General features: G+C 44.2%; 2 protein-coding genes and 1 non-coding gene across 8 annotated transcripts; 2 read left to right on the top strand and 1 right to left on the bottom strand.

Annotated features, from left to right (window-relative positions):
* The first annotated feature begins 10,497 nt into the window (after nt 1-10,497).
* On the top strand, nt 10,498-189,359 carry GMPR (guanosine monophosphate reductase). Of its 2 annotated transcripts, XM_029590695.1 has the most exons (10): nt 10,498-11,009; nt 29,425-29,544; nt 33,620-33,703; nt 40,704-40,877; nt 48,450-48,531; nt 72,816-72,922; nt 87,793-87,835; nt 163,894-164,053; nt 177,533-177,708; nt 188,286-189,359. In XM_029590695.1, exons 1-10 carry the CDS (start codon nt 10,923-10,925, stop codon nt 188,324-188,326), a joined length of 1,074 nt encoding a protein of 357 aa, XP_029446555.1. In that variant the 5' UTR covers nt 10,498-10,922; the 3' UTR covers nt 188,327-189,359. The 2 variants fall into 2 exon arrangements, with proteins under 2 accessions (XP_029446555.1, XP_029446556.1); XM_029590696.1 differs by having other exon boundaries at nt 10,531-11,009; nt 177,533-189,359.
* Nucleotides 189,360-197,553: 8,194 nt separating this feature from the next.
* Nucleotides 197,554-956,069, bottom strand: ATXN1 (ataxin 1). 5 transcript variants are annotated; one of them, XM_029590697.1, is made up of 7 exons: nt 955,855-956,069; nt 811,190-811,285; nt 676,908-676,985; nt 511,061-511,124; nt 470,279-470,425; nt 293,296-295,334; nt 197,554-206,575 (listed from the first exon to the last, which is right to left on the bottom strand). In XM_029590697.1, the coding sequence occupies exons 6-7, from the start codon at nt 295,165-295,167 to the stop codon at nt 206,045-206,047; spliced, it is 2,403 nt and encodes an 800-aa protein (XP_029446557.1). In that variant the 5' UTR covers nt 295,168-295,334; nt 470,279-470,425; nt 511,061-511,124; nt 676,908-676,985; nt 811,190-811,285; nt 955,855-956,069; the 3' UTR covers nt 197,554-206,044. The 5 variants fall into 5 exon arrangements, with proteins under 5 accessions (XP_029446557.1, XP_029446558.1, XP_029446561.1 ...); XM_029590698.1 differs by lacking the exon at nt 470,279-470,425; XM_029590701.1 differs by lacking the exons at nt 470,279-470,425; nt 511,061-511,124; nt 676,908-676,985; nt 811,190-811,285; nt 955,855-956,069 and adding an exon at nt 451,521-451,721.
* Nucleotides 956,070-966,810: 10,741 nt separating this feature from the next.
* On the top strand, nt 966,811-966,883 carry TRNAK-CUU. Its single transcript has one exon. It is a non-coding gene; the product is annotated as a tRNA-Lys (tRNA).
* Nucleotides 966,884-1,153,433: the final 186,550 nt, after the last annotated feature.

The following is a 1,153,433-nucleotide window of genomic DNA, read 5'->3' on the forward strand; positions in this document are numbered from 1 at the left end:
CAACATGGTTTTACCCAAGGGAAGTCTTGCCTAACAAATCTACTTCATTTTTTTGAAGGGATTAATAAACATGTGGAAAAAGGTGAACCGGTAGATGTAGTGTATTTGGATTTTCTGAAGGCGTTTGACAAAGTCCCTCATGAGAGGCTTCTACGAAAACTAAAAAGTCATGGGATAGGAGGCGATGTCCTTTCGTGGATTACAAACTGGTTGAAAGACATGAATCAGAGAGTAGGATTAAATGGTCAATTTTCTCAGTGGAAAAAGGTAAACAGTGGAATGCCTCAGGGATCTGTACTTGGACCGGTGCTTTTCAATATATATATATATAAATGATCTGGAAAGGAATACGACGAGTGAGGTTATCAAATTTGCGGATGATACAAAATTATTCAGAGTAGTTAAATCACAAGCAGACTGTGATGCATTACAGGAGAACCCTGCAAGATTGGAAGATTGGGCATCCAAATAGCAGATGAAATTTAATGTGGACAAGTGCAAGGTGTTGCATATAGGGAAAAGTAACCCTTGCTCTAGTTACACGATGTTAGGTTCCATATTAGGAGCTACCACCCAGGAAAAAGATCTAGGCATCATAGTGGATAATACTTTAAAATCATCAGCTCAGTGTGCTGCAGCAATCAAAAAGCAAATAGAATGTTAAGAATTATTAGGAAGGGAATGGTTAATAGAACGGAAAATGTCTTATTGCCTCTGTATCACTCCATGGTGAGACTGCACCTTGAATACTGTGTACAATTCTAGTCCCCGCATCTCAAAAAAGATATAGTTGTGATGGAGAAGGTACAGAGAAGGGCAACCAAAATGATAAAGGGGATGGAACAGCTCCCCTATGAGGAAAGGCTGAAGAGGTTAGGGCTGTTCAGCTTGGAGAAGAGACGGCTGAGGGGGGATATGATAGAGGTCTTTAAGATCATGAGAGGTCTTGAACGAGTAGATGTGACTTGGTTATTTACACTTTCGAATAATAGAAGGACTAGGGGGCATTCCATGAAGTTAGCAAGTAGCACATTTAAGACTTATCGGAGAAAATTCTTTTTCACTCAACGCACAATAAAGCTCTGGAATTTGTTGCCAGAGGATGTGGTTAGTGCAGTTAGTGTAGTTGGGTTCAAAAAAGGTTTGGATAAGTTCTTGGAGGAGAAGTCCATTAATGGTTATTAATCAATTTTACTTAGGGAATAGTCACTGTTATTAATTGCATCAATAGCATGGGATCTTCTTAGTGTTTGGGTAATTGCCAAGTTCTTGTGGCCTGGTTTTGGCTTCTGTTGGAAACAGGATGCTGGGCTTGATGGACCCTTGGTTTGACCCAGCATGGCAATTTCTTATGTTCTTATATTCTTATGCAGCACTGACCACTTGTAATCTTTTATATCTAGGTTTAACAAATAACATCTTGAAAACTCTTCAACTGATTCAAAACTCAGCAGCCTATTTTTTGACAGATGTAGAGCGAACACACTTCCCCCATCTTAGCCAAATTGCATTGGTTACCAGTTAACGTACTAAACTTTAAATGATATGAATCCCCAATTTCAAAATTAGTAAATTGTAAATCATGTTGCTCTTTGCAAATTAGTAAATAATAAACCATGTGACATTTTGGCTTTAACTATGTTAAGAAAGATGAGATCTGCTAAAAGTTATTAAAACAAATATTCTCCTGCACTGCTCCACATTGGTGGAATTTGTTATTGTGAGATATTTGCTGGCCAGAGGATTGCTGTTATTTAGATGCACATTAAAAATGTGGCTATTCTAGCTGAAATGCCCCTGTTTTACAGTTAGGTACACTACACCGAGGGCACTGTTAAACTACCAGTTCTCTTAACCAAGTAGTTACACCACAAATAAGAGAACTCAGAAACTTTCTCAAGTTATGTCAATATTCAATTTCCCATATTTATTCACGAAACATACATTTCTTAAAAGATCCTATCTAGACAATAATTCCTCTCTAGCACACTCATCCTTCCATACATCTATCATACACACCCATAAAAACAACATATTATAATGTGAATTCCATCCCCACAAATTTGATTACAATTCAAATAACAATGTAACATAGATTTTACAATATTATATAAATATAATTAAATTATTATATAACAATGCATTGGTTTGAAAATATCTATGTTTTCATTTGCTTATGTCACCACATCTAGGCTTTTCTTTGAATTCTCTCAATCACAGCGACATCGTCCATGGTGAAATTAAGTCAGAGGAACAAAAAGGACAGAAAGGAATAAAAAAAAGAAAAGTGTGCCGGTAGTCGGGTTAGGAAAAGGGATGCTCAATTAATGACCCGCTGACAGCCATCTCTCCTGGGCACCCGTTGCCAAGGAGGTGCTAGGGGCGCACAATCGTCCCTAGCGCCTCCTTGGCAGCGTGACCCCCCTCATTTAAATATTGAATCGTGCACCCAGGAGAGGTGCCTGGGCGTGCATTGGGAAAGCGGGTGCTCAACACTGAGCACCCATTTTCCAAGCTGCTTTATTACATCGGCCTGACAGTGGCAGAAGCAGTATTACAGTATACTGCTCAATAGTATCTAGATAGACGTATTTGGGGGAGAGAGGGGACACAGAAGGGGCAAACTAGGTATGGAGGGGCAAACAAGCCAAAGCAACATTTCCACACGTCACAAATACTCCTGGCCCTCCAAGACATTTTCTGCATGCTACACAGTTTTCAATGATATTGTAACCGTCTCTTTTTGGTCAGTAAGGAGGTCCAGACAACTGATCCGTAAAGATAGACTTTTATTGCCAGCAAGATGCAGCTAAGACAAAGGCTCAGTACAACTGCATGCCCCTCCCCTCCAGGAGCAGACTCTTATGCACTTTACAGTTCTTATCTTTTACACATGCGTTCTAAGCATTGCTGAGCAAGCATATTCCGGCTGAAGGGGCTACTGACCCCCTCCCTAGACACCCTGGAACTTTCGTGAAACTTCTCCCATGTTCTGCAGGAGAGGCTGCTGGGACTTGCAGTTCTGGAAAGGAATTCGCGAGTCTGCAGTAATACAGCCCATCACATAATACATCCATTGTTCTAATCTAGGTTACAGCAGTGAAAGCTTATCAGAGAATAAGAACAGCGAAGCCAAAAAATGAAAATGTGCAATGTGCTGACAGAGAGTTTCTTAATGTCCTAATTACAGCTGTATTGCAGACTGTAAGTAAACCCGTCATGAAGCAGGGAATTCTGGTACATGAAGTCCTTTGTCAGGTTGAAGCGTTCAGACCCCTTCATTCCCCCCTTTGATACTTATCATTATTTATGAAAAGTATCACACCATCACAACGCAACTGTGGAGCTGAAAGAAACAGAAACAAGAAAAATTAGCAATTTGAGTTCTCAGGGGGCCCTAATTTCCCAAACAGTCCGATGGTTTCTTCACGGGTTTGAGACGGATGGGCCCTATTGGCTCCACCCCCCTTTGTAGCCCGAACTTGTCATGTATGGGAAGATGGCCCAGGATAAAACATGAGGATGGTTAAACAGGTTCTATAGGCTCAGAGGAATACATGTACAGTAACAGGAGCTGCGTGGCTGTATTGCGTTCAGCAATGTCCTCCATCATCCGACGAAGGCGGTTTGAGCAAGAAAGGAATAATTCAGGGTCCTAAAAGACAAAACAGAATTAAACTGGCTAGGATAACAAACAAGCTCTTAAATCCACCGATCATGGAAAACCAACCATGGAATCCATTGGTCCAGTCCCAAGCACTATTCCATTGCTGGACAGGGACGTGTGCCATCTTGACCATGCGATCAGTGATGTCTTGGATAACCTTGTTTTGGTCATCTACCTGTAAACAACAATTGGAGAGGTTAAATGTTCCACAAACCCTCCTTTCTGGGCCAGAAGGTAATCTAAAACCAATCTATTCTGGTACACTGCAGTCATAATTTTGGTATTTTGTTTTGCCCAGAGTTTAAGAGCGAAAGCAGTCGTTGGTGATGAGCTCCAGGACTGCCTGAAGCCTGATGATTCGATGCAATTAATACTGCTTGGAAGGGTTCCCGAGTTGCCCCTTTTTGCTGCTTCATCTGCTCTCTGATTTCCTTGACAATAGGGTTTGATTTCCTGGTGTGTGCTTTGCAATGCATTACAGCCACCTTGCGAGGTAGCCAAACTGCGTCTAGTAATTCACGTACTTCTGATGCATTGTTCAATTGTTTTCCCTCTATAATGCTCCATGCACTTGGATTGTAAGGAAGGCATATTTAGAGTCTGTATAGATATTTACAGTTTTTCCTTCTGCCAACTGCAGAGCTCGAGTAAGGGCAATTAGTTCAGCTTTTTGTGCAGACGTTCCTGGGGGAAGAGGTTGAGCCTCAATGATTTCATCTTCGGATACAACAGCATATCCAGCAGAACGTATCTCATGAATGATTTGGCTGCTCCCATCAGTGAATAAAGTCCAAGCTCCTTGCCAGGGTTGATCCCTCAGGTCTGGTCTACTGGAATGTATTGTAGTCATGACTTCTTCACAGTCATGGGCAACTGGTTCAGGTGCCGGCATAAGAGTGGCCGGGTTCAAGTTTTTGCTGTCTTGTATTTGAATTTCAGGTGTTTCACACAGTAAGGCTTAATACTTGACGAGACGTGAATTAGTCATCCATTTTGGCCCATGAGTTTCTAGTAGTCCTTGGATAGTATGAGGAGTTGTTACGTTCAGAGTTTGACCAAAAGTTAATTTGACTGCTTCTGGAATTAGTAAGCATGCAGCCGCAATGCTTTGAAGGCAACCAGGCCATCCTTTTGCAACATTGTCCATTCCTTTTGACAGATATGCAACAGGTCGTTCCCATGATCCTAAACTTTGAGTCAATACCCCAATGGCCATTCCCTTTTTCTCATCGACGAATAGATGGAATGGTTTCATTACATCTGGCAATCCTAAAGCAGGTGGTTCAATTAAGGCTTCTTTTAGTTGACGTAAGCTTGCCAGTTCGTTTCCTTCCCACTGGAAGGGTTGAGATCCTGCTTCTTTACCCCGCAGCTTGTCGTATAGGGGTTGGGCAATAACTGCATAGTTAGCAATCCACAGCCTACAGTATCCTGCAGCTCCAAGGAACACCCGGAGCTCTTTCTTGCAAGTGGGTACAGGTTGATCTCTTATAGAACTGGTGCGAGAAATCCCCAGACATCGGGTTCCTCCACGTATTTGGAAGCCTAAATACTCTACTTCCAATTCACAGATTTGCGCTTTCTTTTTACTTGCACGATACCCTTTTGAGTACAACGTCTTTAGCAGCTGAAGAGTGGATACCGCACATTCGAGGTACGTCTCTCGAAACAACAGAAGGTCATCCACGTATTGTATGACTGGCCCATACTTTACTTGATACATCTTTAAGTCTTTTGCCAGTTGCTCACCGAACAGCGTAGGTGAGTGCCTAAACCCTTTAGGCAACCTAGTCCATGTGTACTGCTGCTTTACTCCAGTATCTGCATTTTCCCATGTGAAAGCAAAAATCTTCTGACATTCCTCCGCCACCGGGACGGAGAAGAAGGCATCTTTGAGATCAATGACACTGTACCACTTTGATGCAGGAGAGACTTGAGCCAGGATTGAGTACGGATTTGGGACGAGGGCTACTAGATCTGCTACTTGACTATTCACTTTTCTTAAGTCTTGTACTGGTCGATAGTCATTTGATCCAGGCTTCTTTACTGGCAACAGAGGGGTGTTCCAAGCAGATCGGATTCGTCGGAGAATGCCCAAGTCGTACAGTCTCTGCAGATGTATCTGGATTCCTTGCCTGGCCATATATGGAATGGGGTATTGAGGTTGATTAATCACCTGTGCATTCTGTTTCATCTCTATCCATATGGGGGTAGCGTCGATAGCTATTCCTCCCGGGTTCTGTTCGGACCATACTTGGGGTACACTATCCATCAGTTGTCTTCGTTTTTCGTTGAGGGGGGTGTTGTTTTCATATCGATGTTCGATGGTTCGTTCGACTATCTCCATTCTTCTTGGAGGGGACAGATGAGTATCAATGGATGGTCCCCGAAGGAGGCTTTAACTTCCCCTGTTGGTTGAAATCTCAATGTGGTCTGAGGCTTACACAGCAGGTTCCATCCGATAAGGGATACCATGGTCCCGCCTACTTGTATAGTTCATTCTTTCTGCAGAGGGGCAGTGAGTACCTAACCTGAGGCACCCACTACAGAAACAGTCTCTTTCGTAGATCGTTGGCCTCTGAGTCCAACAGGCCCCTGATTTTTGTTGTTACCTCGTGGATCTCCACCAGAGGGTCAGTGGGGATTCTTCCCTCCCGGTCTCTTCAGGCTGTATGCTCCTTGTCGCCTCCCCCGCCATCTGCCAGTGGGGGTTGTCCGATCTCCTTCCTCCTCGGCCCCTTTGTCTCGGTGCAGGTCCATTTTTGTCGTTAGTATTCACTGCAGGGCTCCCGTATTTCTTTTGCCATTCTTCATAGTCTCTCTTCCAATGGCCTTCATTTTTGCAGTACGCACACTGATTCTTTCCCAAAGGGGGTCTTGTTCCCCCTCCTCTTCGTGGTCTGCCATTGTCTTGGCTCCTTCCCGTCCGAGTGTCCTCGAGAGCGGCGGCTAACAGTCACTTTCTCCTTCATATGTCTACTTGCTTCTCTCTTTTCTCTTCCACTTCTCTATTTCCACATACCTAGTCTGCTATAGCTTTTAACTGGCTGAGGCTCATGCCCTCAAAGCCTTCGGCCTTCTGCAGCTTCTTTCGGATGTCGGGTTTCTATTATTAAGTTCCTGGTTGCAGGGACGGGCCCTTTTCTTCTCTTCCTGATCCCTGTTCCCATACATCTCAAAATACGATGAAAAGATCACTGTCCATCTGGAAATTGAATAGGTGACCTGCGCCTGGAGGCAAATCAGTTCTGACGAGGCTGAGAAGCTGCAAAACATTGCTTCCTTCTTACTTGTAAGTTTGGCATTGGGTTAATTCAATAAAGTCAACCTGGATCTGCAGGCTTTAGGTGTGCAGGAGTGATGATCAAACCCTTGGAAGCCTTGTACCAATTACATTGCAACCACTAAGAACATATGGTAATAGCCAGAGCCCAGCCCCCACCAGTGGTAAAAGAACATAATTGCAATATATATATATATATATATATATGTGTGTGTGTGTGGGGGCTACTACTTTATCATTTGGGCCGACTCATATTTGCTCTTGTTCCTAATCTTGCATAGTGGCCCCTTCTCTTGCCCACAACTTCCAATAATCCTTATCTTGCGCCTGCCACTGAATCAAAATTTTTAATATTAAGTCTTTGTTTTCTCCGGTTTTTTTTTTTTTTTTTTTTTTTTTTTTACAAACGGCATCCTGTAATTCCCACAGTCAGAACTGCAGCTGTCTTATCTTGCCGCTTGCTATGCTCTGTATATTTAACAAAGCTTTAACAAAGGTCCCATTCTTAACCATTTCTCTAAATTTCCCAGAGACAGCTTCAAAATAAACTGCGTCAGCAAAAGAGAGTTCATATTTTATCATGCGTTCCAATGTAACTTTTAAATAACAGATAATATATAGGAGACAAGTAAGAACAATAATTAACATGGTATTAGAGAATAGAAAGATAAGCATAGGGAGGACACTGGGATAGAAGATATGAGAAAACTAAAACTTCTGATTAGCAATGCCAGCATGAAACGCACAGCCATATTGAATGCCTACGCACTACGTACTGACGCGCAGTGGGACGCACCACCATTCCACTTTGTACTGTAACAATTAATTTGCTGCTATAAAATGTCTTAAAAATAGCCTGCATCATAAGGCACTAAATGATTTGTAAGGGACCCTTGGTTCTGGTATTTCTTTGCAAGTAGCAATCCTTTGTCAGATTACAGACAGTTTTAGCAAGGACCTTGGAGAATAAATTTAATCAGCAGAAACTCTGAGCTACAAAAACTTCAACTTCTGTGAAACAGCCACAATTCTATCTTTATTCACATACGCACACCATCAACTAACTTTCAATAATGTTCTGTTAAAACAAACGAAACAATTTTTCTCTCTCTTTGTCTTCATTCACCCAGGCTAGCCCAATGTCCTTTTTTTTTTTTTTTTTTTTTTTCTTTCTCTTCTCTCTCTGGCTCGATTCCCTCCTCTCCTGTAATTATCTCTGCCGTTAACCCTTAACTGCCATCAAGTTCTAAACTTCAACATCAGTAAATGCATTCTTCAGCAATCAAATCAGTATTTTAACTTAACACTGTAAATTAATTTGTTGTATAGTAGTCTTGTGCAGCATCTGTAAACCAAAACTCTTCTTATTAGGGTTTAAAACAATTAAAAAAATCCCTGGTACATGTGCTTGCAATTCACAGATAGCAGTTACATACATTACAATCCTTAATTAATAATTTGAAAACCCAAACGTACCAGAGAAATGTTATAGGGGTTAAACTGTCCCGCTGAGAAGCAGTCTCTGCCCAGCCAAATTAGTTAACTGTCAAGCTCCCAGCAGCAGCAGCTAACTGCCGTTGTTCAGCACACATATACAGATAAGTAATTCACAATCACTTTTAATAAATTTTCCTTAAGTAAAAATAGTCTGCATCACCAGAGTAGATCAAACACAGTAGAATTTTTTTTTTTACAAGTACCTTACAGACAGACAGACACTGGGGACTTCCGGTTCCCCATTTTGCGTACTTGAGTTACCATTACGAGGGCGGCTCCCTCTACTAGCTTTTTTGCCCACGTCGGAGGATTTTCAATAACTGCTATCCATGCGGTTATATACGGAATATCCTCAGGGCAACCCGGATTCCCTTCTTGTATAACTATTTTCTGGACCCTCGTGGCCGTTTGGAAATTGAAAGTTCCTACCGGAGGCAAATTTACACACAAACTGGGCCACCTATGGGTACATTGTTGAATCATTCCGGGTTTAGTACATTTATGCCTATCGAACACTTCACTATAGTGCTCCGTCATGATTTTTAATGGAGTAGAACCGCCCCCTCCCATTAGGATAGAGTCACAGACAAAGGAGGGAAGGGAAGACGGATAGGTAAGGGGTCCGTATCCGTCAGACACAAAAGGGTCACTTTCACACAACAAGAAACCTATTCCCACTATCGTATGCGTTACTTCTTTTTCCTCTTTTTATGCGCGTGGCTTTCGGAATGCAATTCCTACCAAACCACCGCTTGGGGTGTGATCAAAGCCCCCTCGGTCCCCTCACGGATGGACCGGTTATTTGCTACTCTTTTAGCTATTCTTCACTTTTCCCATCATTCCCATAATACTCGCCTGCAGGGTTCTTCCGATCGTCACGAAAGCCTTCTTCCCAGATCACCAGCCCAAAGGTCTCAGAGGATCTCCGTGGAATGACCCCCTCAGATACCTGATCACTGAACTCAGCGGTGGCCACTCACCAGGCAAGTCTGGGGGATCACTCCGCCACAAAATCCCCTGGACCAACTGGGGGGCTAAAATAGCGTCCCCGGTACCTCCTGGCTGAGGCTCGCCAAATGTAACCGTCTCTTTTTGGTCAGTAAGGAGGTCCAGACAACTGATCCGTAAAGATAGACTTTTATTGCCAGCAAGATGCAGCTAAGACAAAGGCTCAGTACAACTGCATGCCCCTCCCCTCCAGGAGCAGACTCTTATGCACTTTACAGTTCTTATCTTTTACACATGCGTTCTAAGCATTGCTGAGCAAGCATATTCCGGCTGAAGGGGCTACTGACCCCCTCCCTAGACACCCTGGAACTTTCGTGAAACTTCTCCCATGTTCTGCAGGAGAGGCTGCTGGGACTTGCAGTTCTGGAAAGGAATTCGCGAGTCTGCAGTAATACAGCCCATCACATAATACATCCATTGTTCTAATCTAGGTTACAGCAGTGAAAGCTTATCAGAGAATAAGAACAGGGAAGCCAAAAAATGAAAATGTGCAATGTGCTGACAGAGAGTTTCTTAATGTCCTAATTACAGCTGTATTGCAGACTGTAAGTAAACCCGTCATGAAGCAGGGAATTCTGGTACATGAAGTCCTTTGTCAGGTTGAAGCGTTCAGACCCCTTCAATATTGCTACAATGACATTTCCTATGCTGTTTCAAACGACTGCATATCCCTATGATATATGTTTTAAAGATAAGGGCTAAATGTAATATTGAATGAAAATGTATTATTGGAAGGTTACTGCTAGTTGTCATGCAAATGAGCGCAAACCTATGTGTGTGGGAGACAGACACATACAGAGACGTTTAAATTCCAGGGTAAATATAGCTCACGTGATCACATGGAATCAGTGGTACTTTAAAAAAAAAAAAAAAAAAAGGAAGTTCAAGGTCAAGACCAGCAGCCTCCACCTTTCATTCCAGCTGCAATGGGAGAGAAAAGGAAACAAGTTCAAAAAGGTTTCCAAACTGTTTTTGTTTTTGGTTTTTTTTTTTTCTCCCATCCCTGGTCAGCAGAGACTAGTACCAGTAGCGCTAGTTGAACCTGCTTTTCCGGCTTTGCCGTTTTCTGATTGTTTTCCTGGAAACGTTAAACGGATTGAGAAACTGAAGTATTGATGATCCTTCCGCATTGCTCTGGCTCGGTTACGCCGAACTGCAGTGGAGAGCGGCTGCTTCTGCTGTATTAGCGCGCGCGCCTGCGCGCAGAGAGCTCTATGCGAGCTGGCAGAGGAAGGGCAGGAGGACTCGCTGCTGCGGCTGCGGCTGCTCTGCAGAGGCACATTCTAAAAACAACCGTTGCCTAATAAAGTTACAGGGTTTTGGCATTCACTCCCTATAAATACTGTGTCTGCAGAGAAAGCAGGCTTTGTCTGGATCTGCTCAGCGTCCGGTTTACAGCAGCAGCAGCAGTAGCAGCAGCACGGAAACAGAAAAGAAATCCGTCTAAAGAAGGGAAAGCTCAGCGAGATGCCCAGAGTAGATGCAGACCTCAAACTGGACTTTAAGGATGTCCTTCTCAGACCTAAGCGAAGCAGCCTCAAAAGCAGAGCAGAGGTGGGGGCCGTTCCAGATAAGCATGCTTTTACGTTACTCGGCACTGGGCTTTTCTGAGCTGTCTTACTGTCTGTTTTTAGGTTTTAAAAACTCATAACTAAAGAAAGGGAGCCAAATGCAGTTTACTTGAGAGGGGTTTAAGTGACCTCCATGTAAATATGAGAGGTTTAAAGGGAATGGGGGAAGAAATCATTTGTAAAGGATTTTGCCTCCATGGCTTTCTGTTGCAATTTGAGTAGCAAAATCTTGACCTTTTATAAGGACGAGGAGTTGTAGGGAAATCAGTCTTCTCCAAGTAGGTGCACCTGCAAATTGCAAAGATATATGGATGAAAGATTTAAAAATGGAAGCATTTTGGCAGTTTCCCACTGGAGCAGTGTTTGCTGATATTGTTTACCCCTCCTGTGTGTGTTGGCAGGGAGGGGGGTGTTCCTGTGTCAGGCTGTTAGCGAGTGGTCCAGCCTGTGGAGCTGTCAGGTGAGAAGATGAGCAGAGGGGCCCTTGCCATCAGCCTTCCAAACTGGAAAAAGATACTATAATGACTAACCACAGCATCTTTCACAGTTTAATATGGTACATGTAGAGGATCTGTGGTCCACATTCACCCAACAGTAAATTAGAGTTTTATACTGTTCAGTATCCGGGGGGGGGGGGGGGGGGGGGGGGGGGTGGAGAAGAAGGAAAGAATGTATATAGTTGTTGTTGGAAGTACTTTCTCTCAAAAGAACATGTTTGAAGGGTTCCTTGAAAGCAGATCAAGGTTAAGAAAAATGGCATGATCGCAGAAAAACAGCAGTACAGACGAGCCAAATGAGAAACTGACTGCATCAGTCTGGTTTCAAAGCAGAAGGATAGACAAACACCCTGTATGGGGAAATGTAGGCTGTATAAAACTGCAGTTAGCTGCATGAGCAGCTGAAGCACTCTGTGCTTTTCAGCAGTTCTGGTCCTGTAAGTTTCATTGCTCATTCCATGCAGAGCACAGCGCAGTCTCTTAAAAGCTGAAAGTCAGTTACCTTCACAGAGCTGCGGCAGCCCAACCTCACTAGTACATTAGTGTCTGTGGGTGGGCCTTTGCAGCTGGTTACCTTAATGTGGTCCCCTTTTGAGTGCATGGCCTTTATTACCGGGTTTTGTTTTTCAGTATGTACAAGATAAGCCTGTAATCCAAATCTCCTGAGTATTATTCTCTATAAACGGTTTCAAAATAACATTTTGTGAGTCCTTCCTGCAGCCTAATGAGAGAGAAATGATCTTCCACTCTGTGTGATACTGAGCTAAGGTAGTTTCTCATAAGCAAACATCACCATACTGCAGAATGCTGCTGAGCAAAGGCAGCTAACATACAGGCCGATACAGTATAGTCCAATCGTGCGTCCAATCTGCCGAACCTAATAGTGCCCGCAACATGCAAATGCATGTTGATGGCCCTATTAGGTATTCCCGCGCGATTCACAAACTAAAATGTGCAGCCAAGCCGCACATTTTGCTTTCAGAAATTAGCGCCTACCCAAAGGTAGGCGCTAATTTCTTCGGGCACCGGGAAAGTGCACAGAAAAGCAGTAAAAACTGCTTTTCTGTGCAGCCTCCGACTTAATATCATGGCGATATTAAGTGGAGGTCAGAAACTTTCCAAAAGTAAAAAAAAAATAAATTTGAAGTCGGCTGTCGGGTCAAGAACCGGACGCTCAATTTTGCCGGTGTCCGGTTTCCGAGCCCGTGGCTGTCAGCGGGCTCGAGAACCGACGCCGGCAAAATTGAGCGTCTGCTGTCAAACCCGCTTACAGCCGCCGCTCCGGTCCAAAAGGAGGCGCTAGGGACGCACTAGTGTCCCTAGCACCTCCTTTTGCCCGTTTTTACTGCCGGGCCTCATTTAAATACAGAAGCGCGCGCACAGGAGAGTGGCCTGTGCGCGCGCCGCGGACTTTACTGAATCGGCCCGATAGGTAGGCAAGACTATTTGCTCGCTGACACTCTCCCCCACCCCCTGAACAAAAGACAAACTCAGGTTTTGGCTTAAACATTGGGCCACAGTTTATTAAATAACTTAACCCGAGCCCTTAACCATTTAATACAATAAGTCAAACCCCCCGGCCCCATTCCCCTTCCCCCTTTCTTCTTTGTACTTTGCTTACCAGCTCGTCCCAATGGTAAGACACGTCATCACCCCTCTCTCACTTACCCCGCCATGACTCCAGCGAGGGTAAGTTTGTGGCCAGAGCATCGGCCCCCCCCCCCTTGCTCATCGGTCATCCTGTGTAGCAGCCCCAAACTACACAAGATTCTCCCCTCCCACCCAATGTCCTTTATAATTACATACAAAACTTATAACTTAGGGCTCGGGTTTCTGCCACTAACAAAGGCAACCTAATTGTCTTTGTTCCCCCACTGCGGCCACTTACATCCTCCTAATTTGTTGTTCAAAACCTTCCTGTAGGGCATTGTTAAATAAATCTATGCCCATATCGGATAAGTGAACTCTATCTCTCCTAAACAAACCCACTAAAATCTCCCAAGACCAATCATGACGGACCCAGAAACCCCCTTGCCCCGTCATCCATTTGCCAATTTGCCTATTTAATTTCTTCACTCCTCTCTTCCACAAAGGTGTATTATGATCTCTGATCCGCACAATAATGTCAGACCATCCCACCTTTGTACAAGGCATCGCATTCATAATGCATGCTACATTTTTCCTCATGATTGCCACCAACTCCCGGCACAAACAATCCCCTATGTCATTACCTCCCAAATGAATGATCAACACCCTTGGATAACCATGCATCTTAACAAGCTTATACAGAAAGGCTTTGAACTCCCCCCATTTCATACCCCCTTTGAAAAACCATTGAACTCTCCATTTCTTGATGTCCAACTCCAAGTTTGTTCCATAAGGACGCTTCTCCGCCCTACGATACGCCCAGCGAACGAAGGAATGGCCCACGACCCAAGCACATTCCAAGACTCCAACCACCCCGTCCGACTCTGCAAAAGAAAAGATGACTAACTCCCCTGTCCTTCATCACCACAAGCCCCACCTGTCAATTCCGAATGTAATATCTGAATGCTTTCGACCTCCAACACTCTATAGATTGAATCTGCCCGCTGGTAAGCCCTAACTCAGCGGCTGTAGTTGCCGCACCAATCCGAAAGGAATGCGATGTAAAGCATTCACTCTCCCACCCTCAGCTCCTTACCACTAATTTCAAAACAGAAGAAAATTGAGATATGGTCAATGGCGACCCATTCGCATGGACCAAAAACAATCCCCCTCTGTTTGGTCTCACTCTCATAAACTCTTGCATGGTTCGTACTGGGCATACCGCTGCATCCCGCGCCGAGACTAATGATATCCAGTGACCCTTACCCCTCTAATCCGTTTTAGACTTGTGAAGACACAAGGAGACCCTTCGTTCATACACCCATACTCTATGTGCCTGCAATCCTGCACCAGTATTCGCCGAAGAGCGGGCTGCCAGCTCGCTCACTCTAAAAGCCCCGAAATAGGTAAGAATAAATGCCATCCGAAGGAGCAGGGCTTTGTACTGGGACCAACCCACCTTCCCCAATTGTTCCACTATCACTAATAAATCCACATACCTGTTGGGTCATCTTTTGTCGACCGCTCTTCCCCCATCCTTTCCCCAGCCCCCTAACACCCGTTTAACTAGAAAACTCCTTATCGTATTACCCCACTCTCCCATTTTCTGAAAGAAGGAGAACCCCGCTGAGAGTGCATTGATGCCAACGAATAACCATTCCCCTTTGCCCACAGTATGAATTGCACCACGACATATTCGTTGACTGGTCCTCCTCTCCAACCTAACTGCATCAAATAGCGCGACACTACTCCCCTGCCCGCTGCATATGCTTTCCAAGTGGCCGGTGCCATGGATTTCTGAATTAAGTGCCACGTCTCTGCAATCCCAGTTGCCATAGATGCTCCGGGAGTGCCTCTCCCGTCAAGCTCGCCTGAGGAGCCAACTCCTGAAAGACATCCCACTTGAAACGAGAAAGAGCATCAGCAATCAAATTCTTACTACCTAGCACATGTTTAGCAGTTAGTCACATTCAGTTGTAAACATAACAATACTAATTCCCGCATCAAACTGGAGATGTACAAACAACTGGCCGACTGTCTATTAATAACTTGACCTACCCCTAAATTGTCGCACCAAAAGACAACTCTCCTATTCTGCAAGCTAGTCCCCTAAATCACCTCTGCAACCATTATCGGAAACAATTAAAAAAATGTGATATTCCTTGTAATCCCATTCCTCTCCCATTCCTCTGGCCACCGCTCCGCACACCACTTCCCTTGCAAAATAGACCCCGAAACCGACAGCTCCTGCTGCATCTGAGTACAACTCCAAATCCACAGATGCCTCCCCTTCAGGAATAATGTGCACACCATTAAATGTAGTCAGAAAAACCTCCCACACCCCCATTTCCTCCTTCACACTACGCTTTACTCTGATGAAATGATGCCCCGCTCTAACACTTTTCGTTGAAGCCGACAGCCTACGAATAAATGTTCTACCCATAGGGATCACACGACAGGCAAAATTGAGTGACCCAATCAATGACTGCATCTGCTTTAAGGTAACCTTTTTTGCACCTCGAACCAACCTCACCAACTCATGAAGTTTGTCTACTTTATCCATTGGCAAACGCAACATCATTGCTTCCGAATCTAACTCAATACCTAAAAAAGTGATCTTACAAACTGGCCCTTCTGTTTTATCTGCAGCTATCGGTACTCCCAACTGCCTACATATTTCCAAAAAACCATTCAGCTGGTCATGACACATCTTTGAGTGCTTAGGACCCACAAACAAGAAATCATCCAAATAATGCAACATCTCCCTGTGCCCGGTAACCCTCATCGTCACCCACTGTAAAAAAGTGCTGAACGCTTCAAAAAAGGCGCATGAAATTGCACAACACATGGGCAAACAACGATCTACATAATAATCTTCAAAAACAAAACTCAGTAATGCAAAGCTCTCAGGATGAATTGGCAACAATCGAAATGCAGCTTCTATGACAAAGGCTGTCATAGAACAACAGACCTGCCAACAGGGCCCCCTTTCCAGCCTCCCTTACCAAAGCTACTGCCTCGTCAAAAGAAGCATATCTAACCGAATATGCCTCTCTCGGAATGAAATCATTGACCGAATCACCCGGAGGATGTGATAAATTCAAAATCAATTTGAACTTTCCCGGGACTTTCTTTGGTATAACCGCCAGGGGAGACAAATGCATGTGTTCGAAAGGTTTTGTCTCAAAAGGACCCACCACTCTTCCGAGCCTAAGTTCAGAGTGAATCTTCTCTCGAGCCACCGCCGCTCTCTTAAACACTGACCTGGCATTTCCCAACCTCCCACCGCTACCCGGACCCTCATATGGAATACGAAAACCTGCACTAAAACCAACGCTTAAAAATTTAGCTTTTTCAACATCTGGATAACACTGCAACCATTTAAGTAACACAGAAAGAACAACTGGTGAATCCGCTTTAGGTCGCAACATCTCAAGGCTTTCCTCCTTTGGCTGCACCTGTACCCTGCCCTTGAGGGCATTTTGTTGCAGGGTGAATGCCTCCGCATGTTGCGCACGCATGCCTAAATTTGCACTCGGGGAAAAAGGCATGTGAGTTTGTTATAACGCCAATAGACGTCTGATCCCCTGCCTGAACTCCCTTTCCCACTACTAAAACCACCTCCCGAAGCGGGACCACTGCCCACGCCTCCTGCTCCTACATGTTTCCCCTCTTTCTCTGTCTTCTGCATCATCTGTGTTAACCATAAATGTGTATCCTGAGACCCCCAGGACATAAACCTATTGCCTGCCATCTTGTCCCAGAATTTCTCATCATAGTTGAGCGAAGCCCAACCAGAATAATCTTTGAAAGCTCCTAGTATGCTGTCCGCATATGACAGCAATGAGCCATACTGAGAGGGATCAAAATGCCCCACCACGCTGGCCAATCGCAAAATTCCCCTCATCCAATTAACCACATTTTTGGAAATTTTAGGGCCCTTCCCCTTTCTTTTTCCCTTCTTCTTTGCCTTCTTGCTGTCCTTTCGTCCTCCCTGTCTCCCTTCTAATAATTTGAAAATATCTACGTATTTTCTTTTACGAATTCTCCTCACTAATCGCTTAGGAACCTCTTCCCACAACTCCATTAATGAAGCTAAAGCAGGATGCTCCATGTCCTGCCTGGCTCCTTCTTCCAACACTGATCTCCTGACCGGACCTTCTCACTGGAGCTGGAGGAAGATGACAAACTAGATGAAGAACTAGAACTGGGGCTCCTGTGTTTCCTTTTCATGGGCCTCTCCTTCAAAGGCCCTTCTCCACCTTGATTACCTGGCCCTGCTCCTACTGCGCTGCTCTCTAGCACCCCCGCAGTCTGTCCCTCATTCTCCCGTCTGCTGACTCCTGGCACGTCAGGTCCTACTGGAAAAGCTGCCTCCCTCCTGCCGCGAAGTACCTGGGAATACCTCCTCCGAATTACCTGGAAAAGAGAAAACAGTCCTGTCCCCTCCCCCCCTCGACCCTTTGTCCCTCACCCCTACCCCTATATCTCTGCCCATAGTGTCTATAAAGCCTTCGTTTTGCCATCCCCTCTGCCACGACTCACCTCTGAAGTGCTCTGGGCTTGTCTGAAAATCCCGTCCACCCCGCTCAAATCTTGCCTCCCAAGCTCGCCCCCCCAAACCCTTCTCTGCTCCCAGAAAACTCCCTTTCACCTTCTGCACCTCCCCTTCCCAATTTGGCCTCTACGAAATGCCCCAAAATATCAGCAATGAACTCCGCCTGAGACAAACCGCCCCGAGCATCAAGCTCCTCTGCTCTCCCCTTACTGCTGCCTGCCCCATAACCACTGCGTCCCCTACCAAACGTTCCCCGCCCCCCTGGCGCTGCCCTGTACCGTTCTGTGCATCAGATCCCTGCTCCTTCTATCCCCCCCCCCCCCTTATACTGCTGCATCTCCCATGAAAACCTGCCCCTTTAACAGAGCCAAGGGGTGAGGCTCCGCGCCCCCTCCCCTTCTTGCTGCCCACATTCGCCTGCAGCACCCCCTTCTCCTTTACCTCCCGTAACCTTTTCCTTACCTTTCCTTCCCCTCGGCTTGCCTCTACCCCTCCCCTCACCGGCACCGCGCCGAATCACCGGAGGTAGGCCACCCTCAGCCATACCATCCGGGGGGGGGGGGGGGGAAGCAGGAAAAACATCAGGAAAAGCAACCCCCGCAACATCGCCCCTCCCACGCTCCACCCCTAACCTGGGGGAACCGACCTCCAAAAATTCACCGAGGGAGGCATTGAAGGAGGAGATTTCATCCGCTGGCTCAGCAGAAGGAAAGCCTGATGGGAGGGCTGCCCCTCCGCCCTGAGGCGTGACTGCAACCACCTCCTCCGACTCCGGGCCGCTCTCACCCGAGTCGGAGGCTCCCTCCGGACCCGAGGTCACTGGGCAGGAAAAACGCGAGGTGGGGGGGGGCGGACCGAGGGCCGGGGGCGGAGTCGGCTGATAGGCACGGGGCGCAGGTCGTCTCGGACCATCGGTCGCCCCCATGGCAGACCTGCCGGGAGAATCAGGATCCCCTCCTTCCAGACGGCGCCTCAAACGCCGGGCAGGCGCTGCCCATCACCTCCCCCGTCGGGCCCTCGAGCCACTCTCTCCTTGCCCTTCTTCATAATAACAGCCCTGCCCAAAACCAGGTAAACACCGCAAATCCCTGCTTTTAGGCCCGCGTTAACCACGGCAACGGCGCAAAGAGCAAGCTCTGCCCGTTGCCTGGCTGCTCAAAGTTAACTGAGGCTCCCAAAGAAAAGGCGCCAGAGAACGTTACCCCTGGGTAACCGATAGAGAGGCAGCAATTCAAACAGCTGCCGTCGCCATGGGTTACCTCCCCCCTCCCCCCACAACTTTTTTTTTTTTTGTGTAAACATTTTTCTTGGTGTCCAATATATACAACAAACAACAGCATGGAAAAGGCCAGAATATGGCACCATTTCGTTAGATACCCACCTCCCCACCCCCCTCCCCCCTAGCCCTCTGCTTGCTCCTTGTTATCTTCAGCACCGCAAGACAGGCCCACAGCTGCTTCTCCCTATCCTCCCAGTGCCAAAGACATTGAGCAGCCCAGCCGTGCAGGGCTCAGCAGAGCACGATTAGCACACACTGTACCATGTCTCCAACGCCTTTATTTACGATGACATCTCACAGCTGAAAAATAATTGTATGTGCACTCTCCTGTGTGTGCAGTTTACATAGCTCTGTGCACATTGAGTTTGAGTCACCTACAATCTTTATGGCCTTTGGAGAGTGCATATCATTATTAAAAAAAAAATAAAATATATATATATATATTAATGACTTAAAAAATAGTTGTTCAAGCAATATTCTTCAAAATCAAAGGATATTTGTTAAAACTAAAAAGTAGATATTCAAAGTATGGAGAGGTGGAGCCACTATAGTCACTATATTAATTCCCTCAAACATGCCATAAACACCCATTCACCCAAACACATATGCAACTTTTTAAATTCACCTCCAATACCTTTCAGATTCAAATGCCTTTTTCAAGCAAGATTAAAGGTATAAATCTGGACCTGAGCACTGCAATTACTGCACAGCTCCCATACATTCCTATGAGATTAATTTTGCCACATTTAAATCCCTTATAAATTACAAAATATATTTCTGTAAAATATATAAATTACATATATTTTAAATATATTTCTGTAAAATATATAAATTACAAAATATATTTCTGTAAAAAGCCTTGCCTTTTAACTTTCAGAAAAAGACTTAAAACCTGGCTATTTCACCAAGCCTTTCCTGATCCTCCAGACAATTACTAGTTGCCCTTCACTCCTACCCGGTCTGGCAATCATTTGCACGAAATGGACTCTGAGACTTTCAGGTCAAAGCACCGTTTAAGCTGTTAACTCGTATGTTCTATGGTAACACTACTTATTTATTACCGGCCTTTCTTCTTTCCAGCTTGTTGTAAGCTTCCAAGTTCTCTTTCCCTGTTGATTGTAACTTTGACTTATTCCTACCATTGTTATCTTTCATTTTACTTGAATTGCTACTCCAGTTATTCCCTTGTTATATTGTAAACCGATCTGATATGGTTATTTACTATGAAGGTCGGTATAAAAAACTGTTAAATAAATAAATAAATAAATAAATGCCTTTTTCAAGCAAGATTAAAGGTATAAATCTGGACCTGAGCACTGCAATTACTGCACAGCTCCCATACATTCCTATGAGATTAATTTTGCCACATTTAAATCCCTTATAAATTACAAAATATATTTCTGTAGATCAGGAAATATATGGAAACTTAGCAGAGCTAGCTGCAACAAAGCCTATTCTTTTATTCTATCAATTACCCCCAAACTATTTTAACAACCTTCCCCCTACCTTTAATAGCTTGCTAAAAATTTCCATGCAAAAGTCATTTTTAAAGGGCTAGTGCCACTTCAGCCACTGAGGCTCATTGAACTTGCCTTTAAAACAATTTTGACTTGTGTAATGCGTATGCTATCCTACATAACACGAAATCTATTTTTCATATCCTATTTTAGTTTTATTTGTATTCACAACTTTACTTCCCCTCACATTTATTTGGTCACACGGTATACCTTCACATTTGTATTACACAGAAATCCTTTTACACATGTATACTTCTCATCTACTTATGTGCATTGGATTATAGATTCTTAGAACTGCAGGGATATTAAATGACATTGGCATAGTGCACTGCTACATTATCAAGGGAGACTCATTCATACTGACCACTTATAGCACTAGCTATTACTAAAAATAGAAAGACTGGTTGATGCCTGCATTGCTCTCCTGGAAATGAAGGGAAGCTTAAATAGTAATGGACTTTTTAAAAAAGCATGGAATTAATACAGAGGATTCTTATTTTTAAAAAGTAAAGTAATAGTGGAAGCATGAAGAGGTAGCATCACAGGCATGTTGGACTACTAATTTTAGATATGAGCTGCATGGTCTAGCAGTTATGACCCTAACAGAGGTGGTATCTGGATTCCAAGAACGACTTGGGGTTACCCCGCATGGAGTGGCAGTCACAGCTCTAACATTGGTAGTGTCACTGTGTTGGACTTCTAGGAAGGCTGCATGGAGTGACCTTGGTTAAAAGGAGGCCAGATGTTTTGGATAATAGCCTTGCTGGATTTTGTGGTTGTATGGATTGTTTAAAAGCTTGATGTTAACACAGGGAGGGGGGATCTGGCTGTTTTATTAATTGTTAGTCCTGTAAGAATCAAAAAGGAAGGTGACAAGGCTTGAAATGGCCTAGCATTGGAAGTGACGGAAGCCCAGTACATTAACACATTCTGGAAAGGTTTAGGACTGATATACCTTCCCAAGTGACACTGCTCTTCCTCCTTCTCATAACCATACTATTCTGCTGCTTTTCCTCATCCTCTTCTATCGTTATCCTTTAAACCTCATTCTGTACTGTGTTTGAGAGCTTGATTGATTGTGCTTTGAAGTACATTTGTTTCTGTCTGGGAGTATGATTAGAGCTACGTCCTTGTTTGTTTTTTTCCACCCACTCTGCCTCAAATCTACATTTATAGACTACTGCCCAATTAGAGGGCAGAGGAGATAATAAGTGCAAAATAAATCCTCACGCAAACTTGGTAGAGGAGTTAGGGGACTTACACAAATACGGGCAAAATGTACCCTGGCTTAAAGAAACAGCAGGTTTATTACAGATCACTGAAAAACAGGTTAGGCAGAATTACTTGTTGTTGGTTTGGGAAAATACTGTTTTGTACTAAGAAGGGAAGAGTAAGTAATTTATTTGAGTCAAATTTTTCTGAGAACAAGAATTAAGTACATTTCAGGGGAAGCTTGATTGGAAGATTCTTTATTAGATCTTTGTGGTAATTATTTCTAGTTGGTATAGTTTACTTTTATACCCTAAGACAGTTTTTCCCAACCAGTGTGCCTTCAGACCTGATCAGGTGTGCAACAGAAGAGTCACCACTGCCTGATCTAAAAATCTATAAATCTTTAAACATTTATAGAGAAATGGGGGGGGGGAGGGCAACATCTGGAAAGCCATGTACACTGCTGCTCATTGTATGGGAAATCAACATCCAAGATCTAGAAGCAGTCGTGGAAGAGGCTGACTTGGATATAGTGGCAGTCATGGAGACATCGTACACAGAGAAACGTAACTGGGATACAATTATAGCAGGCTATAATCTATTCAGGAAGGAAGGGTAGGAAGAATGGAAAGAGGAGTGGTGCTGTATATATATAAAAAAAAAATAATATTAAAGCAACAGAACTTCAGGCTTACAAGGTAATGAGGGGGCACTGTCTGTTAATCTAGAAAGAGGAAATGGGACATCCATTTATTCTGGTGTGATATCCAGATCTTAACAGGCAGAATAAATGGATAGCCATTTAAATGAAATTGCTATGAAAGGGGAGGTGCTATTGCTGAGTGATTTCAGTCTGCTGGTGGTTGATTGTATCATCCCGGCAGCGGTGTCATTTAGAAGGAGGGTGTCCTGAATTGTCAGCAGGAAGAACTGGCTCTGGCAACTGGGAACAGAACAGGCACATGAGGAGGCGATACTGGACTTGCTGCTTACAAATGGGGAGGAGTGTGCCCGATGTTATAATGGGGATCACCCGGTTCAGTATTAGTGCACAAGCAGTGGTAGTTCATTCACAGCCCAAGAGTTCGGTAAAACTGACTTGTTAGGATGGGGGGGAGAGCACCTCAAGGAGACTCTAACTGAATGGGATAAGCCACTGCATGTTTCTAAAGAAGTGGCTGAAAAGGATTTATAAACATAAGCAGTGGTTGCCAGCACAATGATCTGTCAGGTGGAAGAGAATGCCTGTTTAAATATGAAACCCCTGTGCCAAAGGGTCACCTTCCCAGCCCTGGGGAGCATTTGTCTGGCAGCGCCAGGGTGGGATAGACTCAGTCTCTGGGCATGGGCTGGGGAGAGAGGATAACTTGTGAGGCCAAACTGGTTGAGGATAAAGAAAAATCCAGTGTCCACACCTGTCTTGTGCTCCAATAAAATACATTTTTTAAAATTGTAATCCAAATAGATAGAAATAGAAGAATTTTCATGTTCAAAACATAATTCAAACTGTGAATAGGTTTAATAGTTGTCTCGAATAGATCACCAAGCTCCCAGTTCACCGCTTTCCTCTTCTTCACGATATCCTTTGTATTTCATAATCTTTGTGGCTCCATCTCCTTCTCCTGTATTGCTGCACTTCAGGGCAGTCTCTATTTCTCTTAGCTCACTTTATTCCTTAATGCACTTCAGGGTAACTTCTCTCATCACATATTCTCCCTTTTACTTTCCTTGTGGGACCAGTGAGGATCCCAGATGATGTTATCCTCTGTTACAGAAGGCTCCACTCTGCACTCACTTCAGAAGCAACTCACATCCAGACACACACTACAGGAGTTGCATCAGAGTCTGTACACCCCACCAGTCCTTCGGGCATAGTGTCAGTCCCCTGCCCTACGCTGAAATAACCAGCTGCAAACCCACCAAGGTCCATCCAGTCCACTCCCCTTCAACACAGTTCCTGAGACTAGGTCCACACATAAACCTCTTCCTTTTTGAGTACCGAGTACTCACTGTTCAGCTTCAGCTCACAATCCAGTCTCTGTACACAGAAGCTGCTCTTGAGACAGTGCACTCCCCAGTCCATTGGAGCTTAATGCTAGTCTCGAGCCCTGTGCTGAAATAACCAGCTGCAAACCTCCTCCAAGGTCCAGCCAGTACCCCCTCCTCCCAGCACAGTCTCTGTATCCAAACTCCAAACTTTGTCTTAGTAAGTAAAAACTTGTAATCCACTCTTAGGCACTTCTAGTCCCCTCAGGGTAGTTAGAAACCCCAGGCACTCCTCTGTTCTCTCCCTTGTACTCCACACTGGTCTCTCTGATTGGATATTAACATAAACTGTAGGTAAATCACACCCACACTGTGGGTCCTTGGTAGTTCTTCCAGTTGAAGCACGGCTGTTCTCCCCTCTCCTCTGGTATATACTGTGTAGCACATCTGGATAAAGCTCTGCTGTTTCTCTTTTCACTCTTGTCATGGTCCCTCCAGAGCCCCCCTGATGTCCTGACTCCTTCCTCAGATGACCAGCCTTGAGCCCATGCACATCTCCTCCTTTTGTACACATACTCCTTTTACACAACTGCAACTCACTCCACCATTGGCTAGCAGTCACACTTGCCACTCACCACACACTTCCAAGGCAGGCCTTATACCACACTCTTTTAACCTTTTTTTTTAAAAAAAAAACAACAAAAAACCCCCCACAATATATACACCCTTTATAGGAAGGGCTGCCCCCTATCTTCTCCTACTAGCCATGGTCCCTAAGATAAAATTCAGATAACCTCTGTTAACCAGAGCATTCTCATTTTAAGTTATAAGCTGAACTTCTGAACTCCATAATTACTGACAGTAAGTACATAGCCCAACAAATCTGAGCTACAATGCCATCTAATGACCCCATAGGGTTACAAATTGATGTGACTTCAGTTGTTTTTTGAAGGCCTTACTGCAGGCTTGTTTGCATAGGGTTAAAGATAGTTGATTCCAAAGTAGCGCTCCTGTTACCAAAAATAACCTCTCTCTAGATTCTGAAAACCTAAATCTGTGGCTAGGAATGTCAACAATCCATTGTCCTCTGACTTCAAACTCTTCACTGGACGATCAATTTTGAGCAAATAATTAATGCAAAAATCATCACATAATCTGTTATGAATCATGGTAAAAATTTCATAACGTATCCAAAACTCAATGGGTAACCAGTGTAAGGAGTTTAAAATTGAGGTAATGTGATTTGGTGATCCCTATCAAGATACATAGTAATATAGTAACATAGTAATGATGGCAGAAAAGGGCCAAATGATCCACCCAATTTGCCCAGGAAGCTTCCTATGATAGTATCTTACAGGTCATCCCCAGGCTTCTCTTAAAAGTAGCAACTGCCGCTCCATACAGTTATCTCCAAGCCTTATGATAACCCATAAAAAAAAAATTACTTCTAGCAAAAACATTTTTACTGGGTGAAGAGCCTTCTTCAAAATTTAGACAGTGCTGCTTGACGTGCTTTGCTTATGGACTTGGCCGTAGAAGCAATCCTGTGCTTTTTCCTTTAAGTCTGCATATTAGTATCCCAGACCATAAAAGTTAGGGCCCGTGTTGAATGTCATCTGAATCCAATTCCTCTTCCACCCCCAGCCCCATCCCTGCCATCAAAGCAGAGAGTGAAGTTGCAGTTGTGTCAAAAGCATCAAGGCTTATTGATTAAGGGTAGTAATCCCGTGTCTTCTGTTAAGGGTAGTAACTGCTGCTCCATGCAAGTTACCCCCATGCTTATCAGTTCCCCAGTCCATAAAATTTGGGGCCCTCATTGGTCGTTGTCTGAATCCAATTCCCCTTTTCACCCTGCCATTGAAACAGAGAGCAATGTTGCAGTTGCATCAAAAGCCTCAGGATTTATTGGTTAAGGATAGTAATCAGGGCCAGTGGGCAGAGCAGCAGAGTCAGAGGTCAGGGTAGCATTTTTGAATGGAGTGGCGGCAGGAGGAGACACAAATGAGGTACGATGGGAGACAGTGGTGGGGTACGCAATATGTGGCAGTTGGGTTGGTGCGGGGGATCACGTGATGTTACCTCATCATCACCGCCTAGGGCGGCTGCAGATCCTTGCACTGTCACTGGTAGTAATCCCCATGCCTTCTCTTAAGGGAAGTAACTGTCATACCAGCAAAGATCCTAGCAGCAGAATTTTGAATAATCTGCAAGGCCTTTACAGTACATTGAAGCAGACCCAAATATAAAGAGCTACAGTAATCAATGCTGTAACACAATTCAAAAATATGTCGAATTGAGATATGTCTTTAATCTCTGTAGCAAATGGAGCTTCCAAAATGATTTTTATATCAGCAATTCAACATGTCCTTTGAAAGAATCTCATTCAATAATATCTAAGTTTCTTGACTGTCATACAACTGGAATGGAATGTCCTTGAAAAGAAAAAACTGATGGGAAACATTTTTCTACATTTTTACGTCAGTAGATAATCTCAATTTTAGTTAAATTCAACAAAAGTTTAACGCTTTTGTAAGCAATATTGCAGACAGGCTATTGGGAAAGGTTTGCCTTTTTGCAGATGATACCAAAATTTGCAACAGATAGACACACTGGAAGATGTGGAGAACATGAGGAGTAATCTAGTATTTTTTAGCATTTCTAATCACCTCAGGGGTCTTGCATTTAGGTTGTGTGGAGACCCCCTGGTCGCCCATAACAACTAGTTGGGAGAAACCATTCCCTGCAGCACCTCCCCCTGAGGTTGTTTAATCCCTGCACAAAAGAGGGGGTTAGGCTAAGATCAAGCATGGTCATTTTGAGTTGGCATCTGAGGAAGAAGGAGCTGGGTTCAGGAACTGGAGGACTCTTTGGAGGAGCCCCTATACAAGGCACCCCTTGCCTGCTTAGGATCTGCCTCTGGTTCTGCATTTACTGTTGTCAGTTTATTGAATTTAGCTGGGGTGAGACCCTGGTTCCATGCGGTGAGGGACTAGCCCCATATCCAATGGCCAGGGGTGAGAAGACCTGCAGTGGAGGTACAGCAGTAACTCATCTCCTTCAGAGAATGTTTTGGACTGTGAGAGGTTTGCCCAGGTTTTGGTTGTGAAGAGACTTTGTGCCACCCCCTCCTCTTAGAAGAGTGTGGGCTATATTAGCCTGGGTTTTGCAAGTACTGGCCTTTCCTTCCAAGAGGTCCCAAACAGAGGTTGCAGGAGAAGAGAAGCAGGCAGTTCTGGAGACCCTCTACAGGATCTTCATCCAGGGGATCAGGAAACAGGCTGGGTACCAGAGATGGAAAAGTGAGACTCTGGTAGTATTTCTCTGTGTTTTAACGGGAACCTCGCACAAAGTAGGAGTTTCCCCTAGTGGTTTGGATTCTTATGCACTCAGTACAGGAGTGGTAAGCTAAGTCCCAGGGAACCTGAGATCAGCAACACCTACCACAGAAGTAGACCCAACAGCAGCTGTAACTTCACACATTTTGGGATGACTGGACATCTGTTTGACTTTCAACGAATCAGTACATTTATTTTGAACACCCACAACTGTGTCCAGTCTGTCTGTCCCTGCAGCCCTGCATCACAAAACGTCACCAGAGATAAACACCCACTAGGTGGAATTCACAACCCCACCTAGCCATGAGGTCTGCCTTCACCCCCACACTTTGGGGACAAGTGAGAGGGGAGAGATTTGCTTGTAAAGGCAGCCCCAGAAACAAATGCTGTGGAGTGAGGGGGGTCATAGGATGAGGGTGAAAGGAGGCAGATTCAGAAGTAATCAAAGGAAATATTTCTTTACAGAAAGGGTGGTGGATGCATAGAACCATCTCCTTGCGGAGGTGATGGAGACAAAGACAATACTGGAATTCAAGACAGAATGCAAGAAGCCCAGAGGATCTTTGAGGGAGAGGAAGAGACTATAAAGCTGAGTAGGCGATGAAGATGGATGTTTCTACGATGCTCTTCTTCCTCTTCCTTCATCCCACCTGCTTCCTTGTGTGGCTTCGTCTCCACATTATACATGTCCTGGCGATGCTGCTGCTCTTCTTCATCCTTACTCTATCGCCTTCATATTGCTTCTCCTCCTTTCTTCTCCTGCCTCCGATTGACACTTCTCCTTTATATTTCATCCCTGTCCTCCCACCTCCTCCCCACCAAGGCATTCCTTCACACCCTGACACCCTCGTGATGCTACTCATACTCCTGGGGGAATTCTGCGCACAAAAACTTAAAATTCTGCAAACTTTATATTGGTCAAAATAACACAATTTACATGACAGTCTTTAAGTAATTACATTTTAAATTAATACAGAAAAAAGTTATTACTTAGAGACGCAGAATTTTAAATATTTTGAGCAGAATTTCCCTAGAAATTCACTGTAAGAGTGTCTCTTCCACTCGCTCTCCCTACTCCCCTGGCCACTTTGCCCTCTCAGGCCCCAACTCTTCCACCTGCCAGTACCTCGCCCCTCCACTTCTAGGCTCAACCCCTTCCACTCTATCGCCAATCCCAGAGTTTGATCCCATTCTCAGTACTGCTCCTCACACAGGCTCCCTCTGTCCTTCTCTCTCTCACACACATGCTCCTTCTCTCTAGTACACATAACACCCCCTCATACAGGCTCCTTCACTCTCTTACACACACACACACATCCCCTCATACAGGGCCCTCTCTCTTGCATGCACACCCACACAAGCTCCCTTTCTCTCACACATACATCCTCACACAGGCTACTTCTCACGCACTCCTTCATGCAGGCTCTCTCTCACACATTCAAAATCCCTTCACACAGGCTCACTCTCTCACAAACAAGCACCCTCACATACACACGATCCCTTTTTCATACACATGCCCTTCCAATCTCTCACACACATACATACTCCTTCACATTCTCCTCATATAGGCTCCCTCTCTCTGGCACCCACACTCAAGCACCCCACCCCCCTGCCTTTTCACCTCCCATGCTCTCTTTCACACCCTCCTGCTTACTCCCCTGCTCTCTCTCTCACCCTTCCCTCCCCTTTCTCACACTCCTCTCCCTCTCCTCTCTCTCACACACACAGACACACACACACACATTCACTCTCACCGGGGCCTTCATCTTCGCCACGAGCAGTGTGTGTCCTGTGGCATGAGGGGGCCTTCATCTTTGCAGCAAATGATGCACACTCCACGGCACACAGGGGCCTTCATCTTTGCCACAAACGGCACGCTAGGGCCTTCATCTTCGCTGCGAGCGGAGCGCGTCCCACGGCACACAGGGGCCTTCATCTTCGCTGCGAATGGCACGCCAGGACCTTCATCTTTGCGCGTGCCGTTCGCAGCATGCCGGGGTCTCCTCTTAAATTTTCTGTGCAGAATTTGGCAATTCTGCGCAGGGGGGGAATTCTGTGCAAATTCTGCTCCCTCTCTACCTACACAGTGCACACGAGCTAAAACAGGGCACTTCCTCATGTTGAAATAAACGTATATTTAATTTCTTCAAGAGACCAAAAATGTATTAAGCACAATTATATTATTTAGGTTTCATCTTCTAGTTAAATGTGTCAACCACTAGTTAGGGTCATAATACATTCCATATGCAATGTGGAGTCTTGCTTCTAATCGAAACATTTTGTACGTGAATGAGAATGGGCAAGTAATTTCATTACCTTAAGTGAAGCGTTGAGGGGATTCAGTTTGATGAAGAAGTGTATGACGTAGTAGAAGACTAAACTTGGACTGATTGCTAATAATAATCAAATCCTGCTGTGTATTTACAGGTAGATCTTGTACGCACTTTCATATTCCGCAACTCCAAGCAGACATACACTGGGATACCCATCATTGCTGCAAACATGGATACAATTGGCACATTTGAGATGGCAAAGGTTTTGAGTAAAGTAAGTGTTAACATTAACCTTTTCTTCCCAAAGTGAAAAAAAAAAGTTTTCCATACTCCAAAACCAGAGTGATGCATACTTTTACACCTATTTCATTCTTTATTTATCTTGTATTCTTCTTCCAAGAAGGATGATTATCAGGGGCTGGTGACTTCATCTGACAATGACGCTTCAATATCCCTCTGCCAGTCAGGGGCCACCCTATGCTGTATGTGGTTAAACTCTGAGATATCACCTTCACCAGATGGACAAACAGTGGTAGCCTTGTAAGAGTCCGTCTTTTTGTCTGTACTGCCATAAAGCTATTATGCTAGCCCACTGCAATCCATTGTAAATAAAATTTGGGTGATGGGCTTAAGCTCTGAATAGAAAAATAATATTGTTTATAGCCCTTTATTTTCAAGCATAGCTTTTTCACAATGTTTTTAAAATAATAGTATCTCTGCAACTATCCCAGAAGTGAAAACCACTCGGAAACTAAGCTCAGTATTCACTGGTGCGGGAAGTTAGCCAGAAAGTTAACTGGCTGACTTTGGTTGGGATATTCAATGGAACTTACCTGGGTAAGTCTCCCACTGAATATATTTGGCTAACGTTATCCAAATAAAGTTGTCCATGTAACTTTATCACTCATCATCTGTTTTTTTAATATTAGAAAAAAAAGCCTAGCATGCTGAGTGGGTGCCGATCTCCCATCTCCTACCTTAATAAAAAGCTATCTGTCCTATCCCCATCTCTTTAACCCCCCCATACCTGGCCTGCTGGGCTGAATACTAAGTTCAATAGAGTTGACAGCTCTCAGCATATTAGTATTGCTTTATTTACTTCACTCTGGGAAAACAGACCAACGATCGATCGGTCCCTTCATTGACAGCTGTAAACATCACATGCGATAGGAAAAGGGGCGTGTTTTATGGTAACAGCCTAATTATCGCAGTGTGCGCTATATTAGCTCTTTGCATAGGTATTACTGTACCCCCGACTCCTCCCCAATCCCTCCCCTTTTAAAAATTTGCATCGCACCATGCGTTACGGTGCTTATCGCTTGCATTAAAGGCGTTTTTCGCATGCGAAAACACATTGAGGCATACGAAAACGCCATAACGCGATTTGATAAATGACCCCGTAAAGTTAGTCAGTTAGTTATCTGCCTAACATTAGCCATATAACTTTAACTACCTAACTTTGAGAATTGGTCCCTTCACTGTCAGTAAAGGGATCAATCATTGGTCTTTTCACTTGGAGTGAAGTGAATAAATTAATACTAATTTGCCACAAGCTGTCAGCACAATCTCACTTGACATTCAGCCCAGCAGGCCACTTGCTGGGGTTTCAGGAGGTGGGGATTTGGTCAACACCTTTCTTTAAGGTAGGAGAAGGGGGCGGGGAGGGATCAGCAACAGATCATTATGCTAGTTTTTTTTAAGTGATCCTGCTAACTTTAGGCCCGCTACAGATTTATCTGGATAACTTTTCCCAGCTAGTAATGATATTCAGTGTTAGCTGGGTAAATTTCAGCCACGCCCTTGGGGAAAACCCCCATCCTGCCTCCTTTTTTTTTTTTTATCTGGCTAAGTTTTAGCTGGGTAATGACTTAACCTGCTTAAAATGCATCTATTGTGTGGGGCAGGATATTTAAAACTCAGGGTTTGTCTGGCTAAGTCCCAAACTTGGAAATATCAATAGAATACACCACTGATTCAGCGATCTAAACTATAAATCTGAACAATCATGAGCTAAATCTCAATCGCTGATATGAAGTACTTTTATAAATCGATTGAGATTTAAGTCCCAAACTTGGCCAGACAAAGCCTTTTGAATGAGTCTCAGTTTCTCATCCCTGCATGGTCTTCATCGCTATTTAAAAATATAAGAAATTCTTTTCACAGAAATGTGCTAATGAAAAGGGTTTATACAGTATTGTCTCCTTTTCCCATCTTAATAGTGTGGCTCCTGAAGAATATACCTCATTTCAACATACAGAGGGTAATTTCAACAGCGTAAGTCTAAAGTCTGAGGGCACCTTTTACCTGCAGACTTTAGCCAGAATTTTCAGAGCGGATTTATGTGCATAAAACTGCTTTGAACATTTGCAAGTATAGGTGGAACTGGCACAGACATACTCGAACAAAGTTACCTCTGCTTGGGAGCAAGTGTAACTTTTTGTGTGTTTATTTATACTCCATGCTTTCGAAAATCAAAAGTATATGGCTAAGTTCTATCCCCGCCCCCAACTCCGCCCCGTAATGCCTGTTTGTAGTGCGCCTAAAAAAGCACGCACAAAATGGCTTTTGCATGTACTTTCAGATGCATAAACCCCCCCCCCCCCAGGCAATTTTCAAAAGGATGTTTATACACATAAAACTGGGATATATGTAAATAAATGCTTTTATAAAGTATCCCCATGATATAAAACAGTACTTGATCATTTTACCAAACCCTGAGAAAGTGTTTTTAATACACTAAGGGGTAGACTTTCAAATGGATACACACGTAAGTCACGGGGCTTGCATGGAGAGGCGTGCCGGGGGGCGTGGCGCGGGTGACGCAATGTTTCGGGGGCGACGCCGCGGGGCGTGGTTTCGGCCCGGGGGCGTGGCCGCGCCCTCCGGAACAGCCCCCGGGTCGGGTGATGGCGCGCCAGCAGCCCGCTGGCGCGCGCAGATTTACGTCTGCCTCTGGCAGGCGTAAATACAGCAATAAAGGTAGGGGGGGTTTAGATAGGGCCGGGGGAGGGGGGGGTGGGGTGGGGAAGGGAGGGGAAGGTGAGGGGAGGGCAAAAGAAAGTTCCCTCTGAGGCCGCTCTGATTTCGGAGCGGCCTCGGAGGGAACAGAGGCAGGCTGTGCGGCTCGGTGTGCGCAGGCTGCCCAAAATTGGCAGCCTTGCGCGCGCCGATCCCCGATTTTAATGGATACACACGGCTACACGCGTATCCCGCGTACTCTTGTTCACACCTGGTGCGTGAACAAGAGTACGCGTTCGCACTAAATTATAAAATCTACCCCTAAATTATTACTATCTTTGCAATTCACCCCTCCTGTAGTTTTCTCCAGTTCCCACTGCATCCCCAGCCTACGCATTTGCCACACTTCCTCCACAGAGGAGCCTTACCACGTCTCCAGAGCATAGAAAGGTCTCTCCACCACCCTTCCTGAGCATCCTCAAGGAGCAAGGGCACTGGTGACAGAGGTTCCAAGGTGGAGCAGCAGGCTTCATTCAGGCCCACAAAAGTAATATTTTGCCCCATTCTTCCCTCCTTTCTAGATTAACCACTGTGCCATGTGACAGTCAATGGCACATGGCACAGTGCCATTGACTGTCACATGGCAAAATACCCTCTGATGCCAAAATACCCCTTCTTTGGTCTACTAGGGGGACTATTTAGGAATATATCTTGCATCCATTTATCCGATCCACTTTTTGGGGGGCTACGAGACTCACTTGCTCCTTAACATATTGGGACTAACTACCTCATACGTCCTGCTTCAGCCAGTTGCAGGTAAAAAGATCAGCAGCAGTGAAAAGGGGACATTTAAAATACAAAATAAAGCTAAAAAAAAAAAAAAAAGACTAATTAATTAGGATTCCTGCCAAACCTCTGTCTGGGTTCTGGTTTACCTTATCTTTCTGAAGTGTAGGAGTAGGCTCAGGTTCATATCTCTTCAGGAACTGATAGTCACACTAGAACCTCAGCAAAGTGCTTATCCTTTACTCTGCTGCTGTGTGGACACAGAGAGTGTTAAGTGTCAGTGCTGAATTTAGCTGTGGTCATGTGCCACACTATTTGCATCCTGTAAATTTGAGATCAGATGACTCCATTCTCAGTAAGCACCGATTGGCAATTCAGGCCATCCACAGCCACACAAGAGCAATACTGTCTCCCAACCTTATTTCTCCTCCTGTCTTCAAACGATAATGGATTTCAGATTACATTTAGAGAGCAGCTTAAAAAACAACTATAAAATTAGAAAACCACAGGATCTTTTTTTTCTGCAGCATGAGCACAGAAATTCTAATACCTTCTAAAATTACCCATGAATTCAGCTTTGTTTTTTGTTTTTATTTTTTTACTAGAACACAATGTTTACTGCTATTCACAAGCACTATTCTTTGGAGGACTGGAAGATATTTGCGGCCAAATACCCAGAATGCTTAGAGGTAAGATCCTAGAAATTTGTAGTCTGGCTTATTTTTATTTTTTTTTTTAACAATATTGGTATAAAATTTAAAAAATTTAGTTGGGACACACCTAATAAAATAAGGAGTTATGTACATAGGCTGGCTAAATGCATCACTTAAGTTAGGGGTCGATTTTAAGACCCCGCGCACATGGATCCCAGCACGCACACATGGACGCACCAGTTTTATAAATGCACAAGTCGGCACGTGCATGTTATAAAATCCAATGACCATGCGCGCATGTGTGGGTCGCCTGCGATTCGCACGTACGGGGGGGGGGGGGGGATTGGGGGGATTTTATAACCTATGTGCGGCGATGCGATCAGCCAGTGCCCAGTTCCCTAACCCTATCCTTCCTCTCTCTTCCACTCTCCTCCCGCCCCCTAAACCTACCCTGTCTATTCCCCAATTTTTTATTTTCGTACTTACTGCTGCTCTGGAGCAGAAGTAATCTCCACGCACCGGCTGGTTGCAGGCCCGTGCTTCTCCGGGACAGCGTCGAAGGGCGCTGCCCCGGCCTGTCTCCCTGGCCTGCCCCTTTCTTTGAGCCCGGCAGTTTGGCGCATAACTGTCCTTTGTAACATGCACGCGGTGCTTGCAAGGCCCGGTCACGCACGTAACCACCCCCAATCTTACGTGCGCGGGCCTTTTAAAATTTACTTGTAAATTTTTAGGCCTGATATTAGGCCTAAAAACCATGGGCCTGATATTCAGTAATATGGGGAATGGATAAGTTATCTGGTTATTCAGAAGAGTGCTGCCAATTAGAGCCACCGCTGAATATCCCTGGATAAAGTCCTAGGTAGCCATATAAACTAATCCAGCTAGGTTTAGGACTGCTCTCCGGCACAACTAGATTTACCAGGATTAGTTATTCGTCTAACTCTGAATACTTATCTGGCTAAATTAAGTTTACCCTGGACTCCCCCCAGTCCACCTCAGTTATCCAGATTTATGTATTTTATTTTATTTATTCACTTTTTATATACCGATATTCGTAGAAGCTTCATATATCGGTTTACATCATAAGACATGATAAATAGGTAAAACGAACTAAAATAACATGTAATACATTTTTAAAATAAATTGCAGATAAGTTTTATCAAGCTAACTATTTAGCCAGATTTATTTATTTATTAATTTGAATTTCTATACCGATATTAGTAGGGACATCATATCGGTTTACATCAAAAACATAAAGATTGGAAATTACATAAAACAGGGTGGTGGGGATGGAGAGATAGGAACTGTGAGAGCGCAGATTTAGAAGTACATAGGAATCAGGCTACTCAGGAAGTGAGCGCTAGATAACTTGGAGGCAGTCAGAACATGGGAATTTTAAAAGCTGAAAGTTTGTCTAGCTAAGTCCCAAGCTTAGATGGACAAATCAATTGAATATTGACCCCTATGTGGATAAATTCTTAACATGCATACATTTGAAACACAAAAGAAAAATCATTCTGGATGGATGAGGGCATGTCAAAAGCAAGTTATGAATCACCTGTGCTACTTACATTTCCAAAAAGTAGATAGTATACTGAAATTGCGTACCTTACATCCTGGCACTAAAATAGCACCACTTTCATGGACTTATTACAACCTTATCAAATTCCTCTTAAGCGGTAATCAAAATCAGACTTGCCCCAGGGCAATCTGGAGCAAGACAGAGAAAAGTCAGACCACCAAGAACTTTCTAGAAGTATTAGAATATCCACCCATACGGGGGTGTTACTGAAATCAGTGACAGAATAGGTAAGACACATGGGACACAAACTTAGCAAAAACCCTGGAGAAAATCACCCCACTTAAAAAGACTCATGCCCCAAAACATAAGTATTCACCTCACTGGAACTTTGGACCCTAAAGGGCCTAGGTCAGCAACTGGAGCGAAGATGACATAAATTTCGTCTGCACTGAAATGCAGGTTGCACATGGTAACATACCATCCAGCCATGAATGAAACCAAAACACTTTTTTTTTTCCTCCCAAGGTATTGAACAGACCTCAAAACTCAACCACGAGGTTATCTGATGTAGTAAATGACCTTCTACCACCTCCTCCTCAATGAGAACAATCCAATTCCTCAGACCTAATCTACAATGATTTTGCCTCTTTTTACCAAAAAAAATTCCAGGATATCCATCAGGGTCTTAAAAAAAAAAAAAAAGTCCATCTAGCCCTTTAAGGATAGACCTTATGAGCTTACATGCAACCCCCCTCCCTAGTAGTTCCCAGGCCTGGATTTATGCACAGGCCTATTAGTATGGAAAGAATTGGAGGGAATGTACATGCATATTTGCCAGCTTATGCGCTATGTTACAAAATTACTGCCTTTAGTGATAACACATTATGAAGGGAGTTGCAATAGTCTAACTGAAACATACCTGAACAGATCGGTAGTTGCAACCCTAAAAATCCTTGTTGGGCAGTCTATATGGGCCATTTTGTTCTAAATTTGCTGTCATCTACTATGTTATTTATTTTGTTTTAACATTTATACATCAAGCATAGCTCCTGAATAGGCAAATCAGCACAAACAGATAAGGAAATAGCAAATCATGAAGTCTCAAGTCCCCAGTCGTAGGTCCAAGAAAGACAACCATAGAGGCTGGTAACAATGAAATCCAAAAGGAAAAATAACATTAACAGATCTGTACCTTCCTTAAAATAATTAACAACCATTAACAAGCAATTTCAACTCTCATCTTCCCCTATGCCCTTCTCGTAAAATCTAAGAAGCAGCACAGTTAGAAGGGTTACTAAAACCCATTTAGCATCAGCATGTTTAAGCAGATATTTACATGGAATTTTAATAAGAAAAGAGACTCCAATGGCTAGAGCCTCTTCCTGCATAGCAATAAACTTCTTCCTCCGATCCTGTGTAACCTTACTCAGATCCAGAAAAATCCAAATTTTTTGTCCCAGGAAATAGACCATTATGCGTCTAAAAAAGGATGCAATATTATACATGGCCCTGACATCTAGACTTATGTTCATAATATGCTGTCTGATCTGTTTCATCTCTATAGAGGGACTAGACAAGGTTGTCCTCCGTCCCCATTATTAGTTCATACAGCTTTAGAACCACTGGCCATTGTTATTTGACAAGATAATGAAATCGAAGGGGTTTCCTGCCAGGAAGCTGAATATATACTATCAATTAGTTATGTATGCAGATGATACTCTGATGTTTATTACATTATATTCATTTCAATATTATTACATATCATTGATTCCTTCTTGAAGATTTCTGGATATAAAATAAATTGGTCTAAATCTATTTTTAGTGGATGGGCCATATGGTTTTCTAAGTCATGCTTCTATGTTTGTGTTACCTCTTAATTGTCCCTGGCTTAAGAAAGATCTGGTTTTCTACTCCTTTCAGTGGGCTGAAAATCATATTAACTACCTAGCTAAATTTGATAAAGATATGGATACAGTGCTCTTGTTAAACAAACTACTAAATGGTCGCCATTATATATATATCCTGGTGGGGGCAATTAGAAGCTATTAAGATGGTGATAGCTCTAAAGATCAATTATATTCTTGGGATGCTGCCGGCTACATTTCCAGTTAGTTTCTTTAGAAAAAGTACTGGATAGGTTGTCATCATAGCTCCTGTGGAAAAATAGGACACCTATTGAAATTAAATAGCGACGAAGGAGGGATTAATTTCCCCAGTATTCATATTTACTACGATGTATTTTTTTTCACCAAGGTGGTTTTTGGCTTCTGAGATAGGAAGTAGAATATGTATCAAGATGGCTTGAGCTTGAGAGGGAATTAGTTATCACCTTTTCCTATTTATCTTCTGATGAGAATGACAGTCTAGCACCCACTCAAAATTCATTCTGTTTTTTGCAGCAACGTACAAAGTCCTTCATAAGTTTGAGATAATTGTAAGGATAACTTGGCAACAGTCAATTATAGAATAATCCTTTTATTCAAGATTCACAAGCAAGTGATAAATTGATCAGATTGGCAAATAAAAGGAATATGGTCCTTAAATCAACTTGTGAAGGATAGGAAGTTAATAGCTTTTCAAGATTTAATTACTACATACAATATGTCTCCTCTCCAAAGCTATCAATGGCTTCAACTGCTTCATTGCTATGGGCTAGTAAGGTCTGTACTGCCTCTTTAAGTGATGAACCAGAGAATATTCGTCTGTTCTCAAATACCGGTCCCTAAAGTGACATACAACTTTTATATATAGACTGGCGGTATTACTATGAAAAAGTTTGACAGAAGAATTGTAATTCATCTTTAGAACCTAAACTTTAGGCTAAGTTTTGGGTGAAATCTTTGTGGGTATCCTTATCATCCCTTATACAGACAATGTTTTTTGTAGCACATAGAGCAATTTGCATGCCTTCAAAACAAGCAAGTATGTGTTGGTTTTGTATGACAGAAACTTCTACATTATCACTTTGTGGTCGCTCGGGAGTGGCCACGAGTTGAGAAACAGCCAAGGGTACAAAGCAAGGCCAAATTCTGGCTGGTTCCAAACAAACAAAAGGCTTTATTTACAGGGAAAACAAAACACAGTATAGGCCACTTACCTCAACAGTTCCTTGTGTTAACAAATCAGTCAAATATAAGTAATTCAGGTGTAGGCTGGCTTTCTGCCTTCTTCCTGGAGCCTCCTCCACCCATCTCGGACCTGCCTTCTTATGCTAGCCTAAAGGGATACTCCCTAGAAAGCTTGTTATCATTTCTTATATGTTACAGTGTTTTTCATTTAAGTGGTTTGTGTCCTTGATTGGAAAGATTTTTTATCTCGATATAATGCACTTATCAATGATGTAATATCAGTTCTTATGTTTTTGAATGTATATTATATAGGCAGTTTTGGTCCTTGACCATAATAAACTACTTGTATGTTTTATCTACTGTATGTATTACACCATTTGCAAAAGTTTCTGAACAGTTCTTATTTCTTAGAATGTTTATTACATCAATTTAAGAGAATATTGCTTGGGTTTTTAACTGTAATTAATATGGAATCTTTATTATCCTGCAATCATGAGACTGAGTGGGAACGTCAGCAGGCTCAAGCTCCAATTCTAAAATAGTCGGCGGTGGCTAGTTGGGCCACCCCATAACACTTTCCTAAGGGAACAGCCATTTGGGGGTAGGAATAAAAGTATGTATCCAGTACCCAGGATTTCTCTACCAGCTCTCAGTGTAAAAGCCCATATTTGTTAATAAAATACCTCCTTTTTGTTGCCTCGTGGATAAGAAATCAGAGGGCACAATGAATCGTCATTGCTCAGACTACAATGAAAGAATGTATCGTATCTTACTTGCACAGGATGAATTTGTGTGTGAAGAGGCAAATTCTTGCACTAGCTTCGTATGCCCATGCCTGGCCAAGGGGAGAGCACAGGCGCGCGCATGTTATAAAATCGGGGGTTGGTGCGTGCAAGGGGGTGCACCATTGTGCACCTTGCACGCGCCAAGCTGCACTGCCTTCCCCCTTCCCTGTAGCCTGACCTTCCCACCCCTTCCCTTAACCTTCCCCCCCCCCAGCCTTACTCTAACCCCCCCGACCATTGTTTTACCTTTTGCGCCTGCTGGCAGCCTGCCAGCAAGCAATCCTCCGACACAGCGGCAATGGGCGTTGTGTTGGAGGCCTCTTTCCCCGCCCCTTTAGTAAAGCCCCGGGACTTACATGAGTCCCGGGGCTTTATGCGCATCGCTGGGCCTTTAAAATCCGGCCCTATGGGGTAGATTTTAAAAGGTGCACGCGCTACCCGGTGCGCGCACATTTACGCCCGATTTTATAATATGCGTGCGCATGTTTTATAAAATCGGGGGTCGGCGCGCGCAAGGGGGTGCACAATTGTGCACCTTGTGCGCGCCAAGCCGCGCTGCCTTCCCCCGTTCCCTTCCCCCTAGCCTGACCTTCCCACCCCTTCCCCTAACCTTTCCCCCTTAGCCCTACTCTAAACCCCCCCCCCCCGACCTTTGTATTACCTTTTGCGCCTGCCAGCACGCAATCCTCTGATACAGCGGCAATGGCCGCTGTGTGGGAGGCCTCTGGACCCGCCCCTTTAGTAAAGCTCCGGGGCTTTACACGCATCACCGGGCCTTTTTAAAATCTGGCCAACCGTGCATATTTCCACACAGCATACACTTTTATCTGCATCATAAAAAGAGACATTCTGGGGGCAGGGATTCAGCTGAGCAACTCCTTCGTTTTGCGGTAAATCCCTTTGAACATCATCCTCGGGGTTTAAAAAAAATATGATTGCTTTTAACGCATGTTCTTTTCGCCTTTATTTTAAATGACTTACAAAAGACGTACTTTTTATCCAACCTTCAAAATACGAACTGTGCAGGTACTTTGTTTCTAAATAACTGGTTGCTTTGTGTGAGCTGAAAAACGCCACATGTACATTGCTGGTTAGGCGCCCTATTGAAAATCTACCCAATGCTGTCTGTCATGACTGGTTCTGACGTGCAGCTAGACCTGGGTTTCAGGATATCCACAAGAAATATGCAGGAGATATATTTGCATGAAAAGCAGGCAGGGCATGCAAATAGACCTCATGCATATTCATTGTGGATAGCCTGAAAACCAGACCTGTTTGTGGCACTCCAGGAAAGGAGTTGCCTACCCCTGAACCAGTCCTTTCTGAGGGAAACCTGGGAGGGGGCGGGGAGAGTCCACACCTCTCCAATTCTTGGGTTAACACTGCAGTCGTTTTTAGTTTGTTCCATACACTAACATCTTTCTTTTTTGTCCTTGAAAGTATGGAAAATAATGAACCAGAAAATTAAAGTCCAATAGCACAGTTGTGAGATAAAAAACATGGTTTCAGACAAGTCTAAAAACTCTCTTAAATGTTTCTCACGCATTGTACTGATCACTGCTGTCGCTCTGCCGGTTGGATTGGCCATTTCTCCAACATCATCTCTCTAGCTTCCTGTGCTCTGAACTCTGCTGACCTTCTCTCTCTGTTTAACCTTCCAGCATGTGGCAGCGAGTTCAGGCAGTGGGAAGGACGACCTAGATAAACTGAGCAGTATCATAGAAGCCATTCCACTAGTCAGATACATTTGCTTGGATGTAGCCAATGGATATTCTGAACATTTTGTGGAATTTGTGAAAACTGTGCGTGCCAAGTTTCCGAGCCACACTATCATGGTGAGTGACAAATTGTTTACATAGAGGGTCCTGTAATCGTTTTATAGTGTCCAGCACTGTAGGATAATGGGAAGAGGATGATTGGTCAGGCATAGAGAACAGAGTTAAAATGTGTGGCACTCACTGATTTACTGTTTTCTCTACAAGGTTATCTACAGGTCGAAGATAATCAGAATATCAACTTATCTGTTTATTGTCTCTAGAAGTCTTATTCTTAGGCCTTCTCTAATTTTTTTTATCTTAATGTCTCTTTATTATTCCTTATAGTTTGCCCAAAAGTTCTACATTTCAGATTTGTGCAAAGGCTCTACAGCACTCTTGGCACAAATATTTGTTTGTTTGAATAATTTCTTCTGGAAATTTTCTTTCCTGTCCAGAAATTACAAGAAGTTAAAAGTTTGGGCAAAAGTTAGGCCATTTTAGAATGGTGCAAGCAAACTGATTTGCAGGCTTTTTCACTTTGCTTTTAACCTTGCTTTTAGCTATAACATAACCCTAAGCTCTGTGGTGGTAGAGAGAGACAGGTTGGAAAGATGATTTGCAGCACAGACCTCAGCTTTGCTGAGGGCTTGTGTGTGCTGGACATCTGCTCTGGAAACCAGCCACCATAGCTTCAAATAGCCCTTGCTTAAATGTTGGCGTACCATCAAATACAAAATGGTATTTATTTTTGCAGTTACGTACATTCTTTGCATAAATCAAAGATTAGAATTATCCAGTCCCAGACCTACCAGTAAAATACTTGATGCCAGAAAGCAGCTAGAGTCTTCTTTCTGCCCCTGAGACAAGGCTGGATGGGATGGCCCACATCGTTCTGACACCTATGCGGTGTTGCCAACTCATAATTGAAGAAAGTTATTAGGTCCACCGTGAAAAGTCTCCAGATTGAGTAAAACAATAGTTAAAACCATGTTGTTGCGCAGAGGCGTCAGCATAGCAGGTGAGCCTAAGACTGGTGGGGCAAGATGGGTAACTCACACTCCTACACATTCTCTTGCTGTCTCAGAAGCTGACACACATGCTCATGTTCTTTTAGTCACACACACTTTCTGAGGCATGCTTTGATACTGACACACGCTCTCGTGCTCCTTCAGACACACTCGCACACTTTCTCAGACAGTCTGACACACACACACACACATGCTTCTACTGCTGCTCATGTGCTCACTTACAGGCTGATTTTAAAACAAATGAGCGTGCGCCCCTACATGTGCATATTGGTGTGCCAGCAAAGATATGCTGGAATTTAAAATTGTGCATGCACTTGTGCGCATATGTTTTAAAAAATGCCAACTGCACATACGAATGCTCCTAATTTTAAGAGGTTACTCAAACAGCTAGCGCACGTATCTTCCATAGGGCTTTGTCTGCTTTCACGCGCGTATGTAGGCAGATTTTAAAACATGCTCGCACAAGGGACAACCCAGTTTTTCCAATTACTCTACCAGTTTGCCCAAATAATATTGACCGATTTTTAAAAGAGTTACTCGCGCAAAAATGCCCACATATGCACGTATGTGTGCCGCGTGCGAGCAACGTGGATTTTAAAAAGATGCAAAGATCACGCGTATATACCGGTGCACACGTCAAAAATACGAGGGCAGAAAAAAGGGGGTGGAGCATGGGCAGAGCATGAGTGTTTCAGGGCGGGGCCACGGTTACGTGCATAACTGCATATTTTTTAAACTGCACACCGCGGCGCATGTCGACTTATCTGCACAGCTTTACTGCTGCTACACCTACATACATGTGTAAAAGCCAACAAAGTCCTAGGGAAAACACATGCGCTAGCTGTGCTCGAGCACCCTCTTAGAATTAAGAGAATACTTATGCGCGGTTGGTATATTCTAAAACGCATGCATGCAAGTGTGCACATAATTTAAAATTTCAGCGTATCTTTGCTCGCACGCTGATGCCCACATGTATGAGCACACACAACGTTTGTTTTAAAATTAGCCTTTTAGCGAGTATCCCCTCTTCTGGGCTGGCTAACTAAGGGCACTATAGCATCAGTATGTAAAGTTCCTGTCCTTCTTGCCAGCCATTACCAAACCTGAAGCAGCCACCTTTAACTTCCTCCTCCCTCTTCAGGCACTCACAGCCGAGCGCACTGTTTAACCCGCTGTCGGACGCGGGTTAAATAGGTGCTAATCACCCCCTAATGCAATAGGGGGATTAGCGCCTATTTAACGCGCGTCCTATGCGGAGTGAATGAGTTAGCGCTCATCACGTGCAAATGCATGTGAATGAGGCTATTACTCGTTCGCTCCAAATGCAAAAAAATGAATGCGCAGCAGGCGTTAATAGCTGAGCGCACTGAAAAAAGTACAGAAAAGCAGAAAAAACTGCTTTTCTGTACTTTAAAAAAAAAGTTAAATAAAAGAAAAAAAAACCCTCTGCCGGGCGCTTTGAAGACCGATGCCGATATGCTCAACGTTGGTTTTCATAACCGGCTGACTGCAGTTATGAAAACCGATGCCGAGTTTATCGACATTGGTTAATGGCCCGCAACACAGAAACTGTTGATGATGAGACTAGGACAAAAAATGAATGTCATCCGCATGTGATTTGTAGCCTATACCCAAATTAGCGAGCAGCTTACAGATTCAATAAAGATAAACATTAAACAGGGCCAGCAGAACAGAGCCCTGAGAAACCCCAGTTTCCATTGGGTACCAATCAGATATATTCCACTGAATTCTTACTTGTTGTACCTGACCAGATAGATAAAAGATGTAAACCAATTCAGTACCATTCCCAAGATTACAATTTCCTTTAGATGGCCCAACAAGATTAGATGATTTACAGTGCTGAAGGCCACAGAGACATCCAGTAAAGCCAAAATAAATTTGTTTGACATTTCGAGCCTGCACCTAAAATAGTTTAGACTTTTAAGTAATAGAATTTCTGTACTGTGACCTGGTCTAAAGCAAAGATGATACTGATCTAAAATGCTGTTTCTATCAAGAAAACCTTGAAGTTGTTTTAAAACAGCACAGTTAGTTACCTTGGCTAAGAAAGATAATGAAGATACTGGTCGATAACTAGCAGGATCAGTGGGATCCATTATATGATTTTTCAGTATCGGATGTATTATTGCTTCAGTAAAAAGCCAATTTCCAAAGGATACCCCATTTAACTGGGATAGTCACACATTTGGAAACTGCCATTAATATCCTGAATTTCATACATTTCTCCATTTCTCTGGTCTGCAGTGGCAGAAGCTCTGTCCGTAAAACTTTGTCCAGCCCCTCTGTCATTTAAGGAGAGATTGCTCCTTGTCTGATGATTTCTTTTCTTCTGGGGATGGCAGGCCAAGCCACACCAGTGGGTTATGCCCGCCTATCAGATGGAGATGGAGTAAAGCTGACTCGCTGACATCATGAACATATAGCCCTGCCCCAACATCAGCTCACCAGTATTTTCTGGAAAAGCCAAACTGTGGACAAACTGATTATAGTTGAACATGACTATTACAAGTCACCCACTCATGTCCCAAACATGACTTTGGACAGACAACCACTCGTGCTTTAACATGACTATTAACAGTCAACCACTCAGGCTTCCAACTAGCTGAGAACACTGAGCTCAGTCAAAAAAGTTAACATTTATTAATCTCAGGGACTGGATATGTTACTTACCAGACCTTCACCAAAATGACAGAAATAACACTTCTGCACCATCCACATATAAGAGACATACTAAAACCACGTAGGTAACCCAGGGCGGGTTGTGGATTGGCCTGTCTTCCTTGGAGGAAAGGAGATTGTCGGGTAAGTGGTAGTTTCTGCTTCCTTTGCACTCATGCAGGTCAATGCATACCAGAGGGATGTACTAAAGCATCTGTCAAAAAGGGCGGGAAGCTGTAAATCTGATATTTACTCTCTCAGATAATAGAAGGACAAGGGGGGCAGTCCATGAAGTTAGCAAGTAGCTCATTTAAAACAAATCAAAGAAAATTATTTTTTACTCAGCACATAGTTAAGCTCTGGAATTCATTGCCAGAGGATGTGGTTACAGCAATTAGTGTAACTGGGTTTAAAAATGGTTTGGATAAGTTCCTAGAGGAAAAATCCATTAACTGCTTTGACGGTAATTAATAAGCAATAGTAGCTTGTGATGTATCTAATGTTTGGATACTTGCCAGGTACTTGTAACCTGGATTGGCCACTGTTAGAAACAGGATGCTCGGCTTGATGGACCCTTGGTCTGACCCAATATGACATATCTTATTTTCTTAAAACCCAGTTCAAAGATAAAATGTTCAGACAATAAAGGTAGAAAATATTTTATTTTTATTTTTTTTAGAGTGTGGAATATGTCATCTTCATATATCTTTCATATATGCTCAGGAGGAAATGCATCTGTTTCTCTTTCTCAGATGTACTGCAGGCAGACCCTGACTTCTAGGGGGTTTCCATTTCAGTTTTTCCTGCATTCTTCTGTTTCCGATTTGTGCTCCCTTATGTTATATTATGGTGACTTATAAGAGGAAACATCCTAGCTCTGTTGTGGTGAAATTTCTGTGGATGCAGAGTGTGTTACAGAATTGGAAGTGCAGGATTTATATTACCTGCCTGTCACTTCCTCTATATTTTTTTTTATTATTTTGAGTTTTTCTATACCGGCATTCGCGATGGGAATCGCATCATGCCGGTTTACAATTAACAAGGTGTGAAACTGATATAATAAATGAAAACATTAACAGGTGTTAAAAGAAAAAGTAGCAGTTACAATAAAACAGGGACATAATACAACTTGGAATGGTGAAGAGGCAGTAGTAATTTAACAGAGGATAAAAAACAATCAATTTAAGGAGATCGTAAAATTAAGGCATTGGCAAAGTTGTTGATTACCCTGAAGGATGATCAGAGTTGATTAAAGGAGAAATGAGGTTCAGTTGGTGTCTGGAAAGGCTTTCATAAATAACCAAGTTTTAAGTCTTTTCCTAAATGTTGGAAGGCAGGGTTCCTGTCTCAGATCTGGTGGGATGGAGTTCCATAGAGTAGGTCCTGCCGTGGAGAATGCCCTGTCTCTGAGAGTAATATGCTGATAGGTTTTGGAAGGAGGAACCTGTAGAGAATCTCTATAGGACTCTCTGGTCGGTCTGGCTGAGGTATGTTTTTTAAATGGAATTTGAAGGTTAAGCGGAGAGAGTTGATGGATAGCTTTGTAGATGGTGGTAATGGACTTATATAAGATTCTAAAGTGAACTGGCAGCCAGTGCAAGTCTTTGAGAATAGGAAAGATGTGGTCTCTTCTTCTTGTGTTTGTCAATATTCTGGCCGCCGTGTTCTGAACCATCTGGAGGGGTTTAGTGTGAGAAGATGGGAGACCTAAAAGAATGGAGTTGCAATAATCTAACTTAGAGAAGATTGATTGCAAGACTGTTCTGTAGTCATGGGTGTGGAAAAGTGGTTTAATTCTTTTTAAGACGTGAAGTTTATGAAAGCATGGCTCCTAGGTCTCTTACTTGTGATGTTTGAAAGCCGGTTGGTGGATTTGCGGAGAGATTATGGTTTTCTGGCGAAATTAGAAGGAGTTCGGTTTTAGAAGAATTTAGGATTAGATTTAGACTGGAGAGGAGGTTGTCAATTTTTAGAAGGCAATTTTCCCAGTGTTTAATAGTTTTTGTGAGGGATTCTTTGATGGGGATGACGATCTGGACGTCATCCGCGTATAGAAAGTATTTGAGGTTCAGTTTGGTTAATAGTTGACATAGTGGGAGGAGGTAAATGTTAAAGAGTGTGGGAGAAAGGGAAGAGCCCTGCGGAACTCCTAGCATGGAAGGATAGACTTCAGGCTTTGCTTCCATATCCATAGAAAAGAAGTGGTTGAATGATGTTATCCAATAACTTTAATGGTGATTTTAGTGGGTACTTGAAACTGATTGGGAAGACGGTTGGGTCTTTTTCTTAATGTGTTTATTTATTTATAATTACACTGATTTATTTCCTGCCTTCTATGCTTTTTATAACTAATTTAAAGGCAGGGGCCTGTGATGTATGGAAATGTCACTTTTGCTTGCACTCCTGTCAGCCCCACTCCCAAATAATTATGTCTAGAGACCCCACTGCACTCGCCCTTTCATCTTTCCCTCTTAGCCCTCTATATCCCACTCTTCCATTTCCTAGACCAGGGATGGCGAACTCCAGTCCCCTAGTGCCACCAACAGGCCAGGTATTCAGAATATCCACAATGAATACGCATGAGATAGATTTGCACACAATGAAGCAGTGTATGCATATCTTTTGCATGCATATTTATTGAAAATATCCGGAAAACCTGGCCTGTTGGTGACACTAGAAGACTGGAGTTTGCTGTCCCTGTCTTAGACTATTATATCCATCTCCCAAACTATCCTCTCTCTCTCTCACCCAATACCCTTCAAACTGCTCCACCTTCATCTAGCCCTCTCTCAAGCTTCCCTTTTCACCTCACTCGGTCTCTGCTCCCAAATTGTTCCTCCACTGGCTTGTCTTACCCTCCTCAGCATTTCTGTCTCCCATCTCCCATCCTTTTCCTCCATTTCTATTTTTTTCTCAGCTCCCTGTTCCACCACCTTCTCTCTCCCTCAGCTGCCACTCGACTTCTATTTTTATTCCCAAGCACCATCTGCTCTTCCATTTCCTACATTCATCTCTCCTCTCACTGGTTTCCCCCTCTGCTACCTCTTCTCCTCCCCTACTTCCCCACCAGGCTCCTTCCAACTCTTCCAATACAAATTGAACTGTGCCCCCCAGCAGGCGGTAGAAGTAGGGCTTGCATGTTGACAAGTGAACAAAAAGAAGCCCCTGTGCCAGTGAAGAAAGACAAGTCTAGCTCACTAGCAAGGGAAAGGAACAGACACCATATAATACCAGGCGTGAGGAAAGAGCTCCATGCAGCTGTCAAGGAAGGAAAGTGATATTGCATGTCAGTGTTTGTAGGAGATTGGAACATGCCATCCAGGGATAGAAAGTAAGCCTGCCCTCCAGATCACCAGGACTGCCTAACCTGCTCCTTCCCCAATATACTTCCTGTGTAATCATGGAGGGGAGAGGCATCTGGGACCTGCAGCATGAACTCACCTGCAGGGACAGCTATGGGGCCAGGCGCTTCCAAAGTTTTCATCTCTGGGCCTGGTGAAGAAAGAGAGAAGAGAGCTTATTTTCAGCCACAGGGCACTCCTTTTATCTCTAGAGCTGAAAGACGCAGGGCTCAAGTTTCTCATGAACATGGACACATGATTGCACCATTTGCTCCCCTTTCACCCACTATAGATAGGTCATTGCTTTACCCAAATGAAAAATGAGAACCAGGTTTGACTGTGGTCAAATCCATGTAGAAGTGGATTTTTTTTTCTTAACCTCCTACAAGGCAAATAGTGAGGTAGGATTTCTAGTTCACATGTAGGCTACCAGTTCCATCCCTACTCTCTCCCAATGTATCAAAACTGGGAAGAAAACTGGTTATTTCAGAGTCAAGCTATGGCCACAATAGGATCATCCAAATGCCATCATCATCTACTATGACTCGATTCTAAGATCTTCAGTTTGGCTGATTTTGTGATTTTTGTTACTTTTGTCCAAGGCAGGTAATGTGGTGACTGGAGAAATGGTGGAGGAACTTATTCTTTCTGGAGCAGACATCATTAAAGTGGGGATTGGACCAGGTAAACCAAATGGGAGGGAGGAGGGATAGGAGACAGTAAGTATGGTTACTAACTGTTCCATTATTTAATGTTCAGTGTATGCTATACATATATTGTGCAGGACTCATTCTAATAAGAATTTTTGTTGACACTAAAAAAGAAAAACACTTTGCAAGACTGGCATTATTTAAAGATTTTTTCCTGCACTGACAGTAAACAGTTTGCTAAGTATAAAATCAATAGCAATGTGATGGTTTACTAAAGGCTACACCAGTCTCTGCACAAAAGAGACAGGATATAAAAGCTATAAAGCAGGACAAGATGAGAGCAAATAAGGCAGCAAACTAAGATGGCCACTCTTTGGGACTACATTTCCCATCTTTCCTAGCAGTTAGTTTCTGCCAAAATCCCTGTAAGGAGGGGCTAAGGTTAAGAGGTGCCATAAATGAGGGGAAGCTCAGAGCACAGGAAGAAGACAAGAGGAGAATTGAAAGAGGCACAGAGCAGTTCATCGGCATACGGTTTGGCCATTGAGGAGATTTCTGAGTGGAAGACCCAGAGCCTGACCTAAAAACAGCCTCAGCCTAAGCAAAGTCAAAATGTAAAGTTATTAAAAGACTTTTTCTTCCTCATTATGGAGACTTGGAGAAATGGGCATAGGGAAAGAAAGTAAGTTTGACACAGATTTTCTGGTAAATCTGGCCAGAAGAAAGAGGGAACAGAATGAGCTGTGTTAAGTTCTACCTAAGAATTTAAAGGGATGGTTTTATGCCTTGGAGGTAAAGCTTATGTTCCTGGTTTAGGGAGATAAACTGTAAGCAGAAAAGTAGAATAGCCAAGCGGGGCCTTGAAACCTGGCAGAAGCAAACCCCCTTTCATTGGAGAACAAATGTGTGGTAAACTAAGTTACTAACATGAGTTTAGAGATTGTGCTCCTACATTATAACAGCTTGCTTGGTTTCTTAACTGTGAGATTTAAAACTACAAAAGCAAGCAATGCTATTGCTAATTGTATGCAGGTGTGGATGTCAAGCCCTGTGCTATTGTTAATTGTATTGCAAAAGTGGAGGTAAAGCATTATAATCTGGAAATTGAGAGTTTAAATGTAGAGCAATCCCTGGAAACTACAGAAGAGTAAAGTTGTCACTACTAATTAGGTAGCAACTGTTTGTTGGTACTAGCATAGTTCAGAAGGTTGCATATAGACTCTACAAAAAGTAGAACTGAGTAGGTCAATTAAGAACCCTGAAACTAGTGGCAACTGAAGATCCACTGTTTGCTCTGTAACATGTCAGCATTGTTAGGGAATCGGGGCATGAAGGTATTTTGTTACTAGAAGCCCTTTAAATTGTAGAAACGAGTTATCATAAAACCAGTGAAAGACTAGTGAATGCTTAATTTGTACTGTGTTATATTAACATTTCTTTAAACCAGAAAGTATATTCAATCCTGCTATTAAATTAATGGAAATTAGGATTAATATTTGTTATTGAGATGCCAGAATCTGTCATAAGCAAATGAGAGCTGTGTGATTCTTCATTTTGAATGTTCCAGACTGTTGTTGGCTTATTGAAGAACTGCATTATTAAAGTCATAATATTAATAATATGGTTGTTAAGTTCTGTCTTTTGGATCTTTGAGAAAAGGGAACGTAGTCTGGCTTTACTGATCCAAAGCCTTAGCAGCAGGGAGAGACTCCCTTTCCTGGCCTCCTCACTGCCATGATAGCTGGTAGCCACAGGCCTACACTTAAAGCCAATACTCTGGACGAGAAGTGGCAAGTCACTACAATCAACAAAACTATTTTTTGTACCTTGCTTTATCAGTTGCGAAACAAGACTGCTATGAAGCTTGATCTATTTTCCTGTGCTTAACAACATCATTTACAAAGCAAAAGATGGCAATCCAATAGAGTCTCTCATGTACACAGAAAGATTTATACAAAAGAACTTTTACAAAAGAAGTATCTGAGCAGTGAAAAACAGGGCAGCTCATGTAAGGCAAGTAACAAATACCCAAAGAAATGAGAGCCCAATGTTCAATAATCTGTGTAAATCATCAATTGTGTGCATAAGTAGGCCTGCGGAGATTTATGCTAATATTTTACAAACTGTGTGGCAGGAGCTGTACAGTTTACAAAACAGTGCATATATATGTGCCCCCCAAAATACTCTCATATATGTCAGTACATGCGTATTTTTGTAATGCAGGTAAGCAAATGCTTTTAACATACTATGGGGTACTATTCAGCCATTGACTGGCTGGCAAAGTTAGCCAGATAAATGTATCTAACAGAGGATATAAGAGCCAGCACCCCCTCAGTGACAAGGATCATCTTATTCAAGCAAACAGTGACTGTCATATCCGACGCCAGCACCTCCTCCACAGAGAAGGGAGCAGCAGAAACCGCTCTACTGACATCTCAGCATAGTCAACCAGCCGTGCAGTCTCTCCTACAGTGGCAGTGGCAACAGGACCCAATCAATGGAACATCACCAAGTAGGCAGCGAAGGAGCTCCAGAATTGGAAGCTGGACACAGATGTGGGTTCATTGAGGTAGCTGCATTCTCCCCTTCCTCTTCACCATCATGGAAAATAAATGACAAGGTAAAAAATTCAGCATCATAGGAGCAGTTCCTTGCATGTCTTCTCTCTAAGCCACCATCTGTTTCCATGAATTAATTAGCAGGTGGAAAAGTATATAGATAAGTTCTGTAAAGTATGTGGATATACCACTTACAAAACAGTAACTTGTGTGTGTACCTCTGAACCCCACCCTGGAATACCTCTAACCTATCCTTTTTTATTTATTTATTTATTTATTTTATTTAAGAGTTTATATACCGCTTTTACAACAAATGTCAATCAAAATGGTTTACAACTGTTATTATACATAATAAATTATTCCCTTTCCTTTCCTTCCTGATTCCCTCACCATCTTCACCCTCTATGCCTCTATCCTCCTCCATCCCTTATTTATCTATCTATCTGTCCCTCTGCATAAAATTCCTTTTTCATTTCCCTTTGAGATCCCTTTTCCCTCTTCTAAGATCTTCTCTCTCCCTAGTCCTAGAACCCTTTCCCTTTTTCTCCCCAGTCCCAATCACTAAGATCCCTTTTCCTCTAATAAAGAACCAAATAAATTAACGGGACACAGAAATATTATACAATAATGCAATTTATATAAAATAAATAAAAAACAATATTTAAAATGCAAATATGTGCAAATGTATACAAATTTGCCCCAGAATTTGCTAACTCTTGCCAAAGAATTTTGAACAATCTTCCACGGAAAACCAAGGCTATAGGAATAACCAGCATGTGGTAACCCCCCCTGGTTAGCCACTAGATGTCCCTAGTATTCCACCAAAAGGAAGAGATACCACAGTTCAGCACCTCCTCCAGAGGCTGTCTGAGTAGGTAGACCTTTTATTATAAGTAAGGGCTAGGACAGAAGAAAGTGTGGCATTTGAGTCTGGATTTTGAAGGCTGAGGAACTCTTGTAGTTTTTCTTCATAGTGAGGCCTACCCCCTCACTAAGGGATCGTTTGAGGAGGCTATGCCTTTATGTGTAGTCCATGCCAGACTGGAAACTCCTCTATTTAGACTTAGAGTAAAATATTTTGATAATATTTTTTTCTGCTTTTTGAGAGTTGTTTACTGGACTGCACCCTGGGTGATGACTATTCCTCAGATCCAGAGACCAGGAAACTGAAGACTTGTCAATATCCTTCTAGGTCAGAGAAGGACTGCAGTGAGTATCACCTCAGAAAAGATTTAGAGATTTTGAAGTGAAGGATTTCTCTTTTGTGTGAGAGGAGGTTTTTTTGTCACCTCTACTCTCCAGTGGAGATTTAGCTAATAGTTTTGATCTCTGTCAGCTATAGACCATTCCTTCTGAAGGGTCACCAAGAACTGAGATTTGAGGAAGAAGGAAGCGGACCAGATTTGGAGACTCACCACTGGATCTAACTCCGGGACACAGGCACAGGCTGGGTAGAAGAAAACTACTTGGAACTCAGAACCGTTTCATCCTTTAAGAGGAGCCCACCCAAACTGGAATTTCCCGAGACTGGGACTCGCGCACACACTCAAGTGCAGGACTGTTACGAATCACCCAGGAACCTGAGTCATCACCTCGTACCACAGAGAAAAACATCCAGCAATAATTTCTGTTTATTAACGAGTTGGACATTGATTAACTTTTGGAACAAACAGTAAATTATTATTTGAACACCCAGTTCTGTGACCTGCTGATCTGTACCAGTCAAGCAGCACTACAGTGCCACTACAGATAAACAGACACTGATTACAGAAGCACCTCACCGCCCGAGCCATAAGCAGCAGCTTCCCCCCACTGAAAGGAACTACATGTTGGGGCTAAAGGAAGGGAGACAAGATAATAGTGAAGTTAGCCCATATCTACAAATTATTTTTGTGTGCCAAGTAGAAAAGTAAGGTAATGGTGAGACTTCATTTGAAGTTTTCTGTCCAGTTCTGGAGGCCATGTTTCCAAAAGGATATAGACAGAGTAGAGGTGGTCCAAAATATGGCTCACAAAATGGTACAGAGTCTGCACCATAAGCCTTATGATATTAGATAAAATGACCCAAAATGAATATACAAGACTCTTCATTTTTGAAAGGGGGTGTATTTCTCAGGAATTATCAGAGTTTATTACAACAATAAAAATAGTAGAAAAGTGGAACAAAAAATATTCATTATTCACGCAAAATATTGGGCTTTACTTTGGTGAACAGAAGTATGACACGCCACTTAGCTTTATGTGGCACCCCCTTGGCACAGCCAGTAGATGGTCCTAGGCCCTGTTTAGAATCTACACCCCCTGTGAGCCTTCCATCCTCTTCACCCCCTCCCAACCTGGAGGGCTGGGATTGGTTGCTTGGTCCTATTTAGTGAAGCCATTTTAATATTTAGTGTGGTCATTTTGAGTTAGCTTCAGAGCAGTGAGGATGCAGTTTTCCTACTACTTGGTGAGACCTCCCAGCCTTATTATGAACTTTATTTTTGATGCGATTCCTCTCTGTGCATATCCTGACAGAGGGTGGTCCTTCGATTAGTTGCAGGGAGACAGATTTTTGACAGATTCCCCTCGGGACTCCCACGAAGGGGCTGAAGACCTGTGAGCCTCAATCTATTCCCTGGGTGTGGCAAGCCCCAATGACAGTACCCAGCAGTGTGAGATTTTTGATGGCCAAAATGTATCCTGATTTTCCCAGAAGGGACTCCTGCTTAAACCTTGCACTCTTTGGAGAAGGCTTCCCCCCCTGGACATAAATGACAAGGGCTCTGGCCCAGCGTGATCGGGTGTTCATTCCATGCATTTGCATGGAGTGGCACATCCGGGAGGCGGCGGGCTGGTGGCAGCAGGAGAGACCGCACGCGCTCTCTCCTTCGGCCGCTCTGCTGGTTAGGCTCTGCTGGTGGCCCGTGGCCTCTCCTGCTGCATAAGCCCACTGATCTTCCTGCTCAGGGGTGGGGAGGGAGCAGAAGCTGGTCATGCTTTGTCAATGTGGATTCCAAGAGTCTGTGTACCCGGGTTTGCTTCTGTTTCTTTTTCTTAATAATAAAATTTCATACAGCATAATTTCTAAAACTCTCTACTGTGCACTTCCAGCATTTATTAATATTTCAAATTGACTTAGATCTGAGAGCCTAAAAGATGAGCAGGGATGTGACATAATGAGAGTGTATTGCACTTGCTTTCAATATATAAAAATTACCACCCCAACAATGTAATGAAAAGACAGCAGCTGCAAGCTTGCTACGTTATACAGGAGAAGAGCAGCAATGATTCTGATTTTTATTTAGGTAGTCATCCGGTGATTGTGTATTTGGAAAAAGTATTAATTTGCTTCATTGGAGTGTCTTCAGGAACATTTTTAAAAAAATACCTTTTATTACAAAATAGGAATGGGTAAATCACACAGCCAGCTGTGCGTTTCTGAAAACTGCAGCTGACATTAAAAATCATTTGAGTATAAAGCAATTCTTGAACTTGGAAAACAAAAGAAAATGTTGTTATAATGTTCCTTACTTCATAATCCTTCTCCCACCCTGGTTATGCATGAAGCTGTTGCCTTTGATATTAAAGCCCTCCGTCTCATTGCAGGATTTATTTTTAATTTAATTATAAAATTTATACACCCCCCCCCCCCCCACCCATTCCACTGTTTTGTGGTGGGGTACATCAGAAACATATGTGGCCCCACCCAGGGGTTATGACCTGTGTGGTAATGGATTCCCCCTCTGTGAATATACTGCTGAGGGGAACTGTCCCTATAAACCAGCAAACTCACCGAAATGAAACAACACGGCTTTTATTTTTGCTGGAGGTGAATTGCATTAAGAGCTATGCATTTTTTTTTAAAAAAGGTTAAATACATATATCCAGTATAGTATCTGTAAACAATGCAGGTTTAAAATAACATGCTTCACTTAGATAAATCACAGTGGATGTGGTATATCTCTACAGTTTTCTGGTACCAAGACCTGGTATTTCTTTGTTTTATTTTCAAATCTGTTTTATTAATTTGTGAACATAGGAGAACAACAAATACATTCTACCGCACGCATTGATGGGTACTCTTCACACCTCCAATGCCTTAACAAATACCATATAACAAACTAATCACTCAGTTACATCCATCATTTAACATTTAAACCCCTCCTGAATTACCAGTGAGCTCACTCTGTCCTCTGGGAGTATATAATACTACACTAGTCACTGGGCCCCTGTATTGTTCATGCATAAGCAAAGACTATTTTCTACCAATTCCATCCCAATGTGTTCTGCAGCGCTCAGCCTCCTTTAGCACAAAGAAGTTAGCAGTCAAGTGTACATCAATATTGAAGCCAATATTGAAGATGCTAGTGTAGCTGTAATGAACAAATGGATGCCCCTTTCATCCCTTATTGTATGTTAATAGGGGCTGGGCCTCAAAGGTTAATGTTTAACAGCTCAAAACTAGATTAATTTGTAATCCATGAGGTTTTAATGGCAAAACAGATAAACACTGCCTTCTGTGTAATGGAGAATGTCACAATAGACAGCAACTCAGAATTTACCAGTGTCCTGAATCAGTGATTACTCTGTCGTGTGGGTGTGCATATCCGACTACTCACCAATGTCCCCTCTAAGGATTGGGTGGCTGTGAGCAAAAATGTTTGTGAACAAAGATTTTTGGTTTCATTACTCTGTGAGCCCCTCGGGCCGCAGTGGACTCCATTCACCATGCCTCCTCTCTCTATGGGCTGTGGTGCCCCCCCCCCCCCCCCCAACTGATCCCTGCTCCTCGGAAGCAAAGGGAGGAGTTGAGTTTGACTGGATTACAAACTGGTTGCGTGACAGACAATGGATAGTAGTGGTAAATGAAGTTCACTTCAAGGAAAGAAGGATGATTATAGTGCCTTAGGGTTGGTTCTATTCAAAAGCTTTGTGAGTGATAATTAAGAGGGGTTGGTGAGTAAAGTTTACTTTTTTTTTGCAGATTGGCAGACATAATAAGCGATCTAAGAAAGCTTGAGGAATGGTCCAGTGCTTAGCAGCTAACGTTCAGTGCTACAAAGTGCAAAATCATGCCTTTTTGAGGTGCAGAAATCCAAAGGCGCAATAAATAATTGGGATGACATACTGGTACACCAACAGCAGAGAGATCTTGGGATGATCATGTTTGATGATTTCAAGGCAGTGAAATAGTGCGACATAGCGATGGCCAGAGCCAGAGAAATACTAGCGTATGTAGGAAGCAGTAGAGCCAGTAGAAAAAGGAGGCAATAATGCTTCTTTACAGGCCATTAGCGAGACCTCGCCTGAAGGATTGTGGGGGAAATTTTGAGTAACCTACACAGGTGCAAAGTACATGGGAAATTTTCTGCCAGCATAATTTTCAGTAAATTTTCAAAGGTAAACTTCCCAAGAAAATAGAAACATAGAAACATAGAAAAGACAGCAGAAACGCTTTAACTGGTCCATCCAGTCTGCTCAGCAAGCTTAAGGTGGTAACTGCCACTCTGTGCAAGTTATGCTCATATTTCTCTTAAAGGTAGTTACTGTCGCTCTTTGCAGTTATCCCCAAACCCTATGATACCCATAAAAATTTCATCAAGTAACATTTTTTTACTGGGTGATGAGATTTCTTGAAAATTCAGAAAGTGTTGCTTGATGTGCTTTTCTTATGGACTTGGCCATAGAAGCAGTCCTGTGCTTTTTCCCTTTTGTTTGCGAATCAGTATCCCAGACGATAGAAGTCAGGGCCCTCTTGGTTGTTGTCTGAATCCAATTCCTCTTTTCCCCCCACCATCCAATCGGGGAACATCTATTAAGGGTAGTAACTGCTGTACCAGCAAGTTACCCCCCTGCATGCTATTCTGCATTTCTATCCTCTGGCCGTCTAAGCGGGGAACAATGCTGCAGTTCTAATAAAAGCATCAAGGCTTATTGGTTAAGGGTAGTAATTGGCTAAGGGTAATAATTTCCATGCCTTCTGCTAAGGGTAGATGTAATATTTTTTCATTGAATGACTCCTCTTTGTTGAGTGGTTCTCTTTACCCTGTTAAGTATCCTTGGACTTATCACTGTTTAATCTTATTTTGTCATACTGAAATTGTCCCAGTGCCATTGTATAACTCTAATTAATATCTATATAGAGATCTCAACATTTTAGATATGGATTCATTGGTAGACAATTTGGATTCCTTTGCTGATAACTTTTCTTCGTTATCTATCAAAGAACAAGTAGATATTTGGAATAGTGTTTTAACAATTGCAATTGATAGATCTGCTCCTCTTAAACAGCAAACATTTAGTTTTGTTTCTTCTCACCCATGTAACCATCAAGGTCTGAGGATGTTAAAAAGACAAGCACACTATTACAAATGGAATTGGCAAAACAATAAGTCTTCGGATAATAAGAGGAGATGTTCAGAAGCAAACAGGCATTATTTTTCTGAGGTTCTCATGGCAAAGAAGAAATATTTTCCAATAGTATTCGTTCTGCTGAAAACCACACAAAGCAGTTGTTAGTAAACAAATTGGCTAATCAATCATTGTTAGCTCTGTCTGTGAATTCTAATCTTTCAGCAAACTCATTTGCTTTATTCTTCTCAGAAAAAGTGGAGAATTTGTGCAATTACTTTTCTACTAATTCTCTACCAGTTGTTAGTTGTTCTGCTTCGAAATTCTCCTTATTAAATGAAATCAGTAGTGTGGGTGTTAGTCTCCTTTTGAAGAGCCTCCATCTCACTACTTCAGTCTCAGACCTTTTTCCTTCCAAGTTATTGTTGGAACCATCTCTTTCTCTTTCTGAGCAGATTTCTCAAATTGTCAATAAATCATTATCTAGTAGTTGTTTTCCTAATCAACTGAAAATTGCAAGAGTTAAACCGATTCTAAAAAAAATATTCTCTAGGCCTGAACATTTGGGCAAATTGTAGACCAATTGCCAATTTACCAATATTGTCTAAAATTATTGAGAAAGTAGTTTTTAATCAACTTAATGACTTTGTTATTAAGACAAATGTGTTACATCCTAATCAGTCTGGTTTCCGTTCTAACCATAGTATGGAGCTGACATTGCTTTCAGTAACCCTTGATATCAGACTTCACTTTGAATTAGGTGATGCTGCAATTACTGCATTTTTTGTATGAGTGCAGATTTTAATACCATCAATCAGTCCTTGCTGATAAATCGCTTGGGAGAAATTGGTCTTGTGGATGGAGTTTTAAATTGGTTTACATCTTATTTCATGGATCATTCATTTTGTGTGTATTGGGATACTGAAATATCTGATATCAGACGTCTGTCAATAGAAGGCCTTCAAGGCTCTATACGTTCTCCTCCTTTGTTTAATATTTTCATTTCACCGTTGGCTACTCTTATTCAAGAACATGGGTGTCGGCCTTCATTTTATGCTGACGACATTCAGATTAACTTATTTGTTAAAACTCACTCTAATTTTGATCTTAGTGTTCTAAATTCTTGTTTAGATTCATTTGCTTCTTGGTTATTTGATTACCATCTGTGAGTGAATCCTGAAAAATCTGAGGCACTTTAGTTTTAATCTCAGATCCTCTATTCCTTCTCTGATTCCTATTATGGCTGGTACTTATATTCTCTTAAAAATTACTGTATCCACTTTGAGTGTGGTTTTGAACTCTCAACTTTCCATGGCTCATCAAATTTCCTCTGTTCAGAAAGCCTTCTTTTATCTTAGATATATTCGTCGGTTATGGTATCTTCCGGAGCTTCATGATATGAATACTTTAATACATGCATTTATAACATCCAGAATTATTGTAATTCCTTGTTGTTAGGTCTACCTAACTATCAAACAAAAAGATTATAACTACTTCAGAATACATTAGCTAGACTGATTTTTGGTCTCAAGAAATATGATTACATATCTCCTATTTTAATACAATTACACTGGCTTCCGATTAATTATCATATTGATTTTAAAGTTCTATGTCTAACTTTTTGAGCTTTACATACTGGGTTTCCGTTATATCTGGCTGAACTTTTATCTCCTTATACCACAACGTGTTCTCCTCGTTCTCCTCAGATGAGCTACTTTTTTACCTTCATCTTCTGTGATTCGTTTAGAATCTACTAGAGATTCTTCTTTCAGTTATCAGGCTCCTATGCTGTGGAACGCCTTGCCACTGGAAATTAATGCTGAGGCTAACTATACTAAGTTCAAGAAGGCAGTTAAAGCTTTACTTTTTAAACAGGCATTTAATACCTCCCTGCAAACAATTTTAGCTTGTAAATAGGTAATAACATCTTCCTGTTAATGAATTTTTTTTTTATCATCGATGTGTATATTATGTCTCTTTTGGTTTATTTTAGGTAATTGTATTAAAAACTGTTTTTGATTGATTGTAATATTAATTTAGTTTTATTATATTCCCCTTGACTGTGTTTATCTTTTTTATTCTCTTTTGTTTTTTTAAATGTATCCCTGCATGGTTAACATGCTTTACAAGTGGCATATAAAATTGTAATAATAATAATTTTAATAATAATAATAACCGCCAGACCAGCAAGTTAAGTTACTCCCCTGCATGCTTTTCTCATTTCTGTCCTCTAAAATTTAGAGATCCAAAGTGTTTATTCCATGCCCCTTTGAATTCTTTGACTGCTTTCATCTTCACCATATTTTCTGAAAGGGCATTCCAAGCATCCACCACCCTTTCCATGAAGAAATATTTCCTGACATTGGTTCTCAGTTGTCCCCCCTGGAGTTTCTTTTCGTGGCCCCTAATTCTATTGTTTTCTTTCCAATGGAAAAGGTTTGAAATTCGTACATTAATAAAACCTGTCGGGTATCATCTGAAAGTCTGTATCACATCTTCCTTGAACCGCCTCTCTTCCAGGTATACATGTTCAGATCCTTCAGCCTTTCCTCAAAGGTCTTCCAATACAGACACCCACACCATTTTGGTTGCCTTTCTCTGGACTGCCTCCATTCTATCCATCTTGAGAAACGGACTCCAGAACTAAATTTAATACTCCAGGTGAAGCCTCACCAAGGGACCTGTACAAGGGCATTATCACCTCATTTTTCTTACTGGCTATTCCTCTCTCTATGCAGCCCAGCATTCTTCTGGCTTTAGCTATCACCTTGTCACATTGTTGCGCCATCTTCGGATTACCAAAACACTATTACCCCAAGATCCCTCTCTCAGTCCATGCACATCAGTCTATCACCCTCCATCACATTTTGGATTACCACACACCAGATGCATGACTCTGCACTTCTTGGCATTGAATCCCAGCTGCCAAATCTTCAACCACTCTTAAAGATTTCTTAAATAACTTTTCATTCTCTCTGTTCCTTCAGGCATGTCTACTCTTTTGCCGATCTTACTATCATCTGCAAACAGACAAACTTTACCTTTGATCCCTTCTACAATGTCACTTACAAAGATATTGAACAGAACAAGTCCCAAAACAGATCACTGTGGCACTCCACTTACCAGCGATCTCTCTTGAGAGGTAGGTTCCATTTACCATTAGATGCTGTCTCCTATCAATCAACCAGTTTGTAACGCATGCCACCACCCTGGTGCTCATTCCCAAGTTTCTCATCTTCTTCACAAGCCTCCTATGTGGGACCGAATCAAAGCTTTGCTGAAATCCAAATAGATCACATTGAGCGCTCTTCTTCGATCCAGTTCTCTAGTCCCACCAATAAAAAGAAATCAATCAGATTTGTTTGAAAGGAACTTCCCCAGGTGAATCCATGCTGCCTCAGGTCCAGCAACCCATCATATAGTAGATAGTTTATTTATTTATTTTAAAAGATTTCTATACTGTCTTTCACAAATAATAATTTGACCAAAACGGTTTACAAATATTAGAATAACATCAGATAAAATAAAAACATCTAATTAAATAGTTCATTATCCTTTCCTTTAGCAACGTCTCCATTAATTTTCCCACCACCGTTGTAGCTTCCAGCCTCCTCTCTGATACCACTCTTGTGAAGCGGGACCACCACCACTTCTTTCCAATCCTGCAACACCACTCCCATTTCCAGGGAACTATTGCTACTTGAAAATGTGTTTAACATTTATGTGTGTACTTTGCACCTGCTTTTTGTGTGGGCACAGACATTTGTGATGGAACGGTAAAACCTTGTTACAGTTTCCAACACACAGAATACTGTAAAGAATTATATAAAAGGGATCGATGTCTGTCTATCCATTCATAGGCACTAACTCTCGATAAAAGGGATCGTAATTCACGAAATTTGGCATGCATAAAGAAAATATGAATATCTGACGAGTTTGAAAACCAAAAATATCTGATATTTTCTGAGAGTTGAGCCTTTGAAAGAAACTCCATTGCTTTCAACGTGAAACTGTTAGAAGCTGTTAAAATGCTGATCAGTGCTCCATTACAAATGTCCTCCCCCCCACCCACACACACACACAAAACCATCCAGCACTGACACAGAGCAACAGAGGCAGAGAGACAGGGAAAATAACTAAAGCAGCTGATGATTAGAAGGCACCAGAAGGTACTTTCAAAGCTTTCCCCACATTTCCAAAGTCACACGCACACACAACCTCATACAAATTCTGAAACCCACTACCTCACACCTCCATACATACACTCCTGCCCCAACTCCCCATATACGCTGCTCATCTGTCACCCACACACATACACCCCTTACTCCCTCACAAAGAACATATTCCCACCTACACACCTCCATGTAAACCTACAACCCATACATTCCTACATCAACATACATACCCACAGTCACACCTACCATACCAACTCCTCTTACACCCCATTCACCTACCACCCACATACACATCCTCCATATACACCACAAACACACATCTCTTACCCTACACTACACACACACTCACCCTTCATGAAAAACCACAACCCACACTCTACTACACTCGCACTCCCCTACTCACATATCCCCCACAAAGCCACACATTCCTATTCCTGCATACCTCCACTCACCTGTCCAACTACCCTCATTCACCACACACATTCTTACGTGCCCACCACAAATACACCACACACAAACCCATAACTCATACACTTTCACAGCCTCACCCCCACGTAAACCCATTACCCACACACGGCTTCACCCACCATGCTTGCAACCACACACATCCCCCTGCACAACCCCAGCCACTCCCACATATAATACACTCCTACCCAACTCACCTACGTCCCCAATATCCACACTTCCTAAGCCCCCCCCCCCCCCCAACAACGCCACCACATGTCCTCCATGACCACACACCATACTCCTTCTACCAATCTACCGATGGAAAATATTCCCAGAGCCATACCTCTACAAGCTTTCCTTATTTGTTTTGGTTATGGGTAACTTTCACCTCTTGAGTAAACATGGAGATTTAACTTTGTGGGGATAACTTTCAAAGGTGTGCATGAGGCGTTTGCGCAATATACATGCGTAAGTAACTTGTATGTGTGGTAAGCAAATTTTCAAAAGAGTGGGGGTGTGCATGTTCTGCCGCAGCAACACGGAAATATGTGTGTGTGTGTGTACAAGGAGGGCATTCCGGGGCAGGGTCTGGATGCGCATATTTACATATCTTATAAACGGAGCGCATGCAAATGTCATCAGACATGCGCGCACACTTTTACAGCCGCTATTTAAGCCGCAGAATTTAAACCTCACTTGTCTTTTGGGAGCCGGTGCTTGCAGCAGCGATGGAGTTCGTGCTGGAGACTGGAGATTGATGGGAGTTGGAGTGTTGGCAGTTGATTTGTTGGAATGGTTTTGTCTGTTAATAATTATCTATGTGCAGTTTTGTTTTGGTTTTTTTCTTGCTTTTTCTATGATTTCTTGTGTGTTTGACAGTTTGTCACTCAGTCTACCTCAGGTTGTGTCTGCTTTCTTTGTTTCAATGTCTGTGTGTCTGCATTTGAAGAGAGTTATGTGACTGATATTTGTGAGGGTGGGGCCTTTCTTTAGTGGTGGTGGGAGAGAGTGTGCTGAGGTGGGTGAGGGTGCACTGCTGGTGCTGTCGGGTACTGCAGTGAGAGCTATAAATGTGTGGATTTTGTGGAATTTGCGTCAGTAGAAGGAGAGACAACAGAAAAGGAGTTAACCATGGTCCTTTCTGAGGAGCGAGTGGTTTGCTGGTTTAGGTTTAATAAGGAAACCATTTTATACCCCTGCCAGCAGGTGGAGGTGGATCTTCAACACAAAGAGGTCACACCTTGTAAATCTACCTCAAAGTCCCTATAGCCCTGGCTTTTTTTTTTGCCCTGGCAACTTCCAGACCCCTCATCTGTCTCACTCTGTATTTAAGAGCAAATCAGGAGTGCAAATTAATATACGTTTTTTTTTTCCTATTGATAGCACCAGCAGCAAAAGGTGTCTGAATTTTACAACATTGATCATTTTCCATCAATTTTGGGGGTAATCAGGACACCTACTGGGAGTGAAGCCAGCTACAGAAACCGCAGGGTCTTCCACTCTCTCAACATGCAGGTGGTCTGCAATGCCAGAAGTCATACTTAGGTTTTGTGGCTCCTGCCATAATGCCTATTTTCTGTCATAGCCAGGCCTTCATGAGCACTTTAAGCATGGTGACATCACCAGGGAATGACTTCTCGGTATATATGCAGCTCATACAACAACCAGTCTCTAACAACCATTGCTCTTTTTTTTTTTTCATTCAGTTTCAAACAGGCCTTGCAGCTCTGCACGAGGAGGCTCACTCCTGCCTCACTGAGGCCCAGCAACAGTGCACTCCACACTTGCCTCTCTAATACTATTCTTCTCTGCCTTCTTCCCCACAGGTGATAGAGTATCTCCACAAAACCTGGCTCTGATCCCCCTAGCAAGCCCCGAGAGTGCAGCAGAGGAGTGCTGCACTCTCGGGGCTTGCTAGGGGGATCATAGAGAGGACTTTTGGCATACTCAGAAGCCACGTTACATCCCTGGAGAAACAGTGGGGCTGCAGAGCAGGCATCTCCCTTAGGTCCTGTGACATTTTCTTAGCCTACTGCATGCTCCGTAATCTAGCAAAGTCCCATAACCTGTCTCCTCCTAAGGGCCACAGCCCACTGATACCGAAGAGGAGGAAAAGCAGGCAGAAACAGAAAGAGTGCTTGAAGATGTGCGCTGCCATGCCTATGACCAGGCTGTCTATATAAGGAATACATGGATGATGCAGAGACACTTTTAAAGTAAGTAAATATTTATTTACATGATATGTTCTAAGAGCTCTTTCTCTCTCTCTCTTTCTTTATCTATATATATATTTTTTTTCCCCAGATATGCTTATTTGCATGGCCACCCCCTGCTTTTCGCTGCCAGTGGTTCCCTCAGGTGAGTTTCAGCAGGGTGCAGTCTGAGCTGGCACTGCCCTCTGAGAGGGAAGAGCTTGAAGTAAGAGCCATAGCTGGCAAGGCTTCTTGCACAGCTGTGGCATGGTGATGGGAGAGGAGAGAGCCATAAGACAGCCCAGAAACCTGTTATGGTTAATGGTGTTTGGGTGGGTCCTTGGACACTGTGGCAGCTGACCACGGCCACGGGGGGGCAGTCCCGTGAGGGACCACAGTGATAGGCTAGACTCTGGACACACAAACACAGATTTGAATCTTTTATTAAACAGTTTGAATGTCCACCAGAGGTGGCAGTAGTGAGTAGTGGTTGTAGGGCCTGGCGCGTCTCACACAGAATGCTGGAACAGCGGATCCTCTGCAAGGCAGTGCTGTAGTGGAAAGAGACTGAGAGTTATGAGCACACAATAACATTCAGAGTCCCAATGTAGAAATAGGAGAAGCTCCGAGACAGGGAGAGCAGGCCCTCGAGGAGCGAGTACCGGTTTCCTGATAGCACCTGAAAGAAGCAAAGAGGCCCCCGAGGAGCAGGTACCTCGTTAGAGACCCTGAAGGGTAGTAGTTCCAGATAGCGCTGGAGTGGCAGAGTAGCTTAGGAACAGAGAGCGAATCCCATCTGTAAGACTTCCTGTTGCTAACTCAACGAGTTAGCAAATACTGTAGCCAGATATACCCGGAAGTCGTGACGTCAGAACAGGGGAACGCCCCTGAGGTTCGCGCCAACGTAGAGTTAAAGATGAGGGCGGTGTGCGCGTGCACGCCCTAGAGTTACCTTGAAAGAGAATGGCGGGAGGCAGCACCAAAGCCGGTCCGGGGATGCCGGAGAGAATGGCAAGCAGACGCCGTGGCGGCCATCAGTCCAAGGTGAGCGGGAGGAGCCGAGAGTAGAGAGAGGTAGGCGGGGCGAAGCTGTTGAAGACCGACGGACGCAACAGAAACCATCCTCTGTAGGATGCGCTCCAGCACATCCCAATACAGTGGAGCTCTCCCTGCATGCAGTTTAGTAGGTTGGCTATCCTCCCAGTTTGTGCCATCATCCTCTCCTCAAAGGCATTTAATGGCACCTCTGGGGCAGCTATAGGAGGCTGTATTGGCTCTTCAGCACTCTATGAAAAGGTGGCATCTTGCTCATCCTCTGCGGAAAGCTGAGGTGACTGTGGATCTTCAAAGGACATCAGGGATTCATCCTCTAGTTGCAACTCCACCTACTCATTCTTCTCCATTCTAGCATCTGCTGGCTGTCCTTCACCTCCAGCCTCTGTGTTGGCATCTCCCTCTGTGTGTGTTGCCTGCTCTGCTGATGACAGGCCAGGCGTTTCCATATGCTTCTTGTACACCTGCGTGACTACAGAACGGCCTCTCTGAAGGACTGACCTTTTCTCCATCTGCAGGAGCAGGTTACTTTGTCCAGTCTGCTATATAGCAGACAAACTTTGGATAGCTATAGATAAGGACAGTCTTACTCATATGAGGGAAAGCACACATGCATGGTACATATGTATAGCAAGAAAGCCTTAATGGCACCAAGTTGAATTGACCTTGTGTGCCTTCTGAGCAGGCAGTATCACATTGGCTGATACCTGACACTGTTGCTTCATCCATGGTGGTCAAAACCTTCTGTTCGATGGCAGAAAAGAGCTGAAATGAAGGACCTTTGTCGTGCATTGCAGCCTGTTTTTCTTTGGCCTTCGTGAGGAGATCCTTCCATTTTTTATAGATCCTCTATATTGTAGATATGGAAAATGGTTCAGCTTGTTCACCATAACTTGTCAGATTTTTTCTTTCTGATAGGCATTCACTTTAGTGGATGTTTGGCCTCATAAATGGATCTGGCCTTCAGGACTTCATTGACCAGCATGGCTACTTCTTCCGACAGAAAATCAGGCTCTTGAAGCTAATCACCCCCTCCTGGTTGCCACTGTGCCCATACTGGGCAATGGGTCAACACATAGATCTAAAATATTTACATGCATCTGTGCATAAATTGCAGTAAATTATACACAAATGTGGGGAAGTGTTTGGAACATTAATTATACATGTGTGCTTTTATAAAATGCAGGGTAAAGTGAATGCATACACTTTTCATACATTTATGTACATATATTCCTCACTTCTGCGTCTACAGTGTGCCATAATGTAAGATGAGAACATAAGAACATGCCATACTGGGTCAGACCAAGGGTCCATCAAGCCCAGCATCCTGTTTCCAACAGTGGCCAATTCAGGCCATAAGAACCTGACAAGTACCCAAAAACTAAGTCTAGTCCATGTTACCGTTGCTAGTAATAGCAGTGGCTATTTTCTAAGTCAACTCAATTAATAGCAAGTAATAGACTTCTCGTCCAAGAACTTATCCAATCCTTTTTAAAACACAGCTATACTAATTGCACTAACCACATCATCTGGCAACAAAACTACTGCACATATCTCTCTTACTGTTTTAAATGTGTGTATTATCTGAAGTCATAGCCATTATTAGCTCAGGCGTAGTACCATATAAATACATAAGGTATATTTCTGTGTTGTGTAGACCCTTTTTGTCCTAATAATAATTGCATAAAGTATGTTATATGTACAAAGAATATAAGACCACTACCTCAGAACGATTGTTTGAATTGCTAATTATCAGGGCCATTATTGAAAATGCATCTTGCTTTGGAATTTAAGTACATTACATATTAGAACACTTGGATAGTGCAAATTGAAATAGTTCCTAAGATGTGGCTGCTTGTAGTAGTAAGATATGTGCTGCCAATTGTATGCCATGCTTATATATTACACAATCTGGCATGTTGTCAGGTATCTCAAAGCAATGTGGTGGATTGCTTCCAAATGGAGCTTTGCATTTTAGAACTAGAACTGTTGATTGTTAATGTTGTCCAAAGCACCAGACCCTTGTGATCTTCCAATATGATGGCAATAATTGGGCCACCTGATGGTAGAAGTTAGTTAGCTGAAAGAAATGAGACAGTTTGTGAATGGCAATCAACCTCAACATCTATTTTGTCAGTAATATAATTCAGCAATCAGGTGTCACATTTCAGGACTGAACCAATCAAATAATATATAAAGGAGCAGATGCGCCACATCAATAATATAACCAGCAAAAAGTGGGAAAACCACCTTTGTCACAAATTAGTAAATACCAAACTAATTAACTATAAACCTTTTCAGCTTGAAAATCAATATATATATATATATATATATATATATATATATATATATATAGGCATCCTAAGTGGAATTTGGGTAAACCATGAGGATTATTCAATTGTTTTTAAAACTATGTATAATCAACTGCCAAATATAGAGTATGTGAGATTTGGAAGTGTTTGTGTATCTGTGGTTAATGCACTAAAACATTAAAACTCTCACACCGTGTGGTGTAGACTGTATATTGCACACCAGGATCCTGGCTAAAGATCAAGATTTTCATGATAATGGGAGGGTGGGAGGAGGAGGGCTGGGTTGGAAGGATAAAGCAATTTGGGAAAAATTAGGGGGAAAGGGGGATGGGGGGAAGGCCAGTCCCAGACCTCTTCCACTTGTGGACTTTAACTCCTGTCAGAGAGGGTTTGGGGGGGGGGGTGGCTTGGCCTAGCAAGACCCATGATTTTTAGCTCAAGGGGGGGGGGGTAGTGATTGGGCCTCTAGGACTTTTTCTTTTTCGTTTTTACACACTAAGCAGCACCACTTAACCATCTATATTCTTTGCTACTTATCAGGATTGCAAATTGACTAAGGCATTAAGAAACGATAAGAATAGGATATGGGCTCCCTCAATAGGAATTACCTAAAGGGTCAGACTCCCTGTGGACTGCGGTGATTCCTGGCCCTAATCTGTTGTTCTGGAAAAGCAGGTTGTTTGCTTTGTAGTAAGAACCAAGATCCTGTGCACTTAGCATTGCTGGGAGGAAAGACCTCCTTTAACTGAGGAGCTGAGTTTTCCTAATTTGAATAGAAGAGAAAACAAACTCATGGGTACTTAATATTTACTCCAAATTCCTGCATCATGCTGCCCAAGTAAGTGCAGATTTAATTTCCAAGAATAAAGGTATAGCTGGGCTTGGTCTGAGGAGCAGATAGTTTAATGCCCAAACAATTATCCAGCAGCAGCAGCAGCAGTGTACAGTTTCATAAGGGTTAAGGGACATTACAGCTGCTTCTGAACACTGTGTTGCATTTCTTTGTGCTTAATAAAGTTGCCTACATGTAATTTTCTGTCATGCTGGTGGGATGTGAGAAGCACACTCTTGTCTACTGGCTGGAGTGTTCTGCACACTGGTACCTGGAAGAGATCAATCCTATCACAGTATAAAGAAGTACCGGTAGTTAAGGATTCTCAGCATGAACCTCATAATTATCCTGTCTAACCTGTAACCAGCCTACTGCCTTAACACCCCTAGAAACCTCAACATGTGCAGAAAGGACACCTCCTCAAGCATGTGGCTTTTTCCCCTTTCCTCCAATTCTCAGACTTGTAGCAGAACCACAAGGCTGGGCAACTATTCTTCCTTTTGGCTACATTAAATATATTGACTTGCTATGTTCAGAGCCAGGCTTGGGACTCTGCCTGGATTTGGGAAGTAAGAACTCTGAGCTGAGTTTGCTTTTCCTCTCATGTCCTTCCTCTTTCTTCAATTTAAAATACCAGACTTAACACTTAGTCTCAGATTACATGAAACAAATGACCTGAAGAATGCACATCCCTAATGAATACTACCCTCAGGAGAAGCTTTCAGAAATTTCAGTCAAGCGTTACTTGTCTGAGCCAATTGAGAACATGGCCACAGATCCCTTGGCATATGGGACACACAAGGCTTTAGTCTGGCCCAACCTTGCCAAAGTAGCTCAACACTTCTTTTCCTGCCCACCTACTAGTGTGCCAAGTGAAAGAGTATTTTCTATAACAGGGAATGTTGTCAGTCCATATCGGCATTGGTGCTGGAGAAAGGTGCAAGAACGCAATTTCCGTCTCCACAAACAGCAGTGATGAGCGAAGCCAGGCCAGGCAAAGGCAGAGTCAGGGAGGGAGAGGCGTCTGCGAAGAAATGAGACTTGCAGGCATGAAATCCGTCAGTTCCAGAAGGAAGTGCAGAGGCTCTTTGACCATCTCCACATACAGCAGTGATGAGCAACGACGCTGACATTCTTTATGGAACTGCTATTGATTTAGGACCATGCACTCGCTTTTCTACTGCTTCCTATCCTGGTCACCCTCTCTGCCTCTGCAGGTGCTGCTTTTGCCGCTCTTACAAAGAGCTGCTATTGTTGCTGCCATTTGGTGTGAATTATCACCCATCGATTAGAAAAATATGTCTTCCTATTCCAGGATCAATAATTCCTCTTATATTAAAAAGGGGAGACAACCATCAACCCAAAAAACACACTCATAATTATGCGTGCATTGTACATGGATTTTCGGTGCGGATGCAGCAGCTTATTACATGGGGCTGTGTGCTGATTTCTATGTGCAGATATGTGCACACAAATCATTTGCATTACTGGTTTTTTTTTTGTTTTACATCCTGTGGAGGCACCAGCTTATTCCACACGTGGTGAAGAAACCCACACTGACAACTAGTGCCTGTTTCACCGTGGGTCTTATTACACCGGCCCTTTGTAACAGAGTGGGAAGGTATCAGCCAGGGTGGGGAAGGGGGGTGGCTGGAGTGAGGCAGAGGAGGGACATTTTAAGAATCATAGTGGAGAGGGAGAATAGATGGCCAGACCGGCAGCGTGAGATCATTGTTTCTGTTGCAGTAATGAGTGTTACTACGCGCATACTGTGATTTCTGCGCAGTAACTCTCTTTACTGCATAGAAACAATGAAATACTGGTAAAATGGAAAAAAAAAAACCCCCCAACCCACTGTAGCCACGAAATGGGCACCAAAACAACCCTACCCGAAACAAAAACGAAAAATAAAATAGTACCACCCCTTGTGATGACCTAATAGAGCAAAGGTTAAATGCCTGCAGAGAAAATAAGTTCAACAATACAACCACAGAGTGGCAGTGTATTAAGAGAAAACATATAAATTGATTGTGTGTACAGTACTAAACTTAGCTGGATAAATGGGCTGAATATAGTCTATAGAGAAGCCCTGCCTCTCTGAAACCCTATCAATTAACATCACGTTGAGTATTTCCCTCCATTCCCCTTAATGCTGGCATATCTGTATGCTGTCAGTTCAATGACTGTTCCTAGAGTGAGAACTAAAGATACAGCCTCGTGCAGAGGTGAGACACCTAGATGGCTATTAGTGGCTATGTCATCAAAGCTACACGTACCCAGACAACTGCGAAACCTCCTGGATGTGACTTAGGTGTAATCACCTCTGGCCTGCTCCTGCCTTTCCTGCAGCCAATCCCCTCTCAAGGTGCTGGAGTTCCCAGGCCTCCTCCTTCAGGCCCTCATTCTGTTAAGACAGAAAGATATGAAGATATGGAGTAATATTCGATGTGGAGCATAAGACCCATCCAGTGTGTTCCACATTTTCTTTTAGCTCTAGACCCCCAGTAGCTGTGGAACTTATCTTGTATTCTTGGCACCTGTGGAATCTCTGTGCTTCTCCCCTGCTTTGTGGAGCTCAAGTAGCATTTGTGAGTGAAGCCATTCACTTGGGAGCCCGTTCCATATACCCACCACACTTTTAGCTGCCATATAGTCACATGGAAGGCGATATTCAGCATTACTTATCCAGATAAGTGTGGACTTATCCGGCTAAGTGGCAGTGGCTGAATATCTGCCGGGGATCAGCAGCCACCACTTACTGGATAAGTACTTATCTGAATACGTTTTTAGTTGGATAAGTGGTGGGCAGGATAAGGGCATTCCATGGAGGAGCTGAGTTAGCCAGATAAGTCATCCAGCTAACTCCAATGTCCAGAGTTAATTGGATAATTTATCCAGCTAATTCTGGTCAGCCCATAGATTTGTCGTAAAGTTGGCCAGATAAACTTATCCGGCTAACTTTAGGATAGCCTCACAGTTGAATATACAGGCTGGGTTATCTGAATAATGTTATCCAGCTAACTAGCTGAGCCACACAGCATCTCAATAATCTCCCTCTTAGTAGATGGATGCAGAAAAGAACCATCTTGCACCTGTATTCTGGCCAGGTTTACTGTCTCTACTGCTAAGGATATCTCTCAACTGCCTGCCAGAGTGTGACCACCTGCCAGATCGTGCCTTATCCCAGACTGGCTTTTTGTCCACTTTCTCTGTACTCTACCATTCCCAGGTAGAAAAGCATCCAACTTGCCAACTTAGTTGCTACTAAAAGGTTCCCATGTGAATACAAAGTATTTTCAGTGTCTATTTCTTTGAAGGCTCTTACCTTCTGTGGGTAGGAGGCCCTGCCATTAAAAGGCCTCCTCTGGAGGGCCATGCAGGGCTGGACATCCTCTTCTAGTTTCACCTGACTCTACAAATGAGAACAGCTCACCCCCGTTGTTGGCAATGATGTGTGCAAGCCGGTGCACATTTCTAACCATGAAATTTGGCTTCCTGGTCCACAGAGCCATTTTACCAATGTCCTTTCATTTCCGGAAGCAAAAATGTTACATGTGGAAAGTACTCACATCATTTTTCCGTGCATAAAAAGTGCTTGCATGCTTTTGAATATATGTCTCTAAGTTTGAGGACACAGATACACATATTTTAAAATTGTACAATAGGCACCATGCAGTTTATAAAAAAATTCTTATAACTTTCTGTACACCTACTTACGCACATATGTGCTGACTCAGACACACTATTTAAATTATCCCTCCTATCTTATGAACTAAAGTCATTTTGTCTAAAAGGGAGTTAAATGAGCTCCTAATAGGACTGTTTTAGGCTTCTATAGTGTATGGGGAGTTTTTGTGATGTCATGAACCACTGAGAAAACAACCGACTGACATTGATCATACCTGATTGGCCAGAGATGATTTGTTGCCTCATTCCAGAGCAAGCTTTAAAGTTCTAAAGACACAGACATGCGTGCAATCAATCTTGGAGGTTTTCTAAATGATTGCTCAAATGAAGACTTTTATATGTTTTTTGAGCCCATATGAATGGTATGGTATTTATATCCTAGAAAGAGGACATGGTCACTATCTAGCATCACAATTTTATATCCTGCTTAGAAAGCAGGGATTTTCTCACCAGCAGAGCGTATTGAATTGTTATTGTAAATCAACATAAGAATACCCTGGAAATCAGGGAGAAACTGGCAAAATTCACAATTGTGGGGAAATCATAGGACTGTAGGTGAGGTCTAGGAATGGATCATGATTTTTCAGCCCATCTCAGACAGACATATAATTACAAATGTCCTCAACAAATTATTTGAATTTTTTCCGAATTTGAGCTGTTATCTAAGGTTGGCTGTGGAATATTGGTGATAGGTGTTTAAGGTGGCCTTGTTTGTTTTTTGTTTGGCAGGCTCGGTGTGCACTACTCGGCTCAAGACAGGAGTTGGCTACCCTCAGTTGAGTGCGGTGATTGAGTGTGCTGACTCAGCGCATGGCCTGAAAGGACACATAATATCTGTAAGTGCACACACTGCGAGGTATTGTATCCCGGCTAGAACTGGAACCATTTACCTAAAGGCAGGGACAATAATGATCAGCTGAAATAAGGGTCTCACCCCCCCCCCCCCCCCCCCCCCCATTTCTCTCCCATCCTTATTGGCCAAGGAATATATTTTCTATTATCTTTATTCTATAGTTACCACATCTGGCCAAGTGAAAGAGTGCATTACTGCTTACATGTTCCTCCTCCAGTATTTGTAACAAGTGCCAAACATCAAACACACAGACAAGAGGTTTTCAGATGCGTAATTCATCATTAACTTTCACCTTTTGAGTCAAGCTTAGTTCTGGAGCTTTCTAGAACAAGAGGCTGAATATCTTAGCTCAGGAGAATTAAATCCACAGTTAGCACCACTGTGATTAAATGTTCCACCTACGGCAAGAACCAGAAATGCTCTCTCCTGCAGACTGTAGCAGGACTAAGCCAAAAGGAAGGGTTAGAATAATGATCAAGTATTTTATAATAACTCTTTTCTTACTGACACTGAGCAACCATTTTCACCACTAGAGGGACTCATTACAATGTAATCAATTTAAACAGTTTTCTCTTTGGCACAAGGAGCTCCAGTCTTTAAGTTGTGTGTACAAATTTTCTAAGATTCAAAGGGGCCGATGCAATACAGTGCGCTCAGCCAAGCGCACTGTTTAACTCACAGTTCAACGCAGGTTGTGGAGGCGCAACCAAATCCCCTTATTCAATAAGGGGATTAGCGCCTCCACAATACGCGTCCAACGCACTGGGAAATTAATAGCACTCATCACATGCAAATTCATGTGAATGAGGCTATTAGTTATTCACTCTCGATGTAAAAAAAAAAAAATGTGTGTACAATACACATATTTTTGCACTCAGAAATTAACGCCTGCCTGGAGCAGGCGTTAATTTCTGAGCACCCCAAAAAATTGTACAGAAAAGTAGAAAATACTGCTTTTCTGTACTTCCTCCAACTTAATATTGTCACGAGGAACAAAAAAGAGTTAGGAACAAAAGAGAGTTAGGAAACAAAATCTTCTCCTTCCTTAACAGCATGAGCCATGTCTGACCTACCCTAAACTCCCTCCCCCTGAGGGAGCTTAGGGCAGGTCAGAAGGAGTGAATAAATCAAAATTAAAATGTTGGGTCCTTAATATTAATTTATTCACTCCTTCACTTATTGCCCATTGGTCCTTTTCACTGACATTTGTCAGTGGAAAGGACCAATCCCTTTTCAGGACAGCCTTCTGAAAGGTGATTGGTCCTTTCACTGACATGTGACAGTGAAGGGATCAATTGACGATTGGTCTGTTTACTGTCACATGTCAGTGAAAGGACCAAACAGCGAACAGACCAAACAGCAATAAGTGAAGGATTGAATAAATTAATATTAAGTGCCCCACAATTTAATATTGATTTACTCACTCCTTCTGACCTGCCTTAAGCTCCTTCAGGGGGAGGGAGCTTAGGGCAGGTCAGGCATGGTGCCGGCAGTTAGGTTCAGAAAATGGACACTGAATTTATCAGTGTCTATTTTCCTAACTTGTGGATGTGTGCCGGTTAGGAAAATGGGAGGCTGATAAATTCAGTTTACGTTTTCCTAACCGGCAGACAGCCGACAACAGCGGACCTCTCTCGGGTGCACGCTGTCAAGAAGGCGCTAGGGGTGATCTTTTCAGGCAGCTGGGGAACATAGATTTCCATAGCTAAATGTAAGGGGATGGAAAATTTAATTGAGGAATCTATCTGTTAGAAATATTATGTTCTCGTTGTTTATTGTATATTTGGTTCAAGTTTCTCTGTAAAGCGCAGTTTGCTACACGTTGTTTCTTGTAAACCGATGAGATGTTCCCAACGTTCATCGGTATATAAAATCCTCTAAATAAATAAATAAAGCACTGCACAAAGAATTCTCATTAAGTGAGATTTAAGTTTGTCTTTTACTGTCTGATTCACTAAGGCCCTTAGTCTGTGCTATAATAAAACAAATAGAAAACAAAAAAAATGCAGGAACCGATGGTGTCTCCATGTTACAACAATCATTCATGTGAGGAGATCCATTAGCATTAGGTCCTGAGTAAAATCACTTGGGCTGAAATCAAAATTATCGCATGAGCAGGGTGGGAGGCAGGAAGGTTTTCAGATCAGTCAGGGAGCAGTTCTTTCCAGGTGAAAGAGACTGTAGGATTAGGATGAGACAAAAAGCACGAAGGAAGGCGATCTATGAAAGCCGTCAGGATGAAAAAAGAAGATAGATGCCTGATGTCTTATGAAATCCTTTATTGAAGCGGAGACACAAAGATTTGCCCGACTCAGGCCGAGTTTCGCCGTTTGAAAACGGCTGCCTCAGGGGCTACAACATAAATAAATATATATATAAATATTTCAAACACACTGATAGTATAAATCCAAAAGAATCCTTATTTTTTAAAAAAACTTATTAAATATGTTAGAATGGTGACATATAAAAAGCGCATAAAAATACATAACGTTTAAAACATAATGAAACTAGAAAATACTTATATTTTAAAAAAATTTTTTTTGTATGTTTATATTCTAAAAACTCACGGTTTGTATAACAAATACAGTAAAATTTAAGAGAAGAATTATTAATAGTTACCTTATATTCTCTCTAATTCACAATTGGGATAACTGTATACGAAAGGTCACATTGAGAACTATGCGACCAACTGCATTATCTGGTCTGTAATGATTGAAAAAGGATGGCATAAATATCTAGGACATTGATATCGATATCTTGTTACTAATGAAATGTTCAAGAAATTGTTTTTGCTAAATCCAATAACCTAATAATAATAAAAGCATATAGAACAAAAATTGATTTTGTAAACGATTGATCTAACAATTATAAAAAATATATGTAATTGAATGTTGAAAGCTTGATTGAATTGTGAAAATAATAGCTATAAATGTATATGTAGTATATTAATGCTATAGTAACAACCATGCGATAAATGGCTAGAATTAATATATCTTTCGGAACCACTATTGTGATTTGACTCTATTAAAACCAGGATGTATTGATCAACATCAAAACCAATCGATATGATATTGTAAGCTGAAAAGATGTGTTATCACTTAAAGTTAAAAATGCTGAAAAAATGTATATATAAATGTGTAAAAATATTGAGCTAAAGTTGAAAAAATGTACATTCATGTATTTATAAATTAGGTCACGTCCATATTAAATATAGTGAAAGAAGATTGCAATAACTATGCATCAATTGCCTTCTAATAAAATAAAAGGGGCTCGTGACAACGCCTACTATTTAAAATACTTGAAGAGGCTGGTATGTATTAAGTTCAACATATAGCTTTCTAATGCAAAAGTAGAGCGTGGAAATGTAGCATTAGATGCCGAGTCAGAATCAATATCGGCATTTGAAGATCTTTTGCACATAATAAACTTATTGGATATAGGTCAATTTATCAAATAGCTTGCTTCATAGAATATAAACGATTGATTCTTTGATATGTCAAGTATCAACTGGATTATATTCAATAGTGGTTCGTATAATAATTTAAATAATTGAGCAATTAGTGGTGGAAAAATAATGAATACAAAAAATCAAATAGAGTGTAAATACAAAGTATCTGATCGAGTATTAAATTATTAAATAAAAAATTTAATTCAATTATATCAATTGTGACTATAAGTGTGTTGTTTAATATTATCTTATTATTAATCCATGATTGCTTGTGTAGCGATTGTATAGCGGTGTATTGGACATATGAAAAAAATTTTTGTATGGCTTCTGTTTTTAAAAAATAAGTGAATGTGTGAGTGCAAAACAATTCGGAATTATGTTACTTTAATTGAGTGATAGATTAAGGGTGTGCATGTGATTGAAAGTGAAATAATGCTGCAAAAACGTCAAAACTATTAAAAATATAAAGAATAAAAATAAAGAAATTGCATCTATTCCAAACCACTATTATAAATCGTGTATTGAATCTTAAACAAACAATTTATGTGTGTGAATGTATTAAATTAGAAAGGAAGGCAGTCTAGATTGTAGCTGTGTGTAATTATGCTTGTGAGTATGGACGCATCAATGAACGCATTTATTAAACAACAATCTCAAAGAGGATCATATAGTGAAGAGATGAATATTGGTGTGTTACTAAATTCTTTATTGGGGAATATAAGGAGGCTCTTAGCGACACATGCTACTAAAGTTATCTAAAAAGGCTGGTACATTTTTAAATTTGGATCTCCTTGCATGAATGCCGATTCTACTTGTCGCTTACTTAACAAATTCAAACCGCTAATGTCAAGTCATAGTTAGCATCGGCGAGTCCAGTTTTTTTTATATATACTACGGTCTCATTAAATTTAATTAAAGTAACATAATTCCGAATTGTTTTGCACTCACACATTCACTTATTTTTTAAAAACAGAAGCCATACAAAAATTTTTTTCATATGTCCAATACACCGCTATACAATCGCTACACAAGCAATCATGGATTAATAATAAGATAATATTAAACAACACACTTATAGTCACAATTGATATAATTGAATTAAATTTTTTATTTAATAATTTAATACTCGATCAGATACTTTGTATTTACACTCTATTTGATTTTTTGTATTCATTATTTTTCCACCACTAATTGCTCAATTATTTAAATTATTATACGAACCACTATTGAATATAATCCAGTTGATACTTGACATATCAAAGAATCAATCGTTTATATTCTATGAAGCAAGCTATTTGATAAATTGACCTATATCCAATAAGTTTATTATGTGCAAAAGATCTTCAAATGCCGATATTGATTCTGACTCGGCATCTAATGCTACATTTCCACGCTCTACTTTTGCATTAGAAAGCTATATGTTGAACTTAATACATACCAGCCTCTTCAAGTATTTTAAATAGTAGGCGTTGTCACGAGCCCCTTTTATTTTATTAGAAGGCAATTGATGCATAGTTATTGCAATCTTCTTTCACTATATTTAATATGGACGTGACCTAATTTATAAATACATGAATGTACATTTTTTCAACTTTAGCTCAATATTTTTACACATTTATATATACATTTTTTCAGCATTTTTAACTTTAAGTGATAACACATCTTTTCAGCTTACAATATCATATCGATTGGTTTTGATGTTGATCAATACATCCTGGTTTTAATAGAGTCAAATCACAATAGTGGTTCCGAAAGATATATTAATTCTAGCCATTTATCGCATGGTTGTTACTATAGCATTAATATACTACATATACATTTATAGCTATTATTTTCACAATTCAATCAAGCTTTCAACATTCAATTACATATATTTTTTATAATTGTTAGATCAATCGTTTACAAAATCAATTTTTGTTCTATATGCTTTTATTATTATTAGGTTATTGGATTTAGCAAAAACAATTTCTTGAACATTTCATTAGTAACAAGATATCGATATCAATGTCCTAGATATTTATGCCATCCTTTTTCAATCATTACAGACCAGATAATGCAGTTGGTCGCATAGTTCTCAATGTGACCTTTCGTATACAGTTATCCCAATTGTGAATTAGAGAGAATATAAGGTAACTATTAATAATTCTTCTCTTAAATTTTACTGTATTTGTTATACAAACCGTGAGTTTTTAGAATATAAACATACAAAAAAAATTTTTTTAAAATATAAGTATTTTCTAGTTTCATTATGTTTTAAACGTTATGTATTTTTATGCGCTTTTTATATGTCACCATTCTAACATATTTAATAAGTTTTTTTAAAAAATAAGGATTCTTTTGGATTTATACTATCAGTGTGTTTGAAATATTTATATATATATTTATTTATGTTGTAGCCCCTGAGGCAGCCGTTTTCAAACGGCGAAACTCGGCCTGAGTCGGGCAAATCTTTGTGTCTCCGCTTCAATAAAGGATTTCATAAGACATCAGGCATCTATCTTCTTTTTTCATCCGGATTAGGATGAGAGGCAGGTTATTTCCATCGGGCAGGACAATGAGAAATGACTCAGCAGAGGGCTGTTTTTTTTTTTTTTTTAGAGGACCATGGTCTGCAGTCAGGCTCTGTCTATATCTCTCCGTATACACACCTACTGCTGATGTCACCTCCAGGCCCAACTGCCTATAAACTCTAGTCTGACAGCTTCAGCCACTACCTGCTCACTTTGCTGCGGGAAAGGGCTTGCTAGCCTTCCCCTGTGCCTTCTTTCTGCGGCCCTTGGGGCTCTCCAGGATAGTTTACTGCTGGGCCTAGCCCCACTCACCGACTGTTGATGTCACTTCCGTGCCCAACTGCCTAAAAATACCAACCCAACAGGTTCCGCCACTACCTGCTTGTGTTGCTGCATGGAAGGACTTAACCAGCTTTCCCCAGTTTGACGCCTGCTGCTGGACCTTCTCTCCACGGCCCTCCAGCACACTTTGCTGCCAGGTTTAATCCCACCCACCCACCACTGAATTACTTTCGGGCCAGTTACCTACAAATACCCACCCAGCCCGGTTTGGCGGGTTTGCCATCAAAGGAGATGCAAACAAAAGGGGTTTTCCCCTTGGTGTGCTCTATAGTGTGACTCAAAATGTGATTTTTCTAAGCTACTGTTTTCCCATTTTTGTATTTTTTGACCTGATATTTGTTTCCCCTGGTCTTTCCATGTGTCATAATAGGCCAGCATGTATCGTGGGGGAAAGTATTTCTGTTATCCTTGATCAAGGCCATTGTGGTGATCTCCCCAAGAAATCACCTCGAAGCTCATTCCCTTATGCACCCTATTTAATCTATGTCTCATCTAAGCAATGTTGGCATTTGTCCAAAAGTCTTCTATAGATTCTGAGGTTAAGCTAGGTTATCTTCATATCCATTCGGTAAGAAATAAAGGACCTCTGTTCTTGTTTTAATCATTGATCAAAATATGTATATTCTTTATATTACAGAATCGTGGTAATCTGAGGCTGATGTGGTATCCCTTAACTAAATATGTATACAAGGTTACATAGTAACATAGTAATGATGGCAGAAAAAAAACAAGTGGTCCATCCAGTCTGCCCAGCAAGTTTCTTATGGTAGCAACTGCTGCTCCATGCAGGTGACCTCCATGTTTCTGTTAAGGATAGAAAGAATAATAACTGCCACTCCAAGCAGATTACTCCCAAGCCTTCTGTTAAGGGTAGTAATATTAACAATCAAAACCAAGCAACTGTCAAGCCCATAACAAATTTACTGCTAGCAACATTTCACACGGTGAGCAGCCTTCTTGATAATTCAGACAATGCTGCTTGAAATTGTTTTGTAGGGTTACTCCTACAAAGGCCAACTGTAGATAGAGAGAGATGGGATGGCAGAGGGAGCTGCTTATATTTTTTAATCTGCTTTGACGCTAATTCTGGACCACAGTTCTGAAGGCCTGGTTAGGGTCTCTAGTTGGTCATTATGTTGGTTTATCGGTTTCACTGGTTCATCTTCTACTGATCCTCTGCTGTTAGTCAAGACTTTTCCTTCCCTCCAAATTGATGTTTAGGACCTGATTATTATTGGGGATTTCAATCTTCATGTCAATGACTGTCTGTGGCATTTGTAAGCGAATTTCTTTCTGCAATGGGTGCATTAGGTTTGATCCAAGCAATAGAGTCACCCACTCGTGTGTCAGGCCACACACTTGATCTGCTGGTTTAACAAAATCTGCCTACATACTAAGATTCTGTTTACTGGTTGGAGCTCGTCGATCCCTAGGTTTGATCATTTCTTTATCATCTTTAAACATAGATCTAGCTTTGCCAACTCACTTAGCCCCACAGTTATCCAGCCTAAGCTAATCAAGGGCAAGGTTAATACTGAGAGCTTTAAGGCTCAGTGGGAGAACCTATTAGCATGTCTATCTTTGGACTTTGCTATTGAATTGATGAACATACTTTGTCTCAGGTTTGCAACCTACTTGACCCTGAAAGAACAGTCCTCTCATAAATCAGGAGTCAGAATCCTTTGGTAGTCCCAGCATCTAATTCTAGAAAAAAGGAGTTTGCAGGCTGAATGTCAGTAGCATAAATCTCGTCAGCTCCATGATAAGGAAGACTGTATGGCGAAGCTGCAGGTGTGTGGGCTTTGTTGAAATGTCTAGGAAAGAAATGTTATAATTAAGATTTAAAGTTTATTTAATCAGCTCTGTGAATTTTTTCAAGTAACTAGGAGGCTGTTAAAGAAACCTGCTTGTTTATCTGGTACTGTGGCCATTGACTACTCAGGAAATTCGGAGATCATGGGATCCGAGAAAGTGTCCTGTTGTGGATTGATAACTGGATAAAAGACAGGAAACAAGATGCAGGACTAAATGATTAGTTTTCTAAATGGAGAAGGGTCGTTAGTGGAATGCACAGGGGTCTGTGTTATTTAGCATATTTATAAATGATCTGGAAAAAGGAATGAGTAAAGTGACCACATTTGCAGATGATAAAAAATTGTTTCGTTATTAAAATGGCAGCAGATTGTGAAGAGCTGAAGAAGAACCTTGTGAGACTATCATAATGCCTTTGTATAGATTCATGGTATGACCACACCTCCAGTATTGTGTGCAGGTCTGGTCACCCCATCTGAAAAAAGCCATAGTAGACATAGAAAAGGTACAGCGAAGGACAACAAAAATGGTAAAGGGAAAAGTTCCCTTTTAGAGAGAGGCTAAACAGATTAGGACTCTTTACCTTCAAAAAGAGACGACTGAGAGGGGATAAGATTGAAATATATAAAATTATGAGTGGGGTGGAATGGATACATAGGAAACCCTTTCAAACAACACTAGGACTAGGGGGGGGCACTCCATGTAACTAACAACTGACAGATTTAAAACAAATCACAGGAAGAATTTTTCACTCATAGCTTGCACACTCAAGCTATGAAATCTGATGCTGGAGAATGTGGTCAAGGCAACTAACATAATGACGTTCAAAAGAGGACTGGACAAGTTCCTGAAGGAAAAGTCCATTGCCAGTTATTAGCCAGGTAGACTGGGAAAGCCAGCGCTTATCCCTGGGAGGGAGATACAAAGAATAGATCAACTATCAGGGATCTGACGGGTACTTCTGACCCAGACTGGCTGCTCTCAGAGACAAGATGCTGGGCTTGATGGACCTTGGGCTGACCCAGCAGGGCATTTCATGTGTTCTTATATTGTTAAAGGTTGGAAACCTTTCTTTTTCCATTTCAATGGCAGTTAGAGCCCCTGGGGTGTTTCTGGATTCCAGTCTGTTACTTAGGAGTCAGGTATTAAGCTGCAGTGGCCTCTCCCTTACACAGACTCCGCCTAGTGAGGCAGTCAAAATACATCTTTTTGTGACCCTGACTTGTGTACAGTTTGTTCAGCCTCTGGTCTTAAGTTCTATCCACTATTATTGCAACACTGTTTTATTTAGGACTTAACCAAGTCATTTTCCAGGTGCAGCAGTCTGTGCAAAAATGTCCCAGCTAGGCAAGTCAGGGGTATTAGACTTTGTGCCTTGGTTACACCTAGTCTTCAGATCTCTATTGTTTGCCGGTACATTAGCAAGTTCAATTTCATGTACTCATCATGATTCATAAAGCTATTCATAGTGAGGGATATTTTATCTGAGAGAGGTTTTGGCACCTTGTGTGACCCCTCACCCCTTACGCTTGACCGGGAAAGTCCTATTAGCAGATCTTTCTTTTCGCAAGATTTGCCTCCAGGAAACCCGTAACAGGGACTTTTCAGTCACAGGTCCCGTGATTTGGAATTCCCTGTCACATTAGCTTCAGAAGGATGTTGATTACTTTTTAAAGAAAGGAATTATTGTTTTCTCAGGCATATGGTCCTGGTATATGAAAGTTGCCCTTCCTTTCCCTATCAGTGTGGGCCATTTTTATAAAATAATGTTGCTTTTAGGTTCCTGTTTCTGCTGGTTTCTTAATGTATTGTTTTCTTTATTATGTATTGTACTGATTGTGATCAGTTATGAAAGGTTTTTGCGGATTATGTGGAATACACGTTTTTAAATAAATAAAAATAAATGTTTGCTGGGGAATGAAGGAGCTGAAAATCTATAGAAAATGAAGACTCGCCCAACGGCCGCTGAGCTGCTGTATCATTGGTTTGATTCATTGTTTTAAATTTATTCTTTCCCCCTTTTCTCCCTCATGCAACAACTTTTCCACAGCATATGCAAACATGAAGATTATTCAAAAAAGCCTGCAAACTTCCTGAGCCAAGTAAATAGTCAAATATCGGGAATTATGCAAAACTGAGTCCGGAGTGATCTGAGCATGTGCCTGGATAGGGAACACATTGGGCTCAAGGGGTGGGACTGCAGATATCTCACAGTTTAAGACTCTCAGCTGGCTGCTGAAGGAGACAGCCCATTCTAATTTGAAATATGCCAAGACGGACGAGAAAAGCATCCTAAATAGAATGCTACTGTTTTAGAAAGAAAATGTCACAAAGAAAGTAAATCCATCTCCTGCTATACACACAAAAGATCAGTTTACGTTTGCAATTGTCACTATATAAGATAACTCCCGTCCCCTCGGAAGTACCTTGTGAGACTGGGGGATGAGAATGGAGATAAATGCTATGTAAGAGTTGGCATGTCTCCTTTGGCTTGTACTAGTGGGAGAGCAGAGCTGACCTAGGACCACATTCTTCTTGTGTGAAGGAATGTGGGAAATACAACTTATAAAAACATGGAAGACGTTGGCAGGTAAAGACCACCTAGTTCACAAAGTCTGTCCATGTATGCCTGTTTACTGCAGCGTCACAGATATTGCTTGATCTGTGGTCTTCTACCTCTCTCCCGCCCCTACTACCACCTCTGTTCCAGAGGTCCACAGACCTCTTATAGAAAAAAGTGTTTTCTCCCATTCCTTTTGAGTCAACCTTCTCCCAACTTCCTTGAGACGGCTGAGGGGGAATATGATAGAGGTGTTTAAAATCATGAGAGGTCTAGAACGGGTAGATGTGAATCGTTTTTTTACTCTTTCGGATAATAGAAAGACTAGGGGGCACTCCATGAAGTTAGCATGTGGCACATTTAAAACTAATCGGAGAAAGTTCTTTTTCACTCAACGCACAATTAAACTCTGGAATTTGTTGCCAGAGGATGTGGTTAGTGTAGTTAGTATAGCTGTGTTTAAAAAAGGATTGGACAAGTTCTTGGACGAGAAGTCCATTACCTGCTATTAATTAAGTTGACTTAAATAATAACCACCGCTATTACTAGCAACGGTAACATGGAATAGACTTAGTTTTTGGGTACTTGCCAGGTTCTTATGGCCTGGATTGGCCACTGTTGGAAACAAGATGCTGGACTTGATGGACCCTTGGTCTGACCCAGTATGGCATGTTCTTATGCCTTGTCCTTGAGTTCTTCACTAGCCTTGCTTATAGTTCTCCTTCAGCTGACACTCTCTAATCTGCATATGGGAGTCAACTGTTCTAAATGATTGGAGGTGCTCAACTCAATACAAATTACCCTGCTCCTGCCCGAAAAAACAAAACACAACATGGCAGATCAATAAGAGAAGAGATGACAGAAAAGAAAAGAGGTTAATGGACTAAAAAGAAATAGCTAAATATTGCTGAAGAGACAAAGTAGACAGGGAAACACCTGACACAAATGAGAGCAGTATGGTGAAAGAGTAAATGACAAATAGAGATAGCAGGTAAGGGTGTTACCAAACTGTCCCTTACTATATGCATCAGAGTCTTCACTGACGCTGAATATATGAGGCCAGAGAGAGTAGGAGGGTGTAGTGTTCTTTGACACTCCCTGGTGGAAGGGTCTTGTAATGGAGAATGATTAGCACAACTCATAAGCCCACTTTCTCTCCTATTCTCTTTCATCCAGTCTTCCATCCTGGGAAGGTAGCTGAGGCTCAAGGCTGGAGCCCTCAGGCCTTCCAGGAGGCACAATATTTCGTGGGGGTACAAGGAGGATCCTGAGATTGAGAGAACCAAGAGAGGTGAAGAGTAGAGAAAGGAGAGTTAGTCCCATGCTCCTTCCTTGTTACTGAAGATTTGCCCTCACGGTTTGCCAGGTGGAGTTCTGGTTGGAGACAGAGTAAAGAGATCTACTCTCAGAGCTGCTGCTTGGAAGGTCTCAGAGAAGCTTAAGAGTAAAGGAGAATAACTGAACTACTGAGATCTGTACATCTGTACATCCCAAAAAGGAGAAAGCCCCGGGAGGTTCTTATTCTCCTAAGAGTACCTCAGAGCCAGTGGGTAGAGAAGAAAGAAAACCTCTACTGTGTGAAAATTGTACAGCAACTGTAAATTTTTCACCAGTATACTGCCTTTTGCTGTATGGATTACACTATTCTTCAGTTCCCCTCTACTGATTTTATTCATCTGCATCAATATTCCAGTAAAGGTTTATTTTTTAGAGAATAGCGGGCTGTGCGGCAGTGTGTACCTTTTACTGGAAGGTGTCACATGACCTACCCAAAAACCTAAAGATTTTGAAAGTCTGTAACTCCTCCCTCCTCTGCCAGTCAGGAAAGAACCCAAGGGAGCATGGGATATCTACTTACCCCACCAGTCCTGAATGTACCCCCGAGGTTTGGTAGCTGGTAGGACACGCGTATTTTCAGAAAGAAACTGTAGAATTAAAAGACAACAGATTTTTATGGAATTCTGACATAACTTGCAATTTGTTTCCAGGCTGCAAAATAACAACGTATTTTAAGGCTGTTTTGTAAAATATTGGCATAGGTTGGGAACAGGAAAGATTCCCTAAATTCCTCTACTTCTGCAACCCCTGCCGTCCTCGTATGCCCACTGCTCTCATTTTTGCCTTCGAGGTTGGCAAGGGCTGAGAGGTCAGGTCAAAAACCCTGTGAGACTTTAGCAACTTTTCTAAACTCTGATCTCACCAGAGCAATGGCTTAAAAGAAGGTTGCCCAAACTAATGGAAGTAAACTGGACAAAGGTCACCTTAGAGGGCTGGCAAGTACACACTAAACATAGCAATAGGTTTCACCTCGTGTTATAGCCATTCCTCTCTCTCTTATGAACAGAAATTCTTCTTTAAATATTTTCTCCACATATATTTGTCGAGCTACACAAATATTTGGTTGTTCATTATAGGGTTCAATGATTTTGAAAGAAATGTCGTGACCGTGTATATAATGAACCAACCCATTCAGACTTTAGGAGCACTCGTTTACCACAGCAAAATACCATTCACTCAACATAAGAATAAAAAGACACAAGAACTGCCAAACTGGGTCAGACCAAAGCTTCATGTAGCCCAATATCCTTTATCTGACAGAGGCAAGCAACAGATATCAAAAGCAAATAATAGATGTGGAGTAAACGTAGTCATGTAGGGGAATATATGCAACAAAGCAAGGTGTGCGACCAAAAATAATGCTATTCCAAGTAAGCAAGATTACTTGGGCAAGCAGCAGATACCTACAGGAAGTATGTAAGGAACAGGGCATGTGTAGAGGGGTCCATCACTTGACTTACCCTGCTGGCTTCCATCAGTCATGATTTAGGGATGCACTGCATTCAGGATGACGGCCATGACTAATCAGCGGCCTAAGTTCAAATTAATGGACCTCAAGTGACAGTTTTGGAACGGACCCCTAGAACGGGCATGGGGATGAGGATCCACCTCAGAATGTCCTGGGAACAACTGCAAAAGGATCCTCTTTTTCTTTGGGCTATGCTGCACTGCACAGGCTGCTTGGGTGAAATTTATGCCAGCGCTGACAATTATATTAAATAACTGATGATCAATCTAACTCCCATAGATAGATGGAGCCACAAAGATACAGCAATAGCCTCTTCTAGTGTTGTATATATGTTTTCTGCTGCAGAGATTATTGTCATATATGTGGAGTTTGTGTAATAATGTGGGAAGTGAGTGCTCCTCAGAATCACATTGACTGATTCATTATGATATGTTCCTTAGATAAGTTGATAGTACTCTAGCTGCAGGTTGTCGGTAGGTTGTCAAATAAGGCAAATTAATTATATTTTTATTTGATATGATGAGTATGTAAGCCTTGATTTCGGCATTAAACATGTGCCCTGCTGCGGAGTCTACTTTAGTGTGAGTCTCTAGACACAAAGCTTGCAGCTGATTGCACATCTATAAGATGATCATAATAATCTTTCATTAAAGGAGGGTTATTTAAAGCAGCATTTCAAGTCAAACTCGCTAAAAATCAGGTAGGGTGAAATATACCCCCATAGAAGCATAACATTAACATTTAGCACTGTGCACCCTTTTCACAAAAGGCAATATTTTATGTTCCAGGATCTTTCCGACTCCATGCAACCTCGTGATGCCATGTAGGGACATCCTCTATCATAGAACGCTTCGGAATGTGGAAACCATAGGAGACCCAGCAAGACGGTCATAGCATTGCTTATGAGGAAAAATTGAATTTCTGGCATGTATTAAGCCCTGGAACATTTTCTCCAAAAATCATTTGCTCCTCAGAGTAGTGTAGAATATTATTTTATAATGTTCTTCACCCACAGGGAGTCTTCCAACAAAAGTGACTTTTTGATCAACTGTGCTGAAATGCTGCCTTAAATGATGAGTGTGTAATGACTAACCCTTCATGAAAACCTTGGAAGGTTCCTCTCTACACCTGTGCAGTATCCTCTATAGACTCGCATGGCTCACTGGAATAAATTGACATTTTAAGTTGTATACTGCCATGATCCTTGGAGTGGCATTAAACAAATGATTTTTTAAATAAATAAATAACAGCAGTCTCTGTTAGGCTGCATGGACTTGTGGTGTCTACACATTTTAATATCATTTTGTGATGGCCTCTCCTTAGAAAGGATTGCATTTTCAGCTCTGTGATTTCTGCTTTGTTTCCTTTTCCAAAGGACGGCGGCTGTAGCTGTCCAGGAGATGTTGCCAAAGCTTTTGGTAAGTAATCTAAGCATGGCACAGATACTGAACAATTCACCTGGAGGGTGAGGTGTGTGCTCAGCCTTCCCCTTCTGTACAAAATACACATATGTACAAACATCTAATCAAATGTGAAGCACTAGAATTTAGGGCCTGATTCGCTTAGTTGTTTTCCTATAGACAGAGAATGGGAGAAAAGCATTATTTCATTTTCATTTATTAAAATTTATTAATCGCCTAACACTTAACAAGGCCTAGGCGATATACAAGGGTACATACATAATAAAAACAAAATAAAATACAAACAACAGATTTCAGCTTCACAGAAACCAAGCCGCAAAATACCAAATATTAATGGTACATTTACTATTTTAGACATAAGAGCATATTCCAAAAATTGAATATTCAATTAATAAATCGTCATATATCTTTTAATGAGCAGATTAAGAACATTCATGCAGCCTTAGTACTGATACAGTAGATATATATATAAATATATATATATTTATTGGCTTCACTATTAGAAAATTCACTTTTTCAGGAGAACAGCTTTCACACCTTCTGTACTTGATGTGTTGGGGGGAAGCAGGTGCTACAATTAATGGAGCATATTCAGGCTCACCGCACGCTCAAAGACATTTTTAAAAAATGTACCCATTTGTGCAGATTCACAGTATATGAAAAGGGATGTTAGGTCAGGTTAAAGCACAGAAACACTTGACTTTGCATTTCGTAATTTCCTCCTCCACAAATTTGCAAACTGTTTCTCAAAAGGATTCAGAGATGTGGTGGTGCCGCTGAAAAGGTCCCATTGGGTGTCCCTATCCAACTCAACCAAGAGTTGCACAAACGTCACTAGCGCATGCCCACACGCATGCAGCAAGGGAAAAAGAAAATCAAGTGTATGTTCTAGGGAGGAAAATTCTATCAGGGTTATGGATCAAAGTTAGCATGTCTTTTAATCACCTAATGCTTGTTTTACATTAGCATTTGTTTGAGAGAGCCATTAGTCTGCACAGTTCTGCTTCGAGGGTAAATCCTTCAGTACTTATAGGAATGAATCAACTTTTACATCTCTGGTGGTCCACATACTCACACGGGGTCTTTTGCACTCATTTGCTAGGCTGCAGGTTACTGCTCAATCTAGTGTCACTTAGTTTTGATCGCCTAGGAAACGGAATCACTGGAGCAAGAATCCTCTTGCCCATGGATTCCAATGTTATTCATAAAATTAGTGCATGGTTCGTTAGTCTGTGTGTAGGGTGGTGGGGGGAATGCGGAACGTTTCATAACTTCTCTTTGAAAAATGTAGGTTTAGATGAAAATTTTGCAGGACACAGCAGAAAATTAAATATAGGATTTAATTTATCTTAAAGTGACATTCTTTTCATCTTAAGAAGAATTCCCTCTGCCAGCCTGAAGAAGGAATTTGGCAACAGAATGCGTTTCTAGATCTCTCACTTACTCTCTCAATAGTTTGTTCACATTTTGGCAAGTTTGTGGCTTCATTAAAGAATTCCCTCTCTGGGTCTAAGCATCTTTCCTTTCCACTTAATCCCATTTTTCTTGGCGGCTTGAACAGAAGGCATACAACCTCTCTCCCATCACCTCAGCTGAAGGTTTCCTCTGAACTTTGAGAAAACCCTCATCATGGTGCATTGATCTCCATTTTTAGTTCTGTAGACTTCCCATACCAAAACAGAGCATCTTTGTTTTCTTGAGTTCCAATTTATACAATAGCAGTTGGCGTACCCTGACAATGGCAAGATAAACATTGGAAACACCTGAATCAGCCAATTCAACTTTTTCCCGTGCAGCACTCCTGTCTGTGCGGGAGATACTTACTGACCATAAAGCAGGCCCTTGACATATTCACCTTTAAGAACTTGGGGCTTGATTCTCCCCTGAATGTTTTGGCCTTCACTGACAAATCATGGCCAGACATCAGGTTTTCCCAAATATCTGCTGTCATAAAAAGGGATATTCAACTGCTATTCAGTGTACTGTGAAGCATTCTAAAAGTTATTTGAAAGAGCCTAAGAAATGATATTCTGAGCGTGCAGAAGGTGAAGCCCATCTATATTTTACAATATCAGGCTTCTCTCCACCTCCAGTCCCTCTCCAAAAGGTTATTGACCCAGTTATATAAACAGAGGTTCATATTCAAAAGCATTTGCCCAGCTAATTCAGAAGTTAGCCAGCTAAATGAATATTCAGGCACTTATCCGGCTAACAATGTAGCTAGCTTAGGGGGGTCATTCTTCAAATCGCGATAACTACCGCTTCACGAATCGAAAATGTAAATTAGGGAAACGGGAGGAGTTTGGGCAGAGTTTGGGAAAATTGGAGTCCTGTAACGCTGCAGGCGATAATGTATCACCCATTATCGCCCAAAATAACTACAGCCATTTGGATGAAAAGTATAACTAGAGGAGTTGATTTGTGAATCATCCATTATAATGGCTACAAATCTTTAGTGATATCAATTTTACTATGAATAACCCCGAAATGTTTCTGTAACACCACCCCCTAAACCTCTCCCCCCCCCCGTGATGAGCCGTGAAGAAAAATGGAAGGGGTGGGGATGAGTAGGCGGCCGCATCACAGCAGTACATTTCAGTGGTGTAGCTGCCCACCCAATTTGGACCCAGGCCCACCCAACTGGCACCGAAACTGCAAGGCTGTCGCAGGATCCCATCCCCGCGACAGCAAAGAGGAGGACCCAGGCCTGGCGTGCCATTCCGTGCATTTGCACGCCACACATGGGGAAGTGGTCCTGTGGCCGTATGGCCGACCGATCTTCCTGCTGGGGGGGTGGAGGAGAGCGGAAGCGCCTCGCACAGCTTCCACTTCCTCCCCCTCCCCCCCCCAAGCAGGAAGATTGGTGGGCCGTACGGCCCGAAGATAGCAGAGGCCAGTGGCAGCAGGAGAGGCCAGCTGATCTTCCTGCTTGGGAGGGGGAGGAAGCGGAAGCTGTGCGTGGGCTTGAATGTTTATGTGTGGATGAGAATGGGAGCCTTGCTTTGTGTGGGTGAAAATCGGAGCCTGGATGTGTATGGGAGTGAGAATGGAATCTTGAATGTGTGTGGGTGAGAATGGAGCTTAAATGTGTGTATATATGGGTGAGAATGGGAGCCTGGGTATGTGTGTGGGTGAGAATGGGAGCTTGAATGTGTGGGTAAGAATGGGTGCTTGAATGTGTGTATGTGTGGGTGAGAATAGGACCTTAAATGTGTGTATGTATGGGTGAGAATGGGAGCTTGAATATGTGTATGTGTGGGTGAGAATGGGAGCATGGGTTTGTGGGTGAGAATGGGAGTCTGGGTTTGTGTGTGTGGGTGAGAATGGGTGCTTGAATGTGTGTCTGTGTGGGTGAGAATGGGACCTTAAATGTGTGTATGTATGGATGAGAATGGGACCTTAAATGTGTGTATGTATGAGTGAGAATGGGAGCTTGAATATGTGTATGTGTGGGTAAGAATGGGAACATGGGTTTGTGGTTGAGAATGGGAGTCTGGGTTTGTACGTGTGGGTGAGAATGGGTGTCTGGATATGCGTCTGTGTGTGCAAGAAAATAATCCTGGAGAGGGGTGAGAAAGTGAGAGCTTGTATGTGTGTCTGCAGAGAATGTGAGCTTGGGGGGGGGGGGGAGCATATGAGAGTGAGAGCTTGAGTCTGTGAGAGAATTCATGTATGTGTGTGTGTGTGTGTGTGTGTGTGTGTGGAAGGGAAGAAAACAGTAGTAGAAGAAAGACACTGAAAAGAAATTAGGAAATGAGCGACAAGGGAAAAAATGGGAAAAAGAGACCAGGACCAACTGATTAGAAAAATACAAAGATCAGACAACAAAGGTAAAAAAATATCTACCTTATAAATGGGCTCTGACCGACGGCCCGCAAATGCGCAGTAGAGAGCAGCTCTACCGCGCATGTGCGGGCGAGCACGTCGGTCAGAGCCGTGCGTGCCCAAAAAAAAAAATGGCGGTGGGGCCGCAGGAGCGGCGGCGAGGGTGAAAAGCTGGAGCGGCGGCGGCCCCGAAGCAGGAGCGGGAGGAGAAGCAGCGGCGCCGCGCGCGCGGGAGTGACAGCCCCCCCCCCCCCCCCCCCCGATATCTGCCGGCAGGAGCGGGAGGAGAAGTAGCGGCGCCGCGCGCGCGGGGAGTGACAGCCCCCCCCCTCCGATATCTGCCGGCAGGAGCGGGAGGAGAAGTAGCGGCGCCGCGCCCCCCCCCCCCCCCGAGATCTGCCGGTTGTGGATGATCAGAGAGGGGAGGGGATTGAGAGAGGGGGAGTGACTGAGGAGAGGGAGGGGAAGGTGAGAGAGAGAGAGAGGGAGGGAGGTGAGAGGGAGGGAAGGTGAGAGAGAGAGAGGGAGGTGTGAGAGAGGGAGGTGAGAGAGGGAGGTGTGAGAGGGAGGTATGAGAGAGGGAAGTGAGAGAGAGGGGGAGGGAACGTGAGAGAAAGGGAGGGAGGTGTGAGAGAGGGGGAGGGAGGTGTGTGAGAGAGAGAGAGGGGGGGAGAGAGAGGGGGAAGGGGGAGGGAGAGGGGGAGAGAGAGTGAAGGAGGAGGGAGAATGAGGGGGAGGGAGTGGGAAGGAAACGGACCGAGCCCGTTGTTACGGGCTTAACGGCTAGTATTATATATATTTTGAGATGTTAGCAATTTAAATGTGTCAGCTTTAGGAATGTGCATTTCTTTTATTTTTGTATTTTGCTCTTTCTTAAGTATTCCACTGTTCAGACATTTTAGTTTCTCAGGCTTTCTATTTTGGCTTTATCTGCATGTTTCTGTTTCTAATTTATAGTCTCTTATTTCTATATTAGTTAAGGGTTGGTCTCAGTTTTGCCTGTGTTTAACAGAAATGCCGTACTTCTAGCATATAGTTTCTCTGTAGTAGTAGTCCAGCTAGTTCTGTTATTCCAGTAGGTGATGTATTAATGTTCTAGGGCCTGGTGTAGTATTTGCATTGCTGCTTTTTCATAAGGTTGCTGTTATTTGAATCCTGAGAGTCAGTGTTGACTGTATGGTATGGCAAGGTTCTAGATGCCTCTTTCTTTGCAAGAGTTTGTGTTACTTCACAAAATAGCAGTGGAGGATTATTTTTTGCTGGGGTGACACCAGAATTTGAATTTTTTTTTTCATGTTAGTTGTACTGTGAATTGCCCTAGCTTTGCACTGCATCTGTTCTGATGATTAATTATATTTTATTGTATTTATGAAGATTTCTGGATTTCTGCAAAGATGGTTCATGAAAGAATATATTCATTTTTGTTTTATTAGATGCTTGGATCTGTTTGTTTTCTATACTTGTGCATTTATAAACTGCAATAAATATTAAATAAATTCTGATTAATAAGGAATTTTTAATGCTGGTAAGTGCTTGAAGTAATTGACGTAAATTATTTTAAAGTTTCATACATGATGTATAATGGCTGTTGCAAATTACTTAGAAAGCCATTCTAGGGTACAGTATATGGCATTATTTATCAATAAGAAAACAACTAGTAGGTCTCAGACCTGCATGCCTACAGCCCACCCATGTTAACCTTGTGCCCACCCAAAAAAATCAATTCTGGTACATTTACGCCTGCCGCAGTTTCAGCCATGCCCCCATAGTGCCATTTTTCCCCTTCCCAGTTGGGGGGAGGGGATAAAAAGGGAAACAGGTGGGGATGAGGATTGCAGAGTTCTGGCATCTCTGGTGGGATTAGGACTGAGGTTCTCCCTTTCCCTCCAAGGAAGTGCCTCCTCCTCCGCCTATTACTCATAGAGATGGAGCCAGCAGCATGTCCAAGCAAGGCTGAAAGGTAAAATGGACAGTCTCTCCGGATGCTCAAAAATAACACAAAAAGCAATAGGAAAAAAGTAAGAAGGAGGCAGAGCCTCTATAGCAAATGCCAGGGACTGCATGATTCCACTGGTGGCTTGTCTGGACTGCAGGATCCTGGCTCTTTGGAGAGACTGTTGCATGCTCTGGGTAAATCATGGGAAGAATCTCAGATACAAGTGAGTTACAGTTATACTAAGAAGCATGAACAAAGGCAGAATTCACAGAAGAGAGTCTTATAATGTGATCAGAACTTTATCCAAAGCACAAAAAGAAAACAATGCCACAGCATACACACATACAGGCATAACAGAAAGGAACAGAAGGAGGGAGCATACATGCTAGAAAAGTTGGATGAAGTGACACACCAAGGTAAGACAGGAGAACACAGCAGGTGCCACACCAGCATGCCAGAGAGTGAGATGACATGTAAAAATACACTTGCAAACACTTAAAGTACCGTAAAAGACAATGACAAACATGTACAAGGAAATACTCACTGGGTCAGTCTGTTCAATTAGGCGCAGATGGTCTCTAGGTCCTCATATCCCTGAGGGATCTCTTTACCCATCAGATCTCCCTTGCCTCTTCCACTTTTGCCTCCTGGTATCCAAGTAACAGGATGCCCTGCTCTAACCCCCAGATCAAAAGCAGGTGCCTCGTGGGACTTGAGGTTGTTAAGGGTTTTGGGATGCATGTGATCCAAATCGACCCTGAAAAGCTGAGTCCATCCTGATTTTTTCCAATTGCACATATAGACTACAAGGACTACAAGTCCACAGATGCAATGAGGAAAACCCAGGACTAGATCAGCCTCTCAGGGTTGATTTTGGACAGGTGACAATCCTACTTGCTTAGGTGAATGCAGGCAGTGGTTAAAGTGAAACTGAAGCAGAGCCTTCAAGTTTCCCAGCTCCATCTGACTACAGCTCACAGCTCTGTGATTTGTGCCAGGGCACTGTAATCTTGCCCAGTCTCTTGAAGCGAGAGTGATGACATTAGTGTCATCCTGAGACTAAGATATTAAGATGTGCTCTGCTTGTCAAGGTAAACTGAGTCCAGAATCCTGTGCTCAAGAGTGGTCAGTCTGGATCATTAAGAAGTACCTTGTACATATCAAAGATTAGATTCAGTTCCTTGTTTCTCCATCCCAGAGATAAGCATTGGGTTTCCCCGAGGCCATCTGACTAATAATTGGTTTTGGACTTTTCCTCCAGGAATTTGTCCAAACTCCTATTAAACCCAGCTATGTTAAATGCCTTGAGCACATTCTCTGGCAACAAATTCCACAGATTGATTGTGTGCTAAGTGAAAAAATACTTTATCAAAGTTTCTTTACATCTGCTACCTGCTAATTTCATGGAGTGTCCCCTAGTCTTTGTACTATTTGATAGGGTAAATAACCATCCCCTATTTATATGTTGCACCCCATTCATGATTTTATAAACCTTTCTTATATCCCTTCTCTAACCATAAGGGAGCTATTCCATCCCCTTTATCATTTTTGTTGCCCCTCTCTGTACTTTTTCTAGTTCTCCTATATCTTTCCTGATACGAAGCAACCAGAACTGCACACAATCCTCAAGGTGCAGTCTCACCAAAGATCTGTACAGAGGCATTATGATATTCAGTTTTATTCTCCATTCCTTTCCAAATCATTCCTAACTTTTTTATGTACTCTTTTGATCACCTGCCGCACACTGAACTATTGAGAATTTCAACATATTATCCACCATAACTCCAAGAACCTTTTTCTGGGTAGTTACTGCTAATATGGAACCTAGCAATGTATACCTATAGTTAGGATTATACTCCTGGGGGAATTCTGCGCAAAACATTTAAAATTCTGCACACAAAAATTTAAAATTCTGCATACTTTATATTAGTTAAAATAACACAATTCACATCACAGCCTGTAAGTAATTAATTTAAAATGCAATACAGAAAAGTTATTACTCAAAGATGCAGAGTGTTAAATATTTAGAGCAGAATTCCCCTGGAAGTACACTGTAAGAGTGTCCCTTCAACCTCTTTCCCTGCTCCCCTGGCCAGACCTCTTTCACTCTGCCCTTTTAGGCCCCAACTCCTCCGCCCTCCACTATCCCCTCCCCCTCCATGCTCAAGTCCTTCCATTCTATTTCCACCACCCAGCCCTCCAATCTCACAGTTTGACCCCTTTCTCATTCAGGCCCTCACACAGACTTCCTCTGTCTCTCTCACAAACACACACACACGCAACCTCTGGCACAGGCTCCCTCTCTCTCTCTCTCTCTCTCTCTCTCGCACACACACACACCCTCCCCTCACAAAGGATTTCTGTCCCACTTTCACCCACAGGTTCTCTCTGTCCTTTCACACACACTCATACCCTCACACAAGCTCCTTCTCTCTCTCGCACATACACCCCCCCTCACAGGCACCATCTCTCTGTTGCACACACACACACACACCCTCACACAATTCCTCACTCACACATACAGGATCCCAGTTTCTCACACTTGCACACACAGGTACTCTCACAAGCACACTGCCTCTCACACAGGCTCACGACAGTGGCATAGCCAGAACTGATTTTTTTGGGTGGGCACAAGGTTAACATGGGTGGGCTGTAGGATTGCAGGTCTGAGACCTACTATTTGTATTCTTATTGATAAATAATGCCATATACTGCACCCTATAATGGCTTTCTAAGAAGTTTGCATCAGCCATTATCCATCATGCGTGAAACTTTAAAACATTTTACCTCAATTATTTCAAGCACTTACAGCATTAAAAATTCCTTATTGATCTGTATTAATTTATTGTATATTTATTGCAATTTATAAATGCACAAGTATATCATGTAAAAAGCAAAGAAAACAAATAGAGCCAATCAATCATGTAATAAAAATCAAAGTATTCTTTCATGAATCCTCTTTGCAGAAAACCAAAAATCATCATAACTACAATAAAATAGCATTAATGATCAGAACAGGTGCAGAGCAGCGCTAGATCATCACATTACAACCAATGTAAAAATATATATATATATATATTCAAATTCTGGTGTCACTGCAGCAAAAAATATCCCTTCACTGCTAAACCTTTTATAAAGTAACACAAACTCCTGCAAAAAAAGAGACATCTAGAACTTTGCCATACCATACAGTCAGAGCACTGACTCTCAGGACTCAAACAGTAACCATATGAAAAAGCAGCAATGGAAATACTATACTAGGCCCTAGAACAGTAATACATCACCTAGTGGAGTAACAGAACAGGCTGGACTATGCAGTGAAAAAATGTTTAGCAAAGGACAACAGGAAAATAGAGACAGTGTATTTCTTCAGCAGAAATACTGCACCTCAGTCACACACAGGCAAAACCGAGACCAACACTTACCTAATATAGAAATAAGAGACTACAAAATAGAAACAGAAACATACAGACAAAACCAAAATAGAAAGCATGAGAAACTAGACTCTGAACAGTGGAATACTGAAGAAAGAGCAAAATCATAAATATAAGAAATGCATATTCCCAAAGATGGCATATTCCAATTGCTAAAATCTCAAAATCTTTTTTTTTTTTTACCTTTGTTGTCTGATCTTTGTATTTTTCTAATCAGTCGGTCCCAGTCTCTTTTTTCCCTGTTTTCCCTTCTTGATCATTTCCTAATTCCTTTTTAGGGTCTCTCTTCTCATTTTGTTTCTTCTCCTAGTGTCTTCTTCCCTTCCTCCCTCACACACACACATACACAGGTTCATGCTTTCTCTCACAGACTCCCTCTCACTTTCATATGCTCCCCTGCAAGCTCCCATTCTCACATTCTCTACATACACACAAGCTTTCACTCTAAAATGCTCTATCATACACACACACAAGTTCTCATTCTCACGTGCTCTACCACAATCACAAGTTCTCGCTTTCATATACTCTCCCCCACACACACACAAGCTCTCACTTTCACATTCTTTACACACTCACGCACAAGCTCCACTCTAATATGCTCTACCATACACACACACACAAAAGTTCTTACTCTCACATACTGTACCACAACAAGAAGCTCTCACTCTCTCAACCCCCCCCCCCCCGGCTCTCATTCTCACACACAGATGCACACCCAGACTCCCATTCTCACCCACAGACAGATGCACACTCAGGATCCCATTCTCACTCACATACACACACGCTCAGGCTCCCATTCTCCCCCCCCCCCCGCCCCCCAGGCTCCCATTCTCCCAGACAAATATATTCAGACTCCCTTTTTCACCCACATACACAAGGGGCCTTTTCATTAGGCACAGCCAAACTCCTACCACCGGGGATGGGATCCCGCAACGGCATTGCAGCTCCAGCCCTCTTCTTTGCCATCGCAGGGATGGGATCCCATGATGGCATTGCTGCTCCGGGCTTCGCCCTTCTTCCAGGTCAGACAGCCCTGGTTGAGTCTGAGCCCAAAGTGGGTGGGCCAGGGCCCACCCAAGCCTACCCGTGAATATGCCACTGGCTCACAAGCTTTCTTGCCTCTTATGGTGGACCTTCTCTGCTGCTGGGCCTGCTGATCTTTGCCCTCTGCTTGCGACCAGCTGATCCTGGGGTTTGATCTCCACCGTGAGTGGGACAGACTCCGCTTGTGGCCAGCTGCGGCCTTGGGCCTGATCTTCACCACAGAGAGATGGGCTCCGTTTGCAGCCAGCTGATCCTCAGGCCTGTTCTTTGCTGTTTGCAGCCAGCTATGCCCTGGGCCTGATCTTCGCCACAAGCAGAACAGACTCCGCTTGCTTGCAGCCCACAGTTTCTTTCTGTTCAATTTTGTGCCAAAACTAAATTCTGCGTGGGAGGGGAATTTGCACAAATTCTGTGCTCCGCAGTCGTGCAGAATTCCCCCAGGACTAGGATTATTTTTTTTCTCTGTACATCATTTCGCACTTGTCCACATTGAATTTTATCTGCCATTTAGATGTCCAGTTTCCCAGTCTTTCAAGGTCCTTCTGCAGTTCCTCATAGTCTGCTTGCGTTTTAACTGCTTTGAATATTTTTGTGTCATCTGCAAATTTGATCACATCACTTATTGCTCCCTTTTCCAGATGGTTAATGAATAAGGTTAAACAAAACTGGTCCCAGTACAGATCCATGGGGCACGCCACTATTTACCTTTCTCCACTGAGAAAACCCACCATTTAGTCCTACTCTTTGTTTCCTATCTTTTAATCAGTTACCAATCCACAGTAAAACATCTCCTCTTAGCCCATTAATTTTTTTAAACTCTTTATTTATAGAATTTAATTTAACACAAAACAAGCAGAAAATAGGGTATTAAGTATAAGACGACTCTCTCATGAAGGACTTTATCAATTGCTTTCTGAAAATCCAAATACACTGTATCAATCAGTTCACCATTATCCACTTGCTTAGTCGCACCTTCAAAGAATTCTAATAGGTTGGGAAGGCATGACCTTGTTTTGCTAAATTAATACTGGCTCTTCCTCATTAGGCCATGTTTATTCATATGACCAGTAATTGTGGTGTTAACAATAGTTTCCATTATTTTACCCAGCACTAACATCAGGCTGACCTGGTCTGCAGTTACTTGAGTTATCCCTAGAGCCCATTTTGAAACTTGTCATTACATTTGCTTCCCTCCCATCCTCAGTTAAAGAGTAGATTTGAATAGGTTAAAGATTACCTGTAATTGATCTGAAATTTCATATTTCAGTTCCTTAGAACTCTAGGGGGGAATACCATCAGGTCCCAGTGATTTACCATTCTCCATCTGGAAGGAATCTAACTTAGGCTTTAAAAAAAAATTATTTCAAGATGAATATCTTAAAAAGTAATATTTTTCAGTGTAGTTGAGACAAAATTTTTAAGCAATTGATTTTCAGTAAGTCATTCAATAGTCAAATAACAAGCTAGTTTATAGCCTGCTAACATTTAGTGAAAGTTTAGATGTAGGTGTTATGTGGGATTAGATTTTCAAAGGGGCCAATCTTACCCACTTAACTTTGTAGCTAGGCACCTAGATCACTTGAAAAATTACCCCAAAATACTTTTTGATTCTGAAGATGGTTTAGTCACTGTGCTCCTATGAACTACATTAACCATATGTTATACCAGGGTTTGTGTAACCAGATGAGCTAGTCAGCAAGAATTTCACCAAGTTGTGGAATCAGGGATGGAGCCTTCAGTTAAATGGAACTCCCCATCTCTCCACTTCTTTCACAAAGGCCAGAAATCAGCTATTCTTGACAGGACTGGCTTTTTGGGTATGAAATGGCACAGGTTGCCAATGCAAGCAGGGGCACTAGAATCATGTGCTGGCAACAGGAGGAAAAGGCAGCACAGGGTCTATGAGCCAGCAGGCACTCACAGATCCTGTGGTGCCCCTGCCCCTCACATGGGTTTCCCAGGAAGCCCAGGTGTGGGAGTAAGGAGTGGGTCTACTGCAGGGCTTGTGAGTGCCTGCTCGCTTACAAGTACTGCAGGGCTTGTGAGTGCCTGCTAGCTTACAAGTACTGCAGGGCTTGTGAGTGCCTGCTAGCTTACAAGTCCTGCAGGGCTTGTGAGTGCCTGCTAGCTTACAAGTACTGCAGGGCTTGTGAGTGCCTGCTAGCTTACAAGTACTGCAGGGCTTGTGAGTGCCTGCTAGCTTACAAGTCCTGCAGGGCTTGTGAGTGCCTGCTAGCTTACAAGTACTGCAGGGCTTGTGAGTGCCTGCTCGCTTACAAGTACTGCAGGGCTTGTGAGTGCCTGCTAGCTTACAAGTCCTGCAGGGCTTGTGAGTGCCTGCTAGCTTACAAGTCCTGCAGGGCTTGTGAGTGCCTGCTAGCTTACAAGTCCTGCAGGGCTTGTGAGTGCCTGCTAGCTTACAAGTACTGCAGGGCTTGTGAGTGCCTGCTAGCTTACAAGTCCTGCAGGGCTTGTGAGTGCCTGCTAGCTTACAAGTCCTGCAGGGCTTGTGAGTGCCTGCTAGCTTACAAGTCCTGTGAAGATTTTTCCTCCTATTGTCATTGCCTGAATATTTCTGTCAGGATTGGGTCCAGGATCAACCAAATGTGGTGAAGGAAAGGAGTGAGAGCATGCATATAATCTGTAATCTTCAGAGGGGGGATGCCACTTGGCTTATGGCCAGCCCTGATTCTTGACAGCTAAATGTATATATTTTATTCAGAAATCTCCTATCACACTCCAGAATTATTAGCTGGTAGCAACAAATTTGCTTGCAAACACTGATTTCCTGTTTAGTTTATCTGGTAATGGTTACTGGGTAGAGAAAGGGAGTTCCCCCTCAAAAAATTACAAGTATTATCATCTTAATTAAAGTTATGTCATGTCTGGTTACACAGTAGCATAGAAACACATAGAACAGCAATTGTTGCCAGATCAAGAAGAGGAATGTGTGAGAAGTTCATTACACAATTGTATGAACATATAAACATTTTTGAAGGTTCAGTCAAACACTTTGAAGAAATGTGAAGCAGATTCAACAATTTAGCTTCAGATTTTTTTTAAAAAATTGGCATCTGATTTTACAAAAATTGGAAGCAAGTTTTTCAAACCTCCTTTGAATACTTTTATTGAATGTTCTCAAAAACTGCTGGCAGATATCCAGTGGATTTCCTCAGCAGGATTGAGGAAAACTGTGAAAATGTATTTGAATCTGAAATTTGCCTGGTTCACATGCAACTTTGAATTCTTGAGACTTCTCTAATAAGAACTTATAGGGTCACTTGGTCTGTCTCGTTGCTTCTGCCTGCTGCGCCATTGCATATCCTACTCAATTTCTAATCCCCTCCTCTCTTTGGCCCTTTTCTCCCCTCTGTGTCTATCCCAGGCAATGCTTGAATTCTGTCACTCTTTTAGATGATTTATTTGTTTATGTATTTTACTCCATTGATCCTAATCTCTACCTTCAATGGATCACAATCAAAAATATAAAAATAATTATATCACTGTCTTCCACCACCACTATCTACTATCTTCTAGCTTAAGTAACATACAGGCCGATTCAGTAAAGTCTGCTCTCCTGTGCGCGCGATTCAGTATGCTAATTAGGCCCGGCGGTAAAACCAGGTAAAAGGAGACGCTAGGAACACTAGTGCGTCCCTAGCGCCTCCTTTTGGACCGGAGCGGCGGCTGTCAGTGGGTTTGACAGCCGACACTCAATTTTGCCGGCGTCGGTTCTCGAGTCCGCTGACAGCCATGGACTCGGAAACCAGATGCCGGCAAAATTGAGCGTCCGGTTTTTGACCCGACAGCCGCAGGCCGACTTCAAATTTTTTTTTTTTACTTTTGGAAAGTTTCGGGACCTCCGACTTAATATCGCCATGATATTAAGTCTGAGGGTGCACAGAAAAACAGTTTTTACTACTTTTCTGTGCAGTTTCCCGGTGCCCGAAGAAATTAGCGCCTACCTTTGGGTAGGCGCTAATTTCTGAAAGCAAAATGTGTGGCTTATTTATGTGTTACACCCCACTCATGATTGTAGAGACATCTATTACATCTCCTCTCAATCACCTCTTCCCCCAGCAGACGAGCCCTGACCTGCTTAGCCTTTCTTCATAAGGGAGCCATTTTATCCTGTTTATCATTTTTGTTGCTCTTCGATTTACCTTTTCTAGTTTTGCTATATCTTTTTTTGAGATGGGGGCAACCAGACCTACACACAATACTCAAGATATGGTCACACCATGGATCAATACAGAGACAAAAAGATATTTTCCATGTTCTCCATTCCTTTTCAGATGATTCCTAACATTCTATGTGCTATTTTGACTGCCACCGCAAACTGAGATAAGAATTCCAACATATTGGCCACTATAACTCCAAGATCCTTTTCCTATGTGGTGACTCCTAATATGAAACCCAGTTTTGTGTACCTATAGTTAGAATTATTTTTCCCTAGGTGCATGACTTACACTTGTCCACATTAAATTTCATCTGCCATTTAGATGCCCAGTTCTCTAGTCTGGCAAGATCCTTCTTCAGTTCCTCAAAGTCTGCTTTGTGTTATAACTACTATGAATATTTTTGTGTTGTCTGCAAATCTGATCACTTCTCTCGTTGTTCCCCTTTCCAAATCGTTTACGAATAAGTGATTCCAATATAGTTGAGCCTCTTTTTATATGGAGAATGCTACTTTCTTGCATCCCTGAGCCCAAAAGTTTAAGATTTTATATATACTGTCAAAAGAAAAAGCAAAACTGTGAATAGCTATCAGAGTGATGATTTTTACATCTGCATAAGCAATCTGCCACTTTTGTACACAGAATGAAACATATTTACATGGAGTGCTACAAGATGTTTGGCAAAGAAAAGTATATTTCTTGATTGTGGTTTAAAAGCCTTTTGTTGGACTTTATAAGGGATCGGATTTGGGCTCGAAAAACAATCTTTTTATCCAAAAGTTTAAGTTTTGTAAATTATGGATTACAGATGACCCATATTTATTTATTTATTACTTTTGATTTTCTGCTCTATTTGTATTTATTTGGATTTGTTATTCGTCATTCCCCCAAGGGGCTCTATATCATGAACCCTAAAGCAGATCATAATAAAAAACAAATAGAATTAACATCAATAGTCATATAAACCTCCCAACCACCCTCTCCACCTGTACAATATCCCTAAAATATCACCATTACTTTCCTCCCACCCTAACAATACCTCCCGTGCCACCCAATTCCATGACTTCATCATTCTCCTAAAACAATAATCACTCTTCTACCAGGCCTCAACCCAAATAGACCCTATCCAAAAAAAACTGCTATCATAGCCTATGCTAAATGATTGCTTGATTGTCAGATAAGTTATACTCTGGTTACCAACAGGATTGCATTCCATAACTTCAGAGCAAAACATGCAAATGCAGTTTGCCTAGTCATCAAAATCTTGACTGATGATAGGAACTGCCAGCAGCGCTTCAAGCCCTCCAGGGTAATTTTGCTGCCGCATTATAGCTAGATAGCCTGGTTGCCTCTATGAAGGCATGCCATTTAATCTACATAACTGAGATCATATGATGCAGGGAACTGCTTGGACATGCAGTAGAGTAGCTCCAGGTGCCATCCTTGATTAGCATCATTATTTACTTTACCTCCCTCCAGTTTGGTAAATAGTGTGCCCTAGTTGGGATCAGCTTGGGTCAGCTATTTCTGTGTCCTGCAGCTTGGTAAGTTCACTCGATTTGTGAAAGGGGACAAGGACAAACCGAAAGGGGCAGTCCTCAAAATGGCAGTTCCTGCTTCTGCTTCTGGAACTCTCGATTCTTTGGTTACTCCATTCACCAGCCAAATCAGGGATGCTCTTGGAGGCATGCTGAAAGAAGTTTCATCGGTGTCTCTTAAGACCCAAGGATCATAATCTTCCTTCTCAACCTCTCATTACTATTGTATCCTCTGTGGAATCTCTTCTTTCGGCCCCTGTTATTTGTGCTTCAGAGGCAGTGGAGAGATTGGGCTCAGGAGAGACTTTGAATATTAGGTTCCCTCTGGAAGTGGTAGAGAGAGGGACACCATCCTCTCCTATTCTGAACAAAGAAGACAAATCCTCATAAAGTGACATTTTGTCACCTGTTTCCCCATTGTCTCGACCAATGTCAGTGATTTGTCTCCTGTTGTTTTTTCTGCTCCTCAGAGGAGTGCAAATATTTCCTCTCAAAATATTTCTTTAAATGATCTTGCTTCTTCATTACAGCAGGTAGAGGATATTCTCAAGGGTTGTGTGGCTAAACTCTGTACTTTTTCAGCTGGTGCATCTGCCCAAATTGAACATCATCAATCCATATTGGATAGCCATACCTCCCTATTGAGTACCCTCTCTAATCAGGTTTCCGAAAGTCAGTCTCTTCAAAATGTGATAATTAAGGATAATGTGTTTGTTCGTGCTCGGGTGGAGATGTTTGAAAATTTTACTAGATATAGAAATTTACGCTTTGTAAATTTTCCTGAAAATTCATTTGTCTCTCCATATGAAATGGTTAAAAAATATTTTTTTGAGATTCTAAATATTTTGCCTCAGAATATGCCTCCTATTCATAAAGTGTTTTCTATTTCTTCTTAGAATCATACTGCTGTATCTCAAGAAGGAGAGTTAGATGTTTTGACTCCTTCTCATTGGTTAGATGTTTCAGCATTATTAGAAATTAGGGGTGTGCATTCGTTTAAAACAAAATTGCAAAGCGCGACAAATAAGGCTAATTCATTTCATTTGAGGGGGCCATGAACCGAATTGGGGGCCCACCCAAATGAAACAAACCTCATTTGTTTGTTTTGTTTTTAAAAAATGCATTGGGCTTAGTTCTAGACCTGAAGCCGGGGCCTCGCCTAGGTTATAGGGCAGCGCTTTATGCCCTAGGCAAGGCCCCAGCTTCAGGCCTAGGCCAAAGCGCTGGCATCACATTCAAGCAAAGATTGCAGCCCAAAGCAGGGACCATGGCATAGGCCCGACTGCGATGCTGGGGTCCTGGCCGAGGGGCCGCCCCCCCAAAAAAAAAGAACTTACCTGATCTGTTGGGTTCTGTCGAAGGCTGGGTCACAAGGCCTGGGCCCGACGCCGCAACCCGACCTAGAGGCCCATTTTATTTATTTATTTTATTTATTTAGAGTTTCTTCTATACCGATAGCCGTTTGCACATCGTATCGGTTTACAAATAACAAAGAACTTTTGGGCATGGCCCTTACATAGAACAGATAATTGCATAAGAGAATGAAACAGTAAACATCAGAAATGTTAAGGATGGGGAACTATGTAATACGGGTATCATAAGCAGATAAAGGTAAAAGTAAAATAACTGTTACAAAAATACAAGAGACTATAATACATTGTACAAAGAGCCATGGATATTCCAAGTCAGCGCTAGTGGTCAGTTGCAATACGATAATCTAGAAAGTCTGAACAGACATGCTGGTTACGAAAGGTTCAAGTGAAGTAAGAAGTAAAATGCTGGTTACATCAAAGATAATGAAGAAAGGCTCCAGGAGAACACAATGGGTAATAACAAGCACAATGGTGTGGGAAATCTAGTCAAGCATAAGGGCTCCAAGGGTGAAGGAGGGAAGAGTGGAGCGGGCAGGGGCGGAGAGTTGTTGTATGCGGGAAGAAGTAAGAAGGGTAGGAACAAAAGGCAGTGGAGGGAGAGTGAGACAATTGCAAGAATTCAAATAATTGATAGCCAGCAGTTAGGTATTCTTCGTGGAGTGGGTCATAGCTAGTACCTCGAATCATGCTACCTCACCTTCTGGAAGAGTGCTAAGACATGGTTGTTCAACTAGACCTATCTTCAGTCTGACCCACAATAACACCAATCTACCAGCTCTAACATTGAATTGACATTCAGTCCTTCCCCAGTCCTATCATAGATTAACCAATCTTACTAGCTATCACCCTCATCATATGAAATGAGTCTCTTCACTGTTCACTACCAGCAGTTCCATTTACCGGGAAGGCACCTTGCCCCGTGACTGATATGTCATTGCCACCTCAACTACCCTGTTCCCTGTGGCAGCCTATCCCAGGTGGATATAATATCAAATATCATCGGAAAATATATATAAAAGGCTTCAGAATTTAGGTGTCTTCCCACTCCATCACAGTCACCATTGTCCAGCCGTTACTTCTTGATCACGTTAACTGTATTATGTGTAGGTTATGGTTCAAACTCTTGTTTTGATATAATAGTTCTGGTTTATGTTCGATGTCCAGTTCTTTTTTTATTTATGTAATTTCAATTTATAGTACAGAGAACAAAAACTTTCCACGGAAACATCATGAGAGCTAACAACAATACTAGTTAGATTAGAAAAGAAGAAAAAATTATTTTATTTATTTATTTATTTTATTTAGGTTTTTTATATACCGGCATTCATGAACAAGTCACATCATGCTGGTTTACATACAAACAAGGGGTGCAAAGAACAGTAGAACTAAACTGGTGCAAAGGGGAAGCAGTTACAAAAAACCAGGGGTAGAATAACTGGGATAGAGAAAAAAGAGGAACAGTGGGGAGTAGAAGAATTGTATGGGGATAAAATAAATAACTTAATGAATATTTATATTTACATAGAAGAATTGTATGGGGATAAAATAAATAACTTAATGAATATTTATAATAAATATAAAATATAACTATCTTGCTGTTAGGATTCATGGGTTTCGTGGACCCTTGGCCTGAGGTGGAGGTTGATACTACATGAGGGGTGGAGCCCCACAGGTCCTCACCATTGGGAGGTGAGGTCAGCTGCAGCAGGGGACACGACTGTAGTTCAGTAGAGAGAGAATGTCCTGCGTCACTGCCACGTGATCGCAGGTACCTGCGATGAGATATACTGTGAGGCACCCCGAGGAGGGACGAAGAGGCACAGCTCAGAGGAGTCACAGTACTCAGGCAGGACTGAAGATACAATGTACCAGAGCAAGAACCTCCAAGACAAAGGAGTGATAGGCAGGCCTCGAAGAGCGGGGAGCGAGGAGACAGGATCTTCTGGAGGAGTGATGCAGAGACTGTCCCGAGGGGCGGGACAACGCAATGACAGAGTCTCTGGAGTGATGACATAGGGGCTGCCCCGAGGAGCGGGGAAGCGCAGAGTCAAGTCTCTGAAGTAGAGACGTAGGCACTGCCCCAAGGAGTGGGGAAGTGTAGAGTAAAGTCACTGGTGTAGAGACGTAGGCACTGCCCCGAGGAGTGGGGAAGTGTAGAGTAAAGTCATTGGTGTAGAGACGTAGGCACTGCCCTGAGGAGCGGGAAAGCATAGAGAAAGGGATCTCTGATAGGCTGTTCTTGAGGCAACCCCGAGGAGCAGGGAAGCAAGCAGGCAGGACCTCTGGAGAGGAGCGCAGGGGCTACCCCGAGGAGTGGGGAAGCCTGGAGACCAGTCTCCCAAAGGAAGCGCAAGCAGGCCCCCGAGGAGCGGGTACCCGAGCCAGAGTCCAGAACAGCAGGTGGAGATCCAAGGCAGGAGCCACAGGTCCAGGGAGACAGGAACAAGCACCAGTGAAGCGAAGGAACTCATTGCCAAGTCGGTTAGCGTAGGCCAAGGGAGGTGCTAATGAGTCCCCATTTTATGATGCCATCAGTCGGGGATGCCCCTGAGGTTCCCACCATCGGGCCTTTAAAGGGAAGCCCAGTGGCACGTGCACGCACCTAGGAAGGCCCAGAGTTGGCGTGCAGGTTGGAAGCGTCCCAGCCACCACGAGGAGTCTCGAGAGCCAGGAGATACGCGGCGGTAGCAGCTGGCCACAGCCGCGAGTTGACCCGGAGAGGAGAGCAGGGCAATACATGACGTGAGTTGGGTTGGTCGCGGCCGCTCGTGGCCGATGGTCATAACATTTGCTCTTATTATAATGCCCAACAAATTGTGAGAGAGGGAGTTTAGGAAATATTAAGAGGAGGTAAGAATAATAAACTAGAAGAAAGACAATAACACTGTGCATTAACCCAGTTTTATCATCATATATAACAGACATATCCACTCAAAGTTCTAAGAGGATACTGGCTCATTTCTAGACCTTCCATCTATGAATAACCTAAGCTGTTCTGGAAGAAAGAACACAAAATAATCTGCATTTAATTTAACAACACATCTGCAGGGATATCTGAGGAGGAAGAAAACGCCTAATGCTAAAACTTCTTGGCGCATTGCTAAAAAACTCTTCCTTCTTTCCTGCACAGATCCTAACAAATTCTCCCAAAATATTTTCATTCATACATAGGAAATATTTATCCATGATAAGGCTTAAATCTTGATCATAAATAAAAGAAACAAGTAATATAGATCTCTCAATAATTTCACAAGCAGATTGTTCCAAAAAAGCTGTAAGATGTCAAGAGGCCATAGGAATCGAAGTAACAGGTGCCTGCCCAGATCTTAATTTAGAAGGGAGAAAATAGACCTTATTAAAGGAGGGAATTTGCTGAGATTGAATCCTCAAAATGTCCATCAAGTACTTCCATAATGTGAATCTAGGAAATTCACCCATAACTCTCGGAAAATTAGTCAGTCTCAAATTTAAATGACAGTTAGTTTTCCACATTTTCCACTCTCCTGGTAAGAAAAACCCATTCACATATAATTACATCATTAACTTCCTTAACATCATGCCCTCTTTCCAGGGCTTGAGTTTTCTCAAGATGATCCTGAGAACTCCTCTGCTGGTCTAAAGCTAGTAAATCCATTCTCTGGGAGACAGCCTGAACATTTTGAGAGTACGTCAAGAAAAACTGGGTCAGACTGGCCATTAAATCCCATAGGGCTTCGAGAGTCACCACTGGAGCTTTGGTAATAGGAAAAGAAAAAGAAGAAATAGCTGACTCACACACAACAGAAATGGAGGTGAAATGCTGACCAGGGGTAGGATCCAATTGCTCGATGTTAATTCCAGTTCGGGCCTTCATGCCAGAAACCGCAAGCAGCTCTTCAGGTGGGTCAGATCGCTGACTACTGTTGCCATCAGCAGCTCCCTCTATGCAGGTGCTTTGAATGATGTCATCACCCTGCGCCCAAGGCTGAATGGCGGTTTCCAGAGCTAATCCTGGTGACAGTGATTTGAGTGTCTGGCGGGCTAAGGGATATCTCCCCGGGTGATAGCGGGACTCCTCTCCCCACTTCACCAATGAGGCTCTGTGCTCAATCCTGTTGGAACATGGGAGAAGCAAACTCAACTATTGAGTGCTGGTCTTTAGGTGTGGAGGTCACGGTAGGAAACACTCTCACCTTCGCTTTTCTCTTAGACGGCATTTCTGCTCAACAAAGCCAGATAGAGGATACAGCAGAGTCCAGAGTTCAGTCTTTGCGATTAAGAAATGTATCTTACTGCAATGGCTTGAAAATAACCTTCCTACATGATCCATGTGGAGAATACAAAAGCATAATTTGTTGGTGATGGAGAGGAGGAACTGTATCACACGGTTTCTGCTGGTCTGGGACTCTTACATTCAAGCATTACCACATCGGGCTCGTAGTTTGATCCTGAATGATTATCCAGCCCAGGATGTCTAGGGTGGACTCTGTGTTTGCACTATTTGTCCGTACTTTCTTATACAGCCTATTACATTATGTTTTATGTTTTCTGCTTTCCGAACTCCGGGTGGGGGGTGGAGGGGAAAGGGGGGGTGGGGAATGGGGTTGGAGTTTACATTGACATTGCCGCTATTACTTGTATTTGTTGTCTAGTGAGGGTTCAGTAACCCACCCTCCTAGTTTATACTGTTGTTTATTGTTGCAAACTTAATAAAAACGTTTTACACTAAAAGAGAGAAATTTTTAAGTATTTGGGATCCCGATTTTATCATCTATGATGACTAGAATGCGAAGTTTAATTGCAAATTCGTCACGTCTTACAGATAATATAAAAGTGTTGAACGGAGCGACTGTTTGGTTTTGGGTGCTTGGGGAGCTGGGGGCAGACGGGGAGAAAATGATTGTTCAGAAAGAGAGGTCAGTACTGCTTTCTGCTGTCCGTGCAGTGCAGTGCTGTGTTCAGTTAATAAGAGCTTTGATAAGCTACATAACCATGCGTAGGTGACTCTTGCTGCTCATTTATTTCTGATACTGCTTAGTGTGCCAGGCAGGGGTGCTTTCATGCCAGTCCCGCCTGGCACACCAACAGAGGCATAGGCCACAGCCGTTCTTACAGGTAACATGAGCTCTCTTATTGATGAGTCATGTAAGAAAATATTTTTAAAAAATACAGTAATGGCTATTGTAAAATATTTAGGCATTAGGATAACCTCGGTAAAATGTTTTGGTTTAAAAAAAACTACAGTAAGAAGTTGATAATGTACAAAATGGGTGTCAGTGCAAATTTCCTTCTGAGATATTCTCATGATGTAAACATATGTGGCAAATTAACAATCCCTTGTCTCTTAATTAAAAAATATGAGGGGGAAAAAGTACGCAGACTTGGTTATCTGCCAGCAGCAGGGATAAATCTCAGAAAAACATTTGCTTCAGCAAAACTGTGACAGAAACACCCTTAGGGAAACTGACCTTATATGATCATTGTGTCTGTTTGCCAAGTGCCATCAAACCCCCCCCCATAACTTCTGAGCCATTCCCCTAATGTTGTTCAAATTTGTGGCATGGAGCGCAGGAGGCCTAGTAACTCCCAGCACACACTTTTCATGTTCTCTTGTTACCTCCAAAACTTAGAATCCCTTTTTCTTTCTATTTCCTATAGCGAAACAGGCCAGTTCAGTTGAAATTTCAGGGAGGTCAGCGAGCATTTTTAAAGCTGTCCAGTCACTGGTTGGTGTTAAGTATTTTTAAAGCTCTCTTGCCATTGGTTAGTGCCTGTGGTCACCAACTAACTCCATTTCTTGCCTGGTTTCCTATAGGGTAAAACCGTCTCAAATGTTTCATAATGTATTTTTTTACACATAAAATCACATAACAAACATTGCCATGTAACCGGGGTGGTTCTGTCATTAGGCAGGGTGAGGTGATTGCCTTTGGTGGCAAAATTTATGGGGCAGCGGCTACTGCCGTCCCAGAACACCCCTGCAGTAACAGCCTCACTATCCCTCCAGATGCTGGTGGGGTTCCCACATCCTGCTTGGCAGGAAGAAGATCCATGATAGCCCATTGCAGTGATGCCACGAAACAGCATGCCAGCGGGGTTCCTAGACCATGCAGCAGGAAAACAAAGACCTGAACGGGCTGCAGCAGCACCAGATAATGACCTGCCAGCAAGGTTCTAACTCCCTACCAACAGGGAAAAGAAGACCTGGACAAGCTAATAAAAGTCTGGAACATTACCAGGGAGGGAGATGGAGTTCCTGGCACATACCATGCCCTAAGTTACACAGAAATGTATTTTTTACTTAAAAATTATTTTCTCCCTCTATGGAGGGGAAGTGAAAAGGGAAGAAGCAGGGTATGAGTGAGATGTCAGAGAAGATGGGGAAGGAAGGGAAGAGAAGGGGTGTGAGGGGTAGGGAAGAGGAAAGGAAGGGGAAAGGAAGGGGCCATGGGTGAGAAGGGAGAGGATGGAAGTGAAATGTGAGGGAGGTTGAAGAGGGGAGTGAGAGGAAAAGAAGGGGGAAAGGGAGGGAAATAGAGAGGGAGCAAGACTGTAAGGAAGAGTGCGGGTGAATGAGAGAGTGCAAAATCGGGGGAAGCACTAGGCGGTCGCCTAGAGCACCACAGTTTTGGGGGGGGTGGGTGCCGCAATGGCCAAGACCCCAGTGATTGCTCCTCCTTGTTCTTCCTACCCGCGCAGGCCTGGAAGAAGAAGTCATGTCATATGGGTTTACGTGGGCAAGAAGAAGGAGGTGTAATCGCCGAGGCTGGAAGGAGCAGGAGCGGTGTCAGCCCATGCTTCGGGAGGAAGAGGAGGAGTTCCAGGGGCCCCATGAGCTGATGGAAGAGCTTGCTGTTGCTTATGTGTTCCGGAGAGGGAGAAAAGTGAGTGTGAGAGTGAAAGAGTAGAAATGCCCAAGGGGGGGAGGAAGAACACAAAGTCACCTAAAAAAGCTTGAGGACTGGTTGAAGGCTTGGCCATTAAGATTCAATGAAAAAAGTGCAGTCATGCATTTGGGGTGCAGAAATCTGAAGGAGTTGTACACAGTTGGGGGAGGAAGAGAGATATTGATGTGCACTGATCAAGAGAGAAACCTCGGGGCTGTAGTAACCTGATGATCTCAAGTTGGCGAAACTTGTAACAAGGCAGTGGTTAGAGCCCGAGGGATGATAGGCTGCAGAGAGAGAGAGAGGTACAAACTGTAGAAAAAAAAGTAGGTGGTAATGCCTCTGAATAAATCATTGATGAAGCCGCACCGCTGAATATATTCAGCTGTCTTAAAGTTAGCCGAATAGGTTAATAGGATCCCTCCCTCTTCTGCCGTCTTGGTAATTTGGTAATTTGACCCGCACTGCTGTTATGCTCAGGTTTGTGGACCCTTGGGCCGATGAGAGGATGGTATACCTTGCGGAGGTTCCGTAGATTCTCTCGTCGGGTGGCGAGGTAGAACAGAAGAGGAGTGCAGTTGACCCTTGGCTCTGGAGGCGGAGACAACTGCAGACAGATGAAGAGGCTAGAAGAGGATCTGAATCTTCACCCCTGGAAGTCTGTGGTCCCCCCAGGAGGAGCCTGTAGGGACCCAGACCGCTGGGACTTAGGTGGACCCCGAGGAGTCGCGGTGTCTGTTCAAGGGCTGACTGGAGCTTCACCCTGGAAGTCCGCGGTCCCCCCAGGAGGAGCCCGTAGGGACCCAGACCGCTGGGACTTAGGCGGGCCCTTGGAGACGGAGTCCAGGTGGGGGTCCAAGATCAGGTGCCAGAGAGTTGTCGCTTGCCAGTTCGAGGTCATACACCGAGGGATCAACACTTTCCAGTCCGAGGTCACACCAGAGAATTACTGCTTGCCAATTCGAGTCGCACACCAGAGAAGTACCGAAGCCAATCCAAAGTCAGGAACCGGGAAGACCAAGCCGAAACAGGAAACAGAGATCCAAGCTCAAGAACTCACTGAGGCAAGCAGACTAGACAGCGCTGAAGGATGTTGCCAAGTCAGAGAATGAGCAGAGGAAGCTCCCTTATATACTTCCTCTGCTCAGGCTGATCCAGGACAGGTGAGGTTGTTAAAGGGATCAGGTCCCTTTAAATTAGAGAAAGGGGCGCGGCCATCTTTGATTTCCTCCACGGGGGAACGATTGCAGAGACGGCGCGGGGGCAGAGCAGGGACGGCTCTCCCCCGGACGGTCAGGCCAGAGACCCGCGCCGGGGCACCGAGCACTCGGTCAGGGATTTCCCCTGAGGCTGCCGTGGTGGGTCGCTGCTGCGGACGAGGTAGGGGACCAACATCGTGGCCTGCCATGGCCGCGGGACACAACGACTGCTCCTTGGAAGGGAGTCATCTCATCCCTGGCCTCAGGCAGCAGATTGCCTTGAGCTGTGCCTTCATATAGCCATGTACACATTTCTGAACCAAGGAAGGAATGTAGGTATGAAATGCTCACACCTCCTTGTTTAAATTTATGTACTGTGTAACATAGCATCTCCTTCTGAAAAAAACAAAAATGTCATAAAAATGCAGCATCTCTGTTAGTGTGTAATATTTCACAGTAGTACATGTTTAAACCAGTTTTTCACATTGGTCAAACAACTTTAAAATAAATTGTGCATACTAAATAAACCTGTAAATAGTGTTACAGGAGCTTGGCCCTGGGTTCAGACCTTCCTTTCAATGATGCAGAATTTAGAGTTGGCCATGGTCAATGAAACATTTTATTGTAATTCCCATGTACAGTGACCTTAGGAGCTGACACACAGGGAAATATTCACCAAACTTTGGAATCACATATGCTAGAGTGGGTTATGCAAGTGTTCTCATCTATTCAAATTAGGGCATGCTGTGAACATGTAATATGATCAGCGGCGGATTCCTGATGAAGACCGGCCCGGGGATTCACCGCCCAGGCCGGCCCAGGAGATACCACATGGTCTGCCGAGCGCGGCTCTGTCACGGCCGCACTCGGCAGACCACATGACTAGCGCGACCGGCCCACCGGAGGATGCCCGATCACCCGATAGGCCAATCCGCCCCTGAATATGATATATCACCCCTGAAGGTGCGCAAAATATTGTAAGTGATTCAACAGTGGAAACTGAAGGCTTTGGTTTTGCTTAGCTTTGAGAGGGGTAGATTTTAGTGCTCTTGGATGTTATTCAGCTAGCAGACAACTTATCACACCTGCATTGAGGTATCAGTCTACATGGATGAATTGCTGCCCTCTTAGATCATCAAATTGTCTATCTTCTTCATGATTTTGTAATTCATGGCTGGTAAGAACATAAGAATATAAGAAATTGCCATGCTGGGTCAGACCAAGGGTCCATCAAGCCCAGCATCCTGTTTCCAACAGAGGCCAAACCAGGCCACAAGAACCGGGCATGTACCCTAACAGTAAGAATATCCCATGTTACTGATACCAGTAATAGCAGAGGCCAGTCCCTAAGTCAATTTGATTAATAGCAGTTAATGGATGTCTCCTCCACGAATTTATCCAAACCTTTTTTAAACTCAGCTACACTAACTGCACTCACTAACCACATCCTCTGGCAACAAATTCCAGAGCTTAATTGTGCATTGAGTGAAAAATAATTTTCTCCGTAGTCTTAAATGTGCTACTTGCTAGCTTCATGGAGTGCCCCCTAGTCCTTCTTTTATCCGAAAGTGTAAATAAGCGATTCACATCTACTTATTCAAGACCTCTCGTTATTTTAAAGACCTCTGTCATATCCCCCCTCAACCATCTCTTCTCCAAGCTGAACAGCCCTAACCTCTTCAGCCTTTCCTCATAAGGGAGCTGTTTCCTCTTTGTATTTGATTTTACCACCGAGTACATTTGGATTGTGATGAGACTAAAGGTTAGAGGGAAAAAAGTCAGATTTTCAATTTGTAGAGGTTGTTTGCTGTTTTCCCTGCTACAGTAACACTACAAAGTACATTCTGAGTTCTTTAATCCCTTAGAGGCAATGTCTCCAAAATGGATTTGTTTTGCACATACCACGACAGGGATGAACCTCATTATTTTGGTAAGCTACCTCTGAACTGTCTGCATCCTATCAATAGCCTTGTAAAGATACGGCCTCCAGAACTGAAAAGAGTAACCCAGGTGTGATTTTACCAGTGACCTATAGACATACCTGGGAACTTTTTGAGTTGTGGTGACCCTGAGATTGCTGTTGATTAACGGGGAGAAGGGGAGGGAAAGAAGGAATAATGCATATCAACTTTCTCTAATCCACTCCTTCCCTGCTAATCCACACTCTCTCTGCCACCATCTCCACTCCCCTCCCTTTCAGGGATAACCCTAGTATTCTTTCCCCTTCCTCCTTCCATGACTTCAGCACTCTCTTTGCTCCCATCGCCCTGTGACTTGTATACTCTCATGCCATCGTCCGCTGAGTGCCAAGTTCTGGAATCCCAGCTGCAGACTGAGTGTGTGTGTTGCAGCCTCTCTTCAGTTTCCAATAACATGCTTCCTGCAGTGGCTGTCCTCTCTGCAAGCTTACTGAAGGGGCATGGCTACAGCAGTAAACAGACAATCCCAGAGCTTCTCAGTGTTTCCCCAGAGACCCGCAATTGATGCAAATTCCCTGAGTCTCCAGGTGAAATCCAGAGAGTTCCCAGGTATGCCTAAGGAATGACAAAATCATAACTAGAACAATCATAAAAGAATTACACAAAAAGATTACAAAAAAAAAAAGCCCAACAAGAGCTACTGCAACATTCCTATTGCAGCGATCCACTCCTTATATCCGAGCTGAATTAAAACCATCAAGTAAAGTTTCAACGGATACTGCTGTTAAAAATTTCTTATCATATTTCCTACAATCAAAAGACCCAAGTGAACAAAAATGTTTTAAGCTGCTTTTTAAAAGTGGATAGACTTTCCTCAGCTCTCAAATCTTCAAGAAGCAATAAAGAAAAGTTCTTTCTCAGGTCTCTGCTGGATGGGCTGATCTGACTGAGGAAACATCTAGCAAGTTCTTGTCAATGGATCCTAAAGGATATGAGGGTGTATAGATTTTTAATAAAGTGCTGAAATAAGCTGATGCATTACTGCTCAATGCTTTATGGACGAGTGTTAAGATCTTAAATTTAATGCATGCTTGATTTGGTAGCCAGTGAAGGGAAACAAGGTTGTGCCAATTTGTGTAGAATACCTAGGTTGTTAACTTTTTATTTTATTTTTAAAGTTTATTTTATTTGTAAAAAGTTTATTTTATTTTTAAAGTTAACATTATTACCTTTTGCAGACTTCCGTATTGTATTGCAAACTCTAATCTTCTCAAACCTTGACTACTGTAACTCCTTACTACTAGGTCTTCCAGCAAGTCAATTTAAACCACTACAACTATTGCAAAATGCCGCTGCAAGACTATTATTAGGATCTAGGAAATATGATCACGTTACACCCTCGATGATATCACTGTACTGGTTACCAGTACAAGCCAGAATTTACTATAAAGTATTAACGATAATATTCAACATTATTTACTCCAATAATACTGGCTTATTAAGAGTAACACTACAACCTTACAATCCACAATGAACACTAAGATCTCAAAATAAAGGACTATAATCTATTCCCACAATTTGATGCACACATCTGAGGCAAATAAGAGATTGTTTTCCATAGCGGGTCTAAAGCTTTGGAATTCTCTGCCTGAGGCGTTACATATTTTACCTGACAGAAGGAGATTTAAATGTGAATTAAACACATGGCTATTCAAAAGCACATATAATTTAACTTAAAAACATCAGAATATACAGAACCACAAAAACATGAAGGACAAAAGATAATAATCGAACCATGAAGCATAAATCAAACAATAGAATGCAAGATTCTCAAACAACTCACTGAATAAGACGTGAAAACTATCATTCTGTTTTAATTATCGTACTCTTTGTCTTATGTACTAGATCAATTTTAACATGTACTAGAAAATTTCACTTGATAGATATCAATGTCTATGAATACCATCTCTGCGATCAATCTTTGTTTGTTTGTTGAGTTATAATTATGAACGTCACCTTGTAAACCATTGTGATTTAGGCATGGAATGACAGTATATAAAATGTCTAAATAAATAAACAAGGATGAGAGAAATATGATCACTTTGCTTACTATCTGTCAAAACCCTCATCACTGCTGTTACTGATATGAGATGTGTGAGCCCTTAGTACTGGAGCGCAACCTCGAGGATGAGCCCCCAAGGCCCATGCCGGCAGCTGGCGAACATGCCCTGTTGCAGAACAGTTTATAGCTTCACCTTTACCAGCCACGTCTTCCACAGGTTGGGCTTTTGGATTCTGGTGGCCGGTAGGACTTAGCTGGGTCCCTAGGACAGTGTCCAGAGATACACCAGAGCCAAGGTAGACAGCAGGCTTGCGAAAGTCAGAGAAGAGCCAAGGTCGGGGCAGGCAGCGAGCAAGAGTAGTTGGGTCTAGGCTAGAGATCAAGTCAAGGTAGCAAGCAAACATAGTCAGGTCCAAGCAAGATGTCAGGTTCAAAGCAGCAAGCCAAGGGAAATGTGGACACACAAGAAACACTCAGGACAGAAACAAGGAAGATAGGCTCGATGAGGCTGCATTGGGTGACAGGATGAGGCTAAGCTGGAAGACGAGGCAAGGCTGGAAGACGAGGCAAGACAAGGCTGGATGAAGGAACAAGGAATAGGAATGCTGGCAACATGCACTGCAGGGAATGCAGAAGGCCTGTTGATAAAATAAGGTCTGGATGTCTGAAAGGCCCTTTTAAGGCTGAAGCATATGATGTCGTCCAAGGGGATCGTGGCCTGTTTTCCACCATGGGCCCTTTCAGTCTGAGCAGCTAGCACGCATGTGTAACTAAAGAGAGCAGGGCCAGTGCGAGAATGGTGACTCCATGCCACGCGAGTGAGGCCTGCTGTTGCGATGTTTGGGGTGACTTTGCCAGTTTGCAGGGACGTCCCTCAAGCCGGCAAATGTAACAGCCACATTCTGCAGTTTGCAGGGCTTTGGGGCGGATTTTAAAAGGCCTGTGCGTGTAAATCTGGAAGGATTTACGCGCGCAGGTCCCTTGCGCGCCGGCGTGCCTAAAGCCCCGGGACACACGTAAGTTCCGGGGCTTTGGAAAAGGGGCGGGGAGGGGGCGTGTTGGGGGCGTTCCCGAAACGACACGGCGTTTTGGGGGCGGGCCCGGGGGCGTGGTTGAGGCCTCTGGACCAGCCCCCGGGACCGGAACACAGAGTGGGGCTGCCGGCCGGCACGCGCATAGGTAGGGGGGGGTTTAGATAGGGCCGGGGGGGTGGGTTAGGGAGGGGAAGGTGGGGGGAGGGCGAAGGAAAGTTCCCTCCGAGGCCGCTCCGAAATCGGAGCGGCCTCGGAGGGAACTGGCAGTGCGCGCTGGGCTCGGCGCGCGCAGGTTGCACAAATGTGCACCCCCTTGCGCGCGCCGACCCCGGATTTTATAAGATACGTGCGGCTATGCGCGTATCTTATAAAATCCAGCGTACTTTTGTTCGCGCCTGGTGCGCGAACAAAAGTACGCGATCGCGTATTTTTTTAAGATCTACCCCTTTGATTGTAGCAAATGTTAGGCCCAAGTATACCAAGTTATATAATCCAAATAAGAAATAACCCATTATTGTAGAACCGATCTGAAGAAATCAGTAGTCAAAAAAAGCTTAAGTTTATAAAGAAGGTGCAACTTGAAGAAGGCATTCTTCTTTACTACAATTTTAACCTGGGGACATACAGCAAGAGCAGAGTCATAGGTAATCCCCAAGTTGCACACTTGTGAATCGGTACATGAAAGTTTTCAAAAGGAAATATTTTAGGGATATCGGTGGATAGAAAGCGGTCTGAAATTAGGATTTCTCTTTTTGCAATGTTTAAGGCCAGTTTATTATTAGTAAGTCATCCCCTAATCGATTGCAAGCAGTTAGATACTCTTATAAATGGTTTATCAAAAGATAGCTGAAAGTGGCACAAGAACAAAAAACTGGATATTGACTGCATAAAGACGATACCCAACTATTATGTGTGACATGTGTGTTGCCCTCGGGGGTGGACCCTTGTCCTGTGGCAGTGGAGATCTGCCTCCTGGGGGCGGAGCATGGACAGAGACAGAGGCTAGGAAGAGTTTCATCACTGGAAGCCCGAGGTCTCACCGGGAGGAGCCCGTAGGGACCTGGGCCGCTTGGACTTAGGTGGGCCTCGCAGGGTCTCCTGGGAAAGTGGAAGTCCGGCGTGCCCACAGACAGGAGGGGAGTGCGGTCAGGTTCGAGACTGGAGGTCAGGTGGAACAAAGAGGACCAGAATAGCGTAGGTGATAACAAGGCTAGGAACAGAGCCAGAATCTAGAGACGAGGTCAAACAGGCAGAGGTCAATGTCCAGGAGTCAGTCCGAAGAATGGTCATGAAAGCAGAGGTCAGGTACCGGAGGTCAGACAAAGTCACAAGCAGGCTGAGGTCAAGAGGCAGGCAGCAGGCAGGCGAGTCAAGTAGCAGGCGGATGTCAGAAGGCAGGCAGCAGGCAGGCAGTCAAGGAACAGATTGGAGGCAGGCGGCAGGCAGGCAGGTTGAGGAACAGACTGGAGTCAGGAGGCAGGCGGTAGGCAGGCAGATCGAGGAACAGACTGGAGTCAGGAGACAGGCAGGCAGGTTAAGGAACAAGCCAAGGTCAGTACCAGAGAGTCAGTCCGGAGGTACTACCTGGGAGATGAACAGACAAACAGGAACAGAAGGACACTGGAACTAGAAAGCAGGAACAAGGCAGGAACAGAACTGGAACAGAAGGATCCTGGAACGAGACTTGGAACAAGACAGGAGCAAGTACAAGCTTGGAGGCAATCTAGCATAAGCCAACCCGATTGCCAAGGTAAGGAAGTGCAGGCAGGGACTTCCTTATAACAGAGAATCAATCAGGGCGCGCCGCCGAGCTAAGACCCGCTTTGTTGACCGCCTATAAACATTTCTAGGTGATTTGCAGTTAAAACATCCACAATTAAAACACATGAAAACACTACATTAAAACAGAAAAGACACGGATACACCATCATTGTGCTACCTGTAATTTAAAGATCACTTGCACTTGACCATTCCCAACTTTCCACACAGAGACTTCCACTCTTCAGTATCAAACTGACTCTTCACCTTACTACTCTGTTATATTAAAAGTCTGTTGAAAGAAAAAGGCCTTTACCAATTTTCTGAACTTTAAAAGCCCAGTTTCACTTTTTGGCCATTAAGAGTAACTCTGTATTTCTCCCATAATATAACTGTCAACACTATGAAAGGGTTAGATATCTGCCTTATTGATGCTTCCAAATCAAGGAATATAAGGAATCAAGCTCCAGAATACCCTTCTCTAGAAGACTGCAATGCTTAAGATTAATATCCGGGCACCAGCCACATATTATTTTAAGTTGAGTAGACACGTAGTACTGTTTAAAATTAGGAACCCCCAATCCCCCTTGATCCTTCTTCTTATACAACACTCTCCTAACCATTTTTGGGGTCTGTGCTTCTAGTTAAAACCAAAAATTCTCCATTGCAGCAACTTTATGGAGCTCTATAAAGGCAAAGTTTGAAAAAGATAATACCACCTAGGCAAGAGGGACATTTTGACTGTTGCTCTATGCCCCAGCCTCAAGATGGAGTGGTGAGATCTAGCTGTTTGATAGATTTAGGGGCAGATTTTAATACCTTTGCGCGGGTGTAGATTTGTGCGTGCAACCCGGCACGCACAAATCTACGCCCAATTTTATAACATACGCATGCATCCAATTGATGGGCTTATAGCAAACATAAGTTATCGTGGCAGCAAATGGCGACAACATACATGCCGTTTGAATTGGTCAGCAGACAATATTTTTAAGTTTGCCGTGACATTAGCCAACAGACAGTGTTATTAAGTTTGCTGCGATATTGACAAAGTTTGTTGCAGTAAAACAAGTGATATCAGTTGTTCCTATACAACAAGAATTGAATAGCTGCTCATTCATAACAAGAATCAAAAATGTTTTTATAAAAAAGAAAAAAGAGATGAAATCAAGACCTATGATTGAACTTACTGGTCACAAAATTTGCGGTCAATTAGACCTCCTTTTTGCCAGTTCTGAGGTCTTTGTCTCCTAATCAAAAAATATTTTTGGAAAAATAATTCATAATAAAGTATAATAAAGCATAAGTTTTAACAGTGATAGCAAGTTTGCCTCCTACGTTCCAGTGTCTTGTTCCAGCATCCTCCAGTTCCAGCGTCTTCCTGTTCCTTCATTTCCCCAGGTAGTACCATTCGGACTGTCTTCTCGATACTGACCTCTGCCTGTTACTTGACTATGTTTGACCGCCGCCTGGATTTGACCTTTGCTTGTTTCTTTGACCATGTCTGTACACTGCCTGGAACTGACCTCTGCCTGTCCATTGACCATGTCTGACCGCCGCCTGGAATTGACCTCTGCCTGTCCATTGACCATGTCTGACCGCCGCCTGGAACTTGACCTTTGCCTGACTATCCTCGGACTGACCACTGGTATTGACCCCTGCTTTGGCTGACTATGCTATCCTTGACTCTGGCCTTGATCCTTGCTCTACTTTCAGAGACTCTGTTCTGGCCTTCTCAGGCTCCTGAACTTCCTAACCTGAACATTGACCGCACACCCTTGTTCGTGGTGGGCACACCCCTGAACTTCATCTCTCGGAGATCCTGCGAGGCCCATCTAAGACCAGGCGGCCCGGGTAACCAAGGGCTTAACCTGAGGGAACCCTGGGTTGCTATTGGTGAAGCTCCAGCTAGCCTCCTTTGCTCCGCCTCCTGGTGTCAGGTGCTCTCTGGGTCCGACCAGGGAGCCAACCAATCCTGCACCAGGCCAAGGGTCCACTTCCCGGCACAACAATAGAATCGCAAGGGACAAGGCAGTTCTGCAGCAAGGGTCAAATTTTGGGACCTTTGCCATGAATGTGGTAATAGAATTACAGAAGACCCGGGACCCTACCTATGCCTGCTTCTTGTTTTGTCTTTTTCTATACTTTGCAGGCTGAATTTTTTTTCTCCCTTTTTCCATGAGGCTGTGCCAACTCTGCATGTCTGTGTATTGTGCAAATATTCATGAAAATATTTAGACAAAACATGAATCATAAGATAAATGCTAGGTTGTCTCTGTTTCAGATATGTTTTGTAAAGATGGCAAAGTATCGTGAATACTCACCGGTATTAAGTGAGACTGCTTATTACACATACTGAACTGCTACTGCTGTTTTCATTTTATGATATAAAAAAACAAACAAAAAATACCTCAAAACGTATTTATAAATAACTTGTCCAAAGTCCTCCTCCCAAAGATTCTCTCTCTTTGCCTTTCCAGATTAATATTTGTAGAACCTCCAACCAAGTGCTCTACAAATGTGCAGGACAAAATCCAAACTGGAGAAAGAGAGAAAGAGAAATTTAAAAATACAGCTGGTGCTGTGGCTGGGGTTGTGGATGCTGTAGAGGTAGCATTCACATGCTCACTGCTTAAGGTAGCAGGATTTAGGACCCATGATTACAGGGACTCTGGAAGGAGCCCCATCAATTCGGTGACCAAAAACACTACATGGAGGGGTGGGTGGGCAGACCAGGTAGGCCGTACGGTCTTTTTTCTGCCATCACTTTTCTAGGGGCAGATATAAAATACAGGAAAAATCCCTGGGTAGTTGTGAATCAAAGCTCTTGGCACCAGCATCCTAACCTTGGTTCCAACGGGGCTGGAAGTATAAAGGAGCTGAAGGCAACTGCCAAGTCAAAAAAAACCAAGAAAGCAATATTGTGTTTCTTTTAAAGTTTTCTGATTGTAAAATTTTGAACAGCAGCTTTCCACTTAGTAGTTAGCATCAGATGTTCTGCAGTTCCAAAGTAATCATTTGCTAGCAAAACGTAATGCTACATGAATGAAATATATAGGATCATATTGACCTTACACTTGGTACCTCCTTGTTGTATTTTGTATTAGAAGGAGCAATGTCCTTTTTCATTTGTTTGAGAAAGGCAGGACGGCCTTTAATGCGTGTATATGAATACAGTATCACCAGCCATGTCATGCTATTTCATATTCACACACTGTAAATTCAATATATTCATCAGTGATATTGCAGACAGGTTCTATCTCTTTGCAGATAACACCAAGATAGGCAAAAGGGCAGACACTGTAGATTTGGTAGGAAAAATGAAGAGTGAGCTAAGAAAACTTAAGGGGTGTCTGAGAGTTTGGCAGCTAAAATCTAATGCACAAGTGCACAGAGTCAGGCATGAAGTGTAGAAAAGCAATGGAGCAGTTACCCAATGGGGGGTGAGGTACCGATCACAGCCTTCACCATAGGTGGGTAAGATGGGCACCCACCCAGGGCACTAAGCAAAAGGAAATGCCAGAAGATGAAGGAAAATGGTGAAGCAGCCATCAACTACGAACCCCCTTTTATATACTTTCCCCCACCCCCCAGACATGTGCACAGTAGACGCCCAGTCTACCCCAATATGAGGGCGGGAGCCATGCAGTCAGCTTGGAGGGAAGGGAGAAGGGGTGAGCCAACAACAACCCTTGCCTGGAGCACCATGCCCCCTGGTGTCAGTCCTAGTATTGATTAGGACCAAACAGAAGAAACATCTCACCAAATCTGATGATCTCAAAGTTGCCAAACAATGTGGCAAGGGAGTGGTGAGAGCCAAAGGGATGCTAGAGTATAAATTACAGAAAAAGGAAATATGCCTCTGTACTAATCTTTGGCGTGTACTCATCTGGAGTATTGTGTCCAATTTTGGAGGCTGCATTTTCAAAAGGATATGAACATAGTAGAAGCAGTCCAGAGGAGGGCAATCAAAATAGTGCAAAATCTGTACCATTAGCCCTTTGAGGTAAGATGTAAAGAAAGGGCCATCTTTAGGCAAATCCAAACAATGCCACTATACCAGGCTCCCACAGAAGTCACACTGTGCAGGACTAAAGCCGGCTCTGTAGTGTGGCTGGTTGCAGGATGGAACCAGGTCAGGTGTGCAAGCCCCATTTCCTCCCTACAATAGTGGTGGGTAGGTAATGGGACCAGTCCTGGGCTTGGCTGCTTAGAGAGCAGTGCCAGTACCTGCTAGGGCCAGGTTTAAGACTTTGACGCCCTGGTAGGACTGGAAAGAAAGTGTGTGTATGGGGGGGGGCTCTCCCCGGATAGTGGGCGAGGTGAGCCAGAATGCCATGGTGGTGACCCTTTGAAGTGGTGCCCTTGCATGGCTCTAAAGCAAGGGGTGCACACCTCTTCAGCCCAGCTATTTGGCACCTTCGAAATTTGGTGCCCTGGCCTAGCCAGTTACCTATGGGTTGTCAGTGAGCATGTGGTCTATGAGTTAAAGGACACTTAGAGACTCTGCAGCTGCCCCACCTACCCCTCACATGTGGATTTCCTATTTGCAAAGGAATACTGTGCATAGGACAGGCAGGGCCAGTGCCACTGTGTTGACTGTAAGCACATACTGGTTTGTAGGTCCCACCCTCACTTACCCTCTTCCAGCAGGCCAGGTCTGGCTTAGATCCCAGCATCTTCCTCATGTAATAGTTGCAGAGCCACAACTAGCCTATGGCCAGTAGGGCCTGAGTCATGGGCACCAGTGCAGGAAGGGCACTGCAAGGAGATGCCACACTGTTGGCCACCACATACAGCTATGCACATCATAGGGTCTGGCAATATAGAAGTGTGCATTTATATCTTTGCCAGACGGGGAGCAGGGGTAAGTCTAGAAGGACTCTCTGCTGCTATCTTCCCCTCCAACTGCATGGAATTCTAGAACCCTCTGAAGTTCAAAGAAAAGGTCATTGAATCATGTGGGAGTGGGAGGGGCGGCGCCAGCAGCTGGAGGAGCTGCAGAGTCCCACCGACACTGGAATGATGAGATGGGAAAAAGTGACAAAACCTCCAAGACATGGAGAGAATAGGTTCTCAGTGAAGGGATTGGGAGTGTACGACGAGAAGAAAGGGGAGAAGAGGAGTGTCTGATGGGGTAGGAGAGTGGAAAAGGAGGGAGAAGAGGATGCCAGAACTAGAAAGGGGAGAGGAAGTGAAAAAGGGAACGCCTGATGAAGGAGCGGTGGGAGAAGAGGGGTCTCTAGTGAGTGAACTTGGGAAAGGGATTACTTGATTGGCAGATGGGGAGGAGGGACAGGAGGATTCCCTGAGGAGGGAGCTGGGGAAATGGTATACTGGATGGGGAAAGAGGGATGGATAAGGGACAAGGAGAGGAGGGGTGTCTCATGGAGAAGGTGAGAAGAAAAAATGGTTGTTTGATGAGAGAGAGGCAGTAAAAGGAAGAAGGAAGCGCAGGGATGTCTAATAGGAGAGGAAGGAAGAGGAGGAGGCTTCAGGTAGACCTGCTGGGAAAGGAGGAAGTGGAGAGGGAAAAAGGAGAGGAGGGTATCTGATGGAACTGGAGGGAGGGAGGGGTATCACGTGAAGGAGGGGTAGGAGAAGAGGTGTCCTTAATGGGGGATTTGGGGAAAGGCTGTACCAGATTTGGACGAGGATATGGAGGGGGTAAAAGGAAAGAGGGGGCACCTGATGGAGATGGGGGAGGGGCAGAAGTGGGTACCTGATGGTAGAGGGGTGAGAGAGGAGAGCACCCTGATGAGGGAACTGGGGAAAGGCTGTATCTGATGGGGAAGGGGGTGAAGAGAGAAAAAGAAGAGGAGGGGTGCCTGACGGAGAAGAGGGGAGGGGAAAAAGGCAGTGCCTGATGAGGAGGGGCAGGAGAATATCTTAGCAGTTTCCGAGCTCATGGTGTCGTGTGTTTTGTACAAGGGTGAGGGCGCACTTTTTCACTTGGCAGTAGGTACCAAAATGCCTGGCTACAGCTCTGATGCTGGAAGAAGAAGGGGAGGGAAAGAGAAGGGAACTTTGCTAGATGTGAGAGAGAGAAAGGATATTCTGGTCAGGGATGGTTGAGGGAGGGAGAGAGGGAAGATTGATGGATTAAGATACCCAGTGAGGAAGAGGTGGAGGGATAATAGGGGGCAATGGAAGGGAGAACTGGAGGCTGAAAGAGAGGGAGGAGGGGTGAAATCTATGAGTGGATAGAGAGGAAGAGATAAAGAGGAAGAGCAGAGAGAAATGAATGAGGTGATAAGTGAAAAATCAATGTCAGAAGAAGAAGTGACGCAAACATGATTAGAGAGAAGAAACAGAAAATGGACAAGAGATCCTGGAAAAGGAGTTAGACAAAGATAGGGACCAACACAATTAGAAAAAATAAAATGACTAGACAACAAAAATAGAAAAAAGCATTTTATTTTCACTTTAGTCCCTGGAAAAAGTCATCTTTGTGAATGTGCATCTCTTAATCTTTGTGCCTTGCTCAGTACAGGCGAAAATGCATTTCTATTTGTATTTCTTCAGCATTGAACTACATGCAGTGTCGGGCTTCTTGGAGTTTCCATTACAGTTTCTGTCTTAACATTTTAAATTTGTGGGGTCCCATATTCTGTATTTGGTGGAGGTCCGTCAGTGTTCTGCATGTGGGACAGTGGGGAGGGATTCTGCTAGCATGTAGTTTCTGTAAAAGAATATGTTGCAGAACAGCTTGTTGTGTTTTCCCCATAGGAGGTGTATTGGTGTTCTAGAGCAGGGGTGGGCAAGTCCGGTCCTCGAGGGCTGCAAACCAGTCGGGTTTTCAGGATACCCCTAATGAATATGCATGAAATAGATTTGCATACAACTGAGGCAGTGTGTATGCAGGTCTCTCTCATGCATATTCATTAAGGATATCCTGAAAACCCGACTGGTTTGCAGCCCTCGAGGACCGGAATTGCCCACCCCTGTTCTAGAGCCTTGTATAATATTTGGAGGTCTGCCTTTTCCATAGGTAGCGTTGTTGCTGTTTGAGTCCTGGGAGTTAGTGATATTTTTAGTATGACAGGTTTGCTAGACATATACTGAGCACAGTATTCTAGGAGAAGTCTCACCAATGACCTGTACAGTGATGGAGGAGGGGGATAGAGATGAGGATTTTGATGGTGGTGGCTGGGCAACTGGAGGGGAGACAGGAGACTGATGTTGGTGGTGGCTGGGGGAATGGGAAGGTGGGACAGGAGAGGTATGTTTAGGTGATGGCTGAGGAGATGGGATGGGGAATGGTGATGTTGGTGATAGCCAGGGGAGGGGAAGGGGAAAACAGAGAAGGGGGGATGTTGGAGGTAGTGGTAGCGGCTGGAGGGAGGCAATGAGACAGCGGGGGCACACTCTTTCATTTGGCCATAGTGTCATAGTGGGGGGGGGGGGGGGGGGGGGTCAGAGTCTCTGAGCTCCTGATGGCTCACAGGTTCTGTGCTGAATTTCTTGCTGAAGTTGCTGCAGGGCCAGTATGGAGGACAGTGACACCAACTCCATTGTGAGGAGATGAGGGGGATGCCAGGAGAGGGCAAAATGCAGACAAGGATCACCAGGGGGAGGGTCCCTTCTCCTGACTGCCTATCAGTGCTCAAAAAGTAAAGCCTCCACTGTACAAGAGTGCCTGGAACCCTGCACATTTGGCTACTTTGAGCTGTGCATTAGAATTACCAATGAATTCATTTTTTTTTCTGCACAGATTGATCTATTCCTGGTTTCAAACTTTTGCATATATGATTTCCTCAAGAAAAAGCAAGACTACAATTTCACATATAGAATTAGATTTCCCACTAGTAACCGTATCCCATTTACATGGACAGATTCTTTAGAAATAAGGAATACATGGCATGAACCGTTTCTAAGCGCATCACTTTCTAAGTGTGCCATAATGGAATGTTTCTACAAGGGAATATTACAGAAACTTCGTGATTCTAGAAATTCAACTTAATGAAGGGAGAAAGCAGCTGCAGACTTAGAGTCTGTGAGATACCCTCCGAGGGGATCCGAGAGAGAGAGAAAGCAAAGCAGACGCTCTCCATCCCAGCTGTACTTCATAAGAACATAAGAATTGCCATACTGGGTCAGACCAAGGGACCATCATGCCCAGCATCCTGTTTCTCACAGTAGCCAATCCAGGTTACAAGTACCTGGCATGTACCCAAACATTAAGGAGATCCCATGCTACTGATGCCAGTAATAGCAGAGGCCATTCCCTATGTCAACTTGATTAAGAGCAGTTAATGGACTTCTCCTTCAAAAACTTATCCAAACCTTTCTTAAACCCATCTACACTAACTATCCTAGCCACATCCCCTGGCAGCAAATTCCAGAGCTTAATTGTGCATTGCTTGAAAAAGATTTTTCTCTGATTAGTTTTAAATGTGCTACCTCCTAACTTCATGGAGGGCCCCTTAGTTCTTCTATTATTTGAAAGAGTAAATAACGGATTCACATTTACCCATTTTAGACCTCTCATGATTTTATAGACCTCTATCATATCCCTCCTCAGCAGTTTCTTCTCCAAGCTAAACAGCCCTAACCTCTTTAGTCTTTCCTCATAGGGGAACTGTTCCATTTCCTTTATCATTTTGGTCGCCCTTCTCTGGTGCAACTATATCTTTTTTGAGATGCGGCGACCAGAATTGTACACAGTACTCAACATGTGGTCTCACCATGGAGCGATTTAGAGACATTATGACATTCTCCATTTTATTCACCATTCCCTTCCTAATAATTCCTAACATTCTGTTTGCTTTTTTGACTACTATTGCACACTGAGCCGACAATTTCAATGTGTTATCCACTATGCCGCCTTGATGTTTTACCTGAGTGGTAGCTCCTAATATGGAACATAACATCCTGAAACTAAAGCATGGGTTATTTTTTCCCTATATACAAAACCTTACACCTGTCCACATTAAATTTCATCTGCCATTTGGATGCTCAATTTCCCATTCTCGCAAGGTCCTTCTGCAATTTATCACAATCCACTTGTGATTTAACTACTCTGAATAATTTTATATCATCTACAAATTTGATTACCTCACTTGTGTTCCTTTCCAGATCATTTATAAATATATATTGAAAAGCACCGGTCCAAGTACACATTCCTGAGGCACTCCACTGTTTACCCTTTTCCCTCCTATCCCATGTCTTTTTAGTTTTCTTTGAAGCCTCTCATGAGGGACTTTGCCAAACGCCCTCTGAAAATCCAAATACACTATATCTATCAGTTCACCTTTATTCACATGTTTATTAACCTTTTCAAAAAAATGAAGCAGATTTGTTAGGCAAGACTTCCCTAGGGTAAAGCCATGCTGACTGTGTTCCATTAAACTATGTCTTTCTATATGCTCTGTGATTTTGATCTTTAAAATAGTTTCCACTATTTTTCCTTGCACTAAAGTCAGGCTCACCAGTCTATAGTTTTACGGATCACCACTGGAGCCCTTTTTAAATGTTGTCCTAAGGCTGATGGCATAGAGGAGGAAGAATTCTCCTAGTATTGGAAGAAAGCTCTTGTCCAGCAGGTCAAAGAAGGGAAAAACCCTCTCTTTGAATACAGAGAGATAAATTAAAGGTGTCCAAGAGAGAACTGGAAACTTACATTAATCTAATGTAATACTAAAAGAGAAAAGAGGATTATACTGTCTTGTCAGTTTAACAAGATACCAGTATGGTCCTTCACACAAGAGAGAATAGGAACTGCTCCAATAAGTTGCTTGAAGGGAGCAGAGGAGCCGTATAAGAGTATTTCCATATATAAGAACTTCAATTTATTTTAAACAACCAACAAGAGAATTACACAAGAACTATCCAAGTTCAGCTCTGGAACTTCTTTGAAACCCCAAAGAATACCCCAAAAATACCACAAGGAATACCAAAAGAATTTTTCTAACCAACTCCAACTCCTTGGCAGTCCAAATCCCAACACCCACCCTCTCGACAGTCCCACGCCATTGTCTAGTGCCTCTACCCACCTTTAGGCTTTGTATATAGTTCTTTTTATGTTTATGTTATCAACCCACATATTTATTTCCAAGTTATTTTCTTCCTGTTCTTTGTAAGTCATTTACTTGTCACTGTTGTTATTGTTCAAAATGTAAACCGAATTGATCAGTAATTCTGTTACTGGAAAGTCGGTATAGAAAAGTTCTAAATAAAAATAAAATAAATATAAGCAGGAATGGATTAAGGTATAGAGAACATCATGTGCCTAGGGCCCAAAACATTGGGGAGGGTCTGGATCTGTCACTGAGGATCAACACCAATTACTGATGATGCCACTGCTTAGGGCCTGCTCAGGGGTCTGCAGCTGCCCAGTAAAGGGTACCATTCCCGAGAGGGCACTCACTCCCCCATCAACACTTTATCCCCTGCCGGCAGCATCCTTCCATATTGTTGCCCTTCTGCTGCTGATTGCATTGCATCTGATCCATTGGGGCAGGAGCATGGGATACTGATGCTGGGCAGAGGTGTGAGAAAGGAGGGATGTGAGATCACGAAGTGAGAGAGAGAGGACAGGGAGCAAGAGAAGGGTAGGTGCAGAGGAAGAAAAAGTGAGGGAGGGAGAGAGGGAACAAAAAGAAGGGATGGAGGCAGGCAGAAAAATGGCATATTTATTCCCAGAACTTATAGCCCTTATATAAAGCAATTACACTACCAATATTAGTGATTTCCTTTGTTCCACTAATTTCTATCGTGGTACAAAGTTCCTCACATTAACTAAATAACTCCCTAAATAATTTTTCTATAGCAGGGGAGATACTGATGCTGGGCAGAAAGTAGGGGAGGAGAGAGGGGGTAGAACAGGGGTCAGGGGAGAGAGGTGGGGAAAGTAGTACAAGGGCAGGGGTTTTATGCTGGGGCTGCCACCTCCATCATCATTCTTGTGTGTAGGGAGGGGGCTTACATTGGGGCTGCTGTGCCCCTGATGTCATTCTTGAGGGGAGATGGTTTGTTGGGGTTGCCGAGCCCCCATGATTTGTGCCTTTGATTTTCTCAATTAATCTTAAGAAATGTGCATCTCTGATATCTTTGTATTTTGTACTTTATAGGAAGGCCTTTATTTCTGTTTCTATTTCTCTAGTGTTGCACTGAGTCATCATCATCATCTATTTATTTATTTATTTCATACTTTTCCAGCTAAGGAGTTCAAATTAGTTACAGCATAAAGAGTCTGGCTTCTTGGGATTTCCTGTTCACTTTTTGTCTGCATATTTCTATTTCTAGTTTGTGGTCACTTAGACTGTATTTTATGACCAAAGAGATGCATTCTTCTAGCATGTAGTCACTGCACAGGGATCTATAACAATCCAGCTTGTTCTGCTTTGTAATCTGCACCTCCCAAAAGTAGGTGTATTGCTGTTCTAGTTGTAGAGGCTAACGTACAAGCATTTATATGTTTGTGGGGTTTTAGAAATGTGTTATACGGTGAGAAGCCCAGTGCTCTGTTTGCTCAGGGCCCACCAAAGAGTTAATCTTGCCCTGGGGAGCAAGGGTTTCCTAAGAGGGTACAGGAGTTCCATTAATAGAGTCAGTAGGAAACCCTGCCACACAGGAATTAAGGAGATCTTGAGTATGCTGGATGAGTAAATGGAGAGTACCGATTCTTCACCAAGAAAATGCACTGTACGTCAAACTATTTCTGTGAGAAAAAGTTTGGTTAAGTAACGACTTTAGTTGGGATACCACTCTGTTGTGTGGGGAGTATTTTTGGGGGGTCCGAGTCACTGCACCCTGAGGGCCTTGAAGTGAAGCTTTCTCTCTGCTCAGGAATGGATCACAGTCAGTGCCCCTCTTCAGAGGGAGGGCACAGGAGGGGTTTTATAGGTAAATCAGCACTCAGTCCACTTGTCTTGAAACAAACATACGGGCCGATACAGTAAAGTCCACGGTGCTCTCCCGGCGCGCGCACCGGCAAAGGGCCGGTGCGCGCACTTCTGTATTTAAATTAGGTGATGCGGTGAAAACGGGGAAAAGGAGGCGCTAGGGACACTAGCGCACCCCTAGCGCCTCCTTTTTCACAGGAGTGGCGGCTGTCAGCGGGTTTGACAGCTGACGCTCAATTTTGCCGGTGTTGGTTCTCGAGCCCACTGACAGCCACGGGCTCGGAAACCGGATGCCGGCAAAATTGAGCGTCCGGTTTTCGGACTTTTTTTACTTTTTTTACTTTTTTTACTTTTCGGAACCTCTGACTTAATATCGCTATGATATTAAGTCGGAGGGTGCACAGAAAAGCAGTTTTTACTGCTTTTTTGTGCACCCACAAAAAAGAAATTAGCACCGACCCAAAGGTCGGCGCTAATTTCTGAAAATAAAATGTGCGGCTTGGCTGCACATTTTACTTTCTGTATCCCGCGCGCATACCTAAAAGGGCCATCAACATGCATTTGCATGTTGAGGGCGCTATTAGGTGACACGGGTTGGACGCGCGTTTTCCTCCCCTTACTGACTAAGGGGTAAGGGAAAACGCGCGTCCAAGAGCAGGCTAACAGTGCGCTCCGTTGGAGCACACTGTACTGTATCGGCCTGAAATACAGCTAACTAATCATGCTACCTTCCCTTCTCTTTCAGCCTAGCTACATAAGCTTCTTAGTAGTGGCAGGGTATTTATTGTGTGTTTTGTTTGGTTGGATATTTTATCTCAAGGCATGCTCTAGAGATTTAGCCAAAACATTTTGAAGTGTTAGAGAAATGTTAAACATGGTTTTATGCAGTAAACAATGCCTTCTTTTGTTTGTGATTCTGCAAAACTGTTCCTTTTTTTGCCTTCACTAGTTGACGCCTTTTCCATGAAACCAGTGAAAGATGTTATGTAGCAGCATAAAAGCACAGGAACATAGAAAATGTCAACAGAAAAGGAGCATGTAGCCCACACCAGCCTGCTCATTTCTGCCTGCCTTCTGTGCTATCACAGGTTTTAATCTGTGGTCTTCTTCCTCCCTCTGCTTCTAAGATCTATCCTTCGATTGCTTGAATTCTGCAACTGTTTGTGGCTTCCATAACCTCTGCTGGAAATCTGTTCCAAGTGTCCACCTGCCTCTGCATTTTTTTTTTCCCATTCATGTGAGCTTTCCTCCTATTCGTTTCATATGATGACCCCCTTGTCTCTGAGCTTTTATATTTTATGGTACTTTACTGGATCCTTACTCAGCAATGTGTTCCTGTTAGAAAGGACACATTGTGCGGTGTATTCACATGGACTGAACCTCTGTGTAAGGCACACCTCTAAGGGAGGTTCCTCAGTGGAACATGCCAGTAAATTGTACTGTGACCTTGAAGAGAGAAGGCTCAAAAGGATGCTCTGCTGTGTGCTACATTTTGTTACTGCTGTGAGTCTAATGCAGCTAGAGGTGCCGTTCCTAGCTTTTTTTTTTTTTTTGGCAGTAAAATCTTGTATGAATTCTGTCTGATATCCATGTGGTTAGTTACTCCTTTTATCAAGAGGATGCCTCTGTGCTGATATTTGACTTTCCGATTATCCATGTCTGTTTTTATTTTACTCTTCTAAATCCTGCCAACATAAAACATTGTTTTTTTATGACTCATGTTTACAATGTGCTCTTAATATCACATGTAGCCAGTCAGCAAGGATCCAGGAGGCCAAGCTCATCACCCACACATTTTGCAAGTTTCAAACTGATCATTAAGAACATACCGGATTATATTTTCAGAAGTGAGTAGCAAAAATGCTCAAGCAGTAGCCACATTGCACACTTATTTTGGCCTTATGTACACTTCTATTTTTAACACCGAATCCCCATCTGAATTTAGCTGTTGCACCTTTATTTCAAAAATCAGAAAATAATTGAGAGAAGTGTGTAACTTGGTGGAATGCTTGGGCATTTGTGTGGCTCAGGTTTCCAAATGGACAGGCTGATGCAGAGAGGCACGTTCAGCCAAACACACCTTTCTACCTGCACTTCAATGCACATTTTCTGTGCGCAAAACTTACTGCCAGGGCAGCAAAGAGATTTGCATGCCGAAAACTTTGCGTTCCTAAACAGGAGCACTGCTTAGCACCTTCACATGGAAATCCCATGCAAACAAGGGCATTAAGCTGTACTCCCCAATGCAGAGAGACTGCTTTTTGCCAGCGCACCTTTTTTAGTGGTGGAAATTTAACTCCTGGGTCAGAGCCAGAATTAAGTTTTCAGTGCTACTAAAATTAAAAAAAAAAAAAAAAAGGTTTAAAAAGGAAAAAAATTCAGGAACACTCCAGGTAAGTGTTGGCAGCCACCACCACTTAACTAAATAAATTCGGATTTATCCGGCTATCTGGCGGTGGGCAGCAGGATAAGTCAGTTACTTATCCAGGAATCTGGTGTGGTTCACTGCTACTTAGCCAGATACTTTATCCCATTTCTGGATACGTTATCCAGCTAAGTAGCAGCGAACTGTACCAGATACCCGGATAAATCAATATTTATCTGGCCTTGTCCAAAATAACGGCCTGTCAAGGATGCCTCCCCCCCCCCCCCTCCTTTCTGAGTTAAAAAGTTTAAGAGCGTTTTTAAATTCCCGATACCTTTGCATAGCATTAGCTTACTGCATTGGGACTTAAAACCATGCGCTGAAATCAGGCACACAGTGTTGCAACACTCAGCTACCTGCATCAGCCTGGGAGTGTGATGTGTGCTTGCTGAGTCCTCTGTGGTTGATAATTCAGCAATTTATATTCTCAGGGATGGTACCAGAGAACTAGGAAAGAACGGGTAGTTTCTTTGCATACAAAGTGGGCAAAGACTGGGTCTGCTAGGCAGAGTTGTGGGTGTTGCTGGTTTCAGTTCAACAAGCTGTCTGACAAATATTCACACACATAATTTAGTTTAAAGTCATAAATATTGAGAGCTTGATTATAGCTGTTCTTGTGTAAAATCTGGTCGATTTTTTTTTTTTTTTTTTAAATGAAAACATTTACATTTCTGCCTTTGATTATCCTCCTTCTCCACCCCACAGACTTGAACAAATGGTCATCAGGATGTAGGCCAGTATTGATTTTACATTCAGGCTATTTTCAAAAGCCCATTTACATGCTTAAAAGTACACTTACATGTGTAAAACCTATGGACAATTCAATGGCATATATTATAGCAATTTTCAAAAGCCCACTTACACGAGTAAAGAGCGTGTACACATGTAAAATCCCGTCTTATGCGTGCAAGCCCTTTGAAAATTACCCCCGTCATGCGATAAACGTGAAAGCTCCTGGTAATTATGTTTTTATTTTTTTTGCTCCACTCAGTGAATAGACCAATCTCCTTTCAGAAAAGAGTTCTGACCTACTGTACTTGAATGTAACTCATTTTGAGCTACCAATGAAAAAGTGAGCTAAATCTAAAATAAAATAATAATTAAAAAAACCTAAAAAATATTCACTGAGGGGTAGATTTTAAAAGAAGCGCGCGCGGCCTACATGTGTGCACGCTACCCGGCGCACACACATGTACGCCCAATTTTATAACATGCGAGCACGTGTTAAAAAATCTGGGGTCGGCACGCGCAAAGGGGGGCACAATTGTGCACCTTGCGCGTGCCGAGCCGCGCTGCCTTCCCTCGTTCCCTTCCCCCCTAACCTGACCTTCCCACCCCTTCCCCTAACCTTTCCTCCCCCTAGCCCTACTCTAACTCCCTCCAAAATTTTTAATTTACCTTTCGTGCCTGCCTCTGGGCCAAGTTGCGCCGGCGCGTGATCCCAAGCACAATGGCAAATGGCCGCTGTGCCTGGACCCTCTGGCCCCGCCTCCCGTACAACCCCACCCCGCCCCCGCCCCGGGGCTTTATGCGCGTCGCCGGGCCTTTTGAAAATAGGCCCGGCGCGTGTAACCTTTTTAAAATCCGGCCTTCAGTGAAGCAAAAAAATGAAAATGTAAATGCTGGAAGCTGTCAAAGCTTAAATGATAACTTTCAAACAAATGCCCATGGTGGCATATACACGCATATAAGGCTGCGAGCAGATCTAAGGTAGGTCTAACTTATTTGGATAAAGCTGAATATCAGCATTCGTCCGACTAAGTTAATCGACTAAGTAGCCCTGCTCCGGAACGACCCCCATACCTCTCATAACTTAGCTGGATAAACAGTTATCCAGCTAAGTGGTGGCAGCTGCTGAACACAGCCAAATATTGAAACAGGACTTAGATACATAAGTCTGCACTTATCCGGCGAAGTGGCGCTGAATATCGAGTCCTTTATTTCTCAGTCTCCTGATTCCTATCCAAATCTATTGTGAGCCAAGCAGTCATGCTCTTCCAGAGAGAATAAGAATTGCAAGGCTTAGGGCACACATACTATGTCCTCTTGATTTGGTTAGCAGACTCCAGACTAAGAAGGGTAGTCTCCCACCTCTTGCTTCCTTTCCTCATTCTCCAGATTGTCTCCTCCTTTAAGGAACCAGTGCTGACAGGACTGAATGTGGGATTTCACAGAAACATAGTCTGCCCATCTGTCCAATTTATCGAGCTTACAATTCCCATCACTTGCACAGAGATCCCCTGTATTTATCCCATGCTTTCCTGAATTCAGATACCATTTTTGTCTCCACCACCTTTTATGCATGCACTACCCTCTCTGTAAAGAACTGTTTCCTAAGATTACTCCTGAGTCTACCCCCTTTCATCTTCATCCCATGACCTCTCGTTCTAGAGCCTCCTTTCTGTTGAAAGATGCTTGATTCCTGTTCATGGAAACCTTTAAGAGATTGACATGCCTATCATATCTCCTCTATCTTACCTTTCCTCTAGAGTTTAGATCTTTAAGTCTAATCCCATATGCTTTAGATCTAAGACACTGACAATTTTAGGAGCCACCCTCTGGATTAGCTCCAGCCAGTTTATATCCTTTTGAAGGTGCAGTCTCCAGAAGTGTACACAGTATTCCAAATGTGATCTTACCAGGGACCTATACAGGGGCAATATCACCTCCCTTTTTCTGCTGACCATTTGTCTCCCTATGCAGGCAAGTATCTTTCTGGCTTTTGCCAACAATTTATCCACCTGTTTGACCATCTGAAGATCATCCGGTACAATCACCCCAGGTCCAGCTCTTCTTTTGTGCTTAGAAGAATTTCACCTTCAGTACTGTTCCTCTCCCTTAGGTTTTTGCATTCTAAATGCATTAGTCTGAATGTTTTTAGCATTAAATCATACCTGCCAGACTCTAGACCATTCTTTGAGCTTTGCTAGATCCCTCCTCATATTTTTCATACTTTCCTGTCTGTCTACCTTGTTGTATTCTAATACGGAACCACACCATCCAATGATCCCTGGATCCCAGATGATCATCAACTACAACATCAGAGATAGTGTCCTCATTGATAAGCACTAGGTCCAGTTTTGCCCCCCTCCCATGTGGGTCGTGTTACCAGTTGACACATCAATTCTTTTTGCAGAGAATCCAGGATCTCCCTGCTTCTAGAAGATACTAAAACTGGGATGTCTCAATCAACATCTGGCAGATTTAAATCCCCTAACAATAGCACTTCCCCTTTCATAGAAATTTTGTGAATATCCTTCATTAAATCTCTATGAATCTCTTCTGTCTGTGTTGGAGGTCTGTATATTACACCAATATAAATACATGTTCCATTCCCTCTTTCCGGATTAACCCACATTGCTGCCTCCTTACCTTGAAGGCCCTGTAATTTTGTTGCTTTAGAATTATATTTTATATATAAATCCACGCCTTCTCCTTCCTTTCTGAATAGATTGTAGCCCGGTATAACTATATCCCAGTCATGGTTTTCTGTGTACCAAGGCTCCGTAACAGCCACTATATCTAAATCAGCTTCTTCTATGACTGCTTCTAGATCCGGGACTTTATTTCCTATATTATGTCATTTTTTAAGATGGCGCCGGCCATCCATTGCTCCTACCATGTGACAGGGGCTGGCCAATGGCACCGATGGCCCCATTCACATGGTAAGGGCAAAGGGCCACTGGCGCCAATTTTTTTACTGTCAGCCGACAGCCCAAGAGCGGGAGATCGCTCCCGAGGTCCCCGGTGGACCACCAGGGACTTTAGGCAAGTTTTGGGGGGGTCGGGAGGGTGGGGGATTGTAAATAATTAAATATGAAGGATCGGGGTGGGGGGGTTTTGGATTGGGACATCCGAAAAAAAAAAATGGTCAGAACTGCAGGAAACAAAATTTCCTGTGGTTCTACGAAAACGAAACCAGAAATGATTACCGGTACGATACACATCTCTAATATTTAATGTTTTATTTAGCTTAATGTTTTGTTCACACATCCCCGATGATTCTAGTTTAAAACCCTCCTCAGTAGGTTTGCCAGTTTGTGTTGGAAGATGCTGCGTCCCTTCTTTATCAGGTTTACCCCATTTCTACTCAGCAGTTCTTAAAACATCATCCCGTGGTTCAGGAAGCCAAAATGCTCTTGTCGACACCATCTATGCATAAGAACATAAGAAATTGCCATGCTGGGTCAGACCAAGGGTCCATCAAGCCCAGCATCCTTTTTCCAACAGAGGCCAAACCAGGCCACAAGAACCTGGCAAGTACCCAAAAACTAAGAAGATCCCATGCTTCTGATGCAATTAATAGCAGTGGCTATTCCCTAAGTGAACTTGATTAGTAGTCGTTAATGGACTTCTCCTCCAAGAACTTATCCAAACCTTTTTGGAACCCATCTACACTAACTGCACTAACTTCATCCTCTGGCAACAAATTCCAGAGCTTTATTGTGCATTGAGTGAAAAAGAATTTTCTCCCATTAGTCTTAAATGTGCTACTTGCTAACATTCATTTATCTTCAGAATGCAAGTTTCCCTGCCTGGGCCTTTATCCTTGACTTGGAGGATGGAGGAGAATACCACCTGTGCACCTATCTGCTTTACCCTCTCTCCCAGAGTCATGAAGTCACTTTTGATATGATTTATGAAGTATTTGGCAGTATCATTTTTGTCAATATGGATGAGCAGCATCAAATAGTAGTCAATAGCTTGAGGATTTTCATCAATCTCTCCATAATTATTTGGATTTTGGCATCCAGCAGACAGCACACTTCCTGGGACATCATGTCTAGCTGGCAGATAAGATTCCTCTGTACCCCTCAGAAGCGAGTTAACCACCACTACCCTCCGCCTCTTAGGTGCAGTGGTTGTTGGGCCCGAAGTTTTGGGGTCTGCATGTTTTGGTTCCTTCTCTTTCTGGAATGTTTTCTCTTCCTCCAGTTTCAGGACTGCATACCGGTTCTTCAGCTTAAAAGAAATCAGGTCGGAATGTAGGGTCTAATAGCCATAGTAATCTTGGTCCAGCTGTCATCTCATGGTCCAGTTACACATTCCCCTCTGCCTGAATTCTCATCTTTGATGCCTTGAAGTGGAGATCCTGGGCTGTGGCCAGAGCTTAGTGGAGCTTAGTGAAGTACTGGGCCACTTGTGTAAGGCTTATGCTTTTGGGGGGAAAACAATCTGGCAGTCACACTTCATTAGGTGAGAGGTTTAGGATTAGGGTTGAGCACATCAAGAGCTCTAGACCTTGAGGAAAAAGGCAGTCCAAGAGGTAGCAGCACCCCCTATCCTTTTATCACCACTTCCTTCCAACTCTAAATGGACCCTGTCTAGGCCTATGGTTTAAGCTTCTCTATTTTCTCTCGTGTGTCTTGTCCCAAGTGTACTAGGAGTGCCGTTCTCCTCCAAAATCTTTCTCCTTAAGAAAAGAAGTACACTTAAGCCCGAATTTTAAAAGCGTAAAATTTGGGGGTTATGCATGTGACCGGGCCCTGCACTTTCCGCACGCATTTTTGAAAGGGTCCAGCCAGAAGTGCCGGGGCAACTAAAAGGGGCGAGCTGAGGGGCATGGTCTGGTGGGGGAATGGGCAGGGACAGCACCATTAGATGCTGTCCAGGGGAAGCATGCGCCAGTAGCCGGCCGTTTACGTCTGCTCCCAAGGAGCAGTAAGTATTAAAACAAAAAAATTTGGGGGTAGCTGGGTAGGGGTTAGGAGTCGGGGTGGAGAGGGGAAAAGGGAGGAAGGGTAGGTAGAGGGATAGGGAAGTTCCCTCCCAGTCCACTCCTTAACCACGTGCACATGAAAATCGACCCCCATAGTGTTGGCATTCAGTTAGAGTCCAGAGCCAATAGATGTTTCCAAACAATAATGAATTTATTTTTCTTCAAGCACACAAAACAGTCTACGTATAAGTTCTTCAATTTTCTCCAGGGTGGGAATAACAGTACACTTTGTTAGTCTTTAAAATAAAAAAGCAAACCCAACATGCCACATTTCCAGCTCTTCAGGATTAATGTCAGTTACTCATTCATTTGCTGAAGGTGACATTAGCCCAGCTCACCAGGAACTTCAGCATTCATTCCAGTCCTTTACCGGGCTTCCTAGAGACACACGGCTCAAGCATTCTGTGAGGACAAGCGGTTACTGGCATCACTCCCCAAATTTCAGTAACCAGGAGGAAGCAAATCAAACACTTAGAAGAATTTAATCAGGTGACACTTCCCCTATTCCAATACTGAACAGGCAGAGGATCAGAGGCCTGGCAGCTCTGTAGTAAAAACATGGGCTTTCCTGCGACCTCTCTCTTAATTAGCTCATGGGTGAGCAGGCAGTCTAGAGCATGCAGAGGTCATGACATTGTCCCTTAAGGCTAGTTTGTAAGCCAAAACAAACAACCTTTATTTGGGTGCTCTGTCTTCTCCTGCTATCTCTCTCTCCCTCTCCCACCCCTCTCTTTCTCTTCCTTAGTCTGCAGGAAGTGATACGACTCAGTTTATGATTAACTCGGGTCAGCCCTGTGAAGCCATCTATGAATCAACCAAAATACAGAACATCTTTTAGTGAGTGGTATTCTGCTTTCCCTGTAACCTCTCTCTTACAAAGGGGCCGATGCAAAAAATTAGCGCAGAAAACGGGCGCTCAGTGCTGAGCGCCCGCTTTCCTAACGCACGCCCAGCACCTCTCCTGGGCCCGAGATTGAATATTTAAATGAGGGGGTCGCACTGCCAAGGAGGCGCTAGGGACAAATGTGCGTCCCTAGCGCCTCCTTGGCAGTGGGTGCCCAGGAGAGGTGGCTGTCAGTGGGTTAGGAGAACGGACGATCAATTTTACGAACGTTCATTTTCCTAACCTGTGCACAGCCGTGGGTTAGGAAAATGGACACTTGTTAATTGAGCATCCCTTTTCCTAACCTGACCGCCGGCATACTTTTTTTTTAAACCTTTTGGTTCCTCCAACTTAATATTGCCACGATATTAAGTCGGAGGAAGAACAGAAAAGCAGTATTTTCTGCTTTTCTGTACACGTTTTTGGGCTGCTCAGAAATTAATGCCTGCTCTGGGTGGGTATTAATTTCTGAGGGTAAAAATGTGCAGGTTGGGCGCACATTTTTTGGGGGGTTCTGGGGAGAATAGATAACAGGGATGTGCAGAGGGACGCCATACGTTGCATTCGGGATTTGTATTTGTCGGGGGGGCAGATATGTTGTATTCGGCAAGGGGGGCCTCCGATATGTTCAAGCGTTAATTCTTATTCGTTTCCCAGCTAAAATTGAATTAACTACAACCCCCCCACCCTCCTGACCCCCCCCCCCCAAGACTTACCAAAACTCCTTGGTGGTCCAGCGGGGGGGGGGGGGGGGGTCCGGGAGCCATCTCCTGCACTCACATCCTCGGCTGCCGGTATTCAAAATGGCGCCGATAGCCTTTGACCTTACTATGTCACAGGGGCTACTGGTGCCATTGGTCAGCCCCTGTCACATAGTAGGAGCAATGGATGGCTGGCGCCATCTTGTGCTCCTACCATGTGAACAGTTTTCACTGGCTTTTCCTGCAGCATGCTTCTCTCTCTCACTTACTTAATTGGCTCACAGGTGAGTATGTAGCGTGGCAAGAGCATCATTCAGGACACAGTCCCTTAAGCCAGGGTTTAAAAAAAACAAATAAACAATCTTTGGAAATACTCTGGCTTTCCTGCAGGTTCTCTCTCTCTCTCTCGGCCTGCAGGTGAATATGTAGTGCAGCATAAGCATTGTTCAGGGCACAATCTATTTTTTAAGCCAAGGTTTCAGCAAAAAAAAAAAAATCCAGTAAATTGTAGCCTTCAGTCTTCCCTTCTTGATACTTCTGATTAAAACAGACATTCCTTTTTCTGAATTACACCCTAGCAACATATCACGGCTTCCATGTCATACAGTTTAGAGAAAAAGAAACTCTTAAGCTTGTATTTTAGGCTAGAGTTGTCTCTGGTCCTATTCCAGCTCTTCCTCATCGTCAGCAGCCTCCTCCATGCTGAAGAGTCCTCAGCTGCTTTCTGATCTCCAGCCTGGTTGTCTCCCCATAAACTCTTGTAAGTACCCTGTCTTTATACAGAGGCTAGCCTATGGCTTATAAGCAGGAAACGCTCCACCCCCTTCCTTCCCTGCTGCTAGTGCTTTCAGGAGCTGACTGCTAAGGCTTCTGGATGATGTAATTTTACTTGGCAGCCTTCTTCACTGCCTGTTTTTTCCTTTGCCTCACTCCAAAGAGCTTTCATTAACAAAAAGTCCCAAAGCTTCACTTTTATTACTGAAAGCGCAGGGACCCGCAACCAAGTAAATCATTACACTTGATAAGCATTTTATCACTATAGTCTCATGCTCGCAGATGTTCCTCAGTCTCGTCACCACCTCTCTGAGTTCCGCCACCTGTTTCCTGGAGGAGTTGATCTGCAGACATCTTTCACACTGAATCGGTCCCTCATTGTGGATCAGGACTGTAATAGTAATATAGTGACATAGTAATGATGGCAGAAAAAGACCAAAATGGTCCATCCAGTCTGCCCAGCAAGCCTCCCAAGGTAGTAACTGCTGCTCTGTGCAGGCCATCCCCTCGTTTCTGTCAAGGGCATTAACTGCCGCTCCGTGCAGGTTACCTGCATTTTTTAATTTAAGGATAGTAACAGCCGCGCCTTGCAGTTTACCCCTAAGCTTTTTTATTCATTCCCATCCTCTAGCCTTTAGGGATCCACAGTGTTTATCCCATGCCCCTTTGAAATTCTTCACAGTTTTAATAGTAACATAAACAACTTAGAATATTTCTTTTTAAAGTTAATCATTTGAGCTAAGTGTGGATTCAAACTCATATCCTCTTGGAACATATTGCACAGCACTAGACATCTCTGTCACTGAACTGTGTACTATCCCAGACAACCTAGTGTACTGGCTCCGCAACCGGCTGCACTCACCCCTGGGAGCCGCCAACTGGCCTGACACCGAGGTTTCCTCCTTCGTGGCTGGAAGACAGTTGCTTCTGTGCACAACTGCTTTCTCTACATTAATAAGCCCCATGGTGGGAATGCTCCGGTGGCGCTGCCTGATGATGTCATGGGAGGCTGCCCATTCAAGCCTAGCTATCCCATTTCTTAGCACCTAAGCAACAGGTCCTATGCCTTGTTTGCAGTGCATGTTGCTTTCTTTGTGCCTCTCGGTCTTGCTTGTTGTTATCCTTGCCTTGCTCCTGTGCCTTGCCCTGCCCATTTTGCTGGTCCCATCTTTGTCATGGTCTCCGGTGTCTTGTCTTGTCCTGTCTGTCCTGGCCTGATTCCTGGTACTGACCTCTGCTACAGACCTGGACTTCACTCTTGCTCGCTTCCTGTCCTAACCCTCTGCCTGGTCCCAATTTCTGTCTGATCGCTGCCTTCCTTGACCTCTGCCCATGTCTGGACTCTCTACTGCTCCTCAGGGACACTCGCCTAAGTCTTAATGGCCCTGAAACCCAAGGGCTCAACCTGTAGGGAACAGGTCTGGTACAGGTGAAGCTCCTATTTGGTCCCATTAAGACCATGTCCATCAACAGTTAGAGTGGGCCTAATAGGTTCGCCTACTAGGCTGCATCAACCACCCCACGGCACAAGGGCTTACTACCATGACAAGGACGTCTGTCTGGAAAGATGCAGTAGAAGTGGTAATAGTGGCGACACCATTGGCAGTATGATGTTTCCTGTCCATCCTTCAGTTGTTGGTAGCTTCTGGTACCTGTTGAAAGAAATGAGAAAGACCTGCCAATGTCCTTGCCTTTTCTTCCACCATCCTGAAAGTCAAATTAGGTAGCCTATGGAGTCTAACTGCCACCCCTACACACAGATTCCCTGCGTGTGGTCTTCTTTGCTTGCTTACTTGATGCTTGCAAGTATGAAGTGGCTTATCCTTTCATACTACAAAGTATATGTATAAATCTATGAAGATTGTTTCCTTTATAGAATCTTGTTACTGAGGGTATAAAAGTAAACCAGAGCAACTAGAAATTATTGTTACCACCAAGAGCAAATATGATTCAACTGATCAAGCTCAGAAGAAATTTACTTAATTTATTCTATGTGCAGATGACTCAAAATGAACTAAATCACTTACTACCTCTCCACTTTCTGGTACCAAGCAGTACTTTTCTCCAACTGATAACTAGTAATTTATTCTAATCTTTGATCTTAATCTGTTTACCTATAATCTCTAAGAAACCTACCATTTCTTATAATTTTTATAGGGCTAATTTTGTGCTTATTGGTTTAAGGTCACTAATAGGTACAGTTATACAGAATTTTCCAAAACCCTTTAAAATGTTTTTGTGTCAACTAAATGTCTATTCTGTAAACATTCCTGTTGCCTTAGCTACTACAGATCAGACCAATTAAAAATAAATTACCTGAAGTGCATACTATGGTAGTACTAATTAAGCTCTAACTGAACTTAAGTGTTTTGATTCCATAAATGCCTAAATGTATCTAAATTACTTTATTGTGCTACTCTGCCAAGCAGTGTCAAGATATTTTGTGTCTGAGTCATTTTTTGCTACTTTGGCTGAGTATGTGGTTGGAGGTTGGGCTGTGTGGATTCAGTTTCTCACCCAGATACTACAGAATAGTTTGAAGCCCAACCTCTTAGTGAATTCATATTTACTGTTTTGCACTGTGTAATGCTTACCAACCGGCAAGAGTCTGTTTATTTTAGTTTTTCCAGTAGTTTTTAAGATGAGAAAGCAAGCAATTAGCTTAAATGAAAGCCTGAGAGACTGAAGGCTACACAGCTGTGCCTGAAACTGATAAGAACTCAGAGGGAGGGAACATCGCTGCTTTCCCCAAGCATTTAGGGGCTGATGCAATATTTTGGCAGAGAAAGCAGGCGCTGAACAGTCAGCACCCGCTTTCGTAACACGCCCCCCAGGTGCACCCCCGTGGGGGCGTCATGCAATATTTAAATTAGGGGGTCGCATTAGCAAGGAGGCTCTAGGGTCACTTGCGCGCCCCTAGTGCCTCCTTGCTAAGGAGAACCCGAATGCATCGGCCCCCTGCCGGTTAGGAAAATTCGGCGTCAGTTTTCCTAAACACCGCACAGCTGCACAGCCAAGGGGTTCAGGAAACGGACGCTTCTCAGTTGAGCTTCCGTTTCCTGCGCCCGACTACTGGCGTTTTTTAAAACTTTTTTTTGTTAAATTAGTTTATTTTTTTCCTTCTACTTAATATTGCAACGATAATAAGTAGGAGGAGTGCTCAGCAATTAATGCCTGCTCCAGGCAGGCGTTAATTTCTGATCGCTAAATGTGCGTCCTAGACGCACATTTTTTTTTTTGCATTGGGAGTGAATGCCTAATAGCCTCAATCACATGCATTTGCATAGCGCAATTAGATTCATTCCATGTTGGACCTGAGTTGTAGAGGCGTTAATCCCCTTATTGCATAATGGGATTAATTAGCGCCTATACAACCCACATCCTACTGTTATTATCTACCATTACTTCTTCTTCATAATCTGATTTTTTTTTTTTTTGTAATAATCTTTATTGGAATTTTGCAACATAACAGCAACTTCTTCCCATAACATGAGCAGTGCCATTTCAGGACTCACACATATATGCAGCAAGAAAAGGTGTCCAGTCTTTTAGCAAAAAAGGTCCAATAACGAGATTGATCATACATTTAAAAATAAACATCTTTAATTTAAATGCATTACTACACATGACATCTGGAAATAGCACACTATAACATGCGAACAAGTAATTGTTGCGGGAGTGCTAGGGAGTGGTCCCGATTCCAGGGAGAAGTGTGCCCTTGGACCTCAGCACGATTGCAGAGAGGAGCCCCATGGAAACGCCAAGGTAGGCAAGACGTGTCCAAGCATGGGTGGAACAGGCTGACCACCGGAGCCCTAACCTCTGCTGAACCTGCACGCCCCGGTAGAGCCCCAGCAACGCAATGCTGGTCTCTGGGGTAGCCCTCCGGCTACTCGATAGCCCTTTCAGACCTGCCACTAGTGAGCAGCATATGCGACAGGACGGACAGAGGTCGAGGATAGGTGATGGTACTGGAACTTGGAACAAGATGGGACTTCGGGCTTGAACTAGGCGTGAAGACTTAAACAAGACAAGGACACTTGGAACTTGGACTTGGAACTCAGATGAGATGAGGAAGGTTGGGACTCAGACAAGACGAGGATGCTTGGAGACAAGGACGCTTGGAACTCAGATGGGACGAGGACATGTGGAGCTTGAAACTCAGATGCAAAATGCTCAGATGTGGATGAAGATCAGACATGGATTCAAAGGAGTCAGGCGAGGATTCCAGATACTTCAACAAGGACCAGCACTTGGGACACTCAGACAAAAGCAAAGACTCAGGATCTAGGTCAAGGGCAGAAGCAGGCATCCGGGGAGTGCTTCAAGGAAGGATCCAACTGGAAGAGGGCTCCAGCCATCAGAAATGGACACCGGATAGATACAGATTTACTCCCAGGGAAGGTCAGCTGGAGATGAGGTCTAGGGCGAGGCAAAGCTGAACCCGGAGCTAGGAACTGGTGGTACTTCAGGATCAGAACTGAACAAAGGACATCAGGATCAAGACTCAGAACTTGGAACTCGGAACATCAGGATCAGGACTTGAAACTTGGAAACATCAGGACTGGAACATAGGACATTGGATACAAAAGGACACTGGTACCTTGGGCACCAGGACATCAAGGCGTCTGGACATCTATGGCATCTGGACATCGGGGACCTCTAGAGAGGAGGACTTCAGGGATGTCTGGAACATGATGGACGAAGACATCAGAAGACAGGGATGTCTGGACATCTGGAGACAAGGAAGTCTGGACATCTGGAGACAAGGAGATATCTGGACATTTGGAGACAAGGAGACAAGATCCGATGAGAAGCCAGAACATGGAATGAAGATGAAGACAAAGGTTCAGGAACCAAGGATGAAGACAAGGAACACCAACGAAGAACAGAGTGCCTTAAAGAAGCAAGGAAGGATCACAGAGGTCTACTTGAATGAAGAGCTGGAAATGAAGATCCGGGAGCAGTCCAGCTCCATGAGTGGCTCCTTGTGAAGGCAACGACAGAATGAAGGAAGGCCTTCTTTATAGGGCTGAAGAGGAAACGCCATGGAACGTCAGCAGGAGGAGCCCAGGAGGACTGCCCACTGCTGACCCTTTAAAAGAAGAGAGGAGGCACGGCCGCACAACTAAGGAAGAGGCAGGACCATGGAAAGCGGAGTCCTGCCGTGAAGGAAGAAGCAGGCCCCTGCCGCGAAGAACAGCAGATTGATGGTGGCCTTCAGGCCGCATGAAGAGGAGCTCCAGGGTGGCCTCCTGGCCACAGAAGAGGAAGAAGGTGGCGGCCTCCTGGCCATGGAATGAACAATGGAGTTGGCGGCGGCCTGGCCATGAAGAGGCCCTGAAGACAGCGGCACCAGCGGTGGCCTTCGGGTCGCGCAGGAAGAGACGTTGGCGGTGGCCTAGCCGCAAGGAGAAGAAGAAGGCGGCGCCCAGGCTGAATCTGGGAGTAGATAGAAGAACCATAGGAATTTTAACTGGGATTCCTTAAGGGCCATATTCATCGTTAGCTTTGGAATATCTCTGAAAACATCCTTAAGGGTGAAGAAAAAGAAGGGTGGGAGACCTCTAATACACCTTTTATTATAGAGTGGTTTAAGATAATCTTCATAGCAAACAGCTGTTGCGCGTCCCAGGCACACTGGTGCCGTGACTGGGCCTGCTCACCTCGGGCCCTCTTCCACAGGCTCCGTTCCATCCTCCCTAGCAGCAGCAGCCAGTTCTCGGCGTCCCCAGTGCCTGCCCCAAATGCCTGAATCGTCGCAGGCCTGTCAGCGGAGCTCTCGCAAGGGTTCCGCGTCCTTGGCTTCCTCGGCCCCACCTCTAGGCGCGCACTCGGCCGGCACTCCTTCATTTAAAGGGCCCAGGGTGGGAACTTCGGGCTGGATGCCTTCTGATGACGCCACCTAGCATCCTTTATTGGGCAAGGGCCTTCCCCCAGTTCCTCGCCTTGGCAAACAGGTCGTCACACTTGTGTGAAACTAGTTGCCGTCCTGTGTTCCCTCGTTCCTTGTTCCTGTACTTGTTCCAGTGTTCCTGCGTTCCTTGTTCCTATGCTTGTTCCAGTGTTCCTACGTTCCTTGTTCCAGTGTTCCTGCGTTCCTGTGTCTTCCAGTGCTCCTGTGTTCCTGTCTTCCCATGGTCCTTCCTGTGTTCCAGCATCTGTTCCTGATCCCTGTTCCATGTTCCGCTACCCAGGTTGTACCTTCTCGGACTGATACATGGTACTGATCTCTGCTTGCCTGACCACGTTTGGACCACTGCCTGGATCTGACCTCGGCTTGCCTCTGATCACGTTTGGACCGCTGCCTGAATCTGACCTCTGCTTGCTATTGACTACGCTCGGACTGATACCTGGAACTGATCTCTGCTTGCTACTGACCACGCTCGGACAGATACCTGGAACTGACCCTTGGTTTGGCTGACCACCCTCGGATGGATACCCAGGCTTTGACCCTTGCGCTACACTCGGACACTCTCTGTGCTTCTTCTGTGACCACTAGGCCTGCCTGTTCTGATGTTACCCGTGGCCTTCTCCAAGCTAGACCACTAGGCGCTGCCTATCCTGACCGGAGGACCTTCAGTTCCTGTTCCATTCCAGTGGTTTCCGGTACACTCGGTTCTGGTCTAGCTTATTTGTTCTCCAATAGCCATGCACCTTTGCTCTTGGTAGGCACACCTAAGTCCAGGCAATTGGGGTAACCAAGGGCTCAACCCATGGAACCCCTGGCCTGTTATTGGTGAAGCTCCAGCTTGCCTCTGTCTCCTCGTGTGCTCCGCCTCATAGCAGCAGGTGCCCTCTGGGAACCCTCAGAGAGCCATACCAATCCTGTGCCAGGCCAAGGGTCCACCTCCAGTGCAACAGGTTGCCAAGGCCATGGACTTGGCCGAGTCCTCCGTCTTACAGGCTATTCCAGGTCTGGCTACATGTGTCCGGGAGCAGCAGCAGTTTCTTGAGGCATTGGCCACCTCGGTAGAGAGATTACGCTCACAACTCGAAGAGTCCGCCATGGCTAACCCAGGGACTCTAGCTAACTGCTATTCCTCTGCCTCCTCGCCCTCATGGGCACTGCTGGCCCTCCCAGCTCCTCCCTGTTTCAGTGGGGATCCTCGTCTCTGCTGGGGTTTTATCAACCAGTGCAACATGCAGTTTGCATTACAGCCTTCTTTATTCCCAGATGAAGTGACGAAGATCACTTTTATCTTACCTTGTTTGGAAGGGAAAGCCCTGGCATGGGCCTCCCCGCTTTGGGAGCATGCTGACGCTGTTCTCCAGCAGCTCCCCCAATTTCCACGTTCCAACGCACCTTTGATGACCCAGGCCGACAGGCAGTCGCTGGCCATCGTCTCTTCCACCTCCGCCAGGGATCCCATTCCTTCTCAGAATACACCGTGGAGTTCCGAACCCTGGCTACAGAATTGGGATGGCAGGAAGACTGCCTGCGGGCACTCTATCTCGAGAGCTTAACACCCGCTCTGAAAGACGAGTTGGCAGCCCGAGAGATTCCAACGTCGTTGAAGGAGCTCATCTCTTTAGATGGGCAGATTGACCACCACCTTCAGGAACAGCACCGGGAAGTAAAACCCAGTCGACGACCGGCCCTGGAACCACCTCAGTCCGTTAGCCCCAGATCACAGGCATCATAGGTTACCCTGCCCAAAGAAGAACCGATGCAAATAAACCGCGGTCATCTTACTCCTGAGGAACGCCTCCGAAGACGGAAGTCCGGTCTCTGCCTCTCTGTGGGGGTCCTGGCCACCTCATCCAGACCTGCTTCCGGGAAACTCCAAAGCCTAAACTCGGTGGGGGTCCCAAGCTTGGGCACTACAGTTACCGGCCCTCAACTTCTGCTACCTGTCTCTCTCCTCAGGGAGGCACTTTCCTTCTCCACCACCGCCCTTGTGGATAGTGGGGCCGGTGGGAATTTCATTCTTGAAGAACTAATTACACTTCTCCAAATTCCTACTCAATCCCTTGAGGCGCCTTTGCAAATTGCCTCCATCCATGGAGAACCTTTACCTGATCGCATTATCCATCGCACCCTAGCCATCCGACTGACCGTAGGGACTCTCCATGAAGAGGAAATAACCCTTCTGATCCTAAAATGGCCAGTAAACCCTAATGTCCTCGGTCTACCATGGCTACAATTGCACTCCCCACATTTGGATTGGGAGTCGCTCCAGCTTACCCAGTGGAGCCCTCGGTGCCAAACCCAGTCTCTACGGTAGGTATCCCCGTCCATACCAGTGTTAACATCCGTGCCCCTTCCTGGGCTACCTACACCCTACGCTGACTACCAAGATGTCTTCTCCAAGCAACAAGCCGGCATCTTACCCCCTCTCCGAGAGTTTAACTGCCCAATCGAACTACTACCCGGCAGCACACCTCCCAAGGGCAGAACTTACCTGCTCTTGCTTCCAGAGACCCAGGCTATGTCTGCCTATATCAAAGAAAACCTAGTCAGAGGTTTCATTAGACCCTCTACATCCCCTGTGGGTGCCAGGTTCTTTTTTGTGAAAAAGAAGGATGGTACCTTAAGGCCATGTATTGACTACCTTTCAAAACAAGGTCTTAGCAATTTAATTCAAGCCAGAAAAATTACCTGTTGTAGTTCAGCTCTTTCAAGAATTGCACATTTTTTCCTTAGCTGGACTGACTTATACGCAGACTTCAGTGCCCATAGGTATTCTTGGCGAAGAGTGGGAGGTAGGAAAGCCCAGCACCTCAGAGTGAAGGTGGGAACAGTCCCCCAAGGTGCACCTCCCCAGGTCCTCCTGTTCTGCACATACACCCCCAGTCTTCTTCACATCTTCTCCCCTCTCCCTGTATCATGGCAGCAAAAATAACAGCATGGGGTCTGTGAGCAGGTGTGTGCTTACAATCCCTGCAGTGGCCCTTCTCCTTCCTTCATAAGGACTTCCTGTTATTAAGGAAATCTATGCGAGAGTTGAGGGGAAGGGCTGAAGGTCCTGTGACTGCACACCTGCTCACAGAGCCCATGCTAACTTTTTCTTTAATGCTGCTGTGGATCACGGAGGAGAAAAAGGGAGGGGAGGGGCACAGTGCCATCTGGATCCAGCGTGCTTCAAGCTCTGAGCCAGGCTTGGAGGTGGGATTGGCATACCTGGGAATTTTTGAGCTGTGGTCACCTGAAATTGCTGTTGATTAGTAAAGTGACAAGGACGAATGCATATCAACATTCTCTCTTCCATTTCTCCACTTCCCCCTCCCCCGCTAATTCACACTCTCTTTCTCCATTCCTCCCTTTCTTCCGCTAGACCTGACCTCAGCAGTCTCTCCTGTTTCCCAGCCCTGACTCCAGAATTCTTACTATTTGCCTCTCACTGACCCCAGCACTTACCTGCTTCCTCCTATGGGCAAGTCACTTTACCCTCCATTGCCTCAGGTACAAACTTAGATTGTAAGCCCTCTGGGGATAGGGAAATACCTACAGTACCTGAATGTAAACCAATGTGATATCTCAGATCGAATGTCGGTATATAAAATAAATAAATAAATAAATAAATACTCCTGGGGGAATTCTGCGCTACTGCAGAGCACAGAATTTGTGCAGAATTTCCATTTTCTGTGCAGAATTTGGCAGGCCCTCGCGTGCCGTGAGTGGATCCCATCCCACTGCGGTGAAGATGGAGTAGGCCCCAGTGTGCTGCATCAAGGCGAAGAGGATGCAAGACCCGGCGACCAGGAGCGGAACCCATCCCACTCATGGCAAAAATGGTGAAGGCCCCGTTCGTGGCAAAGATGGAGCAGGTTCCAGTGAGAGGAAGTCTGTGGTTAAAGGCAGTGCGTGTGAGAGACAGTGAGGTTGTTTTTAGGGATGTGTGTGTGTGTAAGACTGTGAGAGCGAGCATGAGGGTGTGTGTGCCAGAGAGAGGGAGCCTACATGAGCAGATTGTGAAAGAAGTGTGAGAGATTTGGAGCTGGTGTGCGTGAAAAAGGAATTGTGTGTATGTGAAGGAGTGAGGGTGTTTGTTTATTTGTGAGAGAGGGAGCCTGTGTGAAGGGATGTGTGTGTATTTGAGTGAGAGAGAGGGAGCCTGTGTGTGGGGTGTGTGTTGTGTTCATGCCTATTCTCGCCCTCGATCCACCCTCTCTACCTTTGTGGCGACTCCCTTCGGCTCAGATGGACAGATGCAGCCGCAGCTTCTCTTCACCATTTTTTTCCTGGAATCCCCGGGCTGGCATGATGTTACGGATCCGCCATGTTCCTGATGATGTAAGGGTGCACGCTCCAGACTTTGTACCAGCAAGGGCGCGAACCTCGGGGGCGTCCCCCCGTAGTGACGTCATCCGCTTCCAACATAAAAGGTCTTTGATTGCTAATTCAAATCGAGTTAGCAAGGACAAGGGTAGGAACCCCCTTCCTCGCAACTCTCGGGGAATCCTTTCTCCACTGCTCTGCCTCTACAGACTCACCTAGGGGTACCCACTCCTCGGGGGCCCCATTCTCTCTCTTCTTGATTTCAGATTGTTGGACGGGCTCTGGTACTGCTCCTCGAGGGCCTACGTTCCCGAATACTCAGAAGACTCCTATTGCCTGGAGGTGATCGCAGACGTGAACACAGTGAGTCCTATTACAGACAGGAACCGGTACTCGCTCCACGAGGGCCCATGTTCCTAATCTCTAAGACTCCCTTCAGTCTAAGATGTTATCGCAGGTACAAAGATCGTGAGTTACCATTGCAGATTGCAGAAAGGAACCGGTACTCGCTCCACAAGGGCCTATGTTCCTAATACCTTTCTTAGACTCTCTTCTTCCTCAGAAGATATCGCATACTTATCCCTTATGGATTACTATTACAGATTTACAGACTGGAACTGGCACTCGCTCCACGATTGCCTATGTTCCTAAATCTCTCCTAGCCTCTCTTCTATTCCAGAAGCCATCCCATACAGAGTTATTGTGAGTTCTATTTCAGACTGCCTATAGAAACCAGCACTCACCTACAGCTCCTGTTCCTGAATACTGAAGACTCTGTTGCATAGAAGCCATTACAGATATCTACAAGTGTGAGTGTATCATCTACCACTGGTTGTATGTCCAGCATACCCTGTCTACTCACTACCTATAGTCTCTCCTTACAGCTCAGCAACTCAGAGATCATGATTCCAGTATCTGAGGAACTTCAGCCCTGCTGGGCACATCAGCTCACTGCTGCCACTTCTGGTGATTCTACTTCCAGTTTAATAAAGAACTATCTGTGTTTGTCTCAATACTCCAGCCTAGCTGGTGGTCCCTCTCAGGATCTCCATTTGAGGGCGCTGTCATCTGCCATCGGCCCAGGGATTCACTATTTCTACTAAGTGTTACTCCTTACACTAATAGAGTAGTATCACCATCTGCCACTCTGTGGGAGCCAACCCACATCAGACCATATCAGATAGCCTACTCCCAGTGAGGATCATACAGATTGCTGGCTCCTCTTTCTTCAGGAACAAAGCATAACACTTTGCCAACTCCTCCCTTCTGGGGGAGCAGAGCACTAACAGATTGCTATCCTTTCCTCCTTCAGGAGCCAAGCCTATTAGATCGCTCACTCCACCCTCCTGGGGGGGTGAGTGCTATCAGATTGCTAACTCCACCCTCCTGGCGGGGTGAGCGCTATCAGATTGCTAACTCCGCCCTCCTGGCAGGGTGAGCGCTAACAGAGTGTGAGAAAGAGGGAGCCAATGTGCAGGGGTGTGTGTATGAGAGAGAGAGAGAGATAGGTAGCCTGTGTGAGAGTAAATGCGTGAGAGAGAAAGGTGAGCTATGTGGGTGTGTGTGCGAGTGAGAGAGAGGGAACCTGTATGAGGGGATGTGTGGTTGTGAGAGAAAGGGAGCCTGTATGAGGGGGTGTCTGTATGTGTGTGTGAGAGAGAGAGAGGGACAGAGGGAGCATGTGTCAGGGGCAGTACTGAGAGAGGGGTCAAACTATGGGAATAAAGATAGAGTAGAAGGGGTTGAGCCTAGAGGGGAAGGGGAGAGATAGTGGAGGGTGACGGAGTTGGGAGGCCTGAGAAGGCAAAGTGATAGGAGACTAACTAGGGGTGTAGGAAAGAAGTGTTATATTAGGCTTAAGAGACACTCTTACAATGTATTTCTAGGGAAATTCTGCTCAAAACATTTAACGCTCTGCATCTTTAAGTAATACATATTTTCTCTATTACATTTTAAATGAATGACTTAAAGACTGTCATATACTTTGTGTTATTTTGACCAATATACAGTATGCAGAATTTTACAGAATTTTCAATTTTTGTGTGCAGAATTCCCCCAGGAGTAAAATCACTTACAGCTCCCTACCTGTGCTCCAATGTGTCTCCTTCCTCCTTTGTGACTCTGCTCTCATCTGAGCTCTAAGTCCTGGGATCATAGACAGTGGCAGACTGAACTCTCTCTGCTCTAGCCCCTCCCATCCAGTTTCTGCCCACATACTCCCTGCTGACGGAGGAGGGAGAGGAATAAAGCTGGATTGACATATCAATACAGAAAACAATTGTTCTGTTTCTTGCTCAGCCTCTCTCCTCCTGTGTCTCCTCACATGCTACATGCAGTGTCTGTTCCAGCCTCACCTTCACCATGGGGACAAGAGGACAGGGATGAAGCTGGAGCAGACATTGCAGAGTAGAAAATAATTGCCCTGCTTCCTTCTCCAGCCACTCCCCTTCTTTTTCTTGCATGCTCTTGAAGCTCATGGCTGACCTTAGGAGTGTGTAAGGTCCAGGGTGAATCAACTGCAGCTGAGCCCTGGAACACTGATGTGCACAGTTTCACCCCCAACTTGACAAGAAATTGTAGTGTTGAGGAAGGAGCTACCATGCGATGTAATACAGTGCACTCAGCCGAGTGCTGTCAGATGCGGGTTAAATAGGCGCTAATCCACCCCCTAATTCAATAGGGGGATTAGTGCCTATTTAACGCGTGTCCGACGTGGAGTGAATGAGATAGCGCTCATCACATGCAAATACTCATTCCCGCCAAATGCAAAAAAATACATGTGCGTCTCAGACGCACATCTATCGCTCAGCTATTAACGCCTACCTGGAGCAGGCGTTAATAGCTGAGCGCACTGAAAAAAGTACAGAAAAGCAGAAAAAAATGCTTTTCTGTACGTTTTAAAAAGAAAAAAAAAAAAGAAAAAAATCTCTGCCGGCTGCTTTGAAGACCGACGCCACAATGGTCATTCTGTCAGAGACCTCTGGCCCCTCCCCTGGACCGTCCAGCCCTGCCCCACCCTGCCCCCGGACCGCCCCTTTTCTAAAGCCCCGGGACTTACAAGCATCACAGGGCTTTACGTGCATCGCCGGATCTTTTTAAAATAGGCCTGGCGCGCGTAAGGCCAGTTACACACGTAACCCTTTTAAAATCCGGTCCTTAGTTTTTGGGTACTTGCCAGGTTCTTATGGCCTGGATTGGCCACTGTTGGAAACAGGATGCTGGGCTTGATGGACCTTTGGTCTGACCCAGTATGGCATGTTCTTATGTTCTTATGATATTTCTCTCCAATGATCTTCTATTGAAGACAAGACTGCACTGCTCATCTCACCTTCTAGTCAGTACAAACTTCAGACAAACAACTAATACATCGACTTACAGAGTATCTGAGACATGGCTCAGGGTTTATGGAGAGCAAACATCATCAGCTTTCTGTGGACCAAGTACTCAAGCTGATCCTGGATAAAGGAAGCTTTTCATGGCTCCTGCAACACTAAAGCTGGTGCCTAATCTTACCCCAGCAGGCCTGAATTTCCAAATAAGCACATTAGATGTGTGCCTAGGGCAGTGCAATTTGGGGTAGTCAGGGGGCAGCAAAGTTTCTGACCCCCTTCCACCCTGCGGACCTTTAATCTCACTGCCGATCTTCCTCTTCCCTTCCCTTCCCTTCCCTTCCCTGATTCCCTCCCACCGCCCCTCCGCATAGCCCTAGGCTCTGGCACTAAATTCAGCTGTTCTCAGAAATCAGTGAGTGCGGGGTTGGGGACCAAGTCAGGTTGAGCCATATGCTCACAGGCCCGACATAGAACCCCAGAGGAGATGAGGTCTCCAAAAGCATGTGTTATAATCTGGTGTGGTTGTGGACCCTGGATCGTAGTGGAAGCTGACTCCACCCACAGGGAGGAGCCCTGTGGGGACTCACTACGATAGGCGTGGCCTCAGCTGAGACGGACACAGATGTAAGAGACTTTATTATACTGGAATCGTGGGTAGTACCCACAATATGGAGAGAAGACACTGTCCAGAGTAGTAAGGCTGCTCAATGATGATATCCATGGTAGTGGCCCGCAGCATGGGCAGTATGCTAGGGAACTCCTCTCTTGATGGTATCCCTCAGGGTAGATCCAGTAGTGGCCTGCAGCACGGGGTATGCCGAGGATTAGCGAGTAGTGTTTCTGAGAGGTTCAGCAGATCAGTAGAGCAAAGTAGATGATGGTACTTACTCCGGAGTGTAGAACGATAGCTGGGTTGAGCACGGCCGTGGCCTGAGGCACAGGGTACACCAGCTGTTCCGTTAGCAAGATGGTGAAAGCAATGCTAACACTCACAAGGCTGAACTGGCAGGATCCTGAATAAGAATAGCAGGAATGTCCAGGCAGGAAGGCCCTCCGAGGAGCGGATAGCCAGAACGTGACAAGGCCCCCGAGGAGCGGGTACCTAAGGCGTTCTAAGTCCAGGAGTACAGGAAGCAGTTCAAGTAGTGAAGCGAAGCGTCTCCGAATGGAGTGGAATAAGCAGGAAGGAAGACCTTGCTAACTTGTAGGAAGCATAGGCTGGATGGGTTAAATACTTCTGGCGGGTGATGTCATGCGGAGGGACGCCCCCGAGGCTCCCGCCATGATGTGAATAAGAGAGGGCATGGCGTGCTTGTGCATGCCCTAAGTAATCCCCGATTCAATATGGCCGACGGGATTGCCCACGCCATCCTGGGGACGCTGGGGAAGGCGGCGTTTGCAGGCCGAGGCCGCCATGGCTCCGAGAATCCCTGATGCAGGGAAAAGAGAGGTGAGCAGCAAAGGCCGCAGCTGTCAGTGTCCGACGGGCGCAACAGCGTGGCTCGGCTTGACAATCCCCAGAGTCACTGGTTACTGATAAGGGTGGAGACAGAGTGGGAGCCCTGTGAGTGGTGGAGGGAGGCAGAGGATCGCAGATCCAGGGGTGGAGTGAGAATCAAATCATAGAATTTCAGGGAGGAGCAGAGCTAGGGAAATAGGAGGCCCGTCAGGGGGGAGGGGGGGACTCAGAGGTCAAAGGTTTCGGGGGGAGGGGAGCAGGCAGTAATAGTACCTAGGGGTGAAGAAACCCAAATCCATCCCTGACCCCAGGAAAGATGAGATCCTGTGGTGCCATTACTGCCCTACAGCAAGTTCCCCGCCCCACTCCAGAGAAAGATAAAACTTTACATTATTGCCCTCATGCCCTTCAAGTGAAGGAATGGGGGCGAGATTATAAAGTCAGCCATCCAGGGTGATCTACTAGAGTGCTTTGGGTTGGGAATTTCTTTGTGGTATGTGAGGTGTGTGGTAGTACAGAGGCACAAGCGTTTCTGCATGCTCTTCACTGAGTACTGCCACAGCCTGAAGCAATGTGAAACTGTCAACTGAGAAAAACAGATTGTGAGAGAAAAAAAGGAACCTAAAGGAGAAGGTACTGATCAATTTGCCACCATTTACTTATAATACACAGCTTTTAAATGCCTTCAGATTTTTTTTATTTAAATGCTTGCAATGTACATTAAAGTTATAAGATTAAATTTAAAGTGGTGTCAGATTTCCAAATCGCAGAGTTCTCTGAGGTCTTCCATGCTTAAATGGGGTATATTCTGGAAAAGGCAGGCTTTAGTTTGCAACCTTCATCTGGCAGCAGGTCCAGCAGATGACTAAAAAGCCATTTTTGTATGAAGAAGATGTATCTTGAAATTTCTGGTAATCATTTTTGGGGTGTGCTTTTATTTTCAAGTGTTTGTCCGGGTAAACGATAGTATGTCATTGCATGATACTGCATGGAGAGGATCCTTCTATAATTCTGTCATTGCCATGGCAATGACAGAATTACTCATCCAGGTATTTGTTTGCCGGTTTCAGCAGCCTCATAAAGGACTAGATGCAGAGAATAGAGAAGGCCGAGGGGGACTTGTGTACTCCCCACCAGCAGCCATAGGTTCTCCTATCCTTCCGCCTATTTCATCCCAGTCTTTCCAGTGGAGTCACCTTATTCTTCCACGGGCAGACAAGCTTAGGAAGAGCAGCTATACGGAAGAAGTCGAAGTACTGTGACTACTCCGCCGTGGTTAACTGGAGGGTACAAAGAAGAACCCGGAGAAGAGGATAGAAGAGATAAGGAAGATTAGAGGAAAACTGTGGGGAGGGTTTCAGAAAGGGGAAGATACGGCGAGTGAAAAGAGGTAAGAGTGGAAAGAAGAAGAAGGATGGAGGATGGGTGGGAAAAATGAGACAGGCAGAGAAGAATATGGAGAAGATGAATAGGATTTATTTATTTATTTATTGTTTTTGTTATACCGAGTTTCATGATAGGCATCACATCAACCCGGTTTACAAATAACAAGGAGTGTAAAGCATAACGTAACGTAAAAAACAATATTTTCAATAAGAACCTTGAACTTTAAATACAGTGAATCAGAAAAAGGGAGCGGGAAAGTTACAAAAAACAAGGAAAATAAACTTGGGATGGAAGGGGAGAAATTGAACAGCACAATATTTACATTTCAGCCTATTGATACATTAGAATAGCAAGTGAAAAAATAAGACTATGAAACGGTACATAGGTAATCAAATGAATAAATATGACACAGTTGTGAATGGTAATAGTATGATAAATATTCAGCAGGAATTAGTGAGAGAGGGTTTGAGGTTGGTTGATTCGTGTTTACATTCCATTATTGCATACGAGTTAGTGCTAGTGAGAGGAGGTTTTATTCAAGGCTTGGAAATGCTTTTTTGAAAAGCCAAGTTTTTAGTCTTTTCCTAAATGTTAAAGAGCATGCTCTTGTCTCAAATCAGGTGGGATCGAGTTCCAGAGAGCTGGACCTGCTGATGAGAAGGCTCTGAGACTCAAGGATTTATGTTGGTAGGTTTTGGCCTTTGGAATTTGGAGTGACTCTTTGTAGTGTTCCCTGATAGGCCTGGCGGAGGTGAATTTTTTAAGTGGTATTTGTAGGTCGAGTTGCGTGTGTTGGTTGATAGTTTTGTAAATGATGTTAATGGTTTTGTACATGATTCTATAGTGGATCGGAAGCCAATGGAGGTTTTTGAGAATAGGTGAAATGTGGTCAATTTTCCTGGAATTTGTAAGGACTCTGGCTGCAGAGTTCTGAACCATTTGTAAAGGTTTGGTGTAAGAAGCTGGGAGGCCTAATAGTAATGAGTTGCAATAATCTAGTTTGGAAAAGATTATTGCTTGTAAGATTGTTCTGAAGTCCTGAGTGTGAAACAGCGGTTTTATTCTTTTCAGGATATGTAATTTGTAGAAGCAATCTTTGGTGGTTTGGTTAATGAATGTTTTGAGGTTGAGACGATTGTCTAGGATGGCTCCTAAGTCTCTTACGTGGGTTGTTTGAAGGAGTGTGGGTGGTTTAGGAAGTGTGTTATTGTTTTCCGTGAAGATTTAGCGTGAAGAGGTGGCAGGTGGGAAACTAGAGATGAAGACAGAGAATGAGGTGGGTGGGAAGGCAGAAATTGGAAGAGAGAGTTCAAGGAGGAAGGAAGAGATCAGCAAAAAGGTGGGAGGAGAAACGGAGATGAGGGAAGCATTTTTATTTAAGCATTTTTATATTCCGCAACTTCGAAACAAAATATCTGTCCCGTGCGGATTACAAGCAAAACATCCAGAATATCATATTACATAAATACAAATTAAAAAATGATGGTGATGAACACAAAAGACTAAAAATAAAAAATCATAAAACGTGCAATTAATATATGTACAACAGGTCTACTATATCTGTTCCTACAATAAGGTGTGCACACCTGATCCAAATAAGAGATCGGCTCTTTTCCATAGCAGGTTCTAAACTCTGGAATTCTCTGCCTGAGACGCTACGTCTGACACCAGATAGAAAAAAGATTCAAATGTGAACTAAAAACATGACTGTTCAAAAATGCTTATAATCTTTCTTAAAACCATGAGCATAATGAACCAGAGTCTTAAGAATGATGACAAAATTTAACTTGAATCATGAGAAATGAACTGTAATGAAAGAGTGAGGGAATACAAGACTAAGAATGACGAGCGTTCTTTGGAGTGGAAACATGAAGAAAAAAATATAATGAAACACTATGATTTAGAATGCACTAATTATTATTTATTAGTCTAAAATGTACTGATTTTGTACTAGATGTTAGATATCATTTCTGTAACACATACATAAAATATGTTAATAAGTGGTCTTGATTTGTAATAGAATAATGCATCTGGCATGTGACAAATTTTATTTTCTAATATTACGAACGTTATTCTTTAAACCAGGGGTCGGGAATCCATGGCTCGCCAGCCAGATATGGCTCTTTTGAGGGCTGCATCTGGCTCGCAGACAGTCGCCACACTTTCCCGCTGACCCAGCTGCTCCCCGGTCCTCCTCCGCCCGGGCTTAAAATGCTGTCAGCCCGGGCGGAACGCGGCAGGACAGCTGGAGTCAGCGGCACCGGCGTTCTCTCTTCGCCCCCCCCTCGCGGCCCGGAAGAGGAAGTGAAGAGTATCGGGTGCCTGCGCGGCAAGAAGAGGCCACGCTAGTGCGCTCGGCATCGGCCCGAAGAAAAGAAGACTGCAGCGCGGCTCGGAGGAAAATGAAGAGCTTCAACCGCGGCCGATGGGACTCCGCCTCCGCGAGGGCTGAAAATGAAGAGGTTAGCGTTGGGAGGAGGCTGCTGCTGCCGCGAGTTCCCGGGGTGAGGGAGAGAGAGAGTGAATGAGCGAGCAAACACACATGCTCTTCATTTTCCTCCGAGCCGCGCTGCAGTCTTCTTTTCTTCGGGCCGATGCCGAGCGCACTAGCGTGGCCTCTTCTTGCCGCGCAGGCACCCGATACTCTTCACTTCCTCTTCCGGGCCGCGAGGGGGGGCCTGTGTGTGTGTGTGTGTGTGTGTGTGTGTGAGAGTGAGAGATTGCATGTATGTGAATGATTGAGAGCCTGTACATGTGAAAGAGAGTATGTCTGTGATTGAGAGTCTGCCTGTGAGAGAGAGCGAGAGCATGAATGTAAGTTTACCAATGGGAACCTGTATGTGTAAGTTTGTGATTGAAAACCTGTTTGTGTGAAAGAGTATGTGTGTATGATTGAGATCCTTTGTGTGTGAGAGAAATCATGTGTATGTATGATTAAGAGCCTGTGTGTATAAGTAAGAGAGAGATCATGTGTGTCTGTGTGTGATTGAGAGCTGGTTTAGGTGATGGAGCATGTGAGTATATGATTGAGAGCCTGTGTTTAAATGAGAGAGAGAGACCATGTGTGTCTGTGTGTGATTGAGAGCTGATTTAGGTGAGGGAGCATGTGAGTATGTGATTGAGAGCCTGTGTGTAAATGAGAGAAAGAGAGGACATGTTTGTAAGCATGTGAATGAGTCTGTGTGTGAGAGAAAAAGACAGCATGTATTTATGTGATTGAAAGCCTGTGTGTGTGTGTAAGCGTGAAAAGATAGACAGCATGTGTGTAAATGTGTAATTAAGAGCCTATATAAGTGAGTGAGAAAAAACATGTATATGTGAGTAGAGAGCATGTGTGTATAGGTGTCATTGAGAGCCAGTGTGAGAGAGAGCGCTGGTATGTGACTGAGAGAGGAGAAAGTTCCAAGCAAACCACCCCACCTCCTGCTAATTCAGAACAATCTCAGGACACCTGGATATCAAACGTTCCCAGGTATGCAGAGCAAAAAAATGTTTGTATCCTTATTATTTTTCATTACTGGGTCTTTGTGTCTGCTATTTTGAAATATTTTGTTTGTATCTGGAAATGTTTTATATGTGTTTTTAATTATTGGATATTCCACTCATTAGCTGTTTCGAAATATGTTCTTTTTGTTAGTACAGTTTTACTGCTGATGATTTTATATTTTTTGATTTGTTTTATAAGGATGGGTGATGTTTCTTTTTTCCTTTGTTACACTGCATACAGAGACTGGCTTGTTGCAGTTTCCAATTCATTTTTTTCTGTATGCTTCTTGTTATGCGTTTTGGTCTCTTTATTCTATGTTAGGTGAGGGACAGCACGTGATTCAGGTGAGGTTTTCTGCTGGCGTGTAGTTTCTGTGTAGGACTCTATAGCAGCCTGACTTGGTCCGTTTTCCTAATAGGAGATGTATTGGTGTCTTAAGGCCTGGTGTAATATTTTCAGAGACTTATTGTACTTTAAAAGTGTGATCTTACATAAAATGCACACATTTACTTATATTTAGTTTTAAACATATTGTATGGCTCTCATGGAATTACATTTTAAAATATGTGGCGTTTATGGCTCTCTCAGCCAAAAAGGTTCCTGACCCCTGCTTTAAACCATTGTGATCCTTGATTTGGAATGACAGTATCTAACATTTCTAAATAAATAAATAAAGTTGCAGGGCAGTAGAGGTGACTTGAACCAACAAAATCAATAGTGTACATATCGCTATCCGCAAACCTCTGGTACTGAAATATTTGTCGGAGCAATCACAATATGAACTGTGATAATGAACTGAGGCATTGTGCTGGCCCCATACAGAATGTTCTCCCACCTGAAATTCTTAGCGGCTCCCATTCTCTCTCGCTCTCTATTCTGACTTCCAGTGCTAAGTAATTATTTGGTAGTTATTTTCTCTTTGCCTACTCTTGATCCATGTTCCTCTGTACTTTGAATATAACTGGGAGGAGAAAGAAAGCAGAGAAAAAGAGAGCACTTTGGGAGGTGGGCTCATAGTAGTTCATTTCCTTCCTTAGGCTGTACTTAAAGCAGGAAAAGCAGTAAGGGGCAGATTTTCAAAGGGTTACGCGCGTAACCCCCCGAAAAGCTGCCCCTGCGCGCGCCGAGCCTATCTTGCATAGGCTCGGCGGTCCCGAGTCCTCTGGCACAGTGGCCTGTACCGGGGGATGGCGAGCCGGCAGCGTGCAAGTTACGCCTGCCTCAGACAGGCGTAACTTCGGAAATAAAGGTAGGGGGCATTTAGTTAGGGCTGGGGGGTGGGGGGTGGGCTAGATAGGGGAAGGGAGGGGAAGGTGGGGGGATCGCAAAAAAAGTTCCCTCCAAGGCCGCTCCGATTTCGGAGCGGCCTTGGAGGGAATGGGGAAAGCCATCGGGGCTCCCCTTGGGCTCGGCGCGTGCAAGGTGTGCACCCCCTTGCGCGCACTGACCCCGGATTTTATAACATGTGCGCGGCTGCGGGCGCATGTTTATAAAATCGGGCGTAGATTTGTTTGTGCCGGGTTCTGTGAACAAATCTACGCCCGCGCATAAGTTTAAAAATCTGGCCCTAAATGTCCATAGCAGAGAATGCATGTGGTTACTCCAAGGTTTTGTTGTGGTTTTTATATTTTTCCTTTCCTCTCCACTACTGATCACAGGAGCTGGTGCTGATTTCGTAATGCTTGGGGGGATGTTTGCAGGCCATGACCAGTGTGCCGGAGAGATCACTGAAAAAAATGAAAAAAAGGTGATGCTTTTCTATGGGATGAGCTCCGATACAGCCATGCGGAAACACGCCGGGCAAGTGGCTGAATACAGGTAAGCATTACTGTTGCATAGTCTATAACACAGACCAAACGAGAAACACATGCAACTCAATTCAATGCGAGGAAGTCTCATTATTAGAATCTCAGTCTTAGCAGAAAGCAAACCTCGATTTTACCTTTTGTTTTTGTTGGGTGTATTTTCCATTTCTTATAGTATCTTTCAGCAATTATACTTTCAGCATGCAACGGAGAAAACCAGTTTCTGCATGTATTAAAAAAAAACAAACAATAATTACTGTCCTTATTCATAGAGAAACAGAATTCAGCTCAGAGTTGTCCTGGAAGATGCTGCCCCTTTGTACTGACCTACTGAGCTGCTAAAGATCTGCCTAGATCTCTGGTCTTCTCTCTCCTGTGTCCTGTCACTGAGGACCCTTTGTGTATGCCCCAGGCATGGATGAATTCTGCCACAGCTATGGCTCCTTACAACTCTGCTGGGTCTCTGTTGTGTCAGTACATGAAAGCATGCTCTCACATTCCAAATGAGCTTTTCATTCTGTGGATGATGCTTCCTTCTGGCACCTTGTTGAAGCCTGCTAGATATTAGCATGCTTGTAGCCTGTCTCCAGTCAAGTTGGACATGTGAGAGAGTTGTCATTTGCAACTGCCGATCGGTACTTCAGCTTGAATTTTCAAAGCAGAATGATGTGTAAAAGTCAGCTTGTATGCATATGCGGAGAAAGTTGTACCGGCTCTCTGCATGTGCATTTACATGCATGCTTTGAACAATCTAAAGTTTGCGTATCAATGCTTTCAGCACCTTGACTCTGCCCCCCCCCCCCCCACCCCCTACTGAAATGCCTCATCCTAGCACAGATAAAAGTACATGCGAGACGGTGTTTCACGCACACTTTTACTCGCTCAGCCCCCCCTCATTGATTTTCAAAGCTCCACTTACGAGCATAAAACCTTGTTTTATGTACGTGAGTCTTTGAAAATCAAGCCGTCGATGTACAAGTATGAGCCTGTTTCAGCTAACTTCAAGATGAAGCTTTTCTTTCAAAAGAATTCATAAAAATAAGACAGTGGAAGTAACTGCTCTCAACCCCAGGCTATTTTAATACCCCCGTGATATATTAGCTCTTCTGTTCTGAGAATGGCTCAACCATTGTTTGGCAACCTGCCTTCCCGGCTTGCTCCCTAAGGGGCAGATTTTAATACCTACACCTGATTTTATAACATGCGCGTGCAGCCGCGTGCATGTTATAAAATCTGGGGTCGGCGCGCGCAAGGGGGTGCACACTTGTGCACCATTCTCGCGCCGAGCTCTAGGGGAGCCCCGATGGCGTTCCCTGTTCCCTCCGAGGCCGCTCTGCAATCGGAGCGGCCTCGGAGGGAACTTTCCTTCCGCCCCCTCCACCTTCCCCTCCCCTACCTAACCCGCCCCCCAGCCCTACCTAAACCCCCCCATACCTTTGTTTTGCAAGTTGTGCCTGCCTCTGGGCAGGCGTAGGTTGCGTGATCCCCCGGCCTAGAGGCCCTAAGGAGGCCTCTGGCCACGCCCCTGCCCTGCCCCGGACCACTCACTTCCCGCCCCTTTTTTCAAGCCCCAGGACATACGCGCATCCTGGGACTTGTGCGCGTTGCCGGGCCTATGCAAAATAGGCTCGGCGCGCATAGGGCTTTTAAAATCTGCCCCTAATAGTACAAAAGTAGTTGTGAAGGAGTATTCCTGAAAACCCTCATTAACCAACGCTAGGCAAGGCATCTGGCCTTGACCACCTTAAAAATATAAGGCAACCAGGTAGCTCTTAGGGCGGGGCCTTGAGATCTAGCTTAAGAGTACAGTGCTAAGGGAAGCAAGACAAGCCCCAGGGACTCCACGAGATGGTAGCTCCTGTAACATAAGCTGTCCTAACCGTGAGTAAGCAGAGAAAGGAAGCCCCTTTAACCCAGCTGGCCTGCTTCTAGTGAGAACACTGTGAACGTTTTAACCTGTGTTGCTGAGAGTAAGCAGACTATTGGTATTTTCTGCAATGTAAGTAAAGCACTTGAAAAGCCTTAGACCACTTGTGCTGTCTCACAGTAGTACTTAGGAGGAGAAGACTTTAGTTTGAACGTGCACTTTCTACATGCTGCATTATTACATGTAACCCCCAGGCTAGTAGTCCTGGATATAAGATCCTAGAGGCCATAGCTCACAAATAGGTTTTATTCTATATATTCCCTGAGCAGGTCGGAAGACAAGTCTTCTAGGCTCTGTGCAATGCAAGTACTTAATTCCTAGAATAAAGTTCGATACACAGCAGTGATGAGTGCTGACTTATCTATGTGGTAGGAAACACATTGAAAGATGATATGTTGTCCAACATTACTTTTACTGAGATGATATGCAATGATGAATTATTCTTCATGGCTGTACTTTAATGTTTAGATGTTACAATCAAGTTTCTTAATAAATGTGTGACTTCTTCAATACTTGACTTTATTATTAGATGTAAAAGCCAGTTATCCAAATCCTTGAAATTTATCTCTTCTCTCCTTTCCCATGGTAAGGGGCAGTTGTAAGCTTTTCTCCCACAAAGTTGATGAGTTAAGTGACCAATCAGTCACAGGTATCTCCTACCTGTCCAGTAGTTTTCTTTCACCTTTCTCTTTTTCCTCATAGTATCAGAAAGATAATTGTACTCAGTGGCGTAGCCAGAACTGAATTTTTATTTATTTATTTTTTTGTGGAGGCATGTGTGTGTGTGTGCAAGGTTAAGAAGAGTGGGCAGGAGACATTGTATATTGGTCTAGGCCCTTCTCATTGTACTCTTGTCGATAAATAATGCCTTAGAGTGCACCTGACAATGGATTTCTAAGTAGTCTGCAACATGAGTGACACTTTAAAATATTTTAAGCCTATTATTTCAGGCACTTACCAACATAAAAAATGCCTTATTAATCTGTGTTAATTTATTTTATATTTATTACAGTTTATAAATACACATCATGTAAAAAAGTAAACAAAGAACACTTAACAGAAACTTCAGATCCAATCACGTAATAAAAATATCAATGTATTCTTTTATGAATCCTCTTTCCAAAAATACAGAGAATATCATAACTACAATAAAACAGCAGTAATTATAATAGTCATAAGAATTTAAGATTACAACAGATGCAGAACAGAACTAAGACATACAAAAAAAATATTCAAATTCTGGTGTCACTTCAGTGACAGCAAAACAAGCTCCCTCCACTGCCAAACACTTTGTGAAGTAACACAGACCCCTACTAAAACAACAACCCACCAAGAACCTTACCATACCATACCAATTGCTGAAAGTCAAAATAATTTCTTTTTACCTTTGTTATCTGATCTTTTTTTTCTAATTGGTTGGTTCCGTTTCTTTTTCCCCTTTGTCTGTCTTTTCCTAATTTCTTTTTCAGGGTCTCTTTTTTATTCTTTCTGTTTCTTCTCTCGTCTTCTCTCGTCTTCTTTCTTCTTTCCTTCCTCCTTCATACACACCCACAGGCTAGCTCTCACATGTGCTCTCTCTCACACATGCTTTCTCTTACACAGGCTCCTATTCTTGCAAGTTCTTTCTTACATTCATACAGGCTCCTACTCCCACACATTCTCTCTCACCCAGGCTCCCACTCTCAAATGCTCTGTTTCACATGTAGGCTGTAACTCTCACATGTTCTCTCTCATACACAGGTTCCCACTCTCACACACATACATATACAGGCTCTCACACTCACATACTCTCTGTCACACATAGGTGTCCACTCCCACATAAATACACAGGCTCTCATTCCCATACATATAGGCTCACGCTCTCATGTGCTCTCTCTCACACATAGGCTCCCATTCACCCTCCCAACCCAAAAACTCAGTCTCACTCTTACGTGCTGGCTCCCATTCCCATTAACATAAACACATAGGCTCTTGCTCTCATTTTCAACTGCTCTCATACGCATGCTCCCAGTCCTACACATGCAAACTCCTGCTCGCAGATGTTCTCTCTCACATGCAGGCTCCCATTCCCTATTCCCACATAGACACACATAGGTTCTCACTCTTACATGATTGCTCACATGCAGTTTCACATTCCCACAGACACACACACACGCACACACACATATACACAGGCTGCCACTCCCGCAGTCACACACATTCCCATACTCACTTGCAGGCTCCCACCCTCTCCATACTTACGCGCCGTCACACATACAGACTCTCACTCCCACATACTCTCTCTCTCACACACATACACATACACACACACACACACACACACAGGCTCTTACTCCCACATGCTTTCTCTCACACACACACAGGCTCTCACACCCACATGCTCTCTCTCTCTCTCATACACAGACAGGCTCTCCACTCTTACATGTTCTCTCTCTCACACACACACACCCAGTCAGGCTCCCATTAACACACCACACCCTATGCAGGTTCCCGTTAACACCCCCCCCCCCCCAGGCAGGCTTCCATTCACACACATACACACATCCAGTCAGACTCCTATTCACACACACTTACACACCCTATTCAGGCTCTCATTCACACACATACCCCACACAGGTTCCCATTCACATACACACACACACCCCAGGTAGACTCCCATTCACACACACACACACACATACACACACACAGCCCAGGCAGGCTCCCATTCACTCACACACACAAACAAATACAAAACCCAGGTAGGCTGCCCATCTAGAGCAGAGGGGCGAGCCTATTCTGCTGCTCCTCCTTGTATGCTGACCCTGTGCTATTCAAAACTCATGGGGCTAGCGCTTCTTCTATGCTGATCTCATGCGTCGTGAGATCAGCATAGAACACCTGCTAATTGCAAGAGTGTTGAATGCCATAGTGCCAGCACATATGAAGAAGCAGGAGAACATGCTTCCTGCGTCTCTGTAGGTGAGAGGGCGTAGGTGCGTCCTCGAGGAGGCTCAGTGCCAGGGAGGAGATTGATGGCGCAATCGAAGGATCAATGAGGTGGGAGAATCTCGGCCTTTTGTTTCGAGAACACATCCACGTATAAAGCATAGGGGGCCGGCAGGCCTGGAAGACTGGTGGAGGCCACAGAGCAGGAGACTGGGACTACTGATTGAAGGCATTTATCATGACAGCTCGGACCCCAACGGGTCAGCTGTAAAGTCTTCCAGTCAAACTGGGGACCGTTGGAGCCACGGAAGGCCCAGGACTACCAGGTGTATCGAGTGCTCCAGGACGTGGAACGTCATCTCTTCGCGATGGAGGAGCCCGACCCTTAACAGGGTGGATTCTGTAATGTGGGTCACACGACCCTGGAGGGGTCTCCCTTGAATGGAAGAGATGACCAGAGGAGCTGGGATACGGGCCAGTGGAATTTTCAGGTGCTCCACCAATTTCTGCATTATGAAATTGCCGCTGGCGCCTGAGTCGACCAGGGCTAACGTATGAAACTCACCCACTGGTGATGTTAGTGCCATTGGTACAGTTAGTGGAGGTGCAGATGAAGTTGAACCTAGGAAGAGACCTCTCCCAGGTCCTAGGCACGGGAGTTTTCCGATCGCGCAGGGCATACGGCTATCCGGTGGCCCGCTGCGCTGCAATAATAACAGAGGTCCTTCTTTATTCATCGATGATGTTCGCGGGAGGACAATTTCCCATGTCCCACTTCCATGGGTTCGTCGGGTAGAGATCGGGGGTTCCCGACCTACCCTTGGGAGAGGGCGAATGTCGAGGGCGTCTAGACGGAGTTGCGGCTTTAGATGTTGTCTGGGCCTCTTGGCGGCGCTCCTGATGGTGCCGATCTATGCGGCCTGCCAAGTCGATCAAGGCGTCCTGCGAACTCGTCTTTAATTCGGGGACTCAGCCCCTGATAGAAAATGGTGTGGAGGCATTGGGAGCCCCAGCTGAGCTCCGGAGAGAGGGCCCAAAAGTCTATGGCGTATTCCGCCAATGTCCTCGAGCCTTGACGTAACTGTAGCAGTCTCGGTCCTGCCGAAACTTCTTGAGTCGGATCCCCGAAGTTTATCCGGAACAACTCCCAAAACTCCCTGAGGTTCCTTAGAACAGGATCGTCCCGTTCCCAGAGAGGGGAAGCCCACTCTAGGGCCTTCCTTTCAAGAAGAGCCAGGATAAAGGTAGTCCTGGTGGCGTCATCTGGATAGAGGGTGGCCTGCAGGCGGAAGTGCATGTTGCACTGGTTCATGAAACCCCTGCAGGCCCGAGGTTCCCCGAGAACCGTGGCAGTGTGGGCAGGCGGATTACCAGCCGAATCCCAGAAGCCATAAGCGGAGAGGGCAGTGTAGGATTCATGGAACCCAACGCATCGAAATGCTGGTTTAAGCTCTGCACTGAGGAAACCAGGGCGTCCAGGGTTTTTTGCTGGTCTACCAGGCGCTGGGCCATTCCTGGAATGGCCTGGCGGGTGGGTGCCTCTGCCGGGTCCATGGACTTGACAATCTTTTATGCTCAGGCTTGTGAACCCTTGGCCGACGGGAGGATGGTATACCTTTCGGAAGATCCGTAGGTTCTCTCGTCGGGTGGCGAGGCAGAGCGCAAGATGGGACCAGCTGACCCTCAGCACTGGAGACTGAGGCGACTGCGGAGGCGGATGAAGAGACGAGAAGAGGAGCTGTGTCTTCACCACTGGAAGTCTGTGGTCCCCCCAGGAGGAGCCCGTAGGGACCCAGACCGCTGGGGCTTAGGTGGACCTTAGAGAGGTCAAGGTATCGGTGCAAGGGCAGACTGGAGCTTCGCCCTGGAAGCCTGCGGTCCCCCCGGGAGGAGCCCGTAGGGACCCGAACCGCTGGGACTTAGGTGGGCCCCTGGAGATGGTAGTCTAGAAGTAGTCCTAGGTCGAGAGCCGGAGGGTCATCGCTCACCAGTCCGAGGTCACACATTGAGGGATCACCACTTTCCAGTCCGAAGTCACACACCAGAGAATCACCGCTCGCCAATCCAAAGTCATACACCAGAAAATCACCGTAAGCCAATCCGAAGTCAGGAACCGGGAACACCAAGACGAAACAGGAACAAGATCCAAAGCTCAAGGAACTCACCGAAGCAAGCAGACTAGACAGCGCTGGAGGACATTGCCAAGTCACTGAATGAGCAGTGGAAGCTTCCCTATATACTTCCCTTGCTCAGGCTGATCAAGAGCAGGTGAAGCTAGTTAAAGGGATTAGGTCCCTTTAAATCTGCACAGGAGGCACAGCCTCGTGCCTAAGGATGGCGGCGGCCATCTTTGATTTTCCCCTGCGGAGGAGAGACGCCGCGAGGGGGGAGCAGGACGGCTCCCCCTGCAGCGAGCAGCACCGGGGGACGCGCGGGAGCGACGGCCTGAGTCAGAGCCCTTCCCCGGGGCTCCCGCGGCAAAGGAACGCTGTGAACAAGGTAGGGGGCCACGGCCATGGTCTGCCATGGCCGCGGAACACAACAGATTATTGAGTGACATTTTTTTTTTGAGAAAGAAAAACTAGAGGAAAAGGTATATGATGTGAGCTCAGGTGCTTATATTTATGATACTGGTTGAAGCCCATTGCGGGCAAGAGCCTGTAGATTAAAAATTTGTAAACACATTTATAATCTGAAACTATTTCTGTATAATAATATTTTTATAATTTAGATTTCTCAGATTCCTTTTGTTTTTCTTGTTAGCATTACCCTAAAACATTCCATTTCCTATTAATGTATTAGGGAGTCCTACAATATCCCTTGCCCCTTACCAATTACCTACATTTCCATACTTGGGAACTTTCTGGATCTGACCAGGAGAGTCCGGGATTAGAGACTGAATTTCAGGTTCCAGGAGAGCATCCTTGTAATTGCCTCCCCCTTTCAGCAAGCTGCCTCTTTCCTCTGTCTATGCTGAGGAGTTGGCAGGCACTAAGATGGAATGTGAGGGAGGGAGCCTGTGTGAAGGGATGTGTGTGTATGTGAGTGAGAGAGAGGGAGCCTGTGTGTGGGGTGTGTGAGAAAGAGGGAGCCAATGTGCAGGGATGTGTGTGTGAGAGAGAGAGATATAGGCAGCCTGTGTGAGGGGCTCTCCAAAGAGTCATAGACAGGATGGAGGCGGTCCAGAGAAGGGCAACCAAAAAGGTGGATGGTCTTAAGCGAATGACTTATGAGGAGAGATTGAAGAATCTAAATATGTACACCCTGGAGGAAAGGAGGAGCAGAGGTGATATGATACAGACTTTCAGATACTTGAAAGGTTTTAATGATCCAAAGATAACGACAAACCTTTTCCGTTGGAAAAAAATCAGCAGAACCAGGGGTCACGATTTAAAACTCCAGGGAGGAAGACTCAGAACCAATGTCAGGAAGTATTTCTTCACAGAGAGGATGGTGGATGCCTGGAATGACCTTCCGGAGGAAGTGGTGAAGACCAAAATTGTAAAGGACTTCAAAGGGGCGTGGGATAAACTCTGTGGATCCATAAAGTCTAGAGGATGTGAATGAAGAGTGGATGGGAACGATGCCAGGCATGTGAACCCACCCCCAAATTTCTGCACCAGAGTGAAGCTGCAGGAGGATTCTCAGAGGAGGAAGCCTCAAGAGTTGAGAAGAGTTTGAACCTTTCAGTCAGGAGAAGAGTCAAGCTCCTGGATGGAAGAGGGACTCAGCAACTTTGTTCACCTACCAATACAGGGAGAGTCCCAGAAAGTTGAGAGAATCTCTAAAGAATATCTGCTAGGGGTTTAGAAGAAGAAACCCCCCCCCCCCCTAATATTGCTGTAGACTATAGACTGGGTCTTTAATTTTGTTTTTCTTCTGTACGGATATCACTGGAAGGAAATGCACACATTGTCAGATCATGTACCCTTCACAAATGGTACAAAATGTGCCTAAAATAATCATGAGATGGTGCATGACATCGAGGAGATTGCCCAAAGTTAAATAAGCAACCTGTGCAGCTGTTTGGTTTGTCTACTAGAATTCTGGAGAGATTTACAGCCTGAGGGCCTTGGAAACCCCACCCTTCCTGTCAAAAAGGATCCAGGAGCCCCAGGGATGTTTGCTGGCTCATTAGCTCCGAGATGTTCTTCTACGTCAGGAGAATAAGAGGACAAGAGGTTACAAAAAAAGTGCCATTTACCCAATGGCTGTAGAAAATGCACATTATCAAGGTTGAAGTAGCGATTTTTTATGAACAATTTATAGATGTTCCTTTTTTTTTTTTTTATGGCGTGGAAGATCCTTCCTGCTGCTCTAGGCATCCTGCTCAATTGGAACTGGCCTTTACTGGGGCTACATCCCCCATGAGTTATCAGTCGCTGCTGCTCAAGGTTTATCCTGAATTTAGTTTTATAAATTACATTTTAGAGAATTTTCACAATATATAACAAATTAGGACATCCAAAATGCTTTTGTTACATTGACTTGAAGACAGAACATTCTGCAATGCTATGCATAAAGAAATGGGGATGTATGCTCATCTAATTACAATGTTTCAAGCATTCATACACCCTTTCTTTTCACAGTATGCACTGGTAACGTATCCTACCATAGAACAGAAGTTTATTTCTGGATTCAGAAAAAATTGAGAGGCCATGTCTAGCCAACCTCATAGAGGCTACATGGTCATTTTCAATAAAATTCAGAAAAGGACTCCAAATTAACAATTAGTCCTTGAGATCATGTTTGTCCAATGAGAGAATGTCCCATAATCTCTTAAACCAGCAGTTCAGTTTTGAATCTCTCTGTGGTTGCAAAGTGGAGAAATCCCATGCCTGCTACTGGTAGTATATAATAAATTCATTTTTCAAGTAACCATCTCAACTAAGGCTGCAACAGGATAAAAATAAGTTTAAAGCTGATCTTAAGACATGGCTGTTCGATGCTGCTTACACTGAAAACGAGAAATAGGCACGCACATTAACTCGACATCTACAGCATTTTCTTTTTATCTATTATTTCTCAATGCTAAATATGTGCTTTTAGTATTTTATTTAATATCTATTTTAGTTTATTTTAATTTCTCTTTATTTTAACAGCTAATGTGTTTTGTAATTTCTGATCTTTTAATTATTTTAGCTGTTATTTCTTTTATGATATGATTGTATTTTCATTGCTTTTATGTACTTTATTGAAATGTTAACCGCTGTGAAGGCTATGCTGAGACAACGGTATATAAATGACAATAAACCTTAAACCTTCTTTCACAGGCATCTCTAGCAAAAAAAATACGTCTTCAATGAAAGGGAATTCCTTAAATGTGATTTGCCTAATCTTCTCTTGAACTGCCTGCCAGAATTGTTTGTAACGCCAGACTGATCCACTGCACACGAGCATAAGGCCCCCTTTGTCCACAGTTTCTCCAGCATTGGCTTGAAATGCTTAATTTAACTTTGGGCAATCTCCTCGGCGTCATGCACCATCTCATGATTATTTTAGGCACATTTTGTACCATGAATAGAGCAGAAGCAGGCAGACTGTCTTTTGCCCTTTTCCATATGTGAAAACACAGCTCACTATTGACAATAATATTCAAATCCCTTTCATAGTTTTGGCAGCACTTTTGTGTCTCTCACTCCAAGAAGCCGATATAAGGAGAGCAGTCTCCTCGATCATCTGCCAAGTAGGATAAAATCAAGAGTCTTTTATGTGTGGATCATTAAAAAAAATAAATACTTCATATTTTTTAAATGAGCTTCTTGTAGATAAGTATAATGATCTTCATGTAGGCATTAATCTTTTTTTGCAACCAAAAATTGTAGAATATTTCCCTCATGAGCTTGTGAGAACTCTCTGCTGGAGCTTCTTCTCATTTGAGGAAAACCCTTTTTCTTTACTAGGGATGCAAATCGGGCTTTGGACGATTGAAAATATCAGACGATATTTTCAAAATCATCAGAAATCGGGGGCTCCCGATAAGAGAACCCCACGATTTTGTTTCTGGGGTTCTCTTATCGTTTTGGGGGAGGGTGGGAAAAACGGCACACCAAAACAATCCCTAAACCCACCCCGACCCTTTAAAACTGTTCCCTTAGCTTCCCCCACCCTCCCGAACCCCCCCCCCAAAACCTTTTACAAGTACCTGGTGGTCCAGTGGGAGTCCCGGGAGCCATCTCCTGCTCTCGGGCCGTCGGTTGCCACTAATCAAAATGGCGCCGATGGCCCTTTGCCCTTACCATGTGACAGGGTATCCGTGCCATTGGCCGGCCCCTGTCACATGGTAGGAGCATTGGATGGCCTGCGCCATTTTTAAAGATGGCGCCGGCCGTCCATTACTCCTACCATGTGACAGGGCTTGGCCAATAGCCCCTCCTAAAGCTGAGCCACCTCAGTCCCTCTTCACCTTCACCCAAGCCAGACCTCCTCTCATGCCCCAGACCTTTCTTGCACCCCCGCCAGCTGATCCCCTAGACCTTCCTCATATGCTCTCCCCCTAACTGATCCCCCTCAGCTCATCCCTTTCTCACCACTGCTGATTCTAGCTGGCAAAATGAATAGGAGAGTGTCCGGGCCGTATTCACTTCCTCTGGCATATAGGGCCTGTCTAGCATTTTGAACAGGAGAAGATTCCATACTGACTCACGGTTCAAAGTGCCATCATGCCCTGGGTGGTAGAGTAGGAGGACATAGCCAGAGGCACTGCTGCTCTCCTCCTCCTTTTGGTGGCCTGGATGGAGGTGGGGGAGCAGACAGGGGAAGATTTTACTTGTGGAAGTATCAGTCTTAGCAAGGCCGGTGCTAGCTTTTTTGCTGACCTGTGCAAACAACTACTGTGCTGCGCCACCCCCCCCCCCCCCTTCATTCATTCTCTGACTCTGGCCCACCAAGAACATCCCACTTCCCTTCAGTGATACAAACTTTAAATACTGACATACACACACACACACACACACCCCAAAACCCACGGCTGGTACAAGGATATTAGGTGCCCTAGGTGAACCTTATAGCCTTACACAATGCTCCCCCCCCCCATCCCATTCCACACACACACAGTTAAGAGTTACACATTTATATTTTACATGAAAAAGATCAAAGTACAGTATTCTGAGGTAAAAATATCACTTACATTATATTTACATGCACTGCTGTGATATCAACCAGAAGTCCCTGCAAAAAAGCCACTTGGACCCTGTATGGTATTAGGCCTATTGTGATGTGTGTTAGGTGTGAGCTTGACCCTCTGAAAACCCGAACACACTAATATACTTCCTATTAGGAGAATGCCTCACCTCAGTCACACATGCAGAACCTAAACAGACCCTCACCAGATACAGAATCATAAAGTAGAAATACAAACATGCAGACAGAAACTGAATTGGAAACACAATAAGCCAGACATTCAAACAGTGCAGCAATGAAAAAACAGAACCATCACCATTCCTTAAACACCAAACAATAAAATCAAGAAATAAAATAAATACATAATCATAATACTAAAAACATACTAATATTATTTTTAAAAAGCTGATGAATAAAAGATCAATTAATTAAAAACTCATATGCAAGTTTTTTTTAAAATGTCCCAAACACCAATAAAACATTTCCAAACAGCAGACACACCAAATAACACCTGAAAAATAAAACGAAAAAGGATTTTAAAAATTAATGTTCTCCATACCTTGGAACTATTGATTTCCAGTTACCCAGAGATTGTCGTGGATTAGTGGGAGTGGGCTGCACAAACTTTCACCTCTCTTTCTTATATACACACACAAGCTCATACACACATATGCTCCCTCACAAACAAATCTGCAGGCATCTCCAGCTCTTCTTTGGTTGGGCTCTATCAGCAGCCCCAGGCCCTCATCTTCATTTCAGCTGCTGGCAGGTTGTAATCTGCCTGCAACCCCCATTCTCTCTCATACACACTGCCCAGGCAGCTCCCATTCTCTCTCTCACACACACCCACACAACACAGGCAGGCTCCCATTCACATCCACCCAAATCCCAGGCAGGCTCCCATTCTCACAAACCACACCCTGCTCATCCCAGAAAGGCTCCCATGCATGCATGTGCACACACATACGCGCATGCACACACACACACACATCCCAGGCAAGCTCCCATTCATACACCCGCCTATCCAAGGCAGAGTCCCATTCACACACCCATTCATCCCAGGCAGCCTCCCTTTCACTCACACATACATGCAGACCAGGCAGTCAGGGTCCACAGGTCATTCCTCCTCCACTGTTGCTGTCAGCCTGTACCTTCTTCTTTGTGGAAAGCAGTCGTTCTACAGCTCCTCTTCATGTGTTGGCCCCGAGGTTATTCAACACTCGTGGTGCTAGCACTTCCTGTATTCTCATCTCATGATGCACTAGTGTTGAATACCGCGGGGCTAATCCATGAGGAGTTGCTGCCGGATGGGCTTCCTCTTCTGCTGTGACCTGCTGCTTCTTTCACCGCCGGTGGGATCGGGTCCAATAAAAACTGAAAATGAAGGTCCCTGTTTATACTTTAAACTTGGACTGAAGGCTCTTTAGGGTAGAAACAATGTCTGAGCACAGTACTGCTGCTTTACAAATTGTACATTGTATGATTTGCTTAAATTAAATAATCTACCTTTTGCAGGGCATCAGAAGGTATAACTGTGGAAGTGCCCTACAGGGGTGATGTGGAAAATACAATCCGTGACATCCTTGGAGGCCTTAGATCCACATGTACGTATGTTGGAGCTGCCAAGCTCAAGGAGCTGAGCAGGAGGACAACATTTATCCGGGTAACCCAGCAGTCTAACCAGATATTCAGTTGAGTAAGACACTCTTGGCAGTTTTCAGTGTACTCCAACTCCCTTTGATCTGTCTGTGATTTGATTGGGGCTTCCATGGTAGGTTGCCCTGGTTAGCCACTGCAGCTGTCATGGTGGTCGGGGGGGGGGGGGAGAGTAGGGAGATCAATGGGCTATTCCAACCATTCTGTTATGATAAAAGCATGAGACATATGACATCATACAGTTTAGTAAATATGCATGTTGGTATTTCAACTGAGATAAATGCAGACCTAATATACTGAGCAGTGCTACAAAACTTTAATATCCAAATACTGCATTTTTTTTTCCTGGAAAATTTACCAGAAATAAATCTTCCGTTATGGTTTTTGTTTTTTTTTATCGCCTCCCTTCTCCTACTGCACGATATTGTGGAAAGTCCAACGGGGATTCCCCGGAGGCCTCTAAAGTGGCTTTGTAATCCTCACCTGGTCTGTGTTAAAAAACTTGAAATTTGTATCTCCCTCAAACACAGAGCCAGTTTAAGCCACCTTCCAAAAACAGTAGATTGTTGTCATATAAAGCACTGCGTCAGCTGGAGACTTTGTGGAGGTATTCTTTGATGTCAAATGGACATTCTTTAGTGTATTGCCACCCTGTGTTATCTTGTGAGATTGCTTGGCTTAGATTTTCTACAGCCTACACAAGCTTTCTATATCTTGATTGGTTACAGAAAGAAACAGAGAAACATGCAGAGACTTAGACTGTGAGCCCTCTTGGGATAGGGAAATGCGCACAATACCTGAATGAAATCCACTTGGAAGTGCCTGAAAAGTGGAATATAAATCAAATAAATAAATAAATAAATAAATACAAAAAACAATTTTTTAAAAATGGATTCAAGCTAATGGCAGGAGCATCACAGCATACGGGCGTCCACATTTACACAGACAGTAAATGGCAGTAGACTCAGAAGAATTTTCAAAAATTTGACTGAGGCTAGACGACGTTCCTTTTCAGGACTACATAATTCTGGATTTAAGAGACAAAGGGGGAAAGGGAGGAGCCAACCAGTTAAACTCAACATGAGAGCTCTCTCTCTTGAACCTCGACTCAGCTGGTCTCGGCCGCAGAGTTTTGCCCGAGCACTGCTGTTCCACTGTGAGCGGCAGCGGGTTGGGAGCTCGGTGTCCTGGTGCCCCCATCACTTGTCTGAGCTTTTATTGTGCTATGCAAGGAAGCCTGGGGGTGATCTGTGCTTCAGCTTCTTACATGTGCCTGAAACTAATGGTCTGTGTATTTAAAGCTGCTCAGTAGCCTGCTCCATGGTGGAGACTGCAGCTTATTGTAATCATACCTCCCTGTTCTAAAATGTATCGGTGGACTGCTGCTTTTCCACGTGCACTGTAACCGAATTCCCAAATCTTTCTCTATTGAAAGGACACAAAGGGCCTTGTTTTTCAAAGATTGTGGACTGTTTAATACGTGCAGTTTATGGAAAACTAATCAACTGAAAAATAAGGCTTCAGATTCTAAGTCCCAAGGGAATTAAATACATTATGCTTAAAGTGAAATGGCTGTGGTACTTACTCAGGTAGAATGGATTGTTAAAGAAGAAGACACTGCATTGTTTAATGTGCAATATCTTTATCTATATATATGCTTTTTTTTTTTTTTACACAAAGCATATGTGTTTGAAAAATATGTATATCCTGTCCATGGGCTTGAGTCACCCAAATTCATTTTGGCTTCTGGAGAACAAAAATGGGAAATTAAGGGTTGTTTTGCCAAGGAGCAATGGTTGTAAGAGGAGATAGTCACAAGATATTCACCACACCGCCTCCAAAAAACATTATTTGGGTCAGCCTGATATAAGATATTAAGCCCAAGCACGAGGAGCCACTAAAAGAGATTTTCCATCAATGTCCTCCACTCCACCCACCCACTCCAGCCTACAAACTTATACACCCAAACAAGAATGTTCATTTTATTTGCCTCTCAGACATGAACACAAATACTCCGTTTCCAGGTTGACACAAGTCAGGGCCACATGACTCCAATTACTTCCTATTGGAGCGATTTTGGTAAATTTATAAAAATAAAATAAATAAATAAAATCTTTTTATGCTAATGGAAAAAAAAAGGAAAGCTATCACATATGTCGTCCCCCCCCCAAAAAAAAAACAAACAAAAAAAAATTTGCAACCATTCCCAAGTTGTAGACAATTATTTCCATGCAGATGCTGTTACTTTTCATACCTGGGATAATGAAAAACTGCTTTTCCCACCTCCTTCATGCCATGCACACAAGACCCGGTTACAGATGTAGTGGCCAAGTTTCTTGGGTCCTGCCTTGAAGCCGTGTATTGAAGCAGATATGATTATCCCAGAATGGAAGTTTGCTAAGTTTGTGTGCAAGAGAATGAGCCCAAGTGTAGCATTACGAGGGAAGGGCGACACGTTTATTCCTAAGCCCAGCTGCTGGCTCAGAAGAGGTCCTCCAGCGCCTCCTGAGCGTTCACTTTTACTGTGTGAACCACAGTGCAGGATTTCTGCTACCAACTTCTGCATGAAAGACCCTTTTTGGTATTGTGTTCTGACTTAACATACATGAGACACTTCCTGAACTCCAGCATAATATTTTTATTAATGCCTCATAAATATAAAAATGTCTTTCTGCACAATAAATGCAAGATTTCTATATTTATTTATTTCAGTTTATCCCTATTTTCCCCATTTGTTCCTCTGAAGTTGGGCTGTGCATTTCTGAGCTATTTACATGAGTCATGTCAACAATGTGAGCAAACCTTTTTTTTTTTTTTTTTGTTAAAAGCTTCTTACCCTTAGTACAGCTGATATAATGGGTGCAGAATATTCATAGCCTTTCTTCTGCCCAATAACAAATATTTGGACACATGAAGAGTTTGACGCTGCCTATTGAGAGAGGGATAATGAGGGTCATGCATACTGTAATGATACAGAAAATGCGCCATGTGATGCAGAGTACAGGGCGCTAGTCCAAAAACTGGTGTAAAGGGGGTTTATTTAATTTTCACGAGACATGCAGGGCCTTTGATATGGGTTTTTTGACATACCGGTAGGATTTGAATGTTTTTATTTGCCAAGGTTGACACATATCTTTCTGCCAGAAATTCTTCCAAGTTTCGAATTTGGGTGAATCAATTCCTGCTTATCATGGAACTACCTCCACCCTTTCTAAATCATCAGGTTCTCTGCACTTAACTGCTGGACATTCAAAGTATTCACACACCTATAAAGCACAGTTGCTTACCTGTAACAGATGTTCTCCTAGGACAGCAGGATGTTAGTCCTCACATGTGGGTGACATCATCAGATGGAGCCCGGCCCAGAAAACCTCTGTCAAAGTTTCTAGAACTTTGACTAGGCACACTGAGCATGCCCAGCATGCCACTGTCCACGTGGGATCCCTCTTCAGTCTGATAATATAGAATTAATGAAAAATAAAATAACAAACCATTAGAAACCCAAGGCTGTGGGATGGAGGATGGGTTTCCTGAGGACTAACATCCTGCTGTCCTGGGAGAACACTTGTTACAGGTAAGGAACTCTGCTTTCTCCTAGGACAAGCAGGATGGTAGCCCTCTCATGTGGGTGAATACCGAGCTACAAGCTACTCCCGTACATACCAGGGGCACACAGCACTTAACTATGTGCCAAAGGGAATAACCAACTAGTACTGGTGACAACAGAGCCTGAACCCGAACAAGGGGCATACATTTAGAAGAGTTGGGTTTAACTACTGAAAAAGTTCTGCAGGACCAACTGACCAAAATGGCTGTCTGGTCAGCCTTCTCTGTCCAAGCAGTAGTGTGAAGCAAATTTGAGGAGGGAACTCCAGGTTGCAGCTTTGCATATTTCATCTACGGGGACTGCACGCAAGTGGGCCACCGAAGCTGCCATGGCCCGAATGGAATGAGCTTTGACATGGCCACCCAGCTGTAGACCCACCTGCACGAAGCAGAAAGAGATGCAGTCTGGAAGCCAGTTAGACAAGGTCTGCTTGGATTCTAATTTTTGTCAAAAGAAATGAATGAAGAATTGCGTAGACTTTCTGTGACCTGCTGTTCATTCCAAATAGAATGCTAAGGCCCTTTTGCACTCTAGGCTGTGCAGAGTTCACTCACCCCAATTTGAATGAGGCTTAGGAAAGAAGGTTGGTAGGATGATGGACTGATTAACGTGGAATTCTGTCACTACCTTTGGCAGGAACTTAGGGTGAGGGCGGAGAACCACCTGATCGTGGAAGAACTTCATGCAGAGTGGATAAGACACCAGCTCCTGAAGTTCACTAAGCCTTCGTGCCGAGGTGACCACATCCAAGAAAATGACCTTCCAGGTCAGGTACTTCAAGTCACAAGAGCACAAAGGCTCAAAGGGAGCCTTCATCAAGTGGGCCAAGACCATGCTGAGGTCCCAGGAAGCCAGAGGGGAGGTTTCAGCTGGAGTAGACTGTGCATGAAATGACCCATAACAGGCTGCATCGAGATGGGCGATCCAACCACTCCTTGGTGGGAGGCTCCAATTGCACTGAGATGCACTTTATTTATTTATTTATTTATTTATTTATGCATTTGATTCATACTCCTTTCTGGAATTTATTACATGCTAATTTGGATAGTAAATTATGCTTCTTATAACTATATTTAAAAGAAATATCGTAACTATCTGTATGACATTACTGAGATGCACTTTAAGCCAGCGTCCGAAAGATACAGCAGGTAATCTAACAACTTGGAGATGGAACATGAGAATGGGTTCAACCCCTGGATGTCACACCACATTGAAAATCTCTTCCACTTGAGGCTGCAAGACTTCCTAGTGGAAGGCTTCCTGGTCTCCAGCAGGACCCGAGACATTCCCTCTGAGAGATTCAGGGGCTGTAAGGTCATCCTTTCAACATCCAAGCCGCAAGGGACAAGGCCCAGAGGTTGGGATGGCACAGCCTCCCCTGACCTTGCATTATGAGGTACAGAAACGTTCCCAGATGGATCGGGTCCCAGATGGAAAGATCCTGCAGGAGTGGGAACCAGAACTGCTGGGGCCAATAAGGCGTGATGAGAATCATGGTCCCCCGATCCTGCTTGAGTTTCAGGAGCATCTTGGAGACAAGAGGAAGCAGAAGATAGGCGTACAAAGACCCCTGACCCAATGGAGGGCAGAGGCATCTGACATTGTCCTGTTCTTACCCCCCCCCCCCCCCCCCCGGTCAGGGAACAAAACTGGACCACTTTCTTGTTGCAGGGGGAAGTGAAGAGGTCCACCCCCAAAGATGGAAGATCCAGTCCGCTACCTCCTGCTTTAGGGACCACTTGTGCGGTTGGAAGGAACGACTTAGCCCGTCCGCCACCACATTCACCCATCCCGGCAGGTAAGTGGCTCGAAGAAGGATCTTCTGGGATAAGGACCATGACCAGATTTGGACTGCTTCCTGACAAAGGAGGAACAATCCCATTCCTCCATGTTTGTTGAGGTGCCACATGACTTCCTGACTGTTGGTCTGTGCGAGCACAACCTTGCCTAACAGTTGCTTCCGAAATGCCCAGAGGGCATAATGGATCACCCGCAGCTTCAGCAAATTGATCTGGCATCTTAGCTCCTGAGCTGACCAGCAATCCTGGGTGTAAAGGTCTCCCACATGAGCTCCCCAACCCAAGTGGGAGGCATCTGTAGTGAGTACAACCTGAATGGGGAAGTCTGGAATGAAACCCCCACCTCCAGATTGGGAAGAGTCACCCACCATGACAGGAAGTGGTGCGGTCGGTGCGGTGACCAGAATGCATCTCTGAAGGTCCTGAGTGGCCTGGCGCCACTGAGACCGCAGGGTCCACCATGTCCTGCACATGTGAAGGCAAGGAAAGGGGGTGACATGGACAGTCACTGCCATGTGCCCCAGCAAGCACAACATGGTGTGCGCTGAGATCTGTCGACTTCGCGAGATCGTCCCTGCCAACAAAGCCAAGGTGATCGCTTGATCCCTGGGCAAAAACACCCAGGCTTGAGCTATGTTGAACCTGGCACCTAAGAAGTTCAGATGCAGGGACGGGAGCATCTGGGACTTGGGATAATTGATTAAAATCCCCAAGTTCTCCAAGATTCGAATGGTGGCCTGTAGGGACTGCAGCGCTCCCTTGTCTGGAGGCGCCCTTGATCAGCCAGTTATCCAGACAGGGAAAGACTTGCACGCGTTGCCTTTGCAGATGTGCAGCCACTGCCGCAAGGCACTTCGTGAAAATGCAGGGCACGGATGCCAGTCCGAAGGGCAGCACCCTTTACTGAAAATGGTGTTCGCTCACCACAAACCGGAGATATCGCCGGTGGGCACGGGCAATCCCTATGTGAGCACAGGCATCTTGTAGATCGAGGGAGCAAAGCCAGTCCCCCTGGTGCAGGAGGGGAATAAGGGCACCCAGCAAGACCATCTTGAATTTCTCCTGTATGAGGAACTTGTTCAAGGCCCTCAGATCCAAAATCGGGTGAAGGTCTCCTGTTCTCTTTGGGATAAGGAAATACCTGGAGTAGAATCCGCTGATCGGTAGATATGAGTTCGACCACTCTGGCCATTGTGAGGGTGGAGAGCTCCTTGAGAAGTATTTCTCGATCTCTGGAAGACTTTCAACATAGCACAGTGGAGAGTCTGATGGGGTCTCCTGGAAATATAACTGGTAACCCTAGCGAATGATGGAGAGGACCCACTGATCTGAGGTGATGGCTCTCCAACGATCCGCAAAGGATGTGAGCTGACCTCCGACCGGAGGGCCCACTGCTGGCTGCATTGGTGAATGGTTTAAACTCCCTCGCAGCCAGTCAAAAACCTGTGGCAGGTGTCTGCTGTGGTGCTAGCTGAGTTCTGGGGACACGCTGTTGCTTAGGCCGAGACCTCAGTCCAGCCTCTGAGGTTGTGCCCTGCTTGCCGGAGGGTAGTACCTTCCTCAGACGGTAGAATGGCCGTCGAGGACCCTGCCTCAAGGATTTTTTGCCTGAGACCTGGGGGTCCGAGGTGCTTGCTGTTAGATGATGCAAGGCCTCGTGATGATGTTTGAGTTGTGCTTCTGCTTCCTTGATTTTGTCACCGAAGATATTCTCTCCAGTACAAGGTAGGTCAGCGATACAGTCCCGTACCTCAGGCTGGAGATCAGAGCTCCTTAGCCAGGCCACACGACGAGCTCCAATGCCCAGCGCAGCCATCCTTGTCGCTATCTCAAAGACATCATATGTGGATCTAAATTTACGTTTGTCGCATTCTAACAATTTCAGGAGAATTTCCTAAAAGTTGTGCAGCAGGCACAACTTTTAGGAAATTCTCCTGAAATTGTTGAGGGAGGCAGTCTGCCAAATTCTGCACCTGCTTCCAGAGATTTCTGGAATATTGGCCCATATATAATTGGTAGCAAGCAATGCGGGCTGCCAACATGGAGCCCTGGAAGACCTTGCGGGCAAGGACATCTAGGGCCTTGTGTTCACACTCTGAGGGGGCAGAGGCATGGGTGCGGGACCTTTTTGGGTTTTTTTGAAGGGCAGATTCCACCACCACAGATTGGTATGGGAGGTGGCGATTCTTGAACCCGGTAGATGGCTGCCCTAGGTACACTGCATCGGTCTTCCTGTTTACTGAAGGGACCAAGATTTTGGTGTTCCCAGAGTCTGCTAACCAAGTCCTTAAAGATAGCGTGGACTGGGACCGCGACTACTTCCTTAGGGGCATCCACAAACTGAAGGATCTCCAGCATCTTTTGCCTGTTGTCTTCCTCAGTGAGGAGCTGGAAAGGGACAGACTCCGCCATTGCTCTTATAAACCCTGCGAATGTCAGGTCCTCTGGAGGGGAGTGGCATCTCTCCTTTGGAGGAGAGGGTTCTGAAGCTAGATCCTCGAAGTAGTCAGAGGAAGAGATGGAAGGTTCATCTTCCCACAGGTTGAACAGGTGGTCAACTTCACTCCCTGGCCACACCGGTGGGGAAGCCTGAAGCCCAGACCTGGGCCAGGGCGCTGGGGGCACCGATAGCCCTACAGGCACCGACTGCACACCTGGACCCGGGGGCACCATAGGTACCGGGAGCATCAATAGCGTTACGAGCCCCAGTAACCCGAGGCTTGGTGGCCATGAAATCGGTTGGGGGGACAGACACACCAGAGGAGCAGACATCAGAGGAATCTTCAGTGGGAATCGTTTCTGATCATGGCCTCATTGGTGCCCCTCGTGGTAGTGAGGGCTCCCGGCATATTGGCATGGGTTGCATCAGCAGTGCACCGAGGAGGAGGTCCAAGCGCTCCAGCAATGGTGTTAGCATGGACCATGCAGACTCCGTCGGCGGTGGAGTCATCAAGGAGGCTGGCAGTTCGATTCCCTGAAGAGCTCGCCCCACCGCCAGAGGCACCCTGCTTTCCAACTCCTCCTTGAATGCTGTAAATAACAGAACAGCCTAAGGAGGAGGAGGCGTAACCTGGTTCCCCGCACTGACATCGGTGAGGATTGCCTCGGGCCCTTGACTTCAATGGGCGTCAATGTCTCATCCATACCGGGCTGCTTCAGGGATATCACGGACAAAGTCGGTGCCTTCCCGAGCTTGGAGCCATGGAAGAAAGGTGACAGATGCCGGTGCTTCCTTGGTTTCTCCCGGTGCTTGGCCTGGTCTTTCCCCGGTACCGAGGATGATGGCGATGACCCGAACCTAGAGGGAAGAAATGAATATGTGCTGCTCCCCAGTACCTATCTCCAGCTGGGGAATTGACGAGGGAGAGGACAAGATGGCTCCAACACCTACAGGGTCTTCCTTGCTGTTTGGTGTTGACGCCCCCGACATCGAGGTCGAAGGATCTGACTTCCTGGTGCTAAACAATTTGTCCATTTTGTCCAGGCATGCTCGATGATCCTTTGGGATAATCTGAGCAAAAAAAGGAACAGCCACACACATCGTGTGAGGCCCCTAGGCACAGGTCACAGACCTCATTGGGGGGGGGGGGGGCATGTCTGAGATGGACATGGTCCTGAGGGCACTGGGAGCTGCGGTGGAACCCTGAGGAAGCCATCAAGAAAAATAACCACAGAGTGGTCAATGGCTGGTGGCCACCGGAGGACGGCACCATTGGTAATCCACTGCAGAGAACGTGATTAACGACGCCTCTAACTAGGTCTGGGAAAGATTGAAGGACCCAGCATGGATAGGAATGAGAATAGACTCGAAATAAGCTTTTTGAAAAAAAAAAAAGGAGCATGAGCTCCACGTCCACAAGGCAACAGCTCCATGGAAAAGAAGAGACTGAAGAGGGACCCCATGTGGATGCATGGATAGTAGCATGCTGGGCATGCTCAGTGTGCCTAGTCAAAGTTCTAAAAACTTTGACAGACGTTTTCTGTGCTGGGCTCCATCTGATGATGTCACCCACGAGAGAACTACCATCCTGCTTGTCCTAGGAGAAACTGAGTCTTTTAATTGGTGTTACACAAGAGGACCTTAGAATGGAATGATTGTGTAAAGAAACCGATCTTCTTCAAAATAAAAACCTTGTCAATGTAAGGATATGGTTGACAAAATGATTATGTGTTTGACTGGTTCAGAGAAAAGAACACAAAGTGCTCTGCTTTCAAATATGTGTAGATTGTATAGTTTTTCCCTCAATAAGCCCACAGCTGAAAACATGCAAAAGATCTTTCAAATTCAGAAGTGCATAAACATTTTAGCTATTCAACCCCCTACAAGTCAGTTGTGCATTCTTTGAAATGCTCTGTTGCTCGCTTTTCCAGAGAACGTATTTATCAGACTTAGAAGAACTTCACACAATGGCAAGCATAAACCAAAGTTATGACTTTGGCATTGTACGACCTAGAAAAAAATTTGCACGTATTAAATACCTCAACAGTAGTGTAACATGCTAACTTTGAAGTCCTCAAATTATAAAAAGCATTTTATCCAGTGACATTTTTATATTTACATTTTTATCAAAATTTTGTTTTACTTCTGTAAACACTTTATTCATACTGTATTGTTTAATTGTGCTCTGCTGAAGGTGAAAAATGTACATGTTGGATGTGTACTACTTTTGTGCATTTTTCTGAAATGTTTTCAAAATTTGCATTGTTTGGGCCAGTCCAGTGGCAGTACGCTTCATTGCCATGCAGAACATCCTGGGTTTGCTTCCTAGGTCAGGTCTTCCATTTCCCGATTCAAAATTGTGGTTGAGTACACAAAGTTGTGATTGTTCAAACAGATGCTAGAGCCACTATAAATATTAATTGCTACTCTATAAATAATTACCTCTCCCAATATAATAATCAACTATTATAGTTTAATACTATGCAAAACCCTCATGTGGTAAAGAGTGGTCTTGCCTCTGCCCATCATCCAATGTCAAAACAACTTAGCTTTGAAACAAATAAATGAATCTGGAGGGGGCAGAGTGATAGGGTTCTCCTCTTTATGAGCCCAATTTTACAACATAGCACTCAGGGCTGAAGTCCACATGTACTTAATTTTCAAAGCAGACTTAATATACACAAGTCTGCTTTGAAAATTAGCAGGTATGCGTTAATGCAATTTTGAGGACACAATGATCTTTGATTGTCTTCCGCCACTTTCCAGGAAAAGCTGAATCCCCCCCCCCCCCTGCTGGAGGGGGTTGAGGCCCGATGGTCAAATCTGGTCAAAACCTAAGTCCACGGTGAAGCTGGGCTTCTTGTGGTGTATTCAGCTGGTGTCCACGAGCCGGAAGCACAAGTGGTGCACAATACCACTGAAATTGGTGGAAGAGGCATCTCTGGAAGTTTAAAAGTGAAGTAAGGATGCTTAGAAAAAGACAGTTGTTCAAGGTCCAGTCAAGAGATGCTGGACGACCGCATGCTGCTCTTTAAACTTGACAACAGCAGATACTTGACTGATAATTACTGCTAAAATATTCCGTGCAAAGGTATATTCCAAATCAGTTTAGAGCGAGTCTAGTGCACAATGTTAGTGACACACGTGTGTCAATTTTTGGTTTGGTTTGTTGCCACTGAATAGAAACTTGACCAATTCAGAAAATATTTTGGATCTTTTGTTTCTGCGAATTGTGTATGGAATTTGACAAAATGGATGATCCAAAAAATCTGAAGAAATTAAAAATCCCCACAAAATAAATGTTGGCTACAAAATGCTCCAATAACCAAAGAATGGAACTAACAATAAAATGGCTGCCAATCGCTAGTGTATTGCTGTGTGTGCAGAGCTTGTGAATTGTGCTATGTGTAGAAATATTTATGGCCTAATTTATCAAGGGTTTTTGTTACAGAACTGGGCCCATCATATTAGGAATTTTTGCCTAGACGATGAACATGTGGTTGCCGGAGGTATACACACAGAGGTGTCACTGTACATGGACTGCTCAAAACTGATTTGAAATATAATTGTCAATTGTGCACAAAATATCTTAGCATTAATTGTCAGTCAAGTGTCTGCTGCTGTCAAGCATCTGTAAAAACTCATTTAATGTTTTGGATAGTACTGAATGTGTATTCTCTTATTCTGCAATGAATAGCATTCGTTCAGTTGTCTGAAGAGGTCTATTTGTACATGCAAACATTAGCATACTACTGTATTTATTATGGATGAAAACTATTCCTCTGCGAAACTGTTATCAATTTAAAATTTAACAGAAATAAAATGAACAAATTATCACTATTTCCTTACTAGACTATCTTTCTTTGTCTTTTATTCACTGATTATGTTTATTGGTTTAGCTTGGTTTGTTTAGTTAACAAATACAGACGCAGAATTGCAATTGGCACTGTTATTTTATTAGTACGAGTATACTGAAACAATAAACTTGTACTGGTATACAGACAATTTCTTTAAAACAATTTTGTTCAAATTTTGAATCAAACATTGTTTTATTATAATAATGAAATAATTTCTACCTAGAAAACCTGCAAGCACCATCAAAGAAAGGGACCATAAAATTCAATAAACAGACTTGAGTGTATCCTACAAATAGACACACCACGATTAGAAAATAGAATATGAATTCCTCCATTTTTTTTTTTAATATTTGTTTTAAAAAAGCTAGTGCAAGTACAATATTTTACACTGGAATTACAGAGTATGCACGCATATGGAAAAAAGATTTCCTGTCACAATAATAGCTCTTAACTATGTCTGTATGCACTTAAAATCTTCTACTCTTTTCAATAAGGTGCAAAACATTATTTCCTCCCTGTTTCTCTTTTGTACTGGCCTTGTCAGCCCAATTTCAAACTAATGCAAACATCCTTTCCACACGGGCCTTCACTGAAAGTGTATACGCGACTGTCCTACTGAAATGAGAGGGCATCATCATTCCTGATGCCTCACAGACCATCAAAAGTATTGACTAGGCTAGTAATAATTTGTCTTCAGGAGTCAATTCGCATACCTGAGGTTTGTGCTCTCTTTATTTTACAAAGAGGATAGCACCCATAGAGCTCAATGTACACAAGTAATAGGGAGCCTGGCAAAAACGCAGCTGAATGCAACCAGAGCTAAATGTGATCTCTTGAATGACTGGTACTACAATGTGACGGATTGGGCACCTTTACCTTTAAGAGTGACCACATTGTTTTTGTAATTTGGAAACCTTGCGTGCCTCATCAAGCACTTTGAGGAAAGGTCATTGTCAATGAACGATCATTCTTGCTTTGGTGAATGAGGAATCCTGTAAACAACATTTTCAAGGGAGGCCCACTACTATAGGTGAGAAAGCATTATCAGAGCTTTGACCAGCCAAAACAGAAACGAACAAAGAAATAACTTGGATGAAGCCTCCAATTAATTCTCAATGGAAGACTTTAGTCCTTTTAGATGACAAGAAAAATAATAGTAATCTTAAGAGACTGTAATTGTACAATTACCACCTTTTGTGACCAGGTAATGTAAAGAACAAATCCACTCAATTCTATTAGACAGAGGTCATCTGTTGGCCTACAGAGGGCTTTCCCCCCAGATGCAGATGGATTTTAATTAAGCTGTCTTAGTAATAGATTCAAGGGGATGTGGACAGAATGTAAAATATTAAGGGCTACTTTTATCAACTCTAGCAAGTTTCTTGCTCTGCCAGTAACCTGCAATCAAGGGGAAGGCTCTTCTCATTGACTTTTTCTGAGTTTTGGCCAATGAAACATATGCATTTCTAACCTCAAGAACAATAAGCTATGAAAGCATGAGGGGGGGGGGGGGGAAGGGTGAGACATACTTTCTATAGTATTTTTTTCAATAGCATCCCTTCATATGAACACTTCTTGTTTAAGATTTTATTCTTTGGGTTTCTCAGGACAGAAGTGTTACAAAAAAGCAAATTTAGATGCCAACTGGATTTATCTATAGATTGAGCCCTGTGTTTGGAGATATGCAGTGAACTCTAGAAAAAAAAAAGAATATGCATCCAATACGCAGTGATCGCCTCTTCTTGATAAATCCCTATCTTCCCAGCTTCCCTTAAAGAGAGCTCTTACTAATAAAATCCCGCAGAATTGTTCTTTATACTTTACAACCTTCTGAAGTAGCAATTTTTGGCCCTAACATTACAAATAGCTTTTCGGGCCATAGCCTAGATATGACAGCTTTCTATATACAAAAAAATACATGTAACTTTCAACCTGTTTTTGTATATATATAATTTTATTTTATTTTTTTACAAAGAAGGTATGAAACTCACTGTTTCAACAGAATCCACGTCTTTTCAAAACACTGAATTAATCACTCCAACATTCATTTTTTTCTTTTGTGCAATTTTGTTTTTTTTTTTCTAAAACATAATCTGTAGTCCTCAATGTGAGTGCTTCAAGACATCTTAAGCCTCTCAGATCAGGTTTACATTAAAAAAAAAAAAAAAAGAAAAAAATATTTTCCCACAATGTATAGTGCTACAAGAAAAGATCCTATCAGTAAGGTAACACATCTGAAGCGAGGTCATCTATGTCAAAGAACATAAGCTCCGGAGTAGAGGTGTGCAAAGTGTTTGGAATTTCTCTATCATCTACGCAAAACACATGTAAGACTGCCCTAGTAAACGGGAAACCAGTTGGACAACATAATATGTATGTGCATGTTTTCCTTGCTAAAAATGAGTATGCCGTATATATATACATATATATATATATATATATATGTAATGGCCACATTAATCTTCTACATCAGACCAACGAGAAGCAAAGCTACGGGCCACACTCTGCTAAGAATCAGGCCATCTTTTCCCTTCAATTGTATGCCTCAGCTCAAAGGCCGGGCAGAATCTGAAGCCAGACTGCTTTTATCTGCTGGTACCTCTTGCCTTAGACAGGCAGGTTAAGGAAAGAAAGTGTAACAGATTTTCAGAGAATGTGAGCTCTGTTTTGCGAAACAAATTAAGTCCCAGTTTTGTATTCCAATTTGATAACTGCCTGATCCCATGTTATTTGACAATGGGCTTTTGGTTTTCAAATCTCTCCAACCATGACAACACTTTTGTTAGTGTCCTCAAAGCATTTCCACTTTGCTTTTGTTAGTTCAACTGTTACAGGGACACACTGGGAGGGTGGTGTCTCTCTTCTCATTTTTGTTTCACGCTTGGCAATGCAGTTGGGGGGGGGGGGGGTTTGTACATAAAGTGAATTCTGTGCTGATTAATGTTCTTACCATGACACAAACTCTTCCGCTTTTTCATATTGCAGTCTACCTGGCATATCTTTAAAAAAAAAAAAAAGGTTCTGTATAAGACACAAGAAATCCAAACGTCCCTTCAAATTGAACATCGCTACTCCAGAGCGGTGAAAGTGCTGCTTCTGGTCACATCAGTGTACCACGCAATCGCCAGCCCCATCCCTGAGTAAGAGGTGTGAAAAGGTTTCTAAGTGTTCTCCGACAGGGAGACCAAAATAATGATGTCACTTCCCGTTCCAAAATGACACGAGCGCAGAACTGAACAATTACAAACAATGGGAGGCAGAAAATAAGTAGCACAAATATTTTGGAGGATTGGGAATGTAGAAATCATCAAGGACTCAAAGGTTTTCAACCAAGGGATGAGAGGTAATGACATCACACGTTGGTTCCCTATAATGTGGCCTAGGGAAATGGATACGATTCCTAAGTTAAACAATTTTAGGAACAGTCGCTATTACTTTCATCTTTATTTTTTTTTTATTTTTTTATTTTCTAGAAATCCCTAGGAAGAGGTTCTTGTTTTGTTTGTTTTTTTTGCCCTGACTATTTTCATGATGATTGTGTTCCACTGTAAACTAAAGATCTGGTACCAAAAAAAAAAAACCAAACAAACAAAAAAAAAAATCTATAAAAAAATATAAAAAGAAGGCTATTGTCAGTTAGTATTGCAAAGTGGACACTAAACTGAGGCACATCTGCTAATCTGCCGATACTAAATTTCACTTCAAGATGTCTATGCCTGTGGCTGTCAGAACACAGCCGTGAAGGGACAATCTGGGTGCCACAGAGAAATATCAGGCGCAGACTGTGAAACCTAGCCCCCACCCCAAGTCTTACACAATACATTGTCCTTTCAAACAACAACGTAAGTGTTTAAGTAATAGTCTCTTTCCTCTTGCTTTATTATGGGGTATTTATTTATGCTATAAATAGTGTGTGGTCACTGACACTATTCTCCTGCTTGATGCAATTTTCAAATCATGAGATAAATTTCAAACAATTATGCAAAACTGTTTTATACTGTAGGTGTGGATGTCACAATAAAAAATGCAACAGAATTTCAGTGCAATCCTGGCAGTGGAGTTTAGATCTTTTCTCTCCTGAAGACTTCATCCATGCATTACTGCCTGGATCTAATCAGGACACAATTCTAGCCTCTCTCCCCCACATACACACACACGCTTTTGCTTTGTGAGAGGGTAGAGGCTAAAACTCTGTAGCACTGCAAAAGGACCTTTCATGCTGTTGCCATTTCTCCCCTATTCTTTCACATCAGGTTTTACCAAATATTCCTGCTCAAGTGTGCACTAACTGGGAATCGCAGAGGATCCTTTGAATCAAGTATGCGTGAGTGCAAATTGCCAGAGAATCTTTTGGTGCAAGTGTCCTCTAGCAATGATGCCCCTGGCTCCTCCTGCTTAGTGTCACCCTCTGGGCTTGTTTTGTGCATTCCAGGACAGGAATGGATCTCACTTGTGAACCAGAGTATGTTGGATACAATCGCAGTTTCTCCTATTTACTGCCAGTACTCTTGATACTTGCATTGTTCCAACGACAGATTCCTTCTGGAGCATGCAAGATGTAAGATACCTAGCCATCCTAACCAGGTGAGGCTTGGGAGTTCTTTTTAATCCGGCTGGTCCCGGTACGCGTGCCTCTGCAAGGCACTCCTGCAACGTTGTTCGACCATTGCACCTGCCCAAATGCAGAATTTATAACGATCATCATGTTTTAAGAGTTCTAGTATTTTATTCACATGGAAGTAATGAATGCACTGCTCCCAAACTGCTTAGTAAGCCATGCAGGTTCAGTCCCTAGTGAAAGCAATGTTCTATTTCACTCTCATCCACATTCATATTCTGCATATGTCACTTTTTTCCCCGTTATATATTTCTGTATTGCAGGAAAAAAAAAAAAAGGGAATTTGCTGAAACCCGGCTACGTTGGGTTTTTATGAAGAATTGATTTTTTTTTCTCTTAGTGTTTGGTTTTATATTTTGTTTTTGGCTTTTTCAGGCTTCATGTTTATTGAATTGTGTTGCAGTGCCTGGCTGTTAGGATTCAATGCCAAAAAGCCCAGTGATGCATGGGTGGGTGGTGGGGGTGGGCATAAATCTGTGGCAGCAACGCACATAAGGAGCTCATTGTGCAACAAACAGGAGAGGGACTTGGGGCTGATAATATCTGATGAGCCCAAGGTAGTAAAACAGTCTGATAAGACAGTGATTAGAGCCAGAGGGATGCTAGGATGCAGAAGGAAAGGCTTAATCAGTAGAAAAAAAAATCTGTTCATTGGCGAGGCCTCATCTAGAACAGGGTGTTCGGTTCTGGGTGCCGATTTTCAGAAAGGTAGGTGATAGGATAGAGGCAGTCAATAGAAAAGCAACAGACATGGTGTGAAAAGTCAGCACCAAAAGCTGTATGAGATGAAAGGGAAGGACCCAAATATGTACAAAAATGCCTATCTCCCCTGCCTCTCCTACAAAACTGGAGAGGCAGGGGAGGTATAATAGAAACATTTAAATACCTGAAGGGTATTAATAATGTACAAGAAGCAAACCTTTTTCAATGGAAAAGAAGGTTTGCTTCTTGTGCATTATTAATCGTCAAGGGAGCAGACACAGGAATAATGTCAGCAAATATTTTTATACGGAAAGGGGATGGATGCCTGGAGTGCCCTCCTGGAAGAGGTGGGAGACAAAAATGATAATAGATTTTTCAAAAAAAAAAAAAAAAAGCTGGAAACGCAGAGCATCCCTGGAGAAAACAGGATGGTACTGAAGCACTTGGGTAACTTATACCAGGCGCATAGCCAGAAGTGAAAGTTTGGGGGCAGGGCCGAGGTTAACATGGTGGGGGCCATTGTGTTAGTCCCCCACCTCATTTTACATAGATCTTCATGGCAGTGGCTACAAAACCTGTTCATTTCTGGCAACCTGTGTCTTCAGTCTTTTCACCCTCCTTGCCCTGGCTGTCTCTCACTATCCCTCTGGTGCTTATGGCCCCTACTTTATGCAAGTGATACTCTCGCAGGCTTCTGTAGAGCAACTATGTAAACCGGCTTCCAACCAGGCCAGGCATTCCTGGACTTTTGAGGGGGGGGGGAGATAATTATTACCTGTCAAATGTAAACAGAAAGACTTGTATGGCCTCAAATCTGTATAGAACTAGCCCAAGGGCAATGTTGTTTTCCTGTTGGAATTAGAATTTTTGAAGGCGCAGGGGATCATGGACGGGTAGTGATCTCAATGCCTCCTGGCCCTCTTACCTGCTGAACCCTTTTTAAGGGCCAGCTCAGATGTGACATGATCATGCTGCTAGGGGAAGGGAGCCTGAGACAAATAGGAGAGGGCACAGGCCCTGTAGCCACAGCCCTGACCTACATAGAGTGGCAGTTCAGCCCATAATAGTTGCATGACTACACTGGGCCTCTGCAAAGGCATTGGAGTAACCTGCCGAGTGGTAATCACAACCATAAAGAGTAGTGGTGCTACAGTATCAGGCTTCCAAGAAAGCTGGGGTAACCTGCATGCAGAGACCATGGTTAAAACCCTAACTTCAATAAGCACAGGGAGGCCGGATTTTTTTAAATACTTTTTTTTACTACAGCCTCACTAACCTTGATAGCAGTGAGGAATATTGCAAACTTGGTAATAAGAGAGAGAAGGTGGCTTGGGTGTTGGCTTAAATATTGGCTATGTAAGAAGCAAAGCTGAAGATGGCAAGACCTGAAATGACCTACTAATGAAGGTGGTGAGGCCATCACTGTGGCAGATTTTGGGTATTCTAGGACAGCTATGAAAGACAGTGATGGGAAAAGAGATAAAAGGACAAATAAAAGATATGGATCCATTGGACAAATCTCAACTGGACAAACGGAATGGACTCTTCATTTGCTGTCATTTACTATACTATTTATTAAGTTAATCTATTTACTTATATTATCCTTACATAATTTTATTCAGTTATATATTAGTATTCCTATTTTGCCGCCACCTCTTCTGGTTTGCTGTTCTCTTGTAGAGGTCCTACTGCTCTCTTGTTCATCTCCAAAATGCAAAATGATACCATGTTTAAGAGTTGTAATGTTCTGCTCTTGTGGAAGTGATAAATGGCTTGCCCCTAGATTCATCAAAATGCGATATTTTTTCGCATGGATAACACCTGCGATAAGGAAAAGGGGCATGGATATGATAATTTCAGAGTCACCACACCATCTTACTGCTTTGCATAGGTAGCTTATCACAACATGGAGAGAGAGAGCAAGAGACTCTTTATAAGGCTTTCATAGTAGTCAACTATTTATACTGCTATAGGTTTAGTTAGGGAATAGCCACTGCTATTAATTGCATCAGTAACATGGGATCTTCTTGGTGTTTGGGAATTGCCAGGTTCTTGTGGCCTGGATTGGCCACTGTTGGAAACAGGATGCTGGGCTTGATAGACCCTTGGTCTGACCCAGCATGGCAATTTCTTATGTTCTTTTCTTATAGGAGGGCCAGCTAGTAACTTGAGGGTAGGATTTGGTGGTGGTCTAGGGTTTTGGGGCCAGTTTTACATGCAGAGTGAGACATACAAACAGCAAAGTAGACCTTAGTGCAGATTTGATGTGATTTTGAGTGAGGAAAGTCAGCCTAAGATGAGATTACTTCAATGTTCTATCGCCCTAGCTTGATAGTATCCTGGTAGAGAGTCCATCAGGCTTGGGCAAGAGAACATTCTAGAAATCTCTTTGTGTGACTTTCCTCACTCCAAATCATGTCAAATCTTCATTGAGGTGTACTGTGCTGTTCGTACGTCTCACTCTGCAAATCCCTAGACCACCACCAAAATCCTCATTTCGAGTTGCTAGCTGGCCCTTCTATAACAGTATAAATAGTTGATGACTAAGTGTGCCATCCCAGAGGCTCTCTCTTGCTCTGCCAAAAATGCCCGAAGCAGAATTTCAGATATTTATCGCAAATTGTGTTAAACATGTGCGATAATGCCCCTCATTTTAATTGATCCCACCCAAACCATTCCCCAGTCCCCTATCGCATGCATTATGGCGTTATCACTTGCGTTAACGCCATAACGCATTTTGATGAATGACCCTGTTAGTTAGCTATGCAGGGTCAGTCCTACTGAAAAGGAATACTGTATGTTACCTTCATCCACATTACATATTCTGTTTATGATACTTTTTTCTGCTATATATAGCTGTTCTAGAAAGTTATCTACTTATAGCAGAAAAAAATACAATATTATTTTTTTTTTTTTTTAACAGTTTAGCCTACTTAAATGCTGAGAATAATAGTATGATGCCTATTATGGCCTGCGGGCCACATTATAACTTCTGTTGTGTTGCCAGCCAACATCCACATAGGGAGGATAACTTTCAAACATATTTGCGTGGTGGCATGTACGCGTGTACACACAGCTGTCAAGCAAGTATTTTATAATTCACACGTATGATATACCTGTGTTTTATAAAACACACACATCCTTACCCCACAACATATGTAATTATGTAGGCTTATGCTGGAATACATGCAATGCATTGAACGCATGTACTTTTCCTACCTATTTTTAATATATACATGTGCGTATTTTACACAAAAAAGTAAATCCTGATTTTCACGTGTAAGTTGGCCAGTTTTTAAAATGTGCGCATAAATGAAATTAACCAGTTTAGCAGTCAGTCCACCAGTTTACCCAGTCCTTCTCCAGGTCATCGAGAACTTTCTGATTCTTCAGCCTGAACTCTCTCCAGTTCACCCAGATCGTACTACATAATAAATATGTTTAATATCACTTACGCCAGATTAATTAGCAAGTGTACAAATACACAAGGTTGGCAACTGTATGCACATCTTTTAAAATAGCAACTAATGAGGATAACTTTCAAAACTGCTCGCTTGAGCCCATACGGGTGTGTATTTGGGCATATACAAATTTACCACTGTATTTTATAACCTGCGCACAAATGATACGCACAAGTTATGAAATATGAGTAAATATTCATGCACACGTGCTCATGCATATAAGAACCACGACCCATGTATTGTTCAGACCTATCTGGAAAAGTAGCGGCACTTAGCCGGATAAGTCTAAAGAGCACTACTTGTTTATCTAATTAGCACTTTTCCCACTTATCCAAATATGTAAGATCGCCAGATAAGTAAAAAAAAAAAAAAATAAGCGCTATTTATCTGGATAAGTTCAAATTTGTTGGTCTAAGTAGTGGCGAAGGTGCTACTTAACCGGATAAGTCAGCATTTACCCAGATAAGTGCGCAAATGATATACCCACATATTTGTACTTTTAATTTTAAGGGGATACATTAATAGATTTTACTTGCATTACTTAGATGCATTTGTCCACTGTAACTCGGCTTTTACATTTGTAAATCAGAGGATTTTATAGCATGTGTGCGGCAATGAAATTACCAGTTTTATCAATTAGACTACCCATTCCATCTGCAGCTTGTGAAGACCTTCCTGCCTCTTCAGCCTGAAGTTCCCCCATTTCACCCAGACCTCCTACCCCCAGTTATGTTTTCACTTTTGAGATGTTTACGATCATTTGCACCAGATACCGAGCAGGAATAAATATATGCAAGTAAAAAACTTACGTGTGTCATTTTGGCAGATTGTAAAATATCAACTTTTTTTTTTTTACACACACATAGGCTTACTTGAGATCCCCGATATTAAGCGGGTATGGTGCAATTTCTAAAACAGCGTATACTAGTGTACATGCTATTTTACGCATCCATGTGCTTTTTTTTCCACACATGCATCTTTTGAAAATTCACCTCTGGGCGGATAAGTGTTAGCCTCGCCTGGAATTCCCCTAGACGTCCCCCTTTTCTTTCAGGCATATCTGTGTGCATGAAAGATATGGAATACGTGAACCGAGGTTACTTACATGCGTATGTGCTAATTTTTATGCACGTAAAGGTTTGAAAATTCAGCCTTACGAGTTTAAGGAACTTTCTTCATAAAGTAAATCTTAGAACTTAAAATATGCAAAATGGTATAGAAACTGATATTATTTTGGTCACCATATATGTGATGTGTGTGTGTGTGTGTGTGTGTGTGTTTATTTTAGATTTAGTTCATGCCTTTTTATTGATAGCTCAAGGTGAGTTACATTCAGGTACAGTAGGTTTTTCCCTACCCTCAAGAACTTACTATATATACATGTGTGTGTGTGTGTGTGTGTATCATGACATAAATTCAGGCATGTTCTCATCCCACTGTAATAAAACTTTTTATCTACTTGATGCAAGCCCATCACTTCTGTGCATTAGACTATTGCAATTCCTGCACTTGTGTTCCTCACCCTGTGTTTCCTCCTCACTAGCAGCTCTCAGCACAACTGGGAACCCAGGTCATGGCCAAATACTGGATCCTTGGTCACAGGCTTTTTCCAAGGGTTACCACATGCTTTCTGGCTAGATAATGAGTGCTTACAACAGGCGACAAATGGCACAGTAAAGAAGCAAACCTGTTTGGATAAGTGAGTACATAAATACATTTTAGTCAGGCCAAGTGATACTGGAGGAAATTTTCAAAGATATTTACATACATAAAACATGAGGGGTTTTTTTTGCAGGTAATTGACTTGTTATAAAGTCGCGCAAGGGCTGTACGCATAAAAGTATGCACATAACCCAACTTCAGGCATACTTTTGTACGCACAAAGGTAGGTTTTTCAGAGAACAGAGTTGGGATTTATGTGCACACTTGATTTTTAAAAAATGAGTGAATTTTCAAAGGGGTTTTGCACATAAAAACAGCATTTACACACGTATATACTCTTTTATAACCCTCGAGAACATGTGCTTGTTTTCGGTTTTGCACATGTATTTTACTGCGCACAAAAGGGGCGGTCTAGGGGCATTCCAGGGAGGGTTTCAGAGGTATCGCAGTGGATTTTATTTTGTAAGAGATACGTGTGTATATTAGCAAACTTGTCCGTACACTTCTGCACCTGCTGATTGACTCGTGGAAGTGAAATCAGACTTGTCTGTTTTTGGTCATTTTTGGGTGCGAGGCTGAGTAACCTGGCAGGGGCACAGGGTGAGATGCTAAAGAGTCGAGATGAACTTGAGAAGGACTGGATGAACTGATGTAGGTTTCAGCAAACTGGCGAGTCCAAGTAATCATGCAAGGAAATATTTTCAAAAGGGTATATGTGCATGCTTTATAAAATAACAACTACCTCCGCGTTTAAGTCTGGGTATTTATTCACGCAGTGTCACAACTATTTTGTGTGTAAAACATACCCACGTATGTTTATAAAGTGGGTAAGAGGGTATGTATTTTCTTACACTGAAAACATACGCGCGTACGTTCAGAGCAGAAATTCAGGGTGTTTTATAAACCGTGCAGGCCCTTCTGCTAGGCCTTAATCTCCACGCTTCCACTTGTGTGCTCAAATGCTGAACCGTGGACAGGATGGAAAGTTGGGCTCCCTGTGTGTAAATTAACCCGGGCAAGTTACGTCCGGCAGAGATTCTACGTAACTTTGTGTGGGTTAGTTTGTGCGCCTTCTTACAGATGATTTTCAAAGCAAACTTTCTTACATAAGCTTGGTTGGAAAACTGGCATATCTTATGTGCCTGGCAATGCCTACGTTATGTGGGTTGTTATGACATTACCCTCATTATGCTCATGGAACACTTGGCCAGACTTAACCCAGCAACACAGTAAAGGACAGCAAATAAGGACCATGCTGGTCCGTTTCTTCTGCCCAGTTGGGATTCTTCCACTAGCCAATAAATTGGGAGAAGCCCCTTGCTTATTATGTCTTACCCCAATTTTTTTTTCCTGACCGAGCAGCAGGAAGAGAGAGCAGCTCAGCTTTTTAAAGGGTTCCCCCCCCCCCCTGGTATTGGTGTTAGGCAGTTCTTTTTTTTTTTTCCTGACAATCATTATAAGAGCCGCCTTACTGGGAGGGCGATGTGTTCGTTGGTCTTACGTGAGAAGTCCTGCCTTCCCAAGCAGATACACAAAATCCTGAGTGATGTTCAGGTAGCAGGTTTTTTTTTTTTGTGTGTACACATATATATATTGACAAAATGTCAAGAGGCGGGTCAGATGCACCTGTCCTCAAAAGCCCCTGCCTCGATAAATTGGTTAGCCTAGAAGGTGCCTCCCGCCTCTAGTCATTTCTTTCTACACCAGACTAACATGGCTATCCCTCTGAAGTATATATTAATAGAACTCAACTGATTACACCAGGGGAATTTGGGATTTACATAATATATGTGTATATATGCACAAACACATAATATCCTATATGCATAGATATGTTTATTTTGTAAACGCCAGTGTAGACATCAAAATCATCTATTTTAGCTGTTGCTGTATGTACAACATACCTTGCATGCAAACTAAATCTGAACCATATCAATGACATCATCCGGTAAATAAAGGGGACAGTTTTAAATGCTCCTGCTGTTGCCAGATATGCAGCTCGTTTTCAAGCCACCTGGATCGTTTCCCTTTAAAATTGCCCTGAAGTGCCTACGTACATCTGTGCTTGTGACTTCTGCAGGCAGCCGATTGAGGGCAAAATCCTTATTTGAAAATCAAATCTATGGTAAGTCGTTTTCCTCTTTTTAATCTGGCAAAAAGCCCGCAGCTTGCAAAAGGTTGCACGTGCTCTCAGCCACCCTGGGGGGGGGGGGGGGGGAGTGTTTTGAGGCAATTTTCAGCTAGGACAATCTAGCCTTATAAATCCCTTTGAAAATTCTCCTCGTAATACATACAGTTCCATATGCTATTTCTCATGTATACGCTTTCCTCTTTTCCTGTGCAAATGTCCAAATGGCAAGGCACCTTTTTTTTTTTATACTGAGTGACAGAGAAAGGAGATAAAATCTGACATGCTACCTGCACCGGCTGACTGACGATGTCTCATTTAAGTGACGTGCCACTAGCATATCTGGTCTGTAGCTGATGTGAATGAAGATTGTGCTTCCATTGGGCCCCTGGCTTTCTCTGCATAAGCACTGTATATGTACGGTAACAGTGACAGGCACAGAATGAATGGAGCATGGCACTCCAGAAAGCTGTTTCACACAAGGGACCCCCAAAGCTTTACTCATGTTTACACCGGGTCTCTAACATTCGTGAGACCTCCCCCCCCTTCCTGGCCATTTAATGCATCTGGTACAGGGGAAATTTTCCTTCAGTCTTTTGTTTCTGGATTTCATTAATGTCATGGAAATGGGACTCCAATCTATCAAAAAGATTAAAAAGTGCAAAGTCCTTAGAAATGCAGCTGAAAGAAAATACGGAACGGTGCAAGGTGAACAAAAAAAAAAAAAAGCATGAAGCATGCGGCCACCATGTCAGGTGGCTCTAAGTTGGCACATCAAGTATTGCACATCCTAAGAAAGCTTAAATGATAGAAAGGGGCAAAGGTTTAAGAGAATAATATTGCAGAGTTCCTATACTGAGAGATGCAACCACAACTAATACATTCCCATTTCTCCAAACTTCTACAGTTTTTTTTTTTGTCTTTGTTTTTAGTGTTAGTTCAACAGGTCCCAGTCAGTTTAATTGTCCCTGCTTCCATATTTACCAAACTACTTTGTATCTCCCATTTTCTTTTCCTGAATGCATGCGTCTCGCACATAAGTGGTACAAAAGTGAACTTGGATCAGTACTTCAGCCCTCCATCTCTCCCTCTTTCCATCGGAGGTTTGAAAATAAAATGCAAGTGCCCTGAGCAGAATACAGTATATGGAAGATTAAGCAAGTTCTCTGAGCAGAATCGCTTACAACAATTACAGCTCCATAAAGTGGGGTCGTGACAAAGCAGCCTGCTCAGCCATTTGGTAACGTGCCGAGAGGTTAATAACATCCAAGGAAAGCTTCAAGCCATTCTCAAGAAGCCCAAATGCTACTACCAAAACAAAAAAAAAAAAGCTTTTGGTGTACCCAAGATGGTTTTAGAAAGACAATTAGTTCTGGTAAAGAATGGAAATAGAGGCAAAAAAAAAAAAAAAAAGCGATACCCTTTTATTGGACTAACGTAATACATTTCTTGACTAGCTTTCGGGGAGTTATACTCCATCAGGGTCAATAGAGAAAATGAGCAAGTTAAAATAAAAGATGATTTTTGCCTGAACGTACAAGTGAATCACAGATTATGATACAACAGAGGTATAAAATGAAGTTAACATGATCAAACAATTCAAAACTAGCATTCAAGCATTTAACAGAGACTTGGGGGTTCCCCGATTCTGCTGCCTCTCTGTCACCTCTGTATCAATCCCTCAACACATCCCCACCACCGCTCCCATGTGTGGGTTCAGGCCAGCCATCTGTTGTTTTGGTCTGACAGAGGGCGCGTGGCTCCTCAAAGCTAGTCAAGAAATGTCTTTAGTCTCCTAACTGACCATTTGTATAGTAAACCAGAAAGGTATCACTGTATTTTTTTGGTTTATTAATATCTGCGCATTCTAAAGGATTAACATGGCAGCCTCACTACTTTATCCGGGTGACAATGAAGAAAGCATAACGGGCAGTGAAGGTACTGTGCTTAGCGGCAGGGCATAGATTTTGACTTTCGGGAATCATTCCTTTCACAGTCCCAGTTCAAAGCTTTTTACCCTCTCTCTCTCTCTTTTTTTTTTTTTTAATTATTCCTATTGGTACAACTTCTCTAAAAAAAAAAAAAAAAATCAATGAGAAGATATGAACTAAAGGGTGGGATAAATGAATGTAACTTTCTCTGACTGGGGATGGATAGAGCACAAAATTTCCTCAGGCACAAACATTTCCTGTTTGGTGCCCAGCTTGGAAATCTGGTTCTCCTTTCAAATATCTGGGGAGGTGTGGAAAAAATTGTTCCTAATAAGGATAAGAAACTTTCCATTCTCTTTAGAGAACAGCTAATATAGAAAACTCACTCAAAGAAGTGGAAAGAAAAAAGCTTGGGAGTCCCCCTGCTAAGAGCTGGTTCTGTGGGACCGCCTGACTGAACAGAATTGTGAAGAAACAAAAATCTCCCGAATGGCCTACAGCTTAGGCAGGTTAAAGGAATTGCTACATTTATTATATGGTTTTTATAGTTGCCCCCCTACCCCTCCCTCCCCTCCACAACATTGCTAGGTAAAAACTGTAGGAATACCACACAAATGATAAACTCAAGATGTGCAAATTGCAAAATTTTTTTTTTTTTTTAAGTCCGTCTTTAAAAACACTGGACAAAAATGACTTTTTTTTTTCTCGCTCTCTCTTTCTCACGCTCGCGTACACTCTGTTTTCTCTTCCTCTCGCTCTTTTTTTTTTTTATTACATTATCTGTCAGCTCACATATGACTAACTCTTTCTCAAGCATCAAAGTTTAAAAGTGCGTCCTATTTAAGTAGTACTTTGCGGACACTGACTGTCACATACTAGTTCAAAATTCACATTCATCTCTTTGAAACTACATTAAAACTTTTCACCATCTTGCTTGTGAAAAACTACACGGCTGTGTGCAGTTAACAGTATAGAAGAAATTTTCATCTTGTGTAAAAACACAGATTAAAGTGAGATACAGTACTTATTGAATGTTACACCAAGATGCTCGGCAATAAAGTGTGTGAACAGCATTTTAAGTGCTTAAAGACATTCTTTTTCTTCTTGTTTGTTTTTTTTCTCCTTTTCCTCAGCCAATTCCTTCCGGTGTCACACGGAAATTTGAAAAAAAAAGTGGCTCCAGCTGTCCATAGTCATGAACTAAAACAGTACTAGCATTTAAAGACAAAGTTTTGCAACCTAAACGCAAAAGAATATGTTAGCGCTTTCAGAGGGGCAGTACTGGTCTACCTTGCGGGTTCAAAAACTCATGCCATGGCACCTGTGTGTTTCTCTAACCAGGCCTAGAAAGGGGCAATCAGGCGACCATATGATCCACAGAGACAGCCAGCTCCTCCTGCCCTTTTTAAAGCAAGCAAAGCTTAAAAGGAAACAAACACAAACTAAAATCCTGACACAATCAAAGTTAGGATTTCATATAAAAGCATGACACTCTGACAAGCCACTGCCCTGAGCATTAAGAAAACCCATGGAAGAAAATCCACAGTTGCTCAGAGAGAAAATTGGTGCAGTCAGGCTTTGTGGAAATAAAAAGAAAGAAAGAACACGTCTCTACCTTCCACATACATCTCAACCTTAAAGAACGCTTTACTGAGAAGTAAGTGGAGCAGAAACGTGACCCTAAATTACTGTACCTAATAGTTTCTAATGATCCCACATTTATGGTGCATGGGGTTCCTGCTCTCTATTTCTTGTGCCAAGAGAACTGCAAAATGACCTTGCTTAGGAGCTGTAACCCCCACAAAACTGTGCCCACCTGCACAGAATTCAGTCCTCCTTCCCACTCTTGATTTCCTGCATGCTTCATGTCTGTGCACCGTTAGAAAGGCACAGGTGCCATGAGAGCACATTCGTTTCCACCAGAGATGTTCAAAGCAGATACTGCCCCTTCTGTAGCGTTCAATAAACCTAGTCACTGACGAAACACTCGTGGAAAGAACAGATGCACCAGTCTCCTGCATAATACCAGCGGTAACTAGAACAACAAGGTTATAACATAAACCTAAAATAAGATAACGGGTAAATACTGGGTTATTTAGCCTACAGTACAGTAATCTGGATAAAAATGACAAGGGGTAAGCCTAATTGCCTTTCTTCAGATAGCCTTTACTTGCCTACATTAGAGCGACCTTCAATGCAAATCTTAACCTCCTGAGGAATAAAAGAAGGTTTGGGAAGAGTCAAAGGCTGCTCCTCTTCAGACTTCTCCACTTTCCGCGTTTCAGGGGCTGACCACCTTCTCTTCCTGGTTGCCACGGGCTTGTTAGGTTCTGTTTTGGTAAGCAAGGGCGTGGCAGAAAATCCTATTTTGTCTGGAAACTTCAGTTCGCCATTCTCCGACAGCATCTGGGCACTTCCCTGATTAATCCCGTTTTCCTGCTCCACATACCTGTGCCTGCTTCCCACCAGACCGTCACTCTTTGGATGCTTCAGCAAAATGCTGGCTGAATCCATGGGCTGGCCCTTCTTAATGGAGCCGTTCTTCAAATTCTTGAGTGTGAGTGATATGCAGACATCCCCAACCGAGAGTCTGGAACATGGCAAATCAAACAACTGGCTGGTTCTCTCAGGACAGCAGGATGACCAGCCTTGTCCAAAAACAAAAAAAGGGTATTCTACCAACACTTCCACGCTGACCTGTGTGAGAAGAGAAAAAAAAAAAGAGACAAAGAGAACAACATGAATATGAGAATAGTTATGTTACTCCATGACCTCTATTGTTTCTTTATTTTCACCAGAAGTACAATTACATGGCTGTGCTACTACTTATTTTACCAGTGGCTGTTTGTGCTAAGAGCTTATTCAGCATCCCTAATCATTTCAGTGCACTGGAGAAAGGATTTGATGTCTGCCTTTGCAATAAGGAAAACATGTCCTTTTGTATCATCCACCCACAGAGCAAAAAATGAATAAGTGTTTGACCCTTATCTTTAATTCTGCTCACTGGCTTCCAAAGGTAGCATTATGTTAAGAACATAAGACTTGCCATACTGGGTCAGATCAAGGGTCCATCAAGCCCAGTATCTTGTTTCTAACAGTGGCCAATCCAAGTCACAGGTAGGGATGTGCAGGGGAAAAATATTTGTTTTCATTTTTTTTCAGGAGTTTTTCCCCCCCCCCCCCCCCACAATTTCAGTTTGTGGATTGCTTGATTCGTTTAATTCGTGAGAAAAAATCAAATCAAACAATAAAAAACAAACAAACATGAAAAATGGCCAAAAATCAAAGGGGGCTCCGGCCCATCCGCCCGGAAAAATGCCAAGGCCAGGTTCCCTTCGGCCCCCACTTACCCGATCCAGAGAAGATCCGCCAGCAAGGCCTAGGTCCAGGCCGAAGCCTCGGCCTTGTGTGCCAAGGTCAACAGTGACCCACTACATCCTTGGCCTACGCAAGGCCGACGCCTTGACCGAACCCAGAGGCCGGGTCCCGATGTCAGGGTCTCAGCCTAGGCCATAGCCCGGATCCAGGCCATACATCAAAATAGCGCCGTCCAGTGGGGTGATTGCGCCGGAGTTAATTAATTCCAGCGCAACCCCAGCAGACGGCGGCAAAAGAAAGAAGAGGATGAAGAGGGAGAAGCGTGAGGCCTGGGTTCCGGGCCTGACCCAAGGCCCAGGCGTCGGGACGCGGCCTCCGGGCCAGGCCCTTGCGTTGGAACCCGGACTCCGAACTGGGTCATGGCGTCGAGCCTGGGTCTGAGCTAATGCCCCGGGGTTGGGAGCTGACCTCTGTGCCGGGTCACGGCATCGGGCCTATGTCTGTGCTCTGGGCTCCAGCTGAGGCTCAGGATTTCGGACCTGGCCTCCAGTTCCGGTCAGGGAGTCGGACCTGGGTACAGGTCCCAGTCTAGGCTGAGGTCCAGGTGTCGTGACCCTGTCTCCGGGTTGGGTCGCAGTGTTAGGCCTGGATTGGGGCTGAGGCCCTGGCGTTGGGAACCCAACCTCCAGGCTGGATCGCTGCATCGGGCCTCAGATCTGGGTTGTGGCTTAGGCTGAGGCCCAGGCATCAGGACCCGCCCTCCAGGCCAGGTTGCAGCATCAGGGCTCTGGCCTAGGCCCAGACTTTGGGACCCAAGACCCAGCATTACCATCGCATACCCCTGATGGATCAGGTAAGAGAATCTGGCATTGCGCTCGGGCCTAGGCTGCAACCCCTACTTTGGGCCTCGGCCTATGCTTTAGGCGAGGTCCTGGCTTCAGTTCTAGACTTAGGCCTGATGCATTAATTTCAAACGAATGCAACAAATAAAGTTTGTTTCATTCGGAGGGTCTCTGATTCGTTTCATGGCTCCCTGAATGAAATGAATTGCCCCTATTTGTCGTGTTTTTAAAATTTGTTTGAAACAAATGCACATCCCTAGTCACAAGTACCCGGCAAATAGCAGATAGGTCCCAGTTACATTAACTACCTTTACCATTTCCTTTGGCAATGAATTCCAGAGCTTACTATATACTGAGTGCAAAAAATATTTGTTTCCGATTTGTTTTAAATGTGTTAGTAACTTCATGAAGTATCCCCTTGTCTTTTTATTTTATGAAAAGTGTAAACAACTGATTTGCATTTACCCGTTCCACTCCACTCGTGATTTTTACAGACCTCGAACGTATCCCCCCACCCCCCCCAACAGCCGTCTCTTTTCCAAGCTGAACAGCCCTAACCTGATTAGCCTTTCCTCATAGGGGAACCATTCTGTTCCCTTTATCATTTTGGTTGCCCTTCTCTGAATTGTTTCCAGTTCTGCTATATTATATTTGAGATATAGTAATCAGAATTAGAGATGTGAATCGTGTGCCCGATCGTTTTAACGATCAGTTTCGGATGGAGGGAGAAAAAAATCGGATCGTTAGAGATGTGAATTGGAATCGGTTCCGATTCCAATTCACATTGTTAATTTTTTAGTGAGGCCTGAGCAGATAAAAAAAACCCCACCCCGACCCTTTACAAATGACCCCTTTTGAAACCAGTCCAGTACTGGCACCGGCACCGAGGGTATGATTGAAGGGATGGCTCCCGGACCCCCCACTAGACCACCAGGTACATGTAAAAGGTTTTTGGGGGGGTCGGGAGGGTGGGAGAAGCAAAGGGGTAATTTGTAAAGGGTCGTGGTGGGTTTTTTTTTATCGGGCCATCGGCGCCATTTTTATCAGTGGTAGCCAAAATGGCGCCGATGGCCCGAGAGCAGGAGATCGCACCGGGACCCCCCCCCCCCCCCACTGGACCACCAGGTAATTTAACATTTTGGGGGGGTTCGGGAGGGTTTGGATTGGTAAAGGATTGGTTTTAAAGGGTCGGGGTGGGTTTAGGGGTTGTTTTGGTGTGCCGGTTTACCCGCCCTCCCCCAAATAGTTCCCGTACTCGATTTAATGATTTTTCACGATAAATCGAGGGAATTCCTATTGTATCGAGTCCCTTACCGATTAATGACGATTTTAAAATTATCGGACGATAATTTAAATCGTTAAAAAACGATTCACATCCCTAATCAGAATTACACACAGTTCTCTGCAGAGGCAGCTCAAGGTAATTTGCTGCCTCAGGTGAAGGATAAATTGCTGCCCCTCCCCCCAAGGTGTAATGCAGGTGAACTCACCAAGAGAGCCGGGGGGGGGGGGGGGGGGGCGGGGTCTCCTCCTTGGCCCTTTTGGTGATTTGCAATGCTAAGGAAAAGGTGGGAAGGGTTCAGGGTTCCCAGAGAAGTGGCAGATAGCGTCTGTGATGATATTCCTAGGAATCTGGCAAGCCTGCCAAATTCCCAGTACCCATACCACCTGCCTCTCACCTTTCCCTAGCATCTGCCCCCTAGAGACTGATGAATGGTGGGAGTCTGTGTGCTGTAGACACTTAGGGCCGGTGCAAGGGTTTTAGATATCCTAGGTGAAATTTACAGCCTTTCGTCCCCCTTTCCCTCCCCTTCCCACTCAATTAAATATTATGCTTTTTTTTTTTTTCATTTTAAAATGTATTAACCACTTCTCCAACCTAAAAAGGAAGATTTTATATGGGAAAAGAACATTCAAAGTCAAATCTTCTGAGGTAAAAATATCACTTACAACAAAACTGCAAAAAAGATATTTGGATCCCATGGAATTAGGCCTATCGTACAGTGCACTGGGTGTAGATTTGACCCACAGAAAGCCATGAAGAACCTTAACTGAATTACAATATAGTAAACTTCCCATATCATAACTGCCAGCACTCAAACAGAAACAACCCTACCTATGAATAAGCCACACTGCAAATATTACAGCAGGCCCTAAACTCCAATACACCTTCTATTAGGAAATCAGAATAAGGTAGGCTGTTGTAAATCCCTCCACAGAAATTACATGCTAGCAGAATACCTGACCTCAGTCACACATGCAGAACACAGACAGACCCTTACCAAATACAGAATAAAGAGACAAAGTATAAATGAAAACGTGCAGACAAAAAATGAACTGGAAATTGCAGGAAGCCAGACTTTGTATGCAGTGCAAACATTAAATAAAAACAAGAAATATAAACCATCAACCATACCAGTAAAAAGAATGTCAAATCAGCTGATCATCATCATCTTCTTCTGCTGTGGTGGTTTTCCTATTGCTGGCAGGGAGTGGGAATCCCACCAGCATTTCATTGTTCCACACCGCACTCTCACACTCTCCCTCACACAGGTACCCTCTCAGGCAGCCACTTTCAAAGACACAGAGACACTCCCTCACAGAGTCTCTCACACACACAGGCACTCTCTCACACATATACAGACACTCGCGCACACAGGCAGGCACACACACACAGAGACAGACTCTCATATATGGAAAGGCACTCTCTCACACACCGCACACACAGACACTCACAGACAGTCATTTTCTCAGACATAGAGGCACATACATTCTCTCATCACACACAGGCACTCCCTCACACATACACAAACACTCGCGCACACAGGCAGGCACACAGACACACAGAGGCAGACTCTCATATATGCAAGGGCACTCTCTCACATACCGCACACACAGACACTCACACAGACAGCCATTTTCACAGACATAGAGGCGTTCTTTCACATACATTCTCTTATACACACACAGGCACACTCTGGGCCTCTCACTTTTCTCACTCCCCCGATTGCAGGGGAAACGTTGATGTCCCGACAGGGCTTTCTCTTAGGCCGCTGGCAACATGGGTAACACTGGCAGCCCCGCAAGGCCTCTTCTTCTGTTGCTGGGGCCTTCTTAGTGCTAAGCAGGGAGTGGGAATCTCGCCAGCACATTTTTGTTCTGCGCCACCGCGGAGTCCTTCTTAGTACTGGTGGGGAGTGAGAACCTCATCAGCAACTCTGTTCCACACCACTGCGGGGGACTTTTTAGCGCTGGCAGGATGTGAGAATGTCTCCAGCACGTTATCCCATGTTGCCCCAGGGGCTCAGCAGCAGGGTAAGAATTAAAAAGAGTGAGGCGGTCACCACAGGGAGTTTTCTTCGGAGGTGGGGAAGACACTTGCTGCCACTCCCAAAATGTTACTGCCTCACTCTGTCTCATTATAGAACCTCCTCTGGTACTCTGGATGCAGTCGCAACATGAAGCAATACAGAGGCATTATGAAATTCTCTGTTTCATTTCTCTATTCCTTTCCTAATAATTCCTAATATTCTGTTTGCTTTTTTGACTACTGCAGCAGATTGAGTCGAGGATTTCAATTCATTGTCTGCAATGATACCTAAATCCTTTTCCTGGGTAATGACTCCTAATAATTCCTAATATTCTGTTTGCTTTTTTGACTACTGCAGCAGATTGAGTCGAGGATTTCAATTCATTGTCTGCAATGATACCTAAATCCTTTTCCTGGGTAATGACTCCTAATATGGAACCTAACATCGTGAAACTACAGTTTGGCTTATATTTCCCCAGGTGCATCACTTTGCACTTGTCCACATTAAATTTCATCTGTCATTTGGATGCCCAGTCTCCCAGTCTCGTAAGGTCCTCTTGTAATTTCTCGCAATCTGCTTGTGATTTAATAACTTGGAATCATTTTTGTCGTCTGCTAATCTGATCATCTCACTCCTTATTCCCTTTTATAGATCATTTAAAAATATATTAAAAAGCACCGGTCCTAGAACAAATCCCCAAAGCACTCTAGTATTTACCTTCCTCCACTGAGAAAATGGATCATTTAATCCTACCCTATGTTTCCACTTTTAACCAGTTTGCAATCCTCAACAGGACACTGCTTCTCATCCCGACTTTTTAATTTTCTCAGGAGTCTCTCATGAGGGACTTTCTAAAATGCTTTCTGAAAATCCAAATGCACTATATTTACCGGCTCATTGCTAGGCACTGATGTGTTTCAGTGCACTTTGTTTTCTTGATTTAAGGGTTAGCATGTCTGTTCTTCATTCTGTCATTCAATAAAATAAGATAAAGACTTTTTCTTTGCTCACAGACACATAAGAGAGCTTTAAACTAGATTAATTGGCAGATGGTGACAAAAGCCCATAGGTAAGCTGGACACACACTAAGCAGAATGAATGTTGGGACCGGGGAGATGTACAAAGAATCCTGTACATCAGGTGAATACACTGGAGCAGTAATAAGCTGGAAGGCATTTAAAATACCGGATGGAAACTAGAAGATTGTGAACTGGAAAGACCAAGGGACCTGGTCAAGCAGCAGTGGGAGAGTTAGTGCAATTCCTAAGAAGGAGCAAACAAGAGAGCAGGAGACTGGAAAAGAACATGAAAAGTCATGTATGCAGATGTCCATAATCTAACAAACTCATTAAGCTACAAGCCACCATGATGAAAGAGGATACTGAATGGTTGCAGGAACTGAATCATGATGATAATCAGGACCAGGTCTTCAAAATATCATGATATACCCTTAACAGAAAGAACAGTTTAGAAAAATAAAATAAATAAAGGCGGGCGGGCTGGCGTGTAGCGTGTAACTTAATACAGTAAAGACTAAATAATTGTCTTGAGAAGCCTATCTGTGGAATTAGTTAGTGAGATCCTGGACTCCCTTTTAAGGGGCTCTCCTCAGACAAATGATTAAAGAATCCATAAGTGAAGGAGCAATATTGGCACTGGCACTTACAAACAGAAAGCCTTTCTAATCTCCAGGCACCAGAGATCATCTGACAGTATGGCTGGCGGGATATAACAGCAAGACAGAGAGAAGTCACACAAACCTTAAAGTGCTGGATTTCCAAAATGCTAACTCTAACAAACTGGAGAAGTACCTTAAGGAGGATCTGACAGGATGTAGGTTATGTGGAAGAAAATAGACTGCAGAGTGCCAGATGCTGGGTCCTGGAAGCACTGCCAGAAATCTCTCAAACAACCAGTTGAGGAACCCACTCATGGCGAGGTGACACTGAACTGTATTTGCTGCAGTTAGGATCCAGGACAACATGAGGGGGGGGGTCAAGTGATCATCATATTGTGTGGTTCAATGGATCAGAATCAAACCATACTAGAATAAGGGTCCTATATTTCACAAGGGCTGACTTCAAGAAAATGAATTGCTGTATTAACCATGTCTGGAGTAGGGTACCTAAGAGTTACAGAGGAACCATGGACAGCAATAAAAAGGAGCACTGAAATTGCAATAAATCGTTGTGTCAGGCACCTCAGCAAGAGACAGATGTCCACAATGCACCCCCACCCCCACCTCAAATAACCACCAGTTGAAAACTGGAACATAAAACTACACTCATCCATAGTAACATAGTAACGACGGCAGGAAAAGGTAATCTGATCCATCGAGTCTGCCTAGCAAGTTGCATACGGTGATAACTGCCATTCCGTGCAACCCCCATGTTTCTGTTAAGGGTAGTAACTGTCGTTCCTTGCAGGTACCCCCAAGCCTTATGTAACCCTACATAGGGTCACTAACATGTTCTAGAAGTTTGTGGAAGATTCCTTCTTTCCAGAGTTCAGGAAGAGGTCAGCGAGTTCTCTGTAACTGCAGAGCTCTTGCAAGCTGCAAGCACCTTCTCTATTAAGGAAGGGTGCAAGGAGGATGGTAGAGGATTGGTGCTGCAAAGTCTGAGGTAATGTAAGAGATAAGGTAGTAACTAGAGGAGGTACATTCCTGCCACCACAGGGAATGGGTTAGGGTTTAGTGGGAGTCTATATAAGATGCCCCCAGGCGTCTGTTGGATGTTTTCTTCAGAGTCCAGAGAAAAGACAGGGCTTGTGAGGCGTCCAAAGATTACTGCAACAAAGAAAAGGATAGGTGGCCTATCTCAGGGAGGACACCCTACTAAGAAAAAGGGTACAAACCTTATCTGGGAAAGCTTCGGTACGTGAACTGTAAGTATGATGTTGCCCCAAAGGCCTTGGGGCTGACGTGTTGGGTGAGTAGGATTCCTCCTGCTCAGAGAAGAGTGAGAATTTATTTAATCTGTTTCATTTGCTATTGGACTGCATCTCACTATTCAGTTCAAGACTCTACTATTTTGTCTGCTGTTTGACCCTTGTATTTTACAAATAAAATTCATTTTGGAACCCGCACTGGTGTGGACATTGGACCGTGTTGAGCTGTGGGTAAGGCTTCCCTTGGGCCTCCCAGAGTCAGTCTGGTCTCTATTGGCAATCCCTGGTGCAGTTTATCCGATTCCAGAGCTGCAGCAGTGCCGTTCACCACCCTCTGTAGTCTCTGAAGATGACCCTTTTGTTAAGGGTAGTAATATTAACAATCAAAACCAAGAAACTGGCAACCCCTTAACAAAATTACTGTTTGCAAACTTTTTACAGGGTGAGCAGCCTTCTTGATAATTCAGACAATGCTGTTTGAACGTGCTTTGCTTTTGGACATGGCCAAACAGTAAACAAATTCAAAAAGGCATGGGATAAACACTGTGGCTCCCTAAAGACTGGAAGTGGAATGAAGAAAAGGGGCATGGGGGTAACCCGTAAGGAGCAGCAGCTTCTACCCCTGACAGAAGGCATGGGGATGACTACCCTTAACCAATTAGCTTACATGATTTTGATGCAACTGCAACATTGCTCTCTGCTTCGCCGGCGGTGGGTGGGCAGGGGAGAGGTACTGATACACAGACATTAATGAAATTGTCCCAATGAAGATTGGCAATATCAGAAACTGAAAACCTACCCCTGGTTCAGATCAAAATTAAAGGCTTTAAAACAAACTGGAAGAAGACTCACATGAAAATGGCAGAAATGGCGTTGTTATCCGCCTTGAACACTTTGGATATGTGCGGCATCTAAGTTTTTTTAAATAAATAAATAAAATAAATTAGGCTTACTGGCTGACAAAACAAACTGCAGAAAACACCAAATAGTCTATAGCAAAGGTGTGACTGACACCAAAAAGGCTTACTCTACCAAAACAATCAACCAATCAAAGAACTCAGCCAAAGAACTATTCTGGTCAGTCACTGCACTCCTAGTACCAACTACCTCCATTCCCTCCACACTACATCGGAAACCCAGTGCAACCTAGCAAAGGTTTTCATAGACAACACTGCACACATCAGAGCAGAATTGGAATTGACCACTGAAATCGAGAGTCCACTGGAAAGACAACCTATCCTACCCTCCCTCTACTAGAGAGCATCACCATCCTCCTTCTCTGATTTCAGGTCCACATCATACAACGAAGATCACTGCCCATCCTGGATAATTAAGACAGTACTACTTGATTGCATCAAAGCCATCATAAACACTTCCTTCACTGAGGGTCACTTACCCAACATCCTAAAAAGAGCTACAGTCAGGCCATTGTAAAGAAACCCAACTTAGAACCAAATGACCTTAGCAACCGCTGCCCAGTCTGCAACCTACCATTCTTAACAAATCATTGAAAAGACGGTCTTTCTTTGCTTACTGAATTCCTGCAGACCACAAATGTCCTTGACCCACATCAATCCGGCTTTAGACCTCACCACAGTATAGCTAGTAAGTCTAGTTGAGGCATTAAGGGTCTGTGAAGACCATGGACAACCAGCCATACTGGATCTCCTGGACCTCTCCACTGCTTTTGACACTGTAGACCATTAACTCTTAATCACCTGCCTGGAGATCCCTAAGGGCCTGCAGGCTCAGCAGTCACCTGGTTCAAATCCTACCTTCATAACTGCTCCCAAACTGTTTATCTTGGAACGGCATTATCCTGCTCCATCCCCTCCCATGTGGAGTGCCACAGGTATCTGTACTCTCACCCACCTTTTTTAACAACTACACAGCCCACCTCAGCAAGGTCACAGAGCCTATCAGATCACTTTCCACTCATACACAGGCTACATTCAACTTGTGACCCTTCTTGGCCCAGACCCAGAAAAAGCAATCAACAACCTCAAGGAATGCTTAGCAAAAGTCTCCACCTGGCTAAAACTAAACAAGCTGAAACTGAACCCACAAAAGAATGAAGTACTGTTAACTGGAAAAACAGACCCCACCTGTCTAGGCACAAAGGTAATCCTTCAACCATTGAGTCTGGAGTCTAAGATTCTTACAAGATTCAAATGTCACTGCTGAAGCCGAAGTACAAGTAGTGACTAAAGCAGTCTTCTTCAAATTACACCAACTATGACATCTCTGGCCTCTTCTCAATGACTCGACCTTTGCAGCAGTCATCCAGGCCTCTGTGATCTTCTGCCTGGACCACAACTCACTATATATAAGAATGCACACCAAACTAAACCAAGCACTGCAACTTATATAAAACACTGCAGGACAAATGTTGGGCCATAAAAACCCATTTAACAAAATCACACCTACTTTAAATGTCATCTAATGGCTCCCTACTATTTACTGTACCAAATTTAAAATCCTAGCTCTAGCCTACAAGGCACTCACAGGCAATCTGTTACCGTACCTCAGCTTATACAAGAAGTGGAGGAGGAGGGCAGTAACACAAAGGTAATATCCAACAGGCAAAAGTGTAGCGCTGATAAAGATATGGATCCAAGAATCAAATGTAAAATCAACTCAATCATTCATAGTTTGCAGAACAATTCCATATTTTATTGTAAATCCAATTGTTTAAAAGTAAACAGTTTCCAGGTATTTCTAAACAATTGGATTTACAATAAAATAAAGAATTGCCCTGCAAACTATGAATGACCAAGTTGATTTTCCATTTGATTCTTGGATCCGCATCTTTATCAGCGCTACGCTTTTGCCTGCTGGATGTTGACTATACCTCAGCTGCCATCTCACCCCCTCCGCTCGCTGTCCCAAACCCAGAATGCCTTCTTAGGTGCCGCGACAAACCCAGGGAACTCTCTGCTACTGAATACTATAGACAAGCCCCAGACCTGCTAACTTTCAGAAAGCTACTAAAAATGTGGCTCTTCTAATCAGCATTTGGCCCCAGCAGTAACTCGGGGTACAAACTATACACTCAGCAATGACTCCTGCACCTTTCCAGGCACTCTCTGAAAGAGCCCTGCAAACTGCTGCACTTTACCAGGGCCACCCAAACTCTGCTCTTTCATGACATCTAGCACCTTGTCTATTGATCACCCTCCCCCAAAACCAGCTTTAGAGGCACCCTAAACTCCCTGATAAGGTATAGCTACAAAATGTATCCTGATGAACCAACTCTGCTGATACTATGCTGTCAAATGTATAATGTTACCTCCTCCCCTGCTGTAAAACGGCAGGCCCCACTACCTACAATGTAAATAAATACTAGGCTTTACAAATGTAAACTGTATGGTAACCTGCCCTGCTGTAATACCTTACCCTCCACTATTTGTAATCTAAATAGAATCCTAGCCTACAAATGTACAAATGTAAATGTTAACCCCCCTCCCCATCCTCTGCAAAGCGCTCCCCCTAGAAAACCCTTCTTTTTACCTGATATTGTAAATAGAACTACCCCGGGGGGAATTCTGTGCACAAAAATAGAAAATTCTGCAAAATTCTGCATACTTTATATTCGTCAAAATAACAAATAAGATGACAATCTTTAACTAATTAATTTTTTTTTCTGTATTAAATTTTAAATTATTACTTAAAGATGAAGAGTTTTAAATATTTTGAGCAGAATTTCTCTAGAAGTTCGCTTGTAAGAGTGTCCCTTCCACTTTCTCTCCCTACTCCCCTGGCCAGTCTCCTTTCACTTTGCCCTCTCAGGCCCCACTCCTCCACTTGCCACTATCTCTTCCCTCCCGATTTAGGCTCAACCCTTTCCACTTTATCTCCACTCCCAGAGTTTGATCCCTCTCTCAGTACTGTCCCTCACACAGGCTCCCTCTGCCCCTCTCGCGTTCTCTCACATACAAACACACAGGCTCCCTCTCTCTAGTGCACATACACACCCCCTCATACAGGTTCCCACTGTCTCTTGCACACACACCAATACAGGCTCCGTTTCTCTCTCATGCATACACCCTCACACAAGCTACCTATCTCTCTCTCACACACTCCTGCACACTGGCTCCCTCTCTTTCTCACACCCTCCACACACAGACTCCCTCTCTCCCTCACACACATCCCTTCACACAGGCTCTCTTTCTTACATATACACACTCCCTCACACAGGTTTAGTCTCTCACAAACAAACAAGCATCCTCACATATCTACAATCCTTTTTCACACACACCAGCTTCCAATCTTTCACACATATAAGCACTCCTTCACAATCTCCTTACATAGGCTCCCTCTCTCTGGCACCCACACCCACATATTATCACACATGCTCTCTCTCTCATCCCCCAGGCTCGCAATCTTACGCTCACCACACACACACACACACACACACATAGACTCACTCTCACTGGGGCCCACTCCATCTTCGCTGCGAGAGGGATGGCCTCCGCTCGCAGCACAGCCTCTGCTTGCGGCACACCGGAGTTTGTGCCTTCTTCACCACGAGTGGGATGGCCTCTGCTTGCTGCACACACCTGAGACTGCTTCATCTTCGCCGTGATTGGAATGGGCTCTGCTTGCGGCATGCCGGAGCCTGCTTGATCTTTACCAAAATCTGCACAGAAGGGGAATTCTGCGCTCCTCAGTAGCGCAGAATTCCCCCAAGACTAACAGAACCTTACTATTATCTTTGATCTTATGATTGCAAACTGCGGACTGTAAACAATCATCACAACCTAATTACTATATATGCAAGCATCATACCGCAACGTTGGTCTACCCTACCGTAACACGCTTTGAACTCTTTTGCTGGAAAAGAGGTGAAACAAATAAATGATGATGATAAAATAATTAACAGAAATAGTGAAAGCAAAAAGAATAACATTCAGAAAATATTAAGTCAGGAGGGGGGACAGGCAAAATGACCAGGAGAAACAGAGGGAGGCAAGAAGGGCCAATAGACAGGCAATGGCCGAAATGGAAGAGTGTACTGCCCAATCAATAAAGGCAGGGGATACAACTTTCTTTATATATATATCTATTTAAGTGAAAAGGGGAAGACCAAAAAGAGAACAATAATAATTAAAGGAAGGACAAGTTCAGTTAAGAGAAGGATTAGGAGAAAGCAGCATCCTTTTCCTCACACTAAGAGGAGACAAAAGGCAAAGGCATAATGACTTTTGAGTAAATACAGGAGGTAGCATTCAATGTACTGGAAGAACTGAAAGGAAACGGTTTAAGACCAGAGAAGGAACTAAAGGAGGTGCTGAACGTACCCCCTCACAGCTCCGTTGAACTTATTATTTGAAACAGGAGAGGTTCCCAGAAAATGGAGAAGAGCAGATGGAAAGGAGGAAGAAGTGGAAAAAAAGAAACTACAGACCTGTTAATTTAACATCAGTGATGAGCAAAGTAAGGAAGTAATACTGAAGGATACAATAGTTTAATACCTTGAAGCCAGTGGGTGACAGACAACATGGTTTCACAAGGGGGAAATCTTACCAAAGAAAAACTGGATTGATTTTTTAATTTGCAGCGTGAAGGGGGATGCAGTGGTTGTGGCTTGTCTGGATTTCAGTAAAGCCTTTGATATCATTCCATAAAAAAGACTAGTGAGCAGCTAGGAAAAAAAAATTATAAACTGAGTGCAAAGATGGTGGAGTTACAGGACTCAGGGGCGGTGGTCATTGGGATCCACGCTTGTAAAGGGAAAATGCCCAGTGGAGTGCCACAAGGATCCGTGCGAGACCCTCTCCTCTTCACTGGGAAAGGGTTAGAAGGGGAAATGAGCCTGTTTGCAAATGATATGAACATTTGTAAGAGTAGACATGCAGGAAGGGGTAGATAAGACGAAAGATAACGTTAAAAATTGGAAGCCATGGTAACTACGCTTTAATATTAAAAAAAGAAAAATCATGCATTTGAGATGCAGAAATCCAAGAGCCATATACATCTTTGGAAGTGAATAATTAGCAGCTACCAAATAATAAAGAGACTTGGGGATCACCCTGTTTTACGACAAGGTAGCCAGTCAGAGTGACAAAGCAGTCAGGTACAGAAAGAGATAATATCGCTAGTAGAAAGACTATTACCTTTCTACAGGTCTCTAGTGAGAACACACCTTAAGCATTCTGTTCCGTTCTGGAGACCACATCTACAAAAGGATATTTACAAGGTAGAGGCAATTCAAAGGAGGAACACCACAATGATGCATGGACTGCTCTGTAAGTCATGCCCAGAGACAGTGAATGAGCTAAAGACGTACTCTCTAGTGGTTCCCAATCTGGGGTCCATCAGACCATAACAGGGGTCCATGAACTATGGGAGAAGAAGGGAAAGCCTGCAACAAGAAGAGGCCCAACAGGCCGCCATGGACCCCATTCCACATCAGCTGCCAAAGAGAAGGCCAATAGATTGCCAGTGCAACCCATCTTGTTGGTGGCAGAAGACTGAAGGAGGTCACAGGGCCGCTGGTGCACCCCATCCTGCCATGGTCGAAGAACGAAGGAGGCTACCAGTACACCCCATCCTGCTACAACCGAAGATTGCAAAAGGCTGTGGGGGCCACCAGTTCACTCCATCCCACCAGCAGTCTGAGTAAAGAAGAGGATGTGGGACCCCTCTCTCCCCGCAGACTCCAGGAAAACAATTGGGAGTGGCCCAGGTGAGAGAGAGGCTGTGAGCACGTGTCTGTGTGAAAGAGAGAAACAGAGCATGTGTGTGCTCGTGTGTAAATCTATTTATTTATTTAAAAATTGTTTGTAACCTCCTTTACAAAAATAATATTTGATCAAAACAAACAACAAACAGCAAAACAAACACAACTGTAGAATAAATAATATAAGAAATTAAAATACAATAAAACAATGAACCACAAAATAACATTAAGGGGCAGATTTTCAAAGGGGCACTCGCGTAAGATACGCGCGTACCCCCCGAAAACCTGTCCCAAGTTACCCTGCACGCGCAAGCCCCGGGACGCGCGCAAGTCCTGGGGCTTTCCTCGGGGGCGTGTCGCGGCGGCGCATCACTCGGGGGCGGGGCCACGGGCATGGTTCCGGCCCGGGGGCATGGCCAAGGCCTCTGAAACAGCTCCCGGGCCGGGGAATCGCGCGCCGGCCAGCCGGCTGGCAGGTGGAACTTTTAAAACAAAGGTAGGGGGGGTTTAGATAGGGCTGGGGGGGCTGGGTTAGGTAGGGGAAGGGAGGGGAAGGTGCGGGGGGGGGGGGGGGGGGTTGGTGGAAGGAAAGTTCCTTCTGAGGCCGCTCTGATTTCAGAGCGGCCTCAGCAGCTTTGCTATAAGGCTGCTGCTGCCTAATCCCACTGAGAGGAGGCGAGGAAGGCTGCAGCCTCAAGAAGCCCAAAGCAGTGTAGAAAGTAAGTGGGGAAGAGTGTGGCTGCAATGCCATCATGAGGAGGAGGAGGGGAAATGCACTACCACCAGCACCTTCAACAAACCACTGCGGCAACAAACCACTGCGGCAGGGTGGGTAATCCCGAGTAGCATTTCTGGCCGCTGCTACATGTGCTCTTTCTGCCCTGACAGGGAGGGAGAAAAGCTGCACTAAATGTATTTATTTTAAGTATTAATACACTGCCCTTCCAAAGAAAAGAACAGAATGGTTTACAAGTTAAAAACATACATACTGTGTACCTATGTAACCCCACCCCAGTGTGCCTGTACTTCATGGGTGGGGCCATAAAATTATTTCTAAGTTCTTTGGGGCAGGGACCCTGGCTAGTTCGTCTTTGTGCCCCTTTCCCCAGGGTGTAGATCTTTATGGGGGGGAAAGATTAGTGCAGGAGTGACTTGCTCCTTACTGAGATTTCTCTGGGAGAGGGGTAATTTCTTCACTGTGTGCTGTGTGCCAAAAACCACACAGGAAGCACTGGGTTAGCATCCAAAATAAAACTTTACTGTTCAGAATTGGGTGAATAATGACACAATAAATAGGCATCCAGCACCACAGACTTTTCTTTCTTTTTTTTTTTTTTTTTTTTAACTCGGGCATCTTTCCAGGTTGCCAGCAAGACCTGGGTGAGCCCTTGTTTTAGGTAGCAAGAGAATAAGTTAGAGTAGAGGGAGGAACCATTCAAATGCAGCCTCTCGCTTTGAAGGGTCTGGAAAGGCCGTTTCCCTAAAGCATCTATTTAGGAGCTCTCCGCAGTGAGCTCGGGAGACAGTCCCTTTAGGTTTGCAGGCCCAGTCTGTGGGTCCTGACCAGGTTCGGGAGGGGCTTCTTTCTCCAGTCCACAGCCTGGCTGTTAAGATTCTCCCTCTGGATCCATTTTCCAGGGATTTTTTTTGAGATTTTATTAAGGAGCCTCGCTGAACACCTGGGCCTTTCCTTGCACACAGAGATTGGGGAACCCTGTGTGTGAGGTGCCCAGGGATAGGAAAGACCAGGCCCTGAAGTTGTGGTGACTTGCTGTGAGGACGCCGCCTGCATTAAATTCCAATTTGGGGGGGGAAAAGAGTATTTTGTTGGAAGATCCAGGAGGAAGTTTAGCTGCCCCTTCCTTCCTGCTAGAATTAGCAAGAGAACTTGCCTGCTCTCTCTCTCTGGATCAGGGATCCAGAGAGAGAGAGAGAGAGAGAGAGAGAGAGAGAGAGAGAACTAAACAGACTGTGTGAAATAAAGAAGATCCAGAAGATCTCCTAACCGTGATTAAAGGAAACAACCTCACTGGGGACACCCATCTGGTGATCACCACCCTGGGGAGAGAAAGAGAGGATTTACTTTCTGTGCTGTAGCCTCTAACATTTTTGTTGGTTTGAAAGGGGGTTTTGCCCAGCTTAAAAGACCCTGCCCATCTGGGAGCTCCACTCCATCTTAACCCATGAGAGTAGCTGTTTTCCCTTGTCCCAAAACAAGTGAGTCCTGTACAGACAGAGGAGAGAGAGACTGTAACAACGGGAGAAGAGAATTCTGTGGTGCCATTCATCATCAGTGTTAACAGTAAAGACTTCTATTTTGGACACTACCAAAGTGACTCTGGAATATTTAAATTTGCACTCCCTGCACCCATTATCAGGGACAACCATCCTCCCCAGGGGAAACCTCACACATCGGGGAATGTGTAATGAAGTCACCCCGTAACATCAGGTCCCGGAACTTAGCTCTCCCTCCCATCTACAAAAGATCCTGCCTTGGGAGAGGGGCTGAATGTAAGAGGACTAGTCGGTGATAGGTTCCAGCCCCGAAAAACAAATTCTTTTATGTCCCAACCCGTGCAGGACAGGCACACCGGGCTGGGGTTACAATTTGGTTACAGTCTTTATCGTCTATCTGTGCAGAAATCCTTTAAACAGGCAAGGGATCCAGTCACCCTCCTGGAATAGGCAAAGAGGTGGTCCCAGGAGGCAGGGTAACCCTAAGATGGTCGGGGAAACCCCTTCCAAAGATGGCCAAAATCCTGTACGTACACGTACACACACACACACACACACACACACACGTACACACACACACGTACACACACACACACACACGTACACACACACAGACACACACACACACACGTACACACACACACACAGACACACACACACCACGTACACACACACACACACACACACACACACACAGACACACACACACACACAGACACACACACACACGTACACACACACACACACGCACACACACACACACACACGTACACACACACACACGTACACACACACACGTACACACACACACACACACACACAGACACACACACACACACGTACACACACACACACAGACACACACACACACGTACACACACACACACACACACACACACACAGACACAGACACACACACACACACAGACACACACACACACACGTACACACACACACACACAGACACACACACACACACAGACACACACACACACACACACACACACACACACATAGTAAAGCCCCTCTCTGGATGTCCTCAATGCTTTTCAAACGTTTCTTACTCACAGATAGTAGATCTTTTCCTTGAAATACGATGGGGATCCTTTCTGGGAGGGATTCAAGCTGGAACTGCATCTTTACAGTCTTGACATGGGTAGGAAGAGGGGCAGAAAAACACTTCCTCCTAGATCTTCACAAAACAATCTTTTCTGGTCCCCCAAAAGGGAAATAACACTGGAGTTGCCCCTTGCAATGGGGTTCACCACCTTGGAGGGCAAGTCTTCCCTATCCCTGTGCATCCCAAACACAGGATTCCCCGTTCCCTGGATCCAGGAAAGACCCAGGTGTCCAGCAAGGCTCCTACCATGTAAAAGTCCAAAAATATTCCCTTACCCACCAGGGAGAGGATAGGCAGGGAAATCCATGACCTTACTCGCAGACTGCCAGCCAGGAGGGCCAGAGTCCCAAGAGTAAGCCCAAAATCGGCCTAGGTAAAAATCTCCAACCCTCCTCCTAACTGCTCCCAGAGCTCTTGGCAGAGCGCTGCTATAAAACCTCTGAAGTGGGACGTCCTCAAGGGGAGGAGCTGCACATGAATGGATGCTCCCCTAATTATTCTCTCACTAACTGCTCTACATGACAGGATGGTCGGGTGATCTAATCTTCACATACATTGTAAAGTGTACATTGCATGAGTAGTATAGCCATGGTGGTGGTGGTGGTGGTGGTGGAGGGAAGGGGGCCACAGGGAGAAGAGGGAGAGCACAGGAGTGAAAGCACTAGGAAAGGAGCCTTAAGAGGAAGGAAGACAGGAAGGAGAATAATTGGGATGGGGCCATGGGGAGAATGGGAGGGAAGACACTAGGGAAGGGGCCTTGGGAGTATAAAGGAGGGAAGATACTTGGAAAGAGGTCATAGAGGAAGGGCAGAAGAGAGGAAGGAAGGAGAGCCGGAGGGAAAACACTCAGGAAAGGGGCTTGAGGGAGAGGACCAGGGAAGAGGCTATATGAGGGAGAGGATGGATGGGAAGGCACCAGGGAAGGGGCCATGGATGGGGATAAGCAAGGCAGAAAGGTGAGCATTCAGGAAGGGGTCACAGGGGGAGGGCAAGGAGAGAGAGAACCAGAGAAAGATCTGCAGAGGAGAAAGGGCAGGAGAGAGAGCACACAGACAGGAGCTGTGGGTGATGGGAAGCAGGTCAGGAAGCAAGGTACTTTGGAAGGGGGCCATGGTGGTAGTTGAGAGTCGTAGCATTCTTGAAGAGGCCATAGGAGAGCAGGAGGGAGAGCACAGTTTATATCAGAAGCCATCTTTTATTTAATATTAAGATTTATTCATTACAAATGATTCTGGAGTGCATATTATTTATTATTACATCAATTAGTTTACTGTTTGGCATTAAACTGAATGAAAAAATTAAAGTGAAACGTGTGTGTGTTTGGGGGGGGAGGGGGGGGATGTCCATGAAATGTTTGGAGGTTGAAAAGGGGTGCACGAGCCCCAAAAGTTTGGGAACCCCTGCTCTAGAAGGAAGAAGCGATATGATACAAACATTTAAATATCTACAATGTTTATATCATAAACCTATTCAAATATCTAGCAGGTTTCAATTAAGTACAACAAGGTAGCACTTTTCCTAGGATGAAAAGCTCAATAGCAAGGGATCCTCATACGAAGGTGAATGGAGAGAAGCTGAAAAGGAAAATTGAAAAATACTTTTTTTTCCACAAAAGGTGGTGGATACCTGGAAGTGACTTCTACTGAAGGTGACAGAAGCCCAAACCTTGGCAGAATTCAAGCTTGGGATAAATACAAAGGGACCTTAGCGGAGGCAGTGAGGAGGGGAGAGGGAAAGGTGAGGGATGGAGGGATGGAGAAGACCATGGATCGAGTAAGACATTTGACCGCACAGCAGACGAACACAAATGGGCAGATTAGATGGACTAGTTGATATTTGGGGTTTTTTTGCAGCCATCTCCTCTTTCTAATAATATAACCCCTTTAAATAACATCACTACAAACGCATATCGATGAGATATAAAACACATTTCCTCAAACACTGGCCTCTCTTTCTCCTGCCATCTCCTGTCTAATAAAAACAAAAAAACAAAACAAAAAAAAGGCCACATGAGCTACTGGCATTAGTTTATAAGACCAAATACAATTTGCACTTGACACTCATCAGGTTCAGTTTGAATACTGCCAAGCTCTAACGTCATATCCTCAAACTGAGTTAACAGGTATATGTATGGAGCTAGTAAGAGATTTGAATTTCAGTTAGTATGTGTTCAGTATCCTGTTCATTATATGTCTACAGCCATCTATCCATTTCCCCTTTCACTCCCTGTGTCCCTCAGGCACATAGTACATAAATACATACACATGCACTTCTTTGAACGTAAACTAAGCAGCAGGCGTTATAAAATAATGGTATACAGTAAAAGAAGAGTATGGACCATGTTCTGTCAAGTAATACAACTGGTTGTGAGCCCATCTACATTACCCATCTCAGTGTGAAATGATGCAGTAACTTATGTACTCCACTCTACTTATCAGCGATGGATTCAATATAAACAAAATTCCTACACAATCCTTTACTTTAATTCAATTTGTAGCCCACTTATTCAAATAAACATTGCTCTAGGCGGAGAACATTAGCAAAAGGTAACACATAAATTACAATACTAATCTATAAACACAACAAAGACAAATTAAAAACACAAACTAGAATCAATATAACAATTAGTACAAGAAAGCATTCAATTACAAAAATAAAACATAGCAAACCAATAATGAAAAACACTTGATAATTTTAGAATAGTCTCTGATCAAGCGTGACATACAGCAAAAGGAAAATCACTTAGTAAAACTAATCTGAAAAGCTAAGTTAAAAACAATAAGCTTTAATTATTTCATTGAAAATCAAATGATCATCAATTTTACACAGGAGACCAGCAGATGAGTCCAAGTGTCTGGACCCATTTAATGAAAAAGCTCTTTTCCTGGTGGCAGACAGTCTAATCTCCCTTGGGGATGGTAATGCTAAAAGAGCATGAATTAAAGACCTTAGATCCCTAATTGGAACATAAAGACACAACTCACTCATAGGAATTGATGACACATTATAAGGGCTTAAAAGATCAGAGTAAGCACCTTAAAGTGGATATGCACAGAAATAAATAGCCAATAAAGAACTAGTGGAGGAGCTGCATTATCCCACTTCTGAAGACCATTAATTAAGCTAGCTGTATTATTCGGAATAACTTGAAAACCATGCAAAACACATTTAGGGAACCCCCATGTACACACTATTACAATAATCAAGCCTGGACAACAGCTAAGAGGCAGATCTAACAACTGAAGTGGCCTGATCTGATATTTTAAATTGAAAATCAGTCAAAACTCCAAGTATGTGCATGGTGTGGGATGGAAACAGTTGAGAACCTTCTAAGACTATGGTCGGTGCCACCAAGGAGAGATGACTTTCTCACCCAAAGCAATTCAGAAATTGAGAGATTTAATTGTAACTTAGTAGATCTTATTCAGCTAGAAAGTAAAGACAAATAAGAATTCTATTTTTACCACTAACAAAAATAAGCCCGTGAATGAAGTAAGGTCAGTGGAAATACAATAGTGTCGTCACAAACTCCACTAACACTTAAAATTAATAGTTTCCTAGATTTAGATTTTAGACCTTCATACGAGGCGTCATCAAAGTACTATATTTAAACATGCACACAGTTCTCCGTTGTATATTTAATCATTGGTCTAACCAAAGTGTCCACATCAAGCAATGTCCCAGTGACAAACCATTTCTTTTTTTGAAAAAAAATTTTTTATGCATTTAAAAATGATTCTCAGTATTAGAAACAGAAATAAAAATAACACTTATCTTGTATGAATCCAAAAGTGTCAAAAACGCCAACTTTGTATGCTGAACACCTATCCTCTTCATGAACCTGAGGTTCTTCATCAGGGAGCCATTACGTTAGAAGGTTCAATGCGCTCTGTTTTCAATGCGATATCATGGCGTCAAAACCGGAAACGTATCGCATTGAACCTTCTAACATAACGGCACCCTGATGAAGAACCTCAGGTTTGAAACACCGACCATGTCGGTGCATGGTCGGGATAGATGTTGAGCATACAAAGTTGGCGTTTTTGACACTTTTGGATTCATACAAGATAAGTGTTATTTTTGTTTCTGTTGCTAACATTGAGAATCATTTTTAAATGCATACAAAAAATTTAAAAAAAAAAAAGGAATGTGTTTGTCACTAGGTCATTGCTTGATGTGGATACTTTGGTTAGACCAATGATTAAATATACGACGGAGAACTGTGTGCATGTTTAAATACATCACTTTGATGACGCCTAGGATGAAGGTCTAAAATCTAAATCTAGGAAACTATCAATTTTAAGTGTTAGTGGAGTTTGTGATGTCACTATCTATTTTTAGCTAACTGTATGAAAAGCTGCATATCATCTGCAAAAATTAAGACAGATAAACCCTGATCTCCAAAGGAGTCAAGCCAAAGGTACTATATATAGGTTAAAGAGACTAGGTGACCAAATAGCTTCCTGAGAGACCCCACTCATAAGAGGTACAGATAATGAAGTACAATTCCTCAAAATTACTCGTTAGGTAAGGTCATTTAAATATAAACAAACCAGTTCAGACATTGGAAATCCCCAAGGAAGAAAGTTGATTAGTCAAAATCGGATGATTTTCTTAAACTTCTTATGACATGTACACATTTGTTTGGTGCATGGGAGCTGTTGTCTATTCCTTCAAATGAGAAAACTACTTGCCAGCAAGAGGCAGTGCTGCTGCTTACGGTTATGAGATCATTGGGAAAAGCAGATGGCAATACAGCACAGAACACACACAAATTCTACAACATAAAAATCCTCTGCTTCAAACATGCTTAATGCCATTTCTTTTTTTTTGGGGGGGGGCAGAGATTGTGGGGAGGAAGGAGTTCTTGTTCAACCAAATGGGGACTTTGAGATGCTTGTGTAACCCTTTTTGGAGAATAGTGCTGAGTCCAAAAGGCCATAAAATAATTTCTTTACGTGGGTAGCTCCTCAGTCCTTTCCCCCAATTCTTTTGTTTCCCGGGCGGAGGCGGAGGCAGGGGATGGATTACCTTCTGGGTCCAGGCATTGGAAACTGTGTGTGTGTTCCCCTTGCTCTTTGGGACAGGTACCTGGACAAAACAGGCAGGACTCAGTGGATGAGTGTTCAAAATAATATTTACTGATATTGATTGTAAGAAAATCAATAAGATGAATAAATAAAATGTCTAAATACATCCAGATTCCTTGTCTTTAATGTAGAACAAGTTTAACTGATGTAGCCCTCTGTGGAAGTGTCCCTTTATATTGAAACTTGGAATCCATCCATGATATGGAATGAATATCTGTCCCACGGGGTTGGTGTATCCTAACCAGGGTGGATGTCCCCTTTCCCAACAGAACCTGATTCCAGAAGGGCACTCCCGATCCTCACCTGCCTTTGTCCCATGTCCCAGGGTGGAAACTCCAATTGGGGGGTCTCCTGATGGCCTTCTTCAAAAGAATAGGCCACTGACCCTCCTGAGGGAAGGGTCAATCCTGGAACAGTTATTATAGTCTAGATCCAGGCAAGGAAAGGGGCAGCAAAAATACTTACGTCCCAAAAGATGAAAATTAAACCTGGCAAAAACACTTGATCAAATTCACAAATGTCTGCAACCTCCTCTTACAAGGGTGAAGGGGTGTACCGATTCCTTCTTGCATCTCTGGAGAGGCAGGGCTACAGCCTCCCAGAAAGTACAGGTCAAAAACTGCAAAATTCCTAATTCTCAGACATAAAAATAGAACATACACACTCTCTAAATCTCTCTTCCCTCCAGTCTGTCATGAAGACTGGCAGGCAGTGCTTCTCCCTTCTTTGCTAAGCTGGGGCCTAACTTTGGACAAAACACATCTTTCCTTCTCAAAACCAAAACTACACTGCCTCTAATCACATGGTCTAACCTCCCCTTATCCCGAACAAGACTGCCAGTTCCTGCAAGCCTCTGGGGGAGGTGCAGGAATGGCATTGCCTGTGATACAGATGACTAAAAACAAGGGCTAGGAACTAGGGCCATCTGGTAGAGACCTCATAGTATCCATACTTGCAAAAACTGCACAACTGCCAGAAAGCAGGAAGATGGAGGAATGACAAGTCACATGAAACCAGAGGCACTATAGAAAACATTTGGAAATTTAATCTAAACCAGTTTAGAGAACAGAGTGAGAAGCAGCTGGGCAATTTGTTGTGAACTTTGGTGGACTCTCACAGGTGCACCATTCAGAGTAACAGAGGCCAAATATCACATTTTAGAAAGCTTTCAAAATTATATCTTTCCAGGATAAGCTCTTGTCGAATGAGGCCAACATGGTGCTGAGCATTTTGTGGAGTGGAGCTTATGCGTTCCTGATCCAGAGGAAGAGGGGATGGAGAGGGCTATCACAGAAGTTCTGTTTGCCCAAAAATTGTGCTAGGGCTCCCGACAATTCCACGTCCATAAGGGACAGGCTAAGCCAGTTCTGGTTTAGCCCACTGCATACGTGAATTGCATTTTTAATTTCCTTAAGGAAAGCACCACTACATCTCCAAGCATGCAACTGGTAAAAAAAAAAAAAAAACAAAACCCAAAAAAACCCATGGCCGGCTCAGTCTGTCCTCAATGACATAGAATTGTTGGCAACTCTATCTCTGAGGGACAAACGGAGATGGCAAAAAGCATAGGGATGCGGTTGAAAGCTTGCGCTTCTGGTCCCCTGCCAGTGCACACTTCCTTTCTGAAACGGAGAAAGGTGCGAAAGGCAGGTGGAAGAGCCAAGGAGATGAGGCAGTGCTTTTACTCTGTGCCCATGCTGTCGGCCTGCAGTTGCTGACTGCCTTGGCACAGTGCAGGTGAGAAAAGCATGGAAGGGGGAGATGGAAATGGGTTAGGATTGGGGTAAAGGAGAGGGACTCATAGGAAAGATGGAAGGAGATGAAATGCGGGAGAGAGGTAAATGGGAGAATATGGGAGGAGAGAAATATGGGAGAAATGGAGAGGAAGATGGAGGAAGAGATAAGAACGAGAGGAAGGGGAAAAATGTGGATGGCGTGAGAAAATGAAGAGCAAGAGAACTGATCAAATGACGTTGGAAAGGTATAGAAAAGAGAAATGGCTGGAAAGATGACACGAGAAGGAGCAAGAGAGACTGGAGAGCTTGACCACGTCAGCCCTGGGTTCCCAAGTGTATTAAAATACACACTTCATACAACAAATGTGGGCTCCATATAAAGGAAAACACTGAACCCATTTGGTGAGGAAAAGCAGGCGACTTCCAGGAACAAAAATATCTTTAGCTCACATCTGTAAGCAGGATAAGAACCCACTAGTCAATGTGCCACACTGCAGGGCGACAGCTTCACACCACAAATCTCAACATCATAATCTCTCCTAATCTAAGTGGCTTGCATGTTATCAGTTTCAGGGTGCCATTACATACTTTCAGGAGCTAGGGCAACTGATCAGACCAAGGGTTTTCAAAAATCACTAACAGTTTCATGCGATGCCGAAGGGCGAGAGCATTACTTCAAAACTTCGGTTTCTTTTGAAAAGCTAAGGGCAGCAAGTACACCAGCAGTTACTACAGCAGCTGCTTAATTATAACCTTGGCATTTTATCAATAGAAATGAAATTAGTGCGGCCCCCTCATGCCACTACAGTTATTTTGAATTTTGTTACTTAGCAACTCACCCAAGATTCTTTTCCCCTGACTGAGCATACTATTGACTGCTTCCTCTGGAAATCTGTCAGTCCTGCTATTTTTAAAGAAAAATATGACATGTGACATTCCCGGAGGTATAACACAGTGGTTAAAACACTGCTCATTGTGAGACCTTGAGCGTATCACTTAGCCACCCTGCTCAATTCCAAACTGTCAGGTTTCGAGGGCAGAGACATCATAATGGTATGAATTAGCCTGTACGTCGATCATGCTATACGCATGTTCAGTGGCTAAAGAAAGTTTACACCCCCCTTCCAAAATGTTCACCTTTTGTTGACTTACAGCCTGGAAGTAAACTACCTTAAAAAAAAAAAGTGTTTATTCCATGTAGCCACACATCCTACCCCACAACTGCCAAGTGAAAAACATATTCCAGAATTCTTTAAGAAACGCAGTAGAAATAAAAACATGAAATAGCTTGGTTGGATAAGTGTCCACCCCCTTGTACTTCAAAAGCCTTCCTAAATACTTAAAGCTCGGGTGTACCAATTCCCTTCAAAAGCCTGCAGTAAGTGAATTAGTCCCACCCGTGTTAGATTGTACTGATTCATGTGATGACAGGATAAATTCAACAGTTCCCTTTTGGTTCTCACTGCCGGGTAGTGCATTTCAAAGCAAAAGCCCCACCGGGAACACCAAGGAGCTGTCAAAAAACCTCCAAGACAAAGCTTTGAGAGCCACAGATCTGGGGATGGGCGTAAAAGAGTTGCCAAGTCCTGGAATATCCTCTGGACCACAGTCAAGACGATTATTAAGTAGAAGGTGTATGGCACCACCAAGACCCCGCCTAGATCAGGCCATCCCTCTAAACTGGATGACCAAGCAAGAAGATGGCAACCACACACACAGTTAGTACTTCTGAAAATGTTATTGTCCTTAAACACTGCATAAACTCCTCCTAGCCAGGCCATTTGTGCCCAAGTGGACTGCGATATCAGCCTCCCTTTACCTTCTTCTCTTCACCAGCAATTCTAACCATGCAGTCTGTACCCTGGCAGACATTTACACTCCTTCTCTCCTCTCCTGCCCCCAAGGCAATTCCTCTGATGATGGAGTCCCCATAACAGAAATGCTCTGCTTCGCTTTTGGGAATTTCAATGACTGTAGTCAGGGTTATAGTAAGTCTCCTCTTTCAGCTCTCTGTATACATCAGATACTTATGTGGGCCTATCTTTTACTGCTAATGTCATGAAGGTATTCTGTTGTGGAAAGGGAACAAATCTCTGATCCAGATTTGCTGGAGCTGGAATATGGAGGGAAGCTCCTTTCATTCTTGCTAGTTTTACCCTGAGCTGAGCCAACTCCATCCTCAGTCCAGAGAACTGGACACAAGACACGGTCTGAAGCCTCCAGAAGGTCAATCAAAACCACTGCACAACATCCTGATATTTATTCTGTTATTTCTATTTAGATTTTTTTAAGCTTGTAAAGCTTTTCAAAAAAACTTTTCCTGTTAATCGGCCCTTGATACCTCTTAAAAATATATAGACAGGGCCGGTTCTTCCATTAGATAAAGTAAGCGGTCGCCTTGGGCACCAAAATCTTGCGGGGTGGAAAACCCCCCCAGAAGCTTCCAGAAGCTGTCTACCCAATTTAAAGGCACAGCACCACAAGAGGGAAGGGAATGGATAGATGTGTGTGTGTGTGTGTGTGTGGGGGGGGGGGGGGGGGCGGGTGAAGAAAGAGAAGCTTGGCAGGTGGCAGAGTTGTGAACAGAGGGTGTTGGGCAGGTGAGGGTGGGATGGAGAGAGAGGATTCTGGGCAGGTACAGTGTAGAGAGAGAGAGAGGATGCTGGACATTGCAAAAAAGGGGCAAAACGTTTGGGATGAGCAGGGAGAAGAAGAAAGAAAGAGGGGGATGCTGAGTGCAGCAGAAAAGGAGAAATGCTAGACAGGGGGCAAAAGGAGGGGATGCAGAACCTGGCAGGGCCAGAGAAGAGAATGAGAGGTGGATGCTGAATGAGGCGAGAAGATGGGGATGCTGTGCCAGAACTGCGGTCAACTGGCATGTGAGTAAGAGGAAGGGTGCAAGATTGAACGTTCACCTGGGGCACCTAATACCCTTGGCATTGGCCCTGAATAAAGAGACCAATATTAAAAAAACCCGGAAAACAGGGAGCTTATCTGGCTGAAGTTAGCCGGATAAGTGATCCAAGATATTCAGCAGGATAAACATCCTGCCGATGACTGACAAAGCTATCCAGTTAACTTTAGCTGGATAATTTTAAACCTAACCAGCTATGTTTGAATATAGCCAGGTAGGTTTAAAGTTATCTGGGTACAAGTAACACTTAAGTGTTTATATTCCAAAAATATAGGTGTATAAGCGCTGAGCAATGTGGGAAAAAAATAAAATAAAAAGAAAGAATTGTCAACCAGGGGCCCTTCCCCCCTACACCAACAAGTGCTGGTTACGTCGGGGCCAGCGGGCCCATGCCCCTACCCCCCAAAATGTTTAGAAAACATGGGCGGGCCTAAAGGCCCGAGGAGGCAGGCCAGCCCCTTCCCCCAGCGATTCGATTGGTGTAAAATTATAGAGTGCCCCATCCTCAACCCCACCCCCAAGCTCCGATGCCCATATCTCATGCTACCAGCATTGCTGTCAAGGCGAGACATGACACTGCCAGGAGAATTACGCTTTTACCGCGGCCCGGCGGGCGGCTGCCATTTACAAGGCACCAGCAGGGGCAGGAGAGTTGGGATTGTCTTGGGGATGGGGTGGGAAGGGGGAACTCTTTAATTTAACAGTAATTGAATTGCTGGCGGGGGGGGGAGGGTCTGTCCCACCCATGTTTTGTTTTTTTTTAACATTTTGGGGGGCTTGGAGGAGTGGGACGCAGGAACTAAATTTTAGCTCACATTTTCTTAACTCACATGGTAAAAACTGAGTTAATTCCCAATTCAGTAATCTAATGCTATTTAGATGCTTTAGGCGTTTATAAAATGTGATTACAAAAATATGCATGGTGCACATAAAACATGATTTATGCACAAAAAAAAACAATTGAAAAGGCACATTAGACAGGTGCTGGGGTACATTTTAAAACATAGCGCGCATGCGAACAAAAGTACGCCAGATTTTATAAGATACGCGCGTAGCCGCGCGTATCTTATAAAATCTGGGGTCGGTGCGCGCAAGGGAGTGTACATTTGTGCAACTTGCGCGCGCCGAGCCCTGTGCGCGCTGCCCGTTCCCTCCGAGGCCGCTCCGAAATCGGAACGGCCTCGGAGGGAACTTTCCTTCCGCCTCCCCCCACCTTCCCCTCCCTTCCCCTCCCTAACCCCCCCCCTCCCACCTTTGTCGCACAAGTTACGCCTGCCGGGCTGGCTGCCACGCGCCATGTTCTGGTCTGGGGGTTGGTCCGGAAGCCACGGCCACGCCCCCGGAACGCTGATCGCATCACGCCCCCCGACACGCCCACCCCAAGAAAGCCCCGGGACTTGCGCGCGCCTGAAGCCTATGCAATATAGGCTTCCGGCGCGCGCAGGGGCATTTTAAAAGGGTTACACGTGTACCTTATGCGCGTAACCCTTTTAAAATCCGGCCCATAAAGTTTAAAAAGTGATAATAAGTGCCAGGCACTTAGCACAATTGTTACCATTGTGCATAAAATTGTTGTATGCAGCACAATTGTCCCAATCGTGCCTTGTCACCATCATCTATTGCTGTCACCTCGGGCTTCTTCGGTTCACTGTGAAGGGCCTGTCACTCCCCATCATGTTGCTGTCATGCAGCTCCTCCCTGGACAATGGTTCTGCTGCCAGCTGTTCTCCCAGGTCTCGTGCAAACCCAGAGGAGCATGAGGTGACAGCGATAAACAGCTGTACAAACAGTGAGCAAGGCATGCTGGCGACTACCATGCTATCATAAATGCCTGCCCCAAAAGTCTATATAATGATAGTCAGTTGCACGTGTAAGAGTGCTGCGTCTCTGACTTTGGGGTGGGGGTGGGGTCCCCCAGGGTAGATGATTTCTGGCTTCGGATCCTAGGACCCCCAATGCTTAAACTGATTACACTTAGGCTTGGGAAGTTTAACTCCCGGGTCAGCAGTGGAATAAAGCTAACTAACATTGTCTGGGGCTAGTTTTAGTCTGTAACAGCAGTGGGCAAACTACGGCCCGCGGGCCAAATCTGGCCCATCATCACCTTCTGTCCAGCCAGACATCCGTTTTTAAATTAATATTACCTGCGGCCCGCGATGCTCCTTCAGTCTGCCGAGCACCCGTCATCATCAAAGGCCCAAAATGTCACCCTTGGTGATGTGAGGAGACTCAAAACACCGGGTCCAGCCTTTCATAATGACGTCAGGACACAGGAAGGGGGGTGGGGGCGGGGCGGCGATGCGATTGGCTTGTTGAAAAGGCACCAATCGCTTCAGTATATGGAGGAAGGCAGGCAGGACAGCAGGGCCTGGGCTGGCAATCCGATTGATGCCTTAATCTAAAGCAAGCCAATCGGAGCAATTGCCTCTTGTGCTGGCTGAAGGTTCCTCGCACCGCGGTGCCACGTAGTTGCGTGCTGGTGGGGAGAAGCCTCGAGCAGCAGGGGGCCCGATAGTGACCTGCTGGCATCCAGCTGGAAGGTAGGAGACGACAATGATGACCTGCTGGAGAGGAGGGGCAAGTCATATGGCCGTAGTAACTGAAAGAGAAGGGTTACGACTAAGCTAAGTGATTCAACATCTTCCTGTCTTGCCCATTTCTCTGCTGTGCAAGTGTTCAGCAAACTTTACTTGCCTAAAACTCAATCTGCTAGCCCCGAGATACGGGTCTGGCATTTTTCATAGTATGATATGGTTCATCATAGTTACAAGTGGTTCCAGTGGTTTTACTTATAGGGAATAAAAGGGAGGAGGTGAAAGTGAGGAGAGGATGAATGACTCGAGAGGGAAGTGAGTGCGTGGGAGGTGCAAAAAGTGGCTGAGGGATTGAGTGGGAGGATGAGTGACAGAAGGAAGGAAGTAATTGAGAAGGAGGGAGTGTGACAGAGAAATGGGAGGGACAGAATAACAGAGGGAGGGAGACACTGAGTGGTGAGAGAGGAGTGAATTGAGGGAAGGAGACTGAGTGGGAGGGTGAGTGATGGAGGGAGGGAGTGACTGAGAGGAGAGGGAAGGGAAGGGCAGGAATGGCTGAGATGGGAGGGAAGAGAGGGAATAACTGAAGGAAAGGAAGGGAGTGGCTGAGGAGTAAGAAGGGAGTGAATGGGAGGGAGTGACATGGGGAAAGGAAGGGGTGAGAATGAGGAAACGAAAGAGGGTGAGTTGGAGGGAGGAAAGGAAGGGAATGGGAGGGAGGGATGGAGTGACAGGGAAGGGGAATGAGTGGAAGGGTGAGTGATGGAGGGAGGAGTGACCGAGAGGGAAGGAATGACAGGGGGAGGGAAGGGAGTGAGTGGCTGAGGAGTAAGAAGGGAGGGAATGGGGAGTGACACAGGGAGAAGGGAAAAGGGTGAGTAGGAGTAGGGGATGAGAATGAGGGAATAGAAAAGGTTGAGTGGGAGTGAGGGGGAGAGTGACAGAAGAGAAGGGGATTGAGTGGGAGGTGGGTGATGGAGGGAGGGAGTGATAGGGAAGGAAAGAGAGAGAATGGGAGGGATGGGTAAGTAACACAGAGGGAAGGGAAGAGGGAGTAAGTGACAAGGAAGAGAAGAGGATGGAGTGGGATGGTGAATGATTGAGAGAGGAGGAAGGGGTGAGTGACAGATGGAAGAGAATCTGAGTGATTGAAAGGGAGGGGGGAGTGAGAGGAAAGGGAATTGCAGGGAGGAAGGAAGAGGGGAGTGAGAAGAAGATAAGGGGGCTGTGTGAGTTTCTGTGAGAATCAATGTGTGTATATATGAAAGGAGGAAGTTCCCACCTTCTTCCACTAATCCACTACAATCTCAGGGTGACTGGAAATCAAAGGTTTCCAGGTACAGAGAGAGGGATTTTTTTTTAGTTTTAATTATTGAGTGTTTGTTTTGTCTGCTGTTTTGAAATATTTGATTGATTTGGGGGAAATGTTTAAAGATTTTTTTTATCCTTAATCTTCTGAATTATTAGATATTGTTTTATTTGTCATCTGTTTTGAACATTTCTTTTTATTAGTATGGTTTACTCACTGTTATAATTGATTATTTATATTTCTTGATTTTGCTATACAAGAAATGGTGATATTTCTGTTTTTGCACTGCATACGAGTCTGGCTTTTAGTGGTTTCCAATTCAGTTTTTTGTCTGCACCTTTCTCTTTGTAGCTTATGGCCTTTTTAATTCTTATTTGGTGAGATTCTGTGTTGTGCTTTTGTGACAGAGGTGAGGTAGTCTGCTGGCCAGGAAAACGGCTTGTCCCTCTTGGGTTGAAGGTTTGGCTGATTTTCTAGAGGCTGGAATCCATGACTAAAGGGGCTCCTCGGGTACTATAAATGCTGGAGCTTAAGCTTGCTGGATACGGAAATGCCTGTAGCAAGTGCTGAGGGTTTGACTGATGTGCTGAGGAGCTCCAAGGGTGACCCTCCCCCACCCTGGCCCTCATTGCTCTCGATAACTTGTAATGTGGCCTCAGCGCCAAAGAAAAAAGTTTGCCTACCCCTGGTCTATATGGTGCTGTGCCAACATGTTCCTGGACCTAGGAGGCCAGAGTGCAGGATTCCCGCACCCAGGAACTCCACGTCTGGGACCACACTAGCACGGTACCACAGGCTAACACTAACCCCAGAAATATGAGCTGACTTTATTCCACTGCTGACCTGGGAGTTTAATTTCCAGCATTAAAAAAAAAATGCATGAGTTAAACTTTAACACACCTATCTGCACTGGGGAATAACAACTAATGCTTTATTTTATTTATTGAAAGGTTCACAACCTGCATATTCCAATAGGACAACTAAAACGTACATAATTCATTCACACTGGATTTACAAGGAGTAGCGCTAATTCCTACATACATTTTTATTCCTGTTTATATGCACATTTTTGTGAGCTAAAATCCTTATTAAATCGTACGTAAAATTACATGTGCAAAAATGCGTGTACAAACAGGAGTAAATGTGTATACAAACAGGAGTAAATGTGTGTTCGGCCTAGCACACCTTATTTAATTGGCCTCGCAGCTAAATAAGCTAAGCAAAGACCAAAGGCCTGCAGTTTTGTGCGCAGGTTTTCCTCATATGCCCACTTTGAACATATTACAATTTCAGGCTGTGGAAGAAGCTGCAAGAAATAAAGGAACACAGAGTATATCACTCTGCTCAAACACTGGTGTTCATTCATTCTACAGACAGATGTCGTGAGCAGGAAATTTGCATTTATCTGCATGCATGCAGCGTATGCGCCATTGAAATCACAGCTCACTAGAAATGGAGAGAGTCTTTTTCTTTCTAGTGTTCTGCTTTATAATTGCATCAGTGTTGTTTAGAATTGTGTATGTAATCACAGACTTGGATTTGGTTTCAGAGTGAAAAAAACCCAACATATTTCTTTCAGTCAACTTAACCATGGTGTGCCAACAAGAGCTAACCTCAGTCAGTTCAGCCAACAGCAAATAAGATAAGATGCTGAACTGTGTGTTTCAGCCTTATGGTCTGTACTAGCAAACATACTCGCACCGATACCACATGGCACATTTATGGCTTAAAGGCACTGCTACAGTAAGTTGCGATTTTCACTTGTTTGATGTTTTACAGAGAAAACTCTTTTACACATGCTAGCCATCTTTAAAAAAAAAAACCAAAAACTGGTTCAGCAGCTCTTTTCAGATTAATGAGGAGAAAAACTTCAAAAATGTTCGGACCATCATGTGTGTTCGGCTATTAAACAGCTTTGAATATGAAGCCCACATTTCCCACACTACGAAAGGTTACTCAAAGCTGGTTGGTGCCTTCTGGTATTTTCGGAGCATTTGAGTCATGTGGGTTTTTAATCATCCGTGAAATTAAAAAAAAAAGGTGGTAAAAGTACATAGCATTTGGAGACACCAGCACTTCGTGAATCCTGAGGGCTTTCAGGTCCTCCAGCCTCGGCAGCAGCAGTTACCCAATGGTCTGGGCTTGCCTGCTGGGCAGCCAGGTGACCACAAGAATATTAATGTTTATAGTGATACGGTAGTGAAAGGGGCACAACCACTCATTTTTTTTCCCATCGCTATCACAGGTCTATGCAGCCACAATGTCACCATGTGCATCTTATCTCCATCTTGTCTACTAACAAGAATAATAAGGCATTGCCATAAAGATCAATCTCTCTACTAATAGCCACTCGCTGCTCACATTTTATAGCCCAGAGCTGGAGGACTTGATGGTTAGAGCAAAGCGAGGGACCCGTCTTCAAGTCATCCAGGAAATAGCTATTGAATGCCCTGCCTTTCCTGGCTAGTAGGTAGGCATGTTGATACGAATGCTCGTAGTGATGCAATTTCACTATATAGTTTAGGGGTGTGCAGTCTTTTCACTGGTTTCAGAGTTATGCACATAACTCACAGACTTTATAGTTCACATGTAAAAAAAAAAATAGACAGTGTGCGGATAACTCAGGCTATTAAAAGTACATGCATACTATTTGTTATGCATGTACTATAAAGTCCTCGAGTTATGCATGTACCTCTGAAACGAATGAAACAAATGCACATCCCTAATATTCATGCCTCACAGTGCTACATTAACATCATGAAAGCTGGGAAATTTTAGCCCTTAGCCACTAGCCCTTTAAACAAAAATTCCTAACAGCAATTTAATCATTAAAGGGTGTGTGTGTGTGTGCATGCATATGTATTGGAGGAAGTGAAACAAAAAACAGTAAGTACTCTAATGTACACAGAGAGTGCCACTTCTCCATGAGACACATTTTATTTATTTCATTTAAAAGGCCAGAAAAGAAAGAGTCGAAATTGCCCAAGTTTGATCAACATGGATATTGCAATATTGCCATAGATGTTCATAGTGAACATGCAGGAAAAGGATCTAGGCGTCATCATTGATGATACGTTGAAATCTTCTGCTCAGTGTGCAGCAGCAGCCAAGAAAGCAAATAGAATACTAGGAATTATTAGGAAAAGAATGGAGAATAAAAGAGAATATCATGATGCCTCTGTATCGCTACATGGTGCAACCTCATCGTTAGTACTGTGTGCAGTTCTGGTCACCATATCTCAAAAAAGATACAGCAGAATTAGAAAAGGTACAGAGAAGGGCAACCAAAATGATAAAGAGGATGGAACAATTCCTCTATGAGAAAAAGCTAAAGAGATTAGGTCTCTTCAGCCTGGAGAACAGAAGACTGAGCTTGATGGACCTTTGGTCTGACCCAGTATCACAAACTTTATGTACTTATTGTATTGTTATGATCTACTCACCGATCAGGGGCATTCATATTGTCTATAAGTGCACAGTGATGCATAGGCACCACCAAATTAGAAAAGAGATGTGCCGTGCACCACCAACCATGAACCACCCTTTTTTTTTGGGAGGGGGGGGGGGGGGAAATCACCCTATTTCATATTTGTTTTTATTTTGAGGGTTTTCTTGTGCACCACCAGCTTCAGCAATTTCCCTAAGTCCTTATCACAAAATGCCCTGCTTATAATATGGTCGTAATAGACAAATGACTATATATATATATATATATATATATATATATATATAGGAATAGATTTTTAAAGTTATGCGTGGGCGTAGATTTGTTCGTGCAACCCGGCATGAACCCGGTGCGAACAAATCTACGTCCGATTTTATAACATGTGTGCACTGCCGCTCGCATGTTATAAAATCCAGGGTCAGCACACGCAGAGGGGTGTACAACTGTGCAACCTGCGCGTGCCGAGCAGCCTGCCTCCGTTGCCTCCGAGGCCGCTCCGAAATTGGAGCGGCCTTGGAGGGAACTTTTTTCCAGCCCCCCCTACCTTCCCCTCCCTACCTTCCCCTCCCTACCTAACCCACCCCCCAGCCCTAACTAAATCCCCCCCCACCTTTGTTCAGAAAGCTACGCCTGCCTGAGGCAGGCGTAACTTGCGCGCACCGGCTGACTGCCGGCGCGCCAACCCCCAGCCCAGGAGCTGGTTTGGAGGCCTTGGCCATGCCCCCGGAACACCCCGGGCTGGCAGCACGCCCACAGCCCCGCCCCCACATGCCGCGCCGCCCCGACGCACGTCCCGGGGCTTTGCGCGCACCGGCAGCCTATGCAACATAGCGTGCCGGCGGGCAGGGCTTTTAAAATCTGCCCCATTGTGTGTGATATACTATTTTATTTACTTATAATTTATTTAAATTTAATATACCACTTGTAAAGCAAGATAACCAAGCAGGTTACAAAGTAACACATACATATAACAATTCATATAAGCATAAAATATACATAAGACAAATTAACCATATGTAACAAAACAAACTTAAGAACATACTAAATTATTCATAAAAATGTAAATTTCTTAATAATAATCATAAATTAATAGAAAAAATGACAAGCAAATCATGAGGAATTCTGGTATTCCTGTAGGAAAAGCCAGGCCTTTACTACCTTTCTAAATTTCAAATAATTATCCTCGGAATGAGTTTCCAAAGGTAAAGCGTTCCAAAGGAGCGGGGCCTGGAAGATAAATGATGATTCTCTTGTAGTTTCCAATGGCGGAAGAGCTAATAAGCCCATTTGAGAGGAATGGAGGGATCGTGAAAGCACATAAGGGATCAACAACTTGGCAAGGTAGAGAGGAAAAACCACTGTGAAGAGCCCGAAAATATTAAATGCAATACATTTTTAACTATAAAAATGCATATCACATAATTTTGTTTTTATGAGCATTTTTAACTGGTTTTCTTGGAAAGGTGACAGCACCTTCCTAGCAATACAACTCTTGACAACCATTCACTCAGCATTCTTAGGTCCCCGAGTGTAAAAATAAATTTCAATAAATAGAACAAAAAAAAAAAGAGCCACCAGACAGGCCTTAGCCAATGTTCCTGCATTATGGGCTTCTGCTGACAGGCAGATTTAATAAAAGGAATAAGCATTGCCCACTGAACATGACAGATAGGAGCTGGATGCACATACATTTTGGGAGCACATACATGTTTATTATAATAGGATTCCACTCTAATTCAAATATTAAGTATCTGTGTGCTGGAAGGGATTATGTGCAAACATAATAATAACAGAAATAATAACTGGTCAAAAGGGACTTCCGGTTATGGCTCTTAGCTGACCAGATGCAGTGGGAAGGATCTCCGGTCAGGTTCCCCACAAGCTAGGTACCGTAATAGCGGCCAAAACAGACAATGGACATTAACTTTGAGGAGTTTAAATTCTCTTCTTGGGAACCAGAGCATGTTAATAGCCACAGCATGCACGACAAGCCTGACAGATGAGCGTGAAATCACCACAGGGAACCCGAGAGAAAGCGGAAGTCGGCAAAATGACTCGAGCCTCCAGGGATGGTGGCAAGCCCGTCCTAATTGCAATGTCTGAAGAATCATTACAGCAAATAACCAAGGCCGTATTGGCAGCTTTTGATGAGTGCCTTATTAAATTGCAAATGGTGATGGATGAGATAAGAGGCACTTTGGAGACGCACGCAAAATGAGTGGACGCTGTGGAAAACAGAATTTCAGGGCAGGAGGATCGCATGATTCAAGCGAAACAGAAAACTGCTGAATTTCAGGCAAAAAAAACAAAAGACTCAGAATTAGTCAAAAGGCAAAAAAACAAAAAAGTGCAAAAAGCTCACAAGTCAGTTTCTGCTTGCACAATTCTGAAATGGTCCATTCTTTTGCTCAAGGATTTAATTTCCTGCAACTTCTGGTAGGGGAAAAAAAATTCCCAGAATAAAAATGTGCATGCAAAAACCCCTGCAAAAAGGGCTGCCTGGCTTTCACTTTTAAGGGCTAAATTTAAACATCAGAAAGCTGATATTGATATTCAAAGTCATTTATCAGAAAAACTCAAAACTTGTCTGGATAAATGCTGACTACTGAGTATCCCTGCCACTTGACACGTCTCTGGATAAGTCATTATTTGGATACAATTTATCAGGATATGTGGGAGGCGTTTTGGGGAGCTGAGTTAGCCAAATAACTTACTCGGCTATCTCTAGACATGTGCACAAGAAGGGTTAAAGTTATCCAGAAATATGTTCCCAGATAGCTAGCTTAACCAGCTGTATTCCAGGAATAAACAAACAAACAGCCAAGCAGGCTTCCTGGCCAGATTCCTCCACCCTAGTAAATGCAAGGCTGGCCTGCCCGGCCGATGCCCCCAGAAATGTAGGTAACATCGCAGGCCTATAGGCCAGAAAAGCATACCTCCCTGACCTCCCACCCTCCGCCAAAAATCTACAAATAAGGTCTGCAAGGTTCCCATCAGGATGCCACCCCCCCCCCCCCCACACTCCCGTCACTCCAACTCTTCCAACTCAATGAGAAGGGAACCCCCAACCCCTTTCAGGGATTGGGAGATCGGAACACTGTTCCAGCTCCAGGATGCTGCTGATTACATCTGGCTATCTTCAAAGGTATAATTAATCAATCAATCAAGAGCTGTTGCTCAATCGCTGAAATGTAAAATTATTCAAGCTTTCAATGCAACCTTATACAAGCTTGTTTGATAAATATTGTAAACCATTTTATGACACCTTCTCTTTATGCAATGTATGCTTATATTAAAACGTTGTGTGTAAGTGGCTTAAAAATTTATAAAGGAGTGGAGGGAAAGTTTCATATAAACTAATTGGTGTCTCGGCACCACAGTTCTGTGGTTGTATAATCATTAACTGACCCCCTCCTCCTGTGAAAACTTTTTAGTGAAATAAAATATTTTTCCTTCACCTATGTGACCTCTTCCGTGTGAGCGTTAAACTTTTTTATATGCCATAATAGTGCTGGATTTTAGACAGCTGAAGACACTCTGTTATAAAACTATCAAAGAGAAAAGTTCAGACTTCCCTGGGTTGTGTTGGCGTGCGCTATCCAGTTTTCAACGAAAATCCCGACACTATCGATCAGTGTTTCAGACAGTTAGTCTTTCCTCAGGGGTGTAAGTCGTTGTGGAGCTGCCAATTCACTGGGAATCTGAATAAACTTCATGGTGAAACCTCTGGTGAACTTGAATGTGCGACTCTCGACGGAGTTACTCTCACTCTGTCGCCGGGCGACGGAGTGAGAGTAACTCCGTCGAGAGTCGCACATTCAAGTTCACCAGAGGTTTCACCATGAAGTTTCCCAGTGAATTGGCAGCTCCACAACGACTTACACCCCTGAGGAAAGACTAATTCCTTGAAATATTCCTTGAAATATTCCTTGAAATATTCCTTGAAATTCCTTGAAATATTCCTTGAAATTCCTCCTCCCCACTACAAATCAATGTTTATCCAGATGGCTTGGCCAGATAATCTGCTCCGCCCCATAAAGCCCCCGAGCTAACCAGATAACTCTTTAGCTGGGTAACACATTATCCAAGGCTCCAGCTAAAACGTTGGAAGCTACTTCTGTGGCCTCCATCAAGGGCAGATCTCAACAGCTGTCAAAAGGAACCTATCCCCATTCAGAACTCAGTTCTAAAAGCGGATTGGTTCCTTCACCGAGAGTACGGCGAATACATGAATGGTAACTTTCTCCGATGCGCAATGTGCGTGCATCACCGCCCCCCCACACACACACATACATACACTATATAAAATCGGGTGGACATGCTCATGTGTTAAATGCGCGCCCATCTACCGATTCTGGCATGCACGTCTCTTAAAATTCATCTCTACGTGCTGGTGACTATCAGCACTTAGTATTCAGCCAAGGTGGAAAGAGGCAAGACCCTCTCTTCAGAAACACTTTTGGGGGCTCGGGGCATGGTGGGGGGAGGGGGGGGGGATCTGATGGGACACTTTTTTTTTTTTAGGTAGGAGATAGGCGCTTTGCAGTAGCTAAGCATTTTCAGCACAGGCCGGCCAAATCAGTGCTAGACACCTAATTTCCTCCCCCCTGCACTAACTCTGCCCAGACAGAGAGACTGAATTTAGCTGGTTAGCCCACTCAGTTTACAAAGGCTTTAATCTAGTCAGCTAAGTCCTGGCTTAGCCAGCTAGATCCCTTTGAATATTGACATCCAAGAGAATTATCTAAAAAAAAAAAAAAATGCTGAGAAATACTAACATTTTAAAAGGTACAGAGAGCATGGAGATTAGCTAAATCTAATTTTTGGAGGCCACCGAATATTGTCTGCATGCAATTTTGGAATTACTCCAGTGCTTTGCAAATGAAAATAGTAATGTCCCAAATTCTTTTTCAATTGTTCCTCTGATGACGAGTCACTATTTAAAAGCAAGCTCTTCATACTTTGCCAGTCTGCTCTCCGATTTCCAGATCACACCTGCTCACCTTGCCGGGTTAAAATCACTATCTGTCTCGGCGCTCAGTGAAAAATGGAATGGGAAGCTCAGAAAGAGTTCTTTTTGAAGTTCACAGCATAAAACGATAAACCTTTTTTTTTTTTTTTTCCAGTCTGCAACCTGGTAATGTTGATTCCAGGAAAAATCAATTCTGAGCCTTGTTTTTTTCTCTCTGTGGTAGCTGAACACATACAAAAAAAAAAATCTTTCAGCTTGTTAAGTGAGCAGATGTAAACTGAAATTTACAAAGCAAATACTCAGTCACTCTGAAGGTCTCATTCTTCAGTCAATTGATTTAACAGAGACAAAGCACAGTTTTGCCAGACAAGTGGCTCAGTGGCAGCGCTGTGCATCGACAGGTGAAAGGCCCCCGGGTGTGATCCCCGGATCGAGTCTTCCGCTCTCCAGGCTGGCTGGGGATCCTGCGGGGGGAGGGGACGGAGACGTCATCGTTGCTTAAGCGCGACACCTGGTGGCCGCTTCAGGACGCATGACTGCAGGGCTGCAGAAGGAGGCCTTCGGTCACCAGACGATCAATACAATAAGGACACTAGGTATGCTGGGGGGGGGGAATATAAATTAAGGAAAGAAATCCCCACGCGGTTGCCAATAAATGCTTATGGTGCCGGATCCCGATCCTGGTTACGACCACATTGGAAATACAAAGGAGCAAGAAGAAACTTCCGGGGGGGGCAAGAAAAAAAATGTTTGGAAGTCAAACACTTTCTTTATGTTATAAGGTAAGAAGCCTATCCCATGGTTGGATCTGATGTGTGATCCTGTGTGAGAGGCCCAGGTTCGGCTTTTCAAGCTAGGAGGGGTTGGGGGGGACACTGCAGAGACAGCATTTACAGCCCCTGGAACGGGAGGGAGTCCTGGCCATCACCCAACGGCGGCGCCTACCAGCGGATCCGCAAGCTGGGCTCCGGAGGAGACTGTGGTTTACGCGCCTCAGTCCAGGACTGATGCTGCAATGGCTGGGTTAGAAGGATTAAAAGAGGGGGGAAATCCCCTTGTCACAAATTAATACCTATGGTACCTCAGCCCTGAATCCTCAACAGCTAATAGCGGTGAGGAAGGTGGGGGCATGCACCAAATCAGCCAGAAACCCTGTGAATAGGAGGAGGCTGCCTAATAGGAAACCAATAATCAAGCAAATAAATCTGCCACACTGAGACTTACTGAATCAATCGCTTGCAAGTGGGATTTAGAATGCAAGAGCTGGTCAAGACGTTTTGCCCGGGACAAATCCCATCAGCTTCGCATCCTGCTTCTTCCAGCCACATTATACACCCTCTTAGGACCATAGGTGCTTAATACTCCCCATATGCAAGCAGTGAGAGAAACCCTGTAGTTCTTCTGGCTCTTAGCCTGTAAGAAACATCATTCACAGCAGTGCTAACCCCCAGACACATTCAGTCACTAAGCAATGCAATTTGGATGGCTTTTTGAAAGTGCTCTATAATGCTTCCTGCATGTTGGGAGTTGGCATGAAAGCTCCAGCTGGCTGCTAGGAGGCTGCAAGCATGGGAGGAAGCATTAATCCACAGTTATATTTAGGCACTGACTCATCCACTACACACAGAAAGCCAATACTGAAGAGACAAACTACAGTGCAATCAAGTTTAAAAAAAAAAAAAGGCACTGTAGCCATGCATATTCAACATGCAAATAAATAAATAAATACAGGACCCTTGGCAAATGCTGAATGCAGCACATTTTATATTTTTCCAACATAATAGAACAAGTTGATGTAGCTGCCGAGTACAAGATGGACCAAAAGTGTGGCTCTTAAACCACTATTCACAACAAACTTATCTTTCTTACTTCTAAATCCACAACACATCGGAAAGAGGCATATGCTGTCCAGAAAGCTCATGCACTTTGTGGTCTATGGATAATTCTTCTGGTGCTCCAATAAAAGGTGCCACAACTTGCAAAGAATCAGGTTTTCTCCAGGACCACTACAGAGCTACCAGCATTCTGCAAACTAAACCTAAAACAACCCACTATGTAAAAGCCAAAGGTTCTGCTCCTGAACGTTACCTTCCTGCCTGCATAGCATGCAGAATGACCAGCACAACTGGCTCCTTGATACCTTCCAGAAAATGTGTGTTATAAAGTAAAGCAATGGAAAATAAACTAAGATTTGCCTGGAAGTTGCTGGTGGAATGAAATATCCTTGTGGATGGTGGATATGCTCGGGAGCTTGGAGATCTGTTTGTTGGTCTGGGCATGCAATGGAAACAGAAGGGACAGTCTTAATGTGAAAAGAGAAATGTCTGTAGGCTTAGGTAAGACATGATGAGTCAACAAGATCTGGTCATTTAGGCATGTTACAAAGAAGAATCTATCTTAAGGTTAAGCTGTAATGTTTTCTAGACCACTTGAACAGCATAATGATTCACTAAAGGCCTGATTTACTATGGCTTTTCTCCCATTCTGAGTCTATGGGAGGGGGAGCTTATTTCAAGACCTAAATGTAGGAAAAGCGATTACATATGCTGGCAAGAAACCCAGCAAGCCATTCTTCAATTCTGTTTCATGAAAATGTACTCAGAATATCCCCAGGATTAATTCAGATGCACGATTCTATTAATTAAATAATCAGATTCAGTCTGTTAAGAAGATTTACAATGGAGCATTTTTTTCTGATATTGTACTGTGTTGCAAACCTGTGATTGGTCTTTGTAATAAAGATATAATCATAGGTTTCTGCTTCGGATCTCACTCACTCCCAGACCTTCAAAGAAAAAAAAAAAGCCAAAACCAAAAATATATAGACACAATGGGCTAGCCTGCAGTCTCAGCATCACTGTGCACTGCCATGAGGAGCCACTTGGGTTTGCTTCCTGGCTTAGGCCTTCTGCTCCAGAGATGCTGCAGAAGCAGCGTTCACGGCTACTGGGAGGTGGGAGTCCATCACTGCGCAACCAGTAACCACTTAGAGACCATATCGAGGGCCCATGATTGCAGGGTTCTGGAATGAGCTCTGGTGCATGGTTCTAACTCGGCTGTAAGCTCAAAGGAGCAGGAGGGCAATTGCAGGGTAAAATAAATAAAGACGATCACCGAGATCCACAGCAGTGGTCCAATAAATCTGAGGTGGGTGGTTTAGAGGGCATGTTGTCTAATGAGATTGAAGGGGAAAGATCCTGTGGGCCCATTATCTTCTCCTTCATGAGGAAATAAGTAGCACTCTAAGGGCCTGATTTATCTATGCTTTGGGGGCCTGGGTGTTGATCCTGCAAAAATCAATCACAAAGACAAGGCTTGCAATGGCCATCTTGGACATGCTTGGAAAGATATAGCAAGAAGCAGTAGGAAAAGGGTTGAGAGGTCAGGTAAAAACATAGGTGAGAGGCCCACACTGGTTTGGTTTGTGTATGGGAATTTATTTATTCATCTACCTAAAGAGGTAGAAAGCCAGAGGAAGAATCTCAACAAGGCAGACTGGATTGGATAATTGGTCTTTCTCTCTCCTCACTGATGATATTTACTACGTAAATCAGGTCCTATGTCCGTAATGTCATTCCTGGCCTTCCTGTTCCTTTGCTCTTTATCTCTCCCTTTTCTTTTGTCATTTGCTGCCTCTCTTCATCTCCTCACCTCTCTTTTCCTCCTATATTGCCTGCCTTACGTTCTCTGGACACATGCCAGAAGGTACTCTGGATCAGGGAAAGGGGCAAGTAGAAGACAATTGCCGTGCCTTGGCAGAGCCGCTGCTAGGCTGCAAAGTTTCTTTATATAGAATCCTAGCAGGCAACATGCCATGGGTTTTTATACAACATGAGAAAAATAAATAGAGTCCAAAATCTTCAACAAAAAATGCCAACATTTATAGGGAATAGTTATTTTGATTTTGCTGTGGACCATCTGCTCACCAGTTGTTTTTAGTAGCAAATGAATTTGCATGTAGTAACATGGGCATGTGTTATAAAACAGTGGCTTTTATAATAAACCCCCAAGTAGTTGCTAGCACTAGGGGTGTACTGGTTTAGCATGACTGAATTTTTATGTACATTACAGTGAAAGAGGAGGAGGACTGGCTGAAGCAGGATGTATTTGCTTGTAAAACACCCCAATTTAGGGTACTATAGATAATGCTGTAAGAATAAAGTAGGAACACCAGTTACTGGCCTTATCAATATGATTTACTGCAGAGATCACCAGCAATTTCCAACAGAGGGTATATTCCTTTCCTAGACCAAAATATCCCTATTATGACCAGCAGTGCAAATATATTCTGCCTATAGGTGCTTTGGACACATTCTGAAGCAGGTATATAAAACCTCTAAATAAATAAATAAACAAATAAATCTTCTACCTGACCAGCACAGGTGGTTTATGATGTGGCCAGAAAAGAACCATGAAGAACTGGAACAATGCTGTGCCATCCAATGTATTTCCAATCATAGTTTAATCCAAGCTACAGCTCCACTCCTCACCAGGTGAAGTAACAGAGCTTGTGACCATGAGTGAATGCAGGACCAACCATTTCATTTCTACAAATTATCTCTGTATAAAGGCAAGGTACTTTACAAGAGACATGCGCACAGCCACCACGAGTACAAACTTCTCATTGCTGCAAAAATGGATATCTTTCTCATTAATATGTGCAATTCAGTTCTCATCTTTTAGTAGGACCAGTGGAAGCCCTAGCCTGCCACTTAGAGCACCATAGTTTTGGGGATGGCAGCTGCAGAACTGGGCTGGCACTGATCTGGCCATGCACTCTACAGTATAGGAAACATAGAAATGACGGCAGAAAAAGACCAATCAGCCCATCCAGTCTGTCCAGCAAGTTCCCACACTTATTTTCCCATACTTATCTGTTCCACCGACCACCAAGTTTAGGGCCCTTGTTGGTAACTGTTTGATTCAAATTTCCTGCCACCCCCTGCCATTGATGCAGAGAGTAATGTTGGAGTTGCATCAAAGGTGCGCATAAGGCTTAATGGTTAAGGGTAGTAACCACCGCATCAAGGAAGATACCCCGATGCTTGTTTACCCAGACTGCATAGATCAATGCCTTGTTGGATGTTGTTTGATGTAAATCCTCTTTTCCACATTTCCCCCTGCCGTTGAAGTAGAGAGCAATGCTGTATATGCATTCAAAGTGAAGTATCAGGCTTAATTGGTTTAAGGTAGTAACCACCGCAATAAGCAAGCTACCCCCACGTTTATTTGTTTATCCAGACTGTGTAGTTCAGTCCTTGTTGGTTGTTGTCTGAATGCAAATCCTCTTTTCCACATTTCCCCCTGCAATTGAAGCAGAGAGCAACGCTGTATATGCATTCAAAGTGAAGTATCAGGCTTAATTGGTTTAGGGTAGTAACCGCCGCAATAAGCAAGCTACCCCCACGCTTATTTATTTACCCAGACTATGTAGTTCAGTCCTTGTTGGTTGTTGTCTGAATGCAAATCCTCTTTTCCACATTTCCCCTTGCCGTTGAAGCAGAGAGCAATGTTGGAGTTGCATTAACCGTGTGAAGGCTTATTGAGTAAGGGTAGTAATCACCAGGTAGTAGCCTCCATTCCAGCAAGCCACCCCTATGGCTCTTCTCTTCATTCCCATCCTCTAGCCTTTATGGATCCACAGTGTTTATCCCATGCCCCTTTGAAATTCTTCACAGTTTTAGTCTTAACCACTTCCTCTGGAAGGGCATTCCAGACATCCACCACTCTCTCCGTGAAGAAATACTTCCTGACATTGGTTCTGAGTCTTCCTCCCTGGAGTTTCAAATCGTGACCCCTAGTTCTACTGATTTTTTTCCAAAGGAAAAGGTTTGTTGTTGACCATGGATCATTAAAACCTTTCAAGTATCTGAAAGTCTGTATCATATCACCCCTGCTCCTCCTCTCCTCCAGGGTATACATATTTAGGTTCTTCAATCTCTCCTCATAAGTCATTTTATGAAGAACCTTCTCTGGACCGCCTCCATCCTGTCTCTGTGTCTTTGGAGATACGGTCTCCAGAACTGAACACAGTGCTCCAGGTGAGGCCTCACCAAGGCCCTGTACAAGGGGATCATCACTTCCTTTCTCTTGCTAGATATTCCTCTCTCTATGCAGCCCAGCATTCTTCTGGTTTTAGCTATCGCCTTGTCACATTGTTTTGCCGACTTCAGATCGTTAGACACTATCACCCCAAGGTCTCTCTTCTGCTCTGTGCACATCAGCCCTTCACCCCCCATCGAATACAGTTCTTTCGGATTTCCACACCCCATATGCATGACTCTGCACTTCTTGGCACTGAATCTCAGCTGCCATATCTTCGACCAGTCTTCCAGCTTCCTTAAATCTCGTCTCTTTCTCTCCACTCCTTCTGCCATGTCCACTCTGTTGCTGATCTTAGTATCATCCGCAAAAAGACAAACCTTACCTTCTATCCCCTCCGCAATGTCACTCACAAAGGTATTGAACAGGACCGGTCCCAACACTGATCTTTGCGGCACTCCGCTTAACACCACTCTCTCTTCAGAGTAAGTTCCATTTACCATCACACATTGTCTTCTGTCAGTCAACCAGTTTGCAATCCAGGCCACCACCTCGGCACTCACTCCTAAGCTTCTCATTTTATTCACAAGCCTCCTGTGCGGGACCGTATCAAAAGTTTTGCTGAAATCCAAGTAGATGACATTGAGCGCTCTTCCTCGATCTAATTCCCTAGTCACCCAATCAAAAAAGTCAATAAGATTTGTCTGACAGGACCTTCCCCTGGTGAATCCATGCTGCCTCTGGCCCAGCAATTCTTCTGACTGTAGATAGTTCACTATTCTTTCTTTCAGCAGCGACCCATTACTTTTCCCACCACCAAGGTGAGGCTAATCAGCCTGTAGTTTCCAGCCTCCTCTCTGCTCCCACTCTTGTGAAGAGGGACCACCACCGCTCTTCTCCAATCACTCGGCAACACTCCCATTTCTAGGGATCTATTGAACAGGTCATGCAGCGGAGCCACCAGCACATCTCTGAGCTCTCTCAGTATCCTGGGATGAACCTCATCAGGCCCCATGGCTTTGTCCACTTTCAGTTTTCCTAGCTCCTCCCATACATTCTCTTCTGTAAACGGAGTTTCATCCATTCCACTCCCCTCCAGTTTCTTGTTAACTAGTGACAGTTCTTCTCCAGGGTCCTCTTTAGTGAACACCGAACTGAAGTATTCATTTAATATTTCTGAGATTTCTTCGTCTCTCTCCACATATTGATCCTTTTCACCTTTCAATTTCACTATACCACTTTGGACTTTTCTCCTTTCTCTGATGTATCTGAAAAATTTTTTTGTCATCTCGCTTTACCTCTTTGGCAATCCTTTCTTCTGCTTGACGTTTTGCTCTGCAGTCTGAGACAAGAGAAGCAGTGATGGACTCCTCGAACTGAATCAATGCTCATGGGGAACTTCTATCTGCTGCTCACTCCCCCCAACCCCCACACTGGCATCCTGCTGCAACTGTGCCCTCCTGCGGTCCTTGAGCAAGTATAGACACATAAGGAGACACCAAGCAGAGAAATTCATGCTATGTGCTTCACAAGTCAAACTAGGAGAAAGCAAGAGTGGCGCTGTGGGGAGAAGGATGGATGTATTCTTTTGAGGTCTGCTGTTGTCTCATTTTTCTACATCTACCATGGCACTTGCAGACACAAGCTGGTCTAGCCCAAGATGAGACAGAGAACTAATGTGCCTGGAGCGCACCTGATAGGAGGCAAGAAAGGGAGATACTAGGAGAAGAAAGCATAGGAAATTGCTGTGTGTGTGTGTGCATGCGTGTGTGTGTAGAGAGCAGAGCATGTTTCTGCTAGGGGGTGGGCATGGGTACATGGCTGAAATTTTGCCTAGGGTGCCTAGTACCCTTGCACCACCCTGCATTGTGGCATACTACATAGAGATTGCCAGATGCATCTAACTGAAGGATGTAATTGAAATATATCTCTTTATGCAAGGGGGAGTGGGGTGGAGGTAAAAATAAGAGAAATTGTTATGATAGTAGTTACTAATCTGGGAAGATGTCCAAGTTTTAAGCAGAACTTTTGCAGGAAGTCTAATATTAACCCACATTTCAATCATATTTTTTTCCTCGAGCTTTCCCTGTATTATAAAACTGTCCCTTGTGGGAAGCACAGCTGATGGCATGTTTGAGCTGTCATAATGTCAACATCCTGACAGTTGTCTATAGTGAGCAGGGCTGGTGAAAGCTATTTGGCATTCTAGGTGAACCTTAAACCTTGTGTCAAACCCCTCCCCACTCCCATTAATTTTCATGCCCATAGGCCACCCACATCCCCCACCCACCAAGATTTTGATAACTAAACTCAACAAGTATGATGACTCCCACCACCACCCCTCCCAGTAGAAATATGTAAAAACTAGGGAGGTGCATTTGTTTGAAACAAATGAGTAAAACATAACAAAAGGGTCCATATTCATTTCATTTATGACCCCCTGAAACAAATGGAAGGGTTCCACGAACAAAATGAATAATCTTCATCTCATTTGTTTATGTTTTACATTCATTTCTATGGCCCATTGAAGTCTATGCTGTGTACTGCTGAGAAAGAACTGGTAACTATAGCAACCATGTGTGACTTCACTTACTTGTCAGAACAGAGGCAGGAAAAATTAACAAGGAGACTAGACAGAGGACAAATCACGGAGTAGCATCTTTTTAACTAGCCTTATGGATCAAGTAACGCTGATGTCCTCTCATTATGAAGTCTGCGCATAATCAAGAAGCTCTCTATTTCCTCTCTAGCTCTCGGCAGAGAATAACTTGCTACTAAAAGCTGTTACAGAGTTTTAAAAAAGCTTACAAACTTTGGGATTTGGTACTGGTAAAGGGCTGCTTCTGTGCCATAGTAGTCACACACACTCACTGTGCTAGAAAAAGAGGTAGTATACTACTGCCGATTTCAATTTTTCTCTTCACTGGAGGAGGATCAGAGTGGAAAACAGTACAGAGATTGCAGTTGAGGCAGTGCTAGTGATTTTTTGTTTTATCTCTGGACACAGTGAAGTGAGCAATGCACTCCTAGAGACTGATGAGAAGAGTCTTGCCAAGCTGTCAGTCTTTATCTGTTAGTGTTTAACAGGATTTTTTTTGTGTGGAGTCAGTCAGAACTATGGCAAACAGCACAGCACATTTACACTGTAAACATGTCTGTGTCTGGCACAGTTTTCCATACAGTGAGTGGTACTGTGAGTGGGGATACAGTTACATTATCAATAAATTAATCTGTAATATTCAAACCCTCAGTAGGCAGTGCATTTCAACAAATTCTATCATGTCAGGATAAGAGAGAGGAGATGGCTGCAGGTTTGGCAGGGGCAGCAATAAAATAGGCAGTCCTGCACCTAAATTGAAGAAGGACGTTTTTAGGTCCAGAATGGCAAGAGACAGCGGCAGCTCAACAAAGAAGAAACTGAAATTTGCTATCATATATCACTGCCACCTATTCCTCTCCCTCTTCTTCTGGAGAAGAAAGAAAAAGTGGGAGAGTCATCCAAGACTGGCAGTAGCAGGAGAAGGGGGTCACAGAAGTACAATGCCCAAGATCAGCAGCATGGTCCTCTTTGGTTCCTACTTCTGAAGCTGAAAAGGCAGAATTTGCACCAGCTAATTCAGAGGAAGAAATCTGTCAGAGATTCTCTGAATCAGAAGGTACTGAAGAGCTAGTAGATGAAATCAATTTAGAAAGTTTAGTCAATAGTGTCTTAGTCTCCAGTGAGGTAATGGGGGAGGAAGATGATACAGACAATGTTAAGACCAATCCCCAGGAAGAGCAGGCAGCAGAGGTAGTGTGTGTAAATGATGTCCCTGGCATTTTACCTCAGGGTTCACCCTGTACCTCAGAGGCACTGCTAGGTATCTAAAAGATCTGGGGTCGGACAGGACCCCTCCCCCTATGATTTTGATAATAAACTCACCACGATTAACAGCTTCTCCCTTCTCCAAACCAAGCCTGTAAAAACACATAATTTGATATCACAATTTTAAATATTACATTTTAAATGCTATCTATCCTACATTCCTAAACAGCTGTAATCAGGGAATCATCTTATATGACTTGTAACAAGGAAACCATCCAGTTCGATCCCAGCAGGGATCCTACAACTCTCTCCACACCTGCCTCTTACCGCTGTCCATATAGAGACAGAACTTCATTGCTCATAAATCAGGAGGCACCACTACAAATATTTTGCATCATTGTCACAAAGTACCTGATCATGTATGTCAGTGGCATCTCTAGAAAGAAGGCCCTTCTATGCAATAACGACGACACTGGCCAGTTTCAACCGTCTAGTAAAATATCACTAAAATTATTCAAGAGCATCAGTCAATAAAGTTCTCTGGGAATGAAGTCTGGGGTCTATACAGGATAGAACAGAACCCCAATATAAATCCTGTAACTCAAATTCTACAGCATCTTACATTCACAGAAGCTCTCTCAAAGGATGCAGAGCAGAACTAGAACATTTCCCCTTACCACTCGCCTTAAAAAATAATATTCAAATTCTGGTGTCACCTCACTATAATAGCAAAAATTAGCACACCTCAGTAACATTGTATAATAATTCAAAACCCTGCAAAAATGTACTCAGAATCTATAACAAACCTGCCATACAATAATACACTAGCTTTCCAGATTCAAAGAATAACAACCTTACCCTTGAAAAGGGATCACTGCAAATATTCCACCAAACCCTAAAACACCAATAAATTTATCTATTTATTTATTTACTTAAAAACTTTTCTATACCATCGCAATGGTTTACAAGTAGGCACATAGACTAAGGTAAGTAAATGTAGGATATCGTACATTCTAACAGGTGCCAATAAAGTTCGGTTACAATTTCATAAATAAAATCATTATTTGAGTAATGTTGGTCATGTCCAGGTGTATTATTGAGTTACTATCGCTTTGAAATATTACTTCTTAAATGTAGGATTGAGTAAATTCATTCTCATCTGCATTACCCTGTACTTTCATTCTCTACCCTCCACACTCTTTAGTGAAGGCTTTTTTTAAAGAGCCATGTTTTTAGATTTTTCTTAAAAGTTTTGAGATTATTCTGTAATCTGAGTTCAGGGGGCATCGTGTTCCATAGTATGGGCCCAGCCCATAAATCTCCTATTAAGAAAACTGAATAAATCATGCTGCTATGCATCCCTACACAGAAACTATGTGCTAACAGAATACCTCACCTTGGTCACATATGCAGAACAGACACCATAACATATAAAGAGAAATGTGCAGTCAAAACCTAAACTGGAAACCGCAAAATACTAAACTCTGAATGGAGCACAACAATGGAAAAAAAAAAAAAGAAACATCACTATTCCTCGTTAAACATCAAATACAATCAAGAAATATAAAACATCAACCATACCAATAATTAAAATATGTCAAATCAGCTGATAAATATCAAATTAAAAATAAATACAAAAAAATGTAAAATATTTACCAAACACCAATAAAATATTTCAAAACAGCAGACACATCAAATAACACCCAATTATTAAAACCAATAAGGATTTAAAAAAGTACCCCATTCTGCATACCTGGGAACTTTAGATTTCAAGTCAACATAAGATTGTCATAGATTGGAGGGGACTGTGCAAACTTTACCCTCTCTCACACATACACATACATACACACACACACAGTTTCACTTTCTTTTTTACACACACACACACACAGAAGCAGACTCACTCTCTCTCTCTCTCTCTCTCTCTCTCAAATACACACACACACAGGGAGTTTTTCTCTCAGGCTGTCTCATACACACAGAGTCTCTTTCACACACACAACCAATCTCTTTCACACTTTCTCTGTCTCTCTCACACATTCAAGCAATCCCTTTTTCACTCACACATACAGTCATACTCTGAAATTTTCTCTCATCTTTGGCTGCTGGTTGTAGTGAAAGGCCAATGACCCCACAGGGCCTTTTCTTCAGCTGCTAGGAAACACTGGCAACCCTGCAGGGCCTCTTCTTCGGCCATCGGCTGCAGGGAAATGCTGGTGGCCCTGCAGGGCCTCTTCTGCTCTGCCTGCGGCTAGAAATTTGGGGCACCAAGGAAGAGACTCTGGCCATGGGACCCATGTGCCCAATGCTAATGATGCCTCTGCCTGCAGGGCCTCTTCTTCAGCTGCTGGCTGCAGGGAAATGCCGGCAGCCCCACATGGCCTGTTTTTCAGCCGCTGGCTACAAGAAAATGCCAGAGGCCCAGCAGTGCCTCTTCTGCTCTGCTTGTGGCTGGAATCTTGGAGCGTCGAGGAAAAGACTTGGAGCATGGCTCCGCCAGCATCAGCCTCCACGGATGTAGAGAAGGGATTGTGGAAGAAATTCCCGATCTGGAGGTAGAACCCCTATTTTGCTCAGTGTATTCACTGCAGGATGGATATCAGTTGAGGGAAGCAAGTGGAGTATCTCACAAATGCTAGTATGCAGTATCGTATGCAGAAGCAGCAGCCGCTAGCATTGGCAGCAGGAGAGGTTGGCAGTACTAGCCCGGGGACTCCTTTCTGCCACTCCAAGTAAAAACCCAGAGGAAAGGGGTTGAAAAAGGGAAGAACGTTCCCCAAGCTGATCCCACGGCCCCTTCTAGCAGTCAGGTGGCAGGCCAGAAGTCCCCCAACCATGTGTCTGAAACAGTAACCCATCATAGAGGAAATGAGGTGGTATTCTGTAGCACTTTCCTGGGGCAAGAGACAGGCAGCATCTAAAATAGTAAGAAAGAACATCCAAGAAATGCTTGCCCTTGATGACCAGCCTCTGCAGGTAGTGGAGAACATGGACTTTAAGGGTCTGCTGCATGTGTTAACCCCCAATTACAAAGTGCCCTTCCGTACTACATTTAATAAGAAGGTTATCCCCAGCCTGTACAACCAATGATGTGCCTGCATGCAGGTGCAGCTGACTAAGGCAGAGGGGAGAAGCAGGCATTTCACCAGCAATATCTGGACCAGCATACTCTTACCTCTCCCTAATGGCACATTGTTTGGACATGGCTGAAGCAGGTGCAAGCAGCAGCTCTGGCGGAGTCAGAACATCATGATGCAGGTGGGTTTTGCTGCACATCCAGTTGATGTAGAGCTCCCACACCTGGTGTAATAGTCTGTCAGCCTTTAGAAAGCTGCTGGAGGGTTGGCAGCTAGACCAGAAAGGCAGGAATCTTCAGGCAGATTCCTTTGTGGCAGTCTGTGGTACAAATATGGTAAAGGCAATAGAAGATAGGTGCTTTCAGGGTATTTGTTGCTTTGCATACTTATTGCTTCTAGCCATGAGTGGTGCCCTGGGATTGGGCACAACAATGAAGGGAATCCATTACTGAAGAACCTGCTAGAGAGGTGCAGGAAAATAGGGCATTTCCATAGAAGCATGAAGGTGGGGCAGATTCTCTATGAGAAGCAGGAAGAATATGGGATGCCTCAGAAGCACCTGATTCAAGATGTTGGCGCCCACTGGAATTTTACCTATACGCTGCAAAGGTTAGTGGAGCAGTAGGCAGTGACACCCCTTCATGATCTGTCTCTGGAAACAGACAGGTATGCATTGTCCCCTGGGGCATCATATCTGAGTAGTGACGAGGGAGCTGGTACAAATGCTGAAGCTCTTCAAGGATGCCATGGAGGATCTGAGTTCTAGAAGCGCCATCCTGGGCGGGGTCATCCCTATAGTAACTATTCTAGAAGAAATGTTAGATGCCTTCCGTGAGCAAGAGAGAATGGAAGCGGAGGTGTTACAGTTTCTGGATTCTTAGTAGCAATAGGTGCCAGAGAGACTGAAATCTGTCACACAAAACAATATATACATGCTTACTACACTCTGTGATCCACGGGTGAAAGGGAGTCTTGTTCTCCAGTCACAACATTTCATATTCATGAAGGAGATGCTGGTAACTAGGATGTGTGAACAGATGTGCTAGAGGCAGGGGCAGAGTTGGCATGTAGCACTGGAAAGAGTGGCCACCTCAGAAAATAGTGCAAGAAGGAGCAGAATCTTGTCAGCTACTACTTCCTCCTCCACCTCAATACCACATTGCCCACAAAGAACTTTCTCGCCACAGCTAAAGCGGCTAGTTGCAGAGACCCTCAGCCCACCCTAGTAAAGGAGGCCCCAGTATGCTAAGTTGCAAAGCCCCTTCAGAACATGGACACAGATGCACTTGGAAATTGGGCATATAAGTCTGCATTGTGGCCAGACCTAGACAAGGTGGCTCAGCAATATACCTTTCCTACCTACCAACCAGCATGCCCAGTGAATGCGTCTTCTCAATGACAGAGGGCATTGTTAGCTCTCATTGCTCAAGGCTGGTGCCAGAGTTGATGGAAACCTAATCTTTCTAAAAATCAATCTGCCTTTGCTTGGGTTTCCATAATTTTCATGCGAGTAGCAAGATGCCTGAAAGCATCTTGAAGGCTTTGCTGATGTTCTGCCTACCTACCATGCCCCGATATTCCACCTCAGGGGTCTTGCTGCTACTGCTCTGCCTGCCATTCCCCACATGTACGATCTTAGAGGTCTTGTTGCCATATGCCTTGTCCCAGATGTAGCAACCTACGGGTTTTGCCACTACCACTCTGCGTACCTACTTTGCCCATGATATACCATTTTGATGGTCATGCTGTTAATATGCTTACCTGCCATGCTTATTATGTATCAGCATGAGAGTTTTAATGCCTCCTTATTAGCTATTTGGATCTCAGCCTAGTTCTCCCACCCTGTTTGTTGGTTATACTGGGGTGTTTTGATCTCAGAAAAAAAATGTGAAAAAAATTAAAAAAATACAAGTTTCTCCTCCCACCTCACCTCTTTTCTGGTCTTCATTCTGTTTTAACCCTCAGGGTGCCTAATAAAAGTTACAGAAACTTTGAGATAAGTTTTCCATGCCAGGCTCCATCTGATGATGTCATCCATTTGTGAGGACTACTGTGCTGCTTGTCCTAGGAGAGTACATAGTTCTACCAAAAAGTCACTCAGAACCTATATAACAAACCTGCCATATCCCCGGGTGTGGTGTGCTCCCCGACAAGGTCATAAAATGATGTGTTGTTTCTCTTCAGGCTGGTATCTTCCCAGGCTAGCTGTTACAGTTTCTTCTTTTCGGGGCCTAGATTCTTGGTTGAACGGGGGGTGGGGGGGATTACTCCCAGGGCCCCGCGTGCTAAGGGTGACTCTACGAGTCCCTTGTAATGGTCCCTAGGGAGGGGAAGGTGTATGTCCCAGTGTGTGCTGAAGGTGCCAAATAAAGTCAATGGAAGCACTTTGTTAGTGTCCAAACAAATTTTTACTGTCGCAAATACGTGAAATTAGCACAATACTGGTCCACAGCACCACAGAATGTTCTTTTTACAGTCCTCTCCCTCAATCTGTGCAGGAATTTCGGTTGCCAGAGCCAGGGGAATTTCTACCCTCCAGGGCTTTGAAAAAGAAACCCCAGGTGGGCAGGGGGTCATTTACCTGGGCAGGAAGACCCCTCCAACTGGCAAAAATACAAAGTGTCAGTCTCTGCATAGAGAGATAAATTCTCTCTCTCCTCAGGGGTCTTGAGAATCACCAGATGGGTGTCCCTTTTTTTGATGGTATGCTTTGTCTTTACTCACTGTTAGATGACTCAAATCTTTTTGCTATAAGGCAATCCTTAGTTCTTTCTTCAGATTCCTGATGGCTCCAATAAGCCAATAAGGCCATTACCACAAAAAAATATACTCAAGAGAGAATCTCCTACCAGACAGGTTGTATACTGGTTGGGTAGAAACCCTCCTGACCCTGGCCAGGACCACCAAACAAGGCTTGCTTGGCTCCTCTGACTGGGCGTGGGAAGAAAAAAAACCCCTTAACTCTCTCTACCTCCAAACTCTGTTCTATACTCAAAGGACTGTCTCTCTAGCAGTAACCAGAGCCCTGCTTTTTAAAGTTCATCAGAGGAATGGTCATTTCAGGTTCTGCAGAAGGAGGGGATGCATATATGAATGAATCCTCCCCCCACTTTCATCCTGCACTAGGCTAGCTGACACTTGACACCCAGGAAATAATTATAACACAACTGAGTGTCTGTTACACTAAAATAGCACTAGTTCCCAGAATTCAAACAGCAAAAACCCTACCTAGGAATAGGTTACAATACAAACATTACATCAGGCCCTGCTGGCATTACTATTCTTCCCAGCAAGGAAAAGACATGACCCAGTGATTAAAACAATGGATTAAAAACCAGAGAAATCATGTTCCCCACTGACACTCTTTGTAACATTGAACAAGTTGCTTTATCGACCATTGCTTCAGGAACCCACTTAGACTGTAAATTCGTTTCGTTGGGGCATGAATTTATTATACCTGAATTCTAAAAATACTGTAAGCCACCTTGATCATTTGGAAAGGTGAGCTAACAATCCAAATGTATTATTAGCTATACACCTCATTTTGGGAAAACAGTGCAAGCAGGAATATTCAGAAACTACAGAATACCTTTGTTAGTCACACACACAGACCACAGAAAATCCCTCGTCAAATACAGAATAAATGACCACAAATTATAAAGAGAAATAAAGAGCAAAAGTGAACTCTTACCTACTCCAGCCTGACTCTCATCCTCACCTCACCTGTTTCCTGCAAGTGAGGAAGAGAAATAGGGGGAAGGGGCTGGATTTAGGGAGCAGATTGGCTCTTCTTTACCTCTGTCTGCTTCAAATTCACCCCTCCCCTCCTATTCCCTGCAGGGAAATAGGAGGGGAGGAGTTAAGAGCAGGAAGCAGAAGGTTGTTCTCTGCTGCCAGGTAATAAGGTAAGCTAGGCAGTACACTCATGTTAGCACCTAGTTACCTGCATTTATTTTTTTTTTTTTTGTGTGTGCAAACTTCACTTAGGATTGCCAACTCACTGGAGGTCGATCCAGTCCTGGTTTTGCCAATTGCATGCATGGAGTTGTAGTTCTGTTTGTCTAACAGAAATCAATGGAACAATCTGAACTACAATTCTATGCATGTAACAGAGGAAATCCTGGACTGGATCAGCCTGTTCAGTCTATCTGGGGTGAGCTGGCAACCCTAATTTCACACTTGATTTAACAAGGAGTGTTTGCACACAAAAATGTGCGCACAATCATATGCTATCGTGTATGTACCAATTAGCACTCCTTCATGCAAATCCTATGCCAACAAAGGCATTACCTATTACTTCCAAATGCAGAGAAGTGCACTGGCTCAACTCATAATTTTTAGCACTGGAAGTTTTATTCCTGGTCAGAGGCTAGTTTTTGTCTATAGGCAGATGCTGGAATTCTGGTACTGGGATTTATGCACAGAAAACATGCTTTGTGCAAAAACATTTTCTGTGCACAAAATATGATTTATGAGCAGAAAATATGCTTGCTATACACAAAACATGCTTTGAGTGCACAGCTGTGCACAAAACATATTTCCTGCACATAAATCATCTTTTGTGTGCATAAAAAAAGGTGAATACAAAATTGTCCAGGGGAAGAAAAAAAACCAAGAGAAAAAGAAAAGCAAAAACCAAAAATAAACTGCAGTGCGGCAACAGTAAGGCTTTTTGTGGGGAGAGTGGAGCAATTTACCTGCTTCCCCTCCCAGAGCAGCTGGCGTGGAAGGAGGTGGGAAGAGCTGCAGTCCAGCAGAGCAGGCGTTGCAAAGAGCATTGCTGATTTTGTTTCCTTGGCCACCGGTGTTTAGGGTGCAGAAGAGTCGTCACGGGAATTCGGAGCCTTTTTCCCTTCCATTCCCTGAAAGTTTAAATGTGCGCTTTGCCTGTGCAAAAGGCAGAGCTCACATATTTAACCGCTGTGTGTCCACATTTTTAAAACTCCCCATGCATTAGCATAATGTTATGTTTATTGCATTGGAAGTTAAATATTTTTTTTAGCATGTGGCTTGAGAAACTCTGTGCTGAATTGCAGCCCACGGTTTTATTGCATGGCTTACTACGTTGGGCCCTGAGATTGGGGGAGCTATCTAATGGTCAGCAGGGCAGAGTTCTGTGTGCTCCTGCACAGCTAGTGTCACCTCAAAACTGCTGTGCTTCAGGCAGTATCTAAGTCTGCCTTACAATAGCTGCATCATGTCTCTATCAACAAAATCAGAACCAGTGCTGGGAACCCGACACCATTAACCTTCATTTGCAACTACCTGGAGATTTTTTCCTTTATTTTACCAGACTCCTCCACTGTTCCTAGTTTGCTCATTGCAGCAATAGTTCAAAGGCTGGAAGCCATGTGCCAGAAGCCTGTATCAGGTGTTGCCCTTACTGATGACCATTACTCCCTCCACCCCTCCCTCGAGGCTGAGAGCACTGCCTCTACTTTATTCCCAGCCCCAGCCGACTGTAGGTGCAGAAAACTCGATCTGAAAATAGAACCAGAAACCGTACATAAGTCACTGGATTGGCCTATCGTTGGATATTTCTTATGTTGATCCAACAAAAAGTATCAGCAGATGCAAAAAAAAAAATTATTGAGGAAAATATCTGAGCACCTGAGTCATCCACACAGATCTAAACAGCTTTGGTCTTTTATTCAGCCATTGCCGTGGGGTGATCCAACCAAGTCCCAGGCGGACATCACGCACAAGGGTTGAAATTTCAGCCCCCCTCTCTGTTTTGCAGAATATATACCCAGCTGTCTCTATGAAAACAGTTCCCTCGCTCGGGGTGGATACATTTCTCAACTAACTCCAGGGGCTGAGCTTGCCAATCCTGCGGCATGCCAGCAACAGAAGTTGAGACGCCTGCAGACCAACAGGAAGCCACAGAGAGAGACAGCCGAACAGTCCATTCATTGACGAAGAAATGAAAATTTACATTCCAACTTTGCAATCCTCTCATGTGCACTTTTAAACATAACATGCTCTGACAAAATTAAAATGTGGCCGGACTTCACGGGCTGGCAGAATTTAGGGCAAACTCTAACCTTGGCTTTAGCAGTTTTTCAAGCAGAGATAGGCTGCAGATTTATGGTTCTAGAGACTGAGTACACACCACACCTATGATCATCATCATGACTTGTTTAGTGCACACCACATGGATGCATCTGGGTATTTACCCATGGGAGGGGATTCGGCAATCACAATCCGAAGATCTGAAAACAAACTGATCTGAAAAATCACAGTTAAAATAAGAATCTCCCTCAGAATAAACGAGTAAGAAACTTCGTCAGAAGAAAGGAATAGCTGTATTTCCCTATATCTGGTGTCAGGACACATATGAATAGACACACCACCCCTAATTTCCTGCGGCAGCTCAGGGGTAGATTTTTATGAAATTATGCAGCACATTTGTATATTAAATAAAGCAAATTTTATGTTCTTTAACAAAATTGAAGATGTTTCTGACCGCGTATGTTTGGATAATTTGTTTTGCTAGAGTTTTTTCTTGGATGGGGTTAATGGAATCTTAGTGATTGATGCAGAGAAGGGGATGAGATCACAGAGATGAGGCAGAATAGAAGTGAGAAAGGGGAAGGGTGTTTCAGGAAAGGGGTAGAGGAAGGAGGATGAATGGAGAATGGGCTGACCAGAGATCAGGGGAGAAAGGACCAATGGAAGGAGGGAAAGCGGTAGAGGAGTTAGGAGATATGGGATTGGAGGAGATTTTCTCTCTCTCACTCCCACTTCCCAACCAGTGAAGATACTTCCTCTCTCACACCCACAACTTTGATGCAAGTCTCTCTCCCATCGCACTGATGCCCTCTCCCCTCTCTCAAATGCAAGTTGATTCTCCCTTAATTTCCTAGTCAATCTTTCCCCATCCCTGCCAATTATATTCCCCACATTTGATGATCCCTCACTCAGGCAATTTTTCTCCCTCCCCATCCCTGAGCCAGCTGGCAGGAGGAAGAGGATTAGGAGGAGAGTGGTGATGTCTCAGGTTGTGGAATCAAGCTTGCAGTTTGAAAATGCAGGGGGACATTATAGTGCAGCATGGTTCATACCACAAGCCAGGCCTTGGTGGCAGAGAATGACACAGACTAATTCACTGATGCATTCCTCTTCTGCTGTTAGTTCAGTGCTGAGGATAATCAGCACTGGGGTGACAGGTGAGGGGAGGAAAGGATTGGAAGGCATTGATTATCACCATTCCAGGAGGACCTGGAAATTCTGCAGCAAGAGACAGATTTTGCGGTCTTTGCTATGGCATCTCAGGAGACCAGTGACTCTGCGGATACTCATTTTAACATATATATATATATATATATTTATACCAAAATTCAATTAAGAAAACATGTAAGAAAGAAAGTAATTAAGTCAACCACTAAACCAAAATAAGCATCCTTCATAATTAAAAAAAACCAAAACTTTCAAATTCAGTAAATGTACTTTTTTTTTTTTTTTTTTTTTTTACAAGAATTGCAGAAAACAAATGTTGTCTTCGTAAACCTGCACACACATAACATGCACATCAGCCTTAATGCAAGCCTTGGAAAAACCCCCACACTCATTAACACCTTTTCAATAAACACACTTTCAAAACCTTTTTCTCCTGACAGCTAAATTCATTTAAAAGAAACACCCCAGCAATCAGGCTAAAAACAGTAATCTCACTCTAAGGAAACTTAAAATCACACAGACACATTTAACAAAATAACTTTTAAAAACAGCTAATTCAAAATACTGCCATGCAGATTAAAAAGAAGCAAAGACCCCTTACTAAAATCAATGACATACAGTATCTGTTTACTATTGTTGTGTGCCATGGATGGCCATGGCCGCAGCGGCAGCTTCCGGGGAGGCTCCTGACTCTGTGCCCGTCGCTCCGGCGTGGGTCCCCGGGATGGCCGCCTGGTGGGGAGCCGTCCCTGCTCCTCCCTCACGGCGTCGGGCAGTCTTTCCTCCGCGGAGGAAATCCAAGATGGCTGCCGCCATCTTTAGGCGCGAGGCTGCGCCTCCTCATTAGATTTAAAGGGACCTGATCCCTTTAACTACCTACAGCTGTTCCCTATGAGCCAGAGCAGAGGAAGTATAAAAGGAGGCTTCCTCTGCTCATTCCTTGACTTGGCAACGTTCCACGTAGTCAGGTCTGCTTGCTTCAGTGAGTTCTTGTACAATGGATCCTTGTTCCTGTCTCGTCTTGGTTTTCCTGGTTCCTGACTTCGGATTGGCAAGCGGTGATTCCTGGTATGTGACTTCGGACTGGCAAGCAGCGATCCCTTGGTGTAAGACCTCGGACTGGTAAGCGACGACCCTCTGGCACTTGACTTCAGACTTCCTCTGGACCATTGTCTCCAAGGGCCCACCTAAGTGGGCTCCTCCCGGGGGACCGCGGGCTTCCAGTGGCGAAGACTTAGTTGCCTCCTCGACATCACGTCTCCTCGTCTGCCTCCACCGCCACCTCAGTCTCCAGTGCCGAGGGTCAGCCGGTCGCATCTTCTGTTCTGCCTCGCCACCCGACGGGAGAACCTACGGATCCACTTCCTCAAGTATACCATCCTCCCGTCGGTCCAAGAGTTCACAAGCCTGAGCATAACAACTATTGCCTCAATTCTGCTATGCACAAAATTAACGCTCTGCAGGCAGCATCAAATAATTCTACCCTCACAGCCCGCTCAAAAATCTTTTTTTGTAGCAAAAGAGACACATCTCCAGATATTAAAAACAGAATATAAATAAAATAAATAAATAGATAAATATTTGACTACTTGCACAGTTCTGCTCAGGAAGTGTGCAGAATAGAAACTTATTTACTTTTAGATCTTCTTTCTCCTTTTGGGGTTCCAGATCGTTCAGAATCAGAGCTGGGAGCCTTCATTTACAACTAAACAGGGATTTTTTTCCCCCCACTATTTTATACTCCTCGTCCAGTGACGATCCTCGGCAGGGGGGGGGGGGGACATACAAAAAGGATCTTTCTGGATCTCTGCAATCACGAATCCTAAAGCCAGCCACTTAGTGCCGCCATTGTGCAATGACTATGACTCTCCACCAGGACCTCAGCATCGCCAGCCCCAACCGTCTTGGTGAGTGGAAGACCTTGGCTAAGAATCGAACCCCACATCCCCTCACAGGGCAGCATGCAGCACTGACAATGATCCATCAGACGGCCCAAGAAGCGGCATCTATCAGGGTCACTTTTCAAATCACGTTAGGGCCTTGCCTGTGATTAATAACGCGTCGCGAGATGCGTATGCAAATAAAAAAATGTTCCCCAAATGGGAGGAGTTTGGGCAGAGTAAATTAAAATGTGGGGTGCTTAGTGTTGCGTGCGATAGCGTAACGCACATTATCGCGGGTTTTAGAGCTGGAAATAACTACACCTTTTTACCTGCAGTGCAATACGCCCAAAACGGGATTTGAGCTAAAAATTGCAAATCACGTTTCAGAGAGAGAGAATGCCTCTGGGGAGGCACACATATTAGTCAACTTTTTATACCACTGTAGGAGGGGCAACCAGTAGCTCGTGGTGAGGTTTTGGTGGTGGCCTAGGTTTTGGGGGGCAGTTTTACATACATAGTCAGGGGTACGAACAGCACAGTACACATCAGTGAAGATCTAATGTGATTTGAAGTGAGGAAAGGTGCACAAAGATGAGATTAGTACATTGTACTCAAACTAGTTTGTTGTGTTGCGGTATCTGGAAAATTACATTAACCTTGCCCGCCCTTTTTTTTTTTTCTTTTTTTTAATCGCAGGCGCTATTCTTGTAAAATTTATAGCAAAATGATAAATCTAGTTCTATATTCTTTAAGAAAAATAACTATTGGCAAGGAATTTCTTTATCAGGCTGAAAAGCTGATGGCTCTGAAAATTCGACAAAATTATTAAAATAGCATCCAGATGATCACTCAGATGCAACTCAACATGAACCATGGCTTGAAAGGCAATAAGCTATTTGTAGCTTTGGTCTGCACGGAAACAAGAGTTTGTATTTGCTAAACAGGGTCATTAAGATAAAAAAAAAAAGATCAGAACCACCCTCTTTATAGAGATGGAAAATCCAGCTGCATTTAGGTTTGTGGCTTGATAGCTCAGCTACATGAACATAAGTACTAAGCTGGCTCAGACCACGATCCATCGAGCCTAGCATCCTTTCTCAGACAACAGATCCCAAAATGTAAACCTATTTCCTGTTACTTGCTTATCAGGAATAACAATAGCTTTCATTATTCTACCTGGCTAACAATGTTTTATGGACTTTTCCTCCAGGAACATATCCAAACCTTTTTCAAATCCTGCTATGCTAGTCACCTTGCCCTCATTCTCTGACAACAGATTCTACAGTTTAATTGTGTACAGAGTGTAACTTGCCAGTGCTTATGCTTGTATTTATTTTCTTAGGCTGCTATCCATTTTTCCAATGATGCCTTTTTTGTTTCACTGCTTCTTTCACCTCACTATTAAAGCAGTCATTTGGTCTTCCTTTGACTTTTTTAAATGCATGGAATACATTTTATCTGGGCTTCCAAGATGGCCTTTTTAAACAATGTCCACACCTCATGCAAACTTTTAACCTTTGCAATGGTTCCTTTTAGTTTTTTTTTTTATAACTAAATTCCTCATTCTATTATAACAACTCTTTTTAAAGTTATATGCTACTACAGTAGTTTTACTTAATGTCTTCCCTCCAGTGATTATGTCAAATTTAATTGCATTATGATTGTTATTGGTTAGCAGCTCTGCTACAGTAAACCCTTGCAGTAGTTCGTATGTTCCACTGAGTACTAGATCTAAAGTCCCTGATTGGTTCTAGGAGCAGCTGTTCTTTATAATATGCTTTGTTTTGAAACTGGAATATTTACAGCTTACTTGGATTTACTAGGCTCCATTTAGTACAAATATTTTAAGCAGTTTTGTTGAAATGTTTATGTGAATGAAGACAATTTCTGCTATGACTTTTTTCAGATTCTCCCAACTCATTCGGTACAGGGTGGTAAGGAAGATTTCTTGTGCTCACAGATGCTCGACCACCTGATCTGTCACTTTCCATAGCAATCAAAAGCATCTAGATGTCAAATAAGCATCCAAATCAGAGCCATTCATGTGCCAGTTCTACCAGCCAGTTCCTAAATCACAGGCCAAGTCATAATCAGCTAAAACTACAGAAAGCCCAGTTATGCAGGGCCTAGATTCAGTACAAGCACCACTGGATCAGAGTTGACTGTGGTTGAATAATTTGTGGCAAATCAAATTTTCCACAATTTTATTAGTTATGAACTAATCCGAAAGGTCTAGTTAATCACTAATCCTTATATCTATCTGTACACCATTTATTTATTTACACCATCTAATTTTCTGCTATTTCCACATTGTTCAATGCGGAGTACAAAATTACATACATAATAAAATGCAGATTTTAAGAATAGCTTCTACCATTATGTCTGGCACCAACGTTAGGCTCAACAGTCTGTAAGTTTCCTGGATCACTCCTAGAGTCCTATTTATTGTGGTAGGACATGTATTCCACACATTCAATAAACAAGAAATGGTTAAATTTGGCCTTTGATTAAACTGGCTGCAGCAAAAGAGTGCTAGAGTTGCACAGACAAAAACATTAATTTGTGGGTCCAGGTGAAGTTACTTAAGGATCTATGCAAAGAACATATTCTGGGTTCTCCAGGTTGGGAGGGGAGGGCCTGGTAAAGAGGTTAAAACTGTTGGCGTCCTGTGGCAAATCATAGGTGATTGGCTTTAAAGAAGTCAACAGAATTATTGTCATCTGCTTCAAACTATAATTTTCAATATATATATATATATATATATATATGAGAAGATACACATAATGATAGCTATTTATATGCTTATTGCTGATAAGGGAGGGAACAGCGATGATTCAGTGCCTTTCATTATGCATCCTACATGTTAGTAATTTCACAAATAATAGCAGCTCAATGGATTCAAACAGATAGGTCACATGATCAAGCCATGCGCTGCAAAGGAGCTTTTCAAGATATTGGTTGAAACTTTTGAGCTGTTGCCTGGCAAAAGATAACTCCCAACTGCCAACAGCATTCTCCAAGCCAATGTTGCCAATTTAGGGGGTCATTCTCTAAAGGGATCGCACGCGATACCTAAATCGGGGCGGAGTTGGCCCCGGAAGAGGAGGAGTCGGGGCGGCACCAGGGCTGACGCTGTGGAGACATCGCTGGTGGTGAAAGGTAAGGACCCTTATCACCGCCAGTTTCGCGCCGAATAACTACAGCTTTTATGGTGTAGTTATTCGGTGCAAAAACTGGCAGCCAGCGCACCGAAGTGGTGCGATGGCTGCCGGCTTTCGCAGGCCTGCCCCCCACTTCACCCCCCTGCCCCCCCTTACTGCCGGATTCTCTAAGGTCTGCGACCTTAGAGAATCCAGGCCTTAGTGATTTTGTAACTAGATTTGGCAACTAATGGAAGGTGGCAGGGAGCAAGTTTAGCTATTTTTGAATTATTTAGTTATAAATCTGGAGAATTTTTAACAGCTCTAAAATCTCCATTGGGATCCCTACTAACAGAGCATGTTTGGAAGCAGGAAAGTGTCTGTATCTTTCCTCCTTTGAAATATCTATTCCCACCGTCCAATCATGTGTGGGAAAGGCCAGGAATCAGAAGCGCAATGTGGGACACCAGTAGCCCATGAGAAAGCACAGTAGATAGTGAACTTGAAAGCAACCTTAGTCAATGCAAAAAAAAAAAAAAAAAAGGTATAAAATCATACATCTGGAACACAAAACCTATTATCAATCTATGCTTCAATAAACTGGTTAGTCTATAAGATGCCACCAGACTCCTGTCATATTTTGCTACACCAAACTAATACTGCTATCCCTTTGAAGATTTTTCATTATCAATTCAGAGGACTGAAAACTACCAAAAAGAACAGAGACCTAGAAGTAATGACAGATGATTTGAACATTGCCAGTCAATGTAATAACGCAGCAGGGGAAGCTAACAGTATGTCTGGATGCATAATGAGAGGTACTGTATCACCAGCAGGAGAAAAAAGATAACAGTGGCCTCACAAAAGGCACTAGTGAGACCCCACATTGAATACTGTGGTCTGGTTTGAAGGCTGTATTTTTATAAGGGCATGGAAAGAACAGAAGCAGTTCAGCGGAGGTGTCACTAAAATGATGCAATCTGCAACATATACCCCCCTTCAGAGAAAAACTTAAGGAACTAAAAAATGTACTCTCAGGAGGAAAGAAGGGAATGGGGAAATATTACAAAAATTCAAATATTTAGCAGGCTTCAATCAAGTACAAGAATACAGCATTTTCCATAGAAAAAGAAACTCAATGACAAGGGGTCATGGAGGCCCATAGGCACAATAAGGAAATATTGCTTTACCGAGTGGGTAATAGATGCTGGATGTTTATTGAGTATCCTGGCTGTGGTATCATCTAGAACAGCGGTTCTCAACCTTTCTTCCACTGTGACATACTTGACGGATGATGCTCACATGTGTGACACACTGCACATTAAATTCTGCAGTTGAAGTTTAAAAATTCTAAATATTTTATTCTTAAAAATGATGCAAGAGAGAAAATATTCTTTATGTTCAATAACTGCTTGTAAAAAAATAATTATTAAATTTGATTACTTTCACAAAAGTTTGAATCTTCACTTAATTTATTAATAAGAAACCTAGGACTGTTTTGATTCAGGGTGGAACAGTAAACAAACTCTGGTGCATCTCACTGTCAACTTCAAGAAGTTCTTATCCCTTCTGGAGTTTATATAGAGTAGAGTAAGGATGTTAGCATAGAACATAGTAATATAGCATTATCGGCAGAAAAAGACCAAATAATCCATCCAGTCTGCCCAGCAAGCTTCTCATGCCAGTAACCACTCCCTTATCCCCATGTGTCTGTTAAGGATAGTAACTGCCGCTCCATGCAGGTTACCCCCATGCCTTATATTAAGGATAACAATACTTACAAGCAAAACCATGCAACTGTCAAACCCATAACAAAATTACAGCAACATTTTTAATTGATGAGCAGCCTTCCTGATAATTCAGGCAATGCTGTTACAGTTATAGAAACATAGAAATGACGGCAGAAGAAGACCAAACGGCCCATCCAGTCTGCCCAGCAAGCTTCACACATTTTTTTCTCATACTTTAAGCATAAGTTAAGCAACTCTGCTGCCTCCTAGGACAAGCAAAATGGTAGTCCTCACAAATGGGTGAAATCGTAGCTGGAGGGTGCTCCCGAACAAACCAAACCAACAGACATCAAACCAGATGCCAACGGGCACAATAACCTCGGTGCTGTTGGTCGCAGAGGGAGACAGCCTGAACCCGAAGAAAGGGCCCAAGGTAGGGAGAGTTGGTTTTCATGGCTAAAAGAGATTACGGAGGACCGACTGAAAGAAACTGCTGTCATGTCGACCATCTTTGTCCAGACAGTAATGAGAGATGAAGGTGTGGCGGGAACCCCAAGTCACCACCCTGCAGATCTCATTCATGGGTATCACACGCAAGTAAGCCACCAAAGCTGACATTGCTCGTACAGAATGAGCTTTGACATGGTCTCAGGCTGTAGTCCTGCTTGTGTGTGGCAGAATGAAATACAATTTGCCAGCCAGTTTGACAAGGCCTGCTTGGACACTGCGACTTCCAGTCTGTTCTTATCAAAGGAGACAAACAGTTGCGTGAACTGGCGGTGGGCCCTTTTACAATCTAGGGTGTGCAATAAGAGTACGGCCTTAGAAAAAAGGTGGGCAGGACAATAGACGATTGAGATGGAACTCTGTGACCACCTTCGGTAGGAACTTAGGATGCGTATGCAAATCTATCTTATCATGAAAACATTTTGTATAAGGTGGGTATGACACCAAAGTTTGAAGTTTGCTGACTCTGCATGTTGAGGTGTTCACAACTAGGAAGATGACATTCCAGGATACGTACTTTAGGTCGCAAGATCTCAGAGGCTCAAACAGGCAAGACCATGTTGAGGTCCCAGGATACCACTGGGGATCGGATCGGAGGCTTGAGCTGAAGCAAGCCTCGCATGAAATGCCCCATGAGAGGATGGGTTGAGATGGATGAGCCATCCACCCCCTCCCTGGTGATATGCTCCAATTGCACTGAAGTGCAATTGGAGCATATCACCAGGGAGGGGGTGGATGGCTCATGGAGGTGGTCTCATGGAGGTGGTCTTCAAGCCAGCTTTGGAGAGGTGTAACAGGTAGTCCAGAAGTCCCTGGGTGGAGCAGGAATGGATCCAAACCTTTTCCCTTGCACTGGATCTAGAAGCTCTTCCACTTGAGACTGTAAGACTTCCTAGTTGAAGGCTTCCTGGACTCCACCAGGACCCAAGATATGCTTTCCGAGAGGCCCAGGGCCTGAAGGGTCATCCAGTCAACATGCATGCCATAAGGGACGAGGCCTGGAGGTTGGAATGGCAAAGCCTGCCCTGATCCTGCGTGATCTGGTTGAAGTGATCCTCAGGCAGATCACAGGCCATGAGGATACATCTTGCAGAAGCGGGAACCAGATCTGCCGTGGCCAATAAGGCTCGATCAGGATCATTGTCCCATGGTCCTGTTGAAGTTTCAGGAGAGTCCTCAACACTAGTGGGACCGGAGGATAAGCATATAGGAGGCCAGTGCCCTAATGATGAGCGAAGGCATCCAAAACGGGCCTTCTGTCCGTCCATCCTGATTAGGGAGCAGAACCGATCCACTTTCCTGTTGCACAGGAAAGCAAACAGATCTATGTCTGGGGGTCCCCAAAGGCAGAAGATCCGATCCGCTATTCCTGTTTCAGGGACCATTCGTGGGGGCGGAATTCTTAACTCAAAGCATCACATTTTTGCTCCCTGGCAGGTATATGGCTCGCAGAAGAATGCCCTGTGAGAGAGCCCAGGACCAGATCTCTACCGCCTCTTGGCAAAGGAGGAGCGAACCCGTTCCCCCCCTTGTTCAGGTACCACATCGCCACTTGGTTGTCAGTTTGCACCAGAACTACCTTGTTGGGCAAGTGAGCCCAAAACACCCATAGAGCATACTGGATCGCCTGGAGCTCCAAAATGTTGATCTGAAGACGCTGCTCCTGTGATGACCACTGACCTTGGGTGCTGAGACCTGCAACGTGGGCTCCCCAAGCCATGTGGGATGCATCCATAGTAAGAAAAATCTGTGGCAGTGAAACCTGAAAAGGCATTCCCACCTCTAGGTTGGACAGGGACTCCCACCACAAGAGGGATTGCTGCAGTGGCGTGGTGATTATGATGCAAGCTCGAAGGTCCTGGGTGGTCTAACACCACTGAGGGCGCAATGTCCACTGTGCTCTGCACATGTGTAGTCGAAGAAAAGGCATGACATGCACCGTCGCCGCAATGTCCCAAGAGATGCAGGATCTGGTATGCAGAGGCCTGTTGGCTGAGAGAGATCGATTCTGCCAGGGACACCAGGGTCAGCGCTCAGTCCCAGGGCAAAAAAGTCTTCCCCTGAACTGTATCGAACCTGGCCCCAATGAAGTCCAGCTGTAGTGATGGAACCAGCTGGGACTTTGGGTAGTTGATTAGAAACCCCAAGGTCTCCAGGATCTAGATGATGGAGTAGAGAGAGCATAATGCTTCCTGCCTGGTGTTGCTTTGATGAGCCAATCATCAAGATATGGGAAGACAGGAACCCGGTGTCTCCTGAGATAAGCTCCTACTACTGCCAGGCATTTCGTGAAGACGTGGTGTGTGGATGTGAGGCCAAAAGGCAGCAACCGATACTGATAGTGCTGTTCCCCAACCATATTAGTGGCAGCCAAAATGGCGCCGATGGCCCGAGAGCGGGAAATCGCGCCGGGACCCCCCCCCCCCCACTGGACCACCAGGTAATTTAAAACATTCTAAATTTTTTTAGAATGTGTTACTTCAGCTTTTTTAGAATGTTTTTTAGAATGTTTTTTTAGAATGTTGGGGGGGTTCGGGAGGGTGGGGGATTTGTTTTAAAGGGTCGGGGTGGGTTTAGGGGTTGTTTTGTTGTGCCGGTTTTCCCGCCCTCCCCCCCCCCCCCGATTTACGATTTTTCACGATAAATAGGGGGAATTTCTATTGTATCGCGACTAACGATTTTTGACAATTTAAAAAATATCTGACGATTTTTTTAAATCGTCAAAAAACGATTCACATCCCTAGTAATAAGAATTGCTGTCTCCTCTTCTGTGTCTGTTGTGTGAGATCAGGAAAAGCATAAACTTTCAAATTAAGGAAAGGTTCTGAATGGTGATGGGAAAATAGCCTTAAAATCCAGTCTCTATCAGAATCAAGAAGAAATGAGACAATCAGAGTAGATGGTTTTACCAAGCCCTTCTGAGAAGTTTCCAATACTGCTGTTAAATCTAAAGATGATTTCTCAACAGGAGAGAGAGTCTGCAACCCATCTTTATCCATAATACCCTTCCTGAAAGGAGGTATATAATATACCTTAGATATTAACTGAAGTGTCTGGTCAGGAAGTTTCAAAATCAGTCAAGTATTTTTTTCCACATTTGGTGCCACAAGTGGATCTTTGGGGAAATTAATGAAATGCAGGTTCCTCCCTCTCACTTGATTTTCCATGTATTCTAATCTGGATATAAGCCATTTATTCTCTTTCAAAATATTGGAGCAAATCTTTAAACTTACGTGAGGGCGCAAATTTGTTTGCGCAACCCGGCGTAACGTGCGCGCGCCGCCGGCTCCCTGCCCCAGCACAGGCTGTTGTGCCGGAGCACTCGGCCCTGCCCCCGGACTGCCGTCACGCCTCCGGCCCCGCCCCCGGCCCACCGCCACGCCCCATTATGTTGCAAATCGGTAGTTGATTCAAAATCTTTCCTCAAAGACTCAAAGTTCTTTTTATTAGTTGAAATCTCAGTTTCCATTACTTTCATTCGACCATCTAGATCAACCATGTAGCTAAAGACTGGTTTAATCTGATTACAAATGTTAGTGTTCAAAGCTTGGATCGCCTCCCAAACGGTTTCCAGAGTAAATTCAACTGGTCTTACCAGCTCGAGGGTCTGAACCATAGGCAACCGGTTCAGCTCTACTCCCCCATATCCAGCAGCAATGCCGTCCTCGATGCCCCCTGCAATCAGCATAGGGGCCAGGCACGTTGGTTTCAGCGTCCCACCAGTGAGCATGGCGTCCCTGGCCTCCACAGTCGATGTCCAACCCGAGACAGCTCCGACGTTTGGGTCTCCGCCAGATTAGCAGGATGAAGTTGTTCCTCGGGGGATAAAGAGATCGAAAGCTCAGGGAGGGGGCTGAGTGCTACCTCTTCCCGGCCTTCCTCCAGTGAGCACAGCCCTGAGACTAAGCCTCCCTGATGGACATGAGCGTCCATCGGGCCAAACACGGTGTTACTAGGGGAGTCAGAGAGTTGCTCATGCTTTCTGGCCCTTCTCTTCCTGCTTGAATGAGGCATAACAGGAAAAAAATTTAGAAAGCCCGCAGAGCGATTTCAGGCACGTTGTGCTAGGTCGGCCATCTTGGAATCAGGGCAGGTATTTTTCTGGCTGGAGTTATCCAGCTAACTTTAGCCACGTAACGCTGAATATCAGCACCTGGGAGCATGGTTAAAATGTAACCATGCTCCCAGGAATGCTTCTATCACTACCTCTTTTTATCTGGCTAAATTTTGTGCAGGTGATGAATTACCTTGACAAACTTTAACCAATCAGCAGGGGGAAATAAGGTACCTCCAAAAGTTACCCAGACAAATCCTCTAAATATTGACCTCTATGTATGCCCATGTTAAGGCAAAACCCTGACAGGGGCTTGAACCATGTTCAGATAGTCCTTTAGGTCACACCCATGGGCATCAGTGACTAGCTAGGGCTCAGCTAAAAGGGGTTGCTGAGAACAGGAAGCTGGTCACATCAACCTGAAGACTGACCTGTCTCTTGCTACTGAACTTCTACTTCGAGTTTGTGACCTGTTCTTCAACTCTAGCCTGTTTCAGTGTGCATCTCATTCCTGACTCCAGTTCCTGGCATGCCACTCCAGCATGCTGCCAACTCCTGTTTCTGCCTATAACTTGCTGAATTCCCAGATGGGTCTCAGCCTGCCCTAGGTCTGTCCTAAGAAACCACGCCTAGGGCATAGCCCTGCCTGGAGCATGTATATACTTGAAGAGTGGGAACCTGACAGCCAAAGACATAAAGAACTAAAGGAAATAACTCTAACTATATTGTTCACTGCTTTGATCTGACTTGCTCTGCTTTAGCGGTATAAAAAAAACCGGAGAAATAAATAAATAAAAAATATACACTAGAAAACAAAACATTTTGGAATATGAATATTCACCTGTAAGCATATGCTGTGACTTGGGACACTAAGGATAGACTAACTCGAAGATATCCTGAGAGTACTTTGTATTTTTGAAGCATAGGTGGTTAGTCCCTAAAGACACCTATGAAAACATATCTTAGTTACAATACTGAGATACCATGAAAGCACTGTGATAAGGCCTGACATAAGACAAGACAAACGCGATAAAGATACAAGGGACATCTGAGGAAGAAAATCAGAACTAGGACTCATTAAAATGTTTGACCTTGAGCCTAGACGGGGCTGAGATGTACTTCAGGGAATTGGTAGGTAAGCTAAAATGGATGAATTCCAAAAGCAGGCTGCTGAAAGAGATTCTGCCATTGCCTCCCTTCCTGCAACTCAGGCAGTCTATTCTCTTAACCTTATCAGCAGGGCATGGGGGGAGAAAGCAATATGGCACAGAGCTTGAAGGGGTTCCCAGACCCTGCCTTGTCCACGTGGACAACTAGGACAGGCTTTGCGATGTTCACTCACAGATCCATCCAGTGTCCTATGTCTGCATGTGCCAACATCAAGCTTTTATGCACATCTACATGAAAAGAACTTTGGTATCCTGAGTAACCAAAGAGCGATGATTTACTATGCAATTTGGATGTGGAGCCATCAGAGAGCATCTGTGCACAGAGTCAGATGAGAAAAATCTACCCAGAGTTGGTCCAGTGGCAGTGTTGGGCACTGGGTATGATTCATAGCTAAGATGTTCACTCTCCAGGTTGGCTGGGGGATGCTGTGTTCATAGCCCCTGGGAGGGGGGGGGAGGGGGCATGAAGTCATAGTCACTGCACAATGGCAACTCCTAGTGGCCTGATTTAGGCACCGTAATTGCAGGGTTCCAGAAGGAGCTGCAATTAGTTGCCTCTGGCTGAGGACTGTCACTGCAATGATTGGACTGAAGTAAGTTGGGAAGGTATATAATCTAGACAACATGTCGGAGCCCAGGGAACACATTTATGTTGCTAGAATGCATGCTCAAAAAACACATCTGCTATAATGATACTTGGCCCATAGAACATAGCCCCAATAAGGTCCAGTGCCCACAATAATATAATTCACGGGCTTGTTTGCTACAATGTAGCTTGATGGGCATAATCACAAACAGTATGGCTTTGAAGTGCATGTCTGTTATGTGTGCCTCAAGATACTTAGTCACTATGATGCAGCACAAGTACCTAGTCATAAGTTACTTGAGAGCTACAACTAGCTTTGCTAAAGCCAGAAGGATGGGCTCAATATGATGTAGCTGAAAATGCATTGCCAGTATGATGCAACCGAGGAATATGGCAATTATTAACATGGCCTCAAGGGGGGCAGAGTTATCAAGACATTGCAGAAAAGTCAGATTCAACATACCGGTAGTTTCAAAGAGTCAGATTCTGTGATGCTACTCTTGGGGCACAGGAAAAGGAATCCAGATGGCTGTTCCTATACCAAGTTGAGAACTGCTTCCATTTGAAATCATAGGAGGATCTGGCTGAAGGTTTCCTGGCAGAAATTAGAGACATCCTCCACTTCTTTGGGAAGGAGTAAGGAAGAGATTACTGTGTGTTCAACATCCATGTCATGAGGGCCAATGATGACAGGCTTGGATGATAGAGTTTGCCTTCTTCCTGTGTGGTAAGGATCAGAGATGCTCCCAATGAAACTGGAGACTGAATTGGAAGATAGACTAGACATGAATACTCTACATGCCATGGCCAGGTAGCGCTACAAATATTATCCTTGCCTTGCCCCAAAGAATCTTCTAGATCAGTGGTTCTCAACCTTTTTTCGGCCGGGATACACCTGACAGATGGTTCTCAAATGCATGACACACTGAACATGTGACCATCACAGGGCTAAATGTAAATATACATTCTGCATCCTCAGGAACCCCCTCGACCCCCAACAATGGGTGCAGAGCAGAACTAGGGCATTACCTGTACAACTCACCATACAAAAAAAGATATTCTGGTTCTGATGACTTCTCAGTAAAAGCAAAACAAACTCCCTTTACTGGCAGGCACAATACCCCTCCTTATGAAAAGACAGTAGTTTACCACTAATGCATATCCTATTGAGAAAACATAACAAATAAGATTGATACAATTGCCTACATGCTAGTAAAATACCTCACCTCGGTCACACACACAGAACTGACCTTCACCAAGTACAGGAAGACCACAAATTATAAATATGGAGACAGAAACTGGAATGGAAAACAAAAAAAGCCACTCTGCATGCAGTGCAAACCTGGAGAAATGGAAAAAGAAATATAGCACCTACCATAGTCCCAAGAGCTGCAATAATGCACACAAACTACTCCGCACAAAGTTACACCCGTATTATGGAAAACACTCAAACAATAACAACCCAATTTATGAAATAGCAATACTACAAATATTAAACCAGGCCCTAAACACTAATACACTTCCTATTAGGAAAACAGAATAAGCCAAGCTACTAAAGATCTCCACACAGAAATAATTGTAAAACTAGACTAATAAATGTTACAAAACAGCTGATGAACAGAACAACATCCAACAATTAAAAATTCATAACAATTATTAAAATTTGCCCAAATATCAATAAACTATTTCAAAACAGAAGACACATCACATAACACCCAATAATTAAAATGGCAGTCAATCAAGAAAAATAAACTTAAAAAGCCACCTTTACTTACCCTCTTCAGCAACTCTCCTACTTCTTTCCCTTTCAGGCCAATAGCACACAACAGAAGCAGCAGTGGCTGCTGAAGCTCTGTCCTCACAGTCCTCTTCCTAAGGGCCCACAACCAGTCACTCACACAAAGTCTCTGTCTCACACAGACCAGTAACCTCCCTAACCAGTCTCTCTTCCTCACACACACACACCAGTCACCTCCCTGTCCAGGCTCTGTCTCTCACACACACTCCAGTCACCTCCCTGACCAGTCTCTGTCTCACACACACACACACACACACCAGTCACCTCCTTGTCCAGGCTCTGTCTCTCACCCACACACCAGTCACCACCCTGACCAGTCTCTATCTCTCACACCCAGACATCAGCCATCTAGTTGACCAGTCTCTGTCTCTCTCACACACACCAGTCATCTTCCTGACCAGTCTGTCTCTCTCTCAAAGAAACACATCACTTCCGACCAGTCTCTCTCTCAATCACACACATGCTCTCTCACTTACATACAAGCTCTCAATCACACACAAATGCTCTTGCTCCCATTCTACCTCAGGCACACAAAGCTGTCACTCACACACACACACAAGCTCACGAGCAGCCTCTTCTCATTGTTTGGCCCAATAAGCCTGGCCTCCTCTTTTCAGCCGCCGCCGGCCTGGCCTCCGGTGGCAGTGCACCTCTCCACTCTTCAGCTGCCACCAGCTGTGGCACGCAGCATCTTTCCACACTTCAGCCGCCGCCAGCCTGGCCTCCAGTGGTGACGTACAAGGTCTTTCTGCTCTTCAGCCACCACCAGACTGGCCTCCGCCAGCGGCACATCGGGTCTCTCTGCTCTTCGGCCCCGCCAGCCTGGCCTCAGGTGGCGGCGTGCAAGGTCTCTCCACACTTCAGCTGCTGCCAGCCTGGCCTCCGGCAGTGGCACTCCCCTACCAACTGCATCGGCCAGTCCGCCCCTGGGGAGAAGGGACGCACAAGCGGGGCAGTGGGCCACCGAGAGCCGCGACACACCTGCCCGTGCTTGGCGACATACCAGTTGAGAATCACTGTTCTAGATGGTTCTGGCAAGCAGAGGAATTGGAGGATTGGAAAGAGTAGATAGGCATTCCACTCTAGTACAAAAGCATTAGGATATTATCTGTAGCTGTACATGGAGCAGATTTTCATGACCTTTTTGCTGTTTACTGAGGCAAACAGATCAATCACCGATTTTCCCCAATGACTGAGCAAGTAGTCTGCAACCTCTTCATCCAGGGATCATTTGTGGGATCATAAAACTCTGTTGAGGCAGTCCACAATGTGTTCTGGATTCCTGAAAGACAGGTCACCTGGAAATAGCTTTGTGGTGGTTCTGCCCATGACCAGAGTCAGAGGACCTCCAGGTAGAGGGTATAAGAGTCCATATCTCCCTGCTTATATAGAATATGGCCACTTGGTTGTTTATCTGGATCGAGTCTCCTTCCCAAAAAAAGGTGAGAGAAAGCCTTTAGAGCATACTGGTTGGTCCACAGCTCCACATAGTTGATTTACAGATGATTCTCCATTGGGGCCACAATCCTTGAGTTCACGCTGCAGTGGTGTATGCCCCTCAGTTTTTGGCAAAGGCGCTGGTAGGCAGAATCACTTGATGTGTTGGAATTTGCAACAAAAGTCCCTCTTTAGAACTTCCAGATTCACTATTACTGAAGAGATGCTCTCATCCCAAGGGTCACTGAGACTTGGTTGGATAAAGGCTGATACAAGTGATGTAATTGGTTCCAAAGGCCTCAGTGAAGGCCCTACATGTGCAGATGAATCAGAGGATCCACATATACCATAGCAACCATGTGTCCGAGGAAGACTGACCTTGCTCACATTTAATCCATCTGAAGGAGACCCCTTACCAATCCTTTCAGCAATGTGGCTCTTTCAAAAAGGAAGCTATCCAGGCTTCTATGAAATAAATTATATGAAGTGGAGCCAGATTTGAATTGACAAAGTTGATTAGGAAACCCAGGGAATTTAGGAACTATATGATCTTTATGAGGGACTATAGAATTCCTGTTGAGGATGGACTCATCACCAGCCAATTATCCAAGTATGGGAACATGCAGATTCCCTGCCAAAGAAGCTGTGGCTCCACTACTGCAAGGCATTTGGTAAACATATTTGAGCTGCAAAAAGGCCAAAGAGGAGCACACAAAGTTTAATGAAAGGGAGAATCATCTGAAGGGAGTTCATCCTGAACCTCTCCCGCACCAATTTGTTCAGTCTCTGCAAGTCCAGTATAGGTCATGCACATCCTCTCAGAGGCCATTTACTCACAGCCATGCAAGCTGTTGGGTTCCAAAAAAAGCAGCTGAAGTTCTGGCTGTGGTATCAAAAGCCTCATAAGCAGAACGGATGAGGTGCTTCTCATATTCATCCATGTCTCCCACTGCTCGGCAGAGATCCATCTGCTCTAGGTCTGTCAAATCTGTCTGAGGCTTTAGCTTTTACATGCATTCGTGCAGACACTTCACCATGTAGAGTCTGTGAGCCATGATTTGAGCACTCAACATGGATCCCCTCAAATGCGTCCAGCATCTTTGAGTCCTTTTCAAGAGGTGTGTCCTTTTCAAGAGGTGTCCAATTTCCCACTCCTACCAAGAGGAGTGGACAAGCCCAAACGTGGAGAACCTTGGACCCTGTATTTAAATCCATTTTATGGGCCAGCAGCAGGCATGAAGTTGGTGTCAGCAGAAGCTTATGAACCCGCACAGCCACAGAATCTCTTGAAGGTTGAAGAAACCCAAAGACATCAGTTCTTAGATCCTTTTCTCTCCTGACATTAATGAACAGCATCTTTACTAGCATATCAAAAAACTTGGAACACCAGAAATCCTCCAGAGAAGTAAGCTGAGGCAAGTCATGTAGGGGGGGATCTAAGAAAACCCCGTAAAATCATCCTCCTATTCTAACCATGGAGGAATATTAAGCCATGATCCTGAAGAGGATAATGGCAATGGAGGAGTCGTCTTCCACTGTTCTGGGGGGAAATATCTGGTAAAAACTAAGAATGGAACTTCATTCCTTTCCAACTTGTAAGGGGACTCTCCTAGATGAGGAGACTCCACTATCTCATAGCAAGGACTTACTCCTAATTCTGAAAGCTCTTGTGGAGAGGCACGCACCAGTGCGAGACCTTGAGTAGGAGAGGTTCTAATTTCCCTCTCTTCAGAGCTTAAGAAAGCAAAGAAATTCTTCACTAGCTTCAAAAGCTGGACCACCACAGGCTGAAGAATCCTCTGTGCTGGAGCTGGAGATATCCTTTTCAAAAACTCATATCTGTTCATCATTACTAAGGGTAATATGTGCTGCCATAGAGGAACACTGTGCCATGGCAGCTGTCTCTGCCACAGCAGTGGCCAGCTCTGAAGTGCTCCGTGTTGGTTGCATTGACACTTCTCATCAAATAGCGCCCTAGTCCATGGATGGTGCCAGCTTCGCCTCTCATCATGCTCTAGCCTCAGTGGTGGGATTCCTGGTTTTATGTGCCACAGAACATCACTCCAGTACAACTGACACATCTTGGCATGGTACACTGAGTGGGACTGTGCCTTACAATGTCAACTCTGTGCCATTGTAAAACAAATGATCTGGTGCCATGGGAATCTTCTGCACCATGAAGGATTTCTTTATTTCATTTATATACTGCATTATCTAATACTTAAGTGGCTTACAAAGTAACATCCAGAATCAAAAACAAACATAAAACAAACAAAATTAAAACAAATAAAACAGAGCAAACAAATAATCAGAAAATAAGCAATAATCTTAAAAAGTATAAAACAAGAATGGATTTACCCAAGGGTAGTCTTGCCTCATAAATCTGCTTCATTTTATTGAAGGGGTTAATTAACATAGATAAAGGTGAACCAGTAGATATAGGGAATTTGGATTTTCAGAAGGCGTTTGACAAAGTCCCTCATGAGAGGCTTCTAAGAAAACTAAAAAGTCATGGGATAGGAGGCGATGTCCTTTCATGGATTACAAACTGGTTAAAAGACAGGAAACAGAGAGTAGGATTAAATGGTCAATTTTCTCAGTGGAAAAGGGTAAGCAGTGGAGTGCCTCAGGGATCTGTACTTGGACCAGTGCTTTTCAATATATTTATAAATGATCTAGAAAGGAATATGTCGAGTGAGGTAATCAAATTTGCAGATGATACAAAATTATTCGGAGTAGTTAAATCACAAGCGGATTGTGATAAATTGCAGGAGGACCTTATGAGAATGGAAGATCAGTCATCCAAATGGCAGATGAAATTTAATGTGGACAAGTGCAAGTTGATGCAGATAGAGAAAAATAACTCATGCTGTAGTTATACGATGTTAGGTCCCATATTAGGAGCTACCACCCAGGAAAAAGTTCTAGGCATCATAGATGATAATATATTGAAATTGTCGACTCAGAGTGCTGCATCAGTCAAAAAGCAAACAGAATGTTAGGAATTATTAGGAAGGGAATGGTGAATAAAACAGAAAATTTCATAATGCCTCTATATCACATGTGTACAATTTTGGTCACCGCATCTCAAAAAAGATATAGTTGCAATGGAGAAGGTATAGAGAAAGGCGACCAAAATGATAAAGGGGATGGAACATCTCCCTTATGAGGAAAGGCGAAAGAGGTTAGGGCTGTTGGAGAAGAGACGACTGAGAGGGGATATGATAGAGGTCTTTAAAATCATGAGAGATCTAGAATGGGTAAATGTGAATCTGTTATTTACTCTTTCAGATAATAGCAGGACTAGGGAGCACTCCATAAAGTTAGCAAGTAGCACATTTAAAACTAATCTGAGAAAATTCTTTTTCACTCAATGTACAATTAAGCTCTGGAATTTGCTGCCAGAGGATATGGTTAGTGCAGTTAGTGTAGCTGGGTTTAAAAAAGGTTTAGATAATGGACTTCTCCTCCAAGAACTTAACTGCTATTAATCAAGTTGACTTAGGGAATAGCCACTGCTATTACTGGCATCAGTAGCATGGGATCTACTTTTTGTTTAGGTACTTTGCAGGGATTTGTAACTTGGATTGGCCACTGTTAGAACAGGATGCTGGGCTTGATGGACCCTTGGTCTGACCCAGTAAGGCAATTTCTTATGTTCAAACAAAAACATAAATTACAAATAAAAACAAAGAGTGAACATCACATAAAACAAACTATGACAAAACCACAAGAGAAAATAAATCAAAATAATAATTAGCCTGAGGACTGAAAATGCACAAAAATCCCTGGTTAAAAAAGGTAGATTAAAAGCCTTCATAAAACAATATGTTTTCAGAGCCTTCTTAAAGGTTTAAAACATTGCTCAAGGTTCAGGTCTCGGGAAGCTGATTCCAAAGGACAGATCCAATTACAGCAAATAACATCTCACTGCATTCAACTAATCGTGTATGACTAACAGTAGGTACATCAAACAGGCCTCTCCCAGCGAAGCGGAGCAGATGTGATGGGACCTGCACTGATGGGAGTATCTTCCACTTCAACATTGAGGAGGGGCCCCCTCTGGTGGAGCCCTGAGCCTATGGGGCTTTTTCTTTGGCTCTGAGGGGGATGCCCAACAGCGGGGGAGGGGGGGGTTCCTTCACAGCGTTATAATGCTCTTCTCTGTGTCTCCTCTAGTGCCCCAGGGCTTCTGCACCATGCTCTGACCAGAGACAGATTTAGCAACTGTTGCTGCAGGGAGGGGAGGGCCTTTCCTGCCATGCAGAATCAAGATGGGGGAAGAGTCCCACCTTAACTTTCTATGTCGAGAGCCCATCAACACCTTGCTCATAGACAAGGAACAGCTCTGCTCTTCAGTCTCAGGCTGAGGGTTGGAGCTCTTACCTCCTGGGGTCTTCCCTTGAGCCTCTGTCTTTCAGACACGGTACTGCTGCATCCTATGGGACATCTGCCCACAGCTATAGCAGTTGGAAGAGTCATGGGTTTGGGCCTAGTCTGCAATAGCAGATGTGGACATCTGGGCACCCACAGATACAGGCCTAGAAGCTGCTGAGTAGGAGCTTCTTGGCTTTGGATTTCTCCATATTTATTTTCATTTCTTCATTCTTTTTTTTTTTTTTTTTAAGAATAGTTCTGTTTGAGGGACTGCTCAGGCAGTGGCACAAAGCCAAAAGTACCAACTTTTGGCACAAAGCCAAAAGTTGAAAAATATCTGAGAGAGAAACTGGGACATGTTCATGCAGTAGTTTAAACAAAGCAAGACTTAGGGGCTCTTGAAGCAGCACACAACTTGGGGACTCCCACACATGCTCAATAGAGTCTTTACTGAGATCAGAAAGCTTGCTCTGTGTCGGGTGACATCATTAACATGTAATAGATAATTTATGCCTTCTTTTGAATGGAGAAACCATGATATGCCTAAGAAGGCAAAAGATGATATCTCTCAAGGGGTATGGAAACCATGATGCTCCTTCAGGGTATAGAAGCCATGATATGTTTTGAGAAATATGGAAGCCATGAAATGCCGAGAGGGCACCATAGCCATTGTATGCCTCAGAGAATAATGGCATAAGATACTTAGGAGAAGTCAGTACGGTATGAGAACAAGGAGCACAATAGTCATAACATGGCTACAAAGGGTGTGGGAATCATAATGAGGCTTCGAGAAGCACAGCAGCCATAGTATATCTTAGAGGAGTGGCACCAACATTATGCAACCGTGCTGATATGGTGCAGTTCCTAAGGTGCAGCATCAAGGTGCATTGTGCAATCCAGAGGAGGCAGTGTCTAAGGGACACAATCTAATAAGGGGAAGCCACATGTCATGGCCCTAAAAATGCAGACATCAGAGGTCCTGAAAGGCAGGAGCAGAATCCTCAGCAGTGTCAAAGAATATGAGTGCGGGTCTCGGTTCCACAAAGGGTGGGAACATAGGTCTTATCAGAAAAGCAAGAAGCACGAGTTCTAACAACCCCAAGTGGCTTCATACTTTTATAGATCTACAGATTATATATAGATGAATTCTGATTTTTATCTGATGACTATGGGCCCAATGTCAGAGGCAGGATGATGGGCTACATGGACCACTGATCTGACCCAACTTGGCCATTCTTATGTTCTTAATTGCACCTGAAGGAAAAGAAAACTGTTATAAAAGTATTAAACAGATAATTTTACAGAATGAAGAACAGAAAACTTGCCAGCAGCTTGAAAGAAAATAAACAGCAGGCTGGAATGTGCTGCTGTCCCTTGGTGTTATCTGTATGTGTAGCTGTTTCATAAGTTATCTCTCCTGTCAGCCTGAGAAACTTAAAATGCAATATTTGATTAGATCATTTGCCCACCATAAGTGTGAATCCATTGAGGTTGCTTGTTATGACAGAACTGAGAGAGGAGGCTGCAAGCTAATTCTGAAGCCCTCCCTCCTGAATTCCGATACTGAAACCTACCTACAGATGTGCTGTACATGGTTTATGCCAGACTGTGTTTTAGCCATAGTTGCTGCTACTAAAGACGTTTGTTTCAAATCATGAACTGCAGTATTGGGTTTCTCACCGTAGATGGCACTGTTGAGCAAGTTTCAGAGTGAGTGCGTGCTGTGTTCTGAGTACTGAGCTTCATAGCATTTCTGGCTAATTTCTACGCTTTCGGGTCCTTCTAGATCCTGACTCTCCTTTGTCTCTTCTTACATTTTATTATGTTTCCCTCCCACCCCCTGCACCTTGTGCTCTGTGCAAGCTCTTTTCTCTTTCCCCCTAAATTTCCTCAGCTCACCATTGCCTCCAAGTGTTTTCCACTTTAGTGTCATTTAACTCCCTTCTCCATGTTTAAATCCCACCTTAAGACACATTTTTCAGTCTCTCTGAAAATCACCACCTCTTCTGTGATTTACCATACCCCGACTCATAAAATTGCCCCCACCTTCATATCTGATGTACATCCCCCTTTCTTTAGATTTTTTTTTAGATTTTATTTTTGGATTTTAGCTCATGCCTTTTCATTGGTAGTTCAAGACGAATTACATTCAGGTGCAGCAGGTATTTCCCTGGCCCAGAGGACTTTCTATCTAAGCTCATACTTGAGGGAACCAAGGGTGACATATTCCTTTTGGCAAGAAACTCCCTTTCTTATTGTATGATTACCTTGCACAGCTCTGCACATATGCTACTATCAGTGTTGTATAAAAATAATAATTAACTTCCATTAAATGCCTTAATTATTAACCTTGTTCACTTCAAATCTTGTGTGTTTCCAAAGAGGAGCAGCCAGCTTTGCAAATTAAAAGAGAGACATCATGGAGAAATCAATCCACCTTTCCATCCTAGTAGTCACTTCGGACACATGGTGACACTGATGGTCAACCACAGAGCTCACACCTTTCTTGGATACCCAAATCAAAGACAACAAATCTTTCAGAATTTAGAGGGGTAATATTCAGCCACTGGCTGTCTTGAAAGTTGGCTAGATAAACTTATCTGGCAAAGTTCAGTGGGATATTCAGAGGTGCAACTGCACCATTGAATATATCAGACTATCTTAGGGGGTAGGAAAGAGGTGGTCAGAGGTTTTCTGGGTAGGAAAGGGGAGAGGGAAGGGCAGAAAGAGTTGAACAGGGGAGAGAGGGAGCATGGGGAAGAGGATGTGGGGTGGGGGTGTTGGGCATGTTGGACAGGGCTATGAGCATGTGAAGGGATGATTGAGTAGTTGGGAGACGTGAGGGGTGATGGGGGCATGGAGGGTTGTGACTGGGTACAAGGGCCATACTATGTCAGTTTTGGGAATGTGCATTTCTTCTCTCTTTGAACTTTGCTTAGTGGAGGAGGAAATATATTTTTGTTTCTAGTCTCCAGTTTTGCACAGCATGCAGAAGGTGATCTTGGGGTTTCCATTCCAGGTTTTGTTTCCACATTTGTAATTTGTGGTCTTTTATTCTATATTTGGTGAAGGCAGATCTGTCTCTTTCTGTGTGTAAGTGACTGAGATAAGGTTCTTTACTAGAGGTTTGTATCAGCCTTATTTGTTGTGTTTTCTCAATGTTATATAGCACTGGTGGTGAACTGCTGCCTTTTCATGGGTAGAGCTATTACTGTTTCATTTCTTGGAGTTAGTGCTGCTGAGGTATGGCAGGTTTGATAGACATGTACAGAGTGGGGTTTGTTTGTATTATTTTACAATGCACCTGGTAGTAGAGGGAGTTTGTGATGCTGTTATTGAGATGACACCAGAATCAGAATATCTTTTTTGTATGGTTAGTTGTATAGGGAAATGTTTTAGTTCTGTTCTACATCCATTGTCAGGACTCATGTGGATGCAAAGCATATGTTTATATTTAGTCCCATGATGCTCATGTGTTCAATGTGTCACGCATGTGAGCATCATCTCTCAGGTGTGTCCTGAGAGAAAAAAGATTGAGAACCACTGTTCTAGCAGGCTAGGTTGTGACTGAAAATTAACTCAAACTTAGCAGGTTAGCATATATCTTGCTACATTTCCTTTGGATAATACCCCTCATCCTATTGCCACTCCAAAGATCCCACTCCCTAAACCTTACATAGAAAACCTTCGGCCCAAACTTTCTCCCTGCCCCTACTATCTCATTCCTGAGCCACCTGCCCTCCCTCAAATCCACCTCACCCTGAGTCAGGAGGAGGTAAGCGGGGAGGTGAGATTTGAGGTGAAAGGGGGAGAATGGGGTCTGGGTCCAATGAAGAATTTTCTATGCAAGTTCTGAGTTTGGCAGGGGCACCATTTCAAGGAACATGATGGCTCGGGTGCTGGGAATGAGCGTCCAAGGGGTGATCAGGATCTGTATCAGCGAGTACAAGTGTGGATTTGCACCACCCTGAAGGATGGTGCAAATTTGTGTTTGTGTAAACTATGTGCGTATATTTTTAAAAACAACTGCATGCACATGGTTGTCTCTCCCACCCCCCTTCTCCTGACCTAACCCTGCCTTCTGGAATGCCCATTTTTTGATTGCTTACATTTAGTTGCTCAGCTGAGGACCCCTGTAATTCCCACTGATCTAACCAGCTAACCTCTTAGCTAGCCAGCTAGATTCTTCTGAAAATGATCTTCCTAATGTCTGTACAGCACTGCATACTGACCACATTATAAAAACCTAATACTAACTAATTGCACCACACATCGTGTAGATGCACTTTATGCATGACCTGATGGCTTCATATCATGGATCAGCTGGTTCTGATTTTGTCTTAGGGCATCCTATGGACTTGAAGCTTTAATTCCTCTAAGACAAAAGAGACTACAGGCCCACAGAAGCAATGGGTCAACACCAGGGACTGATTCAGGCTGTCCATGATGGCATGGAGTCTTCCAGTAATAGAATCCACCACACCCTCCCATTGCACAATTTTGAAATCCGGGATACATGCAGCCCTGTAACAAAAGACAGAGTTGCTGGTTTGATGACGCCAAGCCTTTGACGGAGCATTCTGAAAGCAAATTCAAGTCAGGAAACATTTACAATTCAACACAATAAAATGTATCCACATCATGTTTGTGCAAAACAAGTCTTTCAAGAAGATCTTTAAAAAACAAACAAACAAACAAACCCTCACACACACACACAAAACCCCCACCCAGAACAAAATGAAAAAAGGAGAAAAAGCTCCCAACAAAATTATATTTGGAGTGGTTGTCAGGATTGCAGCATCCCTTTTCTCTTGGAGAATGCAATACTTGACATATATTGAATGGCATTAGGGATAGAACTTAAAAATCAGTTGAAGCCCTGCAAAATATACTCCTGGGGGAATTCTGTACAAAAATAAATTAAAATTCTGTGCTCATAAACTTAAAATTCTGAAAAATTCTGCATACTTTTAAATTAATACAGAAAAAACTTTATTACTTAAAGATGCAGAATTTTAAATATTTTGAGCAGAATTTCACTAGAAATTCACTATAAGAGTGTCCCTTCCATTCTCTCTCCCTACTCCCCTGGCTACTTTGCCCTCTCAGGCTCCAACTCCTCCAGCTGCCTGCATCTCTCCCCTCCACCTCTAGGCTCAACCCCTGCCACTCTATCTCCACTCTCAAGAGTTTGATTCCTCTCTCAGTACTGCTCCTCACACAGGCTCCCTCTGTCCCTCTCTCTCTAAAACACAGGCTCCCTCCCCTCTCTCTAGTGCACATACACACCCCCTCATACAGGCTCACTCACATACACCGTCATATAGGCTCCCTCGCTCACACACATCCCCTCATACAGGGTCCCTCTCCCTTGCACACACACCCACACAGGCGCCCTTTCTCTCTCACGCATACACCCTCACACAGGTTATCTATGTCTCTGACTCACACACCCCTTCACACAGGCTCTCTCTCACACATACACAATCCCTTCGCACAGGCTCACTCTCTCACAAACAAACAAGCACCCTCACATACACACAATCCCTTTTTCATACACACCAGCTCCCAGTCTCTCACCCATATACATACTCCTTCACAATTTCCTCACCTAGGCTCCCCCTCTCTGGCACCTACACTCAAGGACCCCCCATGTTCTCTCTCACCCTCCATGCTCTCTCTCACACACACCCTCTTTCTCACACCCCCCACTCTCTCTCATACACACACATACACCACTCCACACACACTCACTCTCACCTTCACCGGGCCTTAATCTTCACCAGAGAGCGGGACGCGCTCCACTCCGGGCAAGCCAGGGCCTTCATCTTCGCTGTGAGAAATTCTGCACGGGGGGGGGGGGGGAATGGGGGGCAATTCTACACAAATTCTGCACTCCAGAGTAGCGCAGAAGTCTCCCAGGACTAAAAATGGTTTTCTAGTAAGAACTATCTCAGGAGGAGTAAGGAAAGAGGCTATGAAGAGGATAAACAGAAGAAAACTACCCCAGGAAAGTGAAAAAAAAGTAAACATTTTTGTAGTCATTTGACCACACTAGTTCAGTATAAGTGATGAGCAATACAATGTGAATTCATTTTTTTTCGGTCAGATGGTAAGAATTATTCTTATTACCACCACCACCACCAAACAGGCACCTTTACCTAACCTATGATAGATTACCACCATAGATAAAATATATGTGTTTCTGTACTTCAATTGCCCTGTCTTGTGCTTACCTGTGCTCGGTGTTCTCCAACTGCAAACTGTATCACAGCAACATCTGGGCTATGGCTGTCATCAATCCTCTCCACAGTGCTGGAGTCTATTTTCAGATCATTGCTAATTTCTGCACTCTGTATAAAGTCTTCAGTTTTTAAGTCCTCGACCTTCTTCAGCTCCCCGTTGGCCAGCTGAATGATTGACCCTTTCATGAAGTAAGGGGGCAGTGTAGGAGGAGTAGCCGTAGGAGAAGCTATGGATTGTACCACTGGGAGGTGGATCTGAGCCTGTACCACTGCTGCCTGGTAAGCTGGCTGGTTTGCAAGCGACTCAGCACTGAAGTTCTCGTTCTTAGGAATGGCCGTAGTGACAAATGTTTGAGGCACTGCTGCAAACTGAGGAGATGAAGTGACTAGAGAAGGTGCTACTCCTGTTGTTTCAACATCTGCATTGCCAACTGGTATAAGTAGGGATTGAGTGCCAGGTATCACCAGGTGCTGTGGCAGGTTTCCAGGATAGCCAATTGCTTGCTGTTGACTGCTGAGATAGCCTATCAATGGTTGCTGTGTACCCGCATAGAAGGCCGTGGCAGGGAGTCCAACAGAAAGTTGATCTGGTGCACTGTGGGTGGTTTGGATGACAGTGTGGGGAGACAGAGTAGCAACTGCTTTCACACTCTCATGGCATAAAGTCTGTTGTGGAGATAAACCATATGACCGGTGGGCTGTTTTACCTAAATGCAAGCCTCCCTTATTATGGACCGCTGAAGGAGAAGCTTCTCTGCTAATGTTCTGCTGAACCTCCATATCTGACGTAGGTGTGTTGCTGTTGGGCACTACCATTACAGAGGTCCTGATGCCTGAGGAATCCCGTGCACTGTACTCGGCAGGGCTTGGATGGACCATGACATGCCTCGTCTCGTAATGCTGGGGAGCTGCTTTATTATTGCCTGCTTTCAGCATGTGCGTGTCAGCGGATGGTGCTATGCTGTACCTCCTGCCTTTCTCCATCTCCCCGTTCAGCATTTCCTTTGCCTGAACTGCCTGCTGCCTGCTGCTCTCCGCCTTCTTCACGTGATCCCTTGCAATGAAATGGCCTCCGGAATCTGTATACTGCACAAGCACCTGGGAGGAGGGAGTGAGGGTGAGGGCATGTGGAATCACTGCTGGGAGAGAATGCACATGGACGGGGATGGTTGGGGGTGAGGGGGGTCTGAGTGCACTCTGCGGAGAACTAGAAATGTGAACATACTGGTTAGAATGAGGGGGTGGAGACCCTGCACTGAGTAATCCAGACGTCCTGACCACATGCTGCTCACCTTTAGGCTGCCTCATGTTGGCCAGCATAGAGGAATAAGCCTCCATGTGGGAGGGCTGGGATGGAGTGGGTGCGCCGGCAGCTGTGGAGGCCACTACCCCAGTTGAGGAATTGGAGGTCGAGGGAATCAGCTGCGTGGGGATGAATCCTGCGTACGATCCACTGTACTGGGGTCCAACAAACTGGAAAGTCTGTGGTAGATGAGTGTACTGCATGGGAGAGACAGGAGTCCCTGACTGAGACAGCACAGACTGGTAAACTGCCGGAAGCATTGTTGTTGCGGGGGCCGACCTAGGGGCACTAGGTGGCGAATAGTCCATCCCTGCAGATAGTGATTTATGTAAACCTATCCGATGTTGTAAGCCAGCCTCCACCGAAACTCCTATGGCCCCATGCTGGCTGCCCATGCTGCTCTGGCAGCTGGGTGTGCCGGGCAGCCATGCCAGGCTCTCTGTCCGGTGGTTTTCAGTGGTCAGTCCGATCGGCTTTTCCTCGGAAGGCCGACTGGTGGCAGGAAGCTCACGCTTCTTGGGCGGCAGGCTTTCGTTGCTCCGTTCTTGGTTGGATTTCATTTTGCGCTGTCCGCCCCCCGCCCACCACCCCCGCTCACTCACTGTCTGGCTGCTTCTGATTTCTGTCCGATAAATGGAAAATCACATTGGATTTCTGAAAGGGATCCAGAGACTTCATGAGGAATCATCTCCTTGTGAGCACTGTATTCCAACAGCTGCTGTGGATTCTGGAGCAAGTGACAAAAAAAAAAAAAAAGAAATAAAAAGATCAGGAATATGAAAAGAAAAAAAGAAAACCAGTACAAAACAGCAAAATTAAAAACAGACTTTTAATGCAGTGCCAGCCTCCAATAAATGATTCTAGCATGCCGGCCATGTCAGTTAACACATTGTGAAAATTATGAAGTCGTTACACAAATTAACTCTTCCAAGATTACAACTTGCTGTGGTTAACAAGACTCCACACTGTGGGAACCTTGCCTGTTAACACTGTTGTGTTTGGAGACAGAGGGCCTTCGAGCTTACAGCTCGAAGGCCCTCTGTCTCCAAAATATAATAACAGCAATGCTAAACACTGCAGAGCACTTTATATTTAACTTACACAATCATTATTGCCCAATTTATAAATAATACTGTAGGTTTATTTAGCAGTTTTGCCCAGAGCACTGCGTAGAAGACTGAACCCTCAGTAATGCCCGGCTGCAACTGGTACTCCTTCTAACCTCTCCCGGAAGTGCGGAGCGGCTGAATCACCCGCACCGGGATTTGACTCCAGGAAACCCATTAACCTCTAAACTTATATTCTCAAGATCTTGAATTGTTGAACAGAGCTTTGGTTTTTTTTCTTCCAACTGGTAATAAGGAGGGAAGGGAGTGGGGAAATGGGAAGAGACCTAATACACAGCAAAACAGAGATCTTAGAAACCAACCCTTAGTGTCGGATGGCATATCAGGGAATAATCACTGGAAATACACCAAAATCTTCCACAAGCAACTCTGAAACCCCCAAAAAGGGATGCAGTGCTGGCTGTGAGCGCCTTCAATACTCAACTCGTCATGGTGGTGCTTTCATTTAACGCCACTCCACCCGGCAAATGCACAGCAGTCAACTCTGCTCCTGAAGCCCAAGGGATGAGAGGGGGTAGATATAATGCAGTGATGCTTCCCGTTCTAACTCAGTCTCACCAAGCATGGCAAGGAGCTAGCTGGGATGTTAAGGAGCTTTCTGTTTTCCTACTCTCTGCCCCCCTACTTGGCTATTCCCACAGGCAAGGAACGTGCCCACTGATACTCTAGGTGGAAACTAAGTGTCCAGCCCCCATCAGAAGAGCAGTGTGTTAGTGAGGAAGCTTTCCCTTTACTAAAATATTCAAATTCTGGTGTCACCTCAGTAACAGTGACACAAACTCCCTCCACTGTCAGGCATTTTGCAAAGTAACACAAAATCCTACAAAGAAAAACATTCAGCATTGTGTATGTAGCAAACTTGACATACTATGCCAACACTAACATCCAGCAGCAACCCGATCTATGAACAGACGGCAATGCAAACATTGCAATGTGCCCTACAACACCAAAGCACCACCTACTGGGAGGTGGAAATGGGAAAACAGAACAAGTCGGACTACTGCAGATCCCTAAACAAACCACATGCTAGCAGAATCTCTCAGCTCCATCACACATGCAAAATACAGGCAGAGTCTCACCAAATACAGAATAAGTGACAAATCAGAAACAGAAACATGCAGACAAAAATTGAACTGGAAAGCCCCCAAGAAGCCAGATTCTGCATGCACTGCACCACTGCAAAAATAGAAATGCATTTCCTCTTGTGCTGTCCACAAAACAAAAATATCAGAGGTGCATATTTTCCAAAACTAAGAGAAAATCAATGACCTCCCACAAAGGAATGAGCAGGAAAAACTCAGTAAACTCTGGGGGAAATAGGAGAAACAGTAGCTAGTAGCTATAGTAGCAATATATATATATTTTTTTTTAACTTATTATGATTTAGTAACTGTCTTTTTGAAAGTAAACTTTCATACAAATATATGGCCTCCTACCTTCAGGCCAGAAATGTAATCCAAGCAGGGACAGGGCAGTCCAGCACCAGATCCTGGGAATTGTCCTTTCTATACCTTGTAATTTTTTATTCCTATTTTATAAATTTGCTCCCTTTCATTTTCGTCACTGGGGAGGGGGAAGAGGGGTCATTTCCAAAGTCATTTTGGCGGGTAAAACAGTGCGCTGTACCCGAAGGAATAGCTCTTATAAAAATGCTCGCCCAGTAGACACTGAGTGGAGCTGTTCTCGGGGAAGGAGATGGGGAAATGGTTTGGCCTTCTGTGCAGACTTTTAGGTAGGTCTTTGGCAGCATGTATAGAAACCCGACATGCCAATAAAGTTATCTGAATCCAGGTTTGGCAGCAGCAGACCGTGCAGCGACCCTGGATTCGCTTCCCATGGGCTCCTATTTCGCTGAGCCACAGCATCACAGCTGCCTGTGCACAAAGGGGCGAGCAGAGCGTGCTAGGGAGAGCCCAGTGAGAGAAATGCCTTCTTTAAAAAAAAAAAGAAAAAAAAAATCCTCCCTTGCCACACTTGTAAGAAAATCTCTTTGCACAGAACAGGGTTTTTCTATGGGTTTTGTCCTCATTTCTAAAACGGGGTTATTAATTAGAGGAGGTTGTGGTTGGAGCATGAACCTGGGGAGCCAGTGGGATGCGGCTTCCGATCCCTTCTACTGCTGCCTCTTTTATTTATTTAATTCCACCAATCCCGGAGGCTGGAGGGAGCTCTCAGCAAATCACAATTCCCAACACGTAAAATTACAGCACTGTTAAACAGCAGCAGGCAGGGTCCTCCCCGGCAGACAGCGAGCCCATAACCTAAGGAGGGCCGGCCGGCTGCCTGCTTTCAATGAGGCTAGCGCCCACGTCGTTGTCAGCCACTACTGCTCGCCCCAGGCTGCTTGCTTGGAGACCTAGCAGAAGGGCATTCCAGAGAACTGGCCCTGCTGTTTATTGACAGCCCTCTAACAGGTGGGGGAGACAGCCGGGCAGCTTCGGCAGTAGAGAGCAAAAGCAAACCTGGCCACCCCCCCAAAGAGCGGAGGGATCTAGGAATTTCTCTCTGTCCACGCCTCAACTTTCCCAACACTAACCGGGTAATAAGAACAGCCTTGTCTGCTCCTGGCCCCCTCCCTCAGTTTTGAGAGCTTTCCAAGAAAGGTGGCAAGTTGTTTTTTTTTTTAACACAGCTTGGGAGGGGGAGCTGGAAGGTGCTCTACAAATCCAAACAGGTGTCTCTTACAAGATAAATGACTTCGGCTTCAGCCAGTGAACCACAGAAGAGTCTTCTCGTCTCCATCTGGTGCTGCTCAAGTGCCAGCGCACCAACCTCTGCCCTTAACTTTTCGGAGCTCCAGCACCAAGCCTGCTGGCGCATTGGCACGCGCCCCTCCCCGGCTGTCCGGGTTCAGGGCACGGCAGGGGGATGGGTAAAGCCCAACAGCTGCTGAGAAGAGGCACCAAACGCATCTGGTCCCGTTTGAGCAGCAGTTGCTGTTGCCACCAGTGGCTTTGGGTTTTTTTTGTTTTTTTTATTGTTAGGATGAGTTTGACAAACATTACCACCCTGACTCCATAGTGCTAACAGGAAGCCTTCTGTCAGTGGCACAGCCATGGGGGGAAGGTTGTTTTGGGGTTGTTGTTTTTTTTCAGTCACATAAGCAGGCAGAAGGCGAGAAAGAGGGCGTTATTTGAAATGTCTGCTGTTTCAGTGACCTTAAGCATTTCTACATGGTGATGGTGGAGGTGGAGGGGGGGGGGGGGGGGGGAGGCACCACTGCCTTCTGTTCCCTGAAGCTGGCATTTCAAGAATGCAAAGGCACTCGAATATTAGGAACTCAGATTTTGAGGCTCTGGTTGATAGGCCTCTGGCTATCCTTCTCGCCTTCCTAAACCTGCTGCTACAAACTAATATTTTCTTACAGTGTTATTTTCTGACTTAGTCACTGGTACTTGGGCTATACTGCTGACACTGCTCAGTCAGTATTTGTTGATCTATTTATAGTAAGTCCTATTGCCAAGCTGTAATGTGATTTTTACTGATATCCTAATCTGGTTATACACCTTTTCTCATTGAGAAGCTGCAAATGACCTCTGTTTATACGCTGCTGTTCGAATACACTGTAATAGCTTTGAGGGAATGTCATATTCAAAAAAGCGGGTAATAAATCCAAATAAATAATTAAGATGATTTATATGTGTAACCATTCTTAATGCTAAATAAACATTTGAAAAAAAAAAAAAGAGGTATTGGTAAAGTACAGGATAAAGAATGGCAGAACAGCTTATGAACCAAATGTGATTTGGTGGCGCCTCTGGCCGCATTCTAAAGGGCTTTTGTTGTAATGAGGAAGCGATGACTGATTTGCTGGGCACCACACACCGAACGTGGCAAAGAAGCAGTGAGGAATGCACTAGCACATATGTATCAGACAGTGAGTAACGCGGGGTCTGAACCTGAGAAACACAACTGTCTGGCCTATTCCGGGAGGTCAACTTATCCAGCCAACTGCATTCTACTTAAGGCAAGAATCCAGCACTAGTTCAAAGGGTTTCCTGGCTGTGTTAAACTCAAATAACAGGGGTGCACAGTGCCTCTAAGCATTTAATAGGGGTTTGGAGGATCACTAAACACCTTAACTCTAGTTTAGTACAGTGCTAGCCCTTTAAATGCGGCACACAGCCATTTGTGTGTGTGCACACCCAGTATGTACTGCTAGAGCCATGCACAGCCCAACAAATTCATTTCAGATTTAAGTGTCTGATGCTGTACACAGTAAAACCAAATCAAAAAAAAAAAATGTATAGTGAACACCACCAACAGGCAGCATATAAAGTAAGATTGCATTTTCAAAGTAAGGCGGCAGCAGTCCCAGTACACACTGTTCAGGCTTCGTGTCACTCTTGTGGTTTGCGATGCTACCAGATTCCCTGCGGAGCTCAGACGTCGGGCTCCTTACAGAACACACGCTCGACCCTGTGCACTCTAGCCGGGGTGACCATGCAGGCCCCACCAAAATGAACATGGACTGCCCTGCCATGCTGCTATGGCCCAGCACCACACTTGCCTGGCTTCATACCCCACAGACATCTGTTCTTACCAGCAGCAACAGTGTTAACAGCTTGTTCTCCACTCTTAATCTGGTCAACCACTAAAACCCAACTCAAATCCCTATTTAAACAATTCAGTGACACTGGATATAACAATTTAAAGCAATGCTGGCTCAAATCCCAAACGCCTGGAATTATTAAACCTAGGAAAAGAGGAAACCTGCTTCCATATGTGAAGATATGGGGCTTTCCTAGTTGAGGGTGGGGTGCAGTTGAATGGGGCAAGGCGGGCAGGAGTCTGAGCTGCGCCTTTGGGTTATCCTGGGCTCTGTGCTCAATTTATAAGGGGCCAAGATGGAGCAGCGCTTACTGCGTAGTGCTTGCACCCACTGTTGCAGTGAGACATGGGGGAGTTTGCAGAGAGTTAGCTACACTTTGATCCCTGCAGCAGCAGCAGCAGCCTGTACACATCAGACATGTGCTGAAGTTTTTATTCAGCCAGGGCCCCGGGCACCCTGCCAAACCCTAGAATTCCTGGAAGAATTCAAGACTGAGAACTAATAGTTTGTAAAAAAGCCACCACCAAGGAATGAATTAATCCCACATGGAGTGTTCCCGGGAGGTAGGAATGTAGCTATTTTCATTAGAAAATTAAAATGTATTTCCATGAAGACTAACCTAGCAGACTTAAATAAATTAGATATTATTATTTCTGCATTTATGTGACACCGTAAACCAGGGCGCTTTACAACCAAATACATGCAACTGTGAAATATCTGAAAAGCTCCAACGAAACAAGCAATCTGATTGGCCAGCAAGCTTGCTCCGATGTCCAGCAGGATGAGCTGCAGCCGCTTGCTTGCTGGCAAATCAGTGGAAAGATTGCATTGTATTGATTTTTCTCACAGTTCTCATTTTCGGACCATAAAATGTGTTCTTCTTTTTGATCTTTAGCAATCTGTGTTGTAACAGCAGTTGTGCCACGCAGGGTGTTTGGATACACTGAATAACAGGCCTTTACTGGTCTTGATTTATGCACAAAAAAAAAATAGTTCCTACATTTTCATTTTGGGAAGGTGGGGGGAGGGGGAGACCTGGATGTTTTCAGGACTTCCAACTCAATCCAAACTGGGGCTGGGATCTGACATCATGAGCTTTCATTCACAACTAGCCAGGGATGCTTCCCCTATTTTATATTCTTTTCCTAACTCACTTAACCCAGTCATTACAGTGATGGGCCTGGGGCAGGGACCCAGCGCGAGTACTCCTCCTAGATCCCTGCAATCTTGGACCCTAAATCCAGCCAGCAAGTATGACCACTGCATAATGACTGTGTCCCTCCCCCTGTTGCCTGGAGGCTGTGAACGCTGCCTCCAGACATCTCCGGCTGGCCTGAGGGTCCTGGCCCAGGAACTGAATCCAGGTCCTCCGAACAGCACATGGAACTACCACTGAACCGAAGCAGCGTCTGTGTTTGCTGAAATAACGTCTCCACACCTGAGTCAGAATATATCCTACAGCTAATGCACAACTATCAAGTGCTCTGATTATGGCACATATTTGATGGTATTTTGTTTTAACATAATGATAACTTAACTGTTGCAGGCTGCTTTGGGTTGACAGTAACTAGCTATCAGACTGCCTTTTGTGATGTTATCAGCCACAAATAACTCTGCGGCATCAATCACATCTGAGGGGCCAGACATGGTCTGTTGCATCACTGCATTCCAATTCCAGAAGGGTGCTACAAGCTCTAAAAACAAGGAGGCTGATGTAATCCTTCCTGCACGCCTCTTTGAAAGGTTGCGCCCCAATACGTTTTTGTACACGAGGGTTACCGAGTCCGCAAAGACTGGCAAACGTGAAAACCGTCTTGGCAGCAAGGCTTCGGATTTTTCATAAAATACGCTGCGCTGCATGACAAAGATCGGTCTGGTGCCCTGAGACGTACATCGCTGCGCCAGACAGAGATCGAGCCATGCCCTGGCACGCAGCGTCATTCACATCTCCACACAAACAAGCAAACGGTGCCCGTCTTTCATTCGTTAGTGCTGCTCAAACGACCAACTCCTACCTTCCTTAGAACCCTTTGAAGCTGAGTTGCGGAGCACTGCAGAATGGGAAAGCTTTAAGAATGCCAACATGCTTTGTTTATCTATTAGAAATGCAGTTCCTCTTTTTGTGGACTATCAGGGCTATAAGTGAGGTCTTGGCAAGGGGGCCACCAAGGGGTTAGGGTGGAGCCAAAATGAGGGGCAAATACATTTAGGCTTATTTCTACCATATATGTTATAAAATGTATTTATTTAATTTGGATTTTTTAACTCTCTTTTTGAACTAAAATGTATATATCTTTAAATCAAAGTATAGTTAATTTAATTTTTTAAAATGTGTCAAATAGAACCAAATTTTAAACTATTTTAAAGCACAGAATTATTGTGGGGAGGTAGGGAGCACCACACGGACATCATAGTCCAGACACCAAGGTTTCCTGTTAGGATCCTGAAGGCCTACCTCCCAGGCATAGAAAGATACCGGTAGTAGCAGTGCCAGAAGAGGCAGCTTGGCACTGGCTGGCTGAGAGGCCTGGCGCATGTATGGCTGTACACAATCCACACACTCATCTGCCGTAAGAAGGAGGTGGCAAGCATCAGTTCCTCAGAGGCTTTGAATGATGCAACAGACGGGCCCAGGCAGCGGCAGAAGAGGAAGTGGCCCAAGGCACTGCCACTCACTTCCTCCTCCTTTTGACACAAGTTGGCAAAGTGGGGATCGGCAGAGAAAAGAGGGATGGTGAGAGCAGTGAGAACAGGCTGGGGGCGGGGGCAAGGTGAGAGGACTAAGAACTGAAGGGGGGGGGGGGGTGATGGGGTGAGATAGGGACTGGGGGAATGTGAGTGTGAGAGAGGATCAGTGGGAGGGGGTCGGCTATGGGGAAGTGATTGAAAAGGGACAGGCGCAGGAGGGTGGCTGAAAGGGAACTGGCATGGGGGGCAGCATGGAGAGGCAATAGGGGACTGGCAGGCTGTGTGTGGCACAGGAGAATGAGGGGTACAACAAAGAAAGAGAGGGAAGATCAGTGCGTGCGTGCGTAAGAGGGGAATCCCCCTTTCTTCTCCCAGTTTTGGATCCCCATCCTTCTTCCATTTTCCAGCCTTGGTTCTGGATCACCCCTTTGTCCATCCCCTATCTTCCCAATTCTCCCTCCCTGATCCTTCCCCTCTTCCCTCGCCTCCAAGATTCCCTCTGCTCCCCATCCCAGAAGTGCCATCTCCATTGCAATTCCACTTGCTTCCTTCTTTCCCTACCCCCAATCACTATGATCGCTTTTTCCACCCCCCCTCCCAAAAAAAAAAACCCCTAAATCAAGAACAATATATGGAGACAAATAAGAAAGGCTGTTAAAAATTTTTTTTAAAAAAGTTACATTATATAATATGCAAATATATGCAAATGTGAATCGTCACTGAACTTAGGACTTTGCAGTACAATATCTTCTAACTCCGGCTGCAGAATCTTCCCTTGACACAAGGGGCTGTGGCTGCAGACTAAAGAAAAGGACCCTCTCACACACAGTAGTGGGTTTTAAACATATGAAATAAAGCACCCTGGCAACTTGTGACAGGTAACCTGCATAGGCCAGCAGTTCTACTTTGCTGTGTAAACAGAGTCTCTGACTTTTCCCTCACCTGGTCTCAAATCCTGGAGAAAAGTTTGCAAGAGGAAGTCACCCAGCCTAACTTGAGCAATCATTTCTCTAATCCGGCCCTTCTAGTAATAGCGAGCATGCAAGCTATTTCCTTCCACACACCGTACACCAGCGAAACTGGCAAAGCAGGTGGTGGCAGCAGCCGCTGCTGCTGCTGCTGCTTTTGGGTGGAGGGGCAGGGGACCATTGCTGCCCTCGTCCTGTGGCTCGCACGGAGGCCTGCAGGGGGCCGTGCAGCATCAGGAAAGGCCAGAGCGGCTTCTGCGGCCTCCTCCCACCAGCACTCGGCAGCCGCCACGGTTTCTCCCTCCCTCTGCTGGCTTGGCTTCATTAACGTAATCAGGTATTCATTCAAAAAGATTTTCGGCTTGGCAGGTCGCCAGCAGCGTACGCACAAGGAGTGCAGTGAGCTACTCTGCCTCAAAATGAAGGTTTGGAATAATGCTTTTGTGATACTGATGAGGCATAAAAAAAAAAGGGCGGCTGAAGCTAGGATTCCTTGTCAGGCGCTGCATTACAGGAGAGCAGACCTCACATGCGTGCACAAAAGAAACTCCTGCCGCGCTGACAAGGACAAGACATGATCCAAAACAAAGAACGGGGACTGTGCAGGGGGGAGGCTTTGCTCCCCCTTTTGCATCTGTAAACCTTACAGGATGCACTGCTTCTCGTTCTCAAGTTTGCAAGCCGTGCCTTGCTGCAAGCTCTAGGACAGCACGCTGCTCGTCTGTAATGGGCCTGCTTCTAGATGCCCTCACTGGGAAGCACCAGGAAAAGGACTGCTGGTGCTGGCATCTAGCAATAACCACCCAATTCCTCCCCAGACCCGTGGAAACGCTTTGAGCAGGAACTCAAGCCTGTTTGAAGTTCGTCTTAATTTTTTCACACTGCCCCCAGATTCACTGGGGAAATCTGTCAAGGCTGAGACATCAGATTTTTCCAGAAATTCGATTAAATCCAGTGGAATTTCAATAGCTTTGGTTAACAAATGTGTCTTTCCACTCTCGCCCCCACTGCAAATCATTCAATGGATCTAGCACCTAATGAGTTTTTGTCCATCCCTGAGAGAAAGTATTAAGTAAGTGTGATTTGAGAAGGAGAGGAAAGAGATTTTGTAGTCAGTGCTTGAGCACTGGTTTCAGGCTTAGACTAGGCCTAACTCTCCCATACAAACTGTCTCTGGTGATTTGGCCTGTTATCACACACTTCTCCATTCTGGTTCCATGTCTGACCCTGACACACACACACACACACACAAAATCTGTGAGGGCAAAATAGCCGAATGGATAAAATAAGTGTGTGTACAAATAAAAGTGCGAGCAACTGTGATTTTGGAAGTCTCTCACACATTTAGGCATTTGGCAGAGAAAGTGACTTGGCCTGCTGCCTGCCTAAGTGCCCACTGCCCACACACTCATTCTGCATAGAGAAGTTTGTGCTATTACTGTGCTAGGGTGTGCCTGCTGTCCAGTTGCATTTTATATTTGTAAAACAGACAATGTGCAGTACTAATAATACTGTTTTTGTTACGAAAGAGAGAGCGTGCCTGATGCTAGTGGGGCCCCCAACAGACTACAGCAGGGCTGTGCTGCAGCTGATTATGAGTATGAAGCTCGCCCAAGGCTGACAGAGCATCTCTCTGAACCACATGCAGAACTCCCCCACAAGAGTCCTCCAGAAGTGCTTCTCTCCACGAGGTTTCAGGCTGGGTGCTCCTGCGCATCTCCTACCACCACCACCCCTGGCATTGGCAGGAAGTGCAGCGGGAGGACGATACGGTACCAAGAGGCAAGACACCGCCACAAGCTCTGCTTCCATCAGCATCTACCACTGCGCTCTGCCATGCCCACTGGCAGGGCCAGCTTGTAGCCTACGGCGATGCTGCCTGAAATGGGACATTTTGGCAAAGCCCCTCCTTACCCCTGACAGACGATAGCATCACACCACCTGCAGCGAAACACAAGAGAAGTCTGACCGCCACCGTCCGCTGGCATCTCAAAACAGTCCTACCCTCAGGCTGTTTGGTCAGCATGTGGTGACGGGTGTGGGAACACTTCCTCCTCTTGCCACTGAACCACCGGGTGCCACAAGCTGGGCCTGCCTGGTCCAGCCAGCAGCAGACAAAGGCATTGGTGAAACTGCCACTGGCCCCTCCTCCTCCTCACCCTTGCGGGCTTCTCTGTACTCCTCACTCATTCTACTTAGAATAAAAAATAAAAAAAAAATCCCAAACCCCAATCCCCACACACCCTCCTCCCCCCACAACACACAAACTGTAAAACAAAAATCTCAGCTTCTCTCTCTCTGTACTCTGCCTCGCTCCTAACTCAACCCCCCAAGCACATTGCTTTCAGACCAGAGCTGTGCCTGCCAGGAGCCCCTGAATCTCCTCGGGGCGCTGGAACTTGCCTACCGGTTTGTCAGATGTGAAAGTCCAACAATTTGGCAGACCTGATTCCGCTCTAAGGAATTTCCATTAATGCATTTCTTTTTTTTTTTTTTATTGTTTGTTGAAAGATTTGCGCATCTTTAGCTGTGGCCTCCCCTTTAAACCGAGCCCAAATGCAGGAAAGCCTGGGGCACAGAAAAAAGTAGAAACCCGCAGCAGATACAAATTCACCAGCAGGACCCTTGCATCTCTCTTATCAAGTGAGTTATTCATATGCTGAGGTTTAAAAAAAAAAAAATATATATATATATATATAAATAACACACGTGGAGGAAGGACGGGGGATCCAAAACTGAGAAAGGGAAGGAGGGTCCCTCTTGCAAATATGCTCACTAACACTAACTTGGCACTGGATGTCCCCTCTCTTTCTTTCCTGCACCCCCCATTCTCTCTCTGCTGCCCTCCATGTCAGTTCCCTTTCAGCCACCCTGCTGCGCCTGTCCCCTTTCAATCTCTTCCCCCTCTCTCCCTCCCACTGATCCTCTCTCACACTCACATTCCCCCAGTCCCTATCTCACCCCCCCTCGCCCTCCCTCAGTTCTTAGTCCTCTCACCTTGCCCCCGCCTATTCTCACTGCTCTCACCATCCCTCCCTTCCTCTGCCTGTACCCACACTGCCAACCTGCGACGAAAGGAGAAGGAGGGACGTGAGTGGCAGTGCCTCGGGCCACCTCCTCTTCTGCCGCTGCCTGGGCCTGATTGTTGCACGGGTTCGCGGGCGTCTGAGGAGCTGATGCTTGCCACCTCCCCACGGAATTACAACTGAACATTTCTCCCTGCCTGAGAAATAATTCCAGTCGTTTCCAAAACACATTTCCCTCCCGAATCTTCAAACTGCTGTGTCAGCGAGTGAATTATAATACTGTCTAAACTATATTTCACAGAAACACTCATTCCTCCCAACCTTCTCACCTCCCCTGTTTGAGTTACAGTGTGAGGGAAGGAAAGGAACGAGAGAGGAGGGTGTAGGATGTGGAAAATTTGACTAGACGCATTTCAGGCACTGCAATGAAAAACACATTTCACTAATAAAACGAAGTTACATACCACTTACTACAAAACACAGCACTAGCCTGCTGTTACCACAGAGACTACACACAAAAAGAGGACTCCGGTCTATGGAGGGGGGCTCTCTCTCGGTGCCATAACTTGGTGGTGGTGATCCAGAGGAGGGGAGACAGAATCCCTGCACATCTTCAAGGCAATTAGGACTTTTACGTTAAGAAATAAATTCCTTTCTGGCTCTAAAGCAGGAGATCAGAGCGCCAAAAACCTGGCTCGGCCATTACCAAAACAGCATCTCACTAATTCTGAACTAGCAGCAGCAGCAGCAGCAGCAGCAGCAGCATCCTTAACCCCCGTGGGCTCAGACATCTGAAGTGGCCAGAGGTATCTCAGCACGTTATCCTAAAGACCCATTCCTTACGCAGATACGTGACTCCTGAAGGAGTTTAGGCCTCTACCCATCAGACGAATATTCATTTTGTTCTATCAATGTTCTCAATATGTAAAAAGGCCCACTGCCAGCTCCTGTCCTGATCAGGCCTTTTGGCGTGCCTGTACGATGCCATTAGATCCACCCTCAATTTCATTTACTCTGAGCAAAACAGACTGCGCTGAAACAGTCTTCTTCACAGCAGCCTGCCTAGCAGGCCCAACATACTCCTGGGAGAGGGTAGTATAGCACTGTCATTTGAAGGAAATCCCTATAAAACTAATGAAAATAGTATTCCTTTTAACAATACTAGCTGGGATGTCATGGGTCCCTACCTGCTTCCAGTAAGAGGTTTAAACGTGCCTACTGTGGAACCAGAGGGACTTCTAATCTATCTTCAGTCCCACGGGTCCCCCACTCATTCCCAAGGCACGTCACTCACGAGAACTGTCCTTTCTGTGCACACCAGCCTCACAGATCTCCTGCACACCAATAACCTTGTACTACCAGCAAACTCACCCCTTTTGTAAAAATGCAATCTTCTGCCGCGATACGGTGGCCTGCTGATGATGTGAAGGTCTTGAAAGAGTAAACAACATAGTTTAGCCAAAAATTGTTTATTCAAAAAGAAACCAAAAAAGAAGGGCAGACGTTTGAAGCAGCTGCCTGCTATAGCCTTCTCTCTAAAAAATGGCACCATGGTGAAAGCACTCAATAATGTCACGCGAGCGCTAGCTGCCGCCAAGAAGAAGAGACTGAGCCGGGGGTTGGGGAGATCCCACTGCTGAGTATGACAGAGCAAGCCCAGGGTGAGTGGATCCTCTCCACATGACTCCTGTTGAGAAATAGAGCCGGACAGAGATCACAGGTTACTCTCCCCATAGCCCCCACTGAAGAGCAAACAAGAAGCCTGGAACTGTGAGAAGAGCAAGTCCATGACAATCCTTCCCGGGGGTGAGTAGGAAATCGCAAGCAAGGGTCCCCCTTTTTTTTTTTTTTTTTTTTTTTTTAAACTTTCACAATTTTATTGCAAGTTTTGACTTGTTTAATAAAGCAAAGTCTGCTGCTGGATGGATGTGAGCTCTTGCAGAAGTCCTAGCTAGGGTACATGGTAGATCTCAGTGAGCTGAAGTAGGCCTGTCTATTGGCTGTGGATGGCGGAACACATCGTGGGCTGCAGAGAAGCTGTTAGAGATGTGGGCCAGCAGGCAGGCAGGGGGGCAGCACAGATACCGGAAAGCAGGTATCAAGTGCCAGAAGGAGTTCTGCCGAGTGGCCCACTGTCATGCTGGCACAAGGGTGCCTCCATTTCTATTATGCATTTGTGGCGCTACCATATGTAACCAGGGCTGGTGGAAGCCCTAGACAAATTAAGCGGCCACAGGTTTGGGGGTAGTTGCCTAGTTCTTCCATCAGCCCTGCTCAGATGTGGTCTTAAGGAGCACGGCAAGACAGACACAGGACCGTGGGCTTTGTGCCTCCTACTTCCGGGCTGCATGGACCATAAAAAGAAGTGGAGTCCCATGGTTCCTCGCAGACAGGAAGTAGGAGGAGGCCTAATCACCATGGCTGATAGGAGCAGAAGGCACTTGTATCGACTCCATAGGGCCAGAATAAAGGTCTGGCCTTCAGGCAGCAGAGCAATGTAGGCCGGGGGGCGCGGTTGAAGAAACAAGGAGCAGCATCTGCAGGCATACGGGACTGTACATGAAGGAGCGGGAGCAGCAATGGTAGGCTGCACCGGGGTGAAGGAGCAGGAGTAGTGTTGGTTGGGCATTAACAACAGAGAGGAAGAGCAGCATCTGCAGCACAGGGCATGAAGGTGCAGGAACAGTGTTGACTGGGCCCCTGCAGCTGAAGAGAAGAGGAACAGTCTTAGCAGGCACTTGGGGAGGAGAAGGCACAGTGTCTGCCCACAAAGAGGAGGCTGCTGCAGCCGAGAGAAAGTGTGTGTGTGTGTGAGAAATTATGTGGGAGAGAAAGAGAGAGCATTTGTGTGTAAAAAAGCATGTGAGAGAGAAGGAGAGTATGTGTGTGTGTATCATAGAGCATGAGAAGGAGAGTATGTGTATGTGTCATAGAGCATGTGTGTGTGTGAGAAAGAGAGCATGTGTATGTGTGTGTGTGTACGATCATGTGTGAGAAAGAGAACATGTGAGTGTGTGTGTTTGGGCACCCCAACCATTAATCAACGTCAATCTCAATGTAACTGGAGATCAAAGTTTCCTGGTATAGAGTGCAAGAGATTTTTTTAATCCTTATAATTGGGCGTTATTTTGATATGTCTGCTGTTTTGAAGTATTTTATTGCTGTTTGGGTAATTAAAAAAAATTTGTATACGAGTTTTTAATTATTGGATGTTATTCTGTTTGTCAGCTATTTTGAAATATTCTGTCTTGTTGCAGTTTCCAGTTCAATTTTTGTCTGCACATTTCTATTTACTTTATGGTCTGGTGAGATATTCTGCTAGCATATAGTTTTGACGCAGGGCTCTATTGCAGCTCAAATTATTCTTCTTTTCTAATAGGAGATGTATTGGTGTTTTTGGCCTGGTGTAATATGTACAGTGTTGCATTTTCATAGGGAAGATTGCTACTGTGAGTATCAGCAGTTAGTGCCATTTTGGGATGGGAGGTTTACTATATTTTAAGTTTAATTCAGTTAACTCTTGGCTTTCTGAGGGCGACGCCTACACCGAATTCATGCATTACAATAAGCCTAATACCAAATGGGCTCAAAGTCTCTTGTTTGCATGATTTTCTTGATGGCAAAAGAGTAGTGCATGTAAATATAATATAGATGTTGTTGAAAGTGATATTTTTACCTCAGAATGTCACTTTTCATGTATAATCGGTGGTGGGGGTGAGGGAGGGAGAGGAAACACAAAACTGTAAGCTTTGCCTAGGGTGCCTAAAACAAGGACTGAATTCCTCATCCGTCCATCCCCCAATTCTCTAATCTTACAGTAAGCATGTCTGGAGGATGTAAATCTTTTTTGGCTCAGGCAGTTGTCCCTGAAATGTCATGCTGTGCTATACTATTAGTCATAGGAGTTTCATTAACCAGGGATGAGTGAACTCTAGGCACCGGGGTTCCAAGTGTCAGGACTGAATCAAAATCTAAGTATAACATAGATGAGGATTCCGAGGGCTTTTTATCAGGGGGTACATGCCGGGACAGAGAAGGAAGCAATTCCTGTTGTTAAAAGAGTACCAGCACTTTTTCCTCCGCCTACAACATGCATGTAATGTGCTGTCTCGATTGTTCTGTTTTCTCCTTAGAAGGTGTATTGGTGTACTATTTGCAATGCTGTCATTTTATAGGCTCTGTGGCCAGTTGCAGAGGGTGGGGACCTAGGTGGTTGCTCCTTCCCATCCAACTCCCAAGGAAGGCTGTGCATATGAGTACTGGCACCTTTTTTTTTCCAGAGGAAAAAAGCACTGGGTGTCACTATGCGTAATGGCCCGTATCAGTATCTTTGGGTTTTGCTGACTGTGGTTAACAACAAACCACTGGAGATCTACTTCTGCAGCTTCCTGATGTCAGCAAAACCCAGAGACACTCGATACAAGCACAATGTATATCTCTGCCCATCCATTACATTTCAGTCGTGAGACACTACACAAAATACTCTCACCTTAAAGACAAAACTAAAAGCTAAGCATTAACACCATAGTTTTTTTTTTCCTCTTAGAAATACTCATTCAGCAAGCCAAAAAAGCAAGATTAGTCCTTTTAGATGGTGGCAGCAAGGACCGGCCCCATGGGATCTGGGTTCAAAGTTTGAGCCTGGCTTCTGCTCCTTGGCCCAGGCCGGGCCTGGGGATGCTGTAGAGGTAGCACTCAAAATCCCGAGAGAGGGGAATCTGGGTCACAACAACACAACGACAATGCCTTGAGGCGCATGGGTTCTGGGTTCTGAAAGGAGCTGCAGGCTTAGATGGGAAGGGAAAGAGAGAGAGAGGATTAGAAATGGATGAAAATCCTGGGTAGCTGTGAATGAAGACTCGTGGCACTGCAGGCCTATGAAAGTCTACTTCAGACTAAGCTGGAAGCCTAAGGGAGGAGGACCCCTGCCTGGTCTAAAAACCAAAAAGAACAGATAGGAAAAGACGGGGATCTGAAATGTACTTGTATCAAAAAATAAAGAAAGGGTTTTCTGACTGCATTTCTCCCAAGAGTCAGACATGTTTCTTTTTTTTTTTTTTTTCCCTGCATGTCCCCATTCTGTCTATGTGTCATCATTCCTGTTCACCGGCAAAATGCGCAGCTCGCCTAATGCTGGAAAAGTGGCAGCTCCAAGCCAATACAGAAACCTATTTGCATTCCATGCACACCATTTTGTGCCAATAAAAAATGTTTTCTGGCTACGAGAACTTGCAACAGGCATTCACTGCAACTTCCTATGAATGACGGCCTCTTATTTTCAAAAACTATAATTCTGTGCACACTATAAACATGTCAGTCTGGTCAGATAAACAACAGGCGGCCCACCTGAAAACGGGCGGCATGTCATCTCAACCCTCAGTCCTTGGAAATTGTTGTGTCTGAGAATAATGTCTTTTTGGATTATTGATTTCAAAATATTTTGTTACGTGCACAGCGAGTTACAATAATACGGAAAAAAAAATTATAAATATCTGTCCCACATTTACAATTAGCAAACATAATTCAATTAAATTAACATGAACAAACAAAGCCCAATAAACCACGGTAACCAGGACTAATCAAACAAAAAATAAATGTAAAAAGCTTGTAAAAATAACAATGCTTGTACGAGTTTACGAAAAACATCAGACCTTGAGTAAGCTGCAAATCTTTAGGCAATTGGTTTTAAATAATAGGAGCTAATACAGAAAAAGTCCTTTGACGAATCGACATCAGTCGAACTTCCCTTCATTGCAGGGACCACTAGAAACAAGCTCTCACCCTGAGAACACAGTGAGAAAGCTTATCCTGCAGGTAACCTGGGCCAGTGCTTCTCTCTGCCTTAAATAGGAAGCAGCAAATCTTGAACCTCAGCTCAGCTACTCACTGGCAGCCAGTGCAGGTCTTTCAGCACTGGGGACATTTCTGCCTCTCTCTCTTTCTGTTGCTATCTAGCTTTCTTTTCTTCCTCACGGGTCTCATTTTTTCCCTCGCACAGAATTCCTTGTAGGTTGTAATACCATTTATTTGATTAATAGAGAATTATCTAAAGGTGGTGTCAGGCATGAGTTTTTGACTATGTGTCCTTTTTACTAAAATGTATGATTTCTGAAAGGGCCAAATATGGTCTGGAAAGCTCATATACAGTACATCACATGCTTTATCCTTATGTTACAGCTGTCACAATCTGGTAAGATGCTCTCTCTTTCTCATCTGTAACATTTATCCTTGTTGATCAGCAGGGCCAACTTTAGAGATAGCAGCACCCTATGCAAAAGTCAAAAATGGCAGCCCTCTCCCTACGCAATCCCCTCCCACTGGCAGAAGAGCAGCAATTCTAACCTGCATCTGCCTCCTCCTCATCCATAGGAGGCTGGATCTGCATTTAACCAATATCTGAGGAGGGCTATTGGAGAGAACTGGATACTTAGGTATGAGAAGAATCAAATCATGAAGCACAAAGAGAGAATTTAAAGGGGAATTTTAAACCAGTGTGGATGGCATCCTCTCGGTATAATTTACAAACACACAAATATCTATCAATAATTTCCTGAAAGTCATATGCATCTCAAAGGAAGATGGAAGCCCATCTACCTACATTTCTACAGGAATACTCCAACCAGTCCATGATTGCTTCAGTACTGCCTTGTTGCATAAGCGATTAATATATTTTAATAACGATATTACTTGTAAAGTCTTAGAATCTAATTCAAACACTTGAATAAAATAGCACCCTGTTAAATTAAGCTTGAAAGAGGCTAAGTTTGAACCTTTGCCCTGGGTGCATACCACTCTGCAGGAAGGGAGAAAGTCAGCAAAGGCAGAATCAGCCAATCTGATTGCCAAACTGCCTTTCAAAACTTAGTACTTCCCCTTCTATGATGCAGGAGATAAAAGCCAGAGGCAAAGTTTTGAACCTGGGCATGTTCAAGATGGAATAAGCCCTGAGTGCATAATGTACTGTGTGCAGTTGATAGGGAGATCAATAATTCACCTTGATTCAGACCTTTACAGTACAGTACTATGAACAAAGTATGGTTGCCATATAGGTCCACTCTGATGTGTACAAAGAAAGGTCAGTAAACGAGGATGATACAATTGGGAAGGAAATGCAGCTCTCAAAGGTTGATCACAACTATATTAGGCTGATGCAATAAGGCTGCGGGAAAACGGGTGCTCGGTGTTGAGCGCCCACTTTCCCAATGCGTGCCCAGCCACCTCTCCTGGGCACGCAATACTGTATTTAAATGAGAGGTCATGCTAAAAAGCAGCGGAAGCCCAGGAGAGGTCGCTGTCAGTGGGTTTGGAAAACAAACTCTCGCAAAATTGAGCGTTTGTTTTCCTAACCTGACCCACTGGCACACCTTTTTTTTTTTTTTTTTAACCTTTTGGTTCCTCCAACTTAATATTGCCAAGATATTAAGTCAGATGATGTAAAGAAAAGCAGTATTTTCTGCTTTTCTGGCGAATAGCAAATGACCTTATTAACATGCATTTGCAAGTGATGAACGCTATTAGTTATTTTCTTTTTGGGGGGGGGGGGGTGGTTTGGATGTGCATTTTGGACATGCTAAACCCCTTATTGTTTAAGGCCCGTCCAACCCGGGTTAAACAGTGCGCTCAGCTGAGCGCACTTTACTGTATCGGCCTATAAGTTAGTAAAGAGCTGAATCTAAGTTGAATATTGGTCTACATTTCAGCTGCTGAGGGGCCATTAATGCACCCAGCTTTCTCTCTCTTTCTCTCCTTTTCTTCCGTGTTCATCTCTCACGCCTCTCTAGTTTGATTAAGCATGCATGTACTTGCTTGTTGGCTGCACACGTATTGTTTGTAGAATTTTCATCCTGTCCAGATTCACTTTTTCACTTGTATTTGATTACAACTTTTCTCAGCCGCTGTGTACCATCAAAATGTCAATAAACTATATGTGAAACGTTACTACCTACAACATGTCTGATTCATAATACAGACCAAACACTACGTAGGGTCCATGCCCCCAGCAAAATTTCCAAACCAGAAGGTTTGTGAATGACAAGTTATTTTAAAGCAACACATTACCCGATTCCCTGCGTCCAGAGGGACAGTTAATACCAGAAAACTCAGGATACAGCCACGCTTTTCCTAGACGAAGAGCACAGCCATGATGTTGAAACCGAAAAACATGAATCAGAGAGAAAACTAGCAGGGCAAACACAAGAATTCAGGTGTAGCTAATTTTTTCCATCTTCTTAAGCCCATGCAAGACTGAGACAATTTAAACCACACTAAACCTACTCGAAGGCAGAACACAGAAGGGAAGTGAAATAACCTTTGCTTCTGAAACAAATACCACATTTGAAAATCACTATGGTCTCCTCTTGAGTATGCCTGATTCATTTTGAGGGGGAAGGAGGCAGCATGGCAATCTGAAACTGAAGGGAAGCATTAGCAGTACCTCCCACACATGGTATGCAGCTCTCTTTCCCTATTCCCAAACACAGTGACCTCAGACTTGGGTTCACAAATGACTTGCAGCTCGGTGGCCTGGTGCATGGGAAGCACAGCATCTGAATGCACTTCCATACAGGTCACTGGGTGAGCAAGGGTCGCTCCCACTGTAGCAGCCAGACAGGTCGCCAGGCGGCGGCACCCTCCTGGGGAACTGTGTACGGTGGCAACCCATGCCGACCTGTGTACTGCCCGTTTCAGGTCACCGGGGGGGGGGGCAATTTTACAACGATGTGCGTACAGATCAGCGCCCTCTCGTGCAAATCCCATGCTAATTAGGGCATTACCTGTTACCTCCTCCCCCCAAATGCACAGAGGTGCCCTGGCTTGCCTTGCTCTTTTCTTAGCGCTGGAAAATTAACTCCTAGTCCGAGGTGACACAAGGTTTCTAGGGCTAATGTTTGTCCATGGGCGGAAACTGGAGTGTCGGTGCTGGGACCTGTAGTCAGGTCTTTATGCTTAGAAAACATGCTTTGTGTGCACATAGCTTTTTTCTGCACATTAAATATCATTTATGTGCCCAAAGAATGCTTTCTAAACTAAAAGCATTTTAGTAAGCATTAATCATATTTTCTGCACATGAAAAACTTATTTTACAAAAGTGTTTGTTTTTTGTGTGCATAAATCCTGTGTCCAACAGACTCCTTTATCCCACCGGAGTTAAAATGTGCATAGACTGAGCGCACATTTGAACTGGAGTTTGTGGGCTTTTAACATCTGATGCATTAACATACCATTTGCATACTACATTGGGCATTACATTTTTTTTTACCCTGCAAATTTTAAAAAACTGCAGTGAATTTCAATATACAACATACAGCTTTTAATGTGTTCTTTTTTACATCAGGCCCACAGTCTGAGCCTACAAGAGCGGAAAGCAGGAAAGTTCTCAGCTATATTTATAGCCATGTACATATTTTTTTGGTTAAGTTTGCTGTGCTACAAATGTATTATTTTGCATGCATACACCCACATCTTTGCTTTTCCATTTTTTAAATCCTGAAAGCAGCCTGGAGAGGGAAAAAAAATGAGAGCGACTGATCCAGGGGCAGATTGTTTTACAAATATGGTCTAGGGCAGATTGTAGTGCAAGATAATATGATAAAAAGTATGCATAATGTCCCAAAACGAAGCATAAACAAATCTGCTAAAAGTACACAGCAGCACTTTCAGTTATAAATGGTAGTTCTTTTCCCGAGCCAATTCTGCATTTTAGACGTACTAAAACACAAGACTGTGCCCAGCATCCTCAGCAGCCTCAGACCCCCATATGGTGAAAGATCAGAAACTGCAGGGTGAACCTGGAGGCCAGGGATGTCCCGCTCCCCTGTGGGACACCAGGGACCGCATCCGAGACAGAGATGGCCAAAATAATTGTAAACATGGCCAGTCATCATGATCTGGGTTTGAGACTTCATTACTCACTTTTCCAAACCTTAGCTCAAGGCAAATTACAACCAGGTTCGGTTTGTTGGTTTATTTATTTAATAAAACTCGATTTCGCGCCTCTCATCAAAGACACGACAAAGCAATGGTATGATACAACTCGCCCCCTTTCCTTTCACACATCTCCCATAACAATACAATTCCATGTATATCTCATTCAACAGTAACAATTATAATCAAGATAAAATGTTACTCATTAACAGACTTTCAATTAACAGTCATTCAATTAACCTCTTTAATTCTGTATGCCCCGATCAATTTCCATATAATCAATATGTAGCCAGAACTGATCTCAACCCTAAAACTGGGTAAGAAGCCCTAACTTTCCTAGGGGCTGATGTAATAAAGTACGCCTTGCCTTGCGCACAGGTTTACACATGGTTGGACGCATGTTTTGGTCGCGCTAGACTAGCACTCAATGCAATAAGGAAGTTAGTAAATCCAATACGCATGCCCAAACAAATGTGTAGCCAATAGCGTTCATCACATGTAAATTCCACGTAGATAAGACCAATAGCTATTACCCCCGATGCCCAACGCACACGTTTTAACATGGTAAAATGAACTCCAGCCCTGGAGGTGGCGTTAAGTCAATCCACGCGTCAAGGGCTCATGAGAAATTAAAGTTCTCTGTGGTTCCTCCTAGTTAGTATCGTTGTGAAATGTAACACGTTATAAATGCCTCACATCCTTCCCCTCTACATACTCCTCCTTCCCTCCACCACTCAGCCAGATTCTCATTGCTACCCTATGCCTTGGGCCCCCGTTACGCCTTGTCCATTATGCAGTCGCATAATGATACTCCATTAAACGTATCATTTGATGTTTACGCCCACAGCCGCCCCAATTGTTGTTGCTCTATATATTTTGTTATTCACGGATGAATCATTTCACTATTTGTTATTGTTGAATTGTTGACTTGTTCTATGTTCATTGCTCAATGTTCTATGTAACGCCATAGCCGCGTCTGTTCTGTTTAATTGTAAACCGATATGATTTGATATTTTTGTTCAAGAATGTCGGTATAGAAAAATTCTAAATAAATAAATAAATGTACTGCTTGCATTGTTTAAAAACAAAGTCATACCGGTTTGATTTAAAAAAAAAAAAAATTCTGGATGCACAATGTACACGCAAAATATAAAGGCACAACTGCAAGGGGCACTTAGCTCTGGGCATCCAACAACCTCAGCAGAATCGGCCAGAAGCGAGATAAAAATGGACGCTCGTACTGAACGCCCATTGCAGTCGTGGGCGCCCAATGTATTTGAGTGTAGGGATACAGGATGCTTACCTAGCGTGTCCTTTTTTCAAGCAGGCCTTCATGTACATACTGCATTGGGCATCCAGGGGATGTGGCTGTGTGCGTGTTAGGAACAAGGGCGCTCAATACCAGCACCCATTTTAACGCACGTCTTATTGCATCAGCCTGAGAATTTCCTGAATTTTAAATAATCTCCTCGTAATTGTGAGAGCCACCTTATGAGACTAGGAAGCTCCAAATATGCATTCTGGGAGGAATCCAAGGATCTTATCGGTTTACAGGATTTTAACTGCCTTGCTACGAAAGCATCTGAACAATAGTGATAGAACTATAAAGGGAATACAAGCCTCAACAGGCAACCAGATCAAGACTGAGGTAAAATCTTCAAATTTCTTAGTTCCTGCTATCAATCATGTACCACAGAGCTTAAAATCTAAGGGGTGAATTTTCAAAACCTTTACCTGTGTAAAATTAGCATGTGCATGCGTAAATAGCTTATACTCTTGTACATGCTATTTTAGAAACATCAAAAATACATTGCTTATTTTCGCTCTCTTGCACACATTTACGTGTGAAAAAAGGAATAGTCTAGGGGCATTCCAGGGGTGAGGCCAAGAGCTATGCGTGCAAGCTGCTATTTTATAAGAGACTTATGCACGTGCGTTTTTCAACTTATTTGCATCATTTTACACCTGCTAATTAACTTGCGCAACTGAGATCAGATTCGTCTATTGTTTACTATTGGTTGGATGTGAGGTCTGGGTAAATTGTGAGGGAGGGAGATTCAGAGTGAAGAATTAGGAAAGTGTCGATGACCTGGAGAAGCACTGGGTGAACTGGTAGATGTTTAAGCAAACTGGTGATTACAATTATGCACCCATGTTTTAAAATATACCAATCTCTGCATGCAAACAGGGTTTTGCATGAGCAAATTGTGATTTCCTTCATGCGTAAAACATTCATGTGCATGTTTTTAAAATAGCCGGGAAAAGTACAGGCTTTCGATGCATTGCAGGTATTCGCATGTAACCATACATACGCACAGATTTTATGATCTACAGGTAATTCGTATGCACACGTTATAAAATACTGTCAGGCATCTCCGCGTGGCCATATACGCTTCCATATGGGGCTGCGCAGAGTTGTTTGAAAGTTAACCCCTCTTAGTCTGTACCTAAGGCAATGGAGGAATACGTGACTTGCCCAACCAAGATCACAAAGAGTATCAGTGAGAGAAGCAGGATTAGAAACCTGGCTTCCTTGATTCCCAGCCCATTGCTTTAACCACTAGACCACGCCTCCACTCATTATCCTCACTGCTTCTAATCAGGTGATGCTCACCTGGATAGGGGAGGACCAGTTCATTGCACTGCAGCTGCCAATTGTCAGAAGACAAACTCAAGGAAACAAGACGAAGTACCTAGTGGGAGCTGTGACTGTGGTACAAAATCCCAGGGCCCTTAGGTGGGCGCTGTCTCAAGTTTCACTCTCCGCCAAGAAATAAAAGAAACCGACAACAAAACCCCAAAAACAATGGGAGTCCATGCCAGCCCTCTTTTTCTTTTCTTTGAAGAGGCTGCAGTCTGAGGCTATGCGTGCACTGTTATGCCTGTTGGTCGCAGATGGGTGTAACCTCTCATGCTTACCTCTTTTTTTCCCCACTCCATCAAGTCTGGGAAGAATGGCGGTCTCTGCCAGTCCTCGGCGGTCTCTGCCAGTCCTCGCCGACCTCTCCGGTGTTTCCGGGATAGCGTGGGCGCTGCCAACCGCCATCTTGGACCCGGAATTACCTAGGCACGTGCGCGCAAGTGCCTCCTTTTGAACACATCATGGCGGGAACCTCGGGGGCGTCCCCTCCCAATGATGTCAACCCGCTAGTGTATTTAATCTGACCAGCCCTTGCCTTCATTGAAATAGCAAGGAGTTCCGTCTTGCTGAATCCTCCACATTCAAGGACTTCCTGTTCCTGGCTTGGTCTTGGCATCTAGGGCTCTGAGTACCCGCTCCTCAGGGGCTCCCCTGTGTTCCCGGCTATCTGCTCCTCGGAGGGCCTTCCTTCCTGACTGCTACTATTTCTCTCTCTCTCTCTCCAGGAACCATCTACTGTGAGTACCTCTACTAACTTCTACTATACGAACTGTATTGTGGATTCCATGTGGTGAACCCCGACCCTCGGGGTTCACCACATGGAATCCACCTTTCTTCAGTAGAAGCCATTCAGCTTTCCTACACTACAGAATATCTACAGTACAGCTACAGGAACCATTTCCGGGTTCCGGCATCTCTACCAGTTCTTCAACATCTACTGTACAGACATCTTTGGCATACCCAGCTCCGCGGGCCACTACCGGATCTGTACTCCTAGGGTGCCTACACTCATCAGAGGGGATCCCCGGCATACCCCGCTCCACGGGCCACTACCGGATCTTCTCAGCTGTGGTCTCACTCTGGGTAATTCCCATTACTCAGGACTCCAATTCTGTGGACATTACTTTTCCTTCCTTATAATAAAGTCTCTTTCTAGCTGTGTCCCATGCCACTGAGACTGCGCCTGCTGACGGTGAGGCTCACAGGGCTCCTCCTTATGGGCGGAGACACCTCTCATCTCAGCCCAGGGTTCACATTCTTACATAAACATAACATGCATCAAGTACGACAACTTTTCCTTTCAGCCAATCTGAACCGAAATTGCTGAGCATATCAGAAACTGCAAAAGCAGAGCCCTGAGTGGGCTCACTTGCTCTGATTATGATGAAGTGTGGGATGGCGGAGACGTGCTAACATTTTTTTCCCTGCCTCGGGACTTTATAAAATATCAAGTTCACACAGTTCTGTTGTTGGCATCAATTAAACACCGACACTGAATGATGACTTAAGAAATCCGCTGTGCCCTTAATTAAACCCAACACTAGTACCGGCACGGCGGATGCAATAACAGCTCTCAGGCCAGCATTCGGCACCCTCGCCTTCAGCATGCCACGCTGAGCACACCGAAAAAAAAACTGTTCATGTTTCACATGTAATATTTCTATGCCCTTGATTACAACTGAATACAAAAGGTAGAAGTAGCAAAAACGCATCCTCTGTTCTCCCTAATTCAGAAACAGACTACTGCAGCAATTTTAATAAACCTGTAAGCTACTTCCATTCCACCAAGGATATGTTCAGCTGGCCTGGATTTGTTTTTAATATTAACATTTTGTTTTTATATACTAATATTAAATATGCTGTTTTAGCATGAGGGGGAAGAGGGGAGGATTTTGAGGTAATATAACATCAATTTTAGCCTACTCAGAGACTACATATGCTGGATGGCTCTGTGTCAGAAGGAACCTGTAGCTCCTGCGTTTTCCTGGTTAACTTGGAATGTCAAGCCCGCACATTTGATGGAGAAAACCAGGACTGACTCAGTCTTTCCTATGTGACATGGGAGTCAGCCTGGCAACTCTACTGGTGCTGGGAACAGGAGCTTAAAAAAAAGAAACAGGGCTGCCTCAGTATGACCCTGATGGTTTGGAGTTGGCTAGTATCCACGATCTAGTCTAAAATCTACAACATCAAAACAATACTTCCACCATCCATCTGTATGTGTCCCATCTGCCAACAATGAAATTAGTGTTTCCCTACACTTACTTCATAAGCAACAAAGTGCAAACCTCGTTTAATGTCATGCACGGGTATAATTACGTTACTCTATGTGGCAAACGCCAGATAAATTATTGTGATGTGCACATGAGAAAAAACAGTTAAGTCATTTCCGTGCAAAGTAATTTTGTAAGGGGCTTCCTCAGACCCTTCTCCAGCGTAGAGCAGCGCAAAGAGCAGTCCATGCTTTACCGTATCCCTTCTCTCTTCAGAAGTGGACAGTCTGCCTTCGATGCATGTCCTGGGGCAAGATAAGGTCACTCAGGGCAGGGTCTGCAAATGGGCGGGCTTTGCGGGTACCTTGACAGGAATGACCCTCATTCGTAAGCCAGGAGAAGCTGTGAATGGTCTCAGTCTCTCAACTTTTCTGCTAAGGCCCTTCTTAGTGTTTGCATTGTGTCAAAGAGCGCCTCTGGAGTTTGGTATCCGACCGGTGCCGAGCAAGGAGAACTGCTGTGGTCGTCTCTGCCTTTGCGCTCCTTGCAATCATGCCAGCATGGCACCTTGTGAAGCTTGCTGGCAGGTACAAGCGCCTCAAACTTTTTTTTTTTTTTTTTTAAATAAATAGAGTTTTTGAATGATACCGATGGAGCGGATTATCTTATCGAAGTTTCTAAACAGTAGACACTCCGCCATGGTGAGATTTAGTATGTGACAGAGTGGGAAAGGCAATGACAAGGTTGCAATATCACAGATGCTACATTTCCTATGAGACAAGGGCAGAAGAGCGACAGCAAGTGTGTTTAGAGTTACCTTATTTAATCTGGCCCAACCCCTCCACACCCACCTTTATGGCTCTCAATCCTCCTCCTCCCCCACCCTCAACCCAGCTGCACGGCCCCTCCACCTCTTCTCCCAGCTGCAGACCTCCGCTACAGCGCCGGGGAGACCTGCCACTATTAGAAACAATTGCAATCATGCAGCATGGGGATTGTCAGCCTGCCCATGCTCAGAGTCCTCATGCCATCCCATCTCCCTTTTCCTAGGGGAGGGGGCCTTCTTGCTTGTTCAGAAACTTACGGCAGAGGCACAGGAAAGCAGGGCACCACGGGGACTGTGAGCGCACGCCGGCTCACAGTCCCCATGCTCCACGATTGCTGTTTGTTTCCTATAGTGGCGGGGGTTCCAAGGCTGCCTCCCAACCCGGCTGAGGGGAGCCAGTAGGAAAAAAAAAAAGGGTGGAGGAGTAAAAGGAGAGGAGGAGTCCAGTGAGAGCTGGGGAGCTAGGTAGTTGGTTTAAAGGTCCTGCCAGGTGCAAGTCTCTCTCAAAAGAAACCAAGCTAAGCGAGCCAAATACCAGTTGGTTAGCAACCCTATGATACTCAATGCAAGAGCATGGGCTAAAATCTCCATCATTCTAGACCTGGAGGGGAAACCTTCCACCATACTGATAAACAGTAAGGTTTTACTATGCACAGCAAACCTGCAGACCCCAAAAGAACTCCCTTAAGCATACACTTCTGCTGAAAATGCACATTTGTCTAATGCTATTAATAAAATGAAGCAGGAAGAGTGCACTTGAAGGGTGAGGGAAGGTCAGCTTAATTATTAATGCCCACAGTTATAGCCTGCAGCTAAGATAACTTCTCTGACAATAAATAACTTGACAGGCTAAGTACAAGCACCAACCTTGGTCTTCCACGATCTTTTCTCCAGCCAGAAAGTCTGATAACATGGAAAAAAATGAAGAAAGGCAAAAAACAAAAAAAAAAGGAACAATTCTAGGTAGATTGCAGAGAGCAGCAAAACATTTGCAGCAGGTAAACACTTCAGAAAAACAGTTCGCTAAAAAAACCTAACCAAGTCATGCGCCGGAGATATGCTGTAAGGGGAGGAGTGTGCAAGTCCTTGATAGAGCAGCAGTAATGGGCACTAAGCCAATGGCACGGCAAGAGTATAACCTGCTGCCCTGTGGATGACCCAGACTCAGCTAGGCCCGAGTGCTAAAGAAACAGCATAATGTGCCCTGGGGAGAGAGCAAAGAGACATGACATTCATGCAACACTGGCTGGCCTAATTCAAAAGCAGGATTGCCTGGATGCAGACAGAGAGAGAGAGAGAGGGCAAGCTCTGACCACTCTCAGCCAGAGGAGATCACTACAGGAGGAGAAGAATGGGACCCCTTATCCAGGAATTGTATTTGCATCCATGTATCCTTTGGCACTGACAGCTGTGCTGACAGCGCAAAGCACATCAGACCAGACCTGGTAGCACAAGGACTGCATTGTGATAATTGTTTGCTACTGGCTGAAGACAGCAGGAGAGATTAATACGGATAGCAAATGCTGGAGACTCTTTTGATTAGAACCAGAGGTACAATGACGTGGCCAGAAAAATAAAAGTATCAGCAGCCCCATGGCCTACGAAAGTTTGGTGCTCTGTGCTGCTTCCTTCCCCAGGTTCCCTGCTCCTAAGGGCTAGCAGTTCTTCAGCAGCACCACCGGTCCCTGACAGAAGGAAGAGCCAACCCCCCGCTCTTACAGGGACTCCTGCTAGTCATGAGAAGAACAGCACCAGGCACATCTCTGTCAATAGAACTTGCATTTTGCTCTTCTCCACACGAGGATACACCGTATTGCAATCTATAGATACAGGAGTGAAGTGGGGAAGAAACAGCCGGATTTCTTGAGGCCCTGCATGCATCTTTTTGATGACAGGCAAATGGGCCAGGGAACGCTTTGGGAACACTTTCTCTTGCAGCACCCGAAACAGCCCAGTGGAGGAAGCCGCTCAGCACTCTGCTAAATGTCTGGACACAGCACAGTCACATGCTGGCTTCATGCTGGCAGTACCAGCACACGCTACCAGCTACAGTGAGAAGCCTGTTCCATGCTCCCTCCCACACCTTCTGCATCTGTTGTGTAGTCTACAATAGATGCAGACAAGGCACAGCAGACTTTCACTGGTGATTGCCAGCACGGTGACCTCATCATTTCTCACTGTTTTCGCAAGTGAGAATTAAACCCAAACCCTGCTCAGTGAGTTGGCGAGGAAGAGCTGCTTATTTATTTATTTACACATCTCTTAATACTCCGCCACTTCCCAAAATACATTGGTCCAGTGCGGATCACATGAAAACATCCATACAGTACATATCTTTAAAACAACACATTAAAATGCAAATTAAAATAACATTAAAACAAAAAAAAATCACATGGTATCAATCTGAACTAAAATACTGCTCAGCCCTAAGCCTCTTTGGAAGAATAATTTTTTTTTATCTGCTTTCTGAAGATGCTAATCTCGGTTTCATTTCTAACCTCCTCGGGGCTTGATTTCCGTAAAGCTGGAGCGGCCCATGAAAAAGCTCTAGCATGTGCTACAGCATTCTTATAGGGGTCCATATTCAAAAGCATTTAGCAGGCTAACTCAGAAGTTAAAAGTGAAAATGAAACACCCCAAAATACACTTAACAAAAGCTGACTGGATATATTTCTAGGTAACTCAAGTAAATTAGCATTCATAGAACGCAAAGATCTACTCAGCACGTATCAGGTAAGCTTTGCCTTAAAGGAACAAGATTCCTCTGCAAACAAAAGGTTATAGGCCACATAAGAACATTCCATACTGGGTCAGACCAAGGGTCCATCAAGCCCAGCATCCTGTTTCCAACAGTGGCCAATCCAGGCTATAAGAACCTGGCAAGTACCCAAAAACTAAGTCTATTCCATGTTACTGTTGCTAGTAATAGCAGTGGCTATTTTCTAAGTCAACTTAATTAATAGCAGGTAATGGCCTTCTCCTCCAAGAACTTATCCAATCCTTTTTTAAACACAACTGCACTAACTGCACTAACCACATCCTCTGGCAACAAATTCCAGAGTTTAATTGTGCGTTGAGTGAAAAAGAACTTTCTCAGATTAGTTTTAAATGTGCCACATGCTAACTTCATGGAGTGCCTCCTAGTCTTTCTATTATCTGAAAGAGTAAATAACCAATTCACATCCATCCATTCTAGACCTCTCATGATTTTAAACATCTCTATCATATCCCTCCATAGCTTCCTCTTCTCCAAGCTGAAAAGTCCTAACCTCTTTAGTCTTTCCTCATAGGGGAGCTGTTCCATTCCCCTTATCATTTTGGTCGCCCTTCTCTGTACCTTTTCCATCGCAATTATATCTTTTTTTAGATGCGGCGACCAGAATTGTACACAGAATTCAAGGTGTGGACTCACCATGGAGCGATATAGAGGCATTATGACATTTTCCGTTTTATTCACCATTGCCTTCCTAATAATTCCCAACATTCTGTTTGCTTTTTTGACTGCCGCAGCACACTGTACCGAAGATTTCAATGTGTTATCCACTATGACGCCAAGATCTCTTTCTTGGGTTATAGCACCTAATATGGAACCTAACATTGTGTAACTAAAGCATGGGTTATTTTTCCCTATATGCAACACCTTGCACTTGTCCACATTAAATTTCATCTGCCATTTCGATGCCCAGTTTTTCAGTCTCACAAGGTCTTCCTGCAATTTATCACAATCTGCTTGTGATTTAATTACTCTGAACAATTTTGTTATCATCTGCAAATTTGATTACCTCACTCGTCATATTTCTTTCCAGACCATTTATAAATATATTGAAAAGTAAGGGTCCCAATACAACATTCTAAATTTTGCACGCCATTTCACTGGCAGCCAATGCAACTGCTGTAAAACATGGTTAATGTGGTCCCAGCAAGGTGTTCTAGATAGCATACAAGCTTCAGCATTCTGAATTATTTGGGTAACTTTGAATATCTTATCAGGGAGACACAAAATTAATGTAGCACAATAGTCAATTTGTCCCAAAACCAAAGACTGGAGCACAGTCCTGAACATATCAGAGGTTAAATAAAAACGCAGAGGCCTTAGCATTTTTAAATTTAAAAAAACCATAATTTAGAAAGGTGTTTTACATGACGCTTACTCGCTAAACCAGACACCAACTGGATTTCTAAACTTCAGACTTTTGAGAGTACTCCAATTCTTTCCCAGCATGTCGAATGTCACTTGGACCCTCACTCACCGGCTTTCTACCAATCCACAATATCTTTGACCTATGGATAATAAGCAAAAGACCGTTTTCAGAAAGCCAGGATTTCACATGCCCCATACACCCACAAAACTGGGCAGAAGGCAATACTCCTGCTAACACACTTGGAACATAAAGCTGGATACTGTCAGCGTAAATATACTGCAAAATGCCCTGTGATTTTAACTTCATAGCCAAAGAGGCTAAGTACAGATTAAACAACACAGAGGAGTGCGCCGACCCTTACGGGACACGCACCCCCAATGGCTTCCAAGATATCTGTCCCCAGTTGAACTCTCTGCTCACGATTGCAAAGGAACGACATAAACCAGGACAGAACGTGTCCACCAACTCCAAAGGCCTGCAGTCTCGAAATCAGGACGTCATGCCTAACGCTATCGAAAGCTGCGGAGAACATCAAGCTACACTAGGATTCCTGTTTTCGCCACGATCCAAACTACCTAATAAAGAATCAAACAATGATTTTGCGCCTTTCTAAATCCATATTGGTGGGCATCAAGTCCATCTCTTTTCTTTAAATGCTCTTGCAGCTGCAGTAGCACACTCCTCTCAAGGATCTTGGCAAGAGTTGGCAAGTTAGAGACAGGACATCTACTTACAGGCACCTAATGTGCCATTAATGTAAGGGGGATTAAAAAGACAAAACAAGAAGGGGCAGCTGGGGTAAGTCATACTGGAAGCGGCCTGCAGCTATCGCAAGAAACTACCCTAGAATTTAAGCCCCTAATGATCCCTGACCGGCCTGAAGTCGTCACTAATGCTGCGATGTGGGATTTGTTGGTGGGGGTTGCAACCTCGGTGAATATTCTGAGCAAGAAAGTTGAACTTTTAGCCTCACAGAACAATCAAACTTCTATTGATTTACAAAGGAAAGTTGAAAGTATATCTACTAAAGTTTCAACACTGCAAGTGAAGGAACGCGACAATGAAAAATTTAAGGCGGCTGTGGTGAAAAATAAAGAATTTTTGGCCAGAAGAGTAGAAACTCTTGAAAATGCCTCTCACTCCCTAAATATAAGGATCCAAAATTTCCCTAGAATACTGGGAGAAACTCCTTATGCTTCCTTTAAAAGATTTCTCTGTGAGATCCTATGTTTTGAAGAAGAAAAGTTACCTTTGATAAATAAATGCTACTTCTTGCCTAGAACTGTCTCAACATCTAACAGAATTAACCTTCCAGAAAATTTAACAGAAATATTAGAAAGTTCAACATTCGAGGTTTTAGACAGAGCAACTCTACTGGTTTCTTTAATTTCATTAGCAGATGTCCAAACTATTATGAAAAACTACTTTAGGAAATTTCCAACTTCCTTTTTAAATGAAAATATAAACATTTTTCCAGATCTCTCCTCATTTACCCAAGAATGGCTTAGAGCTTTTTTAGCTCTATGTCAAGAAGTAATTTCGTTAGGTTACACCTTCATGTTAAAATATCCTTGCAAATGTAGGGTAAAGAGGGGGTCTGAGGTATACATATTTTTCACTGTGGATCAACTAAAATCCTTTATTCAATCAAAAATCCCTACCACCTCTTCTCCCATAAATTTACAATAAATGTACCTGGTCGTGCATATTTCTGTTTCTAAATATAACTGTTTAATTTTGAATCTCTCTCAGTATATTTCGGATCTGTCTTGAATTTAAACTTTATTGATTTATGGATTTTTAATGGAAAGTTTTGATTTATAATTTGTTTAAGCTAATTTCAAGAATGTCTCATTATCCTGACTTCCATTTTGATTTCTGTAATTGCAAAATATTATTCTTTTGTAATTTGAAAATTTGAGAAATAAAGAATCAAAAAAAAAAAAAAAAGACAAAACAAAAACAAAAAAAACAGATCACTGTCGCTTTTATCAAAACCAGTCCCTTGCAAACAAAAACAAGCATGCTGAAATAAATAGGTACAAAAAGGACAAAACATGAGTTAAAAAAGAAAAAACTCCTAAAAATCTCGCGTTCCTGAAATCTAAGGCCGGGATTTGGTCAGATGCTGCTGCTCCTGCAGTAATTTCTGCTGCTGAACGACTGCAGGCTGAACCCCTTGCCACCATTTTGATACTGTACAGTTTGCCGCCAAGGTGACAGCCCTTCTCACAACATACGCACACAATTCACGGTAGCAAGCTGCCACGCTACGCAGCGAAGAGGCTGGCAGCGGGGGGAGTCACACCGGGCCAAGTACAAACCATTCCTCGCCACTAGCAGGGCCATAATCTAAGGACGGTTATTTATGGCTGATGTAATTTTACAGTTTTAAGTCATATACTGTATATTATTTACGTTTCAGTGTTTACTAATTGCAGTGTGTTCCTGCAACTATTCAGTCACTGTAAGTACTGTTACATGGGTCATTTTATATATAAATATATATATATATACATATATATTGCCATGCATGCCCTCGAGGATGCCAGGGAGGGGGGCAGACAAGGTCATTTGCACAGGAGCTGTGAATCATGTTGAATTCGACCCTCGGAGGAGTTGCTTCTTATCACCAATTGCACAAGGACAGCCAGCTCCGGATTTCACACGGCTGTTTATTGAGATAGACAGTAAGTACACCACAGAAGATGTGACCACTTCATCCAGGATCCTCCTCATCTGGAAAGAGAAAACTATTTACATGGTTTAACTGCCAGCTAGCTTCTGGAGATACCTTGCACCATACTAGCAACAGCCTTAATTCACACTCCTTGAAGGCACTTTCCAGCCTCCCCACAGCAGATTACGCTGCAAGCTCCATGAAGCAGGGGTCCATATCCTTTATGTCCTGTTCAGCACCAGGTACACACCGAGCAGCACTATAGGAACGTGGGTAAAGTTGTCGTGCCAGACTTCCTCTGGGGAGCGTAAGAAGTCTTCATTCAGCCAGTATCCACCAGAATATATTGATTAAGGTTCTCTTCTTGGGCCGCCAGGCTCTAGCATCCCACCAAATCAATACGTTGGGGACATCTCTCCCACTGTCAACAATGTCCCGCTCCAGGGTGCGCAAGGCTTCTTTCCCCTTGCTGGATGCCAAAGTCCTGCCGACCATCAAGTGTCCTCTCTGGTATCTCCTTAACTTCTAGAGGGGGGCATTCTCACTTCCCTCCTCAGCTCTCTGGCTTCCCAGAGCTGTTCAGGCACATTGGCCCGCTCCTGCCGCCTCTGCCAGGTTACCCCCTTTTTCCAAACAAGGAACTGTCTGCCCCCTTAGTCTCACTAAGCCCAAGCTCTCTAAAAGAAAAACCCTCCTAGATTCCTCAACCTTTTTTTTTTCTGGACTGATCCATCTTTGGCTCCCTACTGGGAGTCCTCTGAGCACATAATATTCCTGCCAGCAGCCGTGGGGGGGCTGCCTATTCTTTCCATAAATTCCAAGCCAATCCCAGTAGTAACCGCTGGGTTATAAAAAACAAAAAAAAAAAAAAATGAGAAGGTATTAAAGTTCCTGAGAAATATTTTTTTTATGCAAAAACCTACAATGTGATACCAATTTTTATTCAGCTCTTTTTATAGCTCTGAGGTGTGAAGGCGGCTAGCGATATGGTAGAAAGCACATTGGGTCTGCATATACTACAGCAGCAAAACGTTTGCCTTCATATTCCCGACTGGTTTGCACAAATCTGTAGAGAAATGAAAACCTGCTCTGGCATATTAGAGCACTTTTACACTGCTCTCGGATCTCGGGGGTGCTATGCTGTGTGCGCCACAGGAGCACCTACACATGGTGTTTCATAGGATATGGCAAATTCCAGTTAGGTCTGTACGTCACCTGGCATATCAGCACGTTTGGCTATGAAAGCTATGAAAGAAGAAAATACATTTAAAATGAAATCAGTTTTTTAAAATGTTGCTAGCAATGAGGGTCGAGTGGAACTGACATCTTAACTTAAGGGATCTGGATTCTGTATTGACATGCATAGTACTTTAGTTAACAGTGCTTGCTAGTGCCACAAAGGCTAATGCTAATTTTTGGTAGAATTATTGCATTACTGTGCTGTTTTGTTTTGTTTTTTTTTGGCTGCCCATGTTTCTGGTCTGCTGCTGTGAAAAGGTACAGAGGAAGGCAGATAAGAGGAAAGCAGACAGCACATTTCTTGGGCTTATTAATGGGAAAGTACTGGGTGAGAACTGCATCGCAGCACGCCCTACCCAGCCGCCCATGGCTGGTCCCGGACCACGCTGAAGCGGAGCAGGTTCTGGCAGAGTCTTAGGCATGGACGGAAGCAGGCACAAGGGAACTCTGAAGACCGGGACAAGATTCAAGACTCAGGATACTCAGAAGCAAGGCATTAAAAGCAGAAGTCTTCCGGAGGCTTGCGCTGAAGACGTAGGCTGTCCTCAGGAAACCTGTTGACATCTATTGTCTCTCCTACAGTCACAGTGGGAGTACTTCTAGATCTTTTGTCTGACCAAGAAAAATGAAGTCTAAAGTTCAGTGTCTCTTACAATGGTGATGAAATAGAAGAATCACTCACACGATACACAAAACAATCATGCACAAAGCAATCAGGTATTAGGTGACACCACAACCCTTGGCCTTTTTATCATGACAGATCATTACAGAAATCTTTCATACTACCAATTGTATCAACAACGTGAATTGTGCATGGGCCTTTTGAAATCCTCTCTAGTATAGCCCTTGTGCTCACATATGGTGATCTCATACGACACACCAAACATGATTTTCAGCATTCCCGAAATGGAAGCTACAGAACCTGTATACCCGATTGTAAAGGCTTTCTCTCCTTCTGCAACCAGTGCGACGGAATTATTAGTGGGACCCTAAAGTGTCTTTCTTTCTGCCTACGACCATGGATATTTTTCTGTCAAAATTCATATTTGATCTCTAATTGTACTTAATCTTGGACGGGTCCTACTGTTATATGTTTCAATTAGTTACCTTACATGGTTTTTCCTTGGCTTTGGTTTTCCATCTGATACTGGTAAGGCCAAGATCCTTTTCTTGGTCCGGAGTGGCAGGAACACCATGCCACCAAGATATTGTGCCCAGGATAGCAGTCACTCTTGTGACTGCAGAAAGGTCCAGAAGGAACAAGGGCTAGGGGCCCAGCAGAGGCCATTATTTTAGGAAAGAATTTTTGCATTAATTTATGCACTATATTAATACGTTGTTAAATAATGTGTTGTAATAATGTGCTGTACTAATTGTTTGAATGGCTATATGTGTGTATGTCAGATGCAAGAAAATATGTGTGATCTGCTTGTAAGCAAATGCTCATGCAACAGCATTCTGCCTATTTGTCTTGACTAGACCATAAGCTCCCAAGGGACCGTACAGCGCGGTGTATGCCCAGTAGCACTTTGGCAATAGTACATAGCAGTAGTAGTAGTAGTCTGCTGCACGTGCTTCATGCATATGAGACCATCTGATCTGTGGTACCATAACACTGATGTGCCAATTACATTGCATACATGCAGTGGTAAGTTTTGATTGTTTCCTGTGCGGACCACACTGAGCGGTGCGCGATGTCACCCAGGTAACTTTAGCTAGGATATTTAGCGGGATTTACATGGGTGAGTATGCTGCTGTACATACCCAGGTAATTTTTAGGACAGTGAGTTCCCCAACCAGACAGCACTGAATATCAGTACTACCCAGATAAATTTAGGCCATGCCCTCGCAACACCCCAAGCCCTTCCTCTTTTTATCTGACTAAATCTTACCCAGGTAAAATTTTGCCAATTGACAGGGTGGGAAATTTAAATCTTGTAGGTTTTCAATAACAACCTCTGTATGTTTGCTGTGTATCACTGGAGGTTTCATTCTGTCATTTGATATCCTGCCTACACGTGTTTCTTCAAAGCAACACAAAGTTTCCCATTCCTTTTTGCTACACAGTTGTATTTGCTGGTTACAGGTTTGACACTTTGACAAATGTTTTGGTTTCTAGCATCCTTTTTCTTGCTTCAACTACTCCATTTTATATAAGTGCGCTGTTTCCATGTCCCTTCTCCTCAGCTAAGAAGGCTTTAAGGAAGGTTTAACTACCAGTTCTCTTATGTTGTTTCTCTTTTGCAACCACACACGTTAAAGTATGTCAAAGTATTTTTGAAGTGGTTATGATTTCTGGTGAAAAAAGAAGCGCTGGCCCGTTAAAAGCAGCTTTTGCATGGGAAACTTTAGTTGATCATTACATTTTGGGGGATGATGGTAACTTTATTTTGGGTTGATTTAAGTGTAAAACAACCAGGTTTGCTGCAGCTAGCTTTCCTTCTTTTCCCCAAGCAAAAAAAGTTTTTATAGTATCAAAATTGTTCCCATTGCATCACTGTTTGGTCCTAGATTTTTACCCATCTCGAGCAGGAGTACGTATATTCCTATCCACTCACCAAAAGTTTATTTTGAGGTGTCATCATGTATAGCCCTATGTTTCTTTATATTATAGTATATTTCTATTGTACCACATGTTTATTGTTTCCTTATGTTCACTGTACCACATGTTCATTGTATCCGCTTCACGGCGACAGTTCAGTTTTCTATGTAAACCGGTGAGATATGTATCCTATACAGGAACATCGGTATATAAAAGTTAAAAATAAATAAATAAATAAGAGAGGACCCGGAGGGGAAAAAAGGTATTTATGTATTTGGATGTTTATAGACATATCTGTAAGTGGAGTGAAGGGCTTTAAAGAAGCCAAATATTTTGTAAATATCTCCTTATATGACAGTTGCTATTTGGCAAAACCCAAGTATTTCCTGCTTTTTTGGCATCCAGAGAGTGAATCATGCCCTAAAGAAGAGCAAAGCTTAATATAGACACAAACATTATTCAGCACTGGAATGCACCCAATTCACCACCAAGCTATTAGTTTAAATAGCTCTGCCCTATCTACCTAGCCCAGCTTGTTATTGTATTTGTTTATCCTATGGTTCCTTTAAGATGCATATATGACCCAAGTGAATTTAACTGATAACCTCAGTCCAGGTCCCAGGGGACAGGAGTGCTCATCCCTAAGCCCTAAGCCCTCATCAGAGCTAGTACAAACTTGTTGATAGTCTCAGAAGAGTGGACAAGGCGTGGCACTGAATTACCCTTACAGCTGGACCATGAAGCCCATTGGCAGAACAGTGTGAGGAAACTTGGCTCTGTTGTTGCCCCTGCCCTGACTGTTCTGTGGATACAAGAGGCACTTCACATTCCAGAGCATCCTCCAGGAGAATTAACAAAGGAAAATTAACATCAGAAAAACACAGGGCAGCAGCACCACTGCAATGTGGTTAAATAACTCATTCAGAATTATCTTGATTCATGCAGCGAAGGCACCTGAAGAGTGAGGTCAAAGGTGTGGTCAGCAAATACTCTGCATGCTTGTCATTTAGAAAAATACACACAATTCAAGAAATAAAATAGTTTTTGCTCAAAACGAGAAAGGAGAAGCAACAGTGAGACTCATGGGGCTCGGAGCAAGAAACGGAAAGCTTGTTATTTTGAGAAGGGACCCCTAAAACTACTCCTGACTACTTGGATTTATCTGGCAAATAATCCAGGTTTTTCTTAGACTGTGGAAGATAACACTAGTGCTCTGTTGCCTGTAAGTTAACGACACCTCAGCTTACAGGAAGGCATACTATATATAAAAAGTGGCACACTTATTATTAGATTTGCTGCATAGTTACATAAGCCTGGAGAAAAGAAAAACTGTAAATGAATAAGAAAGATGGTCTTCATGAGCTTTTTGCGAACACCACAGAGAGACAGAGGCAAGACCATTCTGGCTTTAGGGCTATCTGTTGTCACGTACCATTTGCAAATTAAAGTGTTTCGGTATTTTTAAGAAAATGCACCAGATGAAACACTCTTCAGTTCAGCGGGCATGTGCCTGGAGAACACAAGGCTGAGAAAACACCAACATGTGGAACTCAAGAATCCAGTCGTGCTACAACTTTCATTCCATTCTATGGTTTTACAGGATGAGGTCACAAGGGTGCGATGGAACTTGCAAACTTTCTAGAGCAAAGGATGGCTTGTCCCTGTATCATCACTGGCAGAAGGAAACCATCAATAAGATACCTAACATACCCCTAGATTCATCAAAATGCTATATCGCATGCATAATGCCTGCGGTAAGAGAAAGGAGTATGTTTAGGGTAATTTTCAGAATTACTGCAGAGCATGTTTAGGGTAGTTTTTTTGAATTATTGCGCAAGGTAGCATCAAATGGTACGGTAAAGTTTTCACACCCTGCAATACTTATATTTCATAGCTCACAAAGGAGGGAGAGAGAGAGAGACTATTTTTGAGGCCCTCATGGTAGGCAACTATTTATATATTTATATCTCTATAGGAGGGCCAGCTAATAGCTCGAGGTGAGGTGTTGGTGGTGGTTTTGGGGCCAGTGTTACATGCAGAGTGAGACGTACGAACCACATAGTACACCTCGGTGAAGATTTGACTTCATTTGGTGTGAGGAAGGTCTCACAAAGATGAGATTTCTACAATCTTTTCTCACCCTGCCTTGATGGACTCTATACCGGGGTACCATCAAGCTAGGTCGAAATAACATAATAGAAATCTCATCTTTGTGAGAATTTCCTCACTCTAAATGACTTCAAATCTTCACCGAGGTGTACTATGCTGTTCATACGTCTCACTCTGCATGTAAAACTGGCCCCTAAACCACCACCAACACCTCACCTCGAGCTATTAACTGGCCCTCCTATAGTCATATAAATAGTTGAATACTGTGAAGGCCTCCCCAGAGGCTCTCTCTCTCTCCACTCCACTCCCCCCCCCCCCCCCAAGCCCAGAAATGGCCAAAATGCAATTCGTAAAATTTATTGCAAATTGCGTTAAGGCCATTTTGGGCATATCACACAGCTTAATGCCAGGAATAAAGGTGTAGTTATTTCCGGCAGCAAAACTGTGCGATAGCATGCGTTATGCTATCGCACATTGCGATATTGCCCCTCATTTTAATTAATCCCACCCAAACCCTCCCTAATCTTGCCCCTTCCAAAAATTTGCATTCATGCCGTGATAGTATGTTTATCGCATGCGTTAATGCCATAACGCATTTTGATGAATGACCCTGATATTGCTTTAGGACAAGGGTGGGCAAGTCTGATCCTCGAAGTTTTGGGATAACCTCAATGAATATGCCTGAAACAGATATACATACAACTGAGGCAGTGTGCGCCCAAATCTCTCTCATGCATATTAATTAAGGATATCCTGACAACCCGACTGGCCAGAGGCCTTCAAGGATCGGAGTTGCCCACCCATGCTGTAGGATATTCTTTGGTCAACAGGGGAGATTTAAATTCAATCAGAAGTATTTTGCCCATCTATAAGCCAAAATTCTGGCTCTGCTGATGAAAACAGTACTTCTGCTCCCTTTGTCAAAGGATGTGCACAATGATCTCCACTGAGGTGATGTTGATTTGAAGGTTAGTCACTAAGCATATTCCAGCAGGACTTACTGCAACCTGCTGGCAACTTTTGTACCTGCCTGTGGAATAACCCGGCTATTAATAACACCCAAAGATCAATTAAAAAAAACACTTAAAAATGGGTGCAGCAAGGGCTTTAAGATCATGAGAGGTCTTGAACGAGTAGATGTGACTCGGTTATTTACACTTTCGAATAATAGAAGGACTAGGGGGCATTCCATGAAGTTAGCAAGTAGCACATTTAAGACTAATTGGAGAAAATTATTTTTCTCTCAACGCACAATTAAACTCTGGAATTTGTTGCCAGAGGCTTTGGTTAGTGCAGTTAGTGTAGCTGGGTTCAAAAAAGGTTTGGATAAGTTCTTGGAGGAGAAGTCCATTAACTGCTATTAATCAAGTTCACTTAGAGAATAGTCACTGCCATTAGCAATGGTAATATGGAATAGACTTAGTTTTTGGGTACTTGCCAGGTTCTTATGGCCTGGATTGGCCACTGTTGGAAACAAGATGCTGGGCTTGATGGACCCTTGGTCTGACCCAGTATGGCAATTTCTTATGTTCTTATGTTTTTCGAACTGAGTGGCTAACAGGAGGAATGTTATAATGGTCTCCAATTTCTTTTGGAAATAAATAAAACTAATAAGAGGGACTCTTAAAGGTCTTGTTTGTTTTTAGCTGCCAACAGAATTATTTACAATATGCTTTCCCAGTCAGCACTTCTGCATTAATGGGAAATAAAGAGACAAGAAAATGTTGTGGCTCCCCCTGCTTTTTCACTTTGTTTTGATCAGCAAGGAAGACTCCAGAACAACTGAACTTTTCGGACGTGAAAGAAGAGCCATAGTAATGTGCTGCTGTGCTGCAGGGCCCCCAACCCCTAAGATGTACACAAGAATTATACAGCCAGACATCCGAAGAGGCCTGGCAGGTCTCCAAATCTCATGTACTCTATCATCTTTTGGTTGGTCCTTTAAAAGTTATAACAACCCAGAAAGACTCACGTTTTCTGCCAGACCAACACAACCAGTAGAACTCTTCACTAAGGAGAATATATCTGTCCATCGGGGACCAGGAGTGAATAGTGAGCCATGACTAGAGGATTTCATTCAGAGCCCTAAGGCTGACTGGAAAATCTCCGCTGTAGGGGTGGAGCCACTCTCCTCCTCCACCCAAACTCTCACCTCCACTGCCCTTCTACCAGCATTCTATCAACACTCTCCTTTCTGTCTCTCACCCCACCCAGCCTTCCCCAAAAATTCTCTCTTTATCCCTCCCTACCCATTTACCCCTACTCCTGGCCATAGGTTGGCAACTTCAGATCAGCAGCAGCTGCACCTTGCTTCCTGGATAGGGAACAACTCTGACCATCCTTGCAGCAGCCTCTCCTCCTCATTTCCACTTCCTTTTTCAACTGCAAGTTCTCCATCTCTGGTGGGAGTCACTGCGGGCTCCTCAAAACCATTGTGCATTATTATTCCCGTGGCCCTGCCACTTACCACTCCGGCTCTCCCACTGCCATGATCTCCTATTCCAGGAACTGCGGCGGACAACAGATGGGAGAAAAAACAGACTCTCCCTGTTTCAGGCAGAGGGGTCTCCCATCCCTCTTCTTGGAGGAAGGGACACTGGTCCATGCTTAGATGGTACAGATATTACTCTAGCTATGATGCCCTATCCTATGGAAAGCTGCAAAAACCCCCCCCCAAAACCCAAAAATTAACAGAGTACATAATTACGTACCAACTCTTTGAAGTACAAAGCAGGCACAGTTAAGGCACAAGAGCCTCTATTATGCAAAATTCCTGAGTCATGCAAAGCGATATGGCCTGCTCTATTTTTTCTTTTACAGCATAAAAAAGATATTGCGACTGCTCAGAGAAGTATCCATCTCAGTGCTATAGCGATATCCTCTTCTGCACAGCGCTTTCCATACCTTGGAATGTCAAGAAGAGAGGCCTAAATGTAGAGATTTGCATACATGAAAATGCAACCCCTCCCCAAATAGCCAAATATTCCTTTCAACTGGGGCTGTATTCTTCTGAAACGCTTATGATATCAAAAGGAACTCTAAGCTTGGACAATACTTGAATGTAACTATTGGGAGATCAATGAAACATTTTGCTGCAAAAGTGGGGAAAAAGGCAGCTTTTCACCTATGTGGAAATATTCCTGCAGAATGTCTACCTTGGAAAATTTGACTACTATAGACTTTAATGGGAAACCTTTACATGAAACTTCAAAAACCAGGGAAAAAAATTACATTTTCCAAGATTTTTGCTGGCATTTGTGGAACTTTCTTTTTTTTTTTTTTTTAACTGTTGGAAAGCTGCCAAAAAAAAGCACATTTTACCAGGTCCTGCACTTCCATGTGGAAAAGTTGTGTATTAAGGTCTATGCTGGGGGTGGGGATGTCAGCCCTGCAGACCAGATCACATCACATCACCCTGTGCAGGTAGTGCAGAGGATCCAGATTCCGATCCCCATCCAATAAAGTCAGCTGGGGGTGCACCATCCCAGGACTGGGGAGGGAAAGAAAGCAGCTGCCACCACAGTGTCAGTCCATATTGGCCAATTAGTAGTACTGAGGTTGCCCCTCAGGCCTTGAGTCCAACAAAGGTTAACTGCACCGCCATGACAGACCAATTGGGAAGGTATGGGGATGGTAAAGACCGCTGAGTATGGGAGAAAAATAAAGTCTATGGTAAATATTATTCCTGAATATGCAAATTTACCAAATACTTGTAAAAATTCCAAATTGAAAATTTTCCTTTTTATACCTTCCTGGTAACTTATACTCTTGACAAGCGTTAACACCTTGGAAAGCTAAGACTGGGAAGAAATAGAACCACAATCTTGCTTGCCCTTCTTAGAGACAGCCAACTCGACCCTTACACTGCTCACATTACCAATCATTACCATTATGATGAACTTTGTAGTGAACACTGGCTATCTGAAATATCCAATTATTTGTAAGTAGATATTGTAAAGTTTACTTTAAATATTAAATATCAACATATTTCTTCCTAACACATGGATCCTACTGTTACTAGCAGTACAGCCTATACATTAATGTGAAAAGCATGTAAGTTTATGGCCAAGAATTCCCGTTTATTTTTGCAATAAGTAATTATAAAATAAGTCGATACTTTTAGCTTGATTTTAAAATGTAACCAGCTTCCTAATACACGTCAAATTCAAATCAATTATATACTCCACCTCAGCGCTCCTCTCTCAGTGCTGAATAGCTTTATACCACTACTGCAGCAATCTCTTCCCCCCAATACCTGTGGAGCTCAACTGGCCAGCCTAGTATTCCCCCCGAGAAGATCACGCCTGTCTTCCTAGTTAACAGGCCGTGCTAGTGACATGCCACAACCACTGAGCTAGAAGCAAGAGAAGTGTTTGGCATGATGGCTTCAAGGAAACCCCTCGCAATAGCTGACACATGCAATACTGGCAACAATTGTCAGAATGCCAATAGAGGAAGATTTAAAAAAAAAAAAAAAAAAAAAGCATTTTGGATACAAAAATAGACGAGTAGAAATAATCATCTCAGTCTGAAAGAAAGAGGTGCTGGTTCTCTTTCTGTGGACTTGAGATCTTCCGAGACAGATACTCGGCTCACAAACACACAGGCCTTCCACCATCATTCTCCAGGCTAGGCGCTAGGATGCCTTCCTATGTCACCTGAGCAGCGGCAGGCATTGATTTATAGTGCTTCCTAAAACAAACACAATGTCATTCTGTGATGCGGTGGAACTTGTCTCATCCAGAACCCTGAATGTTAAGAAGCTAGCTTTAATTGGGTGTGGGTGTGTGTGTGTGTGTGTGTGTGGGTGGGTGTGGGGGTGTGGGTGGGGGTGTGTGTGTGGGGGGGGTGGGGGGGGTGTGTGGGGGGGGGTGGGGGTGTGTGTGTGTGGGGGGGGGGGGGGGTGTGTGTGGCGGGGCTGTGTGTGTGTGTGTGCCATCTCCTTGTTAAGAACAGCAAGTCTGCTTCTGTTAGTTTGCTCAATACACAGTTTTGCAGTACATTTGTCTGTAATACAGGGCTTTTTTTCCCCCTCATTTGCAACGTGGCTTTGCTCAGACTGCTACCAGCAGTGTGATGTAAGGAGTGGCTGGGTGCAGCGCTGTGCTACGTTTCACTGCCCCTATTGCAGGGGCGTATTCTTTTGGCTAGAGGGGCGTTTATTTTTGCACAGAGTGGGTGCCAGGTCGATTTCCTTGCTCCATAGGTCTTGGAGCAGAAGAGCTGCCATCCACAGCGGCACGTGTAAGCACGTCTGTTGGCACACGGGAGGGAGCCGCATTTAAGTGCCTTCTTAAGTCTATGAATAAATGACCCAGGACACTGCGTGCCTAAGCGTGTTTCTTTCAAAACTAGTTACATGGGAAACATAGTTAGCACGCTGGGCCCAGTATCTTGTATTTATTTATTTTTTAATTGTCCTTTGTTGCAGTAAACGTCATCAATATGAATAATTAAGATAAGAGCACAAGCATATTAGACAGAGGCCCTGTTCTCAATGCTGCGAAAGAGATAAAACTAGTACAACTGATAAAAACCTAAGCAGTTAATGTGGCCATGGACTGTCCCATTTAAACCTGTCACAGCTGCTTGTAATTCAAGAGATCTCAAAGAGAATCAGATTCTCTTGTAAGCAGAATGACTGCTTGTCCCCTTATGTTTAGTTTTTGATCCAGGAGTCTCCTCCTGCTTCTTTGGGCTTCCAGCTCAAATGGAACCAGTGCTGGGATCTGGCACCGTGAGCTTTCATTTGGAACGACCTGGGGATTTCCCCCCCTGCCCCCAACGGACTTTGCTCCAGTCATGGCAGTGAGTGTCCTGGACACCAGGCCTCCTTCCAGAACCCTGCAACCATGGGCCCTTAAATCCAGCCACTGGGTGTCGTCACTGTATGATGATTGGGACCCTCTCCTCCCCAGGGGCTGTGAAGCACTGCCTCTGCATCTCCAGCCCCAGCAGATCCAGGAATCAAACCTAGGTACTTCTGCATGGTAGTCATTAAATCATCGCGCTGGCCACAATCTAGTTGTCTGTAATGAGAAAGCGCATATGCTATTTTTTGTCAGCCTCTGAAAAGGTTCCCAAATCCTCTGCACATCTTAGTAATGATCCTTTATGTGGCAGGAAATAACCTCAACTGTATAGACGTGCCGCGTCTGACGTAGTCGACAGCGACCATATGTTTAACACCTCCCAAGGAGCCACGTGTATTAAGCACCGACTGTAAAGGGGTTGATTACCAGGGGTTTAACAGAAGCCGGAGCACAGCAAACATAAGAGTCATGCAAACCTGACTTTGAGATAAATACATCATCATTACTTGGTTGTGGTCTGTCAATTGCACGATTATGAACCATATCTACACACAGTTATGAACCACAAACCAACAACACAACTCTGCACATGGTCCTACATTCTATATATGTCTACCAGTTCTGAACACCTATCTCATCTCTCTCCTTCTTCCACCCCGCCCCCCATGAGTATGGCCTTCCAGTCACACCCAGGGCAGCCATCCCCCCAACCACTCACAGATGCAGTAAAGATTTCCTGACAGATCTCTGTGGTTCAGCATTTTCCTCCTCACATTAGATGTAAATAGTGGAGATGATGTATTTGCTGCTGGCAAAATAAAAAAAAACCAAAATAAGTTTCCACGGAGCTCTTTGGCAAAACAAAATTGTTGCCCTTTATCTACTATGCACAAATTTTTATACTCACAGTTCGTCTAAAGTGATTTTATGACCAAATCCTGGGAAAATCTGAAGAATGTTTGGCTACAAATGGGTTTTGCCAGGAAATGCACAGCACAATTCATTAACCACCGGGCTTGGCGGAGTACCACCTGCTGCTGGTGTGCATTTTCTGAGCTCCAGACTATGAAAGTGTGCTCCAGCAGAAGTTCTCACTGTTTTCTAACACGAGTTAAGCTCAGTGCATGACAGGGGAACTTGTTGCTGTGCAGCATGCAGCAGACAAAAAGGGGCAAATATTGAGTTATTGTACTATGCATGCAGGAGTGCTAATGGTAAAAAAAAAACAAAACCAAAGCTACAGTTCTGACTGTTTAAACAAAAAGCTCCACAAAAAGAGTCAAAGATTTATCAACCATTTTGTTATCGTCATTTTAGCTGGTTAATGCTAATAAGAAAATAAAACATTAGCGACGGCCAATCAGTGGGTGAATCTAGCAGGCATTAACTGTGCTCCTTCTAGCTGTTGGCCTTATCTGCTGAGGACACTGCAACCCAAAATACAACTCCTTTAAGCAAGCTCATAAATCCTTTCCAGAGCCATTTATACCCATGCTATTCTTCAAGGATGCGGCTCCCTCTACAGAAACAGCGGTCCACTTTGCTAGCTCCATTTTAGGGGCAGGGTGTCACTAATTCATGTCTTCTCCCAGGAAGCTGATCAATTTAGAAAGGCCTTTGGAGCAGCTCTCTTGTGGTTTAGATAAGCCCATTGCTTCTTGACAATTTCCTTTACCATAGGCTGAATACGGAGGGAAAAAAAAAAGATCTTAGGTCTGAAAGGCCTCTCCAGAATGGGATCTGCCAAATGTCCTTCTGTGGCTGCTGTGTCTCTAACACCAAGATCAATCTCATCTGATTCTGTGAATAAGTGAGGCCTTCCAGCCTGCTCTTCTGAACTACCTTCACTACTCCCACCCCAAGAATACCTGAAATCCCTTTCTGGAGAGAGTCAGAGGAACTAGGAGATGCCTTGCCTCCTGGTGAGCGAAGAAGACTTTCGAATTGGAGGTTTAAAAAAAAAAAAATGTTGATTTGCCTTGAAACATTCATTGAGCCAGCTTACAAGATTGCTCTCTTTATCATGTCTGACCCTCTCTTCTTGCTCTTCATAGACCAGTGATACTGATCGAGCTGAAACTAGTGGAATGTATCCATCCCCCGCTATCTGGGCAGGGACAGGCCTCAGGCCTCTTTTTGCCCCCTGATTTCTTTTCCATGAAGGAATAAGGAGATCTCGTTAAACAAAAATAATAATAATGATAATAATAAACCCCCTCAAATATTATTTGCTACATCTGTAACTGGCAGTGCATACATGCACACCCTTTCTTGCCCCTACATAGTTCTCCTCAACAGCTTGAGCGGAGATGACCCAGGTAAGCATCACTTCTTTCAGACCAGAGCTTCAGCACCACAGCTCTCTATTGTTCCTACATCATCCTGCAAAATGTGGGAGGCCCAGGGAGGAAAGTAGCTGCAGGCCAAAGACCAGAGTACTGTCAAGCCTTGGCATGCAAAAGGGTCAGCTGCAGCCAGGCCAGAGCAGTGCCAGCTGGTGGCTGCTGTCCTGGAATCCCTGGGAAGCAGCTGTTGCAGATCTGTCCTGGTTACTTTACCAAGCAGGAGCTACTCTTGTGTTTGGGACAGGTGGGCAGCCCATTCATTTATAGACTTGATCCAGAGCCATTTTTGTAAGCTTGACTGCCCCCTCCTTTATCCCAATGGACTAAACACTCTCTTTTTCACTGCCTACAGGAACCCTGCTAACTACTTTGCCATATGGTTCGTCATGCTATTCTATAGTATATATTATGATATCTGAAGAGCAAATATTTTCTTCTGATTTCAGAAACCTACTGGGTAGGGGAGTGTGCGGCACGTGCGATTATCACCTCCTTTTATTTCTGAACACTGAGGGACTTTTACTGACTGACTTGCTTGGTGTACACTTGTCTAACTCGTTAAAAAATTAGTGACAGTTGCTTCCCAGTTATTTGTATGCACATTAGGCAGGGTGAAGCAGTTGCCTCAGGGGGGCAAAATTTGGGGGCAGCAGAAAGTGCTTTCCCCAAAACAGCCTTGCGGCGACTACCTCATTTCCCAGCCAAAAAGCAACTGTAGGACCCGCTCAGTGATGCAGGTAGATGAGGTGCTGGTGGGGTCCCCACCCCCACTGGCAGAAAGAGGGCAGTGCAGTTTGCCAAAGTGCCGGTGGGATCCCCACTCCCACTGGCAGGAAGAGGGTGGCACAATTTGCTGATGTTCTGCATGGAGGCGGCAGTGCCATTTCACGATGTACCAATGGGAGTTCCCATGCCCCACCAGAAAAAGGGAGAATGGCGCACCAGCGGAGTTTACATCCCTCGTCAGTAGAGCATCCACGTTGCCAGCACAAGAAAGAAGAATGCGTGAGAGGAAAGGGCAGGGGAGGGAAGAAAAGGGGGTGTGGGTGAGAGTGAATGAGGAAAGAAAGGGGAAGGGAAGGTGGGATCAGGCCCAGTGCTACCAGGTGTGCAATGGGGTGGGGGTGGGGGTGAGTGAGAGGGAAGAAACAGGGAAGGGGGTGCAGATGTTGGTGAATGTGGGAAGAAAGGCGAAGGGAAAGTGGTGTCAGGCCCAGCGCTACTGGATGTGCAAAGGGGAGGATGGCAGACCTCATACAGCTTGTGGCGGAAGCATGAAAAGCTGGAGAGAAGCCCTGGCATGAGTGAGTGTGTATGTGAGAGCGCATACGTGAAGTAAGCAAGAGAGGGAGAGAGTATGTGTGTATTAGAGAGGGTGCAAATAGGAGATAGAGGAGAAAGTGTGTGCTTCCCTCCATCCTCCCCCACAAGTCCACAACAATTTCGGGCTGAATGAAAAGCAAAGATTCCCAGATATGGAGAACGGGCAATATTTATCTTAATTAGAACTAATAATCAGATGTTGTTTGATGTGTCTGTTTTCCAAATATTTAATTGGTGTTTGGGAAATTAGAAAAAAATGTTAAGAGTTTTATTGGATGTTTTGATACTTGTTTTAAGAACATAAGAACATAAGAAATTGCCATGCTGGGTCAGACCAAGGGTCCATCAAGTCCAGCATCCTGTTTCCAACAGAAGACAAACCAGGCCACAAGAACCTGGCAATTACCCAAACACCAAGAAGATCCCAATCTACTGATGCAATTAATAGCAGTGGCTTTTCCCTAAGTCAACTTGATTAATAACAGTTAATGGACTTCTCCTCCAAGAACTTATCCAAACCTTTTTTGAACCCAGCTACACTAACTGTACTAACCACATCCTCTGGCAACAAATTCCAGAGCTTATGCGTTGAGTGAAAAAGAATTTTCTCCAATTAGTCTTAAATGTGCTACTTGCTAACTTCATGGAATGCCCTCTAGTCCTTCTATTATTTGAAAGTGTTAATAACCAATTCACATCTACTCGTTCAAGACCTCTCATGATCTTAAAGACCTCTATCATATTTATTCTTTTTATTAGTATGGTTTTACTGTTATGACTGATGTTTTATACTTCTTGATTTTATTTTATGTTTTATGAGACTGGTAATGTTTCAATTTTTTCCACTGTTGCACTGCATACAGAGTTTGGCTTGTTGCAATTTTCAGTTCAGTTTTTGTCTGCAGGTTTCTATTTATAGTTTATGGTCTCTTTAGTCTATATTTGGTGAGGATCTATCTTTGTTCTGCAGGTGTGACTGAGGTGAGGTATTTTTCTGTGTACAGTTTTTGTGTAGGGATCTATAACAACATGGCTTGTTCTGTATTCCTAATAGGAGGTGTATTGGTGTTCTTAGTGATTGGTATAATTTTTGCAGTGTTGCTTTTTCATAGGTAGAGTCGTTACTATTTGAGAGCTGGCAGTTAGTACTGTTTTAGAATGGGAGGTTTACTTTATTGTAATTGTAGTTTAGTTTACTCACAATTTTCTGAGGGCAAAGCCAACACTTGTTAAAATAGGCCTAGTACCATGTGAATTCAAAGTGTCTTTTTTTGCAGTGTTTTGTGGTTGGCACCAATAGCAGTGTATGTAAATATATACATGTTGTAAATGGTATTTTTACCTATTAAGATTATGTCCTTTTTCATGTACACGCTGCCATTATTAATGCATACATTTTAAATTGTTTTTGGGAAGGTTTGGAGAACAACGCTATAAGGTTTGTCTAGGGTGCCTAATACACTTGCACTGACTCTGAGGGAGTGCACCACACACAGACCCTCACCATTCACCCATCTCCTACTTCTCCAGGGCGCAGATGCTGGGGAAGGGTTGGAGGCAGGTGGTAGAGCTCCTGGGAGTGTGACAAGGCTACCAGCGTCTTAGAAATATTATCACTGACACTCTCTCTGCCACACCTCTGGGAACCCTGACCCTGCCTCCCCCTTCTCCAGCAGTTCAAAGCACCCAAAAGGCCAAAGTCCAAGGGGGACCCTCTCGCTGATTTGACCTGTGCCGAGCCTTTGCGGGGGGGGGGGGGGGCATAAAAAAGAAGACAGAGAGAGAGACAGTGAATGAAACACACAATACAAATCGTCATTGCTTTCTGGGCAATGAAGTGTGATGACAGGGCAGAATTTATGAAGATCATTCCTTTACAGGTGCAAAATGTATTTATTATCCAGCTCCTCGTTCCTGCTCACTCTTAGACCAATGCAGGGATCTTGAGCATTAAAACATCGTGCGCTCGATTTCAGAGCATGATTTTAGTACTCAGCTTAAAATATATACAGTAAGCTAACACTATGCAAATGTATCGGGAGTTAAAAAGCACGCACAAACTTTAAAATGTGCATTCGGTACAGGCCAAACGCACATTTTAACTCAGGAAGGGGGGAAGCATCCCTGACAGGCCATTTTCTGGGTAAGTGGAGGCAGCAGCTACAAAAACAATGAAGGATAAAAAATGACCTTCTCGGCGACTGAGAGAGAGGTGAGGGCTACCTGGAAACCGGAGAAACATTCTGTCCCAGAATCGGTGCGGCTGTGCTGGATTTTGGAAGCCTTTGCCCGGGACCAGAGAAGGGCTCAGAACCCCGCCCCCCGACGTAAGCGGAAGGAACCCAGGCGCCCATAAAATCAGCGCAGGAGTGGTGCACCGCTGCCGCCGGCGCACCGCCAAGCCGCGCGCCCTAAGGGGCGCGCCGGTTTGTTCCGGCTTAGTCCGGAGAAGGACGGGAGGACGAAGGTTCCCTCACGGATCAAATCAGCTCGCCATCAAGGGAGATAGAGAGTCAAGAAGGTGTTTTGTAGGGTGCTCGCCGTTAGTTTCCGGATCCAGTTTCTCCAATACCCTAGATTTATTAAATGCCTCATAAAAGGAAAGGCAAAGTTCGGGTCTATCCACCAGACCCGAACTCAGCTGCCGGACAACGCCTGATTTCAGAATTCGCCCTACAATCACAGCAAACAAGGGCTTCAGTCCCCATTGGTGAGCAGGCGAAAGGAGAGTCTTACTCACCTGGGGAACTTTCACTGAGCCCTCCCGAATATAGAACGCCACCAAGAACTTTGCCCCGAATGGCTGACCGAGGAGATGAGCTGCAATCTGAGGATAGTATCAGACAGAGCTCGCTGGGTGGCCCAGACGTTAGCCAAGCGAGTGGAGCGGAGGGAGTTATCCAGGACCCTCAAGAAAGGGGAATGCTGGGAGAAGGAGGAAGAATGGGAAGGGTGTTCCCTGCAACATCGACTGAACCCGACAATAGCGTCGGACTTGGGGTAAGGAACCCTCCCCAGCAATTAAACAAACCGGCGGTGATAACCCTAGAGAACATCTGGGAATTAGTAGCAGGAATGTCTTTTAAATTAGATATTCAGACCCAAAAACTAGATGAGATAGTGGCTAAGGTCAGTGTCCTCGAATCAGACACAAAATCTAAATTTATTGAGCAAGATAACTCTATTTTAAAAATACAGGAGGATATCAAAAGCCTACAGAATGCAAATGTTGTAATGGTCTCAGAAAAAATATCATCGTTAAGAAGAATTGAATCTATAGAAAATTATATGAGACATTTAAATCTTAGAATGTTAAATTTCCCGGTTATTGCAGGGGAAATTCCTCTATTGTCATTTAAGAGATATGCAACTGAGGCATTAAAAATTCCAAATGAAATGATACCACCAGTTAAAAAGCTTTTCTTTTTACCAAAAAAAACCAGCACACCATTAACAGTTCCTTTGCAATCTGATTTTCAGAATCTGACAGAATATTTAGAAAATTCTAGTATTGAAATAATGGATCGTGCGGTTCTTTTTGTAACCTTTTTTGATGAAATGGCGGTATCTCTGATAATGAAGAGTTACTTTAAAAATATAAATGTTCCCTTTTTAGGGTGTCAAATTCGAGTGTACCCTGACCTAGCCAAATCTACGCAGCAGCGTAGGAAAGATTTCCTAGTTATGAGACCTGAGACTTTAGCATTAGGGGGTAGTTTTAAGCTACGTTACCCCTGTAAATGTATAATTCAACTTGCCAGGAATACGTATGTTTTTTTTGTACCAGAACAGTTGAGGGCCTTTATTTCTGAGAGGAGGCTTCCTGATGAAGGACAACGGGAATAGATATATATATCTGTGGTTAAAACATCTAACCTAGTAATATGCTTATAGTATACACTCCTTATAAATTTATGTCTCTACTCTCTCCCTGTTTCCTATGTAACTAGAGAATGAGAAATGTTTACCTTTCTTTTTTGTTGTATATTAAGGTTTTGCTTTAAATTATATTTTCTGTAATATCTCTGTATTGCCTATACAAATGTTCTATTTGTATATTATGCAAAATAACTATAAATAAATAATTTTAAAAAAAAATGACCTTCTCTCACATAATAATGAGAAGGCTATAATTTACAATGGGGTAGATTTTCAAATAGCGCAATTTGGCATACTTTTGTTGGCGCATCAGGCGCAAGGCTATCGATTCCGTATAGCCGGCGCGCGCCGAGCCGCGCAGCCTACCCCCGTTCCCTCCGAGGCCGCTCCGATTTCGGAGCGGCCTCGGAGGGAACTTTCTTTTGCCCTCCCCTCACCTTCCCCTCCCTTCCCCTACCTAACCCACCCGCCCGGCCCTGTCTAAACCCCCCCTTACCTTTGTCGGGGGATTTACGCCTCCCGGAGGGAGACGCAAATCCCCGCGCGCCAGCGGGCCGCTAGCGCGCCGGGACGCGACCTGGGGGCGGGTCCGGAGGGCACGGCCACGCCCCCAGACCGCCCCGGGCCGTAACCACGCCCCCGGGCCCGCCCCCGAAACGCTCCCGACACGCCCCGAAAATGCCGCGCGGATCGGGCCCACCCCCCGACACGCCCCCCTCTGAAAACCCCGGGACTTACGCGAGTCCCGGGGCTCTGCGCGCGCCGGTAGGCCTATGTAAAATAGGCGCACCGGCGCGCAGGGCCCTGCTCGCCTAAATCTGCCCGAATTTAGGCGGATTTAGGCGAGCAGGGCTCTTAAAATCCGCCCCAATGTTTCTAATCAATTACAAAAAATTATAAAACATATATTATACAATTTAATACTATTTCATCGCTAGATCATATACATAAAATCATATAAACCCATACAAATACAGTAAAAGCATCCACAAGCATTCAATCAAGCACATTCATATATTACGCTGAACCGTTGACGTTATTCAGAGACATTCGCGATTTTTGACATGTAGTTGACTGAGGGGCGAATTTTCAGAGCCCTGCTCGCCTAAATCCGCCCAAAACCGGGCGGATTTAGGCGAGCAGGGCCCTGCGCGCCGGTGAGCCTATTTTACATAGGCCTACCGGCGCGCGCAGAGCCCCGGGACTCGCGTAAGTCCCGGGGTTCTCCGAGGGGGGCGTGTCGGGGGCGGGCCCGGTCGTCGCGGCGTTTAGGGGGCGTGTCGGCAGCGTTTTGGGGGCGTGGCTACGGCCCGGGGTGGTCCGGGGCGTGGCCGCGCCCTCCGTACCCGCCCCCAGGTCGCGTCCCGGCGCGCAAGAGGCCCGCTGGCGCGCGGGGATTTACGCCTCCCTCTGGGAGGCGTAAATCCCCCGACAAAGGTAAGGAATGGGGGGGTTTAGACAGGGCCAGGGGGGTGGGTTAGGTAGGGGAAGGGAGGGGAAGGTGAGGGGAGGGCAAAAGGAAGTTCCCTCCGAGGCCGCTCCGATTTCGGAGCGGCCTCGGAGGGAACGGGGGTAGGCTGCGCGGCTCGGCGCGCGCCGGCTATACAAAATCGATAGCCTTGCGCGCGCCGATCCCGGATTTTAGCGGCTCCGCGCGTATCTACTAAAATCCAGCGTACTTTTGTTGGCGCCTGGAGCGCCAACAAAAGTACGCCTATGCGCGCTACTTGAAAATCTACCCCTAAGAAAATAGCCACTGCTAGATGAAGGTGACATGATCGATATTTGATGCTGAAGAAGAAGACTCATCACTTTATTATTTGATTGAATTTAATATTATATATCTTTTGTGAACTGAGTCAGTTTTATTGTACTATGTGGTTATGGAATGGTATGAATGTGCTTGACTGAATGTTTGTGGATGCTTTTACTGTATTTTTATGAGTTGGTCTATGTTCTAGCAATGAAATATTAATAAACTGTTTATTATGGGCCGGATTTTAAAACCTACGCGCGAGGGGTACATTTGTGCGCCCGATTTTATAACATGCATGCACAGCCACGCGCATGTAATAAAATCCAGGGTCGGCACGTGCAAGGGGGGTGCACACTAGAGCACCTTGCGTGCGCCGAGCCCTAGGGGAGCCCCGATGGCTTTCCCCGTTCCCCCCCCCCCCCCCAACCTTTGTTTAATAAGTTGCGCTTGCCTCTGGGCAGGCGTAGGTTGCGCACGCCGGGCAAGTACCGGCACGCGATCTCCCGGCACAGCCGCTGTGCCAGAGGCCTCGGTCGTCCCCCCCGCTCCCATCCCTTTCACAAAGCCCCGGGACATACACGCGTCCCCGGGCCTATGCAAAATAGGCTCGGCACGCGCGTAACCCTTTGAAAATCTGTCCCTATATATTTTGTAAATTTTTGTAATTGATTAAAAATATTGTTATAAATTATAGTTTTCTCTATATTGTTATTTAGGCAGCTACCAGATATCTGGATAAGTCTGTACTTATAATAAAGTACTTATCCAGCTAAGTAGCGGCAACCCATGCCAGATAGCCGGAGAAGTACTGACTTATCCAGCTACCACCTGGCAGCTGCTACTTGATGCCAGAAAGCCGGATAAATCAGTATTCATCTGGCTAAGTGGCAGCAGCGGTGACTGCCGCCACTCACCCAGATAAGTCAGTACCTACCCGGTTAAGTGATGGCAGCTGCCAGCATTTACCCAGAGTGCTCCTGACTTTTTTGTTTCTATTTTTCTCAGAGCACTGGAAATTTAACTGCAGCTCTGACTCAGGAGTTAAGTTTCCAACGCTAAAAAAATTTGCACTGACCAAACGCAGTCTTTTTGCATCGGGGAATACTGCTTAATGCCCTCATTTGCATGAGATTTCCATGTGAGGGCGTCAAGCAGTTCTCCCATTTAGGATTGCACGTTTTCTATATTCAAAACTCCTTGCTGCATCGGCAGTACGTTTTGTGCACAGAACATGCGTGTTCAAGTGCAGGCAGAAAGATATGTGTCATTGAGCGCATCTTTCTGCATCGGCCTGTCTACCGGGCGGTAGTAAGAGGTACGAGCTGAACAATACAGCTCCAACAATTTCAACAAAATGAATATTGGACAAGTGCGAGCTTTTTTGATCTTGTGCTTATAACCTGCAGAGTACATTTCTATTAGAAACCCCCTTACTAAGAATAATTGTGTCACATATGCAATTTTAGAGATTTCATCTTTGACTGATGGGGAAAAAAAACCCCCATGAAAAAAATGTGAAATTTCTGGCACTGCAGTGGAGCGCGTGAAAGACAATGAAAAACATATAAAAAACAAAACAGTTTAGGCTTTCACTGGAAATAAGAGGCATCAAATACAGACTTCTTGGTGTAAAGTTTCTGTTCTGAAAGGCGGGAATATTATCCTCTCTCTGGAAATCACAGAATTCATTAGCACCTTTTCTTGTTTCCCCAGCTGCACTGTACAGACACATTGAGAACCCAAGATACACAGTGCTCCAAACTTCCTTCAGGTTATTCAACATATCCCCTGTCCCACACACACTGTTTTCGTTTTCAGCTCCGTCTCTCAATCTTTTTCCCAACTCGACTGCAAAAAGACAAAAAAACCCCAAAAAAAACATACGCACACGTCCAGGTTTTTAGAAACGGCTCCACATCTGGCTTGCGTACGTTTGTTGCTGTGTTGAAATGGCTGTTTGAGTATTTTCCTAACTTCCTGCCTGGGCTGTTAGAACAGCGAGACCAGCCGGGCATTGCTGGGAGAAGGCATCAGCTTAATTCTTCTCTGTGCCTCCTGCCACCTCATCTATGGTTTTTGTTTTGTTTTTTTTACCTTTAAAGCTGGGAAAGTAACCTTCACTGCAACATGCTGTCATCCTTGTCAAGTCAGACTTCAGTTCTTCACTTCCTTTCACTTTATTTTTAAACTCTACCCTAGACGGTTGTTTTTGTTTTTTTTCGCTCAGTCTTCCCCATCCTCCAGCCCGTTATGCCATGTAGCACCGTGTGAACCTCTCGCCCTCCCTTTCCTCTACGCTAAGACCTATTGGCTCATTTCATGTTCTTCTGAAATACTCGCTCACACTCTCTCTCCTCTCTTGCCAGATTTTGCGATAGGAGGGAGGGTGAGGGCAGGAGCATACATGTATTTGATTCAAAAAGCAATCATTACTGTACCGTCTTCAACATATTTACATTTTTCTCCTCGCTATTGTGAAATGCACAATAAAAAAAAAAGAAAAAATTCTTTTCTGACCCAGGACGAGTCCCGGCATTTGCTTTGTTCCATTCGATACACACACTGCCAAGTAAAGGAGCTCTTCTTAACTAGCCCCGAACAACGTGACGGCCTTCGCGGACACCCTTTTTTTGGGGGGAAGACAGAGAGAACAAAGTCCGAGCTGATCAAGGCAGAAGATGGTTTCTGTTTTGTAAACTTAATTTCTGTTTGACAAACTAATTAATGAAGTACAGAGGTGCAAACGCCAACAAAGACATAGCTGGGCAGCTCTCTCTCCCTAATTTTTGCCGCCGCTGGTGGGCATTTCGTTCCGGGCCGCACAGAGGTTGCAAACATGCTGAACCCCAGGGCAGTGCTGGGCTCTGGGCAGCTGCAAAGGCCGATGAGTCCCTGACCTGGCTTCTCCTGCAGCAGAGCAGTAAGTCCTACACACAGCAAGGGGGAGGGGAGGCTGTGAGGCCATGCACATGAACTGTTCCCAGCGATGGCTCCTCTTCTTCTTATGCTGGTTTCCTGTTTAGAGCAGAGGCAGAGGAGCAGCTGCAGGCACCATGGGTGCGCTTTCTCAAGTCCTTCTGCCGGTTTTCAGACTGCTGCTGGGTCAGACTGGTGCCGACCATCGTATTGTCAGCTAAAAGGTCCAGCTGCCTTACCAGCATCTGGAAAATAAAAAAGTGTACCAGGGCAGTCAAATGGCATCTGGCTGCCAATTCTAATGTAGTATGAAATAGGATGGATCTGGGGGAACAAGGAATTCCCTCTATTATCTTCTACCAAACTGAGGCATGACAACCGGCAGGCCTGGCTATTATTATGCCCTTGTTTTGAACGGTGCAGCAGATCTTCAAAACATCTCTAGCTTTGTATCTGCTAGGTTCTCTCTCCGGTACCTCCTTATCTCACAGAGCACCACTTCTCAACCTACAAGAGATAACCTGCCAATCCACTGCTAATAGTGCAAGCTACAGGTCTGCATTCCCTTCACAAGAGAACATAAGAAATTGCCATGCTGGGTCAGACCAAGGGTCCATCAAACCCAGCATCCTGTTTCCAACAGAGGCCAAACCAGGGCACAAGAACATGGCAAGTACCCAACACTAAGAAGATCCCAAACTACTGATGCAATTAATAGCAGTGGCTATTCCCTAAGTAAACTTGATTAATAGCCATTAATGGACTTCTCCCTCCAAGAACTTATCCAAACCTTTTTTGAACCCAGCTACACTAACTGCACTAACCACATCCTCTGGCAACAAATTCCAGAGCTTAATTGTGCACTGAGTGAAAAAGAATTTTCTCCGATTAGTCTTAAATATGCTACTTGCTAACTTCATGGAATGCCCCCTAGTTCTTCTATTATTCGAAAGTGTAAATAACTAATTCACATCTACTTGTTCAAGACCTCTCATGATCTTAAAGAGCTCTATCATATCCCCCCTCAGCCGTCTCTTCTCCAAGCTGAACAGCCCTAACCTTTTCAGCCTTTCCTCATAGAGGAGCTGTTCCATCCCCTTTATCATTTTGGTTGCCCTTCTCTGTACCTTCTCCATTGCAACTAGGATGCTCACATCTCCAGCCACTCTAGCAACATTCCTACTGCGCATCATTCAAGTGACATCATCCTACTGCTCACCATCCCCAAGAAGCAAAACAGCTACATCTATACAGTACAGAATTATCCTTCTGACAGAAAAAGAGCAAAGTGGCTGGACCATGTCGGTCTTTTTCTGCCATAGTGTACTATGCTAGCATTCGTTTTCACCCTATGTGATGGCTTCCAAAAAGAGGAAAGGGGAGAAAGGACAGCTGCTATCAGCTGGTCAATCACAGTTTTCAGCGGAATGATAAGACAAAACACACTGTGCGGGAAATGCATATGCAAGCCGGCGTTGTACGCTGGACACGTGGCACTCTGTGCATTCTCCCCAGTGGGATTAGTAGTGTACAGGAGTGCTGCTGAAGCAATCTGTTGGGACCCTTAGTGTGGTGTGTGGCGGTGCATGGATGGAGAAGCCATGATGCCCACAATGTGACATGGGCAATCCCTCTGCCATCAGAAAAGTGCCACTCAAGGATTCAGTTCTTGGAAGAGACTTTTGCCTCAGCCCTGGGTTACTTAACATGACCATCAAAGAGATGGGAGTGACGGAAATTTTGTATTTTAAATATAATGTACCGAAAGAGTGCCAGAGCAATAGAATGTTTCTCAAAAACATTTAATATGATCTTCTACTGGTAAAACCATGCTGCTTGGAGTCATTAACAAGCTGGAGTCAAGATATTCCACCATGGGTTCCTTTACTATTGACTCAGTTAATTTACTCACCACAGAGATCGCACTGACTGGCCTGAGCTTACCAGCTTCCTCCCTATTTCCACTTTTATGAAAGAGGGACAAAGTCTGCCCGTCTTCAGTCCTCCAGGACCACTCCCATCTACAAGACAATTGGTGAACAGAACTATCAGCTCAATGGGATTTGGCCTGTACTGGAGCTGTAGTACCATGAGCCTTCATTCATAACAGCGCAGAGTTTCCCTCCCTCCCACACACCCCTCCCCCATCTAGGTCAGGCACTGCAGCAGCAATCAAGGAACGCTTCTCCCTCTCAAAGTCATGCACGTGCACCCTGTGTTTGGCCAGTAGGCATCACTGCTGAATGATGCCTGGGACCTCGTCACCCATGGAGCTGTAAACACTGCCTCAGCAACATCACCAGCCCTGGGCTACCCCGGAGAGCACAAGCCAGACTCTGAAACTGAACCAAGTCTTTTTTTTTTTAAACAGGAGATTTAATCCTCCTCCGTTGGGGGCAGCCGGAGAGACATTACCTGTTTGAATTTCTTTGGGCAACCGGAGAGATATTACCTGGTTATCCGTGGGTAAGATTTAATTTTTAACAGATGGGACTTTTCCTTCGCCGCAATCCTGACGTCAGAGGGAGGGGCCGGAAGGAGACCTTAAGACTGGCACTGCTGCAGCGCGCTGCTGCCTCCGGCGCGCCACCAAAGCCGCGCGCGCCTAAGGTTGCCTCAGCAGGAGGCTGATTTATATGATGGCAATTTGAAAGAGGGCTACTCTAAGAAAGAGACTTTGCATTTGATATTTGTTGCTTCGCTGTATATAATGCCTCATAAAGAAAAGCGAAGGTGAGGGTGTTTCCAGCTGAGCCCAGCCTTCCATTTCAGCAACGCCTCATACTGGATTTTGCAATACCTTCGGTGATACAGGGGACAGCAACTCCCGTTTGTGGAGCACTGAGAAGAGCACTGCTTTCAACTGGGGAAATATCCTTAAGCCCCCTGGAACCTCACCAGTTGAGTACAGCTTCCCCCCTGAATCTCTCCACAGTCGCTGGTGGAAATGGAGGTATTCCTACCATATTACCCCAATCAGTTGGAGGCAGTGGTGAAGAACAAGAGAAGGCAAGGACCTCAACTCTGGATCAAAGTTTGAATATACCCCTGGGAGGAGGAGTTTCCATTGGGGAAAGCTTGAATGTGACAAGCAGAGGAGACCGCAAACAAGAAGCCGGAGGGGTAAGTTTGAATCTGGCTGGGATTGAAAAACCTGCAATTGTGACTTTAGAATCCTTATGGGAATTAATGAAGGGACTTGCAAATAGTATCCAAGAACAATCTTTGACTTTGCAGAATGTTTCCATGAAGTTAGATTTTGTTACTCAGGATCATCAGCGTATTTTATCAGAGCAATGCACACAAATTCATTCCTTGGAAGAAGAGTTAAAGAGTTAAAAGATTTGACATCTGTAATTACCCGTGAGAGATTAGCAACTTCCTTGAAAATACCATTAGACATCTCAATATTCGGATATTAAATTTTCCAAAAATAAAAGAGGAGCAATTGTTAATTACTTTAAAAAAATATCTGGGGGAAATTTTAATCCTCCTCCGTTGAAAATGTTTATAATATAATCATTTCCCCAGAAGGTTGAGCAGCAGGGTATTATTTTAGCCCCCTATTGTACACAGGTTCTCAATCACTGTCAAAATATAAAGAAGGGATACGATGACAGAGATAGTGCTGGGCACTGTCATGCAGAGGACCTGGGCTCCATTACTGGGTCAGGACTCTGCTCCCCAGGTTGGATGGGGGCTGGGGATGCTAAGGAAGCAGTACTCGCAGCCATTGGGAGGGTGTCATCATCATTGCTCAAGAGTGACATCTAGTGGCCAGATTTAGGGGTTTCCAGAAGGAGACCTGGTATGGGACCCTGTGCTGAAGATTTGTCACTGCAATGACTGGACTAAATGGTTTGGGAGGGAATATCTATGGGTTGTTGCAAATGAAGACACAAGGCTCCGGATATCAGAACTGAGTCTCAATGAGCCGGAAGCCCAACGGAGCAGGAGGAAACTTCTGGGTCACAAAACAAGAAACCTCAACTCGCATTAGTCTGACATCTAACTAAACTCAGTGGAGGTAATTTTCAAAAAAGAGTTATGCTTGCAAATGTAACATACTATCATAGCAATTTTCAAAAGCTATTTACTCAAGTAAAGTGCACTTACACAAGTAAATCTTATGGACAATTCAATGGCATATGCTGTAGCAATTTTCAAAAGCCCACTTGCTAGAGTAACGTGCATTTACACATGTAAAACCCAGTTTTACTTGAGTAAATGCTTTTCAGAATCAGCCCCTATGTCTAGACATGGTAGCTCCTCAGCCCTGACCTGCTGCAGCTATACGAGATGGCGGTGGAGGAGTGCAACAGTCACATGTTCTGAGAAAGGTAATGCTCATAGTCTTGAGTATGAAGGGAGAAAGGTGAGCTAAAAAAGCTGGTTCCCCCATCTCTGCTATACATAGACTACAAGATTCTGGCAAAGGTAAGGGCTAACAGATTAAAGAGCAGTATTTCTCAGGCGATTCACAGGGTAATTCCTGAAGATGGGTTGATTCTGCACATACACTGACAAGAATGAACCTCACTCATGAGCCAGGGAATGCTGAGTCTCACCTCAGTCTCTCAAATTTACTGCTAATACCATTCTTAATACTTGCATTGTGCCAAAGTGATCTTCCTTCTGGAGTTTGTAGGGTGTTGTATACACAGGCAACATGTCTAGAGGTGCCTGGATGTTCCTTTTCAATTAGGCCAGAGGTGCCGAATACAATTGGAACAATTTCTGTAAATTTCTGCTACATTTTCTTAGTCTCTGATTGCATCATTTGGTACTTGAGGATATTTTCTCTTTCCCTATAATCCACTGAATGGTCACTTGATTCTGACACTTCTATCAGTTATGCTGTTATGTTTCTCTCCTTTACCACAATATCTGGTTTTCTGGCATTAAGCTTTTTTATTTTTGTGTGTACCAGACCTGTTGGTATCCTGGGATGTAGGATCACAGACAGCCTGGCCCTGAGCAGGGAAGGGACACGATCCAGTATGAGAAGAACTGCTGCATCCATGCAGTGCTCGCAAGCTTGGAAGAGATGGGGGCATTTGACCACTTTTCCCAGGACTTCCTGGATAGGGTGTACTGCAGGTTTGGGATGAGCGAGTTTTTCTGCAGATAAGTCAAGGTGATGTACATTGACATTTTTAGTATTGCAATGGTTAATGGCTGGAAAACAGACCTGTTTTATATGAGGTCAAGGGTCACAAGACTCCCCTCTCTTGCCCGTTTGTATTACAGAGCTCTTCTTGGAATACAGACAGCATGTGGAAATCACAACAACATGCATCCAGTGAAACCAATGAATAAAGTGTTTGCTCTGCCTGGACAACTTAACCATCTTTTCTGCAGATTGAGCCTTGGTGAGGACACTAGGGCGGATTTTAAATGCCCTGCGCACGTAAATCCGGCCGGATTTACGCGCGCAGGGCCCTCACGCGCCGGCGCGCCTATTTTGCATAGGCCGCCGGCGTGCGCAGAGCCCCGGGACGCACGTAAGTCCCGGGGCTTCGTAAAAGGAGCGGGGAGGGGGCGTTCTCGAAATGACGCGGCGTTTCGGGGGCGGGCCCGGGGGTGTGGCGCCAGCCCGGGGGCGTGGTCGAGGCCTCCGGACCAGCCCCCGGGTCAATAGGAAGGGGAACCCCGAAGATTGTGGAGCATCTGTTAGCTACTACAGACCAAAAGGCATGAATTTGTGCCAGAAGCCATGCATATAGTCATTATGAGCAACGACACATTTTTCACATACTGGGGACTGGTATAATTTGGCCTTGAACGCAGTAGACTCTGAAATATATACATGCCAAATGAATTTAAATTGTGTCTTTTGTACTACAACATTTTCTGAGATTTCCAGGACACGTGTAAAGTAGTATTGAAGATCCTTATTTGACAACTTTACCTCTGGCCAGGGGGACCAGCGAGTAATTATTCCAGTGAAATCCATATTATCTTCTTAAAAGAAGCAAAGCCTTACAGAATTTGGCACAGGAAGGTTTCTGCTCTTATCTTCCTGAAATATTGTACCTAATTTGCTTAGGAGACCTAAATTAGGATTTTTAAGAGTTAGAGAAGTAATGTAGTGCCGGAGTTGTAGAAAAGCAAAGAAGTCTCTGTGCGGTAAATGGTAGTTGCTTTGTAAATCGTGAAAACTACATAATGTGCCTGCATTACCCATGAACAATTGTCGGATGTGGTAAGACCTTTTTGTTCCCAAACAGTGAGCACCCCTTGTGCCCCAGAGGGAAGTCTGGATTTTCACAAATCTCTAGATGAACTGTGAGGTTACCACCCTGTCCAGACAGTTTACAGAGTAAATTCCAAGCCTACCAACGGGAAACAACTACCACGAAAGACTAAGTTCTTCGGGAGATCACCCTAGTCTATCTGTAAAATAGAGGAGAGAGAAAAGCCTCCCAACCACACCCGTAAATGTTCATTTGGGGAGAAGAAAAAGGAACCCAGCAGCCAATCCCAAATAATTCGTAGCATACAAGCAAGATTATAGTGCCGGAGGTCAGGGCATTTCAGCCCTTCCTGCAACAATGGTAATTGTAAAAGGTTTAGAGGGAGCCTGGCTCTCTTCCCCTCCCATAAGAAAGTCTTAAAAGATTTTTCGATCTCCAGTATATCTTTTTGAAGTAGTCAGATGGGTAACATTTGTGGCAAATAAAGCACTTGGGAAGCTCGATCATTTTTAATAGATGGATCCTGGCAGTAAGCGAAAGGAATAAATTCATCCACTTGCTGAAATTACTATGCACAGACCGAAGCAGTGGCTGAATATTTTGCCTTATAAAGGGACTGTACATCTATAGAGATTCGGACACCAAAATATTTCATTTCTGAATGGACCCATCATAGAGGGAACGTCCCCTCCCACGTCTGGCATAAATTTCCAGAAACATCTAACACCTCTGACTTATCCTGATTGATTTTTAGTCCAGCAAAGGCACCAAACTGGGCTAGCAAGGTTTCAGGGTAGGTAAGAAAAATTAGAACGTCAGCAAATGCTGCAATTTTAAAAGAGGTGTCTTCAACTTCAATAGAAAGTAGATACAAAAGCAGGGAAAGAGGGCACCCTTGTCTTACCCCTCTACAGATCGGGAAGAGAGCGGATTTGCCACAATTTGCTAAAATAAGTGAGGTTGGGTTGTCATACAGTAGGGAAATATTGTTCAAAACATTGCCACTGAACCCAAATCTACCTAACACCAAAAATTGATATGGCAATGATACTCTGTCGAAGGCTTTTTCGGAATCAAAGCCTACTGCTATGGCTGGGATTTCCGTCTTCCCACAAAAGTTCATTGCCATAACTAGTTTAATCATTTGGGTCCCCGCTGTCCTACCCTTAAGGTATCCAACTTGATGAGAAGAAATAATGGAAGGAAGGATGAGACTCAACCTCTCAGCAAGAATTTTTGCAACAATTTCAAATCACAATTAAGCAACAAAATTGGCCTGTAGGAAGCTGGTAGAGTGGGACCCTTGCCCAGTTTAGGTAGTACTGTAATGTGCACCGAGTTAAAGCCCTTTGGGAATTTCCCTCGGAGTAAGGCATCATGGAAAAAAGCCTGCAACAGGACAGTAATACAATCTTTTAGGATTTTATAGTAATCATAGGAAAGCCCGTCTGGATCTGGAGCTTTGCAAGTTTTACTAGCTGAAATGACATTGAGAATTTCAAACATCTGTAATGATCGATTGAGAAATTCTAGTTGACTATATGTGAAATGAGGCAAGTGAAGTTTCTGAAAGAAGGATCTCTCTTCTTTAGAGTTCCCTACTCTGTCTTCAGTATAGAAATGTTCATAAAACCCACAGAGAGTATCAAAGATATCAGAACGTCTAATAGCCCAGGCACCTTGGGGAGACTTTAGCTTTTCTATAAATGTCTTCCCTTTCGAGACCCGAACTGCATTTGCTAGGAGTTTACCCGCCTTGCTACCAAAGCAGAAGAAACGATGTTCGGAAAGCTGCAACATTCTTTGTACCCATTGGTGAAGGCAAATGTTCAAGCTTTCCAGGATAGAAAAATAGTCAGATTTAATGGCCTCAGACAGATTCTGTATCATTTTATCCTTAGTTAACTTCAATTTTTCTTCTAAATCCAAAATCATTTTATTCAATTTAGCATTCCTTCCTTTTAAGAAAGCAATGATCTCTCCCCACAGGACCACTTTACTGGTATCCCAAAAAAGCGTGGCCGAGTCTATGTGGGCTGCATTATAAAAAGCAAACTCTTTCCATTTTGTTTTAAGAAAATCTCAGAATTCTTTATTCTTTATATATGAGGGGAATTTCCACAAGGCAGCACTCTCTTCAACATCGGTAATATGAAAGTCCACTCAGAGAGGAGCATGGTCGGAAGCACCCATGTTTCCTATCTCTGCCTGGATGATATGAGGGAAGAAATCTTGAGAGCCCAAAATATAATCAATCCTAGATAAGGATGGAACTGTTTCCCTATGAGGAAAGACTAAAGAGGTTAGGAGAAGAGACAGCTGAGGGGGGATATGATAGAGGTCTTTAAAATCATGAGAGGTCTAGAACGGGTAAATGTGAATTGGTTATTTACTCTTTCGGACAATAGAAGGACTAGGGGTGGCACTCCATGAAGTTAGCATGTAGCACATTTAAAACTAATCAGAGAAAATTATTTTTTACTAATCGCACAATTACACTCTGGAATTTGTTGCCAGAGGATGTGGTTAGTGCAGTTAGTGTAGCTGGGTTTAAAAAAGGCTTGGATAAGTTCTTTGAGAAGTCCATTACCTGCTATTAATCAAGTTGACTTAGAAAATAGCCACAGCTGTTACTAGCAACAATAACATGGGATATACTTAGTTTTTGGGTACTTGCAGCCTGGATTGACCACAGTTGGAAACAGGATGCTGGGCTTGATGGACCCTTGGTCTGACTCAGTATAGCAATTTTTATTTTCTTATATGTGTGCCCTCTATACTCCCCTTCCCCCCCTTCCTATTTCCCCTCCCCTAAACTTAGCCATCACTTGCCAACAAAAACACTTGGTGGTATGAGGCATGCTTATGATATGTATTAGCATCCTCCCCCCCCCCCCCCCAAAAAGAACAATAGTAAAACTACAAAAACCTGAAGAGAAAGTAATAAATAATACAAAGGTTGCATACATGTCCCCAACAAGAGTCAATGCACCCAAAGAAATAGCAATAAGTACTAGATGTGGTAGAGGTGGCAAAACCCTCTCAGAAATGAAACAGCAACTACAAGAAAGTGCCTTCTGGAGCAAAAATGCTGACCCTGCTCCAGGAGTCATCTCTGGTGTGGCTCCCTCCCATTTTGGGGGCCCTGCTGAAAAGGTACAGTAGTGAGACCAGGGGCCCAGGTGTCCCTCGACCAAGAGACTTCCACTATCCTCAGGGCAGGCAGGAGCAGTCTCTGGTTCAACTCCCCAGCACTCCCCTACCACAGCGGGGGCAAATAAACAAGTAAAGGATACTTCTAGGGATCCCCTACCCAGAGAAAAAGGTCTCAAGGGTCCCTTGTGGCCAAATGAAATAGCGAACCTAGAAGAGGGCATTAGCAGACAGAAGCTGCTGAGCCGCGCCATCTACAAAAAGCAGGCGCTGTAACGTCAAGTCTAGCTGTTCCCAACAGATGCCATGCAATTGCGCACCAGATCGTCCATACTGTGTCATCCATGGCACAACAGGCTATGTCACCAAGACCTTGTTGCTCCCAGAGCTTGCGGGATTTTGACGGACGGGCCTTGTTCTTACCCAAAACAACAAAACTTTATTCGCAGCTCTATAAAAAACAAAGTAACAATTTGATAAAACTGTGAAAAACAGTGAACCAGAGCAATTTAGCCCATAGGTGACATAAAATTGCGTATAATAGATCTGTTCATGTGAAGGTAAATCGTCCAAGAAGGTTTTAGCCTGCTGGGTATCATCAAATATTTGCATAGTGTTAGAGTGCCATACCCTCAATCTCGCAGGGAACTGGAGCATAAATTTCACCTATTTGGTCGCTAAGGCTGCACAGATAGGAGAAAAAGTTTTGTGCCACTGAGAAACTTGCATCAAATAATCTTGGAATAAACAAATTGGCCCCCCTTGATACTTGATATCATGATGGGCATGGTAAAACTGCATTATTTCCTGTTTGTGGGACCAGTTAAATATCCTAGCAATAACGATCCTAGGTCTCAAGACGCCTTCCTTTTTAAGAATATAAGAACATAAGAAATTGCCATACTGGGTCAGACCAAGGATCCATCATCCTGTTTCCAACAGTGGCTAATCCAGGCTACAAGTACCTGGCAAGTACCCAAAAACTAAGTATATCCCAAGCTACTGCTGCTAGTAATAGCAGTGGCTATTTTCTAAGTCAACTTGATTAATAGCAGATAATGGATTTCTTCTCCAAGAACTTATCCAAACCTTTTTTAAACCCAGGTACACTAACTCCACTAACCATATCCCCTGGCAACAAATTCCAGAGTTTAATTGTACGTTGAGTGAAAAATAATTTTTTCCAATTAGTTTTAAGTGTGTTACATGCTAACTTCATGGAGAGCCCCCCTAGCCCTTCTATTATCTGAAATAGTAAATAACCAATTCACAGTTACCCGTTCTAGACCTCTCATGATTTTAAACACCTATCATATCACCCCTTGGCCGTCTCTTCTCCAAGCTGAACAGCTCTAACCTCTTTAGTCTTTCCTCATAAGGGAGATGTTCCATCCCCTTTATCATTCTGGTCGCCCTTCTCTGTACCTTCTCCATCGCAACTATATCTTTTTTGAGATGCGGCGACCAGAATTGTACACAGTATTCAAGGTGCGGTCTCACCATGGAGCGATACAGAGGCATTATGACATTTTCCATTTTTAACACTCAGTGTGTGAGCCCTCTTGATTTTAAAATTAGCCGAGAGGGAAGGGAGCTCCAGTATATCCGGCAGCCAGTTTTCTTGGAAGCTTGTCAGGTTCCCATCCAGAATAGATTCTGGAAGTCCTAAAATTCGAATATTATTCCTGCGAGACCTATTCTCCCCTGTCTTCCAGTTTTTCTGCTTGTGCTCCCAGCTGTTTTTCGAGCTTAGAGATTTGTACAGCTGTAGCAGTCACATCGTCCTCCAAACTAACTATCCCTTCCTTCCGCCAGCTCCAACCACGGTTGAAGCTTGGCCAGGGAAATTTTAAGGTCAGAGATCTGGGATGAGATGCCATTCAGTTTAATACATAAGGCAGCAACTACTGCACTAGTGACTTTCTCTGTAAGCGATTCAAGAGAAGCCAGCAGTATTGAATCTTCCTGAGAGTCTCCTCCCTCTGCAACCATTTTCTCAGGCACAGTCTCTGATTTCTCTCTCTCTTTCTTTCCCCCCTTAAGGGACATCGTCCCCAGCAATTTATGCATATACTTATCTATTGACATGCAATCTTCAAAAACTGTGAGAAAATAAGAAGTGTGGGATTCAGATGCTTCAGGTTTTTCTGGAAAAAGGAGGGATGGTGCTCAGAGCCACGTCTTCCTTGGCTCACCACACCACACGACCACGGGACTTTCTGTATTTTAAATAATTTTTCTTAAGCCATCTGTAAAGTTTCAGTGAGTTCCAAAAACTAGGGGCTAAGAACGAAAAATATCTCCCTGGTCTTCTCAAAACCTATCTCCCTGGGTGAGGGGGCACTAAAACTTCTTGCTGGGATGATCATGGAGAGTGTGTTGGTAAGTAAGGGGAAATGAGTGTGAAGAGATAAGGAAGGTTGCAGAGCGATGTAATCAAGGACTTTGTAAAAGCTTCAGGATGAACTGCAGAAAGGCTAGAGACCATACTGTTCAGAGAGTGGAGCCCTGCTTCTAAGCCACAGCCCTTCCTCACCAGGACAAATCCAGTCAAGATCCAAGGGGATGTGGTTCAGTGGAAATAGAGCAGCTCGGAAGTGTTGGGAAGATAGACTCGTGGTAGTAAACCTGAACCTGGGAATAAAACTAAAGCTGGGCCTTTGGAGATTGAGAAAGTGGCCAACTCCAGCAGCAGGGGTCAGAAACATCATCAGGGCAGTCTTCTCCTTCATCTGGAATTTCAAGAAGGATGATGTGGAAGGTACAGTTCTTTTCAAGAAGCACCTAAGAATGGCTGGGGTTGGAGTGTGGGGGGGAAGGAATTAGCAAGCACATCACCATACTTCAGAGCCTGACTGCATCAGAATCACCCTGAGCAACGACTTGGGGTACCTCCTGCCCCATTTCTTCCTCCTCTAGTTTGAAGGAGGATAGGCCAGGACAAGTAGGATAATTTGTTGCTTAGCAACTGAACTCTTCCCCTCTACAACAAGGAGGTGGAATGGTTTGTGGAAGTTTAGACTACACTATATTACATGAGCTTTATGGATACTAAGAACCATAAACACAAAGAACCCAATGGAACCTGTGAGCAGCCCACTGAAAGCCATCTGCACCATGGTGTGGCAGAACATCACATCTAGGAGACTGACCAACAAGCACAGACCATCACATCAGATAGTCACACAGAGTGGTCCTCGCATGTACTGTGTGCCAGGGCCTCAACAGATACAGACACTGCACAAGGTGGTTAAACAGCTGATATGACAACCCTTTACCTATTCTGGGTGTACCCTTTTGTACAAGATTTATTGAAGGCTACGGATAACAAATTCCAAATCTGCATCCCAAGGAAATTCTGGAACCCACTAGTCAATGTTCTATGGATTGTTTCCAAAGACATGCAGGTGAAGAGCTATCCAAGATGTCTTAAGGCTCCTTTGCTATAATCACACATATTCTCTGCTTGGCCAAGAACCACCTCATGCTCCAGATGGAGATGGTGTCCTTGCAGGCCTCCTGCAAGCTGATTCATAGGTTGGTCTGTGACTATACCATCATTAGCGTGCCCAAAGAAGAAAATAGGCAAGAAAGGAAGTCAAAAATATGTATTTTACTCCCTTAAGACCCCAAGCCATGGGGTAGCGGGATTGATACCAACAAGTTATAACACGGGGTGGGCAAATGTTTTGGTCTGAGGGTCATACTGGGTGGTGCTCTGTGCTATTGGACTAGAGTTATGCCTCCTGGAGATCCTAGGAGCTATGGAATGATTGGGGGGGGGGGGGGGTGGTGGTGAAGGAGAGGAGAGTGTGACCAGCACCATCTTCGGTATGCTACTGTGCATTATATAACTTGCTTTCTGTAACCTGTCATTCAAAACAGATATGTAATTTTATGTTTTCTAACAGCAGTTTAACTGATTCTGGGCCACTGAATGTTAACAGGTGCCTAACATTTCAGTTCAGATATTTCAGTATTGAAATACTTTATGTATTTCCATGGGAACATGTGATGCCTTTGTTGCAAAAACTGCATTGGCTCCCTGTGCAGCAACATATTGCATTTAATATTCTTAAGTTCTGAGGATGGATGAACCTACTTATATGTCTAAATTACTTATTCCCACTCAAGTGATGTGATCCTAAGAGAAAGGGCTGTCATCAGTTCTACCATTAAAAGCTGGCTATTTAGTCTATAAACTGGAAATGAGCTTTTCCTATATTAGGTCCTTCCTTATGGAACAACTTTCCTGGAAGAGTTTACTCAGTTTCATAAACAATTTTAAAATCATTGCTATTTCAGAAGGCATTCATGATGGATTAGTATAGTAATAAATGATGGTCGTAGGTTGTAATGCTCGAGCATACCATTTATAGTTTATGTAATATGTTAAATTATTGTATTTTAATTTCATTGTACTCTACTTAATTTGACTCGTCCACTATAAATGGAAAATAAATGATTTAAATAAATAAATGTAATCTGCCAGTTATAATAGTTATGCAACTGATCTAATTATTTTATATTAGAATTATTTGATGCTGCAATAATGACTACTTTTATAACATGTATATATTTTTATTAATAAAGCTTATACCGATGAAAAAAATTCATAAAAAACTTTATTGAATGGGTTCCATAGTACAGCATGGCTGGCTCTCATGGACCTGCTACTGCTCAGAGCAGATGGAATATTGTTGGCAAACAATGAATACTGTGAAACAGGCAAACATTTTCTGCAATTGGTTCATTAAAATGGGGATGTGCTGTCCAAAAAATTGTCACTAGAGCAAGAGTTTTATTTAACCTAATAAGACCTTTCCTCTGCTACACAGGAAGGAAACAAAACTTCAGGAAATGTTGACAACTAGAACTGGCTTCTTCTGCACAAAACTTAACTCCCTCTACACCAAAGGGCAAGTTGCCCAATATCCTGTCATTGCCATTTGTGAGGCAGACAAGGGTGAATCTCTTCACACCAAGGTGCCTGGTACACTGGTGCTTCCATGATAGGGTGACCTGCTGATGGGTTTTGAACAGGACAGCCTGGTTTTACATCTTGCTGTACAGTAACCGGACACTGTAAAACCCAGTCAAGCAAGGCCTGGTCTATCTCAGGGCAAGCCTGGTAATCAATCAGCAGTGGTGGTGCTGCCCATGTAGCACCAATCAACTGCCTTGTCATCTTTTTGGTGCCATAGGAGAGAAGCATGTGTTGCTTGTTCCGAGTGCGTGCATTTTCCATCCTCTGCTCTCAGCAGGGGCGGATTGGCTTATCGGGGGATTGGGCTTCCCCCGGTGGGCCGGTCGCTCCCATCACGTGATTTTTTTTTTTTAAACTTCCCGGCCAAAGACAAGAAGAGGGTCTGCTGGCGCTGCGGCCCGAAGAGAAACCTGCGGGCAGGGCCGGTGGAAGCACTAGGCCTGGGCCTGGGGCGCCGCGAGCAGTGGTATCCCGAGGGGAGCCAATGCCCCCGGATGCAGGGAGGCTCATGCGGCGCTGCGACAGGCAGATCGGCAGGGCCGTGGTGAGGCTCACGTCACCACGGCCCGAAGAAAAAGATTGCGGGAGGAAGGAGGAGGAGCATCAGTGCGTGCAGAAGAGGAGCAGCGCTTACGGGCCGTCGCGAATCCCAAGTCGCAAGGGCCCGAGAAGAGGAAGAAGCCCGGTAGCAGGACCACCGTGGCCCAAGAAGATCAGGGCCGCTGCAGAGCCCATCCTGCGGCGACCCACGAAGAGGAGGCCCAGAGGTGAGAGAGAGGATGAGGGTCTGTACAGTGTGTGTGCGTGCGTGTATGAGATGAGTTGAGAGATTGTGTGTGAGAGTGAGGACCTGAATGTTTGCAGAGACAGCATGTGAGAGCCTCTGTGTGTGTGAGAGAGACAGCATGTGACAGTGAGAGCCTGTGCTTGAGCAAGACAGCATGTGGGAGGGAGAGAGAACCTGGGTGTGTGAGAGTCAGACAGCATGTGCTAGTGAGAGCCTGTGTGTATGAATGATTGTATGAGAGAGAACATAAGAAAATGCCATACTGTGTCAGACCAAGGGTCCATCAAGCCCAGCTTCCTGTTTCCAACAGTGGCCAATCCAGGTCATAGGAACCTGGCAAGTACCCAAAAACTAAATCTATTCCATGTAACCATTGCTAATGGCAGTGGCTATTCTCTAAGTGAACTTAATAGCAGGTGATGGACTTCTCCTCCAAGAACTTATCCAATCCTTTTTTAAACACAGCTATACTAACTGCACTAACCACATCCTCTGGCAACAAATTCCAGAGCTTAATTGTGCGTTGAGTAAAAAAGAACTTTCTCCGATTAGTTTTAAATGTGCCCCATGCTAACTTCATGGAGTGTCCCCTAGTCTTTCTACTATCCGAAAGAGTAAATAACCGATTCACATCTACCCGTTCTAGACCTCTCATGATTTTAAACACCTCTATCATATCCCCCCTCAGTCGTCTCTTCTCCAAGCTGAAAAGTCCTAACCTCTTTAGTCTTTCCTCGTAGGGAAGCTGTTCCATTCCCCTTATCATTTTGGTAGCCCTTCTCTGTACCTTCTCCATCGCAATTATATATTTTTTGAGATGCGGCGACCAGAACTGTACACAGTATTCAAGGTGCGGTCTCACCATGGAGCGATACAGAGGCATTATGACATTTTCCGTTTTATTCCCCATTCCCTTTCTAATAATTCCCAACATTCTGTTTGCTTTTTTGACTGCCGCAGCACACTGAACCGATGATTTCAATGTGTTATCCACTATGACACCTAGATCTCTTTCTTGGGTTGTAGCACCTAATATGGAACCTAACATTGTGTAATTATAGCATGGGTTATTTTTCCCTATATGCATTACCTTGCACTTATCCACATTAAATTTCATCTGCCATTTGGATGCCCAATTTTCCAGCCTCACAAGGTCTTCCTGCAATTTATCACAATCTGCTTGTGCTTTAACTACTCTGAACAATTTTGTGTCATCTGCATATTTGATTATCTCACTCATCGTATTTCTTTCCAGATCATTTATAAATATATTGAAAAGTAAGGGTCCCAATACAGATCCCTGAGGCACTCCACTGTCCACTCCCTTCCACTGAGAGCATGTGCCAGTGAGCCTGTGTGTGTGTGAGAGAGAGAAATGCATGTGAGAATGAGAACCTGACTGTGTGTTTGAGGGAAGAAGATGGAGAGAAAAGAGACAGAAAAAAGGCAATATAAAAGGAATTGGCAAAAAAAATAAGAAAGGGAAGGTGGAAAAAAAAAGCCTGTGACCAACCAATTAGAAAACTAAGATCAGACAGCAAAGGTAAAAAAAAATTAATTACTTTTTAGTGATTGGCACATGTAATCTTTGGGAATGTGCACGAATAGCACTTTCTCTATGCGGATTTCACAATGTATGAGATCAGCATGGAGAAAGTGGAAGCCCACGGGGCCTGCACAGAGGAGGCAGCAGAATGGGCTTCAGTGTCAGCAGCAGCAATCGGCACCTCCCCAATAGCCATGTGGCAGCAGTGACAGTGGCAGCAGAGGAATGAGAGAGGTTCCGAGGTTGCTGGCAAAAGAGAGGGGGGTCTGCCTTTAGTGTGTGCATGTGTATGAATGGGTGCCTGCCTGGGGGTCTGTGTGTGTGAGAATGAATGTGTGCATGCCTAGGGGATGGGGAGGGAGTGGTGTGAAAATGAATGGGAGTCTGCCTGGGGGTCAGTGTGTGTGTGTGTGAGAATGACTGGGAGCTTGCCTGGGTGTGTGTGTGTGTGTATGAGAATGACAGGGAGCTTGCCTGGGTGTGTGTATTTGTGTGTATGTGAGGGAGCCAGTGAGTGTGAGAGCATGAGTGTGTATGAGAAAATCCAAGGGAGTAAGAGTTTGTGTGTGGAGGGGGAGAGAGTGTCTTAGAGCCTGAGAGTGTGTCAGTGTCAGTGAGAGCGAGAGGTTATGGTGGGTATAAGAGCATGAATGTGTATGTATGTGACAGTGTATGTGTGAGAGAGAATGGACATGTGAGTATGTGTGAGAGAGAGGATAACCTCCTAATCCTCGACAATATCAGGGTGACTGGTAATCAAGAGCTCCCACAGAAGGGGACAGCAGGGGCTTTTTAAAATTCTTATTAATTTTAATTATTGAATGTTATTTGATGTCTGCCCTTTTTGAAATATTTTATTGGTGTTATATACAAATTTTTGAAAATTTCCCTGAGTTAAATTACTGGAGGTTCTATTCATCAGCAGTTTTGAAATATATATTTTTAGCATGATTTTCCTATTGTGATGTTTTATAGCTCTTGATTTTATTGTTTAATGTTTTATGAGGAATGATGGTACTTTCTGCTTTTCCATTGCTGCATTACAAACAGTCTAACTTGTTGTGATTTCCAGTTCAGTTTGTCAGTGCATTTCTGTGTATATTTTATGGTCCCTGTTTCTCCATTGTTCCCCTGCATACAGAGTCTGGTTTGTTGTGGTTTCTAGTTCACTTTTTGTCTGCACGTTTATGGGGGGGTCTTTATTCTCTATTTAGCGAGGATCCTGCAAGTGTGACCGAGGTGAAGAATTCTGCTAGTGGGTAGTTTCTGTGTAGGGATCTGTAGCAACCTGGCTTGTTCTGTGTTGTTTTTTTTTTAATAGGAGATGTTTTGGTGTTTCAAGCCATGGTGTAATATAAGCAAATTTAGGAAAATGAGAAGAGATGACACCCTTCCTCCCCCACGAGTCCGGTCCTGGCATGTGGACAAGTTGGCAATCCCATGATAGCATGCTGTGATGGCGCACCAGGTCTCTGCACAAGTGCAGATCAATGGCAACATCCTACGTTTGGTAACTGAGACAGAGGCAGCAATGGCAGAATAGGTGAGAGTTAGATAAGGAAGACAATTGGCAATTTATAGACGCATCAAATTGCTCCATGTTAATCCAATGGAACCCCACCCCCAAATTCCTCTCTCTTCCCCCACGCATTAGCTTGGAAATGAGCAGCTCAAACACTCCAGATCACACGTCCCTCGCATGGAAAAGAGCAATTATTAAATCATTTCCCAAGCACCACTGCCTGGAAAATGATCTGCTTTATTTGCTTTCTGTCCTGCTTTGTAACGGGAGTGGGCTGACACAATAGGATCATCTCTAACCACCCAGCTGTGAACCAATACCGCAGAGTCAGCTGCCCTCGCTGGGAACCGCAATGACACCCGAGGAATTGTGTTTTCAGACACCCCCCTCTGACCCAGCAGAGAAAGCGCATTCACGCTGAGCTCGCTGACGCTTGTATTCGCGGCAGAGAGAGATCCGCAAGCGAATTCCACACTAAACCTGGAGCAGCCGCTCCTTCTCGGAGGGGCGGTTTCAGAAGTGTCTCGCATTGGATCAAATGTATGTGGACGAGGATTACGAGTCAAATTCAGGACTGAGTTTGAAATACATTTAGTCCTGGAGGAGTTTCCCCAATGTGAATGGAACAAGGAGTGTAGTCCAGAACTAAATACCGAAGTTACTAATCCAAGACTAGAAGGGTAGGTATGTGTGTGAAAAGCGCATTACAGTCAAACCAAAACAGCCTTAGAAAGCTACCTTATGATTGGGTTTTGGGTGTTTTGCCTATTTCCTCATCTTCCCCAGGTGAATTTATTAGATGGGCACATCAAGTTCCCCCACTAGCTGCCTCCTCCCAGTCTTAACCTTTCAGAACCGCTGCACCCCAGAAATAATCACTCCTGCTTCTCCCTTTCAGAAGGGAATTGCCGTCCTCCCCAGTGTCACCTTCAAGATGCAGCTCCGGGGTCAGACTTTAGGAGATAACATCTGTTTAAACAAAACAAATTTCAGATATGACCCCAACAAGTAACATTTAATAAAATGGCTGCCCATGGCATGCAGCATGGGTTCTCCCAGCGCGTTTAAAACCCTATCTAATGAGTAGTCACCACGTATCCTATGCCAGATTTGACATCCATGTTGGAAAGAAAGTGTTTCCTTACATTTCACAATTAGAAAAATAAAAACAGTTAACTCTCACACTTTCATTTGAAAGTAATTACTTTTTGCTTGCAAGCTGTCTGAAGAAAAAACATGATTTTCACTTTTTTTTTTTTTTTTTTTTAACTTTCAACTGCCAGACTCTTAAGGGAATACTTTCCAGAAGCAAAACTAACATTTTTTTTCTCTTCACCCTCCTCCTCCTCATTTTTGTGGTAAACAGCCACAGCTGCACACACAAGCAGCCCTGAGTGCTTGTGATGCTGCAGAGCGAAAGGTTTGCAATGACACAACTACTCAGGCTTGAGATGAATGCGCCAACCAATCCCACCCCCCACCCCCAAAATAAAGGCAGATAAGGCAAATGCAGCTGACTCAAAGCATATTGGAGAAAAAGGGACAAGAATACTCACACTGACCTCTGTGCAGCATGCTAGAGGCCTTCATCACCTTTCAAAATAAAGGGGAACGCAAACAACCAACAACAAAACAACCCGATCCATCATCACTTTATAAAGCAAGCTCTCCGACTCCAGGTATCTCAGATTCCTTGGGTAAAACACAGAGAGAGACTGAAACTCTGCTTCGAAACTCGCCCACATCCTTTGAGACTACCACTTTAGGTTTCACTGACATTTATAAATATTTGAATGCAGCTTTGCTGGTTGTTCCAGTCTTACCTTAATTAAAGAATCTTTTTCTTTTTCATATTTCATAAGAACAAAAACATAAAATCCCCCTCTCTTCCCCCCCCCCCCTTTGCCCCGCAATTTACCAAGCCTGCAGTTGCTGATCGTTTAAAGCCGGCACAGCAGGTCGACAAAACTTTGCATGCGTACACATGGCGTGCGTGGGGGTGTACTCAATGCGTACGTACTCAGCGAGAAGACATGACAGCTTCCTTGGCTGCTCTGTATTTAACTTTCAGAATCAACAAGTGTTCTTTCTTTTCTACGTCATTCTTCTTTTGTTACTGGTGCAGCTTCAGGGCTGGGTTTCGGAACCACTGATCTCGGACCAGTAAGCAAAAATCTCGCCATCCTCAAATCGAGTCTGATCATTCATTGCAAAAAAAAAAAAAAACACAGGAAAGCTACAAAATGTTCTCGCTTCATGTCATTCGGGTATCGATGACTGAAATGTAGACAAAAAGGTCAACAAACAAAAGCGGTCTGTGATCTTTTTGTTGGACTAACTTAATGCAACTTCTGACCAGCTTTCGAGAGCTGCACTCCTTGAAAGCAGGTCAGAAATATATTAAGTTAGTCCAATGGCAAAGTATCATGTCCAGCTAGTTTGCTAGCCTTTTATCTCTACGTATGCAAGTGCACTGGAACGGCAAACACAATATTTTATTTGAAAATGCAGACGCAATCAACTTCTGTGTGTTGTTCTAATTAACCAAAATATGCTTTTACTGTATTTGGGTCCTTCTTAACACAAGTAAAAAGTGACTCAAATGTACCCTCTTATGGATTAAAACCATGATCACGATTTATGGAAGACTGAAAAACATGGTGACCCGGAGAAGGAGTTCTGTTAAGAGAGAATGCAAATCTGCTACAGCATTAGATTCCAGGCATAAAAAGAGTCCTGCACAATCAGATGCAGCCACACACATGTATACATCCCAATATGTACTGCTACACAAACATGCACACACTCTATGTATGCATATATGCAATGAATGTGCATGTTTGTTTTACCACCAGTGAAATCATTTTTTGGACACAATAGATCAGATTTAAAGACTGGGCAAAAGTTACAAAGTACTTTTTTGCACAACCTTTAGCATTTCAGAATTTTCTTCTCAGAAATGTGTTTTCTTTTATCAAATTGATGCCTTGGATACAACATGAGCTTTTTCAAAACATGCAGTTGGAGATGGGTGGTTTTTGTTTTTTTCTTTAACAAATTCATAAGGAGGGCAGTTTTCAAAGTGTTCTATCTAGGCAGACATGTAAAACAGGCTTTCGTAAACTGCGACTCCCCCCTGCCCCTCAGTGTCAGTAAAAGAGTTCCAGGGGTAGGGCGTGGTGTTGGGGAGTGAAGGCACACGTGGGGATTTGATTTTCAAATCTCCTTGTGTACCGACCCGACCCTTGGGGGGAAGGGGAAGCTTGCACGCCCGAGAGCACAAAGTACTCATGAACTCATGAGTGGTGAAATGGAAAATTGCCCCCAAAGTGCAGTCATTTCTCAGCAATTTTTAGTCACCTGTGCAGGTGCCAAGTAAATGGTTGCTTTCATACCTGTGCAATTTTGTGAGAATTTTCAAGCAGAAACTACCGGCTCATGGGCCAAACAGGTAAGCGAAGGCTGAAGCGTATTTGATCATGGCCAATGCCCAAGAAAAAATCGTGAACCGTACGAGTCAATGTGAGCACGCGTGCGCCCAGAGAGAGACACGAGGCACACAAGTTTCCACCCAATGAGTCCTGCAGCTTCGGGTACAACCGTGAATGAATGAATGAATGAATGAGTAAATCTATAAATGTACTACAGCCAAAAGCAACTTATGCTCATTAATGCAGCATTAATATATTTTTGTAGGTCAAAGGGACACCAGAGAACATTTAGCAGAATAAAAAAAACAGTAATGAATACATTTGTTGTGCTAAGGGAGAGCGGGTCAGAAGATTTCTAGATCTACGCATAGGGGCGTTAAGGGGAACGCTGCCACCAAGAGAAGCAGGAGATATTGTTTTACCTGAACTGGGAATAAGGTAGCCTAAAGGAAAGTTTTGTGAAGAAATGCTATAGCTTGAGAGTTGAAGGGAGGGAGATTTTAACTGGAGTCCAAGAATTGTTTTTCCTATATACAAGTAGCAGTTTCGCTTAAATGACTCTGAAGAAAACGCTATAGTTTAAAGCCTGGAGAGGAAATGGTATGTACAGGTCTCAGGCACAGTATCTCCTTGTTTTTTTTTAGGGAGGGAGGGGTAGTTGAACTCTAAGGGCAAATAAATGTGAGCCATACATGTCTGTAGTTTAGGACTGCTTGAACAAAGAAATCCTTTCTGTGCATGCTTGTGCTCTGCACACTATAAATTCCCGTTCCCAATCCCAAATTCCTCGGTACAGAGGGAAGCAAGTGAGCTTCGAAATGAGTAACCCGACTGCTACTGCTTGATATCCAGGGAGCATATTCAGGAAGGTGTGCAGATACTGAATTGAATTGTAAGGATTAGTTCTTTATTAACCTTTTATATGACCTTAGGTCTCTCTCTCTCTCCCCTATTCTGTGCATAAGCATGTTGCTAGCAATGGTTTTGTTTTCTCTTTATTATTTGCTTTTATGTACATGTGCTATAATCTCTGATATATTGCCTGTGTCGCTTCTGATATTTTCACCTGAAGCCTTTAGTCTTATACTACTGTTTTACAAAGCAAACTTTTCTACTGATCTCCTGCGTTATCTGCTTCCCCAAACGACTTCCTATCAGCAGCATACCAAGGGAACCTGCCCATTACAATACATAAAATAAAACATTCTGACCTACAGTTTATAACTTCTCAGTACAAACTGCAGAAAGGAGAAAGAGATTCTTATATTAGGCTGGAAAAGATAAAAATATTGTTATAGGAATACCAACACAGTAGTGAGGCAGAGACAAGACCATAAGAAGATTAAAGAAGGTTGCAAAATGCAAATTGTCCAGAATTGCTCTTTTGCCATCAATGCCCTGCAAGTGAAAGTGAAGTTGCGAATATCCAAAGTATATATTTTTCCATGAGACTTGATGACTTTTCTCAACAACAAAAGGGGGAGATAAACAGTGTTGAGTGGACATTATTCTTTATACTTCCATTAAACTCATATAATTAAAAAAGAAAAGCAAAAACGAATACCCCCAAGTGAAAGACCTGGTTGTTCAACCAAGCATTCTCTTAATTTCAAACTTAATACCTAAGCTTTGATCTCCAGGAAGGTCCACTACTTTGTATATAATTACCCTTAAGTTATTATTTTTATTTTCTCCAAGTTCTATTTATCCTGTTCATTGTAAGACATTATTCTAAATACTGTCAATCTATTGTTGTAATGTAAACCGAAGTGATTAGTAACTTTGTTAACAGAACTTCGGTATATAAAACTGTTAAATAAATAAATAAATAAGTGTGTAGTGTGGTCAGCACTGGCCATGTAAGTAAATTGCCAGTAATGTTTGATTTATCCAATAGAATAGTCTGGGCAATTAAGAAAAACATATTGCTTGTCGAGTGCTGTTTTCCAGTAGTATTTCACAAGTGCTAGCAGGTCTGGTTAGTGGAGATTAATAGTTTAAAAGTCATGCTGAGTGTAAAATACAATTACAATATATTATCTGTTAGGATAAACGCGGCATGATGTTCAACCTGCAATATGTATTTGCAAGGCACAGTCTGAAAGGTGCTTTAATATATTAGATAAAATCAGGTTAAGCTGGGTTTGTGCATGACAGTGAGAATTTCTCTTGACCCAGTAGTTCCTCCTTTCTCCTTGTTCTTCCAGCTCCACTAAAACAAGTGCTGGGATTCTGGTACCAAGAGCCTACATCACAGAACTCCCCTCCCCACCATTCCTAATGGGGTGAATGCAGCACCAAAGCTCCTTCTGGAACCCTCTATCACGAGCTCAGAATTTGACCGGGTGTGGCCCTCACTGATGACCCTAACTTCCTTCTCCCCCCCCCCCCCTTGCCTCCTCCTCCTTCACCAGGGTCTGGGAATGTTGCCACCGCAGCAGTCCTAGCCCTGGCCAGCCCTAGGTGAGGAAGACCCGCAGAGTGAGCTCTTTAATTGGCCGAGAGCACACCCAAGCCCTACACCTATATATCTCTATCAGGCCGAGACAGAACGGTGCGCTGAGCCGAGCGCACCGTTTAGCCTCGTTTGACCGCACGTTTTACACACGCTATTATTCCCCTTTATACTGTAAGGGGTAACAGCGCATGGAAAACGTGTGGCCAACCCCCCCCCCCCCCCCCCCCCGGGAAACTAATAGCACTCATCACATGCAAATGCATGCTGATGAGCCTATCAGTTATACCCGCGGGATACTGAAAGTAAAAGGTGCAGCCAAGCCACACATTTTACTGCCCAAAGGTAGGCGTTAATCAGGGACAACACCGGGAAAGGTGTACTGAAAAAACTGCTTTTTTGTACACCCTCCGACTTAATATCATGGCTAAATTAAATCGGAGGTCCCAAAAATAAAAAAAAAAACTTAAAAAAAAAAAATCTGCTCGCGGCCTGCGGGTTGGAAAACAGACACTCAGTTTTCCCAGCATCAGTTTTCTGAACCTGTGGCTGTCAGCGGGTTCAACAACCGACGCCAGTAAAATTAAGCGTCAGTTGTCAGACCCTCTGACAGCCACCGCTTCCGCTAATAAGGAGGCAGTAGGGACGCACTAGTGCCCCTAGTGCCTCCTTATTAGCACGAGCCCTTATTTAAATAGAGAATCACGTGCCCAGGAGAGGTGCTGGGCGCTCGCCTCGGAGCACCGTCTCTCTCGCGGAGTTTAGTGACTCGACCTGTTTGTGATCACACAGATTGGACTCATCACTATCCCATGTATATCTGCACATCCAGGAAGGGGAAAAAAGAAACACTTTATTGCCATTCCCAGCTGTTGTATTTGCTGCTTGGACAAATGGTGATACACACTTTGGGGTAGATTTTAAAAAGCATTTACTCGAGCAAAACTGGTTTTTGCTCGAGTAAATACACTTTACTCAAGTAAGTGGGCTTTTCAAAATTGCTACAATATATGCCATTGAATTGTCCATAGGATTTACTCAAGTAAGTGCACTTTACTCGAGTAAATTGCTTTTGAAAATTGCTACGATAGTATGTCACATTTACACGCGTAACTCCTTTGAAAATGACCCCCTTTGGTTTTTTATTTGTTTGTTAGTCTTGTACGATTGCTTTTGTTTTTCAATGGCTTGTTGAAATTTGTTCCAGTTTTATGGATGTTATACTTTTGTGACCTGCCTCGATCAATGGAAGAATGAGGGAAATCATTCTTGTAAAAAAATAAATAATGATTCAGCTGTCAATCACAATAATTGTTAAAAGGCATTACTTTTTTAACTAAGCAGTTGTCTCATAGAGCAAACTGCCTGGGAAAACAATCATAAACAAAGAACTCCTTAAATATTTCACATTCTGTAGAGTATATATATATATATATATATATATATATATTTATTTATTTTTTTAGGTGTTTTGGCAGGTCTGGGGCATCTGAGTTATGCTGTAAACTAAGCTTCCATTTTGGAACATTATACAAACATTTTACTTCACTCAAAACCAGAGACAAATGATGTAAGACATATATCTGTGTGACAAAATAACCTGAGAAACTGTAAATAGAAAAATACTTTCTAGAATTTAGTGAAAATGATTGCAGTGCATTCAATAATTAAGGTTTACAAATTTCTACAAAACTGCAGCCAATGGCAATTGCAAACCTCATATTTGAGGCAGAAACTGAGGCGGACGAACTCCATAGGCAGGAAATAAGCAGCTCTCTCACAAGTCAATGCAGCAGTCTGGGTGTTAAAACCTGTGCACAGCATTTCAGCGTACAGTTTTAACATTCAGATTAAAAAAGATTTTAACTCCCCATGCAATGGGAGTTAAAAAAAAAAAGTGGATTGCCTTTAAAATGCGTGCTTGGCAAAGGCCAAATGCACATTTTAACTTGAGGAGGGAAGAGGGAGCTTTCTGGACAGGCATTTAAACCCCTAAAAAAGGGGAAACTGTTTTAAGAAAATATTAAAATGTCTGCGGATAGGTACTGACTCATCCAGCTAAGTAGTGGTGAACTGCACCAGATACCCGAATAAATACTGATTTATCTAGCAGCTCTTATCCTCTTACCAGATAACCGGATAAGTCAGTACTTATCCGCAGACATTTTAAAACCTTTCCCCCCCCCCTTTTTAGGGGTTTTAAGTGCCAGTGCAGCAGCACTGGAAACGTACCTCCAGCTCTCATCCAGGAGTTAAGTTCCAGCACTCGGAAATGTGCGCTGGCCGGATGCAGTCTCTCTCTTCATCAGGAGTACTGCTTAATGCCCTCATTTGAACGGGATTTCCATGCAATGGTGCTAAGCGGGACTCCCGTTCAGAATGCATTTTCTGCATGCAAAACTCCTTGCTTGCATCAGCAGTAAGTTCTGAGTCCAGAAAACGCACGTTCAAGTGCAGGCTGAAAAGTACGCGCGGCTGAACGCACCTTTCTGCATCACCTGCCAGAGAGAGCTGGAGCACCGCAGGAAAAATGCACCAGTGTGCTGTGCTGTTATTTCATTACAAACAGATGCCGAGCTTATCGCCATAAGTAACATTAATTTCCCCTCGTAAATTACCTAGATTATATTTCTTACCTAAACAAAATGCTTAACTTTTTAAACGATGCTTAGAATTGGGTATGCAATATGCATAGTAACACACTCCAGGTTGTGCCGAAAGCACTTGGTCTTGTGCCTCTTAATGCAATATATCATTACGCCCACACACCATCATGTCGTGTTATTCTGTGCATACCCAGACATATCTACTGGGTAATATTAGAACATGTCTTTGCAGAAAATATTCAGTGCAAGCATAATAGAATATAAGCATTCAGGTATTTAAAGTTATAGTAGAAATTTAGCATGAAAACTAACAAAATCTTTGCACAAAATTTACTTAATAAAAAAAATATATTGGCACAATTAATGTTTTGTGATCTTCAGCAGGTCTCTCTCTCCACATGCATTTATGTGCAGGTTTTACCATACAGAGTAAGGTGAAAGTTTAAATTAATTAATTACGCTGAAAAGGTGTGAACTAAATACAAATAAATAAATAAATATACATCAAACACCCTCTCATAATCTCACTCAAACTGCCCACATTTTTTCCTGTAAGACGAAAGCCAACTTTCCTCTGGCTCCCCACCTGCTACACATCAATTGGTTCACAGATTGACTGGCAGGCATAATGGAGCAAACAGCAGAGCTCCAGGAAGTAATCAATGACCCATAAATCCCAGTATATACCAAAAAGTGTTTACCAATGTATCTGAACCCAAATGCAGACAACTGTAATACTTTTTAAAAGTTTATGACTCAAGTAAAGATATATTTTATTGCTAAGAGCCAAGGGCTGAATCATCTCTGAATCAGCATTACAAAATCGGAAAAGCTTTCAAAATTGATCAAGTCTGCTTTCACATAGATTTCAGATAGATTTCTAAATTGTTCCTCAGTCAGAGAAGGAAGCATTATCATCTTCAGAAAAACAAGGAGTGGTGAAGCAGACAAGTAAGATGGAGGATTTCAGAAGAGAAATGGCCCTGGTGACTGGTCCATTTTTCATATCAATCATTCTGTTGTCAAACTGTGGCAGAGAACATGCGATTAGGCCGTGGTGTGAAATAAGCAGCTTTTTAAGTGCAAGCATTCTCAAGTGCCTTTTCTTACTAAACATCAAAGTGCCCTGTTCTTCATGATGAAAGCACTGACATAAAACTCCGTGATCAATATGACAGCATCACAAAGCACCGGCATTGCCTCTACTTGTGAACAAGGTTGCCAACTCATGAAAACACAGTATGGGTTTTTTTTTTAATCTAGTAATAAGTTAGCTAGATTTTTACTGAAACGTGCTTTACATAATGTGAAAGCATGCAAATAAAAAAAAAAAATTAAAAAATCAATTTAGCTCCACTCCCCAGTATGGTTGTTACAAATCAAAATTTGGCACATCCTACAAACAACTGTTGAAATGGTAGGAAACCTTTCTCCTTATCATATGTGCAGCACAGAAAGGTACAGAACTGAAAATCATGAAATTATTTTTATGCACATATTTTGCTTGAATTTTACCAACTGCCAGTACAATTACTTACAGTTGACAATTCTGCGTATGAACTCCACTAACTCCGACAGACAGGAGACACAAGCACCAGTCTCCAGATTTAGAGCCGGACTGCTTCATTCCCAGGCTGCAGTAAAGCAGAGTTGCTTACCTGTAACAGGTGTTCTCCTAGAACAGTAGGATGTTAGTCCTCACACATGGGTGATATCACCCGATGGAGCCCAGCACAGAAAGCTTATGTCAAGACTGGCACACTGAACATGCCCAGCATGCCACTATGCACGCGTCCACGCGGGTTCCCTCTTCAGTCTTGTAACATAGAATTATGAAAAAATAAAATAAACATAGGAGAAACCCAACTCCATGGGGGAACACCTGTTACAGGTAAGCAACTCTGCTTTCTCCTAGGACAAGCATGATGGTAGTCCTCACACATGGGTGAAACCCCAGCTATAGGCTGGCCCTAAAAACAAACAACCAAGAGACACCTAACCACATGCCAACGGGCACAACAACAGAGGTGCTGTTGGGAACAAAGGGAGACAACCTGAACCCAAAATAAAGGCGTAGGTAGAAGAGTTGGGTGCTGTTGGGAAAAGAGGGAGACAACTTGAACCCAAAAAAAGGGTGTAGGTAGGAAGAGTTGGGTTTTACAGCTGAAAAAGATTCTGGAGGACAGACTGGCCGAAGCTACTATCACGTCAGCCATTCCTGTCCAGAAAGTAGTAAGAGGCAAAAGTGTGAAGAGAACGCCACGATGCAGCCTTGCAAATTTCGTCTACGGGTCCGCTCTCAAGTGGGCCACTGAAGTTGCCATGGCTCTAATAGAATGAGCCTTGACATGCCACCCCCCCCCAAGCTGCAGTCCTGCCTGACCATATCAGAAGGAGATGCAATCTGCCAGCCAGTTGGACAGGGTCTGTTAAGCAACCGCGACTCCTAATCTATTCCTGTCAAAAGAGAAGAAGAGTTGCGCAGACTGCCTACTTGGAGTCTGCTCCAAGTAGAAGGCTAAGGCCATAGGCAGTCTGCTCCAAGTAGAAGGCTAAGCCTTTCTTGCAATCCAGACTGTGCACAGCTCGTTCATCCTGGTGTAAAAGAAGGTGGACAGGACCACTGACTGGTTAAGTTAGAAATCCGTTATCCACTTACGCAGAAACTTAGGGTGCCTGTGCAGAACCACACTATCATGGAAGAATTTCATATAGGGTAGATATGTCACTAAGGCCTGAAGCTCACTAACTTTGTACACAGACGTGACTGCGACCAGAAACATGACCAGAAACATGACCTACCAGGTCAGGAACATGAGATCACAAGAACGCAGTGGCTCGAAAGGAGCTTTCATGAGCTGAGCCAACACCACATTGAGGTGCCAGGATACAGCAGGAGGCCATAGGGGAGGCTTCAGCTGAAGCAGACCCCGCATAAAGCACCCCACAATGGGCTGCACAGAGATGGGCCAACCATCCACACACCAGTGGTAGGCACCAACAGCACTCAGGCATACCCTAACGGAGTTGGTCTTGAAGTCAGATTCCGAAAGATGCAGAAGGTAATCAAGTAGCTTCGGTGTGGAGCAGGAGAACGGGATCCAGGCCGCAGTGCTCACACCAGATGGAAAACCTCTTCCACTTCAGGCCACAAGACTTCCTAGTGGAAGGCTTCCTGGAAGAAATCAGGACTCCAGACACATCATCAGAGAGGTTGAGAGGCTGCAAAATCAACCTCTCAACATGGAGCCATCAGGGACAAGGCCCAGAGGTTAGGATGTCGCAGCCTCCCCAATCCTGTGGTGATGAGGTCTGGGGAGGTCCCCAGACTGATCAGTTCCTGAAAGGAGAGATTGCGCAAGAGCGGGAATCAGATCTGCCTCAGCCAATGAAGGGCTATGAGGATCATAATTTCCCCATCCTGTCGAAGCTTCAGGAGAGTCTTCATCACCAGGGGAAGCAGAGAATATATGTACAGAAGGCATTTGCCCCAGTGGCAGGCAAAGGTCTGCTGTCCACCCTGTATAGGGAGCAGAATTGATCCACTTTCCTGATGTAGGGGGATGTGAACATATCCATGTCCGGGGTCCCCCAGAGGCGGAAGATCCGATCCACCACTTCCTGTTTCCGGAACCACTCGTGGGGTCGGAAGGCTCAACTCAGCTGGTCCGTGACCATATTCTGTGTCGCGGCCAGGTACATGGTTCAGCACCATACCCTGCGACAGAGCCTAAGACCAGATCTGAACTGCTTCTTGGCACAGGAGAAACGACCTCGTACCTCCCTACTTCTTGATATACCACATTGCCACCTGGTTGTTGGTCTGGATCAGCACCACTTTGTTGATCAACCAATCTCTGAACACACAAATTGCGTGGAGTTCCAGGAAGTTGATCTGACACTGTGCTTCCTGGGGAAACCACAGTCCCTGGGTGCGGAGCCTCTCCACTTGGGCACCCCACCCCAAGTTGGACTCATCCGTAGTGAGCACAATCTGGGTAGAGGGATTTTGAAAGGACACCCCCTGCTCCAAATTGGCAAGACTCTCTCACCAAGACAAGAAGTCCCAGAGAGGCGGATGTGGAAGTCCTGGGAGGCCTGCCGCCACTGGCACCACAAGGTCCATTGAGCCCTACACATATGCAAGTGAGTTAAGGGTGTAACATGGACTATCGAAGCCATGTGTCCCAAAAGTCGCAACATACGGCGTGCTGAAATCTACTGACTCTGTTGGACAACTCCTGCAGTGGACACCAACATGATCTCCCAGTTGCAGGGAAGATACGCCTGGGCCTGAGCTGTGTCCAGTTGGGTGCCAATGAAATTAAACTGAGGCAACGGGTCAAGATGGGACGTCGGGTAGTTGATAATAAATCCCAGGGACTGTAATACCCGAATGGTCAAGCACAGAGACCACGCCGCTCGCTCCTGGGTGGGGCTCTTGACAAGCTAATCGTCCAGGTAGGGGAACACCTGCACCCCCAGTCTGCAGAGGCACACATCCACCTCAGCCAGGCACTTGGTGAAAACGTATGGGACCAAGGCCAGTCTGAATGGCAACACCTGGTACTGAAAGTGTCACTCGCCCACCACAAACCGTAGATATTTCCTGTGACTTTGGAAGATCTCGATGTGGGTGTAGGCATCTTTTAGATCAAGGGAACAAAACCAATCTCCTCTTTGTAGGAGGGGAATCGGGGTGCCCAGAGAAACCATCTTGAACTTTTCTCTTTTTAAAAACTTGCTCAAGGCTCTCAAGTCTAGAATGAGATGAAGTTCCCCTGTTGACTTTGGAATCAGGAACTATTGGGAGTAGAACACCCCCCCCCCCCCCCATTGTCTCAGCGGAATGGACTCGATGGACCTGGCTGTTACAAGGGCAGCGAACTCTGCCAAAAGTATTTCCTGATGCGAGGACTGGTCTGGGGCGCTGGCTGGGGTCTGGGGGCCCGCTACTGCCTGGCAGCCCCTAAAGCTCACCCACTGGGACCAGGTAAGAGAAACAGGAGGGTAATGATTCCTCTGGTGGTAGAAGTACCTCCTTGGGCCCTGATGCGAGACTTCCTGGCCGAGGATGGCGGGTCCAACGTACTGGCTGAGACATGCTGTAAGGTCTCATCATGATCCTTTAACTGAGCCACAGAATCCCTCAACTTGTCAAAGAGGTTTTCGTCAGTACATGGCAGGTCCGTGAGCCTCTCCTGCACCTCCAGGCAGAGATCCAAGGCCCAATGCCCGCGGCCGCCACCCTCGCTGCCATCTCAAAAGCATCATAGGTCGAACACACTTCATGCTTGTCACATTAAAGACCCTGCCTGACGACCACTGAAAAAGTGTCCTGCTGCTGCTGGGGCAGGTGCTCGGTCAGGTCCTAGATCTGCTTTCAGAGACTCTGAGAGTACTGTGTTATATAAAGCTGGTAGGTGACGATACGGGCAATCAGCATGGTGCCCTGAAACTCCTTCCTATCCAGCACATCTCGTGCCCTGTGCTCCTGACCTGGAGGAGCGAAGGCATGAGTGCAAGAGCACTTGGCCTTCTTAAGAGTGGACTCCTCCACAACTGACTAGTGTGGGAGTTGGCCCTTCTCAAAACCTATAGCATACTGGACCAAGTACACTGCATCGGCCTTCCCTTTCACCAGAGGCATGGAGATGGGGTGTCCCCAAATCCTAAGGAACAACTCCTTGAAAATCTCATGGATGGGAACAGCCACAAACTGAAGAACCTCTAGCATCAGAGAAAGTTCTTCTTCACTCAACGTACAATTAAATTCTGGAATTTGTTGCCAGAGGACATGGTTAGTTTAGTTAGTATAGCTGTGTTTAAAAAAGGATTGGATAAGTTCTTGGAGGAGAAGTCCATTACCTACTATTAATTAAGTTGACTTAGAAAATAGCCACTGCTATTACTAGCAACGGTAACATGAAATAGACTTAGTTTTTGGGTACTTGCTAGGTTCTTATGGCCTGGATTGGCCACTGTTGGAAATAGGATGCTGGGCTTGATGGACCCTTGGTCTGACCCAGTATGGCATGTTCTTATGTTCTTATCTTGTGTCTGGCATCCTCCTCCGTAAGAAGTTGAAAAGGAATGGCTTCGGCCATGGCCCACATGAACCCAGCAAAGATTAAATCCTCAGGCGGGGACCGGCGCCGCTCCTCCGGAGGAAACGGGTCTGAAGGGAGGTCACCGGAGTCATCAGAAGACTCCGAGGTATCATGACCCCACAGGTCATCATCATCGCTAAGATCGCCCAGAGACGCCCCAGGCCCAATGGCTTGGGCACCAAGGGCACAGAGGGCATCAAGGGTCCCGAAGGACCCAGAACTGGACTGGACAACACCAGCTAGAGTCTCAACGGCCCCTCTGGCCTCGAAGGCCCTTCCTCCTCGGAGGACCCCACAATAGGGATAGCATCGGGAGGAGGAGGCATCAGTGACCGTTGGGGCATTGATGGCACCCTGGACACTGGCATTGGCTATGTGGGGGAGAACACTGAGAAGAACGTTGAGGCGCTCCAGCAGCGGTGCCAACATTGAAGGTGTAGGCACCGGTGGGGCCAGTGGCTCGATGCCCTGCAGAGCTCGAACAACCGTCAATTGCACCCTGCATTCCAGCTCCTCCTCGAAGGCCATCAATGACAAGACAGCCTGAGGAGGAGGCGGTGTAGCCAGATTCCTCTTGGAGCCCAGAGGGGAATTGGTGCCCAACACCGGAATTGGTGGGGAATGCCTTGGACCCCTGGCCTCGATGGAGGGCGATACCTCCTCTCCACGGGGTCGCTTCGGGGGCATCACAGCAGGAGCTGGTGCCAACCCGAGCCCGGCATCATGCGAGGACGGAGACCAGTGGTGATGTTTCCAGGACTTCCTGCAGTGCTCGGACCAGTCTTTCCCTGTTGCAGAGGATAAAGGAGACAATCCGGAAGTCCTCAAGCATGAGGAGACTGATGAAGGCTGATCCCGGGCACCCCTCTCCACCAGAGGCTCCAGAGGAGGGGTGGACACCGAGGGATCAGTGCCCATCAGCTTTCCCCGGCCCTTCGGCGTCGATGCCCCAGATGCCGGAATTGAGGGTTCAGTCTTCCTGGACCCGAACAACTTCTCCATCTTGTCCCGGTGGTTGCGCTGGCCCTTTGGGGAGGTGGGGGGGGGGGGGGGTCATCTGGTCGCAAAAACGACATCCTTGAATGTCTCGCGATGGCCCCAGGCAAAGAATACAGACCTCATGTGGATCAATGAGGGGCACAGTCCGAGGGCACTGGGGGCACCAACGAAAACTAGACGACACCATGATGAAAAAGTAGCTGGCAAGTGGTCGATAACCAGCAGACACCGAAGGATGCCGCTACGGGAATCAATCGTACAGAAGGCAAAACTTACCACACTGCCAGTTAAGTAAAGCTGGGAAGAATAGAGAAAAAGAGCATGAGCTCCACGGAAAAGAAAAGACTGAAGAGGGACCCTGCTTGGACACGATGACAGTGGCATGCTGGGCATGCTCAGAGTGCCAGTCAAAGTTTCTAGAAACTCTGACGTAATTTTTCCATGCTGGGTTCCATCGGATGATGTCAGGACTACCATACTGCTTGTCATCAGAGAAATATTGGTGCTACTGTAGATGTGTGTATACATAGACAATAGACACAAATGTATAACTAAGATCTTTTTTCTTTTGGGATCACATTGAAGCCAAAGGGTCCTGATGTTTCCTCTATTTGCTCACAAAATCATGCTCATTCTAATACTTGCTGTAAATATAAATTTTGCAGCACACATAAGGTATCTGTGCATTAAGTGAATCGTCACATCTGGAAGTACCTCTGTAAAATAACAAAGCAACGCAATGTATTACTTATGCACCTGGGCCTGGAAGAGAAAATAAAGTCAGGCATGTGCACTACATCCAGCAAACACACCTCTCTGCTTAATATTGCATGAAGTGTTTGTTAAATGCAGTGCACAAGGGGACTGTCTGTCAGTCAACGACTTTACTGCTTTGTCAGAAGGTCTTTTTATGTCATTCCAAAAAATACCCAGCAAGTCTTTAAAGCACAGATATAATAAGGGGCTCTAGGAGAGTATGGGGATGATCTGCACAGAGTGGCAATTACAATCCAAAACAGCAGTGGCACATCTGCAAGTGGGCAACCCCAAAACAGTAATGATATGATTTCATCAAGGCTCAAACAAAACATCAGGAGAATAACAGTGTGATGACAGTGATGGACTTGGCCATGTCTGGGATAGATATGATTAGGAGATTTGAGAGATTGGGAGGAAGAACTAAAGCAGGATTTGGTATTGGGTTGCATTTGGAAATTTTATATACACATTTACCAAAAGGGGATGAATCTCAATTGGATAGACTGGATGTGCCATTTAGTCTTTATCTACCATCAATTACTGTGTTACAATGATGCTATAAATTGCTTTTGCCATTGTAGTCAGAATGTGACTGACATTTAAAAAAAACAAAACATTAACAGCTGTTTCTGTCAAGCTGAAAAAAACAATCCAAGCAAAGACCTGAACTGAGAGCTAGTGAATACCCCCCTATAATCACAACAACAATGTATGCCTGCCATACATTCCCTCGCTTACATAAGGACCAATAAAAGCAAGAGAGCACGGGGGTAGTTCTTGGCATTGGGCGTTATCTTATACAGACTGCTAAGGGGCCTTATTCTCTGCAGCTTCCTCAATTAATCCCACCTATAACCTATCTGCTTCAGTTCTTCCCAAGCGGGGTTTCACCATTTCAACTCAACCCTATTTGTTTGTGTGTCCTGTCTTGAAGAGACTGTAAGCTCCAAGGAACGGGCACTGTCTCTGAACAGTGCTGTGTACATCTACAAATGATTATAAGCCCAACCCACACACTTAAAAAAACAATTAAAAACCTGGCTTTTCCATCAAGCTTACCCCTAACACACCCCCTCTACCACTCTTTCAAAACACATTTACTCAATTCTCTTCCATATCAATTAATAATGTTCTCTTAAAAGTTATATTGTTTATATCAATTATAATTTTCTACTAATAATTCATTTTTTCCTTAAGTTTTCCCTTTATATCCTTTTTCCCCCTTTTATCTCAACTGTTTGTTGTAACCTTTGAGATGTTTTTGAAATATTTTTTTTTGGAGATGCAACTTCTATTTTCTGATTCCTTTTCATTTATATTCAGTTCGGTGTAAACCAATGTGATGTGCAAACGAACGTCGGTATAAAAAAAAAAGCGTTAAATAAATAAATAAAATAAAATAAATACATAAATAAATAAAATCCCTGAGATGGGCAGAAGCCTTTAGCGGGAAATGCAGATTCTAGATTGCACATGGATGCAAATTAAGCCCAGGCATTGAAGTGTAATTGCTTCCCACGTTTTCCCTCCATTGATCTGCTTTGGGTTGGGCTTTTTTTTTATATGCTTCACAGACATAAAACTGATGAAGGAATGACTGTAACTTGTCAAGATGCTCATGTCCATACTTCCTGCTTACTTCCACAGCTAAAATGTTGCATCATCTTACCTGCATGTGCTATCTGCCACACCTGTCAGATGGTTTCCAATAAAAAAAAAGAAACACAAGCACTATTTGCAGTGCCTTTTCCTTTTCTCAACCACCCACTATAACATCAGAAAAGGTAATGGTTCTGTTGAACGTTATTTCCAATATTTGCCAGTGGGTACTTTTTCTAACCTTTGACACAGTGTCATGGTAAATAAAGGCAAATAAAGAGCCATCTGTTCTGGGGGTGTTCTGGGGGTAATAAAGTATACTTCCAACTGTATCTTAAAACAACATTTCATAACTCGTAGAACCTCTTAACCTCTTTACATTATTATGTTATGTCTGTCAAATAGGTTTCAGCAAAAATCAATTTGTCAGATCAAAAGTTACAATAGCATAGTAAATGATGACGGATAAAGACCAAAATGGTCCATCCAGTCTGCCCAATCGAGATTCATCCTCTTTTGGATGATGTGTATAAAACAATTTCCAAAAGCAACCGCTCACCAATGTGCTCACTTGGGTCATCCATCTGATTTTTCAACCCTCCTATCGGATCTGTCCCATGCATGGCCAAGTCCAACCCAGTCATCACACTGGTGGCCTCCCCATGGTTTCTTTGAGCCCTGATGAAGTCATACCACTGCTGTTTTTGCGTTGTAATTGTTGTTCCATGCAGGTTACCCTCATGTATTTTTTTAGAGCACTGATGCAATTTACTGCTGCTGTTTTGGATTGTAATTGTCACTCCGTGCCGGTTATCCCAATGTGCTTCATCTTCCTCCTCCTGCCACTATGGATCCTCTGTACTTATCACACACATTTTTTTTTTTAATTCTGCTACTGTTCTCATCTCTGCCTCCTTCTCCAGATGGGCATTACAAGCATCCACCACTCTTTTTTGTGAAAAAATATCTCCAGAATGATAGGAAATCTCTTTTCAAAGAAAGGGTGGTGTGTGCTTAGAATGCCCTTTCAGAGGTGGTTGAAACAAAAATGGTAGCAGCATTACAAAAATATGTGGGAGATAAGCACAGAGGATCCATAGTGGCAAGAGGGTAGAAATTAAGTATATTGCGATAGCCTGCACAGAACAGCAAGGGTGCCCTGCACAGAGCTGCAGTTACAAACCAACATACCAGTGGTACAATTGTTCTTCAAATTTGTGATTTATCTGGAGAGAAAGCTTGGCTTTTTCTTCAGGTAAATCACAAATTCCAAGAAAAGGTAACTAAAATTATTTATTCAGACCAATCTGAAATCAAGGACGTTGAAAGCATTTTGTCTGATGATCTCAAAAAGTCTAATTCTTTATCACCGATAGGCCAGTATCAACTAGCACTTGCTTTGAAATACAATGGCAATGAGTGCAGAACTGGACACATTGCTCCAGAGATGATGCTTTACCACTCACCAACCTGAAAACTTCTCAGGTCAGGTGCAAGCTGAACTGCCATAGTTCAGAGGTACAAGGACTGTGCCAAGTCTGCACTATGAGGAGAGACTGAAGGACCTAAATATGTAGGACCCTATGGAGTAAACGTTCAAAGGGGTTTCTCGCGTACATGCTATTTAATACATTTTGAGAGTATGTGTATATTTTCCATTTTGCGTGAACATTTTATCTGTGAAAAAAAAGGGTCAGGCTAGGGATGTTCTGGAGAGGCTTTCGCAGAACAGATTGCAGTTGCTGTTTTGTAAGAGATATGTGTGTATACATACTTCGGATACTTTTACACTTGCCAAATGACTTGTGCAAATGAAATCGGACTTGTCTGTTGTCTGCAGTTTTTGGCTGGGAGGTCTAAGGGAACTAGTGGGAGTTCAGGGTGAAGTGCTAGAGGGTCTAGGTGAACTGGAGATAGACTGGGTGAACTGGTGGAAGTATCGGTGAACTGGTGATTTAAAGTGTGCGTGCAAATATTTTCAAAATGCTACACGCACACACTTTACAAAATATACATCCCTTCATGTAAAAATCAGGATTATTATATGTATGTTATATTTTTTATGTAATTAAAATGTACATGCGTTATATTTATAAAATAGGTAGAGAAAGTATGTGTTTTCTTGCACTGGAAATATTTGTGCATACTGAAACATATGCGTGTATTTTTGGAGAGGAACAGCGCGATATTTTATCAACTGTGCAGCTTTCGCCATGCAATTTATAAAATACTAGCTTAAATCTCCATAAATCTCCACGCATTCACTTACGTATGTAAATTCTGAACTCCCTTCTAAGAGGACAGGGGGTGGGAGAGGATAGGATGGATATATTCAAATATCTCAAAAGGTATAAATAGCGCACAAGAGGCACACGCTTTCCAGTGGAAACAAAGTCCTACAACAAGGGATCACATTATAAAACAAAATGCCAGGCAGCACCGGATAAGCGCAAGGGGTCCTTAGCTGCTGGGAAGTGAAGGTCCAGCCAGAGATTAAGGAGGAAGTGCATTACTGCAACAGGAAGGGGAGTGGGCAGATCAGAGGGGGCTCCGCATTCATACTCTCCGTTTCTACGTTGCACAAATGAAGGACATAAGAACATAAGACCATAAGAAATTGCCATGCTGGGTCAGACCAAGGGTCCATCAAGCCCAGCATCCTGTTTCCAACAGAGGCCAAACCAGGCCACAAGAACCTGGCAATTACCCAAACACCTAGAAGTTCCCATGCTACTGATGCAATTAATAGCAGTGACTATTCCCTAAGTAAACTTGATTAATAGCAGTTAATGGACTTCTCTTCCAAGAACTTATCCAAGCCTTTTTTGAACCCAGCTACACTAACTGCACTAACCACATCCTCTGGCAACAAATTCCAGAGATTTATTGTGCGTTGAGTGAAAAAGAATTTTCTCTGATTAGTCTTAAATGTGCTACTTGCTAACTTCATGGAATGCCCCCTAGTCCTTCTATTATTCGAAAGCGTAAATAACCAAGTCACATCTACTCGTTCAAGACCTCTCATGATCTTAAAGACCTCTATGATATCCCCCCTCAGCCGTCTCTTCTCCAAGCTGAACAGCCCTAACCTCTTCAGCCTTTCCTCATAGGGGAGCTGTTCCATCCCCTTTATCATTTTGGTTGCCCTTCTCTGTACCTTCTCCATTGCAACTATATCTTTTTTGAGATACGGCGACCAGAATTGTACACAGTATTCAAGGTGTGGTCTCACCATGGAGCGATATAGAGGCATTATGACATTTTCCGTTTTATTAACCATTCCCTTCCTAATAATTCCTAACATTTTATTTGCTTTTTTGACTGCTGCAGCACACTGAGCTGACGATTTCAATGTATTATCTACTATGACGCCTAGATCTCTTTCTTGGGTGGTAGCTCCTAATATGGAACCTAACATCGTGTAACTACAGCTAGGGTTATTTTTCCCTATATGCAACACCTTGCACTTGTCCACATTAAATTTCATCTGCCATTTGGATGCCCAATCTTCCAGTCTTGCAAGGTCCTCCTGTAATGTATCACAGTCTGCTTGTGATTTAACTACTCTGAATAATTTTGTATCATCCGCAAATTTGATAACGTCACCCATCGTATTCCTTTCCAGATCATTGATATATATATTGAAAAGCACCGGTCCAAGTACAGATCCCTGAGGCACTCCACTGTTTACCCTTTTCCACTGAGAAAATTGACCATTTAGTCCTACTCTCTGTTTCCTGTCTTTTAACCAGTTTGTAATCCACGAAAGGACATCGCCTCCTATCCCATGACTTTTTAGTTTTCGTAGAAGCCTCTCATGAGGGACTTTGTCAAACGCCTTCTGAAAATCCAAATACACTACATCTACTGGTTCACCTTTATCCACATGTTTATTAACCCCTTCAAAAAAATGAAGCAGGTTTGTTAGGCAAGACTTCCCTTGGGTAAATCCATGTTGACTGTGTCCCATTAAATCATGTCTTTCTATATGCTCTACAATTTTGATCTTGAGGATAGTTTCCACTATTTTTCCCGGCACTGAAGTTAGGCTCACTGGTCTATAGTTACCCGGATCACCCCTGGAGCCTTTTTTAAATATTGGGGTTACATTGGCCACCCTCCAGTCTTCAGGTACAATGGATGATTTTAATGATAGGTTACAAATTTTAACTAATAGGTCAGAAATTTCATTTTTGAGTTCCTTTAGTACCCTGGGATGCATACCATCCGGTCCAGGTGCCTTGCTACTCTTTAGTTTGTCAATCTGGCCTACTACATCTTCCAGGTTGACAGTGATTTCGTTCAGTTCGTCTGACTCATCACCCCTGAAAACCAACTCCGGAACTGGTATCTCCCCAACATCCTCACTAGTAAACACGGAAGCAAAGAATTCATTTAGTCTTTCTGCAATGGCCTTATCTTCCCTAAGAGCCCCTTTAACCCCTCGGTCATCTAATGGTCCAACCGACTCCCTCACAGGTTTCTTGCTTTGGATATATTTAAAAAAGTTTTTATTATGAGTTTTTGCCTCTATGGCCAACTTCATTTCAAATTCTCTCTTCGCTTGTTTTATCAATGTTTTACACTTAATTTGACAATGCTTATGTTTTATCCTATTTTCTTCAGATGGATCTTTCTTCCAAAATCAAGTGCCGACGTGTGGCTCTGGGTTCCCATTTTTAACTGCGGGAACATTCAGAGACGTTTTCTCTAAAGTTAATTGAATGCATAAAGTAACAGCTCTTCGTGATGAATCCTTTTAAGGCCTTTCCATTGCAGGGGTCACTGGTGCAGGGGCAGTAAAGCTTCCCGCCTTCCCCAGTGCATCTGCATCCCTAACAAGCCGGGCAGCTTTAAGAAAGTGCTCTCCACAACTGGGATAGTACACTCTCATTTTCAATTCTAAGCACCTACAATATAACAAGTACACATTTACAATACATCTGTAACATTTCAGAACATATGGGAAGGGGGGGGGGGGAGAGGAAGAACCAGAAAAGTGGTGAAAATGTATAATTCTGCTATTATGAATGATGGGTCAGGGAGAAATCACAGAACATATTTTTTTTTTCTTTACATAGTGGGTGGTAAAGAATTTACTATGGTTAAGCTTAAATGAGCCTTCCAGCCCTTATCTGCTGTCGTTCTAAGTTTCTGTGTTAGGGAACAATGGAAAAGTTCATCATAACACAGAATCTCCATCCAGGCTGCTGTCATAATTAAAAGAGATGCTACCCACGGAGAAGTATTTTCAGGAAAGTGGAAAAGCTTTTTTAGCAAATACAGCACAACTTGCTATTCAATTTTATTATAGGCAGATTTAACAAAAAATGCTTTAGTGCTCTCTCATTGTGTTTGATCTCAGGGCACTGGTGCTAGTTAAGGGGTAATCCCCAGGACAGGGGCAGCTGGAGCAGGGACAGGACAGGGATGAGTCTTCACCTGTACTGGCTACCTTTCCCTCGGATTGAGCTCTTGAATTCTGGTGGCTGGCAGGACTTGGATAGTCCAAGGGCAGGGGACTTACAGGCACCCACAGGAGCAGGGCTAACTGTGGGAACACACACACACAAAACAAGATACCCACAAGAGCCAAACAATACAACCAAACAAGCCAAGACTGGGAGACACAGGACAAACAAACACAAAAGAAGCAGAAAGCTACAAGGTAAGGGTCTGAATCGAAACAAATAAACAAGAACGACTACAAGATTAAAACAGAGTCAGAAGGCCTCTAGAGAGAGAGAGGCCAAAAAAACAAGACTGGAACATGGAGGACTAGACTTAGGAGCAGAGATTCCAAGCAGAGGCAATGGTGGGGAGCATAAAGCAGGCTTATGTGAGTGAGGCAGTGCTGCTTCCAAGAGTCTACAAGGCCTAAGTCTGGGTAGCTCAGACTGCGGCCCACTAAGGTCTCCTGCTGGCAGGTGGGGGCCGCGCTGCGGCCAGGATCCTCACATAAGTCTCCTTTCTCATTTGCGGCGATAACATCCTTTATACTATTTCTTTTTTTTTTGGAATAAGACATATACACCTTTTATTATGGCCACATTCCCCTTTAAAAGTATCCATTGACAGGTCTACTTTTCAGCTGTTCCTTTTACATTCATGCTTGAAGTGTCTCACAGAGATTCCAAAATATGGCTCTGAGGAGAAACGGTGGAAAGCTCTGATTTACTGTATTTAGATTCACAGTGGTGTGGCTGGCTAACAGATAGGTTTGGGGAATTTTTAGGACTTTTTTCTAATCAAAACAGAAAATGAGTGATGTTGATACAGTAATTTTAACTGGCAACTTTACTCTTGAAAAAAAAATGGCCATTAATGCTGCTTTCCCAGATGGTGTTGATGACTAAGGCTTCTGGTACATGAAGAGAACTGGAATGTCACCGTGTGCATGTTACAGATACAAACCTAGAGAGCAGGGTATCTTGCAAAAGAGAATTTCCCTCTGTCAGTATGTCTGCTTCTCACATTATCGGATGTTGGAAAACTTATATGGTGCTGGAAATGGGAAAAACGATGTTTAGCAAACAATTTCATGGGCTGACCTAGTGGCTGAGTGGCAGATAAACAAGCAGGAAGTTCAGGCAAGGGTCCTGAGGCCATTGCCGGCTCCACCAGCAAGGTGAGGCATATGGCCTTCCTGCGGATACAATCAAAACCAGACCACAAGACATTTTCCAGCACTGTCTTCCGGGCTGGGATTTCCAAGGGTGGGTACCAAGGGCACGGGGTGAAAAAGGCGCCTCTCTTCCTCCGTTTCTGTGGCTCTTCTCCGAGCACCACTCGGCCTGAGCAATGGCGGCCCAAAGGACCTGCCACCTTAAAGGGACAGGGAGTGGTCCAGGGGGCGTTCAGAGCACTATAAACTAGAATCTCTGTGGGTATGCTTCTGCACCTTTAAGATGGCAGGTCCAACGGGAGGCAGCTGATCAGGCTGAGCTGTGCTTGGGGGAAAGGACCACAGAGACAGACGATGAGGTGCCCCTTTCATCAGGAGCACATCTAAACAGCAGCTTCACAGCCTGATTAGAATGCACTGACTACTGTCAAGCTAACATGCTCCTGCATCAGTCCTCTATCACTCAAAAAACACCATATGAATGCTTCTCTACTTTTCTCTTTTCAAGCTATCAAAAAAATATATATTTATAAAGTCTCTGGAAACAGGACAAACAAATGAAATTAGCAGTCAATGACCATAATGTAATAAAGATTTGTTTCCCTAGAACAAAATGGGAAAAAAAGTTCTTTTTGAATAAGACTAAATGCCTTTCAGATAAGGACTATATATTTATTAATAAAATGTATACAAATTCTGGAAGAAACACACAGGCAGCAGAAGCAAGGAAGCTGCCACAGGGCCTTATTTACTAAGCATGTTTTCCATTGACACAGAATGTGAGAAACGCCTTAGTAAATCAGACCCTTAGTTTGATACAGGCCTATACACGTTGGAGCGCACTGTTAGCTGGCATTTGGACGCGTGTTTTCAACGAGCTAGCTTTACCCCTTATTCAGTAAGGGGTAATAGCACGTCCAAAACGCGCACAGAAAAGGGTTGGAGGGTGGAGGGTGCACAGAAAAGCAGTAAAAACTGCTTTTCTGTGCACCCTCCAACTTATCCAATATCATGGCAATATTAAGTCGGAGGTCCTGAAAGTTTAAATTTAAAAAAAAAAAAATTTAAAATGGGCCGACGGCTCGCGGGTTGAAAACCAGATGCTCAATTTTGCCGGCGTCCGGTTTCCGAACCCCTGGCTGTCAGCGGGCTTGAGAACAGACGCCGGCAAAATTGAGCGTCGGCTGTCAAATCCGCTGACAGCCGCCACTCCTGTCAAAAGGAGGCGCTAAGGACACGCTAGTATCCCTAGCGTCTCTTTTTACCGCCAGGCCTAATTTAAATAAATGTATTTACTGTATCACTCGCACAGGAGAGTGGCCTGTGCGCGCACCGGGAGAGCTGCCCGCTCGCCCGCATTTTTACTGTATCGGCTTGATAGTAAGGCACAAAGTTTGGGAGGGAAACTGACACAGGAAGCTCTAATACATAGTACCTGAATTATTGTTCAATAACACAGACACTGAACATGTCCATCAAAGCAATTACTTCCTTGCCCTAGATTTAAAATGCCAAACACCAGGGTTATTTTTTTTGTCCGCAGCCTGTCTTACCTACAGATGAAGATCCTCAAGCTACTGCTGATCACTAAAAAACAGATTTTCAAAAGGGTCTATCTGGCTAGACACAAGGTTTTGAGACATTTCCTCTGCAGAGTTCCTAAATAAAGCTGCCAATGGTCGCTAGTTGGCTAAATCTAGCTATTCAAAAATTGAGAGAAGAAAGTGGCTTAGCCAACTGGTGCAAATTTTCAGCACTAGCTGGCTACTGTAATTGGCCCTCTGCTAAGGAACAGCAGGCGAAAATCTAGATAGCTACATTACAGCTGGCAAGATTTACGCCAATTTTGAGCCGCAACCTACTCAGATTGCGACCAAAGCTTTGCCTAAAGATAAGTTATCTTTTACATATCCGGCTATCTTGTTGCTAAGCAGCTTAACGAACATTTACCCCCAAGGTTCTGTCATTCCCAAGTAGAAACTTTTCCTGTCTTTGTTTTGTATTTTGTGGCAGTGGGACTGTGAACTGTGTCAGGTTACAATGGAAATTGAACGCGTCTCCATGTGAAGGCATGACATCCAAGGGCAGTCTTTGCCTTGGGACATGCCATGTCACCCTTTGGAATAATTATTTATAAAGGTAACAATCCAATATGCCAGTTGGATCAATATTTGTAAAGTACAGGCATGCACATATCAAGGAAGGCAAAGGCAGGCTCAAGGATGGCATAAAATGTTTTGTTTTTGTTTTCTTTTTAATTTAAAAGCTGTTTTCTTAACGAAAGCTGCCCTTAAAGCACTGTGCTCAGAAGGACAGAAACCCCTCTCAAAGTTGGTGATATTTGGCCTCCAGGGGCAGATTGGCCTATAGGGGCTTCGGGCATGCCCTGATGGGCCGGGCCGGCCAATCACGGAGCCGCTGCGACCAACGCCAGCCTGTGGTACTTCTTGTTAGAGAGCGGAAACTTACGATTTTTATTACAAGGATGGCCACAGCAGTGGGAGGCCTGTTCTCCCTCTCTACTCAACAAGCTTCGTGACAGCATGACCCTGCGTCATGCTCCTTGCTTTCTCTGAGTGTCCCCTCTCCTCCCAACGCCGTGGCAAACACCCAACACTTCTCCAGCTGAAGGCCACCCGCCAGAGCCCAAGTAAAGAAGAGAGGGCTAAGGAAGAGGAAAGCTGTGGAGCGCCACAAAAATCCAGGCTGATGGGGCCGAAAAAAAAGGAAGAGGGATGCTGCAGGCTGAAGCTGTGGGCCGCCGTCGGAACTCAGGCCGACGAAACCAAAGTAAAGAAGAGAGAGGCTGTGGACTGCCGCCGGAGCCCAGGCCGAAAAAAAGAGAGAAGGCGCGTGCCATCTTCTGAGCCCAGGCCAGCAAGGCCGAAGAATGAAGAGGGAGGCTGCAGCCACCTGCAGGGGAAAGAAAAAGCAGAGGCACAATCGTGAGAGAGGGAGCATGGTTCTCTGCCTGTGTGTGAAAGAAGGAGGGCAGCATGGTTCTGTCTACATGTGAATGGGAGGGAATATGTTCTATCTGTGTATGGGTGAGAGGTAGGGAGCATGGTTCTGTGTGTGTGCGTCTGCCTGCCTATGTGCAAGAGGGAGCATGGTTCTCTGCGTCTGCCTGCCTATGTGCAAGAGGGAGCATGGTTCTCTGCGTCTCCGTGCCTGCGTGCGAGAGGGAGCATGGTTCTCTGCGTCTGCGTGCCTGCGTGCGAGAGGGAGCATGGTTCTCTGCGTCTGCGTGCCTGCGTGCGAGAGGGAGCATGGTTCTCTGCGTCTGCCTGCCTGCGTGCGAGAGGGAGCATGGTTCTCTGCGTCTGCGTGCCTGCGTGCGAGAGGGAGCATGGTTCTCTGCGTCTGCGTGCCTGCGTGCGAGAGGGAGCATGGTTCTCTGCGTCTGCGTGCCTGCGTGCGAGAGGGAGCATGGTTCTCTGCGTCTGCGTGCCTGCGTGCGAGAGGGAGCATGGTTCTCTGCGTCTGCGTGCCTGCGTGCGAGAGGGAGCATGGTTCTCTGCGTCTGCGTGCCTGCGTGTGAGAGGGAGCATGGTTCTCTGCGTCTGCGTGCCTGCGTGTGAGAGGGAGCATGGTTCTCTGCGTCTGCCTGCCTGCGTGTGAGAGGGAGCATGGTTCTCTGCGTCTGTGTGCCTGTGTGTGAGAAGGAGCATGGTTCTGTGTGTGTGTGTCTGCCTGCCTATGTGCAAGAGGGAGCATGGTTCTCTGCGTCTGCGTGCGAGAGGGAGCATGGTTCTCTGCGTCTGCCTGCCTGTCTGCTTGCGAGAGGGAGCATGGTTCTCTGCGTCTGCCTGCCTGTCTGCTTGCGAGAGGGAGCATGGTTCTCTGCGTCTGCCTGCCTGTCTGCTTGCGAGAGGGAGCATGGTTCTCTGCGTCTGCCTGCCTGTCTGCTTGCGAGAGGGAGCATGGTTCTCTGCGTCTGCCTGCCTGTCTGCTTGCGAGAGGGAGCATGGTTCTCTGCGTCTGCCTTCCTGTCTGCTTGCGAGAGGGAGCATGGTTCTCTGCGTCTGCCTGCCTGTCTGCTTGCGAGAGGGAGCATGGTTCTCTGCGTCTGCCTGCCTGTCTGCGTGCGAGAGGGAGCATGGTTCTCTGCGTCTGCCTGCCTGTCTGCTTGCGAGAGGGAGCATGGTTCTCTGCGTCTGCCTGCCTGTCTGCTTGCGAGAGGGAGCATGGTTCTATACGTCTGCATGCCTGTGCGCGAGTGGGAGCTTGGTTTTGTCTGTCTGCATGTATGTATAATAGAGAGGAGCATGGTTCTGAGTATGTGTGAGAGGGAGGGAGCATAGTTCTGTCTGTCTGCATTGTGTGTGAGAGAGAGATGAAGGATGGTTCTGTCTCCCTCTGTGTGAGAGAAAGAGGAGAAAGTTTGTGCACTCCTTCTCTCCTGCGAATCCACAACAGTCTTAGGATGACTGGAAATCAAAGGTATGGAGAGAATAGGATTTTTAAATTCTTACTATTTTTAATTGGGAAACACATCAAATAACACCCAAACACCAAAAACTTATTTCAAATTAGAAAATTTTAAAACATTTGAATTTTTAATTAATAGATATTCTATTCATTAGCTATTTTGAAATATTTGTTCATTTTTTTAGTATAATTTTACTATTATATTTCTTATTTTTATTGTTTGATGTTTTATGATGTATGGTAATGTTTCTATTTTTCATATACAGTGTCTGGCTTGTTGAGGTTTCCAGTTCAGTTTTGTCTATTCATACTTTATAGTGACTGGAATCAAAAGTTCCTAAGTATGGAGAGTAGTGGATTTTTTTTTATCCTTATTAGTTGCTTGATGTGTCTGCTGTTTTGAAGTATTTTATGGTGTTTGGGAAATATTTAAAAAATTTACCAATGAGTTTTTAATTAATGAATGTTCTATTCATCAGTGATTTTGAAATATTTGTTCATTTTGTATTATGGTTTTACTATTATATGACATTTCTTGATTTTATTATTTTTTTTATGAGAAATGGTGAATTTTGTTTATCCATTTTTGCATTGCATACAGAGTTGGCTTCTTGTGGTTTCCAGCTCATTTTATGTCTGCACGTTTCTATTTATACATTATGGTCTCTTTATTCTGTACTTGGTGAGGGTCTGTCTGTGTTCTGGCTGTGCCAGACTGAAGTGAAGTATTCTATGAGGGTGTAGATTCTGTAGCAGCTTGGCTTGTTCTGTTTTCCTAATAGGAAGCGTATTGATATTTTAAAGTCTGGTGTACTATTTGCAGCGTTGAGTTTTCATAGGTAGAGTTGTTACTATTTGAGTATTGGCAGTTAGTGCTTTTTTGGTACGGGAAGTTTACTATATTGCAATCTAGTTTACTTTTGGCTTTCTGAGGACCAGGCCCATATCCAATGCATGTTACAATTGGCCTAATACCATACGAGTTCCAAGTGTTGTCTTTTTTGCAGGGTTTTCTGTTTGGCACCACAGCAGAGCATGTAAAAATAGTAAACGTTGTAATACATTTACTACAGAATACTGAACTACAAATGAACTTTTTCATGCCCATGCAGCATTGGTGAGGCTTCTGACCGAGATGGCTGGACTGAGGTCCAGCTGTCTGTGAAACCAGTGTGACTTGCAGAGTGTGAGGGTGCCAAGAAGGAGTGAGAATGGGAAAGGTAGGGGGCTCTTGCAGGCTGAGGAAGGGCTGGGAACAAGCAACATCTTACATATAATGATGTGGCAGTGCTAGGGCAGGGGGTTACTCATTGAATGAGCAAATGAATAGCAGCACAACTGCAAATGTCTGTGTGTGCATTTTTTCTGTATCTAATTGTGCATACCACTGGCTGGCAGTATGGTTGTCTCTTTACTTGGCAACTGATTCATCAGACCAGGCTGGCATAAGAATAACATCAGACCAGGAATCCAGGATATATGAGCGATGTAACTAAATTTGTGGGAGGCCCAGCTCATTGCATGGACGGAAGAGGGACTGCAGCTCAATTTGCTTACCCTGGTCTAAGATGAGCTCTACTTAATTTAGAAAAAACATGAAATTTATGTTGGAGATTATTTTGTCTCAGTTTTGCCAGGTTTCAGGTTAAATAACGATTCCACTCAATGATTGGCTTGGTGTGCTTTTGGGAGCTGGTGAAGCATGTGCTGCTGCACAGAGAGCTCACGAGTGAGTCTGGTGTCCCATCGCCCAGTTTTGAAAAAAAATCCCCTGGGCTGATGTTTTCCTGCAATCTGTCCCTGTTGGCCTCCTTGGATGAAAAACTCTGGCCATACCAGTTTTTATGCTTGCCACTGACCAGTGGATTTCGGTCACAGTACGCTTGAAGCTTGGATGTCATTTGGCTACCTACTGATGGTCAAATCAGTTTTTATGGTTGTCACTCTCTACTGAGTTTCTGACTCACTTCCAGAGGTCAACTCTGACCCATGCATCTCCTGCCCACTGGCCAGTGGTCAATAGGTCAGTTGTGCAAGGAGAAATGAAGTGCAGCGGTGGTGGTGGGGGGGGGGGGGGGGCAGGCTATTCAAAATTTTTAAAAATGAGCATTTCCTGAGCCTTGACTTGTCTTTCTTAGAAAAATGGGCGCTCTCTAAGGGAAAGACATGTTTTAATGATAACATTGCATTTCAACAAAAGATGGCCCGTGCCAGTCAGCCTGCAGAACTGAACACACCCAGTGTGGATGTCTGATTTTTAGCAAGTATGCATTTCTTTTAAAATAATGTACATACACCGTTGGGGGGAATAACCAGTTCTGTGCATAAAACGCTATTCCGTACGCGTAAATGGCAGTTCTAAAACTGACCCAGATTCAGTGTGTACAGAGGCATGCACATGACTTGCCTTCACACAGAATTTTATGTACACTAAGGCGAGGCATTCTGGGGAGGGGTGGCGTCAGCTCTTCCATGCACACTTTCTCAATTTAAGATATCAATTTATGAGCGTGGATGCGTGCACAATGCTTGGCCAATTGCCCGACTTTTTTCCAAGTGAACTTATGCATATAAGTTCATTTTGAAAATACTCAGCAAAATGTCTTTGAGTACCACTATGCAGGCTGTTTTGAAAATCACCTGCACTATGTTCCTGTTATTAAATTACTTTACAAATGCCGGGGAGGGAGAGGAAAGAGGATGACAGGAGTTTTAGGAGAAAGAAAAGATCCCAAATGAAGAATATAAGAGAGAGAGGGAGCAGATCAGTATGAAAAGAACTGAAAAGGTGAGAAGAGAGAGGAGACAGAAAACTGAAGACTAGACTCCCAAGTAGCATCCATCTCTAAAAGTGTCCAGCTCCTATAGTGTAATATCTCCTTCTGACTTCACAGATACACTCCACTCTTGGCAACACATTCACAGCTGTGTTCTGCAAGATTAGCATCTTTCCTATGTTAATTTGAAAACACACAAGCACTTGATTTACACAATTTGTTTCTCTGGGAGAAAACTTTGTTTTGTTTCTTAATTAATAAATGAGGCCCATCATCTGCTGGCTTGTAAAACAGTCTTTCAAAAAGCATTATTTATTATTTTTAGTATATAGACTTAGCCAAGTAATGAGAATCGCGCATCTCAAAAACGGGAGGATTCCGTAAATATTGGGTGCAGGATGAGCACAGACTGAAAGCATCCCTCACAAGGCTGATGCTTAAACTACCCCTGCAGCAACCTCTGCTGGCTCTCTTCTTCACGTCATTCAGGTTTTTTTCAATCTAAAATCTCAACGAGCATTTGATTTACAGACTAGAACCTGTTCTCAATTCCCTGATTACACCTACAATTATAAATGAACAATGAAATACACTTCACTTTCTTTGCTAATATGTAACTATACAGATGCATATTTCCTGCTGAATGGATTTACTTACTACATCCTGGGTAGGTGAAAGGACGCAAGTATTTCAGCTAATGGAATCTTATGAAAGCAAATGAAAACCTTGTGCAAACAGCCCTGTGAATTCTTTTTTTTTTTTTTCTTTTTGCCAGACCCTTAAATTTAGTCCTTTTGGACACAAGTCCCTTCAGTGCAGTCCTGCCCAAATTTTGGCCTGCAATATTTTTTTTTCAGTGACGTTTTTTATATTTTGAAAGTTCCAGGAAGTTAAAACCTGGGGCAGAAAATATGCAATTTTTTTAAAAATTATACAAACAGAGAAACATGGAAATGACAGCTGGTCCATCCAATCTGCCCAGCAAAAGTATGGTACTATCTGCTGCACCATGCAGGTTACCCCCATACTTATCAGTTTGCAGACCGTAAAAGCCGGGGCCCCTCGTTGGTTGCTGTTCGAATCCAATCCCCCTTTTGACCCTGCCGTTAAAGCAGAGAGCAATAATGGAGTTTCAAACAGCATGAAGGCTTATTGGTTAAGGGTAGTAATAACCACCACACCAGCAAGTTACCCCCGTGCACTCTTTTCTTCATTGCCATCTTCTAGCCTTTAGGGATCCACAGTGTTCATTCCATGCCCCTTTGAAATCTTTCACTGTTTTTGTCCGTTTGAACCTTTCTTTTGGGCTAACTTTTTGCCAGGTCTTTAAATCTGGCCCTTAGTCTCAGATCGTGTGCTTTGTTAATAACATGGGGCAACATGAAGAAATCCAAACTCGGGTTCACTTCAGACCTGACAGTATACAGCGTCAGCCCTCGCAGCTCCATTTTCTCTTGCCAGGGATTGTTACTGCAAATCAACCCTGACCCTAGTTACAGCAAAGACAGCAGTACTTTTTTTTTTTTTTTTAAATTTAGAGACTTTGAACTATTTGACTCTGCCCACTGCAAGATTTCTAGTAATGACTCACAAACCCCCCCCCCCCCCCCCCACACACACACACAATGTGATGGTTTCTTGATAATATTGGCTAACCCAGACAAAACTCTGCATTTGTTTCCAGCACATTAGCTGCATGCTGGTGGAACATAAATCTCAAGAGTTATTACATATAATTAGAACAGAGCGCGTTTCTGTGCACATACCAGCCGTGACATGTTTGTGAAATAAAACATTTTGTCTTCTATCAGCAGTAATTTGTACTTTGTGTAGTTGCAAACAGTTATCTGAAAAAGGGTTGGGGGTTTTTTTTTTCATGCTTTTATTTACATGCGTGCATGCAACTAAAGCAGAGGACTTGCATTCATAATCATTTAATTGATTAGGTGACTTAGAAGCAAAGACACTGTTTAGCAAACCACCAATCACCATAGTAATACACTCCTTTGAGAAATAAAAACAACATTCTGCTGAAATAAATGTCATTTCTACTGTGACTTTTTTTTTTTTTATATATGTTCTCCAAGGTTTGGCTGTTCCTGGACAACTTCCCGAGATTCCCCAGCTCCTGATGGGCTGAGTGACTGCCACATTTCTCCTTAGCAGTTCCCCCTCGGGGATTGCGGAGTCAGGTAAGAGAAGGGACTCTCAGTAGGAGGACTGATATTCTTTGGTGACTCTCGGGTGGGGAGGTGCAGAAAGACTGATGACACCAGCCCTTCAGAAACGACACGGCAAGTGCCCCCGTTTGGACAGTAGAAGCCGCTTTCCAAGTGCAGCTGCTTTGGGAGTAGGGCGACAGCCTCCAGAATCTCTCTGCTCTTGAAAGCCACGCATCAAAGGAAACCGGCATTAATGATTCTTCACCTTTGAGGAGCCCCGCTGTGCCATTTCCTCTAGACTCAGTGCTTGAGTGCTCAGAGCCCAATGCTTGGCATGAGCTGGGAGAATGCGACCTCTCCGTGGGCTTTGTCACTGAAAGAGTCCTCACTTTCTTTGGAAATTTTTGCCTCCAGCAGATGGTGAGGCTCCAGGGCTTTTCTGCTTTCTTGCTACCTTTGGCTCCAAATCAGTGGAAACCGCGCCCCCCCCACCCCCACCCCCCCAGATCCTGACAGCCCTTGGAGATATTCTTGAACATATATTACAGTGGGAGGTATCTCGGTCCCCTCACTCATTTATAACAAGTCTTGAGATGATCTGAAATGGATATTTTCTGCTTGCACTCGGGGCAAAACTTGAAGCGGTTGGCCTTCATTTCTGACATTGTTTTAAAAAAAAGCTAATAAAGCAAAATCAAAGGGAAAAATGTTTACAGAAAAAAAAGTCGATGACCTGTGTAAGGAAACAATGCAACTGGAAAGCCTGGCAGGACCCACGGCCTAAAGCGGATTAACTGACCAAGCTTGACATGAACACCCTGGAGGGGAAAAAAAAGCAAAAAAAAACCGAGGAAAAAGCCAGCCAGAGATTCTGACGCCAAATGCCAAAGAAAACTGCCGAAAGAGCAGATAATGTTGCACAAAGAGCTCAAGTGGAGAAGCGTTGATATGGAGAAATGCGTCATTTTCCCTGGGAGAAGCGTAAACGGATTCGGGCACGCCATGTGCCGCAGGTGCATGCGAACTACTGCACATACCCAGAGAGCACTCTCTATTTTTACTTTATGTTATATTAATACGCACAGTGGCTATAGAAAGTCTACAGCCCCTTTGAGCATTTTTCACATTTTATTGTGTCAGAGAATCAGAGTTGCATGAATTTAACTGGCAAGTTGTTATTCCTGCTCTTCCATACACCATATGCCACACCTTTCAGGACCAAAAATGTTTTACTGGGGGACAAGTGAATATTATGTGCCCAAAAATAAAATTGAAATCCAGCAGTTGGGTAAGCCTCCACTCCCCTGAATCAATAATACTTGGTGGAGGCATTTTTGGCAGCAATTACAGCTGTCAGTCTGTTGGGACCTAAAGGTTATATGCCTAGATTTTTCAGTACTGGATTGTTTTTCTTTACAAAACTGTTCAAGCTCTGTCAGATTCTTTGGGAAGCACTGATGGACAGCAATCTTCAAGTCACAACACCTATTGATTGGATTGAGGTCAGGGCTCTGACTGGGCCACTCCAGGACATTTTAACTTTTTGCTCCTTAGCCATCCTGTGTACTTTTGGCTGTGTGCTTTGGGATGTTGACATGCTGAGAGGTGAACTTCTGTCCCCAATTTAGCTTTTTTGCAGAAAGCAGCAGGTTTTCCTCAAGTACTTTTCCGTACTTACCTTCATTCATTTTCCTTTCTATCCTGACAAGTGTCCCAGGCCCTGTCAATGAGAAACATCCCAATAACATGAAGCTACCACCAACTTGCTTCACAGTAGGGACAGTGTTCTCCGCATGACGTACTGTGAGGGTTTGCGCCAAACATAATGTTTTGCATTCAAGCCAAAAAGTTCAATTTTAGTTTCGTCAGACCACATGGCTAGAGTATCCTTTGAATGTTCCTTTGCGTACTTCACTAGCAGCAACACTCTGTGCATGCTTTTTGCAGTTTTCTCTATGTTGTCCGGCATAAATAAGATTAATAACAATCTCAGTCTGAAAGATTTTTGGGATTAGATTTTTTTCAGTCAGAGGATCGAGTCAATGTTTCGGATTACACAAGCAGCTGCACAACTGAGGGATTCAAACCGAATACAAATGATTTGATTATATAGATTGACAGAAAATGTGGGAATTGAACCTCCCAAATTTCAAACCAGCTGACATATATAGCCCCTGAGGCAGCTCTTAAAAAAAAAAAAAAAAGCAAAACTCGGCCAGAGTCGGACTCGACTATTGTCAGAATAAAAGGTTTCCATATACCGATCTTGTTTCTTCTGTTCGCTACACTACCATACAGGCCAGATTTGTGGAGTACTTGCAATATTGTCACATACACAGTTTGACTACTCTTGGCCATGAAAACCTGTAGCTTTTTTTGTGTGTGTCTGAGATAATAAACAAGCCAGAGGGAGTTAATTCTAGTATCTATCTTTCCCACCCAGCCACACCTAGCTCAGCCCTTGAATTTTAGGCAAGAGACGCTTTCTCATTAAAAATCACAGGCTCTTATCTAAGTCATACTATTGCTCCAGCCCTTATTGAGAGTTTAATCATCCCTTTGTAGGACACTAGCAGATTAATTAGTAAATACACCTGTCAATTTAAAGTACTCTAATTCCAACTCCCTCAGTAATCTAAACTTAACTAGGAACTCAACAAAATTAAGATGAAGGAAGCAGTCCAGCAGCAAGAGAAGGGAATTCCAGTCTTTTGCATTGCGTGTCACATGTATGATTTTTTACCTGCCAGTGAGAGATTGTATGTGTGCACCCGGTGCAAAGAGCTCCTGGATCTCAGAGAATGAGTTCGATCTCTGGAGGCTAGAGTGGCAGATCTGGAGGAGCTGAGGCAAACAGAGAGGTACATTGATGAGACCTTCAAGGACATAGTAGCCAAGTCCCAAATCCAGTCTGGCAACCCCGGTGCTGCCTTGGATCAGAAAGGTCTCCCGATTGGAGAACACCACCCTAGTGTAGCAGGAAGTTATCCTGTAAGCAAGGACCTGCTCTCCAGGTGATGTGCTGTCCTCTCGCACTGAGGACAAGTCTCCCAGGGCTACTGCCCAGGAGGGAAGGGTTAGGTCAGCCATAGTTGATGATTCGATTATTAGAAATGTAGATAGTTGGGTGGCTGGTGGATGTGAGGACTGCCTAGTAACTTGCCTGCCTGGTGCAAAGATGGCAGACCTCACACGTCACTCAGATAGGATTACAGACAGAGCTGGGGAGGAGTCAAATGTCTAGGTACATCTGAGCACTGGCATAGGCAAATGTGGGAGAGAGGTTATGGAAGCCAAATTTAGGGTTTTAGGTAGAAAGCTGAAATTCAGAACCTCCAGGGTAGCATTCTCTGAAATGCTCCCTATTCCATGTGCAGGTCCCCAGAGACAGGCAGAGCTCCGGAGTCTCAGTGCATAGATGAGATGATGGTGCAGGGAAGAGGGATTCAGTTTTGTGAGGAACTGGGGACACTTTTGAAGAAGGGGGAGTCTTTTCCGAAAGGATGGGTTCCACCTTAACCAGAGTGGAACCAGGCAGCTGGCGCTTTTAAAAAGCAGCTTTTAAACTAGAACAAAGGGGAAAGCCGACAGTCACTCAGCAGTTCATGGTTCGGAGGAATTTTATCTTTGAAGGATACTAATGAAACAGGAGAGTTAGGGCATCCCAGCAGAGAGGTTCCAATAAAAACAAATGCAGTCCATGTGCTTAAAACTGAAGAATCACCTGAGCTAAAGAATTCCAAAATATCCCTAACAACTGAAAAGCAAGTTGTTAATACAAACAAAAAATGCATTTTCAAATGTCTGTATGCCAATGCCAGAAGTCTAAGAAATAAGATGGGAGCATCAGAGTGTTTAGCAGGGAAAGATGAAATAAACATAATTGGCATCTCAGAGACCTGGGGGAAGGAGAATAACCAATGGGACAGTGCTATATCAGGGTACAAATTATATTGCAATAATCAACTTGGTGGGGATGTGGCACTTTATGTCCGGGAGAGTATATAGTCCAACAGGATAAAGATCATACAAGAGACTAAATGCTCGGTAGCATGAGTAGAAATCCCTTGTGTGTTGGGTAAGAGTATAGTGATAGGAGTATACTACCGTCCACCCGGACAAAATGGTCAGACAGATGATGAAATGCTCAGAGAACTCAGGGAAGCTAACCAATTCGGCAGTGCAGTAATAATGGGAGATTTCAAATATCAAGAAACAACGATGAGCAAGTACTGCACCTCAAGCAATATCGCAAAGTACACACAGTGCAGATGAATGTTCAATCCTGACAAAATACTTTGAAAGTCATATAAAACATAAAATGTTTTATTATTTCAATATGGCAACTCCACAAGTTTATACACACACCGACTTAATGGCGTCCCCCGACACGGTCCCGTGTTTCGCCGCGGGCTGCATCGGGGGGGATCGCCACGAGCGCCTGTCACTTTCTAAATGCTGCTGTCAGCTTGCTTGTGAATCCCTGCGGTGGCGATCCCCCCCGATGCAGCCCGCGGCGAAACACGGGACCGTGTCGGGGGACGCCATTAAGTCGGTGTGTGTATAAACTTGTGGAGTTGCCATATTGAAATAATAAAACATCAGATTTCAAATATCCCAATATTGACTGGGTAAATGTAACATCAGGACATATTAGAGACATAAAGTTCATGGAGCAATTGGTTCAGGAACCAATGAGAGGGGGAGCAATTTTAGATTTAATGCAGGATTTTAGTGGAATGCAGGATTTGGTGAGCAAGGTAACAGTGGTGGGGCCACTTGACAATAGTGATCATAACATGATCCAATTTGAACTAATGACTGAAAGGGGGACAATATATAAATCTACAGCTAGCTCTACACTAAATTTTCAAAAGGGAAACTTTGATAAAATGAGGAAAATATTTAGAAAAAAACTGAAAGGTGCAGCTGCAAAGGTTAAAAGTGTACAACAGGCATGGACATAGTTTAAAAATACAATCTTAGAAGTGCAGTCCAGATGTATTCCATGCATTAAGAAAGGTGGGAGGAAGGCAAAACAATTACTGGCATGGTTAAAAGGTGAGGTGAAAGAAGCTATTTTAGCTTAAAAAAAAAAATCCTTCAAAAATTGGAAGAAGGATCTATCTGAAGAAAATAGGAAAAAGCATAAGCATTGTCAAGTTAAGTGTAAAACACTGATAAGGCAAGTGAAGAGAGAATTTGAAATGAAGTTGGCCATAGAGGCAAAAACTCATAATAAAAACTTTTTAAAATATATCCAAAGCAAGAAACCTGTGAGTGAGTCGGTTGGACCGTTATATGATCAAGGAGTTAAAGGGGCTCTTAGGGAAGATAAGGCCATTGCAGAAAGACTAAATTAATTCTTTGCTTCTATGTTTACTAATGAGGATATCAGGGAGATACCAGTTCCAGAGATGGTTTTCAGATGAACTGAACCAAATCACTGTGAACCTGGAAGATGTAGTAGGTCAGATTGACAAACAAATGAGTAGCAAATCATCTGGACCGGATGGTATGCATCCCAGGATTCTGAAGGAACTAAAAAATGAAATTTCAGATCTATTAGTTACAATTTGTAACCTATCATTAAAATCATTCATTGTACCTGAAGGCTGGAGGGTGGCCAATGTAATCCCAATATTTAAAAAGGGCTCCAGGGGCAATCTGGGAAACTATAGACCAGTGAGCTTGACTTCAGTGCCAGGAAACAATTCTAAAGATCAAAATCACAGAGCATATAGAAAGACATGGTTTAATGGAACACAGTCAGCATGGATTTACCCAAGGCAAGTCTTGCTTCACAAATCTGCTTCATTTTTTTTGAAGGGTTAATAAAGGTGAACCGGTAGATGTAGTGTATTTGGACTTTCAGAAGGCATTTGACAAAGTCCCTCATGAGAGGCTTCTAAGAAAGCTAAAAAGTCATGGATTACAAACTGGATAAAAGACAGGAAACAGAGAGTATGATTAAATGGTCAATTTTTTCAGTAGAAAAGGGTAAACAGTGGAATGCCTCTTTTCAATATATTTATAAATGATCTGGAAAGGAATTCAACAAGTGAGGTTATCAAATTTGCAGATCATACAAAAATATTCAAAGTAGTTAAATCAGAAGTGGATTGTGATAAATTGCAGGAGGACTTTGTGAGACTGGAAAATTGGGCATCCAAATGGCAAATATAGGGAAAAATAATCCATGCTGTAGTTAAACGATATTAGGTTCCTTATTAGGAGTTACCACCCAGGAAAAAGATCTAGGCCTCATAGTGAATAATACATTGAAATTGTTGGCTCAGTGTGCTACGGCAGTCAAAAAAGCAAACAGAATGTTAGGAATTATTAGGAAGGAAATAAAATGGAAAATGTCATAATGCCTCTGTATCGCACCATGGTGAGACCGCACCTTGAGTACTGTGTACAACTCTGGTCACTCCATCTCATAAAAGATATAGTTGCCCTAGAGAAGATACAGAGAAGGGCGACCAAAATGATAAATGGGATGGAACAGCTCCTCTGTGAGGAAAGGTTAAAGAGGTTAAGGCTGTTCAGCTTGGAGAAGAGATGGCTGAGGGGGATATGATAGAGGTCTTTAAAATCATGAGAGGTCAAGAACGGGTAGATTTGAATCGGTTATTTACTCTTTCGGATAATAGAAGGACTAGGGGGTACTCCAAATAAAACTAATCGGAGAAAATTTGTTTTCATTCAACGCACAACTAAGCTCTGGAATTTGTTGCCAGAGGATGTGGTTAGTGCAGTTAGTGTAACTGAGTTAAAAAAAAGGTTTAAGTTCTTGGAAGAGAAGTCCATTAACTGCTATTAATCAAGTTGACATAGGGAATAACTACTGCTATTACTGGAATCAGTAGCATGGGATCTACTTAGTGTTTGGGTACTTGCCAGGTACTTGTAGCCTGTATTTGCCACTATTGGAAACAGGATACTGGGCTTGATGGACCTTTGGTCTGATCCATTATGGCAATTTCTTATGTTCTTATTGGCCTCTTGGTTGCCTCTCTGAACAATCTCCTTCTTACTCGGTCATTCAGTTTTGAGGGACGGTTTGATCTAGGGAGTACCATACACCTTCCATATCTTAATAATCATCTTGACTGTGCTCCGAGGGATATTCAAGGACTTGTGATTATTTAAACCCATCTCCATATCTACAATTTGCCTTTCCACAACTTTAGGAAATCTTTCGAAAGCTTTGGAAAACATTTCCTGGCACCAAGCGGAGATGACATGTGTGATGGGCAATTCACTTTAATTCAGAGAAACAAAAAGTACCCATGGTTGAGCATTTAAGCACACAACCAATATTTGGCCAGATACAAGAAAATGGTGCTCTGGAAAGAGCAAAATTAAGAACAAAAACTTGAAAAGTAAAGAACAGAAGGGTGTCTTTCTTTTGAAGTTCCAAATAGATTTAGAATCCTATACCCTTTAAGAGATTCTACAGTTATCCAGTGGAATGATCAGTAATAGATCATGGGAGAGGTCATGCTCAAAATTAAAAACACCCATCATCATGATGTGCATCCTCTTGCATATCATATTGTGTATTTAGCTCACACCTTTTCATGGATAGCTCAAGGTGGGATACATTCAGGTACAGTAGGTGTTTTTTGTGTCCCCAGAGGGCTCACAATATAAGGGGGATAATTATTATGCTTTGACAGTTTAACATGGGAGGGGCTAAATATTGTGGGGGCATGCCCAATGATATTTGGCCCTTTCCAGGGAAAATATTGCAGAAGTTTCCCCGCAATGTTTTTTTTTATCACAAGAAAATCCCACAGTAAAATATATCGCAGGGAAAGGCGCACTAACACTTAATGGCAGCCCTCTTTGCCCAGGGCCGCCATCATCTTAAAAGGGTCACACAGCCCAAAAATACCCCCCACACTGTTAGAAAAAAAGCTCCCGGGATTCTGAGTAGAATCTACGACCACCCTCCCCGCCACCTGTCCAGGTGGACCAGCAGGCCCAAATGTTAAAAAAATACAATTTAATATCGCATGATAATGACCCGCCCCCTTCCCACACCTCTCCCTTTTCTTCAAAATTACACCCAAGACCCAACCCATATCCAAACTTGTCACCCCCCCCCCACCCAACAAAATCATAATCCCTGGTAGTCTAGTAGCCCCCCACTTACATAGAAAATATACCCTGGTGGTCTAGGGGTGCAACTACCCCCCCCCCCACCCCAGACACCCCCTTACCTAAGAAATCAATCTACGGTGGTCCAGTGGCGGCCTGGTGCAGCCAATCAGCACCATTTTGAAAAATGGCGTCACATGGCCTGGAGATAGGGGTTACTTCGGGCTGCCACTGGACCACCATGAATTGATTTCTTAGGTAAGGGGGAAGTCTGGGGGGTGGTGGCGGTTTGGGGACCCCCCTAGACTACCAGGATCTATTTTCTGTGTAAGTGTGGGAAGGGGCCCACTAGACTATTATGGATTATGGTTTATGTTGGGGGGGGGGGCCTGCTACTTGGGGGAGGTTTAGGTACAGGAGGGAGCTTGGGTTGGGATGGGGGAGGTAATTTTGAACAAGGGAGAGGAGTTTGGGAAGGAGGGGCCTTACCAATAGGGGCAGATTTTTTTGGGGGGGGAAATGCACGATACTGCTGTGATAAACACTGTCTTTTGTGCACTGTAGCCTTAACATGCCTTAGTAAATCTTCCTAGGAATTTGTACTTGAGGCAATGGAGGGGGAAGTGACTTGCAGTGGGATTTGAACTTTTACTCCCCTGGTTCTCAGCCTGCTACTCTACTCCACCGTTTTGGATTGATGATCACCTGTTCAGAACTTTAAAAATACATAGCTGAAAGAGAGACCTGACAGCAAAAATCATCTGAAGCCACTTAACATGCGCTGCTGCTGCAGTCAGTGCCAGGAACAGCACCAAAACCCTGACTTCCACCTGTCATCTTTCCCACGGGAACAGAACATTTTTAACTGAAATTATTTTATATCATCAATGCTTTACTCAGATTCTCATGTGCAGGGCTGAGAAGCGCATCTCCTCCAGCTTGCACCGATTCACATAACTTTATTGACAGGATAATTGTTTACCTGCTGGCAAAGTAATGCAGCTGAATCAATAAAGTGCAGTAAGCTGCATCACCGTTAGCACAGGTTACCTCCTCTTATCTAGTGACGCAGCCCCACTGCAATTAATGGGGCCTGTGGCAATTAACGCACGTGTTAACGGTAGCGCGGGTCGCTGCGCTGTAGCGAATCAGTCTCAGAGTGGTTAAAACAAGAGAAAAGGCATTTGCAAAATAATGATAACGGTAAGCTAAAATTTCAGGGCATAGGAAAGGACCACAACAACTTGGTTGGCAAGCATAAACTCTGAGCTGCTTCAGGGAAAGAAGTGGGCTACCGTGGAGGGCTCAGCGCAGACGCCAGATGAGGTGATACCGAGGAAAGAAAATCCCGTGCTTGATTTTATAAAAATGCAAGCAGCAGGGGAGTCCAAATGAGGAAGGATCCAGTTACTGCTCCCCTCCAGGCCGTCATAATACTTACCATTCCATTCCACAAAGCAAAAGGTTCTCCCGCGCACAAGCCCAGAAGAGGCAGAGAGAGAATGTGTTTCCAAACCGGCTTAACATGACACTGTAGGCAACATGCACTACCCCTGCGTAACAAGCAATTAACCTCAACAGTACAGCGATGCCTATCACGGTACACGGATGGGATCTGGATGCCTCAGTGACAAGACAACAGCAAACAATAAGGCAGAGGCTGATTTATTTTAGAAAACAGAGCAGCACAATCACTTAAGATTGCTCAACTGATTTTGGCAGCACGCTACATTTGTACAGCACTTGTTACTACCAAATGTATTGACTTTAAAAATTGATTTTTTTTTCTCTCTCTGTCCCTATTTGTGCCTTCCAGGTTCTAAGCGGTTCTGGAAAATCACAGTGTTCCGCCTGTGTGAAGGTGAATCTTCAGCGTTATACTGCCCCCACCACCACCACCACACTGACCCTGTCTCACACTGAGAGGGGAACAGAGTGAGTCTGTCTGGCTCATGCTGTGTCTTTCATCCTGAAACCCCAGAGAAGGTGCAAACCTCCGCCTACTAATTCTTATTTGCATAGACTTTCATTGGCTTTGTAGCCTTAATATTAAATGTCAGTTTCATTTAATTTCCTGCCGCTTAGTGCAAAGTCCTTTAAAAAGACTGTTTCAGTTGTCAAAACAAAAAAAAGCATGAACCCCCCCCCCCACACACACACACATATTTTGGAAACTGACAGTTAACCTTCAGACATTCCATGTCTAATGCGGGAGGCCTTAGAAGAATATTCACGCCCACGTCCCAGGATGCAGCCTCAGCTCTCTCTCTCAGACACACACAGTCACATCATTCCACAAACTTTGTTTAACCTATTTTTGCTGTAATCTGGGAAAGCAGAAATATGTGCTTGCAGACAAATTTTGAAGGGACTGATCCCAGTCATTGAGTACACATTTTACTGCAGTCGATATCTGAATGGAAGACTGCCAGTTGAGTGTCTTGGCTGACATTCAAACATGCTGAGTGTCTTTGGATTTCCAGTCTCCAATAAACATTCCCAACTGCTTCTGAGAGAGAGCGCACAGCTAATTCCTCCCCTGCAAGCTCAGCCTCAGAGCCTGAATGCAAAGTGCCCACTCTTTGCTGCTTGGAAACAGGTGGAGAGTTTGCATTTGTGTACAGATTCTATATTCTCCCCATTCCAGATTCCCATGTTTATCTGGCCTTATGGTTACTGAAATCAATAGCAGCAAGTACATTTGTTTAAACTTGGACAGACAGAATTACCTGCTCTTTGCACAGATGAAAGTTTTCTTCTTCAGAAATGACATTTGTAGTTTTTAGGAAACTTCATATAATAAAGCTTCCATATATATAATATTGGCAGTTTTTCCACTTGGTGAGAGTATGCATAGAAAACTGGACTTCCAACTCTGGAGCAGGCCACATACAAGCCACATATGTGTGCATTTGTATGTGTGTTTATGTTTGTGTGTATGTGTGTGTGTATGCTTGTGTGTTTGCGTTCTTTTTTATGTTTGTATCTGTGTGTGCTGGTCTATGTGTGTATATTGTGTTCTTGTATGTGCCTGTGTATGTTTCATGTTAGTCTTTTTCTGTGTGTGTGTATTTGAGTGTTTATGTGCTAGTCCTGTAAAGTCAGCAGTCCTACCCGCCCCATTGGTGTCTCGCCAACCAATCACCATGCAGAGCCACCCAGTGCGCACACTGATGAGACTTAATGACCTCACAAACCTTACAGCCAGGAACCCAGTCAACACCACCAAGATAAACAGATAGGAGAAAACAAAAGTGATCAGAATGTCTTTGCAGGGAAAATAGAGGAATAATTGAGTTCCTATGAGATAAGCCCTTTGTTTAGAAAATAGAGTCCTTTAAGCTTTGCTTTATTTCCTTTCATACTTCTTGTCAGATTGTATCCCACCTCTTCCTTCTCCCCTCAAAAACAAACAAACAAACAAAAAAACCAAGGGAAAAAAGTCACTATTTGCTAAAACTTCATCAAGATCAAATGAGGTCTTTGCTACATCACTACTGCAAAACACAGTATCTCTCACGACATTATTCAAAGTGGCTGGCATGCAATGGGCATAATTCTCAGTTACTAAAGGAAGAACAGATGGTGATTACCAAATCGTCTGGAAAGTTCAATCGAGTTCTGGAGTTGTTTTGTTAACTTGTTACAGCCTATGCACGGTTCTCTGTATCTGCACACTGTCTCTTTACCATTCGCAAACTCTAAAGAATGACAGGTTTGAATAGTTTACAACATCAAACTCTAAGACATGCACAAAAGTCAAGGCTCGATATAAATGTGAAGCATGGTAAGATCCGGTCTGGGTGCAGCTGTACTGCTCTGGACCTGGATGCCATTCGAGTTCAGAGAGTAAAAGTGAGCCCAGGTCAGGTGCTGAGCTGGAACACCTCCAAAGACCAGGCAGTGCATGCAACAGAGCCCAGCACAGTCTGAGGCGCACTTAAGAACAGAACATAAGAAATTGCCATGCTGGGTCAGACCAAGGGTCCATCAAGCCCAGCATCCTGTTTCCAACAGAGGCCAAAACCAGGCCACAGGAACCTGGCAAGTACCCAAACACCAAGAAGATCCCATGCTACTGAAACATTTCAAAATGATGGGTGCTGAATGCAATCCAATTCCTTCCTCTCCCTCCATTGCTGCTGTCGTCACTGCCAAAAAAGAAATGAAGTCTTATTTTAAATTCAAATTCTGGTGTCACTTCAGTAACAAAACCCCCCACAAATTCCCTCCACTGCCAGGCATATTTGTGAAGGAATACAAAACCCTGCCAAAAAGACATTCACAACCTATATAGCAAAACCTGCTATACCCTAACACACTAAATGCCACGTAAATCTGCAACAATCCTACCCATGAAAAAGAAGTGCTGCAAATATTACACAAATACACACCAACTGGGAAGACAGAATGAGACGGACTTCCATAGAACCCACACACTAGCATAATAATGCATCTCGATTCGGCGCACAGGACAAGAATAGAACTTCACCAAATACAGAATACATAACCACAAATTAAAAATGAGCAAATAAAAACTGAATTGGAAACTCCAAGAAGCCAGACTGCAGGCAGTGCAACACTGAAGAGATAGAAACTGAAATACATTTCCTCTTGTACTAAGCAAAATACAAAGATGAAAGAAATGCGTGTTTTATGTTTCTAATGAGATTGATCACACTTTTCCTGTCTGTTTTCTCCTAACTCCTATTCTAATCTAATCTTTCACTTATATCCCACTCTCTTAGTCCATAGGGCCACCCCCGAGCAGCTTACAACACATAAATACAATTACATACATAAGATTACAAAATACATAATGAATATAACATATTAAAAATACAATTCATAAATGTATATAAAATTCAAAAATATATACAAAAAAATTCCTAAACAATGCAATAAATATATATATATATTTTTAATGAGGTCCATATTCAATCACTGAGTGGCTGGCAAAGAAGCTGATGCAATAAGGGGCTTTGGGCAGAGCGCACGGTTTAACCTGCAAATGTGCGCACGTTTTTTTGTGTCCAAACTCTACCGCCAATGCAGCAAGGAGATCTGTGCACAAGTTAGCACCCTATCATGCAAATCCCATGCTAATGAGGGCATTAGCTAACACCCACAGGGCAGAGAGGTGCGCTGGCTTACCTCCTGTTTTCTTAGCGCTGGAAACAACTCCTAGACAGAGGTGGAATAAAAGTATCCAAAGCAAATGTTAGTCTATGGCAGAAGTGGAGTTCCAGTGCTGGGACCTAAACTCAGTATTTTATGTGCATAAAAAGCATGTTTCTGTACATAAAATACGATTTATTTTGTGTACACAAAGAATTTTGTATGCATAAATCATTTTCTGCTTAGAAAAAGTTCTCTGTATGGGGGTTTTTGGGGGTTTTTTTTAGCAAGCCAGTTTTTAAAAAATGTGCACAGAATTTCAACACAGTTTTACAGCTCTCCCTCTTACAAAGGAGCCCAAAGTTAATTGGATAAACTGGGTCAGGATATTCAGCAGTGCACCTAGATAAGTTTATCCAGTTAACTTTAGGACTGCTATTTAGCTGCCCTAAAATTATCCAGCTAAGGCCTAGATTCATCATTCCGCTATAAATGTAGCGGAATGATGAGCTGCCGCGAAAAAAGGAGCGGGGACGAAAAAGGGGCGGGTGGCGATAGTGTGCAGCCGGCAGCATTGCAGTAGTGCGATTTCGACGCACGCTATTGCCCCCCATAGCGCCACGCTAAAAGGTGGTGCCATTTCCTGTGCTACTGCCGGCGATAATGTCCAAAACATTATCACTGGCAGTGGTGCCGCCACCTCATTAGCCTCAACCTCACCCAAACTCCTCCCTAACCCCACTCCTTCCCCTAATTTAGATTTTACCGCGTGCAATAACGGCCCATCACATTTTAGAAAATGATCCTATAAGTTAGCTGGATAACACTGAAAATCTTAGCTGCAAAAAGTTGCTCCACCCTGAACACCCCAACAAAGCTGGATAATGTGTTTGGCTGGATAGCAAGTTATCCAGCTATGTCAGGGTTGGTCAGACCAGCGGGAGTTTTAAATCCTGACATTTGTCCATCTAAGTGCTAAATTTAGATGGACAAACGCGCTGAATATGAATCTCGATAGCCCTAGCACCAAACTCTCAATCCCTACTTTTACTAAGGGGAGAGCCAGGTAAGGCAAAGATATCAATAGAAACGTAACAATAAGTAACATAATAAAATTATTTAAAAAAAAAAAAAAACAAATTTAAACCTCGCCATCCAAAATAACTGAACACACTAAACTTAATTCTCCCCCCGCCATTGTGAATAACTTTTACCCAAAGAACACATAATCCCAACAATCCTGTCCATTTGCCAATTCTTTCCCCAAATTCTCCACTTCCTCCCCTACAGATATCTCTGATATTGACTTTTTCCCTTTCTTGTCTCTTTTCACCATTTCTATCTTCTTGGCCTCTCTATCTGCTTTAGCACCTGACCCCATCACCTACCTAATGGCATTCCACCTCCTTCTCGCACCTCATTCCCAAGGCTTCCATTCCTTCTCTGTCTTTCACTTTTTCCTCAGTCTTCTATTCCTCCATCTTTCATCCAATCCATTTCCACCATGTCCTCTACTCCTCTGCCTTTCATCCCCTATCTTCTGTCTCTTACTGCTTACACAGCTTCCCATTGCCCCTCTTTCATTGTCTCCCCAGATCCATTTCTGCCCTCTCTCATCCCCTTCCAATGTCTCTCACTCCTTCCGCACACCTTCCCTATCCCCAGCCCTCCAGGTCCTTCACCACTCTTCATTTCCCTCCCTCTCTTGCATCCAATTCGCATTCAGAGCCCCATCTCAAATCCCCTGTTTATATCCTCCTAGTCCACTTAACACACCACCTCCCATACTCTCCACCCAATTATTGAATCCCCGCTTTTCTCCCCACTCCTTCCCCAAGTTTCTGCCTCCGAGCACCTTTCTCTCTTCTCCTCATCTCCCATCTCCAGCAGCTCCTGCTGTTAACGTGGCTGCTTACCTTGCCACTGTCGCTTCTACTCTTCAGATAGGACAATTTTCAGATGGCAATGTAAATGGCTTTAAATATTGTTCTTCCCCAATCCAGAGAGGGCAAATACCCCCTTTCCACACCCCTATGGAAGCCTGTCATCACCCCATGCCTCCCCAATTTTCCCAGCTTCTGGAAGGAGATTTGCCACCCAAAATGAACCTTACCCCCACGGAAAAAGCTGCAAACATACAATTGGAGCAGCACATCTGCACATTATCAAAAGAGACACAATAATTACAAAAAATAGTCAAACAAAAAAAATCAAATAACTAAAAAAAAATATTTATAAAGCCATCAACTGAAAGGCTGCAAGCAGCCATAGTTATAAATAAGATGCCAATACGTTATCAATTAATTACTTGAGGAAAGGTGGCAGTAGACCAGTGAGTTTTCATCAGGCAGCAGTCTGTTTCCTGTCCTTCTGCACTGGCGTTCATGTCCTTGTCAGGAGCCCTGCCTCGCTCTCAGTTCATTGAATCTATGTGTGTTCCTGACAAGGCTTGACTGTCAACCCTATCCTCCAATCCGTTCTCCTGTCTATCCTTGGGAGGAGGGAACAAGAAGAAATGTTCTCTTCCTGCGATCTGATGGCCAGGCTCTCCACTGTGTATAGGCACCACAAAGCACTTTAAAAGTTTGTAGCTGGCACAGCCTTAAAGTGGCAGCCCCATGAAGTGCCTTTTATTGCTTCAATGCCAACATATAAAATGAGAAGCCCAGCCATCAGATCGAAAAGCCAGAGGAAATGAGTTACCGTGATACCAACTGCACGGCATTAGCGGAAAGCAAAAAAGCAGCTAAGAAGTTCTTCCTTCCTTGTTCCAGACCCAACTGGGTCAGGTTAGATAACTTGGGTCAGTGAGGGAGACCGCTGTTTGTTACTGTAGGGAGAGGGCACGACTGCAGGCAAGTTGCATTGATAACAGGTATCAGGTCAAACTCTAAAACTTCTTGGTGGCAGCCTAGCAGCCCTGTGAGCTATGGAGCTAAACCATAGTATCTCCAGGTTAGGTCAGGGGATGTGGACTGCTGACTGGTCACAGAGCTGGCACCTATGCACCGAACCCCTCTAGGAAGATAGAAAATAGTGGCAGCAAAGGACCATGAGGCCTAACTAGTCTGCCCATCCACTCAGCTCCACAACTCCCGCCACGCCCTCAGAGATTCCCTTGCGCTTATCTGACGCTTTCTTGAATTCAGATACTGTTTTTCTCTCCACCTCCTCCACCGGGGAGGCTGTTCCATGCATCCACCACCCTTTCTGTAAAGTACTGTTTTCAAAATAGATTTGGCGATACCTTTTGTGATTTTTGGCGTTTTGAGCGAACAGGTTCGCAATACTGCTCTTTGTGATAAGAAATATTTATTTCCATAGATTACTCCAGGGTCTAACCCCCCCTTTCATCCTCATCCCATGACTCCTCATTCCAGAGCCTCCTCTCTGTTGAAAAAGGCCCACCTTCAATGCACTGATACCTTGGAGCTATTTAAATGTCTCTATCCTATCCCACCTTTCCTTTACAAAATGTGACCACTAAAGATCTAATGGTACTTTTCCACAAGATAAGGGGAACATATTTTGTCCTTTTCTTTGTTTCCACTAATTTAGATCTCAGGACCAAGAAGGTCAGTAATATGTCCACTCAGTGTGCTCACTTCCTGCCATAGCCTCACTCCATTCAGGGAAAGCGAATCCCAGCAGTTTATGCTACAAAACAGAAGTAGGAAGAAACAAGACCAAGTTTATTTATTTTATTTTACTTCCAACTTTCAAAAGCACCCTCCTTTTTGGATTACATCAAAAGTGTTAGGAACTTATATCAGAATGCTGGCCACAGATAATTATACAAATGTATTAAGAGCACAGAGATAATGCGCTAGTATGGAAAGAGACAACATGAAGCTAATTTTTAAAGGAATTTGCCCAGGTAAAGTCTCCTCCTCTCGGTGACCAAAAATGCACTCAGTTTCATGGCACGTGTACTTTTCATCATGGGCAGTGGAGGAGGTAAAGTACATGCAGTGATTTCATTTTGAAATTTGCAGCTTACTTTGCACCTGACTCTAAAAGCTGGTCCCGAATTGTCAAAAGGGAAATTCGATGGGCAGATTCCTTGGGAAAATTAGCATGCAGGCTACCCGCGGGGTTTTACAATTGCTACCTGGGTCTACTTTTCCAAATTAGGACTGTGCAGTGAGTAAACTGTGAGCCTGCAGACCATGGAGCTTCAGCACAGCCTGCATAATGTTGCACTTAGATCTATTGGACTGCAACTGCAAGCCTCTGAATGGAGATTATGAACTCTGGCTGGTATCAATGGTTGTTTCACTCTGAATATCTGGTTTCATGCTAAAGATCTACTCATAGTCTTGTTTTCACAAAGCAGGACAGTCTGTTCCATCAGGAGCTGAAGTCTGATTTTTTTCCTCACTGGAAGTCAGTGACTTGCTTACAGACAAGTCCATATCACTGATTTCCAAACTGTGGTCTATTGACCTGTGGATTTGGGGGGGCAGGGGTCACCTTGTGTCTCTTACATGCCACCTCTATCTGGGCTCTCTCATCTGCCTGGAAAGTCACTCACAGCGTCAGCATCAAAACTAGGACTCAAAAACAAAGGGATTTTATTTTTATTGTTTTTGTTATTAATCATAGGATTTTAATTATTTCTGTGGCCTGTAAGCTATTTGTTTACTTATCTGTTCGTTGGAATTTTTCATATAATTTTGTTTGTGGATTTTTTTAAACTTTTTTTTTTTAATTTTTTTATTAAAACATTTTTCTGCTTATAAATTATAATCCACCAATTAAGGGTACGTCACATCCGACATCACAGCTGGTTGTGCTAGGTGTCTGGGAACCTCTGGTCCAGGTAAGCATAAGTTACAGATCCAGCCACTCCAAGTTCAGAAGACAGAATGCCGTTTTGCAAACACCAGAATGGGGAGTAACTGACCACATTCTGAGCCACGCTCAGAACCCCCTCCATTTCTTCTACCTGGTATTCCCCACTACTGCACTCCGCATCTGTTCAAGTTCTGTTTAAATATACATGTTTAAAGAAGATAGGGCCAGGATACCAACATTCCATAAAGAGTGCTGACACATTTAAAGGTCTGTAAACATACGTGTTAAATGTCAAAAGGAAGGCATCTAATTATACAAAAAATACATTACCAAAATGGTATTTTGAAGGAAAGAACTGGCAGTGTTACTTTTAAAGAAAGTAATTGCTCCAATAACAAATTCTGATCATTTTTACAGCCTGCGGCCTTCCTCTGCTGGAAAAGCACCACATTCTCTCATGTCATCACCGTTACAGCAACACAAGCCCTCTGCATAGCAGCCTGTTCTAGCATGAGAACTCACATTTCACAAACCCGGGGAGTCAAATGCCACAGAATCATTCAGTAAACTGGCAGCAGGTCCCAAAAAGAAAAAAAAAAGAAAAATGTAACAACAACTTTACACAAGACGAATACCCTGCAATGACTGGCTGCGATTATGAAGATTAAAGTGCTCAGCGGATGATACATACATAAATCCAGACATGCCAGGGGAAATTGCCACAGCAAAAAAAAAAAAAAAAAAAAAGCAACTGTGCTGCTGTTAGATTTTAGGAAACTAACTTTGTGCACACCAAAAAAGGTCAGATTTATAGTTGGTATTAGACATCTGAAGATCCATCTGGTTCTCACAGCCTAGATGCCAAAACAGGATGCCTATTTAACATCTACATGCCTTGTAGAATAAAGTACCGGCAGGTTGGAAGTCCAAGACACTGAAAATGAGCAAAGTGAGTCCATTCACCTAACTTGCTCTGCTTTTACAGACAGACACATTTTGCTGGCTAACTCTGCTTAGGCACTCACTTTGTGCCCATGAAAACTCCTTAGGCATCAACCTAGGCCAGTCAGTCACTTGTATGCCTATTTTGCATGTCCAACGCACCAATTTTGGCCAAAATGGCTCATAAAGTTTATAATATTTGAACCCCCAAAGGAATCAATGACTTCATTATATAGATGTTTCCTAAACTGCCTGGGGTAAGTATTTCCCCTCCAGAGCTCTCCTTCATTTTCTTCTGTGTGCACAAGCTTCAGGTTAGATATTGGAAATTATAACACTCAAGCTTCTCTATGCAGCTTAGTGATTTGTCAGATCTGCATCATCACTGAATTGGGCTGCGATTTCTCTCAGTTAAGAACATCTCATTATATCACAAACAGTAATCACAGTTAACATAGTAGATAATGGAAGAAAAAAGATCAACTAGTCCTTCCAGCCTGCCCAGTAATCATCATCCCCATTTCAATAGTGCTTTCAGTATCCAGAGACATACAAGATAATTCTTTGGGATACAAATTCCCTGTCTTAAAAGGCTCAGAAGCATAACTCAAGACAACAACTAGTCCTTCCAGCCTGCCCAGTAATCATCATCCCCATTTCAATAGTGCTTTCAGTATCCAGAGACATACAAGATAATTCTTTGGGATACAAATTCCCTGTCTTAAAAGGCTCAGAAGCATAACTCAAGACAAGGGAGATCAGGGTTCCGAGCTCAAGGTCATACAGTGAGGAACGGAATCTGGAGTCTCTGGATTTCATTGCTGTGTGGCTCTACTCATAAGACTGCACTGCCCTTCACTTCCCAGTGCCCTCTCTCCCTGCCAAGCAGTAGTATAATCCAGGCTTCAAATGCATTACCAATAAACATTACATGCCATTGTTACGCATCCACCTTCATCCAGCACGCATCCAGCAACTACCAGCACTCAACTCACCCCCTACCGCACATCTAGATCAAAATGCTACTGGGATGCCCAATCCCCATACATCACCACAGTCTCTATGGTTCCTTCACTATCCCTATCATCAGAAAACAACGCAGACCTCAAGCTAAACCTTCCTCACCTCCCACCATCCGTCAAAGGCTAATTCCAATAATGATCTCGCCGATTACACAATTTCTAGGCCTATCTCTACTCTCTCTAACCCTATTTAATGCACAATCGCTTACGAAAAAAAAACACATATTCTAAACGACTATCTCATTGAAGTCAATCCAGATATCTGTGCAATCAAAGAAACATGGTTGAAGCCCACGGATACAGTTCTAACAAACCAACTTCCCACCCAGCTTTATGACCTTTTCTCCATCCCTAGACTCAAAAAAAGGGGTGGAGGGCTTCTTTTAGCTGCAAAAAAAGGACTAGGCCTAACCTTACAACATTCAAACACAACTTTTAACATAGAACTCTCCTTCTTCAAATCCGATCACCTACAAATTGGCCTAATCTACGCTCCGCCAGGAACCCTAGATTCGGACCCCTCACCCATCATTGAACTCACTGCCAAATATATCAACCCTGACAAACCTGCCATTATAATGGGAGACTTCAACATGCATGTTGATGCCTCACCACAATCCCCGAACTGCGTTACACTACTCTCTTCACTCAGTTACATGGGATTCACACAAATTATTAAAAGCCCAACCCATAAAGCAGGCCACACACTGGACCTCATTTTCATCAATGAATGCATCTCGCTCTCCGCCACACCCACTTGCTCGCCGGTCCCTTGGACGGATCACCAGATCCTTAACACGACCTTCGAGATCAAAGAGCATCCTCCCCATTCTTTCCCAAAAACCACGATCCAATTCAGGAAACCCTGCTCCTCAGACCTCCTCATCAACCATCTCTCTAAAGAATTAGCACAACTCGAGCTTTCTGATGCAATCGCAGCCACCTCCTCCTGGTGCAACATCACTAAAAAAATTGCAGACATAATATGCCCGTCCTCCACAAAAGTAGTACAACCTTCACCAGACAACAGGAAACCTTGGTTCACCCCAGAACAGAAGTCGCTCAAACAAGAGCTTAGAAATAAAGAACATATTTGGAGAAAATACCCATCCACCACAACACTAGCTACATACAAATCCACCCTCAATGCCTACAGGAATACTATACTTAGAACAAAGAGAGATTTTTTCTCAAAAAAAAAATACATCATTTCATCTTCGATTCGAAAGCACTATTCTCATACGTCTCAGCACTCACCAAACCATCCCCTCCGAGCATCCCGGACAACAAGCTCTCAACAAAGCCACTGAATTAGCAGAATACTTCAAGAATAAAATCGCTAACTTGACAGTCCCCCTCTCGACACCCAATCCCCTGCCCCCTCTCCCGCTTGCTACCCTACCTCAACGAAACACGAGTTTTGAAACTTTCGAGACCACATCAGCTCTTGAGATAGAAAATATCCTCAAAAAACTGAAACCATCCTCTCATCCATTGGATTCAATTCCAACCAACCTCCTCATCCCCATAAGGAATACTATCTCAAAGCCAATTGCAGACATCATTATTTGCTCTCTAACTCAAGGTCTAGTCCCTGACCAACTTAAGCTAGCAATTCTAAAACCCTTACTAAAAAAAACGAATCTGTCGCCTACGGACCCAGCTAACTTCCGCCCAATAGCTAACCTGCCTCTGATCGCCAAACTCATGGAAAAGATAGTTAACAAGCAACTATCTGATTACCAGGAAGAAAACACCATTCTCACACCTTCCCAGTTCGATTTTCGCAAATCGTTAAGCACAGAATCCCTCCTCATATCTCTTACAGACACCATACTAACACATCTGGGAAAAAAACAACCATATCTCCTGATCCTACTAGATCTTTCCGCGGCCTTTGACATGGTAAACCATTCAACACTATTAAAGCGTCTGGCAGACATAAAGGGAAGAGTCCTCAGCTGGTTAAGTCCTTTCTGTCTAATAGACATTTCAAGGTAAAGATAAACAACCAGGGTGTCCCCCAAGGTTCCTCCCTCTCTCCGACCCTGTTCAACATTTACTTTCTCCCGCTCTGCCAGCTACTCACCAATCTAAAACTGACGCACTACCTCTACGCGGACGATATACAAATCCTCATCCCGATCACAGAATCACTCATGGAACAATTGCTTGCAACTGATCAATCATCTGGTCTCCAGCCTCAACCTCATCCTTAACAACAACAAAACGGAGATCCTAATCATCTCTCAAGAGGATAACAACAAGCTTTTCAACACAACTGACACCCTCCTTTCAACCACACCGAAATTAAATCAATCTCCTCATGTAAGACATTTAGGAGTCATTCTAGATAATCAGTTTAACCTAAAATAATGTATAAGCACCACCACTAAGGACTGTTTCTACAAGCTGCAAGTCCTTAGAAAGCTGAAACCACTACTTCACTTCAACGATTTCCATATGGTTCTACAAGCCATCATACTATCTAAAATCGACTATTGCAACTCGCTCCTGCTTGGTCTCCCGGCCAGCACCATCAAACCTCTCCAGATGGTTCAGAACTCCGCTGCCAGAATCCTTACCAAAACTAACAAAAGAGAACACATTACCCCCATCCTTAAGATCCTCCACTGGTTGCCCATTAAACACAGGATCCTCTTCAAAGTTCTCACAATTATCCACAAAGCCATTCACATCTCCCCGCTCCACCTAAGCTCCCAACTGCGTCTTCACACATCAACCAGACCCATCAGAGGAGCATATAAAGGCACACTCTATGCCCCCCCAGCAAATTCCTCTCTTCAGAAACGCGCTTTATCTACAGCAGGCCCCACACAATGGAACGCTCTCCCGCCAGACATCCGACTAGAACTTTGCCATTCGTTATTCAAAAAGAAACTCAAAACCTGGCTATTCGATCAAGCTTTTCCAGGCTCATGAGCCCCTGGTTCGCTTCCAGCTAGCAAGAGCCCCTGGTTCGTTTCCAGCTAGCAAGCTCCTCTGCTTATTTTCACTTTATGAACTAATTAAGGTCGTTCTAGACACGATGTATCATACTACTATTACACTGTAGCAAATCTCTGATTGTTTACTCACACAAGTGGCATTTTTGCATCTACGCTCCATTATTAGGATACTGTTTTCTTTATACTGATATCTGTTTTGTTATAATTCATAATTTTATACTAGAATAGTTTCCCCGGTCCAAGTTTTTTACCCTATGTTCCATGTACCGCCTCCGGGCGAATTCTTATTCTCTGTTTCAATGTAAACCGATGTGATTTGTATGTCATACAGGAACACTGGTATATAAAAATTAAAAATAAATAAATAAATACTACTGCTAGGAAGCACATAAATAAAAGAGACTGAGAAAAAAAAGCAAGTTTGCTTACTGTAAACGATGTTTCTGTAGATAGCAGGATGAATTAGCCATGCTGTCATGGGATCTGTCAATCAGGCCCAGGAGGCGGAGCTTGTCAAAGCAGAGAACAGAGCTTTGCTCTCTGCGGCTGCGCATGTGTTCCCACGCAGGAAAGTAATGGAATCTCCTCAGTCTGTGATTAAGCATCATTGTAGTCGAAGACTTGGTGACTGCCAGGGAGGAGGGTGGGTCAGCATGGCTAATTCATCCTATCTACGGAAACATCGTTTACGGTAAGCAAACTTGCTTTTTCCCGTCGATAGCAGGGCTGAATTAGCCATGCTGTCATGGGAGTCTCAAGCTCCCGATCATGTCCTTTATGATGTATGTGTTTGTATGTGATCTTTGACAGTGTGGCAGTCACTGTGGACTGGAGGATAGAGTTTGCAGTATTGCTTGCCCTATCTTCGCATCAGTGGCTGCTTGTTGGTCAAGGCAGTAGTGAGATGTGAAGGTATGAAGCGATGACCATGTAGCTGCCTTGCAAATGGCTATGGGTTGTACATTCTTCAGGTGTGCCCAGGAGGCTGCTACTGCTCTGACTTGGTGAGCTTTAGGAGTAGAATGTAATTGTAAATTCTGTTTATCATAGCAGAATTTGATGCACTGAACTATCCAGCTGGAGATGGTGCGTTTAGCCACTGGTAATCCAGGTGCCTTCGGGTTGAAGGAGATAGAGTTGAGAAACACGGGAGTCCGAGTTTGTCCTTTCTTTGTAGTGTGTTAAAGCTCTTTTACAATCTAGTGTGTGCAGTAGTTTTTCCCTATCATTTGCGTGCAGTTTAGGGAAAAAAGTTGGTATGGTCTGATTGAGATGGAATTGAGTAACTGCTTTCGGCAGGAAGGATGGGCGAGTTCAGAGAACTACCTTCTGGTGATGAAATTGCAAATATGGAGGATAATGGACCAAGGCCTGTAACTCACTAACTCTTCGTGCTGATGTTACTGCAACCAGGAATACCACTTTCCATGTGAGGTATTTAATGTGTGCCAAGTCCATGGGTTCAAATGGGAACAGCATGAGCTGTTCCAAGACTATGTTGAGGTTCCATGGAACTGGAGGTTTAGATACTGGAGGACAAATGTGAGTTAACCCCTTCATGAAACGAGTCAGTAATGGGTGATTGGATATAGGAATATCATTGATTGGTCTATGATAGGCGCCTATGGTGCTGAGGTGAACTCTGATTGATGATGTTGCTAGACCAGCTACATATAGTGTATGAAGATAATCAATGAGCAACTCTGGTGAGCATTCCAATGGTGGTGTACCTTTGGAAGTGCACCAGACAGAGTAACATTTCCATTTATAGCTATAATTTTTCCTAGTTGAGAGTTTCCTGGATTCTAACAAAATGAATTGTGCTGAAGTGGAAACTCCTTGTTCTGTCAGAAGGAGCCTTTCAATCTCCAAGCTGTCAAGTGTAGAGATGAGTGTAGCGGGTGTAGAAGTGTCCCTTGATCTTGGCAGAGAAGACCTTGTCGATTCGGTAATCGAATTGGATCCCTGATGGATAGTCGAAGCAGGAAACTGTACCATGGTTGCCTCGGCCAGGCCGGGGCTATGAGTATCAGTTGAGCTTTGTCCGCAATGCACTTCTGAATTGTTCTTGTTATGAGTGGTATGGGAGGAAAGGCGTACAGAAGGCCTGTCATCCATGGAATGAGGAAGGCATCTTGAGCGATCCTGAATTGGCTTGGTCTTATCGAGCAGAATTTGGGAACTTGAGCATTTATCTCTGTTGCAAAGAGATCTATCGAAGATGTCCCCCACTGCATAAATATGTCTTGGCCTATTTCTGTCTTGAGTATCCATTCGTGGGGATGAAAGATGTGGCTTAGTCTGTCCGCTCTTGTGTTTGCAACTCCTGGTAGGTAAGTTGCTTGGAGATGTATGGAATTTCGGTGAGCGTGTTCGAAAATTATCAGGGTCTCCTTGCAAAGGGACCATGAACCGGAACCTCCTTGTTTGTTGATGTAAATCATCGCTACTTGGTTGTCCGTGTAGATCATGACCCTGTGTCCTTTCAGGTCATCTTGGAATACTCGAAATGCATTGTGAATCACTCTGAGCTCCAGTAAATTTATTTGAAGGTTCTGTTCCGAGATTGGCCATAACCCTTGTGTTTCATAAATCTCGAGGTGTGCACCCCAGCCCTTGTTAGACGCATCTGTGGTTAGGACTGCGTTGTGAGGAGGGGAACTGAACAACACTCCTTTGGACAGGGTGGAGTCTAGGAACCACATGTTATATCTTTTTTCATTTCGGCGGTCAGCGATACCTTCTGCGTCAATGGTTGTAAATGTTGTTTCCATTGGCATTTTAGTCCCCATTGCAGGCGCCTCATGTGTAGCCTGGTGTTGGGAACCGTGAAAATCGCCGCCACCATGTGGCCCAGGACTACCAAGACCTGTCTTGCTGACGGTCTCTGAGTATGGTTCAAGGTATGTAGAAGATGATGGAAGTGTGAAATTCTGTCACCTGGGAGGTATGCCCTGTTGCTCGTAGTGTCCAGGCATGCACCTATGAACTGTAACTGTTGTGTTGGTTGTAGGTGTGATTTCTGAAAATTGATCACTAATCTTAGTTCCTGTACACAGTGTATCACCCGATGGAGGTGATCTAGTAAGATGTTGGAGTTGGGCCGATTATGAGCCAATCGTCCAGATATGGAAAGATGGTTATACCCTGTTTCCTGAGATGAGCCACCACCACTACCATGCATTTGGTGAACACTCTGTGTGCAGCCGACAGTCCACAGGGAAGAACTTTGTACTGGTAGTGTTGATGTCCGTAACGAAAGCATAGGTAACGCCACGAGGATGGATGGATTGGAATTTGTGTGTAAGGATCCTTCAGGTCGATGGAACACATCCAATCGTTGGTTTGAATGAGAGGAAGAATTGACTTCAACGATACCATTTTGAATTTCTCCTTGGTGAGAAATGTGTTCAATTCTCTTAGGTCTAGTATGGGGCGAAGGCCCCCTGACTTCTTGGGTATGAGGAAGTATGGGGAATAAAATGCTGCTGATTTGGAGCATGGGTGAATTTGTCAAACTGCTTGTTGTTTGCGAAGCAAAGCAATTTCCTCCCCCAGTTGTGGATGGGGGTTGTGAATCTTGAGTGTGGAAAGATGAGGCAATATGGGTTTTGTGGCAAATTGGAGTTGGTAACCATGACGTACTATCCCCAAAACCCATTGATCTGATGTTATTCTTTGCCAGGCTTCCAGGCAAGAACGAATTCTGCCTGGTGGAGCTTGATGTTGTGGTGGCGGCTGAGTAACTAAAAAGATGAAGTCGCTTTTGCTGCAGTAGTCGGCTGTTGTGCCTGCTGTCTCTGGTTACGTGGTTGACCTCTACGTTGGTTTGAGGTATTCTGTTGTGGAGCAGGACATTAGTAGGAAGGGTATGGTTGTGTACGAAAAGACTGATAAGATCTATATGGTCTCCTGGCATATGATTGCCTACGAGTAGATCCGATATAATGACGTGTGGTCGAATAAGTAGGATGTGATGTTAATGATTGTACTGCTAGAGCTTCGTCCTTCAATTTACCTACTGTGTCCTGGAATCTTTCTCCGAACAGGTTATCTCCTGTACATGGGAGGTTTGTTAGTTTCTCGTGCAAGTCTTCACATATCGAATTTGAACGTAATCATGCTAGTCTGCGGGCTGCAATGGCTGTTGCTGATGCCCTGGATGATGTTTCATGTGCTTCGTAGATTGACCTCAAAAGGTGTCGAGAACACTCTTCCATGTCATGAAGAGGCGGAGGTATCTGATCCGCCGTTGAGGAAAGCATACCCTTCATAGCTTGCATGCACTCATATAGGTATTGTACCATGTAGAATTGATGGTGCATAATTCGGGGAGTCAACATCGAGTTATGGTATATTTTCCTGCCAAACTCATCTAAATATTTGTTGTCTTTTTCTGGTGGGTATGAGGAATGTGACTTTGTTTTCTTAAATCTTTGCATCGCTGACTCTACTACAATTGAAGCGTGAGGTAATTGTGGTAGAGTGTACGGTGATGTTTTTCTCATACAAAATTTTATGTCTGTTTTCCTGGAAACGGCTGCAATTGCATAAGGCGCATCCCAGGACTTCTGTAAGACTGAATGCAGGAGCTCTTGTGGTGGAAGAGATGTTGGTTCCCCTGGAGTATCAAAAATCTTTAGGAGACCAAGGGTTTCTGCTCTAGGGTCTGCTTCTTTTTGGACCTCTAGATGCAGTATTGTACCCAATTTTTCTAGGAATTTTGGGTATGTAAGGTCTTCCGGAGGGGAGTACGGTTCCTGAGGTTGTTCCTGCGGATCCGACAGGAATCCCATAGATGATGATGATGGGGATGTTTGTACTGAAGGAGAATCAAAAGATGTATCCTGTGTATGAGTTGGCGAGGCTGGTCGATTTATTATGGGAGATGTCGGTTCTACCGACGGTTCTCTAGTAAGCTGTGCTTTGTGTTCCGGAGAACTGTCATCAGCAATATTAGTCATTTTGAACGATGACTGAAGCGTTTCATAAAAACCTGCTAAAGATTGAGACAACTGATAAAATGCCTCTTTTGTATGAGAGGGCATTGTCATACGACCATCTGGTTCTCGTGAGACACCTGCTTTAGGGTGCATTGAGTTATTCTGAGGTGAAGTATTAGGTACCTTTCTGTCATTTTGTATTTTATTGACTGATATGTTCCTCGAATCTTCTGAATCTGTAGAAGTGCTAGAGGAAACCACCTGTATTACCTCTCTTTGTGAGAAGGTATTGGAAGGCGGTGTATTAGATGATTTAGAAGTGGAAGGGCTTATTTCCCATGTAGCACTCCTCTTTGCCAAGTTTTGAGAGTATGGTGAGAGTGTCGTGAGTGCTTATGATAATAGTTAGACGACGAGTCTGTATGACTTCTACGTGAAGAAGGTGGTCGTTTCCTACGGTTTTTTTGTAACTTCTCTGGTATCAGCTTCGGAAGAAAAGGAAATACGTGAGCGAGATGAAGTTATTAGTGAAGAAGCTGAAGAAGAGCTTCCTGAAGGGTAACGTCGTCATTCCAACTCATTCTGTAATACCTGAGATGAGTAATTATGTCTCTTATGCGCAGATTTAGATTTATGCGCGTATTCTTCTATTTCCGTGTGCGCAAGGGTTATCAGCGCCGATGTCTTCGGCGCCATGCTTGCAGATCTCAATGGAGTCGGCGCCGTACGTGCAGATTTCAACGGCGCCGTGCGCGCATTTGGTCTGCGCGGTGGCTTCTTCTGCGCCGTGCGTGCCGGTTTCTTCGTGTTGTGCGCCGATCCCTCTCCAGGCACCGAAGTAATGTGTGCCGATACTTTTTCGTGCGCATACGGCGCCTTAGGCGCAGAAGGTGTCGGCGCCGAGATTTCTGGCACCAATATGGTACGTTGCGGCTCTTCAGGCACTGTGGATTTCTTAGAATCCATTGGCCTTTGTCGTTTTGTGTTCTCCTTACCTCCAAGAGTGGAGGATTGAGGATCCGACGAAAATGTTCTCTTTTTTGATGGAGCCGATGAAGTCAGTGGGCCAGGCGATGAATGAGCCTCCGATGGATCCCTTGAGGCAAAAAGTTCCTGAAGCCTGTAGGCCCTTTGTTTTAGTGCTCTAGGTGACATCCTAGAGCAAAATTCACAATCTTCCTGATTGTGATCTGGTCCTAGGCATCTGTAACATCGGTCATGTCCGTCTGTGACTGACATTACTTTGCCACAACGACAGGATTTAAACCCCGATTTTGACATTTTATTACTTTAACGCTGAGGAGAGAACAGCTCCGCCTGCGATCCCGCTCGCGGAAAAAACAGACTGAGGAGATTCCGTTACTTTCCTGCGCGGGAACACACGCGCAGCCGCAGAGAGCAAAGCTCTGTTCTCTGCTTTGACAAGCTCCGCCTCCCAGGCCTGATTGACAGATCCCATGACAGCATGGCTAATTCAGCCCTGCTATCGATGGGAAAGCACGGTGAGAATATGCCAGGAAAGGGCTGGAAATGTCTGGAAAGTGCCATGGCAGGTTATGTTTTTGGGTGGAAGGCTAAATTTTTAACACCCATTTTTCTCAGATTCTTTAATCTCCCACTCCAGACCACATGCTCAGGTGGCACAGGGAATCCTTGCTGCCTCAAAAGGCTAGAGAGAAGTCTCTCCCAAGATCATCCCTTAGCAATGCCCTATGGCTGGTAAGGGAGCTGCCAAAATAATGGAAAAATGTTCACTCCCTCCTAGAGCAAGTCGCTTTTGTGGAGAATGCTGAAGCTCTGCGGAACAGCAGACTCTCCACAGGGCTGGGTTCTGTTGCAGCACATAGGCTCTCATCTGAGCCACCGTGCTCAAAGGTTTCTAAGACAGTTGTACGGTTGGTGGAAACTGCATACAGAATTTACCGTGACAAACACACTGGTGCTTATGTGGAAATGTGATTTTGCCAGGTTTAAGAGCAGAGGGTCTATGCAACACAAGACTTTATTTTTCTAGTAACGGTCTGGTTTTTTTCCCCACTGCTTGTTCTTTTTCTGGATCGCTTCGATGAAGAAAATGGACCAGATCAGTGAGAATTTACAAATTATAGTGTGTGAACCTGCGTTGGGAAGGCCCATGCAATTCATGGTTTACTTTCTTTTTTTTTTTTTGCCCTGGGTTTACAGAAGACTCAAAGTCACACACCATGAAGTAAAAGTTGCACAGTGTCATTCAATTTCTGCAAGAAGAAACTCTGCTTATAACAAACAAATCTGCCACTATCCAATCTGGTTTTCATAATGGAGGATTGTGCTATTTCCGTGCACACCATAATCCCTTCCTGACTGGAAAATTGAGAACTATCAAAAACTGCTGAGAAAAAGTAATGCCAGGCTGCATCAGTGTCTCCCCTTTTGAAAATTGGTTTATACTCGGTAGTACATATTTTTAATCCTGTTTCCCATAAGAGAGAGATCTGAAATCCACTAAATTCCTTTAGTGTAAAGGACGGGGTCATTCTAGGTCCATGAAGGACGTAGACTGACTGCACCAGTTTCTTGGCATTATTTCACTCTTCCTATGGCACGTGGCTGTAACAAACATACCATGCAGACCAGCATGCTACAATACCCGGATAATTTAGCCTGGGGGACGAGGCGATCCAAATCAAACACAACAAAGGAGATGACACAGGCTAACAAAGAGACGTTTCTAGAGATTATGCAGCAACTGTTCTCAACCTCCATGTGATCTAAAAGCCAAATTCTAAGCCAGAAACGTTTAAGGCACTTTTACCCACCCACTTGACTCTGAAAAGGCATTGCTCTCTCTTGTCTGCCACATAAAAAGAAAAAGGCAACATAAGTGGGATGATTAGTCTGGAACCTGATCAACCTTAAGTTTAAATAAGAGTAGAAGACTCAGCACTTTGGAATGCGCATATGTTTAGCACTGCCAGAAACGTAAGCTTTGGCGCAATCCGCGCGCGCCTGTAAAATCATCAATCTGATTTGCTTCTGCAAAGTAAGCAAAATCACATGCCTGGCAGACGCAAACAGTCTCTTTCCATTCTCTGAAATGTTTTGTCTTGCACATTTAAAACAAAACCTTTTAAGACCACTTTAAAAAAAAAATGCAACCTTTTGGACTGGGGGTGAGAATTACTCTCCCATAAGAGCATGTGGTATATAGACCTATTTTATGGCAGGACTCAATTTCAAACTGCTGTTTCAATAGCAAATCACAGATAACCTTTAACCTGGAATTTTAACTAGAAGACATTTTGCTTCAGCCTTTACGTAAAGAATAGTGTCTGATGGTTGGTCCTTTCTAATCACTGCAATGTATGTCACAACCCCCTTAAAAAATAAACAATCTGGAATTTATTACCTAAGAGAAATTTCCTAGCTGGTGAACAAATAAATGGGAAGAGCACATATGTTATGTAATGGGTTGAATGTATTTGTGGATTCATATATGTAGGCGGTATGAACAAGAAACTGAATTTCAGGGGATGGGAACATCTGCAACACTAAGGAGGAAAAACCTTTGCCGTCCTGCCGCAGAAACATTTCCCTGCTTGCGGTAAGACTGATTTGGCTGAAGTTCTAGGGAACTGAAGGAGATTGAACTGGGCACAGGACGGAGGGAGGTAAACTGAAGAAGTCACGTCCAAGAGAATTTTGTTGGACTCTGAACTTAGAAAGTGTATCTTCAAAGTGTTATAACTCTGCCCGGTCTTCTGCCAGATCATAAGCTGCCAACAGACCCCGTAAGAAGAAATCAGACTCGAGCGAGGACACAGCTACTTGCACCACGGGGAAAGTCCGATCCGTTACCCTCTGACATTCCAGAGGCCTAGCGCCTGGTTCACATCAGCAACACAATATCAAAGAATTTCCTCACTGAGCAATTGTTACAGACCTTTAATGCATCTAAAGGGGAGAATGCCTTCGGGCAGTGGGCACCATACAACTGCACCTCTGCTTATTCCATCTCCCTCTCAGTAAGGGCATAAAAACTGAAGGGACACATTCCTGTACATCAGGTTGCTACAGGGTAGATCCTTAGTTGTTCCAAACAAGGGCAGAAATAATTTGCATCAGAGGGGCCCATTTAGAGGCTGGAAAGGAGGGTGGAGGGCAAATAGCTAATTAGTCAGTCATGCTGCTTTAATTTTAGTGTGTTGCTTTCTAAGGAATTCACAGGCCAAACATTAGAGTGCAGCTTTCCTCACCATCACTAGTACAGTAGATACGATCTTATCAGAGACATACTGACTGAGTGAAACCCTTCTGCCAGGCCCAAATATTTAGCCACCGCTTACCATTTCAGTCAGTAAAACATCTTAACTAAACAGCGCCCGTGGCAGCAGCACCAGCAGGCATTACTAGGAGGCCAACAGTTTGGTTCAAGCATCTAAAAATATGCAAGAGCTATTATCTCAGGATAATGCCCTTTGCACCATCGCTTTTAGAAGTATTTAGTTCCAGTTGCGATGGAGAAGGTATAGAGAAGGGCGACCAAAATGATAAGGGGAATGGAACATCTCCCCTATGAGGAAAGGCTGAAGAGGTTAGGGCTGTTCAGCTTGGAGAAGAGACGGCTGAGGGGGGATATGATAGAGATCTTTAAAATCATGAGAGGTCTAGAACGGGTAGATGTGAATCGGTTATTTACTCTTTCGGATAATAGAAGGACTAGGGGGCATTCCATGAAGTTAGCAAGTAGCTCATTTAAAACTAATCGGAGAACGTTCTTTTTCACTCATTGCACAATTAAGCTCTGGAATTTGTTGCCAGAGGATGTGGTTAGTGCAGTTAGTGTAGCTGGGTTTAAAAAAGGATTGGATAAGTTCTTGGAGAAGTCCATTACCTGCTATTAAGTTGACAGCCACTACTATTACTAGCAACAGGAACATGGGATATACTTAGTTTTTGGGAACTTGCCAGGTTCTTATGGCATGGATTGGACACTGTTGGAGACAGGATGCTGGGCTTGATGGACTCTTGGTCTGACCTAGTATGGCATGTTCTTATCTCTCTCTCACCGCTTCCCATTAACCCCCTATGCCATACTGCCAGTTTAAACCTCTAGCAGGCCTCTACTGTCCATGGGAAAATAAATACATTGGCTGAGCCCAAACACTTCACAAGCAGAAACAGGGGGGGACAGCCTGCAGCTCTCTTTTTCACATCACACAACCACTAGCGAGTACATTTTCAAAGGGGTTACCGGGGGAGGGGGGAATTGGCATATATGCACAAGTAACCTGTTTTTGCATATGCTACTTTATAAACATCAGAAGTAGGCATGTACTTTTGGTTATGTGCACACGTTTACCGGTGCATAAAAAGGGGTGGTCTGGGGCAGGGCAGGGTCAAAAGGTGTGCGCAGAAGTTGCTATTTTGTAAGAGATTTATGCGCATACATTAGCCCAACGTATTTGCACACTTTTACTCCTGCTAATTGACTAATGCAAGTGGCATCAGACTTGTCTATTGTTTGCAATTTTTTGGGTAAGAGGTCTGGGTGAATTTGGAGGCAGTCAGGGTGAAGTACTAGAGGGTCTGGGTGAACTGACAGCGGTATCGGCAGACTTCTGATTTCAAATACAACCGAATTACTTTAAAATATACCTGTCCTACGCATATGAATTAGGGGTTTTTCACGTGCACGTTATATATTTTTTTGAAGTGTAAAATATACACGCGAATGTTCCTAAGTAGGTAGAGAAAGTAAGCGCTTTCAATGTACTGCAAATATTCGAGCGTACTTTCAGAGCAGAACTACGCGATGTTTTACAAACTGCCGCCACACTGTTTGGAAAATACTTGGGCAAATTTCCATGCATCCACTTCAGTGTATAAATGCTGTATTGCAAATAGGTTTTAAAGTCATCCTCTAAGGGAGGAACAGTTTAAAGCTCAGGTTCTGATTTAAAAAGAAAGGGCAAAGTTCAATCAGAACATGCCACACAGACATTCTCAATATATTATAAAACGCAGTGTACTCTGTCGATGTAAGTAGTCTGTCCTTCTCTTGCATGGCATCTGTGGCTTCCGCTGGTCTGAGCATCCTCGGAGTGACAAGGGTCTCAACAAACCTTGCCCTTGTCATTTTAATGTCAGCGTGCAACACCGGAGAACTAGAAACAGAAATGCATTGCCTCCTGTGCTGTGCAAAAGAAAGAGCAAGAAAAATTCTGTATAATCCTGGGGGGAAAGAGGAGAAACAGCATCTATAGCAGCAAAATATGTGCTATCCTGGCCACCAAGCCAGAAATGAAACCTGACCAGGGACAGTACAGACCAGTACCAAAAACCTGAAACATGGCCCTGACACTGTACTTTTCAGAACTGGAACTTTACTTGACTTATTACCATTTTGTAATTTTTTTTCTCTTCTTCTCCCACCCTTTTATTTTAATGATTCTGTATGTTAGTTTGGCAACACATGTAAAAAAAAAATGTCGAGCCAATAAAGTTATCTGAATCTGGGTTAGGGTGAGTCACCACTCCAGTAGGTGTATAAAAACCATGGAGATAGGATTCCAAGATCTGCGGTTCTTGTACATCGATTTTGGTGCTCCCTTTCCACAGAGGGATATCAGTAGGCCTTGTCCCTCCATAGTGAAGATCTGGAGAGGAGACTGTAAATCCTGCTCAAAGAAGATAGCTGGGACCTGGGGAGAGATTAGACAGGCCTGCTGAGAGGAAGGATTGGAAGAGGTGGGGAGAAGTTCCCGGGAGTGAAGAGAGTTTGGAAGGAGGAAGTGTTCCTGACGAGAATCAGAATCTGAGGAAACCCAAGGGAGCTGGGGATCTGTCAGAGAACTGGATGAGTGTACCAGAGCGATGTTAGGGAAGAGGCATTCTAACTGGGAATAACCACAAAAAATCAGCCAGAGACTCCAAAGAAAGGAACAGAACAGAGAAAAGATACCAGAAGGGTACTTTTCCTCTAAGAGCTTACCTGTTGTTTGGGAAGAGAGCGTGAGAAGAGACAGATTTAAGTTTGTACATTGGACTTTTTGTGTTACAATGCTGGCGCACTGCTCTTTGGTGTACCAGAGTTTCTTTGGACTTTGCTTGTCCTGCAATCAGTTACAGTAAGGATCTTTATTTTTGAACAATAATTTAGGAGTCAGTGTGCTCATTTTATTTTTGTGGGACTGTACTGGTGAACAGGAAGAGCCTGTGTGAAAAAGAAAACCTTGTGGGCTTTAAAATGTACATCTTTTCCCCCTCCCCCTGCCCCCGGTGTGGGAACCCCAGGAGGTCACAAGACGCTGCGTGGTCCTTGAGCCTCCCCGTGTGCCCCCATGCCCGAAAGCTGACCAAGACGGGAGTTAAAACAGCAAATTGCTTATGTTTAAACAATGAAGGAAGACAAAATCATGTGTAAGTGTGGATTTTCTAGCACTTTTCAACATTACTCAATTAAAAATTATTTGATGATCATGAGGATCCAGTTATTTAACAGTGCACTGTCAGGCCCATTCAATAAAGTCCACGGGAGAGCCGGTGCTCCGAGGCGAGCGCCCGCTCTCCCGACGTGCGCCCAGGCACCTCTCCTGGGCGCGCTATTCTTTATTTAAATTTGGACCCGCGCTAATAAGGAGGCGCTAGGGACACTAGCGCGTCCCTAGCGCCTCCTTATTGGCGGAAGCGGCGGCTGTCAGCGGGTCTGACAGCCAATGCTTAATTTTACCGGCGTCGGTTGTCAAACCCGCTGATAGCCATGGGTTCGGAAAATGGACGCCGGCAAAGTTGAGCGTCCGTTTTCCAACCCGCGGGCCGATTTTTTTTTTTTTTTTTAAAGAAGATTTTTTTTATTTTTGGGGCCTCCGACTTAATATCGCTATGATATTAAGTCAGAGGGTGTACAGAAAAGCAGTTTTTTCTGCTTTTCTGTACACTTGCCCGGTGCTGTCTGAAATTAACTCCTGCCTTTCTGTATTGCGGGTGACTAACTAATAGGCTCATCAACATGCATTTGCATGTGATGAGCGCTATTAGTTTTGGGGGGGGGGGGGGGGTGGCCGTGCGTTTTCAACACGCTATTACCCCTTACAGCCGAGCGCACCGTTCTGTATCGGCCTGTGTGTAAGATCATGTTAGACTTATTGGTGAAGTTTAGTGAAAGCTATCATGCCTTCTGACAGATAAAGAGATTGATTCAGTTTATGGAAATGTGTTTTCTTATGGAACTAGAAAAACTGAAAATGAACAAAGCCATGGGTCAGATGGGATTCATCCTAGGATATTAAGAGAGTTTGCAAAGGTTCAGGCTGGTCCGCTGAAAGACCTATTCAAAAGATCTTAGGAGACAGGAGTGGTTCTGCATGACTAGAGAAGGGTGGATGTCGTCCCTCTTTATAAAAGTTGTAATAGGGAGAATGCTGGAAATTGCAGGCTGATTATTTTGACTTTAATGGTGGGAAAATTTATTAGGATTCTTCTGAAGGAAAGAACAGTGAAGCATCTTGACTTCAGTGGGTTTCGGGATCCAAGACAGTGTGCTTTTACCCAGGGCTGGTGCAAGGATATGAGGCACCCTAGGCCTTGTGCCCTCCTTCACTCGCCGCCACACCCTTCCCCGGGGTGCAATCCCTCTTTTTTTCAGTCTTTAACAGATGGGCTTGCTGGCAGCTCTGCCAGGCCTCTCCCCTCTTTTCTTCTGCCACCACCGACAGCCAGGGGCTCACACTGGCAAGTTTGCTGCCCCTTGAAGTTTGGTACTCTAGGCAACTGCCTAATTCACCTAATGGAAGCACCAGCCCTGGTTTTACCAGAGGGAGATCACATTAGATGAAGCTGATAGATTTCTTTGATTGGCTGACCAGAGCACTAGATCAGGGGTGTGTGCTGGATATGTGATATACTTAGATTACAGCAAAGTTTTTGTTCCTGTCCCTCAAAGAAGGTTCATAAACTGAGCAGTCTAGGAGTGCGACCTAAAATGATGGAATAGATTAGACACTGATTGAGAGAGACACAAGGTAGTGGTAAATAGTTCATTCTGAAGAACAAAAGGTGAGGAGTGGAGTGCTTGAGGGTTCCGTCTTGGGGCTGGTTCTATTCAAGGGTGTTTTGAGTGATAATGCGGAGCAGTTGGAAGGAAGTTTCCCTTTTTGCAGATGACAACTGTACTAGAGTGGATACGACTTAGGGAATAGAAAAGCAATCTAAGAAAGCTTGAGGAATAGTTGACTGCTTGGCTGCTTCACTTCAATACTAAACAAGTAGAAACCAACAAATTCTAAAGATTTTTGGTTCTATATCTCCCCATTGCTTCTCATTCAATTTCCCTGTGCACATATTTCTTTGGCATATACTCCCTCAAGTCATTACATCCCCAAATCACATCCCTGCCTAAGATCCTCGGTGCCCCCAAAGTTTGAGACCTCTAGCTGAATCTGTTTCGAAGCTAAAAGGGGAGGGTGGTGACATACACACCTAGCCCAACAAACCTCTAAATGAAAGACACTGTACAATTTGATAAGCCTCTTTTTGGACAGAACTGAGGCTAAAAATGCAGATTTATCTATTTGGAGTTCAGAAATCCAAAGGAGTGGTACATCGTGCGGTTTGAGATACTAATGTCCAGAGAGCAAAGAAGGGCAATGAAGATAGTAGCCAGAGCTGGAGGGATGCTACGATACACACAAAAGAAGCATAACGGAAAAAAGGAAGTGACTGTGCCATTGCACTGGCCATTGGTGAGACCTCACTTAAGAGGACCATGTCAAATTCTGGAGGCCATACCTTTGAAAGGGCGCAGACAGGCTGAAGGCAACTGAGAAAAAGTCACCAAAAATGGTGCGTGGTCTGCACCAAATGCTCCATGAGATCAGATTTAAGGATCTAATTAGGTATGCTCTAGAGCAGTGGTCCCCAAACCTGTCCTGGAGGGCCACCAGCCAGTCGGGTTTTTGGGATATCCTCAATGAATATGCATGAGAGAAAATTTGCATGCATGCAAATTTTCATTGAGGATATCCCAAAAACCCGACTGGCTGGTGGCCCTCCAGGACAGGTTTGGGGACCACTGCTCTAGAGGAATGGAGAGGAGATACAGGGGAGACATGACAGACACATTCAAATACCTGAAAGAAATTCATAATGTAAATAATTTACAAGTAACAAATCTTTTTTCAGTAGAGGTCATGATATGAAGCTCCAAGAGGGGTAGATTCAGGAGCCTCGTTCAGAAATATTTTTTTTCACAGAAAGAGAGGACACATGGCATGCCTTTCTGGAGTGCACAGTGGAGGCTAAAACAATAATAGACTTTAAAAAAGGCCTGGGATAAATACACAAAATCCTTAGCTGCAAAAAAAGTAGAGAGACAGCAGAAGCACAACCAAGCAAAATATGTTTAAAGTACTTAAAGTGCCCTACTCCAACGATTCCACCAAGTACTGGAGCTGCCAGAATGAACAGCAAGTGACAAGTTGTAAATACAGCAACAAGAAGCCCTACAACATTGCTATAATTTTACAAGAATACCCTTGGAACTAGTTCTTATAACGAGAATGACTTCAACAAAGAGGAACTCGTTGCCAAGTTATACATTCTTAAAAGCAGAATATTTTCGTAATAAGAGGATGAAAAGAGTGGAAGTTAATTAGCTGCAGTTTTTACTTTTTAAATAAAGTACTTGTACTATAATTTACAGTAGTAAATTTACATGCCATTGTTAACATGACGGGTATTATATTAAATTAGCATTCTACAGTCTACAAACTATACTTTCCACACATGTACTATAATAACATATTGGAGTAAAAAAAAATTGCTTTACTGTGTCATGTTTTCCTCACTATTCCTTTTCAATTGTCTTGGCAGGATGTAAACAACTGGCTCTCTTTCTGTCCTGCAAACCACAATGTTATATAGAAGGCAGCACAAGTAAATCAGATATCCTGCTTTTCCAGTGGCTAGTACTGCTTGGCCGCTGCAACAGTTGTAGACGGAAAATATTGAACCAAGTGCTCTTCTTTTGGTCGGCAGTGTCCAGCCCTCTTTAAATCTTGACCAAAGAGATCATCTTCTACCCCACTACTCTCATGAACTTTAAAGTGCACGGCACATCTTTACAGATTCTTCCCTTCTTTCTGTCCCTTCCTGTCATGCCGTTCCCTACTTTCCATCCCATTAATCTGTCTGGCTACTGTGGCTCTGAAGGGTACTACTGCCCTCAGTCACCGGAAGTCACTGTGGCCTACGGTTAGATGTCACAGGACTTCCTTGAAGAGACAAATAGGATGGATGTGGTTCATAGCACAGTAGATGACAGCAAATAATGACCAATTATTATTATCGGCTCACCCCCATGTCTGCCCAAGCTTCAATACTGCTTTTGCTGAGGATATCACCCAGCTGTCAAGCTGTACACGCTTGACTGCTTGCAGGATACTGCTCCTTAAGTAAGCCAATTTTATTAGAAGGAAATAAGACTTGCATTCAGTTTAGAGCCTGGTTCTCTCAGCCTCCACACGGATGTATGTCTGGATGGAAAAGCATGCCATAGCTAAATATGCTATGTAGTGGTGTACCTAAAGTATTTGGCCCCCGGGGGGATATTTCCTTTGGCATCCCCCCAAGGCTCACCTCTCTGCCCCCCTCTCCCAGCAACCTCTGGCTCTCCTCTCCCTCACACAGACTCCCTCTTTCTCTTGTACATACCTTCCCCACACTCCTGCAAACAGGCTCCCCCCATTTGTCTCTCCCTCACACATACACGCCCCCTTCCCACAGACTCCCTCTCTCACACACAAATACGCGCCCTCACTCCCATATACACACACACGCTCCCAATCTCTCACTCACAAACATACTGCACTCCCATAAACACACACACGCTCCCAATCTCTCACACACAAACACGCGCCCTCACTCCCATATACACACACACGCTCCCAATCTCTCACTCACAAACATACTGCACGCCCATAAACACACACATGCTCCCATTCTCTCACTCACATACATACTGCACTCCCATAAACACACACATGCTCCCAATCTCTCACACACAAACACGCGCCTTCACTCCCATATACACACACACGCTCCCAATCTCTCACTCACAAACATACTGCACTCCCATAAACACATGCACGCTCCCATCTCTCACTCACATACATGCACACACTCACACACCTCTTCCTCTCTCAATTACATAGGCTCACATGCAGTCATTCTGGTCCTCTCCCTCTTCAGCTGCCTATGGCTATCCGGCCGCTCTCTTCACTGTCTTCCACTCAGGGCCGGTGCAAGGGTATTAGGCACCCTAGGTGAAACTTACAGCTTGCCACCCACCTCGGTCACACCCTCCTCACACACAATTAAATATTATGCATTTATAATAATAGATTTTACATGAACATTTAAAGTACAGTATTCTGAGGTAAAAATATCACTTACAACATGTAGATTATATTTACATGCAGTGTTCTAAAGCCCTGCAAAAAAGTAAAAAAGACCCTTGGACTTGGTATTGTGATGTGTGATGGTTATGGGCTCAGTCCTCAGAAAGCCACAAGTAAACTGAATTATAATTTCAATATAGTAAATCTCCCATACCAAAACTGCAGTAACTGCCAGCACCCAAACACTGACATTACTACTTATGAAAAGACAACACTGCAATTATTACACCAAGCCCTAAAACACCAATACACTTACTATTGGGAAAACAGAAAAAGCCAAGCTGCTATAGATCCCATCACAGGACCTACACACTAGCAGAATACATCAGCTCAGTCACACATGCAAAATACAAAGAGACCCGCACCAAATGCAGAATAAAGTGACTATAAAGTAATAATACAAACTTGCAAACAAAAACTGAATTGTAAACCACGTCAAGTCAGACTATATATGCAGTGCAACAATGGAAAAATAGAAGCATTACAATTTCTTATAAACATCAAACAATAAAAACAGGAAATGTAAAATATCAATAGATGTAAAACAATACTAATAAAGAATATTTTAAAAAGCTGACAAAAAGAATAACATTTAATAATCTAAAACTCATATAAATTTTCCAAAGACCAATAAAATATTTCAAAACAGCAGACACGCAACACCACCCAGTACTTAAAACGGATTTAAAAATTAAACTCCCCTGCTGTCCTTACCTGGGAGCTTTTGATTTCCAGGTGCCCTGAAATTGTCTGGATTAGTAAGGGAGAGGAGAGGGGTTGTTGCTCACAATCTTTCTCCTCTCTCTCACACTCACAGACAAGCTCTCACACAGACCCTGACATATGCTCTCACACACACAGACATACTCTCTCTCACACACACAGACATGCTCTCACAGTCATACACTCAGAAATGCTCTCATAGACAGATACACAGACACACACAGATATGTTCTCACACACACATAGACACAAACACACTCTCTTTCACTTCCTACCCCGCTCCCCATCAGGTGCACAGCAACAGCTTCCTCCTTCAGCCCCCGTGACAGACAGGAACTCTTCATTTTTCTCGAGGACATGGGGACTGGTGCGGTTCTGCTTCCTGCACCTGTGGTGGGGAAGGGGGGCAGCACTGTTGCTGCTCCAAGTGCACTCAAATGACGATGCTGCCGCCTCCCACGATGACCCGGGACTTGTGCCGATCTTCTTCCTGCTTTGGGCCGCAACTGCATGGCCTTTCCTTCTTCCCTCCCACACAGACCCACCCCTTTCTCTTCTGGGCCGCATGGGTGGGAAGAAGAAAAGGCTATGCAGTTGCGGCACCGCAGACCTCCAAGGCTCTAGGCGGCCACTTAGTTCTCCTAGTGCTTCTACCGGCCCTGCTTCCACCACTCGCAGCCTGGCGGCCTCCCTCTTCTTCTGCCGCGAACGGGATGGGCTCCGCCAACCTTCTTCTCGATGGCACCCTCCTCCTGGCTGTCACCCAAGGTGGACCACATCCCCACTCGGTATGCCACTGATGATATGTGAGCATACGCCTGACATACACTCAAGTGAGTGCACAGGTGAAGGCAGTGGCCTTGGAGGATGCCTTCACTCTGTCTCAAAATAAGACCTTAAGATGCAGCTTCTGGAAATGAGGGAGAAGCAAGACAGGATTGGAAGTAAAGACAAGTAGAAGATGAGGTATTCTAAACAGCCTCAGTTCAAACCCTCCCCCCCATGCATTTCTTTTTGAAAGCTGCCAAGTTTGTTCACCTCCTTGGCTTCCTCCTTCCCCCACAGGAATCACTCACCAACTTTGAAAAGTGGAAAATTCAGATGTCCCCTCTTAGACCCATCCCCACAAAAGTTTGATGCAGCTGGCAGGGAGGGACACACATAAAAATACAAACTGTAACACACAGACCCCCATCTCATAAGGCACTGGGTTCTACTGAACTAAAGTTAAAAATAATCCTGATGTAAAAATTGACATCTGAGCCACATCAGAACACGCACCAGAAGAACACAAGATTGACGGGGAGCAGTTAAATCCCCCAGTTTCCAGATTTTACTTTTTCTCGATGCAGATAGAAGCCATACATTACAAAGAATAAACAAGCCAAGTAAACTCAGGGATCTGAAAGTTGAACTTCTTAAAATTTTAATTTCTCTGCACATCCTCCTGTAACAGTGAAAGGTAAGGGACAGCAGACTGCACGCTTCATTTGCTGAAGACCATTCTCTCTTGTCTACGTTCCGGAATTCACCTTTCGAAGGCCACTTTATCAGATTCCGTCAGCATCTACTGCCAACCAGACGCCATGTCATCACATTTTGGTCCAGTCCTGGTTGACCTTCCTGCACCGAGAGTGGCGTTACAAAATCAGGAGGAGGGCAAAGTCTCCTGCTGACAGGCAACTGGGACTGGCAATGGTGCTAGGACGTACAAACACAGTGAGGCGCTTCTATGGGGTTCCGTGGAGTGCTGGGAGAGAAGCAAAAGGGCAACTCCCTAAGCCAGGGCTTCCCAAACCTGTCCTGGGGACCCCCACAGCCAGTCGGGTTTTCAGGATATCCACAACGAATATGCATGAGACACATGCGCATACCATGGAGACTCAGTATATGCAAATTTATCTCATGCATATTCGTTGTGGATATCCTGAAAACCCGACTGGCTGTGGGGTCCCCAGGACAGGTTTGGGAAGCCACTGCCCTAAGCACAACTGCAGCCTCCTCCTCCAGCCCTCCTCCCTCCATAAAACGCCACAAGTTAATAGGCTAACAGAAAAACATTGTTCAATTTGACACAAGGCGAAAAAGAATGTGCAGCAGCAGCAGAATGGAGGCAGGCTGGGTGTGTGCCTGTGAAAGGTTATTGCCCCGGTGTGCACCCCCCACCTCTGCTAGCTTCCGGTGCCTCGCTGCTCAATGGCACACACCCCACTCTCCTCCAGTCTGCCGCTGCTACGTTCCCCTTTTATTTTCCCTCAGTTTAACCACCCTCCTTCTCCCCTATCCCAGACAGCATGTTTAGGCAGTACATAGAAACCCTCGACATGCCCAAGGGCTGGAGAACAGTCTCTCCCCTTGCAAGGGCGCTTCGGTGCTGCTCTATGGCCAGCAGGGGCAGCCACTTTCCCTTTTTTCACCTGCCCCGTGACTCACAGGCCTGGACTTGTCACCGCTCCTTTTTAATAAGGTTCACTAAAAATGTGTTTTAGGACTTAAGTTTCAGGCAATTTCTTTTCAAGCTGCCTCTTTGGGGGACTGTCCTTATGCGGTGGTGGATTTAACTCTGGAGAGGGCAATTATCAAAGCCATTTTCACAGAGAACACAACATTTTACCCAGGAAAAATGGGGCATTTAAAAATCGCAGCCCCCCACACACACACACACACCTCACTGCAGGTAAAAGTACCCACGCTGGTCACATGTTAGTTATCCACGGCAAAAAAATAAAAAAGGGGCAAGATTAGATCAGAGTAGGGAGAGTAACTGTGAAAGCCCCGTGCGTACTTTCCTGTGGGCATTTTTCTCCCACTTTAAAGCAAGTGCAAAAGTATGGAGGTACAAATGTTCTCACTTTCTTGCGGCTGCCTGGATTTTCAAAAGGAAACTCCACAGGGTGCTTCCTTTTCAAAATTGGCTTGCAGACCCCATGGAGTACAAGGTACCTGCCAGCACTTGACTATTGCCCCCAAAATGGATTAAGACCAGCCAGCCTTAACTAAGGGAGCCCAACACCTCCCGGCTTTTCAGACACTGTCTCTTCCTGATCCATGCACAGTGACCGGTCCTAACAGTGTCAAAGAGCAAAGGGAACAGCAGGCTGAGAAGCAGTTGCTTTCCACCAGCGGACAAGAGAAGAGAAGGTATCTGTAAAGCCAAGTCAGCCTCTCTTCGGTCTGTCTCTCTGTCTGTGTCTGTGTGTGTCTCGTTCTGTTATGTAAGGCAGGCTGCACAGTGCCAGCAACTGGTAGTAACATGTACTGGCTTTGGTACCTCTGCTGTTAAGCACATCTATCAAAGGCTTGGATTTCAGCCCTGGAGAAATGACAACTTCTAAATTCTCTGGAAGCTATATCTCTGGAAACAAGGATAGCTAAACAATGGCCTAATTAAAAACTGCCACAGTTATCATTGCACTGTTTATTGTACCCTGCCTATATGCTTAACATTTAATTTGAAGCCAGGATTCATAGCACAAGAAATGAGACTCGCTGGGCTGTGCAGGCCCTTTTCATCCCCTAAAATGAGGGATTTTGTCAAGAGGCTTGAAAACAAAATCCATTGAATTTAGTGACCTTTCTTCCTCTAAATTTCAACAAATGAAAGTTGGCCTGGCAGTTTGGCAGTCTCTTCCGAATGCAGCGCTCTGTGTTTAAACATGTCCCTGGGAACTGTTACTGCAGAGTGGCAAGCAGGGGCTGCAGATTCATCTTCAGTCAGGTCCCCCCCACCCTGGGCACTGGCCCTCAGTCTGGAGACAAGCTGGGGTATTAGGATATCAGGGCACATGAGATTAATCAAGCCCTTTATTTTTACTCATGATTAATTAAAAAAAAAACAAAACACAACAACAAATATGGTTTGACCTGACAGACATTTTGGGAGCTACATTTCAAAGTTAGCCACCTAAGGTTAACATGCATACTATTTTTAACACTGGGCTATTTTTTTCTGATTTTGTGACAGGAATTCTCAGGTCAATCTGTCACTCAGAAAGATTTTTCATTCAGTAACAGCTGCCCCTAAACCTTCAGAAACTGAACTCTCCCACAGTGGCCATTCAAGTTGAACATTTTTGCCCATTTCAGCTATAATTTCTCACTTTACCGAAGCCCACCTCAATTTTTCTTAAAGCAAATATGTGTAGTAGCTATACACATGAATCTAAAGTGAAAACGTGTTTATCAGCCCAAATGTCTCCCCCCCTATTATCCTCTCCTGCTCTACTGCCTGACACAATACACCCTTAGCAGCACTGCTGCTGACCGGAGACGCCGTAGGAGCAGCTGCCGACTCCCCCACCCCGCGCGCGCCAGGGCTCGAGCTCATTTCCTCCCACCCAGAACCACGTGACATTCTCGTTCCGTTTCATTCCTGCACTTGAAAATCTTAGGTCAGCCCTTGCCGTGCTTTAAAGGCAGCCTTCGTATCCACACCGCACAGCGTCTTGATTTCTCTACAACACATCTTCTACTACAGCTTGGCGTCACTGCCTCACGGAAACTGCAACATGGCAAAGGAAGCCATTAAAGTTGCACTAAAGCTCCTGTCCTAGCTTGAGTATTCTAGCACCTGCATTAGGCTTCAAACCAAGAAAAGGTTTGCAGCATACCGTGACTACAAAGGCCTTTGCCCTAGATCTGCACCTGTCTACCTTCTCCCACTATGAGGCAGCAGAGAGGCTAGAAGACTTTGGGGGGGGGGGGGGGGGGGGGGAGTAAATATAATTATTAAATGAAGTACTAATGAGCACTAGAAAGTATGGACATTGCAGAACGCAGCCATGCATGCTTGTCTGTCTTTTGGTTTTTTCGGCCAGTCAAGAGCATGCTATATTCTTCTCGTGAAAATATGGTCAAATACTGCCTCAGTCGGTCCCCAGATCTCTCTCATCTAAAGTTGGCTCTGCTGGGGAAGGGAGAATTATCCCCAACATAACAAGAGTCAGGAAATGCAATGTCACATCAGGAGCACCGTCAAAGTTCTGCAGCTTTACTCACTATTCTGAAGGTGGAACATGTTTGCATGCGATTCCACTGTAGCTTTGTGACAAACTATCTCAGCTGAGGGCTGTTCTTGCCTTGCCATGGTTTACACACATACGCGTGAGATGACTTGTAACAGGCAGCCGGACTAGAGAAATCTGAAATTTTAGCTTCTATTTCCCCAACTGGGATCAGGCAGCATGTGTTGCAAATGGTCTGAAAACTCCTGGAGACAAGTTCCAGCACATTAAAAAAAAAAACCCTCCAAATCTTAAACAGCACGTCAAAACTTTCCATCCGTCTTACAGGACTTAAAGCACCTCGTTTCCACGCACGCAGGAACGCAGTCTGTGGGATCTGTCTGCGATCAAAGTACGATTTTGAATCTTTAATTAGCACTGCACTTTTTAGCTGTTTGTCAGTCCTCTGTGTCGCGGCAGCAAGGAGTGCAGGACTGGGAGCATGGAGGAGGAGGGTGCGCTCTAGGGAAAGGGTGTGCCTGGACAGCTGGGAGTGCTGCCAGCCAATTCAGGAAGCTGCCGTGACATCAGCTCCAGAAGGAGTCACTTGCTGACTGAAGCTTGCCAAAGGTTAAAGTGCTAGAGCAGCAAAGGGTTAGAGAGCAACCAGAATGAAAGAAGACTGAGAGGATTTAGGGTGAATAGATGGAAAATATAGAATAACTAAAACCCCCGCGCGCGCGCCCCCCCCCCCCCCCACACCACCACTTCCCATCAAAAATCTCTGCTGCTCTAAAATCACACCACTAAAGAGTTATCTAGTGTTTCCCAACCCCCTCCTGGAAGCACACATAACCGGTCTGGTTTTTTTGGGAAAGCCCCAATGAATATGCATTAGATAGATATGCATGCATTGGATATCCTGTATACAAATCCTTCTCATGCATATTCATCATGATAATCCCGAAACCCAGACCAGACAGGTGTGCCTTCAGGAGAGGGGTGGGAAAAACTGATCTAGATTAGATAAAGACAGACAGAAACAGAGATTTACTGAGGGCAGGGCAAGAGGGGCATCTGCCCTGGGCGCCTCTTTGAGAGGAATGCCAAATATGTTTAATTTGTCAAAACAAAAGCTGTCTTTGTCTTGCAAACAAACTTGCAATGCATCATGTGGAGCCTCTGTAGCTATGACCTCTTTTATTGGGCTAACATTTGAATTATCCAAAGATGCCATCCTGAGCTGTCCCCTATGTTGGCTCAATAAAAGGTGTTACAGCCTGTAAAGGATCCAGAAGGCAGGGACAGTTCTGAAATACAGAATGAAAAATGTCAAATTGTAAACATTTATGTTTCAGAAGTGGGGGGAGGAGGGACACCAAGATATCTCACTACAGCCCTGAAAAGATGGATGCAACTGGATCATAATAGGAAGATCAACAGTAATGACATCATTTCTCCTCCCTGTCCTCTCTGGAAATTGTGATACAGACTGGACACCAGTACTGGTAATCAGACTTTCAACAACATAGGTGATTTCTAACTTTATAACTCAAATGTTTATTACTAGATGTGCTCCATTAAATGTGTCAGTCCTCACGCCTCTCTCTCCTCTGTCATCCACCCCTTCTCAGTCTCTGAACCCATAGCCCTCTCATATCTTTTTCATCCTTCCATTTTCCCCTTCTCATCCTTCCATTTCCCCCATTCCCTTTGCTTCTCCTCACCTCTGGTTCTCCTTCTTACCCTTTCTTCCATGCTATTCTACCACTCAGGCATGGATTTACTTCCTACAGCACTAAATATTTTAAGGCACAAATTCACTGGGTCGCACCTTTAAATTCTTGGCTGTGTAGCACAAAAAGGGCATCAACCATGTGGCCTGCATCACACTATCAACTGGCCAGATGCATTCCCCCCCAGGTGCAAGCACAGCAACCCATGAGCCAGTTGCGTGCATACAGTGTGCAGGAGATTTCTGCTGGAGCCTGCTGATGAGCTGCCAAGGTAGGGAAGGAGGAGTACGAGCGCAGCCTGTGCCGAAGCCCTGAGCTGCTGCCGATAAGAACACAAGAAATGTATTTTATTTACATATTTTTATATCCTGCAAACTCCAAACCAAACTGATCGCAGCAGCTTACAACTTTACATTCATAAAATGTACCAACTGTAACAGGACGCCTGCCTTGAAGTGCTCGGATAGGGTCTCTGTATTCTGGGAAAGGCTTGATGCTCTAGTATGTGCCTAGGGTCATTAGCTGAAGGATTCATGACGCTCTGCTTCTTCATCTTCAGACACTATTCCCATGGTAGGGTGGGCTGTCCTTCCCTGATAACACTGTGTCTCTTTCCCTCTACATCTTCTCTGTGGCTCCCCTGCTAGTGTAAAGGTTGCCCTATTTATTGCACCTGGCAGCCCACACTATTCCCTAATCAGCTGCTCCCTGCTGAGATCATTCTGGAAGCTGATGCTGGGGAAGTTGGGAAACGTAGTTTCCTAAGGGCAGCCATCTTAGATTTCCTTATTTGGCTCTAACCAGCCCCTGCTAGCCTTAGAGCTGTATACACATGCACAGGGACTAACTAAAGACCTAGTAATCATTACACAATCATATAATCACGTTGAACAAACATAAAATACACTTACTTAAAAACAAGCATTAACCTGTGTAATTATCTCAAATAACCCAGCAGAGCTCTAAAAATGTATCAATCAAATGCTTGCTTAAAAAATTCAGCTTTCAGTTTCTTCCTAAAGCTAAGATAGTCAGAAGTTTCTCTATGTTCCCTAGGTATACCATGCCGAGTCAGACCAAGGTCCATCGAGACCAGCAACCTGTTTCCAACAGTGCTCAATCCAGGTCACAAGTACCAACAAATCCCAAAAAGCATATCTGTTTCTTGTTGCTCACTCTCGGATATAATAATAGCTTTCTTTAGTCTACCCGGCTAATAATATTTTATGTACCATTCTTCTAGGAGTTTGTCCAAACTTCTTCAACCCCGTTATGCTCGTCTCTTTGACCGTGTCTTCAGCAAAAGACTCCACAGCTTGACTGCACACTGAGTGAACAATTACTTTCTATGATTTCTTTTAAATCTGTTGACTGTTAGTTTATTGGCATGTTTCTTTGTTTTTAGCATTATCTAAAAGGGTAAATAATCGCCCTTTATTTATTCCACTTTATTAACTTCTATCATGTTACCTCCCAGTCATCTCTTTTCCAAGTTGAAGAGCCCTGACCTGTGTAGCCTCTCTTCATAAGGAGCTGTGCTGGCTGACCTTTTCGATGCTTTAGAATCAGGAGTAGTTCCGGAGCACTGGAGACGGGTGGACGTGGTTCCTATTCATAAAAGTGAAAGTAAAGAGAAGACTGGGAACTACAGGCCAATTAGGCTGAACCTCTGGTGAGCAAATTAATGGAATTGCCGCTAAAATAAAAGAGAGTTTCTGGAATCCAATGGATTGCAAGATCTATGACAGCATGATTTTTTACCAGAGGTAGATCTTGTCGGACATATCTGATCAACTTCTTTGATTGGGTGACCAGAGAGTTGGATCAAGGGAGACTCTAGATGTAGTGTACTTGGATTTCAGTAAGGTCTTTGACGTGGTTCGGCATAGCTGACATAAATACATTGAGCACCCTTAGTACGGACTCTAATGTGACTGACTGGGTTACAAACTGATTTGGGGGGAGGCAAGAAAAGATAGCAGTAAATGGAGTTCACTCTCTGGGGCAAAGGGATTGTTACTATCAGTGTGCCTCAGGGATTAGTCCTTGGACTAGTTCTTTTAAAAATGTTTGGAGCAACATTTCAGAAGGATTGTCGGGAAAGGTTTGTCTTTTTACCTGATACCAACATCTGAAGCAAAGCAGGCAGCCAGAAAGATATGGGAAACATGAGGGATTTAGCAAAGCTTAAGGAATAGTCTAGGATCCGGTAGCTAAGATTTAATGGTAAAAAATGCAGAGATGCATTGAAGCTGCAAAAACCCAAGGAAGAGATACAGTATTGTGGTAAAATTCTTCAAAGCACAAAAGAAGAGCGATATCTGGGTCTGCTTGTATCTGATGATCTTAAGGTGGCCAAATAGGTGAATAAAGCAACAGCAAAAAAAACCAAAAAACCCCAGAACAATGCTTGGTTGCATAGGGAGAGGAATGGTCAGCAGAAAAAGGGAGGTGGTATTGCTCCTGTATAGGTCCCTGGTGAAATCTCATCTCGTATGGAATACTGTGTACAATTCTGGAGACCAGTACTTCAGAAGGATATAAACCAGTTGGAGTCAGTCCAAAGGGTGGCTACTAAAATGGCTAGTGGTCTTTGTTCTAAAGCATATAGGGACAGAATTAAAGATCTAAATATGTATACCCTAGAGCAGGGCTTCCCAAACCTGTCCTGGGGACCCCACAGGCAGTCGAGGTTTCAAGATATCCACAATGAATATGCATGCGACACATTTGCATACCAGGGAGACAGTATATGCAAATTTCTCATGCATATTCATTGTGGATATCCTGAAAACCCGACTGGCTGGGGAGTCCCCAGGACAGGTTTGGAAAGCCCTGCCCTAGAGGAAACGCAAGATATGCTAGACACACTTAAATATCTCCAAGGTCTCCATGCATAGGAGGTGAGCCTCCTATGCATGGAGACCTAGAACAGTGGAGACCTAGAACAGTGATAGCGAACTCCAGTCCTCGAGGGCCACAAACAGGCCAGGGTTTCAGGATATCCACAATGAACATGCATGAGAAAGATCTGCATGCACTGCCTCCATTGTATGCAAATCTATCTCATGCATATTCATTGTGGATATCCTGAAAACGTGGCCTGGAGTTTGCCACTGTTCTAGAACAAGGGGGTCATGGGATGAGGCTGAAAGGGGGTAGATTCAGGTGTAATCTTAAGAAATATTAATTTACAGAGAAGGTAATAGATGCATGGATCAGCCTCCCAATGGAGGTGGTAGGAACAAACAATATCTGAATTCAAGAAAGCATAGGATAAACACAGGGGGTCTCTAAGGGAGTGATGGGAATTGTAAAGCTAAATTAGTTGGGCTAATGGGCAGACTAGATAGGTCATATGATCTATTTCTGCCATCATGTTTCTATGTATACCATTTATGTCACCCTCCTCTGCACCTTTTCTAGTTCTGTTATGTCTTTTTTTGAGAAAGGATGACCAGAACTGCACATCATGTTTAAGGTGAGGTTGCACCATGGATCTCCATTCCTTTTCATATCATTCCTAACATTCTATTGCCTTTTTTGGCTACTGCCACTAATCAAGCAGAGGATTTCAATGTATTGTCCACAAGGACTGAAAGGACATTTTCCTGGGTAGTGACGCCCAATGCAGCATGCAGCATTGTGTATCTGTAATTGGGATTCTTTTTCTCTATGTGCATCACTTTGCACTTTTCAACATTACATTTTGTCTGCCACTCAGATGCCCAGTCTCCTAGTCTCACAAGGTCCTTTTGCAGTGGCTCACAATCCTCTGCTTTTTTTTTTAACAACTTTGAATAATTTTGTGACAGCAGCAAATCTGATCACCCCACTCATCATTCCCTTTTCCAGATTATTTACGAATATATTAAACAGCACAGGTTCCAGTACCGATCCCTATGGTATGCCTAATAATGACCTTTCTCCATTTGGAAAACTGACCATTTAGTCCTACGTTCTGTTTCCCTGTCCACAACAAAACACTGCCTCCTGCCCCATGACTTTTTATTTCCTGATGTGTCTCTCATGAGGGACTTTGTTAAATGCCTTCTGAAAATTATAATGCACTGTATCAACTGACTCATCTTTATCTACATGTTTATTTGCACCTTCAAAAAAATCTAAAAGAACGGTAAGGCAGAACTTCGCCATTAAACCATGCCTATCTGTATGATCAGTAACTTTGTTTTTAACAATAGTTCCTACCATTTTGCCCAGCACCAACGTCAGGCTCACTGGTCTATTGTTTCCCAATCATCACTGGAGCCTTTTTAAAAATCGGCATTACATTGGCCACCTTCCAGTCTTCACGTATTGTGGCTGTTTTAAATGATAATTTACAGATTCCTAGTATCAGGTTTGCAATTTCAAGTTTGAGTTCTTTTATGACTTTGGGGTAAATGCCATGTTCTCCTAGTGATTTGTTACTCTTTAGTTTGTCAGTTTGATCTATTACATCCTCTATTATCACTGAGATTTTAGTTGTTCCGAATCATCAACGTCAAAGAATGTTTAGAGTGTAGGTATGTTCCTAACATCCTCCTCAGTGAAGACAGAAGCAAATAATTCTTTTTTTTTTGCTATTTCCTTGTTCTCCCTGTGCACCCTTTTAACACCTTGATCATTTAGTAGCCCAACTGACTTCCTCAGAGACTTTTTACTTCAAATGTACTTGAAAAATGTTTTATTAATTTTTGCCTCTCTAGCAAGCTTTCTCTCATATTCTCTCTTGGTCTGTGTCACTACTGTTTTACATCTATCTTGCAAGGATTCTTGTCTATTTTCTTCATTTGGATCTGATTTCCATTTTTTGCATGATATCCTTTTGGCTTTAACTGCCTCTTTTCCTCACCATTAAATCATGCTGCCAGTTGTTTGGTCTTTCTTTGACCTTTTTTTTTAAATATCTGGAATATATTTTATCTGGGCTTCCAAGATGGTATTTTTAAACAATGTCCATGCCTCATGGAAACTTTTAACCTTTGCAACTGCTCCTTTTAGTTTTTTTCTACATAATTTCCTCATTCTATCATAGTCTTTCTTTTTAGTTTGTATGCTACTGCAGACATTTTACTTAATGCCCTCCTTCCAGTGAGTATGTCAAATTTGATTGCATTATGATCACTATTGTTTAGTGGCCTCACCACAGTAACCCCTTGCACAAGGTCACATATTCCACTGAGGTCTAGATCTAAAGTAGCTGCCCCTTGAATTGGTTCTAGGACCAGCTATTCCATTTATGGCATCTAAAAAATTAACCTCTCTAGAATATCCCAATGAGATACTATCCCAATATTGGGCTACCTGAAATCTCTCATCGTTAATATGTTGCCAAACGTATTTGCTTTTCTAATTTTAGCTAGCATTTTACAGTCTGTTTCTTCATCTTGACCAGGTGGACAATAGTATATACTCAGTGCTATACTCTTATCTGTCGCACATAGAATTTACATTCATACGCACTTCATGGTGGATTTGTTTCCTGCAGAACCGTTATCATGAGAGCAAGGGAAGACAGAGGGGAATAAATGCTGCAGGATGTAGAAAGGCAGGAGAGAGAGGGATGCTGGTACAGAAGGGAGGAGAGAAAGACTGTATGTTGCTGGGCAGGAGGGAAAGAGAGAAAGGGATGCTAGGCAGGGGAGATAAGAAGGACATGATGCTTAGATTTGACAAATTATGCAGTCACCTAAAGCGCCAAACGTCTGGGGGCTGCATAATCTCACCAGTGCAAAGTCCAGACCTACTGGTGGAGCCCATCCTGCTAGCGACCAAAGAACATGACGAGGCCAGAGGCCACTGATAGAACCCATCTCACTAGTAAAACGCGAGGTGTGGCCTTGAGCTACCACATTAGGAGGGGGAGGAGAGAGAGAGGAAAATGAATGCTGGGTAATTGTGGAGGATAGGAGTATCGGACAAGTAGTGGAAGTAGAGAAAAAGAGAGGTTGCTGGGTGGGTGGGAGGTGGTGAGAGAGAGTGCTGTGTGAGTGGGGACGGGGAAAAAATGCACGCTGAGCAGGCAGGGGGTGGAGAAAGTACGCTGAACAGGTGGCAGGATAGAGAAATCAAGAAGGTGCTGGGTCGGGGGGGGGGTAGAGAGAGAGAAAAGGGAGATGCAGAGCAGTTGGTAGTGTTGAAAAAGGGAAGGTGCTGTGTGGACTGGGGTGGAGTAGAGAGAGAGAGAGAGAGAGGATACTGGTTCTAGTTTATTTTTTATTTATTTAGATTTAATTCACATCTTTCATCGGCAGCTCAAGGTGAGTTACATTCAGGTGCAGTAGGTATTTCCCTGTCCCCAGAGGGTTTATAGTCTAAGTTTGTACATTATGGAAAGAGGGGGAAGAGAGTGGGTGATGTTGGTATGCAAGGCATGCAATGGAGAAGAGAGAGAGAGAGAGAGGTGAATGCTGTGAAGGGGGCGGGGCAGATGAAGAGATGCTGGGCAGGGAGAGAGAGAGGTGGGTAATGCTGGACACTATGGACAGAGGGCAAAGAGAGGGGGATGCTGGGCAGAGAGTAAGGAAAGAGATCAAGGGGGGGGGGGGGGAGGGTTCTATACCAGAACCAATACTGCCAAAGAAGGTAAGTCCTGGTGGCAGGGGGGAGGAAGGGGGATCACAAGAGCAAAGGTCCACCTAGGTCACCTAATATACTTGCACGAGTTCCTGGAGATTGTAAGCCTCTGCCCGGGACCCCAGAAAGATCCACTGCCATTGCCAATCCCACCCCAGCTCTGCATCCTTGGAAGGGAGCCATCCCCATCCCCAGTCCTGGTCCTGTGCCCATGAGAGCCTAAGGGACATAAGAACATAAGAATGTAAGAACATGCCATACTGGGTCAGACCAAGGGTCCATCAAGCCCAGCATCCTGTTTCCAACAGTGGCCAATCCAGGCCATAAGAACCTGGCAAGTACCCAAAAACTAAGTCTATTCCATGTAACCACTGCTAATGGCAGTGGCTATTCTCCAAGTGAACTCAATAGCAGGCAATGGACTTCTCCTCCAAGAACCCATCCAATCCCCTTCTAAACACAGCTATACCAACTGCACCAACCACATCCTCTGGCAACAAATTCCAGAGTTTAACTGTGCATTGAGTAAAAAAGAACTTTCTCCGATTAGTTCCAAATGTGCCCCATGCCAACCCCATCGAGCGCCCCCCAGTCTTTCCACTATCCGAAAGAGCAAACAACCGATTCACATCCACCCGCTCTAGACCTCTCATGATTTTAAACACCTCCATCATATCCCCCCCTCAGTCCTTCCTCATAGGGGACAACTCCATCCCTCCTAAAACTGTGGTACTGAGGTTAGCTTTGGGAAGATTTAGTGCCTCTTAACAACCACGTTTGATAAAGGACAATCACGGTAATGAAAGACCTTACCCTCACTGTGACATCAATACATCACAGCCTCCCATTTAAAGAGTGAGACAGCAGAATCAATGCTTCCTCAAAGGCATTGCTTTTTCTTAATTTTATTGTAATTTGATTATGTTTTGAGAAATTCTACTATTATTTGGCAGACTTCCAGGTCATGAGTGATAAAACAATGAGGTATTTGTATTTCTCCAATGCCACCTTCAGAATTACTTCTGTGTGATATAATATAAGATTAGTACTATTTTTACTGACAGATTCTCTGTTTGTAACAAAGAAAAGAAATCCTCAAAATTAATAAAAAGTTAAAAAAATTCCCAAGTTCTACAACAGTCTTATTACCCAGAATTATTCTATTTTTATAAGAACTAGTATTATTTACTTAAAAAGCAGCATGTATGAGCAGAGCACGGGATAGTAATTGCAGCACAGCGCACAGAGTCTGGAGAACACCCGAGAACAGACCAGTGAGCTCATGCTATGTTTCTGGAACCGAGGGATGACGTAAATCACTGTGGAGACACAAAGCGAGAGCGCTTTTACATGTCTGGGTCTTTTCAGAGACCTTGATGCATGTCTGGTTTAAGTCCTATTGCTTAAAAGGCTGGTGCAGTATATGGTGGCTACCATCTCAAAGAGGCACCCTTTGCACACACCTCCCTGAGCGGTTACCAAGAATAGTACACACTGTGATGAAAACCAGGGGATTTTAGGTAGAGGGCATAACGTGGCTCAGTTATACTCTGCTAAAATAATCAAGTCCATACAAACCTTGCTGGGAACAATAATTACTCAGAATATGGCTGGAAGACAAGGTTAACAGGTGCACCTTACAAAATGAAATGCTGCATTCATACCATCCTCTGTGACCTCCCCCTGCATACGCTGTAAAGGCACTGTGCAAGCTTATGTCATACCTGCAAAGTCCTTCACTGTTCCAGGAATCTGTCTCCTTCAAACGTACAGGGAGAGAAATGGGGAGCATGGGGTAGGGGAGATAGAGCGAGCGAAGCGGCAGACAGGAAGAGGAGTGAGAGATAGATAAATAGGTGAGGGATAGCTGGAGAAGGGAGGGAGAGAGAGAGAGAGAACAATAATGGTGTAAGGTAAACATTTATCTCCTGCTTTAGTCTCGGCTTCGCTCTCACCATGAAAGAGAAGGGAGGTGAGGAGATATGGTTATATGGAGAGACAGCTAACTGTTTACTGTGCCGGTTGGTACAGCTGCTTGTGACATTAACTCCCGCTGCACACGGTGGACGTGGTGAGAAGGCAGAAAGACAGTCTGCGAAGCAGGAAATGCCTTCCCGTTTTCAGTCACGTGTGCGCCTGGTCAGTGACCTCCATGCCCACAGAATGCGTGAAGCCTCTCAGGCCAAGGGACAAGCCTAGTACCTGCTGCCATGGAGAATATGGTAACATAACAGAGGAAGAGACCAGCCGTGCAATATTGCAAGGATCTATCCCAGCTGCCAGCCATAGAAACGTGGCCCCCTGTAGGATACCAGGCGTTGTTTCCTTCCTCGTTTGTTCTCTGCCATCCTGGGCAGACAGTAACATAGCAACACAATAAAACGATGACAAAAACAGAGAACCAAGTGGTTCATCCGGTCTGCCCAGCAAGGTTTTTTTTTTCCCCCTTTCAGGGTAGTAATCGCTGCTCTGGGCATGTTACCCCTTTTTTTCATTCCCTCCCTTTAGTCACTTGGAATCCCCAGGGTTTATCCCGCACCCTTTTGAATTGCATGGCTGTTCTTGTCTTCCGGGAGGGCATTCCATGCATCTGCCACCCTTTCCCGTATAAAAGTATCTCCTGATGTTGCTCCCGAGCCTACAGGTAGAGCAGCATCTGGAACTACTGGAGTAAGACTTAAAATCCTTCCCAGTATGGGAAGATCTGGCTGAAAAGCCATGCCTTAGCTTTTTTCCTGAAAGTGAGATAGCCCAGCTTGCATTGAAAGGATAGCGGCCTCCAGAACTGAACACAGTACTCTCAGATGAGGCTTCACCAAGGACCTGTACGGGGGCATCATCACTTCCATTCTCCTGCCGATTATGCCTCTTTCTCTATGCAGCCCAGCATCCTTAGCCTTGTCGCATTGCTTCATCGCCTTCAGATCGTATGACACTATCACCTCGAAGTCTTTCTTCCAGTCTTTGCACATTAGCTTTTCACCCCATCACAACAACCAGCCCCTCAGCTTCTTCCCCCAATGTCTTATCTCTTAACTAATAATCTAGTTACCAAAAACATCTGGTCTCCTAGGCCCCCAAGGCTTTGCCAACAGTACCCACCTCCAACCTGATGGCACCAACTTGGTTGCTTCTGGAGAGCCGTAGAGTCTTCCTAAACATCCTAGCATCTCTCTCCACTGGCACTGTCTTATCTCTCTACCTTGAGGTCATCAGACACAATTATCCCAAGCTGGTACCAACCAGTCTACCTCATGACCTGCTGTACCATGAGATTGTTCTTATCACTTCTCCTCGCCTCTGTCCTAGGCCAGAATTGAGGGAAGTAAGGGACAGTTGTTTGTAATACTTCAACTTCTCAATTCTGTTCTTATCATTGTAATTGAATATGACCTCAGACAAGAACCATCAGTCCACCCCATTTCACTCCTAGACGAATGCCGCAGACCGCAGCTAACACCTGGCCTCTCCATCTCCTATTAGGGATCCTCTGTGATTATGCTTTGCTTTCTTAAATTCTGTTACTGTTTTTGTCTCCGCCACCTCCATTGGGAGTCCATTCCATGCATCTACCACCCTTTGTGTGAAGAAAGGTTTTCTGATGTTGCTCCTGGTTATACCCCCGTGGAGCTTCACATGGTGACCTTTTATTTTAAAGCATTCTTTCCTTTAACAAAGGTTTGTTTCTTGTGCCTGATTTATACAATTGAGGTATATGAATGTCACTATCATACCCCACCTCTCTCTCCTCCAGTGTACACATATTTAGGTCCTTAAGACTCATCTCATATGTGTTATGGTACTGAACTACCTTCTGCCTGTCTATGACCCTTCAGAGGTATGGTCAAGAGAATTGGATACAATATTCTCGGTGAGGTCTTATCAATGACCTGTACGGAGGCATTATCGCCTCCATTTTTCAGCTGGTTATGCCTCTCCCTAAGTATCCTAGCATCCCTCTGGCTCTGGCCACTGCCTTACCACAATGTTTCACTACTTTGAGGTCATCAGACACAATCAACCCAAAGTCTCCCCCCAAGGTTGGTGCATTACCTCATTCCCCTAATTTTAAAGTACCGCTCCCTTGGATTCTGCACCTCAAATGCACGACACTCCACTTTTTTTTTCCTATCGAATCTTAACTGCCAAGTATTTAACCACTCCTTAGTTTTCTTAAAAAAGTGAGCAACTGCAGGAACTAGACCAGCTGACCTTTTAGAACACTGCTGCTGCTACAAGCCAGCAACTACTGCGGAAGTCCTCAACCCTGTCCAGGCAGTGCCGGCGGAACCACTAGGCAAACTAGGCCTGGGTCTAGGTCGCCGACCATTAGGGGGCGCGAGCCATGTGGGGCCACGAGTGGCAGCGCCAATGAGGAGTGGAGTTTCGGCAATCTCCACTCCTCTTTGCCACCATGGCCCCACAAGGCTCACGCCCCCTAATGGGTGTGGCAGCACGACTGGCAGGAGTGGGCGCAAGGCAGAAGGTGCCTTAGGTGCCTAATCCCCTCCACCAGCCCTGTGTCCAGGCCACCTCCAAAAGATATAGGTCTGTGTTTAAAAAAGGATTGGATAAGTTCTTGGAGGAGAAGTCCATTACCTGCTATTAGGTTCACTTAGAGAATAGCCACTGCCATTAGCAATGGTAACATGGAATAGACTTAGTTTTTGGGTACTTGCCAGGTTCTTAAGGCCTGGATTGGCCTCTGTTGGAAACAGGATGCTGGGCTTGATGGACCCTTGGTCTGACCCAGTATGGCATTTTCTTATGTTCTTATGCTTCACCATCATGTAACAAATTCAGGGTCACATATTCTTGTTAACTGCAGATAGGAAAGGCAGAAGCAGAAGCCTATGTCTCTCTGAATCCCTTTACTCTTAGACTGGGTAGAGGCAGATTAGCTTCTTTTTGTTGACGCATGGCTTGCATTTTGAGCCTATGGCATAAAACCTTCTGAAAGAGGCATTTGGTTCTATGTAAACCTTTACAGTCTGCAAATCTCTCTCCTACAGAGAAGAGAAGAGTCATGCACCAGACAGAGCCAAGCTAGTCGGATTGTCAAATTGCTTATTCTCTGGCATGCGAGTTCTCTCTGTGTGAGGGATGTGCGTCATCTTCAGAGTTGAATTCAGTCCTTGGTGTTTTGGAAACAGTTGATAAAAATGCATTATCTCTGTTCTCAGTCAAGTTCAGCATGTCAAACCTGATAAACATATTTTATAAAGGACGTGACCTAATGGCCTAGTGGCAGTGCTGCTTGCTGCAATGTGGGCAACCTTAAAATTAAATTCTCAAGACCAGTGTTTGCTCCTTGGGCTGGCAGAATACTGCCTAGGCAATGCTCATGGACCCAGGGAGAGAAGAGGGAAGGTGGAGCCTCAGCCACTACACAAAACTGACATCTAGGAGCTGGATTCAAGGTGCACAGGGACGGGGTACTGGAGGAAGCCACCATTCGAGGAAGGTCACGGCAATGGCTGGGATAGAGGGAAGGGAATTAAAACTAGGACGATGAGACAGATTATGTCAAACTTTTAAAAACTGAGATAATTGTATAAAAATTGTAAAAAACAAAAAAAATATATATATACATATATATATAAAATCATTGGTATGGCTGATCTTCCAAACGAACCCTGAAAATACAGCAGCAAAGTCCGGCTGCTAAGCCAGGCTGATCTGGGTGTCCTTGCTATTCTCTAACTCTGGTCTTTTCCACCAGTGATCTTTCTGGAAGGGTTTTGCAGTATCCACTTAAATTCATCCAATTAAAATCTCCCAATTCCATTTGAAGGTTAGAAAAGACATTGCAGGATATAGCATGTTTATCTGAAATCTCTCATGCTATACAGGAATGCAGATTCATGGCAGCCGGTCTCCTGAACAATGCATCCTTATGGGAAAACATTCTTTTATTCCCCAAACAAAACACAGGGTGAAAGAATTAAAGAAAAAAAAAAAAGAACTGCAACAAAGCCAGATCTGTTGGAATCTCAATAAATACTTACAAATTTATTTAAACATGTTTAAAGGTTACCAACATTTTGATTCCGTATTCAGAAATGAAACACTGGTAACTTGTATCTAATATTTCTTTAGTTTACAGCGTGCCTGGCTTTTTGCAATGCACAATCAATGCTGCTTGTAGCATCTGTCCCGTCCCCCGTCTCTTCCCCTCCTTTCCCTAGTGGTCTGCCAGCGTCCTTTCCTCCCCACTTCACCATTTGCCACCTTGCCTCTCTCTCCTCTCCAGCATCTGCCACCCTGCCTCTTTTTGCTCCCTTTCCCTAGGGTCTGCCGCCCTGCATTTGTTCCACTTCCCTATCCCCATGATCTGTCATTCTACCTCTTCCTTCCCACCTCTCTCTGCACGTAAATGTAGCATTCTCATTGAAGGCAAGTGAAATGTCCCACGTCCTTTCTGCCGTTGTCTGGTCCCTGTCCCCCCTCAGTGTTGCCGTGATCCCTTCACTCACTCTGCCTGATCCTTGCAGTACTTCTGGCTGCTTCCTTCTTCATGGCCAGCAGCACCTGAACAATGTCATCAGGCACCGACAGCTGAGGAGGAGGAGGAAGTGACCGCGCGGCAAAGCCTCCATCCTTCTCAAACAGGTACGGCTGTGCTGCTGTGAAGCCTGTCCCACGGTAGCCAAAGAAACAGCCCAGGCTGCCACAGAACCCATCCCACGGCAGCAGAAGCAGCAGTCCAGGCCGCTGTAGAGCCCATCCCGCAGCGGCTGAAAATGAGGCCCTGGCCTGTCTGCCCTCAGGTGTGTGTGTGAGTGTGTGTGTGAGTGTGTGTGTGTGCCTTCCTGCAAGTGAGAGTGCCTGCGTGTGTGTATATGGGTGAGTGTCTTCCCTCAGGTGTGTGTGTGTGTGTGTGCCTTCCTGTATGTGAGAGTGCCTGCGTGTGTGTGTATATGGGTGACTGCCCTCAGGGATGTGTGTATATGTGTATGTGTATGTGTGAGTGTGCCTTCCTGCATGTGAGAATGCCTGCATGTGTGTATATGGATGAGTGTCTGCTCTCAGGTGTGTGTGTGTGTATATGTATGTGTGTGTGTGCCTTCCTGCAAGTGAGAGTGCCTGCGTGTGGGTATATGGGTGAGTGTCTTCCCTCAGGTGTGTGTGTGTGTGTGTGTGTGTGTGTGCCTTCCTGCATGTGAGAGTGCCTGCGTGTGTGTGTTTATGGGTGAGTGTCTGCTCTCAGGTATGTGTGTGTGTATGTGTGTATGTGAGTGTGCCTTCCTGCATGTGAGTGTGCCTGCGTGTGTGTATATGCGTAAGTGTCTGCTCTCAGGTGTGTGTGTGTGTGTGTGTGTGTGTGAATGGCCTTCCTGCATGTGAGAGTGCCTGCATGTGTGTATATGCGTGAGTGTCTGCTCTCAGGTGTGTGTGTGTGTGTGAATGTGCCTTCCTGCATGTGAGAGTGCCTGCATGTGTGTATATGCATGAGTGTCTGCTCTCAGGTGTGTGTGTGTGTATGTATGTGAGTGTGCCTTCCTGCATGTCAGAGTGCCTGTGTGTGAGTATATGGGTGAGTGTCTGCCTGAGTGTGTGTGTGTGTGTGTGAGCATGTGGGAAATGTTTTAGAGAATGAATATGTGCGAGTGTGAGAGAGAGAAGGACAAATTTTATATGGCCAGCCACTCCCCAATCTCTAACATTCTCAGGGTGATTGGCCATCAAAAGATTCCAGATATGGAGAGTGGGAGATTTTTAAATCTTTACTAAGTTGTAATTTTTGGGTATTATTTGATGTGTTTATTGTTCTGAAATATTCTATTGTTTTGGGGGCAAAATATTTAAACAAACAGTTATGTGAGTTTTTAATCATTGGTTCTATTACTTTGATGACAACAGAATTATTTCTAAGGTGAAGTGTAGGGGAAAATATCCTGCTCTACACCCTTTGTTGGAGGGCCGTGTTTGGGGGAGGAGGGTCTGTGATCACAAACAGTCATTTAGTATTGACATTTCTATTAGTAATGCTGTTTTGGTAGTTTCCTCCTTAACCACTATGTCCGGTTTTCTAGCATCAAGCATTTAATTGGTCCGGGAATTAATAATTATACCAGGGGTGGCCAACTCTGGTCCTTGAGAGCCACAAACAGGCCTGGTTTTCAGAATATGCACAATAAATGTGCATATGATTTGCATACAATGGAGGCAGTGCATGCAAATCTATCTCGTGCACATTCATTGTGGATATCCTGAAAACCTGGTTCTCGAGGACCAGAGTTAGCCACCCCTGAATTATACTCTTTCATTTACGTGAAGAATATATGTAAGAAAGAATGACATTAACTGTAAAAGTAAGGTAAAAAAAATTGCAATGGGAACGTGAGTGGAGCTTGCAGCAAAGTTGGGGGCAGAGATGGGGTAGAACTTGGCTGCCCCCCCCCCCCCACCCCCGGTAGCAATTTTCAAAAGCCCGTTTACACGGGTAAATTGGATTTACGGAGGTAAAAGCTATTGACAACTCAATGGCATACACTGCAGCAATTTTCAATCACCCACTTACTTGGCAGGGGTGTATTTGCACGTGTAAAACCCAGTTTTAATCATGTAAATCGTTTTGAAAATTACCCCCTTAGTTCTTCCTTATCATCCATCCCATCTGCTTTTTCTCCCCTTTCCCTTGAATCTGCCACCCCCCTTCCACTTGGTTGCTCTCAGCTGACCTAACTGAGCAGCGGGAGCCTATCCCTCCACAATGCCAACTGCTCTGCTCCTTCTATGCACAAGATCAGCAGCCAGGAAGTGCCAGCCTGCAAGCTGTGAAAATGCTTGCGGTGCCAGCGAAGATGGTGTAGAGAGGTTGGCGGGAGAGGGGTGGTCCTAACTCAGGCCTGCTAGGTTCTGAGTTGCGGCACGGCAGTAGAGGCTGCGCGGCTGGGTCCGTACGGTGCACGGCGGCTGGAGTTATGCTGAGTAGCTGGGCACTGGGGTAACTTAGGAGGAACATTGCGTCCACTACCTTGCCCACTACCGATGCTTAAATGAAGAGGTCCTGAAGCTGTCCATGCCATCCTGGTTTCCACCCCTGTGAAGGTGGCTCTCTGCCATCCATCTCATGCTTACTACTGCCTGTCATTCGATGAGGATTTAGGCTCATTCTGAGCTCACACAGGCATGTTTTTTGGGGTTTTTTTTACAAAGCTGCTCACCATTCCTTATTCAGAGGCTAAGCCTCTTCGGACAGGATTACAATAGAAGATTGCTTTGTGTGGTGTTCCTCAAAAAAAACCAAAAAAAACCCTTCACTGTTTAGCTCCTCAGCATTCAACTACCCCTAATACATTTCTGGAGGAAGAATGAGGTAGGGATGGATGGTTTGCATTGTAATCTAAGTTTCTATCCAAAATTCATAACAATGCAGATACTGTACATAATCCAGGTTTTGTTCATTTTCTTGCTGTTACCCTGGATACTTTTCTTCGCTTTTACCCCCTCCGATATCATCACCCATCCCAGACAGCATACCGGGGCAGCTCTAAAAGCCCTCAGCAGCCAGAGGCCTGGAAAGGCACATTTTTAGCGCTCTTTGTTGGCTGGCAAGGGCTGCTGCTGTAGCACCAGCCAACTATTCTCCTTCCTGGGCCTGAACATACCATTTCAGCGGTGCGGACAGGCCCAATCAGCACTAGAAGATGTGAGTTGCAAGTCCAGCACTCGGAGACCGAGGTTGAGAAAAGCCCGCCCTTATGGCAATGGCCGAATTTGGGGGTTGAGCTTTACTTCACGATCTGCAATCACAACCATATTACCCATCTCTGCATATGAGTCTGTCTTTCGCTGCCTGTTTTAAAAAGGCCCCCTCATAGGATCTCTGTTGGAAGACCCATGGCAAAAGGTCATCCTCCAGACCAGACAGCAGGGATTAACATTTCCCCGGCTGTGTTACCTGTCCCTGCAAAGCAGGGGTGGGACTCTAAGGGTTACCTAATAGCAATTAACCTGTACTCGTCAGTCTTGAGTTTGCCCTAGTCTGCTGCTCTTCCTCCCTGCTGATCTGTATAGAATGCTTATTATTTTTCTATCCCAGTCTCCCAAATAAAGTGTCCGTGCATGCTGCCACAGAGGAGTGCCGAGTTGTTTCTACTTCACAGCAAGCGTTCAGCCTCGAGAGCGTGGGGACGACAAGACTTGGGGTGCCAGACCTGTGCAACTCTGACCACAGTCTCGAGCACGCCAGTGGCTTCTTGTGGCATTTCATTTTCTTCCAGCGTTTTCTGGACCCCTTTTGCACGCGCAGGCACACGCGCACAACCTTGCCGCGGAGAGCGATATTGTAAAGCAATGAACGATAAAACCTTTGGACTTCCTCACTGTGCAATTTCATCAAGCGCGCAGGTAAGAAAGCAAGCTACTAATGAGACCATCAAGTGCACAAAACAGGGGAAAGTGCTCTGGGTGAGGTTTGTGCTGCAAGATCCTAGGAAGGGTGCGCAGTGTGCCACGATGTCAATGACAGCCAAGGTTATTTAGCACTTACAACATGCAGTCTGGCCGTGCTTAGGGAGTCCCAGACTAGCTTCTCAGGGACCGCAGGGTCGGTGGAGGGTGCTGGGTGACATGAAGGGCTCCCCCGCGTCCTTGTGTCTCTTCGGTCACCCACGGAGAGAAAGAAAGAGAGAAGGACCTAAGCAAAGGAGACAGAGGGGTGGGGGAAATACAGCCGTAGAATTAACAACGGGCAACTCTTGCTCCTGGAATCAAAGGCATTTTAATGAGATTCCTAGTGTATTAGACTTCAGAGTCATGCAAAGGCTGAAGTTGAATGTGAAAATCAGTTCTATTCGTGGCCCAGGGCCGGCGTTACATACTCTGCGATCCCGGGGCAAAAAAAAGTAAGAAATGGGCTACTGGTGCCATGTGCCCTGAAGCTCTGCTTCAGTGACATTACTCAGCTTTGCCAAGGAGGCCCCCTGTGCTATGGAGACGATGGGCAATTGCCCTGCTTGGTCCCCTCCACTTCAAAAGCAGCCTTGCCCTGCTCACATCTCATGCTGCAATGGTACCCTGCGGCCCCCCCAGGTACCTGCTGATAAGAGGATGCTCAGGATCACATGCCCGCTCTCACACACACACACACACACACACACACACACACACAAAGGCCATGCTCTTCTGCCAGACCAATGCATAACTCTCCACTGCTGCTCAGTGCCTAGCAGGATATGAACTGTGTGTATCTACAGCACTGGGAAACCTTTTATCTGGCGGCCTGCCAAGGCGGGCCCAGTAAGAACAACATTTACACATGAAAAGTGGTTACAGGAGTAAAGCAAAAGAAAGAAAATAACCCTCTCTCCACACACACACACACACACACACACACTCACTCAAGCTCACACACACATCTCTACCTCCGATTACTAGCAGTTTCCTCCCTTGTACGTGCATGTGTGCCGCCTCTCTGTACCGTGTATACACCTGGAATGAGACCACCGTTTCTTTCCAACACGGCTTAGAGCCCTCACAGCCCCGAGGTGAATAAACGTATTAAACAACATGTACTTATTGGATTAAACATGCTGAAAACTAAGGACAAGGCATTTCAAATGTTAGCCTCAAATTAAACCCCCCTTTAAGCCCCTGGATTTGAGCAGCCTTTTGCAGAGGGCGCACAGGACACGTCTGAACACTTGGGAGGACGAGGCAGGTGTAAGATGCGGCTCACAAAGCAGCAGCACAGTACGACGCCCCCCCCCCCCCCCCCCGGTGCTCCTGTATGTGCCAACATTTATTTATTTATTTGTGTTTAAGATAAATGCAAGGAAAATGTTCCTTTTCTGTAAACACAGCTCAGTTACAAAGGAAACTGAATTAAACCTAATAAGGTTTGCATTTTACTTAATATGTGCCCTCCTGCCAAGGGAAAGGAGGTGATATCAGAGATCCCAGTCGGCCGCAGGGCCCCCCCCCCCTTTTTCCCCCTCCAAAGCCCTTCCCACCAGCGTGGCCAACTCACAAACACTCACGTTTTGGGACGGGTTATGGAAACCAGAGGCTGTCCCTCCCAATACAGTCTACTTCCAAACCACGAAATATTGGTACACGCGAATGGGGAGCAAGTCAGTCTCGCCGAGCTGCGCATAAAACGAAAGAACCCTGCAGCTCGGGAACTTTAGTTTTTAGCCGATTAACAGGTTTTAACTGAAAGCCCCCGTTTGATAGGTATGCAGCAGGCATGATAAGGACACCTGTCATTAAGGGCCAGTCTTCCAGGGGTCTCGCGCCATTCCTCTTTAAAACATTCCTCATTAGAAGCACTGATAGAAACCACCAAAAAAACAAAAACTCTGCAGAAATCCATGCTGCTTTACCAGGGCACCATTAGTGATCATTCTCACCATCTTCAGAGTTCACCAAGAAATCACAGAACCGGTTGGCTCGCAATTTTATATCATGCCCCAGATCTCACAGTAGTGCAGCTGAGTGCCAGCCGCAAAGATGCATCAAGTTTATATTTGATGCCAAAAACTTGCATATTGTCTTAACATTTCAGCTATTTCAGTACTAATGATGTTCTAGTTTTCCATGAGAAAACTGCATGTTTTGCAAAATTCCAGCTGTGGATTTGTTGGGCTTGTTCACGCCACCTTTCAGAAGCTGGCTTCCCTGTAATTACAGCCCCACCAGTTTCCTGCAACACAGTGGCCAAGATTAACCATGGCGGAGATCCCCTCCTGCCACAGGATTACTGGAAACTGACTGCTTTCCCTGCCCTTCTCCCCACAGCTCTTGTAAATCGCTGACTGCCTTTTCTGGCCTCCTTCTAACTGACCTACACAACTCAGGCATCCCACCACTCCAGCCGCTAGGCTCTTCTCAGTTGCCTTCCTCTTCCTGTCCTGCTATGTTGTGGATCACAGCTGCCCAGAAGCCAAACAGCTGTGCACGGGGAGCTGTGCGGAGCCGGTACTAGATCTCTGTTCTGGTGAATTAGAGCTCAGGTTGCCTGCATGCGACTGTTCTGTGACCATCAGGTCCAAGGGAGTTCAGTTTAGAGGCAAAAAAAAGCCCCTCAAAATTATTGTAAATGAGATTCGGCTACTGGACAATAAGATATTATAAGAGAGCCAGACCAGTGACTCATGGCAGTGTTGTGGTCTGTCATGCAGGTGCGCCTGGGCACAAATCCCGGGTCAGTCTCCCGCTCCCTGTATCGGCTGGGGATGCTGCAGAGGCAGCGTTCAGTCCCTGGAGAGGAGGAAGTCCCGGTCGTCACCCAACAGCGACACCTAGTGGCCGGATTCAGGGCCCACAATTGCAGGGATCTGGTAGGAGCCCGGGACATTCACCGTAAGACTGGGCTAAGCAAATTGAGAGGGGGGATTATAAAATCGGGGTGTGAGGAGGGAGGACTTTTTGAGACGGAGATTCAATTAAACACTTTCGCAGCAACAACTCACAAGGGATTGGGCAGTAGTAACTGAACAGTGTACAGTGGGGGAGGAGTGCAGCACCTGGCGTTAGTTACATCCTATGAAAACCCTCACCGTAAACCTTTATGAGGAGCAAAGGCTGGGAATACAATTTTATTTTCCACTTTACAAATCTGGAATTTATGCTGGGGCGTAGTGTATTTTCTCTTTTACATTTTTTTTTTATATATCTTTACAGGAAACACTGCTGTTGAGCCCTCCCTTTGCCATTGTGGCTGCACAGAGTAAACCCGCAACAGGAGAGATTTCAGCTCCGATGCTTCATTCATTGTGCGCTCCACAAACTGAAAGCTGAAACAGTCGCCACACCTGAGTCAAACGCTGGTTTCATTTAGCGCCACAGTAAGAACAGCCAGAAAATAAAAGATGTTTGTGTTTTGAACAGTCATAGTGTCAGATCGGATATTCAGAGAATACCCAATTGCCATCCATTCCTAGAATCACATTTTGCCTTTGCACTGACAAATATTTCAAAAGTACGGAGGGGAAGTCCTTGTAGTTAACCTTTCCCCGCTGAAAAATGTTACTAATACAGCTAAATATTCTCGAAATCCTTTAAGCAGCCCGCACTGAGTCCCTGGGAGGAGCCATTCCACACAGAGCGGAGTCTGGTCCAAGCAGTGCAGGCCTTGCCGTCTGTGACATCATAACCATCGCAGACCAATCAGATCTGCTGAGCGAGGGGCCATCTGTGGCTCCTTTCATGACACGGCTGTTCCCAGGACTTTAGAATTACAAAACTAGCGACCTGGCAGGGAATACTTTAATCCGTACAGAGCACTTATTACTCTATGATCCGGCTTTGAAACGCTGAGGCGTACACGGAATATGTACAGCTTCCTTCTCCCTCATCCTCCCACCCCAGCCAGGGAGTTTAGTGCTGGTGGAAGCTGCCCGACCGACAGTACTACAAACTGGAGTCCTCCATGTTTTCACAGGGCAGGTACAGCTGCGGGAGAGCAGCAGCATGTGCTTCCCCGACCCCTGATCCTGTTCCAGAGGGACCAACTCCAGGGCCAGAGAGTAATTCTGCCGCCATGCCTGTACAAGCTTTGGCCTCTCTGTGGAGGATGCCAGCGTTGGGTGCCAATTAAGGGCAAACTGAGATTGTGATCTTTCAAAGAATACAAAGACTAGGGGACACACAATGAAGTTACTAGATGATATATTTAAAAGTAGTAAGAGAAAATATTTTTTTACACAATGCATAATTAAGCTCTGGAATTCATTGACAGAGGATATGGTGGAAGCTATTAGTGTAGCTGCGTTTAAAAAAGGTTTGGACAAATTTCTGGAGAAAAAGTCCTCTACCCCTTAGGATCCTGCCAGGTACTTGTGAACTGGATTGGACACTGTTGGAAACAGTATACTGGGCTGACCCAGAATGGCAATTCTCATTCTTAAGATGTGGGATGCTTGTGATGAGGTACAGGCCGGGACAACCAACTAAAACAGCTTAGATAGGTTTCCTTTTAAACAGCTAGATTGACCACATCACATGTGCTGTGTTGCGAATGGGTGATAACAGTTTGGGTGAAATGTTTGACACAACAAAATTTAAAATATTAAAAGTTATTTGTGAACATAAAATAAGAGGTATTTTACAAAAAAAAAACAAAACAAACCCAAAAAAACCTTATATTGCTATAACAATAAATGAGCCCTAGGAACGACTCCATTATGAAAATGAAGAGACAGCAGTCTTTATTTTGCCAGGCAGACTGCCTTTCTAAAAAGGCATTCGGGTGCATTCAGTAGCTGTGTGTGGGAGGACGTGCATATGCTATTTTTATACAGATATTAGTATTCCTCCCATACAGGCCTGGCAGGAATAAAATTAGATTTGCTTACAGAACTGACCCTGGTAGTGAAGATAAAAGGATGGTGAACCTACTCTCTTTCCATTTTACTGATGCTTCTGCAAGATTATAAGTCAGTCTAAATTACTTTGGCGTAATTGCATTGTAATTACACTTTCAATTCAAATTTTTTTTTTTTTACTCAGCTATGCAAATGCTGCTGTTTCAAATGCAAACTTTTTGCACTCCACTCCACTCACTGTGTGCCCGCTTATTTGCACAAGTCTTGGCAAAGAATGCAGCAGGACCACACTGGGGCCGATGCAATACTTTGGCGCAGAAAGCAGCGCTGAACAATCAGCACCCGCTTCCATAACGCACACCCCAGGAGGTGCCATCCAATATTTAAATTAGGGGGTCGCGTTAGCAAGGAGGTGCTCGCCCCTACTGCCTCTTTGCTAAGGAGAACCCGAGTGCGTCGGTTCTCCATCGGTTAGGAAAACCGCACAGCCAGCGGGTTCAGGAAATGGATGCTTCTCAACTGAGCGTCCGTTTCCTGCACCTGACTGCAGGCGTGTTTTTTAACTTTTTTTTTTTTTTTAATTTGTCTACTTTTTCCTCCTACTTAATATCGCAACAGTATTAAGTAGGAGGCAGTACAGAAAAGCAGTTTTTTTCTGCTTTTCTGTACTGGTTTAAGGAGCTCTCAGCAAGTAACGCCTCTGATTGCTAAATGTGTCCTAGACGCACTTTTTTTTTTGCATGGGGAGTGAATGCTAATAGCCTCAAATCACATGCATTTGCATTTGATTAGCGCTACTAGATTCACTCCACGTTGGATAGGCGTTGTAGAGGCGCTAATCCCCCTTATTGCATAAGCGGATTAATTAGCGCCTATACAACCCGCGTCCAACTGCGGGTTATACAGTGCGCTCGGCTGAGCGCACTGTATTGCATCGGCCCCTTTGTGTGCTGCTCCCCAGTGATGACACCGAAAATGGAAATCCTCCTCATTATCGAGCGCTGTTTCAATACCTCTAAATACCTTGCAAGAGTAAGGACCTGTGGGGTTCATACTGCGTGGGAAACGTCATGGACCAGGAGCCAGCTGGAAGTTGTCACATGTCATGTGATCTCAGGGCCCACCTCTTCAGCATCAGTCCTTTCCTCCTCAGACTGAGCAGCTCTTCAGCATTCCGGTACTGTGACACGTATATTACCAGAATACGACTAGTTCAACATATTAGTGTGCACAATTTATAGACCAACAGGTCCTGTCCAGACCAGTGGCACTCCTGGACATGCTGGGCCCAACTGCTGAGGAAGAAAAGGAATGAATGGTAAGAAGGTTACGGGGCAGCTCCTTTGCTATTTACACTTCCCAGTGGGACACGGTGCCAGCAATATTTTAGGATAGGATTAACAGCAGCCTGGGAACTCGTCACTCTGTAATGTTTGGTGGTGCTATGAAGAAAACCCCACGGGGTTGTTTCACATACCTCCTCCACAAGGGCAGGATCTTTCTTTGCTTTAGTGGAGCGTGCGCTCTGAAGAAACTGGGAAGAGGAGTCTTTGTGGACTTTCTTGCAAGACTCAATGGTACAAGAATGAGTTCATCTGGAGATGGAGCTCTCCTAAGCGTAATCCTCTCTTTACCAGCACAAAGGAGGAAAAACTGTTTCAACCAATGGAAGCATTTAATCTTTTCAAATAATATTTCAGCATCCTCGTCAGATCCAAAGAATGCGACTTCATAATCTCTCTTTAGAATTCTTTGAATTTCGGCAGAAAAAAAGGGCAAACAATTTCTTGGTTAAAGTCAACGGTATAATTAACCTTAGGAACAAAACTTGAAACAGTCTTTAACACACAACCTTATCTGCAAAGAACTGCACAAAAGGAGGCACTGGGGAAATGGCTTTACATTTGCTCACTCTCCTGCTGAGCAAACTACAACCACAAATATTACTTTGATGGTGCTGACGTGTTACTCTAGGATCCAGAGTCAGAAGGCAGTACTTATGCAAGCCTGGAGGGTGAGGTGGTGCTGAAAAAGGGATTTAGGGAGTTTGCTATTATAAATAATACATTCCTGGAAGACCTCTTAGCATGCTGAAATTTATTTATTTTTATTTATTTATTTAAAAACTTTTATATACCGGTATTAGTATGCATACATCATACCGGTTTACAATGTAACTTTAAAGGTAGAAATTACAATGAACAGGGAGGGCGAACAAGGAGGAGTATACAAAGAGCAGGAGGTGGAGGAATTAAAGCAATAAATAAAAACTGCAACGGACTATTTACAGGAATATACAAGGCGTAGGCAAGATCTTGCAGAAGTCGGTGTACTTAATCAGGGTAGGCTTGTCGGAAGAGCCATGTTTTAAGTTTTTTTCTGAACTTGGCGTAACATGGCTCTAGCCTGAGAGTGGTAGGGAGGGTGTTCCATTGTTTATGGCCTGCAATGGATAGTGCACGGTCCCTAGTAGAGGAGAGGTGGGCTTTTTTCAAAGGGGGAATGGAGAGGGTGCCTTTGTTGACAGTGCGAGTGGGTCGTTCAGTGCGTATAGGACGAAAGGGTTCATCCAACCAATTGGAATTGTGCGAGTGGATGGACTTGTGCACAATGGTTAGAATTTTGAAGAGAATTCGGGATGCGATGGGGAGCCAGTGGAGTTCTTTGAGTATTGGGGTAATGTGATCAGCTTTCCTTGAGTTGGTGATGACCCTGGCGATGGCATTCTGGAGCATTTGTAAGGGCTTGGTGGTGGAGGAGGGTAGGCCAAGGAAGAGGGCATTACAGTAGTCCAGCTTTGAGGAAAGGGTGGCTTGGACGACGGTGCGGAAGTCATGATAGTGGAGGAGGGGTCTGAGTTTCTTCAGGATGTGAAGCTTGAAGAAACCTTCTTTGAGGATGGAGTTGATCTGTTTTTTGAGATTGAGTTGTTGATCTATGATAACCCCAAGGTCTCTTACTGTGGGTTGGGGTGTTATGACGTTGAAAGCTGGATCGTTGGAGATCGGTGGTTTGGGAGGGAGGTGAGGAGAGATAAGGAGCAGCTCTGTTTTGGAGGAGTTTAGAGCGAGGTGGATGTTGGTGAGGAAGTCATTGATGTTGGCAAGACATGTGTTCCAGAAGGCAAGGGCATCTGAGAGAGAGTTGTGAATGGGAATGACGATTTGAACGTCATCTGCATAGAGGTAGAATTTGAGGCCGAGGTCTGTGAGGAGCTGACATAGAGGTGTGAGATAAATGTTGAAAAGGGTGGAGGAGAGGGAGGAGCCTTGTGGGACACCTTGAGACAAGGGATAGAGTGTGGAGTTGGCGTTTCCTATCTTGACGGAGAACTTTCTGTTAGATAAGTAGGATTTAAACCATAGTAGGGCTAGGCCTGAGATGCCTATCTCGGATAGCCGGTTGATGAGGAGGTTATGGTTGATGGTATCAAAGGCAGCTGAGATGTCGAGTAGGGCGAGGAGGTAACAGTTGCCTCGGTCCATGCCTATGAGTAAGTGGTCCGTGAGGGAGAGCAGGAGGGTTTCTGTATTGAGGTATTTACGGAAGCCGTATTGGGCTGGATGCAGAATGTTGTTGCTTTCTAGATATTCTGTAAGTTGGATGTTTACAATCTTTTCCATAATTTTGGATAGGAAGGGCAGGTTAGAGATAGGGCAGAAGTTAGCGGGGTCTTTAGAGTCTAGTGTTGGTTTTTTTAGGAGGGGCTTGACAATAGCTTGTTTAAGAGCATCTGGGACAGAGCCTGAAGAGAGGGAGGAGTTTATGATGTCTGCGATGGGTTTGGATATAGTGTTCGGGATGGAGAGGAGGGATTTTGTGGGAATGGTGTCTGAAGGGTGGGAAGCTGGTTTAAGTTTTCTGAGAATAGATTCCACTTCTTTAGCGGAAGTCAGGTCAAGGGTTTGGAGGGTGGGTGAAGTGGGGGAAGGTTGGAGGGAGGGGGAAGGGGAGGTGGATGGAGAAGGGTGTTGAAATCTGCGGAGGATGTTGGTGATTTTTGTGAGGAAATACTGGGCGATTTCTTCGCTCTTAGTGGAGGCATCATTCTCAGGGATAGTGGGCTGAGAGGATTTGGTGAGGTTGGCAACATAATTGAAAAGGGCTTTCGGGTTGTACATGTATTGGTGGATCTTAGCTGAAAAGTAGTCTCTTTTTGTTTTGAGGGTGGTTATTCTATATTGGTGAAGGGTAGTTTTGAAACTTGAGGCGAGTTGGGGTGAGGGGGCTTTACGCCAGTTTCTCTCACGCTGCCTGAGGGTATTTTTTAGGGATCTTAGTTCAGTCGTGTACCAGGGTTGATGATTTTTTGTGGGTTGGGTAATGTTACGTCTGGAGATGGGGCATAGTTTGTCAGCAATTTCAAGAGTCATGCTGAGCCAGGATTTGATGGCAGTCTCTGGACTGGAGCAGTCAAGGCTAGTGGATGTGTTGGAAATGGCAAGAGCCAGTTCATCTCCAGAGCAGGGTTTCCTGAAGGTGAAGGTGGTGTTGTTTGAGGGAGTGGGGGTAGTAGGGAAGTTAAGGGGGAGGAGGGCTTTTATGAGGAAGTGGTCGGACCAAGGTACAGGGGAGCATGTGGGGGGGTGGGATGGTAGGAAGCAGTGGTTGATGAATATAAGGTCAAGGGAGTGACCAGCTTGGTGCGTGGGGGAGGCAACAATTTGTCTAAGGCCTAGAGCTTGGAGTGCAGTAAGGAATGCCTCACAAGAAGGGGTAAGGGGGGTGGCATCGACATGGAGGTTGAAGTCTCCTAGTATGGTGGAAGGGATTTCAATGTTTATGTTGGCAGATAAGAATTCAATTAAGGGGGAGGGGTCCCGTTCGATGGATCCAGGAGGGGCATAAATGAGACAGATTTGCAGTGAGGGGGCTTTGAAGAGGCCAATTTCTAGCTTGGAGGGTGATGTGGTGTGGGAGAGTTTGAGATTAAGGTGTTTCTTGAAGGCTAGGAGGATGCCACCTCCTCTTTTCTTGGGTCTTGGAATGGATAGGAATTCGTAGGATTGTGTAGGTAGCTGGTTCAGGAGGACAATGTCTGTTTCTTTGAGCCAGGTTTCCTGCAACCTCTAGCTTTACCAGTCCCAAAAGCATCTGATAGAGGGAAAATTTGCCTTCAGCTATATTCCTAGGTCAGGGAAGCATAAGGGAGACTGCCTAAGCCTAGACTGATCCTGAGGAAAAAAGGGTAGTTTTCCCTTCAGTATGCTCCTTAACCAGTTTTTCAAGTTGAAGATCAAATTAAAAACAGCAGCCTTCAAAAGCAATCCCAAGCATGTGGCTTCTTCAGGATTCATCTACAGGACAACTATTAAGGTACAATCTCTCCTGGATACCACTTCATAAGCCACATTTATGAGGAAAGGGAAACAGAATCACAGCCTAACCCAGCCACCGTACCCACAGCAGACAAAGATTAGATTAAGCTAGACAAAACCTCCTCTGGATACAGTGAACCCCAGACACGGAGTCTACTTCATTAGGATCCTGCATCTACTAAACAAATCCATCATGAAGTCATTTACCTCATACATATGTTATGCTATTAGGTCAATTGTAACATGTATTGGGCATGAGCTTCACCCGCAGAAAGAAATCAGTAAACTGAAATTGCATGACATTATATTAGACAATTGTGGTTGCGAGTATATTTTGCTAAAATACCAAACATGCAAGCAGATCCATCCATTGTATGTCTCAGATCTACTTGGAATCCACCAGGGGTTTTGGACCCAGTTATCAGCACCTTCAGGGATTTGGTTTTGAAAGATCTTGGAGAACTACAGATTTTTCCAATGGAAGATGATTCGAATTTGTCCAGTGCAGAGAGGAGAGCTTTGAGGGAGTTGGTTGATGACCCCTCAATAGTCATCAAAAGCACTGATAAAGGTGGCGCTACAGTTGTCATGAATGTATAGGACTACAAAGAAGAGGCATTATATCAACTAAGTGATGAAGTGTACTATAGGCAGCTAGATGGGGACCCCACAGGAGGTTTAAAATCTTTGATTGATTCCAAGTTGGAAGAAGCGTTTTTGAAATCATGGATCACATCAAGGGAACGAAGGTTCCTGACAGTTGATTGTCCTAAAATACCTGTACTGTATGTTCTGCCTAAGATACACAAAACTCTCCATAAACCGCTGGGAAGACCCATTGTTTCATCCAGGGGTTCTTTATTAGAGCCCCTATCAATTTTTGTGGATAAATTCTTGGCTCCCTTGGTAAGAGTTTTACCATCGTTTGTAAGGGATTCTTCCGATATGATTGTCCAATTAAATGCTTTGGCAGATGAAATATTTCCCTGTGAGAATATGGCATTAGCAACTATAGATGTAGTTGCCACCTTATATACAAATATACCGCAGAATGAAGCCAGTGATATCATTAGTAATATCCTAAGAAGGGAGATGTTAGCCAATCGTATGCCGGCTGAATTTGTAATTAATTTAGCAAGCATGACACTACATAATTATTTTCTCTTTGATGGGGAATATTATTTACAGACTAAAGGAATAGCGACAGAGGTCTCGATGGCCCCCAATATGGCTAATCTATGTATGGGTAATTTTGAGGCGATTTGGCCTCAAATCCGTTTAAACGCCATATAAAATCATGGAAGTGTTTTATTGATGATGTCCTGATTGTTTGGCAGGGTGATGAGTTCGTTTTTGGGGAATTCATACAGTGGTTAAATACCTGTGATTTAAACTTGAAGTTTACATCTACATTTTGTAGAATTGGTGTAACCTATTTGGATACTTTCATTAAAGTACAAGATTGGGGCTTTGAATGTACATTGTATCGCAAGCCAACAGATAGAAACACTTTACTCCGATATGAAAGCCGTCACCCACAGCATTTAAGATCAAATTTGCCCATTGGCCAGTTTTTGAGATTAAGAAGGCTGTGCTCTGATACGAATGATTATAAATTAAGAGCAAGAGAAATGATGCGGGGTTTTCGACAGAGGGAGTATCCCATGAGTATTTTGAAAAAAGCTTATAAAAGAGCCCAATGGGCCAATAGAGATTTGCTCTTGGTGCCTTCAGCTAGACAAGATGTTGTAGAAAACAGAACAATTTGTATATTCACCCTATGTTTATCAAATACAGAACAGTATTAAAAGGCACTGGCATGTTTAGGTTTGCATCAGATTTTCAAAGACAATCCAAGGTTTGCATTAAAAAGAGGTAGAAGTATTAGGGACAGTATAGTACATTCAAATTTTTCTGATGAAGTAACTATGAACATAATAGATAGGGACTGTGACCAGTCCTTTAGTGGTCAGGTTTTACCATTTTTTAAGGGGGGTACATTTAAATTAAGAGGACATACTCATTGCTCTGCGACGGGCATTATTTATGGGATTTGGTGCCCCTGTCCATTACTCTACATTGGTAAGACAAAACGCTGTTTGAGGACAAGGATGATTGAGCATAGGAGCTCTATAGCGAGGCAGTGGATTGAAGCGCCTTTGGTTCAACATTGTTTGTCAAAAGGGCATGAATTTACAGACCTGAGGTTTGCAGTTATTGAACAACCAAAGCCGTCTACACGGGGTGGGGATTTTGATAATTTCCTTTTACAGAAAGAACAAAAGTGGATATATTTTTTCAAGATGGTCACCCCGGGCGGGTTAAATAAGGAGATCGATTGGTCTGTATTTTGAATAAAGTTATTTGCTGTGGGTTGTTGAGTTTTTTTAATGTGATTGACAGGCTACACTTCCGGGGTGGGGAGTGGATATAAATAGCCTTGGAGGAAGTGAAGGTATTAGTTTGAACGCCGTGGCACCATTGTTGCTGTGAAAGGGAATGACGGATAAACTGAAAAAAGAAAAAAGAAAATAGAAGTATTCTCTTTAAATAATCAGGGTCAACATAGTGAGTATTTTAACTGGATTGTGTACTTCTATGTGGGATGTGTTGTGTAGTGGGTTTGAGTGAAGTGAGAATGTTTATTAATGTGTTTATTTTACGATTAATACATGAATAACAGAGGCGTCTTATGGATCTGTTACTACGAGGTGTCCCCTGATGAAGGCTGGTGACAGCCGAAACATGGCCCATGTTGGGACAGTGTTTGGAACGCTACAGTGGGAGCTAAGTATTTCTATTTAGAATAATTAGCAACAAAATTAATAAAAACAAATTTTGGATATAGGGTAATTGGGTTGCTTAAATCAATAAAATAATTTTGGGGGTGAGTTGTGAGTTACAACGTCAAATGATTACAGTAAAGTGCTGAATAAACGGCTGATACTGTTTGTGGTCCATTGCGTGGCGAGAGACAGTGGATTAAAATATCTGCACTAAGTTCTGATGACGTTGTTCTCTTGGTTTAAATAAAGTACAAGGACAGTTTGATAACAAATGAATTGTTTCCTCTCTTTCATTGTATATTGTTATTATCGAGGGGATTTAGGCTTCTGTGTGGTGATTACATTATATATGTCTTTTCCAAGGCTGTCTCCATCAAATATTTGGGGCATCTTCTCGGGAAGCAGCATCCTCTATAGGAATGATGACGGCATAGGAAAGAGCTTTATCCACATTTCCATTTTAACCTCAGAAAGTTTGTTCAGACTGGTCATACTTTTCGGCATGGTACCCCTTTTTTTCCCCCCAGAGTCATTGCATTTTTGGGTGACCCTCAAATACCAGGTGCAGCAGCACTGCTTTAATTCCTTTTGCATTTGGCCTTTTGCAAGGGTCCTCGGGGGTTGGCCGAGTCTGTACCTCCAGCCTGAGCACTGCGACTATTTTCCTCATCAAGGAGCTCATGGAAGTCTCACTAAACCAAAGATGTTACTAAACTAAGATGTTCCCAACGAATGTCGGTCTATAAAAATGTTAAATAAAAATAATAAATAAACAGACGAGTTATTTCACTGTTAAGACTGTGGGCCCTTGTCGTCTGAAGCCCCTGCTAAGTCCTCAGGAAACAAAGATATAATCGGAAGACATCCAGCACCTCTGTTATTTCTGCTGGTGAAACCCTTATTTTGATCCAAATAAAGCCTGGCAAGTTTTCCAGTGGTCACATGCTTTTAGAGAACCATAACCTGCAGTACTTTGTAACCCGCCGAGTACTATAAATTATGAAAATAAATTTTTAAAAAACGCTAGAAAAGCTTTGAAACTATCTTTTCGCCAGCTCCTTATCCACTGGCAAAAGCTCCTTCTGGCGACCCCACCCTTTTTTTTTTACTTCATTTATGGAAAGCTCTTCATTTAAGTTATTGAAATTTTCCCCAAGAGTTAAGTTCACTCTAAAGCCGCAGAGATTTCTGTCTGCCAGCAAAGTCCGGAATATTCTGTATTTTTTTTTTTTTTTTATTTAAACTTTATTATTTTCTACAGTAGTTAACCATGAAAATACAAGAAAAATGTGGTACAAATCATCACCACCTCATTAAGTAATTACAAACCATATCTCCATTATTTATATCACATTCCCATAAAATGAAGGACAACAAGAATACAATGTATGAATAAATCAATACATATATCAACTTTCCTAAGCTATGCCCATTACTGGGTATTCTTGGGATAAATCCATTTTAGGGAGAGGGAGTTTATTTCATTTTTCTTGAACATTTTCTTCTGATATCTGGGTTGGATTTTTATCAATCAAAAAAGTTTCCAAATGAGTAGGGTCAGTGAATCCAAATTTCTTCCCTTGATAGGTCACGTAACATATACATGGAAACTTTAAAAAGAAGGTAGCCCCAAGTGCGAGCACCCGACTTTTCAAAGTAAGGAAATACTTTCTCCTGGCCTGAGTGGCGCGAGCCACATCAGGGAATATTTGGATTTTTTGACCTCAAAATAAAATGTCTTTATTTCTAAAGAATTTTCTGAATAATGTGTCTTTGTCTTGTTCGGCCAATAATGAAACAAAAAGAGTTGCCCTATTAGTAATCACATCTAGTGATTCTTCTAGGAAAGTTGATATACCTATGCTGTGGGAAGTAGGTTCTTCATTCCTTTGTTCTTCCATATTTCTTACAACTTTCCTTGGAAAGTAATAAATTTTAGACACCTTTGGAATTTCCTCTTCCCCATATAGTAAAATTTCTTTCAAATACTTTTTAAGCATTTCAAAAGGCGATAACAAACGGGTCTGGGGAAAATTCAATATCCTAAGGTTTTTCAATCTATATAAATTTTCAAGATGCTCAATCTCTTTATGCATTACTAAACTATCTTTAATAAATACATTTCCAGAATCCTGTATTAACTGCATATTTGTTGTCAAGGTATCTACTTCTTTCTCACACTTAGATATTTTCCTCCCTTGTTCCTCAATTACTACAACATTTCTATTAATTACCGTTGACAATGACTTATTCATTTTCAATACATTACTATCCAACCTCGATACATCCGCCCTAGGTCTAACAGTGTAATATTGTCAGATATTTCATTAGGACTAATATTACTTTCAAATTCAACTGGGAGCTTAATTTCTGCATTCTGAGTAATAGCATAATCATTATTTCCAGTTCGTGCGATTACTGCTTGTGTTACCAAGCTTAAATCTGCATGAACCGCTCCTACCAGTTCTGGATTCGGTTGCGGTGGAGATCTCTGTCCTTCGCCAGGACTTAAGGAAGCCAAAGATGAAGCTTCCATATTGTCCTTACTCGGCGTTTCCATCCGTCTCGTCACGTGATGGTCCATCGGGCCTGTGCGATGATATGGCAGCGGAGACGAAGTTGCAACTTTCGCTTTCCTTTTCCTGCCCATTGGGGTAACAAATAAAAGAAATATGTCCCGGTCACCGGACTCACCCGGACTAAGCCGGACCAAGCCGCGCGTGCCGAAGGCGCGCGCGGCTTAGGCGACGCGCCGCCCTACCCCGGATCTTATAGGAGGTAGGCCCGCCCAGCTGACGTCACTCGCCGCGACTCAGCTGTTCTCTCGGGGAAAGATGTCGATTCCGGGTTCGCGATACCTGGGAGGCCTCAGCAAGCGAACGGCCAACTCCTCTCTCCTTCGCTTGTCCCCCCGGAATATTCTGTATTTGCCATCCCCCCCGCATTCATGTGCAGTTAAACAATGACTTTCCCTCCATTGCAGTCTGTCAGTTACAAGGCAGGCAAAGAACTTCTTTGGATTGCATATAAAGCAGACAGTAACCACTTGCAAAAAGCATCTTAGGAGAATTTGGCAATTTGTGGGAAAACTTCACTACCATCCACCAACGGAGAAGAAGCAATTAGTCTGAACAGAGAACAGACCTCATGAAAAACCAAAGCTGGTGGTGGTTTTGCTTTCAGCATAAAGCAGGCCCTATCCTGGCTCTGCCTTGCGGTGCGACCAGGCACGCGTGCGTTAATAAGCAAAGCAGCTTAAGATCCTGCTCTGTGCGCGTTGCATCGGGCAGCAAAAGAGGCAGTTGGGATGGGATTCAGCAGTGGGATTCAGGTCTCCCTAGCTCCTAACCTAAGCCATTCTGTCAACTTTGTACCATGTCTCAAAATACTGGAAGCTTCAGAGTCATTCTGTTTGCCTTAAATTGCTATACTTACAAACTAAGTACTTTTCAAAGTGCTAAAGTGACAACCTTAACAAGGCTGAAGGCTTCTAACCTAAATTTGCAAAGTTTTACCTGGTTGCTGCAGAAATGCTCCCCCTCCCCCACGCAGGCTTCGTTCTGCCTGGCAGCGAGTCTCTTACGATCTTTTTTTTTTTTTTTTTGGCAGAAAAACAGTTGAGTAGAAATTACATGTAGTCATTTACTGCTGCATTTATGACAAAATCAGTTTTTCTTTAATGCATGCTGAAAACAATAATAACTTTCTATCTCTGATCCCAAACAATTTACATTAAAAAGGGAAGAAAAGTAACTACCGTGAAGATCAGAGGCTTCATTAAATTCATATTGCTTAACGCCAGCATCTGACAGCCCAGAAGAAGAAAGTCAGGGAGCAGAAAGAGGGAGGTGGCTTTTCTTACAGCTGAAATGCATTCATGCTATTACTTTTACCTCCCTGCTTGAGGCTCGGCCACAGTGGGAGGAACAGCCTGCGGGAATTTGGGGGCTGTTCTATACATAAATTGCACACCTCGCTCTGGAAATTATTCCATGACCACCAGCTGCACCAAGTTACACCTGCTGCTCTGAGTTGGGGAAGTTCTTCGGGGGGGGGGGGGGGGGGAGATGTAGTCGCAGACTTTTTTAAAATCAAAAACTGTAAGCGCACACATACAAGCCCCGCCCACAGAACGCCTAATCCCCGTGCGCTTAAGATGTAGGGGGCCTAACTTTGTGCGTGCATCGGCCGGGCTAATATTCGAAAGGGCCTTTTCTGTGGCTAAAGCACCCTTTAAAGTCACTTTGACTGCGGGAGATTTCGAAATGGGCTGCAAAGTCTGCAGGTACTTTCCACCTGCGTTCTGTGCACGGGTTTTCAAAGGGAACGTACGAGTGGGCTTCCTCTTGGAAAATCACCCAAGGAAAAAGGGACCCGCGGGGGAGCCGCCCCCGCTTTCCCCTAGGGATGGCTCTTCCGACCAAGACCACACACCGAGTTTTGAACATCCTAAATCTTGCCTGCAGCTCTCTCCGGGAACGCTTCCCCTACAGCGCGGGCAAAATCACAGGAGGGTTGTGAGACTGTGTGTGCACGTCTACCCGCATTTTTTTTTTTGGGGGGGGGGGGGCACAACCTTTTCAAACAGCCCACCTAGAGCAAAGGCTCTGGATTCTGGTTACCCGCAGACTTTCGCCAAAGTTCTCAAAGTGGATTTATGTGCATAAATGCAGTTTGAAAATCCACGGGTGTGCACAGATCCCTCCCCACCTTTGTACGAAAGCAGGTGTAACATGGTGCATGTGGACTTAAATCCTTATCTCGCCCCTAGCCTTCTGCCCCCTCCCCCACCCCAATCTTGTTCCGCGCACACCCACAGGGCGATTCTCAAAGTGCAGGTTACACCCATAAAAACCAGAGTTTCTGCATGCAAGTTTCTTTTGAAAATTTACCCATGGGGTGCAATTTTCAGACGGCCTATTTACACCGGGGAAAATACTTTTCATCGGCAAAAATCCCTTTGAAAAATTGCCCTCTTTCTGCGGCACTGCCTGTGCACGACACAAGGCGTATTTTGACTCCTGCACAGCAATTTCAGCCATTCCAGCTGGGGTAATGGGACGAGGGTGGAAGAGGGGTAGACTCCGGCGTAATCTACGGAAATAAATATTTCTTTACAGAGAGGGTGGTGGGTGCATGGCACAGCCTCCCGGTGGAGACAAGGACAGGAATTCAGGAGAGCAAGAGACAAGCACAGGGAATCTGAGGGAGTAGTAGGAATTGTACAAATAGGCTGAATGGTGTTTTTCTGCCACCGTTTCTGTGATTTACCCTTTAATTTTATTTTGACACATCTGAGGGGTTTTTTTGGAGGGGGGGGGATTGGGTTACCTATTTACAGCTACCTGCAGGCATTTTTATTTATTTATTTATTTTTACGTAGGACTTTCACTATTTTCAAGCAAGATTACGGTAATTAAAACTCCTCTAAAAACCTGTAATGTTTCAACGTGGTAGGTGACAAGGTCATTCAGTGCTCCCTGCTAATACTGAGACCTTTTTTTTCCCATCTATACCAAATAACAAAAAAATGGAGGTGGTCGAAACAAGACACAGCAAAAGACATTAATTACTTTCACAGGCACAAACTATTCCTGGGAGAATTCTGTGCCAAAAAAATCACAAATTCTTTGTACAATATTTGTACATTTCTGTAAATGCCTGCACTTTTGGTCCCATTATCACCACAACATAATCACTGGACATGAGCACTGGGCAGCTCGACCTGGAAATAGGAAACAAGGCCTGAACTCTGAAAGAAAACTAAAGTTCGGCCCAGAACAGTATTTCTGTGCAAATTCAGCATTGTGCAATGGCCCCAGGAGCAGCATAAACTCAGGCCTTCCAAATGAAGCTAGTTTGCCAAACTAAAATCTTAGGAAATTCCCCAGATTAATGGCAGGTTCCACCAGCAAAAAAAACCCAAAAAACTATCCAGAAGCTTAATTAAACTAATGAGGTGGTGGACTTTGGGAAAGCTATGCTCCTTGCTTCTTCCTCTGAGAGTCTTCTCCAAGTTTCTGGCCTACTCAACAGCCATTTCTCGACATCAGAGTTTTCATGTGCCAAGTCAAACGCTAGTTGTCCTCTGCCCACAGCTAACGCTTCATGGGAACCGCCCGCAGCGCGGAGCCTTTCATTCTCCTTCCCGTGGACGGGCCACGTGACCCTGCAGAGGAGAGGAGCCTTCCTCACAAAAGGGCCCCCGTGCAGTCCTTTCGGAAGAGAGCGTTTCACCTTCTGCCCAGACTCCAGCAAACTTCCACAGAGTAACTTACCCTTCAGAAGAATGTGACAAGGAATGGAGTCACTTTGTACTATAATCCATATTTCATTTCTTTTGTTGTTGTTTAAACAAAGGATTTGACATGCTCCTAGGCACGCTACCAAAGCTAATGCAATATCCTGCTGGCTGTGCACTACGCAGCCTGAAGGACAAGCAGCAGCAGCAGCCGCCGCACAAGCCTGGTTAACTCTTGCACGCCTGCCTGCAAGAGAGTTCACTGTTCTTTGCACCTGGCATTTGCCCTGCCAGGTGAGAACTCCCGATTGCCTTCAGCAAAATTAGCCACACAGATCCGCAGCTCCGTCCTATAGCCATGCGCGGTTTTCAAATGGAATTAGGTGCCGGTTTATAACACGGAATTCATAGTTATGATTCCTATCAATATGCACGCCAAGCAATCCGATGAGCAAAAAAGAAACGGTATTGCACACTATTTACAAATGCCATGCCCTCTCTCACTATATACCAGCAGTTCTCCTTTATGTAAGGGAACCCTCACAACTTCCCCTTACGAGTACAGGGACCTTGGGAAGTCACGGCCATGAGCCTCCCGGTGAGCCCTTGTGCCCAGGATCGGGACAGGGGCAACATTTCAAAACTTGAACTTGCTTAAAATTTCTACTAGTGCAATCCACTCTGTCAAGAAGTGCATGGCTCTGTTTGCTGCAACAACAACGTGCTGTTTCAAGGTGCACTCCTGTGCTAATGGCTAGAAAGATCTTTGCGAGTATTGCCGCACCGATGTTCTCTGTGCTCCTTGGTCGCCTAACAACTTTCTGATTACTTCCTCAGTAAGCCAAAGTGAATTCTAAACTGAAAACAAGAACTCTAAACATTTCTCCCTCCCCTCTCCAAGAAACAGGATAATAAACTGATCAGCTCAAAAGAGTGTTAAAAGAAAAAAAGAAAAAAAAAAAAGACCACCCATATGTTATCCCTGGCCAAATGGTCCCAGCCTGAACTTAAGTGGCAGACATTTTATCACTGTGCTCATGGGCTGTGCTGCACATCGAAGTCTGCCTCCCCTGCAGCCTATCCTGCACTTTGGGTTAGACCTGCAAGTCCCGATCAGCCAATTCAGGCAAAAAAAACACTTGTTCGAGAAATGCCAGAGAATGAAGGCTCTTCAACTCTTCTAATCCTCACCCCTCTCCAAAGCAGCTGCTTTTTGCAAGGCATTAGGTGAGGTAAGGCCTCATCCCTAGTATTTACTATTCACTCTATAATGTGATCCCATTAAACAACATATCACTTCACAGACCGCAGGAATTATTCAGACTAAATAGGCATTGTCAGCAAGTTTCACAGATAGAGGTTTAATTTGATCTTCGCCGTTCCTGCACGGAATATCAGCTGCCAAGAAGCTTATCATCATTAAACACAGGATTTTCTGTAAATCCAGTCTAACCAGGACACACAGTATTGCATAATATGGAAAGGCGCTGATCAGAAAGGCCCAAAGTCCTTTGGGTTACATTAAAACCCCAGTTGCCCCCTGCTTGGCACGAACAGGAAGACAAACGTCCAATTATGGCCAGGCAGGATTTATTGGATCGAGATCCCTGACCAGATTAAAGCAACCTGGCAAAAAAAAAAAAAAAAAATCAGGGCTAAAATAAGTCTCAGATTTGCAGAGACTTATTTTACTCAACTCCTTCAAACAACCCAACAAATCTGTGGTCTGGTAGAAAAGGTACGGGGTTTTGGTTTGTGATCATGGTCTTTTGGCTCATCACTACCAAGGTGTAAGAGGATGAAGCATCACCCGGAGGAGTAGGTCCTAGCTACAGGCTCACGTCCTGCCACACACCAAGGGGAAGGTCTCTCCTGCCAGGAGGCCCTGCTCCTCCAAAGCAGCACAAGGGCTGCCAGACTGCAGTTGGGTCCCTGAAGGTCTCCTCTATATACCTCTCTGTCTGCCTCTGCTCCTCCAGGTCTGCCACTCTTGACTTCCAGAGATCGGACTCGTTCAATTGAAATTGGATTTGTCTTTTTGTCTACAGTTTTTGGGTGGGAGGTTTGGGTGAAGTGATGGGTTCAAGGTGAAGTGTTCAAAGGTCAAGGTGAACTGGAAAAGGACTGGGCGAACTGGTGGAGGTATTGGCAAACTGGTGATTCCAAATATGCACGCAAGTATTTTCACATCAGTATAACATGTATGCTTTATAAAATAGCTGACAGATTTCCCGTTTTGAGTTTATGATTCTCCTCCCCTAAAATCTGGTGGATTTTAGTGGTGAGTGAATGAGTTTAGGGATTTTGAAGGTTTTTTGGTCCTCTTTGCGTTTGTATTTTTTTCTGATCCTATCACTTTTCTTAACAGGATGTAATTCCTAGGTATTTTTTATAAATGCAAATAAATAAAAAAATTAAACATATACTTGCCTCCACGTTTAAAACAAGGTCAGACAAATTCATTTAAGATAGTTACCTTAATAGTCAGGAATGTCACTCCAGGTCCAGTGCATCCCATAGACAATTGCTAGAAACTAGAAGGGTATAGTAACACAGTAAATCACGGCACGGAAAGACCAAAATGGCCCATCCACTCTACCAAATAAGGCGTTTAGGGCTGTAACTGCTGTTCCAGTTATGTTATCCCCATGCCTTCTGTTTAGGATTGTATCATGGGGACATATGTATTTACTAACAAACTACAACATCGGTCCTAGTATCCAGCAATATTCAGTATAGTAATGTGTCAGCCTTCCCCCAAAAGCTCCCACGTGCCTCCCTGCTCCCTCTTCACCAAGGGCTTGCCGCCGAAATTAACTTGCAGCCATCACCAGAGCAGCTCTCCCTCATCAAAGACTATCCAAAAGTACAAATTCAGAAACACTTGTCAGCAAATTTCTCATCTCAGGCTTTCCATATGTGCAAACTCACGTGCCATGTACACATCTGGCTCTTTCCTGCCACTGGCTCCCTGACGGAGTGGATTCTAGCCACCAACAGCACAGCGCTTGCCTCCTGGTTCTCTCTCTCTCTCTTTACTGCAGATTCTTCATCAACACTGTGACTTCATCTGCTGTGCCCAATGCGAGCAGAGACAGGAAGGAACAGTGAACCAAAAACAATTTCCAGAGGGAAAGGCTCAAAATTTAGCAAAAATCATGGTTGGCTGGCTGGCACCGCTCAGAGATCCACTCACTGGGCATATACAAACTGTTTCAAAGAGAGGTACCCACCCATAATAAAATCCCAGTGTCTTACATAAAAATGCGATAAACCATCCCACAACACAAACAACAGTTAAAAGGACCGAGTAACTCTTCCACCACGTTTCTTATGCATTTCCTCCAAGCACCTAATAAAGAGGCAGGATGCTGGACAAGATGAAGCTTTGACCATTTATTACAGTCCTTAGGTTTAAGGCATAAAAAGGCCAATATTCAAAAGCCATTTAGATGGATAAACTGAAAACCGGCACATCGATAGACTTATCTAGCTAAATTCTAGTTATCCTGCTGGGATTTAGCTGCATAAGTCCGATGTGTTCCAGGTGCGGGCAGGGTTAGCCGCAGAAGTTAAACCGGCTAACTCCGCCCATACCTGGGCTTATTGGAGTTAGATGGTTAATATATGCAGCTAATTCTGGTCGTGCTGCTGATCTGTCCTAAAGTTTGCCATATAAACATATCCGGCTAACATTAAGTTAGCCAGGTATATCTGAATATACCCCGCTAGTTAGCAGGATATGATTATCTGGCTAACTAGCCGAGGCACTCAGCGGCTCAATATTGCCCCCAAAAGTATTACTGGCCTAATGAAACGTGCAGCAGTGTAGAGCTAATCGACAGTTTACAGTGTATGCTTTCAAGCAATGACCCAAGCACAAAGGGAGATGCTTCCCTGACGTCCATCTGTGGTCATGATGGAATCAAGCCTGTCAGGCCGATATTAATTATATTAATTAGTGTCACTGATACCACTCAAAGATGGCATAACAATCAGCAGCTGCTTTGGACACACTACTTACTACATTTAGCAAAGATACATTTCCGGTTTTGCTCACTGACAGGGGCTATAAAAAAAAAAAAAAAAAAAGGGATCTGTGATGGTGAAGTGATGTGTGTGCTTTGTTCAGAAGCCAAACAAGAAAGAGCTCAGCACCGGCAGTTTGATGTATGGGCCTTGGTATTCATTTTCAGTTATCTTTCTGACCTGAAAAACAAAGGTGATGGGTCTTCCAGGCGGGAAGCTGTTTCTGTCACTTAGGAAGCCTGGGAAGAATTCTGGATGGGGGGGGGGGGGGGACACTGCCTGGTTTCTATCAGGAGGCTGCTATAGATTGGATTATTCTACCAGTGTTTCACCAAAGATTAGGAGAGTGCAGTGCTAAAGAGGACCACTAGACGGCTTTATTCTGGTAAATTTACACAATGTATCTGCACCTCGTCAATGGGGAGAGCGGTTGATGCTTTAAATAGAAAGTATCCTATAAGAGAAATGGTGGAGGAGGGCAAGATCCTGTAGTGTAGAGGTAGTGTTTCCACTCAGAAAAAAACGGGGAGGTTAAGGATTTTGGTGTGGGATTATGATTTATTATTTGGGGGGGAGGGGGGGTGTTAGCGAGAACCCATCCTGGGATTTGGTTCGGCCCAGGGCGGCCTCTCACTTGAGAGGGCCCTGCAGGGGCTTCACCTTCCACGGGGGGGGGGGGGGGGGGGGAAGGACCAAGGCTTAAGGTGTTTCTCCTCAAGAGAGAGCAGCTAAGGAGCTAATAAGGAGGCTGGAGCGGGAGTCCCAGGAAGTGAGCGCTGGGAGATCCCAGAGTGTGGAGGCTTGATTTGGGGTTGGAGAGCCACAGAAGAGTCGGGCAGGGTGGGGAATGTGCCTGGCTATCTGCTTGTTGGGAGCTGCGGAGAGATGGATTCGGGAAACGTGCAGAGGTTTCTGGTTTACAGGGAGCCACAACGTGTTCAGAATGAGTACGTACGTGTTTATGAGGGGTAATTTTGGTGCTAAGATTGCAATACTCTTAGTATTTTCAGAAGCAAGAGGACCAGGAAGTGGAAAGGAGTGGGTTGATTTTTTTTTTGGGGGGGGGGGGAGGGGGGATTTTACCTTTTTTTGTGATAGGAGCCTCGTGAGACCCCAGGGTATTACTTGGACTCAGGGCACAGGGAACCCTGGGTAGGAAAGCCCTGCTCCTCTGCACCCTCGTCATGGAAGGAGGTAATGGTGGTGGGGGACCTGCTGCAGGGAACAGCTCCAGGGTTCGTTTCACTTTTGGGGGAAAGAAGTTTTGAGTTTTTTAGACCCAGAAGGAAGGGTTTGCTGCCCCTTCCTACCTGAGAAGAAGATCTGAAGCGGTGAGTTCCTAAGTGGATCCCTCGGAAGAGAAAATGAAAAGAAGGAAACCCACCACCCAACTGTAAGTAAGAACTATTTGATGCCTTCAAGGACCCCCAAATGGAGTCCTCGACCCTGGAGAGAGAGGGAGAACTTGGACTCTCAGAGCCAGGGTTAGAGGGGTGTTCCTGCCCCCGTCCACTCCCCGGAGAGCGGAGATGCCCCTGGTCCCTGGGAGACGAGACACGTGCACAGATCGGGCCTGGATTTGTCAGTAGGCACACTAGGCCTCTGCCTAGGGCTGCAAACATCGGGGGGGGGGGGGGGTTTGAAGATTTGCTACCTTTCAGCTCTGCTGAATCTCACTCAGCAGAGAGCATCACTCCGTTTCCTGATCCCGCCCCCTCGAGGCAGCATGCAGGGAACAGGAGAGGAAAAGGAGCAAGACTGCAGCAGGACAGACCAAAAGGGGGATCTAATTTGGGGAGATTAGGAGGAGCTAAGCAGAGAGAACTGGCGGTGGGAAGAGAGGCCGCAGGGTGAGGGGTGATCAGCTGGGGAGCGTATGTCTGTCTGTGAGAGAGAGGGGAAGAAGGGTAGGGTGTGAATGTGTGTGTGTGTGTGTATCATATTGGGTGGGATGTTAGAGAGCAGATGCAAAGAAGAGCAGGACCAGAGCATGGGAGGGACACCTCCCTCCTCTCCTCCCCACCCACTGTAATTCTCCAGATCCTGGAAGCCAGACAACCCAACCCTTCCTGCTCCCTCCTTTCCTTCCTCTATACAAGAGTATCCCTCTTTCCCTCCTCTTCCCCCTCTCCCCCATCCCTAGTCCTCTTTCCTTCTCGCGTTCCTCCCCCTGTCTCCTCCCCCTCCCCCCCCCCGTTCCTGATCCTCCTCCTTTCCTCCCCCCATCCCTGTGATCTCCACCTTGTACTGATACTTGAGATCACTTTTCTTCACCAATAAAAATATTATACTAATAATTATAGTGGAAAACACATTTATTTTTACAATGTGATACCAAAGATGGAAACGTTTGCCGATTTGCTTCAGAATATTTACATTTTTGCCACAGAAACTATCCCTGAGCTGCCACGGAAAAAGAGGGGGACTGTGTCTTGGACTTTTTTGCTCCCTGTTGTCTAACCTTGCGGGGAGAGAGGAGTGATGGAGGCGACAGCACCAACAGTGCATGCCTAGGGGTGCCGAATAATAAATCCATCTCTAGCACAGACAGAGAAAAAAAAGACTGCAACCAATAGATTTCCTTTGGTGCTGAGGACTAATTTATTTGTGCCATTTCTCATTTGAGAAAGTCCCCTCCCCAGCTGTACTTACTAAGTGTCTCCCCTTTAAAGAGACCGTTTTTTGTTTTTCTTTTCAATAAAAGGGGTGCCTGGCAGGAGTTTAGGAGGGACCACATTCTCCTCCCTTGTTTAATTTTGTTCACAGTTTCTCAGGGTCTCCCGATGACCAATTTGCTTATGTTCAGATGCCAGGATTATGATGTCTGAGGCAGAAACAGGCAGGGGAAAATACATGGACTGACATGCTTTCAAAATGTCTTTTCTTCTGTCTTTCTAAATCTCAGTGTAGCGTCTGCCCTCTGTGAGAATACTTTCAAAGCAGATCTGCCACAGACTTAGACTGCAACCTTGTAGGTCACCGAGGCCCATAAATAACTCATCTACACAATCAAGCAAATAATATTTTCCATTTCCAAATATCAGTGTACCACCTGAATATATAATCCAGCTAACAGGGAGTCATTTTGTTCACTGCCTTTATCACCGACTATATACACCATGACTCAATTCAGTGTGAACCTATTATTTAACCTTTTTAAATTTCATCATTTACTCAACCTTGAGAAAGAATAAATCCAAAGAACAGACACATTTCTATAACTGCATAAATACAAAATCAACACAAGAGTTACAGAATTCAATTACCTTCAAGTGTAAATTCATAATAGGGGAGAAAGCAGGACAAGAAAATAAAAAAGGCAGAGCAGACAACATAAAGAGTATGTAATAAAGCATATTTCATAAGAAAGATCAGAAAAAGGAAGCGACCAAAACTGAACTCGCATGTAAACCCTAAGACATAAACAACGCACAGGCGAATTGGTGCTGTGGACTTCAAGGATTACTCGACAGGAGTTTGAAACGGAAGATCAGCATATTATGCCTCAAGTGAAGTGCAAGTGCTGGGAACATAGAGGTCCACAGTGAGCAAGTCGTGGAGTGGGAATATTACTCGGGCAACTTGGATATTCAGCAGAATGTAACCGGATACAGGTTCTGCTGAATAGGAGCCAGCACGACTAGACTTACCCAAAAATAGCACTGAAGCCCGGTCCAAGGAACACCCATCACCACCTCATTTTTACCCAGACAACATGTGAACAGATAGCAGCGGGGATTTTGGAAACCAAAGAGTTATCCGAGTAATACCTGAAGTTAGCCAGACAGATCTTTTAAATATGCACCTCACGGTCATCAGTTTTCACATTTTTAAATTTATCTGCTCAGAAGGGAGAGAGAGTAAGGCAGGATAATAAATAAATAAATAAATAAATAAATAAATGTCTGTCTCTGCCTCAGACATCATAATCCTGCCATCTAAACATAAGCAAATTGGTCATCGGGAGACCCTGTGAAACTGTGAACAAAATAAAACAAGGGAGGAGAATATGGTCCCTCCTACACTCCTGCCAGGCACCTCTTTCATTGAAAAGAAAATGGTCTCTTTAAAGGGGAGACACTTAGTAAGTACAGCTCAGGAGAGGACTCTCTCTTGACATCCAGGGGAAAAGTGCTAGACACATCTGGCTGTTTTATCTTAAAGCAGCCACATAGTAGGAGGGTCTCTTTGTGTCTCTTTGCCAGGGTGGGGCACATAAAACGTGAGAGGATCTGGTACCTGAGTGAGTCGAGTACCAGTCTCTCAGGAAGAGTTCAGCGGGGATGTGGGTCAAGCAGCTCACTGAGTGAACCTGAGCCCAGAGACAAGGAGAGGGTGCAACAGGCCAAAGCTGGATAAGGTATCTCAAGCTTACTAGCATCCCCCCCATGATCCCCTTTTAACTATTTCCCATGCTCAAATCCCACCACACCAGAAGGATGGGGGCTCACTCCACAAATGATTTCAAACGATAAACTTTTATTTTCTGGTGGTACCAGCAGTCAGTGTGTATGGCAGTAGAGTTAAAGATATCGCTGATTAGATCAGGGTATGTAGGCTTTCTCAATCTGGCTGAGGCAGTTTCAGAAAAATTGTAGGAATAATGAAAAGCAGTGTACCCTCATCCCCAGGTGTGGACCGCATACCAATGGGGGCCATAAGAACCTCTTCGGGCCTAGAGCCTCAGGCTTGCACGAACATAGCCTCTCAAACCACAAGGCCTGCCTTTTTTGTTGGGTGGAGGAAATACTGTTCCTACTCACAGTTAGGTAGTTGTTTTTCTTCTTTTCTCTTTCTCTTGATCCCAGATGAAAACCTCTCCCAAGACAGAGGAGGAAATTCAAAGGCCACTGCTGCTTACTAACTCAACTTTTCAGGTCCCCTTGCTGAAACCCAATGTCCTGTTTCTCTCTGGAAGTTCTAGGTGTCTCTCTCCCTTAGGTCTCGGTCAGTTTCACTGGACAGGAATTCTTCTTTCTCTGAGCTCTCCACACATGTGAGAAGGCTCCACTCCAGAAGCTTTCATTACGAAAGAAAGACCCCGCTAGCACCAGTCTGTCGGGAGGTGGAGCCCTCAGACTGCAGTGGGCCCCCAGTTTCAAATCCTGTTGCATACTCCTCCTGTATCAAATTGGTGCAGGAGTTTTATAAAATGAACTCCGCTCCCATTGAGAGTCTCAAAACTGCAGGGTCTGTTGAGGCCACTGATTCTAAGATACCAGCACACCAGGTCTGCTGAGACCACTGGGGCCACAAAAGTCAAGTGCAAGCCATCTAGGCAGATACACAGATAGATCTAGAGATCTACCTGCCCAGCAGGCTGTTGAAAGGAAAAAGAGAGCTGCCTTCACAGAAGGTATTCAGGAGGACACAAAGGGAAGAGGGTTCCTGTCCCAAGAACTGACTTGTTTTGTGATGGTATCCCTGGCCAGCTCAGCATGCAAAGGCTGGGCCCTCACTTGGAGAAACAGAACTGAGACTGTTTTCACACCTGGCTTTAGTTTTGAAGATTAAAGAACATCATTCCACTTGAATATCCTGGGAGTGGCTGGCACTGGTGCAAAGACGGCATGAAGAATTCATCAAACTGTGAGAACACCCAAGAGAGAAGAGAGAGAGGGACATTCCCCCTATAAGCCTTGGGCCCTGGAGGTTCAGCTTCTCCCCCTCTGGGAGCATCCACACCCCAGCACTGCAATGGGACTGTATGAGGACTTAGCTCTAGGACTGAGTGTGACCCCTGCATTATTCAGGATACCACACTGAAGGAGGGAGCTACAAGAGCAAAATAAAAAAAAAAAAAGCCAAACAAAACAGCAACAACAAAAAAAGAGCAAAAAAGCGAGAAAAGAAAATAAAGACATTAAGACAACATTGTCCCTGGTTCCAAATATTTTCTAACTGGTGCCTAAGCTTTCTGTATATAATTCCACCCCATGTAACACCAGTGACAGCGCTAGTTAAAAAATAGCTCTCTACAGGTTAACTAAATTGTATATTGAAGTATTAGATAACAATTAAAACAATTTGATTGTATTGTTATTATTGTTATGCTACTGTTGCCTTGAATGAGATCACAAGTTGCGCTGACAACTGATGTCCTTAGTGGAACAACTCCTTGTGCAGCTCCACAGTACACAAGGCAGAATAAAAAATGTTTATTTAAAAAAAAAACAAAAAACTGGAGCAGACATGTAAAATCTGATAAAAAAAACAAAAAACTTTTAAATATTTAGTTCTGAATGAGCAAAATGCTACCAAAAAAATGTATGTGTAGTAGTGACAGATCAAGCATTATGTACACAGGTGCGACCAGAATTAACTGACATGAAAAACTTCAAGTACATGATGCAATTGAGACAATTACATATAAAGAGCAATTCAAATATAATTATTGGAAAAATGAGCCTGCTGAATCATTAACTCTCAATAAATAGAAAGAGAGAAACAGAAACCTGAATGCAGAAAGAGACCATACGTCCTATCTGGTCTGCTCATTTACATCAACTACTCTGTTCTACAATCCCTACTACTCCCTCAGAGATCTCCTTTACTTGTCTCATGCTTTCTTGAATTCTGCTCTTGTCTTCACCATCTCTACTGGGAGGCTGTTCCATGCGTTCACCACTCTTTCAATATATAAATATTTCCTTAGATTATTTCAGAGTCTATCCCCTTTCACTTATATTTTGCTATAGGCAAATATAAAATATATATTTTGCTATAGGCAAAATATAATTTTTATTAAATAAATAAATACATGACCACTTGTTCCAGAGCCTCCTTTCCACTGAAAGAGGCTCGCCTCTTGTGCATTGATACCTTGGAGGTATCTAAATGTCTCTATCATATCTCCCCTTTCTCGCCTTTCTGCTAAGGTTTAGATAGTTAAGTCTGTCCTCATATACTTTACAATGAAGACTACTTACTGATCATTGTAAAAGCCGCTCTCTGAACCAACTCCATCCGGTTTTGAAGGTGCAGTCTCCAGAATTGTACAAAATATTCCAAATGAGGTCTCAGCAGGGACTTATACGGGGCAATATCACTACCTTTTTCTGCTAATCAATCCTCTCCCTATGCACTCTAGCATCTTTCTGGCTTTTGCCATTGCCTTATCTATTGGTTTGACCATCTTGAGATAATCAGATATGATCATCCCCCGATTCTGCTCGTTTCATACATAGAATTTCAGCCCCTATATTGTACTAGGTAATGCGCATTTGTTAGAAATGAAATAGAAACGATCAGACAATCCCAGAGCTTTTACAGCTTGATCTGCACCCTCGCCCTATTCTAATTGAAAGGGTGCATCTTCTCAGGCCCGGGGGCCCGAATATGCAACGGCCCCAGCAGGTGATTATGAGATTTCTCAACTACACTGATAAAGCTAGGATCCTGCAGGCATATTGAGCCAAAAAGGAGCTGACAAAGTTGTTGATTTTTCCAGATTTCTCCAGTGAGGTGCAGGCAGCGAGGCGTGAATTTGTCGCCGTATTACATACGGCTACATCAGAAAGGAATCAGGTTTTCTCTTCAATTCCAAGCTCACTTAAAAGTATTCCATCAGGGCACATCTAAACTGCTTTCTTCAGCTCAGGAAGCCAAGGAGTACCTGGACCATCTCCCAGCTTAATATGATCCATTGATGCTTTTGCTCTGAACACTCGGCTCTTGAATTTTAACAAGGCCAAGGGCGTTGTCACACCTATGCGCCATCTCCAGCACAGCTGCTGGGCTACATGACACTGGGACCGTTTTCTTTTGTTCTGATGTTATATCTGGTTTACCGATGTCTCTGCTCTGGACACTCGCAACCTGAATTTTTGCAAGGCCAAAGGTGCTGCTACATCTATGAGACGCTTTCAACACAGTCGTCAGGCCGCATCACACTGGAATCATTTGCCTTTGTTCTGATGCCAACTTTGATCCACTGATGACTTTGCTCTGGATCCTCGGATCCGGTATTTCAGCAAGGCCAAGGGCATTGTTCTCAATACAGCCGACGGGCTGCATGACACTGAGTCTGTTTGTTTTTGTTTTGTTGTCCTTTTTTTTTTCTCTCTCTCTTTTTCCCTTTATCAGTTTTTCTCCAGGTACAAAGTGCATTGTTGTGTTGTGGTGGCGGGGGATCTTGTCGGGCCCGGGAGACCTCTGCCACGTGTGGGTGTCCCCTGCCGGTAAAGGAGGAAAGGACCACTCCTTCGTTGGCATAGTAGGGGAGTGCCCCACCTGGGTTGGGGTTCGAAAGTTTGAGAATTTTCCATGTTGGGGTCTCGTTGGAATGTTAAGTGTTTGTGAATGAATGGGTGTGTCTGGGTAAGTAGGAATGTGGGCCTAGTCTAGCACAGCATCACTGTTTTTTATACGTGCCTATGCTGTAAGGAGGGGGGAATGGATCTAGGCTGGGGGATCCCTCCCTCCAGGTTCTACCATCTATTGTCTTGGTTGTATGCCATTACTGATTTTTATGTCTAATCTTATATTTTCTTCCATTAATATCGCTGGACTTCACTCTCCGATCAAAAGGAAAAAGCTCCTCACTGATCTCTGCAAGCGCAGAACTCACATGGCATTTCTTTAGGAGACACATCAAGATGATGTAGAACACATGAAATTGTAGGGTGAGTGGGTCAGACAATGTTTTTTCTCCTCCTTCTCATCACAACAGAGAGGTGTAGCGATCCTAATACACAAATCTATTTCCTTCCAAAAATAAAAATGCTTTTCCGACCCCCAATGGTCGTTTTGTTATTGTGGTGGGGATACTTCAAGGGATCAAAACTGTTTTGGTAAATCTTTATGCTCCTAATGTATACTCTTATAGTTTTTTTTTTCTAACCTTCTTGCTAAACTCACAATTTGGGATGGTTATAACCTGATAGTGGGAGGGGATTTTAATGTCGTTGATAACCCTTTGGTAGATTGTAAACCAGCTAAAACCCTCAAGAAAAATCAAGCCGACTTGGAGGTGGGCTTCCTATTCCAGGAACTGCATCTCATTGATAAGTGGCGCACGTTACATCTAGAGGATCGATGTACCTAATGTGTATTCTTGCTTGGATTATATTCTCATCTCTGAAACTCTTTTTAACAAGTTAGTAGCTAGTGAGATTCATGATGTGCCCTTTTCAAATCTCGCTATGGTCTTTGTCACGCCTGAATTGGCTTCCACTTCTCCTGGCCCAATGCATTGGTCTATTTCCCCTTATCTCTACGAGGATAAGCGCTTTGCTGCTTATCTGCAGGACAAATGGCAGGAATATACAGAATTTAACTTAACCCCTGGAATCAAACCCATTCTTTTTTGGAATGCGGCTAAAGCAGTCATGAGGGGCCATATCTTAGCATATCATACTTGTCTCAAGCCTGACAGGAACTTAGGTATGTTAACTCCGAACAAAAATAATGGTACTGCGTCGAGCTCACATATAAGATCTCAGCCAGGTCTCCCGGGCTCAACTGGAAGAAGCCCAGAGAGAACTTAAATCTCATTTAGACTCTAAAGCCCTCAAAATATATAATTCCTCAAGTACAAGTTATACCAATGAGGCAGCAAATCTGGGAAATTGCTGGCTAGACTGGTGACATCTACTGGTCGCTCCAAAGGGCTCATCTCCTGCATACAGATTGAATCTTTGAATCTCACTACTACCTCAGTTATATCAGATGCTTTTGTTCGCTTCTATAAATCACTTTACACGGCTAAGTGTATCAATCTTTTTTTCGGGAGTTGCGTCTGCTGGAGCTGAGTGACAAGCGCAGGATTTACCCGAGATGCCTATAAAAAAGGCTGAGATCTGTGGTGCCATCCACAACCTGGAACTCTTAAAAACGCCTGGGCTGGACGGCCTTGGACTGGAGCTTTATAAATTAATGGGCGACCTCACCTCTTATACCTCTGAGAGTTATGTTTCATGCAGCGTGGATCTGGGGCGAATTTGAGAAAGGCCAAAATCTCGCCACAATCGTACTACTCCCTAAACCAGGAAAGGATACCACTCTTGTTTCATCTTATAGACCCATTTCTCTTCTCAACCAAGATATTCAACTCTTAGCAGCTATTTTAGCACAACCTGTTAATTCTATCGTTCAGGAAATTGTAGTATCGGACCAAACTTGGTTCATCAAGGGAAGGCTTAACAATTCTAATCTTTTAAAATCTCTGTTGGCAGCCCTTCTTCCTAAGGCTGCAGACAGTAATAATCTCCTTGTCAGTTTAGGTGCCGAAAAGGGTTTTGATCGCATGGAATGGCCCTATCTGTGTCAGATCTTAGAGGGTTTTAATTTTGGGGCTTCATTTTTATCCTGGGTTAAACTGCTGTATAACCAGTCACAAGCGCAGCTCTTGGTTAATGGGACCCTTTCAGAGATCTTTGTCCTGGGTCGGGGTACGCGACAGGGTTGCCCTCTGACTTCTGTGTTATTTGTCCTCGACCTAGAGCCCTTAAATTGTGGGCTCCCAATTCTTTTTCTGATATCAAATTCAACAAAAAATGGATCAAATTGAATCTGTTTGCAGATGATATGCTGCTGTATTTGGGAAACCCTGAAGGGAGTTTAGTGGACATTATCGCCACCATCAATCAGTTTGGGTCCTTTTCTGGTCTCTTGATCAATTACGAGAAGTCAATGGCATTCCCTGCACCCCCCTCCTTGCCAGAACAATTGGGTTGGCCCCTTTCCGCTAGTCTGGGCTAGTTCCTCTTTCCGTTACTTGGGGATTCTATTGTGAGATCAGCTGAGGAACTCTGTTTAAATATTGAATCCGCCTTGAATAATATAAAGGCTTTATTACAGAGGTGGAAAGCCCTCCCTCTCTCTGTTTTGGGTCGCTGTGCTTTAGTCAAAATGGTTATTCTTCCCAAACTTTTATACTTGCTACAAATGTTGCCGCTCTGGCTCAAACCCCCAACTATATGTGCTTTTAGATCTATCTATGGTGGGGTCCTTTACATGGCGCAATCACCCAGCTTGAGTGAGCTTCGATATTCTTTGATTGACACGAGAGCGGGCTGGGGTTGCCCTCCCTGACTTATGAATTTATAATGTAGAGTGCCTGCTCTGCTATATACAAGAGTGGGTATCGCATCGACCAAAGTTCAATCTGGAGGGCCTAATGGCTGATTGGACCGTACACTATTCTCCGAGCAATTTAGTTAATCTCAGCTCTGGCAGAATGCACTCCTTGAGGGTTTCTGGCTCACTGAAATGCGTAAAGCCTGGAGGTGGTGGAAGGATCTGGACAGTGAGATCTCACAGTAATTATTGCCCTGTGCTTTTAGATTGATATATCAGCACTATCTTGCAGCTTCCTTGCGGGAAATTCAGTTTAAACTTTTACACAGAACCTATATCACCATGGTTCGAGGCGTCCTAATGAAACAATGGGATTCAGATACCTGCTTAAAACATAAAATGGTTCCGGGGAATCTTTGCCATATGTTTACTGGTTGTTCTAAACTACAGCCCTTTTGGCGCCATGTTACCACTTACCTGGACAGATTGTTTGTTTGTCACATCTTTTGGTCGGGGAATTCCTTTCTCTTATGCTTGTGGGATAAGCAGGGCCTTATTCCGCAAGGGGGTAGAAAATTTCTTGCAGTAGTTATCCTTTTAGCAAAAAAGGTTATCTTAGTGAACTGGAAGTCGGAAGAGGCACCCTCTTTCACACAATGGAAAGTATTGATGTCCCATACTGTGCGCTTGGAATCTTTTCGGAAAAGGGAGCTGGCATCTTACAAGGCATTTAGAACCTTAAAAGGCTCTTTTCTCTCTTGGCACAAAGTGCTTCAGGATCCTATGTAATTTTCTAATTGCCTTTTTTCCTTTTTTATTCTGCTTGCCCAAGTTTGTTTGTAAATGTGTGCTGTCCTCAATGGGCGCGTGAATATGTGAGAATGTAGGAGTGAATGAGGTGTGACTGTGTGGTTTTTTTCTTTTTTTTTTTTCATAGATTGATGCCTATGCCTTGGAAGGGATTATTTCAAAAACCTTGGGTCATTGTACTTTGACTATAATCAATGTTGTGCTATTTTTCTTTCATTCATCTCATAGCTGTTACAAGTTCGCTCTCATGTCTGTTTTGCTTCTTTGTCCCAATAAGATGAATAAAAAAAAAAAAGAAACAAAATAGAAAATAACAATATTTCCTATTTCATTTTATTTTGTTTCCAAAACAAAACCATTGAAAATCTGACGAAATTTTGCTAGTTTGCCAGTTTTAGTGCAGTTAGTATAGCTGTGTTTAAAAAAGGATTGGATAAGTTCTTGGAGGAGAAGTCCATTACCTGCCATTAAGTTCACTTAGAGAATAGCCACTGCCATTAGCAATGGTAACATGGAATAGACTTAGTTTTTGGGTACTTGCCAGGTTCTTATGGCCTGGATTGGCCACTGTTGGAAGCAGGATGCTGGGCTTGATGGACCCTTGGTCTGACCCAGTATGGCATTTTCTTTTGTTCTTCTGTTGTTTTGAAAAAGAAAAAAAAAGTCACCCATTGGCTTAGGCCCAGGCCCAAGGCCAGGGCCTCACCTAGGGATAGGCTGCAGACCAACACAGGGGCTGCGGTCTATATCCGGGCACAATGCTGGGGCCTCAGCCCAGACAGGAGCACAGGCCCAGTCCTGAAAAAAGATGCCAGGGTTCCAGGCCCCCACTTATCCAATGACGCAGCCCGGCACCGACCCTATGACCAGGCCCTGGCCAAAGACCGGGTCTCAACCTGAAGGCACAGTCCTGAAGCCGGAGCCTCAGCCCAGGCCCAGGCCTGAAGCCGGAGCCTGGCTGGAGACTGAGTTCCAACGCTTGGGCCTCAGCCTAGGCCAAAGTTCAGGCCCAGGCTCAGGCCTAGGCCCAGACCCAATGCTGGAACCAGGCCCAAAGGCTGGAAGCAGGTCCAGCCTGTGTTTCGGCTTGGGCTGGAGGCTGTTTCCCGATGCTGGGGCCTCAGCCTAGCCCCAGGCCAGAGATGATGCTGCAGTGATCCTCTTCTTTCCTTCTTAAAATGACATCATCTGCTGAGGACACGCTGGAGAAATTTAAATCCGGCACCTTCCTCCTCAGCAGAGGGTGCCATTTTGAAGTAGAACAATTCAAGACATGGGGCTCAGCCTAGGCCAAGACTCCGACATCAGGGCCAGGCCTAGGCCAAGGCATTGAGACCCAGCTTCCGAGCAGTGCCCTGGCATTGAGCCTGGACTTGGTCAGAGGTCTGGGCATCAGGATCCAGCCTCTGGGCCAGGCCCCAGCACTGGATTCCATAAACAGCACTATACTCTGTTTAGCAGTGATTCCATTAATTTATTCACTACAGAGGTCAGACTAACTGGACTGCAGCTCCCAGACTCCTTCATACTTCCATTTTTATGAAATGGAACCATATCTGCCAGTCTTCAGTCCTCCAGAACTACTTCTAACTCTAAAAGTCATCCAGCAGAGCTGCCACAACTTATTTAAATTCTCTTAAAATCCTTGTTAGTACCCCATCCGGCCCTATCACTTTATCTACTTTTAGTTTAGCTACCTCCTCACAAACACAGTCTTCTGAAAATTGTTAGAGATTTACCTCACTTACAAACCTATTTGTATCTGTTTTCTGTATTTCTGTTTCTGGCCTTTCCTCAGTGAACTAACAGAAATATTTGTTAAGGAATTCTGCTTTTTCCTCATCAGCCTCTACATATACCTTTGAGTGTCACAATGCCACAATTTGCACTTTCTCCTATCACTAACCTACCTAAAGCCCTCAATTTACCATATTTGATATATTTCTTTCATTTGCATCTTCACTCTCCTAACTTCCCATCTTTTCTAGATATTTATTTATTTATTTGCGGATATTGTCAAACGTGTCTTCCTCTTTCTGCGGATCCTTTGTAGTTTATGAATACTAACATTTTTTCTCCCTTACCGTTTCAGCTACTTCTTTTGAAAACCACAGTGGCTTCATTTTCCTCTTCCCTTTATTTACTTTCCTAACAAAAAGATTTATGGCTTACAGTATCAATCTGTGTAGTTTTGCCAATTGCTCTTCTATACCCTCCAAGTTTTCCCATCCAGCTAACGACTCCTTATAGTACTCCCCTATTTTTTTTTTTTTACAAAGTTTATTTTTCTGAAGTCTAAGGCACTCACTTTTGAATGAACTTTCACTGCCTGCACTCTAATACTGAGCCACACCATCCAGTCTTCAGTCGATCCCACATGATCAGCCATGTCGACATCAAAATACACTATCCCATTAAGAAAGAAATTCAGTATCACCCCCTCCCATGTGGGTCCTGTTACCAGTTAATGGAATAGTTCTCTCTGCAGAGAATCCGGGATCTTCCTGCTTCTAGACCACGCTCACAGCCACAAAGTTACAATCAACATCCCACAGATTGAAATTCCCCTAGCGACAGCATCTCATCTTTCAAAGCAATTTTGTGAATATCCTCCATTAAATCTCCATCCATTCCTTCTGCCTGTGATGGAGGTCCGTCTATCACACCTAATCAAAGTACTGACTCAGTGCCTTTGTTATCTGCTGAGGCCGATGTTCGAAGTTCTAGGGAGAAGCTGCCAATGCCTTCAAATGAGGCGCTTTCCACACTGGGGTTTCTTGCCACTACCTTCGCTTTGGGAGGAACTCGCTGTGCTATTCCTGTTGCCGTACAGCCGCCTTCTCTTAAGAGACAAGGATGCAGTGGCTATCAGCTGAGATTTCTGACATATCCTTGAAAGATATAGGGCGGATTGTTTCACCTACTGAAAAATCCGTATCTGAGTCTGTCACAGGTATGTCAGGTTTCAATGGGACTATCATCAAAATTGATAGAAGTCTATAATAGGTTGGGATTAATCGAGATTAACTGAGAATCTAAATCTGGTGCAATCTCAAATATTCAATCCTGATTAGTATCAGGAATGAAAGACAGTTTAAGTCTCCATTATAAAGGTGAACTACTGGAAAATAAAATAAGATCTAAGAATCTTCGCTTGCTGAACTTTCCAAAAACTCGTTGGATGTCAGGAAAGTAAGCCCTCGAGCTTTAATATTTATTTATTTAAAATGTATTTACAAATAAAAAAAATCAATTTCTTTTTCTTGTCTTGCTTATTTTTATATATCCGTCTTCATAGCACAAGCCAAGCCATTTTTACTGGAGTCACAAATTATAGATTACTTTAGTACTAAAAAGCATATTTGCCAGATGTTACCATTGTGCTCAAAATGGATAGAATTTGTACTAGAATATATTATAATGGTGGGAATCCAGGAAACTGTAGCCTGTATGGTCATTTTGTTTCCAAACCAGTACTAAGAGCTGATTAGACAGAGCAACAACAAAAAAGCAAAAGCAAAAGCAAAATCAGATGTACACTCCCAGAAGAAGAGTAATTCACACGTTAGGGTTTTGTTTCCTCTGCACTATCTGGCAATCTGGATCTCCCCTTACTAATGCCCTCCCATCATCATTCCACCCCTTGACATAGCATCCTCACTGGCCTAAGAGCTGGATGGGCACCTCCTCTAAGGCTGATGAGTCCACTCAGTGTTGCTTGTTGACTGACAGGACCTGTTTTCATCTTGCCTTGCCCACAAGGCAAACAGTTTTTAATGTGAATTGATTCAAGTTTTCTAATGTAGACATATTTCTTTCTGGGGCATTCACATGCTTTTCTGCTTTCTGCTGTATGACCATGGTCAACAACAACAACAAAAAAGAATTCCATATACTACTACAGTCATTCAGAGGACAGGCAGCATCACACAAATCACACAGCTATAAGTGTCAAAGCTCCAAAGAGATCCACTGTGTGGAAGGTTTAGAAATTACGAATATGTTCTTCCACGGGGCTCTTCAATGTTGGTTGTCAAGGGCCATGAACAGGTCTAGTATGCAAACTGACCCTGATAATTTTGGAGGCCACATGTATCTCATGACTATTCAGTACAGATATTCTGAAAACCAGACCTGTTATAATACTTGTGGACCAGAACTGAAATGCCCTATCCTAAGGATGGGTTGTTATTGTCCTTTGACTGAATAAAGAGGTGGATGTGCTTGTCCTAAAAGCACAGATGATCACTAGCGAACTTTGGACTTTGAAAACAAATCTTATCTATAGAGCAAAATCTAAGAACTACAGTAGATAAATTCAGGGCAGTGGAATAAATAATCTGCTTAGGAGAGAACTGCAGGATCCCCAGATTGTTTCTGCTGGAATTTAAATATCAGGTTATTGCATTTGCTGTAAATTATTTTGTTCTTATCCTGTCTCTGGCAGCAGCAGCCATTGCTTCTTCGCCATTTTAATGACTGGTGTTCCTGAACACAAACTAATCTTAAGAAAGAATGTTTGGGTGTGGACTCAGCAAATAGAAATGGAGAAGAATATGACCTGCTGCAGAAAAAGAACCTAATTATTGGAGGGGGAAAGATTATTCAGGTATGCAATTGCCACTTTAGAGCTCTGGAATGAACCTTTTAAGATGGATCTCTATTTCCTCCAAATAAATACCTATGCTTACTTTCACCTGATTGCAAAGTAACAGGACCCAGTCTAAAATAACAGAACCAGAAACTGCATAGCTAATGACATCACCATTTTGTTCCTCTGTGTTGATTTTCTCGACATTCAGTTATGTGACACTTTGCTCCTTTTTGGGAGTCTGGGTCTATCTCAGGCTGTGCTTACTGTCTGCTGGAAGCACATGGGCCACGTCAAATAAAGATGCAATGATAAACTGCCATGAAACCCGTTAGTTCCTCCCACAAGGATTGGGCTGTGCCTACCCATATTATTCATTCAAAATAATTAGGCTTTTGTTAGAAGCTACAGTTTCCCATGGTGTGATACTGTTTATGTTTATTTGAGCATGAATTCTTGCTCCATGGCCAGGACATAGGGGAGTACATTGACTGGATAATTGCTTTTCAGCATTTCTTGCCAGCCAACCCATGGAGCTCCAATGTCTATACACCCATGTTGGTCAACCACCCCTTTGCTCTGAAACACTTGTGCAGACAAGGCACCATCTTGAGGGCCGAGGGATTTAAATCTTTGGGACCTGCTTCTTAGGGCTAGAACCAGTAACCTTCGAGTCTGAGACAAAGGTGTGACCAAGGAGCCAAAAGAACATCCTCCCCACCTTCCACCCAACCCCAAACCCTTTAGTTTTTACTCAGTTGACCCTCTATGCCTTCCTCCCTAAAACTGGACGTCTCTTAAATGAATACAACTTAAACATGCTTGTGTGTGATTTGGGGAAAAACTGCACATCCCTTTCTCCATGTGAGAATCTTTGTGTACTAACAATATAGCCACTGAATAGAAAACGAGGGCAGGGAAACATTAGGGAAAGATGACCCACAATAAAGGATCTGGCTGATTGCACTATTACCTGCTAGAACTCAGTAGTAATCAGAAAAACGCGGTGGAAGTTTCAAGAGAGAGACAGAGTATGTAAGCCTGGACTGAAGGCTGCTACCAAAACTAGGAATGAAAACGAAATTATGAACTGAAAAATTGGAACAAAATACATTACCAGAAACATGTACCTCAGTGTAGTGCTTGCTACACTGAATTTTGCTGCCAAAGTGTTTTACAAGGTTTGTATCAGATTTTAAATGTGCACTGACCTGGTACAGTTGTTACTTCAGAGTGTTGAATGTTCCAAAACAAGAGTTTCACTTCTTCAGAAAACTGAAATAAAAAGACCAAGAGATGGTTACATAACACTTAATTGCTCTGCTTGCCATTTTCTTCTTTTCTAACATGGCACCCCCAATGGCAAAAAAAAAGGTTTTGAGAGTGGCTGCATCCCACAGGAGATGAGGGTAGCTGGTCAGCAAAGAACAGTGACACTCACTGGTAAGAAAAAACACAGATTGCATCCTGACTTTGCACAGAGACCTAATAATTAAGAGAGATTTGCAGGGTTTATCACCAGTGGTATACTTGGCAAGGACCGAAAAAATATGACACTCAGTTTTTGTTTGTTTATTATTGTTTACAACTGAAAGACGTAAAAGGAAACATAAAAATAAACTATACCTATGAGCAAAACCTTGTCAGAAAGCCTAGGGACACTGCATTTTACTGCAGCTATGTATAGAATGAGAGAGATCTTTCTGGAATATAAAAGATTTAAGGATGCATTCATGCTTCTTAACCAAAATTAACATAAGTATGAACAAAGTACATTGATAAGTATGCTATTGCTTTGCCAGGAGGGCTGCACCTGAATTTTAAAAGAATTTAACAAACAACATGACCCGACAGATTGCAAACTGGCTTGAAAGAGCAGACGTGCCGCACGCTGCCTGCCAAACGGGCAGCGGCGTGCGACAAAGACTGCCATCATTACAGAAGCACAGCAGGTTCATTGCGAAGTTCAGAGGCTGCCGTCAAAAAAAAAAGCAGCCATTTTCAAATTAAAAAATTTTGGTTTATTCGAAACCAGTAAAAAAAAAAAAAAAAAAAGAAGTCTCCTTCTCAAAGTCAACATGTTCACGTCAGGCTGCACGAAGCAGCTACAAATCAGCAGTTTGGCCATTTCAAACCGACAAAAGTAAATTATGTCTTTCAGTGACAAGAGGGGTCGTGCATTCCCTCCCTCATTTGCGAAGGGAGCGAATAGCGGTGAATTTCTAAGCACCATCTCATTGTATGTTTTTTTTTTTTTCAGGAGGTGACTGCCTTGGCAGGGAGAGCCCTTTGAGAATTAGTAGCCTAAAACGTCCAGGACTTCCATGGAGAAAGCATGCAGGTACTTTCCCCAGTCTTTGCAGGAGGAGGAGGAGGCCTGTTGTGGTTTGTTGATGGATCCCAGAGGAATCCCAAGGTACTCAAAAAATATATATATAAAGAGCAAACATATATAGAGGCTGTCCATGCTCCAAAAGGTTTTATTTGCACGGACCGTGACGGTGATCAATGTCATTGCTTTTATTCTTGGAAACATTCTTCCTTGTGGGCCACTCCCCATCCTGACTCTCTCACCTTACATCCCATGAACGATGAAAATACAAGCTTAGTAGATTTAGGAATTTTCTTCCCATGTATTGGAAGCAAAACCACTCCATGTATATTCCGCCCACCCCACTGGACACCCTTGGAGAGGTGGGTATCACGTGGTTGCAGGTCACAAGGAAGATACAAGTCAACCTTGGTTGACTTTTTTTTTTTTTTTTTAGCTTGTGTTTCATAGGTCTGGACTGACTCATCTTGTACTTAAGACCCGGATCAACGTGGTCACAGCACAAAAAAACATCAAAGCCCCTTGTTAGCTGATTCAGTCACGGGCTCTCTTACTGGATAAATTAAGAGAGGGCTGCAGAGACAACAAACACAATGCCATTATCACAATACAGCGACGGCTACTGCCAGGCTGAGCAGGTGTAGTAACAGGAAGCCCTGAGTGAGGAAGGTTCAGGGAGGGCATCTGCAGGTCCTGTGAGCTTTCACTGGCTCACAGGTCCCGTGCTGACTTTCATTACTAATGCTGCTGCCGCCTGCAGATCAAGGTCCAGCTTGGGACCAACAGTGACTGCGGCGGGAGCTAAGGGGGGGGATGGGTCTGAGTGCGCACAGGCCAGTGGAAATTGCCAATATTCCTCTCTTCTTACCCATCACCGATTCTACTCAAGAAAATAATGTTGTTGTCCCTGTTATCAGCCTGCCCTCTTTCCCCCACCATTTGTCATTCACCTTTAGACTGGGGTCCCATGGACCCTGACCAGGAGGATGATTAGAGGAGTATGAGGTTTGGAGGCAGGGATCAGATGCAGGAAGGGTTTGAGGGTTGTATCAGCTGGAGAGAGATTTCTTATGTAGAAATGACAAAAAAATCAACCAGGCAATGTAAGAGAAGAGCTTGGGATGAGAGGGCATCAGCTGTGTGTGTGTGGGGGGGGGGGGGGGGAGAGAGAAAGGTCAGAGGGGGAGGAGATGAGGCAGGGAGGTGAGAAAAGGGATGGGGTGAAAGAAGAGGATGATAGAGAATCAGTAGGCAGTATTAAGAAGAGCTTGGGGCCGAGAGGGGATCAGCTGTGGAGAAGTAAAAGGGCTGGAGGAGGTGAGAGGAGCTGGTGGATGTAGGAGGGAATCAGTCAGAAGAGTGGAGGTTGGGGAGGGGGGTCATCTGGAAAGGAGGAGATTAAGAAAGGAGGTCATCTGGGTGGTGCTTGAGAGAGGATCGACTAGAGTGTGGTAAGGGAGAAAGAGAGAGAGGAACAGCTGGAGTGCGGGGAGGATGAGAGTAGAGAGATTGTTGGAGGGGCACCACACCCTCTATTTATTTAGGTTACTGTCCTAAATTTTCAAGTGATAAAATGGGGTCACATCAGCTAAAAGTTTAGCTCCGCGGCCGGAGCTGCTGGAGGCCTCTCACCTCTCTTATGCCTGCCTGCCTGTTCTTTGCGTCCTGTGGCCGCTGCCGCTCCTTCAATGTGGCATGGAGGCCGCTGACGTCCGCCTTGTTTCCTGTGGCCTGGAGTTTTCCCGATGCAGCCCCCATCTTGGCCACTGCTTGCGGCATGGAGCCGCCGACGTCATCTTCACTGCGGCCCGGAGGCCGCAGTTCTCGGGTTCCCTTGAGGCATGGAACTGCTCTTCAGCCTCTCTCTCACAGCTTGAGAGCTGCCGACAACGCTGGGCCTGTTCCTTGGCCCTTCCTGCTCCTCCTCTCCTCCTGCGTCTCAGCGGCAGCATGGCCGCTATCCATGGTCCTACCCACTTTCCCTAAGGGTCAGGGCCGCGTCCTCTTTCTTCTTTTAAAGGGCCCGCAGCCGGATATGCCCTGGGCCCCACCTGATCTTCAGCCCTATTTAAGGGCCCTGCTTTCACTCTGTCCTTGCCTTCGCAAGGGGTTAGTCCTCCCTAGGACTTCTTGTCTTCACTCCTGCTGGCATTCCTTGTTCTTCGTGGGATCCCTCGTTGTTCCGTTTACTGGTCTCTGCTGATGTCTTGATGTTCCGTGTTCCATGATCCAGTCCTGATGTTCCGTGATCCAGTCCTGATGTTTCAGATGTTCCGTCATCCAGCCTTGATGTCCTGAACCCCTTCTTCCTCGTCCACCTTTCTTGGCGTGTCACGGTTATGGTCCATGACCAGTCCATGGGGGGCTGTGTAGGGCGCTACGTGGTACAAGGCCTTCTTCTCATCTGCAGCACAAGCCTCCGGAGGGTCATCCTTCCCTGTAGCCAAGTCCCGTCTTGGTCCTGTTCCCTGAGGCTCGTTCCGGCCCTTGTATTCACTTGTGTCTGCTTCCGTCCATGACCAGCCATGAGCGGCTGTGTAGGGCGCGCACCGGTGCAGGCCTCTACTGAATCTTGGACATGTTCCAGTCTCAAATTCCACTTCTACTCCTGGAGTCTGCTTCGCGTTCAAGTGTGGTCCATGACCAGTCCCGTGTGTGGGCTGTGTAGGGCGCGCTGCGTCGCAGCCTCAACCTAGTACTTGATCCTGAATCCTTGTTCCGAGTCCTTCCAAGTTCCAAGTCCTCGTCTGAGTCTTCCTAGCGCTCAGAGTCCTTCCAAGTTCCTCGTCTGAGCCTCCACGTTCCAAGTTCCTCGTCTGAGTCTTCATGTTCCAGAGTCTTCGTCTGTCCTTGCCTCCTGTCCAGCCTGCCGCCTTTGCTGTTTCCACTGGCAGGTCCGAAAGGGCTTGGAGTGGTCGGAGGACCACTCAGAGACCAATCTTGCGTGGTTGGCCTCACTGAGGCTGCGCAGGTCAGCGGGGGCCTGGATTCCTGGTCTCAGCCCAGGTTCGGACATGTCTCACCTGCCTCGGTACCGCCTTGGAGTTCTCTGAGGTCGTGCCATGGTCCAAGGGCACACAATCCCCTTGGAAATGGGACAGCTCTCCTAGCGCTTCCTAATAGGAAGCCCTGATCTAGGATGTCTGGCCAAAGGACTGTCCCTGTACTGATTGGGCTACGGATGATAGAGGTACAAAAACAGGAGGAGGAAGAACTCAGGATAAGGAAAACAATTACAAAAATCAGATTAACAGACTGATTAGTAAAATAACAGCGACAGTAATAACATTTATAAAAACTATTGATAAAATGGATGTCCTATTGTAAAGCTGAAGTATATACAGAACTACATCCATCTGCAAATCATCAAGGGCATTTTTGCTAGTCATGATGTGTTATACTCTTATTCCAACACATTTTGCCACAAATTCTTCTTACTGTAGCAAGAAAAACAAGACTGCAACTATTAAAGATCCAAGCTAAAAAGAGAAAACCTGGCTTAGTCTATGTGTACTGCCATGTGGAAGGACCTGGACTGATTTGCATTCCTTGAGTCAGCTGAGACTGGGGGGGGCACTGCCGAGGTGGCATTTGCAGCCTCCGCAGGAGGGAATCGGGTCTCAGCCACTGCACAAGGGTGAAGCTGGGACAGACTTTGGGTGTGCGTTAGCCAGGAGCTAGCGTTTGAGGCCCCTGGCCCAAAGGGAGAGAAACCCTGGGTAGCAATGAACAAAGCTTCACTCTCAGGGCAGTTCCAAACGAGCTGGAAGAAACCATTGGATCAAGACTAATACAAATAAAACAAGGCATCAGCAAATTCACATGGCATGCCCTTAAATCCTGTAAACCAGTGATTCTCAACCTGTATGTTGCGACACTCCAGTGTGCTGCCAAGCATCGGCAGGTGTGTTGTGGCTCCCGGTGTCCCATTGCCCTGGTTGTGCTTCCCTCCTCCCTTTTTCCTGCTCCCGTGGACCAATTGGAAACCTCCTCCTTTCTTCCTGCAATGGGAGTAGGAAGAAAGGAGAAAGCCTCTGATTGGCTGGTGGGGCAGGAAGAAGGGGGCATCCCATAGCCCACAGCAGAAGTAGAAGACAAAGAGGGCATGGCCTGAAGAACATGAAGGAAGAGTTTAATATCTGCCGGGGTGCCCAAAGAAGGAGATTGCTGCTGCTAATAGGGAGAGGGAGTATACGTGTGGAAGAATGTGAGGAATGTGAGCAAGCAGGTCTGTGAAAATGAGCATGAAAGTGAACATGTGAGTATGTTAAGAGTGAGTGTGCATGAGAGGAGAAAGCTTGTGTGCATACGTCAGAGCCTGTCCTCACCCCAACTAATGGATGAAATCTCAGGGTGACTGTAAATCAAATGTTCCCAAGTATGTGCATAAAGTACAGTCAGCAGCATGGGCCCAGACCAAAATGAAGTGCATCTGGCGATCAGCGATGGGGAAAGAACAGTTAGCCCCTACAGCTGATGGGATTCTTCATTCTCATGCTGCAGGGGCTGGAAAAGGAGGCTACTGCAGCTGCCATTTGTGCTGGGGAAGAGGGGAGAGGGTCATGAGTGAAAGCAAGCGAGCCAGAGGGAGAGAGAACATTTGTGTGTGATTGAGAGCCTGTAAGTGAGATAGCATGTGTGTGATTGGTCAGGGAGGTGATGTGTTTCTGTGAAAGAGAGAGATAGACTTGTCAGGGGGATGACTAGTATGTGAGAGACAGAGACTGGTCAGGGAGGTGACTGGTGTGTGTGTGTGTCTGTGTGTGTGTGTGTGTGTGTGTGTGAGGAAGAGAGACTGGTCAGGGAGATGACTGGTGTGTGTGGGTGTGTGTGTGTGAGAGAGACAGACTGGTCAGAGAGGTGACTGGTGTGTGTGAGAGAGAGACAGGTCAGGGAGGTGACTGGTGTGTGTGTGAGAGAGAGACAGACTGGTCAAGAAGGTGACTGGTGTGTGTGTGTGTGTGTGTGTGTGTGTGTGAGAGAGAGAGAGAGAGACAGACTGGTCAGGGAGGTGACTGGTGTGTGTGAGGAATAGATACTGGTCAGGAAGGTATGTGGAGAGAGACAGACTGATTAGGGAGATGACTACTGTGTGAGAGACAGAGACTGGTCAGGGAGGTGACTGGTGTGTGTGTGTGTGTGTGTGTGTGTGTGTGAGAGAGAGAGAGAGAGAGACAGGCTTGGCAGGGAGGTGACTGGTGTGTGTGAAGAAGAAGAGAGACTATATGTGAAAGAGAGAGACTGGCTGGGGAGGTGGCTGGTGTGTGAGAGACACATATTGGACAGGGAGATGACTGGTGAGTGTGAGGAAGAGAGACTGGTCAGATAGGTTACTCGTCTGTGTGAGACAGAGACTGTGTGTGGGCCCTAAGGAAGAGCACCATGAGAATAGAGCTTCAGCAGCCACTGCTGCTTCTGGTATGTGCTTTTGACCTGCAAGGGAGAGGAGTAGGAGAGTTGCTGGAGAGAGTAAGTAAAGGTGGCTTTTTAAGTTTATTTTTCTTGATTGACTGCCATTTTAATTATTGGGTATTATGTGATGTCTGCTGTTTTGAAATATGTATTGGTATTTGGACAATTTTTATGAATTTTAATGAATTTTTAATTGTTGGATATGAATCTGTTCAGCTGTTTTGCAACATTTATTGGTATAGCTTTACAATTATTTCTGTGTGGGGATCTATAGCAGCTTGGCTTAATCTGTTTTCCTAATAGGAAGTGTATTAGTGTTTAGGGCCTGGTTTAATATTTGTAGTGTTGCCTTTTCATAAATAGGGTTGTTACTGTTTGAGTGTGTTCCACACTGCAGGTGTAACTTTGTGCGGGTTAGTTTGTGTGCATTATTGCAGATCCTGGGACTGTTAGGTGCTATATTTCTCTTTCCATTTCTCCAGGTTTGCACTGCATGCAAAATGGCTTTTTTGGGTTTCTATTCCAGTTTCTGTCTCCATATTTATAATTTGTGGTCTTTCTGTTCTTGGTGAAGGTCAGTTTTGTGTGTGTGTGACCAAGGTGAGGTATTTTACTAGCATGTAAGCATTTGTATCAGTCTGTTTTGTTGTGTTTTCTCAATAGGACATGCATTAGTGGTAAATTACTGTCTTTACATAAGAAGGGTTATTGCACCTGGTAATAGATGGAGTTTGGTTTGCTTTTACTGAGATGTCATCAGCACCTGAATATAGTCTTGTATGGTGAGTTGTACAGGTAATGCCCTAGTTCTGCTCTGCACCCATTGTTGGGGGTCGAGGGAGGGAACTTTCCTTCACCCTCCCCACACCTTCCCCTCCCTTCCCCTACCTAACCTACCCCCCTGGTCCTATCTAAACCCCCCCTTACCTTTGTTGGCAGATTTACGCCTGCTAAAAGCAGACGTAAATCTGCGCGCGCCAGCGGGCTGCTGGCGCGCCATCACCCGACCCGAGGGCTGGTCCAGAGGCCTTGACCATGCCCCCGGGCCGGCGCCATGCCCCGGGCCCGCCCCCGCCCCCGAAACGCCGCGTCATTTCGGGAACGCCCCTGACACGCCCCCTCCCCCGCCCCTTTTACGAAGCCCCGGGACTTACGCACGTCCTGGTGCTCTGCGCGCGCCGGCGGCCTATGCAAAATGCGTGCAAGGCATTTAAAATCCGACCCTTAGAGAATAGCCACTGCCATTAGCAATGGTAACATGGAATAGACTTAGTTTTTGGGTACTTGCCAGGTTCTTATGGCCTGGATTGGCCACTGTTGGAAACAGGATGCTGGGCTTGATGGATCCTTGGTCTGACCCAGTATGGCATTTTCTTATGTTCTTATGAGTTGACACATACATGTTAAGATGGCAATGTAGGGAAGGTATCCACACCTGTGCCTTGTTTGATTGTAATTGTCTGTATATAAATAGTCAATGAGTTTCTTAGCTCTTGAGAAACCCTTGTGCATTTTATCCAAGGCTGTACTGACTTCGGTGGTTCCTGAAGCATGGGGAAAGCAAAGGAATTGTCAAAGGATCTGTAAGCAAAAGTAGTTCAACTTTATAAATCAGGAAAAGGGTATAAAAAGACATCCAAAGATTTGAAAATGCCAATCAGTATTGTTCAAACTCTGCACAGGAAGTAGAAAATTAGAAGACCAAGAAAGATTTCAAACACAATTGCCAGGAAAATTTGTCGGGATGCAAAGAAAAACCCACAACTTCTACTGAAATACAGGCTTCTCTGAAACAAAGTGGTATGGGTGTTTCAGCATTTACAATAAGGAGATACATGAACAAAAATGGGCTGCATGGTAGAGCTGCCAGAAAAAGCCATTGCTGAACCAATGCTACAAAACAGCCAACTTACAATACGCCAAACAGCACCTACAGAAGCCTCAAAACTTCTGGAAAAAAATAATTTGGAGTGATAAGACCAAAACACAACCAGAAAGCTATATATGGAGAGGAGTCAATAAGGCCTACGAAGAGAAACACACCATTCATACTGTGAAGCATGGAGATGGATATCTGCTATCTTGGGGGTGTGTGAGCTACAGCAGCACAGGGAATTTTGTCAAAATTGATGGCAGAAAATACTGGAAGAGAATTTGCATTCATCAGCCAGGAAGCTGCACTTGGGGCACACTTGGACTTTCCAACATGACAATGATTCAAAACATAAGGCCAAGTTGACCCTTTAGTGACTGAGGCAGAAGAAAGTGAAGGTTCAGGTGTGGCCATCACAGTCTCCCGACCTCAGCATTACTGAGCCACTTTGGGGAGAACTCAAACATGCTGTTGCGGCTCCGGGTCGGCCCCGGCCGCTTCGCCTACCTCCGCGGGCTTCCGGGGCTTCCCGGCCCTCCTCGGGCCTCCGGGGGCTCTCGCCGCGGCGCTCTCAGCATCCCCATGCGGCGCTCGGGCCTGCCCCTGCTCCCACCACGCGGCTCCTGCACCGCCAGAGCAGCCGGCGTCTCGCCGCGGCTAGCTCCGCCCCCTAGGGGCACGCGCGCGTCTCGGCCCGACTCTTAAAGGGCCAGGCGCGGGAAACCTGCCTCCTTCCTCCCAGTGACGTCAGACGCTGCAGGGCTACTTAAGCCCTGCAGTCCCTCTCCTCAGGGCCTTGCAACGAGGTTCCCAGGGTTGTTCCTGTCTCCAGTTGCTGCGTTCTGCTTGTTGTTTTCCCTTGGCTCCTGACTCGGATTGGCTGACGTTCCTTCTTGGCTCCTGACTCCGGACTGGCATTTGGTTTCCTCTGGCTTCTGACCTCGGACTGGCTTACGTTGACTCTCTGGCTCCTGATCTTGGACTGGCTGACAGTGATCCATTGGTTCCTGACTCTGGACCGGCGAGCAACGACCCTTCGGCACTCGACCTTGGACTACAGCTGACCAGGCCCCCGCGGGCCCTCCTAAGTCCCAGCGGCCGGGTCCCTACGGGCTCCTCCTGGGGGGACTCCGGCTTCCAGGGTGAATCTCCTAAGTCCCAGCGGCCGAACTCCTACGAGCTCCTCTCGGGGGAGGATCGGTTTCCAGGGCGAAGGTTTTCTCAACACCGTGCCAGCGCCACCATCACCTCCTTCCTCGCCAGAGCCCTTGGTCGCATAGGGCTTCCAGAGTCCCGCCTTCGACCTGCCACCAGTCTGTCCTTGCCGCCTCCCGGTCGGGGTCACTGCTTCTATCACCTACAGCAGCTCTTCCTACGGCTCCGATCGGCCCAAGGGTCCACGAATCCTACACATGCAGTTCATGCTAGAGAACCAAAGAATTTACAGGATCTGCAGGCTTCTTGCCATGAGGAATGGGCAGCTTTACCACCTGAGAAAATAAAGGGCCTCATTCACAACTATCACAAAAGACTGCAAGCCGTCACTGATGCAAAAGAGGGCAATACACAATAGGCAAACTTTTGAACAGGATCATTTTATTATTTCCTTTATTGCTAAGGTTTAATGATTGTGCTATTCTGTGATGCATAATCATTTAATTTGAAACACATTAATGTTTTGTCTGATCACTCATGGTTTCTTAAAATGCTACACATCTTACAAATTCTGCCAGGGGCGTGTAAACTTATGAGCACAACTGTACATTAAGCAGGGAACTGAAGAGAAAAGGTGGTCCCCGTCTTACATACTTAAGAATGAAAAGGCAAAATTCTCTCCCTCTCTTCAGTTGAGTAAGGCACAAAACATCAGGAAAGAACCGTACTTTCACACTGGTGTTAGCAAAGCTCTGGAAAAAAAGCATCACCCAAGTCTGACTGATTCAAAGACAAACAAAATTATAAAAGCCCCCTTTTCCGAGATAACACGCCGAAGGAAGTTTCCAAATCCTGTGTTCTAGAAAGTAATTTTCAGTTTGTGGCGAAGTTTGTAATGAGAGGTAGCGGGCTTTTACAATGGGAGATAAACCTTCCTTGGGGATTTTTCAGCACACCATCAAAAAATTTCTAATTAATTCCATACTAGACTTGCTTGAAATTTTGGAACGTTAACTTCACAGCTATTTAGAATAAATCCTTAGAATTCCCCCATTGGCTGTTCCAATTTGGATACTTGTGCAAAATTGCTTCAACAGACATCTGCTGACTTCCATCTTAATTTTTAATGCTGCAATCAATCTTTTCTTTAAGTTCCTTGCCATCAGGAATGAATGCATTTTTTTAAATCCATAGTTGTGTGCTAGAGGGTTTGTAGCATAATCAAATAAGATGGAGTACAAACCTTCACTCCAGAAGCAAACATTTCTATTAAAGGTAACTCACTGGCACTGGACCCCAGCACACAGGCTCAAAGAAGAAGAACCTGTACCACAGTCCAGCATAACAATATTTCAAGTGAAGCCAAGGTTTCTTCCTGAATATATAGCATCTTTACGTTACTGATAAGAGGCTCTTGTAGGAATTGAGATCTTCCCAGCAGGGCTTGCTAGAGATTCCTTCTTTAAAGGATTGAAAGGTTGGTTCTGACACAGTGTACAGCTTTCAGCTATTTTGGGCCTATTCTGTGGAACAGATTGTCAGAAAAAAATGAGGAAACAGAGTAAAATCATGGTTATTTACTTGCAAGTGACCTAGAATGGATGAAAGAGGCATGCCAGGCAGGGTTTGGTGGGGATTTTAAGTTTTGTAATGTATTGCAATTTTATGAGCTATGCGTGTGATGTGTTGACTTTATTGTTTATTTTGTATGGTTTGTTTGTTCCTCCCCTTGATGGTTTGTTATTTAAGGCATGTAATCAAATTTAGATAAATACATACTTGCCAACAATGCAGAGAGTTTTAGTAAGGGTGAAATGTCTGATCTGGGAGAAACCCGCATATGTGCATTGTTCACAGCCTTTCCAAGATCCTCCAACTGGTCCTATCGCTCTGTACAGCCCCATGCAGCTCCAATGGTTGCATGAAGTGATCCATCAATGGTCCAACAACAACAGCATCTAAAGACAGGAAACCTGGGTTTTGCCTTTATGCTTGGGCATTACTGCTCTATCCAGAAAGAGAAACGCTCAGAGTAATTGCAGGAAAAGCTACAAAAGGCATAAGCCATTTTCAAACACTTGTGGCCATCTTGCTTCATCGTACTAATGTGCACTTTCTTTATAATATCAACTTATTTGTTTTTCAGCCCTATCACCATATGCCCTTGCTTCCTGATTGTTCTCTCTTTTGTACCCAAACATAAACGTGTTTATCTTTTCACAATTAGTCCACTAAGGTAATACATTTTACTTTTTTAAACTAAAGCCACGCCACATTTTAATCAATCTTCCTTGCAATCATCCATCAGCTGTTTGGACTTCATGCTATGAACAAATGTGGGCATGCTCGCTTGGTCCACGAAAGGATGCAGCAGAATGGCATGCATTTATTTTCACAGTAACACAGTAATGATGGCAGAAAAAGATCAAATGGTTCATCCAGTCTGCCCAGCAAGTTTCTTATGGAAATAACTGCCGCTATATGCAGGGTATCCCCATGTTTCTTTTTCTGGTATCAACTGCTGCTCTGTGCTGGTTTCCCCCAAGCCTTATGTTAAGAGTAGTAATATTTACAATCAAAACCAAGCAACTGTCAAACCCCTAACAAAATTACTGCTAGCAACATTTTTACGGGGTGAGCAGCCTTCTAGACAATGCTACTTGAACATACTTTGCTTTTGGACTTGGCCATAGAAGCAGTCCTGAGCATTTTCCCTACTGTCTGTGTATCAGTACCCTGGACTGTAAAAGTTGGGGCCCGGCATTGCCTGTTATCCGAATCCAATTCCCCCCTCCCCCACTGCCAAAAAGGAGAACAATGTTGCAGTTGTGTCAAAAGCATCAAGTCTAATTGGTTAAGGGTAGTAATCCCCATGCCTTCTTTTAACAGTAATAACTGCCGCTCCGTGCATGTTACCCCCATGCACCCTTTTCTTCCATTTCCAACCTCTAGCCTTTAGGGATCTCCTAATGTTTATCTCATGCCCTTATGAATTAGTTTACTTTTTTTGTTCTAACCCCCCAATCTGGAAGGGCATTCCAGGCATCCACCACTCTCTCTGTGAAGAAATATTTCCTGATGTTGGTTCTGAGTCATCCCCCCCTAGAATTTCATTTCATGACCCCTAGTTCTACTGTTTCCTTTCTAATGGAAAATATTCAAAATTCATGCATCATTAAAACCTTTCCAATATCCAACCATCAAGGGGAGGAACAAACAAATCATACAAAATAAACAATAAAGTCAACACATCACACATATATCTCATAAATTTGCAAAATCCAATTATCCGTATCATAACTCCCTGTACCTACACTCTTCCAGGGTATACTAATTCAGGTCCTTCAGCCTCTCCTTGTAAGTCTTACAATACAGAACACACACCATGTTGGTCACCTTTCTCTGAACCGCCTCCTTCCTGTTTCTATCATTTTTTAGATACGGTCTCTAGTACTGAATGCGGTACTCAAGGTGAGGCCTCACCAAGGACCTGTATAAGGGCATTATCACCTCCTTTTTCTTACTGGTTATTCCTCTCTCTAGGCAGCCCAGCATTTTTCTGGCTATAGTAATCACTTTAATCAATTGCTTCACTGCCTTCAGACTGCCAGACACTATCACCCCAAGGACCCTCTCCCAGTCTGTGGACATTAGTCTTTCACCCCCCATCACATACAGCTGTTCTGGATTATAGTACTCCAAATGCATGACACTGCATTTCCTGGCAGTGAATCCCAGATGCCAAAACTTCGACCACTCTTCAAACTTTCTTAAATCATTTTTCGTTCTCTCTCCTCCTTCAGGCATGCCCCCTCTGTTGCGGATCTTGGTATCTCATCTTTAACATGAGCAAATTGCTCAAAATAAGAACTTTCAAACGCCTAAAAGCAAAGGTCCATATTCAAAAGCCTGATCAGCAAAATTACCAAGATAACTTATCTGGCTAAAACTGCCACTGAATATATTCAGATAAGGTTATCTGGATAATTTTACCGCTCACCGGGCTTTTGAATATAGATGGGCAACAGTGCTGGATCCCCCCTCCCTCCTGCCGCAAGATTTAAAAAATGCAGCAAGGAGTAGTGCCAGACTCCCCCTTCTACCCAAAATAAAACCAGAGGGGGCATATAGGATCCCCATTCTTTCCTGCCCACCAAAGAAGTCTAAACAGGTAGGAGTCTATTGACCCCAGAGTGCAGTGAACATACGAGCACTAAGTTCCGGTAGCTGTCCTGGCACTTAGTATTCAGCAGAGCATGAGGAGGGAAGAGCCTGCACACCTCATGCGCTGCTTCATGGACACTTTTGAGGGTTCCTGGAGATGAGGAGGGAAATTTGGTACGCATTTTATTTTAGGTTGGGGATTGGGGAGGGTTCGAGGCTCGGCTGCTATTTGCCTTTGGTGGGCAGGAGGGAGAATCCTGCACCCTTCCTACAATTTTGTCTTGGGGGTTGGGCGCTAGAGAAATAGCACTGCTCCCCCATTACATTTTTTTTTTGTAATCGTGAAGGTTAGGAGGGAAGAGGATCAGGGTTATCCGGATAACTTTAGGCCAACTATTTGACCGATATGAGTTATCCAAATAACTTTATCTGGCTAGAGCTGAATATTAGTGTGGACGGGATAAAGTTTAGCCACATCGCAGGAATGCCTCCAGAACCACCTTTATTTATCCAGCTGAATTTTGTGTTCTAGGGAGTTGCCTGGACAAAATTTAGCATGGGAAGGGGGGACAAAGTATTCAAATCTCGGAGTCTGTTCATCTAACTTAAAAAGTTAGTTGGTCAAACCCTTTGAATACTGACTTCTCTTATTTGACCACAGGAAAGAACTAGGAATCAGAAGATAGCAAGAAGTTCTACACAGAACTAATGAGTCAGTTTTCCACATCTGGGAACATGCACGCATATACTTTACCGGGAGGGGGGAGAGAGAGGGCAAGAGAGGAGAACAGGAGGAAGAACCAGAGGAGACAAGTGAGTGTGCCATCGAGAGAGAGAAGAACAAGGAGAGGGAAGAGGGAGGGGCTGAGGGAGATAACAGGGATGATCATCCGGGATAACTTTTCTGCTGTGGGGGGAGGAGAAGGAAGAGAGAAAGACACAGACACTCTCCCCCCCCCCCCACCCCTTTCCCTTGCACACCAATCTACATTAAGCGCAGAGTGAGCAGAACGCAAAATTTCACAGCCAGGTGGATCAAAGTTAAACGACCCCTGTCTGAATCCTCACATCTCCCCGGACATGTCCCCCCAGTCACAACATTTATTTAGGGGAGACGAACACACACACACACACACAGCAATCACATAAAGCTTCTTTTCCTTCAGAAAGTAAGCTAAAAAGGAGGCATGTTAAAGGTTGGGTTGGTACTACCCGATAGACAGCAGGTGCTGCTGTGATAATTGATTGTGCTTCTGACCATCTCACAATTTTTCCCCTCCTCTCCATGCTTACTGTCGCCTGCAAGCTTTAACAGTAAACTGTGTGACTGACTGCGTTTGCTGTGGAAGGAGTGGGGAGAACGGGATTCAGTGTTTCTTCTACTTAAAATATATACTCGACAGCCTATTTCACCGTCCCTGCCAACATGACTTACCTACAGTGAGCGGCTACAACATATAGTCCAAAACTCTCTCTTCATCGGTCAGCTGGCGAGCCGACGAGGGACATCTATGAAACAACTCCATGGTCCATAAAGAACTATTCGGCACTGATCCTTCACCGACTTACAGAATGTTTCAAAGGAGAAAAGAAAGAGCTGCCGACCGAACAAAATGTTTGCGGCCACTTCCAGTCTTTTACAAAGTCCTACACACAGGAAGGTTTTTGTTAAAACTTTCCCAGGGCCCTGTAAAGCCTGCTCATCTTTTACTGTTCTTTAAATGCACATGTGGATTCACTAATGGCCTCTTCCCCCTCAAAAAGAGCATTTGCTCTGATCGCAGAGTAATCTTTTCTTTTTTTGAAGGAAAAGCAATTTAGGAGGTAACACAGGTCAAAATAAGAAAGAGGAAGAAAAAAAAAAAAAACCCCAGGATCTGAACTCTACGCATTAAGCCTGCTTCAGAAAATTGTTGCTAAGTGTGCATAGTCCTAATAACTACATGCTTTCCTTTCTGCAAAAAAGCAGCATTGCAATCGTGAGCAGAAGCCAGTAACTCCAAACCTTTTTTGGGTCCACTAGCTTCTTTCATGTAAAGGGAAAGCAGTGGCTGGTGGGTTTTTATGAACCCTACCTGCTCTTCCCAATGGTACATCACATGTTTCCCAAAGGGTACCCTGTGCTGATGTCAGAAGGCTTGGAGTGAAACAGATGACTATTTTGATTTCTTTATTCGATTTCTCATCTTTCAACCAAAAATATCAGAGATTTACAATAAAAACAACCATAATAAAAATAAAGTTTCAATAAAAAAGAAAAAAAATTCATCATATACTGGCGCTCTGGATGATGTGTCAGAGTTATCATATATATAGATTTTATCAGATGTTTTGGCACACTTAACGTCTGGCAAGTGTGACTGGAATTTTGCTTCTAGTTCAGATGACAGTGAGGAGGAATCCTTCCTGAACTCAAGCATGATGTGTATAACTACTGCGTAATCTGAAATTGGTGAGCCAAAATTCTGCTTTGAAGCAGGGCTGCTTCGTTAAATTTATTTCTCATGGTATCCAGGAGTCTGCATTCTTTTCCAAGAATAGCACTAGGATAGATTTATTTATTTATTTATTTATTTTAAGTTTTTCTATACCGGCATTCGCAATAGATATCGCATCATGTCGGTTTACAATTAACAAGTGGATAGGTAACAAAACTTGGTAAAAAACTAACATTTATCTTAATAATAATAATAATAATAATAGTTGTAGTAATAATAATGATAAAAAACATTAAGCAAGAGAAGGTTAAGGTATGCAGTTACAATAAAACAAGGGAGTAATACAACTTGGAGCATAGAAAAGAAGCTGGGGATTAAATAGAGAGAACGTAAATGCCAGTCAATGTGCTTAAAGCATTAATGAATTGTCCTTTAGAGGTAGGGATATTGTAGGGATGTGCTTAAAGCATTAATGAATTGTCCTTTAGAGGTAGGGATATAGATCTTTCACTACTTTGTTGTTGGGTAGTGCCAACTCCATTTCTGCTGAATCATGGGGCACTTGTACTTTATTGTGACCCGGGCAATACTTGAACTTATATTGAGGTCAATTCTTCTGGAAACATGAGGAACAGACAACGATATTTCAAATCTTTGTCTATAGGTGCTTTAGAGTCTTGTGTACTGGCACCGCTGAAGGCTGTTTTGGAACTTTAATAAAGTTTACAACTCCAGAGAGTTCCTCCGACTGCTTGATGTCAACTTGTATTGAAAAGGGGATGCACTCTACCATCTTTTGTATAAATGCCGGGTAAGAAAGATGATCTGGGGAATAATTGCTTCTCTTGGTTTCTGAGTATGGATTTTCTGGGATCCCAGATGATTCTGGTATGAAATGAGCCAATAATGATTCATAAGAATCTGAATACCAATCCTGTGAATTGGAGAAGTCAAGCAAGTCTGGGACGTTAGGGGGTTCACCTTCATCTCCCTCTAGGTCTTTGAAAAGATTTAATCTATGTTGGAATCAGAAGTTGTTTTCAAATGTTTTCTACCAAGCTAGTAGTGGAGAAAAAGTGGGACACACATAAATGTATATCATCAGAGCAATGGTGTGTCACATGACAAGTATTTGATTTGCCAAAAAGCTTCAAATGAAGAATAGTACTCAGTGAAGAAAATATAATGAAGCCTTATTAAATTAGTCTAATTTAAGGCAAGCAGCCTTATTAAATTAGTCTAATATAAGGCAGCAAGCATAAATGAAGCTCAGAAGTCCAATATTGCACTCCATATAAAATGCCCCAACACAGGCCATATTTCGCGGATAGATGTGTTGGCAGGGACAGGAACACCCCAAGGGTCTTAAACCCAATGTTTCTAAAAAGAATACTGGAAAAACATACTGAAACAGCAAATCAAAATAAAAGGCACAGCCAAAACACAACAAAACAGAGTTCAAAGGTTATATATCAATGAAATAGTTATAATACCTTTTAGTGAAGCACTCAAAAACATGGTTTACATGCTGCAAGAAGCAGTGCTAGAGATACTGGGAATTTAAATTGTAAAAGGCACCAAAGAGGAAACATCCAATCACTGGAGGAGGAAGTTAACCAATCAGGGACAAGAAAGAGCAACCAATCAGAACTCAGGAATAGGATCCATGCAGAGATGAGAGGGCATTCTAAAGAGAAGGGATTTATGAGCAAAATGGGCAATAGTACATTAAAGAAAGCTGACCACTCGATCCTTTATTTTGACCGGAAGGCATGAGTGTCCCTGGAGGGGTAAGAGAGTCAGGGGAGATAGTACACAGACTTTTAAATACCTGAAAGTTATAAATGATGTACAACAATCAATCTTTTTCCGATGGAAATTAAGTTGTAGAATCAGAGGTCATGATCTGAAACTTCAAGGGAGTATACTCAGGAACAATGTCAAGAAATATTTCTTCATGGAAAAGGTGGTAGATGCATGGAATGCACTCCTGGAAGAGGTGATGAAGACAAGAACAATAATGGAATTCAAAAGGAAGTAGAATAAACACAGAGATTCTCTAGGGCCTTGACTGAGGATAGAAATGAAGAAAAGGTGTAACCTTTGTTAACTTTAGGTGTAACATTTCTGAATGGGGGTAACCTGCATGGAATGGCAATTACTATCCTAAACAACCAGCTAGGCAGACTGGATGGACTATTGGATGGACCATGTTACCAACCAAGAAGAGCATCTTCATCTGATCTCAGTACCCCTCCACATCAGCCCTCTCCCCATAATACAACATTAAATCCTTGGTTTAAATGAGCTAATGGCTAGTACTACTGGGCAAATGCCTGATCAAATAACCAAGTCTTACATTTTTTTCTTTAGGACAGGTAATTTACTTCTAATCACAATTCCCAAGGTATATTGTTCCATAGATGAGGAGCAAAGCATGCAAACACGTGCTACCATGTTACCATCAATTTGGCCTCAGCTAAAGGAGTAGTAGCTAAAAGAGCTTGTTGGGGTGGTCTGAGTCTTCTCACTGGAACATAATAAGAGAAGAGATTTGATGGAATGCCTAATGTAAGCATCTAAAAATGGTCACAGCACTCTTAAAATGTTGACGGTATTCCACTGGTACCCAATGTAACTCCCTCGGAATAGGTGCAGTTTGTTCATTAGTCTTTATCTCAGTTAGAAGCCTGGTCGCTGTATTCTGAAGGAGTTGTAAATGTTTCAACAGGACATGTGGAAGACCTTAGTAAAGAGAAGTGCAAAAGTGTATACAATTTGCCTCTAAAGAGTGAATGATCAGAGACAAGTTTGCCTTCTCTACCAACTGGCACAAGTGGAGAAACTGGCATAACTAATCAAAAGGGCTATACACAACTGTCAATATTTGTTTCTGCACATCTAACTGAACTCCCAAACTCTCTAGTACCTCTCTTTAGGAATATCTATCCCTACTACTGAAGGTAAAAGCCTGTAGCTCTCTCCCTCATCTACTGATTCACAGGGCTTTGGATTTGGTTGGGTTTTAATCTAATTTGCTCTAACCTTAGCAGGCTGAGAACCAGAGAAGCTTTTCCCACTGACATTCCTTGTGCCCTTGGGCAAGTCACGTAACCCTCCATTGCCTCAGGTACAAAATGCAAGGGTCATTTACCTGGCTGCTTTAAGGCATTTACTGCTTGGTAAAATCTTAACATAGAGATAACGTTCAGTATTCCAAATACTGTGCATTATCTTCCCCAAAAACACCTGGTACAACACTGGTATTCAAATGAGATGATTTGACATGCAAATCAACTCATACATAGGGAAATGTAATGCAAATCAAATAATGCAGTTTGCCTCAAAATTTTCAAGCCATGTTACTTGATTGAAAGTTCCCTGTGAGCACTGGAGACAACCACACTGCCAGCCAGTGTCAGGCACATACACACACACAGACACACACACACACACACACTCTCTCACACTCTCTCTCTTGCTCTGAAAAAAGACACATAGAGTACACATTCTGTAGCTCTCAGTATGTGGATGTGTCTGTGTCTGAACAACAAATTGTGTGTGTGTGTGTGTGTGTGTGCGTCTGTGTCAGAAAGACTTACACCTACACACACTCTCTGACATGACTTGTGAGTGTGGATGGGGAGAGCCACTGACCCAAAGCAGCACAGCTCCAGATAGACTCCTGCTTTCCCACGTGGAGCCAATAGTATCAGGCCCCTAACCTCCCCATGCACAATTAATATTTAAACATTTATAAATAATTTTACATGAAGAAGGACATCCAACGTACAGTCTTCAGAGGTAAAAATATCACAACATGTACATTATATTTACATGTGCTGCTGTACTGCCAACCAGAAAACCCTGCTAACAACACAAAACAAAACACATGCAACCCATATTTCTCCTCAATAAATTAAAAACCCATGGGACAGGTGGGGTCGTCTTGATTGGTAACTGGTTAAAAGACAAGAAACAGAGTAGGACTAAATGGTCAGTTTTCCCAGTGGAGAAAAGGTGCCCCAAAGATCTGTCTTGGGACCAGTTCATTAATGATCTAGAAAGGGGAGCAACAAGTGAAGTGAACAAATTTGCAGATTACACACAAATATTCAAGATAATTAAAACACAGGCAGATTGTAAGGAACTACAGGAGGACTTTGCAAAACTGGAGAATCGGGCATCTAAATGGCAGATGAAATTTAATATCAACAAAAACATAGAGACAAATAATCCTAATTTTACATATGCAATGATGGATTCTGCATTACGAATAAGCACCACTGTTAGTTTCAGTGAGTATCTCCTAGTCCTAGTGTTATTTGAAAGGGTAAATAGCTGTTCCTTATTTACCTGTTCCATTTCACTCACAATTTTATAGTCTTCAATCATATCCTGCCTCAATTGTTTCTTTTTTCACTCAATGCACAATCAAGTTATGGAACTCACTGCCTGAGGAAGGGCTCAAGACACTAGCATAATTGAATTTAAAAAACGTCTGGATAAGTTCATGGAAGAAAAGTCCATAATTATTAACCAGGTGACTCGGAGACCCATTGCTTGTCACAGGGAGGTAGCAGCAAGAAACTGAATATAATTTAGGGTCTGGCTACTGTTGGAGACAAAATGCTGGGCTTGATGGACCTTTGGTTTGAGTCAGCATGGCACTTATGTTCTCATGGCAGTAGGCCTATTGTAACGCTTGTTGGGTGTGGGCCTGAACCTCTGAAATCCTTGGGTAAACTGAATTACAATTACAATACAGTAAACCTCCATACCAAAACAGCACTAACTGCTAGCACGCAAAGAGTGCAATGCTACCTATAAAAAGGCAACACGGTAAATATTACAGTAGACTCTAAAACACCAATACACCTCCTTCTGGGAAAAGAAAACAAGTCAGGCTGTTATAGATCCCTAAACAGAAACTACATGCTACCAGAATACTTCACCTCGGTTACACGTGCAGAACACAGACCCCCAAACACAGAATAAAAAGACCATAACATATAAACAGATAAAAACTGAATGGGAAACCACAACAAGCCAGTGCAACAATGGAAAAACAGAATCAGCATCTTTCCTAATAAAATATCAAAAAATAAAATAAAAAATATATAAAACTTCAAACATAATAGTAAAACCTAAAAAAAGAATAAATATTTCAGACAGCTGAGAAATAGAATATCCAATAATCGGAAACCAATAAAATATTTTAAAACAGCAGCTACATTTAATAACATCTAATAATTTAAACTAATAAGAATTAAAGATTCCACATTCTTTATAACTGGGAACTTTTGATTGTCATGGAGATTGTCATGGATCAGGCAGGCATAGGGAGGCACACAAACTCATTCTCAAACATACTCTGTCATATGCGCTGTCACAAACACACGCTCTCACATATGCTCACTGACTCACATGCGCTCACTGACTAACAAACGCACTCTCATGCACTCTCACATATGCTCAATGACACACAGACTCATATGTGCTCAAAATTCACACCGGCTCATACATTCTCAGTGACTTAATGTCACTCTGCCTCTGAATAAGTTAAAAAATATATATTTTACTTCTTTTACATTGGTGGTTAGAGGGTATTCAGACAGGGCTCCAAAAGAATAGGGTCTGGGTAGGCGCCCTGTTGCTACTCCAGCAGGTAGTGATCCTCATCAGTAAGGGCAGCCTGGGAGGCCCAGATTCTGGCAGGGGGACTCTGGTAAATTTTTTTTTGTAGCGGGCCGAGCATGACGGCAGTTGCGCCTGGGAGCAGCAGGAAGTGCTCAGCTCACGGTGAGGTAGCCCCAGGAGGTCTGTGTGTTCCTGTCTCCAGCAGAGGAGACTCAACACCAAACAAGGCAGGTGCGAGGGAGGCGGCGGGAGTACTTCCCATTGCCGCGGAGGTGGTAGAGGTGGTAAAGGAGAGACGCGAGAGCAGACCCATATATAGCTGGCCTTTCCGCTGCCGTTCCGCGTGAATCCAAAACATAAGGAGAGCATCAAGGAGATGAAAAAAAACCCCCATAAATCTGCTGTGGGGCCTGCTAGTGCCCCCTCCCCCCCCGTTGAGCAGCTTCCATGCTTCGGCCCCGCTGGCCTAGGCTCCTGCGGCAGCCCGCAGCAACTGTTTTCGGTCCCGCCGGCGGCTCACAGCAGAGCAGCTCTTTGGCCGCGAAGACGTGGAAGACAAGAGGCAGGCTGCGAGAAGAAGTGGCCAGAGTAGTTCCCGCCGCTGCGGTACGGCGTGGGGGAGGAGCACAGGGATTAGGACCCAGGCCCATGCTACCTCTGTGCTGAAAACGAAAAGGTAGCCTGAGCGGAAAGAAGAGCTTCGACGGGGTGGTGTTAGGCTCAGCGACTCCGCAGGTATGGGAGCCGCTGTGACCAACACCAAGCACGTGATGGGGCTGACCCGGCCCACCGGGGCATGCCCGAAGCCCCGATAGGCAAATCCGCCCCCTGCCTCCCCCCCTCCTGAGCTCCATAGGCTGAGCGAGACAGGGAGGACATGCACACAGGACTGGATGCAACTCGCTCGGAGCACTGGGAGCAGCAGCAGTGAAGTTGCTCTGAAAGCCACCACATGGCAACTAAGGTAATTCACCAAGCCGGCTGCCCGCCTCATCCCATCTGCTCCCTTCTCCTGTACTTGAATATAGAGAGAACCAGCCCAACGAGATTGTGTGTCCACCCCGTCTCTCCCTTTGCATTAACATTTGGAAGAGACTGGTGGGGCTTTCAGTGCTTCCCCGGTACTTTTTTTTTTTTTATCATACACGTCCTCTCCGTGTTGTGTGGCAGACCGGCCCCGTGGAGGCTGGTGGGCCGCACAACAGTTTGGTTAATGAAGTTGTGCCTCGGGCTTGAAAAGATTGGGAAACTCTGCTCCTGCACAGAATGACGCTCCCACAGAACCAGAGCTTCGACAGTATTAGGACAAACAAGAGCCTCAAACTTAGTCCTTAGGCAAAATTCCACATTCTGAGACATAAAATTCAAACGGAATGTATAATGAAATCCATATCTTCATTCCAAACTCTTACATTTAAAAATGACCCAAGCTGGACAGCCGGCAAAGGGGGAATCCAATAAATCTTGACAGGGGCTTTCTGCTGCGGCTGCTCAGCACGGGTCATTTTGAACCGTGATGAAGGTGGAACAAAGGGTATGGATTCTATTACATTTTCGCCATTTGAATGTTGTGCCTCTGAGTGCAAGACTCTGCCCACTATGGCCTGCACTCACCACCACACCTTTTCCTGGTTACCCTGGTTCACATTCTCAACACCGCAAGAACCACCCAAGTAAAAGGAAAAGAGGGACAGGTTGCTGAACACAACTTGTGCTTTTCATTAAAATGTAGACCTTTAAATTTACTAGCAAGCTAAAGAAATAAAAAAAAAAAGAAAGCAATCAATCCTACAACAAAAGAATGTATTCAGCAGGAATGGAAGAGACAGTCTGTGTTCAGTACAGACCCACTCCAGGCAGGTGAAGAGGGGACAAGGTCTGCCGCAGCTGGGATTATCCAAGGTAAAGTTGCCTGGCTACTGATGTGATCTGGATTAAATCCAAACCTCCGTGTCCTGGCTAAAGGAAAATCGGAACCACCCCCTTGCCTCAACTCCCGTTTCCATTTATGAGCTGAAGTGCACCGGAGTGGCAGAGACTCATGAGTCATATCCTCGTTTTATGGTCAACTTCTAAAAACAAAAAAAAAAATTGCTGAAAAAATGTACTAAAGAGAAGTAAAGTTATAGTCAATGTGAAAGCAGTTTCTGGGAAGCCTAAAGGAGAAGCTCACACAACCGATTCCATCGATCTGGAGCCCGAGAGTGGGACAGAGCCAGAAGGACAGACAGCTAAGACACAAAGACGGCGCAACTTAACACACGTTCGTTACTTACGTTGCCTTTGCCAGCTTTTTCCTCGGGTGCCAAGCGGTGGGATGCTGCTTCTTTAAGAGGCAGTGGTCTGCTTTTGATACAGGTCTGCGGTGCTTAGGCAATGCATGTAAAAAAGAGCCTTCCCTTTTGCAAGGTAAGAACAATTGGCTCGGTTGAAATTAGTCTTGAAGGCAACCTGCTTGGGGGTAGGGGGAGCTGCATGGTGGAATACAATAATGAGCAAACCACAAGCTGAGCCCCCATCTCCCCATACATACATGAGCGGCATGCAAATATAACTAGAAAGCCTCAGAACTCGAACCTCTCCCCTCCCCCATAAAAGTTATACATGAATTTTGCTGGGTCCTTTTCCATTGCCAACCTTCCACTGGGTACAGCAAATCAGAGCAAACCAAAAAGAACTGCTCTGGATCCCAATTCACCTTTACTGTGAGGCTGGGACAGTCAATTGCTATCCCCAACAGGATGCTCACCTGCACAGGGCCGAAAGGTATCACCCTCTCAAATCTCTTTAGGCGTAGACGCTGCAAAAAGGAAGGTTTGTGGCACCGGGGACTCTAGCTGGGCAGGTTCAAACTGGGCTGGGAACCCGAAGGAGCAGAGGAAAGCTGCCGGACGAAACAGCAAAATAAAATCGCTTCCCTGCATTGTTCACCTTCATAGGCTTCAAGGGAGATGCCTCCTCTTAAACATCAAAGAATCCCAAAAAAAAAAAAAAAAAGCTCCCACGCTATCGACCCAGTAGGTTTGAGAAAAGGGAGGGAAAGTCTAATCTGCTTTAAGTGGGAATGCTAGTTAGAGCGGGGCATGTTCACGCATCTCTAGGGTTCCTAATTTACAGCAACTTTTGTTTTCTTAATCTAATCTGTTTTCCATCTGCTAACATACAACACAGCACACCACCTCAAATCTGCTCAATTCATCCGTCCGCAGGTCACTATCAAATGCTGTTTCAATGTACATACGTGTCAAAGCAACTCCAGACGATAGCATATTATGCAAAATCTGTTAGCAACAGTAAAACCCAATTTACTTCTCCACAAGGGCATTTTGCAACCAGCAATCCACCTCTGTAGTTCAGTCATCTGAGCTGCCTCAAGGTCACCGACTCTGTAACCTGACAGCAATGACATCATCCCCTATGCAAGGACAATTATATCATCAATCAATAGAGGAGATTTCTGCATGGCGCTAACAGCTACACTTTGAAGGAGCATCCCTTTATATAGAGGAATCAAGTTACAAATTTATAAGCTCAGCGCACATCAGGAAAAATCCATTTCACGTCCTTGGTCACCCTAACAAAAAACCCTTTTAGCCAAAGATAAAAACTTGTGTCAGTTACAGAACAGGAAAACAAAAATGCATATTTTAAGTATAATTTTCTTTTTTCAGTCGCTCTCATTTTGGGCAGCATGTACTAAGTTTTTTCTACATATATGTCGACTGTTTTTGAAATATGCACAGGCCACACTTGGAACCAGGGCTAATCCCATTTCACAATCACTTGTCCTTTTACCCCTTTTGAATGGGGGGGGTGGGGGCAGGACCCAAGGCATACGGGCGGAAACCTCTTCACTGCATTTTAGTGAAGATACTTAAGTGAGGTGCACTGAATGGGACACGCAAGGTATACTGGTTGAGTGTTCCAAATTAAAACCTTACTGGGATTAGATCAATTTAATCAATTTGCACCAAGAAAACCATTCTCCCAGTTACATCCATGTCCAGACTGATCTGTTTGTTAAAACGACTCCTCTCTCTCTCTCTATGAAAGTGTCCCTCTGTGCTGGGTTCTGAGATTTTCTTACCCTTCAGGGTTTGGAAAGATACGTTTCCCAGGTAGGTGGGTGGGTGGGAATATCCTAAACCTAGTGGATTCCCTTTCCAAACAGTACCTGAGATCCAGGTGATCTACAGATGTTCAAAAAAAAAAAATAACAGTCCTTGTTCTGTGTCCCAGGTCCTAGAGTGAAGACTCCAGAGGAGGTCTCCAGATGTATCAAATTTCTTACTCCTGATCTCCTTTCCAAAAGGTATAATGGGATCTCTGTGGATGGGAGGTTCAGTGGCCAAGAACAGTTGGGTCGTCTTGTTTCCCCAGCCACTGAGAAGGAAGGGTTGCAGCAGCCTTCCTCCCAACTCAAGAAAAAGGACCACAAAAATCTTCTCAAAACTCCAAACAAACTCTTTCTTGTGGCGAGTCGCCACTGACCCTTCACAGATTGTGAGAGGGGCACAGCAGGTCTTCTCTGCCCCCTGTCCTCTCAAGGCAGGGCCCTTTCCTTCCTCAACCCAGGACCAGGGATTCGTGATAGGAAAAGAAAAACTTCATAAATGACTTCACCAAATACTTCCTCCAAACTCTGAGGCCATCCCGTCCAGGCAGGTGATGCACTGGAAAGGGGCAAAGTCTCTCTCTTTCTCCCACTGACTCAGACGATGAGGCCTAAAGCAGGAGACAGAAAAGAAACAGCTCCTTCTCCTCCAAATGCTAACAAAAAAAAAAGCCACACTATGCTGCACACTCACTCCCCACCCCTCGCCTTTAACCATCAAGCCTCAGAGGCAGGGTAAGCCCCTCTCCTATCTTCATAGCCCAAGACTTAGGCTAGGGCCATCTAGTGGAGACCTAGGGGGCCTCTACATATACATAAAATGGGTGAAACCTTGTACTGGAGTTCTGGGGAACCTTTCTGATATCGAATACCATAAAATGTCAGACGTCTAAGGCTCACAAGGGTGACAATGGGTGCTAAACATCAGTGGTGCTTTATTCATTTTAGCCTGGAGTTGTCTCTCCTGAGTGCCTGTAAAACTGGCCATGAGTACCCATGTGGATAAAAATGCATGGGTTCACTAAAACTACCAATACTACATCCGGCCCTTCATATGTATGGGGAAGTCCTTAGGCGCTGAGTTGAACTATTTTGTAAGGCTGAAATCAGTCATGCATCTTGGCACTTTCTGTAGATGATTTCCACCAAAGACGGCAAAGATACACTGCTATATATGTAAACAGTCCGAATCAGTCCCTTAGTACACATGGCTGTTGAGTAAGAAATGGTTTCACACTCCAGGTAAAAACATACTGGGAATTAGAAGGGTCAAAAAACCCCAATATAGCATTTAGTGTGATAAGAAACAGAAATATATTTTATCACATTTGTTTTAGGTTTTATACAAATACATTTAATAAATGGAACCCGATTGAAATGACTACAGTTCATGTCCCCAAGTGAAGCTACAGGAGGTTCCTATTCTTTGTCATACAGCTCACTACATTTTTGCCAGAGCATTCTGTTATATGAATGAAATGGATGGCAGTGGGCAAAACAACCGTAAACTTGCTGTGAAAAACACAATTATTTTGTAATTGCAAGAGAATTAAAAAGGCTGCCTTTCCCCTTAAGAGCAAAAGGTGCTTCTCAGACCTGTCAACAATCAATTACGCAGTAATTAATATTCAGACACAAGTAATGATAGTCAATTGTTAATGTTCCCTATTTGTTACTGCTTTATAATGCTGCTATCATGACAATTTTCCCATCACTTTTTAGGGAAGAGAAAAGATTGCCAGGCATGTAAAGTGCTGAAAAATGGAGAGCAAGAAAAGCAGAGCGTAAACAGCCAAGTACTAGAAATTGTTTGTACCACCAGTGTAAGTTACACTGTAGTGATAAGATAAACCCCAGTTTTTGATTTTGGAGAGTCCTTGTTTTCTTGGCACCACCTTTTGAAACATTTTTGGTACTTGTAGCACTGCTTTCAGATAGAAACAGCACAACTACAAATCCCAGAAGTCATTGGTGTGTAAAGTGCCCTAGTCTGGAGAGATATCTGAATGCTACAGAATGGTATTTACTGGGGCACTGTTAGTTTTATCAAGTATTTATAGTGCATTTGCTATTATGCATTGGCTATATTTATTATGTAAATGGATTATCTATTTCCTGTTACATTTATCATTGTTTATAACTTTATATGTTTTATGAATTGGTTGCATTAGTTTTGATCGGGAAAGCAGAATATAAATGGTATGAATAGATCAATATAGAATGATAATCCATTCCTATCTTTCATGTTGGTATTTTATATGTAGGGTCCAGAAAGAGGGTTAGATATCCAAAATCTTCGGCCCCCAACAGTTCCAATGTGACCAAATCTTGAAACAATCGTGCCCTGTATTAGATCAGTAATCTTATTCCACTTCGGTGCTGGAGACGAAAAGAGTTCTCCCAGCATGGCCTGACTTGAGAGATACGTCTCAAATGATTTAACATGGATCCTGTATGTCCTTATTATAACTTAGTTCTCTGGCAGAAATCTCAAACACGATATTTTTCTTAATTCTGAAAAACATGCAACGGGCGGTCAATGCGAGCGTCCGTTTTTATCCCGCTTCTTCTGGCCAATTTTGCTGAGGTTGCTGAAGGCGCCCATAGCTAAACGCCCCTTGCTGTGGGCGTCTAAATTGTGCATCCAGAGGAATTTTTTTTTTTCTTTAAATCAGGTCTATATATATGATACTAAGTAGGAGGAAGCACAGAGGATCGTATTTTTAAATTTCTCATGAGCCCTTGACCTGTAGATTGACTTGATGCCACCTCCGGGGCTGGAGTTAAATTTGCTGCGTTAAGAAGTGTAATTTGGTGCCCAGCGATTTCCTGCATCAGGGGGTAAAAGCTACTCGCCTCATCTACATGGAATTCACATGCGATCGGCGCTGTCGGCTACACATTTGCTTGGGCGCGTGTTTTGGTCGCTCTAGTCTCCTTACTGCGTCGGGCGCTAGTCCAGCGCATCCAAAACGCATGTCCAGCCGCGCGTAAACCCTGTGCGCTAGGCCGGGCTCACTTTATTGCATCCGCCCCACCGGGTCCTGTGACTCAACCAAGCTCACTTTATCATTTGTCTTCAAACTCTAAGCGGCTGGCTTGCACGCCAGCCTTCTGTATGAAACAGTGTCAGACGTGTTACTGAAATCCAAACAGGCCTTCAACAAAATCTATTGAGTTTTTCAAGGATTTTCCTCTTGTGAAACCATGTTGTCTAGCATCCTGGACCCGACGTTGGTTTTTAAAGTATTGCACGCCTCTTATCTTTCAGTAATTTTCCATTACTTTGCCTACCACTGAGGTCAAACTAACAGGTCTGTACTTTTATGCTCTCTCTTTGTTTCCAGCTTCCTGGAGCACCACTACCTCTGTTCTTCTCCAGTCCCTTATAACCTCTTTCTTTTCCTTTTCAAGTGAAGGTAAGCACAAGAAGAGCCAGGTTCACGTTACTGCTGATGAAATGCTTTTCCCTTGCAGCTGTGCAATGAATGGGGGCTCACATTAAAACCAAGGAATGGGCTCATTCTTTTTACAATGAACGTGAAAGCAGGTCGCTGTTCGTTTCCTTATAGGACCAATGCTTTATTAAAAAAAAAAAAATGCAATGGCAGCAAGATTTGTTCCCAATGTTCCATCCCCCGCACGGAAATGAGCATTTCACATCTTCTTTTACCCATTCGAGTAGATCTGACAACTTCCCACTCGTTCGTAACAGTATGTGGCTGATGAGTAACATCACTGTAGGCTGAAATTTTGCTCTTAACAATCCTGGACTTTTATAATTTGTGCTAATGCTCCTTTTTAGCAAAAAAAAAATCCTCAGGAACTTTTGTAGTACACACTACAGAGACTTGCCTACTCTAGCTCCTCCTCAAACCTGACTAGTGGGGGACAATCACTCTGCTGTTTAAATTCGGAAAAGAGACTGTTTGTTTGTGCCTAGAGAAAGCAAAGTCACTGCTGGACACATCTCTCTAGTAAAGTCGCCGCACTAGGCATGTGGGAGGCCCTGGGTGCTGGGGGGAATTCTGCACTAAAAAAATAAAAAATTCTCAAAATTCTGCTTTTTTTATTTTTTTTTCAAAATATCATAATGTGATCACGTGGCCCTCTCCTACTTTGGCCAATGTGGACCAGAGCAATGCCAATATCACTTTCTCCTATTTCTTCAAGCACATAAGGGCCTCCCTCCTCTCTGCAGCCCCGGTGGGTCAGGGTCAACACTGACACCACCACCACCACGACCACCACTGCAGCCATCTTCTCCTTGAAGCTCACGTAGACCAGGGCTGATGCAGATACCACCAATGACGATTCTTTCCCCCCTGCTCTTCCTCCTTCCAAACCACGCAGACCAGGGCAGATGCTGAACCCACCACCAACCCCCACCACTACCCTCCTCCTCCTCCTTTCAGCCCACGTAGGGCTGGGGCCAACACGGACACCCATCTCTCCTCATGGCCCACCAGTGCTAGGGCTGACACCAGCACCACCACCTTTGCCTCTTCCTTTACCCAACCCACAAGGGCTGATGCCGCCTCCTTCTTCTAATATATGTGAGCTCCTGCCGCACCAAATTCTGCGAGGTGGACTTGGAAGGGAATTCTGCACCAATTTTGCAACGAGCAGCGGTGCAAGAATTTCCTCCAGGAATGCAATCTGCAAGCATTTACATTCACTTCTGACATTTGGCAGTAGCTGCCAGCCTTCTGATTTTATCTGCTAATGTCTGCAAGAAACATTAAAGACAGCAAAAGCAATACTCTTCTAAGAACATGTATTGCTTGGATGTTACAATCAGCAAAGTAATAAAAAAGAAACATTTGACTCTACAACGTGAGCTATATTCTACAGCAAGAAGAGAGGGCCTGTGCTGCTCTGTAAAGATTAATCTGTGCTGCTGGGTTATTAAAAAAAAAAAAAAAGAAAAAAAAGAAAAGAAAAGAAATCAGTGTTCTACAAAGCAGTACTCTTCATCCTCCCACGGGTTTCCATACATGACCTCTTTATATTCTATGCACTCACGCTGGCACAATTTCTAGCAAGCTTTCAAAGGACAAATGCGCTTGTCTACCTTTCTAACTAGATAAACTGAATGATTAAAATCATTCAACTACTTTGCCATAATGGGCACAACTGTGTATTTTTAAAAGTGGATCATCATCATCACGCCATTAAAATTCAGCATTTAAATTTGCTAATTAAAAATGACAAATAATATCAAGCAGTTAAGAGGAATACTTATTCCAAACTCATAATTATGGAAACATGGTTAGCAAACCAGTGTTTCAGTTGTGTGCACGAAGAAAATTTCACCAAGATCACACAAAGCAGAACTGAAATACCTTACGCTCGGAGAGTGCTCCCCTGCACCATAACCCCCAGATCTGATGCACGCCTCCAGAAGCAGGGTGACCGTACAAGCGCCACGTCAAAAAAGGACAAACTTGACTCAGCCGTGGCTTTACGCCCACTGCCTCAAAAACTACAACTCCAGATGCACGGGAGAGCAACACCACCACTGGTTTAGCCTATCCCTTTCCTCCCAGAATTGTACGGCCACCCTTGTCAGCATGACAACACAATTCTGGAATACTTTACTGAATTGCTTGATACTATGTGATTTCTCGAGGCTGTCGAGGGTGGGGGGAAGTGGGCTCCACTTCTGGCCCCCCCCCCCCCCCCCCCGCCCCCATCTCTGCAGCATCCACGACCCTGGCTTAGGGAACAGAAAACTCAGCCCTGAACGAGCATGTTGTTTTCATAGCTTTATCGTAGGATTTGATATTACGATTGCATGCTTACTAGTGACTGAGATAGTATGATGTTTGTTACTTTTTAGATATATCTCAGATTATTTTATGGTCCATGCATGTATAATTTATGTCTCTGTTATACCGATGCAATGTTATACTCATATTATTGTTGTTTATATGCATTTTAAAACTGTACTCCTCTGAGAATGTTTTAATATATCAGTGGAATATAAATAACTTTTTAAAACTTTTTTCTTCCAAGATTTCAAACCACCAAGAAAAAGCTTGTACAGATCAATGTACAGAAATAGATATTATCCATAGCAAAACATAAGATACTGAACTTTGTACACTGCTGGTAGTCCAGAATAAAGGGGGATCCACTCTATATGTGAGAAAATCAGATTATGAAACTGTACATGGATAGAAAAGCCCAGAGCGATAACTACATGACAAGCCTTCGCTCTCCCACCAAGGAAGAGACCTTAGAAGTAAGCAAAATTAGAAAGTTGCATAGGATCAAAGAAAACCTTTTTCACCTCTCAAATTTAAGGACACACTTAGAAAGTGCAACCAAAATAACCCTCCTAATTTTAGTATACTAGATCTTAACAAAATACATTTCTTCCTCTTTATCTGTGCTACCCTGGCCATGTCAGGAATTTTAAGACCTAAAAAGGATATTCATGTATTGCGAAAAAAAAGCTTCAAAACAAAATCCCTATCAGACTCAACCAAAAACGTAACCAAAAGGGATGATGGGAAACCTCTCCATCAGATGTAGATCCTTCCAGAAAGTCCATCACATTCAAACCATGCACGGAGTCCTGTGACCATACGGGGGACTTTTTTTTGGCAAATGGCAAGTGATAAGTCTTGGCTATAGGTGGTATGAAATTCTCAGTAATCTTCAACATTTCCAAAAATATACGGTATTTCCTTAACATCTGCAAAGGTGGTACAGATTGTTTGGAAAATTAGTCATTCCGACAGTCTTACTTCTAGCCACATTTTCCAAGGCCTCTAATGCGTTCTGTAATATCAAGTGACTCTTACTGAAAGTACCCACAGTATCCCGAAGAACAGAAATCTTAGGTTCCATATCATCAACCCTTGCAGCAAGCTAAGAGTCGGCACGTTAGCAATTTTGGATGCATTCTGACTGGCCACGTTGCTGCAAAGTATACCGAGCAAGTCAAGGGTTTTATTGGAAGGTTTCACCCAAAACAACTTTAATTCAGAACAGTAAGTAGATTTGTTTAAACTAAAGAACACCTCAAAGTGATGCTACTAACTGGTATCATATTTTTTTTTGCAAGTAGGCTCTTATCACACACACAGTTATCTTGTCTACAGATCTATATTTAGAGCCTGCCTAGCACATGTGCCACATAGCCAACAAGATGAGTTGCGCAGTGCATGCTGGAGGTCAGTGTTTCCCAACCTTTTGTATGCTAGGGGCCGCTGATGAACAGGGGAGGGAGGGAGGAGGGGGGTCCTCCATAAAATGTAAGTGGGAGGAGGGGGGAGGATATACTCCCTCCTCCACCTGGCCTTTAATCTCACGGGTCAGCCCTGTAGCTGGTCTGTGCCATTTTAGGAAGGTAACTAGCCAGTTTAAGAAAATAGTTATGTAAAAAAAAAAAAATAAAGATGTTCTGATTAAAAAATAAATAAATAAAGCCCTCTCCCTTCCCTCTCCTGTCCTCAGAAATTTAAAAAAAAAAAAAAAAAAAAAGACCTTTTCCCTCTCCCATCCAGTCAGCTACCAGTTGGTCTTTTAAAAAAAAAGAAAACGCATCCCTCTCTCTTTCCTTACCTACCCAAGTCAGTCAGCACTCTTCATTAAAGAATAGATAAGTAGTAATCCTTCCCTCTCCCTGCCCAATGCCAACCAGCAACGCCGCTACAGTTAATACCCTTGTCCTGCAGGCTTTTTCCCCGGTCAGAACCGAGGCCCGATCTCTGGAAGGGAAGCAAATGCAGCCTGAATGTCAGTGAGACGGTATGAAACGGAGCTGGCATCTGCTCCGCTCTTAGGCCCTGCAGTGGCCCCCATTCCTTCCTGTGCTTCTGTACGGGAGCACAGAGCACACACCCGGACTTAGGCTCGGGCTAGGCTCGATAACATTCAGCTGCTCCCTTCCCAGATGGGGGCCTGAGGTCTGAGCCCAAGTGGGGGGAAAAAGGTCCGGCAGGGGTAAGGGGAGAGGGGTAGGACAGGTCTCTGCTAGCTGTGGTGTAGGGTGCAGGTTTTGCTTCCTTCTCAATCACCATCACGCAGCGGACAGACGGAAATGCTGCCAAGGACCAGTGCCAATGCACGGACTGACTGGTAGTTGAGAAACGCTGTTCTAGGTTTCTAACATGGCAATGTACGGATGCAAGGTCTAAACAGAAACAGATGTAGCAGGCTGCTGTTTGTCTGCCAACTCTGAACTGTTTGATTTGAAATATTTCACATGAAATACAATCTGTATTATGTTTGTATTAACCACTCATGGTAGTAGTATATTGCCTTGGTGCTCTCAGGGCTCAGGATAATTTCACATTGTCCTAAAAGCAGTGAGATAATCTGGTAATGATGCATTGGGAAGTGATAATATTGCTCCTGTTCCATGCATGCAGTAATTCATTTTTGGGTGCGTACCGAAAAGCCATAAAGCAGTCGGCTGCACTAGCATGCGCCCGTCAGAAAAGGAAAGGCCAGCCCCACACGAGATACCTGTGGACCACCCCTGCTCCCTGTTTGAGCCAGTTCTATCTTCATTTTTACATGATTTTCGGGATTGGGGGCAGGCACGTTACAAACAGAGTCATATGTGAAAGCACCCAAGGTCAAGTTGCATGGTTCACATATTTGCCGGACACAACCTGAAGAGTGAAAGCAAAGGGGCTTGCCGAGCAGCCGCTCCAAAACCACAGGCAGTCAATGCTACCCAGTGTAGCCAAGACAGCAGGCACTCACTACGTTCAGAGGGAGGGAGGTGATGGCTGCGTCTTACCATCTAGGGTTCTTTACGCTGTGTAAGGTCAATAATAAATGCTTTACGTATCAAGAGTGCAAATAACAGGATCTGCAGGAATCCCTCCCATCTGCAAAAAAACCTGGAAATTCTAGTAGGACATTCATACAAAAGTACACAGCGCCTGCTTCCATGCCCAACTAGTAAACCAAGTTGAACTCTCCTTATCATACCAGTCATGCAATAAACAGCTCATAAGTAACAAAATCCAACCAGCTTAAATTGAAAATTCACCTTTAAAAAAATGTGGCTACCTCAGACTTTACAAGCACTGATCAGAAAAATATACTGCAACTAATCGGAGAAAATTCTTTTTCACTCAAACCAAAATTAAGCTCTGGAATTTGTTGCCAGAAGATGTGGTTAATGCAGTTAATGTAGCTGTGTTTAAAAAAGGATTGGATAAGTTCTTGGAGGAGAAGTCCATTACCTGCTATTAATTAAGTTGACTTACGCCCGAATTTTCAAAGCGTTGTGAGCATAAAATCCTGGGGTTACACGTATGGCCGGGACGTGCACGTGCTGAGCGCATTTTAGAAAAAGCCCAGCCACATGAGCAACTCCTGGTAGGCGCAGAACTGCCGGGCCAACAAAAAGAGGCGGGCAGGGGAGGGGTCTGGGTGGGGAGGCGCACCAAAGTTACTTCTGCTCCAAAGGAGCAGTAAGGTAAAAAACAAAAAATTTGAGTAGCTAGGTAGGGGTTAGAGGGAGGAGAGGAGAGGAGAGGGGAAAAGGGAGGAAGGGTAGGTAGGGGTATAGGAGCAGACTGGGAGGGAACTGGGCAAAGACCTGATCACGTCACCGCACATACTTTACAAAATCCCCCCCCCCCCCAACCGCGTGCGCGAGAGGCCACCTGCCCGCACATGCCCTCACGGATATTAAAATCCGGCGCACATGTGCAAGCGAGAATCCTATTTTATAATATGCGTGCGTCGACACTCATGTTATAAAACAGCCGAGTCCATGTGTGCACATCGGGAACTGCGTGCACATGGATGCTCGCAAGGGCCTTCAAACATTGACCCCTTAGGGCATAGCCACTGCTGTTACTGGCATCAGTAGCATGGGATCTACTTGGTGATTGGGTATTTGCCAGGTTCTTGTGGCCTGGATTGGCCTCTGTTGGAAACAGGATGCTGGGCTTGATGGGCTCTTGGTCTGACCCAGTATGGCAATTTCTTATGTTCTTAACATTCTGATATAAAAACAATTCTAAAACAAAAAATGCACAAAACTGTTTCAGGAGGGAAGAAAAGACACATTAATAGCATTTCTAGATAAGTTTACAGGAGCTGCTGCTGCAACTTAAATCATCAGCTCTCATGTACATCTCCAACATCCTTGTCTTCCTATTGGCAAATGTCTCATTAATACCATCTTATACCCAATGGTACAGGGCAGATCTGGTTGCCATTGTGCATGTAGCATAGTTAATTTGACATATTTGTGACAGTTTTGTGAACCGGAAACAGCCAGAAAGTACTGCAAAAGTGTGTGAAGATGTATGATATGAACAAAGGTTCCCTCTAGAATAAGCCAAGCCAACCTACCCTAGATCATTTCTAACCACAGAGTTTTATCCACCTGTAGAAATTTCAGAAAGAAAGGCTATAAAGAGTTAACACAACCTGCCCTATCACATGCATTAAAAGTTGTTTCAGAGAAAAACTACAAAACATTAGAGGCTTTGACAAGCAAACTAATTCTCTCTTCCATCAAGGAAATGTTGAACTATATTTAGCAAGACATATGTTACTCTTTTATACAGTAAATTCACCAGGATTAGGGATGCCATATGGTCTAAGATGTAAAGATATTTTTCAGATCCATTATTCTATCATGCAAACACTAGAAGCCCTCCTACATTCAATGCTGTTCTATATAAAGTGGTTACTGACATGAGGCTCATAACTATTTGTTTAACTATACATATCCCAGCAAAGCTGATTAATAAATGTTTGGTTAATTCAGACCTCTACAAGAAGGTAGCATCTACATGGCAACCAGCGTTATATAAACTGTATGCAAGCCTGTCTGGATAATCGGAATGTTTTGTTATTCAGATTTTAAAACGTGAATTGACAAATGCACAGAGATTAATCCTACAACCAACAACGAGCAATTTGAAACAGATGACACAAAAAGAACTTAACAAACCGAAAGAGTTACCATCTCTAGTCTGGCACCAAGTATCATAACTTCAACCCTAGCTACTTGATGACTGGTGCCAGTGCTCACAACTTTTATGCTCGTGATGATTCATTTTTTTGTGTGTGTTGTTGTGTGTCCAACAAGCATGCGTATATTTTGCTGTTAGATGATTTTGAAACAAGTGACAGCTTGTTTACAAAGTGCTTGAAGAGGAAATGACACAGGGTTCAAAGCACCATGGCATGATGGGGCAATTTCCTCCTATGTCTCTCAAATCCTCATCGCCATTGCTCCTGTGCAAGTCAACCACCATCCCTCTGATGACTAATGTAATGTGTTACTATTAGCCACTATGTTGTCTGTGAAGATGATTTTGACAACTACGACTTTACGGATGTGTAGTAATCATAACGCAATCAAATTTGCCATAATCACTGGAGGGAGGACATTAAGTAAAACTACTGCAGTAGTAATGAGCTTTAGAAAGAGAGACTGTGCTAAAATGAGGAAATTAGTTGGGGAAAAAACCTAAAAGGAGTTTTTGCATGAAGCATGGGCACGGTTTAAAACAATTATCTTGAATTTGGTGAAAACCAAATATTCTTCCTCATTTGTTACTAACATTAAAGACCCTAGAGCCGCTACTGTTACCTTCTCTCAAGAGATTACCAAAGCATTTGGGGATTATTACCAGCATTTGTTCTCAGCTGAGGCTTGTAATATTAAGGCTATGGAATCCTTTTGGGGACATATAAATTTGCCTCAGCTGTCCCCAGTACACGTGGAAACTCTAGATAAACTCATACATATTCAGGAAATTCAGCAAGTGATAGCAGAGCTTCCCACATTAAAAGCCTGGGGTCCTGATGGATTGATGGCCCGATTTTATAAAATTCTTAAAGGGAAAGCATCTATGGCTCTTAAAATGTTATTCGACACAATGGTTCAGTTACAGCAGATGCTGGACTCCCTTACGTGCACTAACATTTTAGTTCTGCCGAAGCCAGTTAAGGATCCCTCCTTGGTGACATTACTATCCCACATCTCTTTTGAATTTTGATATTAAGCTTTATGCTTAATATCAAAATTCCCAGATCCACCGGATAATCACTAGTTTGAGCCTCACTTCTTACAAGGACTTTGACACACTTCCTCCTGAACAATGGACACTGGCATTTCCTGGTTAAAGCATATGCTCTAACCCGTTAAATTATTCGTATCATGTTATATTTATTCTACCTGCCTCTATCTTCCTTCCAGCTTGTCTTTAAGCCTCCAAGTTTTCCATACCTTGTTGATTGTAACTTTGACTTATTGCTTTTCCTTTGTTATCTATTATTTACCAGAATTGTTACCTCAGTTTTACCCTTTGTTAAAATGTAAACCGATCCGATATGGTTATCTACTATGAAGGTCGGTATAAAAAACTGCTAAATAAATAAATAAATAAATGCTAAATTGCTTGCTAATAGACAAATTGATTTTACCTACTTTAACAAGGGGCAAGTGGATTTTGCATATGGCAGAAGGGTGGTTTTGAATTTCAATGGGTCCTTACTTTATTGGAAAAATTATGAAGATTGGGGGTTATAAACCCTGTTCTAATCAGTTTTGAAGTGAAAAAAGTGTTTGACGGGGTCTCGTGGGATTTCCTGGAATGTGTTCTACCTATGTATGGGTTCCAAGGTTTCATGCTGGAAGTGATTCAGGTCTTATACTCTAATCCCACAGCTAGAGTGTAGTTGAATAATTCCTTCACTCAATCTTTTCCTTTATCAAGAAGTACTAGACAGGGGTGCTGTCTCCCTTATTATTTATTTTAACTCTTGAACCCTTAGAAGTAGATCTTAAAAAAGTATGCGCACGCGTACTTTTATTCGTGCAACCAGCGCAAACAGCTGGTTGCACGTATCTTATAAAATCTGGGGTCGGCGCACGCAAAGCTGCGCAAAATCGGTAGCCTGCGTGCGCCAAACCGCACAGCCTGCCTCCGATATCGGAGCGGCCTTGGAAGGAACTTTCCTTCCGCGTCCCCCCACCTTCCCCTCCCTTCCCCTATCTAACCCACCCCCCAGCCCTACCTAAATCCCCCCCCCACCTTTGTTGTACAAGTTACGCCTGCTTGAGGCAGGCGTAACTTGCGCTCGCTGCCTCGGCATCCCCAGGCACAGGCCACAGTGCCGGGGGACTCGGGAACGCCCTCCCGTCCCGCCCCCGAACCGTCACCACGCCCCAGGACCCGACCCAGACCGCCCCCTGACCCCAGACATGCCCCAGGCCTGCCGACATGCCCCCAGACATGCCCCCTCCCGCCCCTTTTACGAAGCCCCGGGACTTTCGCGCGCGCCGGTGGCCTATGCAAAATTGGCGCGCCAGCGTGCGAGTGCCCTGCGCATGTAAATCCGTCAGGATTTACACGCGCAGGGCTTTTAAAATCTACTCCTTAGTATTGACGCTTATTGATATGTTAGCTGCAGAAGAAACCTTATCTAAATTTCCCTTTCTAAAAGTGTTATTAGTTGCAGATGATATTTTGCTTTTTTTTTTACCTAGGGCTCGGGTGTATGCCCCGCATGTTGGAGATATTTGCCAGTTTGGCAGTTTCTCTGGCCTACACCTCAACTTGGACAAATCAGAGATGCTTAATCTTTTGGGTACTCTACAACCACTTTGGCAAGATTTCCCTTTAAAGTGGGCCCCGGGTACTCTTAAATATTTGGGACTCTATATTTACACTAACCCGGCTACACCTCTCATTTTAGGGTTTCGGAAGACATGTGACCAATGGATACATTTCCCTATTTCCTTTATGGGTATTACTGCACTCATACAAATGATGCTTCTCCGTAAATTGTTGTTTATGTTACAGATGCTTCCCGTCATACTTTCCTGTAGGGATGTATTTCTGATTTCCCGAATCTGGTTGAATTTTGTCTGGAGGGAAAGAAACCTCGGGTGACTCGTGTAAACCTTATGATCCCGAAAGAAGACGGGGGAAGGGGTGTTTCCCAACATTTGTTTCTATAATCTCGCTTGTAACTTGCGCCATGTAGGGGATTGAATAGGTAATGTGGGATTGCATACTGATTTGGAGTTAGAAAAGGCATTGGTTGCTCCTTTTTTATTAATGTACATCCTTCATGCTCCAAGGAAATCCTTACCTACATATTTACTGGTACTTACCTCCTTATGGATTAAAGCGACACAGGCTGCTTGGAGTCTCTTTGAAATTACCCTGGGAGTGGTCATTTTTAATGCCACAGGGGCAACCCTGGGTTCCCTCCTGGGGATGGGGAGGCCTTTTATAGAGACCTTGAAGGAGCTCATAGAGCCTCGGTGTTGCTGTTTATTAATCTGGGCACTAGGAAGGTGCATGAGTTTTCTTATTGTATCTCTCATCTGGTGCATACATCCTATCATTTTCTCCAATATTCGCAAATCCGAAGTTATATTATGTCCCATTTTCACTTACAAACTGACCAGTATGCTTCAGGGGCTTTCCAGTGCTTTTCCTTGTTATGCATCAATAAAAAACATACCTTATCGGGATTGTATAAATCTTTACATTCTGTTCAATCATATGAGTTATTGGTCTCTTTAGCTACGCTTGGAACACAGAGCTACGTATTAATATAGATGAAGATGACTGGTTTATCTGTATTCATTCTCTCTATCGATTCTCAAAAGCAGTAGTATTCAGGGAACCAGTTTAACTTGCTTAACTGATTCTTCTGATTGTTATTTTAAGGATGGAATTGCTGATCATAACAGGTGTCTTAAATGTGATCATATGGCAGCAATGCTGAGTCATGGATTTTGGGAATGTCCTCTTGTTCAGAAACTTTGGGCCACTATATTTCATTCGATGAGAAACATCTACCTGCCATTCAGTGGAGATGTCTTTTGGGGATGCCTTCCAAGGATGGGGGCTTGGGGACAGCAGGTAATGTTTTTTCTTATAAATGCTGTTTGGTGAAGAAGCAATGTATTCTCCTTAGGTGGTTGGAATCAACTCCTTCCACTAGAGACCTTTGGTAAAAAAAACTTGATTTGTTATGTTTGGAATCCAAGTCCATTAAACTGAAATCTCTTTCCCTTCTGCGGCGATTCAAGGCTATTTGGTCGCCATTTATTTCAACTTTACCCTCGGATGTTAAAGCTGTTGTCAATCGTGATATGACTCCACTTGATAAGTAGGACTCCTGATGGCTTCCAGTAGTATGTTACAGTTCTATCACATGTACTGCGTGTTTTGTGGATAGCATTATTTGTCCAGGTCTTCAGTTTCTATGCTTTTCTTTTTCTCATTGTCTTTTTTCTTTAACGACCTGTTGTTTCAGGCTCCATATCCGTAATTTTGTTGTTGTTTCCCTGCTTGTGTTGGGCAGAGAGGGGTGGGAGGGATGGGTGTTCATATTTCTATCACCTCGAAGTCTCTCTCCAGTTTGTCCACATCAGCCTCTCGCCTCCCCCCCCCCCCCCGCCCCCCCCCCGCCCAACACATACAACTCCTTCAGATTGCTGTACTCCAAATGCACTTCTTGGCCCTGAATCTCAATTGCTAATCCATTGATTACTTCTTGAGTTTTTCTAGGTCACATCTCATTCTTTTTACTCTTTCAGACGTGTTCACTCTATTGTAGATCTTGGTGCCATCTGCAAAAGACAATTTTTATCTTCTAATTCCTCTGCAATATCACTCATAAAGATATTGAATAGAATTGGTCCCAGAACTGATCCTTGAGGAACTCCATTTATCTATTCTTTTTTCTTCAGAATAGTTTCCATATATCAATACTCGCTGATGTTTGTCAGTCAGCCAAATTTTAATCCATTCCACCACCTTGGGACCTACTTCTAGGCTTCTGATTTCAGTTATGAGCCTCCTATGTGGGACTGCATCAAAAGCCTTGCTAAAATCCAAATAAACATCGAGTACCCTTCCTTGATCCAATTTTCTAGCCACCCAATCAAAAAAATCTGATTTGTTTGACAGGACCTCGCTCTGGTAAAATCATGTTGTCTTGGATCCTGTGATCCTGTAGATAGTTAATTATCCTTTTCTTTCACAAACTCTCCAGTAATTTTCCCACCAGTTTCCAGCCTCTTCCCTACTACCATTTTGTGAAGCAGGACCACAACCTCCAATCTCCAGTACTGTGGCACTACTCCCATCTCCTAGGATCTATTGAACAAGTCCTTCAGCGGGCCCGCCAGTAATTCTTGGAGTTCTCTAAGTATTAAGGGATATATCTCATCTGGACCCATAGCCTTGTTAGGCAGGGAGAAGGGATAGAAGGCAATGTCCTACTGTGGATTGGTAACTGGTTAAAATAATGGAAACTGAGTAGGACTATATGGTCAGTTTTTACAACTGAGAAAGGAAAATATTGAAGTGCTCCAGCAATCTCTACTGGGACCAGTGTTGTTTAACATATTCATAAATGATCTGGAAAAGAAAGCATTGAGTGAACTGAACATACTTGCAGATGACACAAAATTATTCAAAGTTGTTAAAACATGAGCAGATTGTGAAGAGTTGCAAGAGGACTGGGTATCTAAATGGCAGATGAAATTTAATGCAGACAAGTGCAAAGTGATGCACCTAGGGAAAAATAATCCTAACGATAGGCAAACAATGCTATATTTCATATTAGGAGTCACCATCCAAAAAAAGGATCATGGAGTCATTATGGACAATATGTTGAAATCTTCAGTTCATTGTGCAAGAGCGATCAAAACAGCAAATAGAATGTGTGTACTGATCCATGGTAGGTACTGTGTGCAGTTCTGATCATATCCCAAAAAATCTATGGTGCAAATAGAAAGGAACAGAGGAGGGCAACAAAAATGACAAAGGGTATGGAACAGCTCTCCTGTGATGAATGGCAAAACAGGCTAGGGCTCTTCAACTTGGAGAAGAGATGACTAAGAGGGGATATGATAGAGATTTATAAAATCATTGGTGGGGGGAATAAGTAAATATGAAAAGGTTATTTTCCTCTTTCAAATAGTACTAAGGTTAAGGGAAACTTCATGACACTAACAGGTATCAGATTTCAAACAAATCAGAGAAAATATTTTTTCAATCAGCACACAATTAAGCAGTAGGATTTGTTGCCAGAGGATGTGGTCAAGGCATTAAGCATAAGTGAGTTCAAAATGAGTTTGGACAAGTTTCTGGAGGAAAAGTCCATAAACCATTAGTAGCCAGATGTATTAAAATTATTTTAGGCAGTTAGTTAATTAGATTTCTGCAAGACATTGTACACGAAGGTGAGTTGAGACTGGACCAAAACAATCACTAATAATTGATAAATGTGGATCAGTATAATGTACATTGCACATAGCTTAGCATAAGGATCATTGAGGCCGGAAACTGTAGCATGTTGTCTTTTGCTTTACTTTTGAGACTGCAAGGTACTAGAGAGCTAAAAGAAAAGGAGGAGACATATCTGTTCTATGTCAGATAGGGCCGGTGAAGGCTGGTGTCTGGAGTTAGATGGTGACAGGATGCCTCCCTAACAGCCATATGGGCCGATACAGTAAACCACGTGGGACAGCGGGCAAGCACCGGCTCTCCCAGCGCACAAACAGGCCACTCTCCTGTGCGCGCGATTCAGTAACTTAATTTATTTAAATTAGGGCCCCCGGTAAAAAGAGGCGCTAGGGACAACTAGTCTTTTTTGACGGAAGCGGCGGCTGTCAGCGAGTTTGACAGCCGACGCTCAATTTTGCTGGCATCGGTTCTCAAACCTGCTGACAGCCATGGGTTCGGAAACCGGACGCCGGCAAAATTGAGTGTCCGGTTTTCAAGCCGCAAGCCCATTTTAATTTTTTTTTTTTTAATTATTTTTAACTTTTTTTAACTTTTGGGGCCTCCGACTTAATATCGCCATGATATTAAGTTGGAGGGTGCACAGAAAAGCAGTTTTTACTGCTTTTCTGTGCACTTCCCCAGCGCCGGCAGAAATTAACGCCTACCTTTGGGTAGGCGCTAATTTCTTAAAGTAAAATGTGCAGCTTGGCTGCACATTTTACTTACTGTATCGCGCGGGAATGACTAATAGGGCCATCAACATGCATTTGCATGTTGCGGGTGCTATTAGTCTCGGGGGGGGGGTGTTGGACGAGCGCTTTCGACGCGCTATTACCCCTTACTGAATAAGGGGTAATAGTGCTCCACCTTTGGGTGGGCGCTAATGTCTTAAAGTAAAATGTGCAGAGCACACTCTACTGTACTGTACTGTATCGGCCTGCAAGCTAGGCCATAAATCTTATTGTAACTGTGAGTTTTAATTAGCCAATGCCTAATGAGTTGTAGCTGGCCTGGCCATAGACACTGAGTTCAAGTCAGAACACCTAACACTTGCAGATGCTGGATTAAAGCCAGAGAGAATGAGAATATAAGGAATTGCATTTGGCAGAATTCATTGAATGGCTCATGGACAAAAGAACAAGCAGCTAGTTCACGGAGTTCCCAAGCTCGTAATAGCCCATCGTTTTCGAGAAGATACTATTCATAGAAAGGAAGGCCTATGAGCAAAGTACTTCCTGTATAGACTCTTTTCATTATTTCTATCTTTGTTATTGCAATAACTATTTGCCTTGATTAATCTATGTAGTGTTTATTGTCATTCTATGTGTTTATTACTGATATTCATTTTTGATATTTGTCTTTGCTGATGTTTAGACAATTTTTACCATATTTAGTAAACTAAGTTTTGCTTTTACAAGATTGTGTGTGTGTGTATTCTATGATGTAATATAACATCACTTGGCCCACCTTTTACACAGATAGATCTGGGAAAGCCAAGGAATGGCTCTTCCAAACAGGTTTGGATTTCAGCGTATGCACAATGAGTGTTCAGCGGATATATTTGCATACAACATGGCTTTTAAGCCAGTGCTTTGCAACTAGTATACCATATCAAAGTCTAGGTCCTGGAGCACACAATTTGTGCAGAATTCCAATCCTGCGCAGAATTTCCAGTTTCTGCACAGAATTTGGAGCAGGCCCTGGTGTGTCATGAGCGGAGCCCATCCTGCAAATGGTGAAGATGATGCAAGTTCCAGCGGTCTCGGGCAAAGCCCATCTCACTTGCAGCGAAAATGGTGAAGGCCCTGGCAGCTGCGAGCAGAGCCCATCCCACTCATGGAGAAGATGGTGCAGGTCCCGACAGCTGTGAGCAGAGCCCATCCTGCTCGTGGCAAGGATGGGCAGGCTCCTGCATGCTGCAAGTGGAGCCTATCCCACTCGCGGCGAAAATTGTGAAAGCCCTGGTGGCAGCAAGCGGAGCCCATCCTAATTATGGTGAAGATGGTGCAGGTCCCAGGGCACCAACGGAGCACAAACCTCTCTTGGCAAAGATGGAGCAAGCCCTGCATGTTGAGAGTGGAGCCCATCCCACTCGCGGTGAAAATGGTGAAGGCCCCGGTGGCTGCAAGTGAAGCAAAGATGATGCAAGTTCCAGTGAGAGTGAGTCTGTGTGTAGAGGTGTATGTGTGTGTGAAAGAGAGAGAGAGCGAGCATGTGAGAGGATGCATGGGTGAGTGTGCTTGTTAGAAAGAGCCCATGTGAGGAGATTGTTAGGGAATGTGTATATGTGTGAGAGATTGGGAGCTGGTGTATGTAAAAAAGGGATTCTGTGTATGTAAGGGAGTGAGTGTGCTTGTTGGTGAGAGTTGAACCTGTGTGAAGGTGTGTGTTTGTGTGGGTGTGTGAGAAACAGAGCTGTGTGAGGGTGTGTGTGCAAGAGAAAGAGGGAACCTGTGTAAGAGTGTGTGCGCAAGAGAAAGAGAGAGAGGGAGCCTTGTATGAGGGTAAGTGTATGTGCAAGTGAGAAAGAGGGAGCCTTTATGAAGGGGGTATGTATGTGCATGGGCGAGAGGGAGTCTGGGTAAAGGTAAGTGTGTGTGTGTGTGTGTGTGTGTGTGTGTGTGTGTATGTGTGTGTGTGTGTGAGAGAAGGACAGAGAGAGCCTGTGTGAGAGGCAGTACAAAGAGAGGGGGTCAAACTCTGGGAATAGAGATATTTTGAAAGGAGTTAAGCATAGAGGGGGAATGTTACAGCCCCGGGCCGTGCCCCGGGTCCTCCACTTACCTCGAGGCCGGCCCGGGCCGCTGAGACACCAAGGCATGTCCTGGCCTCGGCACTCCCTCCTCGAGGGAAACGCCGGCGATCCGTCGCGTCTGGCCCCGACCCCTAGGCGTGCGCACGCGCAGGAGCTCAGAACTTAAAGGGGCCAGCGCGGGAAACTACAGGACTGCCTCCCGATGACGTCAGACGCTGCAGGCCTACATAAACCCTGCAGCTAGGCTCTTTCCCTGCCTTGCAACAAGGTTCACTCTTGTTAGAGTCTCGAGTTGCTGTTCCTGGTTCCTGACTGTCATCTGACTTCTGGCTCTTGACCCTGCTTCGTCCACCGACTCCGGCTTCAGCTTCCACTCCTAGCTTTGTCTTCGGCATCTGACTTCTGGCTTCTGACCTTGGTTCGTCCTGGACTCCGGCTTCAGCCCTTTTCTCTGCTTCAGGTATCCTGCGTTTCACTCGCCTGGAGGTTTCGCCTAAGTCCCAGTGGCTCGGGTCCTCACGGGCTCCTCCCGGGGGACCGCGGGCTTCCGAGGGTGAAGTCTCTTCTGGTCCTCGGCCACAGAGGATCACACCTAAGTCCAAGAGGCCCGGATCCCTATGGGCTCCCACTGGGGGAGATCTCGGGCTTCTAGTGGTGAAGCCTTCTCAGGAATACCTCTCCTCCGCCGTCTCCCGGCTGCAACATCCACTGTGAGCAACCCGCAGCGCAAAACCATCTGTCTCAGCCGGCCCAAGGGTCCACCATCCTAACAGGGGATGGGAGAGATAGTGGAGGAGTTGGGGCCTGAGAGGCCAAAGTGAAAGGAGATGGCCAGGAGAGTAGGGAGAGAGGGTGGAAGGGAGACTCTTACAGTGAACTTCTAGCGAAATTCTGCTCAAAATATTTAAAACGCTAGGGCCAGATTTTCAAAAGGCCCGGCGGCACACATAAAGCCCTGGGATGCGTATAAGGTCCCAGGGCTTGCAAAAAGGGGCGGGGGAGGGGGCAGGGCATGGGCGGTCTGGAGCGGTCCAGGGGCGGGGTCAGAGGCTCCTGGTACAGCGGCCATTTGCCGCTGTGTCGGAGATCACATGCCGGCAATCAGCTGGCACATGCTCCTTGCACCTGCCCAGAGGCAGGCGCAAAAGGTACAACAAAATTTTTTTGGGGGGGGGGGGATTAGAGTAGGGCTAGGGGGGGGAAAGGTTAGGGGAAGGGGTGGGATGGTCAGGATAAGGGGGAAGGGATGTTCCCTCACACGCCGCTCCGATTTCGAAGCAGCCTGGGGGGGGAAGGCTGCGCGGCTCAGCACGCACAATTGTGCACCCCCTTGCGCGTGCCGACCCCGGATTTTATAGCTTGCGCACGCCTGCGCGCGCAAGTTATAAAATCGGGTGTACGTGTGCGCGCACGTGTGCACCCACACGCAACCTTCTAAAATCTACCCCTTAATCTTTAAGTAATAACTTTTTTCTGTATGAAATTTTAAATTAATTACTTAAAGACTGTCATGTATATTGTGTTATTCTGACTAATATAAAGTATGCAGAATTTTAAATTTTTGTGTGTGGAATTCCCTCAGGAGTAAAAATCACCAAGGTGCTGATGCATTTTCTTTTCATCAGTAGCAGGAGACCCCTGCATGTTCCTCTCCCCACTCTTTTCTACTCCTGAGGAGGAGAGAGCCTCTTTTCTCCTGCATCTGCCTCCTCCGCTGGCCGGCTTCACTTTATAGGTCTCGTAGGACCTCCTGGCACTGCACGTTCAAACCTCCAAGGGAAGCTGGCCAGTGGAGGAGGCAGACAGAGAGGATCGTGTGGCCGGGGGGAGTGAGAGTGTGAAAAGGAAAGAGAGGAACATAAAATGGAAGGGGGAGAAGGGTCTGAAAGAAGATCACACTGGTGATTGGCTGAAAGAGGATCAGATGGGGGAGAAGAGGATGAGAGAGAATCACATGGACAAGGGAGGGGGTGATGATTAAAGAGGATTGCATGGACAAGGGTAAGAGAAGATAGAATGCTCTGCTTTAAAAATCAAGCAAACTCGGAAGTGTGCCATGAAATAAAAGAGGCAGAGAAGCAATGGTCTAAGAACAAGTTTAATTTGATTACTCCATAAACCATACCTGTGTGTGGCTCATGGGAGCAGAGTTGAAAAGCCCCTGATACAGTATGAACACAAACTTATACCATTCTATTATAGAGCAAACCAATACACTTTTGACAAGTTAAACCTGCTTAGCTGTGTAACCCCACATAGGGTCAATAACAAGTCTTTTGCTAGAGGGTTCCTGCTCTCTAGAGTCACCCAGAGGTCATTTGAGCTCTGTGTTCTGCAGAGCTCTTGCAGTGTGCAAGCATCCTTCCTGTAGGGAGGGGTAGAAGGGGGATGTGATAAGCCTCAGCTAAGATTGAGTGATATAGTGAGGTAGTTAGGGATGGACAGAGTGAGATATTCATTTCCTAAAAGGAGATGGGTTATGGTTAGTGTCTATTTAAGAGGCTTTCACAGGCATTTTCAGGAAGAGAATGGTTTAGGATTTGTGAGGACTCCTGAGGTATCTAAGGAGGAAAACTGTTGGAATCCAGAGATTTATTTAAGGATTCCTAGAAGCCAACCAGAGGGAAGAAGCTCTACGGATTAGAGTATAAATCTCTGATGAGAAGGCTCCAGGGAAATGTATCACCTTTTGGAAAGATATTTTGGATAGAAGAATGCTGCCCCAAAGGCCATGGGGGTGAACCTGATACTGAACTCTAACAGTCCCAAAGAAGAGATTTGAGGATTGGGAACTTTACCTGTTTTTGATTTTTCAGACGGTATCCAGTTGCTGTACTACCAGAATTTTCGTTGAACTGTTTTGGAGCTACAATAAACTTCTATTTTGGAACCAACTTCAGGTGTGGACCTTGGATTTTGTTTGGACTTGATAAATCTCCCCTTGGGCCTCCCAGAGAAATTTCTGGTCTCCACTGGCAATCCCTAGAGGACCCTGATTTTTTCCGGGGCTGCAGCAGGTAGCTCACTATCTCAGCAGCCTCCAAAAGGTGGCCCTAGTGAAGGAGGAGTTAACATAATTGGTGCCTAAATGGGGACCCAAGGGGAAGTGAAGAAAACTGTGTTCACACTTGGTTCCGATGTCTACTGAAGGATTGCTGAATTTTCTTATTTTTCACCATTTTTCACTTTTGGAGCTTTCCTGAAAACATTTTTCCAAATTGGCCGCTTTTCCCGCAGGTAGATTGATGAGGAGCATCATACGAGAGCAGCGTGCTCAGCCCTGTGGAAGATTCATGCCCTACTGAGAATGTTCATCACACTTGGCAATAACTGGACAATCTGTGAATGAGAGTTATCTTAAATACAGTCGAAGGGGTTCCCCAGATGTCAGCACCTGACTGTCGCAGGAGCGGTGAAACTCTTCAGAACAGATTTTACCACTCTGAACACCATGAGCTTGATGTACCAGCTAAACAGCCAGAGAGAGCTGTTTATCAACGGAGGCATATCAATAGCTCAGGTGGAATATGGCCGGTGCTGCCACCCCCAAGAACCTAGTGTGGTGGTTCTTCAATGTGCCCCAAACTGCGACTAGAATTGGTGCTCCCATCTCCATTTTGAAACCATTAGTGGATGCGAGCCATGTAACCGAGATCGACTGGTACAGTGTCAGAAGAATCCTCCTGAAGGGTTTCTGGAAGATCTGTTTCCCCAGCCAATGAGCCAGACAGTCGCAGCAGTCAAGGATCCCAGCTGGGAAATGTGAGTAGTGGGGCTCCTATTATCACACTATCTTTGCCCTTTTCACAGTTCCCATCAACTGTGTCCTCTGGAGGTCTCGTAATTGTGGAAATCGGAGTTAGAGATGCTGGCGGGGCCGACCGTCGACAGGTGAGTGTTGTGGAGCCATAGGGAAGCCCCCCCTGCTATTGAGCTGCCTCGACGGCAAAGTAGCGTTAGCTCATGGGAGGAATTAGAAGCAGTCACCATTGCTGCTCACCGGGCATCCTTTGCCAGTAACATCAGTCACTCGAAAGCGAAGACAAACTCTTCAACACCTCTATGAAGAAGTGTTGGGAGAAGTCGGAGAGCCTGCTCTGACATGAGAAGAACAAGTTGAAGCTTGGGATGCCCAGAGCACCCATTGTTCATAAGCTATATCAGTGGTTAGCAGTCTCCTAAGAGCATTAGGAAGAAACACTCACTCCAGTTTACTTCGGTAGGAGACCATGCAGAACTATGTTGATTTCACTGCAGGCACGCTAGTGGAAATTGACTCTACTTTGAGTGTCTCACCCGCTTTGTCCATCATTAGTCCTGACATTGACCAACAATCCAGCATTAGCAGTTCATTTTGGGAGCTGGTCTTGGGGAAGGGCTTGAAGTGGGCTGTTGAGGCGCAATCTGCCAAGAGTGGATTTGTCGACCATCCCAATTACCCAGGAACTGCTCTGAGAGCCATGGCTGGCCCCAGGTTGCCATAAATTGACCAACTGGTCCCGCATGAAGCGGTGGATCAGATGCATGGTCATGGAGTATTGGGAGTACTCCTACCCTTATGTATCTCTCACGGTGATGTGTGTTGTTGAGTTACAGTGTGATGAATGAGTAGCAAATGAGTTATATTGCCATATTAAGAAGGATCCATGCTAAAGGGGCCTGGAAAGAAACCATCCTATGGTGCAGGAAACCATACACGAACAGTGCCAACAGTGGAAATTTGGCTGCTCCAATAAGAAGCATGCAGTAGAAGTAGTGGGCCCTAATGGTCGGCTAAGGCAGAAGTCAATGACCCGGATCCTGCCTGGTGGCATCAATGACAGGGTTCCTAATCCTGTATGGTAGACCCCTTAATCCTGAGGCTGCCCCAGTAATTAATTAATACAGAAAAATACTGTGATTTCTCTCTTGCCTTTTGCAAGTGCCTGATTCAAATGAGGCCCGTTGACCTGAAGAGACCATTGTTATGTTGAACTGTATGCCTATTTGTTCTGCTTTGTTTTTCAGGAGCTGAGAAACCATCAGCCCTGCAAGGTTACAGAAGGATTGTAATTTCTGGACTTTATACTGTAGATACTTCCTTATTGAGGTAGATATCTCTGAAGCTAATGGCTGGCTCAGGAGTCTATGAGTCAGAAGACCAGAAGCTCTAAATTGTAGTGCTGAACTTTAATATATCAGTCCTTTGTTGCTTTGGGACTAAAAAGTGTTGTTGTACTTAAATTCGAAACAAGGAGAAATTCTATTACCCACTATAATGTTTTCCCTATAATGGTTATTATAGGTTACAAGTTATTTGAAAAGCAAAATAATTGGTAATAAAATACAAAATTGCAAAATGATTCCAAAATCATTTTCTTTTGTATTCTTTGTCTCTTGTTTCCTTTTTCTTGGTTAAATTATGTTTTCCTTCCCAGGAAGACTACTTAATCTGTTTCTTGTAGGTGGGGAGATGATAGAGGCTCTCCTAAGGGGAATCACCCATGGAAGCTGTTATTCTCTCAATTTGAGAGTATACTGTTAATATGTGTATTGCATGTTTTAACACTTTCTTCCCCCGGGAAAACAGTGTAATAAAGTACTATTTTGGATGTTCCCAGTCAGTTCCTCCAGGGCTAATGGATGTCTGACCCTTGGTTCCTGATATGTTCAAGGGATTTTTCTCATGTTACCTGCTGAGACCAGGAGAGATAGTGGAGGCTATTGGTGTTCTGACTACTAACGGTTAATGGATGCTATTGCTTCCTTGAACCAGATAATGCTGATTGTTCAGGTCACATGAGGTAGAGCTTATGTATTGGAAAATCAGTGTGTGTTGAATTTCTGTCTAGTTTTTTTTATTTCTCTCAGAACACTACTGCTTGATATTGCTATTAAGGATGCAGGGTGTATTGTTAATGTCATATAACAAATGCGATTTATTTACAGGTCTCAGTGTTCACGTAACTTTTGAATTCTAGGTGCTTCCCTATGCTGGTACCTTTGGAGATGGATTAACTCCTTTGGACGGCTTCCTGGAAGAAGAAAATATATTTTATCTGTGCATCATATGTTATTATTGTATGTTACTGTAGTCTATGATGTTAAAATGGTTACCATAAGTTCTCATTTTGTCTTTGCAGGGGGAGGATGTAACCGCACCTAGGGTCACTAAAGTGTCTTTTGCTAGAGGGTTCCTGCTCTCTAGAGTCACCCAGAGGTTATTTGAGCTCTGTGTTCTGCAGAGCTCTTGCAGTGTGCAAGCATCCTTCCTGTAGGGAGGGGTAGAAGGGGGATGTGATAAGCATCAGCTAAGATTGAGTGATATAGTGAGGTAGTTAGGGATGGACAGAGTGGAAACCATTACCAATCCCTAAAGGGGATTGGTAATGGTTAGTGTCTATTTAAGAGGCTTTCACAGGCATCTTGAGGAAGAGAGGGACTTAGGAGTTGTGAGGACTCCTGAGGTATCTAAGGAGGAAAACTGTTGGAATCCAGAGATTTTATTTTAAAGATCCCTAGAAGCCAACCAGAGGGAAGAAGCCCTGAGGACTAGAGTATAAATCTCTGCTGGGAAGGCTCCAGGGGAAAGTATCACCTTTTGGAAAGTTATTTTGGTAGAAGTATGCTGCTCCAAAGGCAGTGGGGCTGAACCTGAGAAGAAGAGATCTGAGGATTGGGAACCTTGCCTGTTTTGACTTTTCAGACGGTATCCAGTTGCTGTACTCCAGCGTTGTGCTACCAGAATTTTCGTTGAACTGATAGGGAGCTAGCATAAACCACTATTTTGGAAACAACCGCAGGTGTGGACCTTGGATTTTGTTTGGACTTGATAAATCTCCCCTTGGGCCTCCCAGAGAAATTTCTGGTCTCCACTGGCGATCCCTGGAGGACCCTGATTGTTTCCGGGGCTGCAGCGGGTAGCTCACTACCTCAGCAGCCTCAGGAGGTGGCCCTGGTGAAGGAGGAGTTACATCTGATTTACACGGTTTTTCCCATTTATGATTTTGATGAGCTATTATGGCTCAAAAAAAACAACAAACATTTCCATCTCTGATCCACAGTTAAGAAACCTTTCTTAACCTGAATAATGGTATTCGTATAATTAACTTTGCAAATGGTTTCTCTTGCTCTGTAAGGAAAAAAAAAAAAAAGAGCCTATGTAGCTGCGCATTCTGATTGGTCTGCAGGTGTGTGCTACAATGGTTTTAACTTTAGCACGTTGCTCAGGAAACACGACACTTCTTTGCATAATTGTTGAAGCATCAGACAATTGCAAAGCGGCTGTCAGTTCCGTTCCACGATAAGAGAAACCCAAGACGCTAAAACGCAGACTACAACAGTCATGCCAGCGAGTGCTTATTGCTACAGACAGCAGAAATTAGGCTTAACCAGGGGGAAAAGCTGGGTATGAATTTATTTGTGACTTCTTTAATCATTCGTCCATTTTCTAGTCTTAATAAAGATACTTCACAGGCCGCATTATGTAAGAGGAAGGTTTGAAAAGGAACGGGCTGCACTGCTTTCTCCTGAGAAAGTGAAGGGGAAGGGAAAGAAAACACAGGAAAGGCCGGGTTTGCTCATCACTGAAAGTTACTATTATCTGCTGGCCAGTTAGTGGCCCGTGTGAAATGAGCTGGTCTCCAGTCCCCACTGGGCAAATGCTCACATCCTCAGATCCACCGCCACGATTGCCATTCTAGCTGTCAGGCTCAGCGGATAAGCCAGAGACTGAATGGGCCCCCAAACGTTTCAAGAGAAGGGTCACATAGGACATTTCAGATCATCGAGAAGGCGAGGGATGGGGAGGGGGGGGTCCTACTCAGAGTTAGCTGAGCTGGGGGCAGGGAGGGACAGAGCTCCTTGGGAGTTATTTGCTGAGAAGGGCTTGAGGGTGACCATGACTGGCCCTTTTTGGTGATTTGAAATGTTAAGGAAAGGTGGGCAGCAGGGGCTCGATTCCCTCTAAGCTGTGTGAGTGTGCACGCGCACTGAGGTCGCAAACCCTGCGCGCACGGCAAATTCCAATGTTATTTGCATTATACTGGCAGAAATTTGAACCTTGCTTATAAAAAGTTGTACAAAAAAGAAAATTTTTTGTGCACGCAGTATTTCAAAAATTTGAGGGAACATTGGGGTGTAGGGGGTGTGGCTGACAGTGTCAGTAACAGCATTTCTAGATTGCGAGAAAGTTGGCAACCCTACCATACCCCAAGCAAATTCATCCCCCCTACCCCAATATTGTATCTGCCCACCTAGGGAAGCAGGGGGAGGGGAGGATAGAGAGTGGATGAATCGTAGGATGGGGTGTATGTGTGTGGTACCCTGTCTCTTACTCACACCCCTTCTTCTTCCTTCCCCTTCCCGTCTCACGCCCTTCTCTTGTAACATGCCAGATTCATGGGGGCCCTAATCCAGGGAGAGAGAGACACATGGACTTGGTATTTGGATTATAACAATGAAGATTTCTGCACTCTGCGCCTGCACCCTTAGGGGAACGACATCCATGCCCCCCCCCCCCCCCCCCCAATAACTCCTAAGAGATGGTGATACGGTTGGGAGCTCCTTGCCTGGCTTTCCTTGGCAGCCAAACAGAATCCACAGCTCACTACCACCAATGTCTTCCTCCCTGTAGCCTGCACCGCCCTCCACATCATCTGAAAACTCCTTACGGCAGTGCTGCAGCCTTTCTCCCTGTCTGTGGCCCAAGTGACCCTCACCTGCACAAGCATCACTAATGCCAGCCATACATCATGCAGCCAATCAGTAGTGGCCTTGCACCGGCATGCCCCTGCCCCCACCGCTCTTGACATGCTGCCACTTGCAAATATCTGAGCTGGTGGTAGCAGCAAAATGTGCTCCTGCCACCGCAGGCCTTGATCAAAGGCCTACTGGTGGCGTCACTTGGTACAGGTTGAATCAAGCTGCTCCTCGCATTGCTGCCAGGGTCCGGATGGCATTCAGCCAAAGGGGCATATCCAGTCCTCGGGCTGTAGTTCAGGGACTCCTGGACTATGGGGCCTGAACTCCACCTCCAAGAACAGGGGCTCAGGCAGTGCAGAGCAGGGAGGCAATGCCCGCCACTCCCCCCATTGCACCTTCTCTGCATCAGTGCTGTCAACCTCCTATTTTTCACAAGCACTAATTTAAAAAAAAAAAAAGACATACATACTTAAGCAATAAATCACTGATTTTTAACTTTGACATTTTATCACCTTCTACTCATTCCCTTGATGGAAAAAAAGCAAACAAACAAAAAAAAAAAAAACCACAAGTTATTACGAATTAGGAGCACATCAGCTACAGCCCTTTAGCAGCTTCATCTTATCACGTTAATCGCTCTCAGACTTTACAAGCTAAACAGTCTCTTTTCTACATAAAATACATTAGTTCAAAAAATCAGAAGCAATAAAACCAATGTAGTTTTAGGGCAATTTTCCTGCCAGGAACTGCAATCTGCCGCATTATACTATTTTGGCAAAGCATTTTTGCTTCCAGGGAGGAAAAAATAAGAGAAGGAGTGAAGCAGGCTGACTGCGGAGGAGCAGAGAGGGAGAGCTTGTACTCCCAGACTTGGATTTGACACTCGAACCTCTTAGCGTTCAAACTCCCACTATTGTTCCGAGCAGAGAAAGCGCGGTTTCCCCCCCTCCCCGGCCAGCTTTGCTCTTACATCAGTTGGCTTCGCTGCAAATAGTTAAGTGCCTCCCAGAGACTTTTCCTTTTCACTGCCTCTCATCCTAATTAGCGTCAATCAGCAGCTCCCATGTACAGTATTACACCTTGCAGCCCCAGACCTCTCTCTTAGATGTTGCTATCTATTTATATAATCTATATAAGCAGGGTTTCTCTCTCGCTCTCTTCTTTAAAAAAAAAAAAATATATATATATATATATATTAGCAGATGAACACAAAGCTAAAAAAAAAAAAGAGAAAGTGAAATGTTTCATGGAGTCCGACTGAAGGACAGGACTAAGAACTGAAATGTAAAAAAAAATAAATAAATGTAAAACTGTGAGGGGGAACGTCCTCCTTCCTCTTGCTCCCTCCTCATTCGCACTCACCTTTCTGCTTGTCCTTTTAGTATTTCTCCCCTCTACTGCCCTCTCTCACCCCCTCTCCTTCTCCAACTGCTCTCCCTTTTACCTCCCCCCCCCCAAGTCAGGTCTCCCTCCACATCTAAAAAAGACTTCTGAAGAATAAACCCACTATGTACCCAAACCCGATGCCTCATAGCAGCGTCTTTAAAGTGAGCCACGTCAGCCAAACACCGCTAAGAGAGTCGTGGCCTAGGGAGGTCAGTGCATTCCTTACAGGTTATGAGGCCTTGCACTGGAAGCCAACAGAAGAAGCAGCCGCAACTATTGTACGGGAGCCTTGAGGGTCAGACGCTTGCCTTCAGCTAGCAAGGCAGGACCCAGGTGCACATGGGAAAGCTCATGTGCAACCTTCCTCTTTGGATTATTTTCGCATTTATCCCATGAAAAAAAAAAGTTATCACAGCCTGCAAAGGCTCCAGCTTTCTCCGAGAACTCTGCAGTGTCCTGATGGCATCAGAGACAGGGAGGGCTGGCTCCCACGCACCGTCTTCTCTCCTCTCCCTGGAAAGGGGACTGCAACCCACAAACAGAACATATATGAGCCGGGTGTGACGAGGGAAGGCTTCCAATGTTGCAAGCAGCTTTTACCCACCAGGAGGTGGTAATCTGAGTAAGCTCTGCTTTTTGGGGAATCCTCTCAATTGGCAAGCATTTCCTCACATCCTGATTTATTATGTTCTTTTAGTGTTTTTTTCAACCCGACAAAATTCCAGCTCCAGGGAACACACGTAGCTACAAATAACAGCACAACAGGTTTACTCTAATGGAAACATCAGTTCCAAAGTAACTCTCTCCCCCTCTGGTCTGCCCTTATTTAGCAAGGTACAGAGAGCATGACTCACAACTCAATTACTAAAGCTGGGACATACAGCGAACCTAGCTGTTTGGCGAAGGGGAGTTTGCTGTAATAAGGGTTCCGCTTAGAAGGGATTCCTGTAAGGCAAGCACAAAGGGAAGGAATCTTTACTACTGTTCCTGAAATCCGTTCTGAAGACTGAGAAGAAAGCCCAAATCGAAGTCACATGCCCTGCATAGCCACGCAAAACGGACCCACGTGCTTGCAACTTTTCTGCCAGCTCTGTTCTGCAGAGCAGCGCCTTGTACACCACAAAAGAGGGGCCACCAAAGCCATAATCGCAGTGCAAGAATGAATCCCTCGTACAACTTGTGAGTGGTAACCTCAAAGGTTGCATACAAATGCGAAAATAGCTCACATTCACACAGCTTCTTTTTTGCCACATTCACACAACATGGTGAACAAACAATGAAAATATTAACTCTCAAAATATTTGGTATTAAATTATTATTATTAAATTATTTTAGTGACATGCTTGTTTCTGTTGCATGGAAGAGAATTACTGGTAGAAATTATGCAGGATCTACCCCAATGCCATACACAGTAGCACATTCATTCCCATTTCACTTCTCGGTCATCCAATTGCATTAGGTGACATGAAAATGCACAGTTGTCTACTACAGGGATTCTCAAGCCAGTCCTAGGGGACACAGCTAGCCAGTCAGGTCTTCAGGAGATCCACAATGAATATGCATGAGACAGGCAGTGCATGCAAATCTCTCTCGTGCTAAGTATGATCCAACCAAACATGTGCAAGTCTGCTCAAGCTGCACTGGCTTTTAACTGATCTGAAAAACCAGGAATATTTTACTCTGAAGTTTAGCAGTTACTACTACACAGTAAGTAGGTGAAAAATCTGTACTAAATTTAAACTAACTTTCCCGAAACCACAGTCTTCCCACCTACTCCAGCTTTTATGCTCCTTTCGCATGGTCATTTAACCCACTTGAAAAGCATATTAAAAATATATTCTCTAAAGCTTTCTACCAACTAACTCTCTCATTTCCCTTTGTTTCTTTCCCACATAGCTTGGATAATTATTATGTAATCATCTATAATTGTTGGAAACTGCTAGTCTAAATGTTGTAATGGCACCCTAGACAAATCTACTACATATAAATGATCAAAGAGCAATTCTGCAGACCTCATGTCACTGCTGCAGCATGTGGCATCTGGATAGTGAGGAAGAACATCAGAAGAATCTGAAGTGCCCGGCTGATCTGTGGCAAATGTGTTTCTGGAATGTGTCAGACTATAGGTGGTGTTTTTTTACCCATTCTCCCAGTACTCTTTCAGTATCCTATCTTAACTCTATCTACTTTAATTTGAATCTCTGTAACACAGTATTGATATGCCGGTATTTTAGAGTTGCCAATTCTTCCATAGACCAGGACTGGACATTTGAGGGCGGGGGAGGGGGGGAGGAATGGTACCCCCTCATTTGCATAAATTTTAGATCCTGCCAGTGAACTTCCTAAACAGTGTATTTATGTATCTGCAGAGACACTGGGAGCTGAGGCTGTGCTGTGCATCACTTCCTGTCCAATCACAGCATGGAAAAGGAGGCAGGGATACAGGCTGTGGGGGAAAAAGGAGGATCCACCTGCAAAACCGGACATGTAGTGTCCGGTTGGTAGTTCTGACTGGACACTGTACAGAATGCCTGAAAACCTGGCTGTCAGGTCCAAAACTGGACCGTTGGCAACCCTACGGTATTTAAGACAGAGCTCCCAGTAGTTACTCCTAGAGCAGGCCTTGACACATTTTTTTATGGATCTAGGAGCCAGCCGATAAAGTTAGGAGCCATCGCTGGAAGAGAAGGGAGTTGTGGGGGGATATGGGAGAGGGTCTTCCTTTCAGGTCTCCTTTAGGACCTGATTTACTACAGCTGTTTTCTATGGACAAAAAAGCAGCTTAGTAAATCAGACACTTAATTTCAATTTTAATTCAATGTGGATCCCGACCTGTCTCCATCTCTCTCTCAACCCACCCCCCCCCAATTCCCACTAGTTTCCCTCTCTCACTCCCCACCACCGCTCCCCCCTCCCCCAGCAGTCTCAGTCCCCCAGATAGCCATCCACTTCCTCCTCCCACCCAGTCATTCATTCCCCAGCTAGCCAGCCACCCACCTCCTCCTAGTCACTCCCCATCCAGCTATCTCTCTCCTCCCCCACCCACTAGGCAGCCAGCCACTCCCTACTTAGCCGTTCAATAAACGGTCAATCACCAGTAAGCCACCTCCCTCCTTATGATCCCATCCCCAGCAAGCCAGCCCCAGTCACCCCCCAGCCAGCTCCTCCCTCCAACGAGCCAGTTCCAGTCAGTCACTGGCCCTCACCCAGCTAGTTTAAAGCCAGTAGGCATCTCCCATCTCCAACAAGTTACCCCTCACCTTCTATCTGCTGCGGTCCCATCTGTCGATGCTGCTGTCTCCTTCGGTCCGGCACCGGGCAGGGTGCTGGTCTCACAAAATCTGCACAGGAGTGGAGGCACCGCACGGCTCACGTTCACCAAGAGCTACACGGTGCCAGACCAAAGGAAACTGCTCTTCCAGTGGCACCCACAGCAGCTGCTGGTGCATCGGGGGATCAACAAATTCCGGGGACCACAACAAAATGTCAAGGTGCCAAAGGCGCTCAGGACCTATTCAGCGCTGTGCTCGAGATCCAAATTTGTCATACTGAATTGCACTGGATTTCACGGAAATATCATATCTATCCATAAATCTTGTGTACAGAAGCCACGTTGCTTGGTCGATATTATAATATACTGCCTTTGTCCATTTCGTTTAATACATTTTAACCCACTTGTTCATAGTTAAATGCTCCAGGTGAGGAACGATACTCAAAAACACAACAAAAATATAAATACAAGAAATACATAAACCCATCTGATAATGAAGAGAACAGACTTTGCACACAAATATAATAAATGCATGGTTTCACAGAAAAAAAAAAAAGTAAGAACTAACTTCACGCACCATATGAAGAACTGCAAGCTATGCCTGATGCCATACAAATTAAAGCGCCTAAGACGTAATTCTTCAACTTCACATTCAAGTGTGGTAAAAAGTAGGAGCATGACTACAAACTTTAGCAAAACACACGCTAAGCACTGTGTACACAGAACCTCAGACACCTATGCAAACTGGAATGTTCTATCAAATAATCAACAGCATAATTTAAATTACGTAAAGGCCAATGTAAAAATACATGTTTGTACCTTTTTTTTAAAGTGTTAAATAATCCTGAATTGCTTGCATCTTTAATGCTGCTGGTTGCCACAAGATGGGTCCAAAGCAACTAAAGGTCCCACTATATTTAAGATGGGCAATTTTCAGTGGGGGAGTAGCTAATAGTGCAGCCTCAGAAGATCTCAAGAAGACGTTTGGGAGCAATAAAAAGAGATACGGTCACTTAAATGGCCTGCTCCTTCCAATCTCTGGTTCTTAAACATGAGACACAAAATCTTAACATTGAATTCTGTAACAATTGCCAACCAATGAAGCTTATATAATACTGGAGTCATTTAGTCGCTATAAGCTGCCCCTGAAGTAACACAAGGCTGCTGAAGTTTGGACAAGCTGGAGACAATGGGAATACTTTTTTTTGGCAGACCAATGAGAAGGTTGTTAACGATCATTTTTATAGCTGCGTTTCCCAGCCAGTGCGCCATCCCAGCCGATCAGCTGTGCCATGCAAAGGTCACTGCTGCCTAAGGCTTAGATACAGGCCAGCAACTGGGCTCTGCTCTCAGAATCTCGCAGCAACAAGAGACACCAGCTGTGGCTCGCAAACCTGCAGGCACTCTTTTCCAAGTACATGAGTGATCATCTAGGCCTCTTCTTCCTAGCTACAGCACGACTCCCGATCGTGGCAATCAATGAGCAGCGTGCAAGGCATCAATAGCTGGGACCAGCTTTTTGCGCAGCGCACACAACATCTCCTCATCTTCCCAGCCTTTGAGTCTTTCTAGCCTCTGTCTTCTTCCCAGGCTGAGTGAGAGCCAGGGAGAGGATGCACGGAGCACTGAGTGCTGGGAGCAGCGGCACACGCGGCAGCCCAGGTAACTGACTGAGCCGGCTGCCCACACCTCACCAACTTCTCCCGTCTGCTGCATCTGCGCATAAAGGGAGCTTAGTTTATCGTGACGGCTCGAGTGTGCTTTCTATCCCCTCTCTCCCTTCGTTTTAAGATTTGTAAGAGAGAAACTTTCAATGCTCTATCGTGAGTCCTCCCCATGGATGCACTACCTGCTCTGAGGGGAGCTGATGCACCACGCTACATTTTTGTTAATTTAAGCGTGCCTTGGGAATGAAAAGGCTGGGAAACGCTACTTTATACTACTAAGGACCAAAGCTAGGAGTTATTTTTCTTAACTGACCCTGGGTTAGGAAATGGTGGGATTGTCTAATCGGTTGTGGATGGGCAGAATAGCAGCAGTACATTGTACGAATCTGGAGTATCACTGATAGTTTCTCATTGAAAATTACCCCTAGATTTCTAAACTTGAATGCTGATCTGCAGTCCCTGATAATTGTCTGCAGTTTCTCCATGCTTTGATTTCCTCTTTGCCTATCCACAAGATTTTCATTTTCTACAAGTTTAGATATAATAAATATCTTTCAATCACTTTCCAATTGTCTGAGGACAGACAGTCTGATAACCTTTTTTTTTAATGCTATTGGACAATCTGACCCTAAGAGAAGATGCAGTTGGAGGCTGCATGCATATATGAAATAACTTATTTGGAACCTGCAAATAGTTTCCTAATGGCAGTAAACAGAGATTTTAAAGTAAGGAGGAGATGACAGATCCCTGTGGAACACAGCAGCTTTTAGGTACAGATTTAGAACAGCAATTTCCTACCATTACAAACTGACTTCTGTCAGTTAAATTTGAACTGAACCAGTTCAGAACAGAAAAGTTTTCACAGCTTATTTTTACTCCACCTGACAGTGCACACCATCCACAATGTATGTTTTAAAACGTTAGAGAACATAAGAAGGGCCATGCTGGGTCAGACCAATGATCCACTGAGCCCAGCCTCTTGCCTCCGACAGTGGCCATTCTGAGTCACCTGGACGTACCCGTCCATTCTTAACGGGCAGATCCATTTCTGTTGCTCATTCCCAGAAACGGTGATCTCCAAGTCTTACCTGGCTAAGAGCTGTTTATGGACCTGTGCTTCTGAAACTTGTCCAAACCTTTTCAAACCCCAGACAGACCACTAGCCTTGACACGTCCTTTTTGCAACAAAATTTCACAGTTCAACTGAATGCTGACTGGAAAAAAAAATACCGCCTTAAACCTTTTTTACATCTACCAGTTCGTTTCATGGAGAGACCCCTAGTCCTTGTACTGTCTGAAAGGGTAAATAATAGTTCTTTACTAACTTGTTCCGCCCCACTCATGATTTTATAAACCTGTCATAACCCTTTCTCAGTCATTTCTGAAGAGCCTGCCATTCCATATTATTTTTGTTGCCTCTCTCTCTCTCTGCACTTTTTCTAATTCTTCTATATCATTGTTTGAGATGGGGCAACCAGAACTGCACACAGTACTCAAGGTGCAGCCACATATTGGATCCATCACAAGAAGCATTATGATATTCTCCATTCATTCCTAACATCCTATGCCTGTTTTTACCGCTGCTGCACACTGAGCTGAGGATTTCAATGTATTGCCCACAAGGGTTTTTTTCCTATGTGGTGACTCCAGTGCTGTGTAAATACAGGGGATAATTTAGTAACTGCCCGCACTAGTGCAAAGTCTATGGCTATCTTTTACCTATGGATCTTAGCTCCACCATTTTTTAAAGTGAAAATACGTGCATTCTTTCCCTCTGAAAATGATTCCCAGCTGTCCCACCCACACACATTTACAGCTACTAAATTGTGAGGCTGCTGTTCCTGGAGAAAAACCGCAGGCATACTTTTCAAAATGCAACAATATATGCATAGTCCCAAACTCCTCCTCCCAGGAGAACCTCTTGTCACTCTGGGTAAAGCAGAGTTGCTTACCTGTAACATGTGGTCTCCTAGGATAGCAGGATGTTAGTCCTCACACATGGGTGACATTATCAGATGGAGGCCGGCACTGAAAACGTATGTCACAGTTTCTAGAACTTTGACTGTGCACACTGAGCATGCCTAGCACGTCCTAAACCATGTGTCCATGCTGGGTTCCTCTTCAGTCTCGTAACATAGAATTATGAAATTAAGTAACATACATAAAGCAAGACATAAGACAACTCAACTCCACAGGGTGGCGGGCGGGTTTCGTGAGGGCTAACATCCTGCTGTCCTAGAAGAACATCTGTTACAGGTAAGCAACTCTGCTTTCTCCTAGGACAAGCAGGATGGTAGTCCTCACACATGGGTGAATTTCTAGCTACAGGCTGCTCCCCAACACAAAAGGGGACCAACAAGCACCAACCAGGTGCCAACGGGCACAAACCACAGTGCTGTTGGTAATAGAGGAGGAGACAGTCTGAACCCAAATAATGGGCCCCAAGCAAGGAGAGTTGGGTTGTGTACCTCAAAGAGATTCCGGAGGACAGATTGACCAAACCTACTGTCACGTCGGATATCTCTATCCAGACAAGGTGGTCGCACCCATGGTAAGGATAATTTGGGTGGGAGGGATTTTGGAAGGATATTCCCCGCTCCAAATTCGAGAGAACCTGCCACCAGGACAAAGAGACAGAGTGACTTGGATGCAAGCCTGGAGGCTGCACGTGGCCTAGTGCCACTGTGACCTCAATGCCCACTGGGCTCTACGCATGTGTAAACTTGCCAAGGAAGTAACATAGAAACATAGAAATGACGGCAAAAAAAGACCAATCGGCTCATCCAGTCTGCCCAGCAAGCTCCCACACTTATTTTCCCATACTTATCTTTTTCATTATTTTCCCATACTTATCTGTTTCATCAACCACCAAGTTCAGGGCCCTTGTTGGTAACTGTTTGATTCAAATTTCCTGCCATCCCCTGTCATTGATGCAGAGAGTAAAGTTGGAGTTGCATCAAAGGTGAGCATAAGGTTTAATAGTTAAAGGTAGTAACCACCGCATTAATTAAGTTACCCCGAAAAACCAAGTTTTCAGGTCTAAATGGATGCATCGGCCGGGAATCGAATCTGGGTCAACTGCTTGGAAGGCAGCCATGCTCATCACTATACCACCAATTCTGGTATAAAGTAGAGGCTGAATGTGAAACGTGGGACTTGTGGTTTATAAGTAGCTCCCTCTGAGCCCTGAGCCACAGGTGGATTGTAGCATGGACAGTTGCGGCCATATGGCCTAACTGACTCAACATGTGCTGAGCTGACACCTGCTGGCTCTGTTGAATCCCCTCTGCTATGGACGCTAAGGTGATGGCCCTGGATAGTGATTGGAAGGCTTTTGCCTGAGCTGTGTCTTGCAGGGTTCCAATAAAGCCCAACTGAGGTGACAGGCTGAGTTGGGACTATTGGTAGTTGATGACGAACTCTAGTGATTCCAAATCCTGGATGGTCATGCATATCGATTGAGTGGCCCCGGCCTGAGACCTGCTCTTGATTAGTCAATAGTCCAGATAAGGGAAAACATGCACTCCCAGTCTGTGGAGGTGCGCCCCCACTTCGGCCAGACATTTTGTAGACACGCTAGCCCAAATGGCAACACTCTGTACTGGAAGTGCTGTTTTCTCACTACAAATCTGAGATACATTCTGTGACTGGTGAAGATCTTGATGTTGGTGTATGCGTCCTTTAAATCGAGGGAGCACGGCCAGTCCCCTTTTTTGCAGGAGGGGAATTAGGGTGCCTAGGGAAACCATCTTGAACTTTTCTTCTTTTAGGAACTTGTTCAAGGCCCTCAGGTCTAGGATGGGATAGAGTCAGAGTCTCTTTGGAATCAGGAAGTACCAGGAGTAGAATCCCTGCCCTCTTTGCCCTGGTAGAATGGGCTCAACCGCTCTGGCCATTAAGAGGACAGAGAGCTCCCTTAGTAATACATCCTGATGTGTTATAGGCTCCCAAAATGGGCATGGAGGACAATTTGGTGGGACACCCATTAAACTGAGTTGGTACTCTTGGTGGATGATGGACAGAAATCTCTGGTCTGAGGCTATATTGGGCCAATGGTTTTCAAAGAACTGTAGCTTGCACCCAACTGGGGGGTCAAGCATCACGGGTACAAGTGGCTGGCTCATGCTTCCTACGATCCAGTCAAAACCCTGTCCTCAGGTTTGATTGAGGAGCCAACTGGGGTTTTGGAACTGTTTCCTGAGACGGTCAAGGGAGCTCACCCTCTGTGAATGGGAGCAAGGGGCTGGAGGATAGTACTTCCTCTGGCGACAGAAAGACTTCTTCTGACCCTGCCTCACAAACCTCCTGGCTGAGGAGGGCGGGCCTGAAGTGGTGATGGAGAGTTGTTGGAGGGTCTCATGGTGATCCCGTAACTGGGCCACCATGTCCCTCACCCTATCTCTAAAGAGATTCTTTCCTGTACACGGCAAGTCCGCGAGTCTTTCTTGTACCTCCAAGGCCTGCAGCCATGCCATTCTATGGGCACCGATTTCCACCGCAGACATTCTCGCTGCCGAGTTGAAACATCATAGGTTGAATGAACTTCTTGTTTTCCACACTCCAGGCCCTGATGCACCAGCAACAGGAAAGGGTCTTGCTGCTGTTCAGGCAGCCACTTGGCCAGCTCCTGCACCTGAGGTGCAGGAGCTGGCCAAGGTGCAGAGGTTGCATAAGAATTGAATCATGTAGAGCTGGTAAGAGACAATGCGGGAAATGAGCATGGCCCCCTGGAATACTTTTCTCCCAAGAGCGTCCATCGCTCTGTGATCCTTCCCTGGGGCACCAAGTAATAGGCCTGAGAGCACCTGACCTTCTTGAAAGTGGATTTAACCACTACTGACTGGTGTGCTAGCTGATGCTTTTCAAATCCATTAGCCTGTTGGATGAGGTAAACCCCATCTGTCTTCCTGTTGACAAGAGGAACTGTGAGGGGGTGTTCCCAGATCCTCAGCAGCAACTCCTTAAGGATCTCGTGTACTGGGATTGCCACAATCTCTTTATGAGCCTCCACGAACTGAAGGATTTCCAGCATCTTATGTCTGGTATCCTCCTCCATCATCAACTGAAAAGAGATGACTTCAGTCATCATCCAAAAAAAACCCTGCAAAAGTCAGGTCCTCAGGAGGTGACCTCCTCCGCTCTTCTGGAGGAGACGGATCCCCCCCAGGGGCTTCAACCTCACTGAAGTCCACAGGGGATGGAGCCCTAGGTGCTCGGCCTCTGGCTAAAGGCTTGGGCACTGGCGCCGGTCTAGGCAAAGCTGGATGGGGGGCAGCAGGCCCTGGTGTCCTCGGAGAAACCAGTGATGAGCACTATATTGGTCGGGGGAAGCATCGGTGCCCCACCGGGCATCGATGGCCTCCTGGGAACCAGCGCCAACTGGGTCTGTAACACACCGAAGATCACGTTGAGGTGTTCCAGCAGCAGTTCCAGCAGGTTGAACATTGGCATCGGTGCCATCAATGCCACCGGTTGGATGTCGAGCAACGCCCGCTCCACCGCTCGAAAGTTGCCAATGCTATAGCCAACTGGGAGGTAGGAGGGGTGGCCACATCTTCCTCAGATCCCTGAGGTGGATTGGCAACTGACACTAGGACTGGAGGAGACTGTCACGGAACCCTGGTATTGATGGAGGATGGGCACTCCTCGCCGTGGGGTCACTTCGGGGGCATCGAAGGTGACCGGTGCCGATGCTTCCTTGGTTTCCCTCGGTGCTCGGCCCCATCTTTCCCTTGGTGCCGAGGTCAATGACTACTAACCCGACGTCCTCGATCTGGAAAAGGACGGTCCCTGGTGCCCATATCCACCAACAGCAAAGACAGAACCGAAGGCCCCAAGAATGTCGAGGGCTCGGTGTCCATCGGTGTGGCTCCTAAATCCTTTGGTGCAGATGTCATCGATGCCAATGTTGATGGTCAGACATCCTCAATCTGAAGAGCTTCTCCATCTTGTTGAGTCGAGCACAATGTCCTTTGGGGGTCATCTGGGTGCAGAGGTGGCAACCACAGACGTCATGCGATGCCCCTAGGCAGAGGACACACTCTTCATGGGGGTCCATGATGGACGAAAACCCGATGAGGTCATGATTGATAGTGAAAAGAAGGGGAAGAAAAAGAGAGACGATGGTGGTGAGCGGCCGACGCCAGCGGGCACTAAGGCACTGCCGCCACGGAGGAGGACAGAAGCGAAAAGAAACTTACCGAACTGCCCGAAAATCCTGAGAGGGACCCGGCATCAATGAGACATGCGCAAACACTGCAAAAATCCATGAAAAAGTTTTCTAAGGCAATTTCAAGCAGAAAAGCCACAAGCTCAACTTCACCTCCGCGGAAAAAAAAAAGAGACTGAAGAGGGTCCTTGCATGGACGCGTGTGCATAGTCAAAGTTCTAGAATCTTTGACATAAGTTTTCCGTGCCAGGCTCCATCTGATTATGTCAGTCATGTGTGAGGACTACCATCTTGCTTGTCCTAGGAGAAAGGTACGTGCAGAGAGGCCTTGTCCGTCTACTTTTGCCTGCATATGGCGGGACAGCGCATAATTTTTAAAAAGCCCATTTTCACATGTAAACTGCTATTTTATGCACAGAAATAGCTTAGAAAGTTACCCTCACACTGGTCAAGTCTCAAAGTCATTTGCCCAAGTAGATAATAATTTACCTGGGTAAATCGGCCTCCTCCTTCAGGCTAAAAGCACGTGAGGGCGTCCGCAGAGCATGTGCTTTTAGCCAGGTCAAAAGAGAAGCGAGGCATTCCCTGGGGGGGGGGGAATCTCTGAGATCAGTCCCATAGAGTGCCACACCCAGGCCCTGCTTCTCAGGATATCCGCAATGAACATGCAGGAGAGAAATCTCCAGGGTGTGTAACAGACCTCATGCATATTCATTGCGGATATCCTGAAAACCAGGCCTGTGTGTGGCACTCCAGGACCGGATTGGGGCCTACCCCCATTTCAGAACACAGGAGGTAAACAGTGCTATTTTCCCCCACCTCGGCCACCTGCACAAACTGCAAGTGTGAAGTATGCGGATGTTTGTCAAGGTTTTATTATTTATTTAGAGTTTTTTTACACTAGCTAATTTTCAGAGAGAAAACTGCCTCCTCAGTTAGGATCCCCGCCCCCATGTGCATTACTTTGCACTTGTACACATTAAATTTCATGTGCCATTTAGTTGCCAGTTCCCCAATCTGGTAAGGTCCTTCTGCAGTTCCTCTCAGTCTCCTATAACAGCTTTGAATAATTTTATGTCATCTGCAAACCTGATCACTTTGCTTTGCTCCCTTTGCCAGATCATTAATGAATATGTTAAACATCATTGATCTCGGTACAGTTCCCTCGGATACTGCACATTTTACTGTTCTCCATTGGGAAAAACCTGTTCTCTGTTTTCTTACCACATCAAAGGAAGTTTCACAGACTTCCACAATTCACGGTTAAGTCAGAAAAAAAAAAACCCTCCTCTTTTCTTCTATGTGATTCCCAAAGGAGGAAAAAAAAAAAAAAGATCAAAAGGGGACCAAATTCTCATTACATTATCAGTCATCCTGACAAATACCTTGCATTCTGACCTTTGTAAAAGAGAAAAAAAATAACAGACAAAACTTGTTGACAAAATATTTTGTGAGAGTTTAGAATGCTCTTAAATAAAAAGTCTGTCTGGCAGACAGAGAAGAAGAATGACAGAGAGCTTCTTCAGGAGCTGCACATCCCTCCCCCCCCCCCCCCCCCCCAATTACTGATGTTCTGTGACACTGTGTTATCCTGCAAAGCCAATTTTTCAAGACCCTAAGACCAAAGGGGACTCAAGATTCACCATCATCCTAGAAACATAGAAGATGGTAATAGATGAGGCTCACACAGTCCACTAGGTCTGCCCATTTATGCTGGTCCACCGAGATGACAAGTTTCAAATCCATTCACCCCCAGTAGACTGGCCCAGCTGAACTTTGCTCCTTCTTGGCTAAAAGCATGCACTGCCAGCTTCCACAGGACATGGGGGTGGCTTGCGGGAATGACGGCTACTACCTGGTGATTAATACCCTTATTCAATAAACATACACACGGTTAATGCGACTCCAACATTACTCTATGCTTCAACGGCAAGAGGAAATGTGGGGAAAAGGATTTGCATTCACAAATAAGCGTGGGAGTAGCTTGCTTGTTGCGGCGGTTACTACCCCAAACCAAATTAGCCTGCTACTTCACTTTCAATGCATGTCCAAGCAGCTCTCTGCTTCAATGTCAAGGGGGGATATGAAGAAAAGAGGATTTATATTCAGACAACAACCAACAAGGACTAAACTGCACAGGCTGGGTAAACAAATGAGCATGGGAGTAGCTTGCTTATTACGGCGGTTACTGCCCCTAACCAATTAGGCTTGACACTTCACTTTGGTGCGGCTCCAGCACTGCTCTCTGCGACAGGGGCGGGGGTGGAGGGAAATTGGAACCGGGGAGTTACCAATAAGGGCCCTGACCTCGGCGGTCAGAGTAATAGATAAGTTTGAGAAAAATAAGTGTGAAAGCTTGCTGGGCAGACTGGATGGGCCGCTTGGTCTTCTTCTGCCCTCATTTCTATGTTTCATTTCATTTCTATGACATGTACCATTAGGCAGGTCACTACTTACCATAGAATATTACTTTTCTATAGTATGTGGTAAAGGGAAATGCCCTAGTTCTGCTCTGCACCCTTTGTTGGGGAAATTTCTGCAAAGGCAGGACATTGTAGACCTTGAAGTGCATGGTTTCTATTGGGACTGTGCCCTATCTTGCATAGACCCCAGACTTTAGTCTCATATAGAATTTTATTGATTAATGTTCTTGAATTATTTTAATGGTAGTTTTCTAGATGGTTCAAACTGGCCAGAGGCTTCTTTATTGCCTAGAAGGACCTTCTGTCTAAAGACACCACTGGCATGCATGTCTAGCACCTTACAACAACGGTGCCAAATGTTCACAACTGCGCCTCTGCTTTATGAGCGGGGTGTCCTGTGTCTCTGCATGGACGGAACTGGGTAAAATGTGGATAATGAGAGAGCCCTTCGACCCCCACCAAGTTCCAACTAACAGGATGGTTTCCCTGTCTCAGGTCATATAAGATGACTCCCTGATGACAGCTGCATGGAAACACAGAACAAAGGCCTCTTAAAATAAAAGTGTGATGGCCAATTATGTGGTTTTTTTTATAAGACTATTCTTTGGTTGGGGGAGGGGAAGCTGCTGATCATGAATGAGTTGTTTAATTATCAAAATCTCAGAGGGAGGGATGGGGTGGGCTTAAGGGCCTATGCCCCAGATCTGTTAGGTACCTAGCAATGCCTTTTGGTCAGGAAGGCCCTTCTAGGTTCATCCTAAATTACAGTGTATAATAACCCATACCTGGCTGAGTGTAGATCAGGTTTAGAAATGTCTACCATGCATCCATTCAGTTCTATGAGGTGAAAAAGTCTAATTTTACCACATACATTTTCATACTCAGACCCAAGCAGTACAGCAATCTCGTGTACCTAAGAGGGCTGGATGAAGCTCCCTGGAAAACTGCTTCCAGCCCTGCCTCTAAGATGGCCAAGAGATAAAGCATTAAGAGCAATAAGGGACACAGCGTTTGCTGCTCCTCTCCCCTTCAGGTCCCAAGAGCTATTTCTGCTCTTCGGGTGGGTTTTTTCCCCTTCTTTTGTGGCCTGCATGTGGCTCATGTTTATTTACTAATGCATTATCCAATCCACTTTCACTTAAGTCCATTACAGATCACCGGGTGACCAGCTTTGATTTTAAGGCTTGTGTATGAAGTAAGCACATTAAAGAGACGCCTCGTTCCGAACATCAGCTGTACTACTGGGAAGGACCAGTTTTAAGTTGTTGGTTTGTTTGTTTGTTTTAAATACAGCTCAGGCCATTGCAGCTAAGCTGAAAGCCCTGGTTTTTAAAACAGCTCGCAGGAGTTGACCAAAACCGGATGCTCAGCTGAGGTTGCAGCCAGTCACTGCTGCGGACTGGGCTGGATTCCTGTGTTGTGAGGCCTATTTTCTGCCTCACTTCAGCCTTCAGCTGATCAGAGCCAGAGGAAGGGGGTCAGAGAGGACCCCAGCGCAGCAATCTGAGCAGTGACACCCTACAAACACTGAAGTCTATGTGGCTTAGCAGCATTAAAATTTAAATCAGAATAAGAAGAAAACTATCCAAGATTTTGGACATGACAGGAGCTGCTGAACATCTTACCAATTTGTAACACAAATCTGATTAAGCAGCAAACACATTTTGTCTTCTTTGGATGTTGTCTTTAACACTTTTGTTTCAGTGACTTTTGAGAGTAGGTTACCTTCCAGCAGGAAGGGCGAGTAAAAAGCCTAAGGGAGAAGTATTATCCATCTCGGAGAGGCCAGAACTGGGGAAATACTGGATCTCTGATGAAAGGAAAGAGGACTTGCGGGGTTTAAGAAACAAAGGAAAGCAGAGAAAGTGAGTTGGTTTTAAACCGTTTCTGCCTCCATTAAAGATCAGGATTGATGTTTATGTTGTCAATTTATAAATTGTTTTTTGTAAGTGTAAAGTAACTGCTGCTTCCATCAATTCAGGCAATTGTAGAGTTGCCCAGACCCAAATTGCTCTCAGTTAAAGTCCCATTGTAACCTGTTAAAATGCCTCCTACTTTTAACATATATCTTTCTTTCCCAGCTGAAAGATTAGCGCTATGCTACAATCACATTGAGCGGCGCTGAACAAAAGGTTAGAGACAAACTGCACCATGCAGTGGCTTCTAAACAACATGCAAAGGGATTACATGTTAACAATTGATGCAACACGTTCTTATTACAGTCCTAGGAAGCTTACTAGGGGCTAAACCAGCCTTGGGGAGTTTTCTACTTCTGACGGCTCTTCAAATGGAAACGCCAAGGAAAAAAGAAGCCTGCTTCCCCAAGGAGGCAAGCCAAGCAACATTTTCATGTACTGCCCCGTTCATACAGAACACATTGCCCTTTTCATCTAGGCACTTTCAGGAAAGCTGGAAAAGCACAGCTGATTACGAAGGCCGAGGAGTGCAGTCTTTCTACTGGGGGGGGGGGGGGGTGAGAGGAATGTTTGACAGATATTAAAGTGGCATTTTGGTTTCTAGGTTCTTTTGGATGTTTAAAGGAAGAAATTGAGGTTTATCATTTTAGTAAGGTTGAGGCAGAAAGCAGGTTATTTTTATGGGTTTGAAATTTTTTTTTAATAATTTGTTCCATATTTGTATTATATATATATATATATATATATATATAGTTTTGCTGTGTATTGTATGATGTTGTGAATCGCTTAGCCTTAGAAAGGCTATCAATAAATCTGAATAAATAACCAAAATAATAAATATAGGACTGAACTGCTCCATGTGGTCGCAAGGCATTGACTGCACCGCCAATGGTGGATTTTCATCAGAAAAACAACTTTGCAAAATTGCAAGTGTTTCTGTATCTCAGACTTTCATGTACATTTTTAAGAGCTATGCTCTTAAGCCAAGGAACAAACAGGATTTGTCCTTGCTACTGTGTTCAAGCATCCGTGCAGGACTGCGAGTCTGGCCCCACCAGCGGGCCCCCAGCTCCTAATATGGAGGCAATACTCAACCAAACCATAAAACATACAAATGCGACGCCACAAGGCAGAAGATTGTAAATCTGTGGGAAAAGCAGCACGTTTGAATATCGAAGATGGGAGGGAGGAGGGGATTAGGCCCCGTGGTTTCCTTGTATTTCACATTATCAGTTCTGTATGGAAACATCTGGAAACCGTTGCTGCCTATAAAGAGATATTGTTTTACATATCTATATAACTTTATATAAACCATCTACAATATAAATGGGCTGTGACAGACGGCCCGCAAATGCGCAGTAGAGCGCGGCTCAGCTCGACGTGCCGCGCATGCATGGGCGCAAGAGCACGTCGGGCAGAGCACGTCAGTCAGAGCACAGCGGCGGTGGGAGGAAATGGAGCCATGTGAGGGCTGCTGGGAGGTGCGTACGCATGAGAGAGAGAGAGTGTCTGCGCCGTCTAGCAAGAGCTTAACGGGACGCGCGGTGCTGGGAGGGTTGGAACGGAGTGTTGTCAGTCTCAAACACACAACAGACGTGAGAACTTTGCAAGGTCTGGCAAGAGCACAGCGAGAAAAAGAGGGAGTGGAGGAGGGCTGAGGGAGAGGGAAGAGGTTGTGGATGAGGTGAGAGGGGAAGGAAAGGGAAGATGAGAGGGTATGGAAGGAAAAGGTAAGAGGATATGAGTGAGTAAGTGGGAAGGGTAAGAAGTTGTGGAGAAGAGAAAAAGAGGGAGTGGAGGAGGCTGAGGGAGAGGGAAGGAGTTATGGATGAGGTGAGAGGGGAAGGAAAGGGAAGATGAGAGGGGATGGAAGGAAAAGGTAAGAGGATATGAGTGAGTAAGTGGGAAGGGTAAGAAGTTATGGAGAACAGAGGGACTCCAACCGACGTGCCGGTCTGACCAATGGAATTTCACCCGTTTTAAAGGCTTAACGGCTTGTATATATATATATATATCAGAATTCGTCAGAAACCATCTTTCATTCCAGCAGTGAATATCCTATGATAAAACCCAGGAGCATAAATTCTACAAACCGGGGAAAAAAAAACAGACTTTAAGTTACTTCGGTTTGAGGTACTATGCAAGAGCACTGCAAGAACTTATTATCCGGTTGCGACCAGCCGAAACGGGATTTTATTTTCTGCTCTATTTGGGGGTAAAGGAGAAACCAATACTGTGGCACGTATTAATAAACTGCTACGGAAAAGGATTTGGTGAGAGGCGCAGGTCTTTTATCAACTAACATGTTCCACTATAAAAAAAAGGAATCCTGCTAAAAGCCATTCCAGAAGAGATGATGGAGTAAGACGGAGACAATGTTTGAAGGTCAAAGTTCAGCAGTGAAAAGGCCCCAAATTCAGAGAACAAGTCTCATTTAGAGGCCACATAAGGAACTATGGCAAACCGCTATTCGAAAGTCTTGGCCAAATATCTTTTCCTTTGCCCTCAGTCTGGAAAGAGGCTCCTGAGAGCCCAAAGAGCAGCTAATGTTCTGATAATGAGCTTCTTTCAATGGATTTTATGCATAATCCTTTCCGAGGCTCAGAGACATTGATATTCAAAGACATTTATCCGGATAGCCCAAAAGTTATTTTCCTGAATAAAATGTATCCAGTTAAATGATAGGCACTTCAGGGTGGAGTTGAGATAGCGGAATAACTTATGTGGCTAATGCTGATATTTGGAATTAGCTGAATAAATGAGTCAGTTACTTCTAGATATGTACAAGAGAGCATGTTAACACCACAATCAAAGCATGTATCCTGTTAAGCAGTGCTGGTTGTAGAAACAGCAAAGTGGACTTCTCTGCCTGATTCCCCCACCCTTCTCCAATGAATGCAAAGCTGTTTCTGCTGTTTCTCCCACCCCCAACCCCAAAATACAGGGTAATGTTGTAGCCTATAAGCCGGAAAGCTTTCCTTTCCTCCCCAAAAGTCAATGAACAATCAAACAGCAGGTCTATGGAAGGAAGGCACCCTCCCCCACCCCCACCCCCTCATCCAGAACCCCAAACCTCATTCGGTGACCGGGAGCTCGGAACAATAGTCTGGTTCCCAGCATGTCCAGTGTTGCTCTGACAGTATGTACTACCCACGCTGCTGTCAGAGCAATGTTGGATGTGCCAGAAAACAGACCATTGTTCCAAGCTCCTGGTCACCAAATGAGGTTGGGGGAGGGTGCCCTCCTGCCACAGATCTGTAATTTGACTTTAGGTGGTGAGGCGAGGGGAGGGAGGCCTTTTGGGCCTATAGGCCTGCAACGTGATCCTACATTCAGGCCAATACAGAACGGTGCGCTGGGCCGAGCGCACCGTTAGCCCCCATCTGGACGTGCGTTTTCGACGCGCTATTATTACTCCCTTATACAGTAAGTGGTAATAGCATGAGGAAAGCGCGTGTCCAACCCCCCAAAAACTAATAGCGCCCGCAACATGCAAATTCATGTTGATGAGCCTATTAGACAGTCCCGCGCGATACAGAAAGTAAAATGTGCAGACAAGCCTCACATTTTACTCTCTGAAATTAACGCCTACCCAAAGGCAGGCGTTAATTTCGGCTGGTACCAGGAAAGTGTACAGAAAAGCAGAAAAATCTGCTTTTCTGTACACCCTCCAACTTAATATCATAGCGATATTAAGTCGGAGGCCCCAAAAATAAAAAAAATTTAAAAATCGTAAAAAAAAAAAAAAGAAATCAGCCTGCGGCTCACGGGTTGGAAGATGGACGCTCAATTTTGCCGGCGTCCATTTTCCAAACCCGTGGCTGTCAGCGGGTTCGAGAACCAACGCCGGTAAAATTGACCGTCGGCTGTCAAACTCACTGACAGCCGCCGCTTCAGTCAAAAAGGAGGCGCTAGGGACGCGCTAGTGCCCCTAGCGCCTCCTTATTACCGCGGGCCCTCATTTGAATAGAAAATTGCGCGCCCAGGAGAGTGGCCTGGGCGCGCATCAGGAGAGCGAGCGCTCGCCTCGGAGCGCCGGCTCTCCCGCGCATTTTACTGTATCGGCCGATTGTTTTTGGAGGGGGAGGAAAGTGGATCAACTGGCAGAATTGGCTTTCCTTTCATTGGAATGAAGGGGCCTGGATTTAGATTAAAAGACTCACATGGCTGTTTTTGTTTTGTTGGTTTTTTTTTTTTTTAACAATTAGCACTGCTTAACCAGCTATATATTTTGAATATGGCTGGTGAAATTAGTTACCTAACCGGCGATATTCAGAGATTGCGGTTAGGATTCAAAGTTATCTGGGTATATATATATACCCAAGAGAAAGCCAACAATAGTGATGTTTAACCAAATCCATTGGGCCTCATTCATAAAGGATTTTCTCCCATTAGGTGCTTAAGGAAAAATGTTTACTGAATAAGGTCAATTCTGTCCAGAATTCAGCAGTTATACAAGAATTATATAAAATAAAGGATCAAGTAAAATGTTCCAAATACATGATGGTCCAAAAACAGATGGACATAAAAGCTGACCATCAAAATAATTATTAGACTAGTTTAAAATTTCTGAATGTCTAATCTTACAGATTGACAGATTTTATGAGCTACTTCTATACATGTAATTTGGGTAGAAAAAAAGAAAAGATAGGAAGAGCTATTACATGGGACTGTGAGTGGCAATTAAAGTGAGCAAATGCTTCATGGATGTAGACTAATATTTGCACGTTACAATTTGTAGTGCTAGCTTGATCTGTATTTTGAAACCTATGGGTAGATTTTCAAAGCGTTGCGCGTGTAAATCCCGTGACTGGCCTTACGCACGCCGGGCCAATTTTCAAAGGCCCGGTCACGCACGTAAATCCCGGGACGCGCTTAAGTCCCGGCGCCTCGAGATAGGGGCAGGGAGGGGGCAGGGCGGGGCTAGAGGGTGCCGGAGTGCGCAACCTGCGCCTGCCCCGAGGCAGGCACAAAAGGTGAAATAAAGATTTGGGGGGGGGGGGCTAGGTTAGGGCTAGGGGGCGGGTAGGTTAGGGAAAGGGGAAGGGAGGTTAGTGTAGGAGTTTGGGAAGTTCCTTCCCAGTCCACTCCAAAATTGGAGCGGATTGGGAGGGAACTGAGGAAGGCCGCGGGCGTTAGCGCGCACAGGTAGCACAAGTGTGCACCCCCTTGTGCACGCTGACCCGCGATAGCACGCGTGCATCTTTGAAAATCTACCCCTATATGTTTGGCCACTACTCAGGACAAAGGGGAAAATGACAATAGTTTCAAATTTTATTTTGAAACAGACAAACTGCCAAAGGCAACTTTTTCAATGTTACATTTTTTTCAGGAAAAAAACACAATCACTCAAAAGCGGTTAAACCATAACTAAATAAATAATGAAAGTTATGATATTAACAATTATCTAATTTATACTACATTAGTATTTTAAAATATTTGTGTAGCGGTGAAGTAATTTGGAAAGAGAGTGCTTTCTCAGGCCTATTCCTTTCTTTACATCTCAAATACTGATATGCACTCATGTGTGGTTACCAAATAGAGCTGAAATGGCCTTTTGCAATGAAAGACCTCCTTGTGTTCTGTGTTTGGTGGAAAGCTGAAACTAATACAAGACCTACTTGGCCTTAATAAGCTCATAACATTATCTCTAAGAATAGCACAACTCCTGTAGCATATAATTCTTTCAAAATAACCAGTGATTATTATTTCATTTTTATGTCGCACGGAAAGTATATGCACTATTATGCAAAGTAAACAGAAAAGTTTGATACCAATAAATTAACACATTTCACACAGACACAACAGGCAAGGGAATATTATTGCTGACATAATTTGAGAACGGTTAATGAGGCCTTAATAATTAGCTCTCTTCTCCTACTGATTATAAAGTTCCTCACAACTACAAGCTACTACATCTTAAGAACACTGCTGAAATATAGGACCCACCTCCCAAGACTTTAACACACCAGAAAAATCCCATGTCTAGTTCTTCCCAGGAGAAGTAACGGCCCTCTGGAGCTAAGAAAATCTTTTGATACTGCACACTCATCCTCTTCAGCTCCTCTACTAGGACGTCTAATATACTGTAAGTGAAAAGTCCTTAACGGAGAGGTGAAGGGGAGGAATATGCAGAGTCTGACCAGCAGCGCTTCACAAATCCTTCTGCACGGTGTTCACGGAGGAAGGGCTTGAAGCAGGACTACAGAAAACTGCCACAAAAAGGAACTGAAGTGAAGAAGACCAGCGTTTCCCGGCCAGGGTACCGTGGCACGCTAGTGTGCCGTCAGGCTCGATCAGGTGTGCCATGGAAAAAAAAATCACCACAGCATGCTGGACAGGACCAGGCCAGCACCTGAGCAGGACCAGGCCAGCACCTGAGCTTTGCTCTCAGCACCTCGCAAGAACAAGAGACACTAGCAGCAGCCCTTAAACGTACAGGAGCCCCCCCCCCCCCCCCCATCTAAGCAAATGTGTACTCACCTGTGCATCGGCTCTGCTTCCTAGCTCCCCCGTGAGTGAGCCCCAGAGCGTGGGAATTATCAAGCAGCATGCAGGGCAACGGAGAGCCAGGCCCCACTCTGTGCGGCACATGCACTGCATTCAGCACCTCCTCCTTGGAGTCTTCCAGGCTCTGCCTTATCCCCCAGGTTGAAGGAGATGGGGAGATCTGCGCCGAGCTCCAGATGTGACCTACTCTGAGTGCTGGGAGCGGCGGCGGCAGCAGCAGTGGAAAAGCTCTGGCAGCTGCTTGCAACAGCCCAGGTAACTCATTCAACCAACTGCCTGCAGCCCACCGATTTAAGCTTTCTCCTATACACAGGGGAATGAGGAGTCTGGGAGTGGGGAGGTCTGCTCATGGCGCAGAACGGAGGGGACAGGATAGAGAGAGAGAGAGAAAGGAGGAGTCCATGTGTGGTGAGGAACTCAGGGCTGGAAAGGAGCAGGAGTCCACAGGCAGTGCGGAGCAGAGGGAGCAGGAGACAGGTGGGTGATCTGTCCAGATTAAAAGACAGCCGAGAGCGGAGAGAGTGAAGCAGAGAGCAATAGTAGAAGATTCCTCTGTGCATAACAATGGGACCAAATTGTGACTGAAACCCAAGGAAGGGTTGGTGAAAAACCTGCTGGAGCTGTGGGTACCCCATGAATACAACTTATACTTTGCCCTCCAGTGTCAGAGGAACCATGGAGATGGCAGGGAAAATTCAAGGGTAATGAATGGAGGAGCGAAATCAGCAGCAGTTATTTGCATGCATGCCTGTCTTTCTCTCTACAAGTGTGTGTGTGTGTGTGTGTGAATACATGCATATATATATATATATATATACACAAAACTATCACCTTGCTATTAGTACAGCTGAACACCAATCAGAACACATTATCAAAATACCAGAATCAAACTCCTAATTCTTGCTGTGTTGAACTGTGAAACAGACACGAATGTCTTTAAGACAGGAAAAAAACATTCTTTTCCACCTCCTGGAAGCTGCCATGTTCTGGAAGATTGCGAGCTGTGACTGTAACAGGAAAGAAGCATGTTGCACACTGGATCCCAGCTGTCTTCCGGAAGCCAGTCCGGGTTTTCCTGCCAGTCATCTAACAATGAAAAGCTCTGGTGCTGCAGAACAGCCTGAGCTCAGCCGCAGCGAGAGGGGAATCAAGCAACTTAAGACAATGCTACTCAAACCTGGGATGAAAGGATGCAAGAGGTTTGTTTTACATAACTAATTACAATAATTTGTACTGCCACTGAAAAAAAAAATAAATAAAAGAAACTCATTTTACCTTTTTTGGAGATGAGAGAGGGACTAAGAGTATTACAGAGAAGACGGAGGCGGGGGGAGGGGGGGGGGGTTTACGTGACTGAAAATGTTTGAGAAACACTGGCTTAAGAGCTTCTGAGCTGTCTCTTCGAAGAGAGACCCTGAGGGTGCTTTCCCTACACAGCATCCTGCAAGAGCTTTTCATGCTGAGAAGTTTGCTGCATTCAAGCTGGCCCTGCAAAAGTGGCTGGACCTCAAGGAAGGTAAAACCCCCAATTTCTTGGGTTATTGCAGTTTGAATTCAAAACTGAAGGAGATGCTTCCTTCTCAGAACCAGGTAAAATGGTTTCTCTCTGCTACTAAGTCGGTTTGTCTGCTGAAGAAAGTTCTTTTGTTGTTTGTGTGCTTCACACAAGCTGATTTATGTTTTTTTGAACCAAGAAATCCTTGCTACCTGAACCTGGCCTGCTGGAACATTCGCCAGGATTAACACATGTGGCTCTCTCGCTGCTGCGGGGTTCTTGGCCGATGTCGTGTTATTAGCCTGTGACTGGTGTGCTTGGCTAGCCAGTGACCCGCTGTCACCCATAACCCAACCCAAGCACATCACCTTCATGACACACTTTGAACGCCCCAAGTCTTGAAGGCAAGACTCAAGGTCAAGGCGCCCCTTCTGTCCTAAGTCTCTTGCTGCCACAAACAAATCTTAATTAGAGCGGTTTCCTTAAATAACATGGCGAATTACATATCCTAGCAAGAAAGATTTTAAACGCCAGCTCATGGGGGCAAGCTGGCTCAGCAGCCAGCTTCCATCGCTCCTCAAGAGTGCACACCTTTTTTATTCATTTGTATTTATGCTTTCTGTAAGCTTCTCCTTGCCAAAAAAAAAACATGCACAGATCACATTACAATGGTACCAAGCAGAAGATCTCCAATGCTTTGCGTTTGGATTCTTTTGAGGCTATGACACCTTTTCTGTTAAGACCAATATGAAAATTATACAAAGATGTTATGAAGGAAAATTTAAGGCCATACAGACCTTCAGATATGACCAACTTTATTCATCTGACAATATATTATTCCAAATCCCATATAGTTATAAATGTAAAAGGGGGGGGGGGGGGGGAAATCTGTACTAGGGATCTCTTGGGGGGGGGCAAAGCATTGGCAGGGGGGTATATATGGGTGAGGAAGCAGGGGGCGGGATGTTTGTGGACAAGTGAGAGAAAGACAGGGGACTGCTGTCAGGATTGGGAATGGGATGATAGGGAATAGTATCAAATGAACATATAATTAAATACTCTTTTTACGTTTTTTTTTGACGATTCAAATACTATATATTCAGGAGGATGTAAAAAAAAAAGTCGTACTTATAAATGTAACTCTTTATAGAAATCCCAATGTCACTAAACACTCTTATTTTTCATAAATGACCTTCATGCCGCTTTACAGCTCACAGGACCGAACTCTGCTATCCTCCGAGCGAAACAGAGCTCTACTGTTTAAGGGAAGTACCCATAACTTGATATCTCGAGAAAGAACTAAAAGCGATAAAATTGAATTTTACCATAATTTTGAAAAAGATAAAAAAAGAAAAAGGGATAAAATATATTCATACGGCCAATGATTAAAGATGGCTCTCTAAGCAGTATAGTAAACGGGCGGCAATGCCCAAGAATACTGTAGAGTGGTATGAAGGTCGTTTATGAAAAATAAGAGTGTTTAGTGACATTGGGATTTCTATAAAGAGTTACATTTATAAGTATGACTTTTTTTGACGTCCTCCTGAATATATGATAGGGAATAGTACCAGGGAGTTGTGGAGAGGAGCATGACAGAGAGAGAAAGAAGGGATCTGAGCTGGGTGAGGAGGAAAACAACGGGAAGGAAGGGTGAGGAGATTCTCCCTCCTTCTCCTTCTGCCTCAAAATCCCATCTCTTCTCCCAACTCCTAGATCCCATCCGGATCCTGATCTCCTTTCCTCCTTTTTCTGTACCTAGTATTAAGATCTCTTTTCCCCACCCTAAAAACTAAAAAAAAAAAAAAGTAAGTTATCCAGACACTGCAGAAAGGATGGATAAAACTTGCCTTTTTAAATATGCAAATCTGTTCAAAATTATACAAACGTATATTGCTGTGAAATTATTATTTATTTATTTTTAATAACCCTAGGCACAGAATCTACCTCCGAGCTGCCGCAGGCAACTGGGAGTAGAGACCCTAGGTTAGAATCCAAAGGCAGAGCAGCTCCACCTCTCCGGCTGCAGAGATGTCCTAGCAGTGCCATGGCTTCCTGCCAGCAACCTTGGCTCTTACTCTTTCTACAAGGGGTGTGGTTAACAAACTGCTTATTGCCAACACCTCCTAGTGGAGGAAAACTGCTCCAGGGCTTCAAAAAGAAGATTAAAAAAAAATGCCAGTGAACAATGACTTGGTAAACTTCAAGACTCAGAAATGTCTCTGATCTTTGTGCAAAGCCATTCCAGGGCTTTACTGAACTTTCCTGGCTGATTTGATCTGTAGAGTACGCTAAATCACAATTATTTAAAACTGCTCTGTCAGGGAAAACAAAAAATGCTTTCCTGGCAGCTCCTCTTGAGAAGTTCAGAAGACACACGTGGTCTGCAGACACACATTGGCCACAGAGGGGAAAAGGGTTGGACCTAGGAGAGCAGGGTAGCAGGAAAAAGCAGTGGTCAGACGGTTTACACGAAGCAGAGGAAGTTTTAAAGGAGTTTAAAACATAAAACAATAAAGGTAGCACTTTATAGGATGGGAAAGGAATCCTTACTTCTGTGCTGCCTTCAATAGTGTACTTGAAACTTCAATAAGAAAACAACATTAACAAAGGGAACTGCTGCTACAGTACATGCAGGCAGAAGGAAGGGGAAGTCCTTGGTGAAGATTAAAAAAAATAAACGGAACGCCATGCTATGTTTTTGCCCCCCCTAACTGCCCTGAACACGATTATAGCAATGTAAGGGAGAACACGCTGCTTAGATTGCAAGTGCCAGTCAGCTATCTCGCTGCCAGCTGCTTCTCTTATTCTTATTTCTTAAAAAAGGACTTCAGAGTATTTAGATACGGAAAGCCTAATCAGATTTAAAAATTGCTAAAGTTCCTTCTGTTCCAGACTACTCCTCCCCACCCCCCCAAACAAGAACTCTTCAGGGAGCTGGGTGCACTAATTCATGGGCTAGAGCCTGGAGATGGATCAGACGGCTTGTCCAGCTAAATTTGGGGAATTTGGCCAAAAAAAACTGCAGTTTTTCAATTTGTTGCTGTGGAGAAAGTCTCAGATTTATCTGGGTAAGTTTTTCACTGGATGAAATATACCTGGATAAATTGGGGGTGTTTCAGGATGGGCCAAACTTACCCCTAGATTCATCACTCTGCTATATTTATATTTATAGCAGAGTGACGAGTCGTGAAAAAAGGGGCCAATAGCGGGCAGCCGGCCAATTCGCGGCGGGGCAGTTTTGGGAAAAGGTGGTGTTATTTTCCGCGGTGCTGCGGGCGATAGGGTGGAAAACATTATCACCTGCAGCGCTGGCAGGCCATAACCCCACCCAAATCCTGCCCAAACCCCTCCCCTTAATTAGCGTGGCATCGCCGCGATGTGGCCGTTATCGCATGCGGTAGGGTCTTATCGCATTAGATAATGGCCCATCACAGAATAAAAAATGACCATCAGGGTCATTCTTCGAAGTGCGTTATGGCGTTAACGCCCACGATTGTTATCGCAGCACATAGCACAAATGCAAATTTGTTCAGAGGGGAGGGATTAATGAAAATGAGGGGCTTTATCGCACGCTTTTAAAGCTGGAAATAACTACACCTTTTTTCCTGGTGTTAAGCTGTGCTATATACCCAAAATGGTTGTAATGCAATTTGTAATAAATATTGCAAATTCCATTGAGAGAGAGAGAGACTCGAGGGTGGCACACATAATAGTCAGCTATTTATACTGCTATAGGAGGGCCAACTAGCAACTCAAGGTGAGGTTTTGGTGGTGGTCTAGAGTTCTGGGGCCAGTTTTACATGCAGAATGAGATGTACGAACAGCACAGTAGACCTCAGTGAAGATTTGACGTCATTTGGAGTGAGGAAAGTCACACAAAGATGAGATTTCTACAGTGATCTCTCGCCCTAGCTTGATGGACTTCCTACCAGGGTACTATCAAGCTAGGGGGAGAGAACACTGAAGTAAGCTCATCTTTGTGACACTTTCCTCACTCAAAATCACATCAAATCTTCACTGAAGTCTATTGTGCTGTTTGTACATCTCACTCTGCATGTAAATCTGTCCCAAAAACCCTACATCACCACCAAAACCTCACCTTGAGTTACAAGCTGGCCCTCCTATAGTGATATAAATAGTTGACTACTATGAAGGCCTCATAACATCCTCCTTAGTTGTCTGGACCTCTTCTTTCAAGCCTTGTACCTCTATCATTGAGATTTGCTTCCTCTTAACACAGTTTATAAAACACAGTTCATGTTGGGGGCCTTTGAACATCAGTTGCAAATTGAATTTGATATCTTAATGGATTTATTTAAAGTACAATTCATGAACAGCCTATAAATGTTTGGACTTTGAAGTCTCTGCCAAATCATAGTCTGTGTACATGGTTAAAAAGTCCCACAAGAAACCTCAATTTTTAGGAAGTCAGTCAAGGCACTTCTGTGGCACATGCTCAGTAGTGTTGGATAGTAAAGGCAGGTTCATCTTGACTCCTACATTACCTCCACCCTAGATTACCATTCAGTGGAAAGGGAGTAGGGTTGGAATTTCAATGCAGTAGAGACCTGAAAATGTTTTTTAAAAATCCCAATAATATGTTGTTTTAAACTCTTCGTTGTAATGGCATTTTGTATTAAGAATAGCTGGAAAATGTGGACTATAAATGCTGTATGAAATTGAAAAACAAACAAACATGATAAATTAGTGAAAAGAAATTGGAACCATAGAAAATACAAAGAGAAAAACCAGACAGGACTTAAAGCTGGGGTGTCAATGTGCAATCCTTGAGGGCCCCAAGCCAGTCTCGTACTTAGGACATGTTTGCATGCACTGCCTCAACTGCCTGCGTATTATACTGAAAACCAGACTAGTCTGCAGCCCGGGATTGCAGTTTGAGGCCACCTCTCCTCCCCCATCTTAAAGAATGCATGCACCAAGGAAACTGAAATGTAGCAAAGGAAGGCCAGAAAGAGGCACTCACACTAAGGAAAGAAGAATGAACGTAAGAGAAAAAAAATGACAAAGATGATAATGAATAGGAAGCTGGCAACACCATCAGTTTTAAATAGTGGTCCTCTCTGTATTTTTTTTTTTTTTTACAGTACTATACCTGCGAGAACGCGTTTCGGATCTAACTATACAAATGTAATTCATATTATGACAACTACAGCTCTGCGTACGGAGCTGCCTTCCCTCTGTGACATCAGACGCCACATCTTCACCACCACAGTGATGTTCAAAACAATTATAAGTAGTGAACTGCAACACATTTTTAAAAAAAAAGAACAAATTTTACTTTTTTTTTTTTTAAAACAGCTGCTGCTTCCAACCTGGCAGCCTCCTGAGGTAACTGATTACAGGATTCAGAAGCAGTAATATTCTTAAAACAGCTGTGGTGGTCTTGTGGTGTGGGAGGGAGAAGACAGCAACAGTTAAGTGTACTGGATCCACTATGGCCCCCACAGATTTGGCGAGAGCTAACAGATAGGGCTGGCGACAGGATGCCATGACACATCGCAGCAGTAATGGCCTTCTCTGAATCAGACATGTATACCTTGTGCCTGCGGATGGCCTTGCAACAAGTAAAGCAGGTGCACGTAGGGTGTGCCAGGGTGCCAATCCCCCCCACTTGTAATTTCCCAGATATACTGCACCTACTGTGAGGCTGTTGTCTTCTTTTGGGCTGACTTTCATTATTATTATTATTATTTTGTCATTTATATGTCATCCAAAACCAAGGCACTTCACAACAAATTGCACAGAAGTACAATGGAGTCACTGCCCCAGAGAATTTACAAACTAAATAGGTGCCTGAGGCAACGGAAGATAGAGTAACTCATCCCAATGAGTGTCAGTAGGAGAAGCAGGATTTGCATCCAGATCTCCTGGTTCCTAATCCATTATTCTAACCACTAGGGCCACCCCTAGCAATCCACAAATGTATTCAGCAACTGCAATTTACCACAGGCACATCTGGAAATTTGGTGCCCCCAAACCCAAGTGACAAAGAAACACCAGCGTTGTCCTCTTTTTCTTTCAGACTCCCAGTTTTTTTTTTTTTATCATTATACTTTAAACTGCTCAGTTCCACAGTGCCGGCTCCTTCTCTTTCTTCCTACCTGCTCTGAATGCCGAACAGAAGGAACAGAAGCCGTGGGAGTGTCGGACTGGCTGGCAGGACCGGGCTCTCTGTCACAGGCCTTCAACAACTGGAATCCTAGCCCGATACAATAGCCGAAAAGCAAAATAGCAGCTGGCTGTGATAAACATCTGAAGCCAAAACAAAAATCTTTGGGGGAAGTAAAACCAAAGCATTGCGGGCTTTCCCCACCTCTGCAGCATATATTATAAATGTATGTATGTCTGTATATATATATTTACTGAGCAATAGTTCTTTTCCCCAAATGAAGACAAGCATTTAACTGCCAAGGACTTATTCTCATCGAAGCTGTTCCCTGTATAGCTGTCACTATTGCTTTCATCTTGTTTCAATAAGAACAGATTGCACGCTCTGCATGTGTTTAAACGTCTGCACATCAACTGGAATGAGCTAATGTGGTACATTTGCTATATTAAACATTAAATCAATTCAGAGCGATTTACGCACCACTCCTTGGAAGGAAGCACCCTGAAGAACTCTACAAATGTACAGGTCTTCCTACACGGCAGTTTGCCACTGTGTACAAACCAAGGTCTCTGCTCAAAAATGAAACCGATTCCTCTAGATACATTTCAGAGGGCCTCCTGAGCTCAGGCTTACACAAACAGCAGACTTATGCTACAGTTCACAAGGGGCCTGTAGTTCTCAAATCCGTATCAGGCTGGTACCATGTTACTCATACCGAGACGGGACACGATCGATACGTTCTATTTTATATAGTCTCTTCATAGTGTTAACAGAATAAAACATCTGTGGAAATACCTCCGGCTTCCTTATGAACAGGCAAAACACTGGGAAAGCTATCAGAATTCTTGCATGAGTCAAGTCACATCCAGCACTGAAGTCTCTGTGAGCCCCCGCCACCCAAGTTAAGTTTGTTATATTTCATATTCTGCTTATAAAGAAAACTCTGTGCATTACAATTCTAGAGAAGACATACACAATTCCATTATCCGATAAACAAGTACACCAGCGATCCACAACGGCAACGAGAAATCAATGTCCAATCCAGTCCTGGAAACGGGGGCTCATGGGAGATGCATGGTCAAAGTCAGTCCCCACGACCTCCCGGAGTTCCTGCAAAGGAGGGAAGTCTCTCTTGCACTGCCCTTAGGGTCTGTCCTCACTGGGGTCCTTCTGCTCATCACCCCAGTAACTGGCACACAAAAAACCCTCACCCCGACTCCCAAGCTGCCTTTCAAAATGAAAGTTCTTTACTGGCACTGAAGGCAGGAAAAACAAAGTCCAAAAGAAGTACTACATCAATGGCTAGCGCACCAAAGAGCAGCACGACGTCCAAAAAGCACAAAAAATAAATCTCAGTCACTTTCAGCAGCAACCCACTGTCCTCCCAAACAGGTCAGCTCTCGGGACAGGGACCCTTATTCTCGGTCTTCCCGGGTATCTGCTCTGAATGCAGCTCTCCTCTTGTATCTCAGCAGTTTCTCCCACTCTGGTGAGCCTCCAGCCCACCCCTTCTTTCAACCAGGAGCTCCGTAGGACTCCTTCCTCAGCTGGGCAATTTCCTTTTTCTAAAACTCACACAAAGGACAGAATCCTCTTTCAGTGAGCAGGTCTCCAAAACATCTCCCACATCTGATGAGGAATTTCAAACACCTCTGCTTCCCGACTACTACTACGGCTTCTCTTCTGACTTTTCAGGGGTCTCCATGTTGAAACTTCAAGATCTTTTCTTTCCTTGAAGTACTAGAAACCTTGATCTTAGGTCCCAGTCCTTTTTCACTGGCCAGGAATTCATCTCTTTCAGACTGTGGAAAGGAAAGACGTCAATAGCACCACGCCATGGGGAGGAGGTACCCTCAGACTGTGGTTGGCAGACTGCCTTCTCCTAATTCCAACTCTCCTGGAATCCTCCTGCATCACATGGGTGTTTTAAGAAACCCATGAAACCTCCCACTTAAATCCTCCTACTTACACTGACCTCACTAGAAAGGGCAGAGTCTGTTGAGACCACTGATGCCAAACTAGAGGTCTCCAAAACAAGTAAAAAGCAGATTCACACCTATATAGCTTCCCGTTAGCAATTTCTGCACTCTTTTCAGGATGTACTCAGCCAAGATCAGCTTACATGGATTAAACATACCTTCAAAATGGAGATTTCCAAACTTATTTCCCCAGGACCCAGTGGAAGAGAAACCCTTATTCTCCATGACCCAAACAATCTGATGATCTTAAGGTGGACAAACAGAAGGATAAGGCGATGGCAAAAGCCAGAAAGATGCTTGGCTGCAGAAGAGAGGAATGGTCAGCAGAAAAAGGGAGGTGATATGGCCCCTGTATAGGTCCCTAGTGAGACCTCATTTGGAATACTGTGTACAATTCTGGAGACTGCACTTTCAAAAGGATATAAATAGGTTGGCGTCAGTCTAGAAGGTGGCTACTAAAATGGCCAGTGATCTTCATTCTAAAGCATATGGGGGACCAACGCAGAAGAAAGGCGGGATAGGGATATATGATAGAGACATTTAAGTACCACCAAGGTTTTCATGCACAGGAAATGGGCCTCTTTCAAAGGAAAGGAGACTCTAGATCGAGGGGGTCATGTGATCAGTGTGAAGGGGGTAGATTAGGAGTAATCTAAGGAAATATTTCTTTCAGAGAGTGTGCTGGATGTATGGAACAGCCACACAGGGGAAGTGAAGAAGACATGGGACAAGGACAATGATATCTGAAGAAATGGTAGGGATTGTGGAGATGAGTAGTTGGTGTGGATGGGCAGACTACATAGGCTGTATGGTCTTTTTCTGTTGTCAAGTTTCTCTTTTTTCTAATAACATCTTCTAACTTGAGTTTTCATAAAATAAAGATGAAGGGTAACAACTGTCAGCTATAACCACCTCATGTCAAGTAATTACCAAAATTAGACACTGATATTACGTGGAAATCATTATAAACACAGTATAAAGTTAAAAAAAAAAAAAAAAGATCAGGTTGTTTCATTTACATTTAATGGGCCTGGTGGGTCTGCCTGATCCTGATCCCCTTCTACTCTAAGCAAAAGATGAAAGCATTACCCGCATATCGGATCTATTCTGCTGTCACTTTCTACCTCTCTCTTTCTCTTGTTCCCAGTGTTCAGTCTCTCCTCTTTCCCCACTGCTCACTCACTCTCTCCATTTGCTCCCGTGGCCCTGCTTACGCTGCCGACTCTCATTTCTTGGTCATTTTGAGCCCTGCAGTGCTGGTACTCCCATGCTTCTGAATGATCATCGCTAGAATGGCGCAGGGGCATGGTGGGGAATCAGCAGCATAGTGCTACAGCACAAATGGTACTTCCTCCCAATCCTGGCAGAGAGGCTGTGCATCTGGAATTGGTGCAGGGAAGTTAACGGGGGACACAATCCAGTCAGTGGCGTGCAACGACTCAGTACTAGATCATGATCCGAGTCTGAAAACTCAGGACATAAGTGCTAGCAAAACCTGAACTGCATTGGGGCATCTCTAAATACTCCTTTTCCTTCCTATGTCGGCATGTCTTGTTAGTTGTTTCCCTTACATGATTTTATTTTGTACCTATTTTTATCTGCTCTTATGTTCTGATACATTTTATTCTAATTTGTACACTGTTTTATGATTATTGTTATTCTCATGTTTTATTGTTTTTACCATATTTTGTGCATCGCTTTTTTTTTTACATTTGTAAAATATGGTGATTAAGTAAATAAATAACCGAATGCAATGGGCAGGAGCGTCAATCCTGCTGTGTAGATATGTAGATAAAAGAATTACATTTCATGTTTGTTATGTCACTAGCTCATAGTTATAGTGGAAGCTGAACTATGTGGCTGTAGCTTTTTAAGACTTTTTTTTTTTTATTAGTTTTGTAACCTTTCAGAAAAATACAGTAGATGTTGGGCTGGCTCAAACAACTTGCAACAGAAACTCAGCAGTTAATAAAATGTTTAAAAAGAAGTCATTTTTAAAGAGAAGTCATTTTGCCAAGTCACCATGTTCCAAACAACGTTACATATCCAAGGATGTTGCCAAGTTTGATTGAAAAGGTTGTAGTTTCATATACAGACTATTTATGGTTCTTATCCACAAAAGGAATAAGAACCAGACAAGGCCAGAAGACACAAAAGCTTTAGACAGGAAGAACGGAATGATTTATCTATGAGGTCATGTTATCTCAATATGGCATGGGTTATTCTGCCCTTTCTAATACGTATCTGGTGAACTTCTTCCTCTATACATACTCTGCCTTGTAATCTAGCTTTTGTTTGACAGTTTATAGTAGAGAATAAAAAATGGTTCACTTTTTTTCTGTATTTCTTGCATCCACATTATAAGCAGTGTTTAGAAATATGATCACCGCTGTGGCAACCAGGTGCCCATGCATCCAATTTGGGGAGAGAGGGGAGGAGAAGGTAATGCTGTACCTACCCTTTGGGCTGCATGGGGTGAGGAGCCAGCCCAGCGCTCTCTCTCTCTCTGCTGACCAGCTCGTGGAGGTCGGGTAGATGTCGGTCACACAGCAGGATTGACGCTCCTGCCCATTGCATTCGGCACTGCACAGCTGACATGTTTGACTTCTGGGTTTGACAGCGGCTAAGCATAGTAGGCCCTGCATCCTCTTGCCTCTGTTTGCCCTCAGAAAGGGGGAGGGGGGGAGGGTTTGACAGATATGTTCTGCGAACTGATTTGAGCCATTTTAAAAATAGTTGGGGCTGGAGAAAACAAGTGGCGTGAGGGCTAAAAGGCCGTCTGGCTGGCTGTTAATCACTTCTTCTTGCCTCCAGGCTGCAGCACCTCAATCTTCCCACTCACCCTTCCTATTCTGATGCTGCCTAAGACGCTTATGATTGTCACTTTAGATTGATGTTATATATAGTTTCTGTATGCTTTTATAATGATTGTTTTATTTTAATCCTATATTATGGGTTCGATATGACTTGGCGCAGTATTCAGCAGGGTATCCAAACCTGGGGGGCGGGGGGCACAGTGGAGAAGGAAGATTTTAGTTAGGGAAGTGATAGAGCTACTTGGATATAGAACTTCCAGGGCCCATTTGGGGTTTATCTGCTGTCTGATGCCACACTGGCTCTAGTTTGCTGGCAGTTAGCAACACCTAGTATGGTCATGTGATAGCCTGGAGAGCTGGCAGCCTTGGCTTGCATGGGCAGGCTCCTTGATAACGCCCGGATACTAATACCCCGAAAGGATCACGGCCTTGCTTGCTCATGGCAGGCCAATACATCTGTAGGGAGATTGTTTCTTGATGCTTTGGCCCCTCCCACTTCTTCACACTTATTAAGAAGGTTTGCGTTGCTGTTATTAGTAAAGGTGCAGCCATAGAATATTCCAGTCGTTTTCTGAAAGGAAAAGGCCAGGTAGTTAGACATGCCCTTGGACGGTCCCGTTGGTTCAGCACAGGATATGCCCTTATTGCTGACAGTAGGTAGGGAGAGCAAAAGGCACACACCTTTGCTTTTATAATAGACTTATGGGATACATCCACCAGAACCTCTGCTCGTCTGGCCTTGTTCTTGCTCTGCATCCAGCCCTGCAGTCCTGCTCCAGTGTTACAGCTGCATACCTAGAAACTTCCCAAGCTAGCCTATTCAGCCTTTTCAGGTATGCCTCTTTCTAAATATATCATTTGCTAGCAACTGACAGTAAAATTCAGGATGGAGTAAATCATACAGTCAGAAGATAGTTGAAGAAACAGAGGATGGGAAAATGAGAAAAGATAGGAGCCATAAGGGAAAAAAATGGTATGCACTAATGTTGAAATCACAAGTCAAAATACAGAGCTGGTCATTCCCTGGGGGCTTTACTGAACAAGAGTGTGGCACACAGGATACAAGATAGAATGCAAAAAAAAATGTATTTATTTATTTAAAAAGCTTATATTCCACAACTTTCCAAGTGTTCAAGGCAGATTATAAATAAAATGCTCATAAACCATAAAAGCATCATAATATCATATATCACATAAATTAGGCAATCATCAAATGAAGATAGCTGGGAGGCTGGTGGATGTGAGGACCACCTGGTAACTTGCCCACTTGGTGCGAAAGTGGCGGACCTCATGCGTCACCTAGATAGGATTATAGACAGTGCTGGGGAGGAGCCGGCTCTTGTGGTACATGTGGGCACCAACAACATAGGAAAATGTGGGAGGGAGGTTCTGGAAGCCAAATTTAGGCAGAGCTCCGGAGTCTCAATATGTGGATGAGATGATGGTACAGGGAAGAGGGATTCAGTTTTGTAAGGAACTGGGGAAACGTTTGGGAAAGGGGAGACTTTTCCGAAAGGACAGGCTCCACCTCAACCAGAGTGGAACCAGGCTGCTGGCGCTAACTTTTAAAAAGGAGATAGAGCAGCTTTTAAACTAGAACAAGGCGGAAAGCCAACAGTCACTCAGCAGTATATGGTTCGGAGGAATGTATCTTTGAAGGATACTAATGAAACAGGAGAGTTAGGGCATCCCAACAGAGAGGTTCCAATAAAAGCAAAAGTAGTCCATATAAGAAAAGAATAACCTGAGGTAAAGAATTCCAAATTATCCCTATTAACTGAAAACATGTGTTAATACAAACAAAAAATACACTTTGAAATGTTTGTATGCCAGTGCTAGAATTCTAAGAAGTAAGATGGGAGAGTAAGTGTGTATAATAATGAATGATAACATAGACATAATTGGCATCTCAGAGACCTGGTGGAAGGAAGATAACCAATGGGACAGTGCTATATCAGGGTACAAATTATATCTCAATGATAGGGAGCATCTTCTTGGTGGGGGTGTGGCACTTTATGTCCGGGAGGGTATAGAGTCCAACAGGATAAAGATCATACAAGAGACTAAATGCTCAGTAGAAATCCCATGTGTGTTGGGTAAGAGTATAGTAATAGGAGTATACTACCGTCCACCAGGCCAAAATGATTAGACAGATGATGAAATGCTCAGAGAACTCAGGGAAGCTAACCAATTTGGCGGTGCAGTAATAATGGGAGATTTCAATTACTTCAATATTGACTGGGTAAATGTAACATCAGGACATGCTAGAGATATAAAGTTCCTGGATGAAATAAATGACTGCTTCATGGAGCAATTGGTTCAGGAACCAACTAAAGAGAGAACTATTTTAGATTTAATTCTTAGTGGAATACAGGATTTGGTGAGAGAGGTAACAGTGGTGGGGACCACTTGGCAACAGTGATCATAATATGATCAAATTTGAACTAATGACTGGAAGGGAGACAATATGTAAATCTACAGCTCTAACACTATATTTTCAAAAGGGAAACTTTGATAAAATGAGAAAAATAGAAAAATATTGAAAGGTGCAGCTACAAAGGTTAAAAGTGTACAACTGGCGTTAACATTGTTTAAAAATACAATATAAGAAGCGTAGTCCAGATGTATTCCATGCATTAAGAAAGGTGGAAGGAAGGCAAAACTATTAGTGGCATGATTAAAAGGTGAGATGAAAGAGGCTATTTTAGCCAAAAAATCATTCTTCAAAAATTGGAAGAAGGATCCATCTGAAGAAAATAGGAAATAGCATAAGCAATGTCAAGTTAAGAGTAAAACACTGATAAGGTAGACTAAGAAAGAATTTGAAATTAAGTTGGCAGTAGAGGCAAAAACTCATAATAAAAACTTTTAAAAATATATCCAAAGCAAGAAACCTGTGAGGGAGTCGGTTGGACCGATAGATGATCAAGGGGTTAAAGGGGCTCTTAGGGAAGATAAGGCCATTGCAGAAAGACTAAATTAATTCTTTGTTTCTATGTTTACTAATGAGGGTGTTAGGGAGATACCGGTTCTAGAGATGGTTTTCAAGGGTGATGAGTCAGATGAACTAAATCAAATCACTGTGAACCTGAAAGATGTAGTAGGCCAGATTGACAAACTAAAGAGTAGCAAATCATCTGGACAGGATGGTATGCATCTTAGGGTACTGAAGTAACTCCAAAATGAAATTTCAGATCTAATAGTTAAAACTTGTAACCTATCATTAAAAACATCTATTTAACCTGAAGACTGGAGGGTGGCCAATCTAACCCCAATTTTTAAAAAGGGCTCCAGAGGCGATCCAGGAAACTATAGACCAGTGAGCCTGACTTCAGTGCAGGGAAAAAAAGTGGAAACTATTTTAAAGATCAAAATCACAGAACATATAGAAAGACATGGTTTAATGGAACACAACCAACATGGATTTACCCAAGGGAAGCTTCCTTTTTTTAAAAGGGGTTAATAAACATATGGATAAAGGTGAACCAGTAGATACAGTGTATTTGGATTTTCAGAAGGCATTTGACAAAGTCCCTCATGAGAGACTTCTAAGAAAACTAAAAAGTCATGGGATAGGAGGCAATGTCCTTTCATGGATTACAAACTGGTTAAAAGACAGGAAACAGACAGTAGTATTAAATGGTCAATTTTCTCAGTGGAAAAGGGTAAACAGTGGAGTGCCTCAGGGATCTGTACTTGGACCAGTGCTTTCAATATATTTATAAATGATCTAGAAAGGAATATGACGAGTGACGTAATCAGATTTGCAGATGATACAAAATTATTCAGACTGGAAGATTGCACATCCAAATCGCAGATGAAATTTAATGTAGACAAGGGCAAGGTGATGCATATAGGGAAAAATAACTGTAGTTACACGATGTTAGGTTCCATATTAGGAGCTACCACCCAGGAAAAAGATCTAGGTGTCATAGTGGATAATACATTGAAATCGTCAGCTCAGTGTGCTGCAGCAGTCTAAAAAGCAAGCAGAATGTTAAGAATTATTAGGAAGGGCATGGTGAATAAATCGGAAAATGTCATAAAGTCTCTGTATCACTCCATAGAGAGACCATACCTTGAGTACTGTGTACAATTCTGGTTGCCGCATCTCAAAAAAGATATAATTGTCAGTGGAGAAGGTACAGAAAAAGGCGACCAAAAATGATAAGGGGATGGAACAACTCCCCTATGAGGAAAGGCTAAAGAGGTTAGGGCTGTTCAGCTTGGAGAAGAGACGACTGATAGGGGATATGACAGAAGTCTTTAAAATCATGAGAGTTCTAGAATGGGTAAATATGAATTAGTTATTTACTCTTTCGGATAATAGAAGGACTAGGGGGCACTCCATGAATTTATCAAGTAGCACATTTAAAACTAATCGGAGAAAATTATTTTTCTCTCAATGTACAATTAAGCTCTGGAATTTGCTGCCAGTGGATGTGGTTAGTGCAGTTAGTGTAGCTGGGTTTAAAAAAGGTTTGGATAAGTTCTTGGAGGATAAGTCCATTAACTGCTATTAAGTTATCTTAGGGGTAGATTTTAGTACCTAACCGCGGGCGTCCATGTGAGCGCTACCCAGCGCGCACAAATGGACGCCCGATTTTATAACATGCGTGCACAGGTGTGCGCATGTTATAAAATCGGGTGTTGGCACGCGCAAGTGGGTGCACACTAGTGCGTCTTGTGTGCGCTGACGCCCGCAGCCTTCCCCCGTTCCTTCCCAGGCACTCCAATTTCGAAGCGGCCTCGGAGGGAACTTCCTAACCCCCTAATCTAACCTCCCTTCCACTTTTTCTACCCCCCCCCCCCCCTTGATCTTTGTTTTACCTTTTGCGCCTGCTGGCAGCCTGCCGGCACGTGATCCTCTGGCCCAGAAAGGAAAGGGTGGATTTTGGCAATGTTATAAAGAAAGAAACGACACATTTTAGCAGTGTTTTGGATATGCGTAGAGAAGGAGAGAGAGGAGTCAAAGAGGGCTGATGGGACCGGGATGATGACCACAGAAACAGAGAAAGACTACCTGTGGAAAGATAATTTTAGGTAAGTTAGCTGGATCTCCGGAAGACTTTGTATCGCAAATAGACAGTTATGGATCAGAACAGGTTCCAATGACTGATGAGTATGGCCTTTGAAACACCTAACATGCAGAGAGATATATAAAGCATAGTGTTTGCTTATTCTAATGAGATGAGCTAAGAAGAACAGAGAACGAATAGTTTGTTCTTTTTCAGAGTCTCCGGGCCCGTAAAAGTCCTCCAGATTTCCTATGAATGCTGGCTTATATGAGGAAGGCGTATAAGGGAGGTGTTCATTTGTTTGTTCTTTATTATTCTTTGATTAATGTTCTATCTTTATTTCTGCCTGTCTCGATTTATGTACAGCTTACTGTGATACTGTATTCAATATTACTTTGCTGATTTATTATCCATATATTCACAATTTAGTAAACTAAGTTTTGCTTTGCAATATTTGTTTCTGCATGTTCTATGACATAATATAAAATATACTTCCACAGACCACCATGCATATTTAGCGTCACTACAGGATTATATTCATATTATGTCATTGTAACACAATATTGGGGATGGGATTACTGATTGTTCTCCAGAGTGTTAAATATATTCAGAAAGTGACAAAAAGAATTTTTGCTGTTAATGCTGGGATCATGTATAAGTCTAGCACTACTCCCAGTGACCAGGCTTTTGATAGCATGTCTGGCTAGGCTAGTTACGAACAGTTTAATGTTCCAGCACAATTTTTGAACCAAGTAGATACTGCAGATTTAGGGGACCTTGTAGCATTGGGACAAAATTCTGATTTGATTTTAGAGATTATTAACTGTCTTTTCCAGAGAAGGTTGGCAAATGTCAGGAAATGTTTGGAATCGGGTCCTATGCTTTTGTCTGATTGCCCTTGCAGTGAATAACTGTATCTGCCCAATTTCCGGAGCAAGAAACAGCTCCAGATCCAGGAATCACACCACAGTGCCAATTTATACTTGTAGTAGACTTGCACAATTGTGTAGGATTTCAGAATTGGGTTATGGGGAAACACAGGAGCTCCTCTACTAGGGATATTGACAATTTGGTTGCTGTAGCAGCAATTACTAGTGTTAAAGTTTAAAACTTAAAAAGACACAGGGAGTTAAGGGGTTAACAGCAGAGAGAAAGGAGGGTAAGTGGGGGATGCAGGAAAGTGTTTCTCATATGCAAATACAAACAGAGGAGAAAACTCCTTTAAATGAATTAATCTTTCAGTTTAAAAGTTATGAACAGACTGATAGGGATTACATATATTTGCAGAAAATGAACTTGATTTAGCAAGAATGTTTAATTTTGTTTGCAGTGAAGTAAAATCTGTATCTTGTCAGAACACGGAATGTATATCTTTCTTAATGTCTAGCATTGAATTTGTACAAAAACTAATAAGGTTTGGTTTCTATAAGCACTGGGTAAATACTTGTGTGAACATGATCAGCATTGCTCTATGGTTCAACTTTCTTCTTCATTTCTGCATCAGGCAGATTTGCAATATAGTCTATATGTCTGATAGCGAAAACCCTGCTACAAAGGGGAGATAAGATTAAAAGAAAATTCTTCTGGACCTGAATCAACAGACCAGAACATCTGTCACGTGACTAAATGTGTTCATAAAATTTTATTTTTTATCCCTATTATATGTAATGAAATATTATAGATACTATTTATTTAATGAAAGAACCTGTATGGCAGAATGAGTTGAAACATGCAGTTAGTTGCTGAGTGCCTTGCTTTTTGAACAATGCAGATGTTTGTAGCTGTTTATACAGAGATCCATCAGATAAGCTTCCTTCTTATCTTATTGCTTTTTACTTCAAAAATTATAGAGGGATTTCCTCCTATCATATAGTTTCTTTTACTTAATTTTATTTTTGTTTATTTCATATCAGGTATTAATTCATACACATGCAACTTACTTAATGATGGGAGTGCAAAGGTTTTTCTTTAATGACAAGCTTCGAGAACACTGTCTTGAGAGAACTGTACACACCAGGACCGGGTGGAGGGAAAACCATCACATTCGTTGCAAATGAAAGACCCTTTCAACTTTTCATTTTTGGACTGAAGTGCTTAGAATTTATACATAAGCTCTGTAATCATGTTTTCTTGTTTTTATTTGTTTTATTAAGCATTAATCTCTATCTGAAATGTAATAGACTATCATGATGAAATATTTTTATGATACACTTAGTTAATACCTAGTTACATACATACTTGAGGAATCCACTATTTTGTTGCTCATATACATGATATTGACTGAATTGATGCAGTTTTATTAGTTTTTAGTTGCTATTCTCTGTGTTCCTGGTATTAGCTGTCTGTATGTTCTCACAACATTCAGAGAGTACTTTTGCTTTGTAAGAAAGAATCAGGTTAGATTTTTGAAACAGAGGTTTGTTTTTGATTTTCAGCTCTTGTTCCAGTGGTGGGTGGGTCTATGCCACACCGGAGTTTAAATAAGAACATAAGAACATAAGAAAATGCCATACTGGGTCAGACCAAGGGTCCATCAAGCCCAGCATCCTGTTTCCAACAGTGGCCAATCCAGGCCATAAGAACCTGGCAAGTACCCAAAAACTAAGTCTATTCCATGTAACCATGGCTAATGTTCTGGATACCTAAAAATAATTAGCAAATTATACTACACTGCCAGTGGAAGACTGGAGACCATACTTCATCGCAGAGTGGAGAGACACCCAAATAACAGCACCTGTGGAGCTTTTGTTATGCAGGCTACACTGAGCGCAGTGAGCCTGACATTGAACACACAATGAAAGCTGGCCTACATACTCTGACAAGCGGGTGCCCCCAAAAGTCAGAATAAGCTAACCATGTGTTCAACTACCTGAATGGGGATTGCAACAGATGACAGAAGATATTGTGGATGCTCCTGGCAGATTAGAGGTATGCTTTGCTATTTTAAATTGGTCAGTTTCTGGGTCAATTAAACTCCAGGTGTACATAAGTTTAGATGAGGTTTAGATAATAATTGATGAGGGTCATATGACCAATTACACAGAGAGAGCAATAAACTAATAGACTGTGCTTTTCCTCTTTAGTTAAGGTACTTTTGTACATTGCGGACAGACACTGTTAGATCTGCTTGTCTGTAATCAGAATGAATTCACAAGCCCTGACCAAGTAGAAATGCAAAAGAGCTTCTATTCTGCATATTCTTGTTTCATCTCTATTGTCGTGGACTACCTTTATGAACATTCTATACAAAATGCTTGATTTGATTGCTTTAAAATTTTTAATATTGCATTTTTATGTGCTTAGTATTAGAATCATTCGCAAATATCACAGATATGATAATTATGGTAACATGCCATGTATACACTAGTATTGTGAAATAATTTAACCCATGGGATATTATTGGCTTTTCTTAATATTTCTTAATTATACCATCTCATGTTTGGTATATTATAGAATATACTATACCATTAGCTCTAATGGCTAATTGTACACATAGTAATTTCCTGAGTTACTTTCCCTTGTGACTGAACTGAAAATGTATGCTTGTCTGCACATTCCCTTTCTTAGTGCTTATTTCCAGACTTTTAATGAGAAATGCACTATCGGACCGATTTTTAATGGTCCGCGCACGTAAAATACAGGGGTTACGTGTGCAGCCGGGCTTTGCACGCATTTTAAAAGGGGCCCAGCCGCACGCGTAACCCCTGTTATGCGCACAAGAGCCGGGCCTTGGCAGAGGGGCAGTCCGGGGCTAGAGGCACCCAGTACAGCAGCCATTTGCCGCTGCGCCGGCACGTGCAACTTGCTACAGCTCCTTTGCAGGAGCAAAAGGTAAAAAAAAAAATTAGGGGCACCTAGGGTAGGGATAGGGGGCGGGTAAGATAGGGGAAGGGAGATTAGGGTAAGGGGTAGGGAAGTTCCCTCCCAGTCCGCTCCTTAATTGGAGCGGACTGGGAGGGAACTGGGGAAGCCGGACGATGCCTCGCCGCGTAATTTTGGCCTATGTCTACCCCCCCTTGCGCGCACTGCCCACAATTTTATAACATGCACGCACCGGCATGCGCATTTTATAAAATCGCGCGTCCATGTGTGCGCGCCGGGTAGCACATGCTCATGGATGCTCGCGCGTGCTCTTTTTTAAAATCTACCCCTATGCGTTTTGTAGTCCTGTGTGATTCCAATGATCATTTATTGTTCTAGTACATTTTAGGATTAAGTTCTCCTTTTTCTAGAAACAGTTTGGAACCTTGCTACCTACACAGACCACAGTGCAAGGTCACACATACAAAGCAGAAACATGACTTAAGAAAACCACTTATTTAGAGTGAGACAAGAGATTGAGAATTTAATGTAAACAGCTCTCTCATAGTTTTGAGTGCTGAAATAAGTTGACAGCTTTTTAAATTAGTAATAAACTGAATATTAAGTTTTATGAATACATTTTAGTTTAGTGCACACACATTTTTAGACATGATGTATAGGAATTGAACTAAGGTTGAATCTTTAAAGATTTGTGCTCATAATTTTAGAATTATTTTTATACATTACAGTGGAATCAGAGAAACATATCATTCAATTAAGAGAAAGAACCTTGATTAGCACTGGATTTGCTGTTAATACCACCATGAGGCCTATGCCATACACTCTAAAACACTTATGGTTGTTGGTGTTGTGCAGATGTTACTGATGGTACCCCTATAGTTCTTAATGTAATCAAGCATTTAGAACACAATTATAAGCTGTCCCCTGATTAATAAGTGGAACAAGATGATGACAAATTTTATCTTTGTGGGAACAAATTAAAGGATGAGGAACAAAATTATTAATCTGCTTCCTCATAGGATTTGCATGATGTATTGCAGTAGCTTTCATTATAATGTTGAAAGGTACTATTACAAAGATTTGTTATTCGTTTCATGCCCATTACCATTCATGAAAAGCCATTTAAATCAAGAGCTGAGAACCTATATACATAATCATCTGGATCTGTTCTGATCCAAAGAGATGGAGGATAGCGTGTGGAAAGATAATTTTAGGCAAGTTAGCTAGATCTCCAGAAGAGTTTCTACCGTGAATAGACAGCTATGGATTAGAACAGGTTCCAATGATTGATAAGTATGAATCAATATATTGCATGTGATTTGAGTGCAGGGATTGTACAAAGGCATGACACTATTACTATTTGTTCCCTGCATTCCTGAGAGATTCTGGCAACAATGTGCTGATAAAGAGCTGGGATGGCCCCAAGGAACATCTGGTATCTCTGGGGACATAAAAGATTAAGACATTTAGTATTTCTTATCATCTGGGAAGATCAAATGCTAAAGACTACCGGTAGTACCCTTACCAATCAGCTGATAATAAGAACATAAGAACATAAGAAAATGCCATACTGGGTCAGACCAAGGGTCCATCAAGCCCAGCATCCTGTTTCCAACAGTGGCCAATCCAGGCCATAAGAACCTGGCAAGTACCCAAAAACTAAGTCTATTCCATGTTACCGTTGCTAGTAATAGCAGTGGCTATTTTCTAAGTCAACTTACGGGCCGATACAGTAAAAAACGCGGGAGAGCGGGCGAGCGCCTGCTCTCCCGGCGCGCGTACAGGACACTCTCCTGTGCGCGCAATAAAGTAAGTTAATGTATTTAAATTAGGCCTGGCGGTAAAAAGAGGCACTAGGGACACTAGCGCGTCCCTAGCGCCTCATTTTGGGCAGGAGCAGCGGCTGTCAGCGGGTTTGACACCTGACGCTCAATTTTGCCGGCATCGGTTCTCGAGCCCGCTGACAGCCATGGGCTCGGAAACTGGACGCCGGCAAAATTGAGCATCCGGTTTTCGGCCCAACAGCCGCGGGCCGAATTCAAAATTTTTTTTTTTACTTTTTTTACTCTTCGGGACCTCTGACTTAATATCGCTATGATATTAAGTCGGAGGGTGCACAGAAAAGCAGTTTTTACTGCTTTTCTGTGCACTTTCCCGGTGACGGACGAAATTAGCGCCGACCTTTCCTAACAATGAGTTAGCAAGGATTCCATCTTGCTCAATTCCTTTCACAGAGACACTTTGCCTCACTGTTCCTGCGTTCCAGACTGAGTGACTCAGGTACCCACTTCTCGGGGGCCTTGCTGCATTCAGGGCTATCCATTTCTTGGAGAGCCTTCTCTGCGAGTCTCACCTTCACCAGCTTAGTGAGTACCTCTTGCTATTGCTACAGACGACCCTTCAGAGTTCCTGCTCCGGGTCTCCACTGCTGCTACAACAATATCTCTACTGCAACACCACGGGGTGAGTACAAGACCTGATCTCAACTCTGCTTCCATCTTGCTGTGCGGATCCTCGGGTTACTCTGCTCTGCGGACCACTACCGGATCCACGTTGTCTTGTGCCTGCTGCCAACATCTATTTCCGGCCTACCCCACGCTGCGGACCACTACCGGAGCTACCAAGCACAAGAACTACCAAGAAGCAAGTATTCCTGGGTTACCCCGCTCTGCAGACCACTACCGGAGAATCCATCTCAGGTCTTCCTATTCAAGGACTGAGTTTACAAACCCGCTCCTCGGGTTTCTCTTTGCTGTATAATAAATATATCTCTGACTCCTGTATCTATCACTGCTGAGACCACGCCTGTCATGGAGACTCCCCACAGGGCTCCTCCCTGTGGGTGGAGTTAGCTCTCTCCACGACCCAAGGGCTCACAAACCAGGTTCAAGTATAACAAGATGTAGGCACAGGAACCACAGGCCTCAGCCAGAGCAGCCTCAGAAGCTTAGCATCCACTGCCTGCTTCTTCTGCAGGGAGTGTCAAGGAGACACCAAGAGCACGTCCCGAGGAATGCTGCAAAATTCCAGGGCATAGCCTTCCCGTATCACTTCCAAGACACACTGATCCAATTTGATCTTGACCCACCTCTGATAAAAGAGAGATAGGCGTCCCTCTATCTCCTCCACCTGAAGGTAGGTCAGCAAACCTTTATTGGGAAGATCAGGATGGTCCGACACCCATGCCGGCTCCTCTCCTGTACTGTCTGAGACAAATGGACTGAGACCTACCAAAAGACAGAGTCCTCTGAAAGGTTGGGTTTCTGTAGGGACGAAAATGCATGGAACCCCTGAAATGACCCCTCATAGAAAGGAGCGCTGCAATTGCTTCTTATCCAGTAATCGGGGAACTGGAGATTTGCTCTACTTACTGGCCAACTTTTTCAACCTGCTCCCAAACAAGAGTGAGCCTTTAAAGGGTATTTTTGTAAGATTAGCCTTGGAGGCTGCATCATCTGACCAATACTGCAACCATAGTTGACGTCTGGCCGCCACTACTAAAGCCACTCCTCTGGCCGAGGTACAGACCAAATCACAGCCCACATCTGCCAAAAAGGCAGCAGCGGGTTCCTTAACTGCTCTAGAGTTCACCCCAGAATCATCCACCTCCTGAGAGAGAAGCAGACAAGAACAATGCACAAGAACGCAACAGGAAGCAATCTGCAAGGTCATCTGCCTATCATGCACATCCTTCAAGGCCGCTCCTCCCTCCACGGGGATAGTCGCCCACTTAGATACAGCACAGATAAGCGCACCCACCTTGGGAAAATGCAAACACCCTCTCACAGCTGGATCCAGAGGATAAAGGCTTTCCAATGCCCGACCCCCTTTGAAATTTGTCTTCGGGGCATCCCATTCAAGATCAATCAATTTTTAAATGGCGTCCATAACAGAAAAAAAGCAAGAGGCTTTATGCAAGGAGACCAAAATGGGATTCTTCTTCAGCTCAGACATAGAATCTGCCCCAGGCACTCCCAGAACCTTCAATATCTGGGAAATCAGGGCTGGTATTTCATCCCTATGAAAGAATCGTAACATAGTTCGACACAGTTCCAAACCAGGAGGAATTTCACCATCTTCCAAGGAATCAGGATCTGCCTTTTCATCAGTGCCATCTGGGTCCCCACTGGGGACATCCGTGGTGACCCGAGGTGCACCACAGCGCTTAACTGTAGGTATGGAAGAGGGTAGGGCCACCGGCTGAGGGTCATACCTGACCGGAGTCAGCAAAGTGAGGACTGCGCCTGAACAAAGGCTTATAAACCTTGAAAAAACTCCACTCAAGAAAGAGCAGCTGGATCCAGACCAAGCCCAGAAGGTACTGGAGGGTGTCCAACTGAACTGCCATCTCCTGTGGAGGAGCCAATCAAGGGAGTACCAAGAACTGGTGCACTTCCAGCCAGAAACGTAACCAGACCATCATCAGAATGAGAAGATGCAGGCTTGGCAAAATCCGAGGAAGACAACTAAAGTTGAGCATCCGAACAATGCTGACACATCTTGGAAGACAGATCAGGCTGAGAAGCCCTAATATGACAGTGAACACAAAGAGAAAGGCACTTAGGCTTCTTGTTTACTGGCACCATGAGCAGCGGTAACTGTGCATTCAAATGGCTTGCACTTAAAAAAGTTATGCATAGAAATTATAGGCACCTCAGTAATAAGCGTGGCAAGGCACGCACTATCATTGTGCCCCGCTGGAGCATATTACCACACTCAAAAAAGTTATGCACGCGAGAGTCGCACCTAACATGATGCGCACAACGCGTGCGCAGAGCCAACACACTGCACACACTGACGTCCTGAAAAGGGCATTAAACACACAAGAGCACGCAAAAATGCCACCGCAGCCTACCACATGGTGTGCAGGAGAATAGTCTAGTCTATCGCAGGGCCTAGATCAAGGGCCACTGAGCTGCCAGGCTGCCCAGTTCCCCAGGAACGATGTTGGTGTTATGGAGGCCATGGTCAATCGTGCTCACCCCTCTCCGCAGCGGCCCGCCGGTCCCACGACGCTCGAGGCCGAAGTCGCTCGCGCACTGGAGCTACCCAGGCCGTGCCCCGACGCTGAGAGGCCTTCCTCCGCGGCAAAGACGCCGCAGCCGCCGAAGCGCCGTCCCCCGATGTCGCCTAAGCGCACGTGGCGAAGTCAGCCCATTTCTTAAAGGGGCCAGCGCGGGAAATCCTGAACCACTCCCCGGATGTCCTCCACCCCGGGAGGGGTTTTTAAAGCCTCTCTTCTTCGTCTTCAGGTGAGTTAGCAAGGTCTTCAGTTTTGCTACTCTGACCACTTCTAAGCTGCTGCTTGGATTTCTCACTACCTTCTGGGGTATTTTGCTATCTACTGAAGCTCTGGGTACCCGCTCCTCAGGGGCCCCTCGCTCTACTTGCCCTCCGGGGTTATTCAGCCTAACCATCAGAATACCCACCCCTCGGGGATCTTGCCTGCTTTATTCCAGGTACCCTCAGTGCTCCAAGGTACTCGCTCCTCGAGGGCCTATCCTGCTCTGGGTATCCTGCACCTCGGACCACGGGTCCTACTCTTCACTCGACTACCAAAGGAAGCTATCATCGCTGCTACCCAGTGAGTACTACTACACTCCAAGCTCTCCTCGCTCCATCCTTCAGGTTCACGGCCTATCCCGCACTGCAGAACACTACTGGACCTTTGCTACATCTGGATGAGATCATCAACTACAGTACTACTGAGACTATCTGGAGCCTTACTGTGATATTGCTGGACTACAGCACTGTCCGTCCTTGGACGAGTATCATCTTCATCACAGCAGTATAATAAAGCTTCCTTTCCTCTGTGTCCGCTTGCTATTGAGTCTAGCCTATCGTTGTGGCTCCCCACGAGGCCCCTCCCTGTGGGAGGAGTCATCGCCACTTCGACCAACAGTCTACAAACACAACAGTTGGGATGGTGTGCCAAGCACAGAGACCAAAGGAAGGCCTAAAGGAAGGGAGGAGGAATAGCCTAGTGGTTAGAGCAGTGGACTATGAACCAGGAGACCAGGGTTCGAGTCCTGCAGTCACTCCTTGTGACCTTGGGCAAGTCACTTTACCCTCCATTGCCTCAGGTACAAACTTAGATTGTAAGCCCTCTGGGGATAGAAAAATACCTACAGTACCTGAATGTAAACCAGTGTGATATCTCAAATGAGATCGAATGTCGGTATATAAAAATAATAAATAAATAAATAAAATAACTGTCTCTGTAGGTAAAACTCTTTTTTTTAAACTTACTGGAGCTTGGCACTTACCGGCTGAGTACAGAGATGGTCTCCAGCTGTGGTGGGAGAGAGTGTCTGCCATCACCGCTGTGCTCGGTCTCCTGCACCTGCTGCCTTTCAGCTATACAAGAAGCTAGGTCCACGCCAGGAACTGGCTACCAGACAAAGGTACACCTCTGAGGGACTACGGAAATCACCTCAGGAATTCTCAACTAGGGGAAGGACCTTTAGGTCTCATTGCAGGAGAGAGGGGCATTCGTTTCTCAATTTAAAATTCTCCTTTCAAAATTCACAGCAATCCCCATAGGGAAATGCACGTCCACCATCTGCTGGAGACAGAGAATACTGGCAGACTGGGGTCACTGCAGGAGTATACATACTGTGACATCAGCTTGCTCCATCTCCAACTGCTGGCAGGGGAGCATAACCCACTGGTCTTGAGTCCATCTGTCTACACACTAGGATAATTTCATCAGGAAGTTCATTCCACAGATAAGGACCAGTAGCTGAGAAAGCATGCTCATGTGCCTCGATTAAGTGGACGGTTGTAAAAGATGAAACTTGCAGTAGATTGCGGTTAGCTGAATGGAGTGAGCATAGGGGGACATAAAACTTTAAAATAGCCGGCGCCTAGGGAGAGACATTAAAATATAACGACTTAAAAACTAGTAAAACAATCCTAAATTTAATGCACCATGATATTGGAAGCCAATGTAATGAGTGTAAAGAGGGTGGAATATGCTCACGTAAGCCTATTCCAGTTAAAAGTCTGGCTGCAGAATTCTGAATTAACTGCAATGACCTAAGTGAATTAGCAGGTAACCCAATAAGTAAGGAGTTACAACAGCCTAACTTATTAAGAACTAATGCTTGGAGCACAGATCTGAAATCATAAGCTGGCAGAAGAGGTTGTGAAAGTCTCAACATTTTTAGTTTGACAAAAGAGGATTTTATTAAGGAGCTAATGTACAGCTTCATAGACAGCTCCTGGTCTTAAAGTACCCCAAGGATGTGGACAGTTGTAGACACTTTGATGGAGAGATTTTCAAAAGTGAAAGCAGAAGGGGCATCTTGCAAAGGAAATCTACTCAAGATTAAAATTTCATTTTCTCTAAATTTAATAAAAGATGATGGTGTGAAAGCCATGATCTTATAGTAGAGAAGCATAAATTCAGTAGATCATCAGTTGCTGACCGGGTGGCTTGTTTAGGTACAAAAAAACTGAATTATCGTCAATGTACAATTTATAATTTACTCCTGAACAACAGGATAGCAATTTACATAACGGTGAGAGATAAATATTAAATAACACTGCAGAAAATGTGGAAGCTTGTGGTACTCCTGAGGAAGCATCATGCTAGGCAGAGGAGGAGTTACCACGAGGAACTTTCTGTGATCTGTTGGACATTAAATACGAGGTAAACCACTTAAGTACTACTCCAGAAATTCCAATTTCCTCCAACTGTCTAAGTAAAATGAAGTGATTAATGGTATCGAACGCAGCCAAAACATCTAATAAAACCATAATAAAGCAAAGCCCACAATGTAGAGGAAGTTGGACCGGCAGGAGAGATCAGTGAAAGTATTGCGTAGGATGAAGGAGGTTAAAAGATTGATCAGTATGAACACAAACAGGAGTATATGGAATAGGAAGCTGAACAAGGACCAAGACCCTGGAATGAGAATACAATGCTGAGAAAGGGCAGCTGAACTGGAGAAAGGAGGTAAGAGCACAGCTGAGAAAGAAGACTGATATAGCCAGCAGTTTCACCCAAATCCATAAAAACACATTCTAATTATTATCATTATCAACAATAATAATCTAAATGGTGCCAAAAGTGTACAAACATAATATATTCCTAACACAAGGCATAAGGTACAACGGGTAAGCAGCCATGTTTTTAGGCAATACTTGAACAGAACAAGCGGTGGGGCATGACACACTATCTCAGGGAAGCTGTACCAGGCAAAAGGTGCAGCAAGGTGGAAAGCACAGAGCTGACGATGACAGACATAAGGGGTGGGAGAATGGTTGCAGGAATGACAAAGTGATCTGTCGTAAATGAGGCAGAAACACAGACGCAGGCAAACCCTGGGAGCTCCTCTCAGCACTTGGCACCTACCCAGAGCTGAGAGGAGCTGCCACTGTGGCTAGCCCAGGGTGGCGTGCACCTCCTGGGCCTCACGGAGAAGCTGAAAGAAGGGGAAAGCAAGGAAAAGCAAAAGAAAACCGAGGAAAAATAAAGAAAAAAACAAACCAAACACAAGATAAAAAGAAAAAAAGTTAAATTATAAAGGGAAAACATTTTCCCTTGCTTCTAAACTTATTGAGGTTTTCTAAATAATTTTCCACTCCTGTGGAGGTAACAGAATACTTCTGTAAAGGAGAGTATGTAAAAGCAGGAGCTGAAGGTGGATGGAGATAAGGTGCCTGGGGACATAGTGAAAGGGAAAGTGACTTACAGAGGTAGAGGATAAACATGGAAAAGGTCACTGGAAAGAAGAACAAGCCAAGAGAAAAGAGGCGGAGGGGGAATGTTCACGTCACTCTGGCCCTTTAAAAGATGGCAGCTCCAGGAGGTGTGGCCACTATCTAACACTATTTCTAGGGTTTAGCTAAGCTGCCAGGGAAAATAATACAGGATTAAAAAAGCCGAGGTTCTCAGTAATATGGCTTTACGAATCACGTGGTATTTTCCCCTCTGGGAAAAATACCACAGCTTAGTAAATAGACCACTAAGCTGGACAAACTGTTTCAGTATGGACCTCCATGATTTTTTTTTTTTAATAAATGGTGTACTTTTTATCTTGGCCACTCCTTCTCCAGGTCCACACACCCACTGTGCTTTACAAACATGAAGTTGACACCCTGCATGGGCTTCCGAGGAGGATCAGGACATATGCACCCCGATGTAATTAGATTCATATTAACTGGCTAGGAGCAGCGGTCAAAAACTCCCCTGAAGTCTCCTCATTCGAAAATTAAAGAAAAAATGAAAATCGGGGCGAAGGATGAGGCTTCTTAATTATTTCATCTGTGCTACTGCTTTTAGGAGATCTCAAGCAAAATGGTCTAATGCATTGGAGTCAGGACTTCATGGATTATCTCCAATATCTACAGGAGTCTAGACACATTCTACAGAGCCCAACAAACACGATTTACAAATGTGTGAAAGACTAGATCTCCTCCTCTGCTTCTCTTCTGGTGTTAATTTGAAAAAAAAGAAAATAGATTTTAAGCATAGTACCATCTGTTCCTATCCCTGAATACTCTCTAACGTAAACGGAGCAAAAAAAAAAAAAAAATACCAGTAGGCCTGTTAAATGCAGGTTATGATTGCCCTGGTTCTTTGCTCATCTACTCTTGTAATCTGGGGGATCTTGAATCTGAACAGTCTCTGCCTCTGTACCACAACCTCTCTGCCAGGCCAGAAAAGGATGTGTTGGGGGGTTTTTTTGTTTTTTTTAAGTTTTAAAATTGCCTGGTTAGTATAGGTGCCCTGAAAAACTGGATACTGGCTCATTCTGATGACTGGCAAGTTACTGTACCTGAATATAACTCGCCTTGAGCTACCAATGAAAAGGTGTGAGCAAAATCTAAAATAAAAAAATTAGCAGCCTGCTGACTAGGCTTGCATGGGACACAGCGTGTTCAGGCACGAACAGGAGGGAAAACAGCTGCAATGACTTAAACCTTCCCCTCCTCCTGCCGAATACCTCTCTCTTTAAGCTGACTCAAAGTCCATGCACTGTGGAAGCCCGTGAGTACTTTTATCCAGCAACTGGAGAGCAATATTCAGCCAGACCAATTTACCCAAGGTGAATAATACTGAAAACATACCTCTGTATCCATGTATGTATTTTTTTTTAATGTCTTTTAAAATTATGCAATAATGACCAGGTGCAGTGCTATTCTCTAGTTAGTTTGATCGCCTGTGCAAGCAAAATTTATCAGATTCTAGGTCAGAGATTGTTTGAAGGGCGAGGTCTGGGAGGCGGCAGCTTGTAAGATGCATGGGTAAGGGGAGGAGGGAATGAGAGAGCACACAAAGAGGAGGAGGAGAAGGAGGGTGGAAAAGATAGCAGGGAGATGGGGCAGTATGGTGGAGATGAGTGGTAGAGAGATGGAATTGGAAAAGGATGCATTAAGGAGAAGAGAAGGTGGGGAAGATGCTGATAGGAAGAGGAGCAGAAGGGTGGGTGGGTGGGTGTGTGGAGGGGAAACTTCACAAACTCCAGCACACAGGATTGAACTCGTCCGGTTGGCTCCGCCATCTGAGTAAATTTTCAGCAGCTCTGGGTTAGTGCGGAACCACCATCACCTGTCAGACTTCACCCAGTTTAAATTTCTGGATTAATTTAGATTTGTATGGTATATACAAATCTCACCTACACCTAACTGCTCCAGCCCCACCCCTGATCCCTCCCTCTCCACTGTCTCATTCGCCCCTCATGTTCGCAGCCTTGGTGTTATATTAGATAATCACCACAACCTAAAAAAATTAATCAATTCCACCCTGAAAGATGGATTCTTTAAACTCCACACCCTAAAAAAACTGAAACCCTTGCTCCACATAAATGACTTCCGTACAGTCCTCCAAGCCACTATCCTATCCAAGCTCGATTATTGCAATTCGATGCTCCTTGGCCTCCCTAAATGCGCCCTACGTTGTCGTTCACTCCAGATACTCCAAAACTCAGCAGCACGTATCCTCACCAATGCCCACCGATGTGATCACATCAGCCCAGTACTCAAACACCTACACTGGTTGCCCATCAACGCCCGGATCATATACAAAACACTAACTATCATGCACAAAACCATCTACAACGAAGACATGCCCTGGTTCAAAGAACATCTACGATTCCGTTCCTCTGACAGACCTATCAGAGCATAACACTGTGCCATGCTACACACTCCCGCTCCTAAAATTGCAAAGTATAAGTCTACCAAAGAACGTGCTCTCTCGTTAGCTGGTCCCTCCATTTGGAAAAAGATGCCCCCTTACCTCCTCCTGGAGCCTTGCCCAAAAAGATTTAAACAGAATTTAAAGACTTGGCTCTTTCGACACACATACTCCTTAACCTCCTCACTTACCCACGCCCCCTAGTTCCTCTCACCGCCACCCCCCCCCCTTTCCTCCCCCTGAAATTTGTAAATTTCTTGTAAATAAATATAATTACTTGTTAATACCCCCCATTATTCTCAGTTAACCATCCCTTTAACTTGTTTGCTGTTGATACCTCCAGTTAAGTGTTCTCTGTGAAGCCTCTTGCTACGTTTTAGTTCTCTGTAAACCGAGATGATGTTCCCAATGTATCTCGGTATATAAAATGCTTAAAATAAATAAATAAAAATATATATATATATATTTTTTTTTTGTATTTATTTTTTTTACTTTGGAAGCTTCCAAGTGAATTGTGACAGGCCCATTTTTGTGTAAAGTTTATTTAATTACCCCCCCCACACACACACACACAAACACCCCAGCATAGCTGTCCAAAGGGTTTTACAATATAAAATTGTAAACATAAAATTCAATTCCAACAAATACTGAAAGAAGAGGGGATACGGCGAAATGGAATCATGATTCCTTTTTTTTTTTTTTTCCCTCTGATGTGGGAACCATACTGAGGCAACGGCTAACAGGCAACGTTTAACCATGCGCCGCACTGAATAGGTCGAAACGCATGACTGTTAAAAAGATACGGCCGAGCAAATACACGACAAGCATTTATTTTCTCCTTCCCTAGGTTTCCTGAGCACCAGAGAGACCTGAACAGAATGTGATGATTTCTGAAATGTCTTCTTTCCCTTGCCCTTCCACGTGCCCTTCACCCCAGACTCTTGCAAACGCATGCACAGTGCGAAACATCTGAACCCGCGCCTGCGGTCTGCCGCACAAGAGGGAAATACGACCCTTCAGCCCGCAAGGCGGGTCATCCAACGAAGAGATTGGGCCCCAGCTCTTGCCTGTGTGCGCACACTTAGGTGGGTCGCTGGCGGAGATGCAGGGATTTCTCTGCCTGTACTTCCTGTATGAAGTTTTCTTATTGTAATGCCGGTCTCATCTACCTTTTTTTTTTTTTTTTCATTGTTGTATGCTTTCAAGAAAAACTATAAACTGTTACCACACAGTTACACATGAGTAATTAAAAGAAATCAAAAAAGACAGATATCTAACTACTTAAATTCAAAAGCATCCCTTTTTTTTAAGTCACCATATGCACCCCAGGCTACCTTCGCAAAGTCATCTGTCTACAAAAACGTAGGCAAGCTGAAGCAGAGCAGCTGCCAGTGAAAAGGAGGACATGGCAGCCCGAGAAAGAGAGAAACATACCCTTTATAAATGAACGTGCTTTTCAAGGGTGTTCTAAATCTGCAAGGGAACCCATATACCGGTGCTATCCATATGGGCCTTTTCTACTGTATTCAAACAGCATAGAGAGGGCTACGCAAAAGACGAGAGAGCTTGCACAGGCAGTGATCTTGATTCATTCTATGCTTTCTGGTTTTGGGAGGGGGACAGAGGAGTGAGTGAGGCCCAGCAGTCTCCTATGCTTTTGAATTTCTAGCTCAGCTGAATGCACCGTGAGCTTTCATTCACAACCACCTGGGAGGCAGGGAGGGAGAGGGAGGGTGTACCTTGTCTTATAAAGTAGAGACAGTACTCAGCCAAAGACGGGGAGGGGGGAGGGGGGAGGGGGGGGCTGCAGGCCCCACAGCTCCTTCTGGAGCGCTATATCTGGGGCTCTAAATCCATCCACTAGCTGTCGCCGATTCCCTCCCTCCAGGGTCTGCGAACATGTTCTACATCACTTTTCATAAGGAAGACTGGGAGCTGTCCCATAGCTACAAGACTGTTTCCCTATCCACTCATTAACGTGCCAAAAAAAAAAAATAGAGTAACAAAACTTAAAGTAACCTGGAAAAGAAGAAAAACATTTTCACAGATCACAAGGGGGAAAAAAAAAAGATGCACCCGTGCTTTTTGGAATTTTGGGTGTGGTTTTCACCTCCATAGTGCAGGCAGAAGAAGAAGCAGCAGAGTTGTATTATTTGTAAGGATGATTGATTGCCAGAAACGTTCAATAAGAGAGCTAAAAAAAGAAAACCCAAAGCGCCATGTGTCTGGCTAAGTTTGGACAAATGGCGGGATCTGAAAATCTGGAGCACTGACCAGCCCCGAGATAGCTGGATAACTTTAAGATAGGCAGGGACATTAAGCAGTGCGCCCGTGCCACTGAACATCCCTGCAAAGTTAGCTGGATGAGGTTATCCGACAAGCTTTACTAGCCAGACAGCAGCTGAATATGGACCTCCAAAAATACTTTCTTTTTGGCCCATTAGCTTGGTGAAAGTTAGCTCAATGTTAGCTAAAGTTCACATTGTAACAGTAACAGGATCGGTGGCACTGCATAGGAAACACCCAGGATCCATGGAGCACTTAGGAGCCTTATGGTCAAGAAGATTAAATTAAAAAGGGGGGTCAAGGGATTAATCTCTCTACAAAACCCATACATGGTGGCAAGGAGCTTTGATAGACAGAAACGCACCCAATTCATAGCAAGGGATTATGATAAAATAAATTAAAATGAAATGAAAACGTCAGTATGCATCCACCACCCCCTGACGTGCTTCCTTCAGACACCTCTGGGGAGAGACTGCAGGCAAGGTACTTCTGTATGTACTTACAGGAGAAATATTATACAAAGTATGCCACAGCTTGAAAACATTACCCCATCGGAAAGGACAATCGTAATCAACAGAAACAGTAATTATAACACCTGTTAGGATAATCACCTGCTTAATTATCCCCAGCTACTCCGGCACTATATATAAAAGGACTACAGAGACAAATGAATAATAATGCCTCTGATTTTATTTCTCCTTTAAGGGGAGAGGGGGAAAGGGGCTGGTATAACAAGCCCGATGTGAGCGCAATAAATAACCTAAGAATGCCCCATTATTATGCTGAAGAAACAAAGGGCATCAGGGCGGACCCAATGCACGTGCAGTATTTATCTTGCTAAAAACCGCACACCCTTTCGTATCTAACTGCCCATGGTCTCTATAGCCAGAAGCCACCATGTCAAAGCTAACAGAAAACCACAAGAAGAAATTAAGACTAGTTTATCTAAGTTCATGCCTAGCAGTTTGTCTGGGATTTATTTGCTTTTCGTCCAGAATTGATCCACTTTGCCTCTTCATAGCTGGAGGTTTCACTCTCCCCCGACCGTCTTGTCATCAGCCAGCCTGGGGCTTGATTCAATGCGCGCACCAGCAAGATGCCCAAGATATGAAACTGCAGCAAAAGAAAATAAATAAGCAAAGCCCAGGAAAAAGAAAAATGAACACTGAAGTCTAAGGGGCAGATTTTAAAACCTTCGCAGGCGGCCTACATTTGTGCGCGCTACCAGGCGCGCACAAATGTAGGCCCGATTTTATAACATGCGCGCATGTTATAAAATCTAGGGTCGGCGCGCGCAAAGGGGGTGCACACTAAGTGCACTTTGTGCGCGCCGAGCCCTAGGGGAGCCCCGATGGCTTTCCCCGTTCCCTCCGAGGCCGCGCCAAATTCGGAGCGGCCTCGGAGGAAACTTTCCTTCCACTCCCCCCCACCTTCCCCTCTCTTCCCCTAGCTAACCCACCCCCCAACCCTACCTAAACCCCCCTAACCTTTATTTCATAAGTTGCGTCTGCCTCTGGGCAGGTGTGGGTTGCACGCGCCGGCCAAGTGCCGGGGCGCGATCCCCGGCACGGACACTATGCCGGAGGCTTCGGTCCCGCCCCCACCTCGCCCCTTTCACAAAGCCCCGGGACATACGCGCGTCCCGGGGCTTTGTGCGCGTCACCGGGCCTATGCAAATTAGGCTCGGCGCGTATAACCCTTTTAAAATCCGCCCCTAAGCTTATCTAGTGGCTGCTGATTGGGATTAATGGGCCTGCTGTGAAGGCAGCATCCATGGCCCCTTGGGGGAACAGGGATGGATAGAGAGTCCCAGCCATCACCCAACAGTGACATCTACTGGCCAGACTCAGGCTGCACGTGTACCAGGTGCCAGAAGGAGATGAGGCAAGGATTCGTTATTATTTATTTATTTACAACAATTTGTAGTTCGCCTAATTTCCAGAATATCTGTTCTAGGCGATTACAGGGAAACAAATAATAATATAACAAACAGACAAACAAGATATCACAAAGATAAAATATGAATTTTCAAACTTCATCATGTATTCATGGGCTGAAAACGCTCACTGGGATGTGCCCAGAGAGCGTTTTCCTTCCAAAGACTACCTAATGCCAAGGATGTACAGAATTTCTATTGACTGAGATTGTGATTCTTGGAACTTTCTGTATTAAATATGCACTCACCTGAGGTTATTAAACTGGGGCCCCTAAGGGAACCGTTCCCCCAATCCCATACTTGGGAACTTTTGATTTCCTGTCACCCTGAGATTACCGCCAGGGCAGTAGCAGCATGCGCACAAACTTTCTCTCTGAAACACTAGCACACTCACATGTTCACTCACATATATCCATGCTGATTCTCACACACCCACTCACTTCTCTCCCTTGTCCACACACATTTGTACTCACTTCTCTCCTTCTTCCACACACATACATGCACTCAGACACACATGCACTCACTCTCTTCAACACCCATACATGCACTCACTCCTGTTTTACACACACACACACACACACTCACTTCTCTTCCTCTTCCATACATATACATGCACACTAACTCCTCTCCCTTTTCTACATGTGCCCATAAATGCATACACTCATTTACTTCTCTGTCTCTTCCACACACAAATGCACTCTCATTCTATCTTCTCATCTTGATTCCTATTATCTATAGAAGCCTCTTCTTTTCCCAGGCCCGCAGGACATGCGCTCCACTTCCTCCTCCTCCTGCAGCGTTGGGCCGCTCGGCCCTTGTTTTAGTTTCGGCGTGCGGCCCAATGCAACGCAACACTCCTGCTCGTCTCGCTGTTCGCATTGTCTTCCCGAGGCAGGAGTGCTTACACTCCTCCTTCTTTGCGGCTGCGCTGTTCCAGACCCTTGTTCTTCTGGCCTTCTGCGGCAGGGCACCCGGAGTTTCCGGGTGTTGGCCTGAAGACCCAGCAATTTGTTCAGAAGTCTCTGGGCCAAATCTGGAGAGTTCCCAGGTATGTCCAATCTGCACCCCCACTTTATGTCTAATTCCCATCTAAGACTTACATCACCTGAATTTCAGTGGCCTTGGGAGTCTTCGGTCATACTGAAGAAGTTTTTTAACAAAGCATAATCTCTGTACTGCTGAGACCCTCTGCAATGTCTTTGGTTCTCAGCACTTCCTGTTGTCTGCTGCAATCATCCTAATTTGAGCTCTGTGCTGGTGGCTTCATATGTAGTCATCATAGGCAAAACTTAACTTAGTTGCCAAATCGTTTCGCTGGCTATGATGCCATGACTGGGTTAGATAGGAGGAGGGAATTAGAACATGGAGAAAAGCCCAAGTAGTTGCCAACGTCAAGGCTCATGGCATCATAGCCCAGTACAGGCCCAGTTCCAATTGAGCTAGAAGGTCGGATGAACAGGAGGACATTTGTCAGGCCAAACAAAACAAAACAAAAAAAAGAATGTCATAAAACTTCATAAAAGCTTAGATTACTGAATATGCGGTTCTCTCACACCTGCACTTTTACAGTGACCCTGTTCATTGCTCTATTTCACAAGTTTAAAGACATGGCTGACAATTTTCACTTTATGATGGCCAATGTGACAAATAGCCCGGCACAATAAACAGTTACTGATGTCCATGCTGATTTTGCTACCACATGGACTTCCATACCAGCAAAGAAGCAACGTTCAAAGTAAAGCATTCAGATCAAGACCCAGTACCCTGAGTGGCTAAATTTTGTTTTAGGTATGTGTAGCTGAGGTATCTCTCCTACTTTAGAGTCTACAGGGAACAGAGTACTGTAAGCATCCCACCCCTAGAGATCAGCCGCATTTTACTGCATCTTCTTTTTTACTTCCAGGAAATGCACAGCTACAGTCAGGCAGAAAGCTTCCTGCAATTTGACATAAAATCCGACTACAGGTTATGGCTACAAGGTCAGAGCCAGTATTTGGGTAGGGCGTGCTGAGCAGTCACCTGGGGCACCGTGAGCTGAGGGGGCAACCTATGTCCCACCAGCAACACCCAACCCATGGTGGCAGGGCTACAGCAGATCCCATGCTGCCGTGGCCGAAGAGAGGCCTGGCATGGCAGCAGCAAATGCTATCCCGCCGCGACCCAAGAGAGGTCAGCGGGGAGAAACGTTTGGCCCAGGGCGCCATTTGCCCTAGTGCCAACCCTAAACAAGGTTCTTTCATTCTGCCCATTTCCCCTTCTTGGCACAATACTGCATGCCTTCTTTCATCTCTGCTACCCTGAATTCCAATACTGGGAGGTCTCACCTGGAGAGCTGCGTCCAGTACAGGATCCTGCCCCTCCAAAAGGATACAGCTCTGGATACAGCTGGGTGAATACAGTAGGGCAAGTAGCCAAAATCACTTGCCCACACTTCCATCTCTATATTGCCTCATTTGCATACTCTGGAACATTTATTCGCCCCCCCAACTTCATCTACACACAAAAAAAAAATGCCTTATTACTCTCGAAAAACAAACTGCCAATGTCTTAAGCAAGGTTCACAGAAAGGCGCACTATATCAGATGACACAGCAATTGAATTAACTTCCTCTTTCTGGTCCTAATTTTCTTTAAGTAAACCCAATAGTAATTATCTGCTATGAGCACTTTTTTAACGAAAAGTGGCATCAGCAAAATTCTAGCAGGCGAATTTTAAAAGCCAAAGCCAGAAGCTACGCACAGAAGTTGGGCCGGCGCGCGTAGAGCGGATTTGATAAGCCGCCCACGTGGTCGCGTATCTCTCACAATGCGCACACGTCGAAAGTTCAGAAAAGGGGGGGGCGGGGTGTGGGCATGTTGGGAAAGGCCAAGAGATGTGGGCGTAAATACTTATACGCACAGGCGTGCACTGAGATCCCCTGCCGCAAACCTTCACTACTGCTATGGATGGCAGGCGAGTAAAAAAAACAAAAAAAAAAGCTAGGCTAGCCAGCGGGGTTTTAAGGGTTGGAGCTAACTGGGGGAAAGGGAGGCTAATAAATTAGGGGCGGGGGGGAGGGGGGTTGGAAGACCTATCCCTAAACTAGATATGGTGAGGGCGTGCGTTCCTTGTAAAATTCCCCCGCTTACACGGTAGACGTGGCATTTGCGCACACATGTGCGAGTCCATTTAAAACTGTGCGCATGTGTTGGCACGCCCAGGCTATTTTATAATATGCGCGGATATGTTGTAAAATGGATGCATCTCTGGCTGCCAGCCGGCAAAAGCGCGTACACGTGCGCCCACGTGGCGGTTTCAAAGTTCCCCTCTCTGAGAACATTTAAACATTTCAACAGTGATAATAAGCACCTCTACAAAAGGTATGAAAGAGTCCCATGAGCCAATGCCTGAAACTGTTGGTGATGCTAGGTCAGTGATATTGAAGAGGCCCTTGTCCACCGCAATAATAAAAGTAGACACTGTTCGACTAGCGTTGAACACATGCAGGTTACGCAGGGCGAAGCCAAAAGAATGAAAGGAGAGGAGACAAGGCACAGATTGAGGGTAAATTTTAAAACGATCTGCATAGTATTTTCAAAATGAACTTACATATGTACTTTTGTTTTGAAAATACTTGTTAATTGGTTGCATGCGTGCACATATTCATGCTCCTTCAGCGGGTGTAGCTTATTCATACATATTTACACCTGATTTTATAAAGCATTTACATACATAACACTGGGTTTTATTCAAGCAAATGCACTTTACTCTAGCAAGTGGGCTTTTGAAAATTGCTACAGTATATGCCATTGAATTGTCCATAAGATTTACTCGGGTAAATGCACTTTACTCAAGTAAAGGTTTTTGAAAATTGCTATTGTTACATTTAAGCGGGTAACTCCTTTGAAAATTACCTCATAAGAACATAAGAAAATGCCATACTGGGTCAGACCAAGGGTCCATCAAGCCCAGCATCTTGTTTCCAACAGTGGCCAATCCAGGCCATAAGAACCTGGCAAGTACCCAAAAACTAAGTCTATTCCATGTTACCATTGCTAATGGCAGTGGCTATTCTCTAAGTGAACTTAATAGCAGGTAATGGACTTCTCCTCCAAGAACGTACCCAATCCTTTTTTAAACACTGCTATACTAACTGCACTAACCACATCCTCTGGCAAGAAATTCCAGAGTTTAATTGTGCGTTGAGTAAAAAAGAACTTTCTCCGATTAGTTTTAAATGTGCCCCATGCTAACTTCATTGAGTGCCCCCTAGTCTTTCTACTATCCGAAAGAGTAAATAACCGATTCACATCATAATTCACATCATAATTTTAAACATCTCTATCATATCCCCCCTCAGCCGTCTCCATACTTTTCAAAATAAAAATGATGCGTGTTGAGTGCTGAGTCCATCACAACTCCGTCCCCCTACCCAGAAAACCTCCGCTCAATTTGCATAAAAGTACGTATATAACCTGGTTACGTGTGTACTTTTACAAGCACTGAGCCATTAGAACATAAGAAGTTGCTGTACTGGGTCAGACCGAGGGTCCATCAAGCCCAGCATCCTGTTTCCAACAGTGGCCAATCCAGGCTATAAGAACCTGGCAAGTACCCAAAACATGAACTAGATCCAATACTATTTTATTTATTTATTTTATTTGTATGTTTTTATATACCGAAGTTTGGCGCCGGCCTTCACTCCGGTTTACAGGTATAACAACAGTTTACATGAATAGTCGAAACGGTTTACATTAATAACTATGGGAAACGGTACAGGCCTTCTCTCCGGAATCAAAGAATAACAATGGTTTACATGAACAGTCAAACGTTTTATATTAATAACTGTGGGAGAGGGTATAACAAGGGTTTAATTCAATAATCTTTTCCACAGGTAGCCAGTGTAGTTCTTTTAGAGCAGGGGTGATGTGATCCATTTTTTTTTTATTGCCGGTGAGGATTCTAGCAGTGGCATTCTGTAATATTTGTAGTAGGCGTGTAGTTGATTTGGGCAGACCTATCAAAAGTGAATTGAAATAATCGAAGCTTGTAAATATCAGGGATTGGAGAATGGTTCTGAATTCGGGTTGGTTCAGGAGTGGTTTGAGGTGTTTGAGAATCAATAATTCTTTGATTTTCATTGCAATGTGTTTTTTGAAGTTCAGTTCTGGGTCAATCCAAATTCCTAGATCTTTCACGTTTTCTTTTAGTTTGATGAAAGTGTTGCCAATTTGAACGGTATGGGTCTGGTGGTCACCAGAGTATTTTCTTTCAAGTAGAATACATTCTGTTTTGTCGGTATTAAGGCAGAGTTTCATTTGATTTAGAATGTTTCTTATGTTATTAAGGTATGTGGCCGAGAGTTTCATTGCATTCTCCAGGCTGTTTGTTACCGGTATGATTAACTGGATATCGTCGGCGTACATGAAGTATGTGACGCCGAGACTCGAAAGTAGTTGACATAATGGCAGGAGGTATATGTTGAACAGTGTGGCTGATAGAGCAGATCCTTGCGGGACTCTGGTTTCTAGTGGGATTGCTTCTGAGGTGTGGTTGTTGATGTTTACCTTGTATGATCTGTTTTGGAGGAAGGAGGTAAACCAGTCTAGAGTTTTACCAGTTAGACCGATTTCGGATAATCTGGAAATTAGGCTTTTATGTTCAACCGTGTCGAAGGCGGCTGATAGGTCTAGTAGGATGAGGATGTATCGTTGACCATTGTCGAAGCCCCTTATAATTGTGTTTGTTAGATTGAAGAGTAGGGTTTCAGTGCTGTGATTTTTTTCAAAATCCGTGTTGGGTGGGATATAGGATGTTGTTTGTGTCTAGATGATCGTTGAGTTGTTTAAGGGCAGCTTTTTCAGTTAGTTTGGCAAGGAAAGATAAGTTTGAAATTGGGCGGTAGTTGTTGAGTTCATCAGGATTGAGGTTCTTTTTTTTAATGATGGGTTTGATTGTGGCGGTTTTTAATTTGTCTGGTAGTTCCCCTTCTTCTAGTGATTTGTTTATGATTGCCATGATGGCTAGTGTAATGGTTTGAGATATTTCTTTTAAGGTTCGTATAGGTATTATGTCGAGTTCGTGGCAGGCAGGGTTTAGGGTTTTAATTAATTTCTCCATTTCAGTGGTCGATGCTGGCTCGAACGTGGTCCATGGTGTGATGTCTTTGATGCTTAGTTGTGTAATTTGGTTTGGGGTTTTGTCTATTTTCTCTGTTATTTTGTTGATTTTGTTTTTAAAGAAAGTTGCAAGTTCATGGCTTAGGTTTTTGTTTGGGGGTGTGTTGGTGTTGTTGTTATCTGAGATTAAGTTGTTTACTATGTTGAATAGTGATTTTGGGTTGTTTGAAAAGTTTTGGATTTTTTTGCCGTACTATTCTCGCTTAGTCTTGTTGATCAGGTTTTTATAATATGCTAGGTGCGAGCGATATCTTTCCAATGTTAGCGGGCATTTGTTCGCCATTCTACTAATGCCAGTAATAGCAGTGGCTATTCTCCAAGTCAGTTTGACTAATAGCAGTTTATGGACTTCTCCTCTAGGAACTTGTCCAAAACCTTTTTAAACCCAGCTAAGCTACCTCCTTAACCTCATCCTCTGATAACAAATTCCAGAGCTTAAATGTGCATTAAGTAAAAAAGATTTTCTCTGTTTTGTTTTAAATGTGCTACTTGCTAACTTCATGGAGTGCCCCCTAGTCCTTCTATCATCTGAAAGAGTAAAGAATCAATTCACATTTACCCGTTCCGGTCCTCTCATAATATTCTACAACTCCATCATATTCCCCCTTGCTGTTTCTTCACCAAGCTTAACAGCCCTAAACTCTATAGCCTTTCCTCAAAGGGGAGCTATTCCATCTCCTTTATCATTTTGGTCGCACTTCTTTGTATCTTCTCCAGTGCATCTATATCTTTTTTGAGGTGCGGCAACCAGAACTGAACACAGTACTTAAGGAGCAATCTCACTATAGAGTGATACAGAGGCATTATAACATTCTCTGTTTTATTCACCATTCCTTTCCTAGTAATCCCTAACTTTCTATTTGCTTTTCTGACTGCCTCAGCACTGAGCCGACAATTTCAATGTATTGCCCACTATGACTCCTAAATCTTTTTCCTGGTTGGCAACTCTTAATATAAAAACTAACATTGTTTTATTTATTTATTTATTTAGCGATTTTATATACCGACATACACTGTGAGTATCACATCGGTTTACATTGAAACAAGAACTTAACTTAAAATGCTTTGCATATAACTCTTCATATATGCGAGTAAAATGAACTGAATGTACATGAACTAAATGTAACATGAACCAAATGCAAATGCAGGTAACACGAGCTACACTTAAAATGGGGAACAAGAGCTTATTTTACAGCATTTTACACTATTTTACAGAGAGCTCTTTGTAAATGCGAATCTTTAGAAGAAGATACTAGGGGGGCAGAGAGGGGGATCACAGGAATTATGGGAGGAACCAGGGGTGGGTGGGCAAGAAAGGAACGAGATGCCTGAAGGATTCAGTCTGGTATGGTATATGCCAGGTCTTTAGCTTCTGCTTAAATTTCTTTGGGCAGAGTTCCTGGCATAGACTAACTGGCATAGAGTTCCACAGCGCAGGCCCGGCTATGGACAGTGATCGAGCTTTAGTGGATGCAAGGTTGTAGAGTTTGGGAGAGGTTGTGCGTAAGATTGCCAGGTATTGATTTCTGGTAGGTCTTGAAGAAGTGTGGAATATTAATGTTTCTTTGCGCCAATTCATGTCGGGATTATGAAGGGCTTTGTGGATGATGGAGAGGGTTTTGTATCAGATACGGTGTCCAATGGGGAGCCAGTGTAGATCCTGGAGGACAGGTGATATGTGTTCATTTCTACGGGTGTTAGTGAGGATGCGAGCGGTAGCGTTTTGAAGGATTTGGAGTGGGTGGATGGTGTTTTTAGGGAGATCTAGGAGAAGGGAATTGCAATAGTCGATTTTCGAGAAAATAGTTGCCTGCAGTACTGTACGAAAATCGGAGAGATGAAGGAGGGGTTTTAGTTTTTTCAAGGTGTGTAGTGTGAAAAAGCACTCTTTAAGTGTAGAATTGATGAATTTTTGGAAATTCACATGATTGTCTAGGGTGACCCCCAAGGTCTCTAACATGCTGGGTGAATGAGATTGACGCTGGGGGCGTGGGGAGGGGGGAGATATCAGTGTTATCTTGCGGTGTGATGAGCATGAGCTCTGTTTTGGCAGTGTTGAGAGCAAGATGGATAGAAGATTGTTGATTGCAAGTAAAGTAGATTCCCAGGTGTTGATGGCCTTGGGTACGGAGTTGTTAACTGGTATGAGTATCTGCACATCATCAGCGTATATAAAGTGTGGGAGATCAAGTTCAGATAGTAGGTGGCAGAGGGGCAGTGGATAGATATTGAATAGGGTAGATGATAGGGAGGAGCCTTGCGGGACACCCTGATTAAGGGGGATGGCTTTGGATTGATGATTTCCAATTTTGATTTTGTATTGCCCATTGCTAATTGTGTAACTACAGCATGGGTTATTTGTCCCTATAAGCATCACCTTGCACTTGTCCACATTGAATTGCATCTGCCATTTGGATGCCCAGTCTTCCAGTCTTGCAAGCTCCTCCTGCAATTTATCACAATCCGCTTGTGATTTAACTGCTCTGAATAATTTTGTATCATCTGCAAATTTGATCACCTCACTCGTCATATCCCTTTCCAGATCATTTATAATTATATTAAAAAGCACCGGTCCAAGTACAAATCCCTGAGGCACTCCATCTTTTACCTCTCTCCACTGTGATAACTGACCATTTAATCCTACACTCTGTTTCCTGTCGTTTAACCAGTTTGCAATCCACAAGAGTACACTCAGCACATAAGCTGAATTTTAGTCTTGCCTGTTAATTTCCTTTCCTCAAATCCTTCTAGATGCATGGGTTTATACCGCCTATTAGCAGATGGAGACAGAAGACACCTTTTTCAGTGGCATCATCACTGGTATATAGGATAACGCAGTGTTAGCAAAAGCCAGCATTTTATGTCTAGGGCTTCTGATTTTAGTTTTTAACCAATAAATCTAGATAAAATACAACTGATACAAAAAAAAAATAGGCATTTATTAGGAGGTCCTTATTCAGAAGATATCCAGCTAGGAAAGTTAGCCGGATAAACATATCTGGCTAATTTATCCAGGATATTCAGTAGAGCGGCCACACCACTGAATATACTCAGATAACTGAGTTAGCTGGATAAGTTTATCAAGCCAACTTTAGATCTGCTCAAAATCAGGTCTAACTTGTCTAGCTACCTTGGCTGGGGAAGTGTGAATATTGCCCATTTATCCAGCTAAAGTTAGGCAGATAAGTAGCTACGCCCCAGAACAGCCCCATCCTGCCCACCACTGAGCCTTTTTCCTGCTGCTAATACCTCCACTTGTGCAGTCAAGCACACTGTTTGCTTTCCTGTTGCTTTACTACATTGACTAGCTACCTTCAGCTCATCCTAAATCTCTTTCTGTTTAACAGGTTCCATTTCTTGTACATATCATTCAGAAAGATAAGTAATGGAAACTGTTAAAAAAAAAAAAGCGATTTAGGAGTAATCATCTCAGATGACCTGAAGGTAGCCAGCAGATGTAATAAAGCAACAGGGAAAATTAATAAAACTTCAGTCACAGTAATATAGTAACATAGTTAGTAGATGACAGCAAATAAAGACCAGTGGGCCCATATACTGTATATAAAATGTGTGTTGTGTGTACTTGGGTATTTTCATCATATATCTAAATAGAGAATACGGATTTCAGCATACTTATATCAGAAATAAAGAGACACTCTAGATTAGTTATCCAGACACCAGCACCTCTCCTGCTTAAGTGAGCCGCAGAGGAACTGCTTTTACAGAATTACAGCACACTTATAGGCACACTTTTAATTGGGGCTCATTAAAGATGTAAATTGAGCAAGAATTATGTTCATTTCAGCTACAATTCCATCAGCTCTGCAGCAATATAATAATGCGTCTGTACTGCACAGAAAGCACTACTTCTGCTTTGTAATTTAGATAAGGTAATTGAAAGGCGGAAGGGAGTGATTCATTCTCACTTCAGTCTGAAACGGTAACAGGTTTTTCCCCCTCATTGGACAAAAGCGGACACGCAGAGTGATTCACTGCAACAGCCAGCAAAACGGAGAACAGATAAACCAAAGACCTGCACTTACAACGAATAAACAAAAAAAAATGTTTTTAAAGATTCTGATTGCTTATCAGCAAGACTATACATAGGAGCATGCAAATTCAGGGCCGGCGCTCTGTGGGTGCAACTGAGCAAATGTCATTTAAACCTATGGGGGCTGAAACTGCAGTAATCTTTTGAGTCAATGAAAAACCGTGGAACTGTTAACAAAAGAAAATAAAAAAAAAAAGTTTGACCTTGGCTCCAAAAGACAATGCATGCTTGGGTGCAACCTTACAGAAATTAAAGACAGATAACAAAGAGAATAGACAGGATTGTCACCTTCCCATCACCACCTTTTTTGGGCTAGAAAGTTTAGGAAGCGATTGATTTTCTAATAGTGCACACGAGAACTAACGCATCCAAACATAACATAACATATTAACAGGGTAAGTAATGGCAGATAAAGACCAAAATGGTCCATCCGTCTGCCCAGTAGGGATTCACCCAGTCTAGGTATATGCACACACAAAATCCCTTAAGCAACCCAACACCAACTCCCTCCTCACCACAAATCTTTTCCTGTCCTCTCCACCCTTTTTCCCACTGCTGTCCTGAGCATGCCCAAAATCTGTCAAAGTGATGGCCTCCGCCTCTTCAGCTAGTAGGCCATTTCAGGTCCTGCCGTTTGCAGCTTTGTTGCTCACAAAACCAATACCCAGGCCAACAACCCCAATGCACCCATCTGGAAATCGGCATCACAATGGGTAGGGAAGGAAAGAGCGGATTAGGCATCAAAGGGTATCTGCAAAGTTGCTGTTGTTTCTTTCTACCAAACTAGATTTTATAAATTCAATCAGTGGAGAATTATATCCAAACCCATGTTTTAAAAGTGTAGGAGTCAATAACAAACCACAGAATCACTTCAACTTTACCCATTTAACTCTCCACTATGGCCCCACTGTTGCTTCAATTGAATTTTGCACTGTACACGTCATGGATGATTTGCCTTTGTCCAATCCAAATAAAAATATGCTTTGAGTGGCAATGACTGTCACACAGAAAATGACTGCGGTATCCAAACATTCAGCAACCAAACTGGTGGAATGAAATAGTTTTGGTGACCCCACTGGTGAACAGTAGACATAAAGGGCCGAATTCACACCTTTTCTCCCATTTAGTATCTACGGGGGGAAAATGCTTAAAGGTGAATTTTAAAAGCCCGGCGTGTGCCACAATCGGGAATTGTGCATGCAAGTAGGGCTTATATATGACCACGGTATTTTAAAAGCCGCCCAGATGTGTGCACAACTCCCACGGCGCGCACATCTTACTCGGATACAAAAAGGGCGTGATATGGGCAGGGCCAAGCGATCTGCACGTGAATACTTACTCGCCCGCATACGCCAGGGTCCAGTGCAGGTAACCCTTTCTTTCTGCTACTGACGAGGTGTAAGTCTAAATAAAACCAGTACTAGGCATCGCAGAAGGATTTGAGGGGCTTGGGTTAACTGGGTGGTGTGCAGGCTATTCAATTCTTCAGGACCTAGCTCTACACTGGGCGAATTGGTGGACCGAACTGGTGAATCTGGTCATGGTGTGGATGCGTGCCAGTTTTAAAATTCCCTGTCTTACATACCTGAAACCGGATTTATGTGGCTAGGTGTGCCCAAGCTATTTTATAATGTGTACGTAAGTTACAAAATCCCTACGTCCCTGGAGGCACACCAACCTACGTGTGCATATGTGCATCCGCGCACCCTTCTAAATATTAAACAGGCCCAAAATGTTAAATTACATGGCGAGGATCTATAAAATTTGGGGTCCTGTTATTGCTACTAAAGGACTGAATATATACTTTGGAAGAATGGATTGCAGGATAATATGAGGAAGGTCAATTTTTGAAGTGAATGGGTTACATGCTAAATGTCCTAGTCCAACAGGCAAGATTGGATGTGTGTTAACTACATAAGACAATTTGGCTTTTTATAAATGCTATAATGTATACTATTTTGCTCTCTTTTTGTATACACATTAATTCTTCATAGCTGGTTTGCTGTAAGGTTGTTTTGTTATACTATGACAAACGGTCTATATTACTAGATAACTAAAGAATTTATTACAAGCTTAACAATCAAAAAATCCCAAAGCATGGTACAAATTAACAAAACAATATGTTAACAGACTACTGAATGAAATTATACAAAATAAAATAACAATCATTGCAGGAATGTCAAAATTACAAATACATACATTTAACAATTAAAAAGCACAACATCAATAAAACTACTTACTACAAAAAAAATTAACATGTTTAAAAATGTTCCCTTTATTTATTTTTCCCCTTCAAGACATTTATCCAGTGTTGTAGACTGTAGGCCTTAGTCCATAAAGAATTTTCCCACAGACACAGAATGGAGGAAATAAGGCCCTTTGCCTGTACAGTTACAGCAACTATTTTGTTTATCGCCTTGATTTTAACCTGCCTGTCTCTCCTCAGCATCAACATGCCACTCGCTGTTAGACACACTGGGGCGGATTTTAAAAGGCCCGCGCGCGCCGGCGCACCTATTTTGCATAGGCCGCCGGCGCGCGTAAAGCCCCGGGACGTGCGTAAGTCCCAGGGCTTTCGAAAAGGGGAGGGAGGGGGCGTGTCCGGGGGCGTTCCCGAAACGACGCGGCGTTTCGGGGGCGGGCCCCGTCGTTTCGGGGGCGGACCCGGGGGCATGGCGCAGGCCTGGGAACGTGGTTGAGGCCTCCAGACCAGCCCCCGGGACCGGAGGACGGAGCGGGGCTGCCGGCGACGCGCGCAAAGTTACGCCTGCTTTCAGCAGGCGTAACTTTGCCGACAAAGGTAAGGGGGGGTTTAGATAGGGCCGGGGGGTGGGTTAGGTAGGGGAAGGGAGGGGAAGGTGAGGGGAGGGCGAAGAAAAGTTCCCTCCGAGGCCGCTCCAAAATCGGAACGGCCTCGGAGGGAACATGCAGCTCATGCTGGGCTCGGCGCACGCAGGTTGCACAAATGTGCACCCCCTTGCGCGCGCCGACCTCGGATTTTATAAGATACGCGCGTATCTTATAAAATCCAGCGTACTTTTGTTCGTGCCTGGTGCGAGAACAAAAGTACACATTCGCGTATTTTTTAAAAATCTGCCCCACTGTGCGCTGCAGCTGCTGTTACTAACATGTTATTACTATTGGTCATGCATCTGTATAGAGCTTTTATCCAAATAAGGGATATATACATACATATATATATATACATATATATATTAGGGATGTGAATTTGTTTGAAACAAAAATGGAAAAAGAAGCCCATTTTTGTTTCGAATTAAATGAAACAAATTCAACTCCCAAAACCTGAACATTTTTGTCCTGATTCGTTTTCAGTGAATAGTGCGCACAGTTTGCAATTTAAATACAGGAAAACATTTAAAAAATGACAAACAAAAACAAACAAATGTTGTGGCCATGCACATTCCTAATATATATATATATGCGTACTACCGACAGAAAAATACAAATTTCTCTGAGCACCAATTACAGGGGGTAAGTTTTACTAAACTAGGTAGCACAACCTGTACTGAATTTTGTATGGCACCAGAATTAGCTTCCCTGCTCTTTCTGAAAGTGTGCCATTACATCTTTCACAACAGGTTCTTGGTTTAACGTCAAATCCAAAAGACCATACCCTTCAACAGCATGGTTTCCTCTCCCACCCCCATATCCCTCTAATGCTATGCTGTGGCATTACTCAGGCAGAAGAGACTCCTTTATTGAGATGTCAACACTGTAATATCCTGCAGTTTCTAACGCTCCTCAGGGTGTTCCCATCCAAATACGCACCAGATCCCCTCATAGCAACTCTGCTTCTGAGAACTCTAAAAGCTGCTGCAAGGTGGCAGAGCTGCCGCTGAGATTCAGGTCCGTTTTGTTGTACAGTACAGTTTAGATGAATTAAAAAAAAAAAACATTTTCCATTTTCTTTTGGTTGCTACAACAACTGCATTAACTTGCATAAGTGATTTGGTTAAAAAAAAAACCCATTAAGTACATTTTTAGAGGCATGTGCATCATTTATAAATGCTTGTGAGAAGACAGCTATCTAGGAAATAAATCTCCAGCTCTCCAGTAATTCTCAGTGAAGTAGGGTAGCTATTTAGACTACAAGACAAGGCACACAATGCATAACTAATTCTTCTGCATTATTGTCAGACATATTATTATGTTTAACCAATTTATGTTTTGATTTTTTGTGTATTATTTTCATTATTTTTTCCTCTTTGCTATTCCTTAGGGATTTTAAAGTGCTTTGAATATTTCTATAAAAAACATCCTTCTCTCCGTCTCTCTCTCCATTAGATCTGCATCAGCACTGCCTGCCCCTGTTTTGGGCAGCTCCTCCTCTTCCTTTCCATACCTTCCTGCAGAAATCTATCTGATACTAGTTACTCTGAAAACTGCTTTTACTAGAATGAGTACTTGAAAAAGGATGCATTTTTTTTGGGCAATACTGCTTCAAATGTGCCTTATAGCCTATTGATCTCTCAGTGACTTCAGAGGTGGGCTTAAACCAACAAATGTCACATTTTTCCAACATAACGGGTAGATGTAAGGAACCCTTGGTTTCCTCACCAAAAGGCATGATCTAACTAGCTGGAGAGGTTCAGAGAGATTTACATTACAGTGGGTTGGATTTTACTCTCCTATGTGGGAAATTAGATGGTATTGCCTTAGCCTTTTTCACACTAGGCACTATTTTAAGTGGGGAGGATATATGATAAATTTAGGAGTGAGTAATTGGAAAGAGAAGGATCACAAGTATTAAGGAACTGGCTTCCAGAGAAAGAATCAGAGACTTTACTAGAAGAGTGAGGTCACAAATGCATTAATCTTTCTTCTTCCTAACTCTTCTTTGACTTTATTTGAAATCTGATATGAGTGCTGTAAATATTATTCATTCATCTAAGCAACTATCAGTAAAGAAGTTGGAAACCACATTGCTTCTCAGTGTGATTTTTGGATTCAAAAGACTATTATCAGTGCTGTTTACAGAGAAAGAACATGGACTTGTACTGTGATTAATGCAAATGGACCTTGAAGCTAAGCTTTCCCCATAGGGAACCCTGGAACTTAAATGTGTAAAGCTATCCCAGAAAGGCGCCATCTCTCTATGTACCCCTGGCTTCAGTTTATGAGAGTCATCCCGCCCAGGAGTTACATAGAGTATACCACAGACCAGGGCCCGCAATCTGAGCTCCAGTACCCCTTTAATCCATGCAATTTGTTATGGCCATCCATCTGGTTATATATATGTGAGCGTGGCTATATATGTATGTACATATATAGCCACGCATCTCAATGTACATATATAGCCACTGCATCTCAATCTTGACTCCCCTGCTATAATCCTGGGTGACTTCAATTTACATGTTGACAAAGTTCCCCTCTCTACAAATGGTCTATTAAATGGTCAGTTATCACAGTGAAGAGAGGTAAAAGATGGAGTGCCTCAGGGATCTGTACTTGGACCGGTGCTTTTTAATATAATTATAAATGATCTGGAAAGGGATATGACGAGTGAGGTGATCAAATTTGCAGATGATACAAAGTTCCCCTCTCTACAAACTGTGAAGCCCTCCTCACCGCACTGTCAGCGATGGGATTCAGACAACAAATCAATAAACCCACCCACAAAGCAGGCCACACGCTCGATCTACTCTTTACAAACACTGGTATTTCTCTTACAAAACAACCAAATTGCAAAAAAGTCCCATGGTCAGATCACTCTCTAATCTCCACCAGCTTTTCCTTACCTCGATCAGACTCCAAACTCAACTCAAGACCCTCTTTCCTATACAGAAAACCTTGCAACTCGGAACATCTAAGTAAAGCTCTAACCTCGGATCTACCACTCATTGAAGTATCTACCCCTAACGCTGCCCTCCAATCCTGGTCCAAAATAACAAAATCTATAGCAATCACTCTCTGCCCACTGACAACCAAAACAAGGTCTGCTAATACATCCAAACGACATCCCTGGTATAATGATGAACTACGAAAACTCAAACAATTACTTCGGCAAAAAGAAAGAAAATGGCGCAAAGCCCCTTCACCAGCCTCACTCTCTGATTACAAACGATCACTCCATCTTTACAAAAGTACCACGTTGAAAATCAAAAGAGACTACTATGCCCGAAAGGTTCATCATCTCAGCTTTGACTCAAAAGCTCTATTCGCCTTCGTTTCCAGCCTCACTAAACCTATCACTCCAGATATACCACCCGAACAAGCCCAGACTAAAGCAGACGAATTGGCTCTTCATTTTAACAAAAAAATATCGGATCTCCTTAATCAGCTGATTCCAAACACTACGTCTCCAGATAACACATATCTTCCCCAAAATAAAGACATCCAGCTTAATGCCTTTGAACCCATCACAATCACAGAGATACAAAATGTATTAAAAAGAATGAAACCGTCATCACACCCATTTGATCAAATCCCTACCAAAATGCTTCTTCTTATCCCGGACACAATAGCAAAAACCCTAGCAGATATTATAAACTGCTCCTTATCACATGGCATCTACCCAGATGACCTAAAAACTGCCTCAATCAAGCCACTGCTAAAAAAACCAAATCTAAATGCATGTGATCCCAACAACTTCCGCCCTATTTCCAACCTACCATTTATAGCTAAAATCATGGAAAAACTGGTAAACACCCAACTATCCAACTACCTAGAGGACCACAGTATTCTGTCCCCAAACCAATATGGTTTTCGCAAAGCCGCAAGCACCGAAACGCTACTAATTTCACTAATGGACTACCTACTCTCTGGTATTGATAAAGGCCAAGCATATTTACTAATCCTCCTTGACTTCTCGGCGGCCTTTGACACCGTCAACCACGCCCTTCTTCTAAAACAGCTGGCAAACATTGGTTTAACAGGTGCCACACTAAACTGGTTCAAAACATTTCTAGAAAACAGAGGATACAGAGTCAAAATTCATAATAAAGAATCCCAATACCACCCTTCTAATAGAGGAGTGCCGCAAGGATCATCACTTTCACCCACCCTTTTCAATGTCTACCTGCTACCACTCTGCCAACTACTTACAAAATTAAGCCTGAAACATTTCCTTTTTGCAGACGACGTACAGATCGTAATCCCTATAAAAGAATCAATCTCAAAAACAATGGAATACTGGGACAGTTGCCTATTAGAAATTAAACTTCTCCTCAACAGTCTAAACCTTGTACTCAATGCTTCGAAAACAGAATTCCTGCTCATATCACCGGAAAACAATAACACACTTCCTAAACCACCCACACTCCTTCAAACAACCCACGTAAGAGACTTAGGAGCCATCCTAGACAATCGTCTCAACCTCAAAACATTCATTAACCAAACCACCAAAGATTGCTTCTACAAATTACATATCCTGAAAAGAATAAAACCGCTGTTTCACACTCAGGACTTCAGAACAATCTTGCAAGCAATAATCTTTTCCAAACTAGATTATTGCAACTCATTACTATTAGGCCTCCCAGCTTCTTACACCAAACCTTTACAAATGGTTCAGAACTCTGCAGCCAGAGTCCTTACAAATTCTAGGAAAATTGACCACATTTCACCTATTCTCAAAAACCTCCATTGGCTTCCGATCCACTATAGAATCATGTACAAAACCATTAACATCATTTACAAAACTATCAACCAACACACGCAACTCGACCTACAAATACCACTTAAAAAATTCACCTCCGCCAGGCCTATCAGGGAACACTACAAAGAGTCACTCCAAATTCCAAAGGCCAAAACCTACCAACATAAATCCTTGAGTCTCAGAGCCTTCTCATCAGCAGGTCCAGCTCTCTGGAACTCGATCCCACCTGATTTGAGACAAGAGCCATGCTCTTTAACATTTAGGAAAAGACTAAAAGCTTTTCAAAAAAGCATTTCCAAGCCTTGAATAAAACCTCCTCTCACTAGCACTAACTCGTATGCAATAATGGAATGTAAACACGAATCAACCAACCTCAAACCCTCTCTCACTAATTCCTGCTGAATATTTATCATACTATTACCATTCACAACTGTGTCATATTTATTCATTTGATTACCTATGTACCGTTTCATAGTCTTATTTTTTCACTTGCTATTCTAATGTATCAATAGGCTGAAATGTAAATATTGTGCTGTTCAATTTCTCCCCTTCCATCCCAAGTTTATTTTCCTTGTTTTTTGTAACTTTCCCTCTCCCTTTTTCTGATTCACTGTATTTAAAGTTCAAGGTTCTTATTGAAAATATTGTTTTTTACGTTACGTTATGCTTTACACTCCTTGTTATTTGTAAACCGGGTTGATGTGATGCCTATCATGAAACTCGGTATAACAAAAACAATAAATAAATAAATAAATCTATGTGTGTGTGTGTGTGTGTACACAGAGTTATATCCTGGCCCTCTGTTAAAGCCTCTTGCCAAACAATAAGTTCTTGAATCAGTTGCCAAGCAATGAGTTAACTACACTGTCAGTAAGTGGCTCAAAGACACACACACACACACACTCACACACACATTTTGCTGTGCTGCTGCTCATGTGCTCACTGAGCTCCCCCATGCCAGCAGTGCTGCATCATCTTTTAAAGTTCTTACTTGCTGCCATCCCTTCACCCTGCAGCAGCCCTTTCTCTTTCCTAACCCTTCTCGGCAACTCCACTCTCCAGGAGACATCCCCATCCCTAGCAGTCTCACTCCACACACAGAAGCCTCACTAACACTACACAGGGAACTTCCTTGTGGCTCATTCCCTCCCCTTCTGTGACTGTAATTTGTCTCCACTTCTCCTGCGCTTCCTCCGCCCCCCACACACACACAAACTTCCCTACTGGTTATGTGCTACGCAGTCTGCTGCTTTCATGGCTCCCCAGACTCTGGGGAAGCAGGGGGGGGGGAGGGGGGGAGGACCAGAAGTGATCCATGATACTAGTTCTACTTCCTTTCCCTGGCAGAAATTAATCCCTTGCAGATACTGCATTGCTGCATTTGCATTGCAACCAAGACTGGGCAAAACCACAGACACAAAACGGCACAGTCCTGCTTTACCATGTGGAGCCAGTGCAGCCCAGTAGCACAGACAAAACGCATTTTTTGACTGGGCCCAAGGTTCACTTAAGTGGGTACTACAGAAATACAGGTCTCATCCATGCTAGTTATACTCTTATTGATAAATAATAGTTTAGCATGCACCTGACAGCAGATTTCGAAATAGTCTGCTACAGCTGTAATACATTCAGTGTTTTAAATTCAATGACTTCAAGCACTTAATGCTAAATCATGTCTGTAGTTATGGAAACATTTCAATTATATGTATACAAGACTATCTGTAAGTTTAAGGTATGCAACACTGCCTCTTGACACATCTTTAAAGAAACATCTTGATATACATCATGTGTTTGATATCCCACTTTTCAACAATAAAAAAGTGGTTTACAATTCTAACGCAACAATAAACACATTTAAAAACAAAAAACCCCCCACTTCAAACAAAATACAAAATAAACAAAATCATAAAATAAAATGGATATAAAAATCATGTGTAATCCCTGTAACAGTTTTTAAGCCTAGATGGCAGGGGCATACCAGGGTCTCAGGACCACTTTATCGATCTTTCTCCCACTCTGTCACAGTCTAGGGTCCTGGAGCAAGGTTCTTTCCAGGGGAAGGGGGGAAGAATAAATCCTCCAAGACTCAAGAACTGACTCTTAGTTTACTGTCCTGAATAGGTATCAGCTCAAGTTCACCATTAAGGGATGTGAGTGCCAACAAAATACTCTGGAAGCTCAGTTTGAGACTCCAAAATAATTCTTTTCTGCAAAAAGTTCTTGGTTGGCAAAATGGTACAGTTCACATTTGTTTTTGGCACAACAGATGGAAAGCACAGGACTCCAATCTTTTCTCTATCTGTGCATGGGTCTCTCAGTATCTGGTCCAGGGAAACTCTTACCCTCCAAGGCATCGAGAATCAAGGCTTCCCAAGTGGATAGAGGTATCCTCGATGGGCAGAAAACATCCTGGCATACAAAAAAATGAAAGTCTCTGTCTTTGCACAATCTCCCAATTTGACCTCTCCAGGGTGAAGACTCTGAATGGATGTACTCAGATGTATCAAAAATGGTTTTTACTCACAGTTCTTCCTTTCAAGATGATTCAGAAGATCTCTTAGAGGAAATGTTTCAGGGAGCAGAGACTTGCAACTATCCTGATCTTCTCCTTCTCTGGGCTGGAAGAGTGGCCATAAACTTCCCCCAAGAACACAAGGAATAAATCTTCACAAAAAGGTCAAAAGTGGTTCCATTTGCAGCGAGTCACCTCTGTTCTATCTCACTTAGAGTGCGATGGAGAGCAGTGGAGCCTTCCCTATCTCTTGATCTAACCTAGCCAGGGACTCCCCAAAATCCACCAGCCAGGGGTACCAGGGCTCTAACAGAAGAAAATCCCAGAAACAAAGCCCAAAAGCCCATTCACAACCCCTAAGGCCAGTGCCAGTCAACACTGGCCTCCTTCCTGTTCTTGGCAGGATTCCAGGCTGTGAGGCCTAGTGCCTGAACAGGGCAACAAATAACTTAAAGAGACACTCCTTCACCTCTATTTGCTAAGAAAAATGTGTCACATTTCGTAATGATGTAGGCTGCTTTTATATCCCTAGGGTGCTGGCCATTCCAGCAATCTCAGTGGAGGAGCTGTTCCAAAATAGGGCACGCCTCCCTCTACTATCTTTCCTATCCTAGCTCAAAAGGAATTTAAACTAGGACCGATCTGTAATGATTCCCAAAATCATAGAAAAAAAAGATGTCTGGTAATCTGCCATTATCCAAGGATAAAAATTAATCTATATACCGATTTTCCATATGACAAAGAATACTGGTTCTATTGTTATTCATTCATTACATCCTGCAAGATATTTTAAAATCCTGTGGGATGTTATGAGAAATATTTACCATAATTTAGCACATATCCTTTATTTTATGACAAATGCTTTGTTACACATTTTTTGCAGTTAATTTTAAAATGTTGTGACCCTAGGGGTACACAAGGCATCCAGTACTCTTGAAAGGGGGTCACAGTAGTCATGAAAATTTGAGAACCACTGTTCAAGAACCCTAGTGGGCAGTGCAGGTTGGAAAACAGAACAAACTGGGCTGCTTCAGATACTTACACAGAAACAACGTAACAACAATATTACCTAATCTTGGTTGCACAGATGCAAATATAGAATAAGTGACCACAAATTAGAAACAGAAATATGCGGACAAAAACTGAACTGAAAAACCCAAAAAGCTAGACTATCTGCAGAGCAACAATGGAGAAAAAGAAATACATTCCCTCCTGTACTGTGCAAAATACAAAGATAGCAGACGCACATTTCCCAAAGCTGACAGAAACAATGAAACGCTTTCCACAAAAGAATGAGCAGGAAAAACTTCTGGGAGAACTTAATATTCACTTTTAAATACTGCCTTCATAAGAACATAAGAACATGTCATACTGGGTCAGACCAAGGGTCCATCAAGCCCAGCATCCTGTTTCCAACAGTGGCCAAGCTACGTCACAGGTACCTGGCAGGATCCCAAGGGGTAAATAAATATATAAATTCCAAGCTGTTTATCCCAAAAATATGCAGTGGATTTCTGGTTTATGGACTTTTCCTTCAGGAACTTGTCCAAACCTTTTTTAAACGCAGCTATACTAATAGCTTGCACCACATCCTCTGGCAATGAATTCCAGAGCTTAATTATGCATTGAGTAAAAATTATTTTCTCTTATTAGTTTTAAATGTATTACCCAGTAACTTCATTGTGTGTTCCCTGGTCTTTGTACTTTTCGAAAGAGTAAACAACTGATTAATAGTTACTGCTTCCATTCCACTCATTATTTTGTAAACCTCTGGGGGCAGCCTGCCTCGGGCCTGTGATGGAAAACCTCCCATCAGGCCAGCAGAAGAGCTGTGGTCTCATTATCCAAAGCAGACAAGTCCTGGTTCCCAGCCTCCTGTCCTGGGCATCCTTGGAGGGTTTTCTTGTTTGACACTGCAGATTATTTCTGCTCCTGTGGGCACTCTGAGCCTTCATTTGCAACTACGTGGGGATTCTTCCCCTCCCAACTTGCTTTAGTCTGGTCATCGCAGCTACAGTCCTGGCATGGGCCAAGTGCCAAAGGCCAGGTCCCCTCCTGGAACTCTGCAATCAGGGCTCCCGAATGCAGCTGCCAGGTGTCAGCATTTTGCAAGGAGTACGTCACGCAGCCCGGGCAGCACAAGACCTGAGCTGTGACTTGAGCCCAGATCCCTCCACAGGATAACAGAGAGCACTGGCACTGAGCTCCAGGCCAGCCTCGCTCCAAGGACTCAGAGTTTCTTCACTCCAAGGAGACCCAAGGTGGTTTACAAGAAGAATATGAGTACAATAAGCAGAAAATATCTAAAAAACACATCAGCAGAAAATAATCTAACAAAAAAATCTTTATTTTAACAGTGCATTCATCCTCTTCTACAAAAAAAACAGCATAAACAGCAGTTTTAGCAACAAAATATGCTGTATCCTGCCATTAGGCCAAAAATGTAATCTGATTCGGTCCAATATGGACCAGCACCAAAACTTGGAAATTGTTATTGCCCTTTCTTTAAACCTGTAATTGTATTATTCTGTTACCACTAACATGGGGATAAGGGGCTTTGAGAGAGACTGCTAGGAGCAGGAGTTGATATCTGAGAGAGATTCTGCTTCAGGAAATTTGACTGACATGATAATTTGAACATGCATTGTCAAAGTAATTCATAAAGTATAAAATAAAAGTGAAAGAATTCACTAATATATGAGAGAGAGAGAGAGAACATGGGAACATGGAGCGGCATAGGAAATGCGAGCCTCATCACCTATACACTTCCCTTCCCCAGCAGTCTCGCTCACCCACCTCCACCCACCCTCATCCATCTCCCTCCATCTCCCAACACTTCCTCAGCAGTCTTACTTAGCCATCCCCAGCTACCCACATCCATCTCACCTCACTCCCTCCCCACCTCCACCCACCCATCTCACCCCCTCTCCACCTCCACCCACCCATCTCATTCCCTCCCCACTCCACCCACCCATCTTACCCCATCCCCACCTCCACCCACCCTCTCATCTCACCTCACTCCCTCCCCAGCAGTCTCATTCACCCACCTCCACCCACCCATCTCACTCCCTCCCCACCTCCACTCACCCATCTCATCTCACTTCCTCCCCACCTCCACCCACCCATCTCACTCCCTCCCCAGCAGTCTCACTCACCCACCTCCACCCACCCACATCCATCTCACCTCACTCCCTCCCCACCTCCACTCACCCATATCATCTCACTCCCTCCCCACCTCTATCCACCCATCTCATCTCACTCCCTCCCCACCTCTATCCACCCATCTCATCTCACTCCCTCCCCACCTCCACCCATCCATCTCACCTCATTCCCTCCACACCTCTATCCACCCATCTCATCTCACTCCCTCCCCAGCAGTCTCACTCTCTCACTCACCCACCTCCACCCACCTCCACCTACGCACATCCATCTCAGCTCACTCCCTCCCCAGGAGTCTCACTCACCCACCGCCATCCATGTACATGCATCTCACCTCACTACCTCCCCACCTCCACCCACCCATCTCACCTCACTCCCTCCCCACCTCTGTCCACCCATCTCATCTCACTCCCTCCCCAGCAGTCTCACTCACCCACCTCCACCCATGCACATCCATCTCAGCTCACTCCCTTCCCAGCAATCTCATTCCCCCACCTCTACCCACCCACATCCATCTCACCTCACTCCCTCCCCACCTCCACCCACCCACATCCATCTCTAAACCCACCCCCTTCCACAGCAGACTCACATTTAGCCTCCAGGAGTCTCCCTCTCCCTAGTGTCATAAGCTTTAGCATTTACTGTCAGCCTTCCTCATCTCTCCTGATCTTCCCACTTCAGCCAGCCAGGTCAAGCCCTCAACTTCCTACCTCTATCCTCAAGACCAGCCAGGAACAGGCTAGGCCCTCATCGTCTCTCCACTACAGCTGGTCAAGACAGGTTATCATCTTCCCGCTGCAACCCAGCCTGGCCCTCATCTTCCTGCGGCCACTGCTCTTCCCTCCCCTGCTGACTCGTCTTGCTTGGATGCAAGATGTCTGCAGGAATTGGCTCCTTAGCCATGTGGCTGGCCTGACCAGCCCACCAGGATATGCCTGAAGCCCTGATAGGCCAATCCGTGCCAAGGCTATTTGATGTCCACCACCCTCTCACAGAACAAAATATTTTCTCAAATTCCTTTTGAGCTTCCCTCCCTTCAGCTTCATATGACGACCCCCCTTTTCTGTAGAGTGAGACGTTCAAGGACAATGCTTCTTACTGGCACTTTCTTGAAGCCTGCTAGATAGTTAAATGTTTGTATCAAATCTCTCCTTTCCCTTCTTTCTTCAGGCCTTATTGTGCAAGCCATGCACCATTTTGGAAGCCCTCCTTTAAATTGACACCATCTATCTTTCTCAACCCTCTCTTCACCTTCTCAACATCACTGTTACTATATCTTAAAGTATTCTGACCCCTCTTACCCTGACACAATATTGCGCTCCTCCCCCCTGCCTTCCTGTCCAACAGAAAAACAAACAAAAATCCATTCATACTGAAACTATTGCTTCTAATGAAGGGTTGGTGATGGGGATTTAAATGTGAATCGGTTATTTACACTTTCAAATAATAGAAGGACTAGGGGGCACTCCATGAAGTTAGCAAGCAGCACATTTAAAACTAATCGGAGAAAATTCTTTTTCAGTCAACGCACAATTAAATTCTGGAATTTGTTGCCAGAAGATGTGGTTAGTGCAGTTAGAGTAGCTGTGTGAGGAGGACATGGGCTGCATATTCTGCTGGATCCCAAACAATGCTGCCAGAGTTAGAATCAGTCCTCACTCTGCACCTGCCGGATTCTCTCCACTAACGAGCATTCCCTTTTTCAGTGTTTCTTCTCAGACACGTGTCCAAGTCCACAGGTTAGAGCAGCACACCCTGCGTCCTGGACCAGAGGGCTGCAGTGGAGGGGGCCAGGGTGTCCCAATAGCTGATGAAGGACTTTCAAAGGCAGGAAGTTCCAGAAGACCAGCTTTGGTTGATAGAAGAGATCCAGCCTGTAAGTGTTTCCCTGTGTCCACTGTCGATCTATCTGCAGGTTGTTAAGTGTCTTTTTATGGGAGTGTGTGTGTCTCTCTCTCTCTATACAATGCTGGTATAGCACCTTGTCATATTTATATCGTTTAGACCAGTGGTTCTCAACTGGTTTGTTGCAACACCCCAGGGTGTCACCAAACACACGCAGGTGTGTCACCACACTTCCCAGTCTCCCGCTGGCCCAGCTGCTCCCCCGCCCCAGCAAAATGGGAACTCTTCCTCCGCCCGGGCTTAAAATGCCGATAGCCTGGGCGGAACGCGGTAGGAGAGCTGGAGTCAGCGACACCAGAATGGTCTCTTCTTCCCACCCCCGCGGCCCGGAAGAGGAAGTGAAATGCAGCAGCTGCGCTCCCGAGAAGAAGAGATCATGCTAGGTAAAATGCGTGGAGCATCAGCCCGAAGAAGAGCAGCGTGGCCTGGAGCAAAAAGGGGAGCGACATCAGTCCCCCGCGGCCGATGGGATTCCTTTCTCGAGGCTGAGAGGGCTGGAAGAGGAGGAGGCTGCTGCTGCCGCTAGTTCGGTGGGGAGAGAGAGAGAGAGAGTGAGCGAGCATGTGTGTTTGAGATTGTGTGTGTGTGTGTGTGTGTGAGAGAACATGTATGTGAATGATTGAGAGCCTATATGTGTGAGGGAGAACATGCGTATGTATAATTAAGAGCATGTGTGTCTGTGTGTGACTGAGAGCCTGTGTGAGAGAGAGCTTGTGTGTGACTGAGTGAAAGTTGCAAGCAACCCCCTCCCCTCCTAATTCACAACAATCTCAGGGTACCTGGATATCAAATGTTCCCAGGTATGCAGAGCAAAACTTTTTTTGTATCATTATTTTTCATTATTAGGTCTTTGTGTCTGCTATTTTGAAATATTTTATTGGTATCTAGAAATTTTTGATATGAGTTTAATTATTGGATATTCCATTCGTTCGCTGTTTTGAAATAATCTGTTCTTTTTGTTAGTGTGGTTTTACTGCTATTGATTTTATATTTCTTGCTTTATTTTATGAGGACTGATGATTTCTCTTTTTCCTTGTTGCACTGCATACAGAGACTCTGGCTTGTTGTGGTTTCCAGTTCAGTTTTTGTCTGCATGTTTCTGTTTATGCTTTATGGTCTCTTTATTCTTTGTTAGGTGAGGGTCAGCACATGTGATTCAGGTGAGGTTTTCTGCTGCATGTAGTTTCTGTGTAGGGCTCTATAGCAGCCTAGCTTGTTCCATTTTCCTAATAGAAGTATTGGAGTTTTAGGGCCTGGTGTGATATTTTCAGTGTTGCCTTTTCTTAGGGAAGGTGGTTACTGTCTGAGTGCTGGAAGTTGATGCTGTTCTGGTGTGGGAGGCTTACTATTTATCAGGCCGATACATGCAAATGCATACCTAATAGGGCCCTCAACATGCATGTTGAGGGCCCTATTAGGTATGCGCGCGGGATACAGAAAGTAAAATGTGTAGCCAAACCACACATTTTACTTTCAGAAATTAGCGCCTACCCAAAGGTAGGCGCTAGTTTCTGCCGGCACCGGGAAAGTGCACAGAAAAGCAGTAAAAACTGCTTTTCTGTGCACCCTCCGACTTAATATCATGGCGATATTAAGTCGGCGGTCCCGAAGGGTAAAAAAAGTAAAAAAAAAAGAAAAAACAATTTTAAATGGGCCCGCAACTGTCAGGCCGAAAACCGGACGCTCAATTTTGCCGGCGTCCGGTTTCCGAGCCCATGGCTGTCAGCGGGCTCAAGAACCGACGCCAGCAAAATTGAGCGTCGGCTGTCAAACCCGCTGACAGCCGCCGCTCCGGGTCAAAAGGAGGCGCCAGGGACATGCTAGTGTCCCTAGCTCCTCCTTTTGCCCGTTTCTACCGCACCACCTAATTTACATACTGAATCACGCACATCGGCGAGTGGCCGGTGCGCGCGCCAGGAGAGCGGGCGTTCGTTCGCTCTCCCGCGTTTTTACTGAATCGGCCTGTCTATAATTTATGTTCAGAGAGAGTACTCTTAATTTTTCCCTTGTGTCATTCTTAAAAATAAAGTTAATACTGGGCCTTTATTTTTTATTTCTGCCGTGAATTGTAATGAGCAGTGTGTCACACATGTGAGCATGGTCCGTCAGGTGTGTCACGATGGGGAAAAAGGTTGAGAACCACTGGTTTAGACCATCGTTTCCTCCTTCTGTCGCTCTGTGCTGTGCCTGTGTGTGTGCACTGTGACCTTTTTTCCTTGCCGTGCAGTTCTCGGTTGCACGCCGTGGAGAGGCAGATAGCATTTTTTCTCTTCCCTGAATAGTATCATGTTGATTGTCTCGTCTTTTTGGTTACACTGTGTATTAGGGCTTCTCAAACTTTTAGCCAATGTGACCCTATTTTAGCACTTGAATATCCACATGACCCCAGAGGACGACCACAGCAAATCAGCAGGGGGGTGGGTGGGGCCCCCTCCCACAACCATTCCACTCTCATCTTCCCCACACTCCTGCTGATCCTCTCCTTCAACCTCCATCCCATCCAGGGAACCTCATCTCTTAACCTCTGCCCTCCCAGCAGCTCTTACTTCCCCAGCCCACCCTGTCTTTCTCACCCTTTCCACACAACTCAGCTGATCCTCTTTCACCCCAAGCCCCTCTTATAACCCCCTCCTCACTCTCATCCCCCATCACTATCACCTCCCTCCTCTTCTCTCACATCCCCCCGCCCCCTGCTGAACGCTCTCGCCACCCAGCTCCGGTCTTCTTTCATTCTCCCTCTTTCACCCTCCACAGCCCCAACTCCTCTGCAGCTGCTCCGACCCTCAAATCCTCCTGCACCTCATCCCCACACTTCAAAAAGCTCCTTCTCTAAACATCCCCCCCCCTGGGCCAAAGGTGGATGACAACCGGTGAGAAGAGAGGGGGGGCAGGCTGATGGCAGGACGCAACGTTTTTCAGTGGCGGGTGAAGAAAGAGAAAGCCACGGCAATCTTCACCAGCCCCGTGCACATTCAGCCCTCCCTTCCCCTCCCCTATGCCCGACCGCGAGCTGAAAATGGCAGCAGCAGCAGTAATGAGAGTCAGCACGGGACCTGTGAGCCAGTGCAAAACTCACAAGTTCTGCTCGGCCCCAGATCCTCCGCATGCAGGGCTTCTTGTTATCTCCAAAACCTCACGAGAGGCAAGGGCTACTGCGGGGCCTGCGAGTGCCTGCTGGCTTGTAGGCCCCCCATGCTGCCCCCCCCCCCCCAACTGCTAATGCTGCTGCTTCTGGCACCTGAAGAGCACTGCTATATGAGGCACTGTTGTCACCCCCGCTCCCCATCTGGGGGTCCCAACCCACAGCTGCTGTGTGTCTTATCTCTTCTGTGCATCCTGCCTTTCCAGTCTTTTCTAATGCTTACCAATGTTGCCTCCCCCCTCCCCCCCCCCCTGCCGTATTTAACTTTCTTCCCATTTCCTCTCTTTTCTCCTGACCAGTTTATGTAGCAGCCTCTCGAAAGGGCTGCTTTCTGCACGCCACAGGCGGATGCATGCGTACATTCCCTGGAGTTTGCTCGGGAGGCCAAGAGCTGCCCCCCTAGCTGGAGGCGTAGTTGTATGTGCTGCCTTCCTTCTTGCTTTGCACCTGACGCTCTCTGCATTCTCCACGAGTCATCCAGAGAGTCCTTTTATCTCTCGTTCAGCCTCACCCTGCCATGGTGCTGGCTCGCCACCAGAGGCAGCATTAGGAGGGGGAGAAGGCAGATGAAAGACCATCAAAATGCCTCCCACCCCCACACCATGAGGAAAAAACCCCAGCCCTGGGGAAACAAAACAATATATTTGTTTGCATAAACAAACCAGCTTTTAATTTTGGTTACATTTAGTGTTCTTTGTGGCTTTAGGCTTAAAGGCGTGTTTATGAACGATGGGTCCGAGGGCAGGAAAGCGAGTGCATGTGTATAGGCTGGGTTCAGATAGGACTTGTAAAAACGAGAATGAGAAAGACGTATGAAAGGAGGAGGAGCTGGCAGGTCTATGTGAACAGAGTGCTGCAAGCCTGGTGCACTGACAAAACCACTTTTAAACAGACAAGTTCCGGGATGGGCCGCAACCATCGGGGTACCGTCTCCTTGAAAGCCATGAGAAGTGTCTCCGAAACAGAAGTGTTGCAACTAAATCTCTTTCCTGACCACCTTTCCCATCCCATTCCATTCCAACAGGAAACGACAGAATACGAGAAGAAAGTGGCACGGGCTGGGCTCCCTTGACTTTACTTGGCCGCAAATGAAAATTAAAAACGAATTTTTCCCCCCCGCAGAAAATAATGGGAGTTATTCAGCCACAAGGGAGGCCGCCCAGACTACTATTGCTCTCAGGAGCAGTATAATCTGTTTGAGGCAGAGGACTGGAGAAGGTAAATAAGGCTCACACAATTAGATGGGTGAATAATCCTTTGAGGGCAGAGGCTGAACCAGAGCTGGAGCAAAGCCTTGCACACTAAATAGCTTTCCTTGGGCCCCTCTGAATTTTAGCCTCTTCCAGAAAACCCCCAAAAAGCAACTGACTAATAGCTTTTAAGAAAAGCAGATACAAATACATGGCATTCGGCCATTAGCTGCCAAACATAGGCCCGAACCTCAGGGGGGGGGGGGGGATGGGCATCAACCCCCATTTTTTTACAGCTTTAAACGCTTTCTCTGGATTCTGAAGGGAAAGCAAGAAGGGGGGGGGGGGTGGAAGGATAAAAAGATCATTGTTTGGGGGGGGGGGGGAGGTTGCTGGCTCTGCTGTGGCTTTCGGACAGGGCTAGGATCTCCGGCATGGCTGTTGGTGAAACCTACACACATTCTGTGAAAAGAATCGTAAAGTGGCGCAAAGTATGTGAAGCCAAAAGATGCACACTACAAATACGAGGAAGGAAGATGCTGAACCTTTAAAAAAAAAAAAAATGCAATCTCTGTTTTCCACAGACTCCTTCCCAAAAGAGTAACAAAAAAAAAAGTGAAGGAGTAACAGACTGAGCTAAAAGGGAAGTTTGCTGAGTGACACTCACTACAAAGGTCGCTGACAAATGTTTATGTCTTTAACACAAATGTAGTAACAAAACGCAGGTTATCTGTAGAGAAATGTATATGCACGACATAAAAACAAATGAAAGGAAGCCTTCTAAAATCTTTCTGGGGCAAGCAGTCCACAAGAAAATAAACAGTTTGCTAAGCTAAAAACTCGCTCAGCGTTCGCTGTCCTTTTGAAGCTCTCGCTCCCTGAAAGCAATGCCTCCTACTCATACAGCAAAAACGAAAACCCCACACCAAAAGGGACAACCAACCTTGTTTGGAAAAGATGTAAAATGAAATAGTAATAAAATAAAACCCCCTGGGCCTTTTTTTGCTGAAACCTCCTCCGTGACCTGCGGACTCTGATCCTTGCCATACCCTCTGAATCCTGCAGCCCAGGGTAAAGGAGTCTACCCCACCGTCTACAGTACAAAGTATGACCCTTAGCATCGAATATGAATGCTTCAGCTGAAGGCAGCGCTGCTTTAGTAGTACTACACACAGGATCTGGCACGCTGTCACTTGGCTAAAAATACACTTCAGCCAGCATCAGCTACTGCTTTCAAAACCTAGGCAACCAGATTTACATACACCTCTCTCTCTCTCCCTCCCATGTTCCCTTCCACACACACACACACAGGCATCCTGCACTCCTCTATGGTCACGATCTTTATTAGCTACAGCAAACCGAGCAAGATATTTAATTTGAAAAATGTATCCGTCACAAATAAAGAATGCATACATTTAAAAAAAAAAAAAAATCATATCGTCATTGCGCCCTACAAGTAGTCAGCCCTGGATGAGGATGGCAATACATAAAATATATCATTTTCAAACATAGCTCATTAGCCTGGCTGGAGATAAGAAATGATTCTGGGCTGAAATGGTAATGTCTGCATCAAGTACAAGCTGCTAAAAGAAACTAATCTTTTTAAGCAGCAGAACTACCTAGTGCTTAATTAAATCAGCAGGCAGTTGGAATGAACAAAATCGTGCCCATAGCTTCCCTTTCCTTGTAATTTGGCTCTCTCGAAACTAGTTGCAGTGCACCTTCCCATTCCTAGATCGCCACCAGCCTTGTGAGCACCAGGGTGATATTCTGCCAGTGCTTACCGCATTGCTAAATACCATCATTGCAACTAGAATGTCAGCTCGGAGGTGACGCAACAATACATGCCTGGGACTGTAGTAAGGGACCCACTGCTTGTTATTACAGACAAATCAAACAATGAGATGTGAAAACGATTCATGTTTAGTCTTCTTGACCGGTACAGAAATTTGTACATGTTAGTGGCAAGGTTCATTATTTGAATTTACGTGTAATAGGAACATCATTAAAACAGTAGAGAGGGTTTTCCCTTATTGAAAACCAGAGTAGAAATGGAGTTGGCTGGTGACCACAGGCACTAACCAATAGCAAGGCAGCTTTAAAAAAAAACCAAAACAACAACAACACTCTGTCAACCAATGGCAGGACAGCTTTAAAAAACATGTTCCATGACATCACAAGGCCCTCTGACCTCCCTGAGATTCCAGCTGAACTGGCCTGTTTCCCCTACAGGGAACCAAAGTAAAACAATAAATAAATACAACCGTGGTTTCCAATGTCAGGGACACTTGAAAAGTGTGAGCCGGGGTCTCTACTGTTTTAATGATGTTCCTATTACACGGAAATATGAATTAAATTAAACAAATGGTTGGGATGCAGGAAAAGGGCAGGCAAGCATGATGATCTTACAAGGCCAGTTTCCTTCTAGGAAACTAAGCTAAAAATGCAAGAGACCACGAAGGCTTGGACTAAAATCTCTCCAAAAGAGAGAGAACTAAAAGAGAGAGCTAAAAAAAAAAAAAAATCCCCAGAATACAAGCAAGCTGCTGTTATTTTGAGGATCATGCTTAACACCATCACTTTTGATGAGTTAACACCTACTCCTCTACGCTGACCACTGCCACCTGGGGGTTTGCAGGGTGTTAATCAGTTGGAAAAATCCGAATGAACCCTGCGGACATTAACTTGGAAAAGAAAGTGTGGCCAAAGACTGCGAAACCAAGCCCTGGGAAGCAGCATGTTAGTCTAGGACCCCTTGCTGACACCATCTGAATTAACAGCTAAAGGCATTCCGGTTTCCTGGCTCCAAGAACTGGTTATGCAATGTACGCACAGCACTTCAAAAGCATCACTGCATCCTGTGCCAAGAATTTGGATACTGTAAGGAAGAGCAAACTTGATTACAGCAGGGGAGTTAAGTAGCAGGGAAACAAGATGACCATAGGGGCAGTATTGTTTCAGAAACTGTGGTGCTGCTGTTATACCAGAGCTGGGATGGGGTGGGACAAGGTGGTGGGGGGGGCGGTGTCATGTGCTTTACCAATACAGTGATTACCGTCAATGGGAGAACCACAGCTAACATGCAGAGACAGCTAAGGTTTCAATTTTCTGGAAAACTGCTATGCCAACAAATTCTTCTACCGGCACTTCCAAGAAGGATGCTAAAAGCTACAGTCTACGCTCTGTGCAGCTCAGGAAATGTTTTTCCGAGAAACTGGAGCTGTCTCTCAATCCACGCTATAATAAAACAGGGAGGGGAGGGGAGGGGGGATCGCTCACCAGGGCACTCTCTGAGTAGGGATTAAAAATAACATCTGGATGAGTTCTTTACAGACTGAAACTTGCCATGGTGTCTCTGGTTTAAGATAAGAGTGTTCCCAAATGTTACTCCCTAAGAAAGAGCTACTTATTCGGACTTGTTTTCAGGGCTCATTAATTATACACACTACCTTCTTTGTTAAAAATCATACTCGCTCTAATCCTCTCCACCAGTTCTCAAATAGATACTGGCATGTTTACACTTGTCTGCAGAACTGTCAGCATGGACTGCCTTACATGAGGATTTAAACGGCAGCAGTACCAGGGAAAAATGTTAAATAATTTACTCGGTGGTTAAAACAAAATCAAGATATCTTTTTGTTCTGGTTTTACTCTGGTTCCTGAGGGGTTATTAGTGACTACATTTCACTTCTTTGATATCTCCTTCCAGGTAGCTATTTATATAATTATGACTCCAAGAGCCAGATTTAAGTATTGGGCCAATAAAAAAAAAAAAAAAGTAAAAAAAAAAAATGCTTGTAAGTAAAGGCGACTGTGCATCATGCACTTTTTGCCCAGGGATTTAATTTTCTGAAACTTGAAGGTTAAAAAAAAAAAAATATTCAGAGAAAACGTTGCATAGGGGCTAGGCCTGCTGGCAGTGCTATGTGCTACCATGCAGAGGGACCTGGGTTTGACTCCTCGCTCAGGTCTTTCGCCTACTAGGTTGGTTGGAGCTGCAGCCCCCCCCCCCCCTTAGTGGATGGATTTAGGACCCACAATTGCGGAGGTCCAGAAGAACCCATGGTGTAGGCCTTCCCCTTCCCCGCCCAAGACTATCACATCAATGTCTGGACTTAGTGAGATGATAATAAATGGAAGGTGATAATGAAGAGGAGGTGATAATAAATGGGAGAGAAGGGTAAAAATCCTTGGGTAGCTGGGAATGAAGGCTGATGGCGCTGGATCCCAGTCAATGTTTGTTTTATTTTATAAAATCTTCAACAGGGTACACAAGCTCAAGAAACACCCAGTTTACATATCAAACTTTTAGAGAACCCTCCTCTACTGTTTTCTTCTCATCTATGAATGAATTATGTGCTGCTGTCATCCATGTGCTCACTCACTGATGAGCCGGGGAAGGGTTAGGCCAAATATAATCCATTTTATAAGTGCGGTAACCGCCAGCATGGAATCTGGGCACAAGATCATGACTTCTGTAGGGCAGAGGTAGATCAATGCTCTAGTGCAATGGTTACGAATCTGGGGTGCATCAGAAGGGAGACAACCAAAATGCAACTGCTGAGAAACAGAGCAGGCTGCCTAATCCCACTGCTGAGGTAAGGAAGACCACAACCTTAAGAAGCCCAAACTGGCACGGAGAGGAGGTGGGAAAGTGTGCGGTCGATGGCCACCTGCACAGAGAGGAAGGGAAACGAGCTGCCACCAGCACCTTCAACAACTGCTGCTCCACAAGGCCAGAGGCCGCGGCAAGCAGGGTAATGACCCTGAAGAACATTTCTGGCCACTGCTACCTGTCCTCTGGCCGTCCTGCTGGCCTAACAGTGAGGGGGAAAAGCTGAACTGAGGGAGCAGAGCGGCATGGGGGCGGGTTGGAGGGAAGGAGGACAGGAGGGAAAGAGTCATACAGAAAGGGGAAGAGAAGGGAGTCACAGGGAGAAGAGGGCAAGAGAGAGAACACGCTAGTGAAAGCTCTTAGAAAGGGCTTGAAGAGGGCATTTGGCATCTTATGGGGTGCCTTAAATGTGCTGCTGCAACCTGTTTTACTGAGATGTTGGTATTTACATGCCTTGAAAATGCTGGTACAACCTATTGCTGAACTGAGATGTTAATTATCCTTAGCTAATTAGTCCTGTGTTGATTTTACTGAGATGTGTTGTAGCCTTAGTCCTGTGGTTGACTTAGTTCAGATTTACTCTTGTTCTACATGTTGACTAGTTTAGTCCTGTTAGTGATGCTTGTCAAGTTTGGTCCTTACTGAAGTCTCCTTCACACCATACTTTATCTTCATATATGTTGTACCCTGCCTTGGGTGAATTTCTTATTCAAAAAGGTGGACACCAAATCCAAATAAACGTAGAGACCTCCTGGCTCTTTATCAGTTCAGTCTAAACTAATTATGTTTGGGAAACACAGGGTAAGAGTATGGGTGGGTAACTCCGCTATGTGGTGAGTTCCTCTGAGATATATATATATATATTTATATATACACACACACACACACTCTGACCGCCATTTTACTTTATGTAATTTTTGTTACTCCATGGCCCAGATTTAAATATTGGCATGCTGCTCCTTTCCTAGGGGCAGCAAGCCATGGCTCTCCTCTGTGTATTAATTTATTTTTTTAGAGCTCAGGCCTCCATGGAGACTTTGGTTTCCTTTTTTGTTATGGGAGTTTCTTCCATCCTCCCTATCCTTCCTACCTTTGAGTTTCTGTTGAATGATAATGGTCCCCTCTGACTTAATTGGGTATCCCATAAATTGGAAGGAAGGAGGGAGAGGACAGGAAAGGGACAGTGGGGAGGGAAGGCAGGGCAGGAAGGGGTTGTGAGGGGAGGACCAGGGAGGGGGGTGGGGAGGCACAGGAAGGAGAAGACAAAGGGAAGGCATGAGGAAGAGAGAGGGCAGGAGGGTGAGCACTTAGGAAGGGATCACATGAAGAAAGCAGGAGGGACAGAACCAGAGAAGGGGCTGATGGGAAGAAAACGTGGGAGGAAAGCACTCAGGAAAGGTGTACTGGCGGAGGGAAGCAGGGCAGGAGGGAAGGCACTTGAGAAGGGGCTATGGTGGAGGTGGAGAATAGCACTCATGAAGGGGCTATAAAGGGAGGAGGAGGAAAAGGGCAGTTTATATCAGAAATCATTCCTTATTTAGTATTAAATTCTATACATTACAAATGATTCTTGTGTGCATGTTGTTATTGCAATAATCCGTTTTCCAACTGGCACTTAACTGCATGTAAAAATTAAAGAGATGCATGTGGGAGTCTGCAAACCTTTTGGAGGTTGAGCCTGGGAACCCTTGCTCTGGTGCATCTGTAAACAGCATAGGCTCGGCAGCAGCAGATGGCGCCTTACCGATTGACTAAAGCACAGGTTTACTGCCCTGAAGAAGAAACCATCCAGTCACCGAGTACACAGACAACTTACTAACCCAAGGCTCCCATGTAAGAAGTGTGCACACATAATAGTGCCCGGCTGCGTACACATTTTAGGCCGGATTTTAAATACTCCCTGCGCGTAAAAAACGGGGGTTACGCGTATGGCTGGGCCCTGAAGTAACTTGAAAAATAAAAGGTAAAAAAATGTAAAATTGGTTTTTAGAGGGTGGGGAGGAGAGGGGAAGGGGAAGCGAGGTTAGGGTAGGGGGTAAGAAAGTTCCCTCCCAGTCCGCTCCTAAATTGGAGCGGACTGGGAGGGAACTGGGGAAGGCCCCAATGCTTCACCGTGCGAACGTTGATAAAAGCGACTCCCGCTTGTGCGCGCCAATCTTATAACATGAGTGCATCGGTGCGCGCATGTAATAAAATTGCGCGTCCATGTGTGTGCACCAGGTAGCACGCGCACGTGGATGCGCGCGTAATTTTTAAAAAAAAATCTACCCCTTTGTGTGTGCAACCTTTACTCCTAAATTAAGGAGTTTTCCACACAAAAATATGTGAGCACACGAGTGCTCCTGCACGCAAATCCCATGTTAAACGAGCCTTAGTCAAGACAAGCTCTGACACCAGCTAAGGGTATCAGACAGACAACTGTTCCTTTACAAAGGCCCTTCTGTCCTCTCAGTTGCAGGGTATGCGATGAAATGACAGTCCTAACGGTGGGAAAATGCTTGAGAGTATGCACAAACGACAACTCCTGCTACTCTCTTGAAGAGAAATGGGATCCTTCTTAGCATACATGCGGGGTCATTGCAGACTAAGGACCCCATATCTGACAAGAAACCTAATGTTCCTACCTCTCCGCACCCCCCCCCCCCCCCCCGCAACGTACATAAGTGACCAGAAGATTCCAACTTTCAGGGACAGGGATTCCCAATCCTGGTTTTCCCCAGGGCATTATGAACTTGTAGTCCCTTATTGAAAAAAACAGGACTGCAAGTCCCTGCATGCAATGGGACAAAACCAGGCCCCGTCTCTGATGACCTGGAACCAGCTGGTAACCCTAATTTGCAACGGGTCTCTCAAGGGATCCAGTTTTTGGAGGATAACTTTAGGCCACTTCTGCCTTTCTTTTTTTTAAACAAATTCCCTCCTCATCCAAATTGATAACCTGTAATGCTGATTTTAAATGGAAGAAGCACGGTTACAAATATCATACCGTTCTGGGATATAGGTTCAAAAACCAAGTCTGGTCACAAGTCTCCGACACAAAAGAGGCCACGTGGCAGCTCAGTCACAGCTCAGGAATTTACCAGGACCTTAGCAGCATGCTGGTTACTACAGTAGGCATTGGAAGTCTAGAAACACCATACAGGGCTTCCCAAATTTGTCCTGTATGGTGTTTCTAGACTTCCAATGCCTACTGTAGTAACCAGCATGCTGCTAAGGTCCTGGTAAACAGGGCTTCCCAAATTTGTCCTGGAGACCCAGTCACTGTCTCAGGATATCCAAAATGAATATGTATGAGATAACATAGTACACACTGGAGACCCAGAATATGCAAATTTAGCTCATGCATATTCACCGTGCACATCCTGGAAAACCCTGTAGGGTCCCCAGGACAGGTTTGGGAAGCCCTGCCTTAACATTTTCCCTTCCTTGTGTGACATACAGTGGCATGGGGACCTGATGGCAGCCACTTAGCTGGAACTAAATATAATCTTTTAAAAGATGCTGTTATTAAAAAGGCATTGTGATTTACACATTTCCTTACAAAAAAAAGGAACTAATTTACTATTAACAAAAATATATTTAAACATTATAAATGTAGGCTGTGCAATTAAAAAAAATACTTAGAAGTAATATCTAAGCTGGTGAGCTGCCACTTCCTAACCCGCAATTTGGGGAATTTCTAAGACTCTTTTGTCTGGGAGTAGAAAGAATGGATGGTGTACATTAGCATAGGAAGGATTCAAATGAGTAAGTACATTTCTCAGGACTGTGGTAATGTTCACACACCTTTATTTCTGCTGAAAAAGGCAAAAAAAAAAAGCATGAGAAAAAAATGAAACAGGAAATTCCATGTAGAACTAACGACATCTCCCATCCGGAAAACACATGTACATCCACATGTAGATGTGGATCCTCCCTGGATTCCCCTGCATATCCTGAACTTGGTATGGGCAGGATATGAAACAACAAAAGTTATTGGGGGTGGAGGGGGACACACAGACAGACAGACACGATGGTGTCATAAGTCTATTTTCCCCTTTGGAAAACAGACTTCCTTAATCCTACATATTTAAAATACAAGGCAATATTGCTCTCATGCCCACTGCACCTACTCTCGCATAAATATGTATCTTGTGGATAAAGAGCTAGTGAACTTAACGGTAGACTCAAATATTGGGCTTATCACATGGTCAGACCAGTCCCCAATTTGGCTGGAAATTACATTACCCAATAAAATGGCTGGCAATTCTCACTGGAGGTTAAATGACAAGTCTTTTGTCGATGCATTATCAGATGACATTAGAGAATACCTCAAAATCTATCCCAAACAAAATCCCACCCTGTAGTGTATTCAAACAATTATTACAATTTAAGACAAATTGAAAAAAAATTTTTATGGGATGAGGTAAGTTTCATACATATTCTGATGCATGCCTCCGCGGCCTTGCTTCAGTTTTCATGTGTTGTAATCATAAACTTACCACCCTCCCACTCACTTTTTTATTCAATAATTTCTTCTAAATTTTACCCGAAGTGGAGAATACCTGACATTTAATAACCTGGATGGCATCTCTCCCAGTATTGTTTGGGACTGTTTAAAAGCGGTAGTCAGAGGTAAATTGATTTAATGGGCCAGTTTTCTTAAAAAGGAAAGAAACGCCAGGCGGGCTTATCTCCTCCACCACATAGCCCGATTATCGTTAAGCCACAAATGCTCTTTAGACCCTAGCACACTAGAGGAACTCCTATCCACTAAAAAGGAGCTTCAAGCTCTGGATCTTGATAAGATGGCCTTTCAGATGGATCTGGTTAAGCAGCAACACTTTGAATTTAGCAACAAGGCCGGGCGTCTCTTGGCTAGACGCTTAAAAGAACGGGTAGCGCAATCACATATTACTAAGATACAAGATGCCTCAGGGGATCTTCTGTTTACCGCTGAAGAAATCAGCACACGCTTTACAGGTTTCTACACTGATTTATATGCTTCAGACACGGCGGTGGAGGCTGCTACTATAGATGACTATCTGGCAGGTGTTGAACTCCCTTCCCTACCTGACGAAGCCCAACAATTTCTCAATGCAGAAATCACTCACGCTGAATTATACAAGGCAATTCAAGAACTTTAAGGTGGGCAAATCCTCAGGGCTTGATGGGTATACTGCCAAATTTTACAAGGTGTTCCAAGCCGTGGTGATACTGCTCCTGCTCACTATGTTTAATGCTTTGATAGGGGAGGGATCGCTATCCCCAGAATCGAACCTAGCCGGCATAACAATACTGGCCAAGAGTGGCAGGGACCCAACACTATGTGGATCATATCGTCCATATCCTTAATAAATATCGACCTTAAGCTTCTGGCCAAAATCCTGGCTACCAGGCTCGCTATGGTGACTCCATCCCTAATACACGAAGATCAGTCTGGTTTTGTCCCAGGCAGACTGGCCTCGGATAACGTGAGGAGAGTTTTGGAGGTAATGTGGAAAGCGAAGCAGGCAGGTACTTCTATGGTACTTCTAGATGTCAACGCAGAGAAAGCATTCCTGAGTACACTGGCCTTACCTGTTTAAAGTTTTAGATAAATTCAATCCGGGCCCTAATTTTATTAAATGGATACAGCGATTGTATGATAACCCAAGGGGCAGCCTAAAGGTCAATGGGGAATACATGATACCTTTCCTGGTAAAGAGGGGTACCAAACAAGGCTGTCCTTTGTCACCACTTCTTATCACACTTTCTCTTGAGCCTTATGCGGCCAGGGTTAGAGCGAACCCAGAAGTTTGGGGATTGAAAAAAGGCTCCACCGATTATAAAATATCAATGTTTGCGGATGACCTTCTATTCACAGTTACAGAACCAGAGCGATCTTTACCATCTTTACTGGATGGGTTGAGAGAATATGGGGTAGTTTCCGGTTTTAAGGTCAATGAGGACAAATCCGAGCTCCTAAATATATTGGTGGCACCGGATCGCTTTGGCGATAACGCGCGGATTCTCCCATTCCACGTAGTGAAAGAGTGGGTGAAATATTTGGGTGTTAAAATAGGCTCAGAGTGTCAGGATTTGTGTCACTTGAATTATATCCCACTGTTTCGTACCATCCAAGATGATTTCATTCGGTGGGATAGGGGAATGTTTTCATGGTTTGGCAGGATAGCAATAAGAAAGACGAATATACTGCCCCATCTTAGCTATCTTTTTCAAACCCTCCCTATATCCATGCTCGATATTACGCTGACTCTATGGCAACATAAGCTACTTAGATTTATATGGAAAAGGAGACCACCCAGGGTAGCACACTCTACTTTATTCCTAAGAGAAACTATGCGGTGGTCTACATGTGCCCAATCTCTCCTGGTACTTTGGTGCTTCCCAATTGAGTGCATTTCTTCATTTTCATTCTGAGGGTACACAAACCATGGATGAGAGTCGCATCACCACTTGGAGACACACACCCCCTTCACATAAGGACTTGGCAGAGAGTGCGTAGGGACAACAAAGATCTTTCCCCCTTCACATAACTATTGTTTCAAGTCTGGGACAAGTGGAGAGATAGACTAGTAGGCCTTAAGCAAGTATATCATCTGACTTCTTTTTTATACGATACGTCTTTCCCTCCGGGTCACGAATATGGTATTTTTACCAGATGGGGGACCAACGGTCTTTACAAATGGGACCAATTATGGGATGGTCAACGACTTTTACCCTTCTCCGACTTACAATGACTTTTCCACCTGCCAGATACAGACATCTATGCTTATAATCAAATCTTACATTTCTTTAGTATGGCCCATATAGGACCACAACCTCGCAAGGGTAAATCCCTCTTTGAAAATTTATGCTCTCAACACAAGAGTCACCAATCCAATAACTAGAATTCTCACTCTCATCAAGGATACTTTTCAAGGCAAGGCGACCTTTCAACGTGCGTGGGAGTGAGACCTAGAGGAAGTTCTGGCTGACGAGATCTGGGATCAAATCTTCCATGCTATTAGTTGAAGTTCTATATCTACCTCTATCAGAGAAAATGGATATAAGGTACTATACTGGTGGTACCTAACCCCAGATAAATTATGCAGAATGTATGGGGGCACTGATAATCATTGCTGGAAGGGGTGTGAGCAGACTGGGACCTTCTTGCATATGTGGTGGGAGTGTCCAAGGGTGCAACAGTTGTGGGAGGCGGTTAGGGATTTTATTTCTGAACTAACGAGTCTCGATATCCCCACAGATCCCAAAAAATACTTGTTACATGCCCCTCTTGACGTAGGCACGTCCCATACACAACGATGGATATATCAGGTTTTCTCTGCTGTTAAATGCGAATTAGCTTTATGGTGGTGAAAAGCTGAAGTTCCCTCTCTAAATCATTTCTGCTCTCGTTTGAAAAAAGTGTTTTATATGGGGAAGTTGACAGCTATTCGGGGAGATAGATTACATAGCTTCGAACAAGTATGGCAGCCCTATATTGGCTGAAAAAATTCCAACTCTCGTTGAGGTATAAATAGACCAGGCTGCCATATGGAGATATTTCATAAAGGACTTATAGGCGCGGGACTCAACTATACATATTTTGAGACATTAATGTCCTCATTGCCTCTTCATTGTAACCCTGATAGTGCTTGGCTTCGTCAGCAAAATTCATAATGTATATCTTAAGGTGGCCTTAGAAGTGTGACAACAATAGCAGGGATGGGTGGGGTTGGGGGGAGAAAATCAATAACCACACAACAACAAGGTTAATAATAAACACTTCTACAATTGTAGAGCAATCCATAAATGGAATCCAATAAATCATCACACAGACAGTTTAATATAATGCTTTATTACATTATCTCTTTATTCTATGACTAGAGCAGTGTACAATTTGTAGAAGCATTTCCTTATCAATGTATGCTAAGTTTTCAATCTTGCTGTATGAAAGGACTACAATGTTTGACAGTATACTACGGATGTTTTGATTGTTACATTCTAACTTGTGTTGTTAATAAAACTTAAATTATAAAAAAAATAAAATACAAGGCAAACACCATTCAAAGTCTGTAGATGCCACATATGGCAAAATGAATTTGAGGAGGTGGCTGCTCCAACCTTGCAGGTAATGAATCCTGTACTAATGGGGCCTGCAGTGCCAATGTTCATTCTCTGTTATGTTTAAGTAAAACCACTATTTTTAGTTCAGCTAAACCACTCAAGAGAAGCAAAGTCTTTTTAAGCTTGCACACAGTTATGCAGAATTCGTATGTGGGCACAACAAGATCGTCACTAGGCGAAAAGGTGTAAAAAGGTGCAACTCATAGAGGATACTACCGTCTGGAGTATGTCTCTCCTCTCACCAATTCACTCTAGGGGGAGCTGCAGTGAGCAGCCAGAAATTTTGTATCTATTTACATATACACGAAGTATGAGTAATTCAAATTGCATGTTGTAGGCTATTGTTTGTCACTCTTCCATTTTAGAATGGTCTCAGTGTTCTAGTTTAAAATTGTGCATGCAATTAGAGGCTTGAAAGGGTTTTGTGTGTTGTTGGCAACTCACATAGGGCAGTCACCATAGGGTGGGTGTGATGTGTCTAGGGCAGCACTACAGCTGCTTTTGGCTAGTTGCTGTTAGGTGAAAGAGGAAGCCGTGTACATAAGTCTTCCTTGCTAGTATAAAGCCCCTCCACCACCAAGGCTTCGGCAGCGCCTTTTCACAACAACACAGATGCAAATGATGCCTCGTAGCCTCAGGCTAAACTGCTTGGGATCTTGGAGTAGCATGGACCCCTGGGACACTATACGCAGGCCTGCTGATATGTAAATACTCCCAGGCACGTTGTCAACCATGCCCCGGCAATGGGTCAAATAGTATGAACAGGTAGGGCTCTTGAGCCTTGGGTTGACAAGCTACCTAGGAAAGATGTAAAACTACATCCATATTAAATACTGAACTTGTAGCAGCTTTGGTATCGTTCAGCAAATAATGTGTGTGGACAAATGGGAGTGGGACTGAGCAAACCTTTCACACTATAATACATTCATCTGCCAGCTATTCAGAAACATATCAGGTGACTAAGCACAATCCTTTAAGTCCTGCAGTGACAAGCAAGTAATGATAGGAACAGGCCAGGGATGCTGCTGGGAGTCACTAGTCACAAACCTGCACACAAGCGGCTCACTTGTGATGGTTGTATGTCACAGATCGACATAATTGTGGCACTCATAGTCTGATTGGGTGACAGAGCAGCCCTATTCAGTGATATTGATGCTCTTCTCATATATGGACAGCTGCTGAAAAGGGACTCTAAAAATTGCTTACCCTCTCCATGGCCTGCCAGTTACTGCTCTTGGCTGGTTATCCAACAATATACTCGAAAAAAACAAATACAATATGAACTTTACCACATGGAATGTGTGTACACTGGCTGACAATGACTCAAGACCAGAAAGACACACTGCCCTAATAGGCAGGATGCTCAAGAAATACAAATTTGACATAGCAGCACTGAGTGAAACTTGGCTCTCTCAGGAGTCATGTGTGGTAGATGTTGGTGCAGATTATACCTTTCTACTAGATAGGGAAACCTAAATGTGAACCAAGAGCATCTGGAGTGGGTTTTTCCATTCAGACATTTCTGATCTGTATTTTGGATAAACTTCCAAAGGGAATGAACAACAGATTAATGTTCCTCTGTATAAATATCTCCAAGCATAGGCATGTCACCATCATCAGTGCTTAGTTCCCTGCCATGACTCACACTGATGATGTAAAGGATGCCTTCTATGATCAACTGGACAAAGGCAAAACAGGACAACCCTCATAACAATAAACTGATACTCATGGGTGACTTCAACGCAAGAGCTGGTGCAATGTAGCCTCATGAACAGAGTGCTAAGACATCATAGCATTGGCAAAGCCAACTCAAACTGTCTCTTGCTTGTGTCTAAATACACTGAAACAAACAACCAATCACTAACACCATGTTCCAGAAGCTAAAATAGTACAAGACTATCTGGATGGCATTTTGTGGACTACATCACTGCCAGACAAAGGAACATTCATGATATAAAGATTACCATACTATGAGAGGTGCAAACAAATACAACATTAAACTTTTTTAAAAGGGTCTCCAAGCTATTTATGGCCATACATCAAACAGCAGTACACTAGTTTGCATGGCAGACAGTACCAAAATCCTGACAGAGAAGATCGAAATCCTGAATCGTTCAGCAGAACACTTCAAGTCTATGCTAAATCTCTCATCCAGCATGTCTGAAGAGGCTCTAAATGACATCACTCAAACAACAAATACTGGTAAGAACATAAGAACATGCCATACTGGGTCAGACCAAGGGTCTATCAAGCCCTGCATCCTGTTTCCAATAGTGGCCAATCCAGACCATAAGAACCTGGCAAGTTCCCAAAAACTGTCTATCCCATGTTACTGCTGCTAGTAATAGAAGTGGCTATTTTCTAAGTCAACTTAATTAATAGCAGGTAATGGACTTCTCCTCCAAGAACGTATCCAATCCTTTTTTAAACACAGCTACACTAACTGCACTAAACACATTCCCTGGCAACAAATTCCAGAGTTTAATTGTGCGCTGAGTGAAAAAGAACTTTCTCCGATTAGTTTTAAATGTGCCACATGCTAACTTCATGGAGTGCCCCCTAGTCCTTCTATTATCTGAAAGAGTAAATAACCGATTCACATCTACCCATTCTAGACTTCTCATGATTTTAAACACCTCTATCATATCCCCCCTCAGCCGTCTCTTCTCCAAGCTGAATGCTATGCCCGTCAGTCACAGACGGCTGCTACTGCTCTTGCTCACCTCTTTCTTTACAGCGTTGACTCCGTTGGGAAGTGTTGTGGCCTCCACTCCCAGGCCTCCCTGGATGGCACAGACGCTGACGATTGCCATCTTGCCCTCGGAATCCCTTATTTGCTTGCGCGCACGGGCCAATCTTAAGCATGTGATGGCAGGAAACTCGGGAGCATCCCCTCTGGATGATGTCATTCCACAGGACATTTAAGCCAGCTGGCCCTGCCTCCGACAACATGGCAATGAGTTCCCTCATTGTTGAATCCACTTCACTCACTATGGACTTCCCGTTCCAGTTCTTGCTTCTTCAGCGTGAGATGCTCTGGGTACCTGCTCCTCGGGGGCCCTTTCCTCGTCTCTGGCTATCCGCTCCTTGGAGGGCCTAATGCCTTGGAGGGCCTAATGCCTTGGACTGCTGCTTATCCTGTTCCCCAGGGCTTCTCTTGGAATGTTCACTACTGCTCTGCTCTGCGGACCTCCACCGTACCATCTCTAGTGAGGAACCCTCATCGGTGTACCCCGCGCTGCGGACCACTACCGTACCATCTCTAGTGAGGAACCATCATTGGTGTACCCCGTGCTGCGGACCACTACCGAGTCATCTCTAAATGAGGAACCTTCACCGGTGTACCCTGCTCCATGGAACACCACCGATTCATCTCTCCTGAGGAGCCTCTTCGGTGTACCCCGCTCTGCGGACCATTGCCGTATCTTCACTACAGAGGTATTCCCCTTGAGTATACACCACCGCACAGACTCTGTGACTTTCTCCTGCACTCCCTGCTCGCGGGCAGTGCTTTTCTATTTCTTAATAAAGACTCTATTCTATAGCTGTGTCTGACTTCAGCTGAGACCTTGCCTACCGATGGTGAGGCTCACAGGGCTCCTCCCTGTGGGCGGTACCATCTCTCACCTCGGCCCAGGGCCCACATACCTACAAATCCTAACACTGAACAGTCCTAACCTCTTTAGTCTTTCCTCCTAGGGGAGCTGTTCCATCCCCTTTATCATTTTGGTTGCCCTTCTCTGTACCTTCTCCATCACAACTATATCTTTTTTGAGATGTGGTGACCAGAATTGTACACAGTATTCAAGGTGCGGTCTCACCATGGAGCGATACAGAGGCATTATGACATTTTCCGTTTTATTCACCATTCCCTTTCTAATAATTCCCAACATTCTGTTTGCTTTTTTGACTGCCGCAGCACACTGAGCCGACGATTTCAATGTGTTATCCACTATGACGCCTAGATCTCTTTCTTTGGTGGTAGCTCCTAATATGGAACCTAACATTGTGTAATTATAGCATGGGTTATTTTTCCCTATATGCATCACCTTGCACTTATCCACATTAAATTTCATCTGCTATTTGGATGCTCAATTTTTTTCCAGATCATTTATTGCTTCGTCCCATACCCCCCCCCCCCATGCTTCCACCGCCCCTTCTCTCATAAATACCCTTTTGCCAAATCTCCTTTGTAACTACACCATGAATACATCTCCTTGAAAACCCTGGAATTCTCTGTCAACACCCCTACATGCAGACACTCTTAAAAACTTTCCTCTATTACCTTTTGGTAACCCTGTCCAATTGTACATCCCCCCCTTCAGCCCACAACTTATCCTCTTGAACATTAACAACCTTCTTTACAAGGTTCTTTTTTGTACATATCGCTCACATGGTTATTCAGTTTTGTTGTTATTCTTTCTTATACAAATCGTTCATATGGTTAATCATACCTTTCACACGGTTAATCAGTTTGCTGCCATTCTTTGTGTTTTTTGTAAAGCCTGTTGCTGCATTATGTTACAAGTAAACTGAGGTGATGTTACCAACGTGACGCGGTATATAAAAATACTTAAATAAATAAATAAAAAATATTGAAACGTTCAAATCTTTTGTAGAACTGGACATACCACTATCTTTGTATGAGGTCAGTAAAGCCATCAACCAGGCTTCACCAGGAAAATCCCCAGGACCAAATGGCTTATTACCCAAGATTTTCAAACAAGGAAGTGATTCCATGGTCCTGAAAATTACACAACACTTCCAGTGTATTTGGAAGCATGGGTCTGTGCCCCAGGATTTCACAAGACACATTCATTGTTCATTGTATAAGAGATTAACTGACAGAACCAAATGCAATAACCAACTTGGAATTTCTTTGCTAACTACTGCTGGAAATGTTCTTGAAAGAATAATTTTCAACAGAACAACATATAATGATGGAACAATTCCTGGAGGACATTCTCCCAAAATCACAGTGCAGATTCAGACCTGGCAGATGAACCAGAAACATGTGTACTCGGACACGCAGATCCAGGAGACACGCTTTGAGCAAAATCTAGATCTATATGTGGGTTTCTATAGACCTTACAAAGGCCCAATCAGTCACAATGGCCTGTGGAAAATCTTCCAGAACCATGGCTGCCCAGAGAAAGGTTGTATCCATCTTTCCATGAAGGAATGCTGGCCATGATGCAGGAATTGTGGTGAATTCTATGATTGCTTTCTCAGTCTCAAAATGGCACAAAACAAAGGATTTGAACTGGGACCCCCACTCTCTTTTGTCTTTAGCATTATGCTCTTGGATACTTTCCAGGATATGGATTGAGGAATTTACATCCAGTCACGATCAGATGGAGATAATGTTCACTATGAGTTATCTATGGGCTCGTTCTAAGCTGATGGAATCAGTGATCAGGGACTCGTTGTTTGTAGATTACAGTGCACCAGGTAAGCCCATTCACTGAACAGCATCCAGGTTGCTAAAGACCCGCTCGCCCAAGCAGCTAGACATTTTGAACTAACCATCAGCCTGAAAAAAAATAGAGGTCAAGTACCAGACAGCTTCATCCAAAGCCTTATATAGGTGAGCTGATTGATTTCATCGAGGACACTCAACTGCTACTACTAATCACTTCTACAGTCTTACTCAATATGCACAGCGCTGTACAAATGCACATAAGAGACAGTGCCTGCTTCACGGAGCTTACAGTTTAATCGAGACAAACATATAGGATAAAAGAGACTTCAGAAATTTCATTTATCAAGGTAATGGTTACACTGACTGCAACTGAAATTCTGTTACTCATAAAATAAGTACGTAAATATCCCCACAAAACGAATTTGCAGAGATGCTGAATGTAACATTCCCAGTCACAGTGTAAGGAAAGAACGTTTCAAGTTGGCATATTTGCTTCTTAGCCTTTAGGGTAATGGTTACTGATGCCCTTTCACTTCAAAGCCCAGCAGGGACCAAGTGTCAATACAATGTACGCCTACTTTGGGGGCTCAAACAAGACCTTCCCATACTATGGTGTCTCTTCAGTGGCACTCTATATGTAGGGTGGAGAGGGGCCTCCTTCAATGACTGGCAAAGGTCACCACCGCAGCGGCAGCCGTCCTTCCTCCTTTCCGGGGCCCAAATGCACCATTTCAGAAATGTGCCTAGGTCCAACAGACCCCAATGGATGGACAGATGGTCCAAAGTCAGATCCCCCCTGGCACAGTACACCAGCCTTCATTCTAACTTTTATGAAATCCACAGAGACAACAAATAATTAGGGACCCAATTTTATCATAATAATTGATGAAACATATGCAGAACAAAAGACATCTGCCATCACAATGCAAAACAGTGGCAGACTGAGTGTACAGAAAGAGGGAGAAGGTGACGGTTGCAGCAGCCAATCAGGCCCAGGGAGGGAGAAAGGAGGTAGCTGAAGATCAAAGCCAGAGAAAGGTTTTCATTTCTTACAAAGCCATAAAAATACAATGAAAAAAGTGCCCTTTTCTTTTGATGAAATTTCTTGACGAGAAAAGTGGTAACAATCAGATTGCTGCAAATACTGATCATTAACTGCTTTCTGGATGTCTAATTTGCCTTACAATATTTACAGGAAGTAAATGGCAAAGAAAGAAAAAAGATGCTTGCAACCCAAATGGTTAATATATATATATATATATATCAGCATTTCCCAACCTTGTCTTGAAGCCAGTCAGATTTTCAGGATTGCCACAGTGAATATGTATGAGATATAGATTTGCATAAAATAGAGATGTATATGCATGAGATAGTACATACAAATCTATTATGGCAATCCTGAAAAACTGATTGGTTAGGTGTGCCTCTAGGACAGGATTAGGAAACTTAGATTATAAATAAATAGATAGATAAATATACGCACACATGCAGGAATGGAAAAATATTTTGAAAACTTGGACATCCATTAATATTTTTGAGACACCAAGGGAAATGTAATTTGTTCTCCTTCTTATTTACTCCTGTATGCATTTCTAATGTTGCTTATTTTGCTCTTCTTATACACAATTTCTAGGAAATTTGCTTCCCCTCTTCCTACCCAGCTACCTATCCCCAGCCTCTTCCCTGTCCCCTCTCCCAAAACAACAGCCCTTCCAACCTCTAGGACCCAAAGAGTAAGTTCCTATTCATTGCTGACCGAGCAACAGAAATTAGATTTTGGTTTGACCAAGCAACCAAAATTTTCCATCCCTGTACATAAAGTTTAGGATTTTAAAAACTTACTTTGAATTGCATAATGATTTTACTGAAAATTGCAAGGGAACGCTAAAACAGAGAAGCAAATATTGGTAGAGAATGTAACTGTTTAGTTCACAATAAGTCTTAAAAATAATCTCCATCATAAAGGGGCAGATTTTAAAAGCCCTGCGCAGGTAAATCCGACTGGATTAACGCACGCAGGAGGGTTACGCTCGCTGAGCCTATTTTGCATAGGCCCAGCAACGCGCGCAAGCCCCGGGACGTGCGTATGTCCCGGGGCTTTGAAAAAGGGGCGGGAAGGGGGCAGGGGCGGGGCGCCGGTCCGGGGGCAGTCCGGGGGCGGGACCGAGGCCTCCGGCACAGCGGCCGTGCCGGTGGATCGTGTGCCGGCAGCTGGCCGGCGCGTGCAAGTTATGCCTGCCAGAGGCAGGCGTAAATAACCCAATAAAGGTGGAGGGGGATTTAGGTAGGGTTGGGGGGGCGGGTTAGATAGGGGAAGGGAGGGGAAGGTGGCGCGCATGTTATAAAATCAGGCGTAGATTTGTGTGTGCCAGGTTGCGCGCACAAATCTACGCCCGCGCGTAGCTATTAAAATCTGGCCCAAAGTATCTCACGTGGCCTTTCCTGTTTATAAAAACCTGATCTAGTGTTTAGTGATAAGAGCACTTCCTGAGGTCCTATTTTAAAACTGCTGTCAGAAAAGAATGGGAAGGCATTCCTTAAATTATGACCCATTTGCTGTCAACACAAAAATGCAAAGGACATCAAACTCTTGCATGGTGTACATGGCTCTTTATTCAGACTAAAATGGTGGGCAGTATGATACTGCTGGCTCCGCTTTCTTTTCCCATTACCAGTTATGTCTGGTAAATTTACCAGTCTTTGCTTAAGTGTAATGGTGATTTCTGCCCATCTTCTGCTCTAATGCTTTTTTTTTTTTTATTTGTGAATTTTTCTCATTACAAAACAAAGACATCTTTGCATAGAAACATGGGAATTACACATAAGAAATATATTAAAACATAGTAACGATTAATAGTTCCTTAACACATTGGTAATCTTATTCCCTCATTATAAGCGGTAACTCAAAGGTTGGGGGTGGGGGAAATAGGTAATTCACAGAGGGAGAATTTACAAAGAGAATATTTCTCCATTCATTTATGCTACCCTGAAAACCATAATGCTTTGTCAGTGACACTGCCCTTGCCACAGATCCTAGCTTTTTTGTTGCTTTGTGATTCATCTTTTCAGGTGCGCAAACAGCATTCTGGCTAATGGGCAATGTGCACAGCATATAATCCACACCAGAATTGACTTCCATGGCATTTTCTTACCAAAGAGTGGCGCATGCAGAGCCTTAACATACCAGCTCCCCATTCCCACAAGAGTGTTCTAGGATCTTCATCGAGAGTCAATATCCTTTATATGGCGGTCACTACTACTTTCTCTATCCTCCATCTGTTGTTTTTTTTTTAATTTCCACACACCAAACAGGCAATTCTCAGAATATTACACAACTATATATTTGCCTGCATGTAACCAAAACAGTAAGATGACAAAAAAAAAGCCTTTAGAAAATAAATATATTCTTACCGTTCTCAGTCTTTCCTCGCCAACACTTTTCCAAGAAAACTAAATTCTGTTACAGAATTCACCAGCATTGGCACTACACTGCAACAAATTGAAAGCAAAAACTGTGATTAGTTCAACAGCTACTGCAGCTAAGCAAAAAACTGGGAGACTAGAACACATGCAGGTGAATTTTCAAAGGCATTATGCTTTTAAATTTAACATACTATTGTAGCAATTTTCAAAAGCCATTTACCCGTGTTCAGTGCAGTTAGCATGGGTAAAACCTATGGACAATCCAATGGCATATATTGTAGCAATTTTCAAAAACCTACTTACATGGGTAAAGTGCATTTACGCATGTAAAACCCACTTTTAGGCACGTAAATTATTTTGAAAATCAGCCTTATAGTTTGCCTTTTTGCAATTTGGGATCAAAATGGTTGCTGCTGTACTTGTTCCAGGATATTCTGAAGCCTGCGGTATCTGCACTGGACAAACAAATCTTATCAACAAAAACTGAGTCTTGATGAAAGGCTAATCTAAGAACATTTAATGCCAAAGGTAAAGCAGAGTTGCTTACCTGTAACAGGTGTTCTAGGTCAGCAGGATGGCAGTCCTAACACATGGGTGACATCATCGGATGGAGCCCGGCATGGAATTTTGATTTCAAAGAATCCAGAGCTTTCAGCCTGCCCCACGGAGCATGTGCAGCTATAGTCATCACCCTGCCCCCTAGGCAGAGTCCCTCAGTCCATGATAAAGCTCATACATGGAGAAACCAACTCCCAGGGAAGGCGGGAGGACTTTGAGAGACCTAACATCCTGCTGTCCTAGGAGTACACCTTTTACAGGTAAGCAACTCTGTTTTCTCCTAGGATAAGCAGGATGGTGGTCCTCACACATGGGTGAAACCCTAGCTCTAGGCTGTCCGAGCAGGACAAAGCGAGAAACGGCATAGGGCTGGAGCACTACCTCCCTCCTTTGCCTGAGAGGCAGCCGACCCACCAGGGGTGCAGGCTGGAGAAGAGTTGGGTTCTGCAAAGGAAAACCATAGAAAAGACTGAGACATAAACCCTCATGCATAGCAGGGATGCCTGAGGCAGAGGGGTGATGCGAGCGCAAGCAGAATCAAACTCCCCATCACGGAAAACAGTACAAGCAGGGTTCCTGATAAGTAAATCCCAACAAAAATAGTGGATCTAGATACTCCTGGATACAGGAAGGACCCAGAGATGTAAACAAGAGAGATTCTTGCATGAAAACCACATAGTTTTCTTCGGTGTGAAAAACCAACCAAAACACAAACTGAGGACAGAGAGCCCTCCAGAAAGAAACTGTCATCCACTGACATCCAAAAGGATCGAATGTATCTGGAGAAAAGTGCCCAGGTTTGGCTGACAGGCATAATGGGCAGAAGAAAGCCAAGCAATGCTTGGAAGAACAAGCAGCAAACCACGTCAGGGCCTGGAACAGCCACTGCATACCGACGCATCAGACCTAGCTGAACGCGCAGTACAGCGTCAAGGGTTTCAGGGGATGAGAGACAATCCCCCACAACAGACCTGTAGCCCAAAACTCCCGAGCAGGGAGATGAGAGAGGCCTGAAGCTCACTCAAGAGCACCTGTCAAGAACAGGTTAATCTATCCTGTCACAGGATAGCAAGAGCAGCAGGAAGGCCCTTTGGGCAACCTAGGGAATGAGAAAAACTAAGGCGGCATTGGCCAGAGAATGGTGAAAATAAGTGGAAAAATGTGGTGTATCCTTCCCTGCAAGTATGCAGAGATACACCACGGGTGCCTTAGCTTTACCTCCCCTCCCCCGCCAATCCAGTCAGAAGGAGCGAAGAACACAAGGAGGCAGACCAGTGGGCTGCCGGGGCAAGCACAAGTTGCTCGGGTGTCTGTCAACCCCAAGTGAACAACACACTGCCGAAACCAGCAGGAAGTGACCCACTGAGATAGAGCCCTCAGTCTTCTTGAAACAGCGGAAACTGAGAGCGATTGCCCCAGGGGAGAACTCCCGAAGACTCCACTAGAGATGGGAAGCCAGGGAGTCACATGAGCAAAACCCGGTAGAACAGGATTTCATTACCAGTCCGGAAACCCGAGGGGAAACAGAGCAGGCCCAGGGCAATCTCGGAATAGAGTGCCAAGCACCTGGCTGAGGTATCCCTATCCCCAGCCATGAGTGCATATACGTCCCCCTCCCCCAAGGGAGCACGTGGCCCAGCAATGGACAACATTGCACGACCCAGGACTCTTCTGTCTGCAGACAGGGTGATCTTCAAAAAGGGGGATGAATAGCTTGCACGCTACTGTGAGCAAAGGGCAGTGCCTCTGTTGCAGGGTATTCAGCCCCCAACTTCCTCAGCCATGGACATGGCAAAAGGGTAAAAGGCACGTTCGCCCAGCTGATGGACTGTAACTCTTCTCACAAAGTAGGGTCCCACAGGCAAGAATGACTGACGATAACGATCCTTAAGGAAGAAGTCCACAGAGTCCAACAGACAACAAAGTGACTCCTCAACAGGGGGAAATCTGGAGGGTCACCAGGGAGCAACACTGGACAGACTCCCTCGTGGACACAGCTGCTGTGTCTTAGAGCACCCAAGGGAAAGCGCTATTCTCCACCGGTTCTTGGGGCTGGCGCCGGTCAGAGCAGTGCCATCCCTTGTCCGGGAATGGAAAACAAGGGACACCCCTCAAAGGGGTGCCCAGTCGGGCATCCAGAGGGGAACCCAAAAGATCTAGCAACTCCCCGAAGAAGAGTTAAGGCACAATCACTGATCTCTGAGGTGCCAAAGCGACAAGCCACCAAAGGGAGCAAGCTTCAGATAGGGGGGGGTCAGCACTGCAATCCCCGGAAGGGCCCAGCTGAAGACGGTCCAACGACCGCCGCTGCCGCTCCCCGGCCCTGGCCTCCAAGGAAACGCACTGATTCAGAGGATTGGGGCCCCGGATCAGAGAAAAAAACATTCTAGGGACAGAGTCCTGGGGTCTGTTCCACAAGAAAGGGGAGTTGGACATGGTAGAGGTCGAAATACACATTCCTCTGCTGAGAAAGGTGAGGACTCCTGAGCCACTCTCTCGATGTTCACTCTCCTCAGGATCCGACCAGGAATGCAGTCCTAAGTCAGTCCTGCGGCTGCAGAACACAACCTGTTGTGCATGCCCAGAGGAAAAACCCCCAACACACACACAAACGCCTAGGCGGCAGAGGGCAACTGGAAGCCCTTCGCTGCGAAGCACGTTGGGCGCTACTCATGCAGTGGTAACCCATCCACGGATGGCAGCACACCTATGATCCTAGTGCCATGCTAGTGGGAGAAATCCCATGCCCCAGCGAGGACTGAAAAACCACGTGCCCTGGGGCGGATTGGCCTATCGTGGGATCGGGCTTCCCCCGGTGGGCCGGTTACTCCCATCACGTGATTTTTTTTTTTTTTAAACTTCCCAGCCAAAGACAAGAAGAGGGTCTGCTGGCGCTGCGGCCCGAAGAGAAACCTGCGGGCAGGTCTGGTGGAAGCACTAGGCCTGGGGCGTCGCAAGCAGTGGTATCCCGAGGGGAGCCAATGCCCCCGGGCGCAGGTAGGCTCATGTGGCACTGCGACAGGCAGATCGGCAGGGCCGTGGTGAGGCTCACGTCACCACGGCCCGAAGAAAAAGATTGCGTTTAAACGCGCTGATGCTCCCCTTCCTTCCTGCCTGTGCGGCCCCGGAAGTAAACGTTGCCGGAGCCGCGTGGGCAGGAAGGAGGAGGAGCATCAGCGCGTGCAGAAGAGGAGCAGCGCTTACGGGCCGCCGCAAATCCGAAGTCACAAGGCCCGAGAAGAGGATGAGGCCTGGTAGCAGGGCCGCTGCGGCCCGAGAAGATCAGGGCCGCTGCAGAGCCCATCCTGCAGTGACCCGCGAAGAGGAGGCCCAGAGGTGAGAGAGAGGCTGAGGTCTGTAGAGTGTGTGTGTGTGTGGGTGTATGAGATGAGTTGAGAGATTGTGTGTGAGAGTGAGGACCTGAATGTTTGCAGAGACAGCATGTGAGAGCCTCTGTGTGTGTGAGAGAGACAGCATGTGACAGTGAGAGCCTGTGTGTGTATATGAATGATTGTATGAGAGAGAGCATGTGACAGTGAGAGCCTGTGTGTGTGAGAGTCAGACAGCATGTGACAGTGAGAGCCTGTGTGTATGAATGATTTTATATGAGAGAGCATGTGCCAGTGAGAGACTGTGTGTATGAATGATTGTATGAGAGAGAGCATGTGACAGTGAGAGCCTGTGCTTGAGCAAGACAGCATGTGGGAATGAGAGAGAGCCTGTGTGTGTGACAGTCAGACAGCATGTGCCAGTGAGAGACTGTGTGTATGAATGATTTTATATGAGAGAGCATGTGCCAGTGAGAGACTGTGTGTATGAATGATTTTATATGAGAGAGCATGTGCCAGTGAGAGACTGTGTGTATGAATGATTGTATGAGAGACAGCATTTGACAGTAAGAGCCTGTGTGTGTGTGTGAGAGAAATGCATGTGAGAATGAGAACCTGACTATGTGTTTGAGGGAAGAAGATGGAGAGAAAAGAAACAGAAAAAAAGACAATATAAAAGGAATTGGCAAAAAATTAAGAAAGGGAAGGTGGAAAAAAAGCCTGTGACCAACCAATTAGAAAACTAAGATCAGACAGCAAAGGCAAAAAAAAATTAATTACTTTTTAGTGATTGGCACATGTCATCTTTGGGAATGTGCAAGAATAGCACTTTCTCTATGCGGATCTCACAATGTATGAGATCAGCATGGAAAAAGTGGAAGCCCACGGGGCCTGCACAGAGGAGGCAGCAGAATGGGCTTCAGTGTCAGTAGCAGCAATCGGCACCTCCCCAATAGCCATGCGGCAGCAGTGACAGTGGCAGCAGAGGACTGAGAGAGGTTCCGAGGTTGCTGGGACTCTGCCTGGGGGTGTATGTGTGTGAATGCATGGGTGCCTGCCTGGGGGTCTGTGTGTGTGAAAATGAATGTGTGCATGCCTGGGGGATGGGGAGGGAGTGGTGTGAAAATGAATCGGAGCCTGCCTGGGGGTCACTGTGTGTGTGTATGAGAATGACTGGGAGCTTGCCTGGGTGTGTGTATTTGTGTGTATGTGAGGGAGCCAGTGAGTGTGAGAGCATGAGTGTGTATGAGAAAATCCAGGGGAGTAAGAGTTTGTGTGTGGGGGGGTGTGTGTGGAGGGGGAGAGAGTGTCTTAGAGCCTGAGAGTGTGCCAGTGAGAGCGAGAGGTTATGGTGGATATAAGAGCATGAATGTGTATGTATGTGACAGTGTATGTGTGAGAGAGAATGGACATGTGAATATGTGTGAGAGAGAGAGAGGATAACCTAATCTTCGACAATATCAGGGTGACTGGAAATCAAGAGCTCCCACAGAAGGGGACAGCAGGGGCTTTTTAAAATCCTTATTAGTTTTAATTATTGAATATTATTTGATGTCTGCTTTTTTTGAAATATTTTATTGGTGTTATATACAAATTTTTGAAAATTTCCCTGAGTTAAATTACTGGAGGTTCTATTCATCAGCAGTTTTGAAATATATATTTTTAGTATGATTTTCCTATGTTGTTCCTATGATGTTTTATAGTTCTTGATTTTATTGTTTGATGTTTTATGAGGAATGATGGTATTTTCTGTTTTTTCATTGCTGCATTACATACAGTCTAACTTGTTGTGATTTCCAGTTCAGTTTGTCTGTGCATTTCTGTGTATATTTTATGGTCCCTTTATTCTGTATTTGGTGACTCACCAAACTGTATGTGTAATTGGGTACCCATGGGCCAGTATGGAGAAAACTCCCCCAGGCCACTATTTTCCCACAATCCGCCCCTGCACGTGCCAGAATTGGTGGCTACATTCCGCCCCATGACCAAGCACAGAGTGTGTAATGACACCTCCCCCCACAAGTGCTCCTCAGCATTATGCGGTGCAGACTGACGCAGAGGCTGAGACCATAACGAAAGATGGCAGAACCCTAGTATGGCTGAGGACTGCACAGCCAGGGAGAATGCCGCCTGCAAGCGACCAAGGCCCTTAGGACACATGTCTTATCTTTCCCAACCGTGCAAGCTAACCGTCAACGTCACAGTAACTCCAGCAGAGTGGAGAGAACAGTGTGACAACGGCGTCACAGCTGTGCACGGCCAACTGTTCATGGGCATGGCACTGAGGTGCAGCAGCCAGCTGCTAGCCCAGGCTCCGCTCACCCTCTCTCCCAGGGAGACTGCATTGCCAAGGCTGGCAAGCAGGAGAGGAGGCAACGTCATCCAGGGCTCCCGCCCGTGCAGACTAGTTCCTTGAGATGTGGGGAGGATGAGCTCTCCCCACCCCCTCCCCCATAGGAACGACTGGTCCTCGATCCTTCCACCGTCTGAATCCATCGATGCCGATCGATCGGTGAAACGACATGGAAATCCAGCCCGGGTAGAACTCAGGCGAGTCCCCAGGCTCAGCGGCCTACATGGATCATCAGACTGCATAAGTCAGTCCAGTCAGCACCGTGGAAAAGAGAAAAAACAGGCAGAGCAAGGGGGGAGAACACAGATGCAAAAACTGCAGGAGCAGGTTTTTGGGTTTTTTTTAAGTAACAGACTCTGCCAGGCTGCACAGGGGGAAAGCCCACCATGAGGCCGGCAGATAATTGGAAAGAAGAGGAAAAATAGAAGAGTAAAAACTATCTTAAGAGAAAAGGGAAGAACAGCTGCAGCTGTAGAAAAAAATCACTTACAAAAACTGAGTGAAAGCTGAATACAGTGAGCACACAGCTTCCACGACCACATGGCTCCACGGAAAAAAAACAGAGACTGCGGGTCTCTGCCTGGGGGTCAGGGTGATGGTTCCAGCTGCACATGCTCCGTGGGGCAGGCTGAAAGCTCTGGATCCTTTGAGATCAAAGTTTCGGGCCGGGCTCCATCCAGTGATGTCACCCATGTGTGAGGACTGCCATCCTGCTTGTCCCCGGAGAAAGTGTCATACACCTTCCAAGAATATATCAACTCAGGGGGGGAGAGGGGAAGTCTTACGTTCTCTACTCATTTTATAAACAAAGGTGTGTGTATTCTTTAGGCAAAATAATTGTGACTCGGTGCAAACAGACACCCCAGAGTGAAACAGGGAGGCAGGTATTTTATAAGCATGCCTGTATTCTATTTTGAAAATACTTATTCCTTGAACCATAAAATGTGTGCAGTTTGCGCTTCCAGTGCAGTGGAGTTTGTAAATTCCGGATCCTACTCCAGGCAGGGTTTTTTTGTCTATGGGGAGAGGGTCTGGGTGGTTTCAGGGTTCAGCGTGGCTCATCATTACTGTGGGGGGGGGGGGGGGGGTAAGACTGCCTTTACAGAACCAAGGAAAGGGTGGGGGGAGGGGCACTTGCAGATTCAGGAACAGTTTTGGGGTAATTTAAGGGGGGGATGGGGTGGGGGGGGTACACGGCCCAACAGGGCCAGATTCAGATTTTTGTGCCAGAATCCAGAGAAATGGACATAGGCCCTCTACTTCTTTCTTTCTTTCTGTTTCCAGGGCTGCTTTCCTTTTGAAGATACCCAGTTAAGAAGGAAGTTATCTGGCCACACAAGATAGGATAGCTTTAGACCTCCTCTGAAGTAGGTCTAAAGTTGTCGGCTAACTTAGGGCCTGAATCTCTAAGCATTTTTCACAGAGACAGGCAAATATCGGGCAATAATTGAGCAATAAAGATCAGCAATGGTTGCAAAAGGAAATCTTCACCCGATATTTGAAAAGTAAGGAACTATTTTCCTCCCACACATTTGTGCTTCCAGTTCGGTCAAAAGTGGGCTCTGGTAGGCTTCTGTTAGCCAGGGATTTTCTCCTATTTTTATATCCCCTTTCCAACGCATTTAGCCCAAGTCATTGCAAGGCCGGTCCTCAGCCAGGAGCCAGGCCCCAGAGCTCCCGCTCTCGCAGGATGACTGCGACCGCCTCCTCCTCCTCCCCCTCCCCCTCCTCTGCAGTATTACCAGTCCCTGCCGGCCACAGGAAGCAAAGTCCTTGTCCAGGAATCAAGCCCAAGCCCCAGTCTCTAATTTTCTCTCTCCTCACATTACAGTACATAATCAATATGGAGCATTATAAAAAAAAATAAATAAATTTAACTGGGTGGTGCGTTAATGATAGGTAATGTGATTTACAGTTTCTAACCTACCAAGATATTTTCTAAATTTTTTGGTTCAAAGAAAAATAAATAGCAGGTGAGGGAGCAGTGCAGGAATACAAAGGAAATGTTTCCTTTACATTATCCTCTCTGCTCTCAATAAACCTTCTTTGGCCTTTAACTTTGAAAGCAAAAGGATGCAGGCCATGCTGAGAAGAAGGACATATTAAGCCAAGAGATAAGCTAAAATCAACTCATGGTAAATGCCAACTAATTAACATGCATAAGCAAAAGACAAATATTTTCCTAACAGTCAGTATTACTGGCAAAACTCTTGTCCAAAAATTTACGTAAAACTGGCTAATTTCTACTACAGAATAGCTTCTAGAGCAAGGCTTCCCACACCTGTCCTGCAGACCCCACAGCCAGTTTTCACGATACCCACAATGACTCTGCATGAGATTAATTTGCATATATTGGAAGCCCCATTTTCCAACATCTCAAGCATACGATTTCATGCCTGCTAAGTTATGCACACCCTCACAATTTCTAGCTCCATAACACAGACACTTCTGATTTTAAACTCCACATGAGGTGTTCATATATTTAGGCTTCCTAATGTTGTCATCAGTAGCTCTTCGCATGTGCAGACGGATGCTCTCTCATGATGGATTCAGAGGCTGGCTGCTGACATCACGACTGTAACCTTTTTGACGATTCTCTCTTAGTGAAAGTAACTACCGAGACACTGCCGTGTTACTGGCTCAAAATATTTCTGTATGCAAGGCTTGGAGGCTGGTAGAGCAAAGAGCGAAGAAGTTTTGAATTGCTATTATTATATTATTATAGTACTTATTAATTTTATATTATGAATTTATTGAATTATGGTTCTTATTATGTGGATTATATGTAGTACCTCCTCGAGCATTTTATTAGAAAGACAAGCAAAAAAAAAGGCTATAAAAATATAAATAAAATCAATATTTTATGATTTTTATTTTTTTTTTTTTTTTGCTGCAGTGTAATGGGAAAGGCATAGCTGCAACTAACTTTTTGTTTCTTTGGTATGCCAGTATTGAAGAATTACTTAGCCTAACAATCGTAATTCTAAATCTACTTTTCACATTTCCCTTCTATGCCTCTCTCTGGGGGAGGTTCAGCTTTCTGGATAATGACTTGCTATAAAAGCTGATGACTCGATTGCCAGTGCAGCTCCATCAGATTACTGGGCTGCTACTTGACAAAGCCTGGGTTTGAATAAAATTTCTTGGTAACAGCAACTGGAAAATGAGGGGGTGTGCCACTTCTGGAGCCACCAAACCCCAACTGGTCGCATTCATAATAGACAGTGCAACAGATAATTACTGGACACCTGAGGCCTTATAGTGCTGCTATTATTTCTACATTTATAAAGCATCCGAACACAGGGCACTTTACCACTAATTACGTACAGGTTCCTGACCCTGCAAATTTAAAATTTAAAAGCGTAGCTCAGGCAACAGAATACAAATGTCATAAGCATCAATAGCAGATGCAAAATGTCCTTTGAAAGTGTTTTTATATAGGTAAATGTGTTTGCCAGCATAAAAAAAATGTTTTTATTGCCCCCACCATGCAGGAAAGAATACTGGCAGGCAGGGCACAGGGGCAGGTTTAGGTCAGGGAAAGAAAAGTACCCGTGATTTGATTTTGAAATCACTGCATGTACTTTTAGGGGCACATTTAGCAACTAGTGCAGTTTCCATTTGAAAATCTGATTGCAAGTCCAAGCATACAAAGAGAGGGATCAGGAATGGATGGAGGAAAAGAGGACTGGGGATGGGAAGATCTAGGATGCAGAGAGGGAGGCTGCTCTCACCTGCCTCCAGGCTTGCTCCTCCTCACATCCCTACTTATTCCCTCAATATCCCCAAATTCCACATTCCCTCTCTCACCCACCTCCTCCACCTACACCAACCCCTTTCTCCCACACATACACATTCCCGTTTCTCTCTCACACATACACATTCCCGTCTCTCTCCCACACATACTCATTCCCTTCTCTCTCTCACATACACACATTCCCGTCTCTCTCTCACACACATACACATTCCCGTCTCTCTCCCACACATACACATTCCTGTCTCTCTCTCACACATACACATTCTCGTCTCTTTCCCACACACACACATTCCTGTCTCTCTCTCACACATACACATTCCCATCTCTCTCCCACACATACTCATTCCCTTCTCTCTCTCACATACACATTCCCGTCTCTCTCTCACACACATACACATTCCCGTCTCTCTCCCACACATACACATTCTCGTCTCTTTCCCACACACACACATTCCTGTCTCTCTCTCACACATACACATGCTTCCAGCCAATCCTATCTCTTATCCCCAACCTCGCCTAACCGCCCGCAAAGTCAACCCCCTCTCAAATCCCATTGCCTCCTTACCCCCCAGAAAATCCCCTTCTCCACTTCCAGCCCCACCTCGCCCTCCTCCCTTCCTCCGGCATTGATCAATCTGGCAGGAGGAGGAAGAGCACTTCAGAGCATTGGGCCGCGTCTGCTTACTATGCGGCTCAGGACCCAACTGGTGCTTTGAATCACAAGAGATACCTTGGGGTAGATATTCAAAAGCTATTTAGATGGATAACTCATATAAGGGGAGTTTTTTAAACTTGCGCAAGCGCATCCATGTGCGAGCACCTCCTGGTGCGCACACGTGGACATGCAATTTTAAAACATGTGCGCGCAGGCGCGCGCATGTTCTAAAATCGGGGATCAGTACGCGCAAGGGGCTGCACAATTGTGCACCTTGCACGCACCGAGCCCGTGCTGAGCCGTGCTGCCTTCCTCCGTTTCCTCCCAGGCCACTCCAAAATCCCACGAAAAAGGGGGCTGGCGGGCGAAGGGGGGGGGGGGGGGAGCAGGCCTTCGAAAGGCCGCAGCCGTTTGCACCACGGCGGTGCGATTTCGCCGGCCACAGTGCGGCGGGCTGCAGCCTTTTGCAGCAAATAGCGACACCGTAAAAGATGTAGCTATTCGCCACACTACTGCCAGCGATAATGTTCCTCACATTATCGCCGGCAGCGGTGCCATGGTCAACTCCTTCCCCTTCTCCGCCCCGACTCCTCCCCTCCAGCTAATTTAAATCCTATCGCACGCGAAAAGGCCCTTTTTGCGTGCAATAGGGGTTTATTGCGTGCGTTATGGCCTTATCGCGATAAACCTTTAGTAAATAGCCCCCTTAGCTGGACATCGGGTATATTCAGGTAAGTCAGCCGCATAACTTTAGACCTGTTCGGAAGCAGGTCTAAAGTTATCTGGCCTCCTGTGGTTGGATAACTTTACACTTAACTGGCTATATTCAAAAGGAAATAGCTGGTTAAGTTCCATTACAAAAAAGAACAAACCCACAAATTGTGGGCCGGCAGATCTAAACTTGTAGTAGTCTGGCAATGTCAGATGCACCCGGCTCAAATCGCAAGAGGACACTGCCGTGATCTGAGTGAAGAAATAAGACTAATCAAGGGACCGGGAGGGGGAAGGATTGTAGGGAAAGGCTTGGGGTGGACGGTGGGGCTGTACCCATGATCCTCACATTTAAAATACGGTGAGCAGGGGGGTGGGGGAGGGGGGGAATAGCTGCCATTGGTCTCACGGTCCTAAGATTTTTTTACACTCTAAAATCGGACCAGTATGGGGAGGAGATGGCAAGTTCGGCCCTGCAGGGCTTTTGCAGTTCAGATGGGCGGAAGGGGGGGGACAGGTTTAAGCCTGCTGGCCCGCAATTTGTGTTTTTGTTTTTTTCTAATGGAAACTTAACTGTCTATGTCCTTTTGAATATCGCCAGTTAAGTGTAAAAAGTTATCCGGCTAATTATAGCTGAATAACCTTATATTTAAATGGCGATATTCACAAGAATGTCCAGTTATGTTTAAAGCTAACCGGCTATTGTTAGTCGGATAACTTTACTCAGCGATTTTCAGTTAGACATTTATCCAACTGGATGTCCAAGGCAAGGTGTCTGGCTAACATTAGCCGGATAACTTGTCCACTAAACGCCCTACTGAATATGGATCCCCGTACTGCCATGCGGCTCAAATCTGCAGTCAAACCCCTAGTTATAGAGGAAGAGTATGTGGCCCGATGCACCACGACTCTCTACCTCCTTCTGCTTGGCTCAATCAGCAGCAGCGAGCGATGTATCGGTGGGGGAGAGTGAAGGATCACGGACAAAATGGGGCTGGGAAAGAGGGGAGAAGAGAATTGTGCCCAAGCATCCTCGACCTAGCTCATGGGGGGAAAGCTGATAGTCACTCAGAAGTGCATGGTTCAGAGGAAGGGATGTTCAAGGGATACTGGCAAAAAACAGGGAAGTTAGAGCATCCCAATAGAGAGGCTGTGGCAAAGGCTGAAGTAGCCTAGAGGGATTTAAATAAAGAGCACACAGATATGAATGATATCCAACTGCATATATCATCTGCTAATAAGGAGGTGTGAATACAAATAAAAATAGAAATCCAAATGAAAAAGCATACTTTAAAATGTCTCTGTGCAAATGCCAGAAGCCTGTAAAATAAGCTTGGAGAATAAGAATGTATGGTGCTAAATGAAGATATGGACATAACAGGCAACTCAGAAACCTGATGGAAAGAGGATAACTACTAGGACAACTGATAGGGTACAAATTATATCGACTTGATAGGGCAGTTCAGGATGGTGGACTGGTGGCACTATATATTAAGGATGGAATAGATTCAGGAAGGATAAAAGTTCTTTAAGAAACAAACGGCCCACTGGAATCCTTATGGGTAGAAATTCTAAGCGTGCCGGGGAAGAGTACAGTAGTCAGTGTATAATATTGTGCTCCTGGCTAGGATGAAGAAACAGACTGTAAAATGTTAACAGAGATTAAACAGGCTAATAAAATTGGTAACTCAATCATAATGGGGATTGCTATTATCTAATATTGAGTGGATAAATATCACATCAGGACATGCTGGGGAGTTAAACGTTCCTAGATGCCATAAATAACTACCTCCAGCAGCAGCTAGTCATAGAACCAACTAGAGAGGGAACTACTTAAGATCTAGTTCTCCATGGAACCCAGGACATGAACAAGGGGTGCAGATGGTACATAAGAACATAAGAAATTGCCATGCTGGGTCAGACCAAGGGTCCATCAAGCCCAGCATCCTGTTTCCAACAGAGGCCAAACCAGGCCACAAGAACCTGGCAATTACCCAAACACTAAGAAGATCCCAAGCTACTGATGCAATTAATAGCAGTGGCTATTCCCTAAGTAAACTTGATTAATAGCTCTTAATGGACTTCTCCTCCAAGAACTTAGCCAAACCTTTTTTGGAAGTGATCATAATGCAAATAAATTTGATGTAATCACTGGAAGGCAGATACTAAGAAAAACTACTGCAGTAGCATTTAACTTTTAAAAGAAAGACTACAACAAAATGAGGGAAATAGTACAAAAATCTAAAAAGAACGGTTGCCAAGGTTAAAAGTATGCATGAGGCAAGGGCATTGTTTAAAAATAAAAACATCTTTGAAGCCCAGATAAAATGTTTTCCATGTATCAAGAAAGATTGAAGGAAGAAGAAATGACTGCCAGCATGGTTTAATAGTAAGGGGAAAGAGGCAATTAAACCCAAAAGAGCATCTTTAAAAAAAAATGGAAAGCAGACCCAAATGAGGAAAACAGAGAACAAAAAACACTGGAAAGTTAGATGTAAAACAGTAATAAGGCAGGTCAAAAAAGAATTTGCAAAGAAGTTAGCCATAGAGGTAAAAACTAATAATTTTTTAAAAAGTATATTCAAAGCAAAAAAAACTATCAAGGGGTCAACTGGACCGCTAGATGATCAAGGGGTAAATAGTGTACTCAGGAAGGACAAGGAAATAGCAGAAAAACTAAATGAATTCTTTGCTTCCATCTTTACTGAAGAGGCTGCTGGAGATATACCAGTACCAGAAACATTCTTTGATGGTGATGATTCTGAGCAACTAAAACAAATCACTGTGAAACTTGAAGATGAGAAAGAGTAACAAATCACCAGATGGCATTCACCTGAAAGAACTCCAACATAAAACTGCAAACTTGTTGCTGGTAATCTGTAACATATCGTTTAAAATATCCATTCTACTTGAAGACTATAGGGTGGCCAATCAATGCCAATTTTTAAGAAAGGATCTAATGATGATCTGGGAAACTATAGACCGGTGAGCCTGATGTCAGGGCCATACAAAATGGTAGAAGCTGTTCTTAAAAACAAAATTGCAGGCCATAAACACAGACGTGGCTTCATAGGGAAGAGTAAAGATGAATTTAGTAAAGGGAAGTCTTGCCTTATCAATCTATTAGATTTTTTGAAGATCAAAACAGATGAGGCAATTGATTAAGAGGGTAACTTTCCAAGTTGCTCACTTATGCCCATTTACTCGTGTATATGGGTGCATGCAAAGTTGCTCCTGTATTTTATAACCAGCGTGGAAAGGTTATAAAATATGAGTATATATGTACGCATAAATGGTCGTGTATATCTAAACCATGAGCTGCGCAAGCTCAGACTTATCTGGATAAATGCCGATTACTCCAGCTAAGTAGCAGCACATAGCTGCACAAGTCCAAAAAGTCTTACTTAGACAGTCAAGTAGCGCTTTTCAGACTTATCAGCTATATAGGCCTGCTGCTACTTAGACGAATAAATCAGAATATAGCTGGATACATGCCGCTATTTATCCAAAAAAGTTCAAATTTGTCCATCTAAGTAACGAGAAAGGCACTGCTTAGCCAAATAAGATGAAAATTAACCAGATAAGTATGTGCAGCTCACATACCCGGATATTCGTATTTCCGATTTTACAAGAATATGAGTGTAGATTTTTATCACGTTCATTTGATACTTTTACTCCTGTAAGTCGGCTTTTACACTTGTAAATCAGGGTATTTTATAACATGCGCATGGCAATGAAATAATCAATTTAACCATTTAGTCTACCAATTCCTCCAGTCCATCTGTAGTTCAAGAAGACCCTCCTGGCTTTTCAGTATGAAGTCCCCCCTTTTCACTCTAACCCAGTCATTTTTCACTTTAACAATGTTTACGATCACTTACACCAGAAACTGAGCAGATGTAAATATACACAAGTAAAAGACGTACATGCGTAATTTTGGCAGGTTTTAAAATAGCAACGTATGTGCGTAAATGTTGGCCCCACCCCAGAATGCCCCTGGTCAGCCCCTTTCTTACATACGCTAGTTAATCGTAGTTGCAGTTTTGAAAATAGCATGTATTTGCATGTGCGCAGTTTTATGTGTGCAAATGCTAATTTTTATATGCACATTTGAAAAGTTATCTGATAGTGTATTTGGATTTTCAGAAGACATTTAATTAAGTCCCACAGAAGAGACTCCTCAGGAAATTAAAATGTCATGGAATAGGAGGCAGTGTCCTATTTTGGATTGGTAACAGGTTAAAAGACAGAAAACAGAGAGTAGGACTAAATGATCTGTTTTCCAAACAAATAAATGACAATAGTGGAGTGCCCCAGGGTACTGCTCTGGGTGGGACCTGTGCTGTTTGATATAGTCATACATGATCTGGAAAAGGGAGCAACAAGTGACGTGGTCACATTTTCCAATGACACAAAATTATTCAAGGCTGATGAAAACCACAGTAAATTGTGAGGGACTGCAGAAGGATCATGCGAGACTAGGATTCTGGGCATCTAAATGGCAGTTGCAATTTAATGTGGTCAAATGAAAAGAGATGCACACAGAGAAAAATAATCCTAACTACAGGTACAGAATGCTAGATGCCTTATTATGAATCACCACCCAAGCAAAGGACTTCGGAATCCTTGTGGACAAAATGTTGAAATCCTCAGGTCAGTGTGCAGCAACAGTTAGAAAAGTAAATAGAGTATTAGGAATTATTTGGAAAGGAAAAGAGAATAAATCAGGGAATATCATAATGCCTCTGTATCAATCCATGGTGTGACTACACCTTGGGTATTGTGTGCAGGTCTCATTGCCCCATCTCAAAAAAGATAACATGAAACTAGAAAAGGTACAGAGATGGGCAACAAAAATGATACAGGGAATGGAATGGGTTCTTTATGAAGAAAAGCAGAACGGATTAGGGGTCATCAGCTGGGAAAAGAGAGACAGAGGGGATATGACAGAAGATTAAACAATCTTGAATGGGATGGAAAGAGTAAATAGGGGATGTTTATCTACCTTTCAAAAAATACTAAAAGAAAGGGATACTCCATGAAATTAACCACTAACAGATTTAAAATAAGTTGCAGAAAGAATTCTTTTCACTCCATGCACAATCAAGATGTGGAATTTATTGCAAGAGTACATGGTCAAGATGATGAGCACAGCGGAGTTTAAATGAGGTTTGGATAAGTTCCTGTTGTAGGGAAAAAGCCATAAACAATTGTGGCCAGGTAGACTTAAGAAAGCCACCACTTATCCATCAGAGTGAGTAACAAGAAATAGATCGACTATGTACTTGTGATCCGAACTGGCCACTGTCCGAGACAGAATGGCACGCCATATGAGTCAGGCACGGCATATCTTATGTTCTTAGCTGCCACTTCTCTTCAGTGTGAGAGGCTGTGTTGATAACAGCAGCTCTTCTTACTCCACTGCTCTTGCTTGAGTACAGCAGGCAGCTGTCCAATGTCCACTTCTCTTATGCTTCTGTTTTATCTGCCTGACCTACCAGTCCATGAAGACATCACGTGTCAGACATGAAGAAACCAAAAAAACATGCATAGGTTTTCATGCATAATACACACAAGGAAATGTGTAAACATGTCATGATGCCTAATTTTCTTCTTTGGTGCAGAAATGTGTACATGGTAGATGATCAACCAACATCAGGGCAGCTTTCAATTTTCAAGAACAGGCAGAACTGCCCAAAAATAACAATGCAGCACTTGCTCTTCATGCGAGATCGCCCTCACTGATCTACGCTGCTCCATACTTTCAAATCATTTACAGCATTGCCAGTTGTAACTTAGATCAGACTGCCAGCGTTTCATGGTCTCTTCCATCTTCCACATAAAAAGTGTTCAGCTTCACAACCACACGCACAACTGGCCAACCCAGCTGCCAATTGTTTTCTTGTCATTATTTACACTATTACTGACTCCTCCTGGTTGAATGTTTACTTCTGCAGGCTGTAATTTTCCATGAAAAATCAATAAAGGCAGATTTGAAAAAGAAAAAAAAAATTACAAAAAGATAATGCATGTCAAACATTTGCACAATACGACCACAAAAAAAAAATTTCTCCTTCCTTATTGCTCGAGGTTCTATTTTGGAATGTTTTGCATAGTAACTGTCACCAAGTAAAAACCGGAACGTAAAGCTCACATGGAAAGGCCACTCATTGTTTTCAAATGCACGATCAATTCAAAGTTCTTCCCTTTGAGTTCTGGGAAGCAGAGCACCACCGCAGAACAGAATCCTTGCAAACAGATGGCAGAGCGCGGCAACACGGTTGTACGAGTCTGCATATCCTTGGCCCCTTTCACCTGAGAGCTGCCTCGTATGTTAGACAGAGCAGAGTTCCCCTGTGCCCTTCCTTCAGCTGATTGAAGCTTTGTGTGCAAAGGGGTAAAACACATGATCTCCAACTGCACGGGTGTCGGATTATAGCAAGATCAGAATTGGGAGCATTAGGAGATGGGCTCAAGGACGGCGTTTCCACAAACCATTATTTCTCGATGGGCCGCACGCACAAAGAGGAAGCTTGGTGCCTGTCAGCTTCACACATAATCATACAAATTGCTAACATCACAGCTGATCGCATGGGGTAAAACTCAACAAATTGTCCTTTACGTCCAGCTAGTTTTTAAACTTCACGAACAGTCTGGACAGATCCAGAGGATCTTCCTTTCCTAAAAAGGGTGTTCTTTTGACCTCTAAAACGGTTTCACTTCGTTCTCCTCCCAAAGGAGGAACAGAAAGTCTCACAGAACTTTATTGCCATGTGACAAAGGGACACAGAAATGTTTTAGACACAAAAATACTGCTTGGAAATGTCACATTCAAGAAAGTGAAATTCTTTCAGTCTCTTTTGTAACAATATCAGTGATGAATGAATTTTTATAACCAGTTGCTAACTCATTCCAGAGCTTTGGGGCATGATCATGAAAAGATTGCTCATCCAATTCTGTTTATATTCTTGGCACAATCTGAACGACATTACTCCAGGATCTCAAATGACACATACTACTATCCTGCTGATTCAGAGAAACAATGAAACCAATACACCACTAATTTCTATTTCCACAACACAATCTAATCTTTGAACATATCTAAGCATTGGGGAGAGGGCTAGTTGCGAGGAGTTTTTCCCTAAAAGATAATGATGGCTTAAAAGTGATAGAGGCATAACTGTAACTCTGAATCATAATAGTGTTTCCACCAGTTGATGAGCACAGACCGCATTACAAATTGCTTGTACATAGTAGCTTGTACATAGTAGCACAGTATTTTCCGCTGGATAGGAAAACACTAAAGGGGCAGAGAAAATTTAGCATGCATGACAAAACTGTGATTAGCGACGGAGTCATTGAGCTAATGATATGCAGACTGAATACATGTTAAAAGTCACACTAAAGAATATGCACGCTCTGCACATTTAAATACCCCATGATAACCAACCTCAAGTGCAAGAGCACCCCCCTTCCCTTTTACCCCAACAAGCATGAAGCCCCTCTGGGCACTGTCTTCCTTCTTCCCTCCTACCTTCCATCCCTCCCCCAAGCAATACATTTCCTCCAGGTCCTATCCTACTATCTCAAAATTCAGGGCCCCCGAGGTCCTCACTGGCAGGCGGGAAACTGCTGGGCAGGCGGGAAACTGCTGCTCTCCTGTCAGCTCCACCAGCAAATGTAAAACAAATTGGAGAAAATATTTTTTCACTCAATCTACAACTACTCTCCAGTTATCTGTGGCAGGAGGATGTGCTCAAGGCATCTAGCATAGCCGGTTTAAAAGGAGTTTGCACACGTTTCTGGAAGAAGTCCACAAACAATTATTAGACAGCCAGGCTTGGAAAGCCGCCACTTATCCCTGGGATTGAGCCACAAGGAATGGATCTACTCTTTGGGATCTGTTGGGTACTTGTGACTTAAATTGGCCACTGTCAGAGACAGAATGCTGGGCTCGATGGACTTTTGGCCTAACCCAGTGGTCCCCAACCCTGTTCTGGAGGCCCACCCGCCAGTCGGGTTTTCAGGATATCCACACAATGAATGTGCACGAGAGACTGGCGGGTGGGCCCCCAACCCTGTCCTGGGTTGGGGACCACTGGCCTGACCCATCATGGCATCTTATGTTCTCATGTCATGTTATGTACTGCTCAGCCACAATGGGGTGAGAGAGAGAGGGGTTGTCCGAAAGGGCTTTGTGCTGGTCAGGGGGCAAGGAGGGCTTATTGATGTTGGAAGTAGGTCCCAAGGACACGGTATGCCCCACCATAATAAATGTCAGCATGTCGGCCCTGCCAGCACAACAACATTTAACACCTGAACCTCTGCTGGGGATAAATTTAGGGTCTGATGAGCTTCATGTATTTAGCAGGGGTTGATGAATAGGGTGAGTTCACTATCACCCTAATTGTATATTTTGCCTGAATGTTAATCTTTTGCATACACCCATCTGATTTGGCATTGCTGATGACTTTGGGATTAGGTCACTATTTAGTGAGCATGCTAAATTCAGATTCAGATAACTTGATTGGAAATGATAATTTTACTTGTGTTCCCAAAATAATATACATAATGATTAAAATAAAAAGGGGAAGAAAAGTGTTCACAGCTTGAAGTGATTTGGCCCCATAATATATTTGTGAAGATATTTTTCATTCTAAAATTTATACTGAAATTTTTGTTTAGTATGCTAAATGAATATGATGCTATTTTGAATAGTTACAAAAGCTCTGAGTCTATTACAAAAATGCAGATGTAACACATTCATGCATGACTCATGAAACATACTTTTCAAGCCTACAATATTGATAAGCTTAGAGGTACATTCAGCGTACATTTACAAGCTTGCACCTGTACACATTTACAGTACATGAAGACAGAGTGAAATTATACAAACAGTGTAAAGGTATTGCCACCCCCCACTCCTGAGGTTTTAGACATAGCCAACAGGACGCTCAAACCTGAGGGTATTATTGTTCACTGGATTTATTTAATCTTATGAAACACCCATCTAGTGCACTGAGCAATTTACTATACCTTTCAAACACACAATGAAATATTTGCAGATTGTGCAAAGAATCAAATGGAAGATATTAGTTTGGATTCATAAGGCTCTACATTTTCAAAACTGTGCGCGGTTCCCGGAGAGGGCACATGGATGTGCCGACTTTATAACATGCGCGTGCCACTCACTCGTGCTCGTGATTGCCGATTCACGCGCAGAAGGGGAGGGGGGGGGTTTTGTTTCAAGTGCTCGGCGACGAGATCGAGCCTTCCCCAGTTCCCTCCCGGTTTGCTCCAGTAAAGAAGCGGACTGGGAGGGAACTTCCCTAACCCCCTAGCTAACCTTCCTCTCTTTTCCACTCTCTGCCCTGATCCCTAAACCCACCCTAACCTCATTTTTTTTTTTTTTCGGAACTTACCTGCTCTCCTGAGCAGAAGTAAGTTCCGCACGCCGGCCAGCTGCTGGCGCATGCTTCACCGGGACAGCACCTAATGGCGCTGTCCCGGCCGACCCCCACCCCGCCCCCAGCCTGCCCCTTTTCAGAAACCCGGCACACATACCGGGAGATACGCGCGTGGCCGGGCTGCTCTGAAAATGCGGGATTTGTGTGCACCGGGTTTTCAAAAGCAGCCTCTTAGGATGCACCCTCCTGTTGAAAATATAGCATTCCCTTTGAATTCTGAGGTCGTCAAGCTCAGCTCTGCCGTCGGGGGACAAAAAAACAAAATGGCGCCGGCGCTACCTTTGCCCTGTCATATGACAGGTCAAACGTAGCGCCGGCGCCATTTCTACAACGCACCGGAGGTCCAAGAGTAAAAGATCACACCGGGACCCTTCCTCTGGACCCCAGGTAATTTAAGGCATTTTGGGGGGGTTCGGGAGGATGGGGGATTTATTTTAAAGGGTCGGGGTGGGTTTTAGGGATGTTTTAGTGTGCCGGTTTTCGATTTACACGATTTACAGGATATTTAAAAAACCCAAACTGCGACGATCCGATTCCCTCCCCCTCCCAGCCGAAATCGATCGTTAAGACGATCGATCACACGATTCACATCTCTATTGTATACTACAGAGCCCTTTCACTTTCCAGGATTTGAATACCTGATCAACTATCCCTGGCGTAAATTGAGGGTCCCCTTGTATGAATAATAGAAAAGTAAGTTTGCAAGCTATCTGAAACAAATTGCCCACTGAACTCTAGGCTTTTCTAGTAGAACATAATAACAAGTGCCTCTTAAGATTCGCAGGAATATCCCCGTCATCAACCTGAATCAATGTATTTAAAGAGAGAGGGAAAACCAAGGCCTCTAAGAAATTCAATGGGGTATATAATCTGAGATATCCAACATCATGTCCTTAATATGTCTCAATAAGCAGGCTAGATTGCTTTGGACATCAGGATATCCCAATCCCCCTTGTTGAGTAGACTTTATCAAAGTTTTCAAAGCCAGCCTCGCCTTCTTCCTATTCCATATGAAATCACATATACCCTTATTTATATTTTTAACATCTTTCTTCGATAACCTTATAGGAAACTTTGTAATAGGTACAACCGTTTGGGGATCTCCATCATCTTTAGCAAGTGGATTCGCTCCATAAGAGAAATCAGCAGACTCTTCCAGGTAGACAAATTTCTAGTTATTTTTCTCAATAAAGGTATGACATTAGCTTCATATACCTTACCATCCTCACGTATGTTAATTCTTAAATATTTCAGCAACTTTGAAGCCCACTTCAGAGATAAACTCTCTACCCAGCAGTGTTTTAAACTCCCTAAAACGTCCAAAACTTCTGAATTATCAAGGTTAATATTTAAGCCAGTAAATATCCCAATGCATTCCTGTATGTGCATAACTCCTTTTAAAGATTGTATGGGATTAGTCAGAAAAACAAGTATATCATCAGCGAATGCTGCACTTTTAAAAGACTGGTCTCTAAGTTTTAAACCCTCAATAGAGGCGTCTTCATTAATTTTCTGTATCATAAGGTCAATAAACATAGGGGTATATTTTAAAACCCTGCGCACATAAATCCTGCCGGATTTACGTGCGCAGGGCACTTGCACGCCGGCGCACCTATTTTGCATAGGCCGCCAGTGCGCGCAAAGCCCCGGGACGTGCGTAAATCCCGGGGCTTCGTAAAAGGGGTGGGAGGGGGCGTATCCGGGGCTTGTCTGGGGTCAGGGGGCGGTCTGGGGCAGGTCTGGGGGAATGGCGACGGTTCGGGGGTAGGTCGGGAGGGCGGTCCCGAGTCCCCCGGCACTGTGGCCTGCGCCAGGGGATGCCGAGGCAGCACGCGCAAGTTACGCCTGCCTCAAGCAGGCGTAACTTGCACAACAAAGGAAGGGGGAGATTTAGGTAGGGCTGGGGGGTAGGGTAGATAGGGGAAGGGAGGGGAAGGTGGGGGGACGCGGAAGGAACGGAGGCGGGCTGTGCGGCTCGGCGCGTGCAGGCTGCCGATTTTGTGCAGCCTTGCGCACACCAACCCCGGATTTTATAAGATACGTGCGGCTACGCACGTATCTTATAAAATCCGGTGTACTTTTGTTTGCGCCGGTTGCGCGTACTTTTAGACGTGTTCATTGACATTGGGATGTTCTTCAATTGCATTCGGTTTTTACTGAATCTCCATTAATATCATTTCAAAGGAGTTCTAATATTAAGAACTATGTAGTTTGCGCTACATCCATGGTTCCAAAGATACCATCAGGATCATTCGGACATAAAGCTTGCGGCCAATGTGACATTTGTAGTACTACAATAGAAGGTGATGTGTGGCAACATCCAATAACAAGAAAAAAATGTTTAAAAAAATTCACTTCAGATTGTATTACGGACAACGTTGTATATGTTATACAATGTGATTGTCCCTTATTATATGTCGGACGAACATCATGACCCATTAAAATTCGGCTTAGAAAGCATCGCAGCTGTCTTATCACCAAAAACACTGAAGCTCCAACTGTGAAGCAAATGTGGTTAGAACTGGGAAAGGGAAAACCTTTATCAAGAAGATGAAAACCATCCAGGATATTGTAATGCATCCTAAAGTGCCCACAATCAAGACAACAAGACTGGCCGCACACCATGATTTTTCAAGTTTGCGTTGGACAATATTGGATCATATTTCATCTACTTATCGTGGAGGTGACCAAAGTTCAGTGTTAAATTATAAAGAACAAAGATGGATTTTTAAATTGGCATCAGAACATCCTGTGGGAATGAATGACACTATAGAATGGATGACCTTGATTTAAAAGGTTTTTTCCTAGGCATCCATTGGCTATCTTTGATCCATCCTTTGGCTCCTATTGGTTCCTTCACGAGTCAACAATGAGTTTAAATCCCATTTAGTTTAAGATGGCAGCTCCATCTTGAAACGCCGAGCTTCTATAACAGTTGGAGAAGAGTGTTACCTACAAAGAGACAAGTATGTTTTTAAAAAATGGATGGTATAAAAGGTTTAATTATGGATGTCTGAATTGTAATTTTTTATTCTTTCAGAGATATTGTCTCCTGAGCCCTTTGTGTCTCTGATGAAGTTTTCTTAAACGAAACACGTGCTGTGTCGGGCGTTGGGCATTCCAGGCAGGGCATTTAAACATTGTGCTGCTGCATACATCCAAACGATAAGTAAATTTAGTGCCTCTAGCCCGCTATGCTGGTGTGGTTGTAGGGCCTTGGGAACACATATCCATATGTGGTGGGAATGTTTGGAAGTAGTATCCTTTTGGCAGGAGGTGTTTGGAGTGCTTAAAGATATTACTGGGGTTTCTATTGATTTATTCTCAGCATTACGTCTGCTAGGAGTATGGAGAGAGATTCATCTAGGTAAGACAACTAAAAGGTTGGCTAGACAATTTTTCCATGCTGCAGGACTTACCATAACTTTCTTCTGGAAATCTTTTCTACAAATGTCATATTGGTTTATTACACTTGCTGAAATTGCCCTTATAGAGAAACATACCTATATGCTTAAATGATGAGTAGGGAAGAGGAATAGCCTAGTGGTGAGAGCAGTGGACTATGAACCAGGAGACCAGAGTTCAAGTCCTCCTGCTGCTGCTCCTTGTGAACTTGGGCAAAATGCCTCAGGTACAAAAATTTAGATTGTAAGCCCTCTGGGGATAGAGAAAATAAATACCTACAGTACCTGAATGTAAACCAATGTGATATCCTGAGTATATATAAAAAAAAAAAAATAAATAATAAATAAAATAAGTCTGAATTGTATAATAGGATTTGAGGTCCCCTTTTGTAATGTTTATTTCTCTTGTACATTAACCTTTTCTTGCTTAATTGCCTGTACAGCAGTGCACATGCCTGTTTTATGAAGAGATGCCTGTGCTGTTCTTAGTCTTTGCTGTAACCACCTGCAGTCTCCTATGTGTATTTCCTTAAATAAACCATAAAAAAAAAGAAAGAGACATTTGATGGAACCTAATTTGGACAGTCCTTGTTTAGATGGTTATCTGTGCCTTCTTTGTAGGCAATGACAATACAGTGGTGGACTTCTTGGTTGTGTTGTTTTTGTCTTTTTACTAACCGAATTGTTGTTTTTATTTGTTTTTGTACCTCACCTAGTACCTTTGGATAGGCAAGTAATATATTGTTTTAAATAAAAGCAAATACAAAAAGTAAGCAACAACCATTATACTAAAACAAATATAAATAACCAGATACATAAAGCTATCAAAACATTTCCCTCAACCATTCTAATGAAATGCTTTCTTGAATAATTGGGCCTTTAAAAGCCACCTAAAGCAAAGGTAACCGTCTTCTATTCTCAATTCTTTTGAAAGGGAATTCCAAGAACTGGACTCATACAACTACAGTATACACACACTTCCTAGTTTCCATCGGTCTGTATGCCTTAAGGGTGGGAAAACAAAAGTAATTGGTCATTCCTAGAACATAAACACTGCTTGGGTACATATTTCTTAATTTATGAATATCATGCTACCAGCCCAAATGGCTAATAATTTTACTGGAGCACTGCCAAAATCCAGTCAGTGTTCACACTGCTAAGCCTTGAAAGGACTGGAATGAGGAGGATGTAAAATCTAGCAGCACTCTCTCTGTGCAATATTTCAGGTGCATGCATGTGACATGGACTGATTATAGCTAGTTCAAGTGATGAAACTACTAATACTACATGACACTTAAATGACCCTCCATCATGGCCAAATATGAATAACGTTAGGTGTTACCTGGTGAACAGAGAGCTCTAGCCAGGGTGAAGATGCTGATTTCAAAGCAAACCAGGAAGATGAGTGCCGTTTCCTGCGTTATTGGTGTAATAAATGACTTTCTAATAGAAATTCTGGATACTGAAATTGGATGTTATATTGCAAAACAAGTAAATTGTTTTCTTTTCCATGTGTTTTGTTCTACAAATACTTCATTGGCAAATTCCTAACAAGGATATTCTGACGGGAAAACTTAGCAGGGGTGCATGCAACTTCTTTGATTCACACAATTGTTGCATTCTTTTGGAATAGTATAAAGACTGTTCACAGTTTTTTCAAGTTCTACCAACCACTGGGAAATATTAATGAACGTTTTACAAAGCTCTCTTAAGGGTCACTCAGAAACATACTGGATTTCCAAAACAAGAGTAATTAAGAGTCTGCATTCACAGATTACAAAAATGTGTAAGCAGTGTTTTCAAGACCAAGGCACACATGCATACATTAAAAAATATATATATTATGTGGCACGCCAGCTTTCAGGGGCAGGCACTGAAAACGTGGAGAAGACTCACATGGCCAAAAGAGCTAGGGAAGCACTTAAAGTCACAATAGTATCTCATCCAAATTTTTTTAAAAATGGGAAAGGTGGCAGAAACACATATAAACCTGTCACAAATGGACCAGCTCCCTATATATATATATAAATACAGGAGACGGGAGAAGTTGGTGGGAGAGAGCTGCCAGCTCAAGTTACTGTTGCACTTGCCAGCCGTGGAGTCCCGCGGCCGGCTTCTCTCACCCATCAGGGCCTCTTGACGGTTCCCTCCTCCTCCGCGGCGGCAGGAAACTACCGCTGCCGTTGCGCCTCTTCACCGCAGCAAGGAACGCCACCAGCACCCCACAGCAGCTTAGGCGCGTGCGCCTCTCTCAAGCTCTTAAAGGGATCGCGGCGGGAGAATTTCCCGCAGCTCCCATCTGATGTCATCAAGCAGGGACTATTTAAACCTAATCCCTGCTCTTCAGCCTTGCTTCTGCAACAAGTCATCTCCTTAGAAAAGTTACTTGTTCTGCTCGCGTTGCTGATTCCGTGTTCCGCCTTGTGCTCCTGCCCAGGTGTTCTTCCTGACCGTGTTTTCCTTCTTCCTCGCCCTGTTCTCTCTGTTGCTCCCCGACGTCCTGGTCCTGTCTCCCTTGGACTGATTTCTGGCTTCGACCTTTGGACTGTTCCCTGGATTCTGCTGCCTGCCGCTTGTGTCGACTCTTGGACCGTTCTCTGGATACTGCTGCCTTCCGCCTGCCTTGATCCTTGGACTGTCCACTGGATTCCATGTTTACCCCTACCTTGGGTCTGAATCACCACAGCTCCGTGATCTGCCTCCTGACGACAAGGACCTGTTGGATCTTCTTTTCAGGTAGTGTTGACCTTGTCTCGGCTCAGGGGTCCACCGTTGCAATAGTTACCTGGGCTGCTACATGTGGCTGCCCGAGTTCCTCCACTGCTGCTGTTCCCAACACTCAGTGAGTCACAACCAATCTGCAGTGCACGCTCCCCCCATCCTACCCAGCCTAAGGATAAGACACAGGCTGGGAAGACTCAAAAGAGGAGGAGGAGATACCAGAGCCTGGCTATCCATGCCCTGCTTGCTGCCTGTTAATTCCCAAACTCTAGGGCTCACTCTGTAGCTAGGAAGGAGAGACACACACACACATTCTCAGAAAGGAGCTACTGCACGCTTAAGAGCCACCGCTGGCAGATAATGTTGCTGTGCGGTGCTGAGAGCAGAGCAGAGGTGCTGGTCTGTAAAGCATCACACACACTGGTGATATTTTCATGGCACGAGTCTGATGACACGCTGGTTGGGAAACGGAGATGTACAATGTTGAATGCCATTTTCAAAAATATATTAACATAGGGGTAGATTTAAAAAAACTGCGCCCGTGTGTACTTTTGTTCGCGCGACCGGCGCAAACAAAAGTACACCAGATTTTAATAGATACGCATGTAGCCGCGCGTATCTTTTAAAATCCGGGGTCGGCGCGTGCAAGGCTGCGCAAAATCAGCAGCCTGCGCGCGCCGAGCCTCACAGCCTGCCTCCGTTCCCTCCGAGGCCGCTCTGAAATCGGAGCGGCCTCGGAGGGAACTTTGCTTCCACCCCCCCCCCCCCCGCATCTTCCCCTCCCTTCCCTGAGGCAGGCGTAACTCATGCGTGATTCCCCGGCCCGGGAGCGGTTTCTGAGGCCTCGGCCACGAAACGCCCCCGGGCCGGAACCACACCCTTGGCCCCGCCCTCGGATGGCGCACCGCCGCAACACGTCCCCGACACGCCCCCCCCAGGAAAGCCCCGGGACTTACGCGTGTCCCGGGGCTTGCGCACGCCACCGAGCCTATTCAACATAGGCTCGGTGCGCGCAGGAGGAGCTTGGGGCAGGTTTTCGGGGGGTACGGGCTTTTCTTACGCACGTACTGCTTTGAAAATCTGCCCCACAGTAAATGATGGCAGATAAAGACCAAATGGTCCATCCAGTCTGCCCAGCAAGTTGCCTTTGGTACTAACTGCCGCTCCATGCTGGTTACCCCCGTGCAGAAGTCTTACGCTATTTCTTCATTTCCATTCTCCAGCCTGCAGAGATCCGCAGTGTTTATCCCAAGCCCTTTTTAAAATTCATCACCGTTTTCGTCTTCATCATCTCTTCCTGGAGGGCATTCCATGCATTCACCGCCCTCTCTGTGACTTTTCCCCCCTGGAGTTTCATATCATGACCCCTAGTTCTGCAGTTTCCTTTACAGCAAAAAAAGGTTTTATGTTTGTGCATCATTAATACCCTTCGGGTATCCGAAGATCTGTATTATATCTCTCCTGCACCTCCTCTCCTCCAGGGTATACATATTTAGATCCTTCACTCTCTCCCCATAAGTCTTCCAATACAGACCCCCACATCATTTTGGTCGCCCTTCTCTGGACCAGCTCTATCCTGTCTCTATCCCTTTTGAGAATCTGCCTCCAGAACTGAACACAGTACTTCAGGTGAGGCCTCACCAAGGACCTGTACAAGGGCATCATCACCTCCTTTTTCCTGCTGATTATTCCTCTTTCCATGCAGTCCAGCAACCATCTGGCTTTTGCCACCACCTTGTCACATTGCTTGTTTTGGCAAACCCAGAATTGATTTCCATGGCACAGAGGCTCCTCAACCAAATCGATTTTCAGTTTCTGTATACACTGGCAGCCTGGAATCAAATTCTGAAACATATCGATCGCGTGAACCAAGCACAGCTCTCCCAGCATGTGGCTGTCCTGGAAGCCTCCCAAATGTGAGCTGGATTAAAAGACACATTGAAAGGATTATTTGAAGCTGTAACTAAAGAATCCTTACTTTATGCCAAGAAAGTTGCAGAACCAGAAATTCCTACAACTTTTCCGGAAAAGATGGGCAGAGAAATATAATCAAGTCATAGAAGTTCTGTTTTGTCAAAGGCAGATTATTTTCAAATTCAGTTGGAAATGCCTTTTTTATGTTCTAATAACCAATAGGAGCCAGAAAAGTGAAGATATGCAAGAAACATCATTAGATTTTGGATTTCTTTCTGGTCCTATACTCAATAGTATGGAGCTAACTGAATTATAAAGAGCCACACATAATTTAGCAGTACAATACAGCGAACAATTGAATGCTTCCAAATTTTGTTTGGAGACAGAGAGCTTCATGTAGCAAGCACAGATATTACTGGGATGCACATGTGACATCAGCAATCCACTTGGTCTTTGCCAGCTGATTCAGGAATACACCCCCTTTCGGGGAGTTATCCAAATCTAGAGATCGCATTACACATTTTTCAGATTCTGTCACTGTTGCGTCATCAGACTAAGATACTGGAGAGGGAGAGAAGCAGAGAAGAAGAGAGAAAATGGAAAAGAGAACCAGGAAACCAAGTTAGAAGACAGGCAAGATGAAAGCAGAGGAGAGATCAAAAGGGAAAAAAAACACAACTGAGATAGACAAAAAAAACAAACAAACCCACATTTTGGCCGTAATTTCATAACAACCCATATAAATTAACCAGTAAATATGTGTCTTAAGTTACACCAATTTTTAAAGCAGACTTACAGGCCTAAGTTCACTATGAAATTTATTCCATCAAATTTACCTGCACACAATTGCACCTGCTACTATATGTGCGGAAACGTTTCAGGAAAATTTGTGCGCACACCTTTGAAAATCCAAAAGCATGCACCAGTCAAAACCTCTCCCTAATTCCAATGCCAGGGAACGCCTTCAGTCAGTCTGAGTAAATTTGTGTGTGAACAGGACATATGTACCAAGTTTATAACAGGTCCTTTCTGCAGATAAAAACCCTGTTGTACCCACGGAAATGCCTTTGAACCCCCCCCCCCCCTTTACCCACTTTACGTACTGAGTTATGACTTTGTGAAGTACTAAATTATGTGGATTTTTCTGCATTGCGTGTATTGACAAATAGCACTGCTATACACTTAAGTCTATTTTCTGCATATAACATGTATTCCCAAAACACACCATACGCTATCTTATCATATTGCTTAGATGTGGAGAGAAGTGAGATGGTTAGGGAAATATCCTCTTACGCTTGCCAACTGGTTCCAGACCTTCAGGACAGACCAGTCCTGGTTTTACCCCACTTCATGGTGAGGACATGTACATAAGAACAGAAAACTTGCCATGCTGGGTCAAACCAAAGGTCAATCAAACCCAGTATCCTGTCCCAAGGGGTAGATTCCAAGCTGCTTATCCCAGGGATAAGCAATGATTTCCCCAAGTCCACCTTAATAATGGTTAATGGACTTTTCCTCCAGAAATTTGTCCAAACCTTTTTTAAGCACAGCTACACTAATGGCTTTCACCACATCTTCTGGTAACTAATTCCAGAGCTTAATTATGCATTGAGTAAAAAATATTTTCTCTTATTAATGTTAAATGTATCATCTAGTAACTTTATTGTCTGTCCCCTGGTCTTTGTACTCTTTGAAAGAATAAACAACTGATTAACATTTACTCGTTCCACTCCACTCATTATTTTATAGATCTCTATTATTATCTCCCTTCAGCCATCTCTTCTCCAGGCTGAAGAGTCCTAACCTCTTTAGCCTTTCCTCATAGGGGAATCGTTCCATCCCCTTTATCATTTTAGTCACCCTTCTCTGTACCTTTTCTAATTCTGCTATATCTTTTTTGAGATGTGGTGACCAGAACTGCACACAGTGTTCAAGATTAGGTCGCACCATGGAGCGTTATAGAGGCATTATGATATTTTCTGTTTATTATTCATTCCTTTCCTATAATTCCTAGCATCCTATTTGCTTTCTTGGCTGCTACTGTACACTAAGCAGAAGATTTCAACGCATTATCAACAATGAAGCCTAGATCCTTATCCTGAATTTATTTATTTTATTTATTTATTTGTAGGGTTTTATATACCGTTATTCGGTAGAGCCATCATAACGGTTTACAAATCTGCAATTATCATCCAACATATGCAATTATCTTACAATCAAATGGCGTTAACATAGTAGTTGGGAACAGTAGGGTTTTGTGAACAATCAACATATTTTCTTAGTCGTTGAATAACAGAATATTGCGGAGAACATTTTCAAAGAACTTAACGGATCAAGGGAGTGAGCAGGGAGGGGTAGAAAAGGAGGGTACATCAGGAGAGCATGAAGGTGGAGGATTATGCCTGCAAGTTCTGTTGAGCGCTGGGATGATCAGGTGTCAGATAGTTAGAATAGAGTTTGTGGAATAAAAATGTTTTTAGGTCTTTTTTAAATGTTTTTTGGATGTGCTGGGTCCTCAGTTCTATGGGTAGGGTGTTCCAAGTTTTGGGGGAAGCAATGGAAAATGCTCTTCTAATGTGGAACTTTACATTGTATAGCTATATTTAGCTTACTCTTCCCTACGTGCATCACTTTGCATTTGTCCACATTAAATTTCATTTACATACCTTGTCTCCCAGTTTTGCAAGGTTTTCTTGCAATTTCTTTCAATCCTCTTATGATTAACAATTTTGAATAATTTGGGATCATCAGCAAATCTGATCACCTCATTCATCCCCATTTCCAGGTCATTTATAAATATATTAAAAAGCAGTGGTCCCAGAACAGATCCTTGGGGGACTCCACTATTCACCTTTCTCCATTGCGAAAATTCACCATTTAGCCCTAAGCTCTGTTTTCTATCTTTTAACCAGTTGGCAATCCACAACAGGATACTGCCATCTATCCCACGACTTTCTAATTTCTAAGAAGTCTCTCATGAGGGACTTTGTCAAATGCTTTCTGGAAATCCAGATACATTATATCAACTGGCTCACCTTTATCCATATGTTTATTTATGCCCTCAAACAAATGAAGCAGATTGGTGAGGCAAGACCTCCCTTGGCTAAATCCATGTTGGCTTTGTCCCATTAAACTATGCCTGTCTATATGTTCAGCAATTTTATTCTTTATGCTAGTTTCTACCATTTTGCCTGGCACAGACATCAGACTCACTGGTCTGAAGGTTCCTGGATCACCCCTTGATCCCTTTTTAACAGTTGGCATTACATTTGCAGCCCTCCAGTCTTCAGGTACCATAGATGATTTTAATGACAGTTTACAAATTGCTAAGAGCAGGTCTACAATTTCATTATTCAGTACTTTCAGCACTCTGGGATGTCTGGCACTCTCTTGCCCTGGCTGCAACTCCATTCCTCCCCACCACCAAGAGCTTCAAACTGGAAAGAGAAAATAAAGCACAGAAAGAAATGTGCCCTCCAGCTCCCTCAGCACCACAGGCTCCCATCACACCAGTGTCACTTCCTGCTAGACTTGATTTGAATTCTGCAGTATTAGCATCTGGTGTGTGTGTGTTTGCTTATTATTTGGCAGTTAAATGCCAAATGAAAACCAGACCCAAATATCACACAGAAATGTAAATATAGTATTTGCTGGAAGCTTCGAATTTTCGCTGAGAGTACACCAGACATCACAAATTCTTGAAAGGGATATAACAGGTCCTGAAAGATTGAGAATCTCTAGTATAGTGCCTTAAGGAAGCAGAGCACAGACTCACTTTCATCATTTGAAAGGAATAATTATTTTGGGAAAGAGAATGGCTAAGAGTAGATGCAGGACAGAGTTACAAAAGCAGCAGTCATTTTTTATCTATTGACTGTAGGGGCTGTCTACTGGCAGCCGCTCAGACCATGGTGGAATGTGTTTACTGCCCTCCTTCCTGTCACTGTGTAACCCGATGAAATATTGCATCACGCAAACAATGCAAGAAATCTGGAGCTGAAGGCAGGGAGGGAGGACCCTGCTCCTTCCAGAGGAAGGTGTGAAGTGCTTGGTCTTGGCCGAGCTATGACTTTCTCAGGACGGAGTTCAGGATTAGACAAAATTCCCACCGTACATTTTTTGCACATTTTTCAAGGCCCAATAACAAGGCTAGCCAACCAGCATCTCACATGCAGCTCCCCATTTGTAAAAATGCAATTCTTTTGATGTCCGCAGCAGCAGCGAGAGAAGCAGGTTCATCGACCAAGACAGGCTGAAGGGAGCAGGAGGTGATGTCATCGATCCATGGGAGCCAATGGGAGGAGATGAAATCTTCGGTCCACGCCAGCCCAAGGGAATAAGAGCAAACATCATTGGCCCTCATGGGCCGAAGAGCAGAGGCAGAGGTGTGATTGACTCATACGAGGAGGAGGAAAGCTGCTGCTGCTTACTGTTAAAGTAGAGTAAGAGAGAGATTGCTGGGGGGGGGGGGGGCATTTTAGAGAGACTACTGTTGAGACCTTGGGAGTGAGAGGGTTAGGAACAATGGGCCAGGATGGGGGGATTAAGGGAGACAGAGGAAGACTGGTGTGGCCAGAATGGGAGAATTGAGAGAGGCAAAGAGAGACAGACTGGTGGGACCGGATTCGGGAACTTGAGAGAATAAAAGAGAGAAAAACATTGGAGGGGCGGGGAGTAGACTGACAGAGAGAAAGAGAAAGATGGCATGGGTGACTGAGACAGGGAAATAATGGTGGAGCGAGGGTGGAGGGATTGAGAGTTAAAAAGAGACTGATGGGGGGGGACAAGAAGGAGGATATTAAGAGCGAGAACCCTTTCTTGGGGAGAGTGGGAGTTTCAGATTATTAATTAATCGATGCACACCAATATTCCAGCTCACACTGCCATTCCATCAGGAGGAGCAGGGCTGGAGCCTAGGCAAGGATACATCCAGCCTCTCAATCTGGACCCTCCCTCCTTTGATCCCAGATCCTCCTCCCCAACTCATTCAGATTGTCTCACCTCCCAATCCCAGACAGGGTTGTCAACTGGCTCCAGATTTTCAGGACAGATTAATCCAGCATTGATCTACCTCACTGCATAAAGGGAAATGTTGAGGTGCAATAGAGAAATCAGAACTACAAGTCCCTGCATGCAATGGGGTGAAACCAGAGCTGGATCAATCTCTCCGGAAAATTTGGAGCCAGGTGGCAACTTTAATCCCAGATACTCTTTCCCTCTCCTCCCCCCATCACCAGTCCTCTCTCTCCCTCCACTCTCCATCTGTTGGGCCTCTCTTCCATTCCTCCCCCATCCCCTGCAGAGATCACTCATAAAAATGTGCTACACATATTTCAGCATTATTCATGTGTAACGCACACAATAAATACAAGTCAAAGTGGCAGATTTGTCAATTTTAATATCAGTGAAAAAAACATCTTTGTAAATGCTGCGTACTCCGTGAAGGACACCTTTCCGGTCTTAGTTCAGTTTGGTTTGGGGGTTTTGTTTTGATTTCTTTTGCGCTTCTTTTTTCTCCCCTCCTCCCAGTCTCTTCCTCCCCTCTTCTTCAGTTCAGCCTCTCTTCTTCCCCTCTTCCCTTGCCAACCCTCTGCAGACTGGTGGCAGAGGGTTACTCTGGACCACTACCAAAGCAGCTGCTGCCATATGATACATTTTAGTGCCCGAGATTTCTCCATCCCCGTTTACATACGTGCAGTGTTGAAATATAATCCGTCCTGGAGGACCCCCTAGCCCATCCGATTTGCAGGATTATCCACTAAGAATATACATGAGAACATGCACTGCCTCCATTCGAGGCCAGATTAAGGCGACATGTGCCCCTAGGCAATGGAGAGAAGGGCGTGATTCTCCCTTCCTCCCAGCGATTTGGTTGGGGGTGAGGACAATCCCTCCTGCCAAAATCCTCTTTCCTCTTCCCTCCTTACCGCCAAGTTGGTCTCAAAAGCAGTGCGGGTTCTTCAGCAGCCCTCGTGCGCTGATTGACCCCGAGATACTCTGCCCCTTGCACAGGCTTCCATGGTAACGGGAAGCCATTGAGGGAGGAAAGGGGGGTGGGACACCGCAGGGATCCATCAGCTCACAAGGGCTGACGAAGGTTCTGCGCTGCTTTTTTCATCATCTTTTCAGGCCGCTAGAGGAGAGAAAGCCATTTACTCGTACTTCTGTTTCTACTACTCTCCTAGTTCCTGTCATGGCAGGCTGCGCCATCCTGGTCAAGAATACCGTCACTACATTAGGCATTACTTTTGATAACCAGCTCAATATCTCTGTGCATATTTCCAATGTTTTCAAGGCTGTTTATTTTTTTTCTCAGATTGATACGTTGTTGTCGGCCTTTTTTTGAACCTTTCTGATCTTAGACTGGACCTTTGTAATGCTTTATTACATGGTCTACCAACAACCCAACTTAAACTACTTCATATGGCACAGAACACTGCTGAAAAAGTCATTTTTTGTAAATCTAAACATGATCACGTTACTCCCCTTTTGGTTGATTTACACTGGTTTCCAGTGTCCCTTCATATACAATTTAAAATTGGATGCCTTACTTTTAAGGCCCTACCATGGGACATTTTATCTCATCTTGTCTCTGTTATATCTCCCTATCTTCCTTCTCATCTGCTATGGTCTTCGCAACAAGAACGTCTAGTGCTGTCTTCCATTTGAAACATTAGCTTTGAAAGTTCTAGAGCTATTTGCTTTTCTTCTTTATCCCCTTGTCTTTGGAACTCCCTATCTCTCAACATTCGTCTGAAGAAAGAGTTCTTAAAATTTAGGAAAGCACTTAAATCTTACTTGTTTGAACAAGCTTTTCAACATCTGAGTAATATCTGAACTTGCCTGTACATGCCTTCCCACATTTTGTTTACATTTGGGTCTAATTTCATTCAATTGTATTATTTTATTTTTTATTTTATTTATGTATATTGACCTGACTTTTGGTTTTATTTTATCATTTTGTTATATTATGTTTTGCCTTTTTAATTTTTTTATATGGTCTATGCTATGTTTTTGAACGTTTTAAATTGTTAGTATTGCTAATTTTATTTGTACATCACTTTGTTTTACATTTGTAATTAATTGTGATTAATCAAATAAGAATAAACATAAACATGGCTGAAGGCTCTGATTTAAGCATGGCAGCGATGGCAACGATTTCAGCACCTATAAGAATTTGGCACCAGTGCCTATAAGAATTTGCCTGTGCCTAAATCTAGGCCTACTTCCATTGCATACAAATCCCTCTTATGCATATTCATTGTGCATATCCAGAAAAACTGACTGGGTAGGGGGTACTCCAGGACTGCAGTAGTCCACTAGCCAAACAAGTCACTGCAATAGAGCGTAAAGCTTGAGCTTCTCCTTTCAGGAGCTGATATCAGACAGAGCCCAAATGATAAGCTTCCCCAAAACAGCACCAGAGTATCCAAAACCTAATGGATGAAAGATGCACAAAACAAGATCAGCCCTGAAGCCTAACACAGTTTGCTCTCTTGGCATCCCTTTTGCTTTTAACATAGGAAAACTCAGCTATATACATCTTCTCTCTTAAACAAGTTACACACACAAATTGGGGAAGAACTGAAGGAAAGGAAAAAGAGAGAGAAGGCTTGAGGAAGGAGTGGCGCAGAGAGGGAGTATTTATTGATACACTCCCTAGTCGACTCAGGAGTTCCTGTTTTAGAGTATTACACCCTAACGATGTAAATAAAATAAAATTATTTACCTTTACAGGATAGCAAATTGCCAGAAAATCTAAGAAACTTGGTATAGCTCAAAGAATTCTTCAGTATAGCTGTCAGTCAGGTCGCCTGTTTGGAAGTGCCACTTACATGTGGAATCAGTCTGCTGCACACGCTATTGTTGTTTAGAATACAAGACACGGTAATTGCAATTATCCAAGTTAAGTTGAAATGAAAAACTGAGAACTTGTCAAATAATTGTGAGCAAGTGGTTAGCATATTAATTAGTAATTAACAGCATATAATTATTGGATGAAAGTTAAAGACATGAGTCCTTTTATTTTGCTTATTCAGGACCCTGCTGCTTTAGGACTGGGAAACACATCCCAACCACTTATTATAGTCTGAGAACCAATATCTACCCCCCCCCCCCCCCCCCACACACACATACACACAAGATAAGCACGTAAAAACACAAGCACCTTTTACCTCAAACACTGCGTTCAACAGAAGCTTACAGCTCAGGTGCATAGGAAGATATCTGGTGTATTCAACAGATTATTGAAAATTCAGGAAAAGATTAAAAGCAAAGTTCTTTCAGTAGGCCTACGGGCAAAAATCACAATTGTTTTAAATCATGTTCAGGGGAGTAGTTATCTGGTTTTATTATGTTTGTATTGTTCTGTTACATTATTATCCACATGAAACAGCTTTGCTTAAAATTACAGAATACAAGAATTTTTAAATAAATGAATAAAAGTCACGGATTGTATAATGATGCAATGATGCGCACCGCCGGATAAGACAGACTACGCACAATCTGCACCAAACACAGGTGTGGAAAAATATTTAACAAATTTCTTCCACTTCCCTGCAGCCTCTCTTCTGTGTAGGCCGGGAGCAGCACTTGGCTACAGAGGCACCTCCTGGGCCCAGGCCTGTCGTAGCAGTAGCAACTCCCTTCAAGCCCAGGCCTGCCACAGCAACAGATGCCAGTTTTACACATCTGGGTGACCTGGTGCCCAGGAATTTTCCACCTCTGACCAAACAGATGCTTAGCTCTACTTTCACCTGGCTGCCTTTAACCTACAAAAGAATCAGTTTCAAACAGAGGTCACCAACAGCAGTCCTCCTGAATAGAAAGATAAAATATTCCAAGACTGTTCTCTCTGCCCACAGCAGTAAGAAGCAATGTTGACATGCGTGCACTAAATATTCATGCCGGCCTTTGGAGTTCCGTTTGGTGACCATGCAGCCTGCTAACCCCATTGTCATATGACATCAGGGGTCACGAAGGTTCACAGGGCCAAGGAAGCTTGAGCAGGGTGACACAGCTAAGATCGGGCGAATAATGAGAGAGAACAGGTCCTACCCAGAGGTCCTTACAAAGATTTGGAATTTGCCACCTGTGATCTCACGTGGAACATGTTGCAAGTTGCCATGGAATGTCACAGATTTCAGGGAGCTTTATCCTCTGAAAAACATGAGGGCTGGTGGTACCGATTCATGAACTGAGCCTCCATTTATACAACTTGCTGTCCACAAATTCCTTGCTACCATTCTGGGTGTAATGGCCGCACAGGTTTACATAATTATTATTATTTCATCCATGAATCTAACAACTGTGGGGGCGGCCGGCAAGGGGGGGGGGGGGGGGTGGAGTGGCAGGATGACTGCATGCCAACAACTTTGGCAGGGATACCCTGCCATTTGTCAGAGCCCCCTGCCAAAATGCTGGGATGGGGTCATTCTGAACCCCTCACCCTTCACTCTCCACCCTTCCCCCTCTCATAGTTAGGCTCATGGATGAAATAATATTTATTATATATGTCAGTGTGGCCATTATGATAATTACCAGAATGGTAATAAGTAATTTGTGAATAGCAAATGATTCAGTTGGGGGATTGCTGCTAAGACATGTGACAGCCCAGTGGGCAGGTACAAATGGGCAGAATGGGTGAACCAAATGGTCCCTTTCTTACATAATCATCTCTGTTTTTAATAAAGAGTTGTTGTTGTTGTTTATTTTAAAGGAGCAATTTAGCAGAAGTGGCTAAGTGAGATGTACAATATTGTCAGGGCAAAAGAGCTTGGACCAGCCTTGAACCAGTGGATTGCTGAGGCAAGAGGCTGGAGTACTGCCCTCAGCTCACAGAGTGGCTCTGACAAACAGAAAGTGAGCAAACCAGAAGAGCTTGGTTACGGCCTAGAAGCAGAGCTTGCAATCTTGCGCCAAGGAACTGGAATAGTCCTCAGAGCTGTTAAAGGGATGCTGGAACTCCAGGAAGGGGATCCTGGCAATCTGAGGGCTAGAGGGCCAAGCTAAGAGAAGCTGGAGGGCACCGGCGAGTTTTGTGCTTGTGAAATAAGTGTATTTGTGCCTGTAAGACGAAACATTGAACTGCTTTGTAACTGGATAACCTGACCTGGATCAACTGGATTGTGCTTATTAAGTTTGTGCTGCAATATTAAAACAAGGAACTTATAGCCTAGAGGTTACAGCAGCAGGCAGGGAAGCCAGGGTTCAAATCCTGCTGATGCTCATTGAGATCTTGGGCAATTCATTTCAGCCTCCATTGCCTCAGGTACAAACTTACGGCCTCATTCACTAAGCCACGTTAGGCCATTTACTGTGCAAAAAATGCTGGTTTTCACACAGTACGCGGCCTAACGCTGGGATAACGTAAGATATTTTAAATATCTCACGTTTTTCCAGGCCTGGCACCGTGCGAGTTTAAATGAACTCATTAGCATGCAAATACGAGCTAATTAGCTCATTACTACCCTAATCGATGCAAATCAAATAACGTGGCTTGCCGAAAAATTCACAAGCTGCGTTATTTGCATTCAAGTTAGCTACAACTCAGAAGTTGTAGCTAATTTCTCGTGGGTGCATTGGGATGTTAATGCACATCCTGATGTTCCCGCAGCCTAGCTTTAAAGGGGACCACTCGGTCCCAAGAACATGCCCCCAAAAGTAATGTAAAACCCCCAGGGGTCTGCTTAAACCACCTTTCCTAGACCTTCTCCTGCCACTCTTGGCCTATTAGACCTCTGACTCCCACGTCCCTTCTTGCTTTTAAAAGAAGCATCAGTGGTGCAGTAGGGTTTTATATTAATGTTTTCGATCCCTTTCAGTGATGGCGGCCCTGCAGTCCTGGGGCTGCCATTGTGTGTGGTTAGGGGGGAGCCTCCACTGGATTTACCAAGAAGCAGGGTCATCTTCTGCAGCTTGGTGAATGCTGCGGCTTAGTGAATGACCCTGTTAGATTGTGAGCCCTCAGAGGCAAGGAAACAGCTACGATACCCAAATGAAGCAGCTGACCAGTCACGAAAGGTGGAACATACATTTTATAAAAATGCCATTGGGTTTGTGACATTTTCAATCCAAAAACGATACAAACAAAAGAGTTTCATTTGTCTTTTAGTGTGTGCTAAAATGACAAATGAAACAAAAATAATCTATAGAAAATGAAATGAAAATGTTTTTTTCCATGCACACCCCTACTGCTTCTTGTGTCTAAACCTGCTCAAGCTGTTATGATGCTAAAATCCCTGTGCTGTCCCTGGGGAAGAGAACCTGTGTGTCTTACGTTTAAAATCCTGCACCATAACAATACAAATTAGCACTAAAATACAATAATAACAAAATGTCCATTATATTTGCATTTCAATATCATGAGCTCTGCAGTAAGCTCGGAGGGACAGAGCGAGAGAGAATATGAAGAAGCCTCAGCTGGGTATTCTGCACAGAGTGCGACTTTTACTTGCAGGAGACCCCCAACCTGATAATTCTGCGATCCTCTCATACTTGAAAGTGCCAAATGCAGAAGGAAACTGTTATTGTTTTCACATCCACACAATCTGTATTTTTCATTCAGGAGCGAAATAAAACTTGTAGGAGTCAGGACAGATTTTTTTTTTTTTTTGTAAACTTGGCATTTTTTGTTGGTTTTGCTATTTTTTCCCCTCAGGTAGTTTTACATTTTGCAGGTTTTTTTGGGGTTTTTTTTTGAGGGGGCTTTTTGTTTTGTCTGTGTTTTTTGCCATTCCTTGATTTCAATATCCCCTTGCTTCTTCTGCCCCCTTCCATCCCTTCCAGCCTGTCTTACAGCTTGCTCTTAGTTTGCGCTAATATCATGGTCTGAGCATGCTCAGTGAGACTGCCCTGCTTTTTTTCTGTAGTGGACTGACCTCTCCTGAGTGACTGCATGTCCAACAAGGGATAATCAGGCTCGTGCATAGGGAAATGAGGCAGCTAATGTATTCCATGACTTGAAGCAGGGTGGGCCTGAAATGATCAATTATACATGCATTATCGCCCAATTCGCCACTATTCAGCCTCTGGCACAGACTCTGCTCCAGTTTTCAATATCAGCTTTTCCTCTTCCTGAATAGCAATTTGCCCCAACCTACTTTTTGGCTGCCAGTTGGATGACTTGAGCCTTAACACAGAGTACAATTCTACAGTGCTCACAACATGCCATGATCACAGCTCTTCAGCTCAAATAAACTTGGGCACTTCTCATTCCCATGCCCCCACCTGTTTGATTAAGAGGAAAGACCTGACTTTTCTCTCAGCAGTTTTCCTTGTGAACTGAACAGAGAGTTGTAAACTGCCAGTATTAAGGAGAATGCCAACGTCTTGTTAAACATCTCCACCTGGTGCTCCCAATTCTCTGAATGGTTGAGAAACAGGGTAGACCGCCTCTTCTCAAACCGGTCCTCAGGGACAGCCTGGCCAGTCTGGTTTTCAATATATTTGCATGCATTGTCTCTCCTTTTCACCCCAACAAGACAACTCGTTTAGCTCTTAACAGTTCGATTTGTTATATTTTCCCTTTGCTTATGTTGTATCCAAGTTTATCCTCCTGTTCTATGTAAGACAATTATTTTGTCACTGTTTGTTCAAGGTTGATATGTAAACCGGAGTGATAATTAACTCTGTTATTTGAACTTCGGTATAGAAAAAGTTATAAATAAATAAATAAATAACGTATGCAGATATATCTCATCCATATTTAATAGGGATAACCTGAAAACCAGACTGGCCAGGCAGTCCTAGAGGACTGGGCTGAGAACCACTTATGTACAGAATTTCTGATTTCAGTTACCACACTCGTGGTATAAATGTATATAGTATTACTCCGAAATGCCTCTTTGCTAACAAGTTTCACCCTAGGCATGATATTCTCAGAGGTCCAAAATTGCTCAGCATGTGCATATGTGTAACCCCCTCTTGGTTTGAGGTTGCTAATGCAAGGCTCACGCAGTCCCAGGGTCGCAGTCTCTGTTCTGAACCTTTCATTCTTTTCTCAAGTTAGCACCTGGGAATCCAGCAACCAAGCAGAGGGGAGGAGGACGAGCCTCTGGGGCCCTAGGCTCTTGGGGGTGGGTACCTGGTACAGTCTCTATCTTCTCTGGGCCACTCTTCCACAGTACTCACAACTGTAGATAACAACAGTTTTCAGCAGGCTGGTTCTCAAGTTACAAGAAAACCGGCGGAGACTTAGAGTGGTGTTCAAACAAAAAAAAAACTTTACTGAAACTTAAAAAAAAGAATCCAGGCAAAAATCAACGTAAGAAAAACAGAACAATAACTCCAAGTACGACAGTCTCTTTATCCATCTCCAAACTAGAACCAGTGTCCTTTCCCAGTGATGGAGAAAAAAATAGCACTCTCCTTCTCTCCTCCACACCAGGCAAGGAGATGGAAAAATCTTCTTCCTTCTCCAAAACAAAAAACCAGTTTCTTCCAAAACTCAGTTCTTCTTAGAAACCACAGTCCCCACTGTTAACTGGTTGTAGAGTGCAGCATTCACCAGCCGGTCCCCTCGGAGAGGGAGGTTTTGCCATTCTGAGCTGGGAGTTGGTCACATTAAGTAGCCAACTCTCTTGAAGGCAAAAATTCTTCTCAAATGCTAGGGATGTGCATTTGTTTTATTTGTTTTCATTTTAGGGTGCACTAATGCAATTTAGTGCACGCTAAAAAGAAAATTAACCCAAACACCCCCCCCCCCCCCGAAAACCAAATAATAAAAATAAAACCAAACGAAAATAAAAACAAATATTTTCTGGCTGCATATCCCTATTAAATCCTTTCCTCTTCCACAAGACGGGACCCTCTAGGTCTGTGAAGGTTAAACCAGAGCTTCTGTGCTTGCATAATCCCCCTGGTGCAGGCCGATCCACCAAAATCTCCACTTCTCTCCAAAACCGAATCTAACTCCAGCCAAAGAAGACCTGCAACCACACTTTTAGCATTGTTCACCCCAGGTTACATAGGGAAGCACTGACCAATCCCAAAACAGGGAGGATTGGCCAACACTTGGGAGAATCTAAAAATGCAAAATCTCCCAGCAGATGGAAACAGGAAAACCTGTTTGGTAAGGATGCAAAGCCACCGATACATATGTATTTTTATTTCACAGATCAAGCTCTAAAACTGAGCATACAGATAAACCTCAGAAATATGAATGCACAAGAAGAAAGCATTTTTCAGTGGAAAGGAAGCTAATGATATGAGACTCAAAGAGATCAGATGCAAGAGTAACATAGCATTAGAAAAATATTTCTTCACAAAAAAAGTAGCAGATGCATGGAACACCAGGGGAGGAGAAAAGGCACAAACAGAGAATCCACAGCAATGGAGAAAGCCAGAGATACAAAGGGTCTACAATAGGGAGGAAAGCTGGGAAGATTAGATGAGCCTGTGTTTCTTCTATACAGTTATTATTTTTACATCATGTGTACTCTGCTAACACAATGAAAATGAGAAGCTTGATATTATATACACATACACATATTCTGCAGTACGATTTCCATGTCAACTGCACACATTTCTAATTTGAAAAATCTTTTAACCTTTTAGGCAACTGATCAGTGAAAATTAATTGTGAGGCTCAGTCTTTAAGAACATAAGAAGTTGCCATATTGGGTCAGACTGATCATCCATCAAGCCCAGCATCCTGTTTCCAACAGGGCTACTCCAGGTTACAAGTATCTGGCAAATACCCAAACATTAAATAGATCCTATTCTATTAATGCCAGTAATACCCATGGCTATTCTCTGTGGGCCGGATTTTAAAAGGGTTACGCGCATAAGTTATGCGCGTAATCCTTTTAAAAAACCCCTGCGCGCCGCCGAGCCTATTTTGCATAGGCTCGGCGGCGCGCACAAGCCCCGGGACGCGCGTAAGTCCCGGGGCTTCACTAGGGGGAGCGTGTCGGGGGCATGGTGCCGGCCCGGGGGAATTTCGGGGGCATGGCCGAGGCCTCCGAAATGGGTCCCGGGCCGGGGAATCGGGCGCCAGCAGCCCGCTGGTGCACGCGAGTTACGCCTGCTTCTGGCAGGCGTAACTTTTAAAACACAGGTGGGGGGGTTTAATTAGGGCCAGGGGGGTGAGTTAGGTAGGGGAAGGGAGAGCAAGGTGCGAAGGGGTGGAAGGAAAGTTCCCTCCGAGGTCGCTCCGATTTCGGAGTGACCTCGGAGGGAACTGGCAGCACGCGCAGGGCTCGGCGCGCGCAAGGTGCCCAAATGTGGACCCCCTTGCGCGTCGACCCCGGATTTTATAAGATACACGCGGCTACGCACGTATCTTATAAAATCCTGCGTACTTTTGTTCGCGCCTGGTGCGCGAACAAAAGTATGCGCGGGCGTAGATTTATAAAATCTACCCCAGTGTCAATTTGATTAATAACAGTTTATGGTCTTCTCCTCCAGGAAATTATCCAAAACGTTTTTAAACCCAGCTACACTAACTTCCCTAACTGCATCCTCCGGCAACGAATTCCAGAGTGAAATTGTGTGTTGAATAAATTTTCTCCAATTTGTTTTAAATGTGCTAGTTGCTAACTTCGTGGAGTGCCCCCTAGTCCTTGTATTATCTAAAAGAGTAAATAACCGATTTGCATTTACCCGTTCAAGTCCTTTCCTGATTTTGTCGACCTTCTATCATATCTCCCCTCAGCCGCCTCTGCTCCAAGCTGAACAGCCCTAACCTCTTCAGCCTTTCCTCATAGGGGAGCTGTTCCACCCCCTTTATCATTTTGGTCGCCCTTCTCTGTACCTTCAACAGTGCAACTATATCTCTGTAATCTCAATTCGCATCACCATCACTTAGAGCAGCGAATCTCAACCTGTGTGTCGCCAAGCACTGGCAGGTGTGTCGCGTGCTACCGGTCTACTGCTGCTCTTCCCTCCTCTTCCTTCACCGAGCAAGAGATGGACAATCTTCCACTGCTGCTGTTGCCGTCCGGGCTATCAGCACGTTCAAGACCAGATGGGAACAGCAGCAGTGTTAGTGGAGGCTGGCAACTGTGGCTGGGCCTTTTCTTCTTCCTGCACCCGCCCTCATCCTGGCCCGGAACAGGAAGTGATGAGCAGTGGGGTGCGCGGGAAGAAGGAAGAGCCATGCCGCATGGAAACGTAGCGGTGGCAGCATCAGCCCTGAGCAGTAGTGTGGGCCCGGAGGAGGCTGCTGCAGCTACCATTTTTGCTTTGGGGGGGGGGTTTTTTGCAGGAAATGAGAGAGAGAGACAGCCAGCCAGCCTGTCTGTAAGTGAGAGAATGTATGTGTGATTGAGAGTGTGCATGTGTAACTGTGACTGAGAGCCTGTCTGTAAGTGAGAACATTTGATTGAGATCATCTATGTAAATTGTGTGAGAGAGAGCATGTGTGTGATTGAGAGAAAGTGGTCAGAGAGGTGATGTGTGTATATAGGAGAGACAATGGAAGTGACTGATCAGGGAGATGACTGGAGTGTATGTGTGTGTGTGTGTGAGAGAGAAAGTGATTATGGGAATGAGAAGCCTCTGCATGTGGAGAGAGCTAGCATAGGAGTGAGAAACCTGGGTGTGTGGGTGTGTGTGAGACACAGCATGGGAGTGAGAAGCCTGTATATATAATATAGAACATGGGAGTGGGATGCCTGTGTGTGTGTGTGTGTGTGTGTGTGTGTGAGTGAGTGTGTGTGTGTGTGTGTGTGCATGAGAGAGAGAGACTTTGGGAAGGGTACTGGTGGGTGGGTGTGTGTGTGTGTAAGAGAAAGACTGGTCAGGAGATGATTGGTGTATGAGAGTCAGAAACTGGTATGTGAGTGTGACTGGTATGTGTGTGTGAGAGAGAAAGAAAGTGATTATGGGAATGAGAAGCCTGAGCATGTGGCGAGAGCTAGCATAGGAATGAGAAACCTGGGTGTGTGTGAGACACAGCATGGGAGTGAGAAGCCTGTATATGTAAGATAGAACATGGAAGTGGGAAGCCTGTGTGTGTGTGTGTGTGTGTGTGTGTATGTGTGTGTGTGTGCATGAGAGAGAGAGAGACTGATCGGGAAGGTGACTGGTGTGTATGTAAGAGAAAGACTGGTCAGGAGATGATTGGTGTGTGAAAGACAGAAACTGGTCATAGGGGGGGGGGCTGGCATGTGTGTGTGTGAGAGACAGAGAGACTGGGCATGGGCCCTAAGGAAGAGGACCACGAGTACAGAGTTTCAGTCACTACTGCTGCTTCTGGTGTGTGCCACGGCCTGCATGGAAGAGGAGTAGGAGAGCTGCTGGAGGGAGTTAGTAAAGGTGTTTTTTTTAAGTTTATTTTTCTTGACTGACTGCCATTTTAATTACTGAATATTATTATTATGTGATGTGTCTGCTATTTTGAAATATTTTATTGGGGTTTGGAGAATTTTAAATAATTTTTATGAGTTTTTAATTGTTGGATATTATTCTGTTCATAGTTGTTGTGAAACATTTATTCTGCTTATTAGTATAGTTGTACAATTATTTCTGTGTGGGGATCTATAGCTGCTTGGCTAGTTCTGTTTTCCTAACGGGAGGTGCATTGGCGTTTAGGACCTGATTTAATATTTATAGTGTTGCCTTTGCATAGATAGGTTTGCTCCTGTTTGAGTGTATTCCATAATACAGGTGTAACTGTGTGCGGATTAGTTTATGTGCATTACTGCAGATCCTGGGAGTATGTTAGGTCGGTTCTGTGTGTATGACCGAGGTGAGGTATTTTAATAGCATGTAAACGTTTGTATCAGTCTTATTTGTGGTATTTTCTCAAGAGGACATGCATTGGTGATAAACTGCTGTCTTTTCATAAGTAGGGCTATTGAGCCTGGTAGTAGGAGTTTGTGTTGCTATTACTGAGATGACACCAGAACCAGAATATCTTTTTTGTAGGGTGAGTTGTACAGGGAATGTCATCATTCTGCTTTACATCCATAATTGTGGGTCAGGGAGGTTCCTGGGGATGCAAACTGTACTTTTACATCTAGCCCCGGACGATCATGGGTCAGTGTGTCACGCATGTGAGAGCCATCTGTCAGGTGTGTCCCGACAGAAAAAAGGTTGAGAACCACTGACTTAGAGGACTAATGCACTAAACATTTTTCCCGTGAACGCAAAATGGGAAAAACCCCTTTGGTACATCAGAAACATAACATGCTGGGTACTATGTGATGATGTCATGATAATGTAACTCGAGCTTCTGAATCCACCGTTTCTGAACAGGGACCGAGAAGAAAAGAAAGGTCACATCCTTACAAGCCCAAGTTACTCTTTTTCACAAAGTCATTTAGCTCCAGAAGGTTTCATTTTTTCAGGCCAATGTACTGATTCTAAGCAGAAAGATACACTCAGAAGGCAACTTTTGCAAATTCTGTGCAAAAATAATATTACACAGACACAGACTTGCAGACTATTTCTTTTTCTCAGCGGGTCCATTACTGTCATTCATCCTGGCACACTCACACATGCTTCTTCCACCTCCCGACAACTTGAGTATCTTGCAAATTATCTGAATTCAGTTTCACTGCTCTTTGACAAGTACCCCTCCTCAAAAAAAAAATAAAAATATATATATATATATAATCAGAAAAAAATTATTAAATAAAAAGCCCGAGGGCCCTGAAACAGAGAAACAAATGTTTACTTCTCTAATATTGAAATGTGAGAGACCTCTGCATTGAGAGAGAAACCGAACAAAGAATTCCTTGTGGACAGGGGAAGCCATGCAGAGAAATAAAAGTAACTGCAGACTTCCTGCCTGGGGACAGAGCAACCTGCTAGATATGTCCGGACACAGGGCTGCAGGCCTGGACTTCTGCCCCAGCCCCAAGGAGGAGAAGCCAGGGCTCTCCCTCCCAGGTCTCCCAGAGGGCCTAACACAAGGGGTTCAAGAATCCAACATTCAAGAATCACTGTAGTGCGAGCTCCCGGGTTTAACACAAACATTTTCTGGGGCCTGAGACATGCCCCGACCAGACTGCACGAGCAACAAGAAGTAGCTCCGTGCTGAACTAACGGGGATCCGTTTTCCAGAACAAACACACGTCCGCGCGTATACGTGGATCAAAAAACAAACCAACCCCAACCTGTCCTGAAATCTTGGGTGTGGATAAGACAGAAATCTTACGGTGGGGGGGGGGGAAGACCCAGACACATAGCAACCTCACGAGCCTTCTTCCCTTCAGAAAGTGACACGGCACATTAGAAAGGTATAAATGAAGCAGTAATGGGAAGGGCAGAAATAGGAGATGCCACGTTTAATCCTACAGAATTGTGTTTAAGAGGGGAATTGGGTAATGATCAAGGAGGTATTCATTTGGAAAAGACCAGGGCAAACAGGAGCCTTCTCCGGGACGACGGGCAGTTCTTATAAAATGACCGCGAGATGCCGTTCGACCCCTGTACGGCTAGCTAAGCCAAAAGCTAGAGGTGCAAAGTTTTGCTGCTGAAATTGGGATCTGGTGGGAAACTGAACAAAAACTCCTTGGGGAAAAAAGTAAAGGATGTTTTAAAAATTCAGATGATTTCATAAAAAAAAAAATCACCTGACTCCAGATGTGTTTTTATTAGGTCTTCTAGTCAAGGGCGTTTACTCTTTGGAGCATAAATGGATCACTTATCTTTTAGCAGCAGCTCAAATATCAGTAACTGCAAAATGCAAACTCCAATCAGTTTAGTGATGTATTGCAAATTCCGGACACCCAAGAAAAAATTTCATAAAGGACTCCTCCCTTCACCCTTCCTCAACATTTGGAGCCTTTAAGGGCAGAAGCTTCCTAGCCTAACCCCTTAAAGGCACAGGGGCTCACAGACAAGTGAGACAGCAGCAACATTAAGAACACTGGCACATGGGGCCTACACCAGGATTGTATCCAGAAGCACCTCTGTCCTTACCCCACAGCCCCTTCTCTTATCCTCTCCCTCCTAGCCACCCTTCCTACATTGCAATCAACTTTTCAAAATTATTGGGGGCATTAAACTCAACCCAAATTACCCCTCTCTGGACACATGAAGTCATTTGCTCAATATTGAGGGTGCCCAAGCACCCACATAACTGGCACTCAGCCCTCCTAGGTCCTCCTCCTTCTCCTCCCCATAGCCCCTTCTGGGATCCTTACCCTCCTATCCCCTTCTTGGATCCTCCTCATGCTCCCCATGGCGCCTTCCAAAACTCTTCCTCCTCCTCCGCGCCCCCCCCCCCCCCACCCCAAGCACTGCCAGCTCTCCCTTCTCCTCCCCTCACCTGGCTTGTCTAGAGGCAGCAGAGATCTGAAGACAGCAGCAACGGTGGTAAAAAATCAACGTGGGGTTTCCTTGCTGGTTTCCCTATTGTGATGGTTTCTGCTATACCTGGCCTAGATGTACTGAGACGCGTAATACCACCATTGATGAAGCACAGCTCATGTCGGAAGGTGGGGGTGGGGCCATCATGAGCACAAGAGCCCCACCTTGATTTTCATTTCTGTTGCTGCAGTGGCTATCTGAACATAGATGTCAAGGTCATAGTCATGATCAGCCATTCAGGGGTTATGAACAGCCAGGACCCTTTCTTGCTGGACGGAATTTGTCTCACCACATCAGGTTCACTCTTAAATGATTCTTGGTTCGGTAGTATATGGGAGAGTGTCTGGAGTTGCATTTTTCCACTGAGACAAACAAGTCACACATTTTAAGAAATAGATAATCCATTCCCAAATTTATATAACAATGAACAGGCAGGAACTGGTACTGTGACTGAGTCACTTTCTTTTCCTATCATTCAACAGTAAGAATATGTTTTGGAAAATGATGTTAGTGACAAGGTGCAATGTGCATCTATATATTGCCACTAATGTCAGAAATGCATTTGTCATGTTTTCTTTCTCCTGCCGGTATTTAAGTGTGAAAGTTACTGTGAGACCTCTGATCCAACATGCAGTATGATAGGACTCCATAACATCTCTATATTTTATACTTATTTACTTGAAAGAGCTCAATACAATTAAATGACTAATAATGAAGATGATTATTTTCTACTACCATGTGTCTTTTTTTATTGGTTTATTCATTTTTTTTGAGAAGCGATTTTTGGAGGTTTTATTTTTTGGCATCAGAAGCATTTTTCAAGCTACAATTTAGGCTGGGATCTACAGTACCTAGTCTCGGTTTGCTGGTTATAACTAACAAACAAACCGGTTCATTCATCAAAATGCGTTAGGGCCCGAACTTGCATTAAATGTGTCTAATGCACATGATAAATATCACAACACAAGATAGCATGCAAATTTTAAATGTATCATGCAAGTGGGAGGAGTTAATGCACATTGGGCTCTTCTACCGAAAATGCGGTAGATTAACACACAGTAACACAGGATTTAATGTCAGAAATAACTACACCTTTTTTTTTTTTTTGCAGTACCAAGGGAAACTGTTTTTATCATGTGGCCACAGCCATTATCAGGGGAAGGGGGAGGGAGAGGGAGGGAGAGAGAGAGAGAGAGAACACACTGTAATAGGTAGACTAGCACATTCAACTCAGGGTGGGTTTGGAGGTGGTGTCTTCAACGTTGAAGACAGCTAGAGACCGCATCATACAAATCTACTCCTCTTTTGTACCTTTCATTGATTCAAATGATAGAAATTCTTCAGTGATTTCAAATTTGCAGTTAATTCCTCTGACTGTTAGGGTCATTTATCAAAATGCTATAAGGCGTTTTTGCATGCGTTAAGGGCTTATCGCATGAGAAAAGTGCAGTTAATGCATGCGAAAACACCTTTAATGCATGCGATAGCACCATATCGTATGATGTGATGCAAATCTGAAAAAGAGGAGGAGTTAGGGGGTGAGTATACTATTTTGTGACGTTTTAACACTGATTTGAGCTACACCTTTTTCAGTAACTTGTTCTGGGGGGAGAGAGCTTGATGTTACCCAGGTAGAGAGTCCATCAAGCTAGGTTGAGAGAACACTGCACAAATCTCATCTTTGAGTGAGATTCCTCACTCCGAGGGTCATCAAATCTTCACAAGAGAGCACTGTTCTGTTCGTACGTCACATTTTGAATGTCAAAGTGACCCCCAACCCCTACACTACTACCTAAACCTCATCTCGAGTTTCGTGGTAGACCTCCCATAGAGATATAAATACCTATCTAGTGTTGGAAGCATAATGGCTAGGCTCCTCTGGCCCAGGACCACTACATCATAGGCAACTCCTCCTAGATCAGCAAAAGGCACCAGATAGAAAGTTTTAGGCACCCAGGAATTTCCCCACCACCACTTTATAGTCATATATGTAGAAAGGCAATATGCTCAACATTAAAGGGAAGGGGAGTAGAGGTTCTGGAGAGTGTAATAACTCATAAGAACATAAGAAAATGCCATACTGGGTCAGACCAAGGGACCATCAAGCCCAGCATCCTGTTTCCAACAGTGGCCAATCCAGGCCATAAGAACCTGGCAAGTACCCAAAAACTAAGTCTATTCCATGTTACCATTGCTAATGGCAGTGGCTATTCTCTAAGTGAACTTAATAGCAGGTAATGGACTTCTCCTCCAAGAACTTATCCAATCCTTTCTTAAACACAGCTATACTAACTGCACTAACCACATCCTCTGGCAACAAATTCCAGAGTTTAATTGTGCATTGAGTAAAAAAGAACTTTCTCCGATTAGTTTTAAATGTGCCCCATGCTAACTTCATGGAGTGCCCCCTAGTCTTTCTATTATCCGAAAGAGTAAATAACCGATTCACATCTACCCGTTCTAGACCTCTCATGATTTTAAACTTCTCTATCATATCCCCCCTTAGCTGTCTCTTCTCCAAGCTGAAAAGTCCTAACCTCTTTAGTCTTTCCTCATAGGGGAACTGTTCCATTCCCCTTATCATTTTGGTAGCCCTTCTCTGTACCTTCTCCATCGGAACTATATCTTTTTTTAGATGCGGCGACCAGAATTGTTCACAGTACTTAGCTGGTCTCCAGAGCATCAGTAACTTGCGCTTCACCGGCCAGCTGCCAGCACGCGCTTCACCAGGATATAAGGTCATAAGATATGCTATGCTGGGTCAGACCAAGGGTCCATCAAGCCCAGTATCCTGTTTCCACCAGTGGCCAATCCATTAAGGGGCGCTGCCGCCACTCGCAAGCCAATGAGCAAGCTGCTTCAGGTGGCAGAATTTTGAAGGGGCAAAAAGTGCCCCTTGAAAATTCAGCCCAGCCCCCGCCTCACCCTGCCTTCCCCCCGTCGCACCACCCTCCCAACTCCCCCAAGACTCACGAAAACCCCTGGTTGTCCAGCAAGGGACCCAGGAGCAATCTGCCACTTCCGGGCTGTTGGCTGCCACTAACCAAAATGGTGCCGGTGGCCTTTAGCCCCTACCATGTGACAGGGGCTACCAGTGCCATTGGTCATCCATTGCCCCTACCATGTGATGGGGTCGGGAGGGTGGAGGGATTATTTTATTTAAATTTAGGTGGGCGGTGCAGAAGGTGGGGGAGAAGCGGCATGTGGTCCCTGCCCTGGAGTCGGAGCTGCAACTGAGCATGGGGCAGGAGGATGTCGGTGCGACTGAGGGGGGGAAGCGGCACAAGGCAGAAGGTGCTTAGGGTGCCTAATCCCTTTGCACCGGCCCTGCATCGTCCCAGATGATTTGCTATGCTTTCGTTTGTCCATCTGGCCTACTACATCTTCCAGGTTCACCGTGATTTGGGTCAGTTCATCTGAATTGTCACCCATGAAAACATTCTCCGGAGCTGGTATCTCCCCAACAGCCTCCTCAGTAAGTACCGAAGCAAAGAATTAATTTAGTCTTTCCGTGATGGCTTTATCTTCCCTAAGTGCCCCTTTAATCCCTCAATCATTTAATGGTCCAACCAACTCGCTCGCAGGCTTCCTGCTTTGGATATATTTTTTAAAGTTTTTATTATGAGTTTTTGCCTCTATGGCCAACTTCATTTCAAATTATCTCGTAGCCTGTCTTCTCAATGTTTTACATTTAACTTGCCAGTACTTATGCTTTTTCCTATTTTCTTTAGATGGATCCTTCTTCCAAGTTTTGAAGGAAGATATTTTGGCTAAAATAGCCTCTTTCACCATACCGGCAATCGTTTGTCCTTCCTTCCACCTTTTTTAATGAGGAGAATCCCTCTGGACTGTGCTTCTAAGATTGTATTTTTTAGCAATGTCCACGCCTATTGTACACTCTTAACTTTTGTAGATGCACCTTTCAGTTTTTTCCTATTATTCTCATTTTCTCAAAGTTTCCCTTTTGAAAGTTTAGTGCTAGAGCCGTGGATTTACTTATTGGCCCCCTTCCAGTCATTAATTCAAATTTGCTCATATTGGGGTAGATTTTCAAAAACCGCGAATAGGCGTACTTTTGTTGGCGCTCCAGGCGCCAACAAAAGTACGCTGGATTTCAGTAGATACGCGCGTAGCCGCGCGTATCCGCTGAAATCCGGGATCGGTGCGCGCAAGGCTATCGATTTCGTATAGCCGGCGCGCGCCGAGCCGCGCAGCCTACCCCCGTTCCCTCCGAGGCCGCTCCGAAATCGGAGCGGCCTTGGAGGGAACTTTCTTTTGCCCTCCCCTCACCTTCCCCTCCCTTCCCCTACCTAACCCACCCGCCCGGCCCTGTCTAAACCCCCCCCTTACCTTTGTTGGGGAATTTACGCCTCCCGGAGGGAGAAGTAAATCCCCGCGCACCAGCGGGCCGCTAGCGCGCCGGGACGCGATCTGGGGGCGGGCCACGCCCCCAGATCGCGTGGCTTCGCCCCCGGGCCGCCCCGGGCCGTAGCCACGCCCCCAGGCCCGCCCCCGGAACGCTCCCGACACACCCCGAAAACGCCGCGCGGTTCGGGCCTGCCCCCGACATGCCCCCTCCGAAAACCCCAGGACTTACACGAGTCCCGGGGCTCTGCGCGCGCCGGTAGGCCTATGTAAAATAGGCTTACTGGCGCGCAGGGCCCTGCTCGCCTAAATCCGCCCGGATTTGGGCGGATTTAGGCGAGCAGGGCTCTTAAAATCCGCCCCATTATGATCACTATTGCCAAGCGGCCCCACCACCGTTACCTCTCTCACTAAATCCTGCGTTCCACTGAGAATTAAATCTAAAATAGCTTCATCTCTCGTAGGTTCCTTTGCGGCTTTGGCCGTGTCCCCTGCCTCCGTGGCTCTGACCTGACTGCTGGTTTCAACAGCACAGGACTCTGTACAGCCACACAGCTCGATCAGCAGTGGGGCCCAGGTGGCAGGAGGAAGAAAGAACGTGGCCTCAATGCACAGTCGCTCTCCTCCTCCTGCCACTAATCAGCACGAGAGGGGGTGGGAAAGTAAGAGAAAGCAAGAGAAAGCAAGAGAAAGCAAGAGGGTGGTGCAGAGGGATAGAAAGGGAGGAGGTGGAGCAGAGAGAGGGGTGGTAGGAAAAGAAGAGAATGAGGTAGGAAGAGGGATGGGAATGGGAAGAGAGAGAAAGGCAGTCTGAGAGCGGGAGGAAGAGAGACCAGTGAGGGGCAGAGGGAGGCGGGTGGGAGGAGATACAGTTTGGTTGACTTGCCCCGCCTCTGCCAAAAAGGATGTTGCTGCCTCTGGCTGGAATGCCTGGGCTAAGAGAGCTGGAATGGGGTTTAAAACAGGGGGGAAAAAATCCTGAGCAATTCTGAAGGATGGTTCCAGATTTCAGCCCCTGGTTCCAACTGAGCTGAAAATCCAAAGGAGCGAAGGTGAAAACTGTCAGGCCCACAAAAAAGCAAAGGAAAGACATGATCCAACAGTTGAAGAAAGCATGGACCTTCCTTAACACAGCATTTCAAAGTCTTTATTGCAGCTTTACAAAAAATCACAGGGTGCAATAAACATAGCCAGCGCCGGTTCACTGGAGCATGAGCTAAAATTTCTCATGCAGCAGGGAAAGCTTCTATGAGGTTCCTTTTTCTACAATATCTCTCCATGAAGAACATTTTATGGAAAGAATTGATTTTTTGGCAACTAGACTTCCCTGTGCTTAGCAAAAGCTGTCTGGTTATAACCCAACCGAATGTACCGATGGCACACATATGTGCATACAAAACGAAAGGAAAGGGGCCGAGAAATGGCGAGCTGGGCATCATCATAATGCAACTCCATTTGAGGCATCATCATGGAATTTCTCAACCCACCTCTTAAACCTAGTCACAAAGGTCTCCAAGTCCTAACACAGGGACTTCCAAACCCTATCCTCAGGTACACCACACTGCTCTTATCTTCAGGAGATGCACAATGAAGACGCATGAAGGATTTTGGCAGGCGCCGCTTCCTATGTATGCAAATAGAGCTCATGCATAGTCGTTGTGAAAACCCAACAGGCTAAGAGGACAAGCGGACAGCTTGGGGGAATTCACTGTCCTAGAGCATTTTCTTCATTTGTTTTGTATTCTTCCATTGATCTTGACCTTAAATTACAGCTGTTTACTTCTCCTCTTTGAATATGGACTGCAGAGATTTTTCCCATTTACTGCCATAACAAGAAAACGTTTGAAACTAGGGATCAAGGCATGTTTGTGTTGAAAAGTATCTTCCAGCCATCTTTTCAATGGAGATATCCTCAGACAGATACTTCCTGCCAGGTGCCCAGATGTGAAATCAGTTCAGTTGTGGGAGGATTACTGTTTGTGGCTCTCCAGTGCTAAAGGCATTAAATACACTTTAAAGCAATCAAATTTCAGAAAACAAAGTCTACTCCCCATAAGTAATAACATTATTCAGTCGCTGCAGCTCCAAACCCATCTGAACAAGCTTAAGAGACTGTTCTAGGATGTTAGCCCTTTCTTCACCATGTATTCTCTTCCTTACATTTTAATCATTTATTGGTTGATGCTGAGGTATTTATAATCAAGGAATTCTAATCTCTGTTTTGTGCATTTGTTTGTTACACTCTGTTCAAAGGAATGGAGGAGTAGCTTAGTGGTTAGAGCAGTGGGCTACAAACCAGAGAAGCCAGCGTTCACATCCCAGTGCTGCTCCTTGTGACCTTGCACAAGTCAGTTCAACCTCCATTGCCTCAGGTACAAAGTTAGGGCCTGATTTATTAAGCAATTTTTCCCATAAACACAGAATGGAAAAAAAACCCTTTAGGAAATTGGCCCTTAGGTTGTGAGCCCTCTGGAGACAGACAAATACCTAGAGTACCTAAATGTAATCCACTCTGAAGGGCTTGAAAGGTGGAATATAAATCAGATATACAATAACATTGATTTACAGTGAACTTCATAAACGTGGGAAGGTTGCCTTTGCAAAGTATTGGATCCTGCCCTGGATTTTGCTGTCTCGAAATCCTCCCCTTTAAGTTTATTTTTTATAAAATGTTGAGTATTTCCCCCCAAGAGCCGGGCAACATGGGATGAAGTCACAGCAGGGTCTTCCTCTGGCTTCTGTGATGTCACACTGTTCCCAGAATGGCCTGCTGCTTTTGGGCTCTGGGAAGCTAACCAAATACAAAACAGCTTTACACATTCTAAGAATTAAAGCAGACTCATTTGATTAATTCAAGCAAGCTCTGGGTTAACAGTTTTCAGACTAAGTCCTCCTTTACGTGCCGGTTTGGTAGTGCAAACCTGTTTTATGGCCGCTTCCCAGAGCTAACAGGCAGCAGGGAATTCTGGGGACAGTGTACATCACACAAGGCAGAGGTGGAGCTGGCTGAGACTTAAAATGGTGCTGCCCGGTCCTGTAAAATATAAAATCTTTGAACGTGACAAAAACAACCCTCAAACAAAGAGGATTAAAATGCAACAAACTTAAAAAAAAAGGGGGGGGGAGGGGGAAATACTGGAAGGCTTCCTATGATCACCACAGAAATTCTAGGAAACCTTTAAAATCTTATTTTGAATAAGCAAGCCTTGCCCCACCGAGCTCCAGGAGCTGCTGGCCAGCACTGCAATCTGCCCCCCACACCCAGACCTCTCCTTTCTTCCTCCTCCACTGAGAGGCCGTTTAACTACCAAGCGTCATCTATTAGAAACCAGCATTTTAAAACGGAAGGGAGGAGATGAAACAGGTGGCAACCGCTAGTAAGGTTTACCAAAATGTAGGAGCGATACCAGTCCTGCACATGAAACAAGGGTTTAAAAATTAAAATGCTCAATCTGAAGGGTCACTTAACAGAACACCTAAAGCCTACTGTTTGCAACAAAGTGAGCAGGCATTAAAAAGAAGTAGTTCTCTTTCCAGCTTTTGCATCTGTTTTTATTTTTTTTTATTTTGTCTTAGCGGTTTCCTCCTGCTCCTTTAGACATCCATCTTAATCGGAACACATGTCCACTGGGTCACGGCGCCATGATTCTTCATTCACAACTGAGCCTGACTTCAGTGCCAGGAAAAATAGTGGAAACTATTCTCAAGATCAAAATCGTAGAGCATATAGAAAGACATGATTTAATGGAAGACAGTCAACATGGATTTACCCAAGGGAAGTCTTGCCTAACAAATCTGCTTCATTTTTTTGAAAGGGTGAATAAACATGTGGATAGATGTAGTGTATTTGGATTTTCAGAAGGCGTTTGACAAAGTCCTCATGATAGGCTTCTATCAAAACTAAAAAGTCATGGGATAGGAGGCGATGTCCTTTCATGGATTACAAACTGGTTAAAAGACAGGAAACAGAGAGTAGAATTAAAAGGTCAATTTTCTCAGTGGAAAAGGGTAAACAGTGGAGTGCCTCAGGGATCTGTACTTGAACTGGTGCTTTTCAATATATATATAAATGATCTGGAAAGGAATACGATGAGTGAGGTAATCAAATTTGCGGATGATACAAAATTATTCAGAGTAGTTAAATCACAAGCGGATTGTGATATATTACAGGAGGACCTTGCAAGACTGGAAGATTGGGCATCCAAATGGCAGATGAAATTTAATGTGGACAAGTGCAAGGTGTTGCATATAGGGAAAAATAACCCTTGCTGTAGTTACACTTTGTTAGGTTCCATATTAGGAGCTACCACCCAGGAAAAAGATCTAGGCATCATAGTGAATAATACTTTAAAATCGTCGGCTCAGTGTGCTGCAGCAGTAAAAAAGCAAACAGAATGTTAGGAATTATTAGGAAGGGAATGGTTAATAAAACGGAAAATGTCATAATGCCTCTATATCACTCCATGGTGAGACCATACCTTGAATACTGTGTACAATTCTGGTTGCCGCATCTCAAAAAAGATATAGTTTTAATGGAAAAGGTACAGAGAAAGGCAACCAAAATGATAAAGGGGATGGAACAGCTCCCCCTATGAGGAAAGGCTGAAGAGGTTAGGGCTCTTCAGCTTGGAGAAGATACAGCTGAGGGGGATATGACAGAGGTCTTTAAGATCATGAGAGGTCTTGAACGAGTAGATGTGAATCAGTTATTTATACACTTTCAAATAATAGAAGGACTAGGGAGCATTCCATGAAGTTAGCAAGTAGCACATTTAAGACTAATCAAAGAAAATTCTTTTACACTCAATGTACAATTAAGCTCTGGAATTTGTTGCCAGAGGATGTGGTTAGTGCAGTTAGTGTAGCTGGGTTCAAAAAAGGTTTGGATAAGTTCTTGGAGGAGAAGTCCATTAACGGCTATTAATCAAGTTTACTTAGGGAATAGCCACTGTCATTAATTGCATCAGTAGCATGGGATCTTCTTAGTGTTTGGGTAAATGCCAGGTTTGGTCACTGTTGGAAACAGAATGCTGGGCTTGATGGACCCTTGGTCTGACCCAGCATGGGAATTTCTTATGTTCTTATGTTCTAAACTACCAAAGCGGAAATAAGAGAAAAGGAGATCCTGCAATTTGTGAAATGGAGAACAGGCAAAAAGCAGAAATCTTACAATTACATTTTTTTTGCCCAGTATTTACAGAAGAAGGGGAAGATGACAGACCTAATACAGGAACCATCAATAATGAATGTGAAACAATTACAAACCCATTTATAGAGGAGGAGGCGCCTGAATTACTGACAGGAATTAGAGCAGGGCTAGGCAACTCCTGTTCTTGAGTGCCACAAACAGGTCTGATTTTCAGGATACCCGCAATAAATATGCATGAGATATAAAGACATAAATAGAGGAAGTATATAGAAACATACAAATATAACTGCAGAAAAATACCATACAGCCTATCTACTCTGCCCATCACTACAATCCCTATCAGCCCCTCGGCGATTCCCCTGTGCTTGTCCCATGCTTTCTTGAATTTAGACACCCTGTCTCCACCACCTCCACAGGGAAGCTGTTCCATGTATCCACCACTCTCTCTTTAAAGAAATATTTCCTTAAAATACACCTGTCTGCCCCCTTTCACCCTGATTCCATGACCCCTCATTTCAGAGTATCCTTTCAGTTGAAAGACGCCCACTTCTGTGCATTGATACCTGGGAGGTATTTAAATATCTCTAGCATATCTCCCCATCTCACCTTTCCTCTAGGGGTATACATGTTTAGATATTTAAGTCTATCCCCATATGCTTAAGATCAAAGATCACTGATCATTTTAGTAGCCATCCTCTGGAACGACTCCATTCAATTTATATCCTTTTGAAGGTGCAGTCTCCAGAATTGTACACAGTATTCCAAATGAGGTCTCACCAGGGACTTATACAGGAGAAATATCACTTCCTTTTATCTGCTGAACATTCCTTTCCCTATGCACCAAGCATCTTTCTGGATTTTGCTGTAACATTCTTCACCTGTTTGGACACCTTGAGATCATCCAATACCATCACCCACAGATCCCACTGTCGATTTGTGCATTGAAGAATTTAATCCCCTTACTGTGGTTTTTTGCAGACCATTAAATCTTAGCTACCAGACTCTAGAACTTTCTTTAAGCTTTCTGGGTGTCTACACTGTTGCAAATTTTGGTATCATCCACAAAACCCGAAATTTTTTCCAATAATCCTTCTGCAATATCGCTTATGGAAATGATGAAAAGAATTTGTCCACGGACCAATCTCTGTGGCAGACTTAGTGCTTCTCTTCTCAGTATGAACTCCATTTGTCACCATCCTTTTCCTCCCACTCAACCAGTTTATACTCCAGTGAGTCACTTTAGGATCCATACCAAGGGCAATCAGTTTAGTCATCTATCTACCTATATTGCATATTCATTATGGAAATCCTGACAACTAGACCTGTTTGGGGAGCTCAAGGATCAGGGTTTCTCACCCCTGAATTAGAGAGATTTGATGGTAAAAACCCCAAGATACTAAAGAGCTCCAGAACGTGTTGACTGCACCCTACAAAACTCTGTTCAACTTTGTCCTTGAAGACTGGGCAGGCTCTCAGGGACTGAAGGCCAGTGAATATAATCCTGTTACATAAAAGTGGGACTGAGAAGGGGGGCAACTACAGAACTATTTGTCTAACCTCAGTAGTGGGAAAAACTATGGAAACAATGCTAATGAAAGCCCGTGGGCTGAAGTGCCTGCTCAGAAGTCAGAAACAGGACGGAGGGTGGCCCTTCCCCTTGCCTGCACAGCATCTCTTCCTGGCAGCCCTCACCTCCTCCCCAGCATGGCGGTTCTTGGAAAGAAAGGAGAAGCGGGGATGGCAACAGATATGGGACTGAGGGAATCATGAGAGGCAGGAGCGGACAAAGGATCTGCCTCTTGCCTCTTCTCAGCTTTGGAAACCTGATTTCCTTTCTTTCAGGAAGGTGGTGCTCTGGTGTAGGCGCATCTTTGAGCCAGTCGTTGTAGCTTGGTGGTGGTGGTGGTGGGCGGGTGCCTGAGCCAATGGTGCAAAAGAGAAAGACTCACAGCATGAGACTGCTCTGATCATGGAGTGGGGGTTAAGAGGAGTCCCCCGTTGCAGGAGGGATAATCATGTTAGGTGGCTATGGAAATATGGTGGGATCGCCTCTTAGAAGTCACCGGGGCAGGGCGGCAGGAGTGGAAAAATGAAGCTTGGGTCTGGCTGATCCATGATGAGCCAGGGTTAATGGTGCCTTCTGAACTTTAGGTTGGCTTGGGTAGCACTTAGGAATGGTTATGTTGTAAAATTTAATAAAAATGCAGCCCTGTCTTTTATTGCTCAAAACTGTGTTGTACTGCAGTCTTTGGGAGGTTGTGTAGTGGGGGGGGAGTGTTTCAACAGGCTGTGTAAAGAAAAAAAAAAATAGTGCAGTACCTTGAAACAAGAAGATTTCAGGACACCAGACATCAGTTTCACAAAGGGAAGATCCTGTCAGATCAACCTGATTCAGTTCTTTAATGAGGAGACAAAAGTGGGGGTCAGGGTGGTGTGGTAGACATTGCCTATCTGAATTTTTAGGAGATACAAAGGAGTGCTTACCCTGACACACTTAATAAAGAAGGGGAAAAAAAGTGGAGGAAAGTGGAGCGTTTAAACTGGTGGATACTAGTTGTGAAGTACATTTTTGTGAATCTGCTCCCACAGAAAGTCTGAACTCCAAAAGCTAGAGCTTTGCAGTTTTGCTTTTATATTTAATAATTTTCTTAATGTCTGCCTGCTTATAAAAATGTGTTTCTTAATCTGTTAGCTATTTTATTTGTACTAAGGCTGCTGATTTCATACTGTCTTGCTTCTCTTTACTAATCTGAAGTTAAATAATAGAGGGTTTTAGAGATTTGTGAGGCCTGGGCTGCTTTACTCTTTAATTATTGTGCGCTTATGAAAAATTGTGCATATCTCCCTGTTCAAATTCTAAATAAGTATATTAGAAAAGGGTGTGATGCTTTCATATAGAATCTGTTTCTAGGGGAAGCAAATGTGTTGTTATCATTAGGAATCTGTAGTAAAATAAATCTATAAATGGCTGCTACTCTGTGTAACAATTGTGGTGCCTTGGTTTTAAGGCAGACCATCTAGGCAGGGGTGGGCAATTCCAGTCCTTGAGGGCCACAAACCTGTCGAGGTTTTAGGATATCCTAATGAATATGCATGACATAGATTTGCATACAACTGAGGCAGAGTGCATGCAAATCTCTCTCATGCATATTCATTAGGGATATCCTGAAAACCAGACTGGTTTGTGGCCCTCGAGGACCGGAACTGCCCACCCCTGATCTAGAAGCTCAAGGCTTGTCCCATTTGCTTTCAGCTGTCTGCAATAAAAAAAAAGGAGTCCTAGTCTGCCGTTATTTTGGACTGAATTGGCTAATATTATGGCTAAATTGTGGAATAAGGCTATCCCACTGGATCCATGCATCTGGCTATTGGGTATTTATGATCGAGTACCTCAGCCAATAATGACTCCAAGCATGTTATTCCTAGACAAGGTTACTCTTGCGGCGAGAACTGCTATTCTGTCAATGGACTCTCTGTACTTCAGGTTTATCATCAGCATGAACAAAAATTATTCACAGACTTCTGACTATGGAATATCTCACAGTGAAGAAGTAGTCTCCAAAAAAATTCTCAATCATGATGGATGTTTGGAGAGATTATATCAGCTCACTGCCAACTACTTATGTTAATGCGCTATATGGATAGTATTCGGAGCTGTATACACATGTTACTACATTTCTATGACCTGAACCTTCTATCATAGTTTAGTTTAGGTAACCTACTTTAAGCTGTTTGACCGATAAACTAGGTTATTATGAATACTTGGATTCAAATTCTGTTTGATACCATGTTTTTGATCTTTTATGATAATATATATTTTTGAGAGTGGGAGGGATGGGGTATTAAGCAAGTAATGGAAAAAATGTATACTAAATGCACCGGTTGCCAGAAAAGAATACATATTTATGCTTATATGGCTTATTTGTTCATCTCATAGGGCACCGACTTGCTGATGCGGATGTACACTCTCCGTAATCAAGTCAATTGAATTATTATAAGGCGTATAGTGTATTTTTTGCTAATAAAAATATTGAACAAAAAAAAAAAAGGAATTGATTCAACTGAAAGAGGAATTGTTTGCTTAAAAAACCTCCCCAAGTGTGCGGCATCCAGAATGTCTGCTCCCATTCCTACAGAACATCTGGAAACTCATGAATAAATGGAAGGGTAAGACCTGTGGCAAGGAGACCCCCACCCGCCCAACTGATACCCATACAAAACATCTTTTCCACACCAAAAATGGAAACTGAAGTGGTATCTGAAAAGCGAGACCCTCGAGGCACGCTGAAACCCCATAATGCCATCAAGCATGAAAACCCAATACTCCCGTCTACTGAGAGCCAATTTCAGCAAAATCCAACAGAAACCGCAAAATGCTACCAAACACCTTCATGCAGGGCTTCCCAAACCTGTCCTGGGGACCCCACAGCCAGTCAGGTTTTCAATGAATATGCATGAGATAAATTTGCATATAAGGAGTCTCCATCATATGTAAATTTATCTCATGCATATTTATTGTGGATATCCTGAAAACTTGAGTGGCTGTGGGGTCCCCAGGAAAGGTTTGGGAAGCCCTAGCCTAATGGAGACTATCATCAGACACACTTCCAGGATCCTCAGCTGGCAGAAATACAAACCAGACAGGCAGGACCATTAAGGAAGAAAGTAAGGAATATAAAACTGTCATCTTCCATCGGGGGACCAATGATCTCACTAGAAACCGCATCCAAGAAGTAGAGAGAGATTTCCAGAATCTGGGGAGGCAGCTCGGGCCCACGGCACAGACTATTGCCTTCTCAGAAGTGTTACCTGTTCACAGGAAGGGAAGGGAAAAGGAGGAGGATCTGGATACATTAGGGGTTGGGGCAGTGCATGGAATAATAAAAGTCTACGCAGCAAAGATGGCCTACATCTGCCTGGAGTGGGAAAAAGGATCATAAATGAGAAACTCAGAATATACGTCATCAGGCATTTAAACTAAAAGACGGGGCGGAAGGAAATCAATGGAATTGAAATGTCACCTCCAACGCAAAGAAATACAGGAAGTGGTAGAAGAATAAAATGAGTTCACTTTTGGGAAAAAGCACAGAAAAGGTTTCTGGAAGGAGCAACAAGCTGAGGGGAAACAAGTTATGTGCACAATTGCTCATTGTCTGAACAGAGTTCCAGATTTGCAGGACCTGTTGGTGGCAGCGGACTTGGGATACTGTTGCTATCACGGAGACATGGTTCAGTGAGCCTCGTGAATGGGCTACGGTCATCCCGGGCGATAACCTGTTGAGGAAAGATAGAGGGGGCAAAAAAAGGGGGAGTGGCAGCTCTTTATGTCAAAAACAATCTCCTAGTAACTGAAATGAAGGGTGTGGGGAAAGGAAGAAGACAACTGTAGAATTAAGGGATCATAATATGAAGTTCCTAGGGGATCAAGTCAGGACCAAGCCCAGAAAGTATTTCTTCACGGAAAAAGTGGTGGATGCATGGAATGCCTTCCAGAAAGGGTAGTGGGGACAAGGACAGTAATGGAATTCAAAAAGGCATTGGATAAGCACAGAGGATTCCTAGTGGTTAAATGGTGAAGACAAAGAAAAAGGTAACCCATGGTGCCTGCACAAAGCAACAATTACCCTAAAAATAAACTTAAAAAAAAAAATCTTGCTGGGCAAACTGGATGGGTCTTTTTCTGCTGACATTTACTATGTTAATGTGAACTTCAGTGAGGCTTTTAAAACTGTTTCTCTATAGAAGATTGCCAAACGAGCTGGATGGTATAGGAGTAGACTGGGAAATTGCAACGTAGGTGACAAGCTGGTTGAGCAATAAAACAAAGAGCGTGGAGGTCAATGGCATGCATGTTGGAAAATGATCAATGGAGTACTCCAGGGCTCAGCCCTAGGACTGCTTTGTTTCACTGTCTTTCTTAACGACATTCCAGAGGGATGTGAGGGAAAAATACGCTTTTTTTGCAGACGACAGAAAAAAAACAGGGTAAACACACCAGATGGGCTAAAAAAAAAGAAAAAAAAGAAAGGGCTTAGAAAACAAAAACTGAAAAGAGATCAAGGGTTTGGAAAATGATCTCCAGCGCTGAGAAGTGTAAAATCATGCATCCGGCATACAAAACCTCAGCATTTAGAAGGACAAGAACTGGAATTCTTCAACAAGAGAGATCGAGGAATAATCATTTCTGATGATCTGAAGGTAGCCAGTCAATGCAAGAAAGTAAGCGTGGGCGAGCGGGACTGTGGTGGCAGCCCACAGCAGTGACATCACTTCTTATAGCCCAAAGGAAGAAAAGTGACACCCACGGGCTGGTGAAGCTGGAGTCACCCCTGCAGGCTGGGATGTAAGCTCCTTTCCTGTACTACTCCAATGACCCCCCTCTCTCCCTGATCCTCCCCCCACCCCCAACAGAGTGGTCTACCATATAGGCAGAGAAATCAATATGGTCCTCGGGCCAAAAGGTTTGCCCACCCCTGTAATAAAGCAGCAGAAAAAGCTAACAGTATCCCCAGTTGCATAACTAGTTGTATGACAATAGCAGAAAAAAAAACACAGCCTAATAAATTACTTACAAAGCACCATAAATGAGGATCTCCTCATACCACAGAGCTTTATGCGCTCGCCTTAAAGCTGTTCCAAATATTATTTTAAAGGAACGCCAAACATTGAAAATGCTCACCACCTTTTTTTTCCCCCATTTAATTTTTATTAGAAATATTTCCAAACACGTGTCCAAGAATACAATGAAGACCGCAATGCAGTAAAGAAGTAAACAAATACATAATAATAGCTGCTGAACAGTAGCTAAACATTTCGGGCTCACCACTTTTAATCACTGGTCTCACATACTTCTTTAGTTTTTTTTAATCCCAAAAACATGCTCTTGTGCAACATGCTCTTAATAATAACATGTGAAGGATGAAAAGTTGTAGCATTTATCTTGATTTATTTTCATGCCCAAATGATGGAATGAGTATTTTGTTTGTTTCAGCACTCATTTCTCACAGTCCCCTCTCAGATGTTAAGGCCTAGATCTTAGCAAGTACTGGTGAATTCACTGCGCACTACACAGCCCATGCCCAAGCTACCGCGATCACTTTTTACCAAGGTATATTTCGGATTTATTTAGCGTTAAGTAGATGTATCGGCAGCAGATGAAAGGAGATAATGCTGCCCTTGTATACATCACCAACGAGACCTCACCTCGGGTACTGTGCTCGGTTTTGAAGGCCAAACCTTCGTAAGTTCATCAAGAGGATGGAGGCGTTTCGGAGAAGGGCTAAAAAAAAAAAAAAAAAGATCGTGAGACATTCAAAATGTGCTCGCTGGATGGATGAAAGGAGGAAAAAGGGTGGGGGGAGGTTTATGGCAGAAACATTCAAATAAATCAGGCTTCAGTAAATCACGGGAAGGGGACATTTTCTGTAGTAAATGAATTTCAAGGACAAGGGGGGGTCATGATATGAAGCTGAAGGGAGGAAGACTGAGAGGAAACTTGAGGAAATACTTTTATTGAGAGCCTGGAATAACTTAACCAACAGAGGAGGCATAAACCAGTGGTGGATGCCTGGAATGCCCTTCCGGAAGAGGTGGTGAAGACAAAAACGGTGAAAGATTTCAAAGGGGCATGGGAGAAACCCTGTGGATCCCTAAAGGCTAGAGGATGGGAATGAAGAAAAGAGTGCATGGGGGTAACTCGCTGGTGTGGCTGTTACTACCCTTAACCAGTAAGCCTTCAAACTATTGATGCAGCTCCATTATTGCTCTTTAATGGCAGGGGGGAAAGAGGAAAAGGGGAATTAGATTCAGACAGCAATCAACAAGGACCCTGACTTTTACGGTCTGGAAAAACAAGTAACTCGCTGCTGCAGCAGTTACTACCCATGACCAATAAGCCTGAAACTCTTGATGCAGCTCCAACATTACTCTCTGCTTCTTCAGCAGAAGGTGACAGGGAATTGGACTCTAACAGCAACCAACAAGGGCCCTGACTTTGATGGTTTGGGAAACTATGTGTGGGGGTGACCTATATGGTGCGGCAGATGCTACCATAGGCCTGCTGGGCAGACTGGATGGATCATTTGGTCCTTTTCTACCATCATATTTTATATTTTTATGTTTCTGTTTCTAAGTATTGTGACAGAATTCAGGCATGCTTGGGGCAGGTACAAAAGAGAGTGGTGGCGACAGAGCTGAGACACCACCGCATTGCAAGGCACCCACCCCCCTCACTCCCTGGAAAGCAGAGGCAAGGGGAAAGGTGATAAGGCGCAAAAACACAGGGCTGATAAAAGAAATACGACCCAGTGATACCTGCAGGCCACGGGTAGCCAGACTGGAACTGGAAGGCTATAACGCATCAGAAACAACCGTGTTGGTGCAGGCAGACTGCTGGTATCCAGGTACTGTCCAACAAGGTGATAAAAGAAAAGACAAGAGGCAGAAAAAGAAAATTCAACGCAGTAACACTGCAGGCCATGGGATAGCCAGGTTGGCCACAGCACCTTACAGCTCTCCAGAAACTAACCAGGTTGGTAGTGGCCAGGAATGGTTCATCAAAGTGATAAGGAGAAGACAAAACACAGACAGAGGAAGCACAAGTAAGTGATGAAGCAGGTCACAACGATCTGGGCTGGTACCAGCACATTACCACACCTCAGAACATAAACAGATCAGTGCCAGCAAGTTAGTGGTGGCCAGATACCGTCCAACAAGGCCGGGGGGTGGGGAGCGGGTGTAGGAAGCCAGAAGGCCAACAGCCTTGCTAGTTTTGGTAGCCGTTTCAGATTATTACCAAGCCTGATGGAAAGACATGGGGGTAGAACTGCGGGGTGTTGGACTTGCATGCTCATCCAACCAGGATGGTAGCGAGCTAATAAGAAAAAAAAACAAAACAAAACCCTCAACAAAACCTGACTTGGATAAGCAGTGAAACCTACAAGTGGCCATGCTCTGCGGCTGGCAGCTGGGATATATCATAGCAGTTGTGGACAGAAATAACCAGGCAGACTGGTCCTTTTTCTGCCATCATCTCTTGCGTATTTCTCCGGCGATATAATAATTCGTAGTATGTAAAGACTCTGCTTACTGGCATGGGAAAAAATGCTCATGTTGACAGTGGACTGTGACACCTAAAGGGGAAGAGCAGGCCACTACAGACTGCACTGACATAAAACGCTTCCTGAAACATTCAGAGCATTGGTTATCACAACAGCTTTAAAGTTAATTTGGGGAGCCCAGAGGTTTTCTCCTGATCCTTCGGCCTCCCAACTCAGTCGGAATCTGTCTGGATCGCAGCTGGAGTGCCATGAGCATTCCTTTTGCATATACCCAACATTTATCCCTACATTTTTAAGGCTCTTCTCTCCTCTCCTCCCCTCCCCTCTAGCCCAGTCATTGCAGCGATAGTCCCTGGCCAGACGCCCAGACTGCGGCTCCCTCCAAAGCCTGCTACATACACCCTGAGTTTGGCCACTAGATGGACCCACTGCCCAAGGGTCAATGGTCGAGACTCCCCAGCCCCCGGCTGAGCTAAGGATTCAAACCGTCATGTCCGGCGCTGCCCGGTAACCCCCTCACTCACACCTCACGTCTCCAAGGGAAAAAAAATGTGTATTTTTATAGCTTGGCGTGGCATGGCGGTGCCCCTTTAAATAAATAATGGACACACAAACTACACTTAAAAGCAACAATTCAGCACATCTGGAAAACTGGGCCTGCCGCCCTGCTCTGCCACAGAGGGAGCTCGCTCTTTAAGAAAAACGCAACTTTTTAAAAGAAAATTAATTACAATAAACTTACTGAAGATTCTCTGGCTTCTACATTGCTGCGCTGTGGGCTGCACCCTGTCTCTGGCCTAGAGTGCTCGGCACACTGGACTGATTACTCACAGGGCGCAGCCGGGGTCAGCTCCTCCGGGAAGACGAGTAGCACGGAGCTGGTGCACACCAGAGACAACCCCCCCTTGTTCAGCAGGATATGCACGTACAGCACCCGGCCACTCAAAACTGCTGGAAAACAGAGCCGCTCGCCTGGTTTTGTTAAAGAGGCAGGACTATAAGGAGGGTGCATGATGCATGCGTGTATACAGACTCAGGGAAGTGTGTACACACGCTCAGAGGGCATGAAGTCCCTGCTCTAGTCAATAAATATTTATAGCTGCTTTCCCCCCCCCCCCCCCAAAGACTGAAGGATTAGTAAGAAGGTGAAAGAAAAGGAGTAAAGAAATCCCATGGCTGATTTCTGATACATATGACAGTCTACTAAATCTGCGGTGCAGACACAGATCCATCTTTCGTGTGGATACATGTCACCGACCAAGGTAAGGTGAAGGAAATGGGAAGAGACCCGCCCCGCCCGCGGCACCTACCTGCACACAAGGCACAAGGTGCCAGCGTCCTGATTTCTGATAACCTCACCTGCTTTATCACATGCTGGAGCAATGCCTCCTTTAAATATGTCCTCCCTCCTTTCTATTCTCCCTTCTCACTATTATCATCTCGCCCTCCCCCTCCCCCGACTCTGCTCCCCCTCTCCTGCTCCATAGCCTTCTAATTGCTTGGGGTCCGCTTGGGCTTCTTCTCTTTCTCCCTCCTCTGTGCAGAGCAGCACTTCTCCTCCCTCCAACCCACCTTTTTTTTTTGCTCTCTGAGCTTCCCCTTCACCCATGTGCTTTGCTTTTCTGTAGCTCTCGTCCTTTGCTCACTCCCTCTCTCTCTTCCCACTTTGCCCCTCTCTGCTCTCTCCTTTGACCTCTTATTTCCCAGCCCACAGCCTTCCATCGGGAGGGGCACCGGGGCTTTGGCAGGCATGACTTGGAGCAGCAGGCAAGAGCCATTCTGATCATCAACAGGCCATGAAGAAAAGGCGAGGAGTGCTGGCGTTTTCTGCCCACTCCTTCACGCCGTAGCCCCTTGCCCCGGAGTGCTGGCTGGGAAGAGGGCAAGACGCTTGCCAGCAAGGTATACATATGTACAAAAGGAAGGATGTTTTTATCTTATCGGATTAGTGCAAACCCAACGCAGTAGAGAATTGACCTTTCCAGCCATATCCTCCTCTGAGACAAATCTTGAACACCACATTAACTAAACAGTTTTTCTAGAAAAGAAAACAAAAAAAAAAACCTTACCCATTCAAAATCATTTCTTCTAAACTCCTTTTAAAAGGCACATCTTGCATACCAAAAAGCCAAGAACATTTACTATAAAAAAAAACAAAACATAAAATTACACACCACTGAAAAATTAGCTTTAAAGTCAGTTCCTTAATCAAAGCAGGCTGGCCTTTAACAAAAAAAACTCAGCTAACCTGTTTCTTTAGCAAACCCTGAGAAACTAATGGTATCTCCTAACTCTAGATTTAAAACAGATTCAAAAGTAAGGCCAAAGGAGCAATAGGCCGCAAGACAGTCTGTCTGCAGAACTCTGCAACTGGGTCTCTTTTGCCTAAATCAAAGGAACAAAAAAAGTGCTATTTATTAAAGTTTAGGGCCAGTGTTTCCTTGATAAATCTGGAGCAAGATTTGCAGAAGTCTCAGGAAATACATCCCTCAGAAAAAAAAAGATTTAAAAATTGTGCTTGTTTTCTGCACTTCTTTTGTGCTACTTTTCATTGGCTCTCTAAATCGGCACCCCCCCCCCCCCCCCCCCCCCCCCCCGCAGATTTTACTGTTGCAAGCATCACGTGACTAAACTCATAGAAACATAGAAATCACGGCAGAAGAAGACCAAACGGCCCATCCAGTCTGCCCAGCAAGCTTTCACACTTATTTTTTTTTCTCATACTTATCTGTTACTCTTGGCCCTTATTAGTAACTTTTTGGTTCTAGTTACCTTCCACCCCCGCCATTGATGTAGAGAGCAGTGCTGGAGCTGCATCTAAGTGAAGTATCAAGCTTAATTGGTTAGAGGTAGTAACCGCCGCAATAAGCAAGCTTCTCCCACACTTATTTGTTTACCCAGCTTGTGCAATTCAGTCCTTGTTGGCTGTTATCTGAATATAAATCCTCTTTTCTTCATCCCCCTGCTGTTGAAACAGTGAGCTGCGCTGGATATGTATTCCAAGTGACGTATCAGGCTTAATTGATTCGGGGTAGTAACCACCGTAACAAGCAAGCTACACCCATGCTTATTTGTTTACTCAGACTATGCAATTCAGACCTTGTTGGTTGTTGTCTGAATATAAATCCTCTTTTCTTCATTCCCCCTGTCATTGAAGCAGAGCACTACGCTGGATATGCATTGAAAGTGAAGTATCAGTCTTATTTGGTTTGGGGTAGTAACCGATGCAACAAGCAAGCTACTCCCCCGCTTTTTTGTGAATGCAAATCCTTTTTTCCACATTTCCTCTTGCCATTGAAGCATAGAGCAATGTTGGAGTCACATTAACCATGTGTATGTTTATTGAATAAGGGTATTAATCACCAGGTAGTAGCTGTCATTCCCGCTAGCCACCCCCATGCCTCTTCGCTTCATTCACATCCTCTAGACTTTATGGATCCACAGTGTTTATCCCATGCCCCTTTGAAATCCTTCACAGTTTTGGTCTTCACCACTTCCTCTGGAAGGGCGTTCCAGGCATCCACCAACCTCTCCATGAAGAAATACTTCCTGACATTGGTTCTGAGTCTTCCTCCCTGTAGTTTTAAATCGTGGCCCCAGTTCTGCTGATTTTTTTCCAATGGAAAAGGTTTGTCGTTGACTTTGGATCATTAAAACCTTTCAAGTATCTGAAAGTCTGTATCATATCATCCCTGCTCCTCCTTTCCTCCAGGGTATACATATTTAGATTCTTCAATCTCTCCTCATAGGTCATTCGATGAAGACCATCCACCTTTTTGGTCGCCCTTCTCTGGACTGCTTCCATCCTGTCTCTGTCCCTTCGGAGATACGATCTCCAGAACTGAGCACAGTACTCCAGGTGAGGCCTCACCAAGGACCTGTACAAGGGGATAATCACTTCCCTTTTCTTACTCAATATTCCTCTCTCTATGCAACCCAGCATTCTTCTGGCTTTTGCTATCGCCTTGTCACATTGTTTCGCCGACTTCAGATCGTTAGACACTATCACCCCCAAGGTCTCTCGCCTGCTCCGTGCACATCAGCCCTTCACCCCGAATCGAATACAGTTCTTTCGGATTTCCACACCCCATATGCATGACTCTGCACTTCTTGGCACTGAATCCCAGCTGCCATATCTTCGACCACTCTTCCAGCTTCCTTAAATCCTGTCTCATTCTCTCCACTCCTTCCGATGTGTCCACTCTGTTGCAGATCTTAGTGTCATCCACAAAAAGACAAACCTTACCTTCTATCCCATCCGCAATGTCGGTCACAAAGATATTGAACAGGACCGGTCCCAACACCGATCCTTGCGGCACTCCGCTCAACACTGCTCTCTCTTCAGAGTAAGTTCCATTTACCGTCATACATTGTCTTCTGTCCGTCAACCAGTTTGCAATTCAGGCCACCACCTTGGTTCTCACTCCTAAGCTTCTCATTTTATTCACAAGCCTCCTGTGCCACCTATGAGCAAACCACCAGGGCTTTTCTATAGAGCCCTTGATTGACAGTTTGCCAGGAAACAATCTACGTAGGGAGCTGCTATGATTAAAATAGAGGACTAATGATAACACCATACAGGGAGAGAAGCTCATGGACGCTTCCCCAGAGAAGAGGGGTTCAAGCACTCGTCCTTTTTGGGATTCATGCTGTCTGTAAAGCGCTATGATGACACCATGGAATAACAGTAAATCAAGAAATAATTTCAAAGCACATTTAAAACAATCTTTTCTAGGGTAATTGAAAAAAGCAGAAAATAAGTGTTAAAAACAAATAAATAGGGTGCCTGGTAGAATTGTTTGCGATGAGGTCATCTTTTTTTTTTTTTCGCCCATCATACGGGTGTGCAGAACAATTCACGTTTTTGGAGCTGTGCTACATCGCTCCTCGGTGTGAACTTTCCAGTCAGGCGCGAGGGTGACGAAGCAAAACAGAAAATTATGCTCTGGTATCAGGAGTTTGGGAGGGGGGGGAGAAGTTTCACTGGATTCCACCTACCTCCGCTTCCAATTTTCACATCAGTGTTTTATTCTTATTTTAAATAATTTCTGAAAAGTTGGAAAGTACAGTAAGGGCGGATCACAGGCCACATGAACTGCTAGGGTTCCCACTTGACTCCCGTCTTGGGAGGACTGGGCAGATCCAGTCCTGGCTTCGGTTCATCTCAGTGCGGGCCTGGACCTGTGGTTCTGACTGGCTTCCAGAAATCCCAGCTACCGCTATATTCACTGTCTCTATAAGCGCTACTAGACAATCAGAGGATAGGCTGGCCCAGCCCAAACAGGACTGGGCCAGCCTATCCTCCAAAGTCAGAGAACCTGGGCAGTCTGTCTGTCTATCAGATTTTTAGCTGCTTCACTGCAAAACCAACTTCTCCTTATATAGTTTTTTTTATATACAGCCGCATTGGCCATAGCCTTCACAGCGGTTTACAATTTAAAAACAAATAATGAAATACAATAAATACATTCAATAATAAGAGATAACAGCGAAAAGTTTAAAAGCACAATAATAAAGTTTAGCTGTTAAAAGATAAGAATTAAAAATGTAAAAATAAAATAAAACCAATCCTTCTCTCCCTACTTCAGCACACTCCTTCATTTCCTACGCTGTGCAGCCTCTCCTGCTGTTTTACTAGCCCACAGATACATGTGGAGATGTCTAGTTACAAGAAACCAGTCTTTTTTCACTAGACAAATGCAGAGGTCAAAGAAACAAGTTCAACAGCGTGCACCAAGGCCCCCGCTCACAAAGGGCCTGATTCACAAGGCAGGGTTACGAGGCAGGTGGGGAAAACCAGTGAATCAGGCACGGTGGGGCTCATGCCTACCGCGGGGTTTTGCTCAGGTTTCAGCGTGCGGTTTTCCGGCACTATCCTCAATCAGGTATGTAATATGGGTTTTAGTACAACCTGTGCTAAAACACCTGTGGTATGCTTACCATGGATGCATGCAAATCCAAAATAAAAGAAGGCATTAGCTATTTTTACAGCAAGGCAGGGAGGTGCATTCAAGTGCAGACAGCTTAAAGCACATTTCTTAATGCTAGAAATGCAACTCCTGCGTCAGAGCAAGAATGATAAAACTTAACTCACATTTCTGGGAGCCACGTTATACTGTTGCTGTGCCCCGTGTGGTGGTTTCTGGTAGTGTCTAGATGCTTCTACCAGACTGGACATAGCAACAAAATAACTTTGGCCACCAGAAATGTGTTTACTCCACCTCAGACCCAGGAGTTTAATTTCTAGTAAGTTCTCAAGACAGGCACCTACAGCTGAACAGTACCCCGGGAAGTGTGCATCCCAACTTTGGCATACCGTGTAACCGTAGATGCCCATCCCAGGACGCTTACACTTTGCTCAGCTAGCGGTAAGGGCTCACTCCTGAGGGCAAATTCTTGCATCTGAGGTCATTTCGTCAAGGAATGGCAAATAAAATCAAAGCTTAAGCTCTCTGGGGAGGGCGCCAACAGCTGAGAAAAAAAGAAGGCAAAGTCTGATGCACAGCGCCAAAGTGCATACTATTCAGCTGAATGTGCCCTGCCCGGAGAGCTTAGGCATCCCAGCCTGCGGGCACATTCTCTCATTCAAATCCATTTTGGCAAGGAGTTGGCAAGTAAAATAATTAAATAAACTCTTGGGGGGAAGGCACCTACAACTAGATTTAACAAAGCATAGGCTGTTTAGATGGGCACCGACAGCTTGAACGTTACACTCTTTAGCACTGTGCGCGGACTTTCCAGCTGTTCCGGAAAACAAAGAAAACCTGTGACTGGTGCCTGCCTCGGAGAGCTTACACTGGAAATTTAGCTCCCGGGTACGGGTGCTGTCTAGTGCTGTGCTCAGTGTTGGTACATCCCACCTCAGACCCAGGAAGGACTTACATTTCCAATGCAAGTTCTCTGGGGCTGGAACCTACATCTGAACAACGTGCAAGCTCTCTTGGGGAAGGAACCTCCAGCTGAACCGTATGCCAAAGTCAGGGTGCACCACACCAAGTGCATACTGTTCAGCTGAAGGTGCTTTCCCCAGAGAGCTTACACTGGAAATGTCTGAGGTGGAATAACTCACATTTCTGGTAGCCAAAGTTATTCGATTTCTGTACCCAATCCGGGACAAATCGCAAGACACTACCCCGTGGGCACAGCAGTAGAGTATCATGGACACCAGAAATGTGAGTCAACTTTTACTCCAGCTCAGGCCAAGGAGTTAACAAAACACAGGAGTAAGGAGATGAGTGCTTGAAGTTGGAAGGAGTGTGACCAAAATGGCCTTGCATGCAAGATTACCATTGGGCATCCCAATCTGGACACAATCTTGCATGCAAGGCCTGCCACGTGAAATCAAAGGGTGTCCTCTCTGGAACAGGCAACCATAGGCATTAAGGATGCATAGCACCAAAGTGCATACTCTTTGATTTCACGTGGCATGCCTTGCCCAAATGGCCTTGCATGCGAGACTGTGCGCAAGCCAGGATGCCCAGTGCCAGTTGGGCATGCAAGGTCATTTTGCTCACATTCCTTCCAACTTATTTACTTATTTATTTAAAATCTTTTGTACACTGCCTATACAATTTTTGGAAGGGCTGGAGGAGCCTTGTCTCGGAAGCCCATGATAAAATGGACTCCAGGCTGGCTCCTCCAGTCAGGCGAGGCTACAGATAGGCTGGGGGGGGGGGGGGGCGGAGACGGGGTTTTGGGGGCGTAGAGACCCTTTGCATTTAATTTTAAATTGGTGCACTGGGGACGTCCCACCGGACCCTGTTGGGTCCCAGTTGGTCAGCCCCAGTGCACCAAGGGATTCATCACTACCTGGTAGGGCCATCCTCTTTTCCTCTGCACGGCCGTCTTGATCCCCTCCCTCCCTCCCCTTCCTCTTGTTTCGGAGCATTGTTATGGTTTGTCACAGCTTGGGGGGTTGGCGGAGTTACCAGAGCCCTGATTCTTTGGGGGCGGGGTTGAGAGCAAGAAATCCGCTAGGTGGCGGGTTTTCTTGACTCTGGTTGTTTGAATTGCACCTGACTGGGTTCAGCCACATGGTTGGGACCCTTTGCTGGGCTGTGGTGGGGGTCCCAGTTAGCGGCGGGATGACGCTGGTTATTACAGGTTTGGTGGCCTGTGAAGGGATCAGCTTGCTGGGGCGAGGCGGATGATTCCTTGGGGTGGGTATATGTGTTGATTTGTTGGCTCTGGTGATTGAATGTGTAATAAAGCTGCAGTCTCCTTTGACTTTCAATTGCTTTGTCGGAGTATTATTTTGGTGACTGCGTTATTGTTAGGAGCTGAGGGAGAGGGGCCATTAGTCCTGGCTGCCCATATTATGGTAGATCTAGGTGGTAAACATAAGCAAGCGGACAAGCACTTACCTCCTTGCTCCCGCTTTAAATCACTTTTTAAAGCTCTTTTCTGCCTTAGTGCATATTTTTCAGGTTAACTCAAATCTTAGTGTGCTTTTTACATTTAGCATGCTTTTTTTTTTTTTAACTCCTTTTCAGTTTGCATACCATTAGCTTACTGCATCTAGCAAGACCCCCTGTTTTTTTTGGGGGGGAGGGGGGGGGTTTGTTTGTTTGTTTTTAATGTGCGTGTTAAGTAAAACCGGTGCTAAAATTTAACTCCAGTTTTAGTGTGAGTTTCATTGCATCAGCCCCAGTATGAGCAGAGAATCTTCCAGGCAACAAATACAAAGAGAGAAAAATGCAGAATGGGAAAAGCTTCGGGTTTGTTGGGGCGTGGTAGCTCACCAGTTGTAACAGCCAAAGCCAGCCCAGGTCATAGTGAAAAAAAAAAGGGGGGGTGGGAAGCGGAAAGCGGTGAGTGGAGCAGAAGCGTGTGACTGCTAGGGAGGGAGGGGGAGCAGAGAACAGACATGAGTCAGCAGCACAGATACAGGGAGGTGATAAGCAGAAACAGATGCAGCCTTGCCTCCCAGAGTCCACTTAACCTTTTGTTGACCACGCACACTGGCTTCTTCTAGAGCACATCCCTGAACAGCTCTTTCAGCCTTTTCTACCCTTCCAGCCCTGTCTGCTTTGAAAGGATACAAGCTATCAAAGTTACGTTAGGTGGCAAGGACTATACCAGGCATGATCTGAGCCATCCCGGGGTGGGGCACAGAATCAATCCTCTCCTCCTCCCAACACGTTGTGGTATCTCAGGATGTCAAGATTTACTAAGCTGGTTTGTTTTTTTTTAATTTCCCCCATAAATACAGAATGGAAGAAAAAGCCTTATTAACTTAGGCCCCGCAGTCTTGTGAGCAAGTAGCATTTCGGTCATAGGTTTCAGCAGTTCCTCCTAACATAATTCATGTTATAAGAATATTCAGTTTACAAGGAGGATGTTATCATACGAGGAAGCCACTGGATCCTAATTTCATGCTTTATCTATCGTACTTCGATTTGAACAAGATATTAGCAGAATATCAGAAATGCTAAATAAACAGTACTTACTATTTAGTGCTATTTAGTGTACATCATAAGCTTCCCATCACAGAAAAAAAAAAAAGATCCAGGGCCTGAGTGAATAGCAGTGATTAATTAATACAACAGGAATTACTATATTGTGTTGTAAAGCTAACCTTCCATTCCATGAATTATTACTGTAAGACACTAAAATATCTTGTCCTAGGCTCAAGATCACCATCAGAGTTACCCTCTCACTACCACAAGACCTCACTGCAGCATCTGGCCTATATAAAAAGGGTTGATGATACATAATGAAAAATATTGGAGGCATGATTTCATTTTTGATTAGAGGGAGCAAGGACGAAAGTTATGAGGAAGGGGGGAAAAAAGCAACCAAGAAGAAGGAAAAAAAAGAAAAAGCCAAACCAAAATGGCAGGGGACACCAAAATGGCAGTGGACACTGCAAAACAGGGCTCTGCAGATCTCGTCATCACCTACCATCCGGTATAATCCAACACAGAGACCCTTTGCTGACCTTTTCCCTCCAGGCTCTCAGGTCTCTCTCAGTTAGGGGGCGGCCTAATCAGGTTCCGATAACTTTATTATTGGCACAACACCTTTACATGCATTGCCAAAAGTAATACACAGAACGAGTAAAACGGTTAACACCTTGGCATGTTAAAACTGCGCTATATGTCACCCAATTTATTTCTGAAGAAGCTCTCCCCAGTTCTGCTTCATTGCCTGCAATACTTTTATCTTCAAATGTAAACAAACTTCAGGGGATCTGGGAACTCCCATGGGTATGATCATTAACTTGGCCTGCTTAGGAAGTAAGATATGAACCTATTTTTAATTCAGGCTAGTCAGCCTTGCCATGGGCTGTCCAGCGGCGTGTGAACTTTCTCTACACTCCCCCCACCCGGCCCGGCCTTCCCTGGGTAATGGCGAAAGATGCACGACGGGCCAGTAACCTGGGCTGGAGCCTTGACGATTGGCACTACTGCTCACAAGTTTCGGACTTTGGCTGTGGCCATCTGTCCACTACATGAGCCCGTATTTTTTCTGCCTCACTTCCAGGCGAGACCTTTGCTCTTACCGTCTGGTGACCTCCCAGCCCCGAGCAAGGGAGTTGCCAGCCAGCGCCACCAAGGAATCCAAGTCTCTTACATAAGGGCACGGGGTGCGGCAGGTTTCTAATACCCTGCAGCCAGCTCCTGGGACGCCCCACCTCGGTGCCTCCAGGGGAGCTGGGAAGAAGCCTGGCCTTGGACTAGCTGAACCCACTTTCTAGAACGTGGATGGTTTTGTGTGTGTGTGTGTGTGTGTGTGTGTGTGTATGCGTGTATTCCTTAATGGAAAGGAAATCTAGCTGTGCCATCGCCTTGCTAGAGGATCCAAAAAAAAAAAAAAAAAGTTCCTTTTTAAATGCAAAGAAAACAAGTGTTTTGTTTCGCTTGCCTTTCACTGTATCCCCCGAGCTGCACAGCCTTCGAGGAGGAGCCTAACTCGCATCTGATCCCTTGAGCCTGAGGAACATTTACCCTTGCACATTTTCCTTCACTGTAAACAGTGGCCATGCCAGCCCTCCTCGGGCTGTTAACCCCTGACAAGCAGCGGAACATGACAAATTGGAAAAAAAAAAAAAACAAAGAGCAGACAACCAATGCAGAACCTCAGTGTCTGGTGATGGCACATCAGAGATTAAGCACCAACGGGGACGGGGGGAGGGACACCGCAGGCTTAGGCCTTGAAGACTTTGCCCGATTTTCCAACACCGAAAGGGAGGGGTGGGTGTTTGCAAGTCATCTCTGGGCTGGACACTGAGCCGCCCTCCCCGACCCCGCTCCGGGGGGGGGGGGGGGGGGGGGCTGCAGGGGCTGGCAGCTGCCAAGATCTCTCCGAGGTTTCATTCTGCTGCCGAGTTCAACTCATGCACGCCTCGCCTCTGCGAATCCAAGGGCTGCCCAAAGCAACTGGCGACAAGTCAGAAATTCAACACATAATATTACACAAGCACAGATATATATATATATATATATATGTACATTATATATACACACCTGTCTGGGAAAAAGATCCGAGAAAGCTCGCGTGGCAGAATTTTGTCCTACTTCTCACTCACACCCCCTCCAACCCCCTAAAAAAAAAATAAAAATAAAGGTAGAAAAGAACTAGCACAGTACCTCTAGCAGAGAGGCTCAGCTTTCTGTGCTGCTTGTACCTGACTGTAGACCAGGAAGAGCTCAGTAGCGGCAACTCTGCGAGCCTGCCTCTCGTTTCCTGCCCCCCCTCGCTTTTTCTCCAGCAGGAGTGGACTTACTATGCACTTCCACCTTCTGGACTGCGTCTGGATGGAGACAGCCCACCCTTTTTTTTTTTTTTTTTTCCGCCGGTTTCCAAAGCAGTCTTTCCAGCTGCCCTCAGACACTCTCGGGTTACAGTTTCATTTTTTTGTTATGGTTGGGGGTGGGGAGGTTTGGGCTGCTCACTGGACGCCTCCTCCTTAATGAGTCAGTCAAGGACTGGAGCTCCTTCCTAGCAAAGGCCACCACGCGCAGGGTCAGCCCGGTGCCCAGCTTTGTTCATACCAAATATTAACTTATAACCCGCCATAACAAACAAATGCTGTAGAGGAGGAACAGCATAATATGGTACATAGCAAGCACAGGACCATAAAACACAAACAATTTAAAAATCCCATCCATATAATAAACAGCAAAACATAAGCAGACAGCAGCACCAAACCCCCACAAAGTCCCCCCAGCAGCTCCTTTCCCTGCCCTCTCCCAACTTCCTCCACTCCAGCTTCCAAAACCCTAACCAAGTCCCTGAAAAGCCTCCAGGGAAATGACGTCAACCAGTTTTCTGAAGCACATCTATCAGTAGCTACCAGGGCTTGTAGAGGCTATTTATTCTATAAATGAGGAACGGTACATTCCCCTCGCTTGGTAGTCACCCATCTAATCATTTTTAGTGGGGGGAGGAATGTGTTCCTCAAGCCTTGCCCCCTGTGATGAACTTAAGGAACGATTGGGATAATGCAAGCAGGCAATCATCCAAGTACGTTGATCCATCTCTATGCAATGCCAAAAAATGGGTTCTGCACTCTACAGGCAACCAAAGCAACTGAGCCATTATAGGAATTATCATTTTTTCCCAAATTTAGCAGCTTGCTATATAGCATGCAGCAGAATTTTGAACTACTATAAGCTACACAGATACTTCTACGGGCGAACCACAAGAAGAGAATCACAATAATCTAATCTGAGAAGATCTGGTAAACCAATGGAAATGCATATACAGTATATTAACAAAATAACACCAATCGCTTCTCCTCATCATTACTGTAATTTCCAGCATGCATCCTACAAGCAATAATTTGTTAAAGAGTGAGCTCTGGGAAGGACTTGGTCCTTCAAAGGTAGTAGAATGGTATTGACATTAGCTGCATCCTGGATTTTGTGAGAGGACAGATAAACATAATAAAAGTGGGCAATGGGGGGGGGGGGGGGGTGGCGGCATGTGATGCGCTCCGAGTGCCATCCCTACAACTTTGCAAGTTTTACAACAATCTCTCTCACAAAATGTCTAAGGATAACATGCCCCCGATGAAGGATTTGAATGGCAAGTATATGATACCGAAGCAGCCACAGTCGATGGCGATACGTCTAAGTAAGCTCAAGGCAAAGGAAAAATCAAGAGCACCTGAGGATAAGATGGTGGACAGAGGCGAGGAAGAGGGAAAGGATCAGCCAGACAGCTTGATTACAGAACTTACTGAGGCGGTAGTATCAGCACTGGACAAGCGCTTTGCTAAGATAGATGAATATTTGGCTGAAGTTAAAGCCTTGATGCTTGATGTTGGGAAGCGGGTGTCAGAAACGGAGACTAGAATCTCTATCTTGGAGGACGACAACATCGAGTTGGTGATGCTGGTACAGGAGGCTAGGCGTCTACTATCACAGCAAGCAGAAAAAAATTGATGACCTCGACAATTGCTCCAGGAGGAACAATCTGAGGTTTGTGGGTTTACCAGCGTCCATCCCTGAGTCCGATCTGCCCACTGTTTTGCGGGCCTAGCTGCTTGAGGCAGTTGCTTTGGATTCCCTGAAGGGAAGTGGGTAATAGAGCGAGCTCACTGCATTGCATCGGCCCTAACTTACGCAACAAAGCTGCCCGTGGGTGGTAATTGCATGCTTCCTGAACTTATTTATTTATTTATTTAGATCTTTTTTATACCGACTTTCATGTTGAAAGAAAACATATCAAATCGGTGTACATGTAACAACAGAAGAGCCCAAGGCATTACATAGAACAATGTTGCACAGGGCATTACACAGAACAAAAGCAGGAGGTTACATAGAACTGGGAAAAACCGGGGGAACTGAACGGATAATTGCAACGGCAATGGGAGAAATTAACAATTGATAAAGGATGCGAGCAATTGAGGACCTATGTCTTATTAGGACAAAGGATGAGAAACCTACATCCAACATGAATGCAGATTGATGAAATAAATAAAATAAAGTAGAAGGATAGTTATAAGGTCTGGGATCAATTAATGCAGTAAATCTAAGTCCAGATATAAGTGGTATGAGATGGGTAGGAGGAAGGAATGACTAACCACCCCGCCTGGGGGAAAATCCAGGGTTTTCTGGGAGAGGATCTAAATCCAAGGTTTTCTGGGAGAGGATCTGTCGGGTGGATGACGAGATCTAGTGCGTGACGAGATAGGGCATTCCAGAGTTGGTGGAAGGATCGTGATGATATGGAAAAGCCTGTTTGAATAGCCAGGTTTTAAGTTTTTTTTTGAAGGTGAGCAGGCAATGTTCTTGCCGGAGATCAGAGGGAAGGGCGTTCCATTGTGATGGCCCAGCGTTGGATAAGGCGCGCTTCCTTAGGGCTGTCTAGATTGGGGGAGCAAAGAGGGTGCCTTTGTAAGCAGATCTGATCGGTCTGGAGGATTCATGAAGTCGAAGAGGAGAGGTCAGCTCCAGTGGAGAAAGATTGCGAGTAGCTTTGAAGATTATCATGAGGACTTTGTAGAGAATTCTAAATTTGATGGGGAGCCAATGTAAGTTGCGCAGAATGGGGGTGATGTGCTCTCTTCTGTTAGCGTTGGAGAGGATCCTTGCGGCCGAGTTCTGGACCAACTGCAGGGGTCTGATAGAGTTGGCTGGGAGACCTAGCAGTAGCGAATTGCAGTAGTCGATTTTTGAAAAGATGATTGATTGTAGAACCGTCCGGTAGTCATGGAAATGGAGAAGGGGTTTCAATCTTTTCAGGACTTGTAGTTTGAAGAAATAGTCTTTTGTAGTAGTGTTGATAAATTTTTTTAGGTTGAACTGATTATCAAGCGTGACGCCGAGGTCTCTGACATGCTGAGAGGTATTTATTTGTGACGAGATTGGGGGATTGTTTAGACCATGGACGTCGTCGTGAGAGATGAGAAGGATCTCCATCTTGTTAGTGTTTAGAACTAGATTGAGGCTGGTAAGTAGGTGATTGATTGAAGGCATTTGTTCCAGAAGCTGAGGGTTTTGGATATAGAGTCTTTGAGGGTTTTGGATATAGAGTCTTTGAAATCACTCACAGATTTCTAATCCTGCAGGCCTTCAGAAGGAGGAAAGAAGTCACATATAATAACGGGAAAATAATGCTGTTTCAAGATTTTTCAACAGCGGTAGTGACATGGTGCAGAGCTCTGAGTTGGTGAGAAAGAACATCTGTTTTTCTCTCCTGTTCCCTGCCTGTTTGAAAGTGTGGGTCAATGGAAAACCAATACAAGCAAACTCCCCAGAAGAAGCAGAAAAGATTCTGAGTGTCTTGCCCGATTGTGCATCCAAGGAAGGGTGACTTTGGGGATGGAACTTTATGTTTCTCATCAGAGATGTGAGGATTCAGCCAATTGGACTCTAAGTTGAAATTCCTGAATTTTGCATTGTGAGAGGGTTATTCACTTTTCAACCTTTAATATGATATGTTTTTACAGCTATAGAATGTCTAACATGATTTGCAGTTCATACAACAATTGAGTTTTGACTTTTCATCATCTCGATATTCTAGTGGTGGCTCCTGAATGTGTTTGTGACCTCAAACCTCAGGTTAGAGTTGAAGAAGATGGTATGGGGGGTACTACAATTCTGGAAGGAATATAGGGGGGGTAAAGAGGGGGAGAGGGTGGGACTTTGTAGGGCACATAGATTTTTATAAGGTGTCATTTAGGATCTTTCAGAGGCTTCTCAGAGTGTTTTTCATAACCAAGATGATTGATTCTGGGGGTTCTGCTTGGCGTGGGACAGGTAGTCCCCCTAAATATAGGCTTAAACATATACCTAGATACTCTATCATGATATTATGAAATCTTAGAGTGATTACTTGGAACAGAGCAGGTCTAGGAACTCCTGTTAAACAAGAGAAAATTCTCTCACATCTTAACAGACGTAACGGTGATATTGTTTGTTTATAAGAAACGCATATGCCTGATAAGGAGCATCTTAAATTACGACGTAAATGGGTGGGACAAGTTTTTGCTGCTTCTGGCTCATGTAAAAGCTGCGGGGTTACAATTGTCATACATAAAGCCATATACTTTAGGTTATATAAAGAAATTAAAGATCCTGTTGTGTTCCACGGCCGTGGTAGGCCACGACCGCGGTCCCCTACCTTGCCCACGACGGCGAACCGCTGCAGGAATCCCGGGGGAAGGCCCTGACTCGAGGCCCGTCGCTCCAGCATGGATCCCTGGGTTGCTCGCCGCAGGGGGAGCCATCCCTGCTTCCCCCTCGCGGCGTCCAGCAGCTATTTCCTCCGTGGAGGAAATCTAAGATGGCCGCCGCCATCTTTAGGCGCGAGGCCGCGCCTCCTTGACACATTTCAAGGGACCTGATCCCTTAAACTAGCTTCAGCTGTTCTCTATCAGCCAGAGCAGGGGAAGTATAAAGGGCGGCTTCCTCTGCTCATTCCTTGACTTGGCAACTTCCTTGGTTAGTCAGGTCTGCTTGCTTCGGTGAGTTCTTGTGCTTTGGATCTTTGTTCCTGTTTCGTCTGGTGTTCCTGGTTCCTGACTTCAGCTCGGCTAGCGGTGATTCCTGGTATTGACTTTGGATTGGCTAGTGGTGATTCCTGGTATTGACTTCGGATTGGCAAGCGGTGATTCTCTGATGTGTGAGTTCGGACTGGCAAGTGGTGATCCCTCGGTATGTGACCTCAGACTGGTGAGCGACGACCCTCTGGCACTTGACCTCAGACTCTTCTTGACCGTTGTCTCCAAGGGCCCGCCTAAGTCCCAGCGGCCTGGGTCCCTACGGGCTCCTCCTGGGGGGACTGCGGGCTTCCAGGGGTGAAGCTCCAGTCAGCCCTTGCACCGAACTCTCGACTTTTCAAAGGTCCACTTAAGTCCCAGCAGTCCGAGTCTCAACAGGCTGCTCCTGGGGGGACCGCGGGCTTCTAGTGGTGAAGACACACTTCTTCTCTTCAAACGTCTCTACTCCTCGTCTGCCTCCACAGTCGCCTCTGTCTTCAATCAGCTGGTCACATCTTCTGCTCCTGCCTCGCCACCCGACGGGAGAACCTTCGGATCTTTTTCCTAAGGTATTCCATCCTCCCATCAGCCCAAGGGTTCACAAGCCTGAGCATAACAGATCCTGAGGGACAATATATAATTCTACTAGGTACGTTGATGGGCAAGGATGTCATTCTGGCTTCAGTATATGGCCCCGACTCCTATGATCATGCTTTTTTCTCTACCATAGTGGATAAATTATTGGAGGTGGGTAGTACCTCAATATCCCTCAGGAGGGATCTGATTTGTATAGCAGACCTCAGCATTGATCAATATCCAGCTAGTTCCCAAGCCCCTATGATCTCGAGGAAAGGAATACCATTTCTCTGTACGCGTTTAAGAATGCTAGACATATGGAGATTACTCAATCCCAATATAAAAGATTATACCTATCATGCAAGGGCGCATTCTTCTTCCACACGTAGAGACTACATTTTGGTATCAGAAAAATTATTACCCTTAGTGTCTAAATCTGTTATAGAAAACTTGGTGTTATCAGACCATGCTCCAGTTCTCTGTATAGTGAATTGGACACATAAAGAAAATTTCTTAAAAGTGTGGCATATGTTACCAGAATTTTCACAAGATGCTTCATTTTCTGAGTTTCTGAGAGATAAATGGCAGGTATTTGCACAAACTAATGACCAACATAGAAATGTTCCTGTGCTTTTTTGGAAAACTGCAAAGGTGGTCTTAAGAGAGGAAATAATTAGCTATGTCAGATCCAAGTGGAAAAGGATTCATGCCAGAATTCTCCATCTTGCAACCCAACTGACGCATTGTAAAGCAGCTTTAAATACTCAACCCTCAGCGCAACTGAGGCAGAAATATAATGAGCTCCAAAAAATTATAAACAACTTTCTGCATCAACGAGCATATAAATTGATTCAATATATCCACTTTAAGTTTTATTGTTTTGTGAAAAAAACTGGCAGGATGTTGGCCAATGTGGTACGCCAACACCACACTTCGAAATTTATAAGCGCCCTGGGGAATAGCGAAGGGGACATACTTCATACCTCCAAAGAGATTTTGCAAGTCTTTGTAGACTTTTATCAGAATCTTTACAAAAGGGACCCTATATCTCTATAAGGACCCTAGATTACAAAGATCTTGAAAGATTAAATACTCCCTTTACTGAGTGGGCCCTTCCCTCTCATAAATTACCTGGCCCCGATGGGATTGATGCGTGTTTCTACAAATTATTTGGGGAAGGGATTTCCGATCCATTGAGAGCTCTTTATGAGAAAATGCGCGATGATGGATATATGCCTGGATCTCTAAAGGAAGCTGTTATATTAGTGATTCTGAAAGCCAGTAAAGATCCACTTTCACTCGCATAATATAGGCCCGCATCCCTACTAAATCTCGCATTAAGATCTTTGCGGTGATTCTAGTCAATAGATTGAAATATATTCTCCCTAAACTGATCAGTGCAGATCAAGTGGGATTTGTATTTGGCAGGTGCTCCTCTATTGATATTGAAAGGGTGTATGCTGCTCTGTCATAGTATTTTTCAGATAGAGTTTTGGAATATATCTGGCCATTGTATTGCAATCCTGTTGCTCAAATCAGTATAATCAGGTATTCGTCTGAACAATTTATACAGAGGGGCCAGACAGAGATGCTCCCTTTCCCCATTATTATTCATATTATCAGTGGAACCTTTTATATATAAACTTAAAAGTACCACTGATATCTCTGGTATAAAGGTGGGTAAGACAATGGTTACTATACTTACATTTGCAGATGATATTCTCTTAGTGCTTTCCAATGCTACAAAGTCATTCATTACCTGTGGTTATGGACTTGCTCCTTAGATATGAGGCCATTTCAGGCTTTATACTGAACTGGGATAACACAGAAGCATTGGATATCCTGGGACAGCTGCAATTTAAGTGGGAACAGTTTCCACTTAAATGGGAAAAGGAGCAATTAAGATACTTAGGTCTTAATATACACTGATTCCCAACAGCCCAACGATTAAGGGGCTCCAGAATGAGTTGGAGGTTTTTCCCACTATCATTTCAGGGTAGGATTGCTCTAGTTAAGATGATATTGGCCCCACAATTGCTGTTTCTTATACAAATGTTGCCCATGCCTCTTCTGATGAAAGATACTACCTTAATTAATCATATCTTTGTGCGTTTCTTTTGGCGAGGGAAGAGGGCCAGGATAGCCTATAAGACCTTAATGGCTCCTCAGGCACAAGGTGACTTAGGAGTCCCAAATTTTCGATTATATTCTCTTGCAGTCTCTTTAAGGATTGCTTAATCTTAATAATTTTACTGATTTACGAATTGATGAGGATATTGCTTCTCCTGGGAATTTAAACGAGATAGTACATAAAGAATTAAATGACTTATCTCCTAGCTTGAAACATGCTAATTCGCCCTGTGATAAAGGGGTGGCATATGGTGAGGAAATGTATGAATCTTCAAGTAAGTGTTTCTCCCTATTTACCACTGACAAATAATCAATATTTCCAAACTAGGAGTACCCCTTAGGAGGCTCCCATATTCAACTGGGTAAAGAGTGGCTGTTGAAAGATCTTGTTGTTGCAGATACATTTCAGTTATTATCTTTTCAACAATGTAGCGATCAACTAAACTTTTGGGCAACTGACTACCTACTCCTAATTTTTATCCTTGGTCTCACAATTCCAAATCATTAAATATTTGAGCATGCTACACCAATACCTCTTAATCCAGATGTAACCTCAGTTTTTGAAGTCTTCACTCCTATAGAAATAACCGCCAGTTCTTATTTACTGAAACCCTATTCTGTAGACGTAAACTTTTCATGAAGACTGTAATCTGTAAGCACCTGTATTTATTATAAGAATTTGTATTTACTATTTATATTTATTATTTAGCTATTAACATTGTTCTGTTACCACTTGGTACTATTTCTCTCCTTTACCTCAAACTCTAAGTTCCTACTAAGTTAGCCATGTTATTTATACCCAATCGTTGGATGTAATTGTATATTTGTTTAATTGTTCAATCTGTTTGATGTAATTTTCTGTTCCTTGTTCTGTGTAAACCGAAGTGGTATGCACTAGTGCATGAACTCCGGTATATAAAAGCCTTTAAATAAATAAATAAATACTCTATCTACAAACTAAGTATTTCTACAAATTGGTCACTCAGGATATTGCACGTCCCATTTCATCACCTGCTTTTGCAGCCTTGATGAGGCTATTTAGATGTCCTAAAGGTTTGCTCTCTAATCTTTATAAACTTTTACATTTGCATCAAGACTATTGAATTACAAGGTGTTTAACACAAATCTGGCAGTCAGATTTAGGCATATTGAAGGAGGAAAAGTATTTTTTGGAAGTTATAACACAAATGTTCAGTATGTTGATAAATGCCAATTTAAGGGAATTACAATATCGAATTGTACATAGAGCTATGATCTCTCCAGTCCAAGCATTTCATATGGGTATTGTGCCTTCATCTCAGGGTTATAAGTGCTCTACCACGGGTGCAACTTTGTTCCATTGTTTATGGTCCTGATCTAAGACTATACACTTCTGGGAAAGTGTGTTGCATGCTTTGCTATTAATGATTCACAAACCTGTTCGCTTAACCCTGGCTTTTGCTTTATTGAATTATAGTTTTCTGGGTAAATTTTGGGGGTCCAGTTTACGCCAATTTTTAATTAAAGCCTGTTGTATTGCGAAGTGCTGTATAACCTCTCGTTGGATGGATGTTACACCTCCTACCTTGGGAATGTGGAAAGTACAAATGTTGGACCTATTCATCGTGGAGCATACGCTTCAGTGATCCAAATCTAAGAAGAAACGTGCACTCTTTCAGAATATCTGGGGGCCTTTTCACAAATCGCTTTCAGAGGACAATCAGCGCTTATATCCTCTGACGGATTCCTAACCCGCGATCCGGAGATTTTATGATTGAACTCAAGAATCTTGGTTTCATAGTAGATCCTATTCTCTTAATTTTCATTTAATACACAAAGGTACACTTTGTCAATTTTATTTGGTGAGGTTTGATGAGGATATTGCTCATCAAACCTAACCTGTGGCTGTCAGAGGGTTCGAAAACCAATGCCAGTAATAGAGTATCGGTTGTTGGGAACCACTTACAGCCACCTCTATGCTAATAAGAAGGTTTTCTGTACACATTTCCCGGTTGTTCACAATTCAACGCCTGCCCTTGGGCAGGCATTAATTTCTGAGAGTAAAATGTGCGGCATGTGATGAGTGCTATTAGTTTTCGGAGGGGGGGGGGGTTGGTCGCGTGTTTTTGACATGCTATTACCCCTTACAATATAAGGGGTAATAGATGTGCGTTGGAAACGCGTGGCCAATCACATGGCCAGTATGTTAGCAAAAACAATCAAATAAGCGATCAAATGAGTCAAACAATAATAAATTTAACAAAACATAAAACAATGCACAAAAAAATTAATTATACAATTCTCAGCAACAAAAATACATCTTTATATAAAGATTTATAAAAATGTTTGGATTGTTGCAGGATCCTATTTAGGAGTTACCAAGATGATGATGACATTTCAGTGTGGCTTTTGAGATTGAGTGGCAGAGTCTGACTACTGCTGATGTGAATGCTAGAGGAAGATCTCCCTAGCTGGGTTTGAAGTTTCCTTGTTATATAATAAAATCTGCTTTTATTTTATAGGGTCTTTCATGCAAATGCATCCTTAGGTACTTCAAAGTCACTGTGGAGAAATACAACAAAAGAATTTAACAAATGTGAATTTGAAAGCAGAGTAAATTGGGAGCCTCACACTAAGAGGAAGCTGGTTTAGATTTTAGAAGCAGAGGAAGAAAAGTGTCTTCCTTCCAGCAGTGTGACTGAGCTATAGTTGTGGGGTGGAGTATTGAGGAAGCTGGAGTTTGAGAGCCATGCAGATTGCAGAAGTCTCTTGGTGGATTTTCACGAGGAGGAGGGTAGTTTATATTGGATCCAAGGTGAGTTGGGGAGATGAGGGACATGATCACATTTTTTCAGTGCTTTTTTTTTCTAGAAAGAAAAGTGCGAGCCCAGTACTTAGACAGGGCCCAAAGCTAACATGGACGGGCACTAGATGGGCTGGGGGTTAGCAGAATGAGAAATGTATTTTATTTAACAGTTTTTGTAACCCATAGTTTACAACTAATGTCTAGTGTGGGTTACAACAAAACACTCATAAAATCACAAATGTACATAAAATAATAAAATCACAATAAAATGTAAAAAATAACAAAACAGTCATAACAGCTACACACATGTTCTCTCCCTGCCTGATCCAGTATTCTTCCCCTTCTTTTCCTCCAGTGCTCTCTTCACTTTTCTTATGTCAGCACACATTTTCCCTCTTCCCAGCCCAATTCCTACACACTTCACCATCCCCTCTCTTGATGCCAGCACACACTCCCCCTTCCCCATCCCAGTCACAGCATTCTTGCCTCCCTTTCCTGTCCTCACTACTTCACTCCCCTCTCTTTCCTGACTGCAGAACACTCTCCCCCCTCTCACTTCTGAGCCTGCCTTAGTTCCTCCCCTGGCTTGTGGGGGCCACACAGCAATTTCCTCCTCCTCCTCAGGCCCGCCATTTTCAGGCGACCTCTGCCATTTTCAGGGAGACAGCCAGGAGAAGGCCTCAGCAAGGGAGTGATCAGAACTTGGCTGGCCCAGTGTTTGTTTGGTTTGTCAGACTTGACAGCATAGCAACCTGGAGAGGAGGAGACCAGAACTTCCCTCCCCATCAGCTGTTCAGGGCTGAGCAGCAGTGAGAGAAAGAAAGCACAGTTGAGTTCCATGTAGAAGCTGCTGAATCTGAGCTTTACCAGTATTTTCAATAGGAATATGAGGGCAAAAGTCATTTTTTGCACTGGAGTGAAGCTTTGAAGATGTTTGCCCTATGTTTCCAGTCTGAGGAGTACTCACATGCTATACAGACTGAGCCAAATTATTATTCATTATCCCACTGCACACGCCAACAAAGAAGCTTAGCACAGATGCAAAATTCACCACCACCAAAAATCACCCAGCCATACTGCAGCCACCTTAGCCATATTATCAATAGTCTTGTATGATATTTAAAGCTCAGCCTAGACTGCCCACTTTTTTTAATAAACACCTTAATTGATAAGAGAAAAAGGAACAAGATGATACATTAGAACAATTACAATTTTCTAGTTTTCATATGCCCCAAACTCCTTCACCCCTACCCAAACCTGCTTTACTGTACACCCTCCAACACTTCACCTCTACCAAATACCGTACACCCTCCAACCATTCACTCCTACCAAATTCTGCTTTATTGTACACACTCTAACTTAATATCCTAGCGATATTAAGTCAGAGGAACCAAAAATTAAAAATAAAATATCCGCCTGCTGGTCTAGCAGGTTAGAAAAATAGACACTCAATTTTACCGGCATCTGTTTCCTAACCTGTGGCTGTCAGCGGGTTCGAAAACCAACGCCAGTAAATAGAGTATCGGTTGTCGGGAACCACTTACAGCCACCTCTATGCTAATAAGAAGGTTCTAGGGACGCGCTATTGTCCCTACCACCTCCTTATTAGCGCAACCCCTCATTTACATACAGAATTGAGCTCCCAGGAGAGGTGGCTGGGTGCGCGTTGGGAGAGCGGGCACGCAACTCGGAGCGCCAGCTCTTCCACGACTTTTAGTGTATCGGCTTGATATACTGTTCCTACAGAATTTGTGTTGTACCTTGCTCAGAGTGCAACAGGTAAAGGTTGTGAGTAAAAAATTTTTTTGAAATTAATTAAAAAATGTCACGGTTGCTGGGATGTGGGTAAACCACCCCAGGAGCAGTGCAGGACTGCAAGGCAGGACACTGGACTAGACAAGGGCCATTCTTCTGCCTAGCCAACCCCCTCCCCCACAGGTTGAGCCCTTTGGTTCTGGGGGCCAGTAAGTCTTTGCGGAGGCAGAATATCATGGTGAGTCTGGGCAGGCTGGTCAAGGCAAAGTTAGATAAGGCAAGGCTGGATGAGGCAAGGCTAGAGTCAGGGATGAGCAGACTGGAGCTTCAGGGCTAGATACTGGAGCTGGATGCAGAAAAGGACTGGGTCTTAGTACAAACAGAGACAGGGTAAGGATAATGGGCATGAACTGGGGTTTAGTATCAGACAGAGAAAGTGCAAGGATACTGGGCATGAACTGGGGCTGCGGTAAGGCAAGGCAGGGATAGGATACTAGGCTGGGCAGGGCAAGACAAAACCAAACAAAGACAGGACTGGACAAGCACTAGGCAAGACAACACAGAATAAAGAACATAAAAGCCTGAAGGCAGCAAGACTGGAGGCCCGAAGGCTGCTAGGTGGAGAGAGGCCAGGAAGGCTACAAGGCATGACACAAGAGTAGAGCAGGTCTGGAGCCCCCCCAAAACAAGGTCTAGAGAGGGCCACAAGGCATAGATAGGCCGCATGGCAAGGTTCAGGACAAGAGCAGGCCCGAAGGCCTCAAGGCAAGGTAAAAGACAAGAATGGGCAGGTCAGAGATCTAAGGGTGACTACATGAAGAGGCAAGGTGATTCTGACAAGGCCAGGTTACACAGGGCTGAGACCTGGATGTGGTGAGAACAGCAAGGAGGAGCTTAGCAAGGCTGGTGGTGAGGCTCACTGAAGGCCTCTGCAGGTGAGGAGGAGTCATAGCAGGCAGGACCAAGGCATGGAGAGGCTGCATAGCAGGCAAATTTGTGACAAAAAAAATGTATGTGGCGTTACCAACTCATGCTGATGGCCTTAAGTCCACAGCTCCTGAGCTGTAGGTTAAATGTGACTAATTCAAGTGCAGTTCCTCTCCTAGAAACACCTCTAAACAGCTTCACCAGGGCACTTCCTTGTAATCTGGCTATGGAGGGCTCAATTTAATGCCATTAAGACTACAAGCAGACTAGCTAGTGCTGCCCAAACTATACAAAGCCATCAGCCTTCGCAGTTTCAAAAAGGTCCAAATACAGCACCAGTGCCATCCATCCAGATCCTACTGCAGTACCGAGCACTACAAACAAGGCTTATAAGAACCCTTTATTATTACTGTTATTAATCAGAATTTGTATCAGCGGTGGCAGGTGAATTTAAAAGTAAATGGTGTGACAATCACTTTTGTCTTTCTCCCTCCCTCAACTGAAACCTCTCTCTCCACCTTTCACCCTACAATGCTCCCTTCCACACTGGACTTTTCCACCTCCCCTGCCATCACCTTCTCCATTACCCTGAATGCATTTTTGCAGGTACGCATACAGGAGCCACCATGGATATACATTATCTATATAAACACTGCAAGCAGAGGACCAGGACAGGAGTTGTGGGATTTGTGCATCTCTGTGTTCTGACATGCCATTAGTACTCATCTCCACGCTGATAACTAGCATCATATAGAGTCCATTTGTTACATTTAATCAGGTTTGGGGTATTACACAAGTTTATGCTATTTATTTAACCCATACGAGCAAGTAAAATAGATTTCTTACCGTGCAGTATTTAAATAATTTAAAGAAATATAAATACGAGCCAATAGATCTTTTTTTTAAAAAATGCATTAGCAATGGAACGTCTGCCAGACTGTCAGTGGAGCCATTAAGATGATCGGGTGTACAAGCCGCACTCAGGGAAGATAAGGCCTCAGCAGCAAAGTGAATTCTTTGCATGTTTCTTTACAACAGAGGATGTGGGTGTGTTGGGAAAGGGGTGGAGGGATTCCCAAAATTAATTCTTTGCTGGAGTTTTTTTTATTACAGAGGATGTGGCTTGGTGGGGGGGGGAGGGGGAGATTCGCCAACCAGAGTCCTGCATTTTTCTGGGATTAAATCTGAAGTACTGGCTCAAACTGAGGAGGATTTAGAACAAATTAACAAACATTAACAAATCATCAGGACCAAAGGGCAGTCACCCAAGAGTTCACAAGGAGCTTAAATATGAAATTGCAGAGCTACTCACAGTAGTTTACAAGCAAGCACTGAAAACAGTCATTAGCGGGAATGGAAAATTAGAGGATTTGCAGTATAACACCTACCTTTAAAAAGACTTTAGGAGTGACCCCAGGGAACTACAGAGCAGAGGTCTATCGTCTGAGCAAACTGGTTGGCTCAAATTAAAAAAAAAAAAAGTAGAATAAAAAATCATATGGATGAATATAAAATGCTAAGAAAGGGTCAACATGGCTTCAGTAAAGGGACTTCATGTCTCACTAATCAGTCAGAGGTCTTGGAGGAAATCAACAAGCAAATAAGGGATATTCAGTTGATACAGTATACTTTGGTTTTCAAAATGCTTTTGGGAATTTCCTTCCCCATGGGCATGCAATGAAATCAAATTGTCATGGGGTAAGGCAAGTTTTACATGAACTAAGAACTGGTTGAAAGATAAGAAGCAAAGCGAGACTGACATTGTCATTTTTCACAGTGGAGAAAGTGCTATCCCACAAGGATCTGTGCCAGGACCAGTACTGCTTAATATATTCCTAAACTATCAGGCATAAGGAGCATGTAAAATACATTTCTTACTGTAGATCAAGGGAGTCAAACATGGCCCAGCAAGCACCGTTATCCAGTCCGCGTTCCTGTCCCTGGTTCCCCACCCCAGTGTTACCCCGCATACATGGCCCGCAGCTGTGTCACGGGGGGGGGGGGGGGGGGGGGTGTGCTCCAACACTACCACTGCCCCATAGAGGAGTCTCACCTGCCTCTCCTTCCTAGCTGCAGCGTGAGCCCCGGAGCGCAGGGATTAACCTGCAATGCCCAGGGCACGGAAAGCCAGCGCCCACTTTGCGCGGCACGGGCATGGCGCACAGCACCTACTCCTCTTTCCCTTCCTGGGCCTCCTCCTCCTCCAAGTCATTCCATCTTCTCTCTTATCCCCAAGGCAAGTGAGACGGGGAGCGTATGCACAGAGCGCTGGACGAGACTCGAGCATTGAGATCGGCAGCAGTGTCCGAGCTCTGGCAGCCACAGGCATCACCTCCTTCAAGCAGCCAATGTAGCTAACCAAGCCAGGTGCCTGCAATTGCATGGAAAGGGAGCTGGCGTCCAGGAGTGGGAGGTCTGTTCACAGTGAGGAACCCTGGGGACAGGATAGAGGGAAGAGGAGAAGCTAGGGATAGGAAAGCAGCAAGAAGCCCCAGATTCAGCAGGAAGGAGAAGCTGGGACAGGTGAGTGAAGCATCCAGGATAAAAGACAGCTGAGAGTGGAGAGAGTGAAGCATTAGTTATTATACCCCCAGTGCAGAGACAGGCACTGGCTTAATTCATGTTTTAATAGTGCCAGAAACTTAACTCCTAGTCCAAGGTGGAGTAAAGTTTCCAGGGCTAATGTTAGCCCATGGGCAAAAACTGGAGTGCAGGTACCATGACCTGGAAGATATCTTTATGAGCAGTTTGATATAGTAAATAGGTTTATATCAGGGTCCTGATCAATTTGTTACTAGACTGTAACAAATTCTCAAGAGTTTTGTCAAGAAGAAGCATCTTCAGGGGTGGAAATGGTTGAATGTGCTAAGGCAGGGGTGGCCAACTCCAGTCCCCAAGAGCCACACACAGGCCAGGTTTTCAGGATATCACAATAAACATGCATGAAAGAGATCTGCTTGCACTCCTTCCATTGTTTGCAAATCCATTTCATGCATATTCATTGTGGATATCCTGAAAAGCAGGCCTGTTTGTGACTCTTTAGGAGTAGAGCTGGCCACCCCTGCACTAAAGCATGCAGCGGTGACTGGTAAGAGATAAAGGGGAGGGCACTATACAGTTGCGTGGATTCCAAGAAGCAGCCTCCCCCGAGGTGATGAATAACAAAGTCCTTTCATACACTGGTCCTTGGTCATGTATTTCTAGAGGATGCTACTAAGGGGGTCATTTATCAAAGCGCTTTATGGCGTATCCGTATGTGAAAAGGCCATAATGCATGGTGTGATGCAAATTTGGAAAAGGGGAGGAGTTTGGGATTTCAGAGAGAGAGAGAGAGAAAGAGAGAGAGACTAGCTATAAAACTCTTAGAGTTGGGTATTTATACCTCTATAGGAGGCCCACATAGTTACTCGAGGTGAGGTTTAGGTATTAGTGTAGGGATTAGGGGCCACTTTGACATTCAGAGTGAGACATACGAACCTGGGTAACATCAAGCTAGGTTGAGAGAACATTGTACAAATCTCATCTTTGTGTGTGTTTCCTCACTCCAAAGGTCATCAAATCTTCACAAGAGTGCACTGTGCTGTTCGTACGTCTCACTTTGAATGTCAAAGTGGCCCCTAAGCCCTACACTAATACCTAAACCTCACCTCGAGTTACTAGGTGGGCCTCCCATAGAGATATAAATACCTTTCTAGTGTTATGGCATTATGGCATTATGGCGAGGTGCTTTCTCTCTCTTTTATGGTGCTATCGCGTGCGTTAAAGGTTCTTAACGCATGACGCTTGCAAAAACACCTTATAGCATTTTGATAAATGACCCTATAAATTTGTTAACAAATCCATGAAGGAAAACATTATGCCTGAAGCTCTGAAAAAAAAGCAAGGGTTTATCTTATATTACAACAAAAAGCCAAGACTTCTGCTAGAGTTACAGTTCTTACTACCTCGGGCAAGTTGTTGGAAAAAATTGTGTTGTCTCACTTAAATGAGTTTTTAGCGGATTATCAGGTATTTTAGCCTCAACAATGTGGCTTCAGGAAAGGGCACAACACTCATACATTGGTATTGTCTGTATCTGACTGTGTATTGCCTGAGCTTGACCGTGATGCAAATGTGATTTTGCTTTTTTTTTTTTGGATGTCTCAGCTGCTTTTGATTTGATTAATATTCTGCTTTAACGACTGTGTTCAGCTAAGTTTTACATCCTTCCTTATGAATCATCAACAGCAGGTGAGATTGGGAGATCTTCTTGGCAGCTCTTCCAGGCTGGAGCTCCTCAGGGCTTGTCACCATCACCTGTTTTATTTAATATCTATCTGCAGCCTCTCTGCGCTGTCAATTCTGCACATGCTGTGGAATTCAAAATCTACAGCTGACATTCAATTGCTGTGTCCAATTCAGGAGAATTTAGCCTCTGAGGCTGAGGCATTGTAGCTCTGTTTTCCTATTTGTAAGGAAAAATAAGCTGATGCTGAATGTCGCTAAATCAGAAGTATTACGGATGAGTTGTGCCCCTCCCTGCTGATAGGCCAAGTAGTTTGGAAATTAATGGTGCCCTGTTTTCTTTTTGTCTATCATGGTGTGTGACTTGGAGATCCTTATTGATTCCTGTTTATCTTTACAACCTCAATTAAGGGCAGTGTAACGCTACAGATGGGATGGTGTCAGATACATTTTACCAATGGAATATTTTCTTGCCGTTTTTCGGGCTTATATGTTTACCTTCGATCGATTGCAGTAATTCACCGTACGTTGGCCTCCCTAAATGTCACCTAAAGGTGTGTCAGATGTTGCAAAATGCTGCAGCGCGTTTGAGTATTACTTGCTCTCTCAGGGACCATTAGCTGCCAGTGGCCCAGAAAATAAAATTTAAAATTCTTATTTCATCTTTAAAGTTTTCAAGGGTAAAGCCCCACATTAGTTGAGGCACCTGTTTCCGTCCTATGTGCCAGGTTACCTTTTGTGCCCTACGAACAAGCTCCTACTGACCGCGCTTTTATTCAGGAAGATAACGTTTGCAGGCGACACGCCAATAGGCATTTTCTCTCCTGGGATCCACCTTATGGAACACCATGTTGGCTGAATTAAGCAGTGCGGATGATTTTAAGTGCTTACCTATTTCAAAAAGCCTTTGTTATTGTAGTTTTGCCATAGTTCGTTTAAATCATTTTGTGGTATTTATTTACAATTTTCAATGTTTTAAATGTGTAATCTGCTTAGCATGGTTGAGCACTGGACTAGGCAGACTATAATAGCATTTTAAATAGACAGATACAATAAATCATATTTTATGCACAGAAAACATGCTTTGTAAGTATTTGCTTTTTTTGTGTGCAAAAATCAAGAGTCTGAGAGACTCCTTTTTCCCACTGGAATTACATTTTCTTTTTTAACCAAGCGGGTTAAAAAAATTGTCTGTTGAATTTCAGCACACAATTCTACTCATTTCTTCTAACATCAGACCCAGAGGAAGGTGAACAATAAAAGTGTCAGGCAGATTTCTGCATAGATAAATGCAAATAATGCAAACATCTCATACACAATGGACCTGATTCGAAAGAGACTTTTGTTCCATTCTGTGCCTGTGGAAAAAAATAAATCTTTATTGAATAAGGTCCAAAAAGGGGCTCTAGTTTGGCCAATGCCACTCAGGAAAGAGATCCTGAAGATAAGGTGGATAGTTCTCTAAAAAAACAAAACAAAACAATGGCCCAGTGTGCTGTGACGATGAAAACTAGTAATAGAATATTAAGCTGGGATTTAAAACAAAGTTTGGATATGTTAATGGAGGAGAAGGCCGTAAAATGATATTAACCAGACAGGCTTGGGGAAAGCCACTGCTTATCCCTGGGTGTTAGCAGCATGGGGTCTATCTGCTGTCTAGGATCCTGCCAGGCACTTGTGACCTGGATTGGCCACTGATGGAAACAGGATACAGGAACTGATGGATCCTCGGTTTGACCCAGTATGGCAAAATTCTTATTTTCTTATGTAAGTGTAACCCAGGCCCTTTCCCAGGTAACCATTAAGCCCTGGGAATAGACCTGTTAGTGCAGTTAGAGAAAGATAATTAGGGGCAGGATCCATTCATTTAGCAGCCTTCCCAAGGCAGGCCTGTAATGGATATCCCCTGAAGGAGGTTTTATAGCAGAGCTCCGCAAAGGGCTCTGGGGCAGTCTAAGTTGGAAGCTAGAAAGGAAGCTTGGAGTTTTTTCCTTAGTTACGTTTTGGGCCTAACTGAAGCCTTGCAAACCCTCTGAGACCCCTGCAGGGCAGGTCAGGGCTCCACTGCCGCTCTCTCCATCTGAGGTGCAGAGTGGCTGTTCGGGGACTGATTTGGATTTTTGAACTTTTGAATAATAAGAGCCCTGCTGAAGGCCTGGGCCTTTCCGAAACTCAGGGACTGGGGAGCCCTGAGTGGAAGATGTCCAGGGTTAGGGAAGACCTGCCCCCCAGAAGTGGTGGTGACCTATTGCAGAGGACTTAACATCTATTTTGGGGAACAAAGAAGTTATTTCCAAGACCTGGGAGGAATGATTTTCTGCCCCTCTTCCTACCCATCGGTGGACCTGTGTAGTTCCATCCAGGATCCCTTCCACCAAGGATCCACGTCCAGAGAAAGGACATCTTAACTGTGAGTAAATATTAGATCTAACGGGAAGACACCTGTGAGAGAAAGAAAGAGAACTGTGGGACTGGAAATCATATTTATTGTGCCACTAAACCAAGCTGCTTACAGTAAAGAATTATTTTGGACACTTACTCAGCTGTCCCTGTGTCTCCTTTGGCACTCAGCACACAGCACCCAACATACGGAAAAAAAATTCACCTAACTCAGGGAATTCAGCCTAGGAAGTTAGTCACCCACATTGGGACCCGAGAGGACTCCTCTCTGTCTCTAGTCAAAGAATCCACCCAGCGGAAGTAAGCGAAATTGCAGAGCTGATCAGGGTTCCTGCCCCAAAGAGTATAGAAAAAAACATAATGGCCTCACCCGTGCTGGACCTGCACCCCAGGGTGGGGTTACATAAGGAATTTAAAAACAAAATAGAAAAGGGCACTCACACTTGTAGGTCTGGTCACATTGCCTCAAAAAAGCCATAGGACACCCAGGGAAAGGTACAGAGAAGGGCAACAAAGATGATCAGAGTTCAGCACAAGGGAAGGCTTGAAAAAACCGGGCATGGTCCAGCTTGGGAGAGAGAGAGAGCCACCCCTGCTCTCATACAGGTACAGTATATAAGATCCATAAAAGGTACGGAGAAAGTAAATGGAAACTATTAATCAGAGTATCTAAAAATACAAAAACCAGGCAGTAACCAATGAAAACTAGCAGACTGCAAATCTAACCCAAAAGAAAATGCTTCTTCGCAGAACTCAAGGTTCTCTTGTGGAACTCAGTGCCACAGGATGTTGCAGGGGCTGGCTGAATAACTGGGTCCAAAGCGTGATTAGACACATTTATGGAGCATAGGTCAGGCATGGATCATTTAAACACCATGAATGTCACCCAAATTTGTTGCATTCCAGAACCAGGACTGCTCAAAAACATAATCTCTGCACAGGCCTCGTTCCTTGACTGCCACTGCTTGCCTGGGTCGGAGACCGGATGGTGGCCTATACGGACCTTTTATCCGAAGCACCGCTTTTAGTGTGAGCTACTGGGCACTCCAAAATCACAGGCATGTCAGTTTCAGCACAGAGATCATTTTTTTTATGAAACAAGGGCTATGTTTTCGAAGACTTAAGATGACTTTTACACAGGTAAACATCGCGCTAACATATCCAAGTCAGCCACATGCGGATAAGTGGATTTTTAGGGTCCTAAAAGCATGCATGGGTTTCATAATGCAAATACGTTTGTGCCGGGGGGGTCGGTGGGTGGGGGATGGCTCTCAGATGCACAACTACTTTACAAAAAAAACATGTACGCGTTGAAAGCACGCCGTCACTGGGCGAATTCAGCACTGCTGTTTTGCAATGTGCAAAGGCCCGCATGCATTTGTAGCCGCCTTAACAAGCTGATGCTCAGACACGCCGTGCGCAGGTACCTGCCCTTTAAAACTCTGCTTTTATGCGCGTGCTGAAATGCGCGCACGTGTAGTTTGGCTTTCAAGGGGCCCTACTGAAAACCGGGGTGGGCAACAGCTTCCTCGGCTGCAGGAGAAGGCCTCCATAACCCGGCTCCTGCTACTCTCTCGCAACACGCATCTCGGCCATCTTCAGTGTTGTCACCATGGCTGGACTGAAGATTTTTCCGGTTGGAAATCTATTAAAAACGTTATTTGCCGGCAAGGTTATCGGGGAACAAAAGCCTGTAGCAATGAATACCAGCGGATCTTACCCTCAGATTATTTTCCAGATTGTAACAAGCAAGTATAAACAGTACTGAGGCACGGTCAATTATAGTTTATATTTGAAAAAACTCCCCACCATTTTTCCCTTACACCGCTTGCAAATTTTTATTCCAAACCAAGCAATCAAAAAAATGTTTACAAGCACAGGGCCATCCATGCAGCAGAAAGTTGCCTATACAACAGTTCCTTTCTAACTAATCAGTGCTCTGTGAACTGAAGCAGAGGACCACAAAACCCAGGTTTTACATCCTTTCCCATCACTTGTGCACTAGGTTAGCCATTTAATGTTTGTTTTGCATACAATATAAAAGGTAGCTGCACTGTGCATCCTCACAACCAGGAGTTGCCGCGTAACTCACGTGGATCATGTCTGTGAGCAGTCACATGCAGGGCAGCATCACTTCCTTCATTTGCATTTGAAGAAACTGTATTTACAGGAACAGCTTTCTCTAATGTTCCAGTAAAAATAGCTTGCTCAATTAAAAAAAAAAAAAAAAAAGATACAGAAATGTGGATCTACTGACTTCTTTTTTTTTTTCCCTTTGAGCATCTCAGGTCTGTGTCACCAAGGATCTCTAAGAATGACTTCTCTGTTCCTGGGGTTGCCTGCAACCCTCAGGGAGGGCAACGCTGCCCAGCCCTGTAGCCCTACACACAGACGGTAAAATCTGTCTCAGAACAAGTTACGAAGCAATCGGCCCCTAAATCCCTTTTTATATGAACATCATTTTATTCGGTGAAATAAACAGCGGGCTGCAGACAGCCCAAGAAACCCAAAGCTGCTTTCCGCCTCGCCTGCAGTAGGCGCTGAGAGGCCGAACACAAGAGGAACTGGGATGAAGCCAAGCCAGGCCGGGCCAGCATCTGACATAGACGGCTTTACTGGGCCCTGCAGTTGACTGCCACTTCATTTTTCTTTTTGTGGCTCAGCAGGTTTGGCCTCCTTCTTTGGGAGCCAGCAGCTTCTTTTGGGCCAGGGCGCCATCAGCCTTCACCCACAACTACGCCGTGATTTCTTCCCCTGTTTTGTACGCCCCCTCCCAACTCACTTACCCTAATCATTACAGCGGCAGTGCTCGGTCAAGGACCATGCACCAAGGCTCTCCCTGGAACACTGCAGCCACAGGCACTGAAATTTCAGCCACTAGGTGTCACCATTTTGCAGTGACTGGGACTTCCCTCCCACCATCACCACAAGGGTTGCAAACATTCACCCCTGCTTTATCCCTACCCCTGACCTACCCAGGGAGCAGAAGGGCTGACCCAAGAACAAGCACAAGTCCTCCACATGGAAACTGCACAGCACTACCACGGAGCCGACCCTTAACTTTTGATGACGTGTCTATCTCAAGGCAAGTTACACTTCAGGTACAGCCTCGGAGAGCTCACAATCTAAGTTTGTACCTGAGGCAATGGATGGTGAAGCGCGTTACTCAAGATCACATGGATCATGAGCTGGAAAAGTAGGATTTGAACCCTGGCTTCCCTGATTCTCAGCCCACTGCTCTAATCGCTAGGTTGTTCCTCCACTTCTGGTAATGTTTCTTTCGGAAAACATCCAGAGTCTGAGACTCACATCGTTTTTTGGGGGGTTTTTTTTTGTTTTTTTTTTTAGCTTCGTGGCCTTTTCATGGCAGATTTGGCCACCCCACACTGGTGCAGTCAAGGGCCTTCTTAAATCCCAAATCAGCCTGCACACAATAATTGGTGTCCATTTTCTTATTAACTGAAAGTACGTTGTGTGGAGTCTCCCACTTCCATCCACCTGGGAAGAAAACATGGATGCACATTAGCACCAGCTCTCTAAGGGAGTCCAGGGATTTGAGGAAGCTGAGACAAGGTGCCTGGAGTTCATCCTCAAACCTTTAGCTCAGATGGGATAGCTTTAGTTATTTCCTTCCAACTAAGCCTGGAAAGGAAAGGGTTTCGTCTGCAGAGCTAGTCCCGGTCTGTGGTGGAGTGGACCCTGATGGCTGCATGTTCCTCCTTACAACAGCACTGCTCTGACACATACTGTATATTAGTGTCAGTTATGTTTTGCTGCATGCTGTATGTTTCTTATTGGTGTGAATGCTTTAAATTATGATCCACCTTTTAATAATTTTTGCATTGGGCAGAATATAAATGTTTAAATAAATAAATAGTATGTTTGTTCTACAACAAGCGGTCTTTAAACAGCAAATCTTGGGATCCATTTGGCATCAACAATTTATATTTGGTATTGAAAAGCTAAGATTTACAAACAACAAAAACAGATTATCACTTAAAAACGTGAAAGATCCGAAATCACAGAATTGGAAGTGAAAAGAAGAGACCACTAGGGCAGGCATTTCCAGCCTTTCTTGCTGTGCGGACCCCTGATTAACCTCCAAAACTTTATGGGACCCCCATTTCATTCCAATCACTCTCTTCCCACCCTCCCAAGCTGATCCCAACCACCCTCTCTCCCCACTCCCAAGCTAGTCCCCCTCAGTCTTTATCTGCACCCACAGCCTTTTTTCTTTCTGTCTCTCCCCCAGCCAGTCTCCACCAGCCACTCTCACCCTCTCTCCCAGCCAGCCCCCATCAGTCTCATATTCCCCTGGGCCCACCACTCTCAGGCCCCTCCCTTGTATCATTAAATCTCTCTCCCCTCCAGCCTCCCTAGCTTCATGGCTGTTTCTGCTCCTTCGCCGGCCCCCGTCATTCACGCACTCTCTCTACTCCAGCCGGTCCCACCATCTCCATTAGCCCTTCATCTGTAGCTGCTGCACTGCTGTTCCTGGCTCCATGAGCTGCTGCCGCCACTACAGCTCCTGCTATTTATCTTTCAGGCCTGTGCCACTGCTGCTGATCTTGCCCCCACAGTTGCTGCTGCTTCCAGCAGTGTGACCGCAGTGGGTCCTACCCTCGTGGCTCCTTTCTGGTACTTCCAGCCAGAAAGTTCCATCCTCATGCAGAGACTTTTTTCCCTTTTGTGTGTCCCATGGCCCAACTGTGATGCCTTCATGGACCACAGGTTGAGACTCACCGCTCTAGGATCTTCTTTCTCCCTTCCCCGCCCTCCCCCGGCGGCGCTATGGTCCCTGAAATGGCTCTTTTCTAGATCTCACTTTCTGGTTTAAACATGCCCTTGAACATAGAAAACAAGTGTCAATTGCACACAAAATTACATAATAAATCTAAAGAGAAAAATAAATCAAACCCTCATGGACTATTTTTCCATAAGGAAGGATATCCATTTTAATCCTTCATGTTAAAATATGATTTAGGAATTTTTTTTTTCTAATTACAAAGCACAAACGTCAATGAATAAGTGGTAGGTGATATCTTTTTATTGGGCTAACTCAATATATCTGTGATGAGCTTTCCAGAGCTATGCTGGCTTCACCAGGTTTGTGCACATTTACCTTTCTTTCTCTGTTTCCAACCAGGTGAACACGGCAACCACACTGAGGTCAACGTTCAGAAGATTTGTCTTGTCAAGCCCTCCCATCCTTGCTGAATGGATGCATTTTGTCCAGGAAGACCTACTGCCCCCAATAAGGCGTAGCTGGAGATGTTCCCTGGGCATGGTTATACTTCAGCCAGGCAGCGCTGCTATCCAACTCTGTCCAGCTCAGGATGAGCTGTTCTGAACCGCTGCATTTGCAAGTTCGGGACTTAAACAAACAGCAGTGCTCTGAATGGCTCCAATTTATTTGGCTAATTGTTTAGCCAGAAGCAAGTTGGCCGAATAAGCTGGAGATGTCAGGGGGGGGGGGGGAAGGTGAGGAGGGAAAGAGGTTGTTATGCAGCGGAGTTATCTGGATAATTTATCCAGCTAACACTAATACTCAAAAGTTATCTGACTAAGGGGGTCATTTTCAAAAGCGTGAGATCACTAAATGGGGGCGGAGTCGGCCCCGGAAGAGGAGTCATCGGTGCGGCACCGGGGCAGACGCTGCGGTGACATCGCTGGCGGCGAAAGGTAAGGACCCTTATTGCCACCAGTTTTGCGCCGAATAACTACACCTTTTATGGTGTGGTTATTCGGTACGAAAGCTGGCAACCAGCGCACCTCAGTGGTGTGATGGCTGCTGGCTTTCGCAGGCCCGCCCCCTGCTTCGCCCCGCCCCCCGTTACTGCCAGATTTTCTAAGGTCTGTGACCTTAGAAAATCCAGGCCTAAATCTGGTCATGCCATACAGCAGTCCTAAAATTGGATGGATAGTGTTTATCCACCTAACTAGGACTTTATATGGTTATATTCAGTGGAGTGCCTAATCAGCAATTCTCCGCTAAATATCTGTGACAATTTATCCGGCTGCCTTTAGCCGGATACATCGTCTGTGCGCTGTGCTGTGAATATCGACCTCTATATGTTCATAAATGCAATCAGTTAAAACTCAGATTAGCTCAGCCTGAAAAGATGGGTAGGCAGGTGGGAGCTCTCCTCACATCCATACCCATCCATAGTTTATAACTACATAAGATATGCCATACAGGGTTAGACCAAGGATCTATCAAGCCCAGCATGCTGTTTTCAACAGTGGCCAATCCAGGTCACAAGTACCTGGCAGGATCCCAAGGAGTAGATAGATTCCATGCTGTTTATTATAGGGATTTCTGCAACTCCATTTTAAATAATGGTTTGTGGACTTTTCCTCCAGGAACTTGTCCAAACCTTTTTTAAACCCAGCTACACTAACAGCTTTCACCATATCCTCTGGCAATGAATTCCAGACCTTAATTATGCATTGCATAATACAATATTTTCTCTTATTAGTTTTAAATGTATCACTTAGTAACTTCATTGTATATCCTCTAGTCTTTCTACTCTTTGAAAGAGTAAACAACCGATTAACGTTTACTTGATCCACTCCACTCATTATTTTATAGACCTCTATCGTATCTCCCCTCAGCCGTCTCTCCTCCAGGCTGAAGCGTCCTAACCTCTTTAGCCTTTTCTCATAGAGGAATCGTTCCATCCCCTTTATCTTTTTGGTTGCCCTTCTCTGTACGCTTGGCTAGAAGGGTATCACATGATACTCAGACTATGACTGGGGAATCCTAAAGGGCTCTTCAAATTTCTCAGAATTTTTTTAACGACAGAATATCTTCAATACCAGACAACATGCCACAGAAAATATTTATATTTGAAGGTTAAACGAAAGAGAACTTTTGACTTCGGCCTTTTGCTACTTGGTTCACTGCTACAGCAGCTTATGACAGGATGAAGGTGGAGTATCCTGGGTTTAACAAATATTCAAGAACATTGTCAACATTTTATTTTCACTGGCATCATTTTATAACACCAGCAATATGCTCCAGCACCATTCAATGCATTAATGAAGGGGGCTACTACACTTTTCAGTGGGCGCAAGGCGGGGAGATTAGCGAACGTAACCTTCTGCCTCAGTGCATGACAGCTTCATCAAAGGCGGGGGAACAATTCACTAGGAATGCACAGCCTACTCTGCCACATTGCTAGGGTGTTGATCATCGCATACTGGCTGTGAACCATGTGCAACCAAACTGCCTGGGTGGGGTGTGAGAATATTACAAGTGCATGGGCCGCCTGCGGTCTACATTCATAGATTTTATGTGCTCAGGGTTCAAGCCAAGGACTAACAAATTACAATAGCACTCAGCCATGTGTGACAAAGTTGTATAGAACCTGAGACAAACTCTGGACTAAATTCACAACGTTCTGCAGAACCGATGGTCCATTGGTCCTGCTTGGTCTGGTCCCTGTACACCTTCCCGACTCCATTGCTGCCATCTGCTGTCCCACTGAGACCTTACTCCTAAATACAGATTTGATCCTACTATACAACCATCAAACACAATACAATAGGAGCTTAAAATTTAAACAAGAATAATCAGCTTTCTGTCAAGCGAGTCCACGCCCACCATGCCCAGGCTATTTATATCTGTGGGGGAGAAGATATCTCAGATATTCGGACGGGATATTTTTTTTTTTCCTTCCTGTTGATCACTCAGCAGCTCTTGCAAAAAAGCAGGACCGTTTCTATGATGGACCAAAAAGCGTACAATTCTTTCACCACAAGAAAAGAACAGTTATGTAAATATACAGAGCAGTCTACTTGTTCCACTCTGCTTCCTGCGAGACGAACATACTCCTACTGCCTTTCGTACAAGCTATTCTTAAAATGTTCTAGAAGACAGCCATCCATGTTCAGGCTGCCAGCTGGCTCCATCCCCTCCCCTCTCCCACAACAGGCTGATCTAGTCCTCCTTTCACCTCTTCACGTGCCTGGTGGTGTTCAGTACCGACTCTGGGTAGGAAATGAGAATTACAAGTCCCTATGAAGGGTGGCAAAAAAAAACCTAAAAAAAACAGGACCAGCCCAGGGAACAATTGGACTTGGCTGGCCACCCCCTAGCTCACGTGAAGTTACTCCACTCTCAGTCCAAAATAAATACAGAAATGGGGGCCTGCCTGCATGTTGAATGTCAGTTCTGCTGCAAGCAGCATGAGTAAGCAACATACCAGGGTTCCTTTTCGCTGTGAATCAGAGCTCTTTTGATTTTCAAACACTTTAAAAAAAATGACTAGGTTAAGAAACCAAATTTTATTTCTTTAAACAAGTTAGAGATGTGTATACTTCCAGCATAACACAAATTAGGTGCATTTCATAGTCTTCTTATTCAATATTTTTATTGCTCCTCCAGTAAGCTTACATAAGGCTAGATAAACTAAAAAAAAAATTAAAAATTTGTAGTACAACAGGCCCACGATGCAGCATGTGTGTGTGTGTGTGTGGAGGGGGGGGGCCCTAGCTGAGTGGGAGGGGCTTAAAAGCAAGGTAGTACATGGTGTGGGCTAGGGATGTAAAAAAAAAAAAAATAAATCACATTAAAGACTTGAAATCCCAATGGTCAACCATTTTACCATCAACAAGTCTGGAGCGGGAAGCAGAAGGCCATAGTGCGGGCATGGAGCCAGAATTCCGAGCCCAGCAGCGAGGTAGCATGAGGTGGGGAGTGGAGAAGCGGCAGTGGCCATTGGAGCTTTGTTTGGCCTGGCAGAGCTGCATCAGTGCCATGACGACGACAGTGGCACCCTCCTGCTCTCGTCCTCCCCCAAGCCTGATCCCGGCGCAGGGCCCTCCCAGCCAAGGACCTTCACTGCAACAGCTGGGAAGGGGTGGGAAAATCCCCATGAAGACTCATGGCACCATTACCCAGCAGAGGTCGGTTCTGATTGGACTGGATAATGATGTAAAAATAACCCCACCTCTCCGTCTCACCCTTGACCCAGTGCTGTTGGACGAATTTTGCCCAGGGATAAAACAGGATGGTTTTAACAGAGGGATTCCTGACGTTGCATTTCCTTATATGAGTCACTCATAAAACAACACACAACAGCAAGCACACCAAGAATCAGGGTAAGGCCAGTCTGATGCCTGTAGGAAACCCAGGTTTGAGGCCCAGAGCCAGCTCCTGCCCATCCATCTGGCAGGTGCTAGGGATGCGGCAATGCGGTGATCTGAGTCTGGAAAGTGGGAGTTGGTGGGGCAACAAAGTATCAGTCATTAGGCAAGAGCGACTGGTAGGATCCTACTGGCAGGATCCAGGTGTAATGGGCTCCAAAAGGAAGCCATAGTCTGTGGTATCCCACCAAAGGCTGTCACTGAGATGGCTGGGTCATAAACTGAAGAAGGGGAAGTTTAACCCAAGTGAGAAGTGCAGGGGGGCGGGACTGATGATGGAATTCCTGAAGACACAAAATTAAGTCCCATGGACCTCAGCTTTGGACCCCCCCAAATACCAGTGAGCGAGGTTGGGGAAAGTTCTGTGTAGGCTAGAAGCTCACGTGTAGGAAGGCAAACCATATACTTCCCTTCTCCTCCACCCCTCAAAAAAATAGAGAAAGAAAGAACCTCAGAGTAAATCTGTACAAGAATGCGTAAAGAGAAAGACTGCATCACTCATGGGAAAATATGAAAATAAGAACACACTATTTATTAAGAACATAAGAACATGCCATACTAGGTCAGACAAGGGTCCATCAAGCAGTGGCCAATCCAGGTCACAAGTACCTGGCAAGTACCCAAACATTAGGTAGATCTCAAGCTACTATTGCTTATTAATTCATAGATTATGGATTTATCCTCTAGGAAATTCTGTGTTATCTGAAAATTCTGTGTTCTTGCTTCTTGTGCAAAAACTGGAATACTAGAAATAGTATTTAAAATAAAGACACAAAGGGTCCCAGTTGGCTTTGTGTGCTATAAGAAAAAGAACATTATAAAGAGGAAATGTACAATGGATGTTTCTAGAGTTCAGCGCGGGAGCCCAGTGGGCAGAGGCAGCAGTAATCAGGTGGAGCCCGATAGCTGGGATGGGCTGGGTGCTGGTGACCCAAACTGACCACTGTCAGAGACAGGATGCTGGGCTCCATGGACCCTTGGCCTGACTCAGCACGGCAGGTCCTATGTTCTTATGAAGTGCCTTATAAGCCAGCACTGCATCAGGAGCTGAACCGCTAGACTTGGACCCCTTTTGGCAGTAAATTCCCTTTGTTAAGAAAGATAAGAAGGGGCTGGCTTCTTGACTCATGTCCTACCACTCTGCGGGATGCTTCTACACAGCTCAGGTGGAGCGTCCTGGGGGCGAGGCACTTGAGGGAGGGAAGGCAGCTGCCACTATGAGGCAATCCCTACTGGAGCAAGAGCAGTACTGAGGGCATTAATCTTGGAGGAGATTTCTTCTCCAGCCCTCGGCTGGCAAGGGAAGTCAAAGTCAACATAGTGTTGGGTGGGGGAAGGGGGAGAAAAAAACCCCCCAAAAACCGGCACACACAGATGCTGAAAAGTAGTTTATGTGGGGCTTAGAAAAAACCACTACATTGCATTCACAAAACAAGAAGATGCAATCTTTCATTTAGCACACGGTGTTCCCCACTGTACTCATCTATTTAAAGCGTTCTCGTACAAGGCATGGATTTTAAAAATTCTGACACATTAGTCCTTGTGCCAGTATGGTACAGTTTGCAGCTAATCCTAAGTGAACCGCAAGGTATGGTTTTACAGTAATCTTTTAGTCTCCTGTCCTCAGATCCTTGTAACCACAGTTACAGTACTGTATTTTATTCCTCCCCCCAGCACAGTTCTCAGGAGCCTGGCTCACTAACCTCAGACCTGCATCTCTGGTTTAGAACTTGCGCTGAAAGAAGCGACGCGCACTGCCGTGAAAGGCTCCCCCGGGTCTGTACCTAGAGATGAGCATTCTCCTCAAAACACAGGAGTGGCAAACAAGGCCGGTAGGATCCGTGAGCAGATAATCGTAGCTTCCTTTTTTCATTGAGAGCAAAAAAAAAAAAAAAAAGGATACAATTCAGTACTTCCTGTATTTCTACAAATACACACACCACAATTTTATTTTTACGTCAGATAAGTAAGCTTATTATGGGGCAGTGGCGTAGCCAGAACTGATTTTTTTGGGTGGGCACAAGGTTAACATGGGTGGGCTGTAGGCATGCAGGTCCGAGACCTACTATTTGTATTCTTATTGATAAATAATGCCATATACTGCACCCTATAATGGCTTTCTAAGTAGTTTGCAACAGCCATTATCCATCATGCGTGAAACTTTAAAACATTTTACCTCAATTATTTCAAGCACTTATCAATCAGTATTATTGCAGTTTATAAATGCACAAGTATATCATGTAAAAAGCAAAGAAAATAAACAGATCCAATCAATCATGTAATAAAACAAAAATTAATGTATTATTTCATGAATCCTCTTTGCAGAAAGCCAGAAATCATCATAACTACAATAAAATATCATTAATCATCAGAACAGGTGCAGAGCAGAGATAGGACAATTCACATTACAACCAACATGAAAAACAAATATTCAAATTCTGGTGTCACCTCAACAAAAAATATCCCTTCACTGCTATTTTGTGAAGTAACACAAACTCCTGCAAAAAAAAAAAAAAAGACTTCTAGAACCTTGCCATACCATACAGTCAGAGCACTGACTCTCAGGACTCAAATAACAGCAACCTTATGAAAAAGCAGCAATGCAAATACTACACAAGGCCCTAGAACAAGTAATACATCACTTAATGGAGTAACAGAACAGGCTGGACTACTACAGAGAAACTACACTTCAGCAGAAATACTGCACCTCAGTCACACACAGGCAAAACCGAGACCAACACTTACCTAATATAGAAATAAGAGACTACAAAACAGAAACAGAAACATACAGACAAAACTGAAATAGAAAGCCTGAGAAACTAGACTCTGAACAGTGGAATACTGAAGAAAGAGCAAAATCATAAATATAAGAAATGCATATTCCCAAAGATGGCATATTCCATTTGCTAAAATCTCAAAATCTTTTTTTTTTTTTACTTTTGTTGTCAGATCTTTGTATATTTCTAATCAGTTGGTCACGGTCTCTTTTTTCCCATTTTTCCCTTGTCGCTCATTTCCCTTGTCCTAATTCCTTTTCAGTGTCTCTCTTCTCCTACTGTCTTCTTCTGTTCCTCCTTCACACTCACACACTTTCTCTCACAGACTCCCTCACACACACACACACACAAGCCCCCTACTCACATATGTTATCCCCCCACACAAGCTCACATTCTCTACACACACACACACATAAGCTCTCACTGTCCCCCCGCCCCTCCCAGGCTCCCATTCGTATGCACACACAGATGCACACCCAGACTCCCATTCTTATTCACACCCAGGCACACTCATTCAAGCTCCCATTCTCATCCACATACACACAATCAAGTTCCCATTTTAACCCACACACACACCCCCAGGCTTCCATTCTCACCCACACACACGCAAGGCCTTTTCATTAAGCACAAAGTCCTACTTCCACTGCCACTGCAGGGATGGAGAGGGATCCCATGGCAGCATTGCAGCTCCGGCCCTCCTCTTCGCCGTCGCAGGGATGGGATCCCGAGATGGAATTGCTCCAACAGCTCTCTTCCGGTTGGGTGGGTCTGAGCCCAAAGTGGGTGGGCCATGGCCCACCCACGGCTACGCCACTGCTATGGGGTTTGACGACACCCCAGCAGTAAAATAGCATATTCTTCAACTATTCTACCATGATTTATTTCTTGCATGATGTCACGCCCCCAACTTTTAAAGAAGCTTCAAAGTCCTGTAAGAATCCATCTCCCCTGTCCCAGGATAAAATTTGCTGGTGGTCCATGGGTAAACCTCCAACCTTTCCCGGCACCCCCGCCCTTCCCATAAATTTAAAAAAGGTTAGCAGTTCTTGGGCAAGTTTGTTTTTTTTGCGGGGGGGGGTTACATACTCAGTCAGAGGAATTAACTGCAAATTTGAATTGACTGATGAATTTCTATCAATTGAATCAATGAAAATTACCAAGAAGTGGAGTTGTACAATGCAGTAAAGAGAGCTTTATAGTAATCATCTCCTCTTCTTGGATACTTTTCATTGATTCAAATGATAGAAATTCATCAGTCATATCAAATTTGCAGTTAATTCCTCTGATTGTGTATGTAAAACCATCCCCCTAAACCCTTGCTCAGTTGAAAGTGTCCCCTCTTACAGTATATATAGCAAGTCACATTGACTCTATACAGATTCTCTCTCTCTCAATGCATTTACTCTACAATGTGCCTAATCAAGCCCATTTTTTTTTATCACGGGTGCTATTTCCGCTATATTTATAACATTTTGATTAATCTAAGGGAAAGTTTGCAATAATTACAATTGTTTGCATTTACTATCTATTAAGGGGCCGATGCAATACAGTGTGCTCAGCTGAGTGCACTGTTTAACCCGTGGTTGGTCACGGGTTTTGGATGCATGTCCACAACCCCTTACTCTATAAGGGGATTAGTGCATCCAAAACACGCATCCAACCCCCCCCCCACCCAAAAAAAAACCAAACTAATAGTACTCATCACATGCAAATGCAAATGCAATGCAATTTCTTATTTTATATCAAGAAAAACAAAAAAATAACACTGAGTATGGCCTGTTAGCCAAGGCAACCAACATACAGGCCAATACAGTAAAACCCGCGGGAGAGCAGGTGCTCCGAGACGAGCGCCCGCTCTCCTGACACGCAAATAGGCCACTCTCCTCTGCGCGCGATTTAGTATGCAAATGAGGGCCCATGGTAAAAAGAGGCGCTAGGGACACTAGCACGTCCCTAGCGCCTTTTTTTTGACAGGAGCGGCGGCTGTCAGTGAATTTGACAGCCGACACTCAATTTTTCCGGCGTCGGTTCTCAAGCCCGCTGACAGCCACGGGTTCTGAAAACGGACGACAGCATAATTGAGCGTCCGCCTTCCGACCCGCAGGCCGATTTTACATTTTTTTAAAATTTTAAATTTTTTTAAAATTTTGGGGCCTCCAACTTAATATCACTATGATATTAAGTCGGAGGGTGTACAGAAAAGCAGTTTTTTTCTGCTTTTCTGTACACTTCTCCGGCAGAAATTAACACCAGCCTTTGGGCAGGCGTTAATTTTTGAAAGTAAAATGTGCGGCTTCGCTGCACATTTTGCTTTCTGGATCGCACGAGAATAACTAATAGGGCCATCAACATGTATTTGCATGTTGCGCGCACTATTAGTTTCGGGGGGGGGGGGGGTGGACGTGCGTTTTTGATGCGCTATTACCCCTTACTGGATAAGGGGTTAAGCTAGCGCGTCAAAAACTAAAACAAAAAGGGAATAAACTGGTGAAAAATTGAGGACCATACATTACGAACGGAATCCTAAAGCCTGCTATAAGTTAAGCAATAGGAGAAGAGCTTACAACAGGTGGAAATTTATCACACAAGAAAGAAGAAAGTTGTGAGGGAAAACTGGAGTTTCTGAAGCCTCTTCTCGATACTGCGACTGAGCAATGCTTCCAGCCGAATCCTCAGCGTGGCCTAGAATATCAATAGGCCACAAGGCAGGTCCCACAGGACTCATCAATGCTACACGGGTTTCAGTGTCATCGACATCTCTGTGAGATGCCCTCTCCCATGTCGGGGCTCCGAGATCAGACCTCAGCAGTATTAGCTGGGGTGGTCCGTTCCTCCGGGGAGAAAGAGGTGGAATGTTCAGGGAAAGTGTCGGGTACTGCTTCCTCCCGAACACTTCCCAGCGAACCAACACCCGACGTCGATCCTTGCCACACATGAGAGTCCATCAGGCCCACTTTAACAGAAGACAGAGAAAATTCACGGTCTCTGGCCCTTCGCTTCCTGCCAGAGTAAGGCATAATAGCAAAAACGAAAAGGACCCGACGGAGCCGACCTCAGGCGCGTCTCACCAGCTTGGCCATCTTGGATCCCCAAGTACATAACTTTCAAAAATTGTCTTTACCCCTGAGTACTCAAAAAAAGGAGGAGGGAGACAGATCCATCCCAATGTCAGCAGTTGGTAAAAGGTGCACCCTGTCCCAAACCCAAAATTGTGTGAAAAAAAACAATCAAGAAAATGAAGAAGTCCCTTTTGATGGTGGAGCTGGCTAGATAACAAACCAAATACATGAGCACTGCAACGTGTGAAAGGTCTCCCTCTTCTGGGGAGATTCCCCAAATGGTTTACTTGGTACTAGACAGAAAGCGAGCCTGATTTCAGTCTCTTACAGAAAGACCACGGTCCACCAGTTTTCCTTTCCCAGTACCTGCCAGCAAGGGTTTATGCTTGACTTTGGCTGAAAGACTGAAGCAGTTAAGATGAGATAATGAATTTGTGACAAAAGGCAAAGAAATAAACCTTCTCCCTCCTCTGCTAAGATACTCTCTGTTTAGATTAATTAACTCACGGGCCGATACAGTAAAAATCACAGGAGAGCGGGCGAGCGCCTGCTCTCCAGGAGCACGCACAGGCCACTCTCCTGTGCGTGCGATTCAGTAAATTAATTTATTTAAATTAGGGCCCGCGGTAAAAAGAGGCGCTAGGGACACTAGCGCGTCTCTAGCGCCTCTTTTTGTACAGGAGCGGCGGCTGTCAGCGGGTTTGACAGCTGACCTCAATTTTGCCGGCGTCGGTTCTCAAGCCCACTGACAGCCACGGGTTTGGAAACTGGACGCCGGCAAAATTGAGTGTCCGGTTTTCAACCCGCGAGCCGCAGCTTTTATTTTTAACTTTTTTTAACTTTTGGGACCTCCGACTTAATATCGTCATGATATTAAGTCAGAGGGTGCACAGAAAAGCAGTTTTTACTGCTTTTCTGTGCATTTCCCCGGCGCCGGCAGAAATTAGCGCCTACCTTTAGGTAGGCGCTAATTTCTTAAAGTGAAATGTGCGGATTGGCTGCACATTTTACTTACTGTATCGCGAGGGAATGACTAATAGGGCCATCAACATGCATTTGCATGTTGCGGGTGCTATTAGTCTCAGGGGGGTTGGACGCGCGTTTTCGATGCGCTATTACCCCTTACTGAATAAGGGGTAAAGCTAGCGTGTCGAAAATGTGCGTCCAAATGCGGGTACTGTATCAGCCTGTCAGTCTCTTAGGAGGTTGATCCATCCATTTGCTTCTGGGCCTGGATATCCCTGGAAAAGAAATCTCTCAGTGTCTCAGCTCCTTGCTCTCTGTCCCTTGTTGGGATTTTACATGTAGCTCAGCTATGAAGCAAGAAAAGCTGCCTGTCTCTCTATTTTCTCAGACCACAGCTGTTGTGGATGTGGACCCTTAGGCTGAGGGGGAGTTGGCGCTACCTGCAGGGAGAAGCCCCGCAGGTCCCCACCATTGACAGGCAGAGCTGGCAGGAGCTGGGGCCCAACTGGAGTATTGCCAATACCAGCCCACGTTCCCCTTAGGTTGAGCCCTCGGGTGCCGGGGTCAACTGGTCTTAGGTGTGGACCTCTATGGAGATGAAGATTCATCAGGATGAAGTTGTTGCAGGCCAGAACATAGGATGGAGCGGCGACAGGATAGGCCATGGACAACAGGGTCAGGTGCAGGCTGTGATCTGGGGCAGGTAGCATTCTTGCGGAATCATGGTTCAGGCAGTTGTCTGGGCAGGTGGCATTTGTTCAGAAATGAGAACAGGCAGTGGTTGGAGCAGGTGGAGGTCAAGCTGCGTCAAGTTCCAATCCGAGGTCAAGCCAGAAGTCCAATCCTATCAATGCCAAAAGTCCGGTCCAAGGTCAAGCCAGTAGTCCAATCCAAGGAGACGAGAAACCAGGAGGAGGAGGAAGGAGAACGAGGAATCATCGGGACAAGACGAGACGCTGAAGACAGAAGAGGGGGAGACTGATCATGAAGACACAACTCAGGAGATGACCAGACTGCCAGGGAACCACGAATAGGACACAGGAACACAGGAACAACATGCAGCGGACAACAGAAGCAGGAAACAGGATTGCAGGCAAAGCAATTCTCAAGGAGGAGTCGACCTATTGCTGAGGCGTTGGAGGGACCTCAGCTTCAGCCGTTTATAGGGCTGAGAAGATGATGTCATCAGATTGCGCCTCCTCGGTCTTCCCACCACTGGTCCTTTAAACTTGGTGCAGGCAGCATTTGTGCGTCCTAGGGGAGACAGGACCCTGTGGTCTTGGTGGCATCCAGCCACACCAGGAGGGAGCAGTGAACAGGAACATCATGGTGTGGCCTCCCACTGCCTCCAGGACAGGTGGTCCGAAGGGGAAGCCCAGTGGGAGCCTGGAGGCAGGCATGGTGGCCGACCATGTCTTGCTGGGAGGCTGGCCATGGCGTTAGAGAGCAGGATAGGTGGGCCTAGCCAGAAGGCAAAGGCAGTGGGCCGAATGGCTGTCCTGCGGTCCGCCGAGTGCAACAGCAGACATCTGTCTCTCCATCTTGAGAATTAGTTCTTCAGGAGAAGAACTTATTGCAGAGCTGCCAAATGCACGCCTCGTTTCCTGGCTCCTGGCTCCAACTACTGGCCATCCCCACCCCTCACACACAGACAGAGCCTGCCAAATTGTGCCTTTTCTTCCTTAAATGGTCTGCCAGCATTCCTTTGACTTCCTCTCTTGCTGACTATGTAGTGCTGTTCTCTGGGAAGGCGAACCAGTACAGCCCTTTTCCCAACTTGTTAACACTGTGAGTGCTGGATGCTGGTTCTTGCAGAACATTTGTCATTCATAGGAGAGAACACCGGGTTTTGACGTATTTTTGTATTCCTTCACCTTGGCTGTGACAGTTTGCAGTTTCTGCAGGGTTGAAAAACCCTTTTTGGCAGGTCTAAAACACATCACTCAGATCCAGATGCAGCTCAGTCCTCATTGTAAGGCTCCAACACATGATAAGCTCATGGAGGCAGGAATCGTGCTTATGAAAAATGCCTTTAAATGTGCTTTGGCTGGTTAATAAATTTGTATTTGCTTTTGACTATATAACCAACATATGCAAAGACCTGTGCTTTTGTGATACGATACATACCAAAAAATTATCCAGATTGCATATCAGAGCATCTAAAAATGTAATGCATTTGTTGTGGTGAGCTGGGGGAGGCCCTAAGGCACCTTGACATTCACATTGGCTTTCACCCCTTTTCTTGGTCTTCTCCCCTACAGGATCTTCCTGCCAGGTCAGACTAGAAATTCACAGAGTGCAAGGGGGGCGGGGACACATGCGAGAAAGGAGCTGCATTGGAGTTTGCCCTAGAAATTACTATCCCTCCTCCTCCTTTTCACAAATGTTGCTTGCAGACCACAACCAACTGCTCTATATGTGGCTACTGATGCTTCTCCATTCCTCAGCGCCTGCAGACACTCTGCTCATGCTTCTTCCCCTTCAGTGCCAGCAGCATGTGACATCATCAATTAAGAACACAAGAACATAAGAACATGCCATACTAGATCAGACCAAGGGTCCATCCAGCCCAGCATCCTGTTTCCAACAGCGGCCAATCCAGGCTACAAGTACCTGGCAGGATCCCAAACACTTAGTAGATCCCATGCTACTGATGCCAGTAATAGCAGTGTCTATTCCCTATGTCAACTTGATTAATAGCAGTTAATGGACTTCTCCTCCAAGAACTTATCCAAACCTTTTCTAAACCCAGCTACACCACCTGCACTTACCGGGAATTCTCTTTCTGCTGGCATGGGCAAGGCCTGGTTTGCTCCCCCACCGAGGATAGCACTGTGTGCTGGGCTGGGCGGTGCTGAAGCACCTGGTTTCAGGAAGAATAAGGCCCTTCAACAGAACACCGAGCTGAAGGCATGGATCAGCACTCACCGGTGTGGCCAGGGCATGGGGACGGTGGGGAAAGAGAGCTAAGAGACCAACTTTTCAGACCGTGGGTTGGGGATGTTCACTCCTGCTCTTAGTGCGACCGCGGCGAGGGTGTCCTGCTGAAAGTGTTTGGACTTTCAGTGTGTTTTGTGTTTGCTGATGCAGAGCACACAGCCCCCAGCTTATGATTCCTAGTTGGTTATGCACGCGGGGTCTACTCTTCTAGCTCACAGTCTTCTTTTCTATGGCAAGTCACAGCTCACGGTCAGATTCGGCAGGGATACATTGGGTTTTGCTATCTGGTATGCTTTGTTTTTATGCACACTGTGGAGACTAAGAGGCGCACACAAGATCCCAGCTGCTGAGGGTTCTCCTGGGCATGCACCATTGCCACTAGTCTCATTCCTCCTTATTTAAGTCTTGTCACTCAGCCTTCCTCTCATCTCTTCATGGCTTCTCTTTATTTTTTTTTTTGACCCAGCAATTTTCTTCTGCTGCTTTGGAATTCAAGTTCGATCAGAACCAAGGCTGGAATCGGACTTCTTCATTCTGTAATCACCAGGTATTCTCCCACTAATTTATATCCCAGTCTACATCTTTAGGCTACTCACTGCAGTGACAACCTTGGCCAGGGCCCATGTACCAGGGCTAACTTCCATAACACTGAGATCATGGGCCCTACATCCAGCCGCCAGGTATTAGGCTTAGGCAAGGATAATGACTCCCTCCTCTCCTGGGGACTGGCATCCCCAGCCTTGGCCAACTCGGAGAGCAGAAACAGAGGCATCTCTAAACAGAAGTATTGAGGGTGAGGGAGTGGCAAACCAAAGTGACATTTCTACACACCAGCTCCACTCTCACAACAGAGCCCCCGGCCTTCAAATTGGTTAGAAAAGACACAATAAAAAAAAGTCACAAGGACCTGCTATGCATTGCAATTATAAAAGAAAAAAAAATACCCTACCTGTTTCAACCATCCAGTAAAACTACCATTAATATTATCTGATAGCATCCTTCAATCAATTATTCTATATGGACATGGGAGCGAAGCGAGGTCTATAAAGTAATTGATAGAATTTCTACAGTATATATACCCGGCACCTCCAGTTCTGTAACACACTCTGCATCCACAGACATTTCCCCAACAATGGACCTAGGGATGTTTCCCTTACCACTCATCCTGCCAAAAAAAAAAAAAATCAATTCTGGTGTCACCTCAGTAACAGCCACACAAGCAACTTCTACTGCCAGAAACGTTGTGAAGTAACACAAAGCCCTGATAAAAAGAAACTCAAAACCTAATTAGCAACCCTGCCATATCATAACAGTGCTAACTCCCAGGACTCAAACAGCAGGAACTATACCAGGGAAAGGGGAGTATGCAAATATTACTACAGAACTAGAACACCAATACCCCTCATACTGGAAAAAAAAAAAAGAACAAGTCAAACTGTTATAGATCCCTACACAGACATTTCATGCTAGCAGAATCCCTCACCTCAGTCACATATCAGAGAACCACAAACTAAAAACAGAAACATGGAGAAAAAAAATGAAATGGAAACCCTGGAAAGCCAGACTCTACATGCAGATCAACAGCAAAGAAACAAATAAAAATGCATCTCCTCCTGTACTAACCAAAATGAAAAAATATTAAAAAGTGCACATTTCCAAAGCTGACATATTCTGCTCTGGGTATATTATTTTAGTGACTGGATTGGTCCTGGTCTCTCTTTTCAGCCTTCTCCAAAATTATTTTCCAGAGTCTCCTTTCCATTTCTACTCTTTCCTTTTTCTATTTGTCTCTTCTTTGCCATTCTATCCACTTATAGCTTCACTTCACTCCTCTTCTACCTCTCTCTAACCCTTCAGTCCTAACTCTCCCTCTTTTCATCACCTTTCACCCACCTAGCAGCTTCCATTTCCTACTCTCATCCCACTTAAGTCCTCCTATTTCCCCTCTGTCCCTCATGTTTTCCTCAGTTTCCTATTCTCCCTAGTCCCCCATCTCTATCACTACAACCTTCTACCTTCCTCTGCCTCTCATCCCCTTACCAGCGCGAGCTCCTTCCTTGTCACTCAATCACTTCCTTGCATCCAACATGTACTTCTGTCTCTTACCCCCTACCCAGCCTCATATTACCCCTCTTTCGCTGCCTTTCCAGCTCCATTCCCCCCTTTCTCACCCTCTTCAGAGACCCGTCCCTTTCCTCTCACACTCCTCCATGGCACCCCAATCCCTTTCTTCTGCCTTTCACTTTCTCTCCAGTCCTCCAGGTCATTCACACCACTTCTCAACCCCCTTCTCTTACCTCCATCTCACACCCTCATTTTTTTTTTGGGAGGGAGGCACTTTCCACCCCACAGTGATGCTCCTGAGTGGAAGACCCAACTTGGGGATGGAACCGGGGACCTTCTGTATAGCAGTGCATAGCTCACGACTTTTCATCCTCCTCTCTCACCGCTCCCTTCCTTATGGCCTCTCACGCTGCAGGGCCTTGTTAGGTAACTGAAAGTCACATGGTGGGATATATTTCCCTCAGCACTGCAGGGGAACTGGGACTTGGAAGCATGGTGCTGGCTCATCTCATGACAGACTCATTTGTGAGAATGATGGACTGAAGCAATATCAGCTAGCTTTCAAGACTCTTTCAGCTCCACTTAAAGTCTAATGCCAGACACCTGCAGAAAGAGAAAATACCACTCACGTTCAGTCTTACTTTCTCCCTAAATGTGGTACTTTTTCTCCACCTGGCTGTTTGCAGACCCATCAAGCTTTGTCAAGAAGACATAGGGAGGGCTCAGATCCCTCACAAGTTCTATGGGGAGGGAGTCAATGATCTCTTGGCACTTGCCACCCCCCAGGCCATGGAGAAAATAACTTTGAAATCAGCCAGGATGAAGATGAACACTTAATACAATTAAAAAATTGCACATGAAACCTAAAATTATAAAGCTTCACAACTGCTTCAGGTGCTTCCAGCAAATAGTGACATTGCCATAACACTCTCAGAGAAATTTTTGAAGCTGGAAAAGCATTCAGGAACTCCTCATAGTCTTTCCTTTTTTGCAAGTATTTATTCTTCTAATCAAATGTATGTGACAGTCAACAACAAGTCTCTGTGATGCCAATTATGTCAATCTCATCATTTGCTGCCATACACTCTAACTCTCCCATCTTACTTCCTGAAGACTGGAGGGTGGCCAATGTAACCCCAATATTTAAAAAAGGCTCCAGGGGCGATCCGGGTAACTATAGAACCAGTGAGCCTGACTTCTGCGCCAGGAAAAATAGTGGAAACTATTCTCAGGATCAAAATCATAGAGCATATAGAAAGACATGGTTTAATGGAACACAGTCAGCATGGCTTTACCCAAGGGAAGTCTTGCCTAACAAATATGCTTCATTTTTTTGAAGGGGTTAATAAACATGTGGATAAAGGTGAACCGGTAGATGTAGTGTATTTGGATTTTCAGGAGGCGTTTGACAAAGTCCCTCATGATAGGCTTCTATGAAAACTAAAAAGTCATGGGATAGTAGGCGATGTCCTTTCGTGGATTACAAATTGGTTAAAACACAGGAAACAGAGAGTAGGATTAAATGGTCAATTTTCGCAGTGGAAAAGGGTAAACAGTGGAATGCCTCAGGGATCTGTACTTGGACCGGTGCTTTTCAATATATATACGGTTTATATATATATATATATATATATATATAAATGATCTGGAAAGGAATACGACGAGTGAGGTTATCAAATTTGCGGATGATACAAAATTATTCAGAGTAGTTAAATCACAAGCAGACTGTGATATATTACAGGAGGACCTTGCAAGACTGGAAGATTGGGGATCCAAATGGCAGATGAAATTTAATGTGGACAAGTGCAAGGTGTTGCAGATAGGGAAAAATAACCCTTGCTGTAGTTACACGATGTAGGTTCCATATTAGGAGCTACCACCCAGGAAAAAGATCCAGGCATCATAGTGGATAATACTTTAAAATCATCAGCTCAGTATGCTGCAGCAGTCAAAGCAAACAAAATGTTAGGAATTATTAGGAAGGGAATGGTTAATAGAACGCAAAATGTCATAATGCCTCTATATCACTCCATGGTGAGACCGCACCTTGAATACTGTGTACAATTCTGGTCGCCGCATCTCAAAAAAGATATAGTTGCGATGGAGAAGGTACAGAGAAGGGCATCCAAAATGATAAAGGGGATGGAACAGCTCCCCTATGAGGAAAGGCTGAAGAGGTTAGGGCTGTTCAGCTTGGAGAAAAGACGGCTGAGGGGGGATATGATAGAGGTCTTTAAGATCATGAGAGGTCTTGAACGAGTAGATGTGACTCGGTTATTTACACTTTCTAATAATAGAAGGACTAGGGGGCATTCCATGAAGTTAGCAAGTAGCACATTTAAGATAATCGGAGAAAATTCTTTTTCACTCAACGCACAATAAAGCTCTGGAATTTGTTGCCAGAGGATGTGGTTAGTGCAGTTAGTGTAGCTGGGTTCAAAAAAGATTTCGATAAGTTCTTGGAGGAGAAGTCCATTAATGGCTTTTAATCAAGTTTACTTAGGGAATAGCCACTGCTATTAATTGCATCAGTAGCATGGGATCTTCTTAGTGTTTGGGTAATTGCCAGGTTCTTGTGGCCTGGTTTGGCCTCTGTTGGAAACAGGATGCTGGGGTTGATGGACCCTTGATCTGACCCAGCATGGCAATTTCATATGTTCTTATGTTTTTAAGTGATGCTCTCATTTCCCTATTCATAGGGAGAGTAATTTTCAAAGGTATTTCTGTGGACAAAGCAGCGTTTTACCAGCAGAAATGGCCTTTTACAAATTTACCTGCCTATGTGGGTAAATTTGCACACATACTACCTGTTTACATGTTATTTTTCCCAGACTAAATGGAAGTCTTTCCAGTGGCGGGGTTGGGGAGGGGGTCTGGATGTAAGCACATATTGTGTATTTTCAAAAGCATGTGCATATAGTAGCTTGGCAATAGTGGCTCGGGAAACGGCAGACTATGGCAATTTATTTACAGTGAAAGAAAAGTCAAACAAACAAATGCAGCTTACCTTAATTTCAAGTAGCACACAGACATCACACATAGTAGGTCTTTGCATAGAATGGGTTCCTATCTGCTCCACAGGGCCTCTCTAACCCTTTTAGGCCCTGAGTTCTTGTACACTGGTGAGGAGCTGTCCCTTCACCCAGGATTCCTTGTGGGTCTGGATCTTAAGGAATACCAGGTGAGACAGCTATGCCTGGTCCCTGAAGGTGGTCTGAGGGAGTTTCCATAGACTCCCTCACATACCCTTCCTCTCAGCTCACCCTTATTCGGATGAGCGCCTGCCTGTATCAGCGACACCTTTCGGGAAAGTAAATCCACATTGGTGTTTTCCTTTCCTGACCTATGTTGTATTTTGTAGCTGAAAGGTTGTAGGGTAAGGAACCATTTCATCACCCTTGCTTTGGACTCCTTATTTCTATTTATCCAAAGGAGCAGTTGGTGGTCCGGTACAAGCGTGAACTGCTGTCCCAGTAGGTAGTAGCATAAGGCCTTTAAGGCCCACTTGACTGCCAAGGCCTCTTTCTCGACTGTTGAATAACGCCTTTCCAGTGGCAACAGCTTCTGACTAATGTATACCACAGGATGTTCTTGGCCATCCTTCTCTTGGGCTAAGACTGCTCCCAAGCCTACTTCTGAGGCATTAGTCTGCACCTTAAAGGGTTTTGTGAAGTCCAGACTTATCATGACGAGTTCGGAACATAACACCTCTTTCAGAGCCCGAAAGGCCTTAATTATTTATTTTTATTTTAAAACATTTTTACCCACCCTTTCTATGTTCAGGGAGGGGTACAAACATACATACCTAATCAGTATAAAAAACAAATTTGCAAACAAGTTAACATACAATAATATCAGTATGGCATCAATCATGTGTCAGGCAAGAGATATTCTGGATAATTACTTCAGATATGCCTTCTAGAAGAGGTATGCTTTTTCGGCTTTTTTAAAGAATTTAGGATCTTGAATTGTTCTAACTTCCTTCAGGAGAGTATTCTAGAGGGAGCCGGCTGATGAGAAAGCATGTTTCCTAGTTTCATCAAGGTGAACTGCTTTTGTTGAGAGGACATCTAGTAGTCCCTGCCTGGAGGATCTTAGTGATCTGGATGTTTATGAATTTTCAAGGTTGCTGCAATCCAAGAAGAGTGAATGTTATTAAGAAATGTTTATATTGAATGCAATATGGAATTGGGAGCCAGTGAAGGGATTGTAAAACTGGAGTAATGTGGTTACGTGTAGGGACCCCTGTTAACAGTCGGGCAGTGGAATTTGTTATAATTTGAAGGGGGCAAATTACATAAGCAGGGAGGCCAATGAAGAGAGAGTTGCAATATTCAATACTGAAAAAGAGGAGAGACTGTAAGACAGTTTAGAAGTCATTGGGTTCTAGTAAAGGTTTCAAATGCCATAATAATTGTAATTTGTGAAAGGAAGATTGGGTTACAGCTTCAATGTGATCTTGTATGGAGACAGCGGGATCAATGAAGATTCTGAGGTTACAAATAACTTTTGATGTGATGATATTTTGAATATTGAAAGGGCCACTTTCAGGAATGCCAGATACAAGAAAGCGGGATAATATAATGATTTCAGTTTTCTTGACATTAAGGGCTAGTTTGTTTTGATTAAGCCAGCTCTGAATATTTGAGAGGCAACAAATAATGAATTCTTCTGCTAGTGTCCATGAGGCTTTGAGAGAAAAAAAGAACTAAATATCATCAACGTATAGTTTTTAGTATACCCCAAGGCTGGCAAGAAGATGGTACAGAGGGCTCAAGTAGATATTGAATAATGCAACTGATAATTCAGAGCCTTGGGGTACACCAGAGCTCAGAGGAATCCAAGATGAAGTGTCTGAGCCGATTTTTGACCTGTTGGATCTTATCTGAGAGATAGGAGATGAACCAGGAAAGAATAGAACCCATGAATCCAAGAGACCATAACCTTGAAAGAATTGTGTGATCAATTGTGTCAAAAGCGGCAGAGGTATCAAGCAAAACAAGTGCAAAAGTTGTTCCCTGATCGAAATCCTGTCTCACTGTGTCAAAGCTAGAAAGAAGAAGCATTTCAGTATTAAGGTACTTCAAAAAACCAAATTGAAATTCGTCTAGAACATCGTTAAAGTCAAGGAAGGTTGTAAACTGATGAAGAACAACAGTTCCCAAGATTTTAGCAAGATATGATAGTGAGAAAATGGGCTGATAACTAGATAAAGAGGTCAGAACCGCAGATAGTTTCTTGAGAATGGGGTGGACAGAGGTCTGCTTCAGACATTCTAGAATGAAGCCATGTTTGAGGGAAGCATTAATGAAGTTAGAAATGAAATCAGCTGTTTCAATCCTGATTGATTTCAATAAAGTTGTGGAACAGGGATTGAGGGGACTAGAAGAGGAATCCATTCTGACAATAATTTGAATAATATTTGGCTCAGTGACAGTGCTAAATTCTTCCCAAATAGTATTATCTGAGAGGAATTAATCAAAAGTGACATTGGATGAAATATGAAATGTGTTTCTTACATTAGAGTACTTTTTCATTAAAATATACAGCAAAGGTTTCTACTATGTTCAGCCCAGGGAGAGAGGAAGGTATGACCAAGGAACATGGAATGGGATTAATAATCTGTTTAACAGAACAATAGAGTTCTTTAGGATTGTTAAATGAGGTGGCTAGTTTACAGTAGATGTATGCTTTCTTTGCTGCAGAGATAGCTTCCTGATAAACTGAGAGGCAGGATTTATAACTGGACTTATTAGATATAGTTGGATTTTGACGCCAGTTCCTTTCATACCTTCTCAATTTGCTTTTCTTATGTTAGAGAGAATCGTTGAACCAAGGAGCAACTTTTGCTCTTTTCTTTTTAAACTGCTTCACAGGTATTAATTTATCTAGGGTAGTTACCAGTGCAGTGTCCCATAGATATAAAAGTTCATCTGGGGAATCATAGATATATTTTTTCTAGTAAAGGTAAAACTTCTGCCGCCAGACCTTGAGGATCAATAAAACCTCACTTTATGATTATATCTTGTCATGCGTGGATAAAGAGTTATTTTTTATAAAGGACATTAGTGAGAATGATAGAAGCCAGTAATCGATCGCTCCATGGGATTTCGCTAACAGAGCCATTTGTACATTCCAGGGAAAAACCAGAATTGTTGATAAAACCCAAATCAAGAGAGTGACCTCTCCTGTATGTGGGAACAAAACTGATCTGATGCCAGCCACAGGCAGAAAGTGTTTAAAAACACCTGTGCTGTATGGGTTAGAGAAGGGGCATCGATATGTAGATTGAAGTCTTCCAAGATTATTGTTTTTGCAAGGTCTAGCTCAAAGTTTAGAATTGCCTTCATAATAGGCGAGGAGTTATGGGAGAGCAGTCCAGGGACCTTTTCCGGTGCTTTCTTCACCAACAACACTGTGAGAAGCTCTGCCTTCTCTGAATAATTGGGAATAACTCTTCTATAGTACCCCGTGATGCCTAGGAATTCGCTACTTTCACTTTTGTTTGTGGGACTGGCACCCAGGTGATCGCCTCAATCTTCTGGGTCAGTGGATGAACCTTGATCTTCCCTAGGGTGTAGCCAAGATATTGGACTTCTTGCCCCTCTAGGAAGCACTTCTTAGAGTTGTCCGGCAGTCCTGCTTTCCTCAGACTGGTTAGCGCGGCCTGGAGTTGGCTTAGGTATGTCTTCCAATCCGGGCTGTACACCACAATGCCATCCAAATAGGCAGCTGCGTACCCTTGATGTGGGCAAAGCAGGCAGTCAACCAAGCGCGGAAACATTGCAGAGGCACCAGGGAGTCCAAAAGGGAGGATGGTGAATTAGAAAAGTCCTCCAGGCATTTCAAACGCAGTCTTCTCCTTTGCTGCTAGTGTGAGAGGCACCTGCCAATACCCTTTTGTAAGGTCCAGGATAGAAATAAACTGGGCTGATCCCAGACACTCAATCAGCTCATCCACTCAAGGCATCGGGTACTCGTCAAGTTTTGAGACCTCACTGACCTTTTTAAGTCAATGCAGAACCTTATGCTGCCATGTGGCTTTGGCACCAACATTATGGGTAAGGACCAATTACTGTTAGACTTCTCTATAATTCTGAGCCAGAGCATCTCTTTCACTTCAGTCTCAATAATGTGGCTTTTGGCCTCAGGAATACGATAGGGTCATTGCCGCACAACAACTCCAGGAGACATAATGATGCCATGCTGCACCAGCTGTGTATGACCCGGTAGGTTCAAGAAGATCTCCTTGTTTTGCTTCACCAGCTGTTTAAGTCAGCTGCCTATGCTGACTTCACCAGCTGCTCTCCAAAAGGAATCTGGATTTGGTCCACTTCAGGTCCAACTTCTGGACCAAATTCTTTTTTTTTTACTACTCCACACACCTGTGGAACCCACTTCTTCAGAAGGTTTACGTGGTAGATCTGAGTTTTCTTTCATTTATTAGGCTGGGCTATTTTATAATCCACGGGCCCTGTTTTAAAAAAAAACAAAAAACCTTCATAGGGTCCTTACCATCGGGCTAATAGCTTATTTTCCAAAAAGGGAAGGAGGACAAGGATGCAGTTCTCTGGCTGGAATAGTCTTTGGACCGTGGGTCAATTATAAGCTCGGGCTTGGGTAGTCTGAGCCTTCTCGAGGCACAGGCAAGCCACCTCTCCAGCGTTTTTTAGCCAATCCTGCACCTGGAGAACATAGTCCATGAGGTTCTGCCCAGGGTTTCCTTCATCTTCCCAAGTTTCCCAAGCTATGTACAAAATTCCTCTCTGCCTCCTCTCTTATAGTAGTTCAAAAAGGGAAAACCCCACTGAGCTCTTGGGCACTTCGCGAACTACAAACAACATGTACGGCAACAAGGAATCCCAGTTCTTTACCATCTTCATCCACAAATAATTCCTCAACATTTGCTTTAACGTCTGGTTAAAGTGCTCAACGAGGCCATCGGTCTGTGGGTGATATACTGATGTGCGCAGAATCTTTACCTTAAACAAGGTGCAGAGTTGTTACATTACCTTGGACACGAACAGGGTCTCCTACTCTATCAGCAATCAGGAATGGTGAATAAAACGGAAAATGTCATAATGCCTCTGTATCGCTCCATGGTGAGACCGCACCTTGAATACTGTGTACAATTCTGGTCGCCGCATCTCAAAAAAGATATAATTGCGATGGAGAAGGTACAGAGAAGGGCTACCAAAATGATAAGGGGAATGGAACAATTCCCCTATGAGGAAAGACTAAAGAGGTTAGGACTTTTCAGCTTGGAGAAGAGACGACTGAGGGGGGATATGATAGAGGTGTTTAAAATCATGAGAGGTCTAGAACGGGTAGATGTGAATCGGTTATTTACTCTTTCAGATAGTAGAAAGACTAGGGGGCACTCCATGAAGTTAGCATGGGGCACATTTAAAACTAATCGGAGAAAGTTCTTTTTTACTCAACGCACAATTAAACTCTGGAATTTGTTGTCAGAGAATGTGGTTCGTGCAGTTAGTATAGCTGTGTTTAAAAAAGGATTGGATAAGTTCTTGGAGGAGAAGTCCATTACCTGCTATTAAGTTCACTTAGAGAATAGCCACTGCCATTAGCAATGGTTACATGGAATAGACTTAGTTTTTGGGTACTTGCCAGGTTCTTATGGCCTGGATTGGCCACTGTTGGAAACAGGATGCTGGGCTTGATGGACCCTTGGTCTGACCCAGTATGGCATTTTCTTATGTTCTTATGTTCCTTGGGCAGCCCAAGCTGTGAAAACTCTGCCATTAGGGCGGTTGCCACCATCGGGGTTTTCATGTTCCATAGTGATTTCTTGTGGCATAGTCTAGAATGACGAAGATGTACTTATTTCCTTGAGTAGATCTCTCTAGTGACTCCATAAGATCCATGCTCACCCTTTCAAAAAGGTCTCAATTATGGGTACTGGTAAGAGAAGTGCCGCTCATACACTTGCAGGCTTTGTGAGTTGGCAAGTAGGATAGGACAGGCAATACAACTGGACCTGTTTATGTAGACTTGGCCAATAGACTTATGCCAATATTTTCTCCCGGTTCTTTTCCTCCCCCAGGTGATCCCCTAAAAGGTGGCTATGTGCTAGTTGCTTGACCTTCTGATGATACGTTTGTAAAATAGAAGTTGTTCTATCAATTCCCCTCTGTAATTCCCTTTGTGAATCGGTAAAGTAGATCCCCTTTCATCACAAAATAAGGAGGAATAGGGATCATAAGCTGCACTAGAGGGACTACCTTTCTGTCCACCCTCTATATATACTTCTGAGCCCACTTAAAAGATTCATCCTCCCTCTGAGTCGCCTGAAGCTCCCCGGGTCACTCTCTTTTCCCCACTCAAAGGGGCCAGGTAAGACATTCTAGGTAGCTGGCTGTTCTTCCCCTAACTCTGATCCTTCCTTCCTCAGCTGCCTCTAAATTAACAGCATAAGTGTATTTATCTTGTTGGCGTGACCTCCAGGACTTAGGAGTCTTGGAGTCTTTATGATAGCAATCTGGATCATCCAAAAGAAAGAGTTCTGGAAAATCCAATTCTTCATTGTTGTGTTTGGGTGAACCCATTGTGCGCTGGTTCCAGAGGCTCTTAAAGTTTGGACAGTCCCATACTTTGACCACAGGATAGGGAACCCAAGAAAGAACTCCCAACTCAATTTTGTCTTAGCCGACTGGGGTCTTCAGTTATACCTGGCTTGTTGGATACTGCTATTGGTCACCATGAATGCATGCCAGGGTCACTACTCTGATGTAGTCAATATGGCCTCATTTCACTACTTCTCTTCGAACAAGCATTTTCACACTCTCAGAATCCACTAATGCTTGGGTTGGAATATCATCTAACTCAACTGCAATCACAAAAGTAGAGACTCCCTGGCTGGGGACATCCATGAAATTACAAAGGTATGGGGCCACGACATTAACATGCATGGGTTCATCTTCCCTATGGTAAAATGGCCCTTTTCTCCACAGCTGAAACATGACAGTCCAGCTAAGGCTTGCAACTGAGGTGAAAAGTCTGGTTGAATCTATGCTACTGATTGTCAGAACCTCTGGCTCTTAGGACTCTATCGTCCTCTACCCAGGTTGAGTGGCTTCTCTGGAAACTATGGTGACTAAGGCATAGTCTGGGCCTGTTAATAGGCCTCTGCTAATTCCAATGCCTTTTCAACCATAAGATGTGGGTGTTGGCAGACCCACTATCGCATAGGCCATTCTAGGCTGTCTAGGAACTGTTCCAGCAGAACCGCTTTGGCTATCTCCAAACATGTCTTTCATTCTGGGTGCAGCCACTTCTAAGTGACATTTTTAAGTCTGTGGAATATGTTCCTTGGATTTTCTCCAGCCTGAGGAACTCCCCACCGAAATCACTGTTGGTAGGCATCTGGGGTGAGTCACGCTCTCTTTAGAATGGTGGCCTTGACTTCCTGGTATATGGCCTTATTTTCTGGATTGGCAGTTTGGAAGGCACCTTGGCTACTCCCAGTGAGTAGATTCCCCAGATAGGTAGCCCACCTGTTCTCTGGGGGGTTGTAAACACAGAGAAGCCGAAGGTCCTCAAAAGATATTTATTGGTATAAATGTTCCATGAATGCCTGACTCAAGGCCTGAGTTTCGCCCAATGAAGGGCTGCTTCAGGGGCTGATAGGAACAGATTTGTTCATTTGGCAAGTAGCATTTTAATTTTCTCATACCTCATTCGGGTTGACATCAACAGACAATCCCAAAGCATTGGTAGCAGGTCTATAAGTGTCTTGTTTGACAAAGAGAATTGTACACGTTGTGCACTGACATATTTTGATTGCTGTATAAGTATTCCTACAGTCAGGACGTTTTCGATTCCCCGCTATTTAACCAAAATACTCTGAGATTTGGAGCCAGCATGTTTTGAATGTACCCAAAGTATTCACACTGTCATGAGCTTAAGAGCTCCTTTATAAATAAATTGGAATGAGCACATCAACAAGACACTTATAGATCTGTTACCAATGTTTTGGGATTCTCTGTTGATGTCAATCTGAATGAGGTATGAGAAAATTAAAATGCTACTTGTCAAATGACCAAATCTGTTCCTAACAGCCCCTGAAGCAGCCCTTCATTGGGCGAAACTCAAGCCTTGAGTCAGGCATTCACGGAATTTTTATACCAATAAATATCTTTTGAGAACCTTCGGCTTCTCTGTGTTTACATCCCTCACGGCTTTACTAGACCGACTTCCATCCTGTTTTTTGGGCCCACCTGTCCTCTGGTCAGCCTGGGAATCAGGCTGAACATTCAAAGTTTTTCAGAAAAGCATCGGGGTCTTCTCCTGGGGTCATCTTAAGTAGTGTTGCTGACATGGGAAATGGACTGGTTACAGCGGTTTGCACAGTTTGTGCTATATGGGTTAGTACTGTATGCTGCTGCATCACCTGCTCTCGCAATGCCTGCTGCTGATCAATTTGTGTTTGCAGGGCATTCTGTAATTATTCCTGCCCTGTGGCAAAGATCTGGCTCACCTACTCCATCTTCCCTGCTTACCAAGCTGCCTCTCAACTACGAACGTCTCTGGGGACAGTGGGGAGGGGGGAATAAAATTAACTTGTTGGCCTGTCTGGTCCTACTCTCTGTTTGATCCCTGATATACAGGCGGGGCTAGCCCCCTTGGCCTGTTATGTGAAGGCTGGGTGAGTATAACTGGGAGGCTCCAGGAAAAGGAAAATAGACTCTGCAGGAGGTTTTTTTTTCTGCTGCTGCTGCGGCTGTGGGCTCTTGCCTGTGCTTCCTGCTTAGGCAAGAGATCACACTGCTGCCAACATATGTGGTAATTTGGCAAACTGCAGCTTGAAAAACAGCCAGAAGGAACAAGGAGGCAGACTCTGGCTGTTTCCTTTAAGTGCAATTTATTTACAGTGAAAGGAAGGTCAAATAAGCAAATGCAGCTCACCTTAAGTTCAGATAGCACTCAGACATCACACATAGTAGGTCTTTGCATAGAATGGGTTCCTGTCTGTTCTGCGGGGCCTTTCTAACCCTTCTAGGCCCTAAGATCTTGTACACTAGTGAGGGGTTCCTCCCTTCACCCAGGATTCCTTGCGGGTTTGGATCTTAAGGAACACTGGGCGAGACATCTGTACCTGGTTCCTTAAGGTGGTCTGATGGTTTTTCCTATAGACTCCCTCACAGAGTGTAAATTTTCCCAAAAATTTCCATGTACATAATAGCAAATATAATTGCGTGTGACTAGAAAAGGGACTTGTGCCCGTAAATTCACTTTGAAAATAAAATTACCCCCTAAAGCGAAAGGTTAGCCTCAAAAACAAAGTAAAGGGTACAGAGAACGGCTCCTTCACTCCACAAGAGTACAGTACATCGTCAGAGCATTCTCTCTGCAGAGAAAACAAACTTTTCCTTTACAGGTTATTGATCTTTGCATTTTCACAGCTTCTCCCCATTGCTGAGCTTCCGCCCTCCAACCACACACTCCACTGGAGATTCTCCGGTAGCCGCTTAATGAGTGCAAGCATCCTAATGGGGGCTGAAAGGCTCTTGGATGTTGGATTAAGTATGGAAACATGTCTGCTTATTTACCCAGGTTGGTAAAGACCCAAGAAAGGAAGATGACTTAAAATGGATTTGGATAAGGAGCAATCTTCTATACGTGGGCAAGCTTCTAGGGCTGGCAGCTGGAATATATTCTTAGCAGTGTAGATCAGACAAAAATGGCAGACTAGATGGTCTTTTCTGCGTCATCTACTACATTATTGTCAGTAATGACCCAGAAACCAATCAGAGGTGAGGCAGCAAAGGTTCTTTCTGTCTGCTAATCTCCAAAATACAAAGGAAAGAGCTTTGGTATTTTTACTTTCTCACTAAGGGGCAGATTTTAAAAGACGCACACGCACACATGCACCCCCGATTTTATAACATGCGCGCGCACACATGCACACTCGATTTTACAGCATGCGCGCGCAGGCGTGTGCATGTTATAAAATCGGGGGTCGGCGCACGCAAGGGGGTGCACAATTATGCACCTTGCGCGCGCCGAGCCCCACTGCCTTCCCCCGTTCCCTCCCTCCTAACCTGACCTTCCCACCCCTTCCCTAACCTTTCCTCCCTCTAGCCCTACTCTAACCCCCTCCCAAAATTTGTAATTTACCTTTTGCGCCTGCCGGCCAACTGCTGACGCACGATCCCAAATCACAGCAGCAAATGGCCGCTGTGCCTGGAGCCTCTGACCCCGCCCTGCCCACGCCCCCTTCCCGCCCCTTTAGTAAAGCCCTGGGACTTACACGCGTCCCGGGGCTTTACACGCGGCGCCGGGCCTTTTGAAAATAGGCCCGGCGCATAACTTTTTTAAAATCCGGCCCTAAGAGCGCATACTACTGTGGAACTCTATTACTTAGCACAACGTGCTAAACAATGGCAATTTTCTGTGCCTGACTCCATGTCATGCTCTGGAGTTCCCTGTGGACACCTACAGAACATAAGAAATTGCCAAGCTGATTAGACCAATGTCTATCGAGCCCAACATCCTGTTTTCAACAGTGGCCTGTTCAGGTCACAAGTACCCAGTAGATCCAAAAAGTAGATCTATTTCTTGTTAATCACTCCCAAAGATACGTAATGGCTTTGCTAAGTCCCACATAGCGGGGAAGATGCATTCCTGCAGAAACACATGAAACTAAACTCACAGCGTTTAGTACAAGTGACAACAAATCATGAAGAGGATTCCCTATGCTGACTGTCTTTCTCCTCTCAGGCCTGGAAAAAGGGCTTCCCTGGGGACAACACTATTTCCCCTCCTGAGCACTGTGGAGAGGATCCTTGGCCTTTACTGACTATATCATTGGCCACTGAGCATGATCGATAGGAACAATGTCAAAGATGCAGCAAAGACCTTTATTTTTAAATGGTCATTTTAAAATTAGATATTGTGGTTTTGCTGAAATAGTATCTTTCATCAAAACCATGGCATTTTCTTCTGCAGAATACTCTGGAGCCATCTCTTCTGGGCAATGGGACGTGTCAAAAAATTGCCATGAGTTCCTTATTAAATATCCAGATTTTATGTATGTGTGTGTATATACGTGTATATTACAAATAATTATATCAGTTTTCTTACCAGAGTATGAAATATCTCTATTTTGTATAATTTGGATGTCTGTTAATGAAAGCTAGTGGCCAAATCAGATTTTATTATTACTACCGACTACTGATTTTTTGCCACAATATCTCTGAAGGCTGTTGGTAAGTAGGTCATTTGCTATCGAAACGACTGATCAAATCAGTTTTTATGGTTGTCACTCAGTTCCCGCCACTTTGTGTTACATGTATCGAGTGCCCGTAGAAGGGGGAAAACTTGAGTTCATCTTGGAAGAGCAAATAAAAAGCACAACTTACTGAAAAATTCACCCCCTGCACAGAAGCCACTCTTCCCCTTGATTCATGGATGTAGTAAAGTTCTGCTGACGTTCCAGCCTCTTCTTGACCTTGTTGCTGAAAGAAAGAACAAGGATGTGAAATAACCTGCCATGGAGATGCCTCACATTCTAACAAATCTTTAGGTCCTGACTGTGTAAAATGTAATTCTGTCTCAACTGTAAACCCAGAACATGACAGCAGATAAAGACCATAAAGTCCATCCAGCCTTCCCAATTTCATTCCTGGTACAATGCCATAAAACCCAGTACATCTTTGGCTTTCCCTTCACTGTCTTTACGAACAGGGATCCTCCTTGCTTATCCCCTACTTGCTTGGATTTCTTTACCGTTTTTATCCCCACCACTTCCACTGGGAGACCACTCCATGCTTCCACCACCTTTTCCATGAAGAAATGTTTCCTAAAGGTGCTCCTGGGCCTAAATCCCTCTGAACCTCACACCAAGATCTCTGAAAAAGCTTTGCTTCTTGTATATTATTTATACATTTGAGGTATTTAAATATTTCTATCATATCACTTTTCAACTACTACTACTACTGTTCAATTCTTAACAGTGCTATTATTTTTGCATGTTTGATTGATACAGTCTTTTGATGTTATTATTATTTTATGGATGTTTCTTTTGTGAACTGCTTAGAATTTTGGATTGGCGGATTATACATTTTTTAAATAAATATACCCCAATCTGTCTTCTTCTGTAGGACATCTATATGTGGATCCTTAAGTCTCATGGGTTTTGGCCTCTCTCTGAACCACCTCGACCCTGTCTATATTCTAGGTGAGGTTTCAAAAATAATGAAATAGAAGAAATATTAAACACTTCAGTTCAGTTTTCAGTCATGGTCCTGCTTCACAAAAGTGGCAGGGAGGAGGCTAAAACTACAAGTTGGTTAGCCTTGCCTCAGTGATGGGAAAATTAATGGAGAGACTGCTAAAGGAAAAGATAATTACCTATCTGTAATCCAATAGGTTATAAGATCCAAGGCAACATGGTTTTACATGAGGAAGTTCCTATCAAGTTAATCTGATTACTTGGTTAGAGAACTGGATCAAGGAAGAGTGCTAGATGAGGTTTACTTGGATTTCAGCAAGGTTTTTGTTTTGGTCTCACGTAGGAGGCTCATAAATAAAATGAGAAGCCTGCGTATGGGTCCCAGTGTGGTAGAATGGATCACAAATTAGTTGACTGACAAACATCAACTTGTAGTGGTAAATGGAACCTGTTCTGAAGAAAGAAGTGTGATAAGTGGAGTGCCTCAAGGAAAAGTTCTTGAACCTGTTCTGTTCAATATCTTTGTAAGCGATATTGCGGAGGGATTAGAAGTTAAAATCTGTCTCTTTGCAGATGACTCTAAGATCTGCAACGGAGTGAACATGCTTGAAGGTGCAGAAAAAGAAGCGACCTAGAAAACTCAAGAAATGGTTGAATATTTGGCAGTTGGGATTCAATGCCAAAAAGTGCAGAGTTATGCATTTGGGGTATGGCAATCCGAAGGAGCTATATGTGTTGAGGGGTGAGAGACTGAGGTGCATGAACTGGGAGAGAGATCTCAGGGTGATAGTATCTGATGATCTCAAGATACCGAAGCAATGGGATAAGGCTGAGGCTAAGGCCAGAGGGATACTGGGCTGCATCAAAAAGCATAACACGCAGGAAAAAGGAGGTGATAATGGCGCTGTACAGATCCTTAGTGAGGCCTCACCTGGAATACAATGTTCATTTCTAAAGGCCTCACCTCAAAATGGATAAGAACAGAATGGAAGTGGTCCAGAGAAATGCAACCAAAAATAGTGTGGGATCTGTATGGAAAGACATAAGAAATGAGACTGAAGGACCTTAGTATGCATGTTCTAGAAAAGAGATGAGATGGGGTACATATGATACAGACCTTGAAATATCTGAAAGTCATTATTGATGCACAAAAATAAAATATTTTCCAATGGAAAGGAAACTGCAAAATTAGAGGTCACAATATGAAACTCAAAGTAGGGGAAGACTCAGGAACAATGTCAGGAAATATTTCTTTATGGAAAGGATGGTAGACACATGGAATGCCCTCCTGGAAGAGGTAGTGTAAACAAGAACTGTAATGAAATTCAAAAGAGTATGGGTCAAACACAGAGGATCACTGCTGGTTAGAAAATGGAAATGAAAGAATGGGTAACATTTTCCTATTACACCTAAAGTTTGCATTGCGGCTTGGGGGTAGCCTGCATGGAGCGGCAGATGCTACTACCCTTTACAGAGGACTTGGGGATAGCCTGCACGCACCAGTTTATTTATCAAAAGACTTGCTGAAATCCAAGGAAAACCACATTTAGTGCTCTTCCTTGATCCAATTCTCTAATCACCATATAAAAAGAAAAATCAATCAGATTTGTTTGACAGGAACTTCCTCTTGTAAAACCATGTTGCCTCACATTCTGTAACCCATTGGACTGCAGATAGGTCATGATCCTTTCCTTTAGCAGTCTCTCCATTCATTTTCCCACCACCACAGTAAGGCAAACTGCCTGTAGTTTCTAGCCTCCTCCCTGCTACCACTTTTGTGAAGCGGGACTATGACCACCCTTCTCCTATCTCCAAAGATCCAATAAACAGGTCCTTCAGTGGATCTGCCAGCACTTCTCCTACAAGAAAAGAATAATAAAAAATTAAAATTACAAAAAAAGCTTGCTGGGAAGACTGGATGGACCTTCTTGATTGTTGCAGATCTTAATGTAATCTGCAAAGAGGCAACCCATCCAGAATAATCACTTACAATAATAGTGAACAGAACTGGCCCTATGACAGATCCTTGAGGCACTCCACTAATCACCCTTCTTTCCTCAGAGTGAATTCCATTTACTAATATCCTCTGTTGTCTATCATTCAATCAGTTGCTAATCCAGTCCACCATCTTGGAGCACACCCCCAGCCTCTTCAGTTTATTCATGAGCCCCTGTGTGGGACAGTATCAAAAGCTTTGCCGATAATCTCCATTTTTGGGAGAGGTTTTGCTGTTAATCTCCATTTTTGGGAGAGGTTTTGCTGTTAGGAAACATGAGTTGGTCATCTTATCTATCTAAAGGATATGTTAAATTTGCTCAGTTGGCTATTTTGTTGGCCAAATTCTGCATATTGAAAGTATGGATAATAGAAGCTTCTCCATCATTAAAAATGTGGTATTTACAAATGTTAGAGTACATTGGAACTTAACAAAAAGGCTTGATGCCAAATTTCAGCAAAAACATCTGCATAAAAATGATTTATTGGCTTGGGAAACCTTTTGGAAAGTTACACCTTTGTCCTATAAAGAAGGATTCAAGTAGATGTATTCCTACTATATGGACTTGTTTACATTATTGCAATTTGTCATTGCCGCTCAAGTTACCCACACATGTATTGCATATGCTTTTAGCTAATCTGATGGACTGGGTGTGTATGTGTGTGACTGGATGTTTGTCCTGTGTTTATGTTGCTGTTCTGGGTAACAGTTTCTAAAATCATAAACTGATGTAATAGAAGTACAAGTTGTATGGTTATTTCATGTTGGAATTTTCATTTGCATCAATTAAAGAAACGTTACAAAAAAAAACCAAAAAAAACTTGGCTGAAATCCCAAGTAAGCTACATCCAGCACATGTTTCCTTTCTAATTCTCTGGTCACCCATAGTAATTCTATAACATAGTAGATGATGAAAGAATAAAAGATCCATTAGTCCATACAGTGTGTCTAATTATTCTTGTCTACACTGCATGGGTATATCCCAGTTGTCAGCCATAGAAATCTGCTTGTAGGATATCACTTCTTAAGAAGCGAGTTATTGTTTACATCCACATTGGTTCTCTACCACCCTAAAAAGCTGAACATACAAGATCCTATACTTAATCCAACACCCAGCAATCCCTTTTCCCCATACCGTCTTATCATCATATATAGCAACGTGTACAGTAACCAAAACTAGTAAGACTATTGCCCACATATCCAGCCTCTTAGGACCGCATGGCCTTGCTGGACAATACTTGGCCACCAGCAATCTGCTGGCACCAATTTGGTAGGTTTCTAAAAATTTGTAGCCTGCTGAAATCAGTCGACTACCCCATAGCCTGCAGTATTACTAGATTGTGCTTCCTTGCTCCATCCAGTATGAGCAAATAAGGTCCATTAGGCCCACCTAGATTGTCTAACCTCACTCCTGATGCAATGCCACATATTCCAACTGATCTCTAGTTTTCTCCTCATTACTTTGCTACTGGAGATCCTCTATGCTTATCCCACTGAATCAAATAAATTGATCAGATTTGTCTCATATGATCTCTCTTTAGTGCTCCGGGTTGTCTCTTCTGTGTAGGATCGAGCACGCCCCCCTTCCGAACGCTTGCATACAGTGAACTACCTTCTCCAGATAGCCATTTGCTGCCTGATTGAACCCATTCATGTTCTTGGATCACTAGCTATGGTATGTCTGCTCTGTATTTTTCCCGTCTTTAATTTCGTGTTGTGTTTATTTTACAGTGCTCAGTTACATTTCTTATTTTTCATCTAGAAATATTTCTGCAAGGCTTTGTTATGAATTACATCTAGCATGTCTTTGCGCGGTATGTACTGTTTGTTTAAAATCCTCTGCTTATGATTCTTCGTGCTCTCGTGTCCATTTCTAATTTACTTCTTATCCCTTTGTAACAGTGCATGAATCCAACTACATAGTAACCCGCTGGGACATACTACAACTAGGTACTTTTGCTACCCTAATTGGTGCCATGTCTATGCTCTTTAGCTTGCTTCTGCTAATGCCTCCTTTTGTTCTCTGTTACTTCCTTTCCCTCCCTCTTTCCTTCCTCATTTTTAAACTTCTTTTATTTTCTGTTTTATTTCCAAGCCTTATTTCTGGTTGCTGTTCCTTGCCTCTCAGGTTTTGTTAATTTTACATGTTGTGTGCCCCCTTTTACACTATGTTCCGTATTGTCTCAAACATTATACATGTTGCATTTATAAATGTCCGTATATTTTTAATTTTTTTGTTCAACTGTATTATCATTTTGTTCAACTGTATTATTTTCTATTCTAAAATTACCCATTTATGTATATGTATATGCTTTCTCCAGGCAGCTAGCTCTGCCAGTTGGTGTCTTGTTGATGTTTTTTGCTTGTCATGGATCCTTGCTATTTTCTTGCTTTAATTGCTTTGTTTTATTCTTTATTGGCAGTTGAGTTTTTGGGCCTTTGTCCCTCCTGACGCAGCCTATGTGGCGAAACACAGTCTGCGTCAAGGGACCGAAACATTTCCTGTACAATGTGAATAAAAGTTGGAAATGCTTTGTACAGCTTGAAATTTTTCTTCATTAATTGATTGATTCACACACCCTTCACAAGGATCCGAAAACCTTGAGCACTATACCATCTTTAATTGGCTCACCACCATCTAGTATACTGCTCAGCGTCTTCACGCTATTTTATTTATTTATTTATTTATTTATTTAGATTTTTTATATACCGGCATTCATGACCAGGTCACATCATGCTGGTTTACATAGAAACAAGGGGTGCATCGAACAGTAGAACTAAACTGGTGCGAGGGGGAGCAGTTACAAAAAACAGGGGTATAGAACTGGGAGAGGAAGAAAAGAAGAACGGGGAGGAGTAAAAGAACTGTATGGGGATAAGATAAATAACTTAGTGATTATTTACAGAACCAAATGGAAGCATTGTTAAAGGAATTGGAGGCGGTTATGAATTCCCTTTATTATTTGTTCCCTTTAGTAAAAGGCGGTTATGAGTTCCCTTTATTATTTGTTCCCTTTAGTAAAACCATCTTGCCTCAGATCTTGCATATCATTGTACTATCTTTTCCTTTAGAAAAGTCTCTATTAATTTACCCACCACTATGGTGAAACTAACCAGCCTACAATTTCCCACCTCTCCTTATTACCACTCTTATGAAGAAGGACATCAGCTCTTCTCCAGTCTCATGGAACCAGTCCTCTCTCAAAAGACTCAAACAGAGCCATACGTGGACCTATCAGAAATACTATGAGATCCCTTAATATTCTATGATGTATCACATTTGATCCCATTGTTTTATCCACTTCTATTTTTGCTAGTTCCATGCAAACATTCTGTTCTATAAATGGGACAGAATCCACTCCACTACTATAAGTACTGCTTCCTATTTTTTTTGTGGTCCTTCTCCAACCCCTTCTATTATTGTTTAGTACCTCTTTCTTTTCTCAGTCTTACAATCCACCCTCTGCATCTCCTCCTTTCACTGATGTATCTAAGAAAAGATGTCACCTTGCTCTGCAACCTTAGCTATTTTTTATTCTGCTAATGCCTCTGCTATCCTGACTACCTTTCCTGTTTCACCCACATTTTCAGATTGTCTTTTCTGTACTTCTCTTTCTGAGATCTCTTCTATCTTTTGAATGCTAATCTTTTTGCCCTGACTTTTCCACCCACTGCCTCTGAAAACCATTCTTCTTTTCCTCTTATTTTTTTTATTTGCCTGAGCATTGCCCCCAAAGAGAATTCAGGATCTCTCTACTCCTAATCGATTCTGCAAGTGGTATGCCCCAATCCACATCTGGTAAATTAAAATCTCCTACCAGTAACAATCCCCTTTTATTACTGCTTTATGTATGTTATAATTAGATCTCTAGCCACTCTTCCGCTGGTGCAGAATGTCTGTAAGTCAGTCCAATGCAGATGGAAGTGCCATTCTCCTCTCTCCGAAAGGATCCATAGTGCCTCCTCCTTTCCCCATACTCCTTGCATTTCAGTTGATTTATTATTTTTTTTTTACATAAAGTGCTACTTCTTCCCATGTTCCACTTCCCCTATCCTTCCTGAAGAGAGATTATAGCTTGGTATGGCTATCTCCCAGTTATGGGATTCATTGAACCATGTCTCAGTGATAGCAACAATATTTAGAACTGCCTTTCCCATCAGTGTTAGCAAGTCTAAAATGTTATTACCTAAGCTATTTCTCCTTGCCTCACTGTATTTTTGTATAGCATAATACCTGCTCCCCTTGCCATTCCTGTACTTAACAGATAGTCTTGTAAGATCCTCACTTTTGTGTTTTTGTCCATTAACTTAATCGTCAAGGATGACAGCCAGATAGAATCGGCTTCCACCAACCACCTCCCTCTTCTAATTTAAATTCATATCTATGAATGATCTGAATCTCTCACTTAGGATCTTGGTCCACCTCACAGGACAGGATTTTATTGTCCCATATACGGCTCTAGCCCCAATATATTCAGATCCTCCTGTTTATACCATGTCTTCAGCCATGCATCTAAGCTATTGATGTGACATACCTGTTTGTTGTAATGACAGGCTAATGCCCCAGAAAATGCTACTGTCCTGGGCCTTGCTTATTGCCTAGCTCCTTCTCCTAATTTCTTGAACTCCTCCTGTACTAAACTGACTTTGTTTCTAGCCAGATCATTGGTCCCCTGTTGGTCTATGACATCAACTTCACATTTCCTTCTTTCTGCTAAGGGTAGACTAAGAATAATGATAGTATCCTTATCACCTAAGATCCTGGAATGCATTTGACCTCTGTTATCACTAATTATGCCCCTATGTCAATGCATCTGGTGCATTTTCTGCACTTTTTATACTGCCCTTGGGTCTGCTTCTATAGTGGTGGGGTTTTTTTCAACTCTGTCACCACTTCAGCTGCTTTTTCAGGTATATCTTCTATTTCCAATGCTGTGAAGGCACTGGAAACAAATACGTAGAGATCCTGTTAGATTGCTACCAGTGACCATGAGGAATATTCCGTTGTTACAGGGGGAAATAGAAAAGTAATTAATGTGGGTATGTAGCTTCCCCATCTGGGAGCCTAGAATGGTGTATAAATCCCTGCCACTATTTTTGGGTGTAGAATTTTAGGTTGCCCTTCCAGGGACAGCAAGTCCATGGCAGTTCCCTGGTTTTGTTTATTATTATTATTTTATATATATATATATATATATATATATATATATATATATATACTTTGTTTTTGAAGTTGTAAAACATAATATAGAACAAATAAAGGTACAATCATGGCAGCAGAGCAAATTTCAAGTACACCAAGTAAACCATAAATAAGTGTATTAGATTACAGTGTCTCACATCGTAGCTTTAACTAAATCACCAAAATAAATGCCGAAGCATTAAACCACACAAATACAAGACAACAATTCATTCATTCACATGCACACCAAATAAACCAAGAGCTCTATAGGATTAATACCAGTGAGTGCTGAAACCTAAAAGCTTCAAGTGGTCCATTAAAGAAATGGGTAGAAGTAAACAGAAATTCACCCATGCTTGCTTATAATCCTGGGATAGTGGCCATTGCGTAAATAAAACATCTAATCGCTCAATATGCATCCAATCTGACATAAGTTGGTACCAAAGTGAGACAGGAGGAGTTTGTCTAAATCCAAAATTTCTAAATGCAAAAAAAGGCCCACAGCAATTCCACAAACAAATTTCATTAAACCCTTTGATAACGGTAAAGAAAATAATGGAGAACTCAGGAGCAAAAAATGACCATCACAAGATGAATGCAATTGAGTGATTCTGTTAATCATAGACAAAAAGGAAAAACTTTATGATATAAGAGGAGCTTATATATAAAAGAATCCTTATCAATTTTACACTTAATACAACAATCTGATATTATAATACCAAAATTAAACACCTTAACATTGTCAACATAGTTGTTTTGCAATATCTTAAAGAACATTTCTTGAAACTAAGAATCTAAAGAAAGTTTATTTCAAAATCAAAACAATGCACAACATCGAGAGAAGTAACTTCTATACCAATAGAATGAGACCAATAATGTGTTGCGATCCCCCCTGCTGCTGCGCTGCAGGAGGTCTCTTACCTTCCTCCAGAGGCCGCCTTGAAGCCAGGGCCTCGCCTGCGCATCATCCAGGACTTGCTCCAGAGCCTGAGAGGCCTAGCTGCTCCTGAGGCATGCCTGTGGCTTGCAAGCCTCAGCGTTTGGACTTCCTGCTTCCAGCCACGCCCGTTTCTCTAGGGGCTGGCCCGCAGCTCTCTACCCTAGTTATAGGACCAGTGGTGGGCGGTCCTGGCAAGCTCCTCCCAGGGAGTTGCCTTCTACCTCCAGTATTTAAGGACTTTCTGTTCACTGTGTCGGTGCCTTGGATCTGAGCATTACAGTCGCCTGTAACCTAGCCGATCCAGGTCCTCCATGTTTGATGGCGCCTTGTCCTGTCTCTGCTTGATGTTCCTGATGTCCAGTGTCTCTGCCTTGATGCCTGTCTCTGACCCTGCCTAGATGTTTGTTCCTGTGCCTGCCAGCCGTAAGTGCTTCGGATGTGAGTTTCCCAGCATCGGAGTCCTGTTCGCCTGGGTCTTCCCTGCGCCCTCCTTCTCAGCGTGGTCCGTGACCAGCCTCCCAGGGCTGTGTAGGGCGCGTCTGGGACAGGGTGGTCCGTGACTCAGTCCCACGGGTGGGCTGAGTAGGGTGCCCTGATGGACAGTGCAATGTTCCCGTCCAGCCTTGTCTCCAGTGTCTGCTTCAGCCCGTACCCTGATGTCTTCCTCTGCCAGCCGAGGGGGCTTCGGATGTGAGTATCCCAGCATCGGAGTTCCTACTCTCCTGGATCCTTCTAGTGTCTCGCTTCAGCCCTTGTCCTGATGTCTCCGTCTTGCTTCAGCCTGCTTCTGCCCCGTCTGATGTCTTCAGTTTAAGGACTCTGTCTGCCCTCGCCTCTGTCTGGCCTGCTGCCCATTGCCGTTCCCTGCGGCGGGTCCGAAAGGGCCGGGAACAGTCGGAGGACCGTTCACTAGTCAACTTCCCCGTGTTGGCTACCATGGGCATGCAGGTCCGGCTGAGGGTCGGACTCCCTGCTTCTGTTCCTGCCTGCCTGGCTCACCATGCCTGCTCAGCTCACCTCCCACGGTGTGGCCTTGGGCTCCTCCTGGGGTCCTGCCGTGGCCCAAGGGCTCACCACCCGCCCGAGACGACCGCGCCCGCGCGCGCTCGTAACATAATGTGCCAAATCGGATAACGCTTCAGGCTTAAATGTAAATATATGTAGTTTACACCACCAGCATAACTTATTTATCTTTTTCCCCATAGACTGCAGATTTTCTGCCAAGGAGCCTGGATGAAATAAAATGTTAGAACTCCTCTGCAACTGTTGAACATAATGTTGTGCTTGTAAATATGCATAAAACTGAGATTGGGGCAGATAGTATTGTTCACATAATTGATCAAAAGTAAAAAGGCATCCATTATTGTAACAATAAAGTGATGAAATATGCACTATACTTTTGTCTGCCATTCTTTGAAAATTCCACCCTGGAGACAAGGGGGAAACTGCAAATTACCCACCAATGGTGGAAAACCCAGAAGCTTTGGGCGAAACACACCACCATTTATACATATAGGGCTGGATTTTAAAAGGATTACATGCGCCGGGCCTATTTTAAAAAGGCCCAGTGATGCGCGTAAAGCCCCGGGACGCGTGTAAGTCCTGGGGCTTTACAAAAGGGGTAGGGAGGGGGTGGGGCGGGGTGGTCCGGGGGCGGGGCAGGGCGGGGTTAGGCTCCCGGCACAGTGGCCATATTTGCTGCTGTGCTGGGGATCGTGCGCCGGCAGTTGGCCGGCGCGCTCAACTTACTTCAGCCCCAGGGCTGAAGTAAGTTGTGAAATAAAAAAAGCAGAAATAAAAGGTAGGGGGGAAAGGACAGGGGAGGTAGGGGAAGGAAAGGTGGGGTAGGGGGTAGGGAATGAGGGAAGGCAGTGCGGCTCCACGTGCTCAAGGTGCACAACTGTGCACCCCCTTGTGCGCACCGACCCCTGATTTTATAACAGTGCCTCAAAATTTCCAGTATCTGATAAATGAAGCAGCTCAATAAGGGAAAGAGGGGCCATTTTAGCAGCCACTAAGTTGGGAGGGTATGCAAAAAATATATGAGGAAGTAATCCATTCCCAAAGTAACCATACCTGACATTCCATATTATAATAGCAAACATCAGGAAGATTTAATCCTCCAAATCATTGAAGACGCAATCATTTTTCACATCTAATCCGGGCCTCTCTCCCATACCACAGAAACTGCACCAACACTGATTTTAAAAGTGCCAAATCTTTATTAAATATCCAAAACAGGCATCAACTGCATCCTATACAACAATAGATTTCCTGAACTCAGGATAAGGATGGAGGTGCCTTTAATTCTGGTCACTTCCTCCCTACTTAATGCAGAGAGCGGCAAACAAATAGGGCAACCCTAAAGCCTCCAGAAAGCTTGTCTAAAAGACCAGGCCCGGCGCCACCAAGTGTGCAAGCCATGCAATTGCACAGGGCAGCACACTCAGTGGGGCAGAATCTGGAGCAGAGAGAGGCCTGTGCTGCCACCGGTGGACCCAATCCCACCGACGGCGGAAGAAGAGGTGGTCTGTGCTGCCATCGATGGACCCAATCCCAACAGTGGTGGAAGAAGAGGAGGTTACAGTAGAGGAAGCCCTTCTGTAGCTCCTCCTCCGTTGCTGGTCCCACAGTATTGAACACTCGCGTGCTACAACTTCCTGTATTCTTACGAGATGAGAATACAGGAAGTGCTAGCACCAGGAGTGTTGAATTACCGCAGTGTCAGGACAGGAAGAGGAGCTGCAAAAGGGCTGTTCTCCACAAAGTAAAAGGTACAGGCAAGCAGCAGGAGCAGCGGAGGAGGAATGAATGAATGTATGCGTGTGAGAGAATGTGTGCGTGTGAGAGCCTGTGAACAGTGTGTGTGTGTGTGTGTGAATGGGAGGCTGTCTGGAATGAGTCGGTGTGTGAATGGGAGGCTACCTGGGATGGGTGGGTGTATGAATGTGAGACTGCCCGTGCCTGGGCTGCATATGTGTATGTGTGTGTGTGAATGGGTGTAGGTGTGTGTGTGTGTGTGAATGGGAGGCTGCCTGTGATGGGTGTGTATATGTGTGAATGGGAGGCTGCCTGTGATGGGTGTGTATATGTGTGAATGGGAAGCTGCCTGTGATGGGTGAGTGTGCGTGATTGGGAGGCTGCTTGTAATGGGTGTGTGTGTGTGAATGGGAGGATGCCTGGGATGGGTGTGTATATGTGTGTGTGTGTGAGTGAGAGAGAGAGAGAGAGAGAGAGAGGAAATGGGGGGAGCAGGTGGATTCCAACCTGCCAGCAGCTGAAATGAAGATGAGAGCCTGAGGCTATTGGCAAATCCCAACCAAAGAAGAGCTGGAGATACCTGTGGGTTTGTCTGAGCGGGAGCACGTCTGCCACTGCACGTCTGCCACTGCAGGCAACCAAAAAAATATGCACATTAATTTTTGTCTCCATGAAAAGAGCTCAAGCATGATCACTTCTAGCTCTGTGCCCGTCTTGTGCAACAAAGGCAGCCATTTCAAGACTGCTGTGGCCGCCACACAAACCGTTTAAAAACAAGGTGCAATGTTTCATCTTGTATAGCTAAAATATGACTTTAGATACCTTATCAAAGTTCACAATCAGAGCACTTTAGATAGAAACACTTTATCTGGATTTTTCTCTAGATCACGTCCCTTGTCTGTGCTGTGAACCTCATCCAGGGGTGCTACAAGTTACCAGGGTTCAAGTTCAATGTGTGTGTGTGTGGTGGGGGAATGCTATCTTCCTGGGCCCCTGGCAAGGTCGCTGGCTCTTGAGTACTCACATTCCAGCTGGATGATGCCCACCCAGTGCATGACAGTCCAGAATAGGAGCATGAAGGTAAAAATTAACAAAAGGGTTAAGAAGCAATCGATTCAATGTCTATCCATACAACAAAGGGACTCTGGAAAAATAACCAAACAGAGACCTGAGTGGTGTTCAACATAAGTTTACTTTAACTTAAAATGAGTATTTCTTTCTTTATTTGAAAATTTATATCCTGCCTATCTAAAATACTAGGAGGGTATCCAGGCCCGAATTGAAAAAATTAAGAATAGAATAAAAAATATGAAAAGTGATGAAAACCATAGTTTCCTTGTCTATTTCAGATCTCCTTACTGGTCTCTTTTCTCCTGCTCCACCCACCATGTTAAAGAATCCCTTCCCTTGAAGGGTAGGGTAACTGGAGTGTAATTCCAGCATGCACTGGTCAAAAGATGGAAAAGCATCCCCAGCTCAAAAATCGAACCAAGTCCAAACGGTCAAAACTCTCAGATTGTAATCCAACTTCCCCAAAACTGCAAATCTCTTGAGTTCTCTGGTCAAGAGTCCCAAATTCTTCTCACCTCGCTTCTTTATTTGCACAGGGAAAAATATCTTTGATTTCAGCCTTTCAGGATCTCGGAGGGGGAACACCCTTCCCTCCAGACTGAATCATTCTTCTCCCAAAAATCTCTATGTTGATCAAGATCCCCAGGGATAAGGAAAAGATTCAACAGCCAAACTCTTTCTCCTTCTCTCTCCAACCCACTCACTTGAGATCCAAGGATGATCTAGTTTCTTTCCTTCTTGTCAGCTCCTCCCTCACTACTCTCCAACCCACTGAAACACTGGGCATGCTCCAGGGGATTTTATACCCCACTGAAGCCTTTTCCCAAAAAATCGTGGGGTTATGGCAAGGGGAGGAATCCCAACTATCAAAAAAAACCCCCCAAAACCTCCCACTGCCCATTGCTGGAAAAATTACTTGGGAGCCAATGTTAGTAACTGGCAAAGTCCCGTCATACACATTTACAAGAATACGCTATTCATAGGCTTCTTTATAGGTTATTGAGATAATAAAGTGTTACGTTTACAACACTGACTGGCTTCTCTTGCATGCTGTAGACTTTTCCCAACTCTGTTGACTTGACTAAGTTTCCCATGTTCCAAATACCTGGCCTCAGTGATTAGTCACGACTCACGACAGGGGGTTGAATTGCACCAGTTTATATCAAAAGACTATTTCACAATTTTAAGCTCAGAGTGTGTGAGCATTTATTTTACTTTATCAGCTAAGTGTACTTCCGGTCCATGATGCAAGACTTCATTTCTACAGAATTTTCCATTTCAAAGAAATTCCCTAGTATGAAACTTATTAAAAGTTAAGACATTCAAACGATTCAGCAACGCTGTGAATGCAGTGTAGAACTGCTACGACCTCTACTTTACGTTATCTAGCCAGTTAGAAAGCAGCTTGATGCCCTCCCACTCACAAAGAAAGATTAAATTGATATTACTCGCATGGTATTTTTAAATGTGACAATGAAGCAGTTTCAAAAGCTACCTTTTCAGGAGGAAGGATGGCGGAGGTTTCCCACACTCTGAAAGTCCTTCATGCAGGGAAATCTGAATAGTTAACCTCCTCTACACTGCTGTAAAGCATAACCTCACTCTATGAAAAGGGTAAGACGAGAAGGGTTTCCAGTGGGCTGCACACTTGTGCTCCACCGTTATGAAAGTGATCAAGGTACACTTAGAATCAAGACTGATTCATAGAACAATTACTTCAAGAAATTTAGAAATAAAAGATCAACAAATACGCTGCAGGGGAATAACCTTTTTACTGTACTAAATTAGTACATTTGTGACTTAATACTTTTTTTTAAACTTAAAATTTGGAGGAGTATAGCATCCAAAGAAAGGGGTCACCATTACTGTCTCCCCACATGGGAAAACAGCACGTCAACCCCTCATCGTGAGGATGCGGAGTCCGGGATGGCAGTAGGGATAAATCACAGTGTACTACAATAAGAATATAATACTTGCCATACTGGGTCACACCAAGGGTCCATCAAGCCCAGCATCCTGTTTCCAACAGTGGCCAATCCAGTGGATAACTTGATTTCTTGGGAGCTTTACCACTTTCCTTCCTATTTCCTTGATTCTTATGAATATGGGTGCCCTTGCTGTCTCTTCCCAAACAGGGGAAGAGACAGCACTAGAGAAGATTCTCTCATGCCATCCTCCCTGGCTTCCGGTGGTTGGGGTGTCTGCTGCTGCCTGCAGGAACCTCTGCGGGAGCGGGAGGGAAGAGTCATGCGCAGACTCACATCTTGTAACCAAGACTGAGGTTTTGTATTTTCAAGGCATGGTAGGTGCTGAATCAAAGACTGGCAGTCCGATGGTACATGGCTCATCATTTTGAATGTTTCATATGATGGGCATGGTTTTCAAGCCAAGTTTCTCATTTTAATACACCCCACTATTTTCTATAGGAGATACTTTGTCAAATGAGGGGATCAATTTTAAATAAATAAAAAGCATAATAATATGTGAAAGGATGGAAGTTACAGTTTGGCTGAATTAGAACTGCGCATTTTTATTAATATTGAACAGCAAGAAAAGAAAGAATGAAACAGAGAATGAGAATAAATCAGAGCCAAGGACAAATAAGAATAGTGAGACAAAAGTGCTTATTTTTGAGTTGGAATGAGTGGTGTTTTTTTCTTGTTAATTCAGTTTGACTCATGTTTGGCCAGACTACTTAGCTTTGGCTTGACCTGGCAAGTCAGGCTAAAAATAAAGAATAAAAAGCACCAACCATATCTAGGAAATAGAAATGGACCTTCCTCTATGGAAAGCAATCATTCTCTATTGCAAAGCCTCTTTGCTCTTTGAAATCAACATAAAATGTGACTGATCACATACATCATAATGGTGTTATGTCGTCAGTGTTTCCATGCCCTTTATATGTTTCAAACTCATGCCCGAAGGAAACCAAGAGACTGGCCCAGGGAGGGTTAGTATAGTGAGCTAGGAAACAGGAGATCTGAATTCACGTTTCCTCTGCTACCATTTGTTGCGACCTCAGGCAAAGTTACTTTATCCCAGTTGCCTCAGGATCCTACATAGAATATACTTCTCTTTAAAGGCAAGGGCTCAATGTACTTGTATGTACAACTTACTGTGCTGAGGCCTAGATAAACCCGGTGTTTGTTTTTATTTTTTGTATATATATGTGGGTAATATTCTATATACCTGCTCAGCAATTGATCTAAATAATTTTTTTCTTTTATTTTTTACTTCCAAAAAAATTTTTTAAGGAGGGCAGGAGATGGTTTCATATATTATTGTACTAGTTTCCAGAGGTGAACTGGTATCCTTCACTGAAGCATTAGTCTTGGAATGAGGGGGAGGGGCTTCTCCTCCCTATGCCTTCCACTTCCTGGTACAACAGATTTATGCAGTCTCAAAAATTTTAAAAAACAAACTTTCATCTAGTTGATACTTAGCCTCTCTCGCCAGCTCTCTTTCCCTCTTGAGTAAGCCTCTGTACACTATCTCTTGCTTTCTGTCTGGAAGTCCAAATTTTTTAATATTTATTATCAGAAACAATGAAATGATAAAAAGAGAATGTAAAAAAAAAAGAAAGAAAGAAAGAAAGACAACCAACCATTCAATCTTTTTCTTTATATGGCCTCAGCGTGCAGTTTTTAGCACTTGAAACAAAGACTTCTTTGGCAGTGAGACACAGGCCTTACAGCCTGACAGCCCTGAATGGCAGCTCTGGATGCTGTTAATAACGCAGAAACTACTTCCAGGCTTGCGTGGATTGTAAAACAAGTGTAAATGCAGAGGTGAGGAAATGAGGTGCCTGAAAGGTTATATCTGATGACTTCTTTCCACCATAGCTAAATGTCATGTGGCTCAGACTCTTACACAGCACCTCACGGTTTTTTTTAGCTCCAAATTTCTAACAAGAAACCTAATGGTTTTCTAATGCATTTATTTTTTTTTTCCCTTGCTGGATGCTGACTGTAATTTTCTCCAAGAGACTCTATGTTTGAAAAGTAAAGATATGTAAGGAAATGTGAAAGCACTGCTGTCTCCACTGCATGCCTCTGCTCACTGGCAAGCTCTGCAGAGCCTCCCACTATTACTTTCACTCATTCCCCTGTAGGAGCAGCAGTGAGTGCTGCCTTGGCATTCGAATTCAGTCACCAATGTAGGGAAGAGCCTGTAGTGCAAATCAACCCTTGTTCAATCTGAGAGCAAGTGCTTCTTCCACAATGCATAAAGAAAACAGCTCCACTTTCAACAATAGGCAAGCCTTACAAAAAAAAAAAAAAAAGAAGCAGTAAACAGAGGTAACTTGTAAGAATGTAAAATATCATTTAAAAAGTTAACCAAAACTACTAACATGAAGTGTTTAAACGATCAATACAGCCTGCAGCTATGGGAGGTAGTGGGGAGGGGAGCGTTCCTTGCTCTGTGCCCTTGCATACCCTGGGATGGTCAAACATGGGGAGATACCGGGAACAGAGAACCCAGACGTCTGCTATAGGTGGGCTTGAGCGGATTCCTAGCTGGCACTAGAGTGGCGGAGTAGGCGAGTGGTTACAGCAGCAGGCTGCAAAGTGTGGTAAGCCAGGATTCAAATCCCGCCTGCTACACCTTGGGACCTTGAGCAAGTCACTTTACCCTCCAGGTACAAATTTAGGCCTAGATCTACTAAGATGCAATAAAATGATATCACATGCAATGTGCAGTAAATGCTGTTTATTGCACAATATTCCCAAAGATTTCCTCCCCCTATGGAAATAAATGGCTTTACATGCATAACATTGCCTAATCTGCATGCATAGCAGCTTAGGCACAGGGAATTCTATGTTAATAAAATATCATGGCTGTCTTAGAAAAATGTCGGCCCTGCTATTTTATGGCACTGAGGGAGGTGTAGTTATTTTCCTAGGGAAGCAGTGGGCTGCTAACGTGGGTCCCCGATGGTCATGTGGGAAAATGTAAAGGGGCAAAAGGGCCCAAGGATGGGGGTTGTGGGGGGCACCTCAACCCCCACCCCTGTACCTCTAAATTTAAGCATTGGTGGTCAGAGGTGAGCCAGAGCGCCCCCTTGTTCCGGACCCGACTGACGCCATTTTCCAAAATGGCATTGACCTGACCTTGCTCCTGTCACATGACAGGGCCATGGGAAGGTCAACGCCAGTTTGGAAAATGGCATCGACTGGGCCCAGAGCAAGGGGGCGCTCTGGCTCACCTCTGACCACCAATTCTTAAATTTAGAGGTATGGGAGATACCCAGAACACCAGGTACTTTTTTTAATGGCTGGGACTTGGGAGGGGCCACTAGACACCAGGGATATTTTATTATTTAGACTGGGGGGGGGGAAGGATGGGGCTGATGGGGGCTGCTTGGAAAGGAGGGGGTTCTTAAAGCTGTGGAAGCACATTTAATGAAAGAATGGAGGGGCTGGGGAAGGGAGTGGGACGTCGTCACGCGATTTGCCTCGTATTTCTTTTTGCCTTTTGGGGGGGTGGCTAAAGCCACCTCAGAAGGCAGCGGGGGTCTCCAAAGAACCCCGGGGCGATTTCTTAGCTTTGGGAGGCAGGTTAGATGCGAGTCGCCTGGCTCTTTAACCTGCTGGCTTGGGCTGCCATCACCCAAATAGCTGCGGGTTTTTTGTTTGTTTTTTTTTGCTGACTCATTTGTGCCGCGATAGTGCCGCAGTGGTTTGTCAGGGAGGGGCTCTATATCGCGGGCTCCCCATCCCGTGATATCTGGCCCCTCCTGCAATAAACTATCACGACTAAGTAAAATCTCCCTATTAGATTGTAAACCCTCTGGGGGGACAAAAAAATACCTACAAGTGCCTGAATGTATTCAGCTTTGAAGTGCCTGAGATAGCAGAATATAAATCAAATAAATATCGGTGTTTAAAGGATTAAATGGTAAGATTTTAGTTACAGTTAACATTTTACATCCCTGCTATGCCAAGCTGGGCTTCTACACCTCAGGCTGATGTGAAGGAGGGGGTTTTAAACGCAGCACATTTAAGACTAATCGGAGAAAATTATTTTTCACTCAACGCACAATAAAGCTCTGGAATTTGTTGCCAGAGAATGTGGTTAGTGCAGTTAGTGTAGCTGGGTTCAAAAAAGGTTTGGATAAGTTCTTGGGGGAGAAGTCCATTAACAGCTATTAATCAAGTTTATTTAGGGAATGGCCACTGCTATTAATTGCATCAGTAGCATGGGATCTTCTTAGTGTTGGGTACTTGCCAGGTTCTTGTGGCCTGGTTTTGGCCTCTGTTGGAAACAGGATGCTGGGCTTGATGGACCCTTGGTCTGACCCAGCATGGCAATTTCTTATGTTCTTATGAAAGACAATGGATAATATTTTAGTTTTTGGAAAGGCCTTCAATGAACCCCAGGGGGGGCGGGCAAATCATTTCCTTTTACATGGGGGGCAGGCAGGAATGAAACACAGTGGGTGCCAGGGAAGGAAAAAAGAGCACACCAGGAGGCCTGGCTTGGCAGACACTTACGGCTCCGTAAGGGGATAGAAACTTTATTAGACCACCACAGAACTCCACAGCAAGTATACAGGGGCTGGGTAAGCAGCGGGTAAGTAGCATCAGAACGAGATGAAATCAGTAGAATGATGTTTTCCTTTCCATCCCAACCTCTCTCTCTCTCTCAACTCCATGCCTCTACTGTGCCTGACAAGCACACAACATGGGCCGGGCCCGTGGCTTGGGCAGCGCAGCAGACTAGAGTTCAAGACTGCTCTTCCAACTCTGCTGGCGAGAGAAAGCCACTGCCCGTAAAAAAAAAAAAAAAAAAGCCACCGACCTGAAGAATGCCACTTCTACCATTTCCAAAAATCTTTCTTTTTTTTTTTTTTTTTAAGGGCTAGGACTATTTTGATATGGTGATACATCCAAATCCAGTCATGTAGAATTGAGTTATATCCTCAAAAAAAAAAAGAAAAAGAAACGTGTATCTCACATTAGCCAATGTACAGCAGCGTGTGTTCACAACTGTTAACGGTGAGAAGATGGCTGTCAACGCACAGCGCTTGCAGACCTGAACTACAAGTCAGGAAATGTTCTCCAGAACAAGGCCAAATCTGCCCTGTCACTGACTGACTGGGTGTGAACTTGGGCAAGGTCTTTTATTTCCCCTGTGCTTCCATTTATCCAACTATCAATTGGGGGATAAGGAGAAATATTTATTATGCTAATAGCATTCAATCTTCCCGCTCTCCTTCATAAGCTACCCAGGTACCAAAAATGGACTGCCAGGCTGTCCACCCCAGAGATGTCCCTCTCTCTACACCTTTCCCCCTCCAAAGTGTGTAAAATTACAAGGCAAGTTGGGATCCTCTCAGGCCGGAAGGTAACGTATAAATCCATTTTCGGACTACGACCATTGATAAATTCGTCATAACACATAGTGCTGCCAGCCGGGCCAGACATTCATTCTTGGGGTCTCCGAGGGCTGTGGGGAAAGCGAGCCAGTCAGCAGCCTCACTGCAGAGCCAGGCACGGCTCCTAAGGCACAGCGACGCTGAACCGGTGCCAGAGATTTCCTGCTGCTTCTCACCTGGCTGCTCTTTTCCTTGTAATAACATGTCCAAGTTCCTAACATAAGGCAGGGTCCCATGCCCGCAACCTCGAATTACAGGAGGAGGGGCCAGAGACCCAGTAATATTTCAACACACTGCAGCCGGCCTAGAGTTACGTTAAAAACGGTGCCCTCCACGGGTATCCCCTGAAGGAACAGGTTCTAGGCCTTCTCACATGAAGCAAACTTACTTGTAGATGCTTGAAAATTTCATAAGCAAGCCAGGCTCCTGGCTGCCCTCTAAGCCAGCATAGGGGATCTACCGTGGAGGACGACAGGGAGCAAGAGCCTAGAGCGCACTGCTCTGGAAATTATAAAGCCAGTAACCAACCAGCCACAGATCCTTGGCTCCTCCTCGATCGCAGGATGCCTTACACCTGCCACGGCATACTGCAGCCGGTTCCAAGAGCCTCTTCATGCCATCTTGTTTCTTTCACCGTTCTTCATGATATTTTGGAGAGATCAGTGTGTGTGTGGTATGAAAAAAAAAAAAGGAAATCAAAATGAAAGCTGCAGTGCTGGTGTTTGCCTACAAACCTCAGTGTTGCCTGTTTCTTGGACTGCCCTGTCGCACACGGGGTTTTCTAAGCACTGGTCACCTGCATTTAAGTCAGCTATTCAAATTCCAACTTTCAGGAAATTCACTGCACACCTTGCGATTTACTCTGAGTTACTATTTGCCGTAAGAAATGTCTCTCACAAGGCATTCAGTAAAGTCTGATATGCTAGGATGTCTTGGCTTCCTTTCACAGCCCTCTCTACACGAAAGTGCACTGACAAATACAGCCCAACACAAGCAGCACCTCGTAGCATCTGCTAGCAGATTTCTGTCAATGCGGTAGAAGACAAATTCCACACAGAACAAGTATCCAGCATATTTACCTCTGCGGGTCACAGAATGTTAGTGATCTGGGACAGGGAAATACTCACATGAGAAGTGTGTGTGAATATCATACCATAAGAACATAAGAAAATGCCATACTGGGTCAGACCAAGGGTCCATCAAGCCCAGCATCCTGTTTCCAACAGAGGCCAATCCAGGCAAGTGCCCAAACACTAAGTCTATTCCATATTACCATGGTGGTCTATTTACTAAAGGTTTTCTCCCATTGTGTGTCTGTGTGAAAAAAAATGCTTAGTAAATAAGACGGATGGCCTAAGATTTGGGGGCCAGTCAGAACCAGAAATGAGAACCCCTGCCTAAGCCATCAGAATGGCAGCTTCTTCGCAATCCCAAAACCTAATTCTGTTTCTCATAGTTTCATTTTTCCAGTGCTTTTTTTTTTTCCTTCGCTCTCAAGCATTCTTCGCTAACGGGAAATTGTTTGTTTTAACAAAACTGTACCCTCTCCCGCCTCCAAATGAGAGTATTACAGACCTCTGAAAATATTTATTACTGTAGCTTTCAAGTCAGCAAACTATGCAAACATTTTCAGAGAATCGTTTGACCAGTACAATATGAGAGAGCAGTGCTGGCAATTTTTTTTTTTTGTCTGTCAGTTGACTGCAAAAATGTTTCTCTTCTGATTTGTGCTTGACTTCTTCGGGAAAACTGAAATATTTCAAATACTTCTCCTGAATTACCTACCCTGTGTCCTTCCTGGCATCTTCTCACTAGCATCTCCCTGATATACCCAAAGTTTGCCTCTAACATCTTTTGTAATGGGTGGTTCTGTCTGAGTTTTTATAAAAATCTACCCCCTCTTAGTATAAATTCTAGAAATACCAAACAGTAGCAGTATTTTTGCTGTATTTGTGTTACATTTTATATATCACTGTTGTAGAGACCTGTGGAAAATGTCAGAGGGAGGTGACAGAGAGGCAGAAAGGTATTAATGTACCCTTGCGTTACTCCTCCCAGACCCCTCTCCTTGCTCAGCTGTAGCTAGAAAGCGGGCATGCTTTTTGCAGCAGGTAAACGTATGTGAGGTTATTTTGTGCTCATATTTTCATCTGTTCAGAGGCTGGACAACGTTTGGAAGCACATTTTACATACATGCACAGGTCCTCTCCTCCTGGGAAACGTAGAAAATTGTTGTCCTTTTGTTTCCTGTGAGAAATGCATTTTTGGTGAGATACAGAGAGTATTCTATTTTATTCAAATTTGATTTCTTGCCTTTTGCTGTGGGCAATTAGGCGGGTTGCAATATAAAAATATATAAAACATTTGCATATAAATGGACATACATAACTACAAACAAAAATGCATTAACATTAGAATGCTACAATAAAAATGTGTTAGAATTTGAACCCATGAAACTACCAAGTTCCATCCTCACTTCAAAGTTCACAACAATATTTCCTGAACAATTTACATCTCTTCCCCAAATACCTGATTTAAAAAAAAAACAAGATTTAATTTGTTTCCTGAAATGCAGGTGACTTAATTCATCCTGGAATTCCTTGGGACAGAAGTCCAAATGACATATTGTAATTCATGCTAAGAAAACAGAATCAGTCATTAAGAGAGAATTTTGTAACATCATGCATAAAATTAGCCAGCAAATATGTGGACTTTGACTTTAAAAATTATCCCACTAAGTCTACCTGCCAAAATATCCACACAAAATTTCCCATGAAGATTTACATGCATACTTTTTAAAATCCCCAACTCCACCCAGAAACGCCTCTGTTCAGTCTGGGTAAACTTAAGTGTTAACAGTACATATGTGTGCACGTTTACCCGCATATCAAAGCAATTTTGCAAAAGGCCATTCCTGCATTCTGTTGCTTAAATGCAAAACATTGCTTTGCTTGTGGAAATGCCTTTAAAAACTACCTTCTAAATCTTTAAAAAAGATTCAACAAATATGTTTTCTGGAATGTGATGCAGAGTGGCCAACACACAACAGTAGCAAATGTTCATTTTGTAATTTCTTGGAACCCGGATGGTAGAACTCTGGCCAGAAAACCAGAACAAAGGAAAGCGACCATCTCATTTTGGATGATGGAACATAATTTGGTATTAAAACTAAATAAGGAAGTCACTCTGTGAGAAGCTAGAACCTCTCCGTCTGAGAATTTCCTCTTTCAATGTTCAAATGATTATAAAGTTGCCCACCATAGCTAAGGCTCGAAACCTAGGAGCACTACTAAATTCTAAATTGACCTTAAAAGCTCACACAAAAGGCTGTAGCAAGGACTGCATTTTTTAAATAGAAAACTATTACACAATTAATGTTTTGCACTTTTAATGATGATTTTAGACAGGTAGCTCAAGCTTCTTTGATTTAAAAGTTAGACCATGGTAATGCACTATATGTTGGGTTACCAAAATCCCTACTGCAGGTGTTAACAGCTGGTACAAAATGCTGCTGCAAGTCATCACAGGCACCAAAATACGTGACAGCATTAAGGTTTTACATGGGATCCCGAAAGAAGAAAGGTCACAGTTTAAAATGCTTTTGATACTTCACAAGACTATACATGCAGAGAGCTCAACCAGTCTTAGGAAACTGACTCACTGCACCCCAGTGCCTATGCCTCGGTGTGCCTACCTTTGGGGAATTATACCTTGCAGGAAACACGGTCCAAGGCTTTTTCATTTATAGGGCCTACATTATAGAATAACTTGCCAGGTACCTTGCGGGAAGAGGCAGATCATTTGCGTTGTAGAAAACAAATTCAAAAGCGTTCCTGTTTAGGCAGGCGTATGCATAGGGGATAGCTTTAAATTAAGTACCTGAGTTGTGTCACATTAAAAATGTTTGTGTGTCTTTCTGAAGAATTCCTAAATGTTCGTGCTGATCCGATGTGGCTTTGCATATAATTCTGTTATCTGGGCTGAACATTTTTTCATAGAAGCTCGTGGAATATACAAGAATTTATCAATACAAAAATAAGAGAGGAGACGCACACAGGAGGAGGGCGCGGAGCCACTGAGGGTCCTCTGAGCTCACACTGGGCTCAGAGACCCTACGTTTAATTCAATCCAATATATTAGATTAGATAAAGATCACTCTTTCCCCATAAAGCCCAGAAAGGGCATTATAAAGGTATAAAATTAATAAAAACACAGAAATAATATCAAAACTGCTGATACTGTTGCTCTCTCCTAGCTGTTGGCACTAGGGGAAGCTGAGGTAGGCCGAGAGGGGGGAGCGGGGAGTTTGATTTGGAGAGGTAAGGTGGGGACCTCTGCTCCCTTACACAAACACACAGAGGAATATGAGAGCCTGATGCTCATCTGGGTGCCCTTAGCAGGGTCAGAGCGTAAAGCAACATAGGAACATATTATAGGACAGCAGATAAAGACCAAACTGGCCCATCCAGTTTGCCCAGTCGAGGTTCTTCCATTTTGGGTAGAAGTGCAGAGAAATTCCCAAATGTAACCCAGCACCATCTCCCCCCCCCCCCCCCCCACCTCTCCCATGTCTGTTTTCTGATATCTTAACCCTTTTTCTACCACTGCCCTCCACATCTGTCCTAAGCAGGCCCAAAATGTATTACAGTGATGGCCTCCACCATCTCCTCTTGTGGGCCACTTCAGGCTATGCCCACATTCGACACAAAAAGCAATTATTTAAGCCCTTCTACGTCTTACTGCCAAATTTTATAATCTCCACAGCCATCAAGGTTTGTAAGGCTGTTAAAAAAAATAAACAAATAAACATAATCTGGTCTCCCCATGCTGGCTGACGTTTGGGTTTTAACGATGGTCTCTCCATGGAGGGCATCCCCCAACTTTCTCACGTCTGTCAAGATCATAACCCCTGCTCCGTGCCAGTTAACCCAGTGCCTCATTACCACCCTCTTACCACGAGAGATCCACCACCAGCCCAGAGATTCTCTGGGGGTAAAATCCGGCCATGTTCAGCTTTGTCCCTTATGACATGGCCTGCACTCCTTATACTGTTTTTTTAACTGATGAGCAGGGGAGCTGTGCTCCCCTGCTCACCAGTCCTGCCATGGGGGCACTGCGTGCAGAAGGGGTGTGAGGGTGCTGTGCATGTGGTGCGGCAGGTGAGTATATACGGCCCGGCAGCGCTCTTTCCCCACCCCTTGCACTCTCCACTGAGTTCCCCTGTGTGCACATGTGTGCGTCTGGGGAGGGTGGTGAAGCAGGCGGGTGTGGAACTGGGTGTGCTCACACCCTTTCTCCCTTGCACACACTCCACTTTGTAACCCTCTCCTCCTGCTCCCCAATGTGTGGGGGGATGCGGAAAGTAGTGTAAATGATTTGTGGTGGTGGTGGAGGAGGAGGGAAAAGCGTGTATGGCTGCGGAGTCACTTTTTCCACCTCCCACTCTCCCATTCAAAGTTGTTAAAACAGCAGCGGACTGCAAGGAACTGCAGAAGGATCTTGTTAGACTAGGAGATGGCAGATGAACTTTAATGTGGAAAACAGGGAAAATAATCCCAACTACAGATACACAGTACTGGGTTCGGTATTGGGGTTCACCACATGGAAAAAGGACCTTGAAGTCGTGCACAGTATGTTGAAATCCTCAGCTCAGTGTGTGACAGTGATCAAAAATGCAAATAGAATATTAGGAATGATCCAAAATGGGATGGAGAACAATACAGAGAATTTCATATTGTCTCTTTATCAAGCTAGGGTGCGACCGCACCATGAGTATTATCTCAAAACAGACATAGCAGAAACAGAAAAGGTACAGAGAAGGGCAACAAAAATGATGAGGCGGATGAATGGCTCCCCTACGATGAGAGGTTGCACAGGTTAGGGTTCTCCAGTTTGGAAAAGAAACAGCTGAGAGAGCACATGAGAGAAGTTTATAAAAAATCATGAGTGGGGTGGAACGGGTCAAGGCAGGTTTTAGCGAGCTTCTCTCCTCTATTTTTGTGCAAGTTACATTGCCTGACAGTTTGTGTGTCAAGTTTGGTTTCAAACTCTAGTGTTAGCATTTAAAGTATAGCTTGATACAGGCCCAGTTTATTTAGTGAGGAGATTGTCTAGATATCACCAGGGCCATTTTTGGGATCACATGCACACACGTGCTTAGGAGGGTCCCGCATTGCATGGGAGGCAATATTAAGGCACAGGTGCTGTTTCTCAGTTTTGAAATAAGTTGCCAGTTTCCTCACACCAGTCAGACATTCGGACGCAGTTCAGGAAAGAATTGACAATTTTGTTGCTTCCCGTGTGTGACTGAGCCAGATAGGCTGCGGTACCGATGTGGACAGTGGGTCCGTAATGGGGATGAGAATTCCTGGTTTGTTCGTTCTGAATGTTTTATTATGAATGTATCGCTGTAACCCGTTCTGGACATTTTTTGATGGGGCCAATAAAGGATGGAAATAAATAAATAAATCTACCCTGTCAAATAATACTAAAATAAGGGGGCCATTCCATGAAACTAATAGCAGATTTAAAGCAAGTTGTAGTAAGTATTTTTTCCCTGGGCACATTATCAAGCTGTGGAATCTGTTGCCAGAGGACGTGATCAAGGCAACTAGCGTAACAGAGTTTAAAAGAGGTTTGGACAAGTTCCTGGAGGAAAAATCCATTACAAATTAAATTATTTGCCAAGTAGACTAAAGAAAGCTACTGCTTTCCTTGGGAGTGAGTAACAGGAAATAGATCTACTTTTTGGGATCTGCCTGGTAGTGGCCATGGTCGATCCTGACCCAGCAAGGCACCTCTTATGTTCTTATTATTTAAGATTTCTGTGTGCAACCTGAGAAACAATGTAAGCCAAAATCTAACTGAGCAACCAAAATGGCCTGGAGTAACCAAAATGGGGAAAAAAAAACCCCCTCACAATTCAGATAAAACCCTCCGGCTGAGGCACAAAGCATACTGCGGCTCGCAGGCCCTGCCTGTATTCTATGTCCCTGTGTGTCTAGCGTCACTTCCTGTACTGGCACGGGGAGGAGGACAGCAGATAATTCTGGAGGCTGTAGTTCATAGTAATGACGGGCACTGTCTCCAGCAAGGTACATCAGTCCCTGGAGGAAAACACCAGTATTATGGCAGGGGGAAAGGGAAAGGCGGCAAGCTCTTGACACAACCGTGCACTAGTGTGCAGGGCCGGCTTTTGGGGGTGGGTGAGCCAGCTGAAGGGGGCACATTGAGTACCACGGTAACGGAAGAGAGGCCCGGCCTGGCTGCGGCGGATCCCCCATCCCGCTGCGGCCGAAGAGAGGACCTGCTTGGGCCGCAGTGGATCCTATCCCCGGAGCGCTCCCCGAGGACAGACATGGCCTCTGCACGGAAGGAAAAATGTGCACAAATGAACTAAAGTTTCAACAAAGAGAATCACAGAGGAAGATACTGTCCACTTTGGGGGGGGGGGGGGGGGCGGGAATTTATGTTTGTTGCCACAGCACAAAAGAATATTTTATCCAGGTGTGCTCCTTTAAAATTTGACTTCACTCCTCTTCCCCCTGCATGCCGTCCATGAGGGCTGGCTGGCCCCAGTTTCAGGACTGTGCACTGCCCTGTGGGATACCCAGCTATATCCTCTGGGCATGTGGTGGGGGCACAACAGATTTAAAACAAAATTTAAGAAAGTATATTGCTAATCATGTAAGAAGGATGGGGGATGTTTCTCATTATGTTATTAGTTGCGTTGCAGTGGCAGAGTCAGGTTCTTTACCCTCCCTCCCCCTTCCCCTTGCTCATTTACCTCAGTCACTCATCCTCCTCCCCCTTGGTCACTCACCCCCCCCCCCTTCCCTCCCCTGTCCCCACTCCAACTCTATCCCCTGACACTCACCTCCCCCCTCATTCTCCCTCCCCTCACTGTCACCTCCCCCCACCTACTGCCTACCCTTCAGATCAGAAAACCTTTGTCTTTCTATTTCTGTGGGAACCTCCCCCCACCCCTTTAAATCAAATAATAACCCCCCACCCTCCTGCCCCCTCCCAAGACCTGGGAAATTAAAATTGTTGGTGCTACATGTGGTCTGTCCCTGGGCGTCTGTAGCCAAATAGGGGAGTTATGTAGCCAAATAGGGGAGTGCCTAACCAAATTTGCTCTTCTAAATTTGTTTTGTGGTCTGGGGAGGGCTATTTTGGTGTGTTCCTGAGATCGTGCAAGTTTAGTGTATGTATTTGTGTGTGAACCTCCCCCTTCCCCCAAAAAACAACCCTATGAGAAAAGTTTTCTTAAACTAACCACCCCACACTCTCCTGCCCCCCCTCCCCCAGCCCTGTGAAAAACAGTAGCCCACCCCCCTGCCCCCCCAGAGTTGCTGAATGAATGAAACCTGCCCCCCCTTGTGACCCCTCCCCAAGATGTTAGCAATAAATTCATTACCACCCCCCACCCTCCAGACCCCCCCCGAGACCTGATAAAAATGTCAGTCGGTGGAGCGGGCGTTCAGGAGCGGTCCGGGAGCGATGTATTGGCGTTGGTCCATCGGCTGCGAGCACTGAAACGGGTTCCGACGGCCCTTTGCCCTTACTATGTCAGTGGGGTGGAGCAATGGCAGCGGTAGGTCCTCTGATATAGTAAGGGCAAAAGTCCGCCGGCTGTCAGTCCTGAAAATGGCGCCAAGGGGCCCTCGCCCTTACTATGTCACATGGACTACTGCCGCCATTGGTGTCCCCGAGTGGCATAGTAAGGGAAAGGGCTGTCGGCGCCATGTTGATTGCTGGCAGCCGACGGCCGTAGTGCAGGAGATGTGTCCCAGACCGTTCCTGGCCCCCCGCTGGAGCCTCCCGGACTTCTGTCAGGTTTTGTGTGTGTGATGTGTGTGGGGGGTGTGAGGAGGGTGGTTTTGTGTGTGTTGGGAGGCTGTGGGAAGTAAATCAATTTGGCATGTGTGTTGGGGGTGTGAGGAGGGTGGTGGGTGTATTTTATCTGTATAGGAAATAGTTATCTTCTGGCGAAAATAGTGCGCGAATGTGTTAAAATGGAAGTGAAACGCGGACCTGGACTGGCAAAATGATTAGTGTAGCGTGTGTTAGTGTAAGGTGTAACAGATGGCGCTTACATCCAGCAGATGTCGCTGTTTTCTCGAAAAATTTTTTAAACCTATTTTACCTGTCACAGGTGTGACATATCTGTAATGTAAGTACAGAAGAACCTTCCTGTATGTGAAATGAAGGTTGTATCCAAATTTGAAAGCAATCGGTTCAGTGGTTTCTGAGATTAGCGATTTTGTCCAAACTATTTAACATTTTTATTTATATAGAAGATTATGTAATATGTGTTTATACAATGACCCATGCCTATGGCTTGGACTTTCTTAGATACAATGAAATGCTACGTACTGTGACTTATTTTAAATTTGTTGTTCCCAGCCCTGAGTGCCTGCAGCAATATGGCTTTGTTAGAAATATTGTATGTACATACTTTTTTTTTTTTTTAGTCAATGCACAATTAAGTGGTGGAATTTGTTGCTGTTTTTGGGACCTACCTTATAACCCAAGGATTCGGTGTGCAGTGTGGGGGAGTTCAGCTGGACCACAACCTTACAATGGAAGCCCACATCTCAGGTGGTAAAGGCCTACTTTACACATCTGTACCAGATTTGCCAACTGAGCAACTAGTTTGAGAAACAAAACCTTGCTACCTTGATACATAAATGAATCACTAACTCATAAACTATTGTAATTCTTTACTTGGTGGCATAATCTTATATGCCTCCAGCTTTTACAGAGTACAGCTGCTAGACTTTTGGTAGAGGCCAGAGCAACTAACCATATGAGGCCAATCTTACAAGAGTTATACTGGCTCTTGTCAAGAGCAGGATAAAATTCAAAACTCTTGGTCTTCAAATGCGTGAATCAACTGGGCCCTGAATCCATTTTCCAGCTTGTATTCTCCTACACTTCTGCAAGGGAACTTCGATCCTGCCAAATGGCTCTGCCAGATCAACTTGCATGAGACTTCGTGCTTTTAGCCATTGTGCCCCAAATATATGGGACAAGATCCCATTACCCCTAGGCCTTGAAACTTCTTATCTCACCTCCCGGAGCCAGGCCTTCCTCTAACTTCCACTGCAGAGGCTTTCCCTTCTCCCCCTGGATTGCCAGAAGTTCCCAGATCATGAGCCTACAACGTCTGCCACCGCTGGGCCAAACCTACTTATTGGATTCTTACTACCCTGGCACTAGATGCTTGTCTTAAGATATCTGCATTTGTAACTCTTCTACCAACCTCTTTATTCTTTACTGCCCAATTCGCAAAGTAGTCCCTTTATGATCTATTATAGGTTTTGCTACAACCTGGATAACTACCACAGTCTACCTCATGTCTCCAACCACATCTGTACACAAGCTCTACCTCCATGTTTAATGTTCTTGTTCTGACTGTAATCTTAGACACAATTAATTGCTATTTAATTATAATTTGGGTTGTAATCTACCTTGAGACTATTTTAGGAAAAGGCAGAATATTAAAATTTGATAAACAAATAAATATGGCTAAGCCAGTAGTACAACTGAGTTTTAAAAAGTTTGGAAATTTTGGACGGGCAGAATTAGTTTGATTAAAATGAATATTTTTCCCAGCTTCTTGTACCTTTTTCAGCATTTGCCCTGTAATGTTTCTATTACAGTTTTCGAAGACTTGCATCGTATTGTTGTACAATTTGTGCCAAAATTAAATTGTGGCAGCCTAAAAACCAGGGCGGAATGGCCCTTCAGTATCATTATTGGGCCTCTAGATCGTTATGTTTAATATCTTGGTTTAAGTCGGGAATGGGATCTGCTTGGGTATCTTACGATCGTGAACTTGTGGGGGACATGGGACTTCATGCTTTTCTTTTTATCTCATCAGCCTCTCCTCTGGTTCGGCCAGTATGTTGGAGTCCCATTATGGCTCACACAGTAGGGGTATGGCATGTGGCACTTCGGTATTTAAATCTTTTGGAGCAAAAACTATTGCCGATGTCTCCTATCTTTCAAAATTCTGGCATTTCCGGATTTACCTTTTCTAGAGGGTTTCAGCGGTGGGAGAGAAAAGGCCTAAAGTTTATAGCTCAATTATGGGACAATGCAGGGCTTAAATCCTTTGAGGATCTGAAAGAAGAATCTGACTTGGAAGATGGTTCACGTGCATTATACTTTCAGTTGCACGGTAGTTTGGAACGACTGGCTGATATATCTCATACTCTCTGCTCACTCAATCATATGGAATCCTTTTTTATGGACCTTGAAGCAAAGCTTCAAAGCACATCTATTATATATAAGAGAATATTACTCGCTAGGCATGGATCGAGTGCAGATGTTAGATTAATAAATGAAACAATGACTTAAATGTAGAACTCACTGAAAGGGATTGGAAAAATCTGTGGGTATCTGCACATAAAATTTCATTTTGTGCTAAGAAAGTTGAACTAATGATTAGGTTACTACATAGGACATATCGTACTCCTTGTTACTTTGCTGACATCTATGCAGGAGTGAGCCCCAGTTGCTGGAGGGAATGTGGGGAATTGGATACATATTTGCATATGTGGTGGGAGTGCCCTGGGGTCAATCAATTTTGGTCAGACATGACACAAGAAATTTCTGATACGATTGAATTTCCTAATTTTTGAAGGGGTTTATTGGGTAAATGGATGGGTTTGGGGGTCCTGATTAAGTATAGGACCCTGGTGTCTCAACTGCTATTGGCAGCCTGTTTCACAATTGCCACAACGTGGAAATCCAATCCCAGTTTAGATCAATGGAGGGCCCAAACCCGGGATATAGCAGATATCGAAAAATTGCGGGTTGCCTGATGGGATGGAAAGTTAAAAATGATATCATTTGAGCAAAGTGTGGTAGAGCAGTTCAGCATTTTGACTGGGAAAAGGAAAAGTGAACATATCACACCAACCTTAAGATTCATTTGCACTGGTTACCGATAGAATACAGAGTCAAATTTAAATCCCTCTGCATTTTACATAAGTTGATTTATGGGGACCAGGTAGATTGGCTAAATGCAGCTATTAAATTACACGTTCCTCAGAGAAACCTGCGTTCCGCCAATAAAGGGCTACTCACGATACCTTCAGTTCAATCAGCTCGACTAAATCAAGGGAGAGATAGAGCCCTCGCTTTAGCAGGCCCGAATTAATGAACATGCTCCCGGTAGAAATCAGAATGGAGGTGAATTTTAAACAGTTTAAAAAAGTATTGAAAACATGGCTTTTTAAGGAGGCATACTCCAACCAGTCTTGAAGTCTGTTTTATGCTCTATTTTTCTGTTTTATGTATTAACGCTCTGATTTTACTAATTTAGATTTTTTTAGAGTTTTATATAGCAGCTTGTTTTAGGAGAGAGAAGGAGGAGTGAACAGTAGTTTTTTTTATGTATTTTAGGATTATTTTATGAAAAGCAACTATTGTAATTTTTTAAGTTTTATATCTGTTTTATGTTTTATTAGACTGTTTTATTGTTTATAATGTATTTATTGCTGTAAACCGTTATGATGGAACCCGAGTGATGGTATATAAGACCCAATAAATAAAATAAAATAAAATAAATTACTATTATCATCACTGTATTGCTTTACTGATGTTTTCTACACTGCCTCTGTGTTTGCCCAGAAGTCAACTGAATCTGTTTATGTATAGCAATATGTATGTATATGACAGGTTAAATAAAAAGTTTAAAAAAAAAAGGTTTGGAAAAGTTTCTGGAAGACAGGCCCATTAACGTCTATTTGAAAGATAAGGTTTGGGAGTGGCCACCTCCTACTGCTGGAAGTGAGCAACAGGGCATGGAATATCAGGTTGGGGTCTGCCAAATACTTCAAAGTGATTGCCAGAGAGAGAATGCGGGGCTCGATGGACTATTGGTCTAACCCAGCATGGGCTCTTATGTAACGTCTTCATCTACCAACCACTAATAGAACGCAGCTTGCAGAGTGATATCATAGATTTCCTTTAGAAACAACTGAATTTTAAAACTCGTGTATCCACATCGCACAATCTAAATGAAGGCAAACTATCTCAGATAAATATTTAGATGTCAGAAAAATAATAGCATATATTGTGGGAAAGTCACTAGTATTAAGCCTACTGAGATTAGGGTAATGTTTCTGAACCAAATCCTTGGGGACCACTCAGCATAATAGTTTTTCAGGATCTCCACAGTGAACACGCATGTGATAGATGTATTTATTTGCTTTCTATTCCACTTTTCAGGCATTTCAAAACAGATTATATTCAGGTGCTGTAGGTACTTCTTTATCCTCATAGGGTTTACAATCTAAGGGCCTCATTTACTAAGCATTTTTTCCCAGAGACACAGACCGGGAGCCTTAGTAAAAGTTTGTACCTGAGGCAATGGAGGGTGAAGTGACTTGCCCAAAATCACAAGGAGTAGAAATGAGACTTGAACCCTGACTTCCAGCCCATTGCTCTAAACACTAGGCTACTTCTCCACTTCAATTTACAGAGAATGTACATGAGGTAGATTTGCAAACAATGGAGGCAGTGCATGAATATCTACCTCATGGTCGTTCACTGTGGATATTCTGAAAGGCAGACTGGTCGGCTAATCCACAGAGATCAGATTGAGAGCCACTGGATTCGAAGAATGAAGAGTGGACCAAATCCAAAGTGTGTTAAAACTGGAGTAACAATATCAGGTGCACCCAGGGGCGGACTGGCCTATCAGGATAACTTTTTTTTATATATTCAGAGGTAGCAGGGGAGAAGAGAGAGAGAGCAGGAGTATGCAAGGGAGTCGGTAAGTGTGCATAGGTGTCAGCTGGTGAAAGGGAGAGCATGTGTGTGTGTTGCAGCAGATGTAAAGGAGCTTGTGTGTGTATGTATGTGTCAGTGGGAGTGAGGGAGAGTGTGTAAGTGTCAGTGGGAGCAAGGAAGCATGTGTGTATAGATGTGGTGTGCGAGGGAGTGTGTAGGGTGTCAGTGGGTGCTGGGAGCATGTATGTGTAGGTGTCGTGTGCGAGGGAGTGTGTAGGGGTCAGTGGTTGCAAGGAAGCATGTATGTGTAGGTGTTGGGCGTGATGGATCATGTGGGCACAAGGGAGCATGTGTGTGTATGAGTATTTCTTCACGGAGATGGTGATGAATGTCTGGAATGCCCTTCTGGAGGAAGTAGTGAAGACTAAAACTGTGAAGATTTCGAAGGGGCATGCGATAAACACTGTGGATCCATAAATGCTAGAGGATGGGAATGAAGAGAAGAGCCATGGGGGTGGCTTGTGGGAATGGTGGCTACTACCTGGTGATTATTACCCTTACTCAATAAGCCTTCACACGGTTAATGCAACTCCAACATTGCTCTCTGCTTCAACGGCAAGGGGAAATATGGAAAAGAGGATTTGCATTCAGACAACAACCAACAAGGACTGAACTACACAGTCTGGGTAAACAAATAAGCATGGGGGTAGCTTGCTTATTGCAGCGGTTACTACCCTAAACCAATTAAGCCTGATGCATCACTTTGAATGCACAAACAGCGTTGCTCTCTGCTTCAACGGCAGGGGGAAATGTGGAAAAGAGGATTTACATTCAGACAACATCCAACAAGGCATTGAACTGTGCAGTCTGGGTAAACAAGCATCGGGGTAACTTGCTTGATGCGGTAGTTACTACCCTTAACCATTAAGCTTTATGCTTCACTTTTGATGCAACTTCAACATTACTCTCTGCATCAACAGCAGGGGTGGCAGGAAATTTGAATCAAACAGTTACCAACAAGGGTCCTGAACTTGGTGGTCGGGAAACATGTGTGTGTGAATGTGTCAGCACGTACAAGGGAGTATGTGTGCGTGTCAGCATGTGTGTGAAGGAAGAGAAAGTTTGTGCACTCCCTCACCCCCACAAATCCAGAACAATCTCAGGGTTATTGAAAAGTATAGTAAGGGGGAATTTTTAAAATTTTATTATTATTAATCTGATTTGTCTGCTGTTTTAAAATATTTTAATGGTTTTTGGGAAATTTTTTAAAGTTTTATATGAATTCAATTATTGAATGTTCAGCTGTTTTGTAATATTTATCCTTTTTATTTGTATGGCTTTACTATTGCTGATTTATATTTCTTGATATTTTATGAGGAATGATAATGTTTCTCTTTTTCCATTGTGGCACTGCATACAGGATCTAGCTTGCTGCGGTTTCCAATTCATTTTTTGTCTGCACATTTCTATTTATACTTTATGGTCTCTTTATTCTGTATTTGGTGAGGGTTGATCTGTGTTCTGCATGTGTGACAGAGGGGAGGTATTCTGCTAGCATGTCATTTCTGTGTAGGGATCTATAGCAGCTTAGCTTGTTCTGGTGTTTTAGGCCTGGTGTAATATTTGTCGCATTGCCTTTTCAAAGGTAGAGTTGTCACTGTTCAAGTGCTGGCTGTTATTGTTGTTTTGGTATTGGAGTTTTAGTACATTTTAACTGTAATTCAGTTTACCCAAGGTTTTCTGAGAGCCCAACCCATGCCCACCATGTATTACAACAGACTTAATGCAATATGGGATCCAAGTGTCTATTTTTTATTTTGCAGGGTTTTCTGGTTGGCACCACAGCACTGCATGTAAATATAATGTACATGCTGTTAGTGATACTTTTACCTCATAAGACTGTACTTTGAATGGCTTTTTAATGTAAAAACTATAAGAAATGTATAATTTTTCATTATGTGTTAGGAGAGAGGGGCTGGGGGGGGGGGGGGAATACATGGCTGTAAGCTTTACCTAAGATGCCTAATACCCTTGCACCAGTCCTGGCTGCACTGGATCCACATGGTAAAGCAGGGTATTGGAGCTGTGCTACTTTGGGTCTCTCTTCATTTTTCTTTTTTAAGCCCTAGAGGAACTATAGATTAGTCTGGTCTCCTCTTCCCACCCTCCTTTAGAGTAGGTAGGCAGTGCAAACTTGGGGAACCATAAGAGCAGCAAACTCTGTAGCACTCAGCCAATGGGAATACATTGAAATGTGAGTGTGGGGGGGCGGGGGGAGAGGGGGATTATGGATAAGTGGAGGCAAGCTACAGTCAGAAAAAGGGATGGGGTGAGCCAAGAGGAAGTACCTGTGCAGTGATGGGGAGGCTTCTGTAGTCTGGATGTTCCGCCTGAAAGGGTCAGCTAGCTGAGGGTCTCCTGAAATGTGGGTGCCAAAAAGGGGCAGGAATGGGAAAGGGAGAGGGCTTTTCAAGAAGGGTTGGCAGCAAGCGGAAACTTTTTAGATAATGATGTTGTAGTATTGGAGTGGGGGCACTCATTGTATGAGCATATGAGCAGCAGCACAATGATGGAATGTGTGTGTCAGAGAGAGAGAGGGTGTGTATCTCACTCTCTGTGACAAAGAAAGACATCCATACACACATTCTCCATCACACACCCATACACAGAGTGAGAGTGGGTGTTTGAAAGAGAGAAACACCGACTCACACCCTCTCTCGGACAGAAAGATATGAAAGAGTGTGTATGGGTGTTTATGTCTGAGAGACTATGGGGTAGATTTTATAAATTTGTGCACACGCGTACTTTTGTTCGCGCACCAGGCGCGAACAAGAGTACGTGGGATTTCAATAGATACACGCATATGTTACAGTTTTGGCTGCAGTGCAACCGCCTCACCACCAGGGGTCCCTCTAGTGCTGGCTCTCCTGACAGGCCCAGGCCATCTCCCCTGTCCACTCCATGTTCTGGGTTGGCCCTTATAACCCTGCCTGACAGTTCCCTCGGTGCTTCGGCATCGAGCTCACCTGGGCTCCCTGCTCTAGCCTTGCGCGGCCTTCGGGCCTGCTTCCTCGCTTTTCTTACCTGGCCTACGGGCCTTCTGACCTGCCTGCTCTGCTTACGGTGTGTGGCCTACGGGCCTTCTGTGTATGTGTGGCCTACGGGCCTTCTGACCTGCCTGCTCTGCTTACGGGGTGTGGCCTACGGGCCTTCTGTGTGTGTGTGTGTGTGTGTGGCCTACGGGCCTTCTGACCTGCCTTGCCCTGACTACGGTGTGTGGCCTACGGGCCTTCCGTGTGTATGTGTGGCCTACGGGCCTTCTGACCTGCCTGCTCTGCTTACGGTGTGTGGCCTACGGGCCTTCTGTGTGTGTGTGTGTGGCCTACGGGCCTTCTGACCTGCCTTGCCCTGACTACGGTGTGTGGCCTACGGGCCTTCCGTGTGTATGTGTGGCCTACGGGCCTTCTGACCTGCCTGCTCTGCTTTCGGTGTGTGGCCTACGGGCCTTCTGTGTGTGTGTGTGTGGCCTACAAGCCTTCTGACCTGCCTTGCCCTGCTTACGGTGTGTGGCCTACGGGCCTTCTGTGTGTGTGTGGCCTACGGGCCTTCTCTGCCTTGCCTTGCTTACTGTGTGTGGCCTTCGGGCCTTCTGTGTGTGTGTGGCCTACGGGCCTTCTGACCTGCCTTGCCCTGACCCAGCCTAGACCCAGACACTGCTACTTGCCGCCTGCCCTGACCCAGCCTGAACCCAGACACTGCTACTTGCCGCCTGCCCTGACCCAGCCTGAACCGAGACACTGCTACTTGCTGCCTGTCCTGACCCAGCCTGGAACCAGACACTGTTTCTAGCCATTCCTGTCTCTCTCCACCTGGAGCCACCCTGCTGGGTGGTGTTCACGACTCCTGACCGGAGCCCAAGCGTAACAGCATAGCCACGCATATCCATTAAAATCCGGGGTCGGCGCGCGCAAGGCTGCCCAAAATCGGCAGGCTGCGCATGCCGAGCAGCGCAACCTGCCTCCGTTCACTCCGAGGCCGCTCCGAAATCGGAGCGGCCTCAGAGGGAACTTTCCTTCAGCCTCCCCCCACCTTCCCCTCCCTTCCCCTACCTAACCAACCCCCCCCCTACCTTTGTTGTACAAGGTACACCTGCTCGAAGCAGGCGTAACTTGCGCGCATTGGGCCGGCCGCCGGCGCGTCAGGGTCCGGGCCGGGGGCTAGGCTGGAGGCCGCGGCCACACCCCTGGAACGCCCCCGATGACAGGCTGGCTGCGACTCGCCCCCCCCCCCCACACACCCCCCAGAACGCCTCCGATGACGCACCGGCCACGACATGCCCCCGACACGCCCCTCCCAGGAAAGCCCCGGGACTTACGCACGTCCTGGGGCTTGTGCGCGCCGCCGAGCCTACTCAACATAGGCTTGGCGCGCGCAGGGGGAGTTTGGGCCAGGTTTTCGGGGGGTACGCACGTATCTTACACGCATACCCCTTTGAAAATCTGGCCCTATGTGTGTGTCTGACTGGCTGGCAGTGTGGTTGTCACATTATTTGGCAACTGCTTCAAAAGCTGATTGGTTGACAAGAGACTTTAATACCAAACCATGAATCCAAGATATAATTATGGCAGATGTAACTAAACTTAGGGGTGGATGGCAACCAATTGCATGGATGGAAAAGGGCACACAGCTCTGTTTGCTCACCCCTGGTCTAGGGTGTGCTCTACTACTACACTGTTTAGGAAAAATGTGAAATTTATGTTGGAGATTTTTTGACTCAATTCCGCCAGGCTCCAGTCACATGTTGTACCTATGAAGGATCAGTTTGGCATGCTTTTGGGAACTGTTGAAACACATGTTGCAAGGAAAACGCACAAGAGAATCAGACAGATATCCTGTGGGCCAGTTTTGAAAAAAATCCCCCAGGCTGATATTTTCCTGCAATCCGCCCCTGGGTGCACCACAGTTAGACAAACATTAGTTTAAACTGTTCGGATCCTTTTCCTTCTGCAGCACTGAGATTACAAGGAACTGGAAACTTCTGGGAGAACCATTCACAATAATTCGACTAAGCAACACTGACAAAAAAATATCTATACAAGCCCAGAGGGAAAAACTTCATATATAATTTGAAACATGGCAACTCTTTCTGACTGGATAAAATGACAGGACTGAAGGGAATTAATACAGCTGGGAAAACCAATTTGGAAGCACCCTCAATAATAATGGATGTAGATCTGTGTAAGTTTGACAAAAGGTTGAAATACAAATAACACCTTTTCAATGGGGTGGATATACCCCGCTGAGGAAAACTAGTGTTAGCAGACTGCTGATGAACCATTTGTAGCAGGAGCTGATGTTGGTGTTTTGTCATCCATTTTAACACTTTCACCACTTCTTGCATTTCTAATGCATATATATATAACATAAAAATATTCACTCCTGTTTTTCCATCAGAGTTTTATTCCATTTCGAACCCCTAGCTCACCGTAACAAGACGCCTGGGAGAGGAGGGACGGTAGAGCCTTGAGCTTCATGCTGATATTAAACCACATGTGTTTCCTAGCACGTTGTATTGAGTTACAGAGGTTTAGAGCCGCTGGCTTTTCCATAAATGCTTTTGGCCTCTTTGATGACTGCAAAGAGACCAGCTTTTCTCTCTTACTTCATGCGATTACCAGTAGCAAAAGAAACCCCCTATCCTAGTAGATGGGCTGTGACCCCCCCCCCCTGACCTGCAATGTGCTTCAGTAGCAGGGAGTATTATTGGAAAGCAGTCAGCTGCTTCTCAACAGCCTTTACCATGCTCCAAGTTCAGGAAACGGTAAAACAACTCCAGCAGAGAAAGTTTTTTTGGTTTGGTTTTTTTTTTTTTTTTAGCTTGGGAGCAAAAATTTGGAGTCAGCCACAGTTTTAGCTTCTTCAGCAGAAAACAAGCCCTCCCCTCCAGGGCTGCAGAAGCAGGCATGCTCCATGCTCTCTGCGTCTCACCTCTCTCTCAATACATGGGTGGTTTCTTAAGAGTCCCTCGATGAAGGACTCAAAGCACCCGAACAGAAGTTCTGGCGAGTTCGTATCCCCCTATCTCCCAGAACTCTCCCCCGGGCAGTCCCCTTCAAATGGCTTCACAGCCTGTATGAATACAACTGTGCTCCTCCTAGCTCCGAGTACAAGCAACCTCACAGAGATTGTTTTTGTTAATTCCTCCTGCTGCAGATCTCCTCATCCTCAGTATGCCCACCCTCCCACAACCCCTTGTATAACTCAATTGAGACCACTGGGATGGGAGACCTGTGGGGAAACTGAAAAGGATTGTGGGACAAAATTATAGAGATGAATAAAGATTGCATCTTTCCTCAGTTGAGGATGGAAGGATGAATGGGGCACCAAATGCCTTTGTCCCCTCTCTGACTGCTCCCCAACTTCTTCCACAGCTGATATCAGTTTCTGTTTAACCCCATGCCTTGGGAAAAAGAAGGGTCTCACTCCAAAGGATATCCTCAAACAAAATGTTTTTGTTTCATAGTTGCTAGTGATCCCACAATCAGAGTAAAAGTCAGAAAAATCACCGAGTTCTCAGGGTTCACAGGTTTCTTACAGCACTGGTAGCTCCAATGATGACAACAAAACACACTTTCTCCAAGAATCCCCTTTTAGCATAGCATCATTTCCTCTATTCTTTCCCTTTCAGCATAGGACTAGCCCTTAGGTCACCCTTTTTTCCAAAAGATCTAGCATTCACTAAATCCTTTTAGTCAGAGGAATGGAGTTCCCTACTTGAAAAATCTATGATTCCTCCCAGGAGTATATTTTGCATCTCCTGGAGCCTTGGCCCTGCTGGTCACTGGCCACTAGTGGCAAGAAAGGACACAGAAACTCCCTCATCCTGATACCACTACAGCTTCCGGCCAAAGGTTCCTAGTCTTTCCTCAAATCCTCTGTGTACCAGGACACACTCCTCCTAGAGGTTCTTCCACACACCACCACTTAAAGAGATATACCGCCCCCTAAACAAACCTCTGCCGTAACGATACATCACTCGGCCACAAAATTAGAGGTACCCCCCCTAGAATTTCACAAAGGGCCCAGCTAGTGACCAAGCCCTGTTTCAGGGCTCCAGTTATACTATAAAAAAGGCTGTCTACATCTCTTACCAGCTGGAGCCACTGGCCGATGACGTATTTTTGTTGAAAATATCTTCCAGAATTCTATTTCTCGGGGGGGGGGGGGGGGGGGGTGCTATACTTGGATACCAGCCTCCTGCCCGCCCCTGCAACCAGCTGCACAAAAGGTTAGCCTCTAAGTCTTCAAACGTACAGCATAATACACAACTAGCTACTGGCTGCTTCTTCCTGTGCTAATGTATTTTAGTCACAAGAAATGCTGCACCATTGTAGCACTGCGGCCTTCATAACAGCCTTGCCAATAGACAGCATGTGTACTTGTTAAAGAATGAAATGCAAACATTCAGAGTATTACAGGACAGATGTTACTGAAGTATCCTCACAGCAGTGGTGTCTTAGCAAAATGTCATTTGGAGAATACAGGAAAGAGTGAATCTAAACAAAATCATTCAGCAACTTCTTTTTATTTTTTAAATTCTGATTTCTATTTCATTCCTGGGGAGGTCGCACTGTTTTTAAAGAAGGGCTCTCAATTTTTTTTTTCTTGTTAAGAATGTTACTGTACATGAACCTCGTAATCAAGGTCTGTTTTAAAAAAATTCCTTTTTTGCATTTTTTTAACATGATCATTGATTCTTTTTTTTAAACGCTGCTCTTTCTTTCTCCTTTGGGCTTCTGGTTCAGTCAGAACCATGACTGGAATCCCGATACCACGATTCCTCATTCATCACTATCCTAATTTATAATCCCTCCTAATACCTAGTTTGGTCAGCTCAGTGACTGCCCTTCGGCCTCTTTTGAAAATTAATCACAAAGTAAAGCTTCTATGAACAAATCCAATATTTATCTAAGTGAAATTATAAAAAATACATTTGATCTTCCCCTTCTGTAACAGCTTTTTTCATGCAATAACCTTGTTTTATATCTATCTATACATATATACCTACATACATACCTATGTGTGTATATATGTGTATGTATATACTCACACACACACACACATCAAATCAATAGGTCTGATGTAGCAAAAGTCTTCCTCAGCTATGTGTAGAATCACATAGTCAAGGCTCTTCATCATCCCTCATTTCTCTGCATTCAGGAATGGGAAAATCCTATTGATTCAAACAGCTGTCAATAATTATGAGCCAACCAATTAGTGAATGGCTTTCAAGAGTCACTAGGAAGCCAAACTGAAAGCAAACTACCTGAGGGTAAAAAAAAATCCCATTCCTTCTCGTTCAATGTGTTTCGCATTGTCTTAGGTATTTTCAGTGTTTCAGCCTTCTGGCAATTCGGAATGAGGAAGCTAAGGTGCTGGAAGGATAAAGGAATGGGATTTGGGGAAATGGGAAAAGGATAACGTTCCCGCAAATTTGTCAACAACAAACAACAAAAAAAGATATACTGACAGAATCGTTGGTAAAACAGAGGATAGTGCAGTTTTTGGAATCCAATGGATTGCAAGATCCGAGGCAGCATGGTTTTACCAGAGGTAAAACTTGTCAGACTAATCTGATCAATTTCTGTGATTAGGTGACCAGAAAGTTGGATCAAGGGAGAGCGCCAGATGAAGTATACTTGGATTTCAGCAAGGCCTTTGACACGGCTCTGCATAGGCAACTTATAAAGAAATTGAATGCCCTTGGTATAGTACCTAGAGTGATTGACTGGATTAGAAACTGATTGAGTGGGAGGCAACAAAGGGTAGTGGTAAATGGAGATTTCTCTGAGGAGGGAGGCATCGGTATTTTACAACACTTTCATGTGCGACATAGCAGAAGGATTATTGGAAATAGTTTTGTCTTTTTGCCGATGATACCAAAATCTGCAACAGGGTAGACAGCTAGGAAGGTATGGAAAACATGAGGGATCTAATAAAGCTCAAGGAATGGTCTGGGGTCTGGTAGCTAAGATTTTATGCTAATAAATCAGAGTAATAAATTTAGGCTGAAAAAACCCAAGGGAGAGGTACAGTATGGGAAGTGAAATTCTTCAAAGCACGAAAGAAAAGCGGGATCTGATCATGATGGTATCTGATGATCTTAAGGTGGCCAAACAGGTGGATAAAGTGATGACAAAAGCCAGAAAGATGCTTGGCTGTGTAGGAGAGTAATGGTCAGCAGAAAAAGGGAGGTGACATTGCCTCTGTCTGGGCCCCTGGTGAGTCCTCTTTTGGAATACTGTGTCCAGTTCTGCAGACTGCCCCTTCAAAAGGATATTATAAACCTGGGCAGTAGCAAATATGCCCCTGCAACTTTGCAGCCACTGTTGTGTTGCTCCACCCCTTCCCCAATTCCTGTCGTTTCCCATAATGCAAGCACAGAGCAAGACACCTAGCTCCTATAATCTGCCCTTTAGCATCCTGCCTGTGGGTGCATGCAGATACAGCACAGGGAGGAGAGGGGGGCCTGCTTGGAGGACGTGAACATCAGGGAATTTCACAAGGGCACAGAGAGAAAGGCATGACACTGTGAGTGTGTTCATTAAAGTTGTTATAGTGTTGGTTTATTGTGTATTTAGAGACAGTTAGGAACTGTCAATGTTTTAGGCAGAAAGAGTCTGAAGCTCTGAAGGAAGGTGGTTGGAACTCTTTCGAGGAGAGGTGCCTGCACCTAGATAGGGAAATCAGTGCTGGGGAAGGGGGAGGGGAGGGAATATCCTGGTGAAGAGGCTTGGGGGCCCAGCCAGCAACAAGACCAGGAGTGGTAACTGTGCCCAGGTAGGGCCGGTGGTATCTGACTGGGCCTGCCAGTTCCCACTCCTGAGCACTGCTAGAAGTCAGCCAGGGTGCTGTGGAGCAGGCACTGTTGTCTGGACTAAGCCAGCGTCCCCAGGTTTGCAGCAGTGCAGCACACAGAACTAAAGCATCTCTTGTCTAGAGAACAGTGAGACCAACAAGTGTAAACTGCCTGTAATCCTACTGTTAAACCGCGTATACAAAATAAAGCGTGTTGGACCCTTCCTGCATGAACTCTCCTTTGTTACATGCCATCACCAAACCCACAGCCTGTTCCTCTGCGGGGAAGGTGTCTCCAGGTAAAAGTCCTTCACAGGGGACCTTTTCTCTCTGTGCTTACCTCCCGAGGAAGGGGAGAAGAAACCCAAACATGTAACTATGTAAACTGATTGGGAGTTAGACCAGAGGCTGGCTGCTAAAATAGTCAAGTGGTCTTCATTCTTAAGCATATGTGGTTAGACTTAAAGATCTAAACATGCATACCCTACAGGAAAGGAGAGATAGGGGAGATATGACAGAGATATTCAAATATCTCAAAGGTTTCAATGCACAGGACGTGAGCCTCTTTCAACAGAAAGGAGGCTCTAGAACAAGGGGTCATGGGATGAGGAGTAATCTTATGAAATATTATTTTACAGAGAAGGTAATGATGTGCTGAACAGCCTCCCAGTGAATGTGGTGGAGATGAAAACAGTATCTGAATTCAAGAAAGCATGGGATAAAACAGGGGATCTCTAAGGGAGTGATGGGAATTGTAAAGCTAAATTAGTTGGGCGAATTGGCAGACTAGATAAGCCATATGGTCTATTTCTACCATCAGGTTTCTATGAAAGTTTATTTCATGGATTTTCAGATAAAGTTCTCTATATCATGGTTAGTGAACCCTCATGTACAGTATAAAAAAGTGATACTTCTTCCTGGAAGTCTGGAATTATCTAATTCACAGCTAGCTCTCTTGAGTGCCACTTGGTTACACCTCGTGGCATTTCACAAGACAGGGAGTGTGAATAACACATGCTACTCACATCCTTTATCATGCTTTGATATTTAATTATGAGCTGGTACAAAGAAATGGAGCATTCTAATTTGTCAAACCAGGCCACGCGACCATACAGTAAAAATCCGTCGTATTAAAAAGCCTAAATCTTGCTTTGAATCCTGACTACTCTTCATATCGAGGCATCCTGAAATGAAGCAACCCCAGTGATGAAAGCAGTTGACTTGAATTTATAAAGGGAGATCATTAATATATATATATATACAGAACATCAACAGCTGAAAAGGTGTTGAGAGGCCTGGTCAAACTGCTGAAGATTACTACTGGTATTTGCTGTTGTTGTCACCTACAATTCTATTGTCATATTCTGGTTTTGTTTTATAGAGACTATACCGATCTCAAAGATGGTCAGATTTGGAGGAAGAAAATCTTGTACAAGAAACTATTTTTACGACTGCTCACGAAAGGTACCTAATCTGTGCACATCTTGGAAAAGCAAATGTAAAAAGACAAAAGAGCAGATGGTCAGCAAAATGGCCAATGTTCCAGTTGGGGAGAAAAAAATCTGTTTCATATTTCCTAATTAGAAAAGTCAGAAGGTAACGCTTTCCCTTCTGTCCCTTTTAACATAGTGATGGGTGCTCTAGAGTTTGCATATTGGAACACAGAACACGAGCGTAAAGCCCCTCTAGCCTGCCCAATCTCCTTCATGTTGCAATGTTGTAGACTCCCACTTGATCACTGGTTTTACCTTCTAGACTATTGTATATGACCTGTCATTTGGGCATTCATTGTGAATTAGCATCCAGAGAATCTATTAAAGCCACTCAGAGCCCTCAGGCAAGTGCATGTGGCCCTTGATCTTTATGTGCATTTTCCGTGCTCCTTGACTATGTGGGCTGCTCCTGCTTGCAGGAGCCAGAGCGGTTTCCCATGAACGCTTCCACGTTTCACGCAATCTGGCCACGGAAGAGGTGTTTTTTAGAACATTAAACTGCCACAGGTGGGCTTCCATTGTCAATGCTGTGCATGCTACCCCCTTCCACAGCTCTGCCTCTGTGTCATACCTTGAACTCTGTTCTGTCCCATTTAAAAAAGAAAAAAGGTTGAGTATAGCACAAAAGCATTTTACATCTCACATGTTTGGATACTGGTCTGGTTGTTTTCATTTGTAGTTAATCAGGTCACAGCTTTCAAATCTGATGCCCATTTGCAGTGCCAGCTGCTTAGATGAGGTAACACTGCGAGCTGAGGATTTTGCTGTTTTACAACCTGTCAAATAACATTTTTAGGTGAGCAACTGTTTAAAACAGGAGCATGGATGCACTGGAGAAAATCCTTGTATCTTCATGGCTACATACTTAAAAACCATAATGATCATCACAAGGGACGCTGGAAAGCCTTTGACTTAGATGAGGGTTAAGCCTCATTTAATAAGGATTCTCAAATGTTAAGAAGCTAATCCCCAAACAACCTTCTGTGCTATGTCAAGGATCGTGTCTATGATGGTCATACCTAAAGGAAGCATAGCGGCACGGGTCTGCACTGTGCATGTGCTCCCTCCAGTGTTTGCTGTCCAAGCAGTGCCTTCACTGTAAACAATTCTTGTGTCAATAATACAGCAAATAGTACTGATTTTTTCAATATTATCTTGGAAAAGGGGCTTAGCGCGCTGGTTCCAGTCACCACACGGGTCCCATTAAACTGCATTAACAGTTAAGTCTAAGGCTAAGGAAGAGTTCTGTGTGCTGCGGAGGGACTTCAGTTTAATTCCCGAGTCGGCCAGTGCCGGGGAAGCTGTAGAGGCAGCATTCACAGGCCCCTCCCCACCCAGGAGAAGGAAATCACAGTCATCAAGCAACAGCGACACCTAGTGGCCAGATTTTGAGCTCACGACTGCAGGGGTTCAGAAGAAGTCCTGGTGGGCGACATCCATCTGAAGACTGTGGCTACAATTACTGGCCTAGGCGAATTGGGAGGAGATATAAGATAAGGGGAAAAAAAAATCCATGAGAGTTTGGAAATGAAGGCTCATGGCTCTGGTTCTAACTGATTTGGAAGCCGAAAGGAGCAGGAAACTGTAGGGTTAAAAAAAAAAACTCAACTGGAAAGGGAAACTTTTCTTTCCTTGACCTAGAATCACACAGCATCAAGGCAGATTAAATTTCCTGTGGAGGGCTAACAAGAGCAAGAGTGAAATCAGCCAGGAGCAGAAATGTTATTAAAAAAAAATGTATTAACAAAAAAAATAATACAGTACATAACTAATAATGCAAACAACAGGAACACACACAAAGCATTGTCACTAAAAGCTAAAGTTCAAACCCAGCTAAACTCAGCATGGTCACAGATAGCTGATTATGCCCCCCATCTCAAGAGGATAACGTATATAGCAATAATACAGTAAACCAAAATGCTGTGTCATGAGACTGTGACTCTTTCTTCACATGTTCTGCTGAATGATCTTTCGGGTTCTCGGGGACAGACTCTCTCGATGGCTGCTCAAACCAACCTCAGCACTTGGGACGTTCTATCTGGATTGCTGCCGCCCAGATCTGTGTAAGAGGAATGCATTGTATGCAAGGGCTTATGACTGGAGAAATGAATCATGTCACAGAGTTAATTAGGCTTTGTGTGTTTTGCCCCCAGTACCAATACACAGGAGAACCAAAAATAGCCAATAATGAGATCTTTATTGTATGGAAAATTTGGCTTTGGTTTACAAGGTATTGGTGGAAGGAAAGAGAACAGGTACACAGAGTGCAGTGTCTGACTGCTCTCCAAACTCCTTCAGAGAGCTATTACATCTCTTTCTTATATACAATATTCTTCCTATAGGCTCCATACCTCTCTGTTCTCCCCTCCCCCCCTCCGTCATGCATTACCCAAACCTCTTGTAATGTGGCATTTACCATGCACCAAAAAAGGACACTGCTTCCTACCCCTAAGCCAGTATAGCCCCCCTTCTGACCACAAACGTCCCAGCTCTGGTTCTGCATTTCACCTCGGCACCTAGGAAAACTGCTTCATGCTCTCTGCTAACTGTTCTCAGGCTGGCACACACTGCTTCCTCTTTTGGACATGTTCTTTCTGTGCTGCCTGTCGGCGTCTCTGTAAAGATGCAACTCTCCCTTTAGCTGGAGTTATGGACACATCAGCATCTTGCCTGACGCTTTGGTGCTTGTTGCCAGGCAGATTTATACAGCTTAGACCAGGATACTGAAGGAAATGTACCCCAGTTTTGGAATCTTGCAATAGCCATCTGATGAAGTCCCAAGCTTACATCAACAGACTCCGTCCGGGCTTCAAAGAAACGGCATTATTCCTTGCCTCAGCACAACGCTGCGGGCACAATCTCAACAAGAGCAGGGAAAGCAGGAAATGATGCCAGCAACAACAAAAAAAAAAAGGAAATTCCCACTCCCAATCGCTATTTTACTCTTCATTTCATTTCCCGTGGTTGGGCTGCCTTGCTTCTCTTCCCACTTTTATGGAAGATGAACAGGGGAAGAAGGGCCCCCCCCCTTCTCTAAGTCCTGGTTACCATCCTAGCCATCGTCTGCAGGTACTCGAAGCATCCATGCACCCTGCAAGAAAGGCAGGAAGCTGAATTCAGATCCCCTACGGGAGTTGCGGCAAAAGTAAAAACAGCACGGCAATTTGTCATTTACAGCACTTTTGGTGACTATCTGAGAGGGATCATGGTAGGGGGTACTGTCCGCGAGCAAATGAGGCGGTGCTGCAGCAGGGGCAAAAGGGAGCACCCCTTGCCCTAGGGAAATAATACATTTGGCTCACTTATCGATGGCACTGGCCAGGTATCACACGCATTCTTCTACAATAGAGAATCGCATTTCTGTCTACAGGTGTATTAGGTACATGCCTGGGTGTCTGTGTCTGTGTGTATGGGACAGACGGATTGCAGGGGGGGGGGGGGAAAGTTATATTGGGGAACCGTAAGAAACCCGATATCATTGGTTCAGTGGACAGTGCTCTCCTGGATAAGGATGCACTAAAGGTAAGATCCAGATTTTGCAAATATTCTACAAAAAGGATAGCGCGCATTCACCAAACTATTCACGGAAGACTTTGCTGAGACGGGCAGGAAACTGAAAGATTCCCCAGCTCTATGGTGTTTTACTCTTGTGAGGTGGAGAGGTGGGAGAGAAAGGGGTATTTTCAAATGCAATGAAAAAAGGCAAATGTTTCACCCATTTTATGGAAAAGATCCCCATTAAAATCTATTTTTTTTTTACATAACTTTTTATTGGCAGTTCTGAAAATATAAACAAACACCATTAAGTATTAACAGTGAAGTTTACAGTTATGGGCTGGACCTCGTCTCTGATGGTGCCAATTAAATACTTTGACAAAACCATTTGTGTGCATAGACATTTTTATTTCTTTTCTCACAAATTTCTGCTGCAAAGGCACAAAATTCCTAATTTTCCCTGACTGCTTTTGCTGCAGATGTTTCATGCACCTCTGCTCCAGTTATCTTAGCAGACTAGAATACTTTCCATTCAGCTACCCAGAAGAATATGAGCTTGCAAGACCACCCGGGACCCAGGCCTGCCCTGGAGGAACCCTCACTCTGGCAGCAGGGTGGTGAGGTCCCTGGGCCACCCCCCCCCCCTCCACGCTGCTCGGCCTTCATGAAGCTAGACCTGACCCACCCGAGGAAGGGTCCCGGGTGTTTTCGCAGATGTGCGCACAAGCGCGTTATTTTAATTATTCTTATGTTTGGTGTCACAACCTGCAGGAATCCCATTTTCCGCAAGCCCGTCTTGGCTACCAAAACTCGGCTTTACTTGATAGCGAGCACAGCAGTGCTACACAGAGCCCGACACTTCTGCCAGCAAAGTGGGGAAACACTACCAACAACGGAGGGGGGTGGAGGAGGAAGATTAACTACAGGAGATCCCTAAAAATCTGGCAGAATGCTCAGGGACCGATTCATTCAACAAGATACAGGATTTCCACTACCCATTTGAAAATGGCAAGTGCCTTTTACCACGAGGTGGCTTTTGGGGAAAAAGATAATTTAACCAGCTAACAGGACTGTAAACTGAATCCCCTATACAAACAACAGCGCTGAGGGACACCTCTTTTCCTAACTCCAGCCATCAAACCAGGAGCAGGAGTACGGACAAAAGAACCATTCTCTGCCTTGGCTGATTCTGACAGGGCTGGGCATTCTCCAATCCTGTGCCAGCTGTGCACCACGGCTAAGAATGCCTTCCGTGTCCCTCCACCCTACTACTGGAGCAAGTGTTAAGAATCTGTATTGAGTGAGAAAAGTCCTCAAGTGTGTTAAGTAAGCCATCAGGAATTGGAAAGTAATTAGTTCTACTCAGTGGCTGGCGTGTAAATGCTGTGGGGAGTTTGCCTTCCTGTTAGCCAGAGAGTCATAGCAGCCCCTTCTGATCAGCAAAGGTTTCTTTTAATAATCAGGTGGCACACACTGATGTACTGAAACTGAAAGGGAATTATTCTACTGTAGATGCTATAAATTCATTCTTATTTCCCTGTCCTTGGATCCCCTACCATCAGGAATCCAGATCCCCCGCATTGAACCGGTAGGCCAGCCCAGCTAGTTTGTCCACTCCCCCACCTAACTATGAAGGCACAGTTTGGGGAATCATTGCACTCCCAATGTAAAGGATGTTTCATCCCTGCTATCAGGTGATTCCAAACGGGCGCTCAGTGTTGAGCGTCCGCTTTCCTAACTCGCGCCCAGCCACCTCTCCTGGGCGCGACTGAATATTTAAATGAGGGGTCAGCTAAAAAGGAGGCTCTAGGGACAAATATGACCCCTAGTGCCTCCCTGGCAGCAGATGCCCAGAAGTGGTTGTCAGAAATTAACACCCACTGCTCTGGGTGGGTGTTAATTTCTGAGGGTAAAAATGTGTGTGTCGGGCGTACTTTTTTTTTTTTTTTAATTGGGGGAGAATAGCTAATAGCCTCAGAGACATGCATTTGCATGTGATAAGTGCTATTAGTTTCGTGGGGGGAGGTTTTGGATGCGCTAATCCCTTTATAGAATAAGGCTGAGCGCACTGTTTCAGCCTGTATGTACTACAGAATTTTATGCCTATTCAACTATGTTAAAATCTTAATTGTCTGACTTCTTGCAAACAAGCCAAGGCTGGTTATTTTCTCAGGTATTCGGTTAGTTTTGTCTTCCATTTGACCCTTTGTTTACCAATTGTGAAAACAGCTGGGTAGTTAGTTGGCAGTAGGAGTCTGCTGTTATTCTACCAGAGGTATTAAGGGAACTACTACTTCATCTTTCATGATCAATGTGTTTTGTTTGCTGTTGAGTTGCACACCCCATCAGTTTCATCATCGATTGGCTGTCAGTTTTTATGGCAGCTGGGTTTTTACACTACTTGTCAAATCCAAGTTTATCTAGAATTTTAGTTAACCACTTTCCTTCTTTGATACTTTCGAATAGAGCGATGCGCTCAGCTTCACAACTAGACAAGCCCACCATCTGTTGTTTAACAGCTTTCCATCTAACTGCTACTTGTGCTAGCTTGTATACATAACCTCTAATAGGTTTTCCATTGAGTCCAAAAGTTCCAACTTGCATGTGAATAGCCAATTATTCTTATCCAGAAGCTTCATAACACAAAATATTATCTTTTTGTCCTTGAAGACATCTGAGAATATGTTTGGCCATCTTCCAGTGTTCAGTCATATAGCAAGTACTGAAATAGCTCAAGTAATGAAATGCAAATGTCTGGTCTTGTTACTTGTACAAGATAAATCAGAGTTCCAATAAGACTCTGGTATGGAACATCTGGATGATCTATTTCATGTGGATCTTCATTTTCTTTATGGTTTAGCTCAATGGGTGTTGAGATAATGGCTAACAGTCACTCATGCCAATCTTTTTAGGACTTTTTCAATATAGTTCTTTTGACTGATTGACACTTTTATTTTTTTGCTTTTCTCACTGTCATTACCTAAGATTAGACTTGATTCTCCTAAATCCTTTAGTTCATTCATGATCTCTAGAAAATTCTTTACTTCTTGTAGAAACTTGTCACTCATTTATTACTACTACCTATTGCTACTAGTATGTCAACTACATTAATAGCTAGTATAGCATATTTTCCTCCTTGTATATAGGCACATTGCTCTGATTCTATTTGATAATAACCCTTGTTGTGTAGTATTTGCTCTGTCATGTCCCATGCACAGCCTGATGTTTTAATCCATATGCTGCCTTTTTGAGCTGGCAAACTCTTATTAGCTTTTGCTTTTCATTAGTCCCTGGAGGTTGCACCAAGTAGACTTCTTGTAGTCCTCCATGAAGATAACCTGTTTTCACATCAAATTATAACATAATTAAATGTTCTTGATTTGCTAAAGCCAATAATAATCTAATAGTTGTCATTTACGTATGTTTCCGGATAGTGTATTCGATATTGCTGATCCTAACCAACTGCCCCCTAGGCATGCTTTATATAATTCCACATCATCTTTAGGGCTTAACTTTAACTTAAATACCTATTTTTTAATTACTTTCATGTCCTTCTTTCTTAGCATTAGATCCCAAGCCTTCATCGTATGGTGAGATGAAAGTTCTTCAGCAATAACTCCCACTCAGGGCTGGACAACTCTGGTTCTGAAGACCCACAAACAGGCCTGGTTTTCAGGATATCCACAATGAATATGCATAAGACAGATTTGCATGCACTGCCTCCATTGTATGCATCTCTGGCTCGTGCATATTCATTGTGGATATCCTGAAAACCAGGCCTGTTTGTGGTTTTTGAGGACCAGATTTGGCCACCCCTGTACTAGTCTATCAGGGGTTGCAACTTACATGTTGAATAACGTAGTTCCTGCTCAGCTGGTTGTTTCTATTCTTGCTCCAATAAGATTTCACCATGCAATTCTGCCATAGATGATAGAAGTTCATGTGCTGGCTATCTCATTATTAACTGACTTTTCATTGATACTACCCTACAATACAGGACAAATCTATAACAATGACAGACGATACATCCAAAGAAGCATTGGGAGGAAGACGTATTCAATTCAAGTCATATGGAGACAGCGACGCTAAAAAGTCTGTTAGCTGAAGATGTACTACTATATGTTCCTGAATTAACTGAGAATCTCATAACGGTTTCCAAATCAATAGATGCTGGATTGAAAGTGATGTTTGAAAACGACTGTTGCAAAGACACAAATGGCAAAGAACGTTTGTTCACTATATCACAAAACTGTGGTATTTACTGAATGAATGTTGAAGAATGAAACTTCACTAATGCAATTCAGGAAGCAACTTTAAACTTTTATTTACTCAGGCTTTAAATGATCAAGCCTTTTAATGGTGGCTTTAATTTTATGGATGTTGGCACCTCTCTGGTTGGGTGGGACTACTGCAGCCCTGGATTAACCATTAAGCAAGATAAGCACATGCATAGGGCACCAAGGAAAGGGGGGCACCATAGAATGTTGAAAATTTGCATTTTTTTCTGTAAATAATTTGCTTATATTGCTTACTGCTATTTAATGTTAAATAAATACAATTTTTAAAGAAGCTTATATTTAATATAGTTGTGGGATTTGACCTGGAAGAAAACTGAATTTTTAATCTCTTATTTCACCTTCAGCACTTATTGAGTCTTAATGTTGTCAGTTAAGCAATGGAAGGGCCGAGGGGGCACCATTGTTGGGCTGAGCTTAGGGCATCAGTTGGCCTTAATTAAGCCCTGGTCTACTACAATTGGGTTGTGCTGGCCTTGGTGACAGCCTGATTAATAGAGGTCTCCCTTATGCATGGATACTTTTTTATGCGTATTAGTGATTGAATCTTCAGCTATCAGACTTTCATAATCGCTGTCTAAATATGACTTGAACGGAATACTTCCTACTCCCAGTGCTTCTTTGGATATGTCATCTGCTATTGTTACAGTATGGTTGTTGAGTAATTCATGCTGCCCAGTTAAATAATTTGAGACAACCAGAACCTATTGAAAATGGCTCTTTGTTTTTACCTCAGTTTATAAGGTTTATTTTTACACGTAATGCATATTGCTTCTTGGTGGTTCCAGTTGTGAGCTCTTAGTTTTGCTCATTTTTTTCTTTGATCTCTTTCATTGCTTGAAAAATAGTTAGTCTCTATTACATTTTGAAGATTTTTATTTCCTTTGGGTGCAAAACAGAAATCTCTTGCAAAATGTCCAAATTTCTTGCAGTGATAGCATTTTATTTTCTATCATTATCTCTAAAGTTTCTCCAGATTCTGGGTGCACTATATGCTGATTTAAAATCTGAAGAATACTTTTTCTGACATTGTGGTCTTCTTGTAAAAGTACATGATACACTGTTTCTCAAGTCAGCTAAGATAAAATGGCACATATCAAAACTTCTGGCTACTCTATAATATGCTTGAAGGAGTCCTTGAATTCCTAGTGATACAACTTTTCATTCCTCAATTGGATCTCCTAGGGTTTGGAATTGTTCAACTAATGATCCCATACACAGCATGCATGTACTAGTAGACTCTTCTTTCTCTTACTTGACAATATTTATCTCATGCTTAAAGTTCCTTTTCATTTTTAAGGATACATCCTTTATTTGCCTGTTTCAAATGTTGCCAGATGACTTTTTTCATATTCTGGTTAATAACATAACTTGTTTGTAAAGTGCTTAATGTTTGCACAATTATGTTCATGGCATCCTGATCATTTTTCTCCCATGCATTTTTACTTCCTGTGTAGTCATTACATGAGGCTGATCAGATTCTATAATCTGTCCAAAGTCCCTTAGTTTTTAAAAGAATTATCATCTTAAGTCTCCAGGCTGGAGAATTGCTGTAATATGTATGATCTGTAGCATTTTCAGACCTTTATTTTAGTTACATTCAATTTCAATTTGTTCACAATTTTCTGTGCAGACTTCTGTTTAACAAATTATTTTTACAACTTGCTTACCTGCTTCTATTACTGTGTTTTTTCCCTTGTTTGATTGGTAGCTTCTCTCACTCTGTTGCTGTAGGATATCTTTGAGGTCGATGTTCAAAGCTGAATGTTAATACTAGCACTGAAATTCAGTTCACAATCTCCTAATGCACAAGCTAATTTTTTTGTTAGCTCCTGATGCAGTAAGCTAATGGTATGCTAATACAGTGGCAGTTTAAAAATGTGCACAAACCAGAAAATGTGCAGGTTTAGCACATAGCAAGACATGATTTATGCACATAAATCATATTTTATGTACACAAAACATGGTTTATGTGCACAAATCATGTTTCCGCTTAATAATGATTTATGAGCACACAAATATTTTTAGTGCAGTGCATAAATCATATTTTATGCTTGGAAAACACTGTTTGTGAACAAAGCATGTTTTCTGCACATAAAATATCGAGTACAGGTCCTGGCACTGGTACTCTAGCTTCTATCCATAGACTAGCTCTGGAAACTTTACTCCACCTCAGATTAGGAGTCACATTTCCAGCGCTAAGAAAACACAAGGCAAGCCAGCCCACCTCTCTGCATTGAGCAGTAATAACTACTGCCATCATTAGCATGGGATTTGCAAGAGAGAGTGCTAACCTGTAAGAACAGTGTTGTGCGCACATTTTTTGTATGCAGAACTCCTCGCTGCATTAGCAGTAAAGTTTGCACCCAACTGCAGGTTAAACTGTGCACTCTGCTGAGTGTACCTTATTACTGGGCCCCTAACCCAAATTTTAGTTTGAGATCTGTAGCACAATAAAGTTTATTTAGATAAGCGAATGCTTTACAGAGAAAAATAAACAGGCCAGGGAGGTTTCCTCTGTACAAGAGCAGTAAAACGGCACTGCATTTATTAGCAATATAAAATGGAGCTGCCAGCAGCCAGCAACACACACACACACACACACACTGAAGTACGGAAGCCCGAGTAGCTCAAACTAGTTCAGTACTTACTTACTAAACAATACAGTCCAGCACAGTGACATGATGTGCAATTCCAGCAGCAACAGGAACTAAAATTATTCAGGTGTGACACTGAATAATATGCTCTTTTCAGTTTTCTTATCTGGTGTGAATTTATTTTATCTCTCATCTTCGTTTGTATTTGAAGATTGCTTTCTTGACTATTAATAATCAGAGGTATTATACATTTCTAATCTATTTGTCTTTTTATATTGTTTCTGATATGTTTCATATAATCTTACATATGAGAATTTAATAAATAGAAAGTAAAAAAAAAAAAATTATATGTGCCATGGCAACTTTTGAAGCCCAAGTTAAAAGAAATAATGAAGTAAAGGTTAAATGTCCATCCCTAGGTGCTGTTCTGGTAATATATATCTATCCATTCATGTCATGCCTTGCTGCAAGAAAGCATAAGGCTCTTCATCTTCCAGAAGCCCGAGGGTTTTGAAAGTCTTAATTGGGTATTCTCTGTAACCAGGTTCTTATATGCCTGAAATAACCCATCACCGCCCCTGACAGCAAAGGATATTTAAATGCTGCTATACAATACACTGCAGCACCTTCCCTCTCCTGCAGAACGTTGAAAGGAAAAGTTAATTAACACCTAATGGCAGGTGCAAGATAAAAGTCTCATCTTTATCCTCAGACAAAATACCTCAACCTGCAAGAGGAGCTTCTTGTCAACACCAGCTCTGGCTCTGGGAACTGACACACACACACACACCCCACACACCCCACACCAAGAGAGTTTCCACATCACAGCCTTTCAGGATGATTGCAAATGACTTAGACCAATGTATTGTAACTGCTGATTTAAAATGTGTTTGCAATTCCCCTTGAGGCCATTTTTGGAAAAAGGCAGAAAGAATATCAAATATCTATAAATACTGTAAATACAAAATAAATAAATACTGCATAATAATGTTTTTCTTCAGAATGGAAGCTGTAGGGTTGCATCCCAGCAGAAGACCAGGACCCGGATTTACTGGGGGGGGGGGGGGGGAACGGGGGGACAGAGGGGGCACCTGGGCCATCCAGTGGTAGAGGAGACTTCCCACAACCGTTGCTATCCATGGTCCCCAAATCCTCCCATTCCAGGCTGCCGTCATGAGAATCTCTCTGCCTTTCAGGTAGAATGGGGTGTGAGCTGCTGCCTCCAGCACACACTGCTCTGCAATGCTGCTCTTTAGATATCGTATTACTAGATCAAACAACTTCTTCCAAGCGTACAGAGAGACACACACACCCCCACATACATACATACAAGTGCTGGAATATGGACAAAGCAATCACTCCACATTGCTCTCCAGACCGTCCATTAGAGGGCATTAGAACCCTCCCTTCAATGACAGGGGACCACTTCTACTTTCAAAGTTACCAGGCAACATCTGTCAACAAATAGTAAAACAGTGCTAATCACCTGTTAAAAACAGACCCACCATGCAACACAGGCCAAGAAAAATACCAAAGGTTAAAATATTTACTAGAATACCATAGTGCCCTGAGCCAGCAGGATCAAAATTTGTTTTGCTTTGCAAACTACTGAGGTGGCTTTTCTTCAGATCTGCTACTATTTTATGTATGCAGATAGTGGCTGCACAGTTTATGTCAAGATAGCCCTGGTAAAACCAAAAATCAGTAATACCTGTTTGCCCCAGTAGCACCTCTGCTACCATCATTCCACTGTCAGCAGTGCAAAGCAACTGAAACCTTTCTCCAGCTACCAAGACACAGCCTTTCTATTAGGCAATCACGTAGAGCACAGCACCAGGGTGGCACCAGGTGAGTTTGGGGGCACTTCATTATACATAAGCACAAAAGGCTCTGACTTACTGGACAATGTCCCAATCTCATGCAGCAGACAACAGTCTTTTGCTTCCTGCTTCAGCCCCTCCCCTCCCAGACATAGTGCAAAGAACAGGAGAGGAGGGTTGAGCTTAGAGCAGACAGAGAACAGAACAGAGCAAAGAAGAGCCACTCTGCTCACTAATCCAGCCCCTTCCCTCTTTCCTTGCAGAGAACGAGAGGGGAAGGGATAAAGCTAAGAGTAGACAGAGCAAAGCAAAGTGCCCTACCCCCATAGGATCCAGTTTTCAAAAACAACTGAGGGCACTTATCTCAGAACACATTACCCCTCCCTAGACACAATGAAGGAGTTTGCTAAATAATGGGGGTGCTCAAGCACCCACTGCACCAAAAAAGCTGGCTCCCATGCCTCCCCTCCTATTTCCTCCTGTCCTGCAGGTAACAGGAGGGGAAAGAGATGAGGTTGGTGTGAACAAGTGTTCAGTTTATGCATGTCTTTATATTTCAATTTATAATTTGTGGTTACTTATTCTGTATATTTAGTGAGGATTGTTCTGTGTTCTTTGTGTGTGACCAACATGAGGTGTTCTGCTAATGAGTAGTTTCTGTGTACTCCAGCTTATTTTTTTTTCCCAATCAGAGGTGTAGAGCTAATAATAAATTTAGATTTTAGCCTGCCTTTCCTAATAATGCTTAATGTGACTTATAGCCTTTTTAGAATTCAGGTACCATAAGTCCCTACCCCAAAGAGCTTACAACCTAAAGGGGTCATTTACTAAAGATTTTCTCCTATTCTATGTCTATGGGAAAAATGCTTAGTAAATACGGGCTCAAGTTAATTCCTGAAGCAACCGGAGATAATGCGACTTGCTAAAGGTCATATGGACACTCTCTTTACAAATCCAAGGAAATGGATCCCCTGTGTAGCTGAGATTGAAATTTAGCTGTGAGTGTACCAGATGTACTTTTAATTAAACTGGACAGTCTAAAAGCCTAAAAAAAACTAAACATGTTTTGAAATTTATATAATAAGAGAATGAGATCGTGGCAGCATCAATGGCAATGTATGATTCTTGATGTATACTTGATGTTATACTTTCCACTTTAGACAGATAGTTTTTAAAAAGACAATTGAATTATGAATGTATGCAAAAGATGCGTGAATGGAAGATAGGCCCAGATTTAGGAATAGGCAACTGCCTCTGGTCCAAATTTTGATAGGCACTGGAGTGTTGTCACTGCTGCCTACCTTTATTCGGATTGCTTCTGAACTGTTTACCTAAAGTGGTGCTGTCCTGATCCCACAGCAATGGCGGCAGCAACCTAAAAAAAAATAAATTGAGCATGGGGCCTGTAGCTGGCCACTGAACTTTCAAGGCCCTACTCCCTCCTGCCACATGGGTTTCCTATTACCATGGAAACTCGTGTGAATGGCAAGGCCTTCAGCGTGCGCCAGCAGACCCCACACTGAATTCCTTTTTTAGGTTGCTGCCTCCTCTGCCACGGAATCGGGATGGCTGGGAGTGGACAACCCACACTGCATCTTGGGGGTGGGGGACTCCAGCCACCCTATGCCTGCCTCCCTCCTCCCCCCCCTCCCCCCAATGCTGCCTATGGGCACCGGTAATGCAAATCTGGCCCTGTGGACAGTAGCCAGGGTTGAAACCTTGACGATTGGCACTACTGCTGACAAGTTTCAAGTTTCAAACCTGTGCTAATTCAACCCCTTTTTGTGTCAATCACAAGGCTTGTCAGTGGAAGAAGTAGTTTCCCTGGTCCTTAGCACATTAGTCATATCCTTTCCCTGCTGGAAAGAACACTTACGCTGTTTTAGGGTCTGGTGAAATATTTGCAGTGTTATCTTTTCGTAGGTATGGTTTTTGCTTTTTGCATTATGGGAGTTAATGCTGTTTTAGTATAGCAGGTTTTCAATATAGATTCTGAGCAACTTTATTTTTTGCAGGGTTCTGTGTTACTTCACAAAATGCCTGGTAATGGAGGGAGTTTGTGTCAGTGCTCCCGAGGTGACAACATGACAATTTTTGTATGCGGAGAAGGAAGGGAAAACATTTTAATTCAACCCAGCCAATCATATGGATTTTTTTTTTTTTTAAAGATTAAAGGTTTTCTAATTTTTATTTTTTTTTTTTGCAGTCTCCCCCCAAAAATCATAGATGACACATATGTCAGACACTGTGACATGATTGCTGAAACCTATCTGCATTATGTATACACGAAGCAAAGTTTAATATTCAAAAGTATAAGGACAATTTTACAAACTGTGCGTTTTGGTGCAATATGTGTATTTACTTTTAGCTGCAGGCTTTGTACTGGTTCTCAAAGAGAACATAGGAGCAAATTTCCCCTTTGAACTGCTTCATAAGTTTAGATGGTTTTTGGGGTGGGAGATTGTTTTTTATTAAAGCTCTTTTACCCATTTACCCACATAAATGACTTTTGAAAATTGTCCATCCAAAGTCCAGTTATGTATTTTTACAGGTTTATTCTGGAAGGGGTTGTGGTGGGGGTGTCGTCATGATTGTTCCAACTCCTTATCAAAATCCCGGAGGGGAGAGGGGGGAGGGCCTATGGGCATGAAAGTTAATGTGGGGAGGGGAAGGTGAGCAGGCGGTGCAAGGGCTAGGATGCCTAATATTCTTTCATTGGCTCTGCCTTACATAGCCTGACACATTACAACAGGCCTTCAGCAATTGGGATCAGTGTATAAAAAAAGAAAGCATTACGCTGCTGCATGAACCACTGAGCATGCCTACTCAGTTTACTAATTAAAAATTACTTTTCTTTTTTTTACTCACTTGCTTATAAGCACAGGAACAACGGAATGAGGAATTCCATTAATTCTTTCCAGAGGCAACACCATCAAACAATGCCTGGCCCCCATCTCCCTCCTCCACTGCCTACTGATGTCCGCTCCTGAAAGGTCTGATCTGAGCCTCAGCTATGCAAACTCATTCTCTATTCTTTCACAGTCAACACAGAAAACAGCAGTTTTATCTAGGCCTCCTTACCCTGCTTTCTATTGGCCAAGGCCTATAGGTGCTCCTCCACTAGACATGGTAAAAAAATACAGAAGGATGTAATGTGCATTTTATTATTATTTTTACGATTAAACATCAAATAGAGCTTATTTACTAAGCATTTTTCCAATAGATAGCAAATGGGAGAAAACCTTTAGTAAGTAGGCCTTAAAGTAAGTAGTTGCGGAAAAAGATCAAATTGGCCCATCCAGTTTGCCCACTTGTGATTCTTCCACTTTGAGTAGATGAGTACACAAATTCCCAAACTTAACCCAACAATGGCACTCCACCCACCATGTCTTTTACTTGAACTTCCATCCCCTTTCCTACCACTGTCCTCTATATGAGTCCTAAGCATGAACATAAGAACTTAATCAATTAAGCAATAGTTTATTTATTGCCCGCTCTTACAGCAGATGAGATCAAAGGATGTTACAATGCTGCAGAAAAGGGTCTGCAATGATAACAACAAGTATTTTGCATAAAATGATTAACTGCCACAGATACAATGCTAGTCATCAACTAGAGAGAGTACAAAGAAGAGGAAACCAACCATATGCCAACCAATATCAACAGAACATCATCTGAGAACATCTGAGAAGCAATCATAAGAGAAACAATGGGGGGGGGGGGGGGGAGGCTAAACTGAGCCAGAGGTCAAATGCTAGAGTGTGCAGGTAATTAGACAGGAGTGCAGATCTAAGGCAAGCAAGGAGGAAGGAACAACCTTCCGCTAAGGGCCGAAGACCACAATGAATAAGGTGTTGTGAGCGGGCACCAGGCCCGATCGCCAGGAGAGCATGAGCCCTTGGACCACAGGCACAACCTCAGGGCAAGGCTCCAAGGTACACACCGTGGGTAGGTGAGTGCATCCGGGCATGGGCTGGACAGAAATTTGGAAGCACTTGGAGACTTGGAACACTTGGAGACTCCACTAAACCTGCATGCCCAGGAATGAGACCCAGCAATGCAAGGCTAGTCTCTGGAGTAGCCCTCCGGCCACTCCGAAAGCCCTTTTGGACTTGCTGCTTGGGAACAGCTTGTGCGTCAGGACAGACGGAAGTCGAGGACAGAAGATGACTCTGGAGACAAGAACTTAGACAAAGGCACTGAAGACTAGGAACTTAGACAAAGACTCAGGTTTAAGTTCAGGTTTCAGATTCAAACTCAGGCTCAGATTGAACCCTGCGCCACAGAGTGACATACACAGCCCGTGGGCTGGTTGTGGACCCTGCCAAATGCGGAGCAGACTCTGGGCTTGAAATATGATGAAGACTTGGCACTGGAAACATGGCGTGTAGGGCCCTAGACAACCCAAGAGCTGGTTTTGGACCATGCCAAAGGCAAAGCAGGCTCTGGACTTGAGACTTGGACATGAACAGAAGCTGGGCAAGGAGCTCCGAAGGAATAGGATTCAGGGACTCAGGAACTCAGAACCAGGGAAGGCATCCTACCGTTTAAAAACAAGGGACTTCTGGAAACTTGACCAGTGAAGGAGACAGGCCTTGTGCCACAAGGCACCCTACACAACCCTTGGGGCTGGTTGCAGACCACAACGATGGCACACCTGGAGGAGTGGACAAGAGAGACTTGAAAACAGGACTTGGAGACAAGGACTAGAACATCAGGAACAAAACAGAATATGTAGGGACAGTCAAGAGACCAGGAACATGGAACGAAGAACGAACAACAAGAAGGCCTTGAAGAAGCAAATACTGGAACAGGAAGATCTCCAGGAGTGAGTAGCTGGAACAGGAACTCCAAGAGCAAACAACTCCTTGCAAAGGCAATACTGGACTGAAGAAAGGCCCCTTTATATGTCTGGCAGGATGACATCATCAGGAGAGGCTGCAGGGCTTTTCCCACTACAGTCCTTTTAAATCTCCTGCTGAGGCACGCCTGCATCCCTAAGGAGGCACTGCACAGGAGCAGCATGTTGGTGGCAACCAGGAAGTTGGCGGCACTCCAGGGCCACATGGAGACAGCGGTGGTGACCCAGAGAGAAAGGCCTCACAAGGGAGGATAGGCAATGTTGGATATCATCGGCAGTCCAAGGCCACCCGAGAGCAGGAAGTGGTGGCATTGGAGGTAAGCGAGCCGCTCATGGGCCTATCCCATGGGCGATATTGCAACACCAGGTTTTCAGATTCTTCCTGTAGGTCATCAGGTCTGGGGAGCATCTTATATTTAGAGATAGGGAATTCCAAACGATTGGGACCGAGTCAACAAAGGTCCTTTTGCTCATGCAGATGAGTTGGATTTCCTTAAGGGCAGGCAGGCGTTAGGCAGTTTGCATAGAGGGTAAGCCGGGTTATACAGAGAAAGTCAATTGACCAGGTAGGGTGGGGGCCAAGTCATTGATGGTTTTGAAAATCAGGATCAGGATTTTAAAAATGGAACGGTGTAAGACTGGCAGCCAGTGCAGGGCTTTCAGCAGAGGAGTGACTGGATTGAATTTACTGGCATTGATGAAGGTCCATGCTGCAGCATTCTGGATGAGTTGCAGACAGTGGGTGAGTTTTTGGGGGAGGCTATTATAGAGGGAGTTGCAATAGTCTAGTCAGGAGATAATATAGACTTGCATGATAGTGGTGTAGGCAGGAGAATCAAAAAGTTGTCAGAGATGCTGCACAGATGGAAAAAAAGCCACTTTGGTAATGGAGCATATCTGAGCTTCCATGCTGAGCTTGGAGTCTAGGATGATGCCCTGACTGCAGACCTGATGGGAGAATTGTATCACAGTTCCTTTTAGCATGGTCTGAGAGTGGATGGAGGAATGGTCAGACTTTCCACTTCATAATACTTCCATCTTTTGAGGGTTGAGCTTCAGCTTGTTGAGGTGTAACCAGTCTGCAGTCCTCAACAGACAGATATTGAGATTCTGAATGGTTTGATCAGGGTCACTATCCAGAGGGCAAATGAGCTGAATATCGTCAGCACAGATGTGGAAGGGGATTTTGCAGGATCTGATAAGCTCCTACAGGGGGGTCAGATAAATGTTGAATAGGGTGGGGGAGAGAATGGAGCCTAACACATGGAAGAGGATGGGAATGGGATGAGGCCTGTCCTAGGGAAATGGTTTGAGTGTGATCTGGAGGAACAATTTGAACTAGACTAGGGACATGCCTGAGATACTTAGTTCAGCCAGGTGAAATATGAGGAGCTTGTGGTCGACCGTATCATACGCCACTAAGAGGTCTAGTAGTAATAAAAGGGATTGTTGACCTTGATCCAGGTATAGGAGTAGGTCAACTACCAGGAAGGTTAAGGCTGTTTCAGTACTGTGAAAAGGTCTGAACTTGGATTGGTAGGTATCCAAGTGGTTTGTAGACTGAAGGAGATCCATTAGTTGTCAAAAGACAGCTTTTTCAATAAGTATACTGAGAAAAAGAAGATTAGAAACTGGTCGGTAGTTATTGAGTTCATCTGGGGTCAGGTTTGGTTTCTTCAGAATGGGTTTAATTACTTTTTGTTTGAGGGAAGTAGATATATGTTCCTCTGTCAGAGAGGTATTTATGATTGCCTGGGTAAGAAGTCCCAATTTGGCCTGTTTGATGAGCCAGGAAGGGTATGGATCTTCAAGGCAAGTAATAAGCTTCAGGTCAGTGAGGATGGAGTCCACTTTATCTAGGGGTTGGAGGCAGAAAGAGAAAAGGACACACGCTAACAAGTTTGGATTAGCCTGCATTGGGAGGGTATTGGAGTTTGTGTTGAGGTCCGCTCTTAGTTTGGCAACTTTGTCTGCAAAGAAGTCCAGAAGTTTATTGCAGTGGTTATCAGTGTGAAGCGATGGAGGAATGGGGATAGTTGTTTCAATTAGTTTATGTACCATGCTGAAGAACTCTCTAGGAGAGATTGCTGCTTGGGAAATAGTTCTGGAATTGTAGGTTTTCTTCACTTTGAGTATTGCTTTACAGTAAATAGTTTGATGTCTTCTACAAATTTATTTGTTGCATTGCAACCTGGATTTCAACCAGCAAAGTTCAAGTTTCCTGCCTATTTGTTTCAGTTCCTTCAACTCTTTGGTGACCCAGAGGGTTGGTCTGGTGTTTCTTATGATAGCGATCCTTCTTGAGATAGGAGTTCCAAGAGTTAACAAGAGCCAAGCTAGAGGTGGACTCAGAGGAAGTAGGTGAGGATTGGGGTGTTGTTCCCCATGGTCTGGAGTTTCAGCAGAAAGATTTCTGTGGTGAAGTGTGCCATGGGTCTAACTTTGGGGGAAGTCTAGCAGTAATTGCATTGGTTTGGAAGTTTAGTAATTCCAGTTTGATCAGGTAGTGGTTACACCAGAAGAAAGGGATGATGTTGTCAATCTTAATAGCAAGGTTATGTTGGGAGTGCTTGAGGAGCTGGATCCAGCATGTGACCAGCCTCATGAGTTGATTCCATGATCAGCTGGATGAGGGCAAGGGTATCCAGGGCAGCTAGGTGATCAGTATTGGTGCAACTAGGATCATTCATATGAATGTTGAAGTTGCCAAGGAAAAGTGATCTTGACTGATCTAATATGACCTCGGAGATCAGAGTTAGCAGGTCCTGGAGGGAATCACTGTTAAGGCGAGGTGGGCAGTAAACTAAAAGAAGTCTTCCTACTTTGGATATATTTTAAAAAGTCTTTATTATGAGTTTTTGCCTCTACTATTTTTCAAATTCTCTCTTAGCCTGTCTTATCAATTTAAATGTAAAATATTGATAAGACAGGCTAAGAATGAATTTGAAAATAAGTTGGCTATAGAGGCAAAAACTCATAATAAAAACTTTTTCAAATATATCAAAAGCAGGAAGCCTATAAGGGAGTCATTTGTACCATTAGATGATCGAGGAGTTAAAGGGGCACTTAGGGAAGATAAGGCCATCACGGAAAGACTAAACTAATTCTTTGCTTCGGTGTTTACCAAAGAGGATGTTGGGGAGATACCTGTTTTGGAGACATTTTTCAGGGGTGACGATTCGGATCAATAAACCAAATCATGGTGAACCTGGAAGATGTAGTAGGTCAGAATTACAAACTAAAGAGTAGCAAATCACCTGGACTGGATGGTATACACCACAGGATTCTGAAAGAACTAAAAAATGAAATTTCAGACCTATTACTAGTAATTTGTAACCTATTATTAAAATAGTCTATTGTACCTGAGGGCTGGAGGGTGGCAAATATAACTCTGATATTTAAAAAGGGCTCCAAGGGTGATCTGGGAAACTATAGACTGGTGAGCATGACTTCAGTGCTGGGAAAAATCATGGAAACTATTATAAAGATCAAAATCACAGAACACATAGATAGACATGGTTTAATGAGACACAGCCAACATGGATTTACCCAAAGGAAGTCTTGCCTCACACTTCTGCTACTTTTTGAGGAGTTAATAAACATATGGAGAAAGGGCCGACGCATAAGACACGCAGGAGGAGCTCTCAGCATTCTTATTGAATTTCCTTTGGATTATTGCCTCAGACTATAAGCTTTGCAGGATGCTGCATACAAAGCGGAAAGCAAAACTTAATAACGTTTTACCTTCGAAACTTGAAGACAACCAGCAAAGCAGGATTGAGAGCTTTTTCGAGCCAAACATGAAGACGCCGGAAACAAGGGCCACGGTGAGTGAGAGTCAGGAGCTCGGCTCCCCCTCAAGGGCCGAAATGATCTCGTTGAGCCCGGGGGCTCCGGATACCCCCTCCCCGCCACGGGCCCAGATGAAGGCTGGTATCGAAGAACTAGTGCAGCCCCTGAACGTAGGTGGGAGAGAGTCGGTGCCAGAGGGACAGGACTTGGCGTCCGAAGAGGGAGTTGACGAGGAGGATGTGAATGTCCTGCTGGGAGGAATTACATCGATTCCTAGGACCCCAATAGCTCCACCGGCAACTAACATCGAGGGACCTGATGAGCCCCAAAGGGTGGAAAGATTAATTCCAGGTAAAATCTTTTCCTTGAATAAACCCCCGATTGTGACTTTAGAAACTGTTTGGTCTGCCTTAGTCTCTATTGAGAATGCAATAACAACACTGACCCAGGTTTGTGCTGAGACAAATAAAAGAGGTCAAAAAATGGAAAAATCTGTGATACAACAACAAGAGAATCTAGAGAAAGTACAAGAGAAGATAACATCGATGGACAAGATACAGACAAATTTGATTAAATCAAATATTTTGGCTGAGAAAAGATTTGAGAACATTGAAAATTCATTACGTAAGCTAAACCTACGGGTGGTGAATTTTCCTGAGTTAAAAAAAAGTGTCACCGATAGATATGTTCAAGAACTACATGAAGGAGTGCCTTAAAATGCCACAAGAGATTTTCCCGGTAATAACAAAAGCTTTTTTCCTTTCAAGAAAAAATGATGTACAAAAGAGTTCAGGAGATCAAGAACAATCTACTATGAATCTAACCGATTTATTGGAGTTATCTGTGCAAGATCAGATTACCACGAGAGGAACGTTGTTGATATCGTTTGCATTGGAATATGACAGAAACTTGGTATTGAGAAATTTTTTCAGAAATAGATTGGTTTGTTTTCATGGTCAGCAGGTCTGGGTTTACCCAGACATTGTTCGTACCACACAAGAAGGCAGAAAAAAATTTATCTTGATGAGAATGGAAGTTATGGAAAGAGGGGCTAGTCTGACTCTCAGATACCCCTGTAGATGTTTGATAAAACATAATAATGAAAAATATGTTTTTCTTGAACCAGAACAATTAAGGGGATTTTTGGATGGGAAACCAAGTGGGGTTTAAACGGGTGGGAATACGTTGGCAGTGTCTTATGTGCGGTAATACTTGTAATTGTATTGTTAAATGAGCTCCTATTTTCCTTTAATAGTTCTTGGCTCCCAATTTTCCTTTGATAGAGATCTTGTTTTCGTTACTTTAGTAACTTTGTTTCCTGTAATTTTTCAAATAGAAATGATATATGATCTCTTATTTCCTTTATATATGATATTGTGATATATCTGAAAATGCAAAATTTAAAATAAAAAAAACCAAAACATATGGAGAAAGGAGAACCAGTAGATGTAGTGTTTTTTTAATTTTCAGAAGGCGTTTGACAAAGTCCCTAATAAGAGTCTTCTAAGAGAATTAAAAAGTGATGGGACAGGAGGCGATGTCCTTCTGTGGATTGCAAACTGGTTAAAAGACAGGAAACAGAGTAGGATTAAATGGTAAGATTTCTCAGTGGAAAAAGATAAACAGTGGAGTACCTCAGGGATCTGCACTTGGACCAGTGCTTTTTAATATATTTATAAATGATCTGGAAAGGGGTACGATGAATGAGGTGTTCAAATTTGCAGTACAAAATTATTCAGAGTAGTTAAATCACAAGCGGATTGTGATAAATTGCAGGAGGACCTTGCGAGACTAGAAGATTGGGCATGCAGTTGGCAGATGAAATTTAATGTGGACAAGTGCAAGGTGCATATAGGGAAAAATAATCCATGCTATAGTTACACAATGTTAGGTTCCATATTAGGAGTTACCACCCAGGAAAATATCTAGGCGTCCTAGTGGATAATACAAAGAAATAGTCAGCTCAGTGTGCTGTGGCGGTCAAAAAAGAAAACAGAATGTTAGGAATTATTAGGAAAGGAATGGTCAATAAAACAGAGAATGTCATAATGCTTCTATATATAGTTGCACAGGAGAAGATATAGAGAACAGAAACCAAAATAATAAAGGGCATGAAACCTTTTTTTCAAATTCAAAACAAGATTGCGGGGCAGACTCGATGAACCATTTGGTCTTTTTCTGCCATCATTTCTATGTTTCTATATTTCTAAACTACTTCCCTATGAAGAAAGGCTAAAGAGGTTAGGGCTGTTCAGCTTGGAGAAGAGACGTCACCAAAGCCTGAAGCTCACTGACCCTGCACACTGAAGTAACCATGACCAAAAGCATGACTTTCCAGGTAAGTTATTTTAGGTCACAGGAGTGCAGTGGCTTGAAAGTTTCCTTCATGAGCTGAGCCAACACCACACTAAGGTCCCAGGACACAGCAGGAGGCTGCATGGGAGGCTTCAACTGAAGCAGACCCTGCATAAAACGATTAACTATGGGTTGCACAGAGATGGACGTACCATACACGTCTTGGTGGTAGGCCCCGATGACACTCAGGTACACCCTGATGGAGTTGGTCTTCAAGCCAGCATCTGAAAGGTTAAGTAGATAATCAAGAGTAGGAGAACGGGTCCAGGCCGTGACACTCACACCATATGGAAAACCTCCTCTACTTCAGGCCATAAGATTTCTGGGTGGAAGGCTTCCTGGAAGCTACCAGGTCCGTAGACACATAGTCGGACAGGTCAAGGGGCTGCAGAATTAGCCTTTCAACATCTAGGCCATTAGAGAAAACGTCCTGAGTTTGGGATGGCGCAGCCCACCCTGATCCTGCGTGATGAGGTCTGGGGAAGTTCCCAGACTAATTGGCTCCTGGACTGATAGATCCTGCAGGAGCGGGAACCAGATCTGCCTCGGCCAATGAGGGCTATGAGGATCATGATCCCCCTGTCCTGCCGGAGCTACAGGAGAGTCTTCATCAACAGAGGAAGTGGAGGATACGCATACAGAAGGCCCCTGTTCTAATGGTGGGCAAAGGCGTCCAAGGCTGATTTGCCGTCCCTACTGTACAAGGAGTAGAATTTTTCTACCTTGCTATTGCAGGGGGAGGCGAAGAGATCTATGTCTGGAGTTCCCCAGAGATGGAAAATCCGATCTGCCACTGCCTGAGCCAGGGACCACTCGTGGGGTTGGAAGGCTCAACTCAGCTGGTCCGCCACTGCATTTTCTGTCCCTGCAAGTTACATGGCTCATAGCAGCATGCCCTGCTATGTACAAATGTGAACAGCCTCCTGACACAGGAGGCTAGACCTTGTTCCTCCCTGCTTGTTGATGTACTTACATGATCAACTTACATGATATGACACTGTGATGATGCGTATACAACCTGATGCATGATTCTGTAAACCATTCTGATGGCGAAACCGAATGACAGTATACAAAACACGTCTCCCTCAATGCCCAACTGGCGGGCATTGAGGGAGACACCACCAGGAACTGACCGCAAAGAAGGGAAAAAAACTTACTGCAACGTCCAACTAACTAAGCCGGGAGGAATGGAGAGGGACTCTGCAGGAAAGTCACGACAGCTTCAAGGAAAAAAAGAAACTGAAGAGGGACCCCGCGTAGACGCAAGGATAGTGGCATGCTAAGTATGCCAGTCAAAATTATAGAAACTTTGACATAAGTTTTCCATGCCGGGCTCCATCCGATGATGTCACCCATGAGTAAGGACTAACATCCTGCTGTCCTAGAAGAACACTTGTTACAAGTAAGCAACTCTGCTTTTTTGAGATGCAGCGAACAGAATTGCACATTATTCAAGGTACGGTCTCACCATGGAGTGATAGAAGCATTATGACATTCTCCATTTTATTCCACATTCCTGTCCTAATAATTCCTAACATTCTCTTTGCTTTTTCAACCACCCCAGCACACTAAGCCGACAATTTCAATGTATTGTTCACTATGACACCTAGATCTTTTTCCTGGGTGCTAACTTCTACAATTTCCTTTCCACTGAAAGAGGTTTGCTTCTTGTGCAATATTAATACCTTTCAGGTATTTAAATGTCTCTGCAGAATGTGAGTGTATATAATGAGATCCTCACAGGAACTATGAAAATACTTTCCAAATGCCGCCAACTCTACCAGGCATGCTGTCTTCTAGGCCAGATATTTTAAATGTATCAAACAGGGTAGCTGCCAGTGAATTTGAACTGCAGTTCACCAAACAATGCATATACAGTATTGTAAGAGGAGAAAATATGATCACTAACTACAATTTTTTTTTAATTTTTATATTTTCACATTACAACAAGAATAATCCTGTTCAGGAACAAAGGAACACAACATAAGTAGCATAAGAACAAGTGAAGAAACACACTATTAATTCCGCAAATAATCAATTTTTAAAACACCATCACATGCCCATACAATCCCAACCAGTGAGAACATGGGTGCATTTGCAAACTGCTTAAGGAATGTCATTGTGTGGGATGATTTTCCTGCCATCACTTTAGGAATGTCATCTTAACAAAAGCAAAACAATCTTTTGTTGTTCCTAGCGAAATATTCTTTCATGCAAACATTTTCAGTTTTGAGAACAAGAGTCAGAGGGCCTGATTTATCAAAGCTCTTTTGATACAGACACAGAATGTAAGAAAACCTATCATGGTCATCTTTACTGAGAAGCACCTGCAGCAGTGAGAACCCCCATGCAAGGCTGGCACAGTCCAAGATACACGTCAATATATAAAACATTCTTCTGGCATTACATATCAGAAAAGAAAGACCGAGACACTGTGCGAAGAAATATTCTAAAATGCACTATTTAGAAAATAATATGATTAAGCTAAAGTCCTTTTCCTTTCATCAATCAAAATTGGAATAATAACTTTTTGCCCACCTTTCCAAAAGAGCTTCAAATCTGAGTACCTGAGGCAACAGGAGGTAAAATAACTTGCCCAAGGCCACAAGGGGCAGCTCTGAAATTTGAATCCTGGTTTCTATGTTTTTCAGCCCACTAGGCCAATCCTTCTCCCAGAGGTCACAATGATGTGTTTATGAAGCACCCCGATTGATTTGTGCAGATTTTAGGTGCAATTGCACTCAGAATCTCACTCTACATATCTCTCCTCCACTCATGCTAACACTTCCCATGATCAGCCTAGAAACACAAGACTGGTCTGGGAAACACTGCTGCTTGCATCCTACAAGCACTGGTAATGGTGCCAAGAGAACTGGTGGAAGACCCAAAGTTCAAGCCCAAGCCCCCTACCCTGATGCCCAGCATGCCTGACAGGATTTGAGATGGCTTTAAAGCAGACGTTTCGCCGGAAGAGGGGAATGGGTAACTGTGCAGAAGTCAATCTGATGAACCCCACCAGCTTCACCATTAGAGAAGACATCCCATCCCCAGCTGCTTTCCCTGCTGCAGTTGCTGCTCTGAGGCAGCCAGCATAGATGGGAGAGGACACAAAAAATAGTGTCACTGGGATATAGGCTTGTTTTTTTCATTTCTAGGCCAGAACATGAGGAAAAGTCCTACTTGGTGGGAAGGAGGGGGAACCCAGATACAATGACAGCCAAAGGACAACAAACACAGCCTGATCAATAACAGCACAGTTAGAACTTCAAGAAGTTTGGATGATTCCACTAAACCTTTCACGGAGATGATTGCGCATTCAAATCAACTTGAGCTGAACAACATTCCCCATGTTCATGGCTTCACCTTGTTTCCTTCTTAATTCATATTGGGAACTCAATTGTGCAGCAGAATCACCCCACTAAATTACACAGAGACCTGGGGTTCTCAACAGCAGTCCTCGGAAACCACAAATAAGTCTGGTTTTTGGGGTAATCAAGCTATGCAAATCAGCCTTATTCTTAAGTCCATATTACATGCAAATACATCTGCTGAATATTCATGCTGGATATCCTGAAAACTAGAACTGTCTGCAGCTCTTGCTGAGAACCCCTGCCTTAGGCAACAGTCTGGAGGGAGACACAACTAAACTGACACTAGCCATCTTAGCTGGGGGGGGGGGGGGGTTGGCGGAGGAGGGGGCTCTTCACAGCATCCCTCCTGATCTAGGAGGCTGCTAAAAATGTAGGAATGCTGGGTTTTTCTTCTTTCCTTTAGGCATTATATAAAGACCAGATCATTGCATGGCACTGCTAGGGAACTAGTATTGCGCACACACAGAAGGGAAGCATTCACATTTAATGCAGTAGTGCTGCCCAGACTGATGACATTACCACCTTGTCTGCATCTTCCAGATCCAAAAAGAAATGTAACCCATTCTTCACGGTTTTCCCTATTTTGAAAGGGGGCCACACCTTCAGGCACAGCGGAGTCTTTGCAAACGTGCTGCAGTCCTATGCTTCCAGATGGGGGAGCACTGTGCTCCTATGCTCAAAGGGATCCATAAGCAGAGTCCAGTAAAAAAGTTCTTCAGACAGGATTCTGGGGGAACAAAATGATGGCGTGAATGTTGCTCTCAATGCTGCTGATTGCTAGTTAACTGAAGATAGATCTCCTAAAATGAAAGGGAGCATCTGGACTTTCCCTTCCAGACCCCAAGAAGTTCTGCTTAGTTTATTTATTTATGCAGTTTTTTTATACCGTTGCACAGAAAACAAGTTTCTATTTCGACGGTTTACATATCAAATCAAAAAATCATCACATAAAGTCGAAAGATTAAAAGTACGATAAAAAACCCAATATAAGAATAACGAAAAATTCCTTAAACCAAAAGGTATTTTCCATTATTATAGCTAAAAACAATGGAATAAAAGATGCAAGAACAGCACAAAATCTAAAATAAGATCAAAGAATTCAGATAACTAAAAGGAATTTTCAATATTATAACTAAAACAGTGAAGTAAAAGATAAGAATTAAATCGCTCTTAGCAATTATCATGACTCTCAACTGTCCTCATGGAAATTAGTCCCGTATGCTTGTTGGAAACACCACGTTTTTAGGTCTTTTTTAAATCTCTTCAGGTTTAGCAGAAGATTAAAGCCTTTGTGACCAGAGATCCTGGTTTGGAGAGTGGTGGTCCCGCTGGTGTTCCGGGTAGAAGAGCACCTGATTCAACTGGGGCAGAAACATCTTCCAGTCCTCCAGAGAGATGCCCATCGGCGTAGAGAGAATGCAAGGGAAGTGTGGGGCTGACCCCAGTGCAGGTTGATGATGCAAATTCTGGCTACGTTGAGGAGGGTGCCAGCTTGTGCTTACTATTTCTAAGAGTAGCATCAGTGTGGGAAGAGAGCGAGGAAGCGAAGGGGGGGGGGGGGGGAAAGAGGTCACAGGGAGTGAGTAGAGGACTTCAGGAGGAGTTTGGAGGACTTTAGTCGATGTGATGGGTTTTGTAGTAGCTGGTGTTCCTTCTCTATTAAAGAAGCCACCTAGATGTCATTTGGGAAGCCCTGGTAAGACTGGACATTTTGATTTTGAAGTCCTCTTTGATCATTAATTCTGTGTTTCATTGTGATTTACACCTAAGTACTGACAGAGAATGAAAGAACCGAAATTCTGCATAAAGTCAATTCCTTAGTTAAGAAAGTGGAAGATACAACCCAGGATCCTAGCTCTAGAGAATTTAGGGGGAGAATAGATGCCTTGGAAAAAAGAACTAAAGAACTGAAACTGGTGAATGCTAACTTGATACAAGATAAAGCAATTCTACATTGGAAAATAGAACAATTTGAATCTTTGCTTGTTAAATGTTCCTAAAGTGTAGAGCTCTCCATCTAGAGACTTGTTCAAGAAGTGTTTGACTGAAATTTTGAGTATTCCCGCTGAGTCAAATCCTCCTATGAATACAATCTTTTATCTTCCTTTGAGGAGATCTGGAGGGACTCAGTTGAAGAGTCATAGAGAAACCCAAATTACTCCTGTTAGTTTAGATATAACTGCTATTTTGTAGAAGTCAGCTTCAGAAGATCAGGAGAAAGCGACTTTGCTGGTTTAGTCTTTTTTTTAGCAAGATCCAAGTTCAATAAAGCTTATTGAGTTTATTCTTTCAAAAAGCTCAATTGTTATTTATGGGAAAGAATTTGGATACTTCCTCATTTAGCTAGGGTCCTATAGGAGAGAAGGAAATTGTTTTTAGATGTGCGTCAGGAAACTTGCTCTCTTGGGGGGGGGAGGTCTTTTTTTCCCCCCACATTATCCTTGCAAATGTATTACCCATTATTATAATGTTAAATGTGTGTTCTCTGTACCCAACCAGCTTAGGTTTTTCTTTGAATCTAAGATCATCTCTGGACTTCCCTTAGTTAGGGATAGCGATAGCAGAGAAGAGAAGGGTGCATCTTTATGAATTGGTGCTAGGATATGCCGTGCTTTATTCTTTCATTTTTTGGTTTTCCATGAATAGTGCTTTCACTTATTACTGTTTCCTTCTCCCAAATACTTGAAGTCTAATTAGGTACACTATTGTGAATTTAATTCTTTTCTCTGTTTTTTTCTATTATATGGTTTCTTAAGACAAGTACTTCTTGTTGGATGTAATTTTAAATGTATTCAATAATAATTAAAAAATCTTCACACTAAAGTGTTGTTCAGATGAAACAGGAAAATTTATGTTGCAGAAATAGTAGCAGATAAAATCCTCTTCCAGTTGTTACATTCAAAAACTGGATTTACACTCACTCAAAAGTCTTAAAAATGGGCCGATTCAAAAAAGTGTGCTCGACCGTGCGCACTGTTCATCACGCAGTTAGCCGCATGTTTTCTATGCGCGTCTATTACCCCTTGTAAAGTAAGGGGTTTAGCGCGTCAAAAACGTGCGGCCAAACCCCTGGAAACTAATAGCGTTCATCACATACAAATGCATGTTGATGAGGCTATTAGTGACTACCTAAAGTATACCAAAAGTAAAATGTGTGGCCAGTCCGAAAAAGTGTACAGAAAAGCAGAAAATACTGTTTTTCTGTACGTCCTCCGACTTAATATCCTAACGATATTAAGTCAGAGGAACCAAAAATGTTAAAAATAAATAAATAAATAAAAATAATAATTAAAAATTTAAAAAAAAACTGTGCCGGTCGGTCTGGTTAGGAGAACGGATGCTCAATTTTAACAGCGTCCGTTTTCCTAACCGATGGCTGTCAGTGGGTTTGTAAAACTGACACTCGTAAAATTGAGCGCCAGTTTCCTGAACCCACTGACCAGAGCCCTGTCTCCTGGGCCAAGGAGGCGCTAGGGGTGCGTAATCGTCCCTAGTGCCTCCTTTTAGCGCAACCCCTCATTTAAATATAGGATCGCACGCCCAGAAGAGGTGGCTGGGCGTGTGTTGGGAGAGCGGGCGCTCAACACGGAGCGCCCATTCTCCTGCGTTTCTTACTGAATCGGCCTGAAAGAAAATTTAAAAAAAAAACACTTAAAGGTGAATTTTAAAAGCCCAGTCCGCACCAAAAGCAGGAGATAAGTGCACGTTGGGCTCATGTACGCTCACGGAAGTTTAAAAGCCATCCAAGATGCACGCGTATCTCCTGCTGCATGCACATCTCACTTAATTTCAATAATAGGCGTGGTATGGGCATTTCAGGGCATGGCCGAGAGGTGTGCACGTAAATACTTATGCGCCTGGTGAACGCCCAGTCTCACTGCTGTGTAAGTATACTTCTGCTATGGAGGAAGTGTAAGAAGTAAAAACACACAAAAAAAACCCAAACCTGCCCATTTTGGAGGGGTTTAAAGGGACTGGGGTAACTGGGGAGGGGAGTGCAGGATATTAAACCGGGGGGGGGGGGGGGGGGGGTGTTGGAGAACCTAGTTCAACACTGAGCGAATGGGTGGATGAACTGGTGAAACTGGTCATAGCATGAACATGCGCCAGTTTTAAAATTCCCTGGCTTTACATGATAGAAACGAGATTTATGCGCCTAGGTGCGTGCACACTTAAAATTAAGCACACGTGTGTGCGCTCTCAGGCTATTTTATAACATGTACACTTTATAAAATTGTTGCGTCCCTGGACTCGTGCTGCCGCATGCAAGCTAACGTGTGCTGCTTTGAAAGTTACCATTCCTGAGCTCCTAAGGAACTGATGGCCTCCCTTACCTCCCAAGACTTAAGAACATAAGAACATAAGAAATTGCCATGCTGGGTCAGACCAAGGGTCCATCAAGCCCGGCATCCTGCTTCCAACAGAAGCCAAAACCAGGCCACAAGAACCTGGCAATTACCCAAACACTAAGAAGATCCCATGCTACTGATGCAATTAATAGCAGTGGCTATTCCCTAAGTAAAATTGATTAATGGCCATTAATTTAAGAGTAATTGGAGGATCCTCTGTTGATTTTATAGACTCTCCCTTGGATATCTGCATTTTGCATCTCCTTGCACTGGTTCTCCTATCCTCCGGCCAGGGATAGATTCCTTCCACTGCATGCAGATGCAAATCTCGCAAGAAAACCCAACACCAATCTCCTTTGACATAGGACAAGAAGCAGTTTGTAAATGAAAGTAATCTGGAAACCAACGAAACATGAAGAATGAACTGCAATACTTAAGAACGAAAGGACATTAACTAGCGCAACCACTTTCAAGGATTCTCTTCTAAAAAAACTGAAAACATTTCTGAGACAGGAGGGTTTTTTCCCCCAAGGGACAGGCTGTAAGCCAGTGTTGGGGGTTTGGGGAGCTGAGAGTCAGTGATGAAGGCCTAAAGCAGGGCTTCCCAAACTATGGGTCGGGACCCCAAATGGGGGTCACAAAACCTTCAGCTGGGATCACAGGTTCCTCAAACAGCAGTGCTCTCCATGTGCAAGCAACATTAATAGTGGACGTTAACATGAGGCCTGTGAGCCAGCACACACTAACAGGCCCTGTAGTGATCCCACCCTCCCATAAGTTTCCATGGTAATGGAAAAGGCCTGCTCGAGGAGGGATCAGAGCCTGTAAACTTGCACTGGGCTCAGGCCTTGTGCTGATTTTCATTACTATAATGCTGCTGCCACCTGCAGATCACCATCGGGCTTGGGAGCAGCCATGAGGGAGGACTGAGTGTGCATAGGCCAGTGGAGCCTGCCACAGCTCCTCTCTTTCCACATAGCACAACCACTGAACTTACCCCAAAGGAAAAATGTTGCCCCTTTCAGCTGCCTGTCCTCTTTTCCCATCAGTTGTCATCCAACTGTGGCCCAGGGCCAAAGGAAAATGTTGCTGCTGATCTTGACAGGGAGGCTGTTTGGAGGAGGGGCTGCTTGAAGGGATGGATCAGATGCAGGGGGGTTTGGAGGGTTCAATCTAGAGAGCTAGAGAGGGATTAATTATGGAGGATGAGAGAAGAGGGATATCAGAAGATCAACCGGGGAAGAGGAGTTGGGGGATGAGAGGAGGACTGGCAATGAAGCTGGGAGATTTGAGAGAGAGGATGGGAGATGAGATTTGAGGAGGGAATGGGAGATAGGGCAAGAGAGAGAGGGGCTGACAGAGGGTTAGTAGGTGGTTAAAAAGGACTTGGGGACGAGAGAGAAGCAGCTAGGGGGATATGAAAATGGCTGGAGAGGGTGAGAGGGGATGGGCTGGGGACGTGGAAGAAGCTGGGAGATGTAAGAGGGGCTGAGGCTGAAAAAGGGGTTCTGCTGGAGGGGAGGAGGTAAAAGCCCTGTGGAAGGGGTGAAGATTAAGAGAATGGATCGACTGGTGAGGGTGGAGGTTGAAAGGCAGGATCAGCTGGCGTGCAGGGAGGGTAGAGTGACCATTGGAAGGGGACTGCATCCTTACTAATTTGTTTTGATCGTTTCCAGGGGTCATATGAATTTTCAAGTGCTAAAATGGGGTCATACTGGCTAAAGGTTTGGGAAGCCCTAAAGAGTTGGCACTGGGGATTCCTGGTGCTGAGTCAGTACTGAGGAGCTGTGAGTCAGCACTGGGGGCTCAGGGAGCTGAGAGTCACTGAGGGGGGGGGGGGCCTTGGAGATCAGAGTTCATGCCGAGGGATTCCTGACTCTGGTGTCCTGTAACCACTTCTGAAAGCACTTCGTTTATTGTGCAGATTAATTTAAAAATTCAAGGGAGGAAAAATAGGCTAGATAAAAAACTTTTAGATTATTCAAATCAATGGTTTAAAAACAAGGTAAAACATTGTTTCCACAAAGTATGAATCACTTCGTTAGTAGTAGAAATGGGTCACATAATTGCAATGCCTGGCGTGAGGATTATGAAATCACAATTCCTCCTTATAATAATACAAACGCAGAAAGTGAGAACATATGCAAAGACACCGCCTTTTTTGTGGACTTTGCAATTACTAATCTTGATTATTCAGCCCATTTCACACATTGTCATAAAGGGAGTACTGTGCATATCCCTCAGGCATATCAGTAACATTTACTGTTTAACACTTCCAACTCAACAGAACTTACCCTTCCACTAAAGCAACAGACCATGTGAGAAAAAGAGAAATCAGAAAACATGGCAAAAAGAATCTTAGCCTGAGAGGTTCCACATCACAAAAATGTTTTGCAGCTTTTTCTTTTCATTGAAAAAAGCTTTAGGGTTTGTTAAAGCAATACTGCATTGGACCAGCCCAGACGCAAAGCAGCAGTACTAAGCGGGCTAAGCGGCTTGGAGGATGCTACAGAGGGCAATGTTCACAGCTCCTGGCAAAGGAAGAGCGGGGAGGAGAACTCTGCCATTACAATGGAGGCAGAGCATGCAAATCTATCTCATGCATATTTATTGTGGATATCCTGAAAACCAGGCCTATTTGTGGCTCTCGAGGACTGGAGGAGGCCATCTCTGCCCTAAATCATTTTAAAAACTTTTGCTCAAGACCCCATCTATTAGGCCTGGTTTATGAGTAATATGACTTTACGTGAGAGATTGTCAGGATGTGTTTTGCTTAGTTTGGTTGGTCAGAATTGCGTTTGGATCTTTGTGCCTAGAACCTTGTGCACCAGGGGATAAACACATTTTTTATAAAGATTTAAAAAAAAACCAAAAAAAAAAAAACCTGAGATTCCAGAGGAGAAAGCATGAGCATACAAATGAAAGATCAACGATAACCCTGGGAACGCCTACTTTAACAAGAAGGCTAAATATAGTCACATTGTAAAACCAGACAGCTATAATCTGCAGCTCTGCCCAGGTTAGCTCCCCAGATCCCTTTGAAACTTGTTCTCTCTATGTATGGTGGATCCTTCTGTAGAGACCACTATGTAAGTTTACTATTTATACCACTGTAAGAGTGGGTACTTTTAACTTGGGGTGAGGTTTGGGGGGGCTGGGGTAAGTTTTGAGGGGCAGTTTTACATACCCAGTCAGAGGTACGAACAGAAAAACTTGACATCAATGAAAGTTTTCTGTCATTTGGAGCGATGAAAGGTAAAAAAGAGGAGTTGATCTGTACAATGTACTCTCTACCTACCTTGATGCACTCTGCAATCAAACAGCAGACATTCTTCAGTGATGTCAGCGTTGCTGTTTGTACCTCCTACTGTGTATGTAAAGCTGCCCCCCAGAACCTACCCCACCCCCCCAAACCCCCACTCCGAGTTAAAAGTGCCCCCCTCTTATAGTGGTATAAATGGTAAACTTACCTATTGGTCTCTCTCTCCCCCTCCATGCGAGAGAAGGGAAATAATTTATTTATTTATTTATTAAAATTTCTATACCGGTATTTGGTGGGGCCCGTCATATCGGTTTACAGAATTACATAAAAACAGATAAAATTAACATCAAACATTTACAATTAATAAAATAACAATTCTAATAGGTTATACTTCATACAATTCTTATAATAATTACCTAATTAGCCTAACCATGCCCCCTTTTTTTTTCATGGGTGCTGTTTCCACTGTATTTATAGCATTTTGATGAAGCTAGGGGTATGTTCTGTTTATCCAATACTAAATGCTTCTTCCAAAATGACTCTCATAGTATAAAAATAGCAAAGTCACTAAAGGAATGATAGCAATAAGTCATTAAAAAAAACAAACCCCAGGAAGGATGTCTCAATTACATTTAAATAAGCTGCAAATTTTAAATTGTATTCATTTTGCATTTTAAAGCACTTTTTCCATGGGTAGTATCAAGGAGGAGTGGGGGAAGGTGGAGAGTTGGTATGGAAATGAGAGTATGGGCACAGCGTCTTTACTGCACAGTGGTACACAGGCACCACCAACTTAAACAAACAAAAAAAAAAGTGTGACACGAACGAACGGAAGATGCTGGAGTTCAGGGCAGTTTAGAGCAGGAGAAAATAAGGCTGTTTGCCCTACAGATAAGCAGGAGAGGGCAGGGGATGGAAGGGGGAGTTTGTGATCTTTCGGATTTCCTGGAGCTGCTTTCCCACCACCACCAGCACCACAGCAGAAGCTGAGAGCTGGCAAACGTCCCTCTCTCCCCTCCCCTGCTGACCAGAGACCATGGCTCCTGGGCATGGGGAAGGGGGTGTCTCTGGAGACACCTGGGAGTCGGACACTCCCTTCCTATTCCTGCAGCTTCCTGAGGGAGAAACAGGAGGAGAGGCTGGAAGAGGGAGCAGAGTTGGCTCTACGCCATCCTGAGAGAAAATGATGGAAACAGCAGCTATAGCTGTAATATATGCTGTATCCTGCCACCAGGCCAGAAACTTAATCTGACCAGAGGCAACACAGACAACCTGAGAATTGTCCTTGTCTGCTCTGTAATTTCATCGTATTGTTATTCTATTTTGTAAAATTTCCCTTTTTTTTTAAACCATTTTTTTTCCCAAAATCATTTTTCTTTATTGGGAAGAAACAGCGACAGACAGTAAACCCCACACTGCAGGTATAAACAAAATATATAGCAACTAGTACAAACCAGAGATAATGAGTACATAGTATTAGCCACTAAACATCAGCCGCGGCTCAATCCCAATTCTTTTATTTGCATCTCCCAGTTTCCCCATCCATACTTGCAATAACATCCAACACCCCTCATACCATTCATACCACCCCTCTCCCCTCCAGCGACCACGGGTTGTATCCAACCACAGTCATATCCACTAGCTCGTAACCCTTCTTGAACAGTCGCTGGCAACAGACCAACACAGGCTTGCCAACACGCAAGGTATCTTTTATCAGGTTTACATTTGCCCAATACACAGTCCAGCCGTTTAAGTTGGCGAGTGAGAGCCATTCTTTGGAACCAGGCTGAGACCATTTTATGTAACACTTTGGCAACCCTATACAAACAAACTATCATGCAAATTATCTAAATTTGTCTGCTCCAGCCTCAGTCTTACCTTCTCCCCTCTCATTCCCTGCTGCCCGGGAGGGGAGGGGTTAGAGCAGGAAGCAGAGGGTTTCTCCTTACTGAGTGCCACTCCTAGAAGGGGGAAAGTGCAGGGATCATCCCTGAAAGGGGAGGGTGTTTTGAGAAAGAAAGTGTGCCTGAGAGAATGTGGGAGCTCCTCCTCCTTCCGCAGTGAATCTCCAGGTGACCACAAACTAAAACTTCCCCAGGTCTGGCACAGGCATGTGTACCTGCATATTGCAACTTCTGAGCATCAGCTGGCTGCTGAGGCAGAGCTGTCAAAGGAGAGACCAGAAGCCACCACTGGTAGGACTCAGAGCTAGAGAGTATAAAGATCAGTGGGTCGGGAGGAAGAAGGGTGATGATGGGCAAAGTGTGGGAGAGAGAGAGCGATGCTGAGTAATGGATGAGGGGTGTGTGTCCCTGTCCAAAAAAGCTTACACAGTCACATATACATGATGGCAGAAAAAGACCAAGTGGTCCATCCAGTCTGTCCAGCAAGGTGTTTAGGTAGTAACCGGCGCTCCCTTGTAGGCCACCCCATGTAGAAATATTACACTTAAAACGTTAATCACTATAAGTAAAAAATTGCAACACTTGCTCAGAACATAAACCAAAGTGAAAAAGAATCAAGATATCCCAAAAAACTAACAGTGCACCAAAACCTTTTAATATATTATGTAACTAAGTGCTGGTCTTTTGTAACACCACCCAGTTCTATATATAGTTTTTTATGCACATAAAATATATATTCATGTTGTGACCAGTTTCTCAGTCATTGCAGCACACACCCTCAACCCAACACTTAAAGTGAACATAGGTTACCCTTTTTCTTTGTTTCTGTCCTCTAGTCCTTAGTGATCCTCTGTGTTTATCCCGCTTCCTTTTGAATTCCATTGCTGATCTTGACTTCTGGGAGGGCATTCCATGCATCCATCACCCTTTCCCCGTGAAGAAATATTTCCTGATGTTGGTCCTGAATCTACTACTCCTTGGAGTTTCATATTAAGTCCCCTAGTTTTACAGCTTTATTTCCATCAGAAAAGGTTTGATCCTTGTATATTACTAATACCTTTCAGATATTTAAAATTCTGTATCATATCTCCCCTATCTCTCCTCTCCTCCGGGGTATACAGATTTAGGTTCTCCAATCTCATACATTTTTCGGTGCAGAACCCACACCATTTTGGTTGCTTTTCTCTGGAGCACTTCCATTCTGTCTCCTTTTTGAGAATCGGCCTCCAGAACTGAACACAGTATTCCAAGTAAGGCCTCACCAAAGACTTGTATAAGGGCATTATCACCTCCTTTTTCCATTTGGTTATAATCTAAAAAGCTGGGCAGAGAGTGAGGGGGAGAGAAGGAGAATCTTGATAATTATGACTTTTATAAGCACCACTGGACCTATGTAGTGCTTTAAAATGGTGATACATATTCAGATATGGATTGAATCCTTGCCCCAAAGAGCTTATAATCTAAGAAGCTGGGCAGAGCATGAGGGCAAGAGAGGAAGACAGGCAGCTAAAAACTAAGACTAGGAGAAAGTGTGACAGCTACCAACTAAGGCTGGCCAGGTAACCAAAACAGGCAGACGAAAAATAGGCTTGCCATCTCTTCCAGACTGATCCAGTTGTGGATTCCCTCCTACCCCATCGACTGCAGAGTTGCAGTTCTGATGTTCCCATTGATTTGCCTATGAAAATCAGAACTACAAGTCCATGCATGACATGGGAATAAAACCAGGACTGGATCAGCATGCTTGGTTGACCTGAGGTGAGGTAGAAACCTTTAAAAATAATTTCTTTTGATTATATGACTTTGTGGAATTTTAGATTATATTTAACATTCTAGACAGGGTCTTGGGAAGGGGCAGGCAAAAATGGGTGACTGCCCGGGGAACTGCTCAGCCCAGCAACGGCCTAATTCTAGGTGTAAGAACTGACATCACGTGTTATCTCTATTTCCTGCTGTATTGAGATAATGTACTTTTTAAAATCATTTTTTTGCCTTACTTATTGGAAGAATTTCCTGTTCACACTGGAAGTAACGAAGAAACTACAAGCTAAATGGTCTTCACCTAAAAATGTAAAGCAGAGTTTTTGCAAATTTGGTTTCCATATTTGGATTCTGTGTCTCCTAGAGCAAGAAGCCTGGCTCTTAATTATATTGATTGAATGGCTCTTTGACCGATTTGTGCCAGAGATGTTAAATCTCAAGGTTTATAGGGCATTGTGCTCTCTCTCTCTTTCAACTGTATGTTTACTGCTATAAGATAGCTGGGGGAGAGAAAGGGAGCTAATGGGCTTTTGTTTAGGTTTGCATTGTACTGTTCATGTAAATTTCTTTGTTTCTTAGACATGATTTCCATCTCATACTTTTTTAAAAATAATTTTGCAATTCTAATAAATATTTTTAAACATAAAATCACTTTTGCCTTTTCAATCTGAAGGTGTTGTATACATACACTGTAAACGGTTTCTTCTCTTCGTAAATCTACCTTGCCCATCTCTCTGAAATTTACAATCCAAGGCCACCCACCCCTCAAACCACCCACAGGGCTCAGGACTCCCTGAACCGCTTCCCCCCACCCTCCTGCTATGTTGCCCATCACAGTCAAATGGTGGCCACTCATTCCTTCTTTACACTTTGATCTGCATGTGGACAAAGCATGGAGCTGGCATGAGTTTGACAGTATTGGACAAGACATTGCAGCAGGAGGATAAGCACCTTTCCTGCTGCCTGCAGAGGAGTATGAAGGATCAGGGAGGTCTTGGGTGGGGGCGGAAGTAAGGGGATGATAGGTTTCCAGGAGCTCCAGGCAGCCTTATTGCTGTGTTGGATCTGTTGGGGCTTCTCGTTGTGTCAAAAAAAGGTAGGGGAGCAATCAGGGTTTGGATGGCCTTTTTTTGGGTTGGAGAGGTTGACACTGTGATCCTATGATTCAATGCTGGCACACTAGCCTTTTCCCTACCACTACCTCGCCCCATGACATTACGTTTCTCACACACTGGGGGCCGATGCAATAAAAGTGCACCGAAAGCGGGCACTCGGTGTTGAGCGCCTGCTTTCCTAACACATGCCACATAGTCTCTCTTCCAAATTTTAAAACAAAGGAAAAGAGAGGGTGTAGACATACTTGAACCATCTCTCTCTATCTACAAGTGCAAGAGAAGGGAGACGTCAAACCTGGTCCTGTCTCAAAGGATTTGGTTTATAGGAACTTGGATAGACTCATTTCAGGAGAACGTGTTTATACCTATTGAAAGGACCTCACTGCCGTGTTCCTAGTACAGTTTCTCTTTCAACAGGACCGACTGGTGGAAACGTTGTCCCTGGACGTTCTTGGTCACATGGCAACTGTGGAGCATGTGGTTCCTATGACCTTTCTACATACGCAGGGGACTTGGAAGCCAATGGGATTGGCTATGGCAGGTGCCATCTCACCACATATCTCTGACCCCCGGAATGAGGGCCTTCCTTTGGTGTTGAATGAATCCAAAAGTGCTAGAGATGAGTCTCTCACTTTGTATCCTACCTCATCAAGGGACGCTACATACCAATGTATCCACTGAGGGGTAGGGGCAGCCCACTCCGGCGTGCCCTGGACCCAAGGATCGTGGTCTCTGAGGGAATCATCTGCAGATCAACCACTTAGAGCATAGCCGAGGCTCGCAGTTCTAAGGCAGCATTTTCCAACCAGTTTGCCTTCAGAACTGATCAGCTGTGCCACAGAAAAGTCACTACTGCCTGATGTTCAGATCCAGGCCAGCACCTGGGCGCTGCTTTTAGCACCTTGTAGCAACAAGAAACACCAATGGTGGCTCTTAAAAGTGTAGGGGCTCCTTTCTGAGAGCATGCATAATCATGCAGGCCTCTTTTTCCTACCTACAGCACGAGTCCTGAAGTTTGATAACTTATTTGGCAGCATGCAGGGCTGAGCCTCGTTTTGTGCAGCATTATCCACCTCATCTCCATCATGAGCCTCCTCCTTTGAGTCCTTCCACCCTCTACCTTATCCCCAGGCTGATGAAGATGGGGTAAGCATACACTGAGTACTGGATATGTCTTAATTTGAGAGGTGGGAGCAGCAGCAGTGAAGGAGCTCTGGCAGCCACACGTGGCAGCCAAGGTAACTATGTGAGCCGGCTGCCCTCACCTTGTACTAGTAGTGCATGTCCTTCACCATGAATCAGAGGAACTGTCAATGGGAGAGTTGGATGGGGATATGTGCATATGCGTCCTTCAGATCTAGCATGCACATCCAATCCCCCAGATGAAGGGAATTCATCTTGAACCTCTCTCAAAATAACAATTTATTCGGTCTTTGCAGTTCTAGGATAGGTCTCAATCCTGCTGACTTTTGGGGATTAGGAATTACCAAGATTAGAACTCCTGGCTGCATTCCTGGGGAGGGACAGGCTTGATTGAATGCTGCTGAAAGAGCAACTCCTCTTCCAGTCGTAACCGGGCAGATTGAAAAGGATTAGAGCCAAACTGCAAACCATCGGGTTAGAGGAGGGCAAGAGAAACATAAATGGTAGTCCTGCTCTACAATCTTTAGGAGCCATCAATCCCTGGTGATTCGAAGCTAGGGGCGGATTAGCCTATCAGGGCTTTGGGAATGCCCCAGTGGGCCGGATCAGCCAGCCAAGCACGTGGTTTGTGTTGGTTGCAACGGCGACCGACCCTGGGGCTCCAGCCTAGCCGCATTACTACCATAAGGGGAGTCTCCTCTGACACTCTCCCTCTCACTTTTCTGATGTGGCGGCAGCAGCAGCTTCCCCATCCTTCGCCCACCTTCAGCCACCGCCTCTCCCCTCACTGGCTTGTGTTCTGTTCTGACTTTTCCTCTGGGAGGCAGGTGGGTGGACTTGGCTGCTGCCTCTCCTTCAGCTCCATGCTGTCTGCTTCTCTGCCATGAGCCCCTCTCATCCTCGGGTCATGGCAAAAACCAAACCAAACAGCCTGCCTTTTCCTAAGGCAAAGAACGACTCCTACAACAGTAACAGGCCGGGACCCTCTTATCCATAGGCTTTGTTTGCATCCCCCTAGTCACCGATGCGAGAAGAAACTTTTTTTTTTTTTACATTAATAGGCAGCTGGTGCACCTTCTACATGGGTGGGAAAGCAGGATGAAGAGAGAGTGTGTGAATGATCCTGAGTTTGAGAGTGTGACTATGTGACAGAGCATGTGACTCAGCGTATGTGTGTGTCAGCATGTGAGAATGAGCGTTTGTGTGTGATAGTGAGCATGTGAAAAAGTGTGTCAGTCAGTAAGCATGTGTGACCTATGTATGTGAGTAAGCATGTGTCAGTGAACATGTGGGATAATGTGTGTGCGTGACTGTGTGTATGAGTCAGTGAGCATATGATTATGTTGTGTGACAGTGTGACAATGTTGTAAGTGAACATGTGAAAGTGCATATCACAGTGTGCGAGAGCATGTGTATGTGTTAAATGTGTGAATATGACAGTAAGAGGAGAAAGTCTGTATACATCCCTCACCCCCAACCATCTTAGGATTTTTAGAATTAAAAGCAAAAGGTTTTCAGGTATTTTATTAATTTAAGAGCAGGGGATTTTCTTTTTATGTTTATTGGTTTTAATTGTTGGTTATTTGTGTCTGCTGTTTTGAAATCTTTTATTGGTATTTGGGAAATGTTTTAAACATTTTATATGAATTTTTAATTATTGGATATTCTGTTCATCTGTTTTCTTTTCTTAGCATGGTTTTTTTCTATTATGATTGATGTTTTATACTTCTTGATTTTTTTAATGAGAAATAATGTTTCTGTACTGCATACAGTGTGACTTGTGATTTCCAGTTTGGTTTTGTCTGCACATTTCTATATAGTCTCTTTATTCTGTATTTGGTGAGGGTTCGTCTGTGTCCTATAGGTGTAACCGAGGTGAGGGTTTCTGCTAGCATGCAGTTTCTGTGTAGGGATCTAAAGTAACCTTTTTCAGTTTTCCTAATAGGAGGTACATTGGTGTTTTAGGTGTTGCCTTTTCATAGGTTGAGGTGCTACTGTTTGAGTGCTGGCAGTTAGTGCTATTTTGGTATGAGAGGTTTACTATATTGTAATTCAGTTTATGCAAAACGTTGAGGGCCAAGTCCACACCAAACTCGCCTAACAATAGGCCTAATACCATGTGGGTTCTAAATGTCTTTTGCAGGATTTTCTGGTTGGCACCACAGTAGTGCATGTAAATATAAAATACATGTTGTTATAAATTTATATTTTACCTCAGAAGACTACATTTTGAATGTCCTTTTTCATGTAAAATCTGTTGTTATAAATGAATAATTTTTAATTGAGTGTGGGGAGGGTGGAGAGTGCAAGGGTGTCTCATACCCATGCACTGGCCTGGCTGCACAGGCTCCAGGTGGGAAGGCAGGATTCCATCTCAAGCTTTGTGTCAGTGACTAAAGGAGTAATGCATGCAGTTTCGGACATGGATACATTTTATTTGTTATAAACCCAGAAGAATCCAACAGCATAGATCACTTCTAGTGCGCTCTACCCTGCAGTAAGTATGCAGAGCAGAACCAGGAGATCCAGATCACTAAAAGCAGCAGACTGTGTAGCACACAGTCAACAGAAAGGTGCTGGAGAAAGGGGAGGAAGAACTGGAGGCAAGCTACAGTCACCGAAAGGGAGGGGGTGAGCCAAGAGAAGATGCCTGTGCATGGTTAGTGAGGCCTCTGTCTGAGGTGGCTGGGCTGAGCTCTGAGAGTAGTTGGCTGTGGAACCAGTGAGTCTCCTAGAAAGTGAGGATACTGAAAAGAGTGGGAAAGGGAAAGAGAGAAAGTGCTACAGGCAGGAATAAGGCTGGTACCAAGCAAGAACTTTACATAATGATGCAGGGGACACTCACTAACGTAGATTTTAAAAGCATTGCTCACACAAAAACAGCCCCATACATGCATATGTGGGCTGTACAAAAGCAACGCGAATTTTAAGAAGTCGGGAAGTATGTGCGTACAAACCTATGTGCACGTCAAGAAGAAAGAGACAGTAAAGGGGCAGGGCATGGGCATTCCGGGGTGGGGCCAAGACTTACACGCGTAACCCCCGAATTTCGCAAGGCTGAACATGGCAACGCGCACCATGTTACCTGCGAAACCTTATGACTGGTCCTGATAAGGCGCAAAGTATGGAGATTTTGGGCCACAGGGATCCTGAATACTGGGGGGGGGGGGGGGGGGGGGGGGGGGGGGGGAGAGAGACAGTATGACACTCCATATATCTCCCACAGTGTTACATTAGTTTGTCTAGGGCACAAGGGTCTGTAGGGTAACAGTGCCCTCCCCAAAACCCACCCTGAGCTGAAAGTGCCCCTGGGGGCCAACTAGTTGGATGGATGGAAGGGGGACTGCACTCCAATTTGCTCATCCCTGATCTAGAATATGCTCTTTTTAGATATTTAGAAGAAATGTGAAATTTACATTAGAGATATTTTAGCTCCAGATCATGATGATGTACCTCTAAAAAGTTGACTTGGCATGTTTTTGGGAGCTGTTGAAGCACATGCTGCACAGAAAGTGCACAAGGGTGTCTGATAACTAACCTGTAAGGCCTATTTTGATAAAATCCCCTGGGCTGATATTTTCCTACAATCCGCCCCTGACTGATGCCATTTTGGAAGAAAGGACTATACTCTTCCCCCCGCCCCACCAGAGGCAGGGAAGGGTATTGTTTTGATTTTGATGTGTGATTTGTTTGAAGTTTAGAATGTTCTAAACTATATTTGTTTTAACTTTGATGTTGTAATCTGCTTCGAACAATTGTTTTGGAAAGAATGTGGAATAATAAGTTCTTGCAAATAAATAAACAAACAAACAAAAGATGTCAAAAACTAGTCTCATCAGCCTTAAGCTGTGATTGCTGCTGGGTCTTCCATTGACATTATTCCCTCTGTTACCCCCTAGTTAGAAGTTGCTGCTGCAGAAGAGTAGAAAGGGCCCGATGGCACTTAAAAGAGCAGATGTGACAACTTTGGAAGAATGGACATTTGTAAGAGAAGTACTGGAGGGGAACAGGGGTTGGAGTAGGCCACTTGTCTTTTGCTGCTGCTATTGATGTTCCTTTACCTAGTCACCAAACAAGTTGTCCGTGTACAGAGCACAACTTCCTGAAGATCACTTGCTCTCAACCATGCAAGCCTTTGAGCTCCAATGGCAACGGCAGAGGTCCGGGATGCTGTATCAAAAGCATCATATATGGAGCGAACAATGGTTTTCCATATTCCTGCACATTCTCCATTGCATGATCAAAGCCCTACTTGTTCCAAGTCTGATAAATCCAGCAAAGGCTTTAAATTTCTGTATGCGTTCATGCAAATACTGCCCCATGTATAGCTGATGGGATTGTAATTCTGGCACTCAGCATGGATCCTTGGACGACCTTCTTCCCAAAGGCATGCACCACCTTCTGATCTTTCCCAGGCAGCATTTTGGAATGATCTCAAATGCACTTAGCCCACTTCGACGACGACTCTACTACCACAGAGTGATGCGGGAGCTGGTCTACCCCAAATTCAAGGAAGATATGAAGCCTGTATTTCAGATCTAACTTGCAGACCACAGGGAGGAACGAAGTAGGCGTTTGCCACATTCTTATCTGCAGATCCTAGAGGAGCATGTGCACTGGAATGACTGCAGAGTATATTGGAGGCTAGAGAAACTGAAGACATTCATTCTAGGGTCTTCTTCCTTATTGACATTGATAGTGTAAATAGTAGAGGTTTTCCGGAGGACATGAGAGACCAATGACACCTCACTCCTGGATGAGGAGTGGCTCCGCTGAACAATCTCTCTCCAAGGCTTTGGACACTTCTTGCTGGTACTTCTATCAGTGCTTCCATCTTTCAGGCGAGAAGTTGCTGAGCCCTTGGGCAAATCTGACCATAGCTGTATTATTTGGAGGAGTCATGGTCCAAGCCCAAGAAATGATAACACATGGCATGTATGTTGGTGACTGACATCTGGTGCCGCAGATACAGGCCTTGAAACCACTGACCACGGGTTTCTTAGTCTTAGGCTTTTCTTTTTGTGTTTTTGTTTTGTTTTCTTAGTAGAACTGAAAATTTCTGTTAAGGGGCTGCTGAGGCAGCTGCAAAAACAAGAAATGCAGCAAGGCAAAGCAGGCCCAAAAAAACACAAGGCCAAAATTGAAAAAGTAAGACACTAGGACTTGTCTGTGTGGTGGCTCGGATGACGAAAAACTGAGGCGCTCACAATGCACTGTATATGCAGGAACTCCCATGCATGCTCAATAACATTTTTTTACTGCGTTCTGAGAGCTGGGTCTAAGCTGGCGCTGTCTGATGATGCCACCCACACATTATGGCTAATTCTTGCCTGCTTGTCAATAGATATAATTAGTAGTTATATTGACCCTGGCAAAAACTGACAGCTTCTACTACCACCAACATTAGAATAATCCAATGATGTGCATGGGCTTTCTCATGCCCAATGCAATGTATCTTGACTGGGTGATATAAATAATCTCCTTATTAACATCTGTCCCTCTTATTGAGTCATTTTCATTTACAAGCATGTTACCAGGTGAGTGTGGGAGTGCAACAGTGTTTTATCTGGCGTTTCACTCTCCAAAAGAACACTGCGAAGAGCTGTTGCAGCCTGAAACCCGCCTCCTCCTTTCCAGCTGCTCGCTACACACCATCAGGGACATGTCTGTGCAAGCAAGCGCCCATTTCCACGACTTCCCTTCCAAGCAGAACACCCCGCCCTGCGGTCACGGTGGAAACCTCATTCTAGCTGCTGTACACATCACAAATTCACAGCCAGGCAGCTGTTCCTTCAGGAAAATACTACAGGCTGAGGCCTATATACTAAAAGTTATCTCCCATTTTGAGTCTGTGGGTAAAATGCCTAGTGCATAAGGTCCTAAACCAGGCCTTCACAAACAAATATCAACCCCTGGCCCCAACCCAGGCCTTCTACACACCACCCACGCCCTTGCCGTTAATTTTCAAGACCAGTTTCCTCAAGGATCAGAGTCTGCTGTGCAGGTATTTTGTTTGCTGCAGTCAGTCAGCTAAGTTAATTAGGCCAAAAAAACAAAGAGAAAGAAATACACAATTCAAACACTAATTACTATATTGATGACTGTGTGGATTAACCCATCAGAAATCAACTGCACCAGGCATTATAACTCCAAAGCTCTAAAACAACAAAATCGACTCTAAAATAGTAAAACCTTTTTTGGTAGCTGGATGTTTATTCCTCCTGCTTTGGCACTGGTCATAATATCAACATATTCTGAATTTCAGCCAAAAGGCCAGGAAAGGACTGTCCTCAGATCAGGCACTACAACCTGGACCTTATCCACTATCTGAGAAAAAGATCTGTTTCATTCAAAAATACAAAACACAAGATGATGTTCTGGTAGCTGCCACAAAACTGTACAACCAATATCCTCTACTCTCAAAGCATTTGCCATTGGGTACAGGCATGACAAAAGAATGCAAAGTTGTCATTCATAAAACTGTATTTCAGCAACAAGGAAAGAAAAACTTGCAGTTAATGAACAAACAGTATGGTCCCCTTCAAAATGCATCTGACAAGGCTGCATTCTCCTTTCTACAGTGTATTGGGAAATGCCAATTTTCGCTTTGTAAGCCTGATCTAAAGCTTTCAGCGAATGCTTTAATTGTCCCACACTTAACCATTGTGATATCTTGTTCCTGGGCCTCCCACTTACTCACGGGCCGATACAGTAAAGTCCGCGGGAGAGCGGGCGAATGCACAGGAATGCACAGGAGAGCGGGCGAATGCCCGCTCTCCTGTGCACGCGATTCTGTATTTAAATGAGGCCCGGGGGTAAAAACTGGCAAAAGGAGGCGCTAGGGACACTAGCACGTCCCTAGCGCCTCCTTTTGGACCGGAGCGGCGGCTGTCAGCGGGTTTGACAGCCGATGCTCAATTTTGCCAGCGTCTGTTCTCGAGCCCGCTGACAGCCACGGGCTCGGAAACCGGACGCCGGCAAAATCGAGAGTCCAGCTTTCAACCCGACAGTCGCCGGCAGACTTCAATTTAAAAAAAAATTTTTTTTTTTACTTTTGGAAAGTTTCAGACCTCCGACTTAATATTGCCATGATATTAAGTCAGAGGGTGCACAGAAAAGCAGTTTTTACTGCTTTTCTGTGCACTTTCCCGGTGCCTGAAGAAATTAGCGCCTACCATTGGGTAGGCGCTAATTTCTGAAAGCAAAATGTGCAGCTTGGCTGCGCATTTTGCTTTGTGAATCGCGCAGGAATACCTAATAGGGCCATCAACATGCATTTGCATGTTGTGGGCGCTATTAGGATCGGCGGATTGGACGCGCGTTTTCGGCCCCTTACTGAATAAGGGGTAAGGGAAAACGCGCGTCCAGTGGCGGGTTAACAGTGCGCTCCGTCGGAGCACACTGTACTGTATCGGCCTGTCAGAGTCTGCAGCTCCTCCAGAATATAGTAGCTTCTAGATGATTGTTGGGATTTGCAAGTACAAACATATACCTAATGTTATTTTAAGCTCTATGATGGAGGCCATCTCTCAATTATAGATTTCAGGTGAAACACTTTTAACATGCAACAAGATATATTTCCAGGGTTTTCAGCGCAGGGGGGAAGATCTCTTTCAAGGCCCTTCACATTGCTACTTATTTCCTAGTTTAAAGTCTTTGCACACAGCATTGATGACAACAGCACAAATGAGTGATGGTCCTCACTAAATGAAATAACTTGGAGTTTTTGGTGTCTGCCAAAAATACTCTTTATTGATAAATTGTAAAGTAAGGCATCAAAGCCTTTATAGCTATTTAATTCACTTTTAGATTGTACGAGTGCTTTTTCAGTAACTTTGTGCCTTCTTACAGTCTCTCTCAATTTTAAGATAAATCCAATTGATTTAGTTCTTCCTGTTTTATATTTCTTCCCTCCCATTGGCACATTCCCTCCCAATGTAGGTGAAATAGCAAAGATGGAATTTATACTACACGATCATTTATCTCCTACCTCCTCCATGTTGTTTCCTCTCTCTACTTTTCTCACATACCTGAATGGCATAAGTCCTTCTCCAAGGACAAGCAGGATGGTAGTTCTCACACATGGATGACATCAGATGGAGCCTCAACACGGAAAACTTATTTCACAGTTTCTAGAACTTGGGCTTGCCATACTGAGCATACCCAGCATGCCCTATACCATGCGGGCCCATACCACATGGGGTCCCTCTTCAGTCTCTCTTTTTCTGCGGCGCTGCAGCATCATGGTTTGTCAGTTCACTTTGGCTTTTTAGCCACTTTTGGAAAGCTTTCCACTTTTTTCAAACTAACGTGATTTTCTTTGCTGTGTTCGACCCCAGGTCCCTCTCAGTCCTCCCCACAGTGTTACTAGCAAGGGTTTTTGACATTTATTGGTAAGTTTCCTTTTGCGGTCGATTCCCCACAGCGGTAGTGCTTCGGTGCCCTGCAGCCATCGACACTCTTCACCATCGATTTATATCTTTCTTCCCATTTATTTCGTCCCGTCATGGCTGCGTTTGGATTTAAGTGATGCCCTTGGTGCCCAAGGACCATGTCTATCATGGACCCACCATGATGAACGGGTCTTCTGCCTGGGGGCATCGTATGATGTCCACGTTTGCTACAAATGTGCCCAGATGACCCCAAAAGGATGTTGTCTTTGTCTCAATAAGATGGAGTGCATCTTCAGGTCGAAGAAGACTGAGCCATCGGTGGACTATGGAGCGGCACTGATGGATACGAGTCATCGACATTGGCGGGAATGTTGGTCCATCGGTACCATTGGCTAAGGGCACTGAAAACCAGCCATCGTTGGGCTCCTCCAGCCCAAGGACGTTGGGTTCATCGTCATCAGCCTCAGCACTGGGGAAAGACTGTGCTGAGCATTGAGGGAAGCCGAAGAAGCATCGGCATCAGTCTCCGTTGATGAATGGTGCAGGCACAGGGATGCGCCAGTTCATGCTGTAATGCCCTCAAAGTGACCCTGCAGCGAGGAGTGCCAGTCCTCCATCTCTACCAGTGGTCCATGAAAGTCTCCACCAGTCCTGATGCCAGTCACTGATCCTCCTTTCATTTCCGAAGAGTATCTGGCCACCCTTCCTTCCTCGAACTCGATGTTGGTATTGGCAATGTTTAAGGAGGAGCTCGAGCGGCAAGTATAGCTGGCAGTTGAACAGGCAACGCAAGACATCGGCCCCATGGCACAGATAGCACCGGAGCCGGCACTGTCTGATTTGGAGCTGCTATTAGGGAAGCTCCATGCTCTCATCGATGCATTACTGACCCAGCTGGTATTGGTTCCTGGGTCGGCGGCGGTGCCCATTGGGGCACTGCAGCCTCCCCTGCCAATACGGTGGTTGTAGCTGGTTCCTCGGAGGAGGAAGCTCCACCTAGGTTGGCTGAGACGCCAAGGTCTGCAGCCCCTTGTCCAGCTCTGCTGGTACCTGCACCTCTGGATGAAGTCCGAGGGGCTAGGTCCCCATCCCCTGCTGATTTCAGCGAGTATGTGGGCCTCTATGACCCCTGAAGGGATGACACCTTAGAGTCCTCCTCCGATGGCTCTGAGGGTCTCCCCTTAGACCATTCTCCTCCAGAGGAGTGAAGGAAGTCTCCACCTGAGGACTTCACCTTTGCAGGTTTTATGCAGGCAATGGCGCAGGCCATCCCTTTTCAGTTGCTGACAGAGGATTCCAGGTACAAAATGCTTGAAATCTTCCAGTTTGTGGAGCTTCCTAAGGAGATTATAGTGGTCCCGGTGGGAATACCCCCTCACAGTGCCTCCCGTGAATAAGAAGGCTGATGGGCTTTACCTCATCCAGAAGGCTCCTGGGTTCAACAAGTGTCAGCTTCCCCTCCAATCTGTGATAGTCGAATCCACACTCAAGAAAGCCAAGCGGTCTCAGACCCATTCCTCGGCACCCCCAAGGAAGGATCACAGAGCGATGGACACTCTTGGGAGGAAGGTTTTCAGGGAGTCATGCTAATTGCCCGCATAACTTCCTACCAGCTCTACATTAGCCAGTACGTGTGGGACATCTGGATGCAGGTGCAGAAGATGGCTGAGCAGTTGCCTCAGCAGCAGCAGGACGTTCTCATGTCGCTGGTGCATAAGGGCCTGCAGTGTTGAAATAACAAGGTCCGGGTGACCTATGATATTTTCCAAACACATTGAGGGTCTCTGCAGCGGAAATTGGCACCCGCAGAATGGCATGGCTGCGGGCCTCGGATCTCTGACCAGAGGTTCAGGAAAGACTCGCTGACGTGCCATTTACTGGGGAGAATTTCTTTGGAGATAGGGTGAGGGATGTGGTGGCCCAGCTCTAGAATCACCATGAAACCCTCCAACAACTCTCCGCTAGCAGTCCTGACTCGCTTTCTCTGCTAGGAGGTCAACGAGATCGGGACAGAAGTCATCTTTCTTTTGCCAGAGGAAGTACTATCCTCTGCTCCCTTGCTCCCGTCAGCAGGATCAGGGCTCCCATAACTGTCCCAGGCAGCAGAGAGCTCCCAAGGCCCTGCCGGCAGCTCAGTCAACTCCAGGGACAGGGTTTTGACTGGGTCGTAGGGAGCGTAGTCCATTTACCCATACCAGGGGCAATGGATCTGCTGATCGGGGCAGGATGCGGTTCTTTGCAAACCAGTAGCCCAGTATAACCTCAGACCAGTGGGTTCTTTTTCATCGTCCGTAAAGGGTATCGACTGAATCTATTGGGTGCACTGCCAAATTGCACTCTGAGCCCGTTTTGGGGAAGAGCTTACACATCGGAAGGTACTATTAATGAAACTCTTCCCTCATAACAGCCAGCACAGTCGAGCCTGTTCAACCAGGAAAAAGAGAGTGGGCATTTTACTCCAGGTACTAGAAACCAGGAGGACTCCATCCCATCCTAGACCTAAAAGCCATGAAAAGATTTATCAGAAAGGATGGTTTCCCTGGGCACCTTAATTCCCCTTTCACAAAAAGGAGATTGGCTATGCTCCCTTGATCTGAAGGACGCATACACCCACATTGAGATCTTCCCAAGTCACCGGAAGCATCGCCAAATCATGGTAGGAAAACAGCATTTCCAGTATCGAGTGTTGCCATTTGGGCTCACATCAGCCCCACAGGTCTTCATAAAATGCATGGCCATAGTGGCGGTGCACCTCCACAGGCTGGGGGTGCATGTTTTCCCTTATCCGGACGATTGGCTGGTCAAGGGCACATCTTATGCGGTGGCCGTCAGGTCCATGAGCTTGACCATCCAGGTGTTGGAATCACTAGGGTTCGTCATCAACTACCCAAAGTCCCACCTCAGCCCATCACTTCAATTGGACTTCATAGGAACCCTGCTAGACACAATTCAGGCCAAAGCCTTCCTGTCTCATCAAAGGGTCATCACTCTGATGACCATTGTGCAGAGATTCAGTAGACCCAGGAAGTGTCAGCCTGGCACATGTAGAGGCTGTTGGTTTATATGGCCTCAACCCTCCACGTCACTCCCTTGGCACGATTTTACATGCGCAAGGCCCAATGGACCCTGAAGTAACAGTTGGACTCTTTGTCCTGGTGACGGGTACTTTCAAATCTGGAACGGGGATCTCTTTCCAAGGTCCTCCTACCAAACTTCTCCTAACCACGGTGGCGGTCACCTCAGTGCAGAGGGTCAGCAAGCTCCAGGCCTTAGTGACTTATCCACCTTACACTAAGTTTTATCATAATAGGGTGGTCTTGCATACACACCCTAAGTTCCTGCCTAAGGTAGTGACAGATTTCCATCTTAACCAGTCCATTGTCCTGCCGACATTCTTTCCCATGCCCCATTCACTTCAAGGCAAACAAGCCCTTCACAGTTTGGACTGCAAGCAAGCTTTAGCCTTCTGTTTGGTTTGGACAGAAGCCCATAGATAGTTCACCCAACTTTTTGTTTCTTTAGATAGGAATAGATTAGGCATTGCTGTTGCCAAACAGACACTACCGAATTGGCTAGCAGATTGCATCTCCTTCTGTTATGCCCAGGCAGGACTGCATCTTGGGGGGTCATGTCAAGGATCATTTCCGAGCCATGGCAGCATCAGTGACCCGCTTGCGAGCAGTTCCTGTGGAAAAGATCTGCAAAGCTGTGACGTGGATTTCTCGCCACACATTCACATCTCACAATTGCTTGGATAGGGATGGCCGAACCAACAGTAGGTTTAGCCAATATGTCCTTCGGAACCTGTTTGAGGTATAGAACCCAACTCTCTCTCACCTAGGGCCCAATGATTGGATTCAGGCTGTCTCCTCCTCTGTTACCAACAGCACCATTGTTGTTATGCCTGTTGGCTCCTGGTTTGGATGTCTATTGGTCCCCTTTTATGTTGGGGATTCACCCATGTGTGAGGACTACCATCCTGCTTGTCCTCGGAGGAAGCAGAGATCCAAAGAGAAGGATGACTTTCAACCATCCTGGTGAGAAGAATGAGAAAGGGAGAGAGGAGAGGAGTTTGAAAACCCATTCAAGGCCCAAGGTACATCTACTGAAGAGTTGGAGAAAAGGAACAAAAGGTATCACCCTGATACTGAAAAAGAGATGAGGAGAAAGCAAATCTAACAGATGTTCTACAAGGACAGCAGGATGTTAGTCCTCACGGAACCCGTCTGCCACCCCACAGAGTTGAGTTTCTATTTGTTATTTATATCTAATTCTATGTTATAAGACTAAAGAGGGACCCGGCATGGACGTGTGGTATAGAGCATGCCGGGCATGCTCTGTGTGCAAGTCAAAATTCTAGAAACTTTGACATAGGTTTTCTGTATCGGGGCTCCATTTGATGTCATCTGCCATGGTGAAGACTAACATCCTGCTGTCCCCTGAGAACACCTGCTACAGGTAAGCAACTCTGCTTTCTCCTCATCTCTTTTTCAGTATCAGGGCGATACCTTTTGTTCCTTTTCTCCAACTCTTCAGTAGATGTACCTTGGGCCCTGGATGGGTTTCAAACTCCTCTCCTCTCTCCCCTTTCTCATTCTCCTCACCAGGATGGTTGAAAGTCATTCTTCTCTTTGGATCTTGATGATCTCAGGTTCCTCTTACATGAAGGGAACCTCTACCATTTGATGGTAGAGCAGAAATTAAACTAACTTGAGTCCCTAATTAATGGGTACTCCAAATTTAAATAAATAATTTACAAATATAAAAGGGATTGGGAGGATGAAAAGAAACTCCCATCCAACTAACATGTTCCATGGAGGCATCAACTCAATTAATAGAAAAATCAGAAGACAGCTAAGGAATGCTGCAGTAACAAAAAAAAAAATAGGGAATCCACAAGGTAAAAAAGTGGTCAGCCTTTATAAACCAGAGCGTCACATCCTTAACTGGCTTCCACATGAGGAAACTGTAACCTCATAAGGTTACAATTATGTTTTTTACTCTAGGGGGAATTCTGAGCTACTGTGGAGTGCAGAATTTGCACAGAATTCCTCCCCTGTGCAGAATTTTCATTTTCTGTGAAGAATTTGGAACAGGCCCAGGCGTGCCATGAGCAGAGCCCATCCTGCTCATGGCGAACATAGTGCAAATCCCACAATCCACAAGTTGAACCCATCCCCATCACAGCGAAGATGGTGCAAGTCTAAAACAAACTTCTATTATACCCATACCTAAGAAAAAAAACTCTGACTTCTACAACATCACTAATATTCGACCAATAGCCTCATGCCCGCAACTTAGGAGTCATTGTTGACTCAAAATTGTCCATGACAGTCAATATATCTAAAGCAGTAAAAACATCCTTCTATAAACTGAATCTTCTAAAAAGACTAAAACCTCTCCCATTCCCTACAGACTTTAGAACTGTCCTGCAAGCCTTCATCCTTTCTGGCTTAGACTACTGCAACTCATTGTATGTTGGTATCCCAGAATGCACAATCCGTCCATTCCAACTTGTCCAAAATGCTGCAGCTCACCTTCTTAAAAATCCAAACTTAGGGAACACATTACCCCAATTCTTCTCAGCCTCCACTGGCTCCAAATCAAACAACGCATTCATTATAAAATGCTGTTGCTAATTTTCAACCTAATTCACAATCCCTCCACCGTCTGGCTATGCACATCCCTACGCCTGTATCAACCTCAGCGTCATTTAAGATCAATTGACAAAAATCTTCTCCAGGTTCCAATGCTTAAAATCGTCATGCACACTTTAAGAAAACGGGCGCTGACTTTTCAGCGCCCGTTTTCCGCGTTTAATGTAGCATTAAGTAAATTTGATTAATAGCAGTTGATAAACTTTTCCTCCAAGAACTTATCCAAACCTTTTTTGAACCCAGCTACACTAACTGCACTAACCACATCCTCTGGCAACAAATTCCAGAGCTTAATTGTGCGTTGAGTGAAAAAGAATTTTCTCCGATTAGTCTTAAATGTGCTACTTGCTAACTTCATGGAATGCCCCCTGGTCCTTCTATTATCCTAAAGAGTAGGGAGAGAGGGTGGAAGGGAATCTTACAATGAACTTCAAGGAAAATTCTGCTCAAAACAGTTATTATTTAAACATGCAGTTTTAAATTTGTGTATTACGTTTTAAATGAATTATTATAGACTGTCATGTATATTGTGTTATTATGACCAATATAAAGTAGTCAGAATTTTAAATGTGTGTGCACAGAATTTTAAATTTGTTTTGCGCAGAATTCCCCCACTAGTCATCTTTACCCACACGAATAGTATAGTCTTCCAATTAAATCCTAGTAGAGAACTAACAGGATCCCTACATTATGATTTGTATTTAGTGATGGACTATGTTGACAGTGGAAGGTTTTATTATGATTTATAATTTCTTTAATTGTTTTTATTTCTTTCTATGTCGATTTTATGAATTATCTTTGGCTTCCTGTAGTTTTATATTAGGAAGAATATTTTAATATTGTGGTTTTATGTTTAGCGATAAGTTTTGGGGACTTGTGATGTTTTATTATGATTTATTCATTGAAGTGATTGTTTTACTGTGTATGCCAATTTTACAAATTTTTGAATGGATTTTTTTTGTGTATTGTAAACTGGCCAGATCTTTATATAGGTGATATATTAAATAAGAATAAATATAAACAAATTGGAAAAGTCAGATCACTAATGAACACAACCTCTTGTTTCAGGAACTGGCCATCACTTAAGTAAGAAAAATAATATGAAATTCAACCCTCTTCTGATTTACCTATACTTCCCCTGGGTAGTGCTGCTGGATACGGGGGTGGGGGGAATCAGGGGAAAGTGTAAATTCTGATCCAAAAGCTGGGAAGATAAAAACTAAAATTACTGTTTACTATAACAACTAATATTACCTTTACAATCATTATTAATTTCAGGCAATTTGGGTCTGCCTGGTGGCTCAGTTGGTGAATGCTGTGTACTGCCATGCAGAAATTCCTAATTCAACCCAGAGTCAGGTCTGAAATCCCCAATTCGACCCAGAATCTGGTCTTCTGCTCCCTGGGCCAGTAGGGGCTGGGGATGCTGCAGAATGAGAGGAAGGGAGTCTGTCCTTGCACAATGGTGACACTTAGAGGCTGGATTTAGGGCTCACCATTGCAGGGTTCCACAAGGAGCCCCAGTGCATGTCCCCTGGCCCAGGATTGTCACTGTAATGACTAGATTAAAGGGAAGATGGGAGGGGATATAAAACAGAGGGAAAAAAATCCCCAGATAGTTATGAATGAAGGCTCCTGGTGCCAGATCCCAGTCCTACTTGAAAGCTACCAGGTCAAAAAGATTCAAGTTTACTACTATTAAATTCTGTTTTGACCTGAAGAAGGGAATATCAACTCCCAAAACTAGTGAAGAAATGTATTTATTCCAATAAAATGGTATCTTCCAGAATTTTTATTTAGTAATCTTTATTTTGCTACATTCAAGTGAACCAACATTAAAAACCAAAACCATGCTTTCAAAGAAAGTGTAATCCTTCCTTCACTGAAATGCAGATAAGGAGGATAGAATATTATGAGGTGCAAGAAACTAACCCATTCAAAACTGCCCAACAAGAGTGCATACAATACACGAGTGTTATCTGCCCTTCTATAACACAAGACTTTTCTTCCAATGCCCTTGCTACTCAAATTCACTTTTCATTTAGCAAGACCGGGGGAGTGTGCAAAACTTCACAGCACCCTCTAGCTGTCACTCAGTCAGCATGAAAAGTTTCTAATGGCCCAGCACATTAATACCTAAACGAGTTGAGACATTTCTGTGCCTGACTGGGATGGGAGACCCACGGGGAATCTGTCACTGTCACTGTTCTCGCTTCAGCCTCCAACCTGTAATCTGTTAAAGAAAGAGCAATAAGCCCAACACAGAGGAAATCATTTTACCTCAAAAATTGTTAATAGTACCTTCCAACTGGGGGCAAGAGTGCAAGCAAACAGTGGAGGTTAATGTCTTCAACTGCAAGAATGAGTCAGAGGAGACAAGGATACTAAGGAAACTACAGGGATATGAGGAGATAAGAGCTCACCGGGTGGAGGTAACAGGCAGAAAGAATGGCTTTGATCACAGGAGCAGATTATAAAATTAATATGTATATACATACAGTAAAATATAGAAGAACCCATCTTTTAAATGGGAAGTTAAACCCAAGGCACAGAGTACTTTTGTTAAACGATACCACAAGAATAAGGACTCTAATCCCAGTCTCAGGGCCAAATTGCAACAGAAGCCGTATGCCAAAATTCCACTTTCTAGGAAAGCCTAATTAGGCTGATTAAAAAAAAAAAAACCAAAACCACAGCTCTCCACCCTTCTAATATTGGCATCCTTGAATAAACTCTAGCCAGCACTGTGGATACAAAGACTATGCAAATACATACATGATAATGCACATGCAAGAGGGCTATTCCTCACCTGGCCGGTACAAAAAGAGTGTAATGAGTGGCCAACACAGAGCTTGCAAAGGCATCATGCAAAAGAAGTGTCAAAGGGCCAAAGGAAATATATCTATCAGTTTGATCAATACTAGGACTAAGTCACATGTGATTCTCCAGGGTCCTTGGTGAGAATCATTAATCAGCACAGGAGTTTTAAAAGTGCAAAGGACAGAACAGCATAGAACCAGGTACATAAGAACATAAGTGCCACTATGTTGGGACAGACCAAATATCTATCGCACCCACCACCCTGTCTCCAACAGTGGCCAATCTGGGTCACTTGGAAGTAACCAACAGATCTTAATGGAAGATCCTGTCCCTGCTGCTCATTCCCAGCTGTAAGAGATAGCAAACCCCACATCTGCCTGGCTAATGATTGTTACTAGACCTGTCCTCCAGAAATGCACTCAAACCATTTTTAAGCCCAGCCATGCTATTAGCCTCTGGCAAAAAAAACTTCTATGGCTTGATTGTGTGTTGACTGAAAAAAATATGCTCTTAAATTTATTTTAAATCAGTTAGTTTCCTGGACTGTCCCTAATCCTGGTACTATTTGAAAGGGTAAATAACAGTTCTCTACTAATCTGTACCTTAAATTTAAAGGTTTAAGGGGAAAAGAAAGAGCAACTATGTCCTTTTTGAGATGTGGCTCGTTGCTAATGGGGCTGTCTGACTGAAGAAGGTGGAGTGCCATTGGTTGGGATGCCAGACCAGACCTCTATGTAAGACCCATACGTTGCTTGTAAACCCCAACATGCTTAAGTGAACTCTCATTCAAATTATGAACTCTGCATTCTTTTCTTTATTTATATAATCTCATTCTTTCTAAAAATAACCGAGCAAAATACAAACAAAATGTACAACACTTAATAGGCACAGACAAAAAAGAAGCCAATAGAGCACAATCAATGAACAAGAAAAGATGAAAACTATAATATTACTCAAGAACAATTGTCGACTTCATATTATTTATTTTTAGTGACACCTTTAAACTCAAACGTTAAGTATCTTGGACATTGGTAATCTTTGCTACATGCCTTCTCCAGAAAGTCCATTTGAGGCACTGTCTTCACAGGATAAGACAACAACCTTTTCTCGATAGAAAGAAGAAATTAAGCATCCCAATATCCCAATACGCAAAACCTTGATGACAGAGAAACATCCTACCCAATCAGGGCACTAGACCTGTGGTGTTTTCCTGCAGAGCATTTCCCCCTCATCCAGTGCCACCTAGGCGATGATGCATGCTGAGGCAAACATCTTGTTTCCGTACACTGGTATAACATTTTTCCCATTTCAGGATAATAAGCAAAAGAGCAAGTGTAAGACATTAATTTGTTTTCAGCCAAACACAGCTTACAATCACAGCTCTAATTTTTTTGTTCCTTTTGGACCAGCAATTTCCTCCTGTATCTTTGGGCTTCCAGCTCAGTTTAAATTGGTCTCTACTGGACTATGGAGCCGTGAACATTCATTTGCAATGACTGACTCCTTTCTCCTCGGTGGCAGTGCACAGCATTGCCACTGGGCTGACTCAATGCTTTTCAAATCTTTTAGGAAGATAAATTGCATGTGAAAATAGCAATGTGGTATAACGAGTCATTCTAACCAGGTGGTGACATAATTTAGCTGAAATATTTAATAATTTTGCTAAGAGGTTTTAAGGGGTGTCTCTTTTTGTGTCCAGTGGACCCTAACTGCCTGGACTGTAGGAGAAATATTTAAAAAATATAAAGCAGAGCCTGGCTTAGTGATAGTACTAGTCATTTCTGGGAGACCTTGGTTTCATTGCCAAGTGTGGCTTCTGTTCCATTTATAATCCCTGCTGCCATCTAGCCCAGCTACAGACCATGGCTCCTTCTGGCGCATCCCAAGGAAGGCCACTAGGTGTCGCTGTTGTGCAACGGCTGAGACTTAGCATCCCTCCAGCATATCCCCAGCCCCAGCCCGCCCATGGAACAGAAGCCATGCTTGGCAATCAAACAAAGGTCTCCCAGAAATGACTAGTACTATCACTAAGCCAGGCTCTACTTTATATTTTGTAAATATTTCTCCTACAGTCCAGGCAGTTAGGGTCCACTGGACACAAAAAGAGACACCCCTTAAAACCTCTCTTACAGCAAAATTATTAAATATTTTAGCTAAATTATGTCACCACCTGGTTAGGATGACTCTTTATACCACATTGCTATTTTCACATGCAATTTGTCTTCCTAAAAGAATTAAAAAAACATTGAGTCAGCCCAGTGGCAATGTTGTGCACTGCCATGCAAAAAGACCTGGGCTTGATATGCAGTTCCAGACTTTTGCTACCTGGATTGGTAGGAGGCTGATGCTGGAGGCAGCGTTCACAGCCACCGAGGAGAAAGGAGTCAGTCATTGTTCAACAGTGACTCCTAGAGGCCAGATTCAGGATACATGCTTGCAGGATTCTAGAAGGAACCCTGGTGATTGACCCCTTGTTCAGGACACTCAATGACTGGATCAAAGAAAACTGAGATAGAAACTAGGAGAAAATTCCCAAGTAATTGTGACCGAAGGCTCATGGTACTGGATTCCAGCCCCAGGTATGACTAGAAGTCCAAAGGAGGAAAGTGACTGAAACCCATAAGAACATAAGGCTTCCCATACTGGGTCAGACCAAGGGTCCATCAAGCCCAGTATCCTGTTTTCAACAGTAAGCCAGGTCACAAATACCTGGCAGGATCCCAAGGCGTAGATAGATTCCAAGCTGCTTATCCTAAGAATAAGCAGCAGATTTCTGCAACTCTACCTTAATAATGTTAATGAACTTTTCCTCCAGGAACTTGTCCAAACCTTTTTTTAAAATGCAGCTATACTAATAGCTTTCCACACATCCTCTAGCAACAAATTCCAGAACTTAATTATGCATTGAGTAAAAACATTTTCTCTTATTAGTTTTAAATGTATTACCCAGTAACTTTATTTTGTCCCCTGGTTTTTGTACTTTTCGAAAGAGTAAACAACTGATTAATGTTTACTCGTTCCATTCCACTCGTTATTTTATAGACCTGTATCATATCTCCCTTCAGCTGTCTCTTCTCCAAGCTGAAGAATTCTAATCTCTTTAGCCTTTCTTCATAGAAAAAATGTTCCATCCCTTTTACCATCTTGGTTGCCCTTCTCTGTACCTTTCTTAATTCTGCTATATCTTTCTTGAGAGGTGGTGACCAGTACTGAATACAATATTCAAGATAAGGTTGCACCATGGAGCGATACAGAAGCATTATGATATTTTCTATTTTATTCTCCATTGCTTTCCTAATAATCCCTAGCATTCTATTTGCTTTCTTGGCTGATGCACACTGAGCAGAAAATTTCAAAATATTTTCAGTGGGGACTCCTAATGTGGAACGTTGCATTTTGTAGCTATAATTTGGATTACCCTTCCCTAAGTGCATCACTTTGCACTTGTCTACATTAAATTTCATTTGCCATTTGCATGCCCAATCTCCCAGTTTTGTAATGCCATCTTGCAATTTCTCACAATTCTCTTGTGATTTGACAACTTTGAATAATTTTGTGTCATCGGCAAATTTTATCATCTCACTTGTTCCCATTTCTTGATCATTTATAAATATATTAAAAAGCATCGGTCCTGGAGCACTCTACTATTCACCTTTTTCCATTGGGAAAATTTACCATTTAGCCCTACTCTCTGTTTTTTATCTTTTAACCAGTTGGCAATTCACACTAGGACTCTGCTACCTATCCCATGACTTTCTATTTTTCTAAGAAGTCTCTCATGAGGGACTTTGTCAAATGCATTCTGGAAATCCAGATTCGCTATGTCAACTGGCTCATCTTTATCCGTGTTTATTTACGCCCTCAAAAAAGTTAGCAAATTTGTGAGGCAAGACTTCCCTTGGCTAAAACCATATTGGCTTTCTCCCATTAAACTATGCTTATATATATATGTTCAGCAATGTTGTTCTTTATGATAGTTTCTACCATTTTGCCTGGCACAGACATCAGACTCACTGCTCTGTAATTTTCTGGATCAGCCTTGATCCCTTTTTAAAAATTGGTGTTACACTGGCATCCCTCCAGTCTTCAGGTACTATAGATGATGTTGTTATTGATAGTTTACAAATTTCCAATAGCGGATCTGCAATTTTATTTTTCAGTTCTTTCAGAGCTCTGGGATGCATACCATCTGGTCCAAGTGATTTGCTATTCTTTAGTTTATCAATTTACCTAGGTTCACTGAGATTTGTTCCAGTTCCTCTGAATCATCACCTTTGAAGATCATTTCTGGCATGAGTATATCTCTCAAGGAGGGCGGAGTAAACAGCACACACATGTAGAGAACATATAATGAAAAGTAATGTGTGGTAAACAATATACTGTTCAATATATTTTAAAAATATAGAAATTTTAATTATACATACAATCACCAATGTGGTACATGTTTCTAAATACACAGTCACAAATAATATAAAACACACAAGGTCTGTGTATTTAGAAACATGTACCACATTGGTGATTGTATGTATAATTAAAATTTCTATATTTTTAAGAGATATTGATCAGTATATTGTTTGCCACACATTACTTTCCATTGTATATCTCTTACATCTTCCTTGGTGAATACTGAAGCAAAGAACTAATTTAATCTCTCTGCTATGGCTTTCTGGTCGCCACATCTCAAAAAAGATATAGTTGCGATGGAGAAGGTACAGAGAAGGGCGATCAAAATGATAAAGGGGATGGAACAGCTCCCCTATTAGGAAAGGCTGAAGAGGTTAGAACATAAGAACATGCCACACTGGGTCAGATTAAGGGTCCATCAAGCCCAGAATCCTGTTTCTAACAGTGGCCAATCCAGGCCATAAGAACCTGGCAAGTACCCAAAAACTAGGGCTGTTCAGCTTTGAGAAAAGCCGGCTGAGGGGGGGGGGGGTATGATAGAGGTCTTTAGAATCATAAAAGGTCTTGAACGAGTAGATATGAATCTGTTATTTACACTTTCGGATAATAGAAGGACTAAGGGGCACTCCATGACGTTAGTAAGTAGCACATTTAAAACTAATCGGAGAAAATTCTTTTTCACTCAATGCACAATTAAACTCTGGAATTTGTTGCCAGGGGATATGGTTAGTGCAGCTGGGTTTAAAAAAGGTTTGGATAAGTTCTTGGAGACGTCCGTAACCTGCTATTAATCAAGTTGACTTAGAAAATAGCCGCTGCTATTACTATCATCAGTAGCGTGGGATATACTTAGTTTTTGGGTACTTGCCAGGCACTTGTAGCCTGGATTGGCCACTGTTGGAAACAGGATGCTGGGCTTGATGGATCCTTAGTCTGACCCAGTATTGCAATTTCTTATGTTCTTAAGCTTTAGTGTTGAGGCTAGATTCTAAAAAGTGCGAATCCTGTCCTCCGGAAGAAAAGCTTTCCAAAGGCACGTGTTTATGATCGCACCTATAAATTGTAGGATTTGAGTAGGGTCGAGATGTGACTTTTCAGAATTTATGATGAAGCCTAGGTTTTCCAAGCAAGTTATTGTCTGAATTTGGTGGGCACGGATCAGTTCTGGATTTTCTGCCATAAGTAGCCAATCATCCAGGTATGGAAAAAGCTTTATTCCTTGTTTCAGAAGGTGGGCCACAGCTACCACTAGACATTTTGAAAATACCCTTGGCGCCAAAGAAAGGCCAAATGGTAGGACTTTGAATTGGTAGTGCTGGGTTCTGACTTGAAAACAAAGACAGCACCAGGAAGAGGAGTACATCGGTATATGAGCATATGCATTCTTCAAGTCTAACGAGCACATCCAGTCGTTGGGTTGTAGAAAGGGTAAAATGGTTTTCAGAGAGGTTATCTTGAACTTCTCCCACTGAATGTATCAATTCAGTTTTTGGGAATGAGGAAGTATTCAAGTAAATATTCAAAGGACTGTGCACGTAAAAAACAGGGCTTACGTGTGTGACCACGCCTTGCGCATGCTGCGCGCATTTTAGACTGGGCCCGGCCATGCGCATAACCCCCATTACACGCAAACGTGCCGGGCCCTGAAAAAGAGGTGGGGCGGGATGGAGGCCGGCCAAGACAGCAGCCATCAGCCGCTGTCCTGGGGAAGCATGCGCCGGCCAGTGTGCGGAAAATACTTCTCCAGAGGAGCAGCAAGTAGTGAAATAAAAAAATGTGGGGTGGCTAGTTAAGGGTTAGGGGTTGGGGTAGAGAGAGGGAAGGAAGGTTAGGCAGGGGGGTAGGGAATTGGAAAAAAGGCCGATTGCGTCGCCGCACGTAATTTGAAGATTCCCCCCCCCCTGCGCGTGGACATCAGATTTTATAATATGCGCGTGCATGTTATAAAATTGACATATCCATGTGCGCGCGGTTTTGAAAATCGACCTCAAAGGCTATAAAACCCTGGAACTGTTGATGACGTGGCAGCATTTGACTCGCCTGTTGATGAAGCAGCGATTGGATTTCCTGAAGGAGGAGGGAACATCCCCTTCCCTTCGTGAAAGCGGAGCTAGGTGTGGTAACCGAGGAACTGTACGTAAATTTAGGTGGTAACCATTCTTTATGATGTTGAGGACCTAACGATCTGATGTGATCTGATCCCATTCCTGAAGAAAGGAAAGACCCTTGAGCAGATGCTTTATTTGTAGCTATGGCCTGTTCAGGCTCAAAAAGACTGCTGGGGTTTTTGACTAGTAGGCTGTGGCGGCTTTGACATTCGCCGAATACGATTCCATCCTCGAGATTGGGTCTGCTGCAGCTGCAGTCTTTGTTGATATGGAAGAGGTCTGTATGAGGAGAATGGCCTACAGGAGCGCCTAGGATAAAATGGCTTCCAATAGACTGGGTAGTAACGCTTCCTTGTTACTTGGTCAGTAGGCGATGTAAGCGATGAAACCGCCACTCTGTTCTTTGAGTGGGAATACGTTTCTCAACGTATCTCTCTGAACAGAGTATCTCCCTTCATGGAAGGTCCGCTAGCTTGTCATGGACTTCCTCTCAAATTGCACTTGCCCTGAGCCATGCCATCCTTCTGGCCACAATGGCTGCTGACGAAGTGTAGGCCGAAGTATGAAACCCTTTGTAAGTTGTGCAGTGTAAATACCACAATCCCTCTTCCATGTCCGCTGTACCTTGTCTCTGAGGAATATCATCTGCAGGCTGTTGTTCATCATACTTCATTTTTTGAAGACATTCGTACAAATACTGCGTTATGTAGAACTGGTGCTGCTGGATCTTAGCATTGAGCATTGCACCCTGCAATACCTTTTTTGCAAAATCATCCAGATATCTATCATCATTCCCCGGAGGAGTGTTTGAATAGAGCCTGTTTTTTTCTGTCTTTCTTCATCAGACTCGGCTACAACAGATGCATGCGGTAGCTAGACTGGACCATAATATGTAGATTTCCGCATCCTGAATTTTAAGTCTGTCTTCTTGGAAGGCGACTCCCATGTCCTGTCCAGTACTCCATCCAATACTGAATGTGATGGCAGGGCTGTTTGTTCTCCGGGTACGTAAAAAATCTTGAGTAGCCCGGGCCCTAGCATCTGGGAGTTTTTTGGTTTCTAGGTTCAAGGTTGTTTCCACCTTCTCTATAAATTTGGGATATGAGAGATCCTCCAGGGGTGATGATTGTTCTGGTGGCTCCTCCGGAGGGTCTGATGGTATACACAGTGAAGATTCGGGGAGGGTGAAGAGGAATAAACTGGCTCTCCACTTGGTCTGGGTCCTGACAGGCTCGGTACTGGTTCGTCATCAGTCGATTATATGCAGCGCGGGAAAGAGATAGCAGAATGCTCTGATGCCCCTGCTGACGGGCTTGAGAGGCGGTGTGGATTCTAAGAGGACACTAATGTGTCAAAGAAGATTTTAAGAACTCCCGTATTCTGGATCAGTGATGGAGAGGCTGTAGCTTATAACCCTTGGATGGTAGATGCGATGTCCTTTTCTTCTTAGCTGGTGGAGAGCTTCTAGGGGAAGTTGATTTCCCAGCCCACTTTAAAGGGCAATCTGAAGATTCCCTGGCCTATGACCTCTTGTGGGTAGGTTGTGTGGCGTCTGTCCGGAGTCAATGAAGAGGAGCACTTTGGAACGTGAGGGGTATCGGCATCTGAGGCACCAGACCCTTCTAGATCAGAGATGGTAAATACCATAGGTAGATTTTTTGCTTGGTGTAACTGTCCCCCAGCCAAATCCTCTGATGTGTGGTGTTTTTGTGTTGAGTGAGTCGATGTTTTCTTAGTTTTCATCGGCTTTGATGCATGCAGAGTCAGATGCGTCTGTCCTCTAAGCATGGACAGACGCTTATTTCGACGCACTTGTTAACTGTTCGTCCAGACGGTCGACACAATTCATCGGACGATTTGCGTCGACTGGGTTCCTGCGTCGACCTCAAAGGCTCGGTCCGACTCCAGTCCTCACGAAATGTGTCAGGCGATGCATTGGCACTTGTTTGACTGCACTTCGGTGCATCCAGGCTCTTATGGGAATGCCCATGCTTCATATGACCCATTCTGGCCTTCGGAAATTTTATGGACTTACTGGGAGCTGGTTCCAAGGAGGACGGCCGCTTCTCTTTTCTGATCTGTTGGGTTCTCGCCTCGGTGAAGACTGCACGGAACACTGAGTAGGGGCATAGGAACTAGACGGGCCCTCCTCTAACTTCCGCAGTCCAGCGATCTTCGCAGCACTCTGCCACCGGGCTCTTGGTGACATCCTGCCACAATCCCAGCAGGATGCCTGATTGTGGTTTGGGCCAAGACATAAATAACTGCGGGTATGTCCGTCCAGTGAGACATGATTTTGCCGCACTGGCAAAATTTAAACCCAGTAGCTTTAGGAGCCATTGGGGCCCTGAAAAGGGCCATTTGGTGTTCACCGAAGTGATTTTTTTAGAAAGAGAGCAAGAGAGAGAAGAACCTGCGACCGTTGCTGCGCGGGAAAGTGAAAAACTGAAGGGAGAGAGTCAGTCACGCAGGAAGGCACTGTGCAGGCATGCAGGAGCGAAGTTTTGAACGTTCTAAGAAATGTTCCGCACCGAGCCGCCAGGGAGCTCCCAGACAGCATGGCTAATTCAGCCTGCTTATCTGAGAGAAAACAGTGAAATAGTCATGCTCACCAGTGTGGAAAAGGAAGACAATAGGGAAACTATTAAACAACAACAGTGACTCCAGCAGCTCATAGCAATGAAATTATAACTAGGGTTGAAAGATACAAGCACCCGTTCACCAGTGGAAGCTTAAGATTTCTAGGCTGGCACCTAAGAAATGTATGCACCTCTTTTTTACCCATCATTCCATCCATTCATCCTCAAATGAGTGCATTCAGAGCCAGTAGTACTGCTCTTCCCAAACAATTAAAGATGGAGAGAAGAGGAAGGTCAAGAATGCACTGAACCACCAGGACTCTGCATCTCTTGCCAGTTGATGATGGCAGGGGCATCTCAATGTGTGGTGGGGGAGGTTGCATTTGTGTGTGTGTCAGCCAGCCAGCCTGTGGTGGCAGACTATGCTGTACTATGGAAGAGATTCGGCCATCAATTGCCAGCCCATCACCCTTCTCCCACCATCAAAGAACTGCAGGTGTGCCACCGCCAGCCCCTGGCTCCTGAAAATCTGGATTGTTTCTAGACTTCAAAATATTCATGTCCATGAATACCTATTTTTTAAATTCTCTGTTACACTAGACATGGCAAGGGAGAGCACTGGTCTAAAAGTTAAGAGAATGCCTAAACCGGAGTTCAAGAATTCATACCGACTTTTCTTGGGATTTTGGGTAAATCTGTCTCCTTGTACCTCCAGGACCCATTGAAAACAAGATGTTTGTCTTTATCGGGTTCTTCCAGTCAACAAATAATGTTTTAAAAAGCAAGAAAACAAAAAGATACAACCTATGCCACAGTAAAAGGCTATATTCTACAACAGCAATATCCAGTATTTAAGCATTACTCATTGTCAGATACAAACGCTTCCTAGAAAGGGAACTACCAGTAAATATCACAGATCGTGTCTATAACTGAAGAGCACCACACTTTGGAAAAAAATAAAACCACTATGAAATTCTGTTGGGTTTTTTTTGTTTTTTTCGGGGGGGGAGAAAGAGAGACTGCTAGGAACCCACAATACTGCTCGGCATGTAGCACCCAAAACTGTGGCATTAAGTGGCCGTGCCAGATGATAGTCCCCTAGCAGCATTCTAGGATTATACATCCTCGGAGAGAAGTATGAACAGTCAAATTATTTACATACAGTGTAAAACTACAATGTAAAACATGAACCAATTATTCATACAAAATACTTTATATAATTGTGAAGAGCCATAACTGTGTCCCGAAATTACATTACAACCACTGCCATACAGAAGGGACAGTGAAAAAATACATTTCCTTCCCCTACAAGATGTAATCTACACTATTACTAGAAAAAGTGTAGAATAGAAAAGCAATTAGTTGGAAAGATGCCTGTTCGCACCACCTAACTCATGCAATCTTTGCACACAAAAGAAACTTTCTTTTTTTTTAAAAGCCAAATTTACGCTCGAAAAAAGGTTTTGCACATGTCAGAAGATTTTTTGGGAGATTATTTTTGTGTAAATTTGAAGGAATTAGGTAGTCTGAACAGGAATGGTTCCCAGTGATTTGATTTTCTAGTAAGAATACAGATTACATCCAGCATTGGAGAGTAATATAATGACTTGCTCACTAATCCCTGGCGCCATATGGTTGTATGACTTTGTGAGATGTGTGGCAGCTTCTCCTAAGAGTTGTAACGACAACATGGTGATGGCATTAAAATGATATCATCAAAACATAAAAGTCCCAAATGAGAGGATCACATGGGAAAAAACAATGTGAAAGACAGAATCCACTTAGATATTATTAAAAGTAATTAAATTAATATGCCACTGAATAATATAAGCACCAACATATTGGGTTGTACAAATCAAAGTGCAGACCTATAATCATAGGTCCAATAATCTGTGATTCATATAACTTTCAGGCTGAGTGCACTTTTAAACCATGGTTGGATGCGCCTTTTGGATAGTGTCCACAACCCTTATTCTATAAGGAGATTAAGTGTCACCAACACACACGTCCAACCCCCCTGCAAAACTAATAGCACTCATCACATGCAAATGCATGTCGATGAGGCTATTGAGCATCCATTTTCCTAACCCGCTGACAGCCACCTCTCCTGGGCACCCACTGCCAAGGAGGCGCTAGGGGCGTCCATTTGTCCCTAGCACCTTCTTGGCAGCGCGACCCCTCATTTAAATATTCAATCACGCGCCCAGGAGAGGTGGCTGAGCATGCGTTAGGAAAGCGGGTGCTCAACACTGAGCGCCCGTTTTCTGCTCTGCTTTATTGATCGGCCTGTTTGTCTATCTTTTTTTTTGTGTTTGCAAATTAAAACAGTATATATATATATATATGGAACTGAAAATGTTGTTGCAAAATGATGGTCCCACTGATTATCAGCTCTAAATTAATCCCAAAATTCAAAAAGCAATCCCGACACAGGACCATGTTTCAGACAGATTTCTTTCTCGGGGGAGGGGGTAAGCAACCATTACTTCATCTTCAACACTGGACTTTAGATCTACTGCACCAAGTCAATGTTATCCTAGCGTTTTTAATAACTGTTTTCTAAAAACTGATTTTTCTTTTTCCATATTTTATATTAGTGATCCAGGTTCAAAATGTATACACTAAAGTCAAGCAATTGTTTTATCTATTTATTATTATTTTGTGACCTATGCCTAGTTCCAGCTCACACTACTAGCACGAACATCCCTCATCACCAGCCACACAATTTATTCCTCAAAACAGAATAGGACTGGAGGGGAATGCTTCCCACAGTACAGGAATGTGGCTTATAGCAGACTAAAGTCCAATCAAACTGGTAAACTGGCCAACAAGAGGCAGGAAGGGCCACAAATGGATGCACAGGCCCATTTGCAGATTCACTCCACCTCCTTCCATGTTCCCTGCTCTATAAAAAGTATGTGCAGATACCTTGTGGTATCTCTAAGCATGTCTCTCTCTGTTATGTTTCTCAAATTTGGAAATTTCCTATTAAGATTATGCCACGTGGTTTTAAAGCCTTTTATCTGCTTTCCTATATGCAGAGAAGATGCAAATGAAGATGGTAGCAACCAGGACAGCCTAATTTGAATTTCCTCTGATAATCTGAATGTGACTGCTCTTTTCGAAGAAACCCAAAACAGAAGAATTTGCCTAGATCAGAGATACTATGTTGGAAGATTTTGTATTAGAACCTGACAGAGGTAGAGTACTTTACTATTTTGGATATCGGTTTGGGAGTCCTTTTTTTTTTTTTTTAATCTAGAAAGTGGTATAGAAGAATTTTAAATAAAATAAAATATGAAAAAAGGCTTTCAATTAAGAGAAACACCTTTTGTTTTTAGGTCACAAACTGTATTGGATTCAAAGAGGCCCATGAACTAATTCAGTTTGAAAAGGGACCTAGCCTGCTGCTGGGGAGCAGCCATCTTGAGTCAGCAGCAAAACAATGATGTCAGAGAGAGCGCCTGCCCTACTCCAAGAAACAGATTTCCTTGTGACCTCATCAATTTACTCTGCTGCTACAAAACGGCTGCTCCAGGCAGCACTAAAGAGCCCTTCTCAAGGTAAACTAGGGAAACCTCTGCAGTCTAGAGCCGATTGTTCAGCTTTTGCTCTAGAGTAGACAATCTTGCATTCTGAGCATGGAGCTCCTCGTCACGGGCTGACTGGATGTGATCGTGATGCCAGGCAGCCACTGCAGAGCTGCCAGTCCCGTGGCTTATTCTCCCAGGGTGGCAGGGAGAGACGGCTCGGTTTGCACCCACCGAGAGGCGGCAGCTGGAGGAACACCCGAAGTCTTGTTGAGAAAATTGCTTAGTTAAGCCAGGCTGGAAAATACCTTTAAAATATAACAAAGGTATTGCTTTGAAACATGTTCGGCCGTTGGCAGGACAGAGCGAGGCTCTCCTCAAAACTTGGCCGCAAGTAGGAGATTATGCAGTATTTTCCCAGGAATAACACCCACCTCACAATACCTTCCCTCGGCCATAAAGCAGGGCAGAAAATAAACAAGAGTGTCGCGCGCACGTCACTAGGGAAAAAAAAAATTAATGAACAAAAAAAACAACCCAAAAACCAACCGGAGGCCTACGGACAAAAATGACATCCTCTGGGAAACAAAGTGGCAGGCCGTACCCGCTTAATAAATACGGGCACGCATGGAGCAGGGGGCTTCCACCCCGGGGGGGGGGGGGGTTCCCTTTCCTGCTTTATGGCTGTGGAGAAGGCTCCTTGCTTAAGTACTCGGGGGCGAGGAAGTTGCTGCTTCTAAACCTCCTCGCCAGATTGTATAAGTACCCGAAAAGAGCCCCCCTGCTGCACGGAATCGGCAGCAGTTCCGAAACAAAACAGAACTAAAAGCCCGCCAAGCGGTTCCCTTAGGGGAGGGGGCGGTGATTGCTGAAGGGTGCCTGGCTGGGGCTCTTTTTCAGAAGCACCTTGAAGACGCTGTTGCTCTTTGTTAAATGTACACGGCTTTTGATTGATTCTGTAATGTGGATAATACTCTTTGCAGTCCTGCTGTGATGTTTAATAAATAGTACGTTTTTTTTCTAATAAAAAAAGGGGTTTTATGATGAGCTGCCTCAGATACAGAGCAGGGCTTACTTAAAAAGCCAGAACATGTGAGAGCCCCAGCCCTCCCTCTCTTGTTAACACCGGCACTTTTTAATAGGCAAAATATAATGTTGGATTTTTATTTCATTTGAAACAAAACAAGCAGTTACCAATCACCTTTTCTTTTTTTTTCATTTGTGGAAAAGTAACAATATAATTAGACTTTTTAAAGCTTTTTCTTTCCCTTGCACATGAATGTATTTCTTCTGAAGCCCGCTCCCTGCCTAGCTTTCATTTTTTCCCCTTCACCCATACATACAAAAGACATTGTATTACCTTCATGATGACAATAACAACTTTACCTTTTTATTATGCAGCCAGCATATTACTAATATAGCTATTAGCATATTTTTGCGTTCAGACTGTGTTGCTTTTTCGGCTGCAGTATTTTTAGACGCGGTAATGTAGTCCTGTGTTTTATTAATGGTTTTAGGGTTAGTAAAGCGTGTTTGGGTGACTAATGGTCGTTTTGCAGACAAGCTGGCGAGTAAGTGCTGCATTACTATGCATTCCCCGTCAGGACAGGATGCCGGGGCGCCCGTGAGAGAAGGCAGGCAAATGAAACCCGTCGTATACTTTAATGAGGCAATCCAACGTTTAAAAAGAAAAAAAAAATAGTAATAATTAGGCCCTACCAGATCCGTTGAGAAAACCCCAGGATTTACCGTATTTGCAAGATTATTAAATATCTCTAAGCAAATGGCCCAATATAGGGTTCTGAGGGCGAGCTCCCTGTTTTACGTTCCGTGCGCCTGGTGGCTTTCACCCCGGCCTTATGATATCATTGCCAAAGGGGGATAACAGAAGAACTTGTCAGCCCCGTCCAGCTGCATCGCTGCTGCTGTTCTTCGGTCCGAGCTCCCGTCATTTTTTGCCACGCCCCTCCAACGTCATCAGCAAGGATTTCCAGTGGCTGGCTTCCTTATGGGCTCACATTAAGTTTAGAAAACAAGGATCGAGATTCTTTTTTTTTTTTTAAAGATTTAAAGGAGGTAGAGTTGGTGTAGTTTAAAATTAGTATGGGCTGGGATACTGGGATTTATTGTATATTGGATAAATTACTACTTGCCTGATCATTTCTTTTTTCTTAGTGTAGACAGATGGACTCAGGACCAGTGGGTTATGCTCCCCTGCCAGCAGATGGAAACGGAGCAAGCTGACATCACAGTATATATACTGCTGCAGTGACACCAGCCTGCCAGTATTCTCTTCAAAAGCAACTGTGGACAGACTAGCAAAAAACCTGATTAAAAACAGTCAACCATTACTGTACTCAACCAACAAGAAACACTGAACTTAAGCATGTACCCCAATCTAGGAACTGAATGAATTCTTACCAGTAATCCCCTGGAACACGTAGCCCCACACAATCATTCAGCAGCCAAAGGCAGGAAGCTGTGTCCATCTGTCTACACTAAGGAAAATGAAATTATCAGGTAATTAGTAATTTCTCCATTTCCTAGCATGTTAGGCAGATGGACTCAGGACCAGTGGGATGTACCAAAGCTACTCCCAAGTAGGGTGGGAGGCTGCCCATGGTCCAGTCACCACCGCACGTGCAAAGGCTGTGTCCTCCTGGGCCTGCACATCCAGATGATAAAACCTGGAAAAAGTATATAAGGAGAATCACAGCTTGGCAAATAATGATGGGAGACAACAATCTAACCTCCAACCATGACACTGCCTGAGTCCTAATGGAATGAGCCTTAAATTGAGTAGGCAACAGCTTTTCAGCATCCACATACACAGCTGTGACAACCTCCTTAATCCAGCGAGCTATAGTTGCCCGCGAAGCTGGTTCGCCCTGCTTCCTTCCACCATGAAGGACAAACAGGCGATCTGTCTTTTGGAAAGGTTCAGAAACCTCCAGATACCGCACGACAAGTCTCCTGACATCCAAGGGATGCAAGAGGTGATACCCTTCTGTGTCTCTGACCTTATCCAGGGATGGCAAGGAAATTGACTGAATCAAATTAAATTCTGATACCACATTGGGCAAGAAGGATGGAACAGTACGCAGCTGTAACGCCCCTGGAGATACCCGAGGAACAGCTCCTGGAAAGAAAAGGCCTGCGGCTCGGAAACTCGACACGCAGAACAGATAGCCACCAGGAACATTTTCTTCAAGTTCAATAACCGCAAGAAAAGTCTACACAGCGGTCGTAACATAGGGACAGCCAAGAATTCCAACACTAAATTAAGGCTCCACAAAGGGACCGGTAACCTCAAGGGAGGCCGAAGATGCTTCACTCCCTTCAAAAAACGAGCCACATCAGGATGACACAATAAGGAATCACCATTCACTGGACCCTGGAAACAGGCAAGAGCCGCAAACTGTACCTTTAAGGAATTAAGGGCAAATCCTTTGTTTAATCCATCCTGCAAAAATTCCAGAATGAGCAGGATCTTGACCAGACGAAGAACACCCTGATCCTTACACCAGGCCTCAAACATTCTCCAAATCCGCACAAAGGCCAAAGAAGTGAAGAACTTCCGAGCGCGGAGCAAAGTAGCAATCACCACAGAAGAATATCCCCGCTTTAACAAGCGAGCCCTCTCAAGGACCAAACCGTAAGACAAAACCAAGTCAGATCTTTGTAAAGGACAGGTCCTTGCTACAACGGATTCTTCTGTGGTGGAAGATGAAGGGGGGGGGGGGTCTCCAGCAGTAGACTTTGCAGATCTGCATACTGCAGTCGTCGGGGCCAATCTGGTGCTACCAGGAGTACCATCCCACTGTGGTCTTTGATCCTGCAAACCATCCTGCCCAACAAGGGCCATGGAGGAAAGGCTTAAAGCAACTTGTCTTCCAGCTAGGCCTGTACGAGAGCATCTATTCCCAGGAACTATGGATCTCTCCTGCGACTGAAGAAGCGAGGAACCTTCGCATTGTGAGAAATTGCCAGCAGGTCTAAGAATGGAAGGCCCCAGCGATCCACTATCAGCTGAAATGCCTTGTCCAACAACACCCATTCTCCTGGGTCCAGACTCTCCCTGATGAAAAAGTCTGCTCTTACGTTGTCTTTTCCTGCAATGTGAGAGGCCGAGATCATCTGTAGATGTCCTTCCACCCATTCCATAAGTTGGTCTATTTCCTGCGACACTTGCTGGCTCTTGGTTCCTCCCTGTCAACTGATGTAGGCTACCATGGTTGCGTTGTCCGTCATCACTCGGATCACTTGACCATGCAGTCTGTGGCTGAAATGCAAGCATACCAACCGGACTGCCCGGGCTTCCAGGCCATTGATGTTCCAGAGGAACTCTTCGGCATTCCAACACATTGGGCCATCAGCTCCTGACAGTGAGCTCCTCAATCCTGGAGACTCGCATCTGTCATGAGTATTAACCAGTTCAGGGAGGTCAAGGAAACGCCCTTTCTCAGATGAGCCTCCTGCAACCATCACTGGAGACGACAGCAGATTTCCATCGGTAAGTGGAGCTGAACCGAATAGTCCTAAGACTGTGGGTTCCAACGAGACAGTAGTGAGCACTGAAGATGCATATGTGCCCTTGCCCACCGTACCACTTCCAGGGTTACCACCATCAAGCCGAGCACGGTAGATAGGGCCTCATTGTTGGGCATATAGTGCCCACCTACTGACACACCTGTGACATCAATTTCTGAATCCAAACTTCTGGCAGGAAAACCTTGTCCTGGCTCGTGTCGAACCCAACACCCAGATAGTCCAACAACTGAGATGGCTGAAGACTGCTCTTGGCCAGGCTCACCACCCAACTGAGCTCCTACAACAAGCAGATCATCGTGCGGGTCACAGGCGGCTCTCTTCCTGAGACTTGGCTTGAATCAGCCAGCCTGAGAGAGAAACAGACAAGATCGTGCCACTAGGGCGCAACAAGAAGCTATCTGTAAACTTACTGCCACTGCTTCAAACGCTTGCTTAAGGATAGCCTCAATCCACCTATCATGCAGATTCTTCAGGGCTACTCCCTCCAAGGGGATAGTCATCCGCTTAGAGACGGCACAGACCAGCACATCTACTTTGGGAAAACATAAATGCTCCCTTACCACTGGATCCAGGGGGTTAAGGCCTTCCAATGTCTGACCTGCTTTGAAATTTGCCTCTGGGGCTCCCCATTTAAGATCAATCAATTCCTGAATGGCGTCCACAACAGGGAAAAAACAAAAGGCTTTACGCAAGGATACCAAAATGGGATTCTTCTTCGGTTCAGAGATGGGATCTGCACCAGGAACACCCAGCATCTTCAAGGTCTGGGAAACCAGGGCCAGCAGTTCATCTCTAAGAAAGAACCGCAACATGATCCGATACGGTTCCAATCTCGGAGGAATTTCCTCACCTTCCAAGAAATCAGGATCTGCCTCATCATCATCATCAGTGCCATCCAGGTTCCTGTCGGGATTGCCCGCAGTGAACCAAGGCGTGCTCCGGCGCCTAAACATAGGACTGGATGAGGGAGGGGCCCCCGGCTGAGGGTTCGACCTGACAGGAGTGGGCGAAGCTGAGGACTGCGCCTGAAGAAAGGATGGCAAACCCTGAAAAAACTCCACCCAAGAAAAAGCAGCCTGATCAGGCCAAACCCAGAAGGAACTGGAGTGGGGCCCTCTGAACTGCCATCCCCTGTGGAGGAACCAGTCAAGAAAGTTCCAAGATCCGGCGTACCTCCAGACAGATCCTTAACCAGACCATCATCAGGCTGGGAGGATCCAGGCTTAACAAAATCAGAGGAAGACAACTCTCCCTGAGCCTCTAAACAGCGTTGACACAGGTTAGAGGACATGTCAGGCTGGGATGCCCGAATATGACAGGCAACACAGAGAGAAATGCAGTTAGGTTTCTTGCTCACCGGTACCATCAGTGCACAGGCGACGGAGAACGTGTGTCCAGCCGGCTCACGCTGAAAAATTTCAAGCGCACAAAATTTATGCGCACAAAAACTAGGCACTCCAAAAGTAAGCGCCGCAAAACAAAACACACGCACAAACTGTGAGTCAAGGCCTGGGCGCACTACCAGCGCCTAGAAATTTGTGCGCACAAAAGGCGCACCTAAAACTGAGCACACAACACGTGCGCAGAGCTGACGCACTGCACACACTGACTTCCTGTAGACAACAGAAAGGCATGCACAGAAGCACGTGAAAATGCCGCTGCAGCCTACCACGCAGCCAAAAAGACTAACTGCGGGGCCTAGCCCGCCAGGCTGTCCAGTTGCAGCCCCCATGGGAGCGGTAACGAATATAGAAACGGCGTGCGCTGAGCACAGAAACCAGAGGAAGTCCTGCAAACCCCTCTATACTGCCTCTATCTTTACAAACTTTTGTTTTGTTTTATTTTTTTCTTTTACATTTACCTGAGCTCAGCCCTTACCGGCTGAATACAGAGACGGTCTCCATCTGTGTGGGGATGGGGCATGTGACGCCACCGCCACGCTCGGCCTCCTTCACCCGCTGCCTTTAAGCTGTACAATCAGCTAAGTCCACGCCGGGAAACCCAGCTACCGGACCAAGGCACACATCTGAGGGACCATGGAAATCACCTCAGGAATTCTCAACTGGGGGAGGGACCATCTGATATCACCGCAGGAGAGCGGGGCTTTTCTTTTTCCATGTTATATTCTCCTTCCAAAATCTGAAGCAATCCCCATAGGGCGATGCATGTCCACCATCTGCTGAAGATGGAGAATACTGGCAGGCTGGTATTACTGCAGGAGTATATATATATATTCTGTTACATCAGCTTGCTCTGACTCCATCTGCTGGCAGGGGAGCATAACCCACTGGTCCTGAGTCCATCTGTCTACCCGCTAGGAAAGGCATTTTTTCGCTTTTGTATGGCTGTGCATCATGTCACTCAGGGCCGGTGCTTCCATTAGGCAAACTAGATGGTCACCTAGGGCACCAAGATTTAGGGGGTGGCAAAATCATGCCAGCACAAGGCATAAAAGGGCACTGTGCCAGATCTAATATTGCTAAAAAAAAAAAAATAAATTAGGAGCACTGTGCTAGAGCCACTGCCACTGCTAGGAGGGGGTGCTGTGCTGGAGCTGCCACCAATAGGTAAGTTGGAGAGGGGGGGCATGACCGAAGGTTCACCTAAGGTGCCAAATACTCTTCCACCAGCTCTGATGCTACCATACCTAGTGAGAGTGGGGATGAGGCTGGCCTATGTGGTAGATGCATTTTATGCGAATAGTATTGTTTATTTGTATTAGAAACCATTTTGGGTTGTTTTTTAATAAGGAAGGTGGTCTATAAGTTTGTATGAAAGGAAGTGAAAAATCAAGACTAGAAAAATATAGTTTACCCCAAATTGTGCTGACTGGAAGCCATTTATGATCTACCAGCCATAAGCATTTCACAAACAAACATATATATGTTTATATATATATATATATTATATATACATACACACACACATATATATATATATATATATATATATATATATATATATATATATATATATATATATACAGCTCTGGACTGACCTGTTTTTAGGTCTAAAAAGGGTGAGTGTTTTGAAAGCTTTTGATAATAACCCTAAAGAGAAATGTCAGCCATGTTTTGAAATGATTGTTCACCCAGGACAGAAAGTAGGAGAAACCCTTTTGACAGAACCCTCATTATCTTCCCAGCACCACTGCCAGAGGACGGTGGATCTCTTTCCTGGCTGGGGGCTCAAGGGGCTAGTTTTGCATTTGCCATGACAGCAATGAAACTCACTCATAGACCAGGATGTGCTGGGGTACAATCTGAATCTTTCCAATTTACCACAATACTTATTTATTTATTATTTACCGACATTTAATCTGAGCTATCACATCAGTTTATATTCAGGTACTGTAGGTATTTCTCTATCCCCAGAGGGCTTACAATCTTAAGTTTTGTCCCTGAGGCAATGGAGGGTAAAGTGACTTGCCCAAGGTCACAAGGAGCGACAGCAGGACTCGAACCCTGGTCTCCTGGTTCATAGCCCACTGCTCTAACCACTAGGCTATTCCTCCTCCCTTGCATTGTGTCTTAGAAACCCTCGTTCTGGGGGCTCGTAAGGCACCCCGTGTGAGCTTGTTCCTTTCTCTCTTGCTGCTGGCTATTCTGTTTAGCAGTACTTTTACCTTTTTTATCCACAATAATTTTGTTTATGTTGGGTTTTGTTTTTTTTTATTATTATTATTTTTGCATGGTTGCAATGCCTACTTGTTTCCATAGTGCTGAGACTATAACTAACCTTTTTTTTTTTTTTTTTTGATCCAGCAGTTTTGGTCTTACTCCTTTTGGACTTCCTGCTCAACCCGAACTAGTCTTACATCATCATGATCTTAATTTGTAACTACTCCTGGCTTTCCCGTATTTTATTAAAAATCACCCCCTCCCCCTGCACCCCAATGAAGCCAGCCCCATCGTAACCCAACAATTACAGCAATAGTTCTTGGGGGCCACAAACTGCAGCTTCCTAGTACCCATGCTCCCTAAATCCAACTAGTAGGAGTCATTGCTGAACAATGGCTGAGCCTCCTACCTCACCTGCCACCCCACTCCAGGGACTGTAAACACCACATCCTCATAGGACGATGCAATAAGATGAGTTCGGCAGAACGCAGAGTTTTACCCGCATTTTGTGCACATAAACCTTACTGCCGAAGCAGCAGAGAGTTTTATGTGCACAAAATGTGGGTGTATAAATGTGCATCCCACTTAGCACCCTCACATGGAAATCCCATGCAATTGAGGGCATTAAGCATTTCTCCCCAGTGCAAAGAGGTGGGCTGGCACAATCCAGGTTTTCTTAGCGCTGGAAACTTGACTCCTGATCACAAATGGAGTAAAGCTTCCTGTGCTAGCAAGAGGAATCTTCCTGGGGGGGGGAGGGGTCAGCCCTTCATGATCCCGAGAGGGGAGTGAGTGATCGTTTGTGTTTCCATTTTGCAGGAGGATGTGACATGGCATTGTGAAGGATAAATACTTGGGAAGACGTGTCTTGCTAGCGGCCAAGTTCCCGAGACTTTCAGTCAGCTACATTCGCCTTTTGGTTGCTCAGAGAAACCGAAGCAAAAACTTCACTCAGATAAAAAGCAGGCCCAGGCAGCAAAAAACGTGCAAGTTTAAAAACAAAAAAAAGGCCCAAACCGCGGCTCCAGTGCTCGAGCGCTGCAGCTCTCCCCGTTTCGACGCACCTCTCTCTTCCTGAGGTAATGGCTTGCTTAGGATTTTGTTTGCCGTTTTCAGATTTAAAAACTTGAGGATAAAACAACTTTTCCCACTTGGAACCCAAGGTTTTCTAGCACCGCAGGCAGACAGGGTGGGGGGGCCAAGAGGTTTATTTCGGTAAAAGGGAGATAAAACCTTTTCCATGCCAAGTATTTGGATCTTTTAAATCGTGGAAGCAGCTGCCATTTTTATGCAAACAGCTATAACTTAGATTTTCTGTGGAAAGTAGATAGTGAGAGGCATGAGACTTGCTATTAGCATGAAGCGCAAGGGAGTCACTTCCACTCAACAGTCTCTCAGCTGCACAGTTCGGCAGCCCGGTTTCCTTGTTTTTCACCGCACGCTCACTTGTTAGACTGACAGCCCTACTCAATCCCTCTCGTCCGAGTTAACGTGCATTCAGCCTGTGCTGAACCCAGTTTTAACTGGGTGTGCGGCATTTTAATTCCTGATGCGTTAGCATAGCATTAGCTTACTGCATTGGGAATTAAAAACATTGGGGGTAATTTTCAAAGGAGTTACGCGCATAAATGTAACTACTATTGTAGCAATTTTCAAAAGCCATTTACTCACGTAAAGTGCACTTATGCGAATAAATCCTATGGACAATTCAATGGCATATATTGTAGCAATTTTCAAAAGCCCACTTACTCGAGTAAAGTGCATTTACATGCGTAAAACCCAGATTTACGCATGTAAATGCTTTTTAAAATCCGCCCCATTATATTCTAATATTTGTAAACCGTTTTGGTCAAATTATTATTTGTGAAAGACGGTATAGAAATCTTTTAAAATAAATAAATTAATTAATTAAATGAAGTAGCTTGTGCATTAGGAAGCTATGTGCTGAATTTCAGCGCACGGTTTCAACACTCAGCTTTCTACATCAGCCTGTCAGTCAGCCCAGTGAGCAGAAGTCATGGCCAGATGCTGGATTTTATCTTCCTTTATTCTTTATCTCCCCGCCCCCCCCAATGTAACCCATTGCCTGAATTAGGTGAGGCTCAGGAAGTTATAGAATAGGGGAATAACTTCTGTTAGGCTCATGGTCTATTGAAATCAAAGGATACAAACAGCTGAGAAGGGCTTGCAATTCAAAGAGTGAAGAGCCCTTTCTCTTCTGTGACCATGTGGTCTCTGAAATAGAGTAGGAAGCACTATGGGTTGGTTAATGTGGAATGCAGATATCACTTTTAGAAGGCATCTAGGGTGAATGTGTAGAACCACTCTGTTGTGAAAGAACTGCAGATACGTTGAATATGAAACCAGAGCATATTATTTGCTTATTCTTTATGCCGAGGTGATGGCAACCTTCCGGGTGAGAAACTTCAAGTCCACTGACTCAAAAGAAGTTTCCTGAGTCGAATAAGGAGCACACTGAGGTCCCAAGCCACTCACAGTTTACTGACCAGAAGCTTGGAATGCCACAGACTTCTCATAAACTTTGATACCAACATGTGAACAGAGATCAGAGTTCCTTCCACCTACTGGTGAAATGATGCAATGGTACTTAGATGAACTTTAAGCCTGAGGATGAAAGGAAAAACAAATATTGAAACAAGTTTCTAGAGCCAGAGAAGAAAGGATGGAGCAGGCGGGTCCCACACCAAATCAAGAATCTCTTCCACTTGAATTTCTAGGATCTTCTGGTTGAAGGTTTTTTTTTAGCTGAAATCAGTGGGGTCTTTATTCAGCTGCTGTGCTGCTTGGTAAGTTAGCCAGATACACTTATCTGGCTAACTTAACTGAGATATTCAGCAATATGTTTATCCAGCTAACTTTAGGACTGCCCTGTGGCCTGACCAGAGTTAGCCGGATAAGTTATCTGGCTAACTCTGAATAGTAGAGTTAACCAGATAATTTATCCAGCTAACTCAACTCTTCCCCAATCCGCCCGTTCCCTACCCTTGTGATATCAAGCTAAAAACTTAGCTGGATAAGTGGCACCCGCTGACCATAGCCAGACAGTCAGCAGTGCCACTTAGCCAGATAAATTCAACTTATGCAGCTAAGCTTTTTTTGAATATCAGCATGTCTACCTCCTTAGGAAGGAGTAAGGAGGAGTTCAGATGGCGGAGCCTGCTGACCTCCTGTGTGATGAATCTAAGAGTTCCCCAATGAAACTGGAGGCTAGGCGGATAGCTGGATGAGGTACAAGTATCACACTTGATATGGTTATGCCAATGCTATAAGAATCAGTCTCACCTTGTCCTTAATGACTTTCTGGCAATGAGAGGAATTGGTGGATAGAGCAATACTCCAGTTTAACACAAAAGCTTTGGGAGATGAATTGTAAATGCTCTGAAGAATGGCGCAGAAACTGCTTGACTTTTTTGTGTCTGAGGCAAACAGGTTGATCACCAACATTCCCCAAAAATTGAACATCTTGTGTAAGACCCTTTGATCCAAGGACCAGTCATGAATTTGCTGCACTCTTCTTACAGTATTTGGGTCCACTGACACATGTTGAATTCTTGGAGATGGACATTGTGACAAAATTCGGAGGGCTTCCTCACAGAGTGCATAATGAGCCTTTGCCTCCCTGTTAGTTCAAGTAGAATATGGCCAATTGATTGTCTGTCTAGATCAATGTTCTCTTGCCCAACAGCAGATGACAGAATGCTCCTAGCACCTAATGGATAGCTTGCAGCTCCAGCAAGTTGATCTGAAGATCATAACCATTGAGTCCGCGCTAGTTCTGTGTGTGCCCCCACCACATGGTGGAGGCATTGGGAAATAAGATCACTTGGTATGCTGGGATATGCAGGAAGAGGCCCACTTTGAAAACCTCCGAGTTCATCCACCATTGAAGGGATGCCCTCATCTTGGGTATTATGAAGATTTTGTGGGATAACTGTTGATAGAGCTGATCCTACTGGTTTTGGAGGACCATCTGAAGGCCTCTGCTGTACAGATGAGCCAAGGGCATTACATGCACTGTTGCAGATGTGTCCCAGAAGAACTAGAGCTGATCTTGCTTGTGTTTTGTTCCACTGTAAAAAAAAATAAAAAATCACTAGGCCCCATCAGAAATGTGGATCTTTTGACTGGAAGAAATGCCTTCTCTTAGACTAAGTCTATCCAGGCTTCTATGAACTGAATCCTTTGAGACAGGGACATGTTCGAATTAGGGAAATTGATCAGGAAACACAGAGATTGGAGAAGTCTAAAGATCACTTTGAGGGATTTCCATCTCTGACAGGAGTTCTGACCTGTTACCAACCAATTGTCCAGGTAACGGAATACACTGATTTCCTGCCAATGCACATGCACAGCCACTACTGTAAGGCATTTTGTGAACATTCTCAGGGGTGCCAGGAGGTAAAAGGAAGCATCTTGTACTGGTAATGCATGTCCTTCACCATGAACCTAAGGAACCTTTGGAGAGAGTGGTGAATGGGGATATGCATGTAAGTGTCTTTCAGGACCAGAATGCACATCCAATCCCATGGTTGAATGAAAGGAATAATGGTCTGGAGAGAAGTCATCTTGCATCTCTCTAAACCAACCATTTGTTTAGCCTTTGCAAGAATAGGTCTCAATCCCCCTGATTTCTTGGGGATCAGAAAACACAGGGAGTAGAATCCCTGGCCACATTCCTGAGTTGGGACAAACTCAATCAACTTCTTTTGCAGGAGTGACTCTACCTCCAGCTGCAGCTGGGCAGATTGAGAGAGGTTGGAGATGAGGATTAAAACACATTGGGTTGGAGGAGGGTGAGAGAAACACAAATGGTAAACAGACGCCACGTTTTTCAGGACCCACTGTCCTTGGTGATATCTATCCATTTTGGAAGGAAGGGCTGGACCCTCCCCCACTGGCAGGGAGCAGAGCCTAAAGGACATAAAAAACGGGACCCGGGCTTAGGCTGAAAATACCGCTGGGACTTTGGTTGACATCTTTCCCTCTGCTGGCCTCTAGAAGGCAACTGCTGCTATCGAAGAACGAGAGGATCCCAAAGGCCCTGAAAAGAACAAAAGGGGCATCTTTGGAAGAATGTAGGAAAATCCTGTTATTGGGCTGGAGCCGGCTGGTCCCCTGTGCTGCTGACAATGACTGTAGGGGAGACTGATGCTCCTTAATCAGAGCCACCATCTCCTTCACCTTGTTGCCAAACAATTTGTCCCCAACACAGGGAACATCTGCCAGATGGTCCTGCACATCTTCATGAAGGCCATTCATTTTCAATCACATGAGCCTTCAAGCTCTGATGTACTTTTATAACTAATTAGCTGTGAACTAGACGCTAAGCTTGGAACCCTGGAAGACTTTGTTTACAAATGTGTCTAACATCTTTGGGTCCTTCCCTGGAGGTATGTTAGCGAGATCATGAGTGCACTTCACATGCTTCAACAATGACTCCACCATCTCCAAGAGTGGTGCAGTAGCTAAACCATCACAAAACCTGGGGAGATCTGCATTCTATATTTCAGATCCAACTTTTGGGCCACCAGAAGGCACGATACTAGCATTTGTTACATCCTTATCTGTAAATCTTTGAGAAGTCTAAGTATCGGAATGGATGCAGCATCCACCGGAAGCAAAAGAAGCTAAAGCAGCCCAAAGACATCCACTCTTGAGCCTCTCTCCTTCCTGATATGGATGGAAAGTGTCTTTGCCAGTTTATTCAGGAAATGTCAGTATCAGAGATCTTCTGAAGAAGATATATCCTGGAGCAAGTCCAATAAAGGGTCAAAAGGCATTTTAGTGTAATCATCCTCCTCCTCAGACCACGGCAGTATGCTGAGCCCAAGCCCGACAATGATGATGATTATCAGGGAGAAGACTTCTGCTTCTTTGAAGGAGAAACTTCCAGGAGAAACTCACAGTGCACTGATGCCACTTCTTTCCCTTTTCATTCATGAAAGTACTCCCCTGGAGGAAGTGAATCTTCGATTGCAGGGAGGGGGCTTACTCCTAACATGGAAGCTCCTAAAGTGAAGCACAATCCACGGGGGGGAGGGGGGCTTTAAGCAAAATCACTATATGGAAAGATTTCCTCCATCTTGGGCAGAAGAAGCTTTAACCTTCCTCTCTGGTCCTAAGGTCTAAAGAGGCAAAGAAATTCTTCACAATCTACTTCAGCTGGGCTCCCACTTGCTGAGGAACCCTCTGTGTTGGAGGAGAGACATCCCCTTCAGAGACCCAGATTGGCTCCCTTTTACTAAGGTCCTTGGTACCAAGTGAGGGGCTTAGGATTGCAAGGGAAGCTGTAGCCATGGACAACTCTGGGGAACTCTGCTTTGGATGTGTTGAAACTTCCTTTTGATTGATGTCCTGTCTGACAGATGACACCAGAGATACTTCCTTCTACTCCGTAGCATTGCCAAGGTGCTCCGCTCTGACAATGTTGGAGCCTTAGCCTGCACTAAAGAAGAGCTCCATGCAAAAGAGATGGACAGTGCCCTGGACCATGCCAGGTCCAGATAGAAGAGGTGTCTCAGTCCCATAGGAATCTTCTGTGCTGTGAATGAGGATGGCACTTGCCCAACTTGAGGGAGAGAGAGGCATCCTGCTTCGATTTCCTTCGCCGAGAATCCATTGACATCTTGTTCTGGGATGAGGAGCAGCCCCACCGTAACTTCTGCGGGGACCTCTGTTTTCCAGGCACATTACTGTTGTACCTGCGGGAATATCCTACCCCAACTACAGCAGTTGGCAGAGTCATGATCCAGCCCCTGGCAGCAATAGCAAACCATATGAGAATCTTTGATAGGCATCCAGCACCCACAGATGTAAACCCTGAACCTGCTGATCGCAGTCTTCTTGGCCCTGGAGTTTTCCAGATCCTAGGAGACTGTACAAGGACTTAGCCCCATGACTGAGTGTGACCCCTGCCTCAGCTGCAACTGGAAGAGGGACTACACTAAGAACATGTATCAAACAATCTGGATAAGCCATTTTAATAGATGAGCCATGCAGTTCTCACAGAGTACCTGGGTCCTCAGCCCCTTCCAACACAGAACACTGTTATTACTCAGCTGCAATTGGCCCTGATTTTCTCTGCCTCTGGGGCTGATGTAATAAACTGAGAACTAAAACTGTGTACTAAAATTTAGCTTCTAGTTTCTTAATGTACACACTAAAACATTTTAAATTCCTAATGCAGTTAACTAATAGAATAGTAATGTACTGGGAGTTTAAAAAAAAAAAAAAAGCACACAAACCTGAAGAGGACCAGAAGCCCCGGGAGAGCAGAGATCACCACAAACAATCCAGACTTCAAACTCTACAGCCCCAGCTTACAGAGACTCCCACACCCCTTGCAGCAGAAGACGACCAGAAGGCTCATCTGCTTACCTTACCCAACAGCCCTCGGGAGAGGACTCCAGAGGTCACCACAAATGGTCCAGGTTTCGAACTTCACTGCTCCTTACTGTAAATTTACTACAAGTTTTAGTGAGAAGGAATTTAATTCAAACAAAAGTCAATAAGGTAGGTAACTAGGTAGATAGAAGTAGGTTAACTGTAGTGTTTTGAGGGTCACTGACAGACATAAAACAAAATCAATAAACTAAAAATACTTCAGATTAGCCCTACGTCCCTACTCCCTTAGACATTTAAACTCGATAACAAATCAACAAAATTAAGATGCAGGTAGCAGTCCAGCAGTGAGAGGGAGGCTTTCCAGTCTTTTGCACTGAGTACTACATGTTTGATCATCTCCCAGCTGGTGAGAGGTTGTATCTGAGCATTATAAGTGTGTATAAATAGCTCCTAGCCTTCAGAGAACGAGTCCAATCTGTGGAAGCTAGAGTAGCAGACCTGGAGGAGCTAAGGGAGCAGAGAGGTATATAACGGAGACCTTCAGACCATGATAGAGCAGGCCCACCTCCAATCAGGTAGCCCCTATGCTGCCTTTAAGAAACGTCACTGGAAGGAGAGCATCACCTTGGTGAGGCAGGAAGCAATCCTGTAGCTAAGACTTGCCCTCAAGATGATGTAGTATCCTCTCGCACCGAGATAGGTCTCCAGGGGCATGTCCCAGGAGAAAAGGGTTAAGACAGCTGTTGTAGTTGGTGATTTGATTATTAGGAAGGTATATAACTGGGTGACTGGTAGACATGAGGATCATTTGGGAACTTGCCTGCCTGGTGCTGAGATGGTGTCACATAGGATTTTAGATAATGCTGGAGAGGAGCCGGTTGTCTTGGTAAATGTGGATACTAATGACATAGGAAAGTGCAAGAAGGAGGTTCTGGAAGCATATTTAGGTTTTTAGGTAGAAAGTTGAAATCCAGAACATTCAGGGTAGCGTTCTCAGAAATGCTCCCTGTTCCATGTGCAGGACCTTAGAGGCAGGCAGAGCTCGAGTCTCAATGCGTGGATGAGGTGATGGTGCAGGGAAGAAGGTTTTAGGTTTGTTAGGAACTGAGCATCATTTTGGGGAAGGGTGGGCCTTTTCCAGGAAGATTGGCTCCCATCTTATCCAGAGTGGAACCAAGCTGCTGGCACTAACCTTTAAAAAGCAGATAATTCAATTTTTAAACTAGATAATGGGAAATAGCCGACAGTTGCTCAGCAGTGCATGGTTTGGAATGATGTATCTTTTGAAGGATACTAAGAGAACAGACAAATTAGAAAATCTCAATAGAGAGGTTGCAATAAATACTAAAGCAGCCCAGGTGCTTTTAAGTAAAGAGCAGACAAAGCAGAAAGATTTCAAATTACTCCATCAACTAATAAACAGGATATTAATATAAACAAAAAGCATACTATGAAAAGTCTGTATACAAATGCTAGAAGTCTTAATTAAAATAAGATAGGAGAGTTAAGAGTGTATAGCACTTGATAAAGAGGTAGTAGATATAACTGGCATCACAGAGGCCTGGTGGAAGGAGAATAACCAATAGGACACTGTGATACCACAGTATAAATTATATCAAAATGATAGGATGGATCCAATTGGTGGAGGGATGGCACTCTATATTAAAGAGAGCATTGAGTCAAGCAGGATAAAAGTTCTGCAGCAATCAAAATGCAATATTGAATCTTTATGGAAAGAAATTCCAGGTGAAAAGGGGAATAAAACAGCAGTGGGGGTGTATTACCGTCCACCTGGCCAGAATGAAAAAAACAGATATATGAAATGCTAAAAAAAAAAAAAAAAGGGAAACTAACAAAATCAGCAGCACAGTAATAATGGGTGATTTCAATTACCCCAAGTATTGACTGCATGAATGTAACATCAGGGCATGCTAGAGAGGTAAAGTTCCTAGATGAAATAAATGACTCCTTCATGGAGCAGTTGGTACAAGAACCAACAAAAGGGGAAGCTATTGTAGACCTAGTCCTTAGGGAACACAGGATTTGGTATGAGAGGTAACTGTGTTGGAACTGCTTGGCAATAGTGATCACAACACAATCAAATCTGACTTAATAACTGGAGGAAGGACACTAAAGAAATCTATTGCGACAGCATTTAATGTTCAAAAAGGTGACTATGATAAAACGAGGAAAATGGTTAGTAAAAAAAATTGAAAGGAGCAGCTGCAAAGGTTTAGAGTTTACATCAGGCATGGGTGCAGTTAAAAAATATCATCTTGGAAGCCCAGACCAAAAATGTTCCACGCATTAGAAAAGGTGGAAGGAAAGCTAAACATCTACCAGCATGGTTAAATGGTGAGGTGAGAGAAGTTATCCTAGCTAAAAGAACATCTTTCAAGAAATGGAAAAGAGATCCAAATGAAGAAAACAGGAAACAGCATAAGCTCTGGTAAGTCAGATGCAAAGCATTGATAAGGAAGGCAAAGAGAGAATTTGAAAAGAGGCTTGCTGTGGAAGCAAAACCTCCTAATAAAAACTTTTCAGGTACATTTGAAGTATAAAGCCTGTCAGTAGGACCATAAGATGATCAAGGAGTAAAAGGGGCACTTAGGAATTTCAAAGCCATAGCAGAGAGACTAAATGAACCCTTTGCTTCAGTTTTCACTAAGGAAGATATAAGGGAAGATACCCATGCCAGAAATGATATTCAAGGTGGTGATTCAGAGGAACTGAAACAAATCTCAATGAACCTGGAAGATGTACTAGGGCAAGTTGACAAACTAAAGAGTAGCAAATCAGCTGGACCAGATGAAATACATTCCAGAGTGATGAAAGAACTGAAAAATGAAATTGCAGATCTGCTATTAGTAATTTGTAAACTATCATTAAAATCCTCTATGGTACCTGAAGGCAAGAGGGTTGCCAATGTAATGCCAGTTTTTAAAAAGGGATCAAGGGATGACCCGAGAATCTACAGACCAATGAGTCTGACGTCTCTGCCAGGCAAAATGATAGAAAAAAATCATAAAGAACAAAATTGCTGAACATATAGATGGGCATAGTTTAATGGGGACAAAGCCAACATAGATCAAGCCAAGAAAAATCTTGCCTCACCAATCTGCTACATTTTTTTGAGGGCGTAAACAAATATGTGGATAAAGGTGAGCCAGTTGATATAATGTATCTGATTTCCAGAAAGCATTTGACAAAGTCCCTCATGAGAGACTTCTTAGGAAATTAAATGTCATGGGATAGGGGGCAGAGTCCTATTGTGGATTGCGAACTGGTTAACAGAAAACAAAGAGTAAGGCTAAATGGTAAATTTTCCCAATGGAAAAAGGTGAATAGTGGTGTGCCCTAGGGATCTGTTCTGGGACCGATGCTTTTTAATATATTTATATACAACTTGGAAATGGGAGCAGCAAGTGAGGTGATCAAATTGCCAATGACGCAACAATATTCAAAGTTGTTAAATCACAAGAGAATTGTGAGAAATTGCAAGAGGATATTGCAAACCTAGGAGACTGGGCATGCAAATGGAAAATTAAATTTAATGTGGACAATTGAAAAGTGATGCACTTAGGGAAGAATAACCCAAATTATAACTACACAAAGCATCTTCTGCTCAGTGTGCAGCAGCAGCCAAGAAAGCAAATAGAATGCTAAGAATTATTAGGATACGAATGCAGGATAAAACAGAGATTAACATAATGCCTTTGTATAGCTCCATGGTGCGACCTCATATTGAGTACTGTGTGTATTACTGGTCGCCTCATCTCAATAAAGATATAGCAGAATTAGAAAAAGTACAGAGAAGGGCGACCAAAATGATAAAGGGGTTGGAACGATTCCCTATGATAAAAGACTAAAGAGGTTAGGACTCTTCAGCCTGGAGAAGAGACGGCTGAGGGGAGTTATGATAGAGGTCTATAAAATAATAAGTGGAGTGGAACAAGTAAATGTTAATCGGTTGTTTATTCTTTCAAAGAATACAAAGACTAGCGGGACACACAATGAAGTTACTAAGTGATACACTTAAAACATAAGAGAAAATATTTTTTTACTCAATGCATAATTAAACTCTGGAATTTGAGCTGAGGATGTGGTGAAAGCTATTAGTGTAGCTACGTTTAAAAAAGGTTTGGACAAGTTACTGAAGGAAAAGTTAATAAACCATTATTAAGGTGGACTTGAGGAAATCCGTTGCTTACCCCTAGGAAAAGTAGCTTGGAACCTATCTACCCCATGAGATCTTTCCGGGTATTTGTGAATTGGCCACTGTTGGAAACAGGATACTGGGCTGATGGACCTTTGGTCTGACCCAGTATGGCAAGTGTTATGTTCTTAAAAAAATGCTTCGTTTGCATAAAATCAGGACTTATACACATAAAAAATGTTGTCAGTGCAGAAAGCATTCTTTGGGCAGAAAATGTGGTGTGTGTGCACAAAGCATGTTTTCGAAGCATAAAGACCCGGCACCGACACTCCAGTTTACATCCATGGACTAACATTAGCCCTGGAAACTTTACTCCACCTCAGACTAGGAGTTACGTTTCCAGCACTAAGAAAAACAAGGCAAGCCAGTGCACCTCTCTGCATTGGGGTGGCGGAGGAGGGGCTTAATGGCTAATATCTTCATTACTATTAAATTTACATCAGAGAGCCCTAACCTGTATGCACACTGGGGCGGATTTTAAGAGCCCTGCTCGCCTAAATCCGCCCAAAACCGGGCGGATTTAGGCGAGCAGGGCCCTGCGCGCCGGGAAGCCTATTTTACATAGGCCTACCGGCGCGAGCAGAGCCCCGGGACTCGCGTAAGTCCCGGGGTTCTCCGAGGGGGGCGTGTCGGGGGCGGTCCCGGTCATCGCGGCGTTTTCGGGGCGTGTCGGCAGCGTTTTGGGGGCGGGTACAGGGGCGTGGCTACGGCCCGGGGCGGTCCGGGGGCGTGGCCGCGCCCTCCGTACCCGCCCCCAGGTCACGGCCCGGCGCGCAGGAGGCCCGCTGGCGCGCGGGGATTTACACCTCCCTCCGGGAGGCGTAAATCCCCCAACAAAGGTAAGGGGGGGTGTAGACAGGGCCGGGCGGGTGGGTTAGGTAGAGGAAGGGAGGGGAAGGTGAGGGGAGGGCGTTAGAGGATTCCCTCCGAGGCCGCTCCGATTTCGGAGCGGCCTTGGAGGGAATGGGGGTAGGCTGCGCGGCTCGGCTCGCACCGGCTATACAAAATCCATAGCCTTGCGCGCGCCGATCCAGGTTTTTAGCAGATACGCGCGGCTCCGCGCGTATCTACTAAAATCCAGCGTACTTTTGTTTGCGCCTGGAGCGCAAACAAAAGTTGGCTATTCGCGCTCCTTTAAAATCCGCCCCACTGTGTGCATAATTTTTGTGCACAAAACTACTTCCTGCATCAGCAGTGACATTTGTGCACAAAAATAACGCACCTAATTGTGGGTAAACCTGTGCGCTCTGCTGTGTACACTTTTTTTACACTGGCCCCTCAGAAAGAGAAGTGGCTGAGTTGACCACACCAAGATCTGAACCCAAACACCACAGGTTTGGAGAGGTGCAAATGGAAAATGGTTTACACAGCCATGTGCTCTCACCATTTAATTTTGCTAGGACAGCAGAGAAATGTGTGACCTACTTAGGAACCTTTACCTTCTCCCACAAAATTGCTCTTCCAAGTGTGACACTTTCTACCTGTGCACTGTACAGGACTTGGCTCAGGACTGATTCTCATTTGAGGTGAGCTAGGCAGTCACCTCAGTCACCACAGACTGGCAACTTCCAGGCAATGTCTATCCTCTTTTAAAGCACAGTTCCACAGAAGAGAAGGGAATCCATGCTGAATGGATGTGGGGCGTGGAGACAGAGAGGAAACTGGGTGGGTGGGAAAGTTGTGGAGAGAGAGAGAGAGGTTCCTGAACTGGTGAGGTTGGAGTGGAAAGAAAGTGGAGAGAGACTGAACCGGAGGCTAGAGAGAAGAAAGGCTTGGCACTGTAGACCAGGGGCAAAGTGTGATGCAGAACTTGGTAGAGTGAGAAGTGGATGTTGAGTGGGGAGAGAAGGGGGGGAGGAGATGCTGTGCCAGAACTACCATCGATAAGCAGGCGGGCAAAAGATTGAAGGATGGTCTATGGTGCCTAATCAGTCCTCTGCATTGGTTTTGCGTCTCCTTAATGAGTCAGATGCAGAAAGTAGCAATCACAGTAAAGAACCAGAAAACCAGGACCTGGAGGACCTTGCCCACTCGGTATGAGAAACCAAGGTGACCAACCAAAAGCAAACCTCAAACAGAGAGAAAAAGAGAGTGAGAGAGAGGCCTGTAATTATGGCACCAGTATGCCCACGAATTGTTATTGGCTGACTGGAAGCATTAGAACTAAACCTCAGTGTGTTTACCAGGCCTAAAAAGAAAATATATTAAAAAAAAAAAAAAAAAGACTGTTTAAGAGTATTTTCCAAATCACACTACTCACCAGCAATGAAACTTAGCTTTTACCACAAGACTCATAGAGCAGACTAGATTATCTCATCGAGTGTTGTAAAAAAAAAAGAGGGTCTAAAGACAACAAAAACAGTCATGTGAAAGGTATCTCATGACATCAGTGAACAGAAGACGTTTGCCACTGCCAGCATGTCAATGAACCCAGTGGCCACTATGCACACTGCCAAGGAAACTTTACAAGCCAGGCAGAAAACAGCCTGACAAGCAAAGACTGCATTGGAATAGTAATAATCACAACAGTCAGGAGGCCATCGTTGTTTCTCTCAAATCCCTCTTCAAAGACAGTATACAGAAAAAAACAGACTTTTCACCCTGGAGTGGCATATATGTGCTTCTGAAGTACTACAACTGTGAAAAGCGTTTGGCGTATAAATATGCAACACCCCCCCTTTCGTCTGCTTCCATATAGGCCCTATTACAAGAAGGTTCTAGACATAACATGTCTTTCTGTTAAAGCTGTAAAGAGGTTTGTACAATGTCCACAGAAATTAGTTGTTTGAAAATAAAATATCAGCCCAGTGGTTCTGTGACAGTGCTGTCCGCTGCTCTGCAGGGGCTCCCCACTTTGATTCCTATATCAAATCTTTCGCACCCCGCATCAGCTGGGACTGAGGATACAGTGGGGGCAGCATTCACAGCCCCTGGGAGGCGAGTGGGGAGAGTCGTGGTCATTGCTGAAAGTGTGACACCTTTGGCCCAGATTTAGAGGCCATGTTACAGGGTTCTGGCTTCCAGCCTCAGGACCGTTGCTGCAAAGGTGTCGCTATGGGGTGACAAGTGCCAACCTAAAACAATGGCTACCACCTCAGCTTTAGTCTCACTAAACAAATGTTAAGGAGTAATACTAGTAGACATCTGATTGGCAGGAGTAAACCAAACCTCCGCCTGATCCAATGCTGCTATGCACTGCTGTCAAACCCACAGTTGCATATCCTCCTCCTTACCCCACCCCCACCCCCTGAGCCTGTGATAGGATCTATATTTAAGTTAATGTCATCTCTTGCTGCGGGGCCAATCTTGCAGCTCTTACTGTAAGATTGGCCTCATGGAGGCAGCAGATGACGTTCACTTGAATCCTACTGCCAGCCACTATTTCCTATAAAGTGCATGCACAGAAACACACGACCGCACCTCGGGCCACCCAAGCCCAGTTTCATACCCCAGCCTGTGCTGCTGTACCTTCTGTCTGTGCCAGCCAAGTAAGCATGTTTTAAAACTCCCTAGCTAGCATATCACAAAGGCTGATCTTGCAGTGAATGCGATTAGCCTACAGGATGAGCCACCAGCAGAGTTCTGAACATGCTCACCTGGCCGGCACAGACAGAGAGGAGTGTTGGGGACACAAGCATGGCCAGCAGAGGAATATAGCAGAAAGAGAAGGGGGGAGAGGGAAGGGAGAAACTGGTAGGGACTGACGGGGGCTGGGGGAAGAAGGATACATGCTCTGTGCGTGTGACTGAAGAGAGGGATTCTTCTAGCACAGGGGTCGGGAACCCATGGCTCGCGAGCCAGATATGGCTCTTTTGAGGGCTGCATCTGGCTCGCAGACAAGTGTCGCCATACTTCGCGGTTCCCCGCTGACCCAGCTGCTCCCCGGTCCTCCGCCGCCCGGGCTTAAAATGCTGTCAGCCCGGGCGGAACGCGGCAGGACAGCTGGAGTCAGCGGCACCGGCTGTAATTAAGACCCTGCCTGCGCGGGAAGAAGAGACCACACTAGCGTGGTCTCTTCTTCCGCGCAGGCACCCGATGCTCACCACTTCCTCTTCCGGGCCGCAGGGGGGGGGAGGAGAAGAGAGCACGCCGACTGGAGTCATCCGGGTGCCTGCGCGGGAGTCATCGGGTGTCAGCCGGGTGCCAGCGCTGGAGTCATCGCGCAGGCACCCGATGCTCTCCACTTCCTCTTCCGGGCCGCGGGAAGAAGAGAGCACGCCGGTGCTCTCTTCTTCCCGCGGCCCGGAAGAGGAAGTGGAGAGCATCGGGTGCCTGCGCGGGAAGAAGACTGCAGCGCGGCTCGGAGGAAAATGAAAATCTTCAACCGCGGCCGATGGGACTCCGCCTTCGCCTCCGCGAGGGCTGAAAATGAAGGAGGTTAGCGTTGGGAGGTGGCTGCTGCTGCCGCGAGTTCCCGGGGGGGGAGAGTGAATGAGCGAGCAAGCATGTGTGTTTGAGATCCTGTGTGTGTGAGTGAGAGATTGCATGTATGTGAATGATTGATTGAGAGCCTGTATATGTGAAAGAGAGTATGTCTGTGATTGAGATCCTGCCTGTGAGAGAGAGAGCATGAATGTAAGTTTACCATTGGGAACCTGTATGTGTAAGTTTGTAATTGAAAACCTGTTTGTTTGAAAGAGTATGTGTGTATGATTGAGATCCTTTGTGTGTGAGAGAGATCATGTGTATGTATGATTAAGAGCCTGTGTGTATAAGTAAGAGAGAGATCATGTGTGTCTGTGTCTGATTGACAGCTGATTTAGGTGATGGAGCATGTGAGTATGTGATTGAGAGCCTGTGTTTAAATGAGAGAGAGAGACCATGTGTGTCTGTGTGTGATTGAGAGCTGATTTAGGTGAGGGAGCATGTGAGTATGTGATTGAGAGCCTGTGTGTAAATGAGAGAAAGAGAGGACATGTTTGTAAGCATGTGAATGAGAGTCTGTGTGTGAGAGAAAAAGACAGCATGTATTTATGTGATTGAAAGCCTGTGTGTGTGTAAGCGTGAAAAGATAGACAGCATGTGTGTAAATGTGTAATTAAGACCCTATATAAGTGAGAGAGAAAAAAACATTTGTATATGTGAGTGACTGAGAGCATGTGTGTATAGGTGTGTCATTGAGAGCCAGTGTGAGAGAGAGCGCTGGTATGTGACCGAGAGAGGAGAAAGTTCCAAGCAAACCACCCCACCTCCTGCTAATTCAGAACAATCTCAGGACACCTGGATATCAAACGTTCCCAGGTATGCAGAGCAAAAAAAATTTTGTATCCTTATTATTTTTCATTACTTTATTATTTTTCATTACTGGATCTTTGTGTCTGCTATTTTGAAATATTTTGTTGGTATCTGGAAATGTTTTATATGAGTTTTTAATTATTGGATATTCCACTCATCAGCTGTTTCGAATATGTTCTTTTTGTTAGTACAGTTTTACTGCTGATGATTTTATATTTCTTGATTTGTTTTATAAGGATGTGTGATGTTTCTTTTTTCCTTTGTTACACTGCATACAGAGACTCTGGCTTGTTGCAGTTTCCAATTCAGTTTTTGTCTGCATGCTTCTTGTTATGCGTTTTGGTCTCTTTATTCTATGTTAGGTGAGGGACAGCACGTGATTCAGGTGAGGTTTTCTGCTGGCGTGTAGTTTCTGTGTAGGACTCTATAGCAGCCTGACTTGGTCCGTTTTCCTAATAGGAGATGTATTGGTGTCTTAAGGCCTGGTGTAATATTTTCAGAGACTTATTGTACTTTAAAAGTGTGATCTTACATAAAATGCACACATTTACTTGTATTTAGTTTTAAACATATTGTATGGCTCTCATGGAATTACATTTTAAAATATGTGGCGTTTATGGCTCTCTCAGCCAAAAAGGTTCCTGACCCCTGTTCTAGCATGTAGTTCCTGTGCAGGGATCTGTAGCAATCTAGTTTGCTTTGTTTCCTGAATAAGTGGTGTATTGGTATTTTAGGGCCCAATGTAATATTTACAGTACTGCTTTTTCATAGGTAGGATTGTTGAAGTTTGAAGTCTGGGCATTGGTTCTGTTATGATATGAACGATTTGCTATATAGACTCTGAGTTTCTTGTTTTGCAGTTTTGAGTCATTTTACAAAGTATCTGGCAGTGGAAGGTGTTTGTGTTGCTGTTACTTAGGTGCCACCAGAATTTTAATGCTTTTTTTTTTTTTTTTGTAGAGTGAGTTATAAGGGTCAACATCCTAGATTCATTGTTGGGGAAATTTCTGTGGATGCAAAGTGTGTTACAGAACAGGAGGTGCAAGATTTATATTGAGATTCTGTCCATTCCTGTATAGACTCCATAATTCATTTTCATATTCATATAAAATAATTAGTTGAATGAGGCAATCAAACAATATTAATGGAAGTTTTACTAAGAGGTTGAAACTGGCCAGAATTTTTTAAATTATATAGAAGGACCTTGGGACTTTTTCTTATTGTGTCTTTTATTGCCAGTTTAAAGGCAGAGAGTCATTTGGTCATTGTCAGCTTGTTAGGTGGAAATGTCACTTTGGCTTTACCCCCTCCATACTTAGCTTGCCGACCTGTTCCCCCCCCCCCAATACTTCTGTCTATAGACGCCACTGTGTTGCTACAATGAGCATACTAGAAAAATGGTAGAGAGACTTTCCTAAAATAGAAGAAAGTATCCCCAGTTGGTTGTGAATGAAGGCTCATGTTGCCAGAATCCCAGCATTGGTTCCAATTGAGCTGGAAGAAAAAGGAGACAGGAGGAACTACTGGGCCAAAAAAATAACATGTAGTACAAAAGCTTAAATATTGACATTTTTAGCCTAGTTTCTTATAACAACTGGCTTTATAAAAACCATCCTGTTAGTTCCACACCATCACCAGTCATACAATTTCATTCTAAAAAAAATTTTGCCACAGATAGTGATTTCCCCCTACCCTCACACTTTTCATGTGCACTTGATGCCTGAGCTTTCTTTTTATAGATTTGGGAAACCGGCCAGTTCATTTGAGTTGAAGCCTCAGTGTGTGGGGAGTATCTCGTGACGTCATCGGGCCTTTTTGAAAGCCGTCCTGCCATTGGATGGTTCTTGAAGGCAACAAGACGTCATGAAATGTTCTCACGCCTCCTCCCTTTGCTTTGCAAAAGCAAATATAAAAGCATAAAATGAGTATTTTTTTTTCCTGCCTGTGAATCATACTTATGATTTAACAATAGTAACAAAACTCATGTCGTCATCAGCATAAGTAGGAGGAGCGGCGTCTGTAGGATTGAGCGGAATCTGTCTAAGATTTTTTGATTTCGGGGTGGAGGAGTACCGGCACGAAAAAAAAAAAATGAGAAGAGCACTTTAAGTAAGCAAAAAAGCAAGCGGTGCCAAGTCAACAAGTGACAGCCGCATGTTCACAGAAGGTCCGGCTGATTGGAAAGCGAGAGGCGAGTTAAAATCCGTAGAAAGCGAAGCACAGGAAGCGCTCAGACAAGAGCCGCCCCCGCCCCGCCAGAGCCTGCACTCCTGAATGGCCGCCGAGCACCGTCTGTTGCCATGGCAGCCTGCTTTAATTACATGATTGATCAGGGCTGGAGTAAAGTGCACTAGAAAGCCTACGCCGCCGACATGCAGCTACACGTTGAGAAACAGATAAATCTCAACCTCTTTTTTTTTTTTTTCCATTACGTACTAAGGCAAGAAGATCCATTCAACGCGACTGCTGCGCGTGATAATAAATAAATAAACAAACAAACAAACAAATAAATAAATAAATAAAAAAAAGTGTTGTTAACTGGTTGTCAGCCCCATCCTTCTGTGACACGGAAAATTATAAGCCGCTGCTCATAGCTACCTTGCAGTGGAGGGTTTTTTTTATTTATTTATTTATTTTTGTACTACTCCTTTCTCTTCTCCATTCATAACCCCTTCTCCAAGGCAGCCCAGGGCTGGATCGCTTCCATCGTGCGAACGAACAGAACTGCATTAAAATCCCCCCCGCCTTGACTGCTCGATTTCTCTATCTGCCAAGTCTCAACAGAAACTGAAATGAAAAACAAAATGCTTTTATTTTTTAAGACCCGATCCAACACCCCCATCAAAATGTTCCGAGCGCATCTCTCTCCAAACGGGGCCGCCGACCAGCCCTCCCCGCAAAACCCAACCGCGGCACAGCAGCCCCGCATCATATTATCCCATGCACGTCTGAACATAGAAACATTGCAAAGGGCACGCCCTCTGTCCACCTCCAGAATATTTTACACTGCCCACACAGTCTGTCCGTGCACATATCTGTATTTGTAGATAGACGGGCGTATCAAACAGAAATCTTTTATCACTGTTATCCTTTTTTTTTTTTTTTGCATTCTGTAGCTTGCACGTACATTGCTCATTACTATGCTCCTGCTAATTGTATCCGGCATAAGATATTTCACAGGGGGTTACTGTTTGCAGGAGTCCCTGCTGCACAGCGCGCGCGCGCGCGCGCACTGTCACACACACACACACACACACACATACGATAAACAAAATAAAAATAGCTCATCTTGCTTGTTACCCACACACTACGTTATATAACAAGCTTCCGACGGCTTCGCCGTCCTAGTATTGTTACAGTCGTTCAGCGACTCCCAGCTCCAGCTTCTGCACTAGCACTAGAACGGTCCCAGCTTTGGATAACCATTTTTGCCACAATAGTTTAAAACACGTAAAAGTATTAGCGTGCCTTGTTCTCATTTTACTAGCCCAGCTATCATGACCCAAGAGAAAAAAAAAAACAACTATCAAGAGAGCTTCCAAATGATGCCCAGCTGGATTTTCTTGGGCAGCGCTGGGAGGTGGAAGAGGGTCCCTAGAATACCATTAGTGGAGTACCTTTGCATCACTGACTGGTAGACTGGCATAATAATACACGTATGTATACAACAGCCACAAACACACCATGATTAGTTTTGAGTAGGTAATCTAGGAGCGAGGAGGTTGGGGGGGGGGGGGGTGAGCAGTGAGACTTCTCAATGAAGAAACGAAGGGGGAAGCTTAGGGGTAAAACCCACTCTGCTGCTCTTAAGTGTCACCTGTCATCTCCCTCCCTACCAATTCCTTTGGCTCAGAGCCAGGGGCACAGAAAAGCTGCATCCTCCTGCCGCTTCTCTCAGGAGCAGTACTAGGCTGCCCCCTTCCCTCACACACAAACACCAATAAAACCTACACACACACGGAGAGCCTGCCAGGATCGGTCGGGAGGAGGGAAAAGGTGTCGCCTGGTGGCGGGCACTGCCACTTCACACTGCTCAGCAGAGAACCACGCCAGGGTCAAACACAAGCAGCCAGGAGGGTGGCACTGGCAGCAGGGGACTAGAGAGAGAGGCGCACAGAGAGGCAGGAAAAGGAGAACAAGCAGACAAGGAAGGGAAGGTGGGAGAGAGGCACAGGCAGCAAAAAAGAGGGGGGAGCAGGCAACAGGACAGTGACACCGGCAGAAGAGGGAAGGAAAAGGTACAGGGAAAAAGGACAGGAAGAGAGAGAGAGAGAGAGAGAGGCGCTGGGAAAAGGAGGAGGGAGGGAGCAATCAGTGGAGCTTGGCCCGGCTCCGTAGCGCTCCCGTCAAGGCTCTGCAGGCGGCGGCACCTCCTCGTCCCCGGAAGCGGCCGCAACGCTCTCTCTCTTCTCTGCCCGGCACCGAGCCGGGGAGGGGGGGAGGGGGAGAGGGAAGTGACGGAGCCCTGCACAGCCTTCCCCGGCCGCGATCACATGCACCCCGACATGCATGCATGCATCCATCCCCGCAGCCTGCCATACACCCGCTCCGGCGGGGAGAAGGGCTGAGATGCAGCTTACACGGCGGGGCCCCCTTCCCCGGGGGCAGGCAGTCTGGCCACTCTGCGTTTCTGCTTTTTGCTACGCTGTTAGTGGGTTCTTCCTTTTAGTTATTTTGTTTAAAAAGTCAATCCCAGCTGTGCTCAGTAAAAATATTGCTGGGGGAGGGGGCGTTTATTTTCGGTGGGGGGGGGGGGAAGGGGAAAGAAGGTTACACATCTGAACAAGGAGAGAAAGAGTATTAAAAAAAAAAAATAATAAAGACTTACTGTAAAGTGTAATGGATGCGCCGGGCGGGGAGGTTTTGTTCATCCCCTTCCCGTCTTGCAGCAAAAGCGGCTCCGGCGCGTCTCCTCCGCCGTAGTAGAAATGATGTCTGCGGCGCTGCTCCCCTCTCCCTCCAGTATGTAAATGTGTAACCGAAGCCAAATATGGAGCAGTTGGCTGCTGCCTCTGCGACAGCTCAAGGATCCTGCTCCATGCGAAAAAGGGGGACGGAGGAGGCAAGGCAACACTCTGGCACGCAGCCAGGAGAGCCACACAGATGATTGCATATGCACAACAGAGCCCCGGCGGCCAGGCTTAACCCTTCCAGGGCCGCAGGGCTGCCAGCCACGCTTTGCTTTCTGTCACTACTACTAATACTATACTGCTGCTGCTGCTGCCGCCGCCGCCAAAGTGGGCTTTGCCTGCACTGCCCAGAAATAGTATTTTGAGGCCAGTGGCAGGGAGCAGGGCTCTCCATGCCCGAGGCCTGGCTTCCATTTCCCAAGGCCTGCTTCACCTCCTGAGGCCTGAGCTGGGGAGGCAGTACTCACAGCCCCTGGGAGAGGTGGGAGTCTCTGCTCACTGGTGTCACCCTGCAGCCAGACTAGGGGGGGGGGGAGGGTGTGCAAGCGCAGTGGGTGTTGGAAGGTGCTACAATCTGTGCCCCTGGTAGAGGCCCGGCCTTGTGGTTAGAGCAGCAGGGTGAGAACCAGGGAAGCCAGGGTTCATATGCTGCTTCTCTCACTGATGCTGCATGTGACCCTCGGGCATGTCATTTCACTCTCCCTTGCCTTAGGTACAAACTTACAGGCCAATGCAATATGGACGTGCTAAAAACATGCATCCGCACTAGGCGCACGTTTTTGTAACATGTGCGCAATCACCTCTCCTGAGCGCCCGATGCATAAAGCAAATGAGCTGCTGTGCAAAAAAGGACATGCTAGGGATACATTGTGCGTCCCTAGAGTGTCCATAGCATGGGGCGCCCAAGAGACTTGACTGTGTGTGGGTTAATAAAACGCACACTTACTTTACGAGTGTCCATTTTTTCCTGCGACATCTATTTTACTGGCACAATACACACACACAATATACATGACCTGGAGCATGTATATTGTGAGTGTACATTGTTCACCCAGAAATTTTTTTTCAAGTCTTTTTTTTTTTTTGCATGGCGCTACTTTCTGTGGTTCTTCCTACTTTGTTTTTAAGTTGAGCCCTTGATGTGCGGGAAGATTTTACGCCTGCTCCAGGCAGGCGTAAAATTTTACAGGTTAAAAAGTACACCTCGGGCGCTCGGGATTTTTTTGCATTGTGAGGTAATAGCTAATAGCCTCATCTACACAGCAATTACGTGTGATGAGCGCTATTAACTGTGCCTTTGTTTGGATGCGCGCTTTGGACGCGCTGATCCCTTTATTGCATCAGGGGTTATGGACGCGCGTCCAAAACATGTGCCCAACCGCTCGTCAAGCTGTGCGCTAGGCTGGGCACACTTTATTGTATCAGCCCTTTAGAGCCTGATTTACTAAGGCTTTTCTCCCATTCTGTGTATTTGGGGGAAAAATGCTTAATAAATGAGGCTCTCTGGGGAAGGGACCTAGCTGAATGTAACTGGCCTTGAACTCAGGTTTGGAAAGACAAATAAATCCAGTCCAAGAACTATCGGAATGGCTGAGTTAGAATGTACTGGCCAGGGGGAGGGGGAGAATCCTGTGTAGTTGCATATGAAGGGTTCATGGCCATTTCCCAGTAGTGAGTAGGAAACTAAGCAATAAAAAAAACAAAAAAAAAAAAACAGAAGCAACCAAAAATCCTATGTATCGGGGAATAAGATTTGCATTTGTGCTTGTCTGCATACTTATTGGGATCTGTGGCAAGACTGGCTTTTGAGGTGTGTGATCGCACAGAGTGTCATGCATTATGTTGGCACAGCTGCCACCCCCTCTTCCCATGCCCTTCCACATCACCTGGGTGGGAGGGGGGGGGGAAGACAAGGAGGTGTTGGGGGATAATGGTGGGGAGGGGGGGGGGGGAGAGAAGGGGATGCTGGGCAGAAGGAGAGAAAAAGGGGGATGTTCGGCTAGAGCATCCCACCGTAAGAGGAGGAAGCAGTGCTGGTAATGCCACCACAAAAGGGTGGGGGGTGGGACGCCAATTTCACTTTTGGCATAGGGCGCAAGTTAGCTTAGAGCCAGCCCTGATTTGTAGGGTGCCGGCTTCCAGTACTTGTGCAGAGAGGAAGTGTTCTTGAATTTAGTGAAATTAAATGGCAGCCACAGAACATGTTACTTCAAATTTAGGGTGGTTTCCTAATTTGTATCGGTTTGGTCTGTAAGTAAGGTTTTCTTATGCCAGAATTACAAAAGGACTGTGCAAGCTCTAGTGAGGTCAGTAACATTTTTCATCTTGTCACTAGTGCACAGGTCTCTGTACTAACTGCCTTTTGAGTAAATGAGCCCAGGACATAGTATTAACCTTAACATTTTAGATGCCCTGTACCCTTGAGGTGTAATAAAATATATGGCGGTCGGTAGCATTTAGAACAGATGGCTCTCAGCAGGCCCAGGGCCACGGAGGGCCGATCTGCTAGAGCTGCTACACGGTGCACCCCATGGCAAAAAAGGCAGTAGGAGCGCGCATCACCCCTCCGTTCCTCACCTTGTTGCCTGTATTCATTTATTTTCTTTATTCATTTGTTTTCTTATACCTAAGAGCTGTCAGTGGCTCCTAGGCTGGAGGATAAGCGAGCCTGCTCACAGGCCTTCTTTTTTTAGCTCGCCCTTGCCTCAGTAGGAAGGAATCTCTCATTTTGAAATGCTCACCGTGCCAACAGGTGTGGCAAAGAAAAAGCAAAGCCGAGATTCCTGCTGAAGCAAGCTGCGTGCGCTCCCGGTCTCTGCAGATGCACCCGGAGGATTAGCCAGGGAGGCGGGGCTCTGTGACCTCAGCGGGGAGCAAGGGAGGAGCCAGCCACTGTCAAGAGGATCGCTTTCTCCGCCTATGGGTTTGCAAAACTCGTGGCTGCAGGAACTGTGTGGGGCTTTGGGAGAGAATGTTTACATCTTTCTTCATGTGTACAGTGTACTTAGCCAAACCTTTTCTTTTCTTTTTTTATTACAGGACAAGGGCTTTGTTGAGGTGCAAAATCGTTTCGTATGTCTGAGCATCTCTTCCCATAAGCCATTTTGTAAGTGAAGCAAACACAGTGGGTTTTGGGGGGTTGGGAGTAGAAGTCCAGCAAGAATATTCCACTTTAGGGTTGGGGGAATTTGGGGTAGCTTAACATTATAGGAGAAAAAAGAAGGTCATTCATACCTAAAGCCCTAATTTTATGTAGTTTAAAAAACATGTTGTGCTCAGATGCCTTATTTACTTGATTTCATCCGAGAAATAGGCGGCGGGTAACAGTCTTGATGCAGGCTCTTGCCCGCCGGCTTTTTCCTCTGCCAGAACAATAAAGCAGGGGTAGGCAGCTCTGGTCCTGGAGTACTGCAAACAGGTCTGGTTTTCAGCGTGTCCAAAATGAATATGCATGAGATATATTTTACATACATTTCCTCCACTGTATGCAAAATATATCTCATGCAAACTAATTTTGGATACCCTGAAAACCAGACCTGTTTGTGGCACTGGAGTTCTGGAGTTGTCTATCCTTGAAATAAAGAATCCAAGAACAGCTTAGGCCTGAAAGAAACTATACAAAATACAGATTTTAAAAATAGATAAATTAAATGTTGTAGGTGATACCTTTTAATATTGAACACATTTCAAAAGGTATCACCTACACCTACAGCTTGTTTGTTGACTCTTAATTTTACAAATCCAAGTGAAATAACATGGTAACTGTAATTCTTTGCTCAAAACTAGATGAAACATTTTTCTTCACAAAATTTTCTTACCCCAAAATTCCTCCTGAATTGGAACAAAAGTGTGGAATGACTCCACTTTTCAGAAATGGTGCCTCCAGTTCAAGGGGGGCAGTGAATTAAAAAAAAACCTTCAGCGGGAAGAACCATCATTAATTTTTGAAACCTTCGCTTACATCTACTTTCAGAAAATATGACGTTTGGTGAGGTGCTTTATTGTGCACACCCTGGGCCCTATTTACTAAGCATTTTTTCCCATAGACACAAACTGGGAGAAAACCTTTAGTAAATCGGAGAAAAGGAAGGTTAGTAATAAGGTCATTTTAACTTGTTCTGGAGATCACTGCTGGCCATTTGGGACCCACCCCTCTACTCCCTGTAATATTTATAACGCAACAATAAAACATCCTGTCACGGAGTTGTATTTTCTGAAACTAGATAAGAGTAGGGTTTCAGAAATGCTGGCAACACCTTTTCTCACCCATAAATCCTCTGGAACTGGAGCAAAGGTGTGAAACTGGGACTTTGTAGTAGGAGTGCTCCCATTCGAAGGGGGGCTTAAGGGTAATAAAACTTTGCAGGGGAGAGACCCGTCAGTCCCTGAAATCTCTTAGATTATAAATTCTTGTGGGCAGGGACTCATTGTCCCTGAATTTCTAATTGTGCTGCAAGCTGTCTTGAGGATTATTTGGAAAGGTGGGCTAAACATCCAAATTATGAATTAATTTTTGCTTGTCTAGTTTCAGGAACTTGTGACAGGATGCCTAATTGTGCAGGCAGCGTTTTCATAAAGAAAAGCACTGGGCATATGGCTGTATTTTAATTATCTATAAATCACTGCTGGTGGTGTAAGACTCGCCCCTTCTTTTCCTCTAAATGTCTAGACAATTAGATATCATGTCACAAGTTTATATTTCTTTAAAACTACATTAACTGAAGATCTCTGGATACGGTGAGAAGATTTCTCTTCCCAAATTCTCTTAATTTTGATCCCTTTTCATCTGGAGCTAATATCTAAAATGATATCCCTTTTGTTTCTTTTATGGTTTGTTTTTTTTCTTTTGGCCCAGCAGTTTTCTTTCTGCTCCATTACACTTCAAACTCTTTAGGAGCCAGCTTCTCCTGGGCTACAGGGCCATGAGCTTTTTATTGGCAACAATATAGGGTTTTTTCCCCCCCATTTTTTTAACCCTACACCCTTGATTACTACTGTCCTGCATAGGAGGCTCATAAATAAACTGCGCAGCCTGGGGATAGGTCTGGACTAGGAGCTAGCTAAGGGCAGTAATAAATGAAATTCACTCTGAAGAAAGAAGGGTGATTAGTGTTGTGCCTCAGGGATCAGTCCCAGGAATGTTTCTGTTCAATATTTTTGTAAGCAATATTGTGGAGGGGTTAGAAGGAAAAGTTTGCCTTTTTGTAGATGATAAGATCTGCAACAGAGTGGAGACCCCGGAGGAAGTAGATAGGATGAGATGCGCCCTAAGAAAGCTCAGGGAGTGGTCCAGTACTTGGCAGTTAAAATTCAGACTCTGCGGAGCAGTATATGATGGTGGATGAGAAGGTGATGTGCACCAACCAAGAGAGAAAGACTTCAAGGTGATGATGTCTAATCTGCAGGTACAGTAGTGAAACAGTGCGATAGGGCAGTGGTCAGAACCAGAGGTGATAATGCCTCTTTACAGGTCACTGGGGAGGTCTCATCTAGAATTTTGTGTTCAATTTTGGAGGCTATCTCAGAAAGCATAGCAATAGGCTATAGACAATCCAGAGAAAGGCAAGCAAAATGGTGCAGGCTCTTCAACAAAAGCCATATGAGATGAGACCTAAGGATGTAAATATTTATACCCTAGAGGAGAGGAGAGACAGGGGAGATCTGACAGAGACTTTTAGAAACCCGAATATATTAATAATGCACAAGCAATAAATCTTTTTCCAGGGAAAGGGAGTGGTAGAACAAGGTGGCATGATATGAAGCTCCAAGGGGGGTAGGCTCAGGCACAACATCTGGAATATGTATTTCTTTTTTTTTTATGGAAAGGGTGGTGGATGCCTGGAATGCCCTTCCAGAGATGGCGGTGGAGACAAAATCAATAATGGAATTCAGAACAGCATGGGAGAAACACAAAGGTTCCCTAAAGACAAAAGAATGGTAACGAAGCACCTTAACAGCAGTGGTACAATTGCATCGGGCATCCAAGAAAGCACTTGGGTAACCTGCATGGAATGATGGTTAATGAAGAGACATAAAGAGCACGTCAAGCAGAAAACTGAAAATAACTTTATTCTCCTCCTCCCTGCTCCCAGGTATGACCATTGCCACCTAGTGGCCCTGATGTTTATACAAAATATACCACATCTTCCTTTCTAAGGGCCTGATGCAATAAGATTCGCTTACACAGTTTTGCCTGCAGTTTTGTGCACAATTTTTGTGCACAAGCTTTGCTCCCGACGCAGCAAGGAGTTTTGCACATAAAATGTGTCAGGAGATCTGCACGCACTGCTCAGCAGCCTTGCACGGAAATCCCTCGCAAATGAAGGCATTAGCTATTACCCCCCCCCCCCCCCCCAGTGCAGAGAGGTGCACTGGCTTAATTCGTATTTTCTTAGCACTGGAAATTATACTCTTGGTTTGAGGAGGAGTAAAGATTTCCAGTTAGTCTGTGGGCAGAAGCAAGAGTTCCAGTTCCAGGATCTTTAGTCAGTATTTTATGCACAGAAAACATGCTTTGTGCACAAAAAGGCATGTTTTCTGCACAGAAATCCTGTTTTTCTGTGCACTAAGCCTTTTCTTTGCACTCATTTTTGAACTCCCAATGCATTAGCGTGCCATTAGCCTACCACATCTGGAGTTGAAAAAAATGAGCTTGTGCATTAAGAAACTGCTGAATTTCAGTGCACAGTTTTAATGCTCAGCTAATTACATCAGTTTCTAAATAAGAGGGGTGACAATTCTGCCAAAACACAACAATATTATCTTTAAGCAAATGTAAATGTGCAGACTACCTGGATCTATGACTTCCTGTAAGGGATCATTCTGCCCTGTTGACAGTAACTAACCCAACATCCTGAGGGTTTCTGAGTATAATATAGTCTTTTTTTTAATTTTATTTATTCATTTCAAAAAATAACACAAGAATACACTTGTGACAGAAAATACATTGATCTCAGAATATGAGAAAAGAAAAAAAATTAGATTAGAACTATTATATATCATTATACACGATCCTAGGTCTCAATAAGGTTTAAAAGAAAATGAAGGGGGGCATAGAATCCAAAGAGCAGTACGTAAGGAAAGTAATAAGAAAAAAAAGAAACATGCAGAGATTAAACTGGCACAATTCACAAAAAAATGATCAGAAAAATTGTCAATTGGAGGCAAGTTGAGCATCCATATATGAGCTCAGCTGTGCAGGATCAAAATATATAAACTTAGAATTATGATGGATAAAGATACATTTACAGGGATACCGAAGAATGAAATTAGTGCCAAGAGATAAAACACATTGTAAGAAATGTTTCCTTCTTTCCTGCATAACACATGTAATATTTGGATACATCCATACACCATAGCCAAAAAATAGTGATGTTTTGAGGCGAAGAAAACATTTTTAGAACAAAATCACGTTCTTTGGAAAAAAATAAAAGAAACAATCAATGTCCCTCGATTAGAAATCATAGGATTAGTAGAAGATTCTAAGAACTGTGTTAAATTCAAACTTGACTGGTGAATAGAAACATTTGAGTCCACTTTAGAGTTCTTAAAAAATAGAGCTTGGAAATAGGAGGCATAAGATCAGGTTGAATCTCAAGAACTTCTGAGGCATATTTCTAAAGATATCAAGTGGAGATAATAGATCATTCAATGGAAAATTCAAGACTCTGAGCTTTAAATAGCGGAAGGAGTTCTCAATATTTTCTAGCTTCCTGGGATTAGTCAGATTGAACTAAATTTGCCTGAATATTTTGGCAGGTAGCTATTTGATTACCCAAATCAGCAATCTTTCTCCATGTTGGACAACCAACAGTTCAGGCCCAATTGGAGCTTCGCCAATACCAGTTCACGTTCCCCTTAGGTTGAGCCCTCAGATGCTGGGGCCGGTTGGTCTTAATATGTGCAGGCTTCTGTGGAGGTGAAGATCCATAGCGTTGAAGTCGTTGCAGGCCAACACGGAGAAGGAAGCGGAGTCAGGGCAAGAAGCAGTCAATAGGGTCATGTTGTAGTTGGAGGCAGGCAATGTTCACACAACATCATGGTTCAGGCAGAAGTCTGGGCATGCAGAGTTCAGACAGAAGCGGAAATAGGCAGAGGTCAGGGGCAGGCAGAGGTCAAGCAGCATCCAGGTCGAATCTGAGGTCAAGCCAGAAGTCCAATCCAAGTCGATGCCAGACATCTGGTCCACGGTCAAAGCCAAAGGTCCAATCCGAAGAGACGAGGAATGAAGAAGAGAAAGGAGGATGCGGGACCACAGGAGCAAGATGAGACATTGAAGACAGATGAAGGAAAGGATGACCACGAAGACAAGAACTCAGGAAACAAAGCGGACTGCCAAGGAACCGGGAACAGAACCCAGGAGCACAGGAATGACACACAGTGGAAACCAGGAACCAGGAACGTGGAGGCAAAGCACTTCTCCAGAAGGAGTCAACCTATTGCCGAGGCGTAGGCTGCAGGGAGAGGTTGCCCTATACACTGAAAGAGTCTGATGTCATCAAAAGGTGCTGTGGGGGATTTCCTGCCACAGGCCCTTTAAATGATGGTAAGTTGGGTGCGTGCGCGTCTAAGGAATCCCTCCAGCATTGTCTGTGGTGGCGGTGGCATACAGCTGCATCCTCACCGGAGAGACCGGCTGCGGCATCAGGGAGCTCTGCAAGAGAGTCCAGGCTGGAGGTAAGGTGGTGGTCTGCGGGACAGGCCCAAGGACCGCCGATTGCAACAGTCACCCACCGCTACCACGACATCAAGGCCCAGCTGAAGACGAAGGTGGTGAGCTGCAATAAGTATCTGCACCAGTCGGGAGGAGGATCCCTTTGCCCCTTAGCTCTGACCCCCATGAAGGATCGCTTGATTGAATGGATGGAACCGGACATCTTTAGGGGTTGGACGAGACCCTGGAAACCATGCAAGCTGGGGCCAGTAAGTTCACTTCACCTGTAAATGTCAAGTCTACTACAGATGTCCACATATTTTGGCATAAGATGTTCACATTGATTGATGCAAAGTGCGCATCTTATGTCAATCAGTACATGTGTACTTCTTAGAAAGCATACTTATGTCTTCTTTGTTTTCACAGCTCTCGCACAGGAACCCGCTGATCCCAGCTGTGAAGCCCCAGGCAGCGCAGCACCGGCTCTAACTGCATTCTTCCAACTGGATGCTCAGTCCCTGGCATGAAGAAGAGGAGGAGCAGTAGCAGCAGCAGTTGCTAGAACAGCATCAGATACTGGTACCCCTGGGATCACCCCTATCTGTCGACACAAGCCTTAACCTCGTCAGCTTCATAGAGGGAGCATCCCTGCATTGGGAGGAAGCTGGCCCATCCCCACCTGCCTCCAGCATGCCACATCACCAACAGGATGCAGCAGTCACCCAGTCAGATCAGCCCACCAGCCCTGACATACTGGTTTTGGAGCCACAGACAGTACTTCAACCACCACCAACACTATGAGCAGCATTAGAGCGGACAGTAAACAACATGCTCGACTGCATTGAAAGGAGGCACGGCCTCCACCTCCATCATAAACAAGCAGAGCTGGTGTGGTTGAGGAGGGCTCAGATCTGCCACATCCAGGCTCTACAGGTGAAGACAGCAGCCCTTACATACGCCCTAACCACCGTCACTACCTCCATTTACAACTTCACAACAGCAATAGAATTTCCAGTGGTCCCGGTTTTTTACTTTCTTCCCAAAATCCATTAAACCCTGTTAAATCCGCCTGGCTGACCGATAGTATCGGGAATAGGGTCAGTCCTTGAACCCTTATCCAAATTTGTGAACATTTTTTTGATGCCTTTTGTCCCTCTGAGCAAGTCCTATGTACGGGACTCTACTCACTTGATCACTATATTAGATGATTTGCCTATACCATCAGGCCCCTGCTATTTAGTGACACTGGATATAGTATCCCTTTACTCAAACATACCTCAGGATGAAGCATTAAGAGTTATTAAGGATATGCTTGACTCACGCTCTGACCCTGTTCGTGTCCCAACTTCATTTTTAATGGAGCTAGCCAAACTGGCTTTAACATAGAATTATTTTTGTTTTGACACAAAATATTACCAGCAGGTGAAAGGCACGGCCATGGGGGCTACTATGGCTCCCAGTCTGGCATGTCTGTATGTGACTAATTTTGAAGAGTCTTTTGTTTATCCTTCAGAGTGGTCTCAATTTTTATACCTATGGCTCAGATTTATTGATGATGTGTTTCTTATTTGGCTTGGCACGAACATACAGTTCTTTATGTTCCTTGACTGGTTAAATAACTGCAACAATAATTTACAGTTTAACTTTAATATTCATTTGTCTCAGATTTCTTTTTTAGATATTTTGATATCTCTTGACAATGAAAGGTTTTCTTCTACGATCTTCCGGAAAGAGACTGACAGGAGCACTTTACTGTCTTTTGATAGTTGTCATCCAAGGGTCCTTAAGAATAACATTCCCACTGGCCAGTTCTTTAGACTGCGGTGGCTATGCTCTTCGAAGCCTGAGTTTATATCCAGAGTTGAGATGATAGCTCGGTTCAGCGAGAGGGGGTACCTCGCTACTGTCGGCCCTGATCATCCTTATTAGCTGCCTGCCCCAACCTTGGCCTGTCTCTGACCTTATTAATCTGTTGCCCTAGGGACCTGCCTAAGTCCTGCCGGCTGCCAGAACCCAAGGGCTCAACCTGCATAGGAGGCGGCTGGTATAGGTGAAACTCCAGACTGTCCCGCTACAGGGCGCGTTCACCAGCTGCCAGTGTAGGCTTTGTAGGTTCGCTTATGAAGGTAGCATGGCCGAGCAGTCTAAGGCACTGGATTAAGGTTCCAGTCTCTTTGGGGGCGTGGGTTCAAGTCCCACTCCTGCCATTCTCATTCTTTAAGCCTGACTAGCTCAGTTGGTAGAGCATGAGACTCTTAATCTCAGGGTCATGGGTTCAAGCCCCGTGTTGGGCGAAGGGTATTTACTTTTAAAAGGCAGGTGGGTGAAATGTAGATACTAGTCAAGCTTTTTGTGTTTGCTGGTGGCTGGGTCAGTAAGGGCTTGGTCCTCTGAGTGCCAGCAGCTTAGGGAAAAAGGGAGGTGGGTGAAATGTAGATACTAGTCAAGCTTTTTAGAGGTCTAGAATGGGTAGATGTGAATCGGTTATTTACTCTTTCGGATAGTAGAAAGACTAGGGGGCACTCCATGAAGTTAGCATGGGGCACATTTAAAACTAATCGGAGAAAGTTCTTTTTTACTCAACGCACAATTAAACTCTGGAATTTGTTGCCAGAGGATGTGGTTAGTGCAGTTAGTATAGCTGTGTTTAAAAAAGGATTGGATAAGTTCTTGGAGGAGAAGTCCATTACCTGCTATTAAGTTCACTTAGAGAATAGCCACTGCCATTAGCAATGGTAACATGGAATAGACTTAGTTTTTGGGTAATTGCCAGGTTCTTGTGGCCTGGATTGGCCACTGTTGGAAACAGGATGCTGGGCTTGATGGACCCTTGGTCTGACCCAGTATGGCATTTTCTTATGTTCTTATGCTCTTATGTGTCAACCTCGCTGCAGCACAAAGGGCTCACACCCATGCCACCTGTCACAATAAGAATTTGATATTTATCCATGAATTTAGTTATTTAGTTAGGAACTGTTAATTAGCTTAATGCTAAAATTTGGTCTGATGGTTTTTTGAATACTAAGCTGTGAAGTTTTTTCAGAAAAGAGGGTCTTGTGAAAAATAATGCAAATGCCCAGAAATGAAGAAAAACACAAAATTTTGGTGTTTTGCATTATTTTTTGCATGAATTGCCCTTTTGAGAAAAAACTTTGCAAAAGTGGGCTTTGTAATAGTAAACATTTGTGTGTAGTCTGCTACATACAAATGTTTATTTAAGTCCCATGATAATGAGCTGCTACAATGCAAAATCATGCAAAGCAGCGCATTACTGTATGTTTTTGCAAAAATGGGCATATCTAAAAGGCTTCACAGGTCAGTTTACACATAAAAGATAACTACACCTCGGAGGCCGAGAGGAGGGGAGTGAAGAGAGAGGGCCTGGAGGCCTTGACTGGGGTGCAGCAGTATTCGGCGGCCCCAGCACAGGTATTTCCAGGTACCGCCTACCTGTGATGTCATTGAGGGCGATGCCCTAGAGACTGCTTAAAATTGCAATTCCTGTGGCTTTACACCGAGGCCGTGAGGAAAGGAGTGAAGGGAGAGAGCCTGGAGGCCTTGACTGGGGTACAGCAGTATTCAGCGGCCCCAGCACAGGTATTTCCGGGTACTGCCTACCTGTGACATCATTGAGGGCGACGCCCTAGAGACTGCTTAAAATTGGAATTCCTGTGGCGCGTGCCGCCACCGGCGCATCGCCGAAGCCGTGCACTCCAAAGGGGCGCGCGGCTTTGCTTTAATCTTGCATTAACCTTGATGGACTTTGGAAGAAAGGTACTCCTCTCTTTCTCTTTTTTAATAGTGTGATAGTAGAGAAATACTCCCTTCTCGGACCTCCATGATTAAGGTGGGGTCCAAGATTCTGACCAACCTAGCACATCTGCACCTTAATTGAAATTATCTGGTATGCCACATTCCGCACACAAGAGGAGGGCTAGGGAGAGGCAGGCCTCAGACGCAACCAAGCCAACCTCCAAAGTGGGTCCAATGGATGCACATGTGCGTCGGGGGATAGAAAAGGGGATGGAGAGTTTGCTGAGCACCGAGAGGGGAGAAGAAGAGCCCTCAGGTGCTCCTGAACTGTTGACATCGCTCTCCACAGGAGAGAGAACTCCACTGGTAAACCCTGCTGTGAGGTACATGCAGAACCCTGGGGATGAGGGTCTGACCGAAGGGGTCAGTTATGAAGAGTCCTCTGTGAGGCAGGATGTTCAGCATGGGAAACCAACAGCTGAGAATGACATCCAGGGGACCAATCAAAATCCCACTAGAGCATTAGATAAGAGTCCTGGGGAGATGGGAGAAGGACTTTTGACCTCTCAGTTAAAATCTTTGTTTAGACCACAAGTGTTTTCGATGGAATATATATGGGGCGCAATTAATGAAATAAATAAAAATATGGGGATTCAATTGGTTGTTATGGTAAAAACTGTTAATGAAGTTAAAAAGAATGTTGAACTATTAGAGGTAGATAGTAGAGATATGAAGAATGAACTATATAAGATAAAGGTGGAATCTAGTAGGGTTAGAAAGTTACAAACAGAATTAATTAAGGAGAATCAGATACTCCAATTACAGGTAGAAAAGCTAGAAAATCAGGCTAGGTCAAAGAACATTCGATGTGTAAATTTCCCAAAAATACCTACAATGACCCCAATGCAATTATGGAGGAGGTATCTGATGGAAATGTTGTCCCTACTGGAACCAACCCTGCCTATAATTTCAAAGACATTCTTTTTGCCTCCATTGAAAAAATCTTTAACAGTAAGGAATAATGACAGAAATTACAGCAAAGACAACCTAAACCTAGTAATGGCATAAATATTTCTGATATACTGGAATTATCAGAAGACAAGTTAGCAGAACCTACAACATTAATTGTAACATTTATGCTTGAATCCGATAGAGATTGGATTTTCAAAAAATATTTTGCTAATTTATCAAAAGAATTCTTAGGATGTAGGGTTCAGATTTTTCCTGATTTAACACCTATAACACAGAAACGCAGGAAACAATTTCTCTTATTAAAAACACAGGTCTTACAGATGGGAATGTACTTCATTTTGAAGTACCCCTGCAAGTGTATTATAAAAGCTGAAGGCCAAACTTATATTTTTACGCAACCTACCCAACTATCTCAGTTTATTGAAAGTAAATCTAAACCTAAATTGACATCTACTCCAGGACCCTAGATATAGTGCTCTTTTGTGTGACAAGATCTCCTATATAGAATGAAGCATCCCTAATGGTTGGTAAATGATATTCTTGTGTATGTAATTATTGGGAATTTGGGTATTTTGGTCCCCTGATATAGTGGGCTTGAAGGACTGGTTTTACGGGTTTAGCGTAATTATTGTGAATTATTTTCTAAAATAACACTGTGTATTTAAAAGATATAAAGTCACTAGAATCTTGGAATTAGTGGGATGACAGTGTTTATTATATTACTGTAACCTGTATAAAAATCGAGATGTTAAATACTTGATGTATATGAAAATGTTATAAATAATAAAAAAAAAAAAAGATAACTACACCTCAAAAGGGTGCTAGGCTGGGGGAAAGGGGATGGCAGTAGTGCTTTGTGTGCAGTGATGCACCTAAAGAGTGCCTCGTAGCCCATGTGACTCCTCTCCCAGTATATCAGAAATTGCCTGATGGTCTCAGTAGACCCAACTACCTAAGTCACACCGGCTGCGAGGCCCCTTTTAACTCTCCCAGCTTTATGCAATGCCATGGCCTGGAACATGTGAAGTTCCTGGCTGTGGCAACACACAAAAAATATCTTGTGCAATTTTGCTATGCATTCTAATGAATTCAGAGCAATGTTTCACTCATAGCCTCTAACATAAAAAGTACCGCAAGGTAACAGTAGCTCTTACATCCTACATAATAATGCCGAACTAGGATCAGCTAGCACTATTTTTAAATATCGTGGTGGCAGAGGAATGACTGGATATTGCTCCTGCCCCCTTTGAACCTCTATCATTTCAGGTACACCAGAGAGGAATCTGGAGTTCAGGGGAATGGTGGAAGAAGAGCCTGGAGGAGTGTGTGAGGGTGGGGTGAGGGAGCAGCTTTTGATTAGTTAGGTGAAGCTGGATTTTATTTTAAATGGTGACTATGAGAGGGCCCATAGTGAAATGGAACAAACAAAAAATGTAATTTTGTTTGTTTTTATTTTATTTTATTTAAAAATTATACAAAATGATACATGTCATTTCCTGCATCAATTCAAATGACTGCACATCCTTATTCTTCAGCTTGGAGAAGAGATGACTGAGCGAAAAGATAATTGAGGTTTATAAAATCATGAATGGAATAGAGAACAGCACTACATATCCAGCAGAGGAGGCAGCCAAAGGAATGCTGGGAGACCATTTAAGGTAGAAAAGGTGCAGTTTGGCTGGTTCGGTCTGTGTGTGCAGGGTGGGGACAGCCAAGAGTTGGAGCCAGGAGCCAGGAAGAGAGGAGTGCATTTGGCAGCCCTGCAATCAGTTCTTATCCTGAAGAGCTGAGGGATTATCAAGAGGGAGCGACAGAAATCTGCGCTCTGAGGAAACAGAGAGACAGCATCTGTTTTTGCTTCATAGCCCAGGAGCACTTTGCTGTATCACCCTCCTAAGAGACTGAGTTAAGTAATCTAAACACTGCACAGAGAGTATCTTAGCAGAGAAGGGCGAAGGTTTATTTCCTTGCCTTTTGATGTACCATGGTCTTTCTGTAAGAGACTGAAACCAGGCCAGCTTTCTGTTTAGTACCAAATAAGCCATTTGGGGAAGCTCCACAGGAGGGAGAGACTTTTCAAACACTGCAATGCTCATCTATTTGGTTTGTCATCTAACCAGCTCCACCATCAAGAGAGACTTCTTCATTTTCTTGATTGGTTTTTTTTTTCACACAATTTTGTGTTTGGGACAAGGTGCATCCTTTACAAACTGGTGACACTGGGATGGATCTGTCCCCTCCCCTCCTTTTTGAGTACTCAGGAGTAAAGACAATTTTTGAAAGTTGTGTACTTCATTGCCTTTCCCTCCACCTTTCTCTATTAGTGTACCCTATTTTTTTTTTTTACTGTCTATATGAGTATGTTGGTTGCCTTGGCTAGTAGGCCATACCCAGTGTTATTTTTGCATTGCTTGATTTAAAATAAGAAAACTATAAGTTTATAATAAATTTCACTACTGTACTTTTCCCATTTAATGTTCTGGTTGGATTTACTGTCTACTTACATAATATGAGTAAATGAGTTAATTACTGTTTTATTCTGGTGTGATGATTTAATCTGGCCTGTGGTGCCACAAGTGAGAGGTTGTTTGGGAAGGGCACAGAATTGTGGTATCGGGGTGACTGGGACTCGTCTCATCCCCCACTCAGACTAGGAACCCGATAACAAATAATATTAACAAATATAATTTCTCATGTGATACTCCCCAACCCAAGCATAAAGGCAATTAATCGTACGGACCAAGGGCGGGCCACGGTAAAAATATGTAATGCCAAATAATAATGTAAGAGCTTCAAGCAACTTAATGATTACTGAGTGTGTTTTCATGGCAATTGCTCAGTTAATGAGTGTGCTACTATTTATGCTGGTCCAGTACTTATTCCATATTTTATTCTTTGTATCATGCGCCCCCTTGAGAGTTTAGGTATTTTTTCCTATCTACTTTCCTATCTACTTTCTCTACTTTTTTTTCCTATCTACTTTCTCCAGGGGGGGCCCTGTTCATGATAGGGCAATGGCATATATCTGGCAGCTTGAATGAAGTGAGTAATAAGCTTCTTATTTTCTTGGATAAATACGGGCATCCATGGGAGGCCATACATCAGGATTCCTTTTGGAACCCTGCATTTGTGGGCTTTGAATCCAGCCACCAGATGTCACCCCTAAGCAATGATCCTGACTCCCTTCATCCAGAGGCTGTAAACACTTCCTTTGCAGCATCCCCTGGTCCAGCCAATACAGGAAGTGGAAGACCTCACTCAGGGATCAAGCTGGGGACTTTCTGCATGGCAATGCACAACACGTACTACCTCAGCCACTGGGCTGGCCTGCTATTTTAATTTCTGCTCTCTTTGTTTATTTTCCTTATTAATTTTGTTTAATATCCATTGTCATTTCAATACAAGTGTGTTTGCTTCAATTTATATGTGGGAAAGTGATTATAAAAAATACTTCTTGAACATATGAAATGCCATGCTGGGTCAGACCAAGGTCCATTAAGCCCAGCATCCTGTCTCCGGCAGTGGCCAGCCCAGGTCACAAGTACCTGGCAGATCCCAAAAAATAAACCTGTTTCTTGTTACTCATTTCCTGGGATAATGATGGCCTTCCCTAGTCTACCTGGCTAATAATGTTTTATGGACTTTTCTTTCCCCGCAATGTTAGTTGCCTCGACCATATTCTTTGGTGACAGATTTTGCGTCGAGTGAAAAAATGCTTTCTACGATTTGTTTTAAATCTGCTGGCTGCTGAGTTTCGTAAAGGGTCCCCTTGGTTTTAATGTAGCAGCCCTTTAGGTCCCACTAACTTTGTTCTTGTCCCTAGTATAGGCAAGAGGTAAGGAGTAGTTTGCAGAGTATCCTTTGCCGGCACCCCCTGTGAGCCTGCCTGGGTTGGTCAGCCAGCCTGTATAAAAGCAGGCAGAGCATGAATAGAAGTGTGGCCCGTCTTCAGGGCCTTTTTGTTGGAGTGTGAAGAAGGAAGCAAGTTTAAGAGGATTCTCCATTTTTAGGCCCCACAGCCTGGCACAGGGGATTGAGGCATATTTCTGACCAGTTGCTCCTCAGTATGGCAGGGAGTGGCTCTGAGAGTGGATTGGAAGATGTTTCGGGAGAGTCTGTGTTGTTTTCAGAGTTTTGATTTTGTGAAGAGCCTGCTCCATCCTCAAAAGGATTTTAATCCTGCCTGAAGAAGGTCAGGGCAATAGAGCTAGGGTTTTCTGCCTTCACTACCAGGAGGGGCAGCAGTGACTTGCTAGCAGAAAAGTGACAGGAGTCTTTGGAGAAGATTTTGTTCCAGTTTATTTGGGAGGAATTTTTTGCCACCAGTTCCTGCCCGCCAGGAGAAAAGCTTTTGGTTTTGCAATTTTTGGGACTTTCTAATTTAGAAGTCCAAAGTGACAACAGAAAAAGAGATGAGGAGATCCCACGCCCCACTAGGAGCCTTCCTTCTAACTTTGCCTGGTGCTGGCCACCTGAAGGGACGCTTAACTCAGTGGTGCAGGACTGAGACCAGAAGTACAATTCTGAAGTTTATGAAGATCGATTGGAGATGTTCTTGTTGCTATTTGGTTTGAAGATATTTTGGAGCTGCGGTAACATTTTTGTTGGAACATCCCACCGGAGTGCCCTATGTCTTTTTGTGAGAATCAGTGGTGCCCCTAAAACAAGGTCATCCCAACTGTAAATGCGTCTGAGAAAGTCGGAGAGACTATGTGCTACACTTCCTGCCTGTTTGCCTCGGGTCCCCGAGGTTGAATCCTCCTCCCCAGCGGACTTAATCCTGGCACCCTGAAGTCGGTGGTCATGGAGATTCAAAGCTTGGTTATTGGGATTAAGAGAATGCTTGGTTGAACAACCAGGTCTTGAGTCTCTTTTTAAAGGTGGGTATCGATTGTTCAATTCTAAGGTCAGGAGGGAGTGAGTTCCAAAGTTTAGGGCCAGCGGTGGAAAGAGCTCTTCTACTTAGTGATGTTTTGAGCGGATGGGCCCTTAGCATGCCTCTATGGGCTAATCTCGTCGGACGGGAGGTGATGTGAAGCTGTAAAGGGATGGTGAGGTCAATTGCAGTGGAGTTATTGATGACTTTGTGGATTATTGATGTGGTTTTATAGAGGATTCTATATTTGATAGGGAGCCAGTGAAGGTTCTTTAAGATGGGAGTAATGTGGTCCCTTTTGTTAGATTTAGTTAGAATCCTTGCAGTGGCATTTTGCAACATTTGTAGAGGTTTCAAAGTGTTTGCGGGTAGACCAATCAGCAAAGAGTTACAGTAATCTATTTTCGAGAATATGATTGCTTGTAGTACATATCTGAAGTCTTGGAAATATAGGAGGGGTCTTAGTCTCTTTAATACTTGAAGTTTAAAGAAACATTCTTTTATAGTGTTATTGATGAAACTTTTGTAGTTCAGAAAGTTATCCATGGTGACCCCAAGATTTCTGACCTGGGTAGAAAAGATTGGAGGAGATAAGGTGTGTGTGTTGGGTGAAGAGTAGTTGCCATCTGGAGTGATGAGAAGGAACTCTGTCTTATTGGAATTGAGTATCAAATTAAGATTTGTTAGGAAGTTATTGATAGATAGAAGATAGGAATTCCAGAATTGTAAGGTGTTTTGTAATGAATCTTTAATCGGGATAAGGATTTGGACGTCATCTGCATGAATATAGTGTGTAAGATTAAGTTTGGAAAGGAGCTGACATAGAGGGAGAAGATAAATGTTGAATAATGTTGGAGATAAAAAAGAACCTTGTGGGACTCCCATGGTGGATCTGAAAGGTGGTGACTCTTTGTTGTTGATATTGACTTTGTAAAACCTATTTTGGAGGAAAGATGAGAACCATTTGAGTGTGGTGTTTTTTATGCCAATTTCTTTTAGCCGATCTAGGAGGATATCGTGGTTCACTGTGTCGAAAGCTGCTGATAAGTCGAGTAGAATGAGGAGGCAGGAATGTTTTTTCTCTAGGTTCAAGAGAATATTGTCTGATAGCGATAAAAGGAGGGATTCGGTGCTTCTAGATTTGCGGAATCCAAGTTGAGATGTTGAGAGGAGGTTGTTGTTTTCTAAGTATTTGGAGAGTTGTTTATTAACTAATTTTTCCATGATTTTGGAGATAATCGGAAGATTGGCTATAGGGCGGAAGTTGGCTGGGTTATCTGGGGAAAGATTTGGTTTTTTTAACAAAGGTTTCAGGATGGCTAGTTTGAGTGGGGTGGGGACGAGGCCTTGTAATAAGGAGGCATTGATGATCTGTGATATAGGATATGAGATGTCTTTGGCAATTGCGATAAGGAGATTAGCTGGAATTGTGTCTAGTGGGTGGGATGAAGGTTTAAGTCTTTTTAGAACGTTTTCAATTTCCAATGTGGAGACAGGTTCAAGGATATCAAGGCTTGCGGTGATTTGTGGAGGGGAGGGGAGAAGATGAGGTAGGGTAGTGGCTTTCATTTTCTTGAGAGGGTCCAGGAGGTTAGGATTTTTTTGTTCTTAAAGTAAGTGGCAAGTTCAGCGGCTTTACTTACTGCGTTATCATCCGGAAAAGCAAAGGGGGGTTGTTTGGTGAGGGATGTCACTAAGGCGAAGAGGGCTTTTGGATCAAATATAAAGTTATAAATTTTCTGAGAGTAGAAGTCTTTTTTAGTCCGAAGAATGGAGATCTTGTATTGATGCATTAGGGTTTTGTAGGCCAAGAGGTTTGAGGTTGAAGGGTTCTTGCGCCAAACCTTTTCTCTATACCTAAGTTCATGCTTTACAGATTTGAGCTTTGGAGTATACCAAGGTTTTTTTGTATCCTTGTTGGTTTGAATAGTTTTGGTGATTAGCGGGCAAGTAAGGTCTGCAACTTTGTTTGTGATTTTGGACCAGGAGTCTAAAGCTGTGTTGGCGTCTGCGAGGTCCAGAAGGTTTAGCTCTTGAGTTAGATGGGGAATGAGGGTATCTGGGTTGCAGAGTTTTCTGAATTGGATTGTGGATTTTTGGGGGGCCTTAGGAGTTGTTTGGTGGTTTAGTAAAGATAAGTTGATTAACTTATGGTCGGACCAAGGTATTGGCAGGCAGAAATGTTGGAATTGAGGGTGAAGTTTTGATTTATGAAAATTAGGTCAAGGGTGTGACCAGCTTTGTGAGTGGGTTCGTTTATGAGTTGTTTGAAACCCATGGAGTTGAGGGAGCTGAGGAATGCTTCACAGTTGGATGAGCGTGGTGTTGCATCAACATGGATGTTGAAATCTTCCATCAATACAGCTGGTGAGTCGGAGTCTATGTGTTTGGCTATGCGTTCTATTAAGGGCGAAGGATCTGAATCTAAACATCCAGGAGGGGAGTAGGTGAGGCCAATTTGCAATTGGGAGGATTTAAAGACAGCAAATTCGAAAGTTTGAGAAGAACTAGATACTTGAAGCGATAATCTAAATTTTTTTTTGGCTGCAAGTAGAAGACCACCACCTCTTTTTTTTAATCTAGGGATGGAAAATATGTCGTAAGATTGTATTGGAAGTTGGTTGAGAAGGACTGTGTCTTCTGGTTTCAACCAAGTTTCTGTGATGGCAAATAAGTCAGGTTGCTCTTCTGTGATATAGTCATGTAAGAGATGATTTTTTTGGAGAGGGATTGCGCATTTAGAAGAGAAATTGTGAAAATAGAGAAGCCCAGAAATTGATTAAGGGGTGAGAGCATGATTGGGATAAGCCTGTTGTGTTGTTGGGATGAAGTAGAGCCATACTTTTTTGTTGGATTTCTCTTGTTATTAAAGATGATTGGTATAGCAGAGGACAACATGATAGAACTCGGTTGGGTTGGAGAGATCAGGGATTGAATTAGTGTACCTGAGTTTGTAGAAGGTTAGTAGTTGAATTGTTCTGGTGAAGATAGAGTTTTAATGTTTCTTTCTCTGTGAGTAAAAATAATTTTCTCTGATTTGTTTTGAATGTGCTACTTACTAACTTAATAGAGTGTCCCCTAGTCTTTGTATTTTTTTTGAAAGAGTAAATAACCAATTTATATTTGCCTGTTCTATTCAGCTCATGATTTTATAGACCTTTATCATATCCCCCCTCAGCCGTCTTGTCTCCAAGCTGATCAGCCCTAACCTCTTTAGCCTTTCCTCATAGGTGCGCTATTCTATCCTCTTTATCATTTTGGTTGTCCTTTTCTGTACCTTTTCCAATGAAACTATATCTTAATTGAGACCGGAACTGCTCACCATACGCCAAGTGTGGCTTCACCATGGAATGTATACAAAGACATTATGACATTCTTCATTCTATTCTCCAATCCCTTCATAATAATTCCTTACGTTCCCCTTTATTATTTTTGTTGCCCTCCTCTGCATCTCCTCTAGTTCTGCTATGCCTTTCTTCAGATGGGGGTGACCTGAACTGCACACAATACACAAGATGTGGTCATACCATGGAGCGATATAGACAAAATATGATATTTTCTGTTTTTTTCCCCATTCCTTTTCTGATCATTCCTAACATTCTATTTGGGTTTTTTTTTAACACCCACCACACCATGGATTTCAATGTATTGTAACAGGATTACTGAAAACAAATATAAATTACTTGGAAAAAAAATAGCTGAGTGAAAAAAAGTGTTGTTTGAGGCCTTGGAGGAATTTGAGCACCTTAGGTGAAGTGATTATATTTTTATGAAAAAGAAAAGAAAAGGAGCCAAGTAAAGGTTGAATGCTCTGAGTAGCTTTTAATTTATCCTCTCAAGAGGTAAAGGGAACTATTTTGGGGGTTAATAAAACTTTGTAAAGTTTGGGTATTGTCTGGGGGGTGCCCAGAATAAAAAGAAACAAACCAGGAGTCCAGCACACAGCTTATCTATAGCCATCTGATTGAAACCAGGATTGTCATAGCAACAGTGTTTGCATTTAGGAGATCTTCTTGTTGAGAGGACAAACAACAGCAGGTCCTCCTGGTGGGGAAACAGAAACAGGGTTGTTGGTTTTTTGTTTTGTTTTTTTTGCAGTGCTGTAGTGGGTGTTGGCCGAGAGGGCTAGTGTGTCCTGTTCAACTGCACAGAGTTCCTCAGGTTTGAAAATAAATTGTCTGAATTGTTTTGTTAGGAAGCTGTTCAGTGAAAAAGTGCAATTTTGATTTTCTGGAGAAAGAGAATTCAAAGCCTTGGGTTGAGTAAGTGGATGAATGCATGAGTGGTGAGTAGAGTACATAACATTAAGATGGAGCAGCACACTGGAATTAATCATTGCTCCGTTTTAGATTCTGGTTGAGAGGAGTATGAAAATTAAAAAAATATATCCTTTGGCTCTAAAAAAAAAAAGTCAAAGTGGGAAGCTAACCAGACAAATGCTGCTAATCTATATTAAGATAAGAAGTCCAGAGTGATTATTTTGTACATTCTAGTTGGGAGTGTTGGTTTGCTACAGCAGAAAATCATTAGTTTACTAAAAAAAAGTGTTCTGGAAAAGACAGGCTGAACACTGTCAATTTTTGTTCCCTTTGGAAGAGAGAATTCTGGAGGTTTTTTGTAGTGCTTGCTGCCTTGTTGCAAAGTTGGGTTTTTTTTAAAGTCGCGACTGCCGATGCTCAGGGCAGTCCTCCATTCGCTATCTCAATCGGGAATCGCCGACACAAGGCACAAACAATATGAGGCGCAAGCTTTTTATGGTGGGAATAAAGGCTGCAGCTTTGTTATAAGAACATAAGAAATTGCCATGCTGGGTCAGACCAAGGGTCCATCAAGCCCAGCATCCTGTTTCCAACAGAGGCCAAACCAGGCCACAAGAACCTGGCAATTACCCAAACACTAAGAAGATCTCAGGCTACTGATACAATTAATAGCAGTTGCTATTCCCTAAGTAAACTTGATTAATAGCCGTTAATGGACTTCTCCTCCAAGAACTTATCCAAACCTTTTTTGAACCCGGCTACACTAACTGCACTAACCACATCCTCTGGCAACAAATTCCAGAGCTTTATTGTGCGTTGAATGAAAAAGAATTTTCTCCGATTAGTCTTAAATGTGCTACTTGCTAACTTCATGGAATGTCCCCTAGTCCTTCTATTATTCGAAAGTGTAAATAACCGAGTCACATCTACTCGTTCAAGACCTTTCATGATCTTAAAGACCTCTATTATCCCCCCTCAGCCGTCTCTTCTCCAAGCTGAACAGCCCTAACCTCTTCAGCCTTTCCTCATAGTGGAGCTGTTCCATCGCCTTTATCATTTTGGTTGCCCTTCTCTCTACCTTCTCCATCGCAACTATATCTTTTTTTAGATGCGGCGACCAGAATTGTACACAGTATTCAAGATGTGGTCTCACCATGGAGCGATATAGAGGCATTATAACATTTTCCATTTTATTAATATAATTAACAATTGTTAATAATTAACAATTCAACAACTGGATAACATTGAGATGCACGAGTCTCTCATCATATCTGTATCTAACCAACAGTCCAGGGTGCCACCCGCCGTGTCTCCAAGCAAGGGGGCCCCATCCCCAGCCTACCAAATTTGGCCCCGACTCGTGTACCCGCCTAAAGCTGCGACATGTGTTGCTACATTTGTACACTGCAATAATTGACAGAGAACAAAACAAAATTGAAAACGGTAGAAATAAACAGCCATTATCAATGTTACAATATAAACAATCACTCTAGAGACGATTTAACTGTTGTTTGCTATTTCTAATACATGCATATGGTTGCATGCCGTTGCCGCTGCTGAAAAGGGGCGATGGTGACGGTGCTGGCTTTTATCGGCGCTGCGACGCACTCTATGGTGCACGTCGCAGGCCGATGACATGGGCACGTCGGTCGGGGTGCGTGCTCTCATGAGAAGCTCACACCCGACGTGCCCAGGAAGACCAGCGCCAAAGGCCAGTGAGTGGTCCCGACCCGGCGGCACGCCGTTAGGTGCGGGCGCACATATGGGCGCGAGCCCTTGTATTAACGTCACGACTGCCGATGCTCGGGGCAGTCCTCCGTTCGCTATCACAATCGGGAATAGCTGACACAAGGCATGAACAATATGAAGCGCAAGATTTTTATGGTGGGAATAAAGGCCGCAGCTTTATTATATAATTAACAATTCAACAACTGGATAACATTGAGATGCACGAGTCTTTCATCATATCTGTATCTAACCAACAGTCCAGGGTGCCACCCACCATGTCTCCAAGCAAGGCGGCCCCTTCTGCCGGCCCCTTGCTGTGCTCATCTTAGCAAGGGGACCCCGTCCCCGGCCTACCAAATTCTGCCCCGACTCGTGCACCCGCCACCAGCATGAGGTAGTAGCATTTGCCTCATGCTCCCCTCAAAGCTGTGGCCTTCTCAATCTAAGAATTGTTCAGTGGCTTCCTGGATGGAATTGTTGAACAGGTCAATGCCAATATCTGATAGGTGTATATGATAAGGCCTGTATAAATCTTCACATGTGTCTTCTGCCCAGTCATGGCGTATGTGCTGCTCTCCCAGCCTGGTGGCCCAATGTCCGACTTGTCGGTTTACCTTTTTTCGACCTCTTTTTACATAACCTGCTATCCCGCGATTTCAGTCACTGTATGATGTCTGACCACATCATGCAGGAATTGGGAAAAATGGCAACCAATTCGCTCCAATCTTGTTTTATGTGTCTTATTAATTCTATGCATGACATAGTTCCCAGGTCGTTGCCCCCAAGGTGAATGACCAAGGCATCTGGTTCAGCCAACCTGTCTTTATTGTGCTGCATTCTCTGGAAAAGCTGATCCCATCCATATGACCCATCCATATGATGCTCACATTTTTTGATGCTAGACCCAAGTGAGTCCCATATGAGTGAAACTGCACCCTCTTGGTTGCCCATTGAACAAAGGAGTGTCCTATAATCCAGACAGACCTTTGCCATTGTGATGTCTCTGTAAAAGAGGTACACAAATGAGGTATGTTGTCACAGTACACTTGGCCTGATATACTTGTAGACAGCATCCGACTTCCATCTCCCAATTTTTTGAATGCTGTCTATGTTTAGTCCGGCTTGTGCAGCGCTGGTGGCTGCGCCTACCCTGAACGAGTGGGTCCTGAATTCCTTAGGGTTGTGTCCTATTTGTTGAATTGCCAATTTGAGGACTGCAGCAAACTGGTATCTAATGAGTGGGGTATGCTCATGATGGATCAGTAATTGTGTGCTGCCCGTTGGGCGAGCTAATAGGTATGTCTTCAGATTTTGTACGGGGCATGTGGACACGTTCTCGATCGTCCTTAAATACAATTTGGCTCCTCTAGCGGCTTGGTCGGTTTTTGACTCTATTATTATCTGGAAAACTCGTTCGGATACTGTGATGTTCTGCAATAATATACCTCCGAGACCCACTTTACGTTTTAATGTGGCCATCATCTCACTAATTCGCAGTGCTCCAAAAAAGGCAAGGAATAACACGGTTCTAAATAACTTAACCTCAGAATGTGATATGCATACCATTGGTAACACCGACCACAGCTGCGAAAGCAACTCATGTGTGATCGGCTTACATTTATCAATGACAGGTCCTGATTTTTTGGCCCATCCCGCCATTATTTCCTAACTAGGAAATTCTTAGAAGGGTCGCCCCAACCTCTTGCCTTTGAGAAAAAGATGAAGCCAGCTAGCTGACTCGTCACTACACCCCTTGTTATACCTCTCTCTTTTGAGCTCACAATAAATTTGACCATTAGATCTTGTTGAACTGGTCCTGCCTTCCAACCTCTCTCTTTTAGGAATTCGGAGACAGTGTCGTAGGCTCTGCTGTACACGCTCTGTGTGGAGGGGGCGACTGATCACTTCAGGAGGTCTCTCGTGGCATCGACATAATGCTCCACAATTTCTTGGGTATCACTGTGCCTTCCTTGTCAGCTCCAGGAACCTGTTTGCGAAACAAATCCCATTTAGCTCTGGATAATGCATCAGCAACACAATTATAGACACCCAGGACATGGCGTACTCTTATGGTTATTTTTAAAGGTAAACTGATTAGTATCATCTCTCGAAGTAACTCAGCCACTCTTGGACACTTGGCCGATTGTTTATTGAGAACTTGCATTACCGACATATTGTCGCACCAAAAAATTATGTGTTTATTCCATAATTTGTAGCCCCATATGACAAGTGCAACCAGAATGGGAAACAGCTCAAGGAAAGTGATGTGCGTTAAACCATTCTGTACCCATTCCTGCGGTCATTGCTCAGCTGCCCAGGAGCCCTGCCAGTACACGCCGAAACCCCATCCACCGGATGCATCTGAATATGTACTGAGGTCTCGGTTTGATATAGGATGGTCTTGCCAAATGGATGTTCAGTTGAACTTGTTGAGGAAGGATGACCATAAGTACAAATCATCCTTCATCACCTGAGTGACTCTGATGCGATGTTTTGGGCGTGAAACTTCGATCGTGCTTGAGATTAACCTCCTCAGAAAAACTCTCCCCATTGGTATAATTCGACATGCAAAATTCAAGATGCCTATTAGTGACTGCACATCGACCAAAGTCATCTTTGTTGTGTCCATCGGTGCTAGACGGCTTCGCCCTGTTTGTCTCACCTTATTCACGGCTCCTCCCGCTTACCTGGGTAAGATGGCTACTGCAGCGTCCACAAGCCGATCTCTCCAGCGTCCCCGGAACGGCTATGGTGCAGCCTTCCGCCATTGCTCCTCCCAGGTACCTACACCCTCGTCTTTATGCCACCCTTGGCGCGAACCTCGAGGGCGTTCCCTCATGCTGACGTCATGCCATCTGGGTATATTACCTTCACTAGTTTGCTAGTTCATTGAGTTAGCAAGGACTCAAATTCCTTCTTGTCTATGCTACTCTGCCTCTTCCATGCTACTGCTGGAAGCTCTCTCTCTGCCCTTCGGGGTAACCGCTAACCTGGGTAACCGCTCTTCGGGAGCCCTCTGCTTTATTTCAGGTGCCTTTACAGGGAACAGGCACTCGCTCCTCGAGGGCCTGCTCTCCCTGCCTCAGTGCCTGTACCTTCTTCAACATATCTGGTGGAATCGCATACCAACAGCAAACACCTAGTGAGTACTCTAACTCTCAGTCTATCTCATCCACAGTATTTCCTAGCTGGGAAACCTGCTGCGGAACCCCCTATCATAATCAAGGAGAGAAGGGCTCCCTCTGCCGAGGTCCCTGAGACTGCAACTACCAGACTGCCTCACTACTGCCGCCTCTGGTGGCTCTCTTCAAGCTGTTTAATAAAGAACTAACTGTGTTTTGTGCATTACGAGTCTAGCCCAGTACTGTGGCTCCTCACGGGGCTCCTCCCCGTAGGCATGGTCATCTCCCACAGCACCCAAGGATCCACCAAAACACACTCAACCATAACAGATTGCTAACTCCATGGATCCAGCTCAGCTCACTGCGTTACAGGCCATTCCAGGCCTGGCCCAGCGGATCTCCGAATAGCAGACTGCGCTGGAGGGACTGACCACTGCATTCAACCTACTGCACACACAGATGAACTCGCCTTCCACCACAGGTAAAGAAGCTAAACCATCTGAGGTGACGGTCAAGACTACTGTGCCTCTATCAGCTCCTACCCGCTTCTTGGGAGAAGTCTGGAGATGCAGAAGCTTCCTTAACCAGTGCTGCATGCACTTTTCATTGCAATCTGGCCACTTTCCCACAGCATATGCCAAGACCACTTATATCCTGTCGTATCTGGACGGACGAGCATTGTCTTGGGCCTCTTCCTGTATCCTGGATCTGCGGCCCCTTAGAGTATTAGACTTTAGTGGACTCCGGGGCAGGCGGCAACTTCATTTTACATCGATTAGTGGAGCACCTATGGATCCCCACTTCCACTATGAAGTCTCCACTACTTCTGTCATCCAAAGTCAGATGCTAGTGTATGGAATGTTCTTAGCAGTCTCGCGCAGGCAGTAGTATTCTTGGGGCCGACGAAAAGAAAATTGTCATGATACCGCGCACCCCATTGGCATGCATTTGTCAAATTGAATTGAACTGAATTGAATTGAAATCCGAGCAATGGGAAACTGCTGGTGTGAACCGGGAGAAGCTGGAAAGCTGATTCAATGTCTGTTTTCGCCATGAGCACCTCCCTTCCGCATCTATGCAATATATCTATGGCACTGTCGAAGGAAGCATATTGAACTGTGCATTCTTCGGCTGGCAAGTGGTTGTTGACTGAGGCGCCGTTGGATATGAAAGGTTTTGAATCAGTTTGTATTTTCCAGGCTCCTTTTTTGGGATGACGGCCAACTGAGATATCATTTTATTGAAAGGTGGAGATTGGAAAGATCTGACTTTTCTGCCTTTTTCTATTTCTTCTTCGATTTTCTTTTGAATGATTGCTTGATGTTTTGTTGCCGAGGTTGCATTATCTATCCATATTTCCCCTATGCGCCCTTGAAAAGTTATTTTGAATCCGAAGTGAAATCCCTCTGTCAGCTTAGCTGCCTATTTTTTGCGTGGGTAATGATTTAACCACGGGAGCATGGCTTCACTGTTGATTGGCGATGGCGCTTTAATGAACGCGCTGTTATCACTTCGCCTTGGGATTATTCCCTGTGTAACTCTTCTTATTACATTCTAAGGTTGGATGTGGTGCTGAGCAAATCGAGCATATGTGCTTGAATTTGTAGTCTTGGAATGAACATGCCGATTTGTTATACCTCCAGCACGTGCCATTGTTGCTGCTGAACGCTGACTGTCCTGCGTGTGTGTTTTGTTGACTTAATCTGTTGGATGAGCGGATGCTGGTTGCTGCATCCTGCATCTTGCTCTTCATGTGCCTGAGCCACAGACTGACATCTTACGTTCCCCAAGACAATTAAACATACTATAAAAAAGGATTGGATAAGTTCTTGGAGGAGAAGTCCATTACCTGCTATAAATTAAGTTGACTTAGAAAATAGCCATTGCTATTACTAGCAACAGTAACATGGAATAGACTTAGTTTTTGGGTACTTGCCAGGTTCTTATGGCCTGGATTGGCCACTGTTGGAAACAGGATGCTGGGCTTGATGGATTCTTGGTCTGACCCAGTATGGCATGTTCTTATGTTTTTACATGAAGCGATTCTCTTCCATTTTGTCTCTGAAGCGCTCATCATAATTAAGCCATGCCCATCCTTCGTATTCTCTATATGCGTCTAAAATTGTGTCTGTGTAGCTAAGCATAGGGCCATATTGTAATGGGTCTTCTTATCCCATGACGCTTGTCATGCGCCAAAATGCTCCTGTCCAGTTTATAATGTTTATGAGGTTTGTCGGATCCAAGTGCATGCTCACGCTTTCGGTTTCCTTTTTTGTCGCCGGATTTCTTCTTCCTTCGAGGATTTTAAAAATGTTAATATACTTTTGCTTCTTGATCTTTTTTCGCAAGTTTTTGGGCACGTTCTCCCATAATTGTGATAGTGCAGTCAAGGCAGGTGGAGCACGCGATGCGTCCTCCTCCCGTGCGCTGGGCCTTTCTTGGTCGTCCTCCGATGATAAGTCAGAGGGTGATGAGGCACTAAAACTGCTAAAATCTGATCTTGATTCTGTTCTTACCTTCTTACTCTTTTGTGATTTCTTATTTTTTGGACCTTTCTTTTTGCGGCGGCTAGCCCTCGGTATTGATTCTGACTCACCTATTGTCATTCTCTCGCTCTCATGTGCTGGATCAGTTGTCGAATTGCCTTTATTGCTTCTTTCACTGGCGGATCCTTCTGCTGCCACCTGAGTCAGTGGTGCCGTGTTGACAGAGGTGGTCATGTTAGGTTGCGCAGAGCTCGACTCTGCTATTTGTGTTCTCTGGCAGATTTCTTGCCTTGGGGCAGGGCTTTCGGCAGTGTTCCCGGCGGCTGTTTGTCCTGGCCATGCCCACATCCCTCGGGGGGCTGCTGAGGGTTCTTCGTGGGTATGCCCGTGTTCCCCGTGAAAGGTCCCCCAGGGAACCAATTGGTGAATGGATTTGCACCAGGCCGGAACGGTGCTAGCATGTTCCAGGGGAGCTGTGAAATGCTCTGTATTTGATTGCTCGCAGGTCCTGCAGACGACGGTCCTTCGCTCGTGTTGGTGGGGCAGCTGGTTACTGTGACCGAATTTTCTGCATTACTGGGCCCGGATGAGGCTTGCCCCTGTGGCTCCGTCTGACTCCGTGTCGCTGACTGCTCAGTCACGTTTGTCCCTTGGACCTGTCCTTGTGGCACAGGCTGTTGTTGTTCTGTTGTAGGGGGAATGTTTGTTATACCATCTCTGTTGTTACTTACTACCTCAGCGAGTTTGGCACACTCGCATTCTGCTCTTTTGCACTTTTGTCTGCTGGCAGTCTGTCGTGCGCGTGGCCTGGCCGTTGCTTTCTTGTCTGTCAGTGCTGTTTTTTCCGCAGCTTTCTTCAGGATGGCTGCCACGGTGTAGGATGGGGCCCCCCCCTTTTAGATTGTCCCGCTGGACTCTTCTTTAAATTAAACTGTTTTGTTATGCCACCTTCTAGGTAGAGGGATGATGTGGCGTGTCTGTTCACTGGGGGTGGACCCAGGCCTATGGGTACTAGCTCTCTTCTAGATCGCTCACTGGACCCTGAATCGCAGCGTAGCATAGACAATGTTTTACACTTGACAATGCTTATGTTTTATCCTAGTTTCTTCAGATGGATCCTTCTTCCAATTTTTGAAGGTTGTTTTTTTGTCATGGATCAGTCAGGGATAGGCGTGCACACAAACTCTCTTCTCTCTCTTATATATGTACACTATCTAACACACATGTTCATTCTCATACATACTCTGTCTTATGCGCCATCATAAACACATTCTCTCACGCTCACACATATTCTCACTTATTCACACATGCACTCATGCTGACTTACACACACACTCTCATACTCACACACATGCTGTTATAAAGGTTGATTTTAAAAGCACTAAGTGTGCCAAAGCCAAGAGATATGTGCATGTCTCGGGCTGGTGTGTGCTGCGTGGGTTTCAAAAAGTGTGCGAGTACAGGTGTATCTCCCGGTATGCGCACAAATCAAAAGTTTAAAAATGGGTGGGGTGTGGGCATGGTCTATGCGGAGCATAGGTAAGACAAGGTCATTTTGGGAAGTTAACTTGAAATATGTGCATAAGAATTTACGTGCACAAGCGCACGCCGGGGTCCCCTACCACGTAACTTTACTACTGCTATGGGTGGCGAGTCAGTGGGGTCAGTGGGGTGGGGTCAGTGGGGTTTTAAGAATCGGGGTTAAAAGGGTAAAAGGGAGGCTAAATAACAGGGTGGGGGTTTAGGAAATCCTGTCCTTTAACTGGGTGAACTGGGAGCGAATTGGGGAAAAGAGCTATTGCGTTGGCACGCATTATTTTTAAAATCCTCTCCACTTCTGTGGTAGATCCCACATTTGCACGCACGTGCGCATTTCCTTATAAAATTGTGCGTATATGTACGCGCGCACAGCTGATTTTTATATCATTCGCGCGTATACACGTGTATGTTATAAAATGGCTGCGTCTCTGGGCGCGAGCTGGCATACATGGGTAGATGTACGCCTGTGCAGCTGTTTGAAAGTTACCGTCCCCATGCTCACTGACACACACACACTCACACACATGCTTGCTAACTCGCATGAACTCTCTCATACTCAGATTCACAAGGGCTCACACGGGGTCCGATCCTTCATGAGGATCCAAATCTTTTTTTTTTTTTGTTTCGCTTGACCCTTGAGAGGGCTCAGCTAGTTTGGAGAGGTTGTTCTTAAGGTGTTGTGAATACTTTACTTTTCTGAAGTTTAGGAAGGTGTCTAACTCTATGGCTTATGTTCAGATCTGGAGGAGTTTTGAGCATTGGTGTGCTGAGAAGCAGTTAAATCCTCTTACTATTTTGGTACTGGGGTGCTAGAATTTTTACAGGATGAACTTTCCAAAATTTTGGCTCTTAATTGCTTGAAGGTGCAGGTGATAGTTATTACGTGTTATGGGGCAGGATTCGAGGAAAGCTCCTGTCCTGTCAAACAGATGTCTCCTACTTCCTGAGGGGAGTGAAACATATTAGGTCCTCAGTTAGGATCTCTGTCCCTTCCTGGAACCTCAATTTGGTGCTAACATTTTCGACCGGGAAGCAGTTTGAGCTAATTAGAGAGATTTTGGTCAGACTGTTCACCCTGAAGATTGTGTTTTTGATAGCAATTTGTTCAGCCAGGAAGTTTTCAGAACTGTAGGCAATGTCTTGTAGAATAGCCATTTTTGGAGATTTCTCAGTACACGATCAGAATTAGAATGTGCCTCTTTTCCTCTTGAAGGTAGTTTCAACCTTTCATTTGAATCAATTTATTTGTCTTCCTTTGCTCAGTAAGGCAAGTTACAGATTGCTGCATCACTTGGATGTGGGCAGAGTGCTTCTGGGATATTTTAAAATCATGAATCCCTTTAGAAAATCAGATCATTTTTTTGTCCTGCAAGGTGGTGCATGAAGAGGTGAGGTGGCATCATAGATTCAGTAGCTCATTGAATTAAGGAAACTATTACCATTTACCGCTGCATTTGTGGATAGTGGCAGAGCCTTACCTAAACATGTTAAGACTCAGTCTACCAGGGCTCAAGCTGCATCCTGGGTGGAGTTGTCCTTGGTCTCTACAATAATCAGAGTTTACCACTAAGGTTTTAAGAGCGGGTTTAGCAGTGACCTGCCCCTTTTACATCCCATTCACCTGGACTAATCTGACTGGTTGATGAGGAAGGAGAAATGAGATCTTATCTGATAATTTCCTTTCCTGAGTCCAGTTAGACTAGTCCAGAGCCCTTCCTATGCTGCCAAACTCTGGTTTATATTATTGCAGTGTGAGAAGAATGGTTTCATGCACACAGATTGTACACTCAGGTATGTTGTTTCAGCAGGTATGTTGTTTCAAGTCAATGAGTCTGTTTGTTTCCACTTGCTGGTTGGGAGTGCATAATCCAATCATCTGGACTGGTTTGACTAGACTCAAGGAAAAGAAATGATCAGGTAAGACCTAATTTCTCCTTATGGCATCTAAAAAAACCCCTTTCTAACATGTCCTGATGAGATATTAACCTAATCAATATTGTGGTAGATGAAATCTCTCATTATTATTGTGTTGCCAAATGTATTTGCCTTTCTAATTTTAGCTAGAACTTCACAATCTGTTTCTGCATCTTGGTCAGGTGGCCAGTAGATATACCCACTATTATACTCTTACCCATCACTCATGGAATTTCTATCCATAAGGATTCCTCAGTACATTTTATTTCTTGTATATCAACTTGACTCTATGCCATCTGTTACATATAATGCTATCATTCTAGCAATCCAATATGCCCTGTCACATCAATATAGTTTATACTGGAGTATCACAGTGTCCCACTGGTTATCCTCCTCCTACCACATTACTGAAATCCCTACAATATCTATAACCTGAAGACCATTGCTGCATTGCTTGATTTATGATTTGTAATACATGCAACTACGGGACAACTACCTAGGGCATGGCAGGAAATATGCTGATATACCCGATTAGGTGGGCCTGGCAGAGACTGACTAAATTAAGTCTCGTGTCATACACAACCTCTCCAAACTTGCCTTTTAGGATAATCCTAATTCTACTCCTGGATCTCAAGAAGCAAATTTGTATTATTAGTCCCAAAGAGGAATAAATCAGCTACAGCATGTATTGGATGAAGGAGACTCTCTGCTCTCTTTCTAGGAATTAAAAACTCAATATGTCTTGAGAAAGAAAGACCTCTTCTCTTATTGGCAATTAAAACATTATATAGCTAATTGTCAAAAGGAGATTTGTTAAAGACAATGCTACACATCTCAGTGATTGTTTACCTTGACGGCGTATTAATATATTCCAAGGACTTGGAGGCGCATCGCCAAGATGTCCATCAAGTACTACAGAAACTGCGAGAGAATCGACTGTATACTAAATTGGAGAAATGCCAATTTGAACAGGAATCACTACCCTTTCTGGGGTACATTGTATCCTCCACAGGATTCCATATGGACCCAGAGAAGGGCAACGGCCAAGCTGAGCATACCAACCGAACTCTAAAGGCCTTCCTCCGGGCCTTCGTCAGAGACCTTCAAAATGATTGGGTCGCCTTGTTACCCTGGGCAGAGTTCTCATACAACCGCCATAAACACTCTGCAACCAACCGGTCCCCTTTCCAGTTGGTCTACGGGAAGACTCCCAGGCCTCCATTACCGTTGCCATCTCCTGCAGTACAACTTACGGCCCAACAACTGCGCCATCTCTAGCGGTCCATCCAGGAGAAACTTCGTCTGACAGCTGCCAAGTCTAAAGAGTACGCAGACAGGTCTCGACGACCTGCACCAATCTTCCAACCGGGGAATAAGGTATGGTTAAGTACCAAGAATATTCAGCTACACATCCCCTCCATGCAGTTAGCGCCCCGCTATATCGGTCCCTTCACTGTGGCAGAACGTATTGGGGCAGTGTCCTACCGGCTACAATTGCCATCTACCCTGAGGATCCATAATGTGTTCCACGTGTCCCTACTCAAGCCTGTGGTCCTCTCCCCATTTCAGACCAAGCCTCCGGAACCGACCACCTCTACCGCCGAACAGGGTGATTCGTATACCGTGAAAAGACGTCCTGGATGTCTGATTCCACCGTCATCGGTGGGAGTATCTCCTCTTCTGGGAAGGCTACGGTCCTGAAGAGAATTCCTGGGAACCAGCCACAAATATCTTGGACAAAGGCCTTCTCCGCAAGTTTCATGCAGATCACCCAGGTAAACCCCGGCCTCCAGGAAGAGGGCGTAGGAGGGGGGTACTGTTGCGATCCCGGGCCATGCCCCAGGACCTCCACTCACCACGCGGCCTGGTCCGGCCGCGGGAGCTCCTCTCCGGCCTCCAAGGCCCGAAACGCGGCCTACCGTAGTCTTCTTCCTGCGAGGGAGACGCCGACGACGATCCGTGGCTGGCCTCGCCCCTAGGTGTGCACGCACGCCGGGGCTTCTGATTTAAAGAGGCCAGCGCGGGAAACAGGAAGACAGCCTCCCTGGTGACGTCAGACACTGCCGGGTTATTTAAGCCCTTGCCTTGCAACGAGGTTTGCTCTTCGGAGTACTAGTTGTGCTTCCTGCTTCCCGGTTCCTGGTCTTTCCTGACATCTGACTCCTGGCTCCTGACCTTGCTTCGTTCATCGACTCCGGCTTCAGCTTCCGTCCCTGGTTTTGGCTTCTGACATCTGACTCCTGGCTTCTGATCTTGTTTTGTTCATCGACTCCGGCTTCAGCTTCCGTCTCTGGTTTTGGCTTTTGACATCAGACTTCTGGCTCCCGACCTTGGCTTGTTCCTGGACTTCGGCTTCATCTCTCGCTACTGCCACAGGTTCCCGTTCTCCACTCACCCGGAGGTTTCTCCTAAGCCCCAGCGGCTCGGGTCCTCACAGGCTCCTCCCGGGGGGACCTCGGGCTTCCAAGGGTGAAGTCTCGTCTGACCTCCTGGGCGCCATCTCTTCGTCGGACTACCTCGGCAGCCTGCTCTTCAGATCCTTGATCGCAGAGGATCCACCTAAGACCAAGAGGCCCGGGTCCCTACAGGCTCCTCCTGGGGGGACCTCGGGCTTCCAGTGGTGGAGTCTCCTTCGGAGTCTCTCCTCAGCGCCGCCTCCCGGCTGCAATGCTCACTGTGGGTTCCCACAGTGCAACACCTGCAGTCCCAGCCGGCCCAAGGGTCCACGATCCTAACACCATGTGCAGCTTATAAAATCCACTTGATGCACACTGGTCCAACTTGTGCACATATCTCCCAGTTTTGGTGTGCACAGGGCTTTTAAAATTCACCTTTATGAACTTTTTCTAACCTTTTCTGTTCTTGTAGCTAACTGCATGCTTCAAGATGGGCTACTACCTGTTTCAGAGACATCTCAAGTTGCAATCTAAGTAATCCCACAGAGCTTACATAGCTCTGAGGTAGTGAATGAAGTGTAAGTTTCTTTATGAGCCCATCTGGCAAAGCTACATCATTATTTTTAAGAGTCTTTTATATTGATATGAATTCTGAAACATGTGTTGTCAGATTCCCACCTTCTGTTAACTTTGTGCTTAATGGTCTCTGGAATATTATAGATGTGGAAACCATAGACACCTGTGCAAATGTCTCCTTAAATGTTTGCCACATCTCTTTCCCTGAAGGTAGATTTGCAATTAGCTTGAAGATGTCATCTCATACATGCAGGATGATTTCTGCTTTAAGCCTGCTTCATGCCTTTTCCAGTGCTGCTTGACCTCTCTCTCAGCCAGGCTGTCTTTTTCAAGAGAATTCATTACATCCATTTTGCTGAATAGGGCTCACATCTTGGTTGACCAAGGAGGATATGATTTTCCATCTTCTAGCACCACATGGTCTTCCACTTTAGCTCGAACCCTGTTACACACACACACACACACACACACACAAAATGTTTATTCTTATGGAAATTACTGGTATGGCTAAATATGTTCTGTGCTTAAGACCTTTACAGTCCAAACAAGTCTACTCACTGGATGTCTGGGCCCATAACCCAATGCTGGAAACTATGGTTCAACCTTTTTTGCTCAAAGTAAGTAGTACAGCAAAAAGAATGCACACACCACTTAATAATAAGTTCCAAAAAAAGGTTTAGTATTTATTTGAGAAACTAAACATCTATGCAAAACAAGAATGCCTACTCTCTTTAGAAGCAGCAGCTTAGATGCTGGGCAGATCAGAAGGTGAAAACTGAAAGCAGTAAACAGGGAGAGAGAGAGAGAGAGAGAGAGAGAGAGAGACAGACAAGGTGTGTCTTATGTCATCAATTTAAACTCCTTGTCCAATCTCAAGCAGTAAATGGTAAAAAGAGAGAAACATTTTAACATGATCTTATTTTACATAACAGTGCATTAGTTCAGAATACACAAACACACTTAAGAACATTCCCTCCCTTTTTACTCTTTTAAGAGTTGATGTTTCCAACAGTTTGCTGTGTAAAGGGACATGAAACACAAAAGGAGGAACCACCCTATGGAACATCTGTTTCATGTTCGTGAATCCCCTCTAGGGAGCTGGAATTTTTTTGGATAGCATCTGGCTTTGGCATTGCACAGGGTGGAAGGTTTTGCTCTGTGTCCCAGATACTCTAGCTTTTGAATAAACAGAATGCTTCTGTAATTCATTTCCAAACTAGACAGCTTTCATGAAAAAATAAATTTATCACAAATATTTTTACAATAGAAAATATTGGTTGCCATGATTTTTGGCTTAACTGAAATGTTTTGTTGTTATTTATTTTATTTTTTTTAGCTCAGCTTATAATATGTAGACTTGTCCTGTCCAACCTGAATCTATTTTAGGCTCCCTGTTTTCAGATAATGTTATAGACAGAACAAATATTTCTCATTTTGTGCAGACATATGCATCCCATTTCATTGTTATTGTAACAGCTTTAGAAGAATGAGATTCATAATGCTTATCGTAGCAGGCCAACTGACAAACAATGCCCTTGCAAAGCAAAGTATATATAAAGCATGAAAGCCCTATTTGAAAAAATACAAACAAAAACAATTTGTCACAGGGGATTGGAGAAATCGTTTATCAAAACAGAGCCCAGCAATTAAAAAAAAGGGAAGTGCAGCAGGTTTCTTCTCAAGAAATGAGATGAAAATGGTGAAGTGGTAAGGGCAAACACCAGAATCCTAGATCAGAAACTCGTAGAGGCTTAATATTCAGAGAATTAGCGAACGGATACCTTTCAGACTAAAGTTAGCCAGATAAGGTGTTTGTGATAATTGTCCAACTGGATATAGAAGAATAAAGTTATCCAGGTAATACTAACTTGAAAACTTTCAAACCTAACCGGCTATGTTTGAAAATAGCCGGTTAGGTTTAATGCTGTCCGGGAATGTCTACCTGGATAACTTTACCTTTATCAGCTATATTCAAATTCTGTATATGAGAGCAGCCCTGGTAGCTTTTGCTTGCTGGGTTGATTTGACAGCAATGCTGGAAGCCGCCGAGAGTGGTATGATTGATCCTGGTGGCCCTGGGGGTTTTCGGGGGGGTGCCAGGTTTGGTTAGAGAGTTCAGGTTGGGGTTGTGGGTGGGGAGGGAGGAGGGAGGAGGGGCCAAAGGCCAACATGATTTATGAAATCATGGAAATGGGATTGGTTTTGCTGCTTGGGCCAATAGGTCTGCAACTTTATTACAATCTCATGGGGAGCTTGGAGGATCGTGCGCAATGCCCAACAATAACTTAATGCATTTAAGGGGGTGGCAAACTTTTTTTTTTTTTTAATTCTATTTTTGGCAGTTAAAATGGCTTTATAATTGAATATGGCCAGTTAAAATAATGTTAACCATGTACACGTCAACCCAATGTTTTGAATTTGACAGAGTATGGGTAACGGATACAATGGCTGTGTCGTATCTGGCATTGACTCGATTGATATAAGCACTCCTATAGAAAATGGTTATCAAAACAGCGTTGTGACACAGATGAGAAAGACACTGTCTCTGGTTAAGCACTGTTTAGATTGGGTGTAGTATTTTAATTCATTTTAAGTGCAACAAAAATATTACAAAAATCTTTGGGAAACCAAGGATTATAATAGAAAACCATTGCAATATCAAGTCAGTAAGCAATAATTTGAAGGTCTCCGAGTTCCCATTCAAAAGAGCTTCAGCATTTAAAATTGTGTAGGTTTGGTGGATCAGTTCAACTAAACATCAACCTGTCCTAGAAGCTAATGTTTCACAGTCAGTGAATGAACTGAAGCTGAAAAGAGACTGGATTGTCAGCAAGACAACGATCAGAAACATACCTCAGGATCAAATATGAAGTACTTATAGGAAAGAGAAGTGAAGGTTTGGGAATGGCCTTCACAGTCGCAAGATTTGAATATTATAAAAAAAATCTGCGGGGAGATCTCAAGCTCGCAGTTCATCTAAGGAGACAGAAGAATATTTATGAGCTGGAAGTGTTCTGCAAGGAAGAGTGGGGGGAAAAAAACTCTAAAAGCAAGAACAGAAAATCTGTTAGCTGGGTACAGTTTGGCAGCTGTTATTTCTGCCAAAGGAAGTGTCACAAAGTACTGAATGAAAGGGTGTACAAACTTTTTCACATGCCATATTCATTGCTTTCTTGTAGTTCAATCTGTTAAAATCAGCAAATAAACAGAAAGTTTGCATTCAAAATGGTAGGAAAGACATCATGTCAGTTTCTGTTCACAAAGATGGCAACTATGAAACTGCTGCAGGGGCGCCCGTGTACACGCGGGTATGCCGGCTCGCGCCAATGGACAGTGGCCATTTTAAAACATCCGCGCGTATATGCATCGATAGTGTAAAATAATCTGTGCGCGTGCACACGTGCGCACAATTTTATATAGATGCGTGCATGTGCGCGCAAATGCCACTTCTACCGCGTAAATGTGTGTGTGTGTTGGGGGTTTAGTAGGCAAGAGCACCAGCACAATTATCCATTCCCCCAGTTTGTTTCCAGTTCACCCAGTTAAAGGATAGGACTTCCTAACCTCCCTAGTTAATAAGCCTATCTTGTACCCTGTTAGCCCCAACCCTTAAAATCCTGTTATCCTCTTTAGGTTTTTTGTTTTTTTCCAGGACTTAATACTCCATCCATAGCAGAAGTAAAGTAACACGATAGAGTGCATAAACACTTACACGCAGATTTCATTGAGAAATGTAGAAATGCCCCCGTCCCGCCCAGATCACACCCATGTGTGTACTTATGCACTTTTTAAAATCCGCACTGCGCACGCTGGCCCGATTGCTGCGCGTATCTCCTGACTTTGGTGCATGTAAGACTATTAAAATTTGCCTTTTTGGAGGTAGTTTTCAAAGGGGTTACACGCGTAAATGTAACATACTGTCATAGCAATTTTCAAAATCCACTCGAGTGACGTGCACTTACGTGAGTAAATCCTATGGACGATTCAATGGCATACACTGTAGCAATTTTCAAAAGCCCACTTGCTGGAGTAAAGTGTATTTACTCGAGTAAAACCCAATTTCAAGCATGTAAATGCTTTTGAAAATCAGGCCCTTAGAGGTTCATTGAAACATCTAATTTGATCAGGGGTGCCTGCCTAAACCTTTGTACACTACTGTGTGTTTGTGTGTGTGTATACACATTTAAATTATAGGAAGACGATAGAGATTGTGGCAGGATCAATGACAATGTATGATTCTTGTATATTTTTTGTGATTTTACTTCCAATCCCAAATCAGCCTTCCGTCTACATTTTTTGATAACTACAGAATTAGTTCAACAGCGTGCGCTGGATGTGTTCACTTGGATTTCAGCAAAGCATGTCCTGCACAGGATGCTCATAAACAAATTGCGCAACCTGGGCATAAACCCCAAGGTGATGGGCGAGGTACAGACAACAGAGGGTAGTGGTAAATGAAATTCATTTTGAGAAAAGAAAAATGATTAGTGGAGTGCTTCAGGGGCTGGTCCTGTTGCATCTCTTTGTGAGAGATATAATAGAGTGGTTAGGGAGAATGATGCTAAGATTTGCAACGTAGTGCACATGCCCGAGGGAACAGACAAAATGAGAAGTGATTTTTAAGAAAACTCAGAATGGTAGGCTGCTGGGCAGCTAAGTTTTGTAGTGCTCTCCTACCTAGCTCTTTTTGCAGTTACACCATACCTTCATGCCTGTCACAAAAGTGCAGCTGGCACACTGTGCTGATTTGCTCCTTCTGGGACCTCTGCAGCTCTTCTCAACAACATGGCTACCTCAGCCTGTCATTTCCTCATGGGACTTCTCTAAGCCTCTGAACACATGCTTCTAAGAGCCAGTGGTCAGCAATGGGTGATTTGACCAATGAGAAAGCTGAGAGGGCAAAGAGTTCAAATCTGCCGGGTTTTTTTTTTTTGGAGTGTGGTTAGAGATAGATAGAGTAGAATAGTAGAAATACAGCTTGTGACTCTGCCCTTCAGGCCTGCAGGGGTTTACAAAGTAAGTATCCCCAGTTAGACTGGCCAGCGGGAGATTAGCGGACAAAGCCCTCTTAAAATTAGGAGCGTACTTACGCACAGGTGGTGTATTTTAAAACATACGCACAAATTAAAATTCCAGCGTATCTTCACTCGCGTGTCGATATGTGTGTGTGTGCATGGGTGCCCGCGTGCGTTTTAAAATTGCCATCTTAGCCTTTCGGCAATATTTTAAATTCAAGGAAATCCCATTCTGTGGGCAAAAGATACAGATTTTTCCAGATGATTCCAAAAAGACAGGTTAAGAAGGGGACTTTTTCTTCTTTCACGTTAAAATTTCCATGCAAATGTGCAGTGGTTTTCCAGAGGAATGCATTTATCTTTTTGGACCCAGCTGATTTGGAGCTTTTCTTTCCAATAAATCTGTTATGATGGGGGAGGTGGGTAACTGAATAGTTTGCTGTTGTATGAGCAGTACTTTTTCTTTATTTTACTTTGTTTACGCCCCCTTAGACGAGGGCTTGTGATGTATTATGGGAAAAATAATATTGTTTCTTTGTTTAGTGCTATGTTGGTTACTTCATAATGCAATTTATATCACGTATTATGATTGAAATTCAATAACAATTAAAAAAAAACCAAAAAAAAACCCAGAGTTATCCATTTTGGGCGATAAGGGGTGAGACATTGATATCCATGAAGTAGAAAAGAGTTTGTGTGGGGCAACTGCATCTGATGACTTCAAGCTAGACACATTGTGCCACAGGGCAGTGGCTGGAGCTGGAGAGATGCCAGGGTACATTCAGAGCAGCACCTGAGCTCAGCTCTCAGCGCCTCGCGACAACGAGAGTCACCAGCGGTGGCTCTTAAACAAGTAGGAGCTCCTTTCTGAGAACCTGTGTAATCGGGCATGCCTCTTCTTCCTAGCTACAGCACGAGTCCCCGAGTGTGGTAATTAAGGGGGCAGCATGCAGGGCACGGACAGGCAGGCCGCTCTTTGTGCTGCATGCAGCCCTTTCTCATCTTCCTCTTCCTGAGCCCTCCTCCCAGCCTCTCTCATCCCCGGACTGAAGGAGACGGGGAGAGCGTGCACCGAACATTGGTTGTGACTCATTCTGAGTGTTGGGAGCAGCAGCGGTGGAGGAGCTCTGGCAGCCCAAATGTGTCAGCCAAGATAACTAATCACACCAAGTATCCACATCACACCAGTGCTTTCCCTTCTCCTGTTCCTATATAGAAGAACTGGCCCATTTTGATGAGTTTCTGTGTTTCTTCACCTCCCTTCTCTCTTTGTTTTAAAATCTGGAAGAGAGGCTGGTGGGGGCTTCAGTGCTTCCACAGCTCTTCTTTGGCCATACAAGTTCTCTCCAGGTCTGCAATGCGGCCCCGTGAATGTTGGTGTGCCACAGAACATTTTTGTTAATATAGATGTACCTTGGGCTTGAAAAGCTTGGGAAACTGCCCTAGAGCAGGGGGTTTCCAGCCTTTGAGGTAACGTGGATCCCTTTTCAACCTACAAAAATGTCATGGACTCCCACGTGCTTTGCTTTGATTTTTTACATGCAGTTAAATTCCATAGGGAAAACTGATTAATGTAATGAATATGCTCACTGGAATCTTTTCTGTTGTATAAATCTTAAAATTAAGTAATGAATGGCTTCTGATATAAACTGTGCTCTTGTTACGACTGTCGCTGCCCGACGTCTCCACTCCGCCCACCTTACCTCTTTGGTGACTCCTCCCACGGTTGATGGACGTCTGGCTGCCGCGGAGTCTGCCGGCCGTCCTCTCCGGCGTCCCTGGTCCGGCTTGGGCGCTGCTTCCCGCCATGTTGTTCAGCTGCCATAGGGCGCGTGCGCCGTGCGGCCCTGCTTCTTATTCCTTCTTTGGCGCGAACCTCAGGGGCGTCCACCTGTGATGACGTCACGCATCCCGGATACAAAAGCTTACTCTGTTTTCTAGCTAATCGAGTGAGCAAAGGGACTCCTTACGGATGGGATTCGCTCTCCGTGCCTAGCTACTCTGCCTCTCCTTAATTGGACTTACTCTATCGGGGTACCCGCTCCTCGGGGGCCTCTCTCTTTTCTTTCAGGTCGCTGTCTGGAACCGGTACTCGCTCCTCGAGGGCCCATGATCACTGACTCGCTGCCTGAACCTATCACTTCTGCTTGGAAGAAACCGCTGCCTACACCATCAGTGAGTTACCATCTATACTCTCTCAGAACTGTTCCCTGGAACCAGGTACTCGCTCCTCGAGGGCCTGCCTCTATTCCAGCTTCTGTGTCACCTTCCGGGAGAAACCGCCGTGTGAGTAATCAACCAACGAGGCTCTTTACCAGAACCCTGTGTATGCTCCACTGTGCTCACTATCTCAGTTTCTCTCCACTACAGCACAGCTATTGAGGGATCATTGTTTCAGTGTCCTGAGGGACTACAAGCCCAGCCGGGCTTCATCTCTACTCACTACTGACACCTCTGGTGGCTTCTCAACTCTGTTTAATAAAAGATAATTCTGTGTTGTGTGTCCTAAAGCTGAGCCTGACCTGTGGACCCTCACGGGACTTCCCTCTGTGGGCATGGTCATCTGCCACAGTGTCTAAGGGTCCACCCAAAACCTTACAAACAATAACAGCTCTCCCTCCTGCCCTCCCCCATATGGCCTCTTATGAGTGTTACAACACTCACCCACCACTATGGCCCCTTCCTAAGTGCCTTTCCTACGCCCCTGTTATCCTCCACCCGTCCTCCAGCCTTCCTGAGTGCTCTCCCTCCTTCTGCATCTCCCCTGCAGGCCCTTCTCTGGTTCTCCGTCCCGCCCTTCCCCATGATCTCTTTCTTTAGTGCTCACCCTCCTGCCCTCTCTCATTCCTAAGTGCTTATCCTTCTGCCCTGCGTGTCCCCACCCACAGTCCTTTCCCTAACGTCTTCTCTTCCATCCTCTCCCTCATGTGACCCTTTCTCTGGTCCTCCCCGTCATGGCCTCTTCCCAAGTGTTTTCCTTCCTTCCTGTTCACTTTCCTTTCTCCAGCTCTTTCTTTGTGGCCTCTGTTTGACTGCAGCACCCCTTCCCCCCAAGTGACTTCCCTGCATCTCTCTCCCTCTCCATAGCCCCTTTTTAAATGCCTTCCTTCTTGACCTGTTCTCCTTGCAGACCCTTCCCTGGTCCTCTCCCTCCTGTTCTCCTCTCTCTTAAGAACATAAGAAGTTGCCATAGTGCATCAAGCCCAGCATCCTGTTTCCAACAGTGGCCAATCCAGGTTACAAGTACCAGGCAAGTACCCAAACATTAAATAAATCCCATGCTACTGATGCCAGTGATAGCAGTGGCTATTCCCTAAATCAACTTGATTAATAGCAGTTTATGGACTTATCCTCTAAGAACTTACCCAAACCTTGTTCAAACCCATGTACACTAACTGCCCAAACCACATCCTCCGATAATGAATTCCAGAGCTTAATTGTGCATTGAGTGAAAAATAATTTTCTCCGATTTGTTTTAAATATGCTACATGCTAACTTCATGCAGTGCACTTCTATTATCTGAAAGTGTAAATAACCAATTCACAGTTATCCATTCTAGACCTCTCATGATCTTAAAGACCTCTATCATATCCCCCCTCATTTGTCCCTTCTCCAAGCTGAACAGCCCTAACCTCTTTAGCCTTTGTTGTGATTTTGCCTGTTGTGCAGCCTCCCAACTACCAGAGGTCCTCGAGGAGCTGCTTCTACCCTCTCTCCAACTATAGTTTCTGTGACCTCCAGTGTTGTCAACCTCGCTTATTTCCCGCGAGATTGGGCTTTTTTTCCTAGTCATTCGTGGGGGTTTTTTTCGATTTTAATTGGGTGTTTTTTCCTGCCAATCGCGGTTTTTTTGGGCTTGGTGGGCGGGACTTGTGCTCTGATGTTGCAGGGATTGGCTGCTTCTGCCAATGAGGCCTGTCCATAGCAGGCGTACCCTAAATTATTGCAGCAGTAAGCCAACAAGAGCTGCAAACCTTCATAGGAGCATGTGGGCAGACCCAGCATGGCATTGCAGCAAGCAACAGAGACGGAAGCTTCTGTACAGCTGCAGACCTGAATGCTGAAGGGAGTGTAGCACTCAGCTGGCTACAGCCAGGTATCAGGAGGGGAGGAATGAGTATGTTGGGAGGGAAGAATTAGTGTGAGGGGATTGAAGATGTGTTTGGAGGGGTGGGGAGGGGGGAATGTGTTTATGGGAGCCAGAGATGTGCTCAGAGGGGGTAGGGAGGGGGAATGAGTGTGTGGGGGCCAGGGATGTGCTCAGAGGGGGGAATGAGTGTGTGGGGGCCAGGGATGTGCTCAGAGGGGGGATTGAGTGTGTGGGGGCCAGGGATGTGCTCAGAGGGGGGAAAGAGTCTGTGGGGGCCAGGGATGTGCTCAGAGGGCGGAATGAGTGTGTGGGGGCCAGGGATGTGCTCAGAGGGCGGAATGAGTGTGTGGGGGCCAGGGATGTGCTCAGAGGGGCGGAATGAGTGTGTGGGGGCCAGGGATGTGCTCAGAGGGGGGACTGAGTGTGTGGGGGCCAGGGATGTGCTCAGAGGGGGGAATGAGTGTGTGGGGGCCAGGGATGTGCTCAGAGGGGGGAATGAGTGTGTGGGGGCCAGGGATGTGCTCAGAGGGGGGAATGAGTGTGTGGGGGCCAGGGATGTGCTCAGAGGGCGGAATGAGTGTGTGGGGGCCAGGGATGTGCTCGGAGGGGGGACTGAGTGTGTGGGGGCCAGGGATGTGCTCGGAGGGGGGAATGAGTGTGAGGGGCTGGTGTTTTTTAATTTGTTCTACACCACTTTTGATTTCATCTAATTTTGCTTTTTTTTTTTCTCATTTCTTCTCCCTGCAGCAGATCACCTTTGTAAGAAATCCTTATTTCGACAAAAAGAAAGCTTGTCCATTCCTGCTGACTATAGGTGAAAAATAATGAGACATGGAAACTTGTAATGCTACTTTTTTTATTTGTTCTACACCACATTTGCTTTCATCTAATTTTGCTTTTATTTTTTTTATTAATTCTCCTTGCAGAAGATCACCTTTGTAAGAAAGCCTGTCCGTACCTTCTCTTTCCGTCATTGGCTGCTCCGCTACTAAATGGTTTTGATCTACTATGGCTAAAGTAAGAAACTGGGCTAAGTACGGTAAAAGGTACTGCACAGCGTGGGAAGAGGAACGTGAACTAAAAGCATGGATTCAGCCTGCTGTCGGCATTGAGAGTAAGGCCGTGTGCAAATTTTGTAAATGCGAAATTCGTGCACATCATGCAGACCTCCTGCAACATGCTAAAACAGAGAAACGCAAAAAAATTGACTCCTCTGTCAATCTCGCATGTTTTAGGCTTGTTTTGGGCTTGTTTTTTTGGAAAAAAGTGCTTGTTCTTTCATGAAAACCTGGTAACCTGAATGCTCAGCAGGGCCCATCCTATTTAACCCTGCTTCTGTGTATGCTCAAGGCCTTGTCATTGAGTCTGCTCAGCTCTCTGCTTGGCCCCATGTTTGTGTATGCATATTACAGCCTCCCTAGGCCTTCTGCTTTTGCCTTGCTTAGTGGCCTCCCTTCTTGCTCCTAGTTTGCTCTGTGGCTTTCCTAAACCTTCTTGTTCCTAATTTGCTCTGTGGCTTCCTAAACCTTCTGTTCCAGTATTGCTCTGAGGCTTTCCTTCTGTTCCAGTATTACTCTGTGGCTTTCCTTCTGTTCCAGTATTGCTCTGTGACTTTCCTTCTGTTCCAGTATTACTCTGTGGCTTTCCTTCTGTTCCAGTATTGCTCTGTGACTTTCCTTCTGTTCCAGTATTGCTCTGTGGCTTTCCTTCTGTTCCAGTATTGCTCTGTGGCTTTCCTTCTGTTCCAGTATTACTCTGTGGCTTCCCTAAGCCTTCTGTTCAAGTATTACTCTGTGGCTTTCCTTCTGTTCCAGTATTGCTCTGTGGCTTTCCTTCTGTTCCAGTATTGCTCTGTGACTTTCCTTCTGTTTCAGTATTGCTCTGTGGCTTTCCTTCTGTTCCAGTATTGCTCTGTGGCTTTCCTTCTGTTCCAGTATTACTCTGTGACTTCCCTAAGCCTTCTGTTCCAATACTGCTCTGTGGCTTTCCTAAGCCTTTTTGTGTTATCTGCCTGGTCCAGTCTTTGTCTTGTCATGTCCCCAGAATCGGCCATTGTTCCTGACCAAGTCTTGTGTCAGCTACAGTGCTGCTCAGCCTCAGTCTCCAGCTCCTCCTGGCCTCAGCTTCCTGTCAGTGTCCCAGCCTGCTTCAGTGTACCTCACTTCTCCAGACTCCAGCTCCATGCCTGTCTCTCTCTGCTTCCATTCTTGCCTCAACTCCAGTTTCCAGTCCAGCCTGACTTTAGTATTCAGCCCGACTAAAGTCCTGCCAGCCGCCAGAACCTAAGGCCTCAACCTGCAGGGGAGGTGGCTGGTATAGGCCGAAGATTCCCTAGCTTAGCTCTGTCTTGCTTTGTAGCCCTGGACTGTGCCCTTGGGGGTTCCCCAGTCTACCTGGGTTCTCAGCCGCAACAGCCTTTCCTCATAGGGGAGCCGTTTCATCCCCTTTAACATTTTGGTTGCCTTTCTCCATTACAACTATATCTTTTTTGAGATGTAGCGACCAGAATTGTACACAGTATTCAAGGTGCGGTCTCACCATGGAGCGATACAGAGGCATTATGACATTCTCTGTTCTATTCACCATTCCCTTCCTAATAATTCCTAACATTCTGTTTGCATTTTTGACTGCCGCAGCACACTGAGCCGACGATTTTAATATATTATCCAATATGACACCTAAATCTTTTTCCTGGGTGGTAACTCCTAATATGGAACCTAACATCGTGTAACTACAGCAAGGGTTATTTTTCCCTATATGCATCACCTTGCATTTGTCCACATTAAATTTCATCTGCCATTTGGATGCCCAATCTTCCAGTCTCACAAGGTCTTCCTGTAATTTATCATAATTTGTATGTGATTTAACTACTCTGAACAATTTTGTGTCACCTGCAAAGTTGATCACCTCACTTGTCATATCCCTTTCCAGATCATTTATAAATATATTGAAAAGCACCAGTCCAAGTACAGATCCCTGAGGCACTCCACTGTTTACCTTTTTCCACTGTGAAAACAGACCATTTAATCCTACTCTCTGTTTCCTGTCTCTTAACCTGTTTGCAATCCACGAAAGGACATCGCCGTTTTGAGTGTTTTCACTCCTGTGCTCTTCCTCTTGTCCTTTCCTCCCTGTGGCCCCCTCTCTCCACTCCCCTTACCATGGCTATACTACTCATTAGTGCAGGTTTTCTCCCTCGGTCAGCACATGTAGCAGAGCCAGAAATGCTCCTCAGGGTTATCACCCTGCCGCCTCTGGTCATGGGGAGCAGTGGCTGTTGAAGGTGCTTGTGGCAGGGCGCTTCCCCTCCTTGTCCTCATGGTGGCAATCAGCCGCCCTCTTCCCCACCTCCTCTCTGTGCTGGTGCAGGTTTCTTTAGGCTGCAATCTTCCTACCCTCCTCTAGGGTAGGATCAGGCAGCAGGAATAGGCACAGTGAACCATGCTTATCAGTCTCCTCAGACGTGAGGTCAGCCTGCTCTTTCACAGCAGCTGTACTTTGGTTGCCTCCCTTCTGGAAGACCCCTGTGATAGTGTCATGGACCCAGGTTGGGAGCCACTGCCCGAGAGGAGAGGAGGGACAGAGGAGATATGATGGAGACATTCAAATATATGAAAGGTATTAATAATGCACCAAGAAACAAACCAGTTTCAAGGGAAATGAAGGTCCAGAACGAGGAGCATGATATGAGGCGCTGAGCGTGTAGACTGAGCAGAAATGTCAGAAAATATTTTCTCACAGAGAGCATGGGTGAGTAATGACAGCTGAAACAGCAACAGAATGTGAGGGGACATGGGATAAGCACAAAGAATCTTTAATTACTAAACGTGGAGAGAGCAGAAAGTACAAACCAGTGGCATGTGTTTCACTGATCACAGCGCCGTATGCAACTGATTTAACAATGAGTGCTGGGGCTGCCAGAATGTATGGCAGAGTGATTAATATGAAACGTTAGAAGTCCTAGTGGTAGCACAGGCATCCACATAGCTGAGTTTATTTGACAGGCTGAGATGGTAGAAGCTATTAGCAGCTGGCTCTGTGTGGCAGGCTGCAAGTTCTGTAATGACTAGAAGAAGTCCTAGTGGAAATGCAGGTGGTTACATAGCAGATCTGTCTGGCGGGCTATGCAAGAGAGCTAGGAGGTCTGTTATTTGGGCAATCACCATGCTGGTATAGCCGACAGTTTAGGTTCTTACAGGGCTTTGTATGTAGGCATGGGAAAGGTGGTATTGAAGGGAACTAAGTGGGAATCTTGTATAATCTTTTAACTAAGTTAGTGGAGTTCTGGAGAGAAAAAAAAAGACTGTCCTGGATAAGGAGAAATCCTTTTAGGGGTCATTCTCTGTGGATGGCAGCTGTAATGGATCCTTAGCATTGTGGACAGAATAAATGGGCAGACTGGATGGGCAGCATGGTCGTCTTCCGCTGTCATTTACTATGTATGTTTCTATGGTCTCTGAGAGTCCCCATTAATTTGCAGTGCCCCTAGTTTCCTGTGGCAAAATTTTCAAGAATCTGCAGCAAGAGTTAGTAAATTTTGTGGCAGATTTTCCAAAATTCTGCAGCAACTATGTGACAAAATGGGCATATATTTGCATATATTTGCATATCAATCAACTTTATTTAATTAATTAATTAATTAATTAATTAATAAAAATAAAGTCCTTCTCTGACATTTCTGTTACCAGTTAATTTATTTGATTCTTCTTTGTGGGTAAGGGATTTTAGTGATGGTACTGGGAAGGGAGGATGGAGATAGAGATAAGCAGAATCTAAGAGATAGGGAGAGAGGGGATTTCAGAGAAGGAGAATGGAAAAGGGATATCAAGCAGGAAGGGGTAGAAAGTTAGAGGATGGAATATAGAGAGAGGTGCAGGAGGAGGGGAGAATGAGGGAATCAGAGATCAGAGGGGAAAGAGAATACGTGGAGTACAAGTAAAGGGGATGAAGGAGGGAAGAGAAGAAAGAGGGGATGCTGGATTGGGGAAACTGACCCAGGATCAGGAGAGGGAGGGATGATTTACTCACACCACTGCTCTCAACCCAGATCCCTTCTTTCACACTCCTCTGTTCCTTTCATTTACAGCCCCTCCAATTACCTTGCTCTCTGTCTGCACTCCCTTCCCCTGCCCTCACTCACACCCGGCAACTCCTCCGATCTCCTCACTCATCCTCTGCCCCAACCCCTTCAGTCATTCTCCATTCTCTTCCTGCACCCATCTCATCCCCTCATTCTCTTTTGCCCCATTTTATCGCTTACTTTCTTGCTTCATCTCCTTATGCACTCCTGTTCTTCTCTTATCCCCTCATTCACTCTCTTGCCCAATATTCCCACTCTTGCCCCTCATCACCCTGCTTCCCCTGCACCCCCTCCACATTCTCACTCATCCCCTTCTCACTCATTCTTGTCTCCCACCATACCAACCCTTCACTCTTGCCCCAGTTTCATCATTCACTCTCCTTCCTTCTCTCCTGCACCCTTTCCGATTTCCTCTTTGAAAGGTTACAGACCACTGCCCTAGTTTCAGAAGTGTGCCCTTTAGGTCTATATGGTTCATGCTTAACCTAAAGATATTTTTTACTTAACCTCTACCTATAGGAGGTAATGGGCTGTATTGGTGTCAGTGGTAGATGGTGTAATGTGGTATATGTGTCTTTAAGCTTGGATGATGTCATAGAGTGATATGTACTGGTATAAAGGCAGAGACTTGCAGAATGAATGCATGTTTCTTTGGTTGGGACAGTCTTTTAGAATATACAACATCAAGAAATTCTTGATACTAGAATAACACAATAAATTGTATCAGATCAAATATTAAGGGGGAACAAAAGTAACAAAAAAGAATACCAAGAAATCATCACCCAATTACATTAAAGTTGAAAACAACTCTATGGAACATGCAGACTCAGAGTAATCTTATTACGAAGAACAGAATCTAAATGAGAAGGATAAACAAAACCATAATTAACATTTTTATAATGTATACAACATTTGCATGGAAACTTGAACAAAAAAGTGCCTCCCAAGTCCAGCACCTTCTGTTTCCTTTCAAGAATAATCTTCCTTCTTTGCTGGGTATCTTTAACCACATCTGGAAAAATAGCCACAGGAGAACTTAAAAAGCAATCTCAGGATCATATCCTTGTCAGTCTCCTAGGCATAAATAGCATGCAAAGTAGCCTTTTCCAGGTTTTTGAAGCCTCTAGAAACCTGGTAAGGTCCATATTTAAGAAAATATGAGAACCTTTAGCGACAGAGGAAACCTTATTAGAATTAGGAAGGTAATATGCTTTCACTATTGAAAGTATCGCTTTTTTTAGATACTTTTAACACATCTAAATAAAACTTCTTTAAAAGCTCCAATGGAGACAAGATTGGACATTTGGGAAAATTAAGAAATCTCAAATTACATTTCCTTAAAGAATTCCCAAAAGTTTTCAATTTTCAATGTAAAGAGGAGTTATCTTATAAAAGAGAAACTTGACACTTGTAGTTTAGATCATTGTTCTATAACATCTTTAATTGTCTTAACCTGTTATTCAAATGTTTGGGTATGCTCTTCCACCTTCTGAGTAAGATTAACTACAATACCCAACAATGAATCAATTTTAGAGGAAAGAGATTTTTCTGAGTCTACTACAGCTGTCTATAGAGCGTACATGATAACAATTGCAGGTTTCTGTAGCACAAAAGGTTGTTTGGCCACTCCAGCCAAAGGGCTAGGTGAAAGACCCTCAATGGATGTCAGAAACTCCCCATCTTGCTTAGAGGCCACAGAAAAACCAGTCATTAGTGCCCTCTCGCACAGCCTCTGAATGAGCAGACGATATCAGCTGTGGAGATACTGGACTGCCAAGGCTAAGAGGAGGCAGGAGAAGCTCCAAAACACCTTAAACATTCTGAGTAGACAAAAAATTGTCCAGAGTAGATTAAGAGGTACAAAAAGGCACAGACAAGGCAGATGGGAATACCTAAATCGTACCTTTGCATTTCTTCCACATTGAAATTCTGGACAGGAAACCACTGAGGAGCTCACATCTGATGAAAGGGTGTGCTGGTGAAGGTGTGCTGCTGGATTGGAGCTTTTAAGGGGAGGGGTTGCCTTCCTATGACATGATAACCACAGCAGCAGAGTGCCAGCAATTGTTGTTCTTCCTCAGCTCTCCCCCATGTGTGCCGTCGGAATGGAGCTTTTAAGGGGCCAGGTTGCCTTCCTAGGATGTTGCAATAGCAGGGCATTATATCCAAGGGCAGAATCCTGGCAATTGCTGGTCTTCCTCAGCTTTCCACTATGTGTGCCACTGGAATGGAACTTTTAAGGGACTGGATCAAGTTCCTATAATGCAAAGGCAGGGATTTAGGCTCAACGGCAGAGTCCTGGCATTTACTGGTCTTTCTCAGCATTAAGAACATAAGAACATGCCATACTGGATCAGACCAAGGGTCCATCAAGCCCAGTATCCTGTTTCCAACACTTCTCTACGTGCCCTTTAAATCCTTCGATCATCTAATGGTCAAACTGACTCCCTCACAGGCTTTCTGCTTTGGATATATTTTAAAAAGTTTTTACTGTGAGTTTTTGCCTCTACGGCCAACTTCTTTTCAAATTCTCTCTTAGCCTGTCTTATCAACATCTTACATTTAACTTGCCAACACTTATGCATTATCCTATTTCTTCTGTTGGATCCTTCTTCCAATTTTTGAATAAAGATCTTTTGGCTAAAATAGCTTCTTTCACCTACCTTTTAACCATGCTGGTAATCGTTTTGCCTTCCTTTCACCTTTCTTAATGTGTGGAATACATCTGGACTGAGCTTCTAGGATGGTATTTTTAAACAATGACCACGCCTCTTGCACATTTTTTACCTTTATAGCTGCTCCTTTCAGTTTTTTTCTAACTATTTTTCTCATTTTATCAAAGTTTCCCTTTTGAAAGTTTAGCATGAGAGCCGTGGATTTGCTTACTGTCCCCCTTCTAGTCAATAATTCAAATTTGATCATATTATGATCACTATTGCCAAGTGGCTCCACCACTGTTACCTCTCTCACCAAATCCTGCGCTCCACTGAGAATTAGATCTAAAATTGCTCCCTCTCTCGTCTGTTCCTGAACCAATTGCTCCATAAAGCTGTCATTTATTCCATCCAGGAACTTTATCTCTCTAGCATGTCCTGATGATACATTTACCCAGTCAATATTGGGGTAATTGAAATCTGCAAAACCATCCAAGACAGAAGCAACCCTTGCACATAAGCAAGTAACTAACCGAAAGAGGTGCAAGAACACACTTGTACAATCCACCGGGTCAAATATAAGTGTTCTTTAATAGAAAGTCTTTCATTCAGTGTAAATGGCAACTCCACAACTCCTTGCAAATAATATTTAAATTGGTCCCCCGACACGGGTCCGTGTTTCGCTTTGTCGCTGCATCGGGAGGGGCCACAAATATAAATGTCAATCTACAACATAAAAGATAACATATGGTGGATTGATAAAAACAAAAAGGCTACATAATTTATAGCAAACATCAAAACAGTACATACCTGTCAAACCATTCCGGGAGCGCGAAGCGCCCCCAGTGGACTACACTTTTAAAGAGCAGAAAATGGCGCCAAAACTCCATGATATCGCGAGACTGTCTACCCAATCAGGACAAAGAGTAAATTAACTAAACAGATGCCATTCTATTTCCCTATTCAGACCTTTAGGGGTAATCGTGTCCAAGGTGAAAATCCACCTTTGTTCTCGTCTTCCAAGCATCCCTGAGTAGTCTCCCCCTCTCGAATGTCGGGGACCACCTCCAGGACCAGGAAAGCGAGCTCAGAGATGGCATTGATCACATTGTGCCCAGTGGCTAACCAGAGGTTCATCTATTCGTGAAAGACGGATATTCGAACAATGTTCAATGATTCTGGTTTTAACCATGCGGGTCGTTTTGCCCACATATACCAACGGGCACGGGCATTGGACAGCATATATAACCCCTCTTGTAGTACAATCAGACTGTGCACGTAAAGGGTAAATTTGACCAGAGTTAGGATGAATATACTCAGACCTGACAGAGGTATGAGAGCACATAGAACAATGTCCACATGGACGGTGTCCCCTGGCCGTCCCCGGTGGTATCCTCCTGGCCCGGTCGACCCCCTTTTGGGGGCTTTTGAACGATTAGTATGTCAGGATGCCCTTGCCCTAACGTCGACTAAACAATTTGTAAGATACAATTTGTCAAAATTAGAGGCTGAGGCAGTGAAGACCTTGGCTAATGATAAAACAATTGTGATAAAACCAGCCGATAAGGGTGGGGGCATTGTGGTACTGGCACGGGCAGCTTATGAAGCCGAGGTCTTGAGGCAACTACAAGATTTGACCTTTTATATACCACTCTCATCAGACCCGACAGATGCTTTATTATTAGAAATTAAAGAATTGGTGCAAATGGCATTGGACAGTCATATGATCACTTCTAAAGAAGCTAAATTTTTGGTGAATAACTTTCCGGTCACACCGGTATTCTACATCCTCCCAAAAATACATAAAACATTGACCAATCCACCTGGCCGCCCCATTGTTGCTGGCATCGGCTCTTTATTGGAGCCCCTGTCGAAGTTTGTGGACATTTTTTTAAAACCGTTTGTCCCACAAATTAGGTCATTTGTCCGTGATTCATCACACTTTATTTCAATTTTGGATGACTTACCAGTTCCCTCTGATTGTTTCTTTTTTGTAACACTTGATGTGGTTTCTTTGTATTCCAATATTCCGCAGGGAGAAGCTCTTCGGATTATTGAGAATGTATTGAACAAACGTCCAGCTCCTCATCGAATATCCACTTCCTTTTTATTACAACTCTCAGAACTAGCTTTAACTAAAAATTATTTCCGTTTTGATTCTCAGTATTATCAACAGGTAAAAGGGACAGCAATGGGGGCCACTATGGCCCCCAGTTTAGCCTGTTTATATATGGACCATTTTGAGTCTGTCTGGATTTACCCATCAGAATGGAATACTCACATTATTCTTTGGCTAAGATTTATTGATGATGTCTTCATAATTTGGGGGGGGTCGGATATCCAATTTTATCTTTTCCTAGACTGGTTAAATTCTGTTGATACTAATATTCAATTCAACTTCTCCATTGACCCGGTTCAAATATCTTTTTTGGATGTTTTAATATCAGTCAAGGAGGGCAGATTTAATACCACTCTATTTAGGAAAGACACGGACCGAAATACCCTTTTGTCATACACCAGTTTTCATCCCCGTCCTTTAAGAGACAATATCCCCACAGGCCAATTTTTGCGGCTCCGGCGTCTCTGTTCATCTCGAGCAGATTTCTTACAAAAATCATACGATATGACAAATCGCTTTTGGAGAGAGGTTACCCTTCGCGGGTGATAAAGAAGGCTTTTAAACGAGCTTTATATTCTCATCGTGAGTGGTTATTCTTGCCTCCCTCTCGTCCAGATGAAGCGAGTTATAATTGTATATTACCTTTCTCGACCATCAGTCATAAGGTACGATTGCTCATTCGGAGACACTGGCAAGCACTTGCACTTTCTAATCTTTTGCAAGGCTCATTGCGTTTCACTTTTCGGCGGGCAAAAAATCTGCGGGACCGGCTGGTTCATGCATCTTTTTCTTGCTCTGACATTGCCTTTGGGACGGCCAGGGGACACCGTCCATGTGGACATTGTTCTATGTGCTCTCATACCTCTGTCAGGTCTGAGTATATTCATCCTAACTCTGGTCAAATTTACCCTTTACGTGCACAGTCTGATTGTACTACAAGAGGGGTTATATATGCTGTCCAATGCCCGTGCCCGTTGGTATATGTGGGCAAAACGACCCGCATGGTTAAAACCAGAATCATTGAACATTGTTCGAATATCCGTCTCTCACGAATAGATGAACCTCTGGTTAGCCACTGGGCACAATGTGATCAATGCCATCTCTGAGCTCGCTTTCCTGGTCCTGGAGGTGGTCCCCGACATTCGAGAGGGGGAGACTACTCAGGGATGCTTGGAAGACGAGAACAAAGGTGGATTTTCACCTTGGACACGATTACCCCTAAAGGTCTGAATAGGGAAATAGAATGGCATCTGTTTAGTTAATTTACTCTTTGTCCTGATTGGGTAGACAGTCTCGCGATATCATGGAGTTTTGGCGCCATTTTCTGCTCTTTAAAAGTGTAGTCCACTGGGGGCGCTTCGCGCTCCCGGAATGGTTTGACAGGTATGTACTGTTTTGATGTTTGCTATAAATTATGTAGCCTTTTTGTTTTTATCAATCCACCATATGTTATCTTTTATGTTGTAGATTGACATTTATATTTGTGGCCCCTCCCGATGCAGCGACAAAGCGAAACACGGACCCGTGTCGGGGGACCAATTTAAATATTATTTGCAAGGAGTTGTGGAGTTGCCATTTACACTGAATGAAAGACTTTCTATTAAAGAACACTTATATTTGACCCGGTGGATTGTTCAAGTGTGTTCTTGCACCTCTTTCGGTTAGGTAATTGAAATCTCCCATTATTCCCGCACTACCAATTTGGTAAGCTTCCCTAATTTCTCTTAGCATTTCACTGTCGGTCTCACCATCTTGACCAGTCTTCCCTGACACGGGATTGTGCATTTAGTCTCATGCAGGATGTTTATCCTGTTGGACTCTATGCCATCCCGGACATAAAGCACCACACCACCTCCCGGGTGCTCCTCTCTGTCATTGTGATATAATTTGTACCCCGGTATAGCACTGTCCCATTGGTTATCCTCTTTCCACCATGTCTCTGAGATGCCAATTAAGTCTATGCCATCATTCACTGCTATACATTCTAATTCTACCATCTTACTTCTTAGACTTCTGGCATTGGCATACAAACATTTCTAAGTTTGATTTTTGTTTGTATTTTCATTCTGCTTTTTAATTGATAGGGATAAGTTAGAATTTTTTTTGCTCAGGTGAGTTTTTAGTTACAGGCACTTGGACTACTTTTCTTATTATTAGAACCTCACTGTCGGGATGCCCTAATTCTAATGCATCATTAATATCCTTTGAAAATACCTCTCTCCGAACCATGTGCTGCTGAGTGACTGTCGGCTTTCCCCTTTGTTCTAGTTTAAAAGCTGCTCTATCTCCTTTTTAAAGGTTAGCGCCAGCAGTCTGGTTCCACCCTGGTTAAGGTGGAGCCCATTCCTTTGGAAGAGACTCCCCCTTTCCCAAAAGGTTCCCCAGTTCCTTACAAAACTGAATCCCTCTTCCTTGCACCATCGTCTCATCCACACATTGAAACTCCGGAGCTCTGCCTGCCTCTGGGGACCTGTGCATGGAACAGCATTCTCCTCCTGAGGAAGGCTTTAAACTAGAATAGTTGGGATAGTAAGTAAAACATTAAATACTTGTATAGAAATGGGAAAAAGAGCAATATCTGGAAATCTATGTATACTAATGCTCATAATATGGGAAACAAAGTCCCGGATCTAGATGAAATCATAGTGGTAGTCACGGGGCCGTGCTACACAAAAAAACATGAATGGGATATAGGGACAGTCCTAGACATAGTTATACTGGGCTATGATCTATTCAGGAAGGAATGGAGGAGGCATGACATTATATATAAAAAATAACATTAAAGCAATAGAATTGCAGGGCTTACAAGGGTTTATTTGGAAAGAAGGAATGGAACATCTATATTGGTGGAATATATAGACCTCCATCACAGACAGAAGATGGACAGAGATTTAATGGAAGAAATTCATAAAATTTCAATGAAAGGGGAGGTGCTACTGTTATGGGATTTCAGTCTCCTGGATATTGATCAGGACATCCCAACTGCAGTGTCTTCTAGAAGCAAAGAGATCCTGGAGAATTGTTCTGTCACCTGGTAACGGAGCCCACATGGGAGGAGGTGATACTGGACCTAGTGCTTTCCAATGGGGACCGTATCTCTAATGTTGTGTTACCGACTATGGCTGCTGTGCAGCCTCCTCACCACCAGAGGCCCCTCATGAGCAAGTTCCCTTGGCTGGCCCAGACTGTCCTACCTATCTGCTCCATGTCCCTACTTAACCCTGCCTAGCCCATGCCTCGGTGCTTCGGCATCGAGTTCCCTTGGGCTCCCTGCTTTAGCCTCCTGTTACTTCCTTTGCACCTCCGGGCTTCTCGCTACCTGTCCTGCTCCATGGCCTTGGGCCTCTGCTCTTCTTGTCCTGTAGCCTTCTGCCTTGCCTGCCTCCTTGTTCCCTGTTCCTGAATCCCCCCCCCTGTCGCTGTCCTACTTCCCCCTGCTTCCTTTCCTCGCTGCCTTCGGGCTTTTGTGTTTCCTGTTCAGTGTAAGTCTTGTCTTGGTTTGTCTAGTCCAGTCATTAGTTGTCCTGCTCTCCCTGCTCCTCTCATCCAGCTCACACTTACCTACATTCAGTCTCACGCTTACCTGCACGCTATCCTGATTCCACCCATACCTGCAATCAGTTCCTGTGTACAGACCACGCTTACCTGCACTCACATCCACACGCATCCCCATGCGGTTCCAGTATTTCCCGAAGTTCACCCTTACCCCCACGCACCCAACACCAGAGACTCTTTCCAGCCAGCACCCGGCACCAGAGACTCTTTCCAGCCAGCACCCGGCACCAGAGACTCCTTCCAACCAGCACCCGGCACCAGAGACTCTTTCCAGCTAGCACCCAGGACCAGAGTCTCCTGCCTGCCGGCACCCGGCACCAGAGACTCTTTCCAGCCAACACCCAGCACCAGAGACTCCTTCCAGCCAGCACCTGAGACTCCTATCATCTTGCACCCGGATCCAGAGACTCTAACCAGCCTTACCAGAGATTCTGCTGTGATCCTACTCTCCTGTCCTGAGTCACCCCTGCAGGTGGTGTTCACCACACCTGGCAATCGCCCAACCATAACATGTTGTAGCTAATGATCATCTGGGACCCAGTGATCACCAGATGGTGTGGTTCACTATAAGAGCGCAAGAAATGAAGGTTCATTCAAAGGCAAGGGTCCTCTACCTCTGGAAAACTAATTTTGTTAAAATATGAGCATACCTAAAGGAGTAGTTAGCTTGTTGGGAAAATCTATGAGAAGTAGAAGAACAGTGGGCAAAAGTAAAAGAAGATATAAGAGCAACTAATTTTTCTGTTAGGAAAGTAAATAAAAGAAAGAGAAAAACGAGGCTGCTATGGTTTTCTAAAGAAGTAGTTGAAAAGGTAAGGAAGAAAAGGTTAGCATTCATAAACTACAACAGATCACAGAAAGTGGAAAACAAGCAACAATATCTGGAAATGCTAAGAGAAGCTGGGAAAATAGTCAAGAATCCAAAAGTTCAAATAAAAGAAAAAAATAGCAAATACGTTAAAATGGGGGGATAGAATGAAGTACAAAAGTAGCATTGTGAGATTCAAAGGTGAAAGACAGGAATATGCAGATGCTGATGAGAAAATAGCAAAATTGCTTAACAAATATTTCTGTTTGGTATTCACTGTAGAAGGGCCTTGAGCAGGATCACATAAAACGAACACAAATGAGATTCAGGCCGATACAGAACGGTGAGCTCAGCCGAGGGCACTGTTTAGCCCCCGTTTGACCATGCGTTTTACACACTCTATTATTACCCCTAATACTGTAAGGGGTAATAGCGTGTGGAAAACACACGGTCAAACCCCCCCCCCCCCGAAACTAATAGCGCTCATCACATGCAAATGCATGCTGATGAGCCTATTAGTCAGTCACCCGAAATACAGAAATTAACGCCTGCCCAAAGGCCCAATTTTGTGGGCATCCGTTTTCTGAACCCATGGCTGGTAGCGGGTTCGACAATCGACGCCGGTAAAATTAAGCGTCAGTTGTTGGACCTGCTGATAGCCACCTCTTCTGCTAATAAGGAGGCGCTAGGGACCAGAGAATTGGATTGAGGGACAGCCCTAGACATAGTATACTTGGATTTCAGTAAGGCCTTTGATATGATTCCACGCAGGAGATTTATAAATAAATTGAGCACCTTTATTTGAGATCTAGAGTGACTACTGGGTTGGAAACTGACTGAATGGTGAGAAAGGATAGTGGTAAATGGAGTTTACTCTGAGGAGGGGGCATTACTAGTGATGTGCTTCAGGTATCAGTCCTGGGACCGGTTCTTTTCTATTTTTTTTTTTTTATTAATAATTTTATTGGTTTATATAAACATACCATCAGCTACAGAGCAACAGGCAATGAAATTCATAGTAACAGAATAACAGCAAATGTCGGATAATATCTTGAACAGTTTCGACAATACAGTGACTGACTAGGAGTATAACATGGTCCAACTCCACCTCCCAGGGCCCTGTCTGGCCTTGGTATGTAAACCCCCCTCCCAGTAACCCCATCTCCACCCCCCTCCCCCCCCCCAGGTCACCTCGGTCAGGTGCAGCCCCACCACATGCCCAATAACAAAAAGAACATAAAGCTTTGTGGGCCCCCTCCCCCCTTGATTAGGTTATATAGGGTTTCAGCAAGGTCCAAATCTGGGGACCGGTTCTTTTCAACACTTTTGTGAGCGACATAGTGGAAGGATTGTTGGGAAAGATTTGTTAGTTTGCTGAATGTATTCAAATCTGCAACAGGGGGAAGGGGAGCCAAGATGGCATCTTGAGGAGTTGGACGTGGCGTTTGAAGCTCTGTACCTTGCGGAGGAAGTTTGCCCTTCTTACCTGCAATGCCGCATACTAACAGGAAGGGACGGCTAAGGGAGGTTTCCGTGGCACATCCCTTACCTAGAGCCATTCAGCCACACTTCAAAGGCTTCTTCGCCTCAACAGAGCAATTTTCCCTGGCTGAGTCCGTGGCGGTGGTTAGAGGAGAGCACACACCACCACCGCTGGACATGCTGGTCACCTTAAGTCCTGGAGCGCCTTTAACTCCCTCTCCCCCCTCACATGGATCGATTTTGAATCTGGGTGAGCCAGTTAGATGCAACACATCGGAGGTGCCGGCAGCTGCTGGGGTAGATTCTCAAGTTGGTGTTGTGCCCGCCTAGGTTGAAGGCCTTGCTGGAAGTTTTTTGCCACTATCTCAATCACATACCTTGGCTACTCCAGTGGAACATCTTGGACTACCCAGGGCATCCACACCTGAGGGGCGCGAGGAACCTGTGAGGCTCCATGAAGATATGGCCCACAGGAACAATTTGGCTAGTGCTAGCCCTAAGTCAACTTGGTTAAACCTGCAATTATTACTCTAGACTCTGTTTCGGTTGCATTAGTTTCTTTAGAAAGTTCCATTTCATTATTAACTTCAGTGATGACTGATACAAAGCAATCTTTTCAAGCCATGGATTCTTTAATTAATTAATTAATTAAAAATTAATTTATATACCACTTTTTCAATAAAAGATTGGTCAAAACAGTTCATAATAAAAGAAATTATCAAAACAAGCAAAGTAAAAAAAAATAGTACATACGTAAAAATTAAAAGCATATAAAATGAAATAAATCTAAGCGAAAACAACTAAATTAATTAAAATTAAATTAAAAATAAAATACAATAAAACAAAAGGGGAGGGGGAAGAGGAGAGCATGGTAATATCTGTGCAAGAGTAATAGATGCAAAAGATTAAGAGGTAGATTTTTAAAACATACGCGCGCGCGAACAAAAGTACGCTGGATTTTATAAGATACGTGCGTAGCCGCGCGTATCTTATAAAATCCGGGGTCGGCGCGCGCAAGAGGGTGCACATTTGTGCAACTTGCGCGCGCCGAGCCCAGCGCGCGCTGCCTGTTCCCTCCAAGAGAACTTTTTTTCTACCCCCCGCACCTTCCCTTCCCTTCCCCTACCTAACCCACCCCCCCAGCCCTATCTAGACCCCCCCCTACCTTTATCGGAGAAGTTACTACTGCCTCCGGGCAGTAGTAACTTACGAGCGCCGGCACGGCAGGCCCCGACACAGGCCGCTGTGTCGGGGCACTCGGCCATGCCCCTGGATGCCCACACGCCCCCCGGACATGCCCCCGATCCCTAACCGTGCCCCCTGGCCACACCCCGACCGCCCCTTTTTGCAAGCCCCGGGACTTACGCGCGTCCCGGGGGCTTGCAGTGTGGCTGAATGGCTTGCAGTGTGGCTGAATGGCTCTAGGTAAGGGATGTGCCACGGAAACCTCCCTTAGCCGTCCCTTCCTGTTAGTATGCGGCATTGCAGGTAAGAAGGGCAAACTTCCTCCGCAAGGTACAGAGCTTCAAACGCCACGTCCAACTCCTCAAGATGCCATCTTGGCTCCCCTTCCCCCTGTTGCGTGCGCCGCTGAGCCTATGCAAAATAGGCTCGGCGCGCGCAGGGGGGGGTTTGGGGTAGGTTTTCGGGGGGTACGTGCGTATCTTATGTGCGTACCCCTTTGAAAATCTACCCCAGTATGTTCAGTATTAGGTGTATTAAAAGCTTTTGAAAAGAGGTAAGTTTTCAAAGATTTTTTGAATTCTTTTGGATTTGTTTTAGTGAATTTGGCAAGGTGTTCCATAATAAGGGACCGGAAACGGAAAAGGCTCTTTTTCTAGTCATATCAAGTCTGGCCAATCAAATCGAAGGTATGTCAAGAAGATTTTTGTTTAGTGATCTTAAGTGTCTTGTTGTTTTTTAAATTCAAAGAATGGAGCATAGCCAGAGCAATGAAGGCTTATGTAATAGTGAATGGATAATGGAGAGTATTTTGTATTGGATTCTAAATTTAATCGGGAGTCTATGAAGAGAAAACAAGATTGGTGTGATATGATTTTTTAAAGGTGAACCTAATAGGATACGAGCGGCTGAATTTTGTATTAGTTGTAAGGGTCGGATAGCAATAGCTGGAAGGCCAAGATACAGGGCATTACTGTAGTCGATACCAGAAAAGATTAGGGATTGTAGTACTGTATGAAAGTTACAGAAGAATAGGAGGGCACATATGTTTAAGAATTTGCAGTTTAAAGAAGGAATTCTTAACTGTTGCAGAGATGTGTTGTGATAGTGAGAGGTCTGAATTTAATAAAACTCCCAAACTATGGGCTTGAGTTAAGATGGGAATGGAAGTACTATTCAGCAGCATGTGGGTTGGGGGTCCATTGGAGGGGTCAGTGATTGATGATAAGTGAATAATTTCCATTTTATTAGGGTTGAGCTTAAGGCGGTTATGTGAAAGCCAGGTGTTGACTGTATTTATGTATAGATCAACGGCGGAGAGTGTATCAGACCAGGAGGATTTGTATGGAACAAAAAACATAGTTCCCAAATTGCCAACTTGGATCAACGGGTTGAGAAGCTTCAAATAACTCAGATTGGGATGGTTTAATCTGATGTAATAAACGCTAAAAAGATGGAAAATTTGGAAAATTCTCTTAGAGTTTTAAACGTGAGAGTATTAAATTTTCCTCATGTTAAATTAATACCTCCTCGTTACCAGTTTAAGAAATATCTTCAGGAAGTATTGCAAATCTCTACTGATGCACTTCCACCTATTTCTCAGATTTATTATACTTCCCAAGAGATGAAATCTAATACTTCGCTGGAAAACCCTAGCCCAGCAACTGCCATTGCAGATCTCTCTGCCTTCTTGGAAACCTCTGGAGATGATCAAATGGAATACTGTGGAACTTTATTTGTTGCCTTTGTTTTTCCATCTGATCGAGATTTAGTTTTGTAGCTTTTTCTATGTAATAGGGATAAGTTATACTATGGCCAGAAGTTATGGATTTATCCTGACATCACCAGAGCTACCCAACAGTATAGGAAGAGATTTTTAGCAATGTGTTAAGAAGCTCCTCAGTTGGGTGCTCAGATTATAATCTGTTACCAATGTAAATGTATAGTTAAGTCTTTTTTGAGCCTTCCCAACATAGGTTTTTCCTTGACTCACATCTGCCATCTGATATCACTAGAGTCTAGCTATAAGGCCCTTGTAGTAGTTAGCTATTTTATCTCTATAGGAGGCCCACCTAGTAACTCGAGATGAGGTTTAGGTAGTAGTGTAGGGGTTAGGGACCACTTTGACATGCAGAGTGAGACGTACAAACAGAACAGTACACTCTTGTGAAGATTTGATATCCTTCGGAGTGAGGAAACTCGCACAAAGATGAGATTTGTTCAATGTTCTCTCAACTTAGCATGATGTTACCCAGATAGAGAGTCCATCAAGCTAGGCTGAGAGAACTTGTACAAATCTCATCTTTGTGCGAGTTTCCTCATTCCGAAGGACATCAAATCTTCACAAGAGTGTACTGTTCTGTTCGTACATCTCACTCTGCATGTCAAAGTGGCCCCTAACCCCTACACTACTACCTAAACCTCATCTCGAGTTAAACATTAAAAAAAATGCAGAGTAATGCATTTAGGCTGCAAAAATTCTTTGAAGAACAGGATCTGGGGATGATTATATCTTATAATTTTAAGGTGGCCAAACAGGTACATAAAGTGACAGGAAAAGCCAGAAAGATGCTTGGCTGTGTAGGAAAGGAATGGTCAGCAGAAAAAGGGAGGTGATATTACCCCTGTTTAGGCCCCTGATGAGACCTCACTTGGAATTCTGTGCACATTTCTGGAGAATGCACCTTCAAAAGGATATAAACAGGATGGAGTCGGTCCAGAGGGTGACTACTAAAATTGTCCGTGGTCTTCATTCTAAATCATATGGGACAGACTTAAAGATCTAAACATTTTATTATTTATTTATGAACTTTTAATATACCGACATTCGTAGAACACATCACGCTGGTTTGCAATTAACTCAAAGAAAGGAAAATTACATTTAACAGGGGGGTGGGGCAAGGGGAGCAGGCAAGAAAAGGGGAGAAGAGAAGGACTAGGAACGAGAGGGACTAAGAGTAGAGGACTGAAACGAAGTAAAGAAGAGAGAGTGGAGAGGAACCAAAATAGCTATAGAAACTTACTATATTTACATCATTGGGAGAGTACATAAAGTAACTGGGCTAGCTATATACATAAATATATTGTACACACTAGAGGAAACGCGAAATAGGGGAGATAAGATAGAGACATTTAAATATCTCAAAGGTTTCCATGCATGGAAAGGAGGCTCCAGAAAGAGGGGTCATTGGATGAAGGTGAAAGGGAGTAGACTCAGGAGTAATCTTAGGAAATATTTCTTCACAGAGAAGGTGGTGGACACATGGAATAGCTTCCCAGTGGAGGTGGTGGAGAGAAAATGGTATCTGAATTCAAGCAAGCATGGGATAAATACAAGGGATCTCTGAGGGAGTGATGGGAATGGTAAGGCTAGATAAATTGGAGGATAGGCAGACTAGATGGACCATATGACTTCTTGCTGCCCACATGTTTCTATGATGGGGCCCTAGCAGTTTGGTATATTTTGGTAGGTGGTGATAATATATTTGTAATTGTGTGTTTTTAATTTGTTAAATGGAATAGAAGTTTTGGTATGTTGTTTGAAAGATTCATATGCAATAAAAATACTTTATTGGACTTTTGAGAGGTTTTGTTTTACATTTTCTCTTGGTTAGAGAAATAAGCAAATTAATTTTTGCCATGAGTAAGAGCACTACTTCTGTAAGGCAGTGGTGGGCAAACTACAGCCTGTGGGCCATATCCGGCCTGCAAGAGGACTCGGTGTATCCTGTGGCAGTCAGGTGGGTCCCTCCTGGTCCATGGTGAGAACAGCTTGTCATTTCACTTGGAAATGATATCTGAAGGCTGGAAGTGATGATATTGTCACGGGCCTCCCAGCAGTATGAGGGGGGGGGGGACCACACCCCTCCCTGCTGAAACTTGGACCCCAACTGAACTGGGAGCCCGGTGTGGCCCTAGGGCCTGACAGTGTGCCGCCCCTGCCACTATAAGGTGAAAAGCAGAACATCATGTTGCGGATATTAAGCAAGTAATGTCTGTGTTATAAAATCATGCGTGGTAAAACATTTACAAGCAACTGTGGTTGTTTTTACAACGGATCACTGGCCCTTGTTGTGTCAGATTTACAGCTTTAATCTATCTAAGGACAGGAGGGCTCGTTCTCTTTGCATGCAAAGAAACGGTCTTGATGTTGCAGAGATGAAAGCTATTGAGCTGAACTTTGTTTGCCATGGGCTGGGAGCATTTGGAAGCCTAACAAAGCATTCCATTAGAATCTTGGCATTTTCTTACCACAAAACGAAATAGCGCTTTGCAAAATCCAAGTTACATTGAAAAGGGGAACCCCTTTTGTTGAGGAGACAGGGCGAAGAAGATGGAATTTGACTGTCATTTTATATTTCTTGTCATAACCAGAAAAAGCAGCCTTGCCAGGACAAACAACACTGGATGTTTGAGGACTCCAGCAGAGTTTTAAGTGAATGTTGTTTCTGCCTTTCCTCTGACCTTCATTGTCTCTGAGCCTTCTTTTATGGTCCTGCAATTTTCTCCTGCTCCGTTGTGCCTCTGGTTCAGTCAGACCTGGGTTGTTATCAGGCACCATAAGCTTTCATACACAACCACTGGGGATATCCCCCCTCCCCCTCCTATTTTATAATCCCCCCCAACATGACCTTGTCTGGTCACTGCAGTGATGATCCTGGCCCGGGAGCACTTCTGGTAATAATGGACCCCCCTAACCTGACCAGCAGGTGTTGCCCTTAAGCTAGAACCATGAATCTCTCTTCCCAGCCTGCGGACTGTGAGCGCTCTCTCTCTGCAGTAACCCCAGCCTCAGCCAACCTGGAGAGCAGAAGACACAGCTCAGAGATCAAACGGGGGACTTTCTGCATGGCAGGTGCACAGCGCTATCTACCTGAGCCACTGTGCTGGCCCTTCTGAAGCTTCATTTCTGGTAACTTGCTTCACACCTCTCCCCTTGGGTCCCAGGTGATGTTTCTAAGGTAAGGGATGGAGGGGACAACCATTAGCACTATTTTCTCTTTTATCTGTCTCCGCTCAGCGCAAGCCCACAACCTGCTTCCTCGCTTGAAAAAACAAAAATGTGGCAAAAACATTTTAGCAGCAACCAGGATTTGAACCTAGCTCACCAAGAGCAGAGAGCATGTTAATTGCCTTGTAGTTATTTTAAATAGAGATGCGTAGACGTTTAACTGTTGAACAAGTCTGTTGATGCTCCAAACTAATTTACTTTATGTTTGAGACTCGGACACGTAAAGTGATGCCTCCTATAACATGTTTTTGGTTTTTTTGACACTGTGGAATAACAGCATGCCGGCTTTAACTATAAATTACAAGCGGTCCTGTTCCCAGCAAAAAATGAACGCTCAGAACAGGGAACCTTGTCAGTCGGGATGTCAGCCGATCAAGTTGAAGAAGATGGATTGCTTACTAACGCCGAGGTGGCCGTGACTACGGTTTGGTTAGCTGCACCGCTGTCGGAGCGTTGTATAACTAGATAATATTAAGACATTTTAAGTGTAGTAAATGCTTTAGAAGAGCATCAGTGCTATGTCTTATTCAAAGCTAATGAAGTCTGAATTTTGCTGCTGTTCACTGCAGAAAGGTAAGTATACTGGCAATGTGCTGTTAGGGGCGTGATTAAGATGATAAGAACATAAGAAATTGCCATGCTGGGTCAGACCAAGGGTCCATCAAGCCCAGCATCCTGTTTCCAACAGAGGCCAAACCAGGCCACAAGAACCTGGCAATTACCCAAACACTAAGAAGATCCCATGCTACTGATGCAATTAATAGCAGTGGCTATTCCCTAAGTATAATTGATTAATAGCCATTAATGGACTTCTCCTCCAAGAACTTATCCAAACCTTTTTTGAACACAGCAACCCTAACTGCACTAACCACATCCTCTGGCAACAAATTCCAGAGCTTAATTGTGCGTTGAGTGAAAAAGAATTTTCTCCGATTAGTCGAAAATGATCAGCAGAAAGAAGGCCGATGCTATTTGATGAAGAAATGAAACAGGAATAAATCAGATTGGATCACACCAGAAAGAAGAATTGGGAAAGCAAGAAATTTATTTTCGGGACTGTAAGGAATTTCTTAGAAGGATCTTAGATTTAAAGCTAAAGAAAAGGCTGCCAAGTGCGTAGGTCTCTCCGTGGCAGGATGCAGAAAATACAGTCGTTTGAAATGTGTTCTATACACAATTCGTAAGATCAGCTGAAAGGAGATAAATGAAAGGGTGCTTGAGATGATGGGAGATGGAATATTCCTGGTAGAAGACCTGGTCAATGGGAAAATGAGATTTGCTGATCAGATGCTCAGAGGGTCAGGTGGCATATTAGCTAATTTAGTACTGGAGGGCAGGACTGAGGGCAAAAAAGAGAGAGGAGAGGAGAGAGTAACCTGGGACGATGATGTAAAAAGTGGTGAAGATCTAGAAACCTTGATGAAAGAAAGAAGGAAAGCTGAGTGCACACAGAACTGCCATGCTATAGTTGCCAACCTTCATATCAAAGATGGAACTTGATGACGATGGAGGCATGCGATGCAGTAAATCTAGTTATTTCCCAGGACATTTTGTGCATTTTAGCAGCAGCTCAGTGCTTACCTACTGAGACAGGTGCAGACTTCCAGTATTGTTTCAAGCGGAGCATAGACTAGGAACTGAAGAGATTTCCTCTCTGGCAGTCTGGGATGTAAAAACTGGAGCGGCTGCAGGGGGTGTGTCTTGCAGACTGCCCAGCCAGGAGCATTCTTTCTATTGAAGAATAAATTCATGAATCTTTGGAGCGCACTGGGAAAGAACATTAAAAGTGTATGTCTGCCTCCTACAGATGTGAAGAAAGGGAGCACATGAGCATAGTCACTCCTGAGTCGATTATGTTGACATACTGTGTTACAATAGAAGTATTATTACTGCTATTAAATATATAGTGCTACAAGGTCGCAAGTTTGTTTGGAGGTTAAACATCTTGGGGGCAATTCTCAAAGGAATTTTCTGTGGGTAAACAGGGGTTTATCGGCGGGGAAAGCCCCTTTGAAAATTGTTTCTCCCCTCCCCGGGCACGTACTTTTTCCCATTGGGAAAAGGGACGGCACCGGGGGTGAGCACCAGGCCGCTCAGCAAAGTATTCACAGAGAGCTTATTTTGGACTCCTTGCATGTACTTCCCAGTGGGGATTTTGCATCTACAAACTTTGCGGGCACTTGTGTACCCTTGATCCCTAGTTTCCCTTTAAAAATGAATTTGCAAGCCCATGAGTACCAAGTATCCGCGGGCCTAATAGTTACGTGAGGTAGCGGGGAAGACCGAAAACAGCTCTTCTTACATTTTAACACTTTTGGAATAAAAAGAGTGCGTCTTTTATTGCGACCACAGTCTCATTTTGTTTAAATCTCCTTTCCTGGGTCTAGTGCTGTTTATGTTACCATGACCAGAAAAAACAGAGACCATTTTAAGGTATTTTTTTATCTTGCTATTCAGTGATGAGGTAATCAGTTGATCCTACTCTTTAGATGTTCTTCCCATCTTCATTGTGTCACTTGCCTGGTGTTTTGATGAATGTCAATGCAATGTGCTTCCAATTTGTTTCCTTTATATAATGTTGGGAGAAATGACTAAACAGATATTTTAAGCACTAATATCTTTTCAGGAGTAAAATAAAAATCATATGGACAAAAAAAAAAGCAACCTCAATGTTTATATAATTTGCTCCATTTCTGTGCTGATCACGGTCACAGATGCACTGAGTTTTCAGTGCATTTTCTCAGAGTCTGTTCTCAGTATCTCTGACCAAAAATTGGCCCTTAACAACCTTAAATGAAAAGAAATTCAGTTGAAAAGCTTTTCTTTTGTCACCTCTTATAAATGTAGAAGAGCAAGCATACTTTAAGTCCTATTTTCCGACAGCTGATCTATGCACGTACATGGTTTGGGAAACTGTCCTCAAAAGTAGCAAACAAGAACCAAGATGAAGCAGAGAACAGACAGCAGTTGAATACAGAAATCATGGCACAATCTAGAAAAAATATACCAAATGACCAAAGAGGACATTGTCAAAGAGATGAAACTGAAATGGAAAGGCAAAGGTGTGCAGAGAACGGTGGGAGACAGGCTGAAAGAGCATCCTTGTAACATATTGTAACTTTTTTTCTTATTATTTTAATTGTACGTTGTTTTATTTCTTGTCTGTTGATTTAATTTGTATATGTTATTTTGTTCACCGCCTAGGCCTTTTAAGTGTTAGGTGGTTTATAAATTTTACTAAATGTAAATGTATAACAGCAGATTCAATGAAGACTGCATTGAGGAACAGAGCTGTGGATGGATGAATATGGTGTGCCCAGATTGTAAAACATTCAAACTCATTTACACATGTCGTTTAAAAGGATTTTTCCCCATCATTTTTTATGGGCACTGATTCTAGTTATTATTATTATTATTATTACACTTTTTCATCAATCAATCCAAACAACTTTGCAGATAATAAAACAAATAGGACATAGACAAAACAAGAAAAATACATGCACAAGAAAAGTATGAAAAAAATAGCCGCATTCTTTTGTTACTTTGGAAACCCAAGAAAGTGGAGATGCAATAATCACCTATTATTAAAACAGAAAGCTAAACAAATGGGAATAAAAAAAATACAATTCCTAGAATACGGACTAAGAAAAAAGAAACAACAGAGAAGTTTAATCACTTAAACATTGTATCTAGTAAACCAGTATTGCAAGAGATGTGACACACATTTTCCAACTCTTGAAGCAAAGAGCCAGATGCTTGGGCTCAGAAGGAACACACAAGCTTCCCTTTCTATTTAATCGAATGTGTACATTGATATATCAATGCAGAGTTTGCACCCAACTGTAAGGCTTCTTTGTTCATTTCTAAGGGTTTCTTTCTTCTCAACTGAGTGATTTGATATTATGAACTATCCTTATCTTCTGCCCCCAAAATAAATGGGCATGTTTACTTAGGAAAATGTTTAAAACCTAATCTCTATCGGCGATTAATACAGAAGAGACCAATAAAGTCGCCTTACCCCACAGGCCCGGATTTAGGGATGAGCATCTGCCTCCGGCAGCAAATTTTAATAAGCACTGGAGCATTGCCTGCTCCCACCTCTGACTGGGCCCTGCATCTGAGCCTTGGCAGTCCTCCACCCCCAGCTCCTGAAATAGCAACAACATATTAAAAATGAAATTTAGCGCAGGTTTTCGTAGTAACAGGAAGCAAGTATGGGTGAAGGGGGCAGGGCAGCGCAGGGCCTTGAGAGCGTGATTGCAAAGCTGGAGGCCCCCGTGCCACATTTCCTTTTTAAAGTGTTGCTGCTATTGCAGGGGTTGGAGTGGAGGAGTGCCATGGCAGAGATGTAAGGGGGAGAACTAGAGAGGAGAGGAAATAGGGACAATCTGGGATCCCTCAACCTCTCTCCTTCACATTCCTTGTATTTCTGTGTAATTACTTTGCTGAGTAGGAGATTGGTGCTGACGAGCGCTCCCCACACTCCCTACGGGTGCCAGATATATAAATCTGGCCCTGCTTACCTGCAATCTGATCCTCCAAGTTATCTAAATCCTGTGTCATCTCCAGTTTTCTTCTAGAGGTGACAGGGGACTTACATAACTTAGATGAACAACGCATGTTTAAAAGGGAGTTAATGCCTCTTTAGAAACTTAAAGTAATGATTCCATTTAGAGGAGCGTTTAAAAGAGATTTTACCTAGTCAAGATTTTAGAACAACTGTGCTGGCTTTTGTCATCACTTCTTTAGAATACTGTAATGCTATTTATGAAGGTCTTCCGAAAAGTCACATTAAAGTGCTTTAGCTTATGCAAAATGCAGCTGCTTGGCTTATTACTTCATGCTTTTTATTCCAATCATATCTCTTCAATTTCACAGCAATTAATTGGCTGCCAGGGTCTTTTAGGGTTACTTTTAAAACTTAATATATATTTAGTTTTTAAGCTTTTAACAGTGGAGGCCCACAATACTTAGGAGAATTACTCCAGCCCTGTGTTCGTAGATGGTCATTACAGTCCGCAGATAAGCATTTGCTTGTGACGTCTTTATTAAAAGAAGCCCACCTGCAGACCACATTGAGGGGCCTTTGGAATGTGTTGCCATTTGAAATTAGGGAGATGACAGATTTTAAACTTTTTCATAAGAAAATAAACTCCTGTTTTTGCAAACTTTTACTTTGCTTGTTTTTCTTTAGCGTGTACTTAGTGTCTCTAGATGTTTATCTCAATGTATAGTACTTGTGGGGGAATTCTGCATTGCATAATTGTACAGAATTTGTGCAGAATTCCCTTCCTGCATAGAATTCTGCATTTGCCCCAAGAATTAGGCAGGGGGGACCAAGAAGCAGCAGCAATGACAGTGGATGCCTGCATGGACTGGAAGAGAGGAAGGAATAGCGTCTGGGTCAGCTGGAGGTGAGAAAGGGGCAATGGCAGGCTGGCCTATGCAGACCAGAAGGGAGAGTTGTTATTGGCCCACGCAGGCTGGAAAGGATGAGCCTGCAGCATTAGCATTGGCCGGCGTGGCCTGAACAAAGGGGGTGGGGCGTCTGGTGGATCCTGAATGAGCAAGGTAGACAGTGAGCTTGGGGAAAAGTAGGAGAGAGCTGGAGGTCTTGTTAAAGAGGGTGTGGCAGAGAGAAAGCTAGAGGGTCTTGCTAGAGCTGGGGACAGTCAGAGAAAGACAGGGAGTCTTGCTGGGGTGACAGGAGAGAAATGGAGGAGAGGGAGCAATTCATCTGCCTAAACCCTGGCCTCTTCCCTCCCCCCGGAGTCAAGCCTGAGTGAGGACAGACAGAAAGCTAGGGGGGGTCTTGCTGGGGTAAAGGGGGGAGCAGAGAGAAACCTCAAGAAGGATCCAAGCCTTGTAGGAAGGGCTTCCTGGGGCAGGGGGAGAGGGAGATAATGGGGGGTTTAAGCGTGTGGGGCAGATAGAGAAAGCAGGATTCTCTCAGGAGTTATATATACTGTACCTTGCGTAAAATGATTTTTAGTCACGATAAGTGGGTAATAAGTAATTTGAAATAAATATTTTTCAAAAACAATTCTGCAGGTAAAGCAGCGTTTTACCTTTAGAAATGGGCTTTTAAAAAATTGCTTACCCAATATGCGGGTAAACGTCCGTGCTTAGGTTTGTTTCAACCGAGCAGAGGTGTACCTGGGGACAGAGTTGGGGAGGAGTTTGCACTTTTGTACATTTTTTTCTAAGTATGCGGTTTTTTATTCACAGAAAATGTGTGGGGATGGTCTAGAAAGTGTCACTTGTGCGGCTAGATTTGCTGGGGTGATTTTTAAAGTGGACTTATGCACATATGTTCACTTTGAAAATTGGTGTAACTTATGTGTGCATTTGATGGCTAACGTGTTATAAAATTACCCCTATATTGTTTAAAAAATGCTACAAGTGAGAAACAATTCAACTTAGGAAAAAAATTGATATACTAATTTCTATATTTAACATTATTTTCTAGGTTCTCATCTCTTTTTTTGTGGGGGGAGGGGAGTGGGGCAGAACCAAGATGGCTGACAGTGGTGTGCCTTTGCTGGGAAGCTCCACGTGATATGTGTAGTTTGGAGACTAGGGAGTCAAGGAAATGGGCAAAAGGGGTAGTTACTGGTTCCACTGATCCCTTTATTCACTAGCCAAGGTTAGTGCCTTGGGGGTGCTGGGTGTGAGCCAGGAGTGACTTGACCAGCCTCTAGGCCTCTCTGAGCTCCAAGGGAAGATCTTCCCCTCTGCCATTGAGGATGGAGTGATGACTCTGCAGGATTGCCAATGCTGAATGATGACGCTGTAGGACCATGGGAAGTGCTGGAGGGGATGCAAATTTCCAGTCAGGCACTTCTACAGATACCACTGAGTGGGCATGAGATCCCTGTGGTTGTGAATCTGCTGCTGCTGGTGAAGCAGATGGAGCAAAGGGAGGATGTGAAGTGGTAAGCTCTGGTATTTGGAATGAAGGCAAGGAAGAACTGACAGCCATAGCTCATATGAATATCTGTTCTATTCCTGGCCTGTCAGGTTTCAGTTTTCCCCCTTATCCAAGCCTTCCCAAATAGAGTCTAACTTTCAAACCTACCTGTGGCACCCCTACAGGTTGGCCACTAGATGTCAATAAGTCTCCCCTGTAGAAATGTAATATCAATGAATTTTCCATTCCTCTCAGCCCTTCCCAACTTGGAGGGTCTGGATTGGATGCCTCAATCTTATTTAGCACAGCCATTTTAGAACTCTTGAGGATCAATTTTAGGAAGATTTGTATTGGTATTGGTTTTACACTCTAGTGAGGCGTCCCAGCATCACCCTGAAGTTTCAGTTTGAAGTGATACCTCATTGTGCACTCCCTGCCAGAGAGTCCTTCTCACACTAATTCTCAGTCAGAGAGATTTTTTCGCCTGATTCCCTTTTGGGATGAAAGGGCTTTCATCCAGAGGACTGAAGGCCTGTGAGTCCACTCTAAACCCTAGGTGAGAAAGCCCCAGCGAAGGATCTTGCTGTGAGAGACAGTGATGGCTGAAGATATATCTAGCTTTAACTTTAGAAGTATTTTTTTGTACATTTACTGTGTGAGGAGGTTTTTCCTGATCCACCCCTCCCCACAGGGATGCAGTGCTGGCATACCCTGATTCCCTTTGAAGTTTCCCCAAGAGAAGTCCTCACTTATAACTAAGGAGAAGGAACAAGACCAGGAGACCCCAATCGGATCTCCACACTTCTGGGACCAGGATTGGCTGGATGTCCAGGAAGGAGATGGAGTCAGGCAGGACTGGTTTTCTGTGAAGTTGGGGACCTCTCCAATAGGATTCCAGATTAGCCACTGGGAGAGCTAAAAATCACCAGGGGAGCTCTACCCAAATGCCTGAAACAAAGGAAACCTACCTACAGAGAACTACCTACTGTTAGGTTCGGTGGTCCGGGGCGAACCCCGCGAACCACCGCCCTCACCTCTCAGGCCAGACCCCAGTCATGGCAAGACTCCTGCACAGCAGGGCGCTGATCTCCTTCACGCCAGGCCTTGCTCCTCCTTGCGGCAACACATCACTAGCTTGCTTCATGGCTGGATGCCGCCAACTCTCTGCCACTGCACCTCCCCCTAGGCACACATGCGGCGATTACTGTCACATTTTAAGAGCTCACAGTCAGAAAAGCCCCCCCCCCCCCCCCCCCCCCCGGCGCAGCTTGATGACCTCACGCAGCCAGGCTTATAAAAGGCCCTCCAGACCTTCACGTCTTTGCCTCAGCAACAGGTGTCCCTGCTCCAGTAGCAGTGTGTGTTGCTCCAGCGTCCTGTCTCAGTTCCAGTGTTCCTTGCCTTCATTTCTTCAGTTCCAGCATCACTGTCTTCAGTTCTTCAGTTCCAGCATCCCTATCTTCAGTTCTTCAGTTCTTCCACGCCTCTCTTGCTGCCCGATTGTTCTTCTATCCTTCCTGCCCTGCCTATCCGTCCCTCCATTCCCTTCAGACGGATACCTGCTATTGACTTTGGCCTGACTCCTGGACACTTTTGATCACTGCCTGCCATTGACCTCTGCCTGCCATCAGATACATCTCACCTATGCCCACTCCGACCCAGCTGCCTCAACAGATCTCTCTGCCATCAGCAGAGGCCCCCACCTGCTGGCCCCGGCACCCAAAGGCTCAACTCGAGGGGAATGTGGGCGGGTAACGGTGAAGCTCCAGCTGGGCCTCTGCTTCGACTGGATCTGCCTGCCGATGTTGGGCTCTTCCCTGCTAGTTGTATCAACCTCACCTCGGTCTAAGGGTCCACGAACATAACACTGACAAAGAAAATCAGTCATGTATCAAAAGTCAGATGTAATTGCACTATTATGGACAAATGGGCTTTTATTTAATTATTATCAAATTAGTAAACTTTAATTTAACACCGCAAGCCTGGTCCTGATGATTTGTCCCAGCAGCTCATCCCATGGGATGTATCTACAGTTTACACACACCAAAAGCAAGACTCCATGGTCCTGGCCATAAGTGAGAGCTTCCCCCATAAAAAGAATCCCCCCCAGGATTAAGAGTTAAGCATGGAAGAAAATTGCTAGCTAGAGCAGCCCCGAAGATAAATAAATAAGTTGGTGCCCAAAGAACTTGGGGCTTGAGGATGGTGGAAAAATGTGGATGGTGTGTTTCAGTGAGAAATGTGATTTTGGCGAACATACAGTGTACAAGGCTGTGTAGAAAATTAATTGCAATGTTTACATAAAATGGCGCTTGTTCCCATGCTTGAGCATTGGCGGGAAGGGAAGCATGCCAGAGAAGAATACATGTGTGACATATGCGTCTGATGTCATCATAGAGTATGCAGCGCCTGACCAATAAAGTACTATAAAAGCGGCGGCACGCTTGCGACATCATCCCTGGCACGAGGGACTTTGTGGTGCGGGTGTGGTGCCAAGCAGATCTGCGTGTGAAGGCTGTGACTCCTGAAAACAAAAAGGATAGCCGAAGCGAGGAATTTCCTCTCTCCTCCAATATTATTTATTAAAATAACTATGGACATCTCAATCTTTTTTTTTTTTTTTTTTTTTAAATCTGTTTATTGAGCCAACAAACAAAACTCACACCCAATCTAATACATAACAAGGTAGCGCATAGAATCGGAACAAAAAAGTATCCCAAGAATAATAACCCTTAGGTTCAAACATCATTTTACAATAGAGAAAACAAGACCCCCAGCTCACACTCAGACACTACACTCACACCTCATTCACTCACTCACTCCAATGATTGGGAAGCAGTGCTGGGTCCAGCTTGAACAGGGTCGAGGAGATGGCTCACTCCACACTTCTGTAAGTCTTTCCCCTACAGCAAAAAATAACCTTTAAGAGCTATAAAAGCCCTTTTTGGGGGTAAATCTTTCTGCCGCATGGACATCTCAATCTTGACCGCTAACTAGTGACATCAACGCCTTGTGCAAGGCTGCAAAAGTAAAAGCAGCGCAGTTTTTAAAGAACAGCATGGCCGAGAAATCTGATCCAAAAACAACTGTTTCTCATGGGGGCAGCCCAACGGAAATGATTCGCAAAGAAGCGTATGCTGTGCAAACACTTGGAGGTCAGTGGGTGAGTGATGCAGTATACCTGTCTGCGGACCCAGTCATGTTTTCAGACTTACCAAGTTGGCGCAACCCATGCAATATAGATTGGGCCTGAGAATGTCATTTGCCGGGACTGGAGCTATTCTGGCAGTCAAGTGCGCTCAGCCCTGCTAGCTTAACTACACTTTGCTATTACTGTAATGGCCTTCTGATTCAGGATACTGGGGTGGGCCCTGGAGTCACCGAAGGATGGAGAGGAGGCCCCACCATTACCAGTGCTTTTTGCCAGATGGTGATTCACCAATATGGCGATCATACTTCTCCAGTAGGCTCGGAGGAGAGCAACGACAATGCTGGGAAAGACAAGTTGACGGCAAGTAAAAAACCTCTTTCGCCAAAAGTACCCTGTACCCCAGTTGGTGCTAGCACACCAAAGCCTGAGACAGGGTGTGGCTGGGCCTTCCTTAGTGGGGATAGTGCTGACGTGGTAGTGGAGGCCACAGTAGAAGATCCCCCTGCTGGTGGGGTTAGCGGTGATCCTGGTAAACTCTTCTGGGCCAAGCAGATGGAGGCCCAGAAGCAACAAGAACTGGAAGCAGCAATGATTCTCTCTGTCATTGGACAAGGCCTGCTGACAGTAAAATTGGTGGAGTCGAAGACCGCGCAGCTGTTGACCCCAATACAGATCTCTCCTGGGCAACTCAAATCCACTTCTGCCCCTCATCTGGGTTGGGACAGAGTGAGGTCATTGGATGCCACCTCTACCAGCTCAATGTCCTCAGGCTGTCTAAGGCCTGCATCATTTTACTGACAAGCTGAACATAGGGAGTGGAGTACAGTTATGCTGGTTCAGGTCAAGGAGCTGTACAGAGTGTTTACCCTGAAAGTTAAGTTCATGGTCAGAGGACCAAAGACTTTTAGAAAAGTGTGCTGGCTGGTGATGGATCTGCCTACCCTGCCATCCAGTCCAGGACTCTCCTCCGCAGCAGAGTCAGCACTACTTAGCGATTTGCCTTATGCTTCAGGAAGAAGGACGGTGGCATCGGAAGGGACTTTCCCCTGATGAGTTCTAGATTTTTCCAGTGGAGAGGGTCTACTCAACCAGCCTTTACCCCTGAGGTGAGGGATTAATTCTGGGCGGTGTCCAGTCTCCTATGTGAGGAACCTAATCTTTACAAGTTTTCTCAAGGACAATGGAAGGTGCAGGGTATATTTGGCCTTCAATACGCTTATGTCCCTGTTCACCTAATGAACTTTGTGGAGGGGGACAGGGATGCCTGGCTGGCTGAGCACACCGACAGAACCATCATCAAGGATTCCACAAACCCTCATGGAGTGAGGGAGTCTGGACACAGTCTAGCTGTCCACCCTGACCTGTACATAAGTTAGCTATCCACCTCCCCCCCATCCCCTTCCCTCCTTATATTCTATATTTAAATTTAATATCTATTTTATTACCCCTCCAACTCCCCCTCCCCCCCAAGTCCCTCCCATTTGTACAATCACTACCTTCTTATATTTGTAAAATATAATTCTTATACCTTGTTTTACATGACTAAGTTAATCTTATTCATATGCTATCGAATGTTATCAAATGTTCTTCTTTTGTTCTTCAAATGCTTTCAAATGTTTACTTATGCGTTCCATGTAACGGTTGTGCCTTTCCTCTGGCCTTCCACTTGTTCCTTGTAAACCGGTACGATGTGCAAACGGCTATCGGTATATAAAAAAACGTTAAATAAATAAATAAAATAAATAAATGACTACAGGAGAGCATTGGACCGTAAGGTTTCTGTCATGTGCCTAGGGTGGAACATATATAAACACTCCATGGTGTATCACTTGAGGAACAGTGAGCAGAGGCCTCGCTCCTTCAACTGCCTACTACTGAATGGAGTAACAATTAAGAAGCAGAGTCTTGAACATTATGAGCTTTGCAGGATTCCAAAGAAAAAGGATGGCCCCCAGTGAGGACTTAATTTCCCTATGAGGTGGGATGAAGACAACTTTGAAAGACTGTTCCTGTTGCTACAGAAGGGACTCTTTTCTCTCTCTTTTTGTTGTTTGTCATGTGTTTCCTTTCAGGCGGTATCCTGCTGGCTTGGTGACGTTCTGGTTAAAAAGTTTGTTCATTGCCCTCCATAGGAGGGTGAAGATTAGATATCCCCTCTGGGAGAGGGTGCATCGTACTCTATGGAGAGAATTCTTCTGTCAAGGAGACAACCTGGCCTGGACCAAAGGCCAAGAAAAACAGAAGGTTTCACAGAATTTCTGAATTGTGTCAGCCCTTCAGGGAGGGAATTTATAATTAAAATCACCCTCATTGGAGAGTTGTTCATTTTGATTCTAATGCAAATTATCTATTCTTAAGGTGACTTGTTCTAATGTTGATGCTCCTTTTCAGGGTATATAAAAATTAAAAAACTTCATAAAGTGGGTGTTTGATTTATTTATTTTCATTTTTATGATTAACTATTGCTTTCCTTCACAGGTGGAATCCTCTCACAGGATTTGACACCTTTCACATTAATGCTTTATTTAATTACAGGAAATTACTCTGACGATGAAATAAGATCCTGTGTCCCAGTCATTTATGAGAAGCCTTTCACAGGATATGTGATGGGACTATAGTGAGGAAGTTTTAAGGAGAAGAAATTTCAAGTGACAATAAAGTATCCTAATGTATTCATTTTTTATTAGTGCCCCTTCTGGGGCTACACCTGTTTGACTGGGCAAAGATTTAATGGTTTTTTCTTTACAGGGATGGTACTCAAGGACTTTGTCTGAAATGTTTAAGTATTGTGCAAAATGTTTCAGTCCATTGGATCGTGAAAGAGCATTCCCCTCAATTCTGAGTGGTGGCAGCACCTCTGCTTGCCAGCAGAGACAGTGCTGGCTCTCAGGTCAGATTAATTATTATTCAGTCTACAAGAATATTGGATCCTCTGGTTGTGTATTTGTTGTATTGTGTTTTTTACATGTTGTTCAGTTATAAGGAAGACCTTAAGTCTTCACCCTATGCTGGTCATAGTCTCCACGGGGACAGTGCACACCCTGTTGGCAAGATTTATTGTTACACTTGCTTACTAATGTATATTTTGTTTTGATGTTTTTTTGTGGAAAAATTGTAAGTGTCCTTTCTCTCAGACAATTTTTTCATGGGGGCGTGGAGAGAATGTGGCACCCCTATGGGTTGACCACTAGATGTTACTAATTGCTTGTGGAGAAATTTAATATCAATGAGCCTTCCATCCCTCTCAGCCCCTCCCAACCTGGAGGGTCTGGATTGGATGCCTCTATCGTATTTAGCCCAGCCATATTAGAACTCTTTGGGTTCAGTTTTAGGAAGACTTGTAATAGTATGGATGTGTTGGTTTTACTCTCTAGTGAAGCCTCCTAGCCTCACCCTGAAGTTTCAGTTTGAAGTGATACCTCATTGTGTGTTCCCTGCCAGAAGGCCCTTTTCACACTAATTTACAGAAAGAGAGATATTTTTTGCCGGATTCCCTTTTGGGGTGAAAGGGCTCTCATCCAGAGGACCGAAGACCTCTGAGTCCACTCTAAACCCTGGTAAGCACCAGTGGGCAAGCACCAGTGACAGATCCTGCTACGAGAGACAGTGATAGCTGAAGATGTATTCAGCTTTAACTTTGTACGTATTTTTTGGACATTTGCTGTTTGGGGAGCTTTTTCCTGATCCACCCCTCCCCACAGGGATGCAGTGTTGGCATAGCCTGTTTCCCTTTGCCTTTTCCCCCAAGAGAAGTACTTAGTAATGACAAATAACAAGAAGGAACAAGACCAGGAGACCCCAATCACATCTCCATACTTATGGGACCAGGATGAGCTAGCGTGTTTATAAAGGAGATGGATTCAGGTGGAACAGTTTTGCTGTGAAATTGGGGACCCTTCCAATAGGATTCCTGGTTAGCCACTGGTTGAGCTTTGTACAATTAAAATCACCATGGGAGCTCTACCCAGGTGCCTGAAACAAAGGAAACCTACGTACAGAGAAAATCAGTCATGTATCAACATCAGATTTAATCATACTATTTATGGACAAATGGACTTTTATTTAATAATTATCAAATTAGTAAACTTTAATTTAACACACCAAGTCTGGTCTTGTTGATTTGTCCCAGCATCTCACCCCATGGGGTGCATCTACAGTCTACACACACCAAAAGCAAGACACCATGGTCCTGGCCATAAACGAGAGCTTCCTCCAATAAAAATAATCCCCCAGGATTAGGAGTTAAGCAAGGGAGCAAATTGCTAGCCAGAGCAGCCCTGAAGAAAAATAAATATGTTTGTGTGCCCTTGGGATTAAAAACCCCACTAATGGTTACATACCTGTGGTACAGTGTTTATGTGCATACATGGACATGTAGAGATTAATGCTAGATGTTTATAAACTGTGTGCCAAGAGCGTCACAGTTTATAAAATACCACATAGTTCTGCTCCGAGTGTGTGTGTATGTTTCAGCATGTGGGAATATTTCCAATTTGAGAAAACCCATACTTTACTGATTTTAAAAACATGTATGCCTATATTTTAGATGTATAAAAAAAATAACATATACGCATAACAACCCCGCATATATGTGGAACGAGGTATTTTACAAAGTATATACATATAGGGGCGGATTTTAAAAGCCCTGCTCGCGTAAATCCGCCCGGATTTACGCGAGCAGGGCCTTGCGCGCCGGTGCGCCTATGTTCCATAGGCCTACCGGCGCACGCAGAGCCCCGGGACTAGCGTAAGTCCCGGGGTTTTTCGAGGGGGGCGTGTCGGATCGGCGCGGCGTTTTGGGGGCGGGACGCGGCGTTTCGGGAGCGGGCCCGGGGGCGTGGCCACGCCCTCCGGAACCGCCCCAGGTTGCGTCTCGGATCGCTAGCGGCCCGCTGGCGCACGGCGATTTACTTCTCCCTCCAGGAGGCGTAAATCCCCTGACAAAGGTAGGGGGGGGGTCTAGATAGGGCCGGGGGGGTGGGTTAGATAGAGGAAGGGAGGGGAAGGTGAGGGGAGGGTGAAAGCGAGTTCCCTCTGAGGCAGCTCCGATTTCGGAGCGGCCTCGGAGGGAACGGCGGCAGGCTGCGCGACTCGGCACGCGCCGGCTACACAACATCGGCAGCCTTGCGCGCGCCGATCCTGGATTTTAGCTGATACGTGCGTATCTACTAAAATCAAGCGTACTTTTGTTTGCGCCTGGTGCGCCAACAAAAGTACGCGAAGGCGTACTTTCTTAAAATCTACCCCATAACATTTTGAAATATTTGTGTGTGTATTTGAAATCATCAGTTCACCAATAACCCTGCCAGTTTACCCAGTCCATCTCCAGTTCACCTAGACTCTCTAGCACTTCATCCTGAGCTTTCACCAGTTCATCCAGACCTCCCACCCAAAAACTGCAGATAAGAGACAAATCCGATTTCACTTGTGTGAATTAATTCACAGGTGCAAAAGTATACAAATAAGTTTGGTAATGTATAAACAGATATATTTCTCAAAGTAACGTTTACTGCGCGTACTTCTGAATCCTCCCTGGAATGCCTTAGGCCATCTCTTTTTTACCGCAGGTAAAATGTATGCAGGAAATGGAATGTGCATATTCCTGAAATTTAAAACATGGAATGTGTGCAAGTACATGCTACTCACACACATATATGCTATTTTTACGCACCAGTTTAAAAATTTACTCTATCATGTAAGAAGGAGGAATCTAAGATTTATCAGTTCTCATAAAAGTTCTGCTATCTCTCCACTTGAAATGTTGAAAAAGTCTTTTGTTGACAATTTGAAGTCTCCGGTTGAGGCGTTCCTTCTGATATATAAAGCCTATTATTTGCTATCTTTTAAGAAAAACGTGACTGAGAAGGGAGGTTCAAAAGAAAATGGCTTAATACTGGATAGCTAGGATTTGACGACAGTATTGGAAACCTCACAGGAGATTCAAGTTATAAGAGCGACCCTTCTAGTGACGTTTGCTTTGGAACCAGAGACTGGGCCCCTCTGGGCTTCTTATGTTTTGTCATACAGAGTCTTTACTTTTTGGCCATAAAATCATTTTTGGGATAATCGACAGCATATGGTTGCCTTAGGGACTAATTTTTTTTTTTTCAATATTATCTATTTATAACTTTAACAAATGCACCTCAAGAACATCTTGATTGGAAATGAGACCTTAAGTGATTTATTTGGGGAATTCCCTGCTAAATGTATTTTCTCAATTTCAGGGGGTTTGGTAACTTTTCCTTGAACCAGTACAAGTGGGGAAGTTTACAGAAGAAAGCAGTGAGTGCCTTTGAAACATTTTAATCACTGGTGAGGGTAATCTTTACATATGTAATATGTAGTAATCAGCATCAGCCTTTTTTCTCCTTAGAGTACATTCATTTTTGTATGCATTATTTTCCTTAGATTCTGCTCCTATGTTGTGGAAGTGAGCTCCCACGTGCTTGCTCTTTTTCAGCATTTTCTATTTTTGTTGTTGTTGTTCTAGAGAATTGGTTGTTAATGGGCTGACCACTGTGAGAATCATTACTGTTCAGGAAATGTATGTTTCTTGTTTATATGCTTGTAAAATTTCATAAATATAACATTTAATGAAAAAAAATTCTCAGCTCTTTTTGGAAGCTCAGTTTATCTATAAGAATATAAAAAAGATTCCCAGCAATAATTATTGTAAAATGCGCACCTAACAACCCTCAGTTTATGCATGGAGACAAGTGAGCTTGAATTCTCTGAGCATGGCCCATAATCTTCTCCCCTTGCTGGATTAATCTAGGCTCCACTTTTTCAACAAGCAGCTTTAGTGTTTCACCACCACACCACCACTGAAGATTCCAGTTTCACCAAGATGATTCACACCTCTTGAAGAGTAACATAGTAACACATGGCTATTCCAGAAAGCCTTCCAGCCAGCAAGTTAATGACACCCCTCGATCACCACGAACCCACACAACCCCTCCCCACATTCATGGTTAACACACTCCTTTCTCTCTGCCTACAAGTAACCCATACGAACCAAGCCCCCAAAACAGTTGCTCTTCCCTACCCCACTCCCTGGTCCACTACATACTTTTAGCTACTAAGACCTACTCAATTGTTCAAGTTGCCAAGTGTTTGCTAGTTGCCCTTTGAGGAAGAATAAGACACTCCTGTCTCATCAACTCATGTGTTTTTTTTATATATCACACGAAATTGCCAAATTGTTAACTAAGTTACTTTGTTACAATGTAAAGAATAATAAGACACCATTAACATATTATTTCATGTGTTGCTCTGATAACCGATGTGATATGCCATATCGAATGTCGGTATATAAAAACAAACAAACAAATAAATAAACACAATAAATAACAGAAGAGTAAAACCAAAATGGCCCATCCAGGCTGCCCAGTTGAGATTCATTCTTTTTTGATAAATGTGCATATAAAATTCCTAGATACAATCCAACACCAGCTCCGTCCTTGGGCCTTCCACCCAATCTCTCAATCTTCCTCTCATATCAGATGGCCTTTTGCTATCAGTCTTTAAAAAATGCAAGCGTAGCACTGCTGTTTCGGGTTGTTACTGCCACTCAATGTACTTCATTTCTATCCTCTTGCCACTTGGATCCTGTGCTTATCCCAAACTTTTTAAAATTCTGCTACCATTTTTGCCTCCATCCACCTTCTCCGGAAGGGCATTCCAAGCATCCACCACCCTTTCTGTAAAAAGTATACATTTCCAGATGTTCTTCAGTCTTCCCCCTCGGAGCTTCTCCTCATGACCTCTAGTTCTATAATTTCTCTTCTATTGAAAAAGGTTTCTCTCTTGTGCATCATTGATTTCTTTTGGGCACTTCCTCTTAGAAGTGCCTTAGCTGCAGAGGGAGAAGAAACACTTTCTCTTCTCTGGATTGCTGGAAAGTCTGTCTTCACAAAGAAGATGCCGGTTCCAGCTGAGCTCTTCTGCAACCTTTCACATTCTTTCACCAGCAAACAAACAAAACCCTCCAGGAAGCCAGCTGGCGATAAGCGCCAAGACTTGCTTCAATAGAAGAAGCAGAGGTCCTCTCTTTAGGGTCTTCTGGAGCCATATGGACCTCTGGGCTGAGTGAAACCTCTGAGAGATGGGACATCCCATCTCTCACTTGGGGAGAGCAGCAGTCACGCTCATCCAGAAGCGTTAAGAGAGGGATAAGATCTAATTTTCACCTTCTTGCTCATACATACATACACAAGGAGAAACAAAATTATAGCAGCAATTTGGGTCAAAACACCAGAAGAGAGCAGAGGTCAAAATGAGCATCTCTGAAGGCTGCTACCATCACTTGATTGCCAACTGAATTATATTGAAAAATATTGTTGGTATACCAACAGTGTCATGCATCTCATCCCTGCAATAACTATCCCATACCTCAAATTGACTGAGTGACACTGTGATTTGCAGTAGCTGTAATGGAACGATCCTGACATGATGTGAGAAGTACAGTCACTGAAGCCTGTATACTAAAGGTTTTCTCCTGTTTTGTGGTCTATGTGAAAAATGCTTCAGTAGGTAGGATCTACGGTGCCATTAAAGCCTGTGGAAGAGACTGGGTTGGGGAAGAGGCGGGCAAGCCTAACAACCTCCTTGCTAGTTCTTGACCCTTGTGGTAGGGGGGGTGAGCTGAGATGTGCAGTGTTCTTTTCACATGACAAAACCACCAGAAAGACAGACACCTTTCACCATCCCTTTCACTTTTTGTTAAGGGAGGATCCAGCAGTGCAAGAGAAGGAATGCAGTAGCTTGTGACGGAGAAGAGCCTGGCTAGGGACTGTGCGTATTACCTATGACTGCAGGCAGTGCTTCCCAGCTGCCAGTTTCAAGAGCACTTGGTCACCTCAAAATTAAATTTAATAAAGACAGAGTAAAACTGCAGACTAGAGGAGTAATGATTAAAGAATTGTGCAAATGGGAAAGGATAAAGCCGCAGCAAAGATATAATATGGCAAGAGCCCCAGCAGAATGATTTGGCTACAGAATGATAATATAACCAGCCTTTGAGGCCTTCAGGTGTACTACTGTGATTTATGTTGGCATTTACCTTGGCAGAGAGAATGTAAAAGAAATGTCTTAAAACTGCAAAGCAGAAAACTAAACTTTTTGCTCACTCTTTTTTTGTCTCTCAGGCTTTCTCGATTGGTGACACCTTATGAAAAGCATCCTAAAAACGCAGAACAAAAGAGGAGGGTGACCATCTTAATTATCAAGTGTCTCAGACGCCTTTGATGTATTGAGGATGATGATGTCACTCTACAGAGAGCGGGAAAGGCATACATAGAACAGTCAGGCACAGAAAGGGAATGTCCTGGACACAATAAGGGACAGATGCAGGGTCGCCGCCTCACCCATGATCAACTCAAGCATTCTCACCCATTCCTCACTGTGCCCTGTTACGGGCATGGAGATTTAACTCTGCTTTTCTTAGGGCGTGCAGAACTACAACTTCCTGCATTCAAAGGGGCAAAACCGGGACTGGATCCACCTGTTCTGGCTGACATGGGTAAGATGGCAGCAATAGGCAGATATAGCAAATATTGTTCCAGTTGTACAATAAACCGCAAGGAATGCCAGGAAAAGTACAGAGAACCCTTTCACGCTAAGGTACTTAAAACAGAAAAAACAAATTGTGAGATCTCTGATATAGAAAATGCCCTGATTCTATATATGTTCCCCCTCTCAGGTCAATGTATTTCACTGTTAAAAAACTATTGTCATAATGAAGGAAACGGTTACCAAGGGGCCAAGTAGAAACCAGGAAGCAAAGATTGGTAGAAACAAGGATTCGTTTATTAGTTTGTGGTCTAGTAGCTTCATTGTAAGTGGAGCCTAGATTGTAAGAACAACACTGTTTCTGCCCGCTCTCCCGGCATGCGCACAGGCCACTTTCCTGTGCGCGTGATACAGTATTTAAATTTATTTAAATTAGGCCTGGCGGTAAAAAGAGGCGCTAGGGACACGAGCGCGTCCCTAGCACCTCTTTTTTGACGGAAGCGGCGGCTGTCAGCGGGTTTGTCAGCTGACGCTCAATTTTGCCGGCGTCGGTTCTTGAGCCCGCTGACAGCCACGGGTTCAGAAACCGGACACCGGCAGCCGCCGCGGGCCCATTAAAAAAAATTTTTTTTTTTAAATTTTTTACTTTTTTAAACTTTCGGGACCTCCGACTTAATATCGCCATGATATTAAGTCGGCGGGTGCACAGAAAAGCAGTTTTTACTGCTTTTCTGTGCACTTTCCCGGTGCCTGGAGAAATTAGCGCCTACCTTTGGGTAGGCGCTAATTTCTGAAAGTAAAATGTGCGGCTTGGCTTAACATTTTGCTTTCTGAATCACGCGGGAATACCTCCGTCGGAGTGCACTGAACTGTATCGGCCTGAAGAGGATTGGCTGTGGTTAAACCATTAAGAAAACGGGTCCAAACCTTTACAGGTAGATATAAATGACAACCTCTCATTGTATTGTGCTCCTTTCCAAAGAACATTGGTATCTTCATTGTTCCATTGTTTCAGTCATTGTATTTTTGTTATTGTTTGGGATAATTGTGGTTGGATCCTTGGGCTGGTGGCAGATGACCACGCCCCCGGAGGAAGATCCCGAGAGGGACCACCGGTCAGGCTCAGAGTTTGGAGACAGACACACACTAGTTCTTTTATTAAACAGTATATTGAACCACCAGAGGTGGCAGTAGTGAGCTGGAAGCGCCCGGCTAGGCTGTAGTCCCTCAGATACTGGAACAGCGATCCCAGGATGGCAGAGCTGTAGAGAAACTAAGTATAGTGAGTAAGCAGGGTATGCAGAGTTCAGGAATAGAACCTTGATGGTAACACTCACACAATAGTCTCTTGAAGCAGCCCAGGAGCTGGAATGGATTAGGCCCTCGAGGAGCGAGTACCTGGTTCCAGGGAAAGCTCTGAGAGAAGGATGGTAACTCACTAGTGTTGTAGGCAGCAATGACTTCCTGGCAGAAGTGGTATTCAGAAGCAGGTCCGAGAACGTGGGCCCTCGAGGAGTGAGTACCGGTTCCAGACTGCGACCTGAAAGGCAAAAGAGAAACAAGGCCCCCGAGGAGCGGGTACCCCTGGTAAGTCCGAGGAGGCAGAGTAGCTAGGAGCGTAAGAAACCTTTCCTTGCTAACTCAATAGTTAGCGAATTCAGAGACCTTAAATATCCGGTGCGGATTACGTCATCTCAGAGGGATGCCCCTGAGGTTCGCGCCACTGCTGGTACTTGAGTCGGGGCCGTGTCGCGTGCGCGCCCTTAGGCTTCTGGGAAACATGGTGGAGTGCAGCGTCCCGCCGGTCCGGGGATGCTGGAGGAGGGCGGCAAGACGCCACCGCTGCAGCCAAACATCCAACAAGCAAAGAGGGAGTCGCCACAGAGGTAAGGTGGGCGGGGTGGAGACATTGGGCAGCGACGGTCGCAACAATTTTGATATATATATATGCAATTTATATTATTCTTTATATTTTACTTTGGAATTCAGTTATTATATATGTCTACTCGATATACAATTTTAAATTATTATGATTTTAAATTATGTATTTATATGTAAGTCACTTTTCATGTATTTATTCATGTTAATATACTTGTTTTTAATTTTAATTTTTAATTATTGAGGCCCCTGAGGCAGCTCACTCATGTGAGCGAAACTCAGCCAGAGTTGCGCTTCAACCGCTACTAGACCACAAACTAATAAACGAATCCTTGTTTCTACCGATCTTTGGATCGTCTTCCGTTTTGCTTCCTGGTACCAAGAGGCCAATGCACTCTGTGCTGGAGGAAGTTCCACCAGGAGGCGGGGCTAGCACATCGCAGGATGCCAGGCTGTTAAGAGGTAACGAGCTTGTCTCCTTCTGCTGGCTCGACATTAGCATGCTTTGTGGCGTGGGGCCCAGGAAGTACTTGGGGATGTGGTAAAGGTCATCTTTTTGGTAGTCCAGGGGATGGGAGGGTTCTATTTATTGAATTCTGGTGGGTGACAGGCGGGGGGGGGGGGGGGGGGGGGTTTCAGGGTGGGCATTGCATTTTTTGTTAGGTTGCAGGGAGGGCATGGGGACAGTTGTTTTGGCTTATGTTGTTGGGGGGGGGGGGGTGGGGAGGAGGTACTTTGCCACATTGGGGTGCATAAGTGTGACCCAAAAAGTGTATTTTTAATATTTTTATCAGTTTCTCCACAGACGCTAGAACAGGAGATCAGAGAGTAGGAGTGTAATGATTTCCAGACACTCCCCAGTGGGAGGTGTCTAGTAGGGGTACATTTCTGTAAAACTCATGAGCCCATTTTGGCTAATGTTCTTTCTTCTCTTCCTTCTCTGTCCTAGGAAGGTGGCTGGGACTCAGGGCTGGAGTTCGTAGGTCGCCAGGATTGGGGAAGTCTTCACAGAGTCCAGGGCAATGCTGAGAGTGAGAAGTGGTGAAAGCGGAGTTAATCCCATACTCCTTAGTTTCACAGGTGATTTGCCTAGGGAGGGTAATTTTCAACAGTGTGCATAACTCAGCACATGCACACAGAAGCAGGAGCACCTAAAGTTATGCCTGGAGTTTATAAACTATGCAGCAGAAATTGCAGTTTAAAAAATACTGCACATCACTGCCCAAAAAGTATGCATATATGTTTCAGTACAAATACATTTTTTTTAATGCAGGGATCTGCAGTTTATACACCTAGTTTATAAAAGTTCACACATATATTTTATGCGTTAAATAATTGTAACATGCACGCATAACAACTCACAGTTTATTCGCAGAGATAAGTATTTTATAAAGTTGACTGATGTATGTATACTGGTTCAATGAGGCCTACTCCATTTGACCCAGACCATTACTGATTCACCCACATTCTCCACAAGTTCATGGATATCCTTCTTACTTATTCCAAAACCCCCCACCCTAAAACCGCAGATGAAAGAGATGTCAGATTTAATATTCACGACTTGAAGAGCAGGTATAAAAGCATACTCACTTGTGTGATGATGTATGTGCGCACTCTGTTTATAAATTATAAATGTGTACATACTTACAAACCCCACCCTGAAATGCCCTTGAAATGTGTCTCTTGCATATACATTGTGGATATCCTGAAAACCCGACTGGCTGTGGGGTCCCCAGGACAGGTTTGGGAAGCCCTGCTTTATGCAATAAGGGGATTAGCATGTCCAAAACACGCGTCCAATGCCCCGCGAAGCTAATAGAGCTCATCACACTTAAATTCATGTTGATGAGATTATTAGCTATTACCTCCCGATGCAAAAAAAAAAAAATGTGCGCCCGATGCACACATTTTTAACTTCAGAAATTAACACCTGCCCTGGAGCAGGCGTTGAATCTTGAGGAGCCTCATGGCGATATTAAGTCAGAGGAACTGAAAAAAAGGAGTTAAGGTAAAAAAAAAAGTGTGTCAGCGGTCAGTTTTATGAGCATTCATTTTCCTAAATGGACGCTCGTTAATTGAGTGTCCCTTTTCCTAACCCACTGACAGCCACCTCTCCTGGGTGCCTGCTGCCGAGGAGGTGCTAGGGACGCACAATTTCTTCTAGTGCCTCCTTCTTACCGCAGCATCCTATTTGCATATTGCATCAGGCGCCCTAGAGAGGTCAATCGGCGCTCGTTTTCCACGCACCGACATTGCATCGGCTTGTAAGCTTGTGCTCTCGCTCTTCTGAAAATTCACTTACCGCGTACAGAGGTTACTTATGCATCTATATTGCCAATTTTATGCACACAACCTCTGTGTAAGTTGTTGAAAACTGCCTTCCCACTATCTAAGAAGTGGAGTTCTTCTTGGAGTCAAAATGAGGACTGCCAAGCAGGTGGAAATTTTACAGAATTGCTGTCCAAAAGGGAATCGGCAGAATTTTATCAGCAGTTTGCCAGGAGAAGGGTTTGCTTCTATTGAAGAAAGACTCTGCTTCAAGCTATACAGGTACTACTTTGGAGAAAGCACAAGGTGGGTCCCTCTTCAAAAAGTAGCTTTGTATGGGTATAGGGCAGGGGTGGCCTGCTCTGGTCCTGAAGAGCCACAAACAGGCCTGGTTTTCAGAATATCGGCCACGAATATCCATAAGATAGATTTGCATACACTGCCTCCATTGTATGCAACTCTATCTCATGCATAGTCATTGTGGCTATCCTGAAAATCAGGCCTGTTTGTGGCTCTTGAGGACTGGAGTTGGCCACCCCTACCCTAGTGTGAGCAGATTTGCACCGATTGTGATTTTTGGACTAAATGGACATTTCATTTCTGTATGAATTGTACCAGGTGCGAGTGTACAGTTTGTCAAATTATTCCTTTGCAGACAAATATCCCAGTAAAATGATTTATTTTTTAAAGGTACTCGACTGGGTATAATTTTGTATTTATTTCTGCTAGGAGGTACTGAAGGACATTCTACAAGCCTAAAGGCCCTGGAAGAATTTATCACCCCTGCAGCTAGGAAGGACTCTGGGAGCATGAGTTGCAAATTCGCCCCTGAATTCCCATAAGAGCCCCTGCATCCAACATGAGGTTGGGCCAGGGGTTACAGGTGGGGGGGGGGGGGAAAGAATGAGGAGGTGGGGGTGTTTTTGGGCTGCCAGTGAGTGGGGGGTGGGATTGTGGTGTGGGGATACCTCCAAGGCACCAATAAAGCACAAGAAGAAAACCTTTTTCAGAGTTAAAAAAAACGCTCCAGAATAAGAGGTCACAGTATGAGATTCCAAGAGAAACTCAGGAGCAACATCGGGAAATATTTCTTTATGGAAAGTGTGGTGGACGCATGGAAAGGTGGAGACAGAATCAGTGACAGAATTCAATAGAGCAAAGGATAAATACAAAGGATTATTGGTTCTGAAAAAGTGAGGGGAAAGGCAAAACTCTTGTATGGTCTGCTCTATGGCACTGCACCAGGAATGAAGCTGAGCAGAGTGGGTTCCACTCTGCTTTTATATTCTCTGTTTCCATGCTTGTTTTCCAGATGTTTCATCCTCTTAGAATCCTGTCTGAGGTATTGCTTTGCAGCTTTAATTACAAGTTTGGCATTAGATCCTTGGAAAGTGTCCCATCTTATTAGTGAGTGCAGCCTTGTTTTGGCCAGAAGAGTCCTCTTTATGTCCACAAAGCTAACCCCCTGTTAAGGACAATTCAACAGCTCACATTGGAGCTGGTCATTCCTTAATCATTGGAACCACAGATGCCACAAGAAAGCCAGTTCCAAATAGATTGTGGTTCATGGAGTCGGTGGCAGATAGATTAAACAGCTCTTATCTGCCTTTCCATCTGTGGGCATAACTAGCTTGGCACCAAGGGTCCAATATTTGTCATGGCACAGCTGGATCACAGGCTGATTTGGACTGCCTGCTCAGCATGAAGCACGAAGCCAAGTATGAGGGATGTTTCACCTTGCTATTCTTTTTTTTACCATTGTTTCAATTTGCAATAAGAGGAAAAAAGACACTAAACAATCATGTTTTGAGGTGTCTTTGCTGTCTTATTATAAACCAGGACGCCAGAGCACCAAACAGAGCATTTGAGCCTGGTGTAGCCATCTTTGATTCCCACCCCCAGCATGTTTATTTTTGATAGATTTCCCTTCTGAATGGCCAGCGTGGTTATGGTTTGTAGCACTACACCCTCACAGCAGAAAACTGGGTTGAATCATGTTCAGCTATGTTAAATTGCTATTTAAATTCATCCAGTAATTAGGTTGAATTGGTAGAACTCCATTATTAATTTGTAGAGGGGTGGCCTGTTACAGTCCTTAGCAGCACTGGCCTGGGAGAGCTTGAACTGACTAGATCTTAGATGCTAAGCTAGAGCCAGGCCTGGCTCCTATCTAGCTAGGAGACCACTTGCAAACAGGCAATACTCTAGGTTGCTGTTTCCCATCCGTGTGCCATGGGGAAAAAAAACCCCACAGGCATCACTGCTTGATAGTCAGGTCTAGACCAGCACCCAGGCTCTGTTCTCAGTAACAAACACTGCCAGTGGCTCATAAACCACGGTACAGCTCTTTTTCTGAACATAGCTACAACATGTGCTCCTCAGTGTAGGCATTAATGGGTAGCATCGATACCCTGGACCTCATTTGTGCAGGACATGCAGTACCTTCCTGTCCTTCCAGTATCTGTCCTATCCCCAAACTAAGGAAGATGGGGGAGAGAATGCACTGAGCACCAAATATGAATGAATGTTGGGAACAGCAGCGGTGGAGCTGTAGCAAGGGTAACTAACCAAGCCAACTGCTCACTCTGCATAGATTTCTGCTTTCTCCTACAATGCAGACGGAGCTGGAGTTTGGGAGGGGGGAGGTCTGCTTCACCAGGGCGGGTGCATGAATATCCGGCCCCATAGGTGAACCTTTGGTCATTCACCCTCTCCCGAAACTAACCTCCAGCACCACGCTCCCTTCTACCAGCACAGCGCTCCCTTTTTTGGTGGTATTGGCTCTGACACAGCAGCCCTCTGGTTCTCATGCTAGTGGGAGTTTTGCCACCCCCTATAACTTTGGCACACTAGGCAACTGCCTCATTTGCCTCATGGAAGCACTGGCCCTGTGCTTCACACTTTCATGTAAACTTTCTTGGCTTAGGGGTGCCAGCTCTGATTGAACCTATCAATGGAGATTTCATCGCACAACATAGTGGCTTTAACAACTGAGCTTTTTAAAACTCATTTTTTATGGAGAGAACAGCTTACTCAAGTCTGCCCTCATGAGAACACAAGTGTGTGTGTGTTTGTGTGTGTATGTGTGTATATGTGTGTGTATGTGGATGCCTCTGCCTATGTGCGTGTGTCTGCACCTCTGCCTGTGTGTGTCTCCGTGTGTGTCTGCTTGTGTGTGTGCATTTGTGTGCATGCTCCTTTTCGTATGGGGGCCTGTGCCTGTGTCTTATGTGTCTGCCTGTGTATTTGGAGGGCATGTATATATGTGTGGGTGCCTGTGCCTCTGCATGTGTGTGTCTTCTTGTGTGTCTCTTTTTGTGTCCATGTGAGTGTGAGTGTGCCTGCTTGTGTGTGTCTGTGTATGTGTGTGCGTGGATGCCTTTGCCAGTGTGTGTGTGGGAGTGTGTGGGTGCTTGTGCCTGTGGGTGTCTGTCTTTGCCTGTGTGTGTGTTTGCCTGCGTGCGTATGGGTGTGGATACTTGTGCGAATCACTATGTGTGTGTGTGTGTGTGTGTGTGTGCCTGCATGACAGGGTTTTGGAAACAGAGCATATTATCTTTGCACAGTGTATCTTCCACTGTTCCAGGTGCCACATGGTGGCCACAGACAGACAACAGTGTGACAGACTGACCGACCAATACAAGCTATTATACAAGCCGCTGAATATACACATGTATATGCACACTTCACCAGATAAATTTACCCGGCATGGTTTAGACCTGCTCTATAGTGCATCTAAACTTAGATGTAAACTTATCCGGCCTACTCCGAATATCAGTAGTTAGCCATCATAATTTATACTGCTAACTCGCTCCACCCTGATCTGCCCAGTACATGCCCATTTTTATATGTGTAGCTTTTAGCTGTATAAGGGACTTATACAGCTAAACAATGGCCGCTGGATGTAGACACATATTCAATGGCCACTACTTACCAGCATAAGTCCTGCTTATCTAGCTAAATACCGCTGAACGCACTTTGAAAATCTACCCCATAAATGTCATAGCAAATATTGTCAATGCTACTTTTGAAAGTGTGATGGGGGTTTACTTTTAAATTTATGTGTAAATATTGTGTGTACTAGTTAATGCCAATATAAAATACTGAAAGGAAATAGCATATCATCACCAATTATTATTTTTTAGCATTATATAGCGACCAGGATGCTTGACAACATATTCTGTAGAGCTGTAATAAATCCCTACATCAGCGAATTTACTTTCTAAGTCAGGAGTGGTCAACTTCGGTCTTCGCGAACCACAAACAGGCCTGGTTTTCAGGACATACACAAATATGCATGAGATAGATTTGCATAAAATGGAAGCAGTGCATAAAATCTATCTCATGCGCATTCATTGTGGAAATTCCGAAAGCCTGGCCTGTTCGTGGCTCTCGAGAACCGGAGTTAGCCACCCCAGGGCTAAATGGCTTATGTATCAAAAATGCATTCATTTGACTGAAAAAAAGTGTTTTCTTACAAAGTAGGGTCTTATCTAATTTAATGTTTTGCTCCTGTTGTCTTTCTCCTTAGATACTGCCACTGTAAATTCTGACTGGACTACAGTCTCTAGGAATACAGGAAACTAAAGAGAATCTGATATCAAAATAATCATGATGAATTAGGTTTAAGCGTGCAACTTTCAGTCCCTCTGTGGCGCTTGTAGGCCGGCAGGTACTCTATACCTGTAAGTTAATTTTTAAAGGGAAACTCCCAGCAGAATATAGAAGGGGGATTAGCGCCTATGTAACGCGCGTCCAATGCAGAGTGAATGAGATAGCGCTCATCACATGCAAATGCATGTGAATGAGGCTATTACTCATTCACTCCAATGCAAAAAAATAATGTGCGTCTCAGACGCACATTTATCGCTCAGCTATTAACGCTTGCCTGGAGCAGACGTTAATAGCTGAGCACATTGAAAAAGCGTACAGAAAAGCAGAAAAAACTGCTTTTCTATACTTCTTTAAAAGTTAAAAAAAAATTTTAAAAACCCCTCAGCTGGCCGCATTGAAGACTGATGCTGATATGCTCGACGTCGGTTTTCATAACTGACCGGCTGCATTATGAAAACCGACGCCGATAAACTCAGCGTCGGTTTTCATATCCGGCAGACCGCGGGGTCGCGTTAGCAAGGAGGTGCTAAGGTCGTGCAAGTGACCCTAGCTCTTCCTTGCTTGTATGACCCCCTAATTTGTTTATAGCATGGCGCCCCCCTTGCGGGTGCCATGCGCATGTTAAGAAAGCGGGCACTGAAAAGTCAGCGCTCTCTTTCCACGTTTATTATTGCATCGGCTCCTAGTTTGCAAGAGCAAACTCCCTGCTGTGAAGTACACAGGGGAAGTTAAACACAAATTCCTCACAGGTACTTTGCTGAGATGGCCCCTGCCAGGGTCCACTCCCATCCCTTTTATACTGCCCTATGGGGAATGGGGGGGAAGGGTAATTTGCAAAGGGGTTTTTCTCCACAGATAAACACGTTTAGCAGCTGGAAATCCCTTTGAAAATGGGCCCCTAAGTTATTTTTTGAGAATTCCCTGCCAGCTTTCTTCAGGATAGCTTGCAGCAGTATCCTGGAGGGTGAGGCCATTAATTCTTGGAGGCTCCACCAGAGCAATCCTGACGGGTTTAGCAACCTTAGCTATGCTGTCATGCAACTGGAGAGAGCCAAAAAGTATTCAGAACGGCTTTCGGCAAAGTAGAAGAGTGCGCCTTTTTCTTTCACGTTTCCTTTATAGCATTAAACTAAATGAAAAATACTGTGGTTATGTGTGCAGGCAGCTTTGAAACTGCCCCTGCTTCTGAACGAAGGGCTGTCCCTGTGGCAGGGTGCCAGCTTTATCCCGTCATCCTCTGAAATGAATCAGCTTTTCATTACAAACCTCTGCCAGCTCCACTTCAGACTGAAATGTGCTGCCCGTAGCATAATGCTCTTTTACACTTTTGTGTTAAAAAAAAAAAAAAATCAGGCAAACAATGTATTCCTTGTATGCTAGATAGGGTTCTAAGTAATCCGTGTTGTGGATGCATGGCTGAAGGGTGTCCTGGTCTGTTGCACTAACTGCAGAGTTTAGAATCCATTACGAGAACGAACTGTAAAGTCGCAAACAACAACAAATAAAGCCCAATGGTTTTATTCTCATGGCAGACATTGACTGCATAGTAATGAGTTTGGCCCAGTTTATCTTGTAAAAATAAGAGAGAATACCGTGTTGACCCATCAAAGACAAAAGAGTGGTGAAAGGTGCAAGCTTTCTAGACCATTGAGAAAGAGGCCCTAGCATTCCAAAAAGTTTGCAACTTTGAATGTTTGTTATCAGTGTAGATTTAAAAATTTAAAAATTAAAAGAAACTGTTATGATTTGTGTGTGTGTGTTGACCCTTGTCCCGAGATGCGAGTTGTTGCTACCTGTGGGGAGGAGCCTCCCGACGGTCTGCACTGTCAGGAGGGGAGGTATAGGCACAGCGGGGAGCTCTGGGCACAGTGATGGAGAGATCCCCAGAGGTCAGGAGGGTACCCCCAGTAGAATGGCAGGCTGGAGGCAGCGCCTGGGTTGAGACCCTGTAAGGACAGGTGCCAGATAGACCGCGTGTGCGAGACTGGCCGTGCAGGAGGTTCTCCGAGAAGGCAGCCCCGAGGGACGGAGCTGCGCAGCCTAGAGGGCGGAGATGCAATGACGCAGGGAAGCCCAAGCCAAATCTCTGCTGGTGACGTAAGCAGTATCCCGGAGGCCAGCAGAAGGCCAGCAGTCAAGTGTAGACGCGACCCTGAGGAGCGGGGGACGCTGAGAGTAACAGTGAGGTACGAGAGCGCAACCCCGAGGAGCGGGGAAGCCCTGATGTAGAACTCACAGGTTGCCGCGGTGTTCCAGGGAAGTCCCGAGAAGTGGACTTGCAGAATAGGACCCAGGAGGCGCAGGACCAGCCCGAGGAGCGGGGTAGGCCAGGAGAACAAGTCCCTGTGGAAGCGCACACTGACCCCCGAGGAGCGGGTGCCAGACAGGGTCCAGGAGAAAGGGCTAGGTAGCGAAACCTCAGAAACATAAGGCAGGAGTTGAAGTCACCTATGGAATTTGTTGTCAAGTTGGCTAGCTGGGGGCGAAGGTGGAGTTTAAATACACAGGTCCGATGACATCATCAAACAGGGACGCCCCCAAGGTTCCTGCCAAAGAGGCTTCAAAGGTGGGGCCAGTGACACGTGCGCATGCCTAGGAAGGCCCAAAGTCATTGTGGGTGGTGATGGCATCCATGCCGCCATGAGGAGTCCCGAGGAACGCGGAGGTGTAGCCTGGCCCACGCCGCGAGCAGACCCGGGGAGGGCAGGAGAGCGGTGTAAAAAGAAAGTACACGCGGTTGCAGCCATCTGCGACTGACAAGCTTAACAGAAACAGGTACATGGGATGTAGTTTCCTGGTGGCGGCTGCTTGGTTCTTCTCAGCACCTTCTGCATCCTCTTAGGGGGAAATGGGCTGTAGGGGGGAAGATCTCAGTGGGGTGATGGGCTGTCTGGACCCTCCTCCAGCTGATCCTTCTTGCCAGAGAACCAGCATGGCATAACGTCACTGAAATGTAAAGATGATCATGAAGGGGGCATTTTCCAATAGCCTAAGTAGTTGCTGTCAAAGATAAACTATCCAGCTAGTTTCTTCTTTTTGAAAATTAAGTGGTGTAAAGCATGTGTAATCCCTGTTCTGGTTTTGGAGCCTAGAGGGCAGGGGCACATGGGGGGTCCCAGAGCCACTTCCTCACCCCCTGTTTCAATACCACCAGCCCCTAGGGTAGAGTTCTGCCCATTGAAGGAAGGTGGAAAGTAATCAATCCTCCAAGACCCAAGATAGTGATGGTGGCTCTCAATTTTGCTGTCCTGGGGAGGTCACAATTCACTTTTACCATTAAGGGATGTGAGTGCCAACAAAATACTCTGCAGGCTCGAGTTGAGGGTCCCCAATAAATCTTTACTGTAGAAGTTCTTAGATGGCCAAAATGACATTTCATATATCAGGTCTTGGCATAAATGTTTTACAATCACAGTTCTTTACTTTCTTTCTGCGCAAGTGTCTCTCAGTAGTTGGGCTTCCAGGGCTTGGAAAAGCAAGGCTTCCCCGGTGAACAGGGGTATCCTAACTGGATGGAAAAATCACCTTCCAAAAATACCGATGGCAGAAATTGTGAACTTAAAGTGCCTGAACAAACTCCCAAGATGTACCTCTTCTTCCCAGAGTGAAGACTCTGGATGGGGGTCCACTTCTGGGGTGTCATTTCATTTGAGGCGGGAGGTTTTTTTTTTACATTAAATATTTCATTTTCTTTTGTTTTAGTAAGTGCTATTCTATGATAGTGTGCACTAAAACAAACTGCACCATAAAAAAGATTTGACCTCTCTCCTTCCCTCCCTCTGGACTCGGTGCCATTTCACACACCCCCCCCCCCCCCCCCCGCCCTTGCCAGCCCTATTGGACACCCCAAAAATGGAGTTGAGGTTGTACTCCAAAATGGCACCAGCCTTGGATCAGCTGGTGCTATTTTGAAATACATCACCAGCAGGTCAAAAAGACTGGAGATCATTCCTGCCGCTTGACGGTGTAAGATGCGGGAAGGAAGGGGCCTTGGGGGCTTTTTAAAAACTGGGGTTGGTGTTTTATAATGGGGGTTAGGGAGGCCTGGGCCTGCTTGCAAGTGCACATTCCTAGTGCCTCTCGGGGTTCTTCTGGCTGGGGGGAAGCTTCTGCTTCAGGCCCTCGGTGGTGGACTTTGTTCACTCCTTTCAAAGAAGAGTCCTCACACCGTTGTGGTGTTCCAAAGTAAACTTCATTATTGGGAAATGTCTTCAATTAAACTACTTGACATCTATTACAATCATGGTTAAGGGGCCCTGCTGCACCTGTTTTGCCCAGGATCCTGTTCCAAGGTCAATCTTGGAAGAGCCTATTCTGCCAGTGACTGAAGAGTGGAAGAAGCCCCTGGGGCTTCTATCAGTGGCTGAAGAAGAGGGGGAGAGGACTTGGCATGAAAGAGGGAGGGAGTGTGTATGTGAGAGCATATATGAGTGAGAGAGAGAGGATGTGCATATGTGTGAGAAAGAATGTATGGGTGAGAGAGGGAAAGTGTGTGTGTAAGAGAAAGGATATATGAAAGGGAATGTGTGTTTGAGAGAGAGAGAGTATATTTGAGCAAGAGAGAGAGAAAGGGATGTGTGTATATGTGAGAAAGCACATATAAGTGAGAGAAAGTGTGTGTTTGAGAGAGAGAGAGAGAGAGAGAGAGAGAATGTATGAGTAAGAGAGAGAGAGAGGGAGGGAGACAGCATATATGAGAGAGGGAGAGGGTTGTATGAATAAGAACACAAGGCTTGCCATACTGGGTCAGACCAAGGGTCCATCAAGCCAAGTATCCTGTTTCTATTAGTGGCCAAGCCAGGTCACACATACATAGCAGGATCCCAAGGGGTAGATAGATTCCAAACTGCTTATCCCAAGAATACCTTAATAATTGTTAATGGACTTTTCCTCTAGGAACTTGTCCAAACCTTTTATAAACACAGTTATACTAATAGCTTACACCACATCCTCTGGCAATGAATTCCAGAGCTTAATTATGCATTGAGTAAAAAATATTTTCTCTTATTAGTTTTAAATGAATTATCCAGTAACTTCATTGTGTGTCCCCTAGTCTTTGTACTTTTCAAAAGACTAAACAATTGATTAACTAGGGGCAAGATGGCGGCATAGTTCCAGTCACTATGCTCTGCAGCTGTTTCTACCTTTCTTTTATTACCTGTTTCCTTAGCCAAATGCCTCCAAAACAGAAAGGAAAGATTAGGGCCTACTCTCCAGACCCTTCCTCCTCTTCGGGGCAGCAGGTTATTACTGTGTATGTGACTCCCATTGCAGCTTTGTATGGACCCGAAGAATCTGGTGTGATTTATGGCAGGGGAGAGCCTCAAGATCCTGCAGATGAGGCGTCCCTGAGCCAGGATCTACAAGCCCCCCCAGCGCAGAGGGTTGTCACAGTAAGTGTCTCTGCGGCGTAAGTCAATAATGTGTCAGGCCTGCCTGCAGTGGAGGGGTCGCTTGTTAGCTCGGTATTGCAGAGAGCGCTCCTCTTGCCTCCTCTGTAGCTGACCCATCGGCCTTGGAGTCGGAGGAGAGATTACCTCTTGTGAGTCTGCCCCGAGAAGGTCAGGCTGGCGTGAGTAGCGAATCCTTGGATATTCCCTCCCATCCGGAGGTAGTGACACTAGAAGCAATCTGGGATTTGGTTGCTGGTTTCAGGAAGTCCATCAAATTGCTTAACACTAAGATGGATCCTTTCTCCTCAAATTGTTTCCAAAAATCTTCTGAGTTGCAAGAGCAATTATCTTCAACTAACTAAACAATCTCTGCCATTGAGAACTCTGTTAAATCTCTCCAGGAATTTAATGTTTCTACAATCAAAGATTGCAACGCGCTTTCTAAACAAGTCGAGTATTTGGAAAATAATATGATACATTTAAATTTGTATTTTTTGAATTTCCCAAAAGTGTTAGAGGAGATACCATTTGTGACTTTAAAGACATAGTTTTAGGAAGTTTTAGGCTTCTCTACTGAGTCAATGTCATCTGTTAATACTTGTTTTTTTCTCCACAACAAGTTATCCACTTCTTCTTAAAATGCTGAAATTCAATTTCCTAATTTGACAAATGTCCTTAAGAATGCTACTTTGGAAATTTTTGATTGTTGTACTTTACTTGTTTCCTTTATTTCCTCTACTGATTTGAATAATGTAATGCGAAGATATTTTTAAAAACTTTCTTCTCAGTTTTATGTTCAGTCTGTTAGGATTTTTCCTGACTTTTCACAGGCTACTCAACTTAGAAGGAAAGGCTTCCTACCCTAAGGTAGGAAACTATTTCTTTAGGCTTTTCTTTTATTTTACGTTACCCTTATAAGTATTCCATTCCACTCATTTTATAGACCTCTATCATATTTTCCCTCAGCCATCTCTTCTCCAAGTTGAAGAGACCTAACTCGTTTAGCCTTTCTTCAGAGGGGAATTGTTCTATCCCCTTTATCATTTTGGTCTCCCTTCTCTGTATCTTTTCAAATTCTGCTATATCTTTTTTGAGATGTAGTGACCAGAACTGAACACAATACTCAAGATGAGGTCGCACCATAGAGCGATACAGAGGCAATATGATAGTCTCTATTTTATTCTCCATCCCTTTCTTAATAATCCCTAGAATTCTTGGCTGCTGCTGCACACTGAGCAGAAGATTTCAACATATTTTCAATGATGACACCTAGAACCTTTTCCTGAGTGGTGACTCCTAATGTGGAACCTTGCATTTTGTAGCTATAATTTGGATTACTCTTCCCTAAGTGTATCACTTTGTACTTATCTACATTAAATTTCATTTGCCATTTAACAATGGGAGTCACATACACAGTAATAACCTGCTGCCCCGAAGAGGAGGAAGGGTCTGGAGAGTAGGCCCTAATCTTTCCTTTCTGTTTTGGAGGCATTAACGACGCGATTCCACCAGGCGCTGTTACAGAGGGGCAGCCCACTACCATCGGGCACTTAAAGAAAACTACATCTTGTGAGAAAAAGACACAAAAAAATAGTAAAAATGAACTGAGATGTTAAAAGAGAAAATCAGTGATGTGAAGACCCGCCCCCCCCCCCCCCCCCCGACGTCAGGACGACCAGCCAGCGGCGACCCGATTAACGGCGCGATTCCACCAGGTGTTTTTCCCCTTTGTGCTAACCTTTGTGGTCCTTCTAATATAATTATATTTATGTTTATGTTAATAATTTAACTTTTATTAATGTTATTTAGCTTTTTGCTTTGTTTAAAATTATTTCATTATTGACGTTTAAATGTATTAGACTAAGGAATTTTACTTCCTGCTTATTCTGTTTCATTGTAAACCGGTTTGATATGCATTTTATGCAGGAAAATCGGTATAAAAAAACTATAAATAAATAAATAAATAAATTTGCATGCCCAGTCTCCCAGTTTTGTAACGTTTTCTTGCAATTTCTCACAACCCTCTCGTGCTTTGACAACTTTGAATAATTTTGTGTCATTGCCAAATTTGATCACCTTACTTGTTGCCATTCCCATGTCATTTATTCCATGTCATATTAAAAAGCATTGGTCCCAAAAGAGATCCCTGGGGCACTCCACTATTCACATTTTTCCATTGGGAAAATTAACCATTTAGCCCTACTCTCTATTTTCTATCTTTTAACCAGTTGGCAAACTACAATAGGACCCTGCCCCCTATCCCATTACTTTTTAATTTCCTAAGAAGTCTCTCATGAGGGACTATGTCAAATGCTTTCTGGAAATCCAGATATGCTATGTCAATTGGCTCACCTTTATTCACATGTTTATTTATGCCCTCAAAAACAATGTAGCAAATTTGTGAGGCAAGACTTCCCTTGGTTAAATCCATGTTGGCTTTGTCCCATTGAGTTATGCTTAACTATATGTTCAGCAATTTTTTTCTTTATGATAGTTTCTACCATTTTGCCTGGTACAGCCGTCAGATTCACTGGTCTCTTATTTCCTGGATCACCCCTTGATCCCTTTTTAAAAATTGGCATTCCATTGGCAACTCTCTAGTCTTCCTTTGAATATAATTTCTGTTATGGGTTAATCTCTTACATCTTCCTCAGTGAATACTGATGCAAGAATTCATTTAGTCTCTCTGCTATGACTTTGTCATCTCTAAGTGCTCCTTTTACCCCTTGATCATCTAATGGTCCAACTGACTCCCTTGCAGGCTTTTTACCTCTAATTTACCTGAAAAAGTTTTTATTATGAGTTTTTGCTTCCACGGCAAGCTTCTTTTCAATTCTCTCCTTGCCTTCCTTATCAATGCTTTGCATCTGACTTGCCAGTGCTTATGCTGTTTCCTGTTTTCTTCATTTGGATCCCTTTTCCATTTCTTGAAAGATGTGCTTTCTCTGTGGCAGCTCCTATCCTCTTTTTCCAGAGGCTTTACGTCTGGCTGAAGGGTTAAAAGCTTTTAAGTCCTTGTTGAGAACATGGCTGTTCAAACAAGAAGCAGTTCTTGAATGATATTACCAATAGGGATGTGCATTCGTTTGCAACGAAATAGGAAATAAAGACGATATTTCCTATTTTGTTGCATTTTGGGGGGTGACGAAACGATAGAAAAACCCACAAAATTTCGTGTGGTTTTATCGTTTTTTTGGGGGGGGGAGAAAGGGCACATAAAAAAAACAAACCCCAAACCACCCCAGTTCTTCAAATTTAATTAATTGCAATCCCCCACCCTCCCAACCCCCCAAGGCTTGCCTGACCCCCTCCCAAGATTTACCGAAAGTCCCTGGTGGTCCAGTGGGGTCCTGGGAGTGATCTCCCTCTCTCGGGCCGTCGGCTGCCACTAATCAAAATGGCGCTGATGGCCCTTTGCCCTTTTCATGTGACAGGGGCTATCGGTGCCATTGGTCGGCCCCTGTCACATGGTAGGAGCAATGGATGGCCCGCAATGGTGCCAGCCGTCCATTGCTCCTACCATATGACAGAGGCCGGCCAATGGCACCGATAGCCCCTGTCACATGGTAAGGGCAAAGGGCCATCAGCACCATTTTGATTACTGGCAGCCGATGGCCTGAGAGTGGGAGATCGATCCCGGAAACCCTGCTGGACCACCAGGGACTTTCAGCAAGTTTTGGGGGGGGGGGGTGTCGGGAGGGTGGGGGGTTGTAATTAATTAAATCTGAATGGTTGGGGTGGGTTTTGGTTTTCATTTCGGGTGCAGCCGAAATAAAATCGGCCCGAACCACGGGAAAATGAAATTTCCCGCGATGGGCCGATAACGAAGGCTGAACCAAAAGGTTCGGCCAAATCACATCTCTAATTACCAATGCACACGATCGTATTTTATGTGTCAGTGATTGTTAATTACTTTTATCCTTGTTGACATGTACATCACCTAGTGTATTGTTTAGGTGATTCACAAATATGAATAAAGATAACAAAAAAGACAAAGATATTATGGCCTCTCTCACCTTAGCTTTCAACCATGCCGGTTAGTTGTTTAGCCTTCTTTCCACCTTTTCAAATGCACTTCCAAGATGGAATTTTTAAACAACCTCCATGCCTGATATAAACTCTTAACCTTTGTAGTTGCCCCTTTCAGTTTTTTCCTAACCATTTTCCTCATTTTATCATAGTCACCTTTTTGAACGTTAAATGCTGTCGTGGTAGATTTCTTTTTTGCTCTCCCTCCAGTTATTAAGTCAGATTTGATTATGTTGTCATCACAGTTGCCAAGTGGCTCCAACACTGTAACCTCTCTCACTAAGTCTTGTATTCCACTAAGGATGAGTTCTAAAATAGTTTTCTCTTTTGTTGGCTCTTGTACCAGCTGCTCCATGAAACAGTCATTTATTTCATCTAGGAGCACTAACTTCTCTAGAATGTCCTGATGTAACATTCCCCCAATCAATACTGGGATAATTGAAATCACCCATTATTATTACTATGCTGCTGATTTTGTTAGCTTCCCTAATTTCTTTTAGCATTTTATTGTCTGTTAGTTCATTCTGGCGAGATGGATGGTAATACACCCTCATTACTATTTAATTCCCTTTTTCACCTGGAATTTCTATCCATAAAGATTCAACATTGCATTTTGTTTCCTGCAGAACTTTCATCCTGTTTGATTCAATGCTCTTTAACATTTAGTGCCATCCCTCCACCAATTTGATTCATCTTATCATTTCGATAAAATTTGTACCCTGGTATTACAGAGTCCCATTGGTTATCCTCCTTCCACGAGGTCTCTGAGATGCCAATTATATCTAACTCTTCATCCAATGTTATACACTCTAACTCTCCCATCTTATTTTTTTACATTCTAGCATTTGTATATAGATATTTCAAAGCATGTTTCTTGCTTGTATTAACAACCTGCTCATCACTTGACAGGGGTAATTTGGAATCTTTTTGCACTTTACTTAAAGGTACCTGGTCCCCTTTGGCATTTGTTGCAACTTCTCTATTGGCATGGCCTACTTTCCTTGTTCTCTTACAATCCTTCAAAGATACATCATTCCGAATCATACACTTCTGAGTGACTATCAGCTTTCCCCCTTCATCTAGTTTAAAAGCTGTGCTATTTCCTTTTTAAAGGTTAGTGCCAGCAATCTGGTTCCACTCTGGTTAAGGTGGAGCCCATCCTTTCGGAAAAGGCCCACCCTTCCCCAGAATGAAGCCCAGTTCCTAACAAATCTAAAATCCTCTTCTTTGTACCTTCATCTCATCCATGCATTGAGACTTTGGAGCTCTGCCTGCCCCTGGGGTCCTGCACATGGAATGGGGAGCATTTCTGGGAATGCTACCCTGGAGATTCTGGGTTTCAGCTTTTTATCTAAAACTCTAAATTTGGCTTTCAGAGCCTCCCTCCTGCACTTTCCTATGTCATTGGTACCCACATGTATGAAGACAGCTGGCTTCTCACCAGCACTATCTGAAATGTGATGTATGAGGTCCACCACCTTCACACCAGGCAGGCAGGCAACAAGAGAGCATATATGAGTGAGAGAGCAATGGAGAGAGAGTTTGTGAAGGAGGGAGGAAGAGAGGGGCCATGAGTGAGAGGGAGGGAGCATGTGTCAGTGAGAGAGAGGGAGTATGTGTTTGAGAGTATGAAATGTGTATAAGAGAGAGAAGAAAAAGTTTGTGCACCTCCATACACATTCTAATCCATTAGAGTCTCAGGGTAACTGGAAATCAAAAGTCCCTAGGTATGGAGAGTGGGGGGAAATTATATCCTTATTAGTTTTAATTATTGGTTATTATATGATATGCTGCTGTTTCAAAATATTTTATTGGTGATGGGGAATTTAAAAAATTTGTATGAGTTTTTAATTACTAGATATTCTATTTATCAGCTTTTTAAAATGTATATTATTTGTATTAGAATGGCTTTACTATTATGATGTTTTATATTTCTCGATTTTATTATTTGATGTTCAATGAGGAATGGTGATGTTTCTGTATTTTCATTGTTGCTCTCCATATAGTGCCTGGCTTGTTGTGGTTTCCAGTCAGAGCTTAATTTGTAGACAAAAAGGAAGAATTGTGGAATAGGAGTGGGGGAAGGGAGGGAGTGAATTATGTGAGGGACTGGGGCCCATTGTGAACACTCTCTGTCCCCCCAAACATATACTCTCTTTCACACATACACTGGAATACATTCTTCACACACTTGCTCCTCCTTATCCCAGTGATCCTCCATTCCCAGCCCCCACCAGTACTCAACCCCCCCAGTCATCCTTTGCCCATCCCCTCCCCTCTCTCTGCAGGCTGCCTGGAAGGGAAGGGCTGGAGCTGAACACCCCTGCTAATCTGTTTCTTAAGTCGAAAAGAAGTGGTGGAACTCCATTCCAGGCTGTTTTCTCACAAATTAAGTCCTGTTTCTAATTCAGTTTTTGTCTGCACATTTCTATATACTTTATGGTCTTTTTATTCTATATTTGGTGAGGATCTATCTTTGTTCTGCATGTGTGACTGAAGGTAGGTATTCTGCTAGCATGTAGTTTCTGGTAAGGATCTATAGCAGCCTGGCTTGTTCTATTTTCCTAATATAATTTATATTAATGTTTTAATATAAAATAATATAGAAAGACATGGTTTAATGGAACAAAGTCAGCATGGCTTTACCCAGGGCAAGTCTTGCCTCACAAATCTGCCTCACTTTTTTGAAGGAGTTAATAAACATGTGGATAAAGGTGAACCGGTAGATATAGTATACTTGGATTGTCAGAAGGTGTTTGACAAAGTTCCTCACGAGAGGCTTCAAGGAAAAGTAAAAAGTCATGGGATAGGTGGTGATGTCCTTTCGTGGATTGCAAACTGGCTAAAAGACAGGAAACAGAGAGTAGGATTAAATGGACAATTTTCTCAGTGGAAGGGAGTGGACAGTGGAGTGCCTCAGGGATCTGTATTGGGACCCTTACTTTTCAATATATTTATAAATGATCTGGAAAGAAATACGACGAGTGAGATAATCAAATTTGCAGATGACACAAAATTGTTCAGAGTAGTTAAATTACAAGCAGATTGTGATAAATTGCAGGAAGACCTTGTGAGACTGGAAAATTGGGCATCCAAATGGCAGATGAAATTTAATGTGGATAAGTGCAAGGTGATGCATATAGGGAAAAATAACCCATGCTATAATTACACAATGTTGGGTTCCATATTAGGTGCTACAACCCAAGAAAGAGATCTAGGCGTCACATGATAAGGGCAAAGGGCCACCGGCGCCATTTCTCTTCACAGCAGCCGTGGGCAGAGAGCGGGACATCGCGCCGGGATCATCGCGCCGGGACCCCAGGTCATTTAAAACATTTTGGGGGGGTTCGGGAGGGTGGGGGTTTGTTTTAAAGGTTTGGGGTGGGTGTTAGGGTTTTTTTGGTGTGCCAGTTTTCCCACCCCCTATTTAACGATACAATACAAATGCCCCTGACAAAATCGTGGGCATTTGTATTGTATCGTGCACTCTAACGATTTTGGACGATTTTAAAATTATCTGACGATAATTTTAATCGTTCAAAAACGATTCACATCCCTACTAGGAATTATTAAGAATGGGTTGGAAAATAAAACAGAGAACATCATAATCCCTCTATAATCTCTCCATGGTGTGACCATACCATGAGTACTGTGTGCAATTTTGGTCACCACATCTCAAAAAAGATATAGCAGAATTGGAAAAGGTACAGAGAAGGTCAACCAAATGTTATACATGCCGTCCGCGGCAGACCCGCGGCATGGCCCCCTCACCTTTCTTCAACGACTCCAGTTCCTGGTTCCTCCTCGCTGGCGGGGGTGGGCCATCGGCTCCGTCCTCGGGCCTCCCCCAGTGCCTCTGGTCCTGCTGTGGTCCCTGGCGTTCCCGGTCCTGTTGCCACTTCTCATCGGGACTCTCCGAGTGGCCCGCGGAGAGACGCTGTTACTCGTGCCGCGCCCCTCCCTAGGCGTGTGCACCACTGAAGTTTAAGTAGGGACCATGGTGGGAACCTATCCGCGGCCCCGGATGATGACCTCTACACTGCTATAGTATTTAAACTCAGGCTCAGCTCCCTAGTGTTGCCTTTGCAACAGGTCTCCTTGCTGGTCAAGTACTCGTTGCTTCCTGAGATTCTTCTCATCTCTGCGTTCCTGTTCCTCGTTTGTTCTTGGTTCCTGTTTCCTTGTTCCTACCTTGTTCCCTTATTCGGATTGACTACACGGACCTGACTCTGCTTTGCCTGACCACGCCATTGATTCTTTCCAAGCCTGGACCTCTGCTTTGCCTGATTACTCCATTGCTATCTCCAGACCCAGACCTCTGCTTCGCCTGACTACGCTACTGCCTATCTCCAGACCCAGACCGCTGCTTTGCCTGACTGCGCTATTACCTATCTCCAGACCCAGATCTCCGCTTCGCCTGATTGCGTTATTGCCTATCTCCAGACCTAGTCCTCCGCTTTGCCTGACTACGCTATTGCCTAACTCCAGACCCAGACCTCCGTTTTGCCTGACTACGCTATTGCCTATCTCCAGACCCAGACCTCCGCTTTGCCTGACTATGTTTGTCTATCTTTGTGATCAGATCTCAGCTTGCTTGCCACAGACTTCGGATTGCCGCCAGATCAGACTCAAGCCTGTTCTTCGACACCTCTTCAACTTACTCCCTGGACGTGGTTTATTCAGGCTTCGGCCTGCTCTTGCTCGAGCGCCCCCTGTCTGCTCTCGTTCCATTGGCGCTCAGGTTTCCAGGACATTGCCTTGTTCAGAGTAAGACTGTACCATTGTTTACCTGCTGTCTCTGGGCACCCGATATATTCGACTCAGAATACCTTCCCAAAGGTTCGCTCCAAAGTACATTGGACCTTTTACGGTCACCCAACGCATTGGCCAGTTACATACCAGCTTCGGCTGCCTCCTTTGCTGGGAATACATAATACGTTTCACATATCTCTTCTATAACCTGTGGTCTTCTCCTGGCCTTTCCGAAAGGCTCCGGAACCACCTCCATTGGTGGCTGAAACTGAAATAACCCTCAAGGTACATGACGTCCTCGACGTCTGCCGAAAGGGTCACCGGTGGGAATACCTCCTTTCTTGGGAGGGATACGGTCCCAAAGAAAATTCTTGGGAGCTAGCTCAAAACATCTTGGATAAAAGCCTCTAAGAGGCAGGAATCCTAAGCTCAATAGATTCCATGCTGCTTAATCCAGGGAAAAGTGCTTGATTTCCCCAAGTCCACTTTAATAATAGTTGATGGACTTTTCTTCCAGGAACGTGTTCAAACCTTTTTTAAACCCAGCTACAATAACAGCTTTTACCATATCCTCTGGCAACAAATTCCAGAGTTTAATAATGCGTTGAGTAAAAATGTATTTTCTCCTATTTATCTTAAATGTATCATCTAGTAACTTCATTGCATGTCCTCTAGTCTTTTTACTTTTGAAAGCGTAAACTGATTCATGTTTACCTGTTCCAATCCACTCAATATTTTATAGACCTCTATTATATCTACACTTTGTCGTCTCTTCTCGTTTCTGAAGAGCCCGGAACTCTTTAGCCTTTCCTTATAGGGAAATCATTCTATCCCCTTTATATTTTTGGTGTTGCGTCGGAGGTGGACCCTTGGGCCAAGGTGGGGTTAGCACAACCCGTAGGTAGGGACCTAAGGGTCCCCACCGTCAGCGGTCGGAGTGGGCTGATAGACAGAGGCTGCTGGAACTTCACCTATACCAGCCCTTGTTCTCCGCGGGTTGAGCCTTTGGCTGCCGGGGCCGGCAGGACTTAGATGGGCCTCGGAGTAGAGTCTCAGTAAGGTCTGATACAGCCCAGAGACAGCAGGTAGACAATGGTACAGTCTTACTCTGAACATGGCAATGTCCTGGAAACCTGAGCACCAATGGAATGAGAGCAGACAGGGGGCGCTCGAGCAAGAGCAGGACAAAGCCTGAATACACCACGTCCAGGGAGTAAATTAAAGAGGCATCGAAGAACAGGCTTGAATCTGAGCTGGCAGCAATCCGAAGTCTGTGGAAAGCAAGCTGAGATCTGATCACAAAGATAGACAAGTGACCTGAATTGGAAACTGTTGGAAACAGGATGCTGGGCTTGATTGACCTTTTGCCTGATCCAGCATGACATAATTTATGTTCTTATGATTCATGAAGTGTGACCCACCACTACTTAATTCTAGAAGACTATACCCCAGATAGAATTTTGGAGAAGTCAAATATTTGAGATTCTCCAAGGACAAGCAGGATGTCAGTCCTCAGACATGGGCAACATCATTAGATGGAGCCAGACACAAAAGTCTGATTTCAAAGTTTCTAGAAACTTTTAACATGGCCTATTGGGCATGAGCAACATGCTATATTACCATGGGTCCAATGGGGGCCCCTTCAGATTCATCCTACTCAGTAAAAACTGAAGCAAAGAAATCATTTAATCTCTCTGTTATGGCCTTATCCTCAGTTAGTACATCTTTAACCCCTAAATCATCTAATGATTGATTTCTTTGCATGAACCTGATTTTTGCTTCTAATGAACCTGAAATAGTTTTTATTATGAATTTTTACTTCATCAGCAAACTTCTTTTCAAATTCTGTCTTAGCCTTCCTTATCAATGCTTTGTATCTAACTTGCCAGTGCTTATGATGTTTCCTATTTTCTTCATTGGATCCTCTTTTCCATTTTTTGAAAGATGTTGTTTTTGCTAAAATATCCTTTTTCACCTCACCTTTAAACCATGCTTTTATGATCACTATTGCAAATGATGTCACGATTATTACATTTTGCACCAAATCATGTGTTCCACTAAGGATTAGATCTAAAATAGCTCCCCCTCTTATCGGTTCTTGTATCAGCTACTCCATAAAGCAGTCACTTATTTAATCTAGAAACTTTGCTTCCTTGTCATGTCCTAATATGACATTTACCCAGTCAATGCCAGGGTAATTGAAATCACCCGTTATTACCATGTTGCTAATTTTGCTAGCTTCCCTAATTTCTGTTAACATTTCATCATCTGCCTGTTCATTCTACTCAGGTGGATGGTACTATACCCCTACTGCTATTTTATTCCCCTTTCATATGGAATTTTAATCTATAAAGATTCCACACTACATTTTGGTTTTTGCAGAACTTTTCTCTTATTTGACTCTATGCCCTCTTTAACGTATAGCACCACACCTCCCACAATTTGAACCATCTTATCATTGTAATATAATTTGTATCCTGGTATCATAGTGTCCCTCCTTCCACTAAGTCTTTGAGACGCCAATTATATCTACCTCCTCATTCAGCACTACTTATTCTAATTCTCCCATCTTATTTTTCAGACTTCTAGCATTTGTATACAGACATTTCAAAGTGTGTTTTTTGTATGCCTTAACAATCTGCTTGTCAGTTGACATGGGTAATTCTGGATCTTTTTGCTCTGTCTGCTCTTTCGTTAAAGGCCCCTGGGTTAATTTAGCATTTATTGCAACCTCTCTGTCAGGATGTCCTAACTTCCCTGTTTTGTTTGTATTCTTTAAAGATACATCATTCCAAACCATGCACTTCAGAGTGACTGTCAGCTTTTCTAGTTTAAAAGCTGTTCTATCTCCTTTTTAAAGGTTAGGAACCAGCAGCCTGGTTCCACTCAGGTTAAGATAGAACCCATCCCATCGGAAAAGGCTTCCCATTCCCCAGAATGTTCCCCAGTTCCTAACAGGAACCAGAATTCTCACCTTTTCAGATCAAGCAAGTGACCCCTGTAAACTCACAGTTCTAATTCTTACAAAAAAATATGAACTTACATTAGCTCACAAACACATTAAGGAAATCCCTTGCTATTCTTAGCCTACTTTTTGTTTTAATTCAAAGCCCAAACACACACACACACACACAAAAAAAATTACTTACCCATCCTAGCTTTTAATCAAGGCACACACACCAAAGACTGATATGCCCAGGGGTGGATTGCAGAATATAGGCCCGGGGGATTTTTTCAAAACCAGACAGTGGGATAACTGATACACTCATGTACTTTCCCTGCAGCTCATGTGTCAACAGCTCCCAAAAGCATGCCATGTTAATTCTGGAACCTAATGGAATTGAGCCAAAATATCTCCAAAATAAATGCCTTGTGAGGTAAAAAACCCTGCAAAAAAGTAAAAAAGACCCTTGGAATTGGTATTAGGTCTATTGTAATGTGCGTTGGGTATGAGCTTGGCCCTCAGAAAGCCGCATGTAAATTGGATTACAATTTCAATACAGTAAATCTCCATATCAAAACTGCAATAACTGCCAGCACGCAAACACTAACAACCCTACTTATGAAAGGCAACACTGCAATCATTACACCAGACCTTAAAAAGCCAATACACCTACTTTTGGGAAAAAAGAAAAGCCAAGCTGCTACAGATCCCTACACAGAACCTCCACACTAGCAGAATACGTCAACTCAGTCACAGATGCAAAATACAAACACACCCTCACAAAAATGCAGAATAGAGTAACCATAAAGTATTAACACAAACGTACAGACAAAAACTGAACTGTTAACCGCAACAGGCCAGACTATTATGCAGTGAAACAATGGAAAAACAGAAATATTACAATGCCTCAGAAAACATCAAAATCAGTAAATATAAAGAATCAATAGAAATAAAACCATACTAATAAAAAGAATATTTCAAAACAGCTGACAAATAGAACAACATCTAATAATTGATAACTCATATAAATTTTCCAGACCAATAATATATTTCAAACACCATGCAATACTTAAAACTTAAAAAGGATAAAAAATCCCCGGTTGTTCAAACCTGGAAACTTTTGATTTCCAGATGCCCTGAGATTGTTGCGGATTAGCAGGGGAGAGGTAAGGGGTTGTTCCTCACAATCTCTCTCTCTCTCATATAAACACACATGCTCAATCATAGAACATGCTCTCCCACACACAGACACAGACATAGACATGCTCTCAGACACAGCAACACACACAGACACATAATCTCACACATACACATACACAGACATGCTCTCACAGACACACACACACACACAAACATGATCTCAAAGATACACACACACACACAGACATGATCTCACAGATACACACACACAGACATGCTGTCTCAGACATACAGTCATACACACAGTCATGCATGCTCTCACACACACACACATGCACACACACATGCTCTCACAGACAGACAGTGCGTGTGTGAGTGTGTGTCTCTGTGAGGGCATGTGTGCTCTTTCACCTACACATGCCCTCACAGAGACACACACTCACACACGCACACACACACATGCTCTCACTCATTCACTTCCTCCCCCCTCCCCAATAGAAGTATAGCGGCAGCCTCCTCTTTCAGTCCCCACGGCAGAGGGATCTTCATTTTTCTTGAGGCCGTGGAAGCTGATGCTGCTGTTTTCTGCAGGGGGAGGAGGGAGGTGTCGCTGTTGCTTTTCCTCTGGCCCTTGATGCCTCTTCCTGCGACAGCCCGGGGAATCACTTGCGTGGAGGTGGAGGCCAAGGCGGGAGAGCTGTTGCTGCTGCTTCTTGGACGGCGCGCGAACTTGGAGCCAATGCTGCCTCTTCCTGCAACGGCCAGCACTCTTCTTTTTCCTGCATGGCCTCTTCTTCTTCCTGCCCGTGCAGACCCACTACTTCCTCTTCCGGGCCATGCGGACAGGAAGAAGGAGAAGTCATGCCATCGCTGCCCCCAGACTGGTGGCGCACCGGCCCTGCGCGCAGGTCCTCTTCAGCAGCCCTGCAGATCTCTCTTCACGCTGCGGCAGGATGGGCTCTGCCGCAGCTCGCAGGTCCTCTTCAGGCACAGCAGAATGAGCTGTGACACAGCCCACAGGCCTCACTTCAAGCGCGGCTTCATCGGTTCTGCTGCGACTTTGTAGCTCTTTTTTCGGGCCGCAGCAACCCTTCTCATTTTCTTTGGTGGGAATCCTTGTTTAAAAAAAAAATAACAAAAAAACATGCGATGGGAGCGACTGGCCCAGCGGGGGAAGCCTGATCCCCCGATAGGCCAATTCGCCCCTGGATATGCCTCACAATTTCATCTCTCCCCAGACTTTTAAGTCCCAGTATTACCCAACAAGCAGTACTCACCGATCCTCTTCAGCCACCAGCATTCCTTTGAATGGAGGAGAGTCTGAGATATACGATGTCCTAGAGCCCTAATAAGCAAAACACAAGGGACAAAGACGCATTCTGCCCTAGAATGGACCTGTATTCTAGTTCAACCAAAAAACAAAAGTCTTGAATATATCGACATTGCCACTATGTATGATAGAAAGAACTCTGACACCCACAGCCCCTTCAAAAGAGGGGCCATAAGGAGTTAAATCTAGAAAAAAAAATCATGGATATCTATATCTATGACGTAATAAATGAAACACACTATGGCCTTTACAAATTATCCAAAACTCAGCAGCCAGAATTCTTATAGGAACTAACTTCATATAACACCAATGTTATTTTCATTGCCCTGGCTCCCCATACACTGGCATATTCAGTATAAGATAATATCAATGATTTACAGCTTACTCCATAATGTAGCCTCTCTCTGGTTTAGTGCAGTTCTGAAGATATATACTCCTACACGTACCCTTCATTCCTCCGGTCAACAATTACTGGACATTCCACTGCCAAGACAGGCACGATTGTATTCCACGAGAGAAAGGGCATTTTGTATAGCAGGACCTATGCTATGGAACACAGCCCCAATAGAAATCCTCAGGATAGAGGATCTTGAAGAATTCAAGAAGTCCCTAAAGACTTATCTGTTGAGGATTGCATTCAGAGATCTCATAGAACAACAGCCCAGCTAAGAGCTCCTGTGTAATAGGTAGGTTGTTTTGATGAAGACTTTTATTATTTCATTGTGTTTTGTTGTGTACCTTGGTTTCACAGTTTGCTTTATTTTTATCCCACCCCAAACTTTGGAGGATGCGGGATACAAATGTAAATAAAAAAATAAAAAAATAAATAAATTAAATAAATCTTTCTCTCTTTTTACAACAAATAGGGCAGCTGTACAAATCTGTTCCCAGTCAGAAGAGTCTAGAATGAAGATCATCATTCAATGCTCAAATCAGAAAAGTATCATACCCATAGCTAGTTAAAATAATATCTCAGTGAAGCAAAGAGATACATTTACAAATATGTTCTATTTTCAGTAAAAAGTGTTCTGTGCTATGTAAGGATCTAGAGAGCCCCATATACAAGAGAATGATTTAAAAGTGCACAACTTCGCTGAAAATAAAAAAGATGACAATCAGAGAGTAAAGCAAATTTGGTTCAAATTTGGTTTAAAAAAAAAAAAAAGGGTCTTGAAAGGCTTTAACTGGTCCCTGTGAAACATTTCACCGCTGCATCTCAAACCCCTGGCTAACCATGAACCGATGTTAGGGGAATATGTAGCCAGAGACAAAGAAGGACTATTGTTCAGGAAAAATAAAGCTAAAAATGTATTCTGGGATGCAAACTACTGACCAAATATATAGAGTGTGTGCTATAATTGGATGCCTTTAACAAATCCAGTGAACAGAGGGGCAGTCAGAAGGAAAACAGAGTAAAGATGCCAAGCTGATCTTTGCCAAAGACCTCTCAACAGAAAACCAAGACAGTGGTTGGGAAGAACACAGACAGACCAGTTGGGCAAGCCAGTAATAGCCTTTTTATATTAGGAAAAGCCGTGCCCCTGGATTCTCTAGGCCACCAAAGAGTTCCTGGCTTATTATGAGATTTATTGACCCACAGAAAGCTAGAATATTGCAAGGAATGTTTTGGAACAAACACAGCAAAGTGGGAAGGACCATTATTTTGAAAAGACAAATCTTTCCTGCCCGGGAAATAGGCAATTGTATTCAGCTTTCCAGGTCCTTTCTAATATAGGACAAGGTAGGTAGAAAATGAGCTCTAATCATAGCTTATAAATGGAAAACTACCTGTTTCCCAAGATATTTAAACCCCACTTCTGATAATTTTAAATGATGAGAGGTATGGAGGGACACAAACAGCAGGAGCAAAAGGGAAAACCTCTGATTTTGTTAAGTTCCTTTTTATATCCGGAAACTTTATTACAATGCGATAGAAAAGGGAGACTGGCAGGGGTAGATTTTTTTTCAAGATTGCAAGTTTCTTTATAATCAATGTCAGCATACAGAGAAATATAATGTGAAACATGGGTGACAAATCCAGAAACATGAGAACATAAGAAAGGCCATACTGGATCCGACTAAAGGTCCAACAAGCCCAGTTTCCTCTCTCCAACAGTGGCCAATCCAGGTCACAAGTACCCCATAGGATCCCATAGAATAGGTCCAGTAACAAGAGGGACATTTTTAATCAACTGTGCCAAGGGCTCCAATACGAGAGCAAACAGCAAGGGTGATTGGAGACGCCCCTGAAGGGCACTGCGAAAAACTAGAGCTAGCCTATGCATTCACAACAATCTGGGCACAAGGCAGTTTAAATAGAGAGTAATTTTATTACATCACAGTAAACGTAGGTAGCAAATACATGTATTTATTTAAAATAATTCATTACCTGTGCCCTTCCTAGGGGTGGGGAAGAAGTAAAAACATACATAAATTACAGCTCAAACAAACTTAAAAACAGGAACAGGTACAAGCAGCTAAAGTGCCATTACTGATACCAGTTTTGAAAGGGAATGCACATGCGAACGTTCACTTTGCTAATTATCCCATGGAAAGCACCTGTATAGGTTACATCGGCTATCTGGAATGTAATTTTGTTTAAAAAAAACCCAAACAAACCGGTAGCAGGTTGGAGGAGGGGGTGTGGTGGTGAGATTGTATCTCTGCCACCACCCAGCCCACACTTCCTTTCTCCTCCTCCTCCTCTGCTCCCTTTCCTTCCCTACCTTTTGGTCAGGGGCATAAGTAGTTAAGCAATCAGGCAGTGCCATTTTGTTTTTTCAGATGGCACATGGCTCAGAGCCTAGGGGGTGCTCCGGGCCCCACTAGCCACCAGGGATTGCCAAGTATGGTTGGAAAGGGGGGGGGGGGGGGGGGAAGGATCTGGAGGTTGGCCATATCACCTTAACTACTTTAAGTTTAGTTAACTCCTTATGAACAAATTTTTCTCAAAATTGATTGAGGTTTACCTCACTTTCAATCTTATTTGTGTTTGTTTTATGTGGTCCTGTTCCAGGCCCTTCAACAGTGAACACTGAATAGAAATATTTGTTAAGCAATTCTGCTTTTTCCTCATCAGCCTCTCATTATTCCTCCTTTTCACTTTTGAGTCTCACAATGCCACTTTTGCACTTCCTTCTATCACTCCCCATTTTACCATATTTGCTATTTTTTCTTCTATTTGAATTTTTGCATTCCTGACTACTTTCCCAGCTTCTCTTAAATTTTCCAGATAAGCCATCTGTCTTCCTCTTTCTGTGATCTCTTGTCGTTTATGAATGCTAACTTTTTCTCTCTTATCTTTTCATCTACTTCTATAGAAAACCATAATGGCCTCTTTTTCCTCTTCCCTTTATTTAACTTTCCTAACAAAAAAATTAGTTGCCCTTATGATACCTCCTTTTAATTTTGCTCACTGCTCTATTACTTCCTCTAGATTTTCCCATCCAGCTGACTGCTCGAGTACTCCCCCATTATGATAAAGTTAGTTTTCCTGAAGTCTAGGACCCTCCCCTTAGAATGAACTTTCATCTCTTGCATCCTAATAATGAACCATACCAACCGGTGGTCACTGTTTCCCAGATGATCATCCACTACAACATCAGAAATACTGTCCCTGTTGGTAAGCACCAGCTCCAGTATTGCCCCCTCCTGTGTGGGTTCTGTTACCAATTGACAGAACAGTTCTCCTTGTAGAGAATCCAGGATCTTCCTGTTTTTGGAAGATACTGCAGTTGGAATGTCCCAATCAACATCTGGATGACTGAAATCCCCTAGCAGCAGCACCTTCCTTTTCTCAGAAATCCTGTGAATATTCTCCATTAAATCTCTATCCATCAACTCTGTCTGTGATGGAGGTCTGTATATTACACCAATATAAATACATGTTCCTTTCCCTCTTTCTAGGTTAGTCCACAGTGCTGCCTCCTTACCCCATAAGCCCAGCAATACTGTTGCTTTAATACTGTTCTTTATATATAGTGCAACGCTGCCTCCTTTCCTTCCTAGCTGGTCCTTCCTGAATAGATTGTAGCCGGGTATAATTATATCCCAGTCATGGTTTTCCATGTACCATGTTTCCATTATAGCTACTACGGTATATCTAAATCAGCTTCTTCCATGACTGCCTCTAGATCTGTGTTGCGGTCCCGGGCCATGCCCCGGTCCCTCCACCTACCTCGGGGGCGGCCCGGGCCATTTCAGGACCTTCTTGGGCCTGCACAGCTTCCAGAGCATCTCTCCCTCCTCGGGAGAGACGTCGACGATCCGCCACAGGTGGCCCTGCCCCCTAGGCACGCACGCGTTGGGGCTCTAGATTTAAAGGGGCCAGCGCGGGAAAATGAAGCTCAACCCTCTGGATGACGTCAGACACTGCAGGGTTATTTGAACCCTGTAGCTGGCCTAGAACCTTGCCTTGCAATGAGGTTCTCTCAGTTTTCTGAGTGTCTAGTTGCTGCGTAGGATCTTGGATCGTCTCTTTCATCTTCCGTCTTCTGGCTTCTGACCTGGCTTCGTCTCTTGACTTGTCTTCAGCTTCCGCTCCTGGTTTTGGTATTTGACGTCTGACTTCTGGCTTCCGACCCGGCTCCGTCCCACAACTCTGTCTTCTGCTTCCATCCCTGGTTTTGGTTTTGGATCTCTGACTTCTGGCTTCTGACCCGGCTTCGTTCCTGGACCCCGACTTTGGCTTCTTCCATCACCTCAGGTATCCGGTACTCACTGGCCCAGAGGATTCTCCTAAGTCCCAGCGGCTCGGGTTCTCACAGGCTCCTCCCAGGGGAGCTGCGGGCTTCCGAGGGTGAAGACTCACCGGCCTCCTGGGTCCAGCCGTCCTCACCATCACACCTCTTCAGCCGCTGCCCGGATCCTTGGTCGCATAGGGTCCCGCCCAAGTCCAAGAGGCCTGGGTCCCTACGGGCTCCTCCTGGGGGGACCTCAGGCTTCCAGTGGTGAAGCCTCCTCCAGATTCCCTTCAGCGCCGCCTCCCGGCTGTGATGCTTCCTGTGGGTCCCCACTGTACAACATGTACCGTCTCGGCTGGCCCAAGGGTCCACGACCGTAACAATCTGGGACTTTATCCTCCATACTATGAGCATTAGTGTACATAACTTTCCAAATATTGCCTTTTTTCCCATATTTCCCATTGTATACGAGTATTTAATATTTTACTTACCTTAGGGTTTTGTTCACCTATCCTCAATTATTCTAGTTTAAAGTTCTCCTCAGCAGGTTTGACATTCTATGTTGAAAGATGCTGCACCCCTTCTTTGACAAGTGGATCCCATCTCTGTTCAGCAATCCTTGAAATATCATCCAATGATCCAGGAAGCCAAAACGCTCATGTTGACACCATCTTCACAGCCATTCATTTATCTCCAGAATGTGAGCTTCCTTGCCTCGGCCTTTATCCTTAACTGGGAGAATTGAGGAGAATATCACCTATGAACCTAGATGCTTTACTCTCTCACCCAGAGCCATGAAGTCACTTTCGATATGATCTGTGTGGTACCTAGCAGTATCATTAGTGCCAACATAAATAAGCAGCATCAGATAATGGTCAGTAGGCTTGAGGATTTTCTGAAATCTCTTCGTAATATATTGGATTTTGTTACCTGGCAGACAAAATGAAGAATTTGTGAACTCTTGCTAAATAGTATGCTATTTTCACTCTCCTTGCTATTTCCCTAGAGCTCGCTAAATGAATGCCATTTTATACCTGTTCTGATCTATCTCATGAACCAAGGGCAAGCTAAATAGTGTGAGTATGTTAAATGACATGAGTAGTATAAACTGAGCATGCTCAGTTCTTTTTCTCTTTGTTCATCCTGTTGGCTTCCAAGGAGTATGCAGTTAAACCAGGTCCATGAGGTTTGCTTGTCAGTGCAGATGGAAGAAGTAGGAGACCAACTACACTCCAGGCAAGGAGGTCAAAGGAAAGCAAAGAGTTTCAGGAGAGCAGAAAACTGACAGGACTGCATGATTAGAACCCTCCGAAGAGGGTGAAGATTTTATGTGATTTGGAGTGATGAAAGGTAAAAAAAAAAAAGAGTAGATTTGTACGATGTTTTCTCTAATCTTCACTGATGGCAACTGTGATGTTTGTACCTATGACTGTGCATGTAAAACAGTCCCCCCAAACCTACCCCAGCCCCCCAAACCTCACTCCGAGTTCATAAGGCCCCCTCTTACATTGGTTTAAAAAGTTGACTTAGATGTGAGGCTCCACAGAGGCTCTTTCTCTCTCTCCTCTCCCCTCCCAAACCAGCATTTGCAATAAAAACCATTTCAGAGAGCATATGTGTCTATGCACTTAGCGTTCCATTCTACCCTGGTACCGGTGGCCACATGTGGAAAATATAATCGAGAGATAGGCACTTTATCTCATTTGTTTTGGGGCTGTTCTGTAATTCAACAATTTTGGAGGCGTATAATATCTTACTTGGCTGGGTTACTGGGTATTTCCTTACAAGCTTCTCTTCTATTGATTCTCTATGAATGTATCCTTCTATTGCGTATTCGAGAAGCCGGGAATCGTATGCTGTTTATGAAAAGCTTGTTTTGTAGGGAAGAAGCTGATACTCCTTCATTGGAAAGATGCAGCGGTACCCTCTTTCTGGGCCTGGAGGAACCACTTGCATCGCCTTATGCAGATGGAACGGTTGACAGCTCGAGCATCTCCACGACATCATCGCCAGTTTCTGCAGATCTGGGATCCATACCTTCAGGCGTTGCCACACAGAGCATGTAGTTTGCTCATCAATGACTGACACATTTTACCGTTTGGTATTGGACTATGGGTCGCGGGGATTTCGGATCCCACATCACAGTATGATTTGTTTTGCCTTGGGTTCGGGGATGGGGGGTTGGGAGGAGGGCAATAAGCAGCAATTTGGGATATTTGCTTTGCGTTCTTTACTTTCACTTCCAGATGTTGGACGCTGAAGGATAACTGTGTTCAACATGCTGTTTAGTTCTTGTTGATATGTGACAAGCAATAAAAATTGTTAAACATAAAAACCATTTCAGCCGGTAACACACAGCTAGCACAGGCATAACGCACAGGAAAAAGGTGTTAAAATCTGCATTGCTGTGCGTTACTCTATCACACACCACGTTAACTGATCCTTATTTGCATTTACTACACCCAAACTCCTCCCACTCAAATACTAATTTTAAATTTGCATACACATGTTGTGATGTGGTATTTATCGCTCACAGCATTATTGCGGGCATTAAGGCCCTAACACAATTTGATAAATGATCCCTTAGGCATGAGGTTCTTAAAGGCATTTGTTTACTTCCAAATGAAAGCAAAGGACTGACAAATGTTATCCAGCTAACTTTAACCGGAAAATTTGTCCACTAACCAATCTATTAAATATAGACCTCACAGTGTTTTTGCCAAGAAACCATAAGGTCGATATTCAAAGAAATTGTCCAAGTAACTTTTGGAATTCAACATTTTCCTCACTGACTGGCCAAATTTGTTTAATTTAAAACATTTCTAGACCATTGTCCTGATCCTGACCTATAATTAGTTGCCTAAAGCAATGTACAATTAAAAGCAAAATCCAGCAGTCCAAATAAACTAAAAACACATACAAAATATACAAATAAGACAAACAAAGCACTGTATTACCCAGAAAAAAATTAGCTAGATAAAAAAGGGCTGTGATGGAGGTGTTTTGGGAGCGGGTTTCATTTTAGCCAGGTAAGTCTGGTTATAAAAATGGCTTCCTAAAATTACCTAGGTAACTGTATCTGGGTAATATCCAGCAGAATACAGTATATCCAGGTAAAGGTACCCTAGTCCCTTTCCCACTCACCAGTTTGCTGAATTCATATTTTTAGGATTAGACCTCTTTGTTACACAGATCTTGGTGTGTTTTGCTGTGGTACACTGGCACAGACTCTGACTAAGACTGGAAATCTAGAATCTTTTTTTTCCCCCGGAAGGCTTGAGATCAGCCTCATGGTTTATGTTTATTTTCATCCTGCTTGAACTAATCTGCTTCCCAGCACCATGGGGCAGTGGATCTACACACACAGCATCCATCTTCATAATAATGAAGCTCTTCTTGTGTAATACAAAACACTGATCACATTTTAGAATTTAATTGAATTTTTTTTTTTTGGCTTAAAGGCTGCTCTCTCTGGCTTTAAATTCAGTAGTTTTGTGCCCCTTCACCAAGTTCCCAAGGGTCCATCTGTACTTTTCTCTGAACCTTAAAGCACCGCTGTGACAGAATACTAAGTTTCATCCATAGTAAAGGACATTATGTCAGCTTTGTTGTCTTTGTTCTTTGGAATCTGGTTGCTTTAGCTCTTACCTGTTAAATGAGCAAACATTCATGCCCCTGCTTTCATTTCTTCCAAACTGTTATTTCTTCCCCCCCCACCCTTTTCTTCCTCACCCTCCAAGACATTGACCAGTGTGCCCAAGGTTTTGGTTTTCACTACCTCTGCCAGTACCTCCACTCCGAAACCACGCGTTGTCAGACAGCAGAAATTTTATTTCAAGTGGATTTTCAGATAAGTACCATTGGTACTAGACTGTATACATCATTTTCCTGGACTTAAAAGAATATCAGCACAATATCTGGTCACCTAATGATTTGCAAAGCTCTTAAAAAATGATAGATCTGATCAGCACGATAACCCCTGGAGTGGTATCGTATGAAGGTTGACCATTAGACCAAAAGAGAAATTTCAGGCAGCAAGTTTCATTTTTATCTATATTGATTCCTTCTTGCTTCCTTTGTTGGGTTCTTTGTTTTTGAGTAGGCAAGTCAAGGCATCTACCACCCTCTCAGAAAAGAAACATTTTCCCATATTTCCTCTGAGGCTTCCTCTCTGCAGCTTCACATCATGATTTTGTAAAGCAGCTGATGGGGCAAGTTTAGGTGAGTGCGAACACACACGCCCACCACCATGGATCCCTCCCACTGGTTTGCTTGGATCATTGTGGGAGAGTCGGATTTCTGAGGGCAGGCAATCACATGTTCTGTGGACCCTTCTGCCTTTTCCATGAGTATACACTAATCCCACAATCCTAGTCTCATTGCTATGTCTCTTGTGTTCCCGGAGGTTGGGAGGGCAGGCTGAGACACAAAAAAATATAAAGCAGCGTTATGCTGCTCCAGGTAGGTTGGAGGATTTGCGATGGAACCAGAAAACTGACTAAAAAGACAAACAATTTAAATAGACAAAGAACTGTAACTCTCCTACTGAATGGAAAATGATGTTCAATGCAGGAAGTGGACTCTCAGGAAAACAGGTAAATCAACACAAATTCCAGCATATCTTGAGGAAGCAAATGCTAAACAATTTTTCTTTTATATAGGTTCACCTTGTTTAACAAAAAGGTATGTTTCTCTCTGTACACCTTTCACATTCTCTGTTTAAGTCTGTGTTAGCTCTATAAATTCTCACTCTTTTTATTTCTTTTCTTACAGGTAAATCACACAAACCAAATACATTTGTTTTGTTACCCTTTTACACTTTCTGAATTTAATTTCTGTCCTTTGTTATCAAGGTTTGCCAAAAGCAAGCATCAACATCAGCATCAGATAAGTACTTAAAACTCCCAACTACTTTTGCCAGGGCTGGAGATAAGATTATGGTGCCCATTCTGATCCAACTCTAGGTATTCAGAGTGACTCGCTTCTTAACTTCTAAAGCATTTATTTCAGAGCAATGAACAAACACAGCACTTACGGTAAGATGAAATGGGATCAAGAATAATTGTATATATTCTCTGGATTGTTAAAGCTGTGATGAGTTTTTCTGGAATACTTTAAAATCAGTAGGTAAAAAGGCGATGCTTTCTTCTGAGTTCTTGGATAGAGAAAGAGGGTGTGTTGGAGGCTTAACGGGTAGTTTTTGTCTAACATACGGGCCGATACAGTACAGTGCGCTCCGGTGGAGCGCACTGTTAGCCTGGGTTTGGACGCGTGTTTGCGACACGCTAGCTTTACCCCTTATACAGTAAGGGGTAATAGCGCGTTGAAAACACGTGGCCAAACCCCCCCCCCCCCCCCAAAACTAATAGCGCCCGCAACATGGGCCTAATACGCAATAGAGAAAGCAAAATGTGCAGCGAAGCCGCACATTTTACTTTCAGAAATTAACGCCTTCCAAAGGCAGGCGCTAATTTCAGCCGGCACCGGGGAAGTGTACAGAAAAGCAGAAAAAACTGCTTTTCTGTACACCCTCTGACTTTATATCATAGCGATATTAAGTTGGAGGCCCCAAAAATAAAAAAAAATTAAAAATTAGAAAATTTTTTTTTTTAATGTGCCCATGGCCCACGGGTCGGAAGACAGACGCTCAATTATGCTGGCGTCCGTTTTCCGAACCCGTGGCTGTCAGCGGGCTCGAGAACCGACGCCGGAAAAATTGAGCGTCGACTGTCAAACCCGCTGACAGCCGCCGCTCCTGTCAAAAAGGAGGCGCTAGGGACGCGCTAGTGTCCCTAGCGCCTCTTTTTACCGTGGGCCCTCATTTGCATCTTCTTCCCCCCTGAATTGCGTGCACAGGAGGCTCTCCCACGACCTTTACTGAATTGGCCTGATATAGAATACCCTGTCCGAGGAACCTCTGCCCCAGGATGCCTTGGGGGTCTCTGGGGACCAATTGGAAAAAAGATTACACTTTGAGTAAGGACGTGCAAAACAGGTAATGTCCATTCAGGAGCGTTAGTTCAATCACAATACAGCTCTAATTATCTATTTGATGAAGGGCTACCTGCCCCTGCAATGCAACAAAGCTAATCAATACAACCACAAGTCACTGGGTGGCAGTGTAACAAAAGAATCATACAAAATATATGCTGTGAATACAGAACACTTTGTGTTCCAGGCATTCGGATTCTCCTCTCCAAACATGGCAGACATGGTTCCATGTGTTTCCCAAACTTATCTAAAGTCTTGTAATTAAAATTTAGAGAGCTTCTCTCAGTCACACCTGTACTCCCCTATGCTTAAAAAGTCTCAAAAAGAGAAACTGTCTTCCATGCATCATTTCATCTTCTGCAGTCTGATTTGTGTTACTCACTGGTCAGGATATTTAATATGTGACTGAGAATCTATTAAAATATAAAATAAAATTGCATGTCCCCAGGGCTCATTTCTTCTGCCGCAGGCCACACTATAAGCACTGCATTCTCTCACTCACTGATACACAGAGGTTCTTTGAAATTTCTTTATCACATTCACAGCACTTAATCACACAGAATTTCTATTCTTTTACATAAACCTGATAATTTCTTACTACAAGATGGAAATCCTTTACTTCATGTATTTAGATTGACATATTATTTTTCTCTACTCTTTCGAGGCAGTGTCTCCAAATGGGCAGGCTTTGCGCATACCTTGACAGGAATGAACCTCATTTGTAAGCCAGGATATGTTGGGAATGATCTCAGTCTCTCAAATTTACTGCTAATGCCTTTCTTAATACTTTAATTGTGCCAAAGAGTGCGTCCTTCTGGAGTTCACATGATATAATATGCATAAGCAACATAACAAGGTATACTTGGAGATTCCTCTTAGAGACTATTTCCATATCTTTCTGCCACATTTTCTTGGTCTCTGATTGCATCTCTTGATACTCAAGGTTCTTCACTTTCTCCATGCGATCCTCAGAATAGTCACTGGGATACTAATACTTCTATTAGCAATGCCATTCTTGTGTTTTTCTCCTTGACCACATTGTCTGGTTTTCTAATTTTGATCTTCTTATCTGTTGGAATGGGAATGTGATGACAATTTAATTGTTCTCTTCAATACTTTTAAAATTATGGCCCAAGTATTGTTCAGATACAGCAGTGTTATAATCTTTATGTGGACAGAAAATAAATAAATATAGGTTGTTTGTTTTTTTTTAACCTACTTACTAGTGGGGCACTGAAGATACCCTCTGGCTCTGGCAGGAGGATGGGCTGTCCTAACCCAAGTCCAGTGATCAGGAGCCAGTCCAGGGCCCTATGGAAAGAACCTGAGATTTTAAAAGAAAAAAGTTGTTTTTCATTCTTCTGTAGCCAATACCATGGCCCGATTTCAAAATGGTCCGTGGCACAAGGAGAGTTCTGAGGCAGCATCAATACTGCAGGCGAGGATCAGAGCTGGCAGCTGCGGGAGGGCTCTGACTCCTGCAACTCTTTCTTTAAAGAGGAGGGGTGGAGCAAATGAGCGTGTTACTGCTGTGGTTTTTTCCTTCAACCACGGTAGAGGAGGAGTACTCCTGCTGCTGCTCTTGAGCTTCTACCTGAAGGAAGGACCAGAGATAAGTGTGCACACCCACACCCAGGACGCACATGCTAGATCTGGCAAGACTAGCAATCCAGAGGGAAAAAACCCACAAAAGAGAACAAAGATACTTACCTCAAGGAACTCTGTGTATATGGAAAACCTGTAAAGGAAAAAGCAGTACAAAGAATCATTTTCTTAAAATACCAGTTTGAAAGTAAAAGGTTAGAGTAAAGCAAAAGGTATCCAAAGACAATACTTATCTGACTTTTAGCTGGACGAGGTATGAGGTTTCTATGAGAAAAAGAATATAGCTATTAAGTGTTTCAAGGTATTTTGTAGTACAAGAAAAAACAAGGTTTGAAGTGAATGGAATTTCTAATTGTTGTTTAAGCATATCTAAGAATGTATAAAAGGCCTTTTCTGGAAGGATTGTTTAAAGTGAAAATATTTGTTGAGAAAGTTCAATTATCTGTTAAACATATATACTTTTGTGTTTTCTTAATAACATAAAACTTAAACGTTTTACCTCAAGAATCATTTATTACACACCCAAGTGTGAGGGATTCCACCCTGAGGCGGTTTACATATGCACAAATTTTCAGTGGATGAGCCGTAGCACCCTGTTGTGCTTTTCTATCTACAGGCCTTCTGACATCAGTATGTTACATCCAGCGACAAGATGTACAACCATTTCCAGCTCTGTTTTGCAGTATCTGCATTTGTATGTTTATCATTTTTTCCTATGCTGGATGTGACCCATCTTGTCCATAGTCTCCTGTCTTCTGCTGCAAATATCAATCTTTCATCCTGAAACATGATGGCAGAAAAAGGCCGTATGGCTCATCCAATCTGCCCCTCTGTCCAGTTAATTTAGCATTATCATCATTCTGTAGTAATATTTTTATTCTACTTTTTCAGGTGCTTTCAAAGTGGATTACATTCAGGCACTGTAAGGTATTTTCCTGTTCCCTAAGGGCTTACCACTTAAGTATGTACCTAAGGCAATGGAAGGTGAAGTGACTTGCCCAAGGTCACAAGGAGTAGCAGTGGGATTTGAACCCTGGCTTGACCTGATTTGTAGACTGCTGCTGTAACTTACTCCTCCCTTTCCTTGGAGAGCCACCATTTCCACTGGAAGGCTGTTCCACAGATCTGCCACCCTCTCTGAAAAGAAATATTTCCTAAGGTTACTCCTGAGTCCAAACCCTTTCACCCTCATCTCATGACCCTTTGTTCTAAAGCCTCTTTTCTGTTGACGGCGGCTCGCCTCCTGTGCATGGAAACCTTTGAGATATTTGAATGTCTCTATCATATCTCCCCTATCTTGCCTTTTCTCCAGTGTATACATGTTTAAATCTTTAAGTCTATCCCCATATGCTTTAGAAAGAAGATCACTGGCCATTTTAGTAGCCACCCTCTGGACCGTCTCCATCCTGTTTATATCCTTTTGAAGGTGCGATCTCCAGAACTGTGCACAGTATTCCAAGGGCCTATACAGGGGCAATATCGCCTTCCTTTTTCTGCTGACCATTCCTCTCCCTGTGCAGCCAAACATCTTTCTGGTTTTACCTTCGCTTTATCCACCTGTTTGGTTTGAGTTCACCTCTCCTTAACCACTGCTATGTCAAATCTTGAACTACATGGAATTTCTAAAGTAACTCTGTATTTCTCACTGTATTTGTGCTTCTGCTATTATCTTTCCATTGTTGGTCTGATTTTTTCTCTTGATTAGCATGAGCTGCTTCTGTCTCATGTCTCCTGAGCCCAGACTCTGCACGTACCACAGACCCATTCTGGTGTTTTCTCTTTGCACTCTGATAAGGTCCCTTTTTTTTTTTTTCTTCCAGGCACCAGCTACAGTTGTGCCTCTGAATATACTCCCAGAGGAAACTCCATGCAGCTGCTTTCCTCCTCAGCCCCAGTGCCGATACGAAGTAAAACAATATCAGTTCCCGCAGGAACCCACTTTACTGTGAGGCCAGTTTGTTGTTGTTGCTGCTGTCTACTTTGCAGCCTCAAGAAACCCTCCCCCTGCCAGCTGCTGAATCATAGCCTGGGAACTATTATAACTGTACCTGGGAACTTTTGATTTCCGGTCACCCTGAGATTTCTGTGGATTAGTGTGTGTGTGCATGTGTATGTGTGTGTGCGTGTGTGTATGTGTGTGTGTGTGCGCATGTGTGTGTGTGTATCTCTGTGTGAATGTGTGTGTGTGTGTGTGTGAGAATGTGTGTGTGTGTTTGTGTGAATGTGTGTGTGTGTGTGTGAGAATGTGTATGTGTGTGTGCGTGTGTGTATGTGTGTGTGTGTATGTGTGTGTGTGTGTGTGTGCATGAGCGTGTGTATGTGTGTATGTCTGTGTGAATGTGGGTGTGACTGTGTGTGAATGTGTGTGTGTGTGTGTCTGTGTGTGTGTGTGTGTGGGAGGGGAGCAGGAACTTTCTCCTTCCTCTCTCTCTCTCACACAAGTTCTTTCATGCTCATACATTTATTTATTTTTATTTATTTATTTAAAAACTTTTATATACCGACATTCATTTGCATGTCACATTGGTTTACAAAGAACAATAAATTTGGAGAGGAAAGTAAAAGTAACATGTGACAAGGAGATAAAGGAACAAGGCGGGGTATAAAAGGGAGAAAAAAAACGGAGGGTCAGGAGGACCAAGGACAGGCGTTTATAACTAAACTTGAAGGTATAAATAAATAAACCATTATGTTGTAGGGTAAGGTGGGGGAGGGGGGAAGGGTGGGAACTGGGTGGCTAGAACCAGAAGGAAGAGGGAGGCGAGGTGAGAGAGGCGAGATTATGTAAATGCCCATTTGAATAGCCAGGTTTTTAGTTTTTTTCTTAAAAGTCCTAGTGCAGTGTTCTTGGCATAAGTCAGGGGGCATAGAATTCCATATTGATGGTCCAGCTAAGGATAGCGCTCATTTGCGCTCACATACACACAGATGCTCTCATACATGATCTCTCATTCATACAAATGCTCTCACCCACACAACCCCTCTCACATTTCTCTTTCACACACATACACAATGCTCTCACACTTGTTCTTTCACACACACACAACACATGCCATCTCATACATACACATTTTCTCAGGCACACACATAGATGCTCTCTCTCTCACACACACACAGATGCTCTCTCATACATATATGTACACTTGCTTTCATCCACACACATATAGATGTTCACACACTCATATGCTCTCATACAGACATGTACACACATACAGATGCTCTCTCATACATATATGTACACTTGCTTTCATCCACACACATATAGATGTTCACACACTCATATGCTCTCATACAGACATGTACACACATACAGATGCTCTCTCATACATATATGTACACTTGCTTTCATCCACACACATATAGATGTTCACACACTCATATGCTCTCATACAGACATGTACACACATACAGATGCTCTCCCATACATACACATACAGATGCTCTCGCTCATGCAAACCCATACTCTATCACATACACACCAACACATGCTGTCCATCAGGCTCAATCTCCCCTTCTGTTGTGGCGGTGAGAGGGATGAGCTCAGCAGGCAGATAGGGGCCTCTTATTTTCTTCTGCTTCTGCTAGGCCTCTTCTTTCCTCCTGCCATCAGTGGGGGGGGGGGGGGGGGGGGGGCGGTGACAGTCTGAAAAAAGAAAGAAAAGGGATGTCCGTGGACCCCATCCTACCGGAGGCAAAGACAAAAAGAGGCCCATGATGATCCAACTGGGAGCAGGAGGGAGCCCGTTCAGCTGCTTCTGCTTCTTCTGTGCCAGACTTGCAATTTTTGAATACCGCGGGGCTAGCACTTTCTTTATTCTGATCTCATGATGCACAAGATCAGCATGAAGGAAGTGCTAGCTCCGAGAATTTGGAATACTGTAGGGCTGGAAAAGGAGAAGGAGGAGCAGATGAATAGGCTCCCTCCTACTCCCGGTTGGATCATGCACGAGCCTCTTCTTGCCTTCACTGTCGGTGGGATGGGGTCCACCGGCGGCCCTTGAGGCCTTTTTTCCTCCTACCGCTGGCAGCCATGAACCCTCTTCCTTCTGCTGCCTGCAGTGCGCGGGGGGTCTTCTCCCAGCAGGGGATGGGAATCTGCCATTTAGCTAAATATGTATCAGGAGGCAGGGGGAGGTGGCCATCGGGAGTTTTGGAGGGCACATTTTGCTGCTCCAAAATGTTGTGGCGTGTGGCTTCACCTTGCCACACTATAGAACCGCCCGGAGTTTTTGGGTGTTGATTTATTTATTTATTTAAAATATTTTCTATACCGTCGTTCAGTATATTACCGTCACAACGGTTTACATAGAGGCACATATAGTAAATTGTACATGCATCTGTTCTTATTATTAGTAATGGAGGTGCCTGATAAGCTCGGTAACATAGTTTCACAATAATGGGGCTATATGTTCAGTGTTGTCTAATCTGACCTGTGATTACAATAAAGGCGGTTAGATTATACATTCAATTAAGAGGTGTAGTAAACAAACCATGACGTACATACATAAAAAGTGCTAGTGCTGTATAAAGATTTTGTGTGTACAGCTTTAGCGTTTTTCTCCTTCTCGCTCGCTTTGTGAAAAAGCTTCTCTAAAGAGTCATGTCTTTAAGATCTTTTTGAAAGTTTTGAAATCTCTCTGTAGTCTTATCTCTATGGGCATGGTATTCCATAGTATCGGTCCGGCCAATGATAGTGCTCTTTCTCTGACTTGTGTTAGTTTTGCAGTTTTGACTGAGGGGATGGTTAGGAGGGCTTTGTTGGCGGATCTCAGGTTTCCGTTAGGGATGTGGACGCGGAGTGCTGTGTTTAGCCATTCAGCTTTTTCGTCGTGGATTAGTTTATGTATAGTGCAAAGGGTTTTATATTTTACCCTGTATTCAATTGGCAGCCAGTGTAGTTCAGCTAGCGTTTCAGTGATGTGATCTCTTTTTCTTTTGCCTGTCAAAATTCTTGCAGCCGAGTTTTGGAGTATTTGGGGTGGTCTTATTGTCGTGTATGGTAATCCTAATAGTAGGGCATCACAGTAGTCAGTGCTGGCAAATATTAAAGCTTGTAGCACAGTTCGGAAGTTCGTTTGATTTAGTAATGGTTTAAGTTTCCTGAGGACCATTAGTTTGGCATATCCTTCTTTGACTTTTAATGATATTTGTTGTTTGAGGCTGTGTTCTGTGTCTATTATTACACCGAGGTTCCGTACTTTCTCGGCTATTTCAATTTTCTGATTGTTTTTAGTAGTATTGGAGATTGGATGACTGTCATGTTTTTTCGTTCAAGGTGGAGGAATTCGGTTTTTTCTATGTTAAGGACGAGCTCCATTTGGTTTAGTAGTTGTTTTATGATGTCAAGGTACATGATTGCTAGGTTTAGTGTTTTTTCCAGTGAGTCTTCGATTGGTAGTAATATTTGAATATCATCGGGGTATATGTAGCGTATGATACCCAGGCCTGCTAGAAGATGGCACAGTGGAAGTAGGTAGATATTAAAGAGTGTAGCGGAGAGTGCTGATCCTTGTGGTACTCCGGTTGCTAGATTTATTTTCTCTGACAATGTGTTTTTTATTTGAACTTGATCTGTTACTTAGGTATGATCTGTTACTTAGGTATGATCTGAACCAGGCTTTAGTTTTTTCCTTTAATCCAATTTCGTCGAGTCTTTTTAGCAGTATGTCGTGATTTACTGTGTCAAAGGCAGAGGATAGGTCAAGCATTAGAAGGATGTAATGTTTACCATTGTCAAAACCTCTCATTATGCTGTCAGTCAATGAGAGAAGTAAGGTTTCAGTGCTGTAATGTTTGCAAAATCCGTGCTGTGAGGGGTATAGTATATTATTGTTGTCTAGATGTTCGGCTAATTGTTTCTGAACGATTTTTTCTATTAATTTTGCTATTAGTGGTAGATTTGATACTGGTCTGTAGTTACTCAGTATAAGTAGGTCACTGTTCTTTTTCTTTATTATTGGTTTAATTATTGCTCCTTTTAGGTTATCTGGAAGGGATCCTTCCTCTAAGGAGAGGTTTATGATTTTTGTTAATGTGGGGGAGACTATGTTGGCTAGTTTTTTTTATGTCGTTTGTCGGTATGGTGTCAATTATATGTGGGGCTGGGTTTATCTTTTTTAGTATGGTTTCAACTTCAGGTTCTGTTGTTTCCTCAAATGTGGACCAATGTGTACTGTCCCTTATGTGCATTTTGATTTCTTGTTTTGTTGTGTTTGGAATTTTGTTTTTAAGGTTTCTAATTTTGTCATCGAAGTATTGAGCTATTTCGTTACATTTGTTTTCAGGTAACTCTGTGGGAGCTTCTGTTGTGTCGTTGGTAAGGTTTTTGACTATGGTGAATAACGTTCTAGGATTATTTGAGAATTTTCAATTTTTGCTCTATAGTATTGTTTTTTGGCATCAAGGATTGTTTGTTTGTAGTAGGCTAGATGTTTCTATATCTAGTTAGGTTTTCATTGGTTTTGTGTTTTTTCCTGGAGACCGTGCAATTTGTTCAGAGTTCTGGAGTCTCCAGGCCAAATCTGGAGAGTTCCTGGGTATGATTTCCAGGGCCGGCGGAAGCATTAGGCACTAGGCAAACTAGGCCTGGGCCTAGGGCACCGAGCATTAGGGGGTGCGAGCAGTGGTATACTGAGGGGAGGTCAGGGGGAGCTGATGGCCGACATGGAGGCCCATGCTGCCATAGGTGGACCTCATCTCACCGGCGGGTGAGCAGCGAACTACTGCTGTGCTGAGTGCCAGACGCACACAGCAGGAAGATTGGTGGGGCCGTGGTGGAGCTTATCTCACCACGGCCTGAAGAAAAAGGTCATGTTCAAACCTGCAGGTGCTCCTCCTCCTTCCTGCCTGTGCGGCCCCGGAAGAAAAACATTGCCGGAGCCATGTGGGCAGGAAGGAAGAGGGGCATCAGCTGTGTACAGAAGAGTTGCTGCATATCCCACGTCACGGTGGCCCGAGAAGAGGAAGAAACCCGGTAGCAGGGCCACCATGGATTCCACTTTGCAGCGGTTCGAGAAAAGGAGGAGGCCTGGTAGCCGGGCCGCTGTGGATCCCACGTTACGGGCGGCCAGAGAAGATCAGGGCCTCCGCAGAGCCATCTTGTGGCAACCCGTGCAGAGGAGGCCCAGAAGGCCTGTAGAGTGTGTGTGTGTGTGTGTGTGTGTATGAGATGAGTTGAGAGATTGTGTGTGTGTGTGAGAGTGAGTTGAGAGACCGTGTGTGGGAATGAGGACCTGAATGTTTGGAGAGACAGCATGTGAGAGCCTCTATGTGGGAGGGACAGCATGTGACAGTGAGAGCCTGTGCTTGAGCAAGACAGCATGTGGGAGTGAGAGAGCCTGTGTGTGTGAGTGAGACAGCATGTGCACGAGAGAGACAGTGTGTATGTATGTATGTATGAGAGTGAGCATGTGAGAGTGAGAGCTGTGGATGCGTGACACTGTATGTGAGTGTGAGAGCCTATGTGTGTGTGTGTCTTTGTATGTGTGTATGTATATGTGACACTGCATGTGAGTGTGAGAGCCTGTGTGTTTGTGTACATGTGTGAGATAGACAGCGTGTGAGAATGAGAACCTGATTGTGTGTTTGAGGGAGAAGACAGATGGAGAGAAAAGAGATAGAAAAAAAAAGACCCTGTAAAAGGAATTGGCAAAAAAACAAGAAAGGGAAGGTGTAAAAAAAAGCCTGTGACCAATGGATTAGAAAACTAAGATCAGACAGCAAAGGTAAAAAAAAAAAATAAATTTACATTTTAGTGATTGGCATATGTTATCTTTGGGAATGTGCAAGAGCAGCACTTTTGTTATGCTGATCTCGCAATGTACGAGATCGGCATGGAGGAAGTGGAAGCCTGCAAATATTTAATACCGTGGGGCCTGCACAGAGGAGGCAGCAGAACGGGCTTCAGTGCCAGTAGCAGCAATCAGCAGCTCCCCAAATATCCACATGGCAGCAGTGACAGCAGTAGCAGAGGAATGAGAGAGGCTCTGAGGTTGCTGGCAAAAGAAAGAGAGGGGAGTCTGCCTTCAGTGTGTGCAAGTGTATGAATAGGAGTCTGCCTGGGGGTGTATGTGTGTGAATGTACGGGTGCCTGTCTGTGGCTGTATCTGTGTATGAGAACAAATGGGTGTCTTCTTGGGGTCTGTCTGTGTGAGAATAGGTGCCTGCCTGTGTGTGAGAATGAATTGGTGCCTGCTTGGGGGGGTCTGTGTGAGTGTGCGAGAATCAATGTGTGCATGCCTGGGGGGTGGGGAGTGAGCGGTGTGAGAATGAATAGGAGCTGCCTGGGGGTCGGTGTGGGTGTATATGGGTGTGTGTGTGTGTGTATGTGTGTGTATGTGAGAATGACTGGGAGCTTGCCTGGGTGTGTGTGTTTGTGTGTGTATGTGAGGGAGCCAGTGAGTGTGAGAGCATGAGTGTGTATGAGAGAATCCAGGGGAGTGAGAGCTTTTGTGTGGGTGGTATGGGGGGGGAGAGAGTATCTTAGAGCCTGAAAGTGTGTCAATGTCTGTGAGAGAGAGGGAGGTTATGATGGCTTTAAGAGCATGTATGTGTGTGTATGTGACAGTGTATGTGTGAGAGAGAATGAACATGTGAGTATGTGTGAGAGAGAGGATAAAGTTTGTGCGCTCCCCTAACCTAATCCTCGACTATTTCAGAGTGACTGGAAATCAAGAGTTCCCAGGTATGGACAGCAGGGGCTTTTAAAAATCCTTATTAGTTTTAATTACTGAGTGTTATTTGTTATGTATGCTGTTTTGAAATATATTATTGGTGCTTGGGAATTTAAAAAAAATGTATTTGATTTTAATTAATAGAAATTATTCTATTTATCAGTAGTTTTAAAATATTCTTTTATTAGAATGGTTTTACTATTATAATTGATGCTTTATGTTTCTTGATTTTATTTGTTTTATGAGGAATGGTGGTTCTGTTTTTCCATTGTTACACTCAGAATCTGGCTTCTTGGGGTCTCCATTTCAGTTTGTCTAATTTGTGATCCTTTATTCTGTCTAGCACCCCCTCAAGTATTATGCTGCCAAGGGAGAGGGGCTGCACAAGAAGAATAACCCCCACCTGCACCGTTGGGTATGAGTATCAGAGTGGGGGGTTGCGGGGTACGTTAACATCTCTGGGATAAATGATCCAAATGCCCCAACCCATCTCTTCTAGGAGCCTCTGTGGTTCTCACCCCTATTCTGGGAACAGTGTACAGCACAAAAATCACCACTTTACTGTAAACATTAACTTCTTTTACTGTTAACAGCAACATAGAACATTGCAGAAATGATAAAGCAAACGAAGTGAAAATAATTAGTAATAGCACGCATCCATAAGCCTATCAATCACAATTTGGCCAAATATTGTTCTGGTAAATTAATCAACTTGCCCAGTAAACCAGGGCTATGAGCAACTTGAATTTTCAGTAGCAGTCTGAGGATTCTACTGTTCAGACTGCCCTCTGGCAAACCTTATGGTTAACAATACATGGGCAATCTAATAGTCCTTTACCCAACACAAACCTATACCATCAAAAGGACATAAATATATACTCGTATTCACTCTAAATTTTCTCACGTATATAATTAGTTCATTTCATCAATATAACAGTATTATTTTTTGTAAATTACATAATTATATTCAACATACATTTTCTCAAAAATTCAACACATAACAAGTGTAAATATACATCAATATTATTTGAGACATATGTGTAATTTCTTTTAACATATGTGGATACCTAATATACCCAATTTCCCAGATTAATACAGCAACAATAAATAACCCAAATATAAAATCACACTACCATTCACTCATACACATTCATTCATCCAATTACCTAAAAATTTCCCCAACTCTATTGCACCTTCCCCAAAAGCATGTATTACAAACATGTATTAAATACACAGATTTTAAATACAGGGATACTGAGATACTTTTTTTACATACATTATATCTTCAATTCAATTTTTAATTGTCACCCAACATTAAGCGGGTTAATTTTAGAATCTCATGTATTCAATTATACATCAAGTTGATAATCCCCAAAAAGGACCTTGTTTCGCAAATTAGCTTCTTCAGGGGTTATCCTTCACAATATTATTAATACTTCTTGTCAACCTCACATAAGAACCTCAATATCCCGTAGTCCCAAATATTCCAACAATTGCTTCGGTATCCACACCTACATTCAGAATTCCATTAATATCCAATCATCTCGTATATGTGGGATATATCTCCAACCATCTCCACAATAATTACAATTAAAGTATAGCCTCGGACTCCGTCAGACAGGAAACTTCTCCAGCAGCCTATGTTTTTATCCTATATAGACAGTATACGAGACAACCCGCTATTTCCTCATACCGCCGCGACTCAACATCTCCTTATACCGCCGCAGCTCAACGCTGCCTCATAACGCCGTAGCTCATGAGCTACGGCGTTATGAGGCAGCGTTGAGCTGCGGCGGTATAAGTAATGTGGTCACTCAAAGGAGTCTCCCCATCAGCAAACGAGCTGCAGCATTCAACACAAATTGCAGTGCCCTTGCCTGACACTTAGGCAACCTACATATAGGGCATTGCAATAATCCAAGGCCAAAAAATCAAATGCATGGATTACCACTCTAAAATCTTTCTTATCTAGAATATATTTCAAGCGTCACAACTTTAGAGGCTTAAAAAATCCAGCCAGTACAACTGCAAGCAGCTGCTCCCTAAATGGGAAAACCCTATCCATCACTACCCCAAGATTCCTGAGGACAAAATAAGAATCATCATATCATCAAAATACAGCAGCAACGGGACGCCTTTCACATTCATCACATTCAATAATAAGTGATTTGCACACATCCACTCCCTCATCTTTCTCAAAACATTCTCAGCCTGTTTCAAAGTGATGTCTAACACTGGCCCCACAGGGAACGCAAGCTGAAAACCATCTGAATAGCTCATACAAAATACCCCCAGGACTTTGGAGCAGATGACAAAGAGAACTGGAGAAAAAAATGACCTTTGGGGGACACCTGTCTTCACTGAACCCCATCCGAACTAGAATCAGCAATATGCACCTGATACCACCGGTCCTCCAAAAAAGAACCAAACCACTGATGAACCACACCACCAATCCCAACCTCCTCCAACCTCTGCATAAAATCTTGTGGGATAGGATGTACAATAGTATCTTTATTTATTTATTTGTTGAGTTTTATATACCGTCATTCGGTGAAGCCATCACAACGGTTTACAAGAGTCAAATAGTAATTTTCTTAACAATTGTGAATTAAGGTATAACAGGATAAGTATTAAACAAAAAGTTAATCTCTTAGAGTCCAGAAGAAAACCATTTTTTTTTGAGTGAGGAGGGTTTGTTTGGTGCTGGTTGGAGATAAGTTATTTTTGTTAATTTGGTTGGTAGTTTCTTTGGGTGTTAGGATGCTGTGGAGTTTGAGAATTAGTGTAGACTTTGTAAAACAACCACGTTTTTATTTCCATCATATGTGTATCTATGATGCCTGTACCCCCATATCTTTAAGTATTTTTCTTATGGACTCAAAATGGGAAAACCCCTTTACTGCATAAGAACATAAGAACATGCCATGCTGAGTCAGACCAAAGGTCCATCAAGCCCAGCATTCTGTCTCAGACGGTGGCCGGTCTAGATCACAAGTTATCCAGCAGATCCCAAAATGGTTTATGGACTTTTCCTCCAGAAACGTATCCAAACCCTTTTAAACCCAGCTATGATCATGACCTCTGGCAGCAGTTTTACAGTTTGTGTGTTGAGTGAAAAAATACTTTCTTTGATTTTTTTTTTTTTAATCTGCTGTTAATTTCATGGAAAGTCCCCTAGTCTTAGTGTTATTTGAAAGGGTAAATAACCGTCCCCTATTTACCTGTTGTTCCACCCTCATGATTTTATAAACCTTTATCATATAGCCAGTAGCCACCCAGTCACCACCTCTCCAAGCTGTAGAGCTCTAATCAGTTTAGCCTCTCTTCATAAGGGAGCCATTCCATCCCCTTTATCATTTTTGTTGCCCCTCTCTGTACCTTTTCTAGTTCTAGTTGTCAGATGGTGACAACTAGAAAAACACACAGTTCTCAAGGTGCAGTCGTACCATAGATTGATGCAGAAGTATTATGCTATTTTCCACTTTATTTTCCATTCCTTTCTGAATCATTCTTAACATTCTATTTGCTTTTTTGATCGTCGCCATGCACTGAGCTGACTCCAATGTATTGTCCACAAGAAGCCCAGAGTTCTTTTCCTAGCTGGTAATTGCTAATGTGAAACCCAACATTATGTATCTAAAGCTAGGATTTGTTTTCTCTATGTGTATCACTTTGCACTTGTTCATAGTTCTTCACAATCTGCTGTTTTGACAAATTATTAATTTTATCAGCTGCAAATTTGATCACCTTACTTATTGTTCGCTTTTCCAGATTATTTAAGAATCAGTGGCATAGCCACAGGTGAGCTGTGGCCCATCTACTTTAAACTTGGGCCTACCAATTAGTGTTAACCGATGCTAAGAAAGGCACTGCCACAGGACCATTGTGGAGCTCATACCGCTCAGCCCGAGGAGACCCAATGCAGGACCGTCATGGAGCTCATCCCATGCAGCCTGAGGAGACCTGTTGCAGGCCACCACAGAACTCATACCATATGGCCCTAGAAGAAGCCCATCGCAGGCCATCATGGAGATCATCCCACATGACTTGAGGAGGCTCACTGCAGGTCTGCTGCAGAGCTCATCCTGTGTGGCCCCAAAAGAAGAGGCCTATCGCAGCAAGGAAGTCCAGAAGAGAGGGGGAACACTGATAGAGTGTGTGGGAATGAGAAGCCTGTATGTGTGAGACAGTGCATGGGAGTGAGAAGCCTGTGTGTGTCTGTGTGAGAGAGAGCATGGGAATGAGGTTGTATATGTGTGAGAGAGCATAGGAGGAGAAGCCCAGGTGTGTTGGTATGTGTGAGACAGCATGGGGGTGAGAAGCCTTTATGTGTGTGTATGAGAGAGCATGGGAGTGAGAAGCCTGTGTGTGTAAGTGTGAGAGACAGCATGGGATTGAAAAACCTATGTATGTGTATGTGTGAGAGAGAGAGCATGGGAGTGAGAAGCTTGTGTGTGAAAGAACATGGGAGTAGGAAGCTTGTGTATGTGAGAGAGCATGTGGGAGTGAAGATCCTGTACTTGTGTTTGAGAGAGAATGTGGACAGCCTATGTGGTTGTGAGAGAGGAGAGAGCACGAAGGAGTGCAGAGCCTATGTGGGTTTGAGAGAGAGAGTATGTGGGTGTGAGAGCGAGCATGAAGTACTGGGAGCCTGCGTGTGAGAGAGAACATGTAAGAGTGTGTGAGTGGGACCTGCGTGTGAGAGAGTATGAGAGTCTGCATGTGAGAGTGGGAGCCTGGGTAAAAGAGAGAGTGTGGGACTGGGGGCCTGTGTGTGTGTGAGAGAAAACATGAAAGGTTGGGAGACTGTGTGAGAGAAAGTATGTGTGTGAGAGCCTGAATGAGGAAGGAAAGAAGAAAGAAGGAGAGAGAAGAAACAGAAATAATAAAAGAGATGTTGAAAAAAGGATTAGGAAAAGACAGATAAGGGAAAAAGAGACTGGGACCAACCAATTAGAAAGCTAAGATCAGACAACAAAGGTAAAAAAAAACATTTTGACTTTGTGATTGGAGTATGCCATCTTTGAGATTATGCATTTCTTATACATTTGTATTTTTTTTAATTTCAGTATTCCACTGTTCAGAGTCTAGTTTCTTGGGCATTTCATTTCAGTGTTGTCTGTTTGTTTCTGTTTCTAATTTTGTAGTCCCTTATTCTGTATTAGGTAAGGGTCTGTCTCTATGCTGCGCATGTGTGACAGAGATGCAGTATTTTGGCTAATGTGTGGTTTCTCTGTAGCGATTTGAGCATTCTGGCCTGTTTGCCCAGGAGCTGGTGTATTATTTATTTATTTATTTAACTTTTTTATATACCAACATTCAAGACGGTGGTCCCATCATGCTGGTTCACAAGAAACAGGGGTGTAATTATAATAAACTTTAGCATTTAAACAATAGTGCAGAAAAGCAGTTACATATAACAAGGAAAACAATAACTTGGAATGAGAAGGGAAATGAAGATCAGATAGTTATATATATGTATAAATAACATTGTATGAGGTGGCTATTAACGCTAATACTAGTATTAGTATACTAATACTAATTAGTATTAGTATAATACTAGTATTAGTATACTAGTATTAGTGTTCTAGGGCCTGGTGTAATGTTTACTTTGCTGCCTTTTCATAAATAAGGTTGCTTCTGTTTGAGTTCTGAGTGTTACTGCTGTTATGGTATGGCAAGGTTCTAGGTGGTTGTTTTTTTTTAATTATTATATTTTTGTAGGGGTTTATGTTACTTCCCAAAGCACTTGGCTGTGGAGAGAGCTTGTTTTGCTGTTACTGAGGTGACACCAGAATCTGAATATATATTATTTGCATGTTGGGTTATAATATGAACAATCCTAATTCTGCTCTGCACTCTTTGCGAATCTTAAGTTCTTATGATTTTTGCTGTTTTATTGTAGTTATAATATAATCTGCATTTTTGGAGAGAGGATTCATAAAAGAATATATTTGTTTTATAACATGACAAGCTGTTAAGCCCGTCACAACGGGCTACATTACATTTTTGTTTTCGGTCCATTTTCGAACACAGCACCCTCCTACACTTTTTCTCCCTCATTCCCCCTTCCCCTCAGTCACTCACCCCCTTCCCACCCCTCAGTCTTACTCACCCTCTGTCTCCCACTGCCTCCTTCCCCTCACCTCTCTCCCCTTCCCTCAGTCACTCCCACCTCTCTCCCCTTCCCTCAGTCACTCCCCACCCTGTCTCAATCCCATCTCCCTCAGCCCTCCTCCACTCCCTTTTTCTCTGCTCCACAACTTCTTACCCTTCCACTTACTCACATCCCTGTCTCTCACCTCTCCCTCATTCTCCCTCTCCCCTCACTCTTCCCCACCCCCTACCTCCCTCCCTCCCAGTCCCTCCCCCCCTGAGTCCCTCCCTCCCACTCACTCAGTCGTCCCTCCCTCTCACTCAGTCCCTCCCTCCCTCTCTCTCTTCCCTCCCTCCCTCGCTACTGGCCGCCGCTGCCGCTGCTCCTCGTCGTCGTCGTTCGCCGCCGCCCGCTCGACACCGCCCGCTAGCGCCGCCTGACACCGCCGCTGCCACCCGACGCCGCCATGTTTTTTTTTTTCTGACGCTGGCTGAGACCGACGTCCTTGCCCGCACATGCGCAGTAGAGCTGTGCTCTACTGCGCATGTGCGGGCCGTCGGTCATGGCCCATTTATAAGGTAGATTGGATTGTCATGTTTGGCGGCTCGGACAGTCCCACAAGCTGCCACACTCACTCCCGACACCAACAAACTTTGCGGCAGGATGCAGCCATCACCCACCACTCTCAGCTGTTCTCCTAGGTGTGCGCCCGACACCTACACTTTTAAAGGGCCTGTGGTGGGAAGAGCTGCAGTGCCCACTAATAACCTCACCCGGCCTCAGCTCTTTTTAAGGCTCCTGGGATCCTTTCACCTTGCCTCAGCAACAAGTCCCCTGGTGTGCCTTCTGTTCCAGTGCATGTTGCTAGTTAGGTGGTGTTGTTCCCTTGTCTTCTCCATGCATCCATCGTGTCCTGTCTTGTCTGTTTGGTTGTCTGTTCCCTGTCCCCTCAGCTTGACCCTGGCCTGGACCTGGAGCTCTCTTGATCGTTGCCTGGACCTGACCCCTTGCTTTGCACTTGACCTTGCTTTGTCTGCCACCTGCCCTGACCTATGCTCAGCCTTGGACTCTTGCCTTTGGACTGTCCCTGGGACCCACCTAATACTTGCCAGCTGCCAGAACCCAAGGGCTCAATCTGCAGGGGAGGCAGCTGGTATAGACGAGGCTCCGATCAGGCCCAAAACAGGGCACCTCCAGCAACTGTCAGGGTGGCCTAATGGGCTTACTCACTAGGCAGTGCCAACCACAGCACTAAGGGTCCAATCTTCCAACGAGTATCACATGGATCTGATGTTTCTGGTGTTTTTTGTTTACTTTTTATATGATATTGTTGCATATTTATAAACTGAAATACGCATAAATACAAATCAATAAAATACTTTTAATGTTGGTAACTGCTTGAAACAATTTAAAACAAAATATATTTAAGTGACACTCGTGATGCATGATGGCTGTTGCAGTCTACTTAGAAATCTATTGTCAGGTGCACTCTAAGGCATTATTATTGATAAGAGTACAACTAGTAGGGCTCAAACCTATATGCCTACTGCCCACCCATGTTAACCTTGGGTCCCCCCGAAAAAATTCAGTTCTGGCTACGCCACTGTTATGAATATATTAAACAGCACAGGTCCAAGTACAGATCCCTGGAGCTCTCCACTGTTTACTCTCCCTCCGATGGACAAATTGACCATTTAGCCCTGTTTCCTTATAACTAGTTACCAATCTACAACAGGATATCGATTCCTATGCCATGACTTTTTAATTTCCTGAGGAGTCTCTCATGAGAGACTTTGTCAAATGCCTTCTGAAAATCCAGATAAACTAGCATAACTGGTCAACTTGATATAGTGTATCATGTGTCCTGATTTTGGAAAAGCTGACATATTGGATATACTGTAGTCCATGGCAACGGTAAATCAGTTTTGACTCAAGGCCCCTCATGGCACAATAAAAAGTCTGGTATTTATTTATTTGGATTTGTTATTCGCTTTTTTGAATACATAATTCATCCAAAGCATTCACCAAATAATAGCAGCATATGAGCAAAGGTCATCTGCAGCTTTACAATACTATGTGTGTATCAATTTAGATGGCTTGACAATGGGACCTGGTTTGTTAATTTTTAGCAGCTTGCTCTCAGTCCAGCATTGGGGCACTTTTAAAGTCCTTGTTTAACAGCTCAGAGAACTGGCAAGCATTCTGCTTTAGAGCAGTCCCTGAAAGGACTGTCTATCAGAGCCTGATTCAGAGCTCACCTTTCCAAAAGAAATAACGTTTGGTCCCAACACGTCACCTATTTTTAACCCAGCACCCCCCACCCCACCCCCAATGAAGCTTGGCATGCACGCTGTCAATCAGCTGTGGGACAACATACGCAGGGGATGTTGTTTATTTTCATTCAGAGTGGTATTGCTTTCATGGTAATATGATCATTTACCATATGGGGCATATAAACACGATAAAATACAATATGTGTGCTACAGTGCAGTGTTTTACTGCCGAGCGTCACAGATCCAGCCCGAAATGCCTCCAGGACTGCAGGGAAACTGGGGAAGAAGCTGCGTTTCCAAAGTGCGTCGGTGGAAGTCTGCTGGAAACTGAGCAGGAGCCAAGGCAGAGCGCCATGCAGTTTCCCGTGCTCTTTCGCAGAACCCACTTCACAGCTCCCAGCTGTCGCTGCTCAGCGAGCAGGATGTTAGTTCATGCACAAGTCGCACCTGCTTTTTTAAACGAAAACACAAGTGCACGTTTTGTTCTTCCCCAGGTACCGAAATGCGCCTGGAATTAAACAAGTAACAATAAACCAGTGAAAGCACTGGATTATTTATAAATTCAGTTCGCATCGCTGTTGCGTCCTTGAAATAATAACTTTGCTCCTCCACTGGTGGTAATTAGCAAATCAGTTTAAATAGGCTCTGTTCGAGCTTGTAAAACCCAAAACAAATCTCGGCATCTTTCTGTCAATATTCGCCCCCCAGGCTGCATTCCACATTGCCTTTCCTTTACATTACAACGACAGATAAAAGGCACTGAGGTGTCAAGCCATTGCCCTTCAGCCTTCCTTGCGCTTTCAGTCACAACTCTCAGCATGCCGTGCTTGTTACAGGCATATTTTCGCGGTAAACAGCACCACCGTCATCAGAGGCTTTGCACTGACTTTGACCCGCGGTGCTGATACTATTACGGATCTGCAGCCTTGCAAGTCACGCATTTATTTCCATTACCAACTCAGCTGTGTCGCCCTCCTGAAAGACACGGCGGCCTTGGCCTCCGATTGGCCAAGCAGCTGCAGCCCCAGCCCCGACACGACTGGTGCCGGAACTTCGGGGCTCACAAAGCTGAATCGCGCAGCCAGGTGGCACGAGAATAAGCAGCACGCGGGGTGCAAAAACCAAAACCAAATAACAAACCACAGAAGGCATTCATGTATTTAGTTATGCGCTTTGGGATCCGACAGAAGCTTCGCAGAGCAGGCATAACGCCCCCTGGTGGCAGCCTTTCGAGGGAATTCGTGAACCTCGGCTCGCGCCGTCGGCAGAGGTCACGTGACGGCGGAAGTCTCCCGGAAGACGGGGCTCTCGGCCAATCACAGGGCTGGAGGAGCTGCCTGGTAGGTAGGTGCAAGCCTCCTTTGAACAGCTGATGCACAAGCCCGTGCAAAGCTGCTCGCTTCCTTACCCGGTGATAACAGCAGGAGAAGCAGCTGTTCTCTGGGATACAACTGCAGCACGGCTTAAACATTAACCAGAATGGAAATCCAATAGATGGGGAAACATAGAACCTATGGTCGGTGTGCCATGCAGGAGTTACAGATGCAGCCTGAGATCTGTGGTTTAAAATAATGAAACAAAAAAAAATATATATTTTTAAAAAATTTAGATTATTAACTGGTTCTCAGAGACAATGTATACAGGGGCATATGAAAATCCTGGCATTCATTTCAAGTCTGCACTGAAATCAGTTTGGGTTCCTCTCAAAGCACTTGAACCATATAGTTTACACTGAGACAATTTTATTGACATGAACATTTTATGTGTGCTGCCAAATACATAAAATGATTTAAAATAAAATAGGAAACAATTACAAAATATTAATAAAACAGTAAAAATTAAATTAAAGAATACAGAAAAGACAACTACCAGGCTTTTGCGTTGGGCTGTATTGTCTCCGGTCAGATTTCTGGCCTGTTATTAGGATGCCGCATATTTTGCTGCTATATTAGCTACTGCTTTTCCTGCTCATTCTTTTGTGGGAAGTCTTTAATTTGTTTTGGGAAATGTGCATCTCTGATATTTTAGTATTTTGCACAGCAGAGGAGGAAATGCATTTCTGTCTTCTTGGGGTTTCCAGCAGGGGCATAGCAACATGCCACCACCTTACACATACCTCCCCATAAATCTACTCTCCTCAATACTACCAAAGAATGCACCCTGTTCATAGCAGGACCCTCAGCCTGGAACGCCATGCCCGCTGACATTCGGCAAGAACTCTGCCCAAAAAAATTCAAACAAAAGCTTAAAACCTAGCTTTTCAGACAAGTCTTCACCTGATCCTTCCCCCTTTCGATCACTCCCGCCTGTGGCCACTTGCCATATTCTTCCCTTGCTTCCACTTTCCATCTTTCGTTATATTAACATAAATATGATCAGTTTTATACCTATTTTACCAAACTATTGTAAACATGTACATATATCTTAACCCCTCTATTCCTCATCTCCCCCCCTCCTCCCCCCCTCTCGGTTTTCCACATCCCTTTTCCATTCTTATTGCTCCCTGCTCCTTTTGCTTTTGTATTATATTTGCAATATTGTTATCCTCCTTTTATTATATATTCATTATTGTTCCCAGTTACCATTACTCCCTGTTACATGTAAAGCACTATTGCTACCCTTGATGTTACCTGGAAACCGATATGATGTTACCTTACGAATGTCGGTATAAAAAAATCTCTAAATAAATATGTAGGTTGCGGAAGTCTGTGCCCCCTCCCCTAGCAGCTGGGTCATGCCACATATGAGTCAGCCCTTTAAAGGTGCAGCAGTTAGACAGCCTAGGGCAGGGGTCGGGAACCCATGGCTCGCGAGCCAGATATGGCTCTTTTGAGGGCTGCATCTGGCTCGCAGACAAGTGTCGCCATACTTCGCGGTTCCCCGCTGACCCAGCTGCTCCCCGGTCCTCCGCCGCCCGGGCTTAAAATGCTGTCAGCCCGGGCGGAACGCGGCAGGACAGCTGGAGTCAGCGGCACCGGCGTGCTCTCTTCTCCCCCCCCCCTGCGGCCCGGAAGAGGAAGTGGAGAGCATCGGGTGCCTGCGCGGGAAGAAGAGACCACACTAGCGTGGTCTCTTCTTCCGCGCAGGCACCCGATGCTCACCACTTCCTCTTCCGGGCCGCGGGGGGGAGGAGAAGAGAGCACGCCGACTGGAGTCATCCGGGTGCCTGCGCGGGAGTCATCGGGTGTCAGCCGGGTGGCCAGCGCTGGAGTCATCGGGTGCCTGCGCGGGTCTTCCCGCGCAGGCACCCGATGCTCTCCACTTCCTCTTCCGGGCCGCGGGAAGAAGAGAGCACGCCGGTGCTCTCTTCTTCCCGCGGCCCGGAAGAGGAAGTGGAGAGCATCGGGTGCCTGCGCGGGAAGACCCGCGCAGGCACGCTAGTGTCCAACGGGAAGAAGACTGCAGCGCGGCTCGGAGGAAAATGAAAATCTTCAACCGCGGCCGATGGGACTCCGCCTTCGCCTCCGCGAGGGCTGAAAATGAAGGAGGTTAGCGTTGGGAGGTGGCTGCTGCTGCCGCGCGTTCCCGGGGGGGGGGAAGGGGGAGAGAGAGAGTGAATGAATGAGCGAGCAAGCATGTGTGTTTGAGATCCTGTGTGTGTGAGTGAGAGATTGCATGTATGTGAATGATTGAGAGCCTGTATATGTGAAAGAGAGTATGTCTGTGATTGAGATCCTGCCTGTGAGAGAGAGAGCATGAATGTAAGTTTACCATTGGGAACCTGTATGTGTAAGTTTGTAATTGAAAACCTGTTTGTTTGAAAGAGTATGTGTGTATGATTGAGATCCTTTGTGTGTGAGAGAGATCATGTGTATGTATGATTAAGAGCCTGTGTGTATAAGTAAGAGAGAGATCATGTGTGTCTGTGTCTGATTGACAGCTGGTTTAGGTGATGGAGCATGTGAGTATGTGATTGAGAGCCTGTGTTTAAATGAGAGAGAGAGACCATGTGTGTCTGTGTGATTGAGAGCTGATTTAGGTGAGGGAGCATGTGAGTATGTGATTGAGAGCCTGTGTTTAAATGAGAGAGAGAGACCATGTGTGTATGTGTGTGATTGAGAGCTGATTTAGGTGAGGGAGCATGTGAGTATGTGATTGAGAGCCTGTGTGTAAATGAGAGAAAGAGAGGACATGTTTGTAAGCATGTGAATGAGAGTCTGTGTGTGAGAGAAAAAGACAGCATGTATTTATGTGATTGAAAGCCTGTGTGTGTGTAAGCGTGAAAAGATAGACAGCATGTGTGTAAATGTGTAATTAAGAGCCTATATAAGTGAGAGAGAAAAAACATTTGTATATGTGAGTGACTAAGAGCATGTGTGTATAGGTGTGTCATTGAGAGCCAGTGTGAGAGAGAGCGCTGGTATGTGACTGAGAGAGGAGAAAGTTCCAAGCAAACCACCCCACCTCCTGCTAATTCAGAACAATCTCAGGACACCTGGATATCAACGTTCCCAGGTATGCAGAGCAAAAAAATTTTTGTATCCTTATTATTTTTCATTACTGGATCTTTGTGTCTGCTATTTTGAAATATTTTGTTGGTATCTGGAAATGTTTTATATGAGTTTTTAATTATTGGATATTCCACTCATCAGCTGTTTCGAAATATGTTCTTTTTGTTAGTACAGTTTTACTGCTGATGATTTTATATTTCTTGATTTGTTTTATAAGGATGTGTGATGTTTCTTTTTTCCTTTGTTACACTGCATACAGAGACTCTGGCTTGTTGCAGTTTCCAATTCAGTTTTTGTCTGCATGCTTCTTGTTATGCGTTTTGGTCTCTTTATTCTATGTTAGGTGAGGGACAGCACGTGATTCAGGTGAGGTTTTCTGCTGGCGTGTAGTTTCTGTGTAGGACTCTATAGCAGCCTGACTTGGTCCGTTTTCCTAATAGGAGATGTATTGGTGTCTTAAGGCCTGGTGTAATATTTTCAGAGACTTATTGTACTTTAAAAGTGTGATCTTACATAAAATGCACACATTTACTTGTATTTAGTTTTAAACATATTGTATGGCTCTCATGGAATTACATTTTAAAATATGTGGCGTTTATGGCTCTCTCAGCCAAAAAGGTTCCTGACCCCTGGCCTAGGGCATTGGAATCACTGCCAGTCCATGATCCCCTCTCCTTTAAGGAAGCTAACTTAAACAGGGAAAAAAAAACACTGACCTTGGGCTATTACTGTAAAAGTCTGTTTACTTTTTTTAGGTAATTATCCCCCTTCTTTTCAGCACCTTAAAAGTTCAAGAATGCTTTGCTTCATTGGAAACATATTTACATAATTGCTGTTCAGCAGTTTGCATAAAGTAGCTGCCATAACCACAGAGGGAGACTGAGGGAGCTAGGGCAATGAGAGAGTGAAAAACAGAAGATTATAGAGTGTTGCCAGAAATTAAAATGTTTTGTAGCTACTGCCTTGAAGACCCACATAGGACTGGGTAAGGGATGTGTGCAGGAGCTAGCACAGTGCTCACCTATATTAACTTTGGGTTCTCCCGTCCCCCCAAATTCAGTTTTGACTATGCTCCTGGTTTCCAGTTCAGTTTATGTCTGCATATTTCCAAGGCTTAATTTGTGGGGGAACGGGGTGGAACGCAGTTCTGGCGCTTCTTTTCAGGCTTAAAAGACAGCAACAGGGTTATTCTGCTCCAGCCCTTTCCCTCCAGACAGCCTGTATGGAAGAGGAGAAAAGGGACTGAGTCTGAAGCACACAGAGAACAGAACAACTACTCTGCTCTCTGATCCAGCCCCTCCTCACTTGTTTCCCATCCCCCCCCCCCACACACACACACTTCTCCTGAATTGCTGGAAACAGAAGGCAAAGGGGTGATATTGAAGCAGACACTGTAGAGCAAAGAACAGACACAAAAAAGGTTGGAATTAGCACAAGTTTGAAAGTTGTGAGCAGTAATGCCAATTGTTAAGGCTTCAACCCTGGTCTTGATGAATGCCACTATTGCTCACAACTTTCAGACTTATGCTAATTCAACCCCTTTTTGGGTTCATTACCCAGGCTTAAGGTCTGGCAGAACAACCCAGAACCGAGAAAGCGGAGCAGAGCCAGCAGCATATTTCAATTCTGGCTCCCCTGAGGAAACAGAATAGACCCAATAGTTGCATGGATCACTTATGCCCCCACCACCCCCCCATCCCTTGGAGGAAGCAGAGCTGCTTACCCTGAGACAAGGCCAGTCACATGGCTTTGATTCGGGTATGTGTATGTATGTGTGTGTATGTGTGAGAGAGAGCGAGTTCACACCTGGCCCTGGTCCCACCTATCTCACCCCCTCCACAGTTCCATTTCCTTTCTGTCTACAAATTAAGCCCTGCATCTTTCTATTTCTATCCTGTGGTAACTAATTCAGTATTTGGTGAGGATCTGCCTGTGTTTTGCGTGTGTGACCGAGGTAAGGTACTCTGCTAACATCTAGCTTATTGCATTTGCCAACTTCTCAAAGGAGCTGGCTAATAAAATAATGGCAACAAGAATGGCATTCAAGAAGTAGAAAGGTTCCCAAAAGAGGAATACAGGGAAGAATGTCTGGTGAAGCTGAGGGAAACTTGGTAAGCAATCAGGAAAGCCAAAGGTCAAACAGAAGAAAGGATTGCTAAAGAGGTAAAGCAAAGTGACAAAACATTTTTCAGATATACTGTATTAGTGAAAGGAGGAGGACCCAAGGTGGTATAGTAAAATGGAAAGGAGACAAGGAGCAATGTGTGGAGAAAGATGATGACATAGAAATATCAAACAAATACTTCAGTTTGGAGTTCCCTAAAGAAGACCCTGGAGAAGGACCATTGCTGGTTGACAAGAGCATGGGTGGTTGTGGGGTAGATGCAACCCTGTTTACAGAAGAAAATGTATGGGAGGAGCTAGGAAAACCGAATGTAGACAAAGCCATGGAGCTCAATGGGGTACATCTCAGGATACTGGTAGAACTCAGAGATGGGCTGGTGGGTCCACTGAAAGATATGTTCAATAAACCCCTGGACATTGGAGTGATGCTGCAACAGTGGCGTAGCCACGGGTGGGCCTGGGTGGGCAGCTGCCCACCCAATTTAGACCCAGGCCCACCCAACTGACACCAGAACTGCAAGGCTGTCGCGGGATCCCATCCCCGCGACAGCGAAGAGGAGAACCCATGCTTGGCACGCCATCACGGCACACGTGGGGAAGCGTCCTACAACCATATGGCCGACCGATCTTCCTGTTTGCGGGGGGAGGGGGGGAGCGGAAGCACCGTGCACAGCTTCCACTTCCTCCCCCCAAAGCAGGAAGATCAGCTGGCCTCTCCTGCTATCTTCGGGCCGTATGGCCGACCGATCTTCCTGTTTGGGGGGGGGGGGGGAGGAGAGCGGAAGCGCCGCGCAGTTTCCGCTTCCTCCCCCCAGAGCAGGAAGATCAGCTGCCTCTCCTGCTGCCACTGGCCTCCTGCGTACAGCCGACCGATCTTCCTGTTGGGGGGGGGGGAGCGGAAGCTGTGCGCGGCGCTTCCGCTCTTCTTCCCCCCCCCCAACAGGAAGATCGGTCGGCCATACGGCTCGAAGATAGCAGGAGGCCAGTGGCAGCAGGAGAGGCAGCTGATCTTCCTGCTCTGGGGGGAGGAAGCGGAAACTGTGCGCGGCGCTTCCGCTCTCCTCCCCCCCCCCCCAACAGGAAGATCGGTCGGCCATACGGCCCGAAGATAGCAGGAGGCCGGTGGCAGCAGGAGAGGCAGCTGATCTTCCTGCTCTGGGGGAAGGAAGTGGAAACTGTGCACAGGCTTGAATGTGTATGTGAGGATGAGAATGGGAGCCTTGTGTGTGTGTGGGTGAAAATCGGACCCTGGGTGCGTATGGGAGTGAGAATGGAGTCTTGAATGTGTGTGGGTGATAATGGAAGCTTGAATATGTGGGTGAGGTTGGAAGCTTGAATGTGTGTATATATGGGTGAGAATGGGAGCCTGGGTTTGTGTGTGTGGGTGAGAATGGAAGCTTGAATATGTGGGTGAGAATGGAAGCTTGAATATGTGGGTGAGGATGGAAGCTTGAATGTGTATATATATGGGTGAGAATGGGAGCCTGGGTTTGTGTGTGAGGGTGAGAATGGAAGCTTGAATATGTGGGTAAGAATGGGTGCTTGAAAGTGTGTATGTGTGGGTGAGAATGGGAGAATGGGTTTGTGTGTGTGGATGAGAATGGGTGCCTGGATGTGCGTCTGTGTGTGCATAAGAATATAAGCCTGGGGAGGGGTGAGAAAGTGAGAGCTTGTATGTGTGTCTGCAGAGAATGTGAGCTGGGGGGGGGAGAGCATATGAGAGTGAGAGCCTGAGTGTGTGAGGGAGTCTGTGAGAGAAAGCATTTATGTATATATATGTGTGTGTGTGTGGAAGGGAAGAAGACAGTAGTAGAAAAGACACTGAAGAGGAATTAGGAAATGAGCGACAAGGGAAAAAATGGGAAAGAGAGACCAGGACCAACTGATTAGAAAAATACAAAGATCAGACAACAAAGGTAAAAAAAAATTATATATATATATATATATAGAGAGAGAGAGAGATGTTAGCAATTTAAATATGTCATCTTTGGGAATGTGCATTCTTATATTTTTGTATTTTGCTCTTTAAGTATTCCACTGTTCAGACATTTTAGTTTCTCAGGCTTTCTATTTTGGCTTTATCTACATGTTTCTGTTTCTAATTTATAGTCTCTTATTTCTATATTAGGTAAGGGTCGGTCTCAGTTTTGCCTGTTTGTGACAGAAATGAGTATTTCTAGCATATAGTTTCTCTGTAGTAGTAGTCCAGCCTGTTCTGTTATTCCCGTAGGTGATGTATTAATGTTCTAGGGCCTGGTGTAGTATTTGCATTGCTGCTTTTTCATAAGGTTGCTGTTTGAATCCTGAGAGTCAGTGCTGTGATTGTTTGGCAAGGTTCCAGATGCCTCTTTCTTTGCAAGAGTTTGTTACTTCACAAAATAGCAGTGGAGGGTTATTTTTTGCTGAGATTACACCAGAATTTGAATTTTTTTTTCATGTTACTTGTAATGTGAATTGCCGCAGCTTTGCGCTGCACCTGTTCTGATGATTAATTATATTTTATTGTATTTATGAAGATTTCTGGGTTTCTGCAAAGATGGTTCATGAAAGAATACATTAATTTTTGTTTTATTATATGATTGGATTTGATTGTTTTCTATACTTGAAATAATTGAAGTAAATTATTTTAAAGTTTCATACATGACACATAATGGCTGTTGCAAACTACTTAGAAAGCCATTCTAGGGTGCAGTATATGGCATTATTTATCAGTAAGAAAACAACTAGTAGACCTGCATGCCTTGTGCCCACCTATGTTAACCTTGTGCCCACCCAAAAAATCAATTCTGGCTACGCCACTGTGCTGCAAGATTGGAGAAGAGTGGTTGTGGTCCTGCTTCACTAGGGTGGTAGTAGAGAGGAGGTGGGAAACTAAAGACCAGTTAGCCTCACTTCGATGGTGGGGAAATTAATGGAGACTCTGCTGAAGGAGAGGATAGTGAACTATCTACAATCAAGTTGTTCTGGTTCTGGCTGCTGTGCAGCCTTCCCTCCACCAGGGGACCCTAGTGAGCATACTCTACAGGCTGGCCAAGCTCCTCCTTCCTGCTTGTACCATACCCAGACTCCAGCTCTACTTAACCCTGTCTGTCCCTTACCTCAATGCTTCTGCATCAAGTCTCCTTTGGCTCCCTGCTCTAGCCACTCTTGCCTTGTGGCCTTCTCAGGCCTATCCTCACTTTGCCTTCTGACCTCAGTATTGTCTTGCCTTGCCTCGTGGCCTTAAGGCCTACTGATTCCAGTCTTGCCTTGCCTTGTCTCTGGGCCTTCTGATCTCAGCCTTGCCTTGCCTTGTCCTATGGCCTCTCTAGGCCTCTCTTTGTCGTGCCCCCTGGTGCCTTCCTGTATTGCTGCCTTTGGGCTTTGTGCTCCATGTTCTGTATTGTCCTTGTCTTGCCTGTCTTGTCCTGACTTTGTCTGTTCCTGGTCAAGCCTCAGTTCCAGTCTTACCTGCATTCTGTTCCTGAGTTCCACTCTTACCTGCATTCCGTTCCAGAGTTCCAGTCTTATCAGCACGCTCTTTCTGAGTTCCAGCCTTGCCTGCTCACTGTTCCTGAGTTCTAGCCTTGCCTGCGCATTGTTCTTGAGTTCCAGTCCTATCTCCAGGCTGTTCTAGTCCAAGCCCTGGTTCCAGCATTGCCTGCACACGGTACCTGACAATCCAAGCCTTTCTCCAGCCTTACTGACTGGACTGCCCTAGCTTTGCTTCAGTCTCATCATGCTGTCCCGTGCCATTCTGGAGGTGGTGTCCCCATCGCTCTACCCGAACCATAATTTATTTATTTATTTATTTAAAAGTATTTATATACTGTTTTTTAAAATAAAATTTTGTCAAAATGGTTTACAGAAAATTAAAATAATAAGTAGGGCATGGATAAAAACTAAAATTGAGGGTAAAATGTACATACATTTAACTAAAATAGCTAGATAAATACTAGCTCAAACAAAAATTTATTTTTAAAATAAAAGAAATGGAGATATGCCATGGGTACTTTAAAAAATTAACAGAGGAAGGAAGGAAGGAGAGGGAAAAAGAGAATGTGGAGAGATTAACCAGATGAAAAAGTGGGAGACGGGGGTAAGAGTAGAAGAATGAATGTGACGAATGAGATGAATTGTCAAATGCATGTGTCGTGAAGATGAGAGTAAATATGGTGGTTGAAAATTGAGAACCTAAACCATATATATCAGATGGGTGAAGATGAAATAGTGAGAGTTTCGATTTTGGAAGAGGAATGATTAAATGGAATATTGAATGCGGATTGAAAAAGGTATGTTTTTAAAGCTTTTTTAAAGTGATGAGGATTTGATATTAAACAAAGAGGATTAGGTAATGAATTCCAAAGAGATGGTCCTGCTACCGAGAATGCTCTCTTTCTGGTAATGTCTAATCTGGCCTGTCGTGGTGATGGAACGTCTAAATGATTTTGAGTAAGTGATCTTAAATGTCGAGTGGGTTTGTAAATACGGAGTAAAGTGCATAGCCAGGTGGAGGTAGAATTGTGAATTAAATTGTGAATGACTGAGAGTACTTTATATTTTATCCTATATTTTATGGGTAACCAATGACGAGATTGTAGGGTGGGAGTAATGTGGTTGCGAAGAGGAATACCAGATAAGAAACGTGCTGTACTGTTTTGAACTAATTGTAATGAATGAATTGAAGAATCAGATAGACCTAAGTAAAGTGCATTGCAATAGTCTAAGCCAGAAAAAATTAGAGATTGAAGAACAGTTCTGAAATCACGGTAGAAAAGAAGAGGGCGGAGACGTTTTAGAAGTTGTAGTTTGTAAAATGATTTCTTTGTTAAAGAGGAGATTTGTTGTTTCATAGATAGATCTGTATTTATAATTACTCCCAGATTTGTGGCATAATTAGTTATTGGGATTGTTAAACCGTTAAATGTAAAATGTGATGGTGGACCTATAGAAGTGTCTGTAATGGATGTTAAATGTACTAGTTCAGTTTTTGATGGGTTCAGTTTTAGACGATTATGAGATAACCAAGAGTTAATAGTGGATAGGAAGAATGAGACCAATGATAGAGTATCAGACCAGGATGTTTTATAAGGGACAAGAAATTGAATATTGTCTGCATAAATTTTGAATTGTAGGTTGAGCGAGGATAAAATATGACAGAGAGGAAGGAGATATATATTGAATAATATGGGAGATAATGATGAACCTTGGGGAACGTCAGACGGAATTGTATATGAAGTGGAGGATTGATAGTTAATATTAACTTGTTGAGGGCGATTGGTGAGAAAGGATGAAAACCAATTTAATACTGTACCAGTGATGCCTATAGCTTGAAGACCTGAAATGAGGATTTGATGATCAACCATGTCGAATGCTGCTGAAATATCTAGAAATACTATGATGTAATCTGTATAAGAGTTGAATGCATGGAATAATGTGTCAAATGTGGATAGGAGAAGTGGGTTTCTGGACCCAAAGCAGCATGGATTCATTAGGAGAAGATCTTGTCAGACAAATCTGAATGTTTTGTTTTGATTGGGTAACTAGAGAATTGGATCAAGGAAGAGCACTCAGTGTGATTTACTTGGATTTCAGCAAAGCTTTTGATATGGTCCCACATAGGAGGCTCGTGAATAAAATAAGAAGGCTGGGTGTAGGCACCAAGGTGCTGGAGTGGATTACAAACTGGTTGTCTGACAGGAGATAACGTGTAATAGTTAATGGAACATGCTCTGATAAGAGAACGGTGTTAAGTGGAGTGCCTCAAGGTTTGGTTTTGGGACTGGTTCTGTTAAGTATCTTCTTTAGCGACATTGCGGAGGAGTTAGAAGGAAAGGTTTGCTGTTTTGCGGATGATACCAAGATATACAACAGAGTGGACATGCCTGAAGGAGTGGAGAGAATGAAAAGTGATTTAAGAAAACTTGAAGAATGGTTGATGATTTTGCAGCTGCGATTCAGTGCCAACAAGTGTAGTCATGCGTCTGGAGTGCAGTAATCCAAAAGAGCTGTATGTAAGAAAATGTCATACTGGGTCAGACCAAGGGTCCATCAAGCCCAGCATCCTGTTTCCAACAGTGGCCAATCCAGGCCATAAGAACCTGGCAAGTACCCAAAAACTAAGTCTATTCCATGTAACCATTGCTAGGGGGCGAAAGACTATTGTGCACGGACCAGGAGAGGGACCTTGGGATGATTGTGTCTGGTAATCCGAAGGCAGTGAAGCAATGTGACAAGGCAGTAGCTAAAGCCAGAAAGATGGTGGGTCGCACAGAGAGAGGAATAACCAGCAGGAAAAGGGACAAGATAATGCCCTTGTACAGGTCTTTGGTGAGGCCTCACCTGGAGTATTGTGTTCAGTTCAGTTCTGGAGAACATATCTCAAAATGGATAGTGATAGGATGGAAACAGTCCAGAACAAGGTGACCAAAATGTTGTGGGGTCTATTTCAGAAGACCTATGGGAAGAAAGTGAAGGATCTAGATATGTATACCCTAGAGGAGAGGAAATGTAGGGGAGATATGATACCGACCTTCAGATTCCTGACAGGTATTAGTGATCCACAAATTTCCAACTCTTTCTGTTGAAAAGGAAACAGTAGAACTAGGAATCATGATATGAAACTGCAAAGGGGACTCAGATCCAATATTAGGAAATATTTCTTCATAGAGAAGGTGATGGATGCCTGGAATGCTCTCCCAGAAGAGATGGTGAAGAAGAGAAAAGTAAATTAATTCAAAAGGGCATGAGTCAAACACTGTGGATCCCTAATGGCTTGAGGTTGGAAATGACGAAAGGGGGGTGGTGTAACATTTCCGCATGTAGATAACCTGCTTGGAGCAGCGGTTACTACCCATTGCATAGGGTTATCCTGCACAAAGCAGCAATTACTACTATAAGCAAATTGCTGGGCAGCCTGGATGGACCATTTGATCTTTATCTGCCGTCATTACTATGTTACTATCACTATGTTAAATTTCTTTCAAGCCGATACAGTAAAAACCGCGGGAGAGCCGGTGCTCCGAGGCGAGAGCCTGCTCTCCCGACGCACGCCCAGGCCACTCTCCTGGGCGCGCGATCAAGTATATAAATGAGGGCCCGCGGTAAAAGGAGGCGCTAGGGACACTAGCGCATCCCTAGCGCCTCCTTTTTGACAGAAGTGGTGGCTGTCAGCGGGTTTGACAGCCGACGCTCAATTTTACCGGCGGCGGTTCTCCAGCCTGCTGACAGCCACAGGTTCGGAAAACGGACGCCGGCTAAATTGAGCGTCCGTCTTCCGACCCAGGGGCCGTGGGCTGATTTAAAATTTTTTTTTTTATTTTTGGGGCCTTCGACTTAATATTGCTATGATATTAAGTCGGAGGGTGAACAGAAAAGCAGTTTTTACTGCTTTTCTGTACACTTTCCCGGTGCCGGCAGAAATTAACGCCTGCCTTTGGGTGCACATTTTACTTTCTGAATCGTGTGGGAATAACTAATAGGCCCATCAACATGCATTTGCATGTTGTGGGCACTATTCGTTTCGGGGGGGTTGGCCACGCGTTTTCAACGCGCTATTACCCCTTGCTGTATAAGGGGTAAAAATAGCGCGTCGAAAACGCGCGGCCAAACCGGGGCTAAAGGTGCGCTCAGCTGAGCACACCATACTGTATCGGCCTGTTTGTAGGGATTTGTAACAGTCCAGTTTATTGAGTTTCCCAATCTGCGCCTCCCAATAGGAGGTGTATTGGTGTTCTAGGGCATGTTGCAATGTTTGCATTGCTGTCTTTTTGTAGGCCTGGTTATTTGAGTTCTCGGTGTTAGTGCTAGGTTGGTATGGCAGGTTTGCTACATAGATACTATACTGAGTGTTTTTGGGTTTTTTTTGCAGGGATTTGTGCTGCATCTTCGAATTCCTGGTAGTGGAGGGGGTTTATGTCACTGTTATTGAGATGACACCAGAATTTGACATTTATTTCTGTTTTTTGCATGATAAGTAATAACTGAATATGTTATAATTCTGCGTTGCATCTTTTACTAGGGGTTTTTCTGCAAGTACAATGTATCTGCAGAACTGGAGGTGTAGGATTTCAGTTGGTGTTCTGTCTCGCTCTCCTTAGTTTGGGGGTTAATGATAGACCCAGACCTTTTTCCTATAAAAAAAGGATTGGGTAAATGATGTTGTGGACAAGAGAGAAAAAAATTATAGAAATTTTACCTGCTTGTGGGAGGGGACATCCATGCCTCTGAAGATGCCCTCTGGCTGGAGAAGGGCCCCAGGAACAGATTGGCAGTGAGGAGTAGCTTCCGGCTGCTTGAAGAGAAGCAGGAGGCTACCAGCAGCCGCGGGAGCCTTTTCTCTGGCTCCATTGGCACAGAGGTGAGGTCCAGCAGCCACGGGGAGGACCTTCCCAGCCTCCCGCGGCCAGAAGAGAGAACACCGGCAGCTGAGGGGTTGAACCTTTCCTATGCTTCCTACGATCCTTCAATGCCTATTGGAGGAAGGGGGACAGAGAACCAGTGCTGTGGATGCCTGCGGCTTCTCCAGTCAGTCACGGGAGTGACGGGAAGCTCCTGCTGCTTGGAAGCAGCATGGGGCCAGCAGGAAGGCAGGAGAAACGGCGGTGAGCCTTAGGCACACTCCTGCCATGTTGCAAAGGACGCGGCCAGGCCTGGGGCTGTCATGGTGGTGACGTCATCAGCACGCAAACTCTTAAAGGGGGGCTGGGTCTCAGCAGCACCATGGGGGCGGCACAAAAGAAAAAAATAAAGGGAAAAAAACCGAAACTAAATAAATTAAATGAAAACTGAGGGAGGAGGGGGCCACAGCAACCCCCCTGCTGCGAGGATAAGAGGCCCCACTGACCCAGGAGTGCCAGCTGTAAAGGGTATCGAGAGGGTGAGCTCTTTGCGCTGAGGCATAGTTGACGCAGCCTCGAGGGCGAACCCACGAGGCCTACCCTGGCAGCTGATGGACATGCTCTGTAGTGGGACAGTCTGGAGTTTCACCTTTACCAGCCGCCTCCCCCGCAGGTTGAACCCTTGGATTCTGGCGGCCGGCAGGACTTAGGCGGGTCCCTAAGGCGGTGAAGATAACAAAAGTCCAAAAGCACACCGGGGTCAGGGCAGGCAGCAGACTAAGGGAGTCAGAGACAAGCCAAGGTTGGGACAGGCAGCTAACAAGAGTGGTCAAGTCCAGGCAAGGGGGGTCAGGTCTAGGTGGCAAGCAGTCATAGGTCCAGGCAAGGGGGTCAGATACAGGCGGCAGGCAATTGTGGTCAGGTCCAAACGCGGTCAAGATCCAGAGAGTCAGGCCAAGGGAGGAAGTAGGCACACGGGAGACACTGGAAAAGACGGGCAGGGCAAGGCAAGGCTGGATGAGGATGACTGGAGAAGACAGGGCTGGACGAGACAAGGATGGAGGGCAAGGTTGGATGAGTCAAAGCTGAAGGGCAAGACAGGACAAGGCAAGGCTGGAAGACAAAGTGCAAGAATCAGGAACACTGGCAACATGTACTTCAATGGAGGAGACCCGTGCTGAGGTATTGGCATGCTGCCGGGACTTCACTTAAGTAGGCCAATGGGCCTGACGACATCAAGGAGTGCCAGTCAGTGGTTCCTGCCACGGGGTCCTTATCATGTGTGCTTATGCCCGTGTTCCTATGGGAGAGCAGTGGCCTCACAGGAGTGGTGGTGGTGGGTGGTGATGGTGGTGTTCTGCCACAGCATGAGAGCTCCAGCAGTGTCGGGCCATGCTGGGGTGAGTGATGTGGGTCACAGGCAGAACCCACAGCCAGCGAACATAACATCAGCATGCAATGGGGCACATACAGAGAATTTGATCAACAGCAAGGGGACATGGGTACGCCCTGCTGCCGTATATGGAGAGAGAGTTTGGGAAAAAGGTAAAACATGGGAGGAAAGCCAGCGCAGCCCCTGTGTGTCCATGGGAGGGAAACTATTTACAATTAATTGAATGGGCCAGGATTGAGTGATGGGGTGGCCAGTTCTAGCTCCCATCCCCTGTGTCAGGGTGGGTTAGACACATTTTTCTGACCCAGGAAAGCCACTGTGCTGGGGCTCCAGGTTTTCCTGCAGTTGTACTGTCTGGCTCCTGCAGCAACCCAAAAGCACAAGGCTTAGCCTCATTACTTTTGGAAGTGAGATGCCCAGTGTAAGAATATCAGGGGTGTAGAGTAACCCACCTCCTAGGAGTTTTTGGGACAGCACAGCTACATTAAAAATTATGGAAATTAAATCGAAGTGGCTGGCAGCTTTGCCATGGTTCAGAGAAGGTTTAGAGGTGCGTAACAACTTGGTATGATATCAGCGGAGCAAGGATCTGCTCTCTGGGGAAAAAGAGGTTTCATGTGGAGACTAGTGAGAAAGACAGGGGTGCTAGGAGAAAGCAGAAGTGCTGCTGACCAGCTTTGCCAGATTCCAGAGAAAACTTGGTGGAGACAGCCTGCACCAAAGGGGGACAGCCACAGGGACAAATAACATCTGTGTTACTGTGTGATAGCGAGAACTGAAAGAAGAAAAAGAGGAAAAAGTGAGTTTAATTTTGCGGGATTCCTTTGCCATGTGCCAGGATAAGGGGACAGGAGAGTTAATTGTAAAATTTGAATAGGAACATGGTTTAACTTTACCTGTTCTTGTTAGAGGGGTGTGGGAAAAATATTGTGAGAGAGTAAGTGCTGTTTCCCTTTTGGTTTAAGACAGGGAATTCTTGCTTATCATTTATTTTTTACAGTTAGTTGATCAGTTCACTTAGCCGTCAGAGCAGTAGCATAGCGACGTGAGGTAGGGGGAGCAAAGCGCCCGGGCACCAGGCTGTAGGGGGCACCTGGGGGCCTTTATGTGCAAAAACATCCGTGACTGCTGAGGGTTTCCACCCCGCCTAGCGACTCCAGTGCAAGAGGTCCACAGCTGCTGGGGGATCCCATCCGACCTGGCGGCCCGAGTGGAGGAAGCCTGCAGCTAAGTCCAAACTGGAGAAGCGTGAGTAAGCATGTATGTGTATCTGTGTCTGAGAGCGAGGGAGCCAGTGTGTGTCTGTCTGTGTGCTTGAGAGAGGGAGCCACTGTGTGTGTGTGTCTGAGAGAGGGAGCCAGCATGTGTGTGTGTGCTTGAGAGAGAGTGGGGGAACCAATATGTGTGAGTCTGAGAGAAAGGGAGCCAGAGTGTGTGGGTGTGTCTGTATGCTTGAGAGAGAGAGAGGGAGTTAACCAGCGTGTGTGCATGTTTCTGTGTGTCTGAGAGTGAGGGAGCCAATATGTGTGTGTGTCTGAAAGAGAGGGAGCAAGTGTGTATGTGCATCTGAGAGAGAGAGGGAGGGAGCCAGCATGTGTATGTCTGTAAGTGTGTGTGAGTTTTGAAAGAGTGTTTGTGTGTGTCTATGTAAGCATGAGGGTGAACGTCTGTGTATATGAGCGAGGAGAAAGTTTGTGCACCACCCTTCCCCTCCCACTAATCCAGAATAATCTCAGGATAACCGGAAATCAAAAGTTCCTAAATATGGAAAGTATGTGATTTTTTTTAATCCTTATTGATTTTAATTAATCTGATGTTATTTGATGTGTATGTTGTTTTGAAATATTTTATTGGTGTTTGAGAAATTAAAAAAATATATTATATGAGTGTTTAATTATTGGATATTATCTGTTCATCCACTGTTCTGAAATATTAATTCTTTTTATTAGTATGGTTTTACTATTCTGATTGATGCTTTATATTTCTTGATTTTATTGTTTGATGTTTTCTGAGGAATGGTGATGTTCTGTTTTTCCATTGGTGCACTACATGCAGAGCCTGACTTGTTTACAGTTCAGTTTATTTCTGCACGTTTCCATTTATACTTTATGTTCACTTTATTCTGTATTTGGTGAGGGTCTGTCCTTCTGCATGTGTAATTGAGATTAAATATTCTGCTAATGTGTCGTTTCTATGTAGGGATCTGTAGAAGCTTGGTTTGTTCTGTTTTTTAATAGGAGGTATATTGGTGTTTTAGGGTCTGGTGTAATGTTTGCAGGGTCACTTTTTCATAGGTAGGGTTGTAACTGAGTGCTGGCAGTTAGTGCTGTTTTGGAATGAGAGGTTTATTATATTGTAATTTAGTTTGCTCATGGCTTCCTGAGGACTAAGCCCACACCCAACATGTGTTACAATAATTTAATACCATACGTGTTCCAAGTGTCTTTTTGCCTTTCATGCAGGGTTTTCTGATTGACACCACGGGTGTGCATGTAAGTATAATATACTTACTAATATATATGTGATATTTTTATTTCAAAAGACGGTACTTTTTCATGTAAAATCTTTTATTATAAATGCATAATTTGAAATTGTGTATGGAGAGGGCCATGGTGGGGAGGAAAGGCCGGGCACAAAGCAGTAAGATTCACTTAGGGAACCTATTACCCTTGCCCTGAACCTGATTAGAAATGTTAAAAAAAACCAACCCAAACAAAACAGAATGAGGAGGGGCCAGCATAGTAATTGTTCACACGGGGCTGCAAAAATGTTAGCATTGGCCCTGCGCGGCAGCGCCCTGTGATGATGATGCACTGGCGGTGTTCCCACCCCTCCCAAGTGAAAAGAGATCCTACAAGGTGGCGCTGTGTGGCGATGGGCTGGCCTCTGCGTCAAACAAATCGCTCGCAAGATATTTAGATGGTGGAAAATTCTCTGGGCCAGGGAGGTTTTATTTTTTAATTTTGTACAGTCAGGCAGTAGATAGCCTGGAAGCGAGGTCGCTGATGAGGGAAGGATTAACAGCCCGGCATACCTGGGAACTCTCCGGATTTAGCCCGGAGACTCCGGAAACGTGGACAAATTTCCAGGTCTCCAGGCAGGACGCTAAAATCTCCGGGCCGCCGCTATTTCTGCATCTCTGATGCTGGAGCCAGGTAGTCGGCTTCAATCAAGGTAGGTGGGGGGGAGAGAGAGAGAGATTGAGAGAGAACTAATAAAGGTAAACATGATGACTATATATACACCATAGTAAGAGCACACTTTCAACTCAGGGTGGGTGGGTTGAGCAGGGTTTCATTGTTCTGCTTGATGAATTGATGATTAATATTAAATGTTGATACAGATTATATTGATTGAATAATAGTGAGAATTGGTGATTAAAACAATGCTTATGAATATATGAATGATAATTAACGATGGTAATAAATGGCCGCTCCCCCCCCCCCCCCAGCTAATCTTGAGAAATCTCAGGGTGAGAAGGATTCAAACGTTCCCAGGTATGACGCCCGGCGCATTTAGACTCAACGCCCTGAGGACATCCACTGCATCCAGAATCATCACCCAGGAGAGGTTTGCCACCACAGAGACATTGAATCAGAGCTCGGGGACACCTGTGGCACACTCACATCTGAGACATTACACACTAGGTCTGGCCAGACTAATTACACTTTGTTGAGCTCAATAATAATAAAGCAGAGGCTGAGAGAAAACCAACTGACACACACAGAGGGAAAGAAAAGACAAGAATACTTACCTCAAAGGGGCTCTCTGTTCCAGAAGAGCCTAAAAGAGAAAACAACACAAAGGATCAAAAATAGCACTCTGGAGTGCAGACGCAGTCAGAGTACAGCAAAAGGGGAAACGCAGAGACAATACTTATCTGACTCATTCTTGGTTTCAGCTTAAGGTTCTGCAAACGAGGACAAAATAATTGTTAAAATTGTTTTCAAAGTATTTCCATGCTAAAAAAACTAAGGAGTTTGAATCTAAATTTATCCCTTCTTTTCCTCCCCACCCCTGCAAGGCTTTGCTGGGTGGGTTCTGGACCCCTTTTGTGTACAGGAGACCCAATTGGGAAGACGGCAAACAGAAAACCCTGTGAGGTTCCAATTAGAGACCTTACATTATGGATGCACCTAAAGTCCCATCCACCTTGGCCACAACAGTAGGAAAGGTCTCTGGGGAAGTGCTGTTTAGGATACTATCAAAGCATTTTAATAGTTTTTTTTCTGGAAGGTTCTATTGTGCAGAGGTTTCTTTATTGTTTTTAGGGCTCTCAGACTTTTTTCTTGTAGTGTCTTTATAGCAATTTTAATTTTTCAGTTCAGACACAGATTAAGAAACATGTTAAAAAATCCCACCTCTTTAGGGAGAATATTTGCATGTTTTATGGACTTTACAAACGCCTTTGGTTCTATCTGGCGCCCTGGCTTCAACTTTAAACAACTGCAAACTGGAATTGGGTGGGTGGGACCTATGATACCATTAAATAATGTATTCATCCATTAACTGTAAAATAAAGATAAACATGCAGCTGGACAGCTTCAGCCAGGAACAAGGAGTGAGACAGGGGTATAGCCTGAGCAGCCCCCTCTTCAATATCTACATCAGTGATCTCCCCATAGCACTGTCTAGCACTGTCTGTCCCCTGCTGCTGGCAGAGAGACACCTGCTCAGACTCACCCACCCATGCACAATATATATCCTCATAATAATGTGCAGTTTTTTGAGGTACACATTTTCTGTATGTATTCACCAAGTGGAAAACCAGCTTACATTGTATATCAGGAAACTTTATTACAGTTAAGTTTTTAAAAACACCCCAAACCATTCAGTTCTTTTTCTGAAGGAAAAAAAACCCCTCCAGTGTGGGTAACTCTGCTAGTCCATCACTAAAATTCTGTATGCGTTTTGCATAATTCCTTGTGGTTTAAGGGCTGGCGGCACTTCCTGAATATGCTGGGGAATGATTTATGGAGTCTGACAAACAAGGGTGCTACTTTCACCAGTACATGGTGTATATAAAGATGAAAACCTTAACCAGGGCCAGGTTATAAATCATTTAAAATCTCCAGTTATGTGTACATAGGTTGTTCAAAAGCGCATATAAATGTTGTTCTCTGTCTGCGATATTTTTTCAGAATGATGAGAAAAAAATGAAAGGCATTTTTTTTTTTTTATAACTACAGCACAAAGATGATCTGGTGATAGAGACCACGTATGCTGTAACCAAAAACTAAAATATTGAGGAGTAAAGCTTTCTACACAAATGGGTTTGTCTGGGGCACAGCTTTGCTGCTGGAGAAACCATAAGATTTAACTTTAGCTTCTTCTATTTCAAACTCCTGCCTGTTTCCACCTAGCTTGCTGCTCTCTCAGGGGCCAATGTTATTAGCTGAGCATTAAAACTGTGAGCTGAAATTCAGCGCAGTTCTTAATGCATATGTTAATATTTTTAAAACTCTTATTGCAGTAAGCTATTGGTATGCTAATGCATCGGGAGTTAAAAAATGGGCACAGAGCAGAAAATGGGTGCAAAGAAAAGGCTTAGTGCACAGAAAACCATTATGCATATAAACAGGTTTATTTTAATGAATGCACTAAATCAGTGTATTCATTGTAGCACCCCCCCCCACCCCCCCAATGCAGAGAGGTGCGCTGGCTTAACTCATATTTTCTTAGCATTGGAAATTTAACTCCTGATCTGAGGTGGAGTAAAGTTTCCAGCACTAGTGTTAGTCTGGGGGTAGAAGCAAGAGTTCTGGTGCTGGGACCTATAGTTGGTATTTTATACATAGTAAACATGTTTTTCTGTGCATATAATATAATTTCTTTATTTGTAAACATAGATTTATACTTATTTTATTCCCACAGTTAATGTGTCTGAAATATGAACAGGATGGTACATGGCATGCAGCTGAGCAGGTTAAAAAAAAATTGCTGATCCAGTTTTTGTAATTTTTTTGGTAGGTATTTACTTCTCAGCAAACAAGGAAAACTGAATGGATGGTGCACAAATTGTGGTGCGCCCTGTTTGATGTTCCTGCTCCACTTATTGTAATTAATGGCCATACCTGGGAACTTTGAGTTGTGGTCACACTGAGATTTATTTATTTATTTATTTAAAGGCTTTTATATACCGAAGTTTAGCTAGATGCCTTCACTCCAGTTTACAGGCAACAACAACATATTACAATTTGGGAAGCAACTGTATAAACATTATATTACAAGTTATGGAACAACAGGTATTAAAACCACTGGTAGAGCAACGAAATACAAGATATGGAATGACTTTCAAGATAAGTAATAGCTAGTGAAACCGTGTAACAGGAAGGTGGAAAGTTATAATTGGATTATGACACCAGTAAGTAACGTCGTAGATTGAAAGTATAGTTAGGTGTTAGATATCAACATTTTAAATAATATTCAAGGGATAATCATCAACCGTCATGTAAACGTCAGAGAAAAATATACAGCAGTCAGTGGTTGATTATGTGGTGTGTAATTAGCCGATTCCGTCTTTGAAAGCTTGCCTGAAGAGCCATGTTTTGAGTTCTTTTTTAAATGATTTGGTATTGGTTTGAGAGCTTAGGTGTTCAGGTAGTGAGTTCCAAAGCTTAGGACCAGCAATGGAGATGGCTCTGTTTCTTATGTTGGATAGTTTGGCGTCCGATATTGATGGAACATCTAGTTGTAATTTGCTAGTGGTTCTTGTAATGCGTTGTGATCTGTGTTTTCGTATAATGTGGTTTAGGGAAGTGCTTTTGACGTTGTATATTGTGTTGTGTAAGATGGTAAGAGTTTTGAATTCAATTCTTTTCTCTATAGGTAGCCAGTGTAGACTTTTTAGTACCGGGGTTATGTGGTCAGATTTTCTTTTGCCAGTCAGGATTCTTGCTGCGGCGTTCTGCAGTAATTGGAGTGGTCATAATGTCGTTTTAGGTAGACCTGTCAGAAGTGAATTGCAGTAGTCGAAGCTGGAGAATATGAGTGATTGTAAGACGGCTCTGAAGTCTTGGTAGTGCAATAATGGTTTTAGTTGTTTGAGGATTTGCAGTTTGTGGAAGCCTTCTTTGATTTTCGTAGATATGTGCTTTTTGTAGTTGAGTTCAGGGTCTATCCATATTCCGAGGTCTTTCACGTTTTCCTTTAGGTTGATGCATAAGTTGTCAATTTGTAAGGAGTGGTTAATGTTTACTCCTGAGTTATTTTTCTCTAATAGTATGCACTCGGTTTTGCTCATGTTTAGACATAGTTTCATGTGTTTCTAATGGATTCGAGGTAGGAAGCCGCGAGTGTCATTGTATCCACGATGGTGGTTGTTATTGGTATGAGTAGTTGGATGTCGTCGGCATACATGTAGTATGTGACGCCGAGGCCTGAGATGAATTGGCATAGGGGAAGTAGGTAAATATTGAAGAGTGTGGCGGAGAGCGCGGATCCTTGGGGTACTCCGGTTTCAAGGGGAATGGCTTCTGAGGAGTGGTTGTTGAAGTGTACATTGAAATATCTGTTTTTGAGGAAGGATGTGAACCAATCAAGTGTTTTGCCTGAGAGACCGATGCTGGATAGTCTGGATATTAGACTTTTGTGGTCCACTGTGTCAAATGCAGCGGAGAGGTCTAGTAGTATGAGTATGTGACTTAGATTTTTGTCAAAACCTCTTAGTATGGTGTTTGATAGGTTGAGTAGCAGGATTTCCGTGCTGTGATTTTTTCTGAAACCATGTTGGGCGGGACGTAAGATGTTATTTATTTCAAGGTGTTCATTGAGTTGCTTCAAGGCCGCTTTCTCTGTCATTTTAGCGAGGAGAGGTAGATTTGAGATTGGGCGGTAGTTGTTCAGGTCATCAGGATTGAGGTTCTTTTTTTTTATTATTGGATTGATCGATGCAGTTTTTAGTTTGTCTGATAGCTCGCCTTCTTCGAGCGATTTATTTATAATTGCCGCAATGGTTGGGGCAATGATATGAGCTATTTCTTTTAGATCACGTGTTGGGATTGTGTCTAGTTCGTGGCGGGCTGGGTTGATTTTTCTTAAAAGTTTCTCTGTTTCAGTGGTTGAGATTGGATCAAAATTAGACCATGGAGTTATGTTTTTAAAGGATAACTGGTCATCTGTGATCTTGGATTTGTTGATGTTTCCTGTTAGTTTATTGATTTTGTTTTTGAAGAACAGGGCAAGGTCTTGGCTTAAATTTTTGGTTTGTGTTGTGGGATTGTTGTTGTTTTCTGATATGAGGTTGTTTACTATGTTGTATAGGGATTTGGCGTTGTTAGTGGAATTTTTGATTTTTTTACTATAGTAGTCTCGTTTGGTGTCATTGATCATTTTTTTATATATAGCAAGTTGAGTGCGGTACCTTTCAAGTGTCAGGGAGCATTTATTTTTTTGCCATTCCTTTTCATTTTTCCTTAGTTTGGATTTTGTGACCCTTAGTTGAGAGTTGAACCATGGATTGTTTTTATCTCTTTTGTTCTTTATCTGTCTTTCAGGGTTTATGTTGTTGGCGGTATCTTCCGTGAGTTGGAACCAAGAATGAATGGCGTTATTTATGTTGGAGAGATGGCAGTTGATTAGCTGGGATGGTGGGGGGAAGAGGAAAGAAGAGGGAAGAGGAAAGAATAATGTGTATCATACAAACCTGACAGTCTATCTAGTCTGCCCATCCACACCAACTGCTCAACTTTACAACCCCTACTGCTCCCTCAGAGATCCCCCCTGTTTATCCCATGACTTCTTGAATTCAAATACTGACCTTATCTCCACCATCTCCATGGGGAGGCTCTTCCATGCATCCAGTACCCTTTCTGTAAAGTAATATTTCCTAAAATTCTCCTGAGTCTATTCCTTTTGACACTCAACCCATTAACTTTCTGTGATCCACCTCCCTCCCTACTAATCCACACTCTCTCTCTCTCTTCACCACCACTACCACCACTTTTTCTCCCCTCCATGTCTTCATCAGCCTTGCCTGCTTCATCTAGCCTTCCTTGTTTGCTCCGGCCCGCCTCGTCCAGTCTTCTTTGTCTTTTCCAGCCTTGTCCAGCCTTGCCTGCCTCATCCTGCCTGGGTCTGACCACGTTTTGCCTGCCGCCCGGACCTTAGCCCACCTCCATTTCCGTCTGTCTGCTGCCAGCCCTGACCCCGGCATACCTTTAGACTCTCTCTCCATCCACCACCCTAGGGACCTGCCTAAGACCAGCCAGCCACCAGAACCCAAAGGCTCAACCTGTGGGGGAAGCGGCTGGTATAGATGAAGCTCCAATGTGTCCCGCTACTGGCACGTTTGCCTCATAGGTTTGACTACGAGTCTGCGTCAACTAGGCTGCAGCACCAAGGGCTCACACCCATGCCACCCTTTACAGACTCCAAAACATTGTGGCTGTGATTTCCTGCTAGGGTTTAGACAGAAAAAGTCCTCACAATGCCTCAAGCTTAGCTGTTTCGCTTGTCATTCTCAGAAAGCAAAGAGCTAAACAGACTGGTCAGTAGAAGAAGAATGGATTGTGGTAGCTTATAAAGAAGTAATGAGCCTTAAAAAACCAGGGGCATGTTTCAATGTGCCTAATTCCCACCCACCTCCATGCCCTTTTTCTTTTTTGAAGGAAGCAATGTCCTGCTTAGGGGAGGGAGAGAGGTTGTAATCTAGCTAGTATAATCTTGGCACATAAAATAAAAACCATGTGTTGAGGGGTTGAGATCCTTCCTTGCAGTGGTCTGTGGGTTAAATAGAAAAAATGTTTGAGTGGCTGGTGTAGCAGGCCAGGCTCCCAGGGGGGGCTTTTCTTAGTGATCCTCCTCACTGAGCAGAGAACTCTGTTTCCCTCTGTGGCTTGAATACACGTCCCCCTACTGGAAAACTGGCTAACGTTTCAGAGCTGACACTCTTTATAGGCCTCTTTCACCTCAGACGAACCCAAACCCTGGGACATCTAATGCTGAGATAAAAGATGAGACTTCCAAAGGATAGGCAGTTCTGTGTGGTGGTGGTGGTCCTCATAATTCATCCTAGAAGAGGTTTCCAAAAGAAGCTAGGAGAACAGAGTAAGATTTACTCTCTCTATGGAAAAAAAAAAAAAAAGTTGCCTTTCCTGCTCTCTGCACCAGAGAGCAAACACACAGTAGGCAGGCAAAAGTTTCCTAAGCAGGGAATGTGCAAAACAAAACTGAGCAACTCCCTTTCTGCAAGTCTCACCCTTAACACTAACAGATCTCTTCCTATGACATTGCCAATGCTTAAAGGCACAGCCTTCATTTTACATTCACCACCACTGAATCAGTGGCATCCCTTCCCTTTGCTTTAGTGAACATTAGGTAGTGGTTAAGTACATACCATACATATCTAAAAAGGCACAGGTTTTATACCAGGGTCACGCTAGTTATTTCTCACATGAAATACCTGGCACAAGGGCTATTATTGCTATTACATAACATACAATGAAGCATGTTAACACTGCATCAAAATCCTCCAATGGAATGCTTAACTGCAGGGCCTTTCATGAGTTTGTGGCCATGGAAAGAGCTGCAAAAACTTAACCTTTTGCTGTGGAATTCCCCCATCTGAGTGGAATCTCTGCAGAACTGGAAACCAGGAGCGTGAGGCGGCGGGCCAGGTACGCAACGTGCCCTTTAGCATCCCCTCCTGGCAGCAGGAGGAGGAGGAGAGCTGCAGGGCTTCACGCCACGACTGCTGCCTTCTGCCACCCAGTCCCAACTGGTGCTTTGAGCCGGACAGCACTACAGTGTCTCTCACTGTCAAACTACAAGTCTGGCCTGGGCAGCAGGAGGGTGCAGACATGGCTTGGAGCCACTGCTCTATTCTTCCTGATGGGAAGGGAACATGAGTGACTACTGCATGATAGGTTGGGTACTTAGGGTTGTCTGTCTAAAGGACAGTTTTAGTTTTCTCCCCCCCTCCCCCCTTTTTTTTGTTTGTTTCAGTTTATCTTTAAAAGCAACTCATATACATACATGCAAAACACATTCCAAGCAATATGGTAACCTTTAGCAGGAAGTTTGTGCATAAAGATTGCATCCCATCTTTCCAACTGCATCTTATCGATCATCGGTTGGTACCATGATTTCATAGAAGGTGGAATTTCTTTCACCCGGTTTTTCAAAATACAAAATTTGGCTATTAAAATAGCAAGCTAAGTGAATTTTTAAAAACCTTTAGAAGCCGTTTTTAGCCAATTCACAGATCCCAGTAGTAAGATTTTGCCCAAAAATGGAGGATGTAGAGAGATAGTATCCTGTAAAATAGAGAACATCATCCCAAAACTCATTATACTTTCAGATGATGATTTATCCTCTACCACCAAGTATGTCTCTCCAGGGCCGTGTGCCCAGCAGGGAAGGGTTAGGACGGCCGTTATAGTGAGCGGTTCAATAATTACGAAAATAGATAGCTAGGTGACTGGTGGGTATGAGGATACTAGCCTGCCTGCTGCAAAGGTAGTGGATCTCATGTACCACCTAGATATGATTTTAGGGAATGAGAGACTGCTGGGGAGGAGCTGACTGTCGTGGTATATATGGCTACCCTTGTAACCCTTTTCTTGAAAGTAGTATGTTCTTCCAGGGCACACAAAAAAGAATTTATAAATTGGGGCTCTTTCTCTTGCCACTTATTCCCTCCTAATGCTGGTACCCCAGGGGTGAGTCCTTTTTGTGGGGAGAAAGCTACTGCTTGTGGCCCAGGTTGTAAGGTGGAACCTTTTATCAGTGTGCAGCTGGTTAGGGTGGTGCTGGTGCTTGGCTGGGACAGATGACATAGGTCACAGAACTGGGTGTTCAAATAATAAACGTTTACTGATTTCTTTAAAAAGTAATCACTGTCCATGTGAAATAAACAACTTTACATATGCATGTCCTTTCCTCTCTGTGTATGTGCTGGTGACTCAGATTCCTAGCTCTCCTGAACTGAGAGTTTCAGAATCCCAGATGGAGATCCTACGTTGTGAGGGAATCCCCTTAGATGTTTACACAGTTCTACCTGAGATCCAGTAGACTTCAGACAGTTATCCAGTCTGTGCCTGTGTCCCAAGGGTTGAAGATCCTGTGGAGGGTCTTCTGATTTCTTCAGTGAAAGGAAGGAAGGGAAAAATATCTCCTCTCAACCGAAGAGACAAAAAATAACTTCAATAAGCTGTCTTTAAAACTTGATCTGGCAGTGCTGCTGTTATTGCAGCCCCTCTCTGATTTAGAAGGTAATTGGCAGGTCTTTAGTGTCTTGGCTTCTGGATACAGAGAACAGCCATCTCCAAAACCCCAGACTGCACACCAGAGAAAACTCACATAAATAGCAAAATTCTAAATAAAATCTCTTACTCTAAATAGAGGGGTTTATAATCTGGCATGGGGTACACAGAAAGGAACAACCTCAAACAGAAAGTACTTAGTGTGGGATAGGCCCACTCTGGAACAAGAGCTTTTCACTCTTCAAAATCTCAGTTCAAAAGCCCATACTATTTTAACTACTACTTATAGACAAGGTCCACCCATGTGGTATTCCTTCTAGCTGGTTATCATCTATAGGGACCTAGTGATATCTAGTGGCCAACCCGTAGAGGTGCCACACCAATGACATAGGAAGGTGCAAGTGGAAGGTTCTGGAGGCTCTTGGGCTGTTAGTAAGAAACTGAAATCCATAACCTCCAAGGTTGCATTCTCCGAAATGTCCCCCATTCCACGTGTAGTACCCCAGAGGCAGGCTGAGCTCTAGATCTCAATGTGTCGATGAGACAATAGTGCAGAGAAGAGGGTTTTAGATTTGTTAGGAACTGGCGAACATTCTGGGGAAAGAGGAACCTATTCCAGAGTGGAGACAGGCTACTGGCACTAACATTTAAAAAGGAGATAGAACAGCTTTTAAACTAGACCATGGGGGAAAGCCAACAGTCTCTCAGGTGCATATGGTTTGGAGGGATGTATCTTCCAAAAATACTTGCAAAACAGGGAAGTTAGAATATCCAAGTTGAGAAGTTGTATTTAAAGCTGAAGTAGCCCACACGGAGGTAGGCAAAGAGCATCTAGATGTGAATGACTCTAAATTACCTGTATCGTTTGCTAACAAGCAGGTTGTGAATACAAAAAGAATTGAAAGTACAAATAAAATGCATACTTCAACATGTCTGTATGCAAGTTTGATCAGTAAGACTGGTGAGTTAGAATGTATGGCATTATATGAGGATATAGACATTATAGGCATTTCAGAGATGTGGTGGAAGGAGGATAATCAATGCAACACTGTGATTCGAGTGTATAAATTATACCAATGTGCTGTGGAATCCTTATAAATAGAAATTCTATGTCTGATGGGTAAGAATATAATAGTGGGTATCTATTACTAGCCATCTGGCCAAAAAGAAGAAACAATGCAATAATAATGGGGGATTCTAGTTTACCCCGGTATTGATTGGGTCAATGTCTAGATGCCATAAATGACTGCTTCATGGAGCAGCGGATTCTATAACTGACAAGGGGGGACAGCTTTTTTGATCTAGTCCTGAATGGAAAGCACAATCTGATATGAGGGTCGCTAAGCGATAGTGATTATAATGCAGTCAAATCTGAGATAATCACTGGAGGGAAGACATTAGATAAAACTATTACAGTAGCATATAACTTTAAAAAGGGAGACTATGATAGAATAAAGCTGAAGTAAATGCTGCAGTTTACATTGGAGGAAATGCTTTGCTAGAAGGTCCCCTTGATTCAGGAAATTTAATAATCTGAAACGGACTGTATCAGGGAACATCTGCAATGTTGAAGCTAAGTTATATTTGAATGCTTTTCCTCTCTAAAAAAGTAAAAGGACATATTTATAATAAGGAACCCATGACTATATTCAGACATAAGCAAGCACAATATTTGTGACTACATGTTAATAAGTGTGGTACAAAGCCCTCTAATATGCTGGTCCTTTAATCTGTGAATGTATCAATATTACATTTCATTTTATGGCAGTCACAGAGAGGTGTGCTTTCATTTTTTGATACATTGTTTAAAAATACTATTTTGGAAGCCCAGATAAAATGAATTCCATGCATTTAAAAAGGTCAAAATAAAACCAAATACTGCCAGTGTGGTTTAATGGTGAGGTAAAGGGGACAGTTAAATCTGCAAGGACATCATTCAAAAAATGGTCAAATGATGAAAATAGGCAAGAGGATAAGCACTAGCAAGTTAGTTGTAAATCAGTAGTTAGACAAGCCAAGAGACTTTGAGAAAAAGCTTGCCAGTAAGGCAAATACTAATAAAATCTTTTCCAAGTTCATTCAAAGTAAAAAGCCTGTGAGGGAGTCAATCGGGCGACTAGATAATCTGTAGAGTATGGAGGCAAGGAACACACTTGAGACAGCTTTCATTGCAGGCAGGAAGAGAAGCAGAAGGGGTGAGCCCTCACGAGGCTCTTCCTTTTATTGTACATTCATACAAAGGCAGATAATGTGTCATTACATGATTGGCTACTTTCCCATAGCAACAGACGAGTCCCTACACTATTGGCTTTGGCTCAGGGGGTGTGCACGGATCATTTCATTGGCTGCTGAAATCTATACCTCCTGACTTTTGTCCTGCCTCTGACTAGGGAACACCCAGCCTTACTTTCAGGCTATCAGGATTAATTATAAACTAGAGAAATACATGACAGTCAGGTATCCTTTCCCAGGCAGAGACTTAAGCACAAGTGATGCTTTTATTCAGGCAAATGTCAGGGAGAAGGGAAGTTAGTGTTTAACCCTGATGAAATGGCTTGCTGGCAAAGCTTATATTTCCCACAATAATCGAGGAGCAAAAGGGGTGTGCAGGAAGGACAAGGAAATAGCAGAAAAACTGAATGAAATCTTTGCCTTGGTCTTTATGGAGGAGGATGTTGGGAACTTCACTGTAGCTGAAGCATTCTTTAATGGCAGAGATTCTGAACAACTAAAACAAATATCTGTGACAATGAAGGATGTAATAGAACAGACTGACAAACTAAAGAATAACAAATCACCGCAACCAGATAGCATCTATCCCAGAGTTCTAAAAGAACTAAAACATGAAATTGCTGTCCTGTTACTAGTAATCTGTAACCTATCATTTAAAACAGACATGATTCCTGAAGGCTGGAAGGTGGCCAATGTAATGCCAATTTTTAAAAAGGGCTCCAGGGGTAATCCAGGAAACTAGAGACTGCTGAGCTGTTCTTAAAATCAAAATTACTGTCCATATAGATAGGCATGGCTTAATTAAGAATAGTCAATATGGTTTTAGCAAGGGGAAGTCTTGTCTTACCAATCTTTTAGAATTTTTTGAAGGTGTAAATAAACATGTAGTTTAAGGTGAGCTGGTTGATATAGTGTATTTGGATTTTCAGAAGGCATTTGACAAAGTCCCCCATGAGAGACTCCTCAGGAAATTACAAAGTCATGGAATAGGAGGCGGTGTTCTATTGTGGACTAGTAACTGGTTACAAGGCTGGAAACAGAGGGGATTACTAAATGATCAGTTTTCCAAATGGAGAAGGGTCATTAGTGGAGTGACACAGGGATCGGTACTGAGACCAGTGATGTATAATATGTTCATAAACGATCTGGAAAAGGGAACAATGAGTGAGGTGATCAAATCTGCAGATGACACAAAATTATTCAAAGTTATTAAAATAGCAGCAGATTATGAGGAACCTCAGAAGAACCTTGTGAGACTAGGAGACTGGACAACTAAATGTCAGATGAAATTTAAAGAGGAAAAGTGCAAAGTGATGCATATAGAGAAAAATAATCTCAACTACATGTTTATGATGTTGGGTTTTATATGGGAGTAACTACCCAGGAAAGGATCCATGATGTCCTTGTGAAAATATGTTGAAATCCTCAGCTCAGTGTGTGGTGGCAGCCAAAAAACAATTAGAATGTTAGGAATGATCCGAAAAGGAATGGAGAATAAAACAGAAAATATCATATTGCCTCTGTATTGAGCCATGATGCGACCACACCTTAAGTACTGTGTGCACTTCTGGTTGCCCCCATCTCAAGAAAGACAGCAGAACTAGAAAAGGTGCAGAGGAGGGTGACAAAAATGATAAAAGGAATGGAACATCTCTCCTATGATGAGAGGCTACGCAGGCTAGAGCTCTTCAGCCTGGTAAATAAAGAACGGTTATTTACCTTTTCAAATAATAATAATAAAACAAGATAAGAAGACACTCCATGAAACTAACCAACAGGTTCAAAAAACAAATCATAGAAAGTACTTTTTCCCTCAGCACTCTGGAATCTGTTGCCAGAGGATGTGATCAAGGTCTAAAAGAGCATAGCAAGGTTTAAAAGAGGTTTGGAGAAGTTTCTGGATGAAAAGTCCATAACACGTTATTATTAGCCAGATAGACTAAAGAAAGCTATTGCTGTCCCTGGGAGTGAGTAACAGGAATTAGATCAACTTTCTGGGATCTGTCAGGTATGTGTGACCTGGATTGGTCACTGTCAGAGAGAGGATGCTGGGCTTGATGGATCTTGGTCTGACCCAGCATGGCCATTCTTAGGTTCTTATGCCTTTGACTCCATGGCCTCACAACTGACTTGTGGTGCAAGTCAGAATTCTTTAATGTACAGCCTTTCAGGCTATTGGGTGCGTACTCCACCAAACACTCAGTTACTTAGTTTCTTACATTGCAATGCAGTTAACTATTCAGTTTCATCTGTTGAAAAAGTCACTTTTTAAAGGAGCCAAATATTACGTCCATTAAAAATAAGTGACAGAGCTGATGCACAGTAAACGGACGGAGGAGAGAGGGGGGTTTGCCACTGTTTGATTACTGATTTCAGAAGAACCTTTGGATACTGCTGCAGCCCTATTATGTAATATTCATCATCTCATTGCCCTTTCATTTATTTTCATTGAGCTCAAGATGGACTGCAGTACATACAGATGGTCAGAGAGTTCCTGCTTTGTAAGAATGAGCTCCATGCTGTGATAATGTCATTTAACCTCCCTTTCCCTGGGGGTTACCTTCCCAGCCCTAGGGAGCACTGGGGATCGCTCTGCCAGGGTGGGGAACACACAGTCTCTGGACATGGGCTGGGGACAGGTTTCCCTGTAAGGCCAAACCGACTGAAGACACTCTCACATAACACAGTCCACAAACGCCAATGTTCACTCTGTACTTGTGCTCCCAAAAAATACAAGATTTATTTTAAAACACAAAAACAGCACTAGCAAAAACTTCTTCATTAAAATCACAGTCCATATTCATAGTCATGTCAATATTAATCTTGGTCAGATCACACAAAAAAAGCACAGCCCAATATTCTGTACTTTCCCTATGTTATACTTTTAATTTTCTTCACTATTCCCCAGAGCCTTTCTGGCTCCAGATCACTCTGCACAGTCTCTCCCCATAGCTTCTCCTCAGGGGGCAGTCTCTCTCACTTCCCACCCCACCAATTATCTCTTCTAAAGTCTCTCCCTTCTTGGACTCTAAGAGGGGGGTGGTCCTGATGTTTCCCTTCTCCCTCACAGAATTCACCAAATACTATGCTCACACTTCAGAAGCAGCTCACATTTCAGTCATTACACTCCAGGAGCAGTTAAGAACATAAGAACATAAGAAATTGCCATGCTGGGTCAGACCAAGGGTCCATCAAGCCCAGCATCCTGTTTCCAACAGAGGCCAAAACCAGGCCACAAGAACCTGGCAAGTACCCAAACACCAGGAAGATCCCATGCTACTGATGCAATTAATAGCAGTGGCTATTCCCTAAGTAAAATTGATTAATAGCCATTAATGGACTTCTCCTCCAAGAACTTATCCAAACCTTTTTTGAACCCAGCTACACTAACTGCATTAACCACATTCTCTGGCAACAAATTCCAGAGCTTTATTGTGCGTTGAGTGAAAAAGAATTTTCTCCGATTAGTCTTAAATGTGCTGCTTGCTAACTTCATGGAGTGCCCCCTAGTCCTTCTATTATTCGAAAGTGTAAATAGCTGAGTCACTTCTACTCGTTCAAGACCTCTCATGACCTTAAAGACCTCTATCATATCCCCCCTCAGCCGTCTCTTCTCCAAGCTGAACAGCCCTAACCAGGATAGTGAACCCCTGGTCCATTGGGTCAGTGCCAGTCCTGAGCTCTGTGATGAAATAACCGCCAGTACCTCTTCCTCTAGGTCCAGCCAGTCCTCTCCCCCCCCCCCCCCCCCCCCACCTCCCACCATAGTTCCTTTGTACAAATTCCAAACTTCAAATGTCTTCTCACTCTGGAACCCAACTTTTTCCAAATCACTCCTCTTTCACTAGGTGACTCTTCTCTTGGGGAAACCTGATGGGAGTTTTCAGATGTTTTTTTTACTCAACCAAGCTTGTATTGCACACTCAGCAATATGTAGCACCCCTGGATGAAGCTCTAGTTGTTCATCTCTACCACCCTTTGGCATCCTATACCACCTTCCAGAGCCTTCTGTTCTGACTCAATCTTCAGACAACCAGCTCCATGTCCATGTGCCACCCAAGCTTTTATACCAAACAGACTCACACTTTCATTGGCCCCAGAGTAACACTTGCCACTCATACCACACGCATATACCTACTACTGAGCTATTCTTTTATTCCACTCTGGAATTTTCTCAGTGTTAAAGCATATGTAAGTTTTTGATCTTTCTAAAATATTCCTACCCACTACCCAGAGGCAAGGGCTAAAACACACTCTTTCCATAATAGCCATTCCCAACTACTAGCTTTTGGCTTAACTCCTCAGAAACCAGCACAGTCCCAATGTAAAGCATAGAACTGGTGCGCCATCTAGTGTCGTCTGTGCCACAGTCAGGTCATTGGTGTCTACTGAATATTCAGAGCTGAATGACCAGAGCAAGCTCATGTCAAATATTACTTACTTAACCCCTGGGCAATACAGATCCTTTTACTTGTACCCAGGGGCACATAAGAGAAAGAAAAAACACAGACCCTTTCTGCACAACACTCCTTCAGTGTCCCTCAGTCTCTCCTTCACCCCATCAGATAGCTTTACTTTCTGAGTCCCATGATTCCTGAGTGGGGATGAACAAGACCAGCCCTTACTCCGTCCTCTGTACACAGCACTGATAATTAACACAGTCTCTGCATCCAATAAACACACATGAGCAGAATGGTGGTTTCCAACTTCTTTACTGATAGTTGATTAGATGACTGAGTAATATTTACAACTTCAATTTGATTTATTGGTTAAAGGCAATAAATCATAAAACAGCAGAAAGATTTAATAAACTTGTGACTCCACTTCTTTAGCAAAGTCTCTACCTTTCACTGGAAGCACTTTATTTACATTGAATTCCTTCTTTTCTCCACTTCCTTTAAATTTTTCAAGTTTCTCAGATTGAAATTAGTCAATCCTCCTCCAATCCCCAATTGAAAAGGGAAACTTTGATAAAACGAGGAACATAGAAAAAACTGAAAAGTGCAGCTGCAAAAGTTAAAAGTGTATAACAGGTGTGGACATTGTTTAAAAATACAATCCTAGTGTTACGTCGATCGGCCGCGGACCCCGTGACCGACCTTCCTCACCTCCCTGCCGGCGGTGGCTCCCAGATCCCCTACAAGTCAGGGGAAGCGCTCACAGCACTGCTCTCCCCTTCGTGGCCCTGCCCGCTGATGAACCTCGACTCACAGCGAGGCTGCCGCCGCCAATCCATACTCCGACTATGGGTTCCCCTAGGCGTGCGCGCGCCATCTGTGCTCTATTTAAAGGGCCTAGGGTGGGAACTCCTGGGCCGACCCCGACTGATGACATAATTTCCTGGAGACATTTAAGCACCTCCTCTGGCCTACACAAACTGACTTGGCAACAAGTTCCTTTGTCTGGTGCTTATTCCTGTCTCCTTGGACCCGTGGTTCCTGTATTGGATCTTACTGCTACTCTGGTCTCTGGCTCTGGTACCCACTCCTTGGCGGCCTGCCTGTGCTCCAGTCGGTGACTTCATCTCCAGGGCTTTCCCAGCTCCTCGGGCTAGCTCTGCATCTGTCAGAGCTCCTGCCTGCTGTCCTATCTACTCCTCAGGGTTGTCCCTCAGTACTGCCTTTCTGCTTAGGAGACTCAACTCTGCGCTCCCTGCTCCTCGGAGCAGTCACACCAGTGACTGTACCTGCACTTCCCCGCTTCTCGGGGCATATCCTTCACCAGTGACTGTACCTGTGCCTCCCTGTTCCTCGGGACAGTGCCCCCATTCTACACCAGTGACTATACCTGCGTCTCCAGTCCTACCTGTATACTGTGGGTTCTCTCTCTGCACTATGTCTCTTACCCCGCTCCTCGGGATCCTCCACAGTACTCTCTATCCCAGTTCCTGCTGCAGCTGACCTCACCTCTCGACAGTGAGGATCTGTGGGGCTCCTCCTTACAGGTGGTGTCAACCCTCACCTCGGGCCAAGGGTCCACAAAACCCATGAATCATAACAGGTTGTCAAGTCTATGGACCCGGCAGACCTGACCTTTCTCCAAGCCATTCCGGGCCTGGCCCTGAAGATCCAAGAGCAGCAGCGATTTCTGGAGGCATTGGCTACCTCTATAGAGCACCTAAATGCGTGACTGGATTCTCAACTGGTGGACTTGACTGCGCTCAAGTCCATCCCTGGCCTTGTCCAGAAACTCAGAAACTCCAGTCGACTTTAGAACTGGTAGTGGCAGACATAAACTGTGTTGCCACTTGTCAAGGCTTCCTGACCTAACTCAATGTCCCACCTCTGTCCCCTGTGGCCCCCGTACCAGCCTCCGATTCCAGTCGGGTGGTCATTCCTTTGCCAGCACTGCCTCGATACTCGGGAGACCCTAGACAGTGTCGGGGATTCTTAAACCAATGCCACATGCATATTATCCTTCAGTCAGTGCTTTCCAAATGACTTGGTCAAAATAACTTTTATTCTTTCCCTTTTGGATGGCAAGGCTTTGGCTTGGGCCTCTCCCTTGTGGGAGTGCTCCGACCCCTTTCTTTTGAACCTGCCCCACTTTGACTTGGCCTTTAAACAGGCGTTTGAAGAACCAGGCAGGCTTCCTGCCATGGACGCTGATTTTCTTCACCTGCGACAAGGGTCCCACTCCTTGAACGATTACACAATCGAATTCCAAACTTTGGGCACGGAATTGAACTGCAGGGGGACAGCCTTCACGCCATATTTCTGTATGGCCTAGCTCCCCAAATTAAAGATGAACTTGCGGCACGAGAACTTCTGACTTCCCTCGAAGGGCTCATCGATCTCTCAGGGAAGATCAATCGACGACTTCAAGAGCGGGCCCAGGAGAATCGCGCTACTCAGCAGGCTCATGCCAAGGACCCACTCTTTTTAGGCGATGACCATTCTGTGACCTTGCAGGAACCGATGCAACTGGCATGCATTCTTCCTTCGTTAATTGAAGAGTCACAGACTGAAATTTGTGAAGAATATTCAGAGTAGCTTAGCATCAATGGAACCTTGTAAGTTGTATTCAATTCCATCCCTTTTGATAAGTTTACATGCTGAAAAGGCTTTCAATAGGGTTCACTGGTTTTATCTGTTCTGTGCTCTTAAATATTTTGAGTTTCAAGTTTTTTTTCTTCAGGCTTTAACGGCATTGTATACTGTGCCTCTTGAGCAACTGTACGGGTTAATGGGATGTTGTCGGGGGAAATCAGGCTGTCTAGGGATACCAGTAAGGGGTGACTCCTCTCACTTTCTTTGTTTTTGTTATTTTTAGAGCCTTTGCTAATGGCTGTTAGGGTAGATAGGGACATTGTGGGAGTTTGTATGGACTTAAGTTTCAATATGGCAACTTTAGCTGATGATTTCCTGCTGTTTGTAACCAGATCCCAACAATCTGTACTGAAGGCTCTCCAGGTGATTACGCATTTTGCCTTTTTCTCTGGCTGGGTGAGGACAAATCTGAGGTGCTGCCCTTTACCTGAGGATCTTAGGACTGAATGCATTGGAGAGTTTCCACTACAGTGGGCCTCAGGCAAACTTAAATAGTTGGGCTTATTTATTCCTAATGATCTTAAAGAATTATATAGTGTAAAATCCCCTCTTTGCTTTTGGAGACTCAACTGCTGTTCAACAGATGGATCACTGTACATTTGTCTTTGTTAGGCTGTATTTTTCTTTTCAAAATGTTCCTTTTTCCTATGTCCTCTAGGTATTACCACTTGTAATGAAAAGAAAAGGTTTTTAAAATCATGAGAGGTCTAGAACGGGTAGATGTGAATTGGTTATTTACTCTTTCGGATAATAGAAAGACTAGGGGGCACTCCATGAAGTTAGCGTGTGGCACATTTAAAACTAATCGGAGAAAGTTCTTTTTCATTAACGCACAATTAAACTCTGGAATTTGTTGCCAGAGGATGTGTTTAAAAAAGGATTGGATAAGTTCTTGGAGGAGAAGTCCATTACCTGCTATTAATTGAGTTGACTTAGAAAATAGCCACTGCTATTACTAGCAATGGTAACATGGAATAGACTTAGTTTTTGGGTACTTGCCAGGTTCTTGTGGCCTGGATTGGCCACAGTTGGAAACAGGATGCTGGACTTGATGGACCCTTGGTCTGACCCAGTATGGCATGTTTTTATGTTCTTAAAAAAAACTGATTGTTGTTCATAGATGTCTAAGAAAATATTTATGGGGTGGTAAGAAATCAAGGCTACTGTTAGACTTGTGCAGTCAATGAAGCTTGGGCCTTCCTAGTCTGCAGTCATAATTTAGCATGTGTGGTATATCATCTAATAGACTAGCTTTTATGATCTGGCCCATCACACGCCAAGAAAAATGGAATGTTTTTTGTTCAAGCCTTTCCACTTAAAATATATTATTCATGCTGAATCCACTAAATTACCTCTATGGGTTAGAAATTGCTTTCTGGCTTTTTCCAATATGTAGAGTTCAGTTTAAGCAATTTGTGTGTGTCATATTACACTGTGATCCCTGTGAGTCAACTTTTCTCCAGATTAGAGGCAATGGCGATTTTTTTCCGGAGATAGAATGTGGTACTTTTATGGATTGGGACTCTAAAAGAATCTCTTTGCTTGCCCATCTGTTGGATGGGAAAGGCAAGTCTAAATCCCTTCAGGAATTACAAAATCAATTAAAAATACTGGATGAGTACTTCTTTGCATTTCTCCAAATTAAATTATATCTTTTCGCTGGTTTGTGATTCTGCAAGAACCATACACTAGTAAAATGGAAACTTTGTTGGGTTTCGGATGGTCAGGAAAGGCCTTTCTCACTATAGACTAATGATAGGCTAAAGGGAACATTTTTCTGATCTTCTTGATTCTGTACATAATTTATTTATTGACACATCTTTACTTTCTTCAGTGGAAAGTTTTGAACATAGTTTTCAAAACCTTTGGAAAATTATGGAAGATATAGCTTTAAGAGAAATTAACTATAAGTTTTGAAAAATAATTTATTATTTTCGTCACATTACTTATAAATCTAATATTATTCCCTCTTTTTATGAGAAATGCAATTCTTATATAGGCACTCTTAGTCATTTATTTTGGGAATGTGCTTCTGTCCAATCGTTTGGGTCTCTTGTTTGCATTTCTTGGCAGAAGCTACAGGGATGTCTATTCCATTTACTCCAGAAGTGATCCTCTTTAATATTTTTCCCAGTACATTTCAGTGTGGGAAAATTGTTAAATTTATTCTGAAGAAGGCTTTTCCTTTGGGGAAAACCTACATCTTGGCAAAGTGATGTTTGTTGGAATCTCCCTCTTATGAACACCGGAGAAATACAATGTTCACTTTAATGCAGATGTAAAAATTATCACTTAAAAGGAAGGGTTTTAAGGAAAGTGTAACGAGCAGCATGGAAGTGAGCCCTTTGCTGCGGCATGATTGACACAGCCTCGTAGGTGAATCTACAAGGCCCATGCCGGCAGCCAGCAAATGTCCCCTTCAGAGGGACAATCTGGAGTTTCATCTTTACCAGCTGCCTCCTCCACAGGTTGAACCCTTGGGTACTGGTAGCCATCAGGACTTAAGCGGGTCCCTGGGGCAGTGAAGAGAACAAGAGTCCAAGAGCCCTCTGTGGTCAGGGCAGGCAGCAAGCTGGAGATACAGAGACAGGCTAAGGATTGGGGCAGGCAGCAGGCAGATGTGGTCGGGTCCAAGGCAAGAGGTCGATACCAGATCAGACTGGAAGAGAGGAAGGCACATGAAGGTACTGGATGAAACGAGAAGATGGGGATGAGGCTGGAGAAGGCAAGACTGGATGAGGCAAAGCTGGACGAAGCAAGGCTCAGGAACCCAGGACAGACAGGAAAGCAGGAGCAACACACACTACTAGGTAGTAGAAGACCCGTTGCTGAGATGAGGTAGGAGGAACCGAGGAGCCCTTAAGTAGAACAGGGCTGCCGACATCATCCAAGGCTGCCATGGAGCTTTTCCTGTCACAGGCCCTTTAAAAGGCTCTGCCCACTGCGCACGCACTCCTAAGGAAGTCGCGGGGAGGAGCAGGAGCATGGTGGTGTGGGGCAACACAGGAGCCATCAAAATGACTGAGGTCGCGTCGGGGGTGAATGATGTGGCTTGCGGGGTCTTCTCGTGAGTTGCCGATCATAATAGGAAGAGCGCTATTCTTTCAAGTTTGGAAAGCTTATTTCCAGTCATTGCCCTCCAGAGCATGAAGTCAACTGTTTAACATTTTAAAATTTTTCTTTTTTTTTTTTTTTGAGATTTTGTTGATGTCTCCTGATTCCACCAATCTCTTTATTTATTTTCTTCTGGGGAAGAGATGGGTTAGGAAGATGGGGGCTTGGAGGATGATTTGTTTTTGTATTTTATTTTTTGGGGACAATGTAATAAGACCCATGCTGAAATTGGCTCTATTTTTCTGTGTGTATTTTTTTAGTGCGTGTGGCAAAAGCAGGCGCCTCCATGGGATGTAATAAGGGAACAACATGCAAATGAGATACACGCAAAAAAAGTCGCTAAATACCTAATACACCTACCAATATCTGCATAAAAGCCCCGATGCAAAAATCTGCAGGAAAAACAGGCACTAAAATAGGTGCTAATGGAAAAATGTTGCAGACTAATTTTGAAATATTTCAAGTTACTACTATTACTGCTTTGGCCCTTTTACTCCATTGCTGGCATTAGTGTGGTTGTGTGTCAATGCAGCCTTTTTCTTGCTGGGCGCTCAGAGCCGCTTTGCATGGATCAACCCCACCAGGAGAGAGCAGGAGCTGGGATGGACGGGCCGAAGATCTCTGGGGGCTGTAGACAAGTGCTGACATCACCCTGAGCCATAGAATTGCTGGGACTAGGACTGGGAACGAAAAGCCACCAAAGCAGTAGGCGTGATCATAATTATCAAGCCCCAGGTGCCACTAGTCAGGTATTTTCACGTAACTCCTGTCCTGACCCAGGCACTAAAAATCCTGCACCAACTGTTCTTCCTGCTAGTGTGGCTCCCTGCATAGCCCATGAATGGATAGTGGCCGTCTCTACACGCCATTTGCATACTCTTGTGCAAAACCTGCTACAGGTTTCTATTTTTTTTCCGCACTAAACGTGTAATTACATACACGCATAAGATAAGCACGGGAAAACCCGCATCAGGTTTTGCGCAGCTTATTATATCAGCCCCTGTGTGTCTCCAGTGAATAAAAGAGCCACGGTTTACTAGGAATGTAAACTCTATGTTATAAACGTCATCTGGATTTATATTGGGAACTGGATGGGAAGGGAGGGTTGAGAAGGGGCGGAGGTGAAAAATTGTTAAAAAAAAGATTTCTGATTTATTTGTGTCTGTATTCTCATACAGCCTTACCTGGAGTACTATGATCAGCTCTGGAGACTCTATCTAAAAAAGGATAGAGACAGGATAGAGGTGGTCCAGAGAAGGGTGACCAGAATGGTGTGAGGTCTTTATTAGAAGACTTATGAGAAGAGGCTGAAGGATCTAAATATGTATACCCTGGAGGAGAGGAGGTGCAGATGAGATGTGATACAGACTTTCAGATACTTGAAAGGTTTTAATGATGCACAAACGTCAAACCTTTACCATCGGAAAGAAAACAGTAGAACTAGGGGGTCATGAAATGAAACTCCAAGGGAGATAATTCAGAACCAACGTCAGGAAATATTTCTTCACAGAGAGCGTAATGGATGCTTGGAATGCCCTTCCGGAGAAGGTGCTGAAGAAGAAAACAGTCAAGGAATTCAAAGGGGCATGGGATAAAGACTGTGGATTCCTAAAGGCCAGATGATGAAAATGGAGAAGAGGGTGCATGTGGGTAATCTGCACAAAGCAGCAGTTACTACCCTTAACCAAAGCATGGAAATTACTATATTGTGTGTGCCGGCCTGCTCCAGTGCCTGGTTCTGCCTCTCTTGCGGCCGTGGGCAGCCGCCTCTGTGTCCGGGCCGCGTCCCATGTTCCCAACTATCAGCTCCGCGGAGGGCTTCCCTGAGTGGTCTGCGGGGAGATGCCGCCATCTCGTGCCGCACCCCTCCTTAGGTGCATGTGCACACATCGGCTTTGCTTTTAAAGGGGCTACAGCAGGATACCACCCCGCGGCCCCGGATGATGACGTTGCTGGGTCCCGGTACTTAAGGCCGGGTCCAGCCAGAGCTTCCTTTCCTTGGCAACAGGTCTCCACGCTTGTTGTGTGCTTAGTTGCTTGTTCCTGCGTTTCCTCCGGATTCCTAGTTCCTGGTTTGATCCTGCTTCATCTGTGTTCCTGTTCCTGATCCTGGTATCCGTTCCTGCTCCTGTGTTCCGTGTCCCCCTGCTTATCTACCTCTGACTGATACCTGGCTTGGCCTCTGCTTTGTCTGACCACACTTCTGATTGATTCCTGGCTTGACCTCTGCTTCGATAGACCACACTACTGATTGATATCCGACTTGACCTCCGCATCGTCTATGCTCCTGCCTGTCTCCTGGTTTGACCTTTGCCTTGCCTGACCATTCTCTATCTGACTCCTGGTTTGATCCTTGCTTGTCTTGCCACTCTTCCTTGCCTGCCACCTGCCCTGACTTCAGCCTGCTCTATGACGCTACCGTTGAACCTACTCTGGACTTGGCTTCTCAGGCTTTGCCCTGTTCTTACTCGGGCGCCCTCTGTCTATCTCCTGTTCTCATTGGTGCCCGGGTCTCTGGGACTCTGCCTTGTCCGGACCGGACCACCTACTTCTACCATCGCTGCTGGCCCCTGGCTGACTCCCTTGTCATCCCTAAGAAGACCTTGGACGGAGGCCCACCTAAGCCCAGCCGGCCCCGGTACCCAAGGGCTCAACCTGTGGGGAACAAGGGCTGGTATTGGAGAAGCTCCAGCCGGCTTCTGTCAATCAGCCAGCTCCACCTGCCAACAGTGGGGACCCGTAAGGCTTGCCCTGCGGGTAGTGTCAACCCCACCTCGACCAAAGGGTCCACCTCCTGCGCAACATACTACCCTCAGTGCCTTAATGTTTTTGACACAATTGCTCAAAACTGAGACCCAGAAAAAATATAGCAAGAAAAGGTCAATATAGATATATATGAAACTTGCTGCCTACAATTTCTCTATTGATCTAATGGTCTGCTGCTGTTTTTAAGAGCTCTGTCAATCATTAGGTGACCAGGTATTGTGCTCTTCTACTATCTGAGTCCAGGAAAATTGATCATTCAATCTAGTACTGATAGTACTTATCTTGAAATCCACTTGAAATGGTAGTTTATGCTGTCCGACAACGCGAGGTTTCGGGGTAAAGGAACCCCTTCTTCAAGGACCCAACTTCTGATGGAATACTCAGTGGATATAATATTTCTGTGAAACAATGCAGACCGCTATCGCTGAGATTTCTTGAAAGTTGCAAGTGCTTATGATTCCTGGAAGTTGCAAATACAACACAATTGCAACATTGCTCTCCACTTTGACGGCAGGGGAAGGGCGAAAGAAACTGGATACAGACAGCAATCAACTTGGGCTTTGACTTTTTAGGTGTGGGGTACTGATACACAGAAAAAGGGGGGAAAAGCACAGGATGACTTCTATGGCCAAATCCAAAGCAAAGAACATCAAGTAGCATTGTCTGAATTATCAAGAAGGCTCCTCACCCAGTAAAAATGTTGCTAGCAATAATTTATGGGTTTGACTGTTGCTTGGATTTGATTGATTGTAAATATTACACCTTTTATCATAAGGCTTGGAGGTAACTGTACAGAGCAGCAGTTACTACTCTTGAGAGAAACACGGGGTTTCTTAAATGGAGTGGCAGATTCTACCATAAGAAGCTTTCTGGGCAGACTGGATGGGCCATCTGGTCCTTTTCTGCCATCATTACTATGTTATGTGACTGTGTTACTATGTTCTTTGTACATTGCAGATTTGTTGTTGTTTGTACTTCTGCCGTGGTTTAATAAACAGATTTAAGTAAGATTTGTAGATTTGACGTTTAAGAAGGTGATATAGTTTAGAATAAATCCATGGAGAAGAATTATCAAGAAGGAGTGATTCTTTTCTTGTGACAGCACCACCTGCCATTGACAACAGGATCTTTTCAAATTCCCATCCGACATCTGCGCTACAGAGAGCTGCACCACTAACAAGTACCATTGTATTTAACTGGCTTTTTGCATATTTTTATTTCTCATCTGTCTGCAGTATACTAAATCAAGCAGCTCAGCATGACATGCAAGCAAGCAAGTGGAACTGCATATGAACAGCTTCAGGTCCCCGCTCTGCGTCTTTAAAAAAAAAAAAAAAAAAAGCACCAGACACTGCAAGGTCAATACTGAGTGGGCTGGTGAGCGGGAAAGCTACCCGGATAACTTTACTCTGATATTCAACCAAGCATAGCTGGAAAAGCGTTCTGCTGAATATACTTGGATAAATTATCCGGATAACTTTAGGACATCTAATCCCCACCCCTCCGAAATACGTCAGTGACTCTCCCGCAGGGTAGAAGTGGTGTCCGGTGACTTAAGGGGTTTCCGTTGTTATTCAAGGAGTCACTAAGTATGAACCTCAAGGGGGGAAAGAATAGAAGAAAAGGGTAAACTCCTCCCCACCGGGTCTCCTGTATAATGGAAAAAGGGGTCCAGAGCCCACCCATTAAGTCTCCTGGGGTAGGGAAGGAATGCAATATCCAATTAAATAAGACATTTTGTTATAATAATTAACAGATGAATCCACTTTAAGCAATGTAATCACTGCAGAAAGGATATATTTTATTAACAAACAAAAAGATGTATTTTCTTTAAGTAATAGTATAACACAACTTAATAAATATTGTTAGCGGCGTCGGCCATGGCAGGCCGCAACCGGGACCGGGTGTCATGGCCGCCGGCCGCGGTCGGCCGCGACTGAGGCAAGGCCGACGGCGCAGCTAATCGAACTCACCCAGATCGCCGGGTATGGTTGAGGATGCCTGCGGGGGCAGGCAGCCCTTCTTCTTTTCCCTCTCTTGGCCGCTGTCATCGCCCTGTCGGCAGCGTACTCCGACGATCCGGCTCCTCCTCCTCTGCCCCTTAGGGCCGCGCGCGCGGCTGAAGAGAATTCTTAAAGGAGCCATGACAGGAAGTGTCATGGCTCCCCCTGAAGCTCCTCCCCCGGTTTCCTGTACTTAAGGCAAGGGCTGAGCATTCAGTCCTTGCCTTGGTATTGAGGTTCCTGCCTGAGTGTGTTCCTGGCTCCTGGTTCTTGATTCTTCGTCCCGCTCTTCTCCCCTGCTCCGTGGATTGATTTTTGGCTGCTGACTTCTGGACTGGTGGATGTGTCTTCTCCTGGCTTGATCCCGGTACGGCTCTGGACCCTTCTCTGGCTTGACCCCGGTACGGCTTCGGACCCTTCTCCTGCTTTGACCCTGGACTGGACTCGGACCCCGCTGGTATATTGATTCCCGGACTGGCTTTGGACTCTTCCTCGATTCCATCCTCAGACTGTCACGCCAGCCGTCTGGAACCCACGACCTGCAGGAGGCGCCTGCATCCAGACCTTTCTACAGTCTTCAGAGGAGTCGCCTAAGTCCCAGCGGCCGGACCCCTACGGGCTCCTCCTGGGGGGGTCGCGTGCTTCCAGGGTGAAGTCTTCTAGCAAGTCTCTACGGTCCAAGAGGCCTCGCCCTTCGACGGTAGCCAACTACCTCGACACAAGGGTCCACTTTCATAACAAATATATTACCAGCTGTAAACTAATAACAGCTCTTTTCTATTTCTTATAGCTTACAAACTATTAGAACTGGTTCTGACTAAATATATATAAATACAGGCATCACACAAAAGAAGAACTTTGTACCTTACACTTTCAATTTTTTATTATGCAATCACAAATATTACAACTATCTAGACAATTAAAATCTGTCTAATGCATACATATCCCATACATTCATGGGGTATGAATGTATGGGGTAAGCGCAAATTCCAGACTTGTTATTCTTCATCTACTGTTTGTACAATTATTATTATTAATCTTGCTTATTATTCTTCTGCTTAATTCATTAGTTGGTGATCCATGAAACGAATCCTCCTCTACTTAATTCATTCACAAATTTGTTCATAAAACGAGTCCAGCTGTCAGATATATATTTTTAACAGTCCTTTCCTGGTGTTGACGTGACACTAGTTGTAGTAATTTTAATCATGTTCTTTCTCTTTTCTCTCTCTCTTTATCTGTGAGACTGTCTCTGCTATCTTTATTGCATGTGATAACCTGTTCTCTCCTCTTTATCCACTGTAAGAATAAATGGTTGCAAAACTAGCTAGCTTTGTGGTAGTTTTAGTGTTGTTGCGCACTTATCTGTATTTTTCCGAAGCAAATCTGGAATATGATGAACTGTGGTCCAGATGTTCTGTTCTTCGTCCTCTCACCACAGCTAGGGTTCGAATTATGGGGGGGGGGGGGGGGGGGACACGCTGTTAGCGTACGCAGCTTGATTAGCTGAGAGGCTCCATTGGTTTCTATCTTATTCCTGCATGTACCCTGATCTTCTCCTAGCTGTACTTTAAATAAATAAAAAAACAGGACTCCTAGCTACTCTAACCCGATAAAGTCTTCCGCAATATACACTATAGTGGAAACTCAGCGTGGTCCAGTTGGCTTGGTGACACTTTGGGGCTAACTAGGGCTTAACAAAAAAAAATAAAAAAAATTGAAACGTCCCTACTGCACTAAAATGATGAAAGGATCTCTGGCTGGCAGCTGCTGTTAGTAGTGGCTCAGACACTCATATAGTTCCAGACACTCTGACAGCTTTCAATCTCACTGTTAATGTAGAGATTCTCAGATAAAATTTTCAATATATATGACTTCCACTGTGTCAGCTGTTCTTGCTTATACAAGTGCAGCTTTACTATGCTGAGAGACTTCTACGCTCTAGCACTGCTGTCCTCCTGCGCTGCTTTCTTATGTCTTATGTGCTTTACATACACCCACAACACAGTTAAACTGTTCAGTATATGATAGTACCTTTCTATCTCCAGGACAGAGCGATTGTTTTAGGATTTAGACAATCACTTTTATTATTCTTGCTTTTTAAAATAACAGGAAGTTATAGCTTCACCTTTTATAAGCCAGCCCTGCTTTTCATTTCCAGGTTGGCTAACTGCTCTACACTGTTTTTTTTTACACTGCTTTATTCCACTCAGCAGATGAATTTTTTTTTATTTATTTATCTAGGACTGTAATATAAAAACAGTCTCTTTTTCTCAAATACCATTTTTCTTTCAGAGAAATTATTATACCTATCTTGTTACTCAGGATGGTATAAGGGCTTCAATATCTCAACAGATTTGAACCTGAAGGAATCTTCCCTTCACTCTGAAAAATATACTTGTCACTTTTTCAGACACTCCTTTTCAATCATCCACAACTCTTTATAAAACCAAGTAAAAATTCCGAGAACTTGGTAACAGTTTAAAATGACTCTGATCCTGCTCTGTGCTTACCTTACTGGAATCATTACAAGTTCCCTGTACGTACCCGGATCAGTCCAGACTCCTGGGTTTTGTCCCCGCACCAGCAGGTGGAGACAGAGAAAGTTCTGACAGCCTCTGCCCTATATATACCTAGGTGCCACCCACAGCCTGTCAGTATTACTCTGTCTCCAGCAGGTGGAGACAGAGAAAGATTGACAGCCTCTGCCCTATATATACCTAGGTGCCACCCACAGCCTGTCAGTATTACTCTGTCTCCAGCAGGTGGAGACAGAGAAAGTTCTGACAGCCTCTGCCCTATATATACCTAGGTGCCACCCACAGCCTGTCAGTATTACTCTGTCTCCAGCAGGTGGAGACAGAGAAAGATTGACAGCCTCTGCCCTATATATACCTAGGTGCCACCCACAGCCTGTCAGTATTACTCTGTCTCCAGCAGGTGGAGACAGAGAAAGATTGACAGCCTCTGCCCTATATATACCTAGGTGCCACCCACAGCCTGTCAGTATTACTCTGTCTCCAGCAGGTGCTAGGTGTGTTTACCCACAGTCTGTTTTTTTGGTTAAGGTAGTTAGTTTGGAGTTTTCCATTTCAATTTGGTCTATTCTTTTTATTCTTAATTGGTACAAAAAAAAAAGAACAGTGGCTTTCTTCAGCAAGGATCTCCTTAGCCTCCCAGGGGAAGAGCAGTCCCTCCTGGTTTCAGAGGCAGCTGCGGCTGTGGTTGAGGACCCGATAGCCTTCCTTTAGCAGCTGAGGGGTCGACACCGGGGAGCCCGGCTCACTCACTCAATCCTTTCGAGGACCTAGTGGCAGACCTCTTTCTGTACTGGGCAAGTAATTAATTTAAAAAAAACTCCTTTTTATTTGGTACTGTGACTCTCCCTTTCCTCTGCGGTTCTGTTTTCGGGGTCTCACGGTTTTTGCTCCCGATCGGCGCTTTCAAAAAAAAAAAAAAAAAGTTACAGTAAGTTTTATTTTCTTCTCATGGCCGACATGCCGTGGAGGTCGGCATGCAGAGCATGTGGCTCTGCGTGTGTTTGTTTGTCCGGGGACAATTTGTGCTCTGCTTGCATGCCGGGGGGGGGGGGGGGGGGGGGGTGAGGGTACCTCACAGCCTACCAGGGGGGCGTGCTGCGCGTCTCGTTGGTTATCTATGCGTTTGGGGAGATGCCGGTGATTTCTTCGGCCCCGTTTCTGCTGAGCGTGGAAACGTGCAACATCTTGGATAGTTTTGGCGCGACAGGGCCGGCCACATCGGGAGCTGTTTTTTTGCTGCAGCCTCGATCGCAGCAGTGTTTGCCTGTGGGGGGGGGGGGGGGGGGGGGGGGGGTCCTCCTTCGGCGAAACCGCTGCAGTCTGTGAGGGGGAAGTTCCCTACAGAGGAGGATGATTCCTCCTCATCTTCCTCATTTAATTCGGATTATGTGAAGTTTTTGCATAAGGCTTTCAGAGCCAAAAGAGCTGCGAAGAGACATGGCAGGGCTAGGAGTTCGTCTCCTTTACCCCCTAAGTCCAGTAAGAGGGCCAGGGTCTGATCAGATCAGGAGGCCCCCAAGCCCTGAGGCGCCCTTTAAAGTCCCGGGCGCCTCAGGGCGACTCTGTTTCATCCTCGGATGTCTCTCTGGATGCAGAAGAGCAGGACCTGGCCACCCCTCTCCCGAGGGGGGTAGAGGGTAAGGGGACCTGCAGCAGAGTGCTGCGTGGGAGTCCCATGGCATGGACGGAGATGACCCTAAGGTAGTCAGGTTGTTCCGTAGGGATGAACTTCCTCCTCTTATCCCGGCTATTTTGAAAGAGCTGGGCATTGAAGCGACGCAGGATCAGGCTTCCTTAGGGTCTATAGACCCGGTTTTATTGGGCCTGAGGGGCCCACCTACTGCCTTCCCTTTCCACTTTTCAGCGTCGGATTTGATTTACCAGGAATGGGACACCCTGGATATGGGACTCAAGGTTACGAAGGCTATGGATAAGCTCTATCCTCTGCCTGAGTAGGCTCTAGAGGTTCTCCGGGTTCCGAAGGTCGATGCCGATGTGGCTGTGGTTACGAGTAAGACAACTATCCCGGTTACGGGCAGAATGGCTCTCAAGGATTTTCAGGATCGTAAGCTGGAGTTGCAGCTGAAGAGGATCTTTGAAGTCTCGGCGCTGGGGGTCCGGGCAGCTATGTGTAGTAATTTCAGTTTGAGAGCTGGGCTTCGCTGGGTGCAGCAACTCCTGGCCATCGCGTCTGTCTCTGAGGAAGAAGCTCGGCAGGCCGGACACCTGGAAGCGTTGATAGCCTACAGTGCAGATGCTCTTTATGATCTTCTGCGGACTTCTGCCCGGTTCATGGTCTCAGCGGTTTCGGCGGTTTTGGCTAGACGTTTATTGTGGTTATTGTGGTTTATTGTGTTAGAGGGTTAGGATGGGACGTGGGTATTTTAAGGGGGGCACCCATTACTTTTATCCTGGGGGCATGGCCTAGTGGTTATTTTATAATAATTCAGGGGCTAAGTGGGGATGCAGGGAGAGAGGACTGTTTTTTACACCACTACCCCACCAGGCACATGTGCCCACATCCTGTGAGGTGGAAGGTATTTAAACATGCCACAAGCCCTTTATAATATGGCAACCTCGGCTGCCTTTGCATATTACTACTGTGACTGGAAAAGCGTAAAAAATTATTGCAGTATTTACTAAACTGTGGTACGCAGGTACCGCAGTTTAGTGAATCTTATAGTAAATTTCCTGTGGTAAAATGGTGCAATACATTTTGCAAATCTCAAGAAAAATAGCTATTATCCCAAAAGATTAAGACAGTATACCAGTGTCAATGCACAACATCATATTAAATTTTGTGATGAAAGACCTCATACAAGGCATACATTAACAATGCTAGTTAGCACATAGTATACCAACAGTATAATCATGGGTCTTGTGATATTACGTTCAACTTTTTTGGGGGGTTTTTTTATGCTCAAGTGAGTAAGTTGCATGGCCCATTTTAGACCCGTATTTCATTATGCAAAATTGCACTTAGCTTAATAGAATGGAGAAACGCCAAAGAACATGGTCGTGAGGTCATATCCAGTGCCAAGCCCGACACGGACCGCGTTTCGGCTTCAAAAGCCTTCTTCAAGGGCCGGAAATCTCTGTAAATACAAACAGCATCTTGTAACAACATTTTTTTTTTTTTTTTTTTTTTAAATTTAAGTTTTATTCGAGAAATGTAATACAAAGGATACAAATCATCAATAATCTGCATTGAAAGTACAATTAGAATATGGACAATAAAAGAAATACAATGAAAACTTTCAATCTGTCTCTGCGTTTCCCGTTTTTTAACCCCCCCCCCCCCCCCCCCCCCCCCACTCCCACCCCTCCCCCCAGCAATACATGGGATCTCAAAATGAAGGGAAAAATGTCAAAAGAGGTCCAGAGAAATGGGTCATGACTGCATCTGTTGTTGTTTCCATATTAAGTATGGAGTCCAAGTACGCTGATAGACTCCCATCTGCTTCCGCCTATGTGCGGTAATCTTGCTAAGGGCACATAATTTAGATACCCGGGATTGGACCTGCAGCAAAGTAGGAACCCCCTCTGCCTTCCAGTGAAATGCAATCCCACAGCGAGCTGAAATGACCACCAATCTAATGAAGCGGTGTAGCTCTGCATCGCCCTGAGCATACTCTGCATTAAGGAGAGCCACTGAGGGAGTCAGAGTGATAGGCTGATGTAGAATATCCGATAACCAAGTTTCTAGACTCTGCCACAACTTTGAGATAACCGCACAGTCCCACCACATATGGTAAAAAGATCCTCTTTCCCCACAGCCCCTCCAGCATCTATCGGAAGTAGTAGGGTAGATTTTATGCAGCTTAGAGGGGGTATAATGCCATCTATAAAGAAGCTTGTAGCTATTTTCCATAAACGAGGCCGAGATTACTCCCTTGCCGCCAGAGGCAAAGATGTTGTCCCAAAAATCCTCACCCTGGGGAGCCCCAAGATCGATCTCCCAGGAGGTAATAAAGGAGGGCTTTGTATGCATGCCCTGTATGAGTAGTCTATAAATTTTGGACATTAAGCTTGTAACTTTATCAGCGGACCTGCAGAAATTCTCAAATAGAGAGATCGGTTTCATCAAGTCCGGCGAAATATTGGAGGCTCGGGCATAGCTAGTTAACTGCAGATAGTGATATATTTCACCCTGTGGCAAATCATGTCTGGATTGCAAGGTTGAAAACTCCACCCACGAAGAATTCTCCCAGAGGTGACCATAGTTATATACACCCTTATCTAGCCAACCCTGGAACACCTGGTGAGCCTTTCCCTCCAGAAAAGTTCTGGAGTAAAAAGGAGAGAAGAGGATAGATCCTGTCTTATCCCCCACGACCAAAGGCTTCCATTGATGCCAAAGTTGTAGAGTACATTGTATGGGAGTAGGTAAACCCTCCAATTTAGGGCACAGGCAGCTAGGTTGCCATAGCAAGTTAGTCAACAGAAAGGGCCCCATCAATTCCTGCTCTAAAGTAATCCAGGGTTTGCGTGTGTTTATTCTGTGCCAATCTACTACCGCTCGAAGTTGAGCAGCCACATAATATCGTGTGAGGTTGGGTACTGCGAGGCCCCCCTTTACCTTTGGTGGATACAGAACCTTTTGAGCCACTCTCGGTTGCTTCCCCTGCCACAGAAACTTCATGATCCTGCGCTGCCACTTCAGGAGTGTCACAGCGGGGATCATACAAGGGATTGTTTGGAATAAGTAGCTTATCCTAGGCAGTAGATTCATTTTGAAGGTGGCTATACGGCCCAACCAGGAGATATGGTAACGGTTCCATTCTTCCATCTCCCG

The sequence above is a fragment of the Rhinatrema bivittatum genome, chromosome 2, assembly GCF_901001135.1.
Source record: "Rhinatrema bivittatum chromosome 2, aRhiBiv1.1, whole genome shotgun sequence".
Lineage (NCBI taxonomy): Eukaryota > Metazoa > Chordata > Amphibia > Gymnophiona > Rhinatrematidae > Rhinatrema > Rhinatrema bivittatum.

Excerpts from the sequence above, each read along its gene's own strand:
- GMPR (XM_029590695.1), top strand. The coding sequence starts at position 10,923 with ATGCCCAGAGTAGATGCAGACCTCAAACTGGACTTTAAGGATGTCCTT. Across the intron at positions 40,878-48,449 it reads TTCCGAGCCACACTATCATG|GCAGGTAATGTGGTGACTGG; the intron begins GTGAGTGACAAA and ends CTTTTGTCCAAG. Across the intron at positions 87,836-163,893 it reads AGATGTTGCCAAAGCTTTTG|GAGCTGGTGCTGATTTCGTA; the intron begins GTAAGTAATCTA and ends TACTGATCACAG.
- ATXN1 (XM_029590698.1), bottom strand. The coding sequence starts at position 295,167 with ATGAAATCCAACCAAGAACGGAGCAACGAAAGCCTGCCGCCCAAGAAG. Across the intron at positions 206,576-293,295 it reads TTGGAGAACACCGAGCACAG|GTCAGCGTGGAAGTGTTGGT; the intron begins GTAAGCACAAGA and ends CTTCTCACACAG.